Source organism: Sminthopsis crassicaudata, chromosome 2 (assembly GCF_048593235.1).
Source record: "Sminthopsis crassicaudata isolate SCR6 chromosome 2, ASM4859323v1, whole genome shotgun sequence".
NCBI lineage: Eukaryota > Metazoa > Chordata > Mammalia > Dasyuromorphia > Dasyuridae > Sminthopsis > Sminthopsis crassicaudata.
The window spans coordinates 305,998,113-307,151,545 of NC_133618.1; the positions used below are offsets into that span (position 1 = coordinate 305,998,113).

At 33.7% G+C, this 1,153,433-nt stretch overlaps 4 protein-coding genes across 24 annotated transcripts; 3 read left to right on the top strand and 1 right to left on the bottom strand.

Moving 5' to 3' along the window:
• Positions 1–52,921: 52,921 nt before the first annotated feature.
• On the bottom strand, positions 52,922–204,386 carry TSHR (thyroid stimulating hormone receptor). 5 transcript variants are annotated; one of them, XM_074289832.1, is made up of 11 exons: positions 204,082–204,386; positions 203,369–203,577; positions 120,157–120,228; positions 114,341–114,415; positions 97,433–97,507; positions 96,046–96,120; positions 94,203–94,280; positions 90,315–90,383; positions 74,257–74,334; positions 57,864–58,034; positions 52,922–56,888 (listed from the first exon to the last, which is right to left on the bottom strand). In XM_074289832.1, exons 2-11 carry the CDS (start codon positions 203,536–203,538, stop codon positions 55,475–55,477), a joined length of 2,277 nt encoding a protein of 758 aa, XP_074145933.1. In that variant the 5' UTR covers positions 203,539–203,577; positions 204,082–204,386; the 3' UTR covers positions 52,922–55,474. The 5 variants fall into 5 exon arrangements, with proteins under 5 accessions (XP_074145933.1, XP_074145931.1, XP_074145932.1 ...); XM_074289830.1 differs by having other exon boundaries at positions 57,864–58,052; positions 204,082–204,385; XM_074289831.1 differs by lacking the exon at positions 204,082–204,386 and adding an exon at positions 203,894–203,921 and having other exon boundaries at positions 57,864–58,052.
• Positions 204,387–235,872: 31,486 nt separating this feature from the next.
• CEP128 (centrosomal protein 128) lies at positions 235,873–730,894 on the top strand. 17 transcript variants are annotated; one of them, XM_074289837.1, is made up of 26 exons: positions 235,873–237,328; positions 255,926–256,053; positions 259,965–260,109; positions 263,364–263,450; positions 285,151–285,277; positions 286,473–286,597; positions 289,347–289,438; positions 296,211–296,283; positions 303,099–303,215; positions 333,329–333,415; positions 334,607–334,681; positions 338,579–338,684; positions 342,948–343,108; positions 364,583–364,933; positions 375,373–376,023; positions 378,131–378,295; positions 407,884–408,060; positions 416,613–416,684; positions 435,112–435,304; positions 633,971–634,020; positions 652,710–652,799; positions 663,611–663,634; positions 697,544–697,621; positions 701,703–701,816; positions 722,350–722,461; positions 729,487–730,894. In XM_074289837.1, the coding sequence occupies exons 3-26, from the start codon at positions 259,981–259,983 to the stop codon at positions 729,630–729,632; spliced, it is 3,402 nt and encodes a 1,133-aa protein (XP_074145938.1). In that variant the 5' UTR covers positions 235,873–237,328; positions 255,926–256,053; positions 259,965–259,980; the 3' UTR covers positions 729,633–730,894. The 17 variants fall into 17 exon arrangements, 15 of the variants coding, with proteins under 15 accessions (XP_074145938.1, XP_074145937.1, XP_074145940.1 ...); XM_074289836.1 differs by having other exon boundaries at positions 259,969–260,109; XM_074289839.1 differs by lacking the exon at positions 701,703–701,816 and having other exon boundaries at positions 259,969–260,109.
• On the top strand, positions 496,808–514,940 carry LOC141556174 (endogenous retrovirus group K member 5 Gag polyprotein-like). Its single transcript, XM_074289851.1, has 2 exons — positions 496,808–509,816; positions 511,321–514,940. Exon 1 carries the CDS (start codon positions 506,360–506,362, stop codon positions 507,611–507,613), a length of 1,254 nt encoding a protein of 417 aa, XP_074145952.1. The 5' UTR covers positions 496,808–506,359; the 3' UTR covers positions 507,614–509,816; positions 511,321–514,940.
• Positions 730,895–940,228: 209,334 nt separating the features above from the next.
• DIO2 (iodothyronine deiodinase 2) lies at positions 940,229–1,029,369 on the top strand. The gene is given in 5 exon segments (XM_074289852.1): positions 940,229–940,445; positions 992,822–992,969; positions 1,013,681–1,013,956; positions 1,023,417–1,023,996; positions 1,023,999–1,029,369. Coding segments are annotated over 4 exon segments (1,065 nt in total). The 5' UTR covers positions 940,229–940,445; positions 992,822–992,936; the 3' UTR covers positions 1,024,175–1,029,369.
• The last annotated feature ends 124,064 nt before the right edge of the window (positions 1,029,370–1,153,433 follow it).

Consider the following 1,153,433-nt stretch of genomic DNA (forward strand, 5'->3'; position numbering starts at 1 on the left):
AAGGTTGTGAGAAGGGACTAAAAAGGAAATTTATGAGCATTACATATGTCCAAATTTAAAAAGGCTTCTATAGGATCATAGACTGAGATCTAGTAGGAACTTAAACCATTTAATGTTTCTAGTCCAATGTTATTTTACATAGGAGGAAACTGAGTAACGTAAGTAGTTAAGAGCCTAAACCTAAGGTATCAGCACCTACGTGGCACAGTGAATAGAAAACCGGGTATGGAATTAGACTCATCTTCCTGATTTTTAAATCCAATTTCAGATACTTCCTAGCTATGTGACCCTGGGCAAGTCAATTTAACCCAGTTTGCCTCAGTTTCCTTCTCTGTAAATAGAGCTGGAGAAGGAAAGAGCAGACCACTCCAGTATCTTTGCCAAGAAAACCTGAATAGGTCACAGAAAATTAGATGCAACAACAATAGAAAAAAGTGTCAGGATTTGAATTTGAGTTTTCTGGGAAAAGAAGATCATGTAGTTGCAAAATAATGAGCTAAAGAAAGTTGCAACTATCTTCCTGGATTTCAGAATAACTAGAGTTTTTATGGGTAGCTAGGTGGTGAAGTAGATAGAGCACCAGCCCTAAATTCAGGAGGACCCGAGTTCAAATCTGGTCTCAGACACTTAACACTAGGAAGTGTGACCCTAGACAAGTCATTTAACCCCAGCCTCAGAAAAATAAAATTAAAAAAAAAAAAGTTTCTATAATTTTCATATCAAAAACGATTACAAAAACTTTGGTTAAACTGGCAAAAAGTAGGGAAGAGATGGTATACTGATACATCTAATTTTTTTTTTAATTAGAAAAAGAATAAAAAATAGTTTTTTAATTCCAAGAGCAAAATAAATTATGGAAATAATTGAAAGTATAATATTGTATGAAGATGTATTCTGATGGAAGTGGATATCTTCAACATAAAGAAGATCCAACTCACTTCCAGTTGATGAATGATGGACAGAAATAACTACACCCAGAGAAGGAACACTAGGAAGTGAATGTAAATTGTTAGCACTACTGTCTGTCTACCCAGGTTACTTTCACCTTCGGAATCTAATACTTAATGTGCAACAAGAAAATTGGATTTACACACATATATTGTATCTAGGTTATATTGTAACATATGACAAATGTATGGGATTGCCTGTCATCAAGGGGAGGGAGTAAAAGAAGGGAGGGGATAATTTGGAAAAATGAATACAAGAGATAATATTATAAAAAAAAATTACTCATGCATATATACTGTGAAAAAAAAAGATTGCTAAAGTCAAATGGGAAATTAACAGAATTGAAAACAAACAAAAAAAGCTTATTAAAGCCAATAAAATCAATATCAAAACAAAACAAAAAAAACTTACCAAAACCAAAATCATTAATTAAATTTAAAAAGAAGAAAATATTTCCAGAATCAAAAAAAGAAAAGGGAGAAAGCAAATAATGTTACAGGCGTTTGTACAAAACAGCCATTGATCAATTAGCATGGAGTCAAATTTTCCATGGAATTTATGGGAGGGGGGTTCAGGTTCCGGGAAAAAGGGGGAAGTAAGAATGGAAATTGCATTTCTAGGTTATAAATTATTATGGATAACACAATCCCTTTATAAATATTACCTCAATTTATACTACAGTGGTAGGTATTGTTGTTATCCCCATCTTGTAGATGAGGAAACCCAGGTCACATAGCTTATTAGTATATGAGGCGGGATTTGAAATTTTAAGTCTAATATTCTACTACTTCATCCTATAAAGTAGAAATTATTCAAAAAAAGGAGCAGTTTAGTGAGTTAAGTGAAAATGAGATAGAGCGAGAGCACATAATAATAGAGAAAAGTGTTGTTCAAAAAAATTATTAAAAAATTAGTTTCTCCCAAAAAATGGGAAGATGAAAATTTCATGTCATTTCCCATGATAAATTCCAAATGGTTCAGGAAGCTGAACAAAACAAAATCTTAAACTAGAAAATAATTTTATTTCTTTCACACTGCAAAATATTTAGAAGAAATTGAATCAAAATATATGAACATGCTTTTATTAAAAAAAAACAGGGGGCAGCTAGGTGGTGCAGTGGATAGAGCACCAGCCCTGAATTCAGGAGGACCTGAGTTCAAATCTCACCTCAGACACTTAACACTTCCTAGCTGTGTGACCCTGGGCAAGTCACTTAACCCCAGCCTCAGAAAAAAAAAAAAAAAAAAAAAAAAAAAAACTTTAGTTAACAAAAAGTAGTGAATCCAGAAGGAAAAGAAATTGAAGAAAAATCTTTAATCATTTCTATGCTCTGACATCAAAAATTAACAAATTTATTAGAATGTTACAGAATATGAATAGTTTTCCAAAAGAGTCAATAAGCATTTGTTAGGCATTGTAGTGAATAATACCCTTGAGAAAGCTTCCGTGCAATTAATAATCAGTTCATTAGGCTAGCTAATTATAAATTCATGGTTAATAATTTTCTTGTTGACCAAAGACACCAAAGGAGACTTTGAAATGCCTTGGGGGGAACCTAACCTCTGGGAGGAATAAGGGGAGAAAAGATGTGTCTGAAGCTGGCTTTAGTAAGGGTCCCTGCTCAGGAAATGCCCAGTCTTGAGCCTGAGAGATTATCTTTGCTTTCTGAAACTTCCAGACTTTTTTAGGACTTGGTTCTTAAAGGAAATAGGAAGAAAAGGATGGGTTGCTACTAATAGTATAATGTTAGCTACTAATTAGCTACTAATAGTATAATGTTAATTTCTTTCAGCACCTACCACTTAGCAAGAAACTTTGCCAAATGCTGGAGACACGGATACAAATGTTCCTGACCATAAAAGAACTTATATTTTAAAGAGGAAATAATAAGTACATTTATGGGTATCAGGACATAGGTGCCATTGTCCTATTGAAGGGGGAGGGGAACTATTCCCTTTAAGATTATCACTTTTAGAGCTTGTGTCCCCTTTTCTGATCTCAGAGGATCTCGCAGGCTCCTAGGAGTTGAGACAGAGCCCAAACCTTTTAGGATAAGAGAAGCAATACTATTCAGGGGCAAATCAACTCCCATAGAAATTCTAAATTCTCATTCAATTGAGAAATCCTGGTCTGATCAGATCGGGCTGTCCCAGCTCCATTTAGATACCCAATATAATAGCTTTCCTCAACTAAGTTCTTTGTAGATAGATGGCCCTTGGTTGCTTGCTCAGCTGCTGTAAGGGCCCTTTAAATGGGTGGACACAGTGCATCGGGAGATTGAGGCCCAGAAGTAATTTCTGTGGATATTAGGACTGCCCTTGGGCGGGATCCTGGCCATATTGAGATAGTTTTGTAATGGGTGACTCTCTCGCTGATTGGCTGTGTGTGTGACCTCACAGGCCCTATATAAGCCCACTGCAGGCAGCAACCGCCCTCTTTAACCTCGTGCTGTTCACCCTGGCTCCTAGCCCGGGTGGCCAAGCCAAGATGGGTAGCCGAAAGAGGTAAGGATTTTGGTAGTGAACACGTGGGTCTTCTGACCAGGTGTTCACTCGGGAACCAACAAGTCAGGGCATCAGTTAGGGCATTATGTGAGTAGGTATAATAAAGGCTTTTAAGATTACACGTGGTTGTTCTTGAGTGCGCTACCGGTTATTAAGCTATAGATTCAAGAGATTGTGGCCAGAGACCTTAGAAGGCCTCAGAGGAGGCGAGCCGGGTAGAGTTCACACTGCAGAGGACAGTGGTCAAAGGTACTCTGGTGGGTCTAGGACAGACTTGTAATTGTAACTGCCAGGAGAGCACGTTACAAGCTGCCAAGACCTTTCTGCATGCTGAGAAAGTATTCTCAGCTCCAAAACTCTATTTCCTTAATAGATCTTGGGCACTATAGAAGTCAGTCCCTTAGCAAACAGATTTCTATCCAACAATAAATTTTCATTTTGTAACTAATAATTCAGGAATGAATGAATTCTTTCACTCTAAACCTGCGGCCGATTAAAGGGGGTATTTAACAACTCTCTTATTGCCACTAACCTCTTGACCACCAGGAATTGAGAGCATTCAAACTGCATCACTATCAAGAGTCTTGGTTCTGGACTCAAATAAACCAACTCATGTCTTTGGGACTCCCAAATCAAGAGAATCTGGTTCTTTTTATCTGGATCATTATATTCTTAACTCAGAGTAGAACTCACAAGAAAATTTCAAAAGTTTAGGAATGATCCATATTCATGGTTTCCCCCCAAAAGGAATTAACAGTCTCTTCTAGAAAGGTACTCAAATGTATAAAATAGCTAAGCAATAGGAAAGCCATTTGTTCTTAAACCGCAAAAGAAAGGCCTAAAATAGAAAAGCTTACCCTGACAAATGGGTTAATCTCTCTAATACTCTGTTGGGAAGTAGGAAATGCCAGAAACCTAGTGGGATTTTTAAACAACTGCAACAACCAAGTCCAGATTTACTGGCAATCCAAAGCAAGATGTGGACTTTCTTTGTCTTCATCTGTAGTTTCTTCTTGGTAGCAATTATCTCCCCTGAGAAGTTGCTGTTGAGATCATCTTCTGAGTAACTAGCATCTATCTAAACACTCATGAATCTATATACATGGCATGCGTTTGCCACCAAAGCTCATCTTGAGATCATTATTTGATCACTTGTGATCAGAGAAGGAAACACAAGGAATTTGAGGGCCCAGTCTTAGATATGCTTTCATTAAGCACATACTCTCATTGTCATCAACATGTAGTTATCACTGCTGATAGGGAAGGAAAGAGGAGAAATCACCTCCTACCAGTCACTGGAATTCTGAAGGAAGTATCCAGTGATTGGATAATGGCTAAATAAAATTGTGCTATATGAATGGAATGAAATGTTATGTCATAAAACTGAAGACTTGAAATTATGCTTTGTGAGGAACAATAAACAAACAAAAAAAAAATAAGAAAAATCCCAAAGAACCAAAAAGAACAGTAAAACAATCACTCCAACAATAAAACCAAAGGCAAGAGTAACAAGAAATCCTATTTTATATAGAGTAAGTGAAAATGGCTATAAAAGATGAGGAAAACAAAAATGATGTGGTTTCTACTATGATAATCAATACATTTTCTTTTCTTTTCTTTTTTTTTTTTTGCTTTTTGCTGAGGCAATTGAGGTTAAGTGACTTGCCTAGAGTCACCTAGCTAGGAAGTATTAAGTGTCTGAGATCACATTTGAACTCAGATCCTCCTGACTAAAGGGCTGGTGCTCTATCCACTGCACTACCTAGCTGCCCCCAATATATACATCTTTTGGGGGTTAAAGGTTAATCTGTTAATTAACGGAACTACAGCCCCAGATTATTTAATTTTTTATCTGTTTAATTGCATTTTCTAATTACCTGTAAAAATCAATGTTTAATTTTTTTTTTTAATTTTGAGTTTCAAATTTTTTCCCTATTTCCCTTTCCCTTTCCCTGAAATGGTAAGCAATTTGATATAAATTATATATGTGCGATCATGCAACGTATTTCCATATTGGTGATGTTGTGAAAGAAAATGCAGATCTTGCCCCCAAAAAAAAACTAAAAAAAAAAAAAAAAATAGTATGCTTCTATCTGCATTCAGATTCCACCAGGTCTTTCTCTGGAGGTAGATAGTATTTTCCATCATGAGTCCCTTGGAATTGTCTTAGATAATTGTATAGCTTAGAATAGGTAAATTATTTACAGTTGGTCACTGTACAACATTGCTATGATCTCCTGGTTCTGCTTATTTCACTCTATCACTTCATGTAAATCTAGGTTTTTCTGAAATTCTGCTTGTCATATGTTAACAACTTTTTCAGCCATTCTCCAATTGATGGGCATCCCCTAGATTTCCAATTCTTTGCCACCACAAAAAATTGCATAGATAGATCCTTTTTTTTTTTTTTTTTTTTTAATCTCTTTGGAACACAGCTAGAAGTGATATTGATGGGTTAAAGGGTATGTACATTTTTATAGCCCTTTGGCCATAGCTCCAAATTGCTCTACAGAATGCTTGATCACTTTACAATTTCATCAACTGGTACACAATTATTGTACACAATAGTGTTCCAATTTTCCCACATCCCCTCTAACATTTACCATTTTCTTTTTCTTTCATATTAGCCAATCTGATAGGTGTGAGCTAGTACTTTAGAGTTGTTTAATTTTCATTTCTCTAATCAATAGTAATTTAGAGCATTTTTTTCATGACTGATCGCTTTGATTTCTCTATGTGAAAACTACCTATTCATGGCCATTTACCATTTTATTTACCAGTCTTATAAATTTGACTCGGTTCTCTACATTTTTGAGAAATTTTTACTTGCTGTAAAAAAATTTTCTCATTTTTCTACTTTTCTTTTAATCTTGGTTGGATTGGTTTTGTTTGTGCAAAACCTTTTAAATTTAATATAATCAAAATCATCCATTTTACATCTAGTAAAATTTACTAATTTAAAATTTACTCTCTATCAATTCATCTTCCCTTTTCCATTGATCTGATAATAATCCTGTTTGATGCTCTCTTAATTTGCTCATGGTATCTATTACTCTTTATGTCTAAATCATGTGCCCATTTTGACATTATCTTCATATATTGTGTGAGATATTGGCCAGTACTTAATTTCTGTCAAACTGTTTTACAGCTTTTTTAGCAGTTTTGATAGCTATGCATTGTGATGAAAGTCAAAATAAATTTATATTTAATATATCAAATCAATGTAATAAAAATATTAAAAGTTTTTTATTTCTTTTTTTTAATATAGAATTTGCCTATCAAAGAATGCCTCTTACACTTTTCATTTTCCAACTGGATTACTTCTGGTGATGACATAGTTTTAGTTGTTCATAACATTTCCCACAGTATAACAGATTTTAAAAAGAAAGAACAATTCAATAAAACCAACTCTCACATTTACTGATTCCAAAAGAAAATACAATGTTCTTATCTCTGTAGTCTCCAAACTGCAACAAAAGAAGGGAGGAAATATTTTTAAATTTTTCTTTAAGTCTGAGATTGATCATCATATTAATACAGGGTTTGTCACTTTTTTTGTTCTTTACATTTAAGATGTAGTCATTATGTAGTATGTTGCTTTCTTGGTCCTGCTTATTTCTTTTTTGCTTCATTTCACATGTATTTTCCTATGCTGCTTTGAATTATTCATTTTCTTATAAAATCCAATATTTTCTTTGCTTTCTCCTTGTTTCTTATATCACAGTAATATTCTACTATCTTTTTGTACCAAAATTTGTTTAGTCATTCCCCAGTGAAAAGTGTCTACTTTGTTTTAATCAACTCTCAACAGTGATTCCAGGCAATTATAGCATCCATACAGCCATACTCCAGTAAAATCATCATGGGAGATGGGATAAATCATGTTCAGGATAACCAACAAGCCTCAAACCCATCAGCAAGCTGTCTGTCCCAAGCATGTGAAGATTTCCATCAATGCAAAAGGCAGATAAGAACAATTTGTTCCCAAAACAATAAAGGCAGCAGAAGCAAGTGCTCTGGAGCATTGAGACCTTAATAAAATATTGCCAGTGTCACCCACTGCATCCTGGTCTTGTCATTGATTTGGATGATTTAGGAATAGATTTTTTTTATTATTATTAAAGCTTTTTATTTGCAAATCATATGCATGGGTAATTTTTCAATATTGATCTTTGTAAAACCTTGTGTTCCAAATTTTCTCCTCCTTCCTTCCCTCTCCCTCTTCCCCTCGATGGCAGGTAGTCCAATACATGTTAAAGATGTTAAAATATGTTAAATCCAATATATGTATACATATTTATACAGTTATCCTGCTGCACAAGAAAAATCAGATCAAGAAGGAAAAAAAAAACAACTGAGAAAATAAAATGCAATCAAACAACAACAGAAAGAGTGAGAATGCTATGTTGTGGTCCAAACTCAGCTCCCACAGTCCCGTCTCTGGGTGTAGATGGCTCTTCATCACAAGATTATTATTGGAACTGATCTGAAATATCTCATTGTTGGAAAGAGCCACATCCACCAAAATTGATCATCGTATAATCTTGTTGCCATGTACAATGATCTCCTGGTTCTGCTCATTTCACTTAGTATATTAGTTCATGTAAATAACTTAGGAATAGAGAATGAGGCTTAGAACTTCGTGCACCTCTGCCTCATTTAACAGTAGCAGCAGCTACAGCAATTTCCTGATTCTTTACTACATATGACAAAAAATAATATTAGGAATATTTTGATGTATGCATAACCTTTGTTTCATTGACTTACCTTGGGAAAGAATTTCTAGATCAAATGGTATGGATGTTTTAGTTGTTGGTTTAGTATAATTCCTAACTGGACCAATTCATAATTTCATTAGCTGTATATCAGTCTCTTTCAGCATCTCCTTCCAATATTGATTATTATATCTTTTGTTATATATTCCAATTTGCTCCAAATTTTAATTTGCATTTCTCATATTATTAGTGTTTAAACTGTTGATAGATATAATTTAGTCACTTATGCTTCAAAGTATGGTTCTTGGTCTTATATATTAGCATTGAGTCTCTATATAACTTGAATATTACAACTTTTTCTGAGATATTTAATAAAAATTGTTTTCTTCCCTTTGATAATGGCTCACTGACTGCATAAGAGTAAGCATCCCATTCTTCTAGTTACACAATCTCTCATGTCCATTTGCCTCAATATTACTTATGTGTTTTATTCCAGCTTTTCCCATCTCTTCCACTGTGCCTTTCAGCACACTCATTCCATAGCTAAAAAAGTTTCATTTTAGACATCTTAATTTTAGGCTTCCTTTCTTCTTAATTATATATATCTTGTTTCATATATGTTTGCATTTTGTCTCCCTCATTAATTTTTTTTTTTTTTTTTTTTTTTTGCTGAGGCAATTGAGGTTAAGTGACTTGCCCAGGGTCACACAGCTAGGAAGTGTTAAGTATCTGAGCTCGAATACAGTCTGAACACACACAAATATATCAAACTAAGCAGAGAAACAAGCAGAGAGAAAAAGAGAATTTAATGGAAGATAATATTGGGGAGGGAATAGATTAGAATGACCCTTATAGGAATTGGTCTTTATATAGTCACATTTAGTTTGCCAAGATGTCCTCCTCTTGGAAGACAGTAGGAAACAGCTTCAGGGAAATTGGAAGATATAGACATTCACATATGGACATTTGCCTTGGCTTACTATGTGATTGGGAGCAGCCTTTTTCCAAAAAGTTCTGCTATAATATTTTGGAACGTATGGGGATATTTTTTCTTATTGATGCCTTCCCTGAGATATTAGTCCAGTAGTAGAGGCTCCTGTTCAAAGAATATAGACATTTTAGTCTTTTTATTTGCATGACTCCAAATTGCTTCCCAAAATGGTTGTATCATTTCACTGCTCCACCAACAATGCATTAATGTACCCATCTTTCCACAATCCCTCCAGTATTGACTGTTGCCATTTTTGCCAATTTTTAGGGTGTGTGGTAAAACCTCAGGGTTATTTTGAGTTGTATTTCTCTTATTAGTGACTTGGGACATTTTTATGTGCTTATTATATATATATATATAATTATGTTGTGAATGCTTTGCAATTATTTTAAGAACTGTTTATTCATATATTCATACCATTTGAACATTTATCTTTTGGGAAATAGCTATTAGTCTCATATGTATTAAATTTTTTTTGGATACCAAACCTAATGAGAGGAAATTGATATGTAGATTTTTTTTTTCCTATTCTACCACTTCCCTTCTCATCCAAGAGAGATTAATAATTATCTATGCAGGACTTATTTGGTTTTAAATAATTAAATACCTGTTTTATCTTTTGTAATTTTTTCTATATCTTGTTTGGCTAATAATAACTTCTACCACTGATTTCTCTCTCTCTTTTTTTTTGTTAACTTCTTTCCCTTTAGGATTTTGTTTATTTTTTTTTTCTTAGAAGAAGTTAAGTGTAGAATAGAAAGCTAAGCACAAACAAGAAAATTGGATTTACACACAGATATTGTATCTAGGTTATACTATAACACATGTAATATGTATGGGATTGCCTGTCATCTAGGGGAGGGAGTAGAGGGAAGGAGGGGAAAATTTGGAAAAATGAATACAAGGGATAATGTTATTTAAAAAAATTTACTCGTGCATATTTACTGTAAAAAATTTTTTTAAATTATAAAATTAATAAAAAAAAAAGCTAAGCACATCTAGAAAAAGATCTTTCAAAATAAAAGAGGAAGATCAAAAAAGGATATTGGACAATTACTTTTGGGTGGATATATAGTGATCTTGACTTGGCAAGGTAGAAACTCTAGAGTTGATGAATTAAAGACCCTATGAAAAGCATTTCCTAACAGAGCTTTTCTAAGTGGAATGGTATCTATAGAAGGTAGAGAGTGTCTCCCTATCAGAAATTTAAAAAAAAAAAAGAAAGAAAGAAAGAAAAAGAAAAAGATTACTGTGTGGAGAAAGAATTCTTGGGTTTTGCTCTGTGTTAGAGGGCAACATGTCTCACTTATTCATGGGATTGGGAGGGAGGAATGAGACAGAGTAGTCTAATAAGGAAGGAAAGTGAATTTTAGAACCTAGGCTCTTTTTTTTAACATAAGCCAAGTGTAAGCACATAATGATGCTTTAACTTATGTTTCAGGGATTCTACTCTTGCCAATTCCATTTGTTACTCCTTCTGAGATAAAGTAATTTGAAATTATCTATCTCAACACAAAAATAGGTACCACTTAATCCTCCTTTCCCTTGGGTTCTGAGCCTGATGAGTTGATGAAAACTGTTATTTTCTCAAAGGAAAATTAATCTTTTGCTGAAATAGAACTGGCTCTCAACTGTGTCTGGGTAGATTTCCCAAGGAGTTTGTTAATTCTCAGTAGGACTGGATAATTATAATTAGGGAGAGAAAGGTACAGCTACTTATATTGTTTGGTTAACTTTTGGGATGTTGAAAAACTATGGGATCAGTGAATCTTTTTTATTTTCATTTTCAATTAAAGGGTAGAGTTGAGTGAAGAGTGTCTCTTTCTTAGTTTTTCTAGAAACTGAACCAGAAGTCTGTTGGAATGAAGGGAGAAGAAACAGGAGGGAATAAGTATTTATGTATTGACTACTAATTGTTAAGTACTGTGCTAAGTGCTTTATCAACCCTGCTGGGTGAGTGCTATTATTATTCCCATTTTACATTTGGGGAAACAGAAATTGAGTGATTTGCTTATGGTCATGTTATATATAAAAAGTTTGAGATATAGTTTCTGAGTAATTAATCATTTTATTAAATATTGCTAGCATATAATTAATAAAAAGCAACACTCTGGAATGCCAAAAAGGGATCTTGGTCACTTTTTGATGCTCATATGCTCTTGAAAGAAGGGTGTTCCTGATAGGTGTCAACTCTGATGATTAACAATTAATGATAAGATAAATAATATGAAAAGAAGGCCTATTTATTGAGGGACTGAGGGATCTAACTTTGATTATATCACTCCTCCAGTAGACTACCCTTAGCTCTGGGCAATCTCCCCTCCCTCAAGCCTTAATGGAACCCAATGGGAAGAATTCATCCACCTTAGATTTTCTTTATAAGTTTGTCAGGCTAGCCAATAAAAATTACTAACATAAATATTTTGCAAAATCACTGATAATCACTTGTTAAGGATACAAGCGGAATACTTCCCAAGTAACTGTCCCTTGAACTCAGGGAACCAGATAGAAATTTTGATTATTTTTGTGTTCAGTGATTCTTATGGCTAGGCTACTATCTAAAAAGGTACTGTTTCTTACTGCTTCATCATTTCTATAGTAATTTTAGTATTCCTAACTATGCCTTAGAGTCTGATTTATGATATTTAAGCATTCTTCCCTCCCACCCTGATAGCCAATTAATTACCCATGCTATTTGTGGTCTTCCTTCTTTGGCAAAATAAAACTTTGTCAGAAAGAGAATCCTATGTGGTTGTTCTCAGTCTGACTCTGAACCACATGCTCTCCCACAGCATTTTTCCTGGTACCACACACTCAGGAAAAGGCATCTCCTTTGTTAATCTTAGGACCCTCTTTCAGCCAGAAGAAGCCAAAATAGGTGCTTCACTGAGCTATCCCATCTCTCTCCTTTCCTTTGTCCCTTAGTCTCACACTGGGTCCTCTGGAAGAGCTTCTAACTATCCAGCAGCAACTGGTGGCTTTTGGTTTTAGGGGAGACCAACTGCTGTGTACCCCTGCTGTGGTTGCCATGCTACTTGAACTCCCTAGAGGGGATGCCCTATATCCATGTCTATTTTCCTTTTTCTCCTTTCAGCTTTGAGATGCTGAAGTTTGGAAGGAAGCTGTGAGTCATAGGGTAAGGACCTTCAATCCCCAGAAATTCCCCTCTGGGTTGCTTGCTAACAAATTGGGAGAAATTTGGGGCACAGGATCTTAAAACAGAAGCATCCAGTCTTTCTCAGATATGTGGTCTGGTCACAATATACTTTAGAAAATCATGAGAATTAGTGAATGGGTCACTAAATTGTAATACTGTTTTATAATTGGACTTGTTCTGTAAATGGGAGAAAGAAAAATGGTCTGAGGTCTAAGATATATGTACAAATCAGACAGAAAAAAAGCTTCTCTAAGAGCTATAGTTAGAGCATTTATTTATGAGCAATTCCTAATTCCTAAGACTTTTTTTCTATAGTCCTGATACTGGCCAAGTTGAGATTAGAGAAATAAAAAGAATTAAAATTAGAGAAATAAAGTTGGATAATTTAAGTTGTAAAACTGCTGAAAACATCTTAGCAGATTCTGGAGGTTTTGAGATTAATAATTAAGGGATTTGGCAATTAGACATTTTTAAAATTGGATTAGTCAATTTAAGATGTAAGTCCCTGAGACTTGGGAGTAATTCTAGGAATTAACCCCCTTTTGAAACATCTTTGTTTTAAAATACCGCTGTATAGAGTTTGTTTTAAGGGAAAATAAGGCTTGAATCTTATTTAAAAAGTTATATTTTAAACATTTTTACTTTTTAAAAAAGATTTTGAAAGTAATTAACAAGATTAATAGCTTCATTGTCCTAGGGCAGTGAAAAAAAGTTAGTTGGCAAAGTTCAAAAATGAACAGAATGAAGAAAAGAACAGGTAAGTAGCAATCTTTTATTAATCCTTTCTTGACTTCCTATTTTGTCTCAAGTCCCCTTTCAGCACCATGAGGACAGGAAAATATAGTCCCCTTTTCATAAAGGGTAAGGTAGATACTGAAAAGGGAAAGCAGAAGGTATTGAGGGACCCTCTCCCTGATCACTGAGCAAGCCCCACTTCCTGGACTCATGAGTGTATCTCAGTTTGTAGAAATTGTTATTGTTCCTTTGTTAAATACTCATCTCATATCAGATTTTAAAAAGAATGCTGGAGAATTACAGAGACACTTGGATTGCATCCCACCTGATAGAAATGAGGGAAGCAGCAACTGTAGTAGGAGCCCCACTGTCTAGGCAGCTTCCCAACCCATTTGGGAGTAGTAGGGGTCAGGCCCCATGGTCAGCATTCCCTGAACCCTGACACCTGAAATGACCACCAGAAAGAAATACTGACACTAGCTACCTTAGCCCCTCAACAGTACCTTCTGTCGCACTCTCCAAAGCCTAGTCAGCCAATATCTCTAAGGCTGGGGTCGCCCTTGACACTTCCCACCTAGCTATTGCCCGAGAGTTGGGTGCTCCTAGGCAACACCCAACCTGCCACCTGATGTGACTATACAAGTTGGAGAAAAGCCAAGTTCTGCTTTGGTAAGTCCATTCTTCTTTGTTTCAGTTACAAAAATGTATCAGCTATGTTATTTATGGCAATTTATTTTATCTTTGCCCCAGTTTTTTGATCTGTAAAGAAATATTTTCACCTTTGCTTGAAATTAAGCAGAAGCTACAGCTAAGACAATTTGTCATTTATAAAAATTATAAGATTGTTAACTTATTTGGAGCTATTGTCATATTGTTAAAACATAAAATTGGTAATTACCGTGTGTGGAAAAAGAGGGATGAGGTGAAAGGCTTGGTCTATGAATGTATGCAACACCACTACCCCCTTTCCAGAATAGGGGAAGATGTCAGAGAGCAGCCCACAGAAGCCCTAAGGATAGGAGCCTTCTTCTCTGGGGTTCCTATCAACTTCTCTTAATTTGTAAATTTGCCATATTTCTTGAAATTATCTGTGTGGGCAAAGTCATCAGGCCTGAGAAAAGAGCTGTTTTGAGGTGTTAAAGTTCCCAAACAAGAATGAGTTTACTGAGAATCTATAAAATTATTGGATAGAAGTGATTTCTAATGATAGGTCTTTATACCAGGATAAGTTTTAATTCAAGAAGAAGAAAAATCAAAATAAATGAGAGATATTAAGTGAAATCTCTTATGTGTTGTATCCTAGTAAATTCTGATTGCTTATTACAACTTTATGAAAGTTGATTAGTGTGATTAGTGAAACTTGCTATTTGAGATCAACTCTCTTGGGACCATAACTGATATTATTTTGAGTTTAATTCAGGTATAATTGTCTAAGGAATCATTGCATTAGTAATCCAACATTTGAGAGAAATGCCATAAAGTACTCAGAAGGATGTGATCCTGAACTGCTACAGGTGGATATCTCTATCTAGGCAAGAGCTGGGAGGATAATTTTAGCCTCATCTAAAGGTTGGATCCCCCTAACTCAGTTTTCCAATTTTCTTCCTTTGAATAGGATTGTTTTCCACCTGATCATTCCTGAGTCTGGCTATGAGATGGAATTGACTGCATGATTGGTTGTCAACTGTGATTCTTTTCTGATGTCAAACAGAGCTAAGGATGCCTTAACATTGCCATATACGTGCTTTTAGATTTCAGCCTGAAGGACCACTTTGATGCTGTTACAATCATGTCCCTGCTTTTTCCTTTTATAACAGATTTGTATAATCAGAGCAAGTGGTCAGTAGAAGACATGAGAACAATACAATATATAAGATCTTGCTATTTTCAATCTGAAAATGTGTAATCATTATATCCTAAATTTAGATATTATATCCTAAAATTAGGTAAATGAGTATTTGGTCTAATCATTTGCCTGTTAGTAGATATATATTATAAGGTCCTTAAATGTTTTAAACAACTGACTCTTGATACAACTGTCTATGGGGCCTATTATTCTATTGGTTATTGAATAATTGAAAAACTATATACAATAGTTGTCTTTACTTCTTCTCTCACACAATTCCAAAGACTCTGCAACCTGGCTCCTATCTTACCATTCAATTGAAACTACTTTTTTCTCAAGCAACTAATGGTCTTTAAATTGCCAAATTCAATAGACTTTTTCTCAGTATTTCTTAGCCTCTCTATAATCTTTGAAACAATTAGTTACATTTTTAATCATCTATATAGTCTCTCTTGAGTTTTTCATATTAGTCTCTCCTGATTCTTCTCCAACTTCGTTCTGTCTCACTTAAATATTCTTTTTCAGTCTCCTTTGCTGGATCTCCACTTAGTTCATGCCCCTAAAGGACTGTATTTTGATCTTTTCTTTACTATCTTACTAGTGATTTTTATCAGTTCCCAGTGTTCAATTACATAGATAATTGATGAATCTATATGTCTAACTCTAAACTCTTTCCTGATTTCCAATTTCACATTGTCTTCTTAAGATAGCTTCTTAAGACTTGTCAATTTTCATGTTCAATAATAATGCGTTATTTGTGGAGTTGTAAACTGATCCAATCATCCTGGAGACCAATTTAGAACTATGCCAAAGAGTGATCCAGCAATACCACCACTAAGTCAGTATCCCAAAAAGATCATAAGAAAGGGGAGAAAGACCCACATGTACACAAAAATATTTATAAGCAGTTCTTTTTGTGGTGGCTAAGAATTAGAAATGCCCATCAATTGGGGAATGGATTAATAAGTTATGAGATAAGATTGTAATGGAATATCATTGTGCTTTGAGAAATGACAAGCAGGATGAAAAGACTTATGTGAACTGATACAGAGTGAGGTGACCAGAACCAGAAGAATGTTGTACAATGAACAACTGCAAATGATCCAAGCAATCCCAAAGAACTCTTGATGAAAAATGCCATTCTCCTTCTGCAAAAGAAGTGATGGTGTTTGAATTCAAAGCAAATCATACTATTTTACATTTTCTTTCTCTATTTTATTTTTATTTGAATTTTCCTCCACAAAATGATTAATGTGGAAATGTTTACATGATTGCTCATGCATGATATATATTGCTATTGTCTCAGAGAAGGGAGAGAGGAAGAAGGGAAGATAGAATTTGGAATTCAACACTTAAATGTTAAAAATTATTTTTACATATAATTAGGTTTGCATATCCAATAGACATCTCAAACTCTTTGTATCTAAAATAGAGCTCTTTGGGGCAATTAAGTAGTAAAGTGGATTGAGCACTGGCCCTGGAGTCAAAAGAACTTGAGTTCAAATGGGGTCCCTAACATTTACTAGCTGTGTGCCCTTGGGCATGTCTCTTAATCCCGATTGCCTCCAAAATAAAATAAAAAGATCTCATTGATTTCCCCCCTCTTAAACCTACTCCGCCTCCTAAATTCCCTATTACTTTGGAGGATACCACCATCTTTCCAGTATCCCAAACTTAACTCCTGCCTGCATTCAACCTACATATTCAGTCTGTTGCTAAATCTTATAATTTCTTCCTTTATGATATTTCTTGTGTAGTTCTCCTTTTCACTCACACAGCTGCCATTCTGGTGTAGATCCTTATCATCTCAAGGCTAGACTACTTCAATAATCTTCTGGTTGCTTTTCTAGCCTCAAGTCTATCCTTCTTCCAGCCCATCCTCTATTCAAGTTATTCCTAAAACACAGGTCTAATAATATAAATACCTCTTCCCCAAATTCAGTGAACTGCAAAAGCTCTCTTACCTCTAGGGTCAGATATGAAATCCTCTATTTAGCTTTTAAAGGCTTTTACAATTTAGTTCCTTCCTATTCAGTCATCTTATACTTTCCTTTCCTTTATATATTCTATGATCTAGCTATTCTGCCATTGTAGGGATTAACATTATCTCACCTATATTAAAAGAGACTGAGGCAGAGATTTTAGCCAATGGCACTTTATTAAAGGATCCATTGTCTTCTCTAAAGAAGTGGACCTCAGATCTTCCTCATGATCTGAGATGCCCACTCCTAGGGCCCTATTTTTTTTAATAGGGTTAGATGTCCAGTCATTCAAGAATAGCTATATCAAATACAGAATAATTCCAATAATTGACATGTGATGCATAAGCTAAAATAAGCAAAATAATATGTCCATAAGGTCACAAGTTAGGTGAAGTAAGGAATATCTCCGCACAAGATCAACAGGCTTCTTCTTAGTTTGGGCTAGAGGAAATGGTACAAGTTATCACAGTCAGTGACCTAAGTGGTCAATAAGATGATTATCTGCTCCTATTGGACAAGGGATTGGTCTGAAGGTACAAAAATATTTTGAGGAATTTTCCATATAGTTGTCGCCTCTGACACATTGGGTTTGGTTAACATGACAAGGTAAAACAAGGGTGAAGAGCCTTTAGTTAACTTCATATAGTTAAACAACTGAACTTAGAATCTGCAGCTCACAGATCTGGGGATATATAGAACTTTGAAATGATTCTAAGTGATACTTATTGAATAGAGTAGTGGTGCACATAAATCACTTCTCACACCTAGGTTGTCTCTTGCATATAAAGCTTCATTTCCTGACTGACTGTCCTTAATGTCTAGAAAGTTCTCCTTCCTTACCTTTTTTACCTTCTGACTTCCCTGAATCCCTTCACACTTCATCACAAATTCTACCTTCTGCATAACCTCTTTGCTAGTAGTCTTTGCCACTAATACTTGCTATTAACACTGTATGTGTCTCCTGTGTTCAATTACTTTTTACATTTTGTCTCCCCTATTAGATGGTGAATGCCTCGAGGAAAGAAACTATATTTTTGCTTTTCTTTGTATTTCCAGAAATTATCATAATGCTTGACACATAGATTAATAAATAATGTCTTTGTGATAAGATCATAAGATACACATTTTCTTTCCTTCCCCATTTGTTAATATTTAATAATATTTTTAACATGACAGATCCCTACTTCCTGTGTTCTTATCCTATTCTTCCATCTCCTATAATTATGACTTTTTTCTGGTCATGGAATTGTCAATAAGGGAGTAGGTAATTGATAGTCATTTTTTGTTTCTATTGATTAAAAAAAAGGGGGGGGGATTTAGAATTGAAAAATAGAGATCATCTAGTCCAGAGTTGCTTAAACTGTCAATTTGGACCCTATGTGGGGTCACATAATTGAATGTGGGAGTTGTGGAAAATTTGGCAACATGGAGAGGCTTACATGAACTGATGCTGAGTAAAATGGGCAAGACCAAGAGATCATTATATACTTCAACAACAATACTATATGATGATCAATTCTGATGGAAGTGGATATCTTCAACAATGCCATTCCATTTGTTCAATAATGAATAGAACCACACCCAGTGAAAGAACTCTGGGAAATGAGTGTGAACCACTACATAGCATTTCCAATCCCTCTATTTTTGTCTGCCTGCATTTTTAATTTTACGTTATTTCAAAGTCCGATTTTTCTTGTGCAGCAAAATAACTGTATGGATATGTATACATATATTGTATTTAACATATACTTTAATATATTTAACATGTATTGGTCTACCTGCCATCTGGGGGAGCGGGTGGGAGGAAGGAGAGGAAAAGTTGCAACAGAAGGTTTTGCAAGGGTCAATGCTGAAAAATTACCCATGTAAATAAAAAGCTATAATAATAAAAAAAAATTTGGCAACACTAAAAGTATCAAATATTTCTCCAAGATTTAATTCTTTATGCAAAAATAAATAAGCACATCCATCTCATTAATATGCAAATTTTCTTTCATCTTCAATAAGTGGTAAAATCATATGTATATAAAAGAATTGTTTGAAAATAAATTTCATTATGATTTATTATCAGTAAGTATTTGATTTATATATCTATTCTATCTACCTATATATCTGGGGTTGTATAAAAATTTCTCAGGTGAAAAGGGGTTGTGAGCAGAAAAAGTTTAAGAAGATCTGATCTGGTTCAAGTCTCTGTTTTTCTTTCTCTCCCTCTCTCTCCCTCCCTCCCTCTCTTTGTCTCTCTCTGTCTGTCTCTGTCTCTGTTTCTCTCCCTTCTTCCCTTCCTTCCTCCCTCTCCTTTCCCCCTCTGTCTCTTCCTCCCTCCTTCTCTTCCCCCCTCTTTGTCTCTTCCTCCCTCCCTCTCTTCCCCCCTCTGTTTTTTTTAAAAAATGTAAAAATTGTATTGTTTATTTTTTAAGAGTTAAAAGTTTGAGTTAAATTTTTTTTTTTAGTTCAAAACTCTCCTGTTCCTCCCCCTTCCACTGAGAAGGCAAGCAATTTGATATCATTTCTACATCTGAAATCACATAAAACATTTCTATATTATCCATATTGGAAAAAAAAAGCAAGAAAAATAAAGAAAAAGAGAATACTTCAGTTTGAACTTATAGTTCATCAATTCTCTCTCAAGATTGATAACATCTTTCACCATGAGTCCTTTGGAATTGTTTTGGATCATTGTATTGATCAGAATAGTCAGGTCTTTTATAGTTGATCATCATTATAGTACTGTTGGTACAATGATCATCCTTATGCTCACCTCACTTTGCATCAGTTGATGTATGTCTTTCCTGACATCATCTCTCCATCATTTCTTATGTACAAAGTACTTCTTCACAATCATGTGCCACAACTTGTTCAGCCATTCTGCAATTAATGGACATTCCTCAATTTCCAATTTCTTGTCACTATAGAAAGAGTTGTTATAAGTATTTTTGTACATATAGATCCTTTTCCTTTGAGATCTTTGGGGTACAGGCCTAGTAATGGTAGTGAGGCTGGTTCAAAAGATATGCATAGTTTTGTAACTTTTGGCTGAGTTCCAAACTGTTTTTCACAATGATTGGACCTGATCACAACTCAATCCACAATTCACTAATGTCCCTATTTTACCTTACCCCTTATAGCATTGTCATTTCTGATAAGTGTGAGATGGTACCTTAGAGAGCTTTTAATTTTCGTTTCTCTACGATTTAGATTAATAGTCACTTAGAGCATTTTTTTCACATAAGTATAGATAGCTGCTCACTCCTTTGAAAAGTATTTCTTGTTCCCCTATAAGCATCACACATGGAAAATATTTCTTTCTTTCTTTCTTGGACCCATTTTTTCCCTTTGTAAAATGAGGTTAAATTAAATGATCTTTAAGCTTGCTTCTAAGTTTTATATGACTCTATCTATAACTACTTTGCTATTTCAAAGTCTATTTTTCAAACATACTGCTTCCCCAACTCTCATTCCCACTAGTAGTTTTGAAACCAAATTGAAATTTGCTTTATTTGCCCCAAGATGTAAAAGTTCTAGAGCAGGGCTTCTTTTTTTTTTTTTTTTTTTTTTTTTATAATTTTTTTTTATTATATATATATATATATATATATATATATATATATTTTATAATATTATCCCTTGTATTCATTTTTCCAAATTACCCCCCCTCCCTCTATTCCCTCCCCCCGACGACAGGCAATACCATACATTTTACATGTGTTACAATATAGTCTAGGTACAATACATGTGTGTGAATATCATTTTCTTGTTGCACAATAAACATTAGAATCCGAAGGTACATGCAACCTGGGCAGACAGATTGTAGTGCTAACAATTTACATTCCCCTCCCAGTGTTTCTTCTCTGGGTGTATCTACCTCTGTCCATCATTGATCAACTGGAAGTGAGTTGGATCTTCTTTATGTTGAAGATTTCCACTTCCATCAGAATACATCTAGAGCAGGGCTTCTTAAACTTTTTGTACTTGCTATCCCTTTTCACCTGAGAAATTTTTATGTGACCTAGGTATATAAGTATATAAAATAGGTAAACAAATCAAACATTTACTAATAATAAATCATAATTTAATAATTCCCACATTCACTTATGAGACCCTATATTAGATTGTAACCTGCAATTTAAGAAACTTTGAGGGGTTGGAGCTGAGGGCCTGTAAGGAAAAAAAAAAAAAAGGCCTTAATAAAAACTCTGAAGACTTGTTAATGAAGCCAGGGAAAGATTTTTATTCATGATCTTGCAAGAATGGGTGAACACACATAAACATAGCCTAAAAATGCCAAAGCATAACTTTTTTGTATCCTGTCCAGAAATGCAAATCCCTCCCCTGATTCCCTATTGGGTGGATATTATAGTACCTAATTCTCCCATTGGTGTTACTTTGGACATAGTTCTTTGCAAGTGACTATATTGGCAAAAACATTACAGATACATACTTGTTCCCCTCTTGCCTTGATGCAGAAGCATTTCCCAATCACATTTTCTGCAATCCCCCTTTTCTTTTTATTTATCCTTGTGGTACCTACATCTTATTCCATTATGTCAAAAGAAGATTCTATTCTTGATAACATTATTCCACTTTTCCTTCTCATAATTGAGGTTCACTTCAGTCTCTTCATCTAAAGGGAATAAAGTATTTGGTTGAGTGCTCATGAGCATTTGTTATTGCTGTTTTATTGCTGATTAATCCCTATACCAACCTACCCCCTTCCATTATATAAAGCATTATGTAACAGCTATCATTGCTCCATTTTTTTTTTCATTTTCCAAACCATGACTCTAACCACTCAGTTAATGTGTTGCATTCCCTAATTTTTTGCTAATTCTTTTGAAGAGGTCATTAGGCCTTGTAAAGCTTTGGTAATGGTCCCATTTGGAGCAGTACAACTGTCCCCCATTGTGACATATATCTCTTCTTTTTTCACTAACAACTTGTCCAAAACCATTTTATTTTCCCATGCCATTCTGTTCTAACTTTTCTGTTATTCTCTTTACTATGTCTTTGATATAATTTATAAACCTCTCTTGATTATATATAATTGATCCAATATACTTTTTTGTTCATAGTTATTAATGAATGTAGGAATGACTCAAATTCAGAGGCTACCTGATTTCTAGTCTTAAATTCATCAGGTACTTCCCCAGGGATCACTATACTCATCAAACGACCCATGTGGCAAGCTCCTCTTACTCCTTTGGAAATTGGTGGTTTGATCCTCTTCTTTTTTTTCAAATTCCAGAGTAAAAGAAACAGGCAATTGAATTAGTGCACAGATATCTGCCCAATGCCCAAGTAAAGTAGGTTGGAGATCTGCTCGAGGTATGTTTATCCCTGAGAATTGGCAGAGCTATCCCCCAGGTATATTCCAACTTTGAATGCATGATGACAAGGTTCCTAGCTTTGAGAATCCTTCAGCCAGAGCTAATCAAAATAGATTCAGTGAGTTCAGTGAATCAGATCCCTGAACTTGGTCAATACAGTGCTAGTCATTTGAAGATGAATTGACCAAAGCCTAGAAGAAAACAAACTTTAATAAGCAGGAGTAAGGAACACTATCATCAAAAGGTGAAAACATGTTTGTACCACAGGTTCTTTTTTTCAAACTACACTGAAGATGTTTCAGATTGATTTTCATTAATTAGTGAAACAACAGTGGGGTCCCACAAATAGTTATATTAATTTATCTTACATAATTTTGAAACTTTTAAGGACCTTGTTTCATACAAGTGTATCTATGTATAGTAAATATTTAGTATATATTTAGTGACAGACAGATGATGAGGCCAAATATTCATTTTTCCAGTGATTACACATTTTCAGATTGAAAATAGCAAGATCTTACATATTTGCATTATGTTCATGACTACTGCTGACCACTTGCTCCGAATATAGAGATCTAATATAAGAGGGAAAAGCAGGGATATGACTTATTACAGAAAGTGTCTTTCACTGTTTGACTTCAGGTGTGAATCACAAATGACAACCACACATGTAGTCATTCCTTTGGGATGGTGGGTTTACTGACTTCATCCTTACCTGATTTCAGACTCAAGTTGCAATCCCAAGAGATTTCATCTCAAATAGCAAGTTTCACAAATAGCAAGTTTCACAAATAGCATACACAATAGGCTCAGCTCTCAAGGATCACATATCCTAAATATAAGTATTGCATGGTAATAAGGGATTCATCACAGAAAATTCACAACTCATGTTGATATCTAAGGAGATGGTTCTTAAAGCAAGTGATCTTGCTTTAAGGTGATCAATAACCAACAACCAAAGACTTAGGATGTAGAAATATAATATGTTATAAAATGTTATTTCTAATAAAACATGTTCTTAAAGGTGGCTTTAATAGAACCAGTTTTTAGCCTTATCACAATAACAAAGTTTACTAGGCCCCACCTACATGAGAGATTTCACTTAACATCTTTTAACTGTTTTCTTCTTCTTCTTCTTGAGTTTAACCTTATCTTGTATAAAAACCAGTCTTTAAAAATCATTGCTATGTAACAAGCTTATAGATTCTCAGAAAACCCATTCCTTGTTTGGGAACTATATAACCTAAACAAGCTCTTTTTCCACAACTGCTCACAAACTTTTAAATTAAGGGGAGTCTACAGGGACCCTAGAGAATGGGCTGAGCTTGCTGCTCCTGCCTAGTTTCCTCAGCTATCTTGTGGGCTTTGTTCTTTTGACACCTTCACACACATAAACACACACACACACACAAAACACTCACACACACACACACATTTGATGAAAAGGAGAAGAGCTGCATGCCCTTAGATCTCTGGGCAAACAGCTCTAAAATGTAAAACCAAACCAGATAAGGTTTTTAATCTCATCCCTACCTTTTCATACACAATAATTACTAGTTTTAGGCTTTACTATTAACAATCTTACAACTTTTTAAAATCATACCAACTTGTTTCAGCTCTAACTTCTCAACTTACAAGCAATGGTAGAAATATTCAATTTCCTAAATGACAGTCACAAAGCATTATATAAAATAACATAACTTTTTTAAACATATTTTCCACAAGCTTGTAGTTATTCAATGTAAAGTATGGGCTAGCTCCCTGGAGGGCCTTTGGGTCAGCCAAAGTCAGGATAAATCAAAATCCTTAGTCTTTAAGTCGCAGAGAAGAAGGCAGGCTTGCCAAAGATGTATCCTGGATTCTGGAGTCTGGAATCTCCAGCCTCTTTCCTCCTCCTCATCCTGCCACCAAATGACTCTCACTTCTCTCCCTCCACCAATCCTTGCCCACAAAACATTCAGCAAATACCAATTGTGAGGAGAGGCATTATCTAAATATATGCTAATAGAGCCATTGTCTCATATCGAATAAGCAGCTTTAAGTGCTCTCTTGTCTGATTCAGAGTTTCAGTCCTCTGCAATTCAGTTTATATTTAGGTCCCTGGATGACAAGTCAAATTCCAATTCTACAGTTTCAGAAAGAATCTATTACTTATCAATGAGTATTTATTGAGTTTTATTGATACAACTGGGTAGGATTTTCTTTTCCCAAGATATTGTGGCTTTAGGAGTTTTAGAGTTCCTGTTCCTTTAAATGAGTTTTCTTTTTAAGTTAAGGAAGAAATAAGACAATTCTTAAAATTCAAGAAGAACATAATCTATCATAAAAATGGGTAGGAGTAACAAAGTTATTTTAAAATTGACTAACTATTTAACTTAGTTTGTAAGGTTCTCTAAATTCCAACTAGATGTTCTAATACTGATTCACATAAATTTTTCAAAATTTTTTATAAGTTAATAAATTCTATAGCTACAACTTCAATTACCTTTTTTATTTCTATAGACCCAACTTGGCCAGCACTGTATCCACAGGAGAAGAATTAGACCTTTCTCTTCCATCACATTAAGTAAATTTCTTTGTTTAAGGGAGAAAGCAAGACAAATCTTAAAATTCAGAACATAGGCAATGGTTAAATAATTTTGGATGAAACTACACTGAACTTTTTATAGCACATGTTCAGCTGGGCTGACAGAATTCCAAACATAGCTCACACAACTTTACAAATTGTGTATAATATATAATTTAGAAGGCAACATAATACCTTAAATAAATTACATCTAATTAAAGAAGATACAAACATGTAACCTCATTAAGTTGAGTAAGCTACCAAAAGAGAACTTTGTTTAAATACAGATTTAAATAGTAGTAATACTTTAATATATTTATCATTAATATATATTGTGTTGAATTAATATATTACATTCTATTATATAGAATATTAATATATGTTATATATTAATATATTAAGGCACAAAATTTTCTAAACTTTTATGCCCAGAGAAATAATAAGGTTCACAATTTTAGCACACACCAGTAAAAAGTGATTCTGCTCTACATAATTTAGAATTAGATTTCCCATTTAAATGCATACAAATTTAGTTACATTTTTGGGAGAAAATTATTTCTTTCTTTTGTAAATCAGAAAAAATATTAAATATGCCAGTTTTTATTTCAAAAGGTACAGGTCTTTACCACTTGAAACTATTTGACATTCAAATCCATTCTCCTGGATCCCCATAATTCTTAAGGTAGTGATGAACTGTTTAGAACATGAGATGCCTGGAAGCTGAGACACACAGGCTCAGGGTTTTTCCAGATGGCACCTGGGGACAAAATGGCAGTGGCTTAGGTCTCCCCAAGGACCTATTTTTAAAATTTTTTGATTTTCTTTTCTCTACCTTTCCCCAGTCTTGGTGCAGCCAAGAAAGGAGGGAAGGGGGCTCAAAAGAAGAACATTCTTAAAGTGGGGTCCTGCCTATATTCAGGGACCTAAGCAGCGCCTGCTAGGTGAGCCACCTGATTTTCCTAAGCCACGTAGAGAGCAGCATGTCATCTAGAAGGGGTGTGGATACTGCTCAGATGTCCCATCTGGGGGCAACTGAGCTTTTTTACACATATTCATTCTAGTAAGGAGAATTTTAGGTCCCTGGGGGTTGAAGACACAGGACGTAATCATCTAGAGAGAAGTTGTGAGAGACTTTAGGACCCCTGGATGGGGTTCACAGGTATTTTGGATATCATGTGTAATCAGTGTGGAAAATGGAGCCTGACTGCTAGGGCATCAAATTGGGGGTTTGGGACTTCTGAGGGGGTCCTACAATAGGGGTTTGCCTACCTTATATTCCAGAAATGCTGAGATACCAAGATGTTGGGGTGATGAGAGTATGAGGGCATAAACTTTAGATTTGACTATAGAGAGAAGCTGATGCAAGAAGGCATGTTACCCTTTTCAAACTAGTAGCCTGGAGGCTAAGTTTTTATCTCTGAAAAACTTAACTTTTAAGAAAATGCAGGTTAACTTGAATAACAAACAGCCAAATCATCCCCTTTTCAATCTAGCTGACAGGGAGAGAGAGGCACTGAAAAACACAAAGACAAGACAGGTTTAAAAAAATGAAGAGAGACACTAAAAGAAGAAAAAAGCATGCATTTTAAATTTCTTGTCTTTCTTTCTAGTGTAGATTATACCAATGGTCCTCAAACTTTTTAAATGGGGGCCAGTTCATTGTCCCTCAGACTGTTGGAGGGCCAGACTATAGTAAAAATAAAAACTCACACTCTGTCTCAGCATTTGCCATAACCCAGAAGGCTGCATCTGGCCCACGAGCTGTAGTTTGAGAACTCCTAGATTATACCTTCCAATTTCTTTCAAAATCCTCCCTTGGGGAATATATATAAGATTGTCCACCTGTGTTTTGTTATTTCCCCTTGGTTTCTCTGGCACCTTTGAATTCCTATTTCCCAGTCTTATTTGTCTGAGATTTTTCAAGCTACTACATACACATTCAATCTCAGATACCTATAAAATACTAACCACCAGTGATAATACTGTAAAGCCCTTTTTTCTTATCTTTGGTCTATGGACAGAATTGCCGAAGTCACTAGTTGTGACCTCCTTTACTTCCAGATTTCCTCGATTTGAAGTAGATTTAATCATCAATGTAGTCCTAGGTCCTGAGCAGTCCATGAGCAGAGACACCCATAGCCAATCCACTAGACCACTAACACCAACTGGTCATGTCTTTCTATCCTTTAGCAATGGCTGTCCTTCTCTTAGGATGTTTGGATCCCTGATGAGCCCCCAATTTGAAAGAAACAAAAAGGCCTTAAGAATTCTACAGACTTGCTGTTAAAGCCAAAAAAAGATTTTTATTCACAATCTTGCAAGAGTGAGTGTCCACACATAGGCACACCCTTAAAGTACCAAAGAATGACTTTTTGTACCATCCTGAAAAGCAAGTTCCTCCTCTTGTTGCCCATTGACTGGGTACTACAAAGGCCACAACCTCCCTGGAGCATCTGATTCCCCCACATAAGTCCTCACTCTCAATTATATCTCCCACCAGTGGTCACCTAGATCCTTGCAAGTGACCACATTGGCAAAAAGCAGTTACATGTTGTCACATAGGTGGTTACAAGTAGGTTATTATATCATGTGTGCCTCTTCCCTGCTCATCCCACCCTCTGGCAGAAACATTTCTGGCCACATTTTCTACAGGCCGTAGTATTAGATACCTCATTCCAGAAACACTCATGCTTTTAGTTGTCTGTTTGATGTTTTGTTTTCTAGTTTTCTTCATCAGTCAGCTTGACTGAACAGAAGTTAGCAAGGGTTTCATTGTCCAAACATTTTTGTTGTGAATATCTTCCTTGTGTTGGAGGTGGGTGTTGTTCGTACTCAGGACTGTGACCAGAGAAGTGATCTAGTGATTAAGGCAAGGTAAGGAAAAAATGAGGCAAAGAATGATCTTTTTGACCTAGTCAAAATAATAATAATAATCAATCTGAGAGAAGACTATCATAACAGTTCTTCCCCATAACAGAAACAATTTCTATTTACATTCACTCTGAGGCAATTAAAGATCAAGTGGATTTGGCCTGGAACTTTATGTCTTAATAGGCTTGATTTTCCAAACATTTTTGTTGGGAACATCTTAACTTTGTGTTGAAGAGAATGGAGAAAACTTTGAGGAAAAAGAATGCAAAAAGATTAGATTTGGGAGTCATAGCTAATCTGTTTAAGATGAATAACTTCCAAGGGAAGTATTCTGATACTCCAAGAAAGGGAGATTATAGATTTAAACCAGGGCCCTAGTGGGGGAGGAAAATGTGTAAAATCCAGTAACATTAACTTACTTGAGAAAACTGAATTAAGAAATCAGGTGGCAACATAACCTTTTCAAAGTAGTAGTTTGAGTCTCTACTCTGTTCCTTTACCCTTTTCAACATACTTGGTTATTTGTTGGATGTTTAGCCATCTCCCAGAACTTCTTTATGAGCTTTAAAACACCTGTTGTGATTCATTCACCCCTGGCAGCAGGGGTGTTATTTTGCAACTGACTGGGCAAATTAAACTGCACTGATGTCATCTCCTCTCCCCTGCTCTCCTTTCCCTGGGAAAACAAAGTGTCACTTATACTAGTCACAGTTTTGCTAGCAGACATTTGCAAGAACACTTTGTTTATCCATAAAATGAACTACAACTATTGATTAGGGATGGATTGAGAGGCAAGGATAGAACTTGGACATTCAAAGACTGCCTAGACTGATGTCATTGTTATGTAACAGTACCTTGTAATGTTATAGAGAGAGGTTATATGGAACAGTGATTAGATAGATGGTTTTGGAATCAGGAGGATGTGGATTTAGGTGTTGCCTTTGACACATACTAGCTATGATTCTCTAGGGAAGTTAGTTAAACTTTCAAGGTTCTAGGTACTTCTGGCTATGAATTGTAGGTACTGATGAGGTTCAAGAAGTCAAGAATGCGTGGAGTTGACTGTAATGATGACTCAAGCCATCTTCCATTCAAAGGTCAAAAAGCTTTACTATGATGCAGGCAACGTTACTAGTGAATGGGAATTAAGAAATAACTTCAAGGTTAACATCTACAGCTTGGCCTCCTGATTATTACTGCTTGGGAGTAAGAAATAGGACCACAGTCTTTCACCCCTCCCTTAACTAGAACAGGAACTTGTGAACTTTGAAAGTTGAGAGGATTTGGACTATTCATATTAGCAGCATTCCCTTTTGGGATGCTAGCGATGGCAAGATATACATAACAACAACAATAATAATAGCTAATTTATATACATATATATATAACTTATCTAGCACTATGTACTAGGCACTGTACTAAGTACTTTACAATTATTATCTCATTTGATTCTTATACCAGTCTTCAGAAGTAGGTGCTATTATTACCCCATTTTACAGATGAGGAAACTGAAGCAAATAGAGGTTAAATGACTTTCATGGAGTCACACAGCTGGTAAATGTATGAAGTTGGATTTAATTTAAATTCTAGGAAGTATAATCTACTACACATCTAGGAGCATTGAGGAAAGGCTGCTTTAGGATTTTAGGATTTTAGGAAGATCCCAGCATAAAGCTAAACCATGTCTGAGGGAAACTTTGAGTACTTCATGAAAAGGAAAAGAAGACTTCAGCAATCAGTCTCTAATGAGTTAACATTTTGTCACATGCTCTCTAAGTTTGAGCCCCCTTTACCTTGTGTTGTATTGGAGGTAGAATGTATCACAGGAAGAATGTTTTGTTTGTATTATAAGTTCTTATATATCACCTTAGTAAGTTTGACTAAATTAATGAATATTAACTCACAATCAGGAGAGGAAGCAGAAAATTGGAAGTGCATGAATTATTGAATTAGAAAGCAGTCCTCACCCATATTCTGCATTTAGTGGGGTATAGCTTTTCATTTCTCCTTTTCCCTTCCCTTTCACTTCTTTTCTCTGCTATTTGTAAAGGTTCACCAGATAGCTATTTTGCTTTCTTGATCTTTTCTTTGAAATGTTTTTAATTGTTGCTTCCTGTACAATATAGCAAACCTCTGTCCATAGTTCTTCAAGCATTTTGTCCACCTGTTTTAATCTCTTAAATCTATTGATCACCTCTATTTCATATTCATGGGATATATTATTTGGGCCATACTTGAATACATACATACATATTTAGGTCTGATGGTTTTCCCTACTTTGTTCAATTTAAGTCTGAATTTTGCCAGAAGAAGCTCATAATCTGAGCCTCAGTCAGCTCCAGGTCTCTTTTTAACTGACTATATAGATCACTTTTGGCTTCAAAGTATATAATCAATTTGATTTCGGTATTGACCATCTGGTGATGTCCATGTGTAGAGTCACCTCTTGGGTTATTGAAAAAGAGTGTTTGATTGATACATTGTTGATGCATTCTGAAGAGCAATTTGGAACTGTGCCCAAAAGAATGTAAAACTGTGTGTACACTTTGATCCTGCAATACCACTACTAGGTATGTATCCCAAAAAGATCATAAAAAAGAGCAAAGGAGCTACATGTACAAAAATATCTATAATAGCTCTTTTTGAGGTAGCAAAAAAATGGAAATTGTGGAGATGCCCTTTGACTGGGGAAAGGCGCAAACAGTTGTGGTATATTAATGTAAAGGAATACTATTGTTCTATAAAAAATGATGAAGTTGATTTAAGAAAAACCTGGAAAAACTTACAAGGACTGATGCTTAATGAAGAGAACAGACAAGGAGAACATTGTACACAATAACAGCAAGATTATGTGATTATCAGCTTTGAGAGATTCAGCTATTCTCAGCAATATAGCGATCCAGGACAATTCCAAAAGATTCATGATGGAAAATGCCATCCACATTCAGAGAAAGAACTATTTGAGATGAAGCACACTATTTTCACTTTTATTATTTTTTTCTTATGTTCTTTTCCTTTTGTTTTGATTATTCTTTCACGAAATGACCAATGTAGAAATATGTTTAACATGATTGTACATGTATAACCCAAAACAACAACAGAGTGTTATGACCACTGAATTATCTTGACAGAACTCTTCTCTCCTCTGCTTCATTTTGCATTTCAAGACCAGACTTACCTGTTATTTTCTTTATCTTTTGATTTCCTACTTTAGCATTCCAATCCATTCTAAAGGATTCTTGCCCATAGTAGTATTTGTAGTAATCTTCTGAATTAAACTCACCCATTCCCATCCATTTAAGTTAATTGATACCAAAGGTGCCAGTGTTTAATATTTCCATTTCCTGCTTGAGCTCATTCAGCTTACCATGGTTTGTAAATCCTACATTCCTATTCATTATTGACTTTCGCAGCTTTGGATTTTCCTTTTGTCACCAGTCACATCTGCAGCTGAGCTTCCTTTAATTTTGGCCCTGCTACTTCATTAATACTTGAACTATTTGAAGTTGTCTTCCTTCCTCATCTTCTAACCTGGACACCTTCTAACTTGATGGATTAATGTTCAGATATAATTTCTTTTATCATTATAGTATTGCCCATGGAGTTTTCTTGGTAAAGACGCTGGAGTGGCTTGCAAGAGTTACCAGATCTTAACTATAATTGGCTTACCAAAAGATAATAAAAATAATTAAAGAGTTGTAATAGTAGCTAACATAACATAACATTATGTGCCAAATACTTGACTAAGTTCTTTACAATTATTATCTTGTTTGAACCCTACAACAACCCTGGGAAGTAGATGCTATCATTACCCCCCCCATTTTATAGAGAAGAAAACTGAGGCAAACAAGATTAAATTGACTTACCCAGGGTCATATAATTAAGTGTGTGAAGCTGGATTTGAACTTAAGTCTTTCTGATTGCACTCTATTCACTGTGTCATTTATCATTTATAGTATTTGAGGGAGTTATGGTATTTGAGGGAGTTGTTCAGATTGTTCAGAACAAAGATAAAGGTAAAGTGACTGGTTAGCAATCCTAAAAAAATGTTTTAAGTAACAAATCCCCTTAGAGAATATAACTGGAGTTGTAGGTCACTGGGTCATTTTTGAAGTCTTTGAAGTGCTTGTTTGAGTTTACTTTAAGCATTTCTTCTGTTTGGAGGAAATAAATAACTGTTATTTGTTATGTATGTTATTTGTTTTGTTGTTGTTTGTCTTTTGTTCTCTAAGGTGAACATGACATCAGGGAGGTGATACCATGATATGCAAGTGAATTGGATTTAAGTGAGAAGGAGCTGTGCAAGGTCACCAGCCTCACTTTCCTTCCAGAGCAATCTGGACCAGAGTGAGAATGATTTCTTTTTTTTTTTTTTTCTTCTTTTTTGCTGAGGCAATTGGGGTTAAGTGACTTGCCCAGGGTCACACACCTAGGAAATGTTTAAGTGTAAGTGTCTGAGACCAGATATGAACTCAGGTACTTCTGTCTTCAGGGCTGATACTAGTCTATGGTTTCTTAAAGTGATTTTTCTAAGACTCCTTGGTGAGAGAATATGAAGAACCAAGGAATGAAAGAGACTGGATCTCTTATACTGATCCAAGCTTTCTTAAAACTGAAGCCAAAATTTGTATGAACCTAGTTTGGAAAGATTGTTCTAAATCTTTTTATTCATTTATTTTAGACAGGCTTTAAAATTTTTTTTGCGTTCCAAATTCTCTCCCTCATCCTTTCCTCTTTCTTCCTCATTGAGAAGGCAAGCAATATAATATTGTGAATCCTATCTTAAGTCTTTCCATCAATTGAGTGGATGCCCATCAGTTGGGGAATGGCGAAATAAGTTATGGTATATGAAAGTAATGGAATATTATTTTTCTATAAGAAATGATGAGCAAGCTGATTTCAGAAAACCTAGAAAGCCTTACATGAACTGATGCTGAGTAAAGAGAGCATAACCAGGAGAACATTATATACAGCAACAAGATTATGTGATGATCAACTGTGATAGACTGACTCTCCTCAACAATGTGGTGATTGAAAGCAATTTCAGTAGTCTTGGGATGAAAAATGCCAATCATATCTAGAGACAGAACTATAGTGACTGAATGTGGATCAAAGCATTGTATTTTCACCTTTTTTGTTTGTTTATTTCTTTTTTTTTCTCATAATTTTTTTCAACTTTTAGTTTGATTTTTCTTGCACAATATGACAAATGTGGGAATATTTTTTAAAGGATAGCACATATTTAACCTATGTCAGATTGCTTGGTATCTTAGGGAGGAAAGGAAGGGAGAAAGAAAAATTTGGAAAACAAAAACTATCTTTACATGTATTTGGAAAAATAAAATACTATTGAGAAAAAGTTTTTCAATCAATATTAACTAGTGTTGGAAATAAATACCTGTCCAGTAACTGATTTATATAATACAATGAGTAAACTAGTGAATTGAGTACTCACTGGTTTGGATAAATGCTAGACATAAGTCAAAATTAAACTTTAGATAATTTCTTCCCCGGGCTATAGGATATGTATATAGGGAACTGGAAACTAATGCATCAAAGACTGGAAGAAAAGAAGTTTTGTTACTTGCTGAGAATTCAACAGGCTGGTCAGTGACTTATCAGAGTCTTAAACTCTTAACTCCTAATTCCACCCCCAATTTTTTTCATTATATAAAGTAATAGATGCTCTCTGGCCATCTCTACTAAATTTTAAAACAAACACATTTTCTCTCTCTTTTTAGAAGTTTAATCAAGAGAAATGAAACATGAAATACATTATGTGCCTGGCACAGAGATAAGACCTTTATAAATATGTATTGACTGGATGAAAATGAATACTTGTTCACTAAAAGTTGGGGGCTAATATGGATGATTCTAGCTATAGCCTATAGCCCAGGTTGTAACGTCAATTAAAAAGAGGAACACACTCTGCTTGGTTTTATTATTTAGTGCTCTTTGAATGTCACTGCAGAAGGCCACCATTGGCTAGTAATGTGACTAGGAAACATTCAAGTGATAAGGGAGAGAAAGGAAAAGATACTGAGGGAGACAGGAAGAGGAATACTAGTAGGGCAGGGACAGAGAGAGAGAAGCAGGTTCTTAATCTTTCAGGGAAAGGACTTTTTTAAGAAAATGATCAGGGCCTTCTAACAAAGATGAGTGAGAATTTGTTAGCTATTTCCAAATGCTTAGGCCACAAGGAATCCCTTAGTGAGAAACACCTTTCTTCCTTTCTCCCCCATTGTACTAGAAAGGCAAGCAAGGTAGTTGAATGCATTTCAAAAATATACTGTTAAGTGGAAATATGTGTCACATCTTAAAACTACTTAATGTGTTTTTTTTCCCCTCACAAGTTCCACTCCTCGATGATGACCCTTCAGTTGGCAGACACTTAACCTCCTAGAAGCACTGACTCTTAGACTTGACTGATTCTTGCTGAGTCAGACAGCAATAAGAGCCCTGTAACTCAGGTATGGTTGATATTTTTCTTTTCCAGTTTAAAAGATGATTTGTGCCTTTTGACCCAGCTTTGTACACAGCTAAGGGTATACCTAAAAAAGATTAAAGAAAGAGGAAATGATCATTTGTGTACAGATGTATTTATGGCAATTCCCTTTATGGTTAAAAAAAAAAAAAAAAAGGAAACAAGATGTCCAGCAGTTGAGAATGAGTTAAGTGGCAGTATATGAATGTGATAGAGCACTATTATCCTATAAGGAATGAACAAAAAAGATGATTTTAAAAAGAAATTAAAAGACTTATGAACTGATACAGAGTGAAATAAGCAGAATCAGGAGAAAAATTTACATTATAACATTAACATAAAAATGGACAATTTTGAGGACATTTATAAAATGATGAAGAATGAAATATCCAGAAACAGGATAAAACTTTATATACAATTAGGAAAATGTACAAAGTTCCAAGTAGGAAAACAAAGAATTTTAAAAGCTGTAAGAACTATGATCAATAAAAGGAACATTCATGATTCTGTATTAGTAGAGTGATTATGAAACATGTTATTCATTACAGAGAGATGACAGATATATACAAATACAATTAAAGGAATTTATTTTGCTTGACTATACTTACTTGTCACAAAAAATTTCTTTTTTTTTTCTTTCCTGTACGTTTTTTTGTTTTTGTTTTTGTTTTTTAATGAAGAGGTAGAGTGGTGCTATAGATATGAAATGCTACATGAATTTTTCAGTGAAAGTCAGTATTAGTTTTACTTTATTTTGAGATATCACATAATGTGGGAATAATATAAAAATGTAATATAAAAACAAAACATCAATAGAACTGGGAGGAAAAGGGGATAAGGCAAAAGGCTCATATTAATCTTTTAAAAATCCAAGCAGGAGCTCATCTATCGACTTTGATTTAACTCTGGGTCAAAGGTTGCTGAGACTCTTTTGTACATGTATAGCCAAAGAGAACACATACTGAGTCTATTTTGGGCCATAGTAACACTACTTCTGTCTGGTACTCAGCTCCCTGGGCAATTTAGAATGAAAACAAAAATAGGAAATAAATACAAATGCCTTTATATAGAGAAAACAGAAGTCAAAACTATATATACTAAAGGCCTTCATTCCATAAGTCATATCCTATTTACTCTTATTTTATACACATTTCTAATAATGATGAGAGGAGCCCTGAAACTAACACTCTCTCTCTCTCTCTCTCTCTCTCTCTCCTTCTCCCTCTTTCTTCTATTATCTGGGTGGGACCAGTTGACTCCAGGAACACTCCTACTTAAGCTGAGCTGGAGATCAAGATTTCTATCCAACTCTATTGAGTTGGAAATTAGTCCAGGGACACTCATTCAATTAGAAGATTCTCTATTCTGATTTCAACTCAAATTCTCCCTGCTCCCACCAAGAGCTACCCATATTACAAGCTGCCTTCAACTTACTCCCTTGCAGAGGGCCAAAAGCAGGAATCATGTCCAGGAACCTAACCCCTCTCTCTCTCCTTTGGACCCTCTGCCCACGGAAAAGGCATCCTCTTTTCAACGTTACTCCCTCTTTATATCTCTTACCTATTTCCCTAACAAGACCCTATTTAGCTCTCTGTCGGGATTTCTCTGCTAGATTTTTACTTCTCTATCAGGACTCTGCCACTAAGGGAGTCAGCCTGCAAAAGCTGACTTCTCAGTTATAATAATAAACTTCTTTTGCCAGTTTAACTTTTCGGGTTTGTAAGTATTTTTAAAGGGCCTGCACTGACCAGAAGGAGGTTTCCACAACTTCCTGCCCTGCACTGAACCTCATCAATTTTGGCTCCCTGACCAGGAACTGAGGGGAAACGAATCTCATCAATAATACTGATTATTTGGTTTCCAAATCCACAATAATTCCAAAGTAATAAATGAGAAGCAGGGAGGGGACTAGCCACAGGCAGGCTTACAGATAGCAGAAAGAAATAAACAGTTGTCAAACTGAAGAAATAGAAAAATGATGCTAACTAGACACTGGTCAATAAGCATAGTAATCTGGCAGATATTTGATGTAAGAACAAATGATCTTATACTGTTTAATAGGGGAATTAGATTACTGAGTCAATTCAGAACATAATAATTAGCTATAATGACCTTGAATTGTTAGGGAAAGGTTTAATTATATTCATTATAATCTCATTAATGAGGTTTCCATCAAAGTAGTTTAAGACTAGTGATTAAAAGTTCCCTGAAAGGTAGGAGTGCCTCTTATTTTTAGTTTATATTTAAATATCTTAATAGTTATGCTAGATTGAGTGAGTAAAATTAGGAGACATAGATGCTCTTCCTAATAATCAAGAATGAGTTAGAGTTTTGTTCAGAGCTTTGTGACATCCTCTTTTTTTTTTTTTTTTTTTAGATTGGGTCCCCTTATCTCTGCCTAGAAATTCAGTGGCTATTCATGGGCAAATTCCAAAACTTTTTGGCACATGCTCTGTTTTTCTGACCTAGGTTGGCTTACCTCCCTTAGGCAGCTTAGCAGCCCTCTGCTATTCACCATAATAGTGCCAGACTTCGTGTTGACACTAGATTTCCTTTTTCTCTACTATAGGTCAGAAATTTCAAACTCAAGTAATCCTCAAACTCAAGTAATCACCTTCAACCTCCCCAGCACCAGGGATTACAAGTGTACATTATCCCATCTATTCTTAGTGACATCCTTAATAAATATAGAGACAGCTACTCTTTATCCTTCCATTGTAATGCAATGCTTAATTCTACTTTGTCCTTAATAATTGAGTTTCTGCCTACTATCTTGATAGCTTCCTTTACCTTTAGTAAGATAATTTAAATATATGAAGGGCAGGTAAGGCAAAGACCACATCACAATTTTTGGAGCTCAGGCTATGAAAAAAGAAACTTCCTTGAGTAAATTGTTGAGGGCATAAAGTCAGTTCCTCATAAGGATAGTTCTTTGTCTAGCATCTGGGTGTTAACTTCTTACCAGTTGAAAAGAGTCCAGAAAAGATACCAGCTAAAATGACTTCACATTGTGGCTTGGGCCACTGTGAAGACCATACACATGCCAAAGATGTGTGGTCATTGTTTCCATCTCTTCCTCAGAGAGACGCTGCAAATGGTAAAAACAGGTAGATAGCTTAGTATCTATCCTTGATCTAGACCAAAGAAAGGATTGGTTACTGTATTTTATTATTTTAGCATTTGTTGAAACTATCAGCACTTCTCCTATCCTAGCTCTTTTTCTGTCAGAGTGCTTAAGGAACAATTGATAAATCAGAGAAATATCTCAAGAGCAGGCTGAGAGAAATAGTTCCATCTTTTATCAGGAGGTAAGGTTTGAGAGAACTCACAATACTATATTCACATTCCTTCCTATTTGAATAGCTTTTTAAAGTAACATTTATGGTGACTAACCCTGACTCCTCTTCATTTCTAATCCATTGTGTTGGATGTCTTCAGCTGAATTATACAGTGAAAATGAAGTGTTTAGTTTCTGTGAAGGTCTGGGCTAGCTCTTCTGAAGGGTTCAGAATAAATCCTGGGCAGGATAAGCAAAAGTCCTTGCCCCACGTTGTGGGTGCCAAAATGTAAAGATCCGGAATTGTAAAGGTCCAGTCGTGTCTAAGTTACCCATTCTTGGGGACTGCTGTCTCAACTCAATCTCCCAGCCAGACTCTCTCCTTCCAGCCTGCGGTCCCAACTCTGTCCCAGACTAGACTAGTCTCCAGACTCAATACTGCCCTCTTTTATCCTCAAAGAGATTGTAGTGAGAACTCAATGGGGCTGGGGAAATACTTCAACCAATGAACTTGCTCCTCTTAAAGGTGCAAACTTCTTTTAAACATGTAAACTCTACCTCAGAAGATCAAAGGTGTAAACTCCCTTCAAAGGCCTGAACCAAAGGTGTGAATTCTGAGCTAGAGAATTGTTTAGACAACCTGAGTTCTCACCTTGTAATCCTAACAAGTTTCTTTAAGTTTTAGTCTCATTTTAAAAAATATGGTCTTAAGAAGTACCTATAGAAAGGTGTATACATTGGAGGGATATATCAGTGCAATGGAAAAGGTTATTAGGAAACTGTTGGATCATCTTTGGCTAAATTGTAATTATAACTGACATCCAGTTGCTTATTTGGAATTGAAGGTAATGGAATGGGACAGAATGACTTAGATTTCCTCACTTAATGCCTTTTCTATACAATAAGTCACAGGAAAATAGGCACAAGAATCTCATAAAATTGAAGTGAGAAGTGACTTGTAGCTTTTTATAAATAAAGAGTTGGATATCTGTTTTTTCGAACTGGTTTCTACCTCTCTCCCCCTGACACACACACCCATCCACAACACAAGACTGATCATTCCTGACAGAACAAGTAGATCCCAATGAGACATGTGCCAGCCTCAGAAGATTACGTTTTTGTTAACAGAATAGAACCTTTTGGATTTAAAATTGTTTGTCCCTTGAAAAGGGTGTGTTCAGGGCTATAATTCCATCAACTCTCAGATCCAGCCTAAATCTTGGAATATAGATGATGTTGCCTCCAAAACTCATGTGGATAAACTGAGCCAGCCAGGGAATGCTAATTAGTATGTGACTTGAGAGTATTGCAGCTACCAATGACAACTATGATGACAGTGTTCACTACCACCACTACTACTGTTGTTTCTGATTTTTTGGCAAGGATACTGAAGCACTTTGCCATTTCCTTCTCCAGCTCATTTTATAGAGGAATAAACTGAGGCAAAAATGGTTAAGTGATTTGCCCAGCATTATAGAGCTAGGAAATGTCTGAGGCCAGATCAGAACCTGGCACTCTATCCACTGCGCCACCTAACACAGCTGCTTCTGCTACTGGTCACTAGTGACTGGATAGAATTCTGGGCCTGGAATAAGGAAGAAGTGAGTTCAAATGTGCACTTAGATCCTTGCTAGCTGTGTGCTCCTAGGTGAGTCACTTAAATCTCTGTCCACTGGAGAAGGAAATGCCAAGAAAACTCCACGTGAACCATGAGTCACAAAGTTAGACATGACTGAACGGCTCACAAACAAAAACAAAATAATACTACTAACAAAACAAAAACAATACTACTGATGGGGGTTGAGGTCCCTTTAAGATTCCTTTCTGATTCCTAACCTACCCATGGCTGAAGAAGCTAGGATCTTTGATTCACAAATCCTGGTCAAAAAGCATCCAATTCCAATGATATCTAGGCTTTCCCAGCCCTCACCAGATCTGAGCTAATTTGGGTTTCCCAGTCCCCCACAAACAGCTTCTTCCTTATCTAAAAACCCATTGAATTCTATTCAATGCCAGCCCTGGCTGAAACCAGCCAGGAGCCTGGGACTCCACCCACCTTCAAGATTATAAAAAAGGGGAACCTTGGAAGCCCACTTTTTGCAGGGGCCTAAACATGGCAGTCTTATGTCAGCCATGCCAAGGGTTCCTGTCTGCCCAGCGACCAACTCTGGCCCTAGCGTCTTTCTACCTTTACCCTTACTTCCAAACACTTACAATAAACCTTGTTTTTTATCAATCTACGTTTTTGGGTCTGTAAATTCCTTTACAGGGGACTCTGCACTGTCATTAGACTGCATTTAATTATGTATCCTTGCTCTGAACCAAAAGGGGTTACCCCTTTCCTGACTCTCATCATTACTACTGTTATGGTGAGACTAAAAAGTACAAGTGTTGGGCATTTAGATGGCACAACAGATAGAGCACCAGCCCTGAAGTCAGGAGGACTTGAGTTCAAATGTGGCTTCACTCACTAATACCACCTAGCTGTGTGACCCTGGGCAAGTCACCTAACCCTAATTACCTCAGGGAAAAAAAGTACAAGTCTTATGTTTCTGTTTCCTGTATCTTTCATGTTACTGTGAGAAAGAATTCACTTGAATCCCTACTTTATCCTAATCAGTAGTAATCTGTTTGATATGATTCCATAGGGGTAGTGATTATAAGTTCTATATATTGGGCCTCAGATTTTAAGTGCACTTGCCAAATCAGAGGAAGCTAACTAGAAGTCCTTCACCCTTTTATTTTCCTTGTCATGGTGACCAAGCCCAGTGTGTCAGAGATGAATGGATTACAATGGAAAGTATTCCAACTTTTTTTTGTACCACCAGACCATTCTCTTGAACAGATGGATAGATAACCATCTTATGACCATTTAGTCAATGGGAATGTCCCATGCTTTGCTCAATCTGAGACATACCACTTCTAGTTGATGCATCTAAAAAGCAAGATCTATCAACCAATGAAATTTTGTACTTTGTATAGCCTCCAGAATGTGCAGGTAACAAATCTGGTATCAAGCCTTACAAAAATTAGGTCCTGCAAGAAAGGGATATCTCAGAATGTAAGGAAGATATGAAGTCCACTCCTCTGAGGTGGGTCATTGAGGAGGCCATTTCAGAGCTCTGAACCAATGGCCTCAGAAAATGCCATTGGTTCAGAGCTCTGACTCAGTCTCTTTTATTGTAGGTTGAACTATTTTAATTCCTATATTAATGCCACCCCAACATGGGACTTCTTTGCCTGGACCTCAACCTCTTTAGGCCAGCCCTGTAAGGGACCCAAAAAAGAAGTGCATACCTTGTTGACTTTTTGCCAATGGCTCCCCCAAGGACACTGACCCTGGGAGGATAGACTCCCTTCACTGTCTGTACTCAAATTCTCTGAGCCAAAGGTAAGTGTCTTCAAGATTGGTGAGTATACCTTGATTTACCCTAAATTAATTTGTTTTAACTCTGATTGGGTTAGGAGGAACTGTTTGAATTTTTAACTAATCTGTTTAAATTTATAAGCTCCAGAGCACTCAAATTCTATCTTTATAAAATTTACATGGCCATAATTTAAACTTTTTATACATAGGCTACTGGGCTTTTTTTGTTTTTTGGTTTTTTTTCTCCCTCTGTTTTCTTTATTTTCATTTTGTTAAGATCAGAGAGATTCAGGGGTGGAATTGCTAGTTCTTCACTTTCAGCAACTAATCACCAATTATTCCAATTGGGATAATTAAAATTGATTTTTTTTTTTGCCTTTAAATTCTTTAACAAGGAACAATTAAATCATTCTTGTTGCTGGTGGAGAAATCTCAAATTGGTTGAGGGGAACTTTTAGTGGCTCACTGTGGAGTGAAGAATATTGCTTAACTTTTCTACTCAATTTTTCTGCCTGTGATACTTTGCCAAAAATTGAGGGGAATTTTTAATGGATTACTGTGGAGTGAAGAATCTTCACTCAGGTAATGAGTGGTAGTCTTCTATTAGGGATTTGTTCTAAATACAAAAGGGCACTTTAAATAAGTGAATCCAATTGGCAAATTAGACTGAAGCAATTCATATTGTTACTATATTACATATTTTATTGATAAGATTCTAAAAATGTTACCATAAATTATGTCCAAAGGGCTATCAAACTATACATACTCTTTGATCTACAGAGTCCTTACTGGGCTTGTATCCTAAAGAAATCCTATAAAGGAAGGAAAGGGACCTACATGTGCAAAAATGTTTATGGCAGCCCTTTTTGTAGTGCAAGGAACTGGAAACTGAATGGATGCCCATCATTTGGAGAATGGCTGAATAAATTATGGTATATGAATGTTATGGAATATTATTGTTTTGTAAGAAATGACCAATAGAATAATTTCAGAGAGGCCTAGAGAGTCTTACATGAACTGATGCTGAGTGAAATGAGCAGAACCAGGAGATCATTATATATGGCAATAAGATTATTTGATGATCAATTCTGATGGAAGTGGCTCTTTGAAACAATGAGATGATTCAGGCTAGTTCTGATGGTGATGAAAAAAAGTCATTTTTACCCAGAAAGAGGACAATAGGAATTAGACCTCAACATAGTGTTTTCGCTCTTTTTGTTGTTTGCTTGCATTTTGTTTTCTTTCTCTCTCTTTTTTTTTTTTTTCCTTTTTGATCTGATTTTTCTTCTGCAGCATGATATTTGTGGAAATATGTATAGAAGAATTATACATGTTTAACATATATTGGATCACTTGCTGTCTAGGGAAGGGGATGGGGGGAAGAGAGGGAAAAAAATTAGAACCAAAGTTTTGAAGGGTGAATGTTGAAAATTATCCATATATATATTTTGAAAATAAAAAGCTTTAATTAAAAAAAATTTAAAAATAAAATAAGAGCATTACCATAACTAGGAAATAGAAGAAATATGTTGGGCTGACAGCAGGACTTCAGTTATAAGATGGTTTATAAGTTCTATACTTAATAGAGGAGACAGGTAAGATCTTGACTTCAGAATCTTCTGAGAAAAACTTAGAAGTTCAGACCTGATTTAATATTGTTTCTTATTACATATTTTATGTGTGTTTTGTAACTGATGAAATTAAGTTTAGGAATAGTTGAAAGTGTGGGAGCCTATGTTGCAGTGTTGTCTCTGATAGAATTCAGGCTAAACTGTCTCCAGACCAAGCAAGGACATTTATTTGGACATTTACTTGGGACAAAGGATAATAAACCCTGCAGACCTCCTCTTTAAGGGAAAGAAGCAACCCAAAAGAGTAAGTCAAGGGATTATATTGAGAAGGAAAAATAAGAAAAAAATAGGAGAATTGGGGCAAAGCAGGGAAATTGGGCCATCTTAGATTTTAGGACAACCTCAGTTAAGATGGGCATGGAAAAAATCCCTCTTATTAGATTTATCTCTTATAGGATATGCATGGAATTTGTCCTGATGAAACTCATGACACACAGAGAGAATTAGAAAACCTGGATATTGAAGCTGGGGCAGCAGCTAAGATTACATTAGTAGGTTTTTAAATTCATGTAGAAAGAGACCTTATACAATTAGGAAAATCTTTTTAAGATAATAGGAAATAAATATCTGTTTATCTTATACTATTTGCTCTTTGTGCTAACCCATACCTAACAGATACTTATGCCCTTTCTTTTGGCACGATCAAACAAAAGAAACAGCCTGTTTAAAAAAAAAAAAAAAAAAAAAGTCTTAAAAGAGGACAAATTGGAATTTGCTAAGATGAAAGACTGATATAGAGATTAATTGAAAACTAATAAATGAAAAATGATTATGATGGGATATGAGACTGAGCCCCCAAATTATTGGGATTCTGGACCATTGTTGCAAGGTGTCTCAAAAGGATTTATAGACTTAGACCATCTATAAACCAAGAGGCAAATATTTTATTATTACTCCATTGACTAATTTTCAAAAAAGAATTTGCCATTAACAAGGGAAAAAATGAAGACTAAAAATTGCGGAACTCTCAATAAGAGGGAAGATGCAGTGAAGTAGGTCATTTACAAGGAGGAAAGGTGCCATAAGGCAGGCAAAGTTCTTAAAGAACTCAATTAAGAAGGGAGAAGGTAGAACCTTATATAGTAAATGAATAAGCTCAGGAATTGACATCTATAGCTTGGCCTCTAGATTGGATACCATAACTGGGAGATCAAGAAAATCTTGTCAATGCAAGGAATTCAACTTGGGCCAGTGCAAGAAAAACCCACTATAGTGCAATAAAATTCCACTTAAGGATAAGATAATCCTGTCTATGCTATAGGGAGTAATAATACATATAGCTTGGCTTAGTAACTGTGGGTCTTCAGCTAGGGTCCATTGCTACAAAGGCCCACTTAAATGCAACAATGGCCCTTTCCAGTCAGTGCCCCTCTATGTGGCCCACCTAGCTACAAAGGATCTGGTCTTTTGCTGGAATCTTATTCATCCCATCAAGTGGAAACCAAATATCTAAAAAAGGAACAATCAAATTTCTTTTATTTCTAAATTATAATTTGTATGTCTTGCAAAGCATTTTGATAGCTTAAGGAATACTATCAAATTGTGTAGGACAGTGACCCTTATCCAAATGAAAATCAGAGTCTCTCAAGGTAAAAAGCAAAAAAGGATTTATTACAGGGAGAAAGTGCAACTCCTAACAGACAAGGTGTCAGTAGAGGAATGCAAAGCACAAACTACAAAACACAATATTATATAGACCCTAAAAGAAGGTTTCTCCTTCCCCCAAAACCTTTTCTCCCATTGTCTGAGGGAGTCCAAGCTTAACTCTCTATTTAATCTTATAAATCTATCCCAGAAACAAAAGAATACTAGTAGATAACAAACTTTTTACCCATTAAGTACTTGAATTCTGATTAAGAGGTGAAAGGGAACTGGAGGGGAAACATTGATCCAAGACAATGGAACACCTGCAACTTTTTAGCTAGATCTCAACTTACTATTGCAAAGTCTGAGGTCACAATTAAGTATAGATCAAAGCCACATTTTATGAGAGATCTTCACTCAGTTTATCCCATTCAAAACCCTGTACAATTTAATGAAAACAAAAATATTCACTGATCAGTTATTCCTTAATAAAAATAACTACAATTGATTTAAAGCTCTATTTTGAATTTTAAGGACTGTCATTAGTCATGAGATAAAGAGAAATTCATTGAAATAGGAATTAAGGGAAGTAATTAAAAATAAATACTTAGGAAATGGTATAAAAGAAATTAGATAAAACCTTGTAAATTCAATTTAACAACTCAAAAATTGAAAAAGGAAACACATTTGCTAAACCTGACATTTCAGTTAGCTAATCTCTACATCTGAAGTTTTGGAACATCAATCTGTGAAATTGGTTTTAATTTTAGTGTAGAATAAAGGTTTATCTAAAAATTATGCTAAAAGTTGGGATAAGCTTATTGCAAGAAGGAATTTAAGCCATTCTCCAATTGATAAATGGTTAAAGGACAAGAACAGACAATAAAACCATTTCTAGTCATATAAAAAATGCTCTAAATCACTATCAAGAGAAATACAAATTAAGACAACTCTGAGGTACCATTATACCCCTCTCACATTGGCTAAGATGACAAGAAAAGATAATGACAAATGTTGAAAGGGATATGAGAAAACTGGGAAACTGATACATTGCTGGTAGAGTTGTGAACACTTCCAACCATTCTGGAGAACAATTTAGAACTATGCCCAAAGGGCTATCACAGTGTCTTTACTGGGCCTGTATCTCAAAGAGATCATAAAAAAAGAAAAGGGACCCACATGTGCAAAAATGTTTGTGGCAGCCCTTTTTGTAGTGCAAGGAACTGGAAATTGAATAATTGAGTGTATGCCCATCAATTGGAAAATGGCTGAATAAGTTATGGTATATGAATGTTATGGAATACTATTGTTCTATAAGAAACAATCAGAAGATTTTAGAGAAACCTGGAGAGAATTACATGAACTGATGTTAAGTGAATAGAACCAAGAGACCCATGTATACATCACCAATGACAAGATTATGTGATGATCAATTCTGATGGACTTGGCTCTTTTTTTTTTTTTTTTTTTTTTTATTAAAGCTTTTTATTTTTCAAAACATATGCGTGGACAAATCTTCAACATTAACCCTTGCAAAACCCTATGTTCCAATTTACCCCCTTTCCTCCCATACCCTCCCCTAAATGGCAAATAGTCTAATATATGTTAAACATGGAAGAAATATATGCTAAATCCAATATATACATATATATTTATACAATTATAGTACAGCACAAGAGAAGAAGTGAAGCAAACTAAAATGCAAGTAAACAAAAAGAGTGAAAATGCTATGTTTTAAACTATACTCAGTTCCCACATTCCTCTCTCTGGGTGGATGGCTCTCTTCATCACTGAACTATTGGAACTAGTTCGAATCACCTCATTGTTGAAGAGAGCCTCATCCATCAGAATTGATCATCTTATAATCTTTGTTAGACTTGGCTGTTTTGAGGTGATTCAAGCCAATTCCAATAGACTTGCGATGGTAGGAACTATCTGCATCCAAAAAGAGGACTGTGAAGATTAAATGTGGATCGCAATATAGTTTTTTCACCTTTTTTGAAGTCATTTGCTTGCTTTTAGTTTTTTTTTTCTTTTTTTCCCTTTTTGATCTTATATTTCTTGTGCAGCATGATAAATGTGGAAATATGTATAGAAGAATTGTACATGTCTAACATATTGAATTACTTGCTATCTAGGAGAGTGTGAGAGAAGAGAGAAAAAAATTGGAAAACAAAAGTTTTGCAAGGGTGAATGTTGAAAACTATTTTTGCATATATTTTAAAAAATTTTTTAAACTATTTAAAAAAAGAAAATTCAATGTTGAGTGGAGATCTAGTAATATAGATTGACATTCACTTAAAAAAATAAAGTAGTAATGGCATACTGAAAAACTTGTGTTCATAACAGTTGGTTAGTGAAACTAAGTTCAACTTGTATAAATTAGGCTGTAGTGAGTTAGGGATAGAATTATTGAAGATAGAACTAAACAATGTTTTCAAATAGATATAAGAATGAAGAGGGTGCTCAGATTAGAAAAGATCAAATTAAAATAAGTATATGGCGTATCCAAGTTTAAAATCATAAAATTTTGATAGAGCACCAGCCCTGAAGTTAGGAGGACCTGAATTCAAATGTGATTTCAGATACTTATCACTTCCTAGCTGTGTGAACCTAGGCAAGTCACTTAACCCCAGTTGCCTCAGCACAAAAAAAAAAAAAAAAATTGAGAGGAAAAAGCAGACCTTGTAAATTATTTTAGAACCAAAAAAGCATTTTATATGTAAAAAATTGAAAACTATCAAAGTCATAAAACAATGATTTTAAATCTCTGCTATATACATGCACATACATACATATAGCTTATCATAGGTTGGATTAAGAAAAATAATGGATTTAGAGTGATTTGAAATAGAGAAAAAGTTACATCTTGAGTCCTTCAGACAGTTACAAGTTACCATTAGATAGTTTGCCAGTGAAATTCTTAACTATGAAATCTATATGAAATCAAAACTGTACATAAAAGTGACTTTCTAATTCAGATCATTACCAAATATTATGAAGTCCTGGTCCATTAGGTGGAGTTAGTAGAGAAAGCCTGAAATATAAATAAGATTACTCACTGAGGCAAGCAGGGAAGAGCAGCTCAGCCTTACAGTCCCACTCCTAGTGAGAGTCATGGTTAAATCCACCTTCATTAGAAAGCCAAGTTATGTAAAAGCCCTGAGGTTAAATTTCTCCCATAATAAATCTGTCTATGGCCCATGCTATCTTTGCTGAATCCCGCATTAGCCTGCCACCAGCATTCTGCCTCGGGGTGTTTTTTTCTTCACCTCTCCCCCTTGCCTGATAGTATCTCACGTCTTATATCTATCTATATCTATATCTTATAATTCTTTAAGGGCTAAACTCTTCTTTGCATTTAACCTGCCAGTCAAAGGGAGAACTCTCCCTCCTCTTTCCCTTTCTCCTGGTTAATTGTGAGTTCCATTAGAGAACTTGTCTTTCCCATTGTTAATGGTTAAAACCACTTTACTCTCTATGTGCTCTCCCAAATCTATTTCATATTTACCATTCCTGGTGTGTATTGTACCTCCTATTTAGTCTATAACCTTTTGCCAAAGAGGAAGGCCATTATGAATTCTTCGCCTGACTGCACTTTAACATTTGGTGTCAAATGTTTTTAAATCTCATCTTTTGGCATTGAATCTCATACATATGTCAAAATATATACATTTTTATATAAAAATGTGAGTATATTGATGATACTGGGCCTTGAAATGTAGAATCTTGGTAGGTAATGCCCTTTGTAAAAGTTGATATTTTTAAGTTATTGAACTATATTTAATTTAATTTAGGTGAATTCAAAGTTAAATTAGAGTAATAAGTAATAAGATTTTCTCTTATTTATTAGGAAATTAGCTTCACTTTTGATAAGAGGCAAACTTAAAATTCCTAACAGCAAAAGTTTTGGAAAATATCAAAACCTTCTAAAAGAAAGAGTCATTTAGAACTTAGGATCTTTCACAGTCAACAAGCACCAAAATAGAAATTGCTTTTGAAAAAAAGTGTTGAGTAAATCATAAAGAAGAGAGGTAATAACTTACCATTGTGATAAGAATGGAAGAGAAGCTTTTAGGGTAATTGATAGAGAAAGGATTGTCTCTTTGCTCTTTTTTTGTTGTGCCACAGTTCTCTTTTCTATACTTATTCCCTCTTAATGTTTGATGGGATAAAGGTCTTTATGCATTTTAGACATCATTAGAGTATCAGATCCTCTCAGTACCTCCCATTATGTCATCCTAGGTGCCTCCTCCCCATTAGGTCATTGTTCATGTTACCCTATAAAGAATCTTGTTTCTCCAGCATTACAGTTTAGTTGTTCTAAAAGATTCATTATTTAGAAAATTTAAAGGAATTAGTTTGACTCTTTGGGTAACTGGAAAAACAAAGAAGCAGTAATTGGGAAGAATCCAGCACTGAATATCAGATACAGGATTTTTTATAGGTTAACAAGAACAATAACATACTGGGGTAGGAGGAGGGATGACCTAATGGGGGAAGTCACCTAGGATAACATGATGGAGAGAGGTACTGGAGAGGCTCCTGATATTCTAATGATGTCTAAAATGGATAAAGACTTTTTAGTCCATCCAAACATTAAGAGGGAATAAATATAACCTAAGGTCTAAGATATAAAACCTTTATTCTAACATTAAGAGGGAATGGTTATAGTCTGAGGCAGAGTAACTGAATAGGACAATTAGGGAAACTGGGTCAGGACATTCAAAGAGAACTGTGCCACAACAAACACAGTGCCTGGCTTGTGTAAAAGATAAGTATTATACTATTCAGACCTTATGGAAATATAACTGAAAAAAATGCTCTCCCATTTATATATTTTTTTCTAATTGACATGGAATGTTAACAAAAGAGAGAAATTATAGACTAAACATTTTAAAGTATTACTAAAAGCAGGCTTTAAGTCACTTTCAGGACATAGAAAGGGCATGTGGTAGGCACTATATAAAGTACAATGTTTAGAACAAAAATGCCAGGGGTAATAAGATAAATGACTTTCTTTGAATTGATAAGTTTGAAAGATATTTAACTAAATTATTAGTGCTGGGAAGTGTAAAGCCAAGTTGTTCTCTTTTATAAGATACTGGAGGGAACTCTTTGCTATATTAGCCGTGATCAAGTAAGTGAACAAAAGGTACAAAAAGGAAGCTAGTCGCTGTTTGTATGGAATGATGAGAGACCCAAACTCTTAAATGAGCCTCAATTTTCTCAATAATATGAAGCCAAAACTCTTAATCAGCCCATTTATTTTTTTCAACCTGTAAGACTCTTATCATCTTTAAAGACAGTCAAGAGAACCAAGTTTTCTCAGACGATCTTTAAGCCCAGTATATATCCTTGTCAGTCCCAAGATCCCACCTTTATCTCCTCCTCCCTGTAAAAAAGTTCCCTCTTTCCAAAAGCATGTTTCAAAATCATTTTTGGATTTTGTCTGTGATCTTTTCTTGCAAATAAAGAGAATGCAATTGTGATTTCATCACATGTGCCTTATGGCTCATTTTTTGAACTAGAAATTGCTCTTCCAACCTTCCTCATCTTGGTGCTGAACCTGGCTGGCCTTCTTCTTGCCAAAAGAGGTCCCCTCCAGGTTTAAGTCTTATTCCTACATATAACAAGATCCCTCAATGAAAACCCAATTTGTTTTTTGCAGGTGGGGAAGGGGGAGAGAAGGAAGAAATAGCCAGAATAACTGGATTGCTATTTGAGGACTTAATTGGGGATGCCTTGACTAAGTCACTTGGCCATTTTTGGTGTGGACCCCAATTTTCTAGAATGCTGCATTTGTGGGAGTCAAGCTATGAGGATGGGACAAGGACCCAGTCTCTTAGGACTTACCCCTGTGGGGTACCTTCTCAAAAATGGAAAAAAAATTGAAGAAAGCATTTTAAAGAGGCATTGGTTTATCTTTTTAAAATAATGCCTGGCCATCTTATTCCCTGGAGTATAGAAGAAGATGGTCAATTAATGGCAGTCTAAATTATAATAACTATATTACAATTGGATTTGCTCTGCAATGAGGAAAGGAAGTGCTCTGAAATGCCTTATATCCAAGCATATATGGCACTCTCCCAGGATCCTGACCTGAGAAGAAAAACTGCAAAATGCTCTTGGCCAATCCTTTTTTTTAGAATCCCTATCAAGTAAATAAAATAAAATAGTCCAGGAGAAGGTACTGGATATTCTTGATGATTAGATCTTATTTTCCATCCAGAACCTGCCCTTTCCCCAGACTCTAGGACCCTGGATTTTTCATCATCCACCTCCAGAGACCTAGTACCTTACTCCATTTCTACCTCCCTACCTCCTCCACCCAAATCCAATACCTGATCTTGTTCTCAGTCCTTCCAGTACTCATCATGGAGCCCCATTTTTTAGCTCTACCTTCACCCACCCCTCTCCTATCCATCAGGGAAGTCCCTAATCCCACAGCAAGAATGATGTGTGAATATGTTCCTTTCTCTATGATTGAAATGAAAGAAAAGCTTTGTGATTATTTAGAAATCCCCTCAGCTTTATGGAAGGCTTCTGCTTGGTATCCCTCCAGTTTGATATTATTTAGATATTAACCCTGTTCTTTTGGTATTATATTGTTGTGCCACAGTTCCCTTTTGTTTTCCTGCCTCAGTTTCCCTAATTGTCCTGCTTCAGTTTCCCTGAATTGTTCTCCCTTAATCCCCCTTGGTTGCAAATCCCCTCTTGATCATTAGGACTGATATAACTTAGGGCTAGTTACTCTAAGGTTATAAATTTTAGATGTGTAAACTCAAGATGAGGGGGAGTTGAGACTTCCTGGCTCCTAACTCCTAAGTCATTAGAATGTCTCGTGCCTTCCCCACCTTATCAGAACTGGATTGATAATCCATTCCCACTTTCAGTGCACAGACTTCACCCCTGCCTCGGTCTATCCTGGTAGCTTAGAGATACATGTGTATATATATTTCATGGGAACCTTACATTGGCTGCTGGATTCTTGAAGAGAATAGTCTCATTCAGTCCTGGGACCAAACCATGGATCCATTTGGTTTTAGCACAATCTCTCTCAAAATATTAAAAACTTTCTAATCTCTATCTTGCCTCAGTTTCTCTGGAGTTTATTGTTTTATATCGAATCCATTCCTGTAGTTGACTGTATGTGACAATGCTTTTCTTTCTCATTTTGTATTTTTTTAAATTACTTTAAAATGCTTTTAATTCATTTATTTATGAATTTTAAAGAAATTTACAATTTCCCAAATACAATCTAGTCCACTTAGTACTCTATTTTTTTAAATTTTGAGTTCCAAATTTTCTCTCTTCCTAAGATGGTAATCAATTTGATGTAGGTTACATATGTGTAATCATGTAAAATATTTCCATATTAGTCATGTTGTAAAAGAAGAAACAGACCAAAAGGGGAAAAAAAGTGAGAATAGTATGGTTATTCAATCTACTTTCAGATTCCATCAGTTCTTCCTCTGGAAGTGGATAGTATTTGTCCTTTGGAATTATCACAGATCATTATATAGCTGAGAATTGCTAAGTCATTTATAGCCATTTATTTCACAGTGCTGCTTTTATTGTATACAATGTTCTGGCTCTGCTCACTTCATTCAGCTTCAGTTCAAGTTTTTCTGAAATCTGCTGGTCACTTCTTACAGATTTCTTACAGAATAATATTATATTTATATACCACAACTTGTATAGCCATTCCCCAACTGATGGGCATTTCCTCAATTTCCAATTCTTTGTCACCACAAAAAAAAAAAAAAAAAAAAAAAGCTGTTATAAATGTAGGTCTTTTTTCTTTTCAAAAATCTCTTTGTGATAAATCCCTAACAGTGGTATTGCTGGATCAAAGAGTATGCAAAGTTTGATTGCCTTTTGGGAATAGTTTCAAATTGTTCTCCAGAATGGTTAGATCGATTCACAACTCCATCACCAATATTTCAGTGTCCTAACTTTCCCATATCTTCTCTAACATTTATCTTTTTTTTTTTTTTATGTCATATTAGCCAATTTAATAGGTAAAAGGTGGTGGCTTAGAGTTACTTTAATTTGCATTTCTGTAATCAATAGTGGTTCAAAGCACTTTTTTTTTTTTTTTTTTTTTTTTTTTTTACATATGACTATAAGACAGCTTTGATTTCTTTATCTGAAGACTATTGATTTCTATCCTTTGACTGTTTATCAATTGGTGAATGACTTGTATCCATATAATTTGGCACAGTTCTCTATATTTTTGAGAAATGAGACCTTTATCAGAAATAATTGCTGTCAAAATTGTTTCCCAGCTTTGTTGTTGGTTGCATTGGTTTTGTTTATGCAAACCCTTTTAAATTTAACATAATTAAGAAAATAATATAATAAGAGAGTAGTGATCTATTTCGTTATATATTTTTCTCTTCTCTATAGATCTGACAGCTAAACTATTCCTTGTTTGATTTGCTCATGATGTCATCCTTTATGTCTAAATCATGTACCCATTTTGATCTTGGTCAAAGATGTTGGTCTACACCTAGTAAGTATCCTACAATATAGCTACAATGGCCTACTTACAATTCCTTGCACACACTTCTACTCTAAGCCTTTGCCTTTCCATGGGCCTGGAATACCTTCTCTCCCCTCACTTTTGCCTCCTGGCTAGCTTTAACACCCAACTCAAATTCCTTCTGCAGGAAGCCTTTTCTGCTCCTGCAATCCTACTCCTATTATAGTGCCTTACCCTCTCAGATTGCTTTGGATCTACTCTGTATATACCATATATGTTTATTTCCATTATTAGAATGTGTCCTTTGAAGGCAGATATAGTGCCAGCAGGGTCGGTCTTTCTGGATGATAAAGTGAATGGCCCATAATAAATGCTTAATACTTATTGACTCACCACTAGAGAGAATGAATCCATCTGAGTGATTATGAGAATCATTAATAAAAACAGTTTCATTTTATAACTCATATTTATTCATTAGGCTTCTGTTTATAGTTCCGTTGTCAAAATTAATAACTTCTTGATATAAGCTCCCAGACCTTCAGAAAAACAATATGTAATTTACTTGCTATCAGTGTTTTCACAAAATGACATAAGTTAAGCATAGGGTCTCTAGCTAGCAAAGGATTATAATTTATAATAGAAACCAACAAGACCCTTATTGGCAAAGGTATTAATTCTTCCTAGTTGGACATTCACCCTGGGATTGTTAGTTATAAAACGTACATTAGACACAAAAAGAACATTGGAGTTAAAGGAAGATTGTACTTTTCAGAAGAAAGTTTAAAGTATGAGAAATATGTAGCACATTCATTTCTACCAAAGATTGTGCAGTAGTCAGTTTTCTAGGTCTGTGCTTTAAAAGCATGTATTCAAGATATATCATTAAGACAAAACATTGTAAAATGTTACAAAGTATATACAACAAAATAACAATAAATTCAATAAATTTTATGTACTTGCCAATTTGGGAGTAACTATAATGATAGAGTACTTGGAATTTTCCTATTAAAATGTGTGCAAGTCTTCAAATAACCTGGTACTATGAAAGCTGTAATCAGATGTGATAGTTGCAAGTGGGTTCATTTGGCACACTAATTTGACACAATACAAGAGTTAATGACCATAAAGAAAAAAAATGACTTCTGTGTTTGGGGTCTTTTTTTCAGCAGAGAATATATATACAGGCAAACAAATGATAGTATTTGTTGATAAAGATCCATAAAATATGGTTAATTATAGGATCTTGGCAAAAAGAGCACATCTATATAAGGTCAACTATACCTGATTGGGTTTTCAGGTGCCAAGAAGAAGCCAACACTATGTGCGGATTTTTTAACTTCATGAGTTTAAGTGGCATTGTTTACTCACCTTTTGAAAGCTTCTTAATTTGATCCAAATTTTGCTTAGCAAATGTATTAATTCTTGAGGATATATTAATTATTTGGACAGGGGGTAGAGGTACAGTGAGCAGGCTTTGAGTGCTCTTGGGTGGGGAATTATTCTGATCCACCACTATCCTTTACAATGCAAATTACTTAATTGTATCAATAATTCAGCCAAAAAGTTTTGTAGGACTCCTTGTTTGTCTTAACAACCAAAAAACATAGAGTAGATGCCAACTTAACAGTTCAGATTCAGCCCAATTTATCATTAGAATCTGATCTATTTGATTTAGTAATATTGAGAACTCCATGGCTAGGTAGAATAGGAGGAAATCTGCCCTCACCTGCCCATTCTCTGAGAAATAGAGACTAGGTCTAAAGAAAATATGGTGGTCTTTCTTTTTCCTTTCCATTTCCTTTATGTATGTTTCTCATGGAAATAGGTGTTTGTGGGAGTCTTATCATAATGGACTTTAGGATTCATTCAGTTTAAACACCTCACTTTAAAAATGAGGAAACTGTGGGCCAGACAGTTTTAAGGGACTTGCCCAAGGTACAGAGCCCAAGAATGATAGAGTCAGGTCTAGAACTCAGGACTCTTGACTCCCAAAGTAGCCTGACTATTTCAGAAAGAAAATACTTTCTATTCCCTTAGATTGAAGGAAAGGAGAAACAATAAGTAAGCAGTCAGGGTTAAGGAGAGATAAAATCAAGTAAACTTTATTTTGTAGAAAGTTGAAAAGGCTTTTCATAGGAGTAATGTGTAAAGAAAACTATATCGTACTTATTGGGCCAAAGTGAGGCTTTTGTGAGTACCATAACAGACAACTGTTGTTAACCAGATATGGTTTCTATAATTCCGTTCCTTTGCACTAAGATACCCATTAGGAAGTTAGGCTTTTTACTCATAGAAACAAGCTTATATATTCTTCTGGGCAACCCAAAATGATTGGATCTCTTGTGGAGATGAATACTGTGAGTGGTTTTGAGGAGTAGCTAGAATCAGAAAAAAAACATCTTGAAAAAGAATCTCCTTTATAACCCATCTCCACTGTTATTCATTGCTTACCATAGCCACTCTCTTCATATTCTTATTTTTTGACTTTAGGTTCAAAGTAGCTTCAGTTTTTTGTGGCAGTATGAAGCAACTAAGCACTACAAAATTAAAAAGAAGTATATAATAAACTATTTGAACTCAGCCAATTCATTGGAGAATGTTCAAATGCAGACTCCACATTAATACAGGAGCCATCAGAAGTTAGAGGATCTCCACTGTCACAACTCTATTGACTTTTAGAGAATTTTGTCTTTAGTCTTGCTTTAAGAACAAATTGGGAAATCTCCCAGAGAAGATCCACCATTTTGCTATCGCCTAAGTTAGAGATGCAATCTTAGTCATGGTAATACCTCTTTGTTTTCTTAAGGGTGATATGTTTTGGGGAGAAATTAGGTTAAAGTATTTCATGTGCAAAATATATTTATTTATTCATTGTAAGAAATGCAGGAACTAGAAGGGAGAGGAAGAATTGTGGCCCAGAATTAAAAACCTTCAATTAAGAAATCGGGATTCTGTCAATCAGGTTACCATTTTGAGATGTTTTAGAGTATGAGGAAGAGCTTATAAAACTGTCAGTTTACAGTCTACCGTGAGTTGGTTCTGTTTGCCTTTGGCCAGATGAAAGTTTTCAAGTAGTTCATAGTCATCCTGCACATTGGCAAGGGTCTTATCTGCACCCCGACTACCTTTCTGGCCATTAATACCAATGCTATTCTTTGGAGAGATTGTCTGTCCTCGGTAGACTTGAGCCTGGTGCTTACAGATACCAAACTTACTCAGTAGAATGAAAACATCTCGTCGGAAAGCCTTGGTGAAGATTGCATAAAGGAATGGATTGGCACATGAATTAAGTGGGTAGAAAAGGACTAGCAAGATTTTTGAGTTGCTAATAGTGATGAGGGGCTTATTCATAACAGCTGACAAAGCATAGAAGGAAATTGGGGCCATGCACATAAAATCAGTGAAGATCAGGACAGCCATCCTCTTGGCAATTTTGGTATCTTTGTCACCTGGGCTATACTGGGGATTTCGGACAGTGATGTAGATTTTTACATAGCAGGCACAGATGATGATAAAAGCAATAATGTTCAGCAGCAGGACTATAATGATGTAGGTAAGTGCAAGGGGACTCTCTGTATCCATGGGGAGGCAGATACTAACTTTGACATAACTGCTGACCCCCACCAATGGAAGCAGGGCTAGGAGAAAACAGCAAACCCAACCACCTAACATGATCATAAATGCGTGCCGTAAGCGGATCTTCCTGTCCAGGCGCATGGCAAAAGTGATAGCATACCAGCGCTCTAGTGTGATAATTGTCAGTGTGTACACAGATAGTTCACTAGCAAAAACAGTGAAAAATCCAGCTGTGTTGCATCCAGAGCCAGTCTGCCAATCAATGGCATAGTTGTAGTACTCAGAGCGGGTATAGAGATCAACAGAAGCAATAAGGAGCAAGTAAATCCCCATACAGAAGTCAGCAAAGGCTAAGTTGCACATGAGAAAGCGTGGGACAGTAAGTTTGTAATGGCTGGTGAGAATAATAAACAGGACAAAGAAATTGCCAAGGAGAGCCAAGAGGTTGACAAACCATACTATGATTCTAAGAAACTTATATCCCATTATATCTTCACAGGGGTTGAATTCATCTGGCTCTGGGGAGCATGACACATCCTCATTACCTCCACACACAGTATAGTCATAATGGCTATCGAATGCTTGTATAATCAATTCTTGAGGGTTTTTAAGTTCTTGGCCAAATCCAATATTCTCATCCTCCTGTTCTTCAAAGAAGACATAATAATGGGAATTGCTGTGGAAGTCCTGTACTGTAGAGTCTCCCTCGTACACTTCATTTGTGTGGTTCTGTTCCTCTGAATAGTCCTGGTAGAAGGGACCATTCAAGGCATTGACAGATTTCTTCTGACGTAAGCTCTGAATACTGCTCTGGTTGCACATTAGTGACTCAAGGATTCTGAAAGGCAACAAAGATCAGTCATTTGATTCTTTCTGGTGATCATCCTAGAAGGAAGCTAATTCTGACTTAACTCCAGCCATCTTAACAAGTACAGTTTTATCTTGTCTCATCTCTTAATCTGAGTTCAACTAATTTTCCTGGCATAGAGTAACATATTTGGAGGTTTGGTTATTCCTATTTATGTTCTAGTTGAGGAAAAGCCAACATGGTTTACTTTAGGGTTTATCTCTCCCAATGCCACATGCTGCCTAAACAGATTTTCCTGCTCTCTCCAGTTTTCTGTTACAGCTAGATATGTCTTCCTTGCATTACTTTTTGCTTTCCTGTTTGATCCTGCCCCATAGTTGGACCCAGATTTATTCCTGTGCAGGAAGCAGATGAATAGATACTTAGAAGTAGGGAAGATAGTCAAGTCAGGAGGAGGTCAGGAATCATGGTAAGAAAGGAAGAATGGGAGTGTGAGGGACATAGGATCGGAGGGGAAGAGGATAATCAAGCTGGTATGGAAGGGGAGAGACCCACACCTTTGAAGTATGATACATGGCCTGAAATTGTGATAGTTGTTTAGTCTATTTTGAGTAATTAATCCACATTGGACATTCTTCATTCTGGTTGCTTATCTTAAATATAATACCACTAAAGGATATGGACCTTGTCCATCTAACTTGCTTTGTATAGTACTATGTACAAATGTCTACTAATTCAAGTGATGTCAACAAAAATAAATGGTATTCCATGATGTTATGATAATTGGGATAGTCACAAAGTTCTGAGCCTTTGATCTCTGAATTGAAAATGAGCAGGTAGTCCAAAATCATTACTTCTGACACTCATGCTCTCTCTTCTACCCACAAAGCACAGTTTTGGGCATTAGGATCATAACTTTAAAACTAGAAGAGATCTTAAGAGTTTATCTAGTCAAACTCTCTCTTTCTTCAGATAAGGAACCTGGGGGTCATGCCATACACTTACCCTTTGTTTTTCTTTCTGTTCTTGAAAGCACAGCAGTGACTTGGGTAGGAAAGGTCAGCCCGTGTCAGTTGAAGGAAACTCAAAGAAAAGGGAAGCTTCTTAAGAGTCCAAGTATTTCTTGCTATCAGTTCTTTCAGATGCTCCAGACCCTTAGGTGGTAGGGCAGTAACACTAGTGTAAGAAATGTCCCTGTGAGTTTAAAAGCGGATCAATAAGGAGCTTTAGTTAGCAGGGAGACCTTTTTTGGGGGGGCCAGGTGTAAGTAAATGTGTTTAAATTTTTTAAATCAAGCATTTAACAGCCAATAAAAATCTAATGTTTCCCTGTACAAAGCAGAATAGAAAAAAAGAGAATTAAACCATGCATCTTTATTACTTGCAGCTTGCAAATAATATATATATATATATGTATGTATATTTATATTCACAGAATATTAGATCTTTTGAGGTTAAATGTCAGAGTTTTCAAAATCTAACTTATTCAAAGTAGCCTTCAAAAATTATGGAAGTCCAGGCTTGGTTAGAGATTTCCCTTCTGCTGTCCCAGTTTTTAGGCTTTTAAACTTCATCCACTGGTCAAAGGTTTGAAAAGCCTATGTTGGCTCTACTCTCATACTTCTGATTTAGATTTCAAAGGTTAAAATTGAAGATTAAAATTCTCTGCCAGAAATTTCCATTTCTTCTGTCTCTCAACTGTTGCTATACTAAATTCTACAAGTTGGATCTTTTAGACACTTCAGTTTTTGAGGGCCTAGTCATCTCTTCACTCTAGACTCCAGGCCAGTGCCCACCCTACCCTCTACTTTAACCTCTACCACACTTAAGTTATTTCACTTGTGTCTGACTCTCTATGACTCCATTTGGGGTCTTTTTGGCAAAGACACTAGAGTGGTTTACCAATTAATTCCTTCTCCAGTTCTTTTTATAGATGAGGAACTGAGATAAATAGGATTAAGGGATTTGTTCAGGATCACATAGTAAGTATCTGAGGCTAGTTGAATTCAACTCCAGGACTGACACTGTATCCACTGAGCCACCTGGCTGCCATTTGAGCTTCTTTACTCTGAGGCTATTGTTTCCAGGCTAACTTGTTCTTTTTGTTCTTTTGTTCAGAAGACCTGTGTTTTAGATAGTCTTGACTCCTTATTACTGAATGAGCTAAGCTAATAGATATCACCTTTCCAATAATTGGATAAGGCCATTTTATCATAGCCATGTCTTATGCTTCAGCCTTTTTTTTTTTTTTTTCACCCATTTATTGAAGCCACAATGCCTCATTATTTCCCTGCAAAATCTTGCTGTCCAAGGCCTATTTGCTCAAAATATTACTCTTCATTAAAGAATCTGATCAAACAGTTGTAACATTAATACATTGTCCCTTTTTGGTAACATATTTGTATTTTAGCAAAAAGTCTTAGGTTCAGATCTTGACTCTGAAACTTAACTAGATATGTAGCTATTGACAAATAACTTAACCCCTCTGAGATTGTTGTTTTATAAAACAAGAACAATGATACTTATATTATATACCTCATTATATATCTCACAGAGTTGAAGTGAGATTTAAATGAGAAAATATAGACAGAGTGCTTTGAAAACTGTACAGTGCTTCAAAAATGCTTTTATAAGTGGTAGTTATATTATGCAGCATTTTTAGAGTTTCCTCTACTTCAGTTTCCTGTCCCATGAAATAAATGAGAGTGTGGACTAGATCACTTTGGAGGTGCTTTGCAGCTTTAAATCTATGATCCCATGATCCTTTGAATTCAGATGATGTGTGTTTCAGACACTGTGACAGTCTGGCACAGAAGTAATTTTAAACAAATCATTTTTTGCTTCCCCCGGTGATTATTATTCTATAAACACATGACTCTATTAGGAAAGATTTCAGGATCCTGGAAGTATCCAGTAGCAGGATAAGGGCAGCTGTTATTTTTACACAATAATTATTAAGTGCCTACTTTGTGCACAGAATTGTCCTAGGTCCTTAGGGAGTCAGACAAAAATGAAACAATTCCAGCCCTTTATGAGCATATATTCTATTGGATAAAGTGACAGAAACACTGATGATACAAAAAAGGAAGTGAGAGAATAAGTAATCTGTTCATACAATAAACCAGTAGTCAAGAGAACTATAATGAGAATTGAAATTAGGGTACTCTGGTTCAATATTCTAAGGCAGCTCATCTTTAAAACTTCCCATCAAACACCCAAACTCTTTTAACTTGGACAGATTCTTGTGAATTGGCTCACTGAATTTCAATATGAATCAGACTTGTATGAACAGAGATTAATTATATAGTTCATCTCTTGTATTTCTGCAACTTTTCTATGTTATATAGTATTTGTGACTTCCTTCTCTTGGGAAGAGAAGGGTTTCCTTTACTTCTAAGGGCCATAGATAGTCCTTGTAGAATGGATATTTAAATGTATGTGTATCCCCAGTGTCCAGCATGTTATTTTTAGATACTTAACAAAATATAGCCAATAGATATTTAACAAAATTGAATTTTGTATTTTCTTTTAAAATATATATAATATTGTATTTTCCCCAGCTATATGTTAAAACAATTTTTAATACTCTAAAAAAAAAGTTTTGAGTTCCAAATTCTATCCTGCCCTCTTCTGAAACAGTAAGCAATCTAATAGTTTATACATGTGCAATCATATAAAACATTTCTATATTAGTCATTTTGTACAAGAAGATTCAAGAAAAACAATGAGAAATGAAAAAGAATGAGGAAAAAGAGAAAGAAAGAGAAAAAGAAAAAGAGATGGAGAGAGGGAAGGAGGGAGAGAAAAAGAAGAGGAGAGGAAGGAAGGAAAAAAGAGAGAAAAAGGAATCATGCATCATTTTGCATTGAATTTTGTATTTTCAAAAAGAGCTTTGGTTATCTTTCTGCCTGCTTTTATGATTCCATTTAAGTAATAGAACTTTATTATTAAACTCAATTATTCAGATGATTCAGAGAAGTCAAAGAGGATGATAACTCAGAAAAACTATGGAGGCATTGGTAAGAAGGTCATTGGTACTTGGAGAGGAGCTTCCTTCAATGAAGTGGTCCACATAAGAGCTAGATTGCAGGAACTGAAGGCATGAGTGGGTGGTGAAGAAGTGGAGACAGCAGTGCAAGTGTAGGATAAAGAAGAAGGGATAATAGCTTGAGATAGTTAGGTGAATCAAGGAAGTTTGTTTTTTTTTAATTATAGAAATTAATTGCAGAAAAAAGATCTTTGTACTCCATGAGAGTTAGCCTCTAAAAAGTATTATGCACATAGGAAACAAAGATCCATCTGAGTACAATTCTTTTAGATGGATTGAAGCTTAATGCATAGGTCAAGAGAACCATCTCAAATTGTATTGAATTGAAATGACTAAAATTATATTTTTTTTGTGGAGAAAAAACTGTAGCATTATGCCAAGGATAAGACTGTCCCTTATTCTGAATACCATAAGGGGAAAAATGACCTGTTGATTTTTATTTTTCAGGTGAGAACTAAAATGAAGTGCAAAAAAAATCCCCAGGGAGTACAAAGTAAAATTTTTAATAGCTTGGACAAAACATTGCTGGAAATTAGATGTGCTACAAAATAGAATATAGTTCATTCCAAATAATTTTTTTGCCCATTTAATATATAATTTTAGGTTATCTATGTCACTCCTTTTCTTTCTTGGCACAAATAGTTGACTTGTGGTATGTTCATTTATTTCAAAAATAATTCTTGAGAACATAATATATGTAAGACACTATGCTATAACACCTGTAGGTTCTTTTTGCAGAGAATAATTATTGCACTTTTTGACCTCTTAGTCTAGCAAGGAAGATAAAATAGTTGAAAACAACTACCATATAAGGAGTGATATATGTATATGGAATAACAGAAAATTTAAGGCAATGTGGAATGATTAGAAGATGCTGATTTGTAGGCACAAGACTTCTAAGTTTAGATCTTGGTTCTGTTAATTGCAACCTATGTTATCTTAGGCAAATCACTTAACTGCTTTGGGCCTCACTTTTCTCAGTAATAAATTTAGGATGTTGGATTGGTTGAACTCTAAGGCCCCTTCCATTCCTAGCTCCCTCATCCTATCATGTCAGATACAAAGTACCACGTTTAGTGGAGAGAGAATATCTCCATTTGGGGGATTAGACAGGATTCATGAAAGACCTGATACTAAACTGGGGCCTTGAGGAATTCATTCTACCACCACCCCCCTCTTAAATTAATCAAGAAAATAGCTTACTAGATGTCACGTATGGAGTACAAAGAAAGGCAAAACCAATCTTTTGCCCTCAAGAAATTTGCATTCAACGGGGAAAACAGAAATAATCCCGTACATACAAAATATTTACAAAGGTGTACTAGGAATACCACTGGACTAGAGGCAGGGGACCTACTAGGCATGTGAAATTTGGATCTTTAGTTTTCTTAGTCTCAGTTTCCTCACTGGCAAAATGAGGATAATAATACTTGTACTTCTTAATTTGATATTTTCAAGTACTTTGGACAGTGTGCTGGTCTTGGAGTCAGGAAGTTTCCTCTACCTATGTTCAAATCTGGCATTAAACACTTAATAACTATGTGAGCCTGAGCAAGTCATGCAACCCTGTTTGCCTCAGATTTGTCATCTGTAAAAAAAGCCAGAGAAGTTCACTTTACCACTCTATTCCAGAGTCTTTGCTAAGAAAAAAAGCTTAAGGTGCTATTTATATTCCAATTAGTATTAAGTGACTATTTAGCTAATGGTACTCATTTATATAAAATATTACACAGATTCAACTTTAGTATTCCAAAACATCATTCAATAGTTTACAAAGACTAACCTTATATTTATACACCATTCCAGTCTAAGGAGTTTGGTTTTCTCTCCTTTGGGTCATGATCCATTGGTTACTTTTATTGCTCTATATCTAGGAAAACTCATATTTGAATCATTCAGTCCAGATATCATGACTCTATAGTCTTTGTGATAAGATGCTCTCAGAGCTAAGGTTTCTGTGGACCTCACCCACCTGCTTTTAAAATATTTCTGAAAACCATCTGTCTACTCATTTTTCCAATATTTTTATGCATCCTCTTATTTATGTATCCAATGTTTTAGAGTTGAGGTTGTTTAATTGTTTACAGTCACCTTTGACTCTTCTGACTCCTGTGGGTTTTTTTTTTTTTTTGATAAAGATACTAGAGTGATTTGCCATTTCCTTCTCCAGCTCATTTTTACAGATGAGGAAACTGAGGCAAACAGAGTTAAGTGACTTTCCCAGGATCATATAACTAATAAGCATCTGAAGCCAGATTTGAACTCAGGAAGAGAAGTTTTCCTGACTTCAGGCCCTCCACTCTGCCACCTAGCTGATTTTATTTTGTAGTTACTCTATAGGATTGCCTAAATCTTTTAACTTTGCATTGCCTGTGGAGCAGTTTTGTGTGTGTGTGTGTGTGTGTGTGTGTGCGTGTTTATCTGCTTTCCTTTGGGCTGAAATACTCTAGTTATATTCTGAGAAGCATTATTCACTTGGCAAATACCCAGTGTGGTGCCATAGACTGTCACAGAATAAAGTCTGTTGGTTTACTACTTTGCAATGCATTTTATGGTTGGTGAACTGTGTAGTTGGGCAGCCAGATTTGCATGGTGTGTTACTCCAGTAGGGACTTCTGCCATTCTTTTCCTTCCCAACACAGCTGCTCTGAGTATCAGCTTGGTGTGCGTGGAAAAGAAGCATTGAATTGAATTATATTAAATCAAATTAAAAGAGCACTTTGGTTTGGGATTTCTTTTCCCTTTGTGTGTGGTCTTTTTGTCTTAAAAGACTAGGTAAAATGAGGATACACAATAAGGATGCTGGGCCAGAAAAGCAGATGCTCAATTCAATTTCAACATTTATTTGATACTTTCAACCCATTGGTATTATTGGTTATAATGCTTTAGCTATTTATATAGTCAGTATTGGTAATAGCAGAAGTTAAATGAGCTGATCAACCACAGTCAGATACACTGTACCTTGACACTCACATCGTGATACCATTTTGGTGATCTACAAGCACAATGGATAACAACTAACTCAGTGGTCCAAAGCAGAAATTGAAGAATACTTTGCAATTTAAGGAGTATTCCTTGCTTCCCCTTTCCAAGTATCTTTCCCCAGTTTCCCAAAAGAAATAAAATCCCCTAGTTAGAGCTACATCTGTGAATTACAAGACAAAGAGGGTCCTTTTCTCTTAAAAGATAACCACTATTCAGATGTGTAATTTTTTTTTTCTTTTTACTTAAAAGGAAAAATAACCCAGACTGGGAAAATAATAATTTTCTTGAGACTTCAAAGAACTGGACTGGTTTTGATGAGGCTTGTGCTCCCTTTAAGAAATTAGTCCTTTCAGATAGATTTATTCCTTTCTGATTCCCAACCCCTCCTAGATGATGCATTATGAATTCAAGAAGATGTGGGTTGTGGTCCTTTTAAGAAACTAATCCTTTCAGATGGATTTATTCCTTTCTGATTCCCAGCCCCTCCTAGCTGATGCATTATCAATTCAAGAAGCTAGGACCTTTGATTCACAAATCCTGGTCAAAAGCACCCTTTTGAATTCCAATAGAAGATCTGGGCCTGTCCCAGCCCCCACAGGATCTGAGCCAACTTGGGACACCCACCCACAGGTCCCTTTAGCTAAATCTCTCATTATAAAAGAGCCAAGCTGGAGTCCTCTCTTTGCAGAGGTTCCAAATGTGGCAGCCTTATGTCTGGCATGTCAAGGATCTCTGCCCACTGGTACGCTGGTTCCAGTGCCCTCTTCTCTTAGCACCTTTTACTAACTAGACATTAATAAACCTCTTTTATCAATCTAGGTTTTCTGGTCTGTAAATTTCTTTACAGGGGACTGTGTGCTGCCACTAGACCTCATTTAACTCCCTTTCTTGGAAAGGTCACTGGATTGGCCCTATTCTTGCTCTTACAATTTATATTTTTATTTTTTAACCAGACTCTCATAGAAACTACAATAATCAACCCTGTGGATCATTCCTGCAGTTTAAATAAGTGATCAGGAAAGTGCTTCCAAAAATTGAGGTGTTTGTACAGGATGAGGTACAAGGACATATGAATGGTAACTATAGGAAGCAATTAAAAGAGACTAGAGCATGATAAGCCCAAAGTGGGGTTGACTATTGAAGACTAAGGTTTTCTTTTATCTCACAATTTTGCCTTAGGACAACTCTGAGTAGAAAGTTTCCTAAATAATAGTATTCATATGGAGATTTGAGATTTGCAAGTCATTTTTTTCTTCTCATAAACCATTTTTCTTCTTTCAACAACCTTGGGAAGTATCAGTATCAGTTCCATTTTACAGATGAAGAAATCAAGGCAGACAGAAAGTGACTTGCCACAGTTGTGCAGCTAAGTGTTTAAAGACAAATTTGAACTCAAATCTGCCTGACTCCATGGCACTGGGTTTAAGTCACCACTTATTGATCATGGGGATATGAACAAGTCACTTAACCTTTTGAAGCCCCAGTTTCTTCATCTGTGATAAAGGGATGAAAATATCTATGGTAAAGATCAAATGAGATATGGTGAGAATGTTATGAAAATGTAACAGCAATGTTCTAGATAAAGATGAGTAGATGGTATTTAAAAAAGGCTTATTTCAATGTACTTTTGTTGCAGCTACCAAATGCTTCACTTTTAGAGGAAAAATACTAAAAACTGAGTATAAAACTACTTTGTTTATGAGACTTTTAAAAGTATGAGACAAAATGTAGTAGAGAAAAAACTGGCATCAGACTCCCAAGTCAAATTAGAGGCTTTGTTTTGATAAATAAAATTAGACTACAGTTCTCTCTGCTCTAGCATTGGCATCTGCTTTAAATTAGACTCTGTTTTTAAGAAATGATTTTGAAAAAATGTTTTAAACCAAATGTGAAAATTTAGTTATTTTTGTTTACTTTTATAAATGACTGTGATGGCCTATTCTCTTTACAGAATAAGAGTAGGACAGAATTTCCCCCTTCCTTTTTCCCTTAGAAGGAATTTGAGGTTTTGTTCAGTGGGATTTTAACTATAGAAGATGACTATTTCTCATATAACCATTTAAAAAGTCAGTATCAAATTAAAAATATTTTTTCTAGCTCTTTCCATGTACAAGACACTGGGTTAGTTGCTGTGGAATATATAAAGAAATATAAAATACAGTTCATGCTCTCAAGGAACTTGCATTTTCACTAGGAAGATAAGATACAAAATCTGTGAATACTTACTGAAAAGTGTAAAGATTCTTTAATTTCTGTGATTTAGTGTGTGTACACCCTCTAGCCATAAAAATCACAACCATCTCTATAAACTTGCCAGTAGGAATTGCTGAGGGCAATAATTTTATTATCCCTCAGCCAATTAAGTTGTGACTCTAAATCTAGGTAGGCTAGTCCTTAGTAAACATACACACACACATATATGTATATGCATGTATGTGTGTGTTTATTAGAAGTATTTTCCACTTGGTAGCTTCTGGGTAAACTTGAACTCCACTAGTGTAGCCTTCAAGAAACCAGGGTCATTCCAGCCATTCTGGAGAGCAATTTGGAACTATGCTCAAAAAGCTATCAAACTGTGCATACCCTTTGATCCAGCAGTGTTGCTACTGGGTTTGTATCCCAAAGAGATCTTAAAGGAGGTAAAGGGACCCACATGTGCAAAAATGTTTGTGGCAGCCTTCTTTGTGGTGGCCAGAAACTGGAAACTGAGTAGATGCCCATCAATTGGAGATTGGCTGAATAAATTGTGGTATATGAATATTATGGAATATTATTGTTCTGTAAGAAATGACCAACAGGATGATTTCAGAAAGGCCTGGAGAGACTTACATCAACTGATGCTGAGTGAAATGAGCAGGACCAGGAGATCATTATATACTTCAACAACAATAATGATCAATTCTGATGGACGTGGCCCTCTCCAACAATGAGATGAGCCAAATCAGTTCCAATAGAGCAGTAATGAACTGAACCAGCTACACCCAGCAAAAGAACTCTGGGAGATGACTATGAACCATTACATAAAATTTCTAATCCCTCTAATTTTGTCCGCCTGCATTTTGGATTTCCTTCACAGGCTAATTGTACACTATTTCAAAGTCTGATTCTTTTTATTCAGCAAAACAACTGTTTGGACATGTATACATATATTGTATTTAATTTATACTTTAACATATTGAACATATATTGGTCCACCTGCCATCTGGAGAGGGGGGGAAGGAGGGGGAAAAATTGGAACAAATGGTTTGGCAATTGTCAATGTTGTAAAATTACCCATGCAAATATCTGGTAAATAAAAACTATTAATAATAATAATTAAAAAAAAAAGAAAAGAAAAAAGAAACCATGGTCACCTCCATGTCACAATGAGACTAGGGTTTTAGAGCATGTAGAAATTTTTAAAATGACAATTTTAAATTATAAGATTATAAATTATAAAAAAAGTTTTAAAAATTTAAATCACAAAAAATAGGAAAGTTATCACAAGGTGCAACAGGAGTGTCTTAATGATGAATATAAATACTAAAATAGTTAAACTATACAAGAATTTAATGCTGTGAGTAGATAAGCCATCAGAGATCATCCTATTCAGTTCCGTCATTTTATAGATGGGAAAACTGAGACCTAAAGGTAAAGTCATTTATCCAAATTAGTTGCTATATGTGGTCAGAGAAGAGATAATTCCTTTCATTTTATGAAGTCATATTAGAGATGAGATTGAGACTTATTAGAAGTGTGAGATTAAGATACCCAGAGAGGAAGGCCTTCCAAGTGGGGTGAATGGTTTGACCAATAAATTTTCCTAAGATAAGGAGTGAGTAGTTTTGGTTGGAGCATATGATTCCAATAGTTGACTATATATTGAGCATTCAGATGTGCCTTAAATCATATTTTCAGGCTATACATCCTACAGTATTGAATTTCTTTTCCATCTGGCTTACTTTCAAGATCGTTTTTAACATTTTTAAACCTTTCTTGCCTCAGTTTCCCCATTTTACAAATGAGGATAATAATAATACCCCACCCCTTTATTTGGAAAATAAAATGAAATATTATTTGTAACTCACTTTGCAGTTTTAAAGTACAATATGAATTATTATTGTCATTACTATAATGTGACCCCCCCCCCCAAGTTGGTCATCACATTCTAGATTTGGTACAGCCAGGGAAGCATAAATAATCTACCTTTTTTTGGAAATTTGTTCTATTGATACTCATATGCATATCATGAGAGATTTTGTCAAATGCCTCACTGAAATCTAGGTATACAATGCCTGAAATACTTCCCTAATATACCCCTGTCAAAAAAAGAGAATAAAGGCAGTCTACTTAGGCCTGCTTTTAATGAACTAACTCTGGTTTGTAGTCAGTATTGCTTTCTTTCCCTAGTAACCACAAACCATATCTTTATGACATTCTAGAATTTTGCCTAAGGATCAGCTCATAAGCTTATAGTTGAAAGAGTCTTCTTTGAAAACCCCTTTGAAAAGTAGAACTTTTTCCTTTTTCCAATCCTCTTGCAGATTCACGAGGCATTGCAGTTTACCCAAGATCAAAGAAAGTAGTTTAGCAATAATATTTGTAAGTTCTTTCAATACTCTGAAATAAAATTCAGCCAGGGCAGGTAACTCAGATTCATCAAATACAGCAATATACTCTTGCTTATCATCTCTGATTTTACACTGGATTTCTTTTTCTAATTAAAAAAATTTTTTTAAATTCAATTTTATTTTCCATTCTGAATTCTCTCCTTCCATTTTCTTCCAATCCTCACTCATTGAGAAGATAAGTAAAGATTACTTTAGATTTCAGTTCCCTAATAACCATTTTTAGAAACTAAATAAGAATTGAGAATTTTTGCTTTCTTTCATCTATTATTGTCATCCATTATTTCCTATTTCTGGCCTCTTTGACTTCTTTTGGCTTATTTCTTTAGTTAAAATATTAGTTTCAATAGGAAGCCTTTCTCCATCCTCATTAATTCTAGACTCTTACCGTTAGTGATTATTACCAATGTATTTAGTTTACATGTTGTCTTCCTCATTAAACTGTGGGGCCCTTTACAATAGCAACTGTTTTTTGTCTTTCCCCAGACATTGGTATCCCCAGACACAGGGTGATGGTTAATATATGGTAGGCTTCTAATAAATTTTATTGACTGACCCTAAGCAGTAAATATGTGATTTCATTGGTGTAGGGAACTTCCATTGAGGAAACAATGCCAGTCATAATCCACTTTGTAGTTTTAATGAGTAACCTAGCAAACTGAGAGGTAAAGTGATTTGGTTTCAATAGTTTCATGGCCTGTATGCATGCAGTTCTTAAAACTGCATTTTAAGACTTAATCTCTGTTCACATATTCATATTTATTAGAAAATCTCATCAGTCTCCTATGTAGCTATATCAACCTTTTTAGAAACATCATTAGCATATATATATATATATTTTCTATTATCAGATTTTATTTTTGAGAGCTTCCCATCACTTCACTGTCTTTTTCTCATAAAGCTCAGGTCCTAATCATAATTTATTGGATTCCTTCCATATCTATTCTCCTAAAGTGTCAGATAAAAATGAAATTTTTCCAGTAATTTCCTCTTTATTGAAGGAAGATAGAAGCATAGGATTTATAACTGGAAGAAAATTTAGAGATGATTTAATCTAATTCCTTTATTTTAAAAATGGAGAAAATTAAACTCAGAACCAAAGATTTGCAACTGGATTGGTTCTTAGAACAGCAATTCTTAACCTTGTTTGTGTCATGGACCACACTGGCAGTCTATGCACTGTTCTCAGAAGATTTTAAAATGCTTAAAACAAAATGCATAAGATTACAAAGAAAATAAATTCTTTTAAAATAGTTATCAAAATACAAGAAAAGCAAATTCACAGATTATGAGTAATTAAATTTCGCCAACTCATTTATTCATCTCTCTGAAGAGAAACTATTAAATATCCTATGTAGATATAATTTTTTTGGTCTTCTGGATTTAATTAAAATAAGAACATATGTATATGCACACACACATATATATGTATATACATATGGTATATGTAATATGTGTGTATGTATATATATATTTATACACACATACACATATAGTCCACATCATCCAGTGATGAACCAGCTGGTTGTTGGTCTGATCTTAATTTTATGTTTTATGAGAAACAACAATACAAATAAAATTTCTAGATAATTAAAGAATTATATAGGTCTTTACAACCTTCATTCTCTTTTGTACTCCAAAGATCTAATGACTTTGCATTTTGATGGGCTTTATGGTTTGTTGTGGTGGTCCATTTGTTCAATTGGGCCAGACTCTTTGTGACTCCCTGACCAATATCACACCAGTACTGTCCATAGGAGCTTTGCGACAAAAATATTAAAGCAGTTTACTATTTCTAGCTTCAGTGGAGTAAGGCAAACAGAGGTTAAGTGATTTGCTCAAGATCACCAGTGACCACTAATAAGTGTCTGAAGTCACATCTGAACTCAGATCTTTCTGGCCCAGCTTTGTATCCTCTACACCACCTAGTGGCCCCCAAAGCCATTACTAAAGACTCCATCATCTAGTGGTACCTGGTGGTAACTGGGTCTCTATAGATGTAGCTGCTGTAACTCTTTGGATTAAAAGCTAAACTTTTGGATTTAGGAGGAAAGAATGTCCACAAGGAGCTAAGGCATTTGGGAGAAAGATACCTGAGATAATGGTATAATAAACTTTACTCTGAGAAGTATCTCAACTATTTACATCTCTAAGTAATCAAGATCAGAGCTTAAGAAGTTTAATCATTTATATCACAGTAGAATTTTTTTAGGCCAAAGGAATTTTAAGAATGTACTTTCCATCAAACCTATGTGCATTTGAGGTATATATATTTGTGTGTCTGATCAATAAACTCCGAAGAGTCCATAAACAGGACTTCTCCGCTTGGCCCCGGTATGTACATAAAGATGTACTACATCACTACAGGAGCTGGACTCCAACAGTGTGTTGGGATACATCAAAAACTAACAATGACACATAAATTTTTTTTTTAAAAAAGACAGGAAATGTCACCACGTAGTTAAGAATGGTTAAGTAATGTTACACATTGTAGTGTAATATGATATTATTAATAATAACATATAATAGTAATATGTTATATAATTATATAAATATTTAATAAAATATATTAATGCAATTATATATTATGCATTTATATTACATATGTATAATACATATTGTACATATAATTATATATTATAAATAGAATAAGCAATATTATACATTATAGTATAATGAGTAATATTACACATTATATCATACATAAGTAATATAACAACAGAGGTGGCCTATATTGGCAAGAGGGCAGTTTCAGGTGGGATGCAACTTTAGGAGTTTAGGATCAGGGGCTGCAGACTTGGCATATATTTGGAGGAATGGAGAAGATTGGAGTGCTTAGATGTAAAACCAGCTTTCCTATCCTAACTCCTACCACACCAGAAGATAGGCAATAAATATGGTATCTGAAGTTTGCTTTTGGAAGTAGGCTAAGAGTTGTTAGTTGTGAATTATTGCAAAATAATGGATGGAATTATCTGAAATCTGATAGAAAATTGCAGTAATAGAAATGGATGAGTGTGACTCATTTTCTTCTTTTCTTTTTCTATAGAAATCATGCATAAGGAAACTTGAAATTCCCCTCATGCTCAATTTTTCCCCTAATTTATCAATCAAGATGGAACAAATTTGCTTTTTTAAAACAAGTGTAACAGCAGAATTAACCATTCTGTGTTAGGATAGTTCCTTAAACAGCAGAGAATCTGTTTTTTGTTGTTGTTTAGTTATTTCAGTCATATCTCACTCTGTATGATCCCATTTGGTGTGTTTTTTGGCAGAGATACTGGAGTGGTTTGCCATTTCCTTCTCCAGCTCATTTTACAGATAAGAAAACCGAAGCAGAGTTAAGTGATTTGTCCAGGGTCACACAACTAGTAAGTTTCTGAGAGTAGATTGAAACTCTGATCTTCCTGACCCAGCGCTCTAACTACTGTGCCACCTAGCTGCCCAGAGAATTTGTCATTAGACTTGAATTCATCCTTTAAGTTTGATAACTCTTGCAAGAGCTTGTATTCCATTAAGTATATCCTTAGAAAATCCAAGTTCACCTTATACACTTTGAAGAGACATTCGATTATGATTTTGGGGGTGGAAGTTCTTAATTCCAATTAATTGAAATTAATTTTACTCCAAGAATTAAAAAAAAATCTCTTTAGATATTAAAACATTGCTGATATTATAAAAGTAGACATGATAGAAATCTCTGCAGTATTTCTTAAAACAAGGAACTTTTTATTTATACCTGCATTCCCTTTGTAATAAAATTCTAATAACAGAAACTTGAAATTCAACTATCTTTAAACCCAGTATCATTGAATCTAAAATGAAGTTAAAATGCAATCTTCCCTAAGTTTTATAAATTGATCTTCCCATCTGTAACAAAAATCACATAAAAAACCCCCCAAAACTAGAAATGACCAGCTTTTTAACTAGTCTCTAGATTTAGAATAATTTTGTAAATCACGTAAATATACAAATAGTCAAATGTGAAACATAAAATAGTGTAATAATAAGTTAGTATTAGTCATTAGGTCATCTGACATATCAGAACACTCTTAATCATTTCCCTATATGTGCTCCAAGAAGATAGTATTCTTTTTGAATGATCATTTCAGGTTGACATATTTTATCCAGATGTACAATAACATGCAGAACATTACACATAAAGGAATAATAAAAAAACAACTTGTCTCAGGACTGTTTCTATCTAAACTCCATTTAATGTGAGACTAGAATAATACTCTTGGTCCTTCCCTCTAGGGCTAAACAGAATATATCTAATCTCTTTTCCACATCTTAGTCTTCAAATAATTTGATTCTTCTCTATTTCAGAGTAGATAGTCACAGTTATTTCAACCAATTCTTTTAGATTATTGGTAACTTTCCCCTGATGCCTTCCAGCTTATTAACATCCTTCCTAAACCATAGCATCCAGAACTGACCACAAATATCCAGATATCATTGGATCAGGGCAGAATATAAAGGCACTATCACCTTCTGATTCCTAGAAGCTAGGATTGTCATATCAATGACTCCTATTGATGTAATTGTCCAGTAACCCTTCCTCCTTTCCCCATCTTTTTCTCCATCATCTAATATTTATGAAGTTGGTTTTTTGAACCAACTGTGAGATTTATAATTGTGAGATGGATAGCATAAATATTATTTCATATCATACATGAAACCCTGAAGTTTGGAAAGAGTAAGTAACTTGCCTATGATCTAAAAGGTTATTTAAGTCTCAGCACCTGGATTTGGACTCAGGTTTTCTAATTCCAAATCTTTCCTCCTTGCCATACTGCCTCATTTCTAGTATTTAGCTAATAGCATAAAGGTAATATATACTCTCTCTTTACACATGTATCCTAGAATCCTGCCTAAAAACTAAAGAGAAGAGCCTATATTTCTTTTTATTCTTGTTCCTGAGCATGGGGAGTCATACTTCATGAAGATTGTTTGTGACAACAATAGACAATGAAGCAGAGGTAACTGGGTGCCACAGTGCATGGACCGAACTTGGAGTCAGGAAGACCTGAGTTCAAATATGACCTCAGGTACTAATAGCTGTAGCTGTGTGATCTTGGGAAAGTTGCTTAAATTCTGTTTCAGTTTCATAAACTGTAAAAATGGGAATAATAAAAGAACTGATCTTTCAATGTTCTGAGGATCAAACAAGATATTTGTAAAGTGCTTAGCTACTTTATACGTGTTTGTTTTCTTCCTTTCCCCTGAATCCACATGGCTATAGTGGCTTGATCAGGCATCATAGGAAGGAAGTTTACAAACTCGTTCAATCTTAATGAAGGAGGTAGCTTTTCTCCAAGGAAGATAGCTTATCTGAAGAAAAGATATCCCAGGCAGCTAGTTGTTATAGTGGATAGAGCCCTGGACTTGGAATCAGGAAGACTCATTTTCCTGAATTGAAATCCATCTTCAGACACTCACTAGTTGTGTGACCCTGAACAACTCAACCCTATTTGCCTTAGTTTCCCACCTGTTAAATGAGCTGGAGAAGTAAATGGCAGACCACTCTACTATCTTTGCCAAGAAAACCCCCCAAATACGTTCAGGATGAGTCAAACATGAATAAAATACTCAATATGACAAAATAATTGAAGTACAAATAATAGCTCTGTGTACCAGTAATTTACCATTTAATATCTGATAAAAATATTTTTTAAAAAAGAAAGAAACAATGCTCCTAACATCAATGACTCCCATCAATATTTTGAACCAGATTACTTTTCTTTTGTTTTACTTACAGCAAGGTAGGTCCACTGTATACTCCCAAAAAAGCATCTTCATCAATGACAGTCAGATATTTGTTCTTGTTTAAGTAACTAAGGAAAAAAAAAAAAAAAAACAACAGATGTATCTCAGGACAGAGATTACATAACTGTAACAAAAATATAGCAAAGTGCTTGGGATAAAATGTTCTTTTTCGTTACTGATGGATACTAAAGGCTTTTATCTTTGCCCAGAAGGACCCATAGTACTTTCTCTTTTGAAAAATCTACATACTTTTGAGGAGAAAAAATGAAGAATTTAAAAGCAATTAAAAATTTTAAATCAGGGGGAGCATTTGAAGCAAAAAATTCTAATCCTCATTCGCAACGCTAAAGCTTTAAAGAATGCCAAAGCATCTCTGGCTTTCTTGGGGTTGAAGTACAATGAAAGGGATGCAAAGTATATGCATACTCCTTATATAAGTGAATTCAGAATTGAGGAACCAAAAAACTAGGTTTTTCAGTGAATTTGCATTAAAATTTTTATTGATATCTTTTCTTTTATGTCATTTTCTTTTCTAAATACTATCCTTCCCTCAGCACTCCACAGAAACCTACTCCTTGTAATAAAGAACAAAGACATTGCCAGAAGGAACCTAAAGTTTTGCCAAAGGTTATGAAGTCTTAGTCAAGAAACAGAACCATAGGGAATGGATTTGTGTTCTCTTCATTGTTGCTCTTAAACAGCCCATATTAAAAAAGATAAAAGCTAACTTTGGAAATAAACAGCTGGCCAAGAGGATGGAGCTAGGTGGCATAATGGATAAAGTGCTGAGCTTAGAGTCTGGAAGACTCATCTTCACAAGTTCAAATCTAGACTAGATTTTCTAGAAAGTGTTTCTAGTAAGAAACACTTTCTAGCTGTGTGACCCCAGGCAAGTCATTCAAACCTATTGCCTCAGTTTCTTCATCTGTGAAATGAGGAAGAGATGGCAGACTACTCTAGTATTTTTGCCAAAACAAACAAACAAACAAAATCCAAATGGGGTCATGAAGAATTGGACACAACTGAAAAATGACTCAATCAACAATCACCACAAAAGAAGACAAAAGTCCAAGAATGGGATTCAGCTTTCATGATTTTAAATATTAGAATGACAGATGTCTGATTAGGAATGGAGGACACCTAATAAAGACTGGTAAGACTGTATTTGCCTAGTAGCTTTCAAATATAGTCAAAAAGGTTTAAATTTTCAATGATAAGAGAGAAAAGTGACTATATGTACTAACATGCTAGTTACTATAGAGATTTCTTACAATGAGGAAAAAGAGTAACGGAGACATGCCTAAGTTAATAGGAAACAAAATCCAAGAAAAGAGCAAAGAATAAAACTTGTGGTTATGTCTGTAGCATAAACAAACATACTAAAAGCTTAGTAACCAACCAGAGAAGATAGAGGTCCTAATATAAGGAAATATTCAACTTCATAAGTATCATTAAAACTTGGTAGGATAAAAGTCATGATTAATATATGGCTCTAAAAGGGCATATTTTTTAAAAAGCACATTAGATAAAAGATGAGTGAGATGGGTTAGGGTATTATTGAATATTAAAAATATACACTCATGTAAGGAAATCCAGAAACCAGAATAGGGAAGCATGGTGGAGAACATTTGAATAAAAATGAATGAAGGGACAAGTGTTTTTGATTCTTATAGAATACTACATGTCACCTGTGAAAAAAGAGTAACTAGAGTAGCCTGGGAAAGACCACAAACCCAGCATCGGAGCATAGCAATGGAGGATTTCAATTATGTAGTCATCTGCTGGAGTTCTTTCTGCTAAAAGTAGATAACAAAGAACTTTTTGACTCGCTATAATGATAATTTCATTTTTTAAAGAAGGTAGTAGAAACAAAAAGGGAAATTCTATCCTGGATCTGATTCTCACTATCAAGGAAGAACTGATTTCTGGAATTAAATAGTGCAACTTTAGAGGAAAGTGATCACTTCTCCATATGTTTGTAATTGGGAAGGAGAAGAAAAGTTACAGGTATAGTCTGACATGTACTTATGGTTTTGAGAAAGCACATCTCAAAGTATTCATATGAAGAATAAATAGAATTCCTATGGACTAAAAATTTTTAAACGTTAACCCAGGAAGAAAAGGAAACACTTAAGAATGAAAGTTCTTCTGTGTAACCCTGGACAAGTCACTTAACCCCAATTGCCTCAGGAAAAAAAAAAAAAAAAAGTTCTGATGAGGAGGAAAAATAGCAGTTTTCTGAATAAAATGGTGTGAATACACTGAGAACTCAATTACCAATTTAGATTTTTTTTAGAGATATGTACTTGGAAGATGGCAAGTAACAATGGATGAATATAAAAATTGGGACAGTCTTATAAAAATAGTGTAAGAATTGAGTGTAGAAACACACAGAATGATCTTGAAGCTGATAATTGATATAAAAGTCATCACAATGGAGCCCAAAAAGTACAGAAAAGACTTTCTCCAGCAAACAAATGGCAAAGACATCTGACAGACATGTACCACAGATTTAGCATGTATGTATACTAGCAAAACATTACAGACAATGGGTCTCCATAATGAGAGAAAGGGTATACTAGATCATCTTGTGTACCTTCAAGTTTTAAATTTATGATTCTATGATGATAGAAAATTATTGCCACATATATAACAGTTCCCCAAAATTAAACAAACAAACAAACAAACAAAAAAAGGAAATGAGCTCACAGAGATCTTGCTTGAAATACTGTCTCATTAAACCATTCTGAGAGAATTAATAAATGAAACTGAAAGGGGAAAAAACAAATAGATGAGTGGAATGAAATAAATGTGCCAGCATTTTTTCCATAGTGATCCTTCTCAGCAACAATAGTGGAACTACTGCATTTATATTTTGCCATCTTGCTACTCAATGTATTAATGTGAGAAAGTAACAATAACCCTGAAAAGGAAAATTGGCCAAATAGAAAAAAAGATACAAAAATCCAGGGAAGAAAACTTCTTAAAAAATAGAATTGGCCAAATGGAAAAGGAAGTACAAAAGCTCATTGAAGAAAATAATTCCTTAAAAGTGAGAACTGAGCAAGTGGAAACTAATGATTCTTTGAGATATTAAGAATCAATCAAAATCAAAAGAATGAAAAAATAGAAGAAAATGTAAAATACCTAATTGGAAAAATGACTGACTTGGAAAACAGATACAGGAGAGGTCATTTAAGAATTATTGAACTACATGAAAAACATGATTAAAAAAATTTTGGACAGCATCTTTCAAGAAATTATCAAGGAAAATTGCTATGATAGCCAAGAACCAGAGGATAAAATAGTAATTGAAAGAATCCACTTAATACCTCTTGAAAGAAATCCCAAAATGAATCCAAGGATATTTTAGCCAAATTTCAGAATTATCAGGTCAAAGAGGAAATATTACAAACAGCCAGAAAGAAACAATTCAAATATCAAGAAACCATAGTCAGATTACATAAGATTTAGTAGTTTCTACGTTAAAGGATCTGAGGGCTTGGAATATGAGATTCTAGAGATCTTGATTGAATTACAATTAAGAATCAACTACCCAATAAAACTGAGCATAATCTTTCAGGGGAAAATATGAATATTCAGTGAAATAAGGGACTTCCAAACTTTCCTGAAGAAAACTGAACAGAAAATTTGATTTTCAGATGACAGGACTTAAGAGAAGCATAAAAAGGTAAACCTGCAAGAAAAAACACAATATTCAATAAGCTTAAACTATATCCCTACATGGGAAGATGATATTTGTAATTTTTAAGAACTGTATCTCTGTTAGGGCAGTCAGAAGATTATACATACAGTGTTTGCAAGTGTAATTTGGCTAAAGCCATATATGATGTTATAAAAGGGGGTTTTAAAAAAGGATTGTATTAAGAGAAGAGAGAAGGAAGCAACAGAATAGGGTAAATTATATTACATGAAGTGTTAAAGACCTATTATAATAGGAGAAAGGGAGGAGGTGAGTATTGTTTGAACTTTACTCTCAACAGAATTGGGTCAAAAAGGGAATATTATAAATACTCAGTTGCATGCAGAAATCTATTTTACCCTATAGGAAAATAGGAGGAAATGGGAAAAGAAAAGAGGGTGAATAATAGAAGGGAGGGTAGTTTGAAAGAACCAATGATCAGAAGTAAACATTGGCCAGGAGGGACAAGGTAAAAGGAGAGAGAGAAAAATAGGTTGTAGGAAAATATACATAATTATGAATGTGAATGAAATGAACTCTCCCATAAAGGAGAAGAATGAAGCATAGTGGATTAAAAAACAGAATCCTACAATATGTTATTTATAAATAAAAAATTAAAAATAAAACACATTTGGAAACACAAGAGTAAAGGTAAAAGGTTTTAGCTGAAGTTAAAAAAAAAAAAAAAAAAAAAAAAAAAGCAGGGGTAGCAATCCTGATCTCAGACAAAGCAAAAGCAAAATAAATCTAAAAAAGACAAGGTAGGGAACTACATCTTGCTAAAAGGTACTGTACACAAGTAATATATGGTCAATTTTTGTGTAGCCATATACCACAATGAGAAAAATTTATCTTCCTTTCTATCCTAATTCAGTTTTCTTCAGAGGCCTATCATAACCAACTTTTCTAAAATTCTACTCACTTGTTTATTTTTTGGATAATTTATCATTTATCTAGTTCTACGAGGAAAGGTGAAGGTCTCCCATTAGTATAGTTCTATTTCCTTACTTAACTTCTTGAGAAATTTTGATGCTATATGTTTAGTATTGAGATTACTTGTTTTATTTAATAAAAAAGATAATAAAACATTTAATAAAAGACTATGGAAAATTAAAAATCAGAAATGAAATAATCTTTTAAAAATTTTTATTAAACCTTTTTATTTACAAAACATGCATGGGTAATTTTTCTTTTCTTTTTTAATTTTTTTTCTTTTTTTTATTATATTTTTGTTATTTACAAAAATTTTCCAATACTGACCCTTGCAAAACCTTTTGTTTCAAATTTTCCCCTCTTTTCCCCCATCCCCTCCCCTACCTAGCAGGTAGTTTGATACATGTTAAATATGTTGAAATACATGTTAAATCCAATATATGTATACATATTTATACAGTTATCTTGCTGTACAAGAAAAATCAGATCAAAAAGGAAGGAAAAGAAAAACAGAAAACAATATGCAAGTAAATAACAGGGAGAGTGAGAATGCTTATGTTGTGTTCCACACTCTGTTTCCATGGTTCTCTCTCTGGGTGTAGATGGCTCTCTTCATCACTACATAAGTGGAACTAGTTTGAATCCTCTCATTGTTGAAAAGAGCCTCGTCCATCAGAATTGATCATCATATAGTCTTCATTTTGCCATGTTCTGCTGGTCCTGCTCATTTCACTCAGCATCAGTTCATATAGGTCTCTCCAAGCCTCTCTGAAATCATTCTGCTGGTTGTTTCTTACAGAACAATAATATTCCATATAACATTCATGTACCATAACTTATTCAGCCATTCTCCAATTGATGGGCATCCACTCAGTTTCCAGTTTCTTGTCACTACAAAGAAGACTGCAACAAACATTTTGGCACATACAGGTCCCTTTCCCTTCTTTAGTATCTCTTTGGGATATAAGCCCAGTAATAACACTGCTGGGTCAAAAGATATGTGCAGTTTGATAACTTTTTGAACATAGTTCCAAACTGCTCTCCAGAATGGTTGGATCCATTCACAGTTCCACCAACACTATATCAATGTCCCAGTTTTCCTATATCCCCTCCAACATTTGTTATCTTTTCCTGTCATCTCAGACAATTTGACAGGTGTATAGTGGTATCTCAGAGTTGTCTTAATTTGCATTCTCTGATCAATAGTGATTTGGAGCACCTTTTCATGTGACTACAAATAGTTTCAATTTCTTCATCTGAAAATTGTTTGTTCCTGTCCTTTGACCATTTATCAATTGGAGAATGGCTTGAACTATTAAAAATTTGAGTCAATGAAATGAAGCCTTTATCAGATCCTTTGAATATAAAAATGTTTTCCCAGTTTATGCTTCCCTTCTAATCTTGTCTGCATTAGTTTTGTTTATAATCAAAATGATATATTTTGTGATCAGTAATGATCTTTAGTTCTTCTTTGGTCACAAATCCTTTCCTCCTCCACAGGTCTGAGAGGTAAAGTATCCTATGTTCTTCTAATTTGTTTATAATATCATTCTTTATGTCTAGATCATGAACCCATTTTGACCTTATCTTGGTGTATGGTGTTAGGTGTGAGTCTATGCCTACTTTCTGCCATACTAGTTTCCAATTTTCACATAGGTAATTTTTCAACATTGACCCTTGCAAAGCCTTCTGTTCTAAATTTTCCCCTTCTTCCCCCCATGCCCTCCCCCAGTTGGCAGGTTGTCCAATACATGTTAAATATGTTAAAATATATCTTAAATCCAATATACATATACATATACATATATATATATATACACATATTTATAGTTATCTTGCTGCACAAGAAAAATTGGATTAAGAAGGAAAAAAACTGAGAAAGAATAACGACAGAATGAGAATGTCATGTTGTGAATCACACTCTGTTCCCACAGTCCTCTTTCTGAGTGTAAATGTCTCTCTTCATCACTGAATAATTGGAAATGGTTTGAATCATCTCAATGTTGAAGAGAACCACCTCCATCAGAATTGATCATCATATAGTCTTGTTTCTGTATTCAATGATCTCCTGGTTCTGCTCACTTCACTCAGCATCAGTTCATGTAAATCTCTCCATGCTTCTGTGAAATCATATTGTTGGCCATTTTTTACAGAACAATAATATTCCATAATATTCATATACCACAATTTATTCAGCCATTCTCCAGTTGATGGGCAGCCACTCAGTTTCCAGTTTCTTGCCACTACAAAAAGGTTTGCCACAAACATTTTTGCACATGTGGGTCCCTTTCCCTCCTTTAAAATGTCTTTGGGATATAAGCCCACTGCTGAGTCAAAGGGTATGCTCAGTTTGATAACTTTTTGAGCATAGTTTCAAATTACTCTCCAGAATGGCTGGATCCATTCACAGTTCCACCAACAATGTATCAGTATCCTAATATAAATTAAACAATTTTAAAGACTGAGTGGGTTATACGATAAACCATAGCAACAACCAAGAGTTTCGTCAAAGAAAATAACAATAAAAAACATACCAATATTTATGAGATGTAGCTAAAGCATCAGTTAGGGGAAATTTTATATCTCTAAATGCTTAAATCAGTAAAATAGAAAAAATCAGACTAATGATTTGGACATCAAACTAAAAAGGCTGTAAAAAGAACAAATTAAAAATTTCCAAATAAATGTCAAATTCAAAGTCTTGAAAATCAAAATGGGTTAACAAAATTTAAAGTAAGAAAACTATTGAATTAATAAAACTAAGAGCTGGTTTTGTGAAAATATAATTTAGCAATTTGATTAAAAATGAAAGATATGGTCAAAATTATTGAGACATAAAGCATGATATTATAATCAAATTAGGAGAGCAAGAAATAGTTTATTAAGTTAGTTATTTGTTTAGTATATTTATAGAGAAGGGAAGAATTTATAACTAAACAAGATAGAGAGCATTAATAGATGTAAAATGAATAATTTTAATTATACCAAACTAAAAAGGTTTTATATAAAGCCAGTGTAATCAAAATTAAAAGGAAATCAGAAAGCTAGGAAACAGTTTTCACAGCATTGTCTCTGATGAAGGCCTTATTTTTCAAATATATAGAGAACTGAATCAAATTTATAAGAATATAAGTTATTCCCCAATTGATAAATGGTCAAAGGAAATGAATAGGCAATTTTCAGATAAAGAAATCAAAGTTATATGTAATATGAAAAAATACTTTAAATTATTATTGGTTAGAGAAATGCAAACTAGTGAAAGTTATCACATACGTGTCAGATTGGCTAATATGAAAGAAAAGAAAAATGACAAATGTTGGAGGGCATGTGGGAAAATCGAGACACTAATGCACCATTAGTGGAATTGTGAACTGATTCAACTACTCTGGAAGGTAATTTGGAAGTATGTCCAATGAGCTACAAAAGTGCATACCATTTGACTCAGAAACATCACCACTTTAGTATAGGTAACTGGGTTTTTTGTTTTTGTTTTTGTTTTTTTTACTCTGAATACAGGATATAATATATTTGTTTATATAGTGCTTTAAGGCTTGCAAAGAATTTTTACATATATTAATTCAGTTGATCCACATAACAATCCTGTAAGAAAGGTGTGATTATTTTCATTTTATAGATGAAGAAATTGAGAGACAAAGTGGTTAAGTGACTTAGGGTCACACAGGTAATAAGAGTGTAAGTCATGATTTGAAATAAGGTCTCTGACTTCAAATTCTGTGTCCTATTCCACTGCTCTAACTCTCCCATGTATAAGGTTTCACAAATATTTTTAACCAGAGTTAATATTTTGCTATTTGCATTGAACATAAAAAAACTTCCTCTGTGGCATACAATTACTTGCATGACATTAATGCAATCATCCATAATAGAATAAAAAGGTAGATCAAAATTTCAGTGTAGGAAACATTTAGTGAAAGGGCATTATTCTTCCTTCCTTCCTTCCTTCCTCCTTCCTTCCTTCCTTCCTTCCTTCCTTCCTTCCTTCCTTCCTTCCTTCCTTCCTTCCTTCCTTCCTTCCTTCCTTCCTTTCTTTCTTTCTTTCTTTCTTTCTTTCTTTCTTTCTTTCTTTCTTTCTTTCTTCTTTCCTTTCTTTCTTTCTTTCTTTCTTTTCTTTCTTTCTTTCTTTCTTTCTTTCTTTCTTTCTTTCTCTTCAGTGATCTATGTGCAGAGTTCCCTTGACCAGTGAGAATTGGAGTTTTAAAAAAGATAACTTGGAAGAAACAAAAATTGTGTAGGAGATATACAGAATGATTTGGGGGGGGGGGGTGAAGGTAGAGGACCAAAAAAAATACATCTCCAATATAACTGCTGCAATCCTTATTTTCCCCTTTTTTTTTTTTTTTTTTTTTTTTTTTAAATTATACAGTTTACAGATTACATTCTGTCTCTGGGTTACTTCAAATCAGACAAAGCAAGTGAGTTTAAACTGTTCTCTTTATCCTGACAGCAACAAAAAATTGTGGGGTTTTTATTTTGTTTTGTTTTGTTTTTTTGTAACTCTAAAAGTCTTTGATTCTAAAAAAAACCTGGCCTGGCACAAATTAGCTGGCATTAATATTTTTAATAATCTGCTTTTTCAATTCACTAGAAATTACTGAACAACTAAATAATTGCTTGTCCAGTTTAGCCATGTTTTCCTCTGACATTTAAGATGTCCCTGGGGATAATGAAACTGGGTGATAAGAATTCTAGTCTGCCAGGAACAAACACTGAAGAATACTTCAAACTTGAAGAGCCACCCAGAGTCCAGTAGAAGATAACAAATAGCATTAGGAGGAGGAGCCAATTTTAACAGAGAAATCCAGCCATCAAGATACTACATCTCCAAAGATCAATTTATTTTGATCATTCAAACCCCTTACCTTTCAAAATTAGTGTGGTAATTAAAAATAAAAATAAATTGATCTATTTGATTCTGTTTTGAATAGAATACTGATTATTTTCTCCATTCTGTTATACATATTCAACTTTTGGTAACTTCCAGAGCAAAGAAACATATACCCATACCCAAAAACTTTATCAATCAGAAAAATTATGTACAATTAGGGAGAGAAGCTATAAAACATTTATACACCAAATATCTCTTTTTTAAAAAAAATTCTATGTTATAATGTTAGTCAGACCTGATTTTTCTCCCTTCCATTACCCTTCACACTTAACATTGAGAAAGTAAGAAAAACAACCCATTACAAATGTCTAGTGAAACAAAACTAATTTCTGTAATGACCATGTCCAAATATATGTAGGTTTAGATATGTCTCTACTTACACTCCATTACCTCCCCATCTGGAATTGTGGTTGGTGATTGTGTTGGTCAAAGTTCCTAGGTTTTTCAGTTGTTTTCTTTACAATATTGTTACTATATAAAGTATTCTGGTTCTGTTTACTTCACTTTGTATCAGTTCATGTGAGTCTTCCTAGGTTTCCCTGAAACCAACTCCATCTTTTCCACACTTATATAACTTGTTCAGTCATTCCCTAGTTGATGGGTACCTCTTCAATTTCCAAATCTTTGCCACCACAAAAAAGAGCTGCTGCAAAATTTTTTGAATATTGATTGATTTATGAAAATTCTAAGTATAATTAAAATCATGTGGTGAATCTCTACCTTAATCACATATTCTTCTGTAATTTCATTTATTATTATTTTGTCTGAATCAGAAATCTTAGCAGAGTATGAAAAATCTGCTCTAGACTTTTTTTTTTTTTTTTTTAACAGAAGAACATATTAACTAACTGCTTTTATTACAGTTCCATTAAGAACAGGACAATAAGAAATGGATTTAAATTCCAGCATTAAGGATAGAGATGAATTCTATGAGTAAGAACTTCTGGAGAGTGAAAATAATTAATTATCTATTAGGAAGCACCACCCAACACAACAGGCTAGGAGTGGAGGAAGTAAGAAGTAAATGCTTAAAATTTCTGATGTTTTGAAAAAGCTTAAGATTTTAAAGTTAATCTCTCTCTTAAAAAAAAAAAAAAAAAAAGATTATTTTTTGGTGAGGCTGTTGGAGTTAAGTGACTTGTCCAGGATCACACAGCTGTGTGATTTTAATGTCTGAGGTCAGATTTTAACTCAAGTCCTCCTAACTTCATAGCTGGTACTCTATCCACTGCACCACTTACCTGTCCCAAAAGTTAGTCTTCTTTGAAAAGACATTTTTAGAGTATGCCCAATTATGTACTGTTCTCTTTTTCTTTCTGGTTGTTAAAACTGGGATGTTTTGCCTCCAGAGTCTGACAGTGATCAGGGAAATTATTAGTGCTCACTATTCTGTTTGTAATCTAATGGTTTGCTATTTAATGGCTAGCTTGTGCCTGTTTGCACATCAAAATGACATTAAAACTTGCCAAAAATATTGTCAGAAAATAAATGTTTATTAAGTGACAACTATATGCCAGACATTGTGCTAAGTGCTAGGGGTACCAACAAAGGAGATTCGCAGTCATTAAACATGTGTGGGAAGAAGTCAGATACTCTAGTTGGCAAGATGGTGGGTGACAGCCACAAAACCCACTAATTTTATGGGTTCAGAGGTTATTTTTCTGGCTAATAATTTATAAATTAAATTAATTTAATTAATGTTATTTTAATTCAGATGAATTTCTGTGGAAGAGGTCCTTCATTATTATTATTATTCATTTCATATCTGAGAGATGACAGTGTGTGTGATTCCATGGGAAAAAAAGCAAGATGATCTGGTTCTTACCTATCTGTTATAATCTTCATGAATGTTCTCCCTAACTAACCTACTGCTGTTGAGGAGTTAGTCCTTGTAATTAATGCATCATTTCTTTAGCTTTTGCTTTCATCAGAAACTTTTGTTATTCTAGACAAGTGGATATCAACTACACCAGACTCACCCATTTCAGCAAACTACCAATGGAAAAATTTTCAACTTGTGTTTCTCTCCCTCCTTTTCCTCCCCTACCTCCCATGTGGATGATATATTGTTTACATGTTAGCTCAAATTAGAACCTTAATCCATATCTGAATGTGCTTCTGCAGAATTTACCAGATGATTGAAATGGTATATGTTATTCTCCAAATCAAAATACAATAATAAACAGAAAAGTGTGTTTCCATTCATTTAAGTTCATATATAACCTTAAAGCCAAAAATAATAACAATGCCATAAAAACATTGTGACTAATGTATCATTCCTTTCTTATTTCCTTCTCTGTTGCCTTCTTACCTATCCCAACCTGACTTCCTCGATGCCTTATAATGAGCAACATCAGGCCATACTAGATTTATATAGTGTTTTTTTTTTTTTTTTAAGTTGTTGAAGTACTCAGATTTACTAGGGAAGCAATTTGCCAAGAGCTGGAAACTGGTAGTGAAAGATCAAAAAATTCAAAAACAACAGTTGGATCCAAAATACTAATAGAAAAAAAAAAAACTCCCTTGTTTCCTGTAAGCAAACCTGAATTTTTTTTTTACATCTGAAATTATTATTTAATCATAAAATTATCACCATCACAGAATAGTCTCACCCAAATTTTCAAATGTCTTTCACCTAAGACATTTAAATTTGTCAAACTTTTTATTTGGTTCTTAAAACTTTGGCATAAAAGTGAAATTACTCCAGTAAATCTGGTCAAATATTGCCTAACCATGTCTCCTTTCTGTTTTCCAGGTTGCCATCCCAGGTTGAGACAAGTGCACTGTCTTCAGTGAAAGGTTTGAATCACCACTGGCTAACCTTGTAATTGAGCTTTATAGCAGAAAGTTACTGATTTGACAAGAGAAAGCAAGTAGAACTAGCTTGAACTGAAGTGGTTAAGTGTGTGTTTGGGAGGAGCTGATCCGTCACCTAGTTATTCAGTAATAATAATAACTAACATTTATAGCATGTCTGGTAAGTGCCAGGAACTATCAGTACTATGCAATTATTATCCTATTTGATCCTTACAGTAAGCCTAAAAGACAGATGCTATTATCTTCATTTTATCTTGAAGCAATTGAGATACACAGAGATTAAATGATTTGTTCAAGATAATATCCAAAGCCAATGAACTCAGGTCTCCCTGTCTCTAAGCCTAGCCCTCTATCTACTATACCACCCAGTTGTTCCAGTACAGTATTTCTGGGTGACACTGGGACAGATAGATTTCCCTACTGCTGTGGTGCTCTTGCAGTGAGATAGCCTTTGTTCTATCCCTGCCCCACATAAGGGGCAGAGCTGTTGTTTTATGATGCTGCGTCTCTGGTCAGTACCACTACTGGTTAGGCTGTAGTTCATGCTTCACTGAATGAGTCTGTGGCTTGCACAGCAGCCAAGCCTGTTCTATGCTGATACTTAAACACTTATAGCTGGTAGCACAGCTGCCTCCCCTCCCACCCAACTTTTAAAAAAAGTAGACTTGTAAAAGCATAGGAAGCTTTCAGGAAGGAATGCTACCAAAGAAGATGTTGCTTTAGTGAGATAACTTGTCCAAAGTCACAGAGATAGTATGTTTCAATGTATTGGTCTACCTGCCAGCTAGAGGAGGAAATGGGGGGAAGGAGGGAAAAAGGTGGAACAAAAGTATTACAGTTATCAATGCTGAAAAAATTACCCTTGCATATGTCTTGTAAATAAAAAGTTATAATAATAATAAAAAAAAGAAAGTATGTTTCAGAGGCAAAACTTGAATGCAACTTTTCCTGACTTTAAGGGTGAGCTTCCTCTCCACTACACCACATCACCTCTTAGTACAGTATCTCGATAAATAGTGAGAGGAGGGCACAGATATTATTTACTTCATCAAATACAAAAATATATTCAACTAATTAAGTTTCCAGTCTAAAACTACAGGCTTTTACTGCTCATACATTTGCCAGGTCTCAGAGCAGCAGTCCAATTCTGCCACTTACTAATTGGGTGACTAAGGACAAGTCATTTAATGTGTCTCAGTCTCAGGTTTCTTGTCTGTAAAGTGAGAGGCTTGGAACAGATAGCTTTCCAGCTGTAAATTGATGATCCTGCAAACTGAGCTTCCTGAGTTGGTCATATCAGCAAGTCAGAGCAGACTTAGAAGTTTCAAAGTTTTCTGCTTTTGGTAAGGATCCAAGCCTAATATATTATAGCAACTTTAGAATACTCCATTCTTCTGCTCCATATATAAGTAATTTCTTTGAAATGCTTATTTTGGAACCTCTTCTCCCATGTACAGTTTTTAAAATATTCATAAATTTAATTTATATTTATCAAGTCCTTAGTGATATTAAAGTAGGAAGATCTGCATTTAAATACTGCCTCCTGCCAACCTATGTGTACAAAAATGTTTGCAGCAGTCCTTTTTGTTATGGCAAGAAACTGGAAACTGAATGAATAGATGCCCATCAGTTGGAGAATGGCTAAATAAGTTATGCTATATGAATGTTATGGAATATTATTGTTCTATAAAAAAATGATCAGCAGGATGATTTCAGAAAGGCCTGGAGAAACTTACATGAACTGATGCTAAGTAAAGTGAGTAGAACCAGGAGAACATTGTACACAGCAACAACAAGATTATGTGATGATCATTTATGATGGCCGTGGCTCTTTTCAATGGCAAGGTGATTCAGACCTATTTCAATGGTCTTGTGATGAAGAGAGCCATCTGCACCCAGAAAGAGAACTGTGGGGACTGAGTGTGGATCACAATGTAGTATTTTCACCTTTTTAATTGTTGTTTGCTTGCATTTTGTTTTCTTTCTCATTTTTTTCCTTTTTGATCTGATTTTTCTTGTGCAGCATGATAATTGTGGAAATATGTATAGAAGAATTGCACATGTTTAACATATTGGATTATTTGCCTTTTGGAGAAGCGGTGGGGAGAAGGGAAGGAAAAAAATTGCAACACAAGATTTTACAAAGGTGAATGTTGAAAATTATGTTTATGTTTTGAAAATAGCTTTAATAAAAAAAAATTATCTCTTGACATATATCATATGTGACCTTGGTTAACTACATTACATTTTCAATGATAAAGGCAGCTATATAGCAGGTGCTAGTCTATCTTGGGAGAGGCAATTTACTTATAAGGACTTCTCTTTAGCAGTAAAATCACAGGTATTTTTCAACCACTACAACATTCTAATTATTGTGAGAGCATAATTATGCATGTCACAGTCATTGCCTTCAAGCAATTTATATGCAAGTCCCTTTCTTTCAAGACACTCTTCACTTAGACTTTGGTTGGTTCAAAGCAAACTGCATGTTATAGTGTATGAACTATATGGTATATGGTATATTTTTCATGTGATATATTAAAAATAATATTCCATAAGAAATGATCAGCAGGATGATTTCAGAGAAGCCTGGAGAGAATTACATGAATTGATTCATAAGTTCACATTATGCATCAATAAATTGTACATAAGTCATGGTTATTGCTTTCAAGGAGTTTATATCCAAGTCCCTTTCTTTCAAGATACTCTTCACTTAGACTTTCATTGGTTCAAAGCAAACTGCGTGTGTTCTTGAAATAAAATTAATTAATTGAAATAAATAAAAATAAAATTAGTCAATCATATTGTAGAATGATAGTTTAATTCTTCTATGGGGAACCATCCCAGGGAGCATATATTTGGAGCTCTCCAGGAATATGGTGACTCAATTCTTAGACCATTTGAAGATAATGAAATTCTTGTCTACTTCCAGCCTGATATATGTATAGCAGTGTAAGATGTAAGTGTAAAATCAGTGTAAGACCAGTGACTCAGTGTATTGGACTTATGGCAGGAAGAGCTAATGACAAAGTGGATATATAAAAGGGAATGAGCATACCCTTAGTATGCACTTTTTTTCCAGGTTGAGATCAGGAAAGCTTTAAACTGCATCCTGAGGTGAGGTCCTCCCCTTTATTCCTACTGACTTCACTATATATATACACACACACCTCCACATATATGCACACATTTATTCTATCAAGATAATGGAATTTATCCAATATCTTACTATTGAAACACTGTGACATGCATATATGTTTACTTAGAATTAGAGATAAGGTAGACAATCACTTAAGTTGTTCTTTGTCAATTTTCTTGGCAAACTAGCTTTGCAGTGCTGATGTAAACATTCAGAGCTATTAATAAATAGGGTGGATTGTTTGCAGTTGTTGTGTTTCTCTGAGGTTTGTGATTCCACTTCTTATTTGGCTTCAGGTCTTGTGCTGTTTAGCTACTTTATTTTGAAACATCTGGTCTTCTTTTCTCTCTATAAATCCTCTTCAACTCCTTTCTTTATCACTCATTATTCACACCCTCGAAGCTCATTGTATTTGTTTGATTTATTAACTTATCATGAACTTGTTTTTTCCTAATAGTTCTATAAAAAACAAACTTAGAAACATATTCACAATTCTAAGTTATTCTTCTTCTTATTTGAGGATAGTTATCATGATGATAATTTTACTTACACAGCATCCAACTTTGTCCCATTGAAGGCATGTCCTTGGACCCAGGTAAAACCATTATTATAGAGTTTCCTGCAAATCATAAAGGGAAGAAATTAGTGACCTGGGACATGTCATGCTGGTCATTCTCTGAAAGGTTTAGTCTTTAGTTCTCCAAGGTCAGAAAAATATAGAATGGTTTTTAGAGTGAATTGTAGTCTTTCAAGAAAACTGATCTCATTACTTCATAGTTATACTCATTTTTTAAAAAACTAAAAAAAAAAAAAAAAAAAAAAAAAAAGCAGCTTGATAACTCACTTTATTCTTCAGACTTGGTTTTGAATAACTAACCCTATTCCCAAAGGATGAAGATTTATTATCACTGAGGATAATCAAAAAAGTATGTTGAAAGCATTGAAGATAGTTTCAAAAGAGGGTTTACTAAAATGTTTGGAATAGTGGGAAATTGATGAAAAAATTCCTGGCTAACTGGCTAAATAGCTTACTGGACATAGCCTTCCCTTCTTTGGGAAGTAGTTTGAGAAGAAAAGAAACTTAAGAGAAAGTAATCTTGCATAGGCAAGAGGACTCAAAGAGGACTATCAGTGGAAGTTATGCAGACCTCTTAAGGAGAATGAGGAGAGAAGAAAGACAGAGTAACAGTGGTCCTTGGAGTAGCATGATTGGAAACAGCAGCTGTTATCTGCCATATCAGTAATTCTTTTTTAAGACTATGAGAGATGAAGTCTATCTTAATGGAAAAGCTGGGAGATATATGCTTGCCTGAGAGAAACAAATTAGCTAGGATCTATCCCATCACACATTACTTCTACTTCTGTTTTTTTTTTTTTTTTTTAATTTACTGTCAAATAGTACATTTTATATTTTTTCCCCACAAATATTTATGATTGACCCTGGTCCTTTTGTTTTTGAGTGTTCCTTTGTTTGTGTCATGAGTGTACAATGGGAAACTTCAAAAAGAGAAGGATCTTTTTTAGTGTAAAATTGGGAGCTTCAGCTCTATCTAGACCATTGTTAGAGAATTTTGCTTTCTAACTAGGAGCATTCATGGAAATCATTTAAAAACTCTCCTTTCAAGTTTAGAATTATTATGAATTAAGATACTATTTTACAAATTTGCCTCAAATACAGGTCAACACATAAAAGTAAAGGGAGAAACATTTAAAAAATATATTTATATGGTTTGATATATTTATTTTTTAAACAATCAAAGAATTACAGTTGGAAGGGTTTTCAAAGATCTATCCCTTACCTCAAAAATGAATATTATCTACTAAATTCCTTACAAGTGGTATTTATTGTCCATTTGATGACATCCACTGACAAGGAACTCACTACTCTTCCAAAAAAGTTGGACCTTTTAGTCAAATATAACTAAAAAAAAAAAAAAAAAAATAGCAAGATCTTAGGATCACAGGATATAGATCTGGGACCTGGGAATGCGCCACCTTAGGAAATACTACTATTCTCAGCCTTTACATGGATTAAAAAAAATTTAAAAAAGATTACTTTTAAATGAGCTCATAGAATATATAACAAACAACTAGGAAGTCTCATCTGCATTATTCTTTCATTTCATAGATGAGAGAATTGAAAGGTGAAAGGGACTTGCCTAAAACAGTGCAACTTTAGAGTCAGTCAATATTTTTTATTGTTTCAAGCTATCTCTCTTGAATCTGTCACAGTGCTGTTTTGGATGATTAGATAGGAATAATATTTTGCTCTCTTTTTGTTTTCTGGATTCCACATGGAGGATGGTGAAGTTGATGACATTATATTTAAGTAAGAAGAGGTCTTAAATTTCCATGTTTGTAAAATGGAAAGGATCAATTAATGATTCCCAAGTGCAATGCCTAAATTTCCCTGAATTATTATGCTATGCCCTGAATAAAATTATTATGGCCATCCCCCCTTCCTTACTCTATTAAGCTCTGGCCACTTTCACATTTCAGTGAGTCATAAAACCCCAGGTGACTTATCTCTCTCTCTTTTTTTTTCTATGACTTTTTTAAAATTTTTATTAAAGCCTTTTAATTTTCAAAACACATGCATAGATAATTCAACATTAACCCTTTTTAAAAAAAATTATAATTATAAATTTTTTTGACAGTATATATGCATGAGTAATTTTTTTTATAACATTATCCCTTGTATTCATTTTTCCAAATTATCCCCTCCCTCCCTCTACTCCCTCCCCTAGATGACAGGCAATCCCATACATTTTACATGTGTTACAGTGTAACCTAGATACAATATATGTGTGTAAATCCAATTTTCTTGTTGCCCTTTAAGTATTAGATTCCGAAGGTATAAGTAACCTGCATAGATAGACAGTAGTGCTAACAATTTACATTCATTTCCCAGTGTTCCTTCTCTGGGTATAGTTGTTTCTGTCCATCATTGATCAACTGGAAGTGAGTTGGATCTTCTTTATGTTGAAGATATCCACTTCCATCAGAATACTCTTCATACAATATTGTTGTTGAAGTGTACAGCGATCTTCTGGTTCTGTTTATTTCACTCAGCATCAGTTCATGTAGGTCTCTCCAAACCTTTCTGAATTCATCCTGCTGGTCATTTCTTACAGAGCAATAATATTCCATAACCTTCATATACCAGGTGACTTATCTCAAATGCCTGAATGATGCTCACTATCTCCTACACTAGACTCACTATCTCCTGCTCCCAACCTGTCCTGACTAAATTATGTCTTATCCAGTGTTCTTTTCCCCTTGCCTTTGTTTCCCTGGTCGCTGGAGCCCTATAAAAGTCTCTGGAATTGAAGGTTGGTGCGAGATGCTTTGAGACAAGAGTCCCATTCAGCAGACTAGCTTTGGCTAGTCTTGGCTAGCCCAAATTCTCCATTATTAAAATATTAAAAACTAATCTCTGCCTTGCCTCAGTTTTTCTGGCAATACATAAGTTTTCTTCCAGCTCTAAATCCCATGGTTTTATAGTATATACATTTCTACTGTGTTCCAGAAGTGAGAGTCATATTTTGGTAATTTCTCTCCAACAATGTGAAGAAAAGAAGAGGCTCCTAGGCATTGAAATACTCTTAATTTTAATCAGGATAGACAAGTAAGACAATAATAATAACGGGAAACATTTTTATATTGTTTTAAGGTTTGCAGAGTGTTTTTTATATGTTATCTTATTTGATCTTCACATCAACACTGTGAGGGAGGTGCTGTTATGATCTTTTTTACAAATGAAGAAAATGATATTATGAGGGAAAGACAAGAGAGAGAAAGAAATATAGAGGAAGAAGTAGTTTCCAGGTATTACACTATGGTTATGTCTTGGGTACTTATTTCCAGTTGCTTATAATTCTTGATTTTCCTTCCTTGGGAGAGAGAAAGGAAGGGAGGGATTGAAAAGAGGGAAGTTCAGAAGAAGAGGAGGGGGAGGAGGAGGAGGAGGAAGAGGAAGAGTTGGACGACAGACACTGATGGCAAGGTAATTAGCTGGACTTCCAGGCCTAGATTGGATTGAGGTAAAATCTGTTAGAGCACTTAATGTGTCTGTGGAGGAGCTCTTTTCTGTCAAAGCAGCGTTTGCTACTCTTAAGCACAAAGAGCTAAGTTATTTTTCTCCTCACAGTTAGAAACTAGGAATTTCCCAGATTTCAGAAGAATTAAAAACAAATCTGCTTTTGATAGCATACAGTGAACCTAACCATTCAAGTAGGGCTTGTGCAGCAGCACTACTAGGTCCATATAATGCGGGCCCTTTCAGAACCTTAAGAAACTTCACTGAGGGAACTTGCCTTAGAGTTATTGAGTTCAAGCAGAGTATGCAAAAGCCATTTTCATTCTATCCTTACCAGGAATATGGTAATGAATTGAACCGAAAGGTAGAGAAAAAGGGATTTCAGTTGGCAGAACTTACAAGGTTAAGGTCTCATTGCTCAGCCCTTGGAAAGCATTCACAGGAACTGAAGTTATAAAAGGGTTGTCTGTGATTTCACTGCAATAAGGAGAGAAAGAAAACTATCATGAGAAAAAAAATGAATTAATGTAGTTAAGGTTTTTTCTACATTAGTACCCTACCAGAGAATTGTTAAACAAGAGAAATCTAAACTTATTTTATTTTAGTCCCAAAGAGCCTCTAAAGTCGATCAGTTTGCTTGTTGGGTTTGCTTCAGTATGAAGACTGATAAGCATGAGTGGATCAATAATTTAAAATGCAAAATTGTGCATTTCTTAAATTAGTGATAGTCATCAACTGACAAATTATCTAAGAAAGGCCAATATTAGTTGATATTAAAATTCTCCACTGTTCAATGACTATAAAAAAAGATTAGAAAAAAACAATAGGACATGTAAAATTTTGAAGGGTTAACCAGAATTATTGGCATAATTTTGCTGGACATATGGATCTTTGGAACTTCTCTAAGCCAATGAGATTTCCTAAAGATGACAGTGTCACCCTGAAGCAAGGTATTCTATTAGATCAAATAGAAGCCTTGGAATTAACAATTTTGGCAACATCTTCAGGTATTTCTGGCTCCTTTTAAAAAATTTGACCTATGGATTTCTCTGTAACTAACTTTTCCCATTGATACATTGATAACCAGAACTATAAAATGCCTGATAAGGTTATGAAAAGAGACACTATAGAGTAGGATAGAAATCAGTAAAGTAGTAACTTATTTTGGTTGGATAAAAGAATGCAGACCTGGAGTTTAATCTCAGTTCCACCATATTGGCCATAGGATTTAAATCTGGAAGGGATCTTTAAGATTACCTAGTTCATGAAGTCAGGAGGACCTGAGTTCAAATCTGGTTAGCACTTAACACTTCTTAGCTATGTGGATAAGTCACTTAACCCCAATTGCCTCAGTCAAAAAAAAAAAAAAAAAAAAAAAGATTACCTAGTCCACCCAGATCACTAATTTTACAGAATTGGAGACTGACATCCAGAGTGGATCAGTGACTTTCCAAAGGCCACACTAATAATGAAGAAGGAAATGGCAAAAAACTCTAGTATCTTTGGCAAGGAAACCCTAAATGAGTTTATGAGTAAATGACAGAAAAGTCTGAACAACAACAAAGGCATCTATAGAGTGCTTAAAGGGTTAGGAAGCACTTTATCATCTCCTTTGGGCCACTAGGTGGCACAGTGGATAGATAGAGTGCCAGGTCTGGAACCAGGAAGACCTGAGTTTAATCATTTTTCGGTCAAGTCTGACTCTTCAAGACCCCATTTGGAGTTTTCTTGGCAAAGATGCTGGAATGATTTGTCATTTCCTTCTGAAGCCCATTTGATAGATGAGAAAACCGAGACAAACAGCTTGTCCAGGGACAGTTAGTAAATGTCTGAGGTCAGATTTGAACTTGTCTTCCTGACTCTAGTCTGGTACTCTGATGTACTATCTAGCTGCTCCAAGAGTAAGTAAAAACAAACTTACATGTGAATATATCGACATTAAAGCATTATTACTACAATTACTGCTACAATCACCACAAATATCAATAATATGGATAATATTTACAAATAGATGCAGTATGGTATGGTATATCATGAGAATTCTGATCTTGTAAGTGTTTTATGATGCTAGAGTAGAAAACTTTGTTGTATGAAATACAAGTTTGCCAAACAAATGAGGTTATAAAGAAAATTTTTAAATTTCAAGGTTTCCCTGATATTTCCAGTATCTTTGGGGGAGGGGGGCACGGAGATTTCTCTGATATCTTTGCAATCAGTAATATTGAAATATATGCATACTTACAGGATAAAGAATACATCAACTGAATCAATTTTGGTCAGGTCAGGAAATATTTTAAGTCCTGTATTGAAAATCCCACTAAATTACATGGTCAAAGAAACAAAAATAGAAGTTAGATTTAAGAAAACAATCACAGACATGGGTTAAACATTATACCATTGCTGGATTATTCATCTATTCATTTTTTATTGTGTAGATTTCTCAAAAAAATATGACATTCCTTGATCCTTGCTTTCTTTTTGCTCACTTCATGATTTTTTTCCTCTTCTTCTTGAATTAAGAATGTTTTCTGACAGATAATTTCTGTTACTAGCTTTCTTGCTTGTTCTTCAGACACAAAATTTCCATCTCCATGCCTTTGCAGTTTGTTCCTTAAGCTTGGCGTACACTCTCTTCTCACTTCCACCTTTTAAAATCCCTAGTTCCCTTCTCATCTGAATTAAAGTATCACTTCTTACATGGAACCTTTCCTGATTTCCCATATAATAAAACATCTCTTAAAATTACTTTGTATTACATATATATATCATGATATATATAATTTTATTTATTGATATGTGTACATATTGTTTTCTCCAGTTGGATGTAGGATTCTTGAATGTGGGCATATTTTATTTTTGACTTGGTAGATTCTGTACATAGTATGGTACCTAGTCATAATAAATGAATAATACATTTTTGTTACCATTCAGAAGGGCTTGCATTAAGACACATTGGTTCTACTTTTTCTATTAGATCTCAAGTTAGATGGAAACCAACATTCATCTGGACTCAGTGAGACAAAAAGTGTGGTCATTGGATACATATTCTTTTTCTTTTGGTTTTTGTTTTTGGTGGAGAAGGGGTACATTGATGTATAAGAACAAACCATATTGATTCCTTGGTTTTCTTAATCATATTTTACAGTGATATTAAGAAATAAGCCTTTCTCTGAAGTAGCTCAGGAATAATAGCACAGTGTCATGAAACTTCAAATATGAATATGAATATGAAAACAATCAGAAATTATTTTTAATAATAATCCTACCTTTATCTTTTATTTTATTTGAGTCCTTAAGGCACTGTATCTCTATTCAAACACAGGCACATGCACACATGCACACACACATATCAACCTATAAAGCATTCCCATGGCAAAGGGACTAGAACTACCATTCTCCCCCTTCTACATACATTCCCTTCAGGCTTCATGTTGTCCATCTGTGACTTCTTTCCCCTTCAAGAGTGGCCTTAATGCTCATTTGAACCTGCTTTCATCTGGGTAAAAATGATCAGGGTTATTGGGAGAAGGGAGGGAGGTATCATGTGATTTGTCCCAGCCCTAAGGATAGCTCTGACCAAATGACAACATGGGAATTTCCCTCTAAAGAACAAAGTTTGCAATACTTACAGGAATTTTAAGAGAGGCAGGTCTTTTAGGGCATCGGGATCTATGTAAGTTAAATTCCTAGTATTTCGAATTTCTCTGTAAAAGTTAAAATGAACAAGTTCACAGGTTGAAAAATATTATGCTAAAGAAAATATCTCAGTTCTTTATTCATTAGTCACAAAACTCAAAGAAGCAATACATTAAAAGAACCCAGAGGAAAACATAAATGAGTTTGAATTAGGAGATAAGAATAACTACTGGCAAAAGTACAGTAACAAATTGCTCTCAACTCAGGGACGAGAGGTCTGCTCATTCTTCGTGGCCTATGGTAGCTAGGCTGCTTCTTGGACCTCTCAAAAAAAAAAAAAAAAAAAAAAAAGCCAGCTTTCCCCAGATTCTAGCTAAACTATGTTAATGGGGGAACCTTTGTTTTGGTTGTATTCAGGGACACTTTTTTGTTTCTTTTTGGGCCTAATTAAAAACACACACATACACACATACACACATACACACACATACACACACAAAATCTATCCACTATGGTACTGGAGGTAGTGGGCAAATACCAATATTGTTATTTATAATAGCAACATTAAAAAGCAAAACAGCTCACTGGGAAGTAGAAGGTTAAGTGGCTTAGACGATCATTAATAAGTGCAGCTATGGAGACCATTATTTTTCTAAGCTATTGCCAGTTCACATTGGAATGGGTCTTTAAAATTCATTCTTATCAGTTATTATAGGACTAAAATGGGCAATTAATTGATAACCCAGAATCTTTTTATAATTAGCTACTTCCCCTATCAAACCTTTGCCAGTGTGATTGCAGCAGAAGCAAGCAGTTTGAGCTTCTTTTAGAGTTTGCTTTTGCTTGTGTTGCTAATGAATAGGAAAACTGTCTGAGAGAAGGGGATTCAGAATGGACCTGAATAATCTACAGACTGGCTAATCAGATCCAACAGAATTCAAAGTTAAATGTTTCTTGAGACATTTCCCACAAATTATTGGCTCATAGTGAGTGCTTAACTTTTCTTTTTCCTTCCTCCCTCCCTCCTTCCCTCTCTTCCTTCCTCCCTCCCTCTCTCCCTCCCTCCCTTCCTTCCTTCCTTTCTTCCTCCCTTCTTTCCTGTCTGCCTTCCTGCCTTGCTTTTTTCTTTCTTGCTTTCTTGCCTTCTTGTTTTCTTATCTCTATTAACTACCTACAGCACTTCCAAAGTCAATATCTTTCACACATCCATTTTTGCATTTAATAATTATAGAAACCAAATCATATTATGATAACAAATGGGACCAAAATTTCAAATGACAGTTCTTAAAAATAAGATAATATAGACATAGGTATCCAAATAGGCTTACAATAGAGCTTGATTAAAAATTAAGTAAGCGCATTGCTTTTCAATTAATTGAAAAAAGTGAATAGAAATTCAAATGTGAGCCAAGAAAAACCTCTCTCCCTCCTTGCCCCCTCCCCCAAATCCCTAAGCTCAAAGCAGATATGAATGACACCAGTATTAGCCAACCATATCTGATTAACAGAAGTTCATATTAACTAGATATTGATTAATTGTTACCCATTTACATGAGAAGGTGAAAAGGTATGTTGCTGCCTATTATTGAGTTGCCACATAAAAACGAGAGCTTGTTTCTACTCTCACTATGCAGCCTTGGCCAGGCCAAACTTGTTGGGCATAAAAACATATTTTCTTATGTACTTTATAGTATGATAGATTCAGTGAGAGGTACATTCAGGGAAATATGATAACTAGAGGCCAGTGAGAGGAGTCAATATCCACAGGAAGTGTTAAAGTTGTTTAAATGACAGATCAATAAGTAGAAGAGGCAGAAGACAAGAGTCTGGTAAGACACAAATTATATATATATATGTAAACAATAGGAAATGTTCAAGGACAATAGTAGTAGGACTAAAACCATGAGGATTCGAATACACAAAGTTGTGGTTAATTTTCTGCCAAGTTTTAGCCAAGGACATGCTGTTTCTGCTATCAGCTGCCAATAGGAACTCTGAAGGAGGAAAAGACATGAACATATTTGAGGGGGAAAAAGCGGCAAATTAGAAAAGAGAAGGTTTCCTTACCACCATTCTTATCAAACCAACTCCCCCAGTGTCCTTCTCTAAAGCTATTCATCTTTCTACTGTGCTTTTTGGAGTGCTTACTTAACAAGTAACAAAACCTTTCCTATTCTTCTAACACTGAGATCTGAATCCCCCTTGGTGACATGGACAACTTGGCTAACTGCTAGTGTTTTCACTCGTTCTCTCTGGTTAAGATGGGGGAATAATAATGCTCCTTGTACTCTATTACCACTTCCATTTTCTCCCTCTATCACCAACATTCAGTAACCTCTCTTCTTTTGAAGTTCACTCTATCCACATTTACTCACCAATCAAAATTCTGGTAACTGTTGTCTATTGACCTTCAGAACATTTTCTTTCTTTTCTCACTTTTAGTCCCCGACTTACAATCTCCTCTCCTCTCCAATTCATGCTTTCATATGAGGAAAATTCAACATGCACATTAATATCTATTATACATCCAAACCTATTAGCCATTATTGCATATCTTTTCTCCCTTTTGTGGTCAAACTCCTTGAGAAGGTCCTCTATAATACTCCATTTGCTTTCTTCTGATTCTCTACAGTCTGGCTTCTGACACTCAACTGAAATTACTCTTACCAATGATGTGTTAATTGAAAAAATATAATGACACTTTATCATCTTCATTCCTCTTGACCTCTCCAGATTTTGACATTTTTTGATCACTCTTTTCTTGACACTGTTCTTTCTAGGTTTCCATGACACTATTCTATCCTAGTTCTCCTTTGATTTACAAATTCTTCAGTCTCTAATGATGGATCTTTTTTTCTCTCATCTTCCCCTCTAGTGGTGGATATCTTTAAGAGCCCTATTATCTTTCCTCTCTATTCTATATAATTGGTGACCTCATCAATTTATATGGATTTAATTATCATCTGCTCAAGAGTCTCAGATTAGCTTTAATATCCTATCCTGAAGGTCAGCTTCTGCAACTGAATGTCTTGTAAACATCTTAAACTCAGCATGTCATAAGTCAAAATTATTATCCTCTTTCCATATATCTTCCACTCTTCCAAACTTCTCTATTACCATTGAGGACACCACTAACTGCCCAGTGATCCAGGCTAAAATCCTAGATGGTCATTCTCAGCATCTCCCTTCCCCCATAGTCAATCTGTTACTAAGTCCTATTGATTTTACCTTCAGAATAACTCTCATATAGACTATTTTCTATGTATACTGCAACAAGTCTGGTGCAGGCCCTTATTACCTCACACCTGGATATTAAAATAGGCTGCTGATTGGTCTTGTATTAAGTCTTTTTCCACTCTAATCTATCCTCTCAACTATGACCTAGCTCTTAAATGATAGGTGTAAACCTAACAATTATCAATTCAATAATCTTTAGTGACTTCCTGTCAAATAAAAGATCAAATAAAGCCTTCCTACTTTTCCAGTCTTCTTAAACTTTATATTTTTCTTTCACTGATGTAGTGATGCTGGTTTCCCAGCTACTCCTTACAGCAGATGTTCCACTTTCCAACTGTGGCCATTTTCACTCCTTGTCCCCCGTGCCTGGAATTCTCCTCCTCATCTGCCTTTTGATTTTCCTGTTTTCTTTCAAGTTCCAACTAAAATTCCACCTTCTACAAGAAGCCTTTCCAGATTTCCTTTAATACTAGTGCCTTCTCTTTGTTGGTTATCTTTAATTTATCCTTTTAAATAGCTTGTTTTTACATTTGTATATTTCTTCTTTATAAATTGTCATCTCTTGATGACAAAACAAAGACTGTCTTTTGCTTTCTTTGTATCTCTAGTGCTTAATGAGAGAAATGATTATTTCTCTCTTATATCAATAACCCAATAATATTGAGGGATCCAGGTTTTTTTCCCTTCCTATGTCTTCATTCTCTGCTCAATCAAATCAGCTTCTGAACAACAGGATTGATGATGAGATTAGATTTAACATTCTCCTCCACCTAGTTTGAGACCTCACCCAGCTAGGGAAGCTTAGTTCTGCTTAAAGAGTTAAAAGAATCTAATCTAGGTAAATTCTAGTTCATTGTGTTCTATTCAAGTAAGCTTTTTTTTGTCTAGCTTGCTAGAAACTGGGAGTAGTCTGAGTTAAGAGAAGTCTAAGACTGATATAATCCAAGTCATGTCCCTCCTAGCCTCTCCTTAGAATAGGGCCATTTCTTATCATAATATTCTTTCTCTCATTAATTGCTAACCAATCAGAGTTGATTGTCCCTTCTTGGGAACATACATTCGGCCAAGAACATATAAGCATTGAGAAGCCTCATGATTCATTAGTTTGTGAGAGAAAGCCAAATGACCATCTTTGTATTAATTATTTGCTGCCATAATTAATAAAGTGATTAATTATCCAGAAATTATGTCTCTCAAACGGTTTACATGACATTAGTATATACTAAGTATTTAATAAATACTTGTTGACTGATTAACTGGAGGAAAGAAATTAGTTACTATTGGTTTGTCTGTGTTGTCTTCCAAAAGAGACATAGGAAAGGAAGACAAGCTAAGAAAGGAAAAAAACAAAACAAAAAATCTTTTGCACATTCCTAAACAACAAGTAGGAGCTCTGTGTTCAAAAAATGGTATGTTACAAAGTTGTTTTGAAAGGAATGAGTGAACTGCTGCTCAGGGTTCAAATTCTATATGTCCATAAAGATTGTTGTGAGTAAAATGTTTTGCTGAAAAAAGATAATGTTTTAAAATGGGATGGTGCAACTAGCATAAAGAATGGTAGCAATCTTGAACCAGTGTAAGATAAGAGATGAGAAAGTAAAAATTAAAACCAAGAAATCATTTGGTTAATACCAAAAATAATTGATGGATATCAAAACAAAGATTTTAAAAGCTAGAATAAATCAAATTAATTTTTTAAAAGAGCTGCCATATGGAATATTTTGCACAAGTAGTTTATTAAATATATAATTTTCAGTAAAAAGGAACACTATGTGTCCAAGATAGGTTTAAAAATTGGTTTTTTCTGTTTCAATATTCACAGTCTAAAAATTGTACCTGAATGTATTTTATTTTATTTTATTTTTATTAATTTTATAATTATAACATTTTTAGACAGTACATATGCATTGGTAATTTTTTACAACATTATCCCTTGTACTCCCTTCTGTTCCGAATTTTTCCCCTCCTTCCCTCCACCCCCTGCAGGCATTCCCATATATATTAAATATGTTATAGTATATCTTAGGTACAATATATATGTGCAGAACCGAATTTTTTTTTTTTTGTTGTTGTTGTTGCAAAGGAAGAATTGGATTTGGAAGGTAAAAATAATCTGGGGAGAAAAACAAAAAATGCTAACAGTTTACACTCATTTCCCAGTGTTCCTTTTCTGGGTGTAGCTGACTGAATGTATTTGTTACAAAAGAATTCAAATCAATTAATACTTGACTAAGTTCAAGAAAATATGGATTTTAATAAAACAATAAAAACTCTGTCATAAACATACCATTGTGCTCAACTCTTCAAAAAGAAAAACATCCCTTCCACATCAAGACTTTCCCCACTGGGGCAGCTAGGTGGCACAGCCTTGAATCCAGGAGGACCCGAGTTTAAATATGATCTCAGACACTTAACACTTCCTAGCTGTGTGACCCTGGGCAAGTCACTTAACCCCAGCGCCAGGAAAAAAAAAAAAAAAAAAGACTTTCCCCACTGTGGTTTTGATATATTCGGGTTTGGCAAAAAAAAAAAAAAAAAAAAAAAATAGGAATTTGAGGGGGGGGTGTGTAGACCAATAGTAGATGACAAAAAGTTTGGAAACTCAGAAATGCATAAAAATATTTTTATTGTTACGTAGTGTTACGTAATATACATATATTTTACCAATACCATAATAATTCAGAGTTCTTTTCTGGTATGAAGGGAAGGCCAGCAAATTTCACTTAGATTTTCCAAATTGTGGGACACGATATCCCTAAACTCCATGATGTAGAAATGATAACCATATTCTGAAATTTCTTTTCTCTATTCTTTCTAACCTGATGCCTACCCCACTTTAACAGAACAGCCTTGATTCTAAATAAATTATCTTAGTGAAATTCTGTGTTTTAATTGCCTTTTTCCCTTTTGTGACCTTTGTAAAGACCAATATATTGTAGTCCTTAAGAATTGAAATAGCAAAACTAAAACAGTTGGCTTAATATTGAAAAATTTTGAGGATAGTGTTTTTAGAGAAGGACTTGGGTAAAAGACATGACAGTTTGAAACAGCAAAATATTAGAACTAGATGGCCAAGATTTTAAGGAGAAAAGATTGTGCAAGTTTTGTCTTTGTTGTTTTTGAAAAGGGATATAGAATTGAAGGAGGACAGGGAAAGAGAAAGGAGTAAAAACTGTTTGCATGCTCCTATGAGTCAACTATGACCTCTCTCTGTTCAAGGAAAGTTTTGTTGGGAAATTGTTTTACAAGGGATGAGTGATCTTTTGCTTAGGCCATCTACCTACCTTTATGGGATTTTTTTTTTTTTTTAAAGGAACAAAACCAAAAGAATTTATCATCTTGAGAACAATAATTTTGTGGGATAACAGATTCAATAGCATATTCATCTACAAAATGGTGAAGGATCTTTCAGAAGAGAGACAAATAAAATAAATGAAAAGAAAATGATGAAAATTTAAATTAAGCAGCTGTTTGATCTTGTCAAGAAGAGAGATTAACAATTAAGGATGTCTTTGGTTTAGAATAATTGCTTTTTTGAAAAACATTTTAGAAAAGAATAATGGAAAATTGGCATTATCACTTTGAAAAAGAATAAAAAGCAATTGAGAAGAAAATAAATCTGCAGGGTTTGGTAAGAGATCCTTCTATCAAATCATCCTGAGTGCTTTTGTATGGGAAATTAGGAGGTTAACAAACAAGTAAAATGGAATAGATAAACCAGCATCCATAAAGATTTATTCTTATAAATATTGATAGCAGAATAGCCACATTTAGACTCTACCACCTCAGTTCTCTATTAATCAACAGGCATATGTTAAGTGACTGTTCTATGCAATGTACTGGGTTGCTAAATTATGTGAGGTCTAGCAATGATATTTAAAAAGGTAAAGTGGCTATACATGATCGAGTATATGCAAAGTATATGCAAGTATATGCAAAGAAAGATCATACTAGAGGTAGCATAATTTTAAAGGCACTCAAGGATTATTATTCCAAAATATATCAGAGATGGGACAGCTAGGTGGCGAAGTGATAGAGCATCAGCCCTGAAGTCAGGAGGACCTGAGTTCAAATGTGGCCTCAGACATTTAACACTTCCTGCTGTGTGACCCTGGGCAAGTCATTTAACCCCAATTTTCTCTCTCTCTCTCTCTCTCTCTCTCTCTCTCTCTCTCTCTCTCTCTCTCTCTCTTCTCTCTCTCTCTCTCTCTCTCTCTCTCTCTCTTTCTCTCTCTCTTTCTCTCTCTCTCTCTCTTTCTCTCTCTCTCTCTCTTTCTCTCTCTCTCTTTATATATATATATATATAATGAATTCAAAAGAATGGAAAAGTTAAGGGACAATATTTTAACCAAACAAAAGAAATGGAGATATGATTAATAAGTATAGATTTTTCTATTCTTTTATTTTCATAAAATCTTTAAGAGGAAAGTATGATTGTGTCAGGGTTACCAAGGGTGAAAGCAAGTTTATTTTTTATAACAGAGCTGGAAGCTATAGAGAAAAAAAGCTTCTATTATATGTATTACTTTTTTTCCCTAGAAATTGATATATAGGACAAAATATTATCTTAATTTTTTTCTCCCTGAGGCAATTGGGGTTAAGTGATTTGCCCAGAATCACACAGTTAGAAAGTGTTAAGTGTGTCTGAGAACAGATTTGAACTCAGGTCCTACTGACTGCAGGGCTGGTACTTTATCCATTGCATCATCTAGCTGTCCCAGCAAAATATTTTCTTAAAAGCTTTCCTTAAGAAGAAATTTGTGGCCAAAGCAAAACCAGAATACATTATGCAATGAAAAATGGATAATTTTGATTATATTAATTTAAAGAGTTTTGTACAAACAAAACCAATGAAGACAAGTTTAGAAGGGAAGCAGTAAATTGGGAGAAAATGTTTACATCTAATAATTCTGATAAAGGCCTCATTTCTAAAATATATAGAGAGTTAACTCAAATTTATAAGAATACAAGCCATTGATAAATAAATGATCAAAGGATACAGACAATTTTCAAATGAAGAAATTAAAACCATTTCTAGTCATATGAAAAAATGCTCTAAATCACTATTGATCAGAGAAATGCAAATCAAGACAACTCTGAGGCACTATTACATACCTCTCAGATTAGCTAAAATAATGGGAAAAGAAAATGATAAATGTTGGAGGAGATGTGTGAAAATTGGGATCGTGATACATTGCTAGTGGAGTTGTGAGCTGGTCCAACCATTCTGGAGAGCAGTATGAAACTAGACTCAAAGAGCTATCAAACTCTGCATACCAAAGAGATCCTAAAGGAGGGAAAGGGACCTATATGTGCAAAAATTTTTGTGGCAGCCCTCTTTGTGGTGGCAAGGAAGTGGAAACTGAGTGGATGCCCATTGGATGGGGAATGGCTGAATAAATTATGGTATATGAATGTTTTGGAATATTATTGTTCTGTAAGAAACGACCAGCAGGATGATTTCAGAGAAGCCTGGAGAGACTTACATGAACTGATGCAAAATGAAAGGAGCAGAACTAAGAGAATATTATACACAAAACCAAGAAAATTATATGATGATTACTTCTGAGGGATGTGGCTCTTTTTTTCCCTAAGACAACTGGGGCTTAGTGCCCAGGGTTTCACAGCTAGACATGGCTTTTTTCAACCATGAGGTGATTCAAAGCTAGTTCCAATAGTCTTGTGATGAAGAGAGCCATCTGCACCCAGAGAGAAGACTGTGGGAACTGAGTGTGGATCTCTGTACCCAGAGATAATTTCAATGAGAAAAATGGTCTAAATCATATATACTTTGAGTGACTCTAAACAATTTATTGAATATCTGTATTCTCCCTAGTAATGTCACATAACCACAAATTATGAAGCAGTCTAATCACAGACAAATCAAAATTGCAAATGACTCAAAGGGCAATGGAAAAGATATGTGGTAAGTATATTCAGGCCTGGCCAATTAATAATGATGATTTATGCAAGAAGAAAGGTGATGTATTAGTTTGACAAGGCAGCGATACACAATAAATAGACAATTTGATTATTGATTCCCTTGAAACACCAGAAGAATCAAAGGAAGATTTCTAGCATGTTAAGTGAATCCATTCTAGACATTTTGAGATTCTAGATATTTACAGTCATTCTAGGCAATTTGCAGAAGGATATAGACAAAAACTCCACAGTAGAAAAGTATGGAGAGTTTCCAGTATAAATTGTAGAGAAAGAAGTATTTATGGATATATTAAAGAATTCAGTTTGTAACAAATGGACATAAAACATTTGTGGAAATTTTATTTTGATCATGAGAAAGAATTATAAACATGAAAATACTCATGTTAAAACTATAAGAATAATATGAGAACATATGTGTTTTTGAAGATTAAATTATACTCTACAAGATTATACTCTACAAGTATGAGATAATACAGATACCTCTATAATGTGACATCTGCATTTTCTGGAAACAGTGCCCTATGCAAAACTGAACAATAAAAACCATAGCACTTATGGGGAAATGGATGTGGGGCACAACGTTCAAAAACAACATCAAAAAAAGATAGAAACCTAATGAAAAATGGTAGTACAGTTTTATAATTGTTAACTGATTAAAAAGTACATAAAGAATACAATTAACAGTCATTGTGTCCATGGTCTTGCTCTTCTAGCTTGGTCAAGCTAGTTGAACAGCCTCAACTCCAGGTCTCCAGAAAAGGCTTGGGAGTGGGGGTAAGAAGAGTCCAAACCAGCCCTTCTGTCACAGCTGCTACTGAACCAAAAGATAGACAATAAATATAGCATTTTTCCTTGACAAAGAAATGTTTGCTTGAGGAAGTGGGTGTTGGAAGGGCAGTTTCTGACTTATTGTGAAGCAATTCAATTTTCTATAATCTTGCTTGTTCTCTCAGAAAAAACTGAACAGAAGCCAACTTGAAATCTGTATTTTGCTTACATTGTTTATTTATATATCAATCATGTTTGAATTAATTCACTTTTTCTAAAATATTGGCTATAATAGGATTGACTATTATTAATGATAAAAAAAAAAAAGTGACACTTCATACTCAGGAATTAATTAGTCCATCTCATTTAGAGTCCTATTATTTACAGTATGACTTTAGCTTGATATCCCACATGGAATGAACCAATTGTTATAACTCTTAAAAATGGAGAGAACTTTTAGAAATCATTTAGATCATTGTTTCTCATCTTATAGATGAGGAAACTGAGTTCTAGAAAGAAGAATTTACTTGCTTGAGAATTGTAAGCGTGATTGCTAATCCATTTACTGTCAGTGACTTGAAAAATCATGGAGATTGAAAAAGTGCCACAATACTGGAGACAGACAAATGTCCCCAATCTCAAAAGAAGGCAAAAGGGAAAATGCAAAATAGAGGTCAATGAGCCTGTCAATTCAAGCAAAATTTCAGAATCTGTTATTAAAAGTATAGAATGAGAGCATTTTGAAAAGGTAAGAGCTTAGAGCCAGCAAGAGTTCAAAAGAACATGACATGCCAGACTAATCAGATTTCCTTTTCTGAATAATGCTACTATTCTAAAAATTTAGGAAAATGTCACAGATGCAGTATGCCTTAATTTTAGCAAGGTATTTGATTATATATTTTACAGTATCCTTATACACAAGAAGGAGGCTAGATTTATCATATATTGTAATGAAATTGTTCATTTCCCTCTCTTCTCTTCTCCCTCCCCCCCCACTTTTAAAAATCTTTCCTTCAGGACCCCAAGAACCTCATCATTTGATCTTGATTAAATTAACTTTGGTATTTAGAGCCCAGTAATCCTCTACCCTTCTGATTATAGGGCAGAGCAATAAGTTTCTCTCAAAATCTTCTTTTAAGGAGCGCGCCCTAGCCAACTATCTCTTCATTTCTTACATGGCTCTTGTGCCAGGTATCTTCCCTCTTCCCCTTCCTTCTTTCAGCTTCTTATTGTATGTTGTCATTTCCCATTACATTATAAGCTACTTGAGGGCTAGAGACATCATCTTAATTCTGTTTGTAGTCTCAGCATTTTGTATTCCCACTTACCACAGAGACTGAGACATAGTATGTGCTTAATAAATACCTGATTGAAAAATTATTGGTGACTAGATGTCAGTATGAAGGGAGGGTTCTATTTGCATCATTGACATGTTCTTTGTCTCATGCTTTTCAAATTTCTATCAATTACTAGAAGGAAACAGAACACTTAAGATTTTTCTTTTTAGTAAAGAGAGATATGAGGAACAGAAAATAAATGTCTGTTAATAAAAACAACAAAATTTAATTTAAAAATTTACAAATGGTACAAAATTAGAAGGGATAGTTAGCATTGGGAACAACAAGGTCAGGATCAAAAAACTATGAACAGGATGGAATTGAATGAGGTAATTTAAGAGACATAAATTTTAAAATTCTGTAGTTGGGTCCAAAACAAATCAACTGTATAAATACAGACTGGGGGAAAATTACTAAATGATAATTTGTCTGAAAAAGATTTAAAGACTTTAGTCGACTGAAAACATACTATAAATAAAAAATGTGATGTATTAACTAGAAAAGCTAAGTAATCTATTAATAGAGTTGTAGGCAGTTATAAGGTTATAGTTATAACATATAAAGTGAAGGTGATAGTCCTTCTGTATTCTGCTTTGGTCTGACCACAACTGGAATGTGATGTTCAGTTTTGGATGCTATATTTTAGACAAACTGGAGTATATGCAAAGGAAAGGGATTAGGATGGAGAGAGACATAGGATTGATGCCATATAAGGATCACTTGATGGAATGGGAATGGAGTTCATGTTGGAGAAAAAAAAAGAGACATTGAGGAAATAACTATCTTTCTATTTAAAAGGCTGCCTTGAAGAAGAAAATTTTAATTTGTTCTGGTTGGATTCATAACACAGAACTAGGAACTGAGGAATGAAAGCAATGGAATTTTACAGAAACTTCCTAATATTGGAAGTTGTCAAAAAGTGGAATGAGTTAACTTGGGAGCTGGACATTTTCAGATGAAGATTGTTCAACCATTTGTCAAGAATGTTCTAAGAGAGGGGTTCTGTTTTGGTTAGAATTGGATTAGATCTTTTTCTGTCCCTTCAAACTCCAGTGTTGTAAGAGTATGATTTCTCTATCTCCCTACATTCATGATTGTATTCTTTCTTCTACACTATACTGAAAGGCTAGAAAAGGTGTGCCTGCATTTGAATCTTGGTCTATAGCCAAATAGCCAAAGGTTCTTAACTGGGGATGCATGAATTTAGTTTTTTAAAATAATATTTTGATAACTATTTCATTATAATTGGTTTCCATTATAATCCTTTATATTTTACTTTGTGCATTTTTAAAACATTATTATGAAAATGTGTCTGGAGGTTTCATTAGACTACCAAAAATATCTAAAACATTAGAAAAAAATTACCCCTATCTTAATTTAGTGTCCTAAACCAACTCAACTTACCTATCAGAACTTTAATCCAGTACAGAGGAATTATCTACTTACAGAACAAGCTTAAATGGAGATCAACTTCCTTTCTCAGTCAAAAAAGTAATTTCTGGTTCAGCCACAAATTGTAAGAGCTGCCTTTCTATCCTCTTTATAACTCCCTTAAATCCTTTTCTCCATACCCATACCTATAGCATAGAGGGATGGAAGATGGATAGAGTCATACAATCTTTTTTTTACATTTCTTTTTTTGTTGAGGCAACTGGGGTTAAGTGACTTGCCCAGGGTCACACAGATAGGCAGGGTTAAGAATTTGAGGTCAGATTTGATTTCAGGTCCTCCCGACTTCAGGGCTGGTGCTCTATCCACTGCCACACCTAGCTGCCCCCTTTTTTACATTTCAATCACAATTATGGAGCATAAAAGAATTATGGAGATAAAAGAAATAGAAAACACGGTCCTTGTTATCTAAGTGCATTTTAAAGAAGATTGGACTTGAAGTTCTAAGATTTCTTGAACCAATTAGATTAATACTGGCCATTGGCCCATGCATTATAACCTTTCTGAACCTTGCTTCATGTGTAAAATGAGAATGTTGGAATGGATAATCTCTGAGATCCCTTCCAGTTATAATAACAGCAACAATAATAATGAGGATGATTATAATTATTGTTATGTATTTGTCATCATCATTACTGTTATTATTATCATATTATTTTAAAAGTTTGCAAAGCACTTCTTTATATACATTCTCATATTTCATCCTGAAAACAATCTTCTGGGGTAGGTTCTATTTTTATCTCCATTTTACTAATGAGAAAACTCAGGCTGAAAGAGATTCAATGACTTATCAGGATAACATAATAGCTATCTGAGGCCGGATCCAGACTTGGGTCTTCCTGACTCAGGTAGTGCTCTATATATTGTGCTATCTCCTTGCATTTAACATTACTTAATTCTAAACCAGGAAAACTCTGAAGAAAGCACCTGCTTGGTCACGCATGCTATCTTTTATTAATCCTTTCCCATTACTTCTTTATCTTTTTATTCTGAAAAAAAAGAAAAGAAAACTTTGTACCAGAACTTTTTAATATGTTACTTTTCAATTTTTCATAGAATTTTTTAAAAAAATAGAAATTCAGATTGAATGTGACTGTTCACTGTCTAAGGGGCAGGATTACTGCAAATCAGCAGACTAATTTGGCATAGTTTGTTGATTTAATCAAATATCAGAGTCTACAGTTCCTTTTTCCTTCCAAATATCCATCCTAAACCTCAGGAAGAGCCAAGAACAAGCCTCTCGAGAAATCTACTTGCCCAATGAAATCAGCTTTATGGCAGGAACATAAATCCATCAAGCCGCATGGTAAATTATAATTCTGGAAGAAATGGAATTGGGGAAAGAATAAAGGAGACTATATAGGAAAAGAGCAGAAAGAAGAGCTAGAGTACTAGAAATCATTAGCAAGGAATACAACATTTAAGAAAAATGTTCTCCAGTAATATTGTTCCTCTAAATGATTTAAATGACCCTGAATTGTTCCACTTCAATTTGGCTTGGGTTGCTAAGTTGATGGAAGTAATGAAGTTGAACTGAGATTCCAGGCAAGGGTAGGAGTGAACTGACAGTTAAGAGAGACTGTAACTACAGAAAATTTCAGCACAAGACAGACTACACCAGGCCCAGAACTGGGTGGGAGAAACTAGAATAGCACCTGCTCAAACAGTGCAATTAATCTCAAACTTTCATAAACACTAGATAATCTTACAGTATCTTAAGGGGAAAAAAAACAAATGTAAAAATGACTTTGGTCATTGTTTTTAAAAAGAAACCAGCCAAAAGACCATTAGTTACAAAATGAACACGAAGTCATTAACCAGGCACTGTATTTTTCAAACTTACATACTTTGTTTTCTTTTTAAAGCATTCTTCAGAATAATGGAAAGGTCAGTCTGACTTTCAGTATTCAATACATGTAGAGCTCAGTTTAATTCAATAAACATCTATTAAGCAAGGCATAATAACCTGTTTTATTTAAATGTGATTTAAATTTGTACCATTTAAACTAGAAGGATACTCAGATGTATTTTAAGGATTTTTGACATTAACTCTGCACTTTACAATTAAGAATGTTAAGAACCAAAGAAATTCAATGATTTGATCACAATCACACAGATAATAAATGGAATAGATCAGAAATGACCCCAGATTTTCTGACTCCAAATATAGGGATTTTCCCACTACATCATGAACACCCATTTATTTTTACCCATTACGTAGAATATCTTGTGATAGATGCTAAAAACAAAACAAAACAAAACAAAACCCAACAACAAACTACCTAATTTTAACTCATTGAAAAGAATTATTATGAAGTGGACTGACTACAAGTCAAAAAAACTGGATTTGAGGGCTTATTAGTTAACTGTGATTTGGGGCATTATTTTGCCTGTTTGAAGTTGTCTCCTCATATAATCAATTAAAGATAATAATAATCATATTTGCATTTCTTATGCTACAGAATTAAGATAAAAATGAATAAAGAATTCTGCATTTGGGCACCATATAAATATTAGTCATTCATTCTTTAATATAATTTTCCAAGTGATGACATGTGTGTATACATACATATATATTTATATTTATAGACATAGCTCTAGTAAAAAAAATGAGAATTTTTGTTGTGATACTCTAAAGTTTTGAGTCTTGAATCTAAAATAATATAACAAAATTACCATGTACCATAATGTAATGGAATATAGTATATAATATGATGTAACAATAAATGATATGTTATATATATATGTTATGTAAAATGTAAGATAATATAGAATATAATACATTATGGTAATATGTAGATAGAATAGAATAGAATAGTAGAGAGAGCAGTATGGCATAGTGGACAGATAGCTGACACTCAAGTCAGGTAGACTTGTATTAGGCATATTTTGGTATAATCTGTATGATATTTGACAAGTCAATTAACCAAATGTTCCAAGTAACTATTGAAATTGCAGAGAAGGGGTTGGAAAAGGAAATTTACTTTCTTGGGAATTCTGATTACAAATGAAATCACAAATCTACTCCCTATCCATATATGTATGTATACATATGTCATGTATGCATATATATGTAGGTGTGTTTGTTAAAGGTTTGCATGTTAAAGACTTAATCCATCACAGGCTTAGTATAAATTATAATTTTTCATTAAATTATGCCATTTTACTCCATAGCATTTTTCTTTGGTACATTATACAGATATAATAAACATAACAAGTAATTATAGTAAGCCAATAATGGCTTAAAAATCCTTTAACATGCAAACAATTAATTGCTTAAGCCAATTAAATTTATATTCAAAGTCCTTTTTAGCCTATTAAACCTTTGGTTTTAAAGAGTTACTGATTTTTGGGGCTGGATTTTCCTTCCCAGTAAGATTTTGAAAACTCAAAAACCCCAAGAATTTCATGCATACTGTCTGAATTATCACAGATTTTGAATTAGTAGGGTTTTACTGTACTTTGATAATCACCACTGCATGTTTGTTTTAGCACCAAGACTCCAAAAACATTATGTAACAGGAGAACATAAAATAATCATATAACCAAAGAAGGTATTTATATCCCAGCATGTCTTGTACTTTAGCAATTATATAAACATAACCGATGTCAATTCAGGGAAGTTTACAAATCTCTGGGTCTGGAGAAGATTCAAGAAAATACTTGCATTTGCAGAACACATCATGAAAGAAATTGCGTTTTAAAGTTCTGTAAATCTAGCATATTCACATTTTTACATTTTACATTACTGGAGCTGTTTGATATTCATTGTCAATCAATCAATATTAAATGTCTACTATGTACTAGGCCTCTGTTGAACCCAGTTCTCATTTTTAAGACATTGAACTTATTATTATCCCAAATAACTACAACACTTCTATATTATATGATATGATTTATTAGCTTCACCAAAGGCCTTAAAAATTATAAATCTTCTATTTATTTGTACCTTTAAAAAGTCCATTCTAAGGCTGCTCCTGAGAACAACACCTTTCATTTCATTATTATACATATATAATTAAATCTTTATGGCATTGGGTCTTTCATAATTTCATAACTTTGACCAACATTATAGGTTTATGATGCTCACTATAATTTGAGACATTTTCCTTGTTAATTATTTGAGGATGTGACTTGTTTCCAAATAGTATATTTTGTTATACTTACATATGAGTCATCTTACTCAAATTGTAAAATGAATGGGCCTCCAGTCTTTGTAGAGTTACATCTATGGATAAGTAGCTAAACACCACAGAAATATAAGACAAAAAAGGGGAATTAATAGTTATGAAGTAAAAACATATCATTAATTTATGACAACCTATGAGCCAAAAACCTCAGATATTATAGCATGACAACTTTAATATGTATATGTACATTTATAAAGTGAGCATACACACACTTTGTAAGTAATATCATGACCTCTTATGACAAGATCATATTCACAGAGTACTCTGCTCTAAAACATTCATCATCTCTCAGTGGGGCCATAGAGGTGGAAATGGGTATGGGGAAGAGAGAGACAGTCTTTTTATTTGTATATACATCACATTCTTTTTTTTTTTGCTGAGCAATTGGGGTTAAGTGACTTGCCCAGGGTCACACAGCTAGAAAGTGTTAAATGTCTAAGGTCGGATTTGAACTTAGGTCCTACCAACTTCAGGGCTGGCAATCTATCCACTGCACCACCTAGCTGCCCCTATCACATTCTTTAAAAATATATATTTTCAATTCAAGGAACAAAACAAATATTTCCCTAACAGTTAAAAAAAAAAAAAAAGATTGCACGTGAAATTGCAAATATGCTATATAAGTTCTAGTGGTCCTTTAAGTGCAGGCAAGGGTACTTAATGAACTAACAGCTCTTGTTACAAATCTATAGTTATCTCTTCTTGATTGAGAATCATTGATTTGAAGTTGCCTTAGAGAACACACCATCTAACCCTTCACTTTGTAGATAAGGAAACTGAAGCATAGAAAAAGTGACTTCCTGAGGGACTTAAGCAAGGAATCTATTCTATGTAGATTCTCTTTAAAAATTTCAATTTTTTAGCATCAAGGAACAAGTATCCAAATCATTTTATTAATAAAATGATGATTTAAAAAGTTTTCTCAAATTCCCTTTTGCAGTGGAAATGGTTGGTTGTTGATTGTTCCTTCATTCTAGAAGAGACCCAAAATGACATACTATGTTAGAATCAAGTTATCATGTGTCCGACTGTGATTGTTCACACCAATACAAGCTTGGAGTGCTCTGCCATAGATTGGACTCAAATGAACATTTGGGGTGGATTCTCTAATTTTGCTTATCTTATATTTCTTTTGAACTACTTCAATTCTGTTTTGTTTATAAAGGACAGAACCTTCTTTGATGAGGGCACTCCATGTTGGGTAATCTGTGCTAGCGTCTTCCGTGTCATAAATCAATTTTAAAGTTTTTACAGATGCAACAATTTGGGTGATTGTTTTCTAATTGGAGATACTTCTATGACATTTCAGAAATGTGATCATTAAAAAATGGTATTGTAGCTTCAATTTCACCTGCTTATAGAGGAATTACATAGATAAAATCTTTAAAGTGGATTGCTACTTGAGTGTTTTTGAATTATTTTCACAGTGCTTATGATTGATTCCACTAATGGTGCCCTTATTTCCTTTTTGAATTGTCTATGTTTTAAAGGATCATCCTTTGATTGACCAGATCTTGTGACCTAGAACCTTTTGTAGATGGGATGACATCATTAGATGCTTTAGAATGAAACCCCATGTGGGGAGTCAGAGGAAATACACTGTGAAGAAAGGAAAGGCATTAAAACAAAGTAATTTCATTGTGTAGGGATAGAGTTAAGTTTGTGGGTTGTTTGGATTTTGTTTTCTTTTTAAATTGCAGCCATCATTTAATCAGAATAGGGAACTCCCAGTGAAGAAAATCTCTTTGCTAACTTTGTCAGGGGTCATATAGCCCATATGTCAGGGACAGGACTTTGATCTAGCTACTTCTTATATACTGTGTCATTCATATGTATATCTAACTATTTACATGTTGTCTTCCCAATTAGAATGTAAACTCTTAGAGGGCAGGAATCTTGTTTTTGCCTTTCTTTGTATTTTCAGCACTTAGTACAGAGTTTGGTACATAGTAAAGGCACGATAAATGCTTTTTCATTGATTGAATGAAAGCTCCTACAGGAGCTTTGCAGTTGATCTGGTAAAGAGAACATGGGACTACATATATCTCTAGCATAGTTAGCATTCAAAATCAGGAAAGTGATAGAAATGCTGATATTAATCCCTCTAGAAAAGAAAAAATAGTTCTCTTTTTATCATTCAAATTTTTTTTCCCCTAAGGTATTGTGAGAGATGGTGTTGCATAGTAGATAGTCAGGAAGACTTAGGTTAAACTTGGCTCTAAAGCATCCTAAGTAAATGACTCTGAGCAAATCACTTCACTTCCTAGTCCCCTTTACCCACCCTCATCCCCTACCTCCCAAAAGTCTTAAAAATTATAGGTTACTGAGCAGGTGCAGATTCCTATTAACAAAGGAAATTTACTCACTGGGAAATTTAGTCTCTTTTTTTTCTTCTGCCCCATCTGGTAATTATGTAAAAGTGCTTTAAACAAATGATTTCAGATCAATTCTGAATACCGCATTATAAAATTATTATAACAAGAAAGGAAAAAAGGAAAAATGGGTCCTTCTGCAAGTTAAAGTAAGCAAATGAAGTGAATGAGAGAGCTGCTGCTAAGATTTGGGTTGTGATATTTTCAAAAAATATCCTTGCTTTGAATTTGCAAATTAAAAACACAAACATAATGGAAATCTATTCTTTTGGAATAGATAGCTTTTGCTTGGAAAATTGAATGGATATAACAGGTAGCTATGGTTCAAGGGAGCTAGTACAAAACATACACCAATTTTGTTTACGTGGGTGAATTTGTACCCTTGTCCCCAAAAAACTCAGGAAGATTTCCTGGTGAATCTCATACATCTCATAGAAAGGAAGAAACAAGCATTTAGTAAGCATCTACTGTGTTAGGCACTTTACAAATATTATCATTTGTTCCTCACCACAATTCTGGGAGATGGTGTTATTCTCTTTCAGTTGAAGAAACAGGTAGACAGGGGTTAAGTAAGTTGCTCACAGTCACACAGATAAGTGTCTCTGGATTTGAATTAAGGTCATTCTGATTTGAGGTTTAGTGCTCTATCCATTGAGCTACCAAGATACCTCAAAGGAATGAAATAACATAAAATCATAAACTGAGTTTAAAGGAACTTATCTGGTCTAGCCCCCTTATTTTCATAGAGGAGGAATTTGAAGCCCAAGAAAATTGAGTGGCCTTGGGGTCATGTAGCAGATAACAGAAGATTTAATCCATGTCCTCTGTCTCCAAAGGTAGCACTAGGTCAAAAGATAGGTTCATAAACCTAAAATTCTCATCTGGAGGGTGATTGTCTTTAGATTTCAGTTTCAATCCAACAGGCTTAGAAATTACCAAATAGAGGATGGCTTATTAGAAGTCTCATCAATGTCCCTATTCTGGGGAACCTTCTGTCTTCTCACCAGGATGATATGTTGAATGCAATGACCTCTAGAGGCATGGGCTAAAATAGCTCTCCTGTGATATTTTGTGGTATGATTACAGAGGATTGATGATCAGGAATTTAATGGAGAAAACAAATGCTAGGGTCGGTACAACCAGGCATCAGTCTATTGTCAGGAATTTTACTATAGAGAGATAGGATAGGCTATAGAGCTAAATTGGAGGGCCAGTGGTGTCAAAAATCAAAACAAAATTGTTAAGTCCTACTTAAAAAGGAATTAAAATGTTGAGCATTTATAAACAACATAACATTCCTTTTTTGCTTTCTTACAATATATCCTATGCCTTCTATAGCATCTCTAACTCTAGTGACAAGACAACATAAAGCTTCATTGAAAAGCAAGAGTATCACCAGTGCTGCAGTTAAGAGGACTTGAGTTCAAATCCAGACACAGACACTTAATACTTTCTATGCGACTCTCAACATGTCACTTAACTGTAATTGCCTTGCAAAAAAAACAAGAAAAAAAAAGTAGAAGAAAAATAGGTTGGAGCACAATCAATCATTTCACTACACTTAAAAATAACTAATGAAATCTTTTGCTATGATAGCTTTATCATTTGAGAACAACTCTATTAATGGAGTCAATCAGCCAAAAGCACTAAACTACATCCTTGTCTTGCCTTGTGGATCTCCTATAAAATAGCTAGTCAGTTGAGAAACCAAATTTAAGTGTCTGACAAGCATACACTGTTTCCCCTCCCCATTTTTTTTTTTTTTTTTTGGTATTCCCAGAACTTAGGTAAGTACTTAATAAGTATTTATTTGAATTAAATTGAGAAGAGTAGCTTGGTGCAGATCTTACTTCAGAAAGGTGCCTTAATTGTCTTGCCATTTTTGTTGTTATTATTGAGTTATAACTGATTCTTTATGATTTTATTCGAGGTTTTCTTGGGAGAGATAATGGAATAGTTTGTTATTTCCTGCTCTAGCTCATTTTACAAATGAGAAACTGAGGCATAGGGTTGTGTCTTGTCCAAGATCACACAGCTAATAAATGCCTTAAGACAGATTTGAACCCAGAAAGATGAGTCTTCCTGACTCTCGATATAGCATTCTATCACATTGTGCCACCTAGCTACCCTGATGATTTGCTGTTACATTGACTTTTTTTTTTTTTGCATTTTTTGTACTTCCTCCACAAATTCTTTTTCCGATGTTTCACTGTTAACTGGAGGAGACTCTGGGTTTTCAGACTCTATCATTGGACTTTGTGCACTTGCAAATTCCATCAAGCTGAAAGAACATCAAGTTAGAATCTAATAATGAATACTGTCTTTCATTTGAAGACCAGTGTGGCTAAGTTCAGAGACACTTGTTATCAAGTTGGTCACTGATAGAGGAGATTTTTGGCCAAAGGATGGAGTATGACACATTGGTGAAACGGATGATCAAGCACATCAATAAAATAACAAGCCTTTGAATATTGCATTATCTCACAGAACTTGGCATATTCTTAAAAGTTAGCAAGCTAAAACTTTGCTGTTTTTAAATTGAAATTCTGAGGAGGAATTGATTGAAATATGAGAGTTAAATGAAAGAAATAGAAAATATCTTTAGAAGTTAAGTAAAGGTATGAAAAGCACTGGAATGATTGGAGATGTATAAGTACACAGAAATTGAGGCCATGAGTAACAGGGACCAAACAAGTGTGCTATAGAATTGAGCATGCTTAAAAATTCTGCATTGTAGTAAGAACTGTGCATTTGATTTGAGAGTGAAAATTTAGGAAAACATCATGTTAGCCTTGATTTGTATACTATTTTCAGATGTTTTGCATAAAGTATTTTATTTTATCTCTATAAAGGTAGATTGGACAAATATTTTTTAATCTGTTTCATAGATGAAGAAAGCAAGATACAGAAAGATTGAGGAATTGTTAAAGTCGCTGCTTAGTGACCAGTCTTAATAAACTTGCACTAGAATCAGGTCTTCTGACTCCAAGCTCCGTGTTTTTTCCATGACATATCTCTATTTATTCTACTGGAAAGCCAAGGAAATTTGATTCATTTTAAGGGATATTATAAAAGTCTAAAGACTAAATGAATTTGAATTAATTTTTCATTTTAAAAATTGTTAATTACAACTTTTTTTTCCCTGAGACAATTGGGGTTAAGTGACTTGCCCAGGATCATACAGCTAGAAAGTGTTATGATAATTACAACTTAAAAAAAATACAACTGCCGTACATCTCTAATCAGAATAGGAAAGATGGGAACATAGAGCCAGACAAATATTGTTAGATTCTGACAACTTTAAATCACTAGGAATTTAGTGATTTTATGGGTATGTAACAAATTACTTCTTTGAATATTATGCAACTTTTTAGAAATGGATAATGAAAGTTTGTTCATTTAATATTAAAGTATAACTTACATCCTGGAAATGTTGGGCAGATTTGCAAATGCATCACTGGGGATGGTTTTCAGATGAGTCTCTGTGAATTTCCTATGGAATAAAACAAAGTTGATCAGTTACAATTTTAATTCAGTCTAGATTCGTTTAAGAAATATGTGTTAAGCAGAGTAGGCTGTGATCAAGGCATTGCACATAGAGTTATTGTAAACACTGATCCTAATTATAAAAACATTAATTAAAAAAAAGATCTCCTTTTGTTACTGTGTCGAATCTTAGTTTTGAATTAGTTGCTAAGACCTAACTTTTCAAGTACTGCAACATTTTCATCATTCTTCTGTGATTGCCGTTTCATAAGGTACCAAGCCATGCTCACTCCACTTTTACCTCAACTTACTCTGCAGATTTTTCTTCTTCCTAACCAGTAGCCCAATGTCCTGTCCTTCTTTTCAGCCCTTCCCCCATACCTCCCCATTTACTTTTGTCTTTCCCTATTCAAATGCAGTAGTAGCTGCTGGAACTCTATCTTCCCAGAAATCAGCAGGAGTCAGGATCACTAAATGTCTTTTTTCTAGATCTTTACCGTTGCCTCCAACGCCAGGTCACGAGTGCAAGTGAGCGTGAGTTCCACCACCCAAGTTTCTCCTACTCCTCCCACACAAGTCACTTCCCCCTCTTTGTCTCACCAATCAAGTCAGCACAGAACAGCTGGGGAGGGTCAACCTTCAAACAAGTTAATAGGGAACCGTCCAATTGGCAATTAGTCTCACGTACTTCATTATCCAAGTGCATTGTTCAGTTCTAGCCCTTTACATCTCCCGCTTTCTTTTGTTTTAGACCACAGGAGGTCGCGCCATCCCTGACTTTTCAGGGAGATGAGAACCCCAAAAAGGAGGTGATCACGCCCCCCCTGACTTCTCAGGAGGGGAGATGAAAGCACTAAAAAGGAGATAATCACGCCCTTCCTGACATCTTAGGAGGGGAGATGAAAGCACTAAAAAGGAGGTGATCACACCCTCCCTGACATCTCAGGAAGGGAGATGAGAAGCACCAAAGAGAAGTGGGGATTTGCTAGCGGGTTTCTGGATTGAAGGGCCTTATTAGAGACAAGTATGCACAAACCCATCAGCATGGGAGTTATTACACAAGCACATAGCAATAACGCAGAGGCTATTAGTGGTGACTCTCCCCACAATCAGTGCAGACTCGATGTGGTGTAACAAACAGGAATTGTACATGCAAGTAGTGATATAACAAACAATATAAATCAACATGGTATTGTAAGAGATTTCCAGAAGTCCTAGAAGGAGGGTATGTAAACACCAGACACATATACGCCTTCTTCAGCAACCAAGATATAGTCCAAAAGCAATCTATTGTCCATTGCTTCACTGTTAGGGAATCCAATGATCCCCACAAGTTTTTGAAGTCCAGCAACAGTCTTATGATGTCTCAGAGAATCCAATAATTCCTGAGGGCTTTCAAGTCCTAAAATAGTCTTATGATGCCTCAGAGAATCCAATAATTCCTGAGGGCTTTCAAGTCCTAAAATAGTCTTATGATGTCTCAGAGAATCCAATGATTCCTGAGGATTTTCAAGTCCAACAGTTTTTGATGTCCATGAGTCAAACGCCATAACTGCCAGGTTCTTTCCGTGGTGGGCACAGTCAGCAATGGAACCACCCGATGTTTCTTGGGCCTTCTCCTTCGTTTCAAGGGTCTGCTCTGTCTCTCTCAATGGACAAGGCGAATATGGCTTGTTGGCACCCATTTGATTCCTTCTCCATCTGTGGAGATACAAGCAAACCCCCTCCCCCAAGCAGTTAACCTATCTGGTCCCTTCCATTCACCACTTTCTGGGTCTCTCCATATCACTTGGCGATTATCTAAAGACAGTGGAGCTGCTTGCACTGGACACTGCCCTTCCGGTGGGTTATAAAACCTGTCTGCTGGAGCCAGTGCATCTTTGTCAAAAATTAAAAAATTAATGGTATAGAGAACTAAATTTAGAAGTTCTCTAGGGTTACACATGGCTCCCCCTTTCTTTTGTTTTTGGAGGAGTGTCTTAATATCTCTGTTTCTTCTCTCTACTATTGCCTGCCCTTGAGGATTAAAGGGTATGCCCATGGTATGTAAAATCTTATACTGTGCACAGAAGTGTGTAAAATGTTTAGATGTATATGCAGGTCCATTGTCTGTTTTCATTGCTTGTGGCACACCCATAATTGCAAATGCTTGCATAAGGAATTCAGTTACCACTCGGGCGGTCTCTTTTGCTGCTGGCATTGCAAATGTGAATCCTGAAAAGGTGTCTACCCTGACATGGATAAAAGATAGACGACCAAAAGATTTATAATGGGTCACATCCATTTGCCAAATTTCATTAGGTCTCAAACCACGAGGGTTCTTCCCTGGAGGGAGTGTAGGAGCATGGAAAGGAAGGCAAGCTGTACAGGCTTTTACTATGTTCCTAGCTTCTTCTCTTGTTATTCCAAATTGTAAACGTAAAGCTCGGGCAGCCTGATGATATTTAGAATGAGACTCTTGTGCTTCTTGAAATAAGGGAGTACTGGCCAGCATGGTTAGAAGGCTATCTGCCTTTGAATTACCATCAAAAATAGGACCTGGAAGTCCACTATGGGAGTGGACATGCAAAATATAAATCTTACCTGGATGCTTTCTCACTTGCTCTTGAAGCTCTTTAAAGAGCTGATATATATTGGAGACTACAAATTTTATTTGGGCTGTGGCAATTCTTTGTACCACATCTACTGAATAGGCCGAATCAGATATTATATTTATGTCTCCCGGATAATAAGCATGAGCTAGAATGATTGCATACAATTCATTCTGCTGAGTGGACTGAAAAGGAGTTCTGATTACTCTCTTTATATTTAAGTCACGAGAATACACAGCGCAAATATTATGTTTGGATGCATCTGTAAAGATAGTTGGTCCTTTAAGAGGAACTTTAGAAACCTTTTCTTCAAGAATCCATTGCCAATTATGTAGCAGTATGGTTATCTTTAATGGAGACCCATGTGCAAAATTTGGAGCCATGGCTAATAAAATTTGCCACTCTGGGATGGTTTCGCAGCACACATTAACTTGTGCATTAGTATAAAAGGTGTATATCTTGTCAGGTCTTGTCCCAGATAATTGTACTGCTCGTTTAATGGCCTTTAATAAAATTCTAGCCACAAGCACTGGGTAAGGAATAAGGCTTTGTTCTGGTTGTGCTGGGAGGTTCACCCACTCTATCACACTGTCTCCTTGATGAAGGACTGCTGTGGGTGCCTCTTGTGTAGCAAAAACTGATATTTCCAAGGGTTTTTGAGTGACTCTTTCAACCACATTGGATAAAGCCAGTTCAACTTGTCTCAAAGCCTCTTGACCTTCTTTTGTAAGCTGGCGTGGTGAATTTAAAGCACTGTCTCCCCTTAAAATGTCATATAATGGTTGCAATTGACAGGTAGTCAAGCCTAGCACGGGACGCATCCATTGGATATCTCCTATCAATTTCTTGAAGTCATTTGAGGTGTTTAGCTTCTCTGTTCTTAAGGAGAGTCTTTGTACTGTAAGCACCTTAGGATATACTTCATATCCTAAATATTGAAAAGGAGCAGGATCTTTTCTGAAGCTATGTGCAATTTTTAATTCCTTAGTGTTTCTATGGTTTTTTTGTAGACATGCTTCTAACATTTGTTCCTCAGGTGCCCATCCCAATATATCATCCATGTAATGTAATAACATTACTTTTGGAAATGCTTTTCTTACTGGACTAAGAGCAGCAGCAACATACATTTGACACATAGTAGGGCTGTTTTTCATTCCCTGTGGCAAAACTGTCCATTCATATCTTTTATAAGGCTCAGCTAAGTTAACGCTGGGCACTGAAAAGGCAAATCTTTTCATATCCTCCTTATCTAGAGGGATAGAATAGAAACAATCCTTAATGTCTATAACCCACAGAGGCCATTCTCTAGGCAACTGAGTAGGAGATGGAAGTCCAGGTTGAAGAGTTCCCATAGTTTCCATCTCTTCATTTACCTTTCTTAAATCAGTCATCATTCTCCATTTTCCAGATTTCTTTTTTACAACAAATACTGGGGAATTCCAAGGACTTAGAGAAGGTTGTAAGTGTCCTTGGTCAAGTTGTTCCTGTACTATATCTAGTAAGGCCTGAATTTTATTGCTACATTAGGGCCACTGTTCTATCCACACTGGTGTATCAGTTTTCCACTGGATAGGAACAGGTGAAAGTGTTGGCAGGCCTTCAACAGCAGCCCTGCCTAAAAAACCGAAGTACTCATTTTTAACCCTAATTGTTGTAAAATGTCTCTTCCCCATAGATTGATGGGGATTTTTTCAACTATAAAAGGAGTAAAAACTCCTGTTTCACCTTCAAATACCCATCTTAAAGGGGTAGCACTAACTTCAGCTGCTATTGATCCTCCTACCCCAGACATGTAGGTGTCTTCCTTTTTCTTTGGCCAGTGACTGGGCCAGTTGGCACCTCTAATGACTGTGCGATCTGCACCTGTGTCCACCAGTCCTTCTAATGCTATGCCATTTATATAGATGGTGAGCATAGGTCGGTCAGCTGTCACAGCTGCTGTCCAGTATATTCCTGGGTTTTTCTGCTTGGAGTCCGAACATGGGTGACTGTCACCAGGTTGCTTATTAAGGGTCTGTATCAATAAACCTGATGCTACTACTTCCCCTGGTTGATAAGTCACACATTGTCTCCCTGTATTAGTGACTGGGATATTATCTACACATTCCCCAGTTTCCCACATCAGTGTATGAATGAACAGTCTTCTAATTACTCTCAGGAGGTGAAATGGTCAAGCCTACTGTGCCTGGAGGCAAGGGATCCATAGGCTGGAGAGGAACAGATTTCACCTCTCTGGGGGTACCTCAGTTGTCCCAGCTGCATACAACTCTATCCTCCCTAATTGTAGTCCCTTTCTCCCATCATGTTGCTTCCTGGCTGACTGATTGTGTAATCCCTTTCTCCCCTCAGATGGCTTCCTGGCTGATTGGTCATGTCTGGTACTGAACTTCTAGGCACTCTCTGGGTGTGGCATCGGATGCCATCATGCCCCAAGTGTTTTTTGCCTGGGGCCCTGTAGCTGGGCCCCTCATCCCGTTTCCCTGAATCAGTCTACACTCTAAGGCCCAATGGAGTCCTCTGTTGCATTTTGGACATGGGGTTTTGGGTCTTGTTCTCCCAGCCTGTCTTCTCACTCTGTCTCTATGCCAACATTGAGCTTTCAGATGGCCTACTTTACCGCATTGAAAGCATTGATGAGTCTCTCTGGAAACCCCTTGCCAAAACGGATCCTGTCTCCCCATGTTGGGATCTTGGGAAGTCTGCACCATAGCCTGGCTATAAAAGATATTTGTGCCCATTGTGGCACAGCGTCTTATGATCTCCTCTAAAGGAGCATCCTTATGTAGTCCTAGTATAATCCTTCTACAAACCTCATTGGCATTGTCTCTAGCAAGCTGCCTCACCAAAGTGTCTGTTACTTCATTTTCACCCTTAGTCTGTGTGACAGCTGTCCGCAAACGTTCCACAAAATCAACAAAAGGTTCATTTGGTCCCTGTACAATTTTTGTGTAGGTCTCACCCTTGTAGTTTTTACTGGGGAGAGAAGCCCATGCTTTGATAGCAGCAGCAGCAATTTGCTCAAATGCTGTTATGGAGTAATTAATCTGTACCGAAGCATCTGCATAAGAACCTACACCTATCAGTAGGTCATAGGTGATGGTAACTAGAATTGCTCTAGGATTGTGAAAAGTGCAATTGAGAATTGTGATAAGCTAGAATTGTTCTAGGATTGTGAAAAGTGCAACAGAATTGTAAGAAACTAGAATTGATCTAGAATTGTGATAAATGTAACTAGAATTGTGACAACCTACCTCACTGATATTTGTTAACTAGAATTGTGATGTTTTACCTTGTTGACTTCCCACCTCAGTGTTGACATCCTACCTCATTGGCATCCAACCTCTTTGGCTTATTATCTCAAGTTTTGATGAATGGGTTGAACACTTGGGCCACTGATGAGCCTGGTTCTTATTGTCATACTTCTGTTTACTGATCTGCTGCTTTGTACCTCCTTGGGCATAACACTCTGTCATTTCATGGATCAAGGGCCCTTTAAATGGGCTGTGCCACAGCGCATCATTGAGGCCCGGAAGTAATTTCTGTGGATATTAGGACTGCCTTGTAGGTGGGATCCTGTCCATTTTGAGATAGCTTCATAATGGGTGACTCTCTCGCTGATTGGCTGTGTGTGTGACCTCACAGGCCCTATGTAAGCCCACTGCAGGCAGCAGGTGCGCTCTTTAACCTGGCACTCTTCACCCTGGCTCCCTAGCCTGGGTGGCCTAGCCAAGATGGGTAACCAAAAGAGGTAAGGATTTTGGTAGTGAACACGTGGGTCTTCTGACCAGGTGTTCACTCGGGAACCAACAAGTCAGGGCATCAGTCAGGGCATTGTGTGAGTAGGTATAATAAAGGCTTTTAAGATTACACATGGTTGTTCTTGAGTGCGCTACTGGTTATTAAGCTATAGATTCAAGAGATTGTGGCCAGAGACCTTTGAAGGCCTCAGAGGAGGCAAGCCGGGTAGAGTTCACACTGCAAAGGACAGTGGTCAAAGGTACTCTGTTGGGCCTAGGACAGACTAGTAATTGTAACTGCCAGGAGAGCACGTTACAAGTAGCAATAATAATAACTGCTAACATTTATATAACATGATTTTCAAAGTGCCTTACATGTTTTTACATTTATTCCTCATAGCTGTCCTGTGAGATGCTATTATTATCTCCATTTTATAGATGAGAAAACTGAGAGATGAAGTGACTTACTCAGGGCTACATCTCTAATAAGTGTCTGAAGAAGAATATGAACTTAAGTTTTCCTGACTCCAAGTCCTTCATTCTATTCATTTTGCCTTCTACTTACTTTAAATGTGTCTTGAATGGAATTCTTTTGAGAATAATTTTCTTGTGTTTGTATCTTTAGCAGTTAGATAGATCCAACCTAGATCCAACCATCTATTTATCTGTTTGATGACAGGCTATCTTATCTTATCTTTATAATTTCTATCTAGTTATCTAATCTAACTAGCTAGTAATGTCACATGTAGCTCCATTCCCCTTGAAATCATCCTAGTTTAGATTCTGACTTCTTGTCCTAGAGTAGTGAATACTCTACTTGATTTTCCACCTTCAATCCATCCCCTCTCCAATCTGTTTTCCCCATTTCTACCCATATTTCTACTCAATGTGATTCATGACATTGCCCTACTTAAAACCCTCAAGTACTCTAACCTTTTTTTTTTTTTTACAGCTACACCATCGCTTCTCCCCTCTTCATGTACTCTACATTTTAGACAAGTATTACTCTCCATTGCCCATTCTTATCATACCCTCTCTCATATTCTTCCTTTATATATGGAATTTTTACTGTTTAGGATGAATTTTCTTCTCACCCTCCATCTCCATCTGCTTAAGTCCTTCCTTCAAACCTCATTCCTTTTTATGAAGGCTTCCTTTTCTCTATCGGATTGTTACACACACACACACACACACCCTCACTGGCACATTACTTGAGCCTTACTTTGTATTTCCTTCATATACCTTGTCCTTCCCTCCACTAATATCCTTAAAAATGAAGACTATTAAATCTAACTTTATATCCCATTGTGCCTGGGATAATACCTTGAAAACAGAGGACAAGAATTAATAATGAAAATAATTCTAAATGCTAAATAATTAATATTCGTTACCTCGAAGTTGAATTTCACATTATTTTCACAACACTTCATAACTATTAGACACATTAACCTTCATTTAGTCTGTTAGATTATTATTAATCATTCTGTTTCCCTGGGTTTCATTTTCTTTGATTCCTGTTACTACAATGATTGAAATGAATATGTAGCCTGCATAATCAAAAAAGAAGCAGTTCCAACCTCATTTATCTTCAGGGCAGTTAAGAAAGAATTGAGGTTAATGACAAAAGAGTAGTTTGTTAATGGCTTAGAATCCATGGTATTTTATTATAAAGCATGATGTTGTCTTTATCACCAATCCAGAAATGCTACCAAGTACTTGTCTCAGCTTGGAGATCTTTAGTTTAACTTCACTTTAACTGGATTTAGCTGGCAACTTGGTAGGTAAGAGACACGGTTTCCAAGCTGAAAATGTTTGCAAAACAAAACAGTGCTCATAACAGAGAATTTAAAGTAAGGCACTATTTATTCAAAAGAGTGCTAATCTTCAGACATTCTCTCCCCCATTTAATAGTAGCTGCTTTCATACTTATTACTTAATTTTATTCTCATGGCAGCTTTTTGAATTAAAATGAAATAAAACATTCTATTTGAGTACCCATTTAACTATAGCAGGCATCATACTGACAGATGTGAGTCCTTATCCTCAAGGAGCTTAAAATCTAATAGAGAAGATTAAAAAAATGCCAAACAAATGGCTGAATTGTGAATCATGAAAATGCAAAGGATGGGTTCTGATTAATTTAAGAGGGAGAGATTACTACCAAATAGAAGAAATTAAGATAGGTTTCATGGGAGAGATAGCCCCTAAATTGGATCTTGAAGGAAATTTCATTAATAACAATAATTAATTATTATTTATGTAGCACTTTTTCAATTTACAAATTGTTTTTCTGATAATTGTTTTCTGAGGTAGGTTGTGCCAGTGTTATTATTCCCATATTGTAGAAGAGAAAAATGAAGAACACAGAAGTCATATGAATTGCCCTTTGTTGCAAAGATAGTACACAGCACAGTTACCACTCAAATTAGATCTTTTAACTCCAAGACCAATATTCTTTTTATTAGACCAGTTATCTCCCAACTTTTTTGATTCTATATCCTTAATATACATTCCCTTCCAATATATAGATATGTGTGTGTGTAAATTTACATATAAATTACATAATCTATATTTCCATAAATTCCAATTGCAGAATGGCATCGTGGATAGTCAACAATGGGTAAAAGTCTTGTGTTCAAGTCTTACCTCTGAGACATCCTATGTGTCTTTGGGCAAGTGTCTTACTCTCTCAATTCTCAAGACTCATTAGGTTATACAATAACATTGTGTGATGATCAACTATGATTGTTAGCTCTTCTTAGTAAAACAACGATCCAAGATAATCCCAAAATACTCATGATGAAAAATACTATCCAAATCCAGAGAAAGAACTTCAGAATCTGAGTGCAAATTAATGCCTATTTTCACTTTATTTTTTCATTTCCTACCATTTTATTCTGTTTCTTCTTTCACAACATGACTAATGTGTAATGTAATTTAGGGGAGCAACTTAGGCACTAAATGATGTGATTGATATAGACACTTAACGTTGAGGTTTTGTCCATGTAAAGAATTCATAATAGCCATTCTCTTTGGCAAAAGGTAGGTTTATTTAGAAGAAGAGGTTGTGGACAAAATGAGGAGATACAATAGACACCAGGAATGATAAATATGAAATAGAGTTGGGAAAGCATGTAACAATTAACAGTGGAAAAGACAAATTTCCTAGTGGTGCTCACAATTAACCAGGAGAAAGGAGGTTGGAGTATGCCTTTGACTGGCAGGCTAAATCCATGGAGGAGTTTAGCACCCTAAAAGAGTTATCTATAAGAAGGAGAAAGACACTGTGAACATGGTAGGGTGAGAAGAAAAATACCAGAGGCAGAGTGCCCTAACAGGCTTAACTCAAAGGGGTTCAACAAAGATGGTATAAGCCATGGACAGATTTGTGGGGGAAATTTAACCTCAGGGATTTGACATAACTAAGATTTCTGAATGAACACAGCAAAGTGGGGCTATCCATGATCTTCACAGAAGGTGGGACTATAAGATTGAACTGATCCCCATCAGTGCCCTTCCCTGTTTGCCTCAGGAAATCATTTTATCAGTATTTCAGGCTTTCTCTGTGAACCCTATATTGTTACTTCATGTAGAAATATATTTTACATGATTGCACATATATAATCTATCAAATTGCTTACCATCTTAGGAAGGGGAGATGAAAGAATGAATGGGAGAAAAAATTTGGAACTCAAAATTTAATAAATAATGAATATTTAAAATTATCTTTTCATATAATTGGAAAATAAAAAAACTATTTTTTAAAAACTTCTAAATTATACCAAAGATATTGCAGTGATAGGACAAGTTTCTTTATCCAGGAATTCCCAGACCAATGTAGTGACAGGTCCAGTCCAGAACTAGTTCCTGTTCTATGAATTATATAAAAGTACTATTGGGCTGATAATTATGTATCTGGAAAATTTACACAAAAGATAGAAATGAGATGAGGATGAAATTATATTATAAAATAAGTTGAGTACCTGTGTTATGATTAGGCAAAAACCCCTCTAAAGAACAAACAGTGATAAAAGGAGGCCAGTGGTGACAGAGGAGTCTAACAGGGAGTCTTGACCTACTAATGAATAAAGAGGGTGATGTAACTGTGTTTGGGACAAGTTTATAATTGACTATTTTAGGAAGGGTGGGATGTGACCCATGTTCCCATTGTCTAAGATTAAACGTTTTCTAGGTACTTGACAACACTCTGCAAGCAAAGCTATATATAATCAGACTCCGGGGTACTCTTTTCATTGTGAAACTGCTGGAAAAGTGCAATTCTCACTGCCTAGACAAAGTTTGGGTTTAGTCTCTGCATAATAATGATTAGCACAGATGGTCAGAACTTAATATCCAAACAAAGAGGGAAAGAGTAGAAGGAGGTGACAAAGTTAGCATGGAATTTGGGACTGAAACTGAAAAGTTTCTCTCTAAACTCTATTTGAGGCTTATAGTTCTAATAATATTTATACTCTATCTTCCAAAGTACCAATTTTTACAGTATATAACTTAGTTTGCCAAAATACACACACACATGCACATATGAGTCATTACCCATTTAACATGGGGCAAGAGGCAAGAAAGGTGCCCTGATCAGTTGCTAGTGGGCTTGGGGGCAGAGCTAGGAGAGCCAGAGACCAACTTGGGACACTAATGTGAAAAATCGGTACCAAATCCATAACAGTCTCTTCTTATCTGGCCTTTCATCTATATACTGCCCTTTGTTAGTGAAGCTTGGAAAGAAAGTGTGGAAGGTAAGAGGTATAAGACTGGTTATTAAACTGAAGCAGCCATTGGGCTGATCATGTCATTGCTGTATGCTTATGAAACCTGGACAATATACCAGGAAACTGAATCACTTCCATTTGAATTGTTTTAGGAAGATTCTGAAGATCACCTGGCAGGATGAGCTACCAGACACTGAGGTCCTTTCTTGGACTAAACTGCCAAGCATTCCATCTCCATTGGTCTGGCCACAATGTTCAAATGCCAAATGTATGCTTGCCAAAAAGACTGTTTTATGGGAAACTCAGCTGTCAAAAAAAGAAATACAAAGACACTCTCAAGGTCTCTCAAGAGCTTTGGATTAATTGTACAACACAGAAGACACTGGCAGTCTTCTCTGAGCAGTCTTGCTCAGAATAGTGTGTCCTTATCAGAGAAGGTGCTGTGCTCTATGAACAAAGTAGAACTGAATTACTCAGAAGAAATGGGAGAGCACAGAGTTAGAGAATCCACCCCAAATGTTCATTGGGATTATTTGTATCTGATTTGTGGCAGAACATTCATTCCAAGCTCATATTTGTCTGATTAGTCGACTCAGACACCTTGTAATATGACACAGTGATGTCAGTTTGGTCCTTTTCAAGAATGAGGAGCAACAATTAGCCTTCTAGCCATAGGGGACTTCAAGACTGTCCTCTTTTCTCTCTCTACATTTTACTTATTCTCTTGGTGATCTAATCAGTTATAGTTTCTACCATCTCTTGTCATACAACTCCTAAATTAGGGAAAAGATTAAGCCATTTGAAATGCTCCTGGGAAAGGAATGAGCTAAACTGTGGTATTAGAGAGAAGGGGAATAGATGAGTGTAGAGTTGAAATTACTTCCCTCAGAGGCAGTTACTTTAGTCGATTTGGCAGATTTGCCATTGTTGCATTTTCCATGGCAGACTCATGATGTTCCATCTACCTCTAAAAGCATGAACCCCCTGAGTGAGGAAAAGGCACATTCAAAAGACCTAAAGGAGCTGGAAAGGAATGACTGTACTTATGAGGGTTGGGTCCAGACATGAAAGAGTACAGTTAATAGTTTTCCTTTTCAGCTTTGTTGTTGTTCAGTCATTTCAGTCACCTCTGACTCCTGATGACCTTTTTTGGAGTTTTCTTGGCGAGGACACCAGAATAGTTTGCCACATTCTTCTCTAGCTTATTTTACAGTTGAAGAAACTGAGACAAACAGGGTTAAGTGACATGGCCAGGATCACAGGTAGTGTCTGAATTCAAATTTAAACTCAGGATCTTTCTGATTCCAAATCCAGCACTCTGTCTACTGCATTTCTTAGCTGCCCATACTTTTACAGCTAAATAACTCGCTAGTCCTGTTAACCTCTCTTGAGAACTAACTTGATATTCCTAACTTTCTGCTTGCTGGTCGTCTTCTTCACCATAGACATCTCACAATTAGCATGTCCAAAAAGAAATTCATTACCTTTCCCCTTTCTTCCAAATTTTCCTGTTTCTGCTAAGAGGACCACATTTCTCCAGGCATCCAGGTTCACAACCTCAGAGCCATCTTGATGTCTTTCCCATCCCTTATTTGTAATATCCTTTCATTTGCTGACTCTTCCTGATTTAATTATAACCCTTTTCTCACTGTCTCACTGAGGCGAGGCAATAGTCTCATAATTATCCTCTAGACTTTCAATTGCTTCCTTTCCAAGCCATCCTCCACATAGCTTCCTAAATCACAAATCCAGCTATGTTAGTTCTTCACTTGAAAATCTTCAGTGGCTCCCTATTGCTATTATAACAAAATTTAAATTCCTTAGCTTGGAATTTAATCCCTTTACAAGTTGGCTGCAGCTAACTTCCCTGAATTAAAGCATCTTATTCCCTTTCACATACTCCACATTCCTGCAAAACATATTATTTTTCCAACTGAGTTTAACAAGGTTGTGGTACTATAGTTTTATCTGGTCTTCATTTTCTGGTACTTTGAGTCACTTCCTGTATTTGCTCCTTGGGTATGATTTTCTCTCTAGTATAACTCCCTTATCTTTGCCCTTTGGGCATGGGTTGGTTTTGCTTTAGGCCTCACTTTGGAAAGAAAATGGAAAGGTAATACCCAGCTTACTTATTACTTTCTCCCCACCAAAACTGACAATTCATTTGCTAGCATAATGAGATTTATATATCCTTGTTTGGGGAAGTTATAAAAAAAGATGAATTCATAATTTTCTTTAGTCCAGCTTGAGCTGAACAGCCAGGATTCTCCAGATAAAATTATGCTAATTTTAGAGCTGCTAATTATGGATCTCTCTCTTTTTTTGAAATATATATTACAATTTATATAGAAAAAAAATCTTTTCCTTTAGGATGAGTTTGTTAGGCAAATCTAACTGCATAAACCCTGGGCCAGGATAAACTCCTTGAAGGGTCAAAAAGGGAATGTAAGTTTGAATTTCTGTCCTGACATATTAGCTTCCATCTCTAGTCCTAAATATTTTTGACAACTCTAGGTGATGTTATATTCATTTTTCATCTACTATTTTCATGCCTTTGTATTGACTATTCTTTATTGTTCTGGAATACTGTCCTTCCTCCCTGCTTCTTAGACTTTCCAGTTTTAAAGAGATGGTCCTTCAAAGTCCCTAATCACAGAAACTTTTCTTTTAAGTTTTAAAAAAATTGTTTTATTTATGAGCAGTATGGCTGATCAATGATAGCAAAAGGAATCAATAAAAGAATGAAGGAAAGTGGTCTAGCAGAATCAGATTTCAAACCATACTACAAAGTGGTAATCATCAAAACAATTTGTACTGGATAAGAAATTGAGTGTTTGGTCAATGGAACAGATTAAGTATATAATGCCATAGTAACCTAATATTTGATAAACCCCAACATCCAAATTATTAGGTCAAGAACTCACTATTTAATATAAATTGCCTGGAAAACTAGAAGGCAGTCTGGTAGAAACTAGGCATAGACAAACATCTTAAACCATAAACCAAGATAAGGTCAAAAATAGGTACATGATTTGGATATAAAGAGTGATATCATAAGTAAATTAGAGGAGTATAAGGAAAATTATATGTCAGTTTTAGGGATAATGAAAGTTGTTTATTGTTAGAAGAATTTCCAAGTTAATGTAGGAAAAGCATAATTTTAGAATAGTGGTTCAATAGATGTTAAACAATCATGAGAGACATTTAGCACAGGATATTTATTATGAGAAATAATTAATGGGTTCAATCAAATATGACTAAGTAAAGCAGAATCATATATGATTAAGGCACATGTTCTGAGTGAAACTGACCTTTAAAGTCTGAGGGAAGAAGGGCATGGTCTAGGGAGAAAGAAGAGGGCTTGGAAAGGAGTTAGAGAGAACCTGGGGAGGGGCCAAGAAGGGGCCTGGCAGAGTCTACATGACTTGTGACTTGGTACCAGTCTGTCTTGATATGCTAATCAAGATGGTCTTAGAAATTGGTCTATGTCTGCCAGATAATGGAAACAGGATGGAAAGATTAAAGTTACTGACTAATGTCCAAGTTCCATATCAATTTATAACCTTACAAGAGATAGAGACAAAATGGATAATTTTGATTATATTAGATATTAAAAGTTCTTGTGCAAACAAATCAAAAATTTACAAGGAAAGAAAATTGAAAGAGAAAATTTTTATGTCAAGTTTCTCTGATAAAAATCTCTTTTCTCAAAAAGGAACTAAAACAAATTTATAAAAATAAGAGCCATTCCTCAATTGATAAATGGTCAAAGGAAAAGGGCAGGTATTTTTAGAAGAACAATAAAAGCTATTATTATGTGAAAAATTGCTTTCAATAACTAATAATTAGAGAAATGTATATTAAAACAACTCTGAGGAATTACTTTCTACCAATCAAATTGTCTAATGGGATAGAAAAGGAAACTTAGAAAATTAGAAATGCTGGAAAAAATAGATTCACTAATGCACTGTTGGTAGATCTGTGAATTTGTCAAACTATTCTGGAGAACAAGTTGGAACTAGCCTTTTGACAACATCACTACTAAATCTTTATCTCAGAGAAACCAAAGAAAAAGGGAAAAGACCCATATGTACAAAAATGTTTATAGTAGCTCTGTTTGTGGTGGCAAAGAATTGGAAATTTAAGAGATACCCATCAATTAGGTTATGGCTGAACAAATTGTTCTACATATAGTGATGGAATATTATTGTGTTATAAGAAATCATGAAGGATGGTTACAGAAAAACTTGGCAAGACTTAAATGAAATGAAATGTTCTCCTTAGAACAAGGAGAATATTATAGACAGTAACAGCAATATTGTAATAATAATCAACTGTGAAAGACTTAGTAATTCTGATCATCACACTGATCCATGAGAATGTCAAAGGACATATATAATGAAAACTGCTATCAGTCTGCAAAAAGCGAATGAACTCAGAATGCAAATAGAAGCAGGGGGGCAGCTAGGTGGCTCAGTGGATAGAGCACCAGCCCTAAAAGTCATGAGGACCTGAGTTCATATTTGACCTCAGACACTTAAAACTTCTTAGCTGTATGACCCCGGGCAAATCATTTAACCCTAATTGTCTCAGTAAAAACAAAACAACAAAAAAAGAAGAAGCATTTTTTTTTCCTTTTTTCTTCTTTTTTTTTTTTTTTTTTTTTTTTTGCAACATGAGTAATATGGAAATACATTTTATACAAATTCACATGTATAATGGGTATCACATTGCTTGCTTTCTCAATGGTGGTGAAGGCGAAAGAGAGGAAGAGAATTTGGAACTGAAAATAAAAATTAAAAAAGAAAAAAGATCAGAAATCCCATGACTTCCAAAGTAAAATAACTAATCTGATAAACCACGCTGAAAAACAAACAGTGTGGTTGGCCTGCCAACCAAAACCAATACTAATTAGGGTGTACTTAATAGAAAAGTATTTGAGAGAAAGCAACTGTGGGAAGAACAGCTTCTTCCCAGCAGTGGGAAGAACTGCTCTTCACAACTCTCCATCACTGCTCTGATTCATTCACCACCAGGTGGGGCTAATGTGAAATAGGGTTTCTCTATTCTACCTCACTCTGTAAGGACTTCGGACAGGTTTCTGTTCCAAGTAATTAAGATTGAGAAGGCAAAAAGCTGAGAGCTTCAGGAGGATTAATGATTTATTGTCCCCTCCTATTTCTTCTGCTCCTCAGCCACCTGGAGGAAGACATGTAGGCCTATGACTCCTTTGATCTATTCTGTTACAGTTTTCTGACTTCAGCAAAACCTTTACCCTAAGAGTCATCCTGGCTCAAAGATTTAAAGATTAGGAGCCCTTCCTCCCGTTTTTCTTCCCTCTTCATTTCCCTAGTTTTGAATTAAACAGGCATTGTCCAAAGTATTGAACTCTCCACCATTAACAGGAAAAGGAAATCCTTGCCTAAAACTTCCCTTATCTTGGGAAGTAACAGCTGGCATTTGGCAGCAGTGCCAGCCTACGGTTAGCAAACTCTGTTGACTACTTAAACAGGGAATGATAGCTGACCTATACTTTCTGTCATCACCCTCCCTTGCATAGATGTGCAGGAGTGGGGAGGGCTAGGTTTTGACCTGAGCCTTCTAAATTTGGTCCCCTCTACCCAGTTTAGTATTCTTAAAATTTGACATCCCCTGATCATAAATTCTCTGTGTATCTCTGCTTCTGTCTTTCTCTGCCTCTTTCCCTTTGTGTGCAGCACACATACACAAAACCAAAAAAAATATTTTAAGTCAGAAGACAGATCATTCTTCTCATGGATCAATTGGCATAGGATTTGGCAATAAAAAAATAGGATTTTTGAAAGCAACAGATGAGAAATGATGAAATCTCTCCATTTCAATAGACAAGATGTTCTTAGCAGCAGATTTTAAACCCAATGAGAAGACCAGTGAGATAAAACAAATAAAATAGGATTGTATAAACTCTGGGAAAGCAGTTATTTGAAAATTTTCACCATTTGAATAAGATAGCTTGAATAAGAGGAATGAGAAATGCCAAGGATTCTAATTTAAGCTTATTTGTTGAACGAAATTAATATCATGCTTATTATGATGCAGCTGGGGACAGCTGGATAATTCTAATAATGTTAATGGAATTAACTATATGAATAGTTTCTGACTTTATAGGTTACATTTTGGCCATTAGAATTCTTTATTTCATTAAACTTCAAGTAATGCAGAACAGAAACTTGGGATTGAGGAGGAAGATGTTAGTTTGGGCCCAACTTACATATATAGATTGTTGATGCATCTTTTGAGGATACTTTAAGGTCTCTTTTCTTTGGGTCTTAAGTAACAGTCATTCAGGTCAGATTTAATATCATGGAGACTAGGGATGGAATTCAGGAAGAATTTTTTTTTTTTTTTCCTAGCTTGATGATTTCATTAATACATAAAATGGCTGGCATAGACAAGATTTAGCCAATTAAATAAGGAATATACACTATGTGCAAGGTCTTTTCTCTTGAAAGAATGCTAGATTTGGAGTCAGAAGAACTGAGGATTAATCTTGGCTATATCACTTATCCCATATAACCTTAAATCATTGAATCCCCTTGAACCTCAGTTTCTTTATCTGTAAAATTAGGGGCTTTGAGAATTCATTCAGCTCTTTGATGATAATGTTCATTCTAAGACCAAGGAATGGGAATGAGAGGTTGAAAGTCTCTGATCCTGGATCTGTGAGAAAACTAGTTGGTCAAATTATGGTTCTTTCCACAGAGAGAGGAGGTAGGTATACTAGCTGGTTAGGGAGACTGAAACAATCTTTCATGTTCCTACTGAGGATCAAAAGTATAATATGAACTTCTGTGTACATCTTTCTTTAGTTTATTGGAGGAAAATGTTCAGTACAAATGGATGCATTCAGAAATATCTGATCTACTTATCCTTAATATATTTAAGGTATACCAGATCTATTTGCTTATAGCTGAGGATAAAATAGTCACAATGTTCAGTTATAGAACAGATCAGTCTGAAGTCCTGACAGAAATGATCAGTTCCTGGTTGAACCTCAACTATACTGCTGCAGGAAGTAGCCCTTAAATATTAGTAAATATTAAGGATCTACTATCTACTAGGAACTGTGCTAATTGCTGGGGATACAAATAGGACAATTCTTGCCCTCAAGGTGCTTATGATCTAACTGAGGAAGACAACACACAAAAGAAAGCTGAAAAGCACTGGAGGAGGTGGGGCAAGCAGTGAAGGTGCTGACAAGGGACATGGAAAAGTCAAAGAATCTCAAAGTAGTGCAGCTAGTTGAGAAGATGCTGAGCTGTTTTCTCCTTTAATGGAGTTTTAGCATTCATGACCCCACACTCCAATCAAAAAGGCATCTGACTTTGCATTATCCTCCTTGATGAGAGCAAAGTCTATTCCACTTAGAAAAATCTTCATTAACCACTAAACCCTATAAAAAGGTTTTACCTAGTCTCTGTAGGTATTCCATTCTGCAGAATTGGGGTATACTTGTTCTTGAAAGAATGTAAAATCTTTCCTGAGTTCATCAATGAGTTAATGACATTCTTGTAAAGATATTTTGTTTCTTACAATTTAAAACATAAATACAAAATGAGAAAAAAAAATTGCCATGTACACAGCAGATCATAAGAGAGGAATCAATAAAACAATAAATTTCCATGTCAATGAAACCTATATAATAAATATTACATATCATTTTCAAAGACCCCGCTTTTCTTTGCTCCCTTGTTGATTTTCTTTTGTTCTCTGATGCACACTTTTTACTTTATTTTTTTCTCCTCCCTCCCTTCCTCCTCCCACCCTAAAGAAGGCTAAAATTAAGTGTGGATATGTAGATACATGTGAAGATATCTATAGACATTCATATTTATACACATATATGTAAGATTGTACTATGCTTAGTTCTACCTGTCATTGGTTTCTCTGAAGATGAAAAGCATCTTTCTTCATAGGTTAAAGTCTAAATGTTTTTCTAAATCAATCAGCACATCATTTCCTATAAAGTATTCCAACTGAAACACATCCTATCTGAGTGATTGTCTAAGAAAGTCCACTCCCCTGTGCTGATTTTCTATTCTTGGCTCATGGGTTTTATTGATTTAAGAAAATTTTAATTTGAAATAATAAAAATTAACCTTTTTACATTTCAACAATGGTCTGTCTTATAGTTTAAAGTTTGATAAGCTAAATCTACTTCCTGTTTTTTTCTATATGTTCTTCCATATGAACTTTATTATTATTTTTTCTAACTCAGCAAAATAATTTTTTAGTAATTTAATTGGGATGATATTGAATAAATAGATTAGATAAAATTGTAATTTAAAAAACTATATTGACTGTACCTATTCATGAATAATAAATATTACTTCTATTATTTATATCTGAGTTTATTCATATAAAATATCTTATTTTTATGTTCATATGGTTCCCATGAATATTTTGGCAGGTATATGCTCTGATATTTTATACTGTCTGGGTATTTTAAATGGCCTGAAACAACATTGAATAATATTGCTGACACATATTGTAGTTTCTCTATTTTTCACTTTGATTAAATCTATTTTATTTTTAATTTTGTCTGAGATTAGATTACTATTATCCTGCCTTTTTTTTTTTTTTTACATAATACAGTCTACTCTTGTCCTATATTTTATCTTTGTAACTCATTTTTATAATGTTTCCTGAAATGTATTGAATTCAAATTTTTAATCTGCTAATAATACCCATTATTACCCATTTTATGAATAAATTTGTCCTTTTCACATTCTGTGCTACAATTACAATTAATATTTTTCCTCTCTATCTTTTTCACTTTATCATTCACATTCCTCTGCTTTACTTCTAAATGTTACTTTGTTCTATTCTTTTACCTATCTGCCCCTCTAAAAATCCCTCCCTTATCCTCTTCCCCTTCTCTCTTACCTTTTCCTGTCATTTCTTTCTAAATTTAGAACTCATACATACATACATATATATATATATACATACATACATTACACATATGCACACACACACACATTTATATTCTTCCTTCTTTAACCCATTTCTGATGAAAGTACAATTCCAGTACTACTTGCCCTCACCCTACTAGCTTCTTCTATGTCAATTTTTCCATTTATGCTTCATTTGTATATGATAACTACTACTTTTTATCTCTCTACTAGTTTTATTTTTTAGATCATTCCATAAAACTCAGTTCAGTCCAAACCTTTTTTTCTTGAATAACAATGATAATTATGAGTACTGCTAATATTTTCACATATACAAATAATTTGTTTTATTGAGTGCCTTATAATTATAGACTAATTATAATTAGTCTTTAATGTTTATCTTATATTTCTTCTGGATACTATATGTTGAAATTTTCCCTTGTGTTTGAGAGTTTTGTCACAAAAAAACCCTGAAAATCTTTTAGTTCATTAAATATCTTTTTTTTTTTTTCATTTAGGATTATACTTAATTTTTCTGGGTAAGTTATCTTTAGTCATAATCTTAGGTCTTTTGCTGTATGGAATATAGTATTCCACAATTTATGGTACTTCAATGTTAAAACTGTTAGTTCTTTTGTAATTCTTATGATAGCTCCATGACATTTAAATTATATTCTTCCTTTTTTACTTCCCAGATTTTCTCCTTAATCTGGGAGTTTTGAAATTTAGCTGTGTTATTCTTTTAAGTTTTCCTCCTGGGATCCCTTTTAGGTGGTGATTGGTGAATATTTCTATTTCTGCTTTGCCTTCTTTGGAACAATTCAGGACAATTTAGAACTTTGGGGTATTTTTCCTTGATAATTTCTTGTAATGTTGTATGAAGATTCTTTTTTAAATTGTAATTTTCAGGTATTTCTCCTCTATTTTTTGGTCCAGATTAGTTGTTTTTCTGAAGAGATATTTCATCTTCTCTTCTATCTTTTCATTCTTTTAATTTTGTTTTGTGACTTCTTGATATCTTAGAATAGAGATTCTCAAACTACAGCCTGAGGGCCAGATGCCACCTGCTGAGGACATTTATGCGGCCTGCTGGGTGATGGCAAATGGGCTGAGGGGAGGAGACAGTGTGAGGTTTTGTTTTTACTATAGTCCAGCCCTCCCACAATCTGAGGGACAGTGAACTTGCCCCCTATTTAAAAAGTTTGAGGACCACTGTCTTAGAACATCACTAACTTCTCCTTGCCCAAATCTTGTTTTCAAGGAATTATTTTCTTCCTTAAGTTTTTGTCTTTATTTCAACCATCACAAGTCTATGGGAATTGCCTTGAATCACCTCATTGTTGTAAAGAACAAGTCCATTAGTATTAATCATTGCATAATCTTGTGCAATGTTTTCTTGGTTCTATTCACTTCACTTTACATCAGTCATGTAAGTCTTTTCAGGCCTTTCTGAAATCAGCTGCCTGATTGTTTCTTATTGAACCATAATATTTCATTATCCAGAGAGAGGACTGTAGGGCCTGAATGTGGATCAAAGCATATTTTCACTTTTTTATTATTATTTATTTATTTATTTATTGCTTGCTTGCTTGCTTTTTATTCCTTCTATTTTTTTCCTTTTTTTATCTGATTTTTCTTGTACAGAATGATAAATGTAGAAATATGTATAGAAGAATTGTACATGCTTAACATATATTGGGGAGAAGGGGAGAAGAAAAAGGAAGAAGAAGGAGAAAAGTCTTTGCAGTAATGGGAAGCTTGAAGAAATTGCTTTGTGATTTCCAGAAAGCAATTGAGTCTCCTTTAATTGTGGGCCCATATTGTGCCCACAATCTGTATTGTCTGTCCCAGAAATACATAATGTTGGATAATCTCTATAGAGAGTTCATTCAGATGCATGTTGGAAAAAGGTCTGTGTGGATATGTAGGTTAAACATCCTTGAGTGATTGTATGATGCAATCAAGAGAATTTCTCCTGTAAAGAGATGCATCTGCAGAATTTGACATCTATAGGGAATCCCTTTTCTACATGAACTCTGGTCTTACATAATATATAAAATATTTTAGTAAATTTTCCCTCAAAATATTAAAATGAATGAATGAGGCATTTATTAAGCACTTACTCCCAGGCACTTTGCTATATTCTGGAATACAACAAAAGGCAAAAAAAGTCCCTGTACTCAAAGAGCTGACATCACAATGGGGAAAACATTAGAAAAATTGTTCATACAGGATAAATACATATATATTAGAGGTAAGTAAGTTTAGAGAACAAATAGAGGCCCAGTGAGACTTCTGAAGAAATTGGGACTAAAGCTGGATGCTGAAGAAATCCAGGGAATCCATGAGTGAAGGTGAGAAGTATATATATTCCAAACATGAAGGATAGCCAGTGAAAAAGAAGGAGAAAATGGAATGTTGTATGGAGGAGGAACAAAAAAGCTGGAGTCACCAGATTTTAGAGCACATGGAAAGAAGTAAAATATAAAAAGAAATTAGAGTAAAGAAGAGCTCAAATTAAGAATGGCTTGAAAAGTCAAATAGAAGACTTTTATCATTTGAACCCAGGGCAGTAGGGAGCCAATGGATTTTGTTGGGCAGGAATGATAGTTAAACTTTGTGCTCTAGAAAGAATACCTTAACAATTAAATGGAGTGGTGAGAGTTGGGAATAGGGAGATCAATGACAAGTCTATTGCCATAATCTAGCCATAAGATGATGGGGGCTTGAATTGAGTAGCTGTGGGAATGGAGAGAAGTAGATATACATGAGTGATATTGTAAGGATAGAAAAAAAAAAAACAAAGACAAGGATATAGATTCAATATGAGCAAGTGAGTGAGGAGTTGAGGAAGACTCCAAAGTTGCAAGCCTAGGTGATGAGGAAAATAATAGCGACCTTGAAAATAACAGAAGTTCAAAAAAGGAGACAGTTTTGCAGGAAATATTAGTTTTGTTTCAGAAATGTTGAATTTGGGACATTTGATTCAAAATGTTGAAGAGGCAGTTGGTTCTGGAAGTCTAAAACTCAGGAGAAAGGTTAGGGATACATTTATGGGTCTGAGTCATATGTATAGAAATGATGCTTCAATTCATAAGAACTGATGAGATTACTCAGCAAAACAGTTTATTAGAGGGAAAAGAGAATAGTTCCCTAGTCAGAGCCTTGGGGAATGAGCTGGAAAAAAATCCAAAAAGAGGATGAGAAAGAGCAAGAGGCGAGATAGCCACAAGGAGAACAATGGAATATTTTTTATTTTATTAACATATATTTCAATTTTCCAATGCATCCAGGACTCATTGCTTCAGATATTCTCTCCACTAATGCAAACCAGAAGCCATCCATACATTCTCATCCTGTATGATTCTTACCCATGTCCAAATAAAATCCCCCAACAAAAGAGAACTTTCTGGGTCTTTCAACGTTTCATTTTTGCTGGGAATTATTCAGGTTTCTCTATGCTATTCATTCTTTCTACCGACTAGCTCACTCCCTTTTCTAATTCTACATTTTCATAATTATCTTTTTCTTTGTCTTTTGGATGAAAGTCATTGCTGGTAAAATGTTGCAGTGCACTTAACACTTCCTGCACTCCCTCTTCATTGCCATTTGGACCAGCAATAATTTTGATTTTTCAGATATTGTTGTGTTTTATGATATTTCCAAATGTAATTTAGTTAATTTTCTTCCTATTCAACTTAGTGTAGGCTCTGCACAACAAAACTGTACAGCAAATAATTTAATTGTCTCACCTCAACTTCCTCAGTTGGAATATAGCACTGAACTCTTGATGTAAGGATCAAATGAGATATTTTTCAAGTGTATAAACTTTAATTGCTATATAAATGTTAACTGTTATTGTTTTGTGTACTTTATATCATCTAGTTATTCTCAGAGTTGTGTCTAGAGGACAGATTTATAAAATATAGTTCCCATTCATAGTAATACTTCTCTCAAAATTATAGTTATGAAACGACTCCTTCCTCTGTCCCTAGTTAGCAAAATTCTAATAAATGGAGGATGGAGGGGTTCAAGATCCCAGTCCTGAGCCAGAAAAGATCTCCTATGGTTTCTATTGCACCCTCATGACTCAATCCAAGGGATATTAAGCAACGAAAAGACTAGTCCTCTAACAGGTATTTATGAGAAATAATATGATATCTGACAAATGCATTCTTTAATAGAACTTTTAAAATACACATTTAAGAGGAAGGAAAGGGTGGAGTAGGAACAATCCATCATTGTTCTTCCAGTGGGTTTGTTTCTCCTCAGAGCTCTTACTACTGGAGTCAACCTTTACAATGAAAAACTGTAATCACACACCTCTCTACATTTCCATTTAGAATTCATTTATCATGGTCTTAAAGAAAATAACTGCAGAAGTTGTTGTCACAGTCATATTGTTGCCATGGGAAACTGCCTTCTCTCCCTTCTGCTCATCTCATTCTTGAGAGTCCTCAAGCTCCTACCATAGCTGTACACATGATCTTACATTAATTTCTTTTTTCTCCAAACTAGAAAGAACTATAAGTCCCATGGTTTTTAAGCCTGGTCTACACCTTTGTCCAAGAATGTTATATAAGGATAGTCTGGGTCAATGAGCTACCCTTCCAGTGGCATGCTATAGTGTGGACAGTAGACATTCTTCATCTTCTTTATTATGATAAGAACAGTATGTTCCATGAAATATTCTTGAAGAAAATAAGTTGCTTTCCCTTTGCTTTGTAGAAGCATTTTAAGGCTCTAGGAAAGTAAGGTATTGTTTATTCTTTCTAATGTATTGTATATAGTTAAAAAAAATTTCATTTTATTTATTTATTTTGCTATTAATGGTGAAGACATTATTCATGATTTGGAGAAAGAAAAGTTCACAACTACTATTGTCTAGCTGGAACATGTAGGTGATATAAATATAAAAAATGTTAATAAAGTTTAAATTTTAAATGGCAACATAGATATTTTTTTCTTGATCACCATATTCTAAGCTATAGGGCCACAAAATGTAATTAATCTGATGCAGAGGTGCATCTCTGATAAATGATAGAACTGATATATCTGGGCCGTCTAAGACAAGCTCCTTCAAATAAATTCAGTTGAACTTTTTAATCCCAAATAATGTCAGTTTCCAACATAATAAACATATAAATGCTTTTCTATCATTCATTCACTCATAGTTTTGCATACCAAATTTTTGTTAATTGATTATCTAGCCACATAAATCAATTATATGAAACTGTAAAATATTTATTTGATCATATGGACATCAGAGAGGGTAAGAATGATTACTTGAGTAATTAATTAATTACTTAGTAACGAATTATTTAAGTAAAAATTGAACAAGAAAAAAGTTTTGAACATCTACTATATGCAAGAAAGGTACTATGCTGCAGGCCTGCAAAGAAGAGAGTTTATATTGATATTTATATTATTTCAAAAATTTACAAGGTCCTTACATACATTATCTCATTTGATCCTCTAAACAGCCTTAGGAGATATTATTATGGATGAGAAAAATGAGCAATAATATTCATGTCCTACAACTTGTCATATTGCAAATGTTGGAAATCTATTTTGTTTCCATTTCTTTGCTACTACATAAAATGTTCTTATGAATATTTTTGGTGTATATGGGATCTTTGTTTTTTGTCTTTGACCTTAAAGGTCAAAGATGACCTTGGAGGGGGGAAATACTTCCTTAGCATAATTCCAAAATAATTTCCAAAATAAACCAATTCATAGATAAGAGAATATTCATGTGCCTGTCTTTTTACACCCCCTTTAACTGATAATTCCTACTTTTACCATTTTGCTGGATGTGAAATGAAACTCAGAGGAATTGTAAACTCAGTGAATATTTTTCTGATTAAAAATATATCATATGATCAGAGGGAAACCAGACTATATTGTGAAGAAGGCTGAGCTATGTAATATAGAATACTTTCCTGGATCCCAGTGTCCATTTCCATCAGGTTGGCACAATCTTTTCTGAGCTTTTAATACGAAATTTTTCTTTTAAAAACTGTTTATTTATATCCTTTGCACATTTATCCACTCGTCTCAAACATTCATATTCATTTCCTCTATCAAAGGTAGTTGATTCAAATTTTTTGTAAAGTAAAAAATTTTGTAAAGTAAAAGTAAGATAACTTCTATCTTTTGCCCATGCTGCCTCCTATTCCTCTCCAGAAAACAAAAACAATAAACAGGGCCTTTGCCCTCAAGTTGTTTATAGCATAATAAGGGAAGTAAAACTTATAGAAGCAATTAGTAGTATAAAAGGTAAATAAAGTACCAGAACTGGACTCAGGAAGATTTATTTTCCTGAACTAAAATCTGGCTTAAGAGACTTAACTGTGTGACAGTGGGCAAGTCACTTAACCATGGTTGCCTTAGTTTCTTCATCTATAAAATGAGTAGGAGAAGAAAATGTCAAACTATTCAATTATTTCTGGCAAGAAAACCCCAAATGGGGTCATAAAGTGTCAAATACCATTAAAAAACAATTGAGCAATAATACAACAAAGGTCATATTCTTGTTTTATATATTTTATGCTCAATATATTTTGAAATTACAATGATTAATATTTGTATATACATATAAAACATGCGTGTCTGTATGTGTGTATATATATATTTGTCTGAAGCTACATAAATTATGTAAAGAGACAATGAATATATGCATACATACACACAAACATTCAGTCTAAATAATTCAAGATTAAGAGCTAGTGTATTTACTAGATGAGTTTTAGGCTCTGATTATTCATATTCTTGTCCCAACTTTCAACTTTATTTTTGCCCAGTAAATACATAAAGTTGAATATTGTTCTCAAGAAAAATAAACAGTAAATATACTATATTAGAAGTCAATCAGTAAGCATAATATGCAATAGAGATAAACTGGAACCTTTCCCAGTAAGATCAGGAGTGAAACAAGGTTGCCCACTATCACCATTACTATTTAATATAGTACTAGAAACGCTAGCTTCGGCAATAAGAGCCGAGAAAGAGATTCAAGGAATTAGAGTAGGAAATGAGGAAATCAAACTATCACTCTTTGAGGAAATCAAACTATCACTCTTTGCAGATGACATGATGGTATACTTAGAGAACCCCAAAGACTCTGCTAAAAAGCTATTGGAAATAATTCAGAACTTTAGCAAAGTTGCAGGATACAAAATAAATCCACATAAATCCTCAGCATTTTTTTATATCACCAACAAAATGCAACAGCAAGAGATACAAAGAGAAATTCCATTCCAAACAAATGTTGAGAGTATAAAATATTTGGGAATCCATCTACCAAAGAATAGTCAAGAATTATATGAGCAAAATTACGAAACACTTGCCACAAAAATAAAGTCAGATTTAAATAATTGGAAAGACATTCAGTGCTCTTGGATAGGCTGAGCAAATATAATTAAGATGACAATACTCCCCAAACTAATCTATTTATTTAGTGCTATACCAATCAGACTCCCAAGGAACTATTTTAGTGACCTAGAAAAAATAACAACAAAATTCATATGGAAGAATAAAAGGTCGAGAATTGCAAGGGAACTAATGAAAAAAAAAATCAGATGAAGGTGGTCTAGGTGTACCTGATCTAAAGCTATATTATATAGCAGCAGTCACAAAAACCATTTGGTATTGGCTAAGAAATAGACTAGTCGATCAGTGGAACAGATTAGGTACAAAGAACAAAAAAGGGTACATCTATAGCAATCTAGTTTTTGACAAACCCAAAGATACCAACATTAGGGATACAAATTCATTATTTGAAAAAAACTGTTGGGAAAACTGGAAATTAGTATGGCAGAAATTAGATATGGATCCACACTTAACACCATATACCAAGATAAGATCAAAATGGGTCCATGATTTAGGCATAAAGAATGAGATCATAAATAGATTAGAGGAACAGAGAATAGTCTACTTCTCAGACCTGTGGAGGAGGAAGGAATTTATGACCAGAGGAGAACTAGAGATCATTATTGATCACAAAATAGAAGATTTTGATTACATCAAACTAAAAAGTTTCTGTACAAACAATACTAATGCAAACAAGATTAGAAGGGAAGTAACAAATTGGGAAAATATTTTTACAGTTAAAGGTTCTGGTAAAGATCTCATTTCCAAAATATATAGAGAACTGACCCTGATTTATAAGAAATCAAACCACTATCCAATTGATAAATAGTCAAAGGATATGAACAGACAATTCTCAGATGATGAAATTGAAACTATATCCACTCATATGAAAGAGTGTTCCAAATCACTACTGATCAGAGAAATGCAAATTAAGACAACTCTGAGATATCACTACACACCTGTCAGATTGGCTAAGATGACAGGAACAAATAATGATGAATGTTGGAGGGGATGTGGGAAAATTGGACACTAATACATTGTTGGTGGAGTTGTGAAAGAATCCGGCCATTCTAGAGAGCAATTTGGAACTATGCCCAAAAAGTTATCAAACTGTGCATATCCTTTGATCCAGCATTGCTGCTATTGGGCTTATATCCCAAAGAAATAGTAAAGAGCAGAAAGGGACCTGTATGTGCCAAAATGTTTGTGGCAGCTCTTTTCGTAGTGGCTAGAAACTGGAAGATGAACCATCAATTGGAGAATGGTTGGGTAAATTATGGTATATGAAGGTTGTTGCTCTGTAAGAAATGACCAGCAGGAGGAATACAGAGAGGCTTGGAGAGACTTATATCAACTGATGCTGAGTGAAACGAGTAGAACCAGAAGATCGCTGTACACTTCAATGTTGTATGAAGATGTATTCTGATGGAAGTGGATATCTTCAACATAAAGAAGATCCAACTCACTTCCAGTTGATCAGTGATGGACAGAAACAACTACACCCAGAGAAGGAACACTGGGAAGTGAATGTAAATTGTTAGCACTACTGTCTATCTACCCAGGTTACTTATACCTTCGGAATCTAATACTTAATGTGCAACAAGAAAATGATATTTACAAGGGATAATGTTATAAAAAAATTACTCATGCATATATACTGTCAAAAAAATTTATAAATAAAATAAAAAAAAGAAGTCAAAAGACCTACATTCTAATCCTGACTATGTTATTACTTGTATGACCAATTATTTTTCTTAGTGTTAATGTCCTCATTTGTTAAGTGTTTGTTAAAATGATCTCTAAAATTCCTTTCATCTCTACATTTTGGTTGTATGATTCATTCATCTGATGGTATTATTTTTGAGATTGTGTCTAGAAGCAAGCTCTCCAAATATCCAAAGTAAATTCACAGGTATCATTCACTTCCCCAAAAGATAAGTGTGTCAGGATACTATTTATTATTTCCTATTTTTATTTAATTGAAAGACTAATATGAAAGACTAATAAAACTAATTATGACTGTTTTCAGAAAAAATTACTAGAGTTATTAAAATGTTTCACAATTTGGTGCTATTAACTACAGTTAACTGGTTTATTATTACTAAACACAATAATAGACATTATTTTAAAGTATACATATAGGAAATTAAATTAAAGGAGACAGAAATACAGCAAAGGAACCAGTAATGCAACCTTCAGGTTATTTAAACAAATGCACAAGATGCAACAAGAAAATTGGATTTACACACACATATATTGTATCTAGGTTATACTGTAACACATGTAAAATGTATGGGATTGCCTGTCATCTAGGGGAGGGAGTAGAGGGAGGGAGGGGAAAATTTGGAAAAATGAATACAAGGGATAATGTTATAAAAAAAATTACTCATGCATATATACTGTCAAAAAATTATAATTATAAAAATTAATTAAAAAAAAGAAAAAAAAGAAAAAAAACCAAATGCTCGAGAAAGGTGGTATTCTAATATGAGGAGGCAAATTCACTAAGAGTATGTTATTAAAAAAAAAAATCACTCTAGGAGATTTGTGATCTCATTAATGTGGGTAATCCTTCCAGTGATGTTGATAGCAGCCCATACAGAAGGTCATCCTTTGTGCTATGGGCTATGGGCTTTGTGCTAAGTCTCTTAACAGCATGTGGTAATGTGAGAATGGAGACAAGTGCAAGAAAACTCCCCATAAATTATGCCTTGCCTTCACTACATACCTGGCCCCATCCCTTTTACTAGCTGTGCATTTGATCACATCCTTTATACTGCTCCTCCTGAACAATCCTTTATTGCTTGTATATCAGCTAATGAACATTTATTAAGCTCTTACTATGCACGAGGCATTTTGGCAGCCTATTTGCCACATACCTTCCCATTTGTCCTTTTAGTGACCTACAATTTTAATTCTTTGAAAATTGATATTCCATGATTCATAGCCATACAATATTGCCAGAAAAATCTTGCTGTTAAAAAGATGGGCTTTCATTTTGGGCATAAATTCAGTATCATTGACAGTATTGCACAATTTTCTAAATGCAACCCACGCCAGTTTTCTTTTGTTCAATTTTGGACTCAGCTCATTAACCATCCATGTTGCCTATCTGACTTATATACATATATGTATATATATAAACCAGTTCAACTAGTTGTTTAACCAACTATAACTGATGGCATGAATTCTGGAGGGATACTTAAGCCAACTCTTGAGAGGTTCTGGATCCCTTTAGGTGTTCTCTAATGATCCAATACTTGAAGAATCAAGCATAATGATACCCACAAACAGGAGCATCTGTAAAACTTTATCTCATTTTTAATTCAACTGATTCCATTTCAACATTTATGAGATACTATATTTAAGGCACTATTAGGTTCTGGGGATTCAACAAAAATGAAAGAGAACTTGTAAGATGCTTGCATTCTATTGGAAGGAAATCACAAATATACATATGAGAACCTATAAAGCTCTGGGCTAAATAACTACCATGATAGAAGCAATCACTTCTTCCAAGCATACATGTCCCTTTCTATGATTTAATTGATACTGATAATCAAGGAGTTTTTGAACCCCATTATCTCATTGATGCATCTTTCAAGGAATTTTATATGCCTTTAACATTATGCGCTGGAGAAAATGTGTTAGAGAAATTAAAGTGACATTTTGCTCTGTTGAATCAAATGCTTTTTAAAAAAAAAACAGTAAAAAAAATACAGACAATGGAATCTTATATACTTTTCAGTTTTATTATGTGACTGTAAAGATGTATTGTACTGTATTATTTCTGAAAATGTGTCTCTGTCCTTCTTAGACTCCAATGATTAAAGCTATCCCAGAGTGGAAGAGGGTAGCTAGGTAGCACAATGGATAGAATGTATGGTCTGGAATCAGGAAGAATCTTCTTCCTAAGTTCAAATCTAGCTTAGGACATAACCTGGGCAAGTCACTTAAGTTTACCTCAGCTTCCTTATCTGAAAAATGGGCTGGAGAAAGAAAAGGCAAACCATTCTAGTATCTTTACCAAAAAAACCTCCAAATAGTCTTACTGCTGGAATGAAGAGCTTTCTCACCTAATGAAGGAATTTCAGGCCTCAATGATCAAGGTAAAAAAAAGATTCCTTTTTTTTTTTTTTTTTTTTTGTAAAATCTACCATGAAAATGACCCATATAAGTTGGTAGCTGCCCACTCTTTGCACAATACTATTCTTTGATGAAATAATTACCATGTTTTGTACATAATGTATAATGCTAAGATTTAAATAATTTTTAAACTGATAGTTAATAACAATAATTTCCCAAAAGATAAAGTCAAAAGACATATATAATTTTTTTTCCCCAAAGAATAGCACACTATAAACAACAACATAAAACCAGGTTGTAAATCACAGAAAAAAATGCAAATAAAAACACCTCTGTGGTTCTACCTTACAACCAGGAATTGACAATGAAGACATTCAGTGTTGGAGAACAGGGAAAGATTGATATACTAAATGCATAATTGTTGAATCTGTGAATTGGTCTAATCATTCTGGATAATGATTTGTAATTATGCAGGACATATGATTAAGCCATTTTTATGATTTATATGCTTCAACCAGAAACAAGGATTTCATATACTAAAATATTAATTAGTTGGAAAATGGGTAAATAAACCATAGTATGTCAAAATAATGCATTATTATTGTACAATAATTGCTAAAGACATGGGGTTTATATGAAGACTGAGGCAGAGTGACGTTACTAGGACCAAGAGAACAATTTATACAAAGTATAAAGAAAAATAGCCTTGGAAAGATTTTAAAACTCTAATCAATCCAACTAAACTCTCAAAGTCTGAGTGAAACATTTTATCTACCACTCAACAGAAAGGTAATGTACACAATGTTCATTTTGTTTAACTATTTCAAAAAGCCTGAAGATCCAGAGTTCCTATCAGAGTCAGAAGCAGCTTCTACTGAAATTGGTAGCAGTGTCATTAGAGCACCAATTTTCTGAGCCCTGAAGAAAAATATACCAAAAGAAAAACTTCATGAGGACTCCACACAAAAACAAAAGATGTGAATTTGCCTTTGGCCATTTATGCTAAGTTTAAACCCAACTTCCCAGAAATCTTGAATGTGCTAGAATGATAGTGAACCCTTTGTTTAGGTGTTTCACTGACAATTGTTCATGCTACAATAATATGTATTAAATACTTTTAAAAATATAATTAAATCTGCCTGATAATCAAGAAGGAGCATACTAGCAGGGGGCAGTGTTCACAAACAACTTTTTTAATAGTTTCATCTAAAACCACATCTGAGAGCAGGTAAGTGGTTCAATGGATTGTGCCTGGAGTCAGGAAGCCTCATCTTACTGAGTTCAAATTTGGTTTCAGACACTAACTAGCTGTGTGACCCTGGACAAATCACTTAAATTTATCTCAGTTTCCTTATTTATAAAATGAACTAGAGAAAGAATGGAAAACCACTCCAGTATCTTTGCCAAGAAAAACCCCAAAATGTATCACAAAGAATCAGATATAATTGAAAACAAACAGCAATTGCTCTCAGGGAATGTATTTTGTAGGGGTTTTGTGTGTGTGTGTGTGTGTGTTCATGCATTCATCATGCATGTATGTGTATGTTTAGAAGATAGTAGTATTGGTAACATTTATAAGAAACTGTTGTTTTAAAACAATACATATCAATGAATTTAATAAATAATAAATCATATGGCTTTTTATTTAATGCCACACAAAGGAGATGGATTGGACATGTAGTCAGAAGACTGAGAACTGCACTGGTATCCATGAAATATTAAGAAGAAAACCTAATAGCTATGTTCTCTATGGGGAATTTCTAAAAATACTTAATGTTACTTGTCCAAAATGAGAACAGTAGCAATCTTAAACCAAAACACTGAATTGAAGTGCTTCTATTTTAGTAGATGACCCACAATTTCAGTTAAGAATTAGAATTTTAGTTAAGAACAAGAACAAAGAAATGAAAATGCAGTTGCTGCTTTTCTCTATTGAAAGAGCAAGCCATGGGAGAAAGGGCGATGTGATAGAGGAAAATAAACAAATCTAAATTAGAAAAACTAAAATGGAACACTGATTTACCAGAATGTGAAGACTGCTATTGAAACATTTAATAGGAAACATGACGGTAAACATAGTTGAGGGACAACTTTAAGCATTTAAATCAAATAAATTTGGCCAATATGGTATCAAAATTATTCCAAGAACGATCAAGGGAAGAGATGTCAATCTTCAGATGTACAATGTATTATTATTCTGGTATCAAAATGATTTGAGAATTGGTACTGCTGGGAGAAAGGATATACAGAGAAGTCATAATACTGGGATGATACTTCATTATTTAGTATCATAGGTTTCATTGAGCATCTATATAGACTGCAGGATTATAGGATTAGAGTTAAAAGGGATATTAAGGATTATCTCTAAAGTAGTCTATCCTTTCATTTCATTTATCAGGAGAATAATGCCCAGAGAGATAAAATGGCTTGTCCATAGTCACACAGAACCTGAATTTGAATCCAAATCATCTAACTCCAAATCCAATGTTCTTTATAATGTATCATGTTGTCCTCACATTGATCCCATTTAAAAAGAATTTGTAAGTTATGGTTTTGTGCTTCCAAAATGAGAAGGGGAACCAGTAATACTGTGTGGACTAGGAGTTTTCACGGCCTGTTTTAATCCCAATTCTACTACAAACTAGCTGTAAGATACTTTATTTGATTTTCAATGTAATCATTTCACAAGTAAGCGTATTCACTATCTTCCTTTGAGGATTGTTGCAGGCAACAAATGAGATTTGCATTTGAAATACTTTGAAAATTATCATGCTGAATATCTTGGAAGTTTGAAGGAAAAAAGTGATAGCAATGCCATGATTTTTATAAATGACAGCATTTTAATTATCATATCATTAGCCCCCTTTTTTGTTAGAAGCAGGAAGAAGGGAAAGTACAGACCTTTCAGATTATTAACAAAATTGATTTTTTCATTTATATTTGGAGAAGTACGAAAAGAACTAAAAATTCAAAGCAAATATATATAAATATAATGCACATGGACACATTGTGTGTGTGTATATATATATATATATATATATATATATATATTTACACACTATATATGCATACACATTTATCTATGTAATATAATGACTCATAATTGTAGTGAGGAGGCAAGCTGTAGATAGATAATACTGTAAATACATATGTGTTTAGACTAAATACAGTTGTAGAAATATAATACATATAACTATATAGCTGCACAATCTACACTATATATATATATATATACACACACACTATCTACATATATTATATACTACATACACATACACACACATATATACATTATATCTCTATATATGTACATATACACATACATTTATCATTAGATCTATATCTCTATATTTGGCTTCCTTACCACAATTTTCAAAGTCATTATTTGCCAAGGAGGATATAATTTCTCAATTCTTTGCTGCCATATGAGAAGTGGTCTCTCAGATGGGAATTTCTTTGTAGCAGCAATCTCTAGAAATCATTTAAATTGTTAGCTCTGACAAAATAACTTCAAATGGAACCAAAAAAGGTCATTTACTGCTAAATGAATTGATTTACATGACTTTAATTGAACTTCTATCTCCTGAAGCTTAAGCATTTTTCCTTAGATTCCCAATCTTTCTTTAATAGCAATACTGTTCAATGTGCTGGAACTAGCTCCTACTGTCTTGCAAAGGCCTTTTGTTAAATTTTCAGCATGAGTCTGTGCACCTTGGAAATTGGCAGACATGAGAAGTAAAGACTTGCATTTATTGTTTTGTTGATTGCCTAAATTGGAGTCCACACTAAAGGCTAGAGGCTTCCTAATAAACATTTTGAATTCATGAACTTCTATTTAGATTTTTTCCTATTTTTCCTGACTCTTCAGAAAACAACAATTCATTTGGTTTGTTTTTTCCTATCTCCAGGGAAATGTGGTGGTTGATGGTAAGGGTAAATTACCAGCTTACACTACAAGATAGAGAAGAAATGACTGATAGCTATTTCTTTGTTTCTTTCTTCTTTCTTCTTCTTCTTCTGGCATTTAGAGTTAAATGACTTGCCCAGGGTCACACAAGTAGTAAGTATTAAGTGTCTGAGGCCAAAGTTCAATTCAGATCCTCTTGACTGCAGGTCTAGTACTCTAATTTTTTTTTTTTAATAATAGCTTTTTATTTTTAAAATATATGCAAAGATAGTTTTCAACATTCACCTTTGCAAAACCTTGTGCTCCAAATTTTTCTCTCTCCTCCCCCCTCCCCCTACACAGCAAGTAATCCAATATGGGTTAAACATGTTCAATTCTTCTATAACTATTTCCACATTTATCATTGTTGCACAAGAAAAATTAGATAAAAAAGAAAAAATTGAGAAAGAAAAAAACAAGTTAAAAACAACAAAAAAGGTTACAATACTATATTGTGATCCATATTCAATCTCAATAGTCCTCTTTCTAGATGGTGCTCTATTTTTAAAATATATTTTTTAAACATTCTTATTTAAAGTTTTGAAATCCAAAATCTATCCCTATTTCCTCCTTTCACTTCCCTTTCCTTGAGACCTAGAGTAAGACTGAGTAATCAGATATAGATTATACATGTGTAATTATTGAAACATTTCCATATTAGTCATTTTGTACAAAAGCACTCAAAAGAAATAAATGAAAATAAAAAATAGCATGCTTCAGTCTATTCAAAGAATATCATTTTTTTTTCTGGAGGTGGATAGTATGCTTCATCATTAGTCCTTTGGGACTGTCTTGGATCATTATATTGCTGAGAATTAGCTATTTCATTTTTAAAGTAAATGTTCTTCTCAGAAATAAGGAAGGACATACTAATGGTTATTGCTCCTGTTTTTTACTAAAAATGTTTTGAGAGGGTATTTTTCCCTCAAGTACTTATATGCTATTCTTCCAATATTCTTTTGTGAGACATTTCTGGCAAAGATCATGTAAGGATAAACATTTTGAAGGATTTAGCCAGACAAAAAAGTGATGCCTTAGGTAAACACATTTTCAGAACTAGCTTCATATTCTGTTTTCTGGCTGATTTTTTTCTTTTTTTTCTTTTCTTTTCTTTCTTTTTTTGTTATTATTAATCAGAAGAAAAAATAATGCTGTATTTTGATGTTATCCTGTATTTAAATCTGGTAGCAAACTTGGAGTAGCTAGATGGACTTTATGTCCTTTTTTTTTTTTTTTTGGTGAAAACAAGCTGTGTTGACAGCATATGTCAGTGTTCCATGTGAAACAACTCCAGGAGAGTTATTTTCTGTTGAGATAGTTGTGAACATTGGTACAAAATGAAGAGATAAGGGGCTTCTCTTCCATATTTAGGAAGGCATATTGTTTTCTTTATTTAGGGAACATAATTAAAATCCTAGAATTATGAATTCATAAATTTGGAGGTATACTGGAGCCAGTTCCTACTCATTTTCAGAGAGCTCTAGTTGTTAATTTAATTTTCTCACATCAGAAATCAAAAAAAGATTACAAGTCACAGATTAATCTATCATTTTTGTTGAATGTCTAGATTTAAGAAAGTGATGAAGGAAATCTTGATATGCGTTTCCTGCCTACATTTTTTTTTTCTTCCAGAGAGCTGATCATTAAACATTTACCAGTACACTCCTGGATATTTCCATAATAAAGAACTTTCAAGAACTTAAAAAGTTTTAGTTCTGACTTAAAAATAAATGTAAAACCAAAGGAAAAATTTTTTAAATTATAAGCTTCTAATATGATATTCTCTAGCCTTTGAATCTGTAATAACATATGATAGTGTTCTGTGGAAGCAAAGTATATGAAAGGAATTTTCTTTAAAATATACATGGATTTCAAAATGAAAGAAAAATATGCTTTGCACAAAAGTCACTTGCCAGAAACCAAAAACATTTAGGAATTTGAAAAATAGGACAAAAACTTTCATAGGTGTTTGACAAGGTCTTTTTTTTTTTTTTTTTTTTTTTAATTGTTTGACCTAGAGCTGTATCTATACTATAGATATAGTATATATTATACTGGAGAGTTATCAACTCCATGACAACTGATTTGTGAACAACCAAACCAGATAATTTAGGCTCAAAAGTACTTCACATTTTATATGTGGAGCTCTGGCAACTATTAAGACAAATTAAAATCCATAAAGCAATTCAGATAATATGCCTGGGAAATAAGATCTCATTTTTTATTAGAGCTTTTTATTTTCAAAATATATGCATAGATAACTTTTCAATATTAACTCTTGCAAAATCTTGTGTTCCAATTCCCCTCCTTCTCCCCATCCCTTCCCCTATATGGCAAGTTATCCAATATATGTTAAGCATGGTAAAAAAAAAAAAAAAACATGTTAAATTCAATATATGATTACATATTTGTACAATTATCTTGCTGCACAAGAAAAATCAAATCAAAAAGGAAAAAAAATGAGAAAGAAAATAAAATTCAAGCAAACAAAAACAAAAAGAGTGAAAATACTATTTTGTGATCTACACTTAGTTCCTACAGTCCTCACTCTGGGTGTGGATAGCTTTCTTCATCACAAAATCATTGGATCTAGTCTGAATCATCTCATTTTTGAAAAGAGCCATGTGCATCAAAATTAATCATCACATAATTTTCTTGCCCTGTGCAATGAGATCTCATTTTTATAGGCTACTTTTTGTTTGTTTGTTTTGAGATTAGGTCTCCCTATTTTGCATGGCTAGAAGTGGAAAGGCCATTCATGGGCTTGATCATAATTTTGATCAGCTTTGAATTTTTCTGTTTCTGAACTGTTCCCTCCCTAAATAGCCTAGTGCCCCTTGCTCCTAGGGGCTCACCAGATTGATTCAAGACAATTTGGATTTTAAAAAAGGTCAAATTCAAGTGATCCACCAACTTCATTCTTAGCAAAAAGGACTATGTCTTGCATATATAATACTTTTAAAAATGAAATACTGGTTTTACAAAATGAAGGGGCCAAGTAAAGGAAGTTTCATTCCTGCTTGTGAGATTTATTATTTATTAATTTTATTTAAACAAGGATGGAAGTTATGATTTTAATGGCTGAAGAAATTCCCAGATAAGAAAACTTCCTCTCTCAAAGTAGATCTTAGGCACTAAAAGGTTAATTGATTTACTCAGGGTTACAACCAAAGTGTTAGAAGAGAAATTTAAAACTCAGGTAGTCTTGTCTCTGAAGTTGGCTCTGTATCCATTCTATTATACTGACTCTCTCTCTCTCTCTATAAATATAGAGTATATATGAAATAGAACATATAATACATAAGAGTGAGTCCAAATATGACTTTTTTAAAATTTTTCTCATAATAAAATTACTTGTGAAAATTGTAAAGAACTTTTATTAATAATTCATAATAGCACCTTTATATAATTTACATTTCCATCTCACTTTACATGTTTCTAGAAAAGCAATACTAGACAGTAGAAAGAATTCTGTAGTAGAAAGTCAAGATTCAACCTATTTCTTATACTTACTATCTATGTAACCCTTGAGCCAGTCACTTAAGCTCTCTAAGCCTCAGTTTCCTTATCTGTAAAAAGATGATGAAAAACAGGGTTGTTCTAAGGATCAAATGAATGCTTGCATATAAAACACTTGAGAAACTTTCAAGTGCTGCATAAATATAGTTTTAAAATGTAGTTCTGTAGTTAAAAAACACTTTTGCTTGAATTATCTCTTTTGATTCTTAAACTTTATTAACTGGATAGTATAAATATTATTACGCCTGTTTTTACAGATGGGTAAACTAGGGATCAGAAAGCTGATAGGACTTGACTAAGATCACACGGTCAAGTGGAGTTAGCATCAGGACTCCCAGCCAGGTCTTGTAACTTCAAATGCATTGTTCCTTCTATTATATTACATGATATTTATTCTTAAGACAAATAATTTTCTACTTTTATTTAAAATTGGTTATTGGTAATAATACCAATCTATTTTATAAATAAAAAAGAATTTTCCTTATGTACATATACTTTGTTCTGAAATAAAAGAAATAATTATTTTGTTATTACTTTCACCTATGAGTTTTAAAAAAATGGTCATGAGGATTAGGCTTTCCATCCATCAGAAAGCACTCAATTGGACTTTATCATGAAGTGAGCTTGTTTTTCCTCTAAGAGTTCTTCACTTTTCACACTAGAATGCTAGTGCCAGCCTTTCATTTGTAAACACTTGGCATCAGCAGGCCTCCAACCAAATTTTATGCTTAGACATCACTTTAAGCCTCTGCATTTCCGGTCTCTAGTGTTCACTTGAAACTCCACTCCTCAAACATCCCAATGTTCTGCAGTTTGCAAAAAAAAAGACTCCACAAAGTTTAAATTGTAATATTTTAACTGTACTTACACATCATGGGTACCCCAGTGTAAAGGGCTAGAACTGAGTAAATGCACTTGGATAATGGAACACGTGAGACTAATTGCCAATTGGACAATTCTCTAATAACATGTTTGAAGGATGACCCTCCCCAGCTATTCTGTGCTGACTTGATTGGTGGGACAAAGAGGGGGAAGTGACGTATGTGGGGGGAGTAGGAGGAGGAAGAGGAAATTGAGACTCTCTCTCCCTCTCTTCCTCTCTCCCTCTCTCCCTCTCTCCGTTTGAGGGAGGAAGGTCTGTGTGGAGATCGCTAGATCTAAGCCCCTGACCTTGACCATAAAAGATCAAGAATAAAGATGTTTAGTGATCCTGACTCCCGCTGATTTCTGGGAAGACAGAGTTCCAGCACCCCAGAACAATGGACAACAGCCCTATTTCAAAATGCTTGTGTTTACAACCTGTCAATATCTCTACAGAAAACAGTAGTTAATATTTAGTGACAGTAAATGAATTTTTTTTTTTTTGATGGCTAGGAGACCACAGAAAGAACAATCTACACAAAGTAGTCCAGGCAAACTATATGATGCTAAGCTCCTAAATTTGTAGTTTGATGGACCCCCATTTTTCCTTACCTCTATCATCCCTGGGGAAAAAGAAAAGTAAAAATCTCCATTGACTCTTTAGGCCACTGAGTATTAACCAGTTTTCTTGAATCCCTTGGCCTCAGACAAGTTCCCTAGAATTGCCCGTACTTATTTCAACAAATGAGTGGGGAAATTTTAGAAAAAAAAAAATGTCTTCAAGGCCAGAATGAACAGACTTTGTTCTGCTTAGGACATTCTCAAAAACAAACATCTAGTCCTTATCTTTCATGAACTACTTTCAGTTCATACTTTATGTTACCAAGGTCCTTTCCAGCTCTAAGTCACAGACTCCTTGCCTACCTATGTCACAAAAGCATGTTTCCTATTTTTATAATGAGTCAGTGTTGTTATATAACTGTGAGACAAAGCCTCTGAACAAATGAAAAAGAATATTACACAGTACAATGGAGAGGTATACAGTAAGTATTAGAAGATTGTAACATATACCAAAGAAGGACATTGAAGAATAAGAGTATATGATGTAATCAGGAAAATGCATGATAGAAGAAGAAGTACATGGTACAGGATAAGCCTGAATGTTCTACTGATATCCTCAAGTTATCAAGAGAAACTGAGGAAAGTCCTTACCCAGTACATCAGGTATGGTGAACTCATGGAAAGGTGTGAACCAGATTTTCACAGGATGGGGCAAGTACGGATGGGTTACATACAATGTACACATATTACAATAAGGGTAAGTGCAAATCAATGAGATCACAGATCTCATGCTTTGTTTATGTGACAAATATCCATTGCAAGGTGGGATTTGGAATTTTTACAGTGGAGTATTAAACAGGTAAAAAAATTTGAATCAACCATTAAAATGGTTCTTATTAACAGATAACTGAATGAATGAATGATTGTGTTGTTTTCAATCGGGATTTTATCTAAGATTAATTTTTGCTTTGTCTCAAGGTCTTTTGAAGGGTTCACATCATTTTAAGGAAGAAAAGTGATTTGTTTTGATTATTTTTTGAACACAACTGTTTTGAAGATCCAAACACCTGAAAATTGTGGAATGTTAATGTCTTTGAAGAATTGGTATATTGTGAGCATAAGTAGTTTTGAACAAATTACCAAAAAGTAATTGCACAAGAGAAGTGTAAAGTGTATTATCAGACAGATATAGGAATGGAAAAGATGGACTAGAAAAGAGAAGTAGACAGTTTGGAAAAAATAAAGTAATTCAATGGAAAAGAGTAGACCAGGGTGAGTCACAAAAATTACAAATCAATCAACCAGTACTCAATGATCCTGAAAAAATAAATTACTTAGGAAAGAACCCTCTCTGATAAAATCTGCTGGGAATACTAGAAAGCAGTGGTGTAGAAATTAGTCTCAGACCTATATCTTACACCATATTTCACATCAAATTCAAAATAGATGGGTGACTTTATGGAGTATGATTCATAAAACAATTAGAAGAGATGCAGATCATATAACTTTCAGAGGTTTGTGTAAGAGATGTATTCTTAGCCAAACAAGAGACAAGACAATTAATTACAAGAGACAAAATAGATCACTTTGGTTCCATGAAAATAAAAAGCTTCTGCATAAACAATATCAATGTATCTAGAATAAGGCGGAATGTTAATGAGTCCAATCCCATGATTTTGTTTCTTTATTTAAAAACTCACTTCATATCCCTTGATAATGTATCAGTTGACTTATATTCTTATAAATTTGATTCAGTTCTCTGTATATTTGAAAATTGAGGTATTTATCCGAAATACTTGCTGTAAAGATTGTTTCCCAGCTTTTTGATTTCTTTTTGATCTTAGTTGCATTGGTTTTGTTTGCACAAAAATTTAAATTTAATATAATCAAAATTATCTAGTTTACATTATGTAATGTTCTCTATCTCTTTTTGATCATGAATTCTCTATCCGTAGCTCTCGCAGACTATTTCTTGCTTTTCTAATTTGCTTATGGTGTCACTCTTTATGTCTAAATTATATATCAATTTTGACTTTATCTTGGTATATGGTGTGAGATGTAGTTTTTGTCCTACTATTTTCTAGTTTTCCCAGCAGTTTTTGTCAAATATTAAGTTCTTATCCCCAAAATTTGGGTTTGGGGGTTTATCAAACCCTAGGTTGCTATGGTTATTGACTCCTATTCCACTGATCCAACATTCTGTTTCTTAATTAATACCAGATAGTTTTGATGATTACTGCGTTATAACATAGATTGAGATCTGATATTGCTAAGCCACCTTCCTTTGAATTTTTAAAAATTAATTCCCTTGATATTCTTGACCTTTTGTTCTTCCAGATGAATTACTTTGTTTGTTTTCTTTTTAGCAATAATTTTACATAATAATTTTCATAACAAACCTGAGACCTAGGTGCTACTATTATCCCCATTTTACATTTACATTTTACATGAGATAAACGGTGGTGACTTGGCGCAGAGTAACACAAGTCTCTGAAGTTGGATTTGAACTCAATATCTTTCTGACTCCAGGCCTTGGGCTCTATCCTGTTTACCAAACCTATCATATTAAGTGAGTTATCTCTGATCACATAACAATATAGTATCTGAGACAGTATCTGAAGCCAGGTCTACCTGATTCCAAGTCCAGGATTCTAAGTAAAGCAGTCACTGATTTCATTGAACTTACATTAAAATGGGATAATTTCTATAATAATAAATCTTCATTTGTCAAGTTTATCAACTTTAGCCCATTACCCATAAAGGAAAAAAAGAAAACCAAGCTATAGTCTCAGAAAACACTAAATTAACCTATAATGAGAGTCCTTCTACCAGCAGTTAAAGTATGTCTGTAGCCCCTGACTAAAATAAAGTTACAAGAGGGCTGAACAATGCCTTTCTAATCTTCCCTAAGACCTTAAAAACATAAGAAAGTAAGGGTTAGTCATTAGTTCTCCAAGAAAATGCTTAGCTTTTTTATGGGATATTGTAATATTTTGTCTTTGAAAACTGACCACAGTTAAAATTATAAACTTAATTGTTTGGATAAATTTCTGTCATGAAAATAAATGTTTAAAATCCTGAATAAAAAAGTCTCCTTAGAGAACTATTAATTAATTTTCTAAAATTTTATAGAGAAAAGAAAATTGTCTATTATCCCAAGATAATTATAATGTACAAGAAACCTTGGAAGTTCTAAAATAATGCACATAAAATTTTTTCAAATCATTCCAATAATAAAATTTTAAGTGCTTAACTTAGAACAGGACATTCAAGATCCACTTGAGTTTTATTCCATATATTCTTTTTTTTTTTTTTTTCCCTGAGGCTCGAGTTAAGTGACTTGCCCAGGGTCACACAGCTAGGAAGTGTTAAGTATCTGAACCAGATTTGAACTCAGGTCCCCCTGAATTCAAGGCTGGTGCTCTATCCACTGCGCCACCTAGCTGCCCCTATTCCATATATTCAAGTTGAAAAGTATTTGGAAATAAATAGAGAGTCAACTTTGAGTCATAAAGACCTAGGTCCAAGTTCTGCTTCTGAGGATGTAAGTTTCCTACACTGACTGTGTGACTTCAGGCAATTCTCTTAAACTATGAGTTTTAGATGCCAATCTGCATCAATGGAAGAAGTCTCTATATCAGAAATTCTCAGTATTAATGAAATTATACATATATAACAACAGCCCTCCAAAAGGACCAAAAAGAAACACTTGTTAGATCAGTTGGGGTATTGCATACAGTGGATTGTTGTTTATTCATTTTTAGGTCATGTCAAACTCTCTGTGATCCCATTTTAGGGTTATCTTGGTAAAGTTATTTGAGTGGTTTGCCATTTACTTTCCTAGTTCATTTTATAGATGAGGAAACTGAGGCAGATAGGGTTAAGTGACATAATTAGTAAATGTCTGAGGCCATATTTGAACTCAGGAAGATGAGTTTTCCTGACTCCAGCCCCAGAACTCTATCCATTGTGACACCTAGCTGTCCCTAAAGTAGATATTTGATATTTATTGAATTAAATTGAATCCTAGAAACTAGAAAACTAAAAATTGCAGTTAAAAATGTAAACAACCCAAGTGGCTGTTAGGGATCTGCCAAAGCCCAATGTTTATGTTAGGAATTACATATATATAAATATAGAAGATTACTTAGTTCATTTAATAATAGAGCTGAAAGACTAACTCTCTATAAGTGTCTGTTGTTTTCCTTTGGAATTTACCATAAAATTCTAATACTTTAAAGAATTGCTTCAAAACAGTATTGGCTGCTTGGTTTTCAATGACTTCAAATTTTCTTTTCAGAAACTGAATGTGATGATGACAATTACTGTCTAGTTTTTATTGAGTCAGAGAGCTGGGAAAGACATTTGATAATTTACTGCCAACTATCTTATTTTATAAATGAGGAAACTTAAGGTAAATAAGGAAACAAAGTAAATAAAGGGCAATTACAGGTCAAGAGCTAGTTAGTAAGAGTAAAAAATTAGATCCCAGGACCTCTGGGAAAAGTGTTCTTTCCACTCCAGCACTCTGATTCTCTTTGGTTTTATATATCCACATAATAATAACTTTAAGAGCTATTATGACTAATGAATAAAAATAAAGGATGTGGTTTCAATGGCATAGAGAACTTCCAAACGAGGAAACAGTCTCTCTCCATAGTTTGGTACCTTCTCTTCAATTTATTATGTTAGAGAATGGTTTAGAGCACTGAAAGACTATGTGACTATAGTCAGTATGCAATAGACACAATAATTAAATCCATGTCTTCCTGACATTGAGATCAATTCTCTATCTACCATGCCATGCTGCTTTTCTAATAATAATGATAAGGCAATAAATATATATTTTGAATCATATTCCCTCTAATTTTTTTCAGTTGTAAGTAAATCAACATTCATTTAATACTTATTCAACAAACCTTTGTTAATTGCCTACTATGTGCCAGACACTGTGCTAAATTCTGTGGATACAAAAAAAAGCAAGAAAGTCCCTGCCCTCAAGGAACAATCTAATGGAAGAAATAACTTGCAAATAAATATATAAAAATCAAGAATAAAAATAAAGGATAGACAGGAAATAATTAGAAGAGAGAAAACAGTGGATTTAAGAGAGGTTAGGGAAAGCTTTCTATAGAGGATAGGATTTTACTTACCTAAAGGAAGATAGGGATGTCATTCATTGTAGTTGAGAATGAAGAGCTTTTTAGACACAAGAGAACAGCCAGGGAAAATGCCCTGAGCTGAAGGATGGAGTCTCTTGTTTGGGCAACAGCCAGGAAGCCAGTGTACTAGATTAATATATATGTTTTGGGGAGTAAGTTGTCATAACACAGGAAATAGGGGAGAGGGCTAAATTATTAAGGGCTTTGAATGTTAAAAGGAGGATTTTATATCTTGTAGGTAAGAGGGAGTCACTAGAGTTTATTGAGTATGGGGAGGGGAAATGACATGAACAGATTTGAGTTTTACAAAAATTACTTTATTGACTCAATGGAGAATGGATTGGAGGGAGAAGAGACTTGAAGCAGACTGACCCACCAGCAGGCTACTATAGTAAATCAATAGGGATCTATTAGAATGGTGGTACTATCAGAGGAGAAAAGGAGCATATCAAGAGATGTTGTAAAGGTAAAAATCAACAGACATTGGCACCGGCTTGGATATGAAGAATACAATATAGTAAGGATACCAGGATAATTCCTAGATTGTTGTATGAGGGATTGGAAGGATGATATTGTTTCCCATAATAATTGAGGTGGATATAGTTTATGTGGAATGTGGTAGTACAGTCAACTAATTTTGATTAAAGTTAACTTAGCACACAATAATATATATGCATAATTGTTACTGTACTGCACTATAGATAGGCATTAATGGCATGTAGGTTATATAAATAACTAACTCATATTATTTTAATGTACTAAAATGAAATATTCCTAGAATTAGCCATGGGAAAGAGACATGAAAATTGGGCAATAAAGAAGGAAGCTTCTCTGCACCTGAATATCCTCTCATCTCACATCCAAGGAAACTTAGACATCCTAATATCAACCCTTTTCTGATAGGAGTCTACCTATGGCCTTACACATCCTAAGGACCCCCATTATAAAGATTTTAGTTCTGTTTTTTAAAAAAAATTATCATTAAAAATTGTGAACTTAACAAACAACAACAAAACTCATACCATATATAAAGTAGAACAGAAAAACATATGTAAAAGCAAAAATCTGTGTTATAAATAATAAATATTTTTAAAAGTATAATAAATTCAATGTGTTACTTTCAAAGTCCTGCTTGACTATTTACCTCTGAACTTAAAAATGCTCCCAAGCCCCTTATTTTATTTCATCTTTTCTTCTTTTTAGCAACTCAACTGCTAGATCTCCTTCTTTTCTTCTCCTCCAGTGGGAAAAAAAAAGAAAAATGTGTCCTTTTAATGAATAATTATAGACAAAAACAAATCAACACAATGACCATGTCCAAAACTGTATGTCTTAATCTGAAATTGGACTCTATTACCTCTCTCTCAAGCAATGAATAGCATAATTGATCATTAGTCCTGTAGAGTCATGATTAGTCATTGCCAAATGTCCCCCAGTAAAAATGAAGACTTTTATTTTTTAATCAAAATTGAAATTACCAAACTGTATCACTCATCTTGCTCAACCAAATTTGTCGTCAAATCATTTTTGGCAATGTCTACAAGTTAAATCTACCTTCCAAAGAGTGAGACTCTCCAAGATGTGCTTTAAGCTCTGAAGACAATTCTAAGAGATACTGATAGTTCTGACTGCACTGATAGTATAAGTTATAGACTTCTGAGGTAACATCTTTAAAAGAAACAACATTCACTAGGAAATATAAGTTCTGTTTTGTTTAAAATACACATACACAAACCATCTTGTTTCCCTATATCCATACCTCATATGTTCAATATTTAATCAGGATATTTAATTTTGGGGCAGCTAGGTGCTGCAGTGCATACATATTTACTTTAAGCCTGAAGTCAAGCAGACTGGTTTCTTAAGTTCAAATTTGACCTCGGACACTTATCAGATGTGTGACCCTGAGCAAGTCACTTAAACTCATTTGCCTCAGTTTCCTCATATGTAAAATGAGCTAGAGGAGAAAATGGCAAATCATATCAATATCTTTGTGAAGAAAACCCCAAATGAGGCCATGAAGAGTTAAATGACCCTGAAAAATGACCAAACAATAAAATTTCCTCTTGTTTCAAGTCATTCCTTGTAGCGAGCTGTCGTCTTGGTTTTCTTGGTAGATACTGGACATGTCTTCAACGTAATTTAGTAACAATTTTATTTTTAAAACATTATATTCTCTTCGTGTTTGAACTGAAATTGTACCAGCTAGAAACTTTGTTTGATTTAATCTTGAACCCAGCTGTGTAACAGTTACCATCTTATTAAAACTTAAAAACAACAATGTTAGGTACTTGGGCTTTGATTTTGGATTAATTAGCAATTTTTTTTTAATCCAAACCATTCTAGATAATGCTACTTAAGTAGGACTCAATTATATTTGGAAGATTTGAGACAAAGAACAGAAAAGGGGGGATATTTTTTATTTTTATTTTTCCCCAATGTGTTTAGTAGCTGTTTTCAAGAGGAAATAAAAATGTCTCATAACATTATTTTTTATTTCATTCTTTACACAATCAAGGAAAAACTAAAGGATACCACAGGGGAACTAGTTTTAAAACTCTTATTTTTCCTTCTACTAACAACAAAATTAATAATCTTTGACAAATAAATAATAATCCCCTGGAAACTATAATGTCTTCTTCTTGTTGTTATTGTTCTCCTCTTTCTTCTCCTTCTTTTCTTCTTTTCCTTCTCTTTTTTTCCTTCTCCTTCTATCCTCCCCTCCTCCTTTTTAAAAAAAAATTTCCCCCTTTCTGTGAGGATATAGCTAAATATATTGTTTGTTGTTGTGAGGTATCATGAATGGTGGTTGTTTTTCCAATTTTTGCTATTCTTAGAAAAAAATTTATCTAAGTTCTTAAAAAACTTTTGTTTTTGTTGTTTAGAGATGTCTGGTTGCTCATGACCCCATTTGGGGTTTTCTTTGCAAAGATACTGGAGTGATTTGCCATTTTTTTCCCTCTAGCTCATTTTTACAGATAAGGAAACTAAGGCAAATAGGGTTTAAGTTAATTGCCCAGAGGAACATAGCTAGTAAGTGTCTGAGACCAGATTTAAGTTAGGAACATAAGTCCTGGCACTCTATCCTCTACCCTACTTAATTTCTTCTTTCCTAAAACCTATTTAATTCAATTAAACAAATAGTTACACATCTATCCTTTGCTTGGAATAGTGAAATAGCAACAAACAAGAAGCAGCCTCTGCCCAAAGGACTTTACATTCTGTGGTAGGAATACCCCTAGGACACATATAGGTTGAGGTCAGGTGAGGAAGAATAGACTATTAAAGAATAGACTATTAATGACTGGAGCCATTAGAGATGGCTTATTGGCAGTGAGGCTGAACTTTCAAAGAAATGGTTAATTCCACTGGGGCAAACATTTGACATCCAGTGAATTTCTCTCTTCAATAATATATTTCATAATCCTTCCCATATTCCTATTGTCACTCTGTAGTCTAGGTAATACCTGGAAGGTAAAAACACTTTAAGGTTGCTCAACAAACAGTAGCTTTTCCCATCAGACTTTCACTGTTTAAATAACTGGCTGTGATAATAAGGAACAACACATCACTGTCCAAATTGCTAGTCTCTGATCTGGGCTCAGTACGAGTATATGTAATTTTTATGTGTTCCTGCCTCTTAAAAGATCATTTTCAAATCCTGAAAGAAGGACAGTAGCATGAGCTTCTAGAACCCTTCTACTAGGTACCTGTCTTTTAGGCTGGAAAAGTTGTGTAATAAGTACTATCTTGACTTACTATTCTAGAGCCAAATTAGCTTCTCTTAAGGTTATGGGGGTGCTTCTGAGAAGTAGAATGTTTTTTCTAATGGCTCTTAGGGGCTCTAAGCCCCAATTCTAGGGTGTTTCCCATTTTTTAGCCACCAATGACTAATTTCCAGTCTATTTAACCATTTAACATCAATTACTTTTATACTAGCAAGCTTTTATATAATATAAGCTTTTATATTAGCAAGAATAGAATATTATGGAGTCCTATTCTGCCTTTCACTACTTCTGTGTATGGGTCGAATGGTGTTAGATTTAGCTAAATTTCTACATAGTACTGGTCCTACAAAGTTGTTGATGATGACAATTCTGGAGGATAAGCCTTTGTTTCAATTATTGCTGAGTTAGGTCCTAAAGGGTGCCTTAAAAAAGGAAATCTAAGTTTTCTCAACAGAAGTCTCCTTAATATATTCCTTAAATTAAGAGATTAGCATTTACTGAACAGACCAGAAAGCAAGGAAAGTTCTGATATTATGATACCCCATGAAAAATCTGATTTTAAAAGGAGACAATCAACAACTCACTACTTATAGTATTTTAAATAAACTTAAGCAAATTAAATAGAATCTTTCTGAAAACCTCAGTGCTACTTTTTAGATTTGCTATAACCTGAGAAGATAGGTCTTGACAACATTTGCTGATGTTAATATAAACAAGAGACTATCTGGCATAGTTAATAGAAGGCTTGCCTCAAAGCCAAGCAGATTTGGTTCATGTCTTACCTCTGACATATACTGGCAGTATCACTCTAAGAGATTCATTTAACTTCTCACTGTTCTTAACAAATGTTTGAGACTAGATGGTGTTAAGCTTCAGTGATAGAGTTCCCTCATTTGGGAAATCATGGGTCTAACTAGTATCTTTATCTGGTTAATATATTTAGGAATTGAGTTTTCATTTTTAAGAAAATTTGAACATAACAATCATTAGCCAGCTAGAGCCGATTAATATTGTCTTGTATGAGTTGATTGTTAGACTTTCCATGTAAGCATTTACATATAGGAAATTTGCAAACACTTAATTTATTGTTTTATTGATTGTCCAAAGTCTAGATCTAAGAAAGTGAAAGATTAAAACGTTTAAAATACAGCTCAAACTTAAAAGTTTGTAGAATATATATATTTTTTCCCTAGAGAGATAGTTGCTAAACATTTGTTAGCACATACCTGCAAACAAATGCCATAAATATTTTTTTATTGATAGGCAATGTGGTATACTGGAAAGAGAACCAAGATTAGGATGGCTGAGTTTCAGTTTCTGCTTTAACACTTACTGGGCAGAACCAAAGACAAGTCTCTTAATATCTCAGAACCTATTTCCTCACCTGGATAATAATCATATTATCTACCTCCTAGGGTTGCATTGACATAGCTGCTTTGTGAGCCTTAAAACATTGTAGAAATCTTATTAATTGTAGAAAACTTATTTAAAATTTCATAAATTTCTCTTATTTTTACTCCTGAAACTCTAGGATAATCATACTGACACTGATTCCATCATAAAAGTAGTTCTGTGACAATGATTCTATTGATTGAGATTTAAAATAAGGTTGTCTCTTACCTATTTGTACTTAAATAATATAATTAAAAGGTTTTCTGGCCCAGAATTTTTTTCTTTCATCCAATGGTTTTTGATTTATTCTAATTTATATAGGACTTGCCTAGCTACATACTGAGAGGTTAATTGTCTATAGGTTGAGCTAGAGGGAAGAATTCTTTTAGTGTAATAGTCCATAAGAAAGATAAAAAGTAACATGTCTTTCATCCTTGTGTGACTTCTTTCTTTTCCCAAGGTGACAATGACAGAGGGGTGGGAAATGAGGCAGAAAATTCTAAAAGTATACATAGTTTTAGAAATATATGTGTAATCACTTAGGGCAAAGAGTGGGTTGGCCACAAAGTCCTTTGGATTTGTAGTTCTTTCAGATTTGGGGAGAGAGATCACCCTTGCAGGAGGCAGGGTGCAGTATTTACAGATATCAATAGAGGATCCTGCCCGAGTGAGAAGAAAGGAAAAAGACTGATGATGAAAGCAGTGTTATGTTAGAAACCAAAGACCAATGGAATCTGCAGATCCATTTTTTATTTTTTAGTCTTCTTTTGTTCCCTTTCCCTCATCCCCCCACTAATCCTAAGAGATGGACTCTCCATGAGCAAGCAGAGAAGTGTATGTGTGACTAGGTGGGGGAGAAAGTATGTGTGAATGGAGTTTATCCAGGGCTCTTTCTAGTAGCAGGGGTGTCGAGGGAAATCCTAATGAAAGGAAAAGGCTTTCCCTATCCCATGCCTGTCTTTTTGTTACTATTTAGTTGCTGTTTAGTTCTTAAGAAGAGTTTGACTATTTAACCCTGTAGACCAGTACTGTCCATGGAGTTTTCTTGACAAAGATATTGGAAAGGTTTACCATTTTCTTTTCCAGTGGATTCATGCTTTCCACTTAATTGTGTATTTTAAAAAATTTTTAGAAGACTAAAATTATCAGATTTTTTAATACTAATTTCATAGTAAATTCCTGTACTTGACCTTGTCTTTAAGATGCTTGGTACCCTTTGTTTGCTATTTGATGTTGGAGAAGACCATTGGGAGTCATTGGAGAGAGAAGGCCTTTCTTAGTACAGCAGTGGAAGCTAAAATTTCAGTGAGAGTTCTACTCTCTAACTAGGAACATGAGCATAAACCATTTCTTAAGTTCAGTCACTACAAATCTAGATTCTGTTATATAAACTTATCTCAGTTATGATCCAAGTTTATGTATATATATATATATATATATATATATATATATATATATATATATGTAGTGTATGAACATAAACAGGTGTAGGTATTATGTGTGAATTTACATATTGATGTTGTGTTATTATACATACATCCACATACATATATCATCTTGATTTGCATTTATAAGGTAAATTTATGCATTAGAGATCAGATTTGTAGTGACTCTGCTTAAAAAATGACTTATATGTTACATATATATTTAACTATTTGTTCAATATGTAAGATTTTAAATATGGTCTAGTGACCAATAAGTTGGTACATTTTGGAGCAACTAGATGATAGCAATGTTGTCGCCCTTATTACCAATGAAATAAAAAAGCATACATTTTAGGAATCCATGTAGGGCTTTTGTGGTGCCATTTTATCTACTACAATAAAATTAACCTCATCATATAACTGACTTATTCTTTTCACTAAATTCCCTTTGAAATGTTACATGCTAACTTCCCCCCAAAAGTACTTTTACTCTGTATTTTTTTTTATTACTTTAATTTTAAAGGAAAAAAAAAAGAAACATATAAACTATCTCAATTAGTTTTTTGAAGTGATTTATAATTCAGAAAAGGAATTACCTTGGATTTTATATAAGAAACCTAAAAGTAAGTACAGAACCAGTTTAGCTTTTTTCCTGGATAGTTTAGGAAAAGAAATCCTAGAATTTATTCTACTCCAGGTAATTTTACCTTTAACCTTACCCCTTCCTAAATACCTTGGTATGGTAATTATCTTTTTACATAAAGTCTCATTTTATAAAGTTTTACCAGTTTTAAATTAAAAAAAAAAATTCAGAAAATGTATTCTGGACTAGCATGAGTAAGGAAGTCTGTTACTTTCATCTTTTTTTTTTCTTTTTTTTTTCTGACTTGCCCAGGGTCACACAGCTAGGAAGTGTTAAGTGTCTGAGACCAACTTTGAACTCGGGTCCTCCTGAATTCAAGGCTGGTGCTCTATCCACTGTGCCACCTAGCTGCCCCTTCACTCCATTATCTTTGAAAAGAGTTGGACACAAGTGAATGAACAACTTAGGTTTCAAAAACAAGTGTAAAATAAATAATAAAGAAGGTGTGTATTAATTCAATTCATATAAAAAAGTGTAAGGGATAGTAAAGGGTCTGGAAATATTGACATGAGAAATAACTAGAGGAATTCAGATTGTTTAACTTAGGGAAGGGAGAGGAGAAACTTTATGGAAGAACATGACAGCTTATCTTTAAGTATCACCTATGTGATATGTGTGAGAAGTATGAGAAGTAAAGTTTCCACAGATATTATCAAAACTGGATGAAGGGAGTGGTGAAGTATATTGCTAAAATATTTCCATCCAATCACTCTGTGAGTCAAGGAACTGGCTAAACAACAAAGTTCCTGACAATGAGACCCAGGCTTAAAATGGCCCAAACTGGCTAAAGTCAATAACAGGACATAAGCCTTTTGACATATGGAATGGAAGAGTAAAGAAGATTGTATAACTGACCAATTGTAACTCAGATTGTAAACCCAATTTAATTGTAATTCGGATTGTAAATCCAACCAATCATAACTAATTCTGACTGTAAATTCAACCCATCTGAATCTTGAAGGGAGGAGCAAGGAACCAGTACAAAGCTTGCTCCTGATTCTGTATTTAGTGTATCCTCCTTGGGAGTATACCTGCTTCTAGCAAGAATCCAATAAAGGATTCTTCTTTCACTCTAAAGAGTGGTTGTAACAGTATTCCTGGACTAGCTTGCAAATGGGGAAGCAGCTCATCCTGGACTTATTCCCCAATTCTGCTAAATTCTACTGGGTCTTTTGATAATAATATATCATGTAAAAAGTGTTTGGACTTTTTGTATCTAGCTCCAGAGTGGAAGCAATAGAAGGATACAGTATATTTCAGCTTAAAGAAAACTTTCTAGCCATTTGAATTGCTCAAAAAAGTGGTGGGGGCAGGGGGGTGGTGAAAAAAAGAATATGGTACAGTAGCAAGAATACCAGATTTGGACTCTGAAAATCTGTACTATAATTCTGGCTCTAGATTGTGAAATGCTAGAAAAATAACATTACTTCGCTGGCCTTAACTTCCTGAACTGTAAAATGAGTTTTGAATTATTTGTTTAACAGTGTCTAGATCTTCTTCAATTGTTTTTCACTTTTGTCCAGCTCTTCATGACCCCATTTGGTGTTTTCTTGCAAAGATACTGGAGTGGTTTGCCATTATCTTATCCAACTCATTTTATAAATGAGGAAATTGAGGCAAACAAGTGACTTGCCCAGGATCATATAGCTGGTCTCTGAGGCCAGACAAATTCTAGATAAATCTTCCTGATTTCAGGTCTAGCACGCTATCATTGTGCCACTAACTCTAAATCCTATTATTATATCAGATTTTAAAGAGGCAAAGCATTTCCTATCCCTGAAAAGGCTCAAAATTTAGATCATTGTCTGTCAAGGATGTTCTACAAAGAATTACTGAATTGGATAAGAAGTTATTTAAATACTTTTTAACTTTAAAATTTTATAGAAATCCTAATTCTTCCACTCCAACTTGTAGGCAAAATGTAATGTAATCAAAAAAGGTTGTAAAACAGGATTTAAGTGGAAGTGAAGGTCCATGTTCATCTTTAAAACTGAAATCAATTTAAAAATTATTTTCAGAAAAAAATTTAATAAAAAAAAGTAAGATAAATAAAATTCTTTTCAGGAAGTTAACCAACCTGGGGTTGCCCATTGCCTTAGTCAGTGAAACCAAAATTTGTAGTAGGCAAAATTCCGTCCAAATATGTGGCTTTCCAATACTATGTGATTATGAGAAAGAAAACAGAAATTACATGGCTAAAAAAACAGTCATCAGAATTCATTATAAATCACATACTATGATCAAGAAGATCTTCCTTTCACTGTTATACACGCAATATATCTTGGGCTTGGAGGTAAGTGGGCCTGCAATGATGTAATTTAATTCATATTCCCTTTAAGTAGGAGAAAGAGAGAGAGAGAGAGAGAGAGAGAGAGAGAGAGAGAGAGAGAGAGAGAGAGAGAGAGAGAGAGAGAAAAGTTGAGAGCCAAGATGTAACTCTACTACTCTCTCCTTAGAATACTTACTGTTTAAGAGATTAAAGTTTTTCATTGTTGGAGAACATTTTGGTTCTCTAGTATGCAAGTGAGGCTTTAATTTGGTTTTTAACTGCCTTTCATAGAATGGCTGAAAGTACAGCATGTATTTGTTATATGAATGATTACACACATCTTAATGATTACATTAAAATAGTAATAAAAACTGATAGCCCAGTTGTGAGAAACTTTCTAAAAGTTAAGAGCAAGTTGGCTTCTTTGTTTGGCAAATCATGTACTGAAAAACTACTGAGCCATTATATGCATACCACAGTCTAATATGTTTTCTGGAAGAAAGAAGATCATAAGATCATTTATTTGAAGTTGGAAGGCACCTTAGAAGTTTTTAGCCCATGTCTACATTTCAAAGAGATTAAAGGAAAAGGAAAAGGACCTCCATGTTAAAAAAAAAAAAAAAAAAAAAAAAAAAAAAAAGTTGTTGTTTTTTTTTTTTTTCTGGTGGCAAAGAATTAAAAAACAAGGGGCTACTTATCAATTGGGGAATGGCTAAACAAAATGCAGTATATGACTATGACAAGATATCATTGTGCTGTAGGATGACAAAGGAATATTAATTTGGAAAAATGGGAAAGAGCATCTAGAGAGACAACTGTGAAGACTTGTGAATCAAAGCCTCGTACTTTCACCTTTTTTGGTAGGGGTATCGATTGTTTGCCTGTTCTATTTTTCTTTCTTGTGTTTTTTTCTCCTTTTGATCTGATTTTTCTTGTGCAGCATAATGAATATGGAAATATGTTTAGAAGAATTGGATATGTTTAACCTACAGTGGATTGCTTTCTGTTTAAGGAGGGAGAAAAAATTGGAAGACAAGGTTTTGCAAAGATGAATGTTGAAAACTACCTTTGCAAATACTTAGAACAATTAAAAAGCTATTATAACAAAAATGGGGAAGACCTATGAACTGATGCAAAGTGAAGTGAGCAGACTAGGAGAACATTATATAGAGTAATAACAATATTGTAATATGGATCAACAGTGTAAGACTTAAAGTACTCTGATCAAAACAGTGATCCATGATAATTAATAGGACTCATGATAAGAAAAACAAAACAAAACAAAACAAAGCACAGTACCTATCTTCTTTTAGAGAGATAATTGATGAACTGCGATTATAAACCTTCTTCATTTGAAAATTGTTCATAATCTTTGACCATTTGTTAATTGGAGAATGGCATATATTCTTATAAATTTGAGTCAATTCTCTATATATTTTATAAATGAGGATTTTATCAGAACCCTTGGATGTAAAAAAATTTTTCCCAGTTTTCTGCTTCTTTTCTAATCTTGTCTGTATTAGTTTTGTTGGTAGAAAACCTTTTTAATTAGTATAATCAAAATTGTCCATTTTGCATTTTATAATGTATTTTAGCTCTTCTTTGGCCATAAATTTCTTCCTTCTCCACAGATCTGAGAGGTAAACTCTCCTTTGTTCTTAAAATTTGCTTATAATATTACTTTTTATGTCTAAATCATGAACCCATTTTGACCTTATCTTGGTATACAGTGTTAGGTGTAAGTCAATGCCTAGTTTCTGCCATACTATTTTCTAGTTTTCCCAGGAATTTTTGTCAAATAGTGAGTTCTTAACACAGAAGCTGGAATCTTTGGGTTTATCAAATACTAGATTACTATAGTCATTGACTATTGTGTCTTATGACCCTGACTTATTTCACTGATCAACTATTCTATTTCTTAGTACCAAATGGTTTTGATGATTGCTACTTTATAACGTAGTTTTAGGTCTGGTACATCTAGGCCATAGAGATAGTATCCTAATAGATAAAATATTGGATTTCAAGGAGGACCTAGATTCAAATGCAGTCTCTGATATTTAAACAGGGTTAAATGACTTGCCCAGGATCAGCCAACTATTTTGTATGTAAGGCCAGATTTGAACTCAATTATTCACTATACCACCTGGGAACCTTAGAAATCTCTAATCTAATTCTCTGATTTTACAGATGGGAAATGTGCAAATGATATTACTTACTCAAGGTCTCATAAATAGTAAATAGCAAAGAAAAAATTTGAACCCAGGGCCATACTCTTTCTATTCTATCATAATGTTCCTCTTTATATTTATGACACAGAGAAAGTCAGAATTTAAGGATTGTCATGAAAGCCTTGATCCCTGGAATCCTAATATAGTATTTCTTTCTAACAGGAGTAAGGAGTTTGTGGGAATTTTTTCTTTTGATCAGTTTCTGCAATTATTAAGATTCTGATAGCCAGAATATTCCTGCAATAGGATTAGTTAATTCTCTTTATACTCACTCTTGTGAGAGAATAGAAACTTTTCTGCAGTAGCATAAAAATCATCAGTCCTCTAATAGATAATTCTTACAATTTCTAGGCAACTGAGTTGTAATAATATTAGTAGGTTAAACTGGAGAATTTTCTAGAATGATGAAAGATCTCAAAGTTGACTTGCATTATGGGATATATTGGAACCAGCTAGGGAGGGCCAATTTAAAAATTTTTACTGTGAGCATTTTTACATATTTAAAATTAGTGAATGTTTCAAATCAGCACTTGAGTTATTGCTGATAATGTGCTCTTAAGAAAGTGATGGAAGGCAGAGGCAAAATGGCAGAGAGTAGACACATCTTTATCTGAGCTCCTCTGAGCTTCCATAAAATCAACAGCAGATTATGTCTCTGAACTGGTTTTGGATGACAGAACACAGAAATATTTGGAGTACAACAAATTTCCAGAAGAAGATACTTTGGAAGAACTTTAGAAAAGGTCTGTTTCAATTGGGCTGGGGTAAAGGCTGCCTGAGCCCAGACCGTAGTGCAGGGAGCCCGGGACAAGTAATTGAGGTGGGGAGGCATGTTGTCTACTTTGAGACTTTTAGGCTACTCTGTCCTGTTTACAAGCCAGTGGTTCAGCAAATTTGTTGTGAGACACCTAAAACAAATACAAAAAGCAAATAAACTCTAGAACCCCAGAAAAACAGGACCTGGCCACACCTACCCAGCACTGCAATACTGGTCCCAAGGCAAACTGAAGTGGCTGTCACCCCTTTAAAAAAATGAGCAAGAAAGCAAAAAGCTTTTTTGGAGACAGCTTTTATGGAGAAAGAGAATAACAGCCCTCAAACCCTGAGGATCCTAAAGGCAAATCAGCTCCAGATGAAGCCCCAAAAGGTGATGTGAGTTAGTCCCCATTCCATAAAGCTCTCTTGGAAGAATTAAAAAAGAATCTTATAAGAGATTTAGATGAAAAATGGGAGGGAAGTGAAACCTTTGCAAGAGGGTATAGAAAAGGAAAAACAGAAACTATCTGAAGAAAACTCCTTAAAAATAGGTTTGATGAAATGGGAAAAGCATATAATTCCCTACAAAATAAATCTGACAAAATGGAAAAAGCAAATAATTCCATACAAAATAGATTTGATAAAATGGATAAAAAGCACATAACTCCTTACAAAATAACTATGAAAAAGAAATCAATTTGTTGAAAAACAGAATTTGTGAAATGGAAAAAAAGTCCAGTGAACAAAACACCCCATTTAAAAGTTCAATTGGCCAAATGCAAAAGGAGATTTAAAAAAGCTAATTGAAGAAAATAATTCACTAAAAATTAGAATTTAACAAATGGAAGCAAATGACTCAATGAGACTTCAAGAGTCAGTCAAACAAAACCAAAAAAATAGAAGAAAATTTAAAATCCTACTATTTGTTGTTTACAAGAAACTCATTGAAAGCAGAGTGATACATTTAGAGTAAAGGCAAAAGGCAAAAAGAATCTATTATTCTTCAACTGTGGTAAAAAAACAAAACAAAACAAAACAGGGGTAGCAATCCTAATCTCAGATCAAGCAAAAGCAAAAACGGATCTAATTAAAAGAGATAAAGAAGGGTGCTATATCTTGCTAAAGGGTATCATAGATAATGGAAAAATGTCAATACAAAACATATATGCACCAAGTGGTATAGTATCTAAATTCCTAAAGGAGAAGTGAAGAGAGCTGCAAGATAAAATAAATAGCAAAACTATAATAGTGGGAGATCTCAACCTTTCTCTCTCAAAACTAGATAAATTGAACCACAAAATAAATAAGAAAGAAGTTAAGGAGGTAAATAGAATCCTAGAGAAGTTAGGGATGATAGACCTTTGGAGAAAATTGAATGTCGACAGAAAGGAATATACTTTTTTTCTTGGCAGTACATGAAACCTATACAAAAATTGATCATAAAAGGCATAAAAACCTCAAAATCAGAAACACAGAAATAGTAAATGCATTTTTTTTTCCAGATCATGATGCAATAAAAATTACATGAAATAAAAGGCCAGGTGAAAATAGACTAAAAATTAATTGGGAACTAAATCTAATCCCAAAGAATGAGTCAAATCAAATTAACTAAAGGTTTATCTATTTTGTTGAGTTTTTTTCTCACAAAACCAACTCTTAGTTTTATTAATTCAATAGTTTTCTTATTTTCAATTTTATTAATCTCCCCTTTTGTTTTCAGAATTGCAAATTTGGTATTTAATTGGGGTTTTCAATTTGTTCTTTTTCTAGCTTTTTTACTTGCAAGCCCAATTCATTGATCTTGTCTTTCTCTATTTTATGCCAGTAGGCATCTAGAGATATAAAATTTCCCCTAATAAGTGTTTTGGCTGCATCCCACAAATTTTGGTATGTTGTCTCATTATTGTCATTCTCTTGAAAGAAATTATTGATTTTATCTATGATTTGTTGTTTCACCCACTTATTCTTTGGGATTAAATTATTTAGTTCCAAATTAATTTTTGGTCTGTTTTCCCCTGGCCTTTTATTTCTAATCAATTAGAAAAATATTAACTGTTCATGAGTAGGCTGAGCGAATATAGTAACAATGATAATATTACCTAAATTAAATACTTATTTAGTGCCATACCAATCAAACTCCCAAGAAATTATTTTGCTGATCTAGAGAAAATAATAATAAAATTCATCTGGAAGAACAAAAAGTCAAGAATTTCAAGGGAATTAATGAAAAAAATGCAAATGAATATGGGCTATCTGTGCCAAATCTAAAATTATATTATAAAGCAACAGTCATCAAAACCATTTGGCACTGGCTAAGAAATAGAGTAGTTGATCAGTGAAGTAGGTCACGTTCACAGGCCAAAATAGTCAATGACTATAGAAATATATGTTTGACAAATCCAAAGATCCCAGCTTTTGGGATAAGCACTCACTATTTGACAAAAACTGCTGGGAAAATTGGAAAATAGTATGGCAGAAAGTAGGTATTGACTCATACCTAACACTGTATACCAATATAAGGTTAAAATGGGTTCATGATTTAGACATAAAGAATAATAGTATAAGCCAATTAGAAGAACAAGCGATAGTGTACCTTTCAGATCTGTGGAGAAGGAAAGAATTTATGGCCAAAGGAAAACTGGAGTTTATTTTTGAACACAAAGTAGATAATTTTGATTATATCAAGACAAAAAGTTTTTGTACTAACAAAACTAATGCAGACAAGATTAGAAGGGAAGCAATAAACTGGGAAAACATTTTTACATTCAAAGGTTCTGATTAAGGCATCATTTCCAAAATATATAGAGAATTGACCCAAATTTATAAGAATTCAAGCCATTTTCCAATTAATAAATTGTCAAAGGATATGAATAGACAATTTTCAGATGAAAGAATTAAAACCATTTCTAGTTATAAAAAAAGGTGCTCTAAATTACTATTCAATCAGAGAAATGTAAATTAAGACAGCTAAGATGACAGGAAAAGAATGATGAAAGTTGGAAAGGATGTGGGAAAACTGGGATACTGATGCATTTTTGATAGAGTTGTGAACTGATGCAGCCATTCTGGAGAGCAATTTGGAACTATGCCTAAAGGGCTATCCCTGTGCATACCCTTTGATACAGCAATGTTTCTACTGGGCTTAAATCCCAAAGAGATCTTAAAAGAAGGCAAGGGACACACATGTGCAAAAATGTTTGTGGCAGCTCTTTTTGTATTGGCAAGAAACATCAGTTGGAGAAAGGCTGAATAAGTTATGGTATATGAATGTTATGTAATATTATTGTTCTGTAAGAAACTATCAGCAAGATGATTTCAGAGAGGCCTGGAGAGACTAACATGAACTGATGCTAAGTAAAATGAGCAGAATCAGGAGATCATTGTACATGGCAACAAGATTATATGATGATCAGTTCTGATGGCTCTTTGCAAAAATGAGATAATTCAGGCTAATTCCAATGATATTGTGATGAAAAGAGACATCTACACTCAAAGAGAGGACTGTAGGAACCAAGATCACAACACAGCATTTTTACTCTTTTTGTTGTTGTTTGCTTGCATTTTATTTTCTTTCTCATTTTTCCCCTTTTTGATCTGATTTTTCTTGTGCAGCAAAATAATTGTACAAATGTGTATGTATATATTGGATTTAACATATATTTTTACCATGTTTAACATATATTGGATTCCTTACCATCTGGGGAAGGGGATGGAGGAAAGGGTGGGGGGAACTGGAACACAAGTTTTTGCAAAGATAAATGTTGAAAAATTATCCATGCATATGCTTTGAAAATAAAAAGCTTTAATTAAAAAATTAAAGTAACAAAAAGAAAGTGATGGCAAAAATGTTAATAACATATATTTAACTTAAATGTGCACTGTGTGTACATTTTTTTGGGGGGGAGAACTGATTATTCAACATTTGCTAACATCCCCCAAATAAAGGCTGAAAGTCCTTCAAGAGATTTTTTTTTTTCTAAGAGGGTCAAGGGATAACAACTTTTTCATATTCAAACAATATAAATAAGTTTACCATGGGTCAGGGCTAAGACTCATTTGGAATTTGGACAAAGAAATGAATCAGTGGTCACTGTGATGAGACTGATAGGAGAAGTAGTATAGCTTATTAGAAAAACTGCTGATCTTAGAACTAGAAGATATATATTCAAATCTCACCTCTGACATACATTTGTAAAATTTTTGTTAAGTTTCAGGTTCCCAGCTAACTTTTCAACAATCTAAATTTCAAATACTTTTCCATATGCATTGGTAAAAAGAGTGCCCTGTACCAATTAAATGACAGATTTAGATTGGGAAAAAAAAAACCAAAAGATGGTTCTTTTATAATTCTTACATGAATAAGATAACCAAAAATTTGTAGGTCTTTAAGTCCTCCTTTAAAAGGAGAAATACATGCGTTTGGTTTTTTATTGTTGTTGTGGTTTCAAGATGACATAGAGAAATTTGGATCAAAATAATTTCATAGAAAAATAGATTGGGTTTTAAAAACTAGGCTTTTAAAATTCTTTGATAATCTCTTAAAATTCTTTTGAAAGAATACTCTGACCATGACTGTTGTTGTTCGGTCATGTCCAACTCTTTGTGACTATCCATAAGATCTTCTTGCAAAGATACTAAAGTGATTTGCCATTTTCTTCTCCAATTTTATGTAGGCAGGAGTTAAGTGACATAGTAAGTATCTGAGATCATATTTGAACTCTCATCTTTTTGATACCAGGCCCAGTGCTCTATCCACTGTATCTCCCAGCTGATCATGATTATATCTATATAAATACCATGGAACACTATTTAGATACTTACTTAGACAAAGGCCAAGAAAGTAGAAAATTTTCACCTGAAGTAGCCACTTACTGCAAAACTATTTTTCATTCTTGTATTTTTTAAAAGAAAATTTGTTTCATGTCCCACTTTATCTTTAAGTGTAGACAACACATTAAATAATTATTTCTCTTTACATTGGACCAATCAATAATTAGTAATTATTCAGAGTTATTGGACTATGCTTAGGGTCCCATTCAAGTGTCAACCTGAGTTAATTTTTCAGCCATGTTACCAATGATGAGAAAGAAACATTTCTAAATAATAGGTGATAAAAATGACAGTCTGAAACTTTAGCCTAAATTATAAGGTCCATTTACAGAAAAGTCATTTTCTCCCTGAGATTATGACATACTTATGGCAAGAGAAATGGACAAAGTGGAAGGGGTAAAGGAATGTGAGAGAAGAGTTATAATCTAGAATTATAAACAATAGCAATCATTTATCCAAGGTATTTTCGAGAAGAAAATCAAGCTCACACAACATCTGGAAACTTTTCCCATTCTTTTTATCTCAAAACTACTTGACATCATCTCCTACTCCTTCTTCTTTTTCCCAGTCTCTGACAAAGTAGTCCTTCTAAGGACAAACCTTCATGTGCATTTAATCCCATTTTTTCTGTCTTTTCCTACAGAACTGCATCTTCAGTCATTCCTTCTCTCAATTTTTCAACTTCTTCCAATCAATTCATTCCATCCTACTGCTTTCAAAAAATGCCTGTCTCCCGCATTTTTAAAAACAAAACAAAGACAAAAAATTTTCTCTAGACTTCATGATCCCTCAATGTTATTATCTTATTTTTCTCCTCTCTTTCTCAGCCAAACTCCTTGAAAAAGCTAACTATACACAGTTATCTCCATTTCTTTTTTTCTCATTAACTCTTTAACTCTTTACAATTTGACTTCTGATCTCGACAATTAGCTAAAATGTTATCCAAACACAGATTATCTATGTGATCTTAGACAAGCCACCTAAACTTCATATTCAATTTAGCAGATTCAATTTACAATAATAGAACCTACATTCAAAGGTTGTTGTAAGGCTCAAATGAGATGTTTGTAAAGCTCATCACAGTGTCTGGCATATAGTAAATATAAATGCTAATTATTATAATATTATTTTTAATAATAACTAGTATTATATGACCTTTATTATTATTATAAATAGCATGAATTATATATTAGTATGTTATAAAATGTTAAACTATGTAAATTATATACTATATGGCTTATATTAATATACAGATATTATCCCTTATAAATATAAATCACATAATTTCTTGATTGACATATCTGATAATTATTTCCCAATCATCATCCTTCCCAACTTTTTTATTGCATTTAACACTATTGAGTACTCTCTCCTCTCTGGGTTTTCATGACAATGCTTTCATTGTCCACCTCCTCCCTACCTGTCTTTCTTCAATCTCTTTGGTTGGCTCTCTATTTCTTGACCCATAACTATGGATGTTACCCAAAATTCTATCTATCCTAAGCCCTCTGTTCCTCTATCTGTATCTTTCTGTCTCTGTACCTGTCTCATTCCTTCCCTCCCTCTCTTCTTCTCTTTCTGTCTCTGTCTCATCTATCAATTGAACAATCATCTCTATGCACATGACCCCTAGATCGATGTATGTGACCCCATTTATTCCCTGAGCTTCAGGTCTCCTTCCCCTAACCAAATCCCTTGGAACATTCCTACTTGGATTATATTCTGAGACATCTCAACTGCATCATCTCCAGAAGTGAACTCATCTTTCCACCCAACCTTCTCCATTTCCAAATTTTCCTCTTCCTGTTCAAGGGACCACAGTCCTTCCAATATTTTAGCACAATCTTCCATTCCTCATTATCCCTCAAGCCAATCAGTTGCTAAATATTGCTAATTCTAATTTTACAACAGTTTTCCTATGTGACTTACCCTCAACTCATAGCTACCACTTTGAGGTCCTCAACACCTGTCACTTAAATGATCACAACAGCCTGCTAATGTCTCCCTGAATCAAGTTTCTTATCCCTCAGGATCCTATGATAAGATTCATGCAAATGTGGCTAGCATCCAATCTTCCAAATTTTGAGGTGTCCTATAGGATTTTAATTCTATCTGATCCTAGAGGGAAGAACTAAAAGCAGATTGAAAAAAAGATAAATTTTAGCTTGATAAGGAAAATCTTATGTGGGATTAGTATAAAGTAGCTACTTCCTTATCACTAAAAGCCTTCAAGTTAGAGATTTATGACTTTTTTACAGTATTCAAAGTTGAGTCTTGCTTAGCTATGATTTGGACTAGGCTCTTTGAGATAGTCTAGTTTCAAGATTCTATGATTTTCTCTCTAGGAGTCAGAGAACTAAGAATCATGCAAAGAAAATAAGGGATTGTTGCCTTTTTAAAACCATGAATTCAACACTAGAGTCAAGTTTATTAAGATTTATTGAGTTATTTGGCTAAAGGAGGGAAGGCTCTGCCCAATGCGTAGGGAATTCCCTAGCTACAATCAAGGCCTAGAGAAATAGATCCCAAAGATAAGATAAAACCCCAAAGCCAACATATTAAGCCAGTCAAATATCTGGCTTAGAAATCAAAGCTGGATTAATATCTAATGTCAGTGTCAAAACTGAATAGAAGGTGAGACACACTAAGAAGTGCAGGCTGAATGTCCTGTAGGTGTAGCTATACTTCTCATAATTTGTTTCCCAAGCATCTTTCATCAGCTACTTCACCCTCTCCCATGCTACTTTTCAATTATCATTACCAAATCAACTTTATCACTCTATTCATCATCTCTTTCCAAACCAAAATTATCCTCCCAGGTTATCATATCTTTGAATATGTAATCTCTCCTATTAAAGTACAAGTCTTTTGAGGACAGACTTATTTTTGGATTTGGTATTTTTGCCTCAGCCTCCAGAATTTAGCAGAGTGCTTGGAATACAATAAGTGCTTAATCCTCCATTCTCTATCAGCAGCTCTCTTTGGATTCTACCACATGGAAAGATATGCCCTTCCCTTTCCCACAATCTCCAATAAACTGATCCCTGGAATCTCATCACTATGAAAAATAGCTCAGGTTTGAATATTCTACATTCTCTCAATTCATACTCAGTTACCTTTCTCTAGTGATTGGAGAGCTAGACGGTAGAGCACTACATTTCTCCCAAAGAAAGGGAGAAATATAAAGGGTTTACAACATTCTTGGTAATGTCATTCTCTATCAGCAATCTTGTTTGCCCAGGGAAACAGCTCTCCTGATACTTCCAAAAAAGTGATTGACATTTATACTCTTCAACCCAGTGCTCCTACTGATAGGCATAAAAGTAAATTATAAGTCTATGGACTAATTGAGTTAGTGTCAATCTATACCCACTCAAAAGAGTTTGTTGTTAGTATAAACTTGGATATTGGTGAGCTAGATTTTAGTGCTTGCTTTATTATTTAGGTAATTTTCATAGACATAAGGAAATGATAGAGAAAATATTAATCATACAGATTAAATTTACAAATGTATCTTATTTTCAGAGCCAATTGTTAAACATTTGCCAGTATACTTCTTTATAGATCCCATATCTGTTAAGTATTTACAGCATCTTTTTTTTTTTCTTTTTGGTGTGGTAACAGAATGATAAACAATGTATATGCTCATAAATTGGGAGAAAGAGCTGAACAAATTTTGTAACATGTATGTAATGAAATGTGTGCTATAAGAAATAATAAATATGAAGAATTTAGAGAAGACATATGAAATAATGCAGAGTAATGGAAGCAGAACCAGGAAAACTATATATACATTGATTATAACAACACAAAGAGAAAAAATAATAAAATGAAAGTGAATACTATATTATTATAATGATTAAATATGACTTCCAAAAAAAAAAGTTAAGAAAATTCATGTTCCTCACCTATCTTCAGAGGAGAGCAATTATGAGTGAAAGGTATTGCATATATTGTCAGATACATTTGATTTATTGGCTTCTTTTGCTCCCTCCTCCCCCCCCCCCCTTTTAAGTCTGCTAAAGGATGATTCACTGGATAAATAAGAGGAATGGGATAAAGTAAAGCAAAACATAACAAAAAGTAATATTCCTCTTGGAACTCACTCACCTAATTCCACACTTATATTGACAGATTGTGTCCCAGAAAGGATGGCTATTTTCAGGACTCTAGTGTCAAGCCTATAGGAAGATAGTCTCTAATATTAGTTCAAAAACTTTTATCAGTGTGATTATTAACAACTGGCTAAATTCGATTTTTTAGTAAAGATATTTACTCAAATGGCATAGCAAGAACAATAGTTGCTATAATGTTCTCTGGTTCAGTTTTCTTGGGGTCTCTGGAGGCAGCTTTCGTTTCAGTTCAGTAATCACCAGACAAGTAGTCAGGGGTTAAAGTCCAAATCCTTTATTATTTCTTTCAAAGTCTTGTCTCCTTTCCTGGGGCCCGGTTAGTTTTCTTATAGTCCAGATTCTTTATTATCTCTTTGCCTGATGCTGGACAGCCTTCTGGAGAGCCTTTCAGATTAGCTTTGGTCTCAGTGGGGGAAGTTCAGGAGTCCAGGCCAGCCACTAGCAGTTTGACTGAAGAAAGTGAACTCTGGAACTCTGGGGTCATAGTGTCATTTCTTTTTCCAAAAGGGTTCTTATGATGTCCATATAAAGTCTGGACAAGTTACTTCATTACTCAGCTGGGCTGGTTTCTCAAAAGACAGAAAATATCTGCTATAGAAAAAGACTTAGCTATTGAGCTGAATGAAGCAGGTCACTCAGCAGCTGCATTGGCTCTCATTGGTTAAGTGGCTTCTGGACTATACTGAGCAGGTTATTGTTAGACAAATGCTACCAGACACAGCATTATCTCTGGATGTTATCTCTGGATAGCGACTTCTGCAGTTGAACAACTTCTGCCAGCCTAGATCAGGGAAGTTATTTGAGATCTAGCCTCTTCTCAGAATGCTGTTTTTGCCTAACTCCTAGGATTTTTTTTTTTTTTTAACTTGAGGAACAATTGTCTTCCTTTGCATCTGTTTTGTGGCTTGCTTCAAGTCCCAATTAAAATTTTATCTTCTATAGGAACCTTTTCCCAATCCTCCTTAATTCTAGTGGCTTCCCTCTGTTATTTTCAATTCATCCTGTATATAATATGTTCCATACATAGAATGTCCCTCATTAACTGTGAGGTCCTTTGTGAGTGAGTGAGTGTGTGTCCTCAGTATTGACTGATTAACTGATTGATGGATGGGTGATCTGCTAACCTTTCTGGGTTTTTTGATCAACAGGAAGCTGAAATCCTTCTTATCTTCAGCCACTGCTTTGACTGAAGAGAATGAATCTCTTCAGCTGAAATGTTATAATCCTCTTTTTCAGCTAGGACAATGAACCTAATCCAATATCTGTGGAATCTTTGCTCAGAGATTCTTTATCATTTATAAGCAAGAGATCAGAGAGACAAAGCCTCTCAATATTTCTTGGCTCAAAAGTCCCAGCCCTCAGTAAGCTATTACTAAGCTGTTCAGTAAGCCTTCTAGTAATTGGTTTCAATTTAACAGGTCTGCCTCTTTGCTGCTCTTACATAGATTTATGACTAATTTGTGATAATTTCCCCCTTGGAGGCAAGTTTGTTTTCTTCACAAGCAATTGAATTATTAAAATCATGGAACCAACCTAAAGTATGAAAAATGCTTATTGCATTCAGATGCATTTCAATCACTGTATTTTTAAGCCCTTCCACACCCTTTATCTTGAATTCTCATGTAGGCACCATTTCCCATCAATTAAAAAAAATAAAAAACTAGAAAAATAAAGTTAAAAAGAATTTTTCATCATGTGGCCTTTGGAATTGTCTTGAACCATTGTCTTGATCAGAGTAGCTTTCATAGTTGATCTTAATTGCAATATTGCTATTACTGTATACAATGTTCTTCTGATTCTGCACATTTCATTTTGTATCATTTCATGTAAATTTTCCCAGATTTTTCTGAAAGCATCTTGCTTGGCATTTATTATATCACAACAGTACTTTATCATAATCATACCACAATTTGTTCAGTCATTTCCCTACTGATGGACATTTTCTCAATTTCCAATTCTTTTTTTTTTTTTTTTTTTTTGAGGCTGGGGTTAAGTGACTTGCCCAGGGTCACACAGCTAAGAAGTGTTAAGTGTCTGAGACCAGATTTGAACTCGGGTCCTCCTGAATTCAGGGCTGGTGCTCTGTCCACTGCGCCACCTAGCTGCTCCCTCCAATTCTTTATCACCATAAAAAGAATTGCTATTAAGATTTTTATACATATTAGGTACTTTTCCTTTGTCTTTGATTATTTTGAGCTACAGACCTCCTCAAGCTATTTACAAACAAGTATAGGGAGATGAGATACATAGGAAGAAAAATACAAAGTTAATTAGAATATATGAGAAATGTACAAGATGAATTTAAAAGTGAAGAAACACTTCCAGTTTCCTGCCAGAAAAATGGATGATGGTGAGGTTACTCATACATTATGAGTCTCAGTCTTTAGCCATCCAGCCAAGAGAGTGCAACTAAGGAAAAAAGAGTTACATGGAAAAGAGGAACATATTGAAAAATGTTTAACTAAATATGATAGAACATAGGTATTAATTTGTGATTTTCTGAAGCAGTATAAAGTCCTTTCTATTGGAGTTTGAAACCACTGGTCTAGACAATTGACAGAACAATTACTAAGTTGTAGCTTTTGTAGGTTTCTGAAATGTAAAATACTTATATTGAAAATTTAACAATCATCACTCAAGAACCAGTTCAGATATTTCCAGCACACTCCTAATTACATGTATATATCTCTGTGAAGCAAATAGAGTAGACAGTTTAAAAAAATCAAGTTATTCAGCAATTGAGAGAAGAAATTTTAGGAGATACCTCAGTTGGTGGTTCAACAATATTGTCTTTTTGATTTTCAAATTTTTTTGTGTAACAATATATAATCAACAATTTATTATGATGACAGGTGCTATTTAAATATGTAAATATTATCAATTTATGAAGACATTCATTTTTCAAAATAATTGTCAACAATAAGATTCAGATCATTTTTCTTTGTGAGAAAAATTATTTTTAAAATTTTAGAGGCACATAAAATAATTATATGCTCCGCTTCACGATGAGATTGTAATTAATTTGTCCATCCACAATGCATACCTGTGGCAGTTCTAAGCACAAATTTCCCAGTATTTAAAGGTATTAGTTCTTATAGAATAGTTCAGGATTGTGTTCATAAAAAATACAATTTCATTCATTTATTTTGTTTTAAAATAAGTACTCACTATGGAATTGTATCAGGACCAGAAAACATTTGATCTTATGTCTAATAGTAATTAGCTCTAGGGGAGGTAAATGAGGAGGGAAGGTAAGAAGAATAAAGGAAAAAAAGAAAATTATATCATAACGTTCTTACATATTTAAAAAGAATAGTAAGTTATACATAATAGATTTGTAGTTTCATATGTAATCATCTTTTTAAAAATTATACTATGTTATGGAAATGATGGTTCCAGTCCATGAGTTAAAAATAAAAAAATATTTTAAATATAATTAAAATAGAAATTATAAATACAAGGAATTAAAGAATCATGGGAAAATTTGTATGAACTGATTACAAGTGAAACCTGAACAATATATACTGTATGTACTATTTTTGAATGTCCTTTCCCCCATTTTTGCCTTTCTTGGTATCCCCAATACTAAACACAATACCTGGAACATATTAAGTGCTTGATAAAGGTTCAATGACTGATCTAAATAATTATAAGGTAAATGTCACTAAGTGGAAGAGAAGCCTTGAGTTTAAAACCCCCCCACAATAATGACTCTTGAGAACTAATACCCCTTTTCCAGGCAAAGAGGTACAGGACTACTGGGGACAGAATATTGTATGGACTTCTCTGATGAATTCATTTGTCAAGCATGGTTGATGAACTGCTTTTCTTTTTTTACAAGTAAAATCTTAATTCGGAATTATGGTAGAAGAAGCAGTAGAGTATGTTTTTAAAAATGACTGTGATATACAAACAAAAGGTGTCAATAAAATATACTGGGGAAAAATAAAATAGATCCAATTAATTTTAAAAGTAGTGATAGTAGCCATTCTGGAGAATGATTTGGAGCCATGCTCAAAAAGTTATCAAACTATGCATACCCTTTGATGTAGCAGCATTATTACAGGATTTATATCCTGAAGAGATTTTAAAGAAATGACCTGTATGTGCAGGAATGTTTGTGGCAGCCCTCTTTGTAGTGGCCAGAAACTGGAAACTATGTGGATGCCCGTCAATTGGAGAATGGCTGAATAAATTGTGGTATATGGATGTTATGGAATATTATTGTTCTGTAAGAAATGACCAGCAGGATGATTTCAGAAAGGCCTGAAGAGACTTACATGAACTGATGCTGAATGAAATGAGCAGGACCAGGAGAGCGTTGTATACTTCAACAACAATACTATATGATCATCAATTCTGATGGACATGGCCCTCTTCAACAATGAGATGAACCAAATCAGTTCCAATAGTGCAGCAATGAACTGAACCAGCTACACCCAGGGAAAGAACTCTGGGAGATGACTATGAACCATTACATAGAATTCCCAATCCCTCTAATTTTGTCTGCCGGCATTTTGGATTTCTTTCACAGGCTAATTGTACACTATTTCAAAGTCCGATTCTTTTAGTACAGCAAAACAACTGTTTGGTCATGTAAACATATATTGTATTTAATTTATACTTTAACATATTGAACATGTATTGGTTAACCTGCCATCTGGGGGATGGGGCGGAAGGAGGGGAAAAATTAGAACAAAAGGTTTGGCAATTGTCAATGTTGTAAAATTACCCATGCATATATCTGGTAAATAAAAACTATTTTAAAAAAAAGTAGTGGTAGTGATAATAATAGGAGACAAAAGCTTTAAAAAGATCAACATTGATTGCTTTCAATTTGACTCTATTTGATGAAAGCAATTTCTTTCTCAACCTTTTCTCTTAAATCACACTGATGCTATTGAACTTCTGAGTTGAAATCTCTGAAGAAAAATATGCAGGAGATCTTGAAGTGTATCCAAAAATCTCAAGGCTTTTTGTAAGTAGGTTAAGCCACTTGTTTGAAAAATAAGTATTTCTTCCTCACACTTCAGCGATCCTTGCTATGTTCAGTGGTTTACAGCTTTGGTTAATGAAAGCATAGGATGAAAGTTTAGAAGCCTTGAGCATGCTGGAGGACATGACTATTTCTACAGAACAATTTCACAGAAAATTGTTCTTCTGAAACAAGCTCATATGTCTTTTGGTTTATGCTCACATTTTGTATTGCTGGGGAGAAAGAATATCATGATTTATTGATCAAAAAAGGGCAGGGATTTTCTTTTTCTTACTTATATTTCCAATGTCTGATACATTGTAGGCACTTAATAAATGTTTATTGAATTGATTTGAATATGTTATTTCCCTCATTAAAATTTAATATCCTTGAGGTCAAGAATTGTTTTCTTTTGTATCTATTTGTGTCCCCATATTAGCATACTACCTGGCACAAAGCAAATATTTATTATGTGCTTGTTGACTTTCTTTACTTTCTAAAAGAAATAAAAACTTGTTTTAGGACTCCTTGCCATAGAATTTGGACTCTCTCTCTCTCTCTCTCTCTCTGTCTCTGTCTCTTCTCCCCACCCCCATGCATCAAGTTCCTTCTTCCCTATTATTAGATTATTTGTGACATGGGAATTTGAAGAATAGCTATTTATTAAGCACTTATTTTGTATTCTAAGCACCAGGGACAATAGAAAAGTGAGCCAATGTCTAATTTCCATGAAACTGTTGTTTTTGTTATTCATTGTTTTCAACCAATGATATGTGATGGGTGATGTCTTGACTTGTGTCAGTTGGATTTAAGTGAGGTGGTGCTTTGGAAAATCAAGTCCCTCTCTTTCTTCCAGTCATCGAAGTCCAAGAGCAAGACAAAGTGAAGATAGCATGAGTTCACATTCTAATGAAGGAGAAAATACAAAGAAGAAGGTTGGCTTGCAGATTGGATGACAAGCCCCTTGGTTCTCAGAATGCAACAGCAGGATAGAAAATGGGGCTCAAATGTCTGAAGAGATCAGGAGTAAGGTGTATGACTAAGCTGTGATCTCACTCATTTGCCTGAACTTTGCTGTTAAAGAGAAAAACCTTCTTCATCACAGCTTTGTCAATGAAAAAATTGAAAAAGAGGAATTCAGAGTATAGCACTAATTCTGCTGCTCCTAAAGCTCCTGGCTTCCACTGAGGAAGAGACCATGACAGCTAGCAGATGATACTGAGGAGGGAGGGAAACTGTTCCCTTTACTGAATTTGTGGTCCCTTTAAGAAATTGTATTTCCTTTTGATCTGTGATCCCTTTTGGAGTTTCAGCCCTTCCTGGGGAAGGCATATCCCCCAGATAAGTTATCTTTCTAGGATGTCAGAGCCTTTGATTCAATTAGAAATCCTGGTCAAAAAGCACCCCTTTGAAATGTTGTTAATTCTGAGAGGAGATTTGGGCTGAAAACTGATAAGAATCTAAGCCTGGGAACCCGGGCTCCTGAAGCCCCAAGACTCCTTAAAAAAGGTAGTATCTGGACTAGCTCCTTGCAGAAGGTCTAAGGTAGCTTGCTCAGCTGCTAGAACCTGTGTGCCTGCTGAGAAAGCATTCTCAGTGCCAAATTCCATTTCCCTAATAGGTCTTTGCCACTCTAGAAGTTAGTCTCTTAGAAAACTGATTTCTGCCCAAGAATAAACTTTCATTTTGCAATTAGTAATTTGGGAATAAGTGAATTCTTTCCCTTTTAAGCCTGTGGCTGTTAAAGGGGATATTTTAACAACTCTCTTATTGCCACTAAACTCATGACCAAGGAATTGAGGGCATTCAAACCTCAATACAACTAAGGCAGAATCATAGACACTGTGGGCCAAAGGCAGGAACTGAACCCAGATCTTGTTGGGTCCTTGCATTAGAGGCAAATAGATGGTACAATAATGAGAGCCTAGGACTGGAGTCAGAAAGACCTGATTGAAATAAAATCTAACTTCATGCACTAATTATTTGTATGACTCTCAGCAAGTTATTTAACCTCTATCTTCCTGAGTTTCCTTATAGGCAATATGAAGATCATAATAGCACCTACCTCCTATGCTTTTCCAAGGATCAAAAGAGATATTTTAAAAGTATTTATCACAATGCCATGCACATAATAGGTACTTACCAAGAAAATTTATTTCTTCTTGACTTTCTATCTTTTTTTCCAGACTGGTAAAGTTCACTGCATTTTATTTAAATAAAACTTGAGATAATTCCTTTACCTAGAACTTTATATATGGTAGATGTTTAATAAATATTTGTGAAGTATTTTTTTTTTAAACCTTAGCTCTGTAAACTTGCATTAACGAATTTGGAATAAAATATTAGATCTACCAGAACTGAGCTTTTTTTTTTAACTATGTTAGACAGCAAAACGTTTACTATAACTTTGAGTTTAATGTCATTTTTTTCTCTAAAGAGTGAAAAGTTCTGTCTTCACTATAGCTCTCTAATAAGGGAAAACAATTTTATGCCCATTTTGTGGTTTAAAATTAAATATGTGATGACTAGCCCAAAATCACATGACAAAGCAGACTAGATTAGAATTAAGTTGCAATGTAGAGGTAAAGCAACATATATAATTGCCATTCAAATAGTAAAAGAGTCAGTTCCAAGTATGCAGTGCATAGACTAGGAAAATTTACTTTTATGTGGCGTCAAGCATCTGTTTTTCCTTTCCTGCAATTTTCTCCCTTTCCAGGATAAAAGAGAAAATCACTTTTTTTTTTTTTTTACCTGATTTAGATACAACTTAAAAGTAGAAAACAAAACTCCAAACAATACTATATTTGGCAAATGCATGTTTACCTCTGAACTGTCTTTTTTTTTCCCCCATGGAAATAGTTTCTTCAGCATTATTTAAGCACCTTCCATTGTTACAGAAACCTGTAGGGGCCAGGGTTTTATGGAATTCTTTTGCGTTTCATGTGGTACATTTCAAAATTGCTGGCTTTGCTGTCTTGGATTCCAAACACTAGGAATGGTTGTGAAATGGCAACCTCATTATGCTCCATGGGAAGGCCAGCCAGCATTTGATACCGGGATCTGGGAAGTCAGGAAACCCTGCCAAATCTTTCAGCCAAAGTTTGACACAATGCAGATATGTTTTTGGTAGAAATTTTGTGGGATCTTTTGGGACAGATTCCTATTTGATTTCTAGTTTCTTCACTGTAATGATGACAACTTTATTGGGGGAGAAAAGTCCTTACAAGAAGCTAGGAAATTATTTTTAAAAACAACAAAAATTTGGCAAGTGCCCTGTTCTCTCAATCAAACTTTTAATTCTCAAACTGAACAGCTGTTTGCCTGGTCACTGCTTGGATTTCTGCCTTTTACAAATTGATGTAATAAACACACCAAGGCTTAAAATCAAGATAAATCTCAAAATCTCAGATCTGTTACTGTTTTAAGATAAGATTGAGATACAAGCAACAGCAAAGTAAAAGCTTGGTTGATATGCAAGGAAGAGTATTGTAGGGGGCGGGGTTGGGAGTTCCCACTGGGTTTGTTCACCAACAGTTTCATAAAGCACTTTATCTCTACTGGATACATAATGTTTGATGGTAATGTCATTTCTGTTAGAAGAATATTTACTAGACATGTAGTTTCTGCTAAAAACTATTAGATAGTGTTTCACCAGCATAGGATTTGGGTCACAAAACACTTTATAAAATCAAAATTTTCTACTACTAATTTGAAAAATAGTTTATATTTAGTGATATGTATGAAGTACTTATTCAAGGTATGGAACAAATTATAAGATAATTATTGCAATACTATTTTAAAAAATCCCTGCCACTATCAAGGCATCTTTTCATAAACTTATAAATAAAAATACAAATAAAATTCTTTTTTTTTTTTTTTTGCTAGCTATCTAGGTAACAGTTGAATTATAACTGTGTATCTGTTGTCATTCCTGATAAATTTTTCTCTTAAGTTTCCCCCCCAAATCTGCTAAAAGTCATGCAAAACTCTAAAATTAGTTCCTCTTATAGTCATGCTAAAACTACATAAATTTGAAATGATTAATTGATCATTTCAGAAGAGTAACTCACAAACATTTTTTGATCTTTGATATTTGATGGGAAGAGTTTTAAGCTTTTGTATATATAGCTTCGGGAACTCTTAAAAGGATAATGACCAGTGTTGAACCTAAATAAATATTTCCCTCACATAAGCAATATTAAGAAGGGAAGGAAGAAATATATAGTTATGATATAATTAGATGGTGTAGTTCATGCAGTGGTCCTCAAACTTTTTAAATAAGGAGCCAGTTCACTGTCCCTCAGACTATGGGAGGGCCAAACTATAATAAAAACAAAAACTCACATTCTGTCTCCACCCCTCAGCCCATTTGCCATAACCCGACAGGCAGCATAAATATCCTCAGTGGGCCCTCGGGCCATATTTTGAGAATCCTTGGCAGAGAGCAGTGGCCTTGGAATCAGGAGAGTCATCTTCCTGAATTCAAATGTCACCTCTAACATGTCCAGCTGTGTGACCCTGGACAAGTCACTTAACTCCTTTCATCTGTGTAACATGAGCAGGAGAAGGAAATAGCAAATCACTTCCACATCTTTGCCATGAAAACCTCAAATGGGATCACAAAGAGTTGGATACAAGTGAAATCATTCAACAAGAGATGTAGTTCTAGCGTAGTTACCACCCTTTGAGGAGAACAAAACAGATAGTCTCAAGATTTCAACCTCTTGCTTCCCTCTTGGAAAGAATAAAAATCTCCCTCAGAGAGGAGTGAGTAAAAGAGTCTAGAGATATCTATTCATCTCCTTGTGAGCCACATTTAGAAGACCCATTTATCCACATGGGCAACATGTACCCTACACAAAGCAGGAGATGATGCCTTTATTTCTCTAGACTCCATGCCTAATTGTCCAGACAGATTTTCTGCACCATGGCCGTATTAGGTATCTTCTTTTCACCCCCTCCCCTTTCAACTTCCTTATATATGCTGTCTTCTTCCATTACAATGTAAGCTCCTTAAAGTGCCCACATGTACTAGAATATTTATAGCAACCCTTTTTATGGTGGTAAGGAACTGGAAACTGAGTGGATGCCCATAAGCTGATGAATGGCTGAATAAATTATGGTATATGAATGTTACAGAATATTATTGTTCTGTAAGAAACAATCAGCATGGGGCAGCTAGGTGGTGCAGTGGATAGAGCACCAGCCCTGAAGTCAAGAGGACCTGAGTTCAAATTTGATCTCAGACACTTCAAGTCATTTAATCCCAATTGCCTCAGGGGAAAAAAAAGATATTTAAAAAAAAGAAAAGAAAAGAAACATTCAGCATGATTTTAGAGAAGTCTGGAGAGACTTGCATGAATTGATGCTGAGTGAAGTGAGTAGAACCAAGAGAAAGTTGTACACAGCAACAGCAAAATTATATGATGATCAATTCTGATGGACATGACTCTTTTCAACAATGTGATGATTCAGGCCAATTTCATTATATTTGTGATGGAGAGAGCTTTCTGCACCAGAGAGAGAGGACTGTCGGGACTGAGTGTGGATCACAACATAGTATTTTCACTTTGTTGTTGTTTTCTTGAATTTTGTTTCCTTTCTCATTTTTTCCTTTTTGATCTTATTTTTCTTGTGCAGCATGATAAATGTGGAAATATGTATAGAAGAATTGCACATGTTCAATATATATTGGATTATTTGCCATCTAGGGGAGGAGGTGGGGAGAAGGAAAGGAGAAAAACTGGAACAAAGTAGACATGAGTAATTTGCAACATATCATCAATGTAGAATTCTACAGAAGTAGCATAAAGAATCAACCAATATATTTCATTACCTGGAAATAAGAAAGGACAGTGATATAAGGAAAGTTGAGTATAAACATGGGATAATCTGGGGACATTTAGATGGCTCATGAATAAAACACTGGGCCTGGAGGCAGGACCTGAGTTCAAATGCATCCTCAAACACTTTTTAGCTCTATTACTCTGGACAAATCACTTAACCCTATCCACTGGAGAAAGAGATGGCAAACCATTCCAATATCTTTGCCAAGAAAATCCTATGGACAGTATTAGTTCGCTAATGGTCCACTGAGTCACAAAGAGTAGACTACCTGTATAGTTAATTAATATCCACACAATGAAGAAATGAAATAAAGTAAGTCTCAAAAGAACTGAAGATGAAGAATAGGAGATCCTTTCATAGCAGAGTGTGGAAGTGGGAGTCTCAGGGGTTAGAGAGAGAGAAGAATCAATTCACATTTCGTTGACAAGATGGCACCTTACCTAGACTTATAAAAAAAGAGAAGGATTTCAATAGACAGGTTGGAAAGGTCAATGGGAATATTCCCAAATAATTGTTGGCCAACATGGACCATATTCTAGGAATTCCAGTGGAAATTGGAGAGAATAATTACAGATCTTTTATAGACCCCCACCCCTCTTTAGAATATAACCCTATGTGCATAATATTTGCAGAAGCTTTATTCAAAGACCTTTTTAAAAAATTATTCTTTCGTTTCATGTTATTTGTGACTGTTATTTGATAGTATTCATAAAAAAGAAGAGGGAGGGAAGATAAAGAGGTAGATAAAGCATAGAAGTTGAAGTCAGGAAGACTTGAGTTCGAATCCTGCCTTAAACACTTTTTGTGGCTCTCAGCAAATCACTTAAATTTTTTCTTAGTTTCTTCAGTAGTAAAATGCGAATAATAATAATAGCACCTATCTTACAGGATTGTTATAAGTATAAAGTGAGTTAACACATATAAAGTGCTTTGTAAAACACAAATGGATATATAAATGCTATTATTATTAAAAGAAAAAGGAAGAGAAGGAAAACAATGAAAAGGAAGAAGAGGAGGAGGAGAACCAGCTAGCATGCTGGTTCATCTCTATCCAATCTCATTTAAATGATCCCATGTTATGATGTTTGCCCTATTCTGATTCCTTGTAAACAAGAAATGAGAACAAATTTCCTAGATACAGGGTTGTCAAAACACTTAGATGAAAGTGAAAGAAAAATCAATAATCTAAATAGTTTTTCTATGAAATGCCAGATACTTGTATATTTGAAACATTTAAAGGACTAATTCAACTTTTTGATGTTTAATTGAATACTAATCTTGCATAAATGCTGTTGTTCAGTCCTTTCCCTTGTGTCCAATTCTTCATGACCTCATTTGGGATTTTCTTGGCAAAGATACTAGAGTGGTTTACTATTTCCCTCCTAGCTCACTTCACAGATGAGGAAACTAAGGCAAACAGCTTTAAATGACCTGTCCAGAGTCACACAGCTAATAAGACTGAATCCAGGCCCATAGTTCTATCTATATTATCATCTAATTACACCCTCTTCCCCCAACATTCCCTATCTTTTGAGGTGCTCAATTTAATCCTGGGTAAAGGAACTTGCACACAAGAAATGGTATAAAAAGGAGGTGGACTAGTTAATTGTGTAGCAAGGTTGAGGGAATAATAGATGAGACATGCTATGTTCTTCTGATACTCTCTATGAAAATACCTAGAAATAGGGATTTAAAATTTTGGGGGGGGACATTGTAATAGACATTTTGGCATTCTGGCAAAGCCTAGGGATCTCTGAATAATGCTTTTAAACATTTAATTTAATTTAATTAATTTATTATATCAATAAAAATTATGTTATCAATATTATATATTAATTATATAATTAATTAATTATATTATTATGTATATATAATACACATATATCATATAATATAATTATATTAATATAATTTAATTTAAATATAAGGAAACAAATTATATTGAAATATATTTATTAATAAAAATTCTCAGAACCCAAATTAAGAACCCTTACTCTACAGCAAAATATATAGCATGTTAGGGCTTATGGTAAAATGTAGACAAGAATCATGCAAGAAGAAAAGACATAGTGGGTTCAGTATGTACTACCAAAGGAAGGATCAATATTGGATTATAGATCCACTGACATATCAGATTATTAGAAACTTGGCCTATTTAGGCATCGTTTGAATAATCAGGACCTTGCCCCAGGTCTTCGATTCCTACCTCCCCACTTCAAATCTTCAAAAGTATTTTGTGTTATCAAGAGCAGACTTTATTGCCTTACTCTAGAACACTTGAGGCCACTTTATGCTGGAATTTCTGTTTTAATCTATCTTCTATATCTCCTGCTGATTCTACATCTATAGAATAACCTACATTCACTGAGCTCACAATGCAGTGGGACCCACAGTCCCAAAAAATAGTTTCCTCTATCTCTGAAACCCATTAATCCCATCCATTATCTCTCAAAACTGCTATACAACCAGTACACCTCCTTTTTATACCAATTTTTTGGGTATAAGTGCCTTTACCCAGGATTGTTTAGCACCTATGAAGTTGGATATGTGTGTGTGTGTGTGTGTGTGTGTGTGTGTGTGTGTGTGTGTATTATTAAGTGACCGAGTGGAAAACATAAATATATAATCTGGGTAGGGGTAGGAAAACAACTAAAAATGAAAAAAGAGTTCAAATAGAGTAAACTTTACTTATTCAGAAAAAGTTAAACTCTTAATTTAATTTTTCCCAAAAATGTGAAATAATTTGAATTCAATTATAAGCATCTTGAGAATAGGTACCAGAAAAGGGAATTTCCTTTTAGGTGACAGGATAGAGAAGAATCTGCACTTTAACTAGGATGCACCACCATTCCTATTATTATCCATATTATCTAGCATAACATAGGCTTAATAATTATTTGTTGAATTGATGGTTGTTCATCCATTTAAACTAAAATGAAAATACTTTATTGCTTCTGAGCATTGTCAGTCACCAGCCACCATGTTGAAACTCCATCCTGACATTCAAATTGGAAATGGAATATTCATTTATAGAAAGCTAAAGTACCCAGAGATTTAGGGAAATAAAACATTCAAATTTCTGAATTTTCAGAGACTACACCATCAGAGTTTTACTTTATGATATTACCTTGAGTCAATGAAGTTCACTTCTCTTCATGCTATTATGATAATAGAAGTCTCATTGCAGAAAATCTTCAGAGTTGGAACAATTTTATTGAACTGATGACATAAAAAAACCCACTGCCAAAAACCATTGCCATTATCTCTTAATCACATATCAGTGGTTTATAACATTAGTGTTGGATTAAGTCACTTGAAAGCCTTGGCTAAATTTGAAAATCACACTCTTTATGTGTTATTGTCTACTCTAGATCTGAGTGAATAAATTCAAAAAGACATGGATCCCAATCCCACCTCTGACTTTTGCTAGTTGTGTGGCCGAAGAAAAACCATTTAACATCTTTGTGCCTCAGTTTCCTTTTCTATAGAATGGGATGCCTTCCTCACAATGTTATTATGTGACTAAATAAAATAATGGAAACAGAGTGCTTTACAAATCTTTAAATGTCAGTTGCGATGTATATATAATGTAAATACATAAGTCACTTTAAGGTTTGCAAAGTGCCTTACATATATTGGCTATCCTAAAAATCTTAGTGCTATCAGGCTTTAAGAGATGACTAAGACATTTGTGGTCCTGGGCAAATCACTTAACTTGGTTTGCCTGTCTCCACATATGTTAATGTGCTGGAGAGAATGATATGGCAAATCACACTGTCTGTCTTTGCCATGAAAACCCCAAATGGAGTTGCAAAGAATTGAATAGACTGAAATGGCTGAACAACAACAACAAAAAAGACTTTTGGGACAACCTGAATTGCTTCATCTGATCCTAATTATAGCCCATATGAAGCATGCAGTACAGTTTTTATTAGCCCCAATTTACACGCTAGGAAAACCAAGGTCAGTGGAGTGAAATGATTTATTTACAGTCACATAACATTAGGGTAAAATTTGAATTTAAGTCCCTTCTGGCTTCAGGGCTGGTATTCTTTCTGCTATATTACACTATTTGTATATATGTATACAAAGTATTGTTAAAATATGTATCTTGTGACAGATTTTTTACTGTCATATTCTAAGCAGTTGCCTTTTTTTCCCCTTCAGTTCCAGGACTTTTGGACCTTAATACACATGACATTTCCCATTTTAATTATGTCAAATTCTTCTTTAAAAATTCTTTAAAAAATTAATTGAAATGAAAAAAATCTAGAAAAATCTATCAAAATAGGTTCATATTCAAAACACAGAATTTACTCCTATAGTCAAACGGTTAAACAATGTTTTTACTCAATTTTAAGAAGACTTTCCAACAGTAATTAATCTTTATTGTTAGACAACCAAAAAACTTTTCTGTAAAATTTTCTCTGATAAATTTTATTACTTCCCCTTATGTTGCAACCCCCCCAAAAAACAAAACAAAACAAAACAAAACTTTTTTTTCCCCTCAACACAAAACACTGTTTAAGAAATTATGGGTTTGTTTTTTTTAAACCACTAGATCCTCCTGTTTTCAAGGGCTTGTTCTCCATGTAACATTTCAACATTTTTATTCATTGTTTTGAACTTCTGTCAAAGAACTGCTGGACATTTTCCAAACAGATTAAACATGTCTATCATCATGTTTCTAATTCAGTAATTTTTTACATATGGGTACCAGATGCATTTTCTCCCCATTTCATATCTTTGGAACTTTAAAGCAACCTGTAACCTGAACCATGAAAAGATTTCAGTGCACATGCTTAGTGGATACATCATTTTTTTTTTTTTTTTTTTTTTTTTGGCATTACAAAGTATTCTTTGCTAAACAATAGGTTTCTATGTCCACATACACACACAAATTAAAGATACATTACCAATAGTTCCCCTCCCCCTAAAAATTGTTGATATTTATTCATTACACACTATTTGGTACAATAAACTATGGAAGCTAGTATATCAAAAATTAGAATTGGGAGCAGGTAAAACCCCACATTTTAGTTCACTAGAAAGGATGCTTCTATTTCCACTTAAAGAATATTTTACCTTGTATTCTATTGCTGATAACCAAATTACAAAAAAATACAGTGTCAACATTATTTTTAACAAAGCCTATCCATGATTAGACACTTTATGGCTGTTGGCTGTTTTTATAAGGATTCACTTGCTCCAAGCGTTAAGCACAATTTTGAAAGTTAATATCTTGGTTAAACTTGGGTGCTTGGGATTCGACCATCCCCCTCCTCATTTGATCCCTCCAAAAGAGATTTCCCTGCCTTGTTTCTGGTTACTTCCACTGGGGAATGGTTTTTCCATTATTCCCCACTCTTTTCAGTTGTTCCCAACATACCATAGTTGCCCTCCTCCCCTTGTCCCAAGTACTCACAATGTTTGGGTATTCTGAGGGAGTCTGGGAATAAAGTGGATGTCCTTGCAGGTAACGCGGAAGTCGATTTCTTGGTAGCACTCACAGACAGGGGAAGGGCACTGCTTCCCTCCCAAGATTGTCCGCAAAAACAGCAGCAACACCAGAAGCGACAGCTGGCACTTCCCCATTTTCCACTGCTACCTCTATTTCTTCATTCCACTGCTCTTCTGCAATCGAATGAGAAAGAGGATAGCTTGGAGAAAGAAGAAAGAAGATAGAGGAAGAGGTCTCCAGAAGAGCACTGAGCCTTCTCACTACCAAGGAGGTGAGGAGGTAGCTCTTTTCAGGATTCCGCCTCTCTGGGCAGCGCTCTCTCAAACTGAAGACTTCGTACTTCCTTTCCTATAGAATCCAAGCACCACCTTACTCTTTTCGCTGACCCCCGATCTTCCACTCCGTCTCCAATATTTTCCTGGTCTTTAGACAGCTCTTGCTCTTTTTCTAGGTCTCTCTCGTCTCTCTTTTCACAATCTAACTACAAACCTTTTTCCCGTTCTTCCTCCTCTTCTTCAAACTCCCACTTCCCTCGCTCTGGAGACTCTTTTCTATAAATTATCAGTCCCTGAATCCCATGAGCTTCTTTCCTCATCATCTAGGCTCTCTCTTGGACAGTCTCCTCCAGATTTCTATCCCCACTCTTTGCTCTTAGAAAAAAAAAAAAAATCCCTTACCTGATTTCCGAGATGCTTCAATACGGTGGGGAGCCGGACACTATCTCGACCAGGGAGAGCAACTGATCTCTTGGATGAAAATATTTGTATCTTGTTTTTCCAGATTGTCTCAGAGAAGCATCTTCTTGGAGCTGTTAATGCACTGGGCTCTCAGTGTGGGAAAGCACAGGTTGTATTCAGAAGAGCGTCAAGGTCTTTGCAGAGAGCATCCTAATCTAATCAGAACTTCTTAAACGGTAGTAGAATGCAGTGAAACATTGTGCTCCAAGCAAAGAGAGATGAATGATTTAGAGATCTCTAGCAAGCAGTGCAAATTGCGGGAGACTGTTTAGGAAACTAGGAGTCTGATGCCATCTGCAGGCAGAAATTGGAAATGCATAATCCCTGGCTTGAGAATCTGAATTCCTAGGATCCCTAAATCTATGCTCTGGAAATGGAATGAAATTTTGAGATGGTAGTTCGACCACCTCCTTTTATCAAAGAGGAAATTGAGATCTTGTGGCCAGTTACACAGATAATAGAATCAGGCTTTGAATTGAAGGTTCTCAGATTTCAAATCTAGAGGCTTTCAGGTATGATAGGAAAAGTAGTAGATTTGAAATAAAAAAACCTAGATTCATATCATTTCTGTAACTTTTGCTACATGGCACCTTCAGTGACCTCTCTAGATCTCCATTGTTCAATAATGAAAAGCTGAATGGGATAATGTCTCAGGTTCCTTCCAGCTTTAACTTTACCATCTACTGGTGTCTCTTTATAAATTCTAGCTCTGAAACAATCTTCTATTAGCTCTAGGATTCCATATTATGTCTGCAACCAGCAAATATACTCTAGGCCTGTAACTCTCAAATTCTAAGTAATAAACAAAAACACCACCCATCAACTATAATAGAGTTAAGTGGGGATGCTTGGTTGTCAAGAACACTAGCTACTGCTTGGATAGCCCTTATTTATGCCTTTCAGCTATCCCTTAGCAACAGCTTCACTCACATAATGGTCAAATAAACCTGCAGAAGAGAAAACAAATAGAATGCAAGTTTTCCTGAAACCAGTTACTTAGGGAAAATCTTGATCTTTACTCACTAAGCTCTTTTCTACCACTTAAAGCTTCTTACTCATGCTTCAGAGCTTTGGTATGGGAAAAACCCAGATTCTGCTATTTTTTTTTTAATCCCTCTTTAGGAAGTTTATAAAAACTTCTGATGTGCATATCAGCTTTTAACTCAGGATTCATAAATCAGTAAGAGTGTTCCTCTTCCTTCATGAACAGAAGATTCTGTAGTTTTCTGTAATCTCACCTCTAGCTCTAATGACTAGACTCAGAAACAAAGTCTTTCATGTTTCATGTAGCTACAGAGAGTCCTAGAAATGAACTAGGACCAAGAATCCTTGAAAACCACATGATGATTCTACTGAGAAATTTGTTCCAGAACCAATGTCCCTAACTTATTATCAGTGAGCAATTGAACAATTCAGCTTGGGGGTCCCCTTGATGATAGTATGTTATAGTTCTACATTTTCCTTAATAGCCAAAGCTAACATTTTTTGAGTAGAATGCTTTCAACATCTCTGTCTTGGTCTGGCAGGAAGTCCACATCATTGAGACATGCTCCTTAACTAAAGTTGACAATATTTGTCTTCCCCTAAGAAGAGGTAAAATATTACCTAAATACTTATGTTTTAACTCTTGAACACTGTTACCTTTCTTCAATGTCACAACTTTTCTACAGCTTTCTTCCACTTCCAAGTGAATGGGACCAGGTGAAAATTTCTCAAAAAGTCTATGAGATGGAGTGGGTCAGACCCTAGGCCTAAGCTTCAGGAAATCATGTGTCCCACAGGGAGTAGACAGCATTGCTGACCATTGGTCAATGGTTACTTCCTTTTCAGTCCATCTAATGAACCCAAGTCTTTTGCTATTTAACCAAATTCACTATTTCTGGCTCAAGACCAGACACCATGCTGGGAGATGGGAGCTGAGAGGCTCTGGGTCTGCTCAGTTGATGAGCTTGGGCCTCTCCTTGCAAGGACCGACTAACAGCTTCCTGTTTGTATCTGAAGATGCTTCTGAGTAGTCAGTTTGAGTAGGGGGTCTAGCACCTGTTCCACACAGTTTATAGGGGCTAATTCCAGGATCTGTGACTTCCCAGAGAGATGGCTGGGGCTCTGATTCAAACAGGTGCCAGGTTGGGTTTTCTCTACCCATTCTTAAGATCAGATCCTCAGCTTCTCTCTCTGTGAAGTATAGACCTAAAGAGAGGCAATCAAATACAAACAGGAACACAATTCTCCAAAGAAGAAGAAGTCCAGGGGCAAGTGAAGTGGCCAGTCAGGTAATTTGTGCCATATAATCCAGAGGTAAGAGGAAGGAGCAGTCCAGAGATTGGAGCTGCTCTCCTCAGGGGACTACCTATGTCCTTCGGCTGCATTTAGGCTGAAGGGATCATCAAGGCTCGGTAATCCAAAGTTAAGGGAAAAAAAACTTGTAAGTTTAGTAAGTCAGAAGGAAGTCCTGATAAACAGCACAGAGCAGGGGTGCTCTGGATGACTGCTGGATAGGGGCTACCCCTCTGGGCTTGGGGATCTGAATTGAGAAGCTCAGTGTTTTTCAGGACCTCAAGCTATGAGACTGGAGCTGCTCTCCTCAGAAGAAAAAGGGGAAGGAGCAGTCCAGATACAAATCTTTGTAGCAAAAAATCTCAAATACCACCAGAGAATGCACTTGAGATATTGCTGTTTTGTGTGGGGTAGGGACAGTCCTCTTCCATGTAATTTTTGTCTGTCTCTGTGTCTTTATGCAGAATGTCTGTGTCATATCTGTTTTGTGAGCTAGATTTTGTTTAAAAGAAACAAAAAAAAGCCTAACTTTTTCCTGGACCCTAGCTCTGGCCAAGCTGTGGGAGACAGAAAAAGTTTACTAATTTTTGAGAGCAATGATTGGAAGGTTTGGCAATTGGTCATTTCAAGATTGCAAAGAGCTTAACATAAAACTTCTTTATGGGATTTAATTGCTTCATTTTTGATAACTTTGTGTAGGCTTTTAGATGTAACCAACATATAATACCAATGTTGAGATAAATTAATTTTGTGTGTGTGTAAAGTTAATTTGGGAAGCAAATTCAATTAAATTAAGGCCTTCACAAGGAGGGTAGTACATTAGGATAAAGAGACATGTGGGAGGAGGGGTGAATGAAAGAGAAAGAAAATATGCTCAATCAGTTCAGTGAAATTTGTTATTTGAGATATGGTGGTAAAAGCAGCTTTATACAAATTGTAATCTCTTTGAACTATTTTAAGAGAAGATTTAAAAGTTTGGGAACTTTGGGGAAAACTTAAAAGTACTTTTAAAATCTGGCAGCAAACAACTTAGTCTGCAAATCTTTTCTGATTCACAGAGGGAAAAAAAAGAACAAAATCTTATCTGGATCAGGTTTGCATTTTAAAAGCCTGGAGACGTCAGAGTACGCAGCTCTGAATGGGAGAGGTAAAAGAGAACAAAAAAAGCTGATGTCAATCAAAGAAAGTAAATAGAAGTGGAGTCTTTTTTTCTGGAATTCCTCTTAAATTGTAAATTCATTAAGCTTCTTAAAACTACTTTATAAGATTGTTATCACTGAAGAATAACTTTTTTGAATTTGAATTTTGAATTGAATTTTGAATGAAGGAATGAGTTTACTGATAATTGACAATTTTGTTAAGTAGAAACAATTTATAATGGTAGGCTTTTTCATCAGTAATGTCTAGCTTAAGGCCACCTCTTCAGATATCAAGATGAGTTGTAAATTTTATATGATGAAACTCTTACAATTATATGAGACGATCACTATTAAATGGAATGTCCTAGAACTGTGAGTTTGTTTAAGCACAAAGTCTTAGAAATTTGTGTACAAATATTGAAACATTACTACTGGAAATTTAAATCTGTATTTGATTTCATTTTAGGTTTAAACAAATATGTTATTAAAATAAAGTTCTTGTAGCTTGCCTTAGGGAGTCACATATTTGCATCCCCTAATTAAATGAAGTATGTTGCTTTCCAAAATATATATTGGGTAATTTGTAAAAATTGTGAACTATGCTTTAAAATTTTGTCAGCTCTGCTGGACATATGTATAAGTTTTATGAAATTTGGTCCAAAGTTATTTAGATATTAACTATACTGTAAATCTTAAAGTTTAAAAAGTGATAAAAAAAACAAGTGACAAAAATTGATTTGCAAAAGCAATTGTTAGTTTGAATGGAACACCTATTTAGAATATGACAAGGTAAAGTACTGATTTTTAAAATAACTTTTTAATTGGTGTGTATATTAAAATTAGAAATGACTGGAAATTATATGAGATTCCTGTCCATTTTTGTGACAGGCTATGTTATGTTTATTTGGCTATCACTTATGAAAATTGTAAATTTGCTAATTAAATTATTTGGGGTTATTGTAATTTTGAAACTTAAAAGTGTTAGATTTATTATGGAAAGGGGCAAGCTCTTGGTAGAATTTGCCATTTTCCAAGGGAAAGAAGATACCCCATGAGGTTAGGGCATATCCTTGGCTGATAGGTTGGGTCCTGAGGAGATTTGGCACCCTGAAAGAGTTAGTTATAAGGAGTAAAAGTGGGGTCAGAAAGCATAGTGGAGTTAGGAGAGACATCACTGTGGTGTGTGGGAAGGGGAAAGGGAAAGATCTGTCCACTTGGGAAGGTAAAGATTTAGTCCACCCTTCTCCCACTGGATATGGCTGCTTCTTAGAAATGAGAGAACAAACCTACTTACTGAAGCTCAACCCCCTTTCCCCCAATTTCTGCCACCCTCTCCTGCTGGTTAAATGAAATTACTTTAACATTAATTGCTTTTAGTATTTAAAGGAATAGCTTACATTTACATGGTGTTAATAACTGAATATTTGTTTTTATTTTTCAAATCTGGGGTTGTTTTAAGGCAAAGTCATTTGTAATGCTGTGTCAAAAGTTCTACCGCTTAGCAATGCAAGGAACTTCTAAGAGAAATTTATTAGATTTCTGGTTAACTGCAAATTCTCTGAAAGTAGTTATTTTAAAACCTATTTAGCAAATTATTTTATTTAATTTATATAATTTAATATTTATTTTAGTGCATAGTGATCTCCTTGTTTAAGGAATATGATAACAAATATTATCTATAGCTTTCTTGAACTACCCAGAACTGAATTTTAACCTGATATCCATGTACTAGTTTTGACTTTCTTGAAGGTGCATTTGATAGGTTAAGCACAAAAGTTTGTAAGATTTTTTGGCTTTTACATAAATGTGGAGCCCCTGATTGGTGAAAATTGCTATTGAGATGAAATCTCTTGGGACTATAACTAATATTGTTTTGAGTTTCAAATCTGAATTTGATTGCCGATGGAGCATAAAGTCAGTAACCCACTATTCCAGAGAAATGCCATAAAATATTCAGAAGGATGCTTTCCTGAACTAATACAGGTAGATGTTTTATCTGGGCAGGGGCTGGGAGGACAACCTTAGCCTCTGCTTAAGGTGGGATCCTTCTGAATCAGTTTCCCAGTTCTGTTTCTTTGCTTCCGACCAGATTATTCCTGAATCTGGCTATGGGATATAATTGTTATTGCATGATTGATTGTCAGAGGTAAGGATGCTTTATCCTGTCATGTATGTGCTCTCAGATTGAGGCCCTGAAGAATCAGTAATTATATTACTGATTATATTATATTATAATCATGTCCCTGCTTTTTCCTCTTATAGAAAATTTCTGTAATCAGAATAAGTGGTCAGTAGAAGACATGAGGCACAATACAAGTATGTAGATGATATCTTGATCTGCAGCCCAGTCCTGGAGGCTTCTCTGACTGCTGCCATAAAACCCTTAATTTTCTTGCTTCCTAGGGCAAGAGCTTTTTTTTCTGAAGGCCCACTTTGCCAAAGTATTTGGGTCATCTCCCACCTCCCTTTTGCTCCCTAGGAGAGGAAGCAATCTTTTTTAAAATGTTTTTTTATTTTTATTTATTTTTTAAAATAGTTTTTTATTTACAAAACATGGGTAATTTTTTCAACATTGACCCTTGCAAAATTTTCTGTTCAAAATTTTCCCTTCTTCCCCCTCACCCTTTCCCCTAGATGGCTGATAGTCTAATACATGTTAAATATATTAAAATATATGTTAAATCCAGTATATGTGTACATATTTATACAATTATCCTGCTAGATTCCTTGCTAGGTCTAGAAAGGAAAAAAAAAAACATGAGAAGGAAAACAAAAATGCAAGAAAACAATAACAAAAAGAGTGAAAATGCTATGTTGTGGTCCACACTCAGTTTCCATAGTCTTCTCTCTGGGTGTGGATGATTCTCTTCATTACTGAACAATTAGAACTTGTTTGAATCAACCCATTGTTGAAAAAAGCCACGTCCATTGGAATTGATCATCGTATAGTCTTCTTGTTGCCATATATAATGATCTCCTGGTCCTGCTCATTTCACACAGCATCAGTTCTTATAAGTCTCTCCAGGCCTTTCTGAAATCCTCCTACTGGTCATTTCTTACAGAACAATAATATTCCATAACATTCATATACCACAATATTCAATCATTCTCCAATTGATGGGCATCCACTCAGTTTCCAGTTTCTGGACACTACAAAGAGGGCTGCCACAAACACTTTGCATATGTGGGTCCTTTTCCCTCCTTTAAGATCTCGTTGGGATATGTCCCGTAGTAACACGAAGCAGACAACCTTATTATGCTCTGATCAGACCAAGATTTTTAATACCTTAAAAGCTAAATTGACCTCTCTCCTGCCTTAGCCCTACCTTTTACACTGTATATTGATGGAAGATGGGGCCAGGTCCTAGGGGTCTCAACTCAATGTCTGGAACCCTACCCTTGCCTACTTCTTAAAGAAATTTGATGTCTTGGGGTGACCCTCCTGAGGCCTTAGAGCTAGCTGCCATAGCCCATCTAATTGAGGAAGTTCCTAAGCTCATCCTGGGCCAATCTTGGAGGTTCTGGCTCCCCATCAGGTTTGGAGCATTTTTGCCTATATCAGAGCTTTAAAATTGGTGAAAGAAATGAGAATAAATTTTCATGTTTTACATGATCATGGGGCTATATAGAAAGAAAGGGGATTTATTTATTTTGACAATCAAACTTTCCTCCATTAAGTATGCAGGGGAACAATTACTGCAAGCTGTCCATGGACCTAAAAAGGTTTCTGTTATGTTTTGTAAAGGAAGAGGGATTCATTTCAGGCCAAGGAAAAGAAACTTGCAGATTCAGCTGTCCATGCTGCTGCTTGTTGGCCACTGACCATGGCACCTTTAATTCTTTAATTCCTCACTCTTACATTCCCTCATATAGCTCCCAGGGAAGTAAATTCTGAAAGGTCTGTTAAAAAAGCTCTAGAATTTTTGCTAAAGGAGATCATACTCCCTTAAGGCCACAATGTTCCATCCATTACCCCTACTCCTTTAAAGAAACAAAAGCAGAAATTTGGCAAAAACATTCTTTAATATTCTAGGAAAAGCTATCTAGATGAGAGACATTCATAACAGCCTTATCTTCCCCTCCCCCCAGTCTTCCTCTGGGTGGGGTTGCTAGTTATTGTCCCCAGTAACCCCCATATTAATTCCACTTTTGCTTTTCTTTTTCTTTTGTTCATATTTAGTCTTTGCATTTTTAATCTACTTGTGAGAGTTGTTTCTTCCAGACTCCAAGCCATGAAATTCCAAACACTTTATCAGCCTGAAATCCCCTGAGACCTGATTCTGACATTTAGCCCCAGATGCTGCTGATGCTGCCTACAAGTCACGTGTCTCCCCTCTTCAGTTTGGACCCACTAGTCAGGGCCAGTTCTATGCCCCTCATCACCAGAAGATGAGAGCTTCATTCTTTCGTCCCAAATGAATCTGGGTCTGGACTTCTTGAGGGGGGAGTGATGGGATAATGGCCCTGAGACCACCGGGCCTCCACAGTGCTATAGTTCTATGGCTGCCAGATGCCAGTTTGTTGGTCTGTGATGACAGGGTTTCCAAGACAGATAGTAGGAGTTGGCGGAAGCAGGGTCTCTGATTCCTACTCATTGTTTTAAGCAGTAATATCTTATCACCCACTTGCTTATATATTTAATCACTAGAATAGTTCAAGATTTCTTAGCTAAAATGGTTCCTGAAAGCTCCCACTGATAAGTGGGTGTTGGTTCTAAAGGGTAGAGGGCAGGTTACAGTTGATAGTGAAGAGAACCATCAGCCTGAAGGCCTAGATCACAGAGATGCTCTATTGGAACATATGTATCAGGATTGGTGTGAGAAACAAATGAAAAACATTTGAAAATGTATGAAAAAGAGGAAGGAGTGAATGAGACCAGGTGAAGATCTCTCAAAAAGTCTATGAAATGGAGTGGGACCAGAGGCCTAAGTTTCAGGAAGTCACATGATCCCTATTCCCAGAGGGTTGTGGGGCAGAAAAGGTCAGACCCTACACCTAAGCTTCAGGAAGTCATGTGTCCCATAGGGAGTAGATAGCATTGCTGACCACTGGTCAATGGTTACTTCCTTTTCAGTTCATCCAATGAACTATTTTGCTATTTAACCAACTCAACATTTCCAGCTTGAGACCAGGCACATGCTGGGAGATGGGAGCTGAGAGGCTCTGGGTCTGCTCAGCTGTTGTGCTTGGACCGCTCCTCGAAAGGACTGAATAACTGCTTCCAGCTTATATCTGAAGATGCTTCTGAGTAGTTAGCTTGGGTAAGGGGGTCTAGCACACTTCACACACAAGGAAGGATTGTAAACCAGTTTCCAAGTACTGTATCCATTAGGAAATTTTCAGGAATTTTTGAGTGGTCCAGTGAGCCTGGTAATTCACAGAGAATCCTTAGAGGATTCTTCTTACCAGTTATCATTATCCTGTAAGCCTTTCCTCTTTTACTAAATTTTTAAAGATTTTTATATTTCCTTCTGTAAACACAATGTCCATTCTAAAAGTCATTAATTCCCCTTGGACATAAGGTGACATTCTTTTCAAATGTAACACTCTTAATTTTAAAATACTAATTTATAATGCCCATATTTAACTAATCACCAAAGGGAAATCAACTAACCATATAATCTTATATTATGCAAGCATCCTTATTGAGATTTACCTTTGTTTTGGAAGAGATTACAGGGTGTTGTCTTGGTTTTTGCATGGCAATTGCACAAAGTTGTCAGCCTCATTCTCTACTCCAGAGTCATTGCAGTTTAATGGCAAGACCAAAGTCAAGATGACAGGTGATAGTCCAGACGGAATAGATCACCTTGACTTTTCTAAATTAGAGTCTTTCCTAGGCTTCTGTTTGTTTGAGACAACACCCATTCAATAATTATGGGCTAGGTAAGAATTGACTAATTTACTATCAGGAGGTATCATAAAGCAGAACTTTAAAACAATTGACAGATAGCTATAGCTGCCTGTCTATTAGTACATAAATAAGAAAGTTAATAGCAATGTCACAATTAGCATCATTAAGTCATGAGCATTCATATACTAATGCAATCTAGGGATGAAGTAGATTACTGCACAGAAAGACTGAAAAATGCAAATGCAAAACAAAAGAAAACCAGAAACCAGAAAAACTAGAAACATCATTCAAAATCAAAATCAAACAAAACTTCATTGAAACAAAGAAAAACAAAGTAACAGAAAGGAAAAGAATACATATCAAAAAGGAAACAAAACTGCATGTCAAAATTATAAATCCAGTCAGCAGCAAATTAAAAGTATAAAATTCAATAAGATGACATTTACATATCACTTTAAGATTTATAAATACTTTACATATATTATCTCATTTTATCCTCACAACAACCTTGGGAGATAAAGTGCTAATTATCTCCATTACATATAGGAAACTATGACTCAAGTAAAGTAACTTGCTTACAGTCATGAAAAAAGAAATGGAATAAGAATTTATACAGAGCCTACCATATGCTAGGGGCAGCTAGGTGGTACCATAGGGAATATAGAATCAGGAAGATTCATCTCCCAGAGTTCAAATCTGGACTCAGACACTTTCTAGCTGTAACCCTAAGTCACTTAACTCAGTTTGTCTTAGTTCTCATTTGTAAAATGAGCTGGAGAAGTAAATAACAAACCACTTCAGTATCTGCCAAGATAACTTCATATGGGGTTATGAAAAGTCAGGCATGAACAAACAACTATGCCAAACACTATGCTTAAGTGTTTTATAAATAATATCTCATTTGATCCTCACAATACTGTCAGTAAAGTCAGTTTTATTATCATCTAAATTTTACAGTTAAGGAAAGCGAGGCAGAAAAAAGTAAATTGACTTGCCTATAGTATCAAAGCTCTTAAGTATTAAAAACTGGATTTCAATTCATGTCTTCCTGATTCTAGACCCAGTGTTCTATCCACTGAGCTACTAGCCTTCTAATAAGCAATATTTCCTCTTAAAAATTGTACAATATCTAATTAAATTAATTTCTAAATTCAAAGCAGCCAAGAAAAAAAGTGAAATAACAGAAAGATGAAATTAAAAACTTATCAAAATTTAATTGTCTGTTAGGGGGTAATGCAGTATGTTCAAAGGAAAATGGATTAAAACAGTATGCTAACTCCCATTGAAAAGGATCATTTCAAAAAATAATCAAAAGAATAGACTCTACATGTAAGGAAACTGGTATGGGATGGAGGGATTCGATTTTGTGGGAGTTGATAGTCTTTTCCAGCTACTCTCTTTCTCCCACCAGAAGTGACCTTGAAGAAATGAGTATTCATCAGCTTCCCTAGTCACAATAATGAAGTCTATAAATCAGAAGCTGCTTTTATCTATCAAAGATGGACAGTCAATACTAATTAAACAGAAGTGAAAACAAACTCTAAAGAAAAGAGATAAGCTTTGGATTTAACATTTGCTTTTTCTGGTGGGAGAAGATGGAGAAGGGGGAACCAGGGATGCAACCAGTCTATTCAAAAGACTGTTTTGTCGGATTCTGGTAGATAAAAGCTGCTATAGCAGAGCTGCTGGTAAATAGCTCAAAGCAAGCCAATGTCTCTTTGCTTTAATCCCATTTTCTAGTCTCTGGTCTCCTTAGGTCTTAATCTCTGTCTACTTTCATTACTCTGGGTTTGTATATCTATATCTTCTCATCTTCTTATCTGCTTATCTATATCCAATTGTTTCTCTCTCTTTTTTTTTTTTAATCTCTCTGCTTATCTCAATGTTTTTGCTTTCCCTTTTGCCTGTTACAATTCAGCAATTCAGTACTTCTTCCTCTACCCTTTTGGATAAGAGAAGAATAGAGGATTTCATAAATAGCTGGTAAGGGCTTTTATTCAGCCAGTAGAAACTAGTTTTCTATTCCCTGTTACATAATCAACCTGATAAAATTAAGATTGGAATAATTAGTATGGAATATTGCTTCTGTTTTTGTATGAGTATAATTGTAATTTTTTCATCTTGTTAACAAGCATATATTAAATATCTCATATTTAAGTCAGTGTGCTAAACAGTAAGGACACAAAGGAAAAAAAATGCACACTTCCTGTCATCAAGGAGTTTAGTGTATGATTGGGGAAGAAGATAAGACCTGTACATAGATAGGTAATGTATAATCTACATTATGTAGATTGTGAAGAAAGAGAATTTTGCTCCTCCTTGACTATGAAGGACAGGAAACAACAAAAATTCTATTTCTTCCCAGGATACTCGAAAAACTGCATCTTGAAAAAAATTTTTTTTCTGCATGCTTTCCCCTAAAGTTTTAGTGTAGTTTTAAGTTAAAGCTATTACAATTTACAATTGTTCTAAACTATATTATTTATAAAGGGCTGAAACTCTTGAGCCAATGCGCTGGGGTCCCTTTTGGTAAGGGGCTTCTAAAGAGATTCGTCAATGCTTTCAATGTGGTAAAGTAGGGCATCTGAAAGCTCAATGTTGGCATAGAGACAGAGTGAGAAAACGGGGTGGGAGAACAAGACCCAATACCCCATGTCCAAAATGCAATAGAGGCTTCCATTGGGCATCAGAATGTAGACTGATTCAGGGAAACGGGATAAGGGGCCCAGCCCCAGGGCTCAAGACAAAAGATACTTGGGGCATGATGGCAGCCGATGCTACACCCAGAGAGTGCCTAGAACAGGGGTTCTCAAACTATGGCCAGATGCGGCCCTCTGAGGACGTTTATGTAGCCACTTTGGTTATGTCAAATGGGCTGAGGGGCTGATACAGAGTATGAGTTTTTGTTTTTATTATAGTCTGGGTCCTCCAACAGTCTGAGGGACAGTGAACTGGCCCCCTATTTAAAAAGTTTGAGGACCACTGGCCTAGAAGTTCAGTACCCAGACATGACCAATCAGCCAGGAAGCAACCTGATGGGAGAAAGGGATTACAATTGGGGAGAATAGAATTGTATGCAGCTGGGACAACTGAGATACCTCTTGGAGAGGTGAAACCTACTCCTCTCCAGCCTATGGATCCCTTGCCTCCAGGCACAGTAGGCTTGACCATTTCACATCCTGAGAGTACTTACAAAACAGTGTTTATCCATACACTAATGTGGGAAACTGGGGAATGTGTAGATAATATCCCAATCACTAATACAGGTAGACAATGTGTGACTTATCAACCAGGAGAAGTAGTAGCATCAGGTTTACTGATACAGACTCCTAATAAGCAATCTGGTGATAGTTGCCCAGATTCTGACTTCAAGCAACAAAATCCAGGAATATACTACAGCAGCTGTGACAGCTGACTGACCTATGCTCACTTTTTATATAAATGACATACCATTAGAAGGATTGGTAGACACTGTTGTAAATCATACAGTTATTAGAGCTGCCAACTGGCCCCAGTCACTGGCCAACGATTAAGGCAGATACCTACATGTCTGAGGTGGGAGGATCAATAGCAGCTGAAGTTAGTGCTACTCCTTTGAGATGGATATTTGAAGGTGAAACAGGAGTTTTTACTCTTTTTATAGTTGAAAAAATCACTACCAATCTGTGGGGAAGAGACATTTTACAACAATTAGGATTAAAAATGAGTACTTCGGTTTTTTAGGCAGAGCTGCTGTTGAAGACTTGCCAACACTCTCACCTGTTCCTATCCAATGGAAAACTGATACACCAGTGTGGATAGAACAGTGGCCCTTAGGTAGCGATAAAATTCAGGCCTTATTAGATATAGTACTGGAACAACTTGACCAAGGACACTTACAACCTTCTCTAAGTCCTTGGAATTCTCCAATATCTGTTGTAAGAAACACATCTGGAGGATGTTGACTGATTTAAGAAAGGCAAATGAACAGATGGAAACTATGGGAACTCTTCAACCTGGACTTTCTTCTCTTACTCAATTGCCTAGAGAATGGTGTCTTTGGGTTACAGACATTAAGGAATGTTTCTATTCTATCCATCTAGATAAGGAGGATATGAAAGATTTGCCTTTTCAGTGTCCAGCGTTAACTTAGCTGAGCCTTATAAAAGATATGAATGGACAGTTTTTGCCACAGGGAATGAAAAACAGCCCTACTATGTGTCAAATGTATGTTGTTGCTGCTCTTACTCCAGTAAGAAAAGCATTTCCAAAAGTAATGTTATTACATTACATGGATGACATATATATATATATATATATATATATATACATATATATGTATATATATATGTATATATATATATATATATATATATATACATATATATATATATATATGTATATATATATATATATATATATATATATATATATATATATATATATATGTGTGTGTGTGTGTGTGTGTGTGTGTGTGTGTATATATATATATATATATATATTTTTTTTTTTTTTTGCTGAGGCAGTTGGGGTTAAGTGACTTGCCCAGGGTCACACAACTAGGAAGTCTTAAGTGTCTAAGGCCAGGTTTGATCTCAGGTCCTCCTGACTTCAAGGCTGGTGCTCTATCCACTGTGCTACCTAGCCGCCCCCACATGGATGATATATTGGATGTGCACCAGAAGAACAAATGTTAGACGCATGTCTAAAAAAGACCATGGAAATACTAAGGAACAAAAATTGCACATAGCTCCCGAAAAGATTCAAAGACATACTTCTTTTCAATATTTAGGATATGAAGTATATCCTAAAGTGCTTACAGTACATAAACTTTCCTTAAGAACAGAGAAGCTAAGCACCTTAAATGACTTTCAGAAATTGATAGGAGCTATCCAATGGATGCGTCCAGTATTAGGCTTGACTACCTATCAATTGCAGCCATTATTTGACATTTTAAGGGGAGACAGTGCTTTAAACTCACCATACCAGCTTACAAAAGTAGCTCAAGAGGCTTTGAGAGAAGTTGAACTGGCTTTATCCAATGTGGTTGAAAGAGTCACTCAAAAACCCTTGGAAATATCAGTTTTTGCTACACAAGAGGCAGCCACAGCAGTCCTTCATCAAGGAGATGGTGTGATAGAGTGGGTGAACCTCCCAGCACAATCAGAATAAAGCCTTACTCCTTACCCAGTGCTTGTGGCTAGAATTTTATTAAAGACCATTAAGTGAGCAGTACAATTATCTGGGATAAGACCTGACAAGAGATACACCTTTTATACTAATGCACAAGTTAATGTGTGCTGTGAAACCATCCCAGAGTGGCAAATTTTATTAGCCATGGCTCCAAATTTTATACACAAGTCTCCATTAAAGGTAACCAGACTATTACATAATTGGCGATGGATTCTTGAAGAAAAAAGTTTCTAAAGTTCCTCTTAAAGAACCAACTATCTTTACAGATGTATGGAAACATAATATTTGGGCTATATACTCTTGTGACTTAACTATAAAGAGAGTAATCAGAACTCCTTTTCAGTCCACTCAGCAGAATGAATTGTATGCAATCATTCTAGCTCGCTCTTATTATCCAGGAGATATAAATATAATATATGATTTGGCCTATTCAGTAGGTGTAGTACAAAGAATAAATAAATAAATAAATTTTATAGCCTCTAATATATATCAGCTCTTTAAGGATCTTTAAGAGCAAGTGAGAAAGCATCCAGGTAAGATTTATATCTTGCATGTCCACTCTCATAGTGGACTTCAAGGTCCAATTTTTGATGGTAATTCAAAGGCAGATAGCCTTCTAACCATGTTGGCCAATATTCCCTTGTTTCAAGAAGCCCAAGAATCTCATTTTAAATATCATCAGGCTGCTCGAGCTTTATGTTTACAATTTGGAATAACAAGAGAGGAAGCTAGGAGCATAGTAAAAGCCTGTACAGCTTGCATTCCTTTCCACATTTCTACACTCCCTCAAGGGAAGAACCCTCGTGGTTTGAGACCCAATGAAATTTGGCAAATAGATGTGACTCATTATAAATCTTTTGGTCGTCTGTCTTTTATCCATGTTGTGGTAGACACTTTTTCAGGATTTACTTTTGCAATACCAGCAGCAAAAGAAACAGTCTGAGTGGTCACTGAATTCCTTATACAAGCATTTGCAATTATGGGTGTGCCACAAGCCATAAAAACAGACAATGGACCTGCATATACTTCTAAACATTTTGCACACTTTTGTGCACAATATAAGATTTTATACACCACTGGCATACCTTTTAATCCTCAAGGACAGGCAATAGTAGAGAGGAGAAACAGAGACATTAAGATGCTCCTCCAAAAACAAAAGAAAGGGGGAGCCACAGGTAACCTTAGAGAACTTCTAAATCTAGCTCTTTATACTATTAACTTCTTGATTTTTGACAAAGATGCACTGGCTCCAGGAGACAGGTTTTATAATACACTGGAAGGTCAGCTTCCAGTGTGAGCAACTTCACTATCTTTAAATAATTGCCAGGTGATGTGGAGAGACCCAGAAAGTGGTGATTGGAAGGGAACAGATAGGTTAACTGCTTGGGGGAGAGGGCTTGCTTGTATCTCTACAGATGGAGAAGGAATCAGATAGGTGCCAATGAGTCGTATTTGCCTTGTCCAATCGGAAAGATATGGAGCAGACGCTTGAAACAAAGGAGAAGACCCAAGAAACATTGGGTGGTTTCATTGCTGAGTGTGCCCACCACCAAAAGAACCTGGCAGTTATGGTGTTTGATTCATGGACATCAAGAATTGTTGGATTTCAAAACCCTCAGTTATCATTGGATTCTCTGAGACATGATAAGACTGTTGTAGGACTTGAAAACCCTCAGAAATCATTGGATTCTCTGAGACATGATAAGACTGTTGTAGGACTTGAAAGCCCTCAGGAATCATTGGATTCTCTGAGACATGATAAGACTGTTGTAGCACTTGAAAACCCTCAGGAATCATTGGATTCTCTGAGACATGATAAGACTGTTGTAGCACTTGAAAACCCTCAGGAATCATTGGATTTTCTGAGAAATGATAAAACTGTTGCAGGACTTCAAAATCTGCAGGAATTATTGATTCCCTAACACTTAAAGAGACTGTTGCAGGACTTCAAAAACTTGCAGGAATCATTGGATTCCCTGACACATAAAGCAATGGACAATAGATTGGTTTTGGACTATCTCTTGGCTGCTGAAGAAAGTGTATGTGTGACTGATGTTTACCCCCCTTCTAGGACTTCTGGAAATCTTTTACAATACCATGTTGATTTATATTGTTTGTTATATCACTACTTGCATATACAATTCATGTTTGTTACACCACACTCAGTCTGCCCTGGCTGTGGGGAAGTCATCACTAATAGCCTGTGCATTATTGCTATGTGCTTGTGTAATACCTCCCATGGCAAGGGAGTTTGATGGGTTTGTGCATACCTGTTTCTAGTAAGACCATTCAGCCCAGAAACCTGCTAGTAGTCCCCACTTCCCTTTGGTGCTTTTCATCTCCCTTCCTGAGAAGTCAGAGGGGTGGGGCATGATCACCTCCTTTTCGGGATTCTCACCTCCCTGAGAAGTCAGGGATGGTATGACCACCTGTGTTCTAAAACAAAAGAAAGTGGGAGATGTAAAGGGCTGAAACTCTTGAGTCAATGCACTGAGGTCGGACAATCAAGCACTTGAGGCTAATTAGCAATTTGTAAATACTCTATAAGAATATACTTGGAAAATGGCCCTTTCCACTATCCTGTGTTGGCCCAATCGTTTAGTGTATACAGAGAATTGTGGGAGGGACTAGGAGGTGCAGTGAGACTAGCCAGACTCAACTCTGGGCAGGAGATGAAGAGGTGAGGTGGCAGAGATTCTGCTTCTATCCCCTTGACTTCTACCACTGAAGACCAAGAATAAAGACTTTTGCTTATCCTGACTCTGGCTGATTCTAAGATATCCAGGGTGCTAACATGGTCATCACAATTATTATTTGTAAAATTCCACTAAGTTTATTAATCTTAAATAGTTTGGAACTGTACTGACTTTGGGGACATGCTATATATTTTATTTTTGCTAGAAATACCAAGTATAATAGTAATCTTATAATGTTGAAAGTATGTCTGCCCCAAATAAAAATATTATTAAAATTTTCAATACCTTTAATATATATGTATATATTTCTATTAGTTAGAAATACTCTGTATAAAACTTCCTTATACTTTGAACCATCAAAGGAAATATGTATTTATAGTTTAATTATTAAAAATAAATTAGTTCTAAATATATTACAAAGTGTTATATCACTTTAAGGGAATGTTTTCTACTTGAAAATTTTCAGAAATATATATTAAGTATGTACTTTATGAAGAGCACTTGATCAGGCTCTTTGTATGATACAAAGATTAAGAAAGACCTAATCACTTTCTGCATAACAACTCATATTTTCATAGTGCACAGTTTTGTAAGTTTTCTTAATGATACTTTGAGTAGGTCATACTTTTGTCCACATTTTAGAGATTAGGAAACTAGGCCCCAGGGAGACTAAATAGTTTGTCCATAGTCACAAAGTTAGTATCAGTGACAGTTTTCAAACCCAGGTCTACTGACTGCAGATGCAGGTTTCGTACTGTAGCTAACACTGCATCACCTCATAATTTAGTAAGGAGAGGAGACAGAGCAAATGAAGACATATTAAGTTCTGGGGGAGAACTTGTTGGTTGACCTGGGCCATGGGGAAAGTTTTAGTACTTTCCTAATTCGTTCTTTCCTCCTGACCCTTCCTCTCTCCCTTCCTCCCTCCTTTCTTTCTTTTCTGTCTCTCTCTCTTTCCCCTCCTCTTTTCTTTCCTCTCTCCTTCCCTCTCTCTTCCTTCCTCCATCTCTGAACTTCTCTCTCTCTCCTTTCTGTCTTGCTTCCCCCCATCTCAGTTCTTTGTCTCTCTGTGTGTCTGTCTCTCTCTGCTTTTCTGTGTGTCTCTTTTTTTTAGTTCTTCCCCTACCTCTATTCCATCCTCCCAATACAGAGCATCCTTTATACTTCACAATATAAGCATCTGGCATACACTTATTTGACATTTAGTTTTGTCTTATGAAAGGAGAAAATGTTAAGTTATATATCATACTAAAATCTGTTCGTCTTGTTGAAGAAAAGGGATAGGATAATGAATATTTTATTGATGACCACCTCATAAAAGAATAAAGAAGCCTCTTTATTGTACTCTTTCCACTTTAATGTCTATTCAACTCAGATGTAGTTTTCTGAATCAAAGATATCACTAATCCAGTGAACCTTAGAATAGCATAACCCATTTCTACAAATATGGGGAATGGAAGTGTCAGCGAGAGATTGAAGTTAAGAAGGAAAGGTTTGAAATTGTGGAAAATCAGATAGGGAATCAATGAAGATTGAATGGAAGGATTGATAAGAAGCATTGAAAGCTCAGCTGATAAATTTGGAATAGGTTCAGCATAATTTTATAACTTTCTCCCAGCACTTCAGGAGTAGTGGAGAATACTAAAATGGTCAGGACTACAGGTCAGTAATGGTAGGAGATAAGAGGAACAAGTGACTTTAGAATGTTACTTAGTTCAATCATCAAATTAGGAATCTATAGATTCAAATGATGAATAGTCTTGATGGATTGATAGTTCTTTGAGTACATTAAGTAAGAACTTCCTTTAATTGCACAATTTGTAACTGATTCACCTCCTTTTATCCTCTCAGTCTCTTCCTTAAATTTTTGGAGAAAATGTTCATTTTATATACATATATATATATGTATATATTAAACATAAAAGTATGCCATGTAAAATTTTTTTTTTAAGAATGCTGTTTAGTAACTGGTGTGTGTGTGTGTGTGTGTGTGTGTGTGTGTGTGTGTGTGTATTGTGCAGAAGACAGGATCAGGGGACTCCTCAAAGCCTTGTATCAGTCTGCACCACTCACTGTGTTCCTCAGCCTGGATCTCAAGAAGCAACAAAGAGGTTTTCTTTATTATACATTTAAGATCTGATTTCTGAAACAATTTTTTTCATTCTCATGATGACACTTTAAAAAAACTAGCAAAAATGCATAGTTTCATGGACAATCCTCTATGATCCTTGTTAGTGTTTGCTAAGTTCATAATAGATATATTTTAAAATTTTAAAAAGAAAGTCTGAGTTATCTAATGAGAAGCTTCTTTCCAACATTTTTTTTGCCATCCTCCCCTAAATTTACCTTTTATAATTAATTAATTAAATTTTTATTATGTGCTAGATGGACACTGTGCTAAGTGTTGGGGATAAAAAAAAAAAAAAAAAAAAAAAAAAGAGAGACAGAATCACTTCCTGCTTTCAAAAAATTCACAGACTAATGGAAGAGATAAAATGTAAACAATTATATACAAAAAAGATATATAAGAATAATTTTTAAAATTAATCTCAGAGAGAAGTTAGTATTTTAAGGAAATTAGAAAGGGCATTTTGTTCTTAAATTGCTGGTGTCTTCTTAATAAAGTGTGACCTTTACTCTGTAAGACAAGCTGTGAACTCTTCCTGGGAACTTGTTGCTCCATTGATAGTATACTAAGGTGGATTCATTAATTTAGAATAATTGCACATAGCTGAACTTAACTTCATACTTGGAGTTTGATTTTTTAAAGAAGTCTAGAGGGCAGAGGATTGGAGGGACAAAAATCTGCTTGGGGGGAGGATTCTGAGAAGATGGAAGAGTAAGTCAGAAAATTCTAAACTCTCCATATTTCCCCCACCAACAAAACACAATTGTGTTTTAGGGCAAATATAGACCAATGAAAAACAGATAAGACCTGAGACAGAACAAGACTCCTCCTGGACCCACCAAGACCTAAAGAAATATTCCAGATAGGGTTTAGCCAGTGGAAAATGTAAATATCTTCAGGCCAGCTCCACAAAAAACAGCAAACAAGGAGTCTTGGGGCAAGCTGGGTTCAGAAGTATCCTTAGCCAGAACTACAGGGAGTAGAATCATCTTCCAGACAGTATGGGGAGTCAAGGTTCTGCATCCAGGAAGACAGAGGAATCACAGCTGGTTTGGAATGTCAGGCCCAGCTGTGCTATGGAGACACCATCCTGGGCAAGAAGGAACCAGTACATGAATTAAATGCAGAAGCACTGGTGCAGAAGTGCTGACTTGCAGATAGAGAGTGGAGTTTTGGGTTTGAATTTCCAAGTCAAAGGGGAGAGCTGAAGTGAAGCCAGAGGCAACAGTACACTCCCCACTCCACTTTAGGATTAAAAGTACTTACACTAATAGTTATCATTTAAAAAAATGAATAGGAAAAGGAAAAAACCCAAATATAGAAATTTACTTGGGAACAGGGAAGACCAGGGTTCATCTTTACAGGAAGATAGAGAAGTAAAAAAAAAAAAAAAAAAGCCTTTCCTACCTTAAAGTGTAACATTAAATGGCTACCTGTTCAGACTTTAAAAATCAAATTAAAGAGATTGAGAAAAAAACAAACCAAGAAAAAGAACTATCCAAGAAAAACAAGATTATAAAAAAAAGTTAACCAACTAGAAAAGGAGATCCAGATCTTAAAGAAAAAAAATCATACTTAAAAATTAGAATTGAACAAAAGGAAGCCAGAGAAGCTACAAGAGACCAAGACATGACAAAACAAAAGAATGAAAAAGTAGAATAGAATGTGAAAGATAAGAAAAATAGCAAATCTGAAGAACAGATCAAGAAGAGAAATTATAAGAATAATTGGACAATCTTAAAACCAAAAAAAGAATCTTGAGACAATAGGGTAAAAAATAATCAAAGAAAATTCTCCTGGAGTGATAGAACACAAAGGGAAATTAGAAATAGAAAAAAAAAGTCCCCTGACTATCACCTCAAAGAGAAAATTTTACAAGAAACAAAAACAAACAAATGGCAACAAAAACTTCACATATTCTAAAGGTGCAATTAGAATTGTAAAAGATTTATCAGCAGCTATAATAAAAGACTGCAGATCCTGGAATATACATTGACAGTCTAAAGAACTAGGCCTGTGGCCAAAAATGTCATATTAAATGGGGGAAAAAAATGGACATTTAAACAACTTGAAGATTTTCAGGACTTTTCCTCAACAAAAGCTAAACTCAGTAGAAAATTTAACATATATATGGCTTTTATAAGCCAACATCAATGATTAATTTCAAGGCACTCAACAAGGACAAATTGTGTGTTTTTTATTTTATTTTGCTTTTTGCTGAGGCAATTGGGCTAAAGTGACTTTCCCAGGTTCACACAGTTAAGAAGTATTAAGTTTCTGAGGTCAGATTTGAACTCTGGTCCTCCTGACTTCAGAGCTGGTGCTCTATCCACTGTGCCACCTAGCTGCCCCTATATATATATATATATATATATATATATATATATATATATATATATATATATATATATATATATATATATATATATATATACATATTTTTTTTTAATAAAAATATATATCATATGTTTAAGATTGATATCAGCAATTGGGTAGCTCAAAAGAAAGATTGAAGAAGAGTTGAATATGATGAATCTAAAAAGCAAATCTATCTAGGAAAAGATAAAAATAGTAATTATGCTATACAAATGAAGTACAGAGGAAGAATCAACATATTGGCATTAGAAGGGAGAGGAGGGCTGGTGGTTCTGAAAATCTCCTCACCTTGTGAATGGGTTATATAGGGAACAATATATGTAATGAAGGGTATATCATCCTCCCAAATCTATAAAAATGCAAAGCGGGGAATAGGTTAAGGTGAGTAGAGAAGAGTGTATAGATTTTGGCAGTAGGATAAAGTATGTAGATTAATGAGCAAGGGATAAAGAGAGAGGGAATAGTAGGATAGGATAAAATGGGGCACAGAAGAATGTTTAGATTAAGGGGAGTGGGATAAGGTCTATAGATTAATGAAAATGGGATAAAGAGTGAAGGAAAAGGTTACAGAAGAAGGAAAGGAGGGATACACAGGTGAGGGAGGTTAAATAATACCAAGGCAAGTTAAGGAGTAGAATTAAAATAGAAGAGTTAGTAGCAATAGGAAATGTGTGTGTGTGTGTGTGTGTGTGTGTGTGTGTGTGTGTGTGTGTGTGTGTGTGTGTATGCATATGTATATCTATATAAATATACCTGTGCTTAACTGTGGCCTGTTTGGGGGAGAGGAATAAAAAGAGAAATAAAAAAGTTAAAACTTAAAAAATAAGAAACTAAATTTCTGTGGAAAGTTAAAAAAAAATAAAAGATTGGCTTAGAACTTTCCACAACCATCAGTCTCTGCAAGGAAAGGGAAGAAACAATACTCCATATCATATGAAACTACATTTCCCATAAACACACGCATGCAAGCTCTATAAACATCTCTGCCTAAGAAATCCATCTCTAAAAGTTTGTTATCTACTGTTAACTTATTCCAATTGGTGAGAATATCAGTTAGAAACAATTTTGCTTCCTAAAACCTTTTTCAACATGTTTATTTCCAAAAACATATTACCTTAAAAATCTTTTTCTTCCTTCTATATACTCTTCTCCTTTTTCTTCTACTTTCCTCCCCCTCTACATCGCTTCCCTTGTTTTATTCTCACCTCTGTGATTAATGGTTTCCCCAAACGACTGCTACCTGTCTAGCTAAGGCCAAAGAGTACACATTGATCTGATGAAGAGATTTAATATATTTTATTCATTTGCAATACAGTTTGAGTTGGGAAATTCTGTTTTAGATTATAGGTTTTTTTTCCTTCCAAAAAACAATTTAAATTCACATGTTTAAAACTGGTCTCATTTTCCCTTCTTTTCCTATCTCTCCTCCATTCAATCTGGAATACTAATAAGCAGAAAAAAAACCAAATGTTCTGCTCATTTCTAAAATTAACAATTGCCTAAGTTACACGCCATTTCCTAAGGAAATAAGATTAATACTAAGATGAAACAGCTGGTAAATAGTATGTTATTGGTCTTAATGTTTATTTCTCCTGAATGTGAATTCTAACCAATGCAAAACCACTCTGACCAATAAGAATGGATTGTAGAAGACAAGTATATGATAAAAGAAACAGATGGTGTAAAGTGAGAGCCAAGTACAAATTTCTGCTTCAGTGAGACTAAAGGCACTCGATGCTTTGAACACAGCAGATATCCTGATGAGAATTGTTTTCTCCTGCATTAGTAGATAGCAGACTTTGATTTATAGGAGACAATTTTATAATCTTAAAACTGGAAACTTAGAAGTTATTTAGTGTCATCTTATATTTTATATAGGAATATTCTACAACATTCCTCAGAAGTTGTTAGAGAATCTCTGCTTGAATACTTATGAAGTAGGGGGATTCAAGGCCCCACAAGAAAGGGAGGCCCTTGATGGATATGTAGTGTCAAAAGGTTTATAACACTGGGCAAGGCTAGTAGGCCAACTGTAACCATGCCAAAGTGAATGAATGCACAACTACTCCATTCTTCCACGATACTTTGCTTATGTGCTCATTTCCTTGTTAATCCTCTCTTTAAGTCCAAAAGAGTCTGAATAGTACAAAATTTTCAGATCTTCTTTCTAATTGGTTCACTATGCCCACATACCAAGCTCTTGGAGAAAGTCTATTTTCTCTCAGTCTTAAACCATGTACTCACAGAAATAAAAATCATGTTAAATGGCCATATAATTAAAAAAAAAAAAACTAAAAATGAAAGAAGTAAAAGTGGAGGAAAGAAAAGGGGTATCTTACTTTATCTAGTGAAAGAAAAAAGAGGGAGAAGAGCTAGGTAAAAGGAAGAAAGAAATTAGTAAGTTAAATAACATTCCAGAGCATAGGGAAAGGAGTAATAAATAGGTATGTTGAAACAGGGTGAGGAGAAGAGAATCTTGGGGAATAGGGTCACCTTAAAGCAGAATAAACAAAACATAAAATGAAATATACCTGAGGAAAAGAAAATACCATCTTAATAGAAGAACAAGAAAAAATTCTAATTCTGAAAAAAAAACCCCACAAAATTAGAGAAAATAGAGAAAAATATAAACTAAACTCTATTACTTTAAATGGATTACACAATAAAATCAAATGAAGTGACACACTACTTAAGAAAATAAAACCAAAAAATCTGCTTCTAGTAAATACACTCAAACAGCAAAGATGTTCACAGATTGAAAATGAGAGGCTGGAAAAAAATTTAACTACATCAGGTGTATCTCACAAAAGAGTTGCAATGATGTTATCAGACAAAGCAAAAACAAAAATTCATGACATTAACAAGGAAAGTTCATTATGATAAAAGGAACCATGCACAACAAAGCAATATGCATATTAATCTTATATTCTTTCAATACTATAATATTTAAATGAATAAAGTAAAAATCAACTGAATTGTGAGAACACATAGACAATATAATATAATAATAGTGTTGTTCAGTTGTGTCTGACTCTTCATGTCACTATTCAGGGAAAGATATTGGAGTTATTTGACATTTCCTTCTTCAGCTCATTTTATAGATGAGGAAGCTGAGATGTATTCATTTTGTTGCTGAGATGTAAGGAATAGAGACAATTATTAAATATAAAAAAATTATGGAAACACTTTTTTGGTAGCAAATAATTTTAAAACAAAGAAAACAACCATTAGTCATAAAAAGGCTAAACAAACTGTGGAATGTAAATGTAATGAGAATTTTATTACTATATAATTTATAGAAGTATGTAAAGATTTATAGGATCAGATGCAGTGTAAAGTAAATAGGGCCAAGAAAATGACTAATGGAATGAACAACCAAAAGTCAATCAAAAGTGAATGTTGTAAAAATACAAAGTAACTTTACCCTATTCTTTTGCAGAGATGGAGGGTTAACTGATGTTCTGAATTGAATATATTTCCAGATTATTTCAGTGTATTGATTGACTTTGCTGGAGGAGGGATAATGGAGAAAAAAAGTCTAGAGATGTAAAAAAAATCAATAAAATTACTTTAAAAAACCCTTGGACAAATAGTTTAATAGCAACTTCTCTTACATGTGTTTTATGAAGGAATATGACTCCTAAATTTAGGGATGATGGTTAAAAAAGTCTGGATATGTAAAAAACCAAAGCATATGAATAAAATTACTTTTAAAAATTATTTGTAAAAACATGTGAAGAAAAACTTGTACAAATTGTCATAAAAAATGTTTAACTACAATAACAACTTTTATTACATGCTTTTTATAAAGGAATGTGACTCCTAAATATAAGCTATAATGGCTTCATTAGGGAGAAAAGAGGAATGGGATGGAAGCAGATACATTTACCCCATAAACACATTTCCTCCCACTGGCTGGAGGAGAAATAGAAAGTGAGGGATTAGATGAAAAAAAAAATGGATGAGAAAAAAATGTCTGACTTCCTCAGACAAAACACCAGGGAAGAAGGCTTGAAGCAAAGATAGGATTGGATCTCAGGCATTAACAACCATGTTTCTGATATTCATACCTATAATGTTTTCTATTCCTTTAGACAGTCCCAGACCCTCTGTGTGGTTTGTACTGATCAGCTCCCAGGCTATTGCCCAGATGTCCTTGTATTCAATGTCCTCTATGGCTGTCCCACAAGCTATAGGCTCTAGCTATTACTTTGCTTCCTCACTGAGGGTAAGGAGAAGAGAACCAGAACAGGGCTTTGTCTACTCCATGTGGCCAGTTGGCTTCCCTTTTATAATCTCTTTTTAAAAAAACGAAAAGTGCCTCTTTCAAGCCTGATCTATTACACTTATATTTTTATACCATGATAATCGAAGTTGGACTTTAGTGAAAAAATTTATATTTACATAAAGTATATGTTGCTAAGTTTTTTCATATACGTGATTTAATTAGAGTGGCCAATCTTTTCCTGAGAAACTTTAAAAACAATTTTAAAAATTTATCTCCAGAAAGCATGATTTTTAAAAGGTTATTCAATTAAAATGTCTTCTACCCATTTAGATAATGAACATTCAACCCATATGATTATCATATGATGTCCTAGTATTCTGCAGAACAAACTGCTAAAGTTACCTAAAAACTACTTCCCAGTTTACTCACCATCAATTGCATACCTTTTATAGTGTGGCAGGGACAGAATAAAGAAGAAATGATAAATTATTTTAAGTGAAGCCGATTTTTTTCTGCATTTGACCTGACTCTAACACAAATATCTCTTTGAATGTAAATAACAGTACACAAATAGGACTGGCTATGGACCATTACATTCCACTCTGTGTCATCTTGGTGGAAGGTTCTAGAACATAGAGAGTGGCAGGGTCTGGAAATAGATCCTTATTTTCATACATAATTTAGTGACGATCATTATGATGGTAATTTCCTTTCAGACCTTTTCCTCTCTCTTTGTCTGTCTATCTGTCTGTCTTTCTCCCTGCCTGTCTCTGTCTCTGTCTCTGTCTCTGTCTTGGTCTCTTTTTTCCTTTCCCTCTTTCAAAATGTGATGAGAAGGGGATCGACATATCTTCATTGATCTTTGGATCAGAATATGCTAGGTATTTTTCTACCATCCTCTTAGTTGTATTCTAACTCCTATTAATCAGATTTAACTAATTGAAAAACTTGAAGTTAACAGCATATAAAACAGACTACATCCATAATTCACTAGCTCTCCATCAAGAGAAAACTAGTGGGTTATATATATATATATATATATATATATATATATATATATATATATATATATATATATTTCAAGATCAATTGTTATTGATATTAATCTGAGTTTAATTGTTTTCACTTATATTATTGATGTAATTTTATTTGTTGTTCTCCTGGTCCTGCTTACTTTGTTCTGTATCAGTTCATAGAAGTCTTCACTTGCTTTTCTTAAATCCTTATATTCTTCATTTACTGTAATAGTATTCCATTTTGTTCATAAACCACAGTTTATTCAGCGATTTTATAATCAGAGTGCCAACTTCGCTTCTAATTCTTGCTTTGAAAAGTACTGCTATAACTATTTTGAATAGATTAGACAGTTCTTTCTGTTTTTGATCTTGTTGGGCATATATTCAGTAATATAATCATTGGGTAAATAAGCATTAACAATTTAGTGACTTTTCTCATATTTTCCACATTGTTAGACTTTGCAATTTAGGTGGACTTTTACAATTTTCTCATATAGTTCCTTGTTGTAGACTTTACTTTTACAAAAGAATTTGACTTTGTACAGGTCCTTTAAGTCTGGACAAATTTGCATGAGCTTACTAATTTATTCACATTTTTCAAGGAGTAGAGATGTAGTATTGTACTAGGAGTACTAGGATTGATTTTTAGTTCTGCTGCTAGTTGACTTCAATCCATTCTTTTATTCTTAAAAGGTTAACTGATATGTCTTATTCCTGTATGTCCTTCATTTTCTAATATATATTTCCTCCTTCCCCACCCTGAGAGTCATTCTTTACAACTGAATAAAAAAGAGGAAGAGATATCCTTTTAAATTATATTTATTTCTCCATTTATAACTTCAAGACCATTCTCCTCAGGAGGACAAAAAAGCAAATTGGAATTTAATGGTTCTATTTTCTTTTTGTCATCAGTTAATATTAACATCTACCCTAAAACAGAAGCCTTCCTTTGTCTTTTTCATAATCTGAACATAAGTAAATTGAATCCTTTTGTTATTCTTAGCATTGGATTTTTGGAAGGTGGACAGGGTAAGGCAGGGAGCCTTAGGTCATTTTAAGTATTGCATAATTTTTTTCTTGGGTTTTATTCCATCTTCAGTTGAAATATGTATATGTGTATATGCTGTTTTGTTATCAGATATAAATATAATGGCTGAGAATCAGCTACTCTTCTCTATATTCTACAAAATTAAAATGATCACATATTGTTGCTCTCTTTAATATTTTTTTTTTTGCTCTTCTGCTTGTATTTTTATTCAGAGTATAGCAGCTAGGAGTGAAGGAAAAGGGATTTCTTCTTTCCACAGCTTCAGGAGAATTGATGGCAATTTGCAGTTGAAGCACATGGCAGTAGTAGACATGAATTTATATATAACCTAAAAGGCGAGATCCTGAGAGTAGGCTTGCTCATTTTAACAGAGGATAGAAACTAGGTTACTGTGAGATTTTCAATAGAAGCACATGCTGAAGCAGAATGTGTTTTCCTAACTCACTTGAGTGGAGAGTCTCAGTTTGGGGCTTACTGAGTAATCCCAAGTTTTAAAGTTCTTGCGTTTAAGTGTTCAGTTTTATAAAGCTGATTCTTATTCAATATCCTTTTCTTTTATGGCTCTTTGTTAACTGTTAAATGATCTATGGATGCCTCATTTTATTATCAGATATAAACATAATGAATGGCTTGAGTTGGGCTCAGCCCACTACAGGGTGTTAACTGGAGGACAAGCTCAAGTTCATTCCTTTTTGTGGGTTTAGTGAGGGAGATAGAGTATCTGAAAGCTCTATGTATTTCTGGAATTGTGCTTATAGGTGTTTTGTATGAATTTTTTATGGCATGAAACAAGGATTCTTGAATATCAGTTGAATATCAAGATTGTACTTTGTGAGCTTATTATTATGATATTTATAATAACATTTATATTATCATGATGTTATATTAATTTATTTGTGTCACAATAATTGTGTATATTATACATAATATTAGTATCTAACATTTATATAGAACCTACTATGTACCAGGCATTGTGCTAAGCATTTTACAAATATCTCATTTTATATCGCTTTAACAACCCTAAGAGATAGTATTTCTATTTCATGGTTGAGGAAACTAAGATGGAAAGAGGATAAGTGATTTGCTGAGAGTCATCCAATGAAAAAAATTTCTGAAGCCTGATGTGAAGTCAGGTCTTCCTGATTCTATGTACTGTTACATAAAATGGGGACCTCTTATATACATTTGGGAAAATCTAGAAATTTCATCTTTATTCAGTCAGTCTTCTACCACTTAAATTTAATTTTTTAAGTCTCAGTCTTTCATTGGGAGTAAACCCTGGATTCAAGTTTACTATGAAACATAGCAAGTGTATGAAATATAATAATCCATAAATTAGTCTTTCATTTCACTCAAGAGCTCTCAGGCCCAATGTGGGAAAAGAAATCCTTTCCCTCTAACATTTTGAGAGAGAAAATTTGTTTTCCTTATCTTTCTTATATTTCCTACACTCTAATACTTCCCCTTTCTCTTCCTCTTCCTTTCAGGAGTATGATAGAGCTATATTATATCCCTTGGGGGAGTGTTGTGATATGCCAGTGTCTGCTGTAGGTCTAACTCAAACCTGTAGAATGGAACTCTTCACGTGAGTGGATGATAATGATACAAGGAGACTGAGAGGCAGTTGCTGTTTTCTGACCTCTCCACTGAGAGGCAGTTGTCCAATCTCTCTCCTCTTCCCTCTTGCCTCCAATTTATTTCATTCCCAGTCTACAAGCAACACCTGTGTCAGTACAGGCTGCTTTGCAACTCCTTCAGATGTTACGATTCATAAGCTGTGGAGGCTCCTGGAAAATTGACCTGCCCCTTCATTTAGGCATGGTTCTTAACAGGAGAGCTAATTTTTACATTTTTAATGAGAAGTTACATCTCTGAAGTCAGCAGATGCTACAAAGCAGAGTTTGATTTCTTATTTTGCTGTCTGGACTTATGAGAGTGATGAGGAAATTGTTACTGCAGATTAATTTTAAAAGTGTGTCCTCCTCCTCTTTTTCTTCTTCCTTCTCTTTTCCTCCTTCTTCTAATTCTTTTTCTTCACTTGTTTTTCCCCTTCAGAAATGATGAAACATACAACCAGCATTAATATATTTAAAACCATGATTACTTTTAACTGAAAACCTGAAAGGAAAGAGATTTGTGTAATTAACAGTGACAAAAAGATAGAATCAGCTCTGTGGATGAAATAAACATTTTTTTCAATTATCTAAAAAATAGATACTTTAAATACTAGAAACAAACATGTATTCTATCATAGAGAGTAGGGAGGGGAGTGAGGATACCATCCTGGCACTTCTCAGAATGAGTTAGCTGTAAAGATAACTTCATCACCAATGTCTCCCTCAAGCCTCACCTATTTTGTTTTTTGTTAAGTATTTTATTTTTCCACAGTCACATGTAAAAACAATTTTTAGCATTCATTTATAAAACTTTGAGTTGCAGATTCTTTCTGATCTTTCCTACTTATTGATAAGGCAAGCAATTCAACATAGGTTATACATATGTAGTCATATTTTCACAATAGTCATATTGTGAAAGAAAATATATGCAAATCCTCCAAAACAAACAAAACCTCAAGAAAAATAAAGTAAAAAAGAAGTATGCTTCAATCTGCATTTAGATTTCATCTGTTCTTATAACTCCTTCAGAGGTCTTGGATAATTAGTTGTATTGCTGAGAATAGTTATATCATTCACAGCTGATCATCTTACAATATTGCTGTAACTTTGTACACCATACCTTTTACTTTGTGTCAACTCATGGAAGTCTTACCAGGTTTTTCTGAGAGCATTCAGTTCATCATATACTGCAATAATATATCATCATAATTAATACTGTAATTTATTCAGCCACCAATCAATGGGAATCCCCTCAATTTCCAATTCTTTATTCCCAGAAAAGAGCTGCTATAGATATTTTTTGCACATATAGGTCCTTTTCGTTTTTCTAAATCTCTTTGAGGATACAGACTTAGTAGTGATATTACTAGGTCTTGCATGGTTTTATAGTCCTTTGGACATAGTTCCAAATTGCTCTGGTTGAATCAGTTCACAACTTCACCAGCAATGTATTAATCTCATTTTTTCCAAATCCTCCTCATTTGTCATTTTTCTTTTCCTGTCCTATTAGCAAATCTACTAGATATGTGGTGGTATTTCAGAATTATTTTAATTTGCATATTGAATTAATATATTTTTTTCTTACGACTATAGATAGCTATGATTATTTCACCTGAAAACTGTTCTTTTGATCATTTATCAATTGGGGAACAGCTTTTATTTTTATAAATTTGATTCAAGTCTCTATATGTTTGAGAAATGTGGTTTTTAATCAGAAATTTGTTTCACATCTTTTTTTCACAATTCTTTTATCAAAAATATTTTGCTTCTGATTATGCCCTCTCCCAATCTCTCTTCTTTCTGTCAGCTCCCCTTACCTCTTATCTTCTTCCCTTCCTACTCTCCTACAGGGTAAGATAGATTTCTTTTTTTTTTCATTATGGAAGGTAATATTTTATATATAACATATACAATAGTCTGTCTCTCTAACCTTGATTTTGAATCAAATCCCCATATTCCAATTCACATGTCTTGCAGATAGTCATTGAAGCTTTTCTCTGCCTTAGAAATGCCCTGAAATGCAGCTAAGATAGTTCACTGGATAGAGTGAGCTGGATCTGCAATCAGGAAGACTTCTGTTCCACTAGCTGTATAGTCTCCTGGAATCACTTTGGACTGCCCTCCTTTCCTTATATATAAAAAGGAGATTAAAAATAGCTCCTTATCTCCCAGGGTATTTCGAGGATAAAAGTAGATATTTATTGTTTGCAAATATTAATATTACAGAAATGCTATTATAATTATAAAATATGTTCACAGCAAATTTCTATTCTCACACTTAAAACATTATTAATAACAGTGATGCAAAGTGTTAATAATAACAAATGAGAGAATTGAGATGGTTGCAATCTTCAGTTATCAGGAAAGTCTTCTGGAAGATAAAACGAGTTGAAATTAAAAAAAAATAAATTTCCTCCAATTATATGTAAAGATAATTTTAAACATTCACTTGAAAAAATTGAATTCCAGATTTTCTCCTTCCCTTAATCCCTCCTTTCTGAAGTAGTAAGGATTTTTGAAATGTCTATATGAGTTATGTTATAAAGAAGCCGCGGAAAAACATGAAAAAATACTTTGAAAATAATATGCTTTAATCTGCCTTCAGACCCCATTCTCTGGGAGTGGATGGCATTTTTCATCTTGAATTCTTGGGAATTGTTTTGGATCATTATGCTACTGTTGATATTCAGAGTGGATCATCCTATTGCTGTTACTGTAGAAAAAGTTTTCACTTCACTGAATCATTTAGTGTAAATTTGAGCTGAATTTTTAAGGGATTTGAATCTTCAGGAGGTCGAGATGTTCTGCACAGGGGAGCTGCTTATGCAAAAATGCAGGGGCAGGAGCTGGAATATCATAGATGGGGAAACCGAAGAAGGTCTGAGTGGTTGAATAATAATAGAAAGACAGGTAGGATTGTTTTAGATTGCGCCGGATTTTAGAGCCAAATGGAAAGATGTGCATTTTATTCTGCGGGCAATGGAGAATCGTTGAAGAAGTAATTTGGTATTAGTGGAAAATGCATTGAATTTAGAAACATCAGATTTATGGCGAGTTCATGGTAATGAAACTTTTGGCTAGCCCTCAGGGACTAAGCAGTTTGTACACATCCTTCATTTTTGGATGCCGGGATGCTCAAATCAGCTTAAGAAACCCGCAGGACCAGTCGACATTTCAAATAGCTTCCCCTTTAGGTTACTGGCCCTTTAAACCAAATTAAAAGAAGAGGGAAGGGGAAGAGACGCAGCCCGGGCAGTTGACAGACGCCTTTCTAGGTCCTGGGACAAGAGAACGAGCTTATAGGCTTCTTCCGGGAGAGCCATCGGGCGGCTCCCCCGCCATCCTTCCTGGGACTTGCAGTCCGTTTTCTCTCCTCCTTGCGGTCTCTCCGGGGTTGATTCAGCGCCGTCTCGCGCTACATGGACTACATCTCCCAGAAGGCCAAGGGTCAGCAGCGGGGGGTCTGCTGCAATATCCACGGCTGGGCGGCTAGTTCAAGTTGCCATAGCTGCGGAGTCTGGGGAAGAGAAGAGTCAGTTGCGCCGGCCGCGTCTGGTCAGTTGCAGCTTTTTGCAACGGCTAGATCTGAGTTAGAGATGATTCGGCGCTGAGGGCCTCAGGCCCTCTCCTTTCTTAGGTAAGTGCCACTCCCCTTCTCGTCCCTGTCCTCTTCTTACCTCCCCGGCCCCCGAGGGGTTTGCTGGGCCCTTAAGAAATTGGGGCTGGAGGACTAGAGAGTGGAGGGAATCCTCTGTCCTGAAGCTGTCAGCCACAGGGTCCAATTAGGGAAACGGATGTTGTTCTTTGGATGCAACAAATTGCACACCGTGACAGGAGCTAATAGCTTCTTTCTCCTTCTTGGTCAGACCCACATAGTCTTGTATTGGGTCCCCTCCTGGATCCCCCATTGACAAAAGGGACGCGGATCAGAGGAGGATGGCCAGGTGGGCAAGAGGCAGATGCTTTAGAACTGGAGACCGTGCCCTAGGGGATTCTGTTGACTATTGCAGATTTTAATTTTTTTGAAGAGCTGTTATGTGAAATAGATCAATCAGAAAGCATTTATTAAATGCCTGCTATGTGTCTGACTCTATGCTAAGAGCTGCATCCTTACTTAATCTGCGAATGTATCAGATGTATGTGATGTACCAAAAGACTTAGGCCAGTTTTAAATGCTTAATGTGTTTAAGGCTAATTGCAATTGACTTTCAAGTGCATTTCAAGGCATGTCTTTACTTTTGAAGGTTAAATTGTAGTATTATTGGACATACATTTGATACTCTTTGTTTGATATTATCTTTATACTATTAAGAGCTTAAAACTGCCTTGAGAGTTTTTTGGACACCCTGTAATGCCAGAAGTTATCCAGAGAGAAGTCACTAGCAGTGGGAGGGAGGGATGCAAAAACATCTTTCACAAGGCAGCATTTCAAATGAGATTGGGTTAGAGTGCTCTCCTTAGTCCCAGTAGACAGAACTATAAGTTTTAAGTTTAGAACTCAATGGGATCTTAGAGATCAATTTTTTCATTTTTTAAACAAGGAAGCTGAAGTCCAAGAGAAGTAGAAATGTGTCCGATTTGCATCTCTTATTTGCATTTACAATACTATACCCCTGCTTATTCAAGTCCATGGAATCTCTTTCCATGATACCATGGAGATCTAGTTGAAAATTGCAAAACTAGATTCAGGTTTAATATAAAGAGCAACTTCCCCATAATTAGTGTTTTCCAGAAGTGGAATGGATAATCTGAGAATGTTATCAGGTATTGTTGTTCAGGCTGGAGATGGAATACGAGGCCTTCCTACGTTATAATTCTGTGAGGTGTATTTGTGGAAGATTTGGTGCCTGATGGAATCTTCATTGAGAAAGTTACTGTGTAAGGCAACCACCTCCAGTGTTTGGATGTGAAAGTCTAAAGTTGTTATTAGAATTGGGTCATACGTGTCTAGAGGACAACTGAGCATCAGAATTGAAGCACTTTACATAAGAAAAGGATTATTTGCTTTTCATCACTGGACTTATTTGAAGAGTGGGTTTATATTAGAAGTATAAAGCTGTTGTGGAAAGAATAATGAATTTGGAGTCACCAGGGTCAAATTTTCTCTTAGATACTGGTTGGTTGTGATGTCACAATTTTTCAGTGCTGCAGATTCCTTTTTAGTAAAATGGAATAAAACATTAATTATTTTGAGTCTTATGTGAATGTTTTATTTCTTAAAATATTTAATTTGGATTAACTTTTTAGGAATATAGTGATTTTGAAAATCAAACTGGATTCAAATGATTTGTCATTTTTCTCACTTATTTTCAAAAGCTCTTTGAGCTGATAGCACTTTCAGTCCTTAAATTATTTTAAAATATTATCCTTAAAAGAAATAAATACAGTAAGCATACAAAGTATTTATACAATGATCAGATTTAGCCTGAGCCACAGGCTCAAGAACAAGCACAAATTTAGGCTTATTGCTAAACTTTGTTTTTAGCTAGTGATGATATAACCAGTAGTATAAAAGGAATTCAAATATACAGAGTCTATCTTTGGGTCTTTCTTATAATTCTATCTTTGAGGTTATGGGTTCAGTAATCATATCTACATAGATGATTCCCTAATCCTTCTTTAAAGCTCTAGATGCTTATTAGCAGTTGTAATATATCTTTATCTAATTGTCTCATAGTCAGCTCAAGCTCAGCATATAAACAACGAAACTAAAGATATTTTCCCTGAAAACCTTCTTTGCTTCATATTTTTTTATTTTTTGTGGAGGGCATTGTCATCTTTGTAGTTGATCATATTTGCAATTTACAGTCATCTTCTACTCTTCATTCTCCTTCTACTAATTATCAGTTTTCATCAGTTATCAAATCTTGTCAATTCTACCTTCAGATGATTTCTTCTATCAACCTTCTTTTCTCTATCCATGTGGTCACCACCCTAATTAAAGCTCTTATCACCTTTCACCTGGATTATTGCCTCCGGATTATTCTCCCTTTTTTAGATTCTATTTTCTCCAGTGCATCCTTCACCTAACTACAAACATATTTTTCATAAAGTACAGAAAAGATATGGCATGTTCCCACTCAAGAATCTTCACTGACTTCCTATTATACAATAAAATATAATCTCCTTAGTTTGAAATATAAAGCCCTTTTGACTTAGTCTTTAAATATAGATTTAGACAACCTTTCTAGACTTATTTTATATCATATCATTTTATGTGTGCTGAGACTCACAGAAGTAAAATGATTTTGCCTAAGGTTACACTGTAAGATTGCCAGAGGACAGACTTGAACCTAAGTCTCTGAACTCTTAAGTGTTCTTAACAGATTAATATAACTGGATGTTCTTTGGTAGGAATATGTATTCAGTTCAGTAAGCATTTATTATACCTCTGCTATGTGGGAGATATTATTGTGCATTAGAAAATGGCCAGCTAGGTGGTGCAGTGGATAGAGCACCAGCCCTGAAATCAGGAGGACCTGAGTTCATATCTGGCCTCAGACACTTAATAGTCCTAGCTGTGTGACCCTGGGTAAGTCACTTAACCCCAGTTGACTGAGGAAAAAAAAAAGAAAAGAAAATGGTTCTGGAGTGAGAGTACCTGGATTCAAATCCTGCTTCTTATACTTGTGTGACTTGGCTAATAATAATGATAACTAGCATTTATATAACATCTTAAGGTTTGTGAAGTGCTTGAAGGAGGAAAATGCACATTCATGACTTTATTGAGGAGGGCCTAGTTGGTAGAATGTTTGGCTAATTTACAGATGAAGAGATTATAGTGTAAATGAGTAACAGAAGTAGTAGGATAAATTCAAATGATTATAATAACTCAAAATAGAGTTATCTTGGTTAGTCAATTGCAATTACTATTAAATTTAATGAAGTTGTATTTTCTATATATGTGATCAAATGGATATGTGATCCTATGAAATATTTATAACTTTGTTTATGACCCAGCATACAAATAATCAAGTATTTTTATTGCTTTTGTGCAGCTGAAGCCATTTCTTTTAGAAAAAATTTACTTAGAAAGTTTTTCCTATACCAAATGTTCTTAAGATGTCTTTATTCTAGGAACAAATATCTTTTGAATGGCTACTAAGTGGGAAGCATAGTGATAAGCTCTCTCAGAGATATACAGATGTTTAAAATAATTAACCTTTAGGAGGTTGTAGTCAACTAAGAGAAACAAAACATGAACACAAATAATTATGATACTAGATAGTATATGGTTTATGTCATGAGTTTTATTGAAAAAATGTTATAAGAGTTCAGAAGAGGGAGTACTCTAAGGCTATATTAAGTTCATTTTTGTCTGAGATGATCAGAAAAGGCTTCATAAAGAAATTGGCATTTGAACTGTGTTTTGAAGGATCAATAAGATTTCCTCTGTTGATGATGGAAAGAGAGAGTTCAGAAATAGGGAATTCCAGGCATAGGTTTGCCATTTCCTTCTCCTCCTCATTTCCAAATGAAAAATCTGAGACAAATAGATTAAATGACTTGCCCAGTGTTTTAAGACTGGATTTGAACTCTGGTCTTGACTTCAGGCCTGGTACTCTATTCACTGTATTACCTAGCTGCCCATGATTAGGGAAATAACATTATTAAAAAGATAAAGGAGATTAGTCTGACAGGAATATTACTGATAATTGGAGTTGGGGAGAAATTTTGGATAAGAACACTTAGAGCAGTAGTAGAGACATCAGGTTGTGAGAGCCTGGGATTGTAAATTGAATGTGCTGATGGGTGTGAGAAAAATTGTTGAAAAAAATGTCAGGACTTGGGGGCTAATTAGCTGTTAAGAGGTGAGGGAGAGAGAAGTCTATCCTCTTAGAGTTAACTGCCAGAACCTTTGAAATGTGGCAAGTTCTTGGGTAATGATCCAAAAGAATTTGATCATAATCATACTCATGCTTTCCTCAACTTAAGCTTTTTGGAATTTTTGGAATAGTTAGTTGAACTTGAAAATATTCTCTTAAAGATTTTCTTGAAAAAAGAGGAAATGAAAGGGAGGGGAAACAATATAAAATAATGAATTAGAAAAAGGACTTTGTAGACATGGAGGGAAAGGGATTGGCATATCATGCAATTCTCACTTATCTGAACCCAACAAAGTGGGATTTGACACACAGAGTTTGGTGTAGAAATACATTAAATTAAAGAAATAGACAGAACAGAAAGAGGGGGAGGGTGAAGTTTTAAGAGATGAAATAGAATTGAGGGTATAGAAAAAAAAACCAAACAGTTTTGGAAGGTAAATGTTAGGGACTTAATAGCAAAGAAAAAAGTGTAAGAATCAGAGATTAAGGTCTGAGAGGAGTGGATGGTGACTTTCAATTGTAGATTACTACTGTCAAATAACATTCCTTTCATCACCTTATTCTTCCTTGCTGTCCTTACAAAGGAAGAAGAACTATGTGTTTTTGATTGAGAGAAATATATAATTAACAACAAAAAACTATTCATGTTAATGGGATGAACTTACCCATAAAATTGGAAAAAAAAGCAGGATGGTATAGAAGGTAGAATCTAACAGTATGTGTTTACAGTAAATATGTTTGAAGGATAAATATTTACAGTTAAAATGGAGGAGTAGAGCAGAATTTATTATAGTTTAGGCAAACTTAAAAAAAAAAAAAGCAGGGATAGCAATCACAATGTCAGACAAGGTAATAGTAAAACAGAGAAATAGCCAACTGCAGTATCTTTAAAAGCTCCACAAAGAATGAAATAATGTCAGTATTTATTAAATATGTGCCAAATGTTCCACAAGTTATTTAAGTACTTAAAAGAAGAGAATAACACTATTTTAGAATCATTAGATTCCCTAAAAAATTTGTTTTTTTTTTTTTTTTAAAGTTTGTTCATTTTATTTTGAGATGTCAATGCCTTTCCTCTGAAATTGCCTCTAATTTCCCCTGTGTGTATTTTGCATATTTTGTAGTTATATAATTACTTGCATGTTGTTTTCTCCATTAGAATGTGAACCTGTTGAGGGCTGGGATAATTTTTGCCTTTCTTTTTATCCCCCACTACCTTGCCTGGCATATGGTAATTTTTTAATAAATTCTTGTTAACTGATAAAAAAAATCACAAATGAAAATTACCCAGATCTGTTAGGATAAGATGGCAAATTAAAAAGAGGAAGAATCCACCAATTATGACCTGAAAAAGATCATTATAGGAAAAGTCCCATTAATGTCATAGCCAAGATTCAAACTCCTACGTTAAAGAAAAAAAATACTGTTAAGTACTTATGAAGAAGTGGTTTAGGCAAAAAGGAACTATATTCAGCTTCACATAAAAAATGGCAGCTTCTTTTATAATTGAGAGAAGATATTGGAATATAATATTTCAGAAGGCAAAAAATAAGAATTTGTACCAAAAGTAAGACCTGAACTGAGAATAATTTTATAGAGAAAAAAAATGGATCTTTAATGGAATAGAAGACTTTTAAGTATTACAATTGAAAAGACTAGAATTGATTAGGAATTTTGAAATATAAAAAAAAGTCCAAAGAAACTTAAGTAACCTTATTTGAGCATATAGAGGGGGCTTTATGATTGTTGTTGTTCTAACATTCTGGTGACGTGTCTTTTTAGAAACTTATTGCCTTTAGAGTATTGAAGGACTTAATGTTCTGAAAGTGGATTGACTTAATATTAAGGATTTGGAGAAGAGAAAAAGAGAGAGCAAAAGGATATTCTAGTGTACAAAAGAGGAAGGGAGCGGTGGAACTTGCCATTTCTCATAACGAATTCTTGAGAATGAATATATAAATATAGAAATTGCTATATAGAAATATAGCAATAGTATAAAGTTGAAATGAACTTTGTTGTTATTTGAAAGGGACAAAGTGAACACACACACACACATACACACACACACACATAATTTTGTAATGTCGGGGCTAGCTCTCCTGTGGGCCTTGGGATAAGCCTGAGGCCTTGGGCTTAGTGGGAAAGTGAAGTGAAGGAAACAGAAGAGCAGCCACCATGTGGCTAGTCAAAGATGGAGTCTGGCCTCTGGAGTCTCGAGCCTGCAGTCTTCTCTGTGGCTGAGATTGCCATGGCCGAGAGAGCCCTCTGTTTCTGGGACTCCCTTAAATACGACTACATCACCATACCACACTGGGCATTCACAGCTATAGAACATCACATCACCACATTACCCTAAGTATACCCTGTGAGGGATAGAAAATCCTATCCAAAAATGACTACTCAGAGATCACTCATAGAAAAGCAGAATTATTTATTAGAATCTCTAGAAGCAAACCCCATCCTGGTCTGTGAGCCAGATTCACAGCAGGAGAGAGCCGCTCCCTTGAAGATGCTCATGACTTTTATACATTTCACACAAAGAACCTTCAAAATCCCACCCTCCACAAGTTGTGATTGGTCATATTTGGTCAGTAGAATGCAGTTGGCAATGTGATTTATAGCTTCTTAGGTCACGTATAGGTTAATCCCTATTTGGGCAAAGGAAAACAGCCTAGGCCTTCACAGGACTGGGGCCTATAGGCCTGATTTTCTGTTAGCTAGCAGTCTCTGATCAATATGTGCTTAATCTGTAAGTTCTTCACCATACCTTACTACACACAACCCCAACTAGATTGACCACATCATTACATTAGATAAGTATGTGTTTAGATAACTACCATCTCACACAGAGTAGGTACTTAACTACAAGCACCTGATGTCTTAGACTCAAGTACACCCTTTCAGAATTCAGGCCCACTACACACTTTGGTATAGAAACAACAATTGAGATTCAAGGAATGAGATAGGCTTAAGAGAGGAATAATACTAAGAACAGAATAATCACAAGTAAAACATGTTTACTCTTGAGGGGGATGGGAAGTAAAAGAGAGAGGGGAAAAAAAACAACTAAGAACTAAAATCTAAGGGGAAATACCTTCATTTGCCTTTTAAGACAATTGGGGGAATTACTGAACTGAGACATGTGAATATAAAGTAATGCTTTTATGCCAAGAGAAATGATGGAAGAAATGAGCCTGATGCAAAATGAAGTGAATAGAAGTAGAAGTTTATATAAGTTAAAAAGCATGGTTTTAAAAAACAAAACAACTTAAGAACTCTGATTATTGCAGTGACTAATTAAATCTTTAGAAAACCTGTGATGAAGCATGTCACCTACCTCCTGACAGAGAAGTATTAGACACAAGGTACAGAAAGACCTATATTTTTAGTAATGGTTTTTGTGTGGATTTGTTTTGCTTAACTATCCTTACTTGCTAGAAGTTTTTTTCCCTTTTCCATTTTAAATTAGGGATAAGAACTGGGAGAAGGGCTAGCAACAGTGATGCCAAAAAAAGGAATGAGTTTTTCCAGCACTAAAAAAAAATCAACAAAAGAAAACAGAAAGAAGTTCAGAAGAAAGCACAGATAAGCAGGACAGTTTTGAAAGTAATGTGTAGAATTTCTTTTATATTTTAAAACAAAATGGTTTCACAATTGTGTTTAAAATTCAATTTTTTGTTCTTTGTGTATAAAAATAATGTATTTCTATGTTTAAATCCAGAATAATAATGATAAAAAAGATAATTCAAACAGACTAGATATATTAATCTTAAATAATTGATAGATGAGAAAGAACAAGTTATAGAAACAATAGATAATTTAATCAAAGCTAAGAACACAATTCAAGCAGTATATGAAAAATTTTGTGGTATAGCCAAAGCAGTCCTTAAGGGAAAATTTGTATCTTTGAACACTTTCAACAACCAAAGAGAGAAAGAACAGATCATTACTTGGGGATACAACAGCAACCAAAAACCCCCTCAAAAAGTAACAAATAAAAAAATCCCAACCCTCCCAATAATCACAAAACCAATGTTCTAATAAGTGAAATAAACAAAAATGATACAAAATTGATAAAGGAATGATTTTTGAAAAGACTAATAAAATTTATAAACCTTTAGCTTAATTTGATTAAAAAAGAGAAAAACCAAATGATTGCTATCAAAGATTTAAAAAAAAAAACCTTCACAGTAAAGGAAGGAGAATTAAAGGAAATGATTAAAAACTCTTTTGGTCAGTTACATAAGCTAGCATAACTAAGAATATGTAAAATGAATTAATGTTTTTAAAAACATAAACATAAAATATTCAAAATATTAGAAGACATAAAGAAGGAAGTCTTTGTGTGTATGTGTGTTTCAGGACCATTTATATTTACAGTTAAATTGTATTAAATATTAGCAGAATTCTAATATATAAATCATTTCAAAAAAAAAAAGGAGAAGGGATTATGCCAAATTCCTTCCCCCCCCCCCCCAAATTTGAAGAAGAGGAAGAGGCAAAACAGAGAAAGAAAATTATAGATCAGAAATGCCAAATTCAAGAATGACAAAACTTCCTAATTAAAATGTAATTTGGAAAAGTTTAACAAAATAAATATACAATTTAGATTATACTAATTTGTGACTTTCTAAGTCCATATACCCTGGAGGATCCTTTTCTCTTTTGAGTTTGATATCACTTCTATATCCCAAATGAATATTAGTGTAAAAATATAGCATAAAATAAGATCAAGTACGCTATAGCAACATAGTGAAAAGATTATCTACTAGGACAAAGTTGAATTTACATCAGGAAACTAGGATTGGTTCAACTACAGACATGATAAACCATATTAATAGCAAATGTGATAAAATTCACATGAATATATCAGTCAATGTAGAAAAAGCTTTTGCTGAAATGCAACACATTAAAAACATTATAAGAGATGGACATATCTTTAATATTAGCATCTATCTAAAACCAAGGGCTACCATTATAACTGGAAAATAGTTGAAGCTTTTCCAATAAGATCAGGGGAAAGTAAAGATATAATTTATTATTACTGTTATTTCACATAGATCTAGAAATGCCAGCTATAGCAAAAATATGAAGAGAAGAAATCAAAGGAGTGAGAAAAGGCAAAGAAGAAAGTTGTTTTTTTTTTTTTTTTGCAGATATAGCTTGAAATTTAGAGATTTTATTAAAATTAATTGAAAAATAACAGTAAATCAAGATGCAAAATAAATATTATCAACAAAACAGCATAAAGAGAAATTCTTTCAGAATAACTACTGAATATATAAAATATTTAATTGTTATACTTCAAGAGAAATAATATGATTACAACTATGCAATATTTTAACGGAAATAGATTTTAAATGATAGGGATATTATCATTTTCTCATAATTGGGCCATGTCATTATTATCTAAATTAATTTTTGATGGCATAACAGTAAAACTGTTGAATAGTTACTTTACAAAGCTAGACATAATAATACCAAACATATGGTGGGAAAAACATTTAAGAATCTTAAAGGAAATAAGAAAAGGAAAGGAAATAAGTGGTAAGGAAGGCAATTTATTAGTATTAGATCTCAAATTATGCTCGGAAACAGCAATCACCAATCACCAAAACTATTTGATGCTTATTTTAAAAAATTTGAAGGGTTAATCAATGGAACTATGCTAAATAGGATCCAGAAGCAATAAAATACAATAGGATAGCATTTAATAAGTCGAAGGACAAAATTACTGAGCTAAGGATTCAGTTTTTGATAGAAATTGTAGTTTGACAGTTTAGACTCTTTATTTACTTAGAACAAATTAGGAAAATGGAAGGAAATAACTTTTCCAACTTTGGATAGGGAAGGAATTCTTGATTAAAAAAAAAAAAAGTATAATGAGGATACCAGCAGATAAAACACTCAATTTTGTTTACACAGAATAGTACATTTTTTAACCTAACAAATATAATGCAGCTAAAACATGGAAGAGAAATTGACAACTGGAAAAAAAAATCTTTGCAGCATATTTCATGTTAAAATACATAGAAAATTGATTCAAATGTGTCAGAGCTGTCTAATCAACCACTTTGCTATATACTTTTCTCTAGCTACTGACATCCTGTATGAATTCATTTCTTAATGGTTGTCATGCCCCCAACCCATTATATTATGCTTAACTCAGTGATTCTGTTTTTATCGCATAGATCTCCAAAGTTACTAATCATGAATCTACCCTTTGATTTAGCAATAGCAGTTCTAGGTATATGCCACAAAAAAGATTAAGAAAACAAAGGATCCTTGGGTATAAAAATAATTACAGCAGCACTTTTTGATAGCAAACAATTGGAAATAGGGGAGATGGCTGAACAAATTATAAATATAAGTAATGTATGAACATAAGATTACTTTGTCCTAGTAAATGATGAAAAGAATTGATTCAGAGATACATGATAAGACATAGGAACTCATGGAGATCAAGTAGAACATGGAGAATAATTTTATTATACATTTAGACAGCATTGTAAAATAATGCAACATTGATTTAACACTTGAACTTTGATCACTAAAGTGAACAACTCTAGAAGATCAATGAGAAAAATTTCCTACTTATCAACAGAGAAGTGATGTATTAGTGCAGATTGACATATACATTTTCAGATATAAGCCAATATGGAGATTTATTTTATTTGATTATACTTGTTACAAAAGGAGAGAATTTTGGGGGGAGGAGTAACACTGGAGCAATGATATTAATAGTGATGTCTGTCAGTTCATAGGCTTTCACATGCTTCTCTATCATTTTCTAAAGTACTGTAATGTTCTATTATGGTTATATGCCATACTTTAAAAATATTTTCTACTGAATGGGCATCTACTTAAATTCTTATTCTTTGCTACCATACCAAAAAAATGGTGTTAAAATATTTTGGCATTTTTGTAGACAAGAACAAAATTATTTGTACAGAAATATTCTGAACAACACTATTTGTAATAGCAAAAATTATAAATATACTAGGTGTCCATTTTAACAAATTAAGGCATATGAATATAATAGAATATTTTTTGCATCCTAAGACATGATAAATGTGAATAATTCAAAGAAATTTGGGAAGATTTATATAATGTAATGGCACATGAAATGAGGATCATAAAAACATTGTATGCACTGATTACAATAAACTAGTCAAAGACAACAATAATACAACATTTCATTTTTAAAAATTAACAATTCATTGTAAAAATATAAAAAAGATCAGGGAAAAAATCTCAATATTATCAAGGGTAGGATAGCTGACGCAGATATGTACAATTAAAATAAAAGTATTTTGTTAATGGTTAGATTTCAAATATTTAAATATAATTTTATTTATTAAAAGGTATAGAGGGTTTGTGGCTGCAGAATAGACTTAGAAACTAAAAGATTAATTACTTAACTCGAATTAGTCAGTCTTTGTGAATTATCACTCTGAATCGTTTAAAGCTTATCTATGATAGGACAGCTTGTAATTGTTTTAAAAAATGGCTTTTAAGGAAAAGAGACCAGAGAATCAATAAATTACTTCCATATAAATCTGTGTCATTATAACTGAGATGATCTTTTTATTTTTATTATATATTTTTTTATAATATTATCCCTTGTATTCATTTTTCTAAATTATTCCCCCCCTCCCTCTACTTCCTCCCCCCATGACAGGCAATCCTATACATTTTACATGTGTTACAATATAACCTAGATACAATAAATGTGTGTAAATACCATTTTCTTGTTGCACAATAAGCATTAGATTCCGAAGGTACATGTAACCTGGGCAGACAGATATTAGTGCTAACAATTTACATTCACTTCCCAGTGTTTCTTCTCTGGGTGTAGCTATCTCTGTCCATCATTGATCAACTGGAAGTGAGTTGGCTCTTCTTTACGTTGAAGATTTCCACTTCCATCAGAATACATCCTCATACAGTATTGTTGTTGAAGTGTACAGTGATCTTCTGGTTCTGCTCATTTCACTCAGCATCAGTTGATGTAAGTCTCTCCAAGCCTCTCTGTATTCCCTCCTGCTGGTCATTTCTTACAGAGCAACAATATTCCATAATCTTCATATACCATAATTTACCCAACCATTCTCCAACTGATGGACATCCATTCATCTTCCAGTTTCTAGCTACAACAAAAAGAGCTGCCACAAACATTTTGGCACATATAGGTCTCTTTCCGCTCTTTAGTATTTCTTTGGGATATAAGCCCAGTAGTAGTACTGCTGGGTCAAAGGGTATGCACAGTTTGACAAGTTTTTGGGCATAGTTCCAAATTGCTCTCCAGAATGGCTGGATTCTTTCACAACTCCACCAGCAATGTATTAGTGTCCCAGTTTTCCTACATCCCCTCCAACATTCATCATTATTTGTTCCTGTCATCTTAGCCAATCTGACAGGTGTGTAGTGGTATCATAACTGAGATGATCTACTGGTTTTCTAAGTTAAAACACAAAAGAAGTTGATTTGAATTTATCTGAAGAAACTTGTTGTTAGTCCTGAAGCAAAGTTTGCTGATAATCTCATCTTCTCTGGTCATTGTGATCAGGCTGAGTATGGAATATTTGTTAGAAACAATTAAGTTCTTAGGAGGAGCAAATTGTTAGGAATTCATGATTGGATTGGAGGATATTTGAAGCCTCTGTGAGATTCATTAAGAGTATAATATTTATGACATTAAAATACTAATCTGTTTGGAGCAGTAGAAGAACATTTTCTTTCTTTTCTTTTTTTTATTTTTTTTTATTTCTAAACTTTGGATCATCAGTTTCTTTTTATTTTTTTATTTTTTTTATTCATTTTTCCAAATTATCCCCTCCCTCCCTCCACTCCCTCCCCCCGATGGCAGGTAATCCCATACATTTTACATGTGTTACAATATAACCTAGATACAATATATGTGTATAAATATCATTTTCTTGTTGCACATTAATTATTAGCTTCCGAAGGTATAAGTAACCTGGGTAGATAGACAGTAGTGCTAACAATTTACATTCGCTTCCCAGTGTTCCTTCTCTGGGTGTAGCTACCTCTGTCCATCATTGATCAACTGGAAGTGAGTTGGATCTTCTTTATGTTGAAGATTTCCACTTCCATCAGAATACATCCTCATACAGTATTGTTGTTGAAGTGTATAGTGATCTTCTGGTTCTGCTCATTTCACTCAGCAACAGTTGATTTAAGTCTCTCCAAGCCTCTCAGTATTCAGAAGAACATTTTCTTACAGTGTTCTGTAGTATATTTGCCCTTGAACTCTGGAGTTTTCTACAAGACTTTAGAGAAGTAAAAGGTGGATGATCTTTGAATAAGATCTATTTTTCTGAATTTGTAAGTTATTTCTTTTATATAGTTATTTACTTTTTTATCCTCAAATTGTTTATTTGGAGTGATTTAAAATTATGTAGAAAAGCTTAACCTAACACAATCATAGCACTCAACAAAGACAATAATAAAATACTAAAAGTAGGATTCTTCATGCAATGCTGTCTCTTTTGTGCTCTTCAGCAAGATTTTTTTATAGTTGATTCTTTAGTGTAAAGTGATCATTTGTTTTGAGTCCTCTTCCTCCCTTTCTTGTTTCCTGAAGTTTTCAATAAAAAAAATATGAAATTCTCCACACAAGTCCTTTCATAACTTATTTTGATGTGGAACTATCTTTAAACTTTTGAAGGCCATTCCAGTAGAGTGTAAATCCTGGAAAATTGTGCTAAACTTGAAAGTCTTCAGATATGGCTCTGGCAATGAATTGCTTATCTATTATAAAAAGGCTAATTTGAAGGCACTCTTCTTAGTTTTAGGATGAGGAAATTTTTGGTTTCAACAGTTCTTAAAAGATTGTAAATTTTTTTTACAGGTTGTGACATTAGATGGCAACACACATTTGTTGAAATGAAAGCTTCTTGAAATACCAAAGTAAGGAAATGAATAGCCACAAAATTATTTTTCCATGTGGTTTAAATTAAGTTAGGGATGGCATTTAAAAAGAAAAGGAAAGAGCACAAGCAAACAAGCCAGCTTCAGTTGCTGGGGGGGGGGGGGGGGGGGGGAATCTCATCTCTGCTATTTTGTATCAGTTAAAAGACATACACTAACACTAAGCATTGAAACTGGGCTTAATCTACATCACTAGAAAAACAGAAACCACAGATACTTTGAAATCACCAAATTGTGTTGTGTCATTTCACCTTTGATCTGGTATTTTTAGCCACCTCAAGTTATTTGCTTTCAGTTCTGGTCAGTTGTTGAATGACTGGCAATTAGTAGATGACTCTCAATTTGAAATGTACTCAGGCATTAAATACATAGTTTGAACTAGTTTTGCAAAGTTCATTATTAATTTAAAAAACAACAACAACAACAACAAAAAAACCCTAAACCTCAAACCAAAAATCCCCATTCTCTTCAAATTATTCCCTTTCTCCATTATCAATCATTAGTTTGGTTATAGGATTCATCAGAGTTCTTTAAAATCTTTCAAAGTTATTTTTCTTTATGACATTTTTATTAGTCTAAATTATTCTGGTTCTGAATCTTTTACTTGTTCACTCATTCTTATAAGCCCTCCAAGATTTCTCAGAAACTATTCCTTTTACAAATTTTTATGATGCAACAGCATTATTCCATTACATTCATATATCATGTTTTGTTCAACCTATTGAGGATCCCTTTTGTTTCCAGTTCTTTGGTACAACCAAAAGAATCAATGTTTATGTACATAAAGGTCATTTCTCTCTTTTTCTGATATCTTTGGAATATAGGCCTAGTAGTGTTATTCCTATGTCAAAGGCTATGCACAATTTACTGACTTTTGGGATCATAATTCAAAATTGCTTTTCAGAATGATGTGACCATTTCACAGTTCCAACAATAGTATATCAATGTGTGTTTATTCTCTTAAAGACACTCTAAAAATTATTCTTCCCCCCCTTTATCAATCTGATATGAGGTGCAACATTTTTGTAATAAAAATATATTTTTTTCATTTTTTCATGATTGTTAGTAGCCTGAATTTCTTCATTTGAAAAATAATTGTTCATATCCTATGATTTATGCATTCTTATCTTTTTGAATCAATTCCTTATATAGATGTTAATACTTGCAGATTGATAATTATCTATACTATAATAGTTATCCTATAATCATGTGATCATATAGTCCAGCTCTTTCAATTTAGAGATTAGGATATTGATGCTCAGATGACAGGTACTAAGCAGAAGAGCTGGGGTTTGGATTTAGGCTCTAAATTTAACTCTCAGCTTTACTATTCCTGCTTCTTATACTTTCTAGGCTGTCCTTCGAGAAGGGAAGAAAGAAGCTGGTGAAATTGATTTCATGTAGCAAAGGGTGCAGTAAACATTTTTTTGGGAACATTTATTCATGTTACCTTGTGAATGGGATAAACTGAGTGAAAAGCTCTCATAATGATGTGGCCTTGACCTTTGCCTTCAATTTATGCCCTTAATGTGACCTGAGACTTTGCAATAGCAAGTTGTGCTATAGCTAAAAGACACAGGTGTTTTATCTTAGATAAACCTACATTCCTCTCCTGTCTCCTTTTCTCCTATTATCTTTTCATTAACTTTTAAGTATCAAATAGGTAAAGAGTTTGTTATTGACTAGTATCCTTGATTTGTGCGATTTCTAAGTGTAGGATTTAAGTCTGGAATCTCCAAGACAATGGGAGAAAAGGTCAGATGGGGAAGTGGGGGCTTCTGCTTTAAGGTCTGTAATCTTGTGTTTCACAGTTTGTGCTTTGCACATCTTTACTAAGGATACCTTGTCTGTTGGGAGTTGTACTTTCTTCTGAGATCATAATAAATCCTTCTTGCTTTTCTACCTTGAGAGTCTCTGATTTTAATTTGAGTAGGAGTCGTAATTGTCCCATATACTTGTATTGTTTATGATGAGTTTAGATAAAGGGACCATGTAGTTAATTGAAATTTATTTTCAAGATCCATTGCAGAGAATGAAGTAGAGAAATATCTAAAGAATTTTACAAGATATTCTAAACCAAGCCAACTAATAACCTGGTACTCGGGGAATTCAGTACTAAAATTGACAAATAGGAGGATAGAAAGGAATACTAGAAATGTAATTTGGACTTTGAGATATTCTAGTAGATCTGTGATCTCAACAAAGTGAGTAAGTATTCTCTTCATCTCTGCAGATAGTAACCCACCTGTGTCCATCTATTCTGGCCAACTCTAGTCCATATCCTATAAATACCACATTAGTGATCCATACCATTTACCTAGGGTGGTCTTTGTATCATCTTGATATTGTGAGAATATCAAAGGAACACATGGGATGTCTGTTGGTCATTTCTGCTTGATATTTGGCCAGTCTATTTTATTAAAAAAAGAATAAGAAAAAAGAAAACCAGAAAAGGAATATAAAACAAAGCAAAATAGAACACTGTCATGTGCTTAGCAGAACATCAGAGAGGATTCAAAATATATAACAATAAATTACCAGTTCAAGAAAAGATGTGTAATAGTAGAAGAAATGATATTCATGAGTGTCCGTCTTTTCTTTACTTCCTAGTAGATTGTTCTTTTGTTCTCTGCTGTATACATTTTTCACTTTATTCTTTTTTCCTACTTTCAAAACCCCAACTCCCACAGACAGGCCATAGTTAAACAAGAATATATTTATATATACATATATATACATATATATATATATATATATATATATATATATATATATATATATATATATATATATATATATATATATATATATATATATATATATATATATATATATATATATATATATATATATATATATATATATATATATCTATCTATCTCTTTCCTATCCTTGCTAACTCTTTGCTTTTATTCTGCTTGTCTTGTTATTAATCAACTTCCACCCACTCAGGGATCGATCCCTCCCTTGTCTTCTTTCCCTCTCCTTTGCTTCCCTCTCTGCCCATCCTTTCCCCCTTATTTCTTTATACATTTTAGAGGGTGCTATACCCTTGCTGGTATATTTGTAGTGTTGCCTACTTAACTCATTCCTGATATGAGTAGCTTTTTAAAATTATGAACCTTCCCCCCCCTTGTAATGCCTCTTTGTCAATTCTTCTTTCCCACCTCATTAGTATAACATAATTACTATTTTAACCTTAACTCTGCCCCAATATTTCTTTTGAGCTACCCTATTGCTGATGTAAACCTTAAAAATACGGTATATATTTCCCATGTAAAAAACAAAAAAATTTGTCCATGTTAAGTTCTTTGAATTGATCTTTGATATTAGCATGTTAAATTTTTTTATTGAGTTTGTGTTTGATTGAAAAATCTCCTGAAAATCTGCAAGTTCTTTGAATGTCCATTTTTTCTAAGTAAATATTATGGATAATTTTGATGGATATACTATTTTGGGCTGCAGGCCACTATCTTTTGATTGTTGGGTACATATGATTCCAGGACTTGTGGTTTTCTATTGTGATTGCTGATAAGTCTTGAACAATTCTAATTGTAGCTCCAGCATATTTGAATTTTTTTTTCTTGTTTCTTGCAAAATTTTCTCTTTAGAATTTGACAATGATATTCCTTTGTGTTTTCCATAAAGGATCTCTTTGAGGAGTTTATTGGTAGATTTTTTTCTATTTCTATTTCTTATGTGCTGAAGTACTATGATATTTTCTGAATGTTCCACATATTTGATATTGATGCCATTCTAGTGTCAGTGCAGAGAGTTGAGGTATGAGAATCCCCTTCTGGTTGGCTCAGGTTCAATGTGAAAAAATTCATGAACCCGAAATATTAATGGAAAAAGAAAGTTTTATTGGCACTGCAGAAATCAGCTTTGTCAGAAGACTGACTTCCTCAATGGCAGAGAAATAAAAGATTTTTCGCTGAGAAGAGGGTCTCTTCACAATGAGTAAGGGTCCTGGCAGGCAGCTATGCCAAGAAGTTCCTTGACAAGGCAGAATCCTTCTTGGGACATTCTACAAAGAAATGAGTTTAAATTTGCTCTTTAATAGGAAATCTGAGACTGAAGTTCCCAATTGAAAAGAAAGTCAATGCTCTCAGGCCTAGATACTTATCAATATCAGGCCCAGATCTCCCAATTGAATGAAAATCACATTGAAGGCTTTTTCAACCTGAATGGGGAATCTAGTTTCCCCAAAAGATCAATTGGAGGGTGGGTGGGTGGGGAGGTGGGGGGTTGATTTGCCTTAGAAAAATCGGCAGCCTGGAAAGTATGTTTTCACCTAGACTCTTTGGAGCCTGGGAAACCCCAATCTCTCTTCTTTTGCAGATCAAAGGAGACATAGTTTCAGTGATTATTTTACACAATTTTTAGCATTTACTTGTGTCAATATTGTTTGTACTCCATCTTTATTTTATCTCTATACTTGAATTTCTTTACAGATATACCATCAGATACAAGAGATTGAACATCCTTCATTTGTTGCTCCAGCTTTTGGAATCAGTTGCAGACATTTTAAATGTGTACTGGTGAATCTCATGCTGGAAATCATCATACTTTCTTACTAAAAGTATGTAATCAGTCTTTGTGTGAAATAAGATTTTTGTTGTTATTTTTATTTTCCCTGGTTACATGTAAAAGCAATTTTTTTTTGTTTATACATGTACTTTAAAAAAAAACTTATTTCTATATGTATCATGTTGAGAAAAAAAATCAGAAGGAAAAAGAAAAGCCACAAGGAAAAAAAATGTGAAAATGGTATTGATCTACACCATTCTCCACAGTTTTCTCTCTTTGAATGTGGATGGCATTTTCATTCAAAGTTTATTGGGATTGCTTTTGATTACTGAACCCCTGAGAAGAACTAAGTCTATCATAGTTGATCATTGCACAATCCTCCTGTTTGCTGCATTTGATGTTTTCTTGGTTCTACTTACTTTACTTAGCATCAATTCATGTAAATCTTTCTAAGCCTTTGTAAAATAAGCTTGTTCATCAATTTTTTTATAGAACAGTAATATTCTATGACTTCCATATAACTTAATTTATTCAGGACATCTATTAATTTTCCAATTCCTTGCTGCCACAAAAAAAAAAAAAAAACTACATTTTTGCTTTTATGATTTAGGTCATAAATCTTATGTGCTGAAGTATTATGATATTTTCTGAATGTTCCACATATTTGATACTGATGCAGTTCTGGTGGCAGTGCACTATAACCTTTTTTTCCCTTTCTTTTATGATTTCTTTAGGATATGATTTCTTTAGAGACATTACTGGATCAAAGGGAAGGCACAGTTTGATAGTCCTCTAGGCAGAGTTTCAAATTGCTCTCCAGAATGATTGGATCAGTGTAATGTTCTGGTTAGCTTTCTGGAGGTCTTGGAACCAGCCTTGGTTTCAGCAGAATAATCACCAAAAGAATAGTCAGGGATAAAGTCCAAAGCCTTAGTGTCTCTTTCAGTCTCCTAGTTTGTGTCATCAGTCTCAGTCAGCCAGCCTGTCAGCCGTCTGCACATCCAAATGTAATGTCTTGCTTTCTAGAGCCCCCAAGTTGGGGTGACAAAATGTAACATTGCTTTCTAGAGCCCCCCTCCCCCAAGGGTAGATTAAAATATAGTGTCCAGACTGGCTCTCTGGAGGATGTTGGGACCAGCCCGAGTCCTTGGTCTTTTAGTGGAGAAATGATGAAGGCAGGAGAGCCACCATAAGGCTGGTCAACTCTTCTCTGTTTCTGGCTGAGTTTGTCCCCAGTTTATCTATTCTATTATAATTACATCATACTTACAGTATATTAAGTATAAACCAATTATCATATCACTAGGGAACCATTATTTGTTGTAAGAGTAAATCAATCATACTGAGCTAGAGAACTATTAATCACCATGCTAAACTAGATAACTATTGTCTTATAAATTCCACTGAGTTAACACCTTTCTCCAGAGTTCTGGAGGTCAGTTCATAACTTCACCAATAATGTGTTAGTGTCCCAATTTTCCCATATCCTGGTGAAGTAAAATTTTAACATTTTTCTATTTGTTGCATGCCACTTAAATATTTAACTAACATCTTGAACCTAATTAGTGTTACTAAATTTATATTGTATTTTACAGTCTATTATAATCTAAATTATATTATATTAAAGAGTGTTTTATAGTACTAAAATAATAAGATTTATAGTATAAAATAAAAAAGATACATGGATGAACATTTTAAATTTAAATTATACCAATAAGAATATTTCTATGTAAAAATCTGTGATTATCATTGCTTATTAATTGTTAGCACAATAAGAATTTAGTCTGAAAACTTGTTGGAAGATTCAGATAAATATATGAGGTCCACTGGTATGCTAGACAAGAGCTGATTATCATTAAAAAAAATTCACTGCCTTATAAAAACCAAAATGACCCAAAGATGATTATGATTCCTTATCATATTCATTATCAGCAGTTACAGTAAAAACAGAATTTCCCATCCTCTGTCTGCCTATTTTTTGAAATAAATTTTATCCCCAGAATTGTGATTTATAGAAATAAAAAAATCCTTATTTGTCAATAGGACCGTGATTTATTAAAGATGATCTAAGATCTTATAACTGTATTTGTGAGAGAAAGGAGCAAAATTAATATCATTGAATTTTCAGAATTCATTATTAAAATATAGCAAGGAAATAACTTCCAGTATATTTGTATTGTTTAAGAAAGGTATAGTAGCATTACTTGAATAAATCCTTGTTACCTAAAATTAATATTCTTAACATAAAACAGCTAAAATGGGTATGTATGTGAGATTATAGTTTACATATAAGTTCATGTTTTCTATGTTCATCAACTTTATTAAGATTTTAGTTCCATTTTTACTGAAGTTATTCTGACTGTGGAGTTACACAGAACTAAGGGTCAAAGTTAAATGGAATTTCAATTTAAGATTTTTTCCCTTAGCCTTATTGAATGAAAAATGCCATAATGAATGAAAGTTGAGATGATATTGTACATATTTGTAAGATAGGCAGCTGTAAAAGTAAACAATTTTTGAGAATTTTATATTTAAATTTAGATTTTTCCTTTGCTTTCAAGTTGCTTTTGTTCTGAGAAAGGGCCAAGTAAATGTTGCTAGTGAATTCAGTACTAATGACTTCCCTTCCAACATTTAAAGAGTTGTAGAAGTGGCTATAAAAATGAGCCAGAATAAGGAGCCAATCTTTGTTTTAGCAAAAGAAAACAAAAAAGCAGATTCTTTTTAGAGAAGATTTGTTTGAAGCACAAGTTTCTATCTTAAGACAATTAAAAAAAAAGTAGCAACATAAGATTTAGAATTGGAAGGTACCTTAGAGATTACCATGGGCTACCCTATTATTTTATTGTTAAAGATGTAAGGATCAAAGAGAGGAAGTGATTTACCAAATATTATCTAAATGTGTTAGTAAATTCTTTGGACTCTAATGTTCTTTGTAATACAGTTTGCTACCTTTCTATAGCTAATTATGAGAAATACTTTTTTTTTGGTGTGAGACTTTTTTTAAAGCATATGTGCTTAACAATGGCCTCTGTGTGGCAAAGAGAAATGGGAATTTTACTAACATAATTCAATGCTTTTTTAAAGGTGTGGACCATTCATAGTTTCATCAATAAGTACTGAATTAGTGTGCTTTTCTTTGTGGAGCTTTTCCAACAATGATTGTGTCTTCTATTAACTTTGGCAGTTTGCTGAATGAGAAGTGAAACTTTAGAGTTTTTTGATTTGCTTTTCTATCTTAACAATTTTAGTTTTGAAGTGGAAGACACCCTAGGTTGATGTCGCAAGTATGGGGAAAAAATTCACAAACTCAGTTTGTCTCCAAGTTAAGGGGCAAAGATTTATTATGCTGCTAACAGCAGACTAAGTTTCATAAGAATTTAGTAAAAAATCTAGAGTAAGAAGAAAAATGTATAGGAAATATGAGACCTAGTGCTTCATGTTACTGATATGCTAATTTTATGGCTTAAGGGTGAATTGGTATGTATCTCATTATTGTCTCAGAAACTTTGTTAACACTGACCTACAGATTGTTATCTGGCAGCCTGCAAGAACCTGGGACTTCAGGGTTATCATCAGATCTCCCCTAGAAGCTAGGAGAAGAAATATATAATTTTTAACCACATTACTCCAAGACCAGGTAGCTTTACGTTTACTGCTACATCTCTTCTAGAAGTTGCATCCCATCTTTAAGTGACAGTGATGTGGGACAGTCATTCATATGTCCCTTGATAGTTGGCCATTCTTCTTTTGCCAAAAGTTGGCTCATAATCTTTGACTTCTTATCTATCGTAGAAGTTATTGTTTTACATATTTGTGGTAGATTCCTATATAGACCATTCATTAAAGAAATTTGGTGCAAAGACTTTTCCTAATCAACAACTTGCATTATTCTAGTATAACTTAATAAATTCTTCTTCTCCTCTTCCTTCTCCTCTTTCTTCTTCTCCATCTTCTTTCTAGAAAGAATTTGAAGATAATGGCAGAATCATCCAGTGAATCAGAATACTATCATCACAGTCGATTTGATAGGCGGAAGCCTCGTACTCACCGGCAACATGCTACAGATGTTACTTCAAAGATCCATACCTTAACAAGTACTTTACAGGTAAGTTGTATATGATAGTGTTTACATAGGATGAGTCTAAAGTTTATTTTATTCTAAAATTCATTTTAATGAAAAAGGAGCAACTGCTTATACAACTTGTAATTTGGAGTTGAGGTTTTGTTTTTGTTTTTTTGTTTTTGTCTTTAGTAAAATGCTTCAAAGACATCATATTTAGTAGTATGAAAATCTACTGGGATGATGCAAAAGTATTTTTGATTCTACACTGAGTTATGGTGAGGAATCTGGCCAAGTATTGATATTAGGCATGGTCAAGCCTTCTGTTTTTCTTTGAGAAGAAGCGTAAAAATTAACTGAGAGTATGACAAAATGACAAAGTCAAAGAGAAAAGACTCCTACCATTTTTACACTATGTATGTCTTTTTAGAAATGGCTTTTGACTTATAATAACTTGTAGTTTTTCACATTGATTCAACAAATATTTAAGATTACAATACAGTGATGAGTTTTGAAGGTTATTTAAGTATGACTAAGACATAATCCCAGCCTTTTAAGGAGATAAATTTAGGGACAAACATGCTTAAGGGATTTTTGATTTTGTTGCTATAGTTACTTCTTCCTCTGAGGCAGTAGTGATGAGAGTTAGGTAAGGAGTAACCCCTTTTGGTTCGGCGCAAGGATACATAATTAAATGCAGTCTAGTAATGGCACAGAGTCCCCTGTAAAGGAATTTACAGACCCGAAAACATAGATTGATAAAAAAGGTTTATTGTAGGGGTTTGGAAGTAAGAGTAAAGATAGAAAGACTCCAGGGCCAAAGCTGGTCGCCTGACATGGCTGGAAGGATACCATGTTTGGGGCCTGCAAAGAATGGGCTCCAGGGTTCCCTTTTTATAATGGGGGCTCTTGGTGATCTTGAAGGTGGGTGGAGTCCCAGGCTCCTGGTGGGTTTTGGCCAGAGTTAGAATTGAATAGTATTCAATGGGTTTTTAGATAAGGAGGAAGATGTTTGTGGGGGTTGGGGAAACCTGAGCAGATAGTGAGGGTCTGGGAAGTTAGCTCAGATCCGGTGGGGGCTGGAAAAACCCGGATATCATTGGAATTCAAAAGGGTGCTTTTGACCAAGATTTGTGAATCAAAGGTGCTAGCTTCTTCAGCCATGGGGGGTGGTGGTGGTGGTGGAGGGGAGTTGGGAATCAGAAAGGAATCTTAAAGGGACATTGAGGCCCTGGATATCTTAGAATCAGTCCTGAGTCAGGATAAGCAAAAGTCTTTATTCTTGGTTTTTTAGGGTTGCTCTCTGGAGATTAGATATAGGAATCTCTACACCTCCTTCCTCTCTCTCTCTCTATTGTCAAAGAATGACCCTCCTCCTCCTACTCCACCCACTGATATCACTTCCCCTTCTTTGTCCACACCCACCGATCAAGCCAGCACAGAATAGTTAAGTAGGGTAATCCCCCAAACATGTTCATAGAGAATTGTCCAATTGGTAATTAGCCTTATGTGCCAGGTTACCTTGTATCTGCTCATTTGTAGCCCTTTACAAGGGACCTCAACCCACATCAGTAGGAACCCCTTTCTGTAAACACAATCCTTCTACATCTTAGTAGATGGTTTTGGGGAATTTCTTTGCTCTAAAATTACACCATTCAATAACCAAAGTTCTGGTGATGAGCCTTTCAGGTCTTAGGCTGGTCCTCCTGTGGCAGACATACAACTGTCACTGGACTCATCTAGGATATCCACAGCTGTGGAGGCTCTCAAGAGAATTGACCTGCCCTTTCACTTAGGCATGGTCCTTGACAGATCCTAGCTCTATCACTTATGTAACACTTTGGTAATCTTTCATAGTGTGTCAAGCCTCCCTAGGTTTGTGTCCTTATCTCCAGGAGACCTTTGAATTCATGATTCTATTATCTAACAACATTTTCTGGCAGAAATGTTTTTTGGTACTAACTCAGGCAACTTTAGCTATTACAGAGACATCTTTTTTGATTTTTCTAAACTAAAGTCACAGAAAAGAATACATTTTGATGTGAACACCATTGATCTTTATACTATTATATATGATTAAATGTGTTTGATCTTTGATAATGGATTAGTGGCGAGACCAAAGTCATCACCATAGCTTGAATGCTTAAGTTCTGTTGATGGTTTAGTTAACTTTTTATGTAAATTTGAGTGAGAATTTAAATTTTGGGTGTGATACTTAATCATTAAAGGAAATAGACATATTTTTGTCTCAGACCAAAATTAATGGTTTTTTTTCTTTCCTTTATTAAAGCTTTTTATTTTTCAAAACAAATGTGTGGACATTTCTTCAACATTACCCCTTGGAAAACCTTGTGTTCCAATTCCTCCCCCCCCCCCCCCCACTCCCTTACCCCTGCCATGTCCTGCCCTAGATAGCAAGTAGTCCAATACATGTTAAACATGGTAAAAATATATGTTAATTCCAATATATGCATTCATATTTATACAATTATCATGCAGCCCAAGAAAAATCAAATCAAAAGAAAAAAGAAAAAAGAGAGAAGCAAAATAAAATGCAAGCAAACAACAACAAAAAAGAGTGAATATACTGTGTTGTGAACCACACTGAGTTCCTACAGTCCTCTCTCTAGGTATAGATGGCTCTCTTCATCACAAGATCATTGAAACTGGTTTGGCTCACTTCATTGTTGAAGAGAGCCTCATCCATCAGAATTAATCATTGTATAATCTTATTGTTAGCGTGTATAAAGATCTGCTGGTTGTGCTCATTTCACTCAGCATCAGTTCATGTAAATGTCTCCAGGCTTCTCTGAAATTATCCTGTTGGTCATTTCTTACAGAACAATAATATTTTATAACATTCATATACCATAATTTATTCAGTCATTCTCCAACTGATGGGCATCCACTCAGTTTCCAGTTTCTTGCCACTGCAAAAAGGGCTGCCACATGTGGGTCCCTTTCCCTCCTTTAAGATCTCTTTGGGATATAAGCCCAGTAGAAACACTTCTGGATCACAGGGTATGCACAGTTTGATAACTTTTTGAGCATAGTTCCAAATTACTTTCTTCAGTGGTTCCACCAACAATGTATTAGTGTCCCAGTCTCTCCATATCCCCTCCAACATTTGTCGTTATCCAAAATTAATGTTTTTAAAGCAGTTTGATATACATGTTGTGAAAATACATGGGATAAATTAGTGAACTAAACATTTGTCATACTATAGGATATATAGACGAGTCAAGGGGTATAGAACACTATTTGAGAACAACTAATGCTGTATAATTTCTTTTTTTAAGGATACCAATCGAAACCTCCGACAAGTTGACCAGATGTTGGGACAATATAGAGATTATAGCAATGAACAGACAGAAGCCATAGAAAATGTGAGTGATTTAAATTTTTTTTTTTCCTGAGGCAATTGGGGTTAACTGCCTTGTCCAGGGTCACACAGCCAGGAAGTGTTAAGTGTCTGAGATCAGATTTGGACTCAGGAATTCTTGACTTAAGGACTGGTGCTCTATATGTGAGTGATTTTTAACATCTTTGACTTTTCTGTCTCTTTTTCAGCCTCACTTTTTAACAGGCTTAGTTTTTCAGCAAAAATGCAAAACAAAACACACATAGTGAAAAATAATAATTAATTTTGGAAGACTTTATGTTTTAATATTTGTTTATTTGAATTTAGATGAACATACTAGTTTTTTTATAACTAGCTTATGTGGATTAAAAATACTTTTTTAAACAAAAGAGGGTTGAATTTAGGATGTGAGTAAATCTAAGATGTGAATTTGTGTTTCTAGGATGCTTCACTTAAGGACTTAAAAAATGATTTATTAGGGTTCTTGCATGAATAAAATCTTTTTGCTTGAGGGTTCTGCTTATTTTATCTGTGACCTTGTTTATCTAAAATTTACTAATGCATCTTTTGCATGCTATTTGATTTCTAATTAAGTATGTTAGTCATTGTCTACTATATCAATTACATATTGCATTAGAAAGATTAATATCATTTAAATCTTAGCTGCTATTTATGTATCTATTCTGTATTGAATTGCCTTATAATCTTTAAATACTGAATCATATTCTGTTATTGTCTCTGGAAAAAGCTATAAAGAAGTCATCATTTCTCATTAGTAATTGGGGAGCTAATTGCCTCAGTACTGGAAAGCTAGTGCATATTCACTAGTAACTTAAAAAATACTTTCATTTAGGAAATAAATCTAGACAATCATGTGCTTACAAGGGTTCCTATAATTTTATTGGCAGAGAGAGCTATAAATCTTTGTAAGTTTGGATGGTTAATAATGTCTTTAGGTTTAATTATCTTATTAATGCTGATGGGCTAATTATTTGTTTTTCTGTTTATTAAGGGAAAATGAGGACATTTGTATTAGTTAGTTTACTGCAAAACAACCTTTCACTGTTGCATGGTTTTTAGTTAAATGGTAGATTATTTCTTTGGCAACCTATTTATTTTGAATCTGGCAATTGGGAATTAAAATTAAATGATGGGGGGGGATATTTCTTCAGTTAAACACTTTCAATGACATAAATGCTTTAGCTGTTTTAGGTCTGCTTTCTCCTGAGTTTTATATTTATTGACTCTGTAATCACTTAACCTTTCACATGTTCTTCATATTTAAAATGGTGCTAACACTAAGCTTCCATTATCTATATTTCAGAGTGGTTTTGAGGAAGGTGGTTTATGAATTTGTCAGGTAATAGAAAAATTTTACAAGTTTGTAAGATCAGAAATTTGAACGGTTGATCTATGATCCTTGGAGTTAGAATTTGAAGAGACCAAGGAGATCATTTGATTTGACTAATTCTTACAGAGATGAAATGGCTTTCCCTAATAGACTGTGAATAGCAGTTGCATTTTCAGCCCAGATTCTTTGATCCTTTCTTTGTCTGGCTTATCTGTATTTTTTATTTTTTTTTTTTTTTGTGGGGGGTGTGTGTGTGTGTGGGGAAGCCTTTTCTTCTGATTATGACATTGAATAAAAAAAACTAATTTAGTTTTTATTGATATTTTTATAATACTGGCTCAGCTAATCTATGAGCAATTAATAGTTCTCCAATTGTTTTTGTATAGAGTATTTATAATTGTGTATAATACCTGTGTATCCCAATTATGTTATGCTTCCTGTAGTTATTAATTAATTAATTAATTAATTAATTAATTAATTTTGGATGAGACATTTGGGATTAAGTGACTTGCCCAGGGTCATATAAGTAGTAAGTGCTATATCCACTGTACCATCTTGCTGTTCCTTTGTAATTATTTAAATGGAAAGTCTCTATATCTCTTCCTGCTGAATTTTTTTTTGGTAACGTACAAAAATGCTAATGATTTATGTGAGTTTATCTTGTGTCTTTCAATTTTTAAGTTGTTTTAATTTTTTTATTTGGCTCTATAGGATCCTCCAAGTAAACTATATCATGTGTAAAAAATGCTAATTTTGTTTCTTCCTTGCCTATGCTTATTCCCTCAATTTCTTTTTATTGTGTTGCTACTATAGCTAGCATTTCTAGTATTTTGTTGAATAATATCATAGTAGACTTTTTTTTTTTTTTTGCTTTACCTTAATCTTGCTGAAAAGACCTTTAATTTTATCCCCATTTTGGATACTACTGGCTCTTGATTTAAGATAGATATTGCTTTTCATATAGGCAGCTAAGTGGCTCAGTATAGAACACTAGGTCTGAAGTAAGGAAGACTTGAGTTCTTATTTGGCCTCAGATACTTACTAGGTCTGGACAAGTCACTTAACATTGTTTGCCTCAGTTTTCTCATCTGCAAAATGAGAAGGAAACGTTAAACCTTTCTAGAATCTTTGCTAAGAAAACTCAAAAGGAGGTCTTGAAGAGCCAGACATGACTGAAACAACTGAACAACATAGCTATTCATATTTAGGAAAGCTGTTTATTCCTGTGATTTCTGTATTTTTTGACAGCCTGTCAGAACCTTTTTTTTTTTTTTGCTTTGATTGATATAATCATATGATTTTTATTCTTGTTATTAATATATCAATTTGGTTTTGAACCAAACTTGCATTTTTCTTATAAATCCAGCTTGGTTATAGTGCATAATCTTTGTGATGTATTGTTACAGTCTCCTTACTAATTAGTTATTTTACATTTTTAATTGATACTCATTAGTAATATTGTGAACTATTAATTCTAGTACTATATAAAGTGTTTGAAAAATAGCAAAAGAAGAGATCCTACCAAACTCCTTTTATGATACAAGTATGGTCTTGATCCCGAAATCTAGAAGAATCAAAATAGAAAAAGAAAACTACAGATTAGGGGATGGCAAACTGCATCCCAAGGTCCAAATCTGTCCTGTTGTCTATTTTTGTATGGTTAGCAAGTTAAGAATGGTTTTTATGGATGCAGACTACAGTTTGCTGACTACTGACCAGCAAATTGGTTCTGTTCTACTCTTCCTTGTTTAGCTGTCAAAACCATATTTGTATCAAAAAAGATGTTTGATGAGGTTATTCAAACAATTCCAAAAGGCTTGCGATGTTATCCTACGGAGACTGAATGTGGATCAAAGCATAGTATTTTTTTTTTTACCTTTTTTGTTTGCTTGCTTGTTATTTTTTTCTTTCTTGTATTTTTTTTCCCTTTTGATCTGATTTTTCAGATTGTTTTCTCTCTTGGAGAAGAGAGAAAGAAGGAGAACAATATAGAATACAAGATTTTTCAAAGGTTAATGCTGAAAACTATCTTTGCATTTATTTGGAAAAATGAACTATATTTTTAAAAAGGTATTTGGTAGAACCCCTTCTATTCCTATTTTTTCAAACAATTTATACAGCACTAAAATCATTTAAATATTTGGCAGAATTTTCTTCTAAGTTCAATACGATCTTAGTGTTTTTCCCTTTGAGAGATCATATATGGATTTTTCATTTCTTTTTTTTATGTAAAATTCATTTATTTAATATTTTATCCCAGTTACATTTAAAGAAATTCTTTAACATATGTTTTTAAATCTTTTGAGTTCTAGATTCTTTCCCTTATCTACACCTCCAACCCCCATTAAGAAATCACAAGTGAAGTTGTGCAAAACATTTCCAAGAACATTTCCATAAAAGTCATGTTATAAGATGAATCAATTCTGATGGACATAACTCTTTTCAACAGTGAGGTGATTCAGGACAATTCCAATAGACTTGTGATGGAGAAAGCCATCTGCATCCAGAAAGAGGACTGTGAGGATTGATTATGGATTACAACATAGTATTTTCACTTTTTTTTGTTGTTTGCTTGCTTTTTGTTTTCTTTTTCATTTTTTTTCCTTTTTGATCTGATTTTTCTTGTGCAACATGATAATTGTAGAAGTATATAGAGAGAAATTGTACATGTTTAACATATATTGGGTTCCTTGCTGAATCACCTTATTATTGAAAAGTGTCATGTCCATCAGAATTGATCATCATATAATCTTGTTGCTGTGCATAATGTTCTCTTGGTTCTCGCTTCACTCAGTTCATTGTATTAGTTCATGTAAGTCTTTCCAGACTTCTCTGAAATCATCCTCTTGATCATTTCTTATAGAAAAATAATATTCCATAACATTCACATCCCATGACTTATTCAGCCATTCCCCAACTGATGGTCATCCACTAATTTCCAGTTCCTTGCCTACAAAAACAACTGTTACAAACATTTTTGCACATGTGGGCCTTTTCCCTTTTTCATGATCTCTTTGCGATACAAACACTCCTGGATCAAAGTATGCACAAAGTATGCCTTTTGGGCATAGTTATAAATTGCTCTTTAGAATGGTTGAACCAATTTACAACTCTACCAACAATGTGTCCCAGTTTTCCACATTCCTTCCCAACATTTATTATTATCTTTTCCTGTCTTCTAAGCCAATTTGAGAGGTATGAAGTGATACCTTAGAGTTATCTTAATGTGCATTTTTTTAATCAATAGTGAATAGGAACATTTTTTCATATGATAAGAATGGCTTTAATTTCTTCATCTGAAAATTATTTGTTCATGTCCTTTGACCATTTGTCAATTGGAGAATGGCTTGTATTCTTATCAATTTGAGTCAGTTCTCTATGTTTTAGAAATGAGGCCTTTATTAGAACCCTTGAATGCAAATTTTTTCCCTTTGTTTTCTGCTTCTCTGCTTCCCTTCAAATCTTTTGCATTGGTTTGTTTGTACAAATCTTTTTTTTTTTTTTTTTTTTTTTTTGGAATTTTTTCCCACAGTATATATGCATGAGTAATTTTTTTTAATAATATTATCCCTTGTATTCATTTTTCCAAATTATCCCCCCCTCCCTCTATTCCCTCCCCCCGATGGCAGGCAATCCCATACATTTTACATGTGTTACAGTAAAACCTAGATACAATATATGTGCGCAAATACCATTTTCTTGTTGCACATTAATTATTAGCTTCCGAAGGTATAAGTTACCTGGGTAGATAGACAGTAGTGCTAACAATTTACATTCACTTCCCAGTGTTCCATCTCTGGGTGTAGTTGTTTCTGTCCATCATTGATCAACTGGAAGTGAGTTGGATCTTCTTTATGTTGAAGATATCCACTTCCATCATAATATATCTTCATACAGCATTGAAGTGTACAGCGATCTTCTGGTTCTGTACAAATCTTTTTAATTTGATATAATCAAAATTATTTATTTTGGACTTCATATTGTCCTTTAGTTTTTCTTTGGCCATAAATTCCTTTCTTCTTCACAGATATGAAAAATGAACTATTCCCCCCTTCTCCTAATTTGTTTATAATATCACCCTTTGTCCAAATCCCATTTTGATCTTACCTCAGTGTAGGGTGTTGGTTAATGCCTAATTTCTGCCATACTATTTTCTAATTTTCCCAGCAATTTTTTGCCAAATAGTGAGTTCCTATCCCAGAAGCTGGAATCTTTTTCAAGCACCATATTACTTTAGTCATTGACTACTGTGTCTTATGAATCTAATCTATTTCACTGATCCACTATTCTTACTTCATAGCCAGTATCAAATGATTTTGATGACTACTGCTTTTAGGGTTTTAAGTGTAGTACAGCTAGGCCACCTTTGTTTATATCTTTCTTCATTAATTCCTTTGAAATTTAAACTGCTATTTTCTTTAGTATTTTTTTTTTTGTACCTCCTCTATCAAGCTGTCAACTTTTTTTTTTAATGACTTTCTTATATTTCTCATTTCTTTTTCCAGTTTTCCCCCTACCTTTTTATTGATTTTTTAAACACTTTTTAGAACTCTTCCAGGAATTCTTTTTGTACCTCTGACCAATTATTATTTTTCTTTGGGGGTGGGGGGTAGGGGGAGAAGGTTTTGAATGTAGCTGTTTTGATTTTGTCATCTTCTGGGTTTGTATCTTGATCTTCCTTGTCATCATAGTAATTTTTTATGATCTACCAAAACTTTAGTTTTTGTTTTTGCTTATTTTTTCCAGCCTGCTTCTTGACTTTTTATTTTAAGTTAAAGTTGGGTTCTGGTCCTATAGTAGAGGGAGTACTGTCCCAAGTTTCATATTTTTCATACTCCTGTTTTCAGAGTTGATTCTGGGTGTCTGTAAGTTTTAGTTCGTCTAAGGTTGGTATGCTGTTAAGGAGAGGTGTGGTCACTGTTCTCTTGACCTGTGATCTGCTCTGTACTTGACCACGATTAGTATTTTGCACTATGGAACTGGGTCCATATGTATCTATGTATCTATGCTATGTATCATGTTTCGCTGGTTCTCACTTAACTTAGCATCAGTTCATGTAGGTCTCCCCAGGACTCTCTGAAATCTGAAATCTGCTGACCTTTCTTACAGAATAATAATATTCCATGACATTCATATACCATAACTTACTCAGATATTCTCCAACTGATGAGCATCCTTTCAGTTTCCAGTTCCTTGCCACTTCAAAAAGGTCTGCTACAAACCTTTTTTGCACCTGTGGATCCTTTTTCTGCCTGCAATCTGGAACCACATATGGGTTCATTGTCAAAAAAGGTTCTCCTGTAACCTCCTGATGTGTTGTCAGACCCCCTTATTGGCTGTGGAGCTGTCCTTTGTGAGCTGAAAGCTTTGGAAGCTGTCCTACTGATTCAGTTGTCTCCAAAGCCTCTTGGTTCTTTGGCCTATATTGGACTTCATTCTACTCGCACTCCACAGAGCCAGATGTTTCTTGCCTACCTTCCAAGTTGTCTTTGATTGGAAAATTATTTTATCTTGTCCATATTGGCTCTGTCCCTACTTCAATCATGCAGTTTCAGAAGCAGAACTAGGGACTATATTGAGGTCAGGGTGAAAAGAATTATATCTTTATCATTAGGAGAATATCAGTAATTAGACTTGGAATAAGCAGTATTTCATTGTTCTAGTTGTCAAATTCTTTTTATCACAGAGGGGACCATTTGAGTAACTAACATTTTGACACTTTCTTTGAATGCTTAGTTATCTATTGTGATTTTTGGTACCCAGATATCTTTGCTTCTGCTGCTGCTTGCTGTGAGTTTCTTTGCAAAGAAATATTTTAGACTTCTAATGAAAGCATGAGGGAAGGTTTGTATTTCAAGCATTTTTATTGTATATTTAATGGACAGCCTGTGTAGTTATTAAATACTATGTGGTTAAGGAATATTAATTAAATTGTTTCTTTTTATGCTGTAGCATGCTGAATAATTTGAGCCTCTGTAAGTAATTTAACTTGAACATAATGCAATTAATATATTTGTAAAAACATCAAAAATTGGATTTAAGTATCTTTAAAGAGAACAGTGTTTATTCTTTTGTTAATGGTGCAAAACTGAGTGTCCTTAAAAAAGAACATTATAAAAATAAAAATTAAATTAAGGTTTTGTTTTTTTTTTTTTCATTTTTGCAAAGGAAATTTGAGTTCTTAACTGCTTCTGTGGAAATTTTGTTTTGAGTGTAACAAACCCAATATCCTTGATTTAGTTCTCGATTTAGTCCATTTTAAAGGCAAAAACTGACCAAAATAATGTAATATGAAATGAAACTTCTAAGAATTATTTTAGCATATTACTTTTTTATAATTAAATACTCTGATTAGAATTTCCATTTTGAGCAGCTGGATGATGCCATCTGTTGTAAAAACTTTGGAAGAATATTTAATATTGTATAATCCAGATGTTTCTTTTTATGTAATGGGTTTTGTGATATAAAGTATATTTTTGGTGTCAACCGCCAACAATAATTATCTGGGGTAATGAATAGTCACTTTTGTAGTCTAGTAGGTAAAGAAAATACCTTTTTTTTTTTTTCTGTAGACCAATATTAATATTTTTCCAAAAATTGAGCATTTCTATTGTGCAAAGACATTACAGGTATTATAGATAAGAAATGTTAACCAAATTAAAAGTTTGTTTATTCTGTTAATGACTTCTTTTTTTTTTTCCTTAGTACTTTATTCTTCCAAATATATGTAAAGATTTGTACATTAATTTCAGTAACTTTTGTATTCCAATTTTTTTTCTCTCCCCTACCCTTAGATATCCCCAAGACAGCAAGCAACCTAATATAGGTTACACATGTACAATACTTTTAAACATATTTCCATATTTGTCATGTTGTGCAAGAAAAAGGGTCAGATCAAAAGGGAAAAAAGCCACAAGAAAGGAAAAGCAAACAAACAACAACAACAACAAAAATGGACAAAAATACTGTGTCTGTCTCCATAGTTCTCTCTCTGGATGCAGAATAATTTCTTAATATTTTAAAAATGCTTCATATTTTTAAAAGTGCATTAGTCAATTTCTTATTTAAAAATAACTCACATTTCTAGCATTTCAAGTGTTTCAAAGTACTTTACAAATATTACATCATTTGAATCTCCATAATAATTGTGCTATCGCCCCCATTTTACAGATGAGAAAATTGAGGCAGAAGTTAAGTGATTTGTCCATGGTCATAAAACTAGTATCTGAGGTCAAATTTGGTTTGGAATCATCCAGTTTCTACTTCCAGTATTCTAGTAATTGTATCACCTTGCTCTCTATTTGCTTGATGTTCTGTAAGTCTATAAGCTATCATCAACCTGAATCTAAAAGCCTATTTTGTATAATTCATTAACCTCTTTATTAAATGTTGTTGTATATTACTATATGATTGTACATGGTAGCTTTAGCATCTTAAATATTTTTTCATTTTAGAACAAATTTCATTTTTCAGAATTAAATTTTTTTTCTATTCAACCCCTCCCCCCAACAAATCCTTGTTAAAAATATAGATAATCAAAGAAAATAAACTTCCACATTGGCCACATTTAATACATAGACATTCAGAGACACACATATATACATACGTGTTTTTATACATATATATGTCTCTCTTTATAATATGCCTCATTCTTCTCTTCACTGGGTATTTCACACTATCAAGAAGTAGCTACCATTTTAAGTCCTCTGAAATTGTGGTTTATCATTTTGTTGATCAGAGTTCCTAAGGTTTTCAAAGTAGTTTGCCTTTACTGTAAATTATTCTCATAGTTCTGTTTATTTCATTCCATGTCAATTCATGTAAGTCTTCCTAGGGTTTTTCTGAAGCTATCTCTTTCATCATTTCTTCTAGCACAAGAGTGTTTCATTGTATTTATATTTTATAACTTACTTGGCCATTCCCTAATATTCTCTCAAATTATACTTTACTTCTTCAAAAAGTTTTTTCTCTTTCTCTTGACTCCTCTTAGAACTAAAAAGTTGATATGTAGCTCTGGATTTTTCATCAGGAATCTTTGCAAGTCCTTAATTTAAGTTAAAATCCATTTTTTCCTTTTTAAGATTATATTTAGTTTTCCTAAATCATTCTTGGTGATAAGGCTTATGTTCTTTGCCTTCTGGAATATTGTATTTCAGCTATACAAGCTTTCATTGCTCTCATCATTGTCTGATTTGGGACAACATTTGATTACTGCTGTTTTGGACTAAGTTCTGCAAATTCCTGACCCATATTTGGGTCTGAACAAAGGCTAGTGGGCATGCCCATTTGGAGTTTTAGTAGCCTGCTTCTGGACACAGACACCATTGGCCAGCTGGAAATCTCTGTAAGTTTAGAGTGATAGAACTGTTTATCTGGGATTCCTACTCTGGTTCTTTCTCTGCAGGCTTCAGACTGAAACTGAGACCTCATTCTGCTCCTTAAGTGCAAGCCACACCCTGCTGCTTGCTACTGAATACCTTCTTAATGGATCCACAGCCTAGGGTCTTGGGACCCACTATGCAGCATTTCCACCCCTAGGTGCAGGTCCCCTTTATACTTTACTTACACCTATCATTAGGGAACTAGGTAATGAGCAAGAAGGCTGCCAATAAGCATCTTTTTCTATATCCTACACAAGTTTAGGCTAGATCTAGAGTCATTTCTTGTCCTGGAGCACACACAATCTCTCCCCATTCCGAAATGCTCTTTGTAGCTACTCCTGGCCAGAACCCATACCTTATGTTTGTAGATTTTTCTGTCTTCTGATGATGACTTGGGCTGGGGAAAAAAATGACTCACTGTGATGTTTTTTCCCCTTGGATTTACCAATCAGGATTCAGCCTGGTGCATTTTCTAGATCTGCTTGAAGAATTTTAGGGAAGAGGATAGCTTACCTAGATGTCTGAGATCAGATTTGAACTCGTGGAGATGTCTTCTTGATTTCAAGCCCATTGCTCTATTCATTGCATCATCTTCCTGCTCTGAGTCCTCCCTTAGCAATTATAGATTTAACATTCCTATACTTGCCACTTTTTATGGCAAGATTTGAACACAGGAAGTCAAGCCTTCCTAATGCTGTGACATCAGGCCCAGCACTGGGTAGTGTGCTATCTAGTTGCCCTCAAAACATTTTTACTTAACATGCTTAGGTTGTTTTTTTTTTTTTTTTTTTAGCAATGTTGGTATATATCCTGACTCTCCTCTAATACAATGCTTTGTTATTAAGAACATTTTCCACTTAGCATGTATCTTCTTGTTTAATGATAATTAAACATTTTTTTTTTTTGTGGAGATAGTTTCAAATAATCTTAAAACATGTAAATATCAATTTTATATGATATAACAAAAACTTGAATATATGGATTTCCCTAAAAAAAAAAAAAGATCAAACTCATTTGAAAATCTAACGTGCTAAGAGGAAAGAAGTTGCTAAATTCAGGAAAGATGATTGTGTATTTGTGTTTCTCCATACCATAATATGGATGGAGTTTTACTCATAACAGCAAGACTCACTGATCTGTTAGTAAATTAAAGAGCAACAACTACTATTTACTGCATTTTAGCAACAGATGGTGGAATAAGAATGTGCCAGAAATCATAATCTTTCTTGTTTGGTTTCACAAAAGGTTAGTGTTATAGATTTTCTTAGTTTTAAAGGCAAAGAAAAATAAATTGCAAGGAATAAAAATATTATCTATAAAATTAACTTTCCAATCAGTTTCTTCTAAAATCTTTTTCCAGATTAACTTTATGTTAAATAGGCAATGAAGGGAAGCATAAAAAATAAACACAATGAATAATGATAAAGGATTAAGGAAGGATAAATTGCTTGCATTCAGCTATGGTAAAGTCATACATATTTCTCCTCTGAATCTTATCATTAAGAGTCATAGAGGGAGTTCAATTAGACAGAGCCTATAAATAGTTCAGTTATGTCTTGAAGATCTTGAGAAAGGAATTGAAAAAAGGAGAAGAATACTCTGTGAAAAATGGTGAGATAAGGAAAGGAATTTTAGGGGAAACTATCTTACATAGAATATGAGGTATAAATATATATAAATAAGAAGAGGTAGCTTCAAGAATAATTGGCATTTAAATTTTACCCTTACCTCAACTGGTCAAAATAAGGAAGGATACAAATAAAATTGAGCTCAGAAATACATTAAATCAAAAGTATCCTATTTTATCTTCTGTGAACATTTCTCTTATTTGGTCATGAACTCTTCCTCTCTCTGTGGATTTGACAGGCCTTTTCTTTTATGCTCCACTGATTTGCTTTTATATCACCCTTTACTTCTAAGTCATGTATTCATTTTGAGCTTTTCTTGGTACATGATATCAAACGTTGGTCTGTGGCTGGTATCTTCCTTTACAATTTTCTAAGCAGTTTTTGTCAAATAGTGAGTTTTTGCCTCACTAGAATGTTTGGGTTGATCAAACATTAGGTTACTGTGGTAATTTGATTCTGTATATTTTGTACCTAATCTTTTCCCTAGGTTGTTTTGATGATTATAGCTTAGTAAAGTTAAAAATCCAGTATTACTAGACTCCCTCTTCCTTCACATTAAAAAAAAAATGTTTCCCTTGATATTCTTGTCTTTTATTCCTTCAGTTGAATTTTGTTATTAATTTTTCTGGCACTATAAAGTAGTTCATTGGTAGTTTGATTACTATGATAGTGAATAAGCAAATTAATTTAGGTGCTATTGTCATTTTTATTATCTTGGCCAAGCCTACTCATGAGAAAGCAATATTTTTCCAATTGTTTGGAGCACTTTTTGTGTGAATAGTGTTTTGTAATTGTGTTCATATAATTCCTGTATGTCTTGATAGGTAAATTTCAAGTAATTTTATACTTTCTGCAATTGTTTTAAATGGAAATTCTCTTTCCATCTCTTCCTTCTGGGTTTTGTTGTCACTGTGTGGTAATTTGTATAGATTTATTTTATGTACTGTAAATTTGCCGAAGTTGTTAATTGTTTTAACTAATGTTTTTATTGTCTCTCTACAGTTCTCTAAGTAAACCATCATATCATCTGAAGAAAGTGATAGTTACATTTGCTTATTGCCTTTGCTTGTTCCTTCAATTTTTTTTCTTGTCTTATTTCTATAGCTAGCATTTATAGTACAATATTAAGGAACACTAATGATGAGGTACATCTTTGCTTTGATCCTGATCTTATTGAAAAGGCTGCTTGTTCATCTCCATTATAGCTAATACTCCAATACAGATAGTACTCAATTTATAGTTTTCCTAATACTGAATGATTTTGGTTCTTGGTGTAAAACAAATCTGGTCATAGTGTAAGATTTTTGCAATATATTGCTTAAATCTCTTTGTTATTATTTTAAAAAATTCATTAGGGAAACTGGTCAATAGTTTTCTTTTGCTGTCTTTGCCTTCCCTGATTTAGGGACTATTTGTGACTGAGAAAAGATTTGGTAGGACTTCTTTACTGACTTTTAAAAAATCATTTATATAACATTGGTATTGTTTTTTAAATATTTGGTAAATTCAATTCTAAATGTATCTGATACTGGGTGTGCATGTATGTTTGTGTTTATGTGTGTTTGTAGGGAGTTCATATATGGCTTGTTCAATTACTTTTTCTGATATAGATTATTTAACTATTTCCTTTTTTATTCCATTTATCTGGGCAATTCATATTTTTGTAAATATTCATCACCTTTAGATGTCTCTCTTATTAGCAAAAATAGTTGGGCAAAATATATAGTTGGGTAAAATAGCTCTTATTACATTTATTTAAGTCTCAGTGATTGTATATTTGCCCTTTTAATTTTTGATACTGATAAGTTTGTTTCCTTCTTTCTTTTTTTTCCCCTTTACATCAAATTATCAATGGTTTATTTTATGGTATGTTTTTTTTTTAAATCAATTTTTAGTATTAGTTCAGTGTTTTTATTTGCTTTTAATTTTATTAATCTCTCTTTTGATTTCTAGCATTTCTGTTTTGGTGTTTAACTGGGGGTTTTAAATTTGTTTTTTCTAGTTTTTTAATTTTTTTTTAAACTTTCATGCTTAATTCATTGGCTTATTATTTTTTAACAAAAGTTTTAGAGAAATACATTTTCTCCTAAGTATGGTTTACACTTTATTCTACAAATTTTGGAATATTGTCTCGTTATTGCCATTATTTTAAATATATTATTATTTTAATGATTGATTTGTTGACTTATTCATTTTTTAGGCTATTCAGTTCCAAATTAATTTTTAAAAATTTTTAATAAAGCTTTTTATTTTTCAAAACATTTGTGTGGACAATTCTTCAACATTAGCCCTTGCAAAACCCTGTGTTCCAATTCTCCCCTTCCCTCTTCCTTAATGCCCCTTTCCTAGATGGCAAGTAGTCCAATAAATGTCAAACATGGTAGAAATACATGTTAAATCCAATATATGCATACATATTTATACAATTATTATGCCGCACAAGAAAAAAAATCAAGCAAAATAAAATGTAAGCAAACAACAACAAAAAGAATGAAAATGCTATGTTGTCAATCATACTCAGTTCCCATATAGTCCTCCCTTTGGGAGTAGATGGCTTTTTTCATCATAAGATCATTGGAACTGGTCTGAATCCTCTCATTGTTGAAGAGAGCCATGTCCATCAGAATTGATCATCGAATAGTCTTGTTGTTGCTGTGTACAAAGATCTCCTGCTTCTGCTCATTTCACTTAGCATCAGTTTATTAAGTCTCTCCAAGGTTCTCTGAAATCATCCTGCTGATTGTTTCTTATAGAACAATAATATTACATTACATTCATATACCATAACTTATTGATCTATTCTCCAACTGATGGGCATCCAGTTAGTTTCTAGTTTCTAGCCATTACAAAAAGGGCTGCCACAAACATTTTTGCACATACAGGTCCCTTTCCCTTTTTAAAAATCTCTTTGGGATATAAACCCAGTAGAAACATTGTTGGATCAAAAGATATTCATGAGTTTGATAATTTTTTGGACATAGTTCCAAATTGCTCTCCAGAATGGTTGGATTCATTTACAATTCCATCAGCAATGTATTAGTGTCCCAGTTTTCCCACATCCCCTCCAACATTTTCTTTTCCTCTCATTTTAGCCAATCTGAGAGGTATGTAGTAGTAGCTTAGAGTTGTCTTAATTTGCATCAAATTAATTTTTAATCTATGCTTCAAAGGCTGTTTATTGATTCTTATTTTTGGTTTTTATTTTATTTTATTTCTTTTGGTAATACAATTTAGGTTAAATGACTTGCCCAGGGCCATATACGTATTTCCATATTTATCATGCTGCACAAGAAAAATCAGATCAAAAAGGGAAAAAAGTGAGAAAGAGGACACAAAGCAAGCAGAACAACAGCAAAAAAGGTGAAAACACTATGTTATGATCCACATTCAGTCCCCACAGTCCTCTCTCTGGATACAGATGGCTCTCTCTATCACAGGCCTATTATAAATGGCCTGAATCAGTTCATTCTTGAAAAGAGCCATATCCATCAGAATTGATCATTACATAATCTTGTTGTTGCCTTATACAATATTCTCCTTATTCTGCTCATTTCAATTAGCATTAGTTCATGATATTTACCCTTCTTTTTTTTTACTCTGTCTCTTCCTTAAGTTTGTTTTATTTCTAAACATTGCCTTGTTATTCTCCTTCTTATTCCCCTCTGATCTTTTCTCTTAGCTCCTTTCCCTTGTGTTCCTTGTCGGAGAAGAAGAATTTCTATTCACTTCTCTATGTTTATGTATATTTTCCCTCTTGAAACCAGTTCAGATGAGAGCGAGGTTCAAGTGTGGCTTTCCCTTCCCGCTCCATCCCATTCTCTCTTCTATTTAATAAACTCTTTTGTGTATGCCCCATTTATGTGAGATAATTTTCAATCTCTGTCTCCCTTTGTTCTTTTCCAAGTACATTCTTTTTTTTTAACCTCTTTTTTAAAGATTATCTGAACACAATAGAATTACTCCCATCCACCTGTAGCTTCCCTCTAACAGTTCTTAGTGATGATAAAATCTCAAGTGCTTACACATATTGTCTTCCCATATAGAAATGTAAACAATTCTGCTTTCTTTAGATCTTTATGATTTCTTGTTCCTGTTAATCTTTTCACATTTCTCTTTAATTTTGTGCCTAGCCATTTTTAGCCATTAAGAAATTCTGCAGATTCAGAGTGACTGAGCTGCTGGCTTCTCCTTCATCTGTTTATTTCAGTTTATGTACAAGGCTAAAGGTTAGAGATTAATACCTACTCTTTTCTTTACCTGGAGCCACAAGCTGAAACTTCTTCCTTGCTCTTTATACCAATAGAGACCCCTGCTCCCTCACAGTGGTAACCACTCCTATCTCCTCTGGAAGTGATCAGTGGGTGACAGCTGCCAGATGCCATCAATTTTTGATCCTGTGGTAACTTAGGACTCCCCTTGGATTTCTTTCTTTCCAGGTTTCTCTGGATGTTGAGCTGCTCATTGCTGTTGTACCATTTCTATTTTAAGCTGTTTCAGGTGTCCTACTTCCCTTCATAGACCTGACCCTGGTGTCTGCTATCTGTGGCTGATAAAATGGTTCACTATGACTTTTTCCTTGCTTTCCCAATCAGAATTTGTTTAGGTATGTATGCTCTCTAGGTTATTGTGGAGGAGACTATGGAGGAGCTATGGCAAAAAATACTCATTCTGTCATTTTGTAAATATGACCTTTTTGAACCCTCTTCTTATTCTTTTCTTCTCTAATGCTTTTGCTATTATCGCATAGCTAAGTTTTTTAGGATTCTATTAACCTCTTTAGTTTCTTTCTTGTTTATTTTATGGTTAGATTTATTAATTCTGAGAGGAAGAAGTTGAGGTCTTCCACTAATATAGTTTTGCTGTTTGTTTCTTCCTGTTATTGGCTTAACTTCTTCTCTAAGAATTTGAATGCTCTACAATTTGGTGCATTATACATTTAGTATTGATACTACTTCATTATCTATGGTACCCTTTAACAACATGTAGTTTCCTTCCTTATCTCTTTATCTGAGATCAGGATTGCTTTTTTTTGCTTCAGCCGAAGTTTAATAAATTCTGCTCCAGCCTTTTTTATCTTTACTCTCTATGTATCTCTGTTTCTTTTTTTTTAAACTTTATTTAAAATTTTTTTCCACAGTATATATGCATGAGTAATTTTTTTTATAATATTATCCCTTGTATTCATTTTTCCAAATTATCCCCCCCTCCCTCCACACCCTCCCCTGAATGACAGGCAATCCCATACATTTTACATATGTTACAATATAACCCTTATCTCTCTGTTTCAAATGTGTATCTTGTCAACAACATGTTGTAGGATTAATCCACTTTGTTATTCACTTTCATTTTATGGGAGAATTCATCCATTCAAAGTTATGATTATTAGTTCTGTATTTCCCTCCAACCAATTTTCTCCACTGTATGTACTTTTATTTTCTCTTCTCACCCTGTCCCTCTTTGGTGTGTTTTGTTTCTAACTCACCCTGCCTTCTACCTGTCCTCCCCTTTCTTACCCTTTTTTCTTAGTGTTTCTGCCCTCTCCTCTATCTAGTCCCTCCCTTTTCATTCCCTTTTTCCTCCTACTTCCTTATAGGGTAAGACATACATCTATACCCAATTGAGTGATTGTTATTCCCTTTTTGAGTCAATGACTGATGAAATTAAGCTTCAGACAATGCTCATCTCCCTCTCTTCTTTCACACAATTGTAATAGGTCTTTTGTTCTTCTACATGTGATCTAGGTTTTTCCCTTTTTACCTCTCCTTTCCTCTTCTCCCTGTATAATCCTTTTACCATCTCTTTATGTCTTTTTCTGATATCATCACATCAGATTCCATTCATATCCACATCTTCCATCCACATGTACTACCTCTAACTGCACCAACAACAGATAAAGTTCATAAGAGTTACATATATAATTTTCCGATCTAGGAATATAAACAATTTTATCTTTAAGTTATACATACATATACATATGTATATGTAAATAGGAGGGATATATATGTGTGCATGCACACTTATATATATATCTTCTATTTACCTTTTTTGTGCTTTTCTTGAAGCATAAAATTTGATGCTTGATCTTGAAGATCAAATTTTCTATTTAGTTGTTTTTTTCAGTAGAAATGATTGAAAGTCTTTTACTTTATTGAAGCTCTATCTCTTCCCCTGAAAGATGATGCTCAGTCTCTCTGGGTAAGTTAATTCTTGGTTGTAATCCTAGGTCTTTGCCTTTTGAAATATGGTATTTCAGGCTCTCTGATCTTTATTGTAAAAGCTGCCAGATCATGGGTAATTCTGACTATTGCTCTTCAATTTTTGAATTGTTTTTATCTGGCAGCTTGCAATGTTTTCCTTCAGATTATAGTTCTGGAGTTTTGACACAGTGGTCTTTGGAGTTTTCCTTGTGGGATCTCTATACAGAGGTGATCAGTGTATTCTTTCAATGACTATTTCCCTCTCTGTTTTTAGTATTTTAGGGTAATTTTCCTTGATGATCTCTTGAAGAATGATATCCAGACTCAATATTTTTGGTTATGGCCTTTAGTACATCAGTCATTTTTGAATTGTCTCTCCTGTTTCTATTTTCTAGGTTAACTACTTTCCCAATTTGAATTTTAATTATATTTACATTTCAATTTTACATTTTCTTCCATTTTTTCATTCTTTTTAAAAAGTTTGACTAATTTTTGTTGTCTCTTGGAGTCATTAGCTTCTGCTTTCCTATTCTAGTTTTTAATGTGTGATTTTCTTCAGTTAGCCTTTGTATCTCTTTTTCCATTTGATTAATTCTACTTTTCAAGTTGTTTTTTTCAGTGGATTTTTAAAAATTTTGGTTAATTGTATTTTTTTAAGGAAGTGTTTTCTTTAGTCAATTTTTTCCTTCCTTTTCCAAGCTGTTGACCTTCTTTTGCATACTTTTTGTTTTTCTCATTTTTTCTATTTTTTTCTTATTTGCCTTTTACAATCTTTTTTGAGCACTTCCAAGAAGCCTCTTTGGGCTTCATATCACTTTTTGAGAGGTGTTTTGGTCTTCCCTGTAACCATATTAGCTATGATCAAGGTTCTTTTCTGTTTCTTGCTCATTTTCTTTCCTTCTGTTTTAAAATTTTCTCTTTTGTGCCTTTTATGGTTGAGTTCTGCTTTTGAACATAGAGGCTCACAGCAGAAGATACCTGCTTTCTCCAGGAAACATCTTGGTTTCTTGGGCTGGCAATTTGCCTTATGCAGTTGGACTGGAGGCTGTCCCATTGATCTGCCCTGCTATTGAGCCAGGACTGATGGTCTTTGTTGCTGATCTGCTGTGATTAAGACCCTTTCAGTGGCTTTCCTGGACACTGTTTGAGCTGGCTGAATACCCCTTTTACCCTTTTTGAAGTCCTTCCATTCTATCTTGAACTGTAGAATGATTTCATTCTATCAGACTCTGTCCAGAGTTTTGTTTTCATGAGGTTATCAAGGAAAACTGAAAACTCAAGAACTTGAGTAGCTTCCTGACTTCTCTCTCCCATCTTGCTTTTGTAATTGCCTCAAGAAAATCTTTTCCACTTTTTCTCTGCTGGCCCCCTTCCTTCTTTGTTTTTGTGAACCAGCAAGTCAATAAACATTTTTTAAGCAATTACTATGCCCCAGGCACTGTATTGTGTTTTCTATTACAAAAACAGGTTAAGACTATCCCTATCTTCTAGGACCTCACAGTTGAATGAAGCAAAAAAATATGTAGAAACAAGTTATATACCGGATAACTAGGAAATAATTAAAAGTGGGAATAAACTGAACTAAAAGTGGTTGAGAAAGATTTAAGGAAGCCGGACAGCAGATAGGAAGAACATTACAGGTATAGACACAAAAGCCAAAGAAGATGCCTGGAATAAAGAGATGGAGTATTTTGTTCATGAAATAACAAGGAGGCCATTGTCATTGGATCAAAGAAAACAGTTGGAAAGTTAAGATGTAAGAAGACTCAAAAGGTAGGGGGAGACTAGGTTACAAAAGATATTGAATATCAAAGCAAAAACAAAAAAAGTGAAAAAAATCCCCTCAAAGCAGTAATGCAACAAGTCTTCAGTCTTAAACATCTTCCCTCACAGATGAGCATATAAGTCATATTAGAAAGAAAATCTTTATTGGGGGGAAAAAGGAAAACCTTAAGTTTGTCTGTTGCATTTAACATGAAAGAGAATCATTTTACCCTAGGTGATCTGAAATCACCTAGGAAGAATTCCATTAGAATTTCTGTAAAAGTCTCCTCCTTCGTACCTTCTCATCTATTTGTTTTTTCTTTATCTAATATTTTTGGGTGTGGTTACTAGTATTGTAGGTAGTATTATTTTTGGAGAATTTTTATGGTAAATGGTGTTTTATTCAGTCAGTCTCTAAGCATTAAGAGCCTACTGTGTGTGAGGAACTGTGAATAAAAGTACAAAAAATAAAGCAACCCCTCCTCTCAATTCTTCCATTAAAGACAGTAAATACAAAATAGTTAAATGCACATCGTTTGAGAGGGAAAAGGGAAAGGATCAGGAAAGGCTTGAACTGCATGCATCTTCCCAGGGATTGATGGAATGTTCTGTATAGATCATAAAGATAGCTCACTTTGACTAGATGTGATTTCAGGATGACAGGTAACATAACAGGATTAGGAAGATAGATTAGAATCAATTGAAACATTTAAAAGCTAAACAGAGAAGTTTACATTAGAAGCTGTAAAAACTCACTGAAGTTTATTGCCTAGTGAACAGGCATACTCTGCTTAAGGAAGACCCCTTTGACAGTGATGTGAAGAAGATTCTGGTAGAGGAGTCATTTGGGGCAGTGATACCTGTTAGGCTGTGGGTGCAGCTTCCTTAGCTGGTTTGCAACCCCATATGAGGTTTTGTAACTGAATGTGGTCACGAAATTAAGATGTATTATTAGTAAATGTTTGATTTATAAACATGTTTTATATACTTATATGCCTAGAATCAGGTAGAAATTTCTCAGGTGAAGAAAGCTTGTGAGTGGATAAAACTTAAGAAGCCCTAGGTGTCAGGTCATGAGGGCCTGAGTTAAGGCAGAAGCTGTATAAGTAGCAAAAAGGTATTTAATGTGTGTGTGTGTGTGTGTGTGTGTGTGTGTGTGTGTGTGTGTGTGTGTGTATAGAGTATATATATGTGTGTGAGTATATATGTATATGCACATATATGTATGTATGTGTGTGTGTGTGTGTGTGTGAATGAGTGTGTGTGTATATTTTGGATACCAAAACCCTTATCAGAGAAATTTAATAGATTCTCCCCTCCCCCCTCCCATTTTACTACTTCCTTTCTTATCCTTGATGCATTAATTTTGTCAGAAAGTTTTTAGTTTCATATAATCAAGGTTATCTGTTTTTTGTTTTTTTTTTAAATTGCCTTCATGTCTTATTTGGTCAAGAATACATTTCATACCCATAGATATAAGAGATGTATAATTTTTTTCTCTTCTAATTTTTTATATTATAGATTTTAGTATCAATCTTAAATATCCATTTGGAATGTTAAATGGAATCCATTTAGATTAATATCCATTTATTATGGAATGTGGTATAAGCTGTGATCTAATCCTAATTTCTGCTAGACTGCTTCCTACTTTTTCTAGCAGTTTTTTTTTTCTCTTGAACAAGATGACTATTTATGCTTTCTACTTTTTCAAATATTAAATTATTGAGTTCTGTTGTTTTCTAATTCCTCTTTATCTGTTGTGTTCTATTCCTTTCTTATTATTTTTAAACTAATTCCAAGATGGTTTTGATGATTGATGCTTTATAATACAGTTTTTCCCTCTTAATTTTATTTCTTCTCAATCCAGATTTCTTTTCATCATTTCCCTTGTTATATATTTTTTCAAATGAATTTTGTTATTTTATTAAGTTGTATAAAATATTTGGTAATTTTATTGATAAACCATAAAAGTATAAATTAATTTTCTTAATATTGTCATTGCAATTGATTGTTTTTAATATCTAGTTAAATATAGTGCTTTTGGGGTAATTTTTAGTTTAATGGAAATGGAACCCTAAGTATAGTAAAGAAAAAGTATGATTTTATTTTATTTTATTTTTTAGTATAGGAGTAGAGTAGATTGGAAAGGAACAACCATGATCATTTCCTAATACTTAGCAATACATTTTCAACAAACTTGCATTGGTTCTACTAGTTATTCTTATTTCTCATAGTATAAAATTTATTTAAAAAAATTTTTTGTGGTCCAAATTTTCCCAAGAATTAAGTGCCTCACAAAGAGCCAATTAACTCTCTCATCTTGTTTATTCTAGCTTTTTTTTTTTTTTTTTGTGTTGGGAAGTTATTTAAAAGGGAATAAAACCAACTTTATTCTTTAATGCAGTTAAGAGAGACTTTGGAACAATCAATAGGGCAATTAAGAAGTCAACGTTTATTCAGAAACTCTGAAGTAAGAAGTGCTTCTCTTTCGAGTTTGTATGTAAGTGACCTGGATGGCCCCAATGTAACAGGTAAAAATTTAAAAAGTTCTAAAAATTCAGGTTAAAATTTAATATTATTCTAAGTCAAGGGAAACTCAAGAAAAAAACTTTTAGATATAATAACATAAAAATGGTGCAGACCAAGTATCAGATGATGTTGTTGTCGAAAGTGCTAGAAATTTTTTTTTTTTCTGTTAGTACCTTATGAAATATATTAAACAAGGCCTCTTATGATGTGAATATGATTGTTGCAATTTATAGACTACATAATTATACCTTGTAGGACTAAAAATATAATTGTCACTCCCTTGTTCCTCCACTCACAAAAAAGACAACCTAAGTGCAGCATAATGCAAGTTAAAACTGGAAGATTTTTGGGGGTATGGTATCTTTTCTCCTAGTGTGGTAGAATTTGGAAAAATTGGACTATTAGAGATGGCTTTTAGTAGCTTTCCATAATGTGTGTGTGTGTGTGTGTGTGTGTGTTATATGGGGACATATACTTAGCTATATATATAGGTACATACATATGGTTTGGTATACTTACAATTGTTTAAACATTTTCTTTGTCTTATGAGTAGAGTGGCTTATAAGAAGTCATCTCTTTCTAATGCAGTTACTGCTCTTTTTCAGCATTAGAATAAGAGTGAAGGCAAGTCCTAGTAGCCAATATCTAGACAGTGGAGTCAATCAGTTTTTAAATTATGATTATAGCCGGGCCACTGCCTTGCTGTGGGTGATGACTTTCACTGGTTATTTTTACAAACCTCTGATACTGTTATTTTTATTATTTTCTTAGTAAAGGAAGCCAATCAATACTAATATCTAAGGCTTTAACTGAGCTTTTAAATTTAATATTTGTTGAATAATTATTAGTCTATTTCAAGGAAACATACAAATGATTTTACTTTAATTTGTATAATTTTCTCAAATTTTAAAAGAAAAGCTTTATTCCAGTGACTAATTCTAATTCTCAAGTATCTGTGACTGATATTTTTTTAGAACAAAATTGCAAGTTATTTTGTACAGTGTGACTGTTTTATTAGGAGAATGTTGAGATTGGAATATAACTAATATTTAATTAGGCGTGAATATATGTGTGATCATCTCTGTGTGAGTGTATCTGTAATATATATATATATAATCTTATGTTGATTAAATTTCAGGGTGCTTTTGTGTTCATGTTGCTTTTTTTCCCTCTTTATTTTTCTTTTCAATTGTAAAGATAGCCATCACGATATCCGGTCTTCCTCACCACTCAGGGACTCCAGAGAATCACAGGGTTCTAGACTACACAAGTCTAGATCAACTTCTGTCCGGTTTCTTGATGAGCCAGATGATTTAGCCCAGGTATTGTGTATTAGGGAGTAATTTCTGTCCCGGTATTTCTTGTCACCCCAATACAAATAATTAAAAGTTGGGTTTTCCTTATGTTTAATCTCAGGTCACTTTGTTTTCTGGACCATGTATTGGTTTTCTGTCTTTTGGTAGGTATTGCACTTTCTATATGATACTTGGAGATAAATTCTGCCAGATCTATTGGTTTCTCCTCAAATAATTCCTCTTTAAGTTCAGCCAGATGAGTTGCTCTATGTGAATATTGGTTTATTCTTGTCAGAAAGTTATTTTCTTTTATATTTTACTCATTTTAATTTCCCCCCCTCTGGGTTGTGAATTAGTGGAAGCAGTAATACGTGGTGAAGTCCTTTTTTAGGCTCGGAATTCAAGGAGAAATGGAGAGACTACCTACTAATAGAAAGTGAAAGATAACTTTTTTTTTTTTTTTTTTTTTTTTTTTTAAATAAGGCCTCTTTCAATCTTTCCACTAAACCTGAGATTCTTAGTGTTTTCCTTGATAGCTAAATTAATTACATTAAAACAGCAAGGCAAAAGCTGTAATCTGTCTTTTTGAGATCTTTGGTCATTAGAATCTTGTGAGTCTTGGCTACAAATATATCTCATGCTGCTTAGCTCTTGGATGTTAAAGAATAGAGGACCCAGTAGACAGTAGAACAGAAGACATTACAAAGGAACTGTTCCTATATAAAATAATGTTTTTTAAGTAGTCAACTATATATATATATATATATATATATATATATATATATATATATATATGTGTGTGTGTTAGGATGAAATATATAACATAAATACTTACATATGCATACATATATCCATATATACTGCATATATACACATATACACACACATACACACATATGCACACACATACATACACATTTTAACACATGACTATATAGTCATTCCTTGACATTTGTGGGTGTTAGGGGTGCAAGACCCTCCATAAATGTGAAAAACAGAGTCTAATTCCTGGCTTTATCCCAAAACTTATTTTTAATAATTCTGATCACATTTATTTAACATATAAAACAAATAAAACAACACACTGCATTCCTAAAAATCTGCAGTTTATACACAGTAGAGATTTGTATCTTGTACATTATGCAGTCTTTGCAGCCACAGATGTAGCTGCAGCAATGCTTCATAGAGTTCCTTCTACAAAGATCACTGTGGGAGATATTCATGGAAATGAGTGTGGATAATAGAGATATAAAGAAAAGACAGATCACATAGCCTGTAATTCTTTAACATATTGAAACTTTTAACAAAATTGTTCATAAAAAATTTGCATATGTACCCTTAAGGTGTAGTAAGTGATAAAATAGATTAATACTATGTTTCTACTATACTATGTTATATTATACCAAAATATATCATATTTTATACTATATTACATTATATACTATATTAATATTATATCACTACTAGTATAGATTAGTAGTCTATTAATACTATTTATGCACAGGGCAACTAGGTGGGACAGGGAATAGAGTGATAGGCCTCGAGTCAGGAATATCTGTCTTCTTGACCTTCAAACCTAGTCTGTGTGACCCTTAACAGGTTACTTAATTCTGTTTGCCTCAGTTTTCTTATCTGTAAAATGTGGAGAACTAAATGGCAATCTACTCCAGTATCCTTGCTAAGAAAATTCCAGATGTGTTCAAAAAGAATCTGACACTATTGATGTAACAGGATAATAATTTTTAAAAAATTACATTATATCTCAGTATCATTTACAATTTGTCACAGTCTATGACTAATCTCAAAAAAAATTTCCATTTAATTATCAATGGCCATCCTGTGAATAACTAGATTGTCAAATGTGAAACTTATTGAATGTTGAAGGATAACAGTTAAAAAAAAAAAGTCTTTTTTATATTACCATGAAGAAAGACAAGTATTTGGATGGTTCTCTCTCCTGTACTATCGTGTAGTAGAAAAAAACATAACAAAATATTGGGGTATTAGTCTTGGTTCACTAATTTGGAGGGTTTGGATAAGTCTTTGTGTGTCTCAATATCTGCAAAATTAGGAGGCTAGACAAAATGAGTTCTAAAGTCCCTTTTCTATTTATGTGAATTTTGGACTGTTATGCTTTTCACTTTTCCTTTTTTATCTTCAATCGATCCTTGGGATTTAGACATCAAGAGATGATTTCTTAATCATTAAGGTTAAAAGTAACTTCTATGGCAAAGATCTGGTAATGGCTCAAATAAAGCATGAAAATATTTTAGTTGCAAGTTCATTCTTTAAATGAAATATTTTCATATTCATTTTGTTCAGTGTATTTTTTTGACTGCTGTATTGACTGCCATTTGCCACACATGACTGTTTTTAAAAGCTCTTTTACCTAATATTTCATTTACTCTTTGCAATATAGAAGCTTAATCTATTCTTTAAAATTTTTTTAAATAGCATTTTTTTCTACATACATGAAAAGATGGTTTTTAACATTCACCTTTGCAAAACCTTGTGTTCCAAATTTTTCTTTCTTTCTTCTCCCTCCCCCTGACAGAAAGCCATCTGCTAAAGGTTAAGCATGTAATTCTTTTAAACATATTTCCATATTTGTCATGCTGCATAAGAAAAACCATAGTCTGTTCTTTCTTGAAGATGTATATTATTGTTTTTAAGCATCATTAAATGGTATAAAATTTATTCTTGACTTCAGTGAATCTGTGTGGGTAAAACTATACTGATCAGGGTTGTTTATTTTTGTTTGTTTGTTTGTTTTTAGCTTCACTCATTGCACCAGTCCCTCCGAGATCTCAGTAATGAACAAGCTCGCCTTGGAGATGATCTCAACAGAGAGCTTTCAAGAAGAAATAGGTAAAGCAGAATTTAAAAAAATTTTAAATGTGAGTTTTTGGAGAAATAATCTAAAAAATATAATTGACATTTGCATAGATTTTTGAAATCTGTTATATTTTCTCCCAATAATTCATAATAGGCTATGGTAATATATTGTCTGAGTGTCATCCTAGTTCACTTTGGTGAAATCGATCAGCAGATTGACTACAGGGTGCTGAAGTTTACACCAGATCAAGTTCCAAAGAAATTGCATGTTTTGTATAATCAATGAATATATAACCATATATATAATATAATAACCAATAATTGTCCACTCCACTGAAATCATGGTTCTTTGTAGTATTGCTTTATTAATGCACAAAGCTCAAGACACTTAGAATGATCTTTATATATGGTTTAGTCATGTCACTCACTCCTTTGCCTCATAAATCGAAAGTGTCACTCCCTATTGCAGCTTAGGGTAAGTAATATTTATTTATTCGTTCATTATATATTTATTTGTTTATTTTTGTGCTAGATTTCAAGACCATCCACAATCTAGTGTAACCCTGTATACTAGATTTGTGTTATTTCCTTCTAAATTATCTTGCTCTCTAACTGGGATATGTGCTATTTCACCTCTCTGCCTTTTATTTATAGTCTCCCTGGAAAGTTTTTCTTTCCTGTCTTTCTCTTTTGAGTTCCTATTCAACTAAAGTGCAGTCTAAATTAGCCTCTTCTTTCTTGTAGATATTTCTGATGTTACATCCATGTTGATAACTTTCTTCCTAGGACCTTATCTATCATTTTCTTTTGAGGTCCAGAAATAATGTAAGTGACCTGTTTAAATGATTCCCTTGGCTATGGGAATAGTAGGATCCAACTTTAATTATATATAAAAACCTATTGAGCAATGAAGCCCTATCTTACCTAGAATTTAAGAACAAATTTCTTTTGAAATATAGTGAGTGACTTCTGTGGATGAGTTGAAATCTAATCTCCAGTTGGATTTTGTTTCTATCACAAATATTTGTCCTGTTGAGAATATAAGTATTGAACTATTTAATAAACTAAGAGTTGGTTTTATGAAAAACTAATGAAATAAATAAACTATTGGTTAATTTGATTAGAAAAAAGGAAAAAAAACCCCAAATTATCTGCATCAAAAATGAAAAGGGTAAACTTACTACTAGTGAAGAAGAAATTAAAGCAATAATTAGGAATTACTTTGCCCAGTTGTATGCCAACAAATCTGACAATCTAATTGAAATGGATGAATATCGACAAAAATGTAAAATGACCAGAATAACAGAAAATGAAATAAATTACTTAAATAGTCCCATAAAAAGGATTTGAACAAGCCATCACTAACCTAGCTAAGAAAAAATCTGGGCCAGATGGATTTAAAAGTGAATTGTTTCACTCATTTAAAGAACACTTAATTCCAATACCATGTAAATTATTTAGAAAAATAGGAAAAGAAGGAATCCTGCCAGATTCCTTCTATTACACATTATGGTACTGATATCTAAAATAGGAAGAGCCAAAACAGAGAGAGAAAATTACAGACCAATCTCCCTAATAAATATTGATGCAAAAATTTTAAATAAGATATTAGCAAAATATATTACAACAACTTATCACCAGGATAGTACACTTATGACCAAGTGGGATATATACCAGGAATGCAGGGTTGGTTCATTATAGGAAAACTTTTGCCATAATTGACCACAGCAATAACACAACTAACAGAAATAATGTGGTAATCTCAATGGATGCAGAGAAAGATTTTGCCAACATCTAGTACCCATTCTTATTAAAAACAGAGAGCATAAGAATTAAGCAAGTTTTCTTTAAAGTGATAAATAGCATCTATCCAAAACCATAAACAAGTTTTATTTCTAATGGAGAGAAGCTTTATTCATTCCCACTAAGATTGGGGGTAAAATAAGGATGGTCATTATCACCATTGTTATTCAATATTGTACTGAACATGTTGGCTCTAGCAATAAGAAGAGAAAAAGAAATTAAAATAGGTAATGAGAAGATAAAAGTAGCATTCTTGAAGATGATATACTTAGAAAATTCTAGAGAATCATCCAAAACCCAAAAAGGAGGTGATCACGCCCCTCCTGATTGCTTAGAAAATGAGGGTGAAAACATCAAAAAAGGAAATGATTGTGCCCTTCCTGATGTCTCAGAAAGGGAGATGAAAACACCAAAGGGAAATGGGGAATCAAACCAGATCAGTGGATTTCTGAAAGATCTTACTTGAGTCAGGTATACATAAATCCATCAACATGGGAGGTATTACATAAGCACTTAGTAACACAGACTAGTAGTGATGTAACAAACAACATGAATCAACATGAGGAATTATACATGTCCATAAGTCCTAAAAATAGTCCCAAACCAATCTATTGTGCATTACTTCATATGTCAGGGAATCCAATAATTCCTGTAAGTTTTGAAGTCCTGCAATAGTCTCATCATGTGTCAGGGAGTCTAATGATTCCTGCTGGTTTTAAAGTCCTATAATAGTCTCATTATCAGCCATGCTTTTTCAGTGTCAGATGTTTCTTAGGTCTTCTCCTTTGTTTTGAGGTTTTTTTCTCTTTTTCTGTCTCTCTCCAATGGACAAGGAGAATATAGCTCAATGGCACCTATCTGATTTCCTTCTCCATCTGTAGAAATGCAAGTAAACTCTTTCTCCCAAGTAGTTAACCTATCTGGTCCCTTCCCTTCACCACTTTCTGGATCTTTCCACATCACCTAGGCATTACATTGCAGCTGCTTGTACTGGACACTGCCCTTTTGTTGGGTTAAAAAGCCTATATTCTCCCCAATTGTAATCCCTTTCTCCCATCTGACTGTTTCTCAGTTGATTGATCATATCAGGGTACTAAACTTCTAAAGACTCTCTGGGTATAACTTTGGTTGCCATCATGCCCCACCTGTTTTTTGGGTCTTGGAGCTGGGCTCCGCCTCTCATTTTCCTGGGTAAATCTACATTCTGAGGCCCAGTGGAAGCCCTTGTTGCATTTTGGACATGGGATTTTGGGTCTTGTTTTCTCACTCTGTCTTCTCACTCTAACTCTATGCCTACATTGAGCTTTCAGATGCCCTACTTTACCACACTGAAAGCATTGATGAGTCTCTCTGGAAGTCCTTTGCCAAAAGGGACCCTGTCTTCCCATTTTCTGCATCATAGCCTGGGTATAAAAGCATTTGTGCCCACTGTGGCATAGCGTCTTATGATCTCTCTGAAGGGAACATCCTTGTGTAGTCTTTGTATAATTCTTCTACAAACCTCATTAGCATTTTCTCTAGCAAGTTTTTTGATCATTCTTCCTGTAGTTGCATTTTTACCAATCGTTTGTATGACACCTGTCTGCAGATGTCCCACAAAATCAGCAAAGGGTTCATTTGGACCTTGGTCTATTTTTATGAAGGCTTCCCCTCAATCTTTTCCTGGGAGGGTACCCTATGCTTTGATAGCAGTAGTAGCAGTTTGCTTATATGCTATTAAAGGGTAATTAATCTGTTTTGAAGAGTCTGCATACTGACCTTTTCTTGCTAATTGATCAAAGGTGACTGCTATATTAACTCCAGGTTGCCTATTTCATTGGTCTTATATCTTACATAGTTCACTATACACTGAAAACCACAAATTTTGTCCAGGTTCTAAACATGTCCTTGCTATAGATTTCAGTCACTGGGGGTTAAAATTTCATAAGCCAAATTCTCTTATACCATCTTAACATAAGACAATGTAGCCCCATAAAGAGTGCAAGCCTATTTTCAGATCTTTGATAATTTCCAGATCAAAAGGCGTATATCTTTTCCTTTCTTGACCTGAAGAGTCAAACTCTTGAATAACAGGATAAGCTTTTATTTTTAAATCAGATATATCTTGTCTTTCTTTTTTAGCTTTAAGTGTTGCCTTTTATAATCTTGTCATAGGAGGTGGACAAAGCTCCTGCATGATGGTGCTGATGGTGTTACTGCCCCTCCCCCTCTTCTTTCTCCCTCTACCCATGAAGAGTTAAGGTAGATCAGGAGATGGGGCATGCCCTAATGGCTCCTGCTGTGAAGCACCACATTCCTTAATTTCACCAGCATTATACTTAACTCCTTTTCTGTCTAATTCTTCATGCATTTCACCTAGTTTGTCAGTATCCCCCTTCTTATCTTTCTCCTTTTTCCTAATTCTAAAACTTTTGTAATTCCTTAAAGCCAATTGTATTAAGTTATATGTGTAGAATGTTTCTTTAGGAATTGAATCAGGACCATTATCATTGTAATATTCAATTAATTGCTCTCCTACTAGTTTCCATTTGTCTGTCTCTAGTTCTTCCTTTAAGAATCAAGGAGATGCAGCGAAGGAACTCTGGGAGATGACTATGAACCTCTACATAGAATTTCCAATCCCTCTAATTTTGTCCGCCTGCATTTTGGATTTCCTTCACAGGCTAAATGTACACTATTTCAAAGTTTGATTTTTTTTGTTCAGCAAAACAACTGTTTGGTCATGTATATTATTGTAATTAATTTATTCTCTAACATATTTAACATGTATTGGTCGACCTGCCATCTGGGGGGGTTGGGAAGGAGGGGAAAAATTGGAACAAATGGTTTGGCAATTGTCAATGTTGTAAAATTACCCATGCAAATATCTGGTAAATAAAAACTATTAAAAAAAAAAAAAAAAGAATCAAGGAGATGAGTACTGCAATGTTTCTAAAAGTCCAGTGATCTGCTCCCAATTTACAATCAAACCTTGGTTTTTTTATTAGTCTAATATGCTTTCTACATACTTTTCTTGGGGTGGAAAAGGCTGCTTTCTAAACATTTGTCCCATTTCAGCTGTAACACTAGTTTAGCCTTTAACAAAGCTTTCTTCTTGTCTATTTTTGTACTCACCCTAATTTCTGAATCATGGAGATTTTTCCACTGAACTCAGGATCTTGTCAGTCTGGACTGCTGAGTGTAAATCCTTAGTCCCATGTTCAAGTGCCAAAATGTAATGTTCTGATTGGTTTTCTGGAGATCTTTGGACCGCCCTTCTTTTCAGCTGAGTGATCACCACAAGAATAGCTAAGTGTAAAGTTAAAAGTCTTTATTGTCTCCTTCAGAGTCTGTCTCCTTGCCTGGGGCCTGGGCTAGCTTTCTTCTTCAGACAGGCCTTGCTGTCAGTGGGGGGAAGCAGGAAGACAAAGCAACCACCACAAAGGTGGGAGATGGACTGACTGTCTCTTGTTCAGTCCTTGTTGGATGTTATATACTCTATTATAATCATCTGAGGTGTGAATCTTATAGAATAAGTATCAATCTTGTAGAACTGTATCAAGTACTAAGTACATGTACTAAACTAGAGAACTATTAATCACCATGCTAAACTAGATAATCATTGTCTTATCAATTCCACTGAGTTAACACCTTGTTGTAAGAATTTCTCCAGAATTCTGGCCCATTACAGGTCTGTACCTCAAGGAAATTATAAAAAAGTAAAAGGACCCACATGTACAAAAAATGTGTATAGCAATTCTTTTTGTGATGGCAAAGAATTAGATAATAAGTAGATTCCTATCAATTGGAGAATGATTGAAGAAATTATGGTATATGAAAATTTTTTTAAATTAATTTTATAATTATAGTTTTTTGACATTATATATGCATGGGTAATTTTTTTACAGCATTATTCCTTGTACTCACTTCTTTTCTGAATTTTCCCCTCCCTCCCTCTGCCCCCTCCCCTAGATGATAGGCAATCCCATACATGTTACATGTGTTACAGTATGTCCTAGATACAATATATGTGTGTAAAACCTAGTTTCTTGTTGCATGGTAAAAATTGTATTCAGAAGGTAAAAGTAACCTGGGTTACTTTTTACTGCAAACAGTTTACACTCAATTTCCAGTGTTCCTTCTCTGGGTGTAGCTGATTCTGTCCATCATTGATCAACTGGAACTGAATTAGATCTTCTCTATGTATAAGATATCCACTTCATTCAGAATACATCTTCATACAATATCGTTGTTGAAGTGTATAATGATCTCTTGGTTCTACTCATTTCACTCAGCATCAGTCCATGTAAATCTCCTGCTGGTCATTTCTTACAGAACAATAATATTCCATAACATGTGGTATATGTAATGAATAGAATATTATTGTTTTATAAAAATGATAGAGAAGCTGATTTTATGAAGTCTTGTAAAGATTTACACAAAGTGATGCTGAATGAACCAAGTAGAACCAGGAATATATTGCAAGATTGTGCAATGATCAACTATAAAAGACATGGTTCTTTTCAGCAGTTCATTGATTGATCAAAGGTAATCCCAATAAGCTACTATTGAGACTAAAAGTAAATCAACATATGCTTATCTTCATTTTTTTTTTCTTTTCTGTTTTTTTCTCCCATAATTTTTCCCTTTTGTTCTTATTTTTCTTTCCCAATATGATTCATAAAAAGTGTTAAAAATGAATGTACATATATAACCAGGACAAAAAATTTTAAAAGGATTATGGTATGGGCTTCAGATTTTTATTTTTCATTCATAAAGGTTTGAATTCTCATTTAATGCCTAAACTTTGGTTATTAATGGAGTTTGCTGCCAAATTGAATGTTATAGCATGAATATAAGAAACAGGACTTAGAGCAGCCTAAATTAAATTTCAGTATTCAGTATTTTCTTTTTTTCTTAACTCTAAAAATACACAAGAGAAAGATATTTGTACCATTTCGATTATAAAAGTATAATTATATTTCTGTTCATGTAACAAGATTTTTTTTTTTTTCTGTTCAAGGTCAGATGCTCAAACTAAAAAGACTTTGGAAGAATTATCTGTGAGACTTGATGAATCTCAGAAACAAGATACAGTAAGAACTATTAATTTAGAAACATTTGTTTAACAAGTGGGAGGATTGCACTTTCACATGACTTTATTTTTTTTCTTTTTCTGATTTAATATTTAAAATCTTTTCCCTAGTTATATGTAAAGAAGGTTTTTAATTTGTTTTTAAAACTTTTAGTTCTAAATTTGCTCCCAAAACTCATGTTGAGAAAGGAAAATAGATTTCCCCCCACTCTCCCCAAAAATTCTTCAAGAAAAAATAGAATAAGAAAAAAGTGTGCCTCAATCTGTATTCAGACACAATCAGTTCTTTCTCTGGGTATGGATAGCATTTTTCATATAAGTCCTTCAGAATAATATTGGGTCATTGTATTGCTGAGAATAGCCAAGTCATTCACAAATGATTATCCCACAACATTGCTAATACTTTATATACCATACATATCACTTTGAATAAGTTCATAGGCGATTTTGTAGGTTTTTCTGAGAGCATCTTGCTCATTATTTCTTTTAGAACAATAGTATTCCATAATAATAATAATGGAGAACAAATTTGTTTAGCCATTCTCTAGTTGATGGGAATCCTTTCAATTTCCAATTCTTTGCTCTGAGAAAAGAGCTCTATAAATATTTTTGAATATTTATAAATAATATATATTTATATATGTATATATAAATATAAATATATAAAAACAAGTCCTTTCCCTTTTTTTTTTTTTTTTAATCTCTTTTGGGATATATGCCTAAAGCCCTTTGGAAATAGTGCCAAATTGTTCTATAGAATGGTTGAATCAAATTACAATCCACCAATAATGCATTATTACTTCATTTTCCCCATATCCCCTTCAGTACTTGTCATTTTCTTTTTTTGGCTCATTAGCCAATCTAATAGGTATGAGATAGTACCTCAGAATTGTTTTAATTTGCATTTCTCCAATCTATAGTGAGTTAGAGTATTTTCCCCTATGGCTATAAATAGATTGATTAGTTTATCTGAAAACTGTTTATCTTTTGATCATTTATCAGTTGGGGAAGGGTTATTTTTTATCAATTTGACTGGTCTATAGAAGTTTGAGAAATGAAGCCTTCATCAGAGAAATTTGCTTCAAAATTCTTTTTACTATTGCTAGCTGTCCCCCCCCTCCCCCGAGTTTATTCTATTCTCTCTGCTTTCACCTTGTCTTTCCTCAAAAGTGTTTTGCTTTTGATCACCCCTTTCCTAATATGCCCTCTTTTCTATTCTCCTTCCTCCTTCTCATTTACCCTTCTCCTACTTTCCTGCAGGGCAAGATTGATTTCCATACCTGATTGAGTATCTATGTTATTCCTTCTTTGAGTCAATTCTGATTGGCTAAGGCTTACTCATTGTCCCTTTCCTCTCCCTCTTCCCTCTACTGTAAAAGATTTTTCTTGCCTCTTTTATGGCAGATAATTTGAACCATTTAACCTCTCCTTTCCCTTTCTCCCAATACATTCCTCTCTCACTCCTTAATTTTATTTATTTATTTTTAGATATTATCCCTTCTTATTCAACTCACAACTGTGCCCTCTGTCCATTATACTCCTAACTGCCCTAATAATGAGAAAGTTCTTATGGGTTACAAGTGTCATCTTCCCATGTAGGAATATAAACAGATTAACCTTATTAAGGCCCTTATGATTTCCCCATCCTGATTACCACCCCCCTTCTTGATCTTTCTCCTCCTTCCCCTTTATCTTGAGTCCTATATTTGAAAGTCAATTTTTCTATTCAGTTCTGGTCTTTTCATCACAAATGTTTGAAAGTTCTCTATTTTATTGAATGTCTACTTTTTTTGCCAGCAGGATTATACTTAGTTTTGCTGAATAGGTGATTCTTGGTTGTAATCCTAATTCATTTGCTTTCCAGAATATCATATTCTAAGCTCTCTGGTCCTTTAATACAGCCGCTGATACATCTTGTGTTATCCAGACTGTAGTTTACTATATTTGAATTGTTTCTTTCTGCAGGCTTGCAGTATTTACTTCTTGATCTGGGAGTTCTAGAATTTGGCTATTATATTCCTGGAAGTTTTCATCTTGGGATCTCTTTTAGCATTAGTTGTCCTTTAAGCTGCTTGTTAGAAGTAAATTCTTAGGATATATGGCACAGGCCAAATCACAGTAATTTTAAAATGAATACTTAATTATTTGTGATAATCAAAAAAATCAATATTTTGTAGTTCTGATATTGCAGGGGAAATTTCAGTTCATTAGTTGCCTAAATTTTACCTAGTAGAGGAGAATAAGAGTGCATATTAAGTTGAATGAAAATAAAAATAATTGTTATTTGAGTTTCTTCAAGAGAGGTTACCCCTTAAATTAAAAATACAAAAATCAACTCTGCTGTTTCTAGAAGGGTCAGTCATTAGTAGGCCCTTAAAAATTCTGTCAATTCTATATTGAATGATAATATTGTTGGGATGATTAGAGCAGCAGGATGTATAACAAATATTTTTTAAATGGTCATATCAGCAGGCTTTGTTTAAGAACTCAGGAATAAACATGCTGAAAAGCTAGAGCATAGTACAATAAATAGAATGCAGCTTTTGAAGATAAATCCTATAAAAGTAGCTGCCTGCTTTGTTTTCATTTAACTGAATGTCATTAAACACTAACTTTGAAGTTCCTGCTCTTTTTATGCCTTTAGCTGCTTTAGTTTGGTATTTGTAAAACCATATGAAAAGATTTATAGCTTTTATTTCCAATTAATATCCCTAACTGATAGGAAGATTTACTAAAATGTGACACTATGTTTTCATTTTAAACATTTCTTACCTGAGAATTGTTCAGAAATTCACAGCATGAACAGCTAAAAAGAGACATTTGTGAAAAACTTTTTATTTTTTAGGCATGTATTTATGTTAGTATTCTAGAGCAGGGATTAGTACACTATACCTAAATGTAGTCTGCTGCCTGTTTTTATATAGCTGACTAAGAATGGTTTTTATATTTTTAAGTTTCTTTATATTTTCAAATTAAAAAAAACTCTTTTTAGCCCACAGCTTTTGAAATGTCATGGATTGTCTGAGTTAGGCATCCTCCATTTTTGACTACTTGTTTTGGAACACTCATTCGATATTTAAAATACTATCAGCCCAAGTATCTTATTTAAACTTAAAGAATTATCATTCCTCCCTTCCCTCTCCTCCCCTTCCCTCTTCTTCCTTTCCCTCTCCTTCCCTTCCCTTCTCTTCTTCCTTTCCCTTCTTTCCTTCCCTTCCTTTTTTTTTTTTAAACATTTCTATCTCTTCATTGTAACAAATATAATTAAGCAAAAATACCAACACATTGGCCATATGTGAAAATGTGTCTCTTGTCAGTATCTTGAGACTCTTACCTCTTTCTGAAGAGGCAGAAGGCAACTTTCATCATCACTTTTTCAAAGTCATGATACATTAATGAGAGTTCTTAAGTCCTTATTTTCTTTTATATTATTGTAGTGTTATAAATCACTCTCTTTTTTTGTGTTCATCTTATTCTCAACACAGCAAGTATTTACTAATTGCCTATTATGTGCTAGCCATCATAGTAGGTGCTGGCAATGGGAGGAAAGAGGAGCACCATTGATTGTCCTTAAGGAACTCATGATTGAATGGGGGAGCCATTATGTAAACAACTATTTACACACAAGATATAAAAATATAAAGGATAGAAAATCTTAGAAGGATTGTTGTAGCAGATGGAATTTTAGCTGAGACTTCACAAAATACACAAAGTGGAAATAAGGAAAGAGGGGATAAGGTTTGAAAGATTTTATATTTGATTCTGGAGTTTGTTGAACGGGGGTGATATGTTCAGATCTGTGTTTGAGTAATATTGCTCTTCATGAGATCATACACATTTTTCCAGATTTCTCTTAAACCTTCATATTAGTTACCTCTTATGGCCAGACAATATTTACATTATATTATGTCTCACCATTATTAGTTTAATCATACCCTGTTTGCTGAGTTCTCATTTTGTTTTCAGTTCTTTGCTACACACATTTTTAGAGATATGGGTATTTCTAGAGGGATAATTTAGAAGTGAATCAAAAAACAAAAACTTGTTCACCACCACTAACAAAAACATCCATATAAAGCAAAACCCTTAAAAGACAAAAACTCCATATACTTGGTATGAGTGTCTTGTTTGAAAATTACATGACAGCCCTGTGTGAATACATGTTAATTCTAATTTGTAGTTACTTAAATTGGTTCTGATTTGGTTTACTTAACAGCCTTCTTCCTTAGGGAGGAAAATGCAATGAACACATTGCAGCAAGGGTGGGAAATGAACTGAGGAAGTGTAAGTTTTCAGAGTTGATTTTATCTTATAAAATGAGGAGTTTTCTGGAGATCATGAATTCTGATGAAGTAGCTTAGTAAGAAATAAGATTAACTCTCTTGGTGCCTTACTTAAATGGTGTAGGATATCTGCCTTCTAACCTTTTCAACCAGATGGAGGGAAGAGCCCCTGGGGCAGAGAGTGGTAGGGGAATGTGAGTTTTTGGAGAGTATGAAATCCAGGAAAGTAGCTGAGTGAGAAGTGATAAGGTGAATTCTTGGGATAGTGCATATAAAGGAATCATGATAGAAACTGGAGCCTCTGGTTTTATTTTTTTGAGGAACTTCCAGGTAATATCCTCCTTGCAATTTGAATCAGAACCTTCTCTTTAGTTAGAATTATAGAATGTTGTTTAGAGCTGCATTAAGAAAAGAAACACTTGCCTAGGATCTTATAGCCAGATTATATCAGAGGCAAGATAAAAAAAAAAAAAAAATATATATATATATATATATATATATGAACCCTGGTTTTCTTTGAAACCAGCTTTTTATTTACTATATGACATATGATAAAATATAAAAACAGTATAGTGATTAATTTATCAATAACAAATAGTTCATTTCAATTCTAGTGTAAACTTGAGTATGGAAATTAGTGGGCAATAAGTCTGATAAAGTTTGTTGGGGCCACATAGTGAAAGACTTAGAATGTTAAAGCATTTTATACTTAATTCATTGGTCAGTGAGTGCCCATTGAAGTTTCATGATTGTGGTGTGACAGGAGATGAATGTAGTTTTAAGGAGATTGTTTTGGCAGCAATGTGTGATATGAATAAAAAACATTTTCAATTAGGATTTAGAATTAGCATGTCTCTAATTGGCATGGGTGGTACCATTTTTTCCTCATTGGGGCCAAGAAGAATCAGTAATAGTTTCTTTATATGAACACTCTTGAAAATTAAAGACCATGGGGAAATTAAAGACTAAGAAAACTTGTTTTCTTTATTCATAGTTTTTGTGGTATAAACTTGTGATCCTATATGCCTTTGTGAAAATGACTTTTTAGAACCTTAAACTTGGTTAAATTTTTTTTTAAGTGATAAGTTTTCAGATTCTCTATCAGAATAAAATAGAAATGACTTGTTATAGCAGTAGTAGATTTCTTTTAAATTTTGGTAAGTAGTATACTATCAATGTTTTTCAATAAATCATCACAACACTCTCCTTCAGATTCTGATTCTTCAAATAGTATGAGTGTTTTGTTTTAAAGAACTGAATAATGATTCCAAGGAAATGAGAGTAGTTTGATCACAATCTCCTCTAGTGAGGAAAGACTTGAAGTAAAGAAGAAGGAACTTTTATATTAATGTAGAGGGGTATAATTAAATGGGAAGTCAGGTAGCCCAGTGGGTAGAATTCTGGGTCTAGAGCCCAGATATTAAATTTTATATAAACCCAAATCTGAATTGAAATATTCCTTCATTCACTAATTGGCTATGTAAAATTCTTGGTCAAATCACTTAACTTCAGTCTGCCTCAGTTCTCTCAACTACAGAGTGATCTGGAGAAGGAAATGGCTAACCATTTCAATTTCCTTGCCAAGAAAACTCCAATAGGGACATTAAAGAGTTCAACATGACTAGAATGATGGAACAACAGCACAATTAAACCCTTTTTAATATATACTGCTTTTACTCTTATATTTTATTTGTTTAGCAAATCAATAAAGAAGAAATTGACATGGTATGGTTTATTAAAATGTTATATTGCTAATACTTAAATATATATCTTGGCCTTTTTTATGCTGTAGGATAATGAAAATAACTGTAGGCAGAAAAGTGGCAGAATGGATGGAGTGCTGGGCTAAGTTCAAATGCAGCCTTTGACACATATGTGTCAACTGGTCAACTCATTTAACCTATATTTGCCTTAGTTTCCACAACTGTATATAGAGATAATAATAGCACCTACTGACCCTGGGTTGTTGTGAGGATTGAATGAACAAATATTTGTAAAGTATTTATCACAATGCCTGGTACAAGATAAAGCTATAAATGCTATAATAATTAATGATAATAAATAATGTTAGGTATAATTATGATATAGATTACATAGTTTTTATTATGTTATATTGTAATCAACTAATTGTAAGAATTATGTATAAATTTTCCAATTTATAATTGTATAATAATAATAACAATATTACCATGTGATAATTCATCATTCATTTTCACAAGATTCAGTTATTTTTAAAAATTCACTAGAGGGCGATCTTTCCTAGTACATTACATTGAATTGATAACTCATTGCTATAATTTAATTTCTGAATCTTTTCTGTTTTTTCGATCCAGATTTAGAGATGACAGTTATTCACTCATTTTGATAACTTTTAGCAAATATTTTATTAACTTTCTGGGTAGAATCACTTAGAAGCTAGTTTACCTAACTCGAAATATTTGCATTTATTATTATGTTTATGGGGTAATTTATAGAATACATAGAACACATTAATAACTTTGTATCTCACCATTTCTGTTTATTATATATCTAGGTTTCAGAGCGGGTAGAGAAACGGCTTAAAGAAATAGAGAGAGTGATGCAGAATGAAAGACAGGTGGTGGAAAGGCGTCAGGAACAACTGGGACTCATGAACTTAAAGTTACAGGAAGTAGGTGAAAAATGTTTCATTCTATGTTTTGTTCCTGTTTGATTATTTGATCCATATCAGAATATGGTTGTTAATAATTATGTTTAAATTGTTGTATATTATATGTTTGTATTGCAATAGTTCAGATGTAGTCTCAGACACTTAACTATCTTGTGTGTCCTTGGGCAAATCATTTCACTTTTGCCTCTGTTTCCTTATCTTAAAATGGGGATGATAATAATAATGCTTACCTCCCAAGGTTGTTGTAAAGGGCAAATGAGATAAAAATTGCAAAGTATTTAACACAGGGACTGTCATTAATAAGAGTTATATAAGTGTTTTTTTAAAAATCCTGCTGTTTGGGTCCTATTAGTGGAGGGAGACTGACATGTGGTCTTGTCATCAAGCTAATTCAAAATAGGGATAATCAATCTTAGACTTCTTAATAATTAATGCGCAGTTTCTGAATATCAATTAGATAATGAAATTGCTGCATAAAGACCATTTGCTTGTAGTGAAATTCTATTTATGAAATAGAAAAAGTGTAACAAGAATTTTCCTTTGATAAAAGATTCTTTTAAATAGTAAGTACTCCATATGAATACTTGATTCTAACCACTTAGAAAGACTAAGAGGCAGAGAAACTTTATTTTTAAGTATTAGGAAACACTGACAACTGAAGATTGGTTAGAAGTAACAGTAAAATTTCATGAAATTACATTTATGAGTCACTGGGAAAATTTGATTTGGTTTCCTAAAATTCATTTTCTTGTAAAATCTTCATAAAATACATCTACTTCATAAAATGCACAGTTAACAGTTGTATCTGAAAGATTTGTTGAATAATTACATACAGCATATAGGTTAGATGATTTTATTCATTATTTGCTCAAAACCAATTATGTCTGGTAAGCTCTGAGAATAATGCTAAGGACACAATTGTTCTTTTTGCAAAAGAAAATTAGAGAAATTTCTTCCTACTTATTTTCTTTGCTTTTTGGAGATTGCATAAAATTATAAGAGAAAGACAGAGAAAGATTGGTTCCATCCCTACATTTGAGAAACCAATGGGATGGAATATTTGCATTGTAATTGTTAATTTGACCATACACTTGAGCTTTGATTTGGAATCCCATCTCTGACTGTATAATAGAGGATCTCTATTGATAAGAAATGTTTAATTTCATATTTTTTCACTTTAATATAAATAGTGATCTATTCATTTTCTAAAGGTGCTTTTGGATTTTACAATGCAGTGGAAACTAGGAAGGATTAACTTAGGGTGATGTATTTTTATGATTTCCAAGAAAAAAAGACTCAGACTACTCCAGAAAGGTCATATTAGGAGAGTAAATACTGCTTTTTAAATATAATATTATAAAAACATTTATACATTTGTATAGATATTAATCACAGTACATATTATATTTTTCATCTGCTACTGATGGAGCATATAAGGTTCAATATATTTTCAAGTGAGTAAAGGGAGATCTCTTAAATATTTGATGCTGTTGTTGTTTGTATAGCTTAAATACCACTGATGAGGAGATAGGATAGAAATGGAGGCTGAATTCCTTAACTCCATTTTCCAAATGACTGTGGAAACATTTAATGATTTGTGGGGAGATTAGCCAACATCTAGGTGATTAGATGGTAGGCAGTCAATGATGGCAGGGTATCTTGTCTTTATGTAAAACAATATTAAAATTATGTTGAGAGAAAAGAAAAGAAAATTGTGGATTCAGTGGAGCATCAATGGAGAATTGTTACAAAGTTCTTTTTGTTTTTCTTCTTGGTATATTACTGATAAAATGTCATATAAATGATGACTGGATTTGAGATAGGTAAAGAAATGAAAGGTGAGTGATGAATATACTGCAACCATGAATGCCCCTGTTTTCACATTGTGTATGAGGTCTCAAGGTATGAGCTTCTTTTGTTATCATCCAATCTCATTTGGTAAATGATTTTTTTTTTGCCAGGTACACAAATTTAAAGGAAATATGATTGGCATTGTTTAGTGTTAGATATTGAGTCATAGAGTTATATGTTTAAACAAAATAGATTTAAGATTCCTAATTGTGTCTTAATAAAAAAGTAACTTTCTTGCATTTTGAAGATTTATTAATCTTCATCCTTAATAGGAAGCATTTGAAATCAGATGGGAAAAAAAAACTTTATGAATATTTGGAATGACATAGGACAATGAAATAGCAAAGTCAGGAGGAGCTGAGTTGAAAATTGACCTCAAAAATTAATTACCTGTGTGGTCTTGGGTGAGTCACTTAACTCTGCCTCAGTTCTCTTGTGTAAAATGAGCTGGAGACGGAAATGGCAAAATTAAGAAACTGTTGTTAGCATAGTAGCATAGTAATAAAATAGATGGGAAAAGTCAACCATAATTATTAAAATTTTGAAGCAATTTTCTCTGAATTCCCTCAGAATCTAGGGGAAAGGAGAAAAAAAAAATACAGGTTCTTTTGTGTTTTATAGTAGCTAATAATATAGTATCTGCCAATAAAAGAGACTAAATAAATGTAAAATGCACAATGCATCATCATATTTTAAAAAAAGAAACTGATTTTTCTCTTTGGTAGGAAAATATGTAATAAAAATTCATGGAATGGTTTTTGAAAGTACAAGCTTCAAAGGAATTATGGTATTTTAAGGTTATTAATAAGATATTAAAAATTTTGATTAGTAATTTGAATCGAGAAATCAGAGAAATATTGTGAATGAGAATTTCAACGCCGAAGGTTGAGAAAGTAGGCTGAATGACATAACAAAATCAATAGACTATTTTGACTTCTCTACTTTGTCTTAAGTTGAAACATTTTAGTAATGTAACCTAGCATTTTAGGATTTCCTAAGCAGAAAGAAGTTGCCATACTTAGTTAGAAGTAGTTTAGTTTAAGCTTGTCCTTGCAAAAAAGTTATAATTATCTATTAATGCTTACTCTCCTTTATCTGTTCAAAAGGAAAGTGATATTCCCTCATTCTATCCCCTTCTTTGTTTGTATAGACGTCTACTTGACACCTTAATTATATAAATTCCCTCAACTTTCTTCACCATTTTTGTCTCCTAGTAGAGGTTTGAACTTGAAATCTTTCTTTATGGTTACTTACATTTTCTTTGACCTGGAAATATATGGATTTCAGATAATAGCATTCCTAGGAGTTTTTAATCTTGGGGTTTCTTTCAGGATAAGATCAATTGGTTTTTTTCTCTTTTTGCTTTATCCCCTTGTAATAAGTCTTGGTAGTTTTCTTTCATGAGTATTTGAAATATGATACCCAGGATCTTTTTTTTTTTTTTTTTTTTTTGGTCAAGATTTTTGGGTATTTCAGTGATTCTTTAATGATCTTTCTTTGATCTGTTTTTCAGGTTAGTTCTTTTTGATACGAGATATTTTACATTTTCTGCTATTTTTGCAGTCTTTTGACTTTGTTCAATATTTCTTATTGTCTCATGGAGTCACTGATTTAGTCTATTCTAATTTTCAGGGATTCTGTTTCTTGTAAGGTTTTTGTACCTTTTGTGACTAAGCTACTAATTTTCTTTCAAATTCTACCTTCTATATCTCTCATTTCTTTTTCAATTCTTTCCTCTGGTATTGTCATTTAGAAAGTAATTTTATCTCTTAATTCCCCTTCCCACACCCCAAACAAATTTCTTTATGTGTTTTTTTTTTTCCCTAGAAATTCTGATTGGTCTTTTCTCTTTATAGTTTTGCTTGTAGAGATTTTTTATTTTTTGGATTATCTTCTTCACTTGGGTTTGTGTGTTGGGTATCCTTGGAGTCATAATAACTCTTTAGCTTTTTGTTAACATTGTTCAAGTCTTACTTCCCAAATTGAGACTTGGCCTGGCACACTTTTGGTGGAATTGTCATAGCCTTATATAGTTCTGCTCTTTCTCATTGTGTTTTCTGCCATATTGTTCTCTGGGTATTACTATGTTCTTTAAGGATGACTTGAGCCAGAAAATTGCAAACATTTATCAGATTATGTGGTCAGATGAAAGGTGGGCTTGAACTGATTGCTGCTCTCCTGCAGATTTCCATAGCTGCAGATTTGACCCTAAGTGAAGCTCCTATAGGCAGTGATTGGCTCTAGCCCATCAGAGACCTGAATGTTCTATAGGTTTAGAATGACAATATTGTCTACTTACCCTAGTTATATTCCTCTCTGGGTTAGAGGAATAATAGATGATAAATTGTAGTTTCTCCTTAGTTTTGCCACTGGCAACTCAATGTGCTCTCCTTTTGGGAATGTTACTAGAGTTGTTTGGGGGGAGCTGGGTTGTACTGATTTTTCTTCTACTCTCTCATTTTTTTGATTGTCATCTGTTATGGTCTTTCTATATTAATACACTGATTTTCCAACTAGAGATGGGTAGAAGTTGTTAAAAATTTAGGATCAAGGTCGTTGGAATATTAAGCTTGAGGAAAATTTGTCATTGTGAGATGTAGACTATATAAGTATTGTGCCCAATTTACAGATGAGGAAACTGAAGCTCAAAAAATTGAGGTGATTTGATTGAAATCATACAATTTTGATTTCAAAATATAATCTGTACAATCTAGTGTGCAGTAATTATATAGAGGTACAGTGTTCTTTCCAGTATATCAAAGTTTCCTCACATATTATTTTATTTGATCATTACAGTATCAACTTCTCTTTCACTTTGAGATTCTCTATAAACAGTGGGATTCTAAAGTTGACAGTAGCAACCTTAGATATAGGGGAAAATTTGCAAAGTCTTTTCCTTTTGCTCCTAAGGAAAAAAAAAGCTGGGGATTGTTAAATTTGAATTGATATCATTGGATAGGGAATTGACATAAGCCAAATTAGGATTTTTTCTACTTCTTTAAGTTCTTTATTTATGATTTACTTTAAATAATTCTTCACTTTATGGGCTCCTTATCTAAATATAGTAAGTATAATTTCTCAAAATATGTATTCCTGAGGTGGTGATGAATCCTAATATGTATTTTTGCTTGACACTCACAATTTTATGGCTTAATATAATATTGGTGGTGGGATTTGAAATATTTACATTAAAAATATGCAAAATATTATTTATTCTTATAAACTTCCTCTGAATGGATAAATACTAAAATATATGCTTCAAGACATTTTGGTCCAGATAGACTTTTAAATCTTCAATGTAAAATGAATAAAATAATTGGAATTTAGTCAGAAATCCCATGCATACTATATACAATACATGAAATTGCCAAATTTTACACCTGTTCCCAAGAAAAGTTTTTTCTTGTGTTTTCCTTTGTAGTTGAAATATATTTAGCCAACTACATACTGTTCAGGTCTACTTTCAAATCCATTTTCTTATTTAAAAGTGTTTTTTTGTTTGTTTGTTTTAAATAAAAGCAACAACTAGATAATGGTCTTTCAATCTAATGAATGCTAGATTTGAATCTTGCCTTCCATACTTAATAGTCTGTTGACTACAAGAATATCAATTTTTCTTCCTTGCCTTATGTTTCCTTACATGTAAAATGGGGATAATAATACCTGTATTAACCTCATTGGATGGCTATAAGACCCAAATGAGATAATGTAAGTAATGTACTTTATGAGTCTTAAAGTGCTACATAAATGTCAATTGCTAATATTATCAATAATTGCAATATTAAATAGCATTTGGATTTGACAAGCCTGAAATTCTTAAAGTATGGCAAGGAAAAAGAGAGACTGAAAGCTTTAAGTTGAGCTTGAAGCAGCAGATAAAGGAATACTTATACGTTGATCACTTCTGTGCAAGGTATCCAAAGCTGTGATGTTGGATATTGATCCCTTCTTGGCACCCTGAAATTAAAGCTCATAGAAAAATTAAAATTAATAGAAAATTAAATTAAAGCTCAACCCTAAAGCAATAAACAACTACATAGACTTGTCTTAAACATACACATTTGGAACTATAATAGACCATAGGAAATTTGAAAAGCATCATAGCAAAAGCCTTTGCATTACTAATGAAATGTAGGACCTATCATGCTAATAGAAGGATGAATATTTCCTTATCAAAAAGGAAGAATAGGGTTAATAGATGTTTTCAGAGTGATGATAAACAGGTTAAAAACTTGCAAAAATACTTTTGGAACAGATTTTATTTATTTGTTTTAAAAATTAATTGTGTGTGTGTGTGTGTGTGTGTGTGTGTGTGTATGTGGCAATTGGGGTTAAGTAACTTGTCCAGGGTCACACCGCTAGGAAGTATAAAATGTCTGAGTATGGATTTAATTCCAGGGCTTGTACTCTGTCCATCCACTGTGCCATCTAGCTGCCCCAAAGTTTTATTTCACTGACCGATAGAAAAGTTTGACAATAGGTATATGCCACTGGATTTGTTGAACATTAATTATTACCCAAAGTGGTTTACCTCAAATTAGAACATATGAAATAGCTAAGATAAAAGGGCAGAATTTTAAAAAGACCTACACGAAAGACTCCAAATGAATACTACCAACAAGCTGATAAAGAAGTGTAGAATAAATGGCAGAATCATGGAGATTTGTTTTTAGAAATTCAGAGTTTTATGATAGTAAATCAGGATCTAGTCAGTGTCATTAGAAAATTTAGGAATTATATGTTAAGAGCCTGGACTTAATAATTAATGTAAACAATTCAATGAAACTGCAGAAACTATGCAGTATTGTTCTGTATATTTTTGTATCTAAAGAATATTTGGTGATAATACAAAATCAGGAAAGCAGTCCTCAAAATGTATATTAAATGTAATGTAATTTTTAAATAACCTCTTTTGAACTTCATTTTACTGTCTTCTGTGCATCATTTTAACCTGCTTTTTAATGTTACTTTGTAACTTTTAAAAATCACTAAACATTATTCCTCCCAATAACTTTTCCAATTGAATAAAAACATGCCCTAATAATATATAAGTACAATTAAGGAAAATAAAAACATATATTGGCCTCATTTGAAATGTATGTTTTTAACAACTTTATTTGATTATTTACCTCTGTGCTAAGAGGTAATAGGTTATTTTCTTCACCCGAATATGTCATCTGAAATTATAATTCATTATGACATTGATTAGACATCCTAAATGTTTCCTTTATCTTACTGTAATTATTGTATAACTTTTCCCCTCTTGATGTTATTATTTATTTCATTCTCCTTTAGTTTATAAAAATCTTAAGAGTCATCCTTTTCATAATTTCTTAGAGATTAAAAACATTCCATTATGTTCATATACTGTCATTTTTTCCCCCAGACATTCTTCAATTGATAGGTACCTATTTTATGTTCATTTCTTTGCTATGACAAAAACAAACAAACAAACAAACAAAAACACTACTGTAAATATTCTTGTGCATGTGAGTCCTTTCCTTCTTCATTTGACCTTGCTAAGTCAAAACTAAGATAGCTCAAAATTTCATTAAAGTAGAGTTCCAATTTTTTTTTTTTCAGAATAACTGGACTGATGCATAGCTCTACCAACCAACAGTGCCTGACTATGCTTGTCCTCCTACAACCTAGAGCTGCAGATGGAAAGTGAAGAGTTAGCTAATGAGTAAACTACTTTCTGCTATAAATGTATTAAAAATTAAAGTCTCTGAGTCTATTGCCTCTCTCTCTTAAGTGACTGACAGGTGTGGATTTCATCATTTAAAAATGAGAGCTTTCTCTAAAACTGTTCCTTTTGTCATTTCTTGCAGCACAATAGTATTCCATTATATCTATATATCATATTTTATTCTGTTATTTCCCAATTAATAGGAATCCCATAAGTTTCTATTTCTTTATTCTCACAAGGACCTGCTATAATATAAATATTTTAATACATTTATAACTTTTTCTTTTTTCTTTGATCTCCTTGTCATTCATTTAACATTATGACTGTTTTCTTTGTGAAAGCTCTACATACTTCTTTGTAACAACAAAGTTGGTATAAGTTTTTTTCTTGTTTCTGGTCATCTCATTCTGTATCCTGTTTGTACAAATCATGGGAAGATTTGCTTATTTGAAGACATTCCTGTAATAATTTTTTTACTGCTTGGTAACATTCCAAAATTACCTACAATCTCTTAATTAGTAAACCAACTCTTTTCTCAATTCTTATTTTTCTTGACCTCTCTATGTATTTGAAATATTTGACCACTTGTCTCTTCTCAGATGCTTCCTCCTTTTTTCTAAGATTTTCCACTTAACTGTTCCTTAGTCTTTTTTTGATGGCTTATTATCTATTTCCAGCTCTGTAATTCTGGGTGCACTTGAAAGCTGAATCCTTGGCTTGCTTCTCTTTTAAACTTTCTTATTTGGTGACCTTCTTAATTACTATAGATTTAATTATTATTTTTATGCAGATGTTTCACAATCTATATATCTTACCGTGAGAGTCTTTTTTGGAGCTCTAGTTCTATATCACAGATTTTGTCTATATCACAATGTTGCCTGTTAAATATTTCAATTTTTTCTTGACATCACAAACTCAATATTTTAAAAATAAAAGATGGTATTTTTTCTTCCAAAATCTCTTCTCTAACATACCCTTTTATTTTTATAAAACCACTATATTTATAAGTTCCCAAGTTCTTGATCTGTGTTCTCATTGATACCTCATCCTTTCCCCCATATATCCAATTATTTGACAAATCTTGTTCTTTTTACTACCACAAGGTATCTGCTTATATAACCTTGACTAATTCAGGCCATCAACCTTTCTCACCAGGACTTTTTCCTACTAATTGATCTATTTGCTTAGTCTCTTCTCATTCCCGTATGTTTTCCACTTGCCAAAATGCTTTTCCTTAATTGCATATCCAACTCCATTGCTCTTCTATTCTTTAAATTCCAGTGTTTTCCTATTGTTTCTCAAAGTATATTTAGCTTTTAAAGCCTTTCACAATTTGACTCTAGGTTATTTTTCTAGCTTTGTTTTCTTCTCATGCAGTATATACAGTTAGTCTGGTTTTCTCTTTATTCTCCTTAATTCCTTTGAACTTTCTATTCCCAATTATTGGAATGTACTCCTGCCTCATCTTCATCTCACAAAGTCTCTCCTTCATAGAGCAGCTAAAACTTCATCTTCTACTTAATGACTTTCTTTTTCTCCTAATTTGAATAGCTTCCTAATTAAAAAAAAACAAACATCTTTTATTTATTATGTTTGTAGTTACATAAACATGCTTTTGTGTGTACTTATATGTGTGGGTTTTTTTTATTAGGGAATTTTTTCCTCTAATTAGGGAATAATTTCCTACATGAAGACAGGTATTATTTAATTTTTAAAATCTTTATTTATTTGCCTTCTCTCTGACAGATAGTAGTTGTTCAATAAATGTTTGTTTATTGGCCAGCTTTTCCTTTAACTATTTAAATCTTTGTCATTCAGTGCTTATATATTAAGCATTAATATTTTAGTATCTATGGTGATTTAATGATAATAGAGGTTCCCTGCTCTTTTATCCTCCCATATTGCCTATTCCCTTTCCTCTCTTTTCCTATTGAGTCAGATAGATTTTTATACTTGACTGTGTGTGTGTGTATTCTTCCCTCTTTGAACCAATTCTGATGGGAGTGAGGTTCAAGCTTGCTTGCCAGTTCCCTCCTTTTCCACTATACTATTAAAAACTATTCCTTGTCTGCCTCTTTTATGTGAGAAAAATTATTCCTTTCTACCTCTTTCTTTCTCCTCCCAATCCATTCCTCTTTCTCCCTTTATTTTTTTTATATCATTCTAACATAATTGATATTTAGGGTTTTTTTTTAATCATGATTTTCAAGTAATCTAATAACTTAAATTATCTCTCTTTGATTTAAAAATCAGATATTTCACATTTTCTTCAATTTTTATTTCTTTTCACTTTGGTTCTTGATGTCTCATAGAGTCCATTTGCCAATTTAAATTTTTTATTTTCTTCAGTGACTTTTTGTACCTCTTTTTGCATTTGAGCAATTTTTCTTTTTAAGGAGTTTTATTTTATTTTTTTCAGTCAATTTTTGGACGGCTTCTACCATTGGATTGATCTGTTTTTTTTTTTAAAGGTATTATATTCTTTAGTTTGTATTTGTTTTTTTTGTTTTTTTTTTTTGTTTTTTTTTTTTTGGTTTGCTGCTTTTTTTGTAATTTTTTTAGGACACTCTCATTTCTTATTTTAATTTCCAGGAATTCTTTTTGGACTTGGATCTAATCAGCATTTTTCTTTGAGGCCTTACTTGTAATTTTTTATGTTGTCTTCTGAGTTTGTGTCTTGATCTTTCCTACTAATTTAATAACTTTCTTATGGTCAGGTTCTTTCTTGTTTGCTCATTTTTCTAGTCTATTTCTTGACTTTGAATTTTATGTTAAACAAATGGGGAGGCACTGCCCCAAACTTTAGACTTTTTGGGGGGGCTCTGGTTTCAGAATTAGTTCTGGGGTCTCTGAGTTTTCAGTATTTTTAATATGATGTGATGTGTTGAGAGAAGTCCTCTCCTGCTCAGTCCTCTGGCCTTACCTAGGAAGGGCTCCTACTCTCTCCTGTAGTCATAAGCACTATTGTTCCTCTCTGCCTTAAAACTGTGACCAGGACCCCTGATCTCTTGTGATGGACTATACTGTGCTTTTTTTCTGCCCTGGAACTGTGACTTGGAACTGCTTTAGGGTAATAAAGTTGCCTATCAGTACTATCTATACCCAGTGATAGCAAATGTAATCTTTCTTTAATTTTAAAAAAATAATTAAAATAACTTTTTATTAGTTCAATTTTTTAAAACATTTGCAATGGGTATCAGTTTTTAAAACACTGAGTTAAACTCATTTCACAAACAAGTAGTGAGAAGAATTCTGCTTTCCCCTCTCTGCCAAATGGGAATACTAATTATAAAAGGATGACTACACCATCTAGGTTAAGTGTCTTGTTTAATTATGAAAAGCTTAGCAACTTTGTCTAGTTCACATTTCTGACAAATAACCACAAGCTCTCCAGTGAGCAAAAAATACTCAATACAGACTCATTCAGTTGTAATCTCTTTCTGACTAGTTTTTTTTTTTTTACCTTTTATTGACTCTGGGCTAAAAACTCCTAAAGTTGCTATTATTGCTGCTGCTGCCACTGCCATGTGAATGCACTGGGGACGTGCTTCCACTCTAATGTCACAGACCTCTCCTACTGCCCTTCTCAGTTGTCTGAAACTGAAAAAATGTTTCATCCTGACCTTTTTGTTGCCATTCCAAAATTTGATCTGAAGCATTATTTTAAAGTTGTTTGGAGGGGAATGTTGGGAGAATTCACTGATTTACAGCTTGTGCCCTGCCATCTTGCACCATTCATCTTTCCAGTAAACTAAGTTCAAAACTCAGGGTCATCCTTGTTCCTTACTCTCACCTCACATAATTACCAAGTTTTGTTTCTGTCTTGATAATATTCCCTTCTCTTATTTACTCAGTCAGCACCTTTGCTTAGGCCCTCATCACCTCTTACATGATCTATCGCAAAAGCCTTTGTTCATTGTCCTTGCTTCAGATCTTTCCCTTGTCCACTGTATTCTCCGTATAGCTTTCAGAATGATTTTCTTTCTTTCTTTTTTTTTTTTTTTTTTCCTGAGGCTGGGGTTAAGTGACTTGCCCAGGGTCACACAGCTAGGAAGTGTTAAGTGTCTGAGACCAGATTTGAACTCGGGTCCTCCTGAATTCAAGGCTGGTGCTCTATCCACTGCGCCACCTAGCTGCCCCTCCACTGCGCCACCTAGCTGCCCCCAGAATGATTTTTTTTTTTTTTTGAGGCTGGGGTTAAGTGACTTGCCCAGGGTCACACAGCTAGGAAATGTTAAGTGTCTGAGACCAGATTTGAACTTGGGTCCTCCTGAACTCAAGGCTGGTGCTCTATCCACTGCGCCACCTAGCTGCCCCCAGAATGATTTTCTTAAAGCACAAATCTGATCACACCATCCAATGTGCTCACAGCTCCTTATTTATTTAATGATCCGTTGCCAGGGATTTAAAGCATATTATAACTTGGTCTCTTCCTATCTTTCTAGTCTTCTTACACAATATTACTTTCTTAGTATTCTGTAGTCCAACTTTTGAGGCTTTTTTATTCTTACCATACATTCTTTCTCTGTCTTATATCCTTGCCTTTGCATCATAGACTGTCTTCCATGAGTAGAATGCTCTGCTTCATCACCTTTGACTTGTAGAATGCTGACTTAACCTTAAAATATTAGCTCAAGCTCTACCTTCTACATGAAGTCTTTCCCATGGCTGCTAGTTTCTTTCTTCCCTAAACTGCCTTTTCTTCATTTCCCAAATGTTATACAACCATGCACATATAAATATATATTCATGCTTATAGTTAATATGTGTATGTATATGTATACACATCTTCTCAATTAGAATGTAAATGTAAGACTGTTTGGCATTTTTCTTTAGATCCCCAAATGCTTGGCATAGTGCTTGGAACATATTAGGAATTGATACACACTTGCTGATTGATTATTCCAGTAAAATAGTAATTTTTGTTTCATATTTTATCAAAAAACATAAAAAAGGATAAATGGAAGAGTAGTGAATTTATATATATATTTGGCCACTAGTTGTCAGTGTGAAACTATAAGATTTGACTCAGGCACGATTTAGTAAAATATCTGTATGATTGTCAGATTGAATTGTAAAATGTTTCTTTGTAATTAATACATATTTCTGGACTTCTAGGTTATTTGGGAATTCTCTTGTGAGCAATGTAGGTAAAAGTTGTAAATTTATATGTGATACTAGCATGTCAACCCATCTGAGACCATGTCCAGTCACCTTTTAAATTTTTTAAAGTGTTTTTCTTTAGTATATATTAAATTTGGTTTAACTTGGTGATTCTTTTGACAGATCATATTCAAGAATTGTGAGTATTGAGGGTTTCAGAATTTATAGTTAGAATTTCAGCTACTTATATTTAAGTAATTGTTGAGATTCCGGATGAGTTTGCTCATTATCATATGTATTAGAATTTATCAGTTTGTATTAAGAACATAACTGTATTGAATATGGTGATAGTATGCCAGTCTAGTACTTCATAATGGGTATTGAAAGTAAGTATAACTTGTAGACTATTTAATGGTTACAAAAGGAAGTTGATTTAGCAATAAGCATGGAAAGAGATGCTTTTCTTTCCTCCTTCCCCTCCCACTTTGTTATCTTCGAATATGAAAGACAATCCTTGCTTTCTTTTTATTAACTGTATCCCTAGTGCTTAGCACAGTACCTGACACATAGTAGGTGCTCAAGAAATGTTTATTAGATTACATTGGAAATGCTATTCTATAGATATACACCACTGATTTAGTTAATTGCAGCTTACCTACCTTTATCTGTTATAGTGACACACATCAGTAGCCTGTGTCAAGTTGGAACAGCTGACATCTCCTGAGGGGAAGATCTGTAGGTGACCAAGAAGCTTATACTATTGGCTCTGATATTATTCTCCTGGTCCAGTTAAGTTTTGAGGAAAATTTTATTGTCTTTTAAGGAAAAACTAGTCTTTATAGGTAGACTTATGCTAGGTAGTAATTAGATAAGATGTAAAATTAGGTTAAGTTGTGGTCCTAGTTGTCATGGAGCTTTCCTAAGTGTCTATATGACACAAAACATATCTTTAATATTTATCCATGTACATAAGAGAGACTCAGCTTGCTGTTATATCTCAGATAGGAAAGTTCATTACTGATTGCATTAATTTAATAATGCTTCATAGAGAAATTGCATTTAAAAGGAAAGGAAGGAATGGGAACGAGGCCATTTCAGCTACTTGGAACAATGTAAGCAAAAGCTTGAAAATAGGTGATGTAGTGCTTATATGAAGAGTTAGAGTATAGTTTAATTTCACTTGAGTCTACTAGATTGTGTGAAAGAAAGTAATATGAAATAAGACTGAAAAGGTACAGTGGCATCTCATTGTGGAAGGCCCCAAATGCCAGATAAAGAGGAAAATAAAATTTAGTTATGTCATTAGGAGACACTATTTGCTTCATTAATTACATTCATTTCTGATTGCGTTAATTTACCACCTAAGCAAAAACATTATTCAATTTATTTTGTTATTTGCACCCATTTATTCATAACACCATTCAAGACCACTTTAAAAATATGTTTTCATTGTTATTGTTATTGTGCAGATTGTAGTCCTTGCAAAACTTAATAGATGAACTTCATGAGTTCCTCTGGTCATAATATATATTATGTGGTGGTAAACTTTGTGGTCACTGAGCTTCTCTAAGTTAATTTGATTTTTAACTTTTAGAAAAGTTGAGAGATGAATAAACACTTGTAGGTTGGCTAGTCCTTGAAAGATATTTACATAGCTTATATCTAGTTCCATACTTGAATCCTTCTAATAGTGGAACTTCTAATTTTTAATACTCAACTGGCATAGCTTTGAGAATCCAGGATTACCTTTACCATTTTATTTTGTTTTGTTTTTTGATGGGTTTTATTTTTTCTAAACTTTTATATTTTATTTTTTCCAATTACATGTAAAATAATTTTTAGCATTCATTAAAAAATTTTGAAGTTCAAATTTTCCTCCAGCTTGCTTCCCTCTCCTCCCTCCTCCTTGAAAAGGCAAGGAATTTGATATAGATTACACATATGAAGTAATGTAAAATATATTTCCATATTAGCTGTGTTGTAAAATAAAACACAGACAAAAATCTTCCAAGAAAAATAAAGAACATTATAAGAAAGTATGCTTAGATTTTGCGTTTATACTTCACTGGAAGTGGATAGCAAGTTTCATCATGAGTCCTTGATAATTGTCTTGGATCATTATGTTGCTGAGAATAACCATCATTTACAGCAAATCTTGGTACAATATTCTTATTATTGTGTACCGTGTCTTTTGGTTCTGCTTACTTCTTTTGCATCACTTTGTGTAAAATTTTCTATATTTTTCTGGAAACAGTCTGTGCATTATTTCTTGTAGCACAATATTCCATCACAATCATATGCCACAATTTGTTCAGTCATTTCTCAATTGATGACATTTCTTCAATTTTCAATTCTTTGTACCTCTGCCACTTGAGTAGAAGCATTGTAATAATGTTAGTGTTGACTTGCATGGACTATATCTTAGGGATGCTTTTTGTATAGTATTATATGTAAATGGTTATTTTAATATTGATAACAATAAAGTATTGATGAAAAAATAATACTTTTCCATAGATAAATTTATTTATTGTTTTATTAATAAGTAACAAGCGCTAACAAGTTCTTAACAAGTAACAACAAAGAAAAGTAATAAAACCACATCTGATTGAACATGAAAAATGTATTACAGGAATTTTGCTTAAAATGTTTTTAAAACTAGCGATGTTCTAAATTATACTTCTATAACTATTCAATTTTTAAATTAAAATTTAAAATTTAAATTACATTTTAAAAAATTTAGATTTTTTTTTTTGGCTGAGACAATTGGGGTTAAGTGACTTGCCCAGGGTCACACAACTACGTAGTATAAAGGGTCTGAGATCAGATTTGAACTCGGGTCCTCCTGACATCAAGGCTGGTGCTCTGTCCACTACACCAACTAGCTGCCCCAAATTTTTTAAAGTAAAAAAAAAATTTAACTTAAATTTGAATTAAAAATTCACTAACTCTAATTCAAGTTTCCTGTTGCCTGATGTTTGAAAGTTAAGTAGCATTTCTAAACCATTTCTAACAGAAGCTAAATCTTTTTATTTATTTATTTTTTGAGAGAGAGAGAGAGAGAGAGAGAGAGAGAGAGAGAGAGAGAGAGAGAGAGAGAGAGAGAGAGAGAGAGAGAGAGAGGGAGGGAGGGAGGGAGGAAGAGAGGGAGGGAGGGAGGGAGGAAGGGAGGAAGAGAGTGAGAGAGAAAGAGAGAGAGAGAGAGAGAGTGAGTGAGTGTGAGAGTGAATGTAGTGGAAAATCCCCAAAGTGCTAGGCTACCAGCTTTCCATTTATGATTGTAAAAGTGTTTAAAAGGAGTCTTTGAAAAATGATCATGCCATGGCTCCTTATTGGGTTCTTATTTAATTTTAGGTGCAAAAATTCTTATTGTATAAACAGTTTTTTTTCTCCGTCCTACAACAATTGTGTTTTAAATAATACTCATTACTATTAGTACCTTTATGTGGAAAATGTAACATTTTGCATATAATAATTGGTTTTATATGAATACTATACTGCCTTTTATATATATTGATGGACATACTAGCAAAATGTGAATGTCATATACTTTTCAGTTGGTTTTTTTTTTTTTATTAATAATAATGGATTTATGATGACTTATCCATGGTCTCTGGTCTGATTCTCTTTGTGACTAGTGTTATACATTTATAGGATAGCTAAATTTAATATGGTAGACTTATGGCTAAGTAACAGAGCAAATTTATTTGGTCCACACAGGGACTGAATCCTATCATATCCTTCTAAACATGGTGCTTGAACCAACTTAGATAACAAACTATAAACTAGTTAAGTAAATAGAATAGCAGAACACTACTGAAGACAGTACATTCATTTAGTTGGGAAATTAGTAATAATTGAATCTGGTAATTTTCCCTATAATCATGAGAATCAATTATGAATAGTGACTTAGTTTACAGATACCTATGGACAATGAATATCTGATATTGAGAGGATAAGGTCATTTAAACTTTATGCGTAAAAATATTTAAACTATGTATTAGTGCTTTAGTAGGCTTGTGAAGGCATCATTAAATAGTTAAAGATTAGAGATTTTTGCTCTAAAGAGCAACATAATTTTTTTGTTTTATTTTAGTTTTTGTTGTCACAAATGACTTTAGACTCAATGAACTTTATAGTTGAAATTTTCAGTGACTTTAGCCCTCACTTGGGGGAAGAATCTCTTGACTTGACTTAGGAAAAATAAGTTGTTTGGAAATTTTTAGAACTTGTGAATAGCAAAAGCATAAAAGAATCATAGAATTCTTAATATTTTAAAGGACCTTATTGAGTATATCCAGCCTATTGCTTGGCCTAATTCGGGAATCCCCTTTACAACAATATCCTTTATCAACAAGTAGTACTCAATAATAAAATGCTTCCAAATATTGACTAAACATATTTTAATAGAGTGCTCATATAGTATAAATATATGTTTTACATGTTTGATAGTTTTATAACTGTGATAATGTTCCAAAAGGAAATTTAAGAGATATATGAACAAATATATTTCCTGCCTGCCTCTTGCCTTCCCTCCCTCCATTCTTCTCTCCCTCCCTCCATTCTTCTCTCCTTCTCTCTCTCCTTTCCCGGAGAATAGCCAAGTCATTCATAGTTTTTCATGAAACAATATTGCTTTCTTATATAACATTCTTCTTGTTCTTCACTTTGCATCAGTTCATGTCTTTCCAGTTTTTCTAAAATTATCTTACTTGTCATTTCTCATAGTCCAATAATAGTTCTATTACAATCATAAATCATAGCATGTTTAGCTATTCTCCATCTGCTGAGCATCCCTTTGATTTCCAATTTGTAGCCATCATACAAAGAACTACTATAAATGCTTTTGTATATATAGGTCCTCTTTCTTTCCTTTTTTCTTTTTGGATATCTTTAGAATATAGACCTAGCAGTGGTATTTCTGGATCAAAGGATATGTAGTTTTAAAGCCTTTTGGGCATAGTTCTAAATTGCTTTCCAGAATGATTTACCAATATGTATTAGTGTCCCAGTTTTCCTACATTTCCATCAACATTAGTCATTTTCCTTTTCTGTCACATTAGCCAATATGATAGTTGTAAGGTGGTACGTCAGAGTTAATTTCTTTCATCAGGAGTGATTTCAAGCAATTTTTTCATATAACCATAGATAGCTTTGATTTTTTTCATCTGAAAATTGCTTGTTTCTATCCTTTGACCATTTTATCAGTTGGGAAATGATTCATATTACAAATTTGACTCAATAAATACCCCATTTTAAAGAAAAAACATGGGCTAACTCCAGAAGGTTAAACAACTTGATCATTGTCACCTAATTTGTGTGTATCAGAGTTTGGCCTGGAACCCAGGTCTTCCTAGTGTCAGTCAGCTCTTTAATCTACTATGCCATAGTGTGTGTGTCTATGCTTGTGTGTGCATGCTTGTATATGTATGTATGTTGTATTAGACTTTCAAAAACATTCTATTTTTCACTTGAGGTCAAATATCCATGGTTTATTAATGATGATAATGAATTTTCATTTCATTATGTATAGGATTTTGCCAGAGACTACAGGTAGCCAAATATATATATATATATTTTCAGTTACAGAGAAAAGTAGGTTTAAAAGTAATATATGAAGTACTTTCAATTGCCTAATGATTTAACATATTAGAACATATTATTTAATAGATTCAACAACTGAATATTCTTAGCAGTTGAAGCTATTCTAATGGTAAGGAAGAAGAGGTTTTGAAACCTATCTTTTGCTTTTTTTCTTTCCTCTGTCCTTTTGATTTAAAAAAAAAATCACAATATTCCTAGATTACATATCCTTGTGAAGTTTTGAATTCATTTACCTCCAAAAAAATTGCAAAAGTTTAATACTCAGCCTATTAATTGTTCTTTTAATGGAAATGTGCACACATTAATAGCAATTTTTCTTTAAAATTAAAATGTTCCTTTGGGATTTTCCATCAGGGCACTGTGCTCTTGCTATGATTTTTAAATGTTATTAAAGACAATATGAATACCAGAGCAGAGCTCATGATAACTTTTTATGTAAATAGCTTTTAGAAAGAAATGGGCCTTAAAAGGCAAAATAACCTGTTAAGATTCTTTGGGGTTCCATTCCCTTTCCCTCTTTTTAAAAATGCTTTTATTAGATAAGTTTTTAATATAGTTCTGAATAGCTTGATCTCAAGAAATGGGCCTAATACAAACACAACTATACTCCATGAGCAAGATAGTAAATGAACCAAACATTTTTTAAGAAAATTAGTTAAATAAAGGCTTCTTCTTGAGTTCCTCATAGTTGAATTGCCTCATTGTACCTTTACAGTATTATTGTAGTGTTCCAGTTGGTTTTCTGGAGGTCTCTGGACTAGCCTTCATTTCAGTAGAGTAATCACCAACAAGAATAGCCAGGTGTTAAAGTCCAAATTCTTTATTGTCTCTTTGTCTGGGGCCTGGGCTAGCTTAGTCTCAGTGGAGGAAATGCAGGAAGAAAGGCCAGCCATGGCGGTGGTATAAGATGGAGTGAATCTCTGAGTCCTAAGGGCTTGTGCTCCAGCCTCCAGCCACTACCAAGGTAGACAATGGAATTAATCTGTCTCTGAGTCTGACCCTGGCTGAGTTTGTCCCAGCTTATACTGCTTTATTATAATTAGATCAATTATAGTATACTGAGTATAAACCAATCACTATATCACTAGGAAACCATTATTTGTTGTAAGATTAAATCAGTCATGCTGAACTAGAGAACTATTAATCACTATGCTAAACTAGATAACCATTGTATTTATCAATTCCACTGACTTAACACCTTGTAAGAATCCTTGTTTCAAGTAGAGTTCTGGCCCATAACAATTATAATTTTAGATTTGTTTTCTTTCCTTTTCTTTAATATAAGAAAAATAAATATGGTAGGTCAAGGCGATTAGAAATTATGGGGTTGGAATATTTATGTAAACATTTTCAGATGCAAGGAATATAAGAACCAAGAATTGTATTAAAAGATGGCTATGCTTTTTCTAGTTAGCATAATAGAAATTTAATGTTTTAATGTAATTTCCCTTAGTGCCTAGTATAGTGGGACCTGCATACAATTATTTTCAAGAATTATTGACTCTTTAATGACTAATATGGAAAACAGTGGTACAAATAATTTTTTAAAAAGCAGATACTATATATATTTTTAAGGTGTTATAGTGTCCCAGGGTAAAGAGAAAACTTAGGTTAGGTATCATGGTATAACATTTTTCAAGCTGGTTCCTATTTGAGATTTTCATATGATAATGACTTGATCTACAAAGATATTGTTGAGGATAGTGATTTATTTTCTTCCAAAATATATTATGTATCAAAAGTGCTTAATACGTGTGACAGTTTGTAAATATATAAAAACCTATTTAATTTCCTGTAGTTTGCTCCAAAATTTTTTCTATCTCCTTGATTTCAGTGTAACATTTGTAAGACCCTCAAATATATTTCAAGTTCAGGAGTATTGTGTCCCAAATTAATTTGAGAAATATTAATATAATGGTCTCCTCACTGTTTCACAAAACAGGACTATTCCATTTCTTGGCCTCTATTCCTATGTGTGGAGTGCTTTCCCTCCTCATTTCTAATGTCTGCTTCCTTCCCTGGCTTCCTTCACATCCTAACTAAAATACTATCTGCTATAGGAAATCTTTCCCAATCTCTCTTCATGCCTTCCTTTCCCCTTTTTTTTCTTTCAATTTATCTTGTATTATAGCTTATTTGCATATATTTTTTTGTTTCGCTCATTAGATTGTGAGCTTCCTAAGGGCAAGGATTGTCTTTTGATTCTTTTTGTATCTTCAGTCTTTTAAATTAACTTAATTAGTATTTATTTTTAGAAATAATTGTTTATTATCATCATTATTATTAGTAGTAGTAGTATTAGAAGTAACTGTTTATTTTTAGAAAGAATCTATGGGAGTAAGATTAGGGAACAGAAATGAAGATATATTGATGGATAGATAGACAGATAAAGAAAGAAAGAATATTAAATGCTTACTATGTATCCTGTGATGTTTCAAGCACTGGGGAATAAAAGTACAAACATATAAGATAGTTTATGACCTCAAGGAATTTATATCCTAATAGGAAAAGACAGAAAATACAAGGGTAATGGGAAGAGGAGGGAGTGACACAGTAAGGGAACACCAGGGATACAAGAGATTTAAACATTCTTAGATGGCAAAGTACTAGAAAGAACAAAATATCAGTAGAATCCACATTTTATAAATATATACAGAATTCCTCCATATAGAGAGTTATTATAGGACATTTAAAATATTAATTGATTAAAAAGAATTCCTAGTAACCTTTATGAAATACTCAAGACTTGCCTAAAGATAAATTATGGAAAAAAGACATCTTTCCCCTTCATGTTTTAATAGTCTTTTATTTTTCTAAATACATGCAAAGATAGTTTTCAACATTCACTTTTGCAAAATTTTATGTTCCAAATGTATGTCCCTCTCTCTCCTCTGCCTCTTCCCCAAGATAGCAAGCAATCCAATATAGATTAAACATATGCAGTTCTTCTAAAAATATTTCCATATTTGTCATGCTGTACAAACAAAATAAAAACCAGATCAAAAGTGGAATAAAAAAGCAAGCAAGAAAAAAAAACAAGCAAATGAGAGTAATAACAAAAAAGGTGAAAATACTGTCCTTTGATCCAAATTCAGTCTCCATAATTCTCTCTCTGGATGTGGTGGCTCTTTCTATCACAAGTCTATTGGAATTTCCTTCAGTCTTCTCATTGCTGAGAAGAACCAAGTCTATCACAATTAATTATCACATAATCTTGTTTCCGTGTACAATGTTTGCTTGGTTCTGCTTACTTCACTTAGCATCAGTTCATGTAAGTCTTTCTAAGCTTTTCTGAAACCAGCCTGCTCATTGTTTCTTATAGAATAATGTTTCACAACATACATATACTATAACTTATTCAGCCATTCCCCAACTGATGGGCATCCACTCAGTTTCCAGTTTCTTGCCACTACATAAAGGGCTGCTACAAACATCCTTGCACTTGGGCTCCTTTCCCCTTTTTTATGATCTTTTTGGGATACAGGCTTAGTAGAGATACTGTTGGATCAAAGAGCATGTGCATTTTTATTGCCATTTGAATGTAGTTCCAAATTGTCCTCCAAAATGATTGGATAAGATTATATCTTTTTGAAAATAATTTTCTTCCATTCTCCATTCAGTAATTCCTTCAGTTTCCTAGGCTAAAGTTTTAAATTTGTGAGTGGGGATGTGTGTGTGTGTGTGTGTGTGTGTGTGTGTGTGTGTGTGTGTGTGTGTGTGTGTGTGTATACCATGGACCTACCTCTTTGGAATAGTTTTATATATGAGGAATTGAGATCCAGAGAGTTGAAATGAATGGCCCAAGCTCTCTAGTAAAGTGGTGTATCTTGGATTTGAACTGAGGTCCACTGGCTTCTAACCTTGATTCACTTTCTCCTTGACTACTTCCTCTGTGGTTAAGTCAGCAGTCTCTTTTATGCCAGCACCAGAGATTATGTCTTGGAGAAATTACTGGCCTTCCACTTTGTTCTTATTACTGACTACCTCTTTGGCAACATTATTCCAGGAAAGGTCCTATAATGCCGTACTTCCTTCTTTCCTCCTTAGACACATTTTCTGCAAGCTTCTCCCCTAATTGTTTCCCCCTCTTTATAACTTCTCTACATTTCTGAAACTGAGAACCATGACCAAATCAATTTTGCAATTCTGCCATTATTCCTGGATAGAGGATGTCAGTCTGATCACTTGTAGCCCCAACTCAACACACCCGTAACTTTGATTACCAATATGCCCCTCTCTGTTCACCATTTCACACTCTATATTGTGCATTCCCCTATTAAAAGTAAGGTCCCTGAGGACAGGACCTGTCTGCTTTTATATTTGTATCCCCATCTCATAATATGGTGCTTGACACATAATAAGGGTTTAATGCATTTTTAAAAATCATTCAATCAAAGTAATAATTTTTTCTATTCTACCATACTGTCTCTTGGGTTGTGGATGGGGAGATCAGAAAAATGGGGAAGAACGTTTATCAATTAGATGGGGAGGGAGAAATTTATAATCAGGTTTCAAAAAGTTGGTTACTTTGATTTGTAGACCCCATCCCCCATCTAATATCAAATTACTTTGTATGAGGGAAAGAACCAGATGACACATTGTATATTTGTTGTTGTTCAATTATTTTCTTTTTCATTCATGTCTGACTCTTTGTGACTTCATTTGAGGTTTGCTTGGCAAATATATGGGATAGTTTGCTATTTTCTTGTCCAGTTTATTTTACAGATGAAAAAACTGAGGCAAACAGGGTTAAATGACTTGCCCAGGGGCCCTGACTCTAGACCTGACACTCCATCCACTCTGGCACTTAGCTGCCCCTTTGAGTAGGGGGTTATTACCAAATTCCTCATGCTTATTAGTTCCACTTGAATTGTTCCTATGTTTTTTTCTCAGTCTCCTTTGCCTCTTATGAAAGACTATATGAAGCACTTGGTGTGGAAAAATGAGGTGATTAATACTTTTTACTTCTTGAGAAGTTCTGTTTTTCCTAAGATTATAATGGTCCCTTTGGATGCATCATTGTTGAGTTGAAAGAGTACCAGATCGAGGATCAGAAGAATGCAGAGTTCAGATCTTGCTTTTTTTACACTATTGTTTTTCATTTGGAAATAAATAATTTAATTTTTATAAGCCTTAGAAGCAGTCTTAAAAATGCTAATAGCATGAATTCTTTCTGTTGAGACAACTAGGTGGTGCAGTGGATAGAGCACTGGCTGTGGGTTCAAGAAAAACTTGAGTTCATATTCGACCTCAATGTTTATTTATGTGATCTTGGGCAGGTCACATAGCATCTTTGTCTTAGATTCCTCAACTACAAAATGGGGATATAAGAGTAACTACCTCATAATCATCGTTACCCTAGCTCTTTTTTCTGTATTTCTGAAATTTAATGTGCTGTTGATGTTCCATCAAATATTTTTGCATCACCAGGTAATCAATTTCTAAAAATCTGTATCTTTATATCATCTACCTAAGCCACATGAAGGGATGCTTCTATCTTTGATCATGAGATCACCCATAATAATTCCATTTTTATAGTCCATTACTTTGAAATTTCTCCTTCTGATCTTGAGCTTCTGTCCTTACTGGATTTCTATTTAGTTTTTATTGGAACTTCTTGCTAGACTGCCAGGCTCTGGATTTACTTTCTTTTCTTCAAAATCTTGACCCTTTAATTAGTCAGATCAAATTTATGCTGTCCTTGATCTTTGAAATTCTTGCCCCATTGTCTTCTTGTCAATCAACTTTCTGTAAATGTCATCCCTGGATTGCTCCCATAATCCATTTTGGTGGGTCCTGCTTAAGTGCTGTTGAACCTTGATGCAGGATGTTATATAGCTGTAATGAATAGGTCCACTAAAAATTGTTTTCCAGTCTTAACCAATCCCTTAACTGTATATCTTCTTGCAAATGACTGTACATACATTTCTAGTCCTGTTATCTCCAACTTTCTACTAGATATCTTCACCTGCATGTCTCATAGGCTTATCAAATTCAACATGCTTGAAACATATACCCCCTCCTAATTTTTCTACTTCTCATGAGCATAACTTCATTCTTCTGGTAATCCATATTCACATATTTGGCTTATTTCACATTTCTTTCTGCCTTTTCAGAGGTGATATCCCCCATACTAGGCATGATCTTCCACTTCCATTTCTACCTCTTCAAAGCTCTGCTTTACCTCATAGCTGAGCTAAAATGCCATGTCTTTTAAGAGCCCATTACTCCTTACTTATTAGTTCTCTTCCCCATTTTTACTCCACAATCAGTCCCAAATCATTTTGCTTTTTAAAATGTATATATTACTTTCATTTAAAAATATTTAATGACATGTTATTTTCCCATTTTAATATAAGCTTCTTGAGTAGATAACTATATTTCATCTCCTAATGATTTGTATCTTGGACTTCCTAGCATAGTGGCTGGAATTTGGAAGGTACTTAGTATGTTTGTGTTTGCTGATTTGTTTTCCAGTTTATGGTTTTCCTTCTTAACATAATTGCATTGATTTTATTTCTACATTAAAAAAAACTCATATCATCAAAATATAATTTTTGGTTTTCATTATTTTTGATTAGAAAGTATTAATCTGAGTTGTCAAATTATTAGTTAGATTAGGAGACTAATAGTGTCACCTCTGTTTTCCTCTAATTTTTAAGTGCTTTTATATATTGGAGAAGAGTATTCATCAATAAGATGATGGGACTAATTCCATTGTCCAATGGGGAGTATACTGCCTAAACCCCCCCCCCCTTTTTTTTTTTTTTTTTTTTTTGGTGGGGAGGAGTTTGGATTGCTTTTTAGTTTTCCTAATGGTTCCTATCAAATACGATGCCCTTGACTGGGCAGTTTATATTATTGGACTCATGAAGTATAGGGTTATTGAATTTATTTTTTTCTTATATTTCCTTATCTAGTCTGTTTTCTTGATTTACTTTCATATTTTTAATCAAGTTTTTTTTAGAAATGAAAATTTATTTCATATTAACTAAAAGCTTGAAAGTGTAATAGCTTAAATATCATTTGATAAATTCTTACTTATATGCATTATATTCCAACAGAGATAGATAAATAAATGGATCCTTCCCTTCTGAACACAAAATCTCATAGGGGTGTGATAAGTAAGACATAGACAAGTATAAGAAATTCATGACAAAGATGCAAACTGTGCCTTCTTGATGTCCAGAAGTAAAGAGTTTTTATGAGTTAAGAGGAAGAAAGAATTGTTTTATTGTGAAAAAGGCATTTGAGCCAAGGCCGCTTTGATTTCAGCAGGCAACGTGAGGTTGGAATGGCAAAAGAAGGAGGGGGCATTCCAAGTGAATGACACAGTATAAACAGGCATGATAGGATATTTATGAAAACCTAGATTGGTTGGAATGAGATTCCTGTGAGACAAGCCTAGAAGAATAGGATGAAGTTTAAGACTGAATAACAGGTGACAGAGTTTGAACATGGAACAGGGTAATAATAGAAGAAGAAAACAGTGAGATTGTGAAGATAGAAATAACATTTGACACTGATTTTGTGTGGGGAAGTAGGTGGGTTTTAAGGAATGGAAAACCAAAGATATTGGGTGGATAAAGCATTAAGTAAGTGTAGTCATATACTCAACTAAGCCAATTCCAAGATTTTGAATATAGATCGAATAAACAGTAGAACTATTCCAGAGGTATTTCTGATTCAAGATCAAATGGGAAGATTTGGAAATCTTTTTTTTTTTTTTTTAATGAGTTAAAGGAAGAGGTAAGAGAACTCTTTTCAAAACTGATTTATTATTATATTTGTTATGTGAATGATTAGATGCCACAGAGTGGATAATAATGCCTTAACATTTTTTGTATTATAAGAATCATTAGAATCTCTCTAATACTTTTAAAGGGGAATGCTTTTAAGGTGTTCAGGAAGGGCTAGCACCTCTGGTATATGGACTTGTGGAGCTCTTTTCAGGATTGCTCATTCAGCTTTGGTGTCCATTTCTCATCTAACTCTTAACCTGCCGCTCTACGAAATTGTAGTATGTGCAGTGGCCACTGCAGGTAGGCCTCAAACTTAGATTTTCTACTCTAAAAAATGTAAAAACTTCCCCTGGTAGAAGAGGCAGTTGAGAACAATTTGTTCTAATTGCCATGAAGTTGGCTGAAGCAGGTACTGTATAGTACTTAGAGCTTGTCCAGACATCAAAAATTCCAAGGTCATCCACTGAATCATGATGAGCCATTCCCTGGAAGAAAGAATGAGTGACAACTTTGTGCAACTCTATCTCATTTAAATCCAACTCATGTTCAAGTTAAGGCATCATTTTCATGATGTCATTGTTTCTCTTCAAAAATGAAGGACAAAAAACAATATAGATGACAATGACATTAACTTAACCACAAATAGTCACTGTGTCCTTTGACTGCACCTTATTATAGAAAAGTACTGCGAGTCCGATAAAATAACAAATATTACTAATTAATTCAGTACTGTAAAAGGAAAGAACTAACACTAATCTGAAGTAAAAAGTATCCGAAATGATATTTATTAATACTATAAATATTGTTGCATGTTTAATTTCCCTTCAAAATGAAAATTAGAAAAAAGATAAAATGAGTTATGTTTTGGGACAAGAAAAAGCCAAAATTATAATGCAAAATGAATGGAACATGGTAGATGCAGTTTTAAGTCTTTCAAAAAGAACAAATTCTAAATAGTAAAAGAAACTTATAAGTATTTGAACAATTTTGAAAGCTTTTTTTTTTTTTTTAAAAAAAGCTTACATAAATATACTAACAATTCTTTTAATAATATATGCTTAATAACCTCACCTAGGAATTAGCCATTTTGATTATATCTGGTCAGGTTGCTTTCATGTCCATTTACAAACTGACTTCCTATTTATATGGAAACAGGTTTTTTTCCCCCAGTGGGTTATAAAATGTATTAAAATGTGTGTGTGAACAATATTCTATGATGATCAATTCTGATGGACGTGACCTTCTCCAACAGTGAGGTGAACCAAATCAGTTCCAATAGAGCAGCAATGAACTGAACCAGCTACACCCAGTGAAAGAACTCTGGGAGATGACTATGAACCACTACATAGAATTTCCAATCCATCTAATTTTGTCTGCCTGCATTTTGGATTTTCTTCACAGGCTAATTGTACACTACTTCAAAGTCCAATTCTTTTTGTTCAGCAAAACAACTGTTTAGTCATGTATACATATATTGTATTTAATTTATACTTTAACATATTTAATATGTATTGGTCGACTTGCCATCTGGGGGGGAGGGGAAAAATTGGAACAAATGGTTTGGCAATTGTCAATGTTGTAAGACTACCCATGAAAATATCTGGAAGATAAAAACTATTAAAAAAATTATCCATGTATATGTTTTGAAAATAAAAAGCTTTAAAAAAAAGGAAAAAAATAAATAAAATATATGTGTGAGAGATAAAAAGATGACTTTTTAACAGAAGATAAATTGAGATCTGGAATCTTTATTTAAATAAGCAGAAGAGATCAGAGAATTCTTGCAAAAATGTAGTTTGATATATTTGCTTAGGTATAATTTCAAATTATTTGTTATTGAAGACCTATTTTCTTTTGAATCCATATATTTTGAATTTTTTTCCATGTATAATATCTCTACAAAATGAACATCAATAATTATGCATACTAAAATTGTCAGGCATTTTTCTTGCATGAAGAGAATGCTTACTGGGATATTTTAAAATATTGTTTCAAACACTAATTTTTTTACCTGTATGTGCAAAAATATTTGTGGCAGCCTTTTTCATAGTGGCTAAAAACTGGAAATTGAATGGATGCCCATCAATTGGAGAATGGCTAAGTAAATTGTGGTATATGAATGTTATGGAATAACATTCATCCAGCAGGATGAATTCAGAGAGGCCTGGAGAGACTTACATGAACTGATATGCTGAGTGAAATGAGCAGAACCAGGAAATCATTATACACGGCAACAGCAAGACTATATGAGGATCAATTCCGATGGAAGTGGATAACTTCGGGATTGAGAAGATCCAATTCAGTTCCAATTGATTAGTGATGAACAGAACCAACTACACCCAGAGAAAGAATACTGGGCAATGAATGTATATTGCTTGTATTTTGTTTTTCTTCCCAGGTTATTTTTACCTTTCTAAATCCAATTTTTCTTGTGTAACAAGAGAACTGTATAAACATGTATGCACATATTGTATTTAAGATATACTTTAACATGTTTAACATGTATGTAACTGCCTGCCATCTAGGGGAAGGGGTGCAGGGAAGGAAGAGAAAAGTTGGAACAGAAGTGATTGCAAGGGACAATGTTGAAAAATTACCCATGCATATATGTTCTGTCAATAAAAAAAAACTATTAAAAATACTAATTTTTTTTTTTTTGGTAGTTTCTGTTCTGAAAAATAAGCCCTTTGTATTTACCTGTTAGGTCACACAGTAGATAGAGTGCTGGGTCTGGAATCAGGAAGACATCTTCCCAAGTTCAAATTTTATCTCAAATACTTACTATGTGAGCAAATCACTTAACCCTGCTCACCTTAGTTTCCTCACTTTGAAATGAGCTGGAGAAGGAAATGGCTAACACTCTAGTATCTTTGCCAAGAAAACCCCAAATGGGGTTATGAAGAATTAGTCATGACTAAACAAGAACAAGAAAATTGACCTCTTTGTTTCCCTTAATCTCTTTGGCCCTCAAGTGTAAAATGAAGGCATTGGATTTTTTGATCTTGACAATCCTTACCAGTTCTCAATATTTGCTTCTATAATTTTCTTTCACTGATATAAATCCAGAAGGAAAATGTGTATGTGTATGCATACACATATGTACATAGAGACAGAGAGACAGAGAAAGAGAGAGAGAAGGAGGAAGGAGAAGAGATATAAGAATTTTTTTTTCAATTTGTGACATTTCAGACTGAATTATGAAAATATGAAATATGTGATATGTTTATTATATTGTGCGGATATTTCAGTATCGGTAGCAATACTGTCTAAATACTAGAAACATCTTAAGTGCTTCATTATGGCATGTAGGTGACATAGGTTCTTGACGGCTATGTTGATAGAACACCGGTTCTCTAGAATATACCATACGTGAGATTTTCCTGGTCCATGTCTATTTGCACTCATTCATTACTCATTGGCTGAAGACTATCCTAATTAAATTTGGAAAAGGACTTCGCCAGGAAGTTGGTTTAGTATTTTCTGTCATTAATATTAATTAATAATAACCATTATGTACCAATTATATTCAGAATATAATGCTAGCTACTGTTGATGATTTAATATTTAGATATAACCATTTTATGGGAGGCTATAGTATATATTTATATACACGTATTATTATGCATGTATGATATGTAAACATTATGTATATGTAGGTATGTATGTTTAGCTATATCATCTATTAGAAGTGCACTAAGGATATAAGAGCTGTGAACAGGAGTATTCACCCTTGAAATTTTTTGAAATTGTGAAGTATGTCTAAATTGCTTGCAAGAAAAGATAGACAATATAACATTTTATTTTAATTATTTAAGCAGTGTTTATGCTTAGTTCAGTTTACAGTTTACAGTTCTGTATTCACTGAATGTATAACTATACATTGTAATAATTTCCAAAGAGGAATCTTTATCATTTATTTTAAAGATTGTTTCTGATGACTACATCTTTAGGAACAGAAAGAAAATTACTGCTTAGTGTATAACAGTGTACAGATTGTGTTTTACAAAAATACCTATTTTATTCCTAATAATTGATGCCTATTCTTAGTAAATGCTAATGACTTTAATGCTTGAATATATATGGAACCATACTGATAAATATTCATATTTTTTCCCCTTTCATTCCAGGCTCTGAGGAAACAGGATGCTAAAGCTAGTGAAAATGAGGGATTGATGAAAACCAAATTAAAACAATCTGAAAGTGAAAAAATTCAAGTAAGAATTTTAAAACCTTTTTAATCTTTGAAGAGTGATAATTTTGCTGAGAGATTTTCTGTGAGTAGCTTAAAACTGATGTGTAAGATCATTGGCTGGAACAAAGCACAATTCTTATTTAGGTGCTGATGTTGATGGATTCACCTGGTTAGAATATTTTTAGTTTGAAGAGTTGCCATGGTCTGCCAAGCTGATCTTAGAGAAGATGTATTTATTTCCTAGTTATCTATGGCTGATGCTCTGTCTCTTTTGTAGTTGAAGTGAACATTACTATTGTATAATGAATGGGAAAACATCATAGAATGATTCTGCCATAGATATAGAAATGATTATTTGAAAATTTGGGTACTTTATGTATATTTTTAAAGTTTACAAAAAGGTCATATAATTGTGAAAATAAGGCAAACATTCTCAGGAAAGATTAAAAGCACTACTTATTTAATTCTAACAACATGGATTAATTAAGGATCTATTATATTCAGGATACTATTCCTAGACTCTAGAGATATATAAAGAAAAAAAATTTAAAAAGCAGTTTATACCCTTAAGGAGCTTTCATTATACTGGAGTTGATTGTAGTTATTAGGGGAACATATCTATTCCTATTACTACTAAATTTCTTAGTTTGAATATGACTTTTCATACTTAGTAAACTCTCTGTTCTTAAAAGTTCAGTTACTTTCATGGTATTATCTCAGTGCTCTGGGTTATATCTGTAAATATATGAGTGATATTGCTAAGAAAATCTGAAAACAGGAGCATTTTTACTTTGAACTTAGATTATGGGTTAGCTACTTTTATATTGCAAAGAAAGGAGATTAAAGGAAATACATATTAAATAGGTTAGTTATATCAGCCTTTATTGTAATGCTGTTTCATGTGATAAAATTTTCATATTATATTGCAAAGAAAGGAGATTAAAGAAAATACATATTAAATAGGTTAGTTATATATCCGCCTTTATTGTAATGCTGTTTCATGTGATAAAATTTTTAAACAATCTTAAATTGAAGTTTTTAGTAAGAAATTTATATTTCTTACAAATAGTTTGTACCTCTAGGTTTAGGATATCCACTAAAAGCTTTTCAGGTTTTACTCCCCCAATCTCTTATACTATGTCAACTGTGATTTAGTTCCTTGCAGTTACACTGAACCTTCAAATTTCTTTTTTATCCGCTATTGAAACTTTAGGTTGAGCAGGAATTGGAAATATCCCGAAGGCTGTTGGCACAGTCAGAAAGCAGTCGAGAATCACTTTTGCTTCAGGTAAATCTCTGTAAGCTATAAAAATATTTTATATTAAATTAGATTGAGTCTCTGTGTACTATTAAGTCCTTTAAAATAGGTGAACAAACTCACTTTGTATTCTTAGACTTTTTTACCCCTCTTGAATGTATTAGCATATATAAACATTTAATGGATTTCGGAAATTCAGAATAAGGTGGTAAAAGACATGGGTTCCCTGTGTGACAATGTGTCTTTCTGTACCTTCACATTTATACTTCATATTTTTCTTGGTGTGGAAAATATAAAAGTAGACTAGATCTATTCTATGAACTTTTCCTGGGAGCAGTGAAAAATGAAGGAGAAAGTAAAAGATATAAAATAGACATTTGTAGATTGGGGTAACTTTGAATGCATTACTATGTTGAACTTATCTTTTTCAGGGGTTGCTTGCTATCTTTTTAAGGAAAGATGTCTTCATTTTTAAACATTACATTTTCTAGTCAATTTTTTTTTCAAAATGAGCATTGGGCTCTTTTTATATTTAAAATATAATATCTTTAAATAGCTATGTTAATTTTATTGGATAAGAAATATGCTTCTCTAATGTCCTGTTTGTGTTTAATACCAATGGTAATTATACTGTATTATGTTTTGAGATATGTCTGTGTGTATTACACAATGTGTGGTAGACATGGGTGCCAGATGTTATTATTGTAGGAGAGAATTGTTATATCTTGACAATAGGCCTGACAGTATGGTACAAATTTTGTTATGGTAGACAGTGTATAAAATATCCATTGATTTTTCTGTGATGCAAAAACCCTCTGGAACCAGTGCTACCCCAGAGGAAATTGAATTAAATTTAAATTGAATTCAATGATCTGCTTCCAAGTTACAATCAAACCTTGGTTTTTTATTAGCTTAACTATGCTTTCTATACACTTCCCTTGGGGTGGGGAAGGTTATTTTCTGAGTTTTTGCCCCATTTCAGCTGAGAAATGAAAGTAACTAGTTTAGCTCTTATCAAAGTTTCCTGGTCAATTTTGTCTATTTTTGTACTTACCCTATTTCCAGGTCACAGGATCTCACAGGGACTTCTCCACTGGGCTTATGATTGATCACATCAGTTGAGTGTAGGTCCGTAATCTACATTTGGGTGCCAAAATGTAACATTAGACTAGCTCTCTGGAGGTCCTCTGAATTGGTCCTGGTTTCAGCAAAATAATCACCACAAGAATAGTCAGGAATAAAGTCCAAAGCCATTATTATCTCCTTCACAGTCTGTTTCCTTCACCTGGGGCCGGACTAGCTTTCTGGGGGACCTTCAGATGGGCTTGTCTTAGTGGAGGAATGCAGGAGGCAGGAGAGCCACCAGGGTGATGGGAAATGGAATGTCTCTCTTCCAGTCCTTGTTGGTCCTTATATACTCTATTACAATTACATCATTACAGCACACTATGCATGTGTGAACTTAGAGAACATTACATCACCATGCTAAGTACTAAGTATATATAAATTAGATAACCATTGTGTCATCAATTCCTCTGAGTTGACACCTTGTTTCAAGTATACTTCTTTCAGGTATACTTCTCCAGAGTTCTAACTCTCTTCAGAACACCTATTATGTTCCAGCACTCTTTTATTTATTGATGATCCAAAAACCAAAGCAAAATAGTCCCTTTCATATGGAACTTTATGTTCCAGTGCAGAACATACAGTGTTCTGCAGAATCTGCAAAATAGATATAAGGAAATTTTTGAGTCAGGATAAACTAGTAGCTGGGATTGGGATAGAAATCAGGAAGAATCTTATACAAAAAGAGGATATTTGAGGGTGAATCTTGAAGAAAAGTAAAAATGTAAGAGGTAGAGATGAGAGCATTATTTCAGGCAAGGCACTGCAAAGGCCTGAAGATGGAAGATAGAGTGTCAAAGGTAAGAAACAATAGGATAATGTGACTGGACCAGAGAATTCACAGGAGGAAGTAATATATAATAAGGTTGCAAAGATAAATTGGAGTGAGGTTGTGAAGAAATTTGAATGCAAAATGGAGGAATTTATACTTGATCATAGAGATGATAGGGAGCTGGTGGGATATATTGAGTGGGAGTATGATATCGTAATATCTACATTTTAGGAAAATCATTTTGGCAGCTCTGAGGAAGGTTTCTTGAAGTAGAGAGGTTGTTAGGTCAGGGAAAGTACTAGAAAGCAATTATTATAAAGTCTAGCAAAAGTTGGTTAATGGTAACTTTGTGAGTAGAAAGGTTATATGCAAGAGATATTCAAGAGAAAGAAATAGCATGATTTGGCATCCTGGTAAAGAAACGGGGAAAGAGAATCAGAGACAGAGAGAAAAGGAGAGAGGTAGAGATAGAGAAAAAGACAGGGATAGAGAAAGAGAGAGCTATAGAGAGATACAGAGATGGAGATAGATATGCAAAGAGAATAAATAAGTGCTGAGGCAATTATAGGCACAGATGATGAAATGGTGGATTTTGAATCAAGAAGGTGAGAGCTTACATACTAACTCATATGTTTATTAGTTGTTTAATCCTGGGCAAGCCATTTAGCTTTCTTCAGCCTCATTTTCCTCATCTATAAAACAAGGAATTTAATAGTTGCTACTTCATAAAGTTGTTGTGAGAATCAAATGAGAGAGCACTTGTAAAGGATTTGCTAAACATTAAAGTGCTATATAAGTTCTAGCTATTGTTATTAAATTATTACTAAGACTTAAAGGTAACATTCCAAATTTGTAGGTGTGGGTCCTAAAATGGTGATGGTACCATGAATTGTAATAAAGAAAAATGGAAGAGGAGTGGATTTATGGAGAAAGCTGAGTTCTGTTTTGGACATGATGGATTTGAGATCATCTTATTCAGAATGTTTGCTAGACAGGTGATGCTAGTAGGACTGAAGCAAAGGAAAGGGTTTTCTGTTTAGAGAGCCTTGGTCTGGAGTAAGGATTGCATTATGGAAGAAGTTCAAACAAAAGAGCTGAAAAAAGTGATTAGACAAGTAACCAAACTAAGAACACCAAACTAAGGTTATACACATCTATTTATAGTTTAACATATGTATAAGATATATAACTAAAAAATTATGCATTTATACATGTACACATAATACATCTACATAAATACACATTTTAGTAAATATTTGTATTTTTAGCAAGCAGTTCTTACATTATGATTTGCCATTTGGTCCGCTTGTTTTATCTCATTTATGTCCCCTGATAATCTTATAAATCAGCTAAAAAAGTATTTATCATTCCTTTTTTTTTTTATAGATGATGGAATTGAGAGTCAGAAAAACCAAGTGGCTCATGCAAGATCTTACAGTTACAGAGCCAGGAATGAAACCCAAGTCCCTTGACTTTAGGTCTAGTGTATTCTTTCTGCTACATTATTTGTAGTGCAGTCTACATTGCAAATGGACTCCAGTCTGTCATAAATCTGAATTTAATAATTGTTTGTTTTAGTATGCCAAAGAATTGGAGAGAGAATCTGTATTATAAGCTAAACAGATAGTTTAAATATCTACAAAAGTAAAAGAAAAAATATAAACATTATACAATGTATAAATAGACAAAAGTCTTATGTGGGAGTGAATATTGAAGGAATAGGTAAAGTTAAATCAAAGGAGACTTTCTAAAAGTCAGTTTTTGTGGTGTGATGGACATAGATTGTCAAAGAAGGAGTAACGCAGTCTGTATGCTGGCAAGATCTAGGAAATCAGACAGGTATAGTAAGAAGTTTGAAGAGAAGAGATCATAGTGAATATTGAGAAAGGAAGCTTATGTATTTCTTTGAAGTAGATAGTATAGGACAGAAGTAGTAGTATGTATGGAGTTGGTAATAATTTATAAATTTACTATATTTCTTCTTATTGAGTTTAATTAAACTTATTATTATTATTGTTGTCTGTATTTAGATAGAAGATCTACGTACTCAACTCATGACCTATCAAGCACCACAGATTTCTAGGCAACAAACAAACCAACAGAATGAGCATGAAGATGACAGGAGATTTAGACGAGGTATATTTAAAATCTCATTTAAAATAATTTCTATCAAGGATGTTTGTTGAAAAATAATCTCTGTTCTTTTATAGTGATTATTTTTTGTATTCTCAGTTCTTCCCTACTGCCAGCAATAAGTAGGTAAGTCCAATAGTTCTGGGAGGGTTATCACCACTCCAAATGCTTGTAGCCAACCTTACTGATTCTCACCTGCAGGGCAGAAAATTCAGCTTAGATGAAACAAGAAGAAACCATGAGGGAGAGACAGAAGACACAAAATGTATTAATTAAATTACCTCTTCCCTGCAGATGCCAATGGAGATATTCTTGGGAATAGCAGTGTTTCTGGCCCAGATGTGGCAGTCATCTTTAGGGTAGCAATCTCTGTAGAGATGAAGGCTAACTACTACTTTTATGGACCTGGGAGTAGCAGATATCAAGACTCAGAAAAGCAAATTCTTGATATCAAGTCTTTTACACAGTCAAAATGATGTAGCATTAGAAATCGAAGTAGTTTTATCAATGGATGTAGCATTATCAAAGAAGAGGTATTATAATCTGTCTTTTAACTACATCCTGAGAACTGTACTTTTTTATCCTAAATATGTTATCTTCTTTATTAGAAAGTGAGTTACTTGAGAGTAGAAATTATTTTTTCTGTTAATATCTGCAATGTGCTTGCACAAAGTAAGTGTTTCATAGATATTTTTCATTCCATTCCATTCATTCATTCTCTTATCAATTTTAGGTCTTGGGTTCCCTGGTAGATTATGATTCACAAGTGTTTCTTGAAACCTTAGTTAAATGGTCTCCAAGTTGATTGCCATTTCTGAGCTTTTCTAGTGGTTTAGGGGATTTTTATTGAGCAAAGTAGCATAAATACCCAATCACCAAGTCTTCATCTTTCTTTTTGTTCAATGACTTGAACTCTATAATGCTTTCTTCCTATCTTCCTTCTTTCCTCCTATTCCCAACCATTTCCCCCACTCCTCTGAGGAGTTATAATAACTTGGAGAAATCCAAAGTAGTTTTTCTTCAGGAATAATTTTAGTACCTCTGTTTATTAAAAATATTAAAGTAAAATATCTGTGAAGAACAAAATTTAGTGAGATTCATCTTTAGTAATTTATGTATCAGCTGGCTGAAATCCATTTACCAAAAAAAAAAAAAAAAAAAAAAAAAGGAAATTTCATCATCAATGGTTTAGTCCTTTTGTGAAAAATTCTTTAGCTGTGGTATTCCATGAAACAAAGTATTCAAAATGGCCTCAAGTCTAGTAGTGATAATGGTGGAGTGGCAGAAAAGGAGGCAAAAAATGCCCCAAATCAATCTTTTGTCTGTAAAAATGAATTTTTGGAACTCTAAATGTGAGACCTTTATATGCTGATCATTGAGTTGATACATTGTTGGAGGAAATAAACCACCTTGATTTTTATGTTTTCCCTATCAGTAAATTCAGAAGACCTGTAGACTTCATAGCTGTTTGGAAAGATAAGGCAATAAAAAGACACTAATAAAAAAGTTGGCAGAATAGATTTTATTTTGTATTAAAAGGCAACATGAAACATCATTCATAAGACCACCAGACATTTTGTCTTGCATTGTTCGTAGTGAGTATAATAAAAGGAAAAATTCCCTATGAAATTAATTGTGGGTTATGTATTTATCAGCATTTGTTAGGCTGAAGAAGTAACTGCCAAAAAACTTGGCAAGATCCCTCCCTTGCCAAGAACATTTGAAATAACAAATTACATTTGGAAAATTTCAGGCCCTCTCTGAAATATCCAATGATAACAACAACAACAAACAACAACACTATTACCATCACCAGAAAAACCACTCATATTCTTCTGGTGATGATATATACCTATGAATCAATTTGGCATAACAATCTTAGAGAAACACGAATTACAGGCTAGAAAGTAATGGAGATGAACAATAATGCTACTTCTTTGGAGCTTATAAAAGGACTATTTAAATAACAATGTTCATTGACTATGAGTTTGTTTTATTCTGCTAAGGTATAAGTGAAATGATACAGCAAAAAAGATCTTGCTTTGGTATTCTATGTTTTATAATGTGTTAGATTACCAGACTATTTCTGTTTTTTTAGTCTGTGTATTATTTTGATAATAATGCTACCTACTCTAATACAGGAAAGTGGTGCAATCTCTCATGGGTATTTCTTGGCTCTGAAACACAGGGGAGCCCTCCCTTCCATTATAATTCAGTTTTATTTATTTATTTTGCCCCATGGAGAGAAGGTCCTACAACTAAGAGATGCATCCTCTTTGTTTTTTTTTTTTTTTCCTCCCCTTTTTTGAGGTTGGGGTTAAGTGACTTGTCCAGGGTCAAATAGCTAGGAAGTGTTAAGTCTCTGAGACCAGATTTGAACTCAGGTCCCCCTGAATTCAAGGCTGGTACTCTATCCACTGCACCACCTAGCTGCCTTCTCATCCTCTTTGTTCAGTCAGGCTGGGTTCCAAGCTGCCTCTTCTCAGGATGACAGGAGGGATATTTACTGTTTTTATTGTGTGTAGAAAACATAAATTAACTAATTAAAGATAGTTTCTGATAGGATTGTTGACAAAAGACTTTATTGGGCAGATTTTGAACTAGCTAATTTGTTCAAACCAAAGAGTTATAGATGCTGTATGATTTCAGACTTAGAGAAGATCTTAGAGACCATCAAATAGAGTTTTGTAATTTTACAAATGAATAGATCTTGCTAGTCTTTATTTCATTATGAGAATTAAAATAGATTTCATTTTGCATTGTGTCCCTTTTTTATGTTTTATATGTATATGCATATTTATAAATATATATATGTATATATGTAATTCTTTTTTCCCTACAGCTACATGTTAACTGTCGTTTTGTTGAAGAGAAAGAACTCATTAACAGCAGTTAGATGAGAGACTTCAAAATTTACTTATTGTTGTTGCAACTTACTCTCAGTAGTTCTAGTAAGCTAGGAAAAAAGTGGTCTTTTAATAGTTTTTAAAAGAAAAACAATCTTAAAAAATTTTTAAAACTTTTTCACTCATAATTTTTTTTAAAAAACACTAGAATCCTAACTTATTTCAATAATGTCAAATCAAATTTGCTTGCTTTGTGCTGTAATTTCCAGTAAAACTCTCCTGGTTTAGTAAATCAGTGATTGTAGAAATACAAGTTGTAATAAAAGATTTAACAATACCAGTTCATTATTTATATTGCGAAAAGAGTTTTCATTATTTGAACTTCCATAATAGTGCCTTGGGTGGAATAGTCAGGTTGCAGGTTCCCATTTAACTGAATGGATAAAAGCCACAATTAAGATTTAGAAGAGTAGGATTTCACTGTTTGAAATCCCTTTGGAGAAATTTTAGCTTTGGTAGTTTACTAGCATAATATAATGTTTCTCAGATTGTACTGTAAGAAATTCTGAAATACTGCAAGCATTTAACTTAAAATTGTCATGAATAGATATTAAGGATATTAATTTTAAAGAATTTTAGTGTGAAAGTTTTATTTAAACTAAAGGGTCCTGCCACTGTAGAAAATTGAGATACACTGGCATAGGGCAATTCTTTTGGATTGACAAGAGACAAGAGCTACTTCATTGCATTCATTTTGTAATTATTATTTTATTTGATTCTCCCAACAACTGTAGGAAATAGGTATATTAGTATCCCCATTTTACAGATCAGCCAACTGAGGCAAACAGTTTAAGTAACTTGGCTAAGATCAAACAACTAGTAACTGAGGCCAAATTTTAAATCAGATCTCTCTAACTTCAGGCCTGTCACTCTATCCACTCTAATATGTAGCTACCTCCATTTTAGGATACTTAAGTATCCCATTAAGGTTTTTTGGAAAAGATTCTATATGAAGTAATGGGGATATTAATAATACCTATCTCCCAGGATTGTTGTGAGAATCAAATGAAATACTAATTACAAAATGCTTACTAAGATGCTTAGCACTTTAGAAAGTACTTTATAAATGTTAGTTGTTATTATTACTACTACTACTCAGTATCTTGTTTTGTTTTTATTCCACATGTTTTATTACTTTTGTGTTATATTCCTTGATAGACTATAGATGCCTTTGAGAACTAGGTTTGTTAGCTTTTTTATATACCTTTATATATTGGCACAGTGGATCCCCATAAATGCTTCTTGATGCATGATAATTCCATCTACATTCTTCTGTGTATAAAGGATCTGTATATTATATAAATATTACATTTATGTATGTATATATCACTTAATATGCAATTCTATCTTATCTTAAAAGGGCTTGAGAGGTCTGATCCAGAGAAGCAAGAAATGGAGAAACAGATCTCAGAGCTGAAAGCCAAGTTGAACCATAGTGTCATGATGTCTGAAGTACAGGAATTGAAGCGATGCATTGAGAGAAAAGACAAGGAAAAAGTGCAGTTAGAAGAACAAACTGAGGTGACTGAAATTGTAAATTAAATCTCTAAAACCACAGTTAGGTTTAACAAAATTATCTGATGAACCTGAAAAAAAAAACCGGGAAAATTTGAATTTTTCCTCAATCTAGTTAATCCACAAAAACCTCTTCTTTCTTCTTTATCTATTCATAGCCGAAGTCTTTTCTTTCTTCTTTTCCTAATTTAAATGTTCTTATTCCAATGGCAATTATTTTTCTCTTTGAAAATGTAAGTGATCCCCTCCATTGAGAAACTAGATGTGTGGGGCAGCTAGATGGCAAAATGGATAGAGCACCAGCCTTAAATTCAGGTCTCAGACAATCTGGTCTCAGACACTTAACACTTCCTAGCTGTGTGACCCTGGGCTAGTCACTTAACCCCAGCCTCAGGGGAAAAAAAAACAAAAAACAACAAAAAAAAGGAGAAACTAGATGTGTGTCAATACAATGTTGACAGGTGGGAAATTTCTTTGAAATGTTAGCCTTTTTTTTTTTTTTTTTTTTTTTTCAGACCAAAATCTTTCCAAACTAAAGCTACTTGGACCTGATGGGTTTGAGAAGCATCCTTAAATTTGTAGTTTTATTCTGATCCATCATAAATTAGATTACAGAAATACACATTCCATTATACAGACTGTCCTAGAAGTCATAGTGTAGTTTTAAACTGTTTAAACCTAATAACAACGCTAGTAAGCTTAAAATTGTCCTAAATCTTTTGGGACACCCAGACACCCTATATTAATCTTTTATTTCTAGGATAAATACAGTAATTATAAAAAAAAATTAGAATAAGAGAAGATACATTTGAAACGACTTCATTTTTATTATAATTGAATTATCAAGATCAATCAAATGCTCTATTCAGAAAAGCATCCATCTAGCCTAAAACTTATTCCTTCATTTCTGTTTGGTGAGTTTTAAGCCCAATTAAGTGATTTGTCCAGCATCACACAGCTGCTGCTGAGTGTCAAGTGTCTTGAGGGCAGATTTTAATTCAAGCCTCCCTGACTCTAGGGCTGGTGCTCTATCCACTGTGCCACCTAGTTGCCCCTTTAGTATATATTTTTTATATTAACATGCCACCTATAATTTTATTGAGGTGTTATACTGAGGGATTTCACAATTGAAAATGAACAGTTAGAGATAGTGGGACTTAGTAAGTACAGAAAGTAGTTAATTTTATGAAACTGGAAAAAAAGAATTTTTTTTTATCATCCTTAGAATTTGTATTTTTCAGTTGTGCTATCAAGGAATTATAAAAAATATCTTTTGGATTTTGTTTAGGATTTTAAAGATAAAAAATATTTATAGTCCTTACATAATATATTCCAATGTATTTAATAAATAGCATATCAGAAGTATGCTTAGATCAGTGATAGACTCAAAGCGTTTTAAATTATCATTGTAGGTTGCTTTTACAAAAAAATTTGTATATAGCTAAGAAAAGTAATGTGTTGTAAAAATGTAGTTTTTTTTCTTGAAGTAGAAAGTTTATAAAAAATGTTAGTAACTAACTGTTAGTGAACAAATCCTTTTGCCTGCTGTTCAGAACCAGGAGCGGCTTTTTTTCTCTTTTTCTGTGTGGATTTCATCACTTGATTTTCTATTTGTGGAATGAGCTAAAAAAATTATATTGAGCTGACTGTTTAATTTTTTATTTGCTAATGGTAGTCATCTTTTGCCTATTCACTGACTCTGGACTTTTCCTTTGTCTCTTTGCTTAATTATCCTTTGATTTGTTGGGATCAGAAGTGTTAGAATCATGATGGGAGATTTTGATTTAGGGTACTGGATGTTGAGCTTTAATGTTTTGGTTTTTTTTTATCATGTATATCAAATAGAGAGATACTGTGATTGTTTAATTCTAACGTCAATGTAGGAAATTTTGCATTGAGCTTTTATAATCCTTTTCAAGAGTCTTCCTCTTTGGAGAGGATGAAAAATGAACTTTTCTGTGACATTTAGAAAGAACATCATTCATTTTTACTGTAAGATTTGATTAGTTTCTGCTCAACTCCTTTTAGTCAGAATTTATTGATTAGATTTACTTCAAGTTCATTAAGGGCTTTGATATATCCTGCATAGTTTACAGACATTGTGAAAATGTTTTAGATAGCTTTATGCTCGTTATTAAACTCTCACCTTTTAGTTTAAATGAGAAAAAAAATTTTTTTAAAGTACTTGGGATTAGTTATCTATCTCTTTTTTTTTACAAGTTAGTTTTAAAATAGTATAAACCACTTAATAGAAAGAGATCATGAAATAGCATATTGTCCACTGAAACATGAATTGAACTCCTTACATCTTCTACCTACTATTGTGTGTTCTATGGCTAAATAGGACAAATCTTATTGCCACTTCTGGTGAAAACCTAGTTCAATATCTGATGATAGCTATCATATCTTTTCCTAAGTCTCCTCTTCCCTTGGCTAAATATTCTTTGTACCTTCAACCAATTAATCCCACCATATAAGCTAAGTGTTCTGTAGTTTATCTATGATCAGTAACATTTATAAGGAACTTTTGAGGCTTTTAAAATCCTTTATTTTGTTTGACTCTCACAACAACTCTGGGAGGTAGGTGCTTTCTTGGTCTCATTTTACAAGTAATTGAGGCAGGCAGAGGTTCAATATCTTCTCCAGCTATTAAAGAGCTGATGCAGAATTGGAACTGGGGTCTTTCTGATGCCAAGTAGGTCTAGAGCTCTATTCACTATGCCTCCCAGGTGTTTCTAATGTCTTTATCAATTTCCTTCCTGAAATGTGGTGCCTAGAACTGAAATCAGGACTTCAGAAATGATCTTGTTAAGACAGGGTGCAGGGAGATAGACTACTGCTTTTTTATTCTTGAAAGCTGTGTAATTTTTAATGCATTCTGCAACCTTGCTACCTTTGGTGTTGGTTTGTTTGTATTTTTCTGCCATAGCATCATGTCATATGTATCTTAGTGTAGGGTCCGGCATGAGTAGGCACTAAAAAGTTCTGACTTAATCTTTATATCCCAAACAAAATAACTTACTGCCTTGCTAATGAATGATTAGTTCGTATTTAATTAATTATTGAGGAATTAAGCAATAGAAAATGATTCCTTTGAGAAACATGTTATATTTTCTATCTGTTGCACTTATATATTAGATATTGTGGGTGATTGGGTGGGTTTTGTTATATACTCACATGAATTTCTAGAAAGATTGTAAATTTTTAAAAGTACTTTTACTATGTTACTAATTGTAATAGTTTTGGTTAGACTCAAATACGCAATAAAATATGAGCAATCATTTCACACTAATCAAAACTGAAAGCAAAAGTAGAACTTAACTTTGAGTTTATATAACTTACCTTTGAAAATTTATCTAAGACTTTTAATCAGTAACTGTGCTAAATATACCAAGTACATTAATTCCCTTATTCTAAACTTAAATTGACCCTCATTAACCTCGATAGACTATTTATTTGTATTCCAAAGAATTCCAGGCATCTTTAATCAATGGTTCTGTTCTGATTTAATCTCTGCTGACTTCTTATATCCATTTAGTCAATCTTCCTGAAATAAACTGATATTTGACTTTTAGGTTCATTGAAGAATCTTAAAGGAATATGGGCCATAATTTAAACTAAATGCTAAGTGATAATTAAATGACAACTGACATGATTATTCATCAATAGAAACTTTTTATTCATTTTCCTAAAGTTGGTCTTAAGTAATTGAAAAATAACAGGGAAAAAATAATACATAATAATAATTGATATGGGTGATTAATGCAATGACAGTATTTGGTCAAGGTTTTGCTACTAGTTTTGACGAGTGTAGAAGCAAGTTTTATCTTTGTAGTATCTTTTATTTTGTAATCTGATGTATCAATTGCTTTATCTTATACCACATTTGAATTTATCTTGTTTTGGCACAATCTAAATGAAAAATACAGAAGAAAAGCAGCCAACTTTAATTATAATTATCAATTTTGCTTATCTTTTATCAGTGGAGAAATCTGAGAGATATAAATCACAGTTAGTTGGTTTTGTTTAACTATTTTTCTTTGTTATATGGGATAATTAATTTTTGTATGAAGATAGGCAGATAAAGGGTAGAAGATGAATAAGAGGAATGATTACTATAAAGTGATTAAAAACAAAAGGCAGGAATAAAATTTAAAAGTACTTAGAGATCCTGATTTTAGTTGCAAAGGCCTATTATGCTTGCTTTTTCTCCAAAAAACAATATAAACAAGTTAATTGCTACTTTATGTAGGTACATGTTTTTAAATCTACCAGTAACTTTATTTTTTTGTCTTATTTTTTTATAGGTTATACATGTACATTCATTTTTTTATATGCATTTCTTTATGAATCATGTTGGGAGAGAAAAATCAGGACAAAAAGTAAAAACCTTGAGAGAGAAAAAAACACGAAAAAAGAAAAAAGTGAACATAACATAAACTTTTGTTATTTTTAGATAAAATTATTTTCATCTTAAAAATTATCAATAGTAATGCATGCATATATGCTAAAACAGATGTGATCCTGGATGCTTTAATCTCTTTAATATTGGAGAAAATCTCATATTTTGCTGCTTGCCCCAGTTTCTTCATGTATAAGAGTGATGTCATGAATTTTCTGAAAATGAAAACAGCCACATTTAAGAAATACTTCTATTTGTTGACCTCATCAGTCTAATTCTTGGACCCACAAATTGGGGAGAAATCTTCTTCCGTATTTCACATATACTGAGGTACCAGAAAGGGGAACTGGACTGAATATCTTTATTTTGTTTAATTTGACCCTCAATTTTAATTAAGCTTTTGCTCTTTATTGACCAATAAAGAGACACAATTTACTAAGCACTTGAGGGAAAATTTTATCTTCAGTTTTTCTTTTCCTTTTCCTTTTCCCACTGGATTCTAAATTCAGGGTTATTTCAATTCCATGTTTTTTATTGATATGCATAAAATTGATGTTAAATACTTATTTTTTTAATTTTCTGAGATCTGTTTGCTCTTTACTAAAACAATGGGATATTTATACTTCTTTAGTTAAACAGAAGGTAGGTAGGTAATTCTTAAATAAAATTTCTATAAAGATGAAATTTACTTGAGAAAATTATTATTGAAAGACTTGCTAGGAAGAAAAAAAAAACATGCCATAAAATAAGATAATAACTTTTCAGTATATACGTAACTGATAATTACTTATTTCTTGGCCACTAAAGATATCTTTAAAAAAAGAGGAGTATTTTTTGAAATAAGCAGAATTTAATTATTCGTGTATTATTCTGACAGACTTTATAGCTAATTTATCTTTAGAGTGACTTTAGTCTGATAGCTATCATCTTAAATGGAAAAGTAAATTGTTTTCTCTGTGTTTGTTTCTAGGCAGATTTCCATTCCTGCATAAAAAGAAATGAGATGATTATATAATGTAATTAATGGGTCAGTTCCCCAACTAAGCAAATGGCCTGAAACTCCCTGTACTTACCTTCTTCTTCTGTAACTTATGACAAAGTTTGAGGCAGTTACCTGAGTCACATAAAGGTTATGTCTTGTCCCAGTCATGTAGCCCAAGATAAAAAACTTGAAACTCTTGACTCTCATCCCAACATCTTTGCTCCAAATTTTTTTTGATCATTTACTTTTATTAGTAAAAAATTTTTACCATGTATAAACTACAGTTATTCACATATTACATAGTTTATTACTATATGAATATATCATTTATAACAAAATATGAAAAAATTAAAAAGTCTCAATCAAGATGAAATAAACATTAAAATAATTTTTACTTTATTCATTGCACAAAAACCTTTTTTCCCCTCACTAAAATATTATTAATATTTTTAGTGCTTCATTATTTTTTTTGAAAATTTCATTTTAACTCTTTGTTTATAGTTAAACAATTTATAGTTAAAAATTTGAAGGTCTGGTTTTAAGTTCAGTGTATTTTGATACTTGATTTTAATGACAGTCAGAGCTAAAAAATAACAGCTTTCAAAGCTACATAGAACCAGTAAAAGAAGTTCATTAGTAGATACAAAATCATGATCTTGTTTTTAATTATGTAATGGGTGTGTGTGTGTGTGTGTGTGTGTGTGTGTGTGTGTGTGTGTGTGTGTGTTTTCCCCTAAAATGTCCCTCTCTTTAGGCCATATGGAGCCTCAGGTTTATCTTCATGGACTCCTTGGTTCTGAGGAGAGGGGATGTTACAACTTCCAGTCAAGGAAACAATTAGGAATAATTAGGAGCTACTGATCGAAGATGTTCTTTAGCAAGAGGTCAGCTCATATTTTGCACTAAAAGGGGCCAGAAGTCCATGCCCAGCTTCATGGGGAAATGTTCCATTCCAACCTTTACTGTATTCCTTTTTTCAATTGTATCTCTCAGTTGTTCAAAGATCTGTATTCAAATTTTGTTAGTAAGTTTCCATCTTTTTTGATGGCACTGAGATAACCCAGGCAATAAAATTCAAAATAGCTGAGATTTTGGTAATTTAGAGAACAATTTATTTACCGGCCCCGGCCAGGACACACTCTCAGTAGAGTACCTCTGGAACAGAAGTAGGGACAGGTTTATAAGCATTCTGGTTCAGTCTTGCGGTTACATTTGATGTTAAACAGTGACTCGACTTTCTGCTTAGGGGGAAAGATAGGGGACTTAGAATGGCAGGTGTTTGACATAGATTATTTTGAGAGAGATCAGGGTTATCGATCATTGTCAGGCAACCATCCTTATTTATTTATTTATTTTTTTACTATAATAGACATACATCTAGATGTTCAATAGTATTCTTAAATAATTAATTAGAAGAATATTCATTACTCATGGTTAGGCTGGACCAATGTAGCCAGAAGATTCTAGTACTTGAATTAAAAGTTCAATGGTTTTTTTTTTTTTTTTTTTTTTTTCTGAGGCAATTGGGGTTAAGTGACTTGCCCAGGGTCACACAGCTAGGAAGTGTTAAGTGTCCGAGATCACATTTGAACTCAGGTCCTCCTGACTTAAGGGCTGGTGTGCTATCCACTGCACTATCTAGCTGCCCCAAGTTTGAAGTTTTTTTTTTTTTCCTCAATCAATTACAAAATAGGAAAAAAAAGTACATTCTGAGGAATACATGATCTCAACAAGAAGTCTGAAAAGTAAGTAGGAATGAAGAGGAAAATAAATAGGAATGAAAAGAGTACCACTTCTAGACTTTATACTATATTTTAAAGTAGCAAAAATTATCAAGATTATTTAGTGATATTAAATAAATAAAGAAAAATGAAACAGTGGGACAAGTAAATTCAATAATTTGGTGTTTGATAAACCTGAAAATATAAACTACTTTGGGGGTGGAGGAAAAGACTTCCTCCTTGACAAGTGATGAGAAAATTGAAAAATAGTCTGGCTTAAATTGAGTTTAGAGTAGCGTCTTACACTGTATACAACAAAAATCTCAAGTTTGAAATGTAGTATTAATATAAAAGGCTAAATTCTTGGGGAGGGGAATAGTAGAGCATGCAGTGACATGTCTTTTACTATTATAGCAACAGGGAGTAATCTTAACCAAATAAAGGATAGAAGATAACATGAAAGATAAACATCAGTGCAGCTGAATTAAGGATAATTTCTCAATTAGTGAATTTATTTAAACCAAATACCATTGAGAAAGACTTAGCCATAACATACATACATACATACATATATATATATATATTTATCATAGTAAAATTTGATCCTTCTATACCTGTGCTTCTTAAAAATTTTGAATATATTTGTTTCAAACTTATTTTCTGTATTTTGGTATAATGTTGAGGTTTATGTTTAGTTTTGCTAGACAATTATCTAATATTGAGCTTAATGTTTCATTCCTTGTATAAGTTCAATGTGATCATAGGGAATGAATGATGGAGGGGGAGGGGAAGAGTGGGATATGATAATATTGGTTTATTTTTCTCTACTTTATCTCTCCCTTTATTGTATCCTACTTTATTTTATTAGGAACATATTTGTCTCAAAAGAAGTCTAATAATTTTCCCTTAAGTTACTGAAAATAATTTTATATCATAGGTGTTAATAATGAATCTCTAATTATCTGATAACTTTTTCCCCTCTTGCTTACAAATATACCTAGAGCTTTTCTGTCTTTAAAATACCTCACTTGAACCTGCCATTGCCTTATGTGAATCATCATTCTCTTCCCTTCTACAACCAAACTCCTCTAAAAATTTGTTTAAACTCATTTCCTCCATGTCTTCTTCTCTTATTATTCAGTGCTTTGCAATGTAATTTTTGCCTTTATCATTCTACTGAAACTTCTCCAAAGAATTTCCAGTGACCTCTTCATTGCCAAATTCAATGCCCTTTCCCCATGTTTCTGTTCCTCATCCTAGAACAGTTATCCTTAAGGGTAGGGCACCTTCTCAGTGTATGCAATTGTTTACCTCCTACTCCTCTTCTGTACTCTCTCCTCTGTGTTTTTATTGTCCCTTTTCTGCCTACCTGTTTCTCTTATCAGTATGCTTTGCTGGATACTCTTGTAATGTGAGCTCCCAAAAATCTATTCTAAGCCCGCTTTTCTTCTCTCAGTGATTTTATCAGTTTCTGTGGGTTTATCATCTGTATGCAGACTATATCACTATATATATATGACTATATATATATATATATATATATATATATATATATAGACTATATATATATGTATATCACTGGATATAGTTTTTCTTGGGCTCCAAACTTATAATACCAATATTTACTGGACATTTTGAATTCTGTTTCTTTGTCACCTCAATATTGTCACGTCTAAAATAGAACTCATTATTTTTTGCCTCCAAATCTATCCTTTGTAAATTCTGGGCTAACTCCTTGGAGACCTCAGAATCAGAGGGAGTCAAGATAAGCAAAAGTCCTTGGTCTTTAGGGGATGAAGTGAAGAGGATTGACAAAACTGCCATATACTCTCCACCCATCTACCTCCTGTCTCCAAAGTGAGTCTGGATTGTCTTACTCCACTCCCTAATCCCTCCTACAATTTTCTGTATACTTCAAAAGATGCAAGCCAGCACCAAATAGTGAGAAGGGCTATTTTTCCAAACATATGCTAATAGATTATTGTCCAATAGGTAATTAGCCTTAAGTGCTCGGTTGTGTGATTCAAGCACACCTTTTAAGAGTTTCAGCCCTTTACAATCCTTCTTCTGAATTTTTCTATTTTTGTTTGGCATATCATTTTGAAATTACATTCATTTTTGCCCAGAACTGCTTTCTCCAATGTTACAAATGATTTCCTAATTGCCAAATCTCATGCAATTTTCTCAGTCTTCATCATTCTTGACTTTTGTTGATTTCGACTTTGTTGATTGTCCTGTAAATTAGTCACTTAGTCATCAGCACTCAATAAGCTAAAATATTGTGGATACAAAAAAAAAAGACAAAAAAAATTTAAAATAATCATCCAATCCTTGCTCTCAAGCAGTGTACATTTGAATTAGAGAAGCAATATAATTATGTGACCCTAGGCAAGTCACTTAACCCCAATTGCCTCAGCAAAAAAAAAAAAAAAAAAAGTGATTCCCTATAAGAGTGGCAGCTAGTATATTGATTTGTATTTGGGTTTTCTTCCCTCAAACAACTCTCAGAGTGTTACTTTGTATCTATTGTTTATGTATAAAGTAAATAGAAAGTATATGAAGGTGAAGTAGTACATTGAACCTCCATCTAAAATTCCTCTACAAAGATCTGAAAAGCACATCAAAATGAATCTTGATCAGAAAATCCAAGAAAAAAATCATATCCATTTTTCTGATTCAAGGGGGATAGAGAAACATGAATGAGTGTCCTAGTACTGCGTACAGGATCTAAACAGGAGCTCACTGTGTCTTTCATTCCAGGACAGGGAGAGACAGTGTATTAGTGAAAGAAGAGTTCCCAGATCCATCACAGAACTGTTTAAGTTTGTATAGGATGTATCAACAAGGATCATTTGACAATTGTTGCTTGCTATCCAGTTCTGAAGTCATAAAATAGACTGTAAGTTTGAGAGGAAAGAAACAACTATCTGAGCATAAAAAAGATAGAATGAATGATGTGAGAATGGTTTTAAAAATCTTCAAGCAAAACTTCAAAGAAAAACCCCTCTTGGTCACAGATTTAACTAAAATACCTAGGAAAAATGAAAATTTAAAACAATTTTAATTAAAAAAAATGGTATCCCTAGTATAAAAAGAAAAGAAATGAGAACTATGTAAGAAATTGTTGGAAAGAAAATTAATAGTTCAAGCAATAGATCTGATGAGGAGTAAATGATGAGGAGTAAATTGTGGTGTAAATTGTGGTCTAAACCGAGATGGGTCAGTTCCTTTCTCTCTCTTCTTCCTTCCCCAAAGTAACCAATGGCGGGTTCGGCAGCAAAGGAATTTGCTACTTAATGCTGTATGGAAACATAGTCTTTATTGATTAGAATGGAAACACCGGAGAGCGGGTGGGCAAAATGGCTGCATGGTACAAGGCCATTTTTGCAAAGAGCAGATCTCCGAGTTCTCTCTTATACCATTGCACAATCATTCAGCCTGAGAGTGATGTAAGGAGGCCCTGGAGAATGATGTAAATAAGATAAGGACTCTCTTGTTATCTTTTGGGGACAGACAGAAGTCTCTTCCCAAAAGGAATTTCCTGATGCCATTTGGTCTATCTGAGCAGATTAGAATGGGGGCTGTAAAACCCTGGCCAGCTCAGATAGCCCAAATTAGTTTGACCACATCTTGTATCAAAGGTCCAAGTCCCAAAGGAAGTTGGAGATCAAACAAGGAATATCAAGGGGCTACCGCCCTGAACAGATCCTCTGAAAATTGGAAATAATTTGGAAGCAGGAAGTGAAAAGGAGAAAGAAGGGAGTAACAAAATGGGAAGGTAGATTAGAGATTAGAGCTAATCAAACAAAACTCTTAAGGCTGAACAAAGATATTTCTAGCAGCTCTTTTTTTCCCCTGCAGTGGCAAAAGATTTGAAAGCTGAAGGGATGCCCATCAATTGGGAAGTGACCAAAAAATGATTGCCTTTTGGATATTTCAAATTGGATGTCCTATAGCTTTCTCAGACTTAAAATTTCTGAAACAGAACTCATTTTTTCATTGATATATTCTCTTCTCCCCATCTTTTCTATTATTGTCAAGGATATCATTATCGCATGGAAGCTTACAGTCTCAGTATTATTCTTGAATTCTTATATCCACTCTACATATCCAATCTGTGTCTATTCATTATCCCCACTTTCACTCCTCTTTTGGGATCCCTATTAGTCTAATATTTTTACTTCTTGCTTTGTCTTCCAAATCAATTTATTATCATGCATGTTCTTTATTTGCTTTTTCAATTTTGTTGATTCCTAGATTTGTTCTTATATTTAATTATCAATCTGTCCTCAGTATTACTTATTTTGTTATTGCTTTTTCCATAGATATTTGTAGCCTTGGGAGATAATTTTATAATTGTTCTACCTGCTTCATTTTTTTCTTGTGTTGTTTAACTGCTTCAAAGTTTCTTTAATATAGTAATCTTCCAGTTTATTTTTTGGTTTTCTGTTCCATCTATGATGCTTCAATTTGACTTTCCAGAGGAGTTTTTATTACTTTTTTATTGAATTTGAACTTTTATTTTGAATATCAAAAAAGAGCATTTCTATACACAAATGAGAACACAAAAGAGGATTCTATATGAAACCAGATCTCTGTTTCATACTCTTTATTTCTTTAAAGTATATAATAAATATTACCTTCTTTTTATTTATTTATTTTACTTATTGAACATTTTTCTTGTAAAAACAATTTTTATATTTGTTTTTAAGACTTTTGAGTTCCAGATTCTTTCCCTTATTCCCACCTCCAGTCCCCATTAAAAAACCACATATGGAGTTATGAAAAACATTTTCAGAAAAGTTATGTTGTGAAAGAAAACAGATCTCTCAACCTAAAAAAAGTCCTCAAGAAAAATAAAGTTAAAAAAAAAAGAGAGACAATATGCTTTAGTCTGTATTCAGACATAATTAGTTCATTCTCTGGGAATGGATGGGATTTTTCTTTTTCTAAAAATTATTATATTTTTTATTTATAAAACATATGCATAGGTAATTTTTTCAACATTGGCCCTTGCAAAATCTTCTGTTCCAAATTTTCCCCTCCCCCCCACCTCCTCCCTTGGATGGCAGGTAGTTCAATACATGTTAATTTTGTTAAATTATACATTAAATCCAATATATGTATTCATATTTATACAGTTGTCTTGTTGTACAAGAAAAATTAGATCTAGAAAGGGGAAAACCTGAGAAGAAAAAGAAAAATACAAGCCAACAAAACAGAAAGAGTAAAAATGCTATGCTGTGGTCCACACTCAGTTCCCATAGTTCCCATAGTTTTCTCTCTCTGGGTATTGATGACTCTCTTTATTACTATATAGTTGGAACTAATCTGAATCATCTCATTGTTGAAGAGAGCCATATCCTTCAGAATTGAACATCGTGTAGTCTTGTTGTTGCCATCTATAATGATCTCCTGGTTCTGTTCATTTCACTTAGCATCAGTTCATGTAAGTCTCAACAGGCCTCTCTGAAATAACCTGCTCATTATTTCTTATAGAGCATCAGTATTCCATAATATACATATACCACAATTTATTCAGCCATACTCCAATTGATGAGCATCCATTCAGTTATGGATAGAATTTTTCATCATAAGTCCTTCAGAGTAGTCGTGGATCATTATTCTGCTGAGAATAGCAAAGCTATTTATAGCTGATCATCCCAGAACATTGTTATTATTTTATGTACAGTACATTTCACTTCACTTGAGTTCAAGAAGTACTTTCAAGGTTTTTTCTGAGAGCATTATGCTAATCATTTCCCATAGAATATTCTGTCATAATCACCACCCACCATTTCTTCAGCTATTCCCCAATTGATGGGTGTTCCCTCAATTTCCAATTTGTTCTGAGAAGAGAATTGCTATAAATACTTTTGTACATATAGCTCCTTTTTCCTTTTTTTAAAAAAAAAAAAACTTTTTTGGGATTCATTCCTAGTATTGGTATTGTTAGATTAAAAGGATATGCTTTGAGTATAGATCATACCTTTTGATCATTTATCAATTACTTAAACCTTTATTTACTTAAATCTTTTCTGATATAGAAGTTCCTTATTGAATTTAAAATTTTCTTTGACTTATTACTAATAATTACTAATTTTAAATTATTAAACTGGAAAGATTGTAAATATTACAAGTTTTAGTGATGTTTCTGGATTCTGTTCCACTTAGAAGGACTCTCAAGGATGGAGTTGGTAGGGGAAGGAAAGCATTGAGTCCTCTGAGCTTTTACGGGGAACTGAGAAGGGTGATAATTTTCCTGATGGAGAGAGGACTGGGAGTATCTGATTCTGGGAAAGGGATATTAGCCCCTTAATTTCTTTGGATTGTAGAGTTGTGCTGCAAATTTTCTCCCAGTCCATTGTTTGCCTTTTCCAAAATGGGGCTAGAATGCATTTAAAAAATTTTTTTTGATTAAGTAGGATGTGGTAGGCTGGGCCATATATAGGGAGTTCAAAGAGCTTTCAAGCCCTATGTATTAATAGGGCATTAGGGAATTGCAGAAACTTACATCTAAGATCCCTTGTTAACCTTGGCTGGAAAGAAATTTGGGAATTCCCTAGCCTTGGTCAGTCAGATAGATGAAAGCAGAATCTCTCATCCCACACAGCTTAGATGGTTCTGGAAGAAAGAAGGAACATCAATTAAGGTATGTCCCAAAGTCTTGGGGTGAGGTTGGCATCCTGATTCTGGTTTTGATTCTTCCCACACCCCCAATAATATTTTATTTTTCTAATTACTTATAAACATTATTTTCAACATTCAGTTTTGTAATATTTTGGGGTTTCAAATTTTTTCCTTTCCTTACCTTACCTCCCTCTTCCCTAAGACAGCAATCAATCTAGGTATATATACAATCATTTTGAACATATTTCTATGCCAGTCATATTGTGAAAGAAAAATCAGAACAAAAGGGGAAAAACTATGAGAGAGAAAAAACAAACCAAAAAAAAAAAAAAGGTGAAAATTGTATGCTTCTATTTGCATTTTTAGTCTCATAGTTTTCCCTCTGGATACCGATGGCATTTTCCATCCCAAGTCTCTTGGAATTATCTTGGATCACCACATTGCTAAGAAGAGCTAAGTCTATCATAGTTGGTCATCACATAACCTTGCTGTTACTGTGTACTGTGTTCTCCTGGTTCTGCTTACTTCACTCAGCTGATATCAGTTCATTTAAATCTTTTTTAGGCTTTTTTGAAATCAGCCTGCTCATCTTTTTCTATAGAACATTAATATTCTGTTACATTAATATCCTGGTCTTGATTCTTGATGAGACAACTCAAATTATATTCTTAATTCCTTTCTCTCAATTATTTTTCATGAAATGGCATATTAATTTTTTTCTTCTTTTTAAAAATTTTGAACTAAGTTCAAACATTAAACACTAAGAAAAAAACACCAAAATCCCTATACATCTCCATAAACAATGATGAAAAAGAGCTGTTGTGAGGTTGTACATGAAACTGACAGTCTTTATTATGTAGAGTTTTTAAGTATAAAATAAATTTAATATGTGAATTTCAGTTTTCTTGCTTGTTTTGGGCTCCTTCTGGCTTTCCTTTTTTTTTTTTTTGAGGGAACTGCTAACAGATTTTACTAACAGGTAATGAATTATGTTTTAGTCATATTAGCATGTCCAATAGTTAATTGGTGATATAGGCATGAATCTCAGGAGAGAGGTAAATGAATTGATTTGGGAATCATGTTCAATTAAGGTGCTTGAACTCATGGAAATGAGTGAGATTATAGTTAGAAATTTGAGTGAGACAAGAGGTGACCCACTAGGACAGCACATTGGTCAACAGCAAAATAAAAGTGGAATTAGAGATTTAAAGAGATTTAAATGCCAGAAGAATTTATGCTTAATCCTTAGAGTTAATAGGGAGCTGCTAGTGGCTTTTTTGTTTGTTTGTTTTTGAGCTAGTGAATGATGTAGTGAGATCCACTTTTTAAGGAAAATTACTTTAGTAGCTATGTAAAAAAGCAATTTTTATGAAGGCTTTGAGTTCAGTGAAATAAGAATATTGATCAGTTTTTTCAACCCTTTTTTGTTTGTGCATTTGGTCCACTAAAATTTCTTTCTAAATTAATGTTTTTATGGTTTCAGGGCATCTGAAATAGGGAATGAAAAAGGAGAAAATATGTACATAAGACTTAAGTCCAAATGGCAATTAATAAGGTATAGTCTTTACGGTCAGCTAAAGAAGAGTGATGCTACATTTCAAATCTGTGAATGGATTGTGGTAGAGGTTTGATAGCCTCTGGAGTGACTTTCAAGGTTTTCATTTTTGTATAGGAAAGCTCCATTTCATTGTGGGGAACAATGTACCTCACCTGCAGATGTCGGATTTAGAATCTTGAGTGAAGTAATTAATTGAGGGCAATGAGACTAGAATATGAGAGTATTTTCCAGTTTATTCAAAGTTGTCTAATGCAGGGAATTTAGAGGATTTCATTTATCATCTAGGCACTTTAGTATTATTTCGGTAGATACTTAAACAGTAATAATTGGGAAGGGAGAACATCTTTGCAATTAAAATTACATAGATAAGAATGAGGATAGTTAGGTAATATAAACATGAGTTTTCTCAAGAAATTCTGTTCCATGCCAGGAAGATGATTTTTGGTTGTTCTCTTGAGTATGAAAGACTTTGGATAAAAGTGCCCTTAGGATCCTACATTTGAATGTTAAATCATATTTTTTAGGGGAGAAAGAAATAAATTTCCAATACAAAAAAATAGACCCTTTTGTGGAAAAAAAGACCCCAGTTATAAATGTTACTATGTATAATATTGCATATGAATTAGATATCTTATAGAAAACTTTATCTTTTCATTTGCATTCCCCAGAGTAAAAATGCTGCTTCTGGACAACATTTTAAGAAGCAAACATATCTTTTTTTTTAGCAAACATATCTTTATACCATCAGTCATAAACACCACAAAACAGGCACTGTGAAATAAATTTGGGTAGTTTTTACTTAGTATGCACTGCAACATAGTGCAGAGGAGATTGGAGTGGGGAGAGATTTGGAGCAGGGAGAATTTTTTTTTCTTTTATTAAAGCTTTTTATTTTTTAAAACATATGTATGGAGAATGACTGCAAACCTTGTGTTCCAATTTTTCTTCCTTTTCCCCTATCCCCTCCCCTAGATGGCAAGTAGTCCAATATATGTTAAACATGGTAGAAATATATGTTAAATTCAATATATGCATACTTATTTATATAGTTATCTTGCTGCAAAAGAAAAATAGAATCAAACCAGAAAAAAATGAGAAGCAAAATAAAATGCAAGCAAACAACCACAAAAAAGAGTGAAAATGCTGTGTTGTGAACCACACTCAGTTACCACAGGCCTCTAAGTATAGATGGCTCTATTCATCACTAAACAATTGGAAGTGGTTTGAATCATCTCATTGTTAAAGAGAGCCACATTCATCAGAATTGAATATCCTAAAATGTTGATGTTACCTTGTACAATGATTTCCTGATTCTGCTCACTTCACTTCCATCAGTTCATGTAGGTCTCTCCAGGCCTCTCTGAAATTGTCCTGGTGATCGTTTCGTACAGAACTATAATATTCCATAACATTCATGTACCATAATTTATTCAGCCATTCTCCAATTGATGGATCCAATTTGTGTGGCTAGCTACTACAAAAAGGGCTGCCACAAACATTTTTGCACATGTAGGTCCCTTTCCTTCCTTTAAGATCTCTTTGGGATTTAAGTCTAGTAGAAACCCTGCTGGGTCAAAGGGTATGCACAGTTTGATAACTCTCTGGGCATAGTTCCAAAGGAGAAGAGAGGATTGAACTGTGTTGCACGTTTGTACTAAACTCATTTCTAAAAAGAAGAGAAGCATAATTTTTCTTTTCTTTTTGGGGCCTTAGTTTCATCTTTATAATCATAATACTCAGTTTTGTTTTGTTGTTTATGTTCTTTCCATTTATACTATTTAAGTTATTCTATTCATTCTTTTAGTTTAACTTCACTTTGCATCATTTCATAATTTGGTTTCTCCAGAATCACTGCATTTTTGATATGTATCATTTTGGCACAATCATTTTCCATTATGTCCCTATACTAAACTTTATTTCTCTCTCCATCAGTCAATGGGCATCTACTTTTTTGTGGCTTATATTACCACAAAAATATTATCATAAATATTATGGTTTCTGTAGGACTTAGTCTATTCTGTCTTTTGAATTCTTGAGGTATATATCTAGAAGGATTCTGGGTCAAAGTATATGTCTAGTTTAGTCACTGTCTAGACATCAGTATTAGCTGGTATATCTCAAAGAATCCTTCCATTTGTTGGTCTCCATTTCCTCTAAGTATGTGATCCTGATCTCTTTTCTCCAAGTTATGTCCCACATGGTCAGGTGAAATAATAGGATCTACGGTATTTTGCTGAGATGTCGTTTCCATTCATTTTACTAAAATACTATTGTTTGAACCTAGCTGTATTCCTAGTTTAACCTAATAATCACAAAACAATTCTCTACTCTTTCCCTACTTCATGGTTTTTGAGTTTCATTAATTATCATTAAGGGGCAGCCCTCCCCTATCTGGAGAAATACCTGGCAAATTTTAAAGTTATTGCCCATAGCAATCTTCTTCTGGTCAGATGTTGAGATGGATTGGAACCCATATAAGTTCAGCAGGTCAGATGATTTAGGAATGGGTGTGCCTAAAGTAAGGGCTATCTGAAGACTAAAGCATGTGAATAGGGTTTGTTTTTATTTTAACTTGGACCTTTGGTGTTACTGGTGAAGGAAATTCCTTCTTATAAGTGTAGATCAGCACCTTTTCTTGATTTATAGTTTTAGTTTTCTAGAGTACTGGGAGATTGATTTATGGTATCCAGTGCCTTACTTGCATTTAGAGTGATAAGGTCTAGATTTTGGGGTTCCTGGTTAGGGAACCAAAATGATGAGATTAGGGTTCCTGGTGGTCAGGGAGTTAGATGATGAGGTTAGTGGCAGGTTTGGGGTTCATGGAACAAATGAAGAGGTTTGGCTCCCCTAAATCCCCTTAGCATTTGGTGCATGGCAGGGAGTTGTGAGAACCCTATTCTAGCAGTGCAGACCCAAAAAGCTAGACTAGTAAAAGAAGTTTATTATTGGCATTAGGAAGTCAGCCTTTGATATGCATGAATAGAAAGACTGACTTGGTGGCAAGGTAAAGTTTCTAGTGGAGGAGTCCTGGCAGAGAAGTGAAGTTTCTAGCAGAGAAATCCCGACAGAGGTATAAAGTCTTGTTAAGGAAATAAGTGAGGAAGATAGAGATAGGGTAATGCTGAAAGAGAATATCATTTCAGCGGGCAGAAGTTGTTGTTATGCCAGGGAGAGAGATTCCTTGGCTTGTTAGGTCCTCTGCAAGAACTGAGTTTAAAGTTGCCGTTTTTTATAAGGAAATCTGAGAAAGAAGTTTCAACCAAATGAGATTCCCTCAATACTGTCATTGTCCTCAGGCCTAGATGAAACCACTCACTGGGAGTGGTTTTGAGCCAACAATAAGGGTCAATAGAAATCTAGATTTCCAGCTAAATGAGATTTCTTCAACTAATCCCACCAAGAGAAATCTTTTTTTCCACTTAATGCTTTCTTAAGTTTATATTGTTATTAAACTGAGTACAAAGAACTGATTTCAGGTAAAATGTTTTAAAGCAATTCCCACAATTTCAGTTCAAGTATATTCAAGAATATATATACTTGATGGAACCTTGAAACTCAAAATTAATAGAGATGTTCTGTGTATTGATGCAAGAGCAAAATCTAAGTACCACTGGACCACAAGATCAAAGGCAATTTTTTTTTTTTTTTTTTTCCTACTGGTGAAATTTTTTTTTTTACAGTCTTCCTTTATCTAAATTCTTCATAATTATTATTCATTATGTCATTTTATCTCAAAATGCTTCACTGATACCCCTTCATTTTTGTATCATTGTCAGTTGCTCATGACTTCATTTCACTTTACAGCCTTCTCTTGTAGTATAGTTGAAGAAAATAAAGCAGTGTATTAGCTCTGTCTCATGAAGTAGACACATTTGTGTTTGTCAGTCATCTGAAGTCACTATCCTTGCTATCTTTTCAAGGCACAAATGATAACTCTTTGAAACATTCCTGTTTTCCAAAGTCAAAAATAAATTCTCTTAGAAATTTGTTAATCTGTAATGCCAGAGAAACTGAGGCAAGATAGAGATTAGAGAGTATTTAATAATTTATTTAAAAGGGAGAAATTTCCTGGGACCAAATGGATCCATGGTTTGGTCCCAGGGCTGAATGAGACTATCATCTCAAAGAATCTAGCAAACGATGTGAGTTCTCAATGACTTATATACACATGGCTCAGACTCGGGGGGTAGATTGAGGCAGGAGCGGAGTCAGGGTGCTAAGAGAGGGAACTGGACTCTGACAGGGTGGGGTGAGCCTATGGAAAGGGGATGACATAATCAGGGGGAAGACATGGGGAGAGGCATGTTGATAAGATGGAATCTGACATTGATAGCTTGGGATGGGGAGATTCTGGTGATAGCTCTAGGGATTGTGATGGGATAGAATATTCTGATATTCTAAAACATAAGATTTTTTATCCTTATCAAGTATTGTGATTAAGAGGGAGGGAAGGTTTTTCTAGAGTGGGAAGAACAATTAGGAAACTGTGTCAGGATAATTAGGGAAACTGAATCAGGACAATAAAAGAGAACTGTGGAATAACAAGTGCATCTTCATTACATCTTCCACATTTTATTTTTTAAGTTGTATTTTTATACAGTTCTGCCCTTTCTTTGTGTTCCCACTGCTCAGTACAGTGCCTGGCTCATAGGAGGTGCTTAATAAGTGCTTGGAACAGTTCTATTTACATGCCTTTTCTTTCTTACTACCTTGTAAGGTATTATCTGATTTATTTTTCTTACTCATCCCAATCCTAGCATTCCTTAAGTTTTTAATAACTGTTAATATCTACATATCTCATAAGGGTGAAAAAATAGTATGATGAAATATTTTACAGGTTAGTTAGTTTTTTTTTTTTTTTTTTTTTACTGATTTATAGATTTGAAATAATGTCTAATTAAAATTTCTTCAGCAATACTTGTGACTCTTTCTAGAGTTGTGGAATTTAGAGTGATGAGTGACCTTAGATATTAACCATTCTAACCCCTTAATTTTGGACATGAAGAAATACATTCCTGAGGAATTCCATGGCTTTTCCAAAGTCATACAGAAAGTAATAGAATCAGGATTAGAATTCTCGTATTTCAATTCCAATTTGTTCCCTTTCTTATGTGCTATACTATATTACTTCACCTTTTAATTATACCATCTTTTGTGAAATTATTTCCATGTCACGTATATTCTTTATATACCATTTTATTCTAAGAATGGGGTTTACAAAAAAAAGAAATATCACTTTACCAAAGTATTATCTGCGAGATAGACATAGGCCAAATTCTCAATTTAATTAAATAGTTTTTCTTTGTCATCAAGTCATATCTAATGAAATACTACCAGGTTTCTTCTTTTCTACTGTCTGTAGTTGACTAAAGATTGAGATTGAAAAGGTGACTAGTTTAATTATATTCATTATGATAGTAGCACATAAGCATCAACATATTTGAGACTTTTTTTTATTAGTTCAGCTATTAGTAGAATTATTCAAGTCTTGCATTTATTGCTTCTATATTAACAAGCATTACATTTGATTTTGAATATTATATTTCTGTCCATTAAAATAATTTTTGGTTTTCCCTGTATTGTTTGATTAAAAACCATATAGATTTTCTTGATTTTTGTATTAGTGACTTCTTGGAAACTGATATGAAATAGATCATTGGTTCTTTCCTCCAATAGAATAATATTTTAATAAAGAATTTATATCTTGAGCAAAAACTTTCAGTTAAAAGTCATAGATAAAAACAACATGCCTAAGTTGACTATTCTCTATTAAGATACATTGATATTTATTACTTAAGTTAAGTTCATATTGAAAAAGAACTATTTTAAAAGATATCTTCCTGCTTGACAAGGTTCTTTAATAACACATTTTTTTTGTTGTTGTTTAAAAAAAACTTTTATTTTTGTTAAGCCCTATATGGGGCACATGCATTTTAATGTTTTCCTCTTAAATATAATAGAGAATTTAGATAATCACTCCCATAACATAACCCTGTAACTATATAATATATACTTATATATATTTATAAAATATGCTAAGAAGAGTTAGAAAGCTTTATATAATTTAAAGTGACTAACAGTGAAACTGAACAGGTATAATAATTTCCATTCATAAATGTTAAGGAATCTATTTTTACATGATAATATGCTGAAAATTCTTATTAATATGTAACTTTTTAATCACCAGGCTTTAGCAAATGACTTAGAGAAGAGGGAGAAACAACAAGTGCGTATGTTAGAACAACTTACAGAGATTCAGAAACGGTATGAAGAATGTGAGAATGAACGGATACGTGCTAATTCCCAAGTTAGAGAGCTGATCCAACAAGCCGAAGAGTCGACCAAGGAAGCAGAGAGATATCTCAGCGAATTCCAGCGGTCCGAGGCCTTGAGGCAGGAATCAGAAAAGAAGAAAGAAGAGTTGAGAACAAAGGCCCAGGAATCTATTAGACAGTGGAAGCTCAAATATAAGGCTTTAGTACGAGACATGGAGAAACAGAATGAGACAGTTCTTCATCTTACAGAAAGGAACACTCAGGTAAAAAGAAATAATTTGCTTTTTTTTTTTTTTAGTTTAAAATTTTATTGCTATTTTTTCTTATATTACTTTCTTTGCTCAATATGTCTCCTCTTATTTCCCTTCCAGCCAACTCAAATTCTTATTAAAATGAACAAGTAAAAAGAGTGCATCAGCCAAATCAAATGCTATATGCAGTGTTTCAAATTTGTAATCTCTAATCACTCTGAGGAAGGGAAAGCAGTTTGTTCTTATATATGTCATTTGAGGCCAAATTTTTGTCATTATAATTTCATAGCATTCAGTTTTGATTTTGTCATTGTTGTTTCTATTTGTATTGTTTCTGTTTGTTTCACTTTGCATCAGTATATATATATATATATATATATATATATGCATATGTATATATATATATGCTTATATATATGTATATATATATATATTCCCATTTTCTTCAGTATTCTTCATAGTCATTATTGTTTTCATTACAGTAATATTCTATTATGTTTATGTAACATAATTTGTTTAGTCAGAGGATGAATCCTTAGGGGGAAATTTTTCTCTTTTTCTTGGATTTACTAGAAAAATTAATTATTTTATCTCTCTTTTAACAACTTGATATTGACTTGCTTTGTGGTTAGCCTTAAAATATATTTCTTCCCCATTCAGCTTTAAAATGTCAAACTCAAATAAAAAATATCTCTAAATCTTATTAAATATAATCTGAAATTTTCCTCATAGATTTAAAAAATGGTTAGATTGTTTATTAGGGATACTTAATGTGAGCAGCCTTTAATTTTTTTTTTTTTAATTTTTGATATCTGTACTTCTGCATGATTGGTTTCCTTTGTGGTCCTTTGTAACTTTTTTAAATTTAAAAATATTTTAAAAAGATTTCTGTGGGCTTTATAATACTGCTTCTGTTTTATATACTTCCGTATTATCTTTCACTAGTTATAAAAAATATTTTAACTGTAATATTTACTTCTTAGTCTGTTCCTGGCAAAAATTACTGTGGCTTGAGTAAAATGTGTATATGACATTTGCAATCTGGCTGACTGGTCAAGAGTGTCAGATAATAAACTTCCTTAAATGTTTTAATTTTTTTTTTTTTTACAATTTTTAAAATATATGTACCTCACAGATTTTTTCCTTTTGTAGGAGCATTTATTTAAAATTTATTTTATGCTAGTTTTGTTTTTCTTCTCATAATTACATATTTGGGGTGATTTGAATCCAGATGTTTGGCACAAAGACAAGAAAATCATGATTGATTTCCATCCAGATTTAATATTCTTATTTAACTTTTGAACTTCCATGTCATTTATGTCCAGAACTCTATTCCAAAAGAATGATCAATTACTCAAATTTGTTTTAGAATACAACAAATTCCATTTGCAACTCTCTATATATATGATATTAAATGACAATTTTAAATATTGACAGGTGCTTCTTGCTAGTGTGAGCTTTCATGGAATAGCCAACAAAATATTCATTAGCTGTTGAAGGGGTAGTTTTTTATTTTTAAGAAATATTTCCTAAGCAGGTGGAAAATGAAAAAAAATTAGTGATTTGTCATATATAATGTGGTACTTAAATGCTCCCTTCCTTTTTGTGATTTGATCATGAATTCCTGTTTATCTGCACCTGTGGGTCCTCTTCCAAGATACCCAAATGAATTTAAGGAATTATAGTATAAGACTCCAGGAATATGGTTCCATCTTGAGAATTCTGTTGTATATATAGCCTAAAAGTGGCTTCAGACAACCTTAAATTTTGGGTCAGGGAAGGGAAAGTTGAATCCAAAGTCCTCTAGGTACTTCAGTAATTAGAGTGAATTTTGAAGGGAATATTCTACCAATTCAGATATGTATAGTTCAGTTTTGCAAATGATATAGCAAAGAAGTAGTTAAATGACTGTCAGAGATAAGGATGGTGGTGCCATAATTATCAGAGTAGATCATGCAATTTTTCCTTGTAAAGGCTTAAAAGTTTTTATAGGAAGGGGGAATTAAAATGATCGTTAATCAGAAATTAAGAAATAGAAAGACACAATTAAGAGCTATTTTAATGTGTAATATACATATCTGTCTAGATATCTGTGTTTTTGAAGGGCTTTGAAAATATATATTTTTTAAATACTCTCCTGTGTTACTAGATATTTTCTTTAAAAAATCCATAGAACATTGGAGTAAATTAGTCCCTTTCTCCATTGCATTCTCTTCCTTATCTTTAATATATAAAGATACATGTTAAAAAAAAGTTCACTGATAAACAAATATTAATAGTACTAAATACCATTTTTGGATTTTTTAACCATAGTTAAGTTGTAAATCCTGAAACTGGAAGTTTAATGAAGGGAAATGGACACAACCTTTTTTTTTTTTTTTTTTTTTTTTTTTATTTTGGTGAGGCAATTGTGATTAACTGACTTCCCTAGAGTCACAAAACAAGTAAAAGTATCTGATATCAGATTTGAACTCAGGCTTTTCTGACTTCAGGACTAGTGTTCTTTCTACTTGCCTATTAATTGCCTCTTGGACACAGCTTTTGCAAAAGAATTACAATTATTATTGCAATAATATTGATCCTTTTTCTTACCATTTCTAATTGCCTGATGAAATTATATATATATATATATATATATATATATATATATTTTTTTTTTTTTTTTGGTGGTTATACAAGTAGAGTCAGTTAAAAACAATACACATTTCCTTTTGAATCATGTTGGGAAAGAAAAATCAGAACAAAAGGAAAAAACCATAGGAGAAAAAAAAAAGAAAAAAGTAAAAAAAAGTGAACATAACATGTGTTGATTTATGTTCAGCCTCCTTATTTCTCTCTCTGGATGCAGATGGTATGGTATTTTCCATCCAAAATTTATTGGGATTGTCTTGGATCACTGAACTGGTAAGAAGAACTAATTACACAATCTTGCTGTCACCATATAAGATGTTTTCTTGGTTCTACTTGCTTCGCTCAGCTTTAGTTTGTGTAAATCTTTCCAGGCCTTTCTTAAATCAGTTTGTTCATCATTTTTATACAATAATAGCATTCCATTACTTTCATATACCATAACTCATTCAGTCATTTTCCAACTGATAAGCATCTGCTCATTTTCCAATTCTTTGCCACCAATATTTTTGCACATGTGGGTCCTTTTCCCTCCTTTATGATTTCCTTGGGATAAAGAATCAGTAGTGTCACTGCTAGGTCAAATGGTATGAACAGTCTTATACTCCTTTAGGCATAGTTCTAAATTGCTCTTCAGAATAGTTGGATCAGTTCACAACTCTATCAACAATGCATTAGTTTCTCAGGTTTCCCATATCTTTTCCAGCATTTATCATTATCTTTTCCTGTCATCATAGTCAATCTGAGAGATGTGAGGTGGTACCTCAGTTGTTTTAATTTGCATTTCTCTTATCAATAATGATTTAGAACATTTTTATATTTCTATAGATTTCTTTAATTTCATCATCTGAAAATTGTCTGTTCATATTCTTTGACCGTTTATCAATTGGGGATTGATGTGTATTCTTATAAATTTGACCCAGTTCTTTATGTATTTTAGAAATGAAGCCTTTATCAGAAACACTGTCTGAAAAAATTTTTTCTCAGCTTTGTGCTTCCCTTTTAATCTTGTTTCTATTGGTTTTCTTTGTGCAAAGCCTTCTTAATTTAATGTAAACAAAGTTGTACATTTTGCATTTCATAATGTTCTCTACTTCTTCAGTCATAAATTCCTCCCTTCAAAGGTCTGATAGGTAAATTATCCCTTTATCTCCTAATTTGTTTATGGTATCACCCTTTACACTCAAATCATCTACCCATTTTGACCTTCTTGTGGTATGCAGCGTAAGATGTAGATCACTGCCAAGTTTCTGACATATTATTTTCCAGTTTTCCCAGCAATTTTTGTCAAAGATTTAGCTCTTATTCTAGAAGCTAGAATTCTGGGGTCTTTTTTTCCATTAATTCTCTTAATATTCTTGGCCTTTTATTCTTCCAAATGAATTTTGTTATTATCTTTTGTAGGTCTATAAAATAATTTTTTAGTAATATGATTTGTTGAGTATTGAACAAGTATGCCAATCTACATACAATTGTCATTTTTATTCTATTAGCTTGGCCTATACATGAGCAATTGATAGTTTTCCAATTATGTGAAGAGTGTTTTGTAATTGTGTTAATATTGTTCTTGGGTTTGTCTTTGCAGATAGACACTCAAATATATTTTGTTTACAGTTATTTTAAATGGAATTTCTCTTTGTATCTCTTGCTGTAAGACTTTGTTGGTAATATATAAAAATGCTAATGATTTATGTGGATTTATTTTGTATCCTGCAACTTAGGTAAAGTTGTTAATTGTTTCAAAGAGGTATTTGGATGATTGTTTAGGATTTTTTTTTATCTCATTACCTATTCTAATTCCATTAATTTCTTTTTTTCTTATTGGTTTTAGCAATAAGAGCTGCTCCCCATTACAAATAATGCTTGCTGATGGTTTTAGATAGATGCTGTTAGTCATTTTAAGGAAAATTTCCTTTATTCCTATGTTCTCTAGTGTCTTTAATAGGAATGGGTGTTTTTTTTTGTTTGTTTGTTTATTTTTTTTGCCAAAAACTTTCTCTGCATTTATTGAGATTATCATAATGATTTCTGCAAGTTTTGTTATTGATGTGGTCAATTATGGTAATAGTTTGCCTGATATTGAACCAGCCCTCCATTCCTGATATAAATTGCACATGGTCATAGTGTATTATCTTGCTGATAAGTTGTTGTTATTGTTACAGTTATTAGCGTTTGCTAATATTTTATTTAAAATTTTTGCATCAGTATTTATTAGGGAAGTTGGTCTGTAATTTTCTTTCTCTGTTTTGGCTCTTCTTGGTTTAGCTATCAGTACCGTATTTGTGCCTAGAAGGAATTTGGTAGGACTTCTTTCCCTATTTTTCCAAATACTTTACATAGTATTGGAATTAATTATTCTGTAAATGTTTGGTAGAATTCACTTATGAATCCATCTGTCCTTGGAGATTTTTTTCTTAAGGAGTCAATTGATGAGTTGTTCAATTTCTTTTTCTAAAATAGGATTGTTTAAGTAATTTACTTCCTCTTCTGTTAACCTGGGCAATTTATATTTTTGTAAATATTTATCCATTTCCTATAGATTGTCAGATTTATTGGCATGCAGTTGGGCAAAATAGGTCCTAATTATTGCTTTAATTTCTTCTTCATTGGTGGTAAGTTCACTCTTTTCATTTTTGATGCTGGTAATATGTTTTTTTTCTTCTTTCCTTTTTCTAAACAAATTTACTAAAGGCTTATCTGTTTTGTTGTTTTTTTCATAAAACCAACTCTTAGTTTTACTGATTAGTTCCTGATCTAATTTTTTATTTTAAATTTTCACATAAGGGCATAGAACATTGGAAGATTCTTGGAAATTTTTTTTTATTCTTTAAGGAAATCCAATTCATTCTTACACTTCTACTTTCCCCAAATAATTTTTCAGCTTGTAATGAGTTTGAAAGATCATTGTGAATATATCCACTATTAAGCTAAAATTAATATATTTTCTTTAAACTATGCACACTAAAAGTTAGATGTTTAGAATATTCATTTGAAGAGTAACTTAAGGAAAATTCATTAATATAAATTATGTAGCTTAAAATGCTGTAGATAATTATCATTCCAGCCACAAATAAACTTTGATATTCATTATCTAATTTTGTTTTTTATATGGAGTTTAAAGTCTGTTTATGCCTTGTCAGAAATAAAGGATAATATTTGAAATTTGAAAAATGGTTGGAGCTCCCATTCATCTAAACATTTCAAAATTTCTCTTTGAATTTGGATTATGAGAAAACTCTCAGAAGTACTTTTTTCCCCTCCCCTCTGCTGAAATGATAAAACAATCGGCTTGCCAATATATTGAACCTTTTATTTGACTGCATTTTATTTCATAAATCATACAATTTAAGTACTTTCAATTCCTTATCTCATTTCCTTTTTACTAAAATGGAATCTGAATAATGTATTCTTTAGCTAAATCTGGAAGAAATGATACATACTTTCAGTAAATTCCATTACTTGTTTTTTTGTTTAAAAATACTTTTTAATGATTTATTTTGTCCTGATACAAAGCTGTTCTCTCTATTCCAAATTCCATATGGAAGCTTCTCTTTTCAAAAAGAAACAATAATAGAATACAATTGTCTTGACACAGGGACAGTGCTTAACCATGTTCTTTCCTTCTTTAGGTCTGCTGCCTCTCTGCAAGTAATGAAATATGTTTTGTTATCTCTTTTCTAAAATTTATTAGTTTTCCAGTACTCGGAGTTTAATTCCTAGTGGTCCTTGTCTATATTATTCTTTTATTTTTTCTTATTTTACTCCCTATCATTTTATACAAATCTTCAAATTTTTCTTTGAATTCTTTATATGAATAATTTCTTAATAAGAGTATTCCATTGTATGACCATGTCAAAAGGTTTTTTTTTTTTTTTAATCCATTCCTTAGATGCCCATTTTGTTTTGACTTGCTGTCTTAAAAAATATTTCTTTGAATGTTTTGGTGAAATTGGAATTTTGTTTTTCTCCTGTTTGACTCTTTTGAGTCATATATCCTAGTGGGATTCCTTATATTAAAGTTTATGCATACTCTAGTCACTCATACAATTACAAATTGGAATATGAAAATTGGACCACTTCAGAATTTCACACACACAAAAAGAATTGAGTGCCTATCTTTTAGTTCTTCTAGTATTTCCTGTTTCTATCTTTCTTCATTTTCTCAAGTTTTAGTGATATTATATAGTCTTAATTTGCCTTTCTCTTTTAGTTAATCAGTGCATGTTTTCATGTGATCATTTATAATTTACAATTCTTATTAATTTTATTTACCAACTGTGCTCATCTCCTATGACCATTTTGTGGAATGGCTCTTGGCATTATAATTTTATTATTTGTTTGCATTTATTCTTTTTAGACTTTGATAATACTCTATTTTCTATATTGTTTATGATAGTGATTCATTTGGATAGATCATGTTGCTACTGAGAGAAGTTAGTCAATTCAACTCAAATATTGAATGTTTATTTACGTGACATGTATTGTGCTTTTCTGTTGGAGACAAAAACCAAAACTACAGGGTGATATTGTCCTTAAGGAGGTATATTCTACTGGCATGTAAGCATGTGCATAGATAAATCAATAAAAATATCGCCAAAGTAAATAAAAAAATTTTTAGGAATTAAGAAAGCACTAATAACAGAGATTATTAATATAGTCTTCATATATTATGAAGATAATAGATGGTACATGAGTTGAGCCTTTGAGAAATCCAGGACTTACAAGAAATTGAGATAATGTGGAAGACCATTCCAGGCATGAAGAGGAAAATTTGTGCAAAAGCAGGGATGTTAGTCATAAAGGGTAGTACCCCAAGCTTGCCTTCTTTAATCAAGGTCTATAACACAGCACAAGTTACTCCAATAAGTCATTTTGCCTATATGTACCATTTATTGCACACTGTTCCAAATGAGAGAATATAGGTGAATATGTGCCTCCGATAAAATACAAAATACTGCTTGTCTCTTTTGGAGTCCTAAAAAGGGAGAGATTTAAGACTTTTAGTGTTTTGAATTAAAAAAAAAAAGCTATTGATTGAAGTACACTATATTGATGAAGTACTATGTGTAATGGTACTTGAAAAATTGTGTAATTAATACATAAATGTTTCATTTAAAGAAACCTTCCTATACCTGTATTTATTACCAAAAAAAAAAAAAAAAAAAAGAAAAAAAAAAGCTTTAAACAGCTGGCTATTTTAGAGTGTGTTATAGGTGAAAATATTTGTTCTTGTTAACTTTTCTAATAGTGGAAAATTCTAAAGTTGTAAACTAACTGCCAAATTCTTCTTTCTTCATTATTGCTAAATACAAGCTTTGCAACCAACTTTCCAATTTTTTTCAGTTGTTACTGAGAAATATAGTTAGATCATTAGCGATTCACAATTAAGAAAGCAATATTATTTACCAATAAGCTAACATAACCCAGTTCTAATTAAAAATTCTTTTTTTGAATTTTTCTTTGTCTATAATATTAATTTTTTATGTAATGTCAGCATACTTTCAATGATCCTTCTAGTTATGGTGATGTATAATAGTGAACCTTTTATTTTTATTAGTGAACCTTTTATTATTTATGAACTTACTAAACAATTGGCTAAAATTTGAGGTAAAATATGCGAAAAAGGAAATAGGGAAAACAGATTAAGAGAGGCAGTGGTCAGAAGCAAAATAGATATTTGAAGAGAGATGGTACAAAAAGAGAGAGAAGGAAAATAACCATGAAAATAGGATGGAGAAAATATATATATATAAATTCAAATTGTGAATGTTTGTGGGGTTTTTTTTGTCAGTAGTATTTTATTTTTCAAAGTACATGTAAAATAGTTTTCAACATTCATTTTTGTAATATTTTGTGTTCAAAATTTTCCTCCCTCTTTTACCTCTGCCCTCCTCATGATAGCAGGCAATATGATATAAGTTCTATGTGTACAATCATTTTAAACATACTTCCATATTTATCATGTTGTGTTAAGAAAAATCAGATCAAAGGAAAGAAAAAACAGGAGAAAGAAAAATCAGACAAAGAAACAAAAAAAGATGAAAACCTGTGCTTTGATCCAAGTTCAATCTTCATAGTTTTCTCTTTGGATGTAGATGGCATTTTCCATCCGAAATCTTTAGGAATTATTTTGGATCACTGCATTGCTGAGAAGAACAAAGTCATCATATAATCTTGCTGTTACTGGATACTTCTGCTCACCTCAGTTAGCATCAGTTCATGCTACTTTCCAGGCTTTTCTGAAGTCTGCCTGCTTATCATTTCTTATGGAGCAATAATATTCCATTACATCCATATACCATAACTTATTTAGCCATTTCCCAATTGATGGAAATCCATTCAATTTCTAATTTCCTGACTCTACAAAAAGAGCAGCTAAAAACATTTTGTGCATGTGGGTCCTTTCCTCTCTTCTATGATTTTTTTGGGATACAGACCCAGTAGCAAGACTGCTGTATCAAAGGGTTTGCACAATTTGATATCCCTTTGTTCGTAGTTCCAAATTGTTCTCCACAATGGTTGGATCATTTCACAACTCCACTAACAATGCTTTAGTGTCCTACTTTCTCCACATTCCCTCCAACATTTATTTTTATCTTTTCCTGTCATCTTAACCAATATGAGAGGTGTGAAGTGGTATCTCAGAATAGTCTTAATTTGCATTTCTCTGATCAATAGTTATTTAGAGCGTTTTTTTCATATGATTAGAAAAGGCTTTCATTTCTTCATCTAAAAATTGTCTATTCATATCATTTGACCATTTATCATTAGGGAATGATTTGTATTCTTTTTTTCCCTCAGTATACAGTTCTTTATTCAGCAAACATCTAGACAGCCAACACAGAACATAGACTGTAGGAAAACTTTTATTTATTCAGGGAAGCCCAATGGAGTTTGATTGAAGCATACTATTTTCATTTTTTTTTCCATTTCTTCTCTTTTGTTCTCTCTCTCTCTCTCTGTCTTTTCATGGCATGGATAAAATGGAAATATGTTTTGTATGATTGCACATATGTAAACTATTTAAAATTCTTACATTTAGGGAGTGGTAGAGGATGGGGGAGAAAATTTAAAGGAACTCAAAATTATTTTTAAAAAGAATGTTAAAATTATTTCAAAGTCTGATTCTTTTTGTATAGCAAAATAACTGTATGGGCATGTATACATACATTGTATTTAACTTATACTTTAACATATTTAACATGTATTGGTCAACCTGCCATCTCGGGGAGTGGGCGGGGGGGAAGGAGGGGAAAAATTGGAACCAAGGGTTTTGCAGTTGTCAATGCTGAAAAATTACCCATACATATATCTTGTAAATAAAAAGCTATAAAAAAAGAATGTTAAAGATTGTATTTACATGTAATTGGAAAAAATACTATTTTAAAAGCTAACAATTGTTTTTCAGTTGATTTTAAAACAGCTTTAAAATGATGACAGTGAGCCAAAATCTTGTTAATGCTATTAATTAATTTGGCATAGAATCTATGAAAAATTATACAGAGATAAACTTGAGCTCAGCTACTGTTAAAATTTTTCACAAAACCCAAGTTAATAGGGTTCTAATTAAGGAGATTTATTTGTTTGCTCAATGAATCTGATTTATATAACTTTCTCAGGTTCAGTAGCCACTAGTGTCAGATTATTACTGACTCAAAGAATTCTTCTATCAACAAGTACTAAACTAAACTAAAGCATTTTTTTTTTTTTTTGCAAGTGAATATTATTCTGGGAATAAATTTAATTTTGTTCTTAAAAAAAAAGCCTATTTCAACAAATTCTAAACCAATTTTGTAACATTTCCCTTGTTTTGAATTTGCTAGATGCTGAAAGAAAAAGATGACTTAAAGGGTCAGCTTAATTTAGCTTCATGCCGTATTGAAAATCTTCGACAGGAGCTGAATGACATCATAAATAAACGTGCTAATCAGGAAGAGGAGCTTCACTGTAAGGAAAGGAAACTTAGTGATATGAAGTGTCGGCAAATGGATCTGGAGCAGGAAGTCAGGACTCTTAGAGACACTGTACATCAATTGGAAAATGAATTACAAAAACACAATAGGGTGCACAACCAGATAACTACTGAAAAAGAGCACCTAGAGAAGGAAATTGCTGACATAAAAATTATTCGAGAAAAAGACAAGGAAAAACTCTTTGAGTTCCAAGAGACCATCAAGGATCTCAATTCTTCCCGAGCAGAGCTTGTTAACAAAGTGGCTGAAGAAGAGCGGGCCAAGAAGGAAGCCCTTAAAAGCCTTTCTGATCTCAAAAAAATGGAGGGATCTAACCAGGAGGAAACAAGTACAATAATTAGGCAATTAAAATTAGAAAGAGATGTTCACCAGAGAGAGCTGGAAGATCTCCGGACAGAATTACAGAACATGAGAACCAAGCATGATCGCAACATTCAAGAATTAAAGCTGCAATTTAAACAAGAACAGAGTGAGGTTGAAAGCCATATTAGATCCCTGAAGGTACTGTTCAGAATAAATGAGATGATTCTAATGTGATTTTTTTTCTTATTGATTGTGAAGTTAATAAAGTATAAACTTTTAGAGATCATTCTCTATTTTAGACACTAAAGAAAAGATAAAATTAATAATCAAGGGGTCTTATTCTTATCTTCTCAAATAGAGTTGAAATGTGTTATAGCAGTTAATTGAGAACATCTTATGGAGAATATAGAAAACCTTAAAAAGGATGTTTAGTTACTTCAGGGATTCAGGAATGATAGAAGTAGCACTAAGAGGAGGAACTTCAAACGTTTCTCATTCAATATTTATAGCTTCAAGTGAAAAATGTCAAAAACTTGTCCAGTTCATATACCCTATATCTATATTACTTCTTAATCTAGTAGCAACTATAAGAAACCAGTCCATAGACTTTATGGAAGAGATATTCAAAACAAGCTTATTTTGAATTTTATCTTTCAAGATGTTGCTGAATGAATGCTTTATTGTGAAATTGTCATATTTCATATTGGAAATATTTACAAAGAATGATAATAGCATCATTGTCATGTTGGAAAACTATTTCAAATATGAATCTGATTAAAGTGATTAATTTGCAGAAGTTATGTTTTAATTGTTTCTTTTAATATAAGGCCTTTTTAAAAGTAGTCATTCTCTGAAGGATGATTACTACATAGTTTGTGTACAGTACAAGTTTAAATGTATACAAAAGTTAAGAAATACTTTGTCATATCCCACAATTCTGTATGATTCAAGAGGTAGATGTCTTATAGATATGGAATTGAATTAGTTTGGAAGTAAGATCCCAGAGTTGAAAAATTGTACAATGCAAATGTAATATGAAGAGGTTGAAACTCTGAAAAACAGTATTTATTTTCAACCCAAGCTTGTATTTGAGTGAGATCTGTTTCTGGTTATGTTCAATCTGGAGAGTTCAGTATATTATAAATATATTAAAATAAGCACAAAATCACCAAAGCTAGATCTTTGAGGCAATAGTCTCATAAAATAAGAATTATTACTTAAAATTTATGTTTAAATTTTAAAATTTATAATATTTAAAATTTGAGACAAGAGAATTTGATCCTAGGTTTGTCAATCTGCTTGATAACTTAATATTTTTTCTTTTTATAAAATAGGAACATTACTTATTACTTTCCTTAATACTACATTGTGAATTCATGTGAAATGAAACTACAGTAAAATACTTAGAATTTCAAATAAGAGAGAAATTATCCATACAGAAAGCGTAATAATTTGAAAGTAGTTTGTGTATCTTGCATGAACTTTTTAAATTTTGAAATGGAAAGACTGAGACTTGATTGCATGGTCCATCTAGTCTAGAATACCAATGTGAAAATTACAAATTGAGGCAGAGTGGTAATTTCCAGCTCCTTTTCTTTTAACATTCTATAGATGTCTGTTTATTTTTTGAAGAAATTATTCTTTCTCCATCCATCACTAATTTTTTTTTATTTATGAAATTGATGGGAAAGGAATAGAGAGCACAGATAATGTGGGAGATTTATATACTGACAATTCAGGTAAGAAACCATATGTAGGATATGTTTCTTTGAATCTTTACATTTATTTTAGGTACATTCCCATGTCGCCTTTTTCATTAGGATTTTTAGTAAATGGCAGTTTGTTTAGTCTTGCAAATTGTGTTGTGCTTAAATTTCTGTGTCTTGGCAGATTGAAAATATTTTTTCCATTCAATTTAGTAAAACTTCTTAGAGGATTTATAAGAAATAAGAACATGGTACATAAACTTGACAATATTGAATTATTTCTTGCTAATAAAAGACATTTTATTTGAATGTTTATTTTTTTGAGTCACAAGGATTATACCCAAAGTTTCAAAGTGTCAGAGATAAGAATTGGACTCCAAATTTTCTGGCTTTAGTGTATTTTTTATAACACTATGCTATCTTTTACTGAGTGTATGTGTACACTAAGAAATAACTAAAGGCCTTTAGTTTCATTGTCATTTGGTATTGTGTCTTTTTAAATATGATTTCCAAGTATGCTTTAAAATACATTTGCATTATTTTAAAATAATTAACTTGCTGATAGCAGTATCTATATCTTATTCTTTTCCTTTTATCAGGCAGAAAGCTTGGAAGACAAGAATGTGGCTAAAATTAATCGTTGGCAACTAGAGAAAATAAAAATTGAATGTGAAAAGCTGGCAGAAGAGCTAACCCACCAAGAAGATGAGAACTCAAAACTGAAGCGAAAATATCATCTTGTGAAGCAGCAATTGGAAGAAAAGGTAAAAGGAAGTCTGCATTCTACTTTTCATAATTAAGTTGTCTTTCTTTTTCTTTGGTACAAATCTGGAAATAAGTGATTGAGTTCTTAACTTTAGAAAAGTAGTTGTGGGACTAGAGCAGATCACTTTTATTGGACTTTATGATTTCATATCTTTTATAGCCTTATAAGTAAAGAAGGCAGCTGCTTTTAAACCTTTCAATTTATATTGCTCTTGTCTCTTAAAATATTTTTGTAGTGCTGAAAAAGTTCTATTTAGTGAGATATTATGAGTAAGCTAAGCACTCTGAATAAATGTTATAATGTAACTACTCATCTAACCATATATTCAATGTAATATAATAAATCTGTAAATAAATATATACTGAATGTATCATCTATGTCAGGCATTGTGGGAAATATGACTTACTTTTTGCTTTCATGGAGTGTATAATCTAGTTGGGACAATGAGAGCTATGTAAAATTACTAATATAAGGCAATATATGAAAAATACCTAGGAAAGTATACTGACAGTAAATGCTACAAGATTTTAGTACGAAAAGGGATCCTTATGTTTTATGTGTTCAAACTTCATAAAAGACATCTAATTTATTATTTGGCTTATGTTTTTCTGTTGTTAGTCTCATCTCATATTTGCTCCTAATCCATTGATCCATCATTAAAATCAAGGAAATAAGGCATTAGGTTCATGTTCTAAAGACCTTTGTAGAAAACATGATATTAAGTTCAGTTTAATTATTGTGTCATACTTTGTTTTACCATGTCTAAAGTTCTGAGCTATTTAAATACATCTGTTATTGTGATAATAACGTTAATTTTCCTTTCACAAAATTAAAATGCTAGCCAAATTTTTTCTTTATTTTCATATTGCTTCCTTGTTTGTTTTAAAGAAAGAGAAAAATTTAATATCTGGAAATTTAAAAGTTAAGTTTACCATTGCTTAACTAAATGTTTTATCACTGATTTACATTTTTGACATTATAGATATATTCCTTTTTATACGCTTTTACAGCTGAGTTTTCTTGTCAGCACAGAATTTTAAGAGTTAAGGATTGGCACAAACCATTTTGAGATTGTCAAAGCAATATGGTGTGGTCTTATTTTTTGTAAATGGAGTGGTAGAAATCTATCTAGAATCATAATTAGTAGATATTCTAGAAATCATTTGTATCTGACATATTGCATATATATGCATGTATGTGTGTATATGTATGTACATATATATATATAGAGGATGAAATTTTACATGTATATATAAGATTAAATATAAAATAATATATGCATATATATCTTTACATTTGAAAATAAAATGCCATGTAGATATACAATATGTACTTTTAGCAGATTTATCTTTGTAACAATATTACATTTACCCTAACATTAATTATGTTCTATGAACACATGCTAATTAAAAAATCAGTGATAATTTACTGATGGCTTATGGAACTATATATGGCTGCCAATACATGTCTAATATTACACTAGGTAATTATTAGAAGAAATCTATGCCAAGTTGCAGGAAGAAGTCATAGATACTAATAATTTACTCATCTGCTACATGTCATTCACAATGGGTATGAGCAGAGACTCAGGTAGAAGTTCAGTCAAATCAACAAACATTCATTCACATTAGATACTTATGTACCACATACTGTGCTAAGTACCAAGGATATGAAAAAAAGGTGAAAAGAGGACTTGACTTCAAGGTCATTGGAGGAGACTGTGTGTGTGTGTGTGTGTGTGTGTGTGTGTGTGTGTGTGTGTGTGTGTGTGTGTGTGTGTGTGCGTGTGTGTGTGTGTGTATGTGGTTGTATATGTATGTGTTTGTATATATGTGTATATATACACACATAAACACATGCATATATACACACATATGTATGTATGTATGAATGCACACATTTGCATACAAAGTGGATATGAGGTAACTGTAGAAGGGATATTTTGTCTAGGAAAAATCTCTGCAAAAGCTGTCATTTCATTTGAGTCTTGAAGGAAGCCTGGCATTGGACACCTCAGAGGTGAGAAGACAAAGTCTTTCAGAAATGGGTGATTGCCTGTTTAAAGATATACACATGGGAGATTGAGTGTCAAATGAGATGCAACAGTGCAGTATTACTGTATTATAAAGAGAGTAATGGGTAAGATGTCCAAAATGACATTCTGGAATTGAAGAATTAGAGCTAGCAACATAGGCACAGATGTCAAATGGGCCTGGCTGTGCATGATCCTGAAAAAGGGTCTGTGGGCTTTACCAGACTGTAAAAGCAATCTATGACATAGATAGGTTAAGAGCTCCTATTTTAGTAATAGTGTCTGGGATGGGTTGGAATGGGGAGAGATTTTAGAAAGTGAGACTAAATAGAAAGCTTTGGCTGTAGTCTAAATGAGAGATGGTGGAACCTGAGCTAAGGTGGTGACCATGACAGGGTAGGAGATGACAATTGTGAGACAGGAATGACATTGAGTTTGTGAACCTGGATCACTAGAAGGATGATGGCTTCCTTAACATCCACAGGAAAGATTAGAGGAAGAATGAGTTAGGAAAAAGATAATAAATTCTGTTTTGGATATGCTGAGTTTGAGATGAATCTAGGATATACAGTTTGAAATATCTTGTAAATAGATCTTGATGACTCATTAACCCGGGAATCATCTACACAGGTAAAACAAGTAAACCCACAGAAACTGATAAGATCACCAATTGAGAGAATGTAGAGAGAAAAATAAAAGGCAGTCTGGGCAGAATCTTTGTTGTATATTAATATTTAGTGGGAGGGATCTGGATAAAGATGACTAAAAGAATGGTTCAGTTAAAAATGAGGAAAGCTTATTTGTAACATTGATAATAGATTATCCTAGAAGAGGTAATCTACAGTGTCAGATAAATTCAGAGAATCAAGAAGAATGAGAATTGAGAAAAATTCTGAGATTTAGTAAGAGATAATTAGTAACTTTATAGAGAGTACTTTCAAATGAAACTTCAGAATAGATATTGGTGTGGTTAGGTGATATGGTAGATGAATATGGACTTAGTGTCAGGAAGACATGAATTCTAATGCTATCTCTGTGAACCTGAGTAAGTCATTTAACTTCTGAATCTCAACTTCTGTATCTGCAAGACAAGGAAGATAATAGCATCTAATTTATAATTTTTTGTGGGGATCAGATGAGATAGCATATAAAATCCTTTACAAATCTCAAGAACCATATAAAAGCACTGTTATTAATATTATCATCAATAATAATCTATTTTATATACAATTCAGAAGAAAGTTAGAAAAGAAGATGCTAAGGCACTTAACTATTTTAAGGAAGCTAACTGAAGACATCCTAGTTAGTAGGGATGCAGATACTAGTGAATTTTTTTTCTAAGATTTCTAGGAATGGGGAAACTTGTATGTGGCTGACAATATAGAAGGAGCTGTCTTTCTTTTCCTCCTTTCCTCTTTCACTTTTTCCTCCTCCTTTTTCCTTTCTTATTTCCTTCCACTTATCTTGGCCAGGCTGGAAATGCTATGTCCACTCATAGGTTCACTTCCACTGTGGAGCAGCATGGAAGCTTTGACCTACTAAATGTAGGAATTGGGCAGGTTCATATTTTTAAGCAGCTTATGCCCTCTACTCCTTAACACCCATCTCAAAGACTTACCGTATTAATGTCAGAATTAGTACAGAAATTTGATTGCCATTATACCTGGACTTCATAAATTTGCAAATCATAGTATTTCCTTGACCACTTCTCTAATCTATGCATGTTGTCTTCCTTAGAAGTTAAGATTCTTGAAGGCAGAGGCTGTCCTTGCTTTTGTATTTGTATTTTGTAGTGTTCCAGTTTCTAGTACTTGGAACATAATAATAATGTACCTTTTCATTCATTCACATGTTAGGGAATATAACTTAAATATGAAAATTTACATTATTCTATGATCACTAAGAAGCAGCAGGGGATCACTGAGAACTAATATATTTTTCCATTATTATTCATGCTGAAGTTAGATGCCTCTGTCTCAGTGAGATTGTGGCAGTGATTTGCTGCAGGTTGTGGTTTGACTTTATTATCTCTTGAGTTCTCTTTCAACTTAGAAAGTTGAGGATGCTCATCAAGAACTCCTGAAATTTATTTTTAATTAATTTTTTCCATAACCTTGTTGGAAAAGAAGTACAAAGAATTTCAATTCAAAGGATATTTAGATAATATGTTCTGTTTTAAAAGAAGGGAGGGAGAAAGTCTCATGGATGAGTTTACTTAACTGAAAAAAATAGCTTTTTATAATCTGGAGTTATCTAATTGACATGGTAAACTTCATGGACTTTCAAGAAACAGACTTTTTTCTTTATAATGCTAATAAAAATCACACCTCTTTGTTGCCATCTTGCTCTGTTATTTTGATGATATTCATCATTTTTTATTCTTATTTCACATCATGAGCCTCTTTAGGATTTGCAAAGTGAGAGAGAGATTAAATTCACATCAAAATTCCATTGCATATCAGTAGAATTCTGAATTCATGGCACAAGATCATTGTTAAAGAATATACATATGCACTTTACTTTCATATTCAGTAGTGCTATGTAGGAACAAAATGTATTTTTCTAACATCTGAGTTTTTGCTTTATCATAGGCTGTTTTTCAATTTAATCTCAACATTGAGAACAATTATGTATCCTACAGAATTTTCACATTATGAGTTTGCAATTTTTATTGTTGTCTGTTTAATGGGAAAAACTACTCACAAAATGATAGCAAAATTTTCTCCCATCATTAGAAATTGGTTCAATTCTTATTTATTTCTTAGCTTGGCATAAAGGGAAACATCACAGAAGCTGGAACTTTTAGTTTAGTTTAGACATTATCATTCTTATCTTCATATTTTGACACTATCAGAGGGTATTTCTTTAAACAGTCATAATACCACTTCTGCCAAAAGCATTGCAAGGCACATAGTGGATAGAATACCAGCCTTGAAATTGGGAAGACCTGATTTCAAAAATGGTTTCAGATGCTTAGCAGTAACTAGCTATGCGACCTTGGACAAGTCACTTAAACCCAATTGCCTTCAAAAAAACCCAAAAACAAAAATATTGGATGGTTTAGTGTATTTGGGTTTTTGACTTGAAGTATGTCAGGTTTGAGCTTCTCAACCACTTTCTTGCTGACCATTATCAAGTCATATCATCTCTTTGAATCTTACTTTTCTCATCTGTAAATATGGAATCATAACATTTGCTCTGTCTACCAATAAGGTTATTGTAAGGAAAGTGCTCTGCAAACTGTAAAGACACTATGTGATCTGCTGTTATTATAAATGATTCTATGTACATTTTTTTTCTTCAGCAAAATTTTAAAAATTTTAAATTTTTTGCCAAGTGAATGTAGTACTTGTATAAATGCCACCAAAAATAGCATCCTAGATATTTTGGTTTTTTATAAAATTGTTAATTAATAAAAATAATGTTGAACTATAAATCTTATCATTTATTTATCTATTTTGACATCTTTTATAAAATATAAATTTATTATACAGGAGACGAGAGAGAGAGAGAGAGAGAGAGAGAGAGAGAGAGAGAGAGAGAGAGAGAGAGAGAGAAAGAGAGAAAGAAAGAGAAAGAGAAAGAAAATGTTAATACCGAACATACATTTAAATTTAGACTTTGAGATCATTATTGAGCAAACTGTTCATACTGTTTTTGTGAATATTGAGAGGTTACTTGGAAACCAGATTTCCCCTTTTCTTGGGAGTCTCACTAAAATATTAATCCTAGTTATTATGTGGTAATTTCCTTTTGATTTATCATCAAAAATGAAACATTTAAAAATTTTAAAATTAATTTGCACATTTTACAGTTACACCATTTACAGGAATGGCATCCTGGCCTAATAAATAGAGAGTTGACCTTTAGATTTGTGTTCAACTCCTGCCTTTGATATATACTATATGACTGTAGACAAATAAAAGGTAATTCTCTAAGGCTGTAAGTTACATTTTGCCCACCAGCCCTGAAAAAAATATGACCCAGAAGAAGTCATTGTGAACAGGGCCCCTCCTTTTCTCCATCTCTCATATTTGTTCCCCATACAGTACACCTCCCCAAGAGATTCCCCTTAAGTTAGTTCACACTTAGACCAGTATGTTCATCAATTCTGAGCCATTCATAGGAAGGAAGTATTGACAAAGAAATAATTGGTCTCCTCCTTCCATCTTGTGACCTCCTGATTCTCTGCCCTAACTTGAAATCCTTTCCCACTCGGCCACTTATTTATCTCTTTCTGTGACCTGTGCATTTCTAACCCTGGGAATGAAAATGAAATCAGCATCAGATCAAGGACCTGAAGCACAGTTTCCTTTTCTTACTGGTATATTTAAGATGTGACGAGCCCTTTATATACGGGACTCTGGACACTTCAAGTGGATCACAGGGCTCAGTGTTTAAGGTTTTGATGCTTTAAAGAGTCAAGGAAGTAACTTTATTCCATATAATACTAGAAGGGGCTTTATTATTAAGTGGGCAGCCCACACAGCAAGCTTAAAAGAGAGAAAACTTCTGCTCTCAATCTTTTCTTATCTCCATCTGGAATGTATGTCTCAGAACTTTCTTTCTAGGACCTTTTATAATGGTGATGGAGATTATTTGTCCATGTGCCACAGTGGCAAAGTCTAAATGCCTAGTTGGCTCTTTTGCTTTATGTTTCTTTCCCTGAGTAGAAATAACCAAAGAGTGATCCTGAAGTGGATGTTTCCAGCCAGAGGAGCATCCTCATGCATTGGAGAGGTCAGCAACTATTCAGTCGCTCAATGTCAGGTGCACTGCAGAAGGTGCTCCCTAAAGCTAATAGAATGCTTCTCAAAGGAGATGATCACTAATAGCAGGATGAGCCCAAACTTTGTCCTGGCTTGGCAGATGACAGAGTTAGTCACATAGTATAGAACCAAGGTGAAGATGAAATATCAATGTACACGTCCTACTAAGTATCCCCTATATTAATATTTTAAATATCTGTTTCCCTAGAGAATACAACAGGAGTTATAGGTTATTTTGTTATATTTAAGTCTTTGTCAATACATACTTTTGATTCATTTTTGTCTTAAATTCATTTATTTTGAATATACTGGAAAAGGACTATATGTTATCTAGTCTACATTGTACATTGAGTATATTTCTATTTTTGTAGATAGTCTAAATATGAGCCAAACCAATTTTTGGAGCAATTTTCTCTGGTACTCTAGGATGGGGAATGTAAAGAAACAGTGAATGTGAGATAAAGAACCTCACTTTCCCCCTTTTTTCCTCCCCCCCCTATTTCCACTCAGAGTCTTCTTGGACTGAGCCTAAGTTCTCAAACATATGCTTAGAACCTATTATTTGTGGAGAATTAATGTTTTAATTCCCTTGGGCTAGCAGTAGTGGAATTTGATGTTATACTGAGGAGTTATTGCTTTAAAGTTAAAATATCCTTGTTTTTTCTGTGAATGCCAGTGATCAAAAATTGAAGGTTGCTTAAGTAAAAATTCCCTTCTCCAACTATCATTCTCAGCTTCCTTATTGCCACTAACCCTTGCTTTGTTCTTTCTGCTTCTCTAGCCTTTGTTCCATTTTTCTTCTATCATATATTTTTGAACCTGTTCTATTTTTAATTCACTGAACTTTGGATCAGATCTCTACCTCTTAAACTTCTTGGATATTATAATAACCATTTTTTCTCTCTTTATTGTCCCTTATATACACACATACACATACAGACATGTATGCATGTGCACGCGCGCGCGCACACACACACTCACACACACATATATGTATATTCAATAAGTAATCTTTAGGACAAGGATACTAATAACTGGGATATCAGGATAGACTTCCTGTAGGAGATAGTATCTGACTTGAATTTTGAAGGAAATTAAGGATACTCCAAAAATGAAGTAAAAGGGAAGCATCATAACCACAAGTAGCAATTGTCAAAAGATACAGAGAAAGGAAATGAAGTATAATATTTGGAGAATAGCAAGCTGTTCAATTTGGCTAGAAAATTGACTGAGTTAAGAATATCACCATATAATAAACCTGGAAATATAGGCAGACTAAAGACAGCTTTAAAAGCCACACTGAAGTATTTGCATTTTTATCCTAGAAGGAAGAGTGAGTTGCTGATGTTTCTTAAGGAAGGGAGTGATACAGTTATTAAATTATGATTTAGAAATATCGATTTAGAAACAGTTTGGAGTTTAAATTGGAACATGATGGCAGGAGACCAATTAAGAAGGTATTCTAGTAGCCTAAGGATAAAGTGATGGCCATCTGTATCATTGTAGGATAGTCTGTATTTGATAAGAATTAGTAACTGACTAGATATTAGAAATGAGGGAGAAGAATCTGGGATGATTATAAGGTTATGAATCTTTGTGACTATAAGTGGTGCTTTCAAGAGAAATAAAGATATTGGGAAGCTGGGAGAAAAGTAAGAAAAGTGTAAAAATAATGGATTCTGTTTGGGTTATGTTGAATTTGTGTTACTATGAACATATAGTTGATGACCCCAAAATGCACAACAGGTGATATGGAAGAAGTTAAAGAGAGAGAATAAGGTTAGGTATATAAATATGGAAGCCAATTGCAAACAAGTAGATTGTGAGCCTTTGGGAGCTAGCTAAGATCAACAAGAGAGAAGAAAGATCTAGGCCAGGACCTTATTATCATACCCCTGAAAGAGAGGGGATAAAGGAGATAATTTTTTTAAAAAGGGATAGAAGAATGATAAGAAAATAGAAGAACCAGAAAAGTACAGTATCATGAAAATCTCTCCTCTCTGGAGGATGCCTATTAAAAGGGCATCACTTCCTTTAAACCCTGACTTGTACTTTCTCTTAACCTAGATACACACAAGGATGCTCAAACTCTTGATATCCTCTTCAAGTGCTGCATTTTCATAAGCCACCATACTGACATTTCTCTATCTGATCATGACCTCCTGTTCTCCTACTTATGTTTCTTTATTTGGCATATAAATGCCAGTATAGTTACTTAAATTCAACAGTTCACAGAATGTTAGTATTCTAAGCAATAATCAGAACAAAAAAAGAATGGGTTCCATTTGCATTTAAGGTATATGAGAGATTTGAAAAGGAAGCAAATGTTTGGAAAATGCAAAATAAAAATTAAACCAAACCAAAACAAAATCCCACCCTCTCCAAAACCAAACCAAAAAATAAAAAAATAAAAAAAATCACCAATCTAGTAAGGTAACTAAAAAATCTTTTATAAAATATGATGTTAATAAATAATATTATAAAATGCTTGAATCATATTCCAATTTAAAATTTCAGTTTAAAAAAGGCATACTGTAGCTTGCTAACTTTTTGGAAAGCTCTATTAGGTAATTCAAGTTATTGCCCTGTTATTTTGTTGCTATGAAAATTCCTTCTAATAGTGCAACACACTGCATCCTAGGTGTGAACTTACACTTTTAGCAATTTGATTCTGTGGTAATGAACAAAACTAATAAAATTTAAGATTTTTGTTTTAAATTAAATCGTATCCAAAATATTCATGCATTTTTGTTGTTATTGAGTGACTATATATTGTATATCTAGATATCATATATGTGCATGGTATCTGGATCCAATGTTCATTACTGCCTGGGACATGTTCTGAATCTAGCCAAGTAATTTAACCTCTCATTGCCTCAGATAGTTGTTGATCTTGGTGGAGAATTTTCCTGCTACACTGATGAAATGACAGGTTCACACTTTCCCCTTTTACCTACCTACCCCCTCTACCAAGTATGATATTTCAGTACCTCTTTGATTCATGATTGCAAAAATGCATCGAGTGGCCTAATCAGGGCATCCTGGGCCATCAACCATCTTCCTAACTTTTGTCTTGCTTCTGGACTTGGATGACTCTAAAAGAGAGGCAGTCATGACATTACCTTGTGATGTCATTGGTTTTCTTCTGAAGGATGAACAACAACAATCCCTTAAGTGAACCAGGTCAACTATACCCAAGTCTTCTCCTCCAAATTCTTTATTCCCTTTTCTTTTCATTGATCATATTTTGCCATACCACATTAGTACTTCATTTGATCTTATGTGTATATGTAAATGGAACTAGAGAAAATCATGAAATGATGCCAGTTAGCTAAACTACAAATTCAAGCTATCTGATCTCAAATGGATCCTTTCTCCCCTCCACTGAGGCAGTTTTCCTTTGTTCTAATTGATTCTCTTTCCCACTTATCACACAGCTATACCTGTCTTTTTTCCTCAGACTTCTGGTGCTACCCCTCACTTGCTTTCAGCTAAGGGCCTCTTTTCATATTTTACTTAAAAAAAAAAAAAGTCAGTGCCATTTGTTGACATTTCTCTTTTCTCCCTTCCTTTTTTTTTCTTATATTTTTCTGATATCATCCCTTGTTTTCACCTTTTCTTTGTATCCTCAGTGCTTAGTATAGTCAATGGCACATAGTGAGTAAGCTCTTAAAATGTTTATTGATTGATTAGCCTTAGATTTTTATATTCTTCTTGCTTTGTTTCTTTCCTAGTCATAAGTTTTCTCTAGGTCTTTCGCCTGCCTAATTTATATGAATTCTGCCCATCTATGATTCAGATCCCATTTTCCTCAGATTTTTATAAAAAAAAATTATATTTCTTTCCCCCACCTCCATTAGAATGTATATACTTCATCATTATGTGGTCCCTTCCAATTGTGGATGTATATTTACATATATTTACGCAAATTGGAGCAAGTCTATATTAATTTAGTTTTATTGAAGATGACTTTGGGAAAGAGAGGTGGTGTTTTTTTTTCCCCTTAACTGGCATATATAATTGTTCCAATTTTTAAATTGTTTAAGAAAGAGTGCTAATAACTAAGTGACAGGAAACATCCTAATTCATCTAACCAGTTTAACAAAGATTAATAATTGTTACTCTAAAGTTAATTAAAATTTCCTACTTTTCATCAATTTTTAAAGCCTTTTATAGAAAATCTAACTTTATACAACTGTAATCATTCCATAAAATCACAGTATGTCCAAAATGCTATCTGTTCAGTGAAAGTTTACATGTTTCCTTTGAGATCTTAAGTGCTCTAGAAGTACCACTTTATTTTCAGTATAAACATTAAATTAAATGAAAATGTTTCTCTATACACCTTAACAAAACATTACATTAATTAAGGTTCACTCACATTACTGAATATACCATTAATTTACAAACCTGCTACTTGTCTCTCATTGAAAACTAACTTGAAAAAAGGACAACATTTCAATAGTACAGCTTCCTATCCTCTTGCTATTCATTATACTAAAGGAAGGAATTTGGAGCCAAGATGTGGGGGAAACACTAAAATAAAGTTAAAGGTCTTCCATAGACCCAAAATAACATAATTCAAAATTATGTTTGAACCCTCTAATGATATAGTTAAAAACTTGCACATATCATCAGAAAATTTTAGTGAAATTATTACAACAAATAAAAACAATTTTCATTTATAAACTTTAAATCCGTAATGTTTCCTTCAAATGATAAATTATCTTGAACAAAATACTGCCAAGGACCCATTTACCTAACCAGCTGAAGAACATTCATAATATTTATATGAGCATAGATGACTCAGCTTCTAGAAAGATAGTATTAATGTGCACCAAGCATAACGGCATTACTGATTATTTTTAGGGTAAAAGAGAGGTAGGGCATTATAGTACAGCCTATGAAAACTTGAAAAGAATCCAATGTAAAAAATTAGCATTCATACATTTCAAAATGTCATTTGTATAAAGGTCAAATGACTTCATACAACAGGTAAATGATACATCACCCCTTTTTGTTCAAGCCTATTATTTAAAAGATGTTACATCTTGTCAAAGATCAGCCTTTTTGTAATGAAAAGATGAATAATTATGTAAATGCAAAAGCAATTGCAAAGGGCATGTTGCTCAGTTGTTGTTTAATTGTTTTTCAGTCTTATCTGATTCTTTGTGACCCCTTTTTGGGTTTTCTTGGCAAAGATACTGAAGTGGTTTGCCATTATCTTTTCCAGAACGTCTGACAAATGAAAAACTGAAGCAAATAGGGTTAAGTGACTTGTCCAGGATAATACAGTTAGTAAATGTCTGAGGCTAAATTTGAACTGACTAGGAAGATTCTGCCTACTCTAGATCTGACACAGTATTCGCTATTATACCTAACTGCCCTCCAATTTTATATATTGGCAACTAGACTAAAGAAAATTCAAGAGTTTAGATCAAATTCTAAAACTATTTACAAATTTAGTCCATATATCTCCTAACTCAAAATCAATTACATCTTATATGAATTAGGGTAATCTTTTTCAATGATTTGTGCATTGCATGACACAAGGCAGTTACTTTATGCCTCAGTTTACTCAAAAATCACATAAGCCTCCAGCATGTTTCCTTGTTCATTCTTAACAATATTGCAAGAAAGAAAAAAATAAAAATATCTCAGCTTTTTAGAAGATTACTCCTAGAAACACTTAATTTTTGCTCATATACTTGAAAAGCTATAAATAAGTTATGATTTCTTTAAAAAATTGTCAATTACAATTGAATAAATTGCTAGTTTTAACCAGTCACCTTTTCTACTCCAAATAATGAATATATTTGGGAGTAAGAATCATTTGTTATTTTATTCTTAACTGTCTTGTACATGATACTCATTAGATAGTATCTTGATAATGAAGACATTATGTCCCCAAATAGAATACCCCTGTAGAGACATTTAGATGAAGTCAATACTGGCAAGTGACAGAGAAGACTTTCTAGCCTTTCTGGTGAAAAGACCAGAGTAGAATAAATATTTTAAAATGCAAATATAGAAGTCAAAGATACATACGTAATTATACTTGCACAATTTGAAGGTACTGTTGTTCCCTGTGAGTAGCAGTGGATAGAGTGTGAGATCTGGAATCAGAAAGACTTATTTTCTCGAGTTGAGATCTTACCTCAGACATTTAGTGGCCGAGTGACTTTGGACAAACTATATAACTCACTTTGCCTCAGTTTCCTTATCTGTTAAATAAGCTGGAGAAGGAAATGGCAAATCCCTCTAATATCTTTGCCAAGATGACACAAAATAGGATCACAAAGAGTTGGACCCCAGTGAAAAATGACTGAATGTATAGTGATAAAATATGTCCATTCTAATGGGGAGGGAAGGGAAGGAAGTATGTTTCCCCTTAGAATACAACAGCCTTCAAAGGATATTTGGGAGGACATAAAAGAAAGAAAAAGCCTGATTTGATCACAGATAGGTAGTAAGTACATAAAGTTCTGGGCCTAGAGTTAGGGAGAGCTGAGTTAAAATATAGCCTCAGGTATTTATGACTTTAGGTAAGTCATCTTAACTGTGCTTCAGTGTCCTCAACTCTAAAATGAGAGTGATAATAATATCTACTTCCCAGGATTGTTGGGAAGGTCAAATGAGATAACATTTGTAAAATACCTGATGTATAGTAAATGCTATTTAAATGCTAGTTGTTATTATTAATTAAAAAAAAAAGAAAAGAAAAGTGAGGGGATAAAAATGTATTAAGGAAGACAGAAGTAGAATTACCATAATTAAGATATTATAAATATATATATATATATATATATATATACATATATATATATATATATACATATAATCATGGAAGAAAAAGTTTGGGAGAGGGACTACATATAAACTGGGTAAAGGAAAGTTGAATATATACATTGAATTTGATGTGGAAAATATGTTAAACACATATTAATTTAAATAGATCATCATGCTGGAACCAGCAGAGGTAAGGAGTGAAGGAAGGTAAATTGAGGGAGGAATTATTTATAAGTAAAATTAACTTCAAGTTCAGAGGGTGAATAGTGAAGAGGAAACAAAAGGAAAGAGAAAAAAAAATGAAAGAGAAAGTGTTGTGTCATGCTTTCTAGGGCCCCCAAGTTGGGGTTACAAAACGTACTGTGGTTTCTGGAGCCCCCATACTGGGGTGTTGTATGCTTTCTAGAGCCCCCAAGTTGGGGTGGCAAAATGTACCATGCTTTCTAGAGCTCCCATGCTGGGATGGTCCTAATGGAGAAGTGATGAGGCAAGACTTCCGAGAATGGTGCAAATATGGAGTCCATTTATTCCAAGGTTTTTCACCTTTGTATATCCTCATACCCTTATATAACCAAAACAACACTGGGCATGTGCTAAGTATATACAGCCCATGAAGATAAATAAAAAAACAACTTGCTGTTGTGCACAGTTTGCTACCTAGTATCGCTCTTTCACCTAGTATCACTCTGCTTCAATCACAACACAGATTGTCACAGCCTCCTGACTTCTCAAGAAGCCAGAGAGCCTTTAGATGATTTGGGGAGCTAAACTTGACATTGTTAGCAGGTTCCCTCTGGGCTGAAGGGTCTTATATCTCACCAGAGTTTCCCCACTGCCTGTGGTCCTCTACACATGTGATTGTTGTCTATAATGAGAAGAAAGAAGAAAGGTAGAATTGAAATGGATTGTATCAAAAAGAGATTATTATTGTTATTTTATTCTCAACTGTCTTGTACATGATACTCATTAGATAGTATCTTGATAATGAAGACAAAGAACGCGAAATATTAAAAAACAAGTAGGAGGGAAACAATTACAATTGTGAAAGGAAAGAGATTGTTGATCAGAATGGTTGCAAAGAAAATGAAATATAAAAGAATAGTAAGAAGAGAAAGAATTCTGCCATCAGGAAATTCAGGGGAGCAAAATGGATTTAGAGAGAAGAATGGAATAGAAAGCATAATTCAACAATATGTTGTTTATAAGTGACAGACTTGAATCTGAATTGGAACAAAATACTTTATGCTTCAAGTAAACTTTAAAAAAAAAAAGCAGACTTAACAATTATGATCTCAAAGAAGGCACTACTAGACTTGAATAACAGAGATAAACCTGAGGATTGCCTTATGCTTAAAGACACCATAGGCAGTGAATTAATATAAATACTTAACATTCATGCATCTAGTAGTAGGTATCTTAATTACTTAGAAGTTAATTTACAGAAAAAAATATACTAGGATTATGATAGCTTATTTTGTGTTCTCAGTAGACTTTTATCCAACCTAGACAAATGTAATTAAAAGATAAGCATGAAAGAAATTAAGAAGTTGAATAGTAAGTCTCTTACATTAAAGGAATATACATATTTATTTCTTAGCTGTGCCTATCACATTTACAAAAGTTATTTACTGTTGAGAATTTTATATAAGAAAATGACAGAGAGGAGACAACATATCAAAACTTTTGTGATAAAGTTAAGCAACCTTGAGGGAAATATTTACAACTCTAAACATTTTCATCACAAAAAAGAATAGGTCAATGAATTGAGAATACAACTACCAAAAAACTATATAACTAAGAAATAATTTTAACATGAACCAAATAAAAAACCAGAAATTTTAAATATCAGAGATCACCAAAATTGAAAGGGAATGTCCATTGAATTGCTGGATATCACCCAAACCTGATATTTAATGAAATAAATGTATATAGTTTTATTTTTAAAAATGAAAATAAATTTAAAAACCAAGTACTAACATAAAAATAAAAAAGTATGTCAAATGAAGAAATATAGATAATTATTAGAAATTATATTGCCAAATTGTATACTACTAAAACTGAAAATTTAAATTAAATAGATGAATAGCTAAAATAAAATAGCCAGATTAGTGGAATAAAAACAGTGGATTTCAATAATTCATTATCAGAAAAAGAAATTGAATAAGCTATAAAAGAACTCATAAGAAAAAACAAAACACAGGACCAAATGCAGTTATAAGTTGTGCCACATAGTTAAAGAACCATTAATTTCAGTATTAAAAATCTATTTGTAAAAGTAGGACAGGGCAGATAGAGGGCACAATGGATTGAACAATGGGCCTGAAGTCAGGAGGACCTGAGTTCAATTCTGCCTCAAACACTTAATACTTCTTAGCTGTGTGACCTGTGTAAACCATTTAATCCCAACTGTCTCATAAATATATATATATATATATATATATATATATATATATATATATATATATATATATATATATTTTTTATGTTTGAAAGTATGATATAATTTCCCCCCCCAATTCTTTCTGTAAGACAAAAATGGTTTTGATATCTAAATAAAGTAAACACAAAACAGTGAAAGAAAACTATAGACTAATAAATTCTTAATATTGATATAAAACATTTATGTAAAATTTTAGCAAAGAGGCTATACCAATATAGAAAAATGAGTTTCATTAAGACTAGGTAGGTTTTATGCCAGGAATAGAAAATTTGTTTATCATTAGGAAAATTTTAAATGTAATTGAAAAAAATTAATAGCAGAAATATTAAAATCATATGGCTATCATATGCAAAAGGTTTTGGATGAAGTACAATATCCACTTTGTTAAAACTCTTAAATCAGAGCAATAAATGGATATTTAATTTTATAATAGTTTCTGAATCTAAGAGCTAGAATTATTATATAATAAAGATTAAATTATAAGTTTTTGAAGATAAGATCAGGGATAAAGCAAGAGTATCCATTATCATTAATATTATTTCCCATGTGCTAAAAATGCCAGCTATAGCAATATGACAAATTGAAATTGAAGGACTAAGCAAAAGAAAACAAAATGATGACTTTTTGTATGCATTTGACAATGTGTATAGAGAGCCCTTGAGTTACTTAAGATTAGTTGAAATGCTAATTATAGCAAATGCACAAGATATAAAATAAAACCATACAAATTCTTTTCCATTCGGTATACCATAAAACCCATCAAGGATAACTAGAAAAGGAATTCTACTTAAAAATAACTATAGAATTGGAGTCTAATTTAAATATATATGCATTATTCTTTACAGAAAATAAAATTAACCTATATCTAAATTAGTGAAAGGATAGAAATTTTTCATTTTGGGGCCATGCAAATATGATAAAAATAAAAGTAATGACATTATTACTTAGATTTATCTTTTTTGTACCATATCAATCAAATGACCAAATGATTATTATAAAGAACAATGAAAAATAATTGCAAAATTTATCTGGGATAAGAGTTTGCAGACAATTTTTATATGACACAGGAGCCAAGAATGGTTATTACATTTGCAAATAAAGCTTCATTGTGTTTTTTTATAATGTAAAAACCCCTCTTAGCTCCAGGACCAACATTTGGACATGTGGAAAAGCTAGAAAACAGCCTGGCAAAAACTTGTATTAAACCATGATCTCACATCAAAAACAATAGTAATCTCCAAATGAATATATCCAAATTAGATATGGTCACCTCATAATAAAATTATAAGTGTAATGAAAATAGAGTTTATGACCATAGATAATACTGAGGTTCACAAAAATGTAAAATGAGCATTTTGAACAAACAAAAAAAAGCATTAAAAGTAGAAATGAGCTTGGAAACAGGGAAGAAATAATTTTTAGAAAGTTTTTTTGATAAAAGTTTTATAACTAAGATATATAAGGAAGTGAATCAATTGTATAAGAATAATCTAGAGGATTAGAGATGAACCATGATGAACCACTTTCTTAGAGAGAGGTTAATGGACTTGATGCAAGTGAGACATATATTTGTAGACATGACCAGTGTAGGAATATATCTTGATTGAGTACTTATTAACAATTTTTTTTCTTTTAAACTTTTTTCAATAGGAGGAAAAAAGTTGGAAGGGGAGAAAAATAAATACTTTGTTAATAGGAAAAAAATGAAGTTTAAAAAAGAAGCATTCATAAGAATAAGAATCTATCTCCAATAAGTAATTATTCAAAGGATATGGCTATTCAGTTCTTAAAATGCAACATAATAAATATGTGAAAAATATTCCAAATTAATTACAGTTAAAGAATCAAATTAACTCTTAAACTCTACTTCATATGTATCAAATTGTAGAAACTGCAAAAATGGAAAATAAATTACTGAAAAGGCCACAAGAAGAAAGCAGGTAGTCTGATATACTATTTGACAACTGTGAATAGTTCAAACCATTCTGGAAAGCAATTTGGAACTACAGCCACAAAGTAACTAAGTGGTGCATGACCTTTGATTCATCGATGTCACTATTTAGACCATTATCCCAGAACAATCAAAGAAAAAGGGAAAATGATCCATATATCCAAAAAATTTCATAACATCTATTTTTTATTTATTTTTAAAATTTTACTTTTATTTTTTTTCCTTTTTTATTATAGCTTTTTATTTACAAAACATATGGATGGGTAATTTTTCAACATCAACCCTTGCAAAATCTGTTCCAAATTTTCCCCTCCTTCCCCCAACCCTTTCCCGTAGATGGCAGGTAGTCCAATACATGTTAAATATGCATGACATCTATTTTTGTTATAGCAAAGAGTTATAAAAAAAATATGTGCCCATTAGTTGAGAATGGCTGAACAAATTATGGCATGAAGATATAATAGAATATTATTGTAGCTTAAGCAATGATGAAAAGTTTGGTTTCATAGAAAACTGTGCAGGTTTATGTGATTTGATGCAGAATAAACAGAACAAAAACAGAAGAATAGATGCAATTGCAATAATAATATAATGATTTTTTAAAAAAGATTTAACTAATCCATTTAATGACTATCTCTGTGTTCACTAGTCCAATGATGAAGCATTCTTTCCTCCTCCCAACAAAGGCCTCATAGATTCAAAGTGCAGAATAAGATATACAGTTTTGAATGTGCCAAATATGTGGAATTGTTGAGTTCATCTATACTTATTTTCATGTTTACTTATTTGTAAGGATTGCCTTTTTTCCCTTGTTTTTTTTTTTTTTTTTTTTTTTCCCCTCTTGGACATGGTGGAGAGATGGGAGCTTACAGTAGTGGTTCCAGGAAATTAAAGATAAGAAGGCCATTGAAACATTTTTAATACACTGTGAAGAGAACAGAAAGAAGTATAGAAAGAAACAAGCAGGATAGCTTTGAAATTATGCTTTTGAAGCTATTATATGCTTTCAAAAAGCAAATCATTATGTGGCTTTCTTCAACCATGAGATGAATCAATTCAGTTCCAATTGTTTAGCGATGAAGAGAGCCATCTATACTCAGAGAAAGAACTGTGGGAATAGCATTTTCACTCTTTTTGTTTGCATTTATTTTGCTTTTCTCTCTCTTTTATTCTTTAATAGGTTTGATTTGATTTTTCTTGTGCAGCATGATAATTGTATAATATGTATGCATATATTAGATTTAACATATATTTCTCCCATGTTTAATATATATTGGATTACTTGCCATCTAGGAGAGGGCATGGGGGAATGGGAGGGAAATTGCTACACAGGATTTTGCAAGAATTGTCCATGCATATGTTTTAAAAAATAAAAAGCTTTAATTTTAAAAAATTAAATTAAATTTTTAAAAAAGCAAAGCATTTTAAATACAGAATGAAAGTTTCACATATAATCCCTTTTAATGTTTTGATTTTTTTTATGGAAATATTCATCGAGTTGGCGTTTGTGAGGTTCAACAACAAAACAAAATAAAACAAGAAAACAGCAACAATATGTAAAAAAACCAAAAAAGATATTAAAGGTAGGGTCCCCAGTAGTGGTAGATCTTGTAAAATAGTAATCATTAAACTGTTTGATACTATCTTAACCAGAGAAAAAGTGGTTATTCAGATTACTCATATAGGACTTACACATAGTAGCATAGTATTCAGTAAACCCAAGAGTACCAAGTGTTTGAGTAAGGACTCATTATTCAACAAAAAATATTAAGAAAGTTGGAGAGCTAGCTGTCATTTACTCAGTTTAGACCAATATACCACAATACCATGTGTCATATGCCACAATAAGCTTCAAATAGATGCATGTTCTAAATACAAACAGTTGTACTTTAAACAAATTACAAAGATGCCTAGAAAATACTTTCTGCAACTGTGGATGGGGAAGGATTTTCAGGTTAAACAAAAGGTAGCAATAATCCCAAAAGACAGAATGGACACTTTTGATTACATAAATTTGAAAAGTTTTATAACTTTCAAAATTGGTGAATTTAGACTTAGAAAGAAAATTTAGTGGAAAAATATTTTCAGAAAAGTTTTCTGAGAAAATGTATTATTTAGACTAGATAAAAATTGGTCTGAATTTCACAATATAGATATATGATAAATTATTGTTATTGTTATTATTATGACTAGGCAATTTTCAAAGAGGAAATCCAAAGTTCATGAATAAGGAAAAATATAATTGGCAGAGCTTGAGATGGGAGTGGGCGCATACACCCTAATGCACTCTGGTAGAGCTGTAGAATAACTTAATATTCTGGAACACAATTTGGATCTATTCTTCCAAACTAATACTAAAACTAAATTGTAAGACTTTCATCATTACTTAATATAAACCCACTGAAATCAAAGAAAGAGGGAAAGGATTTTTATGGACAAAATTATTCACAACAGAACTTTGTTGTACCTATGAACTGGAAATGAAGTGATTTTCTAACTGTTGGAAACTGAACAAAATATGATATATGAATAGGAAGGGGTATTATTATGCCATTAGAAAAAAAAAGAACAATTATTTAAAGACAGATTCAGAGAAGACTTGGAAAACTGATGCAAAATGGCATAGCACCAGGAAAAAATGTATACAGTGACTACAATAATGAAAGAAAAACAGCTGTGAAAGACTTAAAACTGTTGATTAATGAATAGAACGATCAGTCAGGAATGGAAAACTAATAATAAAACATACTTTTTTATTAGCAGAGAAGTTATGTAATTAAATATATTTTTATTCATGATCAACTCAAGAATTTGTTTTGACTCTTCTTATTTGTGATGAGGATGGGAGGAAAGACAAAGAAGGTGGTGCAGCTTTGTGAATGGAAGAGATTGTGGGGCAATAAGATAGTGATTAAAAAAAGAAAAAGAAATGCCAATGAAATATTAAAAATATTTGGAGAAGAAACTAGAAGTTCAGAAAGTGGATATGCACAAGCACAGCAGTGTTGGTATTATTAAGGTAAATTTTTTTATGTTACTTTAAAAACCAAGATGTGTATAATAAAGAATTGCTGTTTCCTATGAAAAAGATGACATAATTAATTACTTTGACAACCATGAGAAATTATTGTCTATTTGACTATTGATGGGAAATTAAAGTAATCCCCATGGGTGCTGAAGTCATGAATCATGAGAAAATTAGCAAAAAAAAAAATTAGAGAAAAGAAACAAAACAAAACAAAAAAGCCCCCCCAAAAGGAATATAGTAAATTTCAGGAAGCTAGGTAATAGAATTTGTGATAGATAGTTCTCTTTGTTTAGCATTTACTTTCCTGATTTATTTAGCATTCAATAGGACTAGTAATCATTTCAGATAGAAAAGAAACAATAAGTGTAAGAGGAGTATAACATGGAGGAATTTGATTTAGGTATAAACTTTATTTTTAGTTATTTTATCTAGATATATTAAACATATCTGAATCTCAGATCTGTTTCCTGAAATTAGGGTATACATGTATATTAAACATCAGTTTAGAGCAGCTGGGAAACTCAGTGGAGAGATTGCTAGGTTAGGAGTCAGCAAGACTCATCTTTCTGATACTTTGTAGTGATTCTGGGCAAATTACTTAATCATATAAAATAACCATCTGTAAAATGAGTTAGAGACAAACTATTCCAGTATTTTTGCCAAGAAAACCCCAAATGGGGTCAGGAAGAGTCAAACATGAGTGAAAAAAATGACAGAACAAAAATTTTGTCAGGTGGAGAGGTGTTTCGAGCACCAGGCTTAGAGTCAGGAATACCTAGGTGAAAATGCTGCCTTAGACACTTATTAGCTATGTGACCTTGAGTATGTGACCCTTTCTGCTTAAATTATTCATCTGCAAAATGATCTAGAGAAGGAAGTGGCAAACCACTCCAGTAATCTTTGCCAAGAAAATCCCAAATTTTGAGTGGTCAGACTGAAATGGACTGAAGAAAAAAAAAAAGAACAACAATAAAAACAAAAGTATCAGTAATAGACCTGCATGCAGAGTAGAAGATCTAGGTTTGAATATCAATTTTTGATACTTGGTATTTAGGCAGAAAAGATGATAAGCTCATATTCATACATATTGAATTTGAGTTGTTTATAGGACATATAAGAGATTTCTAGCCACTATATCATAAAGCGATGGCCCAGTAAAATAAAGCAAAATTTGGGGTTGCCTTAAGCAGCAAAGTTTTTTTTAAATACACATTAACTCATTTAATATTACCTGTTAAAAACTATACAAATACATGTTCAACCTATATAGGATTGCTTGCTGTCTTGAGAAGGGACAAGGAGGGAGAGGGGGGATTTGGAAAATAAGGTTTTGCAAAGCTGATTATTGAAGACTATCTTTGCATGTATTTGGAAAAATCAAATACTATTAAAACTAAAAAAAAGAAAAACAAAAAACAACAAACCTATGAATACCCACCCATAAGAAAAATGAACATTCTTATTAGAATAATGAGAAAAGAACATGCCCCAAGCAATAGATTTTGGGGTTTGTCCAAAAAGTAAATAGTACCACTGCAGGATTTTAAGGAGAGAAATGTTATGGTTAATTCTGTTTGCACAGTGAATTATTTTGATTGCTTTACAACATATGGGTTGCAGAACAATATGGAGCTTCTGAAGAATTTATAATATCTCAGACAAAAAGCAACTAGTCTGAATCAAATTGTGTAATAAATCAACAGAATCAAGGGGCGGAGCCAAAATGGTGGACAGTGTGCAGGTCTTTGAGCTCTTCCTGGCTTCCCTCAGATCAACACCAGCTCAAACTTCTGAATGAGTTTTGGAGTGACCGAGCCCACAAATATTTGGAATGTAACATTTCCAGCAGAAGATATTTTGGACAAATTTCAGGAAAGTTCTCTGAATCAGGCAAGGGGGGAGGTATCCCAGTGCAGGCACAGTGCAGGGAGAGCCAGGGAGGAAAGGCTTCTTCATGCTGGAGGAATCTAGTGGGAGGCTTTTAGACAAAATACAGCAGCAAGAGCTTGGCTACTCTGTCCTGGGTCAGAAGCCAGTGGATCAGCAACTCCTTGTACTTGTGTTCTAATTGAAACTTCTGGGCAAACATTTTGAAACTGTTACTATTTCTTTGGCTTATCCAGTGGAGCAATCAGTTTCTTTGGATATCTTGTTATAATATCCTGAAAATGCTGATAAATGCAATGTGTACTTAGTAAGTGCTATTTGAACGAAGAAATCTAGAAATGAACAAGTCTATAAAAATGCTGTAGTAGTGAAATCCAAAGATGCAGGTATTTCATCAAAACTGAAAAGAACTTGGTAGTTGGAAGAACACTATGGTTAAGAGTTGGATCTTAGTTAAGAAATAACACAAAGTAACAGTAGTTGGTTGGCAATACAATCAATGTTTTGACTTTAGCACTTAAACAATTCTTGAAATGATTATTTGGCTTTTAGGCAGATATGAAGGTTTGGAGTATGTGCTGACTTGTAGGGCCAAAGGCTATTCTATTGTCAGAACTCATGAGGGCAGACCATTTTCAGTAGGGAGCAAGCCTTCCAAGCCAAAACATTATTTCTATTTGTGACAGGTAGTGATGCTGAGAGGAATGCAATTATCATGAAGTCTTGGCAGGTCAAAACATAGCCATGCCAGATGGCAGTTCATTTCTGTCATTGTTATTTTGCTTTTCCCAGTTCTCCATTGGCTTTGGAGTTGAACTTCTTGGTTTTCTAAACTATGGTCTTGTTCACTCCACTCATGTCTATCTTTATTTTTGATCTGCTTGTCTGATAAAAGAATGTAGATTCACAAATTTAGAGTTTAAAGACACATAGATCACAACCCTAGGCTATTATTGTAACAATTTCTTTCCCCTATTGGAAGAAAGTCTAATTTATCCATATACTTAGGTATATGGAATTAACTAAATATTGGGGTGGCCAGGTTGCTGCTCCCTTGACTAAGTTGGGTCTTTGTGATTATGTGGTTACCTCTTATAGATCTTTGATCAATGGTGATCAAGTCAAGAATGCTGGTATTTAATAGATTCAGTACATTCTCTACTGGATTCAAAAAATACTTCAATCAAGGCACACCTCAATTCTGATTTCAGGATTGTGTCAATGATGACAATTCTCTGTTTTAATGTTTACATGAAAATAGGCTTTTACAACCTCAAGTACAATTTTTTTTAAACAAATTCAGGTAAACCCAAATATTGCTTAGAGTTTAGCAAAAATAAAAATTTGTTCATCTAGGACCTACTGGTCTACTACTGGCAAGTCTTGTTATACCTTCTTAACATTTTTTTATCTCTTGTAGTTCATCCCTTCATATCACTCACGTGACCGCCAACTGAGTATTGTATCTTGTTTCTTCCTGAGCTATTGTAATAACTTTTAAAACTTTTTTCCCTTTTATTTTCAGAGGTAATTTTGTTTTCATTACTTGGTCTATATATTTACTTCAAAAAAAAAATTTCTGTTGCATGGGTATTTTTAAATCAACCTGTTCAGTTCTTTATAGGAATTCTGCAACAGCCTATTTAAGATATATCCTTTTCAATAATGGTTAGGCTCAGATTTACAGGCTATATTTTCTTAAGTTTTATCTTGAGCTTCCTTGTACTTTGGAACTTAATTCCTTTCCCTCTTGTAGTTTATGGTGGATGCAGAATAATTTTATATTCTTGATATTTTCCCCCTTATAATTGAACATCTTCCTCTTGATTACTTGCAGACTTTGTTATTTGTCATTGGAATTATAAATTTAATCAGCATGGGTGTTGGAATTTGCAATAAAGTCTCTCCCCAACCCTTGCTGATCCATGAATTAATTACATATTAATACATTCTTTCATATTCAGAAGTTCAGTGCAATTCTTTATATTTTTTCATACAATATGGTATTAAAGTTTTTGTCTTGTAATATCCTGACACACCTATATTCCTTAAATTGTCTATACAATCCTATCTTCAAAATCAATGTTTTGCTTGGATGGAAACTTGTTTCCTTGGATATTATTGCTTTTTTGTGTCTCTTCTTTTTATCTTTTATTTCTATGTGTTAACTCTCTTTATACTGTGTTTACTATTGTTCATTTATTCTCTCTTTTGTTAATTTGTTGAGATTTGCCATCATGGGTTCCAATTTTTTTTTTTTTTTTTTTTGCTAATTTCTGCTGTACAGGCCATACATGCTGCTTTCACAATTTTTATTTATTTTTAAACCATTCAGGAACATTTTGCTGTGGCACCATGCTCTTTGGGAATTTATAGCCTCCTATGTCTTCTCATATATTGATTCAATTTCATCTTATATTGTGCAATATTTATTCATTGATGTCTGAACTAAATTAGCTGAATTAGAGGCCCAGGGAGAGGGGGTAGAATTGAATTTTGTTCCAATGCTGCCAAACCATGGTAACTGATGGTGGAATTGGGTATTGAGTATGTTCAGGATTAGAGATTAGATTTATTAGCTCTTAGTTCATTAGGTTCTTGCCTTGTTAAGTTTCTTGGGGAGTACAATTAGACCCTGGAAGAAGATAAAATTGCTTTATTTCTTGCACACAATTTCTGTTTTAGGAAGGATTAAGAGGGTATGAAAATGTTTAGTTCTCTTTTGACCACTTAATCCAGAAATCCACAATGGCTTTCTGATTTGGCTTCTCAATTCCAGTATTTCTCCCTCTCAAATCCATCTTCCATACAGCTGCCAAAATTTTGGCATTCAGCAGCTCAGAAATCCTTGGTGGCTTTATGGTGTCTCTAAGGGTAAACTACAAATTCCTGTTTTTACTATTTAATATCTTGTACAATTTAATTCCAGCCTTCCTTTAGCATAGTGCACATAATAGTCACTTAAAGTGTTTTTTTTTTAATTGGTTAACATTACATAAATATGGAAAGGCAATATGGTCTGGAACCAGCTAAATATAATGAGTTGAGATGAGTCTTTACTCCCCTTATGTTGCCTGCACTCTCAGGAGTTCAGCCTCCCAGCTTTCTACATTTCATCTCCCATTACTGTTCGTTTACATGAACTCTTTTATATTACTGGAATATTTTTCTTTATTCCCCTTTACCTCTTTAATCCATAGTATCCTTTATCATAGATTAATTTGGATGGTATGCCTAAATGTTAATACTCTTCTTATTCTTTCTTTTGCATTCCCCAACTTACTTGTTTTTGGCTATCCATCCATCCATCCATCCATCCATCCATCCATCCATCCATCCATCTATCTATCTATCTATCTATCTATCTATCTATCTATCTATCTATCTATCTATCTATCTATCCCCTTGACCATTTCCCTTGTCAGCCATATAAATCAATCAAACAGTAATAAATCTTTTTAAAATATCTGCTATGTGCCAAGCATGATGTCAGGCATTGGTACTATAAAGACAAAAGCACAATAGATCCTTCCCTCAATGAATTTATATTTATTTGAAATTTAATTTAATTAAAGTAATTTAATACTTAAATTTTTTAAATTTAATGCTTTTAAATACTTAATTTAAGTAATTTAACACTTTAAAAATAATTATTTTATTTAACATTATATTCTAAATAATCCAGCATAATGTAATACTATTGTCCTATTAAAAATAATGAATGAGCTGATTTTAGAAAGGCCAGGAAAAATTTACATGAACTGATGCTGAGTGAAACAAGTAGAACCAGAAATACATGGTACATAATAATAGCAGGATTATGTGATGATCAGCTATGAAAGCTTTGGTTCTTCTCATTGATTTATTGATTCAAGGTAATTACAATAATCTCTGGATAGAAAATGCCATTTGCATCCAGAGAGCAAACTATGGAGACTGAATGTAAATCAACACATGCTATGTTCACTCTCCTATCCCCACCTTTTTTTTTTTTTTTTTCTGTTTTCTTTTCTCTCTTGGTTTTTCTCTTTTGTTCTTATCTTTCTCTTCCAACATGATTCATAAAGAAATGTGTATTCAAATTATTGTATATATATGAAATCAGAAAAAGGAAAAAATAGGAATGACTTTCCATGGATCAGCATTCCTTGACATAGCTATTCATAACTCAATTTATTGTCCAACAATTTTAGCATGATATAAAATTTGTCTCTTTTCATCATGAGAGTCAGTGATAGAATTGTAACCTTACCATATATCAAAAAATGTGTGAGCTGGTTCAGAAAAAGCTACAGGTTGCATGACTAAAGTTATTACTATATATTAGGAGGTAGGTTTGCATGTTACTGTAATACAGAATACACTGAATGTGGGTTTAAGCATGCTGCTTTCACTTTTTTGTGCTTATTTTTCTTTTCTCTTGGTTTTTCACTTCTGTCCTCATTTTTCTTTCACATGACTGATATTGAGATATATTTAAAATGATTGTACATGTATCACCTATATCAGATTGCTTACTGTCTTGGGGAGGAGTGAGGGAAAGAAGAGAGGGAGAAAAAAATTTGGAATTCAAAATCTTTTAGAAATGAAACTATTTTCACATGTAATTGGAAAAATAAAATACTATTGAAATTTTTTTTAAAAAGTGTTCCAGAGTGCAAGAGAATAAGGACCTAAGTTAGGGTAATGGTTTTGTGGTACAGACAAGGGTATGAATGTGAGAAGTGTGACAGAGGTAAAAATGACAAGATTTGTCAACTGTTTGATTATGTAGTCTTAATGAAAGTGAAGAGCCTGGGTTTAGTACTGTTTGAAATTCTTAGGTAACTGCTTTCAATAAAAATAGGGAAATTTGGAGCACAAGTAGATTTTTTTGGGAAAAGCAGAGTTCTTGTATATTACAAGAGAGAGAGAAAAGAGAAAAGTATAACTTGGGAAAAATAAAATGATGGGAAATTCAGAGTTAGTAATTTTATGAATGTGAATGGGATGAATTCTCCCATAAAATGGAAGCAAATAGCAGACTGGATTAAAAGCCAGAATCCTATAATCTGTTGTTTAAAAGAAACACATTTAAAGCAGAGTGATACATAGAATGGTAAAAGGTTGGCACAGAATCTATTATGCTTCAGCTGAAGTAAAAAAAAAACAAAACAGGATTAGTGATATTGATCTCAATTCAAGCAAAAGCAAAAATAAATCTAATTAAAAGAGATAAAGAAGGAAACTACATTTTGCTAAAGGGTATCATAGATAATGAAATGATATCAGTATTAAACATATGTACCAAATGGTAGTATGCAGATTCCTAGAGGAGAAGTTAGGAGATCTACAAGAAGAAATAGACAGCAAAACTATTCTAGTGGGGGATCTTAATTTTGCACTATTAGAACTAGATAAATCAAATGACAAAATAAATAAGAAGAAAATAAATAAAATTATAGAAAAATTAGTTATGGTTTATCTTTGGAGAAAGTTGAATGGGGACAGAAAGGAATATATTCTTTTTTTCTTGGCAGTACATGGAACTTGTATAGAAATTGACCATGTGGTAGGGCATAAAAACCTCAAAACCAAAAGCAGAAAGGCAAAGATAATAAATAAATCTTTTTCAGGTTATGATGCAATAAAATTAATGTAATAAAAGGCCAGAGAAAAATAGACCAAAAATTAATTGGAAACTAATCCTAAAGAATGAGTGGGTAAAATAACAAATCATAGACACAATTGATGATTTCATTCAAGATAATGAAAATAATGAGACAACATGCCAAAAGTTATGAGATGCAGCCAAAGCAGTTCTTAGGAGAAATTTTATCTCTCTAGATGCTTACTTGAAGTAGATACATAGATAAAGATAAAACAGTTATTAAACATGTATTATATGGTAGGCTCTGTGCTTAAGTTCTGGAAATACAAATAAAAGCCAAAAAAGAAACTATTCTCAGGGAATTTGCATTCCAATATGGGAAGTTAGCACGCAAAAATGAATTGAAAATCTGTAAGGTACAAAAGTCTGGAAATTTGAGTGGAGAAATGTTGAATTTGAGATGCCTATCATACTTACTCCATGGGAACCTTTTTCCTTATGATATTTTTCTGAATTTACATTACCATCTTAGTTCTACCACATTCCTATAACCTAAGAGTTAATAGGATTTTCAAATTTAAGAATTTAATTGAACTTTTCTGTTTTATACAGCTTCAATAAGATAACAATGGTAATAATTTTTTTTTTTCCTGGAGAGTTAGGAGCTAAAACATACAAGCTCATTTAGACTCTTTCTCTCTTTGCCTATTTTTCTTAGGTTTTAAATATATTTTTCATAAACTTAAAACCAGTTTTGTGGTATCAGCTTTTGCTCTGGTCCATTATTGGAAATATGATTTTAATATGGTATAAAACTTCTTTTCAACTATTATTCCTCCTTTCTCCAGACTTCCCTTGGTAAAATAATTACCACATTTTTACCTTGCCAGATACATAGCTCATCAATTCGAAGCTCTACTGTTGTTGAACTCTCAATAGCTTTTCCTCAAATAATGAATAAGTAGTATATTTATTTTGGTGTGGTAATGAGAATAGAGGTTTTCTCCCTCTATCCCATTTGTGGGTTTTGTACCAATTCACAAGTGTTTTTTGCCTTCATTTAATAATTAACTTTTATTTTTGTTTCTTTTCTTATTTAGGAAAAACAGCTACACAATGATGAAGAATATTTAAGGAGAATGGAAGAAACCAAGCACCAACTCAAGGATCAACTCCTTTCTATGGAGACAGAACAGGAATCCATTTTTGATATGTTAGGAAGGGAAATTGATACAGCTTGTGAAGTATTCTCTAGTGACTGTTTGGATAAATTCAAAGTAATTATAATTTCTTTTTGTGTGTTTTGTATTTTTCTTTATTTGCTGATGATTTTACTCAGATTTATATGCATTATTGCCTATTAGTCCAATTTTTTTTTACATAATTATGAGGGAAACCAAAACAGAAACCCTTAATTTTTAAAAATTAGTAACATATCCTTTTGTAAAGTCATGAAATATGATGCTTCTTTCTGTCTGAATTGTTGAAAGACAATGCATGATTATGCCTCTCAGTTACCAGTACTTTACTATAAAAACAATAGTGATTTCTCTCTTCTTTTGATCTGACCTTCAATGGTAGCAGTAGTACAGGAACTTTACTGAAGAAACCTGTGTTCTGATACTAATTCTGCAATTCTGTGAGTAGTCATAGGCAGTATACTTCAAGTCCATTATGCTTTCTTAATATATTTGTAAAAAAAAGCCATCATATAACTAACATTGTAAAACCCTTGGGAGAGTATGTTTGAATGCACATGATATGAAATATTTTGAGTTATTTGAAGAAAATATGCTATATAGTTCCCAAGTATCATTATTACTTCATATAGCAAAGTGCATTTTGCTTATTTTTTTGTGCAAATAACTCTTTTTATGATTATCATTGACCATTGTAGTTTTCTACTTTAACAGCAGACCTACAGGATTGTAGATTGAATTAGAAAGGACATTAAAGATCATCTAATTTAATCCCCTCATTTTATGAATAGTCTGAAGATTTGACAACAATGGATAAAAATAATGAGCCTTATTTTTCAGTGCCTTTTCTGTCCGTTTTTCTTTCTTTTTTTAATAACATCACAAAAATACAGATTTGGAAATGATATTAGAGGTAATGTAATTTCACACCTACCTAAATTACAAATGCTTTCTATAACATCCTCAGTGCTAGTTATCCCACTTCTGCTTTGAAACCACAAGTACAAAGAGAAGTTACTTACTTTTGAGAGGGCTGATTCTTAATTTTGCTTAATTCCAGTTGTTTAGAAATTGTCTTTAATATTGTGCTGAACTCTTCTACTTGCTGGTCCTGATTTGCCCATTAAAACCAAGCAGAACAAATTTCAACCTCTTTCCACAAGATAGCCCTTCAGATATTGAAAAATTGCTATCATGTCATCTGTAAATTTTCTCTTTGGGCTGAATATCCCCAACTCCTTCAAGGATTCCTCACATGACTTAAAGACCACTACTATCCCACTCAACCCTTTTCTGATTTGCTCTAATTGATCAATATTTCTTCTAAAATATAGTAGTTAGAACTGAACATAATACACTTTTGTTTCACTTTTATTCTTCATTTAGTGTTTTCTTCCTTTCTTCTAATATTTCCTTCCATAAGAATAAATGATTTTGGGGGAAATGCAAATCAGAAGATAATTTAGTTTGTACAGAAGTAATTCAACATGCTTTATCAAAACAGTATTTTTTTCTTAAAAAAAAAACCCAGTATCTCGTTTGTCAAAGTAGTAGACTTTTTCTCCTTGAGAAATAATTTTCAGGGCAGTTGGCCCAGTGGATAGGTGACACACTGGATAGAGTATCAGCTCTGAATCAGGAGGACCCGAGTTCAAATCTATTCTCACAAACTTAACACTTAGTATTTGTGTGACCCTGGGCAAGTCACTTAACCCCAATTGCCTCATCAAAAAAAAAGAAAAGAAATTTTCATAGTAAGTTAATGTATATGAATTCAGGTTAGATAACTATTAGATTTATTATAATTATTCTTATTTGAGACATCTGTTATCCTAAAAAAAAAATCAGTTTCAATTAATATCAAATATCAATAATGTCATCCTTGTTCATTTTTAAATATTGCAATTTTAAGATTTACCATGCATCATATATTTATAAGGTACCTGAAACTTATAATTACAAGTCATCAGGTCATATGTTGCTAAGATCATAGCTTTGAGATGGAAGAAATTTTAGGCTGTAGAATATGGGCTTCTCATTTTACATATAAGGAAACTGATTCAGAAAGAATAAATGACTTGGTTTAGGTCACTCAGAACTAGAGTTTGTATTTATTTCTTTTTGTCTCAATCTCAACAGAGGTTGAACAGTGCAGAAATATCACATGGGGAAAAAGGGAAAGAATAGCATAACTGTACACTTGGAACAAAAAGCAGTTGTTTTAAATGTTCTCTCCAAAGAGGACAAAGCTTAATGCCCTGAGGAGGTAGCAGCTTCTTATCCTCCACAGATTTATAAATTAGAACTACAGAAGCTGACAGCAAAGATTTTCCCCAGGAAGAGTCATTTGAAAAAGAGAAGCATAATTGTGATTTTGGAGACTCCCTGACCAGGATTATTGAGACAGCTCAATAATTGTCTATTGACATAAATATATATATGTCCAGAAGTTGAAAATCCAGAAGTTGAAGGGACTTTAGACCATTTACTCTAGTTCACTTTATAGATGAGGAAACTGTTTTAATATCATGGTAATATGCACATAATAGAGAATCACTAAGACATGTCACAATTGATTGCACAAATATTACTGTTACAGAGAACCTAGAATGTATTGCCAAAGATTATGAAATTGTGGACAAGAATGAAAAGCTGCTGGTCAGTCTTTGTTAGTTCCTTACTGTTGTCCATTGAAGGCAAGGTATAGAGAAGAGAAAATATTGATTTGGAAAGTAAATGACTGGCTAAGAGCAATTTAATTAAATATTTTGTGGTAAAGTATGAAATATTTTAGCATATTCCAAAACTTCTTTAAAGTTGCTTGGTTTCCAGAAATGAACATTGTAGTTTTTTAGCTCTTGTGGTCAAAGGCCATCTCTAAATTACTGTTGAAATTAAATGAAAAAGAATTAGAACCTAGACCAAACAACAACAAACAAAATGTTTGTGGCATTTATAATTATTAATTAGGCCATTTCATTAGCCTTTTTTTAATGATATTTTTCTTGTAAACTTGGGGGAAAAAGTACCCTCAACAGCTTTTGCTCCAGATCATTAAAAGAATAGTATAATTGATCCTTTGTTTTTCCAGCCTGGAGAGATGTAGTGGAAAAGGATAACATAGAGTCCTTAGGCAAAAGGAATGGCTTCTTTCACTATAGTAATCCTTTGTAGTTGATTCAGGAATTGTTGTTGAAATCTTCAGTCATTTTTATATATTAAAGAGAAAGACACTGTGATGTGGGATAAGTAGTTAAAAAATGAAAAATAAATGAGTAGAGAATAATTCTGGATAATGTCCATCTTCTTTTAGCTTCAGTTCTTTTGTTTATAACTTCTCATATTGATTATTTATTTCACTTTGTTAAATGTACCTAGCATTTGAAAATCTTGGAGCATATATAACAGTAAACAACTATATTATAAAACAATTAGCTAGATCTTTGAATTAAAGATTTATAATTTTTGTGGATTAAAACTTTTAAAAAATAATGCAAAAATAATGCACATGTAAATAGATGTTTTGTATCCTGTCTTAATATACTTTTCCCTCTCTCTTCCCATTTAAATTGTATGAATCATTGACCAAATGCTACTTTGTATTGGTAGTTATTTTTCATGCATATCCAGGTCCCTCTGTAAAGTTGTAAATTCTTGGCTGTTGAGGGCCATAGCTTAATCTCTTTTCATTTTATTTCATTCATTCATTTGAGGCAATTGGGGTTGTGACTTGTCCAAGGTCACACAGCTAGGAGGTATTAGTGAGTGAGGCCAGATTTGAACTCAGGTTCTCCTGACTTCAGGACCAGTGCTCTATCTACCATGGATTGTTGCCCCACTTAATCTCTTTTTAAACTCAGCATATATTCTCTTATTATCTATGATAATGTCTTTTAAAATTAATTTTGTAATTATAACATTTTTTACAACATTATCCCTTGTACTCCCTTCTGTTCCGAATTTTCCCCTACTTCCCTCCACCCCCTCCCCTAGATGGCAGGCATTCCCATACATATTAAATATGTTATAGTACATCCTAGGTACAATATATATGTGCAGAACCGAATTTTGTTGTCGTTGTTGTTGTTGTTGTTGTTGTTGTTGTTGCAAAGGAAGAATTGGATTCAGAAGGTAAAAATAACCTGGGGAGAAAAATGAAAAAATGCTAACAGTTTACACTCATTTCCCAGTGTTCCTTTTCTGGGTATAGCTGATTCTGTCCATCATTGGTCAATTGAAATTGGATTAGCTCTTCTCTATGTTGAAGATATCCACTTCCATCAGAATACATCTTCATACAGTATCGTTGTTGAAGTGTATAATGATCTCCTAGTTCTGCTCGTTTCACTCAGCATCAGTTGATGTAAGTCTCTCCAAGCCTCTCTGTATTCATCCTATTGGTCATTTCTTACAGAACAATAATATGCCATAACATTCATATACCATAATTTACCCAACCATTCTCCAACTGATGGGCATCCATTCATTTTCCAGTTTCTAGCCACTACAAAAAGAGCTGCCACAAACATTTTGGCACATACAGGTCCCTTTCCCTTCTTTAGTATTTCCTTGGGATATAAGCCCAATAGTAGCACTGCTGGATCAAAGGGTATGCACAGTTTGATAACTTTTTGGGCATAGTTCCAAATTGCTCTCCAGAATGGCCAGATTCTTTCACAACTCCACTAACAATGCATCAGTGTCCCATTTTTTCTACATCCCCTCCAACATTCATCATTATTTGTTCCTGTCATCTTAGCCAATCTGACAGGTGTGTAGTGGTATCTCAAGAGTTGTCTTAATTCGCATTTCTCTGATCAATAGTGATTTGGAACATTCTTTCATATGAGTGGAAATAGTTTCAATTTCATCATCTGAAAATTGTCTGTTCATATCCTTTGACTATTTATCAATTGGAGAATGGTTTGATTTCTTATAAATTAGGATCAATTCTCTATATTTTGGAAATGAGACCTTTATCAGAACCTTTAACTGTAAAAATATTTTCCCAATTTGTTACTTCCCTTCTAATCTTGTTTGCCTTAGTTTTGTTTGTACAAAAGCTTTTTAATTTGATGTAACCAAATTTTTTTACTTTGTGATCAATAATGATTTCTAGTTCTCCTTTGGTGACAAATTCCTTCCTCCTCCACAAGTCTGAGAGGTAAACTATCCTATGTTCCTCTAATTTATTTATCATCTCATTCTTTATGCCTAAATCATGGACCCATTTTGACCTTATCTTAGTATGTGGTGTTAAGTGTGGGTCCATGCCTAGTTTGTGCCATACTAATTTCTAGTTTTCCCAGCAGTTTTTGTCAAATAATGAATTCTTATCCAAAAGTTGGGATCTTTGGGTTTGTCAAACACTAGATTGCTATTTTTATTCACTGTCTTGCCCTGTGAGCCTAACCTATTCCACTGATCAACTAGTCTATTTCTTAGCCAATACCAAATGGTTTTGGTGACTGCTGCTTTATAATATAGCTTTAGATCAGGTACAGCTAGAACACCGTCATCTGACTTTTTTTTCATTAGTTCCCTTGAAATTCTTGACCTTTTATTCTTCCATATGAATTTTGTTGTTATTTTTTCTAGGTCATTAAAATAGTTTCTTGGGAGTTTGATTGGTATAGCACTAAATAAATAGATTAGTTTAGGGAGTATTGTCATCTTAATTATATTCGCTCAGCCTATCCAAGAGCACTGAATGTCTTTCCAATTATTTAAATCTGACTTTATTTTTGTGACAAGTGTTTTGTAATTTTGCTCATATAATTTCTGACTTTCCTTTGGTAGATGTATCCCTAATATTTTATACTATCGACCGTTATTTTGAATGGGATTTCTCTTTGTATCTCTTGCTGTTGGATTGTGTTGGTAATGTATAAAAATGCTGAGGATTTATGTGGACTTATTTTGTATTCTGCAACTTTGCTAAAGTTCTGAATTATTTACAATAGCTTTTTAGCAGAGTCTTTGGGGTTCTGTAAGTATACCATCATGTCATCTGCAAAGAGTAATAGTTTGATTTCCTCATTACCTACTCTAATTCCTTGACTCTCTTTCTTGGCTCTTATTGCAGACGGCAGCATTTCTAGTACAATGTTGAATAGTAATGGTGATAGTGGGCAACCTTGTTTCACTCCTGATCTTACTGGGGAAAGTTCCAGTTTATCGCCATTGCATATGATGTTTACTGACGGTTTTAAATCTATGCTCCTTATCATTTTAAGGAATAGTCCATTTATTCTTATACTCTCAAGTGTTTTTAGTAGGAATGGATGTTGGATTTTATCAAATGCTTTTTCTGCATCTATTGAGATGATCATATGGTTTTTGTTAATTTGGTTATTGATATAGTCGATTATGCTAATAGTTTTCCTAATATTGAACCAGCCCTGTATTCCTGGTATAAATCCCACTTGGTCATAGTGTATTATCCTGGGGATGATTTTCTGTAGTCTTTTGGCTAATATTTTATTTAAGATTTTAGCATCAATATTCATTAGGGAGATTGGTCTATAGTTTTCTTTCTCAGTTTTCAATCTACCTGGTTTAGGTATCAGAACCATGTCTGTGTCATAAAAGGAATTTGGTAGGACTCCTTCAATCCCTATTTTTTCAAATAGTTTATATAGCATTGGAGTTAGTTGTTCTTTAAATGTTTGGTAGAATTCACATGTAAATCCATCTGGTCCTGGGGATTTTTTTCTTAGGAAGTTGATTAATAGCTTGTTCTATTTCTTTTTCTGAAATGGGACTATTTAGTCTATTTACTTCTTCCTCTGTTAATATGGGCAAGCTATATTTTTGAAGGTATTCTTCCATTTCATTTAAGTTATCGAATTTATTGGCATAAAGTTGAGCAAAGTAGCTCCTAACTATTGTTCTACTTTCCTCTTCATTAGTGGTGAGTGCTCCCTTTTCATTTTTAAGACTAACAATTTGCTTTTCCTCTTTCCTTTTTTAAATCAGATTTACTAAGGATTTATTTATTTTGCTGTTTTTTTCCATAGAACCAACTCTTAGTTTTATTAATTAATTCAATAGTTTTTTTTTTAATTTTATTAATCTCACCTTTTATTTTTAGAATTTCAAGTTTTGTGTTAGTCTGGGGGTTTTTAATTTGTTCCTTTTCTAGCAATTTTAGTTGTAAGCCCAATTTGTTGAGCCTCTCTTTCTCTATTTTATGCAAGTAGGCCTCTAGAGATATAAAACTTCCCCTTATTACTTAAATGGTAGTATAATAGTATAGTGGTGGGGAGTTCTGTGTGAACCAGAGTGTTTCCTCTAAAGATTATTTTCTGAGTTAGTTTCCTTTCATCAGTGGAATAACAAAATGACATATTTGATTGATCAAAGCTTTTGAAATTTTTTTTGCTGATATTAATGGTTTCTACTAAAGCACAAAACCACTGAAAGTGTAGTGACTAACATTAATTGCAGTATAGACAGAATGTGCTATGATAAAAGTGCACTTATTCACTTTGAAAGTTCTTTATATTTTAGGACATGTATTCTTGCCCTAGATTTCTTTTTTATTAGTCCACTTTATTCTCTGTCTTTGAGTTGTCACCTGCTTTTTATAGTATCTAATTAGAACACGGCTAAATATGAACAAACCAACTATTCATTCTTTTTAGTTGTAAATCATTTACTATAGTTTATTTACTTGATGAAACACAGATCAATTTATTTCATTTTCTATTTATAAACTCTTGAGTATGCTCCAGTTAGAACCCAAAAGAAAGGAAGTAATTATAGTCTTATGCCTTGGTATTCTTTATTTCTAACTTCATTTATATTTTCTCCTATTGTTCTGTTGCCATCTTTTTTCTATGTAGATTGCCAAAGGCTATTTTCCTAATTATGATTTTTTTTTTCATATTATATTCTTCTGGTCCTTTTAACATATACTTTTTAATGATGTCCTTATTTATTTGTTCCTTATCCAAAACCTGAAATTCTCAGTTGGTTCTTAAGTTCTCACTGGGAATACACTGATCAAACTACATTTTCTTCCATTTATCTCCCTTTTCTTTTCTCTCTTTCTGATCTTTTTTCTTTCAGTTTTGGCTAGGCCCTTGATTGACTTTCTGATTAAAGGAACCAATCCCTAGTACATATCTTAAACATCATGGAAATCAACATATAGATTGCTAAAATAATTTTTTTTCAAAGTAGAATTATAGGCTTTATCCTTTTAAAAGTAAAATATTTCATTTAGTAGTTACTCTTGCCTGGGGTATTTTTCTCTTTCTTTGAAAAATCACTACTACTAAGCTTCTGTAGATTCATAAATTTCTACAAAATCTCTAAGTGAAAACCTTATACTCTCCTACTTTAGAGTGTGCTGATATTATAATGATTATAAATTTGTATCAAGTTCTCCGGCAATTATAATACATAAAAACTTAATATCAGCTAGATTTTCTTTCCTCTGTTTGAGAGAAATATGGTATACATTGATGGTATGGGAATTGTTTGAGTCAATTTATTAACTGACTTAAAATCAATTCTCCTTAAAAAAAATCTTTATGTCTAAAATCTACATCTTTCAATAATATTAAAGATCTAATTTTAGGGGAAAATGTACAGTTATCTACTCTGTTTTTTTTCTTCTTTAGGCTATTTCTACTACAACTGATATACACCATGATGTGCGCCATGATCCACACCGATGGTTAGCAGAAAGTAAGGTAATTAGTAATTTAATAAAGCTAATTAATAGATATCCCAAAGTTAATAAATATGACAGTGTTTAAATATTAAAAGTTTGGGGATACTTTGTTCTTTATTATATTACTTTCACATTTGAATCCCATTATATCTAGCTCTTTTGAAAAGGTCCTAGAAGATAAAAGGTATATTGTTCTCCTTTTTTGGAGAGATTAAAGATCATAGGCATGAAATGTTACTTATATTGTTAGCTGCTTTGGATATATGGGTTGATTTTGCTTTCTTTAAAAAAAATAGTTCTTAAAAATTGAAGACATTTGGCAGTGGATAAATGTTTTGTCTCAGTGACAGAAAAATGTCAAGTATCTTTGACATATATTGACTGTGTGACTCAACATAAGTCACTTAAGCTCTCAGTGCCACAACAAGCTCTCTACTTGTTCTGATAAGTACTGATAAGTAGCAGAGCAATTGCAAATCGATTTTGTTAAGGAATTGTCTCATTGAGAGACTCCTACTTCTCTATCACAAATCTTTGTTATGAGGAAAGACTGAATAGAGTAAAGTATATTTGGAATTGAATGTGATATCAAACCAAAAGAAAACAGTGAAACTTTATGAAAAAGAAGAAAGTTATCATTGTATTTTTAGTTTGCTGTTTCTTTAAGATTTTTTGTGGTATATTGAATGTTCATGATTGGTTGTAAAGTCAAGTACAGGGTAGCAGAATCTGAATGCTGTCTTATACCACTGCACATTTCCCATATTAGTTCTTAAAATTAAGGGTCAAAAATGAGTTAAATTTCCATTTAGTAGACTGCAAATAAAAATAGAAGTAAGCAAAGGACTGAAATGACAGTTTTTATATTATGTAATGTTGGTCTTTGGTGGAATCATTTTATTTATCTACTTGTACTATGTACAAAAAAAGAATTCCAACCATTTAACATGATGAAAGTTGAAGTGACATTTTCAAACTCTTTACTCCAAATTTATGTTTATATACACAGACATTTGAATTAGAAATCTAACCAATTTGAAATTAGGTAAGCAGGCACTGTTATTTAAATTTACCTATTAACTTGTGCTTTTATAATATTGGATAAAAATCATCTAACCTTTTCTTGAGTGTAATAATTACATATAAAAACTGAAAATTATTTATATCCAATATTATTTTCCTTAAAGAATTATGAGACTTTTGAAATTCATATCTTTGTTTCTCAGTATTATAGTGATCTATTGTCTAACAGTTTTAAAATTAAGAAAAACTTGTCTTTATTACTTGGAAAACATTTCAAAGATTTCTCTTCATTCCTCCCCTAAAGATGCCTTATCATGGTATTGAAATGACCTTGCATTTATAGAATTGTAGATGATGGATATAGCGTTGATAGAGCTAAGGAATCATTAAAAAAAAAAAAAAAAAAGTCAGTTACTGTTGAGATGACCAAGCAACAACAAAAAGATAATAGACATCATTGACTCCATTTTCCTGATAAGGAAGTTGAGGAATAAAGTGACCTAGCCAGGACTACCTAGTTAGGGTTGAATTTGAGCCTCGAGCCAAATCATTTCAAATCCATCTTCCTGATTCCAAATTAAGTACTCTGTATACTTTAAAGATATACCAATAGAGAATGAGTTCTGGTGGATCCTACTGTGTTGGGAAAAGTTTCAGATATGGACCTGGCCAGTGTTTGAGTAGGCGACTAGCTAATTTGAAGTGAGGGAATTTTTTATCAGAAGTTACCACTGGTAGAATTTTTTTTTTCCCCATAGAAATTCATTATACAGTCTCTACCAATGTATGCAGACATAGTTATTTTCACTAATGGGTATATTTAAACCAGTGAAATTATAGGTCCTTGAAATATCCATGTATAAAATTTGTTATTTTAATTATCTCCAGAGTGTTTAAAGTTTTTTGTGATTGTAAAAATACTTTTCCCTCCATTATCCTCAAATTGCTGATTCCAACAAAATGAACACATTTACCATATAATTTATTTTGAGTTATAACCTCTCACATTTTGGAATAGGAAGCTTTCATTGTTATTATTTATTGAATTGTTAAGAAGAGGTGACTTTGATCAGGATGAGACTCTTTATTTTGAAGACTGTGTAAGCAGTTTTTTATCTAATATCTTTTAATAGGATTGAACATCCTGATATAAAGATATTTTTAAAGCTGCATGAGATGAAACAGTTTCTCTGCAGTGTAAAAAGGTTATGACAGGGAAAAAAAAACCTTAACCAGATGACTGAGGAAGAATGGAATATGTTTACTAGAAAGATGGATTTAGGTTATTGATAGGTTATTTTGTAATTCCTGTTGACTATAAATGAATAGCACTATAAAATATTAGAGATAAGATTTCAAATCAGAGCATGAAAACTGTATGGGAAGTAGACTCACCATTCAGAGAGTCAGTACTGACATTCTGCAATATTAGAAGGACCTTTGAGGCTGTTCAGTAATTGTTTTCATAAATCTGCCAAATGAATTATTTCTTTTAGTGATAAAGCTGGATAAGGTAGAGGGAATTGGTGTCAGTGTTGAATTGTGGGTGTCCATAGGACAAGTTAGACATGACCATAAGATACAATGGGTAGAACAGTATGTTATGTGGAAATTGTACCTAATGGTGATGGGTGGGAGGTAGTGAATTTATATAGATTAAAGGACCAAGAGTTGCTGTGAATTCTGAGTAACTCAGTATATCCAGTTTGGTCAAACTGGAAGATGAGGACAAGGTTTGGTTTCTAACAATGTCCAAGTTGGTTTCTAGATATCCAAACTGAATGAGATGGCTCTGGTAGAAGCACAGGCATTATGCACAGGTATATGTTGTTGTTTTTGTTATCTTGTCCTTTTCAATGGTTGTCTATTGGAAAACTAGTGACACTATGAATTGTTATCTTGACTTGCTTTTGAATTGAATTCAAATGAGGTAGAATTGCACCAAGTTGTCAGCCTTAGTCTCTTTTTTCTGAGTCATTGAAGTCCAGTGGCAAGACAAAAGTAAAGATCACTGGTGATTCTTGAGGATGCAGTGAATAATCTCAATATTTGACCAAGCTCCATATGTTTCAGAGTGCCTGCTTTAGTGCCTATACAGATGTTAGGACAAATAGTTTTCATTTGCCCATTCTGCCAGGGAGCATGCCTTCACATGCTCAGACTGGACATTCCCCTATATTACCAATGAGTTTGAGGCCTCTCAGTTACCATCAGCTTGGTGCATCCTGTCTCCCAGGTTAATGAAAGGGATGCAGAAGGAATGATTATTTTCCTTTCAGAGACCCAGATTGGCCACAACAAAGCAAAATAAATTTAGATTAGGAAAATGAGAATAATATATACGGCTATCCCCACAACCAGACTGTTGATCCTAAGATAGGTGCTATTGCTTTCCAATTTCCCTAATTCTAAAAAGATAGTGGCTAGAAGTTGTAGGATTCCTTGAGAATGAGGCTAAGTTCCAAAGGTGTTACGTGTTTGCAGTAAAGCACTTGGCCTTCTTTAAACTGCTCACATTTCTGAAATTCAGGAATATCACATTTTCTTTTAATTTAGCATTTTTAACCTGAGGAAAACAATGACCATTTATGAGGACAAAGGAAAATGAATCATTCTGATGGCATATACTTCCTGTTTTCTCAGTCAAGTTATTATGTCATCTCAAACAATATTATATGTCATTCAATAAACCGCCAACTACATACCAGGAACTGTTTTACATGCTGGAAATACAAAAGATAGCTTCCAACCTCAAGGAGCTCACACTCTAATGGGGAGACAACAAACTATGTAGAAATAACTTATATGCAGGTAGGAGAAAAAAACCAAGAGAAGGTACTAAAATTAAGAGGAGCTGAAAAAGGCTTCCTTTAAAAGACAGAATTTCATTTATTTTTATAAATTATCTAATATTTTCCCCAATAACATGTGAAAAGAATTTTAACAATTTATTAAATTTTGAGTTCCAGATTATCTCCCTCTGTTCTTCTCTGCTCTCACAATGAGAAGACAAACAATTTGACTTATAACTTATATAATTTAGGCTGTACCTGTGTGATCATGCAAAAAATGGTTCCATTTAAGTCATTCTGTGAAAGAAAACACAGCCAAAAAACCTCAAGAAAAATAAAGGAAAAATATCTTTGATTTGCTTTCAGATTCTAACAGTTCTTTTTTTCTAGAGATGGACAGCACTTTTCATCATACATCCTACAGAACTGTCTTGGATCAATGTATTGCTGAGAATAGATAGGTTATTCATAGTAGATCAAAAAAGTGGAATTTTAGATGTAACTTAAAGGAAGCATCAGAAAGCAGAGATGAGAAAGGAAAGCATTGAAGGCATGGAGCATAGTTAGAGAAAATTTCTAGAGCTGACCGATGAAATATTTTGTCTATAGAATAATAAGAAGGCCAATATTAATAAATTGGAGAGTATGTGGCAGGGAGTAAGGTATAAGGAGAGTGGAGGGAATAGAGGGGATTAGTTTATGAAGTTCTTTGAACTCCAGACAGAGAATTTTGTATTTGATCCTACATGTGATACGGAGTGTCATAATAGAAATTATGAGAGCCAGTATTCCATATAAAATAAATTTATTAGTAATGCTAGCAATTACCAATAGAACGATCAGTGAGTGGACCCTCAAGAAATAAAGACAAATTGGGGTTTTACAGAGCTTAATTTTACAGTCATAAAAGAAGAGAAGGGTTACAGAATCTTGAGAAACTTGTTTGATGTATTTTTGATTGGCTAAAGAATAACATGAAGTTATAGTTAGTTTAGGTATATTCTGAAATATTTTGTGGTTTCTTAGATGCTCTTGCTAGTACTTGGGTTATAAGCATGTTGGGAGCCTGGCATGGCATTTAAGGGACATAATAATCATCAGACTGTCAATCTGATCGGTTATAGCATCTTAACAGTTATTGTAATATCATGGAATTATTGAGCAATAACTGGAAGATGATGTAAGTGTAGTTGAGAGTATAACCTTAGTCTACCACAATAATAGATTTAGATATAGACTTAACTTAGACCACCACAAAATGAAGAACTGATCATTCTAGCTCCTCTCTATTATAAGAGTTTAGTTTAACTGTAGGAGCTCAGTCCTGCAAAAATGAAGCACTAAACTTACAATTGTAATTACAAATCTCTCAATCTAAAAGATATCACAATTATATAAAATTATAAAAAATTAAAATAAATCAATAGGCTAATCAATAATAATTTAAACATTGTTTCTTTCACTTCCATTCTTTAATTCTTAAAGAAATTAATTTCTCATGAATCACTTAAGCAAATTTCTTCAATTAGCCCAAGGATTTTATAACCAATTGTTCCAAAAGATCTGTTTCACTCTGCATGGCTAGAATCAATTGTCCAATGTTCACTAATAGGATTTTGGATGCTTTTAATGAAGTAGCTAAAGTTCCAAAGGTTTCAATTTCTAAGGTTAGTGATTGGTCTTCAACTAAAGTATTCAGTATTAATCTTGGTCTAATTTTCTTTCTCTCTCTTAATAAAATCTTTTTATTTTTCAAAATACATGCAAAGATAGTTTTCAACATTCACCCTTACAAATCCTTGTGTTTCAAAGTTTTCTTCCTCCCCTGGAGGTCAAGTAATCCAATATAGGTTAAACATGTGTAATTAGACATATTTCCACATTTACCATGCTGCACAACAAAAATCAGACTAAAAGGGGGAAAAAATAGAAAGAAAAAACAAGCTAACGAACTGCAACAACAAAAAAGATGAAAATACTATGTTGTGATCTATACTCAATTCCCATAGTCTTCTCTCTAGAGGCAGATGGTTCTCTTTATCGTGTTTATTGAAATTGGTCTGAATCACCTCATTGTTGAAAAAAGCCAAGTCCATCACAGTTGATCATCACATATTCTTCTTGTTGCCATCTACAGTGTTCTCATGGTTCTATTCACTTTCCTTAGCATCAGTTTATGTAAGTTTTTCTAGGCCTTTCTGAAATCATGTTGCTGATCATTTCTTATAGAAAAAATAATATGCCATTGCATTTATATTAGATTGAATTCTCTTATTAGTTTTCCTACCAAGTTGGAAACATTGCTTAAACTTTCATTTCATGCTACTCTTTGTGTCCTCCTCTGTGTCTTCCCTGTTTCCATAGTATGTTTCTATGGTGGTATTCTTTCTTCTTTGCCAATTCTTTTTTTTTTTTTTTTTAAATAAAAAAGATATTTGTGTAAGCACCTCTAATCCTGGGGTAAGAGGGAATGGTGCCTCTGGCTTTACCTCAGCTGTCTCCTCTGACCAGGAACTCCATACTAAAAGCTCTACCTTCTAGCCAGCACCCACAGCCAGCAGTGTCCCTGTCCCACTGTTTTTGCACTCCTGGTGTGATAGTTCCTTCTCGACCAAGACCATGTTCCTTCAGCACAACTGGGCCTGGCATGCCCAATCAGCTGAGGCTCTTCAGCTTTCCTGCACTCCAACCCCAATTCCACAGAAAGGGCAGTAAGTTTCTATGGTTCTTGCTGAGGCTTCATTCACACCCAGTCAACCCCAGGTCTCCCAACTTGGTATTTCTGTGGAGATGGCCTGGAGGTGTTTCCACTTCACATGGGTTAATCCTCAGTTCCAATAATTCTTCAGATTTTCTTGGGTTATATCAGGAGAATCCTTGTTCTGCCCCAAGTCTCCTTGATTTTTCACCTGTCTGTGTTCACCTGTTCATTTATTCTTTTTGTGGGGGGGAATCTGGAGAGTTTGAAATTTACTAACCTACTCTTCCATCTTCCCAGAATCCTCCCCCAGTAGCCCCATTTTAGAAAAATAAATTGAACAAGCCATCAATGAACTCCCTAAGAAAAAATCCCCAGGGCCAGATGAATTTACAGGTGAATTCTACCAAACATTTAAAGAACCATAAATTTCAATACTATGTAAACTATTTGAAAAAATAGGTAAAAAAGGAGTCCTGCCAAATTCCTTCTATAAAAAAAAAAATGGTACTGATACTCAAACCAGGAAGAGCCAAAACAGAGAAAGAAAATTACAGACCGATCTCCCTAATGAATATTGATTAAAAAATTTAAATAAAATATTAGCAAAGAGATTACAGCAATTTACAAGCAGGATAATATATTATGACTAAGTGGGATTTATACCAGGAATGCAAGGCTGGTTTGATATCAGGAGAATTATTACCATAATTTACCATATTAATAACAAAACTAGCAGAAATCATGATAATTTCATAGTTGCAGAAAAAGCCTTTGACAAAATACAGCATCCGTTCCTATTAAATTTTTTTAAAAATGACAAGCAGCAACTATCTAAAACCATCTGCAAGCTTTTTTTGTAATGGAGAGAAGCTAGATACATTCCCAGTAAGATCAGAAGTGAAACAAGGATGCCCATTATCACCACTATTATTCAGAATTGTACTAGAAATGTTGGCTTTAGCAACAAGAAAAGAAAAAAAAATAAAACCATTAGAATAGAGAGGAGATGAAACTATTACTCTTTGCAGATGGCATGATGATATACTTAGAGAATTCTAGGGAATCATCCTAAAATCTATTTTAAACAATTAGCAGTTTCCTTAAGTGCCCTCCTTAGCAAAGTTTCAGGATATAAAATAAACTCACAAAAATTGTCAGCTTTATGATGCTAAAGAGTACAAGGTCTAAATGGCGTGAAAAATTATCCATTCTCCTTTGGGTATTTTAGTCTTACCTCCATCAAAAGAGTTAAAGCATATTTTCAGGAAAGTAGATGAATTTTCTTTCTAGAGCCACTGGTGTTTTTTGAGTTGTGAGGGTGATGTTGTGGGAACTAATAGTTACTTTGGTGATTTTCTGAATGCAGATTGGATTAGAATAGAGAGAGATGTGTAGCAGGCTGACTCACCAGGAAGCTTTTGAAATAATCCACTCATGAGGTAATTAGAACTTGCACCAATGTGGTAGAAGTAAAGTGTTAAGGAGTTGTATCCACACGTGTTGCCATCCTTGTCAACAGATTGGACGGGGAGTAAGATAGTGAAGAATTGAGGATACCACTGAGGATGTGTGTCTGAGGGACTGGGAGGATGGTATTTTACAATAAGAAGGAAATTAAGGGTGAGGAAAGATTTAGGGAGAAAGATGAGTTTAGGTTTGGACATGTTGAATTTAAGATTTCTATTGGATATACAATTCCAGATTTCTGAAAGGCAGTTGGAGATGCAAAATTGGGAGTCAGCAGAGAGATTAGGCTAGGTAAGCTATATGAATCATCAGCATAGAAATGGTAATTACATCTATGGAAGCTGATGAGATCACCCAGTGAAATAGTACAGGGGGAGAAGAGAAGTGGAACTGATGCGGATGGTAACCCCTTTAAGATTCCTTTATGATCCCCAACCCCCATGGCTGACTTTGATTTACAAGTCCAGGTCAAAAGCACCCTTTTGAATTCCAAAGAGAGATATCTGGATCTGAGCTAATTTAGGCTGTTCCAGCCCCGACTCTAATGATCTGCTCAGGTTTCCCCAACCCCCACAGACAGCTTCCTCCTTATCTAAAAACCCATTGAATTCTATTCAATTCTAACCCTGGCCTAAACCATACAGGAGCCTGGGACTCCACCCACCTTCAAAGATTATCAAAAGCCCCCATTATAAAAAGGGGAACCCTGGAGCCCACTCTTTGCAGGAACCCCAAAGGTGGTATTCTTATGCTGGCCATGTTTGGGCTCCTGTCCGCCTGGTGCCAGCGCCAGCCCTAGCCTTGGCATCTTTCTACCTTTAGCCTTACTTCTAAACCCCAAATAAACCTCTTTTATTAATTTAGGTTTTTGGGCCTGTAAATTCCTTTACAGGGGACTCTCACCCCCACTAGAACGCATTTAACTTTGTATCCTTGCGCCAAGTCCAAAGGGGTTGCAGGGGAGCTCCATTTGACAACCTGTCACTAGACCTCAATTAACCCTAATTTCATTTAGTTACCCCTTATCTAGACCTCATCCGAACCAGGATAGAACCTTATGAAACAACCCTAGTTAGAGGTCATGATCACAATGAGAATCCAGCAGAAACAGAAGGAGCAGTCTGATAGGTAGGAGGTAGAGGGGAGAGTGGGGGTGATGTTCATTCATTTTAATCATGTCCCGACATTTTCTTGGTAAGGATACTGAATTGTTTGCCATTTTTTCCCTCCAGCTCATTTTTCAGATGAGGAAATTGTGCTAAACAGGGGTAAGTGATTTGCTTAGGGTCGAACAACTAGTAAGTATCTGATTCTAGATCTGAATTCAAGAAGATGTGTCTTTCTGACTCTGGGCCCAGCATTCTATTAATTGTGCCACATATTTTTGTTTATGTTGTGTTTATCTTCTTCATAGCTTATATAGTTTATATTATTTCAGTTTCATAGATTTATAGAATTCCAGAATTAGATAAGATGTCTTCATTATCATTTATAATGACCCTCCCCATTTTAAGTCTGGGGAAATTGAGGCCCAGAGAGTTAAGGTGATTACCAACATCACAGAGAAAATTAGCAGTAGAAAGAAAGCACTAAGATGCTATTACTCTGTCTCGTACTCTTTGTTTAGTCATGTTGCTAATTTTTTTTTTTTTCTTTTGGATGTAATCAGAGTTAAGTAATTTGCCCAGGATCATTAGTAAGTAACTCAAGTCCTCTTGACTTCAGGGACTGTGATCTTTGTCATCTTCCCATGCCTAATGTTGCTGTTTTTAATGTCTGTTTTTAGTTTGATCACAGCTATAAATCTTAAAATTGTTTGGATAACAAAGCCTCTATAGATTCTTTTCTTTTTTGATTATACACTATTTTAGATTATCTCTGCCATTGCTTCCCACATCTTTGGTGCATCTTTGCAAGGACAAATCGTTATAATATGTTATAGCTTCTCTCTGTGAGCAAATGTATTTTAGAATAGACTATAAATGTAATTTTGAATGTATGGCTTCTGGGAAAGTAATTTAATAAGTCATCCTATGAACTTCATGTTAAGTGGTTCTGATTAATTCATTAAGCATTCAGTTCAGAAAAGTTCTGTAAGCAAAACAAGTTAAGTTTCTGTTGTGTTCAGAGGATTTGATCTCTAACATAATGAATACTAGAGTTTGGTAGGGGAATAGGACACACATACAAAGTGATAAAGTGATATGGTAGAAAGAACATAGGATTTGGAGTCTAGAGACTTGGATTTGATTCCAGAATCTAAAATAATAGTTATGTTTTTTAACTTCCCTGAGTCTGAATTTTCATCTTCTGCAGAATGTGGAGAGTAATAATAGCACTGCCTACCTGACAAGAAGATTGTTGTCAGGAAAGTTCTTCATCAACTTGAAAGTATTTATGAACTGTTTTTTTTTTCACATAAAATTTATATATACATATATATATGTGTGTGTGTGTATATATATACACATATATACACACACACATACTATACACACACACACACACACACACACATATATATATACTAGGTACTTTCCTAATGAATATATATATATACATATACATATACATACATATACATATATATGTATATATATATATTCATTAGGAAAGTACCTAGTAAAATTCTATCCTCATATCTCTTTCTTCTTTTGTAAAACATGAGTAGGATGAATATATATTCTTGATTTTAACTGATATTGTAAATTAAGGTAAGCCATTCAACTAACATTTATTAAGCACTCACTACATAAAAGGCTAGAAAGTGGGGGAAATTAAAAATATGAAAGTATCCTCAAAATTGTCTATATATAGCATTTTTAGTTACTGAGAGAAAACTATACATCTTTACTATGTATAAAAGCATATCCTCATTATTTTTGCAGCCTATTCTATAATTATAATCACTAATGTTGAGCTGTAAGGAATTGTATTAATATTTAGATTTAATTATTTTTTGAAGATAATTTAAAAAAAAAAGCATTCCACATGTATGTGTTAGGATTCTATATGATTGCTTGTTAGACGCAATCTTGGAAGTTTGATGGTTATCCCTATCCAGAAAGGCTTTTAAATGGTGGGTGGTAGAGATATACTTGTTAATATGTTCTACTGTCTATGAAATGAACTAGGCAGGATCTAAGTGGGAGAGGTATTCTTTAAAATTTTATTTATTTTTTGTTATGCATCACCTAAATTTTGACTCCTTATTCCTTTGAGAGAGCCATCCCTTATAAAAAAAAGTTTTTGTTTTTGTTTTGTTTTGTTTTAAGAAAAAAAGAGGGAAAAAGGAAAAACACAAATTCAATCAATACAGCAAAAACATCTGGCAACATATGTAGTGTTTCACACCTTAGTATATCCCACCTTAGCAAAGTAGTTGGAGGTAGGGAGAAGTAGACAGGGAATAATGTTCTCTAATATTTCTTCTATGGTTCTTTGTAATTTGAAACATTCATTTTCAATTACTTTGTGGTGGTCTTTTTCATTTACAATTTTTGGTTCCCTTTAAAGGAAAAGGTATGTTACTTTGTCTCTGTAATTAGGTTTTTTTTTGACTTTCCTTATAGGCTCTGTACTTATAGGTTCCCTTCCCTTCTCCCACTAACCTTCTTTCTTTTATCAACCCCTTCCCTAGTTTTGGAGTTTTATTTGATTTATTGATTTTTTTTAACTTCCTTTTATTTAATTACTCCCCTCTTCTCTTTCCTTGTTTCTCTCTTAAGTGGTTAGTTCAAAATCTTCCTTCCAAGCATTCCCTTTCAACTTCTTTTTCTTTTTTTTCCCTAAAAAGGGATTTTTAAAAACTCTGTTCTTTGTATTAATTCTCTCTCACATCTGGTTTAATTTTAATTCTTTAATTTGTGGTCTTATAATTATTTATTCATTCTTTAGTTTCTTTGTATTCCTGATGGAATTAAAACTTCTTTAGAGCTAATTTTACATTCCCTATTCTAATCAGTTTCTGTTAGTGACTTGTCTATTTGTCTTTTTTTTTTTTTTTTGAGGGGGGGGAAGAGAGGAGACTCTCTTAGAAATATCAATTTGTGGGGAACATAATGAGATGGAAGTATTGCTCCATGGTAGAAATTCTTTAGTATCCAAAATAATTCAAGCCAATTTTATTCCCTGCTCTTTCCCTAATTATTTTCTTTTTCATTTGTCATGGAATCTCCTCCTGGAGTCTATGCCCTCCCATGACATGGGAGCTTCAGTTGCACCTAGGAGTGGTGAATTTTTTCCCTTGGATAAGATGTTGTCTGTGGAGTCACAGCACTCTCAGAGATAGCGATTTCTCTGAATGCTGAATGGCTACAGAATAAGCTCATCTGCAGGTCCCTTTCTCCTCTTATAGATATATCTCTCCTCTATGAGAGTGCCTGACTGGATACCCTCTCACCACTGAGTTGGGGTTTAAAAAAAAAAAAAAAAAAAAGAGGAAGGAAGGAAGGAAGGAAGAAATCTCCTAATGATTCCTCTGTTTTATTTTTTAGACTAATTGATATTTTTCTCTTTCAAAATTTTTCTTATAATAATTCCTCTAGAATGTTTTTTTTTTTTTCTTCAGTACTTGCATTTTCCTTGTTTATTGTACTTATTTACCTTTCTTCCATTTCTGTTTGGAGAGTTTGCAAATTTAACAACTCACTCTTTTTGTGTGTGTATGTGGTAAGAATGCTTCATATGCCTCTTATTTTATTGAACATCTGTCGATCTTTTTTCATTGATATTAAGTTGTTTTACATGGTGCCTCACCCCCCTCCATTTATTTATTTATTTATTTATTTTTAGGGTTCTTAAAAATGATATTTTATTTTTCCCAATACATGTAAAGATAGTTTTCAACATTCATTTTTGTAAAACCTTGTCTTCCAAATTTTTCTGCTCCCCAAGATAGCAAGCAATAGGTTATATTACTAAATATGTGCAATATAGGTTAAATATGTGTAATTCTTTTAAACATATTTCCATATTTGTCATGTTATACAAGAAAAATCAGACCAAAAGGGAAAAAAAGCCATAAGAAAGAAACAAACAAAAAGGTGAAAATACTGTTCTTTGAACCATACACACAGTTTTCTCTCTGGATGGGATTTACATTTCTATCCTAAGTCTATTGGTCCTTTTCTTTTTATTATCTATTTGGTATAGAGACCTAGTACTGAAACTGTTACATCAAAGAGTACATACAATTAAAATCCTAACTTTTACAGAAGATTTTCTACCTAGGTCTTTAATTCTAATGCTTTTCCTCTAAGATTATTTTCAATTTATTTTGCCTGTGTCTTATTTTTACACAATTATTTACACAATGTTTTTCCCTATTATGATAAGTACTTCATAAAGGCAGGATCTAATTTTTGCTTTCCTTCATATCCCTAGCTCTTAACTCATTCTCCAGAAAGTTCTAAGTATTTAAAAAAGTGCATGTTATTTAATAAGTAATTTAGTAAACCTGAAAATTTCACAAGAATACCTTTTATGCTTTCATCAAAGTCACTCATAAAAATAATGAAAACCCTGGAAAATTGACTGATGCTAGTAGCATTCTATTAAAGCCCTTCTTCCAGTCTGAAATTGATCAAATAATTTATATTTATTTAAGTGCATCCATTTTTCAGTTTCAAAATTCATATAACTATACTATTACCCTGACCATGTCTTCCTATGTTTATCTTAGTTAGCTTTAGAGCATTGGTTAAATAATTAAATTAAAATAAAGTAGACCACATATCACATTTTCCTTCTCTACCAGTCTTATTAAATTCTTTATAGTAGGGACAGTTTTTATTTTACATATACTTGATATATTCCCTTCAAGGAAGGAAGGAAGCAGTTGATCTTTTTAAAAAGCAGCAGATCTAAAAAGCTAAAAAGCAGATCAAACACAACCAATGGATGTTATTCCCAACCAGATTTAAATATAATTGGGAAATATTTAACAAAGTAAATAAAAATGCAATAGAAAATAAAAATGTTAATATGTGGTTTTTGAAGTTAACAGGTAGATTATAGTTACCCTTATGTATTGTGTAGTGATCCATTTCTATTTTGAGTTTGGCGTAGTCAATGGGACTAAAAGTATTAAAATAACAACAACATCAAGAAAACAAGCAACCCATAGGGAAATTGATGTACTGAGGGTTGGGAGAATTTTCATTTTCCTTTGGAAAGTCTTTTTGACCTGAGATTGATACACTGTTAAATGCAGAATTGAATATGAAACATGTCTTTTTTTATCGACTATATTCTTTTAATTTTTTAATAAGGAAAATCATCTTTATTGAATTTTATGGTGCAAAGTTATTTTATTTCATTGCATTCCATTTCCAAACCTGAATAACTGGCTCTCATTCTTCAGAATTTTTCAAAGATAAGAATAGTGGTACAGGAACCATGGTAATTATGCATTGAGTCTTGGTTATTTAAATTCACTAAGGACTGCTAAAATGCTTTCTTACCATTTATTTGTGGTGATTTTCTACTCTTTGCTAGTATTTGTGCAGCTAGGTACAGAGTGGAAAGAGCACTTTGGTTAGGGAAAGACTAATTTTTTCAGGTTCAAACCCAGCCTTAGATATTAGCCAGCATTGTGACGCTGGGCAAGTTGCTTTATCCCGTTTGCCTCAGTTTCCACAACTGTAAAATGAGCTGGAAAAGAAAACGGCAACTCTCCCAATATCTTTGCCAAGAAAACTCCAAATGGGGTCATAAGGAATCAGATATAATTAAATAACACATATCTACTATCTTCAAGATAGCTATGCTATTGTTTGGATATATTATGGTAAAATAGTTTAAAAAAAAAGAATTTACTTGTTATAGAGCTTTTGGGTGATACATGTAAACAGATAAGCAAATATAACACAGGTAAAAAATGAATTTTCTATTCCCTCCATTATGACTTACTTTATTCATCTACAGTCAGATATAGATTAGTTTTTTTTCCTTTCTCTTCTTCTTTCTCTTACCCCTAATATAGCTTAAAAAATTTATTATATTGTTCATAGAATTTATCATCATTTTGGATTTAAGTATTAGCAACACAATTGTTCAATGTGTATTCCATTTTATGTGTCTTATTTTGTATATTTTTTGTATATATACTTATATATTTGCATGCTATTTTCAGCTTCAGTTATTCTTTCTTGCCTATCTATGCATATCTGTATTTATAAAAAATTTGAATTGGTTAATGAGTTCTCTCTGCACATATGTTGGTCCCTTTAAGAAGCTCATTTTTCTTCCTTCATAGAATAATTTCTGATTCAATCTTCAACATTCCATTATTAAGTTTCCCATTTCTTTTAGACCATCTTTCTATTCAAAACAATAATCTATTGTATTATACATTTAAAAAATTATTTGGAATTTATTAGACTCTAGTTTTCATCAGACTAAACTCAGCTTTTATTTCTATCTCTAGCATGATATATCTTTCTTTGAATAGTCATTTATCTTTGTTGATTTTGCCTATTATTTTTCCTACAGAAATAATTTATTTTTCTTGATAAAAGTAACTTCGGGGTGACAGTATCCTTTCCTTCCTGCCCCCTTCCTCCACTTATTCACCTTTTTAAAGTGAATATCACTTTTGATAAACCTATATTTAAGACAAATCCCAACTCTTCAGCTTTCTATTTTTGAGAAAGGTGAATGCATCAGCAGAAGTCTTGATAATTGATGTCTTTCCTTACTACAGTAATCTGCTTTTGTGCCAGATTTATGATTCATTTCCTCAAATTCTTTTCAACTAATTCATCCCTTTATCCAGTTGGCTTTAGCAAAAGAAATCCATGATTTCTGGCATCATTGACCTGATGCTGAATTTCTATCAAAAACCTCTCTTATTTCATAAAATAATCTGCTCAACTGAGGCATTTCCTTCTTTGTTGATGTACTGTTGGCTTTCATTGGAATGTCACCCATGGAAGACTTTTTTGTTGTACCCTTTATCTTTGATATTTCATAGGATCCATCCAGAAGTAAGCCACTCACTAACTTACTTATGATCCTATACAGTTGCCAGGTGAAGTGAACTAATTCCAAAAATAGGTCTAGAATAATTTTTGATCTTATTTATTGTTTTGTTTTTAAATATTGCATAGGTTTTTGTTAGTATACCTTCCAAATCTTTAATAGGTTGTTGACTGCTTTTTAAACATGTGCGTCTCATTTAGTAGTGATTTCAGGATTCTAGTGACTAACATTCAACCACAACCTTCTTGACATAAGCATAGCTATCACTTCATGTATTGTTTTGATGTGACTTACAGATTTAAGTTCAAAGCTTTTCATCTTCATTTTTGGCATTTGTTAAGAATGTTATACTTACCAAATTCAAATGACATTCCACAGGATGGAATTGTTTTTTTTTTGGGTTTTTTTTTTTTTTTTGGTTTTGTTTTTTTTTCCTTTTTTAAGTAGAGCTTGTTGTATGTATGTATTAATCTACATCAAGTAAGTAGATAAAATGTTTTGACTTGAGTCCTTTAATTTGAAAGCCATACTTCATTTTATTTAGGAGAAATAATAATAAATTTAAGGTTAGGCAGAACAATAATAGATTTCACTTGGACCTTTTTTGTAATTGTTATAGAAAATTGTTCTTTATATGATGTTTGTTGGAGTTTAGTTAGCTATGGTCTTAAGACAATTTGCTTTCTTGTTATTCATTTATATTTAATGTTCTGTAGATACTCACACATACATACACACATATATACATGTATATATGTATGTGTGAGTAATGATTGATTTTAGTAGTTTAATTAGAGCTTTTAAAGTAAGATTGCTTTCTGTACACTTGCTGAAAACATCTTTAGAACAACTCTGTGAGTAGATAGGATGTCACATTTGATATATATCTCATTCTGTTTCTTCATGATTTTGAAGGTCTTTGTATTTTTAAATCTTTATATTCCATGTAGCTGGCAGAATAATAAGTATTTTGTATGTCAACATTTATTAAAAATGTTGTTTTTCAATTTATATGAATCAACACTATATCTAGCCAATTATGAGCAACAGTTCAATGTATAATTATATTCCAATTCCAGTACTGTTTATTGGTTGAGTTCTCAAGTGATTTTTTTTTTCTGTCATTCTATAAAGACAACAGGCTTCTAACAAGTAATTCTAGTGACCAGTTGTCTTGCTAGGTATAGATTTTTACAACCTTACAAAAAGATATGTTGCATTTCTTTACATTTTTGTGCATAATCTAAATTGATCACTAAATCTGTGCCTCCTCATGTCCTTATGTCAATAACCTTTTCTTGAATTGCCATTCTTGTTGTAGTAATTGTTTTGCAGTTGTTAAAGTTCACAAAGAAATGGTAATGCAGTCAGGACCTCTCCTTCCTTTTTCCTGTTTCTCATTTTTCAGAAAATAACCAACTTGTTCTAACATTATCATCCCTAATCAGGTATGAATTAAAATTCCAAATATTATTAAGAAAAGATAGCCTGTTTCAAAATTTAATTATTTCAATCTTGTTGGGTTGTAAAATTAAAGTTATGTATCTACATATTTTGAAAATGAAAAATGACATCTTATTTATACCATAAAATGAAAATATATTGAAAGGAAGGGAACAAACTTATTAAACAACTATGTTCCTGGCATAGCACTAAACACTTTACAAAGATTATCTCATTTGATCCTTACAAAATCCTTGGGAAGCAGCTGTTCTTATTATCACTGCTTTACAGTTGAAGAAACTGAGGCAGATAGGTCACACCGTAAGTGGCTGGCACTGTATTTGAACTTAGGTCTTCCAGCATCTAAGCCCAGAAATTATCCTCTATACCATTTTATCTGCTTGAACTGAACTTTGAAATATAGGTGGGGTTTCTGTTTGATAGTGCCAAGAACAGTATGTTACTCATGAAAATGCTTAATAATGTATAATATATGTACATTTTTGGTTACACTTGAAATTTTCATAATTTCTATAATGAGTGAATTTCAAAGTTTTTAGTTATAGCTGACACAAAGATAGTATATTTGTGAAGACACAATTAACATTGGCAAAAAATTATAGGAAATTGATTTGAAGAAAAACAAGTTGCAGCTATGCTTATCTTTAGTAACATGGTGCAATTATGTTCACAAATAATGTACTCTTTTAGACAAGAGTAATTATAGTGCCGATAATTCTATGAAACATGAAATACTAAGTTCAGCAGTCCTGATTTCTTTGTAGGAGCTCTTTGGGTTATAAAATACATAAATGCAAAGTAGAAATTTAATGCCTATATGATATAAAACTCTGTATTGATTGCATTTCTCTATTCAAATTTAAATTTTCAGGTTATTAATATGTTCTCTCTTTTTTTTTACAAGTTTTGTTATTTATATTCAAGTTAACATGGTTGTATTTCTTTTTTTCAGAGGTTTTTAAAATGATAATACACTGAAATATATTTTATTGATTACTTATGATTATTTTTTAAAGACTAAACTTCAGTGGCTCTGTGAAGAGTTGAAAGAGAGAGAGAACAGAGAAAAAAAGCTAAAGCAACAGCTGTTATTATACAGACATCAACTCAAGGACATGACTCAACTGAAGGAGTCTGAGCAGCAATCTCTGTTTGACCAGATAGAAAGACAGGAGCAACTTTTAGAAGAAATCCATCGAGAAAAGAAAGGTATGTTGATGGCTTTAATGGTAAACAGATTTACATTTTTTTTCATAGAATCTTATGATGAGAGGGAACCTGAAAAAGCTATTTTTGTATTTTTCACTGTCTCCACTAAGGAATTTTAAAACATTTCTCTGTGCATTTATTTATCTAGTTTTATTAAATATCTATGTATCTTAATTTGATTTAATGATGGATCCATAAGCTTTTTGGCATGGAAACTCCATCCACAATGTAGTTTGAAAGCCCATGTATGCCTTCTCATCTTGGTCCATTCTTGTTCTGGTCTTTTCACAAATCTTCCACAATGATCTACCCCTTTCATTGAAGTGCTTCTCTAATATTTAGGGGTTACTAGTACAATATGTAGGCTGCCCTTTTGGTTGTGATGTATACTCACTGGATAAATTATCCAAATCCATTTCTCTTGTTATATGATCTTGATATGCCATATCTCATGTGACATTCATTTTGAGTGGTGAATGTTAACTGACTGAATAATTTTTCATTCTCTTTTAGGGCACCTACCAATTTGCTTCTTTCTAGATCATATATTTTGTGATTCATGGAAATGTAGCATTTCTGAAATAATACTGGTCTTAATATCAGTCAATGTTTAGCATCTTTAAAAATGGTACATAATTTCTTAAACACAATGTGTTTCTGGATGTGTTTTATTGTCTCTATGAAGCATATGTATAAGATAAAAATCCTGAAAAATTAATTCAATTGCTCAGCTGTTTAGCTGCAAGTTGTAATTTGGGCAAGAAGAATTTTCTGTTCATTGAGTTGTTTTTTTTTTTTTTTTTTTTTTAAGCATAGGCTGATCTCTTTGAATGACTATGAATTTCATTAACGAGGCTTTATACTGTTCCAGGGATCATTGTGACTAAACCAATATTATCGATATTATAAGAACATTCAGGAAACTTTCTCTTGTTTTATGCCTTCCTTCATATCAATACTTAGCCTGCCATTGGACTTATTTTGGTGTTTGTATGTTTCATAAAATTCTTATGATTTTTACTTATTGTGAGATATGCCTTATTTGGTGAGGCATTTAAAGTTATATTTTTTCTTCCAAATCAAATACTTTTTTGCAACTAGCAACCCCCCCCAAACCTAAACACCAAATCCCAGACACAATGGGATGCTATATTTCTCTGTACTTTCGTTCAATTAAATATATATATATATATATATATATATATATATATATATATATATATATATATATATATACATACTTTGAACCACTTACTTTGTAAAAAGCCCTGTGATATATTCAGGGAATACAAATAAAAAACACAAGTCCCTTCCTCTAAATGGCATATAGTTTATTGGGGCACAGGGAATATGATATACAGATAAATACAAGGTAATTTGGGGAGAAAGAACTTAAAGCTGGCATAATGAGGAAAACTTTTTCTTATGGAATAATTTTTAAGATGAGTCTAGAAAATAAAGGTTCATAAAGGTAGAACTAAAGACAGAGAGCAAATTCCAGTATAGCAAATAGTTTATGAAAATGTAGAAAGAAAAGGAGATGGAATGCTGTTTGATGAATAGTTAAAATGGCAGTTTGGTCATAATACAGAGTATATGAAAGAGAGAATTAGGAAATAAGGTTACAAATAAATGTTGGAGCCTGATTGTGATTATACTTAAAAATCAGACTGAAGAGTTTATATTTTATGCTAAAGACAATAAGTCACTAAAAGTTTTTGAACTGGGGAGTGATATTTCCAGACCTATGCCTCTGGAAGATTATTTTGGTAACTGTATGCATGATGGTATGAAAAAATATGGCTGGAGACAGTGATACCACCCAATTAGGATATTATAGTAGACAAAATGACAGGTGATGAGCGTTTAAATTAGGAATATGTCCTTGGGAATGAAGAAAAGAGGGCAGATTGAGAAATATAATGAATTGTGGAATTGATAAGATATGGCAACTGGTTTTAGAGACTGCAACAGAAGAGTTGAGAATGGCTCTGAAACTGTGAACTTGAGTTTCATAAAAATAGTAAAGCCTTTAACAGAAATAGGATGATTTGAATGATGAATGGTTTAGGGTGAAAGATGAAATTCATCATACAAACTTTTATTTAAAATACTTTTGAACCTCTTTATGGAAATGTTTAGCAGGATGTTGGTGATGTAAAACAGGAGTTCTTTAGAAATAGAGTTGATTTATAAGTTTGAAAATCATTTGTGTTATGATAAAAATTAAACCTATAATGTCTGATGAAAAGGTATATTGAAAATAAGAGAGGCCTCTTGAGGGATAAGAGATGAAAGTCAGGCAATGAAAGAATCTCAGAAGGAGCAGTCAGCTTGGGGAGGAAGCCAAGACAAGAGAAAGTATCTAGGAGAGGCATATTGTTAGCGTAATGAAAAGCCACATTGAGGTCAAGAAGGAAAAAAAGATCATTGGATTTAAAAATTAAGTGAATCTTGGCAAGGGTGGTTTCACTTGAGTGGTGGGACTGAACGACAGTAAGGAATCTTGAATAGGAAGAGAGGTACTGAAAACAGACATGTCTTTTTTAGCAGATGGACAGTAAGATAAAGGAAAAGAATGAGAAAAGCAAAGAGAGGCCAGAAGAGGAATGAAAGAAGATTAGATAGAGCTGGAGATAATGGAAGTCATCATGAGAATTATGGGTGAGAGAAAAAAGAATTGGGCATTGTGATCAGAAAGGAGTTTCAAAATTCAAAATCATGGAGGTTAAACTGTTATGTATATGTAATTATGAGACCTAAGATTAGACTAGACTTTTGAAAGGATTTTCAGATATTCTAAAAATTCTCACATTTTCTCTCATTGACTTGTTTTCCAGAATAGTTGATCATAAGAGTTTTTAAAAGCCTTTGTTCTGATTTAGGATATCCTGTTGTCTCTTAGAATCATTGATTTCTGTTCAATCCATTCTAGTTTGTCGAGAATCTGTTGTAAGACCTGATAAGAAGGATAAGCACTTATATTATAGTGTCTATTCTTTTTCTCATTCTTTGCTCTCCAGTTTACATTTCATATAATACCTTTAATATAGTGTCATTTTATAATAATTTAGAGTATTAAATTTTTGCTTTATGGTTTTTTTCAGAAATTCTCATAGATATTGTGGCTAAATTCTGATTTTGCTTGAGACTTTGCTTATAATTGTTGTAGAGTTCTTTTGGCCTTCTGAGTTTCTGTTATGAGCATATTTTTTTATCCCCAATGTATGTCTTTTGTCTACTTCTATTTCTAACTTTACTACCTTAATTGAGAATTTTGTGTCAGGATGTACTGTGCACTGAGTGATGGATACTAGATTGAGTATGATCTGTATTATCTGAAGTCCAAACCACTACTTCTGGAAAATAAGTTCTGTGTTCTTCATGGACATCAGGAATGGCTGAAGTCAGAGGGTTACCAACTTTCAGAGCCCTAGAAGCATGATCTTATCTAGACTGTGATCTGATCTCTTCCCTCCCAGTCTATTTTTCAGACTACTGACCTAATCTTAGGCTAGATGAACATAGGTGCATGGTTCAGGTGTCCCAGGTGGTCCTTACTCTGAACTCCATTCTTTTCCATTTTAGTATACAGTTTCAGGCTCTAAATGTCCCTGTGTTAATCTTGGTGTGTAAACTAGAAAACTTCTTTGTGCTATATACTCCTTTGCTTAGGTTTTTCTGATTGAACCACTTCCCTTGATCATATAGGCTTCTTGTTGGTTTTTTTGTAGTTCTGGGTTATTTTCCTTGGATTTCTTGATTACTCAATTCAGTATTCTCTTTTGATCTTTATTGGAATTGTTGAAAATTTTTGTATTCTTTTTTCATCCCCCCCTACCAACTTAGTTTGTGTGAAAATGTATGTTGTGGGAGGTGAAAGAGGTTGATGAATTGTAGGGTTAGGCTATTTGAAGTGTCATACTTTTAGTCAAATATATGATGAAATATCTGCTTTTTCCTGTCTTTAGTTTTCATTGAAGATACCCTTGATTTGTGTATAGAGCAGCCTTATAAGTATTTTGGAGTAATGAGCAAGGAGCATATAAGTCCATTGCTGCTGTTATATATCTAGTCATCTTTGTTTTAGTAAAAGCATAATCAGAGCTCTCTTCTGCTGTTTTGTAATTTTTTTCTTTTTAAAGATACATTGAAAAGCAATTTCTCAATGCCTTTAAATTCATGTCACTTCCAACATGGGTTTTTCTATATGTCTATCATTTTATTATATATTATGTTCATTAAGTACTAAAGTACTTAATTTAAAAGGGATGGTTTAATTTTTTTTCAGTTTCATGTGAGTTTGTTTTTCAATTTCATCTACAAAGTATGTTGGGACAAATTAGCTAAACTGGATCTCATTCCAAGTTCTTTTCATGCCACAACTCCCCTCAACTGCCTTTTTTTTTTAAACTAATATTTAGGGAACAATATTTCTTGTAATATCTTAACCATTATTTTATTTTATATTTTTCAGTAAATAAAATGCATTTTCTTTTCTTATCATCTCTCCCCCTTTGGGAAAAAAAGTAAAAATTATAAAATATAAAAATATGTACAGTGAAGGAAAACAAATTTTCACAGTGACCATGTACAAAAAAGTGCCTTATTCTGTATTCTGTGTTTTCCTCAGATTATAATAGACTTCTATTATAATGTAGTATGCTTCATGAGACTTCTGAAATCATGTTTTTTGAGGTGGTCAATTGATTTAAGTTGTCTTTACAATATTGTTATTGAATATCTATATATATTTCTCTTTATTCTGTTCACTTTAGTTTTTATCAGATCATACAAATCTTACCAATTTTCTTTGAAACAATCTCATAAATCTCATAATTTTTATAGCACAATATTTCATTAGATTAATATTTTACAATTTTGTTTATGCATTCCCTAATTGATGGGTACTGTATCCATTTAGTTTCCATTTTAGCATCATTACAAAAAGTTGCTGTATATGTATGTATATATATTTTGTATATATCTATATATAGAAACATTTCTTCTCTCTTTTTAATCTCTTTGGGGTATTGACTTAGCAGGGGTATTGCTTTGTCAAAGGATATACATAGCTTAGTAACTTTTGGGACATAATTCAAATTACTTTTCAGAATAGCTGGACCAATTTACAGTTTCATTTAACTTTCATTTTTAACTTTTTAATTTTCATTAGAATGCCTTTTCCCATAGCCCTTCCACCATTTGTGATTTTCCTTGTTTTTTTTTTCCTCTCCAACTTTTTGCCTGTTAATGTTTGTAACTTAATATTAACATGTCCTATGTTGTTTTACAAGTGTTTTATTCTTTATCTGAGACTTCCTTTGGGTTTTACATGGTAGACATTAATTAATTTTGTCTGAGGCATTGTCTAAGATCATATACTATTCTGGTTGTGGCAATTGTTTTGCATCTATTAAAGTTAACTATGAACTTGCATTAGAGGTGATGCTTTTCCCTTATCCATCTCCTATTTTTGAGAATATAGTAGCTTGTTTTGACAAGTTGCATTACAGTTAATGTAATTATATCCACTATACTTATCTTTATCTTTTCTTTTAAATTAGTGTTGATTTTGACCTTTATTCTAAACAATCAATGATACCACTAAGCAACTTATTCTGAAATGATTATAAAATTACCATTATTATTCTGTATGTTAAGATAATGAAATTTTATCTTTTATGGATGATATTTTACAAAATTATAAAGTATTCACAACTTATGATGAATTTTCTATAGATTATGATTTCCTTTAATTTTTTGGACCAAGAAACATGTTTTCTAACACTTTGCTGTTATTCTTGGTACCTTTCTTCATACTGAAGTCAGAACTTCAACATAGATATTGGAGGCTCTTATCAGACACTCTTCAGAGAATTTCATTACTTCACCACTCTTTGCAATAGAAGCTGACACATAATTATCTTAATTTTGATGTTTATGAGTACTTAAAAATGATGAGCAATTTCTCATGAAATAAGGTATCTGATTTTCTGAAAAGAACTGTTGAAGAATCTTTCCATTTACTTGCAACTAATTTGTCTTTTAGTTTAAATGATAATAAGAAAGTCAAGTTTTTTATGATTAAATTTCTTTATTGTTACATCAGCTCATTGGGAACTGTTAAAATTGCACATGAGATTAATATCAATTATAAATTAATGTTTTATTTGAATAACAAGTATTAATTATTAATATCTGTTCCTTTGTATGCTATTCTACTATCATCACTGCAAAGATAAAAGGAGGCTGAAGATAATGGAAGAATATTTTTGTATTGTTTTTTGTGTTTGCTGGGATATCATAGCATATACACACATATACAAATCAGTCATTTATTGGTATTTTTTTTAAGTTGGTACATTGATGGTTGATATGTTGTGTAGACCTATTCTTGAAACTAAAATTGTTTTGTAGAATGTTTCAACTAATTTGATTTTGCTCTTTGTAATCAAACTATCTGACAGTTTTATCTTAAAAGAAAGTATCATAATATACTACTACTGTGTTCCTACTGAGGAAAACTAAACATATGAAGAGTTCTTTTTATATTTCATTATTAATCCTGGGAAGCAGAAACATTGAGTTTCCATAAGTGTCACTTGGAAATTGTATATTTATGCACTGGAGTGAAAAATGCAAAACACTCACTAAAAATGAACCCAAATGGTAAATGTCAGAATATTCCTTATGTTCCATTGTCACAGTGAAATGCCATTTGATAAGTTTTTTTTTTTGACAAAATGTTATATTGTCTCAAAATATGCACCAATTTAAATTAATTGTTGTTAATTATATTTGCAACCTGAAAGGTTACATATTAAAAAGGGACTCATGTTAAAAATGAAGTCCTGGGTTTCTGTTTTGACTCTAACTTATACATTGCTATTTGACTATGATCAAGTAAATCACTTACCTTCATTTTCCTGTGTAGCTCTAAAACACTATAAGTTACAGATCTTTGCCTTATTTGCAGTTTTTTCACACTGAGTAGTCTCCATACATTGAAAACATCAATCAAGAGCAATAAACAAAAGTATAGCCAGCTGCACAAATACCAAAAGTCAAACCCTGTTGCCAGTGGTAAACACTTACATGATTCTCTTTAGGTTCATCAGGAGAAGATTGAACTAGGTTAAGATGATGATAAGAACTCACATTTATTCCAAAGAGTTTTATTTGCAAATTCTCTGTGAAATATCTCAAATGTCACTATCCCCATTGTAAACATGAAAAAATTGAGTCTCAGAGCTAAGTGACTTGTCCACAGCCACATCTAGTTAGAAAAAATTCAAACTACATTATTTTAGCTCCAACTTTATTACTTTGTCTACTATATTATACTACTGCAAACTCATGCAACTATTATCTATGAAGGGGCTATGATCTGTTTTACTGAACGGAACATGGATAATAGGTAATGAAATCAAAGGGTTTTTTCAAAGTACTTAAAATGGTTAGTTTCAGAAAAGTCTTTCTGCTAGTCTCAAGCTCTCTAACACATAGTTGCCTTAAATTCCCTTCATTTCAGTGCAGTACTATTTAATTTCTTTTCTCCTAGGACCACACTAGAGAGCGTATGGTCTGGTTACCTACTATAACCTATAGAATTCCTAATGTCTGTCTACATTATAAAGAATTTAAAAATTGATTTTTAAGAGTGAGTCTATAAGTTTGTCACATTGGTTAAAGGAAAATACCCATGTCCATGGTAATCATTTTCATAAGCTTACAAGGTAGGAATAAGGTAGAAAGGAGGATGAGGTGAAGGCAAACAACTATTCAAATATTCCATTTTTAAGAGATATCTATAATCTCAAAAATCTAGAAGTTCCCTCTGGTGATAAAGATAACATGGCATCTACATCTGCCCTTCTTATGCAACTCTTGTCCATATTGTTTCCAAAATCCACCAGTGAGGATCTGCCCAACATGCTGGATGGAGATCTTTCTCCATTTTTGTCATAATCTCCATAGATCACAGCAGATCCTGCCAGATACAAAAACTGCAATCTTATTATTTTAATATTTTAAAAGGGAAAACATTTTTTCTATGTTAAGTATCATTTATTCCATATGACCAACACACAAATAAACTATCTTAGATTGCTTTAGTTCTTTTTAACTGCTTCAATTAAAGCAATCCTTCTGACTTTCATAGAAAATTATTTTAGTTGCTAATTTATCTTAGAGTTTTAAAGTTTTCCTTATGTCTTACCTAAATTCTTCCAGGTATATCTTAAATCCATTTCATTTTTTTTCACCTTCATGAAAAATGGAGAAAAGCTATCAATTAATTTAATAATTAATTAGAATTCACATGATAAAGAATATCATCTGAAATGATGAAACACTCAAAGTATATCTTATAAAATAGAATTTAACAGCCAAAATTCATGAGTTCAGAAAAATTCAAAGATAATGGAATTCAAGGTATTTGAGTCATTCCAAACCAACAAATCCGATAATGAGAACAGGTTCAAGTAGCATAGTCAGGAGGCTGTTATCACAGGTCAGTTAGCTTTATAGATAAGTAGACAAAATAAGAAGCTAGTTTCTTAATCCTCTATCTATATATTAAAGCAGGCTTAATTCTTTATGGGACTTATAAAAAAGTCACTTTTTTCTATTTCTTTTTTTAATTTTAAAACTTTATTTTCAAAACATATGCATAGTTTTCAATATTCACCCTTGCAAAACCTTGTGTTCTATTTTTTTTCTTTTTCTCTTCCTCCCCTCTCCCCCTTATAGCAAGTAATCCAATATATGTTAAATTTGTACAATTCTTCTATGCATGTCTCTACAATTATCATGATGCACAAGAAAAATCAGATCAAAAATGGAAAAAAAATGGAAAACAAAAAAGCAAACAAAACAACAAAAAAAAGTGAAAAGTTGTGATCCACACTTAATTCCTATAGTCCTCTTTCTGGATGCAGATGTCTCCCTTTATCACAAATCTATTAGAATTGGCCTGAATCACCTCACTGCTGAAAAGAGCCATGTCTATCAGAATTGATCATCACATATTCTTCTTGTTGCTGTGTACAATGATCTCCTGGTTCTGTTCATTTCACTCAGCATCAGTTCGTGTAAGTCTCTTCAGGCCTCTCTGAAATCATCCTGCTCATTATTTCTTATAGAACAATAATATTCCATAACATTCATATACCATAACTTTTTCAGCCATTCTTTAACTGAGTTTCCACCAAGTTTCCAGTTTCTTGCCACTACAGAAAGGGCTGCCACAAACATTTTTCACATGTGGGTCCTTTTCCCTTTTTTATGATCTCTTTGGGATACAGACACAATAGAGACACTGCTGGTTCAAAGAGTATGCCCAGTTTGATAGCCCTTTGGGTATAGTTCCAAATTGCTCTCCAGAATGGTTGGATCAGTCCACAATTCTACCAACAATGTATTAGTGTCCCAGTTTTCCCACATCCCCTCCAACATTTATCATTATCTTTTCCTATCATTTTAGTGAATCTGAAAGAGATAAAATGGTCCCTCAGAGTTGTCTTAATTTGCATTTCTCTGATTAATAGTGATTTAGAACATTTTTTCATGTGACTAGAAATTGTTTTAATTTCTTCTTCTGAAAATTGTCTGTTCATATTCTTTGACAATTTATCAGGAGAATGTATGCTACTTCTTTAAGACCAGAACACCATTTTAGTAAAAATGAATATCTTGAGGGGAAGTAGTTCATACTTTCTTTTCTGTAATGGATCTTCCTTTCCCACTCCTTGTTGCCAAAACAGCTGAACTTTTTCTTCAACTGTTTTTCTAATGTCATCAACTGTGTTCCCATCCCTATTTCAGCACATCTTTGTGTCTTGTACTGATGATATTAGAAAAGACAAAGAGGGAACATGATGTTGGCTTCAAGTATTTGGAGACCTATCCTATTGAGAGGAATTAGACAACTTCTTGTCCTCAGATTGCAGCAGTAGTTTGAACAATGATGGAAACAGAAGAGATATATACTTGTCAAAAGAAAAAACTCATAAAAAATTAGAACTATCCAAAAGTTGAAAGGACTGCTTTTTTCAGTAGTATGTTCTTCACTAAAGTTTTTCAAATAAAATCTAGATAACTCTGTCTGGCTACTAAAAAAAAGTTCTTATTTAGATCTAGATTGGCCTAGATGGCTTTTATGCCTGCTTTCAACCCTTAGATTCTGTGATTCTGAGTGTCAACTCTTAAATAGTTGGTGTACTGGCATATGAGTATGGGCTTTCTTAGCTTCAGATGTCCTGTCTTAGTTGAAGAATGAGCCTCTAAAGTCATAAATATTTATATTTCACTCCCCTTTAATGTTCCTTAATATAGATCTTAACATTATATTAATAAGATTTAAAAAATGATGTATTTTTTTGGAGAATATTCTTGTCTGATTATCTTATCCAGTTTTGGATTATCTTAATCTTCTACACACCCATATCTCAACCTGGAAAAACATTCTAAAAACAAATTTAATTGAAATCTGTGATTACTTGTATAGCAGTTTCGAATTTTCTTATTTTCTGAGTGCAATCTGGCCTGAGTATCAGGGAGAACCAACTCAATTTGCGTTTAGATTTTGTGTTAGGGAGAATGCATTTGCCCTAAAATTGAAACATAGTGATGAATAATTCACAGATATTAACATGGTATGCTGAATAATAAAAGTAACATATGGTCTTCAATATATTAAGCAAATAGCTTTTCCAAATTATCATTTAAGGTTGTTTTTTTTTTTTTTCTTTTTTTTTTTAGCAGACTAGCCAGAGAAAACTGTTCCTTCCTTTTAGTCTTTGCTCAGATATTTTGATGGCTCTGTGACCTTTTTGATGGGCATAGTCCCTTCATTAATGAAGATAGCAACACATTCCTGCCCCTCTTATCCCATGTGATTTTTACCATTATTCTCTTTTAAGTTTTAGATAATGTGTAAACTCCAATGTGTTTTTGAGCTTTGTTAACCCATTCTTTTGTTTCTTTGGTATTTTTCTCTTAGTAAATCAAGTTTCTAATTGCTTTCTTAATTATTAGACATTGATTTCTTTTATAGATAATGAAATAATTTTATTTATTTTCAATGCTTGTTTGATATAATAATAATAATAATATCTGACATTTATATAAGACTTTAAGGTTTACAATATCAATTGCATAAAATAGATCAAATATATGTCTCATTTTCTAATGTGAGTTGCAGGCAAGATTAGTGCCCCCCTTTAGTAGTACATAAAAAATTATAGAAAATGTTAATATGTTGAAAATGATAACACTGTGGTTAATGTAGAAGAAACTCTTTCTACCCTAAAATTGCATAAAATACTAGGAGAAAAAGGAAAACTTAATCCTAAATTTGAGGTTACCTAATAGCATGACTTCAGATGTTGATTTTTCAAAACCCCTTTGGCCTAACTTACCTATCCTGTTATCAAATATAATAGGACATCTACAAATACCACATGCCAAAATAATGAATCAGCAAGTATTCAGGAGAAGCAGTTTGGATAATGTCATTAGTGTTGATTACATTTTATTCAGAGCATTCTGGGATTAGGTAAATATATTTGTCTTTACTAATGTTATACTTATGTATTCCATCTTACAGTAGCAATATTTAAACTTATTATGTTTTTCCTCATCTCTCAATAGTAGCCTCTGAAAACTTACTTATTTGTTTAGGGACTCTATAATACTCTTAGTAGAGATTCCGTTCCCTATTTTTACTATTATTAGAATGTTTTCTCTAGTGTACCCGATGGGGAAATAAAGGAAAATTTAAACAATTTAAATTTTAACAGCTAAAATCAAAAATCTGCACAATGAAGATGAAGCCTTTTGCCTTGCCAAACCAAATCCTTCTCTTATACATCATTGATTTCCTTCCATCCCATCTTTTTTCAACTTATGTATGCTGATGTTTCTCTGATCTATTTAAGCCATCTCTAATCTTTCTCTTAACTTCTCATCTCACATCTCTGTCTATTAAAACATCTTGAACTGGGTATTCTTGAGATATCTTAAACTCAGCATATCCCAACCTGAACTCATTTCTTCCCAGCAAACTTCCCTCTTCTTACCTTTACTTTTTACTGTCAAGGGTAACTTATAAGCTTTCAAACTAACTCCTCACTGACACACTTCCAATTGCCAAATACTGGGGATTTTTCCTTCATAACATCTCTAATAAACCCCCTTTGTCTACTCTGACACTGCAAGTACCTTGATATAGCCTCCTATCTCATTCTTGGACTATTATAATAGTCTTTTTATTAGACTCCCGGCCTCAAGCCCCCACATTTCAGTCCATCATCCATTTAGTGGTCAGATTGATCTTCCTAAAGCAAGTGAGACTGTTACTTTCCATCTGAACAACTCTGATGGCTCCCTGTCACCTCTAGAATTAAGTATAAAATCTCTTTGGCTTTCAAATATCTTTATAACCTTCCCTCCTCTTAGATTTCTAGATATCTTTATATCTTACTTACACTCATATACTCTGTCAACCAGTGACATTGACCTTCAAAATATTCCTTATACAAGACACTCCATTTACCAGTTCTGGCTATTTTCACTAGCTCTCCTTTGCCAGGAATTCTCTCCCTCTTTCTCTGTCTTTTGGGTTCCTTGATTTCCTTAAAATCCTAGCTAAAATATGACTCCTCAAAAAAGCCTTTCCTTTGATGTCTTCCCTCTTTTGATTATCCTCAATTTATTCTTTATGTAGTTTGTTTATAAATAGTTGTTTGAATGTTTTCTCTCCCCTTAAACTGTGAACTCTTTAAAAGTAAAGACTTTGCCTTTTGTTGTATCCACAGTGCTTGTTAACACAATGCCTGGCACATAGTAAGAACTTAAGAAATGATTAATTACAGAATGTTGGCTCCTGCCTGCTTTTTCTTTGTTCCCTTTGACATTTTCTTTTGAGGGATTCATGATTTCATTGATGTGATGTGATTGATTTGATTTGATGTGATTTTTCTCTTCACTGAGGCAGAGAAATTGCTTTCCTAAAATCTAGTTTGACTGTCAGATTATGCTTGACAAAATAGTCTACTTTTCCACAAAGTTCTTATTATTTCTACCTCAGTAACCATTTCCTTAATTTCTAACACAATCAGATCTAGAATGGCAAGTATTCCTTGTTATTTCTTGTACGTTTTAATGTTTGAGATTATTGTTAAATCAAATGAAAAATATTTCACCTCTTTCCAGGTTTTAGGAGAAAGAGAAAGGGGAGAAAGAAATATTGGGAGAGGGGAAATGAGGGAGGAAAAGAGGGAGAGGGAGAGGGAAGGAGTGTGTGAGTTAGATGTCCTGCCCATTATTCTTTTTTTTTTTTTTTCCATTTTGTACAAGAAGACTTTAATAAAAAAAAAGAACCAAAAAAGAGAGAGAAACACAGAGAGAAATATAGAATGAAAAATAGTGTGCTTCAGAATATATTCAGACAAATGGTATGATGCTTCATTATGAGTCCTTTGGGATTGCTTTAGATCATTGTATTACTGAGAATAACTAAGTTATTTACAACTCTTTATCATACAATATTGCTGTTACTGTGTACAACATTCTCCCAGTTCTACTCCCTTCTCTTTGCATCTGTTCTTTTTTTTTTTTTTTTTTTTATTCATTTTTCCAAATTATCCCCTCCCTCCCTTCACTCCCTCCCCCCGATGACAGGTAATCCCATACATTTTACATGTGTTACAATATAACCTAGATACAATATATGTGTGTAAATACCATTTTCTTGTTGCACATTAATTATTAGCTTCCGAAGGTATAAGTAACCTGGGTAGATAGACAGTAGTGCTAACAATTTACATTCACTTCCCAGTGTTCCTTCTCTGGGTGTAGTTATTTCTGTCCATCATTGATCAACTGGAAGTGAGTTGGATCTTCTTTATGTTGAAGATTTCCGCTTCCATCAGAATACATCTTCATACAACATTGAAGTGTACAGCGATCTTCTGGTTCTACTCGTTTCACTCAGCATCAGTTGATATAAGTCTCTCCAAGCCTCTCTGTATTCCTCCTGCTGGTCATTTCTTACAGAGCAATAATATTCCATAACCTTCATATACCACAATTTACCCAACCATTCTCCAATTGATGGACATCCATTCAACTTCCAGTTTCTAGCTACAACAAAAAGAGCTGCCACAAACATTTTGGCACATACAGGTCCCTTTCCGCTCTTTAGTATTTCTTTGGGATATAATCCCAATAACAGCAATGCTGGGTCAAAGGGTATGCACAGTTTGATAACTTTTTGCTGCCCATTATTCTTAATCAGCTGCTGTCAAAGGCAGTACTCTAAATGAAGTTTTCTATCTACAAGTTCAGTACTGGATTTGTCTTGTCTGAGCTGTGTGACCTTTAATAAGACATTCCATTCCATTCAACTGAACAACTATTTATTGAATACTTACTAGGCAAACTGGGCTTGGCAAAGTGTTGGGAAGACAGATGAAAAATGATAGTCTTGGCCATCAAAGGCCTTGTTATATTCAATTTGTCTGTACTTCTTTTTGTCTTCTTCCTCTTCCTCTTCTAGAGTGAGAGACTTGCTTGGCCCACTGAAAGATTAAGTGACATATCCCAGCAACATGTGTTAGAAGACTTCAAAACTTTTCCTTACAACAACTCTGTAAAGTTGTCAGCATAAATATCTAATACTTAAGAAAAAAGCAAAATAAAATTCTTCATTTTTATTAAACTTTTTAAAAAACCTTTTATGTCAAACTGTACAGTTATTAGAAATATACAGTTATCAAGAATTATTAAGAGTAATTTAGCTGTCATCACACATCTGGCAAGTGTGCGAAGTGGGATTTGACCTGGTATGACCATTGTGAGTATCAAAATGCATAGGTGGCAATTAAATGTACATTATTCTCTTACAAAATGGAAAGTTCACATTGCACAGTAGAAAAGAATTCCAGATTTGAACTTAGAGTACCTATTGCCATTCACTAACCTATGTTATCTAGGGCTAATCATTTAACCACTGTGAACAAGCCTCAGCATCCTCATCTGAAAAATGAAATGATTGAACCTTTAAATCCTCTTGTGGTCTAACTGTGAGAAAATGTCTTTTAAAAGTTATCACCAGGTACTTCCCTGTATTATAACAGGCCACTATGATAGAGTGATATATGCATGTTACAAGATAAATTATATGCTTAAAATTAAGATATTTCTTCTTTTAAACAAAACAGGCATGTTTGAGAAACATCTTTATAGGACTTTTTCTCTTCATGAAAAGAAAACAAAAGAATGATGCAAAGGAATAAATAGTGACTAAAGTGAACCTTTTCCTTTTTGTTAACCATTTTAAACTATAACTTATAAAATGTCATATGTGCTTAGAGGAAAATGATAATATATTTCTTAAAGAAGTTTTTAAAATTCCTATCTTAATAAATGCCATTTCGAGCTATATAGCTACTTAAGTGTAGTAGGGCAGCAGCCCTTGACAATGAGCACTAATTCTTCACCAGAGAGAAAAAAGAAATTTCATTTTTATTACTCTTTCAATAAGACCAAGATTGATAGTGTTATGGTCAACCATAGATGACATATGCACAGAAATGGGGCTTTAGGTACTGTAAGAGTACCACCAATTTATGTCATTATAGCTTCTGAATAAACATTACATGGTAATTTAAATTTCAGTTCCTATTGATCTGGACTGGATTTCAGCTCATGAGAGAAAACATATGAAAACTAAAATTTCTATGAAGGAATGTATTCCGAAGTAGAAAACATTAACAAATAAAATATGAGTAATATCTTGTTATAGTTTTATTTCTATAGCAATTTTAATCTTTCTTATAACATGGTTATCCAGGTAGTTTTTTTTAAAGAAAATATAATTACAACTTAATATGGTTTTATTTAATTCTATAAAAATAATTTTGTATTGAAATTCAATAATCCATTTTCCTTCTAATTTTTTCTGTTACGGTGATTTCTTTTTTTTAAATTCAGTGGTGATGATCAACATCATTGAACTCCTGAACTAAACTGGTATTGCTAGAAAATTAAAGAGTAAAATAGAAACAGATTTCAAAAATTAATCAGAATCTGTATGCATGAATTCTATTAGACTTGGCCCCACTCCCTGCTTTTTTACAACACATAGTAATTCCCAGTCATGGAAGTTACTTCCAATTGCTGTGGGTCTTAATGATAATAGCTAGTTTATCTACTTCTTTTCTGAACATTTGTTTGTCTCATGCGTCAATTTTTTTTCAACAAAGTAAGAAGATATATTATCATTTCTGCATTTCCATAGGCCTGGGACAGTTCTTGTCAATTTCATTGTTGCTGTGCTCCAGTTTCCAAACAGTCAAAATTATTCTCCCCTCCCCTAAAGAAAAAAAAAAAAAGTATTTGCTATATTGACACCCATTATGTCCTCTAGAAGTAATGCAAGAGTTTAAAGGGAATATACAAAAGATAACAAGACCAAGAATAAAGACTTGCTTATCCTGACTCCGGCTGATTCTAAGATATCCAGGGCCACAATACTGAATGGCTGAGGGACCACTCATAGAGACAAAGCTTATCAATGAATTTTGGTTTTCTAAAGCCAAAGCATAACACAACTTAGAAATAAGTAATTGTGACTTCCTTTTGCTATTTTGTAACTACATATTCATAACTCTGACTAATCCAGTATGATGCCCTATTATTGAGGAATCCAACTATCAAAATAAAAGAGAGGTCAGTTCACACAATGAGAGAGAGTTTAAAAGAATTACCAATATCTATTCTATAAATTCTTATATTGGCAACTTCAAGACATAAAGAAAAATAGATGATTACCTAATAACATTTGAAATATTCATGTTAAAAGAACATGAAACAGATCTTAACCCATAAACTATAACCAAACAAAAGAGAAAAAAAAATCATAGTTCAGACAGATGTTTGGGTGAATCATATTAAACTGTTAAAGAGTAATTGATTGCTATACACATTATTTTTGATAATTAAAATTAAAATTAAAAATTAAAAAAAAGCTTTTCACCAATCACTTTTTGGGAAAATTATGTGCTTAATCCTTAAGCCAGATAGGGAAAATGCAGAAATATCTATAGCTCACCAGCACAAATGAAAATTTATGAAAAATATTAAAGGAAATCCTTGCAATCCAGCTTTATATCTCTCAAATATTTGTATTGTGAAGAAATTGGATTTCTACTAATGATAAAAGAATGGTTCAATGATAGGGAAAAAATAGTATTATCATGATAAAAGCAAAGACAAAATAAACTACATGGATCTCTCAAGAGACAAAAAAGGCCTTTGACAAAAAAAAAAAAATACTTTATGCTAAAACCTAAGAAAACACAGGCAGAAAAGGGTAATTTTTCAATATGATTTTTTAAAAAGTATATTTGTTGTATTCTCTCTGAGACTTCTCCTGCAACTCATATTTCTCCTGACAGACTGGACCCTAAAATACAAGAACTCCTTCTCCACTCAAGAATCTGGGTCTAGTACTGTGGCTCATAACCCCACTTGAGTATTCCCCATTAGCAATCAAAAAGTCATTGGACTTCATTAGCTTCTGAATAAAGGGTTTACTGGGACATTGTAACCAAAACAATTGGTACAAAATTTTCCAAACTGGGGCACATTTTGCCCTTGAACACACAAAGTCCCTGAGGGAGGTAAACAAGCATACATGTAGGGAAAATGAGTGACAAAATCCTTTTCTCCCTTCCTGGAGTACTCATGTAGTTTCTCATTAGGTATTATCCCTAGGCTGGTGATGGTGGCTTTCTGGAGAGTCCAGAGTATGCCCTTTATTCTTCAAAAGTCACAATTCATGAAGCTATCAGTCCTTGAGTCTTTCTATATTATTATTCTGAATTCCTCTGTCATCAGCAGCTACCATTCTGGTGGTTACTTTTTCATCCCGTTTTATTTAGAACTTGGTTGCCTCTAGGTTGGACCTTCTAGCTGCTGCCCTGTAATCTCTTCCAAGCTTTTAATGCCCACAAGCTTGCTGCATGGTCATGTCCATGAATTTTGCTGAAGGTTGCTGATTCATCACCTCCTGATTCTTGTGGCTCTAAGGATTCTTGCTCTAAGGAACACTACTACAAATTCCAGTCAGCAGTGAGATTTCTGATGGTTCCACATATATATATATATATACACACACACACACACACACACACACACACACACACACAAATATATATATATATATATATATAAAACGTTTACCTGGCCCTTCTCTTCTTGGAAAACAGAGTGACTACTCATCTATGATTAACATTTGAGAATTGGATAGCCTCATATTCTTAGAAATTGTTTCCCTAGATAATAACTGAGGTCTGGCCTGGAAGCAAGATTTTTGATCAGCAGTTGTTGGTTTTGGTGGCAACCAAAGGAAGAGGGGTAGATCTCTTCTCCACAATGATTTCTTCCCTTAGTGATGTCTTTAAGGATTGGATTAAAAGAAGGTTAGGTAGTTTGGGGAACATTGTTATTGCTAAAAGTTGGACTCAGGTTCCTGGTCCTCTCTTTTCAGGGTCTTATGTATTATGATGTTAAAAAAAAAAAAGTTTTTCTCCATGGTGTGTCCATGTTCATCAAAATCCTATGTAGAAAATTAATTGAATATAAATAATCTCAGAGAACCTGTCATGAGTAAATTCTGCTTTTGATGAAAATCTCAGCACTGAAAATCCAATAAATATTTTCTTCATTGTTTATACAAAATTCGTAACTAAATCTATATTATTTAATTATCAATAATGATCAAATTATATCAGTAGTTTTTAAATTTGAGTTCTTTTCAAAGATTCTGAATTTTTCTGTAGATAAATAAAATTGATAAATAAAAGTTATAGAGAAAGAATCAAAAGCAGTAAAAATAAATATCTTGTTTCAAGATAAACGTTTCTAGGGTAAAACATGTTTATTTTAAAAAAAGATGTAAAGCAAAATATGTGTGTATTGCAATTAGAAGTCAATTCTCTATTTAAATCTGCAACAAGACTCTTTTTCCTCTTCTATACTTTTTGTTACCTGGAGGCAAAATTGAAAGCTTCGACTTAACTATGATGAGCAGATACATTAATTGATGCAAAACTTTGCTTGATCCTTCAAGGTATTCTTAAATTCCAAGAATGAATGGAGGAAAAAAGTAGCACAGATAATTCTTGTGCCTTAAAGTTCTCTCTAAAATGTTTACATGTGTGTTTATGCACAAATATAGATACATATGTATGTGAGTTTTTATAATACACATATAGTGTATTATATTTTCTGGCAAAGGCTTGTTATTTACTTTTCTCCTTTATCCCACATTATTTAGTATAGGCTATCTCTGCCTCTACATAGTAAACTTTGATCTCTGTCATGAACTGAATTGGATGGCTGCATTTGTTCCTGCAGTAAGTTTTTGCTCCCTGAGTCTGTGCCCACAAAGCTTATTTTTTAAAAGTTTTAATATAAATTCATCTTTTTTTCATCTTAAATAAGTGTGTCCTTCTTAAATTCTTTGGGGGATCCCCCCCAAGATAAATTGTAACCTAATTTCTCTTGAAAGGTTTGGAATATCTATCAGAGGTAAATGTTAGAAAGAACATCATTATTATTTGGCCTAATGTGCATGTCTCCCTAAATTGATCTGAACTCTTAACAGTGATATTGGACCTTTCATTATCCATCCCTCTATAAATTCAGAACAGGAGAATAAAACAGGCTAAATATTTGCAAATTCAGGACCCAAAAGTACAATGAAATTTTAAATGGCCCCTGAAAAATAACAAACATATGAAGTAAGATTCTAAGTCTACTGAACATTTTTCTGAATTTGCTCCTAGCTTAACTGAACACTCGCTCTTCCTTGACCATGCTCTCTGTTTTCTTGTCTCTTTACCTGGTTGCCTAGGTCTGGTATTAGCTCATTTCTTCATAAAGCCTTGAGGATTAGACAGAAAGGCATCAGATGGAAGGCTCTTTCCATCTCTGAGTATCTTATTGCACTTTATACTTATTAGGTATTTGTCATGTTATATTTTTTGCTATAATTTTTTTATGTATATCCTTAATCGGATTTTCACATAGGCCTATAGTAGGGTCCTATTTTTCTTGCTATTTTCCCCTAATTCCTAAAATAGTGGCTGACATCTAGTAGCAACTTAATAAATAGTGAATAAATTAGGTGTGTATTTTAAGTTGTCTCCTAATTTGTGCTAATGAAAGGATTGGCCTTTTTTATTTTTATTTTATTTATAAATTTTTTGACAGTATATATGCATGAGTAATTTTTTAAAAATAGCATTATCCCTTGTATTCATTTTTCCAAATTATCCCCTCCCTCCCTCTACTCCCTCCCTTAGATGACAGGCAATCCCATACATTTTACATGTGTTACAGTATAACCTAGATACAATATATGTGTGTAAATACCATTTTCTTGTTGCACATTAAGTATTAGATTCCGAAGGTGTAAGTAACCTGGGTAGATAGACAGTAATGCTAACAATTCACATTCACTTCTCAGTGTTCCTTCTCTGGGTGTAGTTGTTTCTGTCCATCATTGATCAACTGGAAGTGAGTTGGATCTTCTTTATGTTGAAGATATCCACTTCCATCAGAATATATCTTCATACAGTATTGTTGTTGAAGTGTGATAGTGATCTCCTGGTTCTGTTCATTTCACTCAGCATCAGTTCATGTAAGTCTCTCCAAACCTTTCTGAATTCATCCTGCTGGTCATTTCTTACAGAGCAATAATATTCCATAACCTTCATATACCATAATTTACCCAACCATTCTCCAATTGATGGACATCCATTCATCTTCCAGTTTCTAGCCACTACGAAAAGGGCTACCACAAACATTTTGGCACATACAGGTCCCTTTCCACTCTTTAGTATTTCTTTGGGATATAAGCAAGCCCAATAACAGCAATGCTGGATCAAAGGGTATGCACAGTTTGATAACTTTTTGGGCATAGTTCCAAATTGCTCTCCAGAATGGCCGGATTCTTTCACAACTCCACCAACAATGTATTAGTGTCCCAGTTTTCCCACAGCCCCTAAAACATTCATCATTATTTGTTCCTGCCTTCTTAGCCAATCTGACAGGTGTGTAGTGGTATCTCAGAGTTGTCTTAATTTGCATTTCTCTGATCAGTAGTGATTTGGAACACTCATATGAGTGGATATAGTTTCAATTTCATCATCTGAGAATTGTCTGTTCATATCCTTTGACTATTTATCAATTGGAGAGTGGTTTGATTTCTTATAAATCAGGGTCAGTTCTCTATATATTTTGGAAATGAGATCTTTACCAGAACCTTTAACTGTAAAAATATTTTCCCAATTTGTTACTTCCCTTCTAATCTTGTTTGCATTAGTATTGTTTGTACAGAAACTTTTTAGTTTGATGTAATCAAAATCTTCTATTTTGTGATCAATAATGATCTCTAGTTCTCCTCTGGTCATAAATTCCTTCCTCCTCCACAAGTCTGAGAGGTAAACTATCCTCGGTTCCTCTAATCTATTTATGATCTCATTCTTTATACCTAAATCATGGACCCATTTTGATCTTATCTTGGTATATGGTGTTAAGTGCGGATCCATATCTAATTTCTGCCATAATAATTTCCAGTTTTCCCAACAGTTTTTTTCAAATAATGAATTTTTATCCCTAATGTTGGTATCTTTGGGTTTGTCAAAGACTAGATTGCTATAGATGTACTCTGTTTTGTTCTTTGTACCTAATCTGTTCCACTGATCGACTGGTCTATTTCTTAGCCAAGGATTGGCCTTTTAAAAAGTACTATTCATAGTATCTTGATAGTAAAAAGATTGAAGGAGTTTGATAATGCATTAGATAATTTATGTATTTTCCAGACAATTGTATTCTAATTACTACAAGATAAAGATATTTAATGTCGAAATCTATTAACAGAATTTTAGGAGGAACGAGGATATGGGAGAAGAGACTCTGATTGAGTAATCCTGAAGAAGCTAAAGTATTTGCTGAACTGATGATTCTTTGTGCCTCTTATAAATCTGTATGGATAATAAGCATCATGAAAGAAGTCATACTTTAGGTTTTAAATCCTATTTATCAGTTTTTATTTCAGCATATTTTAATAGGAAATTTACTTGGTAGTTGAAACTATTAATACTATTCCTTAGCTATTCTTACCAAATAAATGTCAGGAAAAACTAAGTAGAAAAAAAATAACAATGATAGTAATAGATTATTAGTACAAGGGAAGTAGAAAGAATAAATTAAAAAATGCAAATGAGTTTATGAAGAGTTAAATTAAAAGAGGTGGTCTTTTTCTCTTTGGTAGAAATGTGTTCATATTCTGTTTTATTTATATTGAGCTAATTTCCTTTAAAGCAAAACGGGAGGTTTTCCTTGATTTTGGTGGGCCTCTGGGGATTTAAGTAAATTATTATTTTGGCTTCCTTGTCTCTTGAGGTATAAAAAGACTCAGCTTGGAGGAATTCCTGTTCCCTTGGGGAGATGCCTTCAGGATCCAGAATTGCCAGCTGCTCTAGTAGCAGGAAGCAGTACTTTCTTTCAGTTTTATTAGGGATTGTATTTTTTTTTAACCTTATTGACAAGGAAATCCCAAAACTCTTAAAAGAGAAAACCTCCTTGGACTCTGGCTCAGGGAGGGGGCTCCACCTAAGCACAAACAGTTTCATCTTTATCTGGTTCAATCCCAAAACCCATTGAATTCAATTCAAATTCTAACCCTGGCTGAAACCCAGCCCAGAGCCAACCTGGGACTTCACCCACAAGCCCCCTTCAGCTTGTAGCCAAAGCCCCCTATTATAAAAGAGCCAAGCTGGAGCCTCTCTTTGCAGAGGTCCCAAACATGGAAGCCTTATGCCTGCCATGTCAAAGGATTTCTGCCCACTGGAACCATTCTGGTTCTGGTGCCCTCCTCTCTTTCTTTACCTAACACCTTTTAACCTTACTTCCAAACCCCATAATAAACCTCTTTTAGCAATCTAGGTTTTCGGGTTTGTAAATTCCTTTATAAGGGACTCTTGCACCACTACTAAACCTCATTTAACTCTGTATCCTTGCGTTGAATCCAAAGGGGTTGCAGAGGAGCTCTATTTGACTCCTTGTATCCCAGACCTGCCACTAGACCTCAATTAACCCTAATTTCATTTAGTTACTCCTTATCAAGATCTCATCATTATCAAAAATAATAAAACATATCCATTTATTTGTTTTTGTATTTTGTGGTCCATAGTACTTTATTGTATACAAACCTCAAGTTTGAATCTCTATAGATTTTCCCTGAAATATGTTTAACTTTGAGGAGGAAGGGTGTTGGGAGGGGAAAAATATATGTATATATTTTATATGCTTCAAGAAAAACACATATTTTCTTGAATATTATATACACATTATATATATATATATACATATATATATATATACACATAATACTTTTTTGAAAAGGTTTTAGATATAATCATTATGAATAAATTCTGAAAAATGACATTTATGATTATGGGAAACAAGTACTTCTGTTTTTCTATTCTTCTTTAAGCTCTTTGATCCAGGGAGAGGTTGATACCATCTCTGCTTCTTTTTTCCCTTTAAATAACCTCTTTAGTCTTCCAGTTTTTGTACTTGACATGGAGCAGCTTAGGCTTTAAATGAAATGGCACTGTTAAGGAAGGTCCTGAGTTCTAGTGAAGGAGGTTGATTATTTTCCTGGAACTTCTGTTGTCTGTACCTGATGGCGATATTAAATTTTTGGGTGGATTTCTGGTTTATTTCTGGAGTTTTGAGCCCCCTATAGTCTTCCCCCCCCCCCAGGCTGGGCTTAAGTGACTTGCCCAGGGTCATACAGCTAGGAAGTGTTAAGTGTCTGAGACCAAATTTGAACTCTGGTCCTCCTGAATTCAGAGCCCCCTATAGTCTTGAAAAGGTTATGATTTCTCAATGTTCTCATGATCTTCTTTATCAACATTTTCTTTAGGCACAATATCTTTTCCCCATACTTTCATGATAATTGAAACCTTTTCTGGATCTCCCCTCTGCTGTCATTTGCCATTTAATAATTCTTTGTTGATTGATTCATTGACTGACAAGAGAGATTGGGACCAGGCTTAAATGGATAGCAATTACCTCCAACTATCTGAGCTATCCACCTTGTAGTCTAAATATTCTGTCACCAACCAGGTACTGTAATACAGAATGACTTGGACTTCAAAATCTTCTGTAGCTTACATGGATGATAGAGGCACTAATTGTAGGTTTAACATTTTAATTTTAATTTAATGTTTGGTGTAATAAAAGGAGAATTACTACACAGTATTTAGCACCTTTAGAGAAATCTGAAGTATAAAAGTCACAGGATTAAAAATGTTAATAATATGGAAATATTCCAGAAAGTGGGCAGGTAGATGGTACCATGGATAGAATGACAGATATGGAATCAGGAATCCTTGAGATCAAAGCTGCTTACTAGCAGTGTGATCCTGGCCAAATCACTAAACCCTGTTTGCCTCAATTACCTCATCTGTAAAATGAATTGGAGAAGGAAATGGCAAATCGCATAGTATTTTGCTGATAAAATCCCCCAAAAGATTATAGAGAGTTGGACACAATTGAAACAACTGAACAACTAAATCCCATTGAATGGCTATTGAAATTGGTTCCATTGCTAAATAGACAATTACATTGGTTGTCATAATAATTAATTTACTTAAGCCACAAAGTTTTTTTTGTTTTTTGTTTTTAATATAGCATTTGTCTTATGAAAGACTATTGTTATATGTCTGCTGTCTGAGGATTAGTGTAGCTAGTTTGGAAAGATTAATCAGTAATTTGGCTATAGTGTGGTGATTTTATTTTTTATTTTTTGGAACTTAAACAGCTCTTGAAGTTCATCTGCTAAGTTAGGGATGAGTTGTGATCTGTGTTGGCAAATGTAGTATTCACATTAATGAGATTATAAATCCCTGAGGGAGGCAAGTATTAGTAGTTACAGGTCAGTCTGGGAAGTATGGTGTTGAAAGCTGGGATATTGATAAAGAAACTGATACTGCAAAGGAGCATAAGTAGAAAATCATAGAATGGAGAGTGATATTTTATGTGAGGGAGTATATGGCAGGTAGTTTTTTGGAGTAGGAATAAACTGGGTTTGAGTTCTGGTATTATATATTAGGTATGGGACCTTGTACATGTTCCTTTATCTCTCTAGGTCTTTTTTTTTTTTTTGGTGGGGAGGGAAGAGAATTGAAATAACTACTTGTTCTCTAACTGTAATTTAATTTCATTGATTAACTGATCAGAAAATATTCAGATATTTTGAAATTGTTAGATCTGGAAAAATTGTTAGCAAAAAATCATCTTGACTAAAAGTGTATGGCTTCTAAATAGACAGTTTAAACATCAGCATAAAACACTTTTGTTAACTTACTCTTGTTTGGTAATTGGGCCAGAGTAGGAGAAGAGGTGGATACACAGTAGCCTGGAAAAGAAGGATCACAAAAGAACCTTGAGTATTTCATATTTCTGTTTTGGGTTAAAATGATGTTGTCAGTAGTTTGTTCTCCTTTGTTTGTTCTCTTCTTTGTTTTCCTACCTCTCCCCAACTTTCAGTAAGCTTAACTAGATTTGCTGATGAGACACTAGAGGCAAATGTGGAACTTTTACACCTCCAGGGATTGAGGAAATTTCATTTTATATCAAGTAAGGGTCATTATCATACAAAGAATCCTGCTTATGACCATATGCTTCCATAAAAAAAAAAAGTGTTTTTGGCAGAGATTTCTGTAATTTGCTGCAAAATAAATTGTAAGATAAATTGGTTTTCAATTTTTAACATAAAAATTAGTCTAGTAGCAACATATTAAGAAGTACTAGTTGAATATGACATTTTTATTCTTTTGTATTTTTACCCTCAACAACTAATTTTCTCTAAAATTTTTAAATTATATTTTGATACCAAAGAGTAACTTTGACATCATTAAAATTTTGCAATATATTCTTAATTGTTATGTAAAGTAAGATATAATAAAATAATATTCTAGATAACTATAAATATAAACTACTTCCTATTCTCATGTAATTTGCATATTAAATGAAAAGGTCCTTGCATTTTTATCACTATTTTGATATCAACTTTACCCCTTATAGGATTATTTCTATTAAAACTGTCTTTGTCTGTTCTCCCCCTCCTCTCCCATCTCTCCCTTTTTTTTTCTCTCTCCCTTTCCATCTTCTTCGCTCTCACAATTATATATATGTGTGTGTATATATACATATAGTGTGATGATATTTTTTGTGTATGTATAAGACAACATATACATACACACACATAAGTATGTTTATAATCTATAAATCTGTAACATAGAAATCTCTTTTCTAGCTAAGTATCTCCAAACTTAATTAAGCTAACTCTCTGATGACACAAAGTCCAGAGACAAAGCCTTTATTTGAAATCTTTTCATCTTAAAAGGACTCATTAGACTAAAGCAGTGTTATTTTTTTTTTGTTGCATTTTGTTTCTTTACATTTTGATAACATTGTATATACATGCATATGAATGAGCAAATAAAAATTAACTACTTGCTATGTGTGCAAAGCACAGTGCTAAGTGCTAGGGAAACAGAAATACAGATAAGCTTAATTTATCTCACAGAACTCACATAATGGGAAAGAAAACCTACATGGAAAGATACAGACATACATTTTTATTTCTCTATATGTATTTAGGCATGTATATGTTCCAGTTGATTATAACTTCTCAGAAAGCTTTGTAAAACTGAAGCAAACACTTCCAGTTAGCTCTTTTTCATCTGTTCTCAAACAAATTTGGCAATTCTTCTCTCTCTGTGAAGTGGGCTTTGTAGGCCCTTCCATTGCCTCAGCCAATTAAGATCTTAAAATTAGTCTTTGGGAAACTCTGGTCATGATTCCAGGAACATAAGGGCCCCACTTTTCATTTAAGGAGATGAGAAATGTTTCAGTTTGGCTAATGAACAAAGCAAGTGTGATAAACAAGTGCTAAAATCATAATTAACCCTGCATATTTGAATGTAGAATGGATGTTGGTGTTTTGTATGCTTCTCCACTATTATGCTAGATTTTCCTATATAACTTAAAATTATAGTTCATAGCATTTGTCCCTTATTGATGTTTATTAGTGCTTGGACCAAGAAAATTGTTATATATTTTAAAATTCATAAAAAATGGTGAAGTATTGTTCTGCCTCAGGGAATGACACCTCTCACTGTACCAGAGTTTGAACATTCACTTTTGGTGTTTTTAATAGGAATGATAGTTCAGATTCTAAGTTCTTATTTTAGACCGATTCTTTGATAAGGGTTGGAGGGGGAAGGGGCAACTGATAGTAGTGGTGGTGGTTATCATTTGAGGTTTAAAATAGTTTTCTCTTTTCTAGTTTTTAGGTCTTCTACTTGAAAAATCCCTCTATGATGCATTATAAGTAGGCTGTAGCCAGTCTGAAATACAATTTTAAGTTGTCAATGTTAGGTATGTTTTTAAAGAAAAAAATGAAATATTTTGTATTTGATTATTTCTTTACCAAAAAAAGTGTTGTTTCCCCCCCCCCCCATTAGATAACCTGATAGGAAATTAATGCCAGAAATGACATTCCTATTCCAATGAAAAGGAATTGATTATCTATTTTTTTCTCATTATTTTCCCATATTCCTTGAATTTCTAAATTTATTTCTTTTCCCTTTCAAAAACAGAGAGCTACTGGAGTCAGACTGAGAAGAACAACTGATATATTATTGGAAGTATACACACTATTGTAAAAATACAAAGGAGCATAGACTGCTATATTAGGCTCTGGAGTTCATTGCTGATATCATTTGGACTTACTGCCTTTGGCTTTAAGAACCTGAATCTGACATCCTTGAGAACCTTTACATACAGGTATACAATTATACATTGACCATTTCTGCCAAGCCCCTAGGCTGGCAGTATTTTTCTCATATCCTTTGACAATTTCCTGGCTGTGTTTTACATATGTACATACATACATACATACATACATACATACATATATATAGGAAATACTGGAAATTTCTTCAACTCAGCTTTCTCATAAAGCTAATAGAAATAGCTTGATTTTTTGTTTTCTATACCCTGGTGGAAGCTGCTTTCTAAAATCTTTTAAATCTTTAAAGTTAATATTTTCCTTCCAGTTTTCTAAGACTTTAGACATTTTATTTTTACTACAATTATTTTGAGGTCCAGGATGTAAAAAGGGGTCTTAATCATTAAGAAGTATCTAATTTTTCTATTTTTTTAATGTCATTTGCTGTAATGTGCTGTTGTCTCCAGAAACTGCCGATCCACTCTCTGGGAGGAGATCTGCTGTCATTAACTGCCGCCAATTCTGACCTCGTGTAGAGACTCTTTCTCTCCCTCCAGAGAGCCGTCCCAGGTCTGGCCCAGACAAGACTCTCAATCTCTCAAGTGCGGCCCTCTTTTATCCTCCCAGAGAATGGGCGTGGGGTAATGCAAGGGCTTCTGGGAAAATTTACTTCAACCAAGGAACTTGCTCCTCCTAAGCATGCAAGCTCCTCCCCAGGAGTTCACAAGTAAAACTCCCAGTAAAGGCCTGAACTAGAGAATTCTTAAGTACGGACTTAGCACTTAGTAAGAAACTAATATCTCATTATCTCATTAGCACTTAGTAAGAACCTAACAATTTGCTACCTTTCAGTGAATTTAAAAGGGTCTGCAATTTTGTTTTGGTTTTTTATATTAGTTCTCTGTTTCAGAAAAAAGGACAAATTATTTGTTAGATGCTTATTACCTGAAAAAAATTCCTCAAGAATTTTGCATTGTATTTCAAGATCTTCCTTTTTGCTTCAGTTACTCTAAACTGTCATTTACAAGATTCTTTCATGTGCCAAGACAAGTTTATGCCTTTGTTTATAGATTTCTTCAACATATTTCAAGCTTCAAAGTGCTTCATGGACAAATTAATGTAGGAAGCTGATGATGGTAATTGATTTTTACTTTAAGAACTTTACATGCAGAAGCTAGACACTGTATTATGTAATATCTTCAATAAACACTGTCCTTACCTTGAAGAAATACATGTAAGACCATTTAATTTTTAATATCCACATTTTCACCACTAGATTTTATTAAAAATTGTTTGTACTATTCTTCTACTTCCTTTTTTATTACTCTGTTTCTTTTTGGAAATGCTAAAAGGGATAAATATTTGCTTATAATGCAAATGCAGCACAAGATGTGTTTGTAGAATTTTCATCTATGAACCCTCTGATTTTTATGTCAGGCTTTAAAATTGCTTTTCTTTTTAGTAAGCATTTTATTAATAAATCCACAAGGATTTATTAAGTATCTCATGAGTGTCAGGAGTTGGGGATGGGAGGATAAAAATGAAATTCTTTGTCCTTAAGAAAATTGCCTTTTGTTAAGGAAATATGAATGTACACATATTAGTAAATACGCAATATGTACAGTATAAATACAAGATAATTTCAGGTGAGGGAGGGAAACTCACTAATGCTGGAAGGACCATAAAACACCTCATGTAGAAGCTTAAAGAAAATGAAAGATTCTTAAGTGATATAATTGAGGAAGTACTAATTGGGGAACAGCCCCTTTATCTTGCATTGACAGAAGGTGAATGATATAAATACCTGTCAGTCAGAAATCTTCCATTTTACTGAAATCTGGATTTAGGCTGGCAGCTTCTATTATACATCTTGCTTACTTGTAGGTCAAGTTTATTTTAATTGAATTGTGACTTTGCACAATCACCTATTGGTGATCTCCAATTGTCATTACTTTAAAATGTGAGAAATGGACTAACTCTTTTTGTCTTTTTTTTTTTTTTTATTGTAAAGAGCCTGAATGTTAGTTGTCTGGCAAGGAGACTTTTAAGAACATATGAGGAGCAACACTTGGTTGTTCCACAAACTTGTTTAGGTCATTGTTCAGATTCTGACAGTGTTATCAATTGGCATCTTATGTATCATTGCTCTGAAGCTCTGTATGATCATCTCTAAAGGATGTGTTACCCAAATCAATACCTTTCTTTTAATAACCTTGACAGATTTTTTTTATACATAGGATCTTCTGAACCCTTGTTTAATTCATTACTGTATTCCATCTTAAGTCACCGATCTGTTTTGGCAATAGGTTTCATATACTTACTACCTGCTCTTTGGGAGTAGTATCTCCTTCAGACTTCAAGGGATATCTTAGTTCTGGTTGTTAAAGAATTTTATGAACCCTCAGATTACATAGACTGTTTGTATATTCTCTCCATATAACTTTGTTTTTCAGCTGTAAGAGTTGTAATCCTTTTATTCTATTTTTACTTGGAAGCTATTCTGTTGTTTTGATTAAAAAAACATTTTTCTCTTTTGGGGGCTTTTTCTAGCCCCATTTTCTATCTTGAAATCTGGTCACTAGAGATATATATATATATATTTTAATTTTATAATTATAATTTTTTTGACAGTACATATGCATGAGTAATTATTTTTTTTTTTACAACATTATCCCTTGTATTCATTTTTCCAAATTTTCCCCTCCCTCCTTCTACTTCCTCCCCTAGATGACAGGCAATCCCATACATATTAAATGTGTTACAGTATAACCTAGATACAATATATGTGTGTAAAACCAAATTTCTTGTTGCACAGTAAGAATTGGATTCTGAAGGTATAAGTAGCCTGGGTAGAAAGATAGTAGTGCAAACAGTTTACATTCAATTTCCAGTGTTCCTTCTCTGGGTGTAGCTGTTTCTGTCCATCATTGATCAACTGGAAGTGAATCTTCTTTATGTTGAAGATATCCACTTCCATCAGAATACATCTTCATACAGCATTGTTGTTGAAGTGTGATAGTGATCTCCTGGTTCTGCTCATTTCACTCAGTATCAGTTCATGTAAGTCTCTCCAAGCCTCTCTGTATTCATCCTGCTGGTCATTTCTTATAGAGCAATAATATTCCATTACCTTTATATACCATAATTTACCCAACCATTCTCCAATTGATGGACATCCATTCATCTTCCAGTTTCTAGCCACTACGAAAAGGGCTGCCACAAACATTTTGGCACATACAGGTCCCTTTCCTCTCTTTAGTATTTCTTTGGGATATAAGCCCAATAGCATCAATGGTGGATCAAAGGGTATGCACAGTTTGATAACTTTTTGGGCATAGTTCCAAATTGCTCTCCAGAATGGCCAGATTCTTTCACAACTCCACCAATAATGTATCAGTGTCCCAGTTTTCCCACATCCCCTCCAACATTCATCATTATTTGTTCCTGTCACCTTAGCCAATCTGACAGGTGTGTAGTGGTATCTCAGAGTTATCTTAATTTGCATTTCTCTGATCAATAGTGATTTGGAACACTTTCATATGAGTGGATATAATTTCAATATCATTATCTGAGAATTGTCTGTTCATATCCTTTGACTATTTATCAATTGGAGAATGGTTTGATTTCTTATAAATTAGGGTCAGTTTTCTATATATTTTGGAAATAAGGCCTTTATCAGAACCTTTAACTGTAAAAATATTTTCCCAATTTGTTACTTCCCTTCTAATCTTGTTTGCCTTAGTTTTGTTTGTACAAAAGCTTTTTAATTTGATGTAATCAAAATCTTCTATTTTGTGATCAATAATGATCTCTAGTTCTCCTCTGGTCATAAATTCCTTCCTCCTCCACAAGTCTGAGAGGTAGACTATCCTCTGTTCCTCTAATCTATTTATTATCTCATTCTTTATGCCTAAATCATGGACCCATCTTGATCTTATCTTGGTATATGGTGTTAAGTGTGGATCCATATCTAATTTTTGCCATACTAATTTCCAGTTTTCCCAACAGTTTTTTTTCAAATAGAGATATATGTTTTACTCCAGATGAAAATTAATCATATCATTAGAGGAACAAGGCTATAGTTTTTCAGGCTGATATAGATAAAACCCCATTTTTAGCAGTGTCCTGATAAAGTCTATTTCTGTTCAATAGTCTATTTCCATGAACTGGTCAATAGCACACTCTGATAATGCTTTGTAGATATAAATTCTTTTCAATGAAAATCCTATAAATACATTTTTTTTTTACAAATTTATTTCAGTATGATATGTAAGACAAATGTGAATTTAATTAAAGCCTTTTCTCTTGGTTTCTAAGATAATTATCTCTAAAAATCAATGACTTGAACATTTAGCAGTTATTTTATCCAGTCAATATTGCTTTATGTATAATTTAACTTTGGAATAACAAAACAATATTTTGTTTTTTATCTATTAGTGTTTTTGGCTCAAAAAAGACTTTCTTACCTTTGCTTCATAGTCAATTTCCTCAATATCCAGTTGGTTAGCTTTATATGTTGTCTCTATGGCTAGGAGTTACCTATAGTTGTTAGCTTTTATGTTTCCAGCGTTTGTATTCCTATAGGACTTCTCTCATGCTCACTAATGTAGGCATACAGAAAAGATACACATGCACCATAATAAGCATAGTACTATATTTGAAGACTTAAATTTTCAAATAAGAACTCTGTTTAGAATGCTTTCTATTTAAAAAATGAAAAGCAAAAGCAAAAAATAATACCTAAGACAAAATAGTTCTATTTTTTCTTTGGCACCATTCTTAGCCTAAACTAATATTCTCTTCATCTCCGGTGAAGGAACTGCCTTGATTTTAGAGAAAGAAAAAAAAATCTTTATAGAGGATATTTTCAATGTAAAGTCATGAAGCTATGGAAAAAATTTCATGATAAAGCTTTAACTAAAATAGATTTCATTTTAGGAATTGGTACATTGTACAAATATGGTTAGTAAATTATTTTTCAAATCTCCATTTCCTTTAAAATATTATAAGCTATATATTTTTACAAGTAGCTTGATTTTTTCATAGAATAATAAATTTGGATCCCATATAATACTCCCCAAAATCAGGTCTTGAATAATATTGACAGAAGTGAACTCTCTGTCTTTTTGCTGCCTAACAGAACAAGAGAGATAAAGAGTATTTCCTGAGGAATAAAAAAGAGAAATATAGAATGAATGGCTAAGCTCCAATTGCTTTTGCAAGATTTAACATGATTTTCCTTGTAGCCAAGTCTTAATTTTCTTCATAAAGAGCATAGACACAAGACAAATAATAATATACATAAATAATCAAAATATCTCGTGAGCATTTTCAGTGTTTTTTTTTACTTGATACTTGTGTTAAGTCCAAGCTAGCTCCCTGGAGGCCTCAGGATCAGTCAGAGTCAGGATAACTAAAAGTCCTTGGTCTTTAGGGATAGAAGTGAAAGAAGTAGGCAAACCACCAGGAGTTTTGCCAAAGATCTTTTCTCGATTGTGCAGTCCAGAATCTCTACCTTTTTCCTCCTCTTCCTGCTGCCAAGTGACTTTAGGAGATATTATTTCTTTCTTTCTTTTTTTTTTTTTAAAGCAAGATTTTTTTATTATAGCTTTTTATTTACAAGATATATGCATAAGTAATTTTTCAGCATTGACAATTGCAAAACCTTTTGTTCCAACTTTTCCCCTCTTTCCCCCCACCCCTTCCAGATGGCAAGTTGACCAATTTATGTTAAATATGTTAAAGTATAAATTAAATATAATATATGTATACATGTCTATACAGTTATTTTGCTGTACAAAAAAAATCAGGCTTTGAAATAGTATATAATTAGCCTGTGAAGGAAATTAAAAATGCAGGCGGACAAAAATAAAGGGATTGGGAATTCTATGTATGGTTCATAGTCATCTCCCAGACTTCTTTCGCTGGGTGTAGCTGGTTCAATTCATTACTGCTCTATTGGAACTGATTTGGTTCATCTCATTGTGGAAAAGGGCCACGTCCATCAGAATTGATCAAGTAGATATCATTTCTGAAGAAAAACAACTGTGGCAATCTTGTTTTGTGACATTTTGACAGAATTGTTTGTATGAGAGATTAAAATTATAGAATAGCTAGGAAGTTTCTACCTGAAGTTAATTGGTTGCCAGAATTTTATGAGAGTTTGAGAAGATCTGCTAAAGGATTATCATTTACTATGATTCTTTAAAAGACCAAACGTTGAACTTACCAAGATGTCACAGCAGAAAATTGATAGCCAATTAATAAACTAAGCAGGAAATATGCCCCCTTTATTTTTGGTAGCTTACATAAATCATAATTCTACTATACTATAATTCTACGAAGAATTATAGTTTATGTATATTCACGTAGTATTTTAAATCAATTTATAAGTACAGAGCTATTCTTCAAAACACCCTCATTAAGTTGGTGGCAGGTCCTAAAGTGAGAGTTATCTTTACTCATTTTCTTATCCTCTAAATTCACAAACTTTTAAGTTATGATAATAAAGATCTGAAGTTTATTACTAGAAACTATGCTTGAAAATTATTGAATGATGATGTTGTTAAATGGCAATTCCCAAAGATTACTACCTAAATGTTAGAGTGTTAGGATTCTGTGGAGCAAAATTAATTCTGGGAGCTGTGATATATTTGTGGTATATTTGTGATCAAATTAGGCAATCAACAGAGAATTATATCCATAGGCAAATAAATGAAATTAGAACTATTTGTGTTTTCACTGTGTTTTCAAGTATAACATATTAGAGATGTATAGCTGCTACTATAACTCCATTTTTAATTTGCTGTTCAAATAGTCTTTTATCTTTTGCTTGTTTCCAAGAAAGCTAATTTCTACATGTATTATAATTCTGTCTAGTTATTGTTTTTGTTGTTCATCATTCATTTTACAAAAGAGGATCAATGACATCAGGAAGATTGATTTACAAGTAATTTGGATTTAAGTGAGGCATAACTGCAAAGTTATCAGTCCTAATCTCTCCTTCACAATCATCAAAATCCAGTGATAAGACATAGTTCTTGATGATGATCCAGGATGGAGTAGAAGACCTTAGCCTTTTTAAGTTGAGATTTTTTTCAGGCCTCAGTTTGTCTGAGGCATCACCCAGTTGTTAAGGGCTAGGTAAGGGAAAAAAAAAAGTAAAAGATGGTCTGTTTTGTCTTCACACACACACACACACACACACACACACACACACACACACACACACACACACATCATCATCATCATCATCATCATCATCATCATCATCATCATCATCATCATCATTATATCCCATACATCAGGCTTTAACATATTTTAAACTTGTTATTCTCCCTTGATTAAAGAAAAAAAAGAGCAGATAATAAAGTGTTGATTGAATGTAACAATATGAACTATCTACTAAGCAAATTCATTGGTTTTATACAGACTTAGTTCTACATTTAATGCCACCCACCAAATAGATATAAAAATAAACCTTGAAAGAGAGAAGGAAAGAAAAATTAGCTAGATAATTTCTATTCTTTATCAAGGGAACTGTTTTCTTCTCAGCTAACTCACTTTGTTCCACCAGAGAGAATGGATATTTATTATATTTGGTAGGTTATTGAGATTTATTTTAATATGCCAGAATTGGTTAAATTTTGTTTCTAGCTTGCAATTTACCAACACTGTAAAGTGAATCATTTGTGTAGTTAGATATTCAAATACCCCATTGGCATAATTACCTTAGGACATAGAAATTACTCTAGAAGTGTCAGTTCTAGTTATTCCATGATCTGTTGTGAAATTTTATAATTTTGTTTAAGAATAAAATCCAATTAAAAAGTCAGTAGAATATACATTGCTTGCTAGGCACTCAGAAGACTTTGTCAGGGGATTAATCAGTTGGTCTCTATGGGGAGGGGAAATGAAACTTAAAGTTATAAGTGATTTTCTATCCAGCATATTCCATGATTTTATATATATAATGTCATTTTTTTTTGTGAAACAGTGGGAAAAAACTAGGATTTGTATTCAGCTCTCTTGAGTTTGAAACCCAGCTTTGCCATCGCCTTCCTTAGGATTATGGATAAATGACTTATGCTTTTTGGGTCTTGGTACCCTTCCAGATGTAGACCCATGGTTCTTTAACTTTTTAGACTGGAAAATTGATAATACTATAAACTGATGAGATTCTGATTTTGAAAACATAATTTTAAAAGATCATTAATATTTTAAAGATAAAATCTGTACCATTTATTATCATGATTGTGAAAAATTACTATTAATATTTCATGAAATAAATTTTTTAAAAACAATATCAACAATTGAAGGATCTTTTTTGCAGCGCTTTGGGAGTAAGGGGCTTGAATTTTTGTATCTTATAATGTTAAAAAAAATTTAGTTCTTTTCAGAGTAAATGCTTAAGGTTTATTAAATTGTAGATAATTGAAGGAAACAAGAGATAATTTAGTCCATCTTGTCTCCTTCCCTGCCCCATAAACTTTTACAGATGAGAGAACTGAGGTCCAGGGAGGTGGCATGACATGCCCAAGCTCATTAAGCAGCCAATTTGTTGTATGATTGTGTTAGAACCTACATTTTCTTGGTACCAATTCATTGTTGCCTAAAAGCCTTGTTATTAATGCTGTCTTGTATTAACTGTATCCTGTGGACTATGAGGAAGTCAAAATCTTCACAAATAATAATAGAAATATAATAGGAATAATAATAATAGGAACAAGCACCTCTTTCAGGACAATGATAAAGAATCCTTCACTTAATGATGCCCTATACCAATACATTTTATATAAACAAACCTTTCCGTCCCCTTGAGGTGATAGTTAGTATTGTAGGCTGGAATGAGTTGAAGTTTCCTGGAAAAGGTGGAATTTGAACTAGGGATTTAAAAAATTATTAAAATTTGTACAGTTAAAGAGGAGCCATATTATTAATGTATTTTTACAAAATCCAATTCATCAATAAGATACTTTTATGGTATAGAAAAAGAAAAGTCATTGCAAAGCCTGATACTTCTGTAAAAGTCAACATAATTAGCAGAGGCCCATAGATTTTTATTTCAGGAAACTTTTAACTTTTTAAATTCAGCTGCCAATATTTGTGAAATTGATCCATGACACTTAATGTTATAACCTAAATTTAAAGACACTACTTTTATGGAAGTGGAAAAGGTGTGGAACTAAGGCCTAGACCTAGACAGATAATCTGTCATAATAATGCTAATGATCATCATAACTAAATTATGGACTGCTTTATAATAAAAATAAAAATGCTTTTTTGTACTTTGGATACTTCCTCTGATGGAAACAGTTGAAGTATGTAGTATATGAAATCAGGAAGTAAGAGTTCAAAATAGGCCTTAAACAGCATATGATCCGTGGGCAAATTATCTGTCTGCCTCCATTTTCTCACATGTAAAATAAGGCTAATCCTAGTACCTCCCTCCCAGAATTGTTGTGAAGACAAAATGAAACAAAAATTCATAAAGTTTCCTATAAATATTACCTATTAGTGATAGTTAACATTTATATTGTACTTCTTATGTGCCAGACATTGTGCTAAGCGCTTTATGATTGTGTTCTCACTTAATCCTCACAGCAACCTGAGGAAGCAAATACTGTTAGTCCCAGTTTATAGATGAGGAAATAGAGACAGACAGATGTTAAGTAACTTCTTATTATTACTATTTTACAAATGAGGTAACTGAGTCAAACAGAGGTTAGGTGTCTGAGACAGAATTTGAACTCAACTTTTCTAATTTCAGACCTGGCACTCTAAACTCAGCAGCCATCATCTCCTGCTCCTTTTCCTTCTCCTCATCCTCCTCCTCCTTTTCTTCATCATCATCATCATCATCATTATTTTTGTTGTTGTTATCATCATCATCATCATCATTACTATTTTTCCCATTATAGAGATGAAGAAATGGAGTCTGAGAGAATTTAAGTGTATTTAAAAAACCTTACAAGTTTAATGAATAATGAAATATACTTTGGGTCTGAAATTAAATATTACCCTTATTTAATAGGTACAGATTATATAAGTAAGGCCTACATTTCCTGTCAGACTTAATATCATGATTTGTAGTTAGTTTGTCCTCTGTTGTAAATTTTATTTTGTGTTTTGAAAATTGCTGAGTAGATGGTTTGAATTCAACCAATATTTATTGCAAAATGATGAAAAAGATGCAAAAATAGTACTTTACCTCAAGGGATTTACTGCCATCTAGTTATGCTATTTAAGAAACAAATAAAAAATTGAGTCTAGTAAATTTAGAAAGAGATTATGCACATAAATGTTCTACATGAAGGTGTAAGGCCTCAACATCTCAGATAGGCAGGAATAGACTTACGGCCTTTTGGGACAAAATACACAGAACAAAAACACAGAAGTGAGTGGTTTTCAGGTATGGTAAGCAGTTTGTTGCAAACATTACCCAAATATCACAGACCTTTACTGTCACCTGATGCCCATCATAGGTAACCATTTCATTTATCTTCAATTTAAATAAAATCACAGAAGATTCTTTATCCTGTTTTCCTGACTTTTACAGCTCAAAAAACTTTGCCTTTGGCAGTTTTTTCATGTGTATAATAGTTTTTTGTGTTTTTCATGTGGTTTTTATGTAGTTTTCATGTGTTTTTCATGTGTACACAGCTAGTTACTTAAACCTGCAAGCCTCAGTTTCTGCATTTGTAAAATAAGCTGGAGAAAGAAACAGCAAATCACTCCAGTGTTTTTGTGAAGACAATTGTAAATGGGGTAGAGAAGAATTGTATTCTACTAAAAGGAATAAACCTGATACTCACTTGAAAAGTGACGTCCATATTTTTTGTTTGGTTATGATTTGGCTTATTCCTCATCAATATGTTTTCCAAGTTACCTGAAAGTTACTTGTTTTATTTTTCCCAATCTTAAAATTCCCATTTAATATTTCCTGTTATTTTATGAAGTTATTGAGTATAGAAGTTTACTCCATTCTGTTTTTTTCTGGGGGTCCACTATGCTTTAAATTTATTTACATTATTTTATTATTTAAATATTTAAATATTATTTAAATTATTTTATTATTTTAATTAATTTATTATTTATTTATTAGAATATGATACATTTCATTTTGTACTTTTCAGTTACTTCAAAGTATTTGCCTTTCTAGGTTTTTATTGATTCCAGTGTTTGAATAGCAATATTTCTGCTCAATTTTCATTTTTAAATTAGGAATTTTTAGTCATCTTCTATTGTATTGTGTCTATTTTTCACCTCTCCCCACATAACACTCAGTGCATCATGGTAAGTCATTTTTTATTATTATTATATCATAGATAGTGGTAGAATGTCCTGTATGCATGTTTCATTCTAGTAAGACTAAACTGATGGTTCTTCCCCAGAGTTGCTGTTCCATTTGTCCACATCTCAATTGATGAGAATTTGCCTTTCTCTTTATGTCTAAATCATGAACCTTTTTTTCCTTATCTTGGTATAGGCTATTAGATATTAGTCAATGCCTAGTTCCTATCATACTCTTTTTCAGTGTTCCCAGCAACTTTTTTTCAAATAGTGAGTTTCTCTCCCAGAAGCTGGAGTATTTGGGTTTATCAAACACTAGATTACTATAGTCATGGATTATTGTGTCTTGTATACCTGACCTAGTCCATTGATTCACTACTCTAGTTCTCAGCCAGTACCAAATGGTTTTGATGACTGCCATTTAATAATACAGTTTTAGATCTGGTACAGCTAGGCCACCTTCATTTGATTTTTTTCAATTAATTCCTTTGAAATCCTTGACCTTTTTGTTCTTCCATATGAATTTTGTTATTATTTTTTCTAGTTCTATAAAATAATTTTTGTCATTTGATTGGTATGGCACTTAGTAAGGTAGATTAATTTAGATATAATTGTCATTTTTTATTATATTAGCTCAGCCTACCCATGAGCATTTGATATTCTTCTTGTTCAGAACTAGCCTTATTTGTGTAAAAAGTATTTTGTAGCTGTAATCATATAGTTCCTGCTGAATGATATTTTTAATAGCCAAACATGACCATAAGGAGAATTGGAGACGGTGGTTCTGTGTTGTGCATTTTTAAAATTTGTATACAGTTTGGGAGTTGGGGTCACTTAAAATGGCTTTCTAGTTTTTTTCCTACTTTACATCAATAGCCATTCACTTTTTTTCTTTACTTATTAGGTACTCTTTGGCAGTGATTACCACAATCTCTTACATCTATTTCTTTTTTCTACTCGCATAGACCTTATACTAGTTCAGGGATAGGGTCATAAATCTTAAACTGAAAGGCACCTCAGATACCATCTATTCCCTTTCCTCCTTTTACTAATAGGAAATTGAAGGCCAGGGACTTAAAAGACTTCCTCAAGATCACATCTCATCACCTTTTGGCCAAGTTATATTAATACTATTGGCCCTAACAGATCTGTATGTGTCTCTCCTGATTCATTCATCTTCCCTGTAGGGAGTCAAAGTACTGCAACCTTCACTTCTAGAGCTATGCTCTGAGAATTTTCAATGTTATAATTGTTTAACAAGGAGAGGGAAGGAGAAATAGAAAAGAAAGAAAAGTCTCACTCATTAGTTCTGACTTAGGGTCTGTTTTCATAGAAGGAGACCCTTGACTCTAGTCACCTGGTTTGGCCTCTGAGAATTTTCTCCTTAAGAAATATAGTGATGAACTCACACAAAGAACAACTGTGCCAAAGTTTGTTTGCTAGTGATTTTCTGTTTTAGCTCAACTCTCCTATAAAATATGCATAGTAGACATGGTAACCAACACTCAGGACTTTTTATTTAGTGTTTCACATATATATTACACCTATGAGATAGGTCAGCATTCATTTATTTGCAAGGCTAGAAACAGATTCTCATATAGGGATTTTTGCTTTTGGATAAGACATTGTATGCCATGAATACATTCCTTTTTCATTTTTGCCTTTCACAATTCATCATGGCTTCATCAGCCCAGGTTTAAGCTAATTCATACACCTTCCTTGAACTGATTACTTAACTATTGGTGCTTTCTGCTTCCTCCAATTATGTTGTATTTACTTTCGTGGATACATATAGTATCTTTACACCCTTTGCTAATGCTCTAGTGGCTATCATCACCCAGTGGACAGGCACTGTTTCAATTATGTTTTATCAAAGCCTTGCAGAGTGTATTTTTGATAGGTGCTTTACATTGTCTACTTGAATTAAGTTCAAGGATTTGATGGGTTAAATTAACTTTTATAGGCTCACTTGATAACCTTCTTACATATATGTTTTTGAGGAAAGTGTGTTCCAAATTTCAATGAGCTAACTGATAAATTAATGTTTATACTAAAATCTGCTTCTAAGTTAGAAATTATCCTTTCTTTTTTCCTGAATATATGTGTATAATTGTGTGTATGTAAAGGATGGGAGATCTCTAATTCTTGGTTCGTGAACACATTAAAACAGTGGGTTTGTTTTTCTTCTAAAGGTTAGAAATTATGAAACTTGTCTTATGTTTAATGATCAAAAAGAAATTCCATACAAAAAAATTGAATTTCAATTGAGCTTTCCAAGATTGCTTTAGGTCTCATTAAGTGATAATGTCATTAAAAAGAAGTATAAAGCTCCAATGTCAATAATGGTTCCACTGGAACAGAATATAGCTATTTGCTATTCATTTTATGATATTTTCAGGAAAATACTGCCACATGAAGTTGTAATATAGAGGTGTGGTTTTCTTCATATGATACTGCTAAATAATAACTATAAATATTCTTTATGATATGACAAGAAGAATAGCAGTAACATAAAGGCAAATCGATTGTTTTGGATAGTTATGAAAATTTGAAAATGAGGTTAAGGAAATAATTAAGCAGGTTCTTTTTAGGGAAAAAAAAGCCAACAAAGGGCCATGTACATATTCTAAGATTTTTAGAACATTTGGAAAATCTTTGAAAAATTTATGTTTTTATAGTAGCCTATAAGCTAAGTTGCTGTTGGTAAGAGTTTTGCAAAGCAACATAGTTGATACAGAGAGAAATTATGTTGTTCAAGGTCAAAGCTTCCTTGAGACCTGAGGACTTAACTGGATTTCTGCGCTATTGCTTAATTTCCTACCTCTATGTTAAAATTTGTTCTTGTATTTGAAGTTAATTCAGATACTTCGAACTCTGCTTCAGAAAAATCCCACAAGAATTTTGGGAATTTCACTAAAAGAATGTGGTACAGCTTATGTGATATACTTTAGAAACTGCCTGAGGTAGCTGAAACAATGTCATCAATGTGGCCATATTCTTATTCTTAGGATCATAGATCCTTAGTGCTGAAATGCTAAAAATCTAAATTTAGCAAGTTACCTGTTTTTTGTACAACTGTGAGCTTGGGATGTTTTTTATATTTTAAAAATAAATACAATTTATTTTAAAATATAAAAGCTATATTAATTTGTAGGCTATGCAAAAATAGGGAATTGATTGGATCTGTATAGTGGAGTTTTAACTCCAGTTAGAATAATCCCCAGATTTCCTGATTGACTCCACTATTTGTATAGCAATATTTCTACTCAGTTTTGATGTTTTAATCAGGAATTCTTGAAGTAATTCTCTATTATATTAAAGTTCCATCCTCTCCCCCTACCACCTCAGTTTTGTAGGTTAAATTATCATTGGTAGTCATTATTTTCTACCCTGTGGAATATCATAGTCCAAGATTTTCTTCTGATTATTTGAGTTGCTGCTAAATCTTTTGTGGTATTGACTGATTCTTGGTACTTTGCTGAAAGCTCTTGAATTTTGACTCTTGTATTCCTGAATGGTTGAGGCTTAAGATTTCTTTTGAAAGGTAGTCAGTTTTGTTTTTTTTCCCACATGCCCCCCTGGACTCTGCTTTTATAATTTTTGGAAAAATAATGTCCAAGTTTTTTGTTTATGATTTTCACCTTATGGTTTTTTTTTTTATCGGTGTGTTTTATCAGTGTGTCCAAGATACTTGTTTTTCTTTTCTTTTGTTTTTTCAGTCTTGTAATTCACTTTTTATATTTTCTGTTAATTTGTAGAATCATTAAGTGTAAAAGTTTGCTCCATTCTGTTTTTTAGGGAGTCCACTGTGGTTATATTTCTAACATTTTTTCTAATTTATTGATTTTCCTTTGCTTTTTTTTTTCTATTTAAGTTCTCATTTCATTAATATATTCATTTTTTAATTGCTTGCTTTATTTCTTCTACCTACTCTTGTTTTCTTGAGATCAAATCTTTTTTTTTTCTCTGAGGCTTTGCTTGTTGTTGGGTTACTCTCATCTTCTGCATTTACCTTTTGAATTCCTTTTAACCCATAATATATCTTCATTGTATTTGAAATTAGTTTTCAGCTTTAGTTGTCAAATTGGGGTTTTGTTCTGGGACTGTTCCCCTCTAGCACTCTTGAAATATGGGTATACCTTGTTTCCATCCCTTTCCATCCATTCTGAATGTTATTACTGATGCTGAACTGTGTGAAGTGACTAGTATTAGACCTAACATGCTGTCTCATTTCCTAGTTTATATCCTAGTTTCCTGGTAGTCCACTATGGATGCTAGACACAAATGCTCTCTGCCATCAGCTTCTTTTATGACTCCTACTTTGGAACTAGTTCACTTTCCCTTTATGGTATTGACATGCTCCAGTGGGATGTTTGGAGATCATTCTCGAATCAGGCTATTGAGCGTCCTGGTATAGAGGCCCATGTACTGAATTGAACCTGTCTCCTTCTGTCACTCTGGATAGACCAAGGAAACCACTGTGCTATTTTACTTATGGGGATTGGTTCTGTCCCCAGTATCCATTCTAACATGTTAGATCTGTATTCTGGCTTCAAGTCCCCAATTACCATTTTGGTTTGGAATATTAGTTGGCTTTAAGTCTTAAGTGTAGGAGCTCATGCTGGCTGTACTGTCAAGATTCTCTTCATCTTAGCTAGTTTGTTTCTGTGAATGCATTCTAGGTTCTGTGGCAAGGCTCTGTTTTCTTTGCCTTATTCTGTCTTATTGTATAATTGAGAAGATTAATTTTGTTTCTTTTCAGTTTTCTTTAACAAAGATCTCTCAAAGATCATTTTGCATCAGTTTTCTGAGATTTGTGTGGGAAATTCATTATTCTTTAAGACTCTTTATATTGCCATTTAATTGAAGACTAATGAAGTCTCTCTTTGATATGATTGTCCTCTGTCTTATTTTTAAGAGAAGAAGGAAAGGGAAAAGCAAATATAGTGGGATGGACTTCTGTAGGTCTTATTTTTATTTTAAATGAAAAGAGGGTTGAACTTGTATAGATATGCATGCACTTACAAAAAGTTTACAAAAAGGAAAATGGAAAGGGACAGGGAAAAGGAAAAGGGAAAGTATTAGAATAAGAGACATGAAGTAGTCTTCATAGAAACTAAAAGGATGAGAAAGACAATACTCAGATATAATATCAAAAATGACTGAATGATATTTTTTTTTGATCCAAGGCAAACCATTTACCATCACAGTAATACCAATCTGTATTCCAGCAACTACTGTCAAAAAGTTCAAAATTGGTCAGTTATGAAAACCTGCATTTTGTATTAAACCACCCCCCCACCATGATGTCACATTCATCATAGGGGATTGGAGTGCTGAAGTAGGAAATTAAAAGATAATTGAAATAGCAGGCAAATGTTACCTTGGAGTACAAAATGAAGCAGGGCAGAAATTAATAGAATTTTGTCAAGAAAACTTGTTGGTCATAACAAATACTCTTTTTCAACAGCCGAAAAAGCAACCATATACATGGACATCACCAGATGGTCAATATTGAAACTAGATTGATTAGATAGTGTTCAGCCAGGGGTAGAAAAGCTCTGTGCAGTCAGATAAAACAGGACCTGAAGCTGATTATATTTTATTTCATGAGCTTTTTATTGCAGAATTCAGATTTAAGTTGAAGAAAACAGGGAGAACTTCATATAGGTATGAATAATAATGAATAGATTTTAAGGATTAGATCTGGCAGATAAGAGTGCCTAAAGAACTATGAATAGGGGTTCATCATACTATATAGGAGTCAACAACAAAAAACATTCCAAAGAAAGGCAGCACAAGAGAAAAAATGACTATTGGATGAGGCTTTACAAATAGCTGAGGCAAGAAGAAAAATTAGAGGAAAAGAAGAAATGGAAAAATATAAACCCAAAATTCTGGCAAATGGTCCTATCATTTCCTGGAAAACAGAGGGAAAAGAAATGGTCAAATGTTATATTCTTGGGCTCAAAGATCACTGTAGATGGAGACTGTAGTCATTAAATTAAAAGATGCTTTGTTCTTGGAAGGAAAGCTATGGCAAATCTGGGTAGCATCCTGAAAAACAGAGACATTACCTTGCCAACAAAAGTCAGTATCATCAAAGCTATGGTTTTTACAGTAACAATGTGTAGCTGTGAGAGTTGGACTCTTAAAAAAAATTGAGTGCTACAGAATCAGTACTTCTGAACTGTGGTGTTAAAGAAGACTTTTGAGAATCATTTGGAGAGAAAAAGAGATGAAGTCAGTTAATACTAAAAGAAACTAATTCAAACTATTCACTGGAAGGTCAAATACTGAAGCTGAAGGTTATATACTTGGGTCACATAATGTGAAGACTTACTGGAAAAGACCCTGATGTTGGAAAAGATTGAAGGCAAAAGAAAAAGGGGATGGTACAGGATAAGACTGATAGTGCACTGAAAGCAATGGACATGAGTTTGGATAGACTTGGGTAGATAATGACAGATGGAAGGACCTGGCATGTTATTATCTATGGAGTCACAAGAAGTTGGATCCAAGTGAATAACTGAACAACAACAATAGAGCTGGGGCTGTAACAGCCATAAGCAAAACAAACTACCATTGGAGACTTGATCATAATAGATAGAGTGGAAGTTAAATGAGAGAAATAAATCATAAAAAAACAGAATTTAAGTTCTAGAATTGATGAAGAGGGACAAGTAAGTAAGAACCAACCTCTTGTGAGGATAATTTTGATATTCCTATTTAATTTAATCAGCAGCTATTTAGTTCATTGTGATTTGATGGATATTAGTGATTTTATTAGTGAATTAAGCAGAATAGAATTGAGTAAGATAATTACGTTACTGCTGTTAGAATAAGAGTTATGAATGATTTATTTACCATATATTGATGATTATATTAATTATATTTGATTGGTCAGAAAGATTCATACTGTTGTCTATGTCTGTCATAAAAAGATAATAAGCATGTAGTTGCTATAGTACTAACATTTCTCCCCCCCCCCCCCCCACACACACATACACATCTACCGTTCTCTCCACTCCCTGGGAATCTTTGTTTCAAAACTACAAGTTCCTGGATATTGTTGGTAAAACACTGTGATCTTATGACCCTGTGGAAAACCCTGAGATGTTGTTGACAGGGTGTAAGTGAAATAGGTCACACATGGTTTTTGCTAGTCCCTGTTTAGGCAGTTGACCACAGGGAACAGAAAAAGATGCAGTTGCCCAGCCATCCAGGTGCAAGAGGTTTGGATCATGGTAAATATTTCAAAATCTAGGGTCCCTGCAGAGGCTTGATAGTTTCAAAATCTTGGTAAGTCCCAACCAGTGATTGAAGAGTAACCTCCCCTGGGAGATAACCATTGCCTTATTCCATAAATACTCATCACAAATATTGCCTAAGACCAATCAGTTCTATGATGCTGTTTGGTTCTATCTTCTTTTATGATAATAAAGCTCCTTTTGAAAAATGAGACTGGCCTGTTGGTAGTTCTTTTTTTTTTTTTTTTCTTTTTTTTTTTTTTTTTTTTTTATTCATTTTTCCAAATTACCCCCCCTCCCTTATTCCCTCCCCCCGACGACAGGCAATACCATACATTTTACATGTGTTACAATATAGTCTAAGTACAATACATGTGTGTGAATATCATTTTCTTGTTGCACAATAAACATTAGAATCCGAAGGTACATGCAACCTGGGCAGACAGATATTAGTGCTAACAATTTACATTCCCCTCCCAGTGTTTCTTCTCTGGGTGTATCTACCTCTGTCCATCATTGATCAACTGGAAGTGAGTTGGATCTTCTTTATGTTGAAGATTTCCACTTCCATCAGAATACATCCTCATACAGTATCGTTGTTGAAGTGTACAGTGATCTTCTGGTTCTGCTCATTTCACTCAGCATCAGTTGATTTAAGTCTCTCCAACCCTCTCTGTATTCCTCCTGCTGGTCATTTCTTACTGAGCAATAATATTCCATAACTTTCATATACCACAATTTACCCAACCATTCTCCAACTGATGGACATCCATTCATCTTCCAGTTTCTAGCTACAACAAAAAGAGCTGCCACAAACATTTTGGCACATATATGTCTCTTTCCGCTCTTTAGTATTTCTTTGGGATATAATCCCAGTAGTAGCGCTGCTGGGTCAAAGGGTATGCACAATTTGATAACTTTTTGGGCATAATTCCAGATTGCTCTCCAGAATGGCTGGATTCTTTCACAACTCCACCAGCAATGTATTAGTGTCCCAATTTCCCCACATCCCCTCCAACATTTGTCATTATTTGTTCCTGTCATCTTAGCCAATCTGACAGGTGTGTAGTGGTATCTCAGAGTGGTCTTAATTTGCATTTCTCTGATCAGTAGTGATTTGGAACACTCTTTCATGTGAGTGGATATAGTTTCAATTTCTTCCTCTGAGAATTGTCTGTTCATATCCTTCGACCATTTATCAATTGGAGAATGGTTTGGTTTCTTATAAATTATGGTCAGTTCTCTATATATTTTGGAAATGAGACCTTTGTCAGAACCTTTGTTTTTAAAAATATTTTCCCAATTTGTTACTTCCCTTCTAATCTTGTTTGCATTAGTATTATTTGTACAGAAACTTTTTAGTTTGATGTAATCAAAATCTTCTATTTTGTGATCAATAATGATCTCTAGTTCTCCTCTGGTCATAAATTCCTTCCTCCTCCACAAGTCTGAGAGGTAGATTATCCTCTGTTCCTCTAATCTATTTATTATCTCCCTCTTTATGCCTAAATCATGGACCCATTTTGATCTTATCTTGGTATATGGTGTTAAGTGTGGATCCATATCTAATTTCTGCCATACTAATTTCCAGTTTTCCCAACAGTTTTTTCCGAATAATGAATTTTTATCCCTAATGTTGGAATCTTTGGGTTTGTCAAAGATTAGATTGCTATAGATGTACCCTTTTTTGTCCTTTGTATCTAATCTGTTCCACTGATCTACCGGTCTATTTCTTAGCCAATACCAAATGGTTTTGGTGACTGCTGCTATATAATATAGCTTTAGATCAGGTACACTTAGACCACCTTCCTCTGAGTTTTTTTTCATTAGTTCCCTTGCAATTCTTGACCTTTTATTCTTCCATATGAATTTTGTTGTTATTTTTTCTAGGTCATTAAAATAGTTTCTTGGGAGTCTGATTGGTATAGCACTAAATAAATAGATTAGTTTGGGGAGTATTGTCATCTTTATTATATTCGCTCGGCCTATCCAAGAGCACTGAATGTCTTTCCAATTATTTAAATCTGATTTTATTTTTGTGGCAAGTGTTTTGTAATTTTTCTCATATAATTCCTGACTTTTCTTTGGTAGATGGATTCCCAAATATTTTATACTCTCAACATTTGTTTGGAATGGAATTTCTCTTTGTATCTCTTGCTGTTGCATTTTGTTAGTGATATATAAAAATGCCGAGGATTTATGTGGATTTATTTTGTATCCTGCCACTTTGCTGAAATTTTGAATTATTTCTAGTAGCTTTTTAGCAGAGTCTTTGGGGTTCTCTAAGTATACCATCATGTCATCTGCAAAAAGTGATAGTTTAATTTCCTCATTTCCTACTCTAATTCCTTGAATCTCTTTCTCGGCTCTTATTGCCGAGGCTAGCGTTTCTAGTACTATATTGAATAGTAATGGTGATAGTGGGCAACCTTGTTTCACTCCTGATCTTACTGGGAAAGGTTGCAGTTTATTTCTATTGCATATTATGCTTACTGACGGTCTTAAATATATACTCCTGATTATTCTAAGGAATAATCCATTTATTCCTATACTCTCAAGAGTTTTTAGTAGGAATGGATGTTGGATTTTGTCAAATGCTTTTTCTGCATCTATTGAGATGATCATATGGTTCTTATTAATTTGATTATTAATATGGTCAATTATATTAATAGTTTTCCTAATATTAAACCAGCCCTGCATTCCTGGAATAAATCCTACTTGATCATAGTGTATTATCTTGGAGATGATTTTCTGAAGTCTTTTTGCTAATATCTTATTTAAGATTTTAGCATCAATATTCATTAAGGAGATTGGTCTATAATTTTCTTTCTCAGTTTTCGATCTACCAGGTTTAGGTATCAGTATCATGTCTGTGTCATAAAAGGAGTTTGGTAGGACTCCTTCATCCCCTATTTTTTCAAATAATTTATATAACATTGGGGCTAATTGTTCTTTAAATGTTTGGTAGAATTCACATGTGAATCCATCTGGCCCTGGGGATTTTTTCCTGGGAAGTTGATTAATAGCTTGTTCTATTTCTTTTTCTGAAATGGGACTATTTAAGCAATTTATCTCCTCCTCTGTTAATCTAGGGAGCCTATATTTTTGGAGGAAGTCATCCATTTCACTTAAGTTATCAAATTTATTGGCATAAAGTTGGGCAAAGTAACTCCTTATTATTTCTCTAATTTCCTCTTCATTGGTGGAAAGATCCCCCTTTTCATTTGTAAGACTATCAATTTGATTTTCCTCTTTCTTTTTTTTGATCAAATTTACCAAAGGTTTATCTATTTTATTGGCTTTTTCATAAAACCAACTCTTGGTTTTATTTATTAATTCAATAGTTTTTTTACTTTCAATTTTATTGATTTCTCCTTTTAATTTTTGTATTTCGAGTTTAATTTTTGGTTGGGGGTTTATAATTTGGTCTTTTTCTAGCCTTTTAAGTTGTAAGCCCAATTCGTTAATCTTCTCTTTCTCAATTTTCTTCAAATAAGCCTCTAAAGATATAAAATTTCCCCTTATTACCGCTTTAGCTGCATCCCAAAGATTTTGATATGATGTCTCATCATTATCATTATCTTGGGTGAAATTGTTAATTGTTTCTATAATTTGCTCTTTCACCCAGTCATTCTTTAAGATGAGATTATTCAGTTTCCAATTACTTTTTGGTCTATTTACCCCTAACTTTTTACTGAATGTAGCTTTTATTGCATTGTGATCTGAGAAGAAGGCATTTATTATTTCTGCCTTCCTACATTTAATTTTGAGATCTTTATGTCCTAGTATATGGTCAATTTTTGTATAGGATCCATGAACTGCTGAGAAGAAAGTATATTCCTTCCTATTGCCATTCAGTTTTCTCCAAAGGTCTATCATACCTAGTTTTTCTAATGTTCTATTTACTTTTTTAATTTCTTTCTTGTTTGTTTTGTGGTTTGATTTGTCTAAATCTGAGAGTGCAAGGTTGAGATCTCCCACTATTATAGTTTTACTGTCTATTTCTTCTTGCAGTTCTCTTAACTTTTCCTTTAGAAAGTTAGATGCTATACCACTTGGTGCATATATGTTTAGTATTGATATGGCTTCATTATTTATGCTACCTTTCAGCAGGATATAGTTTCCTTCCTTATCTTTTTTAACGAGATCTACTTCTGCTTTTGCTTGATCTGAGATAAGGATAGCTACCCCTGCTTTTTTGGCTTTACCTGAAGCATAATAGGCTCTGTTCCAACCTTTTACCTTTACTCTGTATGTATCTCCCTGCTTTAAGTGTGTTTCCTGTAGGCAACATATTGTAGGGTTCTGCTTTTTGATCCAATCTACTATCCGTCTCCGTTTGATGGGATCGTTCATCCCATTTACATTTACAGTTAAAATTACTAATTCTGTATTTCCTGCCATCGTATTATCCCCAGATTATGCTTTTTTCCCTTGACCCCCCTGATCCCCCTCCCTGATATTTAATTTACAGACCCCCCTTGTGACGCGCAACCCTCCCTCTTTTTTTTTTTTTTTTTTTTTTAGGATCCCTCCCCCCTCCCTCCAAGTCCCTTCACTTATTCCCCTTTTCCTTTTTCCCTTTTCCTCTCCCCCCTTTTAATGAGGTGAGAGAAAATTCTCTGAAAAACAAATATGTTAATTATTTACTCTTTGAGCCTCTTCTGATGAGAGTAAGATTCACACAATGATTCTCCCCCTCACTAAGTTCCCTCAGATATGGTGTATTTTCTATGTCTCTTCCTGGGATGTAGTTTCCCTCTTTTTATCACTCCTTCCCCTTTTTCTGAACCGACCTCCTTCCCTTTACTACACCCCCCTTTTTTTCTTTTATATCAGTAAAATCAAATTATCCTTGAGTATTTTTTATATACCCACAACAGAGTTACAGTTCTCAAGGGTTCTGTGTACCTTTTTCTGTTTCTCTTCAGTCTTGTGGATGTAGATCAAATTTTTTGTTTAAGTCTGGTTTTTTTCTTAGAAACATATAGAATTCCTCTGTTTCATTGAATGACCATCTTCTTCCGTGGAAAAAGATGCTAAACTTAGCTGGGTAGTTCATTCTTGGTTGCAGTCCTTGATCTTTTGCCTTACGGAATATCAGGTTCCAGGCCCTTCTATCTTTTAATGTGGAGGCAGCCAGATCTTGGGTGACCCTTATTGTGGCACCTTGGTATTTAAATTGTTTTTTTCTAGCTGCTTGCAGGATTTTCTCCTTTGTGTGGTAATTCTGCAGCTTAGCCACAATATTCCGTGGTGTTCTTTTTTTAGGGTCTATTTCAGAAGGAGTTCGATGAATTCTTTCCACATCTACTTTCCCTTCTGTTTCTATTATCTCTGGACAGTTCTCTTTGATAATTTCCTGTAAAATAGAATCTAGGCTCTTTTTTTGGTCATAGTTTTCTGGAAGTCCAATAATCCGCAGATTATCTCTCCTAGATCTATTTTCCAGGTCTATAGATTTTCCCAGTAAGTATTTGACGTTGTTCTCCATCTTCTCATTTTTTTTGTTTTGTTTGACTGATTCTTGGGTTCTCTGTGAATCATTCATTTCTATTTGTTCCATCCTGACTTTTAAGGAGTTATTTTCTTCTTTCACAGTTTTTAGTTCTTTTTGTAAATGCCCAATTTCGTTTTTAAATGAATTATTTTGCTCTATTGAATTTTTTTCCATTTCCCTAATTTTTTTTTTGAGAATTATTTTCTTTTTCCAATTCAGAAATTCTATTTTCTTGAGACTTTTTTATCTTTTCCAATTCAGAAATCCTACTTTCCTGTGTTTTTTTAACCTTTTCTAATTCACTAATTTTGTTTACCTGCATCTCCTGTGAATTCTTTATTTTTTCCAACTCCAATTTCAGGACGTTGTTATTCTCTATCATAACTTCCCTTTCCTTTCCCCATTTTTCTTCGATCTCCCTCAATTTTTTAAGAGCTTCTTCTAGGAGAGAGTTATGTGATGGGGGGCAGGAATCGTTCCCCTTTAGGTTGTTATCTGCTGATTCTCTGCTGTCAACTTCCTCGGGGTTGGATACCCGCTCTTTCTCTGTATAGAAGGAATCTATAGTTTTTCTAGCTTTTTTGCTCATACTTAAAAAATGTTTTGGGGTCTGTCCCTGGGGTAGGAAATTATTTACTTCTTTACCAGCTTCCTCCCAGACCGGATGGATGCAGCGGCCCCTGCGCCCGCGCTAAGAGAGAGCTCTGGGAGAGAGTTCCCCACCCCCTCCCTGGAAGTGCCCCAGAGGTGATTAGCACTGCTGTGCTTTGAGGGCGTAGAATAGTGAAGACAGCACGAAGCCCAGCCTATGTGTCCGGGTGGGGAGTGGATGTCTGCAGCAGGTGACGTGAGAAGCCCCTGCGCTCAAACTGGAAGTGTCTGCCAGAAACCGCGGTCCCTAGTTCAAAGGTTCCGCTTCTCTGGGACTTCCTGGAGCTGAGTTCCACTCCCTCCAGCTAAGCTAGGCCGAGTGTGTTGCCTTGGGCCGTATCCTCCCACTTGTCAGTCTCTTAACTATTCTCAGGAGGTAGCTGAGGCCACACCCCCTGGTGCCTGAGTCACCCCCAGGGTGGGGGGGGGGGGAAATCTAATCTGAGTTTTAAAATATTTTGGCTTTCTCTTCTGAACTGCTAAATAATTAGCAGAGAAGAGCTAACAGCCTGTGCCAGATTCCTTTACCTCAGTGGCTTCTCTGATCCCAGAGCCCCTCCCAGCGCAATGGGCGCAGTGTGCCCCTACCCCACCGTCTGTGCTGGTCTTTCTTATTCCTCCCCTGAGAACTGACCTTTCCTGTTGAAACTCCAGATTCTCTTCAGCTGGTAAGTCGTGCTTCCAGTCCTTGTGGTATCTATCAGTCCTGAGCTAATTCTGAGACTTAATTTATCTAATTGGTTGTGAGGGAGTGAGGACGTTCACTGAGTCGTGTGTTTCTTCTCCGCCATCTTGGCTCCGCCCCCCCTGTTGGTAGTTCTTACCAATGAAACAAGCAATCCCACTTTATTATGACCTTTTAAAGGCCCTCCTGAGATGATGTGCATTGATGGCTTTTAAGTTAATAACTTGTAGCTAATAACTTTGAAGGTCATGTATGCTAACAAAATGGTAGTGATATATGGACATTTTCCTTAGCCAGCCATAAAATTTCCCTGCTTCTGGGATTGAGCAATCATGAAATTACACTGCCTTATTTATTTTGGTATTTGGCTATAAGAGCAATTTTTCCTTGAATAGAGTCATCCCTGACTTTGAGGAAGGTCTGGGACCCAAAACATGGAATTCTGTTTAAGTGACTTTTGTTACAGATCGAAGTTTTTTGGTCCACACTCTTTAATTATTGATTTCAAATGTTGGATTACATTCCTTTCTTTTTTTGGCCTTCTTTTTTGAAAAATGAGTAGCTAGAAACGAGGAAAAAAGTATACAAGGTTTTGATAAAGGGAAGTATGATATAAGCAATTATTAAAATTAGTGTAAAGTTTTAATGTAACTTTAAAAGAGAATGTGTTAAAGCACCTAACAGCATCTAACAATAGGCTATAAGACATAAAATAGGAAGATTCACAGAGTTTAATTGAGAGGTACAATAGAATTTGTTTTAGAAAAGCAGTCATAACAATTAACAATTTCAAAAGACAACAATAAAAATAGGCATGTAGGGGCAGCTAGATAGCACACTGAATACACCAGCCCTGAAGTTAGGGGGACATGAGTTCAAATGCAGCCCGCAGACACTTAACACTTATAAACTATTGACTCTGGGCAAGTCGCTCAACCCCAATTGCCTGGCCAAAAACAGCAACAAAACACATGCATACACACAATAAGCAAGTTTAAAAAAGCAGGGAAAAGCATTATGCTAAAGGTATTATAAATAAATGAAATGATGTCTAAACATAATGCATAGACTGGTAGTATATCTAAATACATGAAGGGAATTGAAATATGGAAAAGTTAAGTCATTTTTTTCTGGGTTACACAGCTAAATAAATGCCACGGTGATGTTTGAACTTAGGTCTTTCTAATAACAAGTTTGATTCCCTTTTGACTACACCTGTACCTATCACCTTGTAACCCATATTTACTTTATAAAAGGTTAAAGTTACATGAAAGTAAGAATAATGCTTTGCTTTCCTGCTCCTGTTATTTTCTTCATTTGTTTTGACTTTAGCATTTTCTCTATTCAGTCTTAACTTCCAAATGGATTGCTGTGATTCAAAATTAATATATTCATACTCTATTTCAAGAACCTAGATCTTTTACCAGGGTACTTTACTTTTCCTTTATCTCTTACCTCATCCACATATTTTTTTTTCCTTTGTTTTTTAAGCCTATTCTTTACTCTATCATCTTCTGCAGGTTGTCATCTGTGATTACACAATCTTTAACCTTATCATATTGGTCCAGTTTCTCCTCTACCCTCCATTGCACCAACCCTATGGTCCCTAATTACTATTTTGACTGAACTTATGGTATTACAGTGTTTTCCTTTTAACTAGACCTCAAATTTTATCAGAATAGGAAAGTCCCTGTGAGGAAATAGTATACCAGTACAGACTGGCAACTTCTCAATGCTAAGGCTATCTCACTGTCCCATAGCTTATACTACTTTATTGTCTCTATATTGGTTCTATGTCACTAAATTTCCTAGTCTTTGCCATTATTTTTATTTAATATTTAATAAATATGTACAATTGTCTTTGTGATTACTTTTCTTTTCTCTGTTGTCAGTTTTAGCTATCTCAGGTAATAATATGTTGGTTGGGCCACTGGTTTACTTTTCTTAATATAGTTTAAATTTAAAAAAAAATTCAAATTACAATAATATATTATATATATATTATTATTATTATAACTAAATTGCTTTGGATTATTACTTCTTTTGTATCTCCCACAAAGTTATTAAATATTTCCATTTTAACAACATGCTTAATATTAGTATCCCTTGAACTCTAAATTCAAGCATAATAAAAAACTCTTTTAATTGCAGTCCTAATTTTTAAGTATCCAAAATGATATTATATTTAGAGATGTGGCTTTAGATTTGTGATTCTATGGAAAAGGAAGTTATGGTGGTGACTGGATCTTTTTTCTCTCTTTTGCTGAAATTCCTTTAAAAAACAAAATTTTTTTCTCCTCTAAAGGCTTAATAAAACCTTTATTGTGTTTGTGCTTTAAAATGATTTAAATTCCTTCATAAGCAGCTTTATTTTTGTGTCATTTTTTTTCATTTTTTTTCTTGACTATGTTTCTAGTAAATTTTCTGGATACTCCATGTGTGCATATGAATGATTTATATTTTTTAGCTTTGTAAAGGTCAAGAGCTTCAGAATTTATTAAAATTGTTTTTTTTAATTTTAATTTAATTTAATTGTAACATCTGATATGGATATGAGCACTTTGAGTTTTATAGAATTTCTCTGCTTAATAGTAATTTGAAATTGAGATAATATTGCTAAATAATTTTAGGTGACAAAAGGTGGTCTCATCCACAAAGAAATATAACAATAGTCTATAAGACAATATAATTATAATTTTTTTCAATATGTAACTTAAGTTAAAATATCTCTGTCATTTATATATATGATCTATGAGTGTACTGGTAAATGCTTAAAAATCAGTTATCTTTTGATTTACTTATTTTTTGCTGAGACAATTGGGGTTAAGTGACGTGCCCAGAGTCACACAGCTGGGAAGTATTAAGTGTCTGAGGCCAGATTTGAACTTGGGTCCTCCTGACTTCAGGGGCTAGTTTCTATCCACTGTACCACCTAGCTGTCCCTCAGCTATCTTTAAAAAAAATATTACTATTACTATTTATTACTAAATCTAGACAATCAACAAAACAACAAATCAAGTAAATCCCAATTTGTAGATTTTGCCAATTTCTGACATATAAATGCTTACACTAAAAATGGCTTCAGCATACTGCTGCTTATAAAGCAGTGAATTTTTCATAGCATTATTTTTTTTTCTAATAAGAATTAAAGATGAACATTACATTGGGTATTAATTTATATGTACATCACAAAATTAATGTTTTTACTTATTTATGATAAATATTTAACCTGTAGATCAGCATCAAATTAACAAATCAAGGCAGAGAAGTCTTATGCTCTACAATTAAATATATTCATATATGTGTATATGTAAATTTGGGCAGCCCAGGTGGCACAGTAAATAAAGCACTGGACTTGAGATCAGGAAGCCTTATCTTTCTGAGTTCCTTTTGGCCACAGATACTTGTGACATAGGGCAAAGGATTTAAACCTGCTTCCCACAGTTTCCTCATGTATAAGATGAGCTGGAGAAGGAGATGGCAAACCACATCAGTATCTTTGCCAAGAAAACTCCAAATGGTGTCATAGTCAGACAGTACTAAAACAGCTGAACAATAATATGTAAATTTGTCAATGCCATGCTTCTTAAGCTGTGTTTTACAACTCAATATTCTTGTAACTAAATGTGGGGATCATGAAATTATGATTTATTATCAGTAAATGTTTGATTTGTATCCCTACTTTATATACCTAAATACCCGGAGTCACATAAAAAATTCTCAGGCAAAATGAAATTGTAAGTTGAAAAAGTTTAAGAAGCTCTGCTTTAGGATACCATTCTGATAAATAAAAATAACAAAATGTCAAACTTGAGGTTATAATAAAGAGATTATTCAGAAGAATGATAGAAAATGGGATGCCACAAACCACGTGCCATCTCAGTGAGATTAAAGGAAGATAAAAATGTTTTAGTTTGCTAAATTTGTCCATTAAACATTATCTTAATGTGGTCATTTTTGTATTAATTTGTTATTTGAGGTCCATAAACAAAAATCTTGAAAGCCAACTTATATTTAGCTGAATTTTAGTTTCTTTTAATTATCAGAAAAATTATGGTTTAACATTGGTTTTCACTTGTTTATATGTGACTTTAAAAAATCATAAAACATTTTTGTAATGATTTTTCTATACATAACTGTGACTTTTCTCTCAGAAAGCCAAAGTCAGTTGTCTTCTATTTTCACTTTTTTCATTATTGGATTTGAAATCATAATGATCAACTGAGCATAAGGATACATTAACCTAGCTGATTTGAATAATTTTATATTACATATTAAATATTCATGTCAAAATTATTTTGTCTTAAGTGACTCAAAATATTTTAGTATTTCTTCTTGAAAAAGTTTAATAACAGCTGGCCTCTCTTTTTAGTTCTTCATAGAGTTAGAAAAAATTCTATAGAAAAGGAAAGAAATTATAATAATAAGAATAAATATCTTAAAGCTATGCAGAGGTAAAATAATGATGTTGACCCTGGGACAAGCCAAAAAACTGTATAGAAGCCAGCTTCATCTAAAGTACCCTTGGTAGAAGAATTGGGGAGACAGCAATCCCTGTGTCCTGGGCAGAAATTTGAGAGCACTAACTGCTGTAGAGATTCCTACATAGAAGAGAAGGAGAAGCTTATCTCAACCAGCCATTTAGTAGCTTCATGATTTAAGTAACTATTTTTGTTTAGTTTTCTTATTCCTCTGATGCATATTTCCTTGCAGTTTACAGCTGAAAATCTGTAAAGTTATCTGTAGTATTATCAGTGACCTCTAAATGGGGTGCCTTGGGAGCAAACCCCACCCTAATTATGGTTTGAATCTGTTCATGGTTTCTCTTTTGAAATTTTGTATTGCATTATAAAAATATTTCATAGACATTTTACCTCTTTACCTTCTAGTTATTCTTTATCCTAGTTACTCTCTATGTCTTCTGAAACTATTTGCATTATAACACCAAGAGTAGGGCAGGGGAACGTTTAATCAAAATAACAATTTGTAAAGATCTTTAAGCACTTTGCTGACAGAATTTATTAATTTTTTTCAAAGCTTCATAAAGTCGAAGTAAATTTCTACTCTTTTCCAGATGTCTATTATTAACCTCTTACCTCTTTTGGCTTATTGTGGCATAAAGCTGGTTTTGAGTTCTAAAAGGCTATTTCATCTTTCTTTTTCTAGGCTATTTTTAGAGCAAAAGCTCTAAAAGGTACTTTCATGATGGAAGTTTCAAGTGTACTAATGATGATAGACTATATTTCTCTTTTCATGTTGGCTATGCGCAATGTAATGATTTTTGGAAGTAGAGCAACTCTTTAAAAAAACCAAAAAACTCTTTATAGTGTATGTATATATAGTTATGATCTGCCTTGATTAAGAGAGTGTTCACACTGACAAAATATCAATCTTTAATGTATTTTCATGTAGCGAAATCATAAGGATAAATAGGATTTTCATTATACTTTAAATATTATCAGTGGGGTGAAATTCAAATGCTTACAATATTTATTGTTAGATTTGCTTTTTTTATAAATGGAAAATGAAGAGAAATCCCTAAATTTATGATAGAAAGACAGGTTACTTATGAAGGTTTCAATATTGCCAATCCCATTCCCTCTGTTTGACTGCCATCTTACAGATGGTACTTTTGTGCAGTTGCATCTGACTCTTCATGATCCCAGTTTGGGTTTTTCTTGGAGTAGTTTACCATTTCCTTCTCCAATTCATTTTACAGCTGAAGGAACTCAGACAAACAGGTTAATTTGACTTGCCTGTAGTCATCTAGTGAATAATTGTCTGCAGTCACATTTGAGCTCAAAAGGATGTCTTCCTTCCTTTCTTCCTTATTCAGCATTCTATTTACTGTACTACCTAAATGCTTTTGTAAGACAAATAATTATCATTGCTAATAAAGATTAATGAATGCTACCTCCTACTTCCTAATGTGCTACCTGCTCATATATGTGACATTTACATGGAATTTTATGGTTGACAAACATTTTACATATACTACTGGTAGCAGTTCCCTTACAGTAGTGAGCATTTTAACACTAGATTTTTAACAATAGATAAGAAAGCTCAGACTTCAAGAGATGAAGTTTCTTACTTGGTAGTGAGCACTTTAACACTACTGTAAGGGAACAGTTACCAAGGTAACCTCCCTTTAATCAATAAAGAAGGGAAGGGTTCTTTGATGAAGTTTCTTAGTTGGGTCATATAGCTAATAAACATCTAAATAACGTCTCAGGTTACTATTTACTTTTTTTTTTTTTTTACTAACTTTATAAGAAAAATGAGAAGCAAATTTGATTTTAGAACAGCACTATCATATATCAGATTAGATAGGATGAAGCATGAATCAAACTTATAGATCATGTTTAAAAAATGACAGTAATTGCTCTTAAAAGCTAATGGGAAAATGTGAAATTTAGCAGTTAAGTTGCTTGTGATTATTGTCTTTTTGCTTAGTATTTATGATTTAATCCAGGTAGATCAGAAGTGTTTTATCATTGATGGAAATGAAATAGGCAAAGATTTATGAAATAAGAAATTTAGCCATACTCTAGGGAAAAAAAAAGCATATCTTTTTCTTGTGTTTGTGTATATTCTTTGACCAAAGGGGAGCCATGTGCTCTCCTTCCCTCCTCCTTCTCTGGTCAAGTAACCCTTTTTCCTTGCAGTTTCTTCATCTGTAAAAATGAGGATAATAGCACCTACCCAAGATAGTTGTGAGAATCAGATGAGATAATAATTGTAAAGTGTGTACCACCACCTGATACAAAGTAAGTCTAAATAAAGTAAGCTGCTGCTGCTACTTCTTTTACTACTGCTGCTGTTTCTGCTGCTATCACTGCTGCTGCTCTTCTGCCTTCTCTTATTTAAGAAGCACCTTACACTGTCCTCTATTTTTCCCAGTCTTTTGACTTTATTTGAAATATGTCTTCTTGTCTCATGAAATCATTGGCTTAATTTTTGGTTCATTCTAATTTTCCAGAAATCTTTTGTTTAGGCAAGATACTGTATCTTTTGTGCCACATTGTTAATTCTCTTTTCAATTCTTTCTTCCATGTCTCAGTTTTTTTTTTTTTCAATTGTTTCCTCTGGCATTATTATTTTTCTTTTAAAAATCATTTTTAGCTTCTTCTTTTTTTCTTTTTTTTAAATTTTTTATTATTATATATATATTTTATAATATTATCCCTTGTATTCATTTTTCCAAATTATCCCCCCCTCCCTCTATTCCCTCCCCCCGATGACAGGCAATCCCATACATTTTACATGTGTTACAATATAGTCTAGGTACAATACATGTGTGCAAATATCATTTTCTTGTTGCACAATAAACATTAGAATCCGAAGGTACATGCAACCTGGGCAGACAGATATTAGTGCTAACAATTTACATTCACTTCCCAGTGTTTCTTCTCTGGGTGTAGCTACCTCTGTCCATCATTGATCAACTGGAAGTGAGTTGGATCTTCTTTATGTTGAAGATTTCCACTTCCATCAGAATACATCCTCATACAGTATTGTTGTTGAAGTGTATAGTGATCTTCTGGTTCTGCTCATTTCACTCAGCATCAGTTGATTTAAGTCTCTCCAGGCCTCTCTGTATTCCTCCTGCTGGTCATTTCTTACAGAGCAATAATATTCCATAACCTTCATATACCACAATTTACCCAACCATTCTCCAACTGATGGACATCCATTCATCTTCCAGTTTCTAGCTACAACAAAAAGAGCTGCCACAAACATTTTGGCACATACATGTCCCTTTCCACTCTTTAGTATTTCTTTGGGATATAATTCCAGTAGTAGCGCTGCTGGGTCAAAGGGTATGCACAGTTTGATAACTTTTTGGGCATAGTTCCAAATTGCTCTCCAGAATGGCCGGATTCTTTCACAACTCCACCAGCAATGTATTAGTGGCCCAGTTTCCCCACATCCCCTCCAACATTCATCATTATTTGTTCCTGTCATCTTAGCCAATCTGACAGGTGTGTAGTGGTATCTCAGAGTGGTCTTAATTTGCATTTCTCTGATCAGTAGTGATTTGGAACACTCTTTCATGTGAGTGGATATAGTTTCAATTTCTTCCTCTGAGAATTGTCTGTTCATATCCTTTGACCATTTATCAATTGGAGAATGGTTCAGTTTCTTATAAATTAGGGTCAGTTCTCTATATATTTTGGAAATGAGACCTTTGTCAGAACCTTTGTTTTTAAAAATATTTTCCCAATTTGTTACTTCCCTTCTAATCTTGTTTGCATTAGTATTATTTGTACAGAAACTTTTTAGTTTGATGTAATCAAAATCTTCTATTTTGTGATCAATAATGATCTCTAGTTCTCCTCTGGTCAAAAATTCCTTCCTCCTCCACAAGTCTGAGAGGTAGATTATCCTCTGTTCCTCTAATCTATTTATTATCTCCCTCTTTATGCCTAAATCATGGACCCATTTTGATCTTATCTTGGTATATGGTGTTAAGTGTGAATCCATATCTAATTTCTGCCATACTAATTTCCAGTTTTCCCCATTTTTAGCTTCTAAAAATCAAAATAAAAAACCTCTTGCTTTATTTCTTGCAATAATTTTAGTTGAACTTATGCTCAAACTTGCTTATTTGAAGTTTTGCTTGTTTTAGAGTAATTCTCTTCTGGATTTATGTTTTAGTATCAGTATCACTATAACACTTGTTTATGGTAAGATTCTTTTTTCTTTTTGTTTGCTCATTCTTTTCCTTTTCTAGATTCAGACTGTTTTAGGGCCAACTTTTTGTGCTCCTGGAATGAGTGGGCTATGTTTGGTACTGTGTATTTTGTGTCCTCTTCTGTTCTACTTCTTTCTTGGGGTTTCAAGTGCTGTTCTATTTCTGGATCTCAAGGAAACCAAACTTTCAGTGTACCTAAAATGGTTTTATCCAATATTACATTTGATCACAACTTTCCTGATCTCTGGAACTTCCTCAGCTGGGTTTGGGTATAAGTAACGGACCTATGGAATTACCTCTAACTAGAGCTTCAGTAGACTGCAGCTGAACTTAACCACTACCAGCTTGCTGAAAATTTCTTTATGTTCAGAGTAATAGTATTAAAACCTGTTTTGGAGAGGTAGGATTTCTGCTGAATTAGTACTTGTTCAGTAACAAGTACTAGGTAACGAGTGACAAAGCTGCCCATATTTCTGTGGAGTCTTGGGGTTTTTGGTGCTAGATCTGGCACTTCTTGTCCTGGTTAAAAACCAAGAGAACCTAGTTCCATCCCTGTGCTGGAATATTTTGAGCAGCAGCTTCTGGCTAAACTTCGTCCTCTTTGTCTCCACTTCTCTATATCTATACACTTACCTAGTGGAACTGAACTGAAAAAATGCCATCATTTTTCCTCCTCAGAATTCTTTGTTAAGATTGGTTTGGTGCATTTTTTGAATCTTTGTTTGGGATATAACAGTTGTAGAGAAGATCTTAGCTAAATTACTTCATCACTATCATTTGTTTGGTTTCTTATTGTCTTGTTTTAATGAGATTTTTAATTTAAATAAATTTATTAAAGAATCCTTTGAATAATGGCTGCACACTGATAAAAACTATGTTCATTTTTTATCAAGTGAATGGTCAATAAGGTGCTTTATTATATATGAAGTTATTAATGAATTATGTATCTGTTGTGTTGGTATTAAGAAAAGTTTTAGTGATGCTTTCTAATATTCCTGTGATTTTTCTTTCTTCCAAATTTCAAATATCTTTAAATGGAAAGCAGAGCAAATAATTATGTGGATCTTTTATTTTTCCCCTGCTAAATGTGGAAAAAACTGGTAAATAACCACAGGATTTTAGGATTTTAAAGTGGGAAGGCACATTGGAATCTTTATACAAAGTCTTTGTCACTTGTCTCTTTGGAGGGTAGTTTTTTTGCTCCTGTATTATCTCCCCAAATAGAAAAACTTTGAAGGGACAGAAAGTTCTAAACCTTGATATGTGAGGCCATATTATTCTTTTTAATAGTGAGATGAATGTCTTTGTGTGTGTATGTGTGTGTGTATGTGTGTGTACATATGTATGTGTATTATATTTAAACTTTTACATATAAGTATTTGTGTATTAAATGTACCAAGAGATTATCTAATTAAATTTCAATGAAGTGTGATTCAGGATAAAAGTACTAGCTTTTGATTTTGATTAGTTTTCAAAAGGGGTAATATTTATTCTTAGATGGTATAGTGATTTAGAATTAGAAAATAAATACGCCATTTTGAGAAAACATAAGCTGTTCATGATTAGTGAACCTAATCTCTTGGTTCAGTGGTTTTCATTCTATAGGTAGAGGTTAAAAAATGGTAGGAAAAAGATGGGACAATAAACTGTATTATTGATGTGTCTAAGGTGGATGAGCGTGCATTTAGTAGAATCTATTACTGAATTTGAAAGTCTTTGGGGAGTTTTATCTTTTAAGGAGCATTTAGTTTGCATGCCTCACCTTAATACTACTCATTGTACCTGAGCATTTATTCCCAAAATGTTTGTTTTCTTGCTTACTTTCTGTTTGACAAATTATTAAAGTTTTGAGCCATGTCCTTTTTGGGATCCCCCCATTAATCCAAAAATTGAATAGATGCCTTTATGATTGTCTTTATTGTGGGTCAAAGATTAGAGATCTGATGCCTCATTTGTTGGAGCAGGCTTCTGTATTCCTCATGTTACAGGTTTTTTTTGCAGTATCATTCGATCCCCAATTCTGCTGAAAATCTGTGTCTGCAAAAGCTGGCCACATGAATCAAGTGAGATATTTAGGAAGGCAACCCATGCAGAGTTTAGAAGAAAAGTGAAATTGCATTGCATGGGATTTAGTGATCCAAGGTGAGGACCCAAGTTGCTGTTTATGCCCTAGATGCAAATGATTCCCTTTTGTTGAAGATAGATTTCAACAGTTGCTTTGCTTGACTCTGTATTTGCACAATCTGATAAATAGTACTAAACATTCATCTATAATATTGTCTGATTCAGAAACATCTCTTCTCTGTTCCAGTAGATTGACTGGAGCCTCTTCCTCCCTGACCCTGTTAACTTCATCTTCAAATGTCATGTGATGTTGTACTGTTGGATTGCTCAAATAAAACAATGCATATGAAATATGTTGTAAACATTAATGTATTAATGTAGTCAGTTAACGTATATATGTATAATACAGCTTTTTCATTAAAGATATAAAAACTGAAAATGCAGCTTAAACAGTGATTAAAGTGTTAGATTTGGAGTTGGGAAAATGTGGGTTGAGATTGCTTCTCTGACACTTAATCAGTTCTAGGCAAATTATTTAAATACTCTGTGTTTTAAATTGCTATGATCTGTGGAATTTCTACAGGAGGAGTTTTCCTTCATTGCTAACAAAATAACAGATGCTTCATGTTTGGGGTAAAAATTGTAGACTAATTGCCAGGAAAGAGCAAGAAAAAACTTAAAGATTTCTTTAAAGCTACTTTTCAGACAACAGTTTCTGTAACTTAGATTGTTCAATTTTTATAAATGCTAATGATTTGCTGAGTTAATACATGGTAAGCAGGATTCACCCCCAATTAATATTCCCAAGTGACTAAGTAGTATAAAGCCATACTTTATCATTGGCAATCACAGTATTTCAAGGTCAGAATTTATGTGATCACTTTGAAGTAAATCTCTTGTTTTTGCTTTTACCAAATGAGAATTGTGAAAGGTGCTTTCAAACTTCAAGTACCTGTCAACTTTGATATGTGAGGATAATTTTGAGGATTTAAAATTCTCTTATTCTGTGTCCCTCCTGCTCCTTCCCCAGAAGTCCAGAGGGAAAAGATTACTCTATGGATAATACAATAAGGGGATCAGTGGTTTGTGAACAGTAAACTACCAAGTGACATCCTGTATAATCAATCAGGCCTTCTTCATGGCTCATTAAATTAAAACATTCAATTTGCCCAGCTTGCAAAAAGAGTGGTGCATTTCAATTAGAACTTTTTTTATATTTAGATTATTTTTGGTTTGTTATTGTGAGATTATTGACTGTCTATTTTTTTATATTTTGTTTTTAGAGTTGAGATGTTTTCTTAAAAAATAAAAATAAATTGGAATAATAGTTGTCCTTGAATAGAAAATAGTTTTGTGTTTTTTCTCAGTGAGAGAGAGATGGTGGTTTTTGCATAAGTTGCCTAAAATATATACTTTGCAGGTTGCTAAATTGGTAAAGAATTGGTAACTATAGAAATCACTTCATTGAGGATATTAAGGTATTGCAGTTTCTCGAAATTTCTGCATATTGGGCTTCTTTGCATGACAAGTAGAATGTAATTCAGGGGGGAAGACCAGGTAAAATTAACATGCACTGGTTTTCTGTCATAATTAACTCCCTGTTCTTTATGTTATCTATAAAAAAGTTACATCTTTTCTGTTATTTTTATTTAATAACCCTATCAGCATTATAGATTCTCTTCTTGGCTCCAAGTTGTGTAACAGTGGAGTTTTCTTATAATCCTTATGTTTTAATGAAATTAGATGACATTTTATTTATTTTTTGATTATGGAAAGATATAATAGGCCAATCAAATTTATCTTTTCATTAGAATACAGACTCAGAGTTATACAAATAGGAGTAGAAATTGGAAGTTAGTCCCTAGATAGTAACTTAAACCTATTTTAATAGCTTTTTTATTTTTCCAAATATATGCAAAGATAGTTTTCAGCATTCATCTTTGCAAAACCTTGTGTTCCAAATTTTTCTTCCTCCTCCATAGACAGCAAGCAATACAGTATGGGTTTAAACATATTTCCATATTTGTCATGCTGCACACACACACACAAAATCAGATCAAAAGGTGAAAAATAAAAAGCAAACAAACAACAAAAAGGTGAAAATACTATGCTTTGATCCACATTCAGTCTTCATAGATTCATAGTCTCTAGATTTGGATGTCTTTTTCCATTCCAAGTCTATTGGAATTGCGTTGAATCACTTCATTGTTGAAAAGAGCCAAATTCATCATAGTTGATCATCATATAGTTTTTGCTGTGTACAATATTTTCTTGGTTGTACTTCACTTTGCTTTGCTTCATGTAAGGCTTTCCTGAAATTAGCCTGCTCATCATTTCCTATAAAACAATAGTATTCCATTGCATTCATATACCATAACTTCATCAGCCATTCCCCAACCAATGGGCATCCACTCAATTTCCAGTTCCTTGTCATTACAAAAAGGACTGCTACAAATATCTTTGCACATTTGGGTCCTTTTCCCTTTTTTATTGATGTTTTCAGATACAGATCCAGTAGAGATATTGCTGGATTTCTTAATGTATTTTTGGGCAGAAGGGAGGAAGCAAAACATTTATATTGTGTCATATTTATTTAAGCATATACCTCAAGGACCTGCAATAATTGGTAATTGTAAATGCTGGAGTAATCTTTGAAATATTGAACAGAGATAGAAAAGGAATGAAGTTGGGGAAAAAAGAGCTGATTTCCAAAAAAAATAATAAAGGAAAGAATAGGGAATGAATTTTAAAATTACAGGTTCTTGATCTTGAGCTAATTTTGGAAAAGATTATAAAAGTAATTTTTCCAAAGATAGTTTCTGAGCATTTAGAAAGGTAGTCAGTGAGCATTAAAATTTAACAAGTTGAAATTTTTTCAGGCCTTCTTATCTTCTCAGAGTCTTAGCTATTTTCTTAAAGTAGGCAGGATTTTTTTCTGAGCTCATCCTGGCTTCCCTCAGATCAATACCAGATCAAACTTCTGAATAGGTTTTGGAGTGGTAGAACCCAAAACTATTCAGAGTATAGCAAATTTCCAGCAGAAAATATTTTGTAAGAACTTTAGGAAAGGTCTGTTTCAATCGGATTCATGTGGGGATGAGAAGCAGGATGTTGCAGGCCAGTGCAGGAACAGGAAAGCACAGTGTCGTGCCAGGAGACCCAGGGGGGAAAGGCTTCTGCAAGCTGGAGGAGTCAAGTGGAAGATTGTAGCCAAAATGCAGCAGCATTTGCTACTTTGTCCTGGTTCAAAAGCCAGTGGATCAGCAGACTAGATATGAGACTTCCAGTGCATCTACAGAAGGCAAATAGTGAGTCCTCTAAATCCCAGCATAAGCAGGATTTGGCCATGTCCACCCAGAATGGGAAAGAAGGCAACAGCCCCAGCCCTAGGGTAGTGTGAAACTGCTATTGCCTGTAGAGGAAGCTTAGGGCCATCTCCCCTTTACTTTTTAGAACAGACCACAACCTGGTGATAATTTGCTGTAATCTCTTTGCTAATATTTTATTTAAGATTTTCGTATCAATATTTACTGGAGAAATTAGTCTATAATTTTCTTTCTTTGTTTTGACCCTACCTAGTTTAGGTATCAGCACCATATCTGTGCCATAAAAAGGAACTTGCTAGGAATCTATTATACTTTAGCTGAAGTAAAAAAATCAGGGGTAGCTATAAAAAATCAGATAAAGCAAAAAACAAAAACAGATCTAATTAAAAGATAAGCAATGAAACTACATCTTGCTAAAGCGTACCATAGATAATGAAGTAATATCAATGTAATGTAATATACTAAACATATATGTACCACGTGGTATAGCATCTAAATTCCTAGAAGAGAAATTAAGAGAGCTGCAAGAAGAAACAGATAGTGAAGCTATGCTAATTGGGGATCTCTACCTTGCTCTCTCAGAACTAGATAAATTGAACCACAAAATAAATAAGAAAGAAGTTAAGGAGGTAAATAGAATTCTAGAATTTTAGGTATGATAGTTTTTTTAAGAAAATTGAATGGAAACAGAAAGGAATGTACTTTTTTCTTGATGGCACATGGAACCTAGACAAAATTTACCATGTATAAGAGCATAAAAAGTCTCAAAATCAAATGCAAAAAGGAAGAAATAGTAAATGCATCTTTTTCAGATCTTGATGTAATAAAAATTACATGTATTAAAGGTCCAGTGAATAATAGATCAAAAATTAACTGGAAATGAAATAATCTAATTCTAAAGGATGAGTAGATGAAACAATTCATAGATGTAATTGATAATTCCAAGGGAATGACAATAATGAGACACCATACCAAAATTTATGGGATATAGCCAAAGCAGTTCTTAGGTAAAGTTTCAAATCTCTAGATGCCTATTTGAATAAAACAGAAAAAGAAAATATCAATGAATTGGATATTCAACCAAAAAAGCTAGGAAAAGAACAAAATTTAAAACCCCCAATTAATATCAAATTTGAAATTCTGAAAATAAAAGAAAAAATTAATAAAATTGGAAGTAAGAAAACTACTGAACTAATAAACAAAATAGATAAACCTTTAGTTAGTTTGATTGGAAAAAGGAAAGAAGATAATCAAATTGTTAGTATCAAAAATGAAAAGGGTGACCTTTCCACCAATGAAGAGGAAATTGGAGCAATAATTAAGGAGCTATTTTGCCCAACCATATGCCAGTAAATCTGATAATCTAAATGAAATGGATGAATAACAGATTGCCCAGAGTAACAGAGGAGGAAACAAATTATTTAAATAGTTCAATTTTAGAAAAAAAAGAAATTGAGCAAGTTATTACTCAACCTCTTAAGAAAAATGCTCAAGGACCAATGTTTTTTTTTTTTTTTCAAATACTGAGTTCTTATCCCAGAATTTGATTAAATATTTAAATAATAATTAATTCCAATATTATGCAAACTATTTGGGAAAGTAGAGAAAGAAGGAGCCCTACCAAGTTCCTTTTATCACTTAGATATGATGCTGATTACCTAAACCAGTTTAGAACCAAAACAGAGAAAGAAAATCATAGACCAATTTCCTAATGAATATTGATGCAAAAATCTTAAATAAAATATTATCAAAGAGATTACAGTAAGTTATCTCCAGGATAATATGCCATGACCAAGAAGGATTTATAACAAAGAATGTAGGACTGGTTCAATATTAGGAAAGCTATTAGCAAAATTGAGTATATCAAAAACCAAACTAATAGAAATTATATGATTATCTCAATATATGCAGAAAAAAAACATTTGATAAAATACAATACCTATTCATATTAAAAACACGAGAGAGTATAAGAATAAATTGAGTTTTACTTAAAATGATCTGGAGCATCTATCTAAAACCATCAACAACCATCATATGTAATGAGGATAAACCAGAACCATTCCCAATAAGATCAGGGATGCAGCAAGGTTCCCACTATCACCATTACTATACAATGTGGTATTAGAAATATTAGCTTTGGAAGTCTACTTGCCAAGACAAAGTCAAGAACTATATGAACACAATTACAAAACCATACAAAGTCAGATCTAAACAACTGGAAGAATATCAAGTACTCATAGGTAACCCAAGCTAATTTAATAAAAACAATAATTCTACCTAAATTTATCTACTTAATCAGGCCCTACCTGAATTCACAAGAAATTTTTTTAAGAGCTAGAAAAACTAGTAACAAAATTCATCTGGAAGAACAAAAGGTCAAGAATTTCAAGGGAATTAATGAAAAAATTTAAATAAAGATGGCCTAGCTGTACCAAATCTAAAACTATATTATAAAGCAGTGGTCATCAAAATCATTTCGTATTGGCTAAGAAATAAACTAGTTGATCAGTAGAATAGGTTATGTTCTCAGAACAAAATAGTCAATTGTTAGGTTCTTACTAAGTGCTAATGAGATGAGATATTAGGTTCTTCCTAAGTGCTAAGTCTGTACTTAACAATTCTCTAGTTCTGGTTTTTACTAGGAGTTTAACCCCTTTGAACTCCTGGGGAGGAGCTTGCATGCTTAGGAGGAGCAAGTTCATTGGTTGAAGTAATTTTTCCCAGAAGCCCTTGCGTTATCCCACGCCCATCCTCTAGGAGGATAAAAGAGGGTGGCACTTGAGGGATGGAGTCTCTGCTCTAGACCAGAGTTGAGATGGCTCTCTGGAGGAAGAGGTCTCTCCTCTAGACCAGAGAGCGATCGGCAGTTTCTGGAGACAACAGCACATTACAAATTGGTGCCCAATGTGGGGCAAGGACTTTTCCTTATCCTGACAAGGACTTATTCTGAGCCCTTCAGAGGAGCTAACCCAGACCGTCACATTTAAGGACTTATTCTGAGCCCTTTAGAGGAGCTAGACCAGACCATCGCAATTTGGTGCCCAAACAGGGACAGACACGATCCTGATTCCAGTGGAAAAACCTCCGATTCAGATTCCAGTGGAAAAGACTTTCTGAGGCAGAAATAACCGTGAGTAACAAGGAAACTTTGTTAAAGATTAAGTGAGCATTCTAATAGACAAATAAGGAACTTAACTTGTTAAGGGCTAAACCAGCAATCTCTTATAGTGAAATGGGGCAAACGCCTTCTGTTCAAGGAAAATGTTTAGAGAGCATCATCAAGGTTATGAAAAGCCAAGGATTGATTATAATTTTGGAGGAGATTACTGAACTTTTACAAACTGTGAAGGTCATATGTCCTTGTTTTTCTCTGGAAGAAGAATTGGATCTAGATGAATGGGAATTAGGTGAACACTACAATTCCAAACCAAACTCAATTTCCAAAGATACACTTCATACCTACAATTTAATCCAAATGGCTTTAAAAATTGTTATTCTAAAGGAAGAGAAGAAAGAGCAAAATGGGGAGGTGTCAACTAAACTAGGTGAAAAGAATGAATCAGATAACAATGAAGTTAAGTACAATTCTGAGTAACAGGAGCATTTCCCTTCTCCTCCTTCAATTAACCTTTCAGGGGTGCAGCAAGAAGGAGAAGGGGAAGAGGCAGAAACACAAACAGAATCACCTGTGAAGCAGCCTAAGCCTATGACAAGATTAGAAAAAGTATTGGTTAAAGCTAAGAGAGAAGGACAGGATATAAGTGATTTTATACATGCATATCCTGTGATTGAAGATATTAATTCTGTAGGTCATAAAAGGAGAAAATATGCACCTTTAGATTTGAATAAAATTAAAGATTTGAAAAAAGGTTGTACCCTTTATGGGGCTACATCAGCTTATGTTAAAATGTTACTAGATGGTTTGTCTTATGAAGTCCTAACCCTAAATGATTGGAAATCCATAGCAAGGACATGTCTAGAATCTGGACAAAATTTGTTATGGCTTGCGGACTTTCATGAATTATGTAAAATCCAAGTCAGATGCAATTTGGAAATAGGAGTTAACACACAATTCATTTTTGAGCACTTAGCTGGTGAAGGTCGGTATGGAGAGAATTCAGAACAGATTAATTATACCATGACAATATATGAGCAAATTGCTAAGGCTGCAATAAAAGCTTGGGGTGTCCTCCTTGGATGGAAAGATCAGGGAGAGGCTTTCACTAAAATAGAGCAAGGTCCCAATGAACCTTTTGCAGATTTTGTGAGACGTTTGCAAACTGCTGTCAAAAGAACTATTGGAGAAAATACAGCTACAGAAATAATGACCAGACATCTGGCTAAGGAAAATGCCAATAAGATTTGCAAAAGAATTATATGGGGATTAGACAAAGATGCTCCTGTAGAGGAGATCATAAGACGATGTTCCATAGTGGGAACAAATGCTTTTTACACCTGGACTATGATGAACAATGAAAGACAGGATCCCTCCTGGCAAAGGACTTCTAGAGAAACTCGGCAATGTTTTCAATGTGGAAAAATTGGACATCTAAGAGCTCAGTGTAAATATGGAGATAGATTGAGAAGACAGGGTAAAACCCCATGTCCAAAATGCAACAGAGGACTCCATTGGGCATCAGAGTGTAGACTAATTCAGGGAAAGGGGTTGAGGGGCCCAAGTCCAGGGCCCCAGGCAAAAAAGACTTGGGGCATGATGGCAGCTGATGTTACACCCAAACAGCCTTTAGAAGGTCAGGATTCTGATTTGATCAACCAGCAGAAAAGCAATTTCATAGCAGAAAGAGATTACCTGATCAGTCAGCCAAAAGGCAATCAGATTGCAAAAATGGATTATACTTGGGGAGAATACAGGCCCTTTAAACCAACAGGGTTGTGTCCAGTGCAAACACTCCAATGTAATTGCCAGATGATGAGAAGAGATTTAGAAAGCGGTAAATAGAAGGTAATTAGATAGGTTAACTGCCTGGATTGCTTATATTTCTTCAGCAGGAGAAGGAATCAGATGGGTGCCAATGAGTTGTATTCGCCTTGTCCATCAGAGAGAGACAGAAAAAGAGAAAGACTTCAAAACAAAGGAGAAAATCTAAGAAACATCTGACACTAAAAGAGTATGGCTAATAAGAAGACTGTTAAAGAACTTTAAAACCAGCAGGATTCATTGGATTTCCTAACACAAGATGAGACTAATGGACAATGGACTTATGGACATTATAAATTCTCAATTTATGATTATTTGATCATGTTATATGTTATATACTTCTAGCATCTTTATGTTACTATGTGTCTATGTAATCTACGTAATTATGTGTAATGCCTCCCATATTGATGGATTTATGTTTCAAGGTCATGACCACCTTATGTTCTAAATCAAAAGAAAGGGGAAGATGTTAGGTTCTTACTAAGTGCTAATGAGATAATGAGATATTAGGTTCTTACTAAGTGCTAAGTCGGTACTTGACAATTCTCTAGTTCTGGTCTTTACTAGGAGTTTAACCCCTTTGAACTCCTGGGGAGGAGCTTGCATGCTTAGGAGGAGCAAGTTCATTGGTTGAAGTAATTTTTCCCAGAAGCCCTTGCCTTATCCCACACCCATCCTCTGGAGGATAAAAGAGGGCGGCACTCAAGAGATGGAGTCTCTCCTCTAGACCAGAGAGCGATCGGCATTTTCTGGAGACAACAGCACATTACAGTCAATGACTATAACAATCTAGTGTTTGACAAATCCACCAAAGACCCTAACTTCTGGGATAAGAACTCGATATTTGACAAAAATTGCTGGGAAAATTGGAAATTAGTATGGGAGAATCTAGGCATTGACCCACACCTAACAGCATCTATGGTTAGGTTTCAGAAGATGGTTTCAGAGAAGCCAGGAGAGATTTATATGAACTGATGGTAAAGGAAGTTTGCAGAACTAGGAGAACATTGTACACAGTAACAGTAAGATTATATGATGATCAATTCTGATGGACATGACTCTTTTCAACAGCAAGATGATTCAACCCTGTTCCAATGGTCTTATGATTGGAGAGAGCCATCTACACTCTAGAGAGGGCTGTGGGAACTGAGTATGAATCACAACATAGTATTTTCACATTTTTGGTTGTTTGCATTTTTTTTTCATGTTTTTCTTTTTGATCTGATTTTTCTTGTGCATCATGATACTTATAGAAATATATGTAGAAGTATTGCACATGTTTAACATATATTGGATTGCTTGCAGTATAGGGGAGGAGTAGGGGCAGGGAAGTAGAAAAAAATTTGGAACACAAGGTTTTGCCAGGGTTAATGTTGAAAACTATCTCAGCTTATGTTTTGAAAATAAAAAGCTTAAAAAAAAACCAAAGTAAATAAAAAAAGCAAACAAAAAAACAAATTACAAACTGATGAAGTCAGGATGATAATTCCTGGTTCAAAACAAACGTGACATTCACAATGACCATTCTCCTTGGCAAAATATAGGTTTATTTAAGGGAATACAATATAGGCAAAATGAAGGGATATAATAGACATCAGAAATGGTAAATATGAAAAATTTGGGAGAGCATATAGTTAATAAGGAAAAGGGAATTCATAATTAACCAGAAGAAAGGAACTATTCCCTGAAGTGGAAGTAAACCATTGATTGGCAGGTTAGTTCCAAAGTGATATTTAGCAGACTAACCAGAGTTGACTACAATAAGGAGAAAGGTGCTATTAAAGGGAAGACACTATGAAGGAGAGAAAGGGAATACTTCATAATGGGGTTAGTTTTGAAAAGAACTTAGCAAAGATCATCATAAGCAGATGTTTTATAGGGGAAATATATCCTTGAAATTTCTGGGGATTCTGTAAAACAGGAATTCAGAGGGAAGGATCAAGGGGCCATATGAAATGCACCTGACAAAGCAGGTCCCAGACCTGTCTAAAGGTATGTTAATCAGTATATCAAAAGTAGTTTAAAGATGCACTGAGGTTTAATGAATAGCCAAAAGAGTTCCATCTTCACAATCACTCTATGGAAATAGGATAGTCTGGAATTTGGCTATATTTGATAAAAGTCAGATGGGCTTCTTCCTGAGAGGGAAGAGAATAAATCACATCAAAACCTCTGCTCTTATCCTTGGTTAGAAGGTAGGTGAATGATTGTGTTAAGTTTCTAGGTATCTAAGTGAATAAAAATAGCAATCTAATCTTTGACAAACCCAAAGATCCCAAATTTTGGGATAAGAATTCATTATTTGACAAAAACTGCTGGGAAAACTGGAAATTAGTATGGCAGAAACTAGGCATGGACCCAGATTTAACACCACATACTAAGATAAGATCAAAATGGGTCCAAGATTTAGGCATAAAGAACGAAATCATAAATAAATTGGAGGAACATGGGATGGTTTACCTCTCAGACTTGTGGAGGAGGAAGGAGTTTATGTCCAAGGGAGAACTAGAGACCATTATTGATCACAAAATAGAACATTTTGATTACACCAAATTAAAAAGTTTCTGCACAAACAAAACTAATGCAAACAAGATTAGAAGGGAAGTAACAAATTGGGAAAAATTTTTTACAGTTAAAGGTTCTGATAAAGGCCTCATCTCCAAAATATACAGAGAATTGACTTTAATTTATAAGAAATCAAGCCATTCTCCAATTGATAAATGGTCAAAGGATATGAACAGACAATTTTCAGATGATGAAATTAAAACTATTTCCACTCATATGAAAGAGTGTTCCAAATCACTATTGATCAGAGAAATGCAAATTAAGACAACTCTGAGGTATCATTACACACCTGTCAGATTGGCTAAGATGACAGGAACAAATAACGATGAATGTTGGAGGGGCTGTGGGAAAACTGGGACACTGATGCATTGTTGGTGGAGTTGTGAAAGAATCCAACCATTCTGGAGAGCAATCTGGAATTATGCCCAAAAAGTTATCAAAATGTGCATACCCTTTGACCCAGCCATACTACTACTGGGCTTATACCCCAAGGAACTACTAGAGAAGGGAAAGGGTCCTGTATGTGCCAAAATGTTTGTGGCAGCCCTTTTCATAGTGGCTAGAAGCTGGAAGATGAATGGATGTCCATCAATTGGAGAATGGTTGGGTAAACTATGGTATATGAATGTTATGGAATATTATTGTTCTATAAGAAATGACCAACAGGAGAAATACAGAGAGGCTTGGAGAGACTTACATCAACTGATGCTGAGTGAAACGAGCAGAACCAGAAGATCATTATACACTTCAACAATGATACTGTACGAGGATGTATGCTGATGGAAGTGGATTTCTTCAACATAGAGAAGAACTAATCCAATTCCAATTGATTAATGATGGACAGAACCAGCTACATCCAGAAAAGGAACACTGGGAAATGAATGTAAACTGTTATTTTTACCTTCTGAATCCAATTCTTCCTGTGCAACAAAAAATTCGGTTCTACACACATATATTGTATCTAAATTATACTGTAATATATTTAACATATATAAGACTGCTTGCCATCTGGGGGAGGGGGTTGGGGGAGGAAGGGAAAAAATCTGAATAGAAGTAAGTGCAAGGGATAATGTTGTAAAAAATTACCCATGCATATGTACTGTCAAAAAATGTTATAATTATAAAATAAAATAAAAAATTAAAAAAAAAAAAAAAGTTTCTAGGTATCTAGTGGAAGGTTGTCAAGATGGTGAAAGAAGTGGAAAGAAGAGTACCTAGTGGAAGGTGGTTATGAGCATTTTGGGGGAAAAAAAAAGCAAACTAGGCCACGCAGACATAGGTTCACAGAATTCTTTATGATTGGAAGGCTTCCATGAAAGGATTCAGGATATAAATACCTATATACATATGTGTCTATATATAAACACATACATACATACACGCATATAGGAAGAAAGGTTTTGGAACATTGTGGGAGGAAAGAAACATTTGCTGTTTGTATTATACACAGACATTTAATGAGTAAAACTCACAGATTATTAGAGTAATTATTTTCATTAAAATGATTCTTCTTATAAGTTTCTTAAGAGTTTAATAAGGCTATGATAAAGGCCCCAAATATGTTCAAGTGTATAATTATATATTTCTTGCTATTTGAAAAGGAGAGAAGAACATAGTAAATAAAATTTACTTCTATTGAGGCCTGCCCATTGAAAATCTATACAAATTGGAGCTAAAATACCTGTGAAAGGCAAAGATAAAACAGTGAAGAAATAATTCTCAATTACACAGATAAACATCTGAGATGCTTCATTTATTTACTATTTACTTTGATTTTACTATTTACCTAGGAGGCATATTATAACTGTTAAATTCAATCAAGGACCACCTATTAAAGGTTAATCTTAAAAATATAGCCTAACCTTTCATTATTCTTCCCCTCACCTAAATAAATGCTAATAGTCTTCCTTGCAGTTTCCCTTATATTTATTTACTTAGATATGTTTTTATCTTTGTACTTGTATCCTCAAAGTCTTGACCCAGAGTAAACAATAAATAAATACTCGTTGCTTGCTTGATACTGATATAGAGATAAAGATAAAATTAAGTAAGATAAGATCTTGTTCTCATGGAATCTAAGTGGAATTATCTGGTATCCTAAGAAAAATAAAAACTTACTCTAGCATAATGATTTTACTGTATAACTAAGTTAACTTTTAAAAAGGATCACATTTTAATGCTGACTTTTTTACACAGTAGATTTGAAGTCAGAGAGCAAAAATACTTTTACAATTGTACTTTGATATAATTGGTTGCCTTTGCAATCTAAAATATTTTATACATTTAAAAATTATTCTAAGATGGGATCCATAAGCTTCCCCAGATTTCCACAGGAATCCACCACACAAAACAAAGTTATGGACCCTTGTCTTGTTTAGAGACTACTTTGGGGACTAAAAGGTTAGGTGACTTGTCCAGTGAATATATATTAGAGATGGGAGTTAACCTCAACCTCACATATTCCTGACTCTGTGATTGGCCCTTTACTAAACCACCTCTCATGTTTTAATAAAACAAATAAGGTTTGGTGTTATTATGGATGTATGAAATTATTGGAAGACAAACCTCTAAGTAATGAGGCATTCTTATATAAATTAAGGTAAAATGCTTTTAGTAGGTAGTAACTGAAATATGACTTCCAAGATTTCTAGAAGTATAAGAAAAAAAGAGTTGGTGAATCAACTGAGTAAAAAAAATCTGGTAGCCCCACTTAGAGAGGGCTTTCTATGAAGTATTAGTCTATTCAAGGTTACCTTTACCCCTTCTCCGTCAACATATATGGAGAAGAGAATTGTTGCTCATGATACAGCTTTTGGGCTTCTAGCTGATTTGAAGCTCAAGTCACTATTTTCATAAATTTCTCACTAAGGCAGAGCCTTAAACTACCTTAGCAATCTGTCCCGATAACCATTCCACAAGTGTACAAATAACTTGAAATTAACATGCTTTAAATGTATGATTAAAATAAGTTTCTTTTCTAAACTGGTTTAAAGATTTCCTATTTAAAATGCTCTTGCTATATATATAAAATCAAGGATACAAAAGCATGAAAGCAAATAATTCCCAAAATTATATGCTTTGAATTTTTTAATTGAGTAATAGCATCAAGGTGTTTTATCTCATATTTTACACTGTAGGCATTCCTGTTGATAGAGTGTCAACAGTTTTAGAGGTTAAAGAGATAAGGGAGAAAAATGTGGAAATGCAGTGTACCCTCATCCCAGTTATTAAAGTAATAAATTTAGTTGAGATTTTATTGTATCTTATGGCACTTCTTTTCTCGCCCATTTGTTGAAATACATACATGATTACAAATTGTGAATTTACAGTCTATATGAATATATCAGGAAGGCTGAGTGAAATGTCCTTGTAGATATTGCCTCCTCCTTCCCCCTTACCCCTCTTTTCAGGAGGAGAAAAAATAAGTATATACTAGTCTAACTTTCTACTTTTCCAATTTTTGTACAGAACCATTATTGATGCTGTTGATTATATTATTATTGTTATTTTCTGGAGCTGTATTTCATTTGATGATGTTTTAAAATTTGTTATGAAAACAACCTTTACTCTTTCAGATCAGCTAGTTTTTAGTCATAAGTAGAGAGATGGAAAGAGCATTAGAGGCTCTTTTACATTCACTCTCCACAATTTTCAGATGAAAAAATTGAGAGTCAAGGGGTTAAAAAAAGTTTTTAAAAGTTACTTAGGATCACAGCTAATAAATCTCCAAGTTGGGGTCTAAACCCAAGTCTTCCTAACTTCATTCTGTCCACTGTACCTTACCATCTCTCAATTAGTCATTGGATGTCTCTAAAACCCATTTTCTCAATCTATCATTGTGGGTTGATTGGGTTAATTAAAATAAACTCCTATGGTTTCTTTCATTTCTGAACTCTCTGATGCAATTATCATGCCTTTTGTTTAAATTTGAAACTCAGTTTGATTGTGTTCCATAGAAACACACAATCTCAAAGATAAAAAGAATCTTGTAAGTGATGTAGTCTAATTCCTTGTCTGATATATGAATCTCTTCTGCAAGTGATCATCAGGCCTCTGCTGTTGTTTGATCAAGTCAATTATTTTGACTAGTCTGATGTAAAGATTTTCTTTACAATAAGTCAAAGTATTTTCCCCTACAACTTCCACAAACTTGTCCTAATTCTGCCCTGTTAGAAATCTTGAAGAAATTTCTTTCAGTAAGATGTAAATTTTTTAAAATAATTCATATCTTCCCTCAACAATTTGTATTTATGTGTATCTATGTATGTGTGTATATATGTGTGTGTATGTATATCTATCTCCATCTGTCTGTTTATCTTTCTATCTATCTATCTGTCTGTCTGTCTGTCTGTCTGTCTATCTATCTATTTATCTATCTATCTTTCTATCTATATTTCTCTATATATCTTCTTCAGTTCTTTTGGCTAATCTCTCCTTCAGATCCTTCCTCCAGGTTGGCATTGATCCATTCATTAGTCACAACTTTTGGCTTATTTAATCACATCTACCTATCAGCAAAGCTGATTCCTTTATTTTGTCCACAAAGAGAAACTTTGTCACATGCCTTCCTGAAATCTAAATCCATTGTGTATACTGAATTTCCTTTAAAAAAAACAAAATGAAACTAGCTTACTATAACCTGCTTTTAGAGGCCATATTACCTTTTAAATGAACATCAATTCTCTCTTCCTCCTTAATCTCAACACTTAATTTGACATACTTCCTTTTGAAAATTCTGTATCACTTATTTTTAAAAATTAATTTGTTGATACATTTTTCTTGATCTAACAGATGCCTTCCTGACAGAAGATCCTGACAGACCTTTATAATTTACGTGCCTTGAGAAAATAGTTTGATTATTCTCAACAGAAGGGAAAGATGTGACCTTTAATTTTGGCAGTTTGCTTTCAACCATGAGGGCCATCATATTTGATTGGAATTTTATTGCCTTTCTATGTTAACTTAATATTATTATAATCATCATATGTCTCTTGAGATTTTAATTTCAACTTTCCTTAGCCTGCATCATTCCATCCAAATTTTTCCATTTTTCTCTGAATGCTTCAGATTCTTTTACATATCTATATTATTACCAGTTTAGTCATTCCTCAAATTTTTTGGTACATATTTTGTTAACAGATTTTTGTCATCATAAATATTGCTGTCATAAGCATTTTAATGTGTATGAATATTTTCTTGTGTCTTCAATTGAAACAATTCCCAGTTCTACAATAGTGAATTTGTACACATCATACTATACCCTTTCTAATAATGAGTTTTCTGATCTTGTAGAATTTTTACTAGCTTGATGATACCTCAGGATTGTTTTACTTTTTAGACAGCTGTACATGTTTGTTACAATATTAATTTTATCTGATTTCTTTTATTGCCTTACTTTGTGTTTTTTTAAATCAATTTCTGCTTAATTTTGATAAATTCTACTTTTTAAATATAGCTTAAAATCTTAGAGCTCTAAGACTCATCTTCTTTCTTTTATTCTTAATATTCTGTGATGATTTTGACCTTAATATTATTTTAAATGAATTTTATTGTTATTTCAAGTAATTTAATAGTTTCCTTTGCTAAATGTAATTGACATAGCCCTAAATCTATAGATTAACTTGAATACTATTATACTGATTAATTTGTACTATATTGACTTGGTCTAACCATGGACATTGGACATATGATGATATATGCTTATGGAAGAGATCTCTGACTAGTTAGGTGTTTTGTTTTGATAAAAATGGTTTGTAGTTATCTTTCTCTTTTATGTGCTTTGATAAGTTAATTCCCAGATATATTATTCCCAGTTAATTCTAACATATGTAAAAATATCTTTTTTTATTTCATATGTAATTTTTTTTTTCATTCTGGGTTTTGTTAATAAGCAAAAAGGTGATGAGTTGAGTGAATTTATTTTGTGCCCTACTACTTTCCTGAAATTATTGTCTCAATTAATTTTGTTCATTCCTGAAATTCCAATAATAAATCATATTATCTGCAGATTGAGATGTTTGCCTCTCTTTTGCATGTTATTATAACAAAGAGAATGGGCATTCTTACTGCTTTTTTTTCATTCTTATTTGTTAAGCTTACAGTCAATTGCAAATAATTTTAGTCCTTGTTATTAGATAGTGGTTTTTGGTAATATTAAGAGATCATTTCATTCCTAATTTTTTTTAGTGTTTTAAATATAATAAATGAGTGTCATATTATCTTGAAGGCTTTTTTTGTTTGATATAAATTTATTTAGTTATCTCTGTGGTAAATCAGAGTTCTTTTCACTCCCTTGTTCTTTCCTTCTTTCTATTTTGTTTGTTTGTTTCTTTGATTCTTTTCCTTTTCCTTCCTCCCTTCCTTTCTCTCTTCCTTCCTCCCTCCCTCCCTTCCTCTCTTCCTCCCTTCTTCCTCTCTCCCTCCCTTCCTCTCTTCCCTTTTCCCTCTTCCCTCCTTCTTTCCTTCCTTCCTCCTTCCCTCAGACCCTCTCTTCCTTCTTTCCTTCCTCCCTTCTTCCTTTCTTCCTTCCTCCCTCTCATGTTGAAGCATCCTTAAATTCACTGGAATGTGGATGAGCAAATTATGGTACATAAGCATAATAGAATATCACTAGATAATACAGTGAATGAGAGACCCACTTCAAATATCACTCACCTTAGCACTAGCTATGTGACCTTGGGCAAGTCATTTAATTTCTAAGTTCCTTTGTTTCTTCAACTATAAAACTGTATAATATTAGTGTTTATCTCACAGAGTTGTTGTGAAGATCAAATTGAGATAATTTTAAAGCACTTATGTAGTGTTCTCTTCTCTAAATTGTAATCATTCTCTGGAAGCAGGTTTTTTAGGAAGCTTCTGGAGGCTGCCTTAGTTTCAGTTCAATTCAATAATCCCAAATGCAGCCAGGAGTCCAAATCCTTTACTATCTCTTTCCAAATCTTATCTCCTTCACTTGGGGCTCAGCTAGTTTTCCGGAGGCCTTCTGGATCTTGGTTTCAGTGTTCTCCACAGGACAGCCTTCCTTTGTTCTGCCCGACTTGTGAATCTCCTTGACTGAATCCTGACTGAATCTCCTGCAGGCCTCTTTGGCCCTGAGAGTTTCTTGCTTATATGCTGCACACTGAGCACACACCAATCTACATCACTAGGAAACTATTATTTGTTGTAGGATTAAATCAATGCTAAATTAGATTTAACCATTGTCTCCTCAATTCCACTCAGTACCTTGTTTCAAGTTCTGGCCCATAACATCTCCTTGTAGGATCAGATCAATCATACTGAGCCATGCTAAATTAGATAATTATTGTCTCTATCCATTCCAGTGACTAAGAATCCTAACACACTTAGTATAATACCTGATACAAAGTAAGTAAACAATATATGCTTGCTCTTCTCTTCTCCACGAGGAATGAAGATAATGCTGAAATTTAGAAAAATATAGAAAGACCTAGATGAAATGATACAGAGAAGAATTAACAGACCTATATAGACAATGACTAGAAGAGTATAAATAAATATATAAGTCCAAAATGATCCTGGATTAAAAAAATATATATATATTGCTGTAGCTTCTTTTCTAATGTTTTCTTCAACATTTTGTGTCAATTATTTGTTGAGTTATAGGTTTATTTCTGTTTTATGTTTTTAGATTACCAGTATAGTTTCCTTTTTTTTAAAATGAAAGCCAAACTCTGTTAGACTGCAATGTTAAAAAAAGGAGAGTATCTCCTCTGTGTAAGAAGAAACTGTTCTATTTATTTATTAAATGCTACATAGAAAAATGATGTGATTTATAGAGACTCCAAGATTCACAATTCCACACACAGGTAAAATTACACATCCATGCAGAATTCAAACCCTGTCTTTTGTAGGTTTGATACAGACCAGCTTTCTAATACTCTGGTTTGTGTACACACACACACACACACACACACACACACACACACACACACCCTACATTATTAATGCACATGTACATGTAAATGTACATGTAACCAAACCTGAGATTTCATTGGTATAGAGAACTCCCACTGAGGAAATTTTCTCCACTAATGCAGATCTGCTTCTACTCTGTAATTTATAGTATTAGAGAACTTTTGGGAATATTGAGAGGTACTCAGAATTATATCATTAATATATATAGAAAGTAGGATTTGAATCCAGTTTCCTGATTCTGAAGTTAATTTTCCCTTCATTGATCCATGCTTCTTTTCTCTTTGCATGTATGTATGTGTATCTATATATCTATGTAAATACATATATAATATCTATATCTATAAACATATACAGATCAACCCAATGGACTGAATCCATATTTACATCATAATCTAGGAAATATACATCTTCCATTTACAAAAAAAAAGATAAGATTATGGCTAGATAAAAAACATATTTGAGTAAGCCCATATGGATATGCAAAGTTAGTAACATTTCTGTACTTGATGCAATTAGTACATTGTCATTTGCAAATGGGAACCATTACAACTTTTTGCCAATGAGGAATACTGCTTCTGATTGAACTATTTATAGGATGTTTTCTCTGATTCTGGGTAAAATACCAGGTGTATACCTCTCTATCTGTCATGGCTTGTCTGATGACTGTCATATTCAGTGTATCCTTGAATAATTTCTAGTCACATCAGTCAGGAAATAATCTTAACATATATTTGGTACTTAAATGGGGGAATTTAAATCCAAATAATTAGAATTTGTGAACAACATTAGTTAGAATTTAAATAATTAATTTCTTTAGAAGTGCTAATATTTGTTAATAATTTAGATCCAGATTTGTTAGGATTTTTTTAGAGTAAATATATGGGGAAAATCACTTTCCATTGAGGATCTTTACAAATTAATATCAGGTGCAGTGAGCTTCCAAAATCTCTGGTGGCCCTGTTTCCCTTCTCCCCATCTTTTTTCACACTGGTTAATCTATTTTGCTCTTGGATATACTTTGAAATAGAGCTAACTCAGCTTCTGATTGGAGGGTAGGTGAAACCTCACCTCAATCCTCTCTATCTTATAGTTGGAGTCTGAGTTTCATCCCACCTAGCTGTTTCACCATGACATCAAGGCCAAAATATAAGCATCTTGCTTTTTGCCCTAGTGCTGCTCATGTGACACTCTCTACTGCCATTTTCCCTTAGTCCATCACCATTACTCAGGCAGCAATAACCAAATCAGGATACCGTTTCTTTTGGAAAGGATGTGGCAAACTTCTAATTAATGACTTCACTCAAAACGCTTTTGATTTTGTGTTGTAGAATACTTGCAGCAAAGCTTCTTTCCCTGGCCACCATTCTCCCTTCACTCATATCCACCCTCTCCACTTTACCCTTCCAGGGTAGGGTTTTAGCTCCTGCCTTCATTCTTGTCTCTCTTTAAGGCACAGCATACAGACTACATCCTTCGAGAGGCCTCTTTCTCATCCCCACAGTTGTTAGTGCCTCCTACCCACAAATTACTGCATATTTAATTTGTATCTGTCCAGTATTTATCTCTATACATCTTGCATCCTCTAGTGGATCAATGTTTCTCTTCAAGTAAGAGACTATGTCACTTTTATAGTTGTATCCCCGGTTCCTAGCTCAGTGGCTAATGCTTAATTCATGCTTGTGGATTGTTTACAGTCTCCCCAAAGCCTAGCTTGTGACTAGATTATGTGGAGTTTAGAATGGATGTGTCTTGAGTGGTCTCCCAAAAGAAAGTACATATGACACAGTGGATTGAGAGAGACCATCAAAAAAATTGAAGAATGTGTGATTTATTAGAATCCTCCTTTCAATGATAGATTTCTATTGATATTTTAATAATAAAGTCACTTTTATGATAGAGATGTGTGGGAATGAGGAAAAAGTGCTAGAGAATCCAATTCTGTAATCAGATGAATGATGCCACTAAATTATCTTAATGTATATTAATCTACATATTTGTTTTTGGTCTTGGGGTAAGAAAAGTGATACAACTTTTTGAAATAACCCTGTATGTGGAATTATGAATCTTGGAGTCTCTGTAAACCATGTCATTTTTCCATGTAGCATTTAATAAATAAAATAGAACAGTTTCTTCTTACACAGAGAAGATACCCTCCTTTTTTTTTTTAAACGTTGCAGTCTAACAGAGTTTGGCTTTCATTTTAAAAAAGGAAATTAATACTGGTAATCTAAAAATTACATCTCATTTATAGAAAATAGAACAAACCTGCAACACACGAGTAACAGGCTGGTGGTGCTGTCGTGTTAGAATTACAGCATATGTGCAGAATTAGCTTAATTTGTAGCTTATGACACAGGGCATACAAGCACTAAGTCTAATAATATTATTCTTACTAACCTAGAAACTACATTTAAGCAGTAGGTAGTATTATCTGCTTCTTTCCAAAAATTTTCTTAATGTCAAAAGGTCAATTTTTATTCTGTCTGAGAGAGGTGGGGAGAGGAAGGGAGGGAGAGAGAAGTACATCAAGCATTTACTCTTACATCAGACTTTGAAAATATGTGCCATCATCATTTAAAATACTTTTCTAAGACCTCTGTCTCCCTTTCCCCCACTGAATATAACAACATCTATTCAGGGGTATATATAATTTGATTTTCAATGTAATGCTTGGTAATTTTAAATTTAGTTTTAAAAAAATGTTTCAATGTTAGTACTTGCTTAAATACTGAAATCAAATGCTTTTCATTATATACAATATAATAAAAATATTTTATTTTGGAATGTTTTTTCCCTCCAGTTTTGCAGTGGCATCATTCCTTTGTAGTTGTGGGCTATCACTTTGAAACAAAATACTTTTGTGCCGTTGTTTTTGAATATATAACCATATACACAAATTTATTTAAATGTACAATATAGTATGAAATAGTATTCATTTGTATTAAGTAGACAAATTTTATTAGTCATTTGTTATATATTGTGCATCATTCTAGATGTTGGGAATACAAAGACAAAAATAAAATCTCTGTTCTTAAATGCTTACATTCTATTGAGAGAGACATGTACATATAGAGGTGTGCATGAAATATACATTTATACTTTTATATAAAACACATGTAGAGTAGAGGAATGATAATCTTGGGTAGAAGGCAGTAGTCACTGGGAGTTGGAGTTTGAGAATGGGACCAGGAAAGGTTATTGCTTAAAGGAAGAGATATTTTAGCTGAGTTCAGAAGGAAATCAGGATTTCTAAGTGGGGGAATCTAGGAGGGAGTGCACTTTAGATATGAGAGGCACTACTACAGTGCATGCAGATGGGAGATGGAATGTCTTGTGTGAGGAACATTAAGTTGGTCAGTATGGTTGGACTGTAGAGTATGCCTAAAAGAACAATATGTAAGAAAATCAGAAAAGTAGAATGTGGCTAAGTTGTGAAGAACTTCATATATTGAGCAGAGAAATGTATGTTTGATCTTAGAGATTAATAGGCCCCAGCAGAGGTTACTGACTCATGAGGTGACATGGTACAATCAGCACTTTAGGACATTTTCATGGGTATGTGGAGACTAGATTGAAAAGGAAAACAATTACAAGGCTATTGTAATGGGTTGCATGTTAGGTGATAAAGGCTTGAACAATGGTTATCACTATGTGACTGGAGAGAAGGGACTATAGGAAAGCTCTTATAAAGGTAGAAGTGCAAGACCTATTACCTGATTGGATGGGAGAGTTGGAATAAAAAATTAAGGTGGGACATAAGTTACAAAGGTGAGTAAAAGAACGAGGGTACTCTTAATAGTAACAGCAAAGTTCAGAAGAGGGATAAAGTTTGCAGAAAAGGTAATGCATCCTAGTTTGTATATGTTGAATGTGAGATGCCTTGAATTGACTTTGAAATGTCCAATAGATAGTTGGTGATGAGCTCAGGAAATAGACAAGGGTGTGATATTTTTATCAGAGAATTATTTATATAGAAAAAATTCAGCCATTGGAGCTGATAAGTTACCAACTGATTAAGTATAGAGAAAAGAGAAGGCCCATGGTTCTAATAAATGAACTTAACAAAGCACAGTCAGATGAACAGAAAACAAACTAGTGTCATAAAAACCCAGAAAGGAGAGAGTAATCGGAAGGGGATGATTAGTGTCAAATGTTGGAGAGAGAAATTAAGAAAGAAAAGACTAATGGGTTTTAAATGAAGAAGCTCATTCACTCTATCTAGGTCTTAAAGTATAATACTTATATACATTATTAGAAAGTTTTAAAAACAAATTTATTCAATGCCTTTTGGGTTCAAATCCTAGCTCCTATTCTTTATTGATATTTAACAATGGGCAAGTCAGCCTCTGGAGCCTCAGTGTCTCTCCTTTGTCAAATAAGGATAATAATACTTGATGGTACACCTCAAAATTGTAATAAGAAACATACTTTTTAATGTTTAAAATGTGCTGCTAAATAGTATCGGTGGCTTTAAAATATATTAATATCATGACATTAAGGCTATGATTTCATGTCTATAACCCAAATTAATGGCAGAATAACTGGGGGCAATAGTTTTAAGACAGCATTTTCACTAACTTAGAACTGTAGGAAATATTGAAAGCACTTAAATAGCAAATGCCCAATTGGTTTATTTTTTTACCTGATCCCATCACATTGACCTTTACAACTACATATCAGGTAAACTCTCTGTGGCCCCAGTTCTGCTATATTCCTCCCTGGTGGGGAAATGCTTAAATAATAATATTCCTGTGTCCCAGTATCTTTGTCACCTAGGAACAACATGATATCTTTGCTTCTTATTTAATTATTCCCTCCCACAAACAAAGAACTTATATTAAAATTTTTTATTTATGCATATTTCATTCATTGTGTTTGTCTTTTTCTGATTTAAATGTATAGCCAGTTTGGCCTTTCTTTGAAATTTGTATTGGATTCCTAAAGTAAGAATATCTAAGCAGTGATTATTGTTTTTTTTTTCTGACTTTTTTCTTTAACTTTTCTGATATCTATTGCTATCTCAAGTACAATTTTCAAGAAAGCTTATGAAACACATGTTACTTAGGAAGAGGAACCATCTTACTTTTGTTTCTGTATTACTAATGTGTAACATTACTCAATATATAATGACTGATCAATGATTCTTTTTATAATCTTTTCTTTCTCTTCACTTATTGATCCCATCACTATCCCCACCATTTCTCAGTTTTCTTGACATATGTTCAAAATGTTACTCAACCTTTCCTATACCTACATTTTTCTTTTAGTAAATTTATTAATTAATATTTATATTAACAGAATTGTTATTAAATTTTGCCACAGTTTTCTCAGGAATATGTCTCCAGCTAAACAGTTGTTGGAAATCTCTCCAGAGACTGAGGCTTGTAATTTAGCCATCAGAGATTATGTTCTCTTATGTTTACCAGCTCTGCCATCTTCTTAAAAGCACTTCTACATTTTCCTCCTATTAAATAAATTTTCAGTATTTTTCCACATTCTCTATACTCAAATGCTTTGGTATGCTTTATGTTAATAATTTCAAACAATGCCATATACTTCTGACTCACCTGGGCCTGCTATTTTAGATGACCCACATGTACCATTAACTTCTGATAGAGAAAAATCATTTCACCACCACAGGCTGAATCTTTCAATTCTCATGAATACATGATTTTACTCTAAAGGCATACAAGCTACTCTCATTTTAAAGAGAGAAAAGAAAAATTCAGCAACTCAGAAATGTTTGTTTCAGCAGTGTTGTCATTATATATCAAGAACAGAACAAGTTGAATGGAAATATATATATATATATATATATATGTATATATATATATATATATATATATGTGTATATATATACATACACACACACATACACACACACGTATATACATACACGGATGTATATGTATATATGCATATATGTTTGTGTTTTACTTCCATGGTGTCCTTTGTTTCAGTACAAGGCTTCTAATCAACAACTATCCTATACCTGTTTCCCTTGATGACTTCAGATTGTTCATTAGTTCCATATATTTCATTTTACCACTCAACTGTGTTGGCCACATTTAATCTGATTTCTCAGCTAGCACTTCTTTGACATGTGTATGCCTGTATTTTTATATATAAGTAAATGTCACATTGCATATCAAGGAAGATGCAGGTGTTAATTCAATTACTAGGTGCCTTCAGCCATCAGTTCTCATTAGTAACTATCCTTCTTTTGGGTTGTTATTGGAATGTAATAGTGGCTAATATAAAAATAAATTAATATGTAAACTGTGTCTAAAAAGTGACACACTGAGTCTCTTAAATGGAAGAAGCCGGCAACTCTTTTCGAAATAAGATCATGGTGCTGGGCCAAGGATAAGCTTTGATATATTCTTGGGAGTATAGATGAACAGCTGTCTTTCTGATGTAGCCAAGAGGAAATTTGCTGACAAGCATAAATATGAATAGAGCAATAAAGCACATAAACAAAAAAAAATGTTGATTCAAAACTTTAAAAGAGTCAAATTCAATTTCCTGTCTCTATCATTTTCTGTATCCCTTAGCATAATTCTGCCATAGTAGCCATGCCTATCAACAGTGTCAGATCAAAAATGACAAATTGCATTTTAAAACTTATAGTAGGTGAATTAAAAACAAATTAAGTTTTAATTTCTTTCTTTTTGTTTTCTTGCAAGATCCAAATTATCCATTTAAAGTTCTGTGCCTGTGTGATAGCTATTAAAAACTTGGAATATAAACAAAACAAGGAGACAAGATATTCAATGCAATTTCCATCTTAACTTGGGCTACTCAAAAAAATCTTGTTTTCAAAGGGGTTTTTAATAGGTATATTTTATTGTCCTGCATACCATTAAGACCTGTTACTTCATATTCTTCTTGGTTACAAAAGGCTCTTGTTCTTTCTTAGAAATGACCCTTGACTACCTTAATGAAAAGAATTTTCTCCTCCCTTTCTTCCTCCCATAAAGCTTTTTAAAGGCTTGTTTTCCATTATTAATGTATAAATTACACATTCCGAGAGGAGATCTCTATGCATCATTTCTCTGAAAGAATTTCAATATCTATTTTTAATAGTTAAGAAAAATACCATACAGAAATAATTTCCCTAGATTGACCCCTCAAAAAAAAAAAAAAGATTCCACCATTTTAAAAAATAGTTTTACATATTCTTAGTAAATGAATTGGTTTTCAGCTAGTCAAATTTGGCTGGATAATATGTTCAGTATATCTGGTTTAGTTCTATTTACACCACATTAAGGTGAGACCAGGACAGCTCAAAATAGGAAAGGTCTTAATAGTGCATTTTGGTGAGACCCAGATCCAGTAAAAAGAAATGGGGATCTGGATGTTAGGTGACGGCCAGATGAGGAGAATTTAGTAATACTATAAATATTAATTCTGGTCTTTTTCTTGGTCAGAAAAAGTTTCATTTGAATTTGTTTTTCTTTTGATTTTGTTTTAAAAATGCTAATTTTCAAATTTCCTTTTAGATTCAGGTACAGTATGACTAAATTTAATATGCTCCAGAGAGAACTTATGGCTTTCAATATTTAGTTTCTGAATAGTTTGATGGTTAGAAGGGAATGAACTTCATAGTAGCAGAAAAGAGTGAGAAATCTAGTTTCCCAGGGATTTTGAGGGTCAGGAGGGTAAATATCCAGTCCAGATATTTTAAATTGATGTCAAGGACTTACTTTTTGTCCAAGTTGATTAAAAACAACCTATAGTTACCTTTATGGAGAAGGAAGATTGCAAAATAAGACTTGAACATGAATGAATTTCATTTTTTCCAAGTTTTATCAGTAAGTATTTGAGGAATCTCCTACTTTATAATTTGGATTTTCTCCTTAAGTCTCAACAGTTGCTTAACCATGAAATCTTACTCTGACCTGTGCAAACACTTAAATGAAAATTCTATACATAAGCCTGGGACAGTCCTATTTCTATGTAATAACTCTTTAATATTTGGGAAAGTTTTGAAATAGAATAGGGTTCTTATAACTCTAATTTTCATTAATTTAATCATTGTAAAATATGTCAGAAGTATTTAAAATTACCTTAGTGATGACTGCTTTGCAAATATTGCAAATTAATGAGTAAATAAATATGTCAAGAGCCAGAATATGGCTTATGAAAAAGACAAAGACCTGAGAACTTGCTACCAAAGCCACTGACTAGGAGGAAAAAAGCCTAAATCAGTTGTAGTAGGCCAGTCTTGACTCAGGCTATTCCAGTACCTTGTTTTTGAGAGTAGAATAAAATAAGACACTCAAATATAGCTTTTTTTTCTTCCTGGTCTGCTGATCAGAATCCTCAAGGAATATCTCTTTGTATCCTAGTCCTTTTGTTCTTAATCAGTCAGAGAAAAATCCAAATCAGGTGAATGAATACCAAGAATCACTGAAGATAAATGAGAAAAGTACTTTATTTATTTAAATATTGTTTTAACTTGTATTCTTTTGATTAAAATTGTATTTTTTACTAGTATATCCTTTTCCATTGAAGTACTCTGCCACCTTATGATCATAATATAGAGGTTATTCTGGGCTGTTACTGGTGTGCCAGCTCCAACAGGTCCTATAAGCTAGATAAGCTTAGAGTAATTGCCTACTATATAGATAAGCTATTTATCTGTTTTCCAAGGACTAGCCCAGGTCAATTAGATAGACTCTTCACTAGGATATCCTCACAATGGTAAAAGTCTTAGGCATGGCCCTTCATGACAATCAAATACCATTTATGAGTCATAGAGGAGGAATACAGTCCTATTTTAGTGGACACACTGTTCAACCAAGGAAAGCACACTGATATATAATAATTATAATTATTTTAGAAATATAATTTCTAATCATTATACATATGAGAAGCCAAAGTGGTTTGGTTTAAGGGAAAATTAAAAAAAAACAATAACTAAAGATTCCCAAATATTGTACCAGTGGATGGGGAGACATTGAAGATTAGAGATGGAGTGAGGATGATAGTGAGGATGATAGTGAGTCTATTTGAGAAGATGAGAAGGGATGAGTCAGAGATACATGTAGAGACCTTTACTGTGGTAAGGAGAAGAATTAGAAGCAAGAATAAAAGAGAATATAGTGGGGGAAATGTTAAGGTAATATGAAGTTAAGGTAATAGGAAGACCAGTGAAGAAGGAACTCTCTCTCAATAGCCTCGTTGTTGTCAGTGAAGTATGATGTTGGGTGATTTTCAGAGAAGATGGGCAAGGATACTGTGGGAGACTTGAGAAGAGACAAAACCTTTGGAATAGTTGTTGTGGTAATTGGAACACAGAATCAATTAGGAAGGTGTAAAATGATTACTTTGCTTCAGTGAGTGCCTTATTGAGATTGTGTAGCATCATTTTATAGCAGAACCAGTCAGCATGATTTTTATGATCTTCTTTAGTTCCCTTTAGCAGGACATGAATAAGGATAGAGGAAAAAAAGTGTGTGTGTATGTATGTGTGTGTGTGTGTGTGTGTGTGTGTGTGTGTGTGTGTGTGTGTGTGTGTGTGTGGTTGACCCAAGTTTGAGAGTTTATAAGAGAGGGTAGTGTAAAGTTGAAATGGTTCACCAAAAGAATCAAGGAAAGGAAGGAAGGGGTGATAGCTTGAGGAAAAAATGAGGAGTAGAAAATGTAGAGAGTTAGGGTCAATAAAAGATAAGATTTATATCTAGAAGACATGTTTGAAGTCAACTGGTTTACTCCCATACATTTATAGATGAAGAAATTGTGGACTAGAAGCTTTCCTATAGTCATGGAAAGATCATAAGTAGCAGTCAGGATTTGAATTCTAGTCATTCACTCCAATTTCAGTATATTTACACATTGCCACTAAAGGCACTGAAATAAAGGAGTTAAAATAATTTGGATTAGAACATAGAATTAGTAAATATATTGAAATAAGGGTGGAAGTCTGGTTTGCAACTAGATTATAGAGGTCTTGAATGCATTCCTTCTGGAATACTCTCTCCAACTTTCATTTACAGTGATGAGTCAGTCCTCAGAGTGTGGGTACTAACTCAAATTCTAGTTACCCTGTGGTGCTGTACTCTTAATGTGGTAGTTCCTGAGTCCCTATCAGTATGTCTACATTTGACAATCAGCCAGTAGGCATAATTAGTTTTAGGCAAAGACATTTACTAAAATGGCAAAGCAAAAACAATACCTGCAAAACATCCTTCCTCACTTCCAAAAAATCCTCTTCCACATTGCATAAAGCATTAGTGGGAATAATAAATACACACATAGATTCATAGAAGTGAGACAGATATATGCAGAACATGTGTGACCAAGACTACTTTATTTCTAGTATTGTTGCACTTCAGAGTCATTTCTGTCCTTTGGAGTCCCATAAACTCTTTCTCAGCCTCCATGACCTTAGGCAAAGTGTGTTCCCCTCTCAGTAGCTTGTCAATTGAGAGAATTGGCTCGAGTTTACTACTGACCATAAGGCTCTCTGCTATCAAGGTATCTGTCAAAAACCTTTTCTTTTCTGTGTCTTTTCTGGTCTTTAGTCACTGGCTGTGCAAACTCTCTCAAACTAACTCTATGATCACTAATTAGGTTGCCTCCTTCTAAGGAGTAACTTCTATCCGCAGATGTCAGGATTAGAGATGGGAGGAGAAAAGAAAGGTCCCTTTTAATCTCCCAAGAGGTGAGGAATGGATATCTTCCAACTCTTGGCTCTTATTTCAAGTTTTCAAGTTGCCTTAAGTTTTCCACTATTTCTAGGGTCTTGGCCAATTAATGTTGGTCATCAAGTTTTCAGGTTTGTTCTTTTATACCAATGAAAGGTGTTCCATTTAGAAAAGGATACATGAATGCTGATGTGTTGTTACCACGTTAATCCTTGTAATTAAATGCAATGGGAAAAGAAGGAAAGTATTTATTTATTAAGCATATACTCTCTGCCAGGAACTATGGTGAATACTTTGCAAATATCTCATTTCATTATCACAAAAACTCTTTGAGAAAGGTACTATTGTTATTCTCATTTTATAATTGAGAAAACTGAGAAAGTCAGAGATTAAATGACATGCCCTGGTTCACAAAAATAACTGTCTGAGTCCTGAGTTTTGATCTCAGGTCTTTCTGATTCAGGGCCCAGTTTTCATGACTATATCAACTGAACTGGAGAGTGGGGCATTTTTGTTGTATTAAGTTTTCCCAAATTTATTGAATTCTGATCCTGTGGCCCTGCATTTTTTTTTTTGAAACCTTGGTTTTTATCAAGCACTAATCTTCATGGTTTTAAATCCACAATACATTGGCTTCTAGTTCCGAATTCTCTTTTTCTGAGTTGCATTGATCTGTTTCTCTATTCTTTTTCCAAACCAGGCAGGTTTTGTAATTATTACTTTAGAGTGCATTTTGAATTTTGGTGATCCTGTCTTCCTTTGCTGGTTTTCTTCTTCATAGTTCATTATATTCTAGTCTGTTTCCCTTTGAATTTTATTATGGTTTTACTTAATTCTCTGAAATAACAATGAAATTATGATTGGCATTGAATTGAATTTACTTTGGTAGGAATTGACATTGTTAACTATATTTGCTGGACCTGATCCTGAGCACAGATATGCTTCTATATTTTTAGATTGTAGTTTTTGTCAAACTTTGTCTTTGTTTAGTAATCTTGTATATATCTTAAGTGAATGGGCAACAGGAATGTTTTCTTGTTTTTGTAAAGAGTTTTTCTATCAGTTTCACTTGATTATTTGTAATGGCATATAAAAATGTGTTTATTTTGGTAACTTTAACTTTCATTTATTAACTCCATTTTTTGTCATTAACTATTGTGGATTTTCTAAGTATAGAATAATGACATCTGAAAAGCCACATATTTTAACTTCTTCAATACCAGTACTTATCCCTTTAATTTTTTTTCCTGCTTTCTTGTTATTGCTAAGAATACTGTGTTGAATAGTCTTAACTAGATTGAGCATCTCTGCTTAGCAATGTTTTAATGTGAATGCTTTTAATGTTTTTTCCACTGCATTAAATATTAGTTTAGAAGATTCAAATAAATGCCTTTGTCCTATTATGTAAATAGCTTCCTATCATATTTTAAAATATTTTAAATAGATGAGTGCTTTGTTTTTTATAAAGAGGTTGTTTTGAATTTAATGATAATGTAGTCTTTATTTTTCTTTGTTTATATAATTTATTATATTGATGACATAGTAAACCATCCCTAAATGCTACAAATAAATTATACTTTATCATGTATTTCATTTCTATTTCATTTAATATTTTGTGATTATATTCATTAATAATATTGATCTATAGTTTTTGCTTTGTCCCTATTTTAGAGATCAACATGATATATGACTTGTAGAAGGAGTTGAATTGTTAATATCTTTATCTTTTATAACAGTCTATGTAATATAGGAATTATTCTTCAAAATGGTATAATCTTAAGAAACTTTTAAAAACTGTTGTCTTTATTTTTGTGCCTTTTCAATTTAATTTTTATTCTAAACTCAATATAAGCACCATATAAAATGGATATTTCCTTATATATTGTAGAGCAGGATAGATTGTATATGAAAACATCACTATCTATTATTTAAAGATTTCTTTTTAGTTCAAGATAATTTTCAATAGTGTCTTGCTTGTCTGTCATTTTTTTCTGGCTTTGATTTTATTCTCTTCCCCTTTGCAAAGAGAAATCTGGGGGAGATAAATAACCTTTAACAATTCCCTTCCCCTCCCATTTTCTATGAACCTTTGCCCATTGGAAAAAGAAAAAAAAACAAAATAGAAAAAAGAAAACATTGGAAATGAATAAACATTGTCAAACTAAACAAATTACCACATTGATCAAGTCCAAAATATATGTCTCATTCTGCATTGTCAGTCCATCATCTCTCTCTTGAATAGTAGTTAGAATGCTTTTTCCCTGATTCTTTGGAGTTGTAGGTTCTTTCATTGTTCAGAGATCTTAAGTCTTTAAAGTTGTCCTTTTTAAAAATAATGCTATAATTACTATATGAGTTGTTCTCCTGGTTCCATTTACTTTATTCTTTATAGACTGGCTGATGTCTTCTTTTTTACAAAACAACTCTTTAATGATCTCTCTAAGCTTATTTACGTTTTCTATTTCTTATTTTGTTAGTTTGTGAATTACATATTTTATTATTATTAACAACAACAATAATAGTATTTATATAGTAATAGTGCTTTAAAGTTTTCAAAGTTTTTATACATTATTTCATTTGATCCTAACAGTAATCCTTTGAGATAGGCATTCTTTAATATTTCCATTTTATAAAGAAGAAAACCGAGACTAAGAGTAATTAAATGAATTGGCCATACTATACTGGTATATATACATACATACATACATGTACTAGTATGTATATGAGGTAGGCTTGGAACTCAGAGCTTTCTAACCTCAATTCCAGTACTCTATTCACTACACTATAACTATTATCTATCAATTTCTCTAAGATTCTCAAATTGATTAGCATTGATATGTGCTTTTCATACTTATTAAATTGTTTCCTTGTTATTTTTTCTTCTGCAACCTTGATTTTGGTACCTTGACTGTTTTCTTTTTAGAAAAAAAATTGTACTTGTCAAGTGGTTTATCCATTTTAAAGCCTTTGTTTTAAAGCCTTATCATTTGTTTTCTTATTTTCAATACTATTGATGTTTGTTACTTTATTATTATTATTTCTTAATTTGCTTCTGGAAGCCCAATGATCACGACAAAGTCTCTAGTAGATTGCTAGATTTCTACTTTTTTTGCATATGCTCAATTTTTTTCATTTTCTTTCATTAATATTCACAATCAGGGCTATGCATGTGCTCTTCAGGAATACTTTGGCTATTTTACATATATTTTAATATGAATTCTTTATTGTAATTACTATGATCATATGATTTTTAACCTAATCATATAAGCCATGTTTTGTTTCCTTGTGAGTCTATGTTGTATTCATTGCATAATTATTTATTATTGGTTAAGTATCATTATAATCAGTATGTGTGTATATAAAATCTTTACTTTCCTTTATTTCCCTACACCTTCTAGAATATATTATGAAAGGGTTATCTTGTATATTCTTCTAGTCAGTTTTGTGCCTAGCTCTTTACCATGAACTCATGGATTGTCTATAGATTATCCATCTGCTCTTCATATAATCAGTACAATAGGTAGTCTTCATCTATTTTTTAATATGTTGTCAACTAAAATAAACTTATTTGAGTGATTAAGAGTTAATTTTGGGCTTTTCAATTAATTTGAGTAATACAATGTCATCTGCAAGCAAAAGTTTTTGGAGAATCTCATCCTCTACATGAAATACTCTACTAGATGTCCTCTATGACAGTGGTAAATACCACTGAACTGGGCCCAGAATTTAACCTTAGGAGCCTACTAGGCTGAATTGGCTTTAGGAAATTGTGTAATTCTTTTAGTGATGCTAAGCTTTAATCAAAGGCCATCTTTTAAACATCAGTATTTTTCTGATAATGCTATATGGCTATGAGTCTTGGAATTACAGTCTCAAAAACCCCCCAAAAAAACATGAAGTTGAAAAAAAATGAGGACCATCCCAGAGGATGATGGAGAGACACATGAAATATGCATGATCCGGGTTCAACACATTGCTGAGGTGACATTTAAAAAGTACAGTAAAGGACCTTAGTAGAAAAATGTATGACTGGAAAAAAATGAAACAAAGTGAGTAAAGCATTGAACCTATGGATGATTCACAAGTTCCATTGTTATTGATGCAGCATTAAGGGGCTTGGTTAATTGGCTGGATCCCTGTGGTGAATTATTTTGAATACATAGAAGTGAGTGGTACTGGATAGACAGAGATAGATGGTTACTGCATTGCAATTTTAAAGAGAATACTCACATCAGTAAGATCTCAGACTAATTTAAGTATTATAAGAAGAATGGTTTGTAAGAAGGGAAGCATTAATCACTAAGAGCTAGCATAGACTCATTAATGAGAGGTCATACCAGAATAATTTGATTTCCTTTTTCTCACAGCTTACTAATAGTATAAATGGAGAATGCTCTAGACATTGAACACAGTAATAGAATATACAGCACATTTTAGGTGCACATTATTATAATATTAGTATGGACAACATAGATGTTGACTGAATTAGGTCAAATAGATTTGGAATTTATGAAATGACCAGTAATGTAATGATGTCATCCTAAAAAGAAATTATTAAAGTGATATGTTAGGATCTCTGTCTGTTACTGTATTTACTCAACAATCTTTAACATTCAAGAAATGGTGTACTTATCAAATTTGTGTATTAGATGGAAATAGTTAATAAATTGAATTAAAGGCTCAAGATTCAAAAAGATCTCAACAGCTAGAAGACAGGCTGATTAGATTCAGAGTTGGAAATTCGTAAAGGTAGTGTTAAGGACCATGCCTGAACTGAAGCCCAAAGAGATAAAAATGGACTTATCACTAAGTGTCATAACTGGGATTTGAATCCAATTCTTATCCCAAATTTAATTCAGTTCCCATTCTATCATATTTATTTCCTTCTGGTTTATTTCATCTGCTACACTAAATATTTGACTTAATGCACTTCCATAAAATTTAGTAAATAAAAAGTTCCATTTGGAGTTCAGAAAATGATTAATGAATGAATAGTATCTGGAGGCATGATTCATGTCAGAAAGCTCTGTAATTCTGGGTAAATTATGAATTCACTATGAATCAGTAAATGTTCCATGAAAGCCAAAACACCTTAGATTATATTAATAAAAGTTTGTGGTCCAAAAGTGATAAACTTGTAATACAGTCTACTTTGGTGAGATGACATCTTGAATGTGATGTCCAGTTCTGAGCTTCACATGTTAAGAACAATGAAATTGGTTTGCATTTGGAGGAGAAGCTTAGAAATCATGGTTTTTGAAGATTGGCTGAATGGATTTAGGATGTTTATACTAGATAAGGGAATGTTATTGGGTCTTTATAGCTTTCTTTATGTCTTTGAAGGGCTGTTGTTTAGAAAAAAGAATTAGAATTTGTTTCAAACCAGAAGGCACAACTAATGGTAATAGGCAGAAGATGCTGAGAAGCAAATTTCAGCCCAAAATAAAAAGGGAAGTTTCTTAACATTGTTGCAAAGGGGAGAAACGTAGGCAGGGAATTAGGAATGATACTGTTCTATTGGGTCAATTATTATAACAGTTTGAAAGTCATTTCTTTTATTCAAGGCATTAGAGGTGAAAGCTCCAAGAAGGGAGGGCCATGACCATTCTTTGAACAGAGAGAATAGGCCGATCAGGAAGAGCTTAATAGAAATCAAAGATTATTTTTAGAGTCTTCTCTACATATAAACTACATATAAACAAAGGATCTTCTTCAATGTAAAGAGGCTTGGACCATGGCCAAGTTTTGGCCTAAGAGGTCCAGTGTTTCAAAGCTGGACTCCACTTTCAGCCCCATTTTCAGCTCCCTTAATAGCAATGGGCCTATGAGGTATTCAGAAAATTCTGGTGCCACCCAGAATTTCTGTGTCCAATAGTTCCCATGTACGGTCAGTTCTGCTATATCTTGACATATATATTCCTAAAAATCACCAAGCTTTGCAAAATCATACAATGAAAATCACAAAGGTCATGGGGGAAATGGAGTTGTAAGAATAGCACTCAAAATTTTCTCAGTGACAAATAAAAAATATTGGGAACCTAATAAAAACTGAGGTACATTTTAATACCTGTTAAAAATTAAGAAATATATTAATACTAATGTAAAGAGTGGTGACTACCAATGCCCTTTTCCTGATTCTTCTTTGCCCTGTTCCCATGGAGGCCATGGCTGTCAAAATCAAAAGCTATAAGTCTCAGCTGGTCACAGCTCCATGACTGAAAATATGGGGACAGCCATGGTAGAAAGTGGAATTTGTGGATTAGAGATCAATTATTTTCTGCTTCCAGTTCATATTTTAAAGTATATTTTAAACAGATATTGCACTTTACCTTGAAAAAGACCTGCAGTTTTTTGTGTTTGTTTTTAACATTTATGTAATGCCAGGCATTGTGCAAAGTATTTTACAATTATTATCCCATTTGAATCTCACAACCACAATGGGAATGGTGTTATTATTATCCATATTTTACAGGTGAAGAAATTATGGTAAAAAGAATATAAGTGACTTGCATGGGTCACACAGATAGTAAATCTGAAGCCAGATTTGGACTCATTTTTCTGACTATAGGCCCTGTAGGCATCAAAGGGTTGTGGCTTGTGAGTTATTTTGAAGTCATGTAGTTTTTTACATTCTGTTTCAAGTTGTCCCCGAATATATCAAATTCATATTTTCAAAATAAGAGTTATAGTTGAACTGACTGTCTCAGAGCCCCTAATGCCTTAGACATTACAATAAGCAACATTCCAGCTCCAAATCCAAGCTACTGAAAAGACATGAGAAGGGACAGAATAAAAAGTCTTCACCAAAACACATTAAGGTACCTATTGCTTTTACTACTGAGAATATGATTGAGCTCTTATTCAGCTCATCTGGAATAATATGAACACTGTTCTCAGTCTGATGTATGTCACCTGTGCACATGAGGAAAGGATCCGATGAATCCTAATTCTAAGGCTACTTCTACCTTTGCAGATGGTTCCTTTCACAGTCCTCTCATTAAAACAAGGCAGTTCTCACTTTTGAACTTTAAATCTCATTGAACCAGATATTCTAGCATTTCTACTGATGGAGATAGGAAAACAAAAATCAAGCATTTCTCTACCAAGGACCTTATTGTATATCTCTTAGCCACTGCAGGCTTTTAGATTGCAAAATAAGGCATTTCTCAGAACTGAATTTTGATAACAGTTGTGATTTTAGTATTTAAGCCTAAGAAAGGCCTTCTTTTTTGTCTTTTCCAGAAAGTATAGTTCTTAAAAACTGTTGAGAGAAATAGCAAATCAGATAGCCAAATAATCAATATTCCCTGTGCTAAAATCCAGTCTTCACCAAACCTACAGCACCTTTTTAAACTTTGTTCTTGAATTTTTAGATGGTCTGATGACCTATTTGTGAAATGCTTGCTTAATAGGTTGATGGATTCTTCAAAAAAAAAAAAAAACAGGAAATGGATTTTTATAGTTTAGTAAATGAGAATTTTTTTTTTTTTTAATTTTAAACTTTTGGGGCAGCTAGATAGAGCACCAGCCCTGAATTCAGGAGGATCTGAATTCAAATATGGTCTCAGGCTGTTTGTTGATTTATTTTAATGAGGAGAAACACTATTACTACCTCTCTCGTCTCAATTTAACTTTATGAAAAACAAGAATAAAACTCTTGCAAAACACATGCATAATCAAGTAAAATAAAATTCTACTTTAGCTGTGTTTGGAAATGTTTGTCTCATTCTTAGAATTAGGTGCATCAGCTCTTTGTTTAGATCTGGGTAATACTCATTTTTCTCTACCAGTCTTATTACATTGATTATTTCTTGGGTTTTTCAAAATTGTCTTTCTTTACAACATTATTGTATGTGTATTGTTTACCTGATTTTTAAAAATTCACTTTGTATCCATTCATAAAGATCTTCTCAGGTTTCTCTGTTCACCCCCTTTTGTCATTTATTTTGGTATATTTGTATTCTATAATCCATCCATCTCAAACTGATCATCATCTCCATAGTTTCTAGTTCTTTGGTATAATAAAAAGAATTTCTATAATTTTTTTGTTAAAATAGCTTCATTTCCCTGTTTCTTTTGTCTCTTTGAGCTATCGTGCTAGAAATAGTATGCATAGTTTGTCGACTCTTTGGACACATAATACTTTAGTTACTCTGACACATAATAGTTGTGTGACTCAGAACATTTTAACTTCTCTGGGCTTTTTTCTTGATCTGAAAAATGAACGGTTTGGATTCAGTGGCCTCTAAAGTCTCTCCCATATCTAAATATATGATTTTATGATCCAATGGGTTAGTTCCATTTTGGGAGGGGGGGTTGCTTCCTTAAGTATATGTTTTTCTTTTTTGGGACTGTGGTTATATGTGATACTAATTCATTGAAAAATTGTATTAAGCTACTTAAACTTATTAGGACAGGGTTGGAAGGAAATCTAAAAGTTAATTTAAATTAAAATTGGAATTTTATTTCTGAGACCATTTTTGTTCCCTTGATTTATTTTTAAAATGGGAATAATCTTTTATATCTACTTCATATGTGATAAAAGTATCTTATAAATCTTATATAGTGGAATAACTAAAGAAAGAGTCTGAGCTACATGATTTTTTTTTTTAGCAAAATAGGCATGATAAGTGGGTCAATGGATTCCTCAATCATTCCAAAAATCCAGAATTCAAGTGAGTTTGATTTTTATATATTAAAAATAATCAAATAAGAGCAATCAATTAAAAGAAAACAATTAAGAGAACAAAATTAGTTAATTGTATTTCTAATTGGAGGAAAAATTAGTGACTTTCCAAGTTAGGAGGGGAAGAACAAACAGGTACAATAATTTCCTGAAATCAGGAAAAAAAAAAAAAGGTATCTGTACAGTCAAAGGAACATGTTAACATAACTGATCAGTAAGGGACTGTTTTTCAGATATAACATCCTTCCATCTGCTTCCAGAAAGAGTATCATGGGGACTGAATGTGGATCACAACATAGTATTTTCACCTTTTTTGCTGTTTGTTTGCTTTTTTTCTTTCTCACTTTTTCTCCTTTTTGATCTGATTTTTCTTGTGTTGCATGATAAATGTGGAAATTTGTATAGAAGAAATGTATATGTTTAAATTGCTGTCTAGGGAAGGGGGGGTGGAGGGAAGTAAAGGAGAAAATTTTGGAAAACAAAAGTTTTGCAAGGGTAAATCTAGAAATGATTTTTACATGTATTTTGAAAATAAAAATCTATTATTTAAAAAAAAAAGGAATATGAATTACTTGAAGTGTGTATTCATGACAAACTCCTTGCATCAGTCTTTGGATTTGACTAGGTTTCCTAACCTAGGTCCATAGTTAAAAGTCAACAAGTAAAGGTGGGCCAATTTCCCAGACATGAAGGGCTAAGCTGAAACAATGCAATAAAGTTTTCTCACTGTTCCCACAACTGAATAAAATTTTCTCACAAGGCAGAAGCTAGACTATTCCCTTAACTGAACAGAAAGGGAATGGAGATAGATCCACAATTGAGTGACAATATGGGGTCTGAATGGTTCACCCAATTCCCACAATTAGCACAATATAAATAGGAGGTATTGTTATTATTATGAAATTGACTTTGAAGAGGAATGAGTAGCTGGGAAGCCTACCAAGTTTTTACATATTATGCTCTAGAAAATTCTTATTTATGGAACAAAAGTTTGCCAAGAGATTATTGAATGCTGCTAAGTCTTAATGTTGTTTTTAATCGTTTTCTTGAACTAAAAGAAAGGTGAGTAGTAGAATATTTGTGCCATAAATATTCATGCTTTTGATATGAGATATGATATCGAAAGGTTCAGTTCCAGAAAATGTACGAGGAATTTTTGCAAGGAGAGACAGTGAGGAATAATGGTAAGCGTTGGCCTTGGAGTCAGTCAAAGTTTGGCTTCAAATCCTGCCTCTTCTATTTATAGGTTTGTATGACCATGGATAGTATGTAAGCTCACACATAAGGTCCTCTGGCTTCTTACCTATAAAAGGGGGACAACAACAGTATTCATCTCACAGAGCTGTAAACATTTTTATATTGGTCACTTTGTGTAGAAAGGCTTGAATAAAAGAAAAAAAAAATGAAAGAAAGTAAAAAAATATGCTTCAGTTCCTATTCGAACAATATCAGTTATTTCTTTGGAAGCATAGTATCCTTCATCATTAATACTTTGAGATTGTCTTGGATCATTGTATTGGTGAGAATAAGTCATTCACAGTTCTTCCTTGGACAGTATTGCCATTACTCCATACAATGCTCTGCTGACTTCTCTTTGTATCAGTCCATGTAAGCCTTTCCGGGTTTTCCAAACTCATCCTGCTCATCACTTCTTATAGTAAAGTAATATACCATCACAATCACATACTTTGTTTCGTTTTCCCCCAATTAAAGCTTTCTATCCTTGATTCCCTATTCTTAGCCACCCCACCCTCCAAAAATATACTATACCTAGCAGTGGTATTGCTGGATCAAAGGGTATATACAGTTTTATAGCCCTCTGAACATAGTTCCAAACTGCTTTCCAGAATGTTGGAACAGTTCATAGCTCTATCAACATTGCATTAGTGTAAAATAGTATTTGTAAAACACTTTGCAGATCTTAAGGAACTATATTTTAGCTATCCTTATTAATATAATTCTAATTTTTATTTTTTTAAGATATGTAAACAGTTCTTTATTTTGCAGGAGGGCAGATTGTGAGTCTGTCTTGAATTTATGATACCTATGGTAATTTGAGCAAAGAGGTTGAAGTTGGTAAGCACTGAGGCCTATCACTCAGTATTAGAATGCAATCATTTTTGTGCAGTCATTTTCAACTTGAACGTTTATTAAATGATTCAGAGATATTATAGTTATTGTATCCCAGATACAATAGGGAGAAAGAACACTCTGGGGGAATTTTCATATGACTATAAATTTAAATAAAGTAACTTTTCCATTCCATTCCATTTGTTTTCTTGTTTTCATAGAATGCATAATATGAACATTTTATCCCCAAATCTGCCATTGTTATTAGTGCTAGTAGCTTTAATAGTGCCTTCAGATATACTAATAGCTATATCAGTCTGAGCAAGTAACTTCTCCAGATTTTTATTTTTATTTTGGATTTTACAAATAAGGAAGTTATATTCAATAAACCTTTTCCAGATCTAAATCTATGGATCTATAATCCTTAAGAAAATGTTCAGAGAAATTCACTTTTTTTTCCCCAAGTAGCTGCCAGTATTCTTTTCAGGCTACATGTTAATATGCTGTAACATAGTTTTTGTTGCTTTTTTAGATGATTTGACTGTATCAGGTCTTATGATTTCACCTCCAGTTCCTTTTAAGATATTATCTTGTCCAAATTTCTTTGCTGTCCTGTAATTGATTAACCAAGACTATAGTAGCTAATTCTTAAATTGCCAAAGAATGGGGCTACCATCAGTCTATTTTTAATTTGTGAGTCTATATCTAGAGAGGAAACATGTCTCAGAATTCTGTGCTATAATTCTGTTTGCCCTTAGAAAGTCATTCATGGAATTGTAGAAACCTTTACCTCTTGTTAACCTTCCTGTCCTCTGTCATATTGCCTCTTCATTTATGTATATGGTGAGACATATGGACATGAGCTTGTTGGAGGTTGTCAGGGACAGAAGAAGGGAGAATTGAAAAGAGTAAGGATTAGTTATTTCATCCTAGCCTAAAATATCCATCATAAGAGTAGGATGAACAATGAAGGGCTTATTATTCTATAATCAATAATACAAACCTTTTGGTCAAAAGTATAAATGAAATTCCCTCTGGCCTGGACCCATGGGTTATCATTTAGCATTCTTAGATTGTGATAATAAATGACTTTGACCAGACATTTTCCTTTTTGATTCAGGCAACTATCCCTGGAGAAAAAGCCCATAGGAAAGCAATTTTCCCTGTCCAGATTTACTACAGATGAAGCTTTGCTAAAATTATTGTCAGTCTTGGCATTCAAGTCTCTTAAAATTATGTCATCTAATGGATACATTTATAATATACATTTCAGAAAACTGGCAAATTGTTATAGACACTGAGGAGCTGAGAAGCTTATTAGTATTTGATGTTAGTAAAACTCTATTGTGAATGGCTCACCCCAATTATATGACTTAAAGAGTATAAAATCTTTGATATGGGAGAATTAATTTTTTAAAATTCAAATCCCTTACAAGTCAGTTTTGTATTCTCTTCCCTATCCTAAGAAATTCCTGGATAGCATTTTGATTAAAAGCAAAAGTACATCAGCTTTCTTTTTTGAAGATTAAGATGTCAAGATTCCCAAAGGACTGTTTTGGACAGGTATAACTCAACTGGCCTGTAATATGGTATATCAGCTATATTCTTTGATGGATGGATTGGAGAAAAGACAGGATTTCTGGGTTTTCTATTCTATCTTGCTTGAGGAAAGATTAGATAAATGTCCAGACCCAGTTGTTTGCTTGATGAGAATGGGATTAAGTTGGGACAATGTGAAGGACCAGTGTCTTAGTAAAGAGAAAATTTAGAAAGAAACCTCAATTGAACAGGATGTAATGACTTAGTGTCATCATTTAATTAAAATGTCCTCAAAAGAAACAAGGTTCATAATCAGATGAAAGCTGAGGAAAAGATGGGACAAGATAGATTTAATGGGAAATGTGAAACTATTGCCAGGGTATTACATAGAAGCAAAATTACATTTAAGGCCTATGTATACTATTCATATTCAGCTTGCTTTCAAATTTCTTAAGAACATATTAAAAAACAGCTCACATTTTCTTAGACTAGCTGTCAATATTCTTCATTTAACGATACATAATGTTATAACATAGCTAGGTTACTTCCATTCTTCCCCCTCCCTTTTTTATTTTCTCAAGAGCTTTGTATGTTAGTCAGGCTTTGATGATAAAAGTAGGTTTGAGAATCACCTTTGGTCACGGAGTGTCTTGCCCAGCAATCACCTATAGAGAAATGGGCTGTATCTTCCTGCAATGTGAATGGTTCTCCTTAACCTTTCCTGTATAACCTAGAGTTTTGGAGTCTGTAGTTCTCTCCCTTTTCACAGCCAAATTTTTAGAAAAAAATTATCTATGATTGTTTCCCCTATTTCTTCTCTCACTTGTTTCTGTACTCCATATTCTAACTTTCAACAAAAATTGCCCTTTCCTAAATTACTGGTTATTAGGGGCAGCTCTAATGTCAGTACTTTTATTTGGGGTTCACTGCTGAGAAGGAATAAGGCTCTCATGAATGATTAACAAAAGGAGGTTTACTTTGCTCTGATATACATGGAACAATCAGGTCTCCAAAGGTCTCAAAAGTCTCTCCATGCTTTGAGTAGAAAGAAAGAAGCTGAGTAAGGAAAATGTCAGTAACTATTATGTACCACCCTTTGGTAGCATTATTTTCAGGATCTTCAACAAAGGTGTCAGACTCACAGTTGAATGCAACTAGAACTAGATGAACATGTAATTGAAAAATAATCAACAAAACAAAAACATAGAACAATAGAGATAATATTAATTTGAGGTTTTCTAAGTCTATACATAGCTTGCTGGGTCTATTTCTACTTAAGTTTAATTCCACTATTCTAGAAGACCTTTCACGATTTAAAAGCTTATGGAGCTTTTGGACAGTCTTCTTGACATTCAAGGAAAAAATCCAACTATAATAGTGTAACATGCCCTCCTGGCAGTTACTATTACCAGTCTGTCCTAGGCCCAACAGAGTACCTTTGACTACTGACCTTTGCAGTGTCAACTCTACCCGGCTTGCCTCCTCTGAGGCCTTCAAAGGTCTCTGGCGACGATCTCTTGAATAGTAGTTTAATAACCGGTAGTGTGCTCAAGAACAGCCACGTGTAATCTTAAAAGCCTTTATTATACTACTCACATAATGCCCTGACTTGTTAGCTCCTCAGTGAACACCTGGTCTGAAGACCCACGTGTTCACTACCAAACTCCTTACCTCTCTGGGCTATCCATCAGCTTGGCTTGGCTACCCCAGGTAGGGAGCCAGGTTAAAGAGAGTGACTGCTGTCTGCAGTGGGCTTATAGAGGGCCTGTGAGGTCACACACACAGCCAATCAGCGAGAGAACCATCACCTGTTATGAAGCTATTTCAATATGGACAGGATCCCACCTACAGGGCAGTCCTATATCCACAGAGATTACTTCTGGACCACTCAATCTCCTGTTGTACTGTGGCCACCCATTTAAACTGCACATCTCATCAAGCTAAACTTTTAGCACCAGTTATAGTTCACTTGATCCATGAGATGACAGAGTGTTATGTCCAAGGAGGTACAAAGCAGCAGATCAGTAAACAGAAGTATGACAATGAGAACTAGGCTCAGCAGTGGCCCAAGTGTTCAACCCAATCATTAAAGTCATACTCAAGGAGATAATAAGCCAAAGAGGTTGGATGCCAATGAGGTAGGATGTCAACACTGAGGTGGGAAGTCGACAAGGTAAAACATCACAATTCTAGTTAACAATTACATATCAGTGAGGTAGGTTGTCACAATTCTAGTTCACTTACACACATGACACTTGTCACAATTCCAGAGCAATTCTAGCTTATCACAATACTCTATTGCACTTTTCACAATCCTAGAGCAATTCTAGTTTCACAGGTGCACATAAGCAAAGTCATGTCCAGTGACATTGTCTCAATAACAACGGCAGGTGGGTGTGTTGGTTTTTCACCCACTAATTTAAAAGCATAATCCTTCAATAGAAAGCGTAGGGCAAAGCCTCTCCCCAGGCCACCATATGGCAAGTAGCCACGGGAGGAGCAAGTAGGCCCATTGTCCATTTACAGTCTTTATATTGCATATCACCCAAAACAGTCCATTTCAGCTGCTACACTGGAACTGTCTGCTGTCTGTGGTGTCACGGTCAGGAGGGACATTGCTGCCATCAGCGTCTGGAGGGCTGCTGACATCTGGCTGGTCCCTCTGGGCTGTTGTCTGGTCCTTCTCTTGGATCCCCAGGTCACAAATGTCTCTGGTGGGGATCAACTCCTTTGCTGTTGAATCTGCACCTAGAATGAAAGGAATGTACCCGGGGCCCAACTTGGGCCTTTCCAAATGCCATCTAGGCCTTTCCACATCACTGTGGAAAGAAAGTTCTTGTCAAAAAGATTAACAAAAGTCAGACAAAAGTTAGTCAGTCTGTCACTTAGCTGCACTTTCTGTGTATGCCCAAAGTGCATTGCTAAGGTAAAATGCAAAGAATTTAAAAATGTAAAACCAAAATTATTTAAAAATGTAAAACCAAAATAACTTAAAAATATAAAATCAAAATAGTAATGTAAAATCAAAATACTTTAAAGATGTAAAATCAAAATAACTTAAAAATGCAAAATCAAAAGAATTTAAAAATATAAAATCAAAATTTAAAAATTGCAAGCAATCACATATATGTATTGCCACATCTCGTGCATATCCCAAAATTCCCTTCTCTTGTTTAGAAGAGAAGATCTTGGGGATATAGTCTGTGCAGTAATGACTTTACTAATAGGATTATAAGAAATGCCAATGGAATGGGCAAAATCAAATTCAATGCAAAAACATCTAAAAGCAAAATATTCATAAGCCAATCTATAACCTGTCTTAAATGCATGTGAGATTTCTACACTGGAAAAATGGTTGATCATATGTCTAGCTGCTTCTCCAGATTGGAATGAATCCATAATGTCCATTGGTCTTAAAACATTAAATTTCAAACCATAAGGGTTTTGTCCTATAGGAAGCATAGGAGAGTGAAAAGAAAGATAAGCTGTATAGCCTTCTGCCATGCTCTTAGCTTTCTCTTTAGTTATCACAATTTGCAAATATAAGACTCTAGCAGTCTGATTATAAAAGATATGATTTGAAAGTCCACTCTGAAAATGGACATGTAGGGTATATATTTATCTGAGCGCTTTCTCACTAGCTCTCAAAGTTCTTAAAAGAGCTGATACCTTTTCAGTGGTCTGCTACTCATACAGATGAGAAAAGGACACTCAGCTATGAAAGCTTCAGTCCCTGAATTCTTCTGCCTAAAATCAAAGTTTGAGTTTCTGATACCAAATTGTACTTCAGGAGAGTGAATCAATAAGTCTGAAATTACTTTTCCTTCTGGGTCAAAGATCACACATTGTCTATCTATTCTAGTGATTAAAACAGCAATTTTCCAAGCCATTCTAAACATAAACACTATTTTATAATTACTCGTAGGGGGTTGGGAAATCAAGCCCACCTGTGGAAGTGGAAAATCCACGAGGTAAGAAAAGAGGAGTTCCAACTCTCCAAAGACGATCCTAGCAGTTTTACAAGTATAAAACTCCACTCTCTCTTAACTGCAAGATCTTATGCTTGTAAGGTTTCTTAGAAATTAACTGGACTATATTTAAAAAATTTTTTAAATTATAGTTAATACACCACAATTCCTTTTTGCCTTGGGCCAAAGCCTACTCCTGTCTTTTCAAATGAAGACAGGAAGTTTTAAATGGATTAATGGGCAGTGCTGATGATATTATCGCCCTTCCTTTTCCTCTTCCTCCTCCTTCAGCCCAGGAAGGTGGGATTGAGGGAAGATGGTGAGGAACTGGAAAATTCCCCAAAGGCCAATTTAGAATCCAACCTGAGCTTTGCACATAAAAAGAACTAAACTTCTTCTCAATGGAAGAGTAATCAATAAATTCCTTAAAACAATAATGCACGAGGTAAACCAACAAAAAGCTAAGAAGAATTTCTCCAACTGAAGTCCATGTGGTTCGTTTATTTCCCTCCTTAGCTTTAGCCACTGGTTTGAATTTTTCATGTTCTAACTATAGTAACCTAGCTTTTTCTTCTTTCTCTATCTCAACCTGTAATTTAACCTGCAGTTCCAGTAACTCTTTTTTTAATTGTTTATCATTCTATTTTTAACTTAACTTCTAGTTGTCTCATTTTATACTCTATACTGTCATATATACTCATTAGCTCTAGGTTGCTCCCTGTCTGAGCTATATCTAATGGGTGTGGGGATAGCCTTCTCGGAGCTTGATTATAAGCTGCCTGCTGTTTTCAGCGGTGATCTCTGTTAAAAGATCTTCCATCTGGCTCTTTAACCTACTTATATAAGCATTATGTTCAGCTGTATCCTTGAGCCTGATCCCAGAGTTACCTGGGTCCATATTGCCTGCCTTCCCTCCTAAGTGGTGTTTCTACTGGATATTTCAGAATCTTAATTCTGAATATTAAATATTAATTTTAAAAACCTGATAATTTCTGATGCCCCATGTTCAGGCGCCATTTGTAACGTGCTCTCCTGGCAGTTACTATTACCAGTCAGTCCTAGGCCCAACAGAGTACCTTTGACCACTGACCTTTGCAGTGTTAACTCTACCTGGCTCGCCTCCTCTGAGGCCTTCAAAGGTCTCTGGCCATGATTTCTTGAATCTATAGTTTAATAACCAGTGGTGCACTCAAGAACAGCCACGTGTAATCTTAAAAGCCTTTATTATACCTGCTCACATAATACCCTGACTTGTTAATTCCTTAGTGAACACCTGGTCTGAAGATCCACGTGTTCTCTACCAAACTCCTTACCTCTCGGCTATCCATCAGCTTGGCTCAGCTACCCCAGCCTAGGGAGCCAGGTTAAAGAGAGCAACTTGCTGTCTGCAGTGGGCTTATAAAGGGCCTGTGAGGTCACACACACAGACAACCAGCGAGAGAGCCATCACCCATTATGAAGCTATCTCAATATGGACAGGATCCCACCCACAGGGCAATCCTATATCCACAGAGATTACTTCTGGGCAACTCAAATCTCCTGTTGCACTGTGGCTGCCCATTTAAAGGACCCTTACATAATAGGATCAGCATTTCCCTAAAGAATTTTACTTTTATCCACAACATATTGAGTCTTTACCTAAAAGAAGACAATGTTGCCCCCCAAACCTGAGTAACCTCTGTTTTTCCTGACACAGATTTCTGGTTACCTAAGGGAATAAAAGGCCCCAGTTACTAAAGTCTAGGCCTCTCAAACCTGTAGATTTCTGAAGCCATCCTGGTGGTGCAGCATCCTGGAAACGAGATAAAAACATGGCAGAATGACTGGTGAGGTGATAAATCCTCATTCAGTCAGTCTATCAAGTCCATTTCCTTTAACAACTTTACTCTTTTCTTTATAAATACCCCATTAGGGAGTTGGCTGTAATGAGAATTCATCTGCATAAGGCCTCATACCATAGTTTGTCCAGAAGGTACAAGTAGTGTTCACCTTATGATTATTCTTAAAAATTTAGTTGAGTTTGTAAAATTTTGTCATTAGAGAGCTCCATGGAAGTCAGCTTTGGTACTTGGTTCCTTTAGACTCATGGTTCCGATGGCTAAATAGATTTGTTTGAAATTCTCTTGACACACTACACCAGATTTTTCCTAGAGATTTGTCCACTACCTGCTTCCTTTTGGGGTGTAGGGAGTCATCTCTCTCTCTCGCTCTCTCTCTCTCTCTCTCTCTCTCTCTCTCTCTATTTCACTCTCTCTCTCTCTCTCTCTCTCTCTCTTTCTCTCTCTCTCTCTCTCTCTCTCTCTCTCTCTCTCTCTCTTTCACTCTCTCTCTCTCTTTCTCTCTCTCTCTCTCTCTCTCTCTCTCTCTTTCTCTCTCTCTCTCTCTCTCTCTCTCTCTCTCTCTCTCTCTCTCTTTCTCTCTCTCTCTTCTCTTGCTCTCTCTCCCCCTTCTCTTTTAATAATAAGCTTTTATTAGCTTATTAAAATAGCATTTTAATGCATTTCAAAATACATGCAAAGATAGTTTTCAACATTCATCTTTGCAAAACTTTGTGTTCCAAATTTTCTCCCTCCCTTTCCCTCATTCCCTCCCTTGAGCAGTAAATAATCCAACATATGTTAAACATATGCAGTTCTTCTATACATACTTTCTACATTTATCTTGAAGCACAAGAAAAATCACATCAAAAAGGGGAGAAAAAGCAAAGAACAAAAAAAAAAACCCAAAAAAAACAAAAGGTGAAAATGCCCAGGTTGTAATTCACATTCAGTCTCCACACTTCTCTTTTTAGATATAGATGGCTTTCTCCATCACAAATTTATGAGAATTGGTCTAAATCACCTTGTTGCTCTTTACAATGTTCTCTTAGTTCTTCTCACTTCACTCAGCATTAGTTCATGTAAGTCTCTCCAGGTCTTTCTGAAATCATCCTGCTGATCATTTCTTAGAGAAAAATAATATTCCATAACAGTCTTATTACTATATCATATTCAGCCATTCCCCAATTAATGAACATCCACTCAATTTCCAGTTCCTTGCACTACAAAAAAAGGGTTGCTACAAATAATTTTTCACACGTGGATTCTTTTTCCTTTTTTATGATCTTTTTTGGCTACAGACCCAGTAGAAACACTGCTGGATCAAAGGGTATGCACAGTTTATAGCTCTTTGAGCATAGTTCCAAATTGCTCTCCAGAATGGTTGGATCATTCACAGGGAGTCACTTGTTTCCTGAGAGCAGTGATAACACAAATCTGGAGTTTTCCTATGGCTAGTGGTAGTTCCCAAATTTTTATCCATATCTTTTCTTTCTATTTCTTCCTTCCATTTTTCTCCCTCTGTCTTGCTTCTGTCTATGTTTCTTTCTTTCTCTCTTCATAGTTCCACTATCAGTAGCGACTAGAATCAGGAAGTCAGAGACCATAGAGTGAATTCCTGGTGGAGGACTGTCATCTTTTACTCCAGTAAGGGATATCCCTTCACTTGTGCAGTCACCAACTCTATCAATTTCCTCAGGACTTTCGTTGTAAGGACGCTGGAAGCCTAGAACTCAGTCTCTAGATGCTGAGTTCCCATGCCCAGTTTACTTTCAGTCTCCTCATACCAACAGTCCAATTTATACAGAACATCCAACGGCAACCAGGGAATTCTAGACTTGGTTCCAGCTTTTGTGGTAAAGGTCTTTTCTGGTGATTTTAATAGTTTTCATCGTTTCGGTTATCATCTCAATGTTGAAGACTCTTATATCTGTATATCCATACTAAGTTTCTTTCCTGAGCTTCAGTCCCACAACAGCAACTATTTATTAGAAATTTCCATTGAGTTCCCTATAAGCATTTAATACATAACATGACCAGTATAGAATTGATTTCTTTCTCCTGTTATGCTAACCTCAAAATAAAATCTGGATCTAGATAGACTGAATCAAAGAGGCAAATACCACTATCACGAAAAACAATACTTTTTTTTACTGACTTTTAAAAGATTTAACAAAGATGCATAAATGGTCGAATTTCTTTAAGTCATAATCCATAGACATGCAGCTAGGTCAAAAACAGTACCATATATGGGATTTAACAGTTCCTAATATCTGAAGAAATCCTCTCCCTATTAAGAGATATTATTAAATGTCTGTTTATATAAAATTTCCCCCACCCAGAGCAGGCCTTAATGAATTCAGCCAATCTATGTTCCTGGTATCAGTGTTTAAGGGCCATGCCTCTGGTTTAAATCATTAACATCATATTGTCTAATTAGCCCCTTAGGGCCCAAAGCATTAGCAGAATAAATATCTCCTTCCCAAATAATTCTACTTCCTAATTTTCCTTTTTTTTGAGAGTTCCCTGTTTTTCAGTCATTCAAGTTTATAACCTCAATTTCAACTTGGATTCTTCATCTGCCATATCCAATCAGTTGTTTTGTTGATTCTTCCTCTCATCATCTCTCCTGCCTTTTTCCTCACAGAACCTCTACCCTTGTTCAGGCTCTCATCATCCTTCAGATGGACTACTCTAATACCTTCCTGTCCTGTCTTCTTGCTTTAAGTCTCTATCTTTTCAAATCCATTTTTCATGCAGCTGCCAAAGTGATATTCCTATAGCACAAGTCTGATCATGTTATTCCACCTCAAAAAGCTCTAGGGGCTGCCAACTACCTCTAGAATAAAATACAAATTCTTTTTCTCTGACATTTAAAGCCCTTCACAGTTTACATCAGCCTTTTTCTAAATGTGTTACCTATAGCTCCTTTTCACACACCATATAGCCCAGCCCTAGAGAAACGAGGCTACTCGTTGTTCTTTACATAGTACATTCCACCTATCACTTCTATGCTTTTTCTTTCCCTTTTATCTAGAAAGCATACCCTTAAGTTAGGTTTCACTCTCTCCTTTTCTTCTCAACTGTTAGCGCCTTCTCCATACTTGTATATCTTTATACCTATTTTGTATTTACTTATACATATATATATATATTTCACCATCACCACCATCCTGTCCCATAAATGAAAAATTTCAGGAAAGCAGAAACTTTCATTTTGTCTTTTTGTAAGTATTTTAATAAGTGGTTGTTGATAAATTGAAAAAAAAAAAAAGTGAGACCATTATAAAACTGATAAGAATGCCCTAAATCCCCTGCTTGGAATGAGCCAAATCTTTATCAACTTTTTATTTGTTGGAACTTTGGAAGTCTGTGTTATGTAGTAAGAAGAGGATTCCATTTGGCATCATGAAACCTGTGTCAAATTTGGTAACTGGAGCCTTCTGAAGCAAGTCAGCTAACCACTCTGAGAAGAGGTTTCCTTATCAGCAAAGTGGGGACAATCATTAATAAACTACTTTCCTCAAAGCATAAAGCTGTATACAAATGTGATTTATTCTTCCAATATCTCTCAGGATGAGACAAGGTAATTAAGAAGAACAGAGCACTAGGAACTTCTTTTTAAAGCTCTGCCTTGATGAGAAACAGAACAGTTTATTTAGAGTTATTCTAGAGGTGAGTTGGTGTAAATAGGAATTTCATTAACTCCTATTCAACTGTTCATTGTTGTCATGATTGTTGTTCGGTCCTGTCTGACTCTTCATGTGATCCCTTTTGGGGTTTTCATGGCCAAGATTTTGGAGTGATTTGCTATTTCTTTCTTCAGCTCATTTTACAGGATTAGGGTAAGTGTTTACAAATAGGATTAAGTGACTTGCTCAAGGTCACAAAGCTGTTAAGTATCTGAGGACAGATGAGTCTTCCTGACTCCAGACTCACCCCTCTTGCCACTGTACCACCTAGCATCTTCAGTAGTTCATTAGACACTTATTTAACCAGATTATTGATAGATATTAGAAATATATAACATTTAGAAAAGGCATCATCCTTCCTTATAGTTTGGCCAATGAAGAGATCCTGTATTGTACAATCTTCTGTCATAATTTGTTTAACCAAAGTACTGGTTATCATATGGTTATTTTCTAGAGTTGCTTCTGATAGGTTTGCACTACTTTTTCTTTCTGAGCTGTGACTTAGAATTACAGAATCAAAGAATTTTAAAGCTAGAAAGGACCTTATGGGTCATATAACCTAATTTCTTCATGCTACAAATAAGGTAACTGAGATCTAACAAGGCTAACTAAACAATTTTAATAAGCCAGTTAATGGAATTGATTAGCATATAGGGAGTCTAATTCCCAGTTCTAGGCTCTATTTTTTTTTTTTTCAGATCTTTGTCCCTAAAAATGACAGCATGACTAATTAATGATTGATAGTTATGTATTTTAGAGGTAATGGATTATAGTTTATGGATTTCTTAATTATAAAAAGAAGTAATTCTGGACTTGAGAAATCAGTGTTTTTCAGCACACTCTCTCCCGAACTAACTTTATCCTGGACATATTGATCTCTTCAGGGGAAATTTTAGCTCATGACTCTAGAGTTGCCAAGAACTATGGTTTTGGATATGATGCTGCTAGCCTTCCCCAGAGGACTTTTATAGTTCAAGGGTATGTTTAGAATTGGAATAGAATATCTACCTTAGGACAGAGACATGAGAATACAGGAAATATAGATGTTACATTTGTGGAAAGGTAGTTTCAGCTGATTCCATATTTTAAACTGTGCACTCTATTTTTAAAAAATAGAGAAGTTTATAAACATTCTTATTTATTTGTATTCCCTAATTTAGCCTTCATGTAAGAGCTAGTGGTATAAAGTATGTATGTATTTTCCTTTGGCAGTTAAAATATTCATTAATTAACTTTTGATTTAATTAGCATGAAACCATCTTAACACAAGATTAACACAATTTTTATGTCAGAGGCTCTCATCTGATATGAAAGTCCAGACTGCACTTTAGGGGATTTTTTACTATTATACCTCATAACTCCAGCTCAGAAAATCTGAGAAAATCAGTACATGGCACTACTCAGTTATTTGTCACCAAGTCCCCTTGCAAATGCTTTAAGGTTTACAAAGCACTTTACAAACCTCTCAATTTATTTTCAAAACAACACTGGGAGTTAGGTGCTATTCTTATTCTCATTCAATTCATTAAATTCAACTTATTAAACATTAAAGATCTAATATATTCCAGAAACTGTCTATATGCTAGAGATATAAAAAGAGGCAAAAGACAATCCCTGCTCTCAAGGAGTTTAAAATCTATTTGGGAAGACAAGATGCAAATGTTATACACACACACACACACATACATATATAAAGTAAGCTGTACAAAGTTGAAGAATCTGAGAGATCTGTTGGAAAATGTTTACCAGCCAGATCGCTGGGAATGGGAATGGGAATGAGAGTGGTGATGTAGGCACCACACACTTTAAGTTTAATCCACATTAATAATATTTTCTCCATCACTTTCTTAATTCTGTATAATTGACATCACAATAAATCAAGTCCTGATTTGTAATTTTGTTGATTTCTGAGGTATACATGTTCACATTGAAAATTTAGCAATTAGATCTTTGATTTGAACTGGCTCCCACACACGAAAACTCAGGCAGACAATAAATTGAATACTTTGCCAAGATTCAAACAAGTACTAAGTGACTGAAGCAGCATTTGAACTCAGACTTTGTCCATTCCTGTTTCAATATGCTATCCATTATGCTACTTAACTACCTATTACAAAATTCTACAAAGACAAAATTTGTTTATGGGTTGACAAAAAGAAAATAGTACTCTATATATGCTTTCATAATATCTGTTATAGAAAATGAATATGCTTACCAATGAACAACTCTCTCATGAGAAACTTTATTCATAGAGTGTAAGTCACTTTTAGCCATGATCTTGGATAAGTATAGGTACCTTTTTTTCCCATAGGTCCTCAAAAATGATTATTCCCTTTTGTCATCTTTGCCAATGTGCTGGTGGTGAGGTGAAACCTCAAATTTGCTTTAATTTGTATTTTTATTAGTATTCTGATTGTTAAAATTCCCTTTTAGAATTTTTTTCTTTTGGGAATTTGATCTTAAGTCCATTAGAAAATGACTGTTAGTCATGTGTGGGTTGTGAATCAGTTCTCTCTATATATTTTATAGGAATTCCTTATCAGAGATATTTGATGCAAATATTTTCCTAGTGAAAAGTCTTCCTTATCTTAGATAAAGATTTTATTCATGCAGAAGCTTTTTTCTATGACTCAGTTTCATGGAATCAAAAATATCTTGTCTTTTGTGATTTTCAGAGAGGATTTGAAATGGCTGTTATAAGGAGTGTGTTATTCAATCGGAAGAATGAAACGATTTCTGAGCTGCAATAAAAGTCTAGTTTATATTGAATATCACAAAATTAAATTGTTAAGATTGTTTGATTTCCTATATGTCTTTTTAAAACTCTAGCATTAAGAATGGTGGATGGTGGAAATTTATCCTGGTTTTACTATTGACAAGGTTAAGTAGAGGATAGAACTGATTAACCATAGACCATGAAGAAAGGAAAGTGACAAACCTGGGAAAATGTAGATGAGTGAAAGAACTATAAGTCAGAATGAGAAAGAAGAATAGGATTATAAGGAATGAGCAGAGGAAGATCTGGAATTCCACAAGATGATGATCAGAGTAGAGAATTTCAAAGTTCAAGATCATAAGCTTGTCATAGTTTTGTGTTAAGGTAACCTTCAAAGTGTGATTCAGATAGCCAGAGGTAGGTCAGGGAAGTTCAGAAAAACCAGAAGATATGAGTTTTCAAGAAGTCATCAACATGAATTTTAAAGTTACTTAGGATAAAGATGGGTTCTCTAAACAAGAAGGCTGTGACACAGGTACTTGTCTCCTTGAGAAAGGAAAAAAGATAGCACTGAGTAAAGCAACATATATCCTGTTGTTTAGTAGTTATGACTACTCTATGACCCCTTTTAGGGTTTTCTTGGCAAATACACCAGAGTGGTTTGCCATTTCCTACTTCAGCTCATTTTACAGATAAGGAAACTGAGGCAAACTAAGTCAAGTAACTTGTTAAGAGTCATACAGCTAGTAATTGTCTGAGGCTAGATTTGAACTCATGAAGATGACTTTTCTTGATCTGAGGTCAGACATTCTATTTACTTTGCTACCTAGCTGCCTAATAAGCATCCTGTTTTGCTAATAAAGACAGCTACAGGAAACTTTAAAGAAAAAAAAAAAAAAAACAGTTGCTGGGTTATGGTAGTAGTGGAAGAATCTTTTTTTTTAATTTAATTTTTATTTAATTTTATAATTATAATTTTTTTGACAGTACATATGCATGGGTAATTTTTTACATTATCCCTTGCACTTAGTTCTATTCAGATTTTTTCCCTTCCTCCCCCAACCCCCTCCCCCAGATGGCAGGCAGTCTTATACATGTTAAATATATTACAGTATATTCTAGATACAATATATGTGTGTAGAACCAAATTTCTTGTTGCACAGGAAGAATTGGATTCAGAAGGTAAAAATAACAGTTTACATTCATTTCCCAGTGTTCCTTTTCTGGATGTAGCTGATTCTGTCCATCATTAATCAATTGGAATTGGATTAGCTCTTCTCTATGTTGAAGATATCCACTTCCATCAGAATACATCCTCATACAGTATCATAGTTGAAGTGTATAATGATCTTCTGGTTCTGTTCGTTTCACTCAGCATCAGTTGATGTAAGTCTCTCCAAGCCTCTCTGTATTCATCCTGCTGGTCATTTCTTACAGAACAATAATATTCCATAACATTCATATACCATAATTTACCCAACCATTCTCCAGTTGATGGACATCCATTCATCTTCCAGCTTCTAGCCACTATGAAAAGGGCTGCCACAAACATTTTGGCACATACAGGTCCCTTTCCCTTCTTTAGTATTTCCTTGGGATATAAGCCCAGGAGTAGTATGGCTGGGTCAAAGGGTATGCACATTTTGATAACTTTTTGGGCATAATTCCAGATTGCTCTCCAGAATGGTTGGATTCTTTCACAACTCCACCAACAATGTATCAGTGTCCCAGTTTTCCCACAGCCCCTCCAACATTCATCGTTATTTGTTCCTGTCATCTTAGCCAATCTGACAGGCATGTAATGATATCTCAGAGTTGTCTTAATTTGCATTTCTCTGATCAATAGTGATTTGGAACACTCTTTCATATGAGCGGAAATAGTTTTAATTTCATCATCTGAAAATTGTCTGTTCATATCCTTTGACCATTTATCAATTGGAGAATGACTTGATTTCTTATAAATTAAAGTCAATTCTCTGTATATTTTGGAGATGAGGCCTTTATCAGAACCTTTAACTGTAAAAATGTTTTCCCAATTTGTTACTTCCCTTCTAATCTTGTTTGCATTAGTTTTGTTTGTGCAGAAACTTTTTAATTTGGTGTAATCAAAATTTTCTATTTTGTGATCAATAATGGTCTCTAGTTCTCCCTTGGACACAAACTCCTTCCTCCTCCACAAGTCTGAAAGGTAAACCATCCCATGTTCCTCCAATTTATTTATGATTTCGTTCTTTATGCCTAAATCTTGGACCCATTTTGATCTAATCTTAGTATGTGGTGTTAAATGTGGGTCTATGCCTAGTTTCTGCCATACTAATTTCCAGTTTTCCCAGCAGTTTTTGTCAAATAATAAATTCTTATCCCAAAATTTGGAATCTTTGGGTTTGTCAAACACTAGATTGCTATTTTTATTCACTATCTTGCCCTGTGAACCTAACCTGTGCCACTGATCAACTAGTCTATTTCTTAGCCAATACCAAATGGTTTTGGTGACTGTTGCTTTATAATATAGTTCTAGATCAGGTACAGCTAGACCACCTTCGCTTAATTTTTTTTTCATTACTTCCCTTGAAATTCTTGACCTTTTGTTGTTCCATATGAATTCTGTTGTTATTTTTTCTAGGTTATTTAAATAGTTTCTTGGAAGTCTGATTGATATAGCACTAAATAAATAGATTAGTTTAGGGAGTATTGTCATCTTAAGTATATTCGCTCGGCCTATGCAAGAGCACTGAATGTCTTTCCAATTATTTAAATCTGACTTTATTTTTGTGGCAAGTGTTTTGTAATTTTGCTCATATAATTCCTGACTCTCCTTTGGTAGATATATTCCTAAATATTTTATACTATCGACCGTTATTTTGAAAGGAATTTCTCTTTGTATCTCTTGCTGTGTAGTGGAAGAATCTATGAGTAGCTCAACATTGGAAAAATTAAAAAGAAATAAATTATATGCTAAAGAAGGAAACATTTCCCATGGAAGGAACACAGTATGAATGGAAGAGAAGTTTCTTAAGAGAGTAAAGGTTTCAAGAGAGCATAATATAAGTGGAGGCAGAGAAGAATAGAGACTCAGGAGGTATAAGGATGTTGGGAATACACTGGAACTCTTGTCTTCCCAGAAATCAGCCGGAGTCAGGATCACCATAAGTCTTTATTCTTGGTCTTTTGGGGTCACCGTCAGGGGATTAGATCTAGCAATCTCCACACCACCTTCCTCTCTCCCCACCGCCAGGAGAATGCCTCAATTTCCTCCTCCTACTCCACCCACACACGTCACTTCCCCTTCTTTTCCCACCAATCAAGTCAGCACAGAATAGTTGGGGAGGGTCATCCTTCAAACATGTTATTAGAGAATTGTCCAATTGGCAATTAGTCTCACGTGCTCCATTATCCAAGTGCATTTGCTCAGTTCTAGTCCTTTACAGGAATAAAAAGATATTTTGGATTAAAAGAGCAGGAGACAAGTGTTTTTATCTCAGCAAATGTTGATTTGGAATCACAATGAAAAGGAGATATTGAAAAATGGAAAAGTTGTCTAGCCACAGAACTAGGGAGAGACTCTGAATCAGAATTGGTACAGGTAGATTTGTTTTAACTGGCAATTGGGAATTCTGATTAAATTAGACTACTATATGTGGGTTTTGGGGGGCAAGCCACTTGACTCTTCTTTAATCTTTCTGTGTTTATGAGTCACTATGGCTCAGGTGGGAAAATCATGTGGTAATGAAGGGCTCTAGTCCCAGGATACAATTCAGCACTTTTCTGTTATTGTCTTCTACAATCCCATTATTAAGGGACTGGAGCTATCATTATGGCTAAGGAATTTGTGTGGTTCTCTCCTTCCTCTATCATTATCTTTAGTGACTCCCTCCTACTTGGTTTATGTAGTGGTGGAAGTGTGAATTTAATAGGTGATAATGTTGAACAATCTGTGGTAATGGAGAGCAAAAAAGGTAGTGTCTGAAAATACCAATGACAGGTAGAGAATAAAATAGCTTCCAATCCAGTTTCACCTTGTGAGGACCCAGGGGCCATATCTGTATTCAGGACCATAGAAACCACATTAGTAGCAACAGGACTTCTTCCTTTTTAGTCTTCCTCACTTATACCTGGTAAGTCCAAAGCCTGGTACCTTTTTTTCTTTCAGAAATGTGAGTAGTTTACCCTTTCACTAAGTAAGCTACCCTTGGTCCAAAGCCAACAAGGTATTTCAATGGTGGGACAAGAGAATGGAATATTCAAATTACCCTAATCTCTTACCCATCTTGTTTGGACTGTTGGGGTAGGTGGGGCCTAGACACAAATGTCCTCAGTGAAATTAGGGAAAAGAAGGGTTGATTGGTTGTCCTTCATTCTTGAAGGGGACCTAAATAATATTACTATATTGGAGACGTGTGTCTGAACAGTGATCTATATGAGCTTGGATGGCTCTACCGGAGGTTGGGCACAAATAATATTAACCTTTGGGAAAGAGATATTTTTAAATTTGCAAATCTCAGATTTCGTTTGAGCTATTGCAATTCTGCATTTGTATTAAGGCACAACACTTTCTTTGATGAGGGCATGCTTTGCTGAGCAGTTCTTTGCCAGTGGCTCCAATGTTATATAATCAATTCCAAAGTTTTTCATAAAGACCTTGAGAGGGAACTTGTTTTCCTTTTTCTTACCACCATGTGAGTACCTTCCTTGCATGAACTCTCCATAATAGTCTTTTACACATGCAGACATATATTTGTCTTTGGAACAGTGTGGCTGGCGCACTTGGGGTTGTGCTCTCTGCAGTAGAGTTTGAATGCTTGGCAGTTTTACTTGAGAAAGGATCTCAGTGCACCTCACCTTGCCAAATGATGTTTATAATCTTCCTAAGACAGTTGAAATGAAGGTGATTGTTTCTTGGCATGGAGCTGGCATAAGGTCCAGGTTTCATGGGCATATGACAATGAGTTAGCACAACAGTTCTGCAGGTCTTCGGTTGGTGGGTAATCTAATATCTTTTCTCTCTTAAAATTTCCTTTGGAACTTCCCAGACACTGAACCAGCTCTGTCAATGCATGTGAAAACCTCATCATCAATGTATACATCTCTGGAAAGTATACTGCCAGAGTAAGTGAACTTAGTCATAGTATTCAAACCGTCTCCATTTGCTGTAATCAGTGCTTCCATTTATGGCTAGTTTAGTGCTGGCTGATAGAATAGCTCTCTTTTATTGGTGTTAATTGTTAAGCCAAAATTAGTACAAACAGTGGAATGAATCCAAACTTTGTTGCATCTCAGCTTTGGAGACTGCATTGGGTACAAAATCATCTGCAAACAAAAAATCATAACTAATTCTCCTTCCAATTCAGTCTTGTGGTCCTTTAAAATTATATAACTTGCCATTTGTGCAGTTGTTGATCTTGATGCCATATTCATCCTTATTGAAATTGTCTGACAACATGGCTGAAAATGTCCTGCTCACAGCCTTGCTTCATTCCATTAGTGACAGGGAATACAAAAGCCTTATCCATTATCCAGAATGTTTTCATGTTTTCATGAAACTGAGTTATAGTACTGATCAACTACTCTGGGCAACCAGATTTTGACGTAATGATTGACATGTATCATGATTGACAGTACCAAAGGCTTTGGTCAGATCGCTGAACATTGCTTTCAGATTTCTGTTCTGCTCCTGGCTTTTTTCCTGAAGTTGTTGAGGAAGGGAAAAAGAGAACAAGGAGAAAGGGGAAAGGGGAAAGGGATGTCTCAAGATAAAAGGGGAAAAAAGGGAAGAGGAGAAAAAGAAATTGCCACCAAAAACCTCTCAGCAGTAAAAGTTAGATTTTGAAAGTGAATTTCAGAAGATGAAAATGAGATGTAATAAAAGTGTATTGCATTACAATTATGGCTGAATGTATCTACTTATCGTGACAAATTAAACTCATAATTCATCTCAGGCTGTCATCTTTAAACTGTCAGATTCCTAAATCCTCTGATCAACTACAGTTAGTATTCTTAATGTTTGATTCAAAGATGAATGCTGAAAACCCTCAATTTTTTTTTTTACTCTACTTCATGATTTTCTATGATTTCTGTGACATTTTATTTTCAGATAATGGAATTAGGATGAGTGATCTTCTGAAAAACTTAATCTGTTTTTAAAATTAAAGATCATTCCTTTATTTCCTATTCAGATCAGATGAGTCAGAGTAATTATTAAGACACATAATTTGAAATTGAAGAGTTACAGTGGACCAAAAAAAGTTATTTAGACCAATTTTTAACAAGCAAACCATGAATTTAAACTACATCTCCTTACATGGCCTCCAGTTGAGCACTTTAAGTGGTGGAAGCTCACTATCTTTCAAGGAAACCCATTTCATTTTTGGCCAGCTTTCTTCATTATTGAACAACTTTTCAACTAGAAAAATGTATTTAAACACATTTTCTTCAAGTTATTATTTAGTTTTCTGTTGGTTTTAGTAAGCATTAAAAGTATATTTATATTAATATATTACCAAATGTTAAAATTTTAGCAATTAATGACAATGTGAAGACTTTGTTTCCTTACTACGTATTTACTAAAGAATTTAGGGGGTTATGATTCTGAAACAGAGGGAACAAGTGAACTTTCATCCCTGTTTCTTTTCCCATAGACTTTTAAAAAATGTTACATGATTTTCTTTTTATTCAGTAGTACTTTATTTTTTCAATTACATATAAGGAAAGCTTTCAACATTCATTTTTGTAAGATTTTGAGTCTCAAATCTTTTCTCCCTTCCTCCCTTCCCTCCCCCTATCCTATCTAGGATTGACAGCAAACCATCCCATATAGGTTATAACAAAAGGGAAAAACCAAAAGAAAGAAAAAGCAAACAAACCAACAAAAAAAGTTGAAAATGCTATGCTTCAATCCACATTCAATCTCCATGGTTCTCTCACTAAATATAGATGACATTTTCTATCCCAAATCTATTGGAATTTTCTTGTATCACTGTATTGCTGAGAAGAGCTAAGTGATTATCACATAATCTTGCTGTTGCTGTGTACAATGTTCTTCTGGTTCTGCTCACTTCACTGAGCATCATTTCATGCAACTCTTTCCAGGCTTTTCTGAAAATTGCCTGCTTTCTACTTCCCTTCTAACTTTGATTGCATTAGTTTTATTTGTGCAAAACCTTTTTAATTTAATATAATCAAAATTATCTTTTTTTTTTTTTTTGCATTTCATAATGTTTTCTTTTTCTTATTTGTCCATAACTTTGTCTTCTCCAAAGATGTGACAGATAAAGTATCCCTCACTCTCCTAATTTGCTTATAGTATCACCCATAAAATTTAATCATGGACCCATTTTGACCTTTTCTTGGTATAGGTTATGAGATGCTGGCCTATATACCTTTCCAGTTTTCCCAGTAATTTTTGTCAAAAATTATCTTTGAAGCTGAATTATATTATTTTTTTCTAGTTCTATAAAATCATTTTTGGCACTTTTTTTTTTTTTTTGATTAGTATGGCACTAAATAATTTAGATAGAATTGCCCATAGATTACCTTTTGAAAGTATTGGTGTTTCTACTTGTATTTGTTTGCTGTTATTAAAATTATGATATTTTTTGTCAGTGCCAATCAGCAATATTAACAAATAGAATGAATTACATAATTTAACATTTAATTCTGTTCCTGACATAATCCAAGCAAATTAATTTAAAATTTTCATAATCTTACTATTATTATAGGCAAGATGCAATTTTTATGTACTAACTTGATTTGTGAGAATAATTGTTATTTTCCAAAAGAATTAAGGAAATCTTTCATATGAATATATTTTTATACTGGAAAGTTATTAAACCATATTGCGCAACTCTTAGAAAATGAATTAAAGTTTGGCTCTGATCCTGGAATAACTGAGAGAGAATTACCAATATGCAAGAGAAAGGTTAGTTTCTCTTCTAATTTAGTTTGCTAATTTTGATTTAAAAATTAAGTTTTTTAGGGAAGTCTAGGGATGATTGCTTGTTGAAGATTTTATAGAGCTGTAGTTTTCAAATGTGGTTCAGGAATCTGTAGGAGTACCCAAAACCCTTTTAGGGCATCTTTGAGATAAAAATTATTTTCATAATAATAGTAAGATGTTTTGATTTCTAATAGAGAATTATTGATAGATTTAACTTACCTTTAAAAAAAATAGCTTTATGGGGAGGCCCTTCAGAATTTATTAAGAGTATAACAATTCCTGAAACCCCAAAGTTTGATAACTGAAGGTAGAAAAGCTTCATTTTTAGGTATAGGTTGGATTATCTGAAAATCCTTCAAACTTTGAGTCTTTGAGTATATGTTGTTGTTGCTGCTATTTAGTTGTTTGGCATGTCCAACTCTTTATGATCCCATTTGGGGTTTTCTTGGCAAAGATACTGGAATAGTTTGCCATTTTCTTCTCCAGGCAAATAGAGTGAAGTGACTTGCACACAACTAATAGGTATCTGAAGCCATATTTGAATGCATGAGTATGAATCTTCCTGACTCAAGGCCCATTATGCCACCTAACTGTCCACATAGGACTATCTGGTTATGTTTTTTGTGGACAACATAAATTTAGTTTGCTAAAAACCTAAGTCAAATATTATTTGGGTCTAAAGATTATCACTTTTAGACAAATTTCTGTGCTTTGTATTAGATAAATATATATATACACAGATACATGTATATTATATATATGTATATATTAACACATATCTACATACACATGTGCACAATGCACACACATAAGTAAGTGTATATGTGTGTATTTGGTTGACTCTGGCCCTACCCTTTCAGAACCTGTTTATTTTAACCCACTCACAGTACCTTGAGAGCTTTTGGCTCTCCATTGGCACAAACCCCTGTAGATTGTGTTCTCCTGTTTTAGAGCAGGTAGAGGAGGGACAGTGTCTGTCACTCAAGTTCCATTTAATATTAGTTTAGTTTTTACAAAGGGATATATTTATTTCAAAGATATAGCAAGAGCAGGTATTTCCCCCAACATCAAACATTTCCCCCAGCATTTTAGGGCCATAATTCCCCCACTTCCCCATACTGCCTCAGTATCTGGTCAAGAGGGAGGCATTTGATTCACAGATTAATTCAATTTCTACATTGCATTTTCTCCGCTCAGTTCAAATTTCATATGTGGGCACCCAGATGGTTCAGTAAAGAGAATATGGGGCCTGAAGTTAAGAAGACTCATCTTAATGAGTTCAAATATTTTCTCAAATGCTTATTACCTATGTGATCCTGGGCAAGTCACTTAGCCTTGTTGGTCTCAGTCCCTCATCTGTAAAATGAAATGGAGAATGAAATGGTTAAACCATCCAAAATAATATCCTGTGGAGTTGATGTAGTAAGACTCTGTATCCCCCTAATTTTTGTGGAGGGTGGGCCACCTGGCCTGGGAAAATTCCTAAATGATCCACACCTGACTCTCAACCCTTCCCCACCCTCCTACTTGGTTCCCATGGGAAACTCCCATCTCCAATTTACCTGGGAATCACTTTGGCCTGGAAACAATCACCACCCTTATTGATTTGGAAATTAGTTCCTCAAATTGCTCCCTAGCCCCAAGCCATAGAAGGATAAATAAAATCTAGACTCTGTACCCCAGTCTTTGCTATCTTCCTAATCAGGAAAGGGCCCAAGAGAGAAAGAACTTCTCAGTGGAAATAAACTTATTCTTACCAAACCTCACTTGGAGACTGGGACTGCGGAAAAACCTGCAACACCAACCCCATTGCTATTAGGGTATTTCACCCCTCAACAGAGTCAAACACAATTGAAATGACTGAAAAATAAATACATTCATATGTATATATGTGTGTGTGTTTATATATATATATATACATATATATATGTATATATGTATATATATATATACATGTATATGTATATATATGTATGTATATATATGTTTATATATTTATATGTATATATAAAAAGTTTGAAATCAGTATTGAAGAAATACATACACTACCAATACTCATTTAATCTTCAACTAGATACTAATTGTTTCCTAGACCAAAGCCCCTTACTTTAAAGAGCTTCCTCCGTTATCAGTAGCATACTCCTTTCAGAATGAAAAAAGAGGACACTTCCCATAGGTGGATTACAGGGCAGTTCCTTTTATTTTTTTATTTTTTATTTTTTTATATATGATTCATTCTATATTCAGACACAATCAGTTTCTTCTCTGAGCAGGGATGGATCTTTCATCATAAGAACTTCAGAGGAGTCATGGATCATTGTACTGCTGAGAATAGCAAAGTCATTCCCACCTGGTCATCCCAGAACATTGCTATTACTTTGTATATAGTATATTTCATTTTGCTTGAGTTCATGGAGGGCTTTCCAGGTTGGTTGGTTGGTTTTTTTCCACAAGCACTCTGCTTATCATTTTCCATCCACAACATTATTACATGATAATCATACCCCACAGTTTATTCAACCATAACTCAATTGATGGGCATCCCCTCAATTTCCAACTCTTTGTCTTGAGAAAAGAGCTCTATAAACATTTTTGTATATATAGTTCTTCCCCCCCCACCCCCGAAGGCATCCTTTAAAAATGTCTTTTGGTATTCCTGCCTAATGGTGGCTATGGATTGTTAGGTCAAAGGATATGCATGTATAGCCCTTTGGGCATAGATTGTATCTTTTGATCATTTATCAATTGGAACAGGATGGCCAATTCCTTTTGGAAATAAGAAAAGACTATGGTCTTAACTAGATTAGAAGCACTTCTTGTTTTGTGTTTTGATTTCTATCCTTAATCTTGTTTCCACTGGAAGACCTTTTGTTCCTTGTTGTGCCACAGTTCCCTTTTATTGTCCTGACTTAGTTTCCCTGAATTGTTCTGCCTCAGTTTCTAATGGATCTGCTCAATCCTACAACACCATCCCTCCCTCCATTAGGAGGGATCATCGTGATCCAGCTAAGGAGAAAGACCTATCTTAGATGTCATGACCCTAGTCCTTCCCTACTTATCCCAGAATGACTGGTGCCTCCCCTCACCCTGTCAGAACTGGATTGATAAGCCCATTCCCCGCCCTCAGTGCTCTAACTCCGCCCCTGCCTTGGTCTACTCTTATAGCTGAGCCATGTGTGTATATGTATGTCATTGAGAACTCACATTGGTTGTTGAATGCTTTGGACATCAGCCCTGGGAGCAGCATGCTCCCAGCACAATCTCTCCCTTTCAAATAAATTATTTAAAACTCTCTAATTTCTATCCTGCCTCAGTTTCTCCAGCGTTACATTTCGGAGGCCCCAGTGCAATATTAGAAAATGAAAGCAGGATTAGAGATTAGAAACCTTCAGGTCTCTGCTTTGGGCCCTGGGGGGTTGAGGATCTGGATTCTTGGCCTGGAGAGGCCATTTCTCTGGATTTTTTCCCCAGAGTCTCCAGGGACTCCAGGGATGTTTATAGAAATGTCCTTTGCTGCTCACCATGTTCATCACCTTCTAAATCTTTTAGAATAAAGTATGGATAGGTCATCATTGAGATCTATAAATATTTGCTTGCTTTCATTTCTCCAACCAGAATTATTTTTGTCATAATTTTCTTCATACTCTCTTATGCCAGTCTTAGTATTGAAGTCCCCAAGGATCACAATATATGATGCCTTTGTGTGGAAATCAAAGGTGATCTTTAAATTTCTCTAGCTTTTCAGTGCAGAAGTCCCCTTTTTTTTTGATCTTTTTGCTTATGGTTATGATCAGTCTTCCAAAGCAAGATGACTATGTAGCCCCCAAAATGATGGGTATTATTGCCTATCATATATTCAGATATAAAAGGAAATGAAGTGGATTGAGGGCTGACTTTGGAATCAGAGACTTGAAGTCAAATTCTGGTTCTGATTCTTGGCCTCAAGTTTCTGCACTTATAAAATTCAGGAGATAGATTTAGATGCCCTCAAAAACGCATTTCATGTTTGCCTCAACAAATAGAATCTGTGAGTTAGTCTTCCTTTTGCTTTCATTTATCCTGACAGTAATAATGGTGATGCATTTCAGTTCTTCCAGTAGTATGTCTGGAGGCTGGTAGTGTGACTACCTATATTTACATTTAGCCTACAATTAATTTAATGTTTTATAAGTGATCAAAACAGTGCCAGTCTTGGGTTCCTAGGATCACTTTTCTATTGTTCCACCATTGACACAGTGGAAATTACCAGGACAGAAGATCATTTAAAACAACCTTTCTTTGATTAATGAGTTGTCAGGACCAAAGAATTCATTATCATCCCATGGGTTGGTCCTTTGTGTCAACTCACCTAATCTTTTACCAGAACCATAATTAGAGCTTTTCTAATTTGTAGAGCCTTCTGCAGCTTTATTTTGCTATCATAACCTTTAACATTCCAAGGTCACTTCCACACCATATTGTTAATGAGGGAAAGGAAAGGGGGAACCCCATTTTTCAGCACATAGAAAGTAAGATAATCCCATGAGGCGCAGTGTCCCCTGTAAATGAATTTACAGGCCCGAAAACCTAGATTGATAAATAAAAGGTTTATTGTAGGAATTTGGAAGTAAAGCTCAGTTAGAAAGACGCCAGGGCCAAAGGTGGCCACTGGTGGTCAGGAACCCTTACATGGCCGGAAGGATACCATGCTTTGGCTGGGAGGGCTCCTGCAAAGAGGAGTTCCAGCTTGTTTCTTTTATACCCAAAAGATGATGGGCAGTACCCAGTTCTGGTGGGCTTTTCAGTTAGCCCAGATCAGGTGGGGGAAGCTGAGCTGAGAGTGGGGGGGCTGGGCCCAATATTCAAAGGGTGCCTTTGACTAGGATTTGTGAATCAAGGTCAGTCATGGGTTGGGCAATTAGGAATGTTAAAGGGATCCCAACCCTCATCATTGTGACATTATAATATAATTTTTTGGATACCTAATGATTCCACCTTGAAGGCATTCAACACTTCCCCTCTTTGCCTGAGGTCAGAAGATTATTACCCAGTGCCTAAAGTCTTGCAGAATGTTACCAAATGGAATGCTAGAGTCTGTGCTCACTTCTTTAATCCTTCCTTTACAGTTATTCTAAATTAATTTGGCAATTAGATTCCCAGAGGATAAGGCACCTGGACCTGAAATAGCATGACCTGATACATCTTACTTTGGTCTCAGATACTTAATACCTGTGTGACTCTGGGCAAGTCACTTAACCTGTTTCCCTCAGTTTCCTCATCTGTAAAATGAAATTAATAATAGCCTTTATTTATAAGGCTTGTTGTTAAGATCAAATGAGATTGTCTAGCACAATGCCTGACACATAGTAAGTGTTATATAAATGTTAGCTGCCTTTATTACTTTTCCTTTTATATAGATATGGTCAAGTGATTCCTGCCTTTAAAACTTTTTAGTATTTCTTTGTATTCTACCAAAAAAATTCATATTCCTTAGCCTAACATTTGATACCTTCCACAATCTGGCCTCATTCTATTTCATTTCATATGGTATTGTTATGCCACAGTCTCCTTGAACTGTTCTACCTCAGTTTCCCTGCACTAGTTTCCCTCATTGTCCTGACTGAGTTTCCATGAATTGTTCTATCTCAGTTTCCTTAACTGTTCTGCCTCAGTCCCCTAAGTCATAAAACCCCCCTGGTTCCTTAAGACTGAGGACCATTTGCTCTAAGGTTATAAATTGTCAATGGGAGATGAGGAGCAGATCAGACTTCCTGACTCCTAGCTCCTTCTGCCCCCAAGAATGTATGACACTGCTCCTCTAAGATATTCCAAAAGATAAGACTATCTCGGATACTTTACTGACATCTTTACTTCTGTTATTCAAACATCCTGACTCTGGCTTTTAGTAAAAATTTATAACTTTCTCCCCCCAATCCTGATTTTCCCGCTCTTTTTCCTTCCCTTTGTCTGAAGAGCTATAAAAGTGTTTAACATTCCCCCATTCATTACTGGATACTTTGAGATAATAGTCCTGTCCAGTCAATTAAACTTTCCAATTAATAAAATATTTTTAAAAACTCTCTAATCTCTATCTTGCCTCAGTTTCTCCGGCATTACAATATCTTATACCATTTCCCTTTATGTATTCTGTACTTTATGCACTTTTGTCTTCCAGACATCCTTTCTGGCCTTTTGCCTCTTTACCTTTGCTCCTTCTTTCCTATATCTATAAGGCAACCGTCTATCCACATTCCATCCATTCCTCCCCCATTGAAATTATATTTGTTTAAATCTCATTTTAAATGCACATTTTTCTGGAAAGTCTTTTCTAATCTCCTCAAATAGTCTTAGTCCCTGCTTGAACTTTATAACACTTTTCACCTCTCTTAACATGTGTGTGTGTGTGTGTGTGTATGTGTTATCCCTTACTGAACTGTAGATCTATGAGGGTTGGAATTGTTCCTTTTTAAAACTCTTTACCTGTCTAATATCAAGCACTGTTAGTTAGGATAGTAATCAAAATAATGGTCCTCAAAAGACTATTATAAATAAGAATCAATCTCATATTAACAAAATTGTTCTCTCCCAGAGAATAGTCCCTAGAAAGTGCTCTTCAGGGTACTTAACATACACACACACACATACACACACACACACACACACACACACACACACACACACACACACACTTACATGCTTGGATTTTGTATTTATGTATGTCACTCAATATATAATAAAATATTTTTGATTATCTGTGATAAATAATCTACTATAAGGAATAACTGATTGTGTTCGTGCGCTCTAAAACACTTATCAGCACAAAAAGCTTTCAGGCAGAGTGTTTATCTTTTACCTGTACAGATTGCAGTGCAGTAGTTATTGTTCAACTCTCTCCATTAATTACTACTTAATTTCCCAAGCACCTTAATGGTTCTCACCTAAAATCCACAGGTACCACCAAAGGAAAATAATAGTTCATATTTTGATAAGTGCTATATGTATTAGCAATAACTCTTTATTACAAAACTTTGTAATGGTTTTCAGGATCAGTAATTTTTAAACTATCTCTCTGGATCTGTTATTCAAGTAAGTTGTTTTTTCATTGAGATAGTCCACATTGTCTTCTATTAAAAAAAAATTGTCTTGTTTTATTATGTCTTGATTTCTTATAAGCTTCCATTTTCTCAATTTTAAATTTTAAGGAATTATTTTCTTCAGTGAGCTTTTGTATCTTCTTTCCATTTGGCCAATTCTGCTTTTTAAAGCATTCTTCTTCCAGGCTTTTTGTATTTCCTTTACTATTTGGCATAGGTTTTTTGTTTGTTTTTGTTTTTGTTGTTTTTTTGTTGAGGCAATTGGGGTTAAGTGACTTGCCCAGGATCACACAGCTAGGAAGTGTCAAGTGTCTGAGGCCATATTTGAACTCAAGTCCTCCTGACTTCAAGGCAGGTGCTTTATCCATTGGGCCACCTAGATGCCCTGATAGTTTTTTTGTTTTTTGTTTTTTTGGTGTTGTTTTCTTCACTATTTTTTTCCTGTCTTTTTTATAAAACTGTTGACTTACTTTCATGGGTTTTTTTGGATCACTCTTATTTCTCTACCCAATTTTTCTTCTACCTCTTTTGCTTGATTTTCAAATTTCTTTTTGAACTCTTTCATGGCTTAAGACCAGTTCATATTTTTTTTTTGGGGGGGGAGACTCTGAATATTATAATTTTTGTCTTTGTTCTCTTCTTCCGAGCATGTTTTGATCTTCCTTGTCACCATAGTAACTTTCTATGGCCAGAAGTTTTTTTTGTTTTTTGTTTTTTGGTTTTTTGGTTTGCTGATTTCCCCAGCCACTTGACTTTTAAAATCTTTGTTAAAATAAGGTTCTATTTCCAGGCTGGAGAGTGCAATGTTCCAAGATTCATGAGTGCAACTGTTTTCAGAGATACTTCAAAGGACATATCCCCTTGTCTCTGGGTAACTCAAGTACTCTTTCTGCCCTTGAGCTGAGATAAGAGTTCCTACTCCACTGTGGCTGCAAGCTCTCATGTGCTGGTATTCTATGGTGCCCTGGGACTGCAAGCTAGGGCAAAGCAATAGAGTCTGATGTCAGGGATAGCAAAGAGACCCATGTAGTCCTCTATTGACAAGTGATTGAGGGTTGAGGGCTTAGGAAGCAGCTGCTGATTCAGTACCTCCCAAGGCCTGCTCCTGGTTTGCTGTAGCTTGGATTGTGCTGGACTGTGCTCTACTCTCACCCAGGGGAACATACTTTTCCTGCTGACTTTTGGTTTCTGTGGGCTGAGAGTCTTAGAAACCACCACTGATGGTGCTGATTCAGTTACATGGAGCTGCACTCCTACTTTGCTGGGGCTGGTCTATGCTGGACAACTTATCTTGGACTGGAACATTTTTTCACTCCATTTTTTTGTGAGTTCTGCTGCTCTAGAATTTGTGTAGAGTCATTATCTTAGGGTATTTGGAGAAGACCTCAGGCAGTGTCCTGCTTTTATGTCTCCATCTTGGCTCCACCTCTATAATGTACTCTTTTGAACAGATTTCATTCTCCAAAAGAATATCCAGTAACAATTATTACAAAGTATTAAAAAAAAATCCCTCAATAATGAGTCCGTGAAAGACAAAACCAAATGTTAATTTTTCATTAAAATAAATTATTATAAAATTACAAGAGTCTACCTCCGCATCTATATCAATGGAAGAAATTGTGTAGCTAATTTAAATCATCTGAAATTTGAATTATCACATTCTGTTATATTTTTTTCTTTTAAATTTTATATAAAAATGCATCTTGCTCTCAGTAGAACATATTGGTATTCCTTGCTTCAGCAACTCTCTTTTGGTAACTTATCCCATATGTTTGTTAGCCTTTGCATAAAATTGTTTTGTCTTAACTCAGCTTCTGAACCATGACTTATATGTATCTGCCAGAATGAAGATCATTTGAATTATGTTTGTACAGTAACTTCATAATTGTAAACACTTTAGTTATCACATAGTCTTATTTGAAGTTAAAATAAGTTCAACTCTAGTTCTTAGAAATGGATAAAAGTTTGTAATATAGATTTAGTTCTTTTGTTAGAGACCATTTTTTAGTTCAGACTATTTCATTTCAAAGGGACATTATGTATATTATATGATAACATACATAAAGAACATAATAAATATTATGAACTTTATTCATATTGCATAAGGTTGTGTACATCTAAACGTATGTAAGTATACTTTGTTAGCCCATTCTTTTTCTTTTGGGAGAATAGAAAACTGTCATTTATTCCATTTGTTTCTTTCCTTCCTCTACAAAATTTTTTAAAAAGTAATTTTCCCAACTTCTGCTTAGGGTCAGTGAATTTTGAAAATGCTGAAATGTACAGGCCATTGCAGATTTGTTCTCAAGGCTTTGATGAGTCAAACAAACCCAGATTATGGCTAGCACAATATGATGGTGTCCACTAGTGCTTTGACCACTTGTGACAATTTAGTGTCAAAATTCTCCTATAACAATAATGAGCTAACTACCTTATTAGTTAACTAACCTCTACTACAGGTATCCTACATTTGTTCTATAACTTATTAAAGGTTTCTTCCTTTTCCTTTCTCTGGGGTCTAATATGCTGTATTTCTAAGCCTTTTATTATCTGTTCTGTTTTGAGCCATTTAGATAAATTGTTCAGTTCAGTAAGTGCTGAAAAAATTAGGAGCTGTTCTTTGGGAAAATCTCATTATATGCTATTTTCTTTTCCCTTTGAGCCAGATCACTTGTGTTTTTCAAAAGATTAACTGAACTTTGCGTCCAGCATAGTACTAGGCATATAGCATATGATATTACTCTTTCTCTCTCTCTCTCTTTTTTTAATGGTCACTCTCCCTTTTAAATCAATATAGAAAAATAATTTTCTCACTTCAAGTAAAATTTAGGAGTTCATCATAATTTCATAATATCCAGATCTTATGTAGTAAAAGAATATATTTTAAAACCTTTGCCATTTTTATAATGTTATTTATGCACACAAACACAGAGGTTTTTGTTGTTTGTTATTTGTTTTTGAAGAGGACAATGGCATCAGGGAGGGTATGCCATGACATGCAAGTGAATTGGATTTGAGTGAGGGAAGATTGTGCAAGGTCACCTGCCTCACTTCTCCAGAATCATCTGGATCCAATGGCAAGATATAGATCAAAATGACTGGAGGTGGTCCTGGTTGAAATGGGAGATCTTGGCCTTTTAAAACTGTCTTCAACGGGTTTTCTTTTGATTGAGGGTGCACCTATTCAGTGATTAAGGCTAAACTGAGGCAAAGGATCTTCTCTTTAACCTAGTCCAACACACACACACACACACACACACACACACACACACACACACACACACACAAACACAAACACACACATATTCATATAAATCTCATCATGATGACATTATTGACAGGATGGGTAGATTTGTTTTATACTGTAAAGTTGTCCAAAATGTGGTATCATTGTTTTTGTTACTCATAACTCTTCAACTACTAATTGAGGTCACTATTTTATATGTATAACAATATAGCAGAAAATCCTGTTTAACATATAATATTTTGTATTTTTATCATAGGGCAAATCTATTAAACATTTTTGTTCTGATGGAGTTAAACCAATTGCATCCTGGTTGGCTACAGCAAATAGTTTCTTATTCATTGATTTTTAGAAATATTGAAGTCATTAAAATAAAATTAGAATTGCTTTTATATACCAGTCAAGTGATATATAAATAGGACTTTACTTTCTCCTATTTTATTTGCTAGACACATTATTTTTTATGTTAGGAAAACCAGTAAATATTGCTTTGTAAATTTGTTATTGCTATTTCTAACTTTATCATAAGTGGAGTGACTTCATCTTTTTGGATCAAGTTTGAGGCCCTTTCATTGATTGATTTATTTATAATACTTAGTTCAAAAATAGCCATCAAAAATATGAGTTTCTGTTGGAAGTTTTTGTTATAAAATGAATTCACTTCCTCTTTATTGCTATCACTAAGTAGAGAGGCAAATTCTGATTTTTAAGTCTTTAACATCTCTGGATGTACTTTGATAGGAGTTCATGGATTTTGCAATAATGTAGAAATGTCCTTTTCTCTGCCACAATCTTGTCTAAAAATTATGGACAGCCTTTTTTTTAATATGTTGGTGTTAAATTTTTTTTCAACCATATTTCTCATTATTAGTGAATATTAGTGAAACATTCCATGTGTCCAGTTGGCACTTAATGATTATTTGTTTAATTGAACTAATCCAGTAGTACCATAAATCTTAAACTGGAATAGACGTCATGATCACCCATTCTGTTTCCATTCCTTTAGTCAAATAATATAGGATTGTTCTTGTTCTCTATGCTCTAGAACATGCTTACCATTTCCATCAAAGTTATCATCCTAATGGATAAATCTGATCAGGTAACTCCCCTGCTCAGAAAATTTCAGTGTCTTTTTATATGTTACAAAATAAAATTCAGGCTCCCTAACCTGGCATTCAGGGAGTCTAAAATACGGCTACCCATTTTTTGCAGCCTTATTTTATACTGCCACTCTTCAAACACTTGTGTTCCAAACAAATTGATCTACTGATCATTTTCCAATCCCATTCTGTTCTTTCTTTTCATGAATCTATATACAGTAGCCTTATGTCTGAAATGTTCTCCTTTTGTATGTCTACTTTTGGAAATTGTTTTCTTCTGTCAAGGAGCCCAACTCAATTGTCAATTCCTCTACAAGGCCTTTGCTGATCCTTAAAACTAGAAATGATCCCTTGTTTTCCACTCTTTTATGCCTCTCCTTTTTTATTGTTCTGAAGCTGATTGCATTATATTTATTTGTGAACCTTTCATCCCTAATTAATAATATCTGTTAGAGTAAAAAATGACATTTTTTTATATTTATGCAGCTATTGTCTCATATAGTGTCTTTCACATACTAGGTACTTAAGTGCTTGTTGAATGAAAAATTGCATTATCACTTAATACGTGGTCTGCTCCAGATCACAGTCAAAAAGTGATAGAAAGAGAACCACTGAGCAGGTCTCCTTTTTGCTAGAATAATGTTTTGTTTTATTTTGTTTTTTTTGTTTTGTTTTGTTTTGTTTTCTGTTATACTACAGTGCTAGATCCAGTAGGCATTAGAGAGTACTTAGAAAAGTAATGACTTGCTTGATGTTTTAGAAAGATTAATGTGGCATATACATACATACATTTCTCAAGGAATAAAAAGACCAGAAATAGACATAATAGTTAGGAGATATTATTTAAAATTTAGATTCAGATAATAGCTATGGAAATGAAAAAAATTAATATTAACAACAGAAAGAATGAAAAGGGCTTATTCTTAGATGTAGGATAGATGGAGGTAAGAAAGACAACATTTTTAAGGACAATAAAAAGGTATGGATGGGTTTTGTCCTATATCAAATGGATGAGATAGGTGCTCATATTGATGAAATTACAAACTTTTCAAAATAAAGGAGGGAGCTTAGATGGGACAAGGAAGGGCTGATTCAGGAAGTAAAATATAAAGTTGGGGAGTTGTTGGTTAGGATAGTAGAGTAGCAATGACTTACATAGGGTTATGAGAGTAAAATATGTAAGGTAAACTAGGGAATAAGGAGCCACCATTGTTTCTTAAGTAGAGATGTGATAGAAAATGTTTAGGAGAAATTATTTTGGTAGTTTAAGGTGGAGAAATATATAAAGTCAAGTAGGATATTTTAGCAGTCCCAATATGCGATGATGAGTAGCTGGACTATGTTGACTATCACAGAAATTATGAATAAATGAACACTTAGATATTGTTAGAGGCTATTTTGTATAAATTAGCAACTTATTGGAAGGAAGAGATATTAGTGGAGTAAAAAAAATAGCTTCAAGATTCTAAGTTCTAGTTACTATGTACTCACTATATATAGTGGTTATAAAAATAAAATGAAATAGTTGAAAAAGCTAAAAGTTAAGTACTATTAACATACAAATAATATAAAAAGGAGTTGATTATTGTATTTTATTTTATAACTTATTTTTCTTTACATTTTTATTTTTATTTTTTATGAATAATATTTTATTTTATCCTATTACATATAAAAAGGTAGTTTTCTAAATTAATTTTGTAAGAAATTTTGTAAGTATCAAATTTTTCTCCCTCCTTTCCTTTCTTTCCTCTCCCCTAGATGGAAAGCACTCTGATACAGATTACACATTTGAAGTCATGGAAGCATTTTCACATTAGTCATGTTATAAAAGAAAAAAAACAGAACAAAAGGGAAAAGCTACACAAAAAAGTGAAAATAATGTGCTTTGATCTGCATTCAGATTCCATAGTTCTTTTTTCTGGGTGTGGATGGCATTTTCTGTCAGGAGTCTTTTGGAATTGTCTTGGATCATTATGTTGCTGAGAAGAGCTAAGTCAATCATAGCCAATCATCATGCAGTGTTACTGTTACTGTGTACAGTGTTATTCTGGTTATTTCTTTCAGCATTCTTTATTCTTACTTTCTAAGCAAATATGATTATTACTTTCAAATATTTTAAAGCACATATTAATTGGAACAGTATGCCTTTTTTCTCTCTCAGGAAAACATCAATTAGACTACCCATTAGAATTCTTGTTGGCATTGGAATCTCCAAAAAGGTTTCTAGCAGGAGAATGCCTAAGACATATATGTAGTAAATATACCTAGAGTATCAACATTGGTTTCTATTTAGAGAAAATTGTTACATTGTATTTTTCATTTAATGCATCAAAGAGATGGAGCTACATAAATCTCAAAGGACTCTTAATCATAATTATAACTTCAAAAAAAGGTTGACTTTTATTTGGCCACTGTTTACTTCTGTATATTGTTGTCCTTTTATTGCAGTAGTTAGTCAGTCAGTCAATAAGCATTTGTGAGGATCCTACTTAGTGCCAGTTACTATACTAAGCACAAAACAAAGGAAAACACAAAGACAGTTCCTGCCTTCAAGGAGCTCACAAACTACTTTGTACAAACAAATTGTTTACAGAATAAATAGGAAAAGCACTGCAGAGATTAAGAGAGCTTGGGGAAAGTCTTCTTACAGAAAATTACAGAATTAACTTAATTAATTAAGATTAATTAATCTTACAGAATTAACTGGAACTTGAAGAAGCCAAAGTTATGAGGTAAAGATGATGAAAAGTATTCTAGACTTGGAAGACAATTTTTAAATTCCTGAAATCAAAAAATGGAATGCTGTGTTCTAAGAACAGGTTGGAGGTTGGGGTCATAGGATCAAAGAACGTATTTTGGGCATAGAGGAAGATGTAACGTTTAACAAAAGATGGGAATAAGGCTACGGAAGATTTTTGAATATCAAACAGATATATTGAATCCAGGGAAGCCACTGGACTATATTGACGTCTCTGTGTGTGTGTGTGTGTGTGTGTGTGTGTGTGTGTGTGTGTGTGTGTGTGTGTTGACAGATGGACAGACATGGTCCAAGCTGAGCATTATAAAAATCACTTTGGAAGGATAGAGTGAAGTAGGGAGTTGTGGCCGATAAGCAAACCAGCAGACTATTATAGGGGCCCATAAGTTTAAAAAAATGGTCTGTATCATCCTGGTATACCAGGGTAGTGAAAATATCAGCAGAGGGAATGAAGCATATTCCTTTTTTTTTAGTTCAGAAGTTATTTAATATATAAATATCCTGAGTATAGATAGCTAGACAATTATAAAGGAATTCTTTATTTTTTTTAAAGAATTAAGTATAGTTACAGTTTGACATAAATGAAAAAAGGAAAAGAAATCTGACATTTATGTATTTATTTATTTATTCATTCATTTATTTTTGTTGGCCTTAATTGAGGTTAAGTGACTTGCTCAGGATTACACGGGCCAGGAAGTGCTACATGAGGGTGAATTTGAACTCAGGTTCTCCTGACTTCAGAGTTGGTGCTCTATCCACTGTGGCATCTAGCTGTCCCAATCTGAAATTTATTTATCAGTCATAAACATAATCCAAAAAGGCCCAAATAAACCTCCAAGCCCAACCCATTAATGAAATATATGCTTGATTAAGAAAAATTTCAGAGTCATGTCTATTGCAACTTTTATATTTTCTTCTGTTCATGTTGCATTCAATGGACAAGGTCTTTATAATAATTTCTTAGTTTTCTTATCATAAGGATTTTTTGCTTAATAAACATCTGGATTGGATAACTTACCTACATTGTTTTGAAGAGCCCTTGACATAATAGAAATTTGGACAGTTTTTACTGGTAGGCAGAAGTATGTGGATTTAACTGAAGTAACTCTCAATTAGTTTGGGGAATTGGGTTTTTCAATTATCTGTGTATAATTAGGCAATTCTTATATTTAATGTTTATATTAATGCATTATGGTAGCTTTCTCAAGGAGTTTAGTATTTCCCTCATTGCCTTTCTATCCCAAATCTGCTTTTATATTTAGGGACTTCAGTACATATGTCCTTTTTTGGAACCTTATGAAATACTTATTCCATCAACATTTTTAACTTCCAAAATCTCTTTCTATCTCAGCCATTCCTTGATATGGATAGTCATTGCTTGATTTCATTTTCACCACAAGGATTCTATCTCTGCTATGCTCATTTGAAATTGTCACCTATCTTTCCATCTTTTCCTTACCTTCTTTTAAGACATGCCTTTGCAAGCAAACTAGAATGGGCATTTATTTTATGAGACATAAGACTATAAAAGAAAATTGAATCTAGTTAATATATTCATTTACCCTATTAATAACCTTACCCGTGTTTTTGGCCTTCCCGTGACTCTAATCCTTGCTTTCTCAGGCTATTGGTTTTGTTCTAGCCTTATTTTCTTCACTTCACAATCTTGACTCTATCATTAATACTATCAACATTCCACCATTTTACTACCATTGAGTTCTATTAATACTCATCTCTTTCCAAATCCTAACTCTGGATTACTTTCACCATCAATCTGTTCATCTCCTGGGGTGTATGGAGTTTCAGGGAGGACTAGCTCCTCTGGTAGGAGAGCCTGCCAAAGCTTTTCATTCATCTTTGAAGTCCACCTTTACCCAATTCTCACCTGTGGCTCCAAGAAATTATAATATATGCAATGACCACATCCTAATAACCTGTCTCAGCAGACAGGATTGAGAGTAACTCATTGGTGAGTTAAAAGTATGTCTACCACAGGCTTGGCCAGACTTTGAAGATGCTTCTCTTTCCCTATAAGCTCCCTTCCTCCTAACCTTGCTACTTCCCTTGCACTATAAGCCTTCCAGTTAACAAGATTTAGCTTCCAAGTCATTGTTAACTCTCATCTCTTCCTCGTCCTTTTGCCCAATCAATTTCAAAGACTTTGCCAAATCTATCTTTCTAAGGTCTCTAACCTATCTCCTTCTCTCCATTTATACAGCCCTTCCCTAGTACAATAACTCATCATCTTACCTAAACTATTATAATAGTCTTTTTATTTGTCTCCTTGCCTCCATTTTCTCCCATCTTTACTTCATCTTCTATATAGCTACCAAATTGATCTTCCTATTATGAAAATCTCACTGTGTAAAACCTTTTGGTCATGAAGCTCCAGTGATTCACTTTTTCTTCAAGGAGAAAGCCTTTAATACACTTCACAATTTTGATCAAAGATATTTTTTCCAGACACACTGCACACTACCTTCCATCTCACCTGACATTTCAGCCAAACAAATCAACTTGAGTGTGTTGCCTTCTACCTAGATATCTAGAATATTGCGCTAAGCTACATTTTGTCTATCTTTCATCTCTGCCTTTGACAGCCTGCTCTTCATGACTAGAATGCACTCTCTCCCCATATCTACTCTGTAGAATCCCTAGTTTCCTGTCATGTTCAGCTACGACAGTATTTCCTATGGGAAATCGTCCTCTTACTTAGGGAGAGTTTCCCTTTACCCAGAAATCACTTTATAACCTCTTTGTATCTATTTTGTCCTTAAATTTCTGTATACATTTACATGTTCTTTTCCTCCAAAATAGTGTAAGCTCTCTTGTTTGTGGTGATGAGTAAAATAAAAATGTAATTAAATGCATTTGAAGTAGTCTTAAATCAACCTCAACTTTTTGACTTTTTCTTAGTGTCCCCAACACATAGGGCAATACTGGTCGCCTTGTAGGAGTTTAATAAATATTTGTTGAATGAATGAATGCAACATCTATTGCAAAATATGAGCTTAAAAAGAAAGAGTATCATCAACTTCAAGTTGTGGTTTACGCAACTTACTCAATTATTTATAAAACCTGAGCCCTGGGTTTTTTTTTCCCCTTTAATATTGTGAAAAGTCCCTCAATGTAAACAGATGTGCTGACAACTAGTAAATCACCATTCAACTATAGATTCCAGAGTTGAAACGTAGCTTTTAAAGATCATCTGTATTCATTTTACAAGGGAGGAAATTGAAGTCCAGAGAAATCAAATGATTTACTCAAGTTCACCTTGGATACCAAGTAGCAAATAGGGATTGAGTCAAAATCTAGTGTTTTTTTCTTCTGTCCTCTTGCCATCTCATCTCATAATCCAGTTACCTCAAAGAGCTGGGTCATTTAAAGCCTATAGAACATTGCAAGTGTTATTTTTTCTTCTTGTCCACCCACATTTACTTAACCTCACATCTAATAGCTTTGTAACTGTTTTTTTTGTTTGTTTGTTTGTTTTTGTTTTTGAGAGTTACATTCGTGATTTTGCCAAAAACATGGGTAAGGTTATTAATAGGGTAAATGAATATATTAACTAAATTCAATTTTCTTTTATAGTATTATGTCTCATAAAATAAGTTCCCACTCTAGTTTGCTTGCAAAGGCATAACAATTTTTCAATAGAGAATACAAGGACATTATATTTTAAACCACTGATTTTAGTTTTTGTGGCTACTTGGATCCCTTCCTAGGACAAACTTGATCAAATCATAATGAGATACTCATCCTGAAGATAGTATGAAATGTTCTTTTTGATTGATTAGAGAAAGCACAAAAGTCATTGTTCACATAGGATCCATCTACAGTTGGATTCAATTAATAGGGAAAATCTAAATTATCTTATGATTCCTTGAGGATACTAAGATGTCCTTGCAGGTTTACTGCATTCTTCAGAAACTTGAATGATGCTGTGTGGATAAAAAGCAAACATGATTAATTATATTTGAAGCACTCTTGGATTGATCTACTTTAAAATCAATTCCAACCTTTTGAACATCTAGCAGGGTACATTGTTTTATTGTTATCGAGAATAAGCCAAAAAAAAAAAAAATCAGAGCCAAAGTTACAGTGAAATTTAAACTAAAAACACACATCCATATATGTGTGTATATATACACATATCCATATGTGTATAAATGTTGACTTTTATATTTTTATTGTGAATATATGTGTATGTATGTGTGTATGTATGTGTGTGTCACACATCCACACACACAAAGACAGAAGAGAGACAGAGAAAGGGAGAACTACTCAACCATTAGATTTTATTCACTATACAAATGTGTCTTTTTGTCCCAAGGCCTCTGTAAGTCCCTAAAAATTACTGAGGATGTCATGTTCCTCCTTCCCAAAGAGCTTTTGTTTATGTGGATTATATTTGTTAATATTTACCCTATTAGAAACTGAAACATTTTAGTATTATAATAAAAATAGTTTTGATCACACAGACTTCCTGAAGGGATCTTAAGGACCCCCTGGGGTTCTTAGACCATACTTTATGAGAACCACTGCTTTAAATTTCAAGTGGCTCATGTGCAAAAGTGTTTGCGGCAGCCCTTTTTGTAGTGGCAAGAAACTGGAAACTGAGTGGATGCCCATCAATTGGAGAATGGCTGAATAAGTTATGTATGTGAATGTTATGGACTTTTATTGTTGCATAAGAAATGACCAGCAGAATAATTTCAGAGAGGCTTACATGAACTGATGTTAAATGAAATGAGCAGAACCAGGAGATCATTGTACATGGCAACAAGATTATACAAAGATCAATTCTGATGGACATGGCTCTTTTTAACAATGAGATGATTGAGGATGGCCATTTCCAATGATTTTGTGATGATGAGAATCATCTACACCCAGGGAGCGGACTGTGGGAACTCAGTGTAGTTCACAACATAGCATTTTCACTCTTTTTGTTTGCTTGCATTTTGTTTTCTTTCTCATTTTTTTCCCTTTTTGATCTAATTTTTCTTGTGCAGCAAGATAATTTATAAATATGTATACATATATTGTATTTAATTATATCTTTTTAACATGTTTAAAAAATAAATTTCAAATGACTATCTGTGGGACTTCTCTCTGACTTAAGTCTTAAAATAAGACCTTTTATCTTTATTGCACTTCTGGATGCTCTTTCCCATCAGCCTTGGAGCACCTACATTTTGTATAGACAAAAAAGCACTTTATCAGGATATTAAAAATTATCTTTATCCTTTGAATTGTTTTCTATTACCTTATCCAGTAAGTCTTTGAGTACTTACTGTGTGCAGAATAGTATGCTAAGTATTATGGAAAAAATAAAAAGGTTTAATAAAGCACAGACCCTGATTTCATGGATCTCATAAGTTAGAAAGAAGCTTAGACACAAATAGCTATCATACAAAATAATACATAGAATCATAAGACTGGTTTACAAGGTCTGAGGATCATTTTTAACAGACATATGAAAGATAGCTTCTCAGGGCAGTTATATTTTGTGGAGGAAGTAAGACATGAATGTTAAAGAGAATTATACAACAGAGTAGAATATTCTCTGTGTTATGAAAGATACCAAACCGTTTTGTAAGTTCAGAGGAGGGAGAGATAAGCTCTTCTTTGATGTGGAGGATGAGAGGTAGTGATCAGAGACTACTTCCTCAAGGAAATGGAGTATAAACTAGACTTTGAAAAGTGGCTAAGATTTCAATAATAAAAAATATTGAAGGTAGGCAAGAGTAAATCATGGATTACAAGTCAGAATAGGTTTTACTGATAAAGGTAAATTTACAGATGATGAAATTGTAAAGTCTCCTCTTGAGGTGTAGAAGTGACCAGGGTCCACATAAATTTCCAACTTTGTTGATTTTGACAACATCTTTGGAAGCAAGAAACTATCTCCTGTTTTGGGGATGAAAAGTGAAACTTGGCAGGGAAAAATAATTGGAGGAAAGGAGAAAAGGCCATCCCATAGAAGTTAGAGCTGTAGTAGATGCTCCTGAAGCACTAGTGCAGATAAAAACACCTGAAGACAGTTTTGTAATAGTAGTTTCCTCTCTCCAAGTACATAGAGGTGAAAGTTTAGAGACAAATTTTAAGATAGCTTTGCAACAAGTTCACTTGCTCACATAACTAGAATCTCAATAAAATGAGCAGTTTGTTGGGAAGGACATAATGTAGAAACTGATGGTCCTTTTCTTCTTTTCCCTTGCTCTATTTCAGTTAGAGTATAAGTTCCCAGATTTGAAACCCTCCATTCACTATGCTCAAGCTTATATTTTATGAACTTAATCTTACTTCTCATAAACTTTTGTGGTTGTCCCAGGCACGTATTTCCTGGTATCCATTGTTTTGGGATGTGAGGGTTCAGAGATAGCTTTGGAAGTGACCCAGGAGAAAATGATGTTTTTTTTAGCGGGAAAGCATCAATGAGGGGTCAAGATGAGGTCAGCAAATCATCATGGTTTCATTCTCAGGGAAATCATATGAAATCTCTAGTTCTCTAATAATAGGAAGAGGTACAGAAGATATGGGCTGTACTAGCTTCTTAAAAGCTTGGTATATGTATATTAGGTCCCTTAGAAAGAATCAAACTTAGAAAGAAAAATCTCCTACAGTTAAAAATACCAGCTAGGAAGGTATAGAAATAATTCAGGTCAGAAATGATGAAGGGATAAAATAACAATCTAGTAATAGAAATATTGACTCCTAATTAGATATGAACTTAGAGAAAAGCGTCAGTGACACTGATTGTGACATGGGTGAATAGAGGAATTTTGGTGTTAATGGAAGAGGAGAGTGAGAAAGATCACCAGTGTCAGAAAGCTGCAAAGAAATAATAGAACATGAGCCAGCTGGATTGCACAGTGGATAGAACATCCACCCTGGAGTCAGGAGGACCTGAATTCAAATCCAGCCATAGACACTTAATACTTACTGTGTGACCCTGGGCAAGTCACTTAATCCATTACCTCTTAGAAAATAAGAAAGAAAAAAAAAACCAGAAATAATAGAAGATGAGTAATGAACAGATGTTTTTAGTCCTTAAAGGGAGAATTGGTTTTTTGAAGAATTGATTTCAGTAGAGCAGTAGCATCAAAAATTAGAGTATAAGTAGTTGAGGAATAGTGACATGGGGAGGCAGAAAATATATGCTATTTTTTCTAGTAGTTTGGCAATAAAAATAAAAATAAAATAGAATATTAACTTGAGGGGATGACAGTGTCATTTGAAACTTTTTAAAGTATAGGAACAACAAGGGCATGTTTGTACACAGAGAAACAGCTAGAAGATAAGAGATTGGATATGAGAGAAAGGTCAAATAATTCTACTGGCAGTGGCCATAGAGAGAAGTTTAAAGGTTGTAAATGAAATTGATTTCATAAGGAGGAAGCCCAATTCTCTCAAAGACAATGGAGAAGAGAAAAAGTGAAGATGTAGAAAGGTTTGGAATACAGTACTATAGAAGGAGCTCTGAATTTGTGGTTATCTAATGTTTACTACCTAAGAATTTTAGGCAAGTCTGATTTGAATTCAGATCTTTCTGACTCTAGGCCTGAGATTCTATCTTTTGAATCACCTAAGCTTCCCAAAGAATGACTTAGCATAATTTAAGTAGTAGCACCAAGGACCTGCATCAGGTAAACTAGAAGGATGAAGCTGTCTTAAAGAGAGGAAAGAGTCCAGAGTGATGGCAACAGAAAGAGGATCTAAAAGTGACAGTGAAAGAAATGAGGTATCCTAATTTCTCATCTCTAAAATGGAAGAATTGATGAAATCTAAAATACTTTTAATCTATAAAACTATCATCTTATGAGCTATGAAGCTAAAATTTTTTTATTAAAATTTTTTATTTATGAAACATATGCATGGGTAATTTTCCAACATTGACTCTTATAAAACCTTTTGTCCAAATTTTCCCCTTCTCCCACCCCCTGACTCCCCTAGCTGGCAGGTAATCCAATACCTGCTAAATATGTTAAAATATATGTTAAATTCAATATGTATATACATATTTATACAGTTATCTTGCTGCACAAGAAAAATAGGATCAAGAAGGGAAAAAAAAATGGGAAAGAAAACAAATGCAAGCAAACAACAACAGAAAAAGTGAGAATGCTATGTTGTGGTCCACACTCAGCTCTCACGGTCCTCTCTTTGGGTATAGTGGCTCTCTTCATCACTGAACAATTGGAACTGGTTTGAATCATCTCATTGTTGAAGAGAGCCACATCCATTAGAATTGATCATTGTATAGTCTTCTTGTTTCCATGTATAATGATCACCTGGTTCTGCTTTTTTTCACTTAGGATCACTTTGTGTAAGTTTCTCCAGGCCTCTCTGTATTCATTCTGCTGGTTGTTTCTTACAGAACAATAATATTCCATAACATTCATATACCATAATTTATTCAGCCATTCTCCAACTGATGAGCATCCACTCAGTTTCTAGTTTCTAGCTACTACAAAAAGGGCTCATTTTTGCACATGTGGGGTCCCTTTCCCTCTTTTAAGATCTCTTTGGGATATAAGCCCAATAGAAACACTGCTGGGTCAAAGGGTATGCACAGTTTAACTTTTTGAATGTAATTCCAGATTGCTCTTTAAAATAGTTGGATCTGTTCACAGTTCCACCAACAATGTGTCATGTCATGTCCCACATCCCCTCCAATATTCGTCATTATCTTTTTTTCTTAGCCAATTTGACAGGTGTGTAGTGGTATCTCAGAGTTGTCTTAATTTGCTTTTCCCTGATCAATAGTGCTCAAAGGAGCACCTTTTCATATGATTACAAATAGTTTTAATTTCTTGATTTGAATATTGTTCATATCCTTTGACCATTTATCAATTGGAGAATGGCTTGAATTCTTATATATTGGAGTTAATTCTCTATATATTTTAGAAATGAGGCCTTTATCAGAACCTTTGAATGTAAAAATTATTTTTCAGTTTATTACTTCCCTTCTAATCTTGTCTGCATTAGTTTTGTTTGTACAAAAACTTTTTAACTTAATATAATCAAAATTATCTATTTTGTGATCAGTAATGATCTCTAGTTCTTCTTTGGTCACAAATTCCTTCCTCGTCCATAGATCTGAGAGCTAAATTATCCTATGTTCCTCTAATTTATTTATAATATTATTCTTTATGTCTAGATCATGAACCCATTTTGACCTTATCTTTGTATATGATGTTAAGTGTGGGTCAATGCCTAGTTTCTGCCATACTAGTTTCTAATTTTCCCAGCAGTTTTTGTCACATAGTGAATTCTTATCCCAAAAGTTGGGGTCTTTGGGTTTGTCAAACACCAGATTGTTATAGTTATTGACAATTTTGTTCTGTGAACCTAACCTATTCCACTGATCAACCGCTCTATTTCTTAGCCAGTACCAAATGGTTTTGATGACTACTGCTTTGTAATATAGTTTTAAGTCTGGTGCAGCTAGGCCATTTTCATTTTCTTTTTTTTTTTTTTAATATTCTTTTATTTTCTTTCTTTTTATTTCCTTGAAATTTCTGACCTTTTGTTCTTTCAGATAAATTTTGTTATTTTTTTCTAGGTCAGTAAAATAGTTTCTTGGGAGCTGATTGTTATAGCACTAAATAAATAGGTTTAGGTTGTTTAGGTAGTATTGTCATCTTTATTATATTCCCTCGACCTATCCAAGAGCACTTGATATTTTTCCAATTGTTTAGATATGACTCTATTTATGTGGAAAGTCCTTTGTAGTTTTGCTCATATAGTTCCTGACTTTCCTTTGGTAGATAGATTTCCAAATATTTTATATTATCGACAATTATTTTAAATGGAATTTCTCTTTGTATCTCTTGCTATTGGGTTTTGTTAGTGATATATAAAAATGCTGATGATTTATGTGGATTTATTTTGTATCCTGCAACTTTGCTAAAGTTGAGGACTATTTCTAATATATTTTTAGTCAATTCTTTAGGGTTCTCTAAGAATACCATCATATTATCTGTAATGAGTGATAATTTGGTTTCCTCATTACCTACTCTAATTCCTTTAATCTCTTTCTTTTTTTATTGCCAAAGCTAGCATTTCTACAATATTGAATAGTAATGGTGATAGTGGGCAACCTTGTTTCACTCCTGATTTTGTTGGGAATGGTTCCAGTTTATCTCCATTACATATGATGCTTGCTGATGGTTTTAAATAGATGTTACTATTTTATTTATTTATTCCTATATTTTATAGTGTTTTTAATAAGAATGGGTGTTGGAGCTTATTGAATGAAGCTAAAATTTTCTCCTGGGCTTGAAATCTATAGATATATAAAACAAGGGAAAGGAGAAGGAAAGAAGTGATTGTGGTATCTTCAGGGGAGAATGTCTTTATGAAGCTAAGATGAAAAGACTGTATGAAGTTGAGATCAGAGTAGCAGAGGACCTAGTAGAAAGTTTGGGGATAATATGAATAAAACTAGAATAGGAAGGAAAGGTAATAGATGAGAATGATTATCATCCCAGACTTGGTAGTGGAGCAGGAGGTGAAATATATTACAGGATGTAGGAATTACCAGTTGATTGGAGTTCTTATCCTCAATGTTCCAGCCATGATAGAAAATGTTATCAATTCACATCTGTGACATATTTTCTCTCTCTAAACATTAGAGACTTGAGCATGGAGGAGGTAGGATTTTTACGTAGAGATTCAGGGTGAATGGATACTTTGTGATCAACTTCTTAGTAACAGTAGAAAATAACAATTCACATCCTCACGCTACAATTTTGTAAGGGGCCTAATGTCTAGCGTTTGGTATTTAAAATCTATTGTTGATACTGTTCATTAACTGTAATCTTCACTATTAAGTCATCTTTTCCCCCCCAAGTATTTTACTTTTAAATATAATATTCTATATTTTAAAAATATATACTATAGTTCAATAAAATACATACATAGATTTGGATGCTGAAAAATATTTTTACAACTGGTATCTGCATTGTTTGAAGTACTAAAAATGAAGAAAATATTTTCAGTAAACATTCACTATTTAAAATGACAAATGTATTGACTATATATTTCTAAAAATTTGGAACATATGCCATTGAATCTTTCTGCTTATTATTCAAGTGGAAAGTTACCCTTTAAAGATTAGCCAGATCTGTCAAACCAACATACGGCTCTGTAACAATATAAAGTTCTCAACATTTTTTGATCTTTGCAATATAAGCATTTTTGTCAGTTATGTTACTCTTGAAAACTGAACTGCCTTCAATAGTTCTGTGCTGAGGAATTCTTAACCATGGTTTAAAAGCACATGCAATCTGAGAAAGGTAAATGCATTTGAGTGACTTGGAGGAAAAAAATAACCTTAAAGAAAATTGAATACAATTCTGCGTTTGAGATTTTCATTTTTTGCTTTGTGTAGTTATCTCTTTAGTTCTATTATGTCTAACACCTGGGATTCTAAATGAACAAAGACCTTTTTCTGATTTTGTTTTTAGAACTTTTTTGATGAAGTGGTAAAATTCTTGCAGGTGTTGTTAACTTTTAAAAACATTTTCTTTTTTCTCTTTGCTTTTTTTCTAAAAAACTACCTTTCTGAATCTAAAAACTACTCTCTATTCTCTAAGGTATTTTTGGATATTATTCTTTCATTTTACTCTAAATATATATTCTAAATACATTATCATGGTTATAAGTCTTCCTGACTCTTGAGACCAACTTTCTTTCATAAAATATATGGTTCATAAAATGTGTAATTATATCTATATATAAATGAATGGTTTTTGAATGTTGTTCATGCTTTCAATTGTTAGTCATGATTCTAAATTGGACCTGCACTATATAGTTTTATTTTATTTGCAGTATGGAATGACAAAAATAGTCTTATTCTGAGAAATCATAACTCTCTTGTTGATATATAGCAATATCATCTCCCCTTTTTTTATCCATCTGCAACCATCTCCTGCATATCCCCTTTCTATCTTTTGTCACATTCTACTGTCTAGAGTGAGATAATCTGAAGTCAGATAGTCTCCCTTTGAGGAAGAGTTATTGAACCAATACTGGCCTATGGCTTCCATATCCCTTGTCCCTTTCCAAAGAAGCTCAATTGCGGTCAAAAATCAAAAATAGATTGAGAGACTCTTTTGAGGGGTAGAGTTAACAGAAACATCGGGACATTGCTTGGGGCAGAGGAGAAAGGAAGAAGATATTCACCGGAAAGTGTGACTTGAATCCAGCAAAAGGCAAGTGGGAGAATCTCTATTTTATCCTCTATGGCTAGAAGACCAGAGCTCAGTAAAACTGTTGTTATCATATTTCTTTATTCCCACAACTCAACTTCATCTATTAAGTACTAGTTACCAATTCTAGCAAATCATCACTTTCAATAGTTCCATTTTATTTTCTTTTATGAAATTAGTGTGCTACCACAGTCACAGATGTTTGCCTTTAATAGTTAAAACATGGGAAAGTGAAAAATTAAAATAGCCTATCTCAGATTCTTACCAGTGGTTTAATCATCAAGTCTTTTAACATCTTTATGCCTCAATTTCCTCATCTGAAAAATGAAAAGGAGTAGACTTGATGGTTCTTATGGTACAAATATGTGATCTTCATATTAAATTTTATTGCCTATAATGTCAACACTTGGAATATAGTCAAATGAAAAGGCCTTAGAGCACATAAAGACATAATTCAATAGTCACAACCCACAAATTTGAAGTTCTGATTAATTGGAAAAGGAATCTTTTTTAAAATGAAAGAACATGTCACATTACCTAAACAATGTTTAAAAAAAAATCTCCTCATGAAGCTCTACTTAGAATCTCTTGGTGAACTGCATAACCAATATTCATGAGCCAGCCCACATCTGGCCTCTTATCCCATCCATGAGTATATATATTTTGCTCTTTTTTATCTGTTTGCTTCATTCTTGATGCCAGGTATTTTTATTTCCCTGAATTCTGTCTTTATGTTGCTGCCTTGTGAAATCTGAGCTAGGGAGAGATGTTATGGCATGTACATACCTGCCTGTGAACCAGCCAAAAGATCTAATTTTAGACTACTTGCTCGGGATATAATAGTCATTGTCGAGAATTGTTTTGGAATTAGTAAACAACATGGTATGTGGTATGATTCATTTTTAAAAAGGGCAAATTTTCATATAATGTTGAATGAAAATGAAGCTCCTTAAAACTTGTGAAGAGTTTAGGTTGTCAGAGTTAACTATGACAAAAGTAGAGGTCTTTGAAATGAAAACAATGACTCTCACAGGATATCTGGAATTATCCTTAATATTAATTTTCAGTATAAATGAGTTTAAGCCATTTTTCTTTCTCTTTACTCCTTTTCTCATGACTATTAACTAAGTACAGTAGTTTACTGTTAAAGCTACAAATTTTCAGGAAATATATTTGACCTATCAGTTTTGCTTTGGATTTGGCCATTTTTTCTGCCATGTCTTTCTGTGCCTAATCATTTCTATTTCCTATTACTAGTGCCATTTTTTCTAGGCTTTAAAAGATATAAGCCATGGGCAGCTAGGTGGTGCAGTGGATAGAGCACTAGCCTTGAAGTCAGGAGTCCTGAGTTCAAATTTGCCTCTGACACGTAACACTTTCTAGCTGTATGACCCTGGTCAAGTCACTTAACCCCAATTGCCTCAGGAAAAAAAAAAAGACATTAGCCAGATCCTTTTGAGTTCCTCCAATGAGTTCCTTTTAAAACCAAATAAACTGGAAAGATGATTATATGTGGATTAGAGGGTATTCATCCACAACCTGTTTTTTTTAGGCCCTATGTGGGTTTTTCTTGAATAGGGGTTATTAAGAGTGTATGTCGGGGGCAGCTAGGTGGCGCAGTGGATAGAGCACCAGCCCTGAATTCAGGAGGACCCGAGTTCAAATCTGGTCTCAGACACTTAACACTTCCTAGCTGTGTGACCCTGGGCAAGTCACTTAACCCCAGCCTCAGGAAAAAAAAAAAGAGTGTATGTGTATGCATTTGTATTCCCTGAACCCATTTGGTAATTTGGGGTACCTAAAAACCTCTTACCAGAAAAAAAAAAGGTTTTAAATGCATAACGTGAAATACATATGATTCCAAAGCAAACCAATTGTATTGAAATGTGGGTATCAAAACATATTTTAAAGTTCATGAATCTCACCTTATGAATCCTCTTCCCAGAAGATGGATACACTGAAGACATGCTTCTTTTCTTTCTTTACTGCCATATTAGGTAAATTTTTATTTATTGCTTCAGACTTTTGATTATGAAAACCATCCTATGAAATGTAAATAGTAATTTTTTTCTAGAATCCTAGATAATAGGTGATAGCATTCCATTTTCTGTATGATACCAGAAAAAATTTTAAATCTATCTTCATTTCTAGAGGTTAACTATATTGTTATACTAATATATAATTGCTAAAGATGGGAAAAGCAGCTAGATTAAACCAAATGAAAACAAAATATCATGGTTATACAGGAGGCAATACCATATTGAAAGTGGTCATTGCTTCTGAAAAAGATATCTTTTTGATTCCAAAGCTATGGGAAAAATCTTGGCCCTTATTATTACCAAAAAGGGCAACCTAAGAAAAATCAGTAACTATATACATTTTATATGACTTAAATCTAAAATGCTTCAAAGACATCATTGATGGATGTATTAAAAAGGAATAGGCAAAGAAGCTTTTGCAAGCAGTATTCTGCAGTAGGTCACATTTTTACTATCACAAAATTGACAAAAAGATATAGACAATATAATATCCTGCTGTGCTGTGAACATTTTAAAAATTGGTTCAATAGAGCAAAACAACATCTGAAAGGTCATCTTTCAGCAAGCCAGTCCCCATGTATGTGTCAAAAGTATGAGATTCCTCATAATATATATGTTTATTTGAATCTCTAAAAATCAAGTGAGGCAGAAAACAAGGATATGTATTCTCTCCAAAATTATTTACCATTGTCACAAAGGAGAGTCAGTGGAGAGTTCAAGTCAAAGGGACTCCCTGGGATGGTGAAGGCCTCTAGATATTCCTTTGTATGGATGGTCTTGTGCTGATTTCATATAGCCCTGAATCACTTTAGAATCTCCAAGAAGAAAACTATAAACATTCCAGATAAGTTTCTTTGTCTACACAGAAAACCTCATAAAATTACCTAATTTAAATGGATAGAAAGAAAGAAATTGCCAAGACTTGGCAATTAATTGGACATATAAGGGAAGAAGGGACAATGAGATTATAAGCTTGGGAGGTTAGTGGTTCCTTTGACAAAAATAAAAATAATGAAATTTGAAAGAGGGATAGATTTTGTGGGTTAAAATAAAATGACTTCATTTTATACATGTTAAGTTTGATATGTCTATGGCACGGCTAGTTTCAGAAGTTCAAGTACATTGATTATAGTATATTGATATAGGATGAATGCTAAGGAGAAAGGCTTGAGTCACTTGGGATAAGCAGGCATGGATAAGTTGGGATCTGTATCATTGGAACAGTTGCATTAATAAATAATTTTATTACAGCATCAATTAGTTATAGGTGATGAGTGTATTTCTTGTAAGGAATTCATCACTGAGTGGTCAACTTTTGAATTGATGAATCTATAATATAACTAAGCTGCAAATAAGATCAGATAGAGAGATAGACAGATATAGCCAGTAGATACAATTTATCAGATAGTCCCTACTCAAAGGTGTTCAGGTTGATAGCATATTATCAGACCTTAAATTTTGATGATGTGGCATGAATTCAAGAAACTTTAGTCCCTTCTTTATCATAATGAGGTATCAGATCAGGACTTCAGTGGAGGGCATTGTTAACTCATTAATAACATCTATTTTAAATTGTAAAGGTGATGCTATTTGTATTTATAGAATAGAATAATTTGACCCATGAAATCACAAATCCCTGGAATATTCAAGCAAGAAATGCATGGATTTCCCAGGTATTTTCAAAGTGTTTTCATATTAGTAATAAAATTGATAAAAAAAAATAAAACTAATAGCATTCTAACAAAATAGTTTTTTTAACCTTCTGAAAGTCATTATTCTTTCCTAGTCCTCAGCTTTCTCATTTGTGTAATGAGGAAGTTGAAGTAGATGATATAAAGTCCATGGAACCTTTGAAATTGGTATGAAAGAAGCTAAAATATTTCAATGATTAATGGTAGGAAGTCAAGACAACATGATTAAGACCTTAATTCTCTCACAAACTTGCTGTTTTGATTTTGACAGCCCTTTATAACCTTTCTTGTGGTTTCTGTAGCACAGTCCGCATATGGTGTTTGTGATGGTGAATTTCACAGAGCAATGTCAGCGTGAAATATTCATTACTATCATGTTGGAGAAACTAAAATAAATTCAGACATCTTATTTAGATGTCCCCCAAAAGCCTTTTGAAAATCTTCCCAGAATTCTTCAGGACATCCAGGACTTTCAGTCCTTTAATTTTTAAATGCATGAACCAAAGAAGCATATCTTTTGAATTTGAAGTAGTGTTTTAAAAGATATTTTTTAAACAAATGCATTTTTCATTTCATTTTTTGCATTTTTGTATTTTTGCCTTATAAAGAAAGCTTTGGATCATAATAAGGACTTAATAAATGCTTGTGATTTATTGATTTGATAATTTTATATAAACTTTAGAGCAAATCAAAAGGGAAGAGGGAATACAAAAGCTGAATGTGAATTATGAATTTTATCTAATTAGATTTCTCATGATGTTGCTCTGTACTGGTAAGAAATGGGTTAAAAATGCCAGCACCTAACCTTGAATCCTTCCAAAACCACATTTGTAATTTGTCCTCTAGTTAAGCAGGTTCTACCATTATTTGTATAGCTTTTCTTAATCTGAGTCCCTGCCTTTAATCCTCCTAAGTAGTTTGCACATGAATTGAAACATACTCTCCTGTGTACTCTGTGTGGCCTGCCTGTTTCATTTTCTAGCAATAGATTCTCTTGAGTTGTGCTTCTGTGGTCCCTTATAGGATTCCTTCTATTTACCTTGCATATAATTTCTTATTTTGGCTTAACATATGGCAGATGGTTATGTATCCCATTTTCATCAATCCTTTTGACACATTCATCCTTCCAAAGCTGAGCTTCAGTGATTTAGCTTGGAGGCAAGTGGATTTACCTATTTCTGCTCCCAATACTAGTGATTTTTTTCTTTTTTTTTTTTTTTGCTAATTCATGATAGAAATGTTTCAAGGACACCACTGATAAACCTAACCACAAAGTTTAGTGGGATCTGTTCAACAATATGCAACTAGGTCACATAATGGATAAAGTGCCAAACCTGGAGTTGGGAAGACTCAGCTTCCTAAGTTCAAATCAGGTCTTAGATGCTTACTGCTTGTGTAACCCTAGGCTAGTTAGTTAACTTGGTTTGCCTCAATTTTCTCCTTTGTAAAATGAACTGTATAAGGAAATGACAAACCATTCTATTATCTTTGTCAAGAAAACCCCAAATCAAGTCATGAAGACTTGAACATGACTGAAAACAACTGAACCATGACAACCATAAATTAAACAACATGATCATAGTCACTTTAATTTCTAAAAGACTGAATCTCTGATTTGGCAATATTGGCCTTGGCTTGGATTAATGGCAAATTCTGTAAGTTGGCCCCTCTAGAGTTATCTTTGATTTGCTCTTTAATGACCAGCCTATAAGTTTGTGGTTAGATGCCATACTTATAAAATGAATAAGTTCCATATTATCAAGTTCATTTTTTCCTCACTTTACTCAGAGTTTCCCTGTTATAGCAAAGGGGAGAGTAGAGAATCTTTTCCAATTTCCTTATTTTAAAGTTGAGGAGACTGAGGTCTAGAGAGATTAGTATTTTATCTACACACAAAGATGAGCCTAAATTAGTATTCTCTTCCCTCTTAATATGTTATTTTCCATATTTTAAAAAATTAATTCAGCAAACATTTAAGTTCTTCCTATATATAGAATTCTGTGCTAGTAAAGTCCAGATAAGACACAATCTGCCTTTATAGACCTTATTGTTTAGTAGTTGGGAATAAGACATAAATAAAAATAAGTGTGATGCACAATATTATATAAAAATAAAGTAGTGAATTGTGAAATGAATTGCTTTATGAAAGACAATTAAACTGAGGGAGGCAAGGAACTTCAATGATTTAAAATTGTCAGAATCTTATGCTGATTTCATAGTGACATATTGTTAGCTGTATATGCTTCCAAGATATGGTTATTGACATATTTTAATTTCTGACCAAAAGCCTCAAGGATTTTTTAAAGAAACTTTTGAGCCAATTGAGGTAAAAATATTTCCAAGATTTTAATATAGATAACTGTCATTGAAAATGATGAAAGATGGGACAGGGAGAATGAACTTCTGGTTAATCAAATATTCCAGTAAGTAAAGAGCATCACATATCATCTTCCACTAAAATCTTACATCAATATCTCATTTTGGTTTTTCAGTGACTATAGGTTGTCAAAAGCTGTTCCAGAATAGTGTGAGCTTTGGCAGGTACTACTAAGCTAGAAAGTCCTTAAATATAGGTCCAGAAATAGACTCTCTTTGTAATTCAAAGATCAATCTAGTGAATTTTGTAGTGATTCAGTGGAAAATGGCAGACTAATGGGAGTTTCTGACTACAAGTCACCAAGACTACTTGTTAAGTTATAGAATGGTGATGATCTGTGCTAATAAAGGGAATACCCACTGAAGAAGTCACATATCTTTTAAAGTATGTGAATAATGAATACCAACATAGATACCATAGATTGCCAACTTTTAAACAATTAAATCCTATAGAGTAAATTCAAAACTAAAATAATACCTAATTCATTTTAAATCTGTGACCACTGAGATATGGTGATGAGGCCATGTCAGCAGAGTACAAGCTCTATAATGTTCTGCTAAGCTGAAAGAATGGTTCTCAGAACAGGTGCAGCAGCAAACTACTAGGAACCTGAGGTCAATGAGGCTTACAATCAGAAGTCTGGCTACCAGGGGATAAATTTTTTCTAATTGACAGTAATGCATGAAAACTACCAAGATGAAGAGGGCTTGCAATATAAATGGGTGGTAGGAGCTCCTGCTTCTCTGAATTGCAGAACTATGGAGTATTGAAGCATAAATGGGAAACACTAAATTCTTCATGTTTTTGTTTAGGTTCTGCTTTTAAATTAAATAGGTATAAAAGTTCACTTAACCAGTGCTTGTTTCAATTCCTGAGCTATAAAATTAGCATAATAATTGCATCTTCCTTCCAGTGTTGTTGTGAAGATTAAATGAGAAACTATTTCTAAGGGTAGCTCGGTGGTGCATTGACTACTCAAGAAGACTTGAATTCAGATTTGATCTTGGAGTTTTACTAGCTCAGTGTCCATGCACAAATCCTTTAATCTCTGTCTGCTTCCATATACTCCCTTGTAAAATGAGGGTAATAATAACGCCTACCTCACATGACTGGTGTGAGAATCAAATGAAATCATTTTTGTAAAGTTTTTAGTACATTTTCATTGATCTCATTTCAGTCGTGTTCAATTCTTCATGTTCCCATTTGGGTTTTCTTAGCAGAGATACTGGAGTGGTTTGTCATTTTCTCTTCCAGCTTAATATATAAGAGGCATTTAATAAATGTCTTTTCCTTTTCAAGTAACCATACTTTAGATATATTTTTTAAATCATGAAATGTATTTTCATTCTTATATTACTCTCATGTCCATACATTCTCTTGTGAACATCCTGTGTTCTTGCATTTTTCTGTCCATGTCTGCTAGAAAAAGGTAGAACAGTTTAGTTGAGAGGCATTGGGGTACAGTAGAAAGAACAATGGATAAAATATCATAAAGTTTAATTCTAGTTGCATCTCTCTTGTTTACTATGTGAACACAAGCTGTAATGTTGTCTCAGCAGGATAGTCACCAAGAGGATGGTCAGGAATAGAGTCTAAAGTCTTTGTTGTCTCCTTCCCAGTATGTTTACTTTGACTGATTGTGTCCCCAGTTCTCTCAGCCCTTAAATACCCTATTACAATTATATTATTACAGCATACTGAATATATGTGAACTAGACAACCATTTCATCACCATACTAAGCCCTAAGTATATATGTGAACTAGAGAACCATTATCTCATCAATTCCACTGAGTTAACACCTTCTTGTAAGTATCCTTGTTTCAAGTATACTTCTCCAGAGTTCCGGCCCCCTACACCTCGAACTTTCTTTTATTTTAGAACATAGGTGGTCATGCCCTCCCTGAGAAGTCAGGAAGAACATCAAACCAGATATTGTTAGCAGGTTTCCTCTGGACTGAAGAGTCTTACTTGAAACGGGTATACATAAATCCATCAGCATGAAAGGTATTTACACAAGCAAATAGCAATGAAGCACAGGCTAGTAGTGATGTAACAAGCAACATGAATCAACATGAGGAATTATACATGTCTATTATAAGTCCTAGAAATAGTCCAAAACCAATCTATTGTCTATCATTTTATGTGACAGGGAATCCAATGATTCCTGCTGATTTTAGAAGTCCTGCAGCAGTCTCACTAATAATTCTTGATGTTCATGAGTCAGTTGCCATATTCATAGGGTTAACAGCCATGCTTTTTCAGTGGAATATGTAGTCAGAGATGGAACCACCCGATGTTTCTTGGGTCTCTCTCTGATGGCATCCATCTGATTCCTTCTCCATCTGTAGAGATACAAGAAAACCCTCTCCTCCAAGCAGTTAACCTATCAGGTCCTTTTCATTCACCACTTTCTGGGTCTCTCCACATCACCTGGCGATTATCTAAGGACAGTGGAGCTGCTCGCACTGGACACTGCCCTTCCGGTGGGTTATAAAACCTGTCTGCCGGAGCCAGTGCATCTTTGTCAAAAATCAAGAAGTTAATAGTATAAAGAGCTAAATTTAGAAGTTCTCTAGGATTACCTGTGGCTCCCCTTTTTATTTTTGAAGGAGCATCTTGATGTCTCTATTTCTTCTCTTTACTATTGCCTGTCCTTGAGGATTAAAGGATATGCCAGTAATATGCAAAATCTCATCCTGTGAACAAAAGTGTGCAAAATGTTTAGAAGTATATGCAGGTCCATTGTCTGTTTTTATTTCTTGTGGCACATCCATAATTGTAAATGCTTGTATAAGGAAATCAGTGACCACTAGGGCTGTCTCTTTTGCTGTTGGTATTGCAAAAGTGAATCCTGAAAAGGTGTCTACCACAACATGGATAAAAGATAGATGACCAAAAAATTTATAGTGGGTCACATCCATTTGCCAAATTTAATTGGGTCTCAAACCATGAGGGTTCTTCCCTGGAGGGAGTGTAGGAGCATGGAAAAGAAGGCAAGCTGTACAAGCTTTTAATATGCTCTAGCTTCCTCTCTTGTTATACCAAATTGTAAACGTAAAGCTCGAGCAGCCCAATGATATTAGAATGAGATTCTTGGGCTACTTGAAACAAAGGAGTATTGGCCAACATGATTAGAAGACTATCTGCCTTTGAATTTCCATCAAAAATAGGGCCTGGAAGTCCACCATGGGATGGATGCTTTCTCACTTGTTCTTGAAGTTCTTTAAAGAGCTGATATATATTGGAAACTACAAATTTTATTTGGGCTGTGGCAATTCTTGTACCACACCTACTGAATAGGCCGAATCAGATATTATATTTATGTCTCCTGGATAATAAGTAAGAGCTAGAATGATTGCATACAGTTCATTCTGGTGAGTGAACTGAAAAGGAGTTCTGACTACTCTTTTTATAGTTAAGTCACGGGAGTATACAACACAAATGTTATGTTTGGCTGCATCTGTAAAGATAGTTGGTCCTTTAAAAGGAACTTTAGAAACCTTTTCTTCAAGAATCCATAACCAATTATGGAATAGTCTGGTTATCTTTAATGGAGATGCATGTGTAAAATTTGGAGCCATGGCTAATAAAATTTGCCACTCTGGGATGGTTTCACAGCACACATTAATTTGTACATTAGTATAAAAGGTATATATCTTGTCACCTCTTATCCCAGATAATTGTACTACTCTCTTAATGGCCTTTAATAAAATTATAGCCACAAAGAGTGGGTAGGGAGTAAGGCTTTGTTCTCTATCACATTGTTTCCTTGATGAAGGACTGCTGTGGGTGCCGGGTGCCTCTTGTGTAGCAAAAACTGATATTCCCAAGGGTTTTTGAGTGACTCTTTCAACCACATTGGATAAAGCCAGTTCAACTTGTCTCAAAGCCTCTTGAGCTTCTTTTGTAAGTTGATGTGGTGAGTTTAAAGCACTGTCTCCCCTTAAAAGGTCATATAATGGTTGTAATTGATAAGTAGTCAAGCCTAACACTGGACGCATCCATTGGATATCTCCTATAAATTTCTGTTTAGCTTCTCTGTTCTTAAGGAGAGTTTTTGTACTGTAAGCACTTTAGAGTATACTTCATACCCTAAATATTGAAAAAGAGCATGTGTTTGAATTTTTCTGGAGCTATGTGCAATTTGTAATTCCTTAGTGTTTCTGTGTCTTTATAGACATGCTTCTAACATTTGTTCCTGAGGTGCACATCCCAATATATTATCCATTTAATGTGATAACATTACTTTTGGAAATGCTTTTCTTACTGGAGTAAGAGCAGCAGCAACATACATTTGACACATAGTAGGTCTATTTTTCATTACCTGTGGCAAAACTATCCATTCATGTCTTTTATAAGGCTCAGCTAAGTTAACGCTGGGCACTGAAAAGGCAAATCTTTTCATATCCTCCTTATCTAGAGGGATAGAATAGAAACAATCCTTAATATCTATAACCCAAAGAGGCCATTCTCTAGGCAATTGAATAGGAGATAGAAGTCCAGGTTGAAGAGTTCCCATAGTTTCCATCTGTTCATTTACTTTTCTTAAATCAGTCAACATCCTCCATTTTCCAGATTTCTTTCTTACAACAAATACAGGGGAATTCCAAGGACTCAGAGAAGGTTGTAAGTGTCCTTGGTTAAGTTGCTCCTGTACTATGTCTAATAAGGTCTGAATTTTATCACTAGCTAAGGGCCTCTGCTCTATCCACACTGGTGTATCAGTTTTCCATTGAATAGGAACAGGTAAAAGTGTTGGCAGGCCTTCAACAGCAGCCCTGCCTAAAAAAACGAAGTACTCATTTTTAACCCTAATTGTTGGAAAATGTCTCTTGCCCACAGATTGATGGGGATGTTTTCAACTATAAAAGGAGTAAAAACTGCTGTTTCACCTTCAAATATCCATCTCAAAAGGGTAGCACTAACTTCAGCTTCTATTGATCCTCCTATGCCAGAAATGTAGGTGTCTGCCTTATCTTTGCCCAGTGACTGGGCCAGTTGGCACCTTTAATGACTGTAAGATCTGCACCAGTGTCTACTATTCCTTCTCATGGTATGCCTTTTATATAGATGGTGAGCATAGGTCAGTCAGCTGTAACTGCTGCTATCCAGTATATTCCTGGATTCTGTTGTTTGGAGTCAGAATCTGGGTGACTATCACCAGATTGTTTTATTAGGACTCTCTATTAATAAATCTGATGCTGCTACTTCCCCTGGTTGATAAGTCACACATTGTCTACTTGTATTAGTGACTGGGATATTATCTGCACATTCCCCAATTTCCCACATCAGTGTATAGGTCACTGTTTTGTAAGTACTCTCAGGAGGTGAAATGGTCAAGTCTACTGTGTCTGGAGGCAAGGGATCCATAGGCTGGAGAGGAACATATTTCACCTCTCCAGGGGGTATCTCAATAGTCCCAGCTACATACAACTCTGTTCTTCCCAATTGTAATCACTTTCTCCCATCAGGTTTGCTTCTCAGCTGATTGATCATGTGAGATCATGTCTTGTAAAGACTCTCTGGGTGTAGCACAGGCTGCTATCATGCCCCAAGTGTTTTTTTGCCTGAGGCTCTGCAGCCAAATCCCACTTCCAGTTTCCCTGAGTCAATTTACATTCTGATGCCCAAAGAAAGTCTCTGTGGCGTTTTGTACATGGGGTTTGTGTCTTATTCTCTAACCCTGTTTTCTCACTCTATCTCTATGCCAACATTGAGCTTTCAGATGCCCTACTTTACCACACTGAAAGCATTGATGAGTCCCTCTGGAAGTCCCTTACCAAGAGGGACTCTATCTTCCCATATTCTGCATCTGGGTATAAAGGTATTTGTTCTTACTGTAGCACAGCGTCTTATGATCTCCTCTACAGGAGCATCCTTGTGTAGTCCTAGTATAATTCTTCTACAAACCTCATTAGCATTTTCTCTAGTAAGTTGTTTTATCCTAATGCCTGTTGCTGAATTTTTACCAATAGTTTGTATGACAGCTGTCTGCAGACTTTTCATGAAATCAGCAAAGAGTTCGTTTGGACCCTGTGCTATTTTAGTGAAGGCTTCCCCTCTGTCTTGTCTTTTTGGGAGGGTGCCCCATGCTTTGATAGCAGTGGAAGCAATTTGCTCATAGGCTGTTAAAGGGTAATTAATCTGCATTAAAGTATCTGAATAAGGATCTACACCTATTAGTTGGTCAGAGCTGACTGGTATATTAACTCCAACTTGCCTATTTCTTTGGGCTTGTATTCTCCAGAGTCCACTATACTCAGAAAGCCACAAGAAGTTTTTTCCAGGTTCTAAACATGTCCTTGCTATAGATTTCCAGTCACTAGGGGTTAAGACTTCAGAAGCCAAGTTCTCTAATATCATCTGAACATAAGACGATGTAGATACATGAAGTACAAGCCTTTTTTCAGATCTTTGATTTTGATCTTCTCCTTTCTTGTTCTGAAGAGTCAAACTCTTCAATCACAGGGTATGCTTCTATTTTCAACTGAGATGTATCCTGTCCTTCATCTTTAACTTTAATTAGTGTCCTTTGTAATCATGTCATAGTGGTGAATAAAGCTGCTGCATGGGTCATCGCCCCTCCCATTCCTTCTCCTTCCTCTACCCATGAAGGTGAAATTAAGGGGTGAGGGTCATGAGATGAGGAATGCCCTAATGGCTCATCAGTACTGTACTTAACTCCTTTCTTGTCCAATTCTTCATGCTTTTCAGCTGCTTTGTCAGTATCATCCCCCTCCTGCTGTTTCTCCTTTTTTCTTATTTTAAAACTTGTAGGATTCCTCAAAGCCAATGGTATTATGTTCTATATATAGAATTTTTCCTCAGGAATTGAATCAGGACCACCATCTTCATAATATACAAATAGTTGTTCTCCCACTAGTTTCCACTTATCTGGCTCTAATTTTTCTTCCTTAGAGAAGCAAGGAGACATGCACTCTAATATTTCTAAGAGTGTAATGATTTGCTTCCAAGTTACCAAGAAACCTTGTTTCTCTGTTAACCTAACTATGCTTGCTACACACTTCCCTTGGTGTGGGGAAAGCTCTTTTCTTAGTATTTCCCCCAAATCAGTTGAAAATGAAAGTGACTAGTTTACTCACCCTATTTCTGGGCCACAGGACTTCTCCACTGAACTTATGTGGAGTTCTGCTAAGTGTAGGTCCTTATGTCCAGAACCTCAAAATGTAGTGTGTTTCTTCAGTGCCCCAAATTTAGGGCACCAAAGTGTAATAGCTGGGCTAGCTTTCTGGAGGTCCTCTGAACAGGCAGAACTATCTCAGCAGGATAGTCACCATGAAGATGGTCAGGAATAGAGTCTAAAGTCTTTTCATTGTCTCTTTCATAGTCTGTCTTCTTCACATTCTGTTCACTCTGACTGACTGTGTCCTCAGTTCTCTCAGACCTTAAATATCCTATTACAATTACATCATTACAGCATACTGAGTATATGCTAATTAGAGTGATTATATCATTATATCATACTAGATATATGTAAACTAGAGAACCATTATGTCATCAATTCCACTGAATTAACTCCTTTTTATAAGTATCCTTTTTTTTCAAGTATACTGCTCCAGAGTTCTGGCCCTTTACAACAAGCAAGTTACATAATCTTTCTGAACTTCATTTTTTTCTTATTTGTAAAAGTAAAGGTTATAATCTTCACTTCACAATACTGTTGTAAGAAAAACACTGAAAATGATATGTAAATGGAATTGAATAACAGTATTAGAAAAAGAATATTAATATGGCATGGATGTCATTTAGTTACAGAAAATAAGGATCTTGCAAGTTTGAAGAATAATAGATTATTGATTCTGTGAAAGTTTATCATCCATCTTATTTCTAGATTTAGCTGTGGTTTTTTTGAATTCTTAATTTCCTTCCCTTTTCCTTTAGGTATCTGACCTTGATTTGTCTTCTACCTGCCCCATTTATTATCTCAATTGCAAAATTCCTTGATAATAATACTTTTAACTTTTTTCAAAAACAAGTTAAATAATTGAAACTGATGATGTGTATATGACACACAAAGAATGTTTTTCTGTCAGAATATGTTCAAATGAATACTTAAGTTTAATGCTTAGTTTTGTGCATAACTTCAAGATTATAGGCCATTATTTTTCTAGCAGGTGTTTTTATTTTCATGCTTTTAAGAAAAGTGCTGGTTTTTGAAATCTTTAGAATATTCAATATTCTTTTATCATTTAACTTTGAGTAGTACTTGAAGTGAAACAATAATTTTGTCAAGATGTTTTTATTTTTAAAGAATCATTATTCACGATACACTGAAATTAGCATTAAATTGAATTATCCATATATTACATCTTGGCACTTTGCACTAGATTTCACTGCTGATTGACTTAGCCTGAATCCATAATCTGTAATTAATTTTGCATTCACATCTCAAATATACCTTGTATTCTATGGAATAAAACAAGTTGTCACTTTGTTTTAGTTAGAATGCTACTGAAATTAAAAAAAATAAAAATAAAAATAAACCCTAAACTAAACAACTTAATATGAGGCATGTATAGAGTATTAACTATTTTTTATGTCTTCTGTATGATATATATCAAAATGAAGCTTAAAATAAAAGTGAAACTGTTTAACATAAGACCAGACACATTATATATTCTGAAATACTAAATACTAAACCTTTTAATCATTACAGTCAGACACTGCAGATGGATTTTGATCCTGTTCTCTAATTTTCTAGGCAGAATGATTTCAAGCTCGGGATAATTAACCTTTATTCTCTGTTTTCCAATGGTTTATCTATAATCACTATGTTCTTCCCATTGGCATGTATGCATGTATTTATATACCTATTGTATATACATATACATTCATAATATTCATACATACATACATATACATACATATGTACATACAATTTATCTTGTCAGTCACCTAGAATTTTTTGAGTGCCTACTAGTACTGTGCTCTGGGCACTATGCTAAGCACTTAGGTATAAAGAAAAGCAAAAGGCAGTCCTGTTCTCAAGGAGCTCATAGCCTCAAGAGGGAGACAACATGCAAATAGCTGTGTAGGAACAACTGTGTACAAATGAGCTATGTAAAGGATAATTTGGGATAATCTCAGAGGGAGGGTACTAAGATTAAGGAAGACTGGGAAAGGCTACTTGTAGAAAGTGGGATATTAGCTGAGAAATGCAGGGATCCAAGAGATAATAGGAAACAAGGATGAGAAAAGAGCAAAAGAGTGTGCCTGACACAGGGAACAGTGAGAGAAAAGTGGGGAGATGGAATGTTACTTTCAAGGAGCAGCAAAGAGCCCAGTGTTACGGGAACATAAAATACATGGAGGGAAGTAATATGTCAGATCACTGGAAACGTAGCAAGGAGCCAGGTTGTGGAGATCATTGAAAGCCAAACAGAGGGTTTTATATTTTATTCTGTAGGTAATAAGGAGCCATTAGAGTTTATTGAATGGGGGTGGATGGTGGGGATGGGAATCTTGTTGTTCAGTCATTCAGTAGTGTCTGATTCTATGTGAAGCTTTTGTTCATGGTTTTTGTTTGGTTTTGGCAATTTCCTTCTCCCATATATCCTCATTTTACATATGAGGAATTGAGGCAAATAGGGCATGTGCCTTGCCCAGGGCATATATAGCTACTAAGTTGCTGGATTTGAATTCATATCTTCTTGATTACAAACCCAGTGCTCCATTCACTATATCATAGATGCTCTAGATGAGGTATGTCTTGTATTTATTTCATTTTTGCATAGTTATTTGCATGTTATTTTCCCATCATATCATGAACTTCTTGAGAAGAGAGACTTTTTTCTTTTTTTTTTTTTTTTTTTTTTATTTCTTGCAACTCTTAGTACAGTACCTGGCATATGATAGATCCTGATTTATATGACCACCCCCTTTGAAAAATGCTATTTTATTTCACCAGTTATTATATTAAGGTTAACTAATTTGGCTAAAACATTTGTTGTTGTTAAAACATAGATGGTATTAATGAAATCCCAAGTCATGGGCTTGGATCTTTGTACAGGAACAAGTTAGCTTCTCTATCCCATAGTCCTAGCCTGTTTACTTCATAGCCACTTTCAGAATATATCCTGTTGTTCATAAGGGAGAAAAAGCAAAAAGGCACTAGAGCATAAATGGTTTGGTACAGGTTTCCTCAACATTAGTGTGACTTTATAATGTTAAAGACAAAATATCACTTCCAAAATGTTGAAAATTACAGTTGATCCAATATGAAAATTTTTTCTTTAGAGTTTTCTTTCTTATTCCTAATGGAGGCAAAGGGTGGAGTTCCTCCTCTCTCTCCTACAAACCTGCAGGGACCTGCAGTTCTGGACCTCTTGCTGCTAAATGTAAACATCTTAAAGTCTTTTAAAGATATATCATAGATCAGTGAGGTGATATGTTTCAAAATTGTTGAATGGTTCAGCAATGTTTCTACTGTAAGTAGAATTTGACTATAGGGTTTGCAGTCCTTTATTTGTTAATCCATTTAGTATACTGTTGTGCTTGTCTTAAACTTTAGAAAAGTCTGGGAATTTGGTTTAAGTCAGTTTTGTTATCCCAGTTATCTATATACTGAAGTTTCTACCTCTTCTTTTGACAATTTTAAGATAGCCTTATACATTTTATCATAGATTTTCCCCTGAAGTCTTGCCTGAAGTTTCTATTATATCCCACAAACTCCTAGGTATGGTCTGTGAAAGCACTGTCAGTCACTTCTTCCATTCATTATCTTTTGACTTCTCTTTTAAATTTTGTGTCTTAGCAGAGGTATAACTATAGTCATTGTGTAGCTTATAATTTTGCTCTATATATTTACGGTGCCTTTAAAAAAGGCGGGGCTATATTGTGTTCTAAGGAAACTTTTTAAAAAAAGAGTTCATTTAGATATTTATTATAATTTATAATGCAATATAATAATTTATAATAATACACATAATAGTGTGTATATATTTTATATATAAATGTATGCATGAGTGAAAATATGAAAAATATAGTCATATGAGAAATAACCAATAGATAAACTGCATTCTGTATATTCCTATAAAAAGAAAGGGAGGAAGGTCCCTGCCATATTCATTGAGGCCATAGTATTGAAATTTGATGAACTTTGGAAGACACAGAATAAATAAGTTGTGATTTACATCATTGGAGAGAATACCTGTTTTGATAATATCACAGACTCAGTATCATATCTGAATATTTTTGAAGTTTGAGAATTAAGATTGACATAAAATTTAAAGTTTTAATTCTCATTATTACACATAGGGTCAAAAAGTAGAGTTACTCACTTCTGCCCCTTCTACAATTTAAAAAATATTTTTTTAAAATTTAAATTCATTCATTCATTTGTCTCTTCATTCTTTATTTGTTGTTTGTTTATATCTCTTTAATTTATTGCCGGTTCTTGTTGAAACGAGGCAAGTATCTGAGAGTTTCTTATAATTTTATATTTGAGTTTGCATCTGAAATTGTTCAAAAAAGGTCATTGTTTGAGATATGAACTTTTGATGTCTGTTATAAACTTTCAGACCTGCCTAAGCCTTAGGGATTAAGCAGCTAGTACAGTACATTCTGTTTCCCAAACAAAGATAACAGTTTCTACTTTAGGGAATCTAAACAATGAGCATTTTCCTTTCCCTTCCCTTTTTTATAAGTCTAAAACTCCCTTTCGCCTGTCAGTTATGATTATCTGTACTGCTCCAAACTAATGCAAATAAAAGAAGCTGCTGGTGGAGAAGGGAATTTTAAAGCATCTTCCAGAAGTGTTGTGGTAATGTGAAAATTGATTCAATCATAATGCTGGTGGTGGGTTAGAAAGCCCAGCCTTTTTGAATGTGCAGATGAATTTTGAAAATAGCATTCAATTCTGCTTTCTATATTTTGCAGTTTGTGGGGACCTCCCTAGCATGTCAGGTGTTATTTCTGCACATTCCAGGAAGTGCTGCAAACTCAAAAACAAAGGGGAAAAAAAAACAAAAAACTTTTATTTCTGAATTTTGTCACCATATCCATAGTGATGAGTTGTGGAAAGGAAGACAAAGTTAATTAAATTCTGTGAAAGAGAACTGAGTAAACCTTTAAAGGTATAACTAATACAAGGTGACCAATGTTAACATGACAATTTGTTAATAGACTAGGCATCTGTAATCAGTATTAAAAATTCCTTGAGTCTTTTTATGTTTTACAAAAGCTACTAATTAAAGAAAGCAATGACCTGTGAGACTGGCCAGGAAAACCATTTGCCAACTGAATATAACATTGAAGAAAACATTAGTTTTAGGTTTCATATCCACATATCTTATGCTTACACACTGACAATTGTTTCATTTAAATATACCTTTCCTCCCAATTCCAGTTGTGTATATTTCTTAATATCCACTGCTTAAATGAGACAAGTATTTTTAATTTTCATTAATAGTATAAGTATTAATACCACTAAAATCTCAATCTGGTCTTGTTCACCAGGTTAATAGCTTTTTCTTGGAGCTGTCTTAACCAGGCTTTTTGAATACTTTTCTTTCAAAGACAATTTTGTACCCTGTTTTTAAAAGACTGGAAACTGTCATAAGAAACTGATCAGAGAAACAAAAATCTTCATGTTATATAATCTATTTGTGTGAAAAGTTTTATTGTGCTATGTGCTACTTTTCAAAGAAACAGTTTATTAATTTGTTTGCTGAAATTTAAAAGGCCTCCAGATGCAAATATAGCAGTACTATTATAATTTTGAGAGTTTGATGAACAAAAGAACAAGATTTGTAATTGTTTACCTTTTATATAAAAAAGGAAATAGATAAGAGTATTGGAGGTGAATGAGAATAAATTAGTCTAATTACTAAACATTTGCTTTTAAAAATTCTTTAACAGTAAGAATAATTACTTTAAGATTAGGGATGAATTTGATTGGGATGTCAATAAAATTTATTTAAAATGAATTCTATTTTTTTGGTCTTGGTTTTAGTTGCGATTTTACTAGTTTGGGAACTCATGGTAAGGAAATTCAGTCTACCATAGTAAATTGGCAACAGTTATAAAATTTATATAGTCTTCAGGAATTGCCTAAGACAATGAGAAATTAAATAACTTTCTTAGGGTCGCATATTCATTATGTGTCAGAATGAAGTATGGAATCAAAGTCTTGTGTTATATACTCAAAGGCCATTTTTTCAGTACTCTTTATTGCCTCTATACCAGATATGTAGATCTGTGTGTCACTGGTAGAGAAGTGATAATTAAAGCCTTGAAAGATTATGTTGGTATGTTCAGCAAGAGGAGTTCAGAGAAAGAAAGAGTAGGGAGAAGGATGTAGGATAGAACCTTGGGGTACATATAGGGAACTACTAAGAATGATGAACCAGAAACGATCAGAGAGAAGAGGTTCACCTATATTGGATAGGTTGAGAAGTGTGAGAACAGAATGAAGACTGTCAGATTTGTCAATTCATATCATTATTAATTTGGGAGAGAGCAGTTTCCATCAAGAGTAGAAATCATGATATCATGAGAGTAGATATCATGAGAGTAATCTTGAGATTAGAAATGAGATATCAAAGGATTGAGAAGAAAGAGGAGAGAAGAATGTAGGTGTTGAGTATAGACAGCTTTTTCTAAAGGTTTGCCTAAAAAATGGAGAAGATATTTAGGATAATAGCTTAAAGAAATGGTATAGTAAAGGGTTTATTTTGCTGGTGCTGTTGCCATTGTTCTTTGTATTATAAAGATGGGAAAACCCAAAGCTTGTTTAAAATCAGTAGACAATGAACAGTAGGCAGAAAGAGGAGGAAAAGGATTGGTACAACTTACATTCTTCTGAGAAAATAGGAATAGATAAGATCACAAATAGAAGGCTAGCATTGTGAAGGAATATGGGTAGCATTTATTGGAGATCATGGGAATGGAGTGAGTGGGAGAATGATGTCAAGGAGTTTTGAGATGAAGAGAAAGGAATAAGTGGCAATTTGCTTGCATCAAATAGTCTGAATGTTCTCACTAAAGTAAAAGATAAAGTCCTTAGCAGAGATTGGGTGAAGTATGGTGGGGAGGTGTGGGAGGCTTGAAGAGAAAAGTTTTAGAATAGCTTTTGTGGGGACAGATGAGGTAGAGAATAAATAAGACAGGAATAAAAGGATTGCCCTGCTACTGGGAAGGCCCTGTTAAGGTTGGATTACACGAATTCATATTGTAGCCAGTTAGCATAGTTTTAAGATTTCCTCCCAGTTCTATTTAGCAACATGTGAGTGAGAGCCAAGGAGGCAGACGATAAGAACAATCTAGGGCTAAGGTTTTAGCAAGAGATGAACAGCAACAGGGCAAATGACTTTGAGATTAGAGGTCAGTAGAAAGTTGACTCGGCTCACTACAGAATTAGGATTGGACAGAAAAGAAAGTGAAGTTAGAGCAAGGATAATGGTCTGAAAAAAGTAAGGATGGATAAAGAAATTGGAGTTCTCAATGAGGAAGAAAAATGGGCTTATGAAGGATGAAACATAGGTCCTTCAAGACAAAAAGCATAACTAGATAGAATCCTTTTGTATCTACTTGATGAATTCATCCTCCCTTTCCCCACAATGACTGTTCCAATGGCAGTCTCAGTCTTCATCTTACCTCATGCCTGGTCTGTTTCTAAATTTTGCCATTTCAACTTTTTTGATATCCCTCATATTCATCCCTTTCTCTTCACTCACTTCCCCTTTCAGGCATTCATCATCTCATTCCTGAACTATTGTTATACTGGTTTCCTTGTCTCTTCTCCTATTTCTACTCCAATGAATCCTCCATACAGCTGTCAAAATGATTTTCCTAAAGTGTAGATCTTAGTATTATTTAAATGCTTCATAATACTCAGTTAATTCTAGCTGATTCAGCCAATAGAATATAAACTCTTTTCAGGTAAGGGGCATTTCATCTATTGTATTCTTATCCTCAGTGCCTAGTACAGAGGCTAGTAGATAGCAGGGATTTAATAAAAACTTGATTGGTTAATTATTTATAAATATTTCATATCTCTAATTTCATTTAATCCTCACGATAATCTTGTAAGATGAATACTACAGGCCTTAATATTATTCCTATTTTGTAGGAGAGGAAATAGATATTATGAATAGTAAATGTTGGATATGAGGTTTTTGTCAAATAATAAATAAACCCCCAGTTCTTCTGACTTCTGTTGCATTGCTTTCTCTGCTATTCAAATTATCTACATAATTAAGCTTTCCAAATTTCTTGTTAATTAAATATGAAGAAATCTTTATATTTAATATTAATAATAGTACAATAGAATATGTTAAGAACCATGCCATTTCAGATTGACAAGAGCAGTTCTTAGGTTTCAGTTTATTGTCTTGGATGGCAGATGATCCTGCCAAATCCTGGTTTTAAGATTACAATCTGATTTCTGACAGAAGTCATTCAGTGTTAAGAGAGGAAGTACTACTTTATCCCAGAATAATGGATGACAGAAAACTGAGAGGAAGAATGATTCACTGCCCTACAACTTAAATTAAACTCAGTGGACTTAATATGTTTTCATAGTATTTATGTACATAGAGTTTTTATTTTCTCTTTTGAGTTTTTGGAGGGAAGAAAGGAGAACTAGATCTGGGCCTGTCAAAACTTTGGCAAAGAGGGAAAACAATGTACTCTTAGATTCAGCAAGATAGCTTTCTCTATCAGTATCTGTCTGTCTATCTAATCTTGCCTATTCAGTTTTGTCTCCCAGGTGTCCAGATACAATTTTATTTCATGGCAGTGATATGTAGCATTTGGGTTTTTGGTCTTTATTGCTTTATTTGTTTGTCTGATAATGCATTAGGACAGGGGCAATCACAACTCCCTCTGTTACTTGGATCCAATTAAATTCTCTTCTGAAGGAATTAAAACAGATTCTGTCTCATAGTACTAGCTGTACTAGTCTTAAGTACTCTTAAAATAAACATATTTGCATTACAGAAAGACTATAAATCTTGTTTTTATCTATTATATCCACAATAAATACACACTTTTCACAATTTTGTAACATTCTACTTACCTACAGTAATTGGTAAGAACTAGACTTCATCACTGTATATAATTTATTCTTTATCCTTATTTGAAACAGGATACAATACCAGAACAAGATTATTCTATGTTGAATCACTGTGTTTGCTGCCTCAGCTTTTGTTATCCAACTATTAACACATAATATACCAGTGTCCTTCAGATTAAAAAAAAAGTATTAAAATATATATATCACTTACACTGTCTGTATCTATAGTCAAAAAGCTAGCAATAATTTGCACTTTTCCTTAAGATTCATAGAATTTATGTTTTGGTTTGCTTATACTAGATGCTGTTGGTTTTTATAGCTTTTCTAAAAGTTTTAGTCCAACTTTAAGCTCTTATCATTTTATAAAGGTTTGGTGGTATAAATGAAATTTAATAGCTTAAACCTATTTTAAGATTTGGGGGATACCATATATGCAATATGTTGTGAGGTGATGAAAGGTAATTAATTCAGTGACTGCCTTTATTTCTGAGTTGCCAGTGAAAATCTGGGGCTATTTATAGAGTATCTTTGATGAGCATTTTCATGTGACTTTTACTTTCAGGTTTATTTTCATCATATAGCACAATAAGAATGCAGTGTTTTGCAAAAAACAGTTCCTAGGCAACTCTTGGTTGTGGAATTGAGACATGAATCTTGCAAATGAGACATTCTTATTTACTTCTATTCAAGTGTTTTCCATTCAATAGCTGCATACTAGATCAATGTGATCTATCAGCCAAAATGTCTAAAAGTGTGGGACCCAAGTTTACTGGCCATTAATTTCACTCCTGAATACAAATTCAACAGTGTTGCTTTTCTTCAAGGGCAATACAGTTTTGACATCATCAGGAGAAGCCCAATGCCCAAAAAGAGGAAGATGATAGTCTTTCTATATTCTGTGCTGGTAATATCACATATGGAATATTGTGTTCAATTCTGGGTAGCCCATCTAGAAAATCTACTGATAAATTGGAGGGAGCAAGCAATATGGTGGAAGGTCTCAAGATCATTCCATGGGAAAACTAATTGAAAAATCTGGTGCTATTTTCCCCTGGAGAAGAAGGGGAGGGGTAGTGGTGATGAGATCTCAATGTTTTTTAAAGGACATAGAAAGAGAAGAGAATTTTATGGTTTTTTTTTCAATGGCAGAAGTTTTAAAAAGACATATTTAGCCTAAAGTGAGGAGAAATATCCATATTGGTAGAGGATCCAGAATGAGCTTCTTTTATTTGGGGTCTTCAACAGGATATTGAAAGATTTTTTGCTGAGGGTGTTGTAGGGAATATTCTTGGTCTGATATCTTTTGGACTCAGTGGCCTATGGATTTTCTCCATCTCTGACTATGATTCTATGGTTACATGAGTGTAACCCCTTAAACTTCTGAGGACCCTTTCACTTATTTCAAGGAATCATTCATGTTGATTATATCCAACTCAGCTACAGTTTTTCAGAGAATAACACAGTACTTTAGTAATACTATTCAGGACTCTCTGGATTCTTTTGAGCATTACTGCATAAAATAAGTTGAATAAAACTGAACCTATTTTATGATGCTACTGTATTACAATGATAATGTGGAATAGGGCATACAATACCATGTGCTCTTACATAACTAACCGGACAATATACTGTTAGGATTCTTACAAGGTGCTAAGTCACTGGAATGGATAGAGACAATAATTATCTAATTTAGCATGGTTCAATATGATTGATCTGATCCTACAAGGAGATGTTATGGTCCAGAACTTGAAACAAGGTACTGAGTGGAATTGAGGAGACAATGGTTAAATCTAATTTAGCATTGATTTAATCCTACAACAAATAATGGTTTCCTAGTGACATAATGATTGGTGTACAGCATATAAGCAAGAAGCTCTCAGGGCCAAAGGGGACTTTGGGAGATTCAGAGTCAAGATTCATTCCAACTTCCACATTTGTGTTGGCTGGAGGCATTGGGAAGACGAGAGGCTAAAGCTGGCTGGAGAGATTTGGAGGGAGCTCTTGGAACCAAGGAGAGGGATAGGTCTCTATTAAAGCTAACCAGGCCCAGGAAAAGATTCAGGACTTTGAAGGAGAAAATAAAGGATCTGGACTTTAATTCCTGGCTACATTTGGGATTATTGAACTGAACTGAAATGAAGGCTGCCTCCAGAAGCTCCCCAAGAAACCTGCTCCAAGAGAACGATTACCCTGTAGAGAAGAGAACATTACAATATACAGCATGAAATATCCCTTTGAGTAATTCAGCTTCTCAGAACTTCAACACTTGTGTTATAAATTGCAGAGCCAGCATTACCAAATTCTTTCTAAGGATGATGAGCTCATTTTTTTATATTATTCTCCTTGATATCCTATCTCTGCTGGGCACAACTCTTGATATTCTATAATAAGCATTCGCGAATGACTCTGTATAGAATCTTGCTAATGTCTGAGCTACGTCAGATGCAATAATAGTTATCTTAGTGTGCCTTCTTGAAGACACCAATAATCCCATGGTGTTCGAAATCTTAATTGGATCTTGTTAGTTGATGTATATTATTATTATTATTATTATTATTATTATTATATTATATAGTTTTATTATGCATTAACATATGTTATATGTATTATAATATAGATTATATGATGCTGAAAAAAATACTCTCAAAATATTCATTTCTATGCTTTAAAATGTTACTATACTACCTAAACATGTAAAAAATGCCATGTTACGTCACACTGTGCTTTACCCAACCCCAGAAAGAATCTTGCTAATAATAGCAACAATGGGTATTTGTATAGGATGGGATACCCAATATAATATTGACTTCAGATGGTTATAGATGCACTGTAATTTACTGTTAGTAATGTAATTTTAGGCAATCTTTATCTCTAAACTATCTAAAAGATATGGATATATTTAAATTTTCTATAATAAATGTTGGTATGATCCCCAAGTGTTTGTTTCTTTATATAGTCATATTTGTATTACAATATTAAAATATTTATTTAGTCATGGAACTGCCATTACTATTTCTTCCATATTTTTTTATGTCAGGGAACCACTTTTGCCCCTCAATAATACCATATGGTCAAAATATCTCAACACCCTTTCCCCTCAATGAAATGAGAGGTGAGGAGTTAAATCATCATCTATTGTTAACTTAGGGAGAGAAAAAGAGAAAAGATGAGGCTTCCAAAACTGAAGAAGGGAGATGGGTTGGAGAAGAAAGACGAGGAAATACCAAAATCAATTGAAGATGGAGGAAATCAAGACAAATGTCAATCAAAAGTGGATCTACAAGAATGAAAACAAACTAGGAGATGGAATCCATTAATCAAAGTACTATAAGATAATCAGAATGCACAACTGGTTATTAGTAACATAGGTAGTTAAGTGAATTAGGGATACGGGGTATGTTTGGGGGAATTATAAGAGTAACTTTTCATGATTTATTTCTTGATGAAGCTGTTCTGCTGAGTCCTGGGACCCATATACACATATTCCTTAATGTCTTTTACCCTTTTATATGCTCTTTTATTTGAGGTTATTCTGCAGACTGACAGCATTCAAATCCTTTCATTCACTGTAGGTACTTCTGAGCTGCATTTATTAGTACAACCTTATTTTGGATTGATTCTTGGAGAGTCAGTCACAGAAAGTTTTCACCATAATCATAAGTAATAATCCATGAATGAAGAAGACTATATGTAGAGGGGACAGAAGAGGAAATTATCATAAATTTCTTCATAGATTTCTTTATTTTTCCATAAGTGGTAGCAAAACTGTCTTTTACAACAATAGGCTTTTCAAGAATAAGGAACCTCATTTAAAATCACTGCAAATAAATTTAGTTATATTAATATGGCTCTACAAGAGTTAGTAAACATTACATAATTTGTAAAGTGGAGTGATTGATAGATAGCTAAAAATAAGTATCTGTTAACAAAACTTAGAGACAGTGAAAGGTATTATGCTGAAGCTCTCCATCAACAAAGTTACTTGTTTGGGTTATTTGTTCTCAGATACTTTTTTCCTTGTTGGATAACTTGAAGTATGTCAACTGTGCATTTTGGCATGGTACTTACTTACCATGTTTAGTCAACAATTACTACTTGTTTCCATTATTAATGGCAGATGATGTGTCCATTAGTCTACCATTAAAAAAAAATATGACATTTGATGAATGTCTAATAGACGTAAGAAAAACTACTCCAACAAATTAAGGGGCAGTGTCAAAATACCTCAAAGATCAGATTGTTTTTCGTTTCAACTTGCAAAATATTTTCAAAAGAGCCAGCTCAATTTCAAGCCCTCCTCATATGTAATCTGAACTATTCTAATTGATCTCCATATTAACTTTCTTCCTATCTGTCCTCCAAATTGCTGATAAAATAACTTTCCTACACACATATAATCACATCACTATTTACTTCAAGAATCCTCAGTGGCCTCTAGGACAAAATACCATCTCCTAAACTTGACATTTAAAGTCCTTCACAATGTGATCCCACTCTTGAGTTTTGAGACTTATTTTACTTTACACAGATTAACGTACCCCCAAAGCTTAGCCTTTCCCTGAACTTAATATACCATTCCCTCCCTTTTACTATTTGTAGACTAACACTAATTCTCACTCCCACCTAAAATACATGAACTTCAGTATTTTCTTTTGGGAAGAACTTTATTAGTTATTCTAGTTGTTAGTTGTTTTTTTTTCCCTTTAGATAATCTTATATTTATTCATCTCTGTACACGTCCTATTTACTGGTAAAAATATAAATTTCTTGATATCAGAGACTATGTATACATGAAGGTAAGCAGGAAGGAGGAAAGTGTATTATTTGTATTCTGCAGGTGTCTTGCCCATAGTAGGGATTTAATAACTATAAGTTAATTAGAACTAAATTAAATTGAATTGGATTCAGTCATGCTGTGGAATTTGTCTCTGGCTTTGTTGATAAGTTATAGTTTTCTCATTTTCAGATTCTATAATGACTTTCTCTTTTTTTTTTTTTTTAATTTATACAACCATTATCTTCCTCCTTCCACTGGCCCCCACAATTGAACACTTAAAAAAATTTAAACTTTATAATAAACATATATAGCCAAGCAAACCTATTACCACATTAGTCATGTCCAAAAACAAATGTTTCTTCTTCATTTTAAGATCATCATCTCTTTGGTTGTAGGTGAGTAGCTTTCTTCATCATAGGTCCTGGAATCATGGTTGATAATTACACTGATCAGAGTTAATCTTATTAAATTAATCCTTCATCTTAATAACTTCCCTCTAAAATTATTTCCAATATATTCACCATGTTTCTTATATAGCTGGTTTTATATGTTGGATCCTGCAATAGACTATAAATTCCTAGAGAATAGGGACTAGCTTTTTTTGCCTTTGTTTGTATCATCAGCATTTAACCCAGTCCCAAGAATATAGCAGGCATTTAATAAATATTTGTTTCTTTGGCTTTACTATTAAGATTTAAAAACTGTTCATTTTTACCTTTTTGTTTTTATCATATGAATTGTTTTCCAAGGTCTGCTCATTCTACTTCAGTTCCATATGTCTTTTCAGTTTTCTCTGAAACTGTCCTCTTCATTATTTTTTATGGCACAATATTGTTCCATTATAGTCATATCTCATAATCCTAGAATTTATTCACCTAATCACCCAATTGATGGGTAACCCTTACTTTTACAATTTTTTTGCCATCCAATTCCAGTAACCTTGGGATGAAAAATGTCAACTGCATCCAGAAAGAGAATTATGGACACCAAATATGGATTGAAATATAGTATTTTTGTTTGTTTTTTTCTTTCTTATGGTTTTTTTTCCCCTTTTGGTGTGATTTTTCTTGCACAACATGACAAATATGGAAATATATTCAAGAGGATTATACATATTTAACCTAAATAAGATTACTTGCTGTCTTGGGGAGGGGAGACATAAGGAAGAAAAATTTAGAACAAAATTTTGGAAGAAAAAAGTTTTACAAAAATGAATGTTGAAAACTATCTTTGCGTGTATTTGGGAAAATAAAATAGTATTTAAAAAACAATTCTTTGCCACCACAGTTGTGACAAATAATTTTGCACATATGTATCCTTTTTCCTATTTTTTGATTTCTTTGTGAATATAGGACAAAGGATAAAGGATATAGGACATAAGATATAGTAGAATATAGTGGTATAGCTGTATCAAAAATGTAGTTGTGTCAATTTAGAACTTTGAGAGCTTTAGCTCCAAGTTATTTTTAAAATGTCTCTATCAATCACTTTACAGTTTCATAAACAGTATACCATGGTGCCCATTTCCCCATATGTTCTCCAAAATTTCTTGTTACCTTTTTTGGGGGGAGGGGATCATTTTTGTTAATATGTGAAGTAGAACTCACAGTTACTTTAAGGCACCATTTTGTTTATTAGTTCCCTAAAATAAATCTAGTTTTCAGATTTAATTTGGGCTAAAACTGGTAACATGGTTATTTATAATTATTTTCTCAATTATAATAATGTTATGCATATATGCTAAGGCTCTAATGGAAATGAAGTACTGTGTTTGAGGAGAAAAAAAGAGCTGCCTTACCATCCTATTCCTTTATTTATTTTGATATTTGTGGGAATTTGTGCATGTGGAAGAACTGTGTGTTTATTTGCTATGGTAAAATATATTTAAATTTCTCTTATTTAAAGGGCATAAGAAATTGTAAAAAGCAATGAGAACCTATAATGAGATAAGGTTTAGTTGTTTTTATATGCATATATAACTTGAAAGCTTTATAGAGCACTTAATATAACCACAAGTTTGTCCTGCTTATTTCTTTTAAATTCCTGAAATTAAAAGTAAGTCAGGTCTGAACTAGTGCATTAGTTTCCTAAGTGATTTCTCTAAATCCAGTTTCTGCCCCCCTAAACCATAGTCCAAACAGCTTCCAAACTGATATTTCAAAAGTTCAATTCCACAAAATTTTGCAAAGGTGAATGTTAAAAATTATCTTTGCATGTATTTGGAAAAATTAAAGGCTTTAAAAAGTTCAGTTCCTCTGCTTGGGCAGCTTCTGTGGCTTTTCATTTTTCCATGAAATAAAATATGTTCTTCTTTGTTTTGCATTTAAAGCCTTTTACAAGCTGGTTCTAGCCTATTTTTTCCCAGATTGACTGCATTACTCCCCTTCATCTATTCTATATTTCAGTTAACCTGGTCTACTTTCAGCTTCACAATCTATCCCCTATTACCATGCCTTTGTTGCCTTTATGTAAACTCTTGCCTAGACCTGGAATAGGCCTTACATCTACCTTCTTCATCTTTTAACTCCTATCACAACTCAGCGTAATGCTACCTCCTTCAAGGCACTGTGCTAAGTGCTAGGGAAACAAAGAAAGGCCAAAATAAAGTAAAACAAAACAAAACTAGTCCCTGCTCTCCTGGAATTCAGTCTACTTCAGGAGACAGCATAGAGGCCAGCTATATACAAGTAAGATATATAGAAGATAAAGTAGAGATAACTTTACAGGGAATTTATTAAGTTAATAAGATTAAGTGATAGTTCAGAGTTGTTATTCAGTCATTTCAGTTTATGTCCAATTGTTTATCACCCCATTTGGAGTTTTCTTAGTAAAAGTACTGGAATAGTTTGTTGTTTTCTTCTCCAACTCATTTTATATATGAAGAAAATGAGATAAATAGGGTTAAGCGACTGTCCAGGGGTCATCTTTGTGTTCTGGTTTTTCTGACCCCAGGCCTGGTGCTCTGTACACCATGCTACCTAGTTGCCATAACACTACAGAGACAAGCTGCAGAAAAAGGGATACAGAGGCATGCTGTGTGAGAACAATAGGTAGTATGATGGATGGAAACAGGCAATGTTGAGGAAGAGGATGGTGAGGGGATTGGTGTTGAGCACTCTAGTAGCATGGTTTCTTAGAAGATGGAAGAGTACTGGGGTGATAGTGGTAAGGTAGGGCAGAAATTTGATGTCTCATTTTTATAGGATTTTTATTTTGGGGGAAGATTAACCCATCTATTTTATCTTGGGATTAGTTCATTAACATCCAAATCACTTCAGAGTTGTCATTAAAACTTTACAATTATCATATATCATACAATTTGTAAATTATCCTCCTTTAATTTTGGGATGATTTATATGTGACTTCTTTGAAATTTAACTTTTTGCTATTGCTGCTTTATACTGCTTCTACAGTTATTATACTTGACTAGTAGAGGGGAGATCAAGGGGCATCAGAACAATTTTAACATAGAGGAAGGCAGAAGTCTCAATTTATGGCATTAATTTTTATCTCAGCCTTCACATGCTTTGCCAGTAATTGCTAGAGTTACCATCACTGAGTTTTTTCTTCAACATCATATTACAATTTCATTGTTTAGCTTCAGATTTCAACTGAATTCAACAAGCCTTTATGGAAACCTACTATGAAGGCTCTGTGCTAAGTGCTGGGTATTCAAAGACAAAAACAAAAATACTTCCTGCCCTCAGAGGAACTAACATTATATTGAACCAAACTTCAATGTTGGCTTGAGAATGGAAGTCACTTAAGGTTGTCAAAATAGAATGCTTCACCAACATTCAATTTACATCAAGAAAAACTATTTCTTGTTGATTGAATGATCAAACAATCTAAGCTATGAAAGTCACCTTTTCTGTGGGATTGATCCAGAAGCCACTAGAATGAATTGGAAAGGGGAGTATAGTTCATTATTTATCTGCATTAGAAAAGGAAGTATCTTTGCCAGTTTCTTATACCAGTTATATCACGAGTCCATACCCTCATATCCCCTCAAAAAAAGGGAGGAGAGAATGACCAACCACAGAATGTATGCATGTACATGAATACATTCTCTCTGTCTGTCTGTCTCTGTCTCTGTCTCTGTCTCTCTCTCTCTCTCTCTCTCTCTCTCTCTCTCTCTCTCTCTCTCTCTCTCACACACACACACACACACACACACACACACCCCAAGAAAGAATTGGTGAGGACCATATATTGGGGATATTTTATTGTTGGAGTGAATGGAATTGTAGGAGGGAAATTCACCTGTTCTAAGACAAAAGCCCCCTGAAGACAACGCAGCTTCATGTTCCTGATATGACTTTTTAGGGACATAGGTTGAAGTCACATTTCCTAGTACTATTCCAAAGCAGAAACAACCTGTCAGTCTCTGATTTAGATCTTACTTGGTGGTGGTAGGTTAAAAATTAATGCCATTTTCCTAGATATGAGAATGAGGTATCCTGAAGCCATTGGAAATTCAATGTTATTGTGTTTGCAAGCACACTATTGTGATTATTGTAAGGCCCAAATCTGGGCTAGATATAAAAATAGCAGTATTCTTTCAAGCAAGTATTATATCAAACTTGTTGTGTCCATCTTTTCTTCTGATCACAAGCTTGTCTCTGGTTCTGGAAAATATCATAATATATTCCTTTGACCCAGTGCTCTTTGATTTACTTTTGTAAGTCACTAACACAGTTCCCAAGACATATGTTCAAAGGTTGAATGGCTCCTAAAGATGGAACCTCATGCCACTTCCTGACATCCCTCTTACCCAGAAATACACATGGAAGTAGGAAGCTGCAGGACATAGCTTACAGAGCTGTTGTCTTCAGTGTATAAGATTTGTTGGCAGGAGAATGCAAATTGCTAAGGTTGTCAAGATGGAATGTTTCACCAACATCCAATTAACATCAAATAAAACCATTGAAGGAAAAATAAAAGCGGTCACTTTGAGTACCTGCACTTGGGGGCTATACCACACACCCCAAACAGGACACAGTAGGCTGTAAACTACTCATTTATTGGACAATTTGGGATGTGTCTGCAGACCAGCATGTTGTTTCAGTGTCTGAGACAAACACAAAGGATAACCATACTTTTGGAATGTTGTTTTTCCTTCTAACCTGTGTTTTTTGGTAGTGGTGTTGGATCAGAAACCTATAACTCACTATGGGAAAGTTTGAAACACACCCAGTTTTGCACCAGTGGGTGGCAGCAGACTGGGCCGAAACTAAAATGATTTTACTACTCATAAGAATTAGGACTTCGGAGGCAAATAGCAGTATATGAGACTCTTGTCAAAAATATATTTTTTGAGTTTTATAATATGATTTCTTATTTTCCATACAGCATTCTGATTTTATTGTTGATTTTGGGTGGTCATAAAATATAAAAGCCAAGACACATGTTTGTTTGTTTTTTTAATAGTTTGGACTTGAGCAAGGGTTTATAATAATAGTATTTATTTTTTACTAGCCTAATAAAAGAGGAAGAAAATGTGCTGACAAATTTTATACTGTAGCTCAGAGCTTGTTCCATTTCTCGTTATCATCATATTTTTGTTCTGTGTGATAAGTTGGTAAGATCTAGTGAAAAGAATATCAGACTTCCTTGGAAGACGAGTTCAAGTTCTGATTTTGCAAACAAATGACCCCAAAGGAAAGTCCATTGCGTATCTTTAAAATGGGATTGATAGCCTTCTATGATTGAGGTTGGGAAAAAATGTTTTCGAAAGCATAAAACAAAAATAAACTACTGTTTATAATATAAATATAAATTATAATTTGTATGTAATGTAATATGTATTAAACATATATAATTTATATAATATAAACATATAAAAGCACTTTAAAAACCTTTTCTGTTGCTTGGATACTTACCTTTTATTTTATATATTGAGAGACCAAATCTGTTTTGTGCTACTTCTCATTATCATTCAATTTCATATGGTAACTTAGTGCCCTTAAGCCTTCTCATTATATTTTGGTATTGTCAACACATAAAATAAATTAGGTAACAGTCCCCTCTCCATTCAAGAGACATGAGAACTTATTTTATCTGTGATAGAGTTTGAAATGATTTGCTGTTTCTAAGGAAAGTTGAAAGAGAAAAAGATGATTTTCCTAATTAGGTTTTCAATGATCAGGGTTAATCATTGTTTTTAGTCAGAAGGTAGAGATTCATTGCAAATGTCTAGATAAGTGCTATCCTTTCTTTTGTTGTTGGCTTAGTTTTATATTAACCCCTCAACATATATGACTAATAGACATTTACTTGTTAGAAAAAAAAATTATATAGAGATTTTAAGAAAATCAAGTCACTGTTAGAAGTTGCTCTCCTTAATCCTTACCCTACCTTTCTTCTTTGATGTTATTCACTTTTTCACATTTTGTATTACAACTAAACTGGTCATCTAATTGTTGTTTTTCTTCTCATTTCTCTGTACCCTTACCCTTACAGGTTCCCTTGGCTGGAATGCACTCTAAGTATATCAAGTACATATTCCATTTCAAGCACCTCTAGGTGTTGAAACCTTTTTCTTTGTTAAAATTTTGTATACAGTGCACACTTAATACATGTTTTTTGAATCTTAATCAGGTTTCAAGGTCCTAGTGTAGGGAATATCCCAAGGTCCTTAAAAGAAAGATAAAAAAGGGCATAGGTGCCATTATATTGCCTGGATTTATTGCCAGTACTCATTACCTCAATTGAGTGCTTGTGCTAGGGTCAGCTTAGAAGTTATACTAAGGGATTGCTAAGGTCCCTTCCAGCCCTCTATCTATGACTATCTAATATAAAAGCTATATGACTCATGTGTTTACTTGTTTTGTGACCCGGGACAAGTCACATAACTACTATTTGCCTCAGTTTCCTCATCTGTAAAATGGGGATAATAATAGCTCCTACCTTTCAGTTTATTGTGAGGATTAAATGACATAATATTTGTAAAGTGCTTTATAAAACTTAAAGGACTATTTGGATAGTAGCTGTTGTTGTTATAGAAAGAATCTCCAATATTATATCCTTCTAGCCACTGTTTACTTTTTTAATAAACAAGATTTTTTCCCTTTAGTCCCTGACCTCAAATGTCAACTCATACAGACTTTACTCATTTCTCTTAATCACCATAAATACAGGAGCCAAATCCAAAAGCTAGAGCAATGATGGAATAGACAACACATGATAATAAAGATGTAGAATAAAACTTGGCCCCATAAGTTACGTCTTGAGTTAATTGAAAATATCTTGATCAAAATAGGCCGTCACCGATAAAGGTGGAATAAGCAAGTGCTAACTCCTTTTCTTTGATGCTGGTTGCCATTTCTGTACCCTATTCTGTTACTGTACTTTCTGTGATTGATGTGTATGATGAAATTGTTCAAATAATTTTCTCTGTCACTAATTGGACTACAGATTACCATCCACCATACTTTAAACTCTGCCTTCCAAAGAAGAAACATGGTGTTGGCTCAGGTATCCATACACATGGTCATTCTGGTTTTTTAAAACCCATTTTGTTGGTTGTTGGTTGATAAGCATTTATCAGACACCCTGCTAAGTAATGAAGGTAAAAAGGAAATAACAAAAACAACCCTTTTTTCATGGAGTGCTTGGTCCAGTGGTAGAAGCAACATTCAGATAATTGTATTGACTAATGTGGAAATGTGTTTTTGCATGATTTTATATGAATAGCCTGTTATTAGGTTTCTTACCAATTTAGGGAAGGGAGAGAAAAGAGTAGCAGAGGAAAAAAAAATGGAACCCAATTTTTTTTTAAATGAATGTTAAAAATTGTTTTTATATGTAATTGGAGAATTTTTTTTTAAATGATGTAAAAGGCAGCTAGATGGCATAGTGGGTAGAGTACTGGCTTTGGAGGCAGGAGAATCTGAGTTCAAATCCAGGAGGACTTAAGTTCAAATCCAGCCTCAGATACTAGTTGTAAGTTTGTACCCAAATTGCCTCACCAAAACAAAAACAAAATAAAACCAAAAAGCTTATGTATAAATAAAATATATATGGGATAAAACAAGCTAATTTAATTAGTTAAGATGATTAACTAAGGGAAAAAGCACTAATATTAATAGAAATCAAGAAAGGCTTCTTGTAGAAGGTTGGATTTTAACAGGTAGTTGAAGAAAGACAGGAGAGCCAGGATAGTTAGATGAAGAGAGACAGAATTTATTGGGGGGGGCAGCCAATGAAAATACACATTTAAGAAATGGATTATCTTGTATGAGAAACAACAGAGAAGCCAATGTTGCTAGAGCTTACACTATATGCAAAGGGTATAAGGTGTAAGAAAGTTGGAAAGGTAAGTTGGACTAGGTTATGATGAATTTTAAAAGCCAAACAAGTTTTGTATTTGAACTTGGAGGTAATAGGGAGCCATTGGAGTTTATTGAATAGGGAGATGGCACGACCAGACTTGTGCTTTAGGATAAATACTTAGTTTGATAACTGAGTAGATTGGAAAAGGCAGGAAGACTGATCACAAATCTGTCACAATAATTCAAGCATGAAGGGATGAGGACATAAACCCAGGTATTAGAAGCATCAGGAAAAAAGCAGGAGGAGGGGAAGAATATATGAAAAGCTATAATTAGCAGGCCTTCATGAGAGATGAGATGTAGGAGATGAGAAAGAGTGAAGACTCTGGGGTGACACCTCATTTGTAAATCTGTGCTTGGCAGGATGATGGCCTCCTTCATAGTAACAGAGAAGCTAGGAAGAAGGGAAGGCCCTAAGGTTAAAACATTTAAGTTCAGCTTTAGATATACTAAATTTAAAGTATATATGAGATATTTAGTTGGAGATGTGAGACTGGAAGTAGGGGAGAGGTAAGGACTAAATAAGTAAATCTTAGAATAGGGGGATTCGGGGCAGAGCCCAGAGTTAGTGGATATAATTTCAACAAAGAATAAACAAAGGAGACTGAAGAGTGGTCCAACTACAAAGAGGTTAAAAAAAAAAAAAAGGTTTAGACTTGAGAAAAAGACTTTAGACTTGCCAATTAAGAAACCATTGGTAACTTTGGAGAGAGTACTTTCAGTAGGATTGTGAGAGCAGAAGCCAAACAATTAAGGGAGAGAAAAATAAGTGGAGGCACCAATTGTGTGTGGCTGAGGAATTGTAAAAAGAGAAGAGACATAGGATAGTAGCTAATGATGGTGGAGAATTTTTTGAGGATAAGGAAGCCCTGTCATGGAACAAATAATGATGAATGTTGGAGGGGATGTGGGAAAACTGGGACACTGATACATTGTTGGTGGAGTTGTGAAAGAATCCAGCCATTCTGGAGAGCAATCTGGAATTATGCCCCAAAAGTTATCAAACTGTGCATACCCTTTGATCCAGCAGTGCTACTACTGGGCTTATATCCCAAAGAAATACTAAAGAGGGGAAAGGGACCTGTATGTGCCAAAATGTTTGTGGCAGCTCTTTTCATAGTGGCCAGAAACTGGAAACTGAGTGGATGCCCATCAATTGGAGAATGGTTGGGTAAATTCTGGTATATGAAGGTTATGGAATATTATTGTTCTGTAAGAAATGACCAGCAGGATGAATACAGAGAGGCTTGGAGAGACTTACATCAACTGATGCTGAGTGAAATGAGCAGAACTAGGGGATCATTATACACTTCAACAGTGATACTGTATGAGGATGTCTTCTGATGGAAGTGGATATCTTCAACATAGAGAAGAGCTAATCGGATTCCAATTGATCAATGATGGACAGAATCAGCTACACCCAAAGAAGGAACACTGGGAAATGAGTGTAAACTGCATTTTTTGTTTTTCTTCCCAGGTTATTTTTACCTTCTGAATCCAATTCTTCCTTTGCATTAGCAACAACAGCAACAAAATTCAGTTCTGTACATATATATGTTGTATCAAGGATATACTATGACATATTTAATATGTATGGGAATGCCTGCCATCTAGGGGAGGGGGTGGAAGGAAGGAGGGGAAAATTCGGAACAGAAAGGAGTATAAGGGATAATGTTGTAAAAAATTACCTATGCATATGTACTGTCAAAAATGTTATAATTATAAAATTAATAAAAATAAATTTAAAAAAAGAAAGTCATGTTATGTTGGTATGCAATAGCAAAACAGCCAGTAGATATGTAACAAGTAAAGATTGGTGGGAAAGTACTTAGAAAATGAAAGATGCAAAGAAGACACAAACATCAATAAACGGTGAGCCTTCTGATTACAGATATGTTATCCTTGTAGAATCTAATGGAAGCTCTCTCTAAGATGACCTTAGTCAAATGGATGGATTTGGAAAATAGTAATAGAAGAAAATTAAATGAAAATCAGTAGAACTCTCCAATTTCCGTCAATATGTCTCACTTCTCTTCTTACATGGGATTTTTTTCCCTGAGATTTTTATGCCATTTTGGGTTAGCAACAGTTTATTTCAAGTACTGGGTACTACCCAAGGAAAATATACAGGGCTATTACCTTCCTAACCAAAACTCCTTTCATTAACAAATGTTGATGGAACCACATTTAGCCACACCAATTTTCATGGCCCTTGACTTGATGTTTGTATTGAGCAACAAATCAGAGAATAATCAGGAAAAACATGCCAAAAGAGAATAAATAGGAAAGCAATTCCTTGGCTTTTGTGCAGCATTTTTGTATTAAAGATTGTGACAAAGAACAAAATAAAACATTGTAATAAGTGGCACTGATTGCTTACCGCACCCCCCCCTTCACTACCTTATTATACATTCTCATCTGCATCTACAGTACACATCTGGGGTCTTTTTTTCTCTTGTTTCTATGTATAGTATCATATTTGCTTTTCAGCAATACCCTGTAGCTATATTTCAGCAACACAGATTAATAATACTTTACATCATTTCACATGTGTGCACCTGAATACTACACCTAGTAATTTAATAATTGCCCATAGCAATAATGCATTTGAAGAACATAGTTGTGAGGTGACGTTCATTTATTTAAACAGAAGCCACTTTCAACCCACATCTTTTAGAACCTTGAGGACTGGTACAGTGGAAAGTAGACTGGTTTTAGAGTCTAACGACCTCGTTTCATATTCTTTCTCTCATACTTATTACTCTTATCTTTAGGGAAGCCACTTTATCTCATCTGTCAACAAAAGCATCAGATAGAAATTCTCCAAGTTCCCTTCCAGTTCTAACTTCCTTGGGGAATGGGCAATGACTTAATCTCTTCCTCTTTTTGATATTTATTTCATCTTCCACCTCTGTACCTCCACTCTGGGTAGGCTCCATGTCTCACTTCCTCTTAGACTTTCTCATTTGTATCACATTTGAATGTAAGTGCCTTTTTCTGAGGCCTTTGGTGAATCTTCCTCTATTTTTATTGAGATTTTGATTGAGATTTCATTGGTGTAAGGGATTGCTGAATCTACCAATTTAGATCAACAGTATTTCTGTAACTTGTAGTCCTTATGAGTTTCCTGGGACAACCTGTCATAAAAAATGAAGTAACTTATTCAGAGATACACAAGTATTTATAAGAGATAAGATGTGAATCCAAGCCTTCCTTGCTCCGAATCCAGCTGTCTATTCCTTCAAGCTGCTTTATCATATTTACTTTTTATTTGCTTTTGTATATAATGTTACATCTTTTTAGTAGACTGTAAGCTTCTTGACGGCAGGGGTTTATTTTACTTTGGTCATTTTAGCTACAGTGCTTGGCACAGTGCTTTTCCCATAATAGATACTTAAAAAATGTTTATTAAGCTGTTTAATTTATATGTCATAGTGCTACATATGGGAAGATACAAAGGATTATAAAAACATATTCCATGCCTGTGGAGGATTTAAGTCCAGATGGAGACTCAAGATATACACATATGAAAAATTAAACAATAGAAGAATCATTCTTATTTTATTTTTAATAAGTTTTTTTCAAAATATATGTAAAGATAGTTTTCAACATTCACCCTTGCAAAGCCTCGTATTCCACGTTTTTTCTCCCTCTCTTCCCCACCCCCTCTTCCAGACAGCAAATAATCCAATATAGGTTCTAAACATATTTCCACAGTTATCATACTGCTCAAGAAAAATCAGATCAAAAAGGAAAAAAAAGAGAAAGAGACAAAAAACAAGCAAACAAAAAAGATGAAAATACTATGTTGTGCTTCATATTCAGTTTCCATAGTCCTCTTTCTGGGTATAGATGTCTCCCTTTATCACAAGTCTATTGGAATTGGCCTAAATCACCTCACTGCTGAAAAGAGCTACTTCCATCAGAATTAATCATCTTATAATCTTGCTGTTTCTATATACAATGTTCTCTTGGTTCTATTCACTTCATTCAGCATCAGTTCATGTAAGTCTCTCCAGGCCTTTCTGAAATCATCTTACTGATGGTTTCTTACAAAATAATAATATTTCATCACATTCAAATACCATAACTTATTTAGCCATTCTCCAACTGATGGGCATTCACTCAGTTTCCAGTTCCTTGCTACTACAAAAAGGGCTGCCACAAATATTTTTGCACATGTATGTCCTTTTCTCTTTTTTAAGATCTTTTTGGTTTACAGGCACTGCTGGATCAAAAGATATGCTATTTTATACCCCTTTGGGCTTAGTTCCAAATTGCTCTCACAACTCCACCAAAAATGCATTAGTGTCCCAGTTTTCCCACATTCCCTTCAACATTTATCATTATCTTTTCCTGTCATGATTATTATTTTAATGAGGTTATTTGGAACATGAATGGAATTAACTCTTTAAAATATGATTACAATGAACAAAACTTGTTTTGAAGATTTCACTAAGCTCCAGATAGCAGGTCTGTTATTTCAAGCATTTTTTTCTTTTTGGAAAAAAAAAAAAGTTTGAGTATAACAAAGAATTTAGGTACTGGTCTAGAGTTACTTGTAACAGATTTTTTAATTAAATTTTTCTCAGTGAAGAAAAACTGATCTTTTTTCTCCCTCCCATCTTCTTCCATTTATTGGGGGAAAAAAGAAAGAAAAAGAAGATACCTTGTAACAAATATGCTTAGTGAAGCAAAACCAATTCCCACATTGGCTATATCTGAAAAACATCTCTCTTCTTATATCCTGAGTTCATCACTTTTCAGTCAGAAGATAGTTAGCGTGTTTTCCATCATTGATGATCTGGGGTTGTGAATAATAATGTCTTTTTATTAGAATTTGACCATTATCACTTATCCACCTTTTTAATCATCTGGACATCAGTTGAATTTGATTTGACCTTAAGGAAAAAGATAGAAAAAGGTTTATGTTTTAAGAGCTTCAGTTCCTTAAGTGAATCTGTGATCTCTTCAGAATGGATATTCCACAGTTGATCCATGCTTATCCATTCTATTCAATTCTTGTCTGTGTTCTTATAAATTTGACTATGATGATGATGATAGTTACAAAAACAATAACTAAATTGTTTATAGAATGTTTGCTATGTGCTAGACACTGTGCTAAGTGCTCTACAATTATTATCTCACTTATTCCTCACAACAATCTTGAGAGTTAACTATTATCATTCTAATTTTATAGATGAGGAAACTTAACTGACTTGCTCAGGGTAACATAATGATATCTGAGGCCACATCTGAACTCAGCTCTTCCTGCCACTGGGGCTCTATCCACTGTGGCACCTGTCTCTGATAATTCATTTCTCTGTGCCCTAAAAATACTTCTGTTCTCTCTTGGACCTCTTCTAAATATACTTAAATATTCTAGATGTTCTAACCTAGCTGCTTTCTTCCATGCTACTACACTTACTAAATAAGCACATCTTCCTGACAAATCTAAGTCCAAATGTGGTAGGTCCACTGTCCCTAATGGTGGGGGAAAATTTTGTTTTAAAATTCCTACAGATCTTTTTTTTTTTTTTGTGTGTGTGTGTGTGCTAATTATTCTTTTAGTTTCATTCTTTAGTGAGTTGTATTTTCTATTATTTTCTTTAAGCTTATTTTCCTTCCCCTTTCATAGCTTCTATTTTATGTGCAATTTCATAATCTTCTACAATCCTTTTTCATAAATTTTTATAGACTAACTTATATTCCAAACCAAAGTTGTCCTTTGGCTGTCACATTCCTTTGGCAAGCAGGTCAAGTGTTATTGACTGAGGCAAATTTTAGACTCTTTTGATCTCATCATGAACTACAAAAGTGTTATAATTAGCATCAACATCCTTTCCTATATCTTTTTTCCTTCCTTCCTCCCCTCCTTCCCTCCTTTCTTCCTTTCCTCCTTCCTTCCCTCCTTCCTTCCTCCCCTCCTTCCTTCCTTCCTTCCCTCCTTCCTTCCCTCCTTCCCTCCCTCCTTCCTTCCCTCCCTCCTTCCTTCCCTCCTTCCCTCCTTCCTTCCCTCCCTCCCTCCCTCCTTCCTTCCTTCCTTCCTTCCTTCCTTCCCTCCTTCCTTCCCTCCTTCCTTCCTTCCCTCCTTCCTTCCCTCCTTCCTTCCCTCCTTCCTTCCTTCCCTCCCTCCCTCCCTTCCCTCCCTCCCTCCCTTCCTTCCTTCCTCCCTCCCTTCCTTCCTTCCTTCCTTCCTTCCTTCCTTCCTTCCTTCCTTCCTTCCTTCCTTCCTTCCTTCCTTCCTTCCTTCCTTCCTTCCTTCCTTCCTTCTTTCCTTCCTCCTTCCTTCCTTCCTTCCTTCCTTCCTTCCTTCCTTCCTTCCTTCCTTCCTTCTTTCCTTCCCTCCTTCCTTCCTTCCTTCCTTCCTTCCTTCCTTCCTTCCTTCCTTCCTTCCTTCCTTCCTTCCTTCCTTCCTTCCTTCCTTCCTTCCTTCCTTCCTTCCTTCCTTCCTTCTTTCTTTCTTTCTTTCTTTCTTTCTTTCTTTCTTTCTTTCTTTCTTTCTTTCTTTCTTTCTTTCTTTCTTTCTTTCTTTCTTTCTTTCTTTCTTTCTTTCTTTCTTTCTTTCTTTCTTTCTTTCTTTCTTTTCTTGTCATTAAGGTGGTTAAATACTTCACTTTAGTGTGGTAACTGCATAATATATAAATTTTTTTTTCATTTTTTTCTAGTCTCACCACTGGCAAGTCAGCTACCTTTTTCAGCCTTAGTTTTCTCATTTGTGAAATGGAAATAAATTATATCACCTAATTTATGTAGTTGTTGTGAAGATTAAATATGTAAATTGCTTTGTAAACCTTAAAACATTAGATGAAAGGCAGCAATTAGTACTTAGTGTTAATTTTGAACATTGCTCTAATAAGTCAGTGGTCTAATTATAAACAGCTGATTCAGAAATGACTTCTCAATTATTAAGGAGTCATTTGCTGTTCATTATAATATATTTAATTTTCCAGTATATAATGTAGTGTTTACCACATCCAGAAACTAATTTTTCCTCTTCAGAAATATGCATGATATACAAGGATAAAGGATTCCTTGTTCTACATACATCTTTGTCCTCTCTCATTCCTTATTCTTAAACCCTTTTTTCAGTGTTTTTCAGCATCTTGACCTATGTCTATTTTTGCATTGGCGTCATTGAATTGTTATCAAAATATATTTTGATTTAATGTGAAGTATCTCATTGAGTCCTTCATAGAATTTCTTCATCATATATAGTGCTATATAAAAATGACAATATTTTCCTTGTGTTTTTTTGGCAAATATCATCTTAAGCACCACATTGTAAAGTTACCAAATAGCCCTTATAATTCTTCTTGTTGCATTTGGACAGACAATAATATCAATGCTGCCAACTCCTTTATTTGCTTCTCCAAGGAGAATATTCCCTGTTAGTTGCAGCTGCCTTTTATCTTCTGATTTAAAAAATACACGCTGATAAATAAAAGCTTAAACTTTTTGCCATTGTTCTTGTTGGTGTTTCACTGCTTGCAGGTGGTCTCTTAAGGTAATCTGGATTTTTCAGAATTTAGAAGCATCCTTTTAAACTTTAGATTCCAGGGATTATTATATTTGAAGGAGACTGAGAAGGCATATAAAATTTTCATATTTCCTCCTCAGAAAAATCATATCTTAGTGTGACCCAAGATTAACAGTAATTTTGAGTTCAAATGAGTGGAATGTCTTTATATTTTTTATTGGATAATTCAAGTGTGGCTAAAAGTTGCATTTATAGCTTGAACAGAATAATATATTTTAAATTCAGCTCCCTTAGATTATTGAATTATTATAACAAAGCCTTACCATGAAAGCCTTACCATAAAAATATAGGGAGTTAGTAGTTTAGTCACTTTTTTTGGCACAGCTTTGTTCTACAGAGGTTATGCAATCTTCTTAGAGCCACCTAAACCTCAAGGTTATCTTCATTCCATAATAAAGGGTCTCTACAACAGATTGTGCCACAAAGTTGTCATTTATCTTAATTTTATAATCAATAGAGGTCAGTTTACAGGAGACTTCAACAGAAACATATGCATGAGTTTAGAGAGAACAAGTATCTCTCCTAGTATTTCTTTGCATTCATTCTTGCTACCCCTTTATAAGTTCCTCTAGCCAAAGAGCTTCAGAAGATCATCTCTACTTCTAAACTGTGTCTCTTCAGACATTCTGAAATGCTATTTCTGGTACTTGTTGGGGATCACTGGGGCCATTTGCTCAGATTTTTGAAGGGTTGTCATATAAAAAAAGTATTAGATCTCTCCTTTTTGCCACAGAGTACAGAATGAAAGGCAGTGGGCAAAATGTAAGCTGCCTTCTAGGAGAATTAGTGGGCAAACCTCTGGTTTGCCTTCAAAGCTTCCCTTTTATTTATAGGAGGCACTTGTCAGGGGTATTATAGAGGCTGAATTAGATGACATCTCTCAGATGCTTTCCACCTCTAAAATTCTCTGATTCTATGAAATAAGCCATCTTTGGTGTGTTCTTTGCTGAGTAGTATAACATTGTTTTACATAAGTTTGCCACCCACTGAAATACTGTTTCCTGCTATACATAGTATGGTGCCCATAAAATGTTTGCATTCATCTTTCTGTGACATTTATTGAATTTTTGCAAGTTATATTTTTCTTTCATGTGGCGTAACATCTTGGTGAGAATATCAATCAGCAGAGTAAGGTAAATGCTAATATTTTAATGTGTGCTGTTGTAGGTATTTCTTGTCAGTTTCCATCCAAGTTCTGACTCAGCCCAACCCTCTTTATTTTGTGAGATCTAATAAGATCACAGCACTGGGTGGTGTAGCTGTAGGCAGCAAATACTTTGTGCCAAATAGATTTTCCTTTATAGCAAGTTCATAAATGAATGTGGGGCACTGAGGCATCATAGCCATACCCATCTTTTTGGTTGACTGCTTTCCTTTTTTTAACCACTGATTTCTATAAGATGTTGCCAACTTCTTGGTCTGATGTAGCTTCAGTGATTCCCACCCTTTTGGTAGGAAGTGATAATTATTGTGACTCTGATGTTAAGGTAGTGTTTCTTCTTCCATTAATAGATTCACTTTCGCCTGCACCCATCATTCCATAAGCTTCAATATAGTTAGTTTAAAAAAAAAAAAGTTGGCTCTGGAATAGAATTTGGCTAGTGAAGTTGCATTGAATGAGCAAATGGTTTGTTTCTAATTTTCTTTTTTCAAAAGAGACATATTGGACTACTTGGAAGTTTGGAAGCAGTGAATTAAATAAATAAAACATTTGTATTATTTAAGAAGTATAACTGAATCCTAGTGAATTTCATGGTATCTAGAGTCAAATATATCTTCATACAAATACACATATATACATACATATGCAAGTAAACACCAAACATATACAGAGAAGTGCCAGGTAATTAGGGAGAAAAAAACTCTTATAATGAAGTAAATGGATCAGGAGACAGGAATGGAGAAATAGAAAGAAGACTGAATTTAGAGTTAGATTAGGGATTAGATTCATTTAGAAATTAGATTCAAATCCTGGCTTGCTTCTTACTTTTGTGATCTTGGGGCAAGTCATTCTACTGCCAAAAGGCCTCATTCTCCTCATTTATAATGTCAAAGGATTGGGCTAGTTGATCACTGATCCCTTCCACTTCTAGATCTGGCAGGCTTGGAAGTCTTGAAAGTTCTGTACTCTGTATAGGAAATGGTATATGAACTGAGTCTTTTTTATTATTATTATTATAGCTTTTTATTTACCAGATATATGCATGGGTAATTTTACAGCATTGACAATTGCCAAACCTTTTGTTCCAATTTTTCCCCTTTTTCCCTCCCCCCTCCCCCTAGTGACAGGTTGACCAGTACATGTTAAATATGTTAAAATATAAGTTACATACAAATATATATATATATACACATGTCCAAACAGTTATTTTGCTGTACAAAAAGAATCCGTCTTTGAAATAGTGTACAATTAGCCTGTGAAGGAAATCAAAAATGCAGGCGGACAAAATTAGAGAGATTGGGCATTCTATGTAGTGGTTCATAGTCATCTCCCAGAGTTCTTTCGCTGGGTGTAGCTGGTTCAGTTCATTACTGCTCTATTGAAACTGATTTGGTTCATCTCAATGTTGAAGAGGGCCTCGTCCATCAGAACACATCCTCATACAGTATGGTTGTTGAGGTATATAATGCTCATTTCTCTCAGCATCAGTTCATGTAAGTCTCTCCAGGCCTTTTTGAAATCATCCTGCTGGTCATTTCTTACAGAACATTAATATTCCATAACATTCATATACCACAATTTATTCAGCCATTCTCCAATTGATGGACATCCATTCAATTTCCAGTTTCTGGCTACTACAAAGAGGGCTGCCACAAACATTTTTGCACATGTGGATCCTTTTCTCTTTTTTATGATCTTTTTGGGATATGAGCCCAATAGTAACACTGCTGGATCAAAGGGTTTGTTAACTTTTTGAGCATAAGAACTGAGTCTTAAAGATACATAGGAATTCCAAATGACAGACTTAAGTTTGGCAGGGTTCCTATGACTATGATCTTTTCTTGTAAAATTTTCATTAGTACCATTTTATTATTTTCCAATTATATGTAAAATCATTTTCAAAATTCATTTTTGAAAGATTTTAAATTCCAAATTTTTCTTCTTCTTTCTCTTTCCTTTTCTCTCCCCAAGACAGCAAATAATCCAGTATGAGCTGTACATGTACAATCATATTAAACATTTTCATATTAGTCATTTTGTGAAAGAAAAGTCAGAACAAAAGGGAAAAACCACAGAAGGAAAAACAAAAAAACAAATTTTAAAAAGTGAAGTTTTATCCTTTGATCTGCATTTAGCCTCCATAGTTCTTTCTCTGAATGCAGATGATATTTTCCATCACAAGTCTTTTGGAAATGTCTTGATTCACTGTATTGCTAAGAAGAGCTAAGTCTATCATAGTTGATCATTACACAATGTTGCTATTACTGTATACAGTGTTTTTCCTGTTTCTGCTCACTTAGCATCAATTCATATATGAATGTTATTTTTTCATTCATTACCTGCTCATTTCCCTCTAGCTTGGCTTTTCTTACATAATAAATGAAATTGCATCAACAGCAAGGAGTAATTTATTCTTTGAATATGTTTAAGGATTGTTTTTATCTTATTTGTTATAGATCTTCTGGAGAAGAATCAGAAAAAAGATGAAGAAATGGAATATCTACAGGTAAAGCCATGAATTGCAGTATTTTTGCTGCTGAATTATTTATGAAAATATATGCTTAAAATCCATTATGTATGTACCTTCATTAGTGCTATTAAATATTTTTACACACACTATACTATGGCAGTATTTTGAAAATTAAGTGCTGGACACATTAAAATTAGGTTTCCTGCCATTTGGGGTCTATAAAGGTGGAGAGAGTAGGAGGGTAGAGAAGAGGGAAGTCTGATCTACAATCTGTATGGCAACACAAAGGCCTACTTTACATGCTAACATTTGTGATTTTGTGATCTGCATTGCTGGAGGCAGCACTTAACATTGACAAAACTGTATTTCCTTCAGATGTTGAAGACTCCTGAAGAGGTTTGATTAATAACACAGAGACTGGTGACATTAGAAAGTGAGATCAACTTGCCCTCAAGACCCTTTCCCCTGAAGCAGGAATAATAATGGGAGATAAAGCCTTGGAGCCTATTTGTATTACTGTGCCAGAGACAGGGTTATGTATGCTTTCTGCTTTTCAGTGTCCAAGAATGATGAGACATGTATATTTAATGACACATCCTATGAAGTTTCCAAAAATGTCATATCTTTGCAATTGTTTTTTGAATTTGAACTTTATACCTCTGTAATCACTAGCCTTATCAAAAACTCTAATGGAAGTGATCGATAAGATGAATAAAGGAGATATTAGAGTTCTCTCAAATCTCTTTCATTTTACTCTGGTATCTCTGGCAAAAGGGCAGCTCAAGTGCCACTGTTTATAAATGGAAACATAATAGCGTACCCTCATGTGATAAAATCAGTCCAAGCAATGTCATGCTGTGGATCAAGAACTTAAAGTCATTTAAGTCCTTAACTGCCTGAAGTCAGCCAGTACATTTGGAAAGAGGGTTGAATAATGGTCCATTCATGCTGAACAATGACTGATGAGGTGGTTGAGAAACAAATCCTGGATCAGATGAATAGAATCAGATTGACTTTGGAGCTAAAGCCTAAGAGAAGAATGCCAAGATTTGTCACATGATTGTTTTAGTTATGATTGTCCTCTGTGTATATGTGTGTGTGTATGTGTGTGTACTAAAGCAGAAGAGTATAGTTTTGTTTAACTAGAAATAATAGCTATTTAATCTTTCCCCTTTCATAAAATATTATTTAAAATATCTTCAATCAGATAAAGGAAAGCCAGGGACTCCATAGCATTCTACTCTGGTGTCTAGAGAAATATAGAACATACCTTATTCTTGCCACTCTTAAGAAATTAACATGAGAAATTTATATTGTTATGAATAAATAACACAGACTTATTTATATCACCAATGTGTAACATAAAAAGTTTTCAATGTTTGAGGAGTATTTTGGATGGTTTAAAGCTAGCCCTCACTTACCTTTTCAAATACTTATATTCTTAGAATAGAAGCCAAGTTGAATCTAGGTATCTCATCTAATTTAATAGCCTATATACTACAGCTCAGATGTTGAGCACCCTTGCTTGCAATTTGTTTTGCAATGTCCATTAAGTGGAACAAATTCCGACTTAGTGTCATAGAGCCTTAGTACATTGAACAAATAATCCATGGGCATTCATAAAGGTGTAGAATTTAGGATGTTGTCTAACAAACTAGCAGCCTTACATGCAGGCACTTGATGTTACTCTCTTTAAGAAATTGTCAAGTATTAAAGAACCTAACAGCTTTAAAGGTATTAAGAATCCTAATTCCTTCTCCTCCCCCAAGATGGTTATATAGCTTATCATTATGACAGATTTAAAAAATAGAAGTCTTCTAGTCTTTAGGTTTTTCATGGAAAGGTTTGTTGTTACTTTGGACCAAACTTGTATTTTCATTGGTATTTTGTTTTATCTAGTTGTTCAATTGTGTACAACTCTTCATGATCCCAGAAACCTAATGTGTCAGGTCTTTCTATCCTCTACCATCTCCTACTTTCACTGGTAAAGGAAAGGATGGGGAGATTGCTTTTTTTCAATGTAGTTAATCACCTATTTTGCAAACCCAAATCTTAGAGATAAGATGATTCATGGGGTCTTGAGTTATGTCATCTGTGTTTAGATATAAATGACTAGTAATGATAAAAATTAGTAATTTCAAATAGTGTATTGAATAATCTCATAAATTGGACAGAGGTATACATTTTAGAAAACAGTATAATAAATATGCTTGACTGCATTTTTTGTTACAAAAATTTTTGTTAATTTTTCCTTTTTCAATGGAGTAGAAAGAGTGAATGAGAGAAAAAGTAGATTTTTTTTTTCATTGAAAAAACAAGTTTTTAAAAAGTATAGAATTATAGATTATGGGTTAAGAACTTTGAGATTTTAGTACTGTCTTTGCTATTGACTCACAGGATATCTTTTTTATTTTTTATTAATTTTTATAATTATAACATTTTTTTTGACAGTACATATGCATAGGTAATTTTTTTTTTTTTACAACATTATCCCTTGTACTCCCTTCTGTTCCCGAATTTTTCCCCTCCTTCCCTCCACCCCCTCCCCTAGATGGCAGGCATTGCCATACATCTTATAGTATATCCTAGGTACAATATATATGTGCAGAACCGAATTTTGTTGTTGTTGTTGTTGTTGCAAAGGAAGAATTGTATTCGGAAGGTAAAAGTAATCTAGGAAGAAAAACAAACAAACAAAAAAAATGCTCACAGTTTACACTCATTTCCCAGTATTCCTTTTCTGGATGTAGCTGATTTTGTCCGTCATTGATCAATTGGAATTGGATTAGCTCTTCTCTAGTTTGAAGATATCCACTTCCATCAGAATACATTCTCATACAGTATCATTGTTGAAGTGTATAATGATCTCCTAGTTCTGCTTGTTTCACTCAGCATCACTTGATGTAAGTCTCTCCAAGCCTCTCTGTATTCCTCCTGACTCACAGGATAATCTTCAATGAGTGGATTAATTTTGCTATATTTGCTTTCTCATCTGTATACACAAAATCATAAAACTGCCCTGCTGAAGTGTTTAGTATAGATTAGGTTATCCCAAAAGCCTTAGCTAAATACTTTATTGTAATTTACAATGTTGGCAAACTTCTATTCATCTATACTAAAGATGACTTCATTCACCCATTGTTATTTTTCTTTTAATCATAATTGATAATAGACTTCCTTTTTAGAGTCATTCTTGCGTTAAGATCCTTCAAGCCTACTGTTTAATCCAAAAGAAAAGATTTCTATTTAATGAAATTTTTTCATCATTTTCTTCTCCCAGAATATACTGTCTGTGAATTAGAGCAATGTTTGTCTGTTAAAAAAAAATCAAATCTTTTTATACTTCTCTGACAATATTTATGTCAAGAAGATGCCTCACCACCATCATCACCATTTTTGTGTCATGACTTAAACACACACACACACACACACACACACACACACACACATACATCCCTGTGTGTGTGTGTGTGTGTGTGTGTGTGTTGTGTGTGTGTTTTCTTTGAAATTACTCCTTTAAACATAACTGGTATTTAAAATGAAATTTCATAGTAAAGGAAAAGACTGTTAAGTGAATTTACTAGTTAAAAACTAATCTCCAGTCAACACTTGAAAACCTGAAAAGGAACAAATAATGAAAAAAAAAGTTTATCAGTCTCTAGAGGCTTCATAAAGAATAGAGGCAAACAACACACGACAGAATGATTTTATAGTGCTGCCTATAATTATAAGAATTCTTCATTGGAGCCTAGTATCATATGCTCCTTTTTGTGACAGTCATTTGTAGTTATAATGTGTGTCTATTCTTCTTGGAATCTTACTGCCTTTCATTATAAATGTGTGGTGTGGCATCAGAATTTCATTTGAATAAGAATTTGAGATATGTGAAAACCAGCAAATCCCCACTTTAACCTACTTTAGATCAAACCAAGCATGTAGGTATGAAAGGTGATTCATTTTGCCTAAATTTATTACAAATGCAAATAAACCATCTGAATATTTTTGTTCTACACAGAATATGTTGTTTTTAAAATAAATTTTGTTTAGTAAGTAGAGTCTTCTTTTCCCCCATCTCTCTATTTTCCCCCAAGTTGCTTTGCAAAGAACATACATGGAAAAACCAGCCAGAAAGTCCATCATCATATTTAAGTGGTGAAAAACATCAATATGCTCATTGCTGACAGTCATTAAATACAGGGTGTCTGCAAAACACATTCAATTTTTTCGACAAAAAAGTTTGTCCTTTCTTTTATGCCAATATGGCTGTCTATTCGAGAGTTGTTTGAAGTAGGAATATGACTTTATGGTTATGAACACATTTTTCCCTTGCTCATTTTCCTTTTGGACTAGTCCCTTTTGCTAGCTTTGGCCTAAATCATTTGCTACTCCATTCTGAAAATTTGACCGGTAAAAAAGGCCACATCCGAGTCCTGAGGGTTTCCATTTTAATAAAAAACCTAAATTTGGCTTTTCAGCAACATTTTGCTGAAAGGAATATTTTTCTTTGGGCAACTACTACATCCAGCATGATAAAGGAGTGAGTATGTGTGAGGCATGATTCTTAAGCAATGAAACGGATTGATTTCACAAGGCACAACATGAAAAGAAACCAGTCTTCTTGCTTTGTAGTCGCAAGGAACAGGAAAACATTTCAGGTTGGGACCCATAATTTAAATGCTATATGGTTGCTTCTGCATTTTTTTTCCTCTTCATTTTAATTTTGCTACTATTTTCATTAGAAATGGATAAAGAATACTTTATAACAGAGCAAAGTAAAGGTCATATTTTAAGATATCCTAGTGGTTTTAAAAATCATTCCAGAAGCTAGATTCTCCTTGAAGTACTTTTTTTTTCTTGATTTGCTGATTGATATAAATATATATTTCCTTTTTAAAGATTTTTGTCTTTAAAGAAAGTTAAGTCTCACATTTGCAAGATTTTCTTAGTTAAATTATTTAGATTTATTATTGTTATATACATTAGAAATGTGTGTGGGGGAGAGAGCTCATTTATACTTTATTTGATTTAAGTCCCATGATGGTGGGGTTAATCTAATAAATCCATAGGCATTTATTAAGGGTCTATTCTGTGATCGGAAATGGACTTAGTAGTAGATAAGTGAAATAATCATTGCACTCAAAGAGGGAATACATTTTCTTGGAGGAGACTACAGTATAAATATAGTTACATACAAAACAAACAAACAAACAAAACAGTGATTTTGGAGGAAGGAGCATAGCAGCTGCGGAAATCAGGAAAGACTTCATATAGAAAATTGTGCTTGTCTTGAAGGTTCAAATAGGAGCTCTGAAAGATGGACCTGAGGAGGGAATCATTCCAAACAAGGTGGCAGCCAGTATAAATGGAGTGAAGTATATGAAGGGGGGGGGGGGAAGCCCATTCCCTGTAGGGAAAAGGGTATAATTGGAAAGGCACCAGAATTATAGGCTGTTGTGATTTTTTGGCTAGTAGTTCAGATCTTAATGTAGAGTTAATAGAGAGCAGTTTGCAAAAAGGAAATCCAGACCAGATTTACATAAACCTAAGCAAGAGAAATCACTAGGGAGAATCAATGATGTGGGTAAATGAATTGGACTAACATTGTTCAACTGAATAATTCTGCTACTGCAATGGGACTGAATTTCCTGCTATATAGGCAACTACCATAAGCTGAGAATAGCCCCAAAGCAATTGCAAAACCATTGTTTTTTGGTTTTTAAGGACTCAGGATTGTCAAGCTATTGAGTACCCCTAACCAGTATTCTGAAGACTCACCAGATTCTGGGAATTCCAGGGACAATGAATTGATATCAAGGTTAGACCCACTCTAAATCAAAGCTTCTTAAACTGTGGGTTGCAACCTAATATGGGATAATATAACTAAATGTGGAGGTCACAAAATTATGATTTGTTATCAATAAATGTTCCATTTGTATACCTATCTTACATATATAGTCAGAGCCACATAAAAATTTTTCAGGTTGGGGGCAGCTAGGTGGTGCAGTGGATAGAGCACCAGCCCTGAAGTGAGGAGGATCTGAGTTCAATTTTGATTTCAGAGATTTAATACTTCCTAGCTATGTTACCCTGGGCAAATCACGTAACCCCAATTGCCTCAGTATTAAAAAAAAAAAAAAAAAAAAAAAAAGGTGAAAAGAGGTTATTAGTGGAAAAAAGTTGAAAAAGCCCTGCTCTAAATGAAGACATGAGAGGAATGGAATCCTGTTTTAGTTTTAGATCCAAAGGAATTTGAACTTAAATAGAAAGTTCAGGAACTCCCTCAAACATTCTTATTTACTGAGTCTTTTTAGAACCCCCTACACTGAGTAGTTTGTAATGCCAAAAGTGAAAACTTTCTTTAAGGTTTCATTCAAGTAGTAGCAGATTCTCTAAAGTGAGTCACAAATATTCCCTACTACACTGGTGCAGATTTTTCTTTGATTATGGTCACACAAGTCTTGGGCATCTAGAGCAATTTTGTGAAGAGGAGGAGAATGAATATAGCAAGATTGTGTTTCCAGATCCACATGGTTGCTTGATTCAGGAAAACAAAATAGAGAAGAATGGCTTTTTGGAGAAGGTGGGAGAATAAGGGCATAACAGAATGTCAGCTATCAAGGCTAAATAACATAGTGTTTTATTAAAATTTCCATTCTAGAAAGATAAAGAAGCTTACCAAGCCTTAAATTTGGTATAAGATCTCCAGTAAGTGAAAGAACCTCAGCAATCTATAGCAGTGTCAAGCAGGGTCTCAACCAATTAGATTTTCACACCTCAATTTATTACTACATCAAGAGTCCTCAGGAGAACAAGGAACTAAACATAATAAAATGCATTTCACTTGAAGTTTTAGTAATCATTAAATTTTGTTACCCTTTTTACCTGAAATTTGCAACTTAATTTTAAACCAAAATTTATTGCAAAATAAAACTTGAAAATAGAAATCCTGAAAATAGAGTATCCTTCTGCTTAAAAATATTCAAGTTGACTAACTGAATTCTTTTTCTATTAAAACATAGAAAAATATAGAAATGTGATTAATTTTTTTCTTCTCCAAAATAAGAAGCAACACATTTCTGGACTCAGTATTCTTGTGTATTTTCTTATTATAGAAGCATGTATTAAAATCTTCTATGTGCCCAGATCTAAAAGTTTCTTTAAAAAGTTAATGTTTATTGCTTAGGATATTTTAAAACATTTCTCTTTATTAATTAGATTGATTTCAAAATGTTCAGTTGTAGCCAATGACAAGAAGGCTCATTTGTGTCTTAGGTAGGGGTAAGACATAATTTTGCAAAGCAAGCAACTAAAATGCTCATAATCTTTGTCTTCAAGATTGCAACACTAAGCATGATTCCAAGGAGGTCTTTGACAAAAAGATGATCAAAATATTTTTAGTAGCACTTCTTATGGTAGCAAAAATCTAGAAATAAGATTCTACTGCCTGCAGAAAGACAAAATAAAATGTGTCATGTGAATATAATGGGCTATTACTATGCTACAAAAAGGTTTTTATATTAAGAATTATATAAGACTTCAATGAATTGCTGCAAATGGAATTAAACATGTCCAAGAAAATAATATACAAAGTTCATAGAAGAGTGTGTATAGAAAGAACAATAACCAAAAAACAATATGATGAATTGAGTGTTGTAGAAATCAGAGTACATGGATGTGATACTTTGTATATAAAATCATATGTTTTGTTGGATTTTTTTTTTTTGGATATGTTATTTTTAAAATTTATAATTCTTTTTCAAAATGCTTTGTTTTAATATATCACTCACTGGTGAGAGAAACAATTCATTTGCATCCCTGCTCTATTCCAATCAGTATTAATCAATTTGACAGAATCATATCAAAGTTTTGTATAGATTGCCCCAGTGCTGGGAGCTGCAGATTCTGAGTTCATTTGCTTAATAACTATAGGAAATTAACTAAAGGCCTTCACCCTTGTTTTGCCTTGTCATTGTGGTCAAGCCCAGTGTGGCAGAGATGGCAACTTCATGGAAAGTTCCCCAAAATATTTTTGTACCTCTGGACCAATCACTTGTCCATAGGAGCAAGTGACCATCTTATGACCATTGATCATTAAGGTCACTGACAAGTTTCACCTAACTTGTGATCCTGCTGAATTCCTATTTTGGCCTATTTATTTTATGTTAAGGAATGAAATCAATGTTATATTTACATAACTGTAATCCTATAAAAGCATAGTCCTAAGGGGAGGTGGCATCTCAGATCATGAGGAATATCTGAGGTCCACTTTATTAGAGGGGACTATGGATCCTCAGTCTCTTATTGTAAATGGGATAATTTTAATCCCCACAATGGGGAGCAAAGAGGACAGATTTAATATTGTAATCTTAATATTGCTCAGATTATGTGCTTTCCTTCTGTTCTATTCATATTTAATAGTTTTCTTGTTTTTAAAAAAATTTCCCCCCTCTATTAATACTCTCATCTCTTCTCAAAAAAAAAAAAAAAGTCCTTTCATGATAAATTAGCATTGACACACATAAAAATCAGTGTATTGATTATCTGAAAATGTTTATCACCTCTACATTTGATAGTGGATAATGTGATCTGACATAATCTCTTTCAAATCATGGTTAGTCACAGCACTGATCATAATTTTTAAGCCCTTTATTTTTTTTCCTTTTCAATGTTTTCTTCACTGTATAATTTATTCCCCTGCTTCTGTTCAGTTGCCTCTGAATCAGTTCAAGCAAAAGTTGCTCTAGTTTTTTGATTCACCCTTTTCATCATGATCAGTGGATCAGGGGACTAAAACAGTGGGCCTGAAGTCAGGACGATCTGAGGTCAAATCTGACCTCACTCACTAGGTAACTTCTTTAATCCATTAGAGAAAGTAATGACAAAGATATCTTTGCTAAGAAAACCTCATGGTCAGTATTGGTTATTGGTCATTGGTCCATAGGGTCAGACTTTACAGAAAGACCAAACAACTATCACAACAATTTCTATTTATATGGATCTGGAAAGGGCAGGAACTCTGGAGAAATACACTTAAGGCTCAGTATGATTGATTTAATCCTAAAACAAGGTGTTAACTCAATGGAACTGATAAAACAATGGTTACCTAGTTTTATATATACTTAGTAGTTAGCAAGGTGATGTAATAGTTCTACAATTGATGTAACTGTAATAGAGTATTTAAACTGAGGACAAGTCAACCACAGAGATTCCATCTTTGAGCAGTCTCTGATGGCTCTCCTGCCTCCTGCATTCCTCCACTGAAACCAAGACCCATTCAAGAGGGCCTCCAGAAAGTTAGCCTGGTCCCAGGCGAAGGAGACAGACTGTGAAGGAGATAATAAAGATGACTTTGGACTTTACCCCTAGTGATTATTCTGCTGAGACCAAGTCTAGTCCTGAGACCTCCAGAAAGCTAACCAGAACAGTACATGGGTCTTTCCTTTGTTTTTGGTCTTTTTGTGATATATGCCTAGTAGCATTATCACTAAGTCAAAGGTTATGCACCAATGCAGATCAGCTCGTTTTCTGCAACTTGAATCACAAAGTTGCCTAACTGTGTCAGAGAGAGCAAGCATGTATCAAAAATAGGACTTGAAAAGTCTGGCTTTGAGACATTTATATTGTGCTACTTCTCTTCTACAATTGTATTAGTTTTCTGTGTATCTCTCTTTTCTTTACAAATCCCAAACCACTGACTTTTATACTCTTACTTTTATACTTTTTTCTTGCATTTTATTTTCTCCCTTTCTTTTCCAAGGAAGCTGAATTTTGTTTTATTTATGCTGTTCCCTCCCTGACTCTAATCCCCTTGTTATATTCCCTTCTTTCCTTCTCTGTCCTTATCTGTTTCCTTCTTGAATTTATTACTTTCCTACACCAAGCCCTTTGTGTATTTGTTTGTATTTAGTCCTTCTTTAATCTAATTTAGAAAAAAAGTTAGTTTATGAGATGCTCACTCCCAATACCCCTTTTTGCATGTTTTTATACACTGCCCTGTGCCCTATTTTAGTAAATTCTTCTCTCTACTTTCTGTATTTTCCTTCCTTCCCTTTTTATCTTTTAAAGCCAGCAAAACCCAAGCCCTATATTTGATTCCCTCAAAAATATTAGTCTTCTGAAAAAAACTTTGTCTTTTCTCTAGTAAGCATTTCTTTAAAAATCAGTTTCTTCCAATTATTGCCTTTCAAGGTTTCTCTTGTCTTCTGTGTTTGCATTTCAGAGTTTCTCTTCCACTTTTCTTCAAGAATATTTGCATTTACTGTAGTCTGTTAAAGGTAGATTTTCCTTTTATATGATTATATCCAGTTTGTTATTCTTGACTCTAAGCCTTCATCTTTTTTTGCCTTTTGAAGAGGCAGCCTTGCTGAGATACTTAGGTTCACATCTTACCTTAGGAAATTTAAGTTGATTCTGCATCCTTTTATAATCAATTCTATCTGTAACTGATCATGTTCTGTATTACTGCTATACTTCTATGATTGCTTAACCCATATTTCTTGGTGTATAAGTTATTTGATAATTCAACCTTCCCCTCTGAGTTTGTTTAAAACTGTTATTAAAAAGAAAAACTGTTATCTGCCATGCTTCTAACTTGTAGGAGAATTGTAAGACATCTGTTTATCTTTCAAGTCGTAAAAAAAAAAAAATGACCTAGTCTATTTCTATAAGATATATTGTCCAGCCTTGCCCATCTCCCTCCTAGGAGCCAGGGAGTCTACTATCTATGATCCACTAGCAATGGCTTCAGGATGCAGATGGGTCCTATAAATCAATCAAGCATTCTTTTTTTTTAATTTAATTTTTATTTTATTTTATAATTATAACTTTTTTTTGACAGTACATATGCATGGGTAATTTTTTATAACATTATCCCTTGCACTTACTTCTGTTCAGATTTTTTCCCTTCCTCCCCCAAACCCCTCCCCCAGATGGCAGGCAGTCTTATACATGTTAAATATATTACAATATATTCTAGATACAATATATGTGTGTAGAACCAAATTTCTTGTTGCACAGGAAGAATTGGATTCAGAAGGTAAAAATAACAGTTTACACTCATTTCCCAGTGTTCCTTTTCTGGATGTAGCTGATTCTGTCCATCATTAATCAATTGGAATTGGATTAGCTCTTCTCCATGTTGAAGATATCCACTTCCATCAGCATACATCCTCGTACAGTATCATTGTTGAAGTGTATAATGATCTTCTGGTTCTGCTCGTTTCACTCATCATCAGTTGATGTAAGTCTCTCCAAGCCTCTCTGTATTTCTCCTGTTGGTCATTTCTTACAGAACAATAATATTCCATAACATTCATATACCATAATTTACCCAACCATTCTCCAGTTGATGGACATCCATTCATCTTCCAGCTTCTAGCCACTATGAAAAGGACTGCCACAAACATTTTGGCACATACAGGTCCCTTTCCCTTCTTTAGTATTTCCTTGGGATATAAGCCCAGTAGTAGTATGGCTGGGTCAAAGGGTATGCACATTTTGATAACTTTTTGGGCATAATTCCAGATTGCTCTCCAGAATGGTTGGATTCTTTCACAACTCCACCAACAATGCATCAGTGTCCCAATTTTCCCACAGCCCCTCCAACATTCATCATTATTTGTTCCTGTCATCTTAGCCAATCTGACAGGTGTGTAGTGGTATCTCAGAGTTGTCTTAATTTGCATTTCTCTGATCAATAGTGATTTGGAACACTCTTTCATATGAGTGGAAATAGTTTTAATTTCATCATCTGAAAATTGTCTGAAAATTCATATCCTTTGACCATTTATCAATTGGAGAATGGCTTGTCAATCAAGCATTCTTTAGTGACAGAGAGGGGTGGTTTCTGATCCCTGCTTAAGTATCCTGCTTTTCTTGATGTAACTAGTCCTGTAGTCTCCATTGTCATAATGTTAGTAGTTCTGTAACCATTTGCATTGTTTTCCCTACCAGTTCTGTTCTTTATTCCTATGCTTATTAAAAAGGAACCTCCTTCTCCATGTCTTTGGCCTAAAAGTTGTTATTTGACCTACTTTATAACAGCTTCATACTTTGCCAATTAATTGATAAAACTAGGAATTTACTACCACAGTTTACCTTTATTAAATCCAATTGAGGAATACTTCTTATCCAAACTGGCTATGGTAGGTAGCCCATGGCAAGTAATATATCTTCTCAATGCTAATCTGTGCTGGTAAAGAGCTTCCACATCTGAGAGTCCTCTAAAGCAATGAATACGGTGTCAGTTCTCATTTCTGACTTATTCCAAGATTTTTTAATGAATTCTAAAATTTCTGCTATAATTAAATGTAATTATAATCATATGATCATGATTATGATTCTTTGCTACTTGAACTCTTTCTACCTACTTGAAGTATTTCTGCTTTTGCCTATGACACATCTGATCACTTTCACTTTGGGGTTCTTGCAGGATATGATCAGGGGATTCTCTATTTTTATTTGCCCTCTGGTTCTAATACATTTGAAGAGAGTTTTTTTTTTTTCTGTGATTTCATTGAATTTAGTATCCAAGTTTTTTATTTTTGTTTAGTAATGGTTTTCAGAGAATATAATGGTTCTTAAATTATCTTTCACCAACCTGTTTTTAAGATCATTTTGCTAGATATATTTACTTTACTTCCATGTTTTAATATTTTGGAGTTTGTTATCCAATCTTTTTTATTGCCTCCTGATATTACTGAGTTTTTATTTCTCTATTCTGACTTGTAAAGAGTACTTTTATTAGGTAAAGTCTCTCACTTTTTCTTTTACACTATGTATTCTCTTCAATTTTTTCCATCCAAATTCTTTTCATTTATAATTTCATTTTTAAAAAAAATCCTTTGCTTCATTTCTTCTCACCACTCTTGTTTTTTGACCAAACCATTTTACTGCCTCAGAGAGTCTCTTTATAGATATGATGGAGAGATTCTGGGTTTTCTACTTAGGCTTCTCTTAATTCATTGTGTTTGGTGTTATCTTTTGTTTACTCATCTTTTCATCTTCAGTTCTTGCATTGGGATTTTATATTCTAATCTTCCCCTCTAGTACTTTTCAATAAATTGAATGGGATCTATTTGGTCTTGATATTTTCCCTCATGATCAAAAGTGTTGAATTGCCTTCAGATCCATTGGTCAGAATTTGTGCTCACTTCATTAATATGTTCCCTCTACCAATCTCTGCCAACCTCAGGCTATCATTTTATGCATTACGGACCAGATTGAAGAATTTACATCTGTTTCTTTATCATTGGTCTTTCTGTGGGTTTTTCCTCCATTTCCTGGAATATACATACATACATACATACAAACACATAAATATTTTATTTACATATGTATATATATCTTTTAAGGAATAAGTATATTCATAAAAATTAATTCACATATTAGTTGTGTCTGAAGATGTAAAATCTTTATCTGAAGAGATTCACATTCACATTACCTCTCTATCAGGAAGCAAGGATCATGCTTCCTCCTCAGTCCTCTTGAGTCATTACATTAATCATAGTTCTTAAATCTTTTACAGATGTTTCCCTTCAATGTAGCAGTCATTATGCAGACTTGTTTTGTAGATTGAAGATACCACTACACACCTTTCAGATTGGCTAGGATGACAGGAAAAGATAATGGTGAATGTTGGAGGGGATATGGGAAAACAGGGACACTGATACATTGTTGGTAGAATTGTGAATACATCCAGCCATTCTAGAGAACAATTTGGAGCTATGCTCAAAAAGTTATCAAACTGTGCATACCCTTTGATCCAGCATTGCTGCTATTGGGCTTATATCCCAAAGAGATTTTAAAGAAAGGGAAAGGGACAGGAATGTTTGTGGCAGCCCTCTTTGTAGTGGTCAGAAACTGGAAATGGAGTGGATGCTCATCAATTGGAGAATGGCTGAATAAATTGTGGTATATGAATGTTATGGAATATTATTGTGCTGTAAGAAACGATCATCAGGATGATTTCAGAAAGGCCTGGAGAAACTTACATGGACTGATGCTAAGTGAAATGAGCAGGACCAAAAAAGCTTATATACTTCAACAACAATACTATATAATGATCAATTCTGATGGATGTGGCCCTCTTCAACAATGAGATGAAGCAAATAAGTTTCATTTGTTCAATAATGAATAGAATCAGCTACACTCAGCAAAAGAAGTCTGGGAAATGATTGTGAACCACTACATAGCATTTCCAATCCCTCTATTTTTGTCTGCCTGCATTTTTAATTTTACGTTATTTCAAAGTCTGATTCTTCTTGTGCAGCAAAATAATTGTATGGACATATATACATATATTGTATTTAATATATACTTTAACATATTTAACATGTATTGGTCTACCTGCCATCTGGGGGAGGGGATGGGGGAAGGAGGGGAAAAGTTGGAACAGAAGGTTTTGCAAGGGTCAATGCTGAAAAATTACCCATGCATATATCTTGTAAATAAAAAGCTATAATAAAAAAAATAAAATTTCCCTTGAGATTCATAAATGTTTGTTCTTATAGATGAATTGTGTTGTTTCCCCCGACTCCCCCGGTTCTATAAAGTTGTGCTTTGCAGTTTGATTGAAATGGTAAAGAATGTTTAGATCACATTTTCTTTTTTACATATATCGGCATCGCCCAATATAAGTAATTAATAGTTCTTCATTTTTAGACCTGTCTATTCCTGAAAAAAATCGTCTAGTTGAATTCATACCATATAACTCCTATATTTGTTTTAGTAAGTAAGAACTCTCAATTAAATATATTCATACTATTGTTATTTTGAATGGAATTTTTCTGTCTCTTCTAGTTTGTTTTTTTTTCTGAATATCTAGGATTCTCTATGTAGAAAATCATGTCAGAAATTTCTATTAATGTATAACCCAAACTTCTTTCCTCTCACTACAAATTAAATCAGTTTTCTCTTATCTAGTTTGTCTTAGAAAGAAGAGTATCTCTTTATTACAAGTCATAGAACATCATTTCATAAACTAAGAATATTGTTATTTAACTTTTTCTTGAGCCTTTTTTCATTTATGATATAGTTAAAATTAAGTTAACTGTTAAATATCCACTGAAATTTTAATTAAAGCTTTCTTGCAGAGGAAGAGAATTTCTTTCTTTTTATAATTTCTTCAAACTATCTAGTCATATTTAGAATTATGATAGAGATATTAGGAATTTATTGGTTCATGTAGTACAATATATTGCTAACTGAAAAAAGAGAGTGGAAACCATATAATTCTTTTCTACAAGCATTTGTTAAGCATAAGGTGCAATGAAAGGTATTAGATCTACAAAGCAGAGAAAATGAAAAAGAGCCCTTACCCCCAAAACTTTACATTCCACCACCAAGGAATATGCAACATATAAATGGTAATTTGAGGAAGTAGAATGAACTAACTACTAGGAGGATAGGGAAAGCTTTCCTGGAGGAAATAACGGTGTGAATTGAGTCCTGATAAAAATCAGGAATTCTTAAGTGGTAGAATTGAAGAGTGAGTAAGTGCAAAGTGGACCAGCCTATGCAAAGGCAGAGATAGAATGTCAAGTTTAGGGAGCAACTAATAGTCCAGTTTGGTTGGAATGTGAGGAACGAAAATGAAGATAATATGAAATAATTCTGGAACCTTAGGCTAGAGCCAAATTATAATGGTCTTTAAATATCATGTTGAGGCATTTGTATATTATCCTGAATGTTCTTGACCAGGGGAGTGACCTGGGCAAAACTGTGTTTTAGAAAGGCTATTTTGGCACTGTTTGGAGGAGGAATTGGAGAGGGCAGAAGCTGGAAGCAGAGAAAGCAATTAGGAGGCTATAGCACTAGTCCAAGGAGGAGGTGATGAGTGCTTGAACTAGGGCAGCTGCAGTGTTGAATTATGTGGCTAGATGTGGGCGTTTGTGAGACTTTGAAGTCCTGTTAAGAGAACATGTGTAATCCAGAATTCTTTTTAAAAAAAAAAAAAAACCTTTTAGAAAGGATGCTTTTTCCATTTTGTACCTTTATTTTCTTTCTGCTTATTCATCATATTTTTAATAAATAAGATGGAAAGAGTTATTACACAAGATTCCTAAGCCTTTTCTTCTACAGGCTGTAATTTTTCACCAAATTCAAAATGTTTTATTAAAATAAAAGGCAAAATTAAAAATTCTTTCAAAAATGAAAATTATAAAGTTATAAATGAAAATGAAAAATGCCTAATAAGTGATATGGCTCTCCCTTTCAACCCTTTCAGCATCATTACCATCAAAAAAACATCATTTTAAAGGCCTGTCTGTTCATCAGCATGTGGTATTTCCCTATAACCTATTCTAGATTATTAAAAATCTATATCCCTAAAATTGAGGCTCTGGTTTGTAGTTGCTAACTTAAATAGTTTAACTGGTAAACTGGTTAATACTGATTTAAGAGCCTAATTACTTTCTTATAAATGTGTATGTATACACATGTGTACTGTGTGTATACATATACATATATATATACACATATACATATACAGGGTGACTCAAAAGCTTTACTGCAGTTGTTGCCCTAAGAATAGATTGTAAGGAAATATTACATGTTGACAGTGTTTGGTACCATGCCATGAGCAAATAGACTATAAAAATGTTTTTGTTGGTAATTATGGCTAAAGGATAGTGGAGAGGACTAATTTTTCTGCAGTTTTCGCTCTAAGACTTTTGGGTCACCCTGTTCATGAATACATATCTATTTTTAGAGTAGGTCCCGGGGAAAATTGTGTAATAGGATAGATTTATTTCCCATTCTGTATTACTTCTTTCTCATCTCCCTTTCCCAGTGGCCCACTATACTAACTTGCTGCAAATCTACCTTCAGACAAGCAATTCTCAGATATCATAAAAGATTGGTATTTGGTGGGGGTGGAGGTAGAGTATGGTCTTAAATATGTGATAACATTGGGATATATTTGGAAAATCAAAGGACCTGGTTTCAAATTCTTTCTCCAGTACTTCCTGTGTATCATTGGACAAATTGTTTAATCTCACTTTATTTCCCTTCCTTCTCTAGGATCTCTGAGCCTATAATTTCCTTTGTATATCAATTCAGATCTACAAAATTATAGTCTTAGCGAGTTTCCTGTGGTGTCCTGATAAGAGTCAAATGCTAAAATATCATTCCCTTGGGATCCTCCTTTTACAAGTAAAAATTAAATTGCAAACTAAAAATTAAAACATTTATAGTGGTGGGGATTTCAGATATTTAACTACATAGTAAGGAAATAACAAATTCGAATATATAACTTTCTACAAAGGTGTTGTGGACTAAAGGTTAGAGTTAACTTTGAAAACATGGTAGACTGGGTTCAAGTGTCTGACTGTAGAGACCCTTGGCACCTATATTAACCTCTCAATTCACCAAATTACTCTCTACCAATAATTTGAATTAATAAAAGAAATTTCCTCCTTTAATCTTAGTCTTTATTGTGTCATGAACTTCTTTGAACATCTGATGAAATCTGTGGATCTTTTCTCAAAATGATGTTTTAAAATGTGTGTAATAAAAAAATCTGTAGGATTGCAAAGGAAATCAATTATATTTAAATATACTTATCAAAATATTAAAAACACTACTTCATAATGTATAGTCATTAAGGTGATGGTCGCTGACTTTCAGCATCATGCCTGATTAAATGTTTAATTCTGGTTTTCCTTATTTCACAGCTTTTAGAATTTAGCACTAATTCTTTCTAGCAATTATGATGAAAACAAGAGAGTTGGTAGTAATTTGAGTTAACTATATGAAGCCATTATTTTTACTGGTAGGGATGAGGGGCAAATATTTCTACTAACTTCAGAAGAACATCTATTTTTAAAAATCATTTAAAAATTCTTAAACAGGCACAATATTCTTAAAGGAAAGATGGGAAATAAGTTTGGGGTTTTGATTTTGAAAATTGCTGTGATTATCATTGTATTTACTTACTACCATGACTCAGCTACCTTCTTATTCTGGAAGCTCCTTTCAGTTGCATAAGAATTTCTCATTCTGAAATATTCCTCAGACCTTGTGACTCTCGTTTCTTATGAGTGATTTCTTCCTGAACTTCCATTTTTGAAGGGCCTAGCTCAGCGTACTTTATTCCTTTGTTTTTGACTCTGGACTGTATTATGATGCCTACTAACATGTATCTTCTTCTCCAGCCCCACTTTTTAATCACCCTTTTAAGTGTATTTCCCCTATTAGAAAGCATGTTCCTTGAGGGCAGGCCTTGGGAACTACAAACCAGAGTCTTTCTTTTTTTTAAGGTATTTGTATCCCCAATACTTAGCACATTGCTTGATATATAGTGAACCCTTGAATTCTTCTTGACTTGACTGGACAGTATCATTAAAGGATATTTATTAAACACCCACTTTATACTCTTGAGTGGCCCTAAGAGGAACAAATATAAGGCATAATCCCTTCTCTCAAAGAGTTTTTAATCTGTAGGAATATTAAGATATGCACAAAGATAATATAATGCAAGTTAAAGTGTGGTACAAATAAGAGGATTACAACTCAAATGAAGGAGAATTAATTCCAAATTTGGGAAAATAAAGGAATACCTTATGGGTAAAGACCTCCTGTACCAATATAGAAGTATTAGGGATTAGTTTAGTTTTTTTAGTGCTTCTTATGTTTTTGTATAAGTAGTATTTTATATTTTCTTACAATAAAACAGCTCTTCCACCTTTTTTTTTGTTTGTTTGTTTCTGGGCACATCTCTTAAACAGCTGAAGCTACTATTTAAACTTCCAACTTGGGAAAATGAGAATCAGTCTTCTTTGATAAATGAAAATGAAGCTCAAATTGAAGATAATGCAGTTAAGTATTTATAGGTAGAAATATTTAGCATATATAGGAACTGAATACTGTAAAACATTCTTTTCCTTTTCAGGGCATGGAGGGTAAGTTGATGTTTGTAGTTATGTTAATAAGTATATAAGAGAAATAAATTAACAAGTTAATAAGTCAGAGGACCTGTATTCAAATCCTACCTCATCACTTACAACCTGTACAACTCTGGACAAGTTACTTTAACCTCTCTGGGTCTCAGTTTCTTTATTTATAAAATGAGGGGGATTGGAAAAAATGTCATCTAAAATATCTTTCAGCCCTAAATTTGTGATCTAATTTGTTTGCTTATTTATATGTATACTCTTGCTGCTTTTCTACTTCTCTCTCCCTCTCCTCCTCCCTTTCTCTTCCCTTTTTTTCTTCTCTCCTCTCTTCCCTCCCTCTTTATTTCTCTCATTCCTTCCCCTTTTTTTCTCTCAGATGGAAGGACAAACAGTTCTTAGTGTGCTTGCCTCAAACTGAAATCTGTGGAAGATTTTAACTTAAAAAGCCAAGATCTCAGGGCCCTGAAGTTAGGAGGACCTGAGTTCAAATGTGACCTCAGACACTTAACACTTCCTAGCTGTGTGACCCTGAGCAATTCACTTAACCCCAGCCTCAGGGGGGAAAAAAAAAAAAAGCCAAGGTCTTTCATTCCATCCAGAGTCATCTCCAGATCTCTAGTCATCTTGCTCCATATCTGGCCACTGGACCCTGGAGAGGAAAGTGAGGTAGGTGACCTTGCTCAGCCTTCCCTCACTTCAGTCCAGTTCACTTGCATGTCATGGCATCATCTCCCTGATGTTGTGGTCCTCTTCAGGGAGGAAGAACAAACAACAACAAATTCAATACAATTCATCTTAAACTTAGATCAGTTTTTCTTCTCAGCTTTCTCTGCTGTCCTTCTACTTATGTTCATCTAGTCACAGAATGGAAATTAATCACAAACCAAATTTAAGATTGAGGAAGAGAAAGCTACTGCTAACTAAAGCAGACCAAAAGCAAGCTGTGGCTCTTATTAAAGGTAGATACAAATTATTTTAAAATCTGTTCCATATTGATTAATGGTGCGATTATTTCCTCACTAGAACAGATACATTAGAAATATGAGACAAAATATAAGTTAGAAAAGAAAGGTCAGAAGATCTTGTATGTAACTCTTGTAATGAATGTGCTTCAGTTCCTGAAAGTATTCTGCAAACAACTCTGGATATCAATGACAAGATGGTTTAACTCAGTTTTCCAAAGGTAAGCAGTTTATTCCCTAATAGCAGCTACTCTTATGCCATTGGATGACCCCAAAGTATATAGGGCAAAATATTTTCTAATCTGCAACCCAGCATGGTAGGTATATGGGACAGAAAAAGGAAACTGACTAAAAAATCAGAGAATTTGTGTTCAGATCCTATCTGTGAACTGACTTCCTGACTTACCTCAGGAAAGTCACATAACCTTACTTTTCTCATCTGTAAAATGAAAAGACTAGACTAAATGGCCTCTGAGTTACTTTCTAACCCTATATGTGTGAACCTATGAACTTCTTTTATTCTGCTCCCTCCCCCCTCCTTTTTTCTCTCCGTCCTTCCCCTCCTTTTTTCTCTCTCTCCTTCCTACCCTTCCTTCCTCCCTCCCCCCACTCTGTCTGTCTGTCCCTCTCTCTCTCTTTCTCTCACACACTCACACACACAGTATAAGGATGCTGAAAAGGTATTATCCCCAGGAAATCTTCCATGTAGCCAGCTGTTCAGCCCCGTTGGTGAAAGTCAGATGAGCATAGTTTTGTCAACTTGATAACGAAAACATCGTTTACTGCTTTTGCAGTTTCATAAATCAGTCCTTAATCATCATGTTAGTGTGATTTGCTTAAGTTTTCAAGGTACATTTAGAAGATATATTATCTATGCTCTCAAAGTAGAGACATATACCTTACTTTTAAAATGTAAATCTTTTTTGAAAGAGATGTGTGTGTATATATGTATGTATGTATATTTGTGTGTTTTCTAAACTGGACTCCTGCTATCCCTTCCAGCTGAAGTTGTTCTTCTTGAGGCAGTCATTCTGCAAAATTGCTATAATTGTCACTTATATTGCCCCTAACCACCATCACTGCCTTTATTATATTTGCAAATATTCTTTGCTTGTTCCTTGGTCCAGATGTCATTCCTTTGAGAGAACACCCTTGAACAAGTGCCTGTATGACTATTACTGCCAGTTCGGTTTCAGTGAGGAATTGGACATTTCCAAGAGAAAGGGAATTTTATGTTCTTTTACACTTCATTTTGTTTGAGACTGAATCATGAGCACACACCTACACACCAGATGTTGCGCATGGGCTTTGAAAGAAGAATCCTTGAAGGAATTCTGCTGCATTTAAAGGAAAATGAAAATTCCGAGGGCCCTTTCACTCTGCCTTATAACCTAAAATAGCAAAGTGTGCCACTGATCTTTCTAAGTGAAGTTTGTCTGTTCATATGAACTTTAATTAAAGATGTTTAAAGGTTTTGCCATCTTTCAGATCTCTCCAGTCATAATGATAGAGCTTTATTTTCAATATATTCCTCTACATTTTTCTTCTACCTTTGTTTCAATACTTGATGCAGGTAGCTCTTCTCCTCTGGGGCACAGAGCCTAAGGAAATGTTTTTGTATCTCCCCTAAAATGTTTTAAATCTTAAAGTAATGGCAGGAGAAATCTCCAAAGGGAACTAAAAGATTTTTAAATGGTATGAATGTTAAGCCTCTAAGAGAGATGGCCCTTCTGGTATTTTTTTGCCTCTCTATATATTATCAAAGGCTGTCATCCCCACAGTAAAAGTGGAGTCAGATAAAGAAATAGGAAAGTATACGAGGTATTCACGTAAGTTCTGAATATGAGTCATTCTGAGATTTCTTATCATGTATTGAGAAATATAACCAATACTACCAAGAGCTTTGAAGGGTTATTTGAGATGATCAAATTATGCTTGCCTTGTTTTAATGCAAAAAAAAAAAAAAAAACCCAACACACGCCAAAAACATCAAGAAAGACTTAAGAGACTTTATGTAATTGTAAAATTCTTACATTAAGTAATATGTAAGATAACCTACTATTGCTAGCTCTCTTTTCAGCCCTGTTTTCAAGAGATTAGGAAAAGGAAGAATATGGGAATTAACCATATACCTCCAATTTTTTCCATTAAGTTTAAAAACATACATATTAAGTTGGCATAGGAATTTTTCTGATTTTCCTATACCTATACCTGTGTGAATAAGGTAAGTGAGCACTTGTAATCATCGACCTCCATCCCCCTTTCAAGAGTATTTTTCTGGTAATATCTCAGTTTCTCCAACTAATATGAATGATTCTTTATTAAAGAATTGTGTTTTCTTTATTAAAAATGCTCAAATTTTAAAACTGACAACTTGATTCACACAGTTCCTATTTCTACTTTTTGCCAGTCCCTATTTTATTTCATAATGTTTTAATTTCCCACTTACACCATGAGATAGTTTTTGAAGGGTACAATTCTAAGAATTCAAGAAGTATGAACAGTAAGCAGTGTGAAATGTATCAGGTTGTAAAATGGGTCAGTAATCATTGGATTCAAGAGTTGCTGAGTAGTTGGGCAAAAAGTATTTTTAAAATTTGAGTACTGTGAGATTTTGAAAATGACTGCAATTTTACTCAGCTAAAATTTCCATTTTAAGGATGAGAAAATATTTTTTTACTTTTAATAGGTGAAAAGTAATTTTGCAATGGAACATTGACTATTAACTTAATCTCAAACAAGTTTTATTTTTAATCTCTCAACATAGAAATTCTTTTCAATATTTATAATATCCTCAGATATAATCTACGACTGTCAGATTTTAAGTTGATGTTTTTGTAATGGTAAATTCAGGTTCTTTTCTATTTAAGATTTATACTTTTCAGAAAGCTTGAAAATAACCTCTAGAAACTAAGCTTCATAATTGATGTTAATCATTTTTAAAATGATTTAGAAATTGTATGATTAGTGATGAAAGATACTGGATTGCCCAACTAAAAGAAGCTAAGAATGGAAAGTGTTTATTTCTGTTTTGCTTTTATATTCTTTATATAGGGCAAGGATGATTAAAAGATGATTTTATAGATGCTAAAGAGACAACTTAAGGGATGATTTACAGCAACTGTTACTCATGGAGGTATAAACATAGAATATTTCAGTAGGATTCAATTACAGTAGAATACATGTATGTAGATGTATATACTCTGTGCAGGAAGTTAGTATGCTTCTAAAATGAATGCTATTCAGCTGTTCTCATTGTTATTTCCCTTTTAATATTATTTGTCCATTAAAGCCTTTCATCTTTATACAAGTTTCGAGAATCCTCAAGTATCCAATCATGCATTTACGGAGTTTGAAGGGACTGACCTTAGCCTTCTATTATGGCAGTTGACCTCTTCCACAATTCCCTTGAAAAATGGTCAAACTCTTTTTGAACATATCATTAGCAAGACAACCATTGTGAGAGAGTTCTAATTGTTTAAGAAAACAAAAACAATATTTTACTTATTTCCCCCCCAAAATGGACTACCTTGCTTTTGCCTTTGAAAGCTATGCAAGATAAGTGTCTCTTGCTATCTGCAAGAGAGTCATTTAGATAACTAAAGACTACTACTATGCCTCCCAAAGAATTTTCTTCTTCAAATTACACAGTGCAGGACCTTTATATCCTTTCCAAATCAGATCACCTAGTTATCTTCCTCTACACTTGCTCCAGCTGTCCTCTCTTGAAATTCCTTATATTTGGAAGATGTTACCCTTTGTGCTATTTGTTTACATTCACAAGTCTGTGACTGATTAAATCCCTTGTTCAGGATAATCTCACTAGATTTATATATTCAATTTTTAAAAGGACCATGAAGGTTCACTTTGTCATGTGATTACAGACTGCATTCCTAACCTTGTCTATAAATGCCATGTCTTTAGTGTAATGGGAACCAAGGTAAGAAGCTGAATGAATCATGAAAAAAATCCAGAAGCACTGGATGTTGTTGGTGGGTTTCTGGCTTTATGGCATATTTTATCATGACATGTCATAGGCCCTGCCAAAAATATGTCCTTTTCATTTAGACCACGTAGAGGGGAAGTTAGACTTAGTCTAAACCTGTAGATTTGTGTCTTTGGTTAATAGTGATACTTCACAGAGGATTTATATGCCTTCTTTTCTCTCTTAATTTGCAAAAGAAAACCAAAGACTATGTAGTATAATAGATACATTGGCCCGAAGTCAGGTTAACCTAGTTTCAATTGGTGTCTGATTGATACTAGCTATATGGTCCTTAGCAAGTCACTTTGTTCTTCTATGCCCACAAACAGCTCTCTAAGACTAAATTACAAACTAGTGGCTTTTTTCCCCCATTTTTACCTTTATAACGCCTTATTCCAACTCTGAACCACAAAACCTCCCACGCCAATGAAATCATTTTATTGTTGTTGTTTAGTCCTTTGAGTGATGTCCTTTATGACCCCATTTGGGGTTTTCTTGAAAAAGATACTGGAATGGTTTGTCATTTCTTTCTCCAGATTATAGTACAGATGAGGAAACTGAGGCAAAAGAGATTAAGTGATTTGCCAGGGTCACACAACTAATAAATATAGGAGGTCAGAGTTGAACTTAGGTCTTCCTGACAACAGTTCTAGTGCTCTGCCCATTGTGCATGCCAGCTGCCTCTAATGAAATTGTTGGTCTAGGATAAAGGAAACAGTATGCATGGGAATAGGGGTAAAACTATTAGAAAAAAACTTACAAATCCCTGAGGCTAAATTTTCCCTCTAAAGCAGCTTATGGACCATGGCTTTGACACTACAAACCTTTGGGTCAGACCACCATAGCACTCTGTCTTGTGGTATCTTTTTTTTTATCCTGCTCCCATGCCATGCAGTCTTATAGTGGTATTGTTACAAGAAATAGGACACATTTTTTGTCCTATTAGAACATAGAAAACGAATTCAAATTATGGAGATGTAGCAATATGAATACTGTCTTTAACTGTATATAATCAGTATCTGGCCCTGCTCCCCCCATTCTTCATACATGCATCTGTGTACATATGTGTACACATACATAAACACATAAAATAACATAAGGCCCTGAAGGGGGGAAAAAAAGAAATTCTGAATAAAAATAGGCTTTTCTAAGTGTTCTATGCTCCTAAAACAAATTGGGAAGGGAGAATTTTCTATTTTTTCCCCAATGTACATATTTTTTTCTTCTAGGAAACATTTACAAGGGGAATCCCGTGTCTCCTAATTTGCCAGATTTAAGGTCAAAGCAAGATTCAGTCTTAAATTTTGAAAACAAATAATAAGTTTATTTATCAGGGGGAGGAATTTGTACTTCAGTGAAAAAGAGGGAGGGTAAAGAATCACACTAAGTTGTAATTTTATCCAGAAATCCATTGTTAAATGTTGTAGATTACCAAACAGGTATTGTTGAAAATTGAATTCACTGCATCTGAAAATATTGTCTGTTGACATTTTTAACTTTGTTTAAATTAGTTAGACTTATGTATTTAAAAATATGTGTTCTACAAAACAAAATAAGAGCAGCAGCAAAAACAAGTAAATAAACAATAAATGATTTAATCAAATACTTAAATAATACTAAGGCCATACATGGCTCCTTGTTTGAAGTTGCCTAAGATGTACTGAGACCTATCAAGCATTTGTGAAATGTTTTGAGGTAGTGAATAAGGAGGGAGATTATTTAGTAAATTTGATCATTTTTATAACCAACTAAGTAACCAACTATCTACTAAATAGAACTCTGGGCCTGGAGTCAGACTTATTTTCTGAGTTCATATCTGGCCTCAGACACTTACTTGTGCCTCTAGGTGAGTCAGATAAGACCTGTTTGCCCGTAGTTCCTCATCTATAAAATAGAGACACACTGTAGAAGGAAATGCCATTCCAGCATCTTTGCAAAGGAAACTGCATCAACAAAATCCATGGGGTCCTACAGCATCAAGCATGACTGAAAACCAACAATCATTTTTATACTATACAATAACACCTGTTTTGAACCCTCTCTATGTTTCCATTTTAATTAGTCTTGTCCAACAGAACTACTAATCCTTGAGAGAGTCTAAAACTTAGGACCACGATGAGGTCATAAATATTTGAGGCCTTTCAAAATCATCATTTACTATGAAAGTATGTAGTACCCTGATGATCTGTTTTGATCATTACTGAGCATCTAATGAGTGGCTCTGGTTCAGCCCACATAGAATAATAAAGCAAGCCTGCACACAGATGCACTGTGAATAAGACTTCCTTTGAAAACATCTAGAAATTCCCTTGAGGCATCACATATGCTTATTGCAAAGTATGTGACACAAATACCTAATTAAATAAGTTACTTTATGAAAAGTAAAGTCACATTAGATGAGGGAGAAGAACAATACCCAAAGTATAAATGATAAAATGAAATCATTTAAAATATGCCTGCTTTTATCCATAACTTTTCCTATTTTAGTTGTAAAGTTTAGCCGGGTACACATGTATGCACGTATACACATACTTAGAGGAAGAATATCTGACCTCATTTTCTGATTTGTGGCTTGAAGGTTAGAGTGGGGGACAGAGAATAAAACATGTAGAAAGATTGGTTATATTTTTTAATGAGCCTAGGAGGATGCATTCTCTCCATACCATTAGGAAGGACATGGAGTTTACTCTTTTCCCATTATCTTAAGCATTCTTTATTATGTCTTTCAGTTCCAGAATGGATTTGGGTCAAGAGCTTTTATGTTAATAGTATTTTATTTTTCCAAATAATATGTAAAAACAGCTTTTAACATTCATTTTTGTAAAACTTTGTGTTCCAGATTTTTCTCCCTTCCTCTTTTAGCTCCCTCTTCCCCAAGACAGAAAGCAATCTGATATAGATTACACATGCGCAATTATTTTAAACATATTTCCATATGTGTCATGTGGTGCAAAAAAAATCTGATCAAAAGGGGAAAAATCACAAGAAAGAAAAAAGAACAAGCAAACAAACAACAACAAAAAGTGAAAATGCTATGTATGCATTTTTCCACATTCAGTCTCCATAGCTCTCTCTCTGGATAAGGATGACATTTTCCATCCCAAGTCTGTTGGAATTGTCTTGAATCAGCACATTGTTGAAAAGAGCCAAGTTCATCACAGATGATTATCATAAGCTTCTTGTTCTTGTATACGATATTCTCTTGGTTCTGCTCTCTTCACTTAGCATCACTTCATGTAAAATTTTCAGGCTTTTCTGAAATCAGGCTACTCATCATTTCTTATAGAACAATAATATTCCATTACATTTTTATACATTAATCATCTTGGGCAGCTAGGTGGCGCAATGGATAGCCCTGAAATCAGGAGGACCTGACTTCAGATCTGACCTCAAGATACTTAACACTTCCTAGCTGTGTGGCCTTGGGCAAGTCACTTAACCCCAATTGCTTCAGCTAATAAATAAACAAACAAATAAATAGATAGATAGATAGATAGATAGATAGATAGATAGATAGATAGATAGATAGACAATCCATTCCCCAACTGATTGATATTCACTCAGTTTCCAGTTTCTTGCCACTACAAAAAGAGCTGCTATAAACAGTTTTGCACATTTGGGCCCCTTTCCCTCTTGTATAATCTTTTTGGGATAGAGAGCCAGTAGAGATGCTGCTAGATCAAAAGGTATGCAGAATTTATAGCCTTTTAGACATGGTTCCAAGTTGTTTCCTAGAATAGTTGGATCATTTCAAAACTCTACCAACAGTTCATTAATGTCCCAGTTTTCCCACATCTCGTCCAACATTCATCATTTTTTCATGTCATCTTAGTCAATTTGAAATGTGTGAAGTGGTATCTCAGAGTTGTCTTAATTTGCATTTCTTTAATCAATAGTTATTTAGAGCATTTTTTCATATGACTAGAAATGGCTTTAATTTCTATCTGAAAATTGTCTGTGTATATCCTTTTACCATTTATCAATTGAAGAATGGGATTATTGATCTATAAAAAATAAAATAAGTGACTTTATAGTATTGTTATTTCTGATCATCATTAGTCTTTTACCTAATGCTACATTTGGGGCTCTATTTACTCTAATTTCAGATATCATTTTAGTAAGTGGTTTTATAATTTCTAATCCTGTAGATTATTAGGAGAATTATAAAAGGGGAAGAGAACAACTCTAGGTAGATACAGCAACAGCTAATAGTAGAAAAGATGGACATAGGGTGAAAAGCCAACACAAGAATTTACATACTCTAGAAGAGGGAGCTCTTTCGGTATAGTGGTGAATATAATTCATTGTGCCTAGAGGAAACTGCTATTCTGGATCTCTTCATCAATTAATTCATATTTCAGCTCAATAAAAATTATTACAGTTGTCCAAAAGTAAAATGGGCTATTCTGATGGTTGATATTTTCAAGGGAAGACTGTATGATCACTTTGACATCATGTAGTGGGAATTATTGCTAGATAACCTCTGAGGATTCTTCTGATTCTAATGATCTAATTTTTCTCTTGTTCTTCCTGAAATTTCCTCTAAGATCAGATAAATCTGATTAAATGGGTAGATAAATCACTCATATCTCCACAGGCCTTTTCTTAGTATTTGAAAGGAAAGAAAAATGGAATGAGTCTAGATTTTCCTGAAGGAAAATAACCTATGTAGAAGTGTACCTCACCTCACTTATAAACTAGATTCCAATCTTTCCCTCTCTTTTGGTTCTCCATTCTATTTTGGGAAATCAGAAGTTTTGCTTAAAGGGCAAGAACTCTATTCTACATCTTATTTTTACTTATGGGTTGAACTGAAAGAAATTGTGTCCATAAATATTGAAAACATTTTTCATGTTGTCTTTTTAAACAGTTTTTATTATTTCTCTCTAAACTGTAATCTCTTTGACAGGCTATATGTTACTACTGATTCATTAAGGAACTGATCATTAACTTTTGAGTGTTGTCTCTATATGAAGCATTGCATTGGTATCCTAAAGAATATATTTGTTGTAGTTTACAATGCTTTTCATTTATTTATTTTTATTCTGAGGTATAGACTCTAAAGTTCACAGTTACCCTTGCATTTATACCCGATTTACAGCAGCTAATAGAGACTTGGTAGAGCTTGGGTTTTACACTTTCCTTGCCCAAACTAAAAGCTGAGGACATCATCAGACATTTGGCTTTGGAACATACACATTGTATAACCATAAATTGTTATTACTTTAGTATGATGTATAATTATAAGTTATTACTTTAGTATGGCCCATATATGTATATTACATTTAACATATTTATAATATGTATATACATTGCATGTGTATAAAACATGTTTGTATTTACATATACTTCTAAATTTAAAAAATAATTATATGGAGGTATTCTATCAACAAATATGAGTGAATATAATCTTCCCAAAATTGAAGTTTAAAATTAAACACTGAAGCCCTCTGGAAGGATCACTGAATTTGTATCGAAAGATCTAGGTTAGAATATTGCTACTCATTACATGTGATGATCTGGGCCCTTGCTTCCTTTATAAAGTAAAAAGGTCATTCTATCTCTTTATCCCATAATATGGGATATGAGATCAGCTGTAAATAGTTCATTTGAGTTAGTGTTCCGTTGTCTGTGGTGACAATTATTGTGAATATAACTTCTTTTTTTTCCTATTATTTTTAAAGCACATTTCAAATACTGATGAATGGAAATAAAAAGGAAATTAAATCAATTTGTTACGTGGAATGAATGAAGTCTTCTAATTATATATTGTGCTTTATTTGCAGGACCGCGTGTGCGCTTTAGAAAGGGTAAGTTTGGAATATTTTCCTTCTTTCTGTTTCTAGATCTATCTACCAAGCAACCAACCAATCAATGGAAGTGAAGATGTTTATTTACTTATGTTTACTTTTCTTGCTTGCTAATCATTTTGAGGGTCAACTGGGATTCTAAATGCTTATTCTCAAGGCTTTCCCTTAGGAATTATTAAGATCTTAAATAGTTACCATGAGAAAAATAAAATTGTTTAAATGGATTAGCTTTTTACCATGATCATTTGGTCTAGATGTATTATGAGATATTTTAATTAGCAATGGTTATCATAAAGCCAAAACATAAAAATTAAAATGTTTAGTAATGATTTTAATACTCCAGCATTGTGAAATCATTTGGCTCTATATGCTATAGTAATGAACATATGTAATGCATTTAGCCGTATATTCAACCGAATGATAAACATTTCATGGCTTCTAGAATTAAAGACTCATAAGAATTCTCAACAAGCTCTTGAGTTCATTCATTAACCTCTGGTAACACTATAGTTAGAGTAAAAAAAAAAAAAAAAAAACTTGTGGATATTATTTTAAAATTATTTATTGCTCAGATCAAAGTTGAGGGAGTAAAAAATGCAATATCTCTAGTAATAAAACTCTGTAAAAATATAAAATTTAAGCTGGAATTTAATATAAACATATGTATTTAAGGATAATATATATATATATATATATATAAAATCACTTATAAAAATAGTCCAGTAAAACCAGTGGTATAATCTCCCAAATCAAGATAATCTTCTCTATATAAACCAAGCTCTATATGGGCCATTGCTGCAATCAGTGATGCTTAGGTCAACTCATAATTAGGCTATTTCAGTGATTTTACCTAAGAAAAGAAGTCATAATTGGTACTAACCCAATAACTGGATTGGCATTCCCCAGGTACATTGTAAACAGCACTAACTCTATAAGAGTGTTGTGGGCTCCTAACTTGTCCAGAAGGCTTCAAGGAAGAAATGGGATGCAATTCACTTAGAGATGGATATATTGGATTCATATGGTCAATAAGGAGATGGGACTAGTGTGAACATTAGACAGAGGTGAAAATAATACAAGTGTGTTCAGGGAAGGCAGAGCACTTCTGACTACAAGTGAGAATGAATGTTGAATAATAATATCAATGCAATTTTTTACATGGTATTTGCTTCACCACAAGTACAGCCTTGGATTTTCTTATACAATTCTTCTGCTTTTATTCCTAAACTGCCGAACACATTTTGAAGAAATCTCACAATCCTGCTGTTAAGGGACAGGTCAATTCTCCGAGATCTTCCCCAGCTGTGGATCACAGCATCTGAAGGAGTTGCAGGGCAGCCTTTGCTGACACAGGTGTTGTGGACTGGGGGTGAGATAAATTGGAGGCAGAGGGAAAAGGAGAGAGGTCAGACAATGCAACAGCCTCTCAGTCAGAGAGTTCAGAGAACAGCAATGGCCTCTTGGTCTCCTTGTATCATCCTCTCACAAGAGGAGATCCATTCTGGGTTGGATTTCCAGCAGCCTTTGTCAGGTGGCTCCTGTGTATTACAATATACTTTATTATCTCCTTTGCCTGGGGCCGGGCTAGCTTTCCGGAATGGGTCTCTGACCTCTCTGACTGATTCACAGCTGTGGAGGCTCTCAGAGAATTGACCTGTCCCTTAACATCCTGCTGAATGGATATATTAAGAATTCACATTATCTAAATCTCATCTGGATCCTTGCGGTCATTTGTGCTTTAATTTGAAGAGGACCAGTGACAACATGGGTAATGTCTTCACTTGTGTGGAATTTAATTGGATTTAAGTGAGGCAGAGTTGCACAAAATCATTGGCTTCACTCCAGAGTCAACTGTACCTTACTGCAGCAAGGAAATCCTTTTATTCTTTTCTAATTGATTCCCTGTCTCATTCTTTTTAGATGTTCTCCCAAATCCCGTCTTCCCTATTCAAGCTTCCCAGTTTTTACTTTTTCTCTTTTCTCTCAAAGATTGCCTCTTTAATGAGAAAATTGAGGCCATTAAACAGAAAATCCTTCTCATATTCTCTTCATCTTATCTCCCTTTGCCCTTGTCTCTGAAAAGGAAGTAACTATTGGCTTTGCCAAGGCAAGTAAGTAAACTTGTTCCCATCCCCTCCTATTTTCTTTAGGAGATTGTGTCCTCATTTATCTTGTCTCTCAGAATTTCAACTTTCCTTATCTACCAATTTCTTCCCCAAAGATTTTCCCATCTTTAAAAATTTTATTGGAATGTAGTCTCCCACCACCACAACTATCATCTTATATGCCTCCTCCCTTTCCCAATTAAATTCCTTGCTGCTTAGGTTTTCTCTCCTTTCACTTATTCCTCAACTCTTTGTAGTCTGGCTTCCATTATCCTCTCTCAACTGAAATTACTCTCTCCAAAATTACCATTGATTTCTTAACTGTTGAATCTAATGGACTTTTCTCAGTTCTCTCTCTCTCTCTCTCTCTCTCTCTCTCTCTCTCTCTCTCTCTCTCTCTCTCTTTCTCTCTTTCTCTCTTTCTCTCTCTCTCTCTCTCTTTCTCTCTCTTTCTCTCTCTTTCTCTCTCTCTCTCTCTCTCTCTCTCTCTCTCTCTCTCTCTCTCTCTCTCTCTCTCTCTCTCTTTCTCTCTCTTTCTCTCTCTCTTCTCTCTCTCTCTCTCTCTCTCTCTCTCTCTCTCTCTCTCTCTCTCTCTCTCTCTCTCTCTCTCTCTCTCTCTCTCTCTCTTTTTTTTTTTTTTTCTTTCTTTCTTTTGACCTGTCTGCAACATTTGACAGTACTGACCACCTTCTCCTCCAGGATACTCTCTCTGCTCTTGGTTTTGACATTACCTTTTCTTTATTTTCTTCCTAACTATCTTATTCCTTCTTCTCAGTTTTCTTTACTAGCTCGTGGTCTATGCCATGTCCTAAGTGTAAGTATTCCTCCAGGTTTTTTCATTAGGCTCTCTTCTCTTTCTTTTCCCCATATTCTCAGTAAATTCATCAGTTTTCATGTGTATAATTACCATCTGTATGTAGATAACTCCCAGATCTATATATCCAGTTCCTTTCTTTCTCCTGAATTTCAATACCACATCATAATTGTATGTTGGACATTTCAAATGAAATACCTTGGAGGTAAAACTCAACATCTTATCTTTTCCCCAAAACTCTTATCTTTCAGACTTCACCCAGGCACTCCCATTCTTATAGTCTCTCCAGATCACAATCTTGCCATTATCCTTGACTCCTTCCTTCTCATCTTCTGTATCCAATTAGTTGCTAAATCTTGCTGATTTTAACTCCAAAACACCTCTCAAGCCCAGCTCCTCTTTACCAATAGCTACTACCTTGGTTTTAGCCCTCATTGAAGCTCATCTGAATTATTATTGCAGCAATCTCTTGAATGGTCTCCTTGCCCCAAGTCTTTTTACCACTCCAGGCCATCCTATAGTTTTTAGAAAGTAATTTTCCTTAAGAGTAGATCTGATGATGTAACTCCCCTATTCAATTCCAGTAATTTGGGCGATCAAATGTAAACCCTTCTGCATAGTTTTTAAAGCTTTTCACTACCTGAGCTTTTGTTATTCCCTCAAATACCTTATTTTTATCTTTTAGTTTATATAATAGATAGATAAAGATAACTATCCACATTTCTCAAGGAAGAGAGATGAGATGTTATATAGCCTCTCCTGTGGGCCTCCATTGTACTATACCTTTGCAGATATCTCATTTGAGTGGGGATTATTTTATTCAATATTCTTTTATCTCTAGACCTAGTAGAGTTCCAGGCACAAAATAGCTGCCTAATAAGTTCTTGTAGATAGATTAATTGACTCAAAAACCTCTTTTAGTAGATATCACAAATATTACTGGTTCTAGTTTAGAGATGAGAAAATTGAGGCTAAGAAAAATTAAGTGATTTATATAGGGATATATCACATAGTTACTGAGTTCTAGTTCTAAGACTAATAATGGGTTATAATTTTGGAAAGAGATTTGGGATCAGATAACATCTGGCATTTATATGTCTTTTAAAGTGCTTTAAAGTTAATATCCACTATTTCATTTGATAATCATTGTGAATACTATGACTAGGATATTACTCCCATATTACAGAAAAGGAATTTGAGCCTAGAATTGTATGAGTGACCTGCCCGTGGTGTCACACAGCTAATATCAAAAAAATTGCATTCAAAATTAGGTCCTTCCAAGTTTAACATACTTTCCACCACACAATGGTAGACCCTTGAATAAGGAATTAGAGGGGTTGGGCTTGATCTTTTAGAAGATGATGAGCTATGGGAGATTTTTTTGAGTTGGATGGTAACATGATTTAAAAAAAAAAATGATGGCATTCTTATTGCCTTAAAGGATAGGAAGATGGGTAGAAAGACCGGGTCAGATACTGAAATAGTCTAGGAATAAGGTTAGGCTGATAATAGGAATGAGATAGAGGAAACGCCAAATATAATATGAAAGAAAAATACATAGAATTCTATTGGATGAATGAAAGCAATGTTTAATAGGGTAGTGAAGTTAGAAAGGAATGACAAATTTAAGAAAGCACAAAAAAGAATTTGGATGCATATTTGGATGTTCCAATGAAAGCCAGTTCTTTGGGCATGGAAAATAGAGAGGTGTTAGATGAAAAGGACAACATGAACTTCAAAATCTTGGAACGTCCATGGTCTGACCATGCTGCTAGGTAACTTAAGTGTGGTACAGAAAAATATCAGTAGACTTAAAGACAAGTAACTGTAAAGTTGGAATGTCAGGTGAGTCATCAGCATAAATAATAGTCACCACCTGAACAAACGGAGACAAAATAGAAAAGAAAAGCATAAACCATAAACTAGTGTTGCTAAATCATAATGGAAAGCAAAGGAACTGGTGATTTCTCACCATGTGAGAAAATTCCTTCTTCCAGTGCAATAAATCACATTGTTTACAGTCTCTAGTCTTAGGCTGTTGCTTAGAGTATTGACATGACAAAGGACCACCTAAGATCACACAGCCAATTTGTATTAAAGATATGATGTCAACCCAAGTCTTCCTTGTCCTAAAGTCAGACTTCTCAGTTAAAGAGAACCTTAGAAATCAACTAATTAGCAATTAGCCATTGAGTTCAGAAATGATTGTTACAGCATATTGGACACATGATCATCTAGCCATTGTTCAGATATGTCCAGTTCTAGCCCATTTAACTATTAGACATCTGTGACAGAAAGTACTTCCTGATGTTGATTCACAATCACTGTAACTTCTACTCATTGGTCTCAGATCTAAAATCTATGACTTGTTTTCCTTTGTCAACAATCTTTCAAGATTAAAATACTTTTCAAATCCAATATGACCAGAAAGTCTCTACATGACTAGTTTTAATGGAACAAAAGCAGAAAATGATTTACTTCATTTCTTTTTCTAATCTATAGGACACTTTGATGAAAACACTATAGGCTATTCTAATTTTTACAATAAAAAATATATAGCAAGGTAGACTGGCATAGGGGTTACTATTTAAGCAACAACAAAATTTGCCTTTTAGTTGAAGGCAAACGAGATTTTTTAAAAGGTATTTTTAAAAGTTAAAATTTGAAATGATGAATCTTTTTTTTCTCAAAGTTATATTAAGTAATGTTTCATGACTCTGAACAATTAAGTGATTTGTATTGTTTAGGTTTATCTGCTTTTTAAATCAAGTGCTTTAATTAGTGCTGCTAATTCAAGTCAAATCCTTTTGACTTTGATAATGTCTGAATCATATAAGTTTTTCTGGATTTGAATAAGTTGTGATGGTATTCAGGGAAGAGTTAACAAATTTGTGAGAATTATAAGGAGGCTCCAAAATATCAGAGGGAACTTGAGTGGAATTTTCTTAATTAAAGAAGAGAAAAATTCAATATCAACAGAAAAAACTACTATCCAAATGACATAGATACTTTCTGGGACCTCAGTAAAAAGATTAGGAATATGGCTAAATAATAGTAAATCACTTATTTTTTTTCTTCTTCTTTATATGATTATTTGATTCTGTCAGTATGAGAAATAGAGAAATGAAATTTAGTGATCACCACAATAAACTATGTTGATAACAATGCCTCTTTCAGAAAACTTGATCTTAAAATCACAGTGATAAACCATGTACTCTATTGTGGAATTTACGATAGAATTATATAAGGTACTGAGCTTTTTAAACCATTTGAAATGTGATTTGGTAAAAGCAATTTTTAGGCAACATATCTATAAAAAGTACTACATGTACCTTCAATGGCTATAATTAATTTTAAGTTAGGGACATTGACAATGCCTTAAGATGTTTTAAAGAGCACAGAGTTAGACCTGATCCCTGCTCAGTGAAAAGACGAGGTCATTCTTACAGTCAGTAATATTCTCTGTAGGCTTGCAGCTCAACCAGTGATTCAGTTAGATCATAAAAACTTAATTCTTGCTTTCAACTTTGATTTACATGCCAATGTAGTGTTACACGTTTCTGTCTTTCCACTTTTCCAACACGTCTCTTGCTGACCATTTGGCAAAAGACATCTTTTTCCTAGAACTGACTCAGGCACTTAAGGAGATTGCTGACACTGCTCCTATCCCTATAAAATGTCAGATCCTAACAGTGCACACTGTGAGAAATTCCTACAAATGTTACCACTCTGTAGAAAGGCATCTGTATAGGAAACTGCGCAGAATTCTGTTCAAATCATAGCCTGAGGATAGCAATGTAGAATCTTATTTGTCTGATTTAATGATTGTTCATTGTTTTGTTTTGTTTTTTTAATGAGACCTTGAACAAGGATTTTTAAGGTCCACAGGATACCTGAATAGATTTCAGGGTATCTGTTAATTTTTCAATAATTTTGATGTGTATTTCAATATAATTGGTTTCCTTTGTAGCCTTGTATATTCTATTTTATGCATTTTAAAAATTACTCAGAGAAAAGATCCAGTAGCTTAATAAGACTGCTAAAGGATGACCCAAAGAAAAGTCAAGAACCTCTGACCTAAATTATTGCTGGTATTTTCTGCCAGATTCTGCTTGATAAGCCTCTGCTGTCTTGACAAATAAGTCACTGGAGAAGTAGAGTCAGTCTTTGATTGCTAGAATACTGTTCACTAAATTATTGCTCCAGTACACTAAAATTGTATGCTAATGGCCTGAGAGTGTTAATGTCTATAAAGTACCTGAGTTATGTAACCTAAGAACAAATTAGTTAAATGTTAATTGTTTGGGATGCTCAGGAAAAAATGTTTCCCATACTAGATTTACACTAACAACATATAACAAAACTTGATTTTGTAATGAATGTAATGAAACTTGCTTTTATGTCTTTACAAAGCCCAACTCGGACATTCCAAAACCAAGGCTCAAGGCACGTTCATCCCAAGTTTTCTAAAGTCTTATAAGCCCTTTCATTGAAGTTGTCTGAAAGATACAGTCAAGTTGGCTATCCACCAGGTGAAACTCGGTAGATTCTGCACGGTTTTGACCCAGAATCAGGTGAAGCTCAGCAGTTTTGGCTACCCTTCATTGTAAAATTTTTGGATTCGTCCAAACTTGACACTTCCTGGGAACCCATTCAAACTGAAACCGGAAAAGGGTTTTGCACAAACCCCATGCTCACCAAATCTGCCAAGTTTCCCACTGCTCTAATGTTAGTGTAACTTCTGTGTATCGCATTGAGGGCAAACGGAAACATCCTCATGAATCTCTCATGAGGGATCTTGTTTGAAACAATTCGGACATTCTCCTTTTGCCACCTTGTCCCCAAATACAGAGCCTGTATTCTGTATTTGTGGGTATGAAAATGTGTGTGCATTTGTGGGTAATAGGGTCATTTTCAAGGAGTTAATTTTCTAAATATTATCTAAGACATGCATTTTTTTTTGCCCAATGAAAAAAAAGGTGATAGAGTGAATTTTTTTTTTTACATGTAGTTGTGATGCTCTAGCAAGATTTGATTGCCTCTTTTAAAAATATGGCCCCATTAATGGCTTCTTTCAACCTGAGAAAATGAATTGTTTCATCAAAGTCTGTCAGAATGCTCTTAGATGTATAGTAGCACTTTCTAGTGCTTTTCTGAGGTATCACTGAGAGATTATCTAATGAATGCAGCTTCACCCGCAAAAGAGTTTAATGTCATTGAATTGCTCAGTGTTTGGAGGTCAGTCCGACAGCTTCATATTTGGTAGCTGATAAGTAGCTATGTTGTCTATCTAACTCCTTGGCTTCATAATATGTTTTATGGTCTTGTTCTAAACACTATCAATAACGCTTTCTGTTTCCCAGGTAAAATGTTGCTATTTTGTATTTCGAGAGTAATATGAGTGAGTGTTACATGTCACAAGGGATAGAACCTTTCTGGCAAGTATGCTACATAGAAGGAGTTTCTATGTCTCTAAGAGAAAATATCTGATAGCCAGCCTCAGATTAATCAGTTTACCATTTTGGGAAGGATACTGTCTTTCATAGCAAAAAGTGGAAGTATGGTTAAGACATTTATTAGTGAGAATCAGGGTAATGAAGTTTAGTAAACATTTATTAAAAGCATGCTATTTATATAGTCTTGTGTATGTATAGAGGTTACAAAGATGAAAATCTTGTCCTCGAGGAACCTATAGTTTAATGGTAGAAACATTGTGCAAACAAATAGATGGTGATGCAAAGTTGAGAGTAATAAGAGCAAAAGAGAAATATAGAAAAAATGTGTTACAGGAGAATCTGCGATTATTTTCCAATTAATGTTTAACATTTCTATACTAACTCTTACTGGAGAAAGTAATTGGAAAAATCATGATTTTATAGAACCTAATGTCAATAGAAGTACCTAATAACTTGAATAGATCTGAGTACTTACTATTAATGTGTGTGTGCTCACTCTAACAGAGCAGAAGCTGAGCTATTAGGTGGCACAGATGACAGAGTGCTGGGTTTGGAGTTGGGAAGAGTTGAGTTCAAATTAAGCCTCAGGCACTTACTAGCTGTGTGACTAGTTAAATCATTTAATATTTGTCTCAGTTTCTTCACCTGTAAAGTGGAGATAATAACAGTATCCTATGTCGCAGGGTTATGAGGATTAAATGAGATAAAATTTGTAAAAAGCACTTAACCCAAAACTTGCCATCCTGTGCAACTCTTATCCATGCCTTTTTAGAAATCTCATCCAGTGTGTTGGGAAGTTTGTCCAGTTTTCTCAACATGATGAGGTACCATGAAGTATATGAGTTAATGGTTGTTGTTTACTAGTCTTAAATGGAAACGGAACCTTGCCTTCATTTTAAATGTATGACTGTGACTCCTTACCAACTGCCCCAAAATCAGAGATTTTAACCTTCAAATATATAAAATATAGACTATAGACTATTATAAAATTACAGAATAATATAGGATATTTAGAGGTAGAAGGGAATCCCTGAAAAAAGAACCTAGTGATTTCTTCCATTTTACAATTGCCCAAATCCAACATCTAACTAATAGCATAGAACTAGAACTCAGGTTTCTTGATTCTTAGTCCTATGCTCTTTCCACCGTATTCTGATACTATGAAGGGTAAGTAAGAAGTGATTTGGAGATACTATACGATTAACCAGTGAATAAGTGGGAAGGAAAAAGCATGATCTCATTTGCAACCTAAAAACAATGTCAGACATCTGCTGAGTGGTTCAGCAGAACCCTTTTAGGCTCCTAAAAGAAGAAGAATATACTGTGAAATGGTTTCCGAATTGACTTTAATAACTCAATCTCATTTTTGTGTGTTGTTTTTGAGCTTAGTTAAGAAAGGGTTAGAAGTTGAACCTCTATTTCAAGTTATACTATGAACTCATTACCTGCATTTAGTACCTTACTAAATTCATTTCATTTTCTGCATCTGGAAAATAGTTCTGATACCATTTACATTTAGGAGTTGTCAAGTTTATTTAGAACTTTTAATCAACTTTGATCTCAGATGAAAAGCTAGAGAGAGTGTAAATTGTAACTATTAGCTTTATTATTAAAAATCTACAAAGTGGTTTAATGTCAAATAACGGAAGAACTCTAGTCTATCACTCTTCCAGATATTTTATACTTCAGTATCAGATGCTGAAAGATTTAAAGACAGGCTTGTCAAACTAGCCCTTTCCTCATTATTCATATTTAAGTTGTGCTTTTGAAATTATTTTTGTAGTTCATGGTCTTCTATAAATTATAACCTGGAACTTCTCTTCCTTTCTCCATTACTGGCAGTTTCCATCATCAATTGTCTCTTTACCCTCGAACTCACCTGTAGATATTAGCTCAAGAACTGAGGCTTGCTTACTTTTTTGTCTACATATTCACTATATAATGATTATACAGCTAGTGGAGATTATACAGAAGTGGAGATAGCGCTGTCCTGAACTCCTTTAACACTGCCTCCCCCCACTCAAGAGGACATAAATTAAAATCCAACCCTCAGACATTTACTAATTTATAAGTCACTTAAGCCTGTTTGCCTCAGTTTTTTCATCTGTAAAATGAAAAGAAAATGGCAAACTACTCCAGAATCTTTGCCAATCAAATTCTATGATGAAGAGATAGATATGACTGAATAACAACAGTTATTCTTTTCCCAGCTCCATGCCTTGCTTGGAGAATTTTAATATTTATTGAAATGAACTTAATCAAAGAGATAAAGTTTCCACCGAATATTATGGTGTAATTTGTATAACCAACACTAGATTGTGAGAATAGATTTTTAAAGTATTTTAAATATTACATTCAACTTCTATCTCACAAATTTCCACTTTAACATTTACCACTTTTATGACTTTGATCAAAATAAATATTTACCTTCTAGGTTTCTGGGTTTGTTTGTTTTTTTTCCTCTCCTGTAAAATGTGGGGAGGCTAATCTAGAAAACCTTTTAGATCTCTTCCTACTTTAAAGTTCACTCTGACTTTTTGTGACTGCTTGGAACATAACATGTCAAGCCAATCTATCCTCTGCCCTCCATGATCTTCTGAATTTTGTCCACACTCCTATCATTACTTCCATGACTCTATCAATCTCATCCTCTGCCATCCACTTTTCCTTTTGCCTTAAATCTTTTCTAATATCAGAGTCTTTTGAAATGAGTCTATTATTCTCATTTATGTGGTCAAAATATTTGAACTTCAGCTTCATTATTTGACCATTTAGTGAATGGCCTGAATTAATTTCTTTTAAATATTAACTGATTTGATCTTCTTGTTGTCCAGAAGGCTCTCAAAAGTCTTCTTCAGCATGACAGTTTGAAAGCATTAGTTCTGCAGTACTTAGCTTCCCCTATGGTCAAACACTCAAAGCCATACAAGGATACTGAAAAAAAAACCTTGGTTTTGACTATAAAGGCCTTTATAAGCTCCTATCTCCCTTTTCTATCTAATTTAACTCTTAATACACCTTGCTTTATCTGAATTTCCCTTTCCATAGTTTGTCTATACCTTTTCCCTCTAGGCAAAGTTTTTTTTTTTAAGTTTTTTTATTTTTTAGAATAGGAAAAGGAAATTTAGATTTAGAAGTTTACACCTATAGTGAAAGAGCCATTTTCTGGTTTCCTCTACCTTGCTAGAGAGGACTTCCACTTCTCAGAGGCTTCACAGTACCTACTAAGGGTTAGCCTTACCATCTCCACACACTCGTCCTTCTTATGCTCCTGATAATAGCTATGATTATGAGATACTATTAGGGAAAATGTGTTTTCTAGTATTCTATGGGCTATGTTAAGGGAAAACATATTCATCTCTGAATTCATGTAGTATATAAATGCTGCCAAAATAGGTTTGCCATAATAGAGAAAGTATATAGAGGTAAAAACCTAAGTTTTGTTACTATACTCAAGCATAAAATTCAGGCCTTAGAGAAAATAATAAACCTGAACCACCATTAAGGTTCTAACAATTCCTGTTCCAAGCCAAATTACTATATATCAGAGTGACAAAGAAATAGCATAAAAGTTAAAAAAAAAAAAAAAAAAAAGATAAATCCATTAACACAGTATTTCCTTTAATGTAATAAAAGTTGAAAAAACTTAAGCAGTCATAATTTCAAGCATAAATAAACTAATTAAACAGATCTATAGGTAAACTAAGTCAGTTTACAAATTAAACTCCATTTAGAGGATTCACAAATACACTCATTGAAAGGGGAGACTTATATGTTACCAAGTCAGTGATATTTGAGATTCCTCCTCTGGCTTTTTATTTAGGGAATGTTTAAGACTTGAAGTATATATTCACATCCCATAATGATGTGGTACTACATGATGGAGAAGCACCATGGCCATCTCTTTAGCCAAAGATAGGTTTATTTAAGAGAAGAGATTACAAGAAAAAATGAAGAGATAGGATCAATACACACCAGAAATAGTAAATATGAGATAGAGTAGGAAGACAAGTTCTTTGTTAGAACTCACAATTACACAGTAGGAAAAGAGCACAGCATGAATTTGGGAGTTTCGGGCATACCCTTAGGTGACAGGCTAAATCCTGAAGGGGACTTAGCATTTTAAAAGATACCATTAGTTGTAAGAAGGAGAAATTGGGTTGAGAAGCATAGTGGAGTTAGGAGAGACACGTGCCACGGGGAAGGAAGAAGGAGACAGAATGTTGTGGTAGACTAATCTAAAGGAGGGAATGGCTATGAGTAAATTTATAGGGAAACTAACCTCAGAGACATGACTGGGATTTCTGACAGAACCATAGCAAGGTGAAGCTGCCCAATACCACACAGATAGTAGAGCTTAGGGGCTTCACATAACTTGGATTTTTGACTGGATGACCTCCACAGAGGGTGGAATCAAGGAGATAAATTGATCTCTACTAGAGCCTTCTCCCTTCCTGCCCCAGGAAACAATTCCATCCATGTTGCAATTTCACACTACCCACCACACAGAACCTCATCAATTGGTCCAGTTTTGGGCAGGGGACCTCAGTTATTAACTAAAGACAAACTTTCAGGTAACCAGTATTTGAAGAAGAAGAAAAGGAAGTCAAAAAAAATTTTTAAATCATATTACATTGAATTGCATGATGTTACCATCATTCAATATATTTCTGTATCTAGAGAAAGAGGCCTTATATTTACTCCAACATTCATGTCGCTATTCTAGAATAGAATTTGTTGTTGTTCATTTGTTTCAGTCTTGTCTGATTTTGGAAGGGGCAAAGATACTAGGTTAGTTTGCCATGTCTTTCCCCAGCTCATTTTATAAATGAGGAAACTGAAGCAAATGAGGCTAAGAGGTTAAGTGACAGATAGCTGACGTCAGATTTTAACTCAAGAAGATGAGTTTTACTGACTTTAAGCGCTATTCTGTCCACCTAGTTGACATATAATAGGATGCCATCCTTTATAGCAATGAGTTAGAAAGCCCAGTTCTTGGATTACTGATAACCTTCTAACTGACCTTCGAGGTAGAAGTACAAAGAGCAAGTCACCCCAAATTAAAATTTAAGTTGTATTTCCAGCTGCATATTTGAATGTATGTATTTTTTCATCCAAAATGTATATTTTAAAATAGGCATAACAGTGGTTATTAATGGGTAAAGTTTCCATATTACTTGTTTGTGTCAAAAATAAATAATAGCTGGTGTTTTATAGCAATTTAAGATTTACAAATGCTTTACAAATTTATCTCCCTTTATCCTCACCACAAATCTGGATATTAGGTACAGTGAGGAGTAAAGTAAAATTTTTGTTGCTTGTCTTTCATTCTCGAAGAGGATCAGAATATCAGGGAGTCAATGCACAACATTTAAGTTAATTGGATTTAAGTGAGGGAGGGCTGCGCAAAGTCACCTACCTCACTTTTTCCTCTTGAACCATCATAGTCCAGGACCAAGTCATAGCTTGAAATAGTTCTGGATACAGTGGGAGACTTTGGCCTTTTTAAAGTAAGGTCTTTAGCAGCTCTCCATTTGACTGAGGCATCAATCAATCAGTAATTAAGGCTAGGTAAGAAATGAGACTGAGAATGATCTCTTACTTATGGGGGGAAAAAAAAAGAAAGAAAAAGAAAAAGAACAATCAGGGAGGGGAAGACCCTCAAGGTTTCTTTCTGACTAAAACAGAAACAAATGCTATTTAAATTTATTCTGAGCCAATCAGCACTCAAACTATAACCAAGTGGGGTCTGGCCTGAGACCTGTTTTGGGTCAATTCATGAGATCCAGAGTGATGAGTTTAAGGCAAGGTCTTTGTGAGCTTTCACTGATCTCAATCCATTAGGCAGAGTGTCCATAAGTAAGGATATGATACCTTATGTAGACAGAGTGCAGAGAAGAGAAAGAAGAAAAAAAAAGGAAGAAAGAAAAAAGAAAAAGAGAATAGAAGTAGCTATACTCTCAGAGGTTGTTGGTTGTCTTTCATTCTTGAAGTACATCAGGGAAGTGATGACATGACATGGAAGTGAGTTGGAGTTAAACGAGGGTAAACTGCAAAGTCACCAGTCTCATTTTATTCCTCAGAACCATCTGGGTGCAGCAGCCAAAAGATTATTAATTGCATTTCCATCTGTATATTTGAAACTAAATTTAAAAAATCCAACACATATATTTTAAAGTAAACATTATAATGTACTTAGCTGGGGAAATTCCTCATTTTATGTGTTTGTGGAAAGTAAAAAAAAAATTATAATAGCTAGTACTTTAAGGTTTACAAATGCTTTATAAATGTTTCTTATTTGATCCTTACTACAAACCTAGACAAACTGTAGGTACAGTTATCGCCATTTTCCAAATGGGAGAACTAAGGTAGACATGGATTAAGTGATTTACCTAAGGTCTCATAACTAGTGTCTGAGGCTAGATTTGAACCCAAGGATTCATGACCCTGAGTATGACATTTTATCTACCCTGACATTTAACTTCCCTAAAGTCAATGGAACTTTTGCCTTGCCAACACGATTCATAGATAGAAGAATTTGAGAAACTTTGTTCCAAGGAACCCCTGACCTCTTTAAATCTAATTCATTGATATTAACACAGGTGGAATGTTTTTTACAAAGCACTTAGATTGAATCATGGTAATACGTGGAATTCACATAATAAATGAAAATTTTCAGTATCTATTCATAGTATAACTTGATGCCACTCTACTGTCTAGTTGCAAAATTGACAATTTTTTGTTTGTTTGTTTTGCAAAGTATCTCACTTATTAGAGGTGAAAGAAACCTGATAGATCTCTCCCTAGTGTCCTTGAAGTCTTTGCTAAATCCTGACTTTCAGAAGGACATGTAAGAGTTATTTCTCTGTTCTGGCTTTCGACCAACCTACTATAAATTGCACATTCAGACTCTTGTTAGACTTAATGTTAGTCTTGCCCTCTTTGCAGTTTGTCATTAAGCTTCTGCACAGCATGTCTTGGGTTTCTCTTTTCATTTCCACAGATGAACTTCATGGTTATCTCTTAGCTGGTCTCCTTACTTCCAATCTCTCTCTGGTCTAAAATAGACATCTATAAGAATACTTTTCCTCAGGCTCAGTTTTCCATATTTCAAGAAACTTACAGTGCTTCCTGCCTCATCAAATCTAAATCCCTCTTCTTATTCAAACTCCTCTCTCCTTTGATTGTCTCTCCCACCTCTTTATCTTTTTAGCATTTTATGTTAGAATATCATAGAACATTTATTATGTGATTGCTGTATGCAGAGCTAGGGATACCAATACAAGGAGAGAGATAATCTCTACTTGTAAAAGACTTTACATTCTAAGGGAACAAACTTGGAGAATTTAGAGTCAAAAGATTTATAATGTCTACTTCAACTAGTTGGCATAGTAGTTAAGAGAAGTCAGGAAGATGAGTTCAAATTTGACCTCAGACAGTAATTTTATGATTTTGAGCAAATTAGTTTCTTCATTTGTAAAAAAGAGATAATAATAGTATTTTCCTTAAGGTAGCTCTGAATCTCAAATAAGATAATATGCATATTACCTTTCTAACTTTAATGCAAAATAAAAATGCTAATTTGTATTATTGCAGATCATAATACAATGAAAATAACTAAGTGGAGGCTTAATAATGGCATCCCAAATAATGGACAAATCAATAGTAGGAACAATGACTATGTGAAAAAAAATAATTGTGACAATACAGAACCAAAGTTTCTGAAGTATAACTAAAACAATCCTTGGAGAAAAAATTATCTCTCTGAGAATAAACATTGACAAATAGAAAAAAGTAATAATGAACTTAGTATAAAGTTAGAAAAATGGAAAACCAACAACTAAACCTTAAATAAGTACAAAGAGAAGAAAATTTGAAAATTAAAATATAGAGTCAATTAGTATGACAGACTATAAATGCTATAAAATTCAGAGTAGGAAAAAAAATGTTGTTTCTGACTTGAGTAAACAAAGAAGGGGAAATCTGGGGAAGCAAAAATTGTATTGAAACAATAGATTCAATTTTTTATGAGTAGGGATGGACCAAGAGTAGACTTTTCAGTTAGAGAAAAATTGCCTAGACAGAGGCAAGTAGGCAAGGAAAAGCAAAGCATTTTGAGGATGTGAGTACAAACTTTTCATATACTCTAAACCAGCTAAGGGATGCAGTGGATAGAATGTTTGTCCAAAGTCAGAAGCACCTGAGTTTAGTCTTGCTTCAGACATTACTACCTGTATAACACTGGGTAAGTCACTTAACCCTATTTGCCTCACTTTTTTCATCTACAATATGAGTTGTAGAAAAATGGCAAACCACTGCAGTATCTTTGTCAAGGAAATCCCAAGTGAAATCCTGAAGAGTTAGACAAGACTGAAAAATGACTGAACAATAACATAAACTTTTAATTTTTTATGCCAGTGACCTCTCTAGTTTTCACAGACAGAGCATTGAAAGATCAAATGTCTCTTTAAGAAATTTATTTTAAAATAATACCTTTTTTTTTTTACCCCCTACTTCCTTCTGCTTTGAGGGAAACAAAAGTAGGCAAGTCTTAGACTGATGCCTCACCTTAATTTGGCCAAAAATCCACAACTGTTTACAGCCTTCATTTTAAGCCACAGAAAATTATCTAGTTGGAAACAAAGATATGAGAGGATATCAAAGAAAGAAAGCAACTGGGGGGAAAGGTCATCAATAATATAACTAGACGCAAAGGAATCCAAATATAAAAAAGCATCTCTTTAGATAACAATAGAAAGCTCATTTGTTTGAGCATTTGAGAAGTCTTAGTTGTGCTATCCTAATTCATCCTCAACACTGTGAGAGGAGCAGATGAAAAAAAAGTCAATATGAAAAAGGAGAAAAACGTTCCAATTTCTTCTAAGTCACTTCTTCTGAGTATGATTTCATTATTTTGTTTATTGAGAATGCCCAAAGATTGAATAGGAGCACTGTAGTAAATTCCAGAGTCAAAATGTAAATGGATTTGGGATATTTTTAATGTTTTCCATCATTCATGTCATTGCTTCCCTTCAAGAATACCATAATTGAGAGTCAACTATAGCATGTTACTCAGTCAAATAATTTATTTTCATTCATATATCCAGTAGATATTGTTAAACTACCTTTAAGTATAGCATCATCAAAATTAATGATAATTTAAAAGAACTTCAGTGAAATATGGATTTGTCTTGCACAAAATAAGTGTTCAATAAATATTGAAATGAATTAAATCCAGCAACACAAAAATACTGAAATACTTGAGAGTATTACTCCATTTGAGAAAGCTGATGGACCAACTAGAATTTGTCTTCTTTCTCATCTGATATTCTGTGCCTCATATTTATACAGGCACTATAATTATTATAGGGGTGCGTTATTCAATAATTTTTGTGCCATCCAAGACATCTTTTCTGATTTTCCCAATCCCCAAACTTAAGGTTTTGTGAAATCTTGTCTGATTTAAGTCTCAAGCATTACTTGCTTTCTAATGTTTTCTGTACAGTACTTTTTAATGCCCAAAGTCATGTGGTTCTTGGCCACTTCAAATTTCTTTGTGTCTAATAAAGCCTGCAGAAGCTGCCATTTTACTGAATTTGTTAAAATGCCTGAGTGTCCAAGTTCAAAGTTCTAAATTGTTTTGGCAAGGGCCAGTTCAGTTTCAAGCCAACATTGGAGGCCACAAAGCTTCATTGTTGTCCCTTTGGATGAGTGCATGGTTTCTACTTAGCAAAACTTTCTAGCAATTTAAATTGCAGGGAAAAACAATTGATTGTTACAAATGTTAGATGATCTTGACTATCAAAATCACTTTGTCAGCAGTTTTTTTCCCCTATCCCTTTTGATAGTCATTTGCAATTAAAGGATATTGCCTGAACTAAAATGACTTAGAAATACTCGTGTGTACACACACACACACACACACACACTCACTTACACTTAAAAATAATTTATGACTTGAATGCCTCTTGGCCTCTACTATTTATTCAGTACATAACCCAACAGTTCATATTTTTAAAAAAATACAGGTCACCTTTCACATTACTTCTTAGTGATGAGGCTATAAGTAACTGCCTGCAAAAATGTATCACTGGCACTCTAAATTGTGTATATTTTTAATATTGGAATATGACCCTTCAGTGGCAATTCCTGAACAAGAACTTATATTTTCTATAGTTAAAAAAAAAGTTCTTCCATTTTACTGATGAGCATTTATTTAAGCTGTCTTAGAAAAGAAAGAAGTACTGTTTATAAAACCCTCCAAAGTATGTTTTGCGTGTTAAAAGTTATTAAATATGAAACCAAACTTTCAAAGTATATACAGAGTTAATTTGATTTATTTTTACATTTGGTCTCAAAGCCACAATGATAAAAATAAAATACCTTGCCTGATTTTTATTTAGATCTCTTCCCCAGGACAACACTGAACTAACTGCCAATCACTGGAAACTCATACATAGGAGGATTAACTGTTCACATGCACTTTCAACATCAAAGTGCTGGGTATAGGGTAATGGAAAATGAGTAATTTGTTTTTATCATTCTTATTGAGAACATAGAACATCTCTTAAAGTAAATAATCCTTCATTTTAAAGACACCCAAGATTTATAATGTTCACCACACAAAACAGTATGCTTTTAAGTAAATTAACATGGATCCTATCTCAGGCAGGAAAACGGGTGTTTCTTACATTTATCAGTTTTTATCAGTGTGCTGTATCAGTACCCTCTGTTCCCTGTTAAATAATGAACAGCCAGACATGATTGCTCTCTTCAGGATTACTTGTACGCATTATGGCACATCATTTGCTGGTTTCTGAGAAATAATTAGCAGTATTTAATTGCACTCTGTGTCAGGTGTTCCCACCATCTTTTTGAGTATTTTGTTCTGCATGGCTAAACATCTCTTGATAAGAGCAGGCAGGGCCCTTAATGATACAAATATGATATTTAATCCACAGCAAAGGAGTTATTGCAAACAACCAACTATTTTTGCTTAAATTCTATATAGGTCAACTAAGCCTTTAGTCCTAATGTTCTTCTCTGCAACTTGGTCGTTACTGTGTTTAATACTTAAGTTTTCTGTGCTTTCTTCTCATTCTCCTTTCCCAGTTTTCTTTTTTTCCCCTTTTTCTTTTTAAAACAAGTTTCACATATATTTGGAAACATTTTTCCCCTCCCCAAAACAAATTGATTTTTAATGGCTCTGCCATGCTTTTTTTTTCTTTTTTAATTCTTAGAAGATTTTTAATGATATCATTTGTTTTCATGTTTCCTAAGTTTCTCTCTCACCCACCCTGTATCCAAAGAGCCATCCATCCCTTGTAACAAAAACAAAAAAGAATAAGAGGAAGAAGGAAAAAAATCAGGAAAGCTAATCAATTCACTAAAAAACTGAAGCTGTTAAGCAGTACTTCCCATGTATTCCAGACCCACCACCTCTGCAAGAGTGAGGAGACAGGTCTTCCCTTCTTTGAACTGGCCAAGTTTTGAATTCATTGTTTTATCTGTCACCTCCTCACATTTCTGATCTCTTATTTTGTCTGTCTTATCTCTGTCTTATTTTTGGGGAAAGAGTAGGTCTATAGTATGACAGATAAGCATTCCAAAGAAACTTGGTATCTTTGAAATTCTCAAAATACCGTAAAGTTGCAGGTCTGAAGGAAGGGAAGGAATAGAGAAGGTGGAAGAGGAGAAGCATAGTGAAAGTGTGCCTGTCTCAACTGCCTGCTTCTTAAGCCAAGGTAAAAATCAACAGGATGCTCTGTGCCTCTATTTGGAAATGCTCCTTTCAGAGACACAAAGTGACATATAAATAGTGTTTTTAATTTGACATGGCCCTCACCCAAGAAAACAAATATAGCCTTCATTTTGTTATTATTTTTACCTCAAAAATCAATAGCTTTGCTGTCCTTCCTAAGGCAGGAGAACAATTTTTCTGCCCCATGTCAGTATTCTAAGTATTGCTAGCCACCAGGCTCCCTTTATTTGTTTTCTTACAGTTAACTTTCTCTTCAGGAAAACTGTTGTCTCTTTCATACACCTTTTAAATGCAGACAGATCCCAGTCACAGCCTGTGGTGAGAAGAAATAATAAACCAAACCACTCATCACATAGTGAGGGATAGGGAAATTGTAGACTCTTCAAATGTTAAAGCAGTAAAGGACCTAAGAGAACTAGTCCAAACCCTGCATTTGGCAGATGAGGAAACTGAGGTCCTGAAGTACTTACTTGCTCAAAGTCTAAACAACTAGTGAGTGGCAAGGAAGGAACTTAAAATTCAGATAATATCTGGACTTCTAGATTAATGGTCTGTACTGGATATCTTGTAAAAACCATTTTGATGAGCCCAGTAGTATTATCTTGCTCATTTTGTAGAAACATAGAACATATATACTACTTGGCTGGACTGAAACTAGGAGAGAGAACTTTCTAAGATTTAGCTATGACCCTTAGAACATTACAATATAGATACGAATACCATAGTGGACAAGATTTGGAAAGAACTGATTAACAGACTTTTAGAAAGGGAGGAGGAGAAGAGAGTTTTAATTGTTGTAGAACAGTTGAGATAACAAATGATGCTTTTTTGATTGGTATATAGTAAAAGTAGTAAAGAGTTAAAGAATCCACTTTGTTCTACTCTGTTTTAATTGAGACAATGACAATTCTAAATTGTCATTGCAACAGAATGTCCTATCTTTGAAATTTATGGGAAGGCTTAATGAATTTATTTTTAAAATATAGCTAATGAATTAAATTTATCAAAGCTATATGACTATCATGATATCCTATATTATTATTAATAATGATAGCTAACATTTATAAGGAATTTAGTATGTTATATTGGATTACTTGCCATCTAAGGGAGGGAAAAATTTGGAACATAAGGTTTTATAAGGATTAATGTTGAAAAATTATCCATGCAAAGATTTTGAAAATAAAAAGCTATATTAAAAATAATAAACATTTTAAAAAAGAAAAAAAACCCTTAAAAAAAAAGAATTTAGTAGGTTCAGATACTGTCCCAAATGTTTTTCAAACATTAACTCATTTAATTCTCACAATAACCTTGGGAAGTAGGTACTACTGGAGACAGCTAGGTGGTGCACCTAGGAAAACCTAAATTCAAATCCAGCCTCAGAAACTTCTTTGTTATATGAACTTGAACAAATCATTTAACCTCTCTTTGCTGGTAGAGAAGGAAATAGCAAATCATTATGGGATCTTTGCCAAATAAAGGCCATGAACCAAGGTTCTTGAACAGGGTTGGAAACAACTAAAAAGAATGAACAATCATGACAACTAAGTACTATCGTTTTCTTCATTTTACTATGAGGAAGCTGAATCAAACAGAGGCAAAGTGACAGGATCACATAGCTAATAAGAGGACAGATTTAAAACTTAAATCTTCCTAACTCTAGACCAGTTCTCTATCCATTATGCCACCACCTGCTACCATAAAAAACTACACTGGAAACATCAATAACTCTTATTTCAATCTTTTGTCCTATTGCTTGATACATTCCACTGCAGTATAATGAACTTATGCAGAGAAAATAATAATACTTTATTTTCAACCAATAGAAATGTATGTATTAATCAACTGTGGTATGATGGATGCTGATACAAAAGCAAAAATTAAGCAGTCCTTGCCCTCAAGGAACTTACATTCTTTCTCTATTTTTCTTTCTTTTCTTTCTTTCTTTTTTTTTTTTTTTGATTACTTTTATTTACTTATTTAAAATTATCCCCCAGTTACATTCAAAACAAATTTTAATATTTTCCCCACTTACAATTTGAAACAATTTTTACATTTGTTTTTAAAATTTTTGAGTTCTAATTTCTCTTCCTTGTCCCCACCCACAATTAAGAAACCATATGTGAAGTTATGTAAAACATTTCCATAAAACTCAAGTTGTGGGAAAAAAAAAACACATAGATTTCCCATCTTAATGAAAATAAAAACCCTCAAGAAAAAATAGAACAACATTCTTTCAGGAGAAACTTGAAACATATAAATAAATAAGGATAAAAGGTATTCAAAATAATTACAAATTAATAAGGGAAATACCAGTTGCTGTAGTGATCTAGAAAGGTTTCCTGTAAGACTTTGTTAGAAGGAAACTAGGAATTATTTCTTAGAGCTGGAGGTGAGGATAATGCCTTCAGGACATGGAGATAGCTTTGTAAAAAGGCCATCAGATGAGAGTTGGAATGACAGAAATTACACTAGTTTGACTAAAACTAAAGACTATAAAAAACAAAACAAAACAAACAACAAACAAAAAAAAACTGGAAATGGTGGGGTTGGGAGGGGGAGTAAGAATAGAGAGGAGGATAAAGTGTAATAAACCTAGGAAGGCTGGCTGGGGCACAGTTGTAGAGGGCTTTTAATTCCAAAAGAGTTTGTATTTTTCCTGAAGCAATAGGTAGACACTGCAACTTTTTTATTCTGGGAATGATGTGGCCAGATTTGTACCTTAGGAATATCCCTCAGCAAAAATCTTTTAGGAAGCTATTATTTTAATCCATTAGAAAGTTAGAAAGAGGTGGTGGAATGAATTATCTTTTGGGTTTTGTTAATCTGACAAATTTGTCATGATATTTTTAAATAAGTGGTTTTCAGAAGGAAAAATTTGAGCTGTCACTAACTATATGAAAAATGCCCTAAGTCACTAATAATTAAGAAAAAATGCAAATTAAAGCAACTCTGAGGTACCACTTTGCATTCATCACATTGACTATGATAACAAAAAAAAAAAAAAAAAAAGAAAGAAAGAAAGAAAAGAAAAGAAAATGACAAATGTTGGAGGGACTGTGGCAAAACAGCCACTCTGTTATGCACTGTTAGGGGAACTATGAATTAGTCCAATCATTCTGGAAAGCAGTTTGGTACTATTCCCATAAATAAACCTTGGTTCAGCAATACTGTTCCTAAGTGTGTGTGTGTGTGTATATATATATATATATATATATATATATATATATATATATATATATATATATATATATATATATATATATATATATATATATATATATATATACACACACTCTGGAAAAATTAAAGAAAGAAGAAAAGTATCTACATGGAAAAAAATGTAGCAGCTCTTTTGGTGGTTGCAAAGAATTGGAAATTGAGGGAATGCTCAGCAAATGAGGAATGGCTGGATAAGTTATTGAATAATAAGGTCATGGAACATTATTATTTTGTAAGAAATGATAAAAGATGGGTACCTAGGTGGTGTAGTGGATAGAGAACCAGCCCTAAAGTCAGGAAGAACTGAGTTCAAATGTGGTCTGGTTTCAGACACTTGATACTTCCTAGCTATGTGGCAAGTCACTTAACCCCAATTGCCTCAGGAAAAAAAAAAAAAAAAGATGAGGGTTTTAGGAAAAACCTGGACAGATTCATGTGAGTTGATATAAAGTGAAGTGAGCAGAACCAGGAGAAAAATTTTTACAAGAGCAATGATTTTACAAGATAATAATTTAATCATTTGCCATGATTCTGAAGAACTTATGATGAAACATGCTGTCTGCCACCTTCTCTGCCTTCTTTCTTCTTCTCTTCTTTTCTCACCTCTTCTCTTCCCTACTTTCTCCTCTAAAAGTAAAATAAAAATAAAACAGTTTTTTTTTCTTAAACATATGAGAGAGAAGGTTTATACAGGCTGGCATTTATATAATATTCTCAGTTGTACAAAGTATATATATATATATATGCATATAGATAGATAGATATTACAATTCTGTGAGATAAGTACTATTGCTATCCCTCTTTAACAGTTAAGAAAAATGAGAATAGGGGGAGTTAAATGACTTGCATTAAGTAACCTAACTGGTAAGTAGAATTTAAGCATCCAACACACTATTCACTATACTTCCTCATTGTCCCAATGTCTCTGAAGTCACTGTTTAGAATAACTAAGTATGTTGGTGCTCTCCACAGAAATAGAGAAATTTCCTTCATGTTAATCTTTCTGTTCTCTTAGTGGAAGAAAGTATAAAAGAAGAGTCAGAAAGACAAATTATTAAAGTGAAATAGAACCCTCAAAGTGAATAATCTCACAAAGAATTAATTTTTCATACTCTCTTTATGTTCATCCTGTCCTTCCTATCTTCCTCACCTCATGGTGTTTTTAAAAATTTTAAAATAACTTTCCAAATTAAAATAAAATGCTTCATAGAATTTAAACCAATGGTTTCATTATTGAAAAAAAGAATCTGTTCTAACTACGCTTTGAATTTAAAACCCTGATTTGTGTGTGATCTATGATTTATTTGCCTAATTGAATCTGTTTATCAGTTAATGTGCTTACATAGAACTACATAGAACTCTAAGGTGTAACTTAGGACTCTAAAAGAGTCCCTTCCGTTTTGGTAGATTCTGTATATATCCATATGGATATATTAAATAATTACTCAAATGGAACTAATCTATTTACTAGGCTCTAATTTCCTCAGTAGGGAGTCAGAGTTCCCCCCCCCCCTCTCTCTCTCCCTCCCCCTCTCTCTCCCCCTCTCTCCCCTTCTCTCTTTCTTTCTTTTTTCTTTTTTGGTATCATCAGTGTGTTGAAGTCCCTTATATATGTAGTTAGCACTTAATGAATATTTTTTGAATTGAATAACAGCTATGAAGGCCTATTTTATTCAACCTTTTCTCCTTGCTTAGTGAAATAGTTCATGCTATCTCTCACTTAATTCATTAGACCACAGGATCATAAATTTAGACTACAGTACAAATTCATTTTAATAGCCATTTATCTCCCCCCCCCCCCGGGTATTTTATGAATTAACAAACATTCTTGAATTTGATAGTCTTTCCCCTTTTTTTGAGGGAGGAGTCTGAATGAGGAATTTTGTGTCCTCGGAAGACTAATTTTATTAATTAAACATTTCTTCTGGACTTCAATTTAAAATTAAAAGTTGCAGTATTTTATTGTTTGAAATCTTTTGTGTACATTCTGATGTCTTATCAGCTCATTTGTTGATCTTTTATTTTTAGCAAGCATTAAATATATACATACTTCATAGACTTCTTATTTTCAAAGTCTAAAGAAAGACAGACTTTTAGATTCCCTTGTATTTCACAGTTATGAAATGCAAAAGGCAGCACTGATAATTCATTTTGAGCACTGAAGCAATATTAGGGAACATGCACCAACAATACTGGTTTGCCAACCTGTTCTTTATGAATGCTTGGCTTGGTTCCAGCCAGTGTGTTGCATAGTTTGGGTGAAAATAAGGCCCTATGGAGCTAATACAGCTGTGTTATGCTTAAATCAGCACTACTAAAAAGGTATACAGAATATTCTCTTAATGACCTCATCCTCTCCTCCCTGGAGATGTGTTTACTTAGGTCCCTTCACCACCTTTCCGTCATTTGTCAGGGAAATTTTGCATCTGATCTCTCTCCAAATTAAATTCAAATGTATTTTGAAACTTAAACTAGTTCAGATCTTTGCTTATTTAATATCTGCACAGTATCTTAAAATACACAATTTTTTTTAAAATGAATAAATCCTTGACTTTTCTTCTCAGACTTAAACCTCTGGACATAGTTGATTTCAATAACACTGAGTAACATGATGTGGTAATAGGAAATGAAATATATGAACATTTCTCCATTGGCAAAGAGAAATGTAGTTTTCAAAAACATCCATGATCTTAGTGACCATTTTAACTTTCTATATAAATAAAGCAAAGATTTCTAGTATACTTCCCCTACTAACTTTTATACTGCCGTATTATATTTATTCACTTTGTTACAATCTAGGCACCAGAAAATCCAAGGGAAAAAGTCATGTTTTGCCCCCTCTGAAATTTCTTGGCTCTGTAGCACTTTGGTTTATGTTGACAACTTTAAATAATGAGTCTGGCAGCTGCTTTTCTGTCATTGCTGACAGATATGTCTACCTCCCTGATCATATGTTTGCTTTTAAAAATAAAGTAAAAATACCAAATTTTTTTCTCAGTTTTTCATGCAAAGCTAAGTAAGATGCACTAATCAAATTAGGCTAGAGCTGTTCAACCTTAGAGGTAGCCACTGGTTGCCTACTTGAAGGTAGATACTCGATGAGTTCATATTTAAGATAATTAAGACTCAATGGAAATGTACCATTTACATATATCAAACTGTCTTTTTCCTCAAGAATATGGAATTAATGAATGGTGAAAGGGCAAATTTGGTTGTAGTTATTATTTTTTTCCAGCTGCTATACTTATCTAAAGAAATCTAGTAAAATTATGAACCTTCCATCACTAAGAATGGTGTTTGCTACTGGGGTGATGGTAGCATGGGTTATAAGGTAAAGTGCTGAATAAGACATTGGTTTAACCCCAGCTTTAGAAACTCAATAGCTATGTGACCCTGGACAAATCTCTTAATCTCTCTGAGCTTCAGTTTTCTCATTTATAAAATGGAGATGATAATTTGTAAAATGTTGACAACTAACTTTAATAACTTAAAACTTCCCTAATACTTTCACAATACACCGCTAGCTTATGTTGCTTTGAACTCACAGGGTCATTGTGAGAATTGAATAACAGAATTCATATCAAATGTTTTTCAAACCTAAGCATACTATATAAATATCATTCCTTGATCATTATCATCATCATTTCAGACTACTTCCTGAGCGTGAGTAACAATAATTTTAGAATATGAACTCTCATTGGTAGGGATGAATATGAAAAAACAAAACAAAACAAATCAAAACAAAAAATCTTGGGTAAAAAGCAGACAGTGAAGAGTTAAATTACAGATATGTTAGAATTAAAATTGTATTATTATAAAATAGGCCTGTATTCAATGAAAACAAGGGAAATATGTAAGATGTGAAAAGAAAAAAGATCTTAAATGATATATTCTAAGATTTCTAAATTTAATTTTCACTGATAAATAGAAATTGTTTTCAAAAGATCTAGTGGTAGATCCTCCCCCAGACTTAATGGTGTTTATTGTTCAGTTGTTTTTCAGTCATGGTCAACTCTACAGTATTCCATTTGGGTTTTTTTTGAGAAAGATACTGAAATGCTTTGGCATTTCTTTCTCCAGCTCATTTTACAGATGAAGAACTGAAACAAACAAGGTTAAGTGACTTGCCCAGAGTCACACAGCTAGTAAGTGTCAGATTTGAATTCAGAAAGATGAGTCTTCCTGACTCTAGGTCAGGCACACTATAGGTACTCTATTCCCTGTACCACCTAACTGTCCACTTAAAACAAGGACTTTATTATCTCCAGAAAGGTCACATAAGAATAGTTCTTCTAGAAGTGCCATTACTATATGGATTTTTTAGTAGCTGGAGTACTTAACTGGAGTTAAATATTTAACTGTGCCTACACAGGCACAAATTAATGGGTTTTATGTATATATATATATATAGATAGATAGATAGATAGATATCTATCTATCTATCTATTTATCTATCTATCTATCTATCTATATGTCTCCATAGATTGCTATACACCACTTTCCAGCTATTTATTTTTCCCTGAGGTTCATGTTGACTCTAGATCAAAAAATTAACATGAAAAGAAATTATTTTTCAAAGAATTTATGAATTGAAAGGGCTCCCAGAGGTCATCTGGATGAATGCCTCCCTAAAAGCATGAGTAATATAAGAATTCTGTTTAATGTTCTAGTCTATGAAGTTCTCCACCCTGAGCATATAAAAGCCTTCATTTTAATGCCATTTTTCTCCACCAAATGTGTAACAGTATGAACTTCATCACTGTATATATTTTTAAAGCACTAAATTTGTAGACTTATTTCTTGTTTTATACCCAAAAGATTCAGAATTGGATATTTTTGTTTTCTCTTCTTCTAATCTGGGAATTTCACGCATTAGAATATCTGAGTAGTTACGTTAACCAAATGTTATAGGGCATAAGCCCATTTATTCACTCCTTTTCTTTATTTTCACATTTAATAAGAAGTTGTCTTCTAATAGTATGTAAAAGGGAACTATCTTGAATACATCATTAAATATACTTACTGGATTACTATTAGTATAATTTTTTAAAGATAAGTACTTTCCTTTTCTTATAGTTTTCTTGAAATGATGAATATTTATGAAAAGATAAATTATTTAGATGAACAGATCAGGAAATAGGATGCCTAAATAGTCTCATCTTAGAAAAAAAAAATATTACTGAATCCTTAGGAAAAAAAACCCAGGGCCAGATAGATTCATCAGTGATTTCTACCAAATATTTTTTAAAGAATAATTTTTCCAGTATTACATAAACTATTGGAAAAATAGGGAAAGACTCCTTTTTTGAATCCTACCAGATTCCTTTTTTGATACAAATATGGTACTAAACCAGGAAGAATTAAAACAGAAAAAAGAAAACTATAAACCAGTTTTTCTTATGAGTATTAAGGCAAAAAATATTTGAACAAAGTAATAGCAAGGCAATTACAACAATATGTTATGAGGATCATATATTATGACCTGTGTTTTATACTAAAAATTCATGATTGGTTCAATATTTGGAAACTATCCACACAGTTGACAATATTAATCAAACCAATAAAAAGCACAATTATATCAGTAGATGCTGAAAATTTTTTGATAAAACACAGTACCCATTCCTAATAAAAAATTTAGAGAGCATAGGAATAAAGGGAATGTTCCTTAAAGATATGCAGTACTATCTAATATCATCAGCAAGTCTTCCCAATAAAATCAAGGGTGAAGCATGGTTGCCCATTATTATCACTATTATTCAATATAATACTGGAAATGTTAGCCAAAGCAATAGGAAAAGAAAAAGAACTTGGAAAAATTAGAATAAGCAGTAAGAAAAAAAAAACTATCACTCTTCTGCAGATGATATGATAGCATCCTTAGAGAAACCTAAAGAATCAACTAAAAACTACTTGAAATAATTAACAGTAAAAGTTAATAATATAAAGTATTTAAGAGTCTAGCAAAGTGTCTAGCAAACCCAGGAATTATATGAATACAATTACAAAACACTTTATATAAATAAAGTCATATCTAAATAACTGGAAAAAAATTACTTGCTCATAGATGGACCAAGCCAATGTAATACAAATAACAGTTCTACATAAACTAATGTCATGCCAATCAAATTACCAAAAAAAAAAAAAATATTTAATAGAACTAGAAAAAAAAAACAACTAAAATCATCTGGAACACAAAAAGGCAAGAACATAAAGAGAATTAATGAAAAAATGCTAGGGAAGGTGGCCTAGAAATAACTGATTTTTAAAATTTTAAATTCTTTTTTTTTTTTTTTTGTTTGTTTGTTTGTTTGTTTGTTTGATGTGAAGCAATTAGGATTAAGTGTCTGAGACCAGATTTGAATTTAGTTCCTTCTGACTTTAGGAGTGGTACTCTATCCACTTCATCATCTAGCTGCCCCGAAATATCTGATTTCAATTTATAATAAAGCATAGCCACTGAAACTATCTGGTACTGACTAAGAAATATAGTGGTAAATAAGTGGAATAGGTTAGATATGCAAGACACAATAGTCAATGACTATAGCAACCTAGTGTTTGATAAATCCAAAGACCTCATCTTTTGTGATAAGACCTCACTATTTGGGGGAAAAAACTTCTGGGAAAACTAGAAAACAATAGGACACAACATAGATATAGATCTCACACCAAATACCAAGATAAGATCAAAATGGATATGTGATTTAGACATAAAGGGTGAGACGATAAGCAAATTAGAAGAACAAGGAATAGTTTGTCAGATCTGTGTGGCAGGGACGAATTCATGATGAAAATTAGAGAGCATTACACAATAGATTATTTTGATTATATTAAAAATATTTTGTACAAACAAAGCCAATGCAACCCAGATTAGAAGAAAAGCAGCAACCTGGGAAACAATCTTTACAGCAAATGTCTGTGATAAAAGGCCTCATTTCTCAAATATGTAGAAAACTGAATGAGGTCTATAAGAATACAAGTCATTCCCTAATTGATAAATGTTCAAAAGATATGAACAGCCAGTTTCCACATGAAAAAATCTAAGCTATCTGTAGACATATGAAAAAGTGACCTTAACTCCTGTTGATAAGAGAAATGCAAATTAAAAAAAAAAGACTGTGAAAGTACCACCTCACACTTATCAGAGTATCTAAGATGACAAAAAAAGAGAAAAATGATAAAATATTGGACATGTGGGAAAATTGAGGCACTAATGCACTGTTGATGGAACGATGAACTGTGATCATTCTGGAGGGCATTTTGAAAGGGCAAACAAATTGTGCATACTATTTGATCCAACAAAGAGATTATAAAAAGAGGGAAAGTTCCTACATGTGCAAAAGTACTTATAGCAGCCCTTTTTGTAGTGGCAAAATATTTGAAACTGAGGGATTGCTCATCAATTGAGGAATAGCTGAACAAGTTGTGGTATATGTAATGTAATATTATTTTACAATAAATGATGAGCAGGAAGATTTCACCAAAGTTCAGCATTTGTTCAGAAAGACTTGTATGAATTGATATAAAGTTAAATGAACCAGAAAAACATTGTACGCAGTATCAGCAGCATTATATGATGATCATTTATGAATGATTCAGTTCATCTCAGCAATACAAGGATTCAAGATAATTATAAAAGACTCATGAAGGAAAATGCTATTCCTAAACAAATAAAAAACTGATACTCTTTTTTTTTAATTTAAAAAAATTATTTTTATAAAAAAATTATACATAGGTAATTTTCCAGCATTGACAATTGCAAAGCCTTTTGTTTCACCTTTTCCCCTCCTTCTCCCCACCCCTTCCCCCAGATGGCAGGTTAACCAAAAATATTAAATATGTGAAAGTATAAGTTAAATACAATATATGTATACATGTCCAAACAATTATTTTGCTGTACAAAAAGAATCAGACTTTGAAACAGTGTATAATTAGCCTGTGAAGGAAGTAAAAAATGCAGGCGGACAAAAATATAGGGATTGAGAATTCTATGTAGTGGTTCATAGTCATCTCTCAGAGTTCTTTCCCTGGGTATAGCTGGTTCAGTTCATTACTGCTCCATTGGAACTGATTTGGCTAATCTCATTGTTGGAGAGGGCCTCATCCATCAGAATTGATCATCACATAGTATTGTTATTGAAGTATATAATGATCTCCTGGTCCTGCTCATTTCACTCAGCATCAGATCATGTAAGTCTCTCCAGGCCTTTCTGAAATCATCCTGTTGGTCATTTTTTACAGAACGATAATATTCCATAATATTCATATACCACAATTTATTCAGCCATTCTCTAATTGATGGGCATCCACTCAGAACTGATGGACTCAATGAAGTGTGAAGCATATTTTTTTCACTTATTCTCTTCTTTTTCATGTTTTTCCTGTTTGATCTTTTTCTTCCTTCCCAACTATCATGGAAATTTGTTTTACATGTTAGAACATGTATAACCTATATCACATTGCCTACTATTTTCAGAAGAAGAGGGGAGAAAGAGAAAAATTTGGAACTCAAAATGTTGTAAAAATTAGTGCTATAAATGGTCTTGACATGTAATTGGGAAAAATATTATTAAAAAAGAAAAAAAAAGGCAAGTACTTACCTTTTTTAGGGTTTTCTTGGAATGAATTTTCTAGTTGTTTTAGTTTGTTTCCAAGAGCATCTTTAAACAATTATGAGCAAAAGTATTTATAGAAATATACCTATGTCTTGCTTTATGGTATTCTCTGTATCTGCATTAGGAAGTTTGCCAAGGGAGCTGGCTAATGTATACAAATCATCATAGCACCTGTGAATTTCATGAGTCACTGATTTCAGATTTTACTCAGTTCTTAATGGATATTTTTTTTTCTGAAATACTCTTTGCTTTAAGGAAAAAATAAAACTAAGACTTGCATGAGGTTTGATCAAGACTTACACTAAGTCTAAGACCCCACGCCAAACTCTAATTAAAATAAAAGTTAGGACTTAAATGTATCTACCCTCAGATTGTAAGCCAGAGATGTATAGTTACACACTGTAAAAAAAAATAGTATGTTAAAAAACAAATTTGTTCTAAGAGATATCCTTAGTGGTGAGCTCTGTGACTGTAATCCCTTGAAATGATTTTTTAATTGTAATTTCCTGATAAATCTAGGCAGTCCTGATTTCCTTGCTCATACCTGCTACTTTGCCATTTACTTGGATGCACTGGTATTTATACCTGCATCTTACTCAAATTAATTTACAATTTAAGCATTATTTTATGTGTTCAAATGCTTTTTGTATGTATTTGCCCAGTGTCCCTTGCTCCAAGGGAAATACCTTAAAGAAAGGGAAGATAGATAGATAGATAAATGAATAGATGGAGAGATGGGTAGGTGGATAGATAGACACACATACACACATATATTGATCATAGATTTAATTTAGTTAGAATGAATAAAAGATCGAACCTCCAAAAGGTACTTGTGTATTCAGACTTTAGGATAAAACCTTCTGACTCTTCTTAATAAGGTATAACATAATGGCTAATGATGACTAATATTTACATAGTACTTTTAAAGTTTTCAAAGTGTCTTGTATATATTATCACACTTGATCCTTACAACAATCCTTGAAGTTAGATCAAGAAACTGTGGCTGAGAGAGGGTAAGTGACTTGCCCAAAATCACATAGCTAATAAACATTGGACAGTATTTGAACTCTAGTCTTCTTCACTCCAGTCCAGCACACTTTTCACTATTCTAGCTATCTGCTTATTTCTAATCTGAAATAAATATCTTTTTTATAGATTAGATCCTCACCTGTGTAATTATCCTTTGTGTCTTCTCTCCCCCTTCCTAGGAACATATGATGACTTTTTTTTTGTGTTATTATTTCTTTATTGAAAAATCTTAAAGCATATCTTTTTTATTTCTTTACATCAACTTAGAAATTATTTTAAGATGATTCTTGTCCAAGTTATCCAGAAATTTTCCATATAGTAACCCTAATGCTGTGGAAAAATGGAAGATTTTATATATTTCCATTAATTTTGGCAGTTATCTAATTCCTAAGTATTTAATTTTTGGAAAGCTTTCTTTGTCTGACTTTTTTGGTCCCTATAAATAGCATTGACATCTCAGCACAAAGAATGGTTGAAAAATTTTTACCTCTTTCTAAAGGCAACATTTGATACTTAACTTTGACTAAGTTATGGAAATAAGTAACTACAAACATCTCTTTCTCAATGATAGCTTTTGGTTTATTTATGTTAGGTTCATAAATTACTATTTGGATGAAATGCTCTGTAGAATGTATTATGGCATACAAGCTAAAAGAGTATCTGCATTAACAATAGTCATGTAAATTCATTTTGGAAACTGAGGGAAAGGAAGTTATTTCCTCTGGTTTAAAAAATAACTATGTATGTAATATGTAGACAAAAGTTATTTCTAATGTACTTTTTATCTACCTCTTTTGAGTATAACAGGATACATCACTTATTGACAATAGTGCAGCTGATTTTACTACTTGGGAGTTGAAAAGCATTGATCAAATTTTTATGTTTGGTTTCCTTATGTTTTATTTTTCAGAGTACCCGAGTGGCCTTGGACCATCTGGAGTCTGTTCCAGAAAAACTGAGCCTCCTGGAAGAATTCAAAGACCTTGGAGTAAGAAAGTTTTGGCTTGTCTATTTCAGTTTTTTCACTCAGATAAAGATACTTGACATCTTCCTGATGTGCAGAACAGATTTGAGGAGGGATAGAAGGCTACGGGGGCAGGGAGGAGCCAAGAGACCTTGGAGACAGAGATAATGAAATGTAATGACAATACCCATTTTAACTATGCTTCTTATTAAGTTTTTTTTTTTTTTTAAGACATTCATGAGTCATTAATTGGGAGCTATTGATTTTAATAAAACAGCCCTAGAAAAATACCTATAACTTAGCTTTGAGGACCAGATTCCATGAGAATGCCCAGATAGCATGAATTGGTTACAAGTTATTATTATAACAAATAAGTTTTTGAATACTGATGGTAATTTCCAAGTTGACATTTTTAATTACAGATAGGCAAGCTAATCTTTGTTTTAGTTATCTGATATCTATAGTTTCCCTGTAGTATGCTCTGTAAAATGAGATGCACTTAGGACCTAGGATTTCACATGTCCCATGCCATTTATTGATAAGACTCTGACCACAAAGCTTTTAATTGTAAAGTCAATTATTTGTGTATATTTACCTACCAAAATTGGTTAAAAGATAATTAAAGAAGAGTGATTTAGAGAGGATAATCCTGTCAATCATTCTTAAATCCCTAGTTTATACAGTTTCTTTTTAATGTCTTATGTCCATATATGTAATTAGTATTGAAAGCTATATTGTGATTATCTGACAATGAATGCTACTGAGATTCACAAATGAAGGATATTTTCTTTGGCATGTTTGCTGTTGGAAGCAAAACCCATCAAAACAAAATGACATTGTTAAAGGACTAGAACTCTGAGCAAGTATTTGAGGAGACAATAGAAAGGAAATAAGCCTGAACCCTATTGTGCAAAAATGTCAGAATCCCAATATAATACTATTTTTAAGGATCATGCTATATTCAGAAACCACCTACCTTATACAGAAGTCCATTCTGTTAAAAATAGTATTAAATCACAGTTTTAAATCAGTTTCTTCTGTTTCTTCTGTTTTGATTAAATATCTTAAATTTTAAAATCTTTGTAAAATGATTGTACAACTCTTATCAGTACAGATTTGTTTTCAGCCTAATGTGGTAGGAATCAGGCCCACAAGTAGGGAGAGGAAACTTGTTAGAATTATACAAATCTCCTTTTTTCCCTCTTCAACTATTAGAAAATGGTTTTGAGACCCATGGACAACCAACAAAACAAGGTCTTAGAGACATGATACTTGATACTTGACTTGAATGTTAATTAAATATTTCATTTACTTATATGTGTGTATACACACACACACACGTTATAACTTTAAAAATGGGTTTTAATATCAATTTTATCAATGTATTTTTTAACAGTCTGTATTAAACCTAATTTAAGAATGTAACCTAAAGCAACTTTATTTTACTATTGCTAAAAATTGCTACTAAGCTTTTCTTATGGCAAATTGATTGTCTGCAAGGATGATTTATTCACTGTTGCTAAAAAATGTTACTAAGCATTACATATGGGAAGTTAATTGTCCACAAGGATATTTTATTCATTTACACACAAATGTTCATATACAAGCATTACTCAGGCTTGAGTAATGTAATACTATAGAACATATTATTCAGAGTTAGGATTCTAATTTTCTGTTTTTTAGCCAGTAGAGTTAGAAGTTTTGAGCTTTTTGTTATTATTATTCATTTATTTTTTAATCATATCCAGCTTTCTGTGACCCCATTTGGAGTTTTCTTAACAAAAACATTTGAGTGGTTTTCCATTTCCATATCTAGCTCATGTTACAGATAAGGAAACTGAGGCAAAGATTAAGTGATGTGCCCAGGGATACACAACTAGATATATAACTAGTAAGTAAATGAGGCCAGATTTGAATTCAGGAAGATGAGTCTTTCTAGTTTTAGTCCCAGCATTTTATCCACTATACCACTTAACTGCTTCAGCTTTGACACTAAAATTATATGTATATGTATATTTTCAAAGTTATATCCATACAATAACCTGATAGTTTTATTTTATTGAAAAAGGAAAAAAAGCAGATTTCAACTGGTTGTTTGGTATCATGAAGGCAAATTTATTCTTGTGGCTATAGCTTACTACTAAAATATGTTGTCAAGGTAATTAAAACAATCATTATGGTACATTTAATACTTTCAATGTATATAGTTCATTATAGCTACTTTTAAAAGGTCCTTAAATATATTGTCACATTGGATACTTATAACTTATATATACAACAACCTGATATACCAGGCAGCAGAAGAATTATTGTCTCCATTTTACAGATGAGACAAGTATTAAAACTCTTTTTTTTTTCCATTCTCTTTCTATTACATGGCCTTGCCTTTATTATAGGGCTATGATTAGACACCTAAACTACTTTTTTTTCAAAGTGAAGTGGCAATGAAGTTTGAAGCCACCATATTTCAGCACGAATAATTTCAGCCAAATAGGCTGAAAATAATTTGTGCACATATAGTCACATGTGTTACTGATAATAACTGTTTGGTGCTCTAAGAAATAATATATTAAAATTATTTAGTTTATTTCTAAGCCAATTCTAAATAAATTAAAATATATGTATCTAATATAAGAGAAAAACAGCGATACAGAATCATATGGGGAAAGCAGAGTGAATTTGGAATAAGACTCCTAATTAAAATGTAATGAAAAGAGAAAAAATCAATGAGCCAGTTAACCATGGGCTGTAATCTTAGTTTTGCCACTGATAGCTTTGTGACTTTGGGCAAGTCACTTCCTTTCCCCTATCATTAGTTTCCCCATTTTAATTTTGAGACTATTGGGGTGGTTAACCTAGTGATCTTTTCCAATGCTATTATTTTAATTAAAGCCTACTTCTTAAAACAAAACAAAAAAACTACTCTTTGCTCCTTAAATATTGATTCATCTGAAAATGAGTCAGACAGTGGTCCGAAAGATCATTAAATATGATTTATAAGTAAAGACAAAAACATGATTCTACAATCCATTGTGGAAAACTTTGTTCAATATATCAGTAATCCTTCTTTCTAGCTTCCAGAATCATTTGTTTTCTTTTTATTTGAGTTAGAAATTTCTAATCCTCTGAACTTTAATTGAGTTTCCTATGTTCTGTCTAAAGAAATGTACAATATCACCTAATTTTCATTGCATCCATGCATAATAGTTTACAATGACATTATACTTTACTCTTATAAAACACCTTGAGTGGAATTATCTAATATGATCCTTACAACAGCTCAATGAGTTTGAAAGAAAAAAAAATTTTTAAATTATGGCAGGTTCCCTATTTTAGCAGGGCACTCTAAACTGTAAGTTGCAAAGTCAGTGCCTATCTGCCTTGTTAAAAAGAAATTTTCTAAATGGAAATTTCCTATCCCAAAGACATTACAGATCTAGTCCAAAAGAGTTTTTGGGTTTCCACCCCCCCCCCCCCAGCAAATGGCAAGAGGACAGAATGGATAGAGGATCCTGCTGTGGGGTTAGAAAAAATTGGTTTTAAATCTCTCCTGGAACACATACCAACCATGTGACCCTGGGCAAATCACATGACCTTACAATGACTTATGCAATTCCCTAAACTAAAAATTCCAGGGCATTATTAGAGGGAGTTTCAACATTGGGGGTTGCCCACACCAATGAGATCATAATTCTGGATCTTTGTTGTTGTTGTTTTAAATCTCTCACAAATATAATTATCATAATGCCAGAATATTATTTTTAAAATAGCAAGGGTATAAGCCAATTGATGGTTTAGTATTGCTAATCACCTTTGGATAAATCACTATTAAAGAATGAAAAAATGTTGTAGTGATTATCTCTAGAGAAGAGAGGTACCAGGTGAGTAATCCCTATTTTCTTTTCCACGGTGGCATTCAAAGTGATAATTTCATTCCTCCTTTTCTTTTTCTTAACAGAATAAGATTCTTCTTCTAGGTGCAATGCTCATGATTAGTATTTTCTATTTAATAAATGTATTTTGTCATGTTTTCAGTTTCTTATTTTTCTTCTGTGAGCTAGCTATTTTCATCCCAAACAGTTCAGACCTTTTGCTGTATTTCCAGGATTCCCGTTGTCCAAGGGATGTGGCTGAAGGGAGATATGCTAAGTACAAAGAGCTTGTGGATTCTCTTCAGCATCAACTTGATGACTATAGTCACAGACTCAAAAAGTTGAAAGTAATGGCCTTTATTTTCCTTTTTAATTTTTGAGCATCATTTTTTTATAATTATAATTTTTTATAATTCTATCCAAATGAAATGACTCCAACAGTATTTGGGTAGGAGAAGTTCCCTATAGTGTATGTGTGTGGGAAATGGGATAGAGATGGGGAAGGAGCTTATTGAATTGTGGTTGGAGATTGAAACAAGCTTATGCCATATTTGGGCATTGAATTATTTTTGAGTGAGAGTTGATTTTGTCTAGTAAATATCAAGAATCCATGGAACTAGAGAAAATTTGGTCCCTTAATTAAGCAACAATACTTCAACCTGTCCCTCACCCCCAAAGCATTCTAGTATTTATTCTACCCACCCAACTTCCCATCAATTCAAGGAATACCTAATCTTTAAGTAAATCAGAATCTTGATGTCATTTATCCCACTTGCTCTGAGCATATGGATCCCATCTCTCATATCTTTGTTCCTTTGCACTGACTCAACAGGGTAAATTGGGAAACTATAGAGTCTTTATCTTCATTCTGACTTACAGAATAGGTTCTACTTGAAATGTGGGTGGCCTTTTAGCATGGTGTGGTAGACTGGATGCTGGACTTGGAGTTAAGAAGGACATGATTCAAATCCTACCTTCAGACACTGTCTGACTCTGAACCAAACACTTAATCTCTCTTTGCCTCAGTTTCCCAGATTGGATTCAAAGGCCCAAAGGTCCCTTTTAGCTCTAAATCTACAATTCTCTAAAGAACATATCATAAGTCATTTTATCTTAGCACTTAATGTGTGTATATATAGAAACCCTAAGTCTTATCAGAGCTGCTTCGTCTTTTATAATCTTGCAAACTACCACATCCAAAGTATGTTTAAAATATATACAGACACATTCATTATAGTCTTAGTGGAGTTATTGCAGTAGTAGAAATTGTACCTTCTTCCACTTTCAAACTGAATCTGAATTTATTGTTTTATGTCTAATTATAACTTTCATATCCAAAAAAATTATCCCAGACATTCTTAAGAAAAACATGTTGTTATGTGGTGATTTAAGGTAATTCCAATAGACTTGGGATGAAAAATGCTATGTGTATCCAGAGAGAGAACTATGGAGACTGAATATGGATCAAAACATAGTATTTTCATCTCTTTTGTTGTTTGTTTGCTTGGGTTTTTTTTTTTTCTTTCTTGTGTTTTTTTCTCTTTTGATCTGATTTTTCTTGTATAACATGACAAATATGGAAATATGTTTAAAAGAATCGCACATATTTAACCTTAAAAAAGGGAAAAAAAGAAAAACATGCTGTTTTCCACAATCCCAAGTGAAACCTAGAATGAATTACTATATATGATTCATATCATTATTAAGAGGGAGACTTGTAATTTTTTTATCTTCATTTCTCCCAGAGTGGTATCCCTTGGCCTCATTCCTGAAAACGCCTGCATTAGTTAAAGTCTGCACAACTGTCTTCCAGCACATTCCTAAACATTTATTTTAGGCCCCAATTATTCAAGGTTTATAATTATTTCACCTTTAAAATTAGTATCCATCCCTGTAATATTTGTACTGTTTAGGCATGGAAATCTTACTGAGTCTCCTACCTGTCGTACTTTGTTCGAAAATTCCCATAGAATCTATCTAAGGCTCAGCCTTTAATCTGGGAAAATCTGGTTTCTCCAAAGACACACAGATATACCCTCTAGCATCTTAGGTCAGTGAAGGTCTTGATGTAAATGAAACATTTAAAAATGAATTATTTTCCAGGACAGTTATTTTTGAGCTCAGATGACTTGGTGCTATCTGGTGACACGCAGGTTGCTATAAATCAATGCAATTTCCATAACAACATATGGCAAAGTTATGAATGTTGAATATGTTCAGCAAGTAGAGTAATCTTGATTAAGTTCCATTTTTAAATTAGGTTCACAGCTGATGGAGGGAATGTTGTGTGGTTTATAAGAGAGACTGACATTCAGCAAAATGAAAAATGTTTGAAAATCCTACAAGTAGATTTGAAGTTCTAAGTGTAGAAAGAAACCACAAAGATGTTAAGAGTTGTATTTCCCACATTAGTAATACTTAGGCAATTTTTCATTTTTGAACAATGTCAATAATTAACAAATAGAACATGTTTTTTTTGTTTTTTGTTTTTTATCACCAGACTGTTAGAAATCTATTAAGTTTCTAGCTTGAAACAAGTGAGCTACAACATTGACATTAATACCTCATGTCAGTTTTGTTACAGCTAGAGAGGAACATCATAATATTTCCTTGTTTCTGTTTGTAATTACCAATCAACCCCAACCCATGTGTTTTCAAATCCAGATTGATTATAAAGTACAGGCAAAAAGAAACCAGATTCATAAAGAGGTTTAAAAATAGGCCTCTAGTGTAGATGACACATTTTGCTGTCATAGGCAAGGTTTAATAAGTATCTGCTATCTATAATCTAAGGATAATCATTACCATTACCAAGAATCTAAGTCATATGTAATGGAGTTGCTTTTGTAGAGTAAAACAAAGAAGTTATCTGTTTGTAGAATTGGTTCATAAAAGGTTGTTTCAAGATGTTCTTTTTTCTCCATATTATGCTAGTATATGGAACCTGAGAAATGGGTGACTTAAAAGACTTTAGGTTGCTAGAACAACTGAAGCCTGTTTTTACAAAATTAGTTTGTATTGAATAATTTCACTTAATACCCCTAATTCTATAAAATCACCTGTGCAAGTATGATAAAAGATGGAAGAACCAAGGCCCATTCTTTAGACTCTTAGCTAAAACATTTTCTTTTATTTTAAAATGAAGAAATTATTATTGAGAATCCTGTCAGTTCAGAGGTTAATCTCGTTCCATTATTTTCATTTTCTTTTTCTTTTTTCTTGGAAATGAAGGTCATGATTTTGAAGTGCTACATGAGAAACTGAAGGGATGAGAAGTGAGAAGAGCACTGCATTTGTAGTCAAAGGATCTGGCTTCAAATACTTCTACTTAGTAGCTATGTGACCTTGGGCAAATACATTTACCTCTCATGGTCTTAGTTTCCCCATGTGCCAAATAAAGTAGTTGGACTCAGTAGTTATAGGGCTCATCCAATTGTGAGCTTATAAGCCACAGAGAGTGCTTTCTTCTTATTCTTTAAGTTATTAATAAACTAAAGTCTTTAATGGGGAGGGGGAATTAAACTGTCCTAAGATTTTTAGGGCACTATATTCAAAGATAGAAGAATCAAAAGAGAAAAGATGTTTGATAAAATGACCAACTGACCATGAAAATGATGTTGAAGAACAATGAAACTTTTTTTGGAGCTTGTCTTCAGAGGCAATCTTAGATAAATTTTTAGCAAGGAACAAAATGCATGTCACAAGGATTAGGAAATACATCTTACAAAGAAAGAGTGATAGAAAACTCAACAATCTGATCAGGAGTACTTTGAGTTAAAATATAATGAGGAGGAAAAAAAACAATATAACACTATAAAACTAAGTGCTTTGGAGGACAAATAAGTAGAAGAATTAAGGCAGTACCCCCAGTAATTCACAGAAACAAATGGTAGGACAGAAGGCCTCAAGGAATAATTCTCAAGGCTTCAGAATACAAATGACATTGAATTAATAAAATAATAAAATCAACTTTGGAATACAATTTATTATTGGAATATAGCAATGAGAAAAGAGTGTATTTTCTCATAAAATAAGATCCCCCCAAAAAATGGAGAATAGTACTTTATGTTAATAAAAATTGCACCTATATGCATGCCCCAAACCTGAGAGTAGAAGTAAGAGTAGAGTGTATTAAAGAAGATTAAAGGAGAAAAGAATAAAAATGGTAGTGCTATAGAAATATACTACAACATACTTGGCCAGATAGGAGACGTGAATGATATTTTCCTTAAAAATATCATAAAGTTGGTTTATAAGATGATAAAGGGAGCCTTCACTCTACTAGAAGCCTGAACTTACTAGAAAACAAAATATTTGATAAATTCTATATTTCTGAGACAAAAATTCATCTCTCATTTTAAAAAAAGCTCCTATTATAAACATAAATGACATAGACATGAGTTTAGTTAGCAAAATGGAGCAAATTGGTTTGGGAAAAACAAGTCTAAGATTTAAGCAATATATTTTTAGTTCTGTCGTTTAACAACTATATGATCTTGGGCAAATAATTCTCTCTGGGTCTCAATGTCTTTTTCAACCTACAAAATGAGATCAGAGTATGTAATTTCTAAGGTTCCTCACACTTCTGTCATTCATACCTTTAAATTCGATGCAATTGGAACCTAAGGAAAAAATGGACCATATAATTTTACTTTTTTAATAGTTAAGAAAAAGAGTACTAGGCAAAGCCAGACTAGATTTCAGGAAAACACATGACTTTGGGACTTTAAAAGGTGAAAACCATTCAGGAGAGAATGAGTCTCTCCAGATTCAAATTTGGACAAGACAAAAAAAAATTAACCCAAGGACAAAATATGTCATATTATGCCATTTTCTGAGTTTTTTTTTATTATTTTTTATACTTTATATGCTTAAAAATGTTATATTGTTATTATAGTATTCATCTTATAAATTGAAAATAATGACTGGAAGACAAAATAGAAAAAAAGGTGGATTTTTTAAAAAGCATCACCAGAATGGTAGATCAGAAAAATGATATTCACATATTACAAAAGTATTTTAGCAAAAGTATTTGAAAAAATCTAAAAATGTCTTTATAGATAAAATTGAAAGCTGTAGTTTAGATGTTATTACCAGATTCATATAGTGCTAGTTAATGGAACTTTGCCAGTCTAATAGAGGAGGTTACTCTAAGGCTAAGGAAGCCTTTTCTGTTCAATTTTTTTGTTAGTTATAGAGATGAATGCATAGGTATTATCCTTGGTGAAATCATTGGTTTACACTGAATTAGAATGAATAGCTGATCCATTTGTTGGCAAAATTGGGACTTAAAAATGGTCTCAGTGGACTAATTCTAATAATATGTATTTCATTATGATAAAATATAACGTCTTAAATCTTAGTTCAAAAATAACTGATTAGGTATAGGAAGGACAAAACATGTGTATAGACCCTAATTTATATGAAAAAGACCAGTAACTTTAGCAGACTTCAAATTTAACATTAATCTTTTTTAATTTTTCACAACTTTTTAAATGTTGAGTTCCAAATTATCTCCCTCCCTCTAACCCTTATTCTGTCCAATGAGAAGGAAAACAATATAATATCCATTAGACACATGAATTCACATAAAACATTTCTATAGTAGCCATGTTGCAAAAAAGAAGCAAGAAAAATAAGGTGAGAAAATTATAATTCATTTTGCACTCTGAAGGTAGATTGCAATTTTCATCATGTGTCCTTCCAAGTTATCTTGAATCATTGTGTTGATCAGTCATAAGTCTTTTATAGTTAATCAAAATTATAATTTTACTTTTACTGGCTTCACTGATCTCTTGTTTCTGCTCACTTCACTTTCCCATGAGTTTTTATAAGTCTTCTTTGTTTTTTCTGAAACCAGCCTGCTCATCATTTCCTATAGCACAATAATGTTCTAAAACAGGGACATACTACAACTTTTTAGTTATTCCCCAGTTACTGGGCATCTCCTCAATATCCAATTCTTCGCCAAAGATCCTATAAATATTTACTTCCAAAATAGTGTAAATTGCTTTCCTGCTCTGTACTCTGATCTTTATCCAAGAAGACCAGTGCAAGTACTAGCACTTCTCTTGGTCAAGGAACTATAACTAGGTCCCCTGCTATTCTGAAGTATAAGTGCTAGTGTTCCTCTTTACCTTGGAACTGTAACTAGGACCCTTGCTCCCTTGTGACCAACCACAAGCTCTTCTCTCTACCCTGGAAGTGCAACCTACAAATATGAGCAGTCAGCACCAGCTACACTAATGGCTGCAAAGATCTTCTTTAATCTCTTTCTGACTAGTTGTCAGACCCCCTTTCTAGAGCTGTGAGCTCCTTCCTAGAGCTGTTGCTAGTGCTGTTACTTGGCCTCCAAGGTCTGTAATTGAGGCTGCCATTGTATGCGCTCTAGCATTACAGGTCTTAAAAGACTATAAAGATAATGACCAGAATGAGAGAGGTTACACTTCTACTATGCCCTTAGTGAGACTATGTTTAAACTTAAATATTGTTTTTAGTGTTAGGGCACTGTATGTTAAAAGAAATGTTGATGGATTGGAGTATGTTGTGAGGAAGCAGCCAAGGTGATAGCTTCTGGGGGACAAAAAGTTTTTAAGGATGGAAAAAGTCTTCAAGTATCTAAAATACTGTAATGTGGGGAAAGAATTACATTTCTATTGTTGAGCCCATAGGCTAGAAGCAAATTTGAAAAGTAAAAGTTGCAGAGAGACAAATCTTGGCTCAATATGAGGAAAATCTTTTGAACAATCTGTTTCTGTCATAAAAATAAAATAGGATAAGGTAGCCTCTATGGATCATTCTTACTCTGAGACCTTTGGTTGCAGAGATCTATTATAATCTTAACTCCATGTAATTTCAGATTCCTACTAACATTATATTTGAAAAACAATCACTATATTTCTATTGATAGGACAGTAGCTACTAGAATAGCTGAGCAATTTTGGCAACCAACTTTATTATGTTGTTGGTGTTGTAAGAAGCCAGTGAAACATTTGATCCAACCAGACTGATCATGTAGTAAAGGGTGAGCAGGAAGTGAGTGTTCAAGTCTCTCTTAGTTCATGAGTTAGAGCCAGCCTCCTGCTGTTTACTCCCATGGTAATCACCATAGCAAAAAATGATCAGATTTCTAGAAACCTGTTTAGATTCTGAATTGGGACCAAGGACCACAATGACCAAGAGCATAATGCAATATTGTACTAAGTTAACTAGCTTACTAGGCAAGACTTATCTGAATGTTCATATTATGAATCGAAATAAAAAGCTGAATCTAACACAATGTTTTCCCTGTCTACAAACAACAGAAGCATCTCATAGTTTCTCTTTAGTCAGGATTAATTGAGTTTTTACACTACATATAGACATACTACTCTAAAAATTAAACCTTATCTGATCTGTTCAGGCAGACCTTCTTCCACAGATCTTCCAAAACATTTTCTTCATTTCTTACGGTTTTATCTTCATCAGCTATAGATTGTTCCATAACTTTTACTCTTATCAAATCCCAACCTCACCTTATTTTCTTAATTCTTATTAAATGACTTTATCCAAGAAAATACAGGTGAACTTGTACATCCTTCTTCACACCTTAAACCCATTGTAGGTCTTTACTTAGCCTTTAATTCCTGTTGCCTCAGCTAAAAAGTGGCACTTCTTCCTGCTAAAGTTATCCTTTCTATGAGCTTCTGATCCTACTCTATCCCCTCTCTTTTTGTTCCATTGATCACACTCTTTCTTGTATCACCAGTTGCTCTACCATCAACTCATTCCATGCTTCTATAAACATTATCAGTTCCCACCTCCTTCAAAATAAAATAAACAAAAAACAAACACCTCCTTCAAAAAAAAAAAAAAAACCCTACTTTGCACCTCTCTCATATGCTGATCATGTATTAATTTATCTTCTATTTTGTATCTGTGTTCCTTCCCCAACTAAAGTATAAGTTTCTTTCTTTCTTTCTTTCTTTTTTTTTAAACAGTAATACTTTCTTATCTTAGCATTTATTTTTTGTTTGTTTCTGGCTTAGGCAATTGGGATTAAGTGACTTGCCCTGGGTCACACAGCTAGGAAGTGTTAGGTGTCTGAGGTCAAATTTGAACTCAGGTCCTCTTGACTTCAGGGCTAGTGCTCTATCCACTCCAACATTTAGCTGCCCAAGTATAAGTTTTTGATGGCAAAAATAATATCTTATTCACCTTTGCTTTTCATTCATCTGTAGCATGGTACCTTCAATGTGTAGTTACAAACTTAAATGTTGAATTGGATCATGTGTCAAATTGTATCATTCATCATTTTTGACTAATTGGATACTTTGCTACATTTGGGAAAAAATTGTTTGTTTTGTAGACAAAAATGAATCATATGTGAGAAAATGCTAAAAATGGCTTTTGTAGTTCATCAAAGCAAAATATGCACCAGCGTAGTTTGTCATCCATTTTATATACATATCTATAGTATACACCAAAACATCTGTAACTACATTTCATAACTTCTAACTGAATTATATCAAGAAGGTTTGGGTTTGGAGGTTTCTTTGGGTTTTACATATACATATGGGGTCCATTTGAGAATAGTGAATTAATTTGGTAATTTTATAGTATGGAGAGAGATTCCCACACTGTATTATAAAGTGAGCCTATCAACTAGTCAAAAAGCATTTATTAAAGTTCCTACATGTGTATGATGCTGAACACTATAATGTATAACTAAGATAATATTGTGATGAAAAACTTTATCCCAATAGCGTGTTATGTACTAATGAAAACATTTATATACATATATTTGTGGAACCTCACTCTTCCATTTCATGATTCATGGGATTTCAAGAACAGTGGATAGATATGCCTGCATGCTGCATCAAATTATTGCACCATGAATTTATCAAATAAAGATTAACACTGATAGCAGAACTCTCATTCAAAATAACATACATTGGAAGAAATTTTAGATCATTGAAAAACATTTTGCTCTTTCAAGGATTATATAAATAAATTAAACTAATTGGTTTGAAATCATTTAGTAATTATACATTATTGGACTCCACCATCCCCAAAGGAGTGACTCAGACCTATTTAACTCTCTTTAGACCACAAGTAGTTCCAGACCATTGTAACTTAGCCTCTCATAGTGCCAGAGTTTGGAAATTATTGAATCGGGAGAGGGGAAAAGTGTTTATTGAGTGCTTGCTATGTATCAAGCACTGTTCCAAGTGCTAGGATACAAATAGGAATTGAAGATAATTTCTTCTTTCTCAAAGACCTCACATTTTAAGAGCTAGTGATAATACACATAATGGGTTTTAGCTGCAAGTCAAATGGAATAGTCTCATGATTCTTTGGGTACAGTAGCAAAGCATATGACAGTGCATCTTATGTAATGTCATTTCAATTGAGAAGGTCTTACTGGTTTCTATTGTCACATTTAAAAATGCTTAGGAATTTCTTTCCAAATCTTCAATAGCTATAATTACTAAGAAAGTAGAGGTTGAATCACCTGAAGAAGAAGCTGCTAAGTTGCATCTTCACATAGATTGCTTCCCTAGAGTAGGGTTGTGGAGGCCAGACTGAAAACAAAGCCAATGGTCTGTAGGTGCTGTGTTACCAGGACTCTTGAGTTTACCTACCTGTGGTTAATGAATTTTCTCCTTTAAATGAGATTCAGCTCATTGATAAGATGCTTCATTTACCACATATTTGCATTAGTAATATGAGTCACAGTGATTTTTTAAAAACTACGATGAAAAAATACTAAATACATATTTTAGTACATCTCCATATGTAGAACTACTCTTACCTTGTGTGTGACTGCTTATTAAGGTCACATATTTTAATCCACTTGACATACATTGCACTGATGCTCACTGGAAAGGAATATGAAAGGGAAAAAATGAAGCTACTGTTCTAAGTATCTTTTTATTTATTTAAATTAAATTATTTTTTTATTTTTATTTTCAAAATATATGCATAGATACTTTTCAATATTCACTCTTTCAAAACCTTGTTCCAGATTTTTCTCCCTCCCTTCTCCCCATCCCTTCACCTAGACAGCAAGTAATCCAATATATATTAAACACGTATAATTCTTCTATACGTAGTTCTACAATTATTGGGCTGCACAAGAAAAATCAGATCAAAATGAGAAAGAAAACAAAATGCAGGCAAACCACAAAAAAGGTGAAAATACTACGTTGTGATCCACACTCATTCCCCACAGTTCTCTTTCTGGATGCAGATAGCTCTCTGTATCACAAGTCTATTGGAATTGGCCTGAATCACCTCATTGTTGAAAAGAGTTGTGTCCATCAGAAATGATTAATGCATATTTTTATTGTTGTGTACAATGTTCTTCTGGTTCTACTCACTACACTTAACATTAGTTCATATAAGTCTCTCTAGGCCTTCCTAAAATCATCCTACTGATCCTTTCTTTTAGAATAATAATATTCTACAACATTTATATACCATAATTTATTGAGCCATTCTTCAACTGATGGGTATCTACTCAGTTTCCAGTTCCTTGCAACAACAAAAAGGGAGTAGGACCTTTTTAAAGGAGAATGACAATGCAATATACTTATCATAGGAAAGATAAGATATTTGTAATGTTAGTAGCAAATACTGGAATCAGGGAAGCAAATAAATTTAGGCTTGTAGCAGTACAGAATTTGCTTTTCCTCCAGGAAAACTGCATTCAGTCAACAACTGTATATATTAACATCCCTTAAAATTTTATAATAGCTATATTGAGTCATTAATTTAAAGCATTTTTGGATCATCTATTATGTGTGTTTGCATAAAGGTAATGATAGAAAGAGTCGGAATTTCTTTGAATAATCATATATTTACATGTATTACAGAAAAAGGGGATCAAACTAGAAGTTTATTGTGGTTTTAAAAATGAAGCATTAGGAAGCATTAGGAAGCAAAGTCACAGTGGATGCCCATTTCTCTAAATAGAGAAAAAGGTTAATAAAGAGTTGCCCCTCAGCTGTCATTAGGACTAGATTTATTGACTACTTAAGAGAAGGAGTGACTAAACAGTTGTCTGATGACTGTTGAATTTGTTTCCATTAGTAAGTATAAGTGCCCAGAGGATCAAGGAAAGTCCAGAAGGAATTTATCTCATTATAAAATGTAACAAGATTAATAGTGGGGTAGATGTGACCCTATCTCCAAACCTTAGCTAACAGCTGGAACTTGTTAAATGTGTAAAGGAATCTCTATAAAATCTAAAGTCCAGGATTTTGGTTCCATTATTGCTTTGAGAGGAGAGGGGTTATTCAATCTTTTGTCTCTTGCCTTCATTGGGTGATGGGTCATTGTTCATCATGGGTCATAGGATGGTGAAATAATAAAGACAGATATTGTTACTCCACATATCCTGTCACGATCCCTGTCATCTCACTACCTTTAATCTACTTTTTTTCATAGGTGAACTGCACTTGTGAACAAGATTTGACTTTTGAGCTGCAAAGATACTAGGTCTTAGATTTGGAACCAGAAAAGTTCAGGGTGGTGACTTAGTCTAATCTTCATTTTACAAATAAAAAAAAATAGGGGTATAGACTATAAGTGATTTGTTCAATATCTCATGGTGGTTAGCCATGTGGTTGAGCTAGAATTGTGATCCTCTAAATCTTTCTATCCTTGATGGACTAAAGAGTTTTTATATGTTGCTTAACAGAGTTACACCTGGGGTCCAAACTTATGCTTAATATATAAACTAAGGTCTATTCCAGAGAGCAACTGAATATTTGTCTTTTGGTCTGTGGTATGGGCTGAACCTTTAAAAGTCTGAGAGAAAACAGCTATTGCTTTATGTCTCTAGAAATTCTAACATTGTAGAAATCTGACCTGCTATCTTTGTTTTTTTTTTTTATAATGCAGTAGTATTTTATTTTTCTAATTACAGGTAAAAATTGCTTTCAATGTTCATTTTTATAAGATTTTGATTTCCACATTTTTTCTTTCTCTCTTCCTTACCTTCCCCCTCCCCAAGACAGCAAGCAATTTGATATGGATTATAAATGTACAATCATTTTAAACACATTTCCATAATATTCACTTTGTGAAAGAAAAATCAGAACATAGGGGGGAAATCATGAAAAAGAAAAAAACAAAAAAGGTGAAAATAATATATTTCCTTCTTCTTTCAGTTACCATAATTCTCTCTGAATGCAGATGGCATTTTCTATCTCAAGTGTATTGGAATTGTCTTGGACAGTGTATTGCTGAGAAGAGCCTTGTCTATCATACTTGATCTCACATAATCTTGCTGTTATTCTATTCTCCTAGTACTGCTCACTTCACTCAGCATTAGATACATGTAAGTCTTTCCAGGCTTTTCTGAAATCAGCCTGTTCATTATTTCTTATAGAAATAATAATACATAGTTGTGGTATGTTCCATTATATTCATATACCATAACTTATTCAGCCTTTCCCCAATTGATGGGCATCCACTAATTTTCCACTACAAAAACAACCCCCCACCAAAAAACAACAACAACAACAACAACAACAAAAAAAAAAAAAACAAAAAAAAAAACCCAAGACAAAACTTTTACAAACATTTTTGCACATGTGGGTCTTTTCCCTGCTTATGATCTCTTTGGAATACAGACCCAGTAGTGACACCCCTGGATCAGAGTATGTACAGTTTTATAGCTCTTTGGGCATAGTTACAAATTGCTGTCCAGAATGGACCTACTATTTTTGTAAAGATAGCCTGACTCCCACAGGTAACTAGAATAGATATATATAGAGATATATAGATATCTTAAATTTCTACTTAGGGAAAAGCATTTACCAAAATTATATTTTTGTTAAGGAAACTTAAGAAAAGAAAGATTTCAGATAAATTCCATAAAAATAGAAGTACAGCTGAAGTTAGTTTTTATTTTTCTTCAGTCATATCAAACTCCCTCTTATACAAAAAAATAAATTGGTATGACTGTTAGGATTACTAGGTGAGAACTGAGGTTGTCTGGATAGTGACAAGGTGAGAATTCAGGTTGGACAATTACAAGGTGAGAACTCAGGTTGACTTGATAGAAGGAGCAAGCCCATTGGCTGAAGTGGTTCTTCCCAGAAGCCCTTGCATTATCCCACGTCCATTCTCTGGGAGAATAAAAGAGAGGACTCCCAGAGATAGAAAGAAGACTCTGAATTGCATCAGGCTTGACGGGGCTCTCTGCAGGAAGGGAAGTCACTTCTTTGGACAAGAGTTAACAGCAACTGCCTGGAGACAACGGTTCGTTACAGGAAGAAGAATCTGTTGGAGAGATTTGAGTAGAAGACACAGCAGATCTCTTCCCAGAGAGCGATCCGGCAGCTTCTAGAGACAACAGCTCGTTACAATTTGGCGCCCGAACAGGGACAGACACAGTCCTGATTCCAGTGGAAAAGCTTCCGATCTAGATCTTAGTCTCTCTGACCCAGAACCGTGAGTAACGAGGAAACTTTGTTAAAGATTAAGTGAGCGTGCTAATAGATAAATAAGGAACTTAACTTGTTAAGGGCTAAACCAGCAATCTCTTATAGTGAAATGGGGCAAACACCTTCTGTTCAAGGAAAATGTTTAGAGAGCATCATCAAGATTATGAAAAGCCAAGGATTGATTATAATTTTAGAGGAGATTACTGAACTTTTAAGAACTGTGAAGGTTATATATCCTTCTTTTTCTCTGGAAGAAGAATTGGATCCAGATGAATGGGAATTAGTAGGAAAGCAATTAGGTGAACACTATAATTCCAGGCCAAACTCAATTTCCAAAGATACAATTCATACCTACAATTTAATTCAAATGGCTTTAAAAAATGTTATTCTAAAGGAAGAGATGAAGGAGCAAAATGGGGAGGTGTCAACTAAACTAGGTGAAAAGGATGAATCAGATAACAATGAAGTTAAGTACAATTCTGAGCAACAGCAACAGGAGCACCTCCCATCTCCTCCCTCAATTAACCCTTCATGGGTGGAGCAAGAAGGAGGAGAGGAAGAGGCAGAAACACAAACAGAATTGTCTGTGAAGCAGTCTAAGCCTATGACAAGATTAGAAAAAGCATTGGTTAAAGCTAAGAAAGAAGGACAGGATATAAGTGATTTTATACATGCATATCCTGTGATTGAAAATACTGACTCTGTAGGTAAAAAAAGGAGAAGATATGCACCTTTAGATTTGAATAAAATTAAGGATTTGAAAAAAGGTTGTACCCTTTATGGGGCTACATCAGCTTATGTCAAAATGTTACTAGATGGTTTGTCTTATGAAGTCCTAACCCCGAATGATTGGAAATCCATAGCAAGGACATGTCTGGAACCTGGAGAAAATTTATTATGGCTTGCGGAATTTCATGAATTATGTAAAATTCAAGTCAGATGCAATTTGGAAATAGGAGTTAACACACAATTCACTTTTGAGCACTTAGCTGGTGAAGGTCAATATGGAGAGAATTCGGAACAGATTAATTATACCATGACAATATATGAACAAATTGCTAAGGCTGCAATAAAAGCTTGGGGTGTCCTCCCTGGACAGAAAGATCGTGGAGAGGCTTTCACTAAAATACAGCAAGGTCCCAATGAACCTTTTGCAGATTTTGTGGGACGTTTGCAAACTGCTGTCAAAAGAACTATTGGAGAAAATTCAGCTACAGAAATAATGACCAGACATCTGGCTAAGGAAAATGCCAATGAGATTTGCAGAAGAATTATATGGGGATTAGACAAAGATGCTCCTTTAGAGGAGATCATAAGACGCTGTGCTACAGTGGGAACAAATGCTTTTTACACCCGGACAATGATGAATGTGGAAAGACAGGGTCCCTCCTGGCAAGGGCCTTCTAGAGAAACTCGGCGATGTTTTCAATGTGGAAAAATTGGGCATCTAAGAGCTCAGTGTAGGTATGGAGATACAGTGAGAAGACAGGGTGAAAGAAAACCTAAAACCCCATGTCCAAAATGCAACAGAGGACTCCATTGGGCATCAGAGTGTAGAATAATTCAGGGAAATGGGATGAGGGGCCCAGGTCCAGGGCCCCAGGCAAAAAAGACTTGGGGCATGATGGCAGCTGATGTTACACCTAAAGAGCCTTTAGAAGGTCAGGACTCTGATTTGATCAACCAGCAGAAAAGTAATCACATGGTAGAAAGGGATTACCTGATAAGTGAGCCAAAAGGCAATCAGATTGCAAAAATGGATTACACTTGGGGAGAATACAGGCCTTTTAAACCAACAGGGCTGTGTCCAGTGCAAACAATTCCAATGTAATTGCCAAATGATGAGAAGATATTTAGAAAGTGGTAAATAGAAGGTAATTAGATAGGTTAACTGCCTGGGAGAGAGGGTTTGCTTGTATTTCTTCAGCAGGAGAAGGAATCAGATGGGTGCCAACGAGTCATATTCGCCTTGTCCATCAGAGAGAGACAGAAAAAGAGAAAGACCTCAAAATAAAGGAGAAGATCTAAGAAACATCTGACGCTGAAAGAGCATGGATAATAAGAAGACTGTTAAAGAACTTTAAAAACCAGCAGGAATCATTGGACTTCCTCACACAAGATGAGACTAATGGACAATGGACTTATGGACATTTATAAATTTTCAATTTATGATTATTTGATTATGTTATTTGTCATATACTTCTAGCATGTATTATGTTACTATGTTACTATGTGCTTATGTAATTTATGTAATTATGTGTAATACTTCCCATATTGATGGATTTATGTTTCAAGATCATGACTGTCCTATGTTCTAAATCAAAAGAAAGGGGGAGATGTTAGGATTACTAGGTGAGAACTGAGGTTGTCTGGATAGTGACAAGGTGAGAATTCAGGTTGGACAATTACAAGGTGAGAACTCAGGTTGACTTGATAGAAGGAGCAAGCCCATTGGCTGAAGTGGTTCTTCCCAGAAGCCCTTGCATTATCCCACGTCCATTCTCTGGGAGAATAAAAGAGAGGACTCCCAGAGATAGAAAGAAGACTCTGAATTGCATCAGGCTTGACGGGGCTCTCTGCAGGAAGGGAAGTCACTTCTTTGGACAAGAGTTAACAGCAACTGCCTGGAGACAACGGTTCGTTACAGGAAGAAGAATCTGTTGGAGAGATTTGAGTAGAAGACACAGCAGATCTCTTCCCAGAGAGCGATCCGGCAGCTTCTAGAGACAACAGCTCGTTACATATGACTATAATTTTAATTTTTTAAAGTTTGTTTATAAATTAAGTTTTAGAATATATATGTGTGTGTGTGTGTATATATATATATATATATATATACACACAGAGAGAAAGAGAGAGAGAGAGAGTGAGTTTAGTCCCTTTGCACATAGTTCTCTTGGAAAGTTTTATGTGATGTTATTTAAAATTATTCTAGAAGTTCTCTTTGAAATTGCCATATTCTGTTCATTGTGTTGTATTCATTCATTTTTTCAGTCATGTCTGATTCCTTGTGACCCCATTTGGAGTTTTCCTGGCAAAGATAGTAGAGTAGTTAGCAGCTTTCTTCTCCAGCTTATTTTACAAATGAGAAAACTGAGGCAAATAGGGTTAAATGACTTGCTCAGGGTCACAGAACTAGTAAATGTCAACTCAAGGACATTTCCTGACTCTAGGCCAATAGCACTCTATCCATTGTGCTACCTTATTAGCTCTTTTCATCGATTGTCTTCTGTCAACTATATTCTGTAGTGAATTTTCATCCATTCAGAGAAGTTTTTCTTTTTTCTTAAAATTTTTTTTAAATAGTCAAATGTCATTTTGAAGCAAATGAGTGGAATAAGATTGGTGATTAATCTGAATAACACTGATTTTGGTCAAAAAGAAGACATTAACAATTAAGTAATGTCATTTTTTCTTCTTCCTCCATGAAACATTCAGTGTCAGTAATATGTTAAATGCTGAATGCAACAAAATATAGCATAGTTCCACATTTTATTCCAAGAAGAATTCTATAATTCTATAACATACATAATAATATAGTGATATAAATAAAAATAATACTAAAAAATTATTGCACTCTGAATAACTATAATGACCAATTCTGGCTGGTGATCAGAAAAACTTCCTTATATTAGTGCTGAAGTATGGGGAGATTGCAAATATAAATTGTACTATCAGAAACAATCACCATATTGGTTCATTTTGTTTAATCTCTTTTTCTTTATTATGAGATGGTTTCATATGGAAAGGGAGGTGCCTTTTATTTTTGCAAAGAGACATCAAATCTTTAATAAATAAAAATAAAAGCAGTGCTGCATGAGAAGTTCTACAACTACAAGGAATGAACAGGGAGCAGAATTATTGGATTATACATATAGTTTCCCCAGATAATTCTACTGTTTAGAAATAGACAGCACTTATAGATATTTAAGTCCCTTTGTAAGTGGTCATTAAAAGAAGTTTCATTACATTATGGCCCCAAGGCTATAAAATATACACATGCATGTGTACATACATCTATATATATCCATATATTTGACCTGGAAAAACAACTCTAAGTATATGTTCCATTAATTTTGACTTAACATTGTTGTGTATTACCTTCCTTTAGGTCATTTAAGACTACCCTTAACCTTAACTATTTTATCTAGAAGCTAAAAATACCATGATTCATGTAAGAACCCAATTGGCAATTTGACGCCATTTGCAGTATTTCTGTATGAAGGCATTCTTATATACATTTTAGAAATCCTAGAATAAAAAACATTTGTATCTATAGAGACATTTGCTTTATGTGAGATTTACTCTGCTCTCTGAGTTCTCTGCTCTCAAGGGACTGGACTAGAATGTATAGGTAAATCAGGGGAAATACATCACCACTGTTGGTAAAAACCATTCAGCATACACGTTACTTTTATTAGGTCAATTCATTGTCTTAAATGTAGACCAGAACTTCGTTGTATTAGTGTATGTGATGAACAAGCCTTTACCATGTGTTTATGGGAATGCTTAGAGAATTTACGAATGTGCGGCAAAATTAGTTCAAGCATTTGAAGGTTTCATATACCAAGTAGTAAAAATATCCTAAGGCCTATATAGATAGATTAGAATCACAAAATGTTAGTCCCAGCAGGAATTTCATGACTCTGATTCAACTCCTGTATTCAACAGATCAGAAAATTGGAATTCCCATGGGGCTAATTAGTTTACCCAGGGTCACACAGTGATAATGGTAATAGTGGTGATAGAGCTGACATTAGGACCCAGGACTTTTACTTACCAGCAGTATTCCATCCATTAGATCATATGGCCTCATTAAGTACTGACTATCTGGAATTAGTAATTTGGATTAAATAAAAACTGATCAAGAATGAAAATAGGAAGTACAATTCAAAGTTGGGTCAAACTTTGATCTTTTAATTCCTGTATTCTTTTATTACTGATGGATAATGCCTCTTTTGTAACCTTTTACATTTCATATCAAGGCATTCATCTTATCAATGATTAAACTCCATTTAGTCTCTTCCATACTTTTCCAGGATCAAAACCAATTATTAAATGTCAAAAAGAGAATTGTTTGGGTGGTATGAGTGAATGTTGTTTTAATTGAAAAAAGAAACAAATACCTTGTGTTTTCTGAGAGGACTTTTGAATGCAGTGATTGCCAAACACACTTGTGTGAAATAGCTGTTCCAAGATTTTTTTAAGGGTTCATTTTAAAACAAACAAAAGTTTATTTTTCAAAAGTAACACTGCAGTATATTCAAATTTGCTCTTCAAATGCTTCATAGGGATTAATGTGTGTATTTTTCCTTAGGGTCAGTAGGCACAATTGCTCTTATTTTTGTTTAATTGTGGGAATTAGCAAAAACAATGAAATGACAGGAAATTCCTTAGGAAGATCCCATCAGCCTGCTCTGAGAACATATATTCCAGTTAATATAAACCATTACAACCTCATTCATCTTCAAAAATCAAGCAATCACCAAGGAAATTTTATTTTTTTAATTTAGTTTTAGAAATTATACTAAATTTCTTTCAACAAAGAGATAAAGGCCAGACTATTTTGGTAACTTGTTTGATGGCTATTCTTCTCACATCTTCTCTCATCACCAAAGCAGAAGCACAAAGATCTGACTTCAGAGTAAGATAAGCCAGATTCTAATATTGGCTCTAGTTCTTAGCATCTGTGTGGTTTTAGGTAGGTCATGTTCCCTCTCTAAACCCATTTTTTCATCTGTAAAATAAGGGATTTGAGTTAGCTGATTTCTGAGATCACTTTCAATTCTAACATTTAATGACTTTGTTAAATCTAAACATTTCCATACCTCTCTCAAAGTCCCATAGTTCCAATCATTATGGGACACAATTACTATGTCATTGGACACGTATAGACTTGAGTCAGAGTATTTTGGTTCACATCTTATATCTGATGCTTACCACCTATATGACCTTAGACAAATCATTAAATGCCCTGGGCCTGAGTTTCCTTATCTGGAAAGTAATGTAGTTGGAATATAGATGGTTTCTGAGGCGTCTTTCAGCATGAGAACAATTATTGAGCCTTTATTTCCCCTTTTACAACCCTAGCCCTGTATTTTTCCATTATCATCCATCTTCTCAGTCTCCCAGAATTGAATCTGAGGACTCATTTTTCACTCCTTTCTTCTTTATCTTCCTCTCCCACCGACATATAGTCTGTCATCCTGCTTTAACCTTTTTGGCAGCTGATTGCCCTCTTGCTTTCCTTCTTTATAGTAAATACTCCACACCAGGACATCACATCACATTACTTTGTATTTGTAATATATGTATTACATATATATATATATGTATATAAATATGTATAAGTAATAACTTCTTTGTTTCCATTTTTCCTATTTTAACCCATTAGAGCAAAATACTAGATCATCTTCCTTGGACACTTTTTTATTCATTGTCTCCCTTTATTGTCAAGCTACTGTGTATCCTTTGAATATATTGCATGGTAATATTCTTAAGTAATTTTACACAATTATTTTTTAATCTTAGCTAGATTTCATATTCCACGGCTGCCAGGAAATTATTTTCTATTTCTGTTATTCCTTTCATTCCAGTACAAATGCTCTATATTTAATGCACATTTAAATATTTTGATTCATTATGTCAAGTATTATTAGGTTTCAAGTTATTGTATTTAATTAAGTTTGACAAGCTGTTTTATAAAACACCTTCTATGTGCAAGGCACTACACTAAGGACTAGGAATTATAATCTGACTTTAATTCTCAAAAGTTCAAAGAAAAAAAAACTTTTTAAAGGGAAGGAACACAAAATAAAAATGCAAAATACTATAAAAATATTATAACTGGCAATATTTGACCATCAGGAACAAGAATTTAAATTCTCCTGGTTCATAATTTTAGAACTTAAAGAATCCATCTAATAAACGTAAATTTCTTTCTGGCTGTGAAACTTTATAGTTCAGAGATACCTAGATTAACCAAAGAATTAGTTTCTCTTCTATAACTCCAGATAAATGGACCCTTTGTAAACATATTTATACCTTTTCTTTAGTAGAAAGTGAAGACACTCTTATTTTTAAATACAACCATGTAAAATACATAGTTATATCCACTTGCTCATATTATAGAAAAGAAATAATAAATGCAGCTAGAATTCTTTTATACCACTGATACTAAAAGCTAAGGTTAAAAACTGATTTATAGGCTAATCTTGCTGCATCGGATTTCTACTGTATGTGGTTGTTATATCTGGGGAGGATATAATTTTACCCATAGTATATATGAATCTTTCTGATTAAAAAGCTCAACTTATGACAGGATTCCACTGTGCTATGCATATATAATAAGATTCATTTTCAATCATGGTAGTCTGAAAGAAATTCAAGTACTTCAAATTTTGTAATTATTAAATTGAAATTGGGCTTTGCTGCTTTCTCTTAGGAAAGGAAAATGAATATGAGTCCTCCCATTGATCGAGGGGAAGGTTTTTTCTCAAGTTGGAAAGAACGTAGCCGTACCTTTGAGCACAGTTCAAGTCTATCACAGCCAAACTGTAAGTAATGAAGAATTGTTCCCTGCTTTGGGAAAATTCCATATGTAAACATATAAAATTGATAAATTAAGAAGTAATTATTTATATCACTAAGGAATCTTTTGATTTACCAGTTAATGTGCAATTGCTTTCCTATATATAGTAAATTCTTCTAGTATATATACATATATATATATGTATATATGTATGCATATATATACATATATATATATATAAAATTTAGAAAAAATATTTACAATCAGTTTCTTTTTTGCGATTCATTAGGTATCTTAAAAAGGATCATTTTAGGGGAAATGTTCACTTTCAATGAATTACTATTTTTTTATATAGCTGAAAACACTTCAGTCAACTGATACAGGTGGTAAGAAGGCAATATTCAGCAAAGTTGAATGATCAGAATAGGAAAATATAAAGCATGAAACAGGTATACTTTCATATATATACAAATGAATTGAGAATCAGTATATCTTGTTCAATAACTTACTAGTTGTATGGTCTTAAGTATAATTCACCCAATCACTCCAGCCCTCCCTTTTTTCATTTATAAATAGGCTTTTTCAATAGGTGGGAAAGGAGAGATGGAGATAATTTGGGACTGAAATAAATTTTAAAATTGAAATTAGGATTTAAGAGGGAAAAAGGTCAATTAACCAGAATGAGAGTATTCAAAGCTTTAAAATTCAGTGAAAGGCACTGGATCTAAGGTAGGATGCGAGAGAATGGATTTAAGTCACTCTAATTTACGTGGGAATAGGGCGAAGGTCTCTCTATTAGGACAAGTAAATCAAGATTCTTCATAACTGTCTGAGAAAATGATTTTTGTATGCTATCTTAAGGGGCCTATGGATTCAAGAAGGGAAGTGGAATAGTGTTGAGGCAAGTTCACACCATGGCAAAATAGCTGAGGAAGTAGAGAATAGTTTTAATGGTAATAGTAGCAGCAGCCCTAAGTTTCACATAGACTAAAGTGAGAGAGGCTATATTGACTTGGAAAATGGAAGTAGTAGCAGGATAGAATGATGGAGTGCAAAAGGGGAAAACTACATGAGGGACAAGATCCAAAGAATAAGGGACTACAGAGCCATGAGGAAGAGCTAGCTAGGATTTTGTCATTTACTAATATTTTAAATCATGTGCACAGTGAAGATCTGGGGGAAAGGGTTTATTCTCTTGTTACTCCAAATTCCTGTCCTACTTGGAGAAAGAAAGTTTAACTCTAAATCTTTATAAATTTTTGGTGACTGTTTTAACCCCTAAGGAAGGAAGGGCCTACCAGAAGGAGAAGTCTGTATTCCTCATTATGTATTAATAAACTTGTTTCATGTTCCATGGCTTAATAATCTAGGACTCTTACTAAAGATCTTTGGCCTCTAGGAACTAGAAATAAACCAATGCTGATATTCCTAGAATTTTTAGCAGACTGGGGTGACAGTGGGGAGAATTAGGGAGAAGGATAAACCAAATAGTATTAATTATTTAAAAAGACTTCCAAGATTGAATCTGGGTTGTTTGAGTGCAGAACTGAAGTTCTAGATCATATGTAACTCAGAGTTCAACAAATATTAAGTTCCAACTCTATGCCAGATATTGTACTAGACACTAGAACATCTATAAGTATAAACTTAGTCAATCCATTCTTTAAATGTTATGGTCATTATAAAAATATTTATATTATAAATATATTTACATTTATAATTATATATTATATTTATATTTATTCCCTCACTAATATGTTTAATTTTCTACAAGGAAAAGTATGAAATTTAATCTGTAACTATCATAATAATACATGCCTGGATTACCAAGAAACTATGTAAAAGGAAAGCACTTATGTAATATTTGACATCTTTCTTGTGTTCTTTATTTGTTATGCATTTTATTTTTCAACAATTAATTAAACTTCTCAACAGCTCTCTGAGATATAGATATCTTTATTAAATTTGTTATTCTTGGTAAACTGAAGGGCAAATAATTAATTTTCTTTGTAGGAGATGTAGCATATTATACTGAAAAGTAGCACTGAATTTGAAGATAGAGCATCTGAGTTTGGGAGCCCAGCTGGGGATGATCACCTTGTGACCTTGACCAAACTTTGCTAACTCAAGGGACCTCAGTTTCTTTATCTGTAAAATGAAGGGATTAGACAAGATGATCTTTCAGATCTCTTCTAGCCCTAAACTCCAGGAGCCTACAAATTTTTAGGAAGTCCTGGAATTTAGAACAAGCTTTCATCTTTTGGATAAGTGATTTTTGAACAAGTGATTAAAACTCCTTATAAATCCATTCTTATATTAGAGTTAGCTTCTTAGAAAAGCAGAGGACTAGTTTCCAAAAGCTTTTCTCTGAGGCTTTGAAAGTCTTATTGTTTTAAAAGAATTTAAGTTGTATTTAAATAAGAACATAGATATACCACTTTCTCTGAAGACTCTTCCTAATATTGGGGGATCTGGGGATCAGAGAAAAATCTGATATCCAAGAAGAAACATTTCAGTAAGACCAGAGAGGTCAGCAGTGTGGCTGTTAAACATAACTAGGAAGCTATATGGGATGAAAAACAGATTATTGAATGTTTTGAAGCAGTCTAATTGGAATAGTTAGAGGATTCTTCCTATTGTAAAATAAGATATTGAAAATTACTTAATATCAGTTTTGTGGTGTAAGAAAAACAATTGTCTTGGGGACAGATAGTATCTTTACAAATGACAATGTTATGTTGTTTAGAAAACAAAGTATTTCTTATAAATTATGTCAGTAGTACTGACATAAGTAATAGATACAGATAATGGAATAAAATGGGATACTCAAGGAAATTACTTGCTAGAGATTTAAGTTGGCAGCTAAATGGCTCAGTGGATAGAGTTCCAGGTCTGGAGCCAAGAGATTGTTGTTCAGCGGGAATCGTTGCAAGGTGACTCCAGGCCCAGCGTTTTATTTACTGTGTCATTTCCTGAGATCAAATGTGGACTAAAACACTTTTTAGCTGTGTGACCCTGAGCAACTCACTTGCTTGCCTCAGTTTTTTCATCTGTAAAATGAGATGGAGAAGGAAATGGAGAACCATTCCAGTATCTTTTCCAAGAAAACACCAAAAGGGATTATGAAGATTTAGACATCGCTGAAAGATAAATAAGCAAATTCTATTTCAAGTAGTCATGATCTGCATGTTTTCTCTGTCACAAGATTCGTAGTTTTTATTTGGATAATATTGTAGTCAATATGTCAGAATTTAAACTGGAGAACTGTGTATCAAAAGTCTTAGCAAAGTGGCCCAAATTCTTTACCCACAGATAACCTCAGAAAAGGAATTTTGTCTTTCCAGTGGAAGGAACAGATATTTCTTTCCAAGCACTTTATATAACTAAAATTTTACCATACTACATCTTGGCAAAATTAAATAACATTAATTTCCATCCCCTTATATCTTACTTTATGGTCCCTACAACTCATTTTAGATGAGGTATGCTTATAAAGTAAACTTTGAATTTTGGATATCCTTATTGGTGGTAAATCTTTGTCCTTGGGAGAAAAAATCTGACTTTCAAAAATAGGAAGAGTCAGTTTTAGCTGAGACTGTTGAATAAGGTAGGTAAGCAAGTTGAATAATACCAATTGGGTTCTAAAATTAGATTCTTTTAAATTTTGCCAAGATGGCTTGAGTTTAGACCTTTATTTGTAATAAGTGGTTAGAAAGATGCTGTGAAGGAACTTTAGAGAAAAAAAATAAGATTTTTTTTTAGATTTTTATGGGCAAAACAATAACAGTATTTTGCTTTTTTGCTTAAAGCATCCATTTCATGACTTGCTTTCATAGATCTATGATCATTTCTATAATAAGATGTATTTTCCACAGGCAACCATTTACAAGGTACCTTGAGAATAAGTTTCCTGTACTAAATCTATGCCCTCAGAAGGAAAGATATTTAAATGAGAGGAAGGAAAAAAATATAAATGAGAGCATAATTTGGACAAGAAAGCATTTATTATAGTGTATATTGTGAAGTCAAACTGAAGAACTTAGCTTAAAAAATGCCTCCTGGTTATTGATTTAAAGAAAACATAGTCACATCTGTAAGCCATATTAGTTTCTTTACTTTGACCAATTCATTTTAGGATTTTTTCCCCTCATAAATTGTATGTTCTCAAACATAGTTTATATTGCTTATCATTTCAAGATCTTGCATTTAAAGTACTCTTAGAAATTTTGTTGCTTTGAAGATTAACTCTGAGTTGTATTTGGAAATGAGGAACAGAATTGTTTCTGGGATAGAGGAGGAAAAAAAGCAATTTGTTTTTTACATGTCATATATTTACTAGTGAAGCATTCACAAGATGAGTTTTAAGTTTTCTGTGTGGTTAGGTTTGGCAAACCAGGTTGGATACATTCAGAATCACCTAGGATGTCTGTTTATGCTCTTAAATAGAAATACTATCTGATTTTATAAGTTGATTAGTTTGAAAAGACCTTAACTTTTTAGATCTACTAACAAGCTTCTTAAGGCCTCTATATAGAATTATAATAGATCTAGACACCCAGAAATCTAACTTAGAATAATTCCCTATCAACTTAATAAAGGTTTATTGATTGACTGACTAACTTTTAAATGCTTTTTTTGGGAAATCCTACAAATTGCAAAAATAATAAAGTAGTCATTATGTCATTATCTCCCAGACCGGAAATCAAACCAAAACATGATACATATTCTCCCAGCTCTGCCTTACATACATATATCTGCAAAGAGGTGGGACTATCTTGTTCACATAAACACCAATGGACAGAGAACTCTCAGTTATTCTCCTGGTGGATACAAATACCTAAATTGAGCTGACTTTCTACATGTCTTCCTTACCACAGCAGGCCTCTTTACCTAGAATCCTGACCAAAGAAGGCCATTTACCTAATGAATTAAAATACACTCTTCTGGATTAAGTCCCTTGTCAAAGTGTAACCACATTGAAGAATGGAATGTATGATCACTGGAGATACAAAGGAAATAGGAAAATTCTGAATAATTTGTGGTCTCCAAAATGATCCAACATTAATGAAAGTTTATTATGGTTTCTGAAATGATCCAACATTAATGAACATTTATTTTAAATAGTCATTAGGGTCAGATTTATGTAGCTCAGGTCAGTTCAAGAAAAGGTAGGGTCTTCTTGCCAGTGTGAGAGGAAGAAATCTAAAAAATTTTAGTTTATATTACCATTGGAAATATGAACACAGAAATCCATTATTGCAAGCCATAATCACTACCAAATTTATCCTGGCTGGTTAGAAGGTATGGCCTAAATTCAGGACACTATTTTAGGAAGGTTTGGATTCCCATACCTTCAGCTTTTAGACACTGGGAGTATAGTAAGGGGAGACATATAATGTCAGCTTTTGAGACTGTCATATTTAGCTTTTATAAGTGGAGACTAACCTCTGGCCTCTGTGCATAGCTCCATTCAGGCGACCAGGAGACAGCAAGAGCCCAGAACAAGAACTAAAACACTTCTTCAATAAGACTAGTCTCTGCCTAAGTGAAGTCTGTGGTTGTCTGATGACTTCTGGGGTCCCTGGAGATTGAAATCCTTTTACAGTGAGGCTCTTGGTCTCACAAAACCAGGATTTGTGTGTGTGTGTATGTGTGTGAAGTGAAGCTGAAAGAAAGAAGCTATATTTTACATGGAGGAGGAGTTTTACCTAAAGGTTACTAGTGTAGAAATCAAGTAGGCAGCAATCTCATGAGCTTTACTTTGACATTTTAAAAAGCTTAGCATTCAGAAAAGGTTTTTCTGTGTGTGTCTGTGGTTTTGTATGTGTGCATGCCTTAATTTACATTGCTATAAAATGGGGAAGGGGAAAATCATGTAAATGCATCTGTAGCTATATTTTTGAGGATGATTAAGTAGAACTTTCCTTTTCTTAGATGAAAAATGTCTTTGAAGCATCAAGGCAGGCATTCTTGTTTGCATTCTGTCCATGACTTCTAGGTTCACAACAATAATTGGTTATAAAGATAGTTTACCCTTCTCCTCAGTGGTATGTACTCTTTAAAAAACAAACAAGCAAACAAAAACAACTTTTTTTGTGGGGGAAATGGGAAGGAGAAATATTTACATTGTAATGGCTTGTAAAATTTTTTTTTCTTTACTATTAAAAAGTTCAATTTGTTAAAAATAAATATGGAAGCTTTTTAAATATTTCATATAACCATTTTTATCTTTTCAACTTTTATAATCATTTATATATCTATAATTTAAAATGTTTTATTCTGATTTATTATATATATATATATAAATATATATATATATATATATATATCTTTGCCCCTCCCTATAAGATTATGATCTTGTCTATGTTATGACTCTCACTATAGTGAGATGTAGTTTTAAACATGGTTGATGCTTGATAATTGTTTGTTAAAATTAAATGATTTACTGAGAGGAGTAGAACCTGATTCTTTGTTACTTGTTATAGAAAATTCGCACACGAACTTCTAACAATTTCATGCAATATGTTTTATATAGGAAAAGACATTAGTGTAAAGGAACAAGTACTGGGTGGAGAGGTTGAAGACATAATTTCTAGTTCTAACTTTGTGACATCTAACTGGGTGATTTTAGGCAAGTCAAATCATCTCCCTCAGCCTCTGTTTCACCATTATTGGTGTGTGATTTAAAAATAAAAATTATAGTTTTATTTATAAATCATACACTAATGATTTCTGAACTCCTTCTAACTCTAACATGCCATCATTCTTTCTTTGTATAATATTTCTTTGTCACTTTGTAACAGCCAAAATAAATTCATTCTTCCAGTCTTGGATCTTTAAAAAGTGATCACATTAATTACAAGTGTACTAAATCATATTGAAGCTGATTAAGTTAATATATATGATGTTGAAGAATCATTAGGAAGGTAAAGTCCTTCTTTAGAAAATGAGCTTAATATGTTGGGTAATCAACTATTTGATCATGAATGGTATTTTAATTTTTCATCTCCTTTCACCTAGGTTTATTTTTTGTCTTTTCTCTTCTTCCAGCATATGTAAAAAAGATGATTCCTTTGGACTCGATTTCACCCAAGGAAGATGCCACAAATGTCTTTACAAATGGGATAAGATCACAAGCCAGAAAGGAGAAATTCGACAGCAACAAAAATAAAACGCAATCTAGCTCCTCTCATTGAGGGACCAGTGTTTTAAAAATAATAACAGTTATTCTGGCTACAGTCCGGCCCAGCTGCAAACTAACAGACCAACCTGCAGCTTCAGCTCCTCAACAATTGCCAAACACTGACTGAAATTACAGCACAGTTGGTTCTTGGGAATGACATAAGTTTAACCAAACAAAACAATATGTACCATTTTGGCTGATGGATAGGGTGAAACTCCACGGCAAACCTTTGCTCTTTCTCTTATGTTTTCTTTTTTTCAGGTTTGGTCAGATCACATTTCCCTGACCAAAGCTTGGAATTACAATAGAGTTCTTTCAAAGGTTATAAGCTAAAGAGTAGAAAGTCCATTTGAGCCAGCACTTACCACTAATTTCAATTCAGATAACATTTTTACAAAAAATGATTTTTTTAAAAAATGCTTTCTCCCTAATAAATTATCATGTGTTATAACATGCCATGGAGGTAGGCATATATCAAGAAATCCATTAGTAAATGCTCTATAACTCTGTCATGTATCATCTTGGCAATCTTTTACAATAAACATCATTACAAATATTTTAATGCAATTGTCAAATCATCCATTTTTAATATCATTAATAAAATTTTAAACATTACTGGATTCTAATGGTTTATCAGGAATTCATAAGCACAATGTATTTACCTATACATACTATTGCCAAAGACTCCACTGTGATCATTTTGGTCATTTCCTCTCCTTACTTTCATCATCAAACCAGCATAGAGATTATTTCCTCTCATGCCTATGGAGATTTCACCTTGCACAAATTTTACTTGAGTCTGGTAGCATCTGTCTTTTTGTTTTTGTTTTTGAGCAATTCCAACTATAGTCAAGAGTATCACCTCAATATCCAAATTTACTAAGGAATAGTACAAATGTTAAATGCATAATATGAAATGATGCTCATCTTCACTTACCAACATATCAGTGGAGATAGACACTTGTGTGATGTTAGAGGCCATTTGAGAGATCATATAAAGGAGGTAGTTTCCAAAGGATTCTGCACAGAAGTAAAGAAAATAAAGCAGCATAATTGTAATATTGTTTTATATTTTTGTGCAGGTTAAGATGCTTGTTAAATATCATGCTTTACACAAATTCTTTCTCTTTTCACTTACATTAATTTTGCCTTTTATATTTAAATATACTGAAGGTGATGTTGATACTACTAGCTAGTCATGAACTTAAGTAGATACAGTTGCTACCATGGAAAGCTAAAGAGCTTGGTGTTAAAAAAAAAAAAAAAATCCAGTAATGATTTTATTTTGTGTTCACATGATAAATATATACACATGTGTATTTTATATTTATATACATATTTGTATAGATAAATACATGGGTATATACATGTTATAATAATTTTAAACTACAGCAAGACTTTTGTGTTTATGGTTATAATCTAGGTATCATGAGAGTTGGTATTAATATTAAATTAAATATTCAGAAAGGACCAAAACTATTTTATCACTTTGGATTTCCATACTCATCAGGGAAGAAAGGATAGTGCTTGGGGGAGGGACGAGGGAAATATCTGTAGAGCCTATTTTTGTGGAGAGAATAGTCTTCCCATGTGATTAACATGGAGTTTGGAAGTTATGAAATTGACTATTATTGATTTAGTTGTTTTTTTTAATTTAAATTAACTGTATTCACAATAATTTGGGAAATCTGTTTTAAGTTAAATGAGGCCATTTAATGTGAAGGTTAAAAGCATATAAAAAAAGAGATTTAGAACTCAGGAAGTCAGCTAGTTCAATCCTTCAGTTTAATACATCCTTCTTCCTTTTTTTCTTTTCCTTTTCTTCATTCCTTCCTTCTCTTCTTTCTTCCTTTTTTTTTCCTTTTTTCTTTTCTTGCTCTCTTTTTTACCTTTTTCTTTCTCTCTCCTTTTTTTCTCTTTTTCTCTATTTGTCTTTCTTTAGTTATAATCTGTATGTCTTAAACTGAGATAAAAGTGACTTGCCTATTTCACGTAAACAACAAATAGCTATACCCTCATCCAGTTTAATTGGCAAAACCTGGAAAACTCAGGAAATCCTCTCTTTTGATCTTGTGGCATTGCTAGCCATGTTGCTAATGATTATTACAGGGAAAACTCTTCAGGAGAATTTTTTAAGGTGCAAAAATCAGTATATCATGTTATTGAAATGCCTTATGTTGCTGTTAGATGAATGAAAGTGTGGGACTTTGAATTTGGAACACACAACAACTTCAAAGTTAAAATCAACAGTGTGAGTAAAATTTTGTCAGAAATGTTTGGCCCTCTGTCTTTACAAAACTGAGTCCAGGAACCTGTCTCCTCTGAGGATTTTTCCTATCTCTTTCAGTTACCATAAGCTTGAGTAGGAAATCACAAAGGAATGCTAAGGAAACATTAATAGTTTGATTTATATGTTTCAAAGCCAGAGAATTTTTCCTTGACTCACCCCCTTTGGCACCAGAGCCTAAATTACACGTAATATCAACCTCTTCTGAGTTTTTGCTAGCCAGCCATATAACTTGCATTAATGAGGCAAAATAAGAGATGGACCTGCAATGCATGTATTGCAAGATTTAATTTGAAAACTGACCTTTTTGGTTTAACAATTAGGATGCTTTGGGCCATCTTTCCTCATAAGTATGCTGAACTCTCATTTAGGATGCTAAAAGCAACAGAAAATGGGTGGAAAACACAGCTGGGAGAAATCTGGCCTGATATTTTTTTCCCATTGGCAGAAGTTGCATTGTTTCCTTTGACTAGTGTCTGACTTGAAGGTTGAAACCCAATTGGTTATATAACATTTTATGTTTCCAATTTCCCAGAGACATCAGCTTTTCTTTCTTCCTTTCTTCTCTTCCTTCCTTCCTTTCTCTTTCTTTCTTTTTTATTCTTTCTTTTTCTTTTTCTTCTTTCCTTCCTTCCTTCTTTTTTTCCTTTCTGGCTCTTTTTTCTGTTTTCCTTTCTCTCTCCCTTTCTCTTGTTCTGTTTCTCTGTCTTTAGTTATAATCTGTATATTTTAAACTCAACACTAATTTTAAGTCAAACACACAGCATTAAGTATTTTTATGTCATGTTGATTTAAAGATTAGGTATCAATTATCCCCACCTACTCATTTAAAGATAGAAATAGCTTGATTTTCCTTCATTTATGGTCCTGGCACTTTTTCCTTTTTCAGTTTCAGTTCAATTATATATTGTGTGTGTGTATCTGTCTGTCTGTCTGTGAATATATATATATATATATATATATATATATATATATACACCTTTTGCTTTCTAAAAACATAAGACAAATGTTGATTCATAATAATTTTACTCTTTTTTTTTTAACTGCTCACAGTTAAACCATAATATTTAAATGAAATCAAACACAGATGCTGAATGAATGAACAAAAGCTACTATTAACTGTTTACTGTGTACCTAGCATTGTACTAAATTATAATACAAATCCAAAAGTATAACTGTATATGACGTCAGGGAAGGTAGGAGACAAAATATATATAGGAGTAGTAGACAAGAAAAGGGAGTTTTGGTCTGGAAAGTCATAGAAAAGATGAGTTGGTCCATAGAGTAGCCTATCAATTTGTCCTTCCTAGAACCAATAGTGTTGTTGATTTTATTACTTTGCCCAGAGCAGGAGCCAAAAATCAGATCATGGAGTCAAATTTTTTTCGTTTTTTTAAACAGATGGCATATTTGTTAAAAATGTTAAATATAGAATTGTTTAACCTGAAACTATACTCTAAATCTCATTATATATCAAATACTTGACAAGAATATGGAAGAGCACTGAAAAATTCCTTTTATGGTACTCTCAGAAGATTTGCATGACCTTTTCTAAATAAACTTTTCTAGTGTTTTCTTGTAATATAAATCAATTAGAAATAACTATATTGTGGCTCCCACAGTCTTTTATGCTGAAAGACATTCATTCCCACAACATCTGGATTTTTCACATCAAAAAACTAAATTATTCATCTTAAAATATATCCATTATGTAAAACTGTGTACATGAGAGCATTTTTTACATCAACATATAGGTATAAAAACATATCCACATTTCCTTGTTTTTAAGAAATAATGATTTAAACCAAAAATATTTCCACTTAGTTTTGATTTGATGTAAAAACATTACTTATTCAAATTAAGATTGAACCAAAATAGTTATGTTCAGAGGCAATCTCACAAATTTTAGAAAGGTCTTTCTTAATCATTTACTTATATCTATCAATAGTATGTGGCAGACACCATGCTAAATACTGGAGATACAAAGATGAGTTAAAAAGGAGCTTACATTTTAGTTATGAAGAAAATGTGCATAAATATACATATGCAAGTGTGTATATTTGTTTGCACTATGGAAATATACAAACGATATATATGAAATTCAAATAATTTTGAAAGCAGGATTCAATTACATTTATAAAATGTCAGATTTTTTTACAGGAAGATATGGAAATGGAGATTTATATATGGCTTTATATGAAAGATTTTCCCCAAACCCTGCTTGAGTCAGTATGATGTTTTTTTAGGAAAATCTTTGCATGTATTTTTGCACTATGCTTAAACTCATACAAACTTGAAGTAGTAGCTATTTGGATTTTGCAGTCTATGCAGTTTTTGCAGAACAAACTAATTAGAAAAAAAAATCCAATGTCATGGGTTCTTTACATCCCCTCAGTGTTAAAAACACAAGGAACACTTCTGTGGCCACATGTCCAAAAGTTAGATATTTTTTTTCCCCTGACACAGCTTGATGCAGACTTGTGGTACCAGTTCATGTGATAATTGCAGATGTGAACTTTCCTGCATTGCTCTCTGAAAGTATAAACTAGATTTTCAAACATACCAAAATGTTAGTACTATTACAGGAAAATAGTGGAAGCAATATATAATCGGGTGACCCTCATCTTTCAGCCTATAGAAAGGATTTAATGCCTTTGAGCATGTTGGCAGTGAAAATGAAAAAAAAATTGCTACTGTGCTCAAAATAGGGAGACACCCAGCATTTATCATCTGTACCAGTAAGAGTAACAAGCTATGGTTTTAAAAGTTAGTGTTGTGAAACTGTCATTCCCTAGTATTGAAGAATGAGATCTGGTTTTTTGTTGTGTATGTGTTTTTTTTTTCTCTCCAAACTGTCAGATGCTTAAATTTCAATGTCACAAGTAGATAGAACTGATTATGGGGTGGTTAGGAATAGTTGAGCTCAAATATGTATATTTCTAAGTATATACTCCATTATCTTACTGTAGATTCACATGAACATTCTCCAACTTTTTGTTCTTGCAGTAAAGCATTCCTAATGGTCAACACTTAAACAAACAAACAAAAAAAAACAATTATATGCAATTTTAAAAGAAAAAGTTAAGTCCTATATGTCCTTCCAGTTGTAGAGCCTTAACAAGAAAGGAAAACAAAATGTAGGCCTGAAGCAATATTGTTTTAACAGTCTTTGAGGATATTAAGTTGCTAACAGGTCAAGCATTACAATTGAAAAATAACACAAACATTCTGTGAGAGAAGAGAGTAAAATTAGATGTTTGTCAGTTGGTCTTTAGAAATTTAGGAAGGCCAACAGAATAAGAGCTCCTTTTCCTCTCTTCTTCCTTAGAATAAGATGTTTGTGTTACTTTTCAATTGTAATGCTTAACCAGAAATCTCCACTGGCTGAGGGAACACCCACATGGATGAAATCACAGCTCTTTTGAAGTGTCTTTTGGTCACTAAATGAAGTTCCCACTTGAGGGCTGATTTAATCTTTTCTTAAAAATGGGTTGCCTTTTCAAGTAAAATAAGTAAAAATAACAAAGACTTTGAGTCATACCATTAAAGGGCTTGATTTTTAATTAAATCACATTCCCATCCTTTTTTTTTTTTTTTCCAAAGACTCATAGGATTTAGAGCAGAAAAGGTTTAAAGGGTAGGCTGAAGAGGTTGAATAATTTGCCAAAGATCATCCAGGACATGAGCAACAGATCTGGGATTTATATTCCTGTGTCTTGTACCTTTGCAATAAACCTTGAATTTAGCAATCAGGTGTACCAATGAAGCAATATTTCTCAATGTAATTATAAAATAAAAACTTGTTTTGTGATATCTGAGGAACTATCTGCAGCATTGTACTTCTGATACAAGTTTTGCCCCTCCTCTCACCATCCCATTTTCTTTTTTCTTTGCTTCATTAATATGCCATTATTTGGCCAAATCCACAATAAGTGTGACTGTATAATTGAACAAAACCAAACAATGTAATCATGGTAAATGTGGAGAATATTTAGAACTGGTTTACTACTTTTAATTTTTTTGGAATCTGATCATTTTGCCCTATGTCAGAAGCCATTCATTCCTATTAACAACTTCAGTTCCAAAGAGCCATTCCAAAAATGTCCATTGGCAGGTAAGATTGGAAAGATATCTTTTTTCTGATCTCCTTTTCTGGCTTCTGCTGGGGTTTTTTTTTTAATTCTTCATACTAGTTATCAGATCACATACTACATAAGTCTTATTCAGTCTCATCCCTAGGGTAACAGTAATTGTGGGTAAGATTTTGTTTGTTTGTCCATTGTTGCTGAGCACTTAGCTGGATAAAGGAATGGAAGATTGTAAATGTAAAGTGATATAAAGACAGAGATGTCTGTGTTGCCTTAAAGAACAAAAGTTTTTTTAACTATTTACTTGAGGGAAAAAAGGTATAGCATCACTCTTTTTGTCTGCTACATCATCCTGAACACAAACTTAGTTGAAACACTATATAGCTTGATGGGGAATAGAAATATTTGTACATTCACATACAACCTTCCACCCCCAATCATGTACCCATACATACATATGTGGGTGTACATACATATGGATATATACATACACACATGTATCTATTTCAGGTGATGGTTGCTTTAATAACAGCCCTGAGGTGCTTACTGATAGCTGAAATTTTTATGCAAAATGATTTCATTTCAAACAATTTTTCATTCTAAGTGTCTTGTACTCTTGTTTTGGGTTTCTGTTTTAACAATATTACTGTTAAGCTGGTCCTAAGTGAAGATAGAACCTCACTTATGATTTGGTAACAGAGTCTTCCCATCATTCCTTATATCTTGTGAACCCCATGAAATTAGCTTCCAGAAGGCAAATAACCCTCAAGTAAAACCTAAGGAGAGTGCTCTAAGATACTGGCTTGGGAGAACACTTTTTGAGAAAAATTAGTTTGCAATCAGCCAGAAGCCCTGGACTTATCACCTTTCAAACTTTTTTGCTGGGCTGAGCAAAATGGATGCATCAGTTCTAATGAGGCACTTCCTGCCCAATACTGGCAATACTGTCTCATCACAACAGCTGCAAGCTTGAAAAACCTCATAGTGTTGGCCAGGGTTCACTTTATGCTTTGACTAATACAGCAACCAGTGAACGTAATGAACATGGTGGAAATATTGTTTCCCTTGTTTTCAATGGAGAAGGTTTTGTGAGATTGGACTAAATATATTCAACCAAGAGCCATAGGTACCTCTCAGTTTCATTTTTCAATTGTATATGGGCTTTTGATTGGTTTTCCATTAGAGGAAATCATGGAGCAGCTCACTGGGTCTTGGACCCAGAGTTGGGAAGATCAGTGTTCAAATTTGACCTCAGATGCTTACTAGCAGAATAACCTTGAGCAGGAGAATTTAACTTCTGTTTTGCTGTTTCATTAACTATATAATGGGAATAATAATAGCTTCTTACTCTTGGAGTTGGTTGTGAGATGAAATATTTATAAACAGTTTGTATTGTGGATCACATAGTAGGCACTATATAAATACCTATACCTTTTTTCTCTTCCTATCTGGCCAAAAAAAATCATTTTCATATTAGTGGAAAGGAAAACATAAATAGCATTCATATGTTCTATAATTCATCATTTGAGCATATTATCCCCAGAGTTAGAACCATTTTAATCAAACACTTTGATTTTGTTTTGAAGTTGTTTAAATCACCTGACTTAAATTTGGAGGTCTTTACCTGGTGTGCCTAAGTTGTTTTTTTTCAGGCCATCTACATAGATATCTAAGTGATGACTCAAGGTATTTCCAAAGGAGCCTGGTTTACCACCACAGGAGATCATATGGCTGCCCTATTATTTTTCAGCCCTTTTTCAATCATGTCCAACTCTTTGTGACCTCAATTGGAGATTTTCTTGGCAAAGTTTCAGGATTGGTTTGCTATTTCTTTCTGCAGCTCATTTTACAGATGAGAAAATTGAGGCAAATGTGATGAAGTGACTTCCCCAGGGTCACATACCTAGTGTCTGAGGCTGGATTTGAACTCAAGTCCAGTGCTCTATCTACTGTGCTCCCTCTACTCTCAAGTAACTTACTAGGATTTTTTCACCCTGTCTTGTGACAGAATTAGTAATGAAAAGACCTTGAATTATGTATTTTCCACACATTCTAAATAATTACATTAGCTTCTGATTAGCTGGAGGGATGTAATCTTTGTTCCTGCTACTTCCCCTCCTAAAGAATTTAGGTCTAGGCCAAATGAAGTTGTTTCTTTTTTAAAAATGCTAAATTGTTGTCTTTTCTATGTGAAGTTTCTTTTTAATAGTATCTCACTTTTATTGCGATTTGATGAGAATGCTAATTTATTTGTTATTCAGCTTTGCCTTACTCCCCATAGTAGGTCAGGGGCTTAGAGCAACCACCCTTTTCTTCCTGATCCCAGAAGAATTGATAATGTCTTTGTGCATCTAGATCCATTTAGAGTTTATATACATATATATGTATATATGACTTAGCCAGGATCACACAGCTAGGAAGTATTAAGTGTCTGAGGCCACATTTGAACTCAGGTCCTCTTAACTTCAGGGCCAGTGCTCTATTTACTGTGCCATCTAGCTGCCCCTTGAGTTATATTTTAAAGGTATTTGGTTTTCTCTTTTTAGTTGAAATTGACAAAATATAAATTATTTCTCAGAAATTTAAGTTATCTGTCCTTCCTGTTTAGCTAGCTTAAGCCAATCCAAATCCATGCAGAATTTGTTAGTACCAATATTTTTTAACTATACTGAACCTATATAAGAACTTGTCTCTTGTTCCTGGCAATACATTATTTTATGGAACAGAGAAACTTTAATATCTTCCCTGTTATCAAGTTCTAGGCCATTATTTATCGAGAACCATATGATAGGCTTCATTCAGAGAGTTATCTGTGCTGACTCAAGGAATACTAAACAGAGATGGGAGGAGAGAGTGCAGGAGATAAATAGTTATCCTCCTTGGGCTGGAAAGCAAGTAAATTATTTTGGCTCCTTTGAAAGTATATGTTAAAAAATGATTGCTTTATGATTTGGGTTATATGTTTTCTAAGGAGGGATTGAGATAATCACTCGCAGCTTGTGTGACCATACAAAGAAATTTTATTACATATACAAACATCCACTTTGGAAAGTTTCCATGTTGTTGAATCATGAGTTATGCCAACTATCATCTAAATATGCATATTCAAGTGCTTGCAATAAGAATTTGATTCTATCCAAAGAATGTTATGTTCTTTTGGTTAGAAATGTTTTCAGAATACATGTTATAATGACAGAACTTAATAACCTTATCAGTTTTAAAGAATATAAATACAAATATTCATATACAGTTCCTTGATCAAACATATACATTTAAGTAAATAGCTGCTTGGTGTTTCCCACTTACCAGTTATACTAATGTAATTCACAGTTTGAAACTGATGCAAATAGCTGTTTGCATGCTAAAATTTCATTACCCTTCAACACTTTGATATTCATTGTTCTTCTGGAACTGTTAAAAGTGAACCAAAAGGAAAACTACCAAAAAATTATGTATATCTAGATAACATTAGAGCATACAAGAAGACAAAGCAAAACATTGTTGGCATTATTATATTTGGCCTCTTGATAGGGGAGATACTAAAATAGAGATGTCTTGTTTTAAAAAAAAAAAAAACACCACTTTGTGACAAAAAACAAACAAACCCAATAACTAATGCTTAGGTTAGCAGTACTATACTACACTGTAAGAATCAATGAAATATATGATTGTATTACATATAATATTTCAATAATATATAATGTTAATTTATAGTAGGTAGAAAACCATATTATAGATAATGTTATAGAATATATTGATGGTGTAATATACAAAAGTAAATGAAATATATTATCTATAACATAATGAACATTATAATGAGTAATGATTATATATTTAGATGTTATACATAAGATGCATGTTATATATAATATTATATATATGTCCCATATGATATTATAGTTGAATAGGATTGATTAGATGAAGTATTTCTCAGTATTCAGTCACATGATCCCTGTTCTCAGAACTGGGATCCTGGAGAGGTCATTTGATTTCTGAAGGGATAAATTTTGAACCCTGAGATACAAGAAGTTGCAGGAAGTGACATGACCTGTGGGAGGCAATCAGCATTGGTGACGATTGTCAAGGATGGTTACATCCTTCTAGTCTCTCCAATGAGAAGGCTCAAGTCTTGCTTTTAAACACTGGACAAGCCTGAAGCTGGTCAGGTTCACCAGCACTTGGCTGGAGTTGGGATGGCTCCCAGGTGTGTCTGGGCTTCTCCCTGCAGGGATTAAATAAATGCTTTCTCTTTGAACCTGATGATATCTCTAATTAATTAATTGGAAAGGGGGTCTTGCACCTGACCCGTCCCACACTACCATATGCGTCTGGAACCTGGCCTGCTTGTCCAGGATTTAAAAGCAAAAGACTCGAGCCTTCTCATTGGATAGACTAAAAGGACGTAACCATCGTTGACCAATGGTCACCAATGTTGTCTGCTTTCCACAGGTCATGTTACTTCCTGCAACTTCCTGTATCTCAGGGTTCAAAATTCATCCCTATAGAGATCAAATGACCTCTCCAGGGTACCAGTTCTGGGAACTGGGATCATGTGACTGAATACTGAGAAATACTTCATCCAATCAATCCCATTCATAATGACAAATGTATATATGCTGTATATTACTTCTTTGTTAGGAGGTATTCTAATACATATGCATGTATCTGTACGTAAATAGTCAATTGAATATTCACATATATTCAAAGGGAAATTGTCTGGAATGTGTATATGTGTAGACACTGAGAGAAAACATGATGAAGTGGTTGGGAGTAGGAAGGCCTAGTCTCAAGTCTTACTTCTGACACATCCTGATTGTATGACCCAGAGTGCATTATAACCTCTCAGTGATCTAGTTAGGTTTATACAAATATAAATTACAAAGAAAGTACCATTCTGCTTTATTAAGGAGTCTTTCCTTAGGTGGGAGTTCCCTATACTAATAAAATCAGTACTCCCTCTCCCGCATATCTATGCATATATAAAATAATTCAACTGAATAAAAAATAGTATTGTGATTGGCTAGAATTCTTACCATCCAACTTAATCATGTCAATTAAATTTGCATTTTATGTTCAAGTTGGCCCCAGCTATCAATGTTTGTATGATATGTTTCTAGTCTCTTTAGTCTTCACCAATATAATATTGGTTTGTTGATTGTTTGTTGTTGTTTTTTAGTCTGAATCCTCCAAATTTGGTCCTAAGGAAGACCTTATCTTGACTAGGCCACTCCAAAGATCAGAATTTATTCAGAAATTCTTTTGAATGAAATATTCAGTGTTTAGGTTCTTTTTCTTCCCCATACTGCCTTGAATTTAATGACACTAATTTATATTTTATCATGTCAATTAATACCAACTTTATTCTGAAATTTTCACTTTTGAGCCATAAGCATTATTTATAAATTTACAAATGAGCAATACAAAGTTCATCTATAATTTCTTATTACCATTTTATTTAACACTGCTTTTCCCATGATGCTTTCACTCTAAAGCAAGAGTTTTGTGTGTTTTTTAAAAGGAAAAACTTTGGGAATATCATGGATCTCTTCTCAGAATAATGATTTTAAGTAAATAGGATTGCAAAGAAACCTATTATGTAGACTTGCAGTTTAGAGAAAGATGGATCAGGTAACTGCTGCAATGTTTTCTTATTTCTCAGTTCTTTGCATGAGGTTGAAAATGTTTTTGTCCTTTGTTCTAGTAAGAGGACCAAAATGACATCACTGTGTTAGAGCTAAATTACAGTGTGTCTGACTCACTGATCAGACCAATACAAGTTCAGAATGCTCTGCCACAAACTGGACACAAGTAGTCCCAATGAACATTTGGGGTGGACTCTAACTACAATTCTACTTTGCTCATAGAGCACATCTTTTCTGATGAAGGTATGCCATGCTGGGTGGTCCTATGCCAGTATATTTCATGTCGTACAATCAATTCTAAAGTTCTTAAGAGAGACCTTGAGAGTGTCCTTGTATCACTTTTTCTAACCACTTTTGAGGTCAGAGCATCTTTGAGCTCTTGTCCTATGTTAGTTCTTCATAAAATAATCTTCGTAAAATAATCTGTCACACTGATTAGTGATAAGGACATGATCCTAGAGAGGTATGCTGTACAGCTTCATAGTGTTCTCAACACTGTCATTAATCAATGCTGAAGCTAAAGTTAGGTGAAGTTCAGAAGTTCCAACTGAAGAAGTAGTTTTGAATGCCATTGGGCTACTTTCATGTGGTAAAGCACCAGGTGATGATTCTATTCCAGCTGAGATGTACAAGGCTAGGGGGGGGGGGGGTCCATTGCTCATACTAAATTGACTGAAATTTTCTAGATTATATGACAAGAGGAGGTTATGCCCCAGGAGTTCAAGGATGCTTCCATTGTCCATCTTTATAAAGGTAAAGGGAAAAAAATTGTGTCAATCATAGGGCGGGGGGGAGGGTCTCTCTCTTAGTCATTGCTGGTAAGATTCTGGCTAGAACCCTCCTTAATAAGTCCAAGTTACACTTGGAAAAAGTTCATTTACCTGAGAAACAGTGTGGCTTCAGAAGGGGCTGAGAATCGGTCAATATGGTGTTTACTGCCCAACGACTTCAGGAAAAATGCCAGGAGCAGAACAAAGATCTATATAAATTTGGAGATCTAACCAAGGTCTTTGACACTGTCAATTATGAAGGCTTATGGAAAATTATGTCAAAATTTGGTTGTCCAGAAAAGTTCATCAGTTATGTCAATTTTATGATGGCATGCTTGCCTGGGTTTTGGACAAGTTCTTAAGCTTTTTTAGGCACTGATGGAATGGAACAAGGCTGTGTGCTTGCTCCCTTGCTTTTTTGCATGATGTGTTAAGCCATATTATCAAATATCTTCAATGAGGACAAATATGGGCAAAGTCAGCTACCACATTAATGGAAAAGTCTTCAACTTGAAAAATCTATAAGTCAAAAACTAAAGGTTTAAGATATACTGAAGGACCAAAATCCCCATCCTCTCAGAACAGGGGGAAAAGGGGGGGGGGGGGAAGACAAAACTAAAGAGGAATTGAAAAGAAAAGGAACTGGACAAGATCAGAGGAGGAATGAGTGCCCTACCCTCTCCCCCAACCCCATTAAGAGGCAAACAGCCAGCTCCTTCTTTAAATTTTGAAATTTAAATCTTTTCTCTTGCAAAGACAAGCTATATTATGCTTAGGAAATCCACTGCAGTTTCTGTTTCCAATAAGAAGAAAAACAATAATAGAAGTAAGTGATGGACCTGGAAAAGGGAAAAGGTTAATCAGGGAAAAGATTTCTCATGACTCCTTTTGGAATACAATATTTAAATGGAGAATAAGTCCTTAGTGAAAACAAATTAACCCATCAGAGGCAGGGTTCTCCCTTGTGGGGTGGGGAGTAGGGAGACTGTTGAATAGCCCTAGAAAGCTCCAGTGGATTATAAAGCATGTTATCATCAGAAAACTTGGAAACTACCTATGACCTATCAGATTCTTTCTGGAAAGCTGAAAGGAAGATCTGAATAAAAGTAAATCAGCTGGATCTTTAATATGGTTGAAAGCCCTTGTGGGCTCTTTTGATGCAAGTCATTATCTTAAGCTAATTAAAATAATAATAACAGAATCCTGAGGGACATGTTTATGAGGATACTCCATCATACATTAAATGAACAGGTAAAAGGCCAGGTGGGTGGTGCATTTCCATTTTATGAGACTGTTTCTTGGAGTTGTTTCTTCAAAGTAGTTAAGCTTTCTAAAACAGCCAGGAAAAATGACTGCCTCTATCAAGTGACCTGACTTAATAAGTAACCAACTGTCCAGTTCCAAAAGCTGTTACTTGTGGAAAGAAGGAGGGGGGAGGGGGAGAAGTACATGTAGACCATGAAACCATAGTATAATTTTTCCAGTGTGGAGAAGGTAATAAATTTGAAAGTAATGTAGCATTGGAATAAATGGTTTTTAATAAGTGCAGCTGTTATTTTCTTAAGACTTACAATATATCAAATTCTAGTTTTCTGTTTTGGAAATGTGTTAATTAGTTCACTTGTTTTGTTTAATTTGTGTCTATACTGTGTTTGTTTATGGTTCCTCAACTGTATGATGTGGTTTTCTATTAACCATCTTTACATGATGGAAATGATAACAATGTGTTTTTTGTCTTAGGATTTTTTTAAAATGTCTATTAAAATGTGAAATAATGAGAGATGCTTGCAAACAATTGCATGTCCTTGACTAGATTCTTTGGTGCCTAATTCAGGTCTATAATGGTTAGCATCTGTGATAAGTATGCAGGCCTTATTCCCTCAGATGGTGGAAATGAAGCTCATTTTTGTGTTACTGCAATTGGTTTAGTGCATATTGTCAACAGAATATATACTGAGCTTTAAAAATATATATTTTTAAGATGAAGTACAAAAGAAATTGGAAAACAAGAATTTAGAATGCAGGTAATTTTGCTAACTTTAAGGATAAGACTTCCAGACCTTTGGTCACTCTTTAGTTACCTAGAATACTTGGGAAAGTAAATGTTTTAGTTAGTTGATTTCTGGTTCCCTGGATAATCCCTTTTTATTTCACAATTTGTGGTTGAAAAGCCTTTCTAAATTTCAACAGTCCCCTTCCTGATTGAATATCATATGGTGAATATTTTTGAGCTTTTCCAGGATGAACCAGAACCTCAGGGTCAGGGTGTAGTAGAAAGAACACTAATCTTGGAGTCATAGGATCTGGGTTCAAGTGTGACTTGACACTTATAAACTGTTATGGGAAAGCTCTCTAAGGCTTATTTTCTTTTGACCCACCCCATAGAGGAAAGTTATTCAAGAAGCATTTATTAAGTGCTTCTTGTTAGCCAGGCACTGTGCTAAAACTGGAATATTTTGTAAACTTAAAAATACCAACAAATTTAAGTAATTCTTGAGAGGCAGCATAATATAATGGATGAAGTGTCAGCTTTAGACTTGGGAGAGGAAGGAGTGAATTCCAGATATGTTTTTTATACATACTAACTATATGAACATCAGCAAGTCACTTAAAATTTTAATGTCCCCAGCTTACTCTCCGAGGCTATAAATGTCAGGCAAGTACAACTTTTTACTGGCAGCCAGAATTTCCATGTCAGGATTTGCCAGGACCAATGAAATGAAAGGTCTGAACAATCCAAAAATAGTACATTTTGTACTATAAAAATCCATTCATATATTATATGTTTTTATAGACATAGCCTCTGTAGGAGAGCAGGATGAATCTGTGCTGACCTCAGAATATTAATTAAAGATTAAGGATAGAAATACAAATTTGGAGATCATCTACATAAAGATAATAATTGAAGCCATGGAAGTAAATGAGATTACCAAAGATGAAAGTATATAGAGATAAAAGGGTTGAGGTCAGAGTCTTGGGGAGTTCTTATATTCAGGAGGAAGAGAACTAGTCAAAATAACCAATACAGAGCAGTGCCATGGAAGCTAAAGGAGATGAAAATATTAAAGAGGAAAGAATAGTGTGATCAGCAATTTCAAGTTCTATTGAGAAGTCAAGGAGGTCAATAACCAATAAAAGAAATGTAGAGATCATTGGATTGTGTGATTTGGTTGCTTCCAGAGTTGGAAAGAGAGTTAAAGAAAAAAATAAGGGGCAGCTAGGTGGCGCAGTTGATAGAGCACCAGCCCTGAATTCAGGAGGACCCGAGTTCAAATCTGATCTCAGACACTTAACACTTCCTAGCTGTGTGACCCTGGGCAAGTCACTTAACCCCAGCCTCCAAAAAAAAAAAAAAAAAAAAAAGAAAAGAAAAAATAAGGCATGAGTGGAGATCAGTGGAGATTTCTCTTTCTAGAAGTTCAGAAAAGGAAAGACAAAAGGATAAAAGTTTTAGAATCTAACAGGATCAAGAAGTTTATATATGAGGCAAGTAGGTGGCCCAGTGGATAGAGCATCAGCCCTGAAGTCAGGAAGGCCTGAGTTCAAAGCTGACCTGAGACACTTAACACTTCTTAGCTGTGTGGCTTAACCCCAATTGCCTCAGCAAAAAAAAAGTTTATAGGTGTGTTTTCTCTAACTTTGCAAGTTAGAGAAGCTCATAATAAGATGAATGTTAGTGTAGAAAAGTCAGTGTCATGGTCAAGGCAATAGTGACACTCTTTCCTTAAATGCCTATGACATAAAAAAAGAGACTCTTTAAAAAAAATGTCCAGTAAATATTCTTGTGTTTGAATATTATCTGGTAAAGATAGACAGGGAAAAAAAGTAACTTTATATCACCAAAATGGGAACATATTGCTTTAATTTGGCAAAGTATTTCAGTAAGAGGAAAGTTGGGAAAGTTACTTACTTGGATGGCCCAAGTATGATCCAAGTCATTGAACTGCCCTTTCTGGCTTTTCTTCAAGCCTTGATTTAAAAACAATAGGCTGAAATTAAGATTATCCATCTAGTTTATTCTGTAAATGACCAAGGACCTCCTTTATAATCTAATATGATCACACAATCTTTGCTTGAAGACTTCTAAAGACATTACTACCTCCATTGGCAGCCTATTTAAGCCCAATTTAGGGTTCAAATCCACAGTTTTAGTAGCACATATCACAAAAGGGCAGAAAGAATACTTCTTAGCCAAAGCTATTTCCCAGGGTCACTAATGGAGACAATGGTATTAAAAAATCAGAACATTGAACATTGTTGTATGATGCAATATGTATGGTAGAGTGAAAAGAGTCATGTCTAAGAATTATAAGAGTAGATTGAAGTCCCTCTTCTTACATTAAATACAGTATATGAACCTGAATTAGTTGCTTTTCTTTGAGCCCCAGTTTCTGCCTCCCCTAGAAAGCAAGTTACACAATATTGGTTAAAAATATGTGTAATTCTTCTAAACATATAAAATGAGGATTTTTGATTTGGTTAAATATTTGGTGTAAAAACATTGCATCATCACTCAGATCCCCTCTTTCATACAGTATGTTGTGTCATGGCCAAAAAGCTATAACACAGATCTCCCACTAGCCCCCCAAATACCCCAAACAATCCAGGCATGTCCATGAACTAGCTATCTTTGAAATTGTGTACCAGTACTGATCTCAGTGATAATCTCCCTCTAAATACTTTCTTTTTTCTGACCCAAGTGTGGACAGTTTCCAGAGCTCATCTCTAGTACAGGCCTTTAGCACCTGTTGCTAGCAAAATTTGGAGTCATCCTCTATTCCTCACTGTTCCTTATCCTGTATATCCATCTATTTGCCAAATCTTCTGGGTGGTGCAAAGGATAGAGTGCCAAGTCTGAAGTCAGAAGGGCCTAAGTTCAAATCCAACTTCAGATGTTTATTATGTGTGGGACTCTGGGCAAGTCATTTAACTTTTTTTCCCCTCAGTTTCCTCATTTGTAAAGTGAATATAATAATAGCATCTACTTCTCAAGTTGTTATGAGGATCAAATGAGATAATTATAAAGTTCATATCTCTGTATCTGGAACATAGTAAGTGCTATGTAAATGTTTGAAATTATTATTTTTATTTTCCTTATCACTATTAATCCTCTCTTACAACATCTCTTGAATCTGACTCTTTCTCACTGTTCATAACTATTACTTTAATTTTGTCCCTCACCAATTTTCATTAAGACTTTAGCAATAGCATGCTTAATTAAAATCTCTCCCTTTCTAACCTATCTGCCATACAGCTCTGCTAGAGAAAAAGTTCTAGGGCATATCAAAAAGAACTACTTTCAGATAGTTCTTTCAATCTACTTAAGTTGTACATTAGTATATTTCTAAGCATCATGTCCAAAAAGGTATCATGAGAGATTTTGATAAATTACTTGCTGGATTCTAGTTAATCATAACATTCCCTCTATAAATTTGTCAGATAACTATAAAAAAGGATTTTCTTTTTGGTTATGATATTTTAGTGAGTCCACACCAACTCATCAATTTTTTTTTTGTTTCTGAGTACTCACAAACTATACCTTTAATAGTCTATTCTAGAATGTTTCTGAGTATTTTATCAAGTTCAGTGTTCTTCGTTTATTAAGAATCTGGTAGGGTCCTATAGAAGATGGAAAGAGAGAGTTGGGATCAGAAAAACCTGGGCTTGTATCCTCCATAAAACATTAACTAGCTGTATGAATCAATATAGTTTTTGCCTTTCTTCAGCTTCTGTGTCCTCATCTATAGTATGAGAATGTTGAACTCAATGACCTTTAAGTTCCCCATTAGCACTAAATCTCTGATCCTTTAGTCTTAACACCTTTTTTTTAAAATATTTAAACAAAATTTGCCAATCTACTAGTAGTTCACCTTCTCCATTTCATTAGATCCTTGAGTATTAACGTCACATTACATCTTGTAGCATCCATATCTACAATTAATTAATCAACTTCCTTGCCTTAAAATGTAATTCATCCAACCTACAGCTAAATTATGGATTCCATATTGGACCATTAAGGAAAATAAGGGTTGAGGTATATACATGACTTCTTGGCCACCATGATTTCCAATACCTTCTTTGATTTTGTTAAAGATAGAATTCTCAGGATTTAAGATCCAGCCATGGATAATTCTTATATTATTTTACACAAAGAAAGATAAGTAGATAGAAATTCTGGCAAGCCACATTTCTAAAACTTGCAAACATCAGGTATCAGAGATGTGGGAAGACCTTCATATTTTGGTTTGCTTTAAGATGAACTCAATTGGTCACCCCGGTTATAGAAGTGAAGATTATTCTGTCTACTGTGTGTGATGGAGCATGACCTTACAAGGTCATTGGCAACTAAAGAGAGAAGTGGAAAAAAAGGTGTTCATATCTAGTAGCCTTACTGAGAATCTGGGTCACAGTGTGAAGAAATTCCAAAGGTAATGTGATAATATGATATATCTACTCAAGGGCAATCAGTGGAAAGGTTCTGGATCAAAAATAACTACATAGTTGAGAACTCTGAGAGGACATTCAGTACACCCCCACCCATACAAAGTCCTAAGAAGGAATGAATTGGTAGTGTGTCAAGAACTCAAAAGATACAACTTACTATGATATGATTTCACTATCTTAAAGCTGAATTTCATTACCATTTCTAACTTACTAAAGTGAATAAGGATTTCAGAGAATGCTATGATTGGTCTCAGGACAAATTCAATGTTTTTTTTTTATTATTATTAAATTTGATAAAGCAACTAGACTTTATTAGTTATTTTGGTTTTCTGTAGACACTTTTAGAACTTTCTAAACTCAACTAAATGCAAGTAGAGAACACTGTTAAAATAGAAACATTAATTAAATACGGGATCTGGAATGCAGGTTAATTTCTATTCCAGCAAATACAACTAGAATAGAAAAATCTCTATATAATCAAGATTTCTAAGATTACTTTTATCATTAGATGCTATTTTGTCTTAAATGGATTGACCATAACAAAATTTTATCCCAATTAAAGAATGAGAACAGTTCTGTGGTTTATTGTAACAGAATTTAACATTCAGTTGTATACTCAGCAAACAAAAAAGAAAATTCTTCCAGTTAACTTTCTTTGCAAATAATGTGCTCATTCCATGTGCCAATGTTAAGGAAATGTTAGGAATGAATTTTTTTTTTTAGGGAAGGAAAGAAAAGGCAGTTTTAAGGTGTGCCAGAAGAAAGATGAGGGGGAGGGAGTGGAGGAGAAAAAAAGAAACAGGAAGAAGAAGAAATGAGAAAAGGAAGAAGGAAGAAAAGAAAGGAAAAATGAGGGGGAGAGACCAAATAATTTCTCTCTCACTAGAGTCTGAGTAAAAGTGTAGAAAGAAAAAAGTCAAAACTGGAGTTTATAATTCTTTGAAGGAGCTTAGTTTAGTGGAAAGTCTCAAGAGAGTCAGGACACCTGAATTTTCAAATTGGCTTTGTTCCCTTTCCAGCAACTTGTGGTTTGATACTAGGTGAATCAGTCTGGGTTCCAGAGTTTTTTCTGGGCTGCAAAAATTCCTCCAGTCCCCCTAGAACTAAACTAGTCAACAATGCATAGCTGGAGGGAATAGGGAACCTGCCAAATAATTATTTTAATATAGCTATGTGCAGAGACAGAGTGAGAGGGAAGTCACTAAAAGAAGCTACTCCTTACTGTCAGGTTGGGTCAATGCAAACACCCAGAGACACACAGACACACAAACACACAGACACCCACAGACACACACACACACACACACACACACACACACACATACACACACACACACACACACACACACACACACACACACACACACACATGCATCAATAGACACTTTTGAGTATGGAGATTCTAACCCTGTCTGAGAGCGGCTGCAGCGCTGAGAACTCTTCAAAGACAAGGGGGCAGTGAGGTAACCAGGAACCAATCAGCGTGAAGGTGGATATTTGAACAGAGGGAGAGGGGGCATAAAAAGACTTAGGATTTTTGGCTTCTCGGTATCCTGCCTGCGTCTTGAGAGAAGGGGGAACTGGTTGTCGTTGAGCTGACTGCCTCCTACCAACCGGGGCAGGTATTTTTCAAATGCAAGAGAACCTGAGAGATCAGGTGAGGAATGGGGGTCAAGTAGACAGAGGCCATTTGCATTTTTTTATCTGTTTCAGGTTTCTTGGTGGGGGAGCAAATGAAACTCTAAACCTTTGGACAGAAGGGGTGTGCTTAGTTTACATTCCATTATATTACACTTGTTTGTGCTGCACCTGCTTTAGGGGTCTGCAATTGATAACCTGATCTCACAATAAAAATGAGTGGAATGTAAGGCAGTCGCTCCTGGGTCGCCGCCCTCTCCCCACCCATAAATATTCTGGAACTAATGAGTTGGGAGTGACTTGTGCCACTCTGTCCCGTCATTCTCAATACTTTCTGCTCCCAGTCTCTTTGGCTGAGGTACAGCGAAATCAAGGGAGATGCTAGATTGGAAAAATGCTTTGAGCTCTAAGGGAAGTCACTATACAAATTCAAAGCAACAATTGTTAATACTACTCTTCTTACATTCATTCATTTTTATCCAAGAACCTGTTTTAATGGAGGATGAGAAAATGTTTATCTTCTGCTGCTTCCCAACTTTTCTCCCTACAAACCCACAAAAAAAGAGATATCCAAATGTTCAAAACCCCTTATATTCATCCTGAGTTCTCAAACTTATTTGGCTAATGAGCTATTCATTGATTTCTATAGGGATGCTTTAAACTGGTTGTTCATATATACAAAACTCTGTAGTTTAAAAAGTGGGAAAAAATAGGAATAGTGTCAGATTACTAAATATCTTCTTTCTCACCTGCTGAGAAAAAAGTTATGAATTATAGTAAATGCCATTAGTTTAAGCTTCAGTGCTACCCTCCTGCTAAGAACTTCACAGTACAATTTGATTAGGGTCAATGATTAGTACATAAGTAGCTAAAAATGGGCAGCTGCCCCACACAGTAAACTAGAAAAGAGCAGCATCTTCCCACCTAGATGGTGAAGTTTGAAAGTATTGAGACCATGATGTGCTATGCTTAGCTGCCAAACTTTTCAGAATAAGGACATTCAGATATGATATGTTAGAACAAGAATGGCTACTTGCTTAGATCTGTATGGATTAAATCTGTATGTTTCTTATATTCAATTGAATTTGCAGTTTCTTAGGTACTGTCTGATGATCTCAAGGGTATGATAAATCTTTGCTTCCCTATGATCATTCTCAAAATTCAAAGTAAGTGACTTTTACTTGATATGTTCTACATTGAGCTTTAAGTGGAGAATATTAAGAAGTCAATAATCAGATGTCATTGGCAAGTAAAAGATTATATGATGATAGTGATATGGATAATTATATTGTGACTAAATATTTCTTATAACACAATATCTGATTTTGTGTAGGTTCTTGTTTTCTAGAAGTAAGCCACTATAAAAACTGGGCAGGCAGTGGATGGGGAGAGGCCGAGGCTGGGTTAGCTCAAAGAAAAAGAAGCCTTTCTTCTTCAGCTACTACTATTTGGTAGTTTCTACATTCTACAAATGCATTTGGTAAATCTGTGGTTTTTTCCCCCTTATTCCTCATCTAATAGCTGCTGCTTGGGACTTCCTAGTTACTTTTTATCAGGAGGGGATGATAAATCCTTGCAGCTAAGATGCTTCCCTCACTCCATCTCTGCACCTATTATTACCCAGAATTGGTCTTCAGCTGACTTGATTTCTTTATCAACCATCAAGAAAACGTGCTGTATCCAAAACTTGGTTTCTTTGGTTTAGTATTGGGGTAGCCCAAGTGTGATTTTCTTCTGAAATGTAGATAAATCTTACTTCAGCCTTTTGTACACAAAGGTCTACCCTTTAGGGCCTCTGTATATTTTTTCTCTGCTTGTATAAAGGATTAAAAAAAGTGGGTAAGGAAACCTCTTCTTAGTTACTGTGTTTTATCCTTTGTTTACCAATAGTGAAAGAGAGCTAGAAAATCTCAAAAGTATCTTGTAGGAGATTATATTTGTTTTTTTCTATAGATTATAGAAAATGAATCTAAATCTTGGTCAAAAGTAACAAGTCATGGCAATGAAAAGGGAAGCCAGCAATCAGTCCTTAAAACTTTTTGAATAAGGGAGCCTGCTAGAAAGTCTTAATCTGCTTCTTCTCTCAATCCATCAAGCCTCCTCAACCCTACTCTCAGAAGAAAAAGAAATATAAAATTGGAAGGATTTTTAGGTTCTTTCTGATTCAGCTCCTTCATTTATTTTCTTATTGATTTTTTTCATTAATGAGAATTTTGTTTCACTACCTCCCAAAGTCAGGGGGAAAAAAGAAAAAAAGAAAATCTTTGTAATAAAATTTTAAATTGATCATGACCCCAAATACATGTCCTGTTCTGCATAATTAGTTTATCACTTCTGTCAGTATGTGAATAACATTATTTACCTTTGGTACTCTGGAATTATGGTTGATCATTGTTTTTGATCGAAGAACTAGAAACCAAGTTGGGGATGGAGAGTCATCAATTGGAGAATGAGCAAAGTATAATATATGAATGAAATGAAATATCATTGTATATAAGAAATGTATCATTTCAGAGAAACTTCTGAAGACTTGTATGACAGAGTTAAGTAAACCAAATCAGGCAAATAATTTTATGCTATAATAACATTGTTAAAAACAACTTTGAAAAACTTAAGAACTCTTAACAATTCAACCCTTTAATTTTGCTGATGAGAATGCTGCAGTCCAAAGAGATAAAATTATTTTCCCAAGGTCATGCTTTCTCACAGAAGGCAAGATCTGGGAATTTAGGCTAGCCAGAACTCTACCAGAGAACAAAGGACTACCACCATACTAGTAACTAGATGCCATGCTTAGAAGAGAGAAGAATGATGGTGTTAGGAATAGAGGAAGATCTCTTAGCAGATAAATGGGGGAAATGGGGGAGAGAAGTAGTGTACTGGATTTTCCAAATTAGAATTCTGACTTGATACTCTGTGTAGTCAAAACCTATAATATCAATAGTGCTTTATTCTATTTCATATATATTATAAGTTAGCTAGGATTTTGTGGGCTGATCTGAAAACCTAACCACCATTATATGAGATCACTTCTAAAGAGAAATATATTACAAATTTTGAGCAGCTCTTTTTACAAATAGATTTTGGAAATAGAACTTAGCTTATAAATTGAATACTGACTACACAGAGAGTATCTTTAATTTAGTACAAATGACATTAAACTTTAAGTGAGGAAATTTGAGCCACAATCCTAATGCTATTGCAAATTATTGATAGGAGCTAACGAGATTCCACATACCTCCAAATGGCAGTTCTAGTTTTAAGAAAAGAAAATGTCCTTTTAAAAAAGAGTTTTGCAAAAGGAGCATTATGTCAGACCCTATGTTCCAATTTTCATTTGGAAAAAATATGGCCAACACATCTGCAAGACCTCTCCCAGCTCTTGGATCTTTAGGATGTGAACATTTGAATGCAGACTGGTGGTTCTCATCTGCCTATTTGATTCTATTGTGGTATCTTGATGGGCCAGGATCTCCCAGATGTGCTATTCCATGAGAAAAAGTGTGGTACTTTAGGAAGAACTTGTCCACTTTTTAAAATCCTCTTCAGAAAGTACTCTTTAAGTGGCTTTTTCATTATAGATACCATAAAACAAGTAACTTTTTTTTTTTTTCCCAAAGAGGTAAGGTACTACTAGGGCAGAAAGTTGTATATATTTTCAGATTTGATCACTTTGCCATTTTTGCTGAATTGGTTTGTTACAAAGAAAGATTTATTCTAAAAGGAGTTCATTGCCAAAGCAGCAATAGGCATGAAATAGTGGCCTGCAAAACTCCATAGTGCAGTCGAACCATAGTCAGATGTGATTTGGGAAATGTTTAACAAAATCAATACAACATAGATATAGAAGTTGATAATTTTCTAAATTAATATATTGTCACAGAAATCCATTTCTATTTCAATTTGACAGGACTGGTAGATTATAAATTTTTTGGTACTCATCAGTGACAAGAATATGTGAAACCCCTCAAATCTCCCTTCCATTGTCACTCCACCTCCTTAGCAAGAACAATACATTGAAAGCTTCAAGGGCTCTAAAGGGATTGCTGTTTTTCTTCAATAAATGCTGAGTTGAGGGTTAAAGTAATTGATGGAGTTTTAAAATTAATTAATTTTTAAAATAATATTTTATTTTTTTTTAAATACATGCAAAGATAGTTTTCAAAATTTATTTTTGCAAAACTTCGGTTCCAGATTTTTCTCTCTCTCCCTCTCTGAATCCTCCCCTAGACTGCAAACAATCCAATATAGGTTAAGCACATGCAGTTCTTCTAAACATATCTCCATATTTGTCATGCTGCATTAAAAAAAAAACAACAGATGAAAAAGGAAAAAACATAGAAAGAAAAAAATTAAGCAAACAGGTGTCTATATGTAGGTTCATTGGTTCATTGATATAGAGCTGGAAGTTAACTGGGAGGTCATCTAATCCAATGTTCTAATTTGATGGATAAGGAAACTGAGTTTTAGAGACTTCCTCAAGATCACTTATGTTATATGACAGGATTTGACCACTCTGACTCTAAAAACCAACATTTCCCTCAATCCCAGTCTTCTTTCCTACCCATATACTTTTAATGTGCCTGTAATAAAAGTTTTTTAGTCTTTTCAGCTGGGCCTTACTCTTTATGACCCCATTTGTGACATTTTCTTGGCAAAGATACTGGAGTGATTTGCCATTTCCATCTCCAGTTCATTTTACAGATGAGGAAACTGAGGCAAATGGTGTTAAGTGACTTGCCTAGTGTCACACAGCTAGTGGTTTACCATTTCCTTCTCCAGCTCATTTTACAGATGAGCAAACTGAAGGAAGCAAGGTGCAGTGATTTGCCAGGTTCAGCTAGTAAATAAGTGGGTGAGGATGGATTTGAACTTCGGAATATTAGACTTCCTGACTCCAGGCATGATGCCCTATCTAAAGATAGTTACCCATCTAAAGAGACATGACTATATCAACGTTATATCTGCATTTATGATCAACTCATAGAACAACATCTATAATGGGAGGGAGATTATATGTATTTAGCTTTCAGTATTTTAAATTGATAGCTCTTCTTACAGAAAATTTTGAAACATTTTATAGATGATTCCATAATTCAAAATTATAATAAGACATAAAATGCAAAAATTTCCTTATGTAAAGGGTGTTTTCCTTCACGTAAGTTGAGTTTCAGTAAGGAAAGAGGATCCTCATAAAACACTATTGTTGCAGCGGCAATAGTATCTTGCAAGGAGATAGTATAATGTAATATATAAAGAGTTCTAAACTCAAAGCCAAGAGATTTGAGATTAAATCCTGTCTCTGGTACTCCCTGTGTCCCCATAGGCAAATCACTTATTTCCCCAAGGGCCTCAAGTTTCTCATCTACAAAATAAAGAAAGCAATAAATACCACCTATATGCCACAGGATTATTACAATTCAGTACTTTGGAAACTTTTAGGGATTGTGTAAATTGAATTGTGGCTGTTGTATATTGATATTTACCTATTTAGATTCTATAATATGGAGCATTCATCCAGAAATAAATTGCACACTCTTGAAGGGCAAAGGCAGAATTAATTTTTAAAAAAATTTTATTGATTCCTTAAAAAATAAAAACAAGTGAAAAAAAATCCCAGACTATATACTCTCTTATCCTCCACATCTGCACTGAAGTATTGTTTTTTAAAAATTCATATCAACAGTATTAAGGAAATACAGATTGTTTTATGTTCATTTTTTAGATGAGGCACAGAAATAATAAGGGAATTTCCCAAGATCACATAGCTACTAGTAGATGACAGAGCCTCTAATGAGAAAGTAGTTTCCTGATTGCTAACTAAGAATTCTTTCCATTGGAATAGGTATTCATTCTTCACTGGCAAGGCAAAAGAGAAGCAACTAAGTTGGCTCTTCTGAAGAAGAGAATTGTAGATAGTGACTAATATTAAAGATGAAAGTATTTTCCAGGTCAGTTGACCCAGGACAAACTTGTTCCTTCCCTGACCAATTTTATCTCTGCTTGATTAAGATATGTTGTGTAAGTGGCTGAGTATGATAACCTTGGTATGCTCTGTGTAACACGCTATTTTCCACCCGTCATGAAACTCTCTGGTGCATTTACACTACCAGTCTTTTTTACACACTGTTTATTTTTGACTCCTCATTTATCTCTTAGGTATTTACTCAGTATATAAATATTAAAGGAAACAAGATACAATGTGACTGACAGCAGGCAGAAGTAGAAATTTGTATCCTATTTATCCCTAAATTGCCAAATAATAAAAGAAAATTTTATCTTAAGCAATTATTATAGGTATCAGATTTTTTAGTTGAGAGTTTGTGATTATAATATATCAAGAGCATGTTTATTCCTAGATTGCAATTGCTGGATCCATTTCTCTCTTTCAATGAACTTTATTAAGAATCCTTTTCTTTTTATCAAATTTTTGGCCTTTCCAATCACATAATAAAGAAAACTCCATGCTTTCTTGTTCAACAAATATGTATAGGAAGGCATTTAGGTAGCACAATGGATAGAACATTGGACTGGTATCAGAAAGAGTCCTCTTCTTCAATTCCAATCTAGCTGCAAATACTTACTTAGCTGCATAACTGTTACAAGTCACTTAATTCTGTTAGTCTCCGTTCTTTATCTGTAAAAATGAGCTGGAAAAGGAAATGGCAAACCACTCCAATATATTTGTCCAAAAAAACTCCAAATGGGAGTTACAAGAGTCAGACAAGACTGAAAAATGACTTAATGACAAAAATATGAATAATTGGCCTAATCAGCATGATAAGACTAAGAGAGCAAGCTAAAAAAAAAAAATTATTGATACTATGATTTCTGATTTATTACTGTCCCATTGAAAACTCTCCTGAAAAAAAGAATACCACTTAAAGAAAAGAAACTAGCAAGAGACTTCATCAAATAGCAAGTACAACATTCCAAACCTGTAGAGTTTCTTTTCCCCTCCCCCTTAACTAAGAAGAAAATATATTGCTTTTTTCTTCTAGGGAATCAAGATTTATCATTGCAATTAATTTTAGTTTTGCTGCTTTTTTGGTGGTGTTTTCATTTGCATTATTGTAGTCATTGTCTACATAATGCTTCTGAATCTGTTTTACTCAATATCTATTTATACAGGTCTTCCCTCATTTCTTTGAATTTCTCATTTCTATAGTACAAAGAACAAACACAAAATTAAGGTCAACCATTCAGAAAACTTGGTCTCAAAAATAAAGTGTTTTGAGGTTTTTTGTTTTTTAAGAAATGATGAGATTGTAGAAAAGCAGAATTTGGAAAGATAGCATCTTAAACAATACTTTTAAATTTTCAAATTTATTCTTTAAAGAGAATTGTCTTTCTCTTCCATCTAAAACATTTGAGGTAATGTCTACAACTTATAAGGCAGATTGTGTTTCATAAGGTCACCAAAAAATTTGTGCAAAGATCTTTAGAGGAATTGAAATTACACTTAATTAGTTTTAGAACCTTCAGTTATTTAAGAACAAAATACATGGTGAACAACATTCACCTCTCATTTTTCTCTGCTGAAAGACCCATTTTGAATCAGAGGAACTGGGACTATAAATGAGCTTTGTTTTTGATGACAAGCCAATGGGTCAGTGGTGTCAAACAAATAGAAATCAGAAGTACTAAAGCCTAAGTAAGAATAGCAGCTGGCCATATATTGATATGGAAAACCATTTATTTACAGTATTTTTAATTTATTTTATTAAATAGTTCTGGAAAACATTTAATCAGGTTCATATTGGTTGTCTCATGTTTGCCTCTCCTTTAGATTAAAGAAGCACTTTCATTTACCTGGCATTTCTGAGGTGTATTTCAAAATTGAACTTTTCAGATAACCAAGCTTACTCCAATTTAATAAGTCTGTTTAACGGTCTGTCTGCTCTATTCAAGATATTATGCTAGGCACTGGGGATACAAAGATTAAAAAATTTACCCAATTCCTGTCCTCAAAGAACTTATAATCTAATGGGAGTGGTGAATGGAATACAATATGTCTCTGGCTCTCTCTTTCTCTCTGCCTCTTTCTGCACACATATATGATGATGATAAACCGCATTAAAGTTTAGAAAGTTACATTCATTATTTTATTTGATACTCATAGACAACTCTGTGAGGTGGGAATCATTATCCTTATTTTCTAAATAAGAAACCAAACTTAAGTTTAAAATATTTGCTTATGGTCAAATGTTGGAGGTAGGCTTAGGTTTAAACACAAATTTTCTTAATCCCATATGCAATCTATCTATCATGGCATACTGCCATTCTATATATGATGCAATAGAATGTGATAAGAGTAAAAGGAAGTCAGAACTTTAAGAACAAATTATTTGAGAAGCAGAAAGAGGATTAAAAGAAAGTTTCATGAACAATAATGTAGCAAGTTGGAATTCCAACAGATGGAAATAGCAGGAGGGGGAAAAGTCAATTCTAAAAATGGAGCACCAAAGATAAAGAGCTGAGAAGTCAGTCTACTATAATATAGAATATATGAAGAGAATAGGTGAGAACTAAACTGTTTCTCTCACATATGCATATATGTTTGTATAGATAACATTTAAATGTTAAAATGATATTTGATTACTCAATTGATATTTAAATATCTGTGTGTGTGTGTGTATGTGTGTGTATGTACAAGGAAATACCATAGTGTAGTAAATAGAAATCCAGTCTCAAATGCAAGATCTGGATTCAAGTCTCACTTCTAACACATACTGACTGTGTGACTTTGTATAAATCACTTGAAGTATCAATATTCCAAGCCACTAGCTAAGACTAGAAAATGCTGACCTTCATTAATAGAGGGAGTTTCCTCACTAGAGTTCTATATATCAGTGAAATCATAGATATAATATGTATCCCTAATCATGTTGTATAGCTCAAGCAGGATGAGATAAGGAACTATGTCACTTTCATCTTAATCTCTTTTACCCTTGCCATAGTGCCTTGTACATAGTTGGTACTTAATAGATGTTGAATTGTTAAAACTTTGAAGATAATTGATAATCACTAGCTACTTTATATTAATTGTACTATACTATAATTTTTCCATAACAATCTAACTGTGGGATAATCAAAGGTGAAATAAGTAGATTTTTGGATTTCAGTAATAAACCTTTTGAAATCATCATCCACAATAGACCACAATCAACTCTGTAGTGAATAATGTTATTTCAGGTTTCTAGCAAATTTAAGAAAAATATATAACTTCATAAAGTTGAATAAAATGGGTAAATGGGGCATATGCTTTTAAAATCTAAACCTCATTATTAAATGGTTTTACCTATCAATTATTCTGATTCAGATTCTTTAGCAAGTAAGTTTATATCCATTTTTCTCACAGCAGAAATGATTAGGTATTCTGTTCAGTTTAGTAGGACTTGGTAAATTTAAAATAGAGCAATCTTTTTCCACTTTTGAAGAGCTGAAATCATTTTCTCACAATAGATATACAAAGAAAATCAGTCTGTGTATGTGTGTGTGTGTGTGTGACATACACACATACCTCTTTCTTTCTCTATACAAGGTCCCAAAAGAGTGTAATTGCATGTGCCTTAAAAAATATACTAAGATCTGTATATATAGCTATGAGTACTTGCCCTCCTTCTCTTATGTCTTAGTCTATGGTCTTGAAGTTTTGAGGCCAGATACTTCCCAATATAATGGGCAATCTCCTGATGAACATGTACAAACAGCTAGACTGACTTTTGAATGACAGATACAGCAGTCTATTGTGTTTAACCATGTCATCTCCACACTCAGACTTTAGTGGTTATCACCTTTTGGATCAAATACAGAATCCTTTGTTTGCTGATCAAACCATTCTTAAATCCCCCCTCCCCTTTCCCCATATTCCTTTTTAGTTTTCCTTTCTCCTCTCTCTCTCTCTCTCTCTCTCTCTCTCTCTCTCTCTCTCTCTCTCTCTCTCTCTCTCTCTCTCTCTCTCTCTGTTTCCATCCAGTGGATATTAGTCTCCATGCTGTTCCACAAAATGCATTCCATCTCTCATCTCCAGACATTTTCTCTATTTCCCATCCTTGGAATGTTTCCCCCTCTTCAATTCTGTCTCTTGATTCTTGTAGCTTCTTCAAATCCCTAACTAAAATCTCATCTTATAAAGGAAGCCTTTCCCAATCCTTGTTAGGAGCAAGGACTATCTTTTGCTTCCTTTTTGTATCCCAGGATTTAGCATAATACCTGGCACGTAATAGATACTTACTAAATGTATGGGAAGTCCAGTTTGCTGGGACTTGTTAAAGCATGTATTTTTAACTGTTGTAGAATTAAGAACCCCAGAATTACAAATACATCATGATGGATACTTACAAGACTCTAATAAAGAATAATTAAAGATTTTTTTCTTAATTACAAAAAGAAAACAAAGCCCCCAAAGCTTTTAAACTGTTTTTTCAAATATGAAATTCAATAAAACTGAAATCATTTCAATGAACAAGATTGTTTTTTTTAAAAGTAGCTGTCTATTTGTGTTTAGAAAGGAACTAAGATATTCTAATAGTTTTATTAATAGTCTTTTTATCTTTATTACCTCCAAATCAGGTTTCATATTCATCAGAGCCTTGATATTTATGAAATGATTTCACTTGTTTCTCTATATTTTTCAAGAAAGTAACATACCATCACTAGGCATATCATTAGAGTTTACTAGGCTTCATGGCTTGAAGCACATAAAGTGATCCCAAAATCACAAAGTATCAGAATTAGAGTGTTGGAAGGGACCTTAGTGGTCATATAATATAACCCACACATGAAAGGAATACCCACCAAAGTATACCAAACAAATTATCATCTGGTCTCCACTTGCAGTCCTCTAAGGACCTCTAAAAAAAGAACCTATCATTTCCTGAGGCAATACTAGATCTGGCTAATAATGAATTTTATACACTGTTATGAAGGAAAATCCCTAACATGTTTTCTTCACATACCTTTTTAAAGCAACTTCTCAACAGTCACCTTTTGTGTGTATAAGGTAAAAAACCAATATAAGTTGAGTTTCTGTTAACACATGACTGTGAATACATTCCCCAAATGTTTGGAAGATGAGTTTGGAAAGAGCAAGAGTACATAAAAAAAGTGGCAGCTAACTACCCTTTTAAAAATATGCCCTACTTTAAGGCAGTTCTGTATGATTGGTTTTTTGTGTTTTTTAAAAATTTAATATGTTGTGGGTTGCCTGGTATTTTTAAATAGTGGTAGGAGAAACAAACATTTCAGATGGAAAAATTTCAGCAACATTGCCAATTTTAATGCTAGCTTACCTTCCTTTGTTTTTGCAATGAAGCACAATGGACTTGATTATTTAAATCTGGGTTAACTATTTGATAAGCTATGTGCAGGATTTATAAACAATTCTAAATTAGTCTATGGTATAACAGAGAATGCTAAACTAGGACTTAAGAGGTTTAGGTCTGCCAGTAATTCATTGTGGATCTTGGTCAATTCATTTAACCTCATTAAACCTCTGTTTCTTCAAATGAAAAAAGAAGGGGTTAAACTAGTTATTCTCTAAAGTCCTTTCTAGTCCAAACGTTCTATTGTTCTTTGATTCTCCAATGGTAGAAAGGGCATTTACTTTGAACTTTGAGGACCTAGGGTCCTAATCACAGTTCTGCTTTCTCCTTATGTAACTAGATTGAAAACTAATTGGGGGCAAGAATTGATTTTTTGCCCCTTTTTGTATCTCCAGTGCTTAGCACAATGCCTAACACTCAGGAGCACTTTATGTTGACATTGACTTTGGACAAGGCACTTAATCCTGATCTTGTTTCTTCCTCTATAAAAATGGGAGAAAGGAGGAAAATTGAGCTTAATCTCTAAGTACCCTTCTTCTAGTTTTAAATCTATGGTTCTATGATCCTGAGTTACTCTGAGATCAAAATTACTTTGTATTCACCAAAATTAGTTAGATGGCCCAGTGGATAGACTGAATAGAGTAGGAGGCCTGGAGTCAGGAAGACCCGAGTACAAAGTCAGTCTCAGATGTTTGCTAGCTGTGTGACTCTGGACAAGTCACTTAACTCTGTTTACCTCAGTTTCCTCATTTGTAAAATGAGCTGGAGAAGGAAATGACAAACTACTACAGTATGTTTGCCGAGAAAACCCCAAAAGGTGCCAAGGGAAGTTCAGCACTCTCTAAATAACTGAATACCACCACCACCAAACTCAATCAAAAAGGTAATAATGTTTGGTTCATTTACAAGTCTGTGATTATTCTGTACAAAAGTGTTTAATTTGGAATCTACAAAGTCTGAGTAATTTTCTTTACTAGTTATATTTCAGTATATAAATTAGCTTTCTTGGTAATACTATGTATTTTATGCATATAAAAATATTTTGAGAAGGGATCATAGGTTTCACTAGCTTGGCTAAGGGGTCCATGGCACCAAAGAATAGGATTGATTTCCAAAAGGTGATTGTACGATAATAAAAGCCAAAATTAAATGAATAGGTATATAATTCGGTTTACTGAATGACTCCTGGAAGAACCAGAAAGAAAATGTAAATTGAGATGACCAAAAAAATCAAAACAAAACCCAGTAGACAATTTTTTGTTTGTTTGTTTTGTTCTTTTGTTTTTAATCTGCTGACTTGAAGGTGAATTTGGGGTGATTACTTTTACTTAATATGGTTGGATAGCTGGGTCATAACTAGGTTTAGTTAGAGTTTGGGTTTGAATTCAGCTCTCATACACATCAGCTGTGCAAGCATGCCTGTTATTCATCCCTGACTTTTTTTTTTTACCACACCACACCATACACAGTACCTGTTCCAAACTTTCTCTTTTCAAGCCTACAAGTGGAGAAGTTCCCCTGCTTTGCTGAGAAAGAAACAGAAGCTCATCTCCTCTCTTTTCCTTTTCAAAATCCTGCTATATGTCTCCTTTTTCACTCCAGTCTCCAAAAAAGAGGTATGTTCTAATCAAATGCAGTCTTGCCAGGGATGGGGTGGGAGTGACCTTCTCTCAGTTGAGTGCCTTGCATTCCGCCATCATAGGAAACAATTCCTCACTCTTCACTCACTCACAGGTAAGAAGCAAAAGGAAAAAACAGGAAAAAGAAAGTAAAGGTATATCTGTTATCCAGCAGCAAAGTATGATCTCTTCCCTTCTTCATAGCCAAGCTCCTTGAGAAAGACATCTATTCTCATTACCTCACCCACTGCACTTTCTACACTTCTACCTATACTTTCCTTATCTTATTTCCTTCTCATTTCTTATTTTCAGTTTGACTTCCAAACCTATCACTAGGTTGAAAAACTTCATTCCAAAGCTGCTAGTAAAGATTTCTGGGCCTGGAGCCAGGAATAGTTGAGTTTGAATAAACCTCATATGCTTACTAGTTATGTGATCTTAGGTAAATCACTTACCCTCTCTGCCTCAGTTTCCTTAACTGTAAAATGGGAATAATAATAATAGCATCTACCTCACAGGGTTGTTGTGAGGATCAAATGAGTTATTTGCCCAAAACAACAGCAATGAGAAAGCACTTTACATAGTTCCAGTCATTATATAATTGCTTATTCCTTTCCTTTTCCTTCCAAGATTTTTAATGGACTCCTAAATGCTATAATCCAGTTGCTGTGCTCAGCACTTGTCCACTGGGTTTCCTTATGTCTTTTGATGCTGTTGACCACTTTCTCTTTTCCCTTGGTTTTGGTGATACTGGTTTCTCTTGTTCTCCTCTTCCATGTCTGAGACTTGTTTCTTACTAGATCATCGTTAATTTCCGGTCCCTTGACTATGGCTACAATCAAGGCTGTATTGCATGCTGTCTTCTCTCTCTATATAAGTATTCCTTGGTAGCAACTCAAAAGTTCAATTATTCTCTCTACACAGAAGTGCCATTAAATTCTTCAAAATTGATACCTTATTTTGAAAGGGTATATTAATTTCTTTTCAATAGTTTTCACATTTTAAATTTCAAACTCTAGAGATTAGAAAATTATACAGATGATTTAATTGTGCATAATAAAGTTTTGTGCATTTTGTTTTTAGAAAGAGGTTTTCATTTAAGTAACTTATCCAGGGTCATGTTGCTAATTAGTGTCTGAGGTTGAATTTCAATTCTGGTCATTTTTATCCTAAGTCCAGTACTTTATCTACCATGCCATCTAGTTGCCTTGCTTTATTCCTATTGGAATATCTAATGTCAACTGATCTACCATGCCATCTAGTTGCCTTGCTTTATTCCTATTGGAATATCTAATGTCAACTGAAAGCTTTTGAACAAGGAAATGATTTGCCTAAAGTGTGCATTAGAAAGACTATTTTGGCAGCTGAGTGATAAGGGAAAAAACGGAGACAAAGATAATAGAGGGTATTCTGATTGAGGAAGAGGGGGCTAAACTTCCCATGGTGGCTGCGTGAGGTAGAGAAAGGACAGATGGGTATAATAGAAGTAGAATTTAAATAGAACTGGCACTTGATTGGATTAGGGGAGGGGACAATGCTAAGGACAAGGAAAGAAAGTCTGAGGCTTAAAGAGTTGGTGACTAAAAAAAATGGTGATGTCAAAAACAAACTGGAAGGAAGATAAGATTTAGGAGGAATGGTGATAGCTAGTTCAATTAGATCTGGGAGAGATTTGCAAAGAGGTGTTAATTGAATTCATGGGAATGAATGAGAGATTACTAAAGGAAGAAGAGATGACCTTTGAGAAAGAACATAGTTTTGACCAGTACTCTCTGTTAGGGGAAGGGAAGAAGTGAAATAACAAAGAAAATGGGTAAAGGGAGAACTGGGAAAGAGAAATGTCATGTAAACCAAGAGAGGATAGAATATAAATAAGGAATGGGGAGTTGATAAACCATGAATCATTTATTTTGTGTTCTTATGTACTGTGAACCATGTAAAGCACTGAAGATATGAAGATAAAAATGAAATGATCCTTGTCTTTTTTCACATTCTATCATTAAACTTGGATTTTTATCATGGAAACAACACACACACACACACACACACACACACACACACACACACTAAAGTATTAGGGGGAAGGGGGGAGCAACAGTAGCTGAAGTAATCAGGAAAGGCTTTGCCCAGGAGATAGCAATTGAGCTGAGATTTGAAAGCAAAAAAAAATAGGCCTCTGTAGAGTAAGAGGTGAGGTAGGAATGAATACATTTCAGGCTTAGGGAACAACCTGTCCAGAGCACAATAAAGGAAGACAGAATGTCACATAACAGGAATTAGTTCATGTTGTTCAATTTTGCCAGATTGTAGAGTGTGTGAAGTTAAGTAATATGTAAGTAATAAGCCTGGAGAGAAAGACTGCAGGCAAATTTTTGGGACTTTAAATGTCAGAGTTCCTGTTTTATTCCTTAAGACAATTGAGAGCCATTGGATTTTATAACATAGGAGTGACATCATGACTTTGGCAGAAATGTGGAGGATAACTTGAAGAAGAAGGAGATTTGAGGCAAGACCAGGAAGGTATTACAATAAATCTAGGTGAGTGTTGATAAAGGTCTGGACAAGAGTGGTAAGTGTGAGTGGGGGAAAAAGGTAAATGGATGTAAGAGATCATACTCACCATGCAATCCATAAGACTTGGATTGTATATAGAAGGTCAGAGTTAAGGATATGTATTTGGATGACTTAGAAAAATGGTGATGTACTATAAGAAAAGATGAGCTTGATGACAAAAAAAATTTGGATAGATTTGCAGGAAATAATGAAGATGGAAATGAGCAGAATCAAAAGAACATTGTATATAGTAACAACAATATTATTTTTAAAACAACTTTGAGTTTTGAATGTTACTTTGATTATAATAAATACCCAAATAAACTATAAAGAACATATGAAGGAAGACACTAATTGCATCCAATGAAATAGAAGTATATATAGAATCATTTTACATACACACATTTGTCTAATGATAACTCATCTTTAGGCTGAAGCAGGAGGAGGGGAAGAAACAAAAGGAAATAAAAAAATTTATATGATAATTTTATTAGTTTTTTTAAATGGCAAATTATGCATAATAGATTTGTAGTTTCATGTGAAATTATAATTTTTTATAATTAAACTATATAATAAATTTTTATTCCATAAATTTAAAATTAAGTTAAAAATTTTAAAAAGAGAAAGAAAAAGAAAAAATGTGTTGTTGGGCTTGCAACTTAAAAAGCTAGAAAAAGACCAAATTAAAAACCCCCAATCAAATACTAAATTTGAAATTCTAAAATTAAAAGGAGAAATTAATAAAATTGAAAGAAAAAATGTGTTGGTGTCTTTGGCAGAAATAAGATGATTAGGCAAAAAGGATGGATTAGGGTAGAGAAGATAAGTTGTATTTTGGACATGTTAAATTTAAGATGTTTGAAGGACAACCATGAGAGATGTTCAATATGCAGCTGGTGTTTCAGGACTAAAGTTTGAGAAGTTGGACTTCAGTGTCTAATGATATAGAGAGGTTAAAGAACATAAAGAAGGAGGGAGAAATGATTTGAGGATTAAAGAGTCATTGGCAAACTTGATGGCAATAATTTCAGTATTGTTCCAAATTATCATTTAAATGATTCCTTGTTTTTCTAGATTGTCTCTAGAAGTACCAAAGGATAGGGAAATGGCTACATCAATAGAAAGGGATAGCTAAATCTTTCAAAAAAAAATTAGAAATTAAAATGTTATATATTTAACCAGTAAACTCAGAACTTCTTTCAAGATTTTTGATTTATAGCTCATCTGTAATGATAGTTGCTTCTCAATTTTAAGTTTCAGTGGGAACATAGACACTATAAAAAGAATTAAACCCTCAAAATTGAATGTTATATTGTGCAGTAGAAAAAAAACCCCCAATGGATTTGGAGTCAGCCTAACACTGTCAAAATATCAGCTCTAAAAGCGATGCAATCTTGGCAAAGTTGCTCTCTAAACTCAGTTTACTCAACTTTAAAATAGGAATAATACTACTTACATTCCTTCTTGGCAGGGTGAGGATTAAATGAGTTAACTAATTCATCAATATGCATTTAAGTACCTGCTATGAACCAGACTTTGTGTCAGGCCCTGCAGATACCAAAATAAATATGAATTGGTCTCTGCCCAAAGGAGTTTACATTTTGTTTATATTCTATTCTATCAAGAAAATAACATATACATATTAAAAATAGGAAGAAATATTTTTGGGTCTAGGCATGTAGAAGAGGAAAGGGAGAGAAGAAAGTAGATAAGGAGATAGAAAAGAACTCATGTAAGAAGTAGTATTTGACTGGCTTCTGAAGGAAGCTGGGCATTCTAATAGGTGGGGGTGTAGAGGAAGAAAATTCTAGGATGGAAGAAACTTGTTCAAAGACATAGAGATAAGAGATAAAATGTTGTGTTTGGGGAACAGCAAAATGTAAGTTTAGTTAGAACATAGAGAACATGAAAGGATGTAATTATAATAAATCTAAAAAAGTAGTCTGGAGTTAGATTGTGAAGAGCTGATTATACCAAATTGAATGAATGTCTTATTCTGGAAGCAATGGGGAAAGAATAGAGCTTTTAGTGCAGGGTTCCTTTAGTAGAATCATTTGGCAAAGGATAGTTTGGAAAAGGGGAAAAATGAGAGAGGAGAACCAATGAGAAAGCTATTATAATAGACCAAGCACTTTTCCCTTTTTATTTTGTTTCTTCTTTCACCATATCACTAATATAGAAATACATTTACATGATTGCAACTGTATAAACTTCATTAGATTGCTTGCCATCTTCAAGAGGGAGGTGAGAAAAAGAGAAAAAAATTGAAGCTCAAAATCTTTTAAAAAATGAATGTTGAAAACGATCTTTACATAATTGGAAAAAATAAAATATTATTTATCAGAAATGGACCAATCATGTGGTAATAAACACCTATCATAGAAACCAATTTTAAAATATACTCATTTATGTGATAAACACAACAAAAATACAATGATAACTCTTTAGTTGCAAAAAAGAACTTTTGTTGGGTATGTTTTGTCTTTAAAATTGATGCATTTTATATTATTCTCACTTTCCAATGACATTCCTTTTATAGAATTATTTTGTAACAAAGAAGGATAACTCAGCAAAAGTAATAGTATAGCCGTGGAAAGCAATTTATAACTTATTCCAAATCCAAAGTCCATCACTTTTCTACCAAGAAAATAGAGAAATGCTTGATAATCATTTCTCTGAACTCAAGATTGGTGATTATAGTTCTGATGTCTTTCATTATTGATGTCCCTTATATTGTTGTGGACATTGTATAAATTTGTTTATTATATTTACTTCAATCTACAGTAGTTCAGGTAAGCATTCCCAAGTTTTTTTCTGACTTCTTCATATTTAGCATTTCTTATACCACGAAATCATTCCCTTACATTAATTTAATTGTTATCCGTTCTCCAATTAATAGGTATCCCTTTTGATTCTGGTTCTTTGCCACTAAAAAGCTGCTGTTGTAAATTTTTTTTGGTATATTTGGAGTCTTTTTCTTTATTTTTGACCTGCTTGGGTACAGGCCAAGGAGAGTTATTTCCAGATCAAAGGGCATTTGATTAGATCTTTTTCAGACATGTTTGGGATTTTCTTGTCAAGATTCTGGAATGGTTTGTCATTTCCTTCTCCAAGTCATTTTTCAAATGAGAAAACTGAAGCAAATAGAGTTAAGTGACTTTCCCAGAGACACCCAGCTAGTAAATATCTGAGGCTGATTTGATGCTCTATCCATGGTTCCACTTGATTGCCCAATTTCATAATTTTTTTGGTAATACTTCATTAGTGTGCTTCTCTTCCTGTAATCCCTACAACATTTATAATTTTTATATTTTTGCCAGCTTTTACTACTCTGAAATTTGAGGTAAAACTTCAGATATGTCTTACATTATATTTTTCTTCTTATTATTAATTTGGGACATTCTTTCATGATTATTTGTTTGCTTCACTTTTGACCCTTATTCATGTTCATTGACTATATATAGGGGAATGACTTTTGTACAAACATGTATAAAAAGTGTCTCTATTTTCTAATATCAATCTTAATCAGAGATATTTATTCTGAAGATTTTTTTCCTGATCAAAATCATCTTTTTATTTAAGCTATATGGATTTTACTTGCATAAAAGATCTTTAATTTTAAGTAAGCGAAATTGTCTATTATATCTTTATGACCTCTTCTATTCCTTGTTTGGTAGAAAATTCTTTCCATATTTGTGATAGGTACCCCCTTCTGGTATTGAATCATACAAAAGGATTCATTTTTAATTTTAAACATATATATATATATATATCTTAAACATATATATATATATATATATATATATATATATATATATATATATATATATATATATATATATCTTAAGAACATAATGTGTTCTTATAACATAATGTTATAATATAATGTTATAAGATATTGGTATAAACCAAACTTCTGCAAAACTGCTTTCTGTGTCTCCCAGATGTTCTTTTCAAATAATGGGTTCTTTTTTAGATACATTTTTTTAAAAAAGGACCAGGTGGGATACATGCATTCTTTAATCTCAGCTCTTCATTTCATTTAGCCTGAGGTTTGATCTTTGTGTTGAACCTTTGCTATAGCGAGTATTCTCTTTCACTGATATTGACGAAGCCACAATTGCTGAGATGTGAAATTAGGTGACTTAAAGATTCATTTCTGAAGTTCAAGCTATGTTCCAGGGCTTAAAATGATATGCTTTGGGGCATAAAATGATTTCTATCTGGGGTCAGGCAAAAACAATGCTGTCATAAGTGAATCTAAGCAAGGTAGTTGGAGAAGAATTGTATTTTCCTTAGTCCATACTTACGTTTTTTTTCTTTTTCTTTGTTTTTCTGAACTTAGTCTCTGAACCTAAGCAAGAAGCTAGTTACATATTTTCTGGACTTATTATGGCATGGAGACTGTCTAAGGTATTCAACATGTTATAAATTGCTTTCATCAATTCAAAGACCAATCTCTCTCTCTTTTTTTTTTTTTTCTAAAATAGTTTTGTATGTATGCGTTGTGCTAAAGGTAAGTATAAAATCTCTGGTGGATTTTTGGTAGTGTTGGTTTTCAATTATCCATGGTAATGGGGTAGAAAAGGAAGCAGTCAACCCTTAAACATCCGGTTTCAAAGAAGGGGAGCACTGGAATGTATGATAACTCAAAAGTGTGGATAATTCACTCTCAATAGGGAAGCTTAAGCAAGGATCCATCTTCAGCTTGGATAACCAAGAGAAGTGTTATTTCCTTCAATAGCTTTTATCAGAGCTATCAAATAGGAAAAATGGTGGGGAATGAGGGGAGGAGGGGAATGACTGAACTTTACCTCCTCCTCTGCTTCTTATCCTGTTTGAGTTTTTAGGCTAGCAGTGAAATGGTCAGAAAATGGCAAGAGAATCCAGGAAGCAAAACAGCGGATCTGGGTTAATTTACAAACTGAATAATCAGTCTCTCAATAAATAGGAAATTGGCAAAGATATCTTGGAGGTGCCATGATTCCTTCAGTTCTTTTGTGGCGGCAGCATTTGAGCTGGCTTGGGGGACTTCCACATACTATGGATAAACACAGTCATTTCCCAGTAGCTCCTATTTAACACTATAATTTAAGATTACACAGCCCTACTTGCCCTGCATACATCCTCCTCTGTGTTGAGTCTACAGCTTTGCTTGAGGCCCTGCCAACATTCTCTCTGAATGGTGTGTTAGTACAGTGTCTTACATTCTGTGACACGTTTGTGAACTTGTAAATTTGCCTCAGGAAAGAGCCTGTCTTCTCTCTTTCAGTCTGCACAACTCTGTCCCCACTCTGATTACCCTCACCCCATGACCCCCATCTTTCCCAGCTTTCTTTCCTCACTTCATCCCTGTCCATTAGTGGCACCCTAGGGCAGGAGTGGAGTATAGGATCTAAGGAGCACATAGGTTTGCATAGTAAGCAACCTAATCCCTCCCTGAGAGATCAGAGAAATCCAAATTCTAATGGGGAGTGAGGAGTTCACCAGAGAGCCAGAACTGTTGAAAGGCACTGTGTCAGTCTTTTCCCTGAGGAGTTAATTAGCAATTTCCATCTCTAGTTGCTATCGAAAGATATGCAATTGCTCTGTGAAGAGGCCAGCATCCAAAGTGAATAGAGAGGCCCTATGATTCATTTATTGTGGGAGGGCTTTCTGATTTATGAACCCTTGAAATTCTGGATGAGATGAATGAGAATCTACTTTGTATAAAAGCATCACCCCTGTGTGGGTTAGAAGTCCCCATTCCTACCCCTCCCATTCCCAACTCTAGGGTCCACTGCTGGCAAGCTAGCAGCCTCTTTGGATTCATCTATGACCAATGAAGATGCCATACAGGCAAAACCTGTGCTATGTGAATACTCTACTGAGTGTGAGGGAAAGTTGTGAATATATGGTATAGAAGGGGGTTGAGCTGGGGAAGGAACCCTTTTTTTCCTGCCAGAGATTCACATCTTGGCTTTGTCACTAATGATCTATAACCTTGGCCAAATGTCCTCACCTCAAAAATTAGGAATCCTCTAATATTCTTTTCAGCTTTAATAAGCAGTACTTTTCTTTGGGGGCCCATATTTCCTGTGGGAGTGTGTCCCTGAGTTAAAAGTCAGGGGAAAATATGATTCACTTTGCAAGAATTCATTTTTACCACTTTTAGGAAGACCTATGTACACAGAGAGGTTCCTATTTGATTCCCAAACATCAAATACAGTGTTCTGTCTTGACATATTATGATCAAATGCTTATGTTCACCTAATGTGATTATGGTTTGGATGAAGTTTTTGGGTGTTGGGTGGTAACAGCTCCTTTTCTTCCAGCTTAACTTTGATTCAGATTTTTAAAAATCATGTAGTCTATAAATCAAGTAACCTCACCAGCTGGTTGCATGTGTACTGGCTTGTGAACACATGTTATTTGTAATAACACCTTCTATTTAGAGCACCTTTCATCTAAGGCTCAGAAAGTACTTTAAACTCTTCACTTGTTAATCCACACTGCTCTCTTAGGGAGCTGACAAGGATTAATCCCTGGTTTAAAGTGGGGAGACCAAGGCAAAGAGATGAAGATAACTAGGTCAAGGTGATAATGTGTCACAGGGAGATTGGAGAACAGACTTCACTAAACCCAAGTTAACCCCAGTGAGGATAATAACTATAAAGTACTGTTGTTCAATAGTTTCAGTCTTGTCCAACACTTTGTGATCCCATTTGGGATTTTCTTGATAGAGATACTGGAGTGGTTTGCCATTTCTTCTCCAGCTCATTTTACAGATGAGGAAACTGAGGTAAACAGCATTAAATGACTTGCTCATGTCACACAAATAAATGTCTGAGGCCCACATTTGAACTTTAGAACATGAATCTTCCTGACTTTGGGCCCAGTACTCTGTGTACTATAGCACCACCTAGTTGCCCTTATAAAGTGCTCCTCACCCATAATTCCTTTTTGCTTCCTTCAATAATTGTTTTGGGATACAATCCTTCTCTGTTCAACTTTGTGTCTGCCTCACCCAGGAAAGTGTGAATCCCTTTCTTGAATTAAGCTTTACCTCAATTTCTTGGATTAGGTAAAATGATAGGATCAACCATTTAGAGTTGGAAGGGACTTTTAGAACCCATTTAATTAAGTAATTAATTAAAAATTAATTAATCTCACTTTACTCATGAGAAAAATGACATTCATTTTAATCCAGGATGGTTGTAATTTACCCAGGGAGTAAGAATTATCCATGAAATTTGAATTCAGTTCCTCTAAACTTCAGAACCAGAAAATATTCTTTCTGTTGAAAGTCCAGTGATCCTCAAACTTTTTAAATAGGAGGCCAGTTCACTGTTCCTCAGACTGTTGGAGGGCTAGACTATAGTAAAAACAAAAACTCTGAACAAATTCCTATGCATGCTGCATATATCTTATTTTGAAGTGAAGAAACAAAATGGGAACAAATACAATATTTAAAATGAAGTAAAGTTAAACAACAAACTTACCAGTATTTCAATGGGAACTATGGGCCTGCTTTTGGATAATGAGATGGTCAATGTCTGGTTCCATATTTGTCACTGATAGTTGTAACAAGTGATGCAAGTGTGCATCTCTTAGTCTTGATCTGATTGGAGATTTCAAATGTTTCATTCTAGAAAAAGTCTGTTCATAGACATAAGTGCTGCCAAAGATGGTTGCCATTTTGAGTGCATGGTTCCTGAGATGAGAATTATGAAGGCTGCTTGACTTGATTTCTGAAGTTCAGCCAGTTCCATTTGGTAAATTGTATCCACAATTTCAATGTCAATAGAAAATGGGTTACAGAAAAGCTGTATGTCCTGTTCATGGAGATGAAGCTCTTTAAATCTAAATTGGAACTCCTTTTGCAATTTTTCCAATGAATCCACACATGTTTTGTTTGGGAATGCAATGGTTTTTCTGCTAACAGATTTTGAGTTGTGGAGAAATGGCAGAAGTTTTCCTCCTTCACTTGTTTGATGAGGAGGCCTAATTTTACTTCAGATGCTTTGACATGTGATTGCATATCACAGATGAGCTTTCGCTTTCCTTGAAGTTGCATATCGAAATTGTTGAGTAGCTCTGTTACATCTGTCAGAAAGGCAAGGTGCCATTTCCATTCTGCATCATTGAGCTCTGGTACGTCTTTGTTTTTTTGAAAGCAGAAAAGTTGTAATCTGTGGAAGTAAGTTTTCAAAACTCTCCCTTGACTCAGCCAACAGACTTCTGTGTGATATAGAACATCTTCATACTCAACATTTAGCTCAGACAAATTCCTGAAATTGTCTGTGATTTATTGCATTAGCTTTAATGAAGTTTATTAGGTTCTTACTAAGTGCTAATGAGATGAGATATTAGGTTCTTACTAGTGCTAAGTTGGTACTTAACAATTCTCTAGTTCCCAGCCTTTAAGGGGAGTTTTACTCCTTTGAATTTCTGGGGGGAGTTTAAGAGAAGCAAGTTCATTGGTTGAAGTATTTCTCCCACAAGCCCCTGAGTTATTTTCAAGTTATTCACGACTATTCTCTGGGAGGATTAAAGAAGAAGTTAGAGTCTGGAAAGTCAGTTCTGGATTGGATCAAGAAGAAGATTTCCCGTGGATTTGCAAGTGAAGAGGACAGAGAAAAAGATTCACAGAGAAAAGAAACCTCCTCCCAGAGAAGGATTACAATTGAGAGACAACAGGACCTTTACAATACAAGAACTTTACATATAATTGTTAAGTACCGACTTGGCACTTAGTGGGAACCTAACATCAAATTCTTTAACAGAAGTTAACACAAGATAACACAATTTTCATAACAGAGTCCCACTTCAGTGATTTACTACATAGAGCTTGCTGGTGGATGAGGCAGTGTATAGCTATTGGATGAGAATGGTTATGTTTGTCCATCTCTTGGTTAATGTGAGCAATTACTCCTTTCTTAGACCCCACCATGCTAGGGGCACCATCAGCTAATTGTAATGCTGGCTAGTTTAGCCCAGTCCAGCTCTAAACCATTCATAGTTTGGCAAACCTTTTCATGGATATTCTCTCCTGTAGTTGTTCCTTTAATGCTTTGCAGTGCAGAAAGCTCTTCTATGACTTCAAAATAATCATTCGTCCCACGAATAAAAATTAGAAGTTGTGCAGAATCATGAACATCATTGCTTTCGTCGAGTGCCAAGGAAAAACATGAAATTTTTTTGTGGAGTTTTGCGAATGCTGATTGTCTCCCATTTCTTCAATCCTCTGTGTAATTGTAGGTCCTGAAAGACTCACTGTACTAAATAAATCGGCCTTCTCTGGGCACATCTCTTTGGCAACAGAAAGAAGGCATTCTTTAACAAATTCTCCCTCCACGAATGGTCTGCCAGTGCGTGCTATTAGCTTGGCAACTTGAAAACTTGTTCGCAGTGATGAAATATTTAGCTGCTTCTGCTTCACAAAAATATTTTGCTGAGTTATCAATGTATTTTTCAGTTTTAATATTTTATCTTTTCTCATTTCTCTAACCAAACAATCATATTTATCTTTATGTTGAGTTTCATAGTGTCGATGCAAATTGTATTTTTTGAACACAGACACTATATTCTGGCATATCAGACATACAGCTCTTTCCTTGTACTGCATGAAAAAGTAATCATAAGTCCACTGTTCTTTGAATATCCTATACTCTAAGTCAATTTTTCTTTTTCTTGACATCATTATTTCTAAGGGATTCCAAATATATATACAGTGCTACAAAAACAATATACCAGCAATAACTTTGCCCACACAGAGACATACAGACTGCAATGCCCACCTTCCTCCAAGCTGAGCTGTGATGCCTCCTGCACTCTCTCTCTCGCTTCAGACCTTCACTGCCCACAAATCACTGCTCAGGCAGCCCTCTCAATTGCCCTGGCTTCCTCTGAATCCTGGGATCAATTCTCATGATCCAGCGCTGCATGATCATATGCGCTGCACTTGTAATTTATCATAATCACAGGCAAGACTGTGCATATATGTATATAACTGCACGATATATTGTATGTGCAGAATGAGTTTCAGTGACAAATCGTACATTGGGGCTTCCGGGGGAGGTCATCATGTGACTTGAAGCTGCACAAGTGTATGGGGACCTTAAGAGTCTGGAGGGGGATGAAGCAGTACACCAGCTCTGCGCCCCCTCATACTCAGGATAAGTGGGGGGCACTAAGGTCAGACCCCTAGTGATTATAAGGTGATGAAGTATGTTAGCAATATTCCATCTCTTTATGAAACATACGCACAATGATAAAACTCATGACCACAACAACCAGACATGAGGTCACTATGGATACAGGCCTGGTACCAGGAGCCTCACTCTGGGTGACAATAGCAGTCAGGACCGCAACATGCGCAAGAGAGGAAGCCGTTACATTGTCATTACAGCAAAATGACAATGATAGAGTCAAGCTGGGACTTGTAGTACTAACTGTTACTATACCCAGGCACCAGACACAGCCCATATAGTCCCCCTGCAGTGGCCGTGACATGTGCAGCATACACTGTACATCCCTCGCGCCTGCCTGTTGTGGTGGCTTCCGTGACTTTACAAGGCCGCGGGCCGTCAGTTCTTGTCTTCTGCATCTCTCTCTCCCTTCCCCACACTATACACCTCAGCCTGGGAACTCACCTCACCTCAGTATCGCCTCACACTCTGTCTCCATCACCTCAGCCTGGTGCTGGAAGTGTGCATTGCTAAAGTGAGTTTAGGAGTCGAACTTCATTTCCGGTCTGATTTTGTCATAACCCTGTGGGCCCCATAAATGTCCTCAGTGGGCTGCATCTGGCCCGCAGGCCGTAGTTTGGGGACCCCTCATATAGCCTATGAAATAGGTCAACTGGAGTTTTAACTAACAACTAAAAATTGAAGCAAATGTTATTTATTAAATTCATTTGTAGATACAGGATTACTACCATTGACAGTGAGTCATTTACTTTCTTAAATAAACATGGAATTAATTTAGAATTCAATGAAAGGTGAATTGAACATGTTTTATTTAAACCACATATATGGCTAGATCATGAGTCAGAGAGAGTTACAGATCTTGAAAAAAGGGAAAGATAAGTGTATGATGCTGATAATTTAATGATTACCTGTCTGGAAAAGAAGGGATCTTAAGTTTTCTAACAGCTCTAAGATTCTATGATTCAAGTCATGTACTCCAACTAAAATCTAAAATTAATGTGGTTTTTTCTTTGGGATTCCTTTAATAAGGGGAGAATAATGATTGGAAAGGTTCTCTTTAATAATTTTCCCCCATTGGGAATGCATTCTCCAAATATGTAGAAGAAGGAAGAGTAAAGCCATTTGGAGTAAAGCTAGTTTGTAATTCCTTTGGTGACAGTGCTAGTTTTCCATGAATGTATATTTACTGTCGTTGGCACAGTAGAGTGCTAGGTCTGAGGTGAGGAAGATCTATGTTTGAATCCAGCATCAGCCACTTAGTAGGGATTGTGGGCAAGTTACTTACCCCAACTGCCTTAGTTCCCTCATAAATGACATGAGCTAGAAAAGAAAATTATTTCATAGTATCATTGCTCAGAAAACCTTAAATGGGATTATAAAGAGTTGGATACAACTGAAATGACTAAACAAAAACAAATGCAGAGTTGTTTTTTTTTTTAATCAAGCCACAATTGAACTTTATGTGATATTGAAGCATGAAGACATTTTGTGGTGTGCCATGACCACCTGAGGAAGTTTTATATTAATGTAAGTAGACTATACTCTATACTCTATTCTCCCTTTATTCCCATGTCAGGGATAGACAACTCTAAAATGCCAAGATCTTATGTTTTTTGATTGAAATATTCTTATTGATCATGTCATAGCAATGCAAAGCAATTTTCCAGTTTGGGACCTTTACCTTTACAGGTAAAGACAGAAGTGTGTGTTCTGTGGATCCCATCTTTTACTTGCATCTTCTTCTATTGTTCTTTCCCTGGATATATACTATGTTTGTCTTTGTTGTATAATAGACAAGGCAAAAATGTGCTGCAGTGGGCACTGGTATTGAAGATTTCAGTAATGAAAGGAAATTGGTATGGTGGGAAAACAATGAGTTTTGAGTCAGAGGGACTAGGCTTGAATCCCAGAACTTCTAATTACTTCTTTTGTGATCATGGACAAAACACTACCTCTCTAGGACTCATTTTTCTCATCTGTAAAGGGAGAAGGTTAGATTCATTGACCCTTAGGTTTCTTCCAGCCAAAAGACTTAGTCTATAATCATTAGTATAAATAATACAATACAGAAGAACAATATTCTTTGCTTCATTCATTTAATTCCTAGCAACAAAGGATACTCTACAATATAGTAAACGTTTTTTCATCAAGGACTTTAAGGTCAAGCATTTGAATCCTGCGTTTCCTATTATTTTGTACTCCTTTCATCTTGTATCATAGCAGTCTACAACTGCGGATAATTCTCAGAGGACAATTCTAGAAACAAAATGCAACTCTGAAGACCAGATATACCACTAATAAATGTTGTCTGATTTCAACTTGCTGCTGTTCACCAAACATCTTGTTTGTTTACATTAATTCAATCACTCAATGAATAATTAGGTAGAAACAGGGGAAAATATGATGAAAAGCATAGCAATAGAAAGAGTTGACCATTCTGGGCTAGACACACAAAAAAAAGAGCTGTATTAGAAAACTGAATAGATCCAAATCTGGCCTTTTGTGGTATACATATATTCCTTCCACACTGCAACTCTTCCTATAACCATTTCAATATAGCACAGATTAGCTAAGAAATTAGAAATTTTGGAGAGTTTTGCAGAAGCCACAGCAGAAAAAAAAATTTAGAAACTCAAAAGTGAACAAAATATGTGTGTAGTATTGTAAAATATCAACATATTTTATCTTCAAATACCCTATTAATTCAGACTTCTCAGTTTTGAAGGTAGGTCCAATTTTTTTATTTGGATATTCCAGATTGAGGAGATGGTGTACCCCTAAACCCCATGATGTAGAACAGATAACTGCATACAAGTATGGGGGCGGAGAGAGAGAATAGGGCAACCTCTTTGGGCAAAGAAAACAGGTTATGAAATCAATCAATCAATTAGTATTTATTAAGTGCTTGGTACTGAAGATATAAATATAATGAGTGAAATAATTCTTACTAGTAGAGATCTCTAAAGGCCAGAGTCAAATAAATAGTGACAGGTATATGAAGATCTCTTCTAGTTTCAAACTTCTTGACATTTTTAAAAGGAAAAATAAATCTAAATATTTTAATTATAAAAATAACATAATTGAAGTGAAGACTGCTGAAGCTCATTCTTTTTCTTATTGTTGTTAAGGCAACTGGGATTAAGTGACTTGCTCAAGATCATACAGCTAATAAGTGCGTAAGACAATATTTGAACTTAGGCCCTCCTGACTTTAGGGCCTATGCTCTATTTACTTTACCACCTAACTGCCCCATTAAGGCTCATTCTTGAATATGTTTCAATCTCCCAGTCTAGCAGAGAGATTCCTATACACCCTTAACACCAACAAAGGCCCTTCAAAAAGTTTGAATTCATTTCTGCTTTAGTACCATGACATATTTAAACATATGAAACATGGATTAAATGCATAATTTATGCAAATGGTGAGCCAAAATATAATGATTGTTTAGGTCTTCAAATCTTCATCATATAAAGAAGTGGTTCTCCAACTTTTTTTAATTGTCATATTATTTTAACAAGATTCAAATTTGTAAGACCTGATAAACTGCTGCCACGAGTCACTATAAAATAGAAACTACCACCATCAAATTTAACAGAAATAGTAGCACTTAAAAAAAAAAAAAACTATAAGTAAATAGTTAATAAATGATAATTGGCTTATAATTACTTGTAATATTTAGTTAAATATCAAATAGTTAACTCACGTAAGTAACTATAGTTATCATAGTGTTGATGATTTCTAGTTGGAGGTAATCAAGTTTAGCACCCTCATTTTATTTTATTTTTTTAAAAAATTTATTGAGGACTTTAAAAAATTGCATATAATTCTCTCCAACCTAATAACTTCCCTTTTTTAAGACCAAGAAATACAATAAAAAAAAAATCAACAAACACTGTGACCATTTCTGAGAGTTATAAGTAATGATCTTCATCTCCTATTTTTCTAAAGAAAGGAGGAAGGTATATTTCTTTATTTCTTTTCAAGTATCCAAGATAAGCATTTTGATTATATGGCATTCAACTTCATTTTAGTGTTCTTTCCACTTATCTTATTTCAGTTACATTGTGTATATTTCCCTCAGATTCTACTTATGTCATCCTGCATTAGTATCGACAAGTCTTCCAATGTTACTTTGATTTTCTCCTATTTATCACTTCTTATATTTCAGCAATATCCCATTACATTCATATAACAAAATTCAGTCATTTCCTAGTTCATAGACATATTTTTGTTACTGTTTTAATTTTTCTAACTACCATAAAAACTACCATAGGTTTATTTTGTTATATAAGTCTATTTTTGATATCCTTAGTGATATAAACCTACAGAGGGATTTTGTATCAAAGGATATGATTAGTGTAATTGCTTTCCCCTCATAATTCCAAATTTTTTCTCAGAGTTGGGCCAGTTCACAGTCAGACTAGCAAAGAATTATTGTATGTCTTCTTATGGCTTCTCTAAACCTGAGTAGTTTAAATTTTGTTTTGTTTTGTTTTGTTTTTCAAGAGAGTTGAGATTAAGTGACTTGCCCAGGGTCACATAAGCTAATAAATGTTAAGTGTCTGAGGTCAAGTCCTCCTGACTCCAGGGTTATTGCTCTATGGACTACATTATTTAGCTTCTCCTAAATAAATTCTTTTGATGTCTTTTATTTTTTACATTGCCAGTTTCCCCCAATATCTTTCCCTTTCCCCTTTTCTAGAGGAACATCTTGTATGACAAATATTTTAAAGACAAAATAAAGAAGAAAAAAATCACCAAGCTGATTAATAAGTTGAATTAATACACTGAAAATATGTGCAATGAGTAACCCTTATGAACCTCCCACATCTGCAAAATTATGAGGGTCTTTTAACATTGCTTCTTACAAGCAAGTTATACTTTTATTTAATTTTTTGCAATCTCAGAATGTTTTATTTTGATTTGAGTGTGTCTCTCTGTTTACATTGTTGTAGTCATATATATTATTTCTTTGATTTCTTACTTCATTTTGCATTAATTCACTTAGATATTTTCCATGCTTCTCTATATTCATCACACTCAGCATTTCTAACACCACACTCATATTCCATAATATTTATGTACCACAATTAGTTTAATTATTCCTTAAGCAATGAGCATCTACTTTACAAACTGAGTATTTTTACCTTTTTCATCTTTACCAATTTGATTTCTTGTGAGATAAAATCTTGGAGGTATTTTAGTTTGCAATTCTCTTGGAGATGTATCTTTTCTATTATTTTAGGCCACATGCAACAACTGTTTTGAAATTTTTTTGTTCATTTTCATTGGCCATTTAACTATTAGGAAATGCTGACTAGTCCTATACATTTGTATTAATTTTGTGAATATGTTGGAGAACAAGTTGTTAGATACCTGACATGAAAAAAGTAATTCCCTTATTTTTTATTATTTTATTTTATTTTTATTTTTAATTTATTATTTTATTATAATTAATCCAATCTTAGCTGGGTAATTTTATTCATACAAAAGCTTTCAAATTTTATGTAGTCAAAACTATCCATTCCCCCTTTTATATACCCTCATTTAACAGCTGAAAAAATTAAGATGTAGCAAGGGTAAGTGATTTATGCAAAGTCCCACAAGTCAGGAGTGGCAGATTCTGGAGCCGGTTTAGAATCCAGTCCTTCAAACTCTAAATCCATCATGTTTTCTACAAAACCACATTGTTTTCATTTTTAAAATATTAATGTTAATAGCACCAGGGACAACACTAGATATAATAATCCTTTAGTAGTTCTTTGAGAACTTTTCTACCTAGAACTTCTATTGAGAGGACAGAAAAGCTTTATTAGACATCTGAATACTTGCTATGTACTACAGGAAACCCCAAAGAATATTCTCCTAAGACTTTTGGGATACGCTTTATAAGACTCCATAATCTAATCAGAGGATTTAAGATTGAAATGAACAAAAATACCTCTCACAAAACTTTCGTCCTATAGGTGCTTCAAAATAGTAAATGACTTTAAGCTTCCTTTTCTGAGAACTCCCTTTCCCATAGGGTTGTATTCTCTTTCAGTTACTAAGAAACAGAAAGGTTTTTGGAGAGCAAAGACTCACACCTTGGTGTCCTCTACCAGCTGCTAAGTGCTAAGTAACTCAGGGTGTCCTCTTACACTTGTATGAGGAGCAGCTCAAGTCAGACCAAGGCATTGGGACAAGAATTTGTGACATCAAAGCAGAAAAGGTCATTGCATTTTGTTCTGAGTTAGAATGGTAAGTAAGGAGAATTTAACTAAGAGAATATGTAATTCAGTTTTATGAGGATCAGGTGATCCTTAATCTAATTGGAGCTGAGAAAAACCTATAGCATTTATTTTTGATGAGCTGTGGAGGAATCAGACACTTTTATTGATAATCAACATGGGGTTAACAATATATTCATGAGTAATCCTTCCAGAATGCCTTGACCTTTGAAAATTCCAGAGAGCCACAGGGAGGGATTCTGTATTTTCCTCTTGTAGGTACCTGCCTTGGTGAGACTTTTGTGTCTGTGTGTGCCTTGGCAACATCACAATTACCCTCTTAACCATTGCAGTGAAGTCTTTTGTCACATGATGTACTGAGAAGAGTAGAAGAAACAGGAGTTGGCTGATTTGAACAAAATGAATCTTAAAATGTTGATCAGAGAGTAAAATTGCTGTCAGATTACACCATTGAAATGAAAAGGACCATAGTGAGAACAAATTTGTCACAAGATTAAAATAATTAGGTTTTTTCTTTCTTTCTTTTAAAGCTAGAAGTTGTTGTAACAAGATGTACCAAACCTTTATCAAGTGATATAGTTGAAATCAACGTACTTAGTTTCAACAATGGACATTTATTAAGCCTGTGGAGAACTTTCTGGAGTACATGGGATGAAAATTACACAGAATACAAAAGCAGGGATGAGTGAGGCAAGTTTGGATTGTGAGATTTGAAATTATCAAGCAATCAACTCAAGTGGGTGATGGCAAAAAAAAAAAAATTATCACTGCTGGGTCACTTTCTAGTAAAGGGTATGCATTTTGTAGTTGAACTTTAACTGTGATGTGTGGAAATGACATTGAACAGTCCTCTAGGACTTGCGCTGAGTTATTTTTTTCTCCCAATGGTAATATTTTTGTTTGTGTTGGTAAATTCATGTCCTCTTTCATGACAAAGATGTATATTTGCTGACTGATTATTAGGATTGTGATTTTTAAACTATTAAACAGGATTGAGCTAATTGACCTCATTATTTTGTTTGGCTTAAAGATCAGGGTATTCTAAACAATTAGCTAACTAGTCTCAGACTACATAAGCAAGGATGATAGTCCATTAGAATGAGGATTAGCTGTCTCCATTATCTTACATTGTTGGTGGGGTTGTTACTATCTGGCTTAGTATGGGGTTGGTCACAGTGGTCAATTTTTAAGTGGAAGCAAATGAAAAATGGGCAACTAGGTGGCATATCTGATAGATGTTTGTCAGGCCTGGAGTCAGGAAGATTCCTTTTCTTGAATTCAAATCTGGCCTCAGATGCTAGCTGGGCAAGTCACTTAACATTGTTTACCTCAGTTTCCTCATCTATAAAATGAACTGGAAAAGGAAATGACATACAATTCCAGTGTCCTTGCCAAGAAAACCACCAATGGAGTCTTGAAGGATTGGCTATGACTGAAACAACTGAATAAAAACAAACTCAGAAGATGGTGGGAAAGTGTTAAAGATGGAAGGGATTTTAAGGGTCATCTAATTTTTTTTCACAATTTTAGAAATTTTACAAATTGAGGAAACTAAGACCCAAAGAAGTTAAATGACTGTTCTGTGGTAGTCACAGATAGTAACATCTAGAATCAGAGCTCTCATAAAATTAATTTACCCAAGCTCAGGTAATTGAAATAAGGAAGGACTCATGCTTAGTTTCTACAAAAGTTGCTGTTTACCAGTCTACCATAGAGAAGAAGCACATGAAACTGATTCTAAAAATCCTCATTTTGAAAGAGAGGGAAGCAATATAGTAAAGGAAAAAGAACAAAGATTAGACAGAGTTTAGATCCCAGCTCTGATGCTAACCAGATTGACATCACATTTATCTCCCTGGGCCCTAGTTTCTCTTATTTGTAAAATTAATATATTGGACTTTGTGACTTCTAAGGCCCCTTCCAGTTCTCTACCTATGACTGCTAGAAACATGTCTTTAAACTGACAAAAATATGTCTCATGATAGATCACATATAAGGATTTGTTTTCCTTTTGACATGTTTATTGTGACGATATGTTGATATCATACAATACTACCAAATCTAAATATAACCTTTTATTGAGGCTGATTCCACTTCTACAAACTGAAGACTCTGTATGCAATACCCACCATAGCAATCATGGTTTCTGAATAACCTGTACTTTTTGTTGTCAATGTTGGCCCTGGCACAACAGTATAAGAGGTCCCAATCAATAATATTATCTCTTCAGCTGGCATTTATTCCCCATTTGAGACTTTTTTGTTCAGGAGAAAGTGAAAATGATGTTAATTGCAAAGCACACAGGGAACCACTGCACTTGCATCTTTTACCTCCCTATCTCTTTAGTAATGGAAGCTCCAGTTGATGGCTCATTTTATAGATAGCATGATTTAATTTGACTCCATGTAGTGAGATAGACACTGCCTGCCTCTTCTATATTTAGTCAGTAAATAAGTATTTATTGAACAGCTACTATGTATCGGGTTAAGCACTGGGCAAAGAAAAAAAAAATTAATAGTCCTGCTCTCAAAAGAGCTCACAATGTAATGAAGGAATCCACATGTGCCCTACTGTGTACAAACATTTTATATACACACATAACACATTGTTATAATACAATAACACAATAGAGAAAGGCACTAGCATTAAGGGGAGTCTGATAAAGGCTTTCAGAAAGTAGAAGATAAGTTTTCAGGTGAGACTTGAAGGAAGGCAAGACAGCCAAAAGAGAGAATAAAGGGACTGCCAATAAACACTGGGTGTCCTACATGAGAATAACAAGAAGCCACTGGATCTGGGTCTCAGAGTACATGGCAAGGGGTAGGAGCATGGAAGTATAAGGTGAAAGAGTCCATGTTATGAAGGACTTTAAAAGCCCTTCAGACCATATCATATTTGAACCTGGAGGTAACAAGGAGCCAATGTAATTCATTGAATGGGGTTAGACTTGCTTTTGAGGTCAACCCCTTTGATCACTGGGGTAGGGAAAGACTTGAAGGAGAGATACTAACCAGAAAGCTATGACAATAGTCCAGGCATGAGTGGCAAGGGCCCACCTATATTAGTGTGGCAGCAGTATCAGAAGAGAAAAAGGGATGTATAGAAAATAGAAGCAACAAGGCTTGGCAAAATCAAATGAGGGGCAGGTACAGAGTTAGATGTTGAAGATGACACCTAAGTTGTAAAATTGGATTGGGGGGAAGGAGGGTATGGGGATGGTGTCACACTTGTTAGTAATAGGAGAGTTTACAAAGATGGGTGGGTGTGGGGAGAAGATTTTCAATCTGGTTCACCAAAGGATCAAAATGGGGAAGGAAGAAGAGTGTAACAACAGAAATGGAATTGAAAGGCAGAGAGAGTAGAATGACAACAGAGTATGATCAGGCAATGGAAGTCAAGTTCATGAGCAAAAAAGTAACCAATAGTCTACTTTTAATACTGGACAAAGAATGTTTGGTACATTGAACTCTACCCAGTGTTGCTTGTTTGTGGTACAGTGAGGAGAATTTAAAAAGAATTTTCAACTACACGAAGTATCAGCGAAGTTTCTGGCTCAATATTCAACATAAAAAAAATCTATGAAAATGGCTTCAAAATCCAAAGTAGTAACCCTAATGATCCAATGTGCACATGCTTTTCTGAAAAGGATGGGAATGTACTTAAAAACCAAAAGTACTTCTCATGGAGTCACCAGGGGAAAAAAATAGAAATGCCTATGTAGTAAGGAATAAGATATGAGGACTGGAAAAGGATGTATGGGGGTGGAGAAACAGTGGGAGAGAGACTAAGAACAAGAGACAGGCAGAGGTAACAGAGAGATAGACAGAGACAGACTGAAACAGAGACCAACTGATCAACTGACAGACACAGACAGACACAAACACAGACAGAGAGAAACACAAATACCAACACTGGCAGACAGAGACACACAGATACTGACACCAACAGACACTGACACAACCAGACACCTATACCAACAAATACCAATATGGACAGACAGAAACACGGATACCAACACTAACAGACAGACACACTTACATGGAGACCAAAGTCTATACAGATAGAAAAGGGTAGAAAGTTCTCAGGAAAACCTTGTGAAATGTATGGGGAAAAGAACTGTTAAATTTACTAGCACTAGCATTCAGGTGAATGTAATTCTGCACTTTAAGACTATCTCGAAAGAAAGCCAAGAATAATTTTAGGCTTAAAAGAAAAAGTGTGAAAATAACATATAATTGTGAGCTTAACCTAACAATAAAAATATAAGACCCAGATTCAAGCATCTATTTGTATTACTTGTGTAATCCTTGACTTCTCATTCTCATTCATCAAATGTATTCAATGCTTGGCCAAAATTTTCTCTTCTAACTTCACATTGATCATCATATGTCCTTCTCTCCACATACAGCTAACATCTTACAGTTCCTCTTCTTTCCTGCATTATTGCAATAAACTTATAATTGATATCCTTTAGTTTAATGAGTCTTCCTACACCATTCCATTCTAATTTCCACTTAGTTTCCAAAGATAATTTCTTAAAGTTTAGTTCTGACCATGTCAACCTCCTTGCTCCTAGTTAGTAAAGTCCAATGATTCTCCATTATTTTCAGGATCAAATATAAATTCTCATGAATTTAAAGTTGTTCATGCCTTAAATCCTTCTTACTTTTCAATCTCTGTCCCTTTCAATACATGCCCCATGTATTCTTATAATCTAGTCACATCGGCCTGTTCACCGTTCCACACCACATTTCATCTTTTTCTTTGCCATGGTCCATCTTGGTTTTTATTAGATATCCACTAGGTCTGGAATGCAAAGAATGAACAATCTAGCAATAAGCCAAAAAAAAACAAAAAACAAACAAACAAACAAACAAAAAAAACCCCACACAACTCCTCGATGCCATTCTTTCTGGGTTATATTTAATAGCAAAAACAAAACAAAATAAACAAGTGAAGAAAGGGCATATCTAAAAGCTGGGATCATCATAAGCCTACTAATGATAGAATATTAAGAGAAGGTTTAAACTCTATAGGTCTTAAATTCTCTTCTAGATTTAAATCTATGATTCTATGATCTCCTTATATTCTTTTTTTCATTATGAAAAGAAAAAAATTCTAGATTTTTCCATAGAAAGATACATAAGAAGTAAAATAAAAGATTATTTTTCAAAAAGAAAATTTTATTCAAGTATGTAGGAAATAGGAATTGAACATTCAATTTCATGGTATGGATAAGAAAAGTTCACATACCAATTCAGGCCAGCACCTTCTTCATAATTTAGTCTTGGAGAGTCTGTCTTGGCTGTGATCACACAGTCCATTTGGGTCAGAAGGTAAGGTTTGAATCCACATATTTTACTTTTGAAATACTTTACTAGACTAATATAGTTATTTACTGGCTATTCTCCATAGTCCCTTGTTAAGCTTCTTGTACCCCTAAAGAATGGTGTGAAATGAGGAATGTCCTAATATCAAGACTTAGCCCTATAATAACAAATAATTCAAACTGATGCAGCCTTGTGGTCAAACACTGTAATAAAGGTTTCATTTTTACTTGAGTTAATAATGATAACCCAGTAAATCTCTCAGTTTTTCTACATAATCTACATAATTAGTGAATTATATTAGAATTTGGTACACATATACAAGATTGGCAACCCTTGCCTTACTGAGGGTTAGAGCATTAAAAAATATAGAATCCCAGATAAGTGATGTGTTAAAAATGACTTCATCAAACAGCAATAAGTAGGTCTGGTTATTGGCAGTGTGTTGGTAAGCCAAATGCATATGTGCCTCTGTTTACCCATTTTTGGCCATGTTCTTATACTTATCAGTCAATGACCATTTATTAAGGGCCTGCTATGTGTCAGATTCTCTATCAAGGGCTGAGGAGGTAGAAGCAAAAAACAGGATTAAAAGATTGGATGGTGAACAACTTTTTCCAAGGAGTTTAGCATGGGATAGAAGAGGGATGGATTGATATAATTGTATGGAATAGAATGATCAAAAGAAGCCTTTGTAGAGTTTGGGAGGTTTGGGCATTTTGTAGGCAGATAGAAAAGAGCAAGTAAGGAAAGATGTAAGATTCTTAAGAAATAAAAAAAAAAAACAAAAAAACAAAACCAGAATTAATGGATCTAGTGCCTTTCTATTATACTTTTTTGCACATTTTCTTCATTAATTTTTGTTTTCATTTTGAATTCAAATATGATTGTTCTTGAATACTTGATTTCAACCTCTACTATGTTAACAAACAGTCTGATTTTTGATAATGATAATGCAACATTCAAAATGTATGCTTTAAAAGTAAATTAGCTTTTTAGTTGTTGTTTTTTTTTATTTTTTTTTTTTCTATTTTGGCTTTCAAAGAGCCAGGGGCTAGGGCAGGGTGGGGAGGAATATTCTGATGTCAAAACATAGCTCTGTAATTACAAATAATTCAAACTGATGCAGCCTTGGGGTCAAAGATTGTAGTAAAGGTTTCAATTTCTTTTGAGTTAATAATGGTGACCCATTGAATCTCTGTCTACATAATCATCAGAGTGAGTCATATTAAAATTTGGCAAAAGTATACACAGAAATAGCCCAGGCAGTGAGGTATAATGAGTAGAGAGTAAGAGCAAGTAGAAGACCTCTCTTGGGGGAAGGGACAGAGGGGAAAGAGAGTCATAGAAGGAAAACCCTTCACCAGAAGTGAAATAGCTCAGACAGTCTTATTAACTTTACCATATCGGAGCAGATAGGAGCAAGAAGTGGGGATGTAAAACTGTGTGTAAAGTTTGAGCTTCAGATCTCTAAAAACAGAGTCCTTAGCTGCAAGCTATGGCTCATTGAATGAAGGGACAAATTAGATTAAATCAAAGAATTAGAAAAGGGAATATGCATTCTTTTAGTGAATCCTAGATGGCTATCATCTGCATTATTTATAGAGCAGCACTTTTTTTTTTTTTTTATATTTCAAGTATACTAGGATACTTCTCAAAATTCCCCTTTTTCTTATTTTTTGCTTTAACAGGTTTACTTCTTTATATGTTCATATACTCCATCAAAAGAGATCTATACTCCACTGATTTGCAACAAAGTTGACACTGATAAGATGTTTATATCTATATATACCTATTATTGGCTCAATTGGTTATTAGTTATTTTAATTCTGAGATCAATGTGTTCATTAATTTGGCAAAATGTAGTATTACTAAGCCACAATATTGTTAAATGCTGTTGCTTTTGTTTGTTTGTTTGTTTTTACAGCAATAAATAGTTTAAGATTATTGAGGGCCCTACACACACAAATGCAAGACATCCCAATTCTGTCCTTCAATCCAATTCTAAGGCCAAGTTCTTCCTCTGCATGCATGGTCATTTCTAGTCATACTGATTTATATCTTGCTATAGGACCCAGATGGCTCTGAAGGAGAAAGTGAGGGAGGTTACTTTACACAGCCCTCCTTCACTTAAATCCAATTCTCTTACATGTCCTGGCATCACCTTCCTGATGTCACAGAACTCTTCAAGAATGAAGGACAAACAAACAGCATCCAAAGTGCCAGGTACTATGCTAAGTGACATAAAAATATTATGTCACTTAATTCTCACAACAGAACTACAAGGGAGGTGGGGATATTATCTCCATCTTACAGTTGTGAAAACTGAGACAAAAAGGATGAAAATGTCTTGTGGGGCAGTGTCTAAGGCTGGATTTGAGGGGAGGTCTACTTGTTCTGGGCTCAGAATTCTATCCACTTTATTACCTAGCAGCCTTACAAAAAGTAAGTATGCTATTCACATCATGTTTTTATTTGTGTTTAGAGACCCACTTTCCCTTTAATTTAAAATTTTACCTATGTGCATGTACTCTCCTGTTAGATTTATAATGCTCTAAAATTTGCAGCCAATCCTCTCATTCCCATGTGCTCTAATTGGTAGATATCCACCTCATTTCAGAGGTCATTTCTCTGAAAAGTCCATGCTATTTGAAAATAAGAAACCCCATAAAAGGTCAAGATATCTAAATCTGCATTTATGGCTCATAAACTATTCTGCAATAATAAGATAGAGTATAAATCTGCCAAAGAAAACTGTTGAGCAAGTCCGTAGGAGTGAATTATGTAGGGGATTGTTGCCTAAACACTTGAGGTGCAAGGGGGGGAGAAGGTACAAAGAAAGGAGATCCCTATCCTTGAGAAGTTCACAATCCAGATGGGGAGTGAAAAGCTTAAATATGAAGCTAAGACAATTGCATCATAACATAATTTACTATAATTCTATTTTTGAATGAATGTCTGAATGAAAAAAGCTTTTATCCAGCCTTTACTATGTGCCAGACACTGTCATAACTAGAGGTTGCACTATGAGCTTCTTCAAGAACCTTATATTCTAATACCTTTCTTAATTAAGGTTTTCCCAACTACATCCATGATGATCTTTGTTAAGTGTGGCATGAGCATCAACGATTTTCATCATTCATATTTTCTGTTTCTCAGTTGGCTGACATCAAGAACCATGTCATAATTCTTTTTGTATTTCAGCTCTGTGCTGAAGGTGTTATGTTCCATAAATACTTATTGATTGGTTAACTAAGCTAGAAAGTCAGTTAGGCAAAAGCCAAATAAAGTGTCCAAAACAATGAAAAGTAAGGGAATCATTATAGTAGAAGTGATTGAAGTCAGAAAAGCTTCTTGGATGTTATAGATTCATAGAATTAGAGCTAGGCTGAAACCCAGAAACCATCTAACTCATATAGATCTTTCAAAAATCATTTATTTAAAAAATCAATTGCTTTTTAATTTTCAAAATACATGCAAAGATAGTTTTCAACATTCACTGCAAAACTGTGTTCCAAGTTTTTCTCCCTTCCTTCTCCTTACCCCTCAACTAGACAGCAAGAAATCCAATATATGTTAAATTTATGCAGTTTTTCTATACATAATTCCACAATTATCATGTTGCACAAGAAAAGCCAGATCAAAAGTACAAAAAATGAGAAAGGGGAAAAAAAAGCAAGCAAACAACAACAAAAAGGTGAAAATACTATGTTGTGTCCCTCATTCAGGCCCCATAGTCCTCTTTCTGAATGCAGATGGAGCATCACAAGACCACTGGAACTGGTCTAAATCACCTCATTCTTGAAAAGAGCCATGTCTGTCAGAATTGATCATCACATAATTTTGTTGTCACTGTATATAATGTTCCCTTGGTTCTACTCACTTCATTTAGCATCAATTCATGTAACTTTCTTCAGGCTTTTCTGAAATCATACTGATCATTTCTTATAAAACAGTAATGTTCCATAACATTCATATACCATAACTTATTCAAATATTGCCCCACTGATGGTCATCCACTCAGTTTCCAGTTCCTTGCCACTACAAAAAGGGCTTCTACAAACATTTTTGCACATGTGGGTCCTTTTCCCTTTAAAAATAATTTACTTAGGGGCAGCTAGGTGTCACAGTGGATAGAGCACCAGCCTTGAATTCAGGAGGACTAGAGTTCAAATCTGGTCTCAGACACTTAACACTTCCTAGCTGTGTGACCTTGGGCAAGTCACTTAACCCCAGCCTCAAAGGGGTGGGGGGGGGAATTTACTTACAGACTTGAAGTAGTCTAATTCAAAAGAAAAGTTAGGAGTGGTATTGATTAATCTGTTCGTCTAAACATACTACAGAGATGGAGTGTAGATTCTTCGAGCCTACTAGCTATGGAGTGTCAAATTAGTTTTATATATGAATTCTCTCTTTCATAAACCTAATGGTAATGAAGAATGGAGATCATCCAGGGCCAGACAATGTGAAAGTTTTTTGATCTGAGATTTGGGGCCTTTAAAAAAGACCAGCTTATTAATTACTTTCTTTCCATCTCCATCCATTCCTGAAGTTTTAGTATTACAACCCACAGCAACAGATGACTCTATTAAAAAGATATCCTTCTATTTAAAATTCAAGTTTTATTTAGCCATTTTTCTAATTTCCAGATTGATTTCCAAGTGATTGTGAAGCCATCTGTCTGTCCCTAGAAGAGGTAACAGTCATAGCAGTATAACCTGCCTCTGGTCTTTTCCTACTTCTCTCTTTCAGACGTGACCTGGATGGAGGGCACTGACTTTACCAATTAGTTACAGATCCTTGCCCAAAGATACTTTCATATCTTCTTGGGTACTGGCAACAAGGAAATAAATTGTTTTCCTATTTCCTTTAGCAAATGGATCTGACAACACTGAACTAGATTGGAGCAGAGAATTCACTCCATGTAAGTCATGACCATAGGTTATTTCAGCTATTTCCTCATATTACCAACTTGAGGCATAGCTATGCCATAAGAAGGGGACTGGTACAGTGGGGAAAAGAGTGAATTTGTAGTCAAAAGATCCTGGGCTCAAATGTTACCACCACGATTTGCTACTTTTGTGACCTTAGACCTATTGATTTACCTAAATTTCCTTAATTGTCAAATTGAGGGGGTTAGACTAAATGGCTTCTAGAGTCCCTTCCAGCTTTAAACCTATAATCTTATGACCTTAGAATTAATCCTGGTCCTAGCAAAATTTGATCTTAAATTGGCAACCCATTGTACATTTTCTGTGACAGCTTAACTTGGTTGGATTAAAAATTCAAACTATGATTTCATTGGTATAGGGAGTTTCTAGGTAATGAAACTATATGCTTTTTGTTGTTATTGTTGTTTCTGTTGCTGTTTTTTTTAGGCAATTGGGGTTAAATGACTTGCCTAAAATCACACAGCTAGTAAGTGTTAAATATCTGAGGTTACATTTGAACTCAGGTCCTCTTGACACTGGGGGCCAGTGCTCTATCTACTGCAGCCATTTAGTTTGCCCCGGGATATCTCTCTTAATTTGGTTGGTTACAACTAATTAGTTGCCTTGTACTTGTACTTGTATTGTGCTTATAAGCTTAGTCAAATACATTTTTTATATGGGCCAAGCATATTATAGAGCAAAAAGTACTGGATTTAGTGTTGAAGGTTGTTTAACCATTTCAGTTGTGACCCCATTTAGGATTTTTTTTTACAAAGATACTAGAGTGGCTTGCCATTTTACAGGTGAGAAAACTGAGGTAAACAGGGTTAAGCGACCCACCCAGCTATAAATGTCTGAGGCCAGATTTGAACTGGAGGAGGATATTTTCTAACTCCTGGTCTGGCACCCTTGTGACTTTGAACAAGTCATTTAATGTCTAAGTTCTTTATCTGCAAAGTGAAGTCCTTTATGGTCCTTTCTCTAAATCTTTGGCCATATGATCACATATTCTCTTATTTAGTCCCAAGGGCAAACCAGTAAGAAAATGTGGATAGACCCATGAAAATCCTTCAGCACAACTCAAATACAAGCTTATTGGTGGTAATTCAGTAGCATCTTCATTACATGTGAAAGATAGTATTAGAAGTATCCAGGTTGTGAGGAATCAAGATTTACTCTGAGCATCTGTTATCTTCAAGGTACTGACCAATTCTTTCTGCAAATCAATAATAGAAGTTCATCATAGTATATGGCTCCTTTTTAGTGCTGCACAAAGTTTGAAGAAGGCATTTTGAAAGATGGAAGGGTAATCCCCATTCCCAGAGCCCTCTAAGTAAAAATAATAATAATAATAATAATAATAATAATAATAATAATAATAATAATTTGTATAGTAAGCATTTGCTGTTTAACCAGTCTCAGATACCCCTATTCATCTCATTATTCTTTGTCTGGGGATTACTGTGCAGCAAGCCTTCTCCTTCATGTTATGAAACTGACTCTGACACTTGGATGTCTACTCCTGGGTGAGTGGTAAGTTATGAAAAGACTAATTGGTTATGTGGATTATACCTCTGGAACAAAGCCTGGACTTCTGGGATCTTTTTAGTTTATTTGTCTTTCCAGGGCAAATTTTCCAATAAGCCAACATAATCAAATTACATTCAGCTTGAAAGACATTCTACCACACAGTTTGATGTTTTAATTAGAACTTTAAAGAGATAATAATCACTGCCCACAAATTCCCTAATGTTACCTAGAAGTGGGTCAGCTAATTAGGATCCCCAAAAGCCGCTGCCTGCACTGCTTTTTAATTGTTTTTCCAAACTACCATCACCACATCTTTCAGCCTTCAAGTAGACCAAATCAAACAAACAGTAGGGAAGGTTCCATTCTTTTTAGCCTACAGAAAACCTAAGGGTACAAGGCAATAAGTCTGTGTAGATAATTTTAAATGTAAGTTTTATCCCAAATAAAGTGTTTTTCTTTCATTTCAAGGTTGTTATTGAAAGGTATACATCAGTTCAGCTCATCTGGGAGAGTCATTAGAATCCAGTTCACCTGGTTCCTTTGATTTTATTTTTCCATCCATATCTTTTGCTTCCTCCCCCTTTTCCTTGATGTGAACTTTGTAAATAGAATTATTAATGGAAAGCCCCACCAAGGAATTTTTTTAAAAAATACCCCAAAGGCATTAAATCTTTCTAAATGAATCTTTACAATTGGAAGAAAAAAAAAAGGATTCCATGTATTATTGAGAAACAAAGGCACCTAGGGTGTGATAGCAATTCAAGAAATGAAGCCTGTTCTATTGGAAGGATTATGTGTAACAGAAAGCTAACTCGCCTCACCATGCCTGGCCCCTCCCTCTCCCTTGGGTCAATATACAAAAGTGAATATGTGGTAAATGAGTTGTTTGTACAAAATATCTCTGTGTTTTGACACTTTGAAGAGGGAGAGGCTATTATTGCAGTTCAGAAGACATTTAGGGAATACAAAATGCCACCCTTTCATTTTGAGAAGGAACTTTTTTTTTTTTTTTTCCAGTTTTGGACCCCAATGATCCAGACAAACTGGCATTCTCACTGTTCGTTACACATCACATTCCATTTCCCATCTTCAAGTTTTTACACTGTCACATGCCTGGAATGCACTCCTTCTTTAACTCCACCTCATAGAGAATTTTTCTTCCTTTTACTCACAACCAAGCACCATCATTTGTATGAAGATTTTCTCAATTCTTCCTTAGCTTTTACTTGTTAGCACCTGCCCTCTAAAATGGCCAAAAAGTCAGCATTCTCTTTCTCAGTCTACCTAGTATTTAATTGCTTTGTATGTGTTTGTACTTATTCAGACCCAGCTCTTTCCTGATGACATGGCATCCCTGGCTATCTCTTCCAGCATGAATTACACTTTCACTAATATTCCCCCAATTTATTGATTGTTGGGGAGAGTTGGGCTATTCCTTGCTTCTAATCATCACTTCCCAGCTCTCTAACATCATCATTCAGTAACCTTTCTTTCTTTAAGTTTCATCCAATCCAAATTTATTAACTGAGATTATTATAGCTATCATATTCTAACTTCTAGAACTCTCTCCATTAAGCAACTCAATTTTTAGCTCATTCCTGTCATATTAGGGGATATCAACATACATCCTGATACTTTTGCAAACACTCTTACTCCCTAGTTCCTCTACTTACTTATTTCCTAGGAACTATTGTTCCATACCATCTCAAGCATACAGAATATACAGTTACATACAGGTCATACCATCCATATTTATGAACTCTGAAATGTCTTTCTTTGATCTTGCTCTTTTTGTCATTTCACCTTCTCCTTTGCCTCACAACACTTATTTTATCTTCACTGTGATCCCTAATACTTTGACCCATTAATTCTTCCTCAGGCCATTATCCCTGTACCAGCCATACTTTCCTACCTTTCCCGTCTTGGCTTTCATAAAACATATGTGACATATGCATGCATATAAATACATACATTTATGTGTGTATATGCATATGCACACAAATAGATGTATGTGCATAATATAGTAAGATAATTAATATACTAAAGGAAAGTGTATAGAAGGTGATTAATATACTAAATGAAAGTTAATTCCTCTAAAATGCACCTTTTGAAACTTGTTCTTTGAGAACAAAATATATCAAGATTTATTTCCCACTTTAAAAACAATAGCACATCTATGACCTTGGAGTAAGTGCATGTGTTCATGGTATTCATGGAAGAGAATATGTAACTCTAATGGTTTATGCCATTAGTAATCTATCAGTGGATCATGAAGGAGGTGAATATTAGATTAAGTTTAGAGGAGGAGGAACAGAAAGATGCTAAGGTGGGAGATTGAATTCTCATTTACCTTCTGACTATACTTCTGCCTTTCTGGACTTGCCCCCATGACTCAACTATCTTTTCACCATGGCACTTCTTCAGTCTCTGGGTTTTCTCACCCAAGAACATTCTCCTACCATGCTGGTCCCCTTCCAACATTAGTAACTTCCTTCTAGTGCTTCCATTTGAGGGACTGGTCCAAGCCAGTCACTCTTCCTCTTTTCCCCATCCTTTTCCACTCTCTAATATGTGCTTTCTTCTCCCATGATAATGTAAGCTCTTTTGCTCTTTCCCTCACTTATTGAATTTGCATTTTCAGTACTAAGTATAGTGCCTGGCACCTGGTAAATGCTTAATAAATGCCTGTGCCTTGCTAGGTTGGAATTAGGTATGTGTTGCATACGAATATACAAAAAGCTTAACAAGTGTAGCTAGAGCAAAGAACATGGGAGGAAATGGGGGAAAAAATGAATAGTAGAGCTGAATTGGGAGGAAAAGAAAGGTATCTGTCTTTATAAGCATCCTAAAGGTAGGAACCATGTTACTTTATAGTTTTTATCTTCAGTGTTTAGTCAAAATCTGGCAAATAGTAAGTACTTAATAGAGGTTTTTATTTGTCTTTTTAAATAGAACTTGTTTGATTTCACACTTAATTTTGATTATTTGATTAAGTGGTCAATAAAAATTATATAGAATAAAAGGAACATATACATATACATATAGATACATATACATATAGAAGCATATACATATCGATAGATGGACATGGGCAGGTAGGTGTGAACCAGTAGATACATTGTTGGATTTGGATTTAGGGAGTCTTTTATTCAAATACCACTTCAAAAACTATGTAACCTTGAGCAAGTAATTTGTCTTCTATTTGCCTTGGTTTCCTTATCTATAAAATGAGGATGATAAACATCTATCTCTCAGGGTTATTGTGAAAACAAAAATGAGATATTTGATAAATGTTTTGTACACCTAAAAGTACTACATAAATGCTAGATGGTAGTGGTACTGGTAGTAGTAACTATATTACTCCTCTGTAGAAGTTTTAATCATTTCAAATCACTTCTAGGATTAAATATAACTCCTTTGACATTTAATAAATTTCACAATCTAACTCCATCCTTTTTATCCATATTGATTTCATTTTACTTCCTAACTCAGTTTTTGGTGAAACTGGCCCATTTGTGGTTTCCTATATATGATATTATTTTTCATGGCAAGCTTTTCCCCTCTACCTAGAATGATCTCCCATCTACCTTTATCTTTTGTAATCCTTGGTTCCATTCAACAGGTAGTTGGAATGCCACCTTTTACAAGAGGCTTTTTCTGTCCTCAGAGTTATTCTCTCCACTCAGAAATGTTTGAATTTATTTGGTACACATTTAGTATTTACTTATGATATTGTTTCTCCTCATATAATATAGGTTTCTCAAAGGAAGATATTTTATATTTGTTTTTGTTTCATCAATACTTAACACACTGTCTGACACTTGGGAGGTACTTAACAAATGTTTGTGTTGTTGTTCATTCTGTTGTTCATGCGTGACTCTGTGACCCTGTTTTGTTTTTTTGTTTTTTGATCACAGATACTGGAGTAATTTGCCATTTCGTTCTCTAGGTCATCTCTCAGAAAAGAAACCTGAAGCAAACAAGGTTATATGACTTGCTCAGGGTCACACTAGCTAGTAAGTATCTAAGGCTAGATTTGAACTCAAGTCTTCCTGACTACAGGTCTGGCACTCTATCTACCATGCCCTCTAGCTTCCCACATATTAAACGTTATTTAAATTATGTAGAATTGAAGGTATTTTGATTAGGGCAAGCTAGATTTTACAAGTTTATTCCTAGATGAGTAAAGCAAATAATCATCATTTTCTAAGTGTAGAAGTGATTTTTTATTTGCTCTAGTCTAGAGGTCGCCTAAATTAAAGCCTGAATGCTGACTGGGAAAGATTAAGAGAAACTAATTCTTAACACAACCAAACCTCTCTCAAGCTAATGTCACAGAGCTGAGGATCGCTTGTATTCAGAGTAATACTTAGCACTGTAACATTTCAGGAGGTGATAAGGGTTGAAAAAGCATCTGGAGATTTGACTTTAGGTATGACAAATCATATTAACTATGGAAAATTTTTAATAGTATATTTTCCCTTTATTGAATTTTTAGCTCCTTCAGCATCCTTCTCATGGATGAGATATATTAGGAATTTCCTTAGGCATATAATATAATTAGGAGACACAGGTGTAGTATAGCATAAATGTGCATGCCATTTGCATAGAGTTTCCATTTTCTTCCATAGTATATGACCCAAGAAAATTACATTTTTGTTTTATGAAAAACAATGTTATCATAGAAAGAGCACTTGTATTTTGTATTGAAAAGGGACCTCAGAAAACCTGGGTTCTAATCTTCATTTTTCTATTTCTTTTGTTATGTGATTCATTTGGGACAAGTGACTTAAACCTTTCCAGGTCTCAAGTTTCTTTCTCTGGAAAATGAAGTCATATTTATAAAGCTCTTTCTATCTGTAAAAGTCTATGCAAGTCAGTTAAAAAAGAATCCCCCTGTTTCATTAGAACTTAGTAAATGAATCAGCAGAAAGAAGTATAAAGATTTGGGTTGAGGGATGTAAGGCTTTAGTTGATTTAAATATTTTAGAATGAAAACATCATTTTGCTTCCCAATGTACTGTGCTTGGCCCAATGGATACAGTGATTGGATCTGCAGTCAGAAAGAAGTATCTGCCTGAGTTCAAACTTGGCCACAGATGCTTGATTGTGAGATCCTAGGCAAGTGACTTAACCCTTTTTGATTCAAGTGAGCTGGAGAAGGAAATGGCAACCCACTCCAGTATCTTTGCCAAGAAAACTTCAAATGGACTCATGAAGAGTTGGATGTGACCAAAATGACCCAATAACAACAAAACCATGCTCATTTAAATGGAGAAACATTGAACAATAAAATTAAATGATACTTTTTTTCTTCAGTACATCCTTGTTTACAATAAGTATTACCAACCCTGAAATTCTATAGTTGTTAAAACCTCTAAGTTAGTAAGAAAAGCATTATTTCCATTCCTAAGGATATAGAAGGAGATAGTTAAAATACAGGCCTGTCTAAAGGCAGAATGATTTTGCTGGCTTCTCCAGAATTCTTGCATTCATATTCATTTATAGTATTCAGGGCCCTCTCTAAGCCAACTTCAGCTTTTGAAATCACAAATCTATTGTTTCATCTTTGTATTTTCAGGTACTGCATGTTATCTATGTATATAGTAGGCATATGATAATGTTCATTGAACTTTATTCAACATTAGAAACCATTTATTAAGCATCTATATATGCAATTCATTGTGATAAATACCGGAAGAAGTAGAAAAGAAAATTGGATATACCCTTTGCCCTTATTGAATTTATTACATTAAAGGAATAATGAGACAAGCACACAAATAAATATACAGAAATTGAGATTAGGACTTATTATATATAGAAATAGCAGAAAAATTTACTTCCTGTGTTGACTTTTGAAATTATCAAGCAACTCTACTCTGGTTCTAAATCATTTCACTTGTTGAAAGACAATGTTTACATTCAACTATTTTCTCTGGTCTCCATTTTTTCATTGACACTCATTATCAAACATTTCTTTTGGCTAAATAGACTGGATCCACTCTATAGCATAACTTGCTATATCATGGACTTTACTTCAAATTGAGGGTCTGTTTTAGAGTCCATTCTTAGGGGATTATCTCTGGAGGAACTAGAAGCCTTTCAACAAAGTTTTCCCTGTAACACAATCCTGAGGTATGGAATCCTGAGGCCATTATTATATGGAAGCCCCAGCATATTCTTAAAATAGATACCTTTTCTTTTGGGTTATTCACCTGGGTGAAGAAATGAAAATTCTTGACCTGAAGGCAATTTGCCAACTGTAAATCAAGATTATCTTACCTATAAAATGTACAGAATACAAATGCTCTCTGTTAAGCAGAAAGTTGTAATTCAGAGTGAGATGTACACTACAGTTGTGTTTTGAGAGGTTCCTCCCTTTGCAAATCAGTATAATTTGCCAAATGGCTTGTCCTTATTCAATATTGTGATTTTATTATAGTTTTTTTTAACATAGCAATTGAATTTTTAAGATTTTTATATACTTTTCTCTTCCCTATCAGCCAAGCAATCCTTGTAACAAAAAATTTTAAAATAAATAAAAAGCAGCTTAGAAAAATTAACCAACCAATCCATATGTATGTATGGTATTCTACACTCAAAGTTCCCCACTTTGGGGAGTGCATTTTCTTGATTTTTCCTGGATCAAGTTTGGTAATTCAATAAAACTTTAAAAAAATTGTTCTTTCTCTTTACTTGGCATTTATGTGTATGTTGTTTTCCTGTATACATTATTTTCAAAGGAATTTAAAACTAATTCTATCTTTGGTAATTACTTAAATACTAAGTAAAGAAATTTGCTCATCTAATCTTTTCCAACCAAGAATTTTAACCTGTAACTTCTGTTGTGTATAAAAATAAAGACTAAGTATGTTGCTTCCTTTGTTCTCTCCCTGGCAGGCCACCCGGTAGCTTTACAACTAAAGATGAGTCCTTAGGGAAATGAAAATCTCACTGTCTCTTTGAAAGTTCTGACTCCAACCTCACCTGTGAGAAAACCTTTCATGTGATCAGAAATGCAATTATAATGTGACTTGACAAACTGAGATGCTCCTCTGTTGCAATGTTGAGGACTGAGTTCAATGAATCTCCTTCTCCTCTCTAGTTTCTTGTGGCAGCTTTTTTGGTATCTAACTGTGTCATTTGGCACCAAACTAACATGTTTGCAATTGCAAAAGCTAAGATCATGCTGAATAGTATGTTTCAGCTTCAGAATGCAGAGCTGCAAGCAGATGTGTTGTTAGATAGTTTTTTTCCCCCTCTTTAGGTGAGAGCTTTTGTACTTTCTGAATCTTCATCTTCATTTTCTATTCATCATTATATATTTTCTATCCACCAGCCAGTGTGTTTGCATACTCTGATGAAATAGCACATATTTTGATGTGTTAAAGTAACTTACTGTCACAACACATTAGAGTTCTTGTGAAATTTTATAGAAACGAAGATCTTCTACTCCAGTCTTTTTAGGAAGACTTTACCACCTTAAGAAAAGAGAAATAGTCCAGTTATTTCATCAAATATAGCAGAGTTTTACAAAGTTGCCTAGAATGAGAAGTTTAATGGCTTTCCTAGGATTCCATAGCCAGTATATTTCAGTTAGGACTTGAATTCAGACCAATTCTCTATCGACTATATCACACTGCTTTTAAGTAGAAGAATTTATATAGTTTTATTAGATTTGGGGAAATTGCTTCTATTGAGTTAATTTTTATTGTTAGCTATATCAATCAAATGAAGTTAGCTATAACAATCAGATAAAATTGGCTCACCTTATGTTCCCAGAATCAGTTTCCTTCCTTCCCTACCAACCTTACCCTAAGGTAAGCAGCTGCAGAGTAAGAACTCTCTCTCTCTCTCTCTCTCTCTCTCTCTCTCTCTCTCTCTCTCTCTCTCTCTCTCTCTCTCTCTCTCTCTCTCTCTCTCTCTTTCTCCCTCCCTCCCTCTCTCTCTCATCCAGCTGAAGATTCATAAATCAGAACTGTCTAGGCACGAAAGCTAGCCAGTGGTACTTGGCTACTACTTGGTACCTTCTTCATACGCCCATTCTGGGTGATAGGAATATGATGAAAAAAACCCTCATTATAATGTAGCAGGGAGAAATGGTTTAAGCAAAGGGTACAGTGGGCAAGAGCACACTTTTCTCATTACTATAGTATCCTGGGAAGAACATATCTCCAAACCTAGAGTGAACACTTATGTGACAATAAAAGAGAAGGTAATTTCTCTGGCAGTACTTAGGATTGGCCTGCTAGGATGTAACAATCAATTTAATAGGACTACTGATCATATCTGATAACAAAATTCATGTGTAAAGAGAAAACAAGATTGATGAAATAGTAAAAGCCATCAAATAAAAATATTTTACCTCACTATAGTAAAAGAGCAAGGTGGTATTTGTCCTCAAGTTGTATCCATGTGAAAGACCAATATTTAATCTCATCTCTGGCTCATTATCAAGAGCATGTGTTATATTACCCTTATAATTTCCAGATACGTAAAAAAGTAACTGGCTTTCTGGCTCAGATGATAGCATTTCCCTCATCATAAAATTTAACAATAGTAAATTAATCCTGTTCACATGACCTATGTCTTGGAATGTTGTTTAGTCATTTCAGTCATGTTTGACTTTTTGTGACACCATTGGAATTTTTTTGGCAAAGCCACTGGAGTGGCTTGTCATTTCCTTCTCTAATTCATTTTACAGCTGAAGAAACTGTGGCAATTAGAGTAAAATGACTTCTCCAGGGTCATACAGCTAGTAAATGTCTGAGGCTGGATTTAAATTCAGGTCATCTTGATTCCAGGACTGGAATTCTGTCCACTATGTTACCTAGTTTCCCATCTGTCATGTCAATGTAGTTAATGACTTTATGAAACTAAGCAATATAGCCAATAGAGTGCTAGACCTGGAAGGAGAAAGAACTAGAGGCAGAATCTATATAAAACATATAGTTGAGTGACCTTAGGCATGTTGTATTACTTCTATCTGCCTCAGTTTCCCCATCTGTAAAATGGAGATAGAAATAACCCTTCAGCATTACATAAGTAATTGTTAATGTTTTTTCTCCTGCTTGACACATGACTGACTAGCCCACCTCTTTTTCTAGGCACACCCATTCTCAACCCTGTTTCTTACTTTGTTTCTAACATACAAGTCTTTTCTTGCTAACAAGATAAAACCTGCTTAGATCCACCATGTTTTTCTGTTGTCCAGTTGGTTACTTGTAGGTAAAAATTATATCGTATGTTATGATTTGTAGCCATAGAGTAACACCAGAAGAATTATTTTATAAGTATAATAAGCAACATGTGTTATAAGAAGTATTTATATACATATATATGTAATAGCACACACATACACACACACACATACAATTTTTGTCCTAACTCAGTAACTAGTGTATGATCAAACCGTTTATCACAATCAACACAATCATCCACTTTGTTTCTCTTATGTGAATAGAAAATACGTTATCCCTCCCACACTCAGCCTCCTTAACAAATAGACAGACAATGCAATTTTTTTCTAGGATATAAGCTTGTTAAAAAAAAAAAAGACATCATCACCAAGGAATATGACACAAGTTTTATGAACAGTATTGCCTCTCAACACAGAAAAGCAGGTGGGGAGAAAACAAGACTGCAGAGAATTTTATGTGAGAGATAGCTATGCCAATCCTTCTCAAAAGGTTTCATTCATAGATGAAATTGGATGGGGAACAAGAAATGTAAAATGGCACAGGCCTGTTAGCATTTTAATGGTGATTAATTTTCATCAACAGTAATAGTGGAACCACCACACTTGGACTCTATAACCTCAGTACCTAATGTGAGGAGGTGTACTTCAGAAGATTAATGTACCTGAATATTTAGACAAAAATCTGTATTAGAAATGATTCTAATTTAAAAGTACTTAGGAATGTATTGGGGTGGACATCTAGATAGACCAGTGGATAGAGTAGAAGGCTTGAGGTCAAGAAGATTCCTCTTCCTCAGTTCAAACCTGGCTTCAGATACATGCTACCTGTGTGACCCTGGGCAAGTCACTTAATTCTCAGTTTCCTCACCTGTAAAATGAGCTGGAGAAGGAAATGGCAAACCACTCTAGTATCTCTGCCAAGAAAACCACTATTTGGGTCATAAAGAGTCAGGCATAATTAAATAAGAAAGGAATATGTTTTTTAAAATTATTGTCAAAACAAAAAAATAAGTAAATGGTAGGTAGCAACAAATTCTGACCCACATGTATGTATTCTCATTTTCCCCAAAACTCATAGGTAATTGGTCTAAGAACACATAAGAAAGGAAGAGGAATTACTTTTCCATAGAAGACTCCATAGTCATTCTACTGACTGAAGTTTTTAGAATATAAATTTTTTAAGGCTTGTTTTCCTTTGTCTAAAAGATTGTTCTCTGTTCAAATCCTATTTGCTTCTTCCTTGGTGTGCTCTTCTTTTTGCTCTATTCTTTTTCTGAAATGTCATATATTTTAGATCTTTTATGCCCTCAACCTGTTCTCCTCACTCCTTGAACACTTATTTCCATTGATAATCCTTTTTAGTGATCCATTGAATATTGATGTCAAGTGAAGTGTTGAAAAGGAAAATAAATGTTCATCAGAAACATGTTTCATTGTTACAAAATGTAGCTTATGTGAGGTCCAAACAAAAAAAAAATTACCACTGATGGTGAACTTTTCCAAATATTTCCAAATAGTCCATATTTATAGATGATATTGTACTAATTAAATTAAGCCTTGGAACACTAATCTTAAAATGCTGCCTTAAGGATGCTACAGTGACATCCATAGTGATACCAAAGATAACAGTCTAAAGATATATCTTTCCCCTTGTGTCAAGTTTAAATTTCTTCTGTCATCTCAAACATGGCATGATGGATAGAGCACTGGCCCTAGAAGACAGAAACAGGACTTGAATCTCTGTCTTCTGTCTAAAACATACTAGTAGTAGTACCATCAACCCATAGTTATTTCAGGCAACTCTTTTTGGCTATTACACAGGAGGTACCATTCTGTATCAGTTAAAGGAGTTGCTACACATTGATTGAATATGTGTGTGTGTATAAACACACACATTTATATAATGTAATCCTTTAGATTTTAGAAATTGTATCTTTCCTTTTTATAGCAAATTCAGATGTCATAAAGTATACTTTAGAAATTACTTTAAGCAAACAACAGTAACAACTAAGTTAGCAATTGAATATTGCAGAGATAGCTCTCTCATTTTGTTACTTGATTATATGGAAATATATTGATAATGATTCTGGAAGTCCAGAAAACTGAAAGTAAAGGTAAGGAACTTATTTGGAAGAATCCTTCCCCCTTTTCCCCCAATTTTCAGAATCTAGTTCTTGAAGAAATTTGAATAAACTTTGTGACAAGCTCAATATTCCCTAAAGAATATGGACCCCATATATGAAGGTTATGGAATATTATTGCTCTGTAAGAAATGACCAGCAGGAGGAATACAGAGAGGCTTGGAGAGACTTACATCAACTGTTGCTGAGTGAAATGAATAGAACCAGAAGATCACTATACACTTCAACAACAATACTGTATGAGGATGTATTCTGATGGAAGTGGAAATCTTCAACATAAAGAAGATCCAACTCACTTCCAGTTGATCAATGATGGACAGAAATAACTATACCCAGAGAAGGAACACTGGGAAGTGAATGTAAATTGTTAGCACTACTGTCTGTCTGCCCAGGTTACTTATATCTTCGGAAGCTAATAATTAATGTGCAACAAGAAAATGGTATTTACACACATATATTGTATCTAGGTTATATTGTAACACATGTAAAATGTATGGGATTACCTGCCATCGGGGGGAGGGAGTGGAGGGAGGGAGGGGATAATTTGGAAAAATGAATAAAAATAAATTAAAAAAAAAAAGAATATGGACCCCAAATCATAATCCCATAGAAGCTCATGTTTCAGGTTATACTCAGAATACAAATTAGTAGCTGATGATGATTAGAAACCAGAATCAATGTGTCACCTAATAGTACACAGGCAGTGTAAATTCTTGTGTGGTCTATCCATTTACTCTATTAATGTGGCATGCTGATGCCTTGCTCTCCTTCTCTTTTGAGGAAATTGATTGATAATGAATTCAGAACCTCTCAGCAACTTTCCACTGATTCTGAGTCTCTCACTTTACATGTGGTCAGTCATAGAGTACCAGGCATAATCAGAATTTCACATTGCTCCATAGTCTGAAACTAAAAAAGGGCAGGAACAGTGTTGATGGAACATCTGGGTGTGGTTCTTGCCTCTAAAGCAGCCAGTTCACTGCAAGTCTGTACAATTTCATTCACAATGTACACAGAAAATTCAAGAAAATAATTTGGTTAAGTTTTTGGGAGCGCCTAAGATCCAAATCCTTTGCAGCAATAGCAATAGTAGTAGCAGCAACAATGTTTTTATTGAACATTATAAATAGGTTCTGTGGGGAAATAAAAGGACAGGAACTTGACTTTTGATTTCATTGGTACAGGGAACTCTCAGGTGAAGAAATCTTTCTACCAATGTAAGTTAGCTCCTCTACAACAATCTTACAGCAAAGGTCAGCAAATTCATGCCAAAAGTCAAATCCTACCTTTACCCTTATTTTTGCATTGTCTAGATTTTTCCAATACAATAAAAATTATTTTAAAATGCAAAAGTCATCCTTATCTTGAAAGCCATATAAAAACAGGCTGTGAGCTGGATTTAGCTTTGGAGCAGGCCTCCAGGTCTTAAAAAGAGTCATTCACAATACTGAGAGATTAAGTGATTTTTTTTCTGGGTTTCAGCTAGTGTGTCAGAAAACTGGTAAGGTAGTCTTAGATCTGAGGCCTTATTTCTCTGTTTCACCAGATGCATCAAGATGATACAGTAAATTGAGAACTGGACCCGTGGTCACTGAGTTCAAATGTGACCTCAGACATTTATAAGTTTTATGATTTTGGGAAAATCACATGACTTCTGTTTCAGTATCTTCTTTATAAAACAGAGTTGATAACACTGATCTCCCAGGTTTGTTGTAAAGACAAAATGAGATAATATTTGTAAGATCGTTTGCAAACCTTAAACCATTAGTTATTATTATTACTACATTACCTATGTTAATATTTGTAAAGCCCATTACAAACCATTAGTTATTATTATTATACTACCTATGCTCCTGAGACCATTATGTTCCATAATTCACAGCTAAAAGGAATCAATGGGTGAATCTTGTTAAGTGCATTGACATATCACAGAAGATCTTGAGAATATAGAAAAGAAATATGTAACTTCTCAAATGTCATCCAGCCTATTCTCTTAGTCCTATTCTGTCTTGTCCCATTTCATCAACCCTTTGGAAGATAGGTGTACTGGAGAACTAATTCAATCGGCTCTGTTAAATACCATAATCCAGGCAGTAAACATTTGCCACTTGACCTGGGCAAGTCATTTACTTTCTTTATGCTTTGATTTCCTCATCTATAAAATTAGGGAGATGAATTAGACTCTTTCTCAGGCCTTTTCCATAGGATCAGTACTCTGACCTTTATGATTCTGCAATTTGGCAAATTGTTGGATTAATTTCTTTTGAATAGCCATAGAGTTTACTGACTAGGATCTTCAAAATTCAAAATTAGAATCTTTTAAAAATGGAAGTATATGGAAGACCTCACTATCTTTAGAAAATCCTTTATTTGGACTCATGTTAAGTATACCCCATAGGGGTGACAATGACAAATCCCATTGGATAGTGTCCCTGTTTTATTTATTTATTGGTAATCAAGAGACACTTGGAGGGCTAGCTTGATTTTGGGAATCAAGTTAGCAGTGGTAAATAGTTTTGATTGTCAACTACTGACTTCTTAGCTAGCTTTTAATTGTTGATTGGTCCAGAGTTGTGATTTTATGGATGAAGAAAATTTTCAATGAAGATATCTTTTCTATTAAAGAAAAGCTGGGTTTTTGCAACAAATACTCTTAGATTATTGCTTCTTAACTGAGGATCCATGAATTAAAAAAAAATAATTGAGTGACTATTTCAATATAATTGTTTTCTTTGTAATCCAATGTATTTAACTTCAAGCATTTGAAAAAGTATTATTCTGAAAAGGACTTGAATAGACTTAGTGTGTTTCAAAACTTGACTATAGAGCTTCCTGATTCAGAGGCTGGCTATCTATTCATTATGCTCTCCTGCTTTTTGGTCAGCTAGTTTATGAAAACTAAACCTGCAAGTTTATGTGTCATCATTCTTAGTTTCAGGATGATGAGTTTCTTTTTTAAAGATGCTAGTTCCCATTTTTTATTATCATTTTGCTTGCTATGTGTTCTTCTTTCACATTGTTTCCTGCTATCCACCCCCCCCCCCAAACTCTTTTCTTTACAAGATAATTCTATTATATCTATATGCTAGTGAGGCCAAGGTTATGGCTTCAATCCCATACAAGCTTGCTATTTTCTTTGTGTTCCAAGACCACAGTTGCAACCTCAGTATAGTGTTGCTCAGTACAAATCCATCAACACTACTAGGAAAAAAAAAAACCCACCTCAAAGAGCATGCCCTCGTGACAGGTACGTCAGTAGTAGTTTTCTTTATATATAAAGGACAACATAACCTTAGTATTTACTAGAGGCATACCGACGAAAGATGATTTATATGGGAAATTGGCAGAGTTGAATACTTTGCCTCATGGCTTTCATAAGCACTAGGCTCACTTTAAAAATTCCCAAGCTGTAGATGTAGAAGGATATGTTTTTTAAAAAAAGTTACCTAACAGTTCTTGGCAAAAAATAACATTCGTTGGTCACACCCATCCTATTCTATATTTATTCTTAGTGTACAGGGCTAATGAGATAATCACACCCCAGGGCATTACTGGTTGAGATCTGCTAATCTCCTAAATGTATAATTACCTCACAATAACTCTTCTGTCCAATATTACATAAACATCATTAGAACATATTTTTTATTGTTCATGTTATACCAAAAATATGCATTTTTCTATTGAAAGCAAAGTTGGCAAGAAGAAAACCAGACATTCTGTTTTAACTATATGTTCAAATTGGATGATCAAATATGGACCTCAGTGCTTGTGAGCTCACATCATCTGTCTTTCTCCTTTTCATTTCCATGCCTTTAGAAAAAGGACCACCTCTGAGGACTTGTCAGTGCAAAATGATGGAAATAGTTTACTTCAGAGCTAGGACTTTGCTAATGCTAATTTTTGCATGTGGGAAATCCTAGAAAAATATGCCTGCATTATACACCATGTGGAGGGAATGTCATGTGTACAATGTCTTTGAGTACCTGTGATTTCATTAATACAGGCTCTCTCTTCAATGATGCAAATCACAATCCCTCTGTGCTGTACCCAATGGCTTAAACAATCAAACATTTTTCTTAGTACTACCTTAAGCTTTGGATACAAATACAAAAGTTAAACACTCTTGGCCTTCCATTGTAACAGGGAAGATAACATGACATATATAAGTATGTATATAAAACTGATACAAAGTAACTAGGGAAATAAAGGTGAGAAGACCCTAGAAGCTAGACCAGGAAAAGTCTAATATAAAAGATGGTGCTTAAACAAAACTAATGCAAACAAGATTAGAAGGGAAGTAACAAATTGGGAAAAAATTTTTACAGTTAAAGGTTCCGATAAAGGCCTCATCTCCAAAATATACAGAGAATTGACTTTAATTTATAAGAAATCAAGCCATTCTCCAATTGATAAATGGTCAAAGGATATGAACAGACAATTTTCAGATGATGAAATTAAAACTATTTCCACTCATATGAAAGTGTTCCAAATCACTATTGATCAGAGAAATGCAAATTAAGACAACTCTGAGGTATCATTACACACCTGTCAGATTGGCTAAGATGACAGGAACAAATAACGATGAATGTTGGAGGGGCTGTGGGAAAACTGGGACACTGATGCATTGTTGGTGGAGTTGTGAAAGAATCCAACCATTCTGGAGAGCAATCTGGAATTATGCCCAAAAAGTTATCAAAATGTGCATACCCTTTGACCCAGCCATACTACTACTGGGCTTATACCCCAAGGAACTACTAGAGAAGGGAAAGGGTCCTGTATGTGCCAAAATGTTTGTGGCAGCCCTTTTCATAGTGGCTAGAAGCTGGAAGATGAATGGATGTCCATCAATTGGAGAATGGTTGGGTAAACTATGGTATATGAATGTTATGGAATATTATTGCTCTGTAAGAAATGACCAACAGGAGAAATACAAAGAGGCTTGGAGAGACTTACATCAACTGATGCTGAGTGAAACGAGCAGAACCAGAAGATCATTATACACTTCAACTATGATACTGTACGAGGATGTATGCTGATGGAAGTGGATTTCTTCAACATAGAGAAGAGCTAATCCAATTCCAATTGATTAATGATGGACAGAACCAGCTACATCCAGAAAAGGAACACTGGGAAATGAATGTAAACTGTTATTTTTACCTTCTGAATCCAATTCTTCCTGTGCAACAAAAAATTCGGTTCTACACACATATATTGTATCTAGAATATACTGTAATATATTTAACATATATAAGACTGCTTGCCATCTGGGGGAGGGGGTTGGGGGAGGAAGGGAAAAAATCTGAATAGAAGTAAGTGCAAGGGATAATGTTGTAAAAACTTACCCATGCATATTTACTGTCAAAAAAATGTTATAATTATAAAATAAAATAAAAAATTTAAAAAAAAAAAAAAAAAAAAAAAAAAAAAAGATGGTGCTTGATCTGAATCTTGGAGGAAACTAGAAAATTCTCTCTCTCTCTCTCTCTCTCTCTCTCTCTCTCTCTCTCTCTCTCTCTCTCTCTCTCTCCCTCCCTCCCTCCCTCCCTCCCTCCCTCCCTCTCTCTCTCTCTCTCTCTCTCTCTCTCTCTCTCTCTCTCTCTCTCTCTCTCTCTCTCTCTCTCTCTCTGTCATTATGTATGTGTTAATTTCTTTTTTTCAAATTTTTATTAAGGATTTTTATTTTCAAAACATATGCATAGATAATTTTCAACATTCACCCTTGCAAAACTTTGTGATCCAAATTTTTTTTCTTCCTCCCTTCCTTCTACCCACCTCTGCTAGATGGCAAGTAATCCAATATATGTTACATATGTCTACTTCTACTATACATATTTCCATAATTATCATGCTGTACAAGAAAAATCAGATCAAAAAGGGAAAAAAATGAGAAAGAAAACAAAATGCAAGCAAACAACAAAAAAAGTAAAAATGCTATGTTGTGATTCACAGTCAGTCCCCCCAGTCCTCTCTCTGAATGCAGATGGCTCTCTCTATCACAAGACCATTGGAACTGTCCTGAATCACCTCACTAATGAAAAGAGCCATGTCTATCAGAATTGATCCTTGTATAATCTTATTGTTTCTGTTCTCAATGTTCTTCTGGTTCTGCTCATCACACTTAGCATCAGTTCCTGTTAGTCTCTCTAGGCCTCTCTAAAATCATCCTGCTGATCATTTCTTATAGAACAATTAACTTATTCAGCCATTCTCCACCTGATGGGCATCTGTTTCCAGTTTCTTGTCACTACAAAAAGGGCTGCTACAAACATTTTTGTACACATAAGTCCTTTTTCCTTTTTTATGATCTCTTTGGAATACAGACCTACTAGAGACACTGTTGGATCAAAGGATATTCACAGAAAACAGCAATTTCAAGAGGCAGAGATAAAAAAATTAAAAAAAAAAGGTATGGGGACTAGCGGCAAAAGTATATAAATCAGAAAGGGAATATTATGCATTAGGAACAATAAGAAATCTAGTTTGATAGTAATTTCCTTCTCTGTTCTTCTAAATTTGCCCTTTCACATTTACCACTTTCTACATTCTAAGTACTCAATAAATATTAATTAAATCTCTTAAATCACTAGATGGTCACCCTCTAATGAATTTAGCTTGTCTACTCTTCAGAGACAAAAAATATAAATTGTCCTTAGGCCTGCCCTTGAAATTTATTTTGCTTGATAAAGATCTGTTAGAATTTGGTTTTGTTGGCATTACTATGAAAACAATGAAATGTGGGAAATTTCCTTCAGTAGAGAATATATTAAATACATATATTGCCTTTGGCCATAGTAACCCTTACATCTTCAATCATATGTATGTATATATATATATATATATATATATATATATATATATGTATATATATATATATATACATATGTATATTTATGTATACCTGTATATACATATTACTATAATGTGTATATATACACAATTATATGCATATGACATATATACAAATATAGTCAGAGGATATTTATTTAAAATTACCTTAGATAGAAATCTCATGGGTCTCTTTGTATAAATGGAATCTTATCTAGATATATGCAGATGAACATTGCAGATGTGGAAGATAAAGATTAATTAAAAATACTGTAATCTTTAAAATACTGAATTTATTTTCATCCTTGCATTCTTACATCAACTGAGATAATTTTATTAAGAATGTCTTTTATACATTAGAGTAGGTAGTGCTATATTCCAAAATTATTTCATTCTTTCTCTGTTCCTGTTCTGGATGCTGATTCTCTCAGTGTCTAATACCTGCATGAGGAGGATCTCTGAATGATAGAATAATTAAAATCTTTTTAATTTAATGTAACCAAAATGATCCACTTTGCATTTTATAATGTTCTCTGTCTCCTGTTTGGTTATAAATTATTTCCTTTTCCATAGATCTGACAAGCAAACTATTCCTTACTCTCCTGGTTTACTTATGATACTACCTTTTTATGTCTAAACAAGTACCCATTTTGACCTTAGCTTGGTATGAGGTTGAGATGTTGGTCTAGGTCCAGTTTCTGCCTTATGGTTTTCCAGTTTTTCTAGCAGTTTTTCTCAAATAGTGAGTTCTTATTCTAGAAGATAGTCTTTTGGTTTATTAAATAGTCATTTTTACTATTACTATGGTCACTGACAATTGTGCTTATGTATCTAACCTATTCCATTGATCCACTATTCTATTTCTTAGCCAGTACCAAATGATTTTGATGACTGCTGCTTAATAACACAGTTTTAGGTCTGGAACAGCTAATCTGCCCCTTTGCATTTTTTTTTCTCATTAATACTCTTGATTTTTGATTCATCCAGATGAATTTTGCTGTTATTTTTTCTAGCTCAATAAAATATTTTTGTTTTGTTTTGTTTGATTGGAATGACATTGAATAAGTAAGTTAATTTGGGTAGAACAGTCATTTTTATTATATTAGTTCATCTACTTATGAGCAATCGATGTTTTCCTAGTATTTATATCTGACTTTATTTGTGTGAAAGGATGTTTTGTAATTGTGTTCATATAGTTCCTTGGTAATAGTTGTGTTGGCAAATAGCCTCCCAAATATTTTTATATTGTCTAGAGTTATTTTAAATGGAATTTCTCTTTCTTTTGCTGCTGGACTTTGTTGACAATATGTAGAAGTGCTGATGATTTATGTGGGTTTATTTGACATCCTATAACTTTGCTAAAGTTGTCAATTAATTTCAAAATTTTTTTAGTTGATTCTCTAGGATACCATTCTCTAAATACACTATTATATCATCTGCAAAGAGTGATAGTTTTGTTTCCTCATTGCGCATTCTGATTCTTTTATCCTTGATCTTATTGAAAAAAGCTGCTAGTTTATTCCCATTAGAAGCTTTCTCAGAGGTGAAACAAGGATGCCCATTATCACCTTTATTATTCAATACAGTACTAGAAATGTTAGCTATAGCAATAAGAGAAGGAAAATATGATTTCATAGAAACTACTTATTATTTTAGGAAACATTCCATTTATTCCTATGCTCTCTAGTGTTTTAAGTAGGTATGAGTGCTGTGTTTTGTCAAAAACTTTTTCTCCATGTATTGAGATAATCCTTTGATTTTTGTTAATTTTTTTATTGATATGGTCCATTATGCTGATTGTTTTACTAATAATGAACCAACCTTCTATTCTTGTGTTTAAACACTACCAGTTATAATGTGTATTATTCTCATGATGAATTGCTGTAATCTCTTTTCTAATATTTTATTTTAAATTTTTGAATCAATATTAAATTGGGAAAATTGGTCTATAATTTTCTTTCTGTGTTTTTACTCTTCCTGGTTTAGCTATCAATTAGTTTATATCATAAAGAGAATAAGGTAGCACTCCTTTATCTATTTAGGAAAATATTGTATATAGTATTGGAATTTATTGTTCTTTAAATATTTGGCAAAATTTACTTGGGGAGTTCATTGATGGCTTGGTTAATTTCTTTTTCTAAAATAGGGTTAAATATTTTATTTCTTCTTTTGTTAATCTAGGCAATTTATATTTTTGTAAATATTTATGTAGTTCATTTAGGTTGTCAAATTTATTGGCATGTAGTTAGGCAAAATAGCTTATTGCTTTAATTTCTTCTTCATTGGTGATGAATATACCCCTTTTATTTTTGATGCTGATAATTAGTTTTTTTACTTTTTTTTTTCATTGATTTCTTTTTTGATTTTTCAGAATTTCTAATTTTATATTTAATGGGAGATTCTTTGATCTGCTATTTTATTCAGGTAAGCATAATGTTTGCCCTAAGTACTGTTTTTACTGTATCCCAATATGTTGGTATATTATCTCATTATTGTTATTCTTTTAGATGAAATTATTGATTATTTCTATGATTTGCTGTTTGATCCACTCATTCTTTATGATTAGGTTATTTTTTATTTATCTTTCCATGGCCTTTTATTACACATAAGTTTTATAAGTATCTGAAAAGGATGTATTTAATGTTTCTTTCTGTTTTTTATTATAATGTTTTTATGCCATAGTCAATTTTTGGGCAGGTACCATATGCCACTGAGAAAAAGGTATATTCCTTTCTATCTCCATTTAATTTTCTCCAGAGGTTGATCATATCTAACTTCTAAAATTCTAAGTTGATATGAAGAATTATCCTTTCTTTGCCTCTCCTTTTTAACACTTACTCAGAGAAATGGAACTGGGGGTGTTTGTTTCTGTTCTGTGTTGTTTGACATTAGTTTCTAGTGTCAGTCTCCACAAATACAGGGAATTTCAAGCTATGGTGATTTTGTTACCAGAATTGCAAGGCAAGGTGGCCCAGGTAGCCAGGATTGTGACCTGGACTTCTCTTTCATGGCAATTGAGCTAAACTATGACTCTAATCCCCTTCCCCAATCGTAGGAACTGAAATGTAAGATGGGTGGAGGTGGAGAGGTGGGGAGGTGAGATTACACTTCCCATGTATTGGGGATAAGTTTGTATATTTTTAAATTATCTTTTGAAATAAATATAGCTTTTATGAAATCTCCCCTGTGTTCAAGAAATTTTAGGAACTATTTTTTTTTTTCAAAAGAGAGATACTATTCTACACTAAAAAAAAAAAAAAAAAAAAAAAAAAAAAAAAAAAAAAAAAAGCTATAGTTAATGGTAGATAAGAAAGCCCAGCAAATATAACAATCTTTTAAAGATTTATGCTAGTAGTTGTGCTAGAAATCTTAAAAAGGACAAAATTCACTAAAAATAATAATGGAAAGCTTTTTTAAAAAAGCATTGTTTTATGTTATTTTTATTTTTCTAAACCTCCAAATTATTAAGTACTTTCACAAGCATCTGTCCCTTTTCTTTCACATCAGGTTCTGTGACATCCTTGTTCATTTCAGAATGGAATGTTCCAAACACTAAAACAATCAGAACACTTTTGGGGGAGGAAAAAAGAAACAGGCTTAATACCATGAACTTTGGGGAATTACTTTTGCTCTACTGAATTGATTACCATCACTTTAAAAGAATGACAGTCATCTCTTACAAGTACAAATTATCCAGAACATAGCCCTCAAAATCCTAATTTGAAACAGCAAAAGAAAATCAACCATCCTATAACCCATTTTACGTCAGAGAAAGAGATGTGATGTGAAAACAGTTACAACAGGACAACCTGACCCTGGGAGACTTCACCCCTCCCCACTTCCTCTTGCTTGGGTGACAGACTGTGTACTAGGGATGCTCCAACTGCACAAATAAAGGGAGATCAGGCCAACATCCTGGAAGGGAAGGGGGAGGGCATCACCCAATTCCGATAGCTGTTTGCCAAGTTCTAGTTAACCCAGTTACAGTAAAGCCATTGTTGCCTGCTTAGTGGGGCAAACCTCAAATCTACATGGCATTCAGGATGGGTGAAATGGCTGTCTCCACTGCCTATAACTGCAATTCAATGGTTTAAACCCTACTGTGGAGCAGAAGAAAAAACAAAACAAGGGAAGTGGATTTTATAGCAATGGGGAATAGAAGAGATTTCACTTCCCATTTTGAGGATTAAATTGCCATTGGATCAAAGTGATAAAGTGCTTTAGATATTCATGTCCTTCAAGACAAAAGACATTCTTTGTCAAAGGAAATCCTTCTATTAATTATTTAAGTTTAACAACAGTACTTAAATAGAAAACAGAATGCCACTTGAGAGTTTTGAACAATACAAAAAGGCTAGTGAATCTACTATCCTAATGCAGTTATTTGGGCTGCAATTTGAAGTTGGTAGATATAAAACAAACATTATTATTGTTATTTAACACTTCTTACCCACAAAGCTAGGCCTCTAAATGAAAGTCATGTCTTAAAACAACTTGAACTAGTTAACCAAAGAAATACTGTTGGTCTGAGTAGCAACAAAGTATTGAAATGAAAAGGAGAAAATATTAAATCACATAGACATTTATTTAATGTAGATGATTTCAAAGATCTGAATATCATTAACCCACTAGAAATACACAAAGCTTTGAGTGTTCTCTTCATTTTTCATCTAAATATATGACATTGTATAAATAGTCTAAGATATATAACCAGATTTTAAAAATCATTTGAGGCCGACTGGACTGTATGAGAATGTATGTATAAGAACATAAACATAGTGCTTGGGCTAGCTTTCTGGAGGTCCTTCAGTAGGCCTTGGTCTCAGCAAGAATGATCAGGAATAGATTCTAGAGTCTTTATTCTGGCCCAGTTTTGATCGTAGTGGAGGAGTACAGGAAGCATGAGAGGATGATCAAAAATAGAATGTCTTATTTCCAGTCCCTCTCAGCCCTTAAATACCTTGATAGGATTATATCATTATAGCATACTATGTGTGTGTGAACTAGAGGACCATTATATCACCATACTAAGTATATATATATATATATATATATATATATATATATATATATGAACTTGAGAACCATTATCTATCAATTCCACCTTGTTTCAAGTATACTTCTCCAGAGTTCTGGCCCTTTACACATAAACTCTAATCTTGTTTTAATCTTGTATCAAACAGATACCAAATATTTTAGGCTAGATTTGACTTCAGAAAGATGAATTTTCTTGATTCCAAGCCAGGCACTCTATCTACTGTGTATATCTATCTGCCAGTTTCAAACAGCATAATCAAAATGATTCTGAAACACTGTGAGGGCAGTTTTTGAATCCTTGTCTTTACCACTCTAATAACAATGCAGAATATCCCAGACCACACTGTTAACATGTAAATGTCTATGTATAAACTCCCTTTACTACTCAGCTCCAGAATTACCCATCCCCCACTTCAGCCTCTGCTCACACCTTAATAAATGGTACCGAAAGTCATAACTTAGAATTTATCTAATAAATCGATGTTATTCAAGTTCAATGAGGCTGTCCCAGCAGAAGACAATCCATTTTGATTTATCTAAATAACCTACCCTCATCTCACTCCTCAGAAATTTTTTCAAAATTTTTATTTTAGCTTCCTCCTATTTCTTCCTCTTGTCTCCTACTTTCAGAGGAGGACCTTATATCTTTACTGAGAAAATTAAAGTAAATTTCATGAGCCTTTCTCTTCCCTTGACATCTTAAAACATCTTTGACATCTTTCCCCCAACACTTTCTCTACCTTATTCTCAATATCTGACAATGAAGTGATCCTTCCCTTTTCTAAAGGGAATCCAAGATCCAAGAATGTCACACTTCCACTCAATAAACTACAGTGGATCAACTACAACTTTTTGCTTCTAGAATCAACTACAAAATCAATCTTTTTGACATTCAGAGTCATAACCTGATTCCCATTATCATCTTTTCACTTTCTTATTTCTTACTCCCTGCCATTTACTGTTGTATTCAATGACAGTGGTCATCTTTCTCTTCCACAAACAAGGCATTCTATTTTTTAGTTCTAGGAAATTTTTTTCCCTTTTTAGCTCTCACTCATGCCTGGAATTCTCTTTCTTTCCTCATACCTGTCTACTTGCTTCCTTCAATCCCCAACTAAAATCTCCCTTCTAGTTTTCCAATCCCACTTAATTTTAGTGCCTTTTATCTCTTAGTTACTTCCTGTTTAGATAAAACTTCTTTGTATATCTATGTTTGCTTATTGTCTTCCTCATCTTAGATTGTGAGATGGTAAAGGCTATCTTTTTCTTCTTTTTGTATCCCTAATGCTTAGCACAGCGCCTGGTACTAGAAGTCCTTAATGTTTGTCTGATCAATTTCCTCTAACCTCATTCCCTTCCATCTTCTTTAGCAGACTGTATCCCTGGTTATCCTATTCATTCTCTAATCATGAACCTCTCCCTATCTACTTCTTCCTTCTTTACTGCCTTCAGACATGCTTTTCTCCCTCTTCCTTAAATTTTTTTCATTAATATTATTATAAGAAAACTTTAATTTCCTTTTATTGATTTTTACCTTTTCCTGGATTTGCTCTCTTCTCTGAGTTTTCTTTATAGCATTCTTTTTTTTTATTCTATTTTTATCTGTCTACTAATTTTCCCTGTCTCCTTTGTTAGTTATTCCCCAAAGTACTTTCATAGTTTACATTTCTTTTCCTTTTTGATGACTTTATTTGCTTCTGTGGGTTTAATTGTTATTTCTATGCATGTCTCATAGATGTATACATTCAATCCCAGACTCTCCTAGGCTTCAGTCTCATATCACTAATTCCTAAACAGAGACACCTCAACTCAAGACATCATTATATCATCATATTTCCCTCCAAAACTACTCCTCTTTCCAGCTTCTTCTTCCAAGGAGAATATTGTAGTAGTAGCAACATTTTGTGGTGATCAACTGTGATAGACTTAGCTACTGTCAGCAATACAATGATTCAAGATAATTCCAAAAGATTCATGATGAAAAGTGCTATCAACAATCAGAGATAGAACTATGGAGTCTGAATGCAGATTAAGTTGTACTCTTCACTTTTTTTTTCTTTTTCATGATTTTCCCCTTTTGTTCTGATTCATCTTTTACAAAATGACTAATGTGGTAATATGTTTAATGTGATTGTACAAATATAACCGATATCAGATTATTTGCTTTCTTGGGAAAGGAGAGGAAAGGATGTTTGTGACTCAAAATCTTATAAAAAAAAAGAATGTTGAAAACTAACTTCACATGTAGCTGGAAAAAAATACTATCAAGTATAAAAAAGTACAAATTGGGAGAAGGCTAATTGTTCATTCTGTTTGAAAGACAGAGGTAGCCAATTAAAGGAGCCCATGTGGAAGGGGACATAGCAGGCTTCATGTCTGACAAAGTAGACATTCTCAAAAGGTTCCTTCATATTGCCCCTCTGCCAGAAATGAGAATGCCCAGAAGCCCTTGCTACAATTTATTTTTTACTTGTGTGATACCCTATATTCTCATTGATTATGGAATTAGTCTGTGGTCACCACAAAGTCTCCATCTCATGGAAAGATATTTTAGTAAACAGTTAAATTTATTTTGGAAATCAATTTTATCCATGCTGTTTTAATGAAACTCCATTTTTAGTTTTGCACAACAGAGAAACTTTCTTTTCTTGAACATAAATTTCATCAAACCTAAAAAAGATCCCATTTTCTCACTATTACATTTATATAGAAATCTAGAACTGCCAAACTTTGGATTTCTGTGTGAAGAAAGCACCATCAGTTATTTTAATAATTTGACATAGAGTAAGAATGCTCTGATTAGACACTAATCCTGCCTAATAAAACTAATGAGTAGGTTAATTATTAATCCACATTAAAATTTAAGTTTCCCATATCACCTTGTCCATAAGATTTGCATGATAAGCATTTCAGGAAAGATTCAGGAAAGGAAGCATTTCATCTATATGGTCATTCTTTATTTCTTGTAAATAGTGATTCTTCAAAGAAGAGAATTTTCCTTTTATTCACTGTTCCTGTTGTATAATTTATTTTTTTAAAAAGTTTTTTAGGTATCTATTCTGTCTTTCTCACTTCCCCCTCCCACCGGCCATTGAGAAAATTTAAAAAAAAATTATTGTAAACACTTATGGTCAAGCAAAATAAATCCTTGAATTGGCCTTGTCCAAAACAAAAGCAAAAACATAAACAAAAACACAAACAAAAGTCCCTCAAATAACATTTGGAGTCCATAACCTCTCAGTCTGAAGACTGGTAGTACATTGTATCATGAATCCTCTGGAATTTTGTTGTATTATTGTGTTGATCAGAGTTGCTAAGTCTTTCAAAATTATTTGTCTTTACAATATTTTTATTATTGTTTAAGATATTCTCGTTCTGTTGACTTTGCTGTACATTAGTTTGTAGAAGCTTTCTCAGGTTTCTCTGAAACTGCATCCATTTTTTCTTAAAGCGAAAGCATCTTTTGTCACATTCGTATACGATACTTTGTTTAGCCATTTCCCAGTTGAGAAATACTCTCAACTTCCAATTCTTTAACACCCTAACAAAAGCTGCTATTAATATTTTTATACATATGAGTTCTTTTCCTTTTTTGATCTTTTGGGCATAAAACACTTGTTATGGTGGGGCTAGTCTAATCCTAAAGCAGCAGTACTTCTATAAATATTGTAATGCTTTATGTGATGAAAAGATATGTATTTTATTTTCTTATCCCAGCACATCAGACCCAAACCCAATTGTACATCTTTTTGATGATGATGATGATTTTTGCTCTACAGCTTTCCGCATCTTCCCATATTATCCCTAACACAATTTTAGTAGTTAGGGTTTTGTAACATGTATGGAAAGTCCTTTTGAAAAAATTTAAATTTGAAGATTTACTATTTTATATTTTACTATTTCTCCCTTGGCTTTTTTCCCCCCTGTCACAATTGTGTTTCTATCTTAAGGATCCTTGAACTACAGGACAGTATTTAATTCACAAGGTATCTTCTTTTCATACTTCTCATTGAACCAATATATTGCTTATTACCTCAGTCTGGTTCAAGGACAGCTAGTGAATTTCTCTTGGCACTGTTTCAACAAAAGGTGAGGCAGTTAATAAACAAATATATTTTCTAACAAATCATTTAGAGTATGGAAAAGGTTTCATGGTTATAATTCTTTGAAAAAACTCCCAAATGGTTGTTTTAATAAAAAAATTTAATATAATAAACATGAAAATACAAGGCTCATTCTACATTCTATCCAATGGTATTTTCCCCTCCTCCATCCAGAATGAATATGTCACAGGCAGAGGAAAATGTCAACTTTGGACTTGTGTGTACAACATTTCTTGCCAATATATCTCAACCCTGACCTAAAGGGACCTCATCTTTGGTAGATAGGGCAGTCTATTATCAAATGATTACTCTGCAATTTTTCTTAGCAAACTGAATGTAACAATCCTATATACAATATAATAAATTCACTCTGGAAAGATTTTTGAATATCTGAATGGACTAATCAGTTCCTACAAAACATTTAAAATGATGTTTTCTCCTTTTACGTAATTCCATTATTCCAGTTAAAATGAGAATTTTTTTTAAGAGAATTCAAAAGTTTCAAAATAGTATTAAATGCTTAAAAAAAAAAAACTTGGCAAAAATTCTGTGGGTCTAGACTAAGATGAGTTCAGGAACTCTCAAGCTCTGAACAAGTTCTTCCAGTTTGTGACTCAAACTTATTTACTGTGGTTGGTTTAAATTCTCTGCACCTTAGTGTTATCATCTGTAAAGAAGACCTGATCAAGCTGACACCTTGTAATCCCTCATTGAGAATTAAAGAGGGAAAGGAATTAGACCTGTGATTTCCTTGCTATAGACAATTCTCAGAAGGGAAACTTCACTACCAGTATGAGTTAACACTTTTTCTGCAAATTTCAATCTTCAGGAGTGGCCTAAACTTTGGAAAGGTTAACTAAGGAAAGAGGTTAAGGGTCATCAATCTAATAATGTTAGAAGTGGAATTTGAACTCAAGTCTTGCTGACTTTAGAGACTAGCTTTTTACTCACTTCGCCAGTTATTGATTTAAAATGGTAATCTGTTGCTATGTGATCAATGATTAAAATGGGGAAATGATTCAGAGAATGATTGAAATGGACAGAAGTCACTAAATTGACAAGGCAGTCAGTATTCCTGACATTTAGAAGCCTTATAATAAATTCCAAAATGCATCATTTTTTTAAAGTTGCATGTTGAATTTACTACATAGTAAAAAAACAAAACAAAACAAACAAAAAAAACAAGCTAATCATACAACAAAGAGATCCATAGTTTCTTCTTACAATTCTCTTTCTGTTCTGTTGTGTATCTGGAAGTGACTAATATATTTATGTAATCATATTTTTTAACTAATAACACTTAAGGAAGAAAAAAGGAGAAATTTCATCTATACTTTGAAATATCTCTTGTCTTACTACAAAACTGATGACTAATGGGATTTGGGGTCACTTTTTATAGATAGCACACATTATTGGACCCAGATACAGGGGAAGAAGACAAGAATTGAAACTAAAATTTGACTTTGTCTTATGCCCTAGCAGCTATCATGTTTCTCTTATCTTTCCCACTAAATTCATGACATCAGTATAGCTATGGAGATCTCTAACTGAAGTAAAACCAACAATTATACTGACTCACAGAGATGAATGATCTCTACTGTTAGGTTTTCTCTTTGAAAGTTAGTACGGTCAGGGCAGCTAGGTGGGTTCAGTGGGTAGAGCGCTAGCCCTGAAGTCAGGAGGACCTGAGTTCAAATGTGGCCTCAGATACTTAACACTTCCTTGCTGGGCAAGTCATTTAACCCCAAATGCCTCAGGTTAAAAAAAAAAAAAAAAAAAAGTTACTAAGATATGGAAAATAAGCCATGAAGTTGAAATCATGCATTATGTTACCAACCCCAGCTGCCAAGAAAGTCAGTTGTTAAAATTTCATTGTGAATATCTACACCTAGGAGATGGGCAATGCCTTATTTCTTGTCTTTTTTTGATTGTCTAGACTTAAAGTAATTGAAAAAATGTTAATAATGCAGATTAAAACTAAAAGTATAACCTGCATGCATTTTACCTCTCCCAGAGAGTCAATTCTTAAACATTTGTTAGTATATACATGAATGTAATTGAGTTTAGGTAAAATTTTGGTTTAAGAAAACTGAGAGAGAAACGACAAAAATATGACATTTCTCATTTTTATTTATATTGATTTCTATGGATTTGATGCTCATGAATTTATGTAGAGTTGGTCAATTTGTTGCCTCCAATGTAATGGAAGAATGAATTCAATTTTTATGATTCTAGTCAAAAAGAATGTAGTTCCCAATAACCCATACTATTTTTCTTTCTTTTGTTTTATTCTCAAAAAGTACACAACTCTATTTAAACTAGAAGCCTACAAAGAATTTTTTGTCTGTTAACTTTGTAAGTCAAATAAGGAAAGCAGTATAGAAAGGGTATAAAAGAGATTATAAAATGGGTAAATGTGTCTCCAAAAAGGAATGTTACTATTTCCATTTTATTTTTTCCTTTTTCTCTTTTGTAATCCTGAGTCCAGGACTGATATTGTATTCACTGAGCCGTCTAGCTGCCCTTAATCCTTCTCTTTCTCAAAGAAAAATCTGTAATATAGTTGTGGATCTAAATTCTTAGCTGAATTAACAATAATAACTCTTGTTTCTATAGTACTTTGAGATTTAGTAGCATCGAGATGATTGTCCTTATCTTACCTATAGGGAAAATGAAGCCCCCAAATCTTGTGTTTTATTCAAGGTCACAAAACTCCCATGCATCAAATTCTGGATTGAAATCTTGGTTTTCTTAGAAGTCCAAGTCTTTCCATCCTACCATGCTACCTCTCTCTTGAAAATGAGGTACTGTGTCCATTTTAAAGTAGTATATACAGATATTTGGGTAGAAATCTATATTAAAATTAAAAATATTAAAAAGCTACTTGAGGGTAGTTGTAGTTTTCTTCTTTGTCTTTGAATCCTCAGCATCTAGCTTGCTTCTTGTTGAATAATATTTAATAAATCTTTATTGAATTTAATAAGTATTCATTTCTTCTCTTATTTTTTGAATTAGATTGAAATTTTATTAGTTTCAGTAGTCAGTTTGAATAAAAAAGAAGTAATCCTTCTTTTGGAATTAAAAAGCAGAGAGGTTTGTCCTTTGTGTTTAAAACTTGTATCTTTCCCACTACCTATTATAATACTTTGTACATTAAGTGTTCCTTAAATATTTGTTTTCTTGAGAACAAAGGGAAAGAATTGCTTAGAATATGACAGTACTCTAAATGAAAGAAACCAACTGGGGGGAGACAAAAAGGACTTTTTTTTTTTTTTTTTTTTGGTTAACTGGATAGAAAGTGGGTTTGGAGTAGTCAAAAGAATCGTGGACTTGTTCTATTACCAGCCCTGACTTACTTGCTGAATGACATTGAGAAAAAGTGATTTTTCTGGTCTGGTCCTCAGGCCCTTTATTTATAATGAAGGGACTTACATTAGGCTTTCAGTGCTAATGTGTGATTCTGAGAACCAAGTCTTTAATAGTCCACAGAAATATATGTGAACCTTTAACACAAACATTTTAGGTTAATTTTAAAACTTTCAAAGACAAATTAGAAAGAATAAAGAAAACTACATATTGAATGGAATATAGCTTGACTTCTGTTGCAGAGCAAGTCAGCCTGATTATTCAAATAAGCATTCATTTTTATTCCCTGCTAGGCTCAGTATGGATAATGATACTGCTCTTTCCACAGTCTCTATCTCTCTCTGGTTTCTCTGACTCTCTGTCTCTCTGTCTCTCTGTCTCTCTCTCTCCCTTTCTCCCTTTCTCAACTACACTTAAATAGAGACTTAAAATGTAAGTGGAGGTAGCATTGATAATAAGTGAAGGCTATTGTTTGAGATTCTGAAGCTAGTGGTGGTGTATTGTTATTTTTTTGTCAGAGAGAGAGAGAGAGAGAGAGAGAGAGAGAGAGAGAGAGAGAGAGAGAGCGAGAGAGAGAGAGAGAGATAACAGGCTGTGGTAGAGAGATTGGAAGGAGAGAGCAATGAATGTTAAGTCATGGTACAGCAGGCAGGGAAGGCACGACAATAATGTTCTCTCCAAACCTGAAGTGCCGAGGCTTGCTATTTGAGAGATTGTAAAAGGAAATCTGCTTAATATGAGAGCAACGAGGTGGACAGTCTTAGCCATACTTTTATTAACATATGTGCACCTCACAAAATGCATTTTTGAAAATGCTGGCAGATAGATTTTTTTTTTTAATATAAAGAGAATAAAAACTGTAGAGAGCAATTTTTGGCAGTAGCAGATTTTAAATTGTACTACAGATTAGCTCCAAGTTACAAAGAGCCCTTCCTGAGTCAGCTAAATAGTGGAATGAAGTTCAGCAGAGTTGGTTTAGTCCTAGTGGGTAACATAATAACTCAGGGAAAGTTGATTTAATCCATTTGGGCGATAGGACAAATGTTTTGATTTCACCTTCCTATTTTAATAGGGTAGCTGTGTGAGGGCCTGCTGTGATTAACAGTGCTTTTGTTGTGCTTGTAGGAAGCCCTTTTCCTGGCAAAAATCCAATGTCCTTGGGAAAAATGATCTTCTCATAATTCCCCTTAAACAAAAGTAAGTGGGGTCTTTGGTTTGAATGGATGCTGCCTTTCTAGGTTTGCCTCACCCCTACTCCCAGGGGCAGCATGATTAAGCAGGACTAGCTAGATCTTATCCTAATTCTGCCATTAACGGGATGTGGAGCCTTGGGCTAGTTAGACCATTGAGTAATTGGACCTCCCAGGACTTAATAAATACAATTCTGCTGGAGTTATTCAAGCAGAGGTGCTTGTGATATTTGCAGGGGAAGGGGAGATAGGATAACTATCAACCTGTGATTTCATTGGTCTGGATAATTACTACAAATGTTAATGATACTTACTCTACAATATATGATCTTGGAGAATTGGTTTGAAGATGGCAAAAAATTAAGTGACTTGTCTAGGATCTCTAGCCAGAATGTGATAAAAATAAACCCATGTTCTTCTGGGCTTTTTATACATCACATTTGTCACATTCTAAAGTATTGAAAAAAAAAATCTTTTCATTTTGGATAGTTTAGGATTAATATTGTCTTGATTAGTATTTTCTTGACCTTGAATTGAATAGCCTGGACATTTAAAAATCAAGTGTTTTGAAAATAATTGAAATCAACTTTTAAAAAGGCATTATTTTAAGTTTTATAAAATGTTGTTATAGGATCACAGGTTTAAGAACTGGAAGGAACCTCAGATAAATTGTAGTTGAAGTCTTCTTTTTAAAGATGGGGAAATTAAGGAGGTGATGATCCTGCTACATTTTGTTCTAGTCGGGTCACATTTGGAGAATTGTGTTCACTTCTGGCTTCCATATTTTAGACAAGTTATTGTTAACATGGAAAGTTACTAGGATGATCAAGAGCCCTGATATCTTGCCATATGAGAACTTGTTGAAAGAACTGGATATATTTGTCCTGACAGGAGAAGACTTCCTAGGGATAGATAGCTTTCCTTCAAGTATTTTAAGAAGTACTTTAAAGAAGAAGGATTAGACTAGTTTTGATTCAGTCAGGAAGGTTGAAGTAAGAATATGAGTAGAAGTAGCAAAAAAGCAAATTTAGGTTTGATGTACAGAAAAAGAAAAATAATAATAATTAGAGCTACATAAAAGCAGAATGTCTTTTTCAGGAGAGAATGGATTTCACTTCATTAAAGACCTTCAACAAAGACTCGATGACTACCAGTTGGATATGGTATATAGAGGTATCTTTATGGTTGAATTAGATAACCTCTGTGGTTTTATCCAATCCTAAGGTTTATAGTTATGTTATTCCTTGATTCTATAAAGTAATTTACCTAAGATTTGAACATAGGTCAATGAATTAGGTAGTATAAGTTTATTAATGCCATTTTACAGATGAAGAAACTGAGACTTAGGCATTAAATGAGTTGCTTATGGTTGCATAGCCATTAGTGTCTACATAGAAAAGGAATTCTTTAACTCCAAATAAAACTCTTTTTTCAACAAGACGGAGTCTTAGGTGTACCTTCACAATAGTCACTGCTCACAGAAAGAGATTTTTAAAATAGACTACTTGTTATCTGTACTCAATAAATCCAGAAATATTCTAAAGTCACTCACAGTCACTCACAGGATGACAAAGAGCCCTCTTAACAATGCATGAGATCTTTTGGAAGTCCGCTAGATGGTGCTAGTGTCTATTTCTGTATCCTGGTACATCAAGGTGACTGGATCAAAATCCAGTTCCTATTGAGACACTTTTGGAATTAAAATATCAAATGTTATGGTTGGAGTGATTTGGATTTGCTTTATTTTTAATACAAAATATCATTTTTGAAGTGGATATCTTCCCTAATTTGCATTCCTTTTAATTGTGTAGACACTACCTAGAGGGAAGAAAATTAGGGAGGTACTCACTAGGTTGGCATAGAAGCAAATCTCCACCTTCATCATAGCATGAGTAATGCAATTTTCAATGGCCATAGGATCATTTTTATTTGTGGAAAGCCCTTTAATTCACTAAATGTGGTTTAAAGCACAGAGGACAGGAGACTTGGTTCTTTCTATCTTTAGTTCCACTACTGATTGATTCACTATGGGGAGAGGCACGTAACTGCTCTGTGCCCTAGTTTTTCCATTTAAAAAATAGAAATAAAATGTGGGCCACTTTACTTCAAAAAGGCACTCATAAGATGAATAGATTAGTGTCTTTAAAAGTAGCATGTGATTGTTGGGGGAAATAGGGCTATATTAGTTTCACCAACTAGGTTTAAAAAGTTTTGAGGCCCACAGATTCTTCATGGTTCACAAAATTGGCATCAATAACCATTTTGTGCTTACCATACTTACCTTTTAGTCCTTCTTACTCTTTGCCAATTCTTGCTTAGCTTCTACAGATCTCTATCTCAATAAGTTAAGGTTGAAAAAATAACATTGTAGAAAAGAACTAATAGATATTTATGGGCACACTCATAAGTTTCTTTAAATAGAAATTGGTCCTATCTTCTAAGCTGTTTCATTTAAATTGTTCAAACTGAATATGTGTTCTATCATGATGAGGGAATATTTCTAAGCAAAAGACTGATAGTCAGAAAGTATTGAGGGGTTTGGATTAGATGATCTTTATATCCCTTTGACCTCTAAATATTGTGACCTTAAAGTTCTCAACCTTCTTTTTTCTTTAATTATGTTTACTTAGTTCTATTTATAATTCCTCCATTGGTTCAGTTTGTACCCCATCTAAACTTTTTCATTGTGTATAATTCTTGTCTGTGTCCTCTGATAAATCCTTCTTTAAGAATCTAGAAATCTACCTGTTAGGTTTCCTCTAGATAGTTCAAAGGATAAAATGCTTGAGGATCTGAGTTCAAAACAGCTTCACATACTATGTAACTCTAGTTATGTCATTTAAGCTCTATCTGCCTCAGTTTCTTCAGCTACAAAATGAGGATCATAAGAGCACCTAGCTCTCAGGTAAATTATGAAGAACAAGTGAGATAATATCTGCAAAACACTTAGCATAGTGCCTGGCACATGTCATTGCTTAGTAATGTTCATATGACCCAATGGACTATAACATGACAGGCCCTTCTAGCTTTCCTTGTCTCTGAAAGATTTCACACACACTAGGCATAAATGAAGAATAAATGCAAAATAAATAAAAGATAATTTTGAGACAGAGGGCACTTAAGATCTGGGTGGTTAAGAAACAGATATACATGCATTTATATGCAATATATTATATGTAACAGTATATCAGTATATAGTTTGAGATTATACAGAGTGATAGGTATATAACTAGTTATATAAGTATATAACTAAATATAATAACATAGGCATATATAGCATATAGGAAATATGAACTCTATATATGCATATATGTATATATTTCCTAACCACATTGTATTTTATATTGTATTTTTTCATATTGATATGTGTATGTATATTTTGTTGTCTCTCGTAATTAGAAAATGAGCTTGTAAATATCAGAAATTATCATTGTATCCCCAACCCTTAATTGAGTGCTTGGTATATAATAGGTGTTTAATAAATGCTTGTTTGATCCCATTATCTAATTCTCATTTAGCAATATATATATTTTCTTTTCAAAGGGGAGTACACAGAATAATTTATTTTTATGGTTAAGCTATTCATCTAGAGAAGTATTTTGTTATCTCAGTAAATTAAAAGTATCTTTTCTTTGGGTAAAATATTTGGGAAAATATAATTAAATTTCAAAGTAAAATGTAATTTGCTCTTGCTTTCTTTGATCTTCATAACTAGTTTGCCGCCAAAGCCTTCTGCTTTTAATTTCTATTGTATTTTTAAAATCCAGTTTTCTCTCTTTGTGGACATATTAAAACTCAGATTACTGGTAGGTTTTCCTCTCCATGTCTCCAGGTAGAATTTGGGATTTCAAGTACTGAAGATCCATGTTTAAACTTTGCCTCTCTTAATTATTAATGATATAATCTTGGACTGAGCTTTTACCCTCTTTAAGTCTCAGTTTCACCAAAAGATTGACAATATCTGTGGAATCTACTTACCTCAGGAGATTGATATAAAGCTCAAATGAGATGGTTCATGTAACACATTTTGAAGATTTCAAATGTCTGTAAATCTGCTATTATTATCATTATAATTATTCAAAAACTTTCCCCTTTATTCATCTTCTTGCATCTAACAACTGGTATGGTTACTGTTCTTGTTTTTTCAATCAGTTTTAAATCTTCTGTAATATTCTGCCTCTCTTTTCACCACTCTCTTTTTCAAATGCATATGAGTTCAAGTCAATAAATATTTGTTAAGAAGCTTATCTGTGCAAGACACAGAGGAAACAGAGATGAAAAAATGATGCATTCCTTACTCTTGAAGTATTTGTAGTTTAAGGGTAATATAGATTAGTATATAAGATCAATATGAAAGGGACAAAGGAGAGAGAAAAAATTATTCTTTAGGATAATCTTAGGAGGCAGACAATAATTTAGGATTAGAAGAGATCAGGGAAAGCTTTCTAGAGGAGGTCATATCTAAGCTAAAGAAGGAAAAGAATTATTTACAGATGGAGATGAGGAGTATATTTCAAGAATAAGAGATGGGCTATGTAAAATCAAGGAAGCAGAACATACTAGGAGCATCTAATTGTCTAGTTTGGCTGGCATATAAAATGAGTAAAAGTAAAATAAGAATGGAAAATAGGCTAGACCAAGATTATAGGGGACCATAAAGCCAGATTAAAGCACTTTAAATGTTTCTTGGATTATATTCTTGCCATGATTTTGTTTTTTGCCTTTCATATGACCAAACATTTCTATGAATATGAGAAAAAAACCCAAAATATTTAGCTAGTTATTTGATTATTTTTCCCATATGAATACCAAATATATTTGGAAAATGATTGCTTTTTTAACAAATCATTTTTAATGGATATTTGGAGTTCTATTCTTATAAATTTAGGGTGTAGCTCAGCTACACATGGTTGTCTTATTTGTGTAGGTATAGATGTGTAACTTAAGAGAATTCATTCAATCATTCAGTAAGTATTAAGCACCTATATAATAGGTCAGCTAGGTGGCACAATAGGTAGAATGTTGAGCCTGCAGTTAGGAAAACTCATCTTCCTTAGTTCAATTCTGGTCTCAGGCACTGGTTGTGTGATTCTGGACAAGTCCCTTAATTCTATTTACCTCAGTTTCTTTATCTGTAAAATGAGCTGGAGAAGGAAATGACAAACTACTCTAGTATCTATGCCAAGAAAACCCCAAATGGGGTCACATGACTGAGAACTACTGAACAACAACTATATGCTAGGCACTGTGCTAAGCAATGAAAATATAAATAAAAAAGAAACAATTTCAATTTAAGGAGCTTATATCCTATTAGAAGAATTCTTTCTATCTACATATACATATATACATACATGTGTTTATGTATGGAATAAATAAAAATAAAATAAATACACATAAATGCAAAATAGTTAAATATAAGGTCACAAAGAAAGGTATAACAGCACCTGAAGAGATTGGGGTGAGGGGAAAGATAAGGGAACAAACATTTATTACGTGCATACTCAGTGCCAGATAAAGTGCTAAACACTTTACAAATACCTCTTTTGGTCCTTACTTTAACCCTAGGAGAAAGGTGCTATTGTTCTCACTTTATTGAGGAAATTGATTTAGACAGAAGTTAAATGACTTGCCAGGATCATATCAATATTAAGAATCTGAATTTAGATTTGAATTCATTTCCTTCTGACATTAGACCAAGAATTCTATCTACTTCTTATGAAGAAAGACCATATAGAAGCATGCTGTGAGGTAAAGATGAAAGGGGCATTCCAAGAAGGGGATCAGTCACTGAGATGGGTGACCAAATATCCCTTTTGAAGACCATTAAAAAAGGCCAGTTTTGCTGAACAGCAAAGTGCAAGAGGGGAAGTGACAATAGATCCAAAAAGATAGATTGAAGCCAGGTTGCAAAGGGTTTTAAAACTTAAAACAGAAGAGTTCATGTTTGATTTTAGAAGCAATAAAAGCCAATTTGTATTTAGTTCCTGACAGCACCTGGCACATGTTGGAACCATTAGTACTTGAGGAGGAGGGAGAGTATAATAATGATGAACATTGAGAGCCTGGACTTCAGAAGAGAAATAGGTTCATCTTTACCAGATTTTTAATATTTTCTTGCCACAAGAGATTTAAATTTTGAAGCAGCTATGGGTCTCCCAGAGGTTGACCTTTGGTGTGAGTTAAAGCAAATTAAAACAAACAAAAAAAATTATATCCATAATAAAAGAAAAAGTTATGCAATTTCTTAAGATGACAGCAAGTTTGTTCAGAACAACAAGCTGATAGAATGAATAAAAGCAAGACACATGGATTAAATTTATCTTTGAAATACGCAATTTAACTTTTAAATGAAGGGGAAAAATCCTTGGGGCAGAATGTGTTTTTGGTTTGGTTAAAGCCTAAACACCATGAGTTTCTCTCACTCTTTCGAAGACCCATATGCACTTGGTATATCCATGAATTGCAAAATGAAAACTGACAGAGCAGGGCACGATTGTGTAACTTAACAGGATTGTTCATAATTACTCTCTTGGTGGGTCAGCAGCTTTGGTCACCAGCAGCTGCTAAGTTCCTGGCAACTTAGTGGGAGGAGATGAGGTATGTTAAGGAGTGGTCACTGCACAGCCTAGAATATTTATTCTTCTTAAACATTTACTAAACCGATCTGCAAAAGTTACGGCAAAATAGGCAAAAGAGAATTTGGATATTGGTAAGATGTGACCAAAAGAACCACATGAAAGATAGGAAAAAAATTGGGAAGGTGAGATTATGCCTAGTGTTTCCTTAGAATATAGAAGTTAAGAGAGAGTATTGAATGAAAATTGGACCAGCCATCAATAGGCAAGAATTTTCTCTCACGAAGCCTGAAGGTCAAAGAGAAAGGATGAATGAAGATAGAGAAATTGCAACTTAGGAAAAATGTGCTTTAACAAGCAAGCCTCAAAACATTTTTCTTAATATTATCAGGAACCTGTGACTGGCTTTCTTGGATATAACACTACCCAGAGTCTAAAGATACCAGCTGCCGCACAATATTACATTTTATCCCAGTTTCTTTTTCTTGATATATTAAAAGAAGAATTAACTAGGTAGGTGGAAAAAACAAAAATGCAGGAAGACATTGAAAAAAGTTCATAGGTGCAGAATTTGGAAATATTATGGTTATTTTATACTTAAACACACAGAATATTTCCATATACTTGAAACATAAAAACAGATTCTATGCCAAACTGTCAATTTTCATTTAATTCCACTTGCTTTTTTACAAAAGTATACAGGTATTTTCAAAATTGTCCAATTTATTAGTGCTTACTTCTAAACTTCTCTTGTGTGCATGTAAAACAAATGTTAGTGACCCTCTCTTTTACTGTTGCTTACACTGCTTCCAACAACTCCTCCAACAGAAAATTGAAAAAAGAAAAACTCTTATGATGAACATAGCTTAACCAAAATGAATCCATAAGGCCTTCACCTTGTGCCTACTCTCCATTCTGTAAACAGGCACACAGCATGTTTTATCATAGGTTTCTAGAGAAAGAATCATTCTGAGTTGATTTACCTCTCTCCTTTAAAAAAGGTCAGATTAGCCAATAGTTTAATGAATTTTAAAAATCTACGTTAATTTATTAAATGGCTTTTCTGCTTTCAATTTCATTTGTTTCATAATTTCCTTTTTGTATTATCTTTTTTTTTTACTTTTCTAGTTTTTTTGGTTGAATGTCAAATTCATTGATGTTTTTCTTTTTTGTTAATTTAAGGGTTTAAAGATATAAAATTTTCCCTAAGGATTGTTTTGGTTACATCCAAAAAAATTTGGTATGTTATCTCATTATCATTTTCTTTGATGAGATTATTCATTGTTCTAATGTCTATTTTTTTTCTTTGACTCTCCAATTTGTTAGGATGAAATTATTTAGCTTCTAATTGAGTTTGAATCCTTTAAGTATTAAGTAAATAAGTAAAGAACGCCCTTTACGTAGTATAGTTATATTGCTTTCTTATTTATAAATGATTTGTTTAATATTTCTGCATTTTTTTGGAGAATTTTGTGCTCTCTCACATGTTCCATTTTTGTGAAAGTGTAATGTATGGCTTAGAAATATGGGTTGTTTATATATATTTAAATTTAAATCACTGTGATTTAAATGGTGATATCTTTTTATCCTTTGTTATTGGTAATGGCATTTTCATTGCATTTTTAATGCATTTTATTGCATTCCCTCTGAGATTCTCATTTTTGCTATGATATACATAGTGCTTTATGTTTTGTCCTCTCCATTTGAATATGAACTCTGAGGCTAGTACCATGTTATTGCCTTTAATTTTTTCCCCCAGGACTTTTAGCATAGTTCTTGGGTTGAAGTAAACACTTAAAAAATACTAGTGCACAATTATTTTGTCCACAAAAATACTTTGTGTATCAGTCAATTGCTCCACAAGTCTTCCAAACCTGAATAATGGGTAGAACTTATATAGAATATTTCATTTGAATCTCAGTCATCAATTACTAGACATTGATCATGTCTAACTTTTCTAAAATTTTCTTTAGGTTCTTAATTGGTTTTTGTTTCGATTGTGATTCACTTTTTATTAGACTTATTTAGGTCTTAAAAGAACACAATAAGCCTGTCATGCATTTAGGTATAATGTGATTTCCATGTTATCTCCATTATTCATCTTTATTTTTATTGTTTCTTATCTGAGACCATCATTGCTTTTTTTTTTTTTTAGCTTGCTTAAAGCATAATAAATACTCTTTTACTCCTTAGTCTTAATTCTATGTGACTCTTTATACAAAAGAATTCATTTTAAATATCATATTTTGTTGGATTCTACATTCTAATCCATCCTACTATTCCCTTCTCTGTCATGGGGGAGATCATCTCTTTCTTGTTCATATTTATAAGTGTTAATTTCTTTGCATTGCCTGTTATTTTTCTTTTTACAATAAAAATAAAGGTAGCAAAAGAGAACAAATGTGAACAACATTAGTAAAACTGTGGTGAAAGTAGAAGAAGAAGTGATCCTCCTCTGTTTACTGTGTCTAGACTCTGGTGATGAATTCTTACATTTTCTTTGGCTTTAACCTAACCTTTATTTGTTTTGCTTGGATATGTTCCTTCCTGGACTCTATTTTCTCTCTTTAACTTCCTTTTCCCTTCTTATTTTCAGGCCCTTTTCCTTATTGACTTTAATATTTTTCTACAATAAAGTGTACTGCAAGACTGTACCTACAATGTTTGTATGTTTGATTATGTTCAACCTTTGTTCAGTTCAGAAAAGAATGATGTTCACTCTCAGCACTCTGACTCTGCCCCTGCCTCCATCTACCCCAGTAGCTGAGCCATGTGTATATTGTTTGCTGAATTCTAGGAGACGATAGTCTCATTCAGCCCTGGGACCAAACCATGGATCTATTTGGTCCCAGTAAATCTCTCCCTTTAAAGTAAAATTTTAAAAATTCTCTAATCTCTATCCTGCCTCAGTTTCTCTGGCATTACAACAAGAGAACTGTTCTCCTCCTCCCCATTGTTTGCATCATCTTTCTTGAATACTTCAATTATAAGAGACAGTTCCTTTTCCTTCTTGTTCTTTTCTTCCCTAGTGCATTTTCCCCTCCCTTTTCTTTTCTATCTTAAAATTGTAAATACAAAAGTAATTCAAGTTCCTTTGCTTTTCATGGGTTTCAATGATCCTACCCAGATCTGGTTTCTTATCAGGAATGCTTGGTAATTCTCTATTCTATTAAATTACCTCTATAAGATTATACTCTATCTTGTAGAGTTGGGTTTTTGTTGTTGTTGTTTTTTGTTTTGTGGGTTTTGTTTTGTTACTAGCCTTTTTCTTTTTGCATTGTGGAATGTGATATTCTAAGACTTTTTAAGCTTTTCTTATTTGTTGTATCATAGGCATGTGATCCTGACAATGATTTCTAGGAACTTGAATGTTTCCTGTCACACTGTTTCAGTATTTTTTCTTTAATCTGGCAGTCTTGGAATTTGACTATGAGATTCTTTTCTTTTCTTTAAAAATTTTTTTTTCAAAACATATGCATAGATAATTCATTCTTGCATTCATCCTTGCAAGACTTTGTCATCCAAATTTTTTTCTTCCTCCCTTCCCTCCACAACCTAATATATGTTAAACATGTGCAATTCTTCTATACATTTTTCCACAATTATAATAATAAGATAATAAAAGTTTTTTCCTCTACATTTCATGCTCATTTATTATTAGCAAATAAAGCATTTGATTTTGGAGTACAAAATCTTTTAAGATAGTTTTAAATGAATTTTATGTTGCATTCTTACATAGTAAGAATTGAAGAATTGAAAGCTATGACAAATAAATCTTGTTTAATGGCCATCTCACCATAAATCTCAGCTAGGGACACAAAATGGGAAGATCATAAAGATAGATGATATTGTCATGGAGCAGATACATAGTAGAGTTCCGGCTGAAAGCATATTCTCTTTGGATAGTGAGGTTCTCTGATATTTTTTGTTCAGAACATCATGTTGATTTCACTGACTTCCAGAGTATTGCAAAGTCTTGAAGAGTTACAGAGTTATTTGAAAGAGCTTGACCTAATCACACACACACACACACACACACACACACACACACACACACACACACATATATATATATGATGTTCTGTTGTCTCCAGAAACTGCCAATTGCTCTCTGGGAGGAGATCTGCTGTCTCAACTCAATCTCTCAGCCAGATTCTTCTTCCTGTAGAGAGCCGCCAACTCTGACCTAGAGTAGAGACCCCTCCTCCAGAGTGCCACCCTCTTTTATCCTCCCAGAGAATGGGCATGGGATAATGCAAGGGCTTGTGGGAAGATTACTTCTACCAATGAACTTGCTCCTTTTAAACATTAAGCTCCTCCCCAGAAATTCAAAGGGGTAAAACTCCCATTAAAGGCCAGAACTAGAGAATTGTTAAGTCCCAACTTAGCACTTAGTAAGAACCTAATATCTCATTATCTCATTAGCACTTAGTAAGAACCTAACATATATACACATATATATATATATATATATATATGTATATATATATATATATATAATAACACAATTTTAGAGTTATAAGGAATGTCATGGTTTATCAGGTCTATTTTGTAATTGAAAGGAATTCCTAAGATGTTTTACAGCTTTTCTTTCAAGATTTTGAATGAGGGAGTATCTGTCAACTTTGAATGCAGCTCACTTCTTTTTTGAATAGTTCTAATTGTTCTGATATTTCTTGACATTAAAGGCTTGAATTTGTCTCTTTGTACTGTACCAATTACTTTGGTTCTGCCATTGAGAGCCATACACAGCAAGTATATTTTCTCTTATGTGACAGTTCTTCTGATACTTAAATATAATTTTCATATTTTTCTTAAATCATCTATTTTCCATGATGAACATAATTTGTTCCTTCAACCAAATCTTCAGATATCATGAACTCATACTCCTTTACCATCTTGGCTGCCTGTCTTTGCATGCTTTCCAACTTGGCAATGTTACTTCTGAAAGTTGTATCCTGAGTTGACTGTAGTAGTTCAAATGTGATCTGCCCAAGTCAGAGTACAATACTATTATCTTCTTTACTCCTGAAAAATATCCTCTTAATGCAGCCAAGATCATCTTAATTTTTTTGACTGCCACATTCCTACTCATTTATATTGAAATTTCAGTGCTCTAAAACCTTGATCTTTTTCAGAATACTTAAAACATACTCCCCCATCTTCTGTTTGTTGCAGTGACTTTTTGTACATAAGGCTCTTCTGTTATTTATGCGATTCCTGTTTTGAACATTCTAAATTTGAAATTCTTACAGAAAGCACAATTTTGATATGGATAATAGCTAGTTGAAGATGTGAAGGTAGTTGAAGATGTGAAGCTAGAACTTGGGAGACTGACTATTGCTAGATGAATAGATTTGGCAATCATGCACATAAAGGTAATAATTAAGCTCATGGATCATTAAATGAGAGAATAAGTAGAGGGAAGAGAGAAGAGAGTCTAGGACTGAAAGAGTCTTGGGATTAATGGTTTGAATGATGTTCCAGATGTTGAAAACTTTGCATTTTAAACATAAGTCCAAAAGAAATAATTTTATTAATTTAATATTCTAAATCCAAGCATTTGTCTTTAAAATGTTCAAATGGCATTTTGTTAAATCGCAATTTCTCTCTATTCTAAGACAGTTTGAGGTAACATTTATAAGAATCTTGAAAAGAAATGTCATAGTACTCTTTTTTTTAATTTTTATTTTTTTAATAGTTTTTATTTACCATATATATGAATGGGTAATTTTACAACATTGACAATTGCCAAACCTTTTGTTCTAATTTTTCCCCCAGATGGCAGGTTGACCAATACATGTAAACTATGTTAAAGTATAAATTAAATACAATATATGTCCAAACAATTGTTTTGCTGTACAAAAAGAATCGGACTTTGAAACAGTGTACAATTAGCCTGTGATGGAAATCCAAAATGCAGGCGGACAAAAATAGAAGGATTGGAATTCTATGTAGTGGTTCATATTCATTTCATAGAGTTCTTTCACTGGATGTAGCTGGTTCAGTTCATTACTGCTCTATTGGAACTGATTTAGTTCATCTCATTGTTGAAGAGGGCCACATCCATCAGAATTGATTATCATATAGTATTGTTGTTGAAGTATACAACGATCTCCTGGTCCCGCTCATTTCACTCAGCAGCAGTTCATGTAAGTCTCTCCAGGCCTTTTTGAAATCATCCTGTTGGTCATTTCTTACAGAACAATAATATTCCATAATATTTATATACAACAATTTATTCAGGCATTCTCCAATTGATGGGCATCCACTTAGTTTCCAATTTCTAGCCGCTACAAATAGGGCTGCCACAAACATTCTTGCACATACAAGTCCCTTTCCCTTCTTTAAGATCTTTTTGGGATACAAGCCCAATAGTAACACTGCTGGGTCAAAGGGTATGCACAGTTTGATCATTTTTTGAGCATAGTTCCTGTCATGGTGCTCTTAAAAATATTTTGGATTTAACATTTTACAGTATAAAATAGGGCATTTCTCAATAACTTTTCAATTATTTTCTTGACCACTCCTCTCAAGGGTCCAGGAGTAATCAGAAGAGATCAAACTCTTAATATTTTCTGAATGGGAAAGAGGGCACTGCCTCTAGGTAGATCATAGATCTGTGACTTCAGAAGAAGGTAAAAAAGTACATTTTACTAGACTGAGTTACTTTGTTTTAAATTTGGTTTCTACAATTAGGTCCTCATCCTAGGGCTTTGTCCTAACCTTTTATAACATCTTCCTAAAGAGTAAAGTCTGGAAAATATTTTAGTCTAGAGAAAAACATGTAATATTTTAAGTTGAACTAAGAAGGATGTCTTTAATATGTTTCCATACAGCAAAGGAAAGTTGTTAGGAACTGACTGACATGTAGGAAAACTAAGAGAAAGCAATGTCATGAAAACTTTAAAAGAGAGTATATTCAAGAGGTGAGGATGCAAACAGTGAATGTCAGGTCCTAGGGTTCAAGAAAAATGAAGATTGAGAAAACCCATTAGATGAGACAAGTAAGAGATTTCCAATTTTGAAGAGAACAATTTCTGTTGAGAGATGGGGTCAGAAGCTAGATTATAGAATGTAAGGAAAAGAGTGAGATGTGGAAATGGAGGCAATGTGTGCTGGCAATTTTCTGTAGGCACTTAGCTGAGAAAGGAAGGAGAGATTTAGGATGCCAGCTAACAGGGATGGGGCTTAATGGGGATTTCTTGTTTTACATTGAGGGGAAGACATAAGTATGTTTCTAGAAAGTAGGAAACAAACCAGATTTTCTTTCTACTAGATTATAAATATACATATAAAATATATATGTATATGCATTTTATATATAAAATATAAAATAAAAGGAAAGGGAATATCTACTGGAGAATATGGTAAGAGATTTTTTTCTTACAGAGGGGTTGGCAAGGAGAGGGGCTATTTCTTCATCAGAAACTGGAACAAAGGACAAGTTAAGAGATTATCAGGGGTAATGAGATAAGGAGAAGGAAGAAGAAGGAGTTTATGGTGAATGACCTCAATTTTCTTGGTAAAATATGAGGCAATGTCCTCATCTGAAAGGATAAGAGAAAGGGATAATGTGAAACTCTTGAGGAGAGAAGAAAAGTTTTGAAATAATCTCTGTGGTGAGTGGGATAAAAAAATCAATTAGGTAGCAGGATTGCATTGCTGCTCTGAGAATCCTACTGAGATTAGATAACACATCTGCAGTATACCCAATTTACTTCAGTTCTCCTCAGCAGCATGTGTGAAGGATGCAGATGGTGAAATTAATTCAGGAATTGGTTTTGGCAAAATGTGTAGAATAAAAGGAAAATGGAAAGGGGGATTCAGCATAGAAAAGAGTGTATTTTAGTTGAGTTCAGGGTTTGAGTTGGGGAGGGAAGAGAAAGTAGCCTATCTTTCCAGTTTCATACTTTACTGCCCTCCATGAACAATACAATCCAGCTACATGAGCCTGTTTGCTCTTCCCCACCAATCACCTTATCTCTGGCTGTATACCCTTCCTGAAATGTTTTTTTCTCTTTATCTCTGCCTTCTTATTTGTTGTTTGTCCTTCTTTATTGAAGAGGACCAATGACATCAGAAGGATGTCTTGACTTGCTATTGAATTGGATTTAAATGAGGCAGTTTTATGCAGAACCATCAGCCTCACTCTTGTCTTCCAGAGTCACTAGAGTGTAGTAAGGAGATATAGATCAAGAGAATTGGAGATGACTCTGGATAAGGTGACAGACTTTGGGCTTAGAAAGGTTTTTCTCATATCTCAGTTTGTCTGAGGAAATATTCAGTGGTTAAAGACTAGGAAAGAATTTGAGATCTCTTTCTAGGATAACTTTTAAAATCAGCTCCAATCCATCTTTTGCAGGAGATCTTTCCTCTAATGTTAACTCTTTACATAACTTTTAAGCACAAGTCTCTCCCTTTTTAGAGACAGTTAAGTGGTACAGTGAATAAATTCCAAACTCATCTTCCTAAATTAAAATTTGACCTCAGACATTAACTATGTGACCTTGGACAAATCACTTAACCTTTTTTGCCTCAGTTCCCTCATCTGTAAAATGAGCTAAAAAGAAATGGCAAACCATTCCAGTATACTTGCCAACAAAATACCAAATACTATCATGAGAATTTTGACTCACAGAGAATCAAACATCACTAAAAATTAATAAACATCAACAACTCTAATTAGAATGTTAAATCCTTTTGAGAAGGGAATATATTTTTTTTCTTTTTCTTTTCTTTTCTTTTTTTTTTTTTTTTTGATCTCAAGTACTTACCAAAGTTCCTTTACAAAGTGTTTAATAAATGCTTATTTGTGAACTGGCTTATAGTACTGATTGATACTTCCTTCTCAAAATTGATGTTCAGTTGCCTACTCAATTAAAACACACACACACACACACACACATAATAGTAAGAGAAGCAGAAGCCTATAAGAAAACTCAAATATAGGCAAGTTTTTCTGTATTACTTGGATATGATCACTATGAAGAGATAGAGTAAAACCTGCCTTTTTCTACTACTCATTAGAAAGCTACATGATGCTACCTGGAAGATCAAAGGTAAAAAGCCCAAATTGAAAACTGTTTCTTCTTTTAATTATGTAACACCTTTACCCCCTACCATCTCCTTGTTATTCATAAAGAAGGGGAAAAATCATAGGATCACTTGGAGGTTGCCACATCATACTGAAATATCAAGTCTTCTCAATCCTAGGCCAACTAATAACTAGAAGCAGGCCTCAAAGTTCCCAGATTATCCATTGGAACCTAGAAGGGCAATGCGGATGTAGAGATTCACAGGTATGGCAAACTGCATATATTCTTGTATTTGGCTGATGTGTTGGTTGATTTTGCTGAAGTGTTTTAATATTTTATTATTATTTATTATCTAAATGTCTTTCTGGATAGGAGGAGATGGATGGGGAAGGGATAAATTGATAAATGGAGAAGATATAAAAAGGAAAGATATGAACAAAAATGTTAAAGAGGAATGTATCAAAACTTTTAAATTACACATTATATATATATATATAATATATATATATATAAACAATCTGATAAAACAATAATAAATAGTAAGCTAGAATTGTCTTATTTTATATAGTTCTCAAATTATTCAGTGGGGTTTGGAAGAAAATGCTTTTTGGGAATGATGTATTAGAATTATAAAGTTGTGGAATTCTTAAGTTTATATCTGTTCCATCATTTTATGTAGTCTATCTGCTTTGAAAATGCTTCCTTTTCCCTCCCATAATAAATAATGAATAATGGGAAGTTGTTCTGACAGCCATAGTATTTAAGTATATATAGTTAGTAAAGTATTATGAGATTTAATTAAGTATTTATTAAGAGCCTACTAAGACACTTTATCTCCTGACTCCTGAATGATTTTCATTTTTCTCCATGTCTGGAATGTTCCCCTATACTATGTTATCTCTGCCTCCTGACTTCCTTGTCTTTCTTCAAGTACCAGCTAACATTTTTCCCTCAACTTTTCCTGATCCCCCTTTAAAGCTAGTGCTTACCCTCTAAAATGATTTCTTGTTTGTACATACTTGTTTGCATTTTGCCTTCTTCTAACTCCCTCCCAAAATGTATAAGATCCTTGTGAGCAAGTTTTCCCCCCAAGGAATAAGCATCTTTTATTCTAATGACTCCAATCGCATCCAATCAAAATCTGACAAAGCTTCCATTTCTTCTCTCTCTATTTGCCAGTGAATGATGGGACCAGTTGCCAAGATCTTAGATATTAAACTTCACTTTCATTAAAAGGTTTCTTAATTCTCCTTTACTTTCTGCCATCAAAGTGATATCATTTGCACATTTAAGATTGTTGATATCTCTCCCACCAATCTTAATTCCAGCTCTTCATTCATCTAGCCTGTCATTTTACATGATATAGTCTGTATATAAGTTAGATAAATAAGATGATAATATACAGTCTTGTTGAACTCCTTAAACCAATGTTTTCCATGTTTGATTTTTAACTGTTGTTTCTTGACCTTCATGCTGGTTCCTCAGGAGATGATCTGGTACTCCCATCTCTTTGAGGGCTTGAATTTTGTTGCAATCCATACAAAGGCTTTATTGTGGTCAAAGAAGCAGAAGAATATGGTTTTCTGGAGCTCCTTTGTTTTTTCTCTAATCCAAAAAATATTGGCAATTTGGACTCTAGTTCCTCTGCCTACTAGAAAACCAGCTTGCTCTTTTTTGCAATTCTTGGTTCACATATTGCTGAATCCTAGCAGAGAATATTAAGTATTATATTACTGGCATGTGAAATGAATGCAATTGTTCAGTAATTTGAATATTCCTTGTCAAAGTAGAATTGATCAGATTTAGCAACTAATTGCTTATGTGGTGAATAGGGAGTAAGAAAGGATGAAGAAGAGAAATAAGAATTGTTGATGATGCCTTCAACAGAAATGAGAAAGGTTTAGAGGAAGGAGTGCTATAAAGAAAGAAACTCAAGACTTCTATGTGAAATGTATATTACATAGAAATGTGTAGTAGGTAGAAATAGGGCTCTTGAGATTTGGCAATCATCAGTATAGAAATGCTAGTCAGAACCATGGGAACTGGTAACATGAGTGAAAAAGAGTGCAAAAAGAAAACAGAATAAAGGTCAAAATAGAACCTTGGGGACCACCATGATTAGGGGATAGGAGATGGATGCTTAAAAATTATTTATACAGGTTGGAAAACCAAGAAAGAGAAGTGTCATGGCAATAAGTTAGGGAGAGAGTGGTTGGGAGATTGTATCAAAAATCTCAGAGAAATGAGATAAAATGAAAACATGATTTTTTAGAAAGGGGAGCGATGGAACATCAATGGAGACAGCATAAAGATGGCTAAAGAGTATTGCTTCTGGTAGTAGAGTGGGTCTGGATTGGGCTAATTATGGAAGACCCTCATCAATTAGGAGTGCAAGGGTACAGGACTAGAGATAACATACATAAGATGTCAAACAAATAGCTGAATGCATATGAATCAAAATGACATTTATAGTCTCAATGCAGGACCTGGTCATTGCCTCCTAAAATTATAGCCATATCATTTTTATTGATCGATGAAGATTATTCAAAGAAATGTTTGAATCTGTGCAATTTACTACAGGTTGTTAAACTTTAGTGCTACCCAACAAGACAGGACCTGTTGATTAGAAGCTTACTATATTTCAGAAACTAACAAATGACAAATTTTCATTGTATTTATTTCATATGCATTTTTGTGTACTTAGAGTCTATGTTTTCTTACCCCCCAAATTTAAGCTATTTGAGGTCAGGGGTCATTTATTTTGGATATTTAACAACTAGCATGAGGCCTAGACCATAGTAGATACACAAATGCTTGTAGATTAAATAATTTAGATGCAACTTGGGAATATAAATACAAACATAAAACAGATCCTGTCCCATAATCTTACATGCTAATGGTGAGTTGAGAAACCTTTAATAATTTTTCTATAGTTTCTCAAATGCTTTGCCATCAATCTAAAGGACTAATTTTGCCAAGCAAGTAAGTTTTTTTTTTCCTCCAGAAGATGATTACTTGAGAAATGATACAATCAAAATATCATAGTTAGCCATTATTTTCAAGGGCAAACTATTTAGCATATGGATACATAGGTCTTATATATTTACTGGTTTTTTCTAGAGAGAGACTTTTTTTGGCATGGTCTATGAGAATAAGAAGTAATGTAGCCTTAGTAAATAAATCTAAGAGTTGTGCTTTCTTCTAATTATGAGCCACAAGTATGAAATCTTTGTCAGTTAAATGTTTTTGAATAATTGCTATCAACATTTTGCTTATTATCAATGTGTTGCAGATTGAACATACTTATCAGATGAACTCAGTGCTATTTTCTAAATCAGAATCTTTGAAGGCATTAGGAAGCATTGTTGAAAAATAATAACAAATAGTAATAGAGCAAAAATTTTGCAGGTTTTAATATTACTAGTTGCAGTGAATGCCTTTGACATTTCTCTCTAACTTTTACTATCTTTTCCTCGTGCAATAAATAAATAATGTTTATAAAACTTCCCTGAATGAACCATCTATTGAATTTTCCTCATATCTGCTCAGTTAATAGTACCAAATGCTTATCTTAAATACTCAAACATAATAGTTGTGATTTGGTTCTTGTCACTTTTCTCATTTAAAAAGACAGAATATCATGATTGCTTTTCTACAAGTGACAACAAAGCCCCACTGAATTTAGGTTAACACATCTGCTTATGAAGATTATTGAGTTTTGCAGATGAAATAAGTAGAAGAAATATTTAATGACAAATTAGTATCCAAAAAGTTATCTATAGTCTAGAACAAGGTTTATTAATTTAGAGTATATTAACTTAAATCACAGATAACTATATTTCATTATAATTGATTTCCTTTTAAATTTTATACATTTAAAAACATTTTTCTGAGAATTGATTTCTAGGCTTTAGCTTGCCAGAGAGGTACAAGACACTAAAAAGTTAAGAACTCTTAGCCTAGTACAGTGTCTTAAATCTAATAAGATGAAGTATGATAATAGTATGTAGAAAAACAGATTTGATTTAAAAAAACAACACATAAATGCAAAATGGAGAAGATACAACTCATCAATTTGCATGGGGATGATCTGATCATTTTAGTGGACTTGAAATGTCAGGTAAATCAAGCAGCCAAAAAAAGCTAATGCAATCTCAGCTTGCATTTAGAAAGGTATAATTTTTAAAAACTAACACAGGAAAAGATCATTCCATTTTGCTCTTTAGGAAAGAACACTTTCTAGAATAGTGTAATCACTTTCAGTTCATTTTAAAAAGTATAGTGGCTATGTGGAAAGTATTCAAAGCAAAATTATTAGATTGGTGAGGTCATAACCTTTATAGCTTAATTTAAGGTACTGATATTGTTTAAATAAACTAGAGCTTAGAGCATACAAGATAGCTTAAAGATCTGTAATATGAAAGAATTATTAGACACATTTACTTGGCCTTAGAAAGTTAAAGTAGTGTTGATTGTTAGAATAGGCAGATTTAGGTCCAAGTAAGGAAAATATTCCTAATAACTAGAACTATTTCAAGAAAATGGGTTGACCTGAGTTATGATGAGTTTATCCTCACTAGATATCTTCAAGCAAACTCTTGTTGGCAACTTGATGGGGATGTTGCTAAGGGTTTTTTTTTTTTTAATTGAGGTTGTACATTAGGCTGAATGGTTTCTCTTTTATCTTTTAACTCTGTTATTTTATTTTTTGAGTATGATTTGTTCTATCTTATTTGTTCAGTACAATTCTACTAAGGATATTTTATTGTATCATAATTCTTCAAAAAATTGGCATTTCACATGAGCTATATTTATAGTAACTCAATTAAATAAATATTCCATTTATAATTCTACAACCTTGCTGTAGCTAAAATATTCTGCTCTTTAATGTAATTTTTAAAAAATGATATTAGAGACAGGTGGTGTAACAATAATAATAATTAACTTGTATTTACATAGAGTTCACAAAATACTTTACAAATATCTCATTTAATCTTCTCAGCACTGTAGGGAGATGGAAATTGTTATTATCCCCATATTACAGTACCTCAAGGTAAAGAGTGATTTTATGATTGCCTAAGGCAATCATAAGTAACTGAGTGTCTGAAACTAACTTTGAACTTCCTGTTTTTTTTAACTCTACATCCAATGATCTCTCTACTGCCCACTTGATGTGTGTGTGTGTGTGTGTGTGTGTGTGTGTGTGTGTGTGTGTGTGTGTGTGTGTTTGGCCATTTCCTTCTCCAATGCATGAGGAAAGTGAGGCAGATAGGATTAAGTGACTTGCCTAGGATCACACAGTTGGTAAGTATCTGAGGCCAGATTTAAACTAAGGAAGATGAATGTTCCATACTTTAGGCCTGATACACTATTCAATTTGCCATTTGACTGCTGGAGATCGGAAGACTTGAGTTCAAATTTTGCCGGTGTTACCAATGTTACTCAAATAACTTAAAGCAGCCAAGCCTTTGTTTCTTCATCTTGAATGAGTTTAACAATAATACTTACTTTCTATTGTTGTTTAGATGATCAAATGAGATATTTAGAGTGCTTTCTAAACACTAAGTTGCTATAGAAGTGCTAACTATCAGAATCACCACAACCATCTTTATAATTCAATAGGATGATCACATTATGTCATATTCTTGTTGTACTTGAAAGTATCCAGAGAGAAAGCATGGTTTGATACATAGAAAGCTATAACAGATGTTAGTTAGACTTGACCTCAGATTTTGCCTCTAACTTTTATGAACCTATTTTCTTGTCTACAAAAAGAGGATAATAAGTTTTAAGTATACATGTTACTTAACAGAGGTACAATGAAGAGATGTAAAGTATTTTTGTATATCTTAAAATGATATAAAAATTCACTAATTAGTATTAATATTAATGTTTTAGGGAACACAGTTTGATCTGCAGTATATCCTAATCCATGAAATAAGCATCTTAGAAGAATAGCAGATTTCTAGGCTATGGGAGAGAGATAAAGTAAGTATTCATCAAACATTTACCAAGCAATTACAATGTACTTGATATTATGATAATGCAATGAAAAAAATGGCACAGTTGTTGCCCTCAAAGAGCTTAAAGCCTAGGTGAGAGAGTGAAGTATATGAATAAATAATGTAATGATAATGAGAATTTTTTTTTAATGTCTAAGAGAACATCTTCTTAGGAGATTTGAAGAGAAAGGGATGTCTGCTAAGCTAACAAGGGAGGATTTTATATAATAGTGTCTGAGTTGGGTTTTGAAGGAAGAGGAGCATTTCAATAATTGGAAGCATTAAAAGAATGTGTTCTAAGCATAGAGATAAGTGGAACATTTTCCTTGAAACCTATAGTAGAGCAGACAATATATTCACAAAAGATATCTACATTTAAATAACAATACTAGAGAGCATCTGATTAAGTACTATGATGAATGATACAACCTGTTGGTAGATTTAAATGAATGTTATATGGGGTCCCTAAAAATCTTAGTGTGTTTTTACCTTTAGTTACTTAAACTTAGTTAAACTTAAAAAAAAAAAAAAAAATCAGAGACTTAATCCAAAGAGCAAATGTGGAAAGTGCTAGAAGCAGCTTAGGTGTTCACTATAAAGTATAGGTTAATAATTATGGATAGTTAGAAACTGATGTAATATTCATGAAGTACCTTAACATAGATAAAAAATAATGGGTCCTTGGCTTATATTGATACCAGTAAGATTGGAAAGGAAAGCATATATGAAACTACTTTAACAGAAGGTATGATAGATATATTTTACTATTTGATTTTTTTCCTACTCTTTATCCCCATATCCAAAGAGGATGCCAAACTTAGAAGCTTAGATGAATGGAAGACAGACATAAAGTTTGGAAAAGAGAGTCATTCAGTATGGGAAGATTGTTTTGTTGAGCATATAGGTTAATGAGAAGTTCTCTAAAAAGAGCAATCCAATAAGTACCCTTTGGATATTCAAGACTGGAACTCTAGCAACATGCCATAGCTGGTTAAATAGAGTGCCCATATTTGTATTAAAGTCATAATTGAAGGCAAGAGAATGCAAGACTTTTCACTTTTGTTTAAAAAAAGAAGAACTAGAGAGTCAAAGATTGAGATTTTAGAGATTCTTCACAGTAAAGGTGAAATGGTGGGGAAGAGAGGGAAAGAAGTCAGTGAGAGAGGAAATAAGTTGAATTATAGAGGCCAGACAGCATAGTATTTTGGAAGCTAAAGGAGAATTTGAATTAGGAAGTGGTTAATATGTCAAATATGAAAAATCATTTTAGCAGAAAAAAACTGCATAAAAGTTTGTTGGTGTTATGGGCCAGAATCTGAAATAAAGAACAATGGTTGTTTAGCAGGGTGCTTAACAGTTCTCTAGTTCAGTACATGTACTTAGTATTACTATAGTTCCACAAGATTCTCACCTTTAAGAGAGCATATATATAAGCTAGGATCCTCAACCAGGATTCAGTCTGGGAGATTCAGAAGCCAGAGCTCAAGCTCTCGAAACCAAGATTACAGAAAGCCTCTAAGAAAGCTAACCGGGGCTGCAGGAAAGGAGACAAGACTTTGAAAGAGACAATAAAGGATTTGGACTTTAATACCTGGCTGCATTTGGGGTGATTACTGAACTGAAACTAAGGCAGCCTTCAGAGACCCCAAGGAAACCTCAAGATTACATTTTAGAGAAGAATATTATAGTTAGGTTTTTCAAAATGAAGGCTATCTTTACATTTAATTGGGCTTCAGTAGAAAACACATTTTCCCTTAAGGGGAAATAGGTACCATGCACAGACATTTTAAAAGTTTGGAAATAAAAGTGATAAAGGGGAGAAACATGGGTAAAGAATTTTTGGACAAAGCCTTTTTCCCCCCAAAGATCAGAAATATATCTGGATATAGGTAAAGAGGAAAGGAATGAAAAGGAAAATACTGGAAATTTAGGGGAGACACAGAAAGAGAGAGAGAGAGAGCGCAAAGGGCCATTGGTAGATATGGGCCAATGAATTTAATGAATATTGAATTATAGTAAAATGCTATATGTATGATATATTTGTATATGATATAATATACTCTTTCATATTCTTTATGTAAATGTTCATATTTGTTGATGTGTAAGTTCATAATACAAAAAGAAAAGTAAGAAAATAGAAATATTATTAACTAAATGAAGAAATATATAGGCATACAACTTAAATAATTTGTATATAAGTACAAATAACATTGTAACAGTATAACCTAAAGTATTCTAAACTGTGAGAAATATTGTATATTGGATTGTATATGAAATTACACAGAAATTTCCTCAAACTTGGATCTCAATGCATAGTTTCAGTACAACAAGCTTGATTCTCTAGTTTTTTCCAGTTCAATTTTGGAAGCATTTTCATCAAACAAGTAAGAGATGAGTGCTGACCACATGTAATTACATGTGACACTATAACTAAATTACTGTATGTCTCTGTTACTACTTATGCTATTATATATTCAAAAATATATAGTGGAGGAAAAAGTCAAATTTTTTTTCCAGTGCAAAGGTATTTGGTTAGGAGAATGTTCTCATCCAGTAATTCCCTATTATCAATGAATTTATAGTTCTAGGCCCCATCCCTATCCTATCTCCATAATGAACAAAGATATAGGTTTATTCTGAGAGCAACAAATTAATAGAATGCCTAGCCGCTGAGAAATTTGTAACATTGGTTACATAAAGGAATTGAGTAATATTTATCTAATGTCCACCATATATATGTATACTTAAAAACTTTATGTTTATGTGAAATCTAGCTCAAAAAATGCCCACTACATATTATTATATTCATATATATATAGGCCCAGTCACCTATGTAAGCAATAATGGAAATAATCTCATAGAATTTCCTTAGTGCAGAGAGAAGAGAAATTGCAAATACTTGTTTTGAATATGGAGATCTAATTCAACTAAGTCATTGTATGTTTTGCAAATAATATTTCCTGTTTTAGACAAAGATAATGAAGAACTAGTTATATTTCATTAGAATTTAACTCAAATGCAAAGAAAAAAATAAATCTTCACTTTTGCTTATTCCATAAATGCTAATCTGTATACTGAACTTAATATTATAAACAAATTGTGACATATGGATATGATGGGATATTATTGTTCCATTAAAAAGTGAGGAAATAAATGAATTCAAAAAGACTTGGAAAGGCATATATGAACAGATGCAGAGTGAAATAATAGAGCCAGAGGAATAATTTATTAGTATAAAAATTATAAAAAGAACAATTTTGATTTTTATAAACTGATGAAAAAAGAACAGAAATAGGAGAACAATTTATACAATAACAACAGCATTGTTTAAAAAAATAACAAAACTTAAAATGCTGAATTTTTTTTTTTTCTGATCAATGTAATGACCAGCCATGGTTTCAGAGACTTCCCTTCCCTTTTCTTTCTGCTATAGGTTGGAGAAAGAAGGGAAAGAGAATATATTTTTATTAGTTTAAAAAAATAGACAACTGAACAAAACAGTAGGTATTAAAACATTGTTTTTCAGTATTTTTATAACTCCTTTAAAGTGGTGTTTAAAAGTTGCACTCAAAGATTCTTCAGTTGGGAGGTTGACTTATCTATACTCTCCCTCTCCCTTATCTTGCTGATGTTTTTCAATCTTCCCTTTCCCTGAGTTCGTATTTGAATTTTTGGTCTGAAGTGCTGGTGATATGGTGGATTGTAGAGGTCAAAAGACAGAGTGAAATGTCCTTGAGTTCTGCATAGGAGCAAGGAAACCATTAAGACGGTTGGGAGAAATAAATAAACAGAAAAAATATGAGCCAGCTTTTATCATGTCAGAATAATTTTCTAGTGTCGCTGAGTGAAAAATCTAGAAATGATGTTTTCTTTATAAAAGTCATTTTCAATTACTGAATTTTATTGAAGAAATATAACATGGCAATTAGCATCCTTGTTTCCTTTAAACAGATGTGATTGTGTGTTTTCGTAATTGTTGGCAAAAGTACCTTCATGAGGTACAGGCATTAAAAAAAATGATTCATGTGTAAGATTTTCCCTTCCCTTAAAGGCAGCAAAAATTGGTAAATTGAGCAGCTACTTCTCAGGTTGAAGAAGCAAAAAATGATAAGGTCTTCATTGTTTCTAGGCATTGGAGAAGTGTGATGAATCCTTACTAATTCTTGTCTAATTCTAGATTAGTAGAACTTATAAGAGCTTGTGCCTCATTGATACAGCCTTTACAAATCTAGCATCACTTCTGTACTATGATGAGGCATTAGGATATGACCTTTTTTTATTTTTATGAATGCTTAATTAATAAGAACTACTACTAATTCAAGCAATTAGTTCAAAAGACACAAAGAAATCATGGCCACATTTCAGGCCAGAAAATGTAGAGGATTCTTAAATTATGGAAAACCTTGTGTGTGTGTGTGTGTGTGTGTGTGTGTGTGTGTGTGTGTGTGTGTGTATGTGTGAATGTATGTGTATACATACACATATACATACTATACACATACATATAGACATATATTTCCTTTCCTTATTCTTTTTCTTTTCCCTTCTTCCTTTCCACAGACTTCTATACTCTATTTCCTCTTTGTCCCTCTTCTGTCCTTGCTGGACACAGTATCCCATTTATCCTTTCAAACTACAACCCCAATAATTAGAGAATGAAAACAGTGATAAAGAACTGATTAGAAAAAGGGAATGTGGAAGAATAGCTGTTTAATCATGACCTTTTAAAGATTCCTTTAGAATCTGACATATATTGAAAAAAGCTTACCCTGATATACAGAATATGCTATATATTTGCATAGGTTATTGATGAATAGTTTGGCAAAATTCATGTCAGAAGTGGGAGGCATTTAACTTTGAGTTACTTTTCAAAATGATTTATGTCACATTCTTGTTCATGATGGTCTTTTCCTTAATAATATGGTTGTAAGCATCCAAGCATACATTTTTAGGTAGAATAAAAAGAAAATTTCAAAACAGCAATTAAGGTATGGAGAAATTCCAAGTTAATGTTGTTCTATTTATACCTAGTGTAGTATTTCTGAAAAAAAGTCTTAGATTGTATCTACATAATTAAGGTCTAATGTTCAAAGAGACAAAAATGCCTTATGTTTGCACACATATTTATTTTTAAAAAAGCTTTTTATTTTCAAAACATATACATAGATAATTTTAAACATTCACCCTTATAAAACACTATGTTCCAAATTCTTTTTCTCCATCTCTTCCCCCTCTCCTAGATGTCAAGTAATCCAATATATGTAAACATAGGCAATTCTTCTATACATTTCCACAATTATCATGCTCCATAAGAAAAATAAGATCAAAAAGGGAAAAAAAAACAGAGAGAAAGAAACAAAATGCAAGCAAATAACAACAAAAAAGTGATAATACTACATTGTGCTTCACAGTCAGTCCCCTTAAACTTCTCTCTGAATGCAGATAGTTCTCTTCATTCACAGACCATTTAGAACTGGTCTGAATACCTCACTGTTGAAAAGAGCCATGTCCATCATAAATGACCATCATAAAATCTTGCTATTGTGTACTTCTTGTGTGTGTTCTTCTGGTTCTACTCACTTCATTAGCATCAGTTCATGTAAATCTTTCCAGGCCTCTCTGAAATCATTCTACTAATAATTTCTTATAGAACAACAATATTCCATAACATTCACATATTATAGCTTATTCAGTCATTCCCCAACTGATAGGCATCCACTCAGTTTCCAGTTCCTTGCCAACACATAATTATTTCCATATGACAGTTGGGTGGTGCTGTGGATAAAACACTGAGCTTTGAGTCAGAAAGAGCTGAGTTCAAATGTAGTTTTAGATGCTCATTAACTTTGTGTTTCTGGGCAAGTCACTTAATACTTTTTAATCTTAGTTTCCTCATCTGTGAAATGAGGATAATAATATAATTTACTTCTCAGAGTTGTTCTGAGCACCAAATGAGAAATGAGATAATAATGCAAAATGCTTGGTACAGTGAATAACACATAGATTTGCTATACAAATGTTAATTATTATCTTATAGATAGAAATGTAAATGAATTCTTTTGTTTGAAGTTTGCATGGTACTGAGGAGAAAATTTGAATAATAAGAACCAAATGCATGTAGTTGACTATAAACCATTTTTCTTGGTTCTGTATGCAGGTGGTTGACTCATATGTATAACTCTCTTGGTATTTTGTTGTAAGTCTTGAATTTCAACTTTTGGGACATGTGATGTTATTAATAGGATATCAAGGATGAATTTAATTTAAATTTGGAAATTTGCTTTCATTGTTTATGTTTCTGCAGACCAATAGCATTGGCATGTTTCTGTGAATATCAAGGACTGATTCTTGGTACACTGTGAGCCTGAACAAAACATATGCGAGGCTCATTTTTAATCATCTTAGAAATGGGACACTCATATTTTCCAGGTATCACATTACTAAGATAGCTCAGAGGATTGTGGTTAGAGTTAATGAGTCAGTATAGGGAAGTGCTTCAGATGAAAATCATTCAGTAAAATACAGTGTATTTTAAGGACTATTTAACATCTTTTGGCCAGATCTTTCAAAGAATATCTTCCTTCCTTCCTCTTTTCTGTCTGTCTTCCTTTCCTTCTATTTCTCTGTTTTCTCTCATTCTTTTTCTTTCTTTTTCACTCCAGTTTTCTTTTGCTTTTTCCTTTTTTCTTTTTTTCTCTTATTCTCTCCCCTTTCTCTTCTCCTCTCCTCTCCTTCTTTCCCCTGTCTCTCAGCAATCCTTGCTTTTTTCCCTAATAATCCTCCAAATCAGTCTATATTCAAATCATATAAGTGGTAAACAAAGGAGCAGTAGCACTAAGGAAAGGAAACATGATATGTCAAAGATCACATACTTTTCAATAAATGAAAAATTCTGTCCATGCTTTACAAAAAATGCTTTTGGGTTTTATTTTTGCATTGGATATTCTGCTTTTGGCAACCATTCTAAAAAGGTACATGGAACAAGAATTAATGTTCTATTTTCCTTGATAGTTCCTTTATAGCAAGGTCAGTATCCTTTTCTGAGATTGGGTTATTTAAAATTTCTATCTAGTCTTCTGATGTTTTGGATATTTTATATTTTTGAAAGTATTCCTCTTTCTCCTTTACTTTCACTTCTGTTAGCATATAACTGGGCATAATAGGTTCTAATTATTCTTTATTTATCTGGTTTTGTTGTGATTTTACTTTGTTCACTTGTAATTTTACTAATTTGATTTTGTTCTCCCTTTTAAATTTATTTTTATTTTTAAATCATAGCTTTTTATTTTCAAAATATAAACATGGATAATTTTCGACATTCATCCCTACATAACCCTCTTTTATAATTTTTCCTCCCTTTTCCTCCCCTTTTCAGCAAGTGATCCAACATAAGCAATTCCTCTTTACCTATTTCCACAAATATCATGCTGCCCAAGAAAAATCAGATCAAAAAGGAAAATAAATGAGAAAGAAAACAAACTGCAAGCAAATAACAATAAAAAGAGTGAAAATACTAGATTGTGATCCACATTCAGTTCCCACTGTCCTCTCTCTGGGTGCATGCTGGAACTCTGTCTTCCCTGAAATCAGCTGGAGTCAAGATAATCAAAAGTCAGGGGATTAGATCTAGCAATCTCCACATCTCCTTCCTCTCACTCCACTGCCAGGAGAATGCCTCAATTTTCTCCTCCTACTCCACCCACACAAGTCACTTCCCCTTCTTTTCCACACCCACCAATCCAGCCAGCATGGAATAGTTGGGGAGGATCATCCTTCAAACATAATAATAGAGAATTGTCCAATTAGCAATTAGTCTCACATGCTCCATTATCCAAGTGCATTTGCTCAATTCTAGCCCTTTACAGGTACAGATGGCTTTTTTCCTCACAAAATCATTGGTATCCTTTCTTTTTAATCAGATTAATTAAGAGTTTATTGGTTTCACTGAATTTAGGTGACATATTGGATAAAATGCCACCTGGAGCCAAAAAGATCTGAGTTTAACAGTCTCAGATACTTCTTAACTGTGTGATCCTCAACAAGTCTCTTAACCTCTAGCCCTAGTTTCTATAGGTATAATATGGGGATAATAATAGGAATAATTATAGTATATCTTATCATGAGTTTGTTTCACTAATAAATATAATAAGAAATACCAGTTAGCTCTTTACCATTTGTGGTGACCAGAGAAGAATTAGTTACTTTCAATTTGGATGCTTGGTAGGTCCTATAACTAATTAGGACAAAATAGAAATGCTTTGAGAGTATCAATATAGTGATGCTATGATAGTAGTATCTACACTATAAATTCTATATTCAGTTCAGTGATTTCATTCATAATGGTAAAAGTCTTGTAGGTCTAATTCCTCAATAAGAAAATTGTCAATGTATCTTGGCATCCCAAATAGCAGAGTGTCTATGAAGTGCTAGAAAATTACAGGGCAAATTCCAAAATAAAGTTACTCAATCAGGAATGCTACTCAATGGGTTATAACTATTTGAGTAACCATAATAGAACTACTGATGATCAATAACGTATCATGACAGGCACAATCAAGTTTTGCTAAGTCTTTTGATGATATGAATAGTAAAAATCTGACTGACTTCTGGCCCTTCTGTGAGACCTGAGTCAGTCCTTATTAATAATGTGCTTTGCATTATTCATGAACTTCTATTTTTAATGAGAGTTGGTTGATACATTGAATTACACTACTTGTTCAAAAACACATTGTTTGGGGTGGAGCCAAGATGGCAGAGATGACATAATGTTTCTCTCTGACCTTCTTTACAACCCTCACATTAATTATAAAATCCAGCCGCTGAATTAGTTCTAGATTGGCAGAACCCACAAATATTGGGAGTGCAACAGCTTATCAGCAGAAGATAATTTCAAAGATAGCCAGAAAAGGTCTGTTTTAATAGGAAACAGGAGGGAGGCAGCTAGGGCAACCAGCTAGCTGAGTACAAATGCCATTGTAGAAAGCTAGCTCAGAATCCTGGGGTCTCCATGTGGCTGTGAAGACACCATGTGATAGAGAATCTATGGGAGGAAACAGACCAGAAAAGGTCATTTCAATTGGAAACAGGAGGGAGACAGTGAAGCACAAGCAGCTGACTACAGATGCCAGCACAGACAGTGCAGAGTCCTAAAGCGTTGCTGAATCCACAGGAATGGGGTGTGCAGGGATGTAGATTCCATGTGGCAGAGAATCTATGGGGAAGAATCTACAGCAGTGTTGGCCACTCTGCCCTGGTTGCAAGCCAGTAGATCAGCAGAGAAGTTATAAAACATCCAACACAAACACAAAAAATCAATAGTGAACTCCAAAACACCAGAATCTCACAGGACCTGGCCATGCCCACCCAGCACTTGAAATGAATGAGCACAGACCCAGCACAGCTGCGGCTGTTTGGAAAACCTCCCTCACCCCAAAGGCAGACCTTAACTTAAAAAAAAAAAAAAATGAGTAAAAAAATAAAGAGGACTCTAACAATAGACAGCTTTTATGGTGAAAGAGAAGAATAGATTTCAAACCCTGAGGAGACTAAAGGCAGATTGTCTCTAGATGAAGCCACAAAAGGCAATATAGCCTGGTCCACATCACACAAGGCTCTCCTAGAAGAAATTTTAAAAGGATCTTAAAAGAAAGCTAGAAGAAAAATGGGGAAAGAAAATGAAAAATTTGCAAGAGGGTTTGGAAAAGGAAACACAGAAACAATCTGAAGAAAATTCACTACAAAATAGACTTAGTGAAATGAAAAATGCATATAAAAATTATTAAAATTTATTATTTATTTTTCAATTCATTTTATTATTTATTAATATTTAATTATATTTATAATTATGTACATATATAAAATATATTATATAATTATATTAATGCTAAATATATTTTTGTTATATAAATTAAATAATAATAAAATTATTAAAAGATAGATTTGATCAAATGCAAAAAGAAAGCAACTTCCAGAAAAATAGAATTTGTGAAACAGAAAAAAAAACTCCTTAAAAAACAGAATTTGTGAAATGGAAAAAAATTCCATAGAACAAAACAACTCATTTGAAAATTTAATTCGACAAATACAAAAAAGAAGTAAAAAAAAAGTAAATGAATAAAATAATTCACAAAAATTCAGAATTGAACAAATGGAAATGAATAACTTAATGAGACAACAAGAATTAATAAAACAAAACCCCCAAAATGAAAAAATAGGAAAAAAAAAAGTAAAATATCAATTGGGAAAATAACTGACTTGGAAAATAGATCTAGGAGAGACAATATAAGGATTAATGGACTCCCTGAAATACATGATAAAAAAAAAAATAAATAAAACCTCATGGAATATCGTGGCTAAATTTGAGAACTATCAGACGAAGGGAAAAATATTACAAGCAGCCAGAAAGAAACAATTCAAATACTGAGGAGCTATACAATAAGGATTACTCACGATCTAGCAACTTCCACTTTAAAGGATCAAAGGGCCTGGAATCTGATATTCTAAAAGGCAAAAGAATTTGAAATGCAGCCAAGAATAAATTACCCTGCTAAATTGAGCATTTTCTTTCAGGGAAGAAGATGGACATTCAATGAAACTGATGAATTCTATTTACTTTTAATGAAAAGAGAAGAACTAACCAAAAAAAAACCCAAACAAACAAACAAAAAAAATTGACCTCCAAATACAGAACTCCATAAAAAGAAAGAAAAAAAAACCTCTTGAGAACTGTATTTCTGTTATGGGCATACATTGAGAATACATGTATAATCTGATTTTATTATTATAATATAAAAATGAAACTAGGATTGGAAAGGAAATTGTAACAGAAAAAAAGGGGGGAAAGTGGAGGTAAAATGAGGGAAATTACATCTCAGGAAGAGGCAAAGAAAACATTATAATTGAGGGAAAGAAGAGAGGGTGATGAATATTGTGTGAATCATGCTCTCATCAGATTTGACCAAAAGAAAGAATATTAGATATATTTGATTTCACCAAGAAACATCTCTCATCTTATGGGAAAGTGGGACAGGAAAGGGGAAAAGAGAAAGGATAGGCTAAACAGAAGGGAAAAGAGAAATAGGGGAAAGGCATAAGAAAGGAGGAGGTTCTCTAAAGGGGGAGGACTGCTTGAGGCAAATAGTGCTCATAAGTAAAATATTGGGGAGGATGGAAAGGGAAAAGGAAAGAAAAAAGTATAATTTGAGGTTAATAAAATGGCAGGAAATACAGAATTAGTAGTTTTAACTGTAAATGTGAATGGAGTGAACTCTCCCATAAAACATAAGCAGATAGCAGATTGGATTAAAAGCCAGAGTGCTACAATGTGTTGTTTACAAGAAACACATTTAAAGCTGAGCAATACATATGAGTAAGGTAAAAGGATGGAGCAGAATCTATTATGCTTCAGATGAAGTTAAAAAAAAAAAAAAAAAAAAAAAAGCAGGGGTAGGCATCCTAATCTCAGATCAAGCAAAAGCAAAAATTGATCTAATTAGAAGAGATAAGAAAGGAAACAATATTTTGCTAATGGGTACCATAGATAATGAAGCAATATCAATATTAAACATATATATACCAAGTGGCGTAGCATCTAAATTCTTCAAGGAGAAGTTAGGAGATTTGCAAGAATGGACAGCAAAACTATAATAGCGAGAGATCTCAACCTTACACTCTCAGAACTAGATAAATCAAACCACAAAATAAATAAGAAAGAAGTCAAAGAGATAAATAGAATACTAGAAAAACTAGATATGATAGATCTTTGGAGAAAATTGAATGAAGACATTTCTTTCTTCTTGGCAGTTCATGGAACCTATACAAAAATTGACCATATATTATTAGGACATAAAGACCTCAAAATCAAATGCAGAAAAGCAGAAATAGTAAGGGCATTTTTTTTTCAGATCATGATGCAATAAAAATTACATTCAATAAAGGGCCAGGGGAAAATAGATGAAAAAAGAAATTAGAAACTAAATAATCTCCTCCTAAAGAATGAATGGGTGAAGCAGCAAATCATAGACACAATCAATAATTTCATCCAAGAGAATGACAATAATGATACAACATACCATAATTTGTGGGATACAGCCAAAGTGGTAATAAGGGGAAAATTTATATCTCTAAATGCTTACTTGCATAAAATAGAGAAAGAGAAGATCAATAAATTGGCATGCAACTAAAAAAAGCTAGAAAAAGTACAAATTAAAACCCCCAATCAAATACCAAACTTGAAATTCTAAAAATAAAAGGAGAGATCAATCAAATCGAAACAAAAAAACCTATTGAATTAATAAATAAAATTAAAAATTGTTTTATGAAAAAAACAACAAGTTACTTTGCCCAAATTTATGCCAATAAATTTGAAAACTTTAATTAAATGGAGGGAATACTTTAAAAATATAGCTTACCCAGATTAACAGAAGAGGAAGTAAATTACTTAAATAGTCCCATTTTAGAAAAAGAAATAGAATAAGCTATTAATCAACTCCCTAAGAAAAAATCCCCATGACCAGATGAATTCTACCAAACATTTAAAGAACAATTAACTTCAATACTATATAAACTATTTGAAAAAAAAAAAAAAAGGTCTGAAAGATTCCTACCAAATTCCTTTTATGACACAGACATGGTACTGATATCTACACAGGTAGGATGAAAACAGAGAAAGAAAATTATAGACCAATCTTTCTAATGAATATTGATATAAAAATCTTAAATAAAATATTAGCAAAGAGATTACAGATTATCATCCCCAGGATAATACACCATGACCAACTAGGAATTATATCAGGAATTCAGGACTGGTTCAATACAAGGAAAACTATTAGTATAATTGACTATATCAATAACCAAATTGACAAAAAGCATATGATTATCTCAATAGATTCAGAAAAAGCATTTGTTAAAATCTAACATCCATTCCTATGAAAAACACTAGAGAGTATAGGAATAAATTGAGTTTTCCTTAAAATAGTCAGTAGCATCTATTTAAAACTATCAGCAAACATCATATGTAATAGGGATAAACTAGAACCATTCCCAATAACATCAGGGGTGAAACAAAGTTGCCCACTATCACCATTGCTATGCAACAATGTATTTGAAATGCTAGCCTTGGCAATAAGAGAGGAAAAAGAGATTAAAGGAATTAGAATAGGTAATGAGGAAACCAAATTATCACTCTTTGCAGATGATATGATTGTATACTTAGAGAACCCTGGAGAACCAATTAAAAAGCTATTAGAAATAATCTACAACTTTAGCAAAGTTGCAGGATACAAAATAAATCCACATAAATCATCAACATCCTTATACATCACCAAGAAAATCCAATAGCAAGAGATACAAAGAGAAATTCCATTTAAAATAATTGTTGATAATATAAAATATTTGGGGAATTTTTCTGCCAAGGGAAAGTCAGGAACTATTATAAGCAAAACTCTAAAACACTTTCCACACAAATAAAGTCAGTCAGAAAAATATCAAGATAGACTGAGAAAATATAAGATGACAATATTCCCTAAATTAATCTATTTGTTTAGTGCTATACCAATCAAACTCCCATGAAACTATTTTACTGACCTGAAAAAAATAACAATAAAATTCATCTGGAAGAAAAAAAGGTCAAGAATTTCAAAGAAATTAATGAAGAGAAAAGCAAATGAAGCAAATGAAGGTGGCTTAGGTATACCAGATCTAAAACTATATTATAAAGCAGTGGTCATCAAAAACATTTGGTACTGGCTAAGAAATAGAGAAATTGATCAGTGGAATAGGTTAGGTTCACAGATCAAAATAGTCAATGACTATAACAATCTAATATTTGACAAACCCAAGGGCCCCACCTTTTGGGATAAGAATTCACTATTTGACAAAAACTGCTGGGAAAATTGGAAACTAGTATGGCAGAAAGTAGCATAGACCATACCTAATACTGTATTACCAAAATGAGGTCAGAATGGGTTCATGATCTAGACATAAAGAATGATACTATAAACAAATTAGAAGAGCATCAGATAGTTTACCTCTCAGATTGTGGAGGAGGAAGGAGTTTATGACCAAAGAAGAACTAGAGATCATTAATGATCATAAAATAGATAATTTTCATTATATTTAATTAATTATATTATGTCATAATATATATCATATTATAATTTAATTAATTACATTTATAAGTCAAAAAGCTTTTGTGCAAACAAAACGAATTCAGAAAAGATTAGAAGGGAAGCAATAAATTGGGAAAACATTTTTACATCCAAAGGATCTGATAAAGGCCTCATTTTTAAAATAGAGAATTGGCTCAAATTTATAATAGTTCAAGCCATTCTCCAATTGGTAAGTGGTCAAAAAATAAAAAAAAAATATGAACAATTTTCATATTGTAATATTCTCTCTAAAATGTAGTGTTCTCTGTTGAGATTTTCTTGGGGTCTCTGGAGGTAGCCTTCATTTCAGTTCAGTAATCACCACACAAATTAAAGGGGTTAAAGTCTAAATCCTTTATTGTCTCTTTCCAAGTCTTGCTTCCTTTCCTGGGGACCAGTTCAGTTAGCTTTCTTAGAAGTCTATCTCTTTCTTGGTTCTGAGAGCTTAAGCTCCTGTGGCTAGTCCTTTGTCTTCTCTGCTTCTGCCAGCTTCTTGAGGTTCTCTTGAATGTGTCTTGGTTTCTGTGGGGGAAGCAGAAGGACCACCACCAGTCTCTGTCTTCCCCAGCTCTGATTCTGATTCTGATAGAATTAGACAAAAATTGATTGCTCACCAGATCCATGATTATAGGAAAGATTAGAAAATAACCCTGATATAAAGTTCCAATTCAAGAACTAAAGATATGAAGGAATAGACAATGTAACACTAATATGAATTAAAGTAAATCCCCAGAAGTAAACCTAGAAGAAGAAAACATAATAATAAATGCATGTAGAGTTTGGGTTGGTGGGGGTGGGGATAGACTATAATTAACCCTCAAGGACTACAAGAGTATCAAGAAATAAACCCCATATTTAGCAGTGCCTGCAACATAGTTATTACTTAATAAATGTTTATTATTATTTCAAGAATTCAAGAGTTTAGAAATGAAATGGTTACCATTCTTGGGGTCCCAAAGGGTGATAAAATGATGCCTCCATGGAGAAGAGTGATATATCCTATTTCCACTGGGGAGAGGGGAAGCACATAAGAATTTATTAAGTGCCCATTATTGCCAGGCACTGTGCTAAACATTTTATAAATATTTCCTTTGATCCTTCTGACAATCCTGAGAGAGGGATACTATTATTATTATTATTATTATCCCTTTTTTACACTTGAAGAAATTGAGGCAGAGTTTAAATGACAAGATCACACAGCTAGTATGTATTTAAATTTGAATACAGGTCTTCTAAATTTAGTACTTTATCCACTGCATCACCTAGCTACTAATGGGTGACTTGCAATACCTGAAGTGGAATGAAAGACATCACTAAAGACATTCATGACCAAAAAGTAACAAATCACATCATGAGAAGGTGGTAAATGTAGTCCATAAGTTACTTTGAGATCATCAAGAAAGTAAATGAATCAGAGGGTGACCTCCCACTAATCTTTTAGATCTGTGAATGATTTGTATAAGAAATGCATGAAAATGACAGAAAATTTCTTGATCATATATGTGATAAAGTAGAGGACCAGATATTTTCTTTGATTCCAAGATCTCTTAAACTTTTTCAAAATAGAAATCATTCCTCAAGATAAAGTAACTTCTGCTGTCTAGGATATCCAGATTCCAAAAAAAGTTAAAAACAAACAAACAAACAAAAAGAAAAAAAAAAAAAATGAACGGACACCCTGAGTACATTCAGTATTCTCTCTACAGTGAACTGGCACTGAGCTATACTTGTCGAATTCATGGACTTGCAAAAAAGAAAAAAAAAAAATCAAAACCAAAACCAAATCGAAGCAAAAAATCCCCAAAGACTTGACAAATTGGCTTGCAACAAAACTCATCTACACACTTTGGGCCTACTCCCTCTTTCCAAGGTCATGGAAATTCTGGCTCCAGGCTGTGAAAGTTATTCAAGCGACAGCAGATGGCCAGTGCCATGTTAGTGCTCCATGGGCAGAAGGGTGGGATTGCAAGAGGTAGCCAGTGCCACAATGGTCAGCAGTCTGTTCTGCAAAAAAAAAAAAAAAAAAAAAAGAAGAAGAAAAAATATCTACAAAGGAAAGGGCAGGGCATGAGTCTAGACTTGAAATAGAGTTTAACACCCTCCTTCCCCTTAAGACTTGGAGACCCAAGCTACAGGAATTAATTCTGTATGTAGTACCAACATGCCAACACTCTAATTTCCAATGCCCAGGCAGAAAACTATAGAACAGAAGGGACAGGAGAATGTGTGTTTCCTCTTCTACTCTGAGGAAAATTTCTCAGGCTAGAGCTAGGGCCAATTGTGTCCTTTCAAAAGCTGTTTGGGGCTAGGCTGGTGAATTATGAATTGCTAGGAAGCGGAGGACATTGAAATGTTTTAAGATTCAGCCACCAAGGAAACTATTATTGGATGGTAAGGATTCAGAAAGTGAGTAATAGGGGAGGAAATAAAGTGAAAAAGTCTGAAATTACCAGAGATCTCAGGAAGACAAAAATTCAAAGACCATGCCAAATATCATGCTTGGAAAGAAATATGGCCTCCAGATCTAGTAAATAAGTTTGGTCATTTATGCATTGAAAAAGGAAAGGAAAATGATCTAACACTTAATGAGGCAGAATATCCTGTGGAATGTAAGGTGAACTTGATGTTCCTGAGTGGTCCAAAAAAGAAATGAGAATTATGTAAGTAGAGTTTGTGCTATGCATAGTAAAAGTAGTAGGTAAAATTAAAAACAAACAAACAAACAAAAAAAAAAACAGAAACAAAACTGACATCTACAATGACAAATCCCATCAAAGAAACAAAAGAGAGAATAATAGCTTGGAAATACAAATAGACAGAAGTGAAGGACAATTTAAAAGAGGAGAGAAAACTTCCATAGCAAAATAAAAGGTGCTCACTATCCAAGCAAAAACTGATCTCAAAGTGAAGAGACAACCTAAGGGTGATAAGTTTCCTAAGAGAAGATGATAAGATAAAAAAAACAAAAAACAAAAAAACAGAAGATCATACTGTGTGAAATAATACAAGAGAACTGCCTAGAACTTTTGATCATAGAAAATGTAATACCATTTGAAAGAATTCATAGATTGCCTCCAGAAAGAAATACAAAACTGCATACTCCAGGACTCTTAGTGGTTTAATTTAGCAATTCAATTGAGAAACAGTTCTGCAAATAATCTGGAGAAAGACTTTCAAATACAAAGGAAAAGAACTAATAACAACAACAACAAAAAAAAATCCATCTGGGAATACTGATGGGAATGTAAAGATGTGTTGTGAAGAGCAAGGGAGCTAAGTTGCAGCCCAAGATGATCTATCTTGCAACTCTGGCATTAACCATACATGAAAAGAAATGTTTGTTTAATAATAATGTAGTGTTTGAATAATTCTTAGAAAAGAGATTATTTGCTTCTTTCAATACCCCAGACAACAGAAATGAAGGAAATGAATACATGGATATTACACTATTGAAATGAATACATGTACTGTTAGAAATGTTGCATCTGATACAGAGAAATTTAGAAAGTTCTGCATGAACTGATACAGAAAACTTATATACATACATACACACATATACACACACACACACATACACACACACATGCTGTACATAATAACTGCAACAATGGAAGTTTAAAGAACAACCATATCTCCACAATAAAAAAGTAGATATAATAAAATCAGAAATATTAGAGAGGACTCAAAAGAAGAGATAGTTAAAGTCACCCCTACATTTGCAATGTGTAATACTTTCATGGAGGTAAGCAGTCCAAAGGCATTACACATTTCAAATGTTTTCTTTTCTTTCTTTTTTTTTTTAAATTAATTTCTTTTCAATTTATGGAATAAAACAAACACTAATATAACATGGTGTAATTTAAACAACAAGATGTTTACACACAAAATTGTAAATCTGTTGTGTATAACTTGCTATTCCTTTTAAAATTATGTAAATTTCTTTTTTCCTCTTTATTTCCTTTCCTCCCCCACCCTGTTCCACCCTAGAGATGGCTATAATTAGACACACATATTTACAAAAGTATGTAAAATTATTCTATACATGTTGTCAAACTTTTTCAATGTTTCAATCAGATGTGTTGATTTTTTCCCCTCTTTCAGTATTAGATGGTTATCTATGAGAGGCAAATAATACTTAGGATAACGATGATAATTTAAGGAAAAAAAGATATTAACAAAAACTTAGTTTAAAAAAGAAAATGGTGTAGAATAGGAATATATAGGGGAGGAGAATGAGAATGGCAGTCTGAAACAATCAGGGGAATACCCATGTGGAGATCAAAGATCAATCATTTCTTCATATATTCTCATGTAATCTAAATTCTTAATCTAAGGCATATTTCTTAATCTATTCCTCTTCTTAATTCAAGTTTCTAAAATTTAGCCAGACATATAATATAATAGCTATAATATATAGAATAACCAGATTCAAATCTTCATAGATATTTATGATTACTGTTACAATTCCTGCAGGATTCTAACATGTCATTTCACCAATTATTTGTGAAGCATTAGTATCATCTGAATAAATGATGGCATTTTAGGACATGTTATGAGAACTTCTTTTATTTATGGACATATTATGAATGGTTTTCAATATTATATTCTTCTAAAGGAAAGGTATAATGGAGAGTAATTGGTTTAGCGTCAAATCCTTTCTCATACTAGCTGCATACATACTGCAACTTACTTAACCTCTTATCTAGTAAGTTGTAGACAAATTTTAATCTGCATTAATGAAAAGAATTTGCTATACCAGAAGATTCTCAATGTGATGAAATCATATATCATTCATATCTTTACCTATGTAGTAGTCCTTTTAAAACATTGCATGCTGTATTATTAAATTTACAAAGCAAACTTTGATGGTCCTTGAACAGATGTGCTTGATATAATTTGCATATATCATGACATGATACTTTTCTGTATTCTGATGCTGCTGCTGGTTACTAAGTAGCTATTGATTCATTGGGTCATAGCATCATAGATTTGGAGCTAGAAGGTGATGAGATATAGATAAGGGGTAACTAAATGAAATTAGGGTTAATTGAGGTCTAGTGGCAGGTTCGGGGTACAGGAAGTCAAATAGAGCTCCCCTGCAACCCTTTTGGATTCGGTGCAAGGATACAGAGTTAAATGAGGTCTAGTGGCGGTGCAGAGTCCCCTGTAAAGGAATTTACAGACCTGAAAACATAGATTGATAAAAGAGGTTTATTATGGGGTTTGGAAGTAAGGTTAAAGTCTGGTTAGTAAAAGGTATTAGGTAAAGAGAGGAGTACACCAGAAGTTCCAGTGGGCAGAGATTTGACATTTCTAGCTTGGCTCTTTTATAAGGAGAGATTTAGCCAAAGGGGCCTATGGATGGAGTCCCAAATTGGTTCTTGGCTGGGTTTCAGTAAGGGCTAGAATTTGCTAGGTGGGGGTTGGGAAACCCAAGCAGATCATTAGAATGGGGGCTGGGACAGCCCAAGTCAGCTCAGATTCGATGGGGGCTAGGAGAGCCTGGATATCTCCTATTGGAATTCAAAAGGATGCTTTTGATCAGGATTTGTGAATCAACAGTCCTAGCTTCCTCAGCTATGAAAGGTTGGGAATCAGCAATCTGAAAGGATGAGTCTTAAAGGGACCACAACCCGCATCAAAGGGAGCTTAGAAATCCATTTTGTATTGAGAAATGAGATGAGAAAAATGAGATGGAGAGAAGTCAACTACATAGGATCACACAAGTAATAAACATTAGGGATGGGATTATGGGTAGAATTACATTACAAACAGTTCTTTTAATTATTGCACTTCATGTAAACCTTGAAGTAGCCAATTTAATGATAATTCCTAGGTTAGAAGTCTCTACTAAATTACTTAACAGTGGTATGAGATAGTGGACTTATACTACTTTAATATTTTAACCTTAGCAGCATCCCAGTCTTATCAGCAGAAAGTAATGGTGTCAAGTACTGATGAAAGTCAACTGGAACTGTTCAATTTGGATATGGTTTAGTAGATAGAGCACTTGACCTCAGTGTCAGAAGCATCTAAGTTCAAGTCTAGTCTCAGATATTTGCAAAGGCTGGTGACATTGGACAAGTCACCTAGTTTCTCTGTCTCAATTTCCTTGTCTGTAAAATGAAGATGATAATAGCACTGGCCTTTGAGAATTGTTATGAGGATAAAGTGAGATATTTGTAAAGTGCTTTGCAAATTTTAAAGCACTCTATAAATGCTATTATTTTTATTCTGCTTTCTGCTTGGCCCCAGAGGGCAAGAGGAACAAAGTGTAGAAACTGAAGAGGGAGATGTAGGCTTAATATAGAAAAACAACAACAGTTCCTTAATAATTAGAATTTTTTTAAAAATAATTTTCTTTTTAAGAAAAGGGAATAATTTTAAAAAAGGAATATTAAGTATAGATTGAATTGGGTGACCTTGGAACTCCCATATAACACTGGGATTTTGTGATTTTGTGATTTAAAAAATCAATTAAACAACCAGATATTCAGCAAGAAAGATCCTTATTGTTGCAAAAAAAAAAAAAATTCTGGATAAACCCTTACCCCCAATTCACTATGGAATGTAAACTAGAATAAGAATGAATTAAAAACACTAACATTTCATCATAGCACCCCCTGGTGTGCATAGATGGTTTGATTGAGTGGAAAAAAAAAAAAATCCCAAGGCATTAACTTGATCTACGGTAGCATAAAAAAAAAAAAAAAAAAAAAAAAAGCAGACTAACAGGTGTACTAGTTGTAGTTTAAATATAAATCAAAAAGAATAGATAGTGTACCCTGTACCACTTGGTTTGTCTTAGAATTATTACTGTACCCCTTTTCAGTGACTGATCCCCATCTATTAGACTAAGCAAAGCAGTTCATGATGTTTGTGAGGAATTAGGAACTCGTCTCAAAATAGACCAGTTGTCTCTTCTACTTCTTGCCCTCTACCCCATAACACTGACAAGAAGAAAATTGTAAAGCTACATTTTCCTCCAGGAAGCACAGTGAAACTAAGGACTATAAACAGATAATTTTAGTCAGTGTGTTAAAATCTCAGTGAAACCTGCTTCTTCCTTATTTAGTGAAAGGTTTGATTGAGGACTTGAAAAATTATCATAGGATTTTTAGGGCTAGAAAGATGCTTAAAACCAGTTAAAATGTTTTATTAATGAGAACAACAACAACAACTAACCCCAAGAGTGGTGACTGAATCACAGAATGAAAGATCTGAGAGGAACCTTACTAGCCATATAGCTTGATCGATAGGTGAAATGAAATTATAATATTCCCCCAAAGTGATCATCCAACTTCTTTTTTTTTGGAGAATCTCCAAAAGGAAAATTTACTAACTCTTGAAGCCACTACTTAATAATACCAATTGTTAGCAGTTTTTTTTCTCCCCAGATATTAAGCTTTAATTTGTTTCTTTTCAGTTTCTACCCATTGTTCTTGAATCTGCCCTTTGGGGTCAACAAAAGAAGCCTTATATATCATCCTCCATAAAACAACTCTTTCTTTTCAGAAGACAGCTCTTATAATCCTCCTTAAGACTTTCTTTTTTAAGCTAAATAACCCCATTTCCTTCCACAGATAATTATGATATAGATTAAAGGCCCTTTGTCATCAGGATTTTCCTCCTGTGAACACACTTGAGCTTATCAATGTCTTCCTTAAGTTATGTCAGCCAGAATTACTCACACTACTCCAGATGTGGCCCCAGGAGGGCACAGTAAAGTCAGACTATCACTTCACCATTCCTGGAATCTATTCATCTCCTACCTGACCAGGGCCATATAGTTATCTGATAGTAAAACTGGGATTAGATTTTAGAGTTATTGATATTTAATATAGAGTTCCTTTCATACATTAAAGGCATAGAAAGCCAGGGTCAGTGGCTTTACTGAAAGTTGTGAATTAAACATATTCTATTCTTTCCCAAATGGGTTTCCTTGTCCATTTAAACATTTCCATTTGCTGAAACATTCAGTGTCCTTATGTGACCTTAAACTGTAATGCATAACTTCACTTTTCTCACTTCTTATTAAAACCTGTTTTCCTTTGTTTAGTTCCTTTGGGTCCTGTCTTCTCAGAGCACTGATAAAGGAATTAATGTTAATGTGATCACAGATAACGATGGAGCCATGTGTTATACCTCCAAGCTAACCATGAATTTTAATGGGGATTTTGGAGAGATGTCCATTAATTTAAAGAAATTATAAGGGTAGAGACCTTCTTTCACCCTTCAGATACATGTAGTGATTGTTACCTCTGCTTTCATGTAGCGAGATCCCTAAATGAAGGTCTTCTATCTTTATACTCAGCACCCATGCTTTAATACTGTGGTACATCTGTATCTGTGATTTTTTCTTTTTTCCTTTTTACAATTTCCTGCTCTAATCGGTTGCAAAGAAAAGGGGATACTGGAAGGCTTTAAATGTCAGGGACAAGAAACAAAAAGTTTGTTTAGTGGGCAATGAGGAATCAATCGAAGTTGGATTGAGGTCATCTAGTTTAACCTGTACTCAAAATGGTAACTTCTCTATAGTAAATGGGAATCCCAACTCCCATAATGGGGCATTAATTGTTAAGGCAAGCTGTAATTATTGTTTTATTTTTATATCAAGAGTTCTACAGCTTTCACCCATTATTATTAGATGTTCTATATTAGAAGAAACTCTTCAAATTTTTTAAGAGCTCCATCAAAACAAAGAATCTAAGAGTCTTAGGGAACTTCTGAAATTATTTAATCTAAACTATATCTGACTAAGCATCCTCAGTTAATGGGTAAAGACTTCCAATGAGCAGGAATCCAGGAACAACTGAGGCAATTCATATCATTTTGTTATTTTTTTGATAGTTTGGATGCTTTACTTTGCATCAAGCCTAAACCTACCTGTCTAATTTCTATTCATCACTCCTTGTGCTACCTTCTGGTGCCACTAGAAAAAAGTCCTCAGAACATCTTTTAAATATTTGGAGACAGCTTCTAAATCTTCCTTTCTCTAGGCAAAATATCTCCAATTCTATCTAATAGTAATTATTTTCCATATTCTCCAGTTTCATTAACATCTGGGTTGCCCTATATGAATATACATTAGATTTCAATATCTTTCTGAAATATGGTGCCCAGAACTAAATAAGCTCCAGATGTACCTTGACCTGGGCAAAATATAGCTGAGCTTTTGCAACCCTAATTTTAAAAACCATAGTTTAATTTATTTTTAATAATTTATCATAAACAATATGGAATATCAATACAACTAATTAAAATTGTTGTGAAACTATTTATATGTAAATTAGAGTGCATAAAATGACATAACTTTTTAGTCACCATTAGAATTTTTTACTTATGCCTTCTGTCTAATACATTTTTTGTAATTTTAAATTTTTAGTTATTCTGAACTTAAAAAGCAGCAACTTTCATATAAGAGAACACAAAAAGGTTATGTGAAACTATAAGTCTTATTTTATATATATAGCTTTTTAAAAAATTATATATATATATATATATATAATAAACATATATACACCCAATTTCTCATATTATTTCCCTAAATTTCTCACTTAATCTGTCTCATCCTCTTAATCCCCTTTATATCTCTTAAACTGGGCCTTGCTCCACCAAAAAACATTATAGCAAATTAACATTATCAAATAAAATAATTCTATACATTGGTTAATTGCTATCAAAAATATACCTCCTATTTGGCACCTCTACTTCATTATTTGTCAGGAGGTAGAAATCATATTTCATCATCAGACTTCTGAGTCATAGCTGGCTAATGCATTGGTCAGGGTACTTTAAGTCTTTCAAAATTTTTGATCTTTATAATTTTGGTATATTGTATGAATTTTTCCTCTAATTATGTTCATTTCACCTTGTATTAAGTGCATAAAAGTATCCCCAAATTTCCTTGAATCTGTCACTTTTATAATGTCTTACAATGAGGTAATATTCCACAACATTTATATGTATTTGTTAAGTCTTTCCCCAAATGATGGTCATTCTTATGATTACAGTTCTTCCCTATAATTAAAAGTATAATGAGGGATATTTTTGTACATATGAGTTCTTTCCTTCTTTCTCTGATCCCTTAGCGTTAACTTCCTAATAGTGTTATTGCTGAGTCAAAAGACTCACAAATTAGTGATTTGGGACTACAATTCAAAATTGATTTCCACAATAGTTGGGCCAATTCAAACCACCAATAGTGTGTTGACTGTGCCTTTTCTCCCATATGCTCTCCATCAAATTTAATTTCCTTTTTTGTCATCTTCATTGATATGATGAGTGTGAGTTGTAACCTTAGAGTTGTTTTAATTTGCATTTCTCTTAGTAATTTGGAGCACTTTTTATATGGTTGTTGATAGTTTGCTTTTCACTTTTTGAGAATTGCCTGATCATATCCTTGGATTGTTTAGCTATTTAGAATGGCATTTCATGTTATATAATGGAGTCTGTCTGTCTGTCTCTCACATACACTCATACACACACAAACATACACAAACACAAACCCCTCAGATTTTTAGCCTATATGTCTTAGATATCAGATCTCTTAGAAGTGATATAAACTTTTCCTATTTACCCATTTCTCTGATAAATTTAGCTCCATTGATTATGTTTTACAAAATCTTTTAGATTTTCTGTAATCAAAACTGTCCATTTTCTCTCCTAGTTTCCTCTCTGTACTTTAAGAACTCTTCTTCCCCCATTTATAGCTGTTTCTCCTTATTCTTTGATTTGCTTATAATGTGATCTTTTATATCTAGTTCCATTGTTTCCAGCAATTTTAATAGAATTGTGAATTTTTCCTGTAGTAGTTGTTGTCTTTGGGTTTATTGAGCCCTCTGCTTATCCTTACAAGAACACTCTCAAGATCTCTCTGAAGAACTTTGATATCAATTGGAAGGCATGGGAAACATTGACACAAGATTGTCCAGTGTGGCATGCTTATATCAAAGAAGGTGTGCTCTATGAGCAATCAAGATAGCTCAAAAGAAATGTGAGGGGCACAAATTTAATGACATCTCTCTCCCAAATGATCATATGGATAATCTGTGCCTGAATTGTAGTAGAGCCTTCTGAGTTGTATTGGTATGATCAGCCATACCATAGTTGGACATACAGTACATTTACATCAACATTGTGATATCATTTGAGTCCTCTTCAAGCACGAAGGACAAACAACAATAACATATTTTTTAATATATTCTTTTCTCAATTGCTTTTTCTGAAATTTTCCGTGATACTAGCTATGATTCTTGGTAGTTTATATCCTTTCTTACTATTTGAAATATTTCTTTGAGAATCTAAAGATCTTAATTATGACACTCCTAGAAGTTTTTGTTTTGTTGTTGTTTTTTTCTCTCTGAGTGATCAGTGTGGCCAGTGAATACTTTATATCTTTACTTTTTCTTCTGATTCTAATAAGTCTAGGCTATTTTGATTTATGATTTTCTGAAATATCACATCCAGTCTTTATTTTTAAAAATTGTAAGTTTCAGAGGGCTGTGAATTATTTTCTTTGTCTTGTTTATTATTCATTGATTCTCCTTCTAATCCTTTCCTCCAGAAATCTTATTTCATTTACAATTTTTATAACTTCATTAATTCTGTGATTTTGAAGTTTTTATGACCAAAACAATATTTTTCTCAGGTTCTGATTGTAACTGTGGAGTTTGAATCTCTTGACTGATAGTATTTTTTACTAGTTTGTTTTTATTTATTTAATTTCCAAACTTCAACTAATTCAGAATATTTTTTAAGCTAGACCTACTCTCTGAATCCTCCTATGCTAAATGAGATGGTCATACTTATTTGTTCCTGACTGAAATTTCTGAGGTACTTGTTGCTTGGTACTTTATCTCTGCTTACGTTTATTTTCAGAGAAATACAAAGCTTCAATGCAAACCTTTATGTGACTTTGGTGGTCTCAGTTTTGCTTCAGACATATCCCAAATGACCTTCCTTGATCCACATGTTTCTGTGAGCTTCTCTCTTTTCTCTACCTCCCACCAACCTCCTATTCACCTCAGTTCAAATTGTCTTTTTTTGAAAGATGCCTACTTCACAGCTCATCTTTTGGCTATATTTTTATTCAGTTTGGCCTAAATGAAAAGGATTACTTCTTTGGATTTCTTGATTATTACTTGATCTGGTATTTTTTTTTTTTTCAGTAGATCATGTTAGTGTTTATGTGGAAGAATTGAGCCACTTTGTGACCTTTCATATTGCCATTTTTAATTGCTTATTCAATTTTTCCACTTGAATGGTATACTGTCCTATTCCTTTGCTTTGTGTTATTTAATAAAGGCTTTTATGAAACATATTTATATTTCTTGTTTTTATCATCTTAATTGCATTATGTGCATGGATCACAATTTATTTAGATGTTTCTTGTTGTTAGAAATTGAGGTTGTTTCCAGGGTTTTGTAATCATAAATAATGTTGCTATGAAAATCCTTCAACAAATAGTTGGGGTTTTTCTGTTTGTTTGAACAAATAGCTTATTTTTGACAATGCTTCCAGGAATATTCCCCAGAATGGAATTCTTGAGTCAAAAGCTATAATTATTTTTTGTCACATGATGCCAGATTGCTCTCTAAAAAATTTTTGCAAGTTTTCAATTCCACTAGCAATGACTAAGTGTTCCTGTTTATCTATAATTTTAACAAGCCTTTCATTTCATTACTTTTCCAATCGAAGGATTTGAGATCAGGATTTTAAAAAAATTATTCTTCTTTGATAGTGAAATTGATAATTTCTTCCAGTGATTATTGACATTTTCCATCTTTTTTTTTAATTCCCTCTTCATTTCTTCACATATTTATTCCTTGTGGAATGAGAATTACATTAGTGAAATTTAAGCAGTTATTTATATACAATTAGATTTTTAAGATTTTATCTATCCCCTTTTTTAATTTTCCTTTCAATTATTTATATATGTATGTATATATATATATATGTACTCATATGTATATATGTGTATATATGCATATATATGTAGGAGCAGAGAGTGAGAGAAAATACATACCTCTTAAGTTTGTGATTTGTTTCCTAAAATCATCTTGCATTTCCTCCTTCTAACTTCAAGTTCTATGTTATATACTTACAGCAAAATTATTTCTGTTTCTTCCTTTGTTTATGGAAGAAAAAGAAGTGATGTCCTCTACCCAAATTTTCTCTACCATGATTTTCCTCTTGAGGTCATGGATTTCTTCCCATAAGTATATCTTCTTTTTCTGTGCCACAAATAAGGTGCACATGGTCCCATTTCTATCATAAGACATATCTCACCAAGACACAGGAGGCTTCTTGGCAAAACTTTTTTTTTCCCTGTTTTTAGCTATTTTCTGCACATTCATTCATAGACATCTGAGGCCATGCATTTGACTACTTACTTAATATCTTAGATATTGTCACATGTCTATTACTGGCCCTCTCCACTAAACATAATATTTCCTATACCATACGTACTCTTCTTGTGATATGTCTCTGGATATATATGGGAAAGGAAGAGAAAGATAAAAAAAATGTTGTGAAAGTAAGGGATATGATGGACAGGACAGAATTGAAGATAATTCTGATGGAAGACAGGTATTGATATCACTGACAGAAATAAAGACATTAGTGAAAGGGGAAAGTTTTTGGGGAAAAAATGAACTGTGAAACCAGTTTTTCTAGCTGTTTTGTTATTTGTAAATTGAATGAATTAGTTTAGATCAGCAACTCTCAGATGTTTTGGTCACAGAACCCTTGTTCAATCTCAAAAATTGAGTACCCCCACAAAGAACTTCTGTTGATATAGGTTATATCTATTGCTATTTAATTTGTTAGAAATTAAAATGGGTGAATTAAAAAGTTGATTTCAAATCAACAATAATTCATTATATAACAATATAGCATTTTCAAATGAAAGAGGGGGACAGAAAGAGATATATACATGCAGAGAGAGAGGGTAAGAATATGAAGTTGAGCCTTCATTAAGGCATGCTGGTAAAGATATTCAGATGATAATTGGAAATATAGTTCTAGTGAATTGCAGCAAATCGAGATGATGAAATAAATTGAAATCACAAGAGTAAATGAATTTGCATGGAGTATAAAGAAAAAAGAAAGTTGCATCTTAATTGTCATTTATATTTAAAGGATTGAAGCAGGAAAAGGAACCAGAAGAGAAAATAAAGAAAGAGTAGCCAAAAGTAGAACTATAAGAGTATAGTGTCTAAGCCAAGGGAGGTAAGAGCATCAAGAAGTAAGGGATGTAGTTTTGTCATCTGCCAGAAGACTCCATGACATATAGGAAAGTAAAGAACCCATTCTCTATGTTCTAGAGAGCCTTCTCTACATTCCCTTCCAAAATATATTTTGCATGATTTTCCATATGCAATTGGTATGATTGCTTGTCTTTTCAATGGTTGGGGGAAAAGACTGGAGTGAGGGAACTTCAAATTAAAAAAAAATGTTAAAGTTAATAATAAGTTGATTAAAAAAAAAGTAAAGGATGACCTATTATGTCAATTAATGTAGAAAATTCAAGGAGAACAAAGATAAGACTAAGAACTTGATCTGAGGTTTCTTTGATTACAATGAATGCTCAAATGAGAAAATTTCCTCTTCTAAGACCTTTCTCTATGATGTGTTGTGTGTGTGTGTGTTCTTAATAAGTTGTTAAGCACTGAGAGGATAAGCAGTTTGTTTTCACAATGATTATATGCCTGAGCTAGTATGTTAACCAATATCTTCTCAGCCTGAAGGCCAGCCATCTTTATCCATGATACCATCTTTTCTTTCAAGTGAATTTTTTGATAAGTCCAAAGTTTGGGACCTTAGCACAGATTCAAAAGAATGGTAGAAATGGAAGTCCTGATTGCAAAGGATCTAGTAGTAAATTTTCCTGAAGATGTAGACGTGTTCCATGTAGCCTTTTTTTAAAAAGAGATTTAGCAGTAAGTGATTGAAGAAAAAAGAGATAGTCTAATAGTTTAATATGTCAAGACTAGGCAATTTTGGAATATAAGCTCTCTTTACTCTTCCTCTCCTAGGGACTTCCAGGGCATGTTCATTTGTCATTGCAGGAAAGGGACCAGTTAGGGTTAGATAACAGATATTTACAATTGATACCATCAGCTTTGTGATTTCTTCCAGCCATATTTAGTTATCCAGAGACAGGTGCAAGGAAAGTAGGTTGTAAGATTTGCCCATTAGAAACTATGAAAGTTCTTAAGGGGTTCTTGACTTTTTCCTCCCTTCATATGTATTCTATTATTTTTTCTAGTTTTATAAAGTAATCTTTTGGTAGATTGATTGTGATGACATTGAATAAATAAATTAATTTAGATAGTATTGACATTTTTATTATATTGGCTCATCTAACACTTGAATCATAGTAGTACAAGATTTCAAACCATATTTTAGAACAATAATTAAAAGAATTTAGTGCTAGTTAAGTAATAGAGGGAAAGATTAGTGGAATTGATTAGCTATACAATAGACAAAAGCAAATGTATTTAATAAGATAGCATTTGATAAACAAAAAAATATATAGTTAGTGGGATAAGGACTTATTATTTGACAAAAACTGATGTAAAATTAGATTAAAGCCTTATACTTTGTATATAGATTTCCTCCAAATGAATAAATGAGCTAGATACAAAAAACTACTACATAAACAAATTAGAGAAATGTGGAAAAAAAATAACTTATCAAATCTGTGAATAGGAAAAAAGTCTTTGATCAAACAAAGAATAGAGAGGATCAAAGAAGATAAAATGGATAACTTTGATTATATAAAGTGAAGAAGATTTTTTTTGCCCCACAAATCTAATCAACCTAAGATCAAAAGGGATTTATAATTAATTGGGAAAATCTTGGCAGCAAGTTTCTCTGATAAAGATCTAATTTCTAAGATATATAAGTATCTGATTCAAGTTCATAACAAAAGGAACCATTCCACAGTTGATAATAATCTTAGGACATGAATAGATAGTTCCAAAGGAAATAAGCCTATGGTATTTATAGCTATATGAAAAAAAAAATCTCTAAATCATTTCTATTTAGACAGAAGAAAATTAAATCAAATTTGAGATTCCTCCCCTGACACTCAGAGTGGCAGAAATGAGAAAAAGGGAAAATGATAAATTTTGGAGGCATTCTGGGAAAAACAGAGTTATTGATACATGTTGGATGGAACTGTGAATGGCAATTCACATTCAAAAATGTAACAAAATGTTACTAGACAATACATGTTCTCTGACCCAATTATTACCATTCACTTCTAAGGTCATACAAAAAAGACATCAATGAAACAGGGAAGTCCTGTGTATAAAGATATTTATAGCATTTCTCTTTGTGGTAGAAAAAAACTGGAAACTAATTGAAAGTCCTCATCATTTGAGAAATGGTTGAATAAATTGTAGCATACTGCCTCGAAGCACTATTGTGCTTAAAAAAAATGGAAAAAATAGATTTTTATAAAGACATAAAAAGACTTCTATGACTTAATATAGAATGAAGTTAATGAAATCCAAAATATAATTTATACTCTAATGGCAGTATTATACCAATAAAGAATTTTGAGGATTTTTATAAAAGCAAACAAACAAACAAACCTGATTGAAAGTGAATGAGCAGAACAATTTATATGTATATCCATAGTATAGATACATAATTCTTCTGGTGTATATGTGTGAATAGATGACATATGCACAGCCATATAGTAATATAAATGTCACAACACTGATAAACAATTTTGAAAACTGTGAGAACCATTAGCAATATAATGATCATTCAGAAATCTAGAAAATGCTTGTTTCAAATCAAATGATTAATTTAGGGTGCTGAATTAGACATATACATTATATATACATATATATGTACACACACATATATATGCACACATATATGTACACATTTGTACATACAGATATATAGTCTGTACCTTCATATGGATGTCTATATTCTACATAGAAATTATGAGAATGTTTCATTTAACTATAATTGTTGCAAGAAATTGTTTTTTTTTTAATAGGCTGTGGGGTGGGAGGAGAAAGAATTTGTTTCTGCTAATAAAAAAATAAAAAGGTAGAGAAGTGCTCCAGATGTAAAACATTATATGCCACTTTTTGATGAAATCACTGTTTTACTAGTTTTACTTATCTGTTTTACCTGATTTTCTTGAGACAGAAAATCGTATAAAATGGGAGTAATTTGTAAATGTTTATAAATTAAAAACAGAACTTGAATGAAATTAAATAAAAGTTCTTTGAAGAGGAACATTCAAATATGGCAGAAGAAAACTTTGATAAAAGTTGACTATATTGGGTTAAGGCTAACTTGAGAGAGAAATGAAGTAACAACAGAGTTAAGGAGCTGAAAAATATAAAGGAATAAAGGTACTAAAAGATATAATGATAAACTGATGAAAAAGTTCCCATTAAATTCTTATTATATGGACATGAAATTTACAGGAGGGAAAGAGGAAGGGAGAAAAGGAGGGAGGGAGAAAAAGAGGGAGACAGGGAGGACACACACACACACACACACACACACACACACACACACACAAACACACATACAATCTGCTATTTGACCTCAAGGAGCTTATATTTGAATAGCAGAAGACTACACAAGAAGAGAAACTAAAGGAGGAAATTGGGATGGGATTGGGGCAAGATGAGAAATATATAATATACTGGAGGCTAAGCTAGATAAAGTGAAAGCTTACTGATCAAAGCCCAGAGTGTCAAGGGCAGAATTCTTAGTTCTAGTGGGAGTAGAAGAAAATCTTAGTTTGGTAGTAAAGATAGCCAAGAATTGCAAATAAGAGAAAATAAAAGTTTTGAAAGGAATACCAGACAAGACAGAAAACTGATATAGGAATGTAGTAAAAAGATTAGGAAATTATAGTAAGAAAACTGGTTAATCTAAAGATCTCTTCTGATTCTATAATTCAAGAAATTTCTTTCAAAATCTTAGAATGGTTTGCTGCTCATGTGAGCTTAGTTGAAGTAGAAAAGAAACAAATGTTTAAAAAGTTGAAGAGTCTTAAAGTCCAGGATATTTTGAGTCATCATTGTAGATATTTAAATATCTGATCCTGATGGCAAGGAAAGAATTGGAGAGACAAACCAACTCAGGTTTTGAAGTAATTGAGAAAGGTCAGATAAACTTTGTGGTTAACCTCAAATGCCCTTAAAGTTAGTAGATGTCAGGGACCAAAGTTCAGGAAAGGATGGCATAGTCACATGATATTAATGTCAAAGGAGAAGTTGTTGAGTGATTCTGGCTGAACAAGAATCAATAATTGGTGAGTGGAAGTGGAGAGAAAACAATATTCTAATTCCTTTATCATTTATGAATGGGGAAAGAAATGGCTGACATTGAAAAAGAATATGAGAAATATGGACTCCTTAGGGGATAAGCTGGGTGGTTTAAGTTAAAGTAAGGTAGTAGAAAAAGGGATAGAAGATGAAAGCAGGTTGTATGTTTAATAATGGATGGAGTTACAAAGTAAAAAGGGTAGCTAAAAGGACTGAGAAGGATTTGGACTGGGGTGAATATAGATGAGATATGGGAGAGTTGCAGCTGGAAGAGCTTTGTGCTGAAGGTGGTGGGTCTCTCCAGTCTGCCAAACTGATTTGGGAATCTTTTAAATCAAGTTTCTGGTATTTCCTGCTTTTATTCAGATGATGAATTCATTAAGTATGATCTTCCTTCCTCTCTCCCTCAGTTGGAAAACATTTTCCTCTTCAGTTTTCTAACTCAAATTTGTATGAAAAGTTCAAGAGTAAAACTTCAACATTTGAAAATGGTTTTAAAAGAAAGAAAAAGTAAAAACCTATTTTGTACCTAGCAGATGTAATTTTAAAATTCCTAAAGCAGGATTTAGGTCAGTGGTTTGGGTCATTTCTTATTTAACCCAAATTGGGTCACTCTGCTCTAACTGTGCAATCCAGAGGAATCAAAAATATGCCAGGTAATAAAAATTCTATAGAAATAGAAAGCTGGACCAAAATCTGCCCAAAGTTTTGTGCTCTTAAGTTCTGCTGATTTCAGCAGAAGTTAGTATATTAGTACTGAGGATAGAGTTGGGTACACTGACTTTATTATCTTTGAAGGAAAAATGATATTTGGGGACTGTAAAATGGAAGCAGTATTTATAGTTCTGGCTCAGTCTAACAAAGCTATACAAGAGATGGATCCTTCATATCTAATGGAAGCTTTAAATATGCATAAACTGAAAGAAATGAATATTCAAACATGGCCATAGTCTTCAAAGAATGACTTTTAAATTCCTAGAGCATTTGGGGTATAAGATGGAAGTGCTTTGAATTGAGTATGGGACAGAAGTTTATTATAAGGTAGCAAGGAGAAGAGGTATTGCAGACTGATAGGGGAAATGACTTTGATATATTGGTAAGATAAAAATACATAGGTATATTTGAGCAAGAATCAGAAGTACAGATTCCCAAATAAAGGATTCCTCACAGCACTCAGCTTTTGTTTGGGATGACATGGAGCTTGCACTCAATTGCTTTTGATGAATGGTGAAAATATGTATGAGGTAAATAAATGGTATATTGATGTATATGTCATTTATTTCCCTCAACATGCCCTGAATTAATACTTGAGCTTATTATTCATTCTAGTCACTTAATTGACCTTATAATTAATTGCAAAGGATAGAAGTAGTATGACACAGTGAACATAACACTTGGTTTAGTCCAAACACTGGAATTCAAATTCTGACACTGTTATTTAGCATTTCTGTAACTTTCAAGAAGTCACAGATTGTCTAGAGTCAGTTCTCTCATCTGTGAAATAAGAAGCCTGGTTTTAGATAGATTAAACACGAATTACAATAGCCACATCTAAAGAGTAGTCATTAATGGTTTAATTTTAACTTTAAAAGAAGTTGCTTTGGGATCCAGGTCTAGGGGCCTATTATTTATCCTGTACTTTTTAACATTTTCATCAGTGATTTGAATAAAGGTATATATGCCATCAAAGTTTAAAACTTCAACAAGGCTTTTGGGACAATCTGTTTGAAGCACAGAAGAGATTTGTAGGTGAAAAAAAGATAGGAGAGATTTTTAGCATGTTAGATGATAGTCAAGATCTAACAAGATCTTGAAAGGCTAGAATGTTGATTCAGATCTAATAAGATGTGATACAAAGGTCATTAAATCATACCTTAGATGCTTAGATTTAGAAGTACCAGACATCATCTAGTCCAAACCATACCTAAACAAGGATTTAGCCCCTCTTTGATGTTCCTCACAAATGGTAACTCAAACTTCAGCGGAAGACCTCTAGTGAAGGGAAACTCACTACTCCCCGAGGCCTTCAATTACACTTTTAAATAACTGTTAAGGTCAGTAGTCTGAGACTCAAACTAGCTATTAGGAACAAGTTATTTAACTTTACAATATCCCAGGCAGGGCTGTAAAACTGATATAGACATTTTACTGATTTGTAATACCTCACACTGATGCAATTGCAGGTTCAGCTTGCCCTTCCCCCCAAACAAAATTCCCAATGGAGTTGAAGGGTGACTTCTTAGTCTTATAATTGGCAGAGCTAGAACTAGTATTAAAAAAGAATTCTCATTCCAGTACTTTTTATAACTCCCTTCAGACTATATGCAGACAGAGAGACAGCACATACACATGTACTTATGCACATTTGCAAAAGTGTCTTAGTATTTCCCCATCCCCCATCTATAGTCATAGTAGGATTCTTTATTCATGATTCATATAAAAGTGTCTAGAGGTATAATGAAATATATATTTATGGATATACATTTATTCATATATTTAAATAGTATATTTTTATCAAACATATAAATTAGCAATGGCAATAGGTCTAAGGCCAACAAATTCAGCCTATATTTATAGATAAATTACCATTTTCACAAAAATGGAAACTGTGATCCACAGCATGAACATTGCTTATTTTTAGACTGCTAACATTCATTGCCATCATTTCCATCCTCAACTTGTTCCTGGCAAGTATAAAACAGGCTAGTGAATATTTTATGGGATAGGCAATGGCTTTGGGATTCTTGGCTAGTTTTATTTCTAATTTACTTAAATTTTTATTATTTTTATGTCACCTTCACTTTCAAATATATCTTTTATCATTCCCCTGACCAGGGTAACAAAAAAGAAGGAAGGGGAACAAAACAGTTCAGTAAAACCAAACAGCATGTTAACTGAATCTGGAAGTGTAGAATTTCCCTTGCTGGAGTTTTTACCTATTGTTGAAACTTTTAAAAAGTTTGTTATGTATAATTCTCAGAGGGTTGAGAGGTGGAATCTTTAGAAATTCATTAAAGAAACTCCCTTTGGTGGCACATGGTAGTAAAGAGAATATGTATCTTGACAATTTTATTTGGAAGAACTGGCAGGTGACTGATCATCTTCTGCAGAGGATAGAATCATAGATATCCCTGTGATTCTGAAGGGTGAGGGGAAAGCAATGATTTTTTACTTGCTTCCTCGTCACTTTTTTATATATCTGTTAGAGAAAGAATCTCTACTAGTCTCAATGATATAGCAATTAGTTCTTAAAGCTTTACCTGATGTTGATATCTATTTTCATGTCATGTATCTTCCTCCCTTCTTTTTTGCCTTTCTGCAAAGTCCTTAGGGACTTAAGGAGTCCTGGTATAGAATAGATTGTGGCTAGTGGCCCATTCCTATCTACTCAGCAACTAATATATCTGGAATTATTACCTGTAAATCTATTGATGCTACTACCCAAGTGAAAAGCAAAAAAACAAACAACAAATCTCATCAGAAGTATTACCACTGTGAGTTCACTAAAATGCTGAAATTGATGTCGTCAGGATAGCAATTCTGTATTGATTACACAAGAATATTTGCTTTTATGCTGAAAGACTAATATCTTTTTTTGATCATTAAAATTTCCTCCAACATCCCTCTCTGCCCCCTTCCCAGAGAATCATTCCCTATAACAAATAATATTTTTATATTTTCTTTTATTTTAAGTATTTTTAGTTTAAAGTTTTTTATTTTCAAAACATATGCATAGATAGTTGTCAACATTCATCCTTTCAAAACCTTGAGTTCTCCCTCCCTTCTACCCACCCCCTTCCCTAGACAGCAAGAATATATGTTAAATATGTGCAATTCTTCTATACATATTTCTACAATTATCATTCTGCACAAGAAAAATCAGATCAAAAAGGAAAAAAATAATAGAGAAAACAAAATGCAAGCAAATAACAACAAAAGTGAAAATTCTATATTGTGGTCCATACTCAGTCCCCACAGTTCTCTCTGGGTATAGATGGCTCTCTTCATCACAAGACTATTGGAACTGGCCTGAATCACCTTGCTGTTGAAAAGAGCCATCAGAACTGCTCATTATATAAACTTCTAGTTGCTGTGTACAAGGTTTTCTTGGTTCTACTCACTTCACTTAGCAGCAGCAGTTCATGTAAGTTTCTCCAGGCTTTTATGAAATCATCCTGCTGATCATCTTTTATGGACAATAATATTCCATAGCATTCATATACTATAACTTATTCAGCCATTCTCCAATTAATGGGCATCCACTCACTTTCCAGTTCCTTGTCACTACAAAAAGGGCTGCTATAAACATGGGTCCTTTTCCCTCTTTTATGATGTCTTGGGATTGAAGGGTATGCACAGGTTGATAGCCTTTTGGGCATAGTTCCATATTGCTCTTCAGAATAGTTGGATTAGTGTCACAGTTTTCCCACAACTAATCTAACATTTATCATTATATTTTTCTGTCATTCAATTTAAGAGGTGTGTAGTGGTACCTCAGAATTGTCTTAATTTGCATTTCTCTGAACAATAGTGATTTTGAACATTTTTCATATGAACAGAATTTGTTTTAATTTTTTCATCTGAAAATTGTCTGTTCATATCCTTTGACTATCAATTGGAGAATGGCTTGTATTCTTATAAATTTAAGTCAATTCTCAAACTGAATGTAAATTTTCCCCCCTCACTTTACTGCTTCCCTTCCAATCTTGTCTTCATTGATTTTGCTTGTACAAAAACTTTTTAACTTAATATAATCGAAATTATTCTTTTTGCATTCCATAACGTACTCTAGTTCTTCTTTGGCCACAAGTTCCTTTCTTCTCCACAGATCTGAAGGTAGACTATTCTTTGATCTTCTAATTTGCTTATAGTATAACTCTTGATGTCTAAATCACGAACAGGTTTTGACCCTATCTTGGTATAGGGTATTAGATGTGGGTCAATGTCTAGGTTCTGTCATACCAATTTCCAATTTTCCCTGCAAATTTTGTCAAATAGTGAATTCTTATTCCAGAAGTTGGAGTTTTTGAATTTATCAAACACTAGATTATGATAGACATTGAGTATTGTATCTTGTGACCTAAACTATTTCACTGATTGACTATTCTACTTCTTAGCCAGTAGCAAATGGTTTTGATAACTGATGCTTTATAATATAGTTTTAAGTCTAGTACAGCTAGACCACCTTCATTTGCATTTTTAAAAATTAATTCCCTTGAAATTATTGACTTTTTGTTCTTCCAGATGAACTTCATTATTTTTCTAGTTCTATAAAATAACACAAATAATATTTTTAGAGGAAAAAAAAGAGGGAAAAAATTAGCATAACCAATCCATATACTGAGATCATCTGAAAATATATGACATGGTCCACATCTTACATCTACCATCACAGCAAAAAGGGTGGGGAGGGTTTTTATCTATATCTCTTCTTTGGGGCCATGCTTGTTCTTGTAATTTTGCAACATTAACTTTTGAGGTTTTTGTTGCTCTTCTTTCTTTCCATTAATATTGTTGTAATTATTGTGTATGTTTTTGTGTGTATTTTCTTAGTTCTGCTTATTTCATTTAGCATCAGATCATAACTTTTCTCATACTTCCCTGGATTCATCATATTTGTTATTCTTTATGGCACAGTAATATTTTTTCCCCCTGAGGCTGAGGTTAAGTGACTTGCCCAGGGTCACACAGCTAGGAAGTGTTAAGTGTCTGAGACCAGATTTGAACTCGGGTCCACCTGAATTCAAGGCTGGTGCTCTATCCACTGAGCCACCTACCTGCCCCCATGGCACAGTAATATTATTATATATTCCTGTACCACAAATTTTAAAAATCTATTTTCTAATTGTTTTCATTTTCAGCAATTCAACCAATGTTTGCAGAGCACTGCAGGAAATACAAGGCTTAGATAAGACATGGTACTTGTCATCAAGGAACCTGCATTCTAGTAGTGGAGAAAACATGTGCAAGTAATTATAAAGTATATAGTGAAGCATAATAAAGTGCTTTAGTGCATTAGTGAAGAGCAAAACAGACCAGTTGCTTTATAGTTTCTGAAAGTATGAGAGAATGAATGAGTGGACTATTTTTCATGGGGTAGAAATACTTATATATCTTTTATAAAACATGGGAGGGAAATAAAACATAATGGAATTGCTTTGGTTGTAAATAAATATGGAAGATATTGCAAGGAATCAAGGTAAAAGGGAAATGTTTTTTAAGCACTTTGTGATTTGTGAATTGGAATATCATTCATTTGTATACCGGCATTGTCCCCTGCTTTCTTTCTACTAGCAATGTTTTTTTTTTTTTTTTAACCATACTAAACAATCAGACAAATAGGCTCATTGCAGTGAATTTGCTGCTTTAAAAACAAAATAATTGTGTGAATTATTTAATCTGTAAATATAACCTAAAGTTAGTCTTAAAAAGACCATATTTGTTACAATAATTTTGCAGGTAACTGACTAATCTGCATTGTTTAACTCTTTAGGTCTAACATAAAATTAAACTATTCCCTCCCTTCCCTTGTACCCCTGCCCCAGTATGTATTCTTAACTCCAGTAACAAGGTCAGTCGCCATCTCAGTTATCTACTCAATTAAAGAGATCGGTGGGTTTCAGTGAATAGTTGGATGAAGGCATGAACACTTTTCAAATGAAGAACTGCAAACTATTAAATGGCATATGAACAATTGCTGTGTATCACTAATAACAAAAAATATCAAATCAAAATAATTTGGTTTCATGTCACAGATGGAAAAATGGCAAAGATGTGAAAAGTCATTGATAGTTGACATTGGAAAGATTATACTAATGAATGTTCAATGGAATTATGAGTTGCTCTAACCATTCTGGAAAATAATTTGAAATTGTGCTAAAAAGTGACTAAAATTTCGTTTACCCCAAGATCCCATTGCTAGGCATATACCTCAATGGAGTCACAAGACAAAAAATGTTCCATACAAACTCAAAAGTTTATAGTAGCATTTGTTATGGTAGCAAAAATTTGGAAACAGAAACAAATCATGGTAGATGATTATAGGATATTCTAAAAGTATTAGTGAAATGTTATGCTATTAATGCTTACAGAGTGTCCCAGAATAGTAAATGAATACATATTATATGGTGTAATAAATTAAAAATATATCAGATTCAGAGAAACATATCAAGAAAGACATAAACTGCTACCGAGTTAAATAGAATAAGGAAATAAAATATTCATAGTTTTGTTCAGTCATTTCAGTAGTAATTGACACTTCATTGACCCCATCTAGGGTCTTCTTGACAAAGACATTGGAGTAGTTTTTCCAACTTTTTCTGCTCCATTTTCTTCTCCAACTCTTTTTACAGAAAAAGGAACGGAAACAAACAGGGTTAAGTGACTTGCCCACGGTCACACAGGTAGTACATGGTTGAAGCTGGATTTAAACTCAGAACTTCCTAATTCCATAGTGTGTGCTTTATTCATATATAGTTATTACTATAACAAACAAAACAATACATGAACCTCAATACTTTGTTCAATTTTAATAAAATTTGGTCTTAGAATAAAAGTACCTTCTTATCTTTATTGAAGAATTAGAGGACAATATAGATGACATACTAGATATATTGTCAGATATGATTATTCTATTGCTTAACATTTTTTTTCTTTTGATTTCTACTCATTGTTTCTTGTTCTATTCTCTATAGCCAAATGAAAAAAAAAAATAATATTCCTTTAAAAAAAGATCCTAGTCATATGTTTCAAGAAATTGAAAAAGGAAAACTGCCCATATATTTTGGAACCAGGGAATAAAAAAGAAAATGAAAGATTCCACAGATGACACCTGTCAGAGATTGCAAAATAAAAACTCCCAGGAATATCATACCGTTGATCCATGTTGAAGTCCCCTAAAAGGCCCTGGTCATTATCATGAACTGCCTGTTGTAATGCTTCCCCTCACTTTTCTGAATGAAGTTGATTTTTCAGAGCCAAGAGTAAACGTGCATAAGTATACGTTTTCCTTCTTGGCTTTGTGCTTACTAGAAATTTGATTAGCTTGTCTTTGATACTTTTATTTGTCAATGATTTTTTAAAAAATTACAATCAGAATAGAACCAAGCAGAGATCCCTGGGTTGTCCTTCAAATTAACTGCCTTCAAATTAACATTGAACTAATAATATATATTGTTTGGATTTGGCCATTGAATCAGTTTGCAATCTACTTAAGTATGCATCTTTCCATTATTTCTACAAGAAATAGTGGGAAACTTTTTCATAGGCTTTGGGAAAATCTAGATTGAAGGATATATACAACTTTTCCTGATCCAATAGGTATGTATTAAATATACTTTTCTTATCTGATCTAAACTCTATTTGAAAACTTAGAAAATTGCTTAAAGTGCTCTTCTATAAGGTCTTAGAAGAACACTTTAAGCAACTTTCTAACTAGAAAATGAAGCCATAATAACCTTTGATTAGCAAATACATATGCATACATATGTATATATATATACATTTATATGTATACACACATATATTTTTTTAATAATTATAAATTTTTTGACAGTATATATTCATGAGTAATTTTTTTATAACATTATCCCTTGTATTCATTTTTCCAAATTATAACCTCCCTCCCTCAGATGACAGGGAATCCCATACATTTTACATGTGTTACAATATAACCTAGATACAATATATGTGTGTAAATCCCATTTTCTTGTTGCCCGTTAAGTATTAGATTCCGAAGGTACACACATATATTCTAATAGATTCCGTAAGAAACTAAAACTTAAGCAATAACTTAGTTATTAATGATGATATTGAGTTGCCATTATGGGAGATATGCAAGGCTGACAAGTATAAAAAATAATGTTGTAGCAGAATCATTTCATAAGTTGTGGAAATATAAAAGAAAAAGACACTGGCAAAAGGCTCTTTCTACCTAGGTCTATTTTAGTTAAGACTTGCTTAGTTAAGACCAATTGTCTTACAATTACTGACTAACATATTATTATTATTATCAGAGGCAGTATTGCAGAGTGGATGGCATTTGCCTCAGCATCAAGAAAACCCATTGTTATATCTTATCTATGTTACCTAGTATTCTGTAATCCTGAGCAGGTACCCCAAGACAACTCTCTTAAGAGTGCAAATTGCAGTCTTCCACCAAGTGTACTGGTAAATGTTTAACAATCAGCATCCAAAAACACAAGATACGGTTTTAAGTTTCATCTGCATTGTTAATATATTTTCCATCATTTTAAGCCTAGACAATCAATAGAACCATAAAATTAATCCTAATTTGTAGAGTTTACCAATTTTGGAAGTATAAATTCTCACAATGAAAATTTAACAATCAGTGCTGTCGAGCCAATTAGTGAAAGCTAGCTTCAGTATAAATTTAACCTATATGAAATGTAATTATAAACCTGATGCAAAAATATATTGTGTTACATCATTTCCACTTTCCCTTGCCCACTCCCACCTCCCTGTTAGAATCTTTCCTTTGTTGTTTTCCCATATCCCAGAAGTTCATGGCAATATCCTGGGCTACTTTCTCATTTGAATCAGAGCCTACAAGTAGAAAGGTAAATTTCTCTCAGGAAGATATGTTTCTTTTGAAGATCTTTAAATATATAATGTGATAGGTTAAGGATTTTTTTTTCTCAAGATGAAAAAGAAGGAACAAAAGAATACCAAAAAGAGAAACCTTGTAAAAAAGAAAATTATCTTATTAACTCAGAGTAGTTGTAGGAAACAGAAAATATGCAGTGTGCCTCAAATGTGCATTTAAAATGACTTATTTGATAATTATTTTAGTAAATTCACTTCTAAGACATCATATGCTATCACCTCATCTATTTAATAGATTTTTTTTTTTTTTTTGGAAAAGCAATTGGAGTTAAGTAATTTGTCCATCATACAACTGATAAGTATTAAATGTTTGAGACTAGATTTGAACTCAGCTCTTTCTGACTTCAGGGCCAGTGATCTCTCCATTGTATTATTTAATTTCTCCTATTTAATATATTTTTATTGATTTTTTTAAACATCATTCAGAACCCTTCCTTTTGTTCCTTTCCTTACCCTGACTCAGAACCATTCTTTTTTTTTTTTTTTTTTAATTCATTTTTTCAAATTATCCCCTCCCTCCCTCCACTCCCTCCCCCTGATGGCAGGTAATCCCATACATTTTACATGTGTTACAATAGAACCTAGATAAAATATATGTGTGTAAATACCATTTTCTTGTTGCACATTAATTATTAGCTTCCGAAGGTATAAGTAACCTGGGTAGATAGACAGTAGTGCTAACATTTTACATTCACTTCCCAGTGTTCCTTCTCTGGGTGTAGTTATTTCTGTCCATCATTGATCAACTGGGAGTTGGATCTTCTTTATGTTGAAGATTTCCACTTCCATCAGAATACATCCTCATACAGTATTGTTGTTGAAGTGTATAGTGATCTTCTGGTTCTGCTCATTTCACTCAGCATCAGTTGATGTAAGTCTCTCCAAGCCTCTCTGTATTCCTCCTGCTGGTCATTTCTTACAGAGCAATAATATTCCATAACCTTCATATACCACAATTTACCCAACCATTCTCCAATTGATGGACATCCATTCAACATCCAGTTTCTAGCTACAACAAAAAGAGCTGCCACAAACATTTTGGCACATACAGGTCCCTTTCCACTCTTTAGTATTTCTTTGGGATATAATCCCAATAACAGCAATGCTGGGTCAAAGGGTATGCACAGTTTGACAACTTTTGGGGCATAGTTCCAAATTGCTCTCCAGAATGGCTGGATTCTTTCACAACTCTACCAACAATGTATCAGTGTCCCAGTTTTCCCACATCCCTTCCAACATTCATCATCATTTGTTCCTGTCATCTTAGCCAATCTGACAGGTGTGTAGTGGTATCTCAGAGTTGTCTTAATTTGCATTTCTCTGATCAGTAGTGATTTGGAACACTCTTTCATATGAGTGGAAATAGTTTCAATTTCATCATCTGAGAATTGTCTGTTCACATCCCTTGACCATTTATCAATTGGAGAATGGTTTGCTTTCCTATAAATCAGGGTTAATTCTCTATATATTTTGGAAATGAGACCTTTGTCAGAACCTTTAATTTTAAAAATATTTTCCCAATTTGTTACTTCCCTTCTAATCTTGTTTGCATTAGTATTGTTTGTACAGAAACTTTTTAGTTTGATGTAATCAAAATCTTCTATTTTGTGATCAATAATGATCTCTAGTTCTCCTCTGGTCATCAATTCCTTCCTCCTCCACAGGTCTGAGAGGTAGACTATCCTCTGTTCCTCTAATCTATTTATGATCTCATTCTTTATGCCTAAATCATGGACCCATTTTGATCTTATCTTGGTATATGGTGTTAAGTGTGGATCCATATCTAATTTCTGCCATACTAATTTCCAGTTTTCCCAACAGTTTTTTCCGAATAATGAATTTTTATCCCTAATGTTGGTATCTTTGGGTTTGTCAAAGATTAGGTTGCTATATATGTACCTTTTTTTGTCCTTTGTATCTAATCCACTGATCTACCGGTCTATTTCTTAGCCAATACCAAATGGCTTTGGTGACTGCTGCTATATAATATAGCTTTAGATCAGGTACACTTAGGCCACCTTCCTCTGACTTTTTTTTCATTAGTTCCCTTGCAATTCTCGACCTTTTATTCTTCCATATGAATTTTGTTATTATTTTTTCTAGGTCATTAAAGTAGTTTCTTGGGAGTCTGATTGGTATAGCACTAATAAATAGATTAGTTTGGGGAGTATTGTCATCTTTATTATATTCGCTCGGCCTATCCAAGAGCACTGAATATCTTTCCAATTATTTAAATCTGACTTTATTTTTGTGGCAAGTGTTTTGTAATTTTTCTCATATAATTCCTGACTATTCTTTGGTAGATGGATTGACTCAGAACCATTCTTAAAAACAAACATTTTGTTACAAACAAAACTTAAGAAAAAGAGAGGAAGGGGAAAGTCAGTGAAACCCAGCATAACATTGAAAAGGGCTGCAGTGATGTTTTACACCTATAAGGACTTCCTGCCCTTTATCTCTGCAAAGGAACAGAGGAAGATGTCTTTTCATATCTTTTCTTTAAGGCCAAGCTTGTTCTTTATAATTTAGCAATATTCATTTATTAATTATTTTGTGTTTTTTAAAAAATATACATTAATGTAGACCTTATGTGTGATGTTTAAATGTGTTGCACACCAAGATGATTAGACAGGAACATTGAAAAAATTGACTTGTACTAACAAAATGAATTTAATGAGAATCAAATAAATAGTGCTAACTCATCTTAGGCCATCATTCCAGGGTGGGGTGAATGTTTTCAGTGATGTTTGAGGGTAAAAATACTATCTTTCTTTAGTTCTTTACCTGTATTAAAATCTGCCACTGTTAGAAACTACAAATGATCACTCTGCTTCTTGTCATTACTTTTGTATATGAAATTTTTTTATATAGTTTGGGATTTCTTTTCCAGTGAACTTTTAAAAACAAGTCTTTGGTTGAGGTTGTGGTTTGTTTCCTTTGTTTTTTTTTTTTTTTTTTCTCTCTTTTAAATTTTTCTCATTTCTTATGTGTATCATGATTGTATCTGAAAGGAATTCATGTCACTTTAATTATAAGAGTCACCAGGAGGCTTCACAACTTGCTTTCTCAAGAGAGGTGAAGTAGCAGCTGGTACTTACATGAAGTTCAGAAGCGCTGAGATGCTCTCATTCTCCTATGATGGGCTGTACTGTTAGGAATTGTTTGTTTACCCTGAAATTGAATGCTTAGTCTTAGTTAAGTGAAACTTGATGAAAAAAAGATGGAATGGTCAGACTGATGCATCTATCTCTTTTGTTTTTTTAGCCCAGTATGTGATTTCCCCCAGTTTTTAGACTTCTATTTGGGAGTGTTAACTGTGTGCCTTTCCTTTTATATATCTAAAGCAATTTTTAAAAAATAAATATATTTTGCAAACAAATCAGGTTGCTGTGTAGCTTAAAAGAAAAAGTATTTTTTAAAGAAGGATTTTTTTTAAAACGATAAGCCCTGGATCAGTGAATAGCCATTCTACAAAATGCCTTGAGAATCTGAATTTTTTTTTTTTTGGAGAGGTGCCCCATTTTTGGACTGCTTATCCTCATATTTAAGAAGACATTCTATCTGGACAGTTCTAATTTCTTGGTGACTCATCTAGACCTGGAGAATCTCATTCTTCAAACATCAATCAGTAATCAAAGACTGATGTAAACTAGGAACCCAAAACAAAATATAAAGTTACATAATGCTTCCAACATTAACCCTGAGAATATCACCAGTTATAGTCACCAGACCATCCTCAGGGATGTTCTTTTCCCCCTTTACCTATAACATTTGAGATAGTAGTTCTCAAATTATAAATGTTATCCCATAAAGCATATGAGTCTTGGTTAAAATTTAGAGGAAATAATATATGTGAAGTTTGTTGTGTATTTGTTGTATGTCTACCAGTATTTGGGTATAGACATTTGCTCCTTCCCTCTTACCCCCCCAACAAAAGGGAAATTGGGAGCTGTGATCAGAAATGCGTATAATTCCTAATCTTGTAAAATAATAAAATAGTCGACTACTCAATAATGAATGCAGATATTACCGTTAATTTAATGGAGACAGAATAATGCTATTAAAAAGAATGTTCCATTGAGTCACAAGACTTGGGATCTAGGCTTTAACTTTGCCAACCAATAGCTGTATAAATTTGAATAAGTTACTTAATATTTCCATAACTTTTCATTGCTCTGTAAATATAAAATAGTAATAACTGTCTTACCTACTGTACAGGGCTGTTTTGAGGATTAAATGAGAAAGTTTTAAATAAATGTAAAGCAAAAACATATTAATGTTTGCAAAACATGTATTTTATAAAGTATTTTATAGCATAGTATTTTATTCCAATTTCATAGTGACCTTATGGGATATTATTATTCTTAGTCTATAAATGAGAAAACTGTGGTTCAGAGTGGTAAGGGCATATGATTTCTTCCTGCCCCCTAAACCCGAATTGCCATTCCTCCAAATCCCTAGTTAATGTAGCAATTACATTCTAGAATAAAAATCTATTTTATTTTGAATGCCCTAAACTTGGGGTCTATGTTGGATGGGATTAGAAGCTATCCACTCCAACTCCTACCTGACTGAGGATAGCTTTTATAATGTCCTCACCAGGTAATCATTCCAGACTTTCAAGGAACTTACATCTCATCAGAGTAGACATAACATGTGTATGAAAATGTATTTAGAGGCAAATAGAAAAGATACAAAATAAATGTGAAAATGTATTTAGAGGCAAATAGAAAAGATACAAAATAAATGTGAAAATGTATTTAGAGGCAAATAGAAAAGATACAAAAATAAATACAAAGTTGATTAGTAAAAGAGACATTAGTAATTATGAGAATTCTTCCTACTTCCTTCCCTTCCTTTTTCCTCTTAATTCGTTCTTTTCAAATCCTTTACCTTTTCAGATTTTAACCACTCTGGTGGGAAAATAAAGTAATAGTTTGCATGTTTCACCAAAGTGCTGTATAAAAAATGATTGTCTCATTTTTCTTGTAAATGTTTCCACTTAGGGAAGTTCTCACTGTTTTTGAAAAGACAAATCTTGGTATCTTTTGACTAATGGAAATATTTATGATTTTTGGCTGTTTCATTCTGAAGAATGTTCTGGGATATGGTAGAATATAAAAACCTGCTGTCTTTGTTTCCATTTCTTGATTAAGACATGACCCCAGTGCTATGAACCATCTGCTTAACATTTGAGTCACCAAGTGACCTTTATCGTAAAGGGCATCTATCTGTACTTTGAAATACAAGTAAAAACAACAACAATATAAGCCTGAGTGAGGCCAAATTAATGAGGGTAAGAACTCTGAGGTGTAGTAATAAAAGTACCAGAAATTAAAGGAATGTTATCCTCCAGGATACTGAAGTGATGTGCTAATAGAATATGTTATTATGTTAAATGTCTTGGTGTTGTTGCTAATCTTTTTGCTAATTTCTTTGCATCAAGCCACTCAGTCTTTAGAGGTTCCTATGTGCCACTCAAGAATTCCTATCTTCCTTCCTCTGTTTTTCCTCTCTTCATTTCTTTCCCCTTTCCTATCCTTGACATTTGAAGTAGAAAATACCAGGGCTGAAAACAAAATGACTAAAAAATTAAGAGAGGGATAAACAAGCAAAACATTGACAAATGCCTTTAAGGATTTCTCTTATCAAGGTTTATTGGAGAAGACTGAGGAGATGATTGTTGAAATGTAGGTATATGAATGAATTGAGAGAAAAAAGTAATTCTAGACTTATGGAACATTGATTGAATTGAAGTCTTCCACATTGGAACTGAAAGTCAACTAAGAGGAAAAAGAGTGGATGATTTTTTTTCCAGCACAGTGCCTTACATGTAAGAGGCATGGGATAATTTTTATTAGTGAATTAGTGAATAATCAAAGAGAATGAAAAATAGATAATTTCATTTTGGGGGACACATGATTTCATTGGTATAGTATAGACCTCCAATTATGCAAACAATTCCTTTGTCACGTACTGTATTAAAGAGTTGTCTTGGCCACTAAGAAGTTGAATGATTTGTCCATGATCACACAATTAGTATGTGTGAGGGATAGGACATGAACCTTGTCTTCCTGACTCCACTATGCCTCACTGCCTCCAAACTGACATGATAAATTGGAGTAAATAGGAGGACCTTGGAGGCCAAACAAGGGATGTAAATTGAATTCAAAGGTGACAGAAGGCTTTTAACATAAAAGTGGTTATTTGGGCAAGTGTCTTAGAATTCTGGTTTGAATTTAAAAATAGTAGTGCACATTAATATGAAAATTACTTTGGGATCCTATATTTTAAGTATAACATTGAGAACACATTTATATCTGAATATGGAAAAAGTGATGGCAAGTTTTGAAATATTCCCTGGTAAATACAAATCCATTATTTAAAAAAAACCAAAAATGATTTTTAACTAATCATTTTGGTGAGATATTCAACATTTTATCTTATTTTCTAGGCAGACAGATGATGGCATGAAATGCTACTGAGAGAACAAGGGTTGTTCTGTTGTGATTCCGAGCTACATTTCTGAATGGGGATTACAGTCAGCCAATGAGACCAAGCCAACTGCTGAATGATTGTTAAAGCAGAAAAAAAGGCACATCAGCCAATTTTCTTGGTAGCTACAGAATGAGCACTGGGATTGCTGGCTAGGAATGGGAACCAATACTCTTGTTAGGCAATGGGGGTGGGAAGAAGGCTCTCCTTTGTGGGAGAGGCAGCGTCTTGAAGAGTTAGGTACACTTGTGAATGCAGTCCTTACTTTAAAAAAAGTTTCAAAGAACAGTTGAACTGGTCAGAATTTCAAAGGCACCAATTTGGCACACCTCAAGTTTTGTGTGCTTCTTTGATTGGCCAGAGCCTTCATGCACTTATATCTTTCCCATTAACTTTTTGTACCCTGAAAAAATTGTGATTGTGGACAAGCATGAAAACTTTTAATTTATTTAATCAAGTTGACATTTAAGTTGTTTAAACTTGGTTTGAAATTTGCAAGATTCTCATATATGAGCCTTTCCTACAGTGTGAACCTTCAGAGCCTAGCAAGACTAGCCCATAACTATGAAAAGAAGAGGGGATTATGTGGCATTGCTTCCATTGGGAAACTGTCTTTTAATATATGTATGGATGTGTATGGGTATGTGGGTGTATCTAGGTCTAAAACTTAACTATGATAAATAAGTGTAGTAAAGGAATATATAAGAAAACAGAACTACTATAGTTATGCCCAACGTCCTGAACTTAGACAAGACAGGATACAGCACACTGTAATCCAAAGGGAAATGAGTTATATGAAAACATTCTCCTTTTCCCAAAGACCCAAATTATGGGCAGGTGACAATAGATAAAGAAACCAAGGTAACAAATCTATAATCCAAATCAGTTGCTAAATCATCGAGGAGTATAACACCGGTTGTTTTTTCACATTCTTTTATACATCTTTTGGACTATGGGGGAGAGGCAGAGAATAGTTTCTTGTAATGTTAGAGATGGGATGGAAAAAAAAAATCTCTTTCATGATGGGTAGAATCTCTGAAAATGGAAAAATGCCTATTCTATTAAAAATATTTCTGGGAATATGCTTGTTCTAGATTGTGGCAAGAAGTAGGAAATTCAGAATTGCTTAACAGATATATGTTCTTTTGATTCCAAACTGGGATCTTGTAAACCATTTCCCCAAGGTCTCCATGGGACATTATTAGAGATACTCCTATCATCAAAAGAATGACATGTAGGATTATGGGATAATAGATTTTGAGGTATAAGAGATTTCAGAGATTATTACATTTACTTCCACACTTTAAAAATGTAAAAAATGTGAGGTCTTGAGAGAGTTTAGACTGCCCTGGAGTCTTCCTCTACCACTTCCATTTCCCTTATTATAATGTAAGATTCTGGACTGCAAAAACTCTCTTTCTACTAGTATCTATTATTTGTATCTCCACTGCTTAGCACAGTACCTGGCTTAAAATATGTAGTTAATTAGTACTAGTTAACTGATTTACTCAAGGATATAGGGTGGCAGATTGCAATGGCAAACTCAGAATTTGAATCTAATTCTTATTCTGATCAATCTGTCTCTCTCCTGTATCATGATGCCCAGAGTAGGGGAATAAAAAAAAATTATTAAAGATAATTTATAGATTTTTAGAATTGTTCAGAGTTTGCCTTAATTTGTAGCTTCAGTGTAAGGAATGAAGAGATGATCATTTGATCTGAGCCTACTTAAAATGGTTCAAATCCATATAGATTTGAGCCATAGGACTCTGATATCTTATTGAAATTAATTTTTGTCATCATAACACAAGTTCAAGGTTAGTCAGGGGTGGAGAAAGAATTGGATCTTTATCATAATGATGGGTCCTACTGGAACAGGACTTGACCTGTGTCAGTAAAAATACCCTTTTCCTAGTAAAACAAATGAGATGAACTTGTGCAAGACACCTCATAATTCTCATCATTTGATGGTGTCAGGCATGTCTGAAAGTTCTCCACCCTCACTATAAACACTAGCTCCAGAGAAGGAAAGAGTCTTAGACTTTTACAATCATGATGTGGTCATGCTTTGAGATCATGTAAGAAATGCTGCAGAAGCATAAAACATTATTACTATCATTACAGCAGTAATGAATATGATTATAATGTGGTTTGGGGGAGCTGAGGTGGAATGACTGTTGAGGCAAAATAAGCTTTACAATCTCTAAGACTGAGTGAAAGTTTCATTATCAAGAGGGCCAAGTGTGTTTGTGTGTGTGAATGGAGAGGAATGAATATTGCAATGTAATTCTTCAAAAATACAAATCCATTTTCAGTGAAAGTATTTTCATAAAACAGCAATCTGTTCTGTTCTATTTAAAACTCAGGCACATTTTTTGTATTGTTCCAATAATAATGTGTTGGTATGTGATATGCTTTTTTTGCACAGCTTCTGAGCAAGGCTGGTTCTTAGGAAACTCATTATTAAATTAGTAACTGTGGGTCAAGCAGTGGGGTGGGGTAAAGTTATTTCACCACATCTGTTCTCCAAATTTTGGGGGGGGAATAGTAACACTAACAACAACTATTATTTTTGTAACATTTTTAAATTTGCAAAGCAGTTTACATATAGTATGGGTCCCCAAAGTCTTTGTGGAGATTTAGGCTATTAAAGTTCAAAAGTGGTATTTTCATTGATCTTTAAGAGCAACTTTTTGGAAGAATGTACTAGGTTTAGTTGTTACCCTCAGTCTACATATTAGGAAACTTATGCTTAGAGATCTTAAATGATTTCAGTTCCAGCACCATACACTATTATAATCTGTATCTCAGCTTGGAGTAGACAAAGGGATGTTACAGATATAGAAGAGTGTCACCAGTCTTACCTGGTGACACTCAGAATGGTGACACTCTCACCTCCTCCTTTCTATCTTTCCCCCTGTAAATCCCTGGCCATTACATCTAAATTTCTGAGGCAATACATCCTCTTGGAATAATTAAAAAAAAGGGGGGGGGGTTGTTGTCCTAAGGTCAAGAATTTTTTTTTTTTTGGTAGATTGGAGAAGTGATGTATTTCTCACCATTTAGTAGTAAATGCTCTAAAAATGGAGAGTTAGTCAATTATTTTCTCCAATATAGTAGAGAAGCAAAAAAATTTCTATATGCTAATAAAATTTACTGAAGTTTATAAATGCTTTGGTCTTAGATGAAGAGCAAGAGCTAGAGCATTGCTTTAGAGCAGTAGTTTTCCTATTTCTTCTGTGTGGAAAATATATTTTTTATTTGTCATTTTGTAAAGAACATTTCATCATCTATGTATTTACTTGCTTGTGGGGTGATTATAGCAAATATAATGGCCTAGCTTTTTTGAAAAAAATTTAAAATATATTTAAAAAAATTTTTTGAGTTCCCAGTTCTCCTTTCCTTCAGCCCTTTCCTGACCCATTGAGAAGCCAAAAAATGTGATATCCAATACATATATGTTGTTAGGCCCTGGATAGCAGTCCATATCTCCCTTCCTATGTTGGGCCCTGGATAGTAGGCTCTCCCCCTCCCCTCCCCTTTTTATTTGTGCAATTAGATTTGGGAAAATTGAGTTTAAAAAGAAACCTTTAAACCTTGAGGCCCTGACTCCCCTTCACAAACCAACAATGAAAGATAGAAAAGAAAAACAATATCCAGGTGCCCACCACTCTGACTCCACCCTTGTCCAAAATTACCCTAAGAATAGAGTTACAGTCAAAAACACAAACACACCTCTTTATGTTATCTCACCTCCTGCCCAGACTCAAAATCTAAGTTATGCCCTCCTAAAAGCCCTTATCTCTCCAAGAATAGTGGTCCTCCCCAGGCTGACAGGGCCTGAGCCATAATCCCCAAGCTGTAAATGCCAAGTTAACACCTCTCTTCCAGCTCTCTCTTTAAAGTAAAGATAACAACAGCTGCAAATTATTAGACTAATTGCATTCTCTGCTTTTGTATCCTGCTTGCAAATTCTAGTTAGTTAAAAGCTTATATAAACTTTGGAAACATTTTCCCATTCAGTCAGCTAGCTTATTAAATTCTCCATTTAAAATTAAACCTGTCTCTATTCTCCTCAGTTTCTCTGGTATTACAATATAGTCATATAAAACATTTCTATATTAATCATGTTGCTCCCCAAAAAGTTAAGAAAAATAAAGGAAAAATAAACTTTTTCATCTTGAGTCCTTTGGAACTACCCTGAATGAGTGTATTAATCAAAGTAACTTAGTTTTTCCACAGTTGATAATCACTGTGATATTCCTGTTGCTGTGCACAATATTCTTCTGGTTCTGCTCATTTTATTTTGCATGTGGCTTCCAAAATTTTCCTAAAAGTATCTCTCTTATCATTTCTTATAGCATATTAGTCTTCCATCACAATAATATGTTATAATCTGTTTAGCAATTCTCCAACTGATTGGCATCCCCTCAATTTCAGTTTTTTGCCACAATAATAATAAAAAATGTAACTATAAATATTTTTATATGTGGTACAGTAGATAGAGAGGTAGGCCAGGAGTCAAGAAGATTCATATGCCTGAGTTCCAATTCTGCTTCCCATCTTACTATGTGATCCTGGGCAAGATATTTAACCCCGTTTGCCTTAGTTCCTTTTCTCTAAATAAGCAGGAGAAGAAAATGGCAAACTATTCTAATATCTGCCAAAAAAACCCCAAAACAACCTAAATGAAGTCATGAAAAGTTGAACACAACTGAAAAACAATTTAACATGAGTATGGGCCCTTTCCCTTTTTCTTTCATCTCTTTGGGATACAAATCTTGTAGTGGCATAGTTTTACAGCTTTTTGGATATAATTCCAAGTTAATTTTCCAGAATATTTAAAATAGTTTACAATTTCACCAAAAGTGCCTCAGTGTCCTAATTTTTTCACATCATCTCCAGCATATGTCATTTTCATTTTCTGTCAATGTAGTCAATCTTATAGGTATGAGGTAATATTCTCAGAGTTGTTTTAATTTGCATTTTGCTAATTATTAGTGATATGGAATAGTTTTAAAAATAAGATTATCAATGACTTGATTTCTTCTGAAAACTCCCTTCCCATATCCTTTAACCATTTATCAGCTGAGGAATGGCTCTTATTTTTATGTTTGTTAATTGTTTATATATTTGAGAAATGAGATCTTTATCAGAGAAGCTTGCTATGAAGTTTTTTTTTTTTTTTCCAATTTCCTGTTTTCCTTCTAATTTTGGCTATGTTTTGCTTTATGTGAAAACTTTTAAATTTCATGTAAGCAAAATTGGGCAGCTAGGTGTGCTGGGCCTGAAGTCAGAAAGACTCATCTTCTTGACTTCAAAGCTGGCCTCAGACACTACTAGTTGTGTTACCCTGTTCAATCCACTTGACCCTATGTACCTCTCATAGTTCCTTATCTGTAAAAGGAGTAGAGAAGCAAATGGCAAACTACTCTGGTATCTTTGGCAAGAAAACCCCAAAAAAGCTCATGAAGAGTGAGACACAAATTGAAAGACAACTGAATAGCAACAATCAAATTTATACATTTTACCTCCCATGATCTTCTGGTTTGGTAAAGTCTTCCCTAATTTATTGATTTCATAAGTCATTTTCCCCATACTCTCCTCACTTGTTTATGATATCATCCCTAAATCATATACCCATTTTGATCTTATTTTTATGATGCAAGCTGTTATCTAGCTACTTGACTATATTAGGAATTCTACTCTTTGAAATTGCTTTTATTTGTTATTATTGGTTTCACTTTGGACGTTCTAGCATTTATTTGGTAAGGATATGTTCCCTTCATCCCCAAATCTCTCTGTTGGGATATTTTAATATAATAATTAAGAAGAAGAAAGGGGAAGGAAGGATAGTCTGATATATTGCATGGCTGATATTGCAAATGGAGCCTGTGTTCTCTTAATCTTAAGTGATGATCTATGAGACCTCATTATCTTACTATAGGCCAGGTACTATGGAATTACATGCAAGTAAGCATTGCACTACCTAGTGTGTGGCTCAGAATAGTGAGTGGTCACATTTAATTTAAAAAACTGGAGAGATCTCTAGGAGCAAAGCAGAAGTTTCCATTGCCTCCTGTGGAGCAAGCAATGGAAAGGAGGAGGCACCTTTTGGGACAGGTTTTATACTTTAATTAGTCCCAAACACAAACACCCCTCCCACCACTGACCTTCATCTTCATTGGCTGAGGGTCTTACATTCTAAATTCAGGAACTACCCAAGATATTTAACTTGGCCAATAAGTACATAGTTACCCATGTTTGATTAAAGTAGGAAGAAAATGATGTCATGGGAGAATAGCAGAAAGGGGACTTAGGAATACCCTCAAGGACCTTCAGACCTACTCCAACTCTGAAGTAGGTGAAGCCTTACTCAATTTTAACAACTGTCTTGAGAGATTTCACCTCATCTCATTCACTGGGATAAGGTAGTTTACAATCTTTTGGCAAACAAACTTCAAATTGACCTCCCCACAAAAGACCAGAAACCAAAATGTCACAACTCAAGAGCTAGGAAGTGAGGAGAAGAAGGGGGGGAGGTGAGAAGTGTAGTGACTAAGGAAAGGAAAAGGAGAAGTCTGGAGAAAAGGTCCAGCAAGATTAAAGTATTTCCTAAAATGATGGTCCTAAGTAGACCATCATCTCTCAAGATTTTATCTGTTGATAAAAAATCAACAATGAAAAAAGAAGTGAACATAGCATGTGTTGATTTAGTTCAGTCTCCTTAAATCTTTTTTTCTGGATGCAGATGGCATTTTCTGTCCAAAGCCTATTGTGATTGTTTTGGATCACTGAATGGCTAAGAAGAATCAAGCTTTTCAAAGTTGATTAACACACATTCTTGCTGTTATTGTGTACCATGTATTTCTGGTTCTGGTTATTTTGCTCAGCATCAGTTCATGTAAATCTTTCCAGGCCTTTCTAAAATCATCTTGTTCATCATGTTTTATAAAACAATAATATCCCATTACTTTCATGTACAGCATATCTATTCTATTCCACTGATCTACCTTCTATTTCTTAGCCAGTACTGGATAGTTTTCACAACTAAGTGCATTATAATATGGTTTCAGATCTGATATTGACAATCTGAAATTTACAATTGATGGACATCCACTTCTTTTTCAGTTCTTTGCTACCACAAAAAGAGCTGCTACAAACATTTTTGCACATGTGGATCTTTTTCCTCCTTTATGATTCCCTTAGAATACAGACCCCAGATAGCTTTTCAAAATAGTTGTCAATTCTGTTTTATTAGTAGTGTAATGTTATCCCCACTTTTTTCAAATCGCCTCTAATTTTATTTTCCCTTTTATAATTTTAGCCAAAATGATAAATGCAAAATAATATTTCAAGTTTGTTTTAATTCACATTTCTCTGATCAATAGTAATCAATAATAGAACATCTTTATATGATTATAAATTATTTTGACTTCTTCACTGGAAAACTGCCTGTTCATATTCATTGACCATTTGTCAATTGGGGAATGACTTATATTTTTATAGATTTGACAAAGTTTTTTACATATTTGAAATATGATTCCTTTATCTGAAAAATCAGTCTTTAAATTTCACCCTAATTTTCTCTTTTCCTTCTAATCTTGGTTCTAAGTGGTTTATTTGTATAAAACATTTTTAGCTTACTATAACTGAAATTATCCATTTTACACCTAACTCTGCTATCTCTTTTTATTTATAAATTGTTCACTTGTCTATGAGTTTGATAGGTAATATGTTACAAATTTTCAAATTTTCTGGTAATCGCTCTTTATAGCTAGGTCATATACCCATTTTTATCTTATCTTGGTAAATGGTGTAAGATATTATTCTATGCCAATTTCTGCTTGACTGTTTTCCAGCTTTTCCAATAATTTTTACCAGATAATGAATTCTTATCACCCAAACTATATTTGTCAAATGCAAGGCTGTTATAATTTGCTGCTATAAATTTTGGGTAAAAGAACATATCTATTCTATTCCACTGATCTACCTTCTATTTCTTAGCCAGTACTGGATAGTTTTCACAACTAGTGCATTATAATATGGTTTAAGATCTGATATTGACAAACCTCCTTACTTTATTTTTTTTTCATTAGTCCCTTTGATATTCTTATCTTTTTGTTCTTCCAAGTGAATTTTGTTATTGTTTTTTATAATTCAGTAAAATATTTTTTGGTAATTTAATTGGGATGGCATTGAATATGTAAATTAATTAGGTAAAAATCCTCATCTATATTATATGGCCCTGCTTATCCATGAACAATTAATATTTTTCCAATTACTTAAATGTTATTTTATTTGTATAGAGTTCCCTCTCCCTCATAATTTTGTTTATATAGTTCGAGGTTTGTCTTTGTAGGCATTTTATACTGTCTAGAGTTATTTCTTACTATCTTTTCTCATAGAATTTTGTTTCTAATATATAGGAATGCTAATGATTATGGATTTACTTTGAATCTTTGGTCTTTTCCTATTATATCATCATATTGCATGCAAAAATAAATAACAATTATCTAATTTTCTATTTGGATTCTTTCTATGTGTTTTTCTTCTCTTGCTGCTATTGTTAGGATTCCCAAGACAATATTGAGTAATATTGGTGGCAATATGCATTCCTGTTTCACTGCTGATCTTATTGGGATTCTAGCTTATTGCTATTATAAATAATGTTAGCTGATGTTTTTAGGTACTTTTAAAATAAATTTTTTAAAATTGTTTTAGGTACTTTTAAAATAAATTTAAGGAAAAAAAATCTATTTATACCTATACTTTCAAATGTTTAAAAAAATAAAAATATTATACTTCATCAAAAGCTTTTTCTGTTTCAATATAATCATGTGATTTTAAAAAACTTAATATCAGTTGTCTCTGCATTCCTGTATGAATTCCAAGTAGAAATAAATCTACTTGGTCACAATGTATAATCTTTGCAATATGTTGTTATAATTTTTAGCTAGCATTTAATATTTTTGCATCCATATTAATTAATGAAATTGATCTATAATTTTCTTTCTCTGTTTTCATTCTTCCTAGTTTAGGTATTAGTATCATATCTATTTAATGAAAGGAAGTTTTGCCTATTATTACAAATAATTTATTTAATATGGAAATTAGTTGATCTTTAAATGTTTGATAGAATTCACTTGTACATCTATCTGGTTCTGATGCTTCTTCCTTAGAATGCTCATTTATGGCCTGTTCATTGTCTTTTTCTAAACTAGGCCTATCTAGATACTCTCTTTCTTCTGCTAATGTAGGAAATTTATATTTTTGTAAATATTTTTCCATTTCACTTAAATAGTTAAAAGCATTGGCATATAATTTGGCAAAATAACTTCTTGTAATTGCGTTAATTTCATCTTTGTTAGTGTTGCATTTCATTTTCAATACTAATAATTTAAATTTCTTATCTCTTTTTTTAAAGACAAATTAACCAAATGTTTATCATTTTTTCCCCACAAAATTACCTCCTAGTTTTATTTATTAATTCAGTGATTTTTTAAATACTTAATTTTATTAATTTCCATTTCAATTTTAAGGATTTTCAAATTAGTAGAATTTTTAGTTCTTTTTCTAATTTTTAAAATTATACTTTTTCTCTATTTTATTGATGTAAGCATTTAGAGATAGAAATTTTCTTCTGATTACTGCTTTTCTTGTATTTCATTGGTTTTGGTGTGTTGTCTCATTCTTGTCATTCTTTTTAATGAAATTGTTGATTGTTTCTAAGATTTGTTTATTCTTTAGTGAAGAGAGTATTATTGTTTTGAATAAAGGAATTCCTGAGGACTTGAAAAATAATACTTAAGCCAGATCTACTTAAAATGGGGACAAATATTTTATAATACACACTGAAAAAGTTTGATTAGGACTTTTTCTTGAAAACAAAACCAAAAGTCTTAAAAACAAGTTTATTTTGTATTAATTTAATTTCAAATCTTCCCGCTGATAGTGGTTGTGTGGGTGTCAGTCTCTCAGTAACTCCAAAGAACCTCTCTTAAACTTTAAAGGTATAGATTTGTCTTGGAAAAGGAAATTTCCTTATTGCTAGTTTTGGCACTAAGAAATTAAATCATAGATCTAGATGAAAATTTAAAAAAGACAATCTTGTAACTTTGATACTTGCACAATAAATATTTGAATAATTCAGACTTTATGTATGTAAAAAACTTGTAGATAAAACAAAGCTGGTAGGTACAGCTGAAATACTAGATTAAAAAGACATGATTATTTTAAAAGATCTTTAAAGACTAAACTACTGGTATAAATGTAAAAATATGAAATTATATAAATTCATGTAAAGTCTTATATTTTATTTAAAAAAACAACTTTTTAAACATAAGAAATGATAGGAGTGGAGAGATAATAATTAATCTGAAAAAAAAATGAGAGTTTTACTAGAATTCCCAATCTATAATCCTAGAAAAGAATTACTCCAATTTATTTATAAGTAAAGCCTCAAGAAAAATATGAAATGGACAAAAATAAAAGTTTCAAAATGGAAATATAAATTAAGTGAAATCTCTAGAAGAATGAATGAAAAAGCAAATGAGAGACTTAGAGAAATAGGAAGTAAAAAAACCCAAAACTTTCTTCATTCACAGACTTCTTTAAAAATTAGTTGGAACAGAGATAAATTACACCTTGAGATTATAAGAAATACTAGAACAAAATGAAAAAAAAAAAAAAAAGAATAAAAATAAAAAAATAACAGCTATCCAAATATAACTGACTTGGAAAACAAGTGAATAAGAGATAATGAAAAAAACCATAGTACCACATGAAACTTCAGTAATTAAAAAGCCTAGATTACATATTTCAAGAAATAGGGAAGAGCCATGTGGAGCCCACTTACACCTGCAGTGCAGACCAGATGGAGTCTATGTTGCTACTACTGCTGTTCACAACTGTTTTGGGGAAATCTCAATGTGCATCAGAGGGAACTCTCGGAGCTGGCAGAAGTTCTCAACTGTGTTACAAGCCACTCAGCATTTGTTTATGCGAGCTATGACTGCTACTGTAGCATTGGAGGAACTGGTTGGCCACAGGACCAAATTGACTGATGTTGCCAAAAACATGACTGCTATTATAGCAAGGCTGAGAAAGCTGGTTGTGGCCCCAAAACAGAACTTTATAACCAGAAATGCACAGATCAGAGGATGTAATGTGATGCCAATCTGAACAAATGCTAAGAAATGATGTGCAAATGTGACAAGGAAATTGCTCATGGTTTGGTCACAGCAAAATATAATACAAAGTAAATTTTCTTTCTCCATTTCCTTTGTGGAGATAGGAAGCCTAAGTATGATTGATATAACTTGGAAATTTTCTTTTTGATTGTGGGTATGTAAAAATAATTTTTCCCCAAGAGAAAAACAGTATCAATGATCCAGTAAGGGCAAAATAAAGATTCTCCCTTCTCCTCAGAAGCCTAAAACAAGAACTCCATTTATCGCCATGCTTCATCTGCATTGAAACCTACTTTGAGGTTATTTCTTTACTTTGAACCCAATGGACTCATCCAGGAAACAAAATTGTTCTACTATGAAAATGGCAAACTTTGCAGACCAGTGGTCTTCTAGAGGCAAAGCCTAACCATCTAGGACTCTAAAGATGGGGATTTTTAAATGAAAGGAAACTAGCAAAAGTGATAAACTTCTTAAGGGAAACCAGACCTAATAAATAAAAAAATCAGACATGGAGTTCTAGTTGTTTCACTGTATGGCCTGAGATTTGGCATCCATAAAATGAAGGCTTAGTAGTAATTTCTTAAATTCTGCTTTTAAAACAACAAATTTGTCTATGCCTCCTCCTCCTCAAAAAACAAAAATACACAAAAAAATGAATTAGTGAATAAAATATTTCTAAACCAATTAAGACCAAAGGGACAAGAAAAATAGAGTCACCTAGTCCCCCTCACATGGGACATGAAAAACACTTAAATTAAATTTCTAGAAATGTCATAGTCAAAATCAAGAAGTTCCAGATGGGCGGAAAATGCAAACAGATAAAAGAAAAAGTTAACATATAGGGAGCCCCAGGATCATAGAAGACTTGACTTGTTGAAGACTTGACAATTGATACTAGAAAGGAAAGTTGAAGATATGTCCTTCAAAAGAAGGAAAAAAGATACCAACAAATTTATCATAACTTATATAGCAAAATTAAGAATAAACTTATGGGGGGAAATGGATCTAAAATCAAACAAATTTCCAAACATTCCTGTGAAGAAACTAGAGCTCAATAGATACATGCAGATGAAATGCCAACATCAAAGTAAAGAGAAACATTGAAATCTAAATACATTTGAATAACTGGAAGGGAATATATGATGAAGTATTTACATTCTAAAAGGGAGAGAAAAAAAAAAAAAAAAAACAAATGTTTCCATAGAACCCAAAGCCTATAGCCTAGGAGCAGTTATATTTTGATGATTTTAAGAGGGGAAAAAAAAAAAAAAACAAAAGGAAAAAGGAAAAGAATAGAGAAGAAAGAGAGAACCTTTATCTCATAATTGGGATATCCACAAAGAACACTATATAGATATAGAAGAGATGAAAGAGGAAACTATATATGAATCCCAGTTTTATAAGAAACCAAATAAAAAAGGGTCCAATGGATAGAATCATACATGCATATACATTTGTTTTGGTGTAGAAATATGTTTCACTTAGTAGTGAATCAGGTGGGAAAAGGTAGAGGAAGTAAGCAGATAGAAGATAAGAGTATATTTAGGGAGAGATGAGTCATTAACAAAACAAATTCTAATTTCAGAATATAGTTGCTAAAGTAGGAAAGAAAGATAAACTGTTAACTGAGTGAGAGGAATAGATTTCACTAAATATAGCTAATTTAGAATGTAAGCTCCTTGATAAGAGGAACTTTGCTTATTTTTCTATTGCTAGAATTTAGAACAATGCTTTATTTTGCTTTCAAGGCCAAAAGTAAGCCCTTAATACATTCTTTTTCATTCATTCATTCACTAAATTTGTATTATTGCTGAAAACAAGGGCATTTATGTATAGTAATATAAACAAGAAGAGTATTTATTCTAATTACACATTCATTAATCATAGATTCAGAGCTGGGAGGAACCTTAAAGATGTTTAGCATAACCCCCTCATTTTATAGATGGGAAAACTGAAGGTTAGAGAAATTAAAAGACCTGCCCAAGTTCATAAAAGTGCTGTCAGAGGCAGTGTGTTAATACAATCCATCTGACTCCAGAATGAGTACTCTTCCCATTATACCATGCTACCTATTATTTTGTCAGAAATTTTGATACTAGTGGTAGCAATAATATAGAACACATATCTTCCTAAATGTGGAAGTTATCTTACACTTTGGCAGGATGATTTTTTTTTTTCCTTTTTCTTTAAACAAAAAAGTCTACAGCTTAAAGAGAGCAGTGGGCAGGATTTCTGCTGTTTTGAGTGATGTCCCCACCCAAAGATACCAAGGCTACACACAGCTGTGACCTAGATGGCAAAGCTCCAACTTCCAGCTGATGAAACTAGGATTATAGCCTTCTCTTTAGACAGGCCCTGGCTTGTTGGAAACACTGTCACTATCATCATCTCATCAACCACTATCTCTACTAACAGTAGTGATAAGAAGATCAGAACTGTCCCAATCCCTTCTAATCCCAAAATAACTTTATTCCCTGAGGATTTATTTATAGAATATGTTGATTTATGCAACTGATTATTTAGAGCATAAAATGCCTTTGGTCCACGGTAATTTATATGTTCCTTCTCAAGGATTCCAAGTAAGCTATAATTGTCATTATCATTATTATTAGTTATTTGGTATTTTGATTGAAGTAGATTCAATTGGCTATATTCCTAACCATTATCAATTACTAGCTCTCCCTGTCATGGATAATAGTGATTGTCACTTTTAAAGTATCTGACAAAAAACAGGCCCCTCCTGAAAAGTGGCCAGGAAGGTTTGCTTATTAAGTTTTGTTTTGGTTCCTGAGTTAGTGCAAGGCATTTTCATGTGATCAAAGACCTTGGATTAGGGATGGGCAACTTTTTCTTTTTTAAATGAATGGATGCAATAAGAGTTGAGGGAATATGATACCAGCTGGAATAATATTTCAAGGATTTTTTTTTTAAATGCTGAACATTTAGGGCATTAACTGTTCATCACCGGGGTTAAGGTAAATAAAAATGCCCTATGAATGTCATTGCACAACTCTATTATGTAGGTTTGTCCTAGGGCTCAGTACTTTCTCTAAGGGACTTGCCATTATTTACTATGGAAAGCAAATGACTAAGTTGAATAGACTATTTTTCTATTCTAGACTGACATATATATTGTTTCTAGTTACATATAAATTTTTTTTGGCTTCCTTAAGACTAAACATTATAATGATCAAAAAAGATAATAGAGAAAAAGATTGCCCAAGAATGTGAACAAGATAGTTCCTTTCTGTATGCTGAATCAAACTGGAATGATGAGATTCTGGATTTGAGGGTAACTAATAACTTTCTGAGTGACAGTATCTGGTACTCTGAATACAATGAAGATGTACTTGTTGAAACAGGTTGAATAAAGAATTTCAAGAAGTTTTTTTCAGAACTAAATTTTGTCTTTTAGTAGCTCAAGTATTTGTTCAGTTCTTGGCCAACCACAGACTAGCATGATACAGAAGTTTACTGCATTGCTCCCTTTCTTTGTATGCCTTGTTTTCTCTTAACCAAGTAACTGAATAAATATAACAGAAGATTGAAACCTCAGCCAAGAGCAAGTCCTATCTGTTTTTTTTTTTTGTTTGTTTTGTTTTTTTTGAGGCTGGGGTTAAGTGACTTGCCCAGGGTCACAGCTAGGAAGTAGCAAGTCCTATCTGAAGGCAAGTTGATCTGAAGAAGGAATAACTATTTAAGAAAGCATGCTAAGGAATTGCTTTTTTTTTTTTTTTTTTTTTCCTGTTATAGTTCCTCTTCCCCTTCCCTGCACAACACTGATTTTCATTCATCATAACATAATTAGAGAATAGAAATGGAATACCAAAGTAACTTGACTTTTTTCTTCCCTTTAATCTTAACAGTTAAACTAGGTTGAATTATACCAGCATAATACTTGAAGCACCCAAAGAACCTCCAAATTTGATTCTGAACTTTTGTAAAAGTAAAATATATTTTACAAAATATTTCTAAACACTCAAGTTTAAAATAAAGGTAGGTTTTTTGGGGGGAGGTTGGGAGAACCTTCTGGAAGACATTGTCAACATCAAAGTAACAACGTATCTCAGAGTACCCACAAGTAGATGCTAGTGTCCACATAGTATAGAACTTTTACATGAAGAAATATTAACTAGGCCTATTCAAATGAGATATACTCCCTTCACTGATTCAGAATTTGGAAAGTAGTAACCAGTGATATAATATAGTTATCCATTGGTTTTTCAGTAGGTGCATCCTACAATTTTGTTTCTGATTTTTATGGGGCAGTGAGTCTCAGTTTCTCCTAATAAAGAATTATTGATAAGAATGTATTGCCCAAAATCTGCTACAACCAGGCCATCCCCAGTAGTCCTGTCACTATTTCGTTCTTTCAATGCTTTCACTTTCTCCAGATTAAGTACTAATTTTATCAATGACTTGGATAAAATTAGAGAAGATGTACCTTTCATATTTATACATGGCAGAAAGCTGAGGAAGATAGCTGATAAAATGGATGACAAAGTAAGGATTTTATAAGTTTTTGACAGGCTGTGTCATCGAGCAAATTTTAATAAGAAATTTAACAGAGAGCAATGCAAATCTAATGTTTGGGCTCACAAAATCAATTTCTAAAGAACAAGATATGAGAGATATGGCTATATAGGAGCTTACTTAAAAATGCTTTCAGAGTTTTTGCAGACTGCTATCTCAATATAACTAGTGAGATAAATATTTGGCCCAATTGAGAGGCTTAATTTCCAAGGGGGAAAAAAGGAGGCAATAGTCCTGCTTGTGCCATGCCTTCCAATTTAAGGCAATTTGATAATAAAGGACTTGGAGTTCTCATTCATATCAGAATAGTTAGAAGAAATCTGGAATAGATAGCCTAGAATAAACAAACAAACAATTCCTTTGGAGATCACATGATATGTTTTGTTTTGTTTTTTTCCCTTTGGGTGGGGGAGACAGTTCAGTTTAAGCAACTTGCTAGGAAGTGTTTAGTGCCTGAAGCCAGATTTAAAGTTAGGTGGTTCTGACTCCAGGGCCAGTACTCTTTCCACTGTACTACTTGGCAGCTCCATGAAAACTTTCTTCAGTTATTTGAAGGGTTATAACATGGAGCAGAGTGAACTTGCTCAGTTTGCTAGAAAGTACAGTCAGAAGCAGGGAGAAGTTGAAAAGAGCTTAGTTTAAGCTTGAGATATTAAAAATTTCTGTTATTAAAAATTGAAGCTGTCCAGAAGTGGAATGAACTGCCTTCAAAAGAAGTAGTTTGCTTCTCCTTGGAAGTGTTCAAGCAGAGACTGGATGATCACTTGTCCCACATATAACAATAGGGAATCCATTAATGTGTGGACTATACCAAATAGCTGTTGAGATCACTTTTTACTATAAGATTATGGGATTCTGCCAGAGTCACCTGCCTAATATTGCTTGCTATCTACTAGCTTCATTGCTCCCTACAAATAAAATATGTCTCTAAGTCTCCCCTATTCTTTAAAAATCTTCACTTGTTCCATTCATCTATATTGGTTATCATTCTGTATCTTTCTGTAATGGTTGAGCTAGTTCTCTGGAATATCTCTGGACAGGCCTGGTCATTAGATGGAGAAGTGATGAAGGCAGGAGAGCCATTGCAAGGCTGGTCAAAGATGGAGTCCCAAATCTTCTCTGTGTCCCTGTCTCCCAGTGTGGACTAGCTCTTAAATACCTTAAATTACTAAAAACACAGAGCATGAGCCAATTGTTAGGAGAGCCATTATATCACCATATCATACTAAGTATGTGCTTAACTAGAGATCCTTATCTCATCAATCCCACTGAGTAGGAGCTTAACTATAAGCACCCTGCTCTCAGTATCCGAAGTATATCTTTTCAGAGTTCCAGCCATCTATATCTTTCCTCCTCTCCTGGCAAAAACTATTTATGTTAAATTCCAGGAAAGTAAAGGAAAAGAAAGGAAATTGATACTTAATCTAGAGGCAGTAAAATAAAAGAATGGTTTAATCTATACCGAGAAAGGCTACAAAGCTTGTAGTGTATTATAACCAAAGATATTAGTATAACTTTCCCCTGTAGAGCTTCAGTTATGAAAAGTGAAGTTCATTTAGAATGAATTAGATACAATTCTTTCTGGGAAATAGAATAAATAAAAAGATGCCTCCTACTTTCTCAGTCAAAAGATTCTGTGAAAGATTTTGCTCTGGCCTATAATGGAAGTCTCCTGGCAATTGTTTGTCCATTGTAAAAGTATGACCTTTCTAAACATTCCTTGAATATTAAGTCTATTTAAATTTTTTTTATTATTAAAGCTTTTTATTTACAAAGCATGTGCATGGGTAATTTTTCTAACATTGACCCTTGCATAACCTTTTGTTTCAAATTTTCCCCTCTTCCCCACCCTATCTTTTGCCCCACCCACTCCCCTAGCTGACAGGTAGTCCAATACATGTTAAAATATGTTGAAATACATGTTAGATCCAATATATGTATACAAATTTAACCATTATCTTGTTGTGCAAGAAAAATCAGATCAAGAAGGAAGAAAAAGAAAAACTGAGAAAGAAAACAAAATACAAGCAAATAACAACAAAGAGAGTGAAAATGCTATGCTGTGTTCCATACTCTGTTCCCATGGTTCTCTCTCTGGATATAGATGGCTTTCTTCATTACTGCACAAGTGGAACTGGTTTGAATCATCTCAATGTTGAAGAGAGCCACATCTATCAGAATTGATCATCATATAGTCTTCTTGTTGCCATGTATAGTGATCTTCTAGTTCTACTCATTTCACTTTCCATCAGCTCATGTAGGTCTCTCCAAGTCTCTCTGAAATCATCCTGCTGATCATTTCTTACAAATAATAGTATTCCATGGCATTCATATACAATAATTGATTCAGCCATTCTCCAATTTATGGGTATCCACTCAGTTTCAAGTTTCTTGCCACTACAAAGAGGGCTGCCACAAACATTTTTGCATATGTGGGTCCCTGTCCCTCCTTTAAGATCTCTTTGGAATATACTCCCAGTAGAAGCACTGCTGGATCAAAGGGTATGTACAGTTTGATAACTTTTTGAGCATAGTTCCCAATTGCTCTCCAGAATGGTTGGATCCATTCACAGTTCCACCAACAATGTATCAGTGTCCCAGTTTTCCCACATCCCCTCTAACATTAGTCATTAGTCATTATCTTTTCCTGTCATCTTAGCCAATCTGACAGTTGAATGATATCTCAGAGTTGTCTTAATTTGCATTTTCTCTGATCAATAGTGGAGCACCTTTTCATGTGGCTACAAATAGTTTCAATTTCTTCATCTGAAGTTGTCTGTTCATATCCTTGACCATTTATCAACTGGAGAATGGATTGAACTATTATAAATTTGAGTCAATTCTCTATATATTTTAGAAATCAGACTTTTATCAGTTTATTGCTTCCCTTCTAATCTTGTCTGCATTAGTTTTGTTTGTTCAAAAACTTTTAAAGCTTAATATAATCAAAATTATCTATTTTATAATTGATAATGATCTCTAGTTCTTTTTTGTCACAAATTCCTTCCTCCTCTATAAGTCTGAGAGGTAAACTATCCTATGTTCCTCTAATTTGTTTATAGTATAGGTGTCTAGATCATGAACCCATTCTGACCTTATCTTGGTAACACAGTGTTAGGAGTAGGTCGATGCCTACTTTCCATACTAGTTTCCAATTTTCCCAGCAATTTTTGTCAAATACTGAATTTTTATCCCCAAAGGTGGGGCTTTGGGTTTATCAAATACTAGATTGTTATAGTCATTAGCTGTTTTGTTCTGTGAACCTAACCTATTCCACTGATCAACTTCTCTATTTCTTAGCCAATATCAAATGGTTTTGATAATTGCTACTTTATAATATAGTTTTAGATCTGGTACAGCTCGGCCACCTTCATTTGCTTTTCTCTTCATTAATTCCTTTGAAATTCTTGACCTTTTGTTTTTCCAGATGAATTTTGTTATTTTTTCTAGGTCAGTAAAATAGTTTTTTGGGAGTTTGACTAAATAAATAGATTAGTTTAGGGAATATTGTCATCTTATATTTGCTCAACCTATCCATGAGCACTTAATATTTTTCCAATTGCTTAGATCTGACTTTATTTGTGTGGAAAGTGTTTTGTAGTTTTGCTTATAGAGTTCCTGACTTTCCCTTGGCAGATAAATTCTCAAATATTTTATATTATCAACAATTATTTAAAATGAAATTTCTCTTTGTATCTTTTGATTTTGGATTTTGTTAGTGATGTATAAGAATGCTAATGATTTATGTGGATTTATTTTGTATCCTGCAACTTTGCTAAAATTGTGGATTATTTCTAATAGCTTTTTAGTTTATTCTCTGGGGTTCTCTAAGTATACTATCATATCATCTGCAAGTGATAATTTGTTTTCTCATTACCTACTCTAATTCCTTTAAATTCTTTTTCTTCTCTTATTACTAAGGCTAGCATTTCTAATACAATGTTGAATAGCAGTGGTGATAGTGGGCAACCTTGTTTTGCCCCTGATCTTATTGGGAATAGTTCTAGTTTATCCCCATTACATATGATACTTGCTGATGGAAATATTAAATTTAAAATAAGGGTGATTTTTCTTTTGGGAGTCTTCTGGAAGACATTGTCAATATTAGAGTAACAGTATATTTTGGAGTACAAACATGTAGATATTAGTGTCCATGTAGCAAGGAACATTTACATGAAGAAATATACATATCTATTCAAATGAGATATACCTCCTTCATTGATTCAGAATTTGGAAAGCAATAACTAAGGATATTTATAATACAATACCACCTGGTTTTTAAGCAGACCTTACAATTTTATATCAGTTTTTTGTGGGGCATAGAATTTTCAGTTTTAGTTTCTCAGTATGAAGGATTATTGATACAAATGTATTGCCCAGGGTCACTGTAAAGAATGATATCTTTTCCCCAGGCAGGAAAAAAAAAAAAATCAATCACGGAGGAAAAAACCTTTAGGGTTTCTGGTCTACTCTTCTAGAATGAAGGGCCATCACCACCACCAATATATTAGGTGCCTGAACTTCCAATTTTCTTACTGATATCTAAATACTCTGCAATTTGGCTTCCAACCTCAATATTCAATGGAAATTTCTCTCTCCAAAAATTTTGATGAATTCTTAATTGCAAGATCTAATAGGAATATATAGATACATCCATTATATATACTTTATATATATAAATATACACACATGTATACAAATACATATATATATAGATATACATATATTCATATGATATATAAAAAGTTCAAGAGGCATAGTTTCTGAGAAATTAATCAATTTATCAGTCATGCTAGCAATACTTAAATAAAAGAGGATTAGAACTATTCTTGAATTCCAAAGCTCCTTCATAGAACCCACTGAACATTTATATGACTTTGGAAGAATAGGTATTCCTGAGGATAGCAATGGATTCTCATTGGAGAATAAGTAATGAGAGAGAATGAATATTATAATAAGAAGTAGACCTGCTCTAATGAGGGGCTGGAGGAACATGACCTTGATCATATTATTTACTTCCAAACCACTCCCAGACTCTAGCAATCTAAGAATTCTAATCAAAGTAATTATCCCCTCCCAAACCTGTGTGAAACACAATGAGCTTCCTCATCTGGGTGGGGTCTGAACTAGATTAAGGAGAAAGTTAAACCAATATCATTATCAACAGTGTGGTTCAGATGCTGCTTTAGACTACTAGAGAATAAAGTTTAGGAGAGGACCTATATCTCCTCAAATTAATAATTAGTTGTTTACTAATCACTTCTCTCTGTCCATTGTTAATTTTATGTTGTATCCCCCACTAAATTATGAACTTCAGAGTAAAGATTTTATTTTTGTCTTTCTTTTTATTTCTAATTCTTAATTTAGTGTCAGACATATAGTAAGCACCTCATAAATGTTTATTGTCTGCCTGAAAGCATGATGTATGAGGCCAGTGAGTGGCCTGGTGGTCAAAGCCTTGAGCTTGGAGTCAGGAAAATCTGAGCTCAAATCTGTCCTAACACTTGTTCTCTATCACATTAGGCAAATCATAAAATCTTCTGGCTTCAGTTTTCTGATCTGTGAAATAGGGATAATAACTTTTCAGTTATTTTGTGAAGATAAATTGACACGAGAATTACAAGGATAAAATGAGATAAGTTTGTAAAGCACTTAGCACAGTGCCTGACAAATAAATATATATATATATATATATGCCATATATAACAAGAAAGGCAACATTACAGTTGTCATCTGCAAAATCAATATACTTCATTTAGCTATTTCAGTCATGTTTTACTCTTCTTGACCCTATTTGGGGTGTTTTAGACACAGATATTGTAATGGTTTGCTATTTCCTTCTCCAGCATGTTTTACCTTCTCTCCATTGATGCACATACTCTCCCTTTCAACTTAATGAGTTCCTCATGGCAGTAAAAGGTTAAGAGCTTTTCCTTGTTCACACATGTGAACAACCCATAGAATTATATTTCCATATAGGGACAAAGACTTAGAGAAAGGTCATGTCAGTTGTTTTTCTTGTGTGTACTAAACAAGATGTTAAAGCATTGAACTTATAAACTGATTAAAAAAAAAAAAAAACAACCAAAAACAAGAAGTGGCTGAAAGGTAATGTAAGCACTGAGTGCTCATGCTTAATGAATTAAGTGATGTTAGTTTCTCCCTAAAAGGAGAACAAGTGAGTCTGTTAACTTCGTCATCCCCAGCCAAATGGGGTAATGCTAGAGGAACCTTGTGCTTCAGGAGAGGAAATAAAAGACACTGAGTCAAGGTTAAAGAATATGTGGGGACACAGGCAACAAAATGACTGGATTATGAAGGGCTTTGAATGCCTTTAGACTTGGCCAGGTTGCCCAACACAAGGCCATTTCTGCATTCAAACATCTAATTAAATTCCATTGTTTCTCAGACAGATGCTGTTGGAACAACAGTTGTGACTATAACTCCCAGTTAGCTCTCTGATCAACCTGAAAACTTTCCTTGTCCAGGCAATGGTATTCTCCTTGAGAAACACAAGTCAGGCTTTGGATTCAATTCAGTTATAGTTAAGTCAATTAAAAAAGCATTTATCAATACTTTATGGATGAGACTAATATTTGGGGTACACCAAAAGTCCTATTGCAAATTTAAGCTTTAATAACTTTAAATAGCTTAAAACAACACAAGACATTAGGAATACCCTCTATTTCTATCATTTTTGCATTATCTTTCAGAACCAGGCTTTGAATTTTGTCTTTATGTCTGGATTAGGGCATTTACTTTCCAGCCCAGGACTACTTTCATGAATAATCTGCCAAACAACCAAAACTTCTGCTCATTTTCATGATCTCCCCTTCTTTCCCCTTGGATAGACATGTACAGAGAGTGACCTGACTTCTATCCTTCTTTAGGCTTGTCCTGGGGAGACTCTGAGTCGGTCAAAGCATGCTTTTCTTGTGCATATAAGTTTGAGTTGTATGAGCATTTGAGATAATGAGTACGTGGACCAGGGTGCTCAGAGACAAGTCTTTGCTTAGCTCGTTGTTCTTTCTCTTGTATTCCAAAAGACTAAGATTACCAGATGAAATAAAGAGGTGAACAGAGACAGTTAAATAATAGTGATATAGTGCCTAGGTCAACACTGAAGAAAGGCAGTCACCCTAGCTCCATACACAATATAATGTGAATAGATAATTGAAATAAAAAAAGAAAATTCCTTCGTCTATTGGGAATTTCTCATATTAAAAAAAAAAAAAAAAAACAAACACACCCCAAACTAGACATTCTTATTACACTCGAGATCTTTCTCTTTGTTACCTCGTTAGGCAGTGGAGTGAATCTTGAATTGCCTCTTTGGGAGTAATGCATGTAATCATCTGATGAGCTGAAATAAAACTGGACTTGCATGATGCAACTATCACTCAGTAAATCAGACAGAAAATTCTGAGTAAGGGAAAAAAAACCCCACTGAAGCAAGCTTACCGCCTATTAGTTATTGCTCTGCTCTTAGTTTCAACCTTCAGGCTAAGAGAAACACCCTTTTACTTTTTCATTTGAAAATAGTGGTATGAATAACAAGAATTAAGGTGAGGCTCCTAGTAATTGTAGAAATTAGGACCTTGAAGGGAAGTTTCTCTTCTGGAGATCTTTATTATTAAAAACTGTGGCCCATCTGAGATGGAATTCAGTAAGAAACAGTTCTGGGAATTTAAAATGTTTAAAATATATCCAAATACATTTTAATTGGTAATTAATAAATAGCATAATCAATCAATCAGTAATTACTTAATTTAATTAGAAGGGGCCTCTGAGATCATAGTTTTGGAAATTCAAAGAGGTCACCTAATTCTACTCTCTCATTGCAGTTGAGGAAATGGAAGACCAAAGCAGTTAAGGGAATTCCCTAAAGTCACACAGAGAGGAAAGAAGAAAGGTGAAATCTGATCAAGATCTTAAATTCCAAATCCAATGCTTTTTGCAGTATGCTTCAAACTATTTCTATGCTTCATTTGCCTCTAAGAACATACAGCCTTTAAAGGTAAGGCAATTATCCATCAATAATTTGCTTTTTGACAATTCTCAGCTTTTTCCCCTTTTCCTTTCTTTTTTCTTGAAAATTCTTTGCCTCTCCTAAAGGAAAATAAATTGTTCCTTTTAAGCCACTTCCCTCTTTTATGTTCTATTGATGAGGTCAAAATAGCAAAACCTAGTTCAAAATAAACAAGTGACGGAAAGGTTTATTTTAGGAAGAAAGGAAGGTTTTTTAGGAGAAAAGTTTACAAACAAAAATAAGAGATAAAATCATGATGAGATTAGATTCAGGGAATCAAATGATGAGATTAAGGTTCCTGGTGGTAAGGGAGTTAGATGATGAGGTTAGTGGCAGGTTCAGGGTTCAGAGAACCAAATGAAGGGGTTTGGCTCTCCTAAATCCCTTTGGGATTCAACACAAGGCAGGGAGTTGTGGGAACCCCCTTCTGGTGGCACAGAGGTCCTTTGTAAAGGAATTTATGAACCCAAAAAGCTGGACTGGTAAAAAGAGGTTTATTATTGGCATTGGGAACCCAGCCTTTGCTATGCATGAATAAAGACTGAATTTCTTAGTGGCAAGGTCTGACAAAGAAGTAAAGTTTCTAGCAGAGAAATCCTGACAGAGAGTTATAGTCTTGTTAGGGAAATAGGTGAAGGAGATAAAGAAAGGGTAATACTGAAAGAGATTATCATTTCAGCAGGCAGAGGGTTCCTTGGCATGGCATGGTATAGCATGACATGTAGGTCCTCTGCAAGGATTGAACCCCAATTTGCCGTATCTATAAGGAAATCTGAGGCAAAAGTTTCAATCAAATGAGATTCCCTCAATGCTGTCACTGACCCCAAGCCTAAATGAGACCACTTACTGGGAGTGGTTTTGAGCCAACAATAGGGGTCAGTAGAAATCTAGATCTCCAGCTAAATGAGATTTCTTCAACTAATCCCACCAAGCTAAACCATTTTTATCTTGATTCCCTGGAGTGGGTCTCACAGAGACAGGGTTCAAGGAGAATCTCTAAAGCTTCAAGGAGCTTTAGAGTTTTGGGGCTCCCCTTGTCAGGCACACCAGGAGAGGCAAGAAAAAAAGACAAGTTCCCCTGGGGAAACTCATAATTAACCAGGAGAAAGGAAATATTTCATTAGATAGGAGAAAGCCATCGACTGGCAGGTTAGACTGACCAGAATTAGCTAAAGGAGAAAAGTGCCATTAAAGAGAAGGCAATATAAGGGAGAGAAGGAGAGAAAGAGAGTACTTCAAAGTGGGCTTAGTCCTGAAGAGAACTTCTTCATCATAAGTAGATCTGTTTTAGGGAAAAGGTAGCTTTGGGAGTTTCTCACTTGATAACAAGTGAGAAGTAGGCCCTTATATAGTTAAAGAATGATTTATAGCTAGGTGGGCCATATGGAGGGGAATTGACAGAAGAAAATTCAAATTGTTGAATTTAAGTGGGACTTTGTTGAATATACAGTTACTGTTTAATATATGGAGGCCAAATTACAGGCCTCAGGTGTACCTGAGGCAAGCAGGGAGAGTAACTGACAGCATTATATTGTTCTCAAGTGGGCCTTTGTTACAGTTGGGCCCTTGTTGAATTCATTGCATTGATTGTATTATCTTGACCCCACAGTTACTATATCCAATCAAAAGATCAAGCTATAGATGCCAAGCCCCCATGTCATTCTTTAACTCTATAAGGGTCTACTTCTCACTTGTGGTCAGCCTTCAGGCCTGTGCTATTTGTGTGCTAGGAGGAATGATGCTCAATGTTGTATATTCAGCTTTTCAATACAAGCAGTAGTATATTTGTAAAGGAAGTACATTGTAATAGAAAGACCAATGGACTTGAATTTGAAAGTTTCTGGTTAGAATCCCAACTCTGTTTACCATTTGTTCGCTTTTTAGCTGTGGACATGCCATCTAATTTCTTTTAAGACTTGGTTTCAACATTCAAGAAATGAGAATAACTTATTTTATTTATATTATTTACCTCATTGTGTTTTGTGTAAATAGCATGAAAAAGTGAGGTTTTATTTGATAATAACTGCCATTTATAAACTTTAAGATTTATAAAGCACTATACAAAAAAAAATCACATTTTTAACATGAATATTCTCCCTATGATGCAATATGCCTGTGAATCATGGAATGTCATGATGTCAGAGGAATAAAAATTGCTGGTGATATAAAAGGAAATAAAAATATACATGGTGAGTATAAGTAGGTTGCTGCATATTACCCACAAAGATTTGAGTGTAAGAAATATAAGACAAGTATGATCAGAGGAAAAAAAAAAAGATTTAGCCAATAAATGAGAATAGGGAAAAGGTAGATTGATAACTTCAGGGTAATCTAAATTGATTGATAAATTATAGATTGATAAATTAAGGTTACAATGGTAACCTTAATATTAAAAGTGGATGGGCTTTAAAGCATTAATAGGAAGACGTTACCCAGGTTCACAAGTCTAGTAAATGTAATTTATCTTGTAAATAAAGCATGATTGAGTCCAGGTCTTCTTGACTCTATTTTATGCTATTCTACTCACTATGTTATACTTTGAGGCTAACCATAGGGAAATTCTTAGTCTTCTATTTTTCATATTTCAAAGCTTCTCTTATCTTTTTTGATTTTGGCCTAATAGTGGCAGAGCTTGGGCCAAAGATGGTCAAACTATTTAGTAACTTTTTGGATAAAGTTTCAAATTGCTTTTCAGAAGAGTTATGCCATTTACAGATCCATCAACAGACCTGCTTTTTTTTTTTTTTTTTTTTTTAAGCTTTCCAGTATATTTCATTTTCTTTTTATACTTATTACATTAATAAGGTTCTCTCCACTATCCCAAAGCTTGTTTGTTAAGAAAGGAGAGACTAAAATTGAGAATGCAGAGAATTAGTGGAACAGGTTATCTGTTGAAAGGGAAAGAAAGCATGTGATTAAAGGCATTAATGCTTAGATTTTAATCCTTTGGAGACTTGGAGAAAAAAGGAAGATAAAAAAGGTTGGAATACAAGATAACAAATGCCAAAGCAACTCACTTTGAAGAAAAACTTTTATGAATGTAAGGAAATTAGGTTTTCCAAGAGAACTCACTGATTATAGTACATCAGAGTATTCATATTGGTGAGAAACACTATCAACGTAATGAATATGAGAAGGCCTACTCCAAGGAAACTAAATTTATCCAATATAAGAGAGTTCATACTGAAGTAAAGGCTTTAACTGAAATGGCCTTTTGAAAGTAATGAATATGAGGAATAATTTCATCCAGAGCACATTCTGAAATTCAGAGAATTCAAACTAACGGGAAACTCTGTGAAGCAAGTCCCTGTTCAGTTTCCCACAGAGATTGTTCCAAACATCTCTTCTCCTTGAGTTCCCAGGCAACTTCCCTCCCCCTTGTCCTCACATTGACACTTAAAACTATTCACTGACAAAATTGTGGCAATCTGAGTAGTTTGTTCTCTTTATCCCAATCCTCAAATATTCTTGGAATCATCACTTAGTTTCTTCATCATCCCTCCAGTTAGAGGAAGAAATCATCCTATTCCTTTTAAGTGATAAATTCTCTTCCCCCATATATATGAGGCAACGCCTCACCTGCCCTCTGCTCAGACCTTGATGCTGAGGGTTGAGATGCAAGCCATGAGAAACTTTACCACAACTCATTTCTTCCTTGGATTGTATTTATAATCTCTCTCCCACCATTCTTTCTCAACCATATTCTCTTTCTCATCCTCTTCAGAGAACTTCAAGCATATATATTCCAATCTGACCCTTAGTCTACCTCCCTTAGAGTGGATATAGGCCTGGAACACTAGTCCTTCAACTGGGAGAGAATAGGACAGATACTCTCACTGATTCAATAAACAGGGACTTAGTGGTTATAACTCTGCTCATAAGATAAAAGATAACTATATATTATCATCTGCACTTCAGTACTTTACAGAGCCCTAGATATTGCCATTTGCCATATTTATTCAGCTGAAAGATCTCTGAACCCTGTTATACAACCTATAACATATGTTTTCTTTCTTAATTAGAATTTGAACTTAGTGAGAACAGGGATGGTCTTACTTTTCAATTTTTATTCCAAGGATTTAATATAGTTCTAGAATATTAAGTGATTAATAATTATTTTTTCATTCATTCAAAAACCAAACTAAACAAAACACAATTATCTTCTCTTTAACCTGCTATCCTCTCAGATATTATCTTATATCTCTCTTCTCTGCTAAGCTTACTTTTTGAAGTGTAGCTTATCTCCCTCGTTCCCCAACTCTCTTTGATCTGGTTTTTGTTACTACTATTCTTTCTAAGATCACAAATGATTTTTTAATCACCAAATCAAATATCAGTCCTAATCCCCTTTACTTTCTCTAACAATTTGACACTATTGAGCATCATCTACTTTTATACTCTCTTCTAGAAGCTTATATAAAACTGCGCTGTCTTGGTACTCCTCTGCCTATAGACAGCAAGCCAGGCTGAGTATTGAACTAGACAAGGCAAATAGGCTTGATTGCCTCTGGAAACCACAAACCATTTTCACTAAGCTCATACCTCTCCTTGTGAGGTCTAGCTTTTTGAATATCAGTTTTCTTCAGATAGTGCTATAAGGAGATGAGTCATAAAATACCATAATGTCTGAACAACTAAAAGTATAGATTATCTGTATAGTATTTTAGAAACCCATGTTGGTTGTGACTGTGCCATTACATAATACCAATCAGTATTGTATGCGTTAAGGAGCATAAAGACTGTCATCAGAGAAATGAATGGCTGGAACAGATTGTGGGCCAGTCATATAATGTTAGTAAGAAATAAGGGAAAGGCAGTCTGAATGTTCCATTGATCTATACAGCATGAAGAAATCTCTAGGTTAGGCCTTCCAGAGTAACCTGTCCTTGGTGAAGGATTTATCAGAAAAAAATGGAAAAGAATTATACAGAACAAGAATGTATGGAGGAGCTGTGGTCTGTTCCCCTGAAGGGATTATTTACATCAAAGTTTAAAAAAGTACTTTATAAATACTATTTCATTTATTCTCACAACAACTCTGTATAGTAGGTGATGTCATTATCACTTTTTATAGATAAGGAAGTTGATATAGACAGAAGTTAAATGACTTACCCAGGATCATACAGCTAGTAAGTTCTGAAGTTGATTTGAATTTGTGGTCTTCTCAACTCCAATTTCAACATTCTATCCACTCTATGACTTAACTGACTCTGAAATCAAAGACATGGCAAAGCACCAATCACCATGTATATCTATCTAAGATGCAGTTCAAGAACTGAAGACCATTTCTTGGATAAGCATCCAGAAATTACTCACTGCCCTGAGTCTAGTTCAAAATTCCAGTACATCTGGAGTTGGGAACTGCCAACTAATTTAGAGGAAAGGAAATAATCAGAATGTTCTTGCCAATATTTCCTACTTTATAAACCATGTATTATGCCCAAAGCATTTTGTTAAACTTTTGCTGGGCAGGCAAGTCTTTCATAAAACTTGCTTATTTAGCAAACATGGTAGTATTTAACAAATATTAATGTTTATGATTATTAATAACCCTTTCCTGGAAATGGTCAAAATTATTGTTTTCATATCATTATAACTTTGAGCATTTGTGGAAATGTAAAAACAATCTAGTCACAACAGTTAATGCTTATGTGGCACTTGAGTAGTTATAAAGAAAGCACTTTATAATTAATTCCTTAATATGTTACCTTTTTCAGGAGTAGAATGACTAAGGAGAGAAGTATTTTTGCAAAAAAGCTATGTATGGGGGACAAAAGAGAGTGAGGGGAAATTTCCTACTTTGTAATTAGTTTTTTTTTTTTTTTCCAGTTTATACTGTTTATGCTATTAAGAAATAGCATTTCCTGTCTCTTCAAGGAAATGAACAAAAAAATCTCTACCTTTCCTTAATTCATTGATTGCCATTTTTAGTCATATGCATTTATCTATCTATTTTGTTGTCTCAGAAATTTCTGTCATATCCAACTCTTTGTGACTCAAATTTAGGGGTTTTCTTGGCAAAAAATTTATATATATATTAGTTTCATATTTCCTTCTCCATCTCATTTTATAGATGAAGAAATTGAGGCAAGGAGGGTTTTAACTTATCTAAGATCACACAACTTATAAATGTCTGAGGTCATATTTGAAGTGAGGTCTTTCTGACTTTAGCCCCAGGACTCTATCCCCTATGCTATCAAGCTGTCTGTGTGTGTGTGTGTGTGTGTGTGTGTGTGTGTGTGTGTGTGTGTGTGTGTGTGTGAGTGTGTGTGTGAGAGAGAGAGAGAGAGAGAGAGAGAGAGAGAGAGAGAGAGAGAGAGAGAGAGAGAGAGAGAGAGAGAGAGAGGAGAAGGAAAAAGGAAGAGAGGGAAGAAAGAGGGGGAGACAGGGGGTCTAGAGGGGGAGACATGGTTAAAGAAGGGAAAGGGGGGGAAAGAAAGGGAAATAGGGAGGGGAGGGAGAAGGAAGAGGAAGAAGGGGAAGAAAGAAAGGGGAGAAGGAGGAAAAGGAAGAGAGATGAAAAGAGAGAGAGAGAGGTAGAAAATGCTAGTCTCTCCCCTCTCTTTTTCCCTGTGCCTCTTTTTCTCTTCCCCAGGAAGAGTGGGATTCAGAAGCAATTCCCCATCTTTTAGTTGGAAATTAAGGTCTTGAAGACATAAGAATAAAACAATCTCTCCTTTCTGCTAAGTAACAGTTTCATCCAGCGTTTCCATCCATTCTTGACCAAGGGGTTGCTTCTCAACTTCTCATAACCATCCTCCCCAATAGCAAATGGCAGTTGTTTTGAAGAAAAGAACAGGGATTTCTAGAATCAAACACACACATTCTCCCCTACCTTCTACCTCCTCTGCCTGGCTCACCAATGTGAATTCTCTTTCTCTTTTCCCCCTTCTAGATTTCTCAAGTTTAAGTGAAATTATTCATGTGTCCTTTGGGAAAATATCTATTTGGCTACTATTTAGTTCTTAGTCCCTCCTGCAGTGCTTAATGACTGACAAGTCAGGAGGCAAAGAATTATTTTTATATTAATTTCAGGTGTGAAAATTTACTAGATTTTTAGTGGAGATTTTGTGGCAGGAATCTTTTCTAGTGTCTCACATAATATTGCAAAGTTGACTACATGCCCTACTTGCACATTTAACTGCCCTAGTTACCTATAATGTATGTTCATAGTACTCTGCAGCTTCTCAGTCAGCTGTGTGTTCTGCCTGACAGCTGTGGTAATTTGCATCATTATTAGAATACTGATTCCCATCATCTACGTTGCTATAACTTTCCCTGGTTACCATTAGGCTAATTCTCTGAAAGAGATTTCTTTTTTCATCTTTCCATATGCTTAAGTTCTTCTGACTTCAGTTGATTTATTTGCCAGCCAAATAGTGGGAATTCAGACATGTTTAACATCTGCTTGTCTGGCAAACAATTCAAAAGTCCTGAACTATCATTGTCTAAACTGGTAGCACAAGATTCCTGTGTCCTAATAAGAGCCAGTTAGCAGTTACCTCTGAGGAGATAAAAGCATAGCTTACTGATTTTGAAACATCTAACAAGACAGTCACTTTCCTGAATTAAATAATTTGAGAGAGGCAGTTATGTGGTGTGTGTATGCTGTGTGTGTATGTGTGTGTGTGTGTGTGTGTGTGTACATGTGCGAAGTCAACAAATACTAAGCACCTATTATGACTCAGGTACTGTGCTACATATTGCATACTAAAGATACAAAAAAAGACAGTTTCTGCCCTCCAGAAATTTACAATCTAATGGAGAAAATAATTTGAAAATATCAATGTATAAGCAAGTTACATTAGGATAAGTTGGACATAATCTGAGAAGCAGAGCACTATCATTAAGAGGGATTGGGGAAAGCTTCTTGAAGAGGGGAGGATTTTATCTAATATGTTAAGGAAGCCAGGGAAATCAGAAGGTAGAGATGGGTAGGGATTGGGCACTGTCCAGGCATGGACACAATTAGTGAAATTATACTGAAATCAGTAGATAGAATACCCACTGCAAGAAATAGTAAGGATGCTAGTATGAAGGACATGGAGGGGTAGAATACTAGAAAGGTAGGAGGGGGGTAGGTTTTGGAAGAATTTAAAAATCAAACAAAAAAAAAATATTTGATTCTGGACTATTAAAGCTTATTGAATAGAGGTAGTGGTGGTGGATGGACATGGTGATTTCTGTATTTTAGGAAGAAGAAATTGATAGCTGAGGTGAAGATGGCCTGGAATAAAGAGAAATGTGAGAGAAGTAAACTAACCAGAAGGCTGTTGCCATATCCCAAGTTTGAGATGGAGATAGCTTACACTACTGTGGTGGAAGCATCAGAGAAGAGAAGGGACCTCAGAGAAGAGATGTTGCAAAGGTAGAAGTGATTATAGGTTGGACATAGGAGATGTGTATGTGACAAAGTGACACAAAAGACAGAGAGAGAGAGACAGAGAGAGAGAGGAGTTGAGGATAACACTTAACTGCTAAACCTGAGTGAGTGACAAAATGATGGTGCCTTTGACAGTAAAAGGAAATTTAGAAACAAATGAAGGATTGGGGGAAAAAAAGACAATGAAAGAGTGAAAATAATGCTTATTGTTTATAAAATACTGGACTTATAAGTGCTGGCAATGTAATTAAAAAAGTAAGTCAATCCCAGCTTTCAAGGAGCTCACATTCAAGTGGGAAGACACTATCTATCAAATCATGTGGGAAAAATCTAATAATCTTTAGGAAAATAGATATAGAAATATCTATCTATCTCTATTTGCAAATATCTATATATAGACATATATGTGCATGTATACACACATTATTTTATTTCCCAATTACATTTAAAACAATTTAACACTCTTTTTGAGTTTCAAATTGATTTCCTCCTTTTTATCCCACTCTCCTCAATGAGAAGGTAAGCAATATATTTGTTATACATATGAAATCATACATATTTATATATTAACTATGTTGCAAAAGAAAAACATGCAAAAATCCCCAAGAAAAATAGAGTTAAAAATTAATTATAATTCAATCTGTACTTAGAATTCATCAGTTCTCTTTTTGGAGGTGAATAGCATTTTTTGGTAATGGGTCTTTTGGAATTATTTGATTTATTGTTTGGTCAGAATAGCTAAATCTTTCAAAGTTGCAATAGTACCATGTACAGTGTACTACTTCTACTCAATTCACTTTGTCTTGGTTCATGTATGCCTTCCTAGATATTTTTCAAAACCATCCTGTCCATCTTTTCTTATATCACAATAGTATTCCACCAGAATCTGTTCAGTTATTCCCCAATTAATGGTTATTCTCTCATTTTCCAATTCTTTATAAGCACAAAAAAATGTTATAAATATTTTTTGTGCACATAGGCCTTTCTCCCTTTTTTTTTTTTGGCTCCTTAGGATATAGTGGTATTCTGGGTCAAAGGGTAGTTATAGCTTTAGAGAACTTTCTAATTTACTTTATTCCTATGCTTGCTATGTGTTTTAATAGGAATGGATGTTATATTTTGTCAAAAGCTTTTCTGCATCTATTAAGATAATCATATAATTTTTGTCATTTTTGCTATTGATAGAGTCAAATATGTTAATAATGTTCCTAACATTAAACTAATTCTGCATTCCTTACATAAATCCCACCTGGTAATAGCTTTGGGATCTTTGGGAAATATTGATAAAATCTCCTTGTTACCATTTTATTTAAATTTTTTGCATCACCATTATGACAATTGGTTTATAGATTTTTTATTTTTTTGCTTCCTTTGGTTTAGATATCAAAACCATATTTGTGTCACAAAAGACATTTAGTAGGACTCCTTTATCTTATTTTCAGATAGTTTATCTAGTATTGGGATTAATTATTCTCTAAATTTTGGTAGAATTCACTTGTAAATTCATTTGATCCTAAAGATTTCTTTCTTAGTCAAACACACACACATTTATATCTTATTCAATTTCTTTCTCTAAGATAGGGTTATTTAAGTTTTCTATTTCCTTTTCTCTTAATCTGGGCAGTTTACAGTTTTATAAAATATTCATCCAAGTCACTTAGATTCTCAGTCTTACTGGCCAATAATTGAGCAAAACAGATTAATAACTGCATTAATTTCATCTTCCTTGGTGTATACTCTTTTTTTGTTTTCAATACTGGTAATTTTTTTGTTGTTGTTAAAATCAAATTAATCAATGGTTTATCTGTTTTATTGGTTTCTTCATAAAACCAAATCCTAGTTTTATTTATGAGTTTAATGGTTTTTTTCTTTATATTTTATTAATCTCTGCTTTGATTTTCAGGCTTTTAATTTTGGTGTTTAATTGGAGATTTGAATTTTTTTTTTTCTGGTTGTACACCCAATTCATTTGTCTGATCTTTCTCTCTTTCATTGACCTAGGCATGTTAAATGCTGCTTTACATGTTCTTTCATTATTATCATTTTTCTAAATGAAATCTTCTAAATTGTTTCTATGACTTATTCTTTGACCCATTCATTCTTTAGTATTAATTAGTTTCCAATTAATTTTTAATCTATGCTTCAACTGTAATTTTTATTGCATTATAATCTAAAGAGGATGCAGTTTATACTTTTGCTTTTTTGGGATTTATTAGTAAGGTTTTTAAAGCCCTACAATATAGTAAATTTTTGTAAAGGTGTTGTACACAGCTCAGAAAAAGGCATACTTCTTTCTATTCCCATTCACTTTCTTTAGAGGCCTATCATATTTAATTCTTCTAAGATTCTATTTATCTCCTTGCCTTCTTTCTTATTAATTTCATGGTTAGACTTTTCTAGTTCTGAGAGGGGCAAATTGAAGTCCTCTACTAATATAGTTTTGCTGGATATTTCCTTTTGTAATTCATCTAACTTTTCCTTTGAAATGAAATTTAAGTTCTTAATTTTTTAAAATTTTGAATCATGTCTTCCAGTAAATTCTTAACCTCTCCTGTACCTATTTCTAGGTCAGTTATTTTTCCAGTTAAATGCTTCACATTTTCTTTCATTTTTTTTCATTCTTTTTATCTTGTTTTTATTGTTTCCTGATGTCTCAAGGAATCATTGGCTTCTACTTGCCTAATTCTAATTTTTAAGGATGATTTTCTTCAGTGAATTTTTGTACCTGCCCTTCAACTTGCCATTTTTGGCAAACAAAACAAAAGCAAAAACAAAACAAAACTATTTATTGCACCAAATACAAAATATGGAACAGAAAAAAGAAAGACATAAAAGGGAAATTAACAAAACAAAACACTGTCATGTACCCAGCAGAACATCAGGGAAGATTCAAAACAATAAGTTTGCATTTTAATGAAGTATATATAATTATAGAAGAAATGATATTCATGAGTGTCTATCCTTTCTATGCTTTCTTGTATATTGTTTCTTTTGTTCTTTCCTGAATACATTTTTTACTTTATTATTTTTTTCCCTTTCATCCTCCTCCCATTTCCCCCCAACCAGGCTACAGTTAAGCATTGACACACACACACATACATATGTATATGTATGCAAGATTGTATGTGCATATATTTGTATATGTATACATGTACACAAACACACATTCACACCCAAGGACTCTATATACCTATATCTATATACATACATACATAGAGCTACATGCCTATATATCTATATATATTCTCATCCATACCCAAACATACATACTTGTATTTACTAATATATAAACATTCATCTAAATTAATATTAATGTGGCTGAGATATAATGTAGAGTTATTTCTTGATGGAATCTTTAAGTTTAATTTTATCTAAAATCAGTGATTACTAGCCCTACATTTTTTTTTCTAATAAATTCTACTCCTGGTCCTTGTTATAGTATGTATATATATCTTTTCTTTCCTATTCCTACTAATTCTTCTACTTTAATTTTGATTTTTAATTTGTCTTGCTATTATTTAACCCCCCCTCTACCCATGGATCCTTTCCTTGTCTTCTTCCCCTCCCCCATCCCACATCTCCTCTTATTTCTTAATAGATTTTGGAGGGTGCTATACCCTTCACAATATATATGTTATATTGCCAATTCAATCCATTCCTGATATGAGTAGGTTTCAGAACTATGAGCTCTCCTCTCCTCTTCTAATTCCTCTGTGTCTATTCTTCCTCTGCACCTCATTTGTATAACATAATTACTATTTTTAGCTTTTCCTAGACAGTTTTGCTTTTTAGAGTCAGATTATACTCAACTCTGTCCCAGTCTTTGTTTTGAGCTACCCAATTACTGATGGCAATCTTAAATGAATAAATGAAGTTAAATGTTAAGTTCCTTGAAATTAATCTTTGATATTGATTCTTATATGTTAAATTTTCTATTAAGTTCGAGTTGGGTTGAGAGAAAGTCTTGAAAATCTTCAAGTTCCTTGAATGTCCATTTTTTTCATTTAATTTTATGGATAATTTTTTTCTGATATTTTTGCTACAGTCCTAATTCTTTTGATGGCTAGTATATATGACTCCAAAACAAGCAGTCTTTTATTGTGGCTGCTCAATAAGTCATATATAATTCTAATTGTAGCTCCAAAATATTTAAATTGTTTTTTTCTGTTTTTTTGCAAAGTTTTCTCTTTGCTCTGGGGATTTTGAAATTTGGCAATAATCATATCTACAGACAAGCAAAAGAACTAGGCCTGCGGTAAAAATACCTATCTAGCAAAATTATTTATAGTTTTCAATGAAAAAAAAAAGACATTCAATGAACTTTCAGATTTTCAAGACTTTTTATCAACCAAACCCAAACTTAACAGAAAAATTAACATATAAGAGTCAATATCAAAGAGCAACTTTAAGAAATTTAGCATGGACAAACTGTTTAAACATGGACATATTGTTTGTTTATGTTTTACTACATGAGAAATGTATACTTTATGTTTAAGATTTATATATGTAATGTGCTGTTGTCTCCAGAAACTGCCGATCGCTCTCTGGGAGGAGATCTGCTGTCTCAACTGCCGCCAACTCTGACCTCGTGTAGAGACTCTTTTTCAATCTCTTGAGTGCCGCTCTCTTTTATCCTCCCAGAGAATGGGCGTGAGATAACGCAAGGGCTTCTGGGAAAAATACTTCAACCAATGAACTTGCTCCTCCTAAACATGTAAGCTCCTCCCCAGGAGTTCACAGAAGTAAAACTCCACTAAAGGCCTGAAGTAGAGAATTGTTAAGTACCGACTTAGCACTTAGTAAGTACCTAATATCTCATTATCTCATTAGCACTTAGTAAGAACCTAACAATATCAACAATAGCATAAGTTCAAAAGAAAGACTGGCTGAGTAAAGGAAAAATAGTAATCATACAAATGAGGTACAGAGGAAGGATAGACATAGAGGCATTAAAGGTGGGACAAGAACTCATAGTTCTGACAACCTACTTACATCAGGAATGGGTTCAATGGGCAACACTACATTTACACCATGAAAGATATAGAATCCTCCAAAATTTCTAAAAATATAAGGAGGGAGGGATAGGTATATGGGGAAGCAAAGGATGAGGGAAGAAAACAAAGGAGGTATCCCTGGGTGGGAGGAGGTTAACTAAACCAACTTATGGAGCAGAATTTAATGAAAGCATTATCAGGGATAGCAAAGACATGTGTATCTGAGATATGTGTGTGTGTGTGAGTGTGTATATGTATGTATATATCTATGTATGTATATATATATCTACATTTATATATACATCATATATTATTTATGATATAAATATATCATTTCTTCACTATAGGCGGGTGGAGGGAGGGGTAAAAGAGAGGAAAAAGAATAAAGTAAATAAGGTGTGCAGCAGAAAACAAAAGTACAATTTATAAGGGAAATAAAGACGGACACTCATGAATAGAATTTCTTCTACTTATATATATACTTTCTTAAATTGTCATTTGTTGTTATATATTTTGAATCCTCCCTGATGTTCTTCTGGGCACATGATAATGTTCTCTTTTGTTTTATTTCATTTTGTTTTGCATTGCTTTTCTGTTTTTCTTTTTGCTTATCCTGTTTCTTCAATTACATAAATTTGGGAGAAAAAAAGAAATTTGGCAATAATATTCCTACATTCATTCCAGGACAATTTTCTTTGATTATTTCTTGCATTATTGTGTCAGGGTTCTTTATTTTTGGTCACAGCTTTCAGATAGTCCAATTATTCTTATTTTTTTTCTTCTTGATTTCTTCATGTCTGTTGTTTTTCTTATAAGACGTTCTGTTCTATTTTTTTATTCTTTATATTTTCTTTTGTTATTTCTTGGTCTTCTGTTGCTTCACTGGCTTCTCTTTGACCAATTCTAATCTTCAAAGAATTAGTTTCTTTAAGATTCTGTATCTCTTTTTCTAGTTGGCTAACTTTTTCCCCATAATCTTCTTGTTTTTTTGGATGGTTTTTATTTTTACTTTTCTCTCAATCTCTCTCATTTGATTTTTAAAGTGTTTTTTGCATTCATGTATAAATTATTTTTGGATAGGGAGCCATTTAACATTACTTTTGGGGGTAAAAGGAGCTTTTTTCACTTCACTGTCCTCCTCTGAAATGAACCCTGGCTTTCCCTTTTCTCATAGTAAATTTCTATGGTTGATTTCTTTCTTCTTTGCCAATTCATTTTTTTAAAATGAAAACTATTACTGTAAGCACTTCTAATCACGGGATGGCTGGAATAGTGCCTTTACTTTCACTTCAGCTCTCTCCTTTGATCTGGAAACCCAAGCCAAAAGCTCTACCCTCTTGCAGCTGCCCATAACCAGCCACATCCCTGTCCCACTGTTTCCTTTGTTCTTTTTTTATTAAAGTTTTTAATTTTCAAAACATATGGATGGACATTTTTTCAACACTGACTCTTGCATAGCCTTGTGTTCTAAACTTTCCCCTCCTTCTCCCTACTCCCTCCCCTAGATGGCAAGCAATCTAATATATGTTATATATGTTAAAATATATATTAAATCCAATATATAAACATATTTATACAATTATCTTGTTGCATAAGAAAAATCAGATCAAAAAGGAAAAAAAATGAGTAAGAAAAGAAAATGCAAACTAACAACAACAACAAAAAAGTGAGAATGTTATGTTGTGATAACTACTCAGTTTCCACAGTCTTCCCTATGGGAGTAGATGGCTCTCTTCATTACAAAATCATTGGAATTGGCCTCAATCATCTTGTTGTTGGGAAGAATCATGTCCATCAGAATTAATCGTTGTATAATATTGCTGTTGCTGTGTACAATGATCTCCTGGTTCTGCTCATTTCACTTAGCATCAATTCATGTAAGTATCTCCAGGTCTCTCTAAAATCATCCTGTTGATTATTTCTTATAGAACAATAATATTCCATAACATTCATATACCAATAACTTATTTAGCCATTCTCCAATTGATGGGCACCTAATCAGTTTACAGTTTCTTGCCACTACAAAAAGTGTTCCACTACTTCTGCACTCATCAGGTGTGTTTGTTCCTTCTTGCCCAGAGCTGTCTGGGAAGTGAGTTTCTGTAATTCTTGCTCAGGCTCCAGTCAAACTGACTAGCCCCTGGTGTTTCTGGGGAGCTAGCCTGGAGGTGTTTGCATATCATATTAATTAATTCCCAGGCTGGCATCTTTTGGGTTCTTCTTGGATTGTTCCAGGAAGACCCCTGTTTCTGCCTCAAGTCTTCTTGATTTTTCATCAGTCTATGTTTGTCCTGAAGTATAAATTTGTTTTGCTTGCGGACAAAAACTGAAGAGATTGAAATTTACTGATCTACTTCACTATCTTCCCATAATCCTTCTGCTATTTTTGCTTTTTAAGGAGTTACTTTCATCAGTGTAGTCTTAAACCTGTTTTTCCATTTAGTCAATTCTGTTTTTTAAAATAACTCATTTACCAAACTGTTAATTGTTTTTTCATAATTTCATAATTTCTTCCCATTTTTACCTATTTTTTTTCTCTACCAGGCTTATTTAGTTTTGAAAATAAATTTTTAGAACTTCCACGAATTCTTGTTGACCTTGTGTGAAATTCACATTTTTCCTTTGAGGCTTTGTTTGTAATTGTTTTGACTTCATTGCCTTCTGATTTTGTGTCTTGATTTTGCCTCTCCTTACAGTAGCTTTTATGGTTAGGTTCTTTTTTTTTTTTTTGTATATTTTTTGTTGCATGATCATATTTCCATTCTGTTTCTTGATTTTAAACCTTATGTTAAAAGCAGACTGATTTTGGCATGGGGAAAGGGAGAGGGCATGGTTCCCAGCTTTAGGCTTTTTCATGCTTGTTTTTAAGAGTTAGTTCTGGAGATTTGGAAGTTTTTGGTGCTTCCAATATGGTGTGATATAAGAAGAGATGTGGTCACTCTCTTTGTCCATACTTTGGCCCTTACTCAGCAAGGGTCCTTGATTCCTTGAGATTATAATTTTTAATATTGGTTCTTAGGGTCCCTAGTTCTTTGGGCCTGAAAAAAATTGCTGTTCTTTAGGATCCCTGATTCCTTGGGGCCAGAGATAATACTGCTCCTCAGGGATCATGCTCTCTCTTGGCCATAAATGCTCCTTACCTGTTTCTGAGCTGTGCCAGAACTAAGCTGGTGGTTGGGGACAATAAAGTTTTTAGGTCCCCTTACCATTTCTGGCTTTAAAGTATTCAAATCTGCTGCTGCTTTTATCTCTGTAACTAGTCCCACCACTGGTATTTCATCCACATGTGTCTCTGGGTTAAGTATCACACATTTCTTCTTCTGATTCCAAAGTTTTCTTAGCCTGGAATAATGTCACATCCTGACCTTTTGTTGGCTCTGCCACTTTAAGATTCAATTTTTAGTGTTTGAAGTTGTTTAGAGGGAAATGTTGGGACATTTCAGTTGAGTGCTTTTTGTACTCTCTCATTATGCATCCCTCCCTCCTTCCCAATATTTTTTTTAATAATGCCATTTCAACTGATAAAATTATAACAGTTTTTAATATTGAAATATTTGACAGTTCAGTAGCCTTCTTTTTGAAAATCTTTAGTAGTTTTGACTGTAGGATCTGGAGAAACAGTTGCCAGGTTATATCTCCATAGAGATTGCTTTTCAGGATAAAGTCTAGGGCCACTCAGATGGAAGCATTGTTATTCCCAAGGTTCTTGAGTTGAGAAGACTCCTCCCTTATATTGCCTCCTACCAATAAGACATTTACATTATTTTATACTTTCTTTTTTTGTTGTTTTTTAAATTTGGTTTGGTAGTTTTCTTGTTTTGCTTTGTTTTTGTAAATAATATTAGGATCTGTACCATCTGATATTTGATGAGTATAGGGAATGTTAGAGTCAAAACATAGTTTTAGTTAAAAAAAAGATAATAGTCAAAGCTCTTACATCCAAAACCACCAAGAAAATATGAATTGGTGTTAGGCAATGGATGAGTTCAAAAAGGATTTTGAAAATGAAGTTAAAGAGGTAGAAGAGAAATTGGAAAAAAATAACAGTGGCACAAAAAAAATCATGAAAAATGAAAAATGAGTCAATTTTGGTAAAGTATAACACATCTCTTCTTCTGACCTCCAAAATCAGATGTGACTAAAAGGAAAATAAGATGCAAAAATTCACTGAAGGAAAAAGAAAAACTCCTTAAGAAGTAGAGTTCATCAAATGGGAAACAGAGGTACAAAAGCTAACTGAAGAAAATGAGTCCTTAAAAATTGAACATGTAGAAATTCATGATTTTATGAGAAATCAAGAAACAAAAACATGAAACCAAAAGAATGAAAAAAAATGAAGACAATGTGAAACATCTTACTAGAAAAAAAAAAAACAATTGATCTGTAAAATAAGTTCAGGAGAGTTAATTTTTAAAACTATTGGACTGATTGAAAGACATACTCCAAAAAAAGAGCCTAGCATATCATCTTTCAAAAAATTATCAAAGAAAATTCCCTGATATTCTAGAATCAGAAGGTAAAATAGAAATTGAAAGAATCTACCAATCATCTTTGAAAGATATCCCCAAATGAAATCTTCCAGGAATATTATAGCCAAATTCCAGGTTAAGGAGAAAATATTGCAAGCAGCTAAAAAGAAACAATTCCCATATTCTGGAGCCACAGTCAGGGTAACACAGATTTAGTAGCTACTATATTAAAGAATTAGAGAGCTTGGAATATGACATTCTGGAGAGCAATGAAGCAAGGATTGCAACCAAGAATTACCTACCCAGTAAAACTGATTATAATGCTTCAAGAGAAAAAATGGATATCCAATGAAATCGAGGACTTTCAAGCACTGTTGATGAAAAAGACCAGAGCTGAACAGAAAAAATCAGTCTTTTGAATACAAGACTCAAGAGAAGTATAAAAAAGTAACTAGAAAAGGGAAATCATAAGGGACTTAAGAAGATAAAGCCTTAAAGCCTTTCCCATGTTCCTGCATGGGAAAATGATGTTTACAACTCATAAGAACTTTCTTATTATTAGAGCAGTTAGAGGGCATAAGGCTGAATTGCATATGAAAGGATGCTATCTAAAAAAATCAAAATTAAATGGTGAAAAGAGAATTCATTGTAAGAAAGGGAAAGGAGGGTAAATTATGGGGTATTAATTAATTAAAGGGAAATAGGGTAAATTATTTCCCATCAAAAAGGCAAGAAAAAGCTATTATTGGAAGGGAGGGGAAAATGATAGAAGGAAAGACAAATTGAGAAAGCTAGTGGTCAAAAGCAAAATGCTTTTGAAGAGGGACAGAGTAAAAGGAAAGAGATAATAGAATAAACAGAAACATTCCCTAATTGATAAATGATCAAAAGATACAAATGATTTTCAAATGAAGTAATCAAAGCTATCTTTAGCCTAATAAAGGAATGATCTAAATCATTATTGATTGAAGAAATACAACTTAAAACAATTCTCAGATACTTCTTCATACCTATTAGATAGGCTAATAGTACAGAAAGAAAAATGAGAAATAGTGGAGGTGATGTGGAGAAAATGTGACAGTAATATATTGTTGATAGAGCTGTGAAGTGATTTAAATTAAAATCCAAAAGTTTTGGAACTATGTCCAAAGAGCTATAAAACCATGCAATACTACTTCTGAGCCTGTATCCTAAAAGAGATAAAAAATCAAAAAAGTAAAATTGTCTATAAACACAAAAATATTTATAGCAACTTTTTTTTCTGGGGGCAAAGAATTAGAAATTGAGGGGATTCCCATCAATTGGGGAATGGCTGAGCAAATTGCAGTGTGTGATTGTGATAGAATTGTGCTATAAGAAATGATAAACAGAATGCTCTCAAAAAAACTTTTGTATAAGCTTGTACAAAGTAATGGCAATATGTAAGACAAACAGTTATCAATGACAGCAGTTTTCAATAATACATTGATCCAAGATAACTCTTAACAAATTATGATTAAAAAGGCCATCCAGTTCCAGAGGAAAAAACTGATGGTGTTTGATTAGAGATGCAAGTATATTTTAAAAATTTTTTTTCTTAATTTTTTTGAGGTTTCAAAATTTTTTAGTCTATTTTCTTTCATAATGTGACTAATATGGAAATAGGTTTTGCATGGGTACACATGCATAACCTATATAGAATTCCTTAACTTCTCACTGAGGATGATGGGGAGTAAATGAAGAAAATGAATGGAAGGAAATTAATTTAGAACTCAAAGTTTTAAACTGATGGTGTTTGATTAGAGATGCAAGTATATTAAAAATTTTTTTTCTTAACTTTTTTGAGATTTCAAAATTTTTAGTCTATTTTCTTTCATAATGTGACTAATATGGAAATAGGTTTTGCATGGGTACACATGTATAACCTATATAGAATTCCTTAACTTCTTACTGAGGATGGTGGGGAGTGAATGAAGGAAATGAATGGAAGGAAATTAATTTAGAACTCAAAGTTTTAAAAATGAATGCTAAAATTTGTTTTTACATGTGAATTGGGGACAATTAAAATACCAAGAAAAAAAAAAACAACTCATTTTGTGTTGCAATTATGTCCCCAAAGCATAGTGTAATCCTTTGGGCTCTAAGCCCAAACATGCAAAGTTAGTGATGTGGCTTAGTGAGAAAAAAAGGTTGTTAGATAAATTTTGTGCCAGAAAGTCTGCCTCTGTTGTAGGCCTAATCGACCTTTGGCTAGAGACATTGAGGTTGCTGATCCCATCATGAATCACAACCTCAAGTTTAAACGATTCATCTTTGCTATGCTCCCACACTCTTAAGACCTTTAAGGATCACAAACAACTCATAAAGCAAACACTGCTGATGGATTATTTCAAACTGGTTCTTCTTTCCCCATCTCTAGTGTCATCCACCATGAATGAGGGACAGAGTGTTAGAGGTGATGTTGAGACTTCGACAGTCTAGGCATCTTCTAATAACAGCAACCAAAGTTCAAGCAACCTCTTCCTTGGTTTTCAGAGGGTGACCAAAGTACAAAGGTTTACAGCAGTAGTGTATACAGTACAGTATCCTTACACTACCATTTGACAAAATGGAAGGTAAGATACAAGTTTTAAAATGTTTTAACTTTAGAAATTTTATTTACTATGTCATATTTATAATACTATAAACTTCATGTGTTACAAAAAGTGAATATTTGAAGTAAATGGTGGTTTTTCTTTTTTGAGAAATTGGCATGAATGTTCACAAAATTTGGAGAATTAGTAACAAAAATGTTTTACATGTTTCCAATTTTATTTTTTTACTGTATTTTATGAGTTATTTCATGGTAACTATGTTAGGAAAAGCATGTATTATCAGAATCATTTTGTTATAAAGGATCAGATGCAGAAAGTATATTTTTAGCAATCTCTAGTAAAGGATTACAGTTTTTGGTGTCATGGCAACCTAACCCCCTACTTTCCATAAGTTCAATGTATTAGCATTTGTGCTTTTTATTTTCACACCTAGAAATTTTACCCCTACAAAAAATTAGTATTGACTAGATATTATTAACAAATTTATATTAAAATTTTTGATGGCTCTCGTTAATGTGAATACTTCTACCAATTGATTACAACCAATCCATATCTCTTCTTACTGTTCAAATTTTTATAATGCCTTTCTAGAAATTCTTCATAAATTATATGCCTAATGTACAAGAGACCTTTCTATATACATACATGCATGTGTGTGTGCACATGTTTATGTATTATTTTGTGGATACTCATGTAGTATACAGACTTTTGTTATTTCTCATAATTATTTATTATGATTATACACACACACACACACACACACACACACACATATATATATATATACATATATATATATATATATATAAAACATATGTCCTTATACATTTTTTAAATAAGAACTTTAGTAACTCAATCTTAGGCAATAAATTTAACTTGCATATATAACTGATCTTCAAAAGACCTCCAAATATAACACTATGCATGTACATACACACATATATAAGCAGATATGTACATATGCATACAGTGCATATCTGTCTGTAATATACATATGTGTGTTGAAGCTCTTTTAAAAATTAGTTATATCCAAGTTTAATTAGTTATTATACAATATTATGTTAATACTATGTTACTTTAAAAATTATATAGGGAAGAGTTATCTAGTCCTGAAATGTGGATTACATAGTAGACTTGGACCTTGACAAAAAGAGTCCCTACTTCAGTTGAGATCTGCAAACTGAGCTCAGATTGTTCAAATTGCCAACAATTGGAAGGTAGGACAAAATGAGGGTTGCAACTTTGTTATAAGGAAAAGTTAATAACTAAGTGAAATTTAATCTTATCTTCAAAATGCTTTATTCCAGAAACATGAATAAAAATTTCAAAAATTTCATGTTGCAGAAACTTTGGAGTATTAAATATAATGAGAGTATATAGCAAAGGGTACACCCTGTACATTATGGGTAAATAATGCCTATAAAAATTAAAATTCATTCTTGGGCCATATATTTAGAGCTAGAAGATGCTTTAGAGGTCACCTAATCATGGAATTTCAAAATGCAAAGAGAAAACATCAGATACTCTGTGGTTGGGTTGATCTGAGCATGTTTTTTGTTTTTTGTTTTTTTTTTTCCTAGAACACCGCTGAACATGTAATCACTCACTTTTTCCTCAAAGACCTTCACACAGAGAAAACCCACTCCCTTATCAGTAAACCCATTTTCTTTTTATATAGCTCAGGTTGCCAGTATGTGTTTCTTACATTAAACCTCTGTTTGATCCTTTGTGCCTTTTATCCACTATTTATATCTCTACCTCTGCAACTAAACAGGACTCATATAATCTTTGTTCCAGCCTCTTAAATATTTGAAAACAATTATTGTGAACTATCCCATTTAAGAAGACTATGTGTATGCTAAGCATTTCCACTTACTTCAAAACATCCTCTTAGAATTTGCTAGATTAATTTAGCTAAGTAAGATGCTTTGACCTCAAAATATATTAAAAATAATAAAATATAAAATAATATATTAATATTGAATGTAGAATACCCCCAGGGGATTAAAGGGGAAATTTTAGAACAAAGTACAAGAAATTAGTTCTATTTTCATACTTTATCTCAAAATGCTGATACATCTAGTATTTTTGATGGGTTGATAATTTTATATTTCCCATTTTAGAGAAAAAATGTTCAGCATTTCCATTTTGCTTTAGAACTGATATTTGCATTACACAGAACAGTATATTCTAGAATCACAAAACATCTATGAAGCATATACTATTTGTCAATACACTATGCTACATATTGGGCTAAAAACAAGGTAAAAGGCATATCTTGCCCTTTAGGAGCTCATAATCTAATAATCACAAGATATAGTTTGGAAAAAACTCATATATAAGTAAATTATATATTCTGAAACTCAACACAGAACCAAACATGATTCTGGTAAAGAAATGAATGCAAATGTGAAGGAAGGGGGAAATAATCATTTCATTCTAGAGCCAATGTGAGATAAAGTCCTATATAACCTTTCCCAAACTGCTTCTCCAGCCTCACTGGACATTAATCTTCCTTTCATATCTGACATCTAGTCAAATTTTCCCTTTCTTGGTTCCTCACATCCAAGATTCAGTCATTTATCTATTGTTATGCCTTTACAATGGGCTTCCCACCTGCCTGAAAAGTAATTTTTTCTTGCCCCTACTTCATAGGCTCCAGGTTTCCTTTGAGCTCACATATTATCATCTACATGAAGCATCTCCTCATTTCCTCAACTACCAATGCCATTCCTCTCAAACCACTCATTATCTAACTATTTTATATATATTTATATGGATTAAATTGATAGATATCAATGCTATGTGTATTTTCAAAAATAATGTGACATTTTCTAATAGAACATAAGCTTGGAAATTAGGGTTTTCTCATTATTTGAAGTACCATCCCAGTACTTAATTAGCATAGTGTCTAAGAGGATAGTAGGAAATTATATGTGTTGATTGATTAAGGAGAATAAAATAGGCAATGGGGTAATATGTACCCTAGATTTTGTTTCAGAGGGATCATAAAAAAGATAGAAATATCCCATGGACTAAAATTTTTTAGGGACAGCCAGCCTAGCAAGGATGGGAGATATTCAAGAATGAGATTCTGAAGACACAGAAGTCAATAATAATTTTGATGAGGAAGAAAATAGAGAATTTTGCTGAAGAAACATATATAGTTGCACAAGAAACTTATTAACCAACATATATTTCAAAGCTAATGTACAGAAGATGGAAGCATGCCTAAGTTCCAGAAAGTGACATAAATCTGTTTAGGAGTGCTAAAGGTATGAATGAGTTAAGGTAGATGATATAAAGGGCTTTTTAAAATTATAGTGAGAGTAAAAGAAGGCTCTGAGAAGAGACTTTTGATGGGAAGAAAAGTGATAATTGGCAAACATTGGAGGAAAGAGCTGATCAACGTTTATTTATGTTTTCTCCACCAAAAATACTGACAAATGACACTGGAAATGAGAGAATAAAGATAATCAATAGGGAGTTGCTATCCAAAATAAGAAAAAAGAGATAATAAGAGAAAATTTAGTTGCCTTCGATAAGTCAGATGTTCCAGATGAACTACAAGATCCACAGATGTAACTTCTAAGCCATTCTCAGTGATATATGAAAACTTGTAGAAAATGAGAGAGTACCCTAAGATCTGAGAATAACAAATGTTGTCTAAATCCTCCTACCCCCCCAAAAAAAGGAATAGTATCTGTAATCTATAAAGCATTTGATTTGACTTCTATCTCTAGGAAATCCTTAAAAGGATCATTAAAGAAATGACTGGTGATATCTAGGAAGTAAAAAAGTAATTACAAAGAATCAGAAAGGCTGCACCCATTTTCATTTTTGAAGTTAGACACATACACAAAAACACAACATCCTTTGTATACCATGAGAAGGCATGGTTAAACTAAAGTTTGAAAAGTTTGAAAAGAAAGTGGAAGTTTTACTGGACTGCAATCTCAATGTGATTTAGTAATGTGATTTGGCAGCCAAAATCTTGCAATGACTTAGGGGAGGGAGAACTTTTAGAAGCAGGGCATTAATATTCCTACTGTACTCTGCCCAAATCAGGCTTCATCTGAAATGTGTACATCTTCAGAGATTGAAAAAGGACATCAAGAAGTTTAAGAGATTCCAGAGGCAGACAACTACGGTAACAAAGGGTCTTCAGTTCATGACATATGAGGATTGACTGAAGGAATTGGGAATGTTTAGGCTGGAGAAAGGAAAATGAGGCTAAGAGTGGGAAATACAATAGTTATGTTAAAATATTTGAAGGGCTGCCTTTTGGAGGACAGGTTAGATTTATACTGATTGAACCTCAAATGTAGAACCTGAGACCATGAAAATAAAAGGGGCTAATTTAGACTTAATGTAAGGAAAAACTTACCAACAGTTAAAGTTATTTATAAGGAAAATGCTTCTCATTAGTAATAGAGATGGGTAGATTTTCTTTCCTTAAAGGAAGAACTTTAATTCAATGATTACTTGTCAGCTATATTATAGTGGGGATTATTTCATGTATGGGTTGTACTGAGTAGCTCTTGTTGATTCTGATTTATTTTTTAATGAGTAGTATGTGTGTGCGTGTGTATGCATATAAAACTAGTGAATATTTATATTTGCCAGTATATAAGTATATATGTGTACATATGTATGCATACTTTAATACATATATTTGTACTTACATATTTAAATAATTTATAAGCAACTACTTACAAGGAATAGCTGTAGCTTTAGGTATCACAAAATCATAAAATTCTATTTGTACCCTTCAGTCCAATTGAGTTGCAATGATATGTGTCACAGGTCACTCTTCATTCAAAGCTCTTAAGTTTCATGATTTTGTTCCCCTAGATGCAAGGATTACCTCAGAATTTTATCCTAATACTATTCCCCCACTCCCCAACTAAATATTTCTTACCCTTCTCATGGTGGCAAGTATTTTCTTAGTGAATTACACTCAAGATATGGGGGTGCTATCCCGTGGATAATGCTAAGTCTAAGTATTTGTATACCTTTAGCAACATTTGAAAATCTACTTCCTAAAAAATTTACTCTGTTAATGTTGACTGGAGGCTTTGGATTTTATCACTATAAAAGTGATGTGATATCACTGCTATTTTTAGTCTCTTTCTCTCGTCTCCCTAGCCCTTTTCCTAGGCAGCAAGGGAAATATCTCTACAAGCTAGAATCCCAGATCTTCTCCAAGCAAGAACAATCCCTCACTCTGTGTTAGGTTTGTGATCCCCAGTCAGGCTTAGCACCTAGTAAGTTCTTAGTAAATATTCTAGCCATCCTTTATCATCTATCTATTTGCCTAGTTTTCCTTAGATTATATCATGCCTAGAAAAGTTATCGCACTAAAACCTCTCTTGATTAAATCCAAGAACATTTAGAATTTTTAAAAGACTCTATGAAATCAGTCATTTTAACTTTATTATATTATATATGGGATAAATTACTACTTAAGAGAATGCTGGTGAACCCACATGTTAGATTTAGAATAATTCATAGAATGATAGATTATATCTAGGAAATCTAAATTCAAACCTTAGCTTTGACACTTAAAAGGTATGGGCAATGGATCAACTGTTTCCTGATTTGTAAAAGGGATTAAATAATGCTTAAACTATATGTCATATAGGGTCATTTTGAGGAAAGGTATTTATAATTTTAGATTGATATATAAATGCAAGGGCTTTTTGTTTGTTTATATGTATGGCTTCACTGTTATGTGAGAAATAAAAATGTAGATATTTCCATTCCTACTTCCATAAATAAGATTTTACTATTTCATAGGAAGTTAGGAATATTATTTTTATTATATATTATATTATATGTAATATAATACATATATAATGTGGAAATATTTTTATAAGAACATAAAGAATGTAATAAACCAGTTGGTCAAATTGCTTAGGTTTCATTCTAGACTGGAGATAACGCCTAGACTGGTCTCTTTTTCATTTAAGTTCTTAAGTACCTAGTTAGAATGTCAGAAGTAAAAAAAAAAAAAAAAACAAACAAACAAAAAACCAAAACACACACACACAATGGAGAGTTTTATCCCTCATGAACAGTTACTTTAAATTTCACTTTGAGAAGAAACTGCTGCCTGTCAGATGGTAGAAGTCAGCCTCCATATCTGTCTCATTCATCCCTTGGGGATAAATGGCTGCTAAGAGGATGGATGAATAGAAAATCCAAGACAGAGCAATTGTGTAAAGACACTCTGAATAAAGAATGTTGAGTTACATGCATTTTTATTTTTAGTTTCCCTGGTGAGAGCCATAAAGTAGTAAGTGATAATATCAAGAGTAGTTCAAGAAAATATTCTGCAAATGATAGTGTGAAGAAAGGAAACATTTTATTTTATTTATTTTTCCCAGGTAAGTAATAACATTGGAAATCATGGAAATGTTGGGCAGAGATTCATCATTTCATCCTGAAAAACTCTTTGTCATTTTCATTTATATGCTGATGAATTTAATACCTTTTGGGCTCATTTTTAGATGAACATCATTGGGTTATTTGGATGTTAGCAAGAAAAATTAACTTCTGAAACACTTTATTCAGGTTGTTGAAAGGGGGGATGTTTCATTGTATTTTACTGTAATGGATTAAAAAACTAGACGTTTATCTACAGGAATCTTGTCTTTTATGTCTGAGACGCATTTTACTATTGCTTGGAAGCTATAATAAAACTTTTATCTCTCCCTGTGTTCATAGCTGGTTCTGTTCATGTATTTCTAACAAGATGAACACTCCACAAGACTCAAACATAGGTGCTAGACTGTTAATTTCCTCCCTCTTTTGGCATAGAGGGTCACAATTAAGTGTAGAATGTAAGAGGAAATACAGAAGAAAAAGTAAAGGCTTGATATGCAAAAGTATTAAGTTCTTTTCTTATCTTTTTCACTAACTACCCCAGTGGCTCTGGGCAAGTCCCTTTATTACTTTGTCCCCTTATTTATGAAAAGAAGAAGCTGAAATTAGATCATTGTAAGCTGTATTCTAAATTCAATAACTATAGAAAAGCTAAGAAAGGCCCAGAAAGGGAGTGTGCACTGGATATAATCTTAGAGTTGAAGCGAGGAAAACCTGGGTTTAAATGCTGCCTAACAAATTACTAGCTTTGTGACACTGGACAAGTGATAGAATCTGAATGTGTAAAATCAGGATTATAATAGCACCCATAAATATTGCAAAGATCAAATGAAGTAAGGTTTAGAAAGTGTTTTGTAAACCCTAAAGGGCTATATATATAAGTAAATTATTGAGAGCACTTCAAGATTGATCAATCTGTCCATCTATCTGCATATAATTATTAAGCATTTACTATGTGTTAAGCACCGTGCTAAGTCCTGATAATACAAAAAGAGGCAAAAAGACGGTCTTTGCCTTAAAAAAAATTTTAGTCTAATGGAGGAAATAACAAACATGCTTACATAAAGATATAAATACTTAATTATATATACACACACAAGTTAAATACAATATAAATAGGATATAATCAATGGAAAGTAAGCATTAGAATGAAAAGGGGTTGGGAAATGCTTCTTGTAGAAAAATGGGAGTTTAGTTGGAACTTTGAATTCCTGATAGAAAGACCAGAGCTGAATAAGAAATTAGACTTTCAAAAGAAGACTCAAGAGAAGAATAAAAAAATAAAACAGGAAAGAGAAATCATAAATTCAGTAAGGTTAAACCTTTTACATTCCTAGGTGAAAAAAAAATTACTTTTAATTCTGTCATCATTAGAGCAGCTGGAAGGAGTATATACAGATAGAAGGCATAGATGAGTTGAATATGTTGAGATAATTATCTAAAAAAAATTAAGGGATGAAAAAGAGTGACATATTGGGAGAAGGGGCTAAATTACTTCATGAAAAGAGACATATGAATGAGCTTTTACCTTCCAGGCAAAGTTGGAGGTGGTGGTAGACAACACATGAACTCTACTTTTAGAATTGGTACAAAAAGGGAATAATATACATACTCATTTGGGTAGAGAAATCTATGTTATCTAACAGGGAAGTAGGAGGGAGGGGGATAAGAGAAAGAGGGGGTGTTGAAAGAAGGGTGAATTAGGAGAGGCAATAGTCATATGCAAAGAGGGAAAAGGCGAAAGGAGAGTGAGATAGAGAAGGAGAGGGAGATGAAGAAATGGAGAGACAGAGAGAAAAATAAGAAAACAGGATGAAGGGAAATATACAATAATCATAATTGTGAAAAAAATTTTACAGCAAGCTTCTCTGATAAAGCTCTCATTTCTTATGTATATATATGCACATATATACAATATATATTTACTGTTGTTTAGAGAAATAAAAATTAAAACAACTTTGAGGTGCTACCTCACATCTGTCAGATTGGCTACTTTGTCAGAAAAGAAAAATTACAGATGTTGGAGGGTTATAGGAAAATTGGGACATAAATATGCTGTTGGTGGAATTGTGAATTGATTCAGCCTTTCTGAAGAGCAATTTGGAGTTAAGTCAAAAGGGTTATAAAATTGTGCATACTCTTTGACCCAACAATGGTACTACTAAGTTGATTTAAAAAAAAAAAAAGAGGGAAAGGACATACACACACACACACACACACACAACACACAAACAAACACACATACACACACAATATAGCAGTTCTTTTTTTGTGATGACAAAGAATTGAAAATTGAGGGAATGTCTGTCAGTTAGTGAATGATTGAACAAGTTGTGATATATGTTTGCAATGGAATGTTATTGTGTTATAAGAAATGATGAACAAGATGCTCTTAAAGAATTACATGAATTGATGCAGAGTGAAGTGAGTAGAACCAGAACAGTATATATAGTTATATCATTATTATATAGTCAACTGTGAATGACTTAGCTATTCTCGGCAACACAGTGATCCTGCACAATTCCAAAGGATTTATGATGAAAAATGTTCTACCTCAAGAGAAAATGGATGGATTCTGAATGCTGATAGAAGCATATTTTTGAAGCTTCATAATTTTTTGTGTTTTTTTCTTTTATTACATGATTAATATGGAAATGTTTTATTTTATTGCACATGTATAAGTGTAACAAATTTTTTGCCTTCTCAATAAAGCGGTAGAAGAGGATAGAAGGAAGAGAATTCAGAACTCAAACACAAAAAAAAATTTAAATTCTTTTTATATGTAATTGAAAAAATAATATACTAACAATAAACAAAAAAAGAAAGGCAGGAGGAGATGTGAGATTGGAGATTAGCAGAGAAATTAAGGCACTATAGCTAAATTTGAGAATCATCAGCATAGACATGGTATTAAATCCAAGGAAACTGATAAAATCACCAAGTAAAATAGTATAGAAGGAGAAGAGGCCTCAAGATAGAACTCATGAGTTACCTACATTTAGAGGACATGATTGGTTGGGCTCAATTACAGAGACAAAGGAGAGGTTGGAGAAAAGAACATCAAGGAATAGAGAATGTTTGCTGGTGACAAAAGCTGAAGAGAGGTTGAAGAAAATGAGGATTGAGAAAGGGCTGTTTGTGATGACTGCGTTAGCACCCTAGGTACCTTAGAATCAGCTGGAGTCAGGATAAGCAAAAGTCTTTATTGGTCTTTAGTGGTAGAAGTGAAGAGAGTGGACACGTAGGATCTCTTCAACCTCACCCCCTTGTCTCTCTTGCAGAAGTGACCTTGGCTAGTCTTCCTGAACCTCCTAGTCCCTCCCATAATTCTCTGTATACACCAAACGATTGGACTAGCACAGGATAGTGGGAAAGGCCATTTTCCAAGCATATTCTTATAGAGTATTGTCCAATCAGTAATTAGCCTTAAGTACTTGATTGTCCCACTCCAGTGCATTGACTCAAGAGTTCCAGCCCCTTACAGCTGTTGGATCTGGTAACTTTGGAAAGAGTAGAATTGGTGGAATGAGAGTCAAATTATAAGTGGTAAGGAGGGAATGAGAAAAGAAAAGTGAAGGCATCTATTGTAGATAGCCTTTTCAAGGACTTTGGTAAAAAAGAGAATTATAGGATGACTATTAACTGGGAAGGAAGGATCAAGTGAAAGTTTGTTGCTGTTTGTTTGTTTGTTTGTTTTTTTCAGGATGGAGGAAGCATGGGTATACTTTTAGACAATAGCAAATATGCCAGTATTCAAGGAAGAAATTGAAAATAATTGATAGAATAGAGATAACAGAAGGGGCATTCATTTGGAAGAATAACATGCACTTCAGTGAAATAAAATCACTAGACAACTGAGCAACTTATTTTTTATCTATTACTTAAAGGAATTCTTGAAGGATTCTTTTTCTTTTTAAAACAAAATAAAACAAAACATTTCTATTGCTAGGTTGGTATTGCAGCAAAACCAATTAGAATATGGACATATGTATTTAATACTGATGACATTTTTAAGAGAATTCAATTTCTCTTTTCAGGGGCAAGATAATTCAATGGTTAGGAATTGCCACAAGGCTTTTTATTGCTTTCTAAAGGCGAAATTTCAGACTCATTTAGCGCTCCATGGAGGTTATGGACAAGAATAAATACTGTAGAATGAGAAAGTTTGGATGAGTTATGATTTTGTATTTTTAGATGTGCAATCTCTAGGATGAGATCATAGGACTCTCAAAGCTGAGTGAAATAGAATGAGAAAAAATATAAAATTGCTATTTTTTGATATTTCCTATATATATTTTTTGTAATCCTTATTATAAGAAATAGTAACTTCTCCCTTCTTTATAATTTCTTCCCTAGTGTATTCCTCTTTCCCTTCCTTTTCTTCTCTTAAAACAAACAAAATAAAACAAAGCAAAAACCAGGTCCTTGAATTTATCCTTTTTTAAAAATTCTTTCTGTGACTCTGTGTTTCAGGAAGATTCTGAAGCCTCATGTCTAGTACCATTTTCTTATCATTTAGTTGTTCTTAATTACCTAACTGTAATTATTATTATTATTATTTTCTGTTTCTCTTATGTTTGTTTAAAAATTCTACCCGGTTCTGGTTCTTTTCCTCAGAAATCCTTGGAACTCCTCTATTTTATTTAAGATAAATTATTTCTTGTCCTTCTCACCTCCAACCCATCCCTGCCTGGAGGATTATGTTCACTTTTTCAGGATGTTATTCTTGGTTATAAGCCCTTTTCATTTGCTTTTTTGATATATCATCTTCCAAGGCTTCCTTTCCTTTATTTTCAGTGTAGCATATTCTTACATTATCCTGATTGTGGTTCCATGGTACTTGAACTCTTTTTGTATGTTGCCAGGATTTTTTCTTTGATGTGGAAGTCCTGGATTTTGGCTATAACATTCTTGGGTAAATTTTCAATTTAGGGCTTCTTTCATGAGGTGCCTGGTGGATTATTTTTTCCTATTTTCACTTTGCCTTCTGGTTTTAATAGATAGGGACAATTTTATGATTTCTTGAAATATGGTATCCAGGTTTTTTGTTTGGTCATGGTATTCAAGGAGTCCAATAATTCTTCCATTATCTCTCCTTAATCTGTTTTCTAAGTCAATTGTTTTTGATGACAAATATCTTCTATATTTTAATTTTTGTAGTCTTTTGCCTTTGTTTTTTAAACATTTCTTATTGTCTCAATGAATTGATGTTTTGTTTGTACATTTCTATTTTTCTCTGGGATAATACTATTTTGGTCATATGTCTTCTAGTCTAAGTTATTTGTTTTACTTTCAATTATTTCCATTAGTTCTAATTTTGTTTTTATAATCTTTTGTGTCATTTTTTTTTTTTCATCTGTTTTTGGATTCGTTTATAATCAAGCCATTTCTTGTTCCTTACATCCTATCCTAATAAGAATTACTTATTGTAGAGTTATTACGTTCTTTTTGACTAATCTCTTTGGTTTATCATAATGCATAGTATTTCTTTTAATTTGATGGCTTTAACTTCAACTTCAATCCTGACTTGGAACTTTTTTAAGAGGAATTTTTTTGCTTTCTCCTTTTGAATTCTTGGTTGAAGTGATTAGACTTCAGTTCTACCTCCCCTAATCTCTTTATTACTGTTATTAACACTTCACTGTTTTAGTTTCAAATGGGAAGGCTGATTCCTGATATCCTTCCCTGTCCTCTTCCACAGTCATTGTCTGGTAGTGGGAGATGGGGGCAAGGGCTGGAAATAGGGCCCACCCTTTCTGTCTCCTTTCTTGAGTTCTGCCTATGTTTTCTGGTGGCCTAATGTAGTTATTGGCTGAAACCCAATCTTTGTCTCCTCCCCCTTGTGCAATCACCCACTGGAGATTGGCATTGTCTCTTATTGTGGTGCTGACAGGCCCCAACCAGACATTAGAGAGAGTGCTCGCTTCAGACTTCTTGGAGGGCCCTGAAGCACTTCAGCTTTTTTTTTTCTTTTTCTGTCTCCTTGATTAACTCACAACAATCAAATTGAGTGCCTTTGGTCAGTCATCAATTGGGACCTTACTTTATATTCTGTTCAGGGTAAGGCAGACTAGAACTGAAATTAGGGGGCTTTAAAATCTCTCACCCAACCATACCTGTGACCAGACTTCCTGAAGGCTTCCTGAAGTTTTATGTAGTATTTGATAGGTAGAGGTACTTACTGGTCTTTGCATTTGTATTTATTTAGCATTGTTTCATCTGATGCTCTTTTTAATCTTTCCTAGATATTTTCTTAGGGGTTTTGGGATCATTTGAAGATTTTCATATTGCCATATTTATTAGTTTATTTCTATTCCCTAGAGTAAGCCTTTGATGGTCTCTTCATTATTAAAATAAAATGAGTCACTCTAGATAATCTCTGAAGTTCCTCCTAGTTCCCATGGTCTGGGATTCCAGAAATGTTCATCATCAAATATGTCTTAAGATTCTGAAAATGCCAATTGGAAAATGGAAAAAAAAAAAAAAAAAAGGAACTCACCCAGGTATTTGATCTGACTGACTTTTTCACTATTCATTTTTGTAGTATAGGTAAAATGCTAGATCGATAGGTTTAGTGTGGTTACTCAGTTTGTATTCATATTCTTTTTTAATTTTTAATTTATTAAAGCTTTTTATTTAAAAAAATAAGCATGAGTAATTTTTCAACATTGACCCTGGCAAAGCCTTCTGTTTCAAATTATTTCCTTCTTCCCCACACCCTTTCTCCTAGATGGCAGGTAGTTCAAGACAGTCTTATATTCTTTAAGTGAAGATTTCACACAACTATACTATTTCATCTTCTAAGACTCTACTTTGCCCTTCCATAAGTCCTCCAGCATTAGCAAACTTCCTTTGGCATTTTAATATTTTGTAGATACCAGTGTTCACACTTTGGTTTTTTATTTCTTGATCATTACATGAACATTTTTCTGTTTCACCCATACCTCAGCATTATTGTTTATACTTCAGTTATCATTTACTGCCTAGCCTTTAAACCATGTTGTACCTCTCCTTCACTTGCAATTCACCTGCAATTTTGACTCCTTAGAAGTTATGGTATTTCATGGTATTCATTATTTATAGTCATAAGACATTACTGAGAGAATATTGACATCAGGGATTATAGGAAGGGTTTTGAAAATTTTAAAATACAGTTTAAGCTACTTTTCCCAATCCCTTTCAACTTAAAATCTATCTCATTCTTATATAGTTTCTATTCAAAATGTATAAAATGATAGACTATCTCAATTAAGTGTCCACTGGAATATCATAATCAAAACAATAGACTTTGTTTATCCTTTTGATTTGTCTTGTGTGGATTTCTAGGACAATCTCTTTTAAATATCTGTGGATATCACTGAGGAGCTCATATGGTTTTCTGTGACATGGTTCAGTTAGAAAAGAGGAGTATTTCATGGAAATCCCATTTCAGATAAAGATTTTGACTTCCCTTCTGATCATTCTGCTACTAATACTCATATTTATCTAGCCAAAAAACATAGAAAAAAATAATTGAAAATGGGTTGCATTGCAAATAATATGTACTATTAATTTATTACTATATACACATATATAACCTCATTAATATATCATTATATCAGATATTTTGTTTTGTTTTTATAGATTTATTATGGAAAACTATCATTAGAATTCATGTTGATATTAATTTTACACTATCATTGAGATTCCCAATATATCAAAGTGAACAATAACCAAGATATGAAGTAAACTTTAGAAGCAAACTCAATGCTGTTCAATTTCTAAAGTCAATGTGAACATCTGGTGAAGCTGTAGATTTCTTGAGTAATATGTCTGTTTCCCAAAGGACTCTTTTTCATTAATCTTAAAATCAAAAAAATGAAAGAGATTATAATATAAAATCATACTTTGTATGAGATTTAAAAATAAAGTTTTAGCTTTCTTTACTCACAGTAGAAAAATTAAGTTTCTAGATAAAGTATTTTAATATAGAAATTCATCCAATTTCTTTTCTCCATCTCTTCTGTAATATTCAGACAGTATGGTTCTGTGACTCAGTAGGCTAATCTCCTCCATTCGTGAAATATTTCAGTGCCCACACAGTTTTGGTTCTCATGACTTTCTTTTGTTCTGGTGTTTGAACCAATTATGTTTGCTATTCATCAGTGGATTAGGCAAGACTATACCACTTTATGCTGTAGTGTCTTTCATTACAAATAATTTACTGCACTTTTCCCTCCCCCAATTCCTGGTAGAAATAAGTAACAAAACAGGAATGGAGGAGACAGGAATGGATCCAAATACATGCATCTTTTAGAATGTCCAGTTCCCTGGGGCAATCTACACCAGCTAGTGAAGAGAGGGTTAAAAAAAAAAAACAAACACTAGAAATATCTATTTCATTTACAAATCCTTTAGAAGAGAAGATCATGGGACAAGAGAGATGTGATATGCTGAAAAGAACAAAGAAGCACCAAGCTGAATTGCTATCTAGGTGGATTATTCCTGCTAGCATTATGAGCTCATTTTAGTCCAAGTTGTATTATATGTAATCAAGGACTTTCTCCTGCTAGGGCAGTTTACAAAGACTATGTCAGGGGAAGAGATAGATAGTGGTAGATTGGATGGGAAACTTTGCCAATGCATATGTATCTTCATGTTTAGTTCTTAACAGAGATGCCTGCAAGGTATGTGAGAAAGGATATTCATTCTACTCTATTCATTCATCTGGGTTATCAGAAAGAGATTATGGATTGATTGTATGTATAGCTATTCCAAAGAAAAGTTAATTTTATGGAATTAACTTTCTAGGGTATAGTAGGAAGAGATTAAATTGGAATAGTATAATAATATAATAATAGGAATAATTTAAATTTATCTGAGTTGAAAGTAATGTAAGAATTCTTTCATGCTTAAGTGAACAAATTGATTAGTGAACAATCTAGGTCTCTGAATCTTACTCAGGTCTTCCTTTCTTTTCTCTTCACCTTCTGACTGAGACTAGAAATGTGACTGAAGCTTGACAATATAGCATGTATTCAGAATGTTAAGGCCAATCTGAAACTCTTTGCTGATTTAGCAGATTATTTTTCTCTCATCTGAGTGTGAGCCTGATCACTCCTTTTTTCTTTAAGACCTTACTTTAAACCAAAAGTTAGAAGACTTATAAATCTAAAAATATTTTAATGGCTTAAATGCTTAGTTGAAAGACTTATAAATCTAAAAATATTTTAATGGCTTAAGTGCTTATTTGAAGACACAAGCATATTAAGTGCTGCTGTTACCCACCTTCTTCCCTATGGTATTTTAAATAATCACTCAAATTAAAACACAAATATTTACTCACAATATTACAATTTGGGGATCTTTCCCCTAAAAATCTCTGACTCCCCACTGCCCTTTGTCTCTAATCCCTTCACAGGGACCAAATTTAGGATCCCATGGTGATCTCCCTCTTAGAGAATTAGGGCTGGAACTGAAACCGTCTGATTGGCAGCTCGAGCTCAGCACAGGTACCATAACAGTGAGTTCATACTGGTATGGTCCTTGGGCTTTGTTTTTGTTTTGTTTTGGTTGCTGTTGGCTTGTTCAGTCCTGATGCAAGCCCAGTTAGGGAGGAAAAACCGACCAAAGAATCCCTGGCAGTGCTTTGGGCGACTTTCGGTTCTGTGGGTGCCAGCAACCATGATCTTCAGAGGTGATGATGTGAGGGTGGAGCTTCTATCAGGCCTAGCATAGAACAGGGTCCAAAAACATCAGGTTTCTTTACTTATGATTTGGTGACAGGAAAGAGAAGCAATCACAAAGGAGAATCACAGGAATTCAGACTTTAAGGAACTTTAGACATCTAGTCCAACTACTCTATTCCTGCAAAAAAAGAAACAGAGGCCTAGGAAGGGAAACACTTTCACCAAGATTATTCAACTAGTAAATTGAGTTCATTGAGAATGAAAATTTGTAATCTATATCTTGCTTTGATTATTTCACATAAGCACACATCCCCATCTGGTTACATATTAATTAATTAATTTATTTATTTTTACAGATAATTGGTTTATTTTTTTCTCATTAATATACAAAACCTGAAGTTATGCAGACTTATATCTTGTTTTGTCAACAAATAGCATACATTCATAAGAAGCCAAAATTGTTTTCTTTTTTAGAAATGGTCTGACTAATTTTTGAATAATATTTGCAACCCTTTGCATGAATTTTTAGGGAAAAAAAAACTTTTGCTAGATACTAATGCCCTGGACCCAGAATAGACTATTGGCTGTTCCAAATATATTCTGAACAGGATATGGAATCACTTTTATTGTATTCATTCAGAGATTTTCAGTGTCCATTGGCCTTTGTAGGTCCCAGTGGCTATCCTTCCCACTGTGGCCACCCAATATACCATTGGCATCAATGACTATAAATTATGTTGACACAATTATGATTTTAGACTAGAGACTTAGAAATGCAAAGTTGGTCTATAAATAGTTCTGTTAGTGATAGGGACCCAAATTTCTATTCTCTTATCTTTCAAGTTGATTATATTAGGCATTCTGCCATATGTCTCCCATGAAATGGGTTTTCAAGGACTTTGCTTTATTTTAATTTATTAAAAAAACATTTATTGGTAGTTTTATTTCTATATCATCTATATTTTCTAACACACCTCTCTTCCTAAATCATAGAAATACAATGAAAAATAAAAAAAGAGGAGGAAAAGACAATTAAACAGAGCTAACACAGTTGAAAATAGCTGATATTATTTTCAGGATCCTACATATATAGTTCTATACATTTGTAAAAAATAATATAGAGATACCTTTTTATATCTCTCTTTTGGAACTATACATGGTCATAATTTCATACTATTCAGTTTATTTTGTTTTGTTGTTTTCCATTTACATTACTGTAATTGTGGATATTGTTTCCCTGGTTCTGTTACTTTGCATTGGTTCATATATCTTCCTATGTTTCTCTGTATTCATCATTTTAAAAATTATATTCATCATTTTTGATAGTACAGTAATATATTATTACCATAGTCATTCCCCAATTTATGAACATTTACATTATTTCCAGTTTTTCCTGCTACAAAATATGTTGCTATAAATATTTTGGTATAGTGTATTAATTTTTATCATTGAATTTATGACACTTCCCACAAGAGAATCTCTGGATAATAGGACATGTTCATTATTTTTTAGAAAATATATGCTTTTTTTCTTTTGGAACTTTTAATGAAATATACTGCCTATATTGCCTATTTAAACATGATTGCTTAATTCCTTAAATATGATTGCTTAATTCCTGGTACAAATAATTGCAAGAAAACCTAATGTCAAGGCCAGTTATTATATTATCTTATATTTGTGTACAAAAGATGACTTACAAATAACTTATATGTGTGGTTCAGTGGTTAGAACACTTCCTTTGAAGTCAAAAGTCTGAAGTTCAAATCCTGCCTTTAATAACATTTATGTGAACTAAGTTACCTCACTTCTCTGGATCACAGTTTTCTCATCTGAAAAAGACGGGTTTGGACTAAGTAGTTTCTAAAGTTCCTTTCAGCTCTAAAACTATGATTTTAAGATATTCACAATTACCCTGAGCAGCAGGCAAATTTGGTATTCTCATCTCCATTATAAAGCAGGCTCAGGAGAGGTCACAGAAATAAAGAATCTCATGGTTCTAAGGGACCTCAGAGGTCATATGGTTCAATCAATATGTGAGCAAGAATCATAACAACTGGTTGGCCAACCTCTGATTTGAAGACCTCCCAAGACAAAGAATTCATTACCTCCCAAGAAAATTCATCATTTCTATGCGCAGATTTTAAAAGAAAGTTTATTTTTTTTTAATGTACCAATCCAAAATATTCTTTTTTAACCTTGCCAGTTACTTTTGTAGCCCTTTAATCTGTCTGGTACTATAACTAGTAGTATCTCAGAATATCAAGGGAGATGTTGTTCTTCTGTTATTCTGGGATGACACTAAGAGAAGAGGAAGTATTGGGGGAAAAATAAAAACAAAAACAAACTTTTCTTGCCTTTTCTAGCCAGATTTTTGGACTGATTATTTATGGACCCTTGGGTTTGGCTCAGTACTGAGACTCTTGGGTGCCTTGGGAAACTTGAACTTTGAACTTAGAGGATTTCAACAGATTCAAATAGCAAAAAAAGCTGAAGGATACATATGTCTCTATAGCACTTTTTGGTTATAAAGGGATAAACTCACCTTTCAATGTTGAAGTGCAACCAAGTGATCCATAGGAACTTGGCCTGTGTTGGGATGAGAGCTTCACTCTAAAAAAGTTCTTAACACTATTTTTCAGGGACTTTTCTATGCTATAATAATTGTCTCCCCACTGATAATTCTCTGAACCATTTTATTCCTGATAAGTGCTCACACAATGAATTTAATTAAAATCCCTTTTATCTATTATGCTGAAAACAAGGAATTAACAATATCCATTAAAATGACTATTACATTTATGTCAAATGGATTTCAACACCCAACTAAAATGATATGAAGCAAAGCTGTAATCATGTGAGACCAAATTTGGTGTGTAAAATTATACCCCCTCCAAAAAAAAAAATCTCAAATTATTTTAATCTCAAAATGCAATTATCATAAATGTCAGTCAAACTTTCTCTTTCCGTTCACCCTAAAGAAATAAATGAAACTGTTAAATACTCAGGCTGAGAAATTCTTCATTAACCCCTCCATTGCTAATAGTTCCTGATATACAGATGAAAGAAGTACAAAGTATTTAAGGATGTCTTTGACATGATGGGAAGAGTGGAAAGGAACAAACTTTTATTAGATAATTGCTTTGGGCCAGGCACTGTATTAAACATTTTATAAATATTATCTTATTTGATCATGACATAAGTAAGATTTCATTATATTTAAAATTATAGAACAAAACACACAAAAAAGAATTCTCAGCTAAGTTGTCCCAGAAATCAAGAAAAATACTGCTTTTTGCAAAATGTCAATGTATTCAAAATGAGGTTGTCAGCAATACTGTACTATTTTGCCTTTTACCTCTCCATTACTTCCTGTGTTTTCTCAAATAATGCTTCTAAAGTTTCTCAGTAAGACAAAATTCTTTAAGTCTTATTGCTTATAATTGACTAAATATTGTTAATCACCTTTGAAGGACAAATTATTAGGGTTTCCCCCACCATGTTCTCTTTGATTTTAGACAAAAAAATCATTAAGCACAGTCCAAATTCCAAATTTCATGCCACAGTGAGAAAACAAATGACTCGGCAACATCAGAGTAATGATGGCCCTATTGTGAAATTGTCCACTAGCTTTTGAGATATTTATAGTCTACCTTGTAGTTGTCCAGTACAGTTATCTTTGGAAAATAGACTTTGTTTCTTATACATCATCCTATTTCCATGCCTTTCAGAGTTGAGAATCAATTTCATTTCCTTGATTATTCTCAGTCCATCTTCTGGCCAAAACCTTTCAAAACCTAAAACTTTTTTCCTGGCTTCTTATTGCCTACCAAATAAGCTTCAAATTCTTTAGCACTATATATATATATATATATATATATATATATATATATATATATATATATATACATATATATATATATTATAATTATGAAAAATTTTTGACAGTATATATGCATGAGTAATTTGTTTATAACATTATCCCTTGTATATATTTTTCCAAATTTTCCCCTCCCTTCCTCTACTCCCTCCCCTAGATGACAGGCAATCCCATACATTTTACATGTGTTACAGTATAACCTAAATACAATATATGTGTGTAAATCCAATTTTCTTGTTGCACGTTAAGTATTAGATTCCGAAGATATAAGTAACCTGGGTAGATAGACAGTAGTTTAGCACAATATTTAAGGCCCTTCCTAAAATGCTCCTTTTGCACCCTGTTCTCATTTTACTCCCTTCCAAAGTTACTATGGTCCAGTAAAAATGAACTACTTTCTGTCCTAATTTACTCCAACATTGTCCTATATCCAAGCCTTTGCTCATATCATTCCGTATACCTGTTATTGTATGCCTGTTATTGTATACCCCCCCCCCAGCTTACTACTTTTGCTAGTTGAAATTCCCATGCTCAAATAACATGTTATATAAGTGTTCAATTATTTTTTCAGTCTTTTCTGACTCTGTGATCCTATTTGGGATTTTCTTGGCAAAGGTATTGGAGTCGTTTGATATTTCCTTCTCCATTTCATTTTACACATGGGGAAACTGAGACAAAGTTAAATAACTCGGTCTTATATCTAAGTAAGTGTCTGAGGCCAGATTTGAATTCAGGAAGATGACTCTTTCTGACTCTAGGCCCAACGCTCTATCTACTGTGTCAGCTAGCTGTCCCGGTTACATGAATATTTCTATCTTTAAATCTATGACCCTATGAACCTTTCCTGATTCTCCCATCCAGGAATAATCTTTTCCTCTTCAGACCATCATGTAATACTTGGTTTGAACCTTTTCTTATGCATTTATTGTTTACTATTTTAAACTGAAGATAGAATCCATATCTCATAGAATATTTGCATGTTATTCAGTATTAATTATAATGCTACATGCCTAGTTGTTTTTTTAATAAATGATGATGTTTACCTTTGCCCTCATCATCATCATCATCCTTTTCATCATTGTAAATCATAATATCTACTATTTCTCTTATTGCCTGGAAAGGTCTGATATACCTGTCTGAATTTGTCACCATACAATTATTTTTTCTTAGCAAATACTGTAACCAGTCCTTTAATACTCTTCACAGCTGTGGATGCACCTACCAGTTTCTAACTTGTTTTAATTCCTAGGAAATTCTTGTAGGAAAAATTCACATCTATATAATTGTTAGGAATTTTCTTACAACAATTCTAATGAGGTAGGTAACAAAGGCATTATTGTCTCCATTTTACAGATTTATAAAGATGAAGTTCAAAAAGTTTATTTGTTATATTGAGCTTTGGATCCAAGATTTGAAACTGAGTTTCCTAATTCCATTAACATTGCACCTCACTAAGAATAAATCTAATTTGAATTCAATATCTAATGAATATTTCCTCTCTGTATGGGTGAGTCCTTTGTTCATCTTTCAATTCTATGTTATTTTCTATTTACCTTTTCCCTACCATGTAAATTATTTTAGCCTTTAATCTAGACTGCTATTTTTACGCTAATGAAACTTCTGGGATCCAAAGCCCTTTGTTGTTGGATTGATAGGGTGGAGTAACAATTTGATTTCCTGGATCCTTGAACACATTTTAGTCTAGGGATTTCTTTCTGGAGACATCATTATTATTTGTACTTGATGATGATCCTGTTGACAGTATTACTACTCTAAATAATGCCATGGAATCTTATTGGAATAACAGAGCCTGTTGTCATTGGATTTTGTTACAGAAGTTATGTACTCTATGCTCTTAAACTACACTGAAGGTCTCTTAGAGCAGAGGAAATAAACATAATTTATATTTCCATTGTGCTTTAAGGTTTTCAAAGTGCCTGATAGACATTATCTACTTTGAGCATTATAGTGATACTATATGGAGTGATAGAATAGGTATTGTTATCCCCATTTAATGGATGAGTAAACTGAGGGCCAAAAAAGATTAGGTAACTATCCCTTCATCAAACAACTACTATCAAAGGTAGGACTTGAATCCAATTCTTTTTGATTCCAAATCTGTTATGGTAGCAATCACTAGCATGGGGATTAGTTAGTCAGAAAGGAAATGGTGGGGGTTGAGGTCCCTTTTAGATTCCTCTCTGACTGCCCAACTGCCATCAACTATACAATCATCATGTGAAATTAGTACAGTGGGTATAACTTGGATTTAGAGTCAGGAAGATCTTGCCTCAGATCCTTACTAGATGTGTGACCCTGGGCAATCATTAACCTCTTCCTCAGTTTCCTCATCTGTAAAATGGGAATAATAATAGCATCTATTCTCCTTAATTATTGAGAGAATCAAATGATATGATAATTGTAAAACACTATGTTCTTGGAGCAGCTAGGTGGCACAGTGTATAGAGCGTTGGCCTTAGATTAACCCTGATTTACTTCTTTAAAAATGATATGCCTGTACAGGGTAAGCACTGTATAATTGATGCCATTGATGATGATGATGTCCCATTTTTCTATGTAACAAGTTTTTCATCTTCCTGGCATCTATTACATTAGAACCATCTCCAAAGCACACTCAGAATATGAATAAGGTTCTAGAACACAATGTTCATACATAAAGTGAAGCATCTCTGGGGAGAAAGTAGAGAGAGAAGAAAGACAACAGCAGGAATGCCCAGGGAGTTGCCCCATGGCTGCTGAATAAATGGAAATGACTTTTCATGGCCACTTTAAAGTCTCCCCCCCACCAACTGCAGCTAGGCTGTGTTCTGCCAGGGAGCACTATCTACTAATAGACAGTCTTGGCAGACACTAATCAGAAGTGGGGTAACACATTCTGAGCAATGTTCAGCTGCTGTGACTATAAGGACTAATTCCACAACATTAAGCATGGGCTTCACATGCTCACTGCTCTTTTTCTCAACTATATCTGTGCACATTTCTGTGCATGTGTTTACTTATGGTTAAAGTTCAAAGTTCCTCAGATAACTAATGTAATTCAATGATCATCAGTTAGTAACTGGGAATATTTCAATTTACAATTTAAATAAGAATTTATCTTTTCTTCTTAATAACATGTAGACACTCAAAAGCCTATGAGAAAGTCTGTCTCTTTCTGTTTGTCTTTTTCTGTCTCCTCCTCTCCTCCTACTTTTCAAACACACATACCATTAAGAAAGGAGGAAAGAAACATAGCTTTTCATTTGGCTAAAATCAACAAACAGTAATTTAGTGAGGTAATGTCTTTCAATGAGGTAAGAACTATTATTTGATTAAACCAATCAAATATCTCCTGGCCCAATTACAAATAGCTCCATATTTGTTGTGCATATTTCCCTTACTTCATCTCTAATATTTATTCACAATACATCTTTGGAAATAATTTGTTCTAACAACTAAGTCTTGGGAATCTAGATATTATCTAAGTAGGTTTTCCAAACGTCTACCCTAATTCAAAACCTTATTTCAGTTTAAACTATACTTTTTTAAAATTTGAATTTCAAGTGTCACTTATTTCCTATAAAGAGAAGCTATTTAGGAAAATTAATTTTGCTTTGCTCTATGATAGGAACAAAATGGTGGTTTGTCCAAGTAAGACTGTAAACTTTGGAAAGAAATAGATTGTCTCACTTTTGTGGTTTCATCCCACTGCTTGGTATCATGCCTAAAACACAGTTGGCATTTAATAAATGTGTGAATTCCTGGTCATCCTTCTAGTGTTGCTTCATGACTTTGATTGTTAGCATGATAACTTTTTCCTTTGTTTCTGAGTTTCCTGATATGAATATGGGGAAGTAGTAACTAGAGAAAGAATATTTTTCTTTGGAAAGTTTTTGGCATATTGACTGGAACAATTAAACATATCCTTTCCATAGTTGTGTCTCTTTGTGACCCCATATAGGGTGTTGTTGACAGAGATACTGGAATGTTGCCATTTTCTGAAATAAACAGGGTTAAATGACTTGTCCAGGGTTACAGCTACTGAGAAGTATCTGAAGCCAGATTTGAACTCAGAAGATGAATCTTTTTGACTCCAAATCTGGTACTCTATGGATTGATTTCATTACTATTTCTCAGGACAAGAGTTGTAAGGGGTGATGCTATGTTAGAAAATTGTCTAGCTGAAAATATGGTGGGGGGGAGGATTGTCAAGATATGTTGAGGTCTTTCCAAATAAGCCAATTGACTTGTAGAGCTGGAGTTCCAGGTCTCCTCTATAAAATGGTTTCTGGAAGTCTTGTGCGAAGCAGCAAGAATATATTATCTGTGAATTTTAAAATCTTTAAAAATTATGAAGTGCTTAAAGTGATTTGATAATTCACCTTATTTCCTGAATGGGTATAAGAACATTTGAAATTTGGAAATGTAGTCTGATCCAATATAGTGTTTCTAACAGTTTTTAAGCAGTCCATTTCCCCTTAATTTACAATAAAGTTAAATATTTAAATAAAGAGGTATCCATTTTATTGATTATTTAATACCTAAGTATATGAATGATAAGTCAGGCTTTGAGTTCCAGATTTTCACTTGAACCCTAAAAATATTGCTAAGTAACATTTGGGCAAACTTGTCCTTTTACCGAAAGGGTTTCATTTTTAAAAGGCAAATGTCTATCAACTTTTGCCTTAATATAAAGCTTCATCAAAAAGACTTCCACAGTAAATGGCTCCAATTACAACTTAGAAGTAGGGATGGTTGAGGAGACCCTGTCAGGATTTGCATTTATAATTTTAGAATTTTAAATCCTTCATAGTAGATTCTCTGAAAACTAAGTTATTCTTTTTGGCTGTCCTTATTCCTAATAGAAGAACTAATCTCATCACTGATAGACGTAACATGAAGGTGCAAGCAGAATAGTTGGGAATTCATTCACTAATCAGGAGAAAATAATGAAGTAATTAAGTAGTAATTAAAGTAATGAAGAGTAACTTCAATACTGGGATTTGAATATTCCCATTTCTAGAATATAAAATTAATTATGCTTTATTAGTCTAAAAATAATGGCAGTCCTTCCAAGATGATTATATTATATAGAAAATTCTCATAATTTATGGTAAAAATTATTCCAAAAAGAAAAAAATAATAAAAAAAGTAAAATATTATAACAGATTTGGGTCAGGCAACTACTATAAAAATGGAGAAGTAGATATGTTATCTAATTTCCATTAACTTTCAAAAACTTCTCAAAAGTATAATTATGAGCCAGAAGTAGATCACTTTTCAGCTGTCTCCAAAGGCCAAGATGCCAAAATCACAAAATAACATAAAATAGTGAAGTGATAAAGAATATTAATCCCTTGTATGCATTGCATAACTCAACCCACTGACTTTTGCTCTGGCATCTATTCAGTGGCTTCCCTATCTCTTATCCTTACCCTATCATGCTATAGTAACAAGTAGAAAATTTCAATTTGGTCTACCATTTTGTAGAGGAGACAGAAGAATAAAAAAAGGAAGAACATACTTTGCTTGGAGTTGGAGTGTTCAATCAAAAAGCTAGAGAGCATGGGGATCTGATATAAGATACAATATGCATGTGGAACTGCACCAGTTCTGTCCCTCAAGAAGTCACTTTTGGAGCAGAGGATAAGGCTTGTGAAAAGTAAGTTTCCTAATCCAAGAGAAGACTGAGACAGTAGGGGATTCAGCCCCAGTGGAATCCACATTAGAGGGAAAGGAATCAAAAAAGCAATGATAGAGAAATATGAGGAAAAACTGCTAAAATCAAAGATCTAGGGAAGAAAATAGTTAAAAACCTCAGAGGATAAATTAATAAATAAAAAGGAAGGAGAATAAAACTAAAGGAAAGATGACCATTAAAACATCTAATTAAATACAAAACTCTAAATTGACCCAATACTGAATAAAATAGGGAAACTTGTGAATTTCAAAACCTATCCCTAATTGTCTCCAACTCCAACTCCAGCCTGATTCTTTAAAGCTAAATTGGTCTCTTATTCTACCTTCAGTAGCAAGAATGATATTAGGTGTAAATAAAATCCATAGTTCTAGGTTTAACATAATAGCTATTATTCTTACTACTACTAATATTAATAGCTAGCATTATATTAATATTAATAGCTAGAATTTATTTATCATTTACTACATGCATTATTATTGCTATTGTTTAGTATAGCTTCTTAATAATCTGAACTGCCTTGATATTTGTCCCTTCAGCATTTAGCCTAGCACTTGGTATTTAATAATTCTTTTTACAATCATTCATGTAATCAACAAGCATTTAGCAAGCACTTTTTGTGGGAAGGACTGCTGGTCACCAGAGATATAAAGGGGAAAAAAAGAAAATGTATCTTTCTCAAAGTGTTTATGGCTTTTATTTTTTTAAGCAGCTCACACCTGTGCTATTCCAAACCTATCAATACCTTCTGATGATGTTTTGTAAGGCTTGTATTTCTTTGGGGGAGATGACATGTATGTATAAATGTATACAAAATATATGAAAGAAATACAAGACATCTTGAGTGGAGGCACTTGAATGTGAATGCTTCATGCTAGAAGTAATGTTTGAACTGAGATTTAAAGTAATCCAGATTGCTAAAAGGCCATGTAGCTGATGTAGCTCATTATTAGTATGGAATTGGCCTCTGCAAAAACATGGGGAGGGAAAAATGGAACGTTGTGTGTGAAGAACATCAATTAGGCAGATTTCAGTAGATTGAAAGGTAATGGTTATAGGATAAGAATGTTTCCCGTCTTATCATACATTACTCCTTTTTACATTCTTTTAGTAACTTGGAACTAAGCTTTAAATTTCAAACAGAAGAGATTCCATTTGATATATACAGTTATTATCCCAGTGCCTAGCACATAGTGCTGAATAACTACCTGTTTATTGATTGTTTGATCCTAGAGACAATAGAATTATTGGCATTCAATGAGAAAGGAACTAGAGTTCAATGACATGATCAAATCTATGATTTTGGAATATTGCTTTGGCAGGTATGGGTTAAATGAATTAGGGATGTAGAAAGGAGATTGATTAAAAGACTATATCAAAACTCTGGATGAAAGGTGAAATCCTGGACTAGAGTGATGGCCATATAAGTGGAAAAAAGGAAGGTAGATGTTAGAAATGTTGTAACTAGAAACTAAATGGACCTATTGAATATTATATGGAAGGTGAAAAGTAAAGGATGACTCCAGACTTGTTAATATGGTTTGATTGACTATTTCACATCCAACTGCCATAATCAACATGACTTCACACTAATGTGGTTATATATATTCACTCATTTGTCAATCTATCTTGAGAGCAATCTGGTTGTCTAATTTTGAGACATCTATCTGCGATCCTAGGGGAAGATGATTATTTGTTGCACTACAGGTGACATTATCTCCTCTTAAAAACAATTTCTCAGGCAAATATGCCTACGTGCACACACAAACATACTATATTACCACATCATAAAAGGAGAAAGTAGGTTAAGTAATCCCTATAACTCTGCAGTAAACTTTGAAAAATACTATATATCAGTAGTATTATTACAAAGAAGTGTACAATAAGCATGTTGAATTAGAAAAGCTCCAAGATCCAGTTATTACATTCTGTAATTCTGTTACACACATGAAAAATTAGCTGACAAGTACAATGTTCTCAAGATAAACCTGTTGGTGAAGAGGGTTATTCAAGTTCATATATCATATGGTAACTTTTTTTAACCCAAGACAAAGAGAAAGGTAAAAAATAGTCATATATATTACCCACTCCCCACCCCTCTCCCGTTTTTGTTTTTGTTTTTTTAGCAGATTGACCAGTTTGATGATTTGTTTAGCCCAAATTCTGAAAATTCTGTTTCATTGGCCTACTGGTTGCCTTATTCCTGCTAAATTAAATCCTCCTAAATTGAGGGATTTGGTTTCTAAATTCCCAGGTTCATATTCTAATCATCTAACTTTTTTTCCCCCAAAATTTCAGTAAGACTTTACTTTTCAATTCTTTTTTTTTTTTTTTTTCTGGGAAGATGCATTGTTCCTTCCTCCCTTCCTTCCTCCCTTATTCCTTCCCTTTATCCCTCTTTCTCCTTCTCTCCCTCCCTCCCTCCCTAGTTCCTTCCTTTCTCACTTCCTTTCTACTTCCCTCCTTCATTCCTTCTTTCCTCCCTCCCTCCACTTTTTCCTCCCTTCCTCTTTCCCTCCGCCCTCCCTCCCTCCTCTTATAATTTTAAAGTTACAACACCCAAAATATACTTTATATCTTCTTTCCTCCCTTTTTTCCTTCAACTGATTTTGGGGGGATTCACACTTCATTTCAAACTAGATTTTCATTGACTTTTTTTTGTTTGTTTTTGCATCAACTATATCTCATCTTGCACCCTCCCATACTCTTCTAAAAGGAATTCTTTATTTAAAAAAATAGGGAAGAGAACAAATTTAGTTAAGCCAATCAACACATTGAAAATTATACATTACTTGCAGAGTTCTATGTCAGTATTTATACCTGACTTTTTTTTTTTTTTTTAATGAAATGGGTGATAGAGCTGTCTTCTCATTTTTTTTTTTTTTTTTTTTTTTTTTTTTTTTTTTTTTTTTGGTGTCAAGCTGTGTCATAATTTTATAGCATTGGGTTTCATTTTTTTTTTTTTTTTACATTTCCATTGCTGTAGAAAACATTACGTTGTTTTCCTGGACCTGCTTCTCTTTGTATCAGTTCATAAAATTCTTTTGATGTTCTTGTATTCATTATATTTGCTGTCTCTTTGGCACGATAATGTTGTTACATTAATGTAAAATAGATCAGTCATTTCCCCAAATTAAAAGGAATTTACTGTGTTTCTAATTCCTTGCTAAAAGCAAAATCAAAAAGAATTTTTTAAAAATGGGGTCTATTTTGTCTAGGCCAGTGAAGTATAGACATGACTCATGGGCCCTGTCCTGCTGTGATTAGCTTGGGAGATATGACCTGCTCCACAGCCAACCTAGATTAGTTTTGCCACTTCTTAAGCAACCTTTTTCCTCCTTTCCCTTTTCCTTTCTGGGATTTACCACATATTTTTCTAAGTTAGTGTTTAGTTAAAACCACTGCAATATAAAATTCCAGAACTCAAGAGTCCTGTCATGCTCAGACTTCTTAATATATAGAATTACAGATGTGTGCCACCATACCCAAGAATGAATTATTTTTGAAGCAATCACTATGAGGAAAAAATATTCTTAATACTAGGAATACAAACAACAAAAAAAGATAATTCCTGCCCCAAGAAGCTTACATTTTAATTGAAGAACCTGGAAGTTGATGGGTTGAGAGTGGAAGGTGAAGTATCAAAACAAGAGATGCTGCTGAAATTTTACAGAATCTGGAGCAGAGACTAGAGAGTAATGAAAGAATGAATATGTCTGACTAGGACATTTTTCTTAAAAGAAAATTCTTGGAGGAACTGACCAATCAGAAGAGGTTGCAGAACTGCTGATCAGTTCAGATTGAAAAGGCTGCTATAACATGATGGAGAAAAAAGTTAACAATAATTCTCCCTACTACTCCCATTCTTCTCCAGGCTAAACATCCCACTTCCTTTATTTAAAATTCATATGATATGTGCTCAAGGCCCTTTCCTATCCTGGTTGTTGTTCTAGACATTATCCAGTTTCACTGTACTTCTTGAAGTGTGATACTGAGGATTGAATACAATACTTCAGATGAAATCTGCTGAGAATAGAGTACAATATTTCTACTGTAGTTGTCATGTATATTATTTTCCTGTATGACTACTACAATAGAAATATTGTACTCTATTCGGATTTATTTCATATCAGTTCACAAAATTCCTTTAATGCTTCTTGTATTCATTATAGTGGGATTATATCACTTCTCTAATCCTTGAAACTATATTCTTCTCAATTCAGCCTCAGAGTGCTTTTTCCTTTTCTGCTAAAAATCGTACTTTTAACTTTTATTGCATCTGCTGTCTATTGAAACTATCAGTGTTTTTCAGAATTGCTTAGTAACACTACCTCAGTTGTAGTGTTCATTATTTTTTGGCACCAAAGGATAAAATCTAATATTAATCCCTCTTGAATGTCCATGTGTTAGATTCAGCACAATGCTCCAGCCTTTTAATGTTATTTTTTTATTCTGATTCACTTATGTAGTATATTAGTATACCTCATACCTTTGGATCATCTGCAAATTTGATGAGTATACCTTCCATGTCTTTACCAAAGTCATGATTTAAGAAAGAACAAAGCCTCTTCCAGGCTGGAAATGGAGCAGGTCAACTCTCTTGTGCTAATCAGAGTGGAATAAGGCCTGAGTAGCACCTCTGCTTCCAGCCTGGCAAAATGGAGAGACTCAGTCTTTAAGATAAACAAATACTTTTTGAGTTGACTTCATTTAACCTTTTAATGAAGGCTTAAAGGAGAAAATGGAGATCTGAGGTGAAGGAGAAGAAACTTGCTCTTTCTCAGAATGATAGAGTAGAAAAGTGTTAGAGAAAAAATGAATAAAAAAGTGCTGTTGTATAACTAGAGCTAGAAAAAAAAAAAAAAAAAAAGATTTGAATCCCTTCCTGAAAAGGAGGGAGCTAGATGCTCTGGAGAATAAAAATGTTATTTGTTATTTGTCTTTCAAAGAATGACAAAAATAAGGACACAGAAGTTATTTGATAAGATATCATTTAGTAAAAGTCAGAGAAAGAGAGAAAAGTAAGTAGTGATTTCCTTCTCAGAATATTGAGATAGCTATTTGTTGAAAGATAGGTCTATTGTAGAGAGGTCTATTGTTGTCTGAGGGCAGGCAGCTGAAATAAAACAGATAACCTCTCAAGACTTACGAAATGGATAACAACTCTACACTTCTGGTAATTCATGTCTGCCCAGTGACACTCCCATAAGAAACTAAAAGTATTGCCAGTAATTATCAAGTCTTAGGCAAGAAGGTAAAGACCTAATGGGCTCTCAGTTCAGATTCAGTGGAATATTGCCAGTTGTCTTGACCTATGTCTTGTTACTGGACTCAAGTGACTCTAAAGGTGAGGGTGAGGTGATGACTTTGCACAGTTTTGTTTCATTTAAATACACTTCACTTGCAAACAAGGGCATCGCTTTGCTGATGTCATTGTTCCTCTGTGAATGAAGAATGGGAAAACAACAAATACCTTATTGGCAAAGGTTGTCCTTTCACTTTAATGCCCCTAACAGGCTGGAGAATGAAAAAATATTCTTCAAAATCCCTTAACTTTCTTCTCCAGGAAGATCACCCTATACTTAGAACACTGATAATAGTCATTTGGTTGTAGTGGAAAAATAAATGTTGTACACTTAATACAAGTCACTACATAATTTCCCCTGCCCTTCATACTTGGTGAGGTAATCTTAGACTTTTTTAAAATGTATTTCTTGATATTTACATCTCAAATGCTAGAAACTCATGAAAAGTCTAGAGATAATTATTACATCTTGATTGTCTGAAAGTCCCACTTATCTTCTGTTCTTTTATCCTCACAGTTATACCTATATCTACTTAAGCCTCGATTCAACCTCATCTCTGTTTCATTCCTACCCACTAAAACATTTTATGAATTTTCTTTATATGTTAAATGTTCTATTTACCTTTTCTTTATATGTATAATATATATATACACATGCATATATAATACATATAAACACATGCATAGTTTTCAACATTTACCCTTGCAAAACCTTGTGCACCAAATTTTTTTCCTCCCTCCATTTCCCCCCCAGTCCCTCTCCTAGAAGGCAAATAATCCAATATATGTTAAATGTGTGCAATTCTCCTATACAAATTTCTACTATTATCATGCTGCACAAGAAAAAATCAATTCAAAAAGAAAAAATGAAAAAAAAAAGTAAGCAAACAACAACAAAAGTAAAAATACTATGTTGTGACCCACACTCAATCCCCATTGTCCTCTCTCTGGGTGCAGATGGCTCTTTTCATCACAAGACCATTGGAACTGTTCTGAATCACCTCACTGTTGAAAAGAGCCATGTCTATCAGAATTGATCATTGTATAATCTTCTTGTTCCTGTGTACAATATTCTCTTGGTTCTACTCACTTTACTTAGCATCAGTTCTTGAAAGTCTCTCCAGGCTTCTCTGAAATCATCCTGCTGATCATTTCTTATTGAACAATAATATTCTATTATACTCATATCGTAATTTATATTCAGCCATTCCCCAACTAATGGGCATCCATCCAAACTGATGGGTTTCTGGTTTCTTGCTACTATTAAAAAGGCTACTGCAAACATTTTTGAACAAGTGGGTCCTTTTCCCTTTTTTATGATCTCTTTGGGATATGGGTCCAGAAACATTGCTGGATCAAAGAGCGAGCTTACACAGTTTGATAAACTATTTGGGCATATTTCCATTTTGTTTTCCATAATGGTTAGATCAGTTTGCAACTCTAACAATAATGTATCTGTGTCTCAGCATTCCCTTCCACCATTCATCACTATCTTTTCTTGTCATCTTAGACAAGATGTGGTTGTGAGAAGTATGACACTTACCTTTTCTTGATAACTTTGTCTTGTCAGCTACCTTTTTTTTCTTGAGGTTCTATTTTTTCTCCTGATTACACTTCCCAGTTCTCCTTATTCTTTATTAATTCTTTTTGGATCTTTTATGTCCTCTTCAATTATCCTTTTTTTTTTTTCTTATTTTCATATTAGAAGTAGAATTGGTATGAATTCTAAACCAGCTTATTCTGTTCCCTTGTCAAGAAATGGTAAAATGAGCTCACTCTTCTCCTATTATCAATCAGAACGCAAAAAGGTCAGCTTTGTCGACTGTCTTATTAGCATAGTTAAAACAGTCTTTGTGATTTCTATTAACCATAATTGCCCACAAAAGGAAGTTAGTTTTCTCAACTTTATAGTTACCCTCTTTAAGACAGTTTGAATAACTCATTACACATTTTGTCACTCTCTGTACTCCACCTTTTCCCCCTCTTCCCTCTGAAACTCTATTAAAAGTTGTTCCCTCCAAAAGCATGGTGTAAAATCATCTTTGGATTTTTTCATGTGAATAAAAGGTATCTTTTGGCAAAGAGAATCCCATGGTGATTTCATCACATGTACCTTGTGAACTAAGAACTGCTCTCCCAATCCCCATCAGAATCTGTATCAATATGTAGGTCTGCAGCCTACATATTTCATTCAATTTTTCTTTATTTCCCTTCAAATTTTACAAAAAGTCTCCCCAAATTCAACATATTTTTACTAATTCAAATCCTGAGAAATTATTTATATCAGATATTTCAAATTTTCTAGGGCCACAGTGTTGATTATTTCCTGAAAAAGTAATTAGGAAATATTTAACAAAATAAAAACACAATATAATGTTAATTACATGATTTTCTAAGTTAATAGTTGGCCCACTAGGGTACATTTCTATTTTGAATTAGATACCACCAAGCATCATGATTTCTTCTCTTCAGGAAGAATTAAAGTTCAAAACCTACTCTTCTGTTCATTTTGTCATAGCTTTCTGATTATCCTTCAGCTTGGCATTTCAGATATGGTAAGATTCAGTTCAAATGCTACATTCTATAGGAGCTTTTTCCCAGTCACCACCCAGTCCCAGTAAAGTTGCTTTTAAGATTACTGTGTGTTTACTTTTTGTGTCCTACATACTTATTTGTATATGTATTCCTTATTATAATGCAAGCTACCAGAAGTTAGAGACTGGTGTTTGTTTCTATCCTCAGCACTAAGCAAAGTGCTGAAAGGGTGTAAGGGCCTAATAAATTGTTGATTGATTCATTTCCTCCTTCATTATGAACATAATGCTTCCCTCCTTACGCCCCCTAGTAGAGTGTCTTGGCCCTGTTAGGTAATGAATAAATATTTGATGAAATTTAATTGTTCAATTGTTAATACAATCTAAATTCACAATGACTGCCATGTCAACTTTTAATTCACCATATACTTGCACTAATTATACCTAGGTTCCTTTTCACATGACTATCTAATCATATCTTCATCTTGTGCTTAAGTATTATTTTTGGGGAGTATTTCTATGTAAGTTTAAAACCTTAACTATCTTTCTATTAAATTTTATTTAATTTGACTTAGCCCATCCTTTTAGTATGCTGTGATAGTTCTATCTTAATCTTAATCTTAACTACTGTTCCCAGCTTAGAGTAGTCTACAAATTTGATAAGCATTACATTTATTCCTTATTCAAGTTATTGGCAAAAATATTGGACCAAGGATAGATCCTGGAATCTGCCCTTAGAGACTTCTCAGGTCTTTCATCAGAGACCTTGCACAGTTTCTTGCCAAATTGAGGAATTATACACACACACACACACACACACACACACACACACACACACACACACATACATACACATATATGATATTCACCTAATCTACTCATAACATGATAAAAAGGAAATGAAATGAGTCACTTCTCATTCTTAACCTGTTTTTAATGAAAATATGTTGGTTTTTTGTAATTAATTCCTTTCCTATATACTCACAAACCATCTCGATAATAATAATGTATAGAAATTTGTTAGGAATGAATTAAACTCATTAGCCTGTAGTTGGAAGAATCCTATTATCCTTTTTTTTTTTTTTTTTTTTTTTTTTTTTTAAATAGAGAACACATCACACATCTTCAGCTGGAATAGCATAGATTCTCCATTTTTTTTTTTTTTTTCCCCAGAGATCAATAGTGACTTAATAGTCACATCTGTGATTTGTGAAACTTGGTGCCTAGATCTAATAGTTTGAAATCTCCAGAAACAGTTAGTAGCTCTATTATTACCTCCATACTAATCCCAGATTCATTTCTTTCAACTATTTTTGTTTTTATCCTTACTAGTCTGAGGATCATTACTTTTGGCAGAGGGGAAAAAACGTAGGCTTCTCTCTTTGATCCATCCATTCACCATGAATAATATGTCATACCTTTTTTGAATTGAGATCATAAGATGATTTAGAGTTAAGTGGACTTTAGAAAATATGCCAGATCATCACTTTGCTTTTTTTTTTTTTTTTTTCCCATATCTGGGTGGGTAAGAAGGATTCCATGAATAGAAATTCACTTAGATTTTTATCAAGGTCATCTAGTCCAACCAACTTATTTTACAGATGAGAAAACAGAGATCCATAGAGTTTAAATGACTTTCCATTGTAAAAGAGATAAAAAATGACAACTCAGGTCCTTTCATTCTGAATTTTTCACTCTGAATTCACACTGAATGGAAAAATGTTTTTTTCCATTGTTCCACACTTATTTGAGTAGAATATTTGAAATTTAAATGCAGAAAATCAGAGTAACCTGGAAAGGTAAAAATAAAAGTTTGAGCAATTTAAAAGATTTAAATGATGATTGAAGTAGAGACAAGATTATTGACCCTTCAGAATGTCACCATTTTCAGTGGTCAAAACAAGGACATATTAACAAAGTAAAATAAAGCTTAGCATATGTCTAGTGTTTTTTTTTTTCTTACTTTTCTTTCAAGAGAAAAAAAAGGAATAAAAAAAGGGGAATACATTAGGGATAGAATGTAGATGAAGGAAGAACTTATCATTTATGATAACTAAGCACAAAAAGAGTAGATTACACAAATGTACAGGCAATATTGGGGTGGGGAGATAGAGACAGAAAAAGTCAACAATGTTAGGCTAGATAAAAAGGATTATGCTCAGACTTTTAACAATAAATATCTAATCTAATTTCATTCACCTCCCCCACTTTCCCTACTATTTTTTTCCCTTTTAAATAAAAAAAGAAGAGGCCCCATGTAAGAAGAGGAACAACATAATAAGATACTATAAAGAGAAAAACAAATTGTGAATGGGAACTAAATGAACTTTATAGTAAAACAGAGAACAGTAACAGTATGAATCAGGAAGCAAAACCCTACAAAATGTTGTTTGCTAGAAATACACTTAAAACATAAAAATCTATGTTGAATTAAAAGAGAGGTTGTTGTAAAGTCTATTATATCTCAGCTGAGTCCAAAACTAGGAAGAGTGGCAATCATGGTTTTTGACAAGGCAGCTGTAAGCAGATAAAAAGAGATAAGCAATGAAACTTCATTATTCTAAAAGAATCACAGATGATAAAACAATATCAACATTATCTATCTGTCTATATACATGTATATAAATATACACTGATACCTAAAGGAAAAGCTAGGAGAAGAAATCTTAAAACAATAATTGTTAATGTAAAAATAAAATTCTAGACCCTCATAAATTTTAATTTTAGGGCTTGACTTTGCTGAAAATTGTAAAAAATATGCATAGGCCTCTGCAGGTACCAACATGGCAGCTGTATATATCTTGTTTTTGTACCATGAATTCTCAGAACCTAACCTCAAAGTTTTGTTTATGTAGATCTAAGTTAAGGGGGTTGGAATTAGATGATTCCTGGAACTGTATAAATATCTTCTTAATGATTTTTTTTCCTGGAAAGAAGCTGTATATGGAGCCTGTTAGTAATGACTTTGGCTAACCTTCCTGCTTTTGCTTTCTACCCTTTACAACTATTTGAATAAAGAATACCTTGATTAAGCAAAGATTTCTCTACTATTGGTTACTTCAATTTGCCTTTTTCAGACTTAGAGAAGCTTAATAAAGATTAAAAATGATATAAAAATATTAATGGAATTATAAAGAAATTAGATATGCTAGATATCTGAAAGTTACTAAGAGGAATCATAAAGTATATACATATTTTCAGCTCTTTTTATGATACATTACAAAGATTTACCATGTTTGGATACATGAAGAATTCACAAATAAAGATAGAAAGCAAAGAATTAAATATATTACTTAAAGCTTGTAAGCTTTCCTAGTAAGATCAGGAGTGAAACAAGGTTGCCCACTATCACCATTACTATTCAATATTGCATTAGAAATGCTAGCTTCGGCAATAAGAGTCAAGAAAGAGATTAAAGTAATTAGAGTAGGTAATGAGGGAACCAAACTATCACTTTTTGGAGATGATATGATGGTATACTTAGAGAACTCAGAGATTCTAATAAAAAGCTATTAGAAATAATTCACAACTTTAGCAAAGTTGCAGGATACAAAATAAATCCACATAAATCATCAGCATTTTTATACATCACCAACAAAATCCAACATCAAGAGATACAAAGAGAAATTCCATTCAAAATAACTGTCGATAGTATAAAATATTTGGGAATCTACATAACAAAGGAAAGTCAGGAATTATATGAGCAAAATTATGAAACACTTGCCACAAAAATAAAGTCAGATTTAAATAATTGGAAAGACATTAAGTGCTCTTGGATAGGCCGAGCAAATATAATAAAGATGACAATACTCCCTAAACTAATCTATTTATTTAGTGCTATACCAATCAGATTCCCAAGAAACTATTTTAATGACCTAGAAAAAATAACAACAAAATTCATATGGAATAACAAAAGGTCGAGAATTTCAAGGGAAGTAATGAAAAAAAAAATCAAATGAAGGTGGCCTAGTTGTACCTGATCTAAAACTATATTATAAAGCAGCAATCACCAAAACCATTTGGTATTGGCTAAGAAATAGACTAGTTGATCAGTGGAATAGGTTAGGCTCACAGGGCAAGATAGTGAATAAAAATAGCAATCTAGTGTTTGACAAACCCAAAGATCCCAACTTTTGGGATAAGAATTCATTATTTGACAAAAGCTGCTGGGGAAAACTGCAAGTTAATATGGCAGAAATTAGGCATAGACCCACACTTAACACCACATATCAAGATAAGATCAAAATGGGTCCAAGATTTAGGCATAAAGAACCAGATCATAAATAAATTAGAGGAACATAGGATACCTCTCAGACTTGTGGAGGAGGAAGGAATTTGTGACCACAGGAGAACTAGAGATCATTATTGATCACAAAATAGAAGATTTTGATTACATCAAATTAAAAAGCTTTTGTAAAAACAAAACTAATGCAAACAAGATTAGAAGGGAAGTAACAAACTGGGAAAACATTTTTTTTTTTTTTTTTGGGTTTATCAACATTATCAGACTTTATTAAGAAAGTTTCTGCTTCTTAAAATTAATAAACATTTTCACTTTTCTGATTTTAGATATTACTAAATAACAGTTATTTCCCATTTCAGTCATTTATTTATTTATTTATTTTTTTTATTCATTTTTCCAAATTATCCCCTCCTTCCCTCCACTCCCTCCCCCGATGGCAGGTAATCCCATACATTTTACATGTGTTACAATATAACCTAGATACAATATATGTGTGTAAATACCATTTTCTTGTTGCACATTAATTATTAGCTTCCGAAGGTATAAGTAACCTGGGTAGATAGACAGTAGTGCTAACAATTTACATTCACTTCCCAGTGTTCCTTCTCTGGGTGTAGTTATTTCTGTCCATCATTGATCAACTGGAAGTGAGTTGGATCTTCTTTATGTTGAAGATTTCCACTTTCATCAGAATACATCCTCATACAGTATTGTTGTTGAAGTGTATAGTGATCTTCTGGTTCTGCTCATTTCACTCAGCAACAGTTGATTTAAGTCTCTCCAAGCCTCTCTGTATTCCTCCTGCTGGTCATTTCTTACAGAGCAATAATATTCCATAACCTTCATATACCACAATTTACCCAACCATTCTCCAATTGATGGACATCCATTCAACTTCCAGTTTCTGGTCACTACAAAAAGGGCTGCCACAAACATTTTGGCACATACAGGTCCCTTTCCACTCTTTAGTATTTCTTTGGGATATAATCCCAATAACAGCAATGCTGGGTCAAAGGGTATGCACAGTTTGATAACTTTTTGGGCATAGTTCCAAATTGCTCTCCAGAATGGTTGGATTCTTTCACAACTCCACCAACAATGTATCAGTGTCCCAGTTTTCCCACATCCCCTCCAACATTCATCATTATTTGTTCCTGTCATTTTAGCCAATCTGACAGGTGTGTAGTGGTATCTCAGAGTTGTCTTAATTTGCATTTCTCTGATCAGTAGTGATTTGGAACACTCTTTCATATGAGTGGAAATAGTTTCAATTTCATCATCTGAGAATTGTCTGTTCATATCCCTTGACCATTTATCAATTGGAGAATGGTTTGGTTTCCTATAAATCAGGGTCAGTTCTCTATATATTTTGGAAATGAGACCTTTGTCAGAACCTTTCCTTTTAAAAATATTTTCCCAATTTGTTACTTCCCTTCTAATCTTGTTTGCATTAGTATTGTTTGTACAGAAACTTTTTAGTTTGATGTAATCAAAATCTTCTATTTTGTGATCAATAATGATCTCTAATTCTCCTCTGGTCATAAATTCCTTCCTCCTCCACAGGTCTGAGAGGTAGACTATCCTCTGTTCCTCTAATCTATTTATGATCTCATTCTTTATGCCTAAATAATGGACCCATTTTGATCTTATCTTGGTATATGGTGTTAAGTGTGGATCCATATCTAATTTCTGCCATACTAATTTCCAGTTTTGGAAAAACATTTTTACAATTAAAGGTTCTGATTATGGCCTCATTTCCAAAATATATAGAGAACTGACTCTAATTTACAAGAAATCAAGCCATTCTCCAATTGATAAATGGTTAAAGGATATGAACAGACAATTTTCAGATGATGAAATTGAAACTATTTCCACTCATATGAAAGAGTGTTCCAAATCACTGTTGATCAGAGAAATGCAAATTAAGACAACTCTGAGATACTACTACACACCTGTCAGATTGGTTAAGATGACAGGAAAAAAATAATGATGAATGTTGGAGGGAATATGGGAAAACTGGGATACTGATTCATTGTTGGTGGAGTTGTAAAAGAATCCAACCATTCTGGAAAGCAATCTGGAATTATGCCCAAAAATTAACAAAATGTGCATACCCTTTGACCCAGCAGTGCTACTACTAGGCTTATATTCCAAAGAAATACTAAAGAAGGGAAAGGGACCTGTATGTGCCAAAATGTTTGTGGCAGCCCTTTTTGTAGTAGCTAGAAGCTGGAAAATGAATGAATGCCCATCAATTGAAGAATGGTTGGGTAAATTATGGTATATAAGGGTATGGAATATTATTGTCCTGTGAGAAATGACCAGCAGGATGAATACAGAGAGGCTTGGAGAGACTTACATGAACTGATGCTGAGTGAAATGAACAGAACCAGGAGATCATTATACACTTCAACAATGATACTGTATGAGGATGTATTCTGATGGAAGTGGAAATCTTCAACAAAGAGAAGATTTAATTCAGTTCCAATTGATCAATGATGGACAGAATCAGCTACACCCAGAGAAGGAACACTGGGAAATGAGTGTGAACTGTTTGCATTTTTGTTTTTCATCCCAAGTTATTTTTACCTTCTGAATCCAATTCTTCCTGTGCAACAAGAAATTCAGTTCTGCACACATATATTGTATATAGGATATACTGTAACATATTTAACATGTATGGGGCTGCCTGCCATCTAGGGGAGGGGGTAGAGGGAAGGAGGGGCAAATTTGGAACAGAAGTGAGTGCAAGGGATAATGTTGTTAAAATTTACCCATGCATATGTACTGTCAAAAAAAAGTTATAATTATAAGTTTTTTAAAAATCCAAAAATAAAGGACCTATGATTTGAATATGAAAAAAGCTTGTAAGATCCTAACAAAAATTATGATCAATTAGGAGAATTTGAAATAAAGATTCAGAGTAAAATGGAAAAAACATAAGATTCTGAAGAATGGATGAGTAGAGCAAGTAACAAATCATAGAAATGATAAATAATTTTATCCAAGAAAACTATAACTAAACTTCAAGATGCAGCCAATGTAATCCTTAGGATAAAGTTTATATCTCTAAACACTTTCTTCAGAAAGGCATGAAAAAATGATTAATGAATTGAGTATAAAAAATTTAAAAATTATTAAATTGACAAATTAACCCACTCAGTGATAATAAAAATTTTGAAAATCAAAGAAAATACAAAATTAAAAATCAAAAGTATTAAAGAATTAATAAAGAAAACCTTACCTTGTTGACCAGATTTTTTTTTCAAAGACCAATAAAATTACAAACCATTATTTAATTTAATGAAGGAGAAAAGAAAACCAAATTGCCAAAATAAAAATGAAAAAGTATAATTAACAGCAGTTGAACAGGAAATTAAAAAATGTTAAAAAAAAAAAAGATTATGCCCAATTTCCAATTGTAAGTCAACAAACTAAAAACTTGTTTTATATGTTAAGCATTTATAGAAGTATAAAATAATATTAATAGAACAAAAAATAAATAATTTAAACAGGTTTAATTTCAAAAACAAAAATTGAAAGTTTTAAATGAACTTCCTAAGGTGAGGAAGGGATGGCAGAACTGTGTAGATTTACAAGTAAATTCTATCAAATTCCTATGTAATATAAATTATTTGAAAAAAAAAAATAGATCATCAAGTCATATCTATACTGTTGGAAGAATCATATAGAATATAAAAAAATTGAGAATCAAAAGTTTTTATCTTTTTACCCCCAACTCAGCACAGTGCCTAACATATAGAAGGTACATAATAAATGCTAATAGAAAAGGTTAAAAGGTTTAAGTATCAGAGCTAGGATTTGACCTTAGGTGCTATGTCTAACTGCATTTCACTGCCTGAAGACAAATATGAATTGGTTAATAAATCAGGAAGACATAAAGCAGGGAGAAAAACTATAAATCAGTCTTACTAATGAATGTTGATAAAAATATTTGATTAAATATTTAAATTAACAATTTTTCATAGCAGTATATTCAAATGACAATTCATTTATAACAGATTAAATTTATACCCTGAATAAAGGAATATTGTTCAACATTAAGAAAATAATAAATGTAATATATTAATAAGCAAAAACATGTTATTGTATCAATAGACACATAAAAAGCCATTGACAAAATAAAATACTAATTTATGTCAAAAACACTATCCTATAGGCATAGGAATAAAAAAAAAAGTTTCCTTAATACAATGAACAGCATTTATTATTATTATTTTTTTTCCCCCTGAGGCTAGGGTTAAGTGACTTGCCCAGGGTCACACAGCTAGGAAGTGTTAAGTGTCTGAGACCAGATTTGAACTTGGGTCCTCCTGAATTCAAGGCTGGTGCTTTATCCACTGCGCCACCTAGCTGCCCACAGCATTTATTATTTGTAATGGGGAAACACTAGAAACCTTTAAAATAACAGAAATAAAGAAGGATGCCCATTATTTTCACTACTATTTGATACAATTCTAGAAGTGCTAGCAATGTAAGAAAAGTTAAAGGTAAGAAAAGAAAAAGAAATTGAGGAAATAATTAGGCAAAAGGCAAATAGGATGAAAAATCTCACTTTACAGATGATAATATTAAATAAAAAATGTAATTGAAACAATAATTTCAACCAACTACTAGGATATAAAATGAACCCACAAAGAAATTAGGATTTCTATATATTTGTAACTTTTTTTTTTTTTTTTTTTTTTTTTTTGGTCTGGTTCTGTGATTTCATGAGTCCATGGAACTGTCAATTGAGGAATTACCTTTCCTGAGAGAGACAGACAATTTTTCTGTATTTTAGTCTTACAAGATTGTCTAGAACTCTGAAGAGATCTATAAGTTAATTCCCAATGACTCTAGAGCCAGAAGGGTCTCAGAAACTCTCTATTTATTACATCACACTTCCTAAGTAATGTTTGTAACTCCAGGACCTGGTTAAAATAAATGCTCCTTTTATGAAGGAATGAATCATACTTTTAGCTTTTTAGTCTAGAAAATTTGAAGCCATCTTTGACTCTTTCCTTTTATCTCAAACTCCTATATCTAGTGTGCCATGAACTTTTTCTTCATTTAAAATATTACTTTGGCTTATTCTTCTTTTCTGTTTGCACTATTTTAGCCTTAAGTTCTTGTAATTTTTTATTTTTTGTTAATTGCAGTGATTTCCTAGATAATCTTGCTATTTCCAGGTTTACTTCTTAATTTTTCTAAAAATTTTATTTACAGTATTTTAATCTGCTGCTCCCGAGCTTGCAAAGACTTTTATTCCAATCAACATGAAGTGTAAACTGTGAGGCTACCTTTGAAAGGGCTTCTAATTTTGAAGCATATTCATAGTCTAAGGCCTCTTTTTGTAAATGTATGTGCTACTACTCTACAGAAAAAATGTCTTTACTTGTACTATGTTGTTCTCAATATTGAGAAAAGTGTGACTAGTACAGTGAAAAATTTACTAGAATGTGATTCAGGAATTGAGTCAAGGTGGATTTAATTCCACCCTTTCTCATTAACTAGCTGTGTGAGTGTGCAAGGCATTGTCTCTATCAGTGTCAGTTTTCTCATCTGTTAAATGAGGAACTTGAACTATATTACCTTCCAACTCTAATATTTCCCTCTTTATATTATTTTCCAAATGCTACTTACCTTAATCTCACCTCCTCCATAAAGATTTATCCATTTATTCCAGTCTATATTCATTTCACTTCCCTGTAATTTTTTTTGTTAAATTTTGTTGTGCTAAAATTTTTTAGCTGATATCATACAATTTAGTACTTAATTGAACTATAATTATTTTTACTATGTTAATTTTTGATCCTCAATTAGATTATAACCTCCTTAAAGTCAGAAGTAACATTTTACATTACTTTTGCATTTCTCAAAGTGTAAGAAAATAGATAGCTCTTAGGTTTTGTTACAATTACTCTTGCTTTGTTTTCAGAAAAGACAATGGATTCTTCAGAAAAGAGACTTAAGATAGGATCTTAGAGTTGGAAAAAATAACAAAGTTCATTTATCCCAACCTATTTGGGACGTCACCCCCATGATGTCTTTGGTGTCCCGAAACAAAGCACAAAAACATTCCAACTTATGCCCAAATAAAAACCCTTGAAATAACCAGTAAGAGGTCAGTCAGCCTTTTGTATAAGATTTCCAGTAACTCTTATAATGGTGGCTAAATTTGCACAGGACAGATGAGTGGACCTGAAGTCAGAAAGTCTTGAATTCAAGTCTAACTTCAAAGAGTTACTATCTAAACCAACAGAGTAGATTCTGGGCTAGTCACTTAATTTATAGGTGCCTCAGTTTACAGATGGATGCCATCTGTAAAATGGGGATAGTAATAGCACTTCTCTCTTAGGGTTGCTGTGAGGATCAAATGAGATATATAAAAATTTATGGAAACCATAAGACACTATTATTATATTTAGGTTGGATCCTTCACTTTTTTGACACAATTTATTCTACATTTGGATTGCTTTGTTAGAAGTTTATCTTCATATTGAATTTAAATGGAATTTTCTGCAACTTATACTCATTGCTATCAATTATGTCCTCGATGGCCAAATAGAATGAGTTTAATAATGTTTTCCATGCCAGTCTTTCATTTACTTAAAAGATCATGGTCATGCACCTCCTCAATCTTTGCTTCTCTAGACTAGACTTGCCTAGTCCCTTCAGTCCATCTTTATTTGCATGAACTCTTCTTGATATCTTCCAGCCTATCAATATCTTTTGAAAAATGTGGTGTCCAGAATGGACTACAATATCCCAGATGTAATCTGCCCATAGCAGAGGTTTTTGTTGTTGTTGTTGTTGTTGTTGTTCAGTTGTTCAGTTGTTTCAGTCACAATCAACTTTTTGTGATGTCAATTTGGTATTTCTTAGCAAAGATAACTAGAGTGGTTTGCTATTTTCTTCTCATTTTGTAAATGAGTAATCTGAGACCAACAGAATTAAGTGACTTGACCAGACTCCAGTCCTGGTTTCCTTATCCATTGCATAATCTAGTTGTCCCTTAACTTTCTCATCATAGATGCTATGCTCCTCAATGCTTCCTAATCTTGCTATTTCCAGGTTTAGTCCTTAATTTTTCTAAAATTTTTATTTACAGTATTTTACTCTGCTACTCCTGAGCTTGCAAGGACTTTTATTCCAATTAACATGACGTGTAAACTGCGAGGCTACCTTTGAAAGGACTTCTAACTTTGAAGCACATTCATAGTGTATCCAAGAGACTAAAGTGAATTATATCCAAGAGAATAAAGTGAATATCTAAGCATTTAGGCCATCCCTTATTACTTTGCTCAGCTTTTTGAAGCAATTGATGCTACTTTCTTTTGAAGATACAAAAGCATGAAATTCATAAGAGTTCTAGTTTCTGAAATCTCAGGAGAAATGTGGAAAGAGAGATCCAGGTTAACTGAACTTTTCAGGAAAATAAAGGACCAGAGACTACTGATTTTTTTATTGGTTTTTCTTTCACAATAGTAAATGCTTTGTGGAAAATATATTTCAGCAGTATCATGGATTTAATAATAATAAAACTATTTGATAATATAGTGCTTTAAGATTTGCAAAACACTTTACATGTATTATATGACTTGGATCCTCATAGTATATCCCCTTAGCTAGCTTCCATATATTCAGAGCTATAAGATCACCAAAATGCTTACATCATTTCAATTGATCTTTGCAACTGCCGTATAAGCAAGTAGGTATTTTTTCACTATTATCCTCATTTTATGTTAAAAGGTGATGCTTTCATTCCAAACTTCTTGTTCCTCCTGTTGTACCATTATGTCTGGATTTGGGTCACACATCCATGATATATTATACCTATTGCCCATAACACAGAGAAAATTTATGCAGTTAGTTTTCCAATTATTTGGATTCATTTTTCTTGGGGCTTGTTTCTACTTTTGAATATTAAAAAAATAATATATGGATTAATGAGATAATACACACAAATAATTTTGAAAATGAGGTGCCATTTAAATATTATTATTATGCTTTATTTTTATAATTAGCCTTCATTCCCCAAAAGTTTCCTTAATATTGTTTTGTTGTTCTTCATCCTTCATTCTCAAAGAGGACCAATGACATCATGATGTTGATGTCTTGACTTGAATATGAATTGGATTTAAATGAAGCAAAGCTACACAAAATTGTCAAAATCACTTTCTCCTCTAGAATCATAAAAGTCTAATGGCAAGCCATTTCTTCTGTATCCCAAAAGCCCTTTTTGTCTGAGGTAGGAGTAGGAGGAAGCGTGTTTGGCAGGTATTATTTTGTTATTGTCTATATCTTTGGAACTTAGACTATATAGTAGGCATTCAATAATTTTTTTTTTGATAAGTTAATTGATTGATTTATAGATTCCTATTTATTCTAGAAGAGGATAGGATTGGGTGGAGTGGGTAGGGGAAAAACCTTTTCTGCCTTCCCTATTTACACCCTTTTTTCTTACACAAAAGTAGATTAAGGGACCTGTTAATTTCCTTCAGTGTTTTGGAAACAAAGTTAACTAAATTTCCAGCTTTTTTTGATTTTGAGTCAAAAGGGTCTTTGGATATCAATTTTAGGAGAAAAAGAAATTGAAGACCAGTAGCTTATATCATATAAGATTTTATCTTTAATAGTAATATTTTATCTTCACATTTCCATTTGGAAAAAACAATGTCATTGGCAGACAAGAATGCCTTTGTGTTTCTGCTGATCACAAAACATATCAACTTCCCTAGGTGGGACTTTTAGCAACCAGATAGTCTTCTAGTCTTCTTAGTATTGTCAGTTTCCTATTAAGAAATGCCAATTCAATGATTGCTTTCCTCACCTTCAATTAAATAAGTAGGTCACAACTTCAGCAGGAGGGACAGGTCACTGGCAGGATTAATTGGTCTCATCCATCTAAGAATATGTCTTCTATCATTCTCTATCCTGTTATGATAATGAATAAGGTGATCTGCAGAAGCATGTAACTTGCTAGTACTGGGGCAGGGCCCTTCAAGGACTATGACTTGGAAGGGAGTGGTATGATAGCATGAATACAAAGAGCCACACCAAATTGGCCTATTCAGTTGCTTAAATAGTGTCTGATATAAACACACATGTCTGTCTTTGTTTGTACATGCAATACCATTGATAGATGGATAAAAATGATTTGCTAATCATGTACAACAAAAGCCAAAAAACCCTAAAAACACTCTAGTGTGGCTTTTCTCTCTGTCAGTGGTAATGGGAAGAATTTTGGTATTGTTTATGTTTGGGAGCTTTCGGGAACACTTGAAAAAGGCTATCACTTTTTTTTTTTTTTTTTAATCCAAGTAAATATATTGGGAATAGCCAATAAGAAAACAGAAAGTATGCATATGACCGCCCCTGGCTGATTTGACTTAATTAGTAAAGTGATTTTGATCTATTAAGTGATAAACCTGGATTTGAATGAAGTTCTAATTCCAAGTCTAAAACTCTTTTTTCTAAACCATAACATAACCATGCATACATACCACATTGTGGCTTTATAGTTTGCTTGAAGACAAAGAGTTCCTGAAAGGCATCCTATCCTCAAACACTGGTCCCTTCAAAAATCTACTGGAAGCATTCTTTATAACAGTGTATTAGATTTTTAATGGGGAGGTAAGCATCTCTTGCACTTTCAAACAAGTAGATGAAAATAAACTTTATATGTTTTATGTGGCCAAAATTCAGAAGTCTGTATTTTAATTTCAGTTAGTGGTTGTGTTCAGAAATAGCTAATAATGGGAATGGAGAAGAATTTATTATGTTTCAGTTGACACAGAAATAGTAACTCTAAATTTAAAATCAGGGAATTATCCATGTTATAGAAAAAGCCCAGTTAACTAATAAGGTAGCACTCAGGAAAAAAGCTCCTCACTTGACTTCTAAGGTAAATAACTCATCCTCTTGGCCTTCTCCCTCTCAAGTTATAAAAATACCTACAACTATAAGTCACTTGAAATAATGGAAGAGTTTGATTTTGCTGTGACAATGTTGGTATTGCTCTAAGAAGTAGCTATGCATGTGAATGGAATTGGTTTGATTGTATACCTATCCCTATGTATTTGTAAAATTTGAGTAAAGGATACAATTATTTGATAATTGTAAATATGTGTGTGTGTGTTTGTGTCTGTGTGTATCTTGTATTAGTAAATATTATATATTATATGTTCATTGTATATGTATATCGCACATTTTGTATATGCAATTTGTATTTTATATAGCATGTATTACATGTATATATTATATGTGTGTATTAAATCTATTGCATATACAATATATAAAAAAATAGCCACTATTTAGATATGTGTACATGAAATGTACTGTACAAGAAATGACTTGGCAAAATGTAGCTATGTATATATATCTGCAAAGATGTATTTTAGGAGAAGAATGAGGAAAAAGAGAAGGACAGCTTGTGATTTTTTTTTTTTTTTTTTTTTTGGTGTAGGGATCTCCCAGAGAAGAAAATTTCTTTTATCAAAGCAACTTCCTATCTTCTCTGAAAGGTTCAGTCTTCAAGAGTTCTATTTGTATCTTTCAGAGGTTGAGTGATTTATCCAGCATGTCATATAGTCTTCTTCAACTGAGGACTTCATGATTCTTAACCTTTCTTTCTATTCAATGACTTTATAGTCTTTATTTTAAGAGGTATAATGTCAATGCTGTTGAGATTTGTAGCACCATCCATACTTCAAATACAATCTTCACAATAACATCCCACAAGTAGTCCTCTAGTGTCTATTCAAAGCTTCCAATGAAGGGAAAATCAATTATCCTCCAGGCAACTCATTCCACTTTTGCTCATTTCTAATTGTTAGAAAATAATTTTTCTGATATTAAATTCCACCCACCCCCCTTTTTTTTCTTTTTCTTTTCTTTTCTTTTCTTTTTTTTTTTTTTCTGAGGCAATTTGGGTTAAGTGATTTGCCCAGGGTCACACAGTTAAGAAGTGTTAAATGTCTGAGGCCAGATTTGAATTCAGGTCTTCCTGACTTCAGGGCTAGTGCTCTATCCATTACACCATCTAACTCTCTCCCCTCTTATCTTCCCCTTTTACCCCCTTCCTGATCCCCCTGCCCCCCACTCTGCTCCCATCTTTCTTTTTAAAAAAGGAAGTAGAGGGAAGAAAATATACAATTATATAGCATCTACTACATGCCAGACAGTGGGCTAAGTATTTCATAAGCATTATCTCATTTAATCCTCACAACAACTCAGCAAGGTAGATGCTTACTATCTGCATTTTGCAGTTGAGGAAATGAGACAAATAGAGTTTAAGTGATTTCCTCAGTGCAACTAAGGCTATATTCGAATTCAAAGTTTCCTGACTCTAGGTTCAGTTTTCTATCCATTACATATAACCTATGAGCCTTAACAAATAATACATGGTAGAGCACATCATTGGCCAATGAAAGACATCTTTTGAAGAAGTTATTTATTAAAAAAAAAAATTGAGTATAATCATTTTACAGGATGATAGAATATGTAATAATAGAGTAGCTCTATCAAATCTGTGGCAAAGTTGTCACACTTCAAATGATTATGACTAGTTCTCTTCCTTTCATATTCTTTTAGGCCTTTCTCCTTTTTCTTTTTTATACATGGTGTCAAAGGATATAAAATAGGAAACAGTTCTTCAGACTTATCATTTCTCAATATTCTATCTTAAAATATAAAACCAATAGCCAGATTTCCTCTGATAAACATGTAGAAATCTGGCATTATTTTTAGGCTTTATGAAAAGAAAGGCAAAGTATAGTTTAGTGATGTACTCAAAGACAGAAAGATGTCCTGAGTTCAGGTCTTGACTAACAGAGTGATCACAAGCAAGTCATTTAAATTTCCAGTTCTCTAGGCCAAAAATGTCTAACAAGCAGTGTGAAACTCCCTAATGAAGTCTGAATCAAATTAAAATGTAATTGAGAAATGTTTAACAAAATAAATTAAAATATATTAAAGCATAGATAATGTTCATTTATGGTTTTCTAAGTCAATGTGGAGAAATTAGGATTTGTTTCTTTTCCCTTTCTTTCTTTCTTTCTTTCTTTCTTTCTTTCTTTCTTTCTTTCTTTCTTTCTTTCTTTCTTTCAGGCAATTGGGGTTAAGTGACTTGCTCAGGGTCACAGCTAGGAAGTGTTAAGTGTCTGAGGCCAGATTTGAATTCAAGTCCTGACTTCAGGGCTGGTGCTCTATCCACTGTGCAACCTAGCTGCTCCAAGGATTTGTTTCTAATGGAGTTACTAATATGTCCCAATCCTAATCGTGATGAATAGAAAACAGATGAAGCAATTTGAAGGTAGATGCAAATTGTATATACTATGTCCTATAAATGTAGCCTGAGACTTTTTTGAATCCTTTGTTCTAATGTTGTGGAAGACTGAAATATACATTATTTTATTATTAAAGTTTTTACATGAAACAAGAAAAAAATACAGGCTGTTATAAACTATGCAATCATTCCTTTTTGGTGACATTTATCTCCTTAAATGTTTATCTTCTCACTCATTTTTTATTTCATTTTTATGTGTCTCATAAAGTTAGATATGACTCAATGTTTAGCTCTTTGGTGTTTGAACATGGAAAGCAGATTGCCCTGGCATTTTAATATACTTTAAGGAAAGCAAGTCATTTTCATTTATTGTGATTTATTTGAATGTTTTTCAATATGGCTAAAACTACTATACAAAATTTGATGTGCATACGAAAATAGTTCGACTATACTATGGTACTGGCAAGGAGAACTTAATGCTTTTTTCTGAAAAAACAAAAAACAAAAAACAAAAAAAACCAAAAATCACATACCAAAAACCAAAACCGAAAAAATAGAAAAACTAAATAACAGAGAACTAAATGTATGTACTCCCCATTTACAAATAGGGACAGGGACTGGCATATTTTCTGCATACTCATAACAATCATGCATACTTAATATTATCTCACAGTTTTCATAATTCATCCTTTTTTTTTTTCTTCATTCTGATCCATTACCCACTTACCCATTCATCACCTTATTAAGAGTTTATAGAATAATCAATAGTTGAAGAGATGCAAAATAATTGATTGGAGAGAAATGATTGCCTATGTGAACTGTCAGGTGATTGAATCATATGGTAAGTATTTGTGGAAGTTACAGAAATAAAAGTTAATGTGTATCTTAATGGGACTTTGCTCATTGGAAGATTTCATTGATAGAACAGGAACATCATACAATTTACCATAAATAAAACAAATATATGATGAAAAGGCTATTTTCTTCAAGAAAACAAAAATAACAGATCTGCATATCTCATTTCTACAAATCTTTTTCCTCCTTTAAATTTCTATCCTAGTCTTCATATTCTTATGACCTAGTTGATAATTTCCTAGCATATACTGCAGTTTACTGCATTCTGGGATATATGCAAATGAGTAAACTAAGACCACCTCATATTTTAAAAAGCAATCTCACTCTGAGTCAGCATGTGTACTGCATACCATTAAAAATGGATGGAAAAAAGGAAATGACTTTAGTTCAATAATTTATGGAAAATGTTACAGTTTTATTATCTATCTATGCATTTTTACAACACCTATCCCTGAAGCACTGAGGTGCTCAGACAAAAGATATGATTCTGGCACAGAAATAGTGGGGAGAAATTTTTATTCACCTCTCTTCAGAATAGTATGATAGCTAAATGATTGACATTTGTCAAAAAAGTAAACATGTACTATAAACCAATAAACCAATAAAACCTGAATAATATATATGTAAAAGGCATTGTGTTAGTTGCCAGGATGAAAAACAAGTTTAAGAGATTGTCTGCTTTTCAATAGCTTACAATCTTTTTAGGGAGACAAGACACATATGGACAAAGCAAAAAAAAAAAAAAAAAAAAAAAAAAAGATGGCACATGTTGGTTTCTTCCTATACGGTATAGGTCCATAATAGGTACTACATAAATGTTGACTTATGAAAACAAGCACATATTAGCACAAGGATTAGTCTCCTATATCTACCATTATTATATTATACCATGATCATTTGAGAAAGAGGAACATGGCTAGCAGATACCCCAAATAAAGTTTTATATCACTCAATGTTTGGCTCTTTAGTGCCTAAACATGGAGAATAGATTGTACTGGCATTTAAATATACAAGTTAGGAGGATCAGGTCATTTTCATTTATTGTGATTTATTATTTGAGTGTTGTTTTTTTTTTTTTATGTGGCAAAAACTACTTACAGAGTTATGCTTGGGTGTGGACTGAAGGTGAGAATAAAAAAGATTGTATTGTACCCAGAGCTTCAGGAACTCTATGTTATGAAGCCTGTTTTATTTTCAACAGTCTGCAACTTCTCTGAAGAAACTGTCCTATTTTAAAGGGACAGCTAAAAAGTTTGTTAAATAGGAACTTCACTGATAGATTTTCAAGATCTCAGGCATTTCACAGGATAGCCTAGTACATAAGACTACAACAAGACTATAATAACCACAATCTATGGTAACATGGAAAATAGTAAAAGCTGCCTTCAAATAATAGATCCTTTGAAAATTTTGATGTTTTCAGCTACTACAGTCTCACCTTTCAAATTAAAAAGCTCTGTAACAGCAATTGAATGGATCAACCTAACAAAAATCTAGTTTTTAAATTCTGTTTATTCTTTCTTTTCTGTTGTTAACAGGTAACTTTGGAGTGTGACAAGGTTTGGTTCATTCTTCACGTCAATTTGAAAAGCTGCTTGATTACACTTCTAGAGCTCAACTGCCTTGGATCTTTTTACTTTGTCCAACCTGCTCATGTTACTCATGAAGAAACTGAGGCTCATGGAGGTGAGTGGTTTGCTCAGTGTCATAGACTGAATCTTTGTAATGTGGGGAAGTAAGGAACTATTTACAGTCTTCAGAAATGACAGCTGAAATAACTAGCTCAAATTCACACAGTGCATTTGGTGGTGGTGTAGAATTAGCACTTTGAAAGGTGTATTTTCCAATCATAGTTCTACACTCTGAATAATATCCTTGTGGCTCTTACTGAAGTTATCTGTCACCTACTCTAAGAGAACACTATAAAAGAATTGCTTCAAGGAGTCGATGCTTTTCCTTCAAGCAAGTGCCTAAAGGGAGATGGTCAATATTGTTGACACATATGTATCAATTCTCCATGAAGAGGAAAGGAAAAAAGGAAAATAAATTACTCTCCATTCACTGCTATTATTGATAGGATATGTTATGATGAAGCTCTAAACAAGCTCTTTCATTATGTAATGATTTTGTAGTTACCAAGTGAAGGATATTTATTAAAAATTATTTGTCTTTTAGGATAACAAAGATTATATAGCAAACTTCTTAGCAGAGATTTTTGTTAAACTATTATAGATATGTGCATACCAAAATGAATGTATTTTATTCTTATTTAATTATCAATGAAATCCCAACTTTTCCAGTTGGAATCCAGAGTTGCTTTACTGTTGGTATTCCTTTAATTCCAAAGATTCTGACCTCTTTCAGCAGTAGTCTGACTCTTTGGATAAATCTCTTTGATATGTCCTTCAATTGTTGTAATCTCTATCTTCTCTTGAAAATCAGTCATCCATCAATATCTTCAAAACTTAAGACTTCACTATCTCTAAAAATTTGTTGTTTATCCAAACTGAAACCCTTGAAATTTTCTCTCTCACTACAACCTGTTATCATTTTACCTTTCATACTGAAATCTTCCTTGAAAATGTATTCTCCATCCTCCATTATGGCCCTTTATCCCTTTTTGTTTTCCCAGCCTTTAACTTGTTCTGACCTAAATTTTTTTCATTCTTATTTTTTACCTTATAATTAGACATCTACAGTAATGTCTTCTCTGCTTTTGAATTTTCATAGTTCTTGCCCCTCATAATACCTGGGTGTATATATTCCTTCTGCCCCTATGTTTGATCAGCTAAATGCTATTAGAAAGAATAAAATTGTGGTGATTGGCTCCATTATAAGTTTATGGCATCTAACATCAAGTGATTCTTTATCTCATATTAATTCTTTATCATTTTCTTGACAACACTTGTTCTACCTTCTTCTTCCTCTCAAGCCTCCCATTCTGCCTTCAAATTCCTTCCTCATTGTTCAGGATAATTGTGCCTTAAATTTTATGGTAAATGTTGAGGTCTTCCACTGTGAGCTCACTTAATACTAATCCTTTATTCCTTAGTGTCATATATGACCTTTCAGATCCATTGGGTTTTTTCCCCTGTTCTAATACTCCCCTCTCACTGCATCATTTGACACTGTTTACTCACTCCTACTTAAGGCCTTCTTTTTCCTTGGTTGTCTAGAAACTACATTTTATTCTTCTTCTTCTATTCCTTTAACTGCTTTTTCTCTCCCATAAGCTGATAGCTCATCTTCTTTTTCATTGCTTAAGCAGTGTCTCTGTCTGTCTTTTCAATAATTTTTAGAATTTCAATCCATATCTATGGAAATGAGTACCCAAATCTATATCTCTACCTCCAACATCTCTTTAGGGCTCTATTCAGATTGAATGAACATTTATTGTATCTGTGGTGATGGATCATGATGTAGTAAATAAAAAAGCTGACCTCAGAGTACTGGAGACTTTGGGGAATTTCCTGCCTCTGACCTAAATGAGATTTGTGAAACTGCTTTCTTAATTTATCCATGTTGTTTTTGTCAGTTCTCTAAGACTACTAGATACTACTTGCATTAATAGGAGTGCTCTACAACAGTGAAATCACAGGCTGTGTCCCTGTACATTGGCACCATACTTCTTATGTGCAAAGCACTCTACTATGAGATACAGATTAAAAGATGAAAAACAAGATAATTCTTCCTTGGAGCTTCAAAATTAAGGGGAAAAGGACAATATGACATTATCAATAGGCAAAGTACAAGCTAACATGTTATAAGGCTAAAGGAAAGATCCAGAGAAAATGTCATCAAAGACAAAATAATTAAAGAGACTGGTGTTATTTTCAGTTTGGAACTGGAAGGGACAAGGGAAGGTATCAAAACAAAAGGACCCTCAATAGCCTTTAAAAGAACAAGAGTTCCACATTCACAGATATAGTTTCCCAGGCAATTCCCATCTAAATGCAAAGAAATAGGAAAAGTTAAAAAAAAAAAAGGATCAGGACACAACTATTAGTCCTTTTTGCCTAGAATGTGGGCTTTGTAAAGATGAGTCATATGAAATAAAAGTATAAAGGCAGACTGGAGCCATGGTGTGGATTAAATACACTGCTAAGGAATTACCAGCCAACATGAAGCTACTGATGGTTCGTTCAGGTTTTGAACAGTAAATAACCATAATGTTGCAACCTATAAAACTGAAGATTTGGAAATATTACATCACATGGACATGAAGCTTCATAGAAATCTTGGACTCTTTTCCCTCTTTTTTTGATATCCTCCTCTTGCTTTGTAATCAATTATTAATTCCTAAAAATCCTTTCTTTGTAATATCTCTAACATTATTTCCCCCTTTTCCACTTACATTTTATATCTCCACCTCATAGAGTTACAGAGATATCTAAGTCCAATGAATTGTATGTTCTTTCTTCTTCTTCTTCTTCTTCTTCTTCTTCTTCTTCTTCTTCTTCTTCTTCTTCTTCTTCTTCTTCTTCTTCTTCTTCTTCTTCTTCTTCTTCTTCTCTTCTTCTTCTCCTTCTTCTCTCTTCTTCTTCTTCTTTCTTCTTTCTTCTTCTTCCTCTTCTTCTTCTTCTTCTTCTTCTTCTTCTTCTTCTTCTTCTTCTTCTTCTTCTTCTTCTTCTTCTTCTTCTTCTCTCTTCTTCTTTCTTCTTCTTTCTTCTTTCTTCTTCTTTCTTCTTTCTTCTTCTTCTTTTTTTAAGGAGTTGCTTTCTTTTTTTTTATTAATTTTATAATTATAACATTTTTTTTGACAGTACATATGCATAGGTAAATTTTTTTTTTTTTACAACATTATCCCTTGTACTCCCTTCTATTTCGAGTTTTCCTCTCCTTCCCTCCATCCCTTCCCCTAGATGGCAGGCATTCCCATATATATTAAATATCTTATAGTATATCCTAGGTACAATATATATGTGCAGAACCGAATTTTTTTTTGTTATTGTTGTTGCAAAGGAAGAATTGTATTTGGAAGGTAAAAATAATCTGGGAAGAAAAACAAACAAACAACAAATGCTCACAGTTTATACTCATTTCCCAGTGTTCCTTTTCTGGGTGTAGCTGATTCTGTCCATTATTGATCAACTGGAAGTGAGTTGGATCTTCTCTATGTTGAAGATATCCACTTCCATCAGAATACATCCTCATACAGTATCATTATTGAAGTGTATAATGATCTCCTAGTTCTGCTTGTTTCACTCAGCATCATTGATGTAAGTCTCTCCAAGCCTCTCTGTGTTCCTCCTGTTGGTCATTTCTTACAGAACAATAATATTCCATAATATTCATATACCATAATTTATCCAACCATTCTCCAACTGATGGACATCCATTCATTTTCCAGTTTCTAGCTATTACAAAAAGGGCTGCCACAAACATTTTGGCACATACAGGTCCCTTTCTCTTCTTTAGTATTTCCTTGGGATATAAGCCCAGTAGTAGCACTGCTGGATCAAAGAGTATGCACAGTTTGATAACTTTTTGGGCATAATTCCAGATTGCTCTCCAGAATGGTTGGATTCTTTCACAACTCGACCAACAATATATCAGTGTCCCAGTTTTCCCACATCCCCTCCAACATTCATAATTATTTGTTCCTGTCATCTTAGCCAATCTGACAGGTGTGTAGTGGTATCTCAGAGTTGTCTTAATTTGCATTTCTCTGATTAATAGTGATTTGGAACACTCTTTCATATGAGTAGAAATAGTTTTAATTTCATCATCTGAAAATTGTCTGTTCATATCCTTTGACCATTTATCAATTGGAGAATGGCTTGATTTCTTATAAATTAAAGTCAATTCTCTGTATATTTTGGAGTTGAGGCCTTTATTAGAACCTTTAACTGTAAAAATGTTTTCCCAATTTGTTACTTCCCTTCTAATCTTGCTTGCATTAGTTTTGTTTGTGCAAAAACTTTTTAATTTGATGTAAAGAAAATTTTCTATTTTGTGATCAATAATGATCTCTAGTTCTCCTTTAGACACAAATTCCTTTCTCCTCCACAAGTCTGAGAGGTAAACTATCCTATGTTCCTTTAATTTATTTATGATCTCGTTCTTTATGCCTAAATCTTGGACCCATTTTGATCTTATCTTAGTATGTGGTGTTAAATGTGGGTCCATGCCTAGTTTCTGCCATACTAACTTCCAGTTTTCCCAGCAGCTTTTGTCAAATAATGAATTCTTATCCCAAAAGTTGGGTTCTTTGGGTTTGTCAAACACTAGATTGCTATTTTTATTCACTATCTTGCCATGTGAGCCTAACCTATTCCACTGATCAACTAGTCTATTTCTTAGCCAATACCAAATGGTTTTGGTGACTGTTGCTTTATAATATAGTTCTAGAACAGGTACAGCTAAACCACTTTCATTTAATTTTTTTTTCCTTACTTCCCTTGAAATTCTCGACTTTTTGTTGTTCCATATGAATTCTGTTGTTATTTATTCTAAGTCATTAAAATAGTTTCTTGGGAGTCTAATTGGTATAGCACTAAATAAATAGATTAGTTTAGGGAGTATTGTCATCTTAATTATATTCGTTTGGCCTATCCAAGAGCACTGAATGTCTTTCCAATTATTTAAATCTGACTTTATTTTTGTGGCAAGTGTTTCATAATTTTGCTCATATAATTCCTGACTTTCCTTTGTTATGTAGATTCCCAAATATTTTATACTATCAACAGTTATTTTGAATGGGATTTCTCTTTGTATCTCTTGCTCTTGGATTGTGTTGGTAATGTATAAAAATGCTGAGGATTTATGTGGATTTATTTTGTATACTGCAACTTTGCTAAAGTTCTGAATTATTTTTAATAGCTTTTTAGCAGAGTGTTTGGGGTTCTCTAAGTATACCATCATGTCATCTGCAAAGAGTGATAGTTTGATTTCCTCATTTCCTACTCTAATTCCTTGAATCTCTTTTTTGGCTCTTATTGCTGATGTTAGTGTTTCTAGTACTATATTGAATAGTAATGGTGATAGTGGGCAACCTTGTTTTACTCCTGATCTTACAGGGAAAGGTTCCATTTATCGCCATTACATATGATGTTTATTGACAGTTTTAAATATATGCTCCTTATTATTTTAAGAACTAGTCCATTTATTCTTATACTCTCAAGCGTTTGTAGTAGGAATGGATGTTGGATTTTATCAAATGCTTTTTCTGCATCTATTGAGATGATCATATGGTTTTTATAAATTTGATTATTAATATGGTCAATCATTTTAATAGTTTTCCTAATATGAAACCAGCCCTGCATTCCTGGTATAAATCCTACTTGATCATAGTGTATTATCCTGGGGATGATTTTCTGAAGTCTTTTTGCTAATATCTTATTTAAGATTTTAGCATCAATATTCATTAAGGAAATTGGTCTATAGTTTTCTTTCTCAGTTTTCAATCTACCTGGTTTAGGTATCAGTACCATGTCTGTGTCATAAAAGGAATTTGTTAGGACTCCTTCAATCCCTATTTTTTCAAATAGTTTATATAGCATTGGAGTTAGTTGTTCTTTAAATGTTTGGTAGAATTCATATGTAAATCCATCTGGTCCTGGGGATTTTTTCTTAGGGAGTTGGTTAATAGCCTGTTCTATTTCTTTTTCTGAAATGGGACTATTTAGACTACTTACTTCTTCCTGTGTTAAACTGAGCAAGCTATATTTTTGAAGGTATTCTTCCATTTCATTTAAGTTATCGAATTTATTGACATAAAGTTGAGCAAAGTAGCTCCTAACTATTGTTCTAATTCCTCTTCATTAGTGGTGAGTTCTCACTTTTCATTTTCAAGACTAACAATTTGCTTTTTCTCTTTCCTTTTTTTAATCAGGTTTACTAAGGGTTTGTCTATTTTGTTGTTTTTTTCATAGAACCAACTCTTAGTTTTATTAATTGAATTCAATAGTTTTTTTTTAACTTTCAATTTTATTAATCTCACCTTTTATTTTTAGAATTTCAAGTTTCGTGTTTGTCTGGGGGTTTTTAATTTATTCCTTTTCTAGCAATTTTAGTTGTAAGCCCAATTTGTTGACCCTCTCTTTCTCTATTTTATGCAAGTAGGCCTGTAGAGATATAAAACTTCCCCTTATTACTGCTTTGGCTGTGTCCCACACATTTTGGTATGATGTCTCATTATTGTCATTTTCTTGGGTGAAGTTATTAATTATGTCTATGATTTGCTGTTTTACCCAATCATTCTTTAGTATAAGATTATTTAGTTTCCAATTATTTTTTGGTCTATTTTCCCCTGGCTTTTTATTAAATGTAATTTTAATTGCATTGTGGTCTGAAAAGGATGCATTTACTATTTCTGCCTTACTGCATTTGATTTTGAAGTTTTTATGTCCTAGTTTATGATCAATTTTTGTATAGGTTCCATGAATTGCTGAGAAGAAAGTATATTCCTTTCTGTCTTCATTTAGCTTTCGCCAAAGATCTTTCACATCAAACTTTTCTAGTATTCTATTTACCTCTTTGACTTCTTATTTATTTTGTGGTTTGAATTATCTAATTTTGAGAGTGCAAGGTTGAGATCTCCCATTATTATAGTTTTGCTGTTGATTTCTTTGTGCAGCTCTCTTCATTTCTCTTTTAAGAATTCTTCTTCTCTTTTTAAAGAATAAATCAAATATGAAACTGCTTTACCACAAAGAAAATTAATGAGAATCAAAGAGTAGCCTAAGAACAAATAAAAATGAACTTTTATTGACTCCATAACCCATTCACTTTACATATGAGGAAACTGGGACATTCAGAGAGATGAAGTCACTTGTCCAAAGTTATATAGCTAGTTAGCAGTAAAGTGACCATCTGATCTGTGGTCTTCTGATTGGAATTCCAAGACTTAAATTTCCTTTTTCTCCTTATTATTTGAATGTAAATAAACTGAGCAACTTAGTAGTGCGATGGATAGAATGCCCAGCCTGGAGTCAGGAAAATTCATCTTCATGAGTTTGAATATATCCTCAGATACTAGCAGTGTGACTCAGCAAGTCACTAAGCCATTTGCCTTGGTTTCATCATCTATAAAATGATCTGGAGAAGAAATGGCAAGCCACTCCAGTGTTTTTACCAAGAAAATCCTAAATGCATTCTCTGGTTAATATGATTGAACAACAACAGCAACAACATTTTCTATTAATATATAAGCTTGAATATACCAAAGTCTCTCCACTACATGATTCTTTCCAACAATGAGATGATTGAGGCCAATTCCAACGATCTTGTGATGAAGAGAGCCATCTACATACAGAGAGAGAACTGTGAGAACTGAATGGGGATCACAACATAGCATTTTCACTCTTTTTTGTTGTTATTTGCTTGCATTTTGTTTTATTTCTCTTTTTTTTCCTTATACAACAAGATGATTGTATAAATATATGTATAAACACACACACATACATATATATTGGATTTAACATGTTTGACATATATTGCATTACTTGCTATTTAGGGGATGGGGTGGAGGGAAGAAGGGGGAATTTAGAACACAAGGTTTTGCAAGGGTCAATGTTGAAAAATTATCTGCATATGTTTTGAAAATAAAAAAGTTTTAATAATAAAAAAGTAGTCTCTCCCTTTAAAGCTCAGTACTACTTGTTTGCCTAAGCTATGATAAAACTATATTGCATTTTTCCTGATTAATCAATGCATTCTCTAATATATCCTTCATACCACTGCCTGGGATTCTCACTAATGTATCATGTCCCCTTCCACTAGAAAACCTTCAATTGGTTCCCCAGAGCTTATAAAATAAATTCCTGACACTGGCATTCAAGCCCTCTACAACACAATTCCAACATACCTTTTCAACCTTATCTCTACTATTTCCCATCACATATTTGGCATTCCAGCAAACTTAGACAACTTTCCATTAGGTCTAAATTCTATGATCCCTATTCTCTGCCTCCCTTCTCATATTTCTTATGAAGAATTCAACTACTTATATTTCTTATTTTCTTTGCCAAGGAGAATGATCTTTGGCCTTAAAAGAACAGAACAAAAATATCCACTATGATATTATAACCCAAGATAGGTTATGAGGAATAAGTTCTTAGCTTCTGTCAGTGAATTTAATTCACAAGTCTTGAAAGAACTACATGCTAGAACATAGGAAGAACTAGCAAATGACACTGCTAAACAACTGTCAATGATTTCTGAAAAATTGTGGAGAATAGAAGAGATGATATAAGATTATAGAATGAAAAATAATGTCCTAATTTTCAAGTTTGGAATAGAAAAGAATTTACCAATGATAGATCAATGAGTTTAATTTTGATTAATTTTGATTAGAACATATTAATAAAGATGATTTACTGACATTAAAAATGGAAAATGGCAATCTCAAAAAGGGCAGCTAAGTGGCAAAATGGATAGAATGTTTAGCCAAAAGTCAGAAAAAACTCACCTTTCAGAGTTCAAGTCTAGCCTCAGATGCTTCCTAGTTGTGTGATTCTAGGCTAGTTACTTAATCCAGTTTGTCTCAATTTCCTCATCTATAAAATGAATTGCATGTGTAAATGACAAATTGCTTAATGTTCCTGCCAAATAACCCCTAAATGGATCATGAAGAGTCAGATATAACTAAAATAAATGAGTGGAGACAAATTTTAAGAAGTTATAGGAATCTCATCAAAACAGGTTATTCCAGACTAACCTAATTTTTGTTTTTGATAGGGTTACTTGTCTGATCAGAGAAATGGAGTTTATTTAAATCTCAGCTAGGAATTTGAGAGTCTTCTCATTTCTCCATGAACAGCTTGGAAAAAGAGGTGCTCAAACTTATCAAAGAAAAAAATTGAAAATCAGAATAGATTAAGTAGAAGTAGAAGTTAGTGACTTAATGAGATAAATATTTAAATAAAGTTGAAAGACTGGTAGAGTGGGGGGTGGATAGAAGAAAATCAAAATTATCTCATAGCAAAAACAAATGACCTGGAAAGTAGATTCTTGGAGAAAAGAATTTAAGGATGATGTTACTACCTGTAAACTCTGAATAAGACAGTGTCTAGATCTAATATTTCAGGAAATTATGAAGAAAATTTGCCTAAGACCAGCATGTAAGCAGAAATAGGAACAATCCACTAGTCACCTCCTAAAAGAAACCCTAAAATGAAAACACCCAGGAATGCAATAGACAAAATGCAGGGCTTCCAAGTCAAAGGAAAAATACTGTAAGCAGCAAATAAAAATAATTCATATATCAAGGAGCCAATCATGATTGTATAAGATATAACAGCTACCACTATTAAAGAAAATAATTGAATAATAAGACTAAAGATCTAGATTTACACCTTAGATTAAATTGCCCAGCTAAACTACGTATAAAGCTTATAGAGGGTAAATTGATTCTTAAGGAAATAGAGAACTTTCAGATACTCTTGATAAAAAGGCCAAAATTAAGTAGAAATTTTGAAACACAAATTGCAGTCAGATGAAACATAAAAAAGGTATAGATGAGTCAACAAAATAGGTTCATATACTTTGGAGAGGAAAAGAATTAGCAACAGAAAGGGAAGGGATAAGCTATCTTTAGCCATTCTCATGTGAAAGAGGAATGTAAGAATCTGAATACAGAAGGAAGAACAAAAATCAATGTATGTAAGACCCAGAGAATATTGGCTCATTGCCATGAGGGAGGAAAAAAAACTACAAGCCCAAACTTCTTAACAAGTAAAGTCTAGGAGGTCACTTTTTGAAGATATTATAAGCAGAATTTCTAAAAAGTTGATGTGGCCTCTTAACGCCTTTTCATCTCTAAGAAGCTATTATTTTGATTCTAGAGATTGCCATTTCTTAATTATAACTCTGGACAAGTTTTAATGTGTCTGAATTTCCATGTTCTCAACTATAAAATGATAATATTGTAATAATTGTATAGAAAAGTATGATGAAAGCATTTTGTAAAATTTAAAATTCTATATAGTGAGTCCTCAAAGTCTTAGAGTAAGTTTAGGGTTGAATTTTATTGCACTAATACTTTAAAAATATAAACTGATTTCTAGCTGATTTTTCACCAATGGCCTTAAATGAAAGCATGATTTTATGACACTGTCAGTTCTTCTCCTTTTTTATCTTTACCTGTTTAGTAACATCTTTTAGAGCAAGCATTGAATTTTAAGTTAATGAAGCACTTTGCCCTTTTAAAAGTTAAGGATTTTTTTTTAATGCATACTGCTAGCTAACCTTCTGCTACTTCTGTAGTTCAAACAACTATTAGTAAAACAATATTTTTCCCCAGAGAAGAAGAGGAATATTTGAGTATTTTCCCCTTTAAATTTTAGCTGGAAAAAGGGAGTGGACATGAACAATAAAAAAAAAAAAAAAAAAAAGAAAACTACATTCTTATAAGACCCTATTGAAGGTTAAATTCAGGTTAATTGGCAAAAGTTCAGCTTGATTATTCTTTGTGCAGTTTGCCTATCCCTAATAATTAACCCCAATTATAAGCAATCTTACCTGTTTTCCTTTAGAGAACCAAAATTTCAATCAAATTGGGTGGAATAAATCATTTAGTTAATAGCAAAAACCTTGATTTTATTTGCCAAAAATGTTTTTTCAAAAAAGATCTATTCAAAAAGAATCTGTTGACTTAGATAGGTCTGAGTAAACTCATCAATCAAAGAGCTAATGTCTTGTATTTAAAAAGTGAATTCCATAGGAAAGGCTGGAGTGCTTGAAAGAGATATTAAACTGTTAACCATCAACATGGACAGGTCCAGACATTTGTACCTCTATCACACACCTGGATAAATGGAGGCACAAAGAGGCAATTCTTAGTTATTCACAGAATCAACAGTACAGCTAAAGTTAAAGACTGAGATTTTTGACTCAGGAGTCAGAGAATCCAGGTTCTAAATGTTTTTGCCATTAACTGCTTCTTGGCAAAATCCCTTAAGTACCCAGGTCTTTTGTTTCCTTACTTATAAGTAATTTTTGTGGTTTCTACAGCCCTGACATTCTGTGATTTTTTTTTTTTTTTTTTTTTTTTTTTTTTTTTAGTTTACTAGCCCATGATACCATTTTATGGAAGTAAATATGAAAATGCAAAGTTTCCTAATACTTTTTAGGGGAGGGTAGGTAGCACAGAGGACAGAGTTTGGATCTAGTATCTGGAAGACCCATGTTCAAATATGACCTTTGAGACTAGCTATTTAATGTTGGGCAAATTATTTAATGTAAAGGGCTAGAACTGAGCAAATGCACTTGGATAATGGAGCACATGAGATTAATTGCTAATTGGACAGTTCTCTATTAACATGTTTGAAGGTTGACCCTCCTCAGCTATTCTGTGATGACTTGATTGGTGGGACAAAGAGGGGGAAGTGACGTGTGTGGGTGGAGTAGGAGTAGGAAATTGAGGCATTCTCCTGGTGGTGGGGAGAGAAGGAGGTGGTGTGGAGATTACTAGATCTAATCCCAGCGAGCTCAAGAGACCAAGAATAAAGACTTTTGATTAGCCTGACTCTGGCTGATTTCTGGGACGACAGAGTTCCAGCATTTTGCCTCACTTTCTTCATTGGGGAAATGGGGGTAAAATAACAAGCACTTACCTCTCAGGGTTTTTGTGAGGATCAAATGAGATGATAATTACTAATCTTTTAACACAATGCCTGGTACAGTAAGCTTTATAAATGTTAGCTATTATTAGCTATTATTGTTATTACTCTTTAACTTTTCTAGAAGATCAATAGAAGTATTTATTCTATGGATTGTGAAATTTGGATATATTCATACTTTAATCATTCATTCTGATGTTAAAAAGACTAGTCCTTTTGGATATGTACATTTAGAATCTGTAATATATGACCATGAATTATTTTGAAGTGAAATATTTATACTTGGTTCTTTTGTTTACACTCCAGTTCTAAAAGATACTTGTTTGGCTAAGTATGTATGTGTGTGTTGATTATAATTCTTCAGAAGTCATTAGCTAATGAGACTGAAATTTGCAAATATGTTAGAATTCACAAATACTGCTTATCATACTAGGAATCCAAATTAAGCCAATATATTCATATACCTCTAATAAACAATTGATCTAAGTAATTTAGGTGTAAACAGAAACATGGTTTATGTATACGGCATTGATTTGCTGTTCCTATTTCAACTTGAATATATTATATCAGCAAAGATGCATATTCTGGAATAGGGATAGGAACCACACTTGACATTACATTGATATAATGAACTCCCTCTACCATCACAGAGTCACTTTCCCTGTAGTTCAATCTTGGAGTTGCCTAGAAGAATTTAAGTGACTTGTTTAATATCACTTAGCCAATATATATTAGAGGTGAAACTTTAATTCAGGTCTTTCTGGCCGTGAGATTGATTGACTCTTTATTATTGACATTAAAACTCAATAGAATCATGGAATATTGAGAAGTCATCTTCTTAGGTGTCCTTTAGCCTTAAATTTAGGCTTCCTAGTGAAGTGTTTACAACTTTCCTTGGTACTTCATCCAGGAAAGAAAACTAAAAAAATGTCATTAAAAAATAAAATGTCATTAAAAAAAGATCTAACCTAGATTTGTTGTTGTTATTCAATTCTATTCTAATCATAGTAGAAATGGAGAATAGCTTCTTAGCTTCATCTTCATGGGTTTTCAGCAATTCTTTGGAGAAGAGGTATAGTACCTTTAGCCCTTTGAATAAGAAATTAAGATTTCATATTAGAATTGTAAGCTCACTCAAATCTAACAGGCCTGAGCTTCTAAATTATGGGAATTTGACCGTTCCCTGAACTCTATATGTCCTTGACAATAGGTACCAGGAACTAGCCATCCCTGGGAATGTCTATGCTTAGGGCTGGGTGGCTTCCTCCCCGAGCATATACAATTGATAAGGAAATACGTCAAGATTTAGACAGTATGGAATGAGTCAAAACACCAGATGGTCACATATTTTACACATGTATATGTGCCAAACTTCTTGACTAAGGGTCTTCTTTGTCTAAAAAAAACATATATAAGATTAAGTGTCCTATATCTCCACCGAGTCTCACCTGTGGGGAGGACGCTTCGCCCGGGAAAATCTTTACACAATTCAAGTTGATTGAGGCTAAAACGGGACTCCCAGCCATTTGAGTTTTTGAGGTTCCTTTGAATTGGTGATGTATTCTCTTCCTCTATCTGCTATAATTGTCATGTTGTCAATTGTTCTTATTTCTATTTGTTTGGGTTTGTGTAAATCTAAATTGTCTGTACCTTGTCTTGTTTGATTAAAACTTTTTACTTTTACTTTTTAACTGAGCTTGAGAGCGTCATTTATAGGAGCGAATCCGAACTTTTCTTTAAAATCATAATACACCCTTACTGGGAGGAATCTTTCTTTTTCTTCTTCCATGGCATGGAGCAGTGTATACCATATTCTGTTGTCATTCCCAAGGCTCTATTATACTTAGTGCAGAGGCTTAGCCTTTTTTTATATCATGGACTCCTTTGATAATCATGTGAAGTCTTTAGACCTATTCTCAGAATAATGTTTTTGAGCACATAAAATGAAATTCAGAGGATTATTAAAGAAACCAACTCTATGTTGAAATGATCAAAATATTTTTTAAAAGTTCATGAACCTTATGTTTATAACTTAAAATGTAACTCATTTCTTATAAGATACTGTAAAAAGACATTTATGAAGAATAACCCATTTCTTTTTTTTTTATTAATTTTATAATTATAATTTTTTTCACAGTACATATGCATGAGTAATTTTTTTTTTTTACAACATTATCCCTTGTATTAATTTTTCCAAAATTTCCCCTCCCTCCCTCTACTCCCTCCCCTAGATGACAGGCAATCCCATACATATTAAATGTGTTACAGTATAACCTAGATACAATATATGTGTGTAAATCCAATTTTCTTGTTGCACAGGAAGAATTGGATTCCAAAGGTATAAGTAACCTGGGTAGGTAGACAGTAGTGCTAACAATTTACATTCACTTCCCAGTGTTCCTTCTCTGGGTGTAGCTGTTTCTGTCCATCATTGATCAACTGGAAGTGAATTGGATGTTGAAGATATCCACTTCCATCAGAATACATCTTCATACAGTATTGTTGTTGAAGTGTATAGTGTTCTCCTGGTTCTGCTCATTTCACTCAGCATCAGTTCATGTAAGTCTCTCCAAACCTCTCTGTATTCATCCTGCTGGTCATTTCTTACAGAGCAATAATATTCTCATATACCATAATTTACCCAACCATTCTCCAATTGATGGACATCCAAAGAATAACCCATTTCATGTACAACTGTAACATGATCTGGTGTTCTTATGTGAGCTAAATTGAAACAGATTAGAGGAAGGAACAATTTCAAAATAAAGGTTATTTTTAACTTCTTTTAGTCTGTGGCTTTGAGCAGGTAGATGATAAGAGGGCAGAGTATATTGGAAGCTCAGCTTTCACTCACCTTGAGAAGATAGTGGGCAATTCATTTCATTTCCTCTTTGAGTGATGAATTTATTTAGAATGGATTCACTTTGTACATACTTTCCATAGCTCCCTATTTTTCTCCCCTATATCCTACTCCCTTTCTTCCATTTATACCTATGTTTCATGTGCATATAAAAATTAAAATAAGACAATAAAATTCCTGGGCTCCAAGAAAGGTTTAGGTGATTTATGGATAAGGAAATGGCCAACAATTTAATTCCAGGCTAGGTCAATAGTGAATGAAAGCTTTTGTCTTCTAACAGCTGTTCAGTGGCCTATATGAAATGAGGTGATGGATGCAATCCAGTTAGTTCTTGGTGGACAGCTGCCTTTCTCACAAAAAATAGCATTACAATTGACATTAATTGAGATCTTACTGGCATTAAAGTAGGCATTCTATTGAGTAAACTCTTTTTCCTCATCTACTTTTTTCCCCCTTCTGGATCTGGAAAAGATCTGGATTCAAATCCTGCATCCTCCATTTATTACCTCCATGAGTTCAGAGAAGTAATTTCTTATCCCAAACTTCAGTTTCCTCATTTTTAAAAAGAAAAGTCTCTTCCCACCGTTTCCCCCTTCTTTTTCTCTTCCACTTGAACAAATGACCTAAAATGAGTTGAAATAGAGAGGGTAGGTTCTCAGCATCACAATTCCTGCCAGAACTTGAAACGGGCCCCCCCAAAATCAGATGGTATTTAAGTCTTTTATCTCACATAAAGATTGCCTTTCTTATCCCAATTTATTTTTTTTAAAGGTGTGTCCAAGTTCATCTCTGGTTTCAGTTCTGTCATATGATTCTCAAAGGCAGGGACCATGTCTTTTTTATAATGTTGATAGAATTCTAGTGGCAGTTAGAGAGTTGTAGAAATCCCCTTTTGGTTGCAGCAGGTTCTTTGTGAAAGAATTCATGAACCCTAAGAGTAAAGTTTATTGTTGGATAAAAAGTCAGCTTTGTTAGAAAAACTGACTTCTTCAATGACAAAGTCGTATTAGGGAAATGGAGGCTGGCACTGAGAAGAGAATGCCTTCTCATCGGGCAAGGTCCTTGTAGCTATATCAAAGAGGCAGAGCATGCTACTTTTGACCTTCTGCAAAGAGCAGATCTTATGATTTTATGAGCAGATTTTGGTGGGGGGAGAAAGGAGTGTTGGGGAACTTGGGGGCAGTTTGAATTGATCAGACCAGGATCTCCCAATTGAAATGACTTTGAATTTGAATGGAGATCAGGCTATCAATGGAGACGATTTGCCTTAGAAATGGCCCAATTGATGATATCAATTAACTTATCTGACAAGATTTGCTTCCCAGGAAGGCCAGAGATTCAATCTCCCTTCTTTACAGATCAAAGGGTACACAATTTTAGAATGTTAATTTTATAGATTAAAATTATAGTTTCATACTTCCATCAATGTGACTATATTCATAAAAATATAAGTGCCTTATACATTTTATTTTTAAATGTTTATTTTAATCTTTGATATTTGCTTTTATATTCATTTCCAAATGTATCATCACCCCCTCCCCTGTCCAGTAAGCTATTTCTTGAAATAAAGACTATGATAGGAAAAGAGAAAAAAAAAATCAATTCATTAAAATATACCAACTGATTGACTGTATCTAACAGTATGTGCAACATTGCACATATACACACACAGTCTTCCATTTCTGCAATTAAGACATACTTTATCTTAACCTTTTTCTAGGACTAGAACTGATCATTATATTTCTGTAGTATTTGGTTATGATGCTCCTATTGTTTAGTCATTTTGTGTGTGGTTTTACTGATTCAGCTTACTTCAATCTGTATCAATTCATCCAAATCTTCTCATGCTTCTCTGAATTTTTCACATTCCTTATTTTTCATGGCACCAAAATATTCCATTACCCTCTCATACCATAATTTTTTTAGCTGCTTTGCAGTTGATAGGCATTTCATTTCCAGTTCTTGCTGCTAATAATATTATGGAATATGTGGGAACTTTCTTTATGCCCTTGAACTCTTGCCTCATGTGTTTTAAATAATGGTAGTTATTGGAGAAGTTAGTGATGCTTCCTTTCAATCCTTATCGTGGTCAAAGCTGAAAGGGACCAGAGGAAGAAAGTTAATTATCCCTTAGAGAAAGAGTTAGCTCCAGGTAAATGTCATTGTAAGAACCAAGAAAACAAATGTTTATCCAGTGAACTAGTTGAGTAGTTTGGTCTTTGGGTGCTTTTAGCTAAAATTTAGGGAGGAAAAAAGGACCAGTAGTAATAATATGGGAATTTCCTCACATTCTTTTGAAGAGGAAAACCAGCTGACTTTTCTTTAGCAATACAACTGAAAACCTCAAAAAAGATCTGTCACTGGCATACCTATTTTTTAAAATAGAAGGAAGTAATGGCTCTGCTCAGTAGCATCATATCCTGGGAGGAAAAATTGTCTTGATTTTTTTTCTTTCCCTCCTCTAATATTGTTCTGTATTTAGTAAAAAGCCTAAAGCATTTTGCCCAAGGCCCCCTTCTCCAGGAATTAAAAACTCTGAGTACAGGATTGTGAAGGAAAATGCAATCCATATGCCTCACATTTGTTTGTATTTAACTCATCAAAATGTTCTTTGCTAAGACTACTTTGATCCCAAGAAACTTTATAAGTCTTTTTAATGATCATTAGAAATCTGAAGCAGGAAGCTCAGGTTTATGCAAAGAAATGAAATAAAATTTAAAAGTGTCCCTGAACATCAGAGGTAAAAGTAGCAAGGCCATTAGCTAAAAGTCAGGGCTCTGGTTCTCAGTAAATTATAGAGATCTATAAGATAATTAGTTAAATAGGAAAAAAAGAAGGTAGGATTCTGAACTGGGAAAATTGTATAGAGCTAGTTCTACTAGCTCAAACCCTAGGGCCTCAATGGCTCACTTTCACTCATCTGTAAAATGGGATTAATCCAAGTCATCTACCTTATGGATTTGTGCATTAGTTACTTAGTGGGTGTAAAGTTCTTTGAAGATCAAAGTGCTATTAATAAAAAGGATATGGAACTTTTGAACTGGATGCTATACAAGTCACAGCCTGGAGGGTGAACACTAGTGGAAGGATCTGATTAACCCTTGGGTAAAGCAAATGTAGTTCCTTAGCCTTAGAATTATTCATTCATTCAGGAAAGGTAGAAGAATTCTAAGAAACTTCCTGACTAGGAAGTTTGTTCTCCATATTTTTCTTGACACCACAGAAATTTCCTGAATTACTCTTCTGACCTGGGGGCAGGGGGAGGGGAAAGAGGGGTGTGTGTAGTGGGGGTAGGGGGTGTGCACAAAAATAAAACAGATTCTTGAAAATGGGAATCCAGACAAAATTCCTCATCTGGATTTGTTATTTGAACCCTGAATTTAAAATGAAAACCTTTCCTGATTTCCTACCAATCAGTTTACCATTTCTAAACACACCTCCCTTCTCAAGCTCAAATGAAAGGGAGAAGCTGCCTTTCGGCTGTGTTTTGTGAGTGGAGTCTACCGCAGGAGGAGGAATATTTAAGTCCAATCATAAAGTGGAATTGGTGTCTGAGAAGAGGAAAGATTTAGTGGTTAGGCTAGTGAATGGAAGAGTTACATCCTGGGTTTGGTCCTCAACTTGGCTCCTGCCTTCCACTGTCACTGCAGGCAAGTGCTTAGCAGCCACTCTCTGTCTCTCAGTTTCTGTTTCTCCCCTCTTCTCTTCTTTTCCTTCTGTGCTATGTGAAATGCCATTTGCAGTTTCCCTTTTTCTCTCTTCTCTTTAGGACTTTTTTTTTTTTTTTTTTTTTTTTTTGAAGGGAGGCTGAAAATGTGGGGAAGGGGAGAGAAGAGAGACTTAAAAATTATCCGATTTTTTAAAAAAGCACAATAAATATAAAATAGTATGCTCTTACTACTTACTAGTATTAGTTTCAGGTACAAATATTGTCTGATTACTTCATTTGCCAAACAACGATGTACTCCTGAAAGATTTTAGGTTATGATATTCTTCCTATGTCTGGAGATTAAATAGTAGGAGCAAATACAGAACTCAGTTTGTCACAGATCTGGATGCTCCTCTTGGTTCACATTTAAATCAATGAGAACTCTGTACATATAAAAAACAAACAAACAAACAAACACGGGATACCCTTTTCAATAAGTTTTCTCTCCCGGTCCTCCTCTTTCTCCTCCTCCTCCAGTGTCTCTTCTTGCCACTCCCTCTTCCAAGAAAACATATTTCCTAGAGGTGGGCTGTTAGGTGTGTGAGAAGGAATACTATGAAAAAAATGGGGTGATAGAGCTGGGCCAAAGGGCTGCTTCCGACTTACCTAGCCAGGAAACTTAATAGGAGATTCTCTGACAATAAAACCTGTTGATATGGTTGGTACCTTACCAACACTAACTCTGCACCTAGAATTCTAAAGACTTAATTTGAAAAAAAAAAATTACGTATATATACACACATAAAGAATGAAGCAATATTTTCTAAGGAAAAATGCAAATCTTTCAGAATTTCTTATTTAAAAAAATGAATTCAGAACTCTTTGTGGTATTAAAATGCCAATTCAGTTTTTCAATGGAAATTTTGACTTTTACCTGCATGTAGGCAAAACATGGTTTAAAAAAGCTGTCCCATTCTGGAAGAATTCTTTCTCTTCTTTCTACCTTCTCTCCCTTGCCTGCATTTTTTTTTTTTTTTTTTTTTTTTTTGGTATTTGGGGGTCAGGATTGAACCTTAAAAGGAAAAAAAAATTGCAGGTATAATATAAGGTTATCAAGTATTTTATAGATTTAGAACACTTTCTTCTCCCACTTTTAATTTTCTATAAATGTCCAGAAAATTGCATGAATGTTTATTTAAAAAAAAAAATCCTAGGAAACAAACTGGGTAAAATTTGAAGGGTAATTTGGATTGTTAGTATTTCTTTAGAAAACTTTTAAAAATTTGCAGAAAAAAAAGAAAGGGAAAAAGAAATCTTAACCTTGGAACCTCCTTCTTGCTCTCATGCTTTGGAAAACAAAAACAAATATAACCCCTCCAGCAATGGGGATTCTTTGCTGTGTCCCTCTGTAAGTCACATTCAAATACTTTCCCCAAAGTTTGAAAGCTTTTCCTGAAAGCAGTCAAAGGTATTGAACATTTTTTTTTCTCTCTCTCTCTCTTTAAATAACAAAGCAAAATTCCACCCCCTCTCTCCCCCCCTTCTCAAAAAAAAAAAAAAAGTTTTCGAGTTTTGCTTCTCTATTCATTGCAGTTCTGGCCAAAGTAAAGCCCTCTTTCTCAATGACGTCAAGATCTTTACCAAGATTAGGCTTTCATTTCTCTATTGCAGCAATTAGCCAGGGAATGTATAAAAGGCTTCAGGGAAACAAACTGGGCTCTAGAGAGAAGCACTTTGCACCACAGACAGATAGTAAGTGAGGAAAAAGATAGAGTAAGGAAGGGAAAAAATAGACAGAAGGACACACTCGGAAAGGAAGTGAGGGAGAGAAAGCAGGAGAACGAGAAACAGAAAGTTGTGTATAAAGAAAACAGCCCCCTTATATTCTAAACACTATTTTAAAAACCAACCAATCAACCTGGTAGCCCTTGTAAATTAAGAAAACAGGATAATCTGAATAATTAAGACAATGAAAAAACTGAAAATAATTTAGGAATGTGTATTTCAATTTTATAGTGGCTGGGAACTGAAAGTGCAGCAGTTTCTCTCTTTAACGGACTCAAAGAGGCTACTGGATCAGGGACTTTTTTTTTTAACATCTTAAATTCTGGGGGGAAAGTAGCAGTTTAGAGTTGAATGAGTTGATGGGCTTACTCTAACTGCTGGATTTGAGAGAAGCTGACTTTATTTTGCCACCTCTGATCTTTTGAAAGAGGTGACAGTTTAGGTTTATTTGCAATCTTAGTTTCTTTTCTTTTCTCCCCCCTTCCTCACCTTACTACCATCTCCTCCCCCTAACCCCCCCCTCTCCTTTCCCTTAAATGAGGGTGCAAAAGGGAAACCAGAGAACTCAAGCAAAGTGACTAAGGAGGCGGAGAAGATGGGTCTGCTCAGCATAGACTTGTTGATTACACTGCAAATCCTGCCAGTTTTTTTCTCCAACTGCCTTTTCCTGGCTCTCTATGACTCGGTCATCCTCCTGAAGCACGTGGTGCTGCTACTGAGCCGGTCCAAGTCCACTCGTGGCGAGTGGCGGCGCATGCTGACCTCAGAAGGGCTACGCTGTGTCTGGAAAAGCTTTCTCCTGGATGCTTACAAACAGGTAAGTTGGGACCAGCCATGCTGCTTTCCCCCTTGGTTAAAAGCATTGGGATAGGACTTTTGAACCTGGAAGGGCGCTGCTATGTGGATTGTGATCCTCACTTTGGGTACATTATGGGGAGATAAAAGGAGTGCACTAGCTTATATATACATAGAGATATATTTCTGTCTCCAGTTTAACTTGGATGGGACCACTTAGTAGAAATGAACCAATGCTAGCTAGTACTGGTTTAGTCAGCTATGAACCATGCACTGCTTTATGTTGCATGATTTTATTTTGAGGCTGGGGATACAGGTAGATAAGCAACAGTGTAACTTGGCATTTTGCAGGGGGGAGGACAGAAAAAGAATGAAAATATCATCTGGGAACATCTTCAAAGAAGTAGCTTGTTAAGGCTAGCTGATTTCTGCTTAATAGCATCCCTATTTAGGATAGCAGTACAAAGTTAAGTTAAACAGACCTGTTTGTAGATGCATGCATCTATTGACTCAGATTAGGGCCCTTTGAAGGGCCAGGTATATAATCTTGCCATTTTGTTTTGATTTACAACACAAAAATCAAAATTGACTGACAGAAAATCTAAATTTCCCTTTTGAGGTTGTTCAGAAGCTTAAAAACGCATATCTTTTGTGAAGAAAAAAAAAGATTTTAATAATCCTTTGTGATTCAGTTTTTTTTTCTTCCTAAACATTTATCTCTTATGAAAGAAATAGTAAACTAGGGCCTCCTTCACTTGCCTGATTAGATTGAGTTCAAGGAGAGCTTTTTTTCTGGGCTACTGAAGGTGATACTTGCTTTAAATGGCTGGAAAACCAGCTCCTGTGCTGATTGTACATGTCAGCAGAATCCTTGAACTCAGCACTTAGGAAATAACCTGTGGTATCCATCAGCTTTTCTGTTTTATCCATTTGTCCATCTGACTCCTGCAGGTCCTTTAGGCTTAAGAGAAAATAATTCCTTTTGCAAGTTGGTTGTCAAAAAGTAAGATCTTGATTTCCGCAAAGTGTACTAGAACTTACCCTATTCTACAGATAGGAACAGGGGGCATTGGAGGAACACTGAAGCTAAGAGTATAAGTCTGAGAGATAAATTGTTAATCAGGCAGTGCCTTAGAATATAGAGATAGGAAACAAAAAAACCAAAACAAATTTAAAAAAAAAGATGAAGGAAATACTATGTCAAGACATCCCCTGAGGTTTGTTGTGCAATACAGAGGGAGGTGAAGAAAATAACTTCTAGTCACAAACACCTATTCTGGTTACATATAAAAGCACATGTGGCTTTTAGGAGAAGAATTTGTGTGAATTGGGGAAATCCATGTGACAAAAGAATGTCAGAGTAACTGGAACTAGTTCCTTTCCCACTTAAGCCCAAGTATGAACTTGGACTCTAGGAGAAGACTATTTGATAGTTATTCATTTCACATTTAAAATTTATGAAAATACAAATGAGTAAATCATTTCAATTTCATTGAATTCCACATTGAACCTTCTGAAGGGTTCATCTGTCATTCTCACTATATTTTAGAATGGGCAAAAATATGAAGGGGGAGAGGGGCCAACAGTTTGGCTTCAGTTGTTAAAACTAAAAAAAAAAAATTAATTTGCGTGTGTGGAAAACAACTGACATTTGACTCTTTTTTTTTTTTTTTTTTTTAAAGCAAACCTGCTTGTAGAATTTGTTTTCTTTGCATATTATTTCTCAAGTAAAAAATCATGATGATGTGAAATATGTGAGAGGGTTATTGCCCCCCAGCAGCAACTAGTGGCAAGAGTTTAGAACTTTGAAAACCTAAATTGAAAAAGGAAAAATGCTCTATTGTGTTGCAATATTTTATTATTAATTTTATATTCCTGAAATTAGGAAAAATGAGTAATTTGTTTCCTTCTTATGCATATGGTTTGTATATTCTTTCTAGTGCTTCTTTGTTTATATCTTTTGACTGTCCTCTAAGGATGTTTGCCTTGCTAACTACAGTTTTGCTCTTCATGCTTTACTTAAAATCTACCACATGAAGAGGCAGGAATGGCTTGCCACTGGGGCATTTAATGAATGCAAACAGTAAAACAAAATGTTGGGTCAGACTGGTCTGGCAAACACTGGTTTTCCCAAAATGTGTCAGGCATGTTTGCAGTGGTGGTGGAGTGTAGGGTGTTCAGAGCCTGTGAAATGGGTAGAGTTACTTCCCTTACCTATTATCTCTGTCCCAGCCTTTTGTTATAGTCATTTCTAAGTTCTACTTGAGAAGACATCCCTGTATTTCATAATAGTGACTTCATAATATTTTCCTAGGAAGTTGAAAAACTCTCCCTCCTCCCCCCATAGCAAACCTTTTCATTTGGTGAAGTATATATATGTGACAGGTAATTTTTCAGCTCTGTCCATGTTATTGAATGTCAGCCACAAGAGAAGATGTTTAGATGCTTGGAATATAAATATGTGAATTATAGCCTTTGTTCGCTTTTTTCCACAGTGGAGGAAAATGTCACCTTTCATTGGCCAAGTTGAAAAGAATTCAGAGTAAATTTAGGCAGGAGGATTGTAAAGAGACTTTGGTTCAGGTGGAACATCCATAATACATAATCTTGATTAAAAAGATGGGATAAGTATATTTATGTATATAATTTTATGATATTTCAGTATGAATAAAATATTTAAAAATTAAACTTCTTCAGCCAGTGCATGATCCTAACTTGAACAATGCATCCTTGTGTTGATGCACAGAGATGCAACCAGTCCCAAGCTAACCAGTTTAACAGCCTTGTCCCCATCTAAATGAAGTACAAAAGCCAACAAACAACACTAAACTGACATACAAATTAAAATTTGCACTATTATTGCTGAAATGTCAGAGAAAATATATTTATTCCTACATATATTTTTGGTTAAAAAATGTCCTCTGCCTCTTTACTCACCCCAGACCTTCAGACAAGTTTCAGCAATATTCTAAAACACAGTTAGCTTATGGGAGAAACAGTCCCATAAAGGCATAAAGAGCTCTTCAACCACAGTTTATCTCTACATCGTTCAAAACACTAGGAAATGATAGAGGCTTAGAGCTTGCATTCTGAAGTATTAATTAAAAAAAAAAAAAAAGAAATAATTGAGCAACAGTGGGACTGAAAAGGATCAGTAGGTTACTTGTTATTCGACCCTGTTAAAGATTTCAGCTTATCTGAATTTAAATGGTTAAATCACACAGCATAATAATTATTTGGCCACATTTGTAAAGGCATTGATGTAGCCTGGTGATTTTGCCAAAGAATTCCAAACTTCCTAATGGATAATAAAGCCATTTTCATTGCCTTGGATCACAAGAGGTGTATGTAAGATTCTGTCCCTCTATCCCCTCCCTTTTTATTTCTTTGCTTTTTATCATAAGATTAGGTGACATTTTGTCCATGAAGCTTTTCCCAGGCTGTGGAAAAGAGAGAACAAGGTTAGTAGTATATGCTCTATTTCCAGCTTGTATTTTATGAATAGGTCTTTCTTTTCTTTTTTTCCCTTCTCTCTTCATTTTGCAGTACACATGCTAAAGCAGCACTAACTCTCCTCCCTTTCCCCCCTCAACTAAAAACATATCTCTAGAAGGCAATCTTATCATCAAGGGATTAACATCTAAGTATGTATTCAGTAGATATACCTATGTACTTATTATTATACAATTGGGGGAAAAGCGGTTTGAAGGCATTATATATTCCTGAAATTCAAATAGTTTCCCACCATTCTTCTTTATTGTTTTATTATTGTTAATGGTGGTGGTGTTTTTAAAGAACAACCAAAATAATGTAGATAAGGATAGAAGTTGGTGATGGCAATATTGGATTCTGCATACATACTATTCTGAGACTCTTCAAATAAAGAGATCCTTTGGGAACATTGGAACTTCAAGACCAATTAGTGGAAATGATGCTTCTTGTGTTTGGGCATTAAATACTGGGCAGGGTTCGTTTATGGAGTGGCCAATGTTGGCATGGAATAAGGCACCGACCTAATTACTCTTCCGCAGGAGTAAAAAATGCTTTTTGAATGCTTCATTGGCAAATATGTCTCATTAAGGACAAAAAAAAAAAAAAAAAAAAAAAAGAAAAAAAAATCAAACCCAAATACAAACCCTCTAAGAAGAAGAAATGAAGATGATAGGTAACTTGTGGCCAGGAGACTTTCTGTGCCACTGTGGGAAATTAAAGTAAATTTAGGAAGTACCAGGGGATAACTTGTTTTTCTTGGATTGCTTTCTTGCAGATTAAATGATATTATAAGACTGGATTTACAGTGTTTTTTAGCTCATGCCACTTTGGTCTTATCAAAGCAGAATCTGCCCAGGGAAAAAAAAAAGTTACATCTCCCCACTGGAACTAAGAAATTGAACCAAAGGATTATAGATTTAGAGCTGGAAGGGATCTTAAAGCTCATGGAGTTTAACTTCTTTGATTTTACGGATGATGAAAAGGAGGCACAGAGAGATTAAAAGGGAGACACCCAGGCTTTCTTAACTCTTGAAATCTGGAATCTTGTGTACCTGCTGCCTTTCTTCCAGTTCTGTGATATACAACTGAATATAGAGAAAAGGCCCCTTCATTCATGGCATGCATTATAAAGAAAACCAAATTTTCTGTCACAAAATCCTGGAGGCTTGTTCTATAGAGTTTTCTGAATATCTGTTCATCAGTTTGAGTTTCCTCTGGAGGCAGTAGATTCCTTCTTCCTGGAGATCCTCAAACAAAGATTGGATGACTTAAACCAGATTTATTCTAATAGGGATTCTTGTGTTGTTAGGCACTGCATTGTCCCATTCTGAATGACTAAAGTGAATGAAAATGATCTACTAATGTAGCAAGTCACTAAGCAACTCTCTAAGACCATAAGAGGATGCTGACCTATAGTGGTAGAGAGGGTTTCCTAAACCAGGGTATCACAGGTATTTGAAGAGCTTTTTATGTGTATAGTGAATATCAATGAGATATGATTCCCCCCCCCCACTCCCCCAGAACTGGGTCATTTTCTTTATCTTGGTTTCTAAATGTTTAAGATATTTGCTCTGGAGACTAAAGTTTATTTATGGTTTGTTTTTCTCTTTTTTAACTTTTCTTCTTTTCCTAAAATGCTGTTCCCAAAGGGCAACACACCTGCATATAGCATGCTTTGCTTTCTATAATACTATCATCATAACAATGGTGATATCATTCACATTTATTCAGATCTTTTAACTTACTTGGTTTTTCACATCATATTTGGACTTCTGCCTTGAGAAAACTAGGTGATATTCAATATTAAACCTTAATAATTACCAGAATATAATCATAATTTAGACTAATATTGCCTTGTTATTTTACATATTGATAATGTATTAGAAACATAAATTGAAGGCAGTGAGGTCCAGAGGTATAAAGTGCCTAAGGTCACAATCTAATGAGTAGCAGAGCAAAAATTTGAACCCAGGTCTTTTTCTGGTCCTGGTATTTCAAATCCAGTACTCTTTCCATTACTGCAAGCTGCTGTGGCTACCAAACAGAGCAAAGCTAATTGGCCCACAAAGGTATCAAATGCCTGACTTTGGCCTCATTAGCACTATGCTTCAACCAGCTGAACTAGCCTGGCAGAAAGGCAGATTGTTTATAGCAAGATTCTCAAAGGGAGGGTTTCAGAGGTTCCCATTTTTAACTTGGTCACTAGCTGGCTAGGTAACCTTAGATAGAGTGTTTGTCTGCCCACTACAGTTAGATAATTATACTAATCCTAGGGCAAGTGTCATGATTAGAAAGAGATTTCTTTTCACTCACTCTCTGTTGGTATTAGGAAATGTAGTGTTAATCTTGTGCAACTGGACAACAAATTTTAAATGATGCATTCTTGCACTTTTTACTTTTGTTCTTTTAACTGCTCTGGGCAACTAGATTGCCTTTCATCTTGAGAGAATTCTGCTCTGAGTTCTCCTTTATCACTAGCAAAGAGGATGCAAAACTTTCTTTGGGAATTGATCTCTAGCTAAGCTGTCATTAGAAATGAAATAGGTCTGATTGCACATTTGATTTCCTTGTGACTAATGAAATGTTCTTTATTTATGTTTAGGGTACAGTCATAGAATCAGAAATCCCTATTAAAAAGACCATACAACTTGTTCCAGGGCATCAGGAATTACTTAAAACCCAATAGTAGCTAGAGTTCCTTCCTCCTCCTCCTCCCACTCCATGGCTAAATTTTAACTCTGGAGTCCAAGAAGAGGGTTGCTTATATTATGTTCATGTCAAGAGACATTGAGTTTGTTCTGGTGCAATAAACTTTCAGGGATTTCATGCCTACCAAAGAATGAAATGGAGAGATATACATCTTGTTTAAAAGCATTAAAATGTGAGCTCCTTGAGAGCAGGGATTATGTTCTTATCTTTCTCTGTATCCCTAGCATTTAGTATAATGCCTAATATAGATTGCTGCCTCAATATTGTCAACTATGAAATGGTGATATTAGCATCTATCTCAAAATGTAGTTGTGAGGATCAAATGAAAATATTATCAAGCTATAAATGTTTATTTACTTCTAAATGTTTGATTAAAATTGAATTAGAACATAGATAATAATGGGAAAGAGCCCTAAATTTTCAGTGTTTCTCTTTAAGTAGTTTATACACAAAAGTGCATAAAAGAACACTAAATCCCATGAAAATCATTAAAATCTGTTCTAAACCTAATTTAAAATTTGTTCTCATATATCCACCCTTTATACCTGTCTTTTAATTTCCACTAAATCCTTCTTCAATGCTTCATCATGTTATCAGGGTAACATAGGCTTTAGAAATTCCTGGCCAACATAGTGCAAGCCTTAGTAAAGTGGAAAGACTGGGAGAATGGGTTTAATTGTACATTGTCATTCAAGGACCACTTGGAGCATTTCACAGTAGATTTATCAGAGAAAAGGTCAGAAACCAAATGATGAAACACCACCTTCTCTAGAAGTTGTTTTAGAGAAGTTGTGGTTTTCCTTTTCTGGATTACTGTTTTTAATAAAACACTATAACTTGATAATTACATTTCCTCCAGTATCAAATTTATCTAGTCCAAAGTAGTTTATTAAATTATGTTTCTCCAGATCACCATATAAATTAAGCACCTTAAATAGGAAAGTTAAAATACATAGTTTCAGCATTTAATGAACTGAATTTATTTTTTACTTAGATACTTAACAGGGGAAACTCTAAGCAGGAATTCCTTTAGTTTCTAATTATGTAAAAAAAGAGATAGTAGACTCTATTATAAAGTAGAATATTATTTAGTTGTGCCCTTTGTGTAGCAAAAGTGAGTTGAAATTTGCAGATTCCTGAACAGCATGCATTGAGGATTGCATACTAGTTTAAATAGTAGATTTAAAAAAAAATCCCCTTCAAGTTACTCCAATTAACACCAGCATTACTTCCCCAGCATAAATGAAGCTACATTCAAGTAAGACTCATTATATGTATTTTATCGGATGAAGGGCAGTATATAAAAATCAATTGTACTATGGTAACTTGTCCCTGATATTATTGGCTTTGATTAAACCATTCCGGAGAAAGAACCAATTTTACTTATCCAAAGCTGAAGTAATTGCCTCTTTTATATTTCCTCCATTTTTATTATCAACCTATATATCCAAGTGCCCACAAAATTCCTTTCAATTTTTTTTATAGCACTGTGACTAAGTGTCTTTGTTGAATGGATTTTCTGGTTCTCCTTTTAAAGAACTCACTTCCATATCCTTTTACAAGCCAGAGAATAACTTCTAGGAAGTAATTGAGAAGTTATCTAAAATTTTGTGGTTACAAAAGAGGGAAATGGAGGTAAGAAAGGGGATGAAGCTATTAAAAATAAGAATGAGAAGAAAAAAATCATTAGGAACTTCAACCCAAGGATTGACTTGCTCTAGTATTATAGAGATGATATAAATCTTTTTTCTCCCACTCACTTCTAGACAGGGGAGGAGGGGTTGTTATCAACTAATACTCATTTTGGAGATATGTTTGTGTTTTTGTGGGTATTTCTTGTGAAGTTCTTATAATTAGTATGATTTAGCTTAGAATTATTTATACGACATCCTCCAAAATGTCATTCAAGTCTTTGTGTCAGAGATAAAAAGAAAAGGAGGAAAAGAAAAAAAAAACTTTTCATATATCTTCATTGTGGTAGATCTGATATCATGCTCTCAAGTTAACTTTGGAAGTCTTAGTTTTAGATTAGTATCACTTTTTTGATCTATGCAAAATATGAATTTACTAAACATAAGGACTTTTTCAGTGATAGCCATTAGAAACTTTAGTGTATTTCCCCAACTCCATACTCATCCTTTTCTTAATTATGGAAGTGGAGGTCAAGTAAAACTCACCTGAATCCTCCTTTTAAGGCACTGCTATGTTGATGCCTTAGCTCAGTCAGTCCTAAAGTGTGAAAAGACATTGCTGGAGAAAAAGCCATGATTAAATTGCTGGCATCCCAGCTTTATGGGATTAATACTAATCCTCAGACAGAAAAAAAATACATATTTGAAATTAAAGATTTCTTATTATTCTATTAATAAATAAATATTAATCAATTATTGAGAAGATGTTTCCCCCCCAAAAGTAACCTAGCATTTACTCAGTTTTAAAATTAGCTGGAGATAATTGACCAAGAAGGTAAGGCTCATTACAGCTTAAGAACTAGAGTTCCTAAGAAGCCTCAAAAGAGATCCAGTCAATTATGTTACTTCTTTTGTTAACTGATAGTGAATGAATCATTTTAGGCTCTAGGTCATTGCTGGATGCTTCTGTGTTTTTTAGAACTTTGAACTGAGAATCCAAAATTGGACATTCTTTCCTACATTCTCAGTTTGCCTGCTGGCATTCTGTTTAAGGTTGGGCAATTCACTTTAACCTTTCTATGTCATAGTTTTGAAATGAAGCCAATAATTCAGTTATGTAATATGCATGAGGCATTAGTAGCTAAGTAAAGTAATGGTTATAAAGAATCCCAGCCTCAGTGCAGTAGACAGAAGTTACTTGAGAGTGAATGAAGTTTACTTTTGATTCATTTATAGAAGCATCAAAATATTGAAAGACCTTGGATTAAAAACAACTTGGGTTTAAGTCCTCCCTCTGACAAAAATTGGCTATGGCATTCCAGGAACTTTCTAAGACTTTGAGTTTCTGAACAATTGCTCGTTTGCATTGATATAAGGAGCTTTTTTCCTAGTTTTGTAATAAACTCCTAGAGCTCCTTGTAATAAAATGATTGGTTTAGCATCCCTTCCCCACATAAAATTATAGTCCTTATCCAAGACAAAAGGACAATTTAAAAATTGCCAAATCATGTACATTAATTTGAAGAAATGTAATGTAGTGGCTTTTTGAGTAGATTTGTTTATTTAAATTGGAAGACAAATTGCTAAAATATTTAACATGGACACTCTCCTTTCCTCTTTTTCTTTTTTTTTTTTTTTTTTTGCTATTAGGTGAAATTGGGTGGAGATGCCCCCAATTCCAGTGTTGTCCATATTACCAGTGCTGAAATTGGGAATGGTCAACAGAATAATTCCAAGTGGAAGAGATTTGATGGGGGATATGGAGCAGAGTGTCATCTCCTGGATTTTGCCAACCCTGAGCGTCCATTGGTAGTCAACTTTGGTTCAGCTACTTGACCACCGTTCACAAGCCAGCTGCCAGCCTTTAGCAAGCTGGTGGAAGAGTTCTCAACAGTGGCTGACTTCTTGTTGGTCTACATTGATGAAGCTCATCCATCAGATGGTTGGGCGGTACCTGGTAATTCCTCTGTGTCTTTCGAGGTGAAGAAACACCAGAACCAGGAAGACCGCTGTGCAGCAGCTCATCAACTTCTGGAGCGTTTCTCCTTGCCGCCCCAATGCCAGGTGGTGGCTGACTGCATGGATAACAATGCCAACATAGCCTATGGGGTATCCTTTGAGCGTGTGTGTATTGTGCAGAGACAAAAAATTGCTTACTTAGGAGGGAAGGGCCCCTTTTTCTATAACCTTCAGGAAGTCCGACTTTGGTTAGAGAAGAACTTCAGCAAGAGATGAAATCCAGGTTAGCTGGAAGAATTTGTGAGTTGCATAGTGCCGTATTAAAAATAACAAAAAAAGAAGGAGGGGGAGGAAGAGACGGATGTACTGGATCCACAGTTTCAACTGGATCTCATTTATTCCCCCACTACGGGACAACAGTTTTAATAGTCATCTCAGAAGAAGAATAAAACTATCCCTAACATACCATCACCACTTTCCTTACCAGATAATAATAATAATAATACCTGCCTAACCAGCAATCCCTTGTTACATTTCCATTTTTTGAAAAAGAGCCTAAGATGAACAGGAAGAACCTGTTTCAAATGTCTCCATCCTCCCTTGAGATGGAATTAAACAACTGGTGCTTGCTTTGGAGAAAATGGGAAAAAAAAAATCAACCTGCACTAGAGAAATGCCAGGGACAGATGACTCTATTAGAATAGGGATTATTATCTTACATTTATCTACCATGAAGAGAAGACTGTTGGTAAATCCCTAAATATTTGTTTATAGTGAGTCTGGTGGGGAAAAAAGGGGATTCACCTGGCTGTCCTGATTTTTAGAGTGTTGCTGACATCTCTGGCTCTATCAGTATGCACTGTAATATGGTGGCTGAAACATCCAAGAATTCTCAGGATATTTAGGGGTAGTTTTTGAAGACCTTCCCTCAGTTTGAAGGGTTAGGGTTACTTTTTGGTCAAGAGGTGAAGTATTTGTAGGAAGTACACTGGATTTGGAGTTTTATTTCCTGAGTTAAAATCCTGACTATCATTTATCAGTTGCAAGGTCTTAGGGGACTCATTTAATGTACTTTATCTTCAGTTTCTTCATATGTAAACTGAGGATTTTGGATTAAATGATCTTCAAAGGCCCTTTAAATGTAAAAGCTCTATAATTTGTCCGAAAATGACAAATAGGGAAAGAGAAGACTGAAAAATCAGGAGACTACAGAGTTTTACTTTGAAGCAGCAGAGAGGGTAACTAATTAGTTAGGAATAGAAACACATACCCATAGAATTTTCCAGACCAGAGAAAATAGTTCTGCTGAAACTCATTTGAGACCCCATGAGTGGGAAATTATTTATGCTATAATGAGAGATATAGAAAGATGAAGGGTGGTTTTGCATTTTTTTTTTATATAAAATAATTTATTTGTCTGTAGTTTGTGTATTTGGAGTGAGGAAATAAATGAACCATGATACCTCACTAAGCATGAACTATTGCCATAGGTTACTCTGTGGTTGCAGCAGTGCCAATTGTTGAAATGTTACAGAGCTCCACTCATTCCTTGACATGGAATACTAGTCTCTGTAATGATGTTCTGTGTTGAGCTGAAAACAACTTACTTATGTTTTATGAATCTCTCAGCTGCCTTGTGGGGAATGATTCTCTGGTTGCTTAAATACTATATAGTCTTACTGTCCCTCAAAAGCAGGTAAACTAGCAAGAATGATGCAAATACACAAATATGGTTTCCTTAGAAATATGAGTATCAAGCCAACAAGCATTTGTTAAGTGCCTGCAATGTTTCAGGCATAATACTAAATACTTGAGAAGGTAAGAGACAGGTAGTTGGGGAGGAGTCCCATCTGAATAGATCAGAGCCTTTTTACAGTGTAATCCATATTGACAGTCATGGGCTTTGTTATAACAAATCTTTACACAGAATTCTAAATAGGATCTCTCTTGGGCCCTCTCCACCACGGGCTACTTCTTAGAAGTACCCCAAAGACTTTGTTATATGTAGTATAGTTTTCTGTACCACACTGTTATGTGCCATAGATGGATTTTAATAAAACTGCCAGGTTACATAAAACATTCTTGAGAAGAGAATTATCAGTTTTCTTGAAGGTCAGATTTTAGAGAATATTTAAAGGCTAGGTTATTAAAAATGTGAAGAGAATTTTTTGTAATTTTGAGAAATTCAATTTTCATTATATGTCAATATTTAATGGACATAATTCTTAGTTATTATCAATTTTAAAGACCAGCATGAAAACAACACTAAACTCAGGTGATTGCATCTGAAAATAAGCAAGAATAGGAATGAATTGCAAAAGACAAACCCATTGAGAAAAGTCAGAAACCTGTGGTACCGAATTTTAATATCATTAAAATAAAGTGTTTCAGAATTGTAAAAAGAAAAAAGCAGTGCTGAAGTAGAGCTCAAACATTTTTCCCTACCAAATTAACTTGCCAGCTTTTTTGGTGTTTTAAACACATTATCAGAGTAGGTAAATAGAATTGCAAGATTCTAGTTATTTAATGAACTGGTAGTAAATAATATTTTTTAAATGAATATAAAATGTTTACAGATTCCTGATTTTTTTTTCTCACCTGGACTTTTTTTTTTTTTTTTTTTTTTTTTTTTCATTAAAAAATCATTGGTTCGTTTGCCCAGTTTCTTTGTTTCTCAAAAATGGGGTTAGGATTTATATGGTGCCCTTAAGAGGTTTTATAAAAATCAGTGGCACTATATGAATGATGTTTTCCTTGGAAGTGTCTTCTTGTTTTTTCCCCATGTACAGAACTGGTAAAGTATGTCAGAGGAGGCGGGGGGAAGGAAAGTAAAATTCCAAGAAGGCAATGCTTATTGTTCAGATAAAAAAGTGGAAGAAATATACTTCTGTGTTCTGGTTTTGCTACAAGTATGTGGAAGGAAACATGGAATAAGTGATTCCTCTTGCAGAGGATGAACAGTAGAGAAACAGAGCGATGGAAGTTAGTAAATGAAAGGCCAAATATCAGGGGAAAGATTATTTTTAATGAGGAGATATATCCACATAAAACAGATTCCCCAAGGAAAAGCATGGAAACCCTACCAATACACAAGGGTAAAGAAATGTAGCTACATATAACCCAATTCACACATCTTAACAACCATGACCCAAGAGGTTCCCTATGTCTGTATTTTTATTCACTGTGTTTACAGAATATACTTCTGATTCTTGCTACAGTTTATATTCAAACAACCTAATAATCCTCTGAGAGAAGAAACATCATCTCTTTGGTGATAATCTTTCACATATCTATGTGTATGTTTGTATGTGTGTGTATATATATATATATATATATATATATATACACACATACACACATATAAATAATACATATATATTTGTATATGCATATATACACTTATTGTCACAATTGTAATTTGGCATTCATCCTCTCACTTGATCATTTTCCTTTGACAGGCCATGTTTATATGGGGCTCTCAGTTTAAATATGTTAACTGAATTAGCTTGTATATCATTGAAATAGTGTTCTAGCTACTTAAGAATTTGTTAGAGGCAGTGGATTCATATTTTATTTAAAATTTCAAAGTTTATGGCTTAGAACTATTCAAAACTTACTTTACTACTTAGAAGATTGACCAGGGCTTTCTCGAATGGGCATGAATAAAATATCCATCAAGTACTGGCAGAAATTTAATATAATATTAAAATAGCTCCCTAACTTCTCAAGAGGCAAATAGATTAGTAATGGTCATCCAACTTTGCATATTTGAGGTGATAGTAATTTAACTTACTTGGCTATCTTTTTGCCTGTTTTGAATTTCCAGTACTGTGTCTTCACATGCTCCTGAATTTGGGCACCTCTGCTTTTTAAACATTCTAATCATTTGGTAAAGCAAAATTGCTACTCTACCTAATCCTCACATCCCTAATAATGTAGAAAAGGACCTCATTCTGTTTCTTCCAGATTACTGATCTCAATCTAGGCTCATAGGTGAAAGGAATGAGTGATTTTCTATAACCTATAGGTGACAGAGGGATGGAGTTGAAGTGTTCTCTTTAATGTTGGACAAACTGCTAGGATTTGGTTAGATTCCTTCTGTACCTACTTTTAATGGACCATGCATATGGAGACCAATACTATTCCTGGGACAATAAAAAAGGAGACGATCTTACCTCCTGTGAATCCAAGAAAGACTTTGCTCTCTAGACAGACAAACCTGATCTCTGATTCAAGAGTTTCAGAATTGAGTTCATTAATTTCATGTTTATTTGTGAAATTAAAGATTAAGTTCTCTTCTGTGGTTGAGGGAATGATGAAAAAGTTCACATTTATTGTTCCTAAGAATCTGACCATTTTATCTTTCTCAATATTGGTGGTTGGCAGTGAGAATCTTTACAAAAAAAAAAAAAAAAAAAGAGAGAGAGAGAGAGAGAGAGACTGAAAGTCCCAGATAAAGTAATTATTTTTGATTGTGCCTGATCTGCCACCTTAAACTTAAGGAAAACCAAAAACATTTTACTCACATTTTAGTCTCACTATTTCCATATATATCTTCCTCTCTGTAAAAGGAGTTCCTTTAAAATTGCAGAAGAGTTCTTCAGGAAAAGGATATTGGAGAAAGGAGTTGGGAGAAGGTAGAGTTGTATAGTGAAGACCTGCATTCTAGCTCAGTAGAGGTAGGAAAAATAGTTTTTCTCACATCACTCCTCAAAGTAATATTGTTAAGCCTAAATGGGGCAGACCAACTTAAGAGTCAGTGGTTTTCTGACACCCTAGTTATCAGTCATTGCTGGAAGCAAGGTCTCTGAGCAGACAGATGCTATTCTGTTCTGAAATAAAACTGGACTAATAGAAAGTCAATTCTTATAGAGATTCAAATAAGTCTGTGGAGTAGTACTGACTTTGGGTGGCAGTACCAAGGATTTGGGGGAGTTTATTTATTATTTAGTGATTAGATGTTGGAGTCTATACATAGGTTTAATGGAGTCACTTTTTGGCTCCACTAATCATAATAATAGTTTTATAAAATGTGAACAAATAAAACAAGCAAATTAATGAAAGAAACCACAGAGAGAAATTCCCCAAGTCTCGGGCAAGCTACATCACTGGATGACATTGTTTCAATGTGTTTGAGGGTTGGGAGCAGCATTGAAGACATGCATTCAGTACTACATAACCAAAGCAATGAAAGGTATTGGGTAGGGAATATTGGCCAGTGTTGTTCAGTTGTGTGTCATATAACTACAGTCCTCATGTTCACTAGCCCAACTTTTGGGCATCTAAAATAGGAGACCAAGCTGTGGAAGGGCTGCCAGTGTGCAAATGATGACCCCTAACAAAAGAGTCAGTCACTCCGTTAGAGGTTGGATGTGGTCACAGTGGCTTGCTGCTCCCTGTCTTGGATTCTTCCTAGCAAGGAGATTAATTTGGTGTGTGATATTATGAGGACTTGGTAAACATGGTGAGGACACAAGTGTATGTGTGTTCGTGCATGTTTGTACGTGTGTGTCTCTGCTTATCCATGGTGGAAACAATTGCTTTGCAGAATGTCAGCAAGAAATGTGTTACAATACTGGTGCTGAGTGGAATGTGTGCTTTAAAAAAATTCCTTGTATTTTAATAAAACTTAAAAATAAGAAAATATGTGATTCTTTTGTGCCATTATTTTAAAATCACTACCTTGCCCTTTTCTTTTTCTGGATAGCATTCACAATTGAAAAACAATCCACAATTTGATGTTTTGTACCTTGATATTTGTGGGTAAATATCCACTGGTGTCAAATTAGTTTAATCCTAAATTTTATATGAGAATCTTCAAGGAAAACAAATCAAGAAACACCCAAACAACAACAAAAATCCTTCAAATGTTTTTTATAATACTGAACAAGTCACAAACACAAGACATCTATGACCAAACCCTTACTATGTCTTACAGGCTTATTGATTCTAGCCCCTTGAAAGCACTGTGGTTTAATTCATTAGGAAATTGGAGATGTTAAATTAACCACTGGGAAACACAGTGTGTATGTAGTGTAATAGATAAAACAAAGAACTTGGAGGCATGAAGATGTAGTCTGGAGGTTCCCCTACAAATCTTTCTGGGTGATCTTTTAATTTTTTTAGTCTTTTAACTTCTCTGGTTTTGATATCTTTGTACATACAATAAAGGGGTTGAACTCCATTGACTCTGAGTTCCTTCCAACTATAAATCAATGATTCTATGAACTTCTGTGATCCTTGGTTTCTACATCTATAAAATGAAATGAATGGTAAGGCTCAAGTCTTACCTCTATCACATACTGATTGTGATTTGAGGTCAGTCACAATTTCAGTGCTCTGTGTAACTCTCTGATTATAAATTAGAGAGAAGATACATCATGTTGATAGAAGGGATTTCCTCACCCAGGATTTCTATATACTAATAAAATGACAGATTCATTCATTCCTTGTCCTTAACTCTGCCCCCAAAGAGCCTAGAGCTAAGTAATGATGTAAAATATGGTCTATGCCAGTATATGATAAATTCCTTAAAGGTATATTTATAGTCAATAAGTGAAATGAATTATACTAAAGTAGGAGAGGCTGTGTTGCAAAATAATGAGTTCTTCCTTGAATTCTTTAAGCAAAGGCTAGATAATACCTAGAGAGGTGATCTTTTTCAAGTTCTGATTGGCTAATATGGCCTCTGAGGTTCCTTTCAACTCTTAAACGTTGTTAGTTTATGGAAATAAAATATGACTGTGGCTGAGGATGTCAGGAATGGCTTCATTCAGGAGCTGATACTTGAAACCAGCTTGAAAGCATAGGGTAATATGTGGATAGAGAGAGAAGACACGGCATTCAAAACAAACATTTGCCAAGTAGCTATAAGTGAAACCACTCAACCTGGAAGCAGATGTCCACTGGAACACTTAGTCAATCAGTCAACAAGCATTTATGGCATAGTTGATATGTGCAAGGCATAGAACTTAAAATAAATTTAAGATATGATTCTTTTCCTCTAGGAGCTATTCTAGTTGGGAATTGTGTGTGTGTGTGTGTGTGTGTGTGTGTGTGTATGTGATAAATTTTATACATACACACATACATATATATATATTTATATAAAATACATGATATATAATAGCATATTTATACACATACACACATGAAAAAATTCCCAAAATGAGACCATATATATAAGTATCACATGAATAAGTGCTGCAAGTATTTAGAGGAAAGGACCAAACAGATATTAAAAATCTACTATGTGGCAGAAACTATGTGAGGTTCTAAAAATACAAAAAAACAAAAATGATTAGTTTCTGTATTAAGGAATGAAAATTTCATTACAAGAGAGTATATGTGTAGTTTATTCCAAAAGTCAGTGTAATTTTGAGTTTTAATAGCTAAAAATTGCACTAAAATTTTTGAAACACTATACACACACACATAATACATACATATGCACATAGGCAACTGGATAATATAGTTGATAGAGGTCCAGGCTGGAATCATGAAGATTCATTTTTCTAATTCAAATCTAGTCTCAAATACTTAGTTACTGTGGGAAAGTGACAAAGGAGAATTTTTAGGCTCAGAAGTTGACATTTACAGCTGGAAGTTATGTGAGCACCATTCAGTCCAACTACTACATTTTATAGAAGAAAATGTGACCAAAGGAGGTTCTGACTTGGCTAAGGTTAATATTGTTGGTAGGACTTAAACTCCTGACTCCATAATTTCAGTACTTTTCCTCTGTACTAGAATTAAGAAAGGCAGAAAAGAGCTGTGGGAACATTCTTGTTGGGAGAAACGATATGAGCATAGACATGGAGATGGGAGAATTAAAGGTATGTTTAGGGGACAATGAATAGACTGATGGCTAAGAATGAAGGGTCCATTAAATCTCCTATAGCTTCCGATATTTTTTTGTGTGGCCTGAAAAAAGGTGCCAATGCATCTTCCTAATTGGAAATAGTGGGTCTAATTTTGTAAAGTTGGCAGCAGGACTATCCTTTAAATACTCTTTTTTTTTTTTTTTTTTTTTTTTTTTTACTTTCTCTGTCTCTTTCAATCATCCATTTTTCTGTCTATGTCTCCTTCACTCCCCCTCCCCCCCACAACTGAAAATGAAAGACTGACTTTAACTCCTACTGATTGTCAAGACTTCAAAAACTCTAGAATTTCACCAATTTATCAAACATAAGTGCCTAGTATATTCAGAGCATCAGTCCAGTTGTTGGGGGAGAAGAAAGCTTAGAAAGACATTGTCCCTGCCCTCATGAAGCTTACATTGAGGAATATGATGTAAACTGAGACTGTAGGACAAAATAATATATGGAAGTACCCCAGGGAATTATTTAGCTACATTGATTTTGGGAAATTTGCAGAGTGAAATTGAGTAGAATCAGAACAATTGAAAATATCAACATTGTAACAACAAACAAAACAAAAAGAAAAACCCAAACAATTCTGAAAAAAACTTAAGAACTCTGATTAAATAAGTAATCAACCACAATTCCAGAACAAACACTCTCTGCCTCATAACTCAGAGATAATGAACTAATATGTAGCAAAAGAAACATTTTTGGAAATGACCAATAAGGAATTTGTTTTGCTTGACTGTACTTATGATAGAAGGAAAGGATTTTTTTTTTTTGCTTTTCCTTTTTCTTCCCTATTTTTCCCTGTCTTTTTTTCTTTCCTTCTTTCCTTCCTTTCTTCTTTCCAGATGGAGGAGTGTAGGAGAGAAAAAAGGTTGATAATTTAAAATAAAGTAAATAAGCATGATTCTGATTAAGAAAGGCATTTGAAAGATTATAAAAGACCCAAGATATCCTACATATACTGCAGTAATATTCTAAAAATGTCAGCTGATTGAAATATGTTTAAGAAATTCAATGAGAGACATTTGTATGATTCTTTATCCAGTCCAAGACTGCACAAAAATACAGCTAAGAGCTGAAAGTGCAGGAAGAAAAGCCTTGCCAGCAAAGCCAGCCTGAAGTCAAAAACTACAGAAGAGATGAAAACCACAACAATGACTAGTACAACTCTAGGGTGACTTGAAACCTACAATACTTCCCCCAGCTAGGGCTGCCCTAGGGTAAAAAGGCTCTGACTAGGAAAGCCTCAGGAGAGAGGAAAGACTGCAGTAGAACTCTGACCAGAGATAGACAACAGTAGAATTCTGCAGATAGCCTGAAACTTACCAGTTCTTTTAAGAGCAGACTCATCAGTGAAGGCTAAAGTTAGTTGCAAGAGTCCAGAAAATCAAGGTGATTCCCTAATAGGTACTGACTACCCTATTCAAATGTGGAAAAAGGCACAGACTAATGCTGTAAAAGTCCCAAATCAGGAATTGAGTCTAGAGATACAACTAAATAGAAAAAACTCTAAACATTATGAAAAAATCTTATGGGTCAAGAGAACCCCCCCAAAAAAAGTCAAAAGAGAAATATCCCACAATTAGAAGTAGTATCTTAGGAAGAAAAAAAAAACATCTGGGCCATATCAGCACATGTGGAATAAATGAAATTAAAAACAAAAGAATATAAAAGTTCTGGGAAAAAAAGAATTAAAGTAGAATACTGAGTCAAAATGGGAAAATCGTAGGAAGATAATGAATCCTCTGAAAATTAGAGTATAGAATATAATGACTTTATGAGGCAACAAGAAATATTAGAAATAAAAAAAAAACAGAAGAAATGGAATAAAATGTAAATCGAGCTATTATGAAACAAATGAATATCCTGAAAAACAATACAAAAAGAAGCAATTTAAAATTGATAAATTACCTTAAAAATATGGGAGGGCAAATGCCTACATATGTTATTTAGAAGTCATAAATGAAAACTGCCTGGAATTCGAAATAACAAATCTAAACGGCCTTTCCAATCCTCAATTGATCCAACCCTACCTACCCATTTTATAGGTTAATAAATGAGTACGAAGAATAACTAGAAAGCACAGTGGATAAAAGACTGAGATTTTGGAATCAGAAACATTCATCTTCTTGAACTCAAATATGGTCTCAGATACTCACTGGTTGTGTGAACCTTGGCAAGTCACTAAACGTTATATGCCTTAGTTTGCTCATCTATAAAATGAGCTGGGGGAGGAAATGACAAACCACTTCAGTAACTAAGAAAATCCCAAATGGGATCATGAAGAGTTAGATATGATTGACATGATGAAATCACAACTGAGAATCAGAGAGTTAAGTTCTACATACAGGTAGAAAGCACAAGAGATAGAATCTGAACCCAGGTCATCTTATTCCAGATGGGGCTCTTTGCATTTCTCTATCTTTCTGGAGGACAAAGTGAAAATACAAAGTCTCAATGTGAAAACTCTTACCCTTGTCACAGACAAAATCCAATGCTTCCAAGTCAAAGAAAAAAGCAGCAGAAAGATCCAGAAAGAAAAAAATTCAAAGAGCAAATAAACACAGTCAGAATCTTATGACTTGTCTTGTATATTAGTAATAGTTGACCAAACTTAAGCTAGCAAGATGGTATTAATTAATGATGTGAAACTCAAATAGAAATGAGGCCACTAAACCATATATAAAGATCTGTGCAAGCTGTACATTGGCGTTGTTTTAAAATGTAAATTTATTTTTATTGTATTTTTATTTATTTTGTCAAATATTTCCCCATTACAAGAATTGTATTTGGGAGTGTTGTGGGCCATATGTGGTTCACAGATTGTGTGTTTGATGCCTATGTACACTATAGATTTATACTATAAATGGCTGACCTATCATAAATAAGAGGGCTATAAAATAATATTTTTACTTCACAAATAAGTAAACAATGGTCAGACATAGAGAAAGGATATGCTTTGGCAGTTTTATTAGTCAAATTGTGTACCAATGTCTTCCTTTGTCTTGCATATGCAACAAGCACAAAATGAAGAATTTACATTGTCTCAGAAGTTAGAAATCTGCCTCATTATTATTTTTTCTTATTTTTTAGGGTCAGTGGGATACTAGGGATTGCATGAAACAATAACAATAAAAAACCTTTTATACCCTAGCTATCTATATGACAGCAGCTACTGTCCATCAATATGACACATTTTCCAATGTCTTCTAATCCCATTAGCTCTATAGGCTATGGACTTCCTTTTTGAAAATCATTCCATTATTGCAATCTGGGAACTTTCCCCTCCTCACTGATCCTCTGGCCATCTTCCTTCTTTGTATTCTGGTCATAGCCAACCAGAAATTAGCAGCAACCACTTTAAAGGCCATAAATCGTGGAATACAACATTTCATAAGGAAGACAATAAAGTCTTACAACCAAGAATAACTTTTTCTGGGAGATTGATTATAATTCTAAAGAGGAAAAATGAACTTCTAATGGAATGGAGAATTTCCTAATATTCCTAATGAGACCAGGAGAGAAAAGATCTTTTAAATTGCATATATAGCAGTAAAGAGAAATGTCAACATGTAAAAACATTTCAACAAGTATAAGGGGATAAAATACAATGAAGTATTTATAATCTAATACATGAAAAAAGACAAATAAGTGTTTTAGATTCTTAAAGTCTCTAAGGCTCGTGAGGAACAAAATAAGAGATACTAAAAGAGGTTTTATTAGGTATTAATGGGTTTGAAAGGAATGAAAATGGAAGGAAATATGTATGTACATATATATGTATATAAAATGAAAAAATTAAGAAGTAGGTTGAACTTATACCTCAATTAGGACACATGAGAAGAATTTCAAATATCAGGGAAGTAGTGGCTATTATACAGACCTTATTCTCTTCAAAACCAGACAAAAGAGGATTGAACAATCATATACATGTACAAAGAGTTTGATGTAATAATACATTAACATAAACAGGGAAACTGGTGAGTGTAGAGAAAGTAGAGACTTTTCTGAAGAGGGGTGGAAATGTCTGGGAAATTAATAGAAAAGACAAAGTATACGAACCAGCAATAGAAGTCTGAGTGAGAGGTGGGAAAATTGAGTAGGAACATATAGCTTCTATTTGAGAATACTATTCTTGATAGCACTTCTTCATGTAAAGAAATGATGGGGGAAAATATAAAATGAGCCATGATAACAGGGTATATTAATAAGATACAAATTCATCCAGAAAAAGAGAAAGGATTGAAATATAGAATTAAATGATAATCTTCATTAAAAAAATCAAATTAAAAAAGTAGAAGAAGCAGTCATGAACATAAATAAGGCAAAAATAAAAATGGATGAGATTAAAAGGGACAAGGGAAGAATATCACACACACACTCTCTCTCTCTCTCTATATTATATATGTGTACCACTGACAACGAAATATTATCAATAACATGTATGCACCAAAGAGCATATAAATTCTTTTCTTATTGAAGCTTTTTATTTTCAAAACATTTGCAAGGATAATTTTTCACCATTGACCTTTGCAAAACCTTGTGTTCCAGTTTCCCTCCCTCCTCTTCCTCCCCCCCTCCTAATTGGCAAGTAATCCAATATAAATCCAATATGATATAATCCAATATGGCAAAAATATATGGAAATCCAATATAGGTATATGTAGTTGTATAATTATTTTACTGCACAAGAAGAATCAGATCAAAAAGGAAAAAAATGAGAAAGAAAATAAAATTCAAGCAAACAAACACAACCCTATCTCTGGGTATAGATGGCTCTCATTATCATAAGATCATTGGAAATGGCTTGAATTCTCATTATTGAAAAGAGCCACATTCATTGGAATTGATCATTGCCATTGCCATGTACAGTGAAATCCTAGTTCTAATATATAAATTCTTAAAGAAATAAATTAGTGGAATTAGAGGAGGAAAAAGTAAAACTATGTTGATTGGGGACTTCAACATGTGCCTTTCAGACTTTAAATCTAATAAAAATATAAAAAAAAGAAAGAAGTTAAGGATGTAATTAGAATTTCAAAAAAGGTTATATATAATGGATTTTTAAAAATTATTGAGTGGTAAAATAAAAGAATATGCATGATTTTTAACTGTGCATGGCTTCATTTAAAAAACTGACCATAGAATAGCATTAACAAATAAAGAAAGAGCACAACTATTAAAAGCATATTTTGCCCCCCAACCAAAAATTAAACTTGAAATACAAAAATTAAAAGGAGAAATCAATAATATTGAAAGTAAAAAAACTATTGAATTAATAAATAAAACCAAGAGTTGGTTTTATGAAAAAGCCAATAAAATAGATAAACCTTTGGTAAATTTGATCAAAAAAAAAGAAAGAGGAAAATCAAATTGATAGTCTTACAAATGAAAAGGGGGATCTTTCCACCAATGAAGAGGAAATTAGAGAAATAATAAGGAGTTACTTTGCCCAACTTTATGCCAATAAATTTGATAATTTAAGTGAAATGGATGACTTCCTCCAAAAATATAGGCTCCCTAGATTAACAGAGGAGGAGATAAATTGCTTAAATAGTCCCATTTCAGAAAAAGAAATAGAACAAGCTATTAATCAACTCCCCAGGAAAAAATCCCCAGGGCCAGATGGATTCACATGTGAATTCTACCAAACATTTAAAGAACAATTAGTCCCAATGTTATATAAATTATTTGAAAAAATAGGGGATGAAGGAGTCCTACCAAACTCCTTTTATGACACAGACATGGTACTGATACCTAAACCAGGTAGATCGAAAACTGAGAAAGAAAATTATAGACCAATCTCCTTAATGAATATTGATGCTAAAATCTTAAATAAGATATTAGCAAAAAGACTTCAGAAAATCATCTCCAGGATAATACACTATGATCAAGTAGGATTTATTCCAGGAATGCAGGGCTGGTTTAATATTAGGAAAACTATTAATATAATTGACCATATTAATAATCAAATTAATAAGAACCATATGATCATCTCAATAGATGCAGAAAAAGCATTTGACAAAATCCAACATCCATTCCTACTAAAAACTCTTAAGAGTATAGGAATAAATGGACTATTCCTTAGAATAATCAGGAGCATATATTTAAGACCTTCAGTAAGCATAATATGCAATAGAAATAAACTGCAACCTTTCCCAGTAAGATCAGGAGTGAAACAAGGTTGCCCACTATCACCATTACTATTCAATATAGTACTAGAAATGCTAGCCTCGGCAATAAGAGCCGAGAAAGAGATTCAAGGAATTAGAGTAGGAAATGAGGAAATTAAACTGTCACTTTTTGCAGATGACATGATGGTATACTTAGAGAACCCCAAAGACTCTGCTAAAAAGCTACTAGAAATAATTCAAAATTTCAGCAAAGTGGCAGGATACAAAATAAATCCACATAAATCCTCGGCATTTTTATATATCACTAACAAAATGCAACAGCAAGAGATACAAAGAGAAATTCCATTCCAAACAAATGTTGAGAGTATAAAGTATTTGGGAATCCATCTACCAAAGAAAAGTCAGGAATTATATGAGAAAAATTACAAAACACTTGCCACAAAAATAAAATCAGATTTAAATAATTGGAAAGACATTCAGTGCTCTTGGATAGGCCGAGCGAATATAATAAAGATGACAATACTCCCCAAACTAATCTATTTATTTAGTGCTATACCAATCAGACTCCCAAGAAACTATTTCAATGACCTAGAAAAAATAACAACAAAATTCATATGGAAGAATAAAAGGTCGAGAATTGCAAGGGAACTAATGAAAAAAAAACTCAGAGGAAGGTGGTCTAAGTGTACCTGATCTAAATCTATATTATATAGCAGCAGTCACCAAAACCATTTGGTATTGGCTAAGAAATAGACCGGTAGATCAGTGGAACAGATTAGATACAAAGGACAAAAAAGGATACAGCAACCTAATCTTTGACAAACCCAAAGATACCAACATTAGGGATAAAAATTCATTATTCGGAAAAAACTGTTGGGAAAACTGGAAATTAGTATGGCAGAAATTAGATATGGATCCACACTTAACACCATATACCAAGATAAGATCAAAATGGGTCCATGATTTAGGCATAAAGAATGAGATCATAAATAGATTAGAGGAACAGAGGATAGTCTACCTCTCAGACTTGTGGAGGAGGAAGGAATTTATGACCAGAGGAGAACTAGAGATCATTATTGATCACAAAATAGAAGATTTTGATTACATCAAACTAAAAAGTGTCTGTACAAATAATACTAATGCAAACAAGATTAGAAGGGAAGTAACCAATTGGGAAAATATTTTTAAAAACAAAGGTTCCGACAAAGGTCTCATTTCCAAAATATATAGAGAACTGACCCTAATTTATAAGAAACCGAACCATTCTCCAATTGATAAATGGTCAAAGGATATGAACAGACAATTCTCAGAGGAAGAAATTGAAACTATATCCACTCACATGAAAGAGTGTTCCAAATCACTACTGATCAGAGAAATGCAAATTAAGACCACTCTGAGATACCACTACACACCTGTCAGATTGGCTAAGATGACAGGAACAAATAATGATGAATGTTGGAGGGGATGTGGGGAAACTGGGACACTAATACATTGCTGGTGGAGTTGTGAAAGAATCCAGCCATTCTGGAGAGCAATCTAGAATTATGCCCAAAAAGTTATCAAACTGTGCATACCCTTTGACCCAGCAGCGTACTACTGGGATTATATCCCAAAGAAATACTAAAGAGCGGAAAGAGACATATATGTGCCAAAATGTTTGTGGCAGCTCTTTTTGTTGTAGCTAGAAACTGGAAGATGAATGGATGTCCATCAGTTGGAGAATGGTTGGGTAAATTGTGGTATATGAAGGTTATGGAATATTATTGCTCTGTAAGAAATGACCAGCAGGAGGAATACAGAGAGGCTTGGAGAGACTTAGGTCAACTGATGCTGAGTGAAATGAGCAGAACCAGAAGATCACTGTACACTTCAACAACAATACTGTATGAGGATGTATTCTGATGGAGGTGGAAATCTTCAACATAAAGAAGATCCAACTCACTTCCAGTTGATCAATGATGGACAGAGGTAGCTACACCCAGAGAAGAAACACTGGGAAGTGAATGTAAATTGTTAGCACTAATATCTGTCTGCCCAGGTTACATGTACCTTCGGATTCTAATGTTTATTGTGCAACAAGAAAATGATATTCACACACATGTATTGTACCTAGACTATATTGTAACACATGTAAAATGTATGGGATTGCCTGTCATCGGGGGGAGGGAATAGAGGGAGGGGGGGTTAATTTGGAAAAATGAATACAAGGGATAATATTATAAAAATATATATATAATAAAAAATTTAAAAAAAAAAGCATATTTTGCCAACCACATTGCAATCAAATAACAATAAGTAAAGGTTCTTTAAATAAAATATTCAAAATTTTTAAAATGAAATTAAAAATTTAATCTTAAAGATTTGGCAAGTCAAAAATAAGTGATATAGTATTTTATCAATAAATAATTCTATCAGATATGATAAATAATTTTATAGAATTCTATCACAGTACTGTGATACAACATACCAAAATTTGGGGGATTTAGTAAAAAAATTCTTAGGGAAAATATATATCAGCAAATAATTTCATCAACCAAATGGAAAAATAATAAATAAATTGAATGTGCAATAACAATAAAACCAAAAAGTCAACAAATAAAAAATCTAGAACTAAACACTAAAATAGAAAATATGAAATTTAAAGAGATTAGTGAAACTAAAAGAAAAAATCATTAAAATAGGAACTTTAAAAATAATCAAATAAGTTATTTAAAAAAGGTAGAAGAGGATAAACATACAAGTGCAAAAGTAAAGACTGTGGCTTCAGTATTGAGAATTAACCTCTCTTCTGTAAAGGGCTAGAACTGAGCAGATGCACTTGGAGCACATGAGGCTAATTACCGATTGGACAATTCTCTATTAACATGTTTGGCGGGCCCTCCTCAACGATTTGCTGGCTTGATTGGTGGATGTGGACAAAGAAGGGGCAAGTGATATCAGTAGGAGGAGTAGGAAGAGGAGGGTATTTTCTCTTGGTGGTGGAGAGAGAGGAAGGAGGTGTGGAGATTGCTAGATCCAATCCCCTGACCTTGACTGCAAAAGAATAAAGACTTTTGCTTATCCTGACTCCTGCTGATTCTAGTATATCCAGCGTCTCAACACTCTTCCCTTCAGATTAAAGGATAATAAACTTGGTGAAAATGCTGAGAATATTTGAGGTAGAGAAATGGAGAGAAAAAGAAGCCTTGATATTCTTAGTGAACTACTATTGTCTTAGAGGAATTGGGTAGGAATAGTTATTGGTGGCAAGAAGAAATAAGAGAAGGTTGAAATATATTGCAGTAGGGAACATGATAAGGAGTCAATCAGGTAAGAGTAAAATGATTCTTATGCTGCAGTAATGGCCTAGTTGAGATTAGACAGTGTGAATTTGCAGTATCTTTACTCAGTATATTTATATGACTTCTTCTGGCAAAATTTCACAGCTTATGAGTAGGATTAGAGCAGGTGAATAGTGTGATGCTATTTATCTAAGGTTGAGAGTTGGAAAGGAATGAGTGGTGATAAAACATAAGAACAAGGGATTTAAGAGTAGGGAACACAATATGTTGGATTGGTTCATTATAGTATTAAGATATCAAAAAAATGAGAGTGAATTAGAGACAGAGCTGAAGGCCAGGAAAGTTGTAGTGATTATAAACAATGAATTCTGGAGGAGTGAATGAGGTATAGAGGAAGATCAAAGGACAGGGGATATTGCATAGGGGATTCTCAATGAGGTATAGGTTAAACTGAACAGATAAGCCTCTTAAATCCCTGCTGTCTGAGATTGTCTGATCCCTACACAATTGAACATTCTCAAATAAAAAAGTAATTTTGCCTGTGTATTAGTGGAAAATACAACTTATCTGCTTTTATTGTTGTTTTGTTTAATAAATCAACATTTTTTTCCCCTGAAAAAAAGTAAAATGATCAAATAGATATAGTATAAGGTAATCTTTTTTTTTTTTAAAGAGTAGAAAACTAAATAATGCCAATATTTTTTATAAAGGAGAATTCACAAAAAATGAAGAAATAAGAAAGTTATCAGAAATTTGTGTCCATTTACATGCCAACAAAGTTGATGAAGAATGAACAAGTGAACTGGATAAACATTTATAAAAATATATTATGTACAGAATAACAGATCAAGGAAAAGAAAATTTAAATAACTAAATCTCAATATACACTCACTCTACTTTGACATTGCCCCCAATCTGATAGTTTCTCAATGACTCATGTCTGCTTCAAAAAAAGCTACTTGATTTCCTGCTTCAAGTAGTTACCCATGCTAGTCCATCTTATACTCAGTTGTTAAACTGAAATTCCTAAAGCAAAAGTCTGACCAAGTCACTTTCTAGGCAGTAAACTCGAGGATACTTCCAGGATCAAATGTAAAATCCTTTATTTTGATATTCAAAGCTCTTAACAGCATAGCTCCCTCCAACCTTTCCAGTCTTTTATTTGACTCACTCCCACACTACTATGTACTCTGTGATCTAGTGAAATTATTCTCATTGTTGCTCCTTGAACAAGACATTCCATCCCTGGGCTTCTGGCACTTTCAGTGTCTGTTTTTCATGTTGGGCATGTTTTCCATCTTCGTCTCTGCTTTCTAACTTCCCTAGTTTCATTCAAATCCCAGCTTAAATCCTACCTTCTGCCAGAAACCTTTTTCTATCCCCTTAATGCCAGTACCTTCCATCTGTAAATTGTCTTTAATCTATCATGCATTTGTCCTGTTGGTGCAGTGTTGTTTTGATGTTGCCTTTTCCTTTGGAATTCAATAAACATTTATTAAATACCTGCTATGTTCCAGGAAGTATACTAAATACTGAAGATATGACCCTCTTGAGACTAGGGGTTTGCCTTTTACCTTTCTTTGGACCCACACTGCTTGGCACAAGGTCTGGCAATCTTAGAAGAATTTAATATGTGTGTATTGACTGATTGAATATACACTTAAAAATATGTTGTAAGCATATACCTTTCCTTAATATATTGGATAGTAATTTATCTAAAGTCAAGAGCCACATCCTCTATAATTGTGAAACACTAGAGGCTTTTCTCATAAGTTCAGGAGTAAAGGAAGGATATTTATTATTACATTTTTAAGAACAGTTACAAAAATAACCACCTATAGCAAAAGATAAGAAAAATTGTAGTCATAAATACATAAATTATAGTCTCTGCAAAGAGAAGACATAAGTATAGCTTTTTTCCAGACAATATGATGGTATATTTAAAGAATCTTAAGAGATTCAAATAAAATTAGTTTAAACAATAATTTCAGCAAAAGTTGCATTGCATAAAATAAAGCCACATAAATCACCAGCTTTTCTATATTTTACCAACATCAACAAGGAACAAATAGAAACAGAAATTCCATTTAATATTACTACCGGATATAAGAAAAACACAAGAGATAGACCTAAGTAATGACAGAGATTTTTTTGCTCATAATTAAGCTGTGTGTATATGCATGTGCACATGTGTATCTCTAATATTACCTAACCAAATTTACTTATTCAGTACCATAACAATTAAAATACCAAATTCTTTTTTTTTATTATAGCTTTTTATTTATAAGATATATGCATGGGTAATTTTTCAGCATTGACAGGTGCAAAACCTTTTGTTCCAACTTTTCCCCTCCTTCCTCCCACTCCCTCCCCCAGATGGCAGGTTGACCAATACATGTTAAATATGTTAAAGTATAAGTCAAATACAATATATGTATACATGTCCAAACAGCTATTTTGCTGTACAAAAAGAATCAGACTTTGAAATAGTGTAGAATTAACCTGTGAAGGAAATAAAAAATGCAGGCAGACAAAAATAGAGGGATTGGGAATTCTATGTAGTGGTTCATAGTCATCTCCCAGACTTCTTTCACTGGGTGTAGCTGGTTCAATTCATTACTACTCAATTGGAACTGATTTGGTTCATCTCATTGTTGAAGAGGATCACATCCATCAGAATTGATTATAGTATTGTTGTTGAAGTATATAATGATCTCCTAGTCCTGCTCATTTCACTCAGCATCAGTTCATATAAGTGTCTCCAGGCCTTTCTGAAATCATCCTGCTGGTCATTTCTTACAGAGCAATAATATTCCATAATATTCATATACCACAATTTATTCAGCCATTCTCCAACTGATGGGCATCCACTCACTTTCCAGTTTCTGTTCACTTCAAAAAGGGCTGCCACAATTATTTTGGCATATAGAGATCCCTTTCCCTTCTTTAGTATCTCTTTGGGATATAAGCCCAGTAGTAACACTGCTGGATCAAGGGATATGCACAGTTTGATAAATTTTTGAGCAGTTCCAAATCGCTCTCCAGAATGACTGGATGAATTCACAATTCCACCAACAATGAAAGCACCAAATTCTTAAAAGAACTAGGAAAAAATACATCTGAAAGAGCAAAAAAGTAAAGACTCTCAAGGGAAATACTGGAAAACAATTGGAAGAAAGAGTACCTAACAGTACTAAACCTCAAATTATGCTATAAAGCAAGAAAGCTATTTGGCACTAGTTAAAAAATAGAAAAATTGATCAGTGAAAAAGAGTAAAAATGTAGTTTCTTGAATTAAATGAACATAGGATTATAGTATTTAATGAACCTAAAGACTCTAGTTACTCACTATTCAGCAGAAAATACAGGGAAATTTAGAAAACAGTTTGCTCAAAATCAACATATTACTTAGATTAGGGATTATATATGTGTGTATACTTATGTGCATATATGTTTAGAAATGTATGCATATACTTATATACATACATATTTGTCATGGACTTCTTTGGTCTAGATATTTCAGGATGTTTTTAATTGCATGAAATATAATACATTGGGTTACAAATTAAATAAATTATATATGTGGGGAAGCTTCTTTGTTCGTGTCCAGATTAGCTAACATGGAAATACCTTGCTTCCTGAGTTCTCCTTACAATGTAGGTATGAGTAGTTTTTAATTAGCTTTTTGGCCATCTTGTATCTTTAAAATTGGCCTAGATCAAGGCAGTCAGACTATGCCCTATGTCTTCTTTCCTGCTATATCCAGATGGCAGGCATCACAGTGCCTGTTCCATGAACTGAAATTGGAGGGGTAGAGAGCAGGAACTCTGAGAAGGTGTACTTAAATCTAGGACAGTAAGGCATTTATAGTTAAGTATGTATTCAGTGTGAGATAATGGTTCTCTAAACACATACCTAATGAATGTAATGATGTAATCAGTTTAGTTGGAGTGTACTTAGGGTAATAAGGTGATGTAATGTTTTACAATTGCACATGCTCAGTGTGATTGCAAATGCTCAATGTGAGATAGTGATCCTATTGGAGTATTTAAAAAGAGTCTCAGACTCAGAACTCTGTTGGCCACAGCTAACAGAGAAGACTTTAGACTCCAGACTTCAGACTCCAGATTCCAGACTCCATCTTTGACCAGCCATGTGGCCCTCCTGCTTCCTTTACTCCTCCACTGATTTAAAAATAAGTGTATACCCTGTTATTCAAGAGTTTGATTCTTCAGGTCAAGAAAAAAGAAAATACATTGTGTTTAATTTGGAAATTATCAAAGATCTGAAAAAGGCTTGCACTCTTTATGGATCTACATTGTTTTATGTTAAGATGATATTAGAGAATTTGGCTTTTGAAATTTTAACCCCTAATAATTGGAAATTTATAGCAAGGACATATTTAGAACCTGGACAAAATTTGTTGTGACTTTCTGAGTATAGTGAACTCTGTAGAGTTGGGAAATTCTCTCAGGAAGATAAGATGGAGGGAAAGTCTTCACAAAAATAGCACAAGGTCCAAATGAACCCTTTGCTGATTTTGTAAGACATCTGAAGACAGCTGTCATATGAACTATAGGTGAAAATGCAACTACAGGAATAATGATCAAACAACTTTCTAGAGAAAATGTTAATGAGGTTTGTAGAAAAATTATACTAGGACCACACAAATATGCTCCTTTAGAGGAGATCATAAAATTCTGTGCCACAGTGGGCACAAAATGATGCAGACTTCCCAAAATCTGAACATGGGAAGACAGGGTCCATTTTGGCAAGGGACTTCCAGAGAAATTCATCAATGCTTTCAATGTGGTAAAATAGGGCATCTGAAAGCTCAATGTTGGCATAGAAGACAGGTGGGAGAGAGAACAAGACCCAAAACCCTGTGATCAAAATTCAACAGAAGCTCCCACTGGGCATCAGAATATAGATTGACTCAGGGAAATGAGAAGTGGTGCCCAGCTCCAGGGTCCCAGGCAAAAAAAAAAAAAAAAACACTTGGGGCATGATGGCAACTGATGCTACAACCCAGAGAGTCTTTAGAAGTTCTTTACTTGGACATGATCAATCAGCAGAGAAGCAATCAAATGGAAGAAAGGGATTACAATTGGGGAGAATACAGGCTTTTTAACACAACAGAAGGACAGTGTCCAGTAAGAACAGCTCCAACATAATCTTCAGGTGATGAGGAGAGATCCAGAAAGTGGTGAATGGAAGGGACCAGATAGGTTAAATGTCTTGGGGGAGAGGGTTTGCTTGTATCTCTACAAATGGAGAAAAAAATCAGATGGGTGCCAATTAGCTGTATTTGCCTTGTCTATTGGAGAGAGACAGAGAAGACCCAAGAAATATCAGATGGTTCCATCGCTGACTGTGCCCACCACTGAAAGAGCATGGCAATTATTGCAATTGCCTCATGAACATAAAAAATTGTTAATGAGACTGATGCAGGACTTTAAAACCCGCAGGAATCATTGCATTCTCTGAGACATGATAAGACTGTTGTAGGAGTTTAAAACCAGCAGAAATCATTGGATTCCCTGACACATGATGAGACTATTGAAGGATTTCAAAATCTGTAGGAATCATTGGATTCCCTGACATGTGAAGTAATGGACTATTTCTTGGCTGCTAATGGAGGTATACGTGTGATTATTATTTATATACCCTCCTTCTAAGACTTATGGACATGCATATTCATACTGTTTGTTCTATCACTATGTTGATTCATGTTGTTTGTTACATCACTACTAGCCTGAGTTATATTACTATGTTCTTGTGTAATACCTCCCATGCTGATGGATTTATGTATACCTGTTTCAATTTCAGCCCAGAGGAAACCTGCTAACATATCTAGTTTGACTCCCCATTTCCCTTTGGTGTTTTCATCTCCCTTCCTGAGAAGTCAGGGAGGGCATGACCACCTATGTTCTAAAACAAAAGAAACCTGGAGATGTAGAGGGCCGGAACTCTGAAAAGGTGTACTTAAATCTAGGACAGCATTGTGCTTATAGTTAAGCACCTACTCAGTGTGAGATAATGGTTCTCTAAGCACATACTTAATGTAATGTAATGATATAATCAATCTAGTTGGCATATACTTAATGTAATAGGATGATATAATGTTTTACAATTGGGCATGCTCAGTGTGGTTGCATATCCTTAGTGTGAGGTATTGCTAAAAGGTCTAAAAGGTCAGTCATTAACAGATTAGACAATGGTAAAAAAGGAGACCGATTTTAAAAGAATGAATCAGGGAAAACTTAAAGAAGCAAAGGATGAAAAGATTCACAGAAGTTTAAAAATAAATAGACACCTCCTCCCTTTCTCCATCTTTTTCCCCAATCAAAAACCTAGGCAATGGCAATGTTCGTTTAATAACTAATACTTCTTTCCTTTTTATATGGAAGTGTAAATGGTTGTTGGCATTTGTCAAATTAACAAAAGTTTTAATATAAAAAAAATAAATTAGAGTTATGAATTGAACTTTGGGACGAATTTGACCTTCAAAGTTAGAAAAACTCCATCAGGTTAGCAAAGTTATGGAGTCTCCAGACTGAAGGATCATTAAGAAAAGAAGACAATTATTTGGCTGATTGAGACAATGACTTGCCTGCAGATAAAGAGCTGAAGGGGTCTTTGAGGTGCCTTATAAATCTACATGTCACTCAATGACAGAAATCAGGACACTTAACTATTTATATAATCTGGCAATAACCAAACATTGAGCTTTAGGGTTGTACCCAGTCCATAGTGATATTGTAATGCATGTGACATCACTTATGAAAAATGGTCATGAGATTACAGGATTTAGAACTGGAAATAGCATTAGAATTCATTTAGCCCAAAGTTAGAACTTTACAGAAGAGGACATTGAGGCACAGAGAATTAATGTACCTTGCCCAAAATCTCACTGTACATGAGTATCACATGAATTTAAGAGAGCCTATAACTCCAAATCTGGTATTCTTTCCAGAAATATATTGTGGAGTCAGGTAACCTCAGAGAGGAGTTAATTGAATTTCAATAATGTCAACTTAACAAATATTTATGTAATTTATTGATATTATATATTACAACATATAATAAATATATTTATTGATGATTCTATAATTATATTTATAATATATAACATTTTAATATTAAATAGGAAACCACTATGTGTAAAGAACTGTTAGAAATTCAAAGAAACATAAATATAACCCCCTTTTTTCTAGGAGCTTATGATCTAGCTGGAGAGATGAGACATATAATTCAAATAACAATAACAGCTAACATTTATATGGCATTTTAATATTTTACAAATGTCTTTTATTTATTTTATCTTGACAACCATCCAGGGAAGATGATATTATCCTCATTTTTTCAGATAAGGAAAATGGAGGTTTTAGAAGGTTAAATGACTTGCTGAGAATAATACTCTAAGTATTTGAAAGCCAAGTCTTTCTTCCGTCAGGTACACCTTCAGTTATTTCTATCCACTATACCAGCTTGCATAACAGCAACAAATAGCAATTTATGGTAGATAATGTAAGAGTTTAGAGGAATAAGAGAAAAAAACTGGTTGTGAGTAACAAGGAAATGTTGATGGTTGCTATTGAAGCTGGCTGTTGAAGGATAAGTCAGCATTGGATTCAAATCCTACTTTTGATCCATAGTGACTGTGTGACCTTGAGCTGTGTGACTCAACCTCTCAGTGCTTTAGGAGCTGAGACTCTGAGTTGCTGGTAAGTGGTAAAAGTCTCCCTCACTATACCAGCATAAATCTTAGTTCCTCTCCTGTCAGAGCAAATATAAAATGATACCCAAACTAATGAGTAATCTCTCCACCCTTCCCCTCTTCCCCACCCTTCCCATATGACTTGCTTGTACATGTTTATTTGTTATCTACCCAACAGGATTGTGAGCTCCTTGAGGACAGGGCTTGACTTTTGCCTCTCTCTGTATCCCCAGCACTTAAAATGGACATATAATATACACTTAAATGTTTCCTGCCTTAAAGGAGACCTGAGCAGTCCTTATAACTTACCCTGTTGCAGGATCCTGCCAAAATTGTAGAGTTGCTTATTCATGGTTGGATTTTCTATCTTCCATAGCTTCTTTGACTATCTCTGTAGTGTCCCTTATCCTGCAGCTGTCCTCTCCATTTGCTTTCTGCAGACATTCTCATCACGGTTTGCTCTTTCTCTTCTATGTTGCATCTCTCCATGCAGTTTTTTTTTTTTTTTTCAATCTCTAGAACATGGAAGTGATGGATCAAAATGCTACACAGGCTCCTTTTGCCATGCTTTTCTGTACTCCGAACAATTCTCTTTAATCTCCAGCAGATGGCATCAGATACATCTTTCTTCCCAGAGTGCATTAAACCTCGAAAATGCGCCTAGATATGTCTGCCTTCTGCTTTGGAAGCATTGTTTTATGCTGGTTTTAGATTCAATTATAATGGAGGTTTTGACAGCATTTACCTGACAAAGTACTTTACAAACTTAAAGCATTGTAGAAATGTAAGCTGATATTAATGCATAACAAGTTCTCATACAGAGCCCTGTGGCATACCATGGCAGACTTTCTTCCAAAGTAACAATTAGACATTTATCAAAACTATATGAGCATGATCTTTTATTCCTCTCAAAATATATGCAAATTTTTACAAGGTAACATTTACCCTTGTAAAACCTTGTGTTCCAAATTTTTCTCCCTCCTTTTCCTGGCCCCCTTCACCTAGACAGCAAGCAATTTTGCTGTTTCTTTCTTTTTTAAATAATAGCCTTGTATTTTCAAAATAAATGCAAAGATAGTTTTCAACATTTATCTTTGCAAAACTTTATATTTCAAAATTTTCTCCCTCTTTTCACCCCACCTCCTCCCTTAGATTAGCAAGTAATCCAATATAGGTTAAATATATGCAATTCTTCTATATATATATTTCCACATTTATCATGTTGCACAAGAAAAATTAGATTAAAATGGAAAAAAATTGAGAAGAAAAAAAGCAAGCAAACAACAACCCAAAAGATGAAAATACTATGTTGTGATTCATAATAAGTCCCCATAATCCTTTCTGCAAAGCATGATCTTTCAACCAATTATAAATCTAACTTTATTATTATCTAACCAATATCTATTCTTCAAGGATATTGTATGAGAATGATATGCTTTGCTGAAATTCAAATACACTATAAGAACATACATATATGGAACAGTTAGGTGATGCAGATTTCAAATCTGACCTCAGTTAAGTCACTTATCATTTCCTAGATGCGTGACCCTGGGCAAGTCACTTAACCCCAATTGCTTCAGCCAAAAAAAAGATATATGTCTACATATTTATAATAAGAACATATACATATGCCATAAGAACATATATACATATATCTGTTTAATATTTGAAAAGTATTTTCTGACGGACACACAGTAGAAGATATAAAAGACTAGGGTCTTTTGATAACAAGATCTACCCACTTTACATTGTACTGCCAGTATAATAATCTTATGAAAATGGACATAAGGGCACTTGGGCACCTGACTTTCTTCAGGTTTCATCCAAAGTGCCACCTTCTGCAAGAAATCTTTTCTAGTCCTCCTTAATCTCAGTGCCTTATGTATGACCTATGTCAAATTGTTTGCCTTCTCAATGAGGAGGGAAGGGATGGAAAGAAGGAGAGAATATGGACTCAAATTAAAAAAAAAAAAAAAAAGCCTAGTATTCCCCCCCCCCCCCAGGCTGAGGTTAAGTGACTTGCCCAGGATCACACAGCTAGGAAGTATTAAGTGTCTGAGAACAGATTTGAACTCTGGTCCTCCTGAATTCAGAGCTGGTGCTCTATCCACTGCACCACCTAGCTGCCCCCAAAAAGCCTAGTATTAAACTTTTTTTTTTTTTTACAGATACTGGAAAAATTTTTTTGGAAAAAACAATCTGTACCTCCTTTAAATCCGTCTCTAATTACTATCTTGTTAATATCTTACTCATATATAATTATGTGTTGTCTCTCCTATTAGATGGGTTTTTTTTGTAAGAACTGTTTTTTTTCCCTTTTCTTTGAATTTTTAGTACTTAGCAGAGCACCTATCTAATACAAAATATGCACTTAATAAAAGCTATCTAACTGACTAGCTTATGCCTATTTAAACTCTCTCTAAATTTATATGACACTGATATTTTGTTGAGAACATTCCTATCAATTGTATACTGTCCTGAGTACTTCAGTTTAAGAAGGCCATTGACATCCTGAAGCACAAAGTAAGGTAACCAAGATGATGATCTCATTTGAGATGAGCTCATTCAGGGATCTTTATTCAACTACTTCATCAGCAGGGCATTTTAGCCTGGAGATGAATTCAAGGCTTTATATGATATTGGAAAACTTGTCATGTGGAGGAGTGATTATACTTGTTTTACATAGTCTCAAAAGAGAAGCGGTAGTAATAAGAAATAGGAACTTTAGAGAAGCAGACTTGACTTGATGGGAAGTTTTTTTCTTTTTTTCTTATCAATCCAAAGATGTCCCAAATGGAATGGGCTGTGCCAGAACAAATTGACCTCCAGTCAAAAATGGAGGTCTTTGAACAGTAGTAGAATGGCCAATTTTTATGAATATTACAGAAATTATTCCTGATCAAAAAGTGGCTAAACTAGTTGATGTACCTATAAGTGAGTTCCAACTTGATTTACTAGAATTATATTTACTTTATAGTCTTATTTCTATGGTTGAAGAGCCATGACTAGAGCAGAGCAACTGGGGTTTTAGTCCAGGCAATATCAGTTGGGAAAAGGGAAGCTATTACTACTTCTTCCTTGCTATGTTTCCATGTAATTTTTGATTCTTTGCCAAAATGTGCCATTATTAAGGGTTAGGGAAGAATATAGCCCTTGGAGAAAACAATAGGGTAGGGTCATTGACAATAGTAGATAGAGCAGAAGGAGGAAAGGATACCATGCTTCTCTTGTTCTACCCCAGTAATGGGATTTGTACAGTAGAAGAAGCACCAGTTTTTGAATTAGAGATTCTAGATTCAAATATTGCCTCTAATACTCCCTTTGGTCCTTTGGGCAAGGCATCTAAATTACCTCACTTCAGTTTCTTTCTCTTTAACATGGAGTAGTTAGATTAAAAGAGTTTTGATATAATTTCCTGTTCTATATTTATGATCCTCTTCCATTTCCCAACTTCAAAACTTTTACCTCTTTTCATATTCTCATTGTTATGAGGTTTGGATTTTTTTATACAATTCCTATTTCCTTCTTTCCTTGTTTTCCACCATGGTCCCTTGAACTTACTTTTACTGTTAAAAACAAAATAAAACAAAACTATCCTTTCATTCTAGATTATATCATATGCCTTCCAGTGCTACTCTAAGCTTTTTTTTTTTTTTTTTCCTGAAGATGCTTTATATTCTGGTATTTTCCCAATTGTTCTCATTTCTCTTGACATACCTTTTGCTTCCCTTGCCATGATTAAATCCTTTTGCTAGCATTTTCATCTTCAAAATTTACTATATTTCTTCAAAATTTTTTATTCATTTGAAACAAATACAGAACATAGAGAATTCAGTATAAACTATATTTTCCATTTCATAACTGTTTGCTTTTTTTTTTTAAAACAAACACAGCTGCCATAAATACTATACACTATTTTCAAAGCTACCCAGGTTTTCTGTGTTTCTAAGTTTTCTTTTGTTCCTTGATATACACTTTTTATTTTTCTCCCTCCATGCCTATCCTACTCTATAGAAGGGTAAAAATAAACATACATATGCATACAACACACACATATATACATATATGTGTACATATGCACATATATACATTTATATATAAGACCATAACATACATATCTCTATTTGTCAGTTCATTTTCTGGAGAGGATAGCATCTTCCTTCATAGGTCCAAGTCTTTACATGTCTTTCCAAAATATTACTTTGTTCCTTTCATCTGGAGGCATCCAAGTCATTCCCTATTCTTCCTAATTATTTCAGTAACTGGTTCATTGAGTTAAGTTTTCACCACAACCTCCAGCTCATTTCATACACTCAGACCTTAATCTCAAACTCCATGACTTCTGTCTTCCTTCTACCTCAATCATAAAAATGATAATAAATTAGACACTTTAACCCCAACTCCCAACCCTGTTCAACTGAATTTGTCTTAGGTGCTGGAATTTCTAGTTATGCCTGTGCTAGATGATAAGTATCTCAAAGACAAAGATCAATCACATTTATGCTATTTTGGGGGGATATACTTCTTAATGCCGAGTAGAGTATTAAATCCATAAGAGAAACTCAAGTCTATGTTGTTTAAATGAAATGACCAGAACTATTGGAAGTCTTGCATTTGTGTTGAGAAGAAAAGAAGATGTACGTATCCTCTTGGTAATCCAGGCTCATATCTAGGTGTCATCCTTAATTCACCATTTTCTTTCAACTTCCCCCTTCCCCTTTCCAACCAGGAGTCAATCCCTGTTGATTCTGCCTTTATAACATCCCTCATCTATGTCTCTTTCTCTTCTTTGACTCTGCCATTGTTTTATGCCTAGGCTCTCTTTCAATATGTATATTCCACACTTATATTTAAAATTGTGGAATATTTATTTGAAGTTCAACATAAAGTTTAACAAGTTACACCTTATTCAATGACTCTTTAATTTTTAATCATAAGCCAAACATAAGAAGGGGAGTTGTATGCTCACCCAAAGAATTTACCACTGTTTTGGAAGATACTCAAGTTAGAGTTCATGTTGAAAGGCATGATGAAGAGGTTGAGGTTCATCTCATGGTGCTCTTTGTCAATACCATTTGGAATCTCCTAAAAGATATATATAGTCACTCAAAAGACTTCAGTATAATGATTTTCACAAGAAAAATCAGGTAGATGAAGACCTCTGTTGTCTGAATGAAATATATAGTTGAATGAATATATAGTTTGCAACACATATATCTTGTCAGTCACTGAACAATGGACTAGGTCCAAAGTAGAGAATAAGTGGAGAATGAGAATAAATTGGATTGCATTTAAGAAAATAAACAGTATTTTAACATGAGTTTTCTGGCAGGATTCACACTTGGATCTTTTGCCTTTTAAGTCTAGCAGAGTAACCACTATGACACACTGTCAGTTAATAAGCATACAATTTCAAGGCATCTAGTGGGGCATTCTCAGCATTTTAGGTGAACTTCTGGAGAGAACATGGAGGAGGACATGGACAAAAACTCATAGGATAAAATGTAAAGGACAAATCTATAAAGGTCATAAAGAATTATGGATATTATTAAAGTAGCACCTAGAAGAGTACTAAAATTAAAGTAATTAAGCATATCTTTTGCAAAATATCCCTAAGTTACATTATAACTTCTGAGGAGCAATCAATAGCTGATGAATGTCATCAGTGCAGTGCAACCAAGGCACTGCACAACAAGTCTATGATGAAGATGAAGCTTGTGAATCTAAGAGATGGATACTTTTGATCTATATTCTTAGGAAAAAATGTTTTTTAACTTGAGGCAACAGATTGGGCTGTATGTACAAATCTGTGAATCACATAGATCATGGGGCTTGGAGTCAAGAAAACCTGAGTTCAAATCCTACCTTAGACTCTGACTTGTTGCTCCCTGGGCAAGTCACTTAACCATGCTTGCCTCAGTTTACTGATACAGATTTCTTCTGACTCCAAGCAACAAAATCCAGGAATATACTGGACAGCAGCCTCAACAGTTGACTAACCTATGCTCACCATCTATATAAATGGCATACCCTTAGAAGGATTGGTAGACACCGGTACAGATCATACAGTCATTAGAGGTGCCAACTGGCCCAGTCACTGGCCAAAGATTAAGGCAGACACCTACATGTGTGGGGTAAGAGGATCAATAGCAGCTGAAGTTAGGGGTAGCCCTTTGAGATGGATATTTGAAGGTGAAACAGGAGTTTTTACTCCTTTTATAGTTGAAAAAATCCCTATCAATCTGTGGAGAAGAGACATTTTACAACAATTAGGATTAAAAATGAGTACTTTGTTTTTTTAGGCAGGACTGCTGTTGAAGGCCTGCCACCACTTTCACCTGTTCCTATCCAATGGAAAACTGATATACCAGTGTGGATAGAACAGTGGACCTTAACTAGTGAAAAAATTCAGACCTTATTAGACATAGTACAGGAGCAACTTAACCAAGGACACTTATAACCTTCTCTAAGTCCTTGGAATTCTCCAGTATTTGTTGTAAGAAAGAAATCTAGAAAATGGAGGATGTTGATTGATTTAAGAAAGGTACTTCAACCTGGACTTCCATCTCCTACTCAGTTGCCTAGAGAATGGCCTCTGTGGAACTGAACCTAATTTATAAGAAATCAAACCATTCTCCAATTGATAAATGGTCAAAGGATATGAACAGACAATTCTCAGCTGACGAAATTGAAACTATTTCCACTCATATGAAAGAGTGTTCCAAATCACTACTGATCAGAGAAATGCAAATTAAGACAACTCTGAGATACCACTACATACCTGTCAGATTGGCTAAGATGACAGGAACAAATAATGATGAATGTTGGAGGGGATGTGGGAAAACTGGGACACTAATACATTGTTGGTGGAGCTGTGAAAGAATCCGGCCATTCTGGAGAGCAATATGGAATTATGCCCTAAAAGTTATCAAACTGTGCATACCCTTTGATCCAGCATTACTGCTATTGGGCTTATATCCCAAAGAAATACTAAAGAGGGGAAAGGGACCTGTATGTGCCAAAATGTTTGTGGCATCCCTTTTCGTAGTGGTTAGAAACTGGAAAATGAATGGTTGTCCATCAATTGGAGAATGGTTGGGTAAATTATAGTATATGAAGGTTATGGAATATTATTGCTTTGTAAGAAATGACCAGCAGGATGAATTCAGAAAGGTTTGGAGAGACTTACGTGAACTGATGCTGAGTGAAATGAACAGAACCAGAAGATCGCTGTACACTTCAACAACAATGCTGTATGAAGATGTATTCTGATGGAAGTGGATATCTTCAACATAAAGAAGATCCAACTCACTTCCAGTTGATCAATGATGGACAGAAACAACTACACCCAGAGAAGGAACACTGGGAAGTGAATGTAAATTGTTAGCATTACTGTCTATCTACCCAGGTTACTTACACCTTCGGAATCTAATAATTAATGTGCAACAAGAAAATGGTATTTACAAACATATATTGTATCTAGGTTATACTGTAACACATGTAAAATGTATGGGATTGCCTGTCATCTAGGGGAGGGAATAGAGGGAGGGAAGGGAAAATTTGGAAAAATGAATACAAGGAATAATGTTACAAAAAAAATTACTCATGCATATATACTGTCAAAAATTTTTATAATTATAAAATTTAAAAAAATAAAAAGAGAGAGAGAGAGAGTGAGAGAGAGAGAGAGAGAGAGAGAGAGAGAGAGAGGAGAGAGAATGGCCTCTGTGGGTAATAGACATTAAGGATTGTTTCTATTCTATCCCTCTAGATAGGGAGGATATGAAAAGATTTACCTTTTCAGTGCCCAGCATTAACTTAGCTGAGCTTTATAAAAGATATGAATGGACAGTTTTGCCATAGGGAATGAAAAACAGCCCTACTATGTACCAAATGTATGTTGCTGCTGCTCTTACTCCAGTAAGAAAAGCATTTCCAAAAGTAATGTTATTACATTACATGCATGATTTATTGGGATGTGCACCTGAGGAAAAATTGTTAGAAGCATGTCTACAAAAGACCATGGAAACACTAAGGAACTACAAATTGCACATAGCTCCAGAAAAAATTCAAAGACATGCTCCTTTTCAATATTTAGGATATGAAGTGTATCCTACGGTGCTTACAGTACACAAAGTTTCCTTAAAAACAGAGAAGCTAAACACCTTAAATGATTTTCAGAAACTGATAGGAGATATTCAATGGATGCGTCCAGTGTTAGGCTTGACTACCTATCAATTACAATCATTATATGGTTTTAAGGGGCGATAGTCCTTTAAACTACCATGCCAGATTACAAAAGAAGCTCAAGAGGCTTTGAGACAAGTTGAATTGGCTTTATCCAATGTGGTTGAAAGAGTCACTCAAAAATCCTTGCTACACAAGAGGCACCCACAGCAGTCCTTTATCAAGGAGACAGTGTGATAGAGAGGGTGAACCTCCCAGCACAACCAGAACACAGCTTTACTCCTTACCCAGTGCTTGTGGCTAGAATTTTATTAAAGGCCATTAAGTGAGCAGTACAATTATCTGGGATAAGATCTAACAAGATATACACCTTTTATACTAATGCACAAATTAATGTATGTTGTGAAACCATCCCAGAGTGGCAGATTTTATTAGCCATGGCTCCAAATTTTACACACGGGTCTCCATTTAAGATACCCAGACTATTACATAATTGGTGATGGATTCTTGAAGAAAAGTTTTCTAAAGTTCTTAACTTAAAAGACAAACTATCTTTACAGATGCGTCCAGACATAATATTTGTGCTGTATACTCTCATGACTTAACTATAAAGAGAATAGTCAGAACTCCTTTTCAGTCCACTCAGCAGAATGAATTGTATGCAGCCATTCTAGCTCTTACTTATTATCCAGGAGATATAAATATAATATCTGATTTGGCATATTCAGTAGGTGTGGTACAAAGAATTGCCACAGCCCAATATGTATCACACAAACTCTAATATATATCAACTCTTTAAGGAACTTCAAGAGCAAGTGAGAAAGCATCCAGGTAAGATTTATATCTTGTACGTCCACTCTCATAGTGGACTTCCAGGTCCTATTTTTGATGGTAATTCAAAGGCAGATAGCCTTCTAACCATGTTGGCCTGTATTCCTTTGTTTCAAGAAGCCCAAGAATGTCATTTTAAATATCATCAAGCTGCTCAAGCTTTATGTTTACAACTTGGAATAACAAGAGAGGAAGTTAGGAGCATAGTAAAAGCCTATACAGCTTGCATTCCTTTCCATGCTCCTACACTCCCTCCAGGGAAGAACCCTCATGGTTTGAGACCTAATGAAATTTAGTAAATGGATGTGACCCATTATAAATCTTTTTGTCGTCTGTCTTTTATCCATGTTGTGGTAGACACTTTTTCAGGATTCACTTTTGCAATACCAGCAGCAAAAGAGGCAGCCAGAGTGGTCACTGGATTTCTTATACAAGCATTTGCAATTATGGGGGTGCCACAAGCAATTAAAACAGACAATGGACCTGAATATACTTCTAAACATTTTACATACTTTTATGCACAGTATAAGATTTTATACACCACTGGCATACGCTTTAGTCATCAAGGACAGGCAATAGTAGAGAGGAGAAACAGAGACATTAAGATGCTCCTCCAAAAACAAAAGAAAGGGGAGCCACAGGTAACCCTAGAGAACTTCTAAATCTGGCTCTTTATACTATTAACTTCTTGATTTTTGACAAAGATGCACTGGCTCTGCCAGACACGTTTTATAACCCACTGGAAGGGCAGTGTCCAGTGTGAGCAGCTCCACTATCTTTAGATAATTGTCAGATGATATGGAGAGCCCCAGAAAGTGGTGAATGGAAGGGACCAGATAGGTTAACTGCTTGGGGAGAGGGTTTGCTTGTATCTCTATAGATGGAGAAGGAATCAGATGAGTGCCAAGGGCCATATTCGCCTTGTCCATTGGAGAGAGACAGAGCAGACCCTTGAAACAAAGGAGAAGATCCAAGAAACATTGGGTGGTTCTGTTGCTGACTGTGCCCACCACTGAAAGAGCCTGGCAGTTATGGCTTTTGACTAATGGATATCAAAAATTGTTGGACTTCAAAACCCTCAGAAATCATTGGATTCTCTGAGACATTAGACTATTGTAGGACTTCTAACCCTCAGGAATCATTGGATTCTCTGAGACATGATAAGACTGCTCTAGGACTTGAAAACCCTCAGAAATAATTGGATTTTCTGAGAAATGATAAAACTGTTGCAGGACTTCAAAATCTGTAGGAATCATTGGATTCCCTAACACATAAAAAGATTATTGCAGGACTTCAAAAACTTGTGGGGAATCATTGGATTCCTTGACACATGAAGCAATGGACAATGGATTGGTTTTGGACTATCTCTTGACAGCTGAAGAAGGCATATGTGTGACTATTGTTTACATACTCTCCTTCTGGACTTCTGGAAATCTTTTACAAGACCATGTTGATTTATATTGTTTGTTATGTCACTACTTGCATGTACAATTCATGTTTGTTATACCACATTGAGCCTGCACTGGCTGTGGGGGAGTCATTACTAATAACCTGTGCATTATTGCTTTGTGCTTGTATAATACCTTCCATGCTGATGGGTTTGTGCATACCTGTTTCTAATAAGATCCTTTAGCTCAGTAACCTGCTAGCAATCCTCACTTTCTCTTGGTCCTTTTTATCTCCCTTCCTGAGATATCAGGGAGGGCGTGACCACCTGTGTTCTAAAACAAAAGAAAGCGGGAGATGTAAAGGGCTGAAAAATTCATGAGTCAATACACTGGAATGGGACAATCAAGTGCTTGAGGCTAATTACTGATTGGACAATACTGTATAAGAATATGCTTGGAAAATGGCCCTTCCGACTATCCTGTGCTTGGCCCAAACCCTACAGAGAATTGGGGAAGGACTAGGAGGTGCAGTGAGACTAGCTAGGGTCACTTCTGAAGAGAGAGGAGAAGGTAAGGTCACAGATGTCCTATACATCCACTCTACCTCTAAAGACTAAGAATAAAGACTTTTTCTTTATTATTTATGCTTATTCTGACTCTGGCTGGTTCTAAGGTACTCACGATGCTAATGTGGTCACCACAAACAACTATAGGAAAAATGCTCCAAATTATTAATGTAGAAATGTAAACTAAAACAACTCTTAAGTTTCACCTCAAACTCATTAGATTGGAAAAGATGACAAAAGATAAAAATGACAAGTGTGGAAGGGGTTGTAGGAAAACACACTAAAACTCTGTGGGTGGTACTATAGAAGAATGTAGCAATTCTGGGGAGTAATTTGGAACTACTTCTAAAAAGTTATTAAAATGTGAAAATCCTTGACCCAACTATACCAGTACAAGTCCTATATCCCAATGAGATCAAAGAGGAAAAAGAACTTATATATGCAAAAATACTCTTTCTGTAGCAGCCCCAAACTAAAAGGTAAGGGAGTGTTCACATATTAGAGTATGGTTAGACAAATTGTGATATGTGAATATAATGGAATGTTGTTATGCTGTAATAAAAGATGGATGTACTGATATGGGGTATTTGTTGTTTATTTGATTTTGTCCTAGAATTTCTCTATTAATGCAGTTCAGCAAGTTATCTTTAGCTTTAGAGGTTCTCTAGAAGAGAACCTTGAACCCAGGTCTTCTTGACTTAAAAGCCAATCTTTTTCTATTTACTATACCATTCTGTTTCTGTTTTCCCTCAAATTTGAGAACTATCCACAAATATTCTTCCCATCTGTTCCTACCACATGCTTTGAAGTTTTTTATTTTGCATTAATCTTTACAAGAACATATGATTACAGATTCAGAATTGGAAGCCACCTTAGATCATTTAAACCTCTGTCATTTTGCAGAGAAAGAAACTGAAGCCTAAAGAGGTTATTTTGATTTCTCAAAGTCAGATAGATAGTAACTGATAGAGGCAGACTCTGAATTGGGTCCTTTCCAGACCCAAAGCCAGGATTTTTTCTGCTATATCATGTTAGATAGTTTGACTAACATTTTGGAAAATATTTCTTGACAACAAAAACCTTATGACATGATAAACATACTTCAAAGACTATAGATGAAAAACTACTCATTTTACCTATAAGCCCAAAACCTTCAAGATTACAAGAAAAGTTGACCAATATTCTGGCTTAAGCTATTGTTAAAAAGGCTATGAATTAGATACGTATAATTATGTAATAGATGAGAGGCTTTTGCATTCATTAAACCTTAAGGGAACCTGTTTCAAATTTGGGATTGATTTACTACATAGCTACATCTAGAAACTTAGATATATAGAAATATGCAAGTCTGCATGTATATATATATATATATATATATATATATATATATATATATATAGGCAGATATTTCTTTGAGTGTATGTACACAGGAATATCATGATAATTGTTTGACAAACAATTCTCAAAAGAAGTAGGAACAATGTACTTTAAAACATTTTGCATTATTAATATTTTGTCCATCACTTTCTGAAGTATAGACAATTAACAAAATAAGATATCAAGTTTCAATCTGTAATATTTGCCAATTTTGATGGCATGACTGATCACATTAAAAATTACCAATTAATTCTTTCAAGTTTGTATGAACTGGTTACAGAACACCATATTGTGACCATATTCATAACCTGCAACACTGGTGACTGACCAACTTCTACCAATAGGTAGGTAAGTCCAAGATCCCTGGAAATAGCATCATGTCTTAGGTCATATTAGTTCTGATTCTAACTTCCCCCTTGCAGCCATAGTTCAAGCAGATAATCCTTGCATAAATGTGACCTGGAAATTTTCTCTGTGAATGCTCTAGCTTCTAACCTCCTAAAAAGCTACTGAAGACCCAGAAAAGAAAATTCTAACTACTAAAGGCCTTAGCATTGTCAAATGTTTTAATAACAGACAATTATATGATTTTATTAATGGGAAATTCCATTAAAGATCTTTCTACTTGCCTTACAGTTAAAAACCTATAAATTCTGTTTATATCAATATGAATTCCTTGAGTAAAAGGACTGCTTATATATATGTATATATATATATATGTGTGTGTGTGTGTGTGTGTGTGTGTGTGTGTGTGTGTGTGTGTGTGTGTGTATCAGTGCTTAGAATGATACTTTGAACAAAGCAATTGTTTAATTTTTTCCCATCATTCATTCATTTCATTGGTATACACACACACATCATATATATATACATATATATATAGATATATGTATGTGAGTGTTTGTGTGTAGTTATTTCCACAAGCAATAAAAGCAGTGGTTGGCTGACTACTTCTAACAGACAAATAAGCCCATTATCCTTGAGTTTTACATCTTAGACCACTGACTCTGCTTTCAATCTGACATTTCAGCTTTGTATGATCTTTATTTTTGGAAGGTATACCTCATTATTTTGATTATCTCTGTTTATATGTGTATGTGAACTGGTATGAAATTAATATCCCTGTCACCCATAAGATAGGAAAGAGCTATTTAAAAAAGCTTATTGGATATAAAAGGAACTAACTTGTCATCTTAGATTTTTAAAAAAATATAAGTTTAGAAAAAAATAAACACAATGATTAAAACATTGTAAGTAGAAATAAAAACAAAATAAAACTGGATATGGCATACTTATATTGACCAGCCCTGGTACCATCTTTTTATGGATGAGAAAATGTAAAATGTTAAACAGTATATCAATTAATATTTGAAAAATCTTAAGAGGAGGTATAGCACAAAAAAGGAAATGGGCAAATGTGATCCTACTTTTACAAAAAAAAAAAAGACAAGATGAATTATTAAACCATGCCAGTGAGTTTGACTATAATTACTGAGAGGACTCCAAAACATACTATTAGAAACCATATTTGTGAGCATTGAGAAAGAGAAGCTAAGATACAGACATAAATTTATTAAGAACAGATTTTGCCAGCCTAATTTCATTTTATTTTTAAATTAGGGTTTTAAAATTGGGAATTGAAAGACACATACCTAAATTTCATCAAGGTATTTACAGTGTTTCTTATGGTATTCTTTTGAAGACACATGGAATGATAGTAGAGCTATGTAAATTCAAAGAACATTTCTTCCTTAAAATTAGTTATTAATGACTTAATAATTAGTGCAGTAAATACCTCAAGGATTTGTCCATGGCTTTATTTTGTGGAGCATTTTTATCAATGTTTGAATTTACCAAATTTACAAAAGCCTTATACTGAGAAAGATAGCTAATATGCTAGATGCAAATTTAATATCTTACAAAATTTTGTTGGATTATAAAGATTTTGTTGGATTATAAATCTGAGATGATTTTAAAAAATAGGGATAAGTGTATATTTGGAATTACAAATGACCTTCACAAGTATAGAATGGGGAAGACAGGTAATTCCTATGGAAAGGGGTATAGAGGTTGTGATGGATTGAGATATCAATAGAAGTGGTATGATGTAGCAGGAAAAAATAATGCAAAATTATGCTGACTCACTGAAATAATATCATCCAGAAATTTATAAATGCTTATAAGTGGCATTGTTCTCAAAGGATCAAGCCTCAGAGTACGACAGAGCTGCCTAAATGGATTTGAATAGTTATATTCAAAGAAACTTGACTTATAAAGCTACACAGGAAAAAGAAAGTACATAAAAATGCCTGCTGTCAGACTATGATTTGCAGTTGATTGGACAGCCTATTGAGCTCATCCATCAGTACATTTATCTTGGATAGACACTACAAGTGGACAATGAGCAGTGCCTAGAATTTAATGGAAGGAAGTAGCTTGAGTCATATCTGAAGACTGCAGAATTTTCAACAATCCCAAATCCTTCCCTGAAACAAACATCCATTTACTTATTCTTTTGGTAACTAATACTAATCAATAACAATATGGATTATAAAGGTTTGTAAAACAATTTTTACATATTTCTCACTTGATCCTCACTACAATGTCATCAGGTAGGTGTTATTATTATCTCCATTTTAGAGAAGAAGAGGCCAATGTTGAGATCAAATGATTTTCCCAGTTATACAACTAGAAAGGTGAGATTCAAACTTGTCCTTCTTGACTGTAAGTCCAATGATTTATTCTCTGATTATACCATTTAGCTTCCTATTTTAGATTATATGACTGATATAATTAATTTAATATTATACTCTCTACAGAATAAAAATTGTGGATAACTCAAAGGCAATGATAAGACATATCATATATATATATTACACATACACACACACACACACACATATATTCCTAAAGAATCTGGTGCAGATATTAATCTGGGATACAAGAGCTGGGCTACACAAAGGAGAGAAAGAAACTTTAAGGGGAAGGTGGAAGTGGCGAGTAAATAGTAACAAGTGAAATGAACTTCAACATGGGAGAATGACTCACAAATGAGGGAATTAAAATGAGAAGGTAAAAGTCTTTGAACCAATGATATGGGTATTGAGTAAAAAAAGAGAGATGTGGCACAACAATGGGATTAGACAATTTAAATTCTTTCTAGATTATTTGTGTTGATTATATTTCTTTTCCTATCTTTCTCCAGTTTCTAAGGAAGGGAACTGTTGGGATTCTCACAAGATGCTAAGTCACTGGAATGAATAGAGACAATTGATTTGATCCTACAAGGAGATGTTATGGGCCAGATTTGAAACAAGGTACTAAGTGGAATTGAGGAGACAATGATTAAATCTAATTTAGCATTGATTTAATCCTACAATAAATAATGGTTTCCTAGTGATGAAATGATTGGTATATGCTCAGTGTACAGCATATAAGCAAGGAGCTCCCATAAACCCACAGAAGCCCACAATCCCACACTCTCGGAAGCAGAGAGTGATTCATTCCCATGTCTACCTTTGTGCTGGCTGGAGGCTTTGGATTCGGAGGGAGCAAAGAGGCTGAAGCTGGCTGGAGACATTCTGACAAGAGCTCATTGAGGAACCAAGGAAAGAGATAGGCCTCTATTAAAGCTAGCTGGACCCCAGGAAAAGATTCAAGATTTTGAAGAAGAAAATAAAGGATCTGGACTTTAACTCCTGGCTGCATTTGGGATTATTGAACTGAACTGAAACTAAGGCTGGCTCCAGAGCCTCCCCAAGAAACCTCCTCCCAGAGAATGATTGTAATTTAGAGATAACAGAACTTTACAGGACACAGGGGAAAATAGAGGGAAAATTATAAGATGATATGATGTAGAGAAAAACATAATACACTATAATAAACACAAATATGAATATGTCCTCCCCTCAAAAAAGAATAACACAATGGATCATAAAGTAAAATCCAAAAATGTGCTATTTACAATAAACACATTAAATTATAAAGATCAACCTAGATCAAGGTGTGCTTGAATCAAACTACAGCTCACTTAAGGCTAATTATTATTTCATGTGAGATAATGGCTCTATATACATATATTTATATATACATACATATATATACATATATGTATATATATATTTAGATGAGATGGTGATGTGATGGTTCTCCTCACTATTGGTGCTTGTTGAATGTTTGGTAGTGAGATAATCTTAGGCAAGGATTGGAGGGCTGAGGAAGAGAAGTCAGGGTCACTTGGCGGCAGGATGAGAAGGAAAAAGGCTGGAGACTCCAGACTCCACAATCCAGGATACATCTTTGGCAAGCCACATGGCAGCTTGCCAGCCTCCTTCACTTCTCCCTCTAAAGACCAAGAACTTTGATTGATCCTGACTCTGACTGATCCTGAGATCCTCTAGGGAGCTAGCCCAGACATTATAAAAATAGAGAAGGATTTAGCATTCTTTAAGTGAATTTTAAAAAGCAGAGGTGACAATAATACTCTCAACAAAAAGAACAAGAAAAGTAGACATGGTTAAAAGAGGGAAACTACATAGTTTCAAGGCATCATATATAATGTAACAATATAAATTATTAATATGCATTCATAGAATGCCACTGTATTTAAGTATTGAAAGAAAATTTGATTGAATTGCAGAGAGAAACAAATGATACATCTGTAATATGGGGGGACTTCAATGTGTCCCTTTCAGATAAAGACAAGTCAAAGTAACCAAGAAAGAAATTATAAGACATGAATAAAATTTTTTGAAAATTTAGATACTCTTGATATCTGTGATTATCTATATGATCCCATAGATTTTGTTGTTTAATTACTTTTCTAGTCTCTTTGTTGACTTTGAACTTCATGTTAATGTTGACTTCTGCTTTCCTGGACTTGGGGATTAGGGTACTGTTCCAAGCTTTGGCCTTTTTTGTTCTGTTTCACTAGACTCTCCAAGAGACTAGAAGTAGTATTAACATATCATTAAGAGCTAAATGGAATGTTGTCAAAAAGACAGTTGGGAGTGATAGTTGTAACAATTCTTTGAAGTGTTTCTCCTTATGGAGTAAAAAATAATATGTATTTTATCTTTGATCTATGAGGTTTCTGTGAGATGAATTATGGAAAGGAGAGAGTGAAAGAAGGTAAGGAGAAGATTCTTTCTTATTAGGACTATCTTATATTGTGAAGAAGTGTGATACTGTATAAGGAACTGGCAATTTGCCACAAAGACTATTTTGTGTGATGGCTGAAATTAAAAGCAAGAGAGGGAGAGAGAGAGAGAGAGAGAGAGAGAGAGAGAGAGAGAGAGAGAGAGAGAGAGAGAGAGAGAAGCATTACTTATTTCTGAAGAAACTGAATTTAATTACCTTGAGAAAAAATATGAATAGAATTCTTGAAAGACTTTAATCAGTATCTGGAGTGAACTGAATGGGGTAAGTGTGTTTCTGTAACTGAAAAAAATTCATTTGTTAATTATAGAGTGGGCTTGAAGTGCCTGATTGAAGTGGTTCTCACTTTTAAATTAATAGAAATAATATCTAGGTTTTGTTTTACTTTCAAATTATTATAAATTATATCTGTTTTGTTTTATTGTTTCATTTGTTAACAAATTGCATTGCAACAGTTTCAATATTTAATCATAGGAGCTGAACGGATTTAAGATATAAACATTAGAGTAACTGGGGCTGCCAGGTAGTACAATGAATAGAGCACCAGGTCTGAAGTCAGGAAAACATGAGCTCAAATCTGGCCTCAGACATTGTTACTTAAACCCTATTTGCTTCAGTTCCTCATCTGTAAATGAGTATACCCTGGAGATGGAAATGGGAAACTGCTACAATATCTTTGACAAGAAAATCTCCTAAACAAGTTCATGGCTTATGTAGAGTCAGACATGACTGAAGTCTGAACAACAAAAAATTTCAGTAACTTACTCATAAAATTTAATGTGCTGAAAAGAAACCAATTGGTTAATTAATTAGAAAGAAGTGGTAGTTTTTACCAATTAGAAAGAAAAATAACCAAACATACCTCTGGATTTTTTTCTAGAGTTTTGGATAATAAGATTAAAAATATGGAAATGATTAAAGTAGCAGGCTGAGGCGTGACCTACAAGTAAATGTGGTCAATCCTATATGTTATACATGAGAATTATGTTGGGGATTTTAAAGTTTTTTTTCTTTCTTTCTCAAAGACATTTTTTTCAAAGAATTTAAATTTATACTATCTTGTCAGTGCTGGTGACAATTAAAGACTTTAATTTACCTATTTTACTACTTATTATAACAACTAACATTATAAAAGCTCATACTCTGTACTAGGCATTGAGCTAAGTGATTTATAATTACTATCCCATTTGAGGAAAACAGAGAGCCAGCAAACATGGGAGGTAGATGCTATTATCACTCCCATTTTATAGATGTATAATGGAGGCAAATAGTGTTCAATAAACTTGCCTAGGTTGGATGTAAACTCTGATCTTCCTGTCTCCAACTCTAGTGCTCCAGTCATTCTGTAGCTTATTTGATGAGTATTAATAGCCTATATCTATTATTTCATTGGGTAACAGACTGCATGATGAGTTTGGAATGATTTGTTAAATAGAAATTTTATATTATTATTTTAAAGAAAATTATTGATATACTTAATAAATATTGTGCTATCTTTTGGATTGTAAATTCATACATGCCTCCTAATTTTAGGAGTGGAGCCAAAGAATAAAAGAACATTTGAAAATTATTCAAAGGAAAAGTCAAAATAAGAAGTTACATAGTAATTCCTCATATTGTTAGGCCTCAGGAATCTTATCCGGTAATATTCTGGGAATTGCCTGCTTGATAGAGGACTGAATTTAGAGTTAGACGACTCAGATTCAAATTCTAACTTTGACACTATGTGACATTAGGCAAATCACTTATCCTTTATGGTCCTCAACTTCCCCATGTATAAAGTGAGGGGGGGGAATGGTCAAATTTAAATGACTATTGCACTCCCAATCTGTTATCTGATGTTTAATGATAAGAGAGATTCATTAATAATCTTCTTTATGAGCAATAGTTGCTGAGGAAATTAAAGGGCAGATGAGAAGAACCAATGTTCTATTTTACCAGAAAAATAGTTTTTTTCTGACTTGTTACAAATCCAGGCAGCAATGCCTGCTCTGCAGTGAAGGTAAGGTAAAGTGATGACCTAATACCACTAAGAAGGACAGGATCTGAGAGAATACAATGAAAGAGTTCTTTCTTCTCTCTTGAGTTTCTGGGATTAGAGATGATTAGGTGCAAACTCAGCTATTGGAGAGAGAGTGGGAGAAAGCATAGTTCTGGACTCCCTACAGTACTAACTCTCTTAGGCAATGCAAGATCCAGTGATATCTGAGAGGGTGGCCAACTAGAATGAGTTTCCTACACTGCCTGCTTCAACTGAACTTTCTAGTGACTAGTGAACTCCATATAAATATGTAATATTTGCATAATGTCTTATGGTAGTAAAGAAATGTAAACATAGTAGATGATTATTGATTGAGAATGGTTAAAGAAACAACCACTATGGTCTATGACTGTTTAGAATAAAATTGTGTTTTAAGACACTATACATATGAAAAATTCAGGAATTTAGAAATATTACATGAACTGATAGAGTAAAGTAAGGAGGGTTTGGAGAACAATTTACACAATAATCAAAATAATGTTTTTTAAAAATCAAATGATTGCATGTTATATAGTTAACAGTGAATTCAAAGGACTAAAAGTAGTGAGGTGGGAGACTTCATTTCAGTAGATAGGCAATAAACTATAGAGTCTTAATTTCTTTTACTTTATTGTGCTTTATTTTAAGAGGGTTGAGATTCTACAGCAGTAGGGAAAGAGTCATTGAGAAGAAACAGCAATGAAAAAGAAGTGTACTAATATATACACATTTTTATAAGATTAATTAAATTTCTTTTTGACAGTATTACTGAACTGCTAGATAAGGAAAAGATGTAGAGATACTGCTTCTGGATTTTAATTTTACTTTGTATTTTAAAATTTAATTTTGATTGGGAATCAACAATTATTAACATAAATATTTCAAGTTACAAAGAACACGGAAAATGATTGTATAAGAAATTGTAAATTTCTGTAACATGCAGCTCTTTGACCCTAGGCAAGTTGTTAAACTTTTATTAGTCTTATTTATTATAATTTCCTTATTTATAAAATGGAAGTAATAATAGCAATTATCTCACAGGTTGTTGGGAAGCTCAAATGAGCTAACATATGTAAATTTTAAAGCATTTCAAATACATAAAATTATATAATATATTATACTTATAAAATATATATACATATCCCATATATATATAAATCTTAAAGTATTTACATGAGTTATTATTACCATTGTGTTTTTTCTTCATTTTTTTAATAAAGCTTTTTATTTACAAAATATATGCATGGATAATTTTTTCACATTGATCCTTGCAAAATCTTTTGTTTCAAATTTTCTTCTCCTTCCCTATGCCCCCTCCCTTAGTTGGCAGATAGTCCAATACATGTTAATTATTTTAAAATATATGTTAAATCCAATACACATACACACACACATTTATACAGTTATCTTGCTGTACAAGAAAAATCAGATTAAGAAGGAAGTTAAAAAACAAACAAACAACAGAGAAAGTGAGAATGCTATGTTGTGTTCCACATTCAGTTCCCATGGAGTTCTCTCTGGGTGTAGATGGCTCTCTTCATCACTTAAAAAGTGACACTGGTTTGAATCATCTCACTGTTGAAGAGAGCCACATCTATCAGAATTGATTATATAGTCATCTTGTTACCATGTAAAATGATCTCCTGGTTCTGCTCATTTCACTTATGATGCTGAGTAGAATGAGTAGGACCAGGAGATTGTTGTATACTTCAACAACAATACTATATGATGATTAATTCTGATGGATGTGGCTATCTTCAACAATGAGATGAACCAAATCAGTTCCAATAGAGCAATAATGAACTGAATCAGCTATACCCAGGAAAAGAACTCTGGGAAATGACTAAGAACCATTACATAGAATTCCTAATCCTTCTATTTTTGTCTGCCTGCATTTTGGATTTCCTCCACAAGCTAATTGTACACTATTTCAAAGTCTGATTCTTTTTGTACAGCAAAACAACTGTTTGGATATGTATACATATATTGTATTTAATTTATACTTTAACATATTGAACATGTATTGGTCAACCTGTTATCTGGGGGGGAGGGAGGAGGGGAAAAATTAGAACAAAAGGTTTGGCAATTATCAATGTTGTAAAATTACCCATGCATATATCTGGTAAATAAAAACTATTATTAAAAAAAAAAAAAGGAGTTTCAGCCCTTTACACCAACCCCCTTGCCAAGAATAGAGATCAAAATTAACATAAAGTTTAAATATCAAGACATAGGGTATAAAAATAACCATTAAATAAATAATATATAATATTATTAATATACACACATATATAAATTAATAATAAATAAACCAATAAACAAAAAAGAATCTGACCTTAAAAGAAACTCCTTTGGTGACAGGAATATAAGACAGAAACTCAGAAGATAATTAAGTTGAAACAGTTACAAACAAAGCTTCAAAGAAAAAAATGGAATTAGACACAAGCCCAACAAGAATTCTTATAAAAATTAAGATGGTTTTCAAAATCAAAATAAGCATGATAGAGGAAAAATCAGGTAAAGAAATGAAAGCAAAGGAAGAAAATGAAGATAATACCTTGATAAAAGAGTCACAAAAATATTAAAGAAAATAACACTTTTAAAAACAGAACTAGCCAAATGGGAAAAAAAAGGCACAAAAATTCACTAATGTAAATAACCCCTTAAAAATTAGAATTAGACAAATAGAAAAGGAGGTACAAAAATTCACTGAAGAAAGTAACTTTAAAATATGGATTGGGCAACTGGAAACTAAGGGCTCCATCAGACATCAAAAAAACAAAAACAAAAAAAAATAAACAAGAAAATAAACAAAAAAAAATGAAAAAAATTGAAGAAAATGTGAAATACCTCATGAGAAGAAACAATTGGGCTGGTAAATGTAAGAGAGGTAATTTAAGAATTATTGGACTCCTGAAAACCATGATCAAAAAAAAAACCCTAGATATATTTTAAGAAATTATCAAGAAAACTGCAACATCCTAGAATCAGAGGGAAAAATAAAAATTGAAACAATCAACTGATCAATACGTGAAAGAACTTCCAAAATGAAAACTCCAAGTAATTTTATAGTCAAATTTCAAAGCTACAGGTAAAAGAGAAAATATTTTTAAGTAGCTAGAAAAAAGCCTTACAAAATTTAACACCTACTTTGTTAAAGGGGTAGAAGGTTTCTAATATAATATTCTGGAAGGTAAAATAGCTAATATTAAAATCAAGAATAACCCACTCAAAAACCTTACTTTCAAGGAAAAAATGAATGTGTAATGAAATAGAGGACATTTAAGCATTCCTTATCAAAAGACCAAAGCTGAGTAGAAAATTTGACTTTCAAACACAAGACTTAAGATAAATCTTAAAAAGTAGACATGAAAGAGAAATCATAAAGGACTTGATGAGGTTAAGTTGTTTACCTTTTTATCTGGGAAGATGATAATTTATCTTTGGAACTTTGACTATTAGGGCAGTTTGAAGGATACTACATAGAGGATGCAAGAAGGAAGTGACTGTTGGTGTAAAAAAAAAAAAGTATAGGTAAGACAGAAGTATCCCCAAGAGATGAAGAAAAGAAGAAGAATGGAGAAAATTATCTCACATATAAAAAAGGTGTTCAAAGAAGAGATTTTACAATGGAGGGGAATGGTGGTAGAAGGGAAAAGCTTAAACTTCACAGCTAAATTGTTTCAAGGAGGGAATTGTTAGCATATTCCATTGCTAATAGAAATCTATATTACCCAACAGGGAAGTAGAGGATAAACGAATAGGAGAAATGAAGAGTGATAAAAGGAGGGAAGATAAAAGTAGGCAGTGGTCAGTAGCAAAACAAACTTTAAAGGAGGGTTAGGATAAACAGAAGAAAACAGAATAGAAGTAAGTGCACAATTAGTAAACATAATTATGAATGTGAATGGGATGAATGGACACTACATAAAATGGAAGTGGAGAGGAAAATGGATTACCTGTATATTATTCACAAGAACCACGCTTGAAATAGACACACAGAGAGTAAAATTAAGGGGATAGGACAATCAATTATGCATCAACTGAAGTAAGAATGATAGGAGTAATTTTATGATCTCAGAAAAAGCAAAAGCAAAAATAGACCTAAATAAAAGGAACAACCAGGAAAAAATATGTCTGCTAAAAGTAACCATAGAAAATGAAGTTGATTGCTTGTTCTTTGTTCTCAAAGAGGATCAAAATGACATGATGTTAGAGTCAAATTGCAGTGTGTCTGAATTATGAACTCAGAATGGTCTGCCACAGGTTGGACACAAATAGTTCTTGTGAACACTTAGGGTAGACTCTTTAACTTTGCACATCTTGCATTTCTTCTGAGCTAAGTGAATTATGTTTTGCTCATAGAGCACAGCACTTCTCTGATGAGGACAGCCATGTTGGGTGGGTGGTCCTATACTAGTGTATCCCATATCATACAATCAATTACAAAGTTCTTAAGGGAGACCTTAAGAGTGTCCTTATATCACTTTTCTGACCACCTTTTGAATGTTTGCCTGTGTGAACTCTCCACAAAATAATCTTTATGGCAAGCATACCTTTGGCATTGAAATAATGTGGCCAGCTCAATGGAGTTATGCTCTCTTTAGTAGAGATGGAATCCTTGGCAGTTTAGTTGAGAAAAGACCTCAATGTCTGGTATCTTATCCTGCCAGGTGATATTCAGAATTGCCCCAAGACAACTCAAATGGAAATGAGTCATTTTTCTGGCATGTCTATCCATAGACTGTCTAGGTTTCACAGGCATACAAAAATGAGTTCAGTACAACAGCTCTATAGACTTTCAGTTTGGTAGTCAGTGTAATAATACCTCTCCTCTCCCATACTTTTCCTTCAGGACCTCCTAACACTCAGCCATCTCTGGCAATACATGTGGTCAATCTCATTATCAATGTAGACATTCTTGAAAAGTATACTGCCAAGATAAGTGAAATTATACACAGCATTCAAACTTTGCCACTTGATATAACTGATGTTTCCACATATGGATGGTGTGAATGGAATACCTGTGTCTTCTCAGGATTAATTGTTAGGCCAAAATTAACACAAGCTGAAGAGAATCAATCCATACATTGTTGCATCACAACTTTGGAGGCTGCATTGAGTATACAATCATCTGCAAACAAAAAATAGTGTACCAATACTCTTTCCTCTGTAGTTCTGGCTTATAGTTCTGTCAAGTTGAATTTACTATCAATTTGGTAGCTGACTTTGATTCCATGTTTTTCCTCAATACAGGCATTTAAATGTCTGAAAATCATGCTAAAAATCATGAGAGCAAGCACACAGTCTTTTTTCATTCCACTGTTGACTGAGAAAGCTTGAGAACACTTTTTATTGGACAAAATCTGGGCAAGCATGCCATCAATAAATTAATGTGCTTTATTATACTATATTGATAAACTTCTCTGGGCAACCAAATTTTGATGTAATTTTCCATAACTCCTCAAGATGGACAAAAAAAGCCTATAGAGATCCCTGTTCTGCTCTTGGCATTTCTTTTGGAATTGTAGGGCAATAAACACCATATCTATACTGTTCTTTAGCTGTTCTGAAGCCATATTGACTTTGAAGTAGATGAAAGGAAGATTTTGACAAGAATCTTGACAGCATTGACTAAGAGCCCCCTTTATGATGATCATAGGACAAATTTATTCCCTTTATCTTTTTAAAGATGGACAATGGAGGCATCTTTGGACTCCTGGGGCATAACCTGTTGCCAATATGATCTAGAAAATTTCAGTCAGCTTTTATATGTGCAATGGGGCTTCCTCCCTTTGTAAATCTCATCTGGAATAGAATCACTATATGAGACTTTATCACATGAATGTAATTTAATGGCATTCAAAGCCCTCCTCCTCAATTGCAACTTGAGCTAGAAAGTGATTGATTTCAACTTGATGTAAAATCAATAGCTTCAGCATTAATTGATGACAGACTGTTGAGGTAACTATAGAAGTGTTCAGTCCATCTCTTTAGGATCATGTCCTTATTATTAATTAGTGTAGCATCATCAGCACTGAGTAGTTGAGATGTACTATAATTCTTTGCCTCATAAATAGCCCTAAAAACCCCTAAAATAAAAGGTTTGAATTGTTACTATCTGCATAAAACTTAATTTCATTTGCTGCCTTATTGAGTCAAGAATTCTGCATCTTTCTAAGTTTTGATTGTACTTTTGATGGAATTGAATGCTACCTTCTTAAAGATGGATGAACTACCCTGCAGGCACATCCTGTGGAGTTCTCGTTTTTCATTTAACAGCTTCTGAATTTCTCCATCATTTTCACCAAACCAGTCATGATGTTCACATGAGTTCTGACCAAGGTGAGCAAATGCTGATGTACATCATGTCTCTGAAAGCGACCCATTCCTTTTCTGTTTTATTGTTGCCAACTTTTATGTTCAACTTACTCTCCAAGTTGGCAACAAACTGTTTCCTCTTAAAAGAAGTACTCTAATTTGTTGTGTAATTTTGCCTTGTGGCTGCTACTTTGTTGAATGTGAATATCAGTTTGGAGAAGATGTCTATGATCAGTTTAGTACTCTGCACCATTTATTGTCTTTGTCACACTCATATCCTGTCTCTTCTCCTTACAAGTACGTAGTTTATTAAATGCCAATGTTTGCTAGGAGGATGCATACATAAAGTGTTGTTATATTGAATTAAATGGGAATAGTATTGGTGATGAGAAGGTCATGATATGTGCAAGTCTTCAATAAGACCATTGCTGTTGTTCTTTCCAACTTCATTCCTCTCAAGGACTTCTTGCTATGTCTGATAGTTTGAGCCTACTCTAGCATTAAAGTCACCCAGAATTATAAGCGTGTTCTCTTCTGGCACATTGATGATAAGGATCCCCAGATTTTCTTTCACTTCATTAGAATTTGTCATGGTTGGAGCAGAGGCACTGATGATGGTGGCAGGGTGTCTTCCTGCACAATTACATTGTCATAAGCCTGTCATTCACTCCTTTTGGAAGACATATGAACTTGTTTACTACATTGGTTTTGACTACAAAACTACAGCAGCTTCATGGCAAGTGCTACCTTTAACTGTGGCCACTCCAGAAAAATGTGTTTCCAACGTCTACTTCATTTGCTCATCTTGTTTCACTTGGGACTGCTTTTTTGATGCCATAACCATTGAGTTCTCTTACAACATGAACTGTTCTTCTTTCAGATCTACTGGATTTTGTGTTGTCAATAAATGTGTACACATTCCACTTACCAGTGGTGAACAGAATCAAGTTTTAAAAAATTTTTGTAAATTTTTCACTTCAGTGAAGGATCCTTACCTGCTGCAGTTATCAGGTCAGGATTAGGTAAGCAGACAATTTTCAGGCACTTTTGTAGCCCCTTCCTCACACATGGAAATGAGCAGTGTGATCCTTAAAAGATTGCTCAGAAACCCAGGGGGCTGCTGAATCCCACTGCTGCTTCCTATAAGAAGATGATGCTATGATGTGAGCCACCTGTGTACAGGATTGTGACTACAGCTCCCAGTGTATCCATACCTGTTGTTTCATCACTCACCAAATACCAAAGGCTCTGAGGATAGAAATGATCAAATGATATATTGAGGCCTTTCAATTCCAATGTAAATTGGATTTAAGTGAGGCAGAGTGCAAGAGTCATCTTCACCTGTATTCATGACTCTTGGGACAAATAATTTTTATCTGCCTATTCTACTAGAAGAAATCTTTACATTTTTGGTGCAGAAACCCTTCTAACTCTCCATAAGGTTTGAGACTCCTTACAGACAAAGTAAAAGCAAAAATAGACCTAAATAAAAAGAATAGGAAACTACATTTTGCTAAAAGGAACCATAGACAATGAAGTAGTAGCAGCACTAACATATATACATCAAATGGCATAACATCTGAATTCTTAAAGGAACAATTAAATGAATTACAGGAGGAAATAGAGAATAAAATTCTACTGGTGGAGGTCTTTAAACTTCCTCTGACAGAGCTAGATAAATTGAATCATAAAAAAATAAGAAAGAAGCTAAGAAGATGAATAGAATCTTAGAAAAGTTAGGTATGATAGATCTCTGAAAAAAAATATAGAATAAAGAGTAGATTTTTTTTCAGCTGTATATAGTACTTTTCAGAAAATTGACAGTGTATTAGGACATGAAATTCTTAAGATAGAATGCAGAAAAACTGAAGTATTAATATAAGTGCATCCTTTCAGACTATAATTTAATAAAAAACTATGAAGCATAGATTGAAAATGAATTGGAAATTAAATAATCCAATTTTGGAGAACAAATATGTCAAAGTCAAATCACAAAACAATAAATAATTTAATTAAGGAAAATAAAAATTAGGAATATTTCAGAATTTGTGAGATGCAGCCAAAGTACTACTTAGAGGAAAATGTATTTTTCTAAATGTGTATATCAATCAAAAGTAAACTGATGTACATACTTTCATTGTGTATACAAATAAAATTAAATTGAGCATGCAGTTAAAACTAGAAAATATAAACAAAATAAACATTTCTCATTTAACATTAAAATGGACATTCTGAAAATGAAAATGAAATAATATTGAAAGTTAAAAAAATTGAACTCAAAGCTGGTTTTAAGAAAAATCCCAATAAAATACCAGACCATTGGTTAATTTGATTAAAAAAAAGGAAAAAAGAAAACCAAATTTCTGTTATCACCTAGTGGTGAATACACTACCAATGATGAGGAAATTAATACAATTATTAGGAGTTATTTTCCCCAGTTATATGCCATAATATTGACAATAATGTGAAATAGAAAAAATATTTTCAAAAATATTACCTGCTCAAATAAAGGGATAATGGAATATTTTAAAAAGCTATAGAAAAATTTGAACAAGTTATGAATGAAATCTTCAAGAAAAACCACACAAAATCAAATAGATTCATAAGCTAATTCTTTTAAACATTTAAGGAATAATTAATCCCATTACTAGATAAACTGTTTGGGAAAAAAAAAAAAAAAACAGGTGAAGAAAAAAAAAATCCCACTAAATTACTTTTATGAGACAAATATAGTTTTGAAACCTAAACCAGGGAGACTCAAGACAGAAATAAAATTGTAGACCAATTTCCTTAATAATGATGTAAATTTAAATAAAATACTAGCAAAGATAATTACAACAATATATCACAGAGATTATACATTATGACAAGATAAGGTTTATACCAGTAATGCAGGGTTAATTCATTATTAGGAAAATTATTGGTATAATTGGTTATACCAATAATAAAAATGAAAAAAAAACATATGATCATGTCAATTAATGCAGAAAAAAGTCACAAATGCAACACACATTCCTATTAAAAGCTCTAGAAAGCACAGGAATTAACGTGAATCTTTTCTAAAATGATTAGTATATATCTAAAACCAAGAGTAAGCATTATCTGTAATGGAAACCCACTTTAAATCTTCCCTGTAAGATCAGGAATGAAACAAGAATGTGTATTATCATCACTTTTATAAGATAGTATACTAAAAAAGTGAGTGATAGCAATAGGAAAATAAAAATTAATTGAGGAATAAAAATAGACAATGAGGAAACAAAAGTATCACTTTTTGCAAATGTCATACATAGAGAACCCTAGAGAATCAAATGAAAAACTAATTGAAAGAATGAATAACTTCAGCAAAGTTGCAGGATATAAAATAAATTCACGCAAATAATTTCTTTATACTATCATCAAAACCCAGTAGCAAGTAATAGAAAGAGAAATTATATTTAAAATAATGCCAGACCATATAAAAGTTTCTTGGAAACCTGCCTGTCAAAGCAAAGTTAGAGATTATATGAACCAAAGTACAAAACACTTTTCAAAGAAATAAAGACATCTAAAAATTGGAGAAACATTAAAGGCTCAGAGATAGGTCAAGCTAATATAAAAAATTGACAATTCTGCCTAATCTAATTTACTTTACTAATTTTACCCACTAATCAAACTAACAAAGAATTATCTTTTAGAGCTAGAACAAATAGTAACAAAATTCATCTGAAAGAAAAATGATCAAGAGTACCAAAGCAATTAGTTAAACAAATGTGAAAGTGGCCTAAAAGTTCCAGATTTTAAATTAAATTACAAAGTAGTTTATTATTATTTGAACTACCATCATACAAATAATCCTGCAAAGAAACAGTCGTGAACCCATAGAATAGATTAGGTATATAATACACAATGATATATGACCAGAATAATCTTAACATTCAATAAATCCAAAGATCTGTTCTTTGGTATAAGAAGGGAACACCTGACAAAAATGTTTGGGAAAACTGGAAAGTAGTTTGGCAGAAACAAGGCATAGACCAGAATCTTATACTATATATATATCAAGACAAGGTAAAAATGGAGAAATGATTTAGATATAAAGGGTGAAATTGTAAATAAATTAGGGGAGCATGAAAGAATGTACTCATCAGATCTGTGGATAAGCAAAAAAAATTGTGACCAAATAAGACAGAGAAAAATACAGAAAATAAAATAGATAATTATGATGATATGAAATTAAACAGCATTTACACAAACAAAATCAATGTAAGCAAAGCTAAAAGGAAAATGGGAAAATGGGGGAAAAGTTACAGTAATTTTCTCTGACAAAGGCCTCATTTTTCAAATATACAGGGAATTGAGCCAAGATTTATGAATCATTTTCCAGTTGATAAATGGTGAAAAGACATGAACAAGAAGTTTTCAAAATAAATCAAATCTATCAAAAGTCACATGAAATACTTTGTTACTTCTGTTAGAGAAATGCAAATCAAAAATAAATCTTGAGATAACCACTTCAGATTGATTAACATAATGATAGATGCTGGAGAAGTGGAAAAAAAATTGTGAACTAGTTCAACCATTTTAGAGAACTATTCATAAGGCACTATAAAATTATGCATACCCTTTGACCCAACAATGCTACTACTGGGTCTATATCCCCAAAAGATCAAATTAAAGGAAAATGACATATTTGTAGAAAAAATGTAAGTTCTTTTTATGGTATAAAAGAATTGAAAACTGAGGAAATGTCATCAATTGTGAAACATGCTTATCAGCATGAAATGCTAACTATTTTGCTATTTTGATGAGCAGGATGGTTTTAGAAAAATCTGAGACTTGCCTATCAGTTGGAGAATGGCTGAATAAATTGGTATATGAATGTCATGGAAGATTACTGTTCTATAAGAGATAATCAGCAGGATGATTTCAGTGAGGTCTGGAGAGACATTACTTACATTAACTTTACTTACTGATGTTAAGTGAATTGAGTAGGAACCAGGAGAACATTGTACACAGCAATAGGAAGATTATATGATGATGAATTTTGATGAATATGGATCTTCTTTTTCTTTTTTTTTAAGTTGGAGCACTTTATTTTTTTCTAGTAAATTTATTTATTTTTTGTACACATTGTTTTATGAATCATATTGGGAGAGAAAAATCAGAGCAAAAGGGAAAACTATGGAAAAGATAAAAAAATAGAAAAAAAGAAGTGAACATAGCATGTGTTGTTTTACACTCAGTCTCCTTAATTCTATTTCTGGAGATGATGGCATTTTCTGTCCAAAGTCTATTGGTTTTATTTGGATCACTGAACCACTGAGAACTAAATCTTTCATAGTTGATGATTGTACATTCTTGCTGTTACTATATACAATGTATTCCTGGTTCTGCTTGTTTCACTCAGTATCAGTTCCTATAAAACTTTCTTAGACTTAACTATTCTGATCAAGACAATAATGAAGAACAATTTTAAAGGACCCATGATGAAAAATATCATCCACCTCCAGATTCTCAATCAATTCTCCACTGATGAACTCTGAATACAGATTGAAATATACTTGTTTTGATTGTTTTTTGTTTGTGTTTCTTTTGTAGCATGGCTAATATAGAAAAGTGCTTTTCATGACTTCACATGTTTAATATATATCAAATTCCTTGACTTCTCATAGAAGTGGAGGGATGGGAGATGTTCTTTTAGCTGTTATTAGGGAGATATTTAATGAAATAAGGTAAAGAGGAAAGAGAAGTAGGATTTGTGATCTCGACCTATTCACATTGGTTTCTTTAGACAGGCCTCCCTTCTTTTATGGATGCTCTGTGGATGGGCCACTGTTCCCTTAGCAATCAACACATAAAAAGGGATAATAATCACTTTCAGGAGATATATCTTTTAAGAAATGAAGATAAAACATAACCTATGTAAGACCAAATGTTTTATTTTGGGATTCTTGGTTATAATTTTGACATTTCTAAAAATTCACTTTATGTATATCATGTACTCATTTTTCTAAACAAAGCAGAATGTCTCATTGCCCTAATACTTCCTGACTCCCACATGCTTTTACTCATATCATTTCCTCTGCTAGGAATGTCTTCTCATATATTTGTCTATTGAAATGTTTTCCATCCTTCAAAGTCTGGCTCAGATAACATTTCAGTAAATCCTTCTCTGATCCCTTCACCATGTCTTGAAGTTTATGTCCTCTGATCAATATTATCATACAATTATAATTTTAAAAATTCTTCACACCTTCATCAAATTTTATACTTTATATTATAGTTATTTATGAATGGGTCTTATCCTCTCTGCTATAGAATACATAGTTCTTGAAGGTAGGGATTGTGAAATACATTTTTGAATCCTTCTTAGGGCTTACTACAGTTCTTTCCCCTACAATGCCTATTAAATTTAGTTGACTCATCCAATGTCACAAAAATTAAGAGTACTAGTCATTTGGGGACTAGGACTCAGGCTATTTAATCCCAATGCAGTCCTTTTCATTTGATTATTCTCACAGAGAGGATGTTTTGCATATTGCTATATATAGCATAAACCTAGATGCTTCTCCATAAGAATTCATATTTTCTAAAGTCAATAGTAACTTGGAAAAAATATCCACAAAGATCTTTATACTACAGGCAAAATTAGAGACAATTGGAATAATGCTTTCTCTTCTTCCTATCACAGTCTGTCTTCCTGCCTGGCTCATTTTCTATGCTCCACTGAATTAACAGGGGAGAGGGCAAAGTTTCTAAATGTGTTTCCATTCCTGTGATTACATACTACTTGAAAAATGTTCCCAACTTCACTTGAAACTACTCTCTGAGAAGGCAGGATAATGAACTTACCTCACACTCAGTTCAGTTGTTTGGCAAGGCTGTTTATTGAAAAGTTCAAAGAGTACGTCAGAGCTCTCTCACTGACCTTAAGTCTCAACACCCAACTGTCCCTCATAGGGCATTGAGCCACAGGTGATAAAAAGGATAAGGAAATTTCCTTTATCTCCTCTTTGCTTCTATATTTGTGGCTGAGTTGAAGCATTTCACTGTGTGAAATGAGTTTTATATTAGCATGCCTGCAACTCCTATCCCTCAAATCCAACAATGATTTTCAAATAGATTACCACATGTTTACATGGAATGGAGAAGTTAGGAGATTTTTCTTTTTATCTTTTTGGGTCTGAACCTATGGAGTTCATTGGAATGAGGATATTCTAGTATTCAAATTCCCTCTATCAAAGCAAGTCACTTTCTCTGCTTTTTATGGTTCTAGAACAAGTATTCTTAATTATTTTTATGTGTGTTATGAACCCCTTTGGCATATCTAGTGAAGCCCATGGACTTATCCTCAGAAATGTTTTTAAATGCATAAAACATAAGATTATGAAGAAAACAAATTATATTGAAATAGTTATTTAAAAATATATGCATATATGGTTGTATGTATGTGTGTTTACACATCAATATCTATTTTTGAAACATGTTCACAAACTCCAGTTTAAGGAACCCTGTTTTATAGTTATGTTGGGGGGGATTGGGATGTGGGTGTAGTGATTTGCCAAGGATTCCAAAGACCAGTATATATCATAGATTAGCCTTGAAATTTAGCTTTCCTGACTCTGAGACTAGCTTTCTATCTATAACATGCTGCTGTCTCTCCTAGAGAGATTTTATATCAGCTTATATCTCAAGGTGCTTGTCTTTATATCCATTTAAGTTATTTATGTAAGCATTTATATTCATATTTATGTATATAAAAGCAATGTAGGGTTCTTTTAAAATGGTTATATTTTTCTCTCTGGACTTTGCCAACTCAACTTGATATTGAAGTTGTTATTCTGCTTTTTGAGGAGATGGAGAATTAAAGCACTGCAACTGGGCTTCTGACAGCATTGATTTGGAACATTTGACAGTGCCTCAGTTAATTTTTCCTTTAGTGACTTGGACAGCTCTATTGAATGTTCCTTGATAGGTCCAAGTCAGACATTGTCTCCATTTCACTCTTTTTTCTAAACCAAGAGAAACGTTGAGGTCTGCCAAAATGGCCATTGGTTCTAGCAAGCAGTCCAGTTGTTTTTGCTGGCTTGGTTTGCAATGAGAACATATTTCAGACAGACTATCATCTTCCAAAGAGACCATGTCCTTTTTGAGGTTAACCTTTCTAAGAGATGGAATCTGAGCTTTCCAGTCACTCTTGTTATATTGGTCAATCACACATCAGTCTTTGGAAAGAGTAAAATCAGTTGTTGCGGTGAATGCCAGGAACAGATTGTTAGACCTGTTCCTGGGTGTTTCTGCAAGTATTAGTAGCCCAAATTCATAGGAGGAAAACTGTACAAACCAGCTAGACAGTACCTTCCTTTCTTTTCCTCTGTAACATTTCACTCTGAGATAATGGCCAAAGAGACTCACCACCAAGGCTGCAAAGATAGCCTTACTCAGGGAGCATTCAGGGGCTGGCACAAGTCAGATTGCCTTCAAGTTGGCAATTACAAGAAACACAACAGGAAAACAGAACCAAACTAAGAGCTAAGTAAGTCCTCAGCCTTTCAGAACATAGTTTCATCATATTCCTAATGAATCCCATATTCTACTGGCTTCAGGGCGAGTTAACACCCAGACTGTGGAATAAACATCTTCTTTGGAAAAGGGAGAATGCTCTGTGGGGTGGAGTGAGGCAAGGGAGGCTTGCATCATAGTACTGAGAACAAATCTGTAGAGCAAGAAGGGATAGCCAGGAACAAGATAGCTCTGGCCTGGTTCAGATTTCCAAATGAAGTACAGGTAGATATGCACATAATGCAGGTAGGCACAGGTATCTTTCATATCTATTTCTTAAATGAATTCAGTGTTTAAGAAATCTGCAACTGTGGAAAAAAACCCCAGTTAATTTAGGTTCACATAATTAACTGGTACAACATGTTGGAGGGCTTTATGAGCAGGTTACCTATATGGTACACTTTGAGACAATTGGAAAGCTCGTCCTTCCCCAAAGTATCGCCACTTTTCACTGTTTTGGCACAATCTGGAAGGAGCTCTTCTTTGCTAAATAATGCTTAGTGAATTCAATTGGACTATCCAAGATCATAGACATTAGTTAGGAATAGTGCTAGGACTCAGATCCTTATTCCTAATTCATTGTCAAATGATGTTAGAAAGGCTACTAAAATCTAGTAGATAAAAAGTGGGACTTAAGGTCAGGAGGACCTGTGTTTAAGTCTGGCCTCAGATATTTTCTGATTCTGTGACCCTGTGCAAGTCATTTAACTCTGTTGAACCTCTATTTCTTATCTGTAAAATGAGGGAAATGATTATACTTACCCCGCAGGATTATGAAGATTTTATGACATGTAATATAGGTCAGGAACTTTGAAAACCTTAAATGTTTATTATTCTGAAGGTGAATTGATCAATTAAGAAAATAGAATTATAAGGAAACAGGAGAAAGGGATGTTTTGAGGATGATGGAAAGAAAGGAGAATAAGGCAATGCCAAAAGAATAGATCTGGGTGTTGTAGTAGGGATTATATAATAGAACAGTCTAGGACCAAAATGGCCAACTTGAGAATTTATCTTCAAATTAGCCCTAACAGGAAGGTAATGCTGGCACTAACTGTTTAACTCTGACAAAATATCATGGTCATCAATCTTCTTTTCCTTCATTATTATTGGTTAGAGGTAGTCTGGTGAGGTGGATATAGAGTCAGTGAGAATTAGATTCAAGGCCCATTATGGAGGTGTGATGCAGCCTAAATTACTTAGCCTATAATTCAATACTCTGTGGGTTGCAGAGGAAATGAGGATTTGCCTCTGTGAGGGGAGTTTCCAGTGAAATCAGTGGTCCTGTCCTTGTCCTTATCCCATCATTAATTATCATTAATTACTTATGTTTAAAGGTGCTAAGCCAGCTCATAGAACAAACAGGATCTCTTTTTGCAATTTTTTTTTCTGAGACAATTAGGATTAAGTGACTTGCCCAGGGTCACATACCTAGGAAGTGTTAAGTGTCTGAGATTAGATTTGAACTCAGATCCTCCTGGTACAAGGCTGGTGCTCTGTTTACTGCACCACCTAGCTGCCCCATGGAGATTTCTTTAAGCTTCCCTAACGTTTCAGATGAAGCAGACCCTGCTTCCCCAGAAGTGTTTGCCAGAACTGAGTTCACATCATGGTCAGGCGCAGGTAGCACTATATCCATAGAGAGAGAAGATTTCCTGAAATAGTCCATTACTATTTCTACTTGCTCTGCATCTGTGCTAGAGTTGACTCAGCTGTGCCCTGAGGCATATGAGAGAGCAGGTTGTTGAATCTCTCTAATCCCTTCTGATGTCATCAAGGTCAAGGGAGCCAGTGGTGGTGTTTCTTCTCTGTGCCAGCGCCTCTTGCTCTTGGACCAAACTCTTCAGGCTCTGCCCAGACTACTGTACTTTAGAGTTTTCCAAGGGGACTAACCTTTTAATACCTAAAATGAAACTGCCTTTGGGGCAGACTGAAGATAAGACTTCACTATAGTTGGCCTGGTCTTTTTCTCTAGGGAATGCTTCCAAAAATAATTTTGCTTCAGCAAGATCAGGGAATATTATCCAGAAGGTAGTTAAGATTACCCACACCCATGGCTGAGAAAAGTCAGGCAAAAAGAAATCAATCAACTAAAGAGAAATGAGTTAGCAGATGATTAGGCTCTTCTTTAAGGAGCTTATCTATGCATATATCATTATTATAATATTATATACATTTTAAAATAACAATAATAGCAATAACCTTCAAAGCATTCCAGTTTCCTTCAGGATAAAATGCAAGTAGTCAAACATTCAAGGACCGTCACAGTTTAGTCCCAAGTAGCAACCTCATCTTCTGTTCAACACACATTATGCCCAATGAACATGCCCAGAACTAGACCCATGCTTCCCACACTTTCCTGTCTCTGTGACTTATTTGAAATATAGTGTGACTTTGGACAAGTCACTTAACAATTCTAAACTTGGATTAATCTGTCAACTTTGAAATTTATACTTTGCAATCACTTTTTATTACAGAAGTAAATCCTTTGATATTTTACTTGTGTTGTCCCATCTGAGAGGAATGTTCTTCACCTGTCTCATTTATATCTAACTAAATCCTACTTATCTTTCTTTTTTTCTTTTTTAAAATTATTTTTCTCCAATTACATGTAATGACAATGTTTAACATTTTTTTATTAATTTTTATAATTATAAATTTTTTGACAGTACATATGCATAGGTAATTTTTTTACATTATCCCTTATATTCACTTTTCCAAATTTTCCCCTTCCTTCCTTTACTCCCTCCCCTAGATGACAGGCAATCCCATACATGTTAAATGTTTACAGTATATCCTAGATACAATATATGTGTGTAAAGCCAAATTTCTTGTTGCACGATAAGAATTGGATTCCGAAGGTATAAGTAACCTAGGTAGATAGACTGTAGTGCTAATATTTTACATTCACTTCCCAGTGTTCCTTCTCTGGATGTAGTTGTTTCTGTCATCATTGATCAACTGGAACTGAATTAGATCTTCTCTATGTTGAAGATATCCACTTCCATCAGAATACATCAGTATCATTGTTGAAGTGTATAATGATCTCCTGGTTCTGCTCATTTCACTCAGCATCAGTTCATGGAAGTCTCTCCAAGCCTCTCTGTATTCATCCTGCTGGTTATTTCTTACACAGCAATAATATTCCATAACATTCATATACCATAATTTACCCAACCATTCTCCAATTGATGGGCATCCATTCATTTTCCAGTTTCTAGCCACTACAAAGAGAGCTGCCACAAACATTTTGGCACATACAGGTCCCTTTCCCTTCTTTAGTATTTCTTTGGGATATAAGCCCAAAACCTACTTATCTTTCAAGGGTCTTATCAAATGTTAATATTCTCCAAAAAGCTTTTGCTATTTTACCAATAATCTCTCCTCCTCTGAAGTCTATTAGTTCTTTGTTTATATTTCTCTAATGGTATCAAATTTCAAATCATGTATGTAAAAACACTTTGTAAACTTTGAAGTTGTTGTAACTGTTGTTGTTACCCATGTAAAATCTAAAAATGATCCCCCCACTTTCCCTGGCAGGTTGGGATCTTAGTGTTCAGGAGGCTATTAGTCCTCTCAAAATCAGGAATAAATAAGCCTGAGGAGTTAGAGAGGTGGTAAAGTGGGGACTTTCAAGCCCCTATGATTATTGGTTGATATTAGTCAGCCAGACAATTTGTTTATTTACTAAGATGGTATTGTAAGAATACTTAGTGTATACCTCTTTCTAAAAGTATGGCACACTTTCCAATAAATGCATACAAAATCTATGGAAAAGTGGGTTTGAGTTTAGAGAGTACATGTGGCAAAAAGGTAACATAGCCCGAGTTCTCAATATGACTCTCTTAATCATATTTTTTTTTTTAAAGTGGGAGTGGAGTACTTTGTAAAGAGCCTTGAACCTATGTCCTCTGACTTTGACTTCTGATAGAAATACATCTAACAGTTGTTCTGGAGATGTTTCTAAGATACAAATGAGAAACTGGGAAGTTCAAAATCTTTAGACTCTAAGCTCTGAATTAATTCTCTTTGCTTCTGAACTAGTTCCCTGTTTTTTTTTTTTTTTTTTTTTTTTTAATAGGTTCCTTAGGGCATTATTTTGACCACTCAGAAGAAGCTTGTCTTTGTACTCCAAATAAATTTAATTAATTCTAGAAAGTATCTATGTCTTTTTTTATACTTAATTTTGGTTTACTGATTCAAAATGTGCTCACACTGACAAAGATAATTATTTTATTGGTGGATCCATACTATTATATTTGCTATTTTAAAATAGATCTTTATTATGGTTACTTCTATAGATTGTATATATTTTTATTGACATATTTCTTTGTAATCCTCAGTAATAATTGTGTCTTAAATTTTGTAGTTACTCAGTAAATGTTTGTTGACTTACTGCCTGAATGATAAGAACTAGCTATCTGTTTTAGGGAAAGCAGAAATTTGCTTGAAGATTGATAAGAAGAAGATAATAATCCCTCTCTCCTTAGAAGAAATTACATGCAACATGCCTTTTTCATATAAGTACTGGCTTAGAATAGTGTGGAATCGGGAAAAACTGAATATAGTTCCCTTTAGCTTTTCTTCTGAAATTTTATGTATTTAATCTGTTTTTACCATATGAAAGGATTTCTTTATTTTATTTTATATTCATAAAATTATATACTATATATTCCATAATATTAAGTGAGCCAAGCTCTAATACAATAGAAGGAGACAGCATTGGCAAAGGGATGTTCCTGAAAGTTTCTCACACTGATATATTCAGAGATCTAGTTTAATGAAAAGTCAACCCTTCAAGACAGAAAGGTCATTCTTCCCACTGTGATTTTTGTTTTTTGTTTTCTTTATTGATATTTTTTGGTTTTGTATCATTCACTTTTGGTATTTTTCTACCTTACTTCTTGAGACTTCCCTTTGACAATTATTTTTGTTGTTGTTAAGTGACTTGCCCAGGGTCACACAGCCAGGACATGTTAAGTGTCTGAGACCAGATTTGAACTCAGGTCTTTCTGAATTTGGGGCTGGTGCTCTATCCACTGCATCACCTAGCTGCCCCTGTCAAAGTTTTGAAAAAGAAAAAATGATAACAGTTTGGTAAGACTAATACATAGATTGCATATAAAATAGTACTTAATGTTTATATAGTGCTTACTTATGTCATGAAATGTGTTACGCTCTTTATAATTTATTATAAAATGAGATCAGCAGAAACTCTACATACCCAGAGGGGGCACACCTTTCCTCTGGGGTTTCCTAGGGGCAGTTCTTACACTTCTAACACTCACTATCAGGTATCAGCCACTGGTAATTTATGTTAGCAATATCTTTTAGTAAATCTCACTAAATAGATATGTGAACTGTATTTTGGAGTTTCCTTTCACCTTTTAATGAAATGGTGATAATGGTTCCCATAGAACTATTTATAGATCATTAACAAATACACAAGAGAGCTCCATTGCTCTGCTAAACCTTAGAATTAGCTCATATAATATAAACTATACAGAGGTGAAAATTCAAGAGTTATTTGAATTTCTATTATTAATGTAGCAACATATTTCATAAGGTTAATAGTCTGTAATTCTTCTATTAAGAAGTATTTATTTGTTCATTTACTTTGACCACTGATAATAGAGAATTATTTTTGTTTTAATGTGTTTGTTAATTCTCTGTTTATCTTAGACATCAGATTCCTATTAGGAAAAAAAAAATGATTCTAAAGTTTTTTTCCCAGCAGAAAGTTTACCTTCTTATCCTAGCTGTATTGATTTTTCTAGTGCAATAGGCTTTCATATAATTGAAATTATCTATTTTATCTTTAGTGATCTCCTCTATAAATTGTTTAGGAATCATTCCAGCCAAATATTTGTCTCCAATATTTCTGATATGACTTTATTTATAATGTTTTTAAAAAAGATATTTTTAATGAAGCCTTAAAAAAAACAATTAAGGAAAATTGACCAACACAGTGACCAATCTGAAGCATATGAAACATTCTATACCCCTAGTTCCTCAACTCTTAAGTCAATATTAGAACAATGTTTTCAACCATCAGCCTCAAGGTTAGTTCTACTGCATTTAATCTAAATTTGGATACCTTTTAGGGTTATTTTCACTTATGTTCTTATAGCTATTTCATACATAATTTTCCTGCTTCTGCTTTCTTCACACTGCAAGAGTTCATATAAGTCTTTCCATGCCTCTCTGAATTCCTTATAATCAATTTTCATATTGCCTTTGATTAATATTCTCATAGCAGTTTTTTTTTCCAACTATTCCCCAAACAATAGCAATCCATGTTTCCAGTTGTTGTTGTTTGTTTTGGGGGATGTGGTAGAGTTATATTGTGGTGGTTTTAACCAGTTTTGCATTCTCATTGTTATAATGTGTTTTATAATTTAAAACACTTAGAGGTATGAGACCATCTGTTTCAGCTGAATAATATGTTTTGTGCTTTTGTACACATTTATATGCATGTGCACATTTTGGTTGAGTACAGGTAAATAGAGAAGACAAGTCATTACTAAAATCATTATAGTCTGGGTCATTACCCATAATACCATCTGCTGGTATTTTATCAAGCCTCTTCCTATTAAAGTGCCAATAAATTGTTTCTGACATTCACTTGTGAGAAGCTGATAAATCAATCCACTTGACAGATAAAGAGCATACCAAGTAACTCTTTTAATTGTCTCTACTACCATCCAGTGTCACTCAGCCTATTTAATTATTGATAACACTTTAGTCAAATATATCCTAAATCAAACTGTCTCATCAATAAATGGCAACATATAATTAAATAAAACATAGTCTAAAACATTAGAGTGAAGTATGGAGTCATATTGAACTACATTTTTATGGAGATTGAGAAGTGAAGGCCTTGATTCAAAAATATTTCCAGCTAATGTTCTCAATAATGAAAAACAGTTGTCCATTTGTGTGTTACATGGATAAGAAAACTAGAAGTAGAAGTTTGATAATTTTGGATCCATTGTTGCTCATTCAGTTAACTTAATTTGATTAACATTTACCAAACAACTATTGTATACAAGGTATTGTGATTATCACCCCAGGGTAACAAAAATAAGAGAGTTTGTCTTCAAAGGACTTAAGAATATAATGGGAAGAGGGAGAATAATATGTATAGAAGTAAATGTACATAAAAGATATTCCAAATAGATAAAAAGTAGTTAAATTATTACCAAGCATAAGGAGTGAAGAATATCACCAACAATATATAAAATTCCAACATTCTTTCTGAGGCTACTACTCCCATTTCTAGCGGTCAATTGGATCTCCAGAGGGCAATTACTGCTACTACTTTAGAGTTTTATTTATCAACCCCAAAACTGATGGGGTTTCTAATAATGTTATGTAATTTCTCAGTTTCCCTGAATTGTTTTGCCTCAATTTCCCTGGTGGTAACCCCTCCCTTCTTAGCTATCAGGACTGATAATTAGGGCTGTGGAGCTCTGGCCACTCTGACATTCCAGAGTCATAAAACTCCAAATAGCTTATCTCAAACTCCTGCTTATCTTCTGCCTCAGACTTCCTGTTTCCTTCTGGATCTTCTTCTTCACCCCCAACCTGTCAGAATGAAAAAAGTATGGTCCTTCTGTAGTGTTCTGTTTCTCTAGATTGTCAATAGTTTTCTTGGGGGCAGGTTTCTTGGGGAGTTTCTGGAGAGGCAACCTTAGTTTCAGTTCAGTTCAACAATCCCAAAATGCAGCCAGGAGTTAAAGTCCTTTACTGTCTCTTTCCAAATCTTTTCTCCAGTTCCCTCTGAATTCAAAGCCTCCAGCCAGCAGGAAGGTAGATGTGGGAATGAATTAGACTCTGCCTCCAAGAATGTGGGATTGGGATTTCCCAGAATTCAATCCTAGATGTGAATTTCCTGGAATCCATGAGTAGGCTTTTCCTTTAGACTTGTGAATCTCCTGGACTTGTGAATCCACTGAATACTGGCTCTCTGAAACTCCTCCAGCTTCCCTGAAGTTCTCACAGGGAAGTCCTCTCCTTGACTCAAATCAGACTGACTTCCCCACTCAATGTTGGTTCCTTATATCCTCCTAGAGAATGGGCTTGTGGGTCCTCCCTGGGCTTGTGGGAGCTCCTTAAAGAACCAATGAGCAAACTCCTTTAAAGGTATAAACTCCTTTAAAGGTTTGAATTCCTTTAAAGGTGTGAACTCTGAACTAAAGAATTGTTAAGTGCTGGACAACTGATTTAGCACCTAGTAATAATCCTAACATCCTTCCTGGAATTTCCACTCACTAGTTGTCTTTCTCTTCCTCCCCACCTCTCATCCCTTTGTTTCCCTGATCCCTGGAGCCCTATAAAAGTCTTTGGAATTACTTGCTTGTTCCTGGACACTTTGAGATAAGAGTCCCATCCAAACTGACAAATATGGCTAGCCCAACTTCTCCACTGTTAAAATATTGAAAATCTCTAATCTCTGTCTTGCCTCAGTTTCTCTGGCATCACAGTTATTCATGAGTTCCAACTAGTATAGCTCTTACTGCTTGGCAATGAAACTTAATTAGCCTTTATAAAATGTATTTAATAAGTAAAAAATAAAATAGACTGAAATCCCAATATATTTCTCTTAGGTAATCCAGTTCTTAAAAATTCTATAGCATTTAGAATTTATAATATTCAATTTGATGTTTAAACATATGTCTTCTCTAATGGTTCATGAATCATTTCTATTTGAGATAAATTCATTTTACATTGAACATACTTCAACATTTTTTGCATTTCTACTTTTGATCACATAACCAAATTAGAAAGTCTTGTTTAAGCCCAAGTGCGAGCATAGCTACAGAAGAGAAGAAGCACAGATAAGGAAAGGTGGAACTGTTTTTAAGAACAGTTTTCACATGTCAGAATTATGAGAAAACAAATTCATCTTGTAAGTGTGAAACTCTAACTTTGGTACCCACAAAATTGGCTATTCTAACTGTGGTCCTAAGTCAAGACTAGTATTTTTATGTCTTGTGTTTATGAAGAAGATTAAAAATAAAAACAAAACCAAAAAAGAAATGTAAAGTTATACATTGTTCCTAAAATTTTCATTTTATTATTTTTGATACAATATTCTCTATCTCATGGAGTAATTTAGAATATAAGGATATAAAAAATGATGTAAACAAATACTAGTTGACATCAAAGGAAGGAAAGGTCATTTATATTTGTGGGATCAGTGAAGCTTTCCTGGTGAGTATAACATTTTTGCTGCATCTTGTAGCAGGGGTATCATACTGTGTGGGATGGGGTGCTAGACTCTTTTACCCAAAGTGATTACTCAAAGGAATCTTCAAATACCAATAGAAAGTATTTATTTGGTCCTTGCAAAGAGAGGTCCAAGTACACCAAGTAAGCAGCCCAGCATGTTGTGTGACTTCAGGTTGAAAAGAGGGAATGGATTAAATGGCAAAAAAAAAAAAAAAAAAAAAACCAAACCAAACCTTGGGTTCAACCCCCCCCCCTTCCTTCCTATTGATTTTTAAGTTCATTAGATAGATTGAAAAGGAAGTAACCATTGACCAATGGTCAGCAATACTGTCTACTTCCTATGTGTGATATTACTTCCTGAAGTTTACACCTTTTCTGCCTATAGCCTTCTGAGAATAGGGATTATGGTGACTTCCTGAAATTTAGGCCTAGGGTCCTACAGTCTGAGAAGTCTTCACTTGGTCCCATTCAATACTGAGTTGGGAGGAGGCTTTCTCAACATACAGATCTGAGAAAATTCAAATAATGAGTATGCTGAGAGAAAGAGAGTCTGATTTTGCCGGATTCTATAGTATTTATGAAATCAAGTTGTAAAGAGAGAAAAGATTCATGGATTTGAAATTAGATTCTGCTAGAAGAGAGGGTAAGTCTCTTTGATACTATATCCAGAAAGGATATAGTTGAAGAATAAGAACTTAGTATAAATTAAGGGAGTATTAGTCAATCTGTGGTCTAATACATTGAACAAGGAAAAGGAATCTTGGGAAAAGAGTACTGTCAAAAAGTTTCTTTCCCTAAGAACCTCCAAGGGATTCTGAGAAAAGGACCAGAGAACTAATCTATGAAGTTCTACAATTGCTCTGTTGCTATAAGAAAATTCAGTAGGAAAACTGTAGCTGGTTCTTTCCTAATGATGCTAGGAGAGAGCAGCATGTTTGATAAAGACAAGTAGTAGGACAGAAAGTGTGGGAAACAGCGAATAGCTATAGGTCTGGGCAATGCAAAGAGAAAGAGCTTTGAACAAAAGAGGATGGTCAAAAGGCTTGAAATAATGACAAAATCAATTGAATGAACTAGAAGTGTTTTGTCTTAAGAAGACAAAATGTAATGGGACTGCAATGGCTGTCTTCAAATATTTGAAGGATTGTCATGTAGAACAGGGATAGATTTTTCTGCTTGATATAGGATATAGGATATAAGATATAAGAGCTTGATAAAGGATATACAACATAATGGGCAGAAATTGAGAAGTATATTTAGATGTAATATAAGGGAAAAATTCTAAAATTAGAGATAGCCAAAAGTGCCGTGGGCTGTTTTCAGAGGTTAATGTTTTTTTTTTTTTTCTCAATAGAAGTCTTCAAGAGGAGATATTGCAAAATGGATTCTAATTTAAATGACTATTTGACTAGATCTGGGGTTAGCAAACTACTGCTAAGGGCCAAATCCTGCCTATAGTCTGTTTTTTACATCGTTAAGCAAAGTATGAATTTTAGATTTTTAAATAAACACTATTTAAAAATGGATTTACATTACATTTTTACATTTAAATTTATTTTAAAGTAAAAACTATTCTTAAATATACTTTATTTAAAAATGTAAAAGCCATTTTTAGATTGCCTATAGTGTCTGTAGTACTTTGGTGATCCTCAGTGTAGGTGATAAACAAGGTCTCTTCCAATTCTGAGATTCCATTATCTTGAAAATACAGATGAGAACAGTCAAGATACTAGAAGCTAGACATAGAAGGGAGAAACTCCAGGAAAAACAATAGCCATTTTAACTTTGCTTCAATTTTCTATCTTGGAACATTGCTCCTTTACTCTATTTTTTTTTTTTTTTTAACTGATGTTTTTGCTCTACCCTATAAACCAGGCTTTTATGGATTATGTCCTGGAGGAGCTAAGTCATTAAAATCTTGATTTCTTACCTAGGGACTATTTCTTCTATCCAGTCACTTGCTCCCCTTCTCTTACAGTGGTGCTCATTTCCATCCCTTTTTGTCTCTTGTCCTAGTGTGTGGGTGTTAGACCCCCTTTCCCAAATTAACAATTCAGAGACATCTTCAGGTACAAAGAGGCTGAGACACACACACCTGGAGCCATCCCAGCTCCCGCCATGTATTTGTGCAATTTGATCAGCTTCTTCTAGCTTGTTGGGGATTTAAAAAGCAAAAGACCCAAGCCTTTTCATTGGATATACTAAAAGGATGTAACCATCCTTGACCAATGGTCACCAATGTTGTCTGTTTTCCACAGGTCATGTCACTTCCTGCAGTTCTGACCTTTAGAGATCATATGACTCCCTGCAACCCAGGATTCAAGACCTCATCTTCCCGCTCTGGGAATAGGGATCATGTGACTTAGTCTCAAACTGAGAAAACTTCATACAATTAGTCTCATTCACTAGAAACTGCAACTAAATTAACATTATTATTGCTTCAAAAAAGGACATTTTAATTGATTGCCCCATTCTAATCACTCTCTCTGAGACTTTCCAAAGCAAAACATTTCATTGCTACCACTCACCTTTACAGACAGCTGTCTTTGTCTTGTTCTCTGTTTCTCTCCCTGTGTCTGTCTTTCTTTCTGTGTGTATCTCTCTATGACTGTCTCTGCCTTCTCTCTGTGTCTATGTCTGTGTGTATGTGTGTGTGTGTTTGTCTCTTTTAGAATGTTAGAACTTAAGGGTAAGAACTCTCTTTGTTTTCTGTATTTTTATCTCCAGAACATAACATGGGGTCTGAAAAAGAGTAAATGCTTTTCATTTAGACCCGGAGAGAGCAATCCAGGCCAAGACATCAAGACAAAGGGCTTCCCGTACCTCCAAAAAGAAAGTAGGGTATCTTCCCGAGGGACAGTGGAGTTGTTTTATCCATAAAACTCCACTATTTAAAAAAGAAATACTTAGATTATCTACTTAGTGACCTGCTAGGTCTGGAGTATCAGAAAATTTGGGTCGTAGTATAAACTAGCAATGGAAATTACCTATGACAAATATTATTATATGATATTTTCTCCTGTATCCCTCTCATAGAGGGATTTTCACATAGTAGTTCCTCAATAAATACAATACATAAAACATAAATGTAGTAGAATCATCACTTTTACAGGAGTCAGTAGAGACTTCCATTCAAATCCTTTCTTTAATATGAGTAATATCACCATGAGTGAGTTACTGAGCCTTTCCAATCCTCACTTTTTTCATACTAGAAAAATGGGGATTATAATACACATAAAACTTACTTTAAAAGATTGTTGTATGTTCAGTTGAGAATATAGAGGATGACAAGAGTCTTAGTTCAGTTTTATGTTTTAATAAGCTTTAATAAGCCTAAAATTGAACTAAAACTTCTATAACAGTACATATAAAATGTTTTGTAAAACTTTAAACTCTAGATGAATGTTATTTATTTATAATGATGGAATATTTCATACTTGTTGACATTTTTTTTTCTTTGCAGTTTTCATCTGGATGTGTGGCCACATATAGATAGATATAGTTGCAAACTCATTAAGCCCCTTTAAAGCAAAGTACCAGGTAACCCTGAGGTATTTTAGTATGTACCTGGAAATGTTAATCATAGGGAGTGATCCAAGTAGGAGGGAAAGGGTTCCCTTTCACTTCACAATTGTTCTGATGCAGAACATTTCCACTACCTTCTAAAAGTAATAACATAAAGTGTTTCATCCAAATGTTCACAAGCATATTAGCCTATGTACATTCACTCACAATTGAGTGTGCACTGAGAAAGGGAGTTGGGCCAAGAAAGAGAAGAGTGCTTCAAAGAAAAATAACCAGAGTCCTCAGCTCTAATCTCCTATACTGAGACCATATTTTACTTCAGCTTTTTCTGCCCTGATGTTACTGGTAGCCCAGGCTATCAGTAACCACATAAGGATTTTAAAGAAATACTTCCTTCACAGAGCTCTATATGCCAAAAACATTAAGATTTCTCAGGAGACAGAGAAAATGCCACTAAAATAGTTAAAGGTGCCCAACCTTCTCATTCCACACTGTTTAATGATGAAAACCAAAGGGCCCTCTTTAACTGGTCCATCTGAAATGGTTGTTGAGCCACTTTATCCTTGGCATTGACTGCTTAAAAATGCCTCAGTTTAAGAAAATGTTTCACCTAACTATGTAAGTGTCATTTCGGTTTATATATATATTTTTTGTCTTATAGAGGAAATCATAATGTTACCGTTAACTCTAATTTAAGGATCTCTTTGGATGGAGAACTCCCACAGATAGGGGTAGGCAGATTAAAGTTTCAGCCTGACATCTGAACAACATATAGCTTATTTCAAATTCAATTCCACAAACAGTACCAGCCTCTGCATGGGCCATTTCCTCTCCTCCTCATCTTTACCTCCTTGAAGCCCTAGCTACCTTCACATCTCTTCTTTCCTATGTGAAGCTTTTTATGATAACCTCACCTTCCAGTTCCTCTTTCTGTTACTTCATATTTACTTTGAAGATGGCCTATATATACTTAAACCATATATTTTTTATATTCTTATACACATACATACATTGCTTTATGTATTTATATTTTTGTGTGTAGCACCCTTTTGAGAATGTTCGATAGAGGGGCCTTTCCTTTTGGCCATGGTGACTATTTAATTGGTGGTTGTGATAGGACCAATATCTATCATTTCCCTCCATTCCCCCACCCCCAAGACATAGGCAGATTAGGAAAAGGCCAAGACTTGATTACCTTGGGTATAAGAGAAGGTTCAAGTTATTGTTCATTTGTTTGGAAGAGGACCAATGACATCAGAGGGTGACATCTCAATTGATAATACCCAGTCCTGCTGATCAAATAAGTTTTCATGTACAGAAGAGGATGGGTATACTAGCCTAATATATTCTTGTTTTATATCTTTGCTATCTTAGTATTAAGTTAACTTGCTTTTGTTAAATGTTTAATGATGCCAAAATACCTCGTTTGGTTTTCCTACCCATAAATGAATAGGATGCTGGCATTGGGATTTTCCCTAATGGCTGTTGAACAGAAGCTCCAAATTTATATTAAAGAACCACTTGGGTCCTTCCTTGCTGTTTTTTTTTTTTTTTTTTTTTTTTTTTTTTTTTTTTTTACTGGTCAAGACATGTAAGGATGAGCCTCTGAGTTCAAGATAATAACCTGAATGGGGATTTTGTCCCAACATTAAGCTGTCTTATGAACATATCTATCTAGGCAAGCCAGTAATTTAGGATAAGGGCATCATCTTTTTTCATCTTTTCCCCTTTGATACAGAACCTAATGAGATCTAAAAAGGTAACTGGCTTTTTCCTTTTTCACAGCATCTCCTCTTCCCCTAAAGAAAAGTGTGGGCAGGGGGTAACTGCTAAAAGAGAGACAACCATGAGAACAGAGACAATGGCAAAGGTTTCATCAAAACAACTAAGAGGGGAGGAATCACAGAGAGAGAAACCAGTGAGAAAAACAAGCCTATTTGGCATTGATCAGGCTATACTCAGTGGTGGTGAAGTGTAAAATAGCTTATGAGCATCCCTGTTACAAATGTCCCAGTGGGTTTGCTTACCAGCCCCTCAGCTGATTGTAATCATTCTATGATTTTTGTTTTTTATTGCTTAATCTTTCCTTTCTGTGTGAGATTAAAACTGTGTTCCATACCTGATTTATGTTTGTACTCTAGATGCCTTTTTTATTTTCCCCTTTTCCTTCTCCTTTGTGCTGGTGATGCTATCCTCCAGTTCTGCTCTTTTAAAAGGACTGAAGCCACGGGAGTCTTGTCTTGTCCCTTACCAAGAAGAGACAGAACCTCAGAGCAGTGAGACTAAGACAAACACACAGTGCCTGGAACATAGTAGTTATTTAATAAATACATATTTATTGTTGATTCTAGAGTACCTATGATATAATTTTTCCTGCTCTCAAGGATAATAAGAATGCTATAGTAACTTTTATATATTATTTTAAAATATGTAAAATATGTAAGGCAAATCTTGGATATATTATACCATTTTATACTCAGCCTTCTGAGTGCTGTTATAATCTCCATTTTATAAATGAGGAAACTGAGGCAAATAGAGATTAAATGATGTGCCCAGGATCACATGAGCAGTAAGTGTCTGAGGCAGGACTCAAATTTAGGAGTCTTATCATAAGACATATATACAACCAACTACAATGCAAATTAGAAAATGAATGGTAACAAGTCTGAACAAGTACTCTGAGAGGGTCAGGGAGACACAGAAAACTTTTAGTTGAGGAGGAGGGGGACGATAGGAGAAGATTTCAAAGAAGAGGTGATAATTAAACTGAGTTTTGGAGAAAGGCAAACGATTTAAAAGGTGAAGATATATTTTAAGTCAGCTCAAGAAATTCATACGGCCAAGACCACCCACTTGTTCTTCATTTACTGAGGTTTCTCTTTCTGATAACCATAGATTCTTTGTCTATACTTATGCACTCTGTTCTAAGAAAGGTTTACAGCAAATAATGAACTCTTCATTGCAGTCACCATTTGTGAGTTAGGGGTGTTTGTACCATTATACCAGCTTTCTAGATAAAGGTTTGCCTTCCTGAGCAATGAGAAAACGTACCTTTTGCAGTTTTTACTTTGATTATTAGATTTATAAAGAAGTTAGAGTTTCCCATCTCTGTAGCTAGTAGTCCTTCAATGAACTGGCCCCCTAGGCGTGTGTCTGAGCTGCCAAATGGCCTGGGGCCCTGCTGGCAATTGGAAGGAATTAGGAATTAGGGTTACATCTGAAATGAGGCTGACTGGCCTCAATCTCCATTCAACTAGCATAAATGAATTTTGCTTTAACCAAAACTAGAAAGCAAACTGTTATTCCCGTGGGAGGTGTTAGGCAACACATAAGTCATAACCATGTGTTTTGGTTGGACTTCATGCTTAATTAACTGTGGGTGTGCCTGGGCTCTTTAACACATCTGACTAGTGGACAGATAGTCTGATTAGTACATACTGCAAAATGTAGAGATTATAGAGTGCATTATCTTATAAAGTACAGCTAGATGGCCCAGTGGTAGAGTTCTAGGCCTGCAGTCAAGAAAAACTGAGTTCAAATATAACCTGACACTTATTAGCTGTATGACCCTAGACAGGTTACTTAACCTTTGTTTGTGTCAGTATCCTCATGTGAAAAATAAGTTGAAGAAAATGGCAAATCACTTCAGTATCTTTGCCAAGAGTCAGTTGGGTGGTTGAATGTTTAGGCATAACAAAAAATATTTATCATATTTTTGATGGCCCCCCCCAAAATTCAGCTTGTTGCAAAATAATAGAAAGAAATATAGTATAAGAGTGGCAGTTGATAGCTTTGAGGATAGTTCCTCAAAGTTCATGGATAGTGTGTTCTGCCTTCTTTGTGAAATTCAGCTTTGTTCAGTATAGTATAGTTCTCGGTAGACAATTAAAACGTTGCAGATTGATGTTTGACATTCAGTAGAGGAGACAAAAGTGTTCAGAAATGTCCTCATGGCAGCATAAGATTGCAGGTCTGTAGGCGGAAGGAAGCTCAGAGGCCATCTAGGTCAAGTGGATTTGTCGAAAATCACAAAGATGCTCAGTGTCAAAAGTGGGAATTAACCTTATTACTGTGGAAGAGGAAAAGTTCCTTATATAGAGTTCTCGATTTTAGAGGTGATAATGTATTAGTTTTAACAAGAGAAATAAGCACCCAATGGTTAAGTACTTTTAATAAGGAGAAAATAGCTGTGGAAGAGCAGGATGGGAAAAGTTCTGGAATGATAATAAGACCAGTTCTAGTTCTAGCTTGGCAGTTGATGAATATAATGTACAAATCTGCTCATTATATTTTTCATTTCTTTTCATCTCACAAGTCCTGTTTGTTTCATTTCCTGTTACTATTTCTTTTCAATGACTTAGAGGAAAAAGCCAGGTTAACAACGTAAAGATGGTGGTTCAAAAAAATGTCTTTAAATTTCTAGGGATGATGATTTCCTCTATTCTTTGAGGAAGCTCAAAGGAAATATTTTACAAAGGAGTAAATAAATAGTGAGCCTGCTAATCATCTTGTCTCTTGGATTGAATTTTAAATTGACTACTTATTAGAAGGAAGGTTCATTGGTTTCTTGTCTGAGGTAGGAATGAATAATGTAGGCTGGTTCTTGAGGCAGCATGGTCAATGACATGATAGAATTCAAAATGTAATATAAATAATAATATCGATATTTCAACTGCCCGAGAGTTGGCCATTAATGCTTTGAAGCCATAAACTGGGGAGCTGAAAGCTTGAGAATGTCAGCCAATATCTAAGAAGGGACTAAAAGAGCCCTAAGTACTTCTGTGAAGAAACCAGAATCTCCACTGAAAGGGACCTCTTCTTGTTGGTTGTCAAAAGACTCATCTGAGCCACTGTTTCCTTACTCTTAGAGCCAATTCTACCATGGTGGTAGCTGCTATGAGAGGAAAGTTGGGAGTCACAGGATAAAGAAGGCTGAAGTAGAAAAACAGACTTTGGGGGTGGGGCAGGAAGGTGAAGAAATGATGTACAGATAATGAGAATAACAGAACATTCAGAAAATGGAGCTATTTTGATGTCACACCAAAAATATTTAGCAAGTTTATGAATGATGAGGGAAATGGGAAGAAGAAATCAACAGTATTTAGACTCAAATGAACTTCTAATGGCAATCCCAGCAAACTCAAGGGATATAATGAAATCCTGAAGGGGAAAACAAAATCTAAGCTGGAAGACTCAAAGACCATATTGTGTAAGGATCAAGCAATGTCACTCAAGGAGAAAGGACTGAATAACAGAACTTTATACACTAACCGATGCTGTTCTTAAGATCATATGCATTCTTAAGAGATACTTAGAACAATTTAATTCATTCAATGCCTTGCTTAATATTTACTGAACTTGAGCCAGATTACAGGTTTAATTAGAATAGAAATTTAATGAGGTTAGAATTATGACATTAATATTTGTAAGGATCAGTTAGCTCTGTTCTGCTTTTATAACTACAAATTTCCAGGCCCCTTAAACCTCAAGTAACCATCTCACATATGCATGTTATTTTTCATAGGGTGGTGGTAATAGTGGGATACAATGGAAGAAGGGTTACTCAGTTGATTCATGACCAGCAAACTACTAGCAGAGAATCAATTCAAAACACTGCTTCCCTGAAGGTGGATCAATGATTTCATAGGATCCTATGATTTTTGGGTACAGGTTTATCATATAAAATAACAGCCTCCAGTCCATGTCAGTGAGGAGAAGTTGAAGGAAATGCAGGTTATTATTAGACTGAAAAAGAGACCATGCATCATCTCTTTTTTCAAGTATGTTAGTGGTTGTTATATAGAGGAGAGATTAGATTTGTACTGTTTAGCCCAAGAGGAAGAACTTTATTTTTGAAAAAAGAGTGAAGATTTTAATTAATCTATTGGAATTGATACAATATGTATCAGAGGAAAGTAGAAATGTCAGAAGCATTATTTGGTTTTCATTGACATGTATGGAAATACTATGATATCAAGGCAAGTCACCCCTCTTCCTTTCTAAGTAACAATAACTCAATAATATGAAGAATTGGTTGTAAAGAGAATCCATATTTATGGAACCAAGTATGCAGACATTTCCACTTGATTTAACTAAAAAATGGATAAAGAGAGCTTCTTAACTATAGCAACCTCCAACTAATTCAATTGATTTTGCAAGCTTTCCTGGTTATAGAATTCTCCTCAATAAAGCTGTCACAGAGCAGTATAAATAGAATCAGTAGGCAGTCAGGGCAAAGAGTATAACTGACACTTTTCACATACCTTTCCTTTTATTATAACAATACTTAACCACCGTATCTTCTCATTTCCTCTTGCCATATCTAGCCCTAATTCCTTACACATGGGATGAAGGAAATTCAGAGTGAAGAGGATTTTCCACACTGAAAAACACAGACAATTGTGGGAATCATTAGTTCAACAACATGAAAGTCTATCAATAAGGATTTTTTGTGTAATAAAAAGACTAACAAACATCCTAATATTTAGGTGGAGGTTTGTTTGAAACAATACCATTCCATTCCACTTAAATGGCTGAATATCTTTTAGATGCCATTTATGTGAGAATACAGTAACCCCCCCCCCTTTTTTTTAGGTGAGAATATAACAAAATGAACCAGTAAGAAGAGTAAATAGTGGGAACACTGTCTGGACATCTCCATTAATTCAAGACTAGGATGTCACAGCTAGGTGTGACAGGAAATCTGTTCACATGGATTGAGAAACTTGATCTCATTCTATAGGGTTTGTATCAAACTGGAATGTTGGCTTGGAATAAAAAACTTAAATATCTAGGTGCTTAATGATAGAACCCACCAGCCAATCCTTGAGAGGAAAGTAACTTGACTCCTTATGTGCCTTTCTTATCCAGAGATAGGTTAGTGTGAACTTTGGTAAAAATCAAGAATTTTGCCTTTTCATCACTATTCTTGCAGCATCCCTAGAATAGCAATACTAGAGGTAGTCCATATTAGTAGTTAAAGATTGTCTTCAATGAGAGAAAAGCATATTCAATGTTGTACAAGGATCACAGAGGAAAAATTACATCATTTAGTAGGAACTTCATAAGAATCCCACAAAGAGGAATCAAAAACCTCTAGCATCAAGCATATGTTAGCTTATTTGCTCTATGTACACTATGCTTATGGCTATTATTTTTGGTTTTATATAAATTTGTGGCAGATTTTGTCACTGTTTTGGACTTTTTTTGTATGGGGTATGGGGAGAGGTAGTGTTTTAAAACAACTATGTCACCATAGTAAATACCCATTTCTTAAATCTAAGTAACTGGCTGGCCAATTGGTATGGAGGATGATGTGCTAGATGGGTCTCATTAACTATAGCCATAAAAAAATAATACACTCCCAATTCATTTGAGTATTCTTAGAATCCTGAAAGGAAATGTAATAGCTATATTCTAGGGATTTATCCTGTCAGGATGAATGTAGTTGCTCCAGAACAAGTGCCATATTTTCTAAAAAACAAAAAAGTACAATATTATTCTTCAAAAGACTCTCCTGCACTCAATAAGTTGAGTATGAATTGGTGATTTTCTCATGGTAAGAAGAGAAAGAGAAAAAGAGAGGAGAAATGCCAATTACAAAGATAGTTCTCTGCTGCATCTTAATGTTAGCCTTATTTTTGTTTTTTGTTTTTAATTAAAGCTTTTTATTTTCAACATACATAGATAGATAGATCAGATAGATAGATAGATAGATAGATAATTTTGGACATTCTCCCTACAAAACTCTGTGTTTTAATTTTTTTCCTTTCCTTCCCCTACTCCCTCCCCCAGTCAGCAAGTGATCCAATATATGTTAAACATGCACAATTCCTCTATACATATTTTCACAAATATCACCCTGCACAAGAAAAATCTGACCAAAAAGGAAAAAAAATGAAAAAGAAAATAAAATGCAAGCAAACAACAACAAAAAGAGTGAAAATGCTATGTTGTAGTCCACATTCAGTTCCCACTGCGCTATTTCTCTCTCTCTCTCTCTCTCTCTCTCTCTCTCTCTCTCTCTCTCTCTCTCTCTCTGTCTCTCTGTCTCTGTCTCTCTGTCTCTGTCTCTGTCTCTGTCTCTCTCTCTGTCTCTGTCTCTGTCTCTCTCTCTCTCTTTCTCTCTCTCTCTCTTTCTCTCTCTCTCTCTCTCTCTCTCTCTCTCTCTCTCTCTCTCTCTCTCTCTCTTTCTCTCTCTGCAGATCTTCATCAGAAAATCATTGGAACTGGTCTGAATCACTTCATTGTTGAAGAGAGCCATGTCCATCAGAATTGATCATTGTATAATACTTGTTGTTGCCATGTATGATGATCTGGTTCTGCTCATTTCACTTAGCATCAGTTCATATAACTCTCTCCAGCCTTCTATGAAATTATCCTGCTTATCATTTCTTATAGAACAATAATATTCCACAACATTTATATACTAGTATAACTTGTTCAACCATTCTCCAACTGATGGGTGTCCATTCAGTTTCCAGTTTCTTGTCATTATTAAAAGGGATGCACAAACATCTTTTTGGATATGTGAGTCCCTTTTCCTCCTTTATGATCTCTCCAGGATACAATCCGAGTAGAAACATTGCTGGATCAAAGAATATTTGATAGCCCTTTGGACATAGTTACAATAGCTCTCCAAAATGGTTGAATCAATTCACAACCTACAATGTATTAATGTCCCAGTTTTCCCGTATTCCCCTCCACCATTCATCATTATCTTTTTCCTTTCCTGTCATATTAGCCAATCTGAGAAGTGTGTAACGGTACCTCAGAGTTGTTTTAATTTGTATTTCTCTGATCAATAATAGAGCACCTTTACATATAACGAGAAATGGTTTTAATTTCTTCATTTGAAAATTGCCTGTTTATATCCTTTGACCATTTATCAATTGGAGAATGGCCTGCATTCTTATAAGTTTGAATCAGTTCTATATATTTTAGAAATGAGGCTTTATCAGAACCTTTGAATGTAAAATCTCTCCCCCTCCAGTTTATTGCTTCCTAATGTCGTCTCCATTGGTTTTATTTGTACAAAAACTTTTTCTATTAATCAAAGTTAGCCATTTTGCATTTAAAATGTACTCAAGTTCTCTGGCCACAAATTCCTTTCTTCTCCACAGATCTGAGAGGTAAACTATCCTTTGTTCTTCTAATTTGCTTATAACATCACTCTTTATGTCTATGTCTTGAACCCATTTCAATCTTATCTTAGTATAAAGTGTTAGGTGTGGGTTAATGCCTAGTTTCTGCCATACTCATTTCCAATCTTCCCAGTCATTTTTGTCAAATAGTGAGTTTTTATCCCAAAAGCTGGGGTCTTTGGGTTTGTCAAATACCAGATCATTATAGTCAGTGACTATTTTTGTTCTATGAACCTAATCTATTCCACTAATAAACTACTCTATTTATTATTCGTTGGCCACTCTTTTATAACATAGTTTTAGGTCTGGTACACCTAGGCTACCTTTAGTTGCATTGTTTTATTAATTCCCTTGAAATTCTTGACCTTTTTGTTTCCAGATGAATTTTGTTATTATTTTTCCTAGCTCTGTGAAGTAATTTCTTGGGAGTTTGATTGTTATGGCACTAAATAAGTAGATTAGTTTAGGTAGTATTGCCATTTTTATTATATTAGCTTGGCCTATCCATGAGCACTTGATATTTTCCCAAGATTTTAGATCTGACTTTATTTGTGTGGAAAGTGTTTGGTAATTGTGTTCATATAGTTTTTGACTTTGCCTTGGCATGTACGCTCCAAAATATTTTATATTATCTACAGTTATTTTAAATGGAATTTCTTTTTGTATCCCTTGCTGCCAGGCTTTATTGGTAATATTTTAAAATGTTGATGATTGACATGGATTTATTGTATCCTGCAACTCTGTTAAAGTTGTGAATTGTTTCTAGTAGTTTTTTAGTTGATTCTTTAAATATACCATAATCTGCATAGAGTAATAATTTGGTTTCTTCCTTACCTATTTTAATTCCTTTAATGTCTTTTTCTTCTCTTATTGTCAAAGATAACATTTCTAATACAATATTGAACAGCAATAATGATAGTGAGCAATCTTGTTTCATCCCTGATCTTATTGGGAATGGTTTTATTTTATTTCCATTGCCTCTGATTCTTGCTGATGGCTTTAAATAGATGCTATTGATCAATTTAAAGAAAACTCCACTTATTTCTATATTCTCTAGTGTTTTTTTTTAAATAGGAATAAATGTTGGATTTTGTCAAATGCTTTTTCTGCATCTATTGAAATAATCATATGACTCTCGTTAGTTTGGTTATTGATATAGTCAATTATACTAATAGTTTTCCGATATAGTAAATTATACGAATAGTTTTCCTAATACTTAATGTTATTCTTGTAGAAAGTTCCTGAGCATAATCCCAGTGTTGCTCTATTTTACCCATCACTAAGGAAGGAGTTAGAAAACAAAGTTAATGAGCAAAACTCCAGAAGACCTGTCTACTACTGCTGGTAAAATTAAATAATATGCTTCTTAGTCACATTGTTTCGCATCTGTATCATTTAAAAGAGAACATTCCACCAGTGGATATAATCATTTTTGACAAGGAGAGCTACCATCTTTCCTCCAATTAAATTACAGAAAACAGTCAAAATTCAGTCCAAGTGAAATTAAGGGGGGGTACTTCCTTTGACATTAGATAGCTTTCCTCTTACCATATCCAAACCAATCAATAGACAATAAGCATTTACTAAGTACCTACTATGTGCCAGTTGTTATTCACATTGGGGAATATAATAATATATTGAACTAAGGGGGATAGAGGTGGGCTCTTATTTCATATTTTCATTCAAATGGTTGTAAAGTATTGGATTATTGACTATATTATAAGAAACAGTATATCTGGAGATACAACTTAAACCCATTAAACTTAAAAGTCATTAAACATAATATTACCAAAGATATATGTGCTAGGGATACTTTTTAACATTGGATTTGGAATTGAAAGAGCTGGTTTCAAATGCTGCCTCTAATACTTATTTAACTTCTATAAATCTTAGTTTCTCTACCTATAATAGGGGGAAGATAAAATATTTGTAGCACTTGCAGAGCTAGTTATGTTATATAAAAGTTTGCTAGTTTTAAAACACTATATAAATATCATTTGAATAATTATTTTAATATATCTACATAGTGCTTGTCGTTTGGAAAATTTGGAAGGAAGATAACTGGCAGATTTTCCCATCATATTTCCCTTAGAAATTGAGTTAAATATATACATATATTGTATTTAGTTTATACTTTGACATGTTTGACATGTATTGGTCAACCTGCCTTCTGGGTGGGGGGAAGGGAAGGAAGGGATTGGAACAAGGGGTTTGTCAATTGTCAAGGCTGTAAAATTACCCATGCATATATCTAGTAAATAAAAATACAATTAATAAAAAAAGAAATTGAATCAAAATCTGAAAATTTTGTGTTGACACAGAATAAGAATCTTAGAAAATTTGAGCTTTAAGGGATCTTAGAGATCATCAAATTTGGAGTGTTTACACTGGGGTCATTAAATTTAAAACTATGTGTGCATGTACATGCACATTTATATGTATAAATGAATATTATGTACACACACACACATATATACACACATATATACCTTGATAACTGATTTTCAATAATAATCTCTATAATTCTACATATTTAATTCATTTAAAAACATGACTTTCAGAAGGCTCCACCAATTTACTAAAAGGACCTGTGACACAAAAAAAGTAACTTAATATCATCAGAATGAAAGGCATCAAGGCTATAACAGAGTAAAAAAAAGGATACTTTTGACTTTTTCTTTCTTGAATTCCTGATAAAGCTGAAATAGGTTTAAGAAAATTATGTAGAGAAAAATTAAATCTTTTAAAAGTACATATTAATTAGCACCTATCAATAATTCTTATTTAAGTTTTAAAAAGTGTTTCCTTTCAATTCATTGGCTTTACCAAAAGTTTTTCTATGGAGATTTTTTTTAATTGCAATCTCTCTTCATTCACATGAAACATGATTGGATCTACAAAAATGTATTTTATACAAATTGTTTCAGGAACTCATCCCTTGAGGTAAAGGCATATGCTCTAACAGTGGTCCTCAAACTTTTTAATTAGGAGGCCAGTTCACTGTCCCTCAAACTGTTGGAGTGCTGGACTATAGTAAAAACAAAAACTCACTCTGTCTCCGCCCCTCAGCCCATTTACCATAACCCAAGGGCCACATAAACGTCCTCAGCTGGCATCTAGCCCACAGGTCATATTTGAGAACCCCTTCGACTAAGTACTGCTGTCAACTATGGTGAGAAAAAGTCAATTTCTAAAATAATTTCTTGTGGAAAATTTCTCTTGTATTTGGAGGTGGGCATTTTCTAAATCGTGGCCATATACCTCAAATATGATTTTTACTGGTCTATACTGTAGAAGACTTATTCTTCCTTTCAGATGTTCAATTAGATGAAAAGTTTAAAAGATGTCAGCTGTGTTAAGGATCTTTCCTGTGTTATAATATGGAATCATAGAATACTATTTAGTCCAACCATTTCAATTTACTGAAAAGGAAACTAGGGCAATGACCTATGTCAATAACTTGACTTGCATTGATTGAATTAGTCATTTGTCTTAATGTGGTATAAATATAATGTCACTAATAATGGTTCTGCTGAGATGTAGATAAAGGAGATATCAGATTATAATTCTGGGCTGGGAACTGTGTCAACTATACTTGAATCTATTTCCTTTTGTTTTTTTCACCCATTAGCAATGTAATTATTATTTTAAAAAATTAGTAATCACATTGATAATCTAAAAATTGGGATATATATAAGCTGATACCTACCTTGTCAGGTATTCTTGTTTTTTTGCCTCCAATCTAACAATTCATTGAGCACTAAGTAATAAATATATTGCAATTCATACCCTGATTTTTTTTTCTGAAAGATTTAATTGTTTAATTAGTTATCCTACTTATAAGATCTCTTTAATAATTTTCAGGAGTGGCACTAATACCTCTCACTCAATACACCAGATAATGAAACATGACAATTTCTTCCTAAAGGACAAGTAGGTTCATTCAATTCTCAATTAAGTTAATTTTAAAATTGTGTGTGTGTGTGTGTGTGTGTGTGTGTGTGTGTGTGTATGCCAATTGCCAACTATATGCTTGCTGCTGTGCTAATGAACAATAGAGAATTCAAAGAAAGAACGACAAACTCCCCAGTTTCAAAGGTAGGGCAAGTTATACCATAATCATTTAAATATTTAGAATTGGGATAAAACGGCTAAGAAGCATAAGATCCAAATCCAGAAACAATAAATATGAAAGATTTGAATAGAGAGGAAACTATAATCCTATTTTACTTACATTCAATCTAGCATAAAAATAGTGATACACTAATTATTAGCAATTAATACATGAAAGATCTATAATTTATAGTCTAGAGAATTCCTGACATGAGCCTTCTCTCAGGACAGATATCCAAATTGTCCATGACATAATAAATAGTAAGACTTGCACATTTCTCACAAGCAAGTCAAGTTAAACACTAGGAGGCATCAGAAATCACATTTAACACAAATCTTCCACATTATTGGCCAAGAAGCCTACGTAGGATTATTGTCAAGTAGTTGACATATACTACAAAAGACCAAGGACAAAGATAAAGAAAGGGGTTTTAGGCAATTATTTATAACTTGGAAGAGAAGAGTTTCAGATGAATAAAGAGGTTAAAAACTAGATAGTAGAGTCCTTAGAAGAGAACCACATGGGAGGAAGCAGAGGCACTGAGTGCAGAAAATAAGAGAGAAGCAGAAAAGGTTAGGATTAATAGTTAGCAAGTTTTTAGGGATTCAGGACACTTGAATGTGTTTGCAAACTACATTCTGTATAAAGGAAAAGATTATAGAGGGAACCATTTACTGGAGAAGATGGGACCAAGGCTACATGCAGAGGGATTGTTTTAACAAAAAGAAACAGTAACTTTTTGGAGACTAGAGAGAAGGAGGTAGTAAAGGGGGATGATATCTGTAGGATGTGAAATAAGTAGGAGGAAGTAATGGCAAATGGCTCCATTTTTTTCCATCCTGGATGAGACAAATCTGTTGTTCCTTATCCGACATTTCACTACTGATATACCTAATGTTTGTCTCATGTTGTCAGATCAAGCACATTCCACGGTATATGGCACCAATGTTTTTTGCATCACAGCTGAAAAGTTGAATGTAAATTTTGCAAGGTGAGGAAACATATTATGGGAAAAAAAAATTATCCCTTTTTTGGTGATCAATGAAACACATTCATCTGTTATTTAGATTTTTTTTTAAACCAAAGTGAATGGTACAATCTTGATTGATTTAGAGACTGGGAAGAGCACTAATTTCATCATATTTGGTAACTGTATGGTGACCAAGTGTGAACTTGGACCAGTAGTCCAATTGTTTTATATTGCAACATAGAGACACATTCTGTCTCTTTCCATGTTATCAATGTGAAGAATGCCAATTCCAGTGGATTTTTATTCAAATATTTTTGTATTATTAGAAAAGTTAATAAGCCCTGAATTTGTCTATCCTGAAGAAAAGGTATCTTATTTTACCATTGTTCAAGGGAATACAAAAGAATTAACAACATTTCTAAAATCAAATAAAGATAGCAGAGCATAGAAAGAAAATTTTCAGTGTAGGTAATATTATTGCAAGTAATCATCTATTCTCTTCAGGTTCTCTGATATGTTAAAATTTAATTTTATGAATTGCTTATTTAATTTAATAGTTTTTATAGTTTTATAGATTTTGGTCGAGTTTTTTTTTTTTTTTTACCCTAATCATATACATCTTATAAAATTCTGCCTTTTTGAATTAGTTGTAGTTTGTAAGTTAAAGATTAATTTTTAAATGGAAAAAAATTTTTTTAATTAAAATTCCCTTTTTTTTTCTCATACACTTCTTCCCATCTTTACTAAGGAAAAAATAAAACATTTAGAAAACATTGCAGAAATACATATATTCCAATAAAACAAATTCACAATATTGGCTCTGTCCAGAAAAAGAAATGTTTTGAGACTAAATTTTGTGAGGATTCCATGTGCATGTGAAAAGAATGTTACTTTTTCACATACTATTTAGTTCCCTCCATACAACTATTAATTCCATTTTATTAAGTTCATGTCAAATAAATATTTATTATTACATTTTTTACTTGATTTATTTTGATGGAGTTTTGATATTAATATCTTTTTTCAATTTTCTGTTTCACTATTTCACTATACATTTTGAATTTAGCAACTAAACTGTTTTCACATAAATTGAGAATTATGGCATTTAAACAAAAAGAAATGAAGTACATGATGAAGTCTTCCTTTGAAAGGATGTGGGACAAAAAATTCTGAGTGGGATATTAGCAGGAAATGTGGTGATATATGGGAATAAGAAAGTAAACATCTGGAATTGCAGTTGTTTTTTTTTTTTTTTTTCCAGTCAAGAGGTTAAGTATCACTGGGAATAAGAAGGTAAGAAAAGGTGGAGAATGAGGTCAAGCAGATTATCAATAACTGGGAAAAAATACCTGCTGATGAAAGTAAATATTAATAGGTTTAAAGTTCTGTTTCTTAAACTTTCTAAGTTATGGAATAGTTCTCAGTATCCTCATGTCCTGCATTACATATCTTGGGAACCACCTTTGGGGCAGGAGAAGGAATTGTGTTTCAGGAGATCAGGAAGCCTATTCAGGGCCTACAAAATTGTGTTCCCAGGGGATTTCAGAGTCCTGGTCTAGCAGCATATATGAACAGTGGCTAGGGATATTGTCAATGAAACACTTGGATTTAGCACTGATTATTTTTTACTCTCTATACATATCCAGCTTTCTACTTTTTCTAGTCATGTATAGAATTGATTGTTAGGATTATAGCTTATTAGTGAGAAAAAAACTTTAGGTTATCTATTTCAACTCCCTGATTTTTATATATCATAGAACTGAGACTCAGATCAAATGGTTTGTCCACATTTATATGGTTAGTAAGTGATAAAAAAGGTCCTTGGGCTACAGTGCAATTCCATTATACAATAAAATCAAAGAAATTTGGTTACTTTCATCTAGAAGCTTAAATTCTTGAAATATTAGGTTTCTATTCAATCAGAAGTGGTAACTCTCTGGAAAGGATTGAGGGAGGAATGCCTTGGTATTCCAAAGTATAGAGGCTTAGTGAAAGAAGATATAATTCTTATGAAAGGAAAATTAAATATGAATCAGACTATCTTCAAGGTAATAAAAAGACTTCACCCATATCTTATCACTCTCTTTCCTAAGAGTGTTAAATATGAAACCAATTAGAAGAGGTAATGACACAGTGCCACAAGAGAGATTTTTAAGGTGGATAAGACATCACTCTTGGATGGTCCAACCCGAAGATAAGTATACTAGGCAGTTTTCAGAAGAAAAAATAAAGGCTCTCTATAATTATGAAAAAATGCTCTGAATCACCCTTGATTGGAGAAATACAAATTAAAACAACTCTGAGGGACAACCTCACATTTACCAGATTGACTAATATGACAGAAAAGGAAAATGGAGGGGATGTGGAAAAAATGAAATAGTAATATTGAATTGTAGTGGCAAAGATTTGGAAATTGAGGGATGCCAATCAATTGGGGAATGACTGAAGAAGTTGTGGTGCAATCATTATGATGGAATACTATTATGCTCTAAAAGATAATGAGCAAGATTACTTGAGAAAAATCTGAGAAAACTGATATGAACTGATGCAGAGTAAAGTGAGCAGAACTAAAAGAACAATGACAGGAATTCTGACCATTATAATGGTTCAAGAAAATTCTAAAAGGACTTAAAAAAATGTTGTCCACCTTCAGAGAAAGAACTAATAAAGTCCTAATAAGGGTTAAAGCAAAAATTTTCACTTTCCTTTTTTTTTTTTTGAGTAACATGACTGAAATGAAAATGTGTTTTGCATTTTTTCATATGTGTAATTGATATAACATTTCTTGCTTTCTCAAAGGGTGATGGAGGAAGGAGAGCAGAGAGAAATGGAGCTAATTTTTTAAAAAAGGAATGATAAAAGAATGATAAAGACAAAAAGTAAAGATAAATATGTTAGTTTAAAAATGTGTAAATTAATAAGAATGAATAAAAATTATTCAGCATTCTAAAAATGTTCTCCAAAAATCTAGATCCTAAACCCAGTTTGGTTTATTTTTATTTTCATTTTTTCCTAAAATGGAACCTATTATAGATCCTCTATTAAATTACATAACAAACCATTTTAACTCATTACATATTATTATTAACTTATTACACTTATGAATTTGAGACAGGGACTCTAGTATAACATGAAAATCAAAATACCCTTCTGCTGGATGAAAGAGTTCACACAATACAAAGCCCTAACATAATGCAACACTCTGGCTAAAATTCAAAGGAGGAATTGCCTAATAGTTACTAATAAATATTTCCCAATGCCTTTGTTTTGTTAACAATTGTCCAAATTAGTACCTTAATTTTACACAAGGGTGACAACATAGCATGCCCTTTCTGATCAGGTAACTCCAGATGGTGTAATAATCAATTGAACTTGAACATAACCTCTTACAAGCACACTGCCAAAACCTTGGCACCTTTACAAGATTTAGTAGCATTTTTCCAAATAGTAAGGTCAGGCTGATCTTTGTCAAACAAGTTGACTGTTTAACGTCATTCTTAATGGACTGATGAGCAGACTGTGTTGACCTGAGTCAATTAGATGAACCATTTTAAATGAACTGAACCATTAACTTAGGTATAAAAAACAAACAAGTTAATCAACCATGCATCTGAGCAGAACTGTGAAGAACAGTGATTCTAAGAAGCAGAGGTGAGTGGCACATATATGGAACATGAAATCAATTCGTGGAAGACTTGAACTTAAAGATCATCTAGCCAACACTTTTATTAAATGAGCAAATTGAGTTAGACTGATGAACCAACACTTAGTAGACATCCCATTTGAATGAATGCATATGAAACTTGTATAAAACAGAAATAATTATCTTTTACTCCAAAGTATTTTTTTAGTTTCATTATTTTTTTATGAAATTAATGCCATTTTTTCAGTCATTCAGGTTCAGCCATAGTATATTTCATAATAGTCAAAAAATTGAAAACTCTTGGAAATAACAAATTATACTATATGAACTAATGAAATGTTATGTTAAAAAAAAAAACTATGAAATGAATAGTTTTAGAGAAAACTTGCAAAACCTGTACAAATTGATGTGGGAAGAAAAAAAGTTCCAAGATAACCAATTTATACAATTTTTAAAATAAATAGTATCTTTGAAAGATTAGCATTTTCATCAATGCATTGAAAAAACCATGATTCCAGAGAGATCCACATACTGATAGAGAAGTGAAGGACTCAAAATGCAGCACATGGTAAACAATTTTGGAAATGACTAAATTGAAATCTTGCTTTGCTTAGGAACACAGAAAGAGAAGACAATGGATGGTAAGTTGTGATGGCCAGAAGTGCAGAATAGCAAAAGCTGAACCAGCTGTGGGGTGGCAGAAGCAAGAGTGACCAGAACTGGGAATGATACAGGGATGGAACAGGTTTGAAAGGGATCCCAGAGGACTCCTTTACTTATACTGTGAAGAGGCTTAGGTGCCAGTTAGTAGCCCTGTCATCTACTCCCCAGTCCCCTGGATGGCAAATAGTCCAATACTTGTTAAATATGTTAAAATAGAATATCTTTAACTCTTGGGAAGTGTATCTATCACTGGAACAGACAGGGGGCATCCCATGGACTGAGGATGTGATTGTAAATGGTATCTGATATGATGATATCAAAGAAAAAGACATTAAGGAGTAGAATACTAAAGAGGAAATGGGAGATATAATGGGACAATTAGTTAACATGAAGAGGTACAAAAGACTTATTCCAATCCAGGGAAAGAAGGAAGGGGGATTTTCATTGTCTGAAGCTTGTTCTCATCAATTTTGGTTTGAAGAGATAATCACTCAGTTGTGTAAATTTATCTTTATCTAATTTTATAAAGCAGGAGGAGAAAGAAGAAAAGAAAAGGGAGGGACAGAATGGAAAGGAGGGTAGAAACACAAGGGGAAAAGGTAAGAGAAGGGAAGAGTTGATAGAAGATAAGATAGTAGATGGAGTAGAATAAAAGAACACTACTAAGAGAAGGGGGAGGGGTAATAGGAGATAAGGTTGGGTGAGGGGAAAAATGTGACTAAGAACAGGATAGAAAGAAATATATATAGGAGAAAAAATAGGATGCAGGGAAATACAGAGCTATTAAACATAATTGTTAATGTGAATAGGATTAACTCTCCCATAAAACATAAGCAAATTGCAGAGTGGATTAAAAAACAAAATACTACATTATGTTGTGAACAAGAAACACATTTGATACACATATACAGAGTAAATGTAAAAGACTGGAACAGACATTCAGCTTAAATAAAAAAGCAGGGGTGGCAATTCTGATCTCAGATTAGGCAAAAGTAAAAATAGATCTTATTAAAAGAGATAAGGTGGGAAAGTATATCTTGATAAAGGATATCTTAAAGAAATAGTCATGCTAATGTGTATGCACCAAGTGGTAGTGCAGGTAAATTCCTAGACAAGATTTTAATTACAGGAAAAATAGCAAAACTATTCTAGTGGGGGCCCTCAACCTTCTTTCAGAATCATGCAAATTTAACCACAAAATAAGAAACTAGGTAAGTTAATAGGATCCTAGAAAACCCAAATATAATAGGCCTTTGGGAAAAAATTGACTAGGGATAGAAAGGAATATACATTTTTTTCCAGCAGTACATGGCACCTACACAAAAATCGACCATGGGTTTAGGGCATAAAAACCTCACAATCAAATGCAAAAAGGCAGAAATAGTATTTTGAATTTGATATTCAAAAGGCAAAAGAATTTGAAATGCAGCCAAGAATAAACTACCCAGCTAAGCTGAGCATTTTCTTCCATGGAAGAAGATGGACATTTAATGAAATGGATGAATTCCATTTGTTTATTAAGGAAAATGATCTAAACAAAAATTTTGATCTCCAACCATAGGACTCAAGAGAAGCAGAAAAAGGTAAAAGAAACTCTTGAGAACTGTATTTCTGTTGTAGATATACATAAAGAGCACATGTATAATTGGATTTTACTGATATAAGATAAAAAAAGTAGAAATGGAAAAAGTATAGTGTCAGAAAAAGGGAGAAGGGGAGAAGGGGAGATAAAAAAAGATCCCACAAAGAGGCAAAGAAAACCATATCTGAGGGAATTTAGAGAAAGGGAGGAATATTGTGTGAATCTTACTCTCATCAGAGTTGGCTCAAAGAAAAAAATGACATATTTGTTTTACAGAGAATTCTTTCTATCCTCATTAAAAAGTGGGAGAGAAAAAGGGAAAAGGAAAAGCATAATAAGGGAAGGGTACAAGAAAGAGGAAAAGATTTAAAAGGAGGAGAGAGGGATCCTAAAGAGGGAGAGCTGCGTGATGCAAGTGGGGCCCATAAGCTTAATACTGGGGAAGGGGGTAAGGAGCAGCAAGGGGGAAAAAAAAGCATAATCTGGGGATAATAGGATGGCCAGAAATACAAGATTAGTAATTTTAACTGTAAATGTGAATGGGATGAACTCTCCCATAAAGTGGAGGCAGATAGCAGACTGGATCAAGAGTCAGAACCCTACAATATGTTGTTTACAGGAAACACATTTAAAGCAGGGAGATACATAGTAAAGGTAAATGCTAGAGCAGAGTCTATTATGCTTCAGGTGAAGTCAAAAAAGCAGGGGTGGCCATCCTTATCTTAGATGAAGCAAAAGCAAAAATTGATCTAATTAAAAGAAAGAAGGAAGGGAACTATATCCTGCTAAAGGGTAGAATAGACAATGAAGCAATATCAATACTAAACATATATGCACCAAGTGGTATAGCATCTAACTTTCTAAAGGATAAGTAATAGATTTGCAAGAAGAAACAGACAGCAAAACTATAATAGTGGGAGATCTCAACCTTGCACTCTCAGAATTAGATAAATCAAACCACAAAACAAGAAAGAAAGAGGTAAATAGAATATTAGAAAAATTAAGTATGATAGATCTTTGGATAAAACTGAATGGTGATAGAAAGGAGTATACTTTCTTCTCAGCAGTTCATGGAAACTATACAAAAATTGACCATGTATTAGGACATAAAGACCTCAAAATTAAATGCAGGAAGGCAGAAATAGTAAATGCTTTCTTTTCAGATTATGATGCAAAAAAAAACTACATTCAACAAAAAGTTAGGGGTAAATAGACCAAAAAGTAACTGGAAACTAAATAATCTCATCTTAAAGAATGATTGTGTGAAACAGTAAATTATAGGCACAATAATTTCACTCAAGATAAGGACAATGAGACATAATACCAAAATCTGTGGGATGCAGCCAAAGGAGTAATAAGGGGAAATTTTTTATCTTTAGAGGCTTACTTGAATAAAATAAAGAGAAGATCAATGAATTGGGCTTGCAACTTAAAAAGCTACAAAAAGACCAAATTAAGCCCCCCCCCCATCAAATACTAAACTTGATATTTCTAAAATTAAAAGGAGAAATTAATATTGAAAGTAAAAAACCTACTGAATAAAACTAAGAGTTGGTTTTATGAAAAAGACAATAAAATAGATAAAATTTTGGTAAATCTGATTAGAAAAAGGAAAGAGGAAAATAAAACTGTTAGTTTTAAAAATGAAAAGGGGGAACTTTCCAGCAATGAAGAGGAAATTAGAGCAATAATAAGGAGTTACTCTGCCCAACTTTATGCCAATAAATTTGATAGCCTAAGTGAAATGGATGACTACCTCCAAAAATATAGGCTTCCCAAATTAACAGAGGAGGAGACAAATTGCTTAAATAGTCCCATTTCAGAAAAAGAAATAGAACAAGCTATCAATCAACTCCCTAAGAAAAAAGTCCCCAGGACCAGATGGATTTACATGTGAATTCTACCAAATATTTAAAGAACAATTAGCCCCAATATTATATAAACTATTTGAAAAAATAGGGAATGAAGGAGTCCTACAAAATTCTTTTTATAACACAGACATGGTACTGATACCTAAACCAGGTAGGTTGAAAACAGAGAAAGAAAATTATAGACCAATCTCCCTAATGAATATTGATACTAAAATATTAAATAAGATATTAGCAAAAAGACTACAGAAAATCATCCCCAGGATAATACACATGAATATATACCAGGAATGCAGGGCTGGTTCAATATTAGGAAAACTATTAGTATAATTGACCATATTAATAACCAAATTAGCAAAAAACATATGATCATCTCAATAGATGCAGAAAAAGCATTTGATAAAATGCAATATCCATTCCTATTAAAAACACTTGAGAGTATAGGAATAAATGGACTTTTCCTTAAAATAATCAGTAGCATTTATTTAAAACCATCAGTAAGCATCATATGTAATGGGAATAAGCTGGAATCATTCCCAATAAGATCAGGAGTGAAACAAGGTTGCCCACTATCACCATTACTATTCAATATTGTATTAGAAATGCTAGCTTTGGCAATAAGAGTTGAGAAAGAAATTAAAGAAATTAGATTAGGTAATGAGGAAACCAAATTATCACTCTTTACTGATGATATGATGGTATAGTTAGAGACCCCCAGAAATTCTATTAAAAAGCTATTAGAAATAAACCACACCTTTAGAAAAGTTGCAGGATGCAAAATAAACCCACATAATTCATCAGCTTTCTTATATATCACTAATAAAATCCAACAGTTAGAGTTACAAAGAGAAATTTAAAGTAACTACTGATAGTATAAAATATTTAGGAATCTATCTGCCAAGGGAAAATCAGAAACTATATGAGCAAAACTTCAAAATACTTTCCACACAAATAGAGTCAATTCTAACCAATTGGAAAAATATTAAATGCTCTTGGATTGAGTGAGCAAATATAATAAAAATGACAATACTACCTAATCTATTTGCTTAGCACTATACCAATTGGACTCCCCCAAAACTATTTTAATGACCTAGAAAAAAATAACAAAGTTCATATGGAAAAACAAAATGTCAAGAATTTCAAGGGAATTGATGAAAAAAAAAATCAAATGCAGGTGGCCTAGCTGTACCAGATCTAAAATTATAAAGCAGCAGTGACCAAAACCATTTGGTATTGGCTAAGAAATAGACTAGTTGATCAGTGGAATAGGTTAGGTTGAAAGGACAAAACAGCCAATAACTTCAATAATCTAGTGTTTGACAAAACCAAAGACCCCAGATTTTGGGATAAGAACTTACTGTTTGACAAAAATTGCTGGGAAAATTGGAAATTAGTATGGCAGAAATTAGGCATTGACCCACACTTAACATCTTTCATCAAAATCAGGTCAAAATGGGTTCATGACTTAGGCATAAAGAATGAGATTATAAATAAATTAGAAGAGCATAGAATAGTTTATCTCTCAAACTTATGGAAGAGGAAGGAATTTATGACCAAAGAAGAACGAGAGGTCATTATTGATCACAAAATAGAAAAATTTTATATCAAATTGAAGTTTTTGTTGTTGTTGTTTTTTACAAACAAAACTAATGCAGACAAGATTAGAAGGAAAGCAATAAACTGGGAAAACATTTTTATAGTCAAAGGTTCTGATAAAGGCGTCATTTCCTAAATATATAGAGAATTGACTCTATAAAAAATCAAGCCATTCTCCAATTGATAAACGGTCAAAGGATATGAACAAACAATTAATTCTCAGATGAAGAAATTGAAACTATTTCTAGCCATATGAAAAGATGTTCCAAGTCATTTTTAATCAGAGAAATGCGAATTAAGACAACTCTGAGATACCACTACACACCTGTCAGATTGGCTAGAATGACAGGGAAAGATAATGCAGAATGTTGGAGGGGATGTGGGAAAATTGGGACACTGATACATTGTTGGTAGAATTGTGAATGCATCCAGCCATTATAGAGAGCAATTTGGAACTATGCTCAAAGAGTTATCAAACTCCCATACCCTTTGATCCAGCAGTAGTGTTACTACTGGGCTTATATCCCAAAGAGAATTTAAAGATTTTAAAGAAGGGAAAGGGACCTGTATGTGCAAAAATGTTTGTGGTAGCCCTCTTTGTAGTGGACAGAAACTGGAAACTCAGTGGATGCCCATCAATTGGAGAATGATTGAATAAATTATGATATGAATATTATGGAATATTATTGTTCTGTAAGAAATGACCAACAGGATGATTTCAGAAAGGCCTGGAGAGACTTACAGGACCTGATGCTGAGTGAAATGAGCAGGACCAGGAGATCATTATATACTTCAACAACAATACTGTATGATGATCAATTCTGATGGACGTGGCCATCTTCAACAATGAGGTGAACTGAATCAGTTTTAATAGAGCAGCAATGAACCAGTTACACCCAGCGAAATATGGGAGATGAGTATGAACAACTACATAGAATTCCCAGTGCCTCTATTTTTGTCTGCCTACATTTTTTATTTTCTTCACAGGCTAATTGTTCCTCCCCCTATTTTACCCCTTTTCCACATAATTTCTGTATTTCCTTCCCCTTAGCTTACTCCTTCCCTTTCACTTTCAATGAAGTGGAAGAAGTTTCACCATAAATCGAATATGTCTATTGATACACACTATGTTCACCCCCTCCTTTCTTTCTCTCAGATATAATAGGTTACCTTTGCCTCTTCATGAGATGTAGTACCACCACTTTACCCTTTTTTATGATATAAATTCCTTTTCACCTCTAGTTTCTAGGACAAATTGTACATGTGTTCTTTACATATCTTTATGGCAGAAATATAGTTCTCAAGATTTCTTTTTACCTTTTTAGAAATCTCTTTAGTTCTGTATTTGAAGATCAAACATTTTGGGCAGATATGTTTTTTTTTTTTTTTTTTTTTTTCATCAAGAATCGATGGAATTCATTTATTTTGTTAAATGTCCATCTTCTTCCCTGGAAAACTATGCTCAATTTTGCTAGGTAAGTTATTTTTGGCTGCATACCAAGTTCCTTAGACTTTTGGAATATCGTGTTCTAGGCCCTTCGTTCTTTTAATGTGGATGCTGCTAGATCCTGGGTTATCCTTATTGTGGCTCCTCCATATCTGAATTGCTGTTTTCTAGCAGCTTCCAGTATTTTTTCCTTCATCTGATGGTTCTTGAATTTGGCCAGTATATTTCTTGGTGTTTTGATTTTAGGGTCCCTTTCAGTAGGTGATTGATGAATTTTTTCAATGTCTATTTTACCCTCTGTTTCCAAAACGTCTGGGAAGTTCTCTTTGATAATTTCCTGGAAAATAGTGTCCAGGCTCTCTTTTTTTCATCACATTTTTCAGGGAGTCTGATTGTTCTCAATTTGTCTCTCCTAGATCTTTTTTCCAGGTCCATTGTCTTTCCAATAAGGTACTTGACATTCTTTTCAATTGTTTCATTTTTCTGGTTTTGCTTAACTATTTCTTGGTTTCTCCTTGAGTCATTCATTTCTACTTGTTCCATTCTAATTTTCAATGATGTGTTTTCTTCACTCACTTTTTTTATATGTTTATTTTTTAATTAATTTTATAATTATAAAAATTTTTTTGACAGTATATATGCATGAATAATTTTTTTTATAACATTATCCCTTGTATTCATTTTTCCAAATTTTCCCCTCTCTCCTTCTACTCCCTCCCCTAGATGACAGGCAATCCCATACATTTTACTTGTGTTACAGTATAACCTAGATACAATATATGTATGTAAATCCAATTTTCTTGTTGCATTTTAAATATCGGATTCCGAAGGTATAAGTAACCTCGGTAGGAACCAAGATGGTGGAGAAGATATACACGCGAATTTGTAAGCTCCCTTCTTCCCTCATTGTCAATTAGTTAAATCAGCCTCAAAAATAATGCTGGACTGATGAAAACCATTAGGATTAGAAGCACAACTTACCAGCTGAAGAGAATCTGGAATTTCAACAGAAAAGATTGGTTCCGAGGGGAGGAAGAAAAAAGGCCAGCACAGACAAGCTTAAGTGCTAACATACTGTGCCCATCGGGCTGGGGAGAACTCTGGGATCAGAGAAGCCACTGAGATAGAGGAATCTGACACAGGCTGTTAGCTCTTCTCTGCTTATAAAACAGCAGTTCAGAAGAGAAATCAAGCTACTTTAAAATATAAAGCCAGATCCTAGAACCACCCCAATCTGGAAGTGACCTAATAGATCTCGGCACTGCTGTGCAGCCGCCTTCTGCTACCTGGGGCTTCTCCTTGGGGTAGTTAAGAGCCTGAACATCGGGGACACAGCCTGAGGCAGCCTCTAATCCACATAGTGCAGGGCTCAGCCTGAGGCAGTGGAATTCTAGCAGCCTTGGAATTCCCAGAGAAGCAGAACCTTTGAAATAGGGACCGCAGTTTCCAGGCAGACACTTCCAGTTTGAGCACAGGGGCTTTTCACTTCACTCACTTTTTTTTATATCTTTTTGTAATTTTCCAATTGAGTTTTTATCTTCTATGGAATTTTTCCCCATTTTATCCATTTTATTTTTTAGAGAACTGTTTTCTTTTTCCAGCTCACTAATCCTGTTTTCCTTGTAGTTGTTTACCTTTTCTAATTCACTAATTTTATTTCTCAATGATTTGATCTCTTTATCCACTCTGGATAACTTCTCCAGGCTCTCTTGCCAAGCTTCCCTTTCCTTTTCCCATTTCTCTTCTAGATCTTTTGTGAGAGCCTTTTTGATTTCCTCTATGAGATTCTTTTGTATTGAGGAGCAGCTCATATCCCCCTTAGGGGATTCCTCTGGGGACAATCTGCTTTTAGTGTCCTCAGTATTTGAAGTCTGCTCTCTCTCCATACAGAAGCTGTCAATGGTTAGAGCCCTTTTAAATTTTTTGTTCATTTTGTCAGAGGGGGAATCGAAGAAAACAAATTGACAAGAGAAACAATTGGTCTGTTTTTAGGGGGGATAGGGCTGGATGGTGTTAATGAGCTTCCTCTACAGACGGAGGGAGACAGCAGCTCGGTAATAACAGGACAAAGATGGCTGCGCTGCATCTGTGCTCTGAGGCTCTAAGAACTGCTGAGTCACTCCGGGTGGGGGTGGGGGTGGCCGGGTCCTGAGAGCCGCTAGCTTTCCCGGGTTTTATTCTTCACCTCTCTACACCTTCCCTGCTGCTCCTGGCTTGCTGCCAAGAGGGAACATCCACACTGGGGTAAAAGTCTTTTTGCAGAAATGGCAGAGATCACACCCCTCCCACTCCAGTCTGCAGTGTGAGCTTCCTGTCCTGCTCTAGCTGCCTGCCCTCAGTCTGTGCCCAGTCTGTTCGTCCCCTCCCCCCGAGCAAACACAGACCTTCTCTGGCTAATTTCAAGGATGTCTTCTCTTGGTGATTATTTGTGTTTTTGTTTTTTTTCCGGTCAAGCATTATTTCCGAGGCTTGTCATGAAGTAAGTCCTGAGAGAAAACGAGGAGCTCAAGCAGCTGTCTGCCTCCACGCTACCATCTTGGCCGGAAGTCCTTCACAGGCTAATTGTATACTGTTTCAAAATCCGATTCTTTTTGTACAGCAAAATAACTGTTTGGACATGTATACATATATTGTATTTAACTTGTACTTTAACATATTTAACACGTATCAGTCAACCTGCCAAGTGGGGGAAGGGGGAAGGGGAAGGAGGGGAAAAGTTGGAAGAAAAGGTTTTGCAATTTTCAATGCTGAAAAATTACCCATGCATAAAATTTTTGTTAAATAAATATTTTTAAAAAGGAATAACAAAATAAACTTTTGATTAATTTGATTAGAAACAGAAAGCAAAAAATAAATCAGCATCAAACATGAAAGGGACAAAAGTTACCACAAAAAAGGAATTAAATAATTAGAAATTATTTTGCCTAACTCTATAATGGCAAGTCTGACAATCTAACTCAAACAGATGAATGTTTACAAAAATATAAATTGCGAAGGTTAAGAAAGATATAAAATTAACACACAAATCATCAGCATTTCTATATATTATTGACAAAGTCCGCCAGCAAGAGATAGCAAGAGAAAGCCCATTGAAACTTTTAAGTAGACAAAATATTTAGGGCTCTACCGTCCAAGTACTATTTGAACACAATTACAAAACATTTCTAACACAAAATCAGATCTAAACAACTTGAAAAATATCAATTGTTTATGGCTAGATCAAGTTAATATAAAAATTTACAATTCTGAATTGGGCTATTTGTTTGGTGCCATATTAATAAAACTACCAAAACATTTTTTAATAGAACTAGAAAAAATAACAAAATTCATCTTTAAGAACAAAAAGTCAAGAATATCAAGAGAATTAATGGAAAAAAATTACAAAGAATGGAGGCATTAGGTACCAAACCTAAAACTATTATATAGCAGCAGTAATCAGAACCATTTGATATTGGCTAAGAAATAAGAGTGGAATAGATCATGAGGAAATAATCAAGGCTTATAGCAATCTAGTATTTGTTAAACACTTTTAAACTCTAGCTTCTGAGATAACTTACTAGTTGGTAAAAGTTGCTGGAAAAACGGAAAAATCATGTCAGAAACTTGACATAAACCTACATCTCACACCCCATATCAAAATAAGGTCAAAATGGATACACAATTTTGCATAAAGGATGATACTATACACAAATCAGGAGAACATGGGATAATTTATCAGATCTTTGAAGAAGGGAGGAATTTATGACTAAAGAACTAGAGAACATTGTAAAAGGCAAAATGGACAACTTTGATTACATGAAATTAAAGGTTTTGCACAAACAAAACCAAAAGAAACAAGATTAAAAGTTAAGTACAAAGCTGGGAAAAACTTTGCAATCAGTGTTTCTGAGAAAGGTCTCATTTTTAAAATATATAAAGAATTGTGTGAAGTTTATAAGAATACCAAGTCATTCCCCAGTTGAAAAATGGTCAAAGTATATGAACAATTTTCAGATAACTAAATTAAAGCCATTTATAGTTATATGAAAAAATGCTGAAAATCACTGTTGATTAGAGAATTGCAAATTAAAACAACTCTGAAGTACCAACTCATACTTCTCAAATTGGCTAAGATCACAGTTAAAGATGATATATGTTGGAAGGGATGTGAGAAAATTGGGACACTAATGCATTATTGGTGGAATTTGTGAAATGATCAAACAATTCTGGAAAGCAATTTGGAAGTATTTCCAAAGGGCTATCAAATTGTGCATAACTTGCCTCAGCAGTGCCATTATTGTATCCCAAGGAAATCCTAGAGGGAAAAGGACCCACATGTACAAAAATGTTTATAGCAGCTCTTTTTGTGCATTTGGAAAAGGAGTGGATGCCCATTAATTGGGGAATGGTTGAACAAGTCATAGTACATGAAGGTAATATCATATTTTTCTATAAAAAAATGAACAGTTGATAATAGAAAGCCTTGGAAAGATATGAACTGGTGCTGAGCAAAGCAAGCAGAACCAGGAATACATTGTTCACAATAACAGAAAGAACGTGCAATGGTGAACTAGAAAGGTTGGTCCTTTCCAGTAGTTCCTTGATCCAAAGCAGTCTCAATAGACTTTGGATAGGAAATGCCATCTGCATCCAGAAAAACAACTAAGTAGACTGGTAAATCAACATGCGCTATGTTCCTCCACTTCTTTTTCCTGTTTTTTTTTTTTTTTTTTTTTTAAATCTCTGCCATGACTTTTCCCTTTTACTCTGATTTTTCTCTTCCAATATGATTCACAAAAACAATGTGTATTAAAAATTATAATTGATCAAGTGAAAGCTATTGATTCTATGAGATTATGAAAACAAAATTAAAAGACATTAATGAAAATGTGAAATATCTCAATGGAAAATAACTGCCTGGAACGCATATGCACATGTATACACACATATGTGTGTGTATTTTGGAATACACATATACACATATACCTATATTATGTATATATGTATGTAAAACATATATAATTTAGTTGAGCATTTCATTTTAATAAATAAGAAAAGAAGGGAATAGTGTAGGAGAAGGTGAGGATGGTGATAAAAGGGAGGAAGGATAGATTAAAGGAGATATTAAATGATTAGAAGCAAAACACACTTTGAAGAAGGAACAGAGTGAAAAAGAAGAGAGATAAATAGAAGAGAATAGGATGAAGAAAAATGTGTGTGTGTGTGTGTGTGTATGTGTGTGTGTGTTATGTTGGGTATACACATATCCATACACATATATCTATATGTTTGTATGTATGTAATACATACACATATAATTTAGTAGCAAGAAGGGAATAGTATAGGAGAAGGTGAGGATGGTAGGAGAAGATGACAGCATAATGGATTAGAAATCACAACCTAATAATTATTGTTTACATGATACACATTTGAAACAGAAAGACATATAGAGAGGGTTAAAATAAAGAGCTGAAACAAAATTTATTGTGCTTCCAGAAAAAGTAAAAAAGTAAAACAAATACAAATGAAAAATAAAATAGATAAAACTAAATGAGATAATCAGGGAAAACTATTTTGCTTAAAAAAGTATAAAAATGAAGTAATATCAAAAGTGAACATAAATACACCAAGTGGTATAGCATAAAAATTCATATTAAATTAATTGTAGAAAGAAATAGACAGTAAAATTATACTAGTAGGCAACATCAATTTATCCTCAGATCTACATTAACTGAACCATAAAATTAAAAAGAAGTTAAGATTAACAGAAATTTTAAGAAATTGAAATATATTCCTCTGGGGAATATATACTCTGGTGAGTATAGAAATGAATATACAATTTTTTTCATGGCACACACCAAAATTTCCACATATCAGAACACAGAAACACACAGACATATGCTGAAAAGCAGAAATATTAACTGCATTATTTTCAGAGCAAAATGTAACCAATATTACATTCAATAAAAGACCATTACACCACACATTAAAAGTTAATTAAGGATTAAGAATGAATTGGTCAAAGAACAAATCACAGAAACAATTTCTTTAAAGATAAGAATTAGACAAAATGCCAAAATTTGTGAGAGATAGTCAAGGTAGACCGTGGGGGAAAATTTATATATCTGAGTGATGTAAGGATCATTAAAAGGAAAAAGAGCAGATCAACAAATTGAGCATGAAACTACAACAATTAGAAAAGAATAAACTAAAAATTCTTGAACAGCAAAGATACTAATTTTGAAAATCAAAGGAGAGGTAAATGAAACCATAAGTAAAAGAAAATTGAATTATTAAAAATATGAGTCAGTTTTATGAATAAAAATAAAATATGTAAAACATTGGATAATATTTATTTTTGAAATCCCAAATTACCAATTACAAAAGTGAAAATGATGAATACACAACCCAGTGAAGATTAAATTAAAGCAAATATTAGGAGCTATTTTGTCTAACTGCATGACAATAAAATTGACTCTAGCAGAAATGGATGAGTACTTAGAAAAATATAAATTGCCTGGGTTAGAATAGAAAATAAAATAGTTAAATACTAATATCTTACAAAAAGAAATTGAACAAGTAATAAATGAGTTCTTTAGGGATTCATAAATTAATTCTACTAAATAGTTAAAGAACTATCCCAGTATTATTTAAACTACTTGAAAAAATAAGAAAGTTCTAGCAAATTCCTTCTATGACACAAATATAGTTTTGATAATTAAACCAGGGAGACTTTGATTCAGCAGTATCATTTTTGAGTCTGTATGCCAAAGAAAGCATAAAAGAAGGATATAGGACCCACACGTACAAAAAATGTTTGTAGCAGCTTTTTTGTTGTGGCAAGGAATTGGAAATTAAATAGATCTTCATTAACTGGGGAATGTCTGAATAAGTTACAATATCTGAATATAATGAAATATTATTGTCCTATAAGAAATTATTTCAGAAAAGTTTGGAAAGACTTATATGAATGATGGTGGGTGAAGTGAGCAGAACAAGGAGGGTACTATATACAACAACAGAAAGATTATGTGATCAATTATAATAGATTTAGCTCTTTTCAACAATCCAGTGATCAAGAAAATTCTAACATACTTGGGATGGAAAATGCCATTTTTATTCTCAGAGAGAATCATGGAGACTGAGTATAGGTCAAAACATATATTTTCACCTTTCATTTTTTTGGTGCTTTTTCTTTTTAGTGGTTCTTTCCCCCTTTTGGTCTGATTTTTTTCTCACACAACATGACAAATATTTAATATGTTTTAAAAGATTGTACATATATAACCTATATCAGATGGTTTGCTATCTCAGGGAGAAAAGAGGTAATTGGATGGAGGAAGAAAAATTTTGGAATGCAAAATCTTATAAAAATGAATGTTGGAAAATAACAAAAAAACCAGTAAAAATATGATGATGTCAATAGATGCAAAAATTTTTTTTGATACTATACCACACTCATTCCTATTAGACAAACTAGGAAGCATAGGAAAAAAATGGAATTTTCTTTTTAAATTTATTTTCAATAGTATTTTATTTTTCAAAGACAGTTTCAACATTCATTTTTATAAGACTTTGTCTTCCTAATTTTTATCTCTTTTATATTCCTTCTTCCCTAAATAGCAAGCAATCTAATAAGTTTCACTGGAAATGTTTACATGATGGCACATGTATAACCTCTATGTGGATTGCTTATCATCCTAAGGAGGAGAGAGGGAGAGAATTTGGAACTCAGAGCTTTAAATAAAAAAATGGGTTTTTTTTAAATGGGGAAAATGAATAAAAATTTTTAAAAGAAAAAAATTATATATAAAAAGAAATACTAGTTAAAACAAGAAAAAGAAACTGAAGTATTTAGAAAAGACAACAAAACTATCACTTTCCACAGATGATATAAGAATATTCTTAGAGAACCCTGGAAAAAATTGAAAAACTACTCAAAACATCTAATATCTTTAGCAATATGAATGATATGAAATAAACCTATACAAACCATCAGAATTTTTCTCTAATGCCAACAGAACACAGCAGGAAGAGAGAAATTCCATTTAAAACAACTGCAGATCATACCAAAAAAAATACATAGCCACACACACAGAGGAAAATATATGAATACAATTAGAAAACACTTCACATACTGATCTACATAAGTGGAGAAATATTAATTGCTCAAGGGTAGGCTGACACAATATTATAAAATCAGAGTGCTATTTAATTAATTTGCTTATTCAATATCATACCAATTAAACTTCCAAAGAATTACTTTTGAGAACTAAAAATTCCTAATAATAATAATGATTATGATGATAATAATAACAAATTTGTACTTGAGTAATGAAAGATCAAGAATATCAAGGGAGGGTATGGGGAAAAAAAAACGTGAAAGAAGAGAGCCTAAAACTGAAGCTTAATTACAAAATGGTAATCATCTAAGCAATATGGGACTGGATAAGAAATAGAGTGGTTGATCAATGGAATAGATTATGTATGTCTTATACAAAAACAAATAAGCACAATTAACCTAGTGTATGATAAAACCCTAAATCCCAGCTATTGAGACAAGAATTCATTATTTGACAAAACCTGCTGGGATAATTGATAAGTTGTTTGGCAGAAATCAGGCATAGAACAGCATCTCATATTTTATATCAAGAGAAGCTCAAAATAAATGTAGGATGTAAATATAAAGGGTGATATCTTTTTTTTTTAAAGATATTTTATTTTTGACTAATTATATAATAAAACAATTTTTAACATTTAAAAAAAAAGTTTTAAGTTCCAAATTTCAATCATCCTTTTCTCTCCTCCCTTCTCCTTGAGATAGTAAGTAATTAGATAAAGTTTATACCTGTCCAATCATGTTTATGCAAATCATGGATTTAAAAGGGATAGCTTAAGCAAGGAATATTGGAAAAATTACCTATCAGATCTAAGGATAGGGATGGAGTTTATGATCAATAAAGATAAAGAGGTTCATAGATGGCAAAATAGATAATTTTTATTATGTAAAATTAAAAGATTTTGCACAAACAAACTTAATGCTGCCAAAATTAGAAGAAAAGCAGGAAACAAGGGAAAATATTTGTAACAACTCTTCTGATAAAAGTCTCATCTTTTAGTTATGTAGAGAACTGAGACAAATAAAAAAGAGCAATTCTCCAATTGATAAATATTCAAAGAAATACACAGTTTTCGAAGGAAAAAAAAGTTATTATTAGTCTTATAAAAATGTTCTAGATCACTAATAATAAGAGAAACAGAAATTGAAGCAGCTCTGGGATTTTTATCTAACACCCATCAGACTGACTACAGTTACAGAAAAAGAAAATGAAAATGTTTCAGGGGATGTGGGAATATAGATAAACTAATTTACTAGTGGAGCTGTGATGTAGTCCAAACATTCTGGAGAACAATTTGGAGCAAATGCTCCAAAACTTTGCATATCCTCTGACCCAGCAATACCATTATTAGATCTGCACTCCCAGGAGGTCAAAGAAAAAGGAAAGGAGAAGAATTTAGAATTCAAAATTAAAATTAAGCTAAAAAGAAAAATAAATTGGTCTCTCCCTTTGTAATTCCTTTTCCAACCTTAGGTAGAAGGTAAAACTACCTTCTACCTAATGCCAACAAATCTGACCCTAATGTTCTCCTGAATCTTATAGCTCCAGTGACTCTTTGTTGCCTCTCACATAAAATACAAATTCTTATGGTTATTTTTTCATTCTTTTCATAATCCAAATCCTACAGAACCATGTTTATTGGATATTATTCTCTGATATATATTCTATATGCTTCCAAATTGACCGATTCATTTTTCATCATATATAACATTTCATCTTTCAAATTTGCACTTATAACACAGGTTGTCCCTCCATATTTACAGCTCCATGGAATCTCACACTTCCTTTCAGGCTCTGTTCAGCTACTACTACTTTTAGAAAAAAATAGCTATGATGTCCCAATTGTTACTGCTGTTCAACCAATGAAAAGTTACTTTTTTCATATTGTATATTTAATTTCTTATATACATTGTGTTTTCTGCAAGGAGAAGTAAAGTTCTTGAGGGAAAAATTGTTTCCTTATTTTCTGTGTCCCCAGGTTCTAACATAGTGCCTTTCACATAAAATAACTTAAGTGGAAAAAGCAACATCACCATTTCCCCCCATGGTACATTGATGGTCTGTTTCCACATATAACCCCTTCCTAACTTTTTTCCTCTACTGAGTCTTATTAATGTTCTTTTAAATATGAACCAAAATAAAAACAGAGTGATCAGAAGAAAATACAATCTCATAATATGCTTTTTTCCCCCAGGCTTTGGAATCAGGTAAATTTAGAAATGGTCTTTCCATTGGGATTCCATTGGTTGATTGATAATATGGTGATATTGATATGGTGATATGATATCATCATTGATATGGTGATAGAGGAAAGCATTGTTGTCTCTGAAGGGGATAAATTTGAGATGTTGGTTATTATAGAACTCTAGGTCTTAGTCAGATTTCAAACTTGATTCTTTTTTTGGAGGAAGGGGAAGTGGTGGTAGAGGTGAGGATTTTCTTTTAAGTTATAATAGCAATTCCAATATAATATATCTGCTATTATCACTGCTGCTGTTAGATAGCTATTGGAGAGTTGCTATGAAATTCTCCCCCTTCCTACCCAAAGATATATCTTAGCAAGAAAGATAGTAACTCACATATTTCATTATTAAGAACTGGCTATAAATCATTTCTTGAACTTCAGTCTTGCCATTTGTAAAATTGAGATAATTATACTTGCATTACTTCTTTTATAGCGCTGTTGTGAAGAAAATTCTTTAAAAATAATGAAATAAATACTAGAAAATATGAGATGTTATTATGATTCCACATAAAATCTAACACTAATGATTCATTGTGGAAAGGAGATAAGTTTTTTAAGAGGGCCTTTCTTAAGGACACTCTTAGTAGTATTTCCTTTGAATTGGTAGCTGATCTTCTGCTTGTTTAGTAATAATACCTAAAGGTAGTGTGGAGAGAAAGCTAGTCTCAAAGTAAAAAAAATCTTGGATTTGAATCTGTATAGCCCATTCTTAATGAGTATCTTTACCAAAAGGACATCATCTCAGCAGTTTAGACAACTCTTTAAGATTATTAGTCACAGAGAAGGTGCTAATCTACATTGTAGCAGGAGTTTCTTGAAGTGAGAGTTTCCCCTATCAATGAAATCACAATTTCTCCCTATTCTTATTCTTAGTATTAACATTTAAATTATATTTACATATATACATACTCATCCAGAATAATTCAGTCACAGCAGAACTGTGTAGCTAGTAATTGAACAGAACCTCTTTTCCTTTATCCAAATAACCAGTTGTCTAATAGAATTTAACTTCTTTTTCCTTCTCAAATTATTTTATGTACGTACACACACCCGCAGGGCAAAACCTCAAGTCAATATTGTCCTGTGTATTTTGGATAATGGTGGGAAAGGACAGAATCAAAGGAGGTGATGTTAAAACTAAAAGCATACCAGACAAGAGGAAACAGTATTGGTCCAAGCCAGTCTTCGAATTTATCCAGCCAGACAGAACTCAGTATTCATTTATTCTGATTTAGTTATAATTTAAGAGACTCTTATTAGGTTAATGGAAAACAGCTATCATTTTACCTCTTAGGAGGCCATATATGTATGTATGTAAGCGAATAAGAAGAGCTCTTATTGATGGAGTCCCCATATATTCTTTGTATGGTAACCCTTAGCTAATGATAGTTAAAAATAATTTCCTTTCCATATTCTGGCTCCTAATTTAAACTTGTGGAATGATAGAAAGAAAGTGGACTTAAATGGGCATGATCTAGTTTCTAGTCTCAGCTCTATATCATTTATAAGTTGTATAACTGTGATCAAGTCACTTACCATTTTGGAAACTTGACTTTGTTATCTGGAAGAAGAAATAGTAATACTTGTATTAACATCTTATAGGTTTATTCTAAAGAGATTTCTTTGTAAAATACAAAGTATTGTATAAATATAAGAGGCTATAATCTTTTACAGAGTTTTACTCACTGTGTCATGAAAGTAATGATGGGCCTTGCTTGTACAAGAATGCAAGCTCTGGCATGTTTTAACAAATAAATGCATTAAAGTGCCTATCATGGGAAAGGGACTGTACTAGGTACATTTTTATCAAAGATAAAAATTAAATGTCCTTTTTCTCTTGAATTTATATTTTATTGGGTATATGCACATAAACAGTTAAGATAAGAGCATTTTTTCTTTCCTTTTTAAAATTTTAAAGATACTAGTAAATGGGGAGATAAGGGAAGTGTTCATGGATTAGGTGACACTTGAGCTGAGCCTTCAAGAAGAGGATTCCAAAAGGTGAGATAAAAAAGTAGTGTATTTAAGGAATGAAACTACTTGTAAAAATGCAGAAAGGCTGGAAGTTGAATGTTATGTTCAGAAAAAGCTGATACTATCCAGCATGACTGGAATATGAGTAGATGAAGGAGCTAAAGATTAAAAATATAGGGTGAAACTGAACTGGAATGAGGGACAAATTTCAGGAAATATGATTTCCATTTTGGAAATTTGATCTTTAAATGCTAAAGGGATACCTAGATAGAAATTTCTACTGTGAAGGATCAGACTAAGGCCAGTAGCTTCTCTGAGTATGAAGAGGCATATTATTTGCAGTTTGGCTACTAAATGATGAATCTTTTCACTATAGCAATATAAGAAAAATTAAAATTCAAAATGACTTTTGGTCCTTTTTATGGTTCCTTTTTGTTTCTATAATGATGATAGCAGAGTGATAGAGGGACCCAGAATATGCTAAGAATCAAGCAATTTTTAGAGCATTTACAAAACATTGCAAAAACTTTTACAAAAGCTTCAGAGTACCAACACTTAAATTAATGTCTAAAGACCAATGAATGGATACAGTAATAGAGAAACCAAACCACTTCCATATGCATATTCTTGACAAAAATGAGACATGAAGACAAAGATACTATAACAATGTGAAAAGATAGCTTACAGGCTCTGCTTAGTGAGTCAAATAATGAAGTTGTTAGATTTGTCTCCATTGCACACCTAAAAGCAAACAAAAACAACATTTAGCCATATTACTTTGCATTGTTAATGATATTCAGGAAAAAAAGCAGAATCAGAAAAGTAGCTATGGTTATGTGACAACTTTGTTGCAGACAGATGAAATTCTTCTGCTAAGAATTTAATGAAAATAACAGAAAAATATATATGTATTGTAAGAACATTCATAAGGACAATAAATAAAAGAAAAATTCAACACATCTTCCAGAAAAATGCATTTCTTTTGTAGAAATACAAAAGGGACTTAAAAAAGGATTCTGGGAAAGAATCTAGACTCAACCAGATATATAAAGAAGAAATCTAGATCGTAAGTGATAAATGCTTAAAAGCATTCATGATCTGATTTCCAAGATACTTTAAAGAAAGGAGAATCTCAAAAGAAAGGAAAACAAATCATGGACAATAGTAACACTAGAAAAAAAGAGCAGACTTTAAACTATATTCCTACTTCCTTAATAAAAAATTTAAAACAGAAATTGCAGTCTTTCCTACTTCAGGTCACATCTGCAATGGTCAAGAAATGAATGAGTGAAGGGAGAATATAAATTCTGCCAATTTATGATTTACTGATTTTTAGATGCACTTGATTCAATAAAGTTAAATGCAATTTTAAATGCTTTCCTCCAACAAGATGCCACTCATGTATGTATAAGAATTTGCTTCAAAGCCCCCTTTAGGCTTTAATTGGACATATCTCAATATTAAAGGGCTACAAATGTAGTTAAAGTGGGGGAAGTGAAAATAATCTTGTCCTCTGGATTTAACTTTGTCTTCCTATCTATTTTTTTTTTTTGCAGGCCATGCAACTCACATATGAGAATGGAAGAGATTTAGAGTTGGAAAACTAGAGAATTCCAAACTCTTGACTAAACTGTTTGGTACTATTGGGCAAATAATCATTGACTAGTTTATGATGTAGTCTTCTGAGATCAGTATCAAAAGGCAAATAGAATGCTTATCAATTAGCTAAACTGGTGCTGCCCATGGAAACCTTAAACCTAGTGACTAAAAAGTTTAATATAAAAAAAAAAGTAATTAAATCTGAGCACTAACTAACTGGGAAGACCTTGTTTTTTTTAAAAGACTTGGCATCAGATATGAAGATCTCCTACTGAGGAGTTTCATAAGAGATTCTGGGGGAAGAAGACTAGAGAATGTTAAGGGAGATTTGGATGGAATAAAGGAAAGAGAAAAGACAATGTCCCCAAGCTAAAAGTATATAGCAACTCTGATCCCTCCCCACCCCAAGGGAGGTATAGTCAAGGATATCAATAGACCCAGAAATTATAGTGAATGATGTAGTGAGCAAATAGTAAGTTACATTCAGCCAAATAGCATCTGACAGGTACTATACATTAACCAATAAGCAACTGGCAAAGTAGCATCTGAGGCAGGCTACTTGCCTTGTAGAGCACCTAATAGAGATGCCAAGATTAGCTGACAGTATAAGGCTAGTTGGAGCAATGTAGTGATATCTTTGTAATTCATAAGTGGCTTTTCATTATCAGATGCATGAGTTGTCTCTCCAAATATATGGCCTTTTCTCTAACAATATTGTAACAAATAGACATTCTAGTCACGAATATATTCTATATGAACATGCCTTTCCATATGTATTTCCATGTATATGAATTACAAGTGATAGGTTTATATGTTATGTGCATTCCAAGTTCATAGGAAAACATGTTTTATTGTTACTTTTCTAACTAAGCCATTTCATTAATTTTCTCTTTTCTTGTTATTCCAGGTAAACACTTAGGTGGGTGCTTATCAGCTATGGTTGTAAGAGATTCCATAGATTATCTTGAATTTAGGTAAACTTTCCTCTGATACATTTCCTTTAAATTGATGGGTTCCTTAGATGAGACAAATATGTTATAATCATAATAGGTCTCTTTTGTTCAATTATTTTTATATACATAAAAAGGATTAAAATAAGGATCCCTGTTCACTTAAGGTATTCAAAATTATCTTAAGGATATGCTGAACAAAATCCAAATAGACAATGAATTCTATATAGATGGGAGCTTTTCAATTCATTTCTAGTTACACATGACCTTGATTATACTATGACCCAAAAGAGTAGTCCCAATCTCAAATAGAAACAGGTGCTCTTAACTATACATAAGGATGCCTATGGATTACATATTGATTTAGAAACCATTGTCTAAGCTTTATTACATTTTAACTTATTTTTAAAAATATTTCCCAGTTATATATTAATCCTGTTCAAGTCATACTCATATATGTTATGGACCACAGTCTGCATGCTTGATACATTTGCTCCAAAATATTATAGAACTACCTTAATGAAATTTATGGGTTCTCAAAAAAAAAAGTTAGCCTAATAACTCACATGATGAGAAAAAAGTAGTTGAAGAATACATATTGGTAGCTTATGACATGCATATGGACAGTCTATTAAGCTAATACTGAATCAGTTCAGAATGAATTAATTTAAAAAAAAAACATGACGACTAGACTGGTACCAAAATAGTAAAGAATAAAACTAATAGTAATAATAATTACCAGTAGTAAAAAATAATAAGAGAGTTTATATAGATTTCAGCAAATCATTTGGCAAAGTCTTTTATATTATCTTTGTGGACATATAAGCTAGGTGGATTTGGAACAGGATGAATAACTGGACTCAAGGAACAGTCATTAATAGGTAAATGCAAAATTGGAGATAACTCAATCTATCCTTTAAACAATCTTATCTAATCAATCAATGAAGTATTCATTAAGTACCTATTATGTGCCAGATACTGTACCAAGTGTTGAGGATACAAAAAAAAAAAAAAAACCCAAATCCCTTTTCTCAAAAACTTTCTATTTTTATTTCAAAGACTTGAATAAAATTAAAGATGACATACTTGTCAAATTTATAGATAATATGAAACTGGGAAGGACAGCTAACTTTGTGAAACAGAATTAAGATAAAAATGATCTTGACAGCCTAGAAGAATGAACCAATTAGATAAAATTAAATTCAATACAGATAAATTCTACATCTAGACTAAAAAAAAACCTTTTACAAGTTCATGATGTGAAAGGCAGAGTTTGACAATAGTTTGCAAGAAAAAAAGATTATTTGCGGTGTTTACTAAACTCTAGCTAAAAATCCAACATCTTCATAAGTGATTATAATAAGGAGGAAAAACAGAGGGATAGTGAAAAGGAGAGGAGATAGAGAAAGAGAGGTAAGGAAGTAGGGTGTAAGGGTGGGAGAAAGACAGTACATCTAGGGAACCTAGAAAGACTAAAGAAGTTATCACAGAAAATATGTTGTTGGTAATATTGTCAGTGACTTAAATGAAGGAATAGACAACATACTTATCAAGTTGTGGATAACACAAATCTGGTAGGGACAGCTAAAATACTAAATAGAAAACTCGTCCAAAATGATCTTGACATACCAATATTAATAAGTACGATGACAAGGCTGCCAAAAAAAGATGTGGTAATCAGAATAGAAGAACATTAAGACATGGGAAGAGATAGCTCTATAGTAGTCTATCTGTGTTAGATCACAACTGCAATATTGTGTTCAACTCTGGGCACATTTTAGGAAAATCATTCATATATTGGAACGCATCTGGAGATACTACAGAGTGTTGAAATGACATCATGAGAAGACTGGTAGAAGTAACTAGAGATGTTTGGCCTGGAGAAGATAAGACTTAGAGCTGATATTAAATTCAAGCATGAGTTTGTGAAAGAAGCATTAACTTTATTCTACTTGGCTCCAGAGAGCAGAATCAAGAGCAGTAAGAAGTTATGGAGAAGCAGATTAGACTTTAAGTAAAAAGAAAAATGACTGGTTATTAGAACTCTTTCAAAGCAGAATGGGCTACTTGGGGTAATGGAGTCCCCAAGACAAGAAGAAAAGTTGACATAATTATTTGTTAAGATATTATAGAAGGGATTCCTATATTTGTATGGATTGGACAAGAAAGCCTCTAAAGTCTCTAAAAATACTGAGATCCTGTGATCCTGTGATAGAACTAAGACAGGAAATACAGAAATATTTGAGCCCTTCATTTAATAGGAAGAGAATGCATTGGATTGCATTTAGGAAATCACATGGTGCTTATAATGATTCCAAGCTGTTGCTTGATGCCAAAGCTCATTTTTTTCAGACATATTTCCAAGTGATGCTAATATAGGCAATGAATCATGAGATTTTGTTATCTTTAAACAACTGAATTGCAGGTGACCCAAAATAACAATGGAAAGACTCATGACATGCAAAAGTAGGGTCCTATGTAAGAATTGCTATAAAGGATATGGAAATGTGGTATATCAAAAAAGCACTGGACTATGAGTGAGAAAGAAACTTCAAGTCTGAATTCTGCCTTTGGCAATCATTGGCTTTGTGACCCCAGGCAACCTCTCTGAACCTCACGGTTACTTGTTATATGGGAAAATGGTAGCACAGTTGTTATGAGGACCAGAAGAGATGATCTGTGGGGAATGTTCTGTAAATCTTCAAGTGCCACAGAAATATGAGCTATTATTGCCTTTTCTAAGAAGTTAGAAAAGGAGGTGGGTCACCCATGTAGTGAGAATGAGAGAGAACACAATGATGAAAAGATTGACTATTGCCCTAGTAGTCACAAAATGTACACCCAGAAAAAATATTTGAATACATTATATAAATCCTTAGGAAGGATTTCTAAAAGGGAAGAAACAAAAGTTCCAGAAACCAGGATATAATGGAAAAATTCATGATGGCAGAAGTATAGGTATTCCCTCCAATAATATGGTAGATCATCACTCTATCCTTTTTAATTTTTTTTTTTTACCAAAACTTTGATTTCATCTTAAAGGGAAATCCCTACAAAGAAATTCCTTCTATAAATACAGATTAGAATCTATTTGCTAGCAAGAGAGTTCCTTGTAAAACTGAGAGGTTATGTGACTTGCCAGGGATCATAAAATCAGTATGTGACAGAAGGAGGATTGGAATCTAGAGCCTTGACTTTGGGGCTTGATACACAACTAATCTTAAATTGCCTCTCTTAAAATATAAGCATGATTCCCTATGCTATACCCCATTCTTAGTACTGCTCTTTTTAGAGTGACTCAAATAACTATCTAGTTGAAAAGTAACAGTGAACAGTTCATTCATGTCTACAAGCTAAAATAATTCAAGTATATCATTTTATATTTTAATTTTCTTTGTATTTATGCTATTCAATTAGGGAGTGACTTGGATTTAAATACTGCATTATTTAGTCTTCCATGTTTTGTTATGACCAGAGTATAATACAATACATCCTCTAACAGGATATGTTAATTTTCTCAGCATCTGAAGGCATCTGGGAGGGGGTAACCATGTTCCATTTCATGAGTAGTGAGGCTTAAGTATTTAGCCAACAAACTCAACCATTGAATGGTATCATAGACTTTTTGAATTAATGATGTACCTCAGGGCTCAGATTCAAAATAAACAGCTGGTGAAAGAGAATTTAAGACCAAGTGTTTTATATATACTTGTGTCATGGAAAACTACCATCTGCTACAATTTTCATCTTTGTGAACAGACTCTTTCCCAGACTCTTTCCTGAGGCAGGGTTATGGATGAGTATTCTAGATACTATATGACTGGGCCTTCACAGAAAACCCATAGCTGGCAAAAAAAAATAAAAACAAATAATTTTCTTTCTTTCTGACTGAATGGAATCTTTTAAGCAAACTATTTCATTGACAGGAGACTTGGCTATCTCAAGACACCACTCGTTTGAGATACTCTGGAACCTGTTTTAAGCAAAATTGATTAACTGATAAGCATTGTATATATATCCAGCTTGGGTCAAACATTGTGTTTTAACCTTCTACAATTTGTGAAAATTAAAAACCAAACCCTTTCCCCCCACTCTATCTTTGAATACAGAGGACACAACAACATATCTGATAGAGGACAGTTCTCACACCTTTGATTTAGAAAGTCTCCAAATTGGATAATTGATTTCACTAAGTCAGCCTCATTAATTAATAGAGTTTCAAGTACCTGGTTTCCCAATACAGATTACATGAAGATAATTGTGGTTGTGCTTCCCAAACTGTACACTCTCTATTCCACTCCAATATATATTTTTTTTCTCATGTATAAATTTAGAAAAGGGAATAGTGAAGATCATTTTTTTTTGAAAGTATTATTTGATATCCATACCCTTTAGCCCAGGAATTCCCATGTGAAGTATATACAGATTAAAATAGGTCCTATGTACATCCAAATATTATAGCAGCACTATTTTATAGTATCAAAGAACTGAATATAGCAACAATTCAAGAGTATTCACTAAGTAATGGAGAATTTTTGAGCTATATTGGAGATGTGCACCGTTCCTACCTGTGCAATCTGGAAAATGAGGACTTTGAATTGAATCACTTATGAAGTCTCTTCTCCCTTTAAATATGATCAATAATCATATGATTACACAGTCCTGACGTATTTAAATATTTATGGTTTGCAAAGTGCTCTGTATACATTTTCTCAATTGAGCCTCACAATAATTCTATGAGATAAGTAGAACAAGTATAACTATTTCTATTTTAAAGAAAAATTAGAAAATTCAAATGACTAAGTTCATCGAGTAAGGGGCAGAGAGAGCACTCAGACCAAAATCTCCTGGCTCTAAACCTAAGGCTTTGCCCAGCCATACTGTTCTGTTTCTCCATTCCCTCATCTGTTAAAGCAAGGATAATAATTCATTCTTTGCCTACCTCATATGAAGGAGTATAGCTACTAGGGAAGGCAGAAATATTTTAAGGTCTCCTGACCTTAGAGTGCTTTTGCTCTAACAATCTGTCAAGGAGTCTAAAGTCTTCTGGGACCATTCCTCAGATCTACTAGGCCATAAACTTAGCATATCAATGACATGAAAAACTGGGTAAATGTGTCTCCTTGCTTCTGGTTTTTTGCTAAGTTCTTTTGGAACTTTTGGAACTCACTCCAATTGTCATTACAATTACCATAAACTTTGCCCCTTGACTTGAATATGAGATCAAGCCTGCAAATTATTTTGAGACACCTCAAGACACACTGGTTTTTGACCCTCCCCATATTTTGGAGGTCCCTTCCCAAATGCAACAGTAGTAAGGATCAAATCAGGTGAAGCAAGTAGAGTCCACAAGTATTAAGTATTTACTTTGCTAGGTGTTATATGTACTATGCTTAGCACTAGGGATATAAAAAAAGGCAAAAACATAGTCTCTGCCCTCAAGCAGATTATATTCTAATGGGGGAGATTCGATGAAAATGGCTATACATACAAGGTAACCACAACACAAATGGAATGTAATCTCAAAGAGAAATCACGAAGAGTGAGGGAAAGGTTGTGAAAGGCAGGATTTCATCTGAATCTTGAAGGAATACAGGAAAGTTAGGTAGTGGAGGTGAGGCTGGAGAACATTCCTGGCCTTTGGAAAAACCAAAGAAAAAGCACAGAATTGAGAACTGAATTGTCATGTGTGGGAAACAGCAAGAAGGACCAGCTCCCTTGAATTGTATTCAAAGGACAGTAAATTGTAAGAGAGGACTGGAAAGAGTACTAGATTTTAATGTGGAGAATTTTGATGGGTTTGACTTTGAATCCTGGTTCTGTTGCTTATTAGCTGGGTAGCATTAATCAAATTACTTTCATTCTTTGGGTCTCAGCTGCTCCATATTTGTAAAATTAGAGATTGGAATTGACGACCTCATATGTACCTTCCTGCTCCAAACCTCTAACCCTAAAGTTTATGATCTTCAGCATGATTTTATAACCTTTTCTGTTAGGTTGTATGAAAAAGCAGTGATCCCATTTACAGGCTAGATTTCTTTCTTAAGCACCATGCCTCAAGTTGCCCATAAGTCCCAGGCCAAGCCTCATTTGGTTATTGGTTGGCTCTATATTGACCCAGATTGAATGTAAATAGCAATCATTTCTGCCTTTGGCCAAAACCCTGAGGGTCTTCCCTTCCTAGATTTATTTATTTATTTTTGGGACTAGGTTTGCCCCATTGCTTCCAAGCTTTAAATACTGAATGGATGTAGTTAACCTGAGACCTGTTGAAGACCTTAGTTTAAAAAGGCCAAGGTCTCCCATTGTATCCAGGGTCATCTCCAATCATCCTGAACTATATCTGGACTGGATACAGATGGCTCTGCAGGGGAAAAAGAGGCAGATGGCCTTTCCCAGCCCTCCCTCACTTAAATACAATTCACTTGCATATCATGGCATCACTTCCCTGATGTCATAGACCTTTTTGAGAATGAAGGACAAAACAAGAATGAAAAGGCAGGATTGAACATGTCACAAACACACCTCTCTTTCTAGTCCCAATTCCACTTCCTCTGGGATCAAATAGAAGATCCTCTGTTTTGTTTTATAAACTCTTTGCATCTTTCCCACTCCTCTGAAATTTCACCTTCTATAAGAAACCTTTTGTGATCTAGCCTAAATCCAGTGCTTTCCCATTATTGATTATTTCCTATTTATCCTATCTTCAGCTTGATGACACATAACTAAATTATGTGTTGTTTCTCGCATTAGATTGTGAACCCCTCAAGAACAAGAACTGTCTTTTTTCTTTTTTCTTTTATTATCCCTAAACCTTAGCACAGTGCCTGGCACATAATAGTCAATTAAAATTATTTTTTGACTATGTATTTAGTATTTTTGCCCAGGTCTTCCTAATCCCAAAGCACTACTAATTTCCTTCTGGTGATATCTTTAATGAATCATCAAAAATGGTTAGCAGTCATACTAGATAAATATTAGTAAACTCTACTATCCTATCCTATCTATCTACATATTCTAGATACATATACTATGGTATGCATGGACTTTAAAAACTCTTCTTGCCAGGGTAACATAGCCATGTTGCTGTCTTCCTCTTAGTAGGGATTTCCCAGCTATCTTTTCTTCCTCTTCAGATAAGTAATGGATGACCACTCTCCTGATCTGGTACCACCTTCTGTCTAAGAATGTAAGAATTCTTTCCATTCCTATAAGGAACTTAATTCTCCTTGATAAGTTGGAGGGAAAAACAGGTTCCTAGCCTATCATCTTCTCCTAAAGCAGAAGTGAATACTTAGCAATTGGCAGGCACAGAAGTATAGTATAATCTCAGAAAATCATTGGAATATCTCTCTCATTCTCTATACATTTTGGATTGAAGATTCTCAGTTCCATTTTACTCCTTTTACTAATTCTGTGGCTAACTCTCAAGGCTAACTGCCATGGCAAAATGCCTGTTGGCCATGCTTATTCATTCTGCTATTTCTGCTAAGAGATCCCAAGCAAGGCTTTATCTGTATTTGGCTTTTCTGCCTTTTTCAGGAGCTTTCTATGTCATCTCTGATAATATTTGAAACTACTTATTCCTTTGTTCAGGTGCCTTTGAGTCTTCACTTAGTAGAAACCTGCCAAACACCCTAATGCAAACAGTTATTTTATTAAGTGTGTGTGTGTGGGGGAATCAAAAAGAGTCTAACTTAGGCTGATTCTTCTTCTCTCTAATTTTCATTTTTGGTCCAGTCTCCTTTATCACTTTTGACTTATTCAATTTGTGGCCTTCATTTCTTGTCCTGAAAACTCATGTTCACTTACTCCCCTCTCCTTTGGTCCAGAGCCTTCTTTGTGAACTCTGAGGACTTCACTAGTCCTCTGATTTTGGCTTGATTCCCATCCGTTCTGTGTGCTTTGCTAGTAATGATTCAACCCTGTCCTTCCTCCGGATTCAGGGGGAGGGGTGGAATGTGACTGTATGTGAGGGGAAGGAGCAGGTTGTCCTGAGGTGTCCTTAGATGACCTTAGAGTGGGGAGTTGATTCAGTATCTGTTCCATTCCTTTCCCTTCCAACCTATGCTGACATGAGTTACACATTATTTACCTCTAGAATCGAAACCTTAGAATAGGATGCCTGGCTGAGGGTGTGGCTGAAGGGGAGGGAGGGGAATACAATTTCAAATACAATTTGAAAAAGGAAAGGGTGACTCTTTGCTTATTGACATTTTTCTTCTGAGAAGTTTAAATCAGCTTCCAATCTGGGATGGATTCATTGGAAGAGAGGGGAAAGGGAGAGAAATTGGCTGATCTCACCTCTGTGCTCAGGAAAGCACACAGCTGTGAAGGAGAACAGGGAGTGAATATGTAAATTTTCACCATCTCTGCTCTGCTGTTTGTTTTGAATGTCCCCTGTTGCTATGGAGTCTGCTCCCCCTGCTCCCTGTGGTAGTAAGGACATGTTTTGCAAGGGGCCGGGAAAGGTGAAGGTCCAGGTGATACTTTACCAGGATGATTAAAACGGAAAGCTGATGAAGCTGCTCTTTGCAACTTCACCTAAAACACACACACACACACACACACACACACACACACACACACACACACACACACACACACAAACACACACAACCTTGGCTCGGATCTCAAAGCTGAGCTGGTCACTAGGGTCAGGAAACTGTTTGGAATGATGTGGGGCAAGGGTGACAGTGGTGTTTTTGTCCCCTTCAATCTCACATCCCAAATATGCAAGCTGTATGAGAGGCGGCATGATATAGGTGATAGCTACCACCTGTGAAGAAAGAAAGTGAGTGAATAAGCATTTTAAATTATTTATTTATTTTTTATTTTATAATTATAACTTTTTATTGACAGAACATATGCCTGGATAATTTTTTACAACATTTTCCCTTGCATTCACTTCTGTTTGACTTTTCCCTTCCCTCCCTCCACCCCCTCCCCTAGATGGCAGGCAGTCCCATACATGTTAAATGTTATAGTATATCCTAGATACAATATATGTGTGCAGAACCATACAGTTCTCTTATTGCACAGGAAGAATTGGATACAGAAGATAAAAATAACCTGGGAAGAAAAATAAAAATGCAAACAGTTTACACTCATTTCCCAGTGTTCCTTCTCTGGGTGTAGCTACTTCTCCATCATTGATCAACTTCCATCAGAATACATCCTCATACAGTATTATTGTTGAAGTGTATAATGATCTCTTGGTTCTGCTCATGTGAATAAGCATTTTTTAAAAAGTTTCTACATACTAAGTACCAGGCACTGTGCTCCCCAGGCAACTCTCAAAAACTGGAAATTGTACATAAGGTGGTTATTTAAATTTGAAGAAGAAGTTGTTCACTGGGTGCTATCTTTAATCATAAAATAACAGGTCTGGTCCAAAAACCCAAGTTGCATTAGAAAAGAGTCTATAGTCAGTAAAGACCAGTCTTGCCCCATCACTCCATGGAGGACATTTCTAGTACCAAAGATCTTAGCCACAGAGCTCTCCCTGATGAAAAACATTATGACTCAGAGGAGAAACATCCATTATCAAGCTTTTTTGTTGTTCAGTTACATCCAAGTCTTTGGAACTCTGCTTGAGGTTTTCTTGGAAGTTCATTTTTACAGACTAGGAAACTGAGGTAAACAGTGACCTGCCCAAGATCATACAACTAGCAAGTCTCTAAGGTTAGATTTGAACTCAGATTCTCCTGACTCCAAAGCCAACAATCTATCCACTGCACCATCTAGCAATGCTGTTGTGGAACTATTCTCCTTCTTTATTCCACTAGTACTTCCTGAGCATAGCCTTTTATTTTTTACATGATTTTATTTAAAATGTACTATTTGTGCTTTGGTGAAGAGAGTGTTGGGAATTTTGCACACATTTACACAACAGTATAGCAATATTTTGTTAATGCCCCTCATTTATAATCAGTCTGGTTTAGTAGCATTCATTATATTTACACATTTTCTCATTCATCCTCAATATCCTTTAAAAACTAGTAAGTGTAGGGAATACAGAACAGCATTTTTAAAAGTTAAGAAACTGAGGCATAAGGGAAATCATTTGGTCAAGTTGTAGAGGATTCTAAGAATAGGAATGCAGTCTTCTAATTCTCCATTATGGGCTACAACCACTAGGATTGGCAGCCTTTCCTTATTATGACTGTAATTAGTGGTAAGTGTGAAGTAGTGCAGAGAACACAGAGACAGTCACAATTTCAAATTAGTAGGTATCAAATTCCCAAATTTTACAAGATGATTTTAATTGAAAAGGACATTTGTAAATAGTATGCAAAGTTATAATAATAAACTCTCAAACAGAACTTTCCACCCAAACTACTTTGCCAACTGCCATAGGCCAATTAAAAAGAAATGCCACAGCAAATGCTGTTTTTAGCATGTTTTCTCTTGTTTGTTCTTTTGTTCTCAAACATAATTACAAGTCAGTTAGGTAAGACATTAGAAGTCTGGGTTTAAGTATTTATCAAATTGTAAAATTCACCAATTTGATTCAATTCCATTCCATTCAACAGATAATTATTAAAACATCTACTTTGTGTGAGACAATCTAATAGATGATATATATATATATATATATATATATATATATATATATATATATATATATATATATATACAAAACAATCCCTGTCTTCTAAGAGCTTACATTCTACTGGATTATATAACATGTATACAGATAAGCTCTATGTATATACATGTCACTTCTACATTTCAAGAAGAGATCTTTAATATCTCTTAGACAAGTTAGACAAGTTATTTTCCCTTTGCAAGAAACCACTACAGTATGTATTTGGCACTCCTTACCTCTTAGGACACGCTCAGCTGTCATGGAAACTTTGGGTAGGATTGTTTCTAGTCATGTGTGGTGGAGGGGTCAATTTTTCCACTTTAGAGCATGTACCTGGTTCTAATTCAATACTTGGCCTCCTTCAGGCCATGAGTGACTGAGGTGATGGCAATGTAAAGTAAGTCACAAAGAGTCTGGTTGACTGAGGAGCTTTTGAATGTATGAGAGACCAAACTAGAAATAAGTATACATAAAAAAGGTTCAAAACCATGCCCTCACATTCTATTCATTAATGGCTTTGGCATAAGGAGACTGCTGTGAATTGTCAGGATAGCGGTGTTGTATTCTCCTACCTAATTGCCATGCGTTCTGGAACTTATGGTGCCTCTATTTCTTTTGTCTTTTTTTTTTTTTTTTGTATTTGTCATACCCTGATATTACTGTACCCAAGATCCCCTAGGGACAATTGTTCCCAGACCTCAGGAAAACAATAATGTATAGTACAAAGGCAAGGTAAGACAGGGATTGTTATCACTGCAGACAGAAAGCAGGGTTTGAGTCAAAATTGCACTCCCCAGGATATTTGTGCCCTAGAACAAAGCTATGTTCATCCCATGCTAATTGTGATGTAGCTTTCCTACTAGGAAGTAGTTAGAAGCAAGGGAAGTTAGAATCAATTGAGTAAAGGATGAAGTTCTCTTACCATACACATAACTTCTGATTCTTTTATATAGGCGTGTTGTTTATTATTATTATTTTTTACTCCCATAAAAAGCCCAGCAGAACCTCTTCAGATGCTAATTTAGTCTGTGGTTTAATATAGAGAGTAAGCTGTGGACTAACCCATGAGCTGTCAAAAGTTAGTTGAGCAAACTTTAGTGAAATGGAGCAGAAGCCAGAGGCCTCCCATACAAAGAGGCTGCACTTCATTATATGTCTAAATACTGACAAGGAAAAGCCAGAAGGGCAGGAATTTGAGCTGCCGGGTGACTTGGAAGTTGGGTTTAGAGCTGTGAGGCAGGACATTGCAGTTCAGACAGACTACATTTCTTTTCAATGCCTGGGCTCATTGAATCATTGAAATTTGATACAGAAAAGACCAAATGAGGTCAGCTTCTCCACTTACTGGGGTCAGGAAAGGAGTACAGTATTCCTTGTGATTACATTTCCAGTGTCATTCAGGGGCAGACTATTGCCCTTGTGTTGTAAGGAAATAAACCTCACTGCTTCCTTTAAGGGATGTTCAGACTGTAACAGATTTCACCATCACAAAAAAAAATTTTTTTTTTTGAAGTTTAGGCCATGTCTCCCCAGAGCAGTTTCACCTCATGCATGGATCCCATTCTTTCAAAAAAGCCTCTTTTCCCCTTTTCATGTATTATACTTTCAGATTTCTGGTCACTTAGTTCATGATCACATATTTCATGTTGGGCTAAGTTAATAAATCAACTATATTCATGGAGTGCCCCCATGTATCTAACATTTTACTAGTCAATGATGCATATGGGAATGAAGGAGATCAAAGTATGGAAGATGACTCAATGATGGTGAAACTTCATGATACAGATGGTGCTCTTAAAGGAAAGAGGGAAATGCACAATAGAAATGAGTTTTCAGGGGGAAAGATAAGAAGTTCTGTTTTAGATATATTGAGTTTTTTGTGACAATATGACATTCGGTTTGAAACATATAATTGGCAGTTAGAGAAGCAAAACTGGAACTCAGAAGAGAGACTAGTATATAATTCATTAATCTTGGTATAGTCAGGACAAAGATAACCTAGGGATCTGATATGGTTAAGAAAAAGAGGCAAGAAAGGACCCAACACAGAATATGGGGAGTATACCTATGGATAGGGGTTGGAATATGGATAACAATTAAGCAAAAGAGTCTGAGGAACAGTTCAAGAAGCAGATGAAGATATAGTAATATCATGAAAATGCCATGAAATACTATGAAAACTAAGAGGAAAAGATGACCAGCAACATCAAATGTTGCAGAAATTTAAGAAGGATAAAGTATGAGGTCATTGAATTTAATAATTAAGAGATTAAGCAAATTTGTGTTCAGTCTCTATGAAGATAAATGTCTTGTGCAATTGATATTGCAATAGATGTCATTGGATCATATTTTGGTACTGAACTAGATTACTTGATCACATATAAGTATGTACTTAGAGAAAGATGAAGCTATGTTTGGTTAAGCTTTAAGTTCTTAACCCTTGGTTTTGTGCTAATTTAATCATTGTTCTAGTAACTACTAGGTAATTATTATTTGCTAGGAATTTAAAGACAGCAGCAAGACAGTCCTTTCCTTTAAGAACTTTACATTTTACTAATGGGGGTGACTATAAGGTTGGAAAAAGGGGTGGAGAGGAGAGAGAGAGAGAGAGGGTATGTTGTTACATCACAATTATGGATTCTGGTCACATCTTGAATCCAACTATATGTGTGATCTTACTATGAGTCTTAGTGTCCTTCTTTATTAGATGAGGGGCTTATACTAGACATTTTCTAAAGTCCCTTCCAGCTCTAGGATACTATTATTCTGGAGCTGCAGGATTCCTAGGGCAGGTCTTTAGAGTTGCTTTGAGGTCAGGAGAGCAATTACTATCCTGTTTCTAGTCCAGGCCATGACTGCCCTAGTTAAAATTGCATCCAAATCTAGAAGCACTATTAAGATGCTACTATTCACCCTCATTCTTTCTGTGAATCAACTTACAGGGGATTCCCTTTAACAAAGATTTAATTCTCTATTTGGTTGCTTCATTAAAAAAATAACAATACAACAACCCCACAAAATGGATTTCTACTGTTATCCCAACTGATCATCAAGAAGATTAAGTTTATACAACTGATTTGGGGTCATGCCAGGTTAGTGACACAAATTGTTTCTGAATTCTCATTCTCTAGGTTTATAGGCTACAAGAAGGCCACTATTCTCTACCAGCTGGCAAGATTATTTTTGAATTCCTGTTTTTTGGGTTTATAGGCTATAGGGAGGGTACTATCCTGTTCTAGATAGCTCAGTGATCTTGGTTCATTTCTCTCATAAAATAGAGAATTCAAGCTAGTGAAATTTATAAATGTAGATAGAGGCTTTTGCTTCAGGGCTATAACTACAAAATTTGTTTCTCTGATTCTAAACTGGCTTTCATAATTGCTTAGAAGTTTTTGAGAACAGCATCCTAAGGGCAGCGGTTGCCCCTTTAAGGAAGCAACCTGGTTATATGTGATGCTAGACTAATCATCTCTTTCACCTCCCCTAAAATCGCAATAACAGAAGGAGAGGATTTTTAAAGATCATCTGAAGTCTAATTCTTTTATATTTCTAGTTTTATTTCACGTTACTACTTTTCACCCATTCTATGTTTCAGACAAACCATGAAGTTCTCCAAACTTGTCTCATTTTCATGCATTTATGCTGCATTTGTTCCATGCCTATGGCATGTTGCCTCCTCATCTTTTCCTTCTGAAATCATCCTCTTCCTTTAAGTCCATGTTTCACATATCACTTCCTCCATTGATATCTTTCCCATTATCCTTTCTTCTCCAAAAATGACCTCTCCACTTGTTTTTGGTACTATTTAGTTACTCTTTTGCTGTAACATCTTTCAGTTTGGAGGGAAAAGGGATAGTTTGAGAGATGTCATTGATGAGGTGGCAATTGAACACTGGGATGTAAAGGAAGAAAAAGATTTTAAGAGAAAAAAGATGAGGAAGCAATATGTTATAGCCATGGGATAGAGGAGTCAATGCAAAATATATGGAGGTAGACATGTCCTTCCTGTTGGCATGTAATTTTCTTGAAAGAAGAGACCGTGTGCCATCTTTGCATTCCCAAAACACCTAACACAGTAGTTTATACATAGCAGACCTTTAAAATAGAAACTACCTTAATATAGCCAATAATTACTCAAAAGTTGAACTGAAATACTTCATCTTTTGTGACAACTGCTCTTTCTTGTTTCTCTTTTTCATTTCCTGACCATTCTTTTCAGTCTCCTTTGCTGGATTATCATCCTGTCCAGTCCTCTCAATGATGAGTATCTCTCTAGTCTTTGTTTTTTAAAATTCTTCTTCTTTGTCATCTGTCTCAATGACTTGTATCTGCTTCTATAGGTCCAATGAATACATATATGTGGAAAACTCCCAGATTTATATGCTAACTTGAATCAATTTCAGCTTTAATCTTGAATCATATACTGACTGCTGGACTTTTCCACCTAAATGTTGCACAGGCATTTTTAACTTGATATGCTCTAAACAGAATTCATTATCTACCTTCTTCTTCTATCCTTATTCTTACTAAACCCTCCCCTTCTTCTAAACATCTGTCTTTCTGCTCAGTGCACCATCAGCCTTCTAGTCCTTCAGATTCATAGTCTCAAAGTAATATTTAATCTTCATTAGTTTCTATATCCTCGCAACTACTAAATTCAGTTAATTCTAACTTCACATCACTCATATACTTCCTTTTCTCTACACATATTTGAGTTTATGCATTCATCCCCTTTTACCTGGGCTACTAGATAAGCAGTAACTTCCCAATTGGTCTCCCTTTTTCTAGTCTCTTCCCTCTCCAACCTATCCTCCACACAACTGACAAAATAACCTTCCTAAAATACATCTGACTATGTAATTCCCCTGCTTACGAATCCTCAGTCTTTCCCTTTGGTTCTCAGATAAGAATAGCATTTAGAATCTTTCAAAATTTGGCTTTGACCTACATTTCCAGATTTATTTCATATTATTTTCTTTTATACACTCTCCATTCCAGCCAACTCAGCTATTCTTTGAACTTAACATTCCATCCTCCACCTACATGCTTTTTCAGTAACTGTCTCAAGCATATTTGGAATACTCTCTTTTATCATCTCCAACTTTTAGAACACCTTCCTTTAAAGTTCAGCTGAGGGACAATATCCTATGGATAACCTTTCTTTATCTCCCTAGTTATTAGGGCTTTTTGACTTTTAAGACTACTAAAGCTCATAGTTACTTAAGTGTCTACATGATGTATTCCCAGTAGAATTTAAGCACTTTGATGAATTATTTTTCATTCTGATTTTATATCTTTGGCACACAAATAGGTATTGAATGCAGTTGTTGAATTGTATTATTAAATGTTGAATGAATTAAGTTGTTTTATAGAACTGAATTGTTAATTGGTATAAAGACTTAAGAATTGATAGATTGGACTCCACCATTCTATTGGACAACTGCAACTAAGAATGCATTTGATTTGCCAAATAGTTTGATAGGACTCATGGTAACAATGATGATGACAACAACAACAAAACTAAAAACAAAATGGATGTCCTTTTATTGAACATGGATGAATAAATTATGGCATAAGACTGAAATTAAAGACTGTGTCATAAGAAATGGTGAAGATGAAGAATCCAGGGAAACATGGGGGAAACTTGTATGAAGAAGTAAATGTATTCTTATTGGAAAACTGACAGAGGCAAACAATCCAGTGAGACAGTGAGAGAAATATATGCGGCTGTACACTTTTTTTCAAATTATCAAACTTTTTCTCTAATTTCCAGTCATGTGACTGGAAGTAAACTCAGTGAATGGAAGTAAGGATCCAAGAGATGAATGTTCATTTCAGTGTATTGGGTAGTACATACTTGCTAGCAGCATCTGCCATTGTTGGTGAGCTGAATAAGTCCCGGATACATCACTTGAATTAGAGATAGAAATATAACATCCTGGTGGCAAAAGAGATTAGTGTTGCCATATTGGATCATTGTTTTAGGAAAGATGAAATTGGAGATTACTATAAACCTCTGCTAGTGGTGAAATTTTCCAGATTTAGGCTGATTTCAATACTCCTACTCTTTTTCTTTGTATGCTCTATTTGCAATTAATCCTTTTTCCTGTTTCCCAGATCCTCCCCAATTCTTCTCTTATATGGGCTGGGGTAAAAATAAGAAAGGTGGAGAGGGAGATAATTTAGCAAAGCATTTTTTTGTGTGATTTTGCTATAGGACAGCTCAATTATGATTATTCACTTTACTGATTTTTAATAAATCATAGGATCACTCAAAATCAACTATCTGACTCACAAATGAAATTGGTTAGTCAAAAGCAAGAGATTTTTTTAGGTACAGGTTTGGGTCAAACAAAATCAATATTTCCAAAAATTTATCTTTCAAAGTGATATTCCATTCTCATTAATTTTCATGTTTTCTCTGTCTCTCTGTCTCTGTCTCTGTCTCTCTTCCCCTCTCCACACACACACACTTTTCTTCCCCTCCCCCACCCCATGTCAATGTTGAATTGGAGCCAATGTCACTCCAGGTGAGCAGCATTTGGTAAGCAGAAGGATACCAAACCTTTTGAGAAAGCCCCAGCATGTGAATTAGAGAATTAGAGAGAATGTTTGGAAAATGTACTAGGATGGTGGTGGTGACTTGGGGATAACTACTGCCTAAATTATATATTGAGCTCTCTAGCTGATTAACTGACAGTATGCTTTTTTGTAGACTAGAAAAAAGTAAAAATAAAATAAGCCTGTCATAAGAAGTTAATACTGTACCTGATCTTCAAGTATACCATGATGCCTGCTTACCCTTTGAACAACTAGTCCACATAGTCACAAAGTGATATATATTAAAGGAAGAGAAAGAAAATATTATACATAATAAGCACAATTGTGTAAGATAAAACAATACTAAAAAGTAGGCTAATTCAGATGAATTATAAGGAGCAATCTTAGTCCTAGAGAAATGATAAGGAAACAGATATTATTGTCAAACAGATAAGGATAACAGATGTGATATGCTTTGTACATTGTTATTTGTGGCTGCTGGGTTGTCTAGCTTTACTAAAAATATTT

Bases quoted from the DNA above. Each gene is read 5' to 3' on its own strand.
- TSHR (XM_074289830.1), bottom strand. From the start codon at position 203,538: ATGGGGAAGTGCCAGCTGTCGCTTCTGGTGTTGCTGCTGTTTTTGCGG. The intron at 120,229-203,368 runs GTGAGTACTTGG...TTTATTCCATAG, and splicing joins CCTCAGAATACCCAAACATT to GAAATTCACAGAGACTCATC. The intron at 56,889-57,863 runs GTAAGTGTATGG...GTTGCCTTTCAG, and splicing joins AACAGAAAGAAAAACAAAGG to AATCCTTGAGTCACTAATGT.
- CEP128 (XM_074289836.1), top strand. From the start codon at position 256,003: ATGTGTACTGGTGAATCTCATGCTGGAAATCATCATACTTTCTTACTA. The intron at 376,024-378,130 runs GTACTGTTCAGA...TCCTTTTATCAG, and splicing joins GCCATATTAGATCCCTGAAG to GCAGAAAGCTTGGAAGACAA. The intron at 652,800-663,610 runs GTTAAGTATTTA...CTTTATTTGCAG, and splicing joins CTCAAATTGAAGATAATGCA to GACCGCGTGTGCGCTTTAGA.
- LOC141556174 (XM_074289851.1), top strand. From the start codon at position 506,360: ATGACAAGATTAGAAAAAGTATTGGTTAAAGCTAAGAGAGAAGGACAG.